General features: G+C 39.4%; 7 protein-coding genes, 6 long non-coding RNA genes, 1 other non-coding gene and 4 pseudogenes across 65 annotated transcripts in view, besides 33 other annotated features; 10 read left to right on the forward strand and 8 right to left on the reverse strand.

The window, feature by feature from the left end:
- The window catches only part of STK39 (serine/threonine kinase 39), a 293,574-nt gene extending 153,981 nt beyond the window's left edge, over window positions 1-139,593 (reverse strand). For 5 of the 8 annotated variants that reach the window (NM_001410961.1, NM_013233.3, XM_047443941.1 and 2 more), the window contains exons 1-10: window positions 139,226-139,593; window positions 73,976-74,088; window positions 59,297-59,405; window positions 55,737-55,878; window positions 53,785-53,840; window positions 32,647-32,756; window positions 32,287-32,388; window positions 30,086-30,219; window positions 21,708-21,756; window positions 21,539-21,604 (exon numbers count right to left, since the gene is read on the reverse strand). In NM_001410961.1, coding sequence (NP_001397890.1) covers window positions 21,539-21,604; window positions 21,708-21,756; window positions 30,086-30,219; window positions 32,287-32,388; window positions 32,647-32,756; window positions 53,785-53,840; window positions 55,737-55,878; window positions 59,297-59,405; window positions 73,976-74,088; window positions 139,226-139,433 — 1,089 coding nt within the window. In that variant the 5' untranslated portion in view covers window positions 139,434-139,593. The other 3 variants (XM_017003816.3, XM_047443944.1, XM_017003817.3) reach the window with 3 other exon arrangements.
- Window positions 8,360-8,899: an enhancer, noted in NCBI's record as "NANOG hESC enhancer chr2:168972872-168973411 (GRCh37/hg19 assembly coordinates)". NCBI's record gives its function as "activates a minimal SCP1, AML or CMV promoter by ChIP-STARR-seq in naive H9 embryonic stem cells {active_cell/tissue: H9 hESC(naive)}" and the evidence as "EXISTENCE:reporter gene assay evidence [ECO:0000049][PMID:30033119]".
- Window positions 102,818-104,017: an enhancer, noted in NCBI's record as "P300/CBP strongly-dependent group 1 enhancer chr2:169067330-169068529 (GRCh37/hg19 assembly coordinates)". NCBI's record gives its function as "activates an origin of replication core promoter dependent on BRD2, BRD4, P300/CBP, MED14 and CDK7 cofactors, with strong dependence on P300/CBP, by STARR-seq in HCT116 cells {active_cell/tissue: HCT116}" and the evidence as "EXISTENCE:reporter gene assay evidence [ECO:0000049][PMID:35650434]".
- On the forward strand, window positions 103,448-105,421 carry LOC124906088 (uncharacterized). The gene is made up of 2 exons (XR_007087283.1): window positions 103,448-103,530; window positions 103,997-105,421. It is a non-coding gene; the product is annotated as an uncharacterized LOC124906088 (long non-coding RNA).
- PHF5AP5 (PHF5A pseudogene 5) lies at window positions 123,333-124,222 on the reverse strand (annotated as a pseudogene).
- Window positions 138,479-138,678: a silencer, noted in NCBI's record as "silent region_12072". NCBI's record gives its function as "represses an Ori minimal core promoter by ATAC-STARR-seq in GM12878 lymphoblastoid cells {active_cell/tissue: GM12878}" and the evidence as "EXISTENCE:reporter gene assay evidence [ECO:0000049][PMID:35858748]".
- Window positions 138,699-138,788: a silencer, noted in NCBI's record as "silent region_12073". NCBI's record gives its function as "represses an Ori minimal core promoter by ATAC-STARR-seq in GM12878 lymphoblastoid cells {active_cell/tissue: GM12878}" and the evidence as "EXISTENCE:reporter gene assay evidence [ECO:0000049][PMID:35858748]".
- Window positions 138,879-138,928: a silencer, noted in NCBI's record as "silent region_12074". NCBI's record gives its function as "represses an Ori minimal core promoter by ATAC-STARR-seq in GM12878 lymphoblastoid cells {active_cell/tissue: GM12878}" and the evidence as "EXISTENCE:reporter gene assay evidence [ECO:0000049][PMID:35858748]".
- Window positions 139,289-139,338: a silencer, noted in NCBI's record as "silent region_12075". NCBI's record gives its function as "represses an Ori minimal core promoter by ATAC-STARR-seq in GM12878 lymphoblastoid cells {active_cell/tissue: GM12878}" and the evidence as "EXISTENCE:reporter gene assay evidence [ECO:0000049][PMID:35858748]".
- Window positions 139,549-139,798: a silencer, noted in NCBI's record as "silent region_12076". NCBI's record gives its function as "represses an Ori minimal core promoter by ATAC-STARR-seq in GM12878 lymphoblastoid cells {active_cell/tissue: GM12878}" and the evidence as "EXISTENCE:reporter gene assay evidence [ECO:0000049][PMID:35858748]".
- LOC107985959 (uncharacterized) lies at window positions 139,959-160,905 on the forward strand. Of its 3 annotated transcripts, none has more exons than XR_007087282.1 (5): window positions 139,959-140,066; window positions 157,094-157,297; window positions 158,363-158,434; window positions 159,276-159,390; window positions 160,633-160,905. It is a non-coding gene; the product is annotated as an uncharacterized LOC107985959 (long non-coding RNA). The 3 variants fall into 3 exon arrangements; XR_001739765.2 differs by lacking the exon at window positions 160,633-160,905 and adding an exon at window positions 140,543-140,660 and having other exon boundaries at window positions 159,276-159,313; XR_001739763.2 differs by lacking the exon at window positions 160,633-160,905 and having other exon boundaries at window positions 139,959-140,660; window positions 159,276-159,313.
- Window positions 160,906-233,186: 72,281 nt separating this feature from the next.
- On the reverse strand, window positions 233,187-313,753 carry LOC105373734 (uncharacterized). 6 transcript variants are annotated; one of them, XR_923559.3, is made up of 6 exons: window positions 313,391-313,753; window positions 308,101-308,196; window positions 241,931-242,040; window positions 240,316-240,480; window positions 233,462-236,355; window positions 233,187-233,374 (listed from the first exon to the last, which is right to left on the reverse strand). It is a non-coding gene; the product is annotated as an uncharacterized LOC105373734 (long non-coding RNA). The 6 variants fall into 6 exon arrangements; XR_001739766.2 differs by lacking the exons at window positions 308,101-308,196; window positions 313,391-313,753 and adding an exon at window positions 296,755-296,853 and having other exon boundaries at window positions 233,462-234,147; window positions 236,065-236,355; window positions 240,320-240,480; XR_007087284.1 differs by lacking the exons at window positions 308,101-308,196; window positions 313,391-313,753 and adding an exon at window positions 296,755-296,871 and having other exon boundaries at window positions 240,320-240,480.
- Window positions 247,105-247,606: an enhancer, noted in NCBI's record as "NANOG hESC enhancer chr2:169211617-169212118 (GRCh37/hg19 assembly coordinates)". NCBI's record gives its function as "activates a minimal SCP1, AML or CMV promoter by ChIP-STARR-seq in naive H9 embryonic stem cells {active_cell/tissue: H9 hESC(naive)}" and the evidence as "EXISTENCE:reporter gene assay evidence [ECO:0000049][PMID:30033119]".
- Window positions 313,754-314,428: 675 nt separating the features above from the next.
- On the reverse strand, window positions 314,429-374,119 carry LOC102724081 (uncharacterized). Of its 5 annotated transcripts, none has more exons than XR_002959433.2 (4): window positions 349,029-374,119; window positions 320,942-321,123; window positions 319,472-320,542; window positions 314,429-314,651 (listed from the first exon to the last, which is right to left on the reverse strand). It is a non-coding gene; the product is annotated as an uncharacterized LOC102724081 (long non-coding RNA). The 5 variants fall into 5 exon arrangements; XR_007087286.1 differs by lacking the exon at window positions 314,429-314,651 and adding an exon at window positions 316,159-316,255; XR_007087285.1 differs by lacking the exon at window positions 314,429-314,651 and adding an exon at window positions 316,364-317,146.
- Window positions 324,848-324,907: an enhancer, noted in NCBI's record as "active region_16731". NCBI's record gives its function as "activates an Ori minimal core promoter by ATAC-STARR-seq in GM12878 lymphoblastoid cells {active_cell/tissue: GM12878}" and the evidence as "EXISTENCE:reporter gene assay evidence [ECO:0000049][PMID:35858748]".
- Window positions 324,938-325,027: an enhancer, noted in NCBI's record as "active region_16732". NCBI's record gives its function as "activates an Ori minimal core promoter by ATAC-STARR-seq in GM12878 lymphoblastoid cells {active_cell/tissue: GM12878}" and the evidence as "EXISTENCE:reporter gene assay evidence [ECO:0000049][PMID:35858748]".
- RN7SL813P (RNA, 7SL, cytoplasmic 813, pseudogene) lies at window positions 343,322-343,604 on the forward strand (annotated as a pseudogene).
- Window positions 347,862-348,081: a silencer, noted in NCBI's record as "silent region_12077". NCBI's record gives its function as "represses an Ori minimal core promoter by ATAC-STARR-seq in GM12878 lymphoblastoid cells {active_cell/tissue: GM12878}" and the evidence as "EXISTENCE:reporter gene assay evidence [ECO:0000049][PMID:35858748]".
- Window positions 348,112-348,201: a silencer, noted in NCBI's record as "silent region_12078". NCBI's record gives its function as "represses an Ori minimal core promoter by ATAC-STARR-seq in GM12878 lymphoblastoid cells {active_cell/tissue: GM12878}" and the evidence as "EXISTENCE:reporter gene assay evidence [ECO:0000049][PMID:35858748]".
- Window positions 348,270-667,132, forward strand: CERS6 (ceramide synthase 6). 4 transcript variants are annotated; one of them, NM_001256126.2, is made up of 11 exons: window positions 348,270-348,616; window positions 439,594-439,699; window positions 453,190-453,320; window positions 522,983-523,040; window positions 583,032-583,082; window positions 586,957-587,049; window positions 606,999-607,127; window positions 609,870-609,976; window positions 657,590-657,746; window positions 658,320-658,343; window positions 661,508-667,132. In NM_001256126.2, the coding sequence occupies exons 1-11, from the start codon at window positions 348,447-348,449 to the stop codon at window positions 661,658-661,660; spliced, it is 1,179 nt and encodes a 392-aa protein (NP_001243055.1). In that variant the 5' UTR covers window positions 348,270-348,446; the 3' UTR covers window positions 661,661-667,132. The 4 variants fall into 4 exon arrangements, with proteins under 4 accessions (NP_001243055.1, NP_982288.1, XP_005246497.1 ...); NM_203463.3 differs by lacking the exon at window positions 658,320-658,343; XM_005246440.6 differs by lacking the exons at window positions 348,270-348,616; window positions 439,594-439,699; window positions 453,190-453,320; window positions 522,983-523,040 and adding an exon at window positions 536,238-536,319.
- Window positions 348,322-348,451: a silencer, noted in NCBI's record as "silent region_12079". NCBI's record gives its function as "represses an Ori minimal core promoter by ATAC-STARR-seq in GM12878 lymphoblastoid cells {active_cell/tissue: GM12878}" and the evidence as "EXISTENCE:reporter gene assay evidence [ECO:0000049][PMID:35858748]".
- Window positions 348,902-348,961: a silencer, noted in NCBI's record as "silent region_12080". NCBI's record gives its function as "represses an Ori minimal core promoter by ATAC-STARR-seq in GM12878 lymphoblastoid cells {active_cell/tissue: GM12878}" and the evidence as "EXISTENCE:reporter gene assay evidence [ECO:0000049][PMID:35858748]".
- Window positions 382,184-382,573: an enhancer, noted in NCBI's record as "active region_16733". NCBI's record gives its function as "activates an Ori minimal core promoter by ATAC-STARR-seq in GM12878 lymphoblastoid cells {active_cell/tissue: GM12878}" and the evidence as "EXISTENCE:reporter gene assay evidence [ECO:0000049][PMID:35858748]".
- Window positions 442,172-442,743: an enhancer, noted in NCBI's record as "H3K27ac-H3K4me1 hESC enhancer chr2:169406684-169407255 (GRCh37/hg19 assembly coordinates)". NCBI's record gives its function as "activates a minimal SCP1, AML or CMV promoter by ChIP-STARR-seq in naive H9 embryonic stem cells {active_cell/tissue: H9 hESC(naive)}" and the evidence as "EXISTENCE:reporter gene assay evidence [ECO:0000049][PMID:30033119]".
- Window positions 442,744-443,314: an enhancer, noted in NCBI's record as "H3K27ac-H3K4me1 hESC enhancer chr2:169407256-169407826 (GRCh37/hg19 assembly coordinates)". NCBI's record gives its function as "activates a minimal SCP1, AML or CMV promoter by ChIP-STARR-seq in naive H9 embryonic stem cells {active_cell/tissue: H9 hESC(naive)}" and the evidence as "EXISTENCE:reporter gene assay evidence [ECO:0000049][PMID:30033119]".
- Window positions 454,077-454,126: an enhancer, noted in NCBI's record as "active region_16734". NCBI's record gives its function as "activates an Ori minimal core promoter by ATAC-STARR-seq in GM12878 lymphoblastoid cells {active_cell/tissue: GM12878}" and the evidence as "EXISTENCE:reporter gene assay evidence [ECO:0000049][PMID:35858748]".
- On the forward strand, window positions 474,941-475,016 carry MIR4774 (microRNA 4774). Its single transcript, NR_039933.1, has one exon. It is a non-coding gene; the product is annotated as a microRNA 4774 (primary transcript).
- Window positions 493,622-493,671: an enhancer, noted in NCBI's record as "active region_16735". NCBI's record gives its function as "activates an Ori minimal core promoter by ATAC-STARR-seq in GM12878 lymphoblastoid cells {active_cell/tissue: GM12878}" and the evidence as "EXISTENCE:reporter gene assay evidence [ECO:0000049][PMID:35858748]".
- Window positions 493,762-493,831: a silencer, noted in NCBI's record as "silent region_12081". NCBI's record gives its function as "represses an Ori minimal core promoter by ATAC-STARR-seq in GM12878 lymphoblastoid cells {active_cell/tissue: GM12878}" and the evidence as "EXISTENCE:reporter gene assay evidence [ECO:0000049][PMID:35858748]".
- Window positions 495,461-495,962: an enhancer, noted in NCBI's record as "NANOG hESC enhancer chr2:169459973-169460474 (GRCh37/hg19 assembly coordinates)". NCBI's record gives its function as "activates a minimal SCP1, AML or CMV promoter by ChIP-STARR-seq in primed H9 embryonic stem cells {active_cell/tissue: H9 hESC(primed)}" and the evidence as "EXISTENCE:reporter gene assay evidence [ECO:0000049][PMID:30033119]".
- Window positions 498,388-498,494, reverse strand: RNU6-766P (RNA, U6 small nuclear 766, pseudogene; annotated as a pseudogene).
- Window positions 506,537-507,036: an enhancer, noted in NCBI's record as "H3K4me1 hESC enhancer chr2:169471049-169471548 (GRCh37/hg19 assembly coordinates)". NCBI's record gives its function as "activates a minimal SCP1, AML or CMV promoter by ChIP-STARR-seq in naive H9 embryonic stem cells {active_cell/tissue: H9 hESC(naive)}" and the evidence as "EXISTENCE:reporter gene assay evidence [ECO:0000049][PMID:30033119]".
- Window positions 527,414-527,543: an enhancer, noted in NCBI's record as "active region_16736". NCBI's record gives its function as "activates an Ori minimal core promoter by ATAC-STARR-seq in GM12878 lymphoblastoid cells {active_cell/tissue: GM12878}" and the evidence as "EXISTENCE:reporter gene assay evidence [ECO:0000049][PMID:35858748]".
- Window positions 628,074-628,574: an enhancer, noted in NCBI's record as "H3K27ac hESC enhancer chr2:169592586-169593086 (GRCh37/hg19 assembly coordinates)". NCBI's record gives its function as "activates a minimal SCP1, AML or CMV promoter by ChIP-STARR-seq in primed H9 embryonic stem cells {active_cell/tissue: H9 hESC(primed)}" and the evidence as "EXISTENCE:reporter gene assay evidence [ECO:0000049][PMID:30033119]".
- Window positions 663,949-678,427, reverse strand: CERS6-AS1 (CERS6 antisense RNA 1). Of its 2 annotated transcripts, NR_045786.1 has the most exons (4): window positions 678,355-678,427; window positions 675,953-676,045; window positions 666,819-666,949; window positions 663,949-666,636 (listed from the first exon to the last, which is right to left on the reverse strand). It is a non-coding gene; the product is annotated as a CERS6 antisense RNA 1 (long non-coding RNA). The 2 variants fall into 2 exon arrangements; NR_045787.1 differs by lacking the exon at window positions 675,953-676,045.
- Window positions 678,428-678,536: 109 nt separating this feature from the next.
- On the forward strand, window positions 678,537-757,512 carry NOSTRIN (nitric oxide synthase trafficking). 14 transcript variants are annotated; one of them, NM_001171631.2, is made up of 21 exons: window positions 678,537-678,634; window positions 679,859-680,046; window positions 690,153-690,220; window positions 693,064-693,201; window positions 694,379-694,671; window positions 703,565-703,650; window positions 716,632-716,715; window positions 720,156-720,218; window positions 720,418-720,499; window positions 723,470-723,532; window positions 726,225-726,323; window positions 734,990-735,115; window positions 742,834-743,004; window positions 743,082-743,180; window positions 743,277-743,402; window positions 747,350-747,458; window positions 748,688-748,776; window positions 751,510-751,635; window positions 752,793-752,907; window positions 753,958-754,047; window positions 756,832-757,512. In NM_001171631.2, the coding sequence occupies exons 5-21, from the start codon at window positions 694,645-694,647 to the stop codon at window positions 756,966-756,968; spliced, it is 1,692 nt and encodes a 563-aa protein (NP_001165102.1). In that variant the 5' UTR covers window positions 678,537-678,634; window positions 679,859-680,046; window positions 690,153-690,220; window positions 693,064-693,201; window positions 694,379-694,644; the 3' UTR covers window positions 756,969-757,512. The 14 variants fall into 14 exon arrangements, 12 of the variants coding, with proteins under 12 accessions (NP_001165102.1, XP_006712296.1, XP_011508842.1 ...); XM_006712233.4 differs by lacking the exons at window positions 678,537-678,634; window positions 679,859-680,046; window positions 690,153-690,220; window positions 693,064-693,201; window positions 756,832-757,512 and adding an exon at window positions 755,375-755,621 and having other exon boundaries at window positions 694,635-694,671; XM_011510540.3 differs by lacking the exons at window positions 678,537-678,634; window positions 679,859-680,046; window positions 690,153-690,220; window positions 693,064-693,201; window positions 756,832-757,512 and adding an exon at window positions 755,379-755,438 and having other exon boundaries at window positions 694,635-694,671.
- Window positions 690,457-690,751: an enhancer, noted in NCBI's record as "tiled region #4310; HepG2 Activating non-DNase unmatched - State 22:ReprW, and K562 Activating DNase matched - State 5:Enh". NCBI's record gives its function as "activates a minimal TATA promoter and a strong SV40 promoter by Sharpr-MPRA in HepG2 and K562 cells {active_cell/tissue: HepG2 | K562}" and the evidence as "EXISTENCE:reporter gene assay evidence [ECO:0000049][PMID:27701403]".
- Window positions 694,079-694,578: an enhancer, noted in NCBI's record as "H3K4me1 hESC enhancer chr2:169658591-169659090 (GRCh37/hg19 assembly coordinates)". NCBI's record gives its function as "activates a minimal SCP1, AML or CMV promoter by ChIP-STARR-seq in naive H9 embryonic stem cells {active_cell/tissue: H9 hESC(naive)}" and the evidence as "EXISTENCE:reporter gene assay evidence [ECO:0000049][PMID:30033119]".
- Window positions 753,519-782,428, reverse strand: SPC25 (SPC25 component of NDC80 kinetochore complex). 2 transcript variants are annotated; one of them, XM_011511516.3, is made up of 7 exons: window positions 782,316-782,428; window positions 781,385-781,531; window positions 781,224-781,289; window positions 769,236-769,382; window positions 768,070-768,174; window positions 765,583-765,681; window positions 753,519-757,394 (listed from the first exon to the last, which is right to left on the reverse strand). In XM_011511516.3, exons 2-7 carry the CDS (start codon window positions 781,515-781,517, stop codon window positions 757,384-757,386), a joined length of 561 nt encoding a protein of 186 aa, XP_011509818.1. In that variant the 5' UTR covers window positions 781,518-781,531; window positions 782,316-782,428; the 3' UTR covers window positions 753,519-757,383. The 2 variants fall into 2 exon arrangements, with proteins under 2 accessions (XP_011509818.1, NP_065726.1); NM_020675.4 differs by lacking the exon at window positions 753,519-757,394 and adding an exon at window positions 762,889-763,553.
- A 200-nt stretch (window positions 782,429-782,628) lies between these two features.
- On the forward strand, window positions 782,629-783,241 carry LOC124907904 (uncharacterized). The gene is made up of 2 exons (XR_007087287.1): window positions 782,629-782,680; window positions 782,914-783,241. It is a non-coding gene; the product is annotated as an uncharacterized LOC124907904 (long non-coding RNA).
- On the forward strand, window positions 793,289-801,998 carry G6PC2 (glucose-6-phosphatase catalytic subunit 2). 4 transcript variants are annotated; one of them, NM_021176.3, is made up of 5 exons: window positions 793,289-793,547; window positions 794,443-794,552; window positions 796,503-796,614; window positions 798,662-798,777; window positions 799,566-801,998. In NM_021176.3, exons 1-5 carry the CDS (start codon window positions 793,330-793,332, stop codon window positions 800,075-800,077), a joined length of 1,068 nt encoding a protein of 355 aa, NP_066999.1. In that variant the 5' UTR covers window positions 793,289-793,329; the 3' UTR covers window positions 800,078-801,998. The 4 variants fall into 4 exon arrangements, with proteins under 4 accessions (NP_066999.1, NP_001075155.1, XP_011509867.1 ...); NM_001081686.2 differs by lacking the exon at window positions 798,662-798,777; XM_011511565.4 differs by lacking the exon at window positions 794,443-794,552.
- Window positions 799,941-800,736: an enhancer, noted in NCBI's record as "OCT4-NANOG-H3K27ac-H3K4me1 hESC enhancer chr2:169764453-169765248 (GRCh37/hg19 assembly coordinates)". NCBI's record gives its function as "activates a minimal SCP1, AML or CMV promoter by ChIP-STARR-seq in naive H9 embryonic stem cells {active_cell/tissue: H9 hESC(naive)}" and the evidence as "EXISTENCE:reporter gene assay evidence [ECO:0000049][PMID:30033119]".
- Window positions 804,511-805,046: an enhancer, noted in NCBI's record as "H3K27ac-H3K4me1 hESC enhancer chr2:169769023-169769558 (GRCh37/hg19 assembly coordinates)". NCBI's record gives its function as "activates a minimal SCP1, AML or CMV promoter by ChIP-STARR-seq in primed H9 embryonic stem cells {active_cell/tissue: H9 hESC(primed)}" and the evidence as "EXISTENCE:reporter gene assay evidence [ECO:0000049][PMID:30033119]".
- Window positions 805,047-805,581: an enhancer, noted in NCBI's record as "H3K27ac-H3K4me1 hESC enhancer chr2:169769559-169770093 (GRCh37/hg19 assembly coordinates)". NCBI's record gives its function as "activates a minimal SCP1, AML or CMV promoter by ChIP-STARR-seq in primed H9 embryonic stem cells {active_cell/tissue: H9 hESC(primed)}" and the evidence as "EXISTENCE:reporter gene assay evidence [ECO:0000049][PMID:30033119]".
- Window positions 807,388-923,322, reverse strand: ABCB11 (ATP binding cassette subfamily B member 11). Of its 7 annotated transcripts, XM_011512078.3 has the most exons (29): window positions 923,223-923,322; window positions 909,946-910,150; window positions 908,776-908,797; window positions 906,301-906,352; window positions 905,270-905,508; window positions 888,633-888,720; window positions 887,347-887,480; window positions 885,709-885,880; window positions 882,799-882,923; window positions 878,108-878,282; window positions 871,864-871,977; window positions 868,575-868,685; window positions 865,713-865,838; window positions 863,845-864,048; window positions 862,043-862,213; window positions 861,348-861,549; window positions 860,425-860,488; window positions 856,204-856,306; window positions 849,962-850,126; window positions 836,855-836,959; window positions 836,603-836,764; window positions 828,228-828,431; window positions 827,182-827,423; window positions 824,375-824,531; window positions 822,663-822,860; window positions 819,154-819,360; window positions 816,655-816,801; window positions 815,574-815,820; window positions 814,795-815,527 (listed from the first exon to the last, which is right to left on the reverse strand). In XM_011512078.3, the coding sequence occupies exons 2-28, from the start codon at window positions 910,121-910,123 to the stop codon at window positions 815,620-815,622; spliced, it is 4,068 nt and encodes a 1,355-aa protein (XP_011510380.1). In that variant the 5' UTR covers window positions 910,124-910,150; window positions 923,223-923,322; the 3' UTR covers window positions 814,795-815,527; window positions 815,574-815,619. The 7 variants fall into 7 exon arrangements, with proteins under 7 accessions (XP_016860654.1, NP_003733.2, XP_011510380.1 ...); XM_017005165.2 differs by lacking the exons at window positions 814,795-815,527; window positions 815,574-815,820 and adding an exon at window positions 807,388-807,680; NM_003742.4 differs by having other exon boundaries at window positions 812,779-815,820; window positions 910,048-910,150.
- Window positions 827,358-828,557: an enhancer, noted in NCBI's record as "CDK7 strongly-dependent group 2 enhancer chr2:169791870-169793069 (GRCh37/hg19 assembly coordinates)". NCBI's record gives its function as "activates an origin of replication core promoter dependent on BRD2, BRD4, P300/CBP, MED14 and CDK7 cofactors, with strong dependence on CDK7, by STARR-seq in HCT116 cells {active_cell/tissue: HCT116}" and the evidence as "EXISTENCE:reporter gene assay evidence [ECO:0000049][PMID:35650434]".
- Window positions 926,297-926,591: an enhancer, noted in NCBI's record as "tiled region #4346; K562 Activating DNase matched - State 5:Enh". NCBI's record gives its function as "activates a minimal TATA promoter and a strong SV40 promoter by Sharpr-MPRA in K562 cells {active_cell/tissue: K562}" and the evidence as "EXISTENCE:reporter gene assay evidence [ECO:0000049][PMID:27701403]".
- Window positions 959,075-988,165, forward strand: DHRS9 (dehydrogenase/reductase 9). Of its 7 annotated transcripts, none has more exons than XM_047442839.1 (7): window positions 959,075-959,265; window positions 961,451-961,715; window positions 964,573-966,464; window positions 973,521-973,892; window positions 975,327-975,585; window positions 983,788-983,951; window positions 987,542-988,165. In XM_047442839.1, the coding sequence occupies exons 4-7, from the start codon at window positions 973,580-973,582 to the stop codon at window positions 987,763-987,765; spliced, it is 960 nt and encodes a 319-aa protein (XP_047298795.1). In that variant the 5' UTR covers window positions 959,075-959,265; window positions 961,451-961,715; window positions 964,573-966,464; window positions 973,521-973,579; the 3' UTR covers window positions 987,766-988,165. The 7 variants fall into 7 exon arrangements, with proteins under 7 accessions (XP_047298795.1, XP_011508777.1, NP_954674.1 ...); XM_011510475.2 differs by having other exon boundaries at window positions 966,253-966,464; NM_199204.2 differs by lacking the exon at window positions 964,573-966,464.
- Window positions 1,002,022-1,002,522: an enhancer, noted in NCBI's record as "H3K4me1 hESC enhancer chr2:169966534-169967034 (GRCh37/hg19 assembly coordinates)". NCBI's record gives its function as "activates a minimal SCP1, AML or CMV promoter by ChIP-STARR-seq in naive H9 embryonic stem cells {active_cell/tissue: H9 hESC(naive)}" and the evidence as "EXISTENCE:reporter gene assay evidence [ECO:0000049][PMID:30033119]".
- Window positions 1,002,523-1,003,023: an enhancer, noted in NCBI's record as "H3K4me1 hESC enhancer chr2:169967035-169967535 (GRCh37/hg19 assembly coordinates)". NCBI's record gives its function as "activates a minimal SCP1, AML or CMV promoter by ChIP-STARR-seq in naive H9 embryonic stem cells {active_cell/tissue: H9 hESC(naive)}" and the evidence as "EXISTENCE:reporter gene assay evidence [ECO:0000049][PMID:30033119]".
- On the forward strand, window positions 1,007,193-1,007,672 carry UBE2V1P6 (UBE2V1 pseudogene 6; annotated as a pseudogene).

The raw sequence follows: 1,010,103 nt of genomic DNA on the forward strand, positions 1-1,010,103 counted from the left end.
TAATTCCAAAACAACTGTTTCAAAAACCCTGGCAAAATTCTACTTACTACAGAATATGTATGACATTCTAAATTGTATACTGGAACAACAAGCTTTCTAAAATGTTTTCTGGGGTTATTAAGCCTAAAGCATAACTGCTGTAATTGTGATTACCTCTATGTCAAGAGCACAGTTTGGGAGATGTCTTGACTCGACGGTATACCAACTTGTGACAAACTTTTGAAAAACTGCCTTTCTCCAGTGTTCTCTCACTGCAGGCAAGAAACAACATAGGCTGGGTACAGTGAATGATGCCTGTAATCCCAGCACTTGGAATGGGAAGATCGCTTGAGCCCGGGAGTTCAAGATCAGCCTGGGCAACATGGCGAAACCCTGTTTCTACAAAAAATACAAAAATTAGCCGGGCGTAGTGGCATGCACCTGTAGTCCTAGCTACCTGGGAGGCTGAGGTGGCAGGATCACTTGAGACTGGGAGGTCAAGAGTGCAGTGAGCCATGACTGCACCACTGCACTCCAACCTGGGTGACGGAGCGAGACCCTGTCTCAAAATTTAAAAAAGAAAAGAAAATAAAAAAAAAAAGAAACGATGGGGTACTTTTGCTAATGTTCCAGAATTTCACAGACATGGAGTCCATAAAGGTCATTCCCCCCTTCAGCAGGCCTCTTGTTTGGTCTGTCATAGGTAAGAAATCTGTACTAAACTCACTAACCCTTCTCAATGAATCGATAAGCAATATTCACGCATATTTCAATTCATCTTGCCAACACCTCATTTCTAACATATCATCAGTTTAGAAGTGCATTTTGCATAGGAACACTATCTACTTTAATTCCAAGGGAAGTACAAACCATCACACTTCATGCTTTAAGAAAAAGACAACAAAAGCTAAATTTGCTGCACTGTAAATTTAGTGTACTAGGCACTAACTTAATCCTTGTGGAGTGTCCCATTTAATAGTCGTAACAACTCAATGTGTAGGTACTGTTACCACCCTACTTTTCAGTTGAGGAAACTGAGCTTTGAAGAGGTTAGGTACCTTGCCCTTTGTTGAACCTCTACTGAACAGAGTGTCATGACTGGAACCTTGGAAGTCTGACTCTTCATGTTGTTGCGATGTAATATTCAACATATACAAACAACATATATTTATATATGTAAGTAATGAACTGGAACAATAACACCCAACTTAAAATATTGCTACATGGCACATACCCTAGCCTCAGTCACTACCATGAATTTTGTGTTTATCATTTACCTGCTTTTAAAAAATATCATCTCAAATGTATATCCTAAAATAGGACATCACTTAGTGTTATTTTTTAGCTTTACAAAAATAGTATCACTCTGACTACAGTCTTCTATAGTTTGCTCTTTTTCACTCAGTATTACATTTCTGAAAGTCATCTATGCTGTTCATTTTCGCTGCTGTATGATACTCTAATGTGTGGATAGACAGCATTTACTCATTCTCCTCTGGGCTATTTTCTTGAGTTTATACATTGTTGTTTTGAAAATTATTGCAAACATCTGCTGGCATGGTGTGCAAAAGTTTCTCTGGATATGGATTCTCGAAGCGTAAAATTGTGGGGCTACAGGATACAGAAATAACTTTTACAGGAAGGTGCCACATTCTTGTCCAAATTGGTTGTGCCAGTTTTGCCAGTTTTCACTACTACCAGCTGTTATAAGAGATGTGACAAGTCTACATCCTGACCAAAATATGGTATTACCAGGCCTCTTAATTTTTGCTGATCAATTAGGGGTAAAATGGAACATGTTTTCTGATATACATTTTCTTAAATACTAATGATGCTGCACATCCTTTGATATAATCCTGAGCCATTCATATTTCTTCCTCAGGGAAGTACCTGTTTTTTGTGTGTTTATGTTCATTTTTCTACTGATTTGAAGAAGTTCTTTATTTCAGATGCCAATCATTTGTTGGCTGTATGCCTTAAAAATGTCTTTTCCCAGTTTGAGGTTTGTCTTTCTATTACATTAACGGTATCCTCTGATAAACAGTTGTCCTTAATTTCAATGCGTGTCACTTTAACAGTCTTTTCTTTTATAGATAGACCCTTTGACTCTTATTTAAAAATATCTGAGCTCCAAAGCAATAGGTTTTCTTTATCTAAACGATTTAAAGTTTTGCCTGTTACATTAAGTGTCTAATCTGTTAGGAATGAAGTTATATGTATGTATGCTGTGAGATTAAAATATTTATTTATTTTTGTTTATTTATTTTTGAAGACAAGGTCTTGCTCTGTCACCCAGGCTGCAGTGTAGTGGTACAATCAGATCTTACTGTAACCTAAAACTCCTGGACTCAAGCAATCCTCCTTCCTCAGCCTTCCCAGTAGCTAGGACCATAAGGATATGCCACCATGCCTGGCTAATTTTTTATTTTTATTTTTTGTAGAGATGCGGTCTCGCTATGTTGCCCAGGGTAGTTTCAAACTCCTGGCCTCAAGAGATCCTCCTGCCTTAGCCTCCCAAAGTGCTAGGACTAAAGGCATGAGTCACTGTGCCTTGCCAATAATTATTTTTCATATAGATTGTATATCTCATCTCGGAACTATTACTTAACAGAATAGTTCCTTCTTTTTTCCACACAGATCTATAATACATCCCTGTCATACATCAAGTTTTCCTTATACCTGAGGGTCTACTTCTGGGTTCTTTATTTGATTCCCTTTATCATTTGTCTATCCCTAATGTCACAATGTTTTATTGAGTTACACTGTATATTCTTGAGCCTAAAATCTTCAAATAAATTTTAGAATCAGCTTGTTGAGTTTCTCAAAAACCTTTGTGGAAAGTCTAATTTGGAACAGCATTGACTCTATCAATCAATTTGGGGATAAATGGTGTCCTTCCTATATTGAGTCTTCTTATCCATGAGCAAAGTTTTTCTGTTATTTATTAGGTTTTCTTCAATGTCTTCCAATAAATTTTATACTTTTTCTGCCTAAAATTCTTATATACCTTTTGTTAGATTTATTTAATAAAAACTACAAATAATAAAAACCTGGTCTTATAGGACTACTCATCTTTCTATTTTTTCACTTGTCTCAGTTTTGGTAAGTTATATTTTTCTTAAAATTTATCCATCTTGTCTAGACATTTGGCATACAGTAATTCATAGTTCATTATAGGGTTCTAAAAATCTCTGTTGAAGCTATAATTTATTTGCAATATCCTTTTGGTTGTTGTTTGAAATTTCACTAATTTTTGTTATTCATACCTTTATCAACTTCCTTCCACTTTCTTCAGATTAAGATTGTTCTTTTCTAATTCAAGTTAGATGTTTAGCTTGTTAATTTTCATTTTCCATCTTCCTGAAAGTTATTTTAATACAGGCCCATTAAATATAAATTTTCTCAGTTTTGTTAATCTGAAAATGTCTTTTCACTATCCTCAATCTTGAAAATTTTAACTTTTTCCCAATACTTTGAGGATATCAAGTTATTCCTCTGTTTTCAGCCACTGGTTGTTGCTACTCAGATACCTGCTGTCAGTCTAGTTATTATTACCTGATAGGTGATCTGTTTTACTTCTCTAGCTGATTTTAGGATCTTCTCTTTATTTCTGTGCTGTTGATAAAATGACCCAACTTATTTTAGTTCTCACATGTATACAGCGAGGGGAAAAATAGTCTAAAACAAGCAAAATTCATTACAAATACAGCAATTTTCTCCTTATAAATTCAAAGAAAAGTTTGCAATATCAATTTGTATTCCACTTTTCAATTCCTCTGTACTTCCTAAGGCTCTTGGAAGCTTAAATGTGATATGCAATGTAAGAGCTTTTGCTATTCTCAATTTCCACAGAAAAAAACCTGCCCACCCTCCATCTAAATACTGATAAATATAAAAACCTCACTGGATCTTTATTGGAGGAAGCTTGAAACACATCTGGCCCAACCTCCCAGTATGGACAGAATAAGTCCCATCACAGTCATTTTACCTGACCTACAACTACTCAGCAACTATTTTGGCATACACCATGTTAAGCATTGAAGAGCGAGGACCAATTAGGATGGTCCCTGCTCTTTAACTTACAATCCATTAATTCTTATTTTTATCATCTAGTTTCAGCTTAAGCAACATTTAAAGAAAAAAAAAAAAACACTGAACCAGGAGCCAAAAGTGGAAATCCAGATCTTAGTCACCTATTAAAAATCCATTCAATCTCTACAGAACTCAGTATCTCCTCTCTACTCCAAGAGGACAGGTTCAGAGCAGTGGTCTTCACACTGGACTCTTGGGACTCCTAAGGTTCTTCAAAAACCCCTCATGTGGTTTGGCTCTGCAGCCCCACTCAAATCTCATCTTGAATTGTAATCTCCACGGGTCAGCGGAGGGGGCTGGTTGGGGGTGATTGGATCATGGGGGTGGTTTCCCCCATGCTGTTCTCATGACACAGTTCTCACAATATCTAGTTGTTTGATTAAGTGTGTAGCTCTTCTCCCTTCTCTCTCTCTCCTGCTGCCATGTAAGATGCGTCTTGCTTCCCCTTCACCTTCCACCATGATTTTAAGTTTCCTGAGGCCTCCCCAGCCATGTGGAACTGTGAGTCAGTTAAACCTCTTTTCTTTATAAATTACCCAGTCTCAGGTAGTTCTTTATAGCAGTATGAAAACAAACTAATACAACCCCTATATTCAAAATTTTGAACTTCCAGTAAGATTTTTTTAATGGTTCACAGAATTTTAATACCAGCGGTTTGGACCATTGTTTTACAACCTTTGTCTACCTCATGGCGCACATAGAAAATGATATTTATACAACATACTAGAATCAAATGATGAAGTGATTCACAGCAACTGGCCCCAGAATGTCATTCATCCCAGGCCTCATCCAGCTGCCCTGAGGGATCAGGGGATTACTCTCCTGGCTCACTATACCTACTCACCGTCCACCAGTGTGCTCTGGCCACTGGGTGGGAAGCTCTGGTTGAAAGGACAAATAGGGTATCTTCCAGTTCTAGAGATCCTTTATGATTGCAGTTCCAGTCTATTTCATCTTTGCCCGGCTTCCATGATTAGAAACTCTCCTATAAAATGAGCCCTAAACTGTTTCCCAGCCCTCTTCTCCATTGTCTAAATAGAAACTCTCCACACCATTCTATGTCCATACCAGGATATGTCAAAGGCTAATTCATCCATCTTGCCTCCTCCACAAGCTAGAATGTCACATCCCCCCCTCTATTATACATCAAAGAAAGGAGCACAATGTCAATGGTAAATGAGTGCCACATTAATAATGCTAGTAAAGTCAGAGCTCTCTGGAGACAGATATGCCCACTTTAATAATGAATATAAGACCTATCAAACAATACCAAAAGAAGCCATTGTTTAAGCAGATAAATATTGCAGCTCTGTTTCACACAGTGTAACACAGCGAAGACACATGGAATATTACCAGATAAGATACATATTACATGCAACAACTAGGAAGGGCTGCTCCAGTGACATTCAGAGTGAAAAAAGAGAATTATAAATGACAGTGAGGTGGGCCAGTGGGCAAAGAGAGGAAAGTAGCTTGTGAAATATAGGCATTTTTGTTAAAGCTATATAATCACATGGCAGGACTACCAGATTTTTCTTTTTGTAAAGTGAACTTAGCAATATGGCTTCCTCTCCAACAAGGAGACAAGACACAGAGGCTGTCTCAGTCACTCGCACCACTCTCACTTGGCTTGCTTATTAAAAATGCAGAGTCCTGAATCCTGTCCCCAGACCTGTAGAATGTGAATGTCTGGTTAAAGGGCCCAGGTATCTCACAGTAAGTTTCAGAACCACTGAACTAGGCATGAAGCTTCTGTCAGGAAAAGGGGGACAGGCAAATATCTCTTGATAAGGTAAAGAGAAAAGCAGGAGAGACCCCATAGAAATAACATATCACAGAAAACGTCAGAGGAAGACGAGCTGATTCAGATGTCATTTATTACCAAAAATGTTTACTTTGTTCAAACAGATGCATTCATTGTAACTGTTTAAAAAATACACTCAATAGGCTAACTTTCTAATTTCAACTTAAAAATTCATCAGTAAATTAAGAAATCAGAAATCATACAATTAAAACAAAAATAAATGGTAGAGTTCCAAGTAAGCTTCAGTAATTCAGAGTCCTTAAGGAAACTTCTAGGACTGTGTATGTTGGCAGAAGAGCAAGAACAGTTTTATCTAAAGCATGAGGTTGTAGCTGTTGGGTTATTGTGCTCTACAGAGACAGGAAGGAAGAACGAAAGAGCAGGATGAAATTCACTAACCTTAGACAATAATTTCCTTAAGAAAATAAAAGACAATTCTCACATGACATTTAAATACTTCCTTATGCTCACTTGTATAATACACAACTCCTTCCTTACAAAATGTTCCCTGACGCACAATGAGGGAAGGGAGAAGAAGGCAAAAAAAGCATTTTTAGAATCTCTGTTATAATCTGCATAAGTGTTTTACATAAACTGTCACATTTCAACTTCATAAAAACCCTTGGAGGTTGGGAAGGTGGGGAAATCGAGGCTCAGAGAAGCCATGTGATTACATGAGGTTCAAAACCAGCCCAGGGCCAGTGAGGCTGTAATCTCAAGGTTATACGTTCTTTTTAAAAACAATGCAATGGTTCAGGAAAAAAGAAAAATAGGGTTCTCAACTCTAAAAGTTATGAATGGTTAAGATCATAGGATTATGGAAACTGCAGTGCTATCCTTGAGTGTAGGCACTGGTCATGACCAACACCTGGCACCGCATGAATGGCTGACATCGGACCTCATAACAAGCATCTACAACCAGAAGCCAGGGGATGATGAAAACGGCGTGGTCTTACTTTCAGGCAGGCAGCTGGTTTATCACTTGTTTGTTCTGGACAGAAGAGATTACAGTGACAGAGTAATGGGCAAAACACCTTGTAACACTGCACACTCGGTCTGTGTCCAAGAACAGACTGCAGAACAAAACGGCTTCAATACGTTTTACTACCAATGGCTCTCTCCTAACTAACTTTAATGGCCCCAAGAGTTCAGGACCCTAAGCTGGGATCTACATAATAGGCTCTAGGTCAATTAGCCTGAAGTACCTCGTATAATCTAATCTCTCCTAAAGTACTGAAAGTCTCAAGGTTGCAGAACCACCAGAAGATCTGGAATTCTCTCTACAAAACAGCTAACTGTAGATCTAGGAAAAAAAATGAAATAAAGTAAATGTTCATGGATAACATTCCAATGCCAAAAATAAATAATATTAAATACCATATGCTAGGCACTGAATTAAGCATATATACGCATGCACCCATGTGCATGGGTGTATACATAAGTAATGTTCTACAGATGATGGACCTGAGACTCAGGCTGGGATTTGAAACATAACACCTCCCACTTTAAACATATGTAAGGTGATATGTGTCAATAATTATAAACCATATACTCTTTGACCAAGCAATCCTGTTCCTAGGAAATAGACTAACAAAATAGGTAACATCTATGTAATAATGCAAGTACAATGATGTTCATCCCAGTGTGGTTAACGATTTCTAAATTGGCAACAATCTAGTATTTATCAAGAAAAAATTGATTCTTAATTATAGTCATTCTTGCAGAATTTCATGCAGCCATTTGATTACGCTAATCTATGTTTGTTGACATAAAAAGATGTCCAAAGGTATATCTTAAATGAAATTGCAGGTAGATTGCAGGACAATAAATATGGCATGATTCCAACTTTGTTTTCTGGAGAAATGACTCTTTGAGCTGAAACTGAGGTCTGCTCAGGATGAGAAGAGCTGACACTTCCAGGGGGAAGAGCAACATGGACAAGGGCTATGGGCAAGTGGACAATAGAGAACTGAGGGTGGAGAATGCAAGACAAGGCTGAAGAGCGAAGAAGGGACTAGACCATGCGAAGCACTGGAACCCCGGTTAAAGATTTTAGTTTTTGCCCAAGAAGAACAAGAAGCCACTGAACAGTCTCCATGTCACAGACAAGGCACTGGGGAGCTCAGCTGCCACTCAAGGTTACCCCATGAGTGGGTCGTAGAGCCAGGGCTGGCTGGAGTCTATCTCAAGAGCCAAAGCTTGGTCTTAACCTTCAAGCATAGATTTTTATGGTCCCAGCTTCCTGACCAAGAGCTACTCCTGAGCCTTTCTCTCCTTCATCTGCCTCTCACAGCTTTCCACAAAGTCACAGAGAAAGCCCACCCCTCACCCAAAACAACTTCAACTGGCCTTTTCAATCTGGGTTAAATTAAAGGCTACTGTTTGCATTTCCCAGCTCTATGATTGCTGTGAAAGTTGTACAAGGGCGCCTTAATTTTGTATATGTCTATATGTGAAGAACAAAATTAAAAGTCATTAGACACTCTTCTAAATCGGTATTTGAATGTGTCAGAAGTAATTCAATGGAAAGCTTAGAAAATTCTATATCAAAGTGCAACCTTAATCGAGTCCCTTGAATTTTAATTTGTTTTAGAACTACTGGATTTCAAAGTAAAAAAATATATTTTTAAAAACAAGGTATTTCTGGCCTTTTAAAATAAATAGAGCCCTGAATCTTTGTTAAGTCAATCAAGTTTGATTAGCCTAAAACAAGCAGACTCCCGACCCCCAACAATGATGTCTCAAACATATGTACCACACCCCCTGCTGGCCTCTCCACATTCCCTGTGATTGAATGACCACAACCTAAGAGGCCAGGGCAGAGGGGCAAACATTTGCCTTCCTCCCACAGATGATAGAACCCTTCCTTTCCCCGTGATGCATAAAAGTGCCATTACTTTCCATTTCCTTCACCTTCCCTACTCCAAAACATCTTACTCATTTTAAAGACTTGCAGGATCATGATATAAAAAGTTTAAATTATTTCTCCTAAGTGAGGAAATAAGTAAAAGGTAATCCAAAAGTGGAGCGTACTAAAACCTAATTTAAAGCTATTTTTGGAATATCTTCCTAATTAAATGCAGCTTCAGGTAACAGGAAAACGTATGTGCATCCTGGCTCAGAGAAGAAAATGACAATAGTCAATATATGCTGAGTGGTAGGGACTACATTTTTGTTGTCAAATAATACAAAGTGCATAATTCACAATTATTACCTAATAATATCTAACCATTCCATTCTATGATCATGTGGCAAAGGTGAATCAAGTTAATGGCTCACTCAAGACTCTCAACAAGTTGGTGCTAACAAAGTTGATTTTAAATTTAGGTTCGGCTAAACCCTGAGTCCCAGACTTCAAATACAAGAATACAGCACCAGCTGAAAAATATCTTAACTATTCTTCTTTAAAACTAAAAGCAGATTTCCTCTACCTCCCCTTGCACTCTCACACCAGCTCCCATGAAGACGATCCTCATCACCATCTTGCTTGCTAAACTTCAATTTGAAAAATAGTTACTAATTGACCAAAATACTATGTTGGGTACTGAGAACACAGAGATAAAAGGACACCATCCATGCTCCACAAGAATTGATAGTAGGCTACAGAAGGTAAAACTAGCAGAAAGTAAGCTATAAATGACACCAAGTGCAACAACATATTTAAGCTCAAGGTAAGGAGTAGTACAGAGAACAGACTGATGAACCTCCTGGGGTGCTGGGAGGGTAGTATCAGAAAGCTTCACAGAAAAGATGCTAGGCTGGGAGAGATACAAGTGTAGGGAGAGGCCTTCATGGTGCATGTGGGGATTTCAGGAGTGTACTGGTAGAAAAGTACAATTACCAAACACATCTAATTTGGTAAAGATGTGTTGAAGGCCGAGGTGGCCCGTGGCTGAGAGAAAGCCTGGAGACATAGACCATGGGACCCTGGAGTGATCCCTTACCTCCAAGTGATGTGCACCTCATCTTATAAGTGGCGGGAACTTGTATCTTATCCTATTAATGACAAGAAGCCATTGAGTTTTCAATCAGGGAGAAAAGACAGTACAACTATAGTAGAGTTTTGACAAGATCAAAAGGGCATTTACTGACAATATTTTATATTAGTTTTTCCGCAACTCTAGCCAAATTATTTTCCTTTCGGAAGAAAGGAAAGAAATGGTACACTAGGATTAGAGGGAGCTGAGAGGCTGAATAAAGGCCACCTACCGTAGGGAAGGTCAGCACCTAGTAGGTTACCAGGATGCTCGGGGAGCACTGCATGGACAGATGGAGGAGGAGGAGGAGGCAGTCGGGAGCTTCTCTCAGCAAGTAACACGCCACTTCAGTTCCAGAAAAGCTAGCTCATGCACGCAAGCTTTTGGGAAAAGTTAGCAAATTTCCCAAAGGCAAAAAGGAAGCACATAATATGTTTGAAGACTATCCAGACCTCACAAATCTAACTGGATGTGATTTCCAGTAACAATTAGTTTTCTACAAACTAAATTTGTAGAAACAGTATCTCTTACAATAATTTCAGAGTATGTGTCATTATTTCTAAATATCCAAAACTGGACCTCCAAGTCTGTGAAAGTTTACACAGCTCACTGTCTTTCAAGATCAATCTAAAAATAAAGACATTCTCCCTAAATGGGGATCAGCAAATTACAATTTCCAGAGTGGATCCTCTCAGCTCCCAGTCAAAGGCAACCAGAAAGGAGTCACTTTCCCAGAACATATGCTTTCAAAAAAAAAAAAAAAAAAAAACAACAACTCAATTCACCAAATGAATTGAAAGTAACTCTGTAAGATGCTTTTCCCCCTTGCTCTTTCCTCTACCCTCACCTCTGCCTAATTCACCCCCAGTGCGAACACCAGTCAAGCCACAGACACAGAGCAAAAGGAAAAAATCTACGGCTGCAAGGCTTTTTACAGACTGGTAAGCAATTCCTGTCCAGATTCTTAGTCAATGAACTGTTCTAATAGCACCCCCTAGTGACCAAAAGCTCTTTTCTGACCAAAGGAACTCTCAGTTCTCAAATAACTAAAAAGCAAAGAATTTAAAATAAAAAAGCAGTGAAAACACCAATGAGCTCACACTCTGTGAACGCCTGTCCCTGTAACAGCCCCAGTGAAATCAGTAACTTTAACCTCTCTGGCCTACTGTTCTCTCAGCTCTAAAATAGGAAAAATAATATCCTCAACCACCCTTGCCCTCCTCCCTGTGAGCATGTGAGTTCCTCAATGAGATTTATTCCCAAGGCACATGGTCGGTTTTAAGCGAGAGGATGGGAAAAGGAAACACAAAGTGGAGAGAGGACATGTGCACTCAGGCCGATGTGGATCACTGGGAGTATTTTATATTAAACCCATAATATGCACGGTAACTGCGGAAGTGGGTCCACTTCTCCTTCACTGTTATTATTGTACATGTTGACTCTCTTCTACCCGTATTTACCAAGCTCTAAGGAGAACTGCAGAAACCAAAGAATTTTCTAAAAATAGCTTGAGACCACAAAATACTGGAAGCTCTCCAATCCCATCTTCAAAATTGAGATGTTTGTTTCTGACACGAATTATGTAAAATGCAAATGGTAGATTGCTTTGATTTGCTAATAGAAAATATAACTTAAAAATAGTAATAGTGAAAAGTCGTTAAACCATCACCCTTCAATCTCCTGCCCAGTAAAGTAGCACCCTAATTGACTAAGGTGTCTCTTGTTCATGGCTCAGTAGGGACCTAACACCCCTTTGATCCCTCAACTCCAAGTCTGAGGCCTTCGACAAAGCCAAAACTTTTGCTCAGTTAGCTTTCCACAATGGCACAGACTTAAAACCCATTGCTGCCCTCTACTGGGAAAACTTGGAACAAAACTAACATCATTCCATCAAGCATTTGAAATCACTCTCTCTTCTCTGCTTTAATGATAATGCATAACCTTCGATATTTTATAAGTTAATTATAAGATTCCAGGAGGGGAAAAAAGCAATTCTGTAGAAACTCAGGGTAATTTTCCCTCTTTATCGACTAAAAGAAGAAACTAAATGGTAACAAACTGGGATACTGGCTTTGGACTGTTAGGACATGATGATGCAGTTGGCCTTGGTTAAGGCTCGACCTCCTTAGGCCTTAATTTTCAGGCCTGTACACAGAAGCATGGAAAACTAGGAGATATTTGTGGTTCTCAATTTTAAAATCCTGTAACCCTTTAGGGATAGCTTAACTCACTTTTAATAGATGGTTTTTCCTTTTCTGTTGGTATTTCAAAATATTTATAGCTTTTTAAAAATCATTCTTAATAGTCTAATGTATCTTATCCTCTGGCCTAACCTATTTAACATATCTTATACTCAGAACTTTACTGATTGTTGTATGGCTGCAGTAATTGAGATAAATGTGACGTAAGCATCTAGCAGGATGCATAAAGGTGCACAATAAATATCGTTTTTCTCTCTTCCCCCTTCACATGTCCCCCATCTACCAGCTTCATGACCTTTCCCGTAGCTGTAGCACAGATGCTATGCCCACATACCAAAGCGCTTATTCTCTATTACTCTTTGAGTTTTGCATGTCTTGTGACGTTTGTGCGTTCTTCACAGAAAGGTGAGTTTCACTGTCTGTGCTATGTCCTTGTATCATGTGCACCTGAGTGCCCACTACTGGTAGCAGTGGTTGTAATGGAAACAGCTGTTCTAGCAGCAGCAGAAATGGGAACAGCAGCAGGGGTGCCCACAGCTGTGGCAGCAATCATAAATGTTACAAAAACAATCTGGACTATAATAACTATAGTAATAAAAGCAATATATGTGATTATTAAAAAATTTTGCTATAACCTGTGCCACTTATTATTTTGTCCCAACCACTATTATATTATGTATTACCTAATTTAGTCCTCCCAAACATAGCTATTATTACCATTACCACTTCATGAGTGAGAAGCTGAGCTTCTGACGGTATCTAACAACTGTTGATGCTAACCAAACTCTCACTAGCCATCTCTCTCCCCAACATAATCTCCAAAGCCTTTTTGTCACCTCCTTCCCTCTACACTTGCTAGAACCCTGGCAAACTTCCCAGATTCCTGCAATGATGCCTGCAGCATCTCCTAGTGCCTGTAGCATCTCCTAGTGCCTGTGAATAGCACAGACATCCTCCTCACACAATTTAAATGGTGGCCGACTCACTCTGAGAATGACAAATACGCTCCCATTTTCCTGTGTACACCACTTAACTCTGCCTACCTTCTCCATCTATATTTCCTTCCTGTCCTCTCCGTTCTCTTCTTCTTCATTCTGAGGTATGATTTGGTGGAAAGAGCATAGATTGAGAATAAGAACTGGAGTTCACTCCTGCTTATTTGGCCATGTGACTTTGGGCAGGTCCTTTTCACCTCTCACATTTCCATCTGTAAAGTGTGACAGTAACACCTGCTCTACCTGTCTTCAAGAACAATTGTTTGGGACAAATATGGAAGCATAAATGAAAGTGATCTGAAAGCTGTGAAAGAATATTGGCTGTGTTTGTATTTAATTCTCACTACTCTTAGGCTCTTCACACATACACGCCCCTTCTCAGGGCAGGGAGGGTTTACTGTAGTGAAAGAAAGCCCTGGTTCTCACCCACTGCCAGCACCTTGATGGATCGGAAAAGAAAACATGAAGACAGGTGAATAGGCAATGGCAATGAACTAACTACTGTAATTATTTTCCTTCTTTCTGTAGGCATCCATAGGCTTTTCCTCCATTTCACCCAAATTAACGGCAATGCAGAAACAACCTTCAATACCCATCTGCACCCCACCCCACCTACAGGACACTCTCTTCACTCCTGATTTCACTACATACTTCTAAAATGTCCAGTCTTCCGTAGCCACAATAATCATTCTCCTTATTTACATGACAATCACACTGCCACTGCTGACTGAGCACCTGCTATGTGTCAAACACGGCACCAGACATCCTGCACAGATCATCTCTCATCCTCACAGCAACACAATGTAAGTATTGTCAGCTCTGCCTTACAGGTTAGGCTCAGAGAGATTAGGCAGCTCACCCAACAAAAGATACAGATATAGCTCTTGCTGTTTCCAGACCAGGCATAGAGACTGGGGCAGCAGGTGCACCTCCACTTCCTGCCTAAATCTGCTAGCAAAGTGGTTTGTATTGTTTTGGTTTTTGTAAAATTTTTATTTTCGTTTCAGGGGCACATGTGAAGGTTTGTTTTACAGGTAAATTACGTGTTGTGGCGGTTTGGTGTACAGATTATTTCATCACCCAGGTAATAAGTGTGGTGCCCAGTAAGTTGTTTTTCGATTCTCACCCTCTTGCTATCCTCCACCCTCAAGTAGGCCCTCATGTCTATTGTTCCCTTCTTTGTGTCCATGTTTACTCAGTGCTTAATTCCTACTTATAAGTGAGAACATGCGGCATTTGGTTTTCTGTTCTTGTGCTAGTTTGCTTAGGATAATGGTCTCCACCTCCATCCATGTTGCTGCAAAGGACATGATCTTGTTCTTTTTTATGGCTGTGTAGTATTCCATAGTGTATATGTACCACATTTTCTTTATCCAGTGTACTGTCATTTTGGGTTTGATTTTGTTTGAGATAGGGTCTTGCTCTGTTACCCAGGCTGGAGTACAGTGGTGTGACTATGGCTTACTGCAATTTCAACCTCCTGGGCTCCATCAATCCTCCCAACTCAGCCTCCTGTGTAACTGGAAGCACAGGCACACACCACCATGCCCAGCTAAATTTTTTTTTTGTAGAGACAGAATCTTGCCATGTTGCACAGGCTGGTGTTAAACTCCTGGGTTCTAGCAATCCTCCCATCTCAGCCTCTCTAAGTGCTGGGATTACAAGTGTGAGCCACCACACTCAGCCAACAAGGTGTTTTTATACACAAGATTTCTATCATTCTATCTATCAATAAAATTCCTCATTAATAGCCTATGAATGTAGAGCCATGACATAAAGTATAAATGTTTCCTTGAAAAAAGATTAATGATTCAATACAGTAAATATATTCACTTTATCTTTTAATGTTTAATGTAATCAGTGAATGTAAATAAATCCATCCTATTAAGAAGTGATACTTGTGTTTACAATAAAGAAACTGGAAGGTCCCACCTTATGCATATGATCAAAGTGAACGTTGCCAGTAAAGGAATAAATCAATACCATGTGCCTCTTAATATGATACAGAGAAGAACCCAACATCACTTCTGAGGTATGTCTATCAAAGAGTGCATAAACTGAATCTGATCATTCAGAAATATCACACAGACCTAAACGGAGGGACATTCTATAAAATAACTGGCCTATACTCTTCAAAGGAGTCACAGATGGGAAAAGAAACACTGTTCTAGATTAAAAGAGACTACAGGAGGTGTAACAACTCAATAATTCTGAACTGAATCCTGGACCAGATACATGACATGAATGGGAAAATTGGCAAATGTAGCAAAATTCAAATAAGATCTAAAAAATAATAGTATTACATCGATGTTCTTTTCCTAATTTTGAAAACTGTACTGTTGCTAGGTAAGAGAGTATCCTTGTTTTTAGGAAATATACAGTGAAGTATATTTAGAGGTAAAGGGCATTCTGTCTGCAACCTACTGTGGAATGTTTCAAAATAAAGAGTAAGAGAAAACACATACGAAAATTCTTGGCACTATTTTTCTAACTTTTTTGTAAGTCTGAAATTATTTCATAAGAAAAAGTAAAAACAAGCCAGGCACCAATGGCTCATGCCTGTAATCCCAGCACTTTTAGAGGCCCAGGTCAGAGGATCACTTAAGGTCAGGAGTTCAAGAGAGCCTGGCCAACATGGTGAAATCCCGTCTCTTCTAAAAATATAAAAATTAGCCGGGCATGGTGGCGGGCACCTGTAATCCCAGCTACTCAGGAGGCTGAGGCAGGAGAATCGCTTGAACCTGGGAAGCGGAGGTTGCAGTGAGTGGAGATCACGCCATTGCACTTCATCCAGCCTGGGCAAAAGAGCGAGATTCCATCTCAAAAAAAAAAAAAAAAAAGTTAAAAACAAACAGGACAAGTTCTCAACACTTGTAAGTATTAAATAAATGTGAATTGAAATATTCCTACCCACTGATTCCTAAGCATATCAGTGGATCCAGTGGGGCCAAGGGCCTTGGGGCCTTGGCATGAAACCAATCTCATAGCCTAATATTAGAAATTCTGGGACCCACAAATAACATCCCAGTCTTTCCACTTCACAGCGGTTCCATCCAAAGACAGCAGCGATGTGATACCCTTTACCTCCTTCTGATAATGACTAAACATTGTACTGTTTAGTTAATTGCTTACTTAATTTCATGATTAAGAAAGTTCAAGCAATAACCCTCCAGTAAATCTACTTCCAGTGAAAACACAGGCAACCATAAGAAGGGAAAGAACTGCCTATTACATGTTTCCTCTTCATTCCCTCCTATGGCCAATATGTTTTTTGGATGAGCAGTGAGCATTCAGACATTTGCATAGCTACGAGCCCCTTGCCCTCTGTCCTGCCATATGTGGGTTATATTTTTTATTTCTATTTTTTTGAGGCGGAGTCTCGATCTGTTGCCCAGGATAGAGTGCAGTGTCACGATCCTGGCTCACTGCAACCTCTGCCTCCCGGATTCAAATGATTCTCCTGCTCAGCCTCCCGAGTAGCTGGGTTTACAGGCAAGTGTCACCACGCCTGGCTAATTTTGTATTTTTAGTAGAGACAGGGTTTCACCATGTTAGCCAGGCTGGTCTTGAACTCCTGACCTCAAGTGATCCTCCCACCTCGGCCTCCCAAAGTGCTGGGATTACAGGTGTGAGCCACTGCGCCCAACCCATATGTTGGTTTTAGAAAGCCACAGAAAGCATATGAATATGAGTGTGAGTGTGGTGCCTCAAGTATGTTATCACTAACATAAAACTTAGACATCAGCCAATTCTGAGGGTTAAATGTTCCTGTAGAAGATGCACACAGATTATGAGACCATCATTCTCAGCAAACTAACACAGCAACAGAAAACCAAACACTGCATGTTCACTCATGAGTGGGAGTTGAACAATGAGAACACATGGAGACAGGGAGGGGAACATCACATACTGGGGTCTGTAGGGGGGTGGGGGACTAGGGAAGGGACAGCATTAGGAGAAATACCTAATGTAGATGATGGGTTGATGGGTGCAGCAAACCACCATGGCACATGTATACCTATGTAACAAACCTGCACGTTCTGCACATGTATCCCAGAACTTAAAGTATAATAATAAAACAAAAGAGTTGATGTGAAACATGGGTAAAAATAGCAAGATACTGTCTGTAATACAAAGAAAAGGATATAATAAGAACTGATTTTGATAATCAAAAAAAAAAAGAAGATGCACACAGCCCTAAGCATCTACATTCAATTTTAACTGAACCATTGACTCCCTTCCCCACCTAATGAATTCAGTACAGTAAAAGATGGAACACCACGTGGTTAAGCTTTCAAACCCCAAGACATGGCTGGAGACAGGTCCCTCAGAAAGTCACAGGAGAGGCAGCGATGGCTACAAAGCCTTTTATTCTCATGCACAAAGATAGTGAAAACTTGAAAAAAAAGTTATACAGCTGCACTTAGCTCTGTTCTCATGGGTCATTACTAGCATGTTCTCATTTAGAATATATAGAGTGTCTTGAGGTCCAGGAACATCCAATCTTATATTACCCTTCACCACATGCCTGGGCCCCTCAGACTAGAGCCAAAGAAAATCAAGATGATCCCTAAACAACACTGTCAGCAAAAGAACCCAGAATGGACCAAATATTCTGCCTGTAGGAAGAAAATAAATATCCTCAGTTTCTACAATTACCACACACCCAAAAAAAATGTTTTGCATACTAAATTACCAAAGAGGCCATGTCGATCTTTTTCCATTTTCTATTTTTTCGTGATTTAGAGGAGTCAATCCGGATGAAGACAAGATCACCTACCCTCGTGGAATTATGTGGCTCCCAACAAAAACATCACATTTTGGCCAAACATGAGTATGACGGGCCTCTGCTTCTCTCCTGCTAAAGGGCAGCACTGGTGGGCTCCATGGGGCTTTCTAAGAACAGCCACAATACCAGCCCCTCTTCTCCTTTAAATATGAAAATTGTTCACATTAAAGAAAAATGCACATTGAAAATTATCTCTTAATGTTGGTTAGCAGAAGAGAGGAGAAGAGAATGCTGTTTATGACAGCAAATTTCTAATCAACATGGTTGCCTCCATGCCCAAGAGCCCTGCCCACAGGCCCAGGTATCATTTAAACACTCATGTGTCAATGGACTGTCTGTTTCTCTTTGAAAAACAGCGAACTGATAAGACAAAAATCAATGGATCAACATCAACGAGTAGCCTCTGAGGAGCAATCTATACCACAGAAGCCAGAGCAAGATCAACTGGGAGGCGCCACAGTGAAGAGGAGAATGGCTGAGATCTCAATCAAGACAGTCTAAGAACAAATAAATTAACGACTCCCCTGAACCAATTCTTAAACAGAAGTTACTTAAACACTGGAACAACCTAAGACAAGCAGAGAATCCTACAATAAACGTTTTCATTTCATTGCACAGGGTGATTAAAATCACATTTACTTTCCAGCAGCCACGTCTACACGAAGTTTCCCATAAGGATGATCATGGTTGTTTATCAGAATCACAAGCCAGAGCGGGGCTTGCGGGGAGACTACCCACTATTAACAGGAATCCTAGGAACACGTGTATGCCAAGCATTGTGGGGGTTCAAATGAGTGGAAAACAGTTTCAAAGGGCTTTTCCTTGGCATGTGATCATTTGGTCAGTAAACATTTGTGGGCACTTACTATGAATGAGAAATGAGCCATGATCGATGCTGTCCCGGGCAGAGTATGTCAAAGAACCTACAGGTGAGGGGTGGAGTATAGCTGATAACCCAATTGCTCATTAAAATTAGAATTATGATCGGAAAACAGCCAATATTATGAAACTAGAGAGCCAGGATAACAGCAAAACAGGCCACTCTCTTTTCTCTAGGATGCTTAAAGAACTAATTTGCATTCTCCCTTCACTCCTATGTGACACTGAGCTGTGCGGCCACCTTGCATTTGAAGGGATGGATGATGGAACAAGACCTGAGGTTCATCTAAAAGCAAAGAGCAAGTAAATGGCAGAAGACATGGTTGAAAAATCACATCTCACGAAACTCTAGTTGCTTATTGTTTAAGATAGATGCAAACTGGGGTTTGGAATGCACAGCACACTAATATGTAATAAGTTTTTTGTTGTTGTTTGTTGTTGTTGTTGTTTTGAGACGGGGTCTTGCTCTGCCGCTAGGCTGGAGTGCAGTGGCACAATCTCGGCTCACTGCAACCTCTGATTCCCTGGTTCAAGTGATTCTCCTGCCTCAGCCTCCCGAGTAGCTGGGACTACAGGTGCCTACCACCACGCCCAGCTAATTTTTGTGTTTTTAGTAGAGATGGGGTTTCACCACATTGGCCGGGATGGTCTCGATCTCCCGACCTTGTGATTCACCTGCCTCGGCCTCCCAAAGTACTAGGATTACAGGTGTGAGCCACCACACCCGGCCAAGTAATTTTTTTCTTCAAAGAAATGAAGGTTACAGCCTGAACAGATTCTTCATTTTTTCAAATTTCAAAAAGCTCCAAAGGAAAGTATGGGTTACACAGTGGGAAGCACAGATGGTTCAGTTTGGCTGGAGGTTAGAATATAAGACTGGAAGTTGAAATAGTGCCATAAATTCGAGGCTAAGGATCTTGGTCTTTATTAGACAGGAACCATTTTTTAAATTTCTATTTTTTCATTTATTTGCTCTTCTGGTTGTTTTTGTTTAATTTTGGAAACCACTTTTGAGCAACTAAGACCAGAAAGTTAAATCTTGTTAGAAATGCCTAAGAAAGAATAGAAACGGGGAATGGAGGGAGAACAGTTAGAAATTTATTGCAATTGTCCAGTTAAAAATAGTGGAGAAAAAGGTTTCAACCAAAATTGCAGAAGGAATCATAGGGAAGATGTGGAGAGTGGTTAGATGGGGAAGACAAGGTAGGGAAGGAGGGCTCACATATAGTCCCAGGGTTCTGAGGCTGGGGGGCTCGGAAAGAAATACAGAGCACAGGAAGGTTAGGCTTGGGAGGGAAGGTGGGCCCTGTGGAGTCACTGTGATAGCGAGGCTGGCAGGCCACTTAACAAGGAGCTGGAGTGTGAGGCCAAAGCTGCAGAGAGAAAGCAGCCTAGAAAACACCTCTCAGGGACCAGCTAACAGGATGGGATCAGATGACACTTCCAGCAAAAGAAGTGTGGGCCCAAAAATAAGAAAAAGAAAAAGTCCTTTGAGGACATGTACTATATAAGCTAATGGCTTTTGAACAGCTTTCTCAACTCTGGCTGACATTTTAAATACTTGATCAAAAGACCCCACGCCAGACTCCAACACTCCTGGGAATCTCTCCAGGCATCTCTTTCAGTCTTCTGATAGGAGTCCTCAAACTCTGGTGCCCTCAAACTGAAGATTTAGCTTTTCTGTGCTTCCCCTTCAGATATTCCACTCTGATGGACTGTCTGCTCAGCGCTCCCTGTCCCCTCAGAGACCAACTGGGCTCATATCTCCAAAGTCAACACATCAATCCTCCCCAGCCACAGCGCAGAAACCAGCCCACCCCACATAATTCTTCTGGTCCAGGAGAGAAGCTCAGATACCTTCACAGAATGGGACATTTCTTAAAGTCCACTTGAAAATCTGTTTAAAACAATTCTAAAGCATCAGCTAATGCATTTTCTACAGAATATTTTAGAAAAGGCAGTATCTGGAATTTAATATTCAGCTATGTATACCTTGGCAAGATGAGATACAATCCCTAAAGCACATTTCTTTGCCATTTTTATTTACAGCACAGACAACACAGATTCATGTCAGCTTTCTCTGTAACTGTAAATGGGGGTGAAGAACCTCCTTTTTAAAATATGTGACTATATACATATTTTTAATTATAAATATCTAATATAATTTAAAAACCAAACTAAACCAAACCAGAGGTTAAATTGTATTAGGTTTCATACCACAATGAAATCTGTAATTACAAATAAATAAGTCTCTGGAAAAATACATAAATAAATAAATACATACATACATGCCATTTTAGAAATCTAAAACCTAAAATGGAAGATTGTTCAGCTAATCATTACCATAATTCAGTTAACATAAGGTAAACTAAAAAAGGGACCATAGGTCTTTCATGAGGAAAGAATGCTATCTCACAGCTATTCAAACCATTAAAAGTTGTGTTTTTTATCTTCATCGTTACAAACTTTATCTAAAAAGTGAGCATGCCTCTTCTGTAAAACCCAAAGGAAAGACGTTCAAGGATATTTTACCTCTCCAGTATTTAAACCTCATCACATCCCCTCCTTTCTGACCTTCTTTAAGCAAAGCTGATAAAGGGAAAAATGAAATCATTTGAGATTCAAATTGTTTCCACACCCAAATGTATAACAACCAGCTGAGATAACGAAAAGGCAAATGCAGTTATCTGAGTAATCACTAATGAGATATAGCGTCTGAATAGTATATCCTGCATATGTGGAAATCTTTTTCCAATTTTTCTATGGGTTTCATTTCCCTGGGGATTGGTTCCTACAGGGTCATGAAGGCTAATGGCACTTACCTTTTTGGCTCTTTGGGCTATGTCTGGTGTTCTTGTAAGCAGCTTCTCAATCAGGTACTCTCTGTTCTGCAAAACAAATATTCCCAACAGTTTAACATCAAATATGATACACATAAATACACAGTGATTTCAAAAATAGCAGATTTACTTGGGTTTTTAAGCATGTTACCTTGGCTTTCTGGAAGAATTTGCATTTTAAAAGTTCTGCTGCTGTGGGCCTGAAAGATCAATAATAAATTAGAGTTGAAACAATGACCACTTAATAAATGCACTGCCTTGATGAAACAACTTAACCTTAAGAGTATTTCTGGAAGACCAATTTTAGTAATAGCAAAACTGGGAACCAAATTAATCATAGGCTGGCACCAAATAAAATAGTGCCAATTTTCCAGTTCTTTCCAAATACCTCTACTGCAAAACACATAAACTCCTGTACATTAAGTGCTTGGGGCGTAATCAATTTTCCATCCTTCATCCTTACACTTAACTAAGTGAATTTAGTGTTTCTAAAAGGGGGCAGACTGACACATCTGTGAGCTAAATTTCTATATTTATTAAGAAACCATACAAGCTACCATATGACCCTGTCAAAGAAAGTATACTCTACTATGCTCTATGCTTCCCCAAGAGCAGCAGGTACTGCAAGGGGTCCACACATCGTGTCCACGCTCTGTTTGCCTGCTCAATAAACCTGTCTCAAGTGCATATGGACTGCTGTTTGCCAGGTGAAGGTAAATGCGATCGTGATTAATAAAATGCAAATTCATTTAGAAGCATTACCAGATGGTGTGATTATTTCCTCATGGTGTCATTCAACTTGCTTCTCTAGCCCATATTTCCTGTAAACTCTAAGTGAGGTCTGAAGGCTTCAAAGAGATTTAATTAAGCATTTGGGGCAAGAATACTTCATAGATGATGGCACACACTTCTTACAGCAGCACCTCAGAGGCAGGTCCTGTTAGGTCATTCCACTGTTAGTGATGCTAAATTTAACCATCAGTCCCCAGGCACCAAATCTCTCCCTTGCAAAGGTCATGTTTTCCCCCACTGCAATTAGCAAGTGTTCTGTTGGGTAATACTTTGACATTTTATGAATATCCTGTTCCTGAAAACCTTTCTGCTAATTGTGTTCATATCTTTGCCTTCAATAGTTATTTCATAGGAAGTAGCAGAATACTGAGTTCCTACTTCTATCTTCCTTGTTTACTGACTGACATTCTTACACAAAGAATAGCTTCCTTCATCAATAGTTCCTTCCAAAAAGGCAGCCATGAGAAAGAATCAAATAACGGGAGTATAGGGTTGCTCAGCAAGACAACTGGCCTGATCTCTTTCAGGGGGACTGAAGGAACTGTTCTAGACTCAACAGACTTTACAAAACATTAAAACCAAATGTAACACACAGCCCTGGACTGGATCCTGGGCTTGAGAAAGAAGCCACAGAGGCTATAAAGGACATTTGGGAATCATTAGAGATGTGTGAATCTGCTAAATATTAGATAATTTTAGGAACGTGCTCTTCATTTTCTTAGGTGTGGAAAATTACTGTAGTTGTGTAGGAACATGTCCTTGTTTATAAGAAATGCAAGCTAAAGTATTAAGTCTTTTACTTTCAGAGTTCAGCAAATAAAACATAGATATCACAATTATAGAAAATGTGAATACTTGTTTAATCTGGGTGATGGTATAGAAGTAAACAATGCACTACTTTTTCATCTTTTCCATATGTTTTAAATGTTTCATAATAAGATATTGGGAGAGAAAGGAGGAGGGATGCATTATTGAATATCATTAGGTATTATCTTAGGCAACAATTACCAAACGCACAAATAATATTGTAGCAGGGGGTGGGGCGGGGCAAGTTGAAAAGGAATCCTCATGCTTGACAAAATTGGAAACTGCTGCTTTGGAATCAGGAAGCTCCACTAAAATATTCCCAGGGATCAAACCCAAGCATAGAAAGAATTAGAAAATGTCATTACGTGCATCAGTACACAAACTGTGTAAGTCTACAGGGGCCCCAGAAACTATTTCTGTGCAAAGAAATTTTCTGTGTAAATCATTACTGCTTTTTTCCTCAGATTTCAAGTGGAACACTGGTTATGGGTAGGTACATGACAAAGAACCCTGGATCTCCGTATCTACCTGCTAATTGCTTTGAGTAACTAAGGGTCTAAACAACAGGTAGGCCATGAATCTGCACCTTGTTAAATAGGCCCTAGAACTAAACACTACAGTATAACTCTTTCAAATGATTCAACTTTAGTTGTTATTTTAATGTATACTCTTCCTGATCACCAGCAGATGTTTTTGCCTCTAGCTATTCCAAATTCATCCTTTCACTCTCTCAGTAAATATTAACTAAGCACCCACTGTTTGTCAGGCATTATGCTAGGTGCTAGGCATACTATAATGAAGATGGCAGACATAAATAATCCTCCAACAAGTCACAATCTAGCAGGTAAGAGCAGTGTGCTGCTCAACGGCAAGAGGGGCAGCAGCACATTCAAACACCTTGGAAGGAGAAGGGCTCCTGAGGGAACATGTAGTAGAAACACTTTACATTGGACTCAGAAATGGACCAAAATGTCATGTTTGGGAACCTCACAACATGAAACAACATTTTAAAAACTAAGAAGCATAGAAAATAACTTGGATTTTAATTTTTTTAATGTGAAAAGAACCCTAAGAAAATCAGAATGATGAAAAAACTCAAGGCCCTGGTTCTGTTTGAAGCCCTCATCATCTCTGGCTAATATAGTTAAATAAAACAGCCCCTCAGCTAGTGTCTCACTACTTCTCCCTTGCTATTTCCAACCCATCATCCACCAACCCCACTGCTTCGCAAATTAGCGTCTTAAAAAAAAAATCTGATCCTCTTTTATCTATCCTGATGCATTTCAGTGGCCTGAGACAGAAGCAAGTATTCTAGGCCCTGACTCCTCCATCCTCATCTCCCCACACCCGCCGGAGATGCCACCCTTCAACTGCAACGATGTTCTCACTCATCTCTTGATCTTTCGTGACAAAGCACACACTGCTTTTCTTGCTTCCAAATTTTTCATAACCAACTGGCACACCCTCGCTCATCAGTCAAGAGCCAATTTAAATGTCATCTTCAAAGATACCTCTCCTAGCTCCTGCAAGTAGAAGGCATTGCTCCCTAGTGGCACTCATGCACCATGCTACCCACATTCCCATCATGTATTTTTCTGTTCCTATGTCTCCCTGCCTCACTCCACTAGGATATGAGCCCTTCCAAGGCAGGGACCTCATAGAATTCCTTTGTATGTTTCCAATACCTAGCACAGAACAGAAACTGCTACAGCTCAATTTCATACTATAATCAAATATGGGGGAAAGTGATGCTGCTACACATTTGGACACAGCACTACAACTCCTGGAGCTAGATTCAGTTAGCACCAAAATCTATGCATCTGTTCAATACAGCGGGGAACAGGAGAAAGACTTAATGAAAATGAGACTCGTGCTAGCAAAAAAAGAGGACAGAGGAAGTGCCAACGTAAGGAGGCAAAGTGCCTCCCTGTCTCCTCTGCACCATCCCCCCACCAAAAATCCTCCTCCCCACACAGGAAGGGTCAAGTGTAGGATGCTGTAGAGAGAAAGCTGGGAAGTACCAGGGATACCTTGAGATACGGGGCTGGGAAAATACTTTGCCTTCTCCAGCAAGGTCATTGCCATGGTAACCAAAAATGTAAAAGGGAAAAGCATGCTGCAAAGAAAACTCCTTTCTCTGCACTCCACTCCACTCTCAGCCTTCATCAGTAAGTACAAAAACACAATAAGGTAACAAAATAGAATTGGTTTAAACAACCCGCCTTCTTTTTTTATTGGCTTAATTGTTAAGTAATAGGTAATTCCAACTTTACACAGAGAATAACTAAATAGCAGATTAGAGGTTTCTCTTTGCTCAAATCAGCTGAAGTGTTTATCACTTTGGGATAAAATCCTACATATGCCAAACTATCTCCATGAGAAAGAATGAAAGAATGGAACTGGAAGAAATTAAGAAAATGACAGAGGGGCCAGGAGCGGTGGCTCACACCTGTAATCCCAGCACTTTGGGAGGCCAGATCACTTGAGGTCAGGAGTTCAAGAACAGCCTGGCCAACATGGTGAAACCCCATCTCTGTTAAAAATACAAAAATTAGCCAGGCGTGATGGCGGGCACCTGTAATCCCAGCTACTCAGGAGGCTGAGGCAGGAGAATCACTTGAACCCAGGAGGCGGAGGTTGCAGTGAGCCGAGATCATGCCATTCCACTCCAGCCTGGGTGACAAAGCGAGACTCTGTCTAAAAAAAAAAGAAAATGACAGAGGGAAGACAGTGATAGGAAGTGTGAGAAAAGCTGAGGTCCTGCTGCCCATTTGATTTTAGGGTTTTTTTGGTTTTTATTTTCTCATTTATCTATTTTTATTTTATGCCATAGCAACTGCCAATGCCTGGCTAATGTGGAACCACCAGTACAGCCTACCTTTTAGCTGAGTACTACAGAAGAAAATTCTGCAAGCACAGTCACGTCTTACATGGCCACTAGCAAACATCAAACAATTCAGCATAATGTAAGTACAAACAGTTTTATGAGAAATGCTAAAATGTTACCAGCAACCAAAATAATGGTCCAGGCTTTGAACAATGATTCAATTTTAAATCCTTAAAAACAATGCAGCAGTCTGCAAGTAACAACATTCTCAGAAGAAAATCTCTTAAAGGATTCAGCTAATGCATATGGATGAACCAAAGTCCACTGAGACTTAAAATAATTTTCAAAAGATTCAAGATGAATATGATATAGTTTAAATAGTTCTAACAATTTGCATTAATAAGTTCCAACAGCCCTTTGACCTCAAGCAGAGCTGCTTTCCTCCCCACACCACTCCCCACAAAAGAAATATTCAAGTCATATTCCTTTCTTAAGGATTTATCAATGCAACATCATCCCCCTTGTTGCAAAAAAAAAAAAAAAAGTTGGTTCTTTTTACAGTTGCTAGCCATACAAAGCATGTAGTCTACAAGATTAAGGCTCTTTTATTTTTAAGGAATAGCAAGATGTTCTGGTATGCAAATATAAGCAACTCTCTGTCTACGTCAATGCAGAACACAGACTCAGACGAACCAAAGGTCTGCAACACCCCAGCTCCCTTTTATGAGGAAAGTCCCATGAGCTCTCATCGTTGACAAAAAAACACAGCCTACTCTCAGCGGCCTGAGAGTTGATGCATATGAGTGAATCTGTCCTGGTCACTGTTTTCTCGCAATATTTTTTCACTCATTGCTCATGAGGTACTCAGCAATACCAGGGCTTTGGCACCAGTAAACTTTCAGGTTACAGGTAGATGATCTACATTTAGGCAAGAGAAATAATAAAAATTGGCAAAAATTTTGCATTCACTCTTCAACCTACTCAAATCTGATTTCTGTTTATGAAACATTCTTCAACGGGTCCAAATCACCCCCAAATTGCAAGCTCCCAATCTCCAGTTGTTCAAGAAATGGTACTGAGTATATAATACAAACCAGACACTGGATATAAGGATAAGTGGCACAGGTTCTCCCAAAAACACTTATAAACTTTTGAGGAATTGGGGTGTGTAAATCAATAAGAGTACACAGTGTAATAAGTGCTACAAAAGACATATTTTCAACATACTGTAGTTATTGCATAAAAGTTTCAACAACTCCACTTGGTCAGAAAAAAAAAAAAGGCAAATAACGAATGGCAATCTTAATCTTGTGAGTACTTAGAGACTCCCTGGGCACTGTGCTATGAGTTTGAAGTGCCCACAGCACATTCTCTCTTCCCATCCTCACAGCGATCCTATGAAGTGGGTATTTTAAGGCCCACTGTACAGACAAGAAAGCTAAGCCATGCAGATGTTGATAAAGTAGAGCTAGGAATCCCACCCACAGGTATGTAACTCTAGGAGGATGTGGCATCTGAACCAAGCACAAAAAGAGGGATAGAAAGGGGACAGAGGAAGGGCAAGAACTCTCCAATGACAAAAGCAAAGGCAGAAAATATTCCTGGTTTCTTTTATTATTGTGCAGGAAATTCAATGTTTACTTATCAAATTAGTCATGAATTCATATGTTGAAATTGCATCCTATCTAAAAAGTAATTCAACAATGTTGCTTTTTTCCATTCTTACATTGCATAGATTTTTCCCCCCGCAAACTCAACCTACGTGTCTTTTCATTATAAGAAAGAGCTACCTGGGAAGGTGATGTGCCACTAACAGTCTATAGCTGCTTGGTATAGAGAACAATTGCACAATAGTGAGAACAAATTAAGTTACGGAGAAAATATCTAAAAGAAGACCTTAAAAGATTAATACTTTGTACATCAACAGTGTTTTTAAGAGAGTGGTCTCTGAAGGAAAGATTTGAAGATTTTGAATATATGTTATATGACGCTCTTCTAAAGGATTTTTTTTTTTTTTGGTGGAATAGAAGGAACCTGATATTTAAGCTCATATAATGAATAAAATCCGGAAAGACTTTCAAGATTATTAAGAAATAAAAATGGACCGGGTGCGGTAGCTCATGCCTGTAATCCCAGCACTTTGGGAGGCCAAGGCGGGCGAATCACGAGGTCAGGAGATCGAGATCATCTTGGCCAACAGAGTGAAACCCCGTCTCTACTAAAATACAAAAAAAATTAGCCTGGCGTGGTGACACACGCCTGTAGTCCCAACTACTCGGGAGAGTGAGGCAGGAGAATCACTTGAACCCGGGAGGTAGAGGTTGCAGTGAGCCAAGATCGCGCCACTGCACTCTAGCCCAGTGACAGAGCAAGACTCCGTCTCAAAAAAAAAAAAAAAAGAAAAGAAATAAAAAGGGTTTGTTAAATATAATGTATGTCAATCTAATTTGTTTTGACCAAATCACATACAAATCTCCTAAAGAAATACACTATTATATCATTAAGTACACTAACGATTCTACCCTACAGAACAATTTTCTTAAAAAACTGGAATTGTGTGACATTACAAATCACAACCACTAGGTGGAATCTCAATTACTGTCGTTCAAGAATCAGGAAGACCATCTATAATAACCTAGTACTAACTGGAAAGACAAGAACTTCTCTTGCTGGGCTATGAAGGATCAAATTCTGTTTTCTTGAAGATGTCAAAAAATTTTACTGGAGATGACACCAAATTCAAGGGGAAGATAAGCAAATGTTGGAAAACAAAATTAGAATCTAAGAGCATTTCACCCAAATGGAGGTTGAAGAAATAATCTCAATGAAAGATTAAAAAATTTTGGAAGGAAAACAAGCCCTATGAATCAAATATAAATAACAAATGAGATGTTTACATAGAAATAGTACACAGGTATGACAAAATAATCATCCCTTTTACAATAAATAATTCAAGATGGCTAATAGCAGTCTTCATTCCTGGCTCCATGAGAAAAGTGATTGATATGGAAAAGATTCAAGGCAAATTCAGCAAATGTAAAGGAATGAAGTGAGCAGCTACAAAGAATGGGTACAATTATGGAAACTGTGTTTAAACTAGAGAAGGCTTGCCTACTCAAACTGTAAGTTACTGTGTAAAGGCTTAACAAGTTTCATAAAAATTTAAGATCAAAATAAAGGAATCATTTCTAACAGCAGAGTCCTTCCCTGAAAAAGAAAGTTTCAGAAGAGAAGTCAGTTATTATGTTTTAAAATATAAGGATCAAATTGGATCCTCAGGTGGATTAGGATAGATAGGAACTTCTCAGAGGCCTCTCCTGGTCTATGCTAGGATAACACCACATACAACCAAGAACCCACAAAGGGACCTTACCCAGGCAAGGCCATTCACATAATTAACAATCTCCTCTAGGTGACAAAGAACAGTGGGCTCCATGATCACTAACCAGGATATTTCAAAGTCACAGAAATTAAGAAGGAAGAAAAGGAACTCAGAAAACAGACACACTACAGTGCAGGGCAATAACCCAAGAATAAATAGGAAACACTAATGTTAATTTAAAGCCATTTGCTTCTGTTTACATGATTAATCTTTTTAAGGTAAAAAATCTCCTTAATCTTCTTTACTGATAATCTTTTAAACAGCACCAACAACTTGTTCTGCAACTAACAGGAAGCTCATGCAAAATTCAATAGCTCTGCCTAGTTTAGACTGGAGCTAGCAGGATATTCAAATCCTGAGAGGTCAGTTCAACCTACACAGTGAAGAATATTAGCTCAGCTTCTGAATGCAGCACTGCCAATTTCTTTTGATTTCTGTTTTACTTCATTTCCTTTGATGACAGAGCCCACACTTAACAAGCACAGTGAATCTTGTTAACACCACAATTTTTCCTCTGCCTCTCCTTCGTTCTTCACCCACTTCTTTCCCTCTTGGACCCACACCGTCTTTCACTAACAGGTTGGAAATCTGGGGACCACAGCAGGGTTTCCCAGACAAGAAATACCTTTCCAGTGTCCTCACAAAGCCTTTCCCCATCTACAAACAAAGCTTTGTCATGGCTCAAACCAGGTCATTAACTCATCCACTAAGTTTCACTTACCTTTTGGAAGGATCTTTCTGAAGACACAGTGAAAGTAATTTTCTAAAGGACTTGCCGTACTTTTTCATCATTTCTTTATCCTCTACCCCTGTTTCCAAAGTGGGTGGATCATTTTGCAAAGTCAACATTAACACCTGCAGCAGAAACAAACATGAAGACAGAATCTCAGTATAGCAATTGCTACAATCTAGTTTTGAATTTTTCATAAAAGTGTAAAAAACCATCCTTGATTAGATACAAAGTGCTTTCCCATGATTTTAACTTTGCAGAAATTGTGTATTTAAAGTATTCATTACCACTGCAAATGTGTTCATGCCCCCTTTAACCTTTTTGTTATTCCATTGACAGAACTTACAAAACTTGCTCTATGTGTTAAGAATGATCCCGGACAGAGCTTTCTGGGAACTGGCTCGTGTACTGCCTTGAGGAGCACGTAGCTCCAGCACAGGCTAGTTGGGAAAGCGGGTGGAGGAGAAGAGAGAGGGCCAGCGAGGCAGTGACTGTTCATGTATACAGGTCATTCATAAGTAAGGAACTGCCTGTACTCAAGGCTTCTGTAACACATTACTAGCCCTAAAAATAAAACCACAACATCCCAGGAGGTAACATGATTTCCTTTAAAAAAATGAGAAAACATACAGAAAATTGCTAAAAGGCTTGGCAAAGCTGAGAGAGCAGGACACTGAAGGATAGCCAGAATATAACTGAGTTGCTAAAAACTGTCATCAAATCCAAAGTCCTTGCTGCTTTCGGAGGGGGACAAAACAAAATAAAATACAACTTTAAATCAAAACGGTAAAAATTCCACTCTTTCATACTAACTTCAAAAGTATTTGCTTTAAAAAAAAAGTGGAAAGTGTAGAAAACTACTAGCCTGTACAATCAATAAAACTCATTAATGCATAATTCAGCCTTAATTTATGCAAATGCTATACATGTCAAGCCTCTTTTCAAACACTTTCAGATGTGTGAATAGATGAAGCGTGAAAGTGACGGCTTATTGTTTGTGGAGGATAATAGCCCACAGGAGAAAGCGGGAGACTGGGAACTCTGAAGAAAAGTCCTAGAGGACGTCAGGCTGGGACAAGCAAGTGCGACTTTGAATTCAGGTGGGAAACACTGAGAAGAGGCAAAAGAAAGAAAATGAAGAAAGAAAAACTGAATAAAAGAAAAAATCCTTCAGCATTACTTCAGTGCTTTTTCTCCAAGAGGTCACTTCAATTGTTTACGCTTCAATTTTAAATTTTCTGCTAGCAAAATCCGGTATATGTACCCACACACACACAAATACACTAAAATCCTAACTATGTTAAAAAAAATTTATATATATATATATAAAAACAATAAAATGAATTACACTGAAACCTTAGTAGAGATTGTCTGGTTGATGAGATTACGGATGATTGTTTTTCTTCTTTAGTCTGAGTTGCACATCCAAACTTTCTACAATATGAGTATACTACTTCTTTTAATCAGTAAAACTCACTTTTTATTCTTGGGTTTTTAAAATAAATCCTCCCAAATTTTTCCAGTAACCATGAAACAATCATAGACCATACTCTATGTAAAATAGCATTATAATTTCACTAAACTATTTCAGCCTCAAAACAAAATCCAGTTGGGTAAATAAGCCCTGATACCACTATCTCAGAACTAAGAGAAATAATGAGGTATAAACCAGTTAAAAGAAGAGCAGAAACGTGAAAATAGCATCCTAAAAACACTGTGGCTCACTTATATCAGATCAGTTGCCAACATTACACTATAAGAGCAGGGGTAAAAATGTTGTAGTCCACTTAAAAAGAAAGAAAAAAAAAAGCTCTGAAAATCTGGGAAACCCATTTGCAGAGATGACATCACTATAATCTATTTTGAGATATTCTCTGGGAACCTGGCGTTGTTCTGCTATCAAAAGAGTAATGACCAGCATTTGTCATAGCTATCAACCTCCATCAACCAATCTGATAACATTATTTTCTTAACTCTGTGCTGAGACTATAAAGCAAGCTTCAAAGCTGGGAATTATGCTACTTTTGTCCTATTCTGTCCACTGAGAAAATCAGACAATGTTCAACTTGGCTGCGTTCCTCCATTAATTCTCCTCGGGTCTAAGAGAAGAATGAAGATGTTGAAGAGAATTAGAAAACAGATTCCGTCCAATCACATTTCAACCCCGATGTAGTATTTCCAATTGTAATTACTTTCATGGGAGGATATTTGTGATAAGGCGCTGCTCCTGTTGCTAATTCAATGGCAGTTATTCCAAAACTCCACATGTCAGCCTTGAAGTCATAGCCTCTCACCTAAGAAAGAAAGCAGGAAAAAAACACAATCATACAGCAGGCATGTTACACATCATCAAGTCCATGTCATGTCAGAAATCCACAGCTGTTGATGTATAACTTTCACGTTAGTTTGCTAATTAGCTAGCAATTGAGAATTAAATCTTAGTTACATTATGCATTCTACTAAAATGCTAGATACAAATGAAATGTTAGCATATTAATGATCTGTACGATTGTACTATGTCCATCAAAAAGTCACTTTTTTTGTTTTTTTACCTGTTCCATGACTTCAGGAGCCATCCAACATGGGGTGCCAACGAATGTTTTTCTTACTTTATTTCGGGTAACATCACCCCCTGTTGCTAGGAACGCACTTACCCCAAAATCTGAAAGGGAAAAAAAAATCACCTTTATTTTATGTAAGACATTATTGCTTATAAATTGTGATTTTTTGAGCATGTCTCTTCTTTGTGAGCTTTACAGTGGTGATGAACTATTCCAAACATGTCTACGGTGCTCTCTCAGGAAAAAAAAGGAAGACCTGCCCTCTGCTATCCCCTACACCTTGGAGAATACCATCGCTGGTAATGGGCCACAAGCCTGCCGGTCCAAAAGCTTAGCATACCAAATTAAATATAAAGGGTGTTAGCTTTTAGCTGAGGTATATAAAGATAAGATATATAAAGCCAACATGCCCGAGTATGTCCATATGCAAAAAAGCTTAGTCAGCAAAGACTGATTTTCTGGACAATTTTCATAAGTACAGAGGCAATGGATTGTACAAGTAAATAATATTTTTCTTAACTTTAACTCATTATATATAGAAGTTAATTTTATAAGAAGATGAATTAATTAGGCATACTGTACAGATTGAGCATCCGGAAATGCTTGCGACCAGAAATGTTTTAGATTTTGGATTTTTTCTCATTTTAAAATACTTGCATTATATACTAAACTAGTTAAGTACCCCTCATTCGAAAACCAGAAATCTGAAATGTACCCGTGAACATTTCCTTTGAATGTCACCTCACATTCAAAAAGTTTCAGAATTTGGAACATTTGAGATTTCACATATTCTGATTTAGGGATACTCAACCTATATATACATACAGGCACATGTGTAAAAATTCTATTTGTATGTACAGTACAGAAGGGAATGCCTGGCAATTATTAACGTACTATTCTTGCTTTCATTTTTACACAGTGGTTAAAAGTAGTTGATAAGTTAAAGTACCAATTACTCAAGACTAGTGTACCTATCAATGATAGCCAGGTCAAGGACTACTTGATAGCGAGCTGGTGGGTAGTAATAAAAACAGGTAGGCAACACATCAAAACACCACAGCGCAATGTGCAGTCTGAGCCCCTGCAAATCGCTCTCATACGCTTTTCCTTTGCGAGTCCCCCTTGTTGGCTGTCAGGGTGACAGCAATTACCAAAAAACACCCTCAAGTACAAACCAAGGTCAAAATGTATTAGCATTTGCTGTAGGCCTATAAGGTTAGTTTATGCAATTGTAACTTAATAACATTGTAACTGGTTTCCTGAGTAGAAATACATTGAATGTTGCATTTTATTTATATTTAAATTTACTCATACTCCCAACAGGATTTCAACTACAAATAAAAGGAATGAAAATTGACAAATGGAGTCTTTGTTCCAACTGCTACTCTCATGTTCATATTGAATAAAAGTATATATGTTTAAACTGCTAAATAACTTAATATGCATATATGTTTCCAACTCTAAAGCCCTTTTAATTCTTATACTGCAGCCAGAAAACTGAAGTCTTGTGAAAAGAAATCTCTGGAACCAGTCAGTCTCCTGTGGGTGGGAGAAGATACAATTCATTCTCTTAGAGAAGAGTTAGGTGAATTAAAATATTTGTAAGCATCTACTATATCTGCTGGAAAAAATATATATGATAAAACTTTGAAAGCTACTAATTTCAACTTAATTTATATTTCTAAAAAGAAGTTCAACGATGAATCCAACATTTCATTTTTATTAAAATGATTTTATAATATAATATGAAATAAATACATATCATCTATAAATTAAGGATACAGGTAAAAGCTGCTTTAAGGAAAAATTGATTATTTTAAATGCAATTGAAGCAACTCTGCACCCTAAAGTCTCTTCCTAAAAGACATAATCCAGGTAAAAATCCATAGTTAACATTAGATATATTTCCACTTCCTTAAAAATACTACCTGCTTACATTACACATTTTAAAAAGTTAGAAAACAGCCGAAAAAGATGTATAGTAGCCATTTATTATTGACAATACCCTTTCAATATATCTGTAATGATACATACATTCAGAGCCTCCACTTTGAACACTCACTTTAAAGTCATAAACAGATGGCTAAATGTCTTTAAAACTCAGAACAAAAATTTCAGGAGCAGAAAACAACAATCCTAATATCTACTCCCTCTATGACTACAGAAGAAATATACAATTTGCTCCTATGTACGGCTGATGTGTATACAGATTATATGTACTCAGTAACAGAACATTTTGAGCAAAGTACATAGTGTGCTTATGTTATATACACAAAAAATTGGTATATTATATTGAGATAGCTTGCATATGACAGTTAGAACAAGGTGGCAGAACTGTAACAGTGAAAAGCTGTCCTTGTTTCCTAAGGGGTACATCTATACAGCCAAAGGGAATGCAGCCAGATTCACTTGGGTACAAAACCACAGACATTTCTCTAGAAACACAGAATCAAAGGCTACACATAAAGTTAGCCAGTCCATCTCCCTGCCTCCAGGAATAACTGGAGGATATGGGTAAATGCTGCTTTAAGAAAAACAACAACAACAACAAATAATGCTGTCATCCTAATAACAAAAAGGGTCTAAGACCTTCTGAATCCATCCACTTCTTTGCTCCTCCACAGCCACTGCCTTCATTTAATCCACCACTACTTCTTGCTAAGATTTCTGCAGCAGCCTCCTAAGTTCCCATCTCCCTTCTTTCCCCAGATCCAGGCTCCAGCAACCAGGCCTTTCTATGTCACAGGCCTGAGCCCTCCTTAAAAGACTTTCAGGACAGGAGCGGTGGCTCATGCCTGTAACCCCAGCACTTTGGGAGGCCAATGCAAGTGGATCACGAGGTCAGGAGTTCAAGACCATCCAGGCCAACATGGTGAAACCCCATCTCTACTAAAAAAATACAAAAAATCAGCTGGGCCTGGTGGCACGCGCCTGTAGTCCCAGCAACTCTGGAGGCTGAGGCGGGGGAATCGCTTGAACCCAGGAGGCGGAGGTTGCAGTGAGCTGAGATCATGCCACTCCACTCTGGCCTGGCAAGAGAGCAAGACTTTGTCTCAAAAAAAAAAAAAAGTCTTTCAAGGCTCCCTGTCCCCTCAGGAAAAAGTCAAAATCCTTCAGCATAACACGTAAACCTATATCACTACTCTCAGATTCAGACAGTAAGCTCCAGCCTACTGAATGACTTACTTTTTATTCCCTGATCCCATCACCTCCTTGGCCTCACCAGCATTGCCCTTGCACATGATGCTTTGTCGTCTAGGTACATCAACCCTCCATGCTGAACAGGTGCACCAGCAGAAGGCTTTCTGCATGACCTTGTTAATGACACAGCATCTCCGGCACCCTGGCTCTTGGTGAGTAATTTGATGTGCATTCATCACCTTTGCGTAATTTGATTTCAGTAACATTGGTCATGGTCTAGTTTTGATGTGTGAATGCTACTAAGCCTTGAGGAGGATCTGCAGGTATGGTTATCTGATTTGGAGAGTGGCAGATCTACTAGGAAACATTACAGGACTAATGGGCAAGATCTGAGTGTTAACAGTGATTAGGCCTAAGGCTAGACTATTACCCAACTGTATGACTCCCGAAAGGGACTTAAACTTTCTGGGCCTTATTGGGCTTCTTATTTAGGCCTATTTTTATTTATTTATTTTATTTTTTTGAAACAGAGTCTCGCTCTGTCGCCCAAGGTGGAACATAGTGGCATGATCATGGCTCACTGCAGCCTCAACCTCCCATGCTCAAGCGATCCTCCTACCTCAGCCTCCCAAGCAGCTATGACTACAGGCATGTGCTACCATGCCCATCTAATTTATTTTTATTTTTTGTAGATATGGGGTCTCTCTATGTTGCCCAAGGTGTTCTCAAACTGTTGAGCTCAAGCGATCCTCCTGTCTCAGCCTCCCAACGTGCTGGAATTATAAGCATGAGCCACCATGCCGAGCCTCAATTTCTATATTACTTTCATATTTATAAGACTCATTTTTTTTTTTACCATGTATGACTATTCTTTATAACAACTGTTAGGTAGATCGATAAGCTACTCACTGCCTTTTCATAAGCAAGGCAAGCAGGCTGAGGGGATAAGCATAAATATTTTACAGTGGCAGAGATAAAATAGGAGAAGACATGTTTCTTGACTTCAACAATATTTGTCGGGCATGATAGTTCATTAGGTGGGTGCGGTGGCATGCAACTGTAATTTCAGCTACTCAGGAGGATGAAATGGGAGAATCGCTTGAGCCCAGGAGGTCGAGGACGCAGTAAGCCATGATCATGCCACTGCACTCCAGTCTAGGCAACAGAGTGAGCCCGTCTCAGAAAAAAAAAAAAAAGAATATTCCCACCTAAGTAGGATAAGATGTATAAAATCAAATACTATATTGTCTGTGTAGAAGCAGAGGAGCTATAACCATAATGGTCATAGAAGACTATCTCCAAAGTGGGTCTTGGAGCCAGCCTTCAAGATGAGGTGAAGACTTGGATGAGCAAGTCCAACAGGAAACAAATTCCAGACAAAGAAACGGCATGAGCAAAGCACAAGTGTGGAGCCAAGAAGAAAAACTGACAGCTGCAAGGGTCAAAAACTCAAAACACCTACAGCAGCCAGGCAGGAATACAATGGAGAAAAGAGGGTCCTGAAAAACAACAGCTACAGTCTCAGTGACAAGGGCCCTTGATGCTCAGTCTCTGTGACGGGAGACTTTAGGAGTGCTGGGCCCTGTGTGAAGCCCTGGAGCCCACTGTCAGCACCCTCCCACCAAGGTCCAAGGCAGGCCCCTGCTGCTTGGCACCAGAAGAAAGTTGCCATAGAGAAATGTAGACCCAGGATTGCTGGATATCCCAGTTTTCCCAAAAAAGCCAAACATTGGAATCTTTATGAAAAAGCTCCCTTTCTTACTGTAGTTGGCAACAAATTCATTTTTAAAAAAATAGAAAAGCGATTTCTCCTGCCTAATTTAGTCCGCAAAACTAAAGTCTGCCAACTGTGTGGTTATGATGTCTAAAATGTACCTAAAATACTTCAACATATGCCATGTGATATTATGTTTGTGATACCACAACCTAGGTGGTCAGCTGGCATTCTAACCAAGAATGTCCAGTGCTGGGGGGGTTCTGATAGCACTCGACTCAGGATGCCAGAGGCAGCTGCTGGAAGTATTTCTATTATCCAAATCTAAATATAGATGAGCATAAGCCAGGTGACTGATTGTCCAAAGGGGTTATTATTAGGGAAAACAGTGACCTGTTGAGAGGTATGATACATGTTAGAAATGGGCTTTCACTGCTGAAAATAAAGGTTCTTAGCACCAGAGAGTGGCTAAAATATTTTAGATATACTCCTTACTCTTGCATGAACAGAATAAAACAATCCAGTCCAGTCCAACTGTAGACTATACCCTAGCCAGTTCTGTGGATGGTTGGATTCCTAGTAGCAAGCATAAGGATAAAGCAAAAACTGCATCTGGAATCTTGGCATGTCTGCCTCTAATGAATTTTTCATTCACCTATGAGGAAAAAGAACTGGGATTTCCTTGAGCTTACAGAACAAATTGTGAGAACTGTTTAGGGGCTTGCTTGCTAATGAAGGGCAAAATTTGGTCTGAAAGTTGATTTCTCTAAAACCTGTAAGGGAAGCTGTGGGTGAGTACCCAAGCCTCACCTACCTCAAACTTCTACAGTATCTGCTATTCTCTTTGAAAAGGAACCTGAGTTGTGCATGAACAACATTGACTCTCTTTGATCAGAGAGTAACGGGATCAATGTTTGAGAGTTCAGAGCTTCCTAAAATGTAGCTACAATGAGTTAAAAGAGACACTGATGCCTAAGTGGCTGGGTGGGAGTCTGGAGCAATAGGAGCCCCCATAGCTTCAGGGGACCCTGAGAGTTCTTTCCTACAAGCAGCTTCTTTTCCACAGAGGCCATTATTTTTAAAAGCAGGGAAGTACTGGGTGAGATTGTTGAGGGGCCCAACCAACCACAGAGTCTGAGCACCAGGTAAGGGAATTTGTACCTGATTCAATTAACAGCTGTTGTTCCCTCTCTCGTTAGAGAAGAACAACATTTGGAAAAAGTGACCATGCAGGGATGTTCAAGAAAGGAAAAAGACTAGAAGCAGAGAAGACCACAACCATAGCCCAGGAGCAAAATCAACAGAGCCTGTATATGAATAGAGAGGTTGGAAATGGAGAGGATTAGACCAATTCTTAAGAAAATACGATGATTTAGTAGATATTGGAATTAAGAAAAGAGGAAGGAATAAAAAGATTAGATGACTTGCCAAGGAACACACAGCAAGTTATCGAAGGTCTGAATAAAATTCACAGTCCTTCAGAAAGGAGTCAGCCACTTAGCCCTAGTCTCCTCTTCCGGAAAGTTCAGTGTATTTTTCTTTATTGAGAAGGAAATGCAAAATGCAATAATGGGGTTAAGATTCCGCAACTCCTAAGCTCTTCTCTGAGTAAAGATCAAGTTGTGATTACCCAACACAGAAAAACTGGTTTGAGGTTCACTGGTTAATCCTAAATGTCATATTTATATCATGAAAACCTATCTCTTTATAATTTGGTTTGATTCCCAGTTGTTGTTTTTTTCTCATGAGAGACTCTCAAGACTTGACTGACAAAATTGAAATGTTCTTCTAAACACCCGGGAACATTTTCAGGGCTGCCAGCATCCGGCCTTCCCGAGTCCCACAGGTTTCCTTAAAATGTTATACCACCAACGTTGGATGATTAAAGAAGTACATTGTGACTTCAGTTATGCAAACTGTATAATAATGAGTAGAAAACAGAAGCAAATATTTTCTTAATTCTGTTGGGAACAGACTAAAGAGAGCATTTTTTTTAACCATGTATTTCCTTATTTTCATATTATTTTTGTACTAGGATGTGTGTCAGTGGTGCAGCACCTACTTATGCCCGGTACACATGGGTGTGCACAATTGTGTACATGCACGGAGTGGGTTTAGATACCACAGGCTAACAGAGTTTTGATTTAGACATAATCCTGGCCTTGCAGTGAGAGCTAACATGGGGGAATATATTAACTAAAATAGAATGACTATGACATGACCTAAACAACATAAATACAAGAAACATGCTAATGGGCCCAGTATACTACACTCAGCACTAAAAGCACCATCTTCTGCTGCTAATTCCCAGGGCCCTTTCACCCGATTTTCTTGGTGAAAGAAGAAAAACACAGACCAGGGAAAGTCAGGGCTTTAGCAGTTAGCAGTTACAGAATCAGAGGCATGCCTCTTCCAACTGCAATCCAGACTTACTTATTACATCCAGATTAATCTTCCTAAAGTGCAGTTTCTGATCATAGCACTCTCTGGTCAAAATCCTTCTCCCTCCAGGGCATTTGAGAATAACAAGAAAGCTCATCCTAGGCCATAATTCAGCATTTATATGGAAGCCAACAGGATTCTAGTATTGTTTCCTTCTGATTGCAATGCTTATTCAATTATGGTATACTTTAGCAAAGTGCTTTCGCTCCCTTAACTGACCAAATCACCATTTCTGCTTTAAGTTTATGTATAATTAAATCCAGCCTTTGGATACTAATACTTCTGTTTGTTTTCTTTTTGTTTATAGAGGAAATAGGCACAACTTTTTTCCTGGAGCCTGACCATCATCAGAATGTCACCAGACCTCTGGGCACTGAAAGCCAACTCTGAGTGCAAACTGGGAGGGCCACCCCTTCCCTCCAACCTACTAGGAAACCCTGCAATCCAAAGCAGGAGAAAGCTTTCTGCTGTCCTGACTCAAAGGAGGCAGAGGGATAACTTAAGTCTTCCAGGTGGACGTTGCGCTTCTGGGCACCTGCGCTGTGCTCAGCAGAACACAGCATAGCTCAGAGCAAGAAGAAGAGCAGAAAGCTCAGCAGGACAAGTCAAGATGCAACAAGACCGGCAGCAGCAGCCACCCACACTCACTGAGCTGGCTTCCTTCTTGAAATAATGCCACTTTGCACATAGGAGTAGTTTTCCTTCTATTATTATAGTGGTATTCCAGCACACCCACGGCCAAAGAGGCCAGATAGCAACGTGTGTGATGTAACATATGTGGCCCCTATTCAGAGGCATACTGTGGGATCCTGATTCTAGTAAGTCTGCCATCAATAATCCCTAAAACTAACAGAAAGAAGACAGGCTGCAAGGGAAGACACAGTGCATACAAAGGAGCCATGTTTCCGCTCCAAAGAGGTGCTTTAAAATTGAACAGGCCTGAATGTTAAGTCCCAATGACACTCCCTGCTCGTTTCCTTCTTTGAGCAACAGGTCCTCAAGCTTTACCATGAGGAGCTTAGAATATGATAACTTCTCAGTATCAGTTCTTGGAGCACACACTGTTGGCTGACTACCCAACATCCATATCCTGTTCTTTCCTACCAGAATCTTGATTTTGTTTGCCAGGCCTTGGGAGATTCACCTTATTGATATAAGCCAATAATGGCATATGGTTCTTTTTCACCAGTGAATGGTCTGTGGCTCTGCCCTAGTCCTGACCTGTAAGATCCAAAGGTAGTAATACAGTACAGGCCCTTGCAGTGAAGTTTTTCTCCTGAATAAAATAACCATCCTACAGGGCTCCTTTGCTCCCCATTCTCCTTCCTGTTTGAGAATGGTCATGTGAAGAGGTGATGCTGGCAGTGATGACAGCCCATGAAGATGTGATGTATGGGAGTGATACAGCCCATGCTGGCAGGTGCTGCCCAATCCCCACTGGCAGTGCAGAAGTGGAAGAAGGAAAGAGTCCATGACCTCTGTGACATCTCTAGGTCCCCTGCACCAACTATGAAACCAAATGCCCAGACTTCTTGCTACGTGAGATAATTAACGTTTCTGCTGCTTAATCTCCTTTCAGACCAGTACTCTGTTATTTGTACCCAAAGCCTTCTTAACTCTTACAGTCTCCTGCCTTTCCTCAGTCTAGCCACACTGATTCACACTTCCTGACTGCTAAGGGTTAACCATTGCATCAGAGGCCAAAGTCACTGCAATCCCCAAAAGGACTTGGTAAAAAATTAGCAAGAAAACCGTTTAGCACACAGTGCAATTTTGGATTTTAAAACAGCTCCAGTATCAAGCATGGCTTTTCATGCCAGAAGCACAAATTAAAATAAGTAAATGCAGAGGCATCTCAAGGGGGAAGAAAACATACTGCAAGAAGAATCTAATTCGCTTTTTTGCCAGTAGTTGCTGCTGGGGCTATATTTACATAAACCTACACCAAAGAAAATAGCACACTTCTAGGAAAATAGGAAACAGAAGTAAGTTCGACATCCTAGTCTAGACCCTTGTAATTCAAAGTGGGGTCCATAAACCAGACCAGCATTACCTGTGAGGCTTTAAATGCAGAATCTTGAGTCCCACTCTAGACCTACTGAATCAGAATCTGCATTGCAGCAAGATCCCCAGCTGACTTGAACGCACATCGAAGAAGAGAAGCACTACTCTAGATTACTGTCCTCCTAGCAGGCACTATGGCGTGATTCAGTGGGACTGGAAGATCTCAATGCACAGCCAACTCCACAGGTTCCTCTTTCACCTCTCAGATGAAGAGAACCATGGCAGTCGAGGAAGCGTAGCAGGAAAAAAGTAGTTAAGTGTGCATGTTCATGTATCTTATGACACAGTTAGTCCAAGGGCAATTCTAAAAACATAAATCATATCCCACACAGAATTGTCTAACCCAGCGATTCTCAACTATGTCTCATATGTGCAGTAGAATAAATTCATATACATGGCACACCTCTTTGGGAATACACAGATTTTTATGAAATCTTTGTTAAGTGCATGAAAATAATTTATAATCACAATACTTACTAACAGTTTATCAGTAACAGTTGCTCACTGCAGGTGTGATGGTACTGGGAGAGAGGCTATAGGTAAACATGATTCTTTGCACAGATTTATGTGGCACTACTCCTTTCTCTCTCATTTGTGAAAACCTCTAATGAATTGTGTAAGGGTGATATCAGGTTGGTGCAAAGGTAATTGCGGTTTTAAATTAAAAGCAATGGCAATAACCACATTACCTTTGCACCAACCTGATATCATATTATTAGAGTGATAACCTTGAATCTGCTTACCTTTTAAGCAAGTCAATAAATATGTTGGCACTTTACTATTAGTAATCAGTTATTCACACACCACTACATATTGGGACACACCACCCATCTTGCTTGGGAGAGAACCTGGTACCCCAAGAGGAACCATGTAGAACCAAAGAGGTTCTTCTGACACCCTCACTCCCACCCAATCCCTTCCCCTCACCCCACATCAGGCTCCTGGTTTTCATTTCTATTTATTCCTTCTTGAAAGCAAATGGTGCTCAATGGCCTTGTTTGGCTCTATATGCCATGGGCCCCAACCATGGCATGGTGTCCAAGTCATTCACAGTCAAAAAAACATAATCCTACAGTATTTCCTGAGTCTAGGCCCTAGAGAGTCACTTATCAAATGCTCTAGTCACTTATCAAATCCATCTTCCCTATCTATTAATGAGGGAGCAGTAGTCATAACCTTCTTTGAAACATCAGAGAATGACAGTTTCACAGCCTTTTCTGACAACAAAAGAAGAAATCATAAGACAGTCCATAAAGGTAGAGTTTCATCTTTTAAAATAAAAGAAACACAAAGAAGCAAGCCTTCCCATGACTGGGGTCTCATATGTAGACTCTTGACATTGCCATCAACCAGTTTCCTTCAAATAGGCTACATCCTTTGCACCTTCTACAAGGAATCAAATCAATTCACGATAGAAAAATTGAAAGAAAAATTCAGGCCAGGGACGGTGGCTCACTCCTGTAATCCCAGCATTTTGGGAGGCCGAGGCAGTCAGATTGCAAGGTCAGGAGATCGAGACCATCCTAGCTAACACGGTGAAACCCCATCTCTACTAAAAACACAAAAAATTAGCCAGGTGTGGTGGTGGCACGTGCCTATAGTCCCAGCTACTCGTGAGGCTGACGCAGGAGAATCGCTTGAACCCAGGAGGTGGAGGTTGCAGTGAGCCGAGATCACGCCACTGCACTCCAGCCTGGGCGACAGAGTGAGACTCGGTCTCAAAAAAAAAAAAAAAAAATTCAACAGGATTCTTGGTAAAAACACAGAAGCTGCTACTCCCTCCCCAATTCCTCAGCCATTCTCTCAATCAAGACACCACAGGCTTAAAAGGGACAAAAAGAATAAGTGGTGGTCAATGCCAATTATATTTGGCTCAAAGTTCAGTTGACTGATACAGTCAATTAGCCACAGCAGTGGAGAGGACCAGTTGAACAAAATGGCAAACCACAGATAATCTGCCCATCTATGTCAGAGCTACAGAACCCTTGCCCCAAAGCAGGTGAATTTTCAGTAAGAAGTAGAGTCACTGGTCACACCTGGAGCAGCAACAGAAGGGAAGGCTGGAGCAGGAGTCCCAGCCCAGATGTGCTGAAGGTTCCAGGCCAAGAGACAGCTTTTTCAAGAGTTCACTAGTGGTCAACTTTCTATTAAATAAGATAATTACACTGAACAAAGGAAAAACACAGATAATTCCCACACCACATATCCATTCTTCCCTGGATCCCCAATGTGGGGTGGGAGGACTATTTTTAAAGATGCTCTGGTAAAAGCAGCCACAGGACAGAGGCTTGGCTTACTCTCCTCTCTACACCCAAGACAATCCTCTGATTTGAATTCTTCAAAACAGTACTGAGAATGTCTTTAAGTGACTGCAGCTAATGAAGGGTTATTTGAACATTTTGATGCAAGATAGGTCCTTGGAGAACATCTTGTCAATCTTCCTTACTTTACAACGGAAGGAACTGAGCCCCGGCGCTCCTCAACCGTCAAAAGGCATAGAGTTAAGAAGTATATTGGTGGGGTAGGGGTGAAACCTAATGGCAAGAAGCAAAAGTGAAGTCTGAGGAGATTTGAGAGTGAAGTGCTTTTATGACTTTCAGAATGACCTTAAACAAGTCCACAATTGCTCAGCAGTCCTCAGATGCTTCATCTGAAGGAACTATTGTGCTGAACTGACAGAGTTGCTGTAAGGAGAGCACCAGGTAAGTATATTATACAGGTATTATTGTTTCCCAAGCCAAAGGCAAGCTTCTAAAGTCAGCGAGGGCTCCTGGCCGGCCATATCCGCAGAGACAGGCATGAACAACTTAGATCAAATATTAATAAGTCTAAATTTCCAATGCAATATTCATATACCTGCAGGTGATCTTTTTTAAACAAATCTTCACTCAACCAGCACTACTATCAGAAGCTTCCATTAAGCCACAATAGCCCATCTGTACATGTTAAAAATATGATCCCTATGGGAGAAGATTAAAATAACACAACTCCAGTTGCTACAAGTATTTAAGGAAACAATGCACACCATTGTTTTACAAAGTTTTCAGAAGGATTAGTTGAATCTTCAAAGAATCTGCAGATTTCCAAATCTGTGATAAAAGAAAACCTCACACTGAAAACTCCTAACATTAAAGAGTCACTGAACTATTGCTCAATATTCTTTTAATCTAAATTTACTATATAGTCAGATGTTTATTAATTCATTTGACAACTATTTGCCAAGATCTTACTAAGTGCCACTTCCAGTTCTAAGTACTGGGACTGTAGACCAGAAACCCCTGCTCTCACGGAGCTGACTTTTAAGTTGGGGCAGGAGTAAGGGGGAGAGGTAAATACAGATAAAAGCAAAATTACAAAATATAATACATAGTAGTAGTTCTCAGACTTCAGCCTGCTTCAGAACCCTTAGAGGGCTTCTTAAAACACAGATTGCTGGGCCCTACCTCTAGAGTTTCCGATTCAGAAGGTCTAGGGTAGGAGAACACAAGAGTTTGCATTTTTATCAAGTTTATGCTGCTGCTGCTGCTCTAGGAGCACACCTTGAGAGAGCCACTGATAGAGAGTACGCTGATGTGTACAATAAAGAAAACAGAGCAGGGCAGGGAATACAAAATATGGGGTGGGGGGGGGTTACAATATGAGGCCTGGAAGTCTCACTGATGTGACACTTGAGCCAAGATCTGAAGGAGGTAAGGAAAAGAGTATTCCAGAAAGAAGGAACGGCCCATGCAAAGATCCCGGGGCAGCAGCATGCAAGGTAAGGAGGCCGATTTGACTGAAGAGGAAGATGTAAGAGTTGAAATCAATGACATAATGAGGGGCCAGATCTTGTAAGGCCTCACGAGCCACCTTAAGGATTTTGACTTTCACTCTGAAATGGCAAGGGGTTGGAGGGTTTTGAGGAAAGGCATAATACAAGTCAACTTAGTTTAACAGCATTAATCCAGATGCCGTGTAGAGAACAGACCACAGAGGGGCAAAGGCAGAAGAAGAGGTCCTTTTAGGAGACCACCATAATAATCCAAACAAGAACTGATGGGTCTGTGGACCAGGATGACAGCAGGGAGCTGATGAAATATGGTCAACCATAGGATTTACTAACATATTGGATAGGATGTAGGGTCCAAGAGAACGACAAGGATCGAGGAATATCAAGATTTCTGGCCCATTCAATAGAAGAATGGTTCTCCCACTAAAAGAACTGGGAAAGACTGTGAGAAGCACAGTTCAGGAGCACAGGGGTCATAGAGTTCTCTATTAAAGTTATCCACTTGTTAGAGTTGCAAGGAAATTTGAGAGCCTAAGCACATCATTTTACAGGTGATACAAACTATGGCCAGCAAAGGGTAAGGACAGTAAGTTAATGACCACTGGGGGCCTAGACTGGCTACTGTGTCCTCAAGTGTACTACATACAATCAAGTGTTAAATCATATTCCACAGAATGTAAACACAGGTTAACACTATTTAAATGTCCTAAAAATCTGTAATCAACATATGATACATGCAGTAACTTATAAGATGTTATTGACCAAAACCTATTTACAATACATATTTAAAATTTATCCCCATTACAACCTATTCAACTAGTCCTAATGTGGATAACTTAAGTTACCCAGGTATAGGCATTCCCTTCACACTTAACACATTTTTTAAATTTATATAGTTGACTGTTTAATGTGTCACCTAAACTCCATGACAGTAGACACAATGTCTCCATTGCTTACCACTGTGTCAGCTGAGAGGACTGTGCCTAGAACATAGCAAATGCTCAATAAATACCTGTCAACTAACCACTGAGGATACACTGAAACCAAACATCTAATGTTTACCTTTTCTCCCACAGAAGGAGCAGGCTATACAAATGGAGGTTCTGGGAAAAAGAAAAATAAACGAAAAAATAAGCAAAGGACCGAATTGCTCTGCTTTCAAGTCTAAAAACTCTTATTTTAGGCAGACCTCCATAGTATTTGGTAATATGTGAAATTTAATTTAATAATGAATTGCAGGCCCTTACAGGAAGGAAAAAAGAGAGGGAAGGAGGGAGACTGAGTCCCATCTGCCTCATGCCCCCCTAGACACTCTTCTGTGAAGCTCAACCCTGTCCCCCCTGCAGCTAAACGTGCAGAGCTGAGCAAAAATTCCAGCAGGAGAGTAGAGCAAAGTGGTTCTCCTCCACCGGGTTCACCCAGTAACATTTCCTTAAGCTGTTGCTCAAACAACTGCTAGCAGCTGTTAAAGCATGAGAAGCTGCTTACAATCTCCCCAAGTATTTCTCACTGATGGTGTGCAGCTGGAATGAAAAACTCAGTTTCCAGAACTGAGTACATTCTTGGTTCATTCTAGAGCTCTTATCAAATGTTACCATTTGTCGAGATACCAAAAATCAGGGAGCCACATTAATTTACTGTCCTTATTCACTTATGCCAAAAAAAAATTCATGTATGAGAATTTTGTCGTAATTCATCAAACCATAATTCACATAGTTATAAACTGTTCCTGAAACTCAAAACAAATATTTCGGTTCACTATAAAGCACTTGCACCCCCCCCACCCCAACAGATTTTAATTTTCATGTGTATTCTATTTTCTGAGTATAACCAGTTGCCTCTTCATTCATGTTCTCTGCTTCACTCTTCCTTAACTTTAGCCTCATGGCTTGCAGGCTAGGGCAGTGCTTGTCCAAAATCAGAAGTGATATTCCCCATTAAAAACTATTTTCAGCCTTTAAAATATGCAGTAGTATACATACCTAAATATTTAAAATATTTCTGCCTCCCTCCCTGCTAAGCTGATATATTCTTACTCATTTCAACTCTCAGCTATGCCTTACATCTGTTCTCTTTGCCACCAACAGGCACATGTACTTGCATAACCTGCTGCTGAGACAGGGTGTCTCCCGTGCCTCTAGGCAGAGTGCACTGACCCAAAGTTCAGGAACACCTGCCATGTATCAGGTACCATCTGGGAATGCTGCGATGAACAACACAGTTTCTCCCTCTGGGAAGTATCCAGTCTGAAGGGAAGATGGGAAAGTAAAGGCCCAATGTCAGTGCTGTGTCATAGGCTAGCTAGAGTATGGCCAGAACCCTTGCAAACCACCAGGGTGAGGGGCTTAACCTGGTGCAGGTGGGCATGGTGGAGGAAATGATCATGAAAGGTTTCTCAAGGAAAGAATTCTTCATGAATAAGTCATGAAAAGAAGTTACTCAGGTAAGAAAGGGGAACCCTGAACAAGAAGCTATAAGCATTTCAAGTCACAGCAGAAAGCACTTGCAGACATGACCAGAAAAACAGGCAGGTCCCTCATCTGCCATTAGTAGGAAGCTGGAGCTTTATTCCATCAACAATGCTTTATTCCATCAACAATGCTTATAAACTTTATGCAAGAGGAAGATACAGTCAGATCTACACTGCAGATTCTTCACTCTGGTGATATTGAGGAAACTGATGGGAAAAAGAAAAGAGCAAAATAACACGGCAGGAGGTCAGATGGAGTGCCTAAGGCCTCGCACCTCCCTAGCCACCGTGAGCTTACCACACCCTAAGTAATTAGAGGACACCATCCCAATTTCAATACGAAAGCAATGAGTTAGCAAATTCTAAAATAAAATGTGTTTTAACTCCTTTAATGCCGCAGTATATTCTCATTACACAAACGTGCAAAATGAGGCACAGAGAAGCTAAAGCTATAACTTGGTTACACAGCTAGAAGGAGCAATGCCAGGACTGAACTATGGCTGTCTGGTGTCAGAGCCCATGCTCTGGGCCAAGGTGCTCATAAATGTGATGACATCATTTCCTGATTGGATGCCTCCGGGGCTTTCAGCGCTTTCCCACACTAATCAGAAGCTGACTCCAGCGCTGCTCGGGTGCCTTGCTCAAAGCAGCAGCCTCTCTTCCCTACAACACAAAAAATAACTCTTAAACCCCTACCCTCCCCATCAAAGTGCACTTTATGAGGGCCAAAGGCCACAGAAGGAAAATGAAAGAACCTAGCAGCTATGGGTGTAAAAACTCAACCACCTTGCCCATCTTCCTCTAGCTCCTTAATGGATAACGCCTAAGTGACAGAAGCAAGTTAAGTTTCATTGCATGTTTTCCTAGCACTTTTAGTCATGGGGTTTTCAGTGTTCAAGATGCAGATTTAAAATGAAGATGTATTCAAGGCTGATAAGGATATTATCTCCCTCCCAGTAAATAAGAGATGCTACCCAAAGTTCTACCAATGTACCTTGGACAGTGAAAAACCCAGGGCATAAGCTTGATTTGAATGGATGCACATACGTGAGGCATTTTGATGGTAACTTTCTAGAGTTCCAGGCTGCTTTCGCTCAGTACCAGTTTTTATTTCTGTTATGTAAAACCAGGGAAGGGAAATTCACATTCACACACATAAGCACTGTCTTTGTGTATTGGGCCTACTATAACAAAATACCTTAGACTGGGTGACTTAAAAACAACAAAATCTTATTTATCACAGTTCTGCAGGCTGGGAAGTCCAAGATTATGGCATCGGCAGATTCACTATCTAGTAAGGACCCGCCTTCTTGTTTATAGATGGTGCCTTCTGTTCGTGTCCTCACATGGTAGAAGGGCACGGCAGCTCTCTGGGGCCTCTTTATAAAGGCACTGGCCCTACTCATGAGGGTTTAGGCCTCATGATCTTATTACCTCCCAAAGGCCCCACCTCCTAACACCATCACATTGGTAATTAGGGTTCAACATATGAATTTGGAGGGCACACAAAATTCAAACCACAGCACACACACACCTAAAAGGCAAACGTAAGTGAAAATGAGCATGAGATCTACCTTACATAATGTAGTAGTAAGCTTCTACAAAGTTCTTTATAAATCAAAGGTGTTGAAATCAACATTTTTATAGAACATCAAGAGTAGCCACTATTTTTTTTAAATCTTAGATTAAAAAGATTAGCAGAAACCACCTCAAAGTGATCTGTTTCATATGAATTTCTGTTTGCTCAAAATAGTGTCTCTCATTAATTCTGGACAAACAGGCTTAGTCATTTGCCAAAGCACTAAGCTCTTCCTGACAATATGACAGGGCATCAAATTGGAAGATAAAATGCTATGCCGTGGGAAGAACATGACTTTCGAGTAGCCACTCCCCCTTCTATCACACAGTGCAGCAAAACCTATTACATTTTCCAAGGCATCCAAGTTGATTATCAGGAAGTTACACACACTGGACCTCTAAGCATAGAAGGTACAGTAAGAAGGAAAGCATTTTCTCTTAAACCCTGAGTAGGCTGTCCTCAGGTTCTAATTCACTACATCAAACCTGAAGTTTTCCAGTCTGAAAAGAGTGTGGTGTCATTATTGAGCTTAATTCTATACCAAATGACGCTTAGATGGCTGCTTCTCCTATGCCCTGAAACCTTACCAGGGACACCCTTGTGTTTCAGCCTGAAGGAGCAAGGAGGAAGAAGGTGCTGAATATGTTCCCTGGCCCAAAGGGGAATCGATTTATGCAGAGACACAGAAGAGCTAGTGATCGCTGGGGTATATTCCATCTGAAAGTGAGGTCATTTAAATCCAGATTTAAGGTCCTCCTCCTGGAAATCCCATAGATGTGAGTTGACAGTTTCTAGAGTCAGACTGTCCAAACCCAAAGCATGGCTACACCGCTTATTCTACGTGTGACCTGGGCAACTGACTTCCCCACTGTAATTTAGTTTCTCCTATGTAAAATGGATGCAATAGTACCTTCCTCATGGAGTTGTGCTGAGGACTGAATGAGACTCAAAGCATTCAGAATCCAAAACCTAGCCTGACACACAGGAAGCACTCAAGACACATTAGTTCCTGATTTTATACCCACGTTCAATAGAAATGTACATTCTTCCCAGAGAATTTGGACTGTGTTCAACAGAACCAGGCTCATTATCCTATCCACCACACTTCTAGCTGCATAATAAAGTGAGGGTTTCTCATGGTCTAAATCAGGCCCTTTAATCTTCTGTTTTCTGATAAAAAGTTCTGAAAAAGGGAATTTATACATATGTAAAAGTGAGTGTTTCCCCTAAAAAAAAACAAAAATCATTATGTTTTCTATTAGGATAGCAAAAATGCCCTTTCTTAAAAACAGTGCACACAATAATATTCTCAAGGTGGGCAATGTATATTACACTCAAAGAAATAAATGCAAACTTAACTTCTCCCCTGCTTAACTTTTATTTCAAACTACAGGGCCTCAGAGGCATAAAGATACAAAGGGGAAAGAGCAAAAACAGACTGGGTAAAAACAATGTATTATTTGTCCAGGTAGCAACAAAAAGGGACCGTCTCACCCCTGCCGTTGCTGAGTCTCCACATTCCACTCTTCCCCCCGATCTCGCCTGTTTCACCCACCGACAAGGATGCCAGTAAAAGACCCAGAGACTCCTGGTCCTCATTTTTGTTCAGGCAGCAACCAAGTACCTGACCAAGAAAGTCAATCTCCTATAAAATGAGGACAGCAGTAACATCTACCTTTCCAAGGAGACATTAAAAATGCTTTAAGGCAATAACCTTATATTATAGTGAACACTTTAAAAATTCAAACTTTAAATACTGTATTAGTTGGATGTTATGATCAGGTCAGAGAATATGGGAGAAATTAAATGTGAATTCTAGAAAGCGACAGTTCCAGAGATGCAGAAGCTGTACATTTAGGTGCCTGTCAAGCAGCCACCATACATCTGGGAAATGGCCATTCCAGTTTGTGTTATTACACAAGCATGAAGTCGCATACTCAAAAAGATACCAAGGAAGTCCCGGATGGCTGGAACACAAAGTCCTCAGCACATGCCAGGCATAGAAAAGGCACAGCCCTCTCTACACATCAATTCACTTAATTCCCACACCTACCCTGTGCAGGGGCTTCCTGCCTGAGCCCTTCTGAACTCAGCAGCCCGCACAGTGCAGGCACGTACTGGGTCACAACAGACTCCTCGGCAGTGAGGAAAAACCCAAAGGCCTGTGATGGAAGGAAAAAGCCAGGAAATCTTACCTCGGGGATTCTTACTGGGAAAAAGAAAAGGACAATGTGTTCCAGAAGGCTCAGGGAGAGGCTCGGATCATTAATCTGACAAGAATAATGGGATGAGATGACTGGCAGAGGACCAAGTAACAGAATAAGGCAGGGGCTGACCAGCCTTCACATTTCAAAGGCAGTTCACTGCTATTTTGACCCTTTTAGTGAGAAATCATCATTTCATCATAAAACAGAAAATTAGTTGTACTTCCTTATCATCTTAGAGCAAGATTAATGGCAAGTTAGCTTCCAAATTCCATAATTAATAAGTATTACCTTTTGATAAGTCATAAACTCTCCTCAGAGCTGAAGCTCTTGCAGGACAATTTGAGGGTCACATGATCTCCAGTCAGTGCAAGGGAGTATCACTGTGATCCTGTTAGTCGTAGTAACAGAAGTAATAGTAGTAATAGTAGCAACAGCAGTAGCAGCAGCAGCCATGGTAGAACAGCAGTTATTGATATTTACTGCTTGCCTATTATGTGTTGGCCACTGTTAAGATCACTGGACCTTGATTTCATGAAAGAAGATGAAGTAGTTTATATTTTTACCCTTCTTTAAGGAAACTGAGTCTTAAGAAGGTTTGGTAACTTGCCCAAGGTGGTACAGCTACTAAGTGGTGGCCTCAGAATTTCGATCAAGTCAGCTGACACCAGAGCCTGCACTCTGAACAACTAGACTGCTTGGGGCTGGACAGTTTGAAATCTTTGCCCACAGATGTCTCTTAGCTGTTACTTGTTTAACTGAAGTACTTTTTCAAACTGTCCTTAGCCTATGGGATAAGGTCCACTCATGAGGACAAGATATGCACACACAAAGCACTAACTCAGATGGCTCAACAACAAAATCCAGCCTCCACGATGAGGAGAGGCACCAGAGTCGGGGGGTGGGGGTGGGGGGCAGCAGATGAATCAAGAATTGCCAAAGATTGATAATTATTGAAACTAGGTGATGGGTACAAGTGGGCTCATCTTACGCGTCTCTGCAATGACAGGGTCACTCCAGTAGAGGGAATGACTGTCTAGCCAAAAAATGCCAAGAACACTCCCCCAAGAAACCATGAAAGCTAAAAGGATTGCTGAGACAGACTTTCAACGACATGGGTAAAGCAAGAGTTAATATGGGCGTGGCTACATCTTATCCCAGGCCTTTAAGGTTACTCTAGGGCCAATAACAAAATAGAGGCTTTGAACACGAAAGGTGCTCACCTGATATTGTGTGTTCATGTAAAAGACATTCATTGCATCCCCAGCCTACCAGCTTTGTCAAGAATAGCCATGTTGGGTCAGAGTTAAAAACAAAATAAGGCCCAGATTTTTAATGTTCACAATTCTTTCAGATACCTCTTAAGAAATAAATTAGTTTTTAATTGATGTGTATGATGTTTTAAATTTTCAAACCTATCGAAAAATGTTTTTACAAGTGCATTTCTTGAAGTTATATGAGTATTACCATTATAAAATGTGAAAGGTAGAAAACATAATAAAATTGAAAATAAAATTATTCTTTATCAAAAAGCTATGTACTAAAATGGCATTTTTCACAGGATGATCTAATGACTTATCAAAACAATAAGGAAAATATGTTATCCTTCGGACCCAAACATTCTGTAAATATCATTCTGAAAAGAGATTACATGCATTTATTCATTTCTCAGGAATGATTCTACATTCCTTGAAACTGTAACACTTCCGTAATCAAGTAAAAAATTTTTCTATTTATCAGCTTTACCTGCTATTTGTACTGAACCATCCTCACCCAGAAGAATATTACCAGCTTTCAAATCCCTATTAGAAAAAAAAATAGAAAATAAATTGTAGGGTACAGACTTTATAGTGTATTGATTCACTCAGGAAGATTTTAAAACATATCATACAACGCAGCTCTTTGACATAATAATTTCATAAATATTAAGATAATAGCACAGATTTTAAAAGTTATAAGGATAGGCTGGGCACAGTGGCTCACGCCTGTAATCCCAGCACTTTGGGAGGCCAAGGTGGGTGGAGCACCTGAGGTCAGGAGTTCGAGACCAGCCTGGAAAAAATGGTGAAACCCCATCTCTACTAAAAATATAAAAATTAGTTGGGCATGGTGGCAGGTGCCTGTAATCCCAGCTACTTGGGAGGCTGAGGCAGAAGAATCACTTGAACCTGGGAGGTGGAGGCTGCAGTGAGCCAACACCGTGCCACTGCACTCCAGCCTGGGCAACAAGAGTGAAACTTGGTCTCAAAAAAAAAAAAAAAAAAAAAAAAAAGGTATAAGGATCCACCTGTCACTTTATAGTTTACTCGTGGGGGAGAGTTAGGATTTTAGAAAGAAATATTTTCTATGAAATAATTATCCAAATTTAATTAAATCATCAGTAAATAGACTCTCTATTTTATGCTTCAGAGTTAGACACTGCCCATAAACTCACACTACTGTCATTCTACCAAGTATTAAAGCCCAGTCTATGTAAAGCTCCTCTACTTCCACTTAAATTTGGGATGCAATTCCAACTTAATTATCTTTCTGAAAAATGAACTTCTCTCTGGTGAGAGACTGATTATAAATACTAATTATAATAATAGATATTATATTTCTTCACCGTATAAAACCTGTGTAATCTTAGTACTTTGAAAAATGACAACTTGCAATTTATAAATTTGATTTCTAAAGTAACTTTTTTCTAATTATTGAAAAATATAGGCCAGCCACAGTGGCTCACGCCTGTAATCCTAGCACTTTGGGAGGCTAAGGTGGGCAGATCATCTGGGATCAAGAGTGTCAGTCCAGCCTGGCCAACATGGTGAACCCCATCTCTACTAAAAATACAAAAATTAGCCAGGCATGGTGCCGCATGCCTGTAATCCCAGCTACTCGGGAGGCTGAGACAGGAGAATTGCTTGAACTCGGGAGGCAGAGGTTGCAGTGAGCTGAGATCACACCATTGCACTCCAGCCTGGGCAACAGAGCAAGACTCTGTCTCAAAAAAAAAAAGAAAAAGAAAAATATAGTAGAAATAATTAAATATAAATTTCAGGGTAGGAGAATTACATTATTAGTATTACTGGTAAATGGCTATTTACTTGCAATAATTCCTAAGAGCCCAAGTAGCACTCACTCACTTGAAACATCAAGCACTCATATTCTATGTGATTTGACTATGTAAAGAATTAACATTTTATGTCACAAAAGAAGATGAGTACCTCTTCCTTCCCTCTCACCACCACATCAAAAATAATTCACATAGTACAATGTTTGGATAGTCTTGCTTGTATTAGAAAGATAGAGATGCTGTCTAGTTCAACTAGTATAATTCAAGAGTAGTTACCAAAACTGATCTTTTTAAATGAGTCCATGTAGTCCTTTTTAGATTCCACTCTTATTTCAGTGAAAGCAACTGAAGCAATCCCAAGGATACCAATATAATTCATCAAAATTTATTCTCTTGTTTCTTTCTTAAGTACTTTTTTCCCATCTATTTAGACTAAGTTAAAGTAATGTCAATACCTGCCTGCAACATGTGTTTCCTTAACATTCTTTACAAACTAGGGCTGAAGATATGAACATCTGAATTTAAACATCTCTGCAGAGGTCACACCTGTGAATCTGACCGTTTCTGTGTAGACAGTCTAAGCCTTCCAAAACCTCTTTAAGATATGAACATCTGAATTTAAACATCTCTGCAGAGGTCATACCTGTGAATCTGACCGTTTCTGTGTAGATAGTCTAAGCCTTCCAAAACCTCTTTAAGAATTGTTGCTATTATTGCCTCTTCCAGAACTCCATTCTTGTGTTCTCCTCGGTTGACAATGTATTTTATGATATCCAACATTGAACCTAAGTAGACAAACAGAAGAATTAAAACATAAGCACCTTCATCACCTTTTCAGAACAAGACTCCATTATGTATAAAATTTAATAGAAACATCAAAATATGGGCTTTATTTAATGCAAATATTCCCAAGGCAAACAAACAATTGAATGGGGGCCCCATGACCAAAAACACTAAATCCAAGTTTGCAAGAGCACTTTCAGTGTGAATTTAACGAGAAGGATTCTGGGTCAGGGACCAGAAGGCTGTTCATGGCCGTTCCATGGCTGGTTCCTTTTCTGGTTACAGTATTTCTCACAAAAATTCCTAAGAGCAACCCTCCAAAGAGGGTGCAAAAAGTCTGAACTGACAAAGAAAGGAGTATGAGGCCAGGAGAAAAGGCAGAAGTGAACTGCTGAGAGAAAAAAAACACACTCTTTGAGGACCTAAATCACAGGTGGGAGGGGGAAAGAAGTATGTTGTTTCTAGACCTCTGCTTATAACCGGAAGATTCCTTCCTGTGACACTACCTGATCTTTATTTTCTTTCCTTCTTTTTCTTTTTTTATTTGAGACAGAGTCTGCCTCTGTCATATAAGCTGGAGTGCAGTGGAGCAATCACAGCTCACTGCAGCCTCAACTTCCCAGGCTCAAGCGATCCTCCCACCTCAGCCTCCCAAGTAGCTGGGACTACAAGTACGTGCCACCACGCCTGGCTAATTTTTGTATTTTTTGTAGAGATGGGGTCTTACCACGTTGCCCATGCCGGTCTTGAACTTCTGGGCTTAAGTGATCTGCCCACCTTTGGCCTCCCAAAGTGCTGGGCTTATAGGCATAAGCCACTGAGCCTGGCTGATCTTTATTTCATTTACCTGATATATTTGAGGCACTAACACTTACAATAAACAAACAGATACCTAGTACTTTGTTACCATATACAGATTAGTATCCTTGGCACTGTGAATTCATGTTTCAACACATATTAATTAGTATTCCAAACCCCTGGGTCAGTTTAAAAGCCAAAATTACCTGGGGGTTTGACATTTCTGAAGAGTTAACAAACGGCTTACCTCAGGACCTGAATTTGGCTCTAGGCTCTTTATAATTAACTAAGAGGATTGAGCTTCCCCATCAGATACAGCTGCCTGCCCCTCATTAAGAGATTCAATGTAATGAAATAGAAGAAAACAAATGCATATTTTTCCCCAGAGGAAAAAAAAACCTCTGTTTATTTGTTGACTCTTAGATTTTTGTGTCATTTAAAAAATGATAATTCCAAAAACATTTTCTTTTTATTGTATAAGGATATACCATACCAGGCATGCATGCATTTCTGTCCTGCTAAAAGAAAAATGAACAAGAGTCCACGTCTGCCCACGTCCTTACCTGTGGAAACCTGTTTAAAATCTGTTCTTACCTAAAGCCCAGAGAGGCTAAATTGGACTCAAAAAGACAAAGAAATTTTCTGTCAGATCCTCCTCAGAAAACAGAAGATTCTCAGCTTCATAAAGCAAAAGGTAAAATCTTCAGCTTGAGCAGAGCATTTGGGACTATTCAGGGTCTCAAGTCATCAGAATTTCTCATTTCCTCAGAGTTGGTGGAACCCCACAAAAAGAGAATGCCTTAAGATCATCTTGTTGGCAAAGCGCAAGTTCCTCTGCTGAATAAAGGGGCAGTCCCAGCACTCAATACTGCAGTCCAGCTCTGGCAGGCTTCCTTTTTCTTTTCCTTTTTCTTTTTTTCTTTTTAATTAAAAACTGAAGTAGGCACTCAAGGAAACAATGACTAATAAGACTGAGGAAGACTGAAAACAGAACAGAACTAAGCTCCCCAGGGCTCCCCACCGAGACCTACACAAGCAGACCCAAGCCAATTACAATGCCTTCGTCATCTCATTTTTGGGCTTCTGCTTGATCCAAGAGAGTTTCCTTTTTAAAAAAGGAAAACATTAAAACACCTCCCTCGACATCTGCAGATTAAAATAGGCTCTATCATATAAATTCTGCTATGCTAGTTTTGGGTTGTCCAGGCACAGCAAAATGTTCTCCTCTGATCCTAAACCATACTTCATGTCTCAGAAAGATACCCAGAGAATCAAGCCCTCGAAAGAGAACACACCAGAGATGTGGGTATGCTGGGTGTTCCCAAGGAAATCACTTGGGCTTTCTAAGCTTCAGTGCCCATGTCTGCAAAACGAAGGTGTAAATACTTGCAGCACAGCATACAAATTTTTAAGTCAACAGATGTTAAAGTCACAAATTCCAGCACCAACATTTACTATGTGTGTGACCTTGGGCAAGTTGCTAAACTCCCTTGAAATTTGGTGTAATTTCTGAAAAACAGGGATGGTGACACAGGCCATTCAGGGACACTGTGAAGATTAAATGGGATAAGGTCAGTAAATTGCCTTGGACAGGATCTAGCCACAGAGTAAGTGTTCAAAAAAGGCAACGGTTATCATTATCATTCCCTCTCTGATAGTGATGTTAGAAGATTAAAAGAAATAAAATACAGGATGTGAAAGCACCTTGTAAATTAAATTGTCAATGGCTTGCATCACTGCAGGGATCTGAAGCTAGAGAGAGGAAGTGACTTTCCCTTCCCAAATGCAACAATAGGATGACAATAGTGCCATTTCTGATCAACACTGCAAGTGAATATGTAGCACACATTTCTCCCCATGTCAACTGAAACCACATTTAGTGAGCACCTACTGGGCGCCAAGTTCAATGAATTCAAAGTGCATTAGACAATCTTCACAAAGTCCACAACCTAAATATGCACTGTCCAATACTGGAGCCATACAAGGTGATTTAAATGTAAGTTAATTAAAATTGAATACTCAGTCCCTCAGTCACACTAGCCACATGTCAAGTGCTTAAGAGTCACATGGGATTAGTAAAAAGTAGATAGCAGCACCTCAGAACATTTCCATCATCACAGAACATTCTGATAAATGGCACTGAGATAATTCAGCAAACTGCAATGTGTTAAGGACCTGAACAATGTTAAAAAGAAAGGACTCAAGGAGAAAGGACTGGCTAACTTTTTTGAAGAGTAAGCGGTGACTGTGGAGAGGATGTGACCTTTTAGGCCTGAGCACATGGAAAACAAAGGAGAGATGCAAGGCTGAGAAAGAGGACAGGTCAGGGGCAAAGGCATGAGAGCACATAATACATTCCGGGGGCTGCCTCTCAGCCTAGAAGGTCGGGCATTTCATACCTGGAGAAGAGGACATACACATTCTCGGAAGTTAAGCAAAATTATGAAAAGCTTTGAAGGTCAATGTGAAGCAATCTGGACGTTATCCTCTAGGCAATGAGAAACCAAACAAACTTTCAAACACAGGAGAGAAAGGATTCAATCTAAAGTCTTCTCCAATATGCTGGTTCCAACAAAAGGAGAGAAAACAAGCAAATAAATAACAACAACAAAATCCACTTACCTCCACTTAGTAATTTCATGACCAGCCAAAGTTCATCTTTGACCACAAAAGAGGTGTAATAGGTCACTACGTTGGGATGGCTGCACTGACTCATGGCTTGAATTTCTTTCTATAAAAAGAGCAAAACATGACATAGTACCATGGGGTGAAAATTGGCAAGCAAAACACAAGTGAATCACAGTTGAGTACCTGGGTAACTTTCCTACTCGAAAGCCTACCTGAGGGGCTGCCTAAGCCATTACTTCAAAGAAGGTATATAAGGACCAATTCTCTCACCCACATTATCAACTCAGATTAGAAAGTTCTCTACAGGAGACCACAGAGCCCTGTGGACCAGCTACCAGACACAGGAACTTCAGATCACTGTTATCACCCAGATGACCCCCCAACTCTGCCAGCAGAGAGCCCTGCCACATAGGACTAAGAGCCTCATACCTGAACCGAAGGCTTGACAGGGAGATAAAAGACTGGGTGAGTTACTAGGACACCTGCATCCTGGTGCCAGCCTGAACTCTGGTGGATCTTAGCTCCTCCCTCATCCAAAAAACGACAACAAAACTGTCCCTGTTTCTCAGGACTGCTGTGATGGTAAATGAGAAAATACATTTGAAAATGCTACAGTATTATTTCCCAGCTATCTGCCACAGTAGATATTCCATTAACTAAAAAAAGGAGGTGGCAGGGAAGAGAGCGGCAGGCGAAGTAAAATAAGCTTGGGAAAGATCAGATAATATATCTCATTCTAAAAGAATCACAGGGAATATTAGTACTGTCAAAGGCTCTGAGAAGTCCTGCAGTAGATAAACTGCCATAGTTTAATCCATATTAACAGAGCAGGAAAAGAATGCTTTGTGGGTCACATCTTGGAAACACTGCTGTAGAGAATAAAATATATTTTATTCTTTGTTGTTTTATATAAAGACATAAAACAACAAAGCTGAGAAATAAAACAAAAGGAAACTTTCAATAAATCACATTTTTCTGGAATATTCAGTTTCATATTGATTTCAGTTTCTCGTTTTAAGTTATTGTCGGATGACTCCCATAAAAGCTTCAGTCTAATGTAACTCTCAATCAAAGGTACCAGACCAGTGTAACTCACTTTCAAGGTGCCATAAAAAGGACAAGAATAACCTAAATGATCAAAGAAACCTCATTTTTGCCATTATGTATTGATGAAAGAAGGGTACATTTATGCATCCTATGAATATATTCAATAATAATGAGCTTCACATTAACTCAAAGTTACCCAAGCAGAACATCTCAATTTGGACGTTATCTTTGCTTGTCCAGTACTGCCTAATCCTCATACTACTAAAAAGATCCTATATATCCGACAACTTGGCCAAAATTCTGTAATATGTAACACTCATACGTTCCTTAACATATATGTTTATTTAAAGTGCTTTTGGCTGGGGGCAGTGGCTCATACATGTAATCCCAACACTTTGGGAGGCCGCAGCAGGCGGATCACCCGAGGTCAGGAGTTCAAGACCAGCCCAGCCAACATGAGAAACATTGTCTCTACAAAAAAATTAGCTGAGTGTGGTGGTGTGCGCCTGTAGTCCCAATGACTGAGGAAGCTGAGGAACGAGAATCACTCAAACCCGGGAAGTGGAGGTTGCAGTGAGCTGAGATCGTGCCACTGGACTCCAGCCTGAGTGACAAAGCAAGATTCTGTCTCAAAAAAAAATTAAAAAATAATAAAAATGAAGTGCTTTTAACCAAAGATAAACTCCTTAGAAACTACTAATTTTTCTTTTTTCTTCTCAGTATATAACAATGATTTTCCTTCATCATTCCCCTCATCCATTTGACTGATTACAGGTTTTCTAAATCTGACACTTTTCAATTCAGCAACTCTTATCCTTTGAATAAGATCTGAAACCTGAGGTTCAGTTTCCATCTGTTTCCGGTATTAGGTTCTGATGCCATAAGACACTTCTGAAGGAGAAATGGAACACTGCCCTGGCCACTCCTATTTCAAGTCAATAGCATCTGCTCAGTGCGGGGATGGCCCACACTGAAGGTCTGTAGCATTAGGTAGGGTCCAGTTTAAACAGATGCCTAGTGTTCAAAGAAACGAGAACAATGTCTCTTAAATGCAGCTGCACTCTAAATGTAAGTGAATGCTTTTCTAGTGCTGTAACTCCAAACTTTTAAATAATTTATCAAAATGCACAAAACAACTAATGGTCATACAAAAGGAAATTCTTTTACATTGAAGGCAAGGTTGAGTCAGTCTAGAAAAACACACTTTTTAGCCCTTTGCATTTAGATGGCCAGTATCACTTCCCACCCAAAGTATCAGGTTCTCTGACTTTGCAGTGAGCGTGTGTGTGTGTGTGTGTGTGTGTGTGTGTAACTCCTTTAGAAAACCTGTAGAACCTATAGATATAACTTAGCAAATTCTATTCCTTCAAAACTCTGAGTCTTAGAGACACCATCTGGACATTAAAAGGTTCCAGAATTTAAATGAGTGGGGGATGAGGGGTCACAGATACTGCCACACCAACACAACCACAGGAGCAGTATAAGGACAGGTAAAAGAAGGGGCAGGGGGCCCAAGAGTGGCTTTCCATCAGTTTGATCACTCAACCTCACATTCTTCTTCCATGCAGCTGAGCCATCCCTCTTCACTTCTTGGCTAGGGGGGTCCATGTCCCCAACTCCTGCACCATCCATTGTCCTGCACAGCAGCTTTTCCACAAGCATTAATGCTTAAGGACATGATGAAACTCGCCTTAGGGAGAAACATCTGTAGCTCTGTCTTGAGATATGACCTATGCTATCACTGATCCCCAGGATAAGTAATATTTCCACATAGAAGAAAGTTAAAAACCTGAAAACTAGAAATCTTTCCACAAAACTATCCCCTCCATTCTTTTCAAAACAATGATGGGTGTTATTTGAAAGCTCCCTTGGTAACAATCTATTGGTTAAATTATCTAAGCTTCTCCTAATGCCCTAACCGCATTCATATGGTTAGGAAAAGACATTCATTACCAAGCATATTTGTTTGTCCCTATCCCTAAAAATGACAAAACTATTGCCTAAAGATGAACAATTTGAAAATATAAAAATGTTTTAGCTGATTCTTTCGACAGAATGAATGGGTTCTAACATCCTATTCTCTTAATTAGGTCACAACCCAAGGCAGAAGCGTGAGTTAAAGCGGTGCTTCCCTAATTTGGATGGGCATGCAGATCACCTCAGCAATTTGCTAAGATGCAGACTCCCATTCGGAAGGGCTGCAGTGCGGCCTGAGAATCTGCATTTCTAGCAGGCTTCCATGTGATGCTGATGCTGTGGGTCCAGAAACCAGACTTTGAGTGGCAAAGTGGTAGACTGAGCTTTGAAAGAAGGCAGAGAGGAAGGTTGGGGGATGTGAGAGGAGGGACACAGACGACTGCAAGGAAGCCGACAGTGTCAAAAGTGCCCAGTAGTGGGTCTGGCCGACAGTACTGCCTGGCTGAGTCTAACTGGAGGAGAGTCTAACTGGAGGAGAGGGGTAAGAAGCAAAGCTGGAAATAAGGGAGACTGTTGTACTAAAGTGGTGTGAATTTCACAAGGACAGAAAAGGGTAAAAACTTCATTGAGATTTAAAAAAGAAACGCAAGCAAACAAACAAACAAAAATCCCACGAGGTCAAAGATGGGAGAAACTACAGAACTCTGAAATGCAGGCAACACATTTGCCAAAAATATAGTCAAGGAATTGAACACAGTGGCTCCCTTGGAAACCGAGGAAATGAGACTTAGACATGTCACAAGCGCCAAACCAAGCTATGGCACAGTAGTTAATCTTCTCTGAGGCTGACAGAGCTGTTCATGCAGCTCCATCTGAAATGTATCACAAGTGAAATTTCACAAGAGTGGGAAGACCAACCTTAAAATGGGGTAGCATGGAAGATCCCCTATCCACCTGCTAGAACTGAAGTGGCAGCCACAGCAGCACCCCTCTGCAGGGAGCCATGTGCAAGAAAGACATATCAAAGAAGGACACCCACACACTGCTGTTATGCCAGCCCTGCAAAATTTGCCAAACCAGACATTACGCGCGTCATGCTAGGTGTGGTGAGGAATACAAAATAAAGTATCCTACCCTACAAATATGAGGAGTTGGGAGGAAAAAACTTCCCCTTCCCCCAAAAAATAACAGAACTGAAAATAAAAAAAGGGAAAAAAAAACTTAATTTTTTTTTTTTTAGACAATCTCATTCTGTTGTCCAGGCTGGAGTGCAATGGCGCAATCATAGCTCACAGAAGCTTTAACCTTCCTGGCTCGAGCAATCTTCACACTTCAAGCCTCCTGAGTAGCAGGGGGGATGAGCACATGCTATCACATCCAGCTAATTTTTAAAAATTTTTTGTAGAGACAGGGTCTCACTGTGTTGCCCAGGCTGGTCTCGAGCTCCCAGGCTCAAGCAATCCTCCTCCTTGGTCTCCCAAAGTGCTGAAATTACAGCTGTGAGCCACTGTACCCTGCCATAACTAAATATAATAAGAGATTTTCTCATATTGCTATATGGCCTTTCATTTCCACGCCCCCCCCACTCCCCCCTCCCCCCCACACACAAAACATTATTTCTCCTACAAATAGTACTGAGGCCAATCAGGAACTGTGACTAGCAAGGATCTGATCCTCCAGGATCTACTACTGAAGGGCCGCACTCTATGTCACAGCTGGCTTGGAAGCTTGGCCTTGCCATTTACTGGCTTGATTACCTAGGCGGGTTATCCAACAACTTTGAGCCTCAGTTTCCTTTTCTGTAAAAGGAGATTACTACTATCTACATGAGATTATTGTGAGGTAGGGGAAATGAGATGTATAAAACTCCTTGCAGAATGCCTAGCACATAACACAAATGTTCAAAGTTAATTCAGTCTGTTCAATGTCTCAGTTTCTTCGTTGCGTGTGAGCATCGCCCTAATCTCAAGTGTCCCAATTCCTGACTAAGCCTCAAAGGCACAGAGACAGACCATGGCAGCAGCCGTCACTTTTTCCAACAGAAATGTCACAGGACACATCTGTTGGCCCCACTGGCTCAAGGAGTTTGCTGTAATGCATGGATAGGTCATTTGGTCATGAATTTTTAACCTCTACATTGTCTCAACCCATGTTTTTCCTAATTTCACCCTGTATTTAATTTATACCACCTTGTCATACTTCATGTATCCTGGTAAACTGCCTCAAACTCTTTCGGAATAAGTTATCTAAATAGATACTTATGCAAAGGGTTCAGAACAAAGAGAAATAGTACAAGTTTAAAGATATAAGAATTAGGAAAAAGTTAAAACCTGATTTCTTTTGTTCCTAAGACCGTGAGATTCATAAAACACTAAAAGGAAAGAGATTTTTGTTACTGAAAGGGAAGAGTTTAAATGATTCTGAATTCAAAATATTAAACTATACTTAACCAAATTTGCGTATTTTACAACTTATGTAAATCCTAAATAAATTATTCTTTATCTGATAATGATGGCAAAATATCCTACTCAAGTACTTAGTTAAGAAATCAAACTTACTCAAGCTCCAAAATTGTATGCAGTTAAATCTGAGGAGATGCTTCTAACTTTATTCTAAAGCAATGGATCGCAACCTTGGCTGCATATTGAAATCACCTGGGGAGCTTTGACAAATACCCACACCTGAGTCCCGGCCCCAGGGAGGCTGCTGTAAATTGGTTTAGGAGACAGCCTGGGAATGAAAATTTTCAGAAGCTCCCAGGTGGTTCTAATGTGCAGCCACAGCTTAGAACCCCTACTTGCGAGCTAAGTGCTGAAATGTATTTTTCTTTCAATGAAATGGTGAGAGAAACATGTAGCTCCCAGGCACGTTTCCCCACTGCAATGTAATCTATGTATGATGTACAAATATTATCAAATAAAACATCTACTTCCAAATGCAAGAGATGACCAAATACATCTGTAAAATGTATGCAATACCCTCGAAACATTTAAAGAATTCTTTAAATGGTATAGGAGTAATCTTGTTAAATAAAAACACTTTTCAGAAAGTCTTTCTCCAGCATGCACTTCTTTTAGCAGCATTATGAAAGGTAACCTAATCAATATTCACAAATAACCGAATACTGTTAAGTAGCAGGTTTAACCAAAAACAAATTTCAGTGATTTCAAACGTCAACCAAGGCATGGAAGAACAGGATTAACAAGGTCTTAGAAGAGCAATGTATTTTTCTGGACTGTCATTTTCAATCATGAAAATGTCATTGTGAATTTTTTTATTTATATTTATATTTATTTATTCATTTTGAGATGGAGTTTTGCTCCTTGTTGCCCAGGCTAGAATGCAATGGTGAAATCTCGGCTCACTGCAACCCCTGCCTCCTGGGTTCAAGCGATTCTCCTGCCTCAGCCTCCTGAGTAGCTGGAATTACAGGTGTGTGCCACCTAATTTTTGTAGTTTTAGTAGAGATAGGGTTTCACCATTTTGGCCAGGCTGGTCTTGAACTCCTGACCTCAGGTGATCCACCTGCCTCAGCCTCCCAAAGTGCTGGGATTACAGGCGTGAGCCACCGCACCCAGTCATGAATTCTTTTAATTGCAAAAAATGATATACCATTTATACAGCAAACTCTTGCCTCCTTTATAAGAAAAGTACCAGCAGAGAAAAACCTATTCAAGGAAGTCAAACATTTTGTCTTGTACCACTTACAAATCAATCAACGAATGTCCTTTGCCACTTAACTTTACAATTATTTTCATGTGATTTGGTATCTGAGTTTAACCAAGTATAGTCCAATGGAAGGCAGGTTTACAAATGGGAACTAGGTATTTTGAAGAAAGAGAAACATTTTTAAGAAATAGAAACATTTTTAAGAAATCAGGAAAAGGAAAGCATAAATTTTGTGATAGCCTTAATTGGTGTTTGTAGAGAAGTTTTTAAAACTAGGGAGAAGCAGTTATAAAAAGTGTAAAGTGTCAGGGCAATTGAAGGTCTGGAAAATCTCTCAGAAGTAGCAGAGAAATCCCGATGGGCAAACGTCTACTTGCTAACGGAACAGAATGAATATCCCAAGGCCTACTTGCTTCGTTATAATGTCATGAAATTGCGTGCTCTGCAAAAACTGTCCTAAAAAATTAAAATTCGCTTGGAAGTGAAGAAGCCACTTATTTTTTTCAAATGAAACAAGGGGGAGAAAGCAAAAAATACAGTAGTGATATTGAAATACTATATGAAAACTCAATAGGAAGATGCCATTTTCTTTTATAGTTAGCTAAAAAAGTTATTCAACAAACAATAATGATGTCTTTTGGGCTCTAAAAGTGCTGAGGGTGCCACAGTGGAATCAGACTCACACTCAGGTATGAACAATCGCTTTTTGACCATTAAATTGTGACTGGGAATACTGAAAAAATTCAAATTGAAGATGTCATTAAAAACAGAAATAGATGGCCGGCCTGGTAGCATGCACCTGTAATGACAACTACTCACCAAGCTGAGGTAGAAGGATCACTTGAGCCCAGGAGTTCGAGGGCAGCCTGGGCAACATAGCAAGACTTCATCTCTTAAAAAAAAAAAAAAAAAAAACACCCAAGAAACCAGAAACAGAAACAGGAAGAACTTTTCTTGTCAGCCAAATTGTACTGCTGGAAACCTAGAGGCCAACTTTTACCACTGCTGCTGTATTTGGGTTCACCACCACACAGTGACAATGTAGGGTGTAATGTGTCTTCTTTTTGTGGTATCGCCTGTGGCACCCTGGATACTGTGTGCCATCTGGGGTTCTGCCAGGGAACAACCCTCCTGCAGCCTCCTCTTAATACTCTCCAACCTTCCTCCTGAGGATTCCACAGCCCTCCTTTTTCAGCAACAGCTTAATTAATTATGGAAATAACGAAACCAAAATAAGAACGACAATAACATAGGAAAGAACTAAAGCATTTGTCTCAACCTAAGCAACATTTTCCTGAAGTCTAGAAGAAAGGCAAAAGTGAGATATTTAAAAAGTGAGATGTAACTAAAATTATATTCAATCTGGGCATGTTTTCCCCATTTTCTCCTACTCTGAAAATGAGTATGTGCTGGGTCCCTGTTACTGAAAACATATAAGCCCCAAAACATAAGTGTTTTTGCAATGTTAATTTTTGCTTACTTTCTGAAAAAAAAGCATGAGAGGTTAGACATTTTAATGAGCTATTTCTAACAAATGTAGAAAACAATTAAAAGTAAATTCAATTAGTATATTTAATTAGTATCCGAATAAGCTACATAACTTTTAAATTTGATGTTCCAAAAATAAAAGTTGTTTTCTCCAACCAAATTATACATGTTCCTAAGCTAATACAACTTTAGTGCTCTAAAAATGTTAGTTTTGCATATACAGTATAGTATTTATTCTCCAATTCGTTAAGAATGTTTTTGTGCTTTCAAAATAAACAAAAATTTTCTATTTCCAATCCTGCCCTCATTTGGACTATACCTGGATAAACATAAACACCAAATTACGTGAAAATAGTTACAAAGCTAAGTTGCAAGAAAAAGATAACAGTACAAAATTTAATGGCCGAGACTTGAAATGCTCGAAATAGTACTACAAAATATATTAAAATAATTACAAAACTAAGTGGCAAGAGACAGATGACAGAACAAAACTTAATGGTTGAAACCTGAAATGCTCAAAACTATACTATATTCAGTGAAGTAGGCTTGCATGCTAATGCTATATCCTTAATATAAAAAACTCTACAACAAATAGCTAAATGCAATTTGTTACCACATACGATGAATGAGCTGGGATATGAATTATTAATGTACTAATTAGAAAATTCTTAACTTCAAAAAGAATGGAAACATACTTTCGTTGATGCGATAAAGAAAACACACACATACAAAATTATACTGTTTTAGGGTCAAATTAAAAAGATGGAAGTTTTTTAATCACTATCTTTCTAGAATAAACAAGCTTTGCAAAAGTATTAACATAATTCCATAAATTTGCTAAAACACTGCAAACAAGGTTTTGAGAGTTTCTCCCCCCCTTAAACCTCAATTAAAAGGAAGAGAAAAAAAAAACCTTCTGACTGGAGGAACTGCTCAGAGGTCACCAAATCTTTTAATTTAAAAAGGATGAGAGCAACCTGCATCAGATAATGGTTAGGAATAACAGTTCTTCTCAAATGATCATCAAGCCACGAAGATATCTAGAGCTTTATTCTCCAATAACCCACAAATCATAGCTAACTCATTTTTCTAAGGAGAGGGAGGTGACGGAGGGAGTGAACAGTAGATCAAGAGAAAGGAAAAACAACAAAACAACGCTACAGCAGAAAGCAAAATGAGGGCAGTGGCTTTGTTCTGAGGAAAAAGTTCTTGATTTTATCTATAAATATTGTCAGTGAGTTAGACCAAAATCCCTAGAGAAAGATGATACAGGAAGAAAAAAGCAGATGACAGTTGAAGACTACTGAATGACAGAGAAACTCTTTCATTATGTTCATAGGAGAAAAAAATGATACACTGTGTACCCAAATCTATGAATTTACAGTAGATTTCTGCTATCATACCGTAATGCTAAAGTGACTTGACTCTATCCTGAATTACCATGCATGATTTGCTAGTAATTAGTATTTTTATTTAAGTGAATTGAAAAGGGGGTTTTGTTAATATACTTTTAAATACATAGATTCATAGCACTTGGGTAATAAAAATAAAATTTTGCCAGAATTTGTCATCACACAAATAAGGACCAGTGGTGAAACTGATTTTTCCAGAATGAGCAGTTCTGTAGGGGAGTCAAGCAAAGAAAGCAAGTCCCCTGACCCAGGGAGTTCCTTTCCTTCTATCAAAGGATCAACATTCATCACTTTTTTATAGCCATGGTTTTCTTGAAATGACTTTGTTCACATATGGAATTCACATATGGAAATTATGGAATGAGCATTCCATAATTTCATAACGTAATCACTTAATTATTTCTTTCATTTTTTTAATGACACAAATGCTTTGCCTCGTCCCCGGGCCATGATTTCTCCTATGACTCTCCTGCCCCTGAGAATTAAACTGTAAATTTTGATGGCATTGATGTATGTGTAGGAATGAGCAAATGAGGCTGAATTTTCTGTGAATGGGTACCAAAGGCAGACTAGAAATATGAGAACTTGAGGCAATAGGAAAAAATTGAAAGGGATCTATTTAAAGTCTAAAAGTCATAAAGTCAAATAAGGTGATGAACCAAAATGTTCATCAATCCCTGAATAAAGTAGAGTAACCTGAACATCACAAAAAGTGGGGTTAGGGTAAATAGAAGGAAGGACTGTTATATTTATGGAGTTCATTTTGTCACCTGGTGATAGAGGCTGAAAAGACACATGACTTCAAGAAAAAGCACTCATGCGATGGATTTTAAGGGAAGTCAAGAGTGCCCCAGGGTAGCATCCCTAGCCTTTGAGGTTGATCACAAACCAGAGAGCCAAGCTCTAGCAGGAAACCTCAAGGCCATCTTGACACAGAATATACTAGTTTGCAAGACAATGGGTCAGACCCATTGGGCAAATCTTAAATTCCTATTGGAAAGCAGGAACTCCCTCAAGGGAATACATATTAGACAAAAGTAAACTGTCTAGTCATCTGCTAAACCATTTCTGGGCAAATAAAGACAAAAGGTCCAGAAAAACATCCCTTAGTTCAAAAATCTCACCAACCCAAAACAAAAATGAAGAGACTCATTCACTAGTCCATGGTCTCCCCCAAAAATAGGAATCCATTCTGTTTTCCCATCACCAAAGTCAGTGCCTAGCATCTAAGGGGGTTTGATAATTCTGGTGTTAACAAGTTCTGCTCTAAAACTGTAAGTATCTCCTAGAGAGCATTAAACTAGTTATAATTAGTCATTTACACCATGATGGGCTTGACAAATGTGCAGTTAACAACAAATGTGGGGTTAACAAATTTCAGAAATTACCAAAGCATCTATGTTGGCACAGTAAGGAATACAGAACAAACCAGAACATATCCTTGGCTCCTGGAAAACTAAACACTAAGATCATTATACCTTCAGAGATCAGAGTACAGTTAAAAGGCCAAACTCCAAAACATACATGAAAATTCAAAAGAATAAATAAAAAAGGATTAGATTAATTGCTATTCATATCATACCAAGAAAAACATTTATTTGGGAGTGTTCTAATCTAATTGCTGTTAAACTAAAATGAATTTTTAGTGGGCATAAAGCCTTGTACTCTCATATACACACCCAAAAGTCATCCTTTTGATGGGCTTAAGCATAATACAGAAACTCAGTAAGTATTTACCAAATAAATAAATAAATGCCTATTTGATCTGTAACTAACTTATCTTTACAGAATATTACAGTACTCATTTCAACAGTATAAATCTGAATCATCAATTATTTAGCACCAATGAGCTCATCTAACACTTCTTTTCCTCTCCTCATTCACAAAGAAGCTGACACTGTAATTAGCACTTCCCTTCAGAAATGATGACTGCTTGACTCCTTCTTCAGCAAACCCTGGATCCAGCTCTGTGACCTACAGGAAACTCAACTGACAGCCCCTACCACATAAAGAAGTCGAGTTCTGGACCAGTTGCCTAAAACTGTTGTGTGCCATCAATTCTGACCTGTGTGTGTAAATCCCCCTTTATTATGGGACAAAGGGAGTGGGGACAGGACGGGGATAGGTAGTCAGTGGGGGCTGAGCTGGGAGTCGGGGTCAGGAGGTGTTACAGTTTCATCAAGGGAGAAACATGTCCCAGTGGCCAACAAATAGTTGATAATTGTGATTTCTATGACATAACACTCTCACAAGAAGAGATCCCAGTGGCCATTGTTTCTTCTAGGAACAATGGTTTCCAGTTAACACATGGCACAGTCTGTGAGACGATGCAGTGCACTGACCTGTATATAATACACACTCATGGAATTAAAGGATTATTAGGATACCAGATGTCCAAACACTGCCAAAATGTGAGCCCTCTGAAATAATAAAAGTGCAAGCAACAGCAGTATTAGACATTGAAAAGATGACAGCAACTGTGCTCCACACGATCTCATGTGCCAATAACTGGGCCACAGAAGCCTGGCAAATCAGGCAGGCTATACTCTGTAAATTCTATTTATTTTTGTTTGAAAACGACCTGGGAGTTGTACATCCTAAAGAACCATAGCCATTTCCCCCCTCTCTAAATATATCAACACACCAAAAGGTCAAAGATTCAAGGGTAAGGAAACATCAAAGCAATAAATCAATATAAAATGAAAAATAAATAATGCAAATATATTATACTCTATTGCAACACGGGCATTAAGGAAAGAAAATAAGAATGAGAAAATAAATTAACTCCTCATAAGCAAACTCATAAATCCTAAGACCTCAGACGAATGGAGCAAAGCACAAAGCCACAAAAGCACCAGTCCTTAGATAGACAGCTCTACCTAAGTTACAAGTAGCTCCAAATGACACTGCTATGCTTACTGGTTCCAGGAAAACAAAGGAAAGAAACCAGAATGACCAGCCTCCCTGCTGACCTCCACCCAGAAGCTTACACGGTTACCATCACTGGACACTGTGGAGGAAACGCTAGCAGAGGGAAACGTGAAGGCTGTGGGCAACTGAGGGCTTGGTAGAAACCAGAGACCATAGCATCAAACCAGAAGGCAGGCTCCAGAACTGTCAGGCACAAGTACACGCAAGCCTTACACATATTCTGTATCAATATTCTGCTAATGGCAAAAAAAATGGCTGAGACCTCTAACAGAATACCACAATCAAACACAAGTATCAGCCAGGTGCGGTGGCTCACATCTGTAATCCCAGCACTGTGGGAGGCCGAGGCGGACAGATCACCTGAGGTCAGGGGTTCGAGACCAGCCTGGCCAACATGGCGAAACTCTGTCTCTACTAAAAATACAAAAATTAGCCGGGCGTGGTGGTGCATGTCTGTAATCCCAGCTACTCGGGAGGCTAAAGCAGGAGAATCGCTTGAACCCAGGAGGCGGAGGTTGCAGTGAGCCAAAACCACACTGCTACACCCCAGCCTGGGCAACAGAGTGAGACTCTGTCTCAAAAAAATACAAAAAACAAAAACACAACTATCACTGGCAAATTCTTGAGTGATACATCCAAACAGTACATATATTTAAATGCACACTCCAAATTTTTTTTTTAAATGTTAAAGTACACTTATGCATAGCCACAGAATTTCAGGATTCCTAAAGGGATCTTAGAAGAAAACTTCCAATTCAACTCTTTTTAAATCGCGCAGAGCTGTTGTGTAACTCTACTAAAGTGAAAACAAGTTTAGTGGCAGAAGCAGGACCCAACTCTCCCCACAGTTTATAAAATGCGTTTTCCAACTCAGAGAAAGTGACCTTGAAAACTGGTTGGGTGACAAAGGCACAATATTACTGGTCACTAAGATAGCAAGCAACAGACAAGTAGCATGCAGCAGGAATTTCAGTAAGAGCAAAGCACAGCTGAAATTTCAAGGCCGTTAAAAGCCTTGAATGTATGCAAATTTCAAAAATTAACATTAAATTGTGGAAGCCCTGGTTCTCTTCTGAGTTTTAGCCGGCAATCCATTGCTTCAATAAAACCCAATGAAATCTATGCATTGTGTAGCCTAATTTAAAATGTAAGGCCAAACAGATCTGGAAAAGTACAGCTTTATCCTTGTACTTAATTTATACTATAGTGTACTGTAATTAAGCCTAAAATAAAAGCTATATTCTGAGTAAAGACAAAAAGCTGTTGTTAATGACATTCCATTCTCAATGTAGACTGTAACAAAAGGCTTCTTCATTTGCAGCCAACTGTCATTATACTTTGTAGCTTGTATGGAGCTACTGGACTAATATTTGTACTGGGATTAGTGTGGGGATAACCAATCAGTTAACTCCTCCACTGCAGTTTTCTATTATCCTCAAATAAATGGCCAAAAGGGAAAAAAAGAAAATTGGCCGGTAGAACAACAACGATATTTATGAGATTAAACCCTCAAACCCTTCACAGTTTGCCGGGCAACTAATAACCATTTGCCAAGCTGTTCATTTAATAATGAGTCAGCTAAGCCAAAAGCAAATGTTCCTTCAACCAACCATTGCTACTATAGTCATATCCACACTGACAAGCTCCAATTATTTATATAAAGTACTCATTTAGAATAAGAAGTACAAATTGCCACGTTAAGAAAAACAAACTCCTCTCATTAGCCAAATGCAAGCTACAGAGCATTTAAAAAAAAAATAACTCAAATTTGTGTGATGCTATAATTTATGAAAGCTAAAATGACCAACAAATAGTTTGGGGGACAACTTCCATTTGTGTCACACATTCTAGATGGAGGGCCAGAAGCTCACCATCCAAAACTGCAGTCAGTAATCCTGTCATGTTAGGTCACGCCACAGTGTGTGCCCTTGATACAGCAAGTGGAGTGCCAACGCTGAGGCCATTCTCACCTTGGGATTATTCGAACTGAGCAAAATACTGTTTCTCAAAGCAAGGGAAGGTGTTCATTATACAACACAATCATAAGGTACAGTCCCATTAATCTGGGGAGCAGGAAGTGGTAGGGGCTGCTTTCCAAGAAATGCATATGTCAAAACTGGAGATAACACCTTGCTCTTCTCCCAACCATCCCCATATACCCATAGATTAAGAAAAGCAACCAGCAGGTATTCCCTGCACTGTTACTTACTAATAGTTCATCCATACTGGTCTGGCATTTTTCCAAGTTGATCCGTTTTATTGCTACACGTTCTTGCCTGGGTTTGCATAGGGCTGCCTGAACCACAGCAGTAGCTCCACTGCCTGCAATGAAATAAAAACAACATCAGCGATCAAATGGCACACTGTGAGGTTACTATCTGTAACTATTTTCCTAAAGATCAATTTTTTTAAACTCTTCTACTCAGCGTATTCAGAACATTACCATTTGACATCTTTTTTTTAAAGAGTTTCTTAAATCCTAAAATAATTATCTGGAGGAGAAAAAAAAAACTGCATTTTCCAGACAATGTATGTCTGAGGACACAGGGGACAAGGGACATGAGCATCTACATACAACCTTGCATGAAAGCCATTTCCATCCTCAGTTCCTGGTATTTTCTAGCTTGAGTGCCTTTAAAATATCTCAAGCTCTTCTTCCACCTCAGCCCAAACCAAACCACTCTGGTCTAAGCTACTTCAAGGCTTTCATGAGAAGCTGAGATAATTGATGTTTGAACACTCTTTGGGCTTATTTCTTCAGAGCTTGCTCCACAATGAGAAAAACAAGAATCAACCCTAGTATTCTCATGTTGAAAGCACAACTTTCAAGGATGCCAAGCAAAATGATGCAAATGTGTAATTACAAAAGCTCTTGACATTCATATAAATTTTCTATTTCTAAGGTTTCATGATCATTAGCTAATGCACTCAGACTCCTAAGAGACAGAGTCATGTCATTATCCATATTTTATAAGAGCAAAATGTAGACATGTAATGATTTGCGGCAGAGCACAAAAGAACTCCTAATCGGCTTTATACTCCATAGGGGCAAAAAGGTTTTCAGGTTAAGGCATCTCAATTCTGCAAATAACACCAAAACTGCCATTCTCATCACATAAATCCTCTACCACTGCAAGATAGCCAACAACAGAAACAGCCTGCACTCAGGATTGTGCAAAGGTGGTCAGAGGTGACAATCTTTCTCCCTAAAGTTTTTCTTCAGGTAATACTTCTCAAATGATTCATCAAATAGCATCATAAAAGGGAAAGCAGGGGAGTATTTGGCAACAAGAGAGATCAGTATTAGCCTTCCTAATTTATGTGATAGAAAGGCATGACATTTCTAGTGCGAATCAGGGCTTTCCCACCCCAAGGAAGGGCCCAAATGGGTGTTTACAGGGGTGAAGCTCTGCCCTTTCTTCCGCCCTGTGGCCTCATCATCAGGTTTGGCCCCCGACTTGGCAACCCCAGCAGATCACCCTACTCCTCCAAACCCAGGTCTCCAACTTAAAGACTACCATTCCAGGGAAGCCCAATTTGTGTTCACTGGGAAAGAAAATCCACACACACATACTGACCACCCACTGCACAGTAGACACTTGACTCCTTATGAGCCTGTACATTTTTATTACTAGCCTCATTTTACATGGGAGAAAACCGGGACTCAGAAAACTTGCCCAAGGTCACATAGAGCTAATAAGTACCTGAGCCAGTATCAGCATCACGCCTGCCAGACTCCGAGATGTGTGCTTTTGTTCTACTTCCCACAAGCCAGAGCACATGCTTCCCTTCCTCACTTGTTTTGGCCTTGCTAGGAAAAAACTTTCTTCCATCCTATATGGTTCAACAGAAGACAAACAACCCAGACCAGGGTCTGCATGAGCCTCATTTGCTAGAGCTGTTTGGGAAGAGAGTGCTATGGACAGGTTGCTTCAAAGGGCCTTCCTCTCCCTAATCTCACTGCTCATCCATCAGCTGCTACCCCATTGGCTGCTACTCCAGGTCCCACTAGTTTGGCTTCACTGGCCCTGCAGATCACAGCCCACTGGGTTCAATCCAGAATGGTCCAGATGGCAGAGCCAAACAATACAAAAAGTCTGCTGATAGCAAAGTATATTTTCCAGTCTCCGGAACAAGACACTATCACTGAAGGGAGCCACAGAGAAAGTGCTATGCAGCTGGTTAGCACTGGGCCTGGTACCCAGCAGAGAAATCAACTAACATCTTTAGCTGCTGGTGGGAAACCATCCTCAGCTCTACCTGCAATAAATCTCCCCCCAGCTCAGCTTCTCCATCCTTAATCTACATTCCAGAACATTCACAAATCAAGGAGTTTCAAAAACAGGAAAGAATAAATTAATTCCCAGAAAGGACAAAACAAGCGTATGTAATACAGAGATACCTCTCATAGTTAAGTCCTTGACAGTAAAAGTCTCCTAACCTCCAAGGAACAAAAAATAAGAATTCTAAAAACATGGAGGGGTAGGTGGTGAGAAAAATCTTTTATTAAAGCTTTACAGCTAGAGAATTGTTACTGCTTTACAACTACAGCTAACTAAGGAACGACTGGCTACTTCTCATCTCTAGACAGAATTATGAAGCTTTGTGACCTGAGATCATTGTCACAACATGGATGGATTTAACCATTCATTAAACAGTTTGGGAGATTCTACTCTAAATCCAAAGATTTCCCTTCAACTATAGAAGAGACCAAGAACAAAGTTAAAGGTGGAAAGGCACCTTAGAGAGCATCAAGTCCAACCCACCCCCTCACTTTATGAATGAGAAAACAGGGTCCTGTGAAGGATAGGGATGTGTTTCCTGCAGCAATTGGAAAGCACAGGATTAGGACCCTAGGCATACTTATTCCTTATCTACCATTCTGTGCACCAGGTTGGTGTTTTTTCAAATTGCCAGTGAGGATCCACTGGTCACAAAATCAACTAACTGGGTGGAGGCCAGCATTGTTTAAGGGAAGCATCAGAATGTAATAAGGGTAAAAACTGCTTTATGAAACTTTTGTTTCACTTACGCCCAAGCTTTAGTATGACATGTTTTACTGTAAGTGATGATCAAAAGTTTGGAGTCTGCTAGTACTAGATTAGGATTCCCAGGATTAGAGTAAATCCATGCTTTGAAAGGAAAGGAGGTGACCTAACTGCATAATTCTAAAGGACATTTAGAAATAATACCAACACTGTCTTGCTTTAAGGGTTTTTATGCACTTTGCTGATTAGTTTAAGAGGAAGCTAAAAAATGTGGGGCTTGTAAATACAGGAACTGGACAAGTGTTAGCAACATGAAATAAAATAAGAGCAATTACTATGCTGAACAGCACCTTGTATTTATTTTGAACAATATATGATACTGACACATGACTCATTAACATTAGTAGCATATTTTCAATGAAGTATCATGCACCCCTTTTGGAATAAGAGTTCTTAACATTTTATGAATTTCTCATTTTATTCCTGACTCCTATTTCAAGTGCAATAAATCATTCAATAGGATTATGGCCTGTATGCACATATGCACAAGTTAAGTGGGCACGGCTTTAAATCTTTTCAGTTCACTCTTTTAAGTCACTCTATCTCAATTCACTTTTGCTAAGTAATTCCCGACTAAGAACAGCTACTTGGAAGTTTTAGATAGTGATTATGTCAATGGCAATCAGAGGTAAGAGATTGCTCACGTTCATTACCATGATGCAGATTTTTCCTTTAGTTGACACCTCTTCTCATTTTCCCCTCTGTACTGCTGCTGGTATTAAGGTAAATAACCAGAACACTGCATACCTGCATTTTATACTTTCAGTTATCCAAAGAAATATTTCATGGAAATATAATTTAGTATTCTAACTTTGCATTTCACTAAGGTCTATGTGAAATTAACATGAAAAACTACAGTGTTTATTTTGCAAAAATCACTACTATTGTCAAATGCAGTTTCAACAGTATGTTCAAAGTCCCTACTCCCATGACTCACACAATAACTTCCTCTTTGCATTTAGTGCATTTAGTGCAAAAAAGCAGCAAAAAGATATTTGCTTATATTAATTCATCAACAAACAGTAATTAAATCCCTGCCATGTAGCAGGCAGTTCACTAGATAATAAAGTGCCAAAGGTGACCATTCCTGCTTCAAGTGGAATAAATCCTTCTATAGGATCACTTCCTCTGCAGAAGTTAACAGGGATGACTAAAATGCTGTTGTGGACTGAATGTCTGTGTTCCCCTAAAATGTCTTTGTTGAAGCCCTAATCCCCAATGTGACTATATTTAGAGATACAGTTAACAGATAATTACCACCTTTATGGAGGTAATTAAAGGTTAAATGAGGTCATCAGGACAGAGCCCTGGTCCAATAGGATTAGTATCCTTACAAAAAGAGACAATAGAGAGCTTACTTTCCCTCTCTGTCCTATGAGGACACAGCAAGAAGGTGCCTGTTTACAAGCCAGCAAGAGAGCCCACCAGAAACTGAAGTGGTCAGCACATTGATCTGGACTTCCTAGACTCCAGAACTGTGAGAAATACATTTCTGTTGTTTAAGCCACTCAGTATATGGTATTTTGTTACAACAGCCCAAGCAGACTAATACAAAAGCCTTGAAATGTCTGTTCAAAGTCATTCTTCCACTAACACCTATGGCAGAGAATGCCATACTAATTAGAAGTTCTTAGAAGCTTCCTGATTAAGTCAACAGCAAATGGCAAGATTCAACTGAAAGGCCTCTGGTAGCTCATTGTAGTTCCCATCTTAGGTTAGTAGGAGCCTTGAAAAGAAGGTTAGACAGGGATTCTATCCAAACGTGGTATTGATTCCCTCTGTGACTTTCGACCTAACTGCTATCTAGACTTCAGCTTCCTTAATGGGCATAATAAAATACACCTTTAAGGCTTCATAACATAATATATTTCACATCCCTGGAAAACATCAACTCAATAAATGTTAGGCTCTCTCTCTGGGACTCATTTCTCCATCTGTGACATAAAGGAGGTAAACTATATCTACTGTTTATATGGCACCCAAGGGAAAAGAGGGCAAAGTGGCTCAGGGTCAGAACTGAGTTTCATTTTGCTTAGCACCAGGAAGATTAGACTGGTTTAAAAGAGAGGCTAGGAGAGCTAAATTTGGAAACCAAAGAACTAAATGATTTCTAAAGTCTGATACAGCATGATGAGCATAAGAGTTTAAAATATAAGAGACAATCCAATTCAGAAACAGCTGTGAATTAATATTCCATAGCAAAGATTGTCATGTATAATGCACTTTGATATCTAACCTTAAAAAGTTATTTTAAGGCCGGGCATGGTGGCTCACGCCTGTAATCCCAGCACTTTGGGAGGCCAAGGCAGGTGGATCACAAGGTCAGGAATTTGAGACCAGCCTGACCAGCATGGTGAAACCCCGTCTCTACTAAAAATACAAAAATTAGCCAGGCATGGTGGTGCATACCTGTAATCCCAGCTACTCAGGAGGGTGAGGTGGGAGAATCACTTGAACCCGGAAGGTAGAGGCTGCAGTGAGCTGAGATCATGCCACTGCACTCCAGCCTGGGTGACAGAGTGAGACTCCATCTCAAAAAAAAAAAAAAGTTATTTTAAAATATCTATGTCAATCCAGATTGCATGGGTTCATATCCCAGACCTGCCACATACTAACTGCTTATGCTTGGATGACTTGCCTAACTTCTTCATGCCTCAGTTTCCTCATTGGTAAGACGGCAATAATGCTACTTCACTCATAGAGTGGTTGTGAGGATTAAATGAGTTAACACAAAAAAAGTCTTTGAAACTGTGCCTAGCACATAGTAAGCACTAATTAAATCTTAGCTAGCGTTGCTCCTTAGGGAAATCCCCCCAGGTCAACTGGTGTCCTGTCAATCTGTCATTTTAATACCACGTAATATTTCATAGTATTAATGTACCATAATTTATTCAGCCCTCCTTCTGTTGATGAGTATCCCCTTTATTTCTAGTTTTCATCCCCATATGAACAATGTAGCAATAAACATCTAGTACTTTTTTTAAAAAAATTAGTCCATAAGAACTTTACGTTAAAGTTAAGACGTCAATTGTCCAGTAACCCCTTCCCATAAATGGCAAGATTTTTTTCAAGGCATCACATTAGCCTGTAACATTAGTTATGGCCCCTGGAAGGAAGTTCTAATCACCATATTATATTTAAATGAGAAGCACAAAGTTGGAACTTTAATAAGAGTTTGACCATCTCTTAGCACGTGCAAGAACTCCTTAAGTATGCTCAGCTGTCCTTTGCCAGTGAACAGAGTCAAGAGTGGGCTCAGGCTTTCTTTTTAGAGGTGCTAGCTGGTGATGGATAGTAAACAAAACAAATGGCTTTGGTTCAGCTGATTTATTCTAATCCTGCCTTTCCCCAGCTTACTCTTTGAGCTCTATTTATATCATGTGTCCAACCTCAAAGCCCACAGGCCAGTCAGTCACATGAGGACCAGAAGCTGGCCAGGAGAGGACTTGGATGAATGGACACACATGTGAGCTCTACAGGAGTACAAGTGCCACTCTGCTTCAGCCAACTGTCACCATCTGAGATCGCTGACCTGGCATAGCAAGACAGTCAGAATTTTGCAGAAAGGCTGAAAATCCAGAATTCTGTGTGACATCTCCTAATACAATAAGGTTGACGATTAATTTTTTAATTATAAAAGCATTGTGAGTCTAATAAAAGTTCACCACAGACTGTTATTTTGCCTGAGTGTGTTACTGCTATTCGCCTTCAAAGGTACACCCTTCCTTACTTGATGGTCCCAATTTTAAGTTATTAGATTGCAAGTGTGAAATTGCCATTTTTCTACATCAAAAATGTTCATGTCATATGGTTCAACATAGTATGAGCATGTACTCGGCACATTGACCCAAACTGATCTGCTACATGTCACCATCCTCCTCGTCTTACTATTTCACACAGAAAGAAAACCTTATCACAGCGACTCTTCTGTCATCTGGTGCATTCTATGTGGCAGGAACATGTGCACAGTGCAATCTCAAGTCAAAGACAAAGAACAGTAACGGTGAGACACACACAACTTGCCCTACGCATTAATTTATAAAACAGACGCTCCTGCTGGCCTGTCTGGATAACAGTGCACAAACCGCTCGCCTCCACTGAGCCCAGTGCAGCAAGACCATGTTTCTCAAGGCAGCTACAAACTGGTGACCCTCCTAAGTGACCTGGCTTGTGTCACCACCAAGCTGACTGAGTTTTGTCCTTCTGCCTCCGTCAAAAGAACAAGTTAGTAGAGCCTCCTTCCAGGGTTGCTGGAAAAGATTTAGAGCTTACCAAAAAAATAAAATAAAATAAAACATAAAAAGCAAACAGTAGGATGAGGTGGATTAATGGCCACTCAGTGAAATGTACTTATGTTTCACCACTGACCTGGATAAACTATCTTACCTGAGAAAGCCTGTTAAAACATTTAGAGGTCTCAGACCTCACTGAAGACAAGCAGCCCTTGTATATAACTCATCAAGAACCATCTGATAATACCACAGAAAAATAAAAAGTAGTCCTCGGTTCTGATTTTAAAAGAGATAGAGGAATCAAACCAGAACAAATGTAAATAAACTCACCTTGGACCACAAGCTACATCTCAAGCAACAACTAAAAAAAAAAAACCAAAAAACCCTACAGTGAGTACACTTACTGAACATGCAGAAAGTATGTGGATTGGGATACCTAATATAAAGAAATTCAATAATTTACAAATTGTAATAACTTTCAATGATAATGAAAATTATTATTAGGGAGTCTAGGTAAATTCAAGCCAGCCACCAGATGAGTTGCATGTGTGAGATAAGGAGCTAAAAAAGAACAGACTCTAATTTCCATCTAATTCAACGTGATTAATATTGGAATTTACTTCTAGGCATTTTTGTTTTCTTAATGAAACACAATAGATTTTTTTAAAAATCACTCTGGGAATATGATTGCTTGCCGGTTTAAAAACAAAAACATTTAACATTAGTCTCAAGAGCACTTACTCAGAGGTTCAGCCCCTCAAAGCTAAAACTCTATTGTAGGATTTTAGTCCTAATATTGATACTGACGAACATGCAACCTGGAGTAAAACACATAACCTTTCTGCCAGTGAAGCTGTTTACCTTCTAAGAAAAAGATTACTTCATTTTGATGGGGAGTATAGGGAGAAGAGAGGACAACCTAGCCCGCCCGAGCTATGAATGAATCACTTGAGATGTTGCCTTCTTGAACAACTCCAAGGAGAATTAGTCACTTCCTCACCATTCCCAGGCAGGGACTCTCTACCTACTTCATCCTAGAACTTCTATGCTTGTGGAGCGGTCTCCTCCGGCCTTATTATTCCTAGAATCAGCCCTTCCACCTAGACCACTGCCTGGAACACAGGAGGCCTCCAAGAGTGTTGGCTAAGTGAATGGAATGCACATCAGCCCATCACTGGGGAAGACACCCGCAGACAAGGCAGATGAAGTGTGCTCCAAGTTGGGTCTACACAGAGGAGAGCAGGCACTGGTGGGCTATATAACCTAAAGCAAGGGGAAGAGCACTTTTATTCAATGTGTTATCTCTAAGTAGGTCGCTGTGGGGGATGTGGCAGTTAACTTCAAGGTACAAGCCTAGGGAAGCTCTCTGCCTTCAGGCATTTCTGATTTGCAGAACATCCAGTTCAATTCTAAAGTCAGGTCTCATAGGAGAGCTCATTCTGAAGAGCAATGTTCCATCCGAATTTCAATTTTTAAAAACTGAATCCACTGGCCCCTGCTCAGCATGTAGGGCCACACGAAATGTGGCAGGCTAATATAAACTAGGGACTTCAATAATTCTATGTGAGCATAGAGAGATGATATAAAACACTAAACAACAACATGAAGGACAGACAAGAGCCCACAACAGCCCTCGAAATCCATGTCAGGGAACACTGCATCAGGCACTAGACTGTAGGCTGGACACACTCCTACTGAGAAAATCTGACTTTTATAGTCAGTAAACGGTCACTTTGAAGTCCTTGCCCCTTGCAAACTCAAAGTCCAACGATCTGGCAATATTGAAAAACTTCCTGTTCTGCTTGGAAGGGATAATCCACCTCCTCCCAGCAAAACCCACTTGTTTTACTGATTAAATCAACCAAATGGAAGCCAAACATTCCACAAAGAAATGTCTATTGCTATTCACACAGATAAACGGATACACCCACTGGCAAGGCCAAAAGGTACAAGTGTCCTGGTTTGAATATGTATGCTGTGGTGGTGGCTTCTGATTCCTTACTGCTTCAACCTCAAGCCACCTGTAAATGGGAAGGGCTCTATATGCAAAAAGAAGAGCCAGTCCCTACTTCCAGGTCAGTCCCACTCCATCCCTTCTTTGCAGCTATAGGCACGTTGGCTTTGCATAAATAAGAAAAAGGAATCCCTCTGACTGGACACAACGGAGTGCAGGGCCTGACATGCGGACAATACCCAGTTAGGGGGAAAAGCTCTTTTCTCCCAGCTAATTGCATCAGAGCTTGTGGGCTAAACAAGGGTTGGATTTTCAGCCTCCAGGGGCAATATACAACCTTGGTGGTCTTCAATCAAAGGTTATTAGCATATCCACAGCCCACGCCCTATTAAAAAAAAAATTAAAATTGGTGTCTAAGCCCCAGTACAACAACTCCAGAGTCAAGAAATAACCCCATGGGAAGGCCCTGGATTTGGGCAGATTTTTTCAAAGCCTCAGGAAGAGGATAACTACACATCAGCCACACCTAAGATGTCTGTTTAAAAAGCAGATTCTTAACCCTATATCCAACCTACTGAATCACAATTATTGCAACTGGAGGCCTGGGATCTGCATTTTTAATTAGCTTCTCCAGCAATTCACCCATATCCTTAGATTTGAGAACCATGGTTCCCTCCTGCGTATCAGCTTCTCTCGCCACACCTCTGCCAGGATTCTAGGGCTTGGGGAAATTAATCAGTCAGGGGCTATTAGGAAAATGGAAGCAATACTATGTAATGCGACATATTATTTAATACGAAGATCTTATTCAACAGGTGCTAGAGAATGGAAAAGACTGAGTTAACACAGAGTTACTCAGGAAGCTGTAGGAAGCAGCTACCACTCCTTGGGTAGGACTGTAGGAATCAAAGGGAGGAGGTGGTGGTTATTAGACTCTACACATTTAGGAGGAAACCTACAGGGCTGGGACCCTGACCTCTGAAGAGGAGCCCTTTCTGAAGGTCTACATGGGACTGGGATGGCATCTCAGGGGGTGGCAGAAGGCTGGTTCCAAGAGGTAGAAGGAAACTGGAAATGGAAACCAATTACTGCTGGCAGAGGGAAAGACCCTTTCCGAAGCTAAGCTGACAAGAACAGTAACAGGATGAAGCGTGTCCCTTCTCCCTCCCACAGCCTTCCAAAATTCCCCTGGTGCCCCCATTAGCACAGCTTAACAGGGAAACAGCAGGCAAAGAAGGAACATGGAAGGAGGTCTGCTGACTACCAACCCAACACCACAAGCAGATTCTAGGAAGGTCTATCTGGAGCTTAGAGGAAATCACTTAATAAGGAGCCAAGGGAGTGTGACCTCCACCAGCTCCAAAACGAGGCTGGGGCTTTTCCAAGCTCCATTAACAATAGCCAGGCTTTTAAAAAAAATTCTCATTTCACTCTGTTTTCCAACACAATTCCTAAAATGATCCTTTTTAATATCTAACACTTTCCAAATGTTCGCTCTGTACTTCCAAACCCCGCCCCATTCCACCCCAATCTACTTCCTCTGGATTGAGTGATGGTTATGACGGAGGGTCTGGGGTCACACAGCCCCAAGCTATGTGACCTTGGGCAAGCTGCCTGTGTGCTTTGTGCTGCACATTGCTCAACTACAAAAAGCAAATGACAATAGCATCTACCTCACAGGAGGGCTGTAAATATTAAATGAGACTATACATGTAAACATAATAATATAAATGTACATGTCTAGCACTGAAGTGTTTAAGAATGTTGACTGTTGGGGTTAATAGTATCCACATGATTATCCCAGACACCTGGATAGAAACTAGAACCAGGTCCACTACAACCTTTTGAGAAAATGCCTACTTATCCCCACCTCCCTATGATCAGCTCTGCTCCCACTCAGCCCCAGCTCCTGCCAGCTTCCTATTAACTCCCCCTCTTCAAATCCCACTCCTGAGGGCCAGCACTGACAACTTTTATATGGTAATGATTGGGCACAGAGAAAATTATGCCAGGAAAGTGACTCACTGTTCAAGATACAATTAGCCCCACTTCTCAGGTAATTAAACAGCCCTGGCTACCACATCCATGATGCAGCAAGTAACTAAAACATTTCTCCTACTCACAGACACAGGAAAAGAAAATCCATTCACTTTAATGCCACCTCTCCATCTGATCTGATTGCACTTATAACCCAACTCCTGCTTTTCCTGTCTCCTCTGACAACCTGAGGCCCTCCCCTAAGTTACAACCGCAATACAGGAAGTCAGGTCACCCTCTGCATGGTAGAAGTCTTTCTTCCCCCCCCTCTTCACACACTCTCACCCAGAAGCAGGGGCATGATGCCATAGTCTGAAATGATGGCAGAAAATAAGAGCCACAAGGGAAGAGGATATGAACTGCAGGAACACAAATGTCCAGTGCAGTGAAAAGTAGTGTCTTGGCAACCCCAGGGGGCCCTGAGAACATCATTGAGTGAGAAGGAAAATTAAGACACACCCTCATGAAGGGCACGGAACACCTGCTAAGCCCCGGTGGAAGCAGCAGCATGCTGCAGTCTCTGCCTCCAGCAGCCCCAGCCCAGAGTTTCTCCTAAGTGAGGCCACCTGCAGATCCCACAATACCATGAGTCGGAGCCTGGCAGGACATCAGGAGAATGTTCCCTCCTTTAGTCTTGGGGCTGGGGGCTAAGGTGTTAGGACTGTGTTGTATTGAAAGATGTGGAGACAACATAAGGGGTCACCTGGGTGTGCTGTGAAAACGTTGCTGCTTATTTAGTTAGTATGGGACAGGGGTGAGTTCTACATTTCTCAAGCTCCCAGGTGATGTGATGCTGCTGGTCCATGGGCCACATTTTCAGTTGCTACCACAGAGGTGGCATAACTTCCCTAAATTATCCCCGAAGGGGCCAGGTACCCACCTCCTAATAAGGGAATCGAGTTTAGGCCCCCATGGAAGGAACTGGAAAGGAGGCCTGAAGCATGGAAAAGCAGATGCCTCGGCGTCAGGGACAAGAGGTGCCAGCCTGGGAAGGGTCTCGCCCGCCTGCAAGCATCCAGAAGGAGCAGATCCACTCCAAAGAATAATAATTCAGAAATGTATGTGTATCGGGCTATTCAAAAATGAAGATTTGGCCTAGCATGGTGACTCATGCCTGTAATCCCAGCACTTTGGGAGGCCGACATAGGCAGATCACTTGAGGTCAGGAGTTCAAGACCAGCCTGGCCAATACAGCGAAACCCCTTCTCTATTTAAAAAATAAAAATAAAAATTAGCTGGGCATGGTGGTGCAGGCATGTAGTCTCAGCTACTCGGAAGGCAGAGGTGGGAGGATAGCTTGAACTTGGGTGGCAGAGGTTGCAGTGAGCCAAGATCACGCCACTGCACTCCAGCCTGGGCAACAGAGCGAGACTCTGTCTCAAAATAAATTAATTAATTAAAGTAAAATAAAAACAAAAATGAAGATTCAACATTCCCTCTATCTCATAACATGTAAGTTTATTATTTGATTTTTTGGGTGGGTTTTTCAGAAATTCACTACAAATGAAAGATGAAGACAATGCCTGCCTTAGTAGAAATTAGTACAAAAGGCATAATTAAATTTCAGAATTATTTCCAGCACCTAGGATTGAAATTAAGTTGGACTTTATTTATCTGGAAATTTATTTTATTAATCCAGAAAACATGATACCTCAAACATTATGGGTAAAGATATAAACAAAGCTGAACAGCCAGCTGATTGCATCTGCTGTTATTCAACTTATGTTGAGCCTCCAGTCATACTCACATTAAATAAACTTTATAACGCTATGTCTAAATTCAACCTATACAAGTTACTGGGTATGATATTATAAGAAAGAAAACCATTACAAGTATTGATTTTTTTTTAATTGAAACTACTTTCTCACAGCCTGAGGCCCAGGTCCCCAGATGTATGACACATCTCTAACTAGAAGCAGATGGAGAGCTGCTTAGGATAGCATGAGTTTCAATATGACTTACAGTCACACATTTACATTTTTTTTAACAGCTAGGCTGATTAGATTGATAAGTACTTGTTAAATTGACATTTTCACAGATGAACTTTATTTCCTCTCTCTTTCATTTACTCAAATGATAGGAAGTATTCACTTTTACATCCTCGTTGTCAAGTTTTTGTAACTAACGTTTCTACCTTGAACTCTAAGCTCTCAGAAGACATAACCTGGGCAACAAAATGAGACCCCGTCCCTACAAAAATTTTTTTAAAAATTAGCCAGGCATGGTGGCACATACCTGTAGTCCTAGCTACTTGGAAGGCTGTGGTGGGAAGATCGCTTGAGCAGAGGAAGTTGAGGTTGCAGTGAGCCACGATGGCACTACTGCACTCCAGCCTGGGCAACAGAGCAAGACCATGTCTCAAAACAAAACCACCAAAAGACAGTTACCTACCATTGATTTGCCTCATTTGCTGCCAAGATAATTCTCCTGCACATAATTTAATAAAGTCTGGTCGGTGGCCATGCTTTTCAGTTTCAACTCTAAGCTGTAGCCTACTAGCTACAGTATGTGAATGAAAATCCTGTAAAAGCCCAAAATTCAGATTCAATCTCTGTAAAAGCCCAAGATTCAGATTCAGTCTCCTGATGTGTCAATTAGCTGCACTTTGTTACATGCCAAAGATAATACTTAAGTCCATCCAGTTAGAGTAACAAGAACAAAATGAATGGATGAGTGTAAGAATTCCACCACTATTGGCTGCGCGAGGTGGCTCACGCCTGTAATCTCAGCACTTTGGGAGGCCTAGGTCGGTAGATCATCTGAGGTCAAGAGTTCAAGACCAGCCTGGCCAACACGGCAAAACCCCATCTCTACTAAAAATCAAAAAATTAGATGGGCGTGGTGGCGGGCACCTGTAATCCCAGCTACTCAGGAGGCTGAGGCAGGAGAATTGCTTGAACCTGGGAGGTGGAGATTGCAGTGGGCCAAGATCGTGCCATTGCACTCCAGCCTGGGCTACAAGAGCAAAACTCCATTTCAAAAGGAAAAGAAAGGAATTCTACCACTATAAATGGGAATGGAGTGGGAAGAAGTTATCAAACACATATGATCTACTGATTATGTGTAATAATTATAATAATGCCTTCCTCACACTAAGAATAATAGCATCTTGGAGTTGCAAAGAACCTCAATTTATGGTTTACATGATCACCTCAATTTACATCTTATACAATAATGAAGAATATGTACTTGTTTATTCATTGAACATATTTCACTGAGCTTCTAGTATGTGCCATGTGCTATTTAGGGTGGTAGAAAGGAAGCTCAGAGCAAAAAGTATCTGCCTTCCTAGAGTTTACATTTTATGTGAGAGGGGATATGGATTTAAAAGTATCATAAATGGCTGGGTGTGGTGGCTCACGCCTGTAATCCCAACACTTTGGGAGGCCAAGGCAGGTGAATCACCTGAGGTCAGGAGTTCAAGACCAGGCTGGCCAACATGGTGAAACACCATCTCTACTAAAAATACAAAAAATTAGCAGGGCGGATGCCTGTAATCCCAGCTACTCGGGAGGCTGAGGCAGAAGAATTGCTTGAACCTGGGAGGCAGAGGTTGCAGTGACCTGTGATCATGCCACTGCACTCCAGAGCAAGACTCTGTCTCAAAAACAAAAGGGTAATATAAATAATTTCAGATTGCAGTTAAGTGCTATGACAAAAATAAAATTGGTGGGGACAATACTTGAGCTATGGTGGTCAGAGAAGCCTCTCTCAGGTGGTGACATGTGGGCTGACAAGAAGGGGCTGACCATGCAAAGATCTGAGCATTCTAAGATGAAGGGCAGAATGGGCAAAAGGCCTCAGATAGGAATGATTTTGGAGAGCTCAAGGGACAAAGACAGAGGCGGTGTGGCTGGTGCTTGTCAGCTAAGAGGCAGGTGGAAAGAGGTGGTAGGGCAGGTTGGCAGGAGACTAAACACAGGGAAAGAGTCCTGTAGACCAAGGTGAGTACTTGAAAGGATTTTGAAAAAAAGAATTACAGAATCTGGCTTACATTGTACAAAGGTCACTCTGGCTGCTATGTGTAGATAAGATTGTACGCAGGGCAAGAGCAGGTACAGCCTGGTTGGTTAGGGTGTTGCTGTAGATGTGCGGGCATGAATCAACGATGGCAAGTGCTAGGGTAGACAAAGTAGAGAAGAAGAAAAGTAAAGTGGCTGGATTTGAGAATATATTTGGACGTAGAGCCACAGGACTTGCTGATAGATTGGAAGTTAAATGCAAAGGAGGAGACATTTAGGTACTGAAACTAAATATGTAATCGCCTCTACTATAATCATCACTCCATTTTATAATGAACGGCCTTGATTCTCTCTTCATCCATCCCAAAACCCTGCCAACGCTGGCCCATCCACCAGAATATGTTCTGCATGCTCCAGATGTCAATTTGAAAGCCTTGGGCTGCCACATATTGTTCAATGAACCTCCAACATCAGGAACAAGGAAAGGTGAGGATGCAGGGGAAGGAACAATAAAAACCGAGAAGGGGATGTGCTTCCCGTGTTCAAGAGATATTTCAGGGGGAAAGAACTGTCCAATCATATCTTACAAATGGGTATTCATGTGTACTGCCCTCCTATAAAGAAATGTTACGTATAACTAAAAAATATATATGTAAATATCCAGTATTTGTAGGTATTCTTTCCATTCAACTCTTTTCCTTGTAAAGGCTTAAAAGAAATAATTAACTTGTTCCTTAAAATTAAACCATACTGGCCGGGTGCAATGGCTCACGCCTATAATCCCAGCACTTTGGGAGGCTGAGGTGGCCGGATCACCTGAGGTCAGGAGTTTGAGACCACCCTGGCCAACATGGTGAAACCCCATCTCTACTAAAAATACAAAAAAATTAGCCAGGCATGGTGGTGGGTGCCTGTAATCCCATCTACTTGGGAGGCTGAGGCAGGAGAATCACTTGAACCCAGGAGGTAGAGGGTGCAGTGAGCCGAGACTGTGCCATTGCACTCCAGCCTGGGCAAAAAGAACGAAACTCGGTCTCAAAAAAAAAAAAAAAGTAAAAATAAAACCATACTAAACAACAATGACAAAAAGTGTATTAGAAATCCCATTGCCCAAACACAACTATTTTCATGATGCATATTCCATTGCAATCTTTACTCACACACACACGCACATGAATGTACTCACATTTATAGCCACAATAATTATGACTTTCAATTCTGCTATTGTCACTGAGAATTAGATCCCAAACACTTTTCATGTTTCTAAAACCTATTAATAATTACATTAATTGTGGTACAACATCCCAACATGTTATTGAACCATAAACTATTGCCTTTAGCCCTAAGACTGAGCACTTGAATTCTCCTTTATCTCAGTGTCGTGTAATAATTTCAAAGGGATAACCCAACTTTGGTGTAAATTAAAGCTAAAACAATGTCAAGTTTGTAAGCTTCAAGTGTCTTGAAAAGTTGCTGTATTTGGCAACTCATTACATTGCTTATAAAATCATTCACCTGTCAATGACTTCCCAAACCAAGTAAGTAAAAAAGAAATACATAGATTTCATTTAGGAATTATTTACCGATGATACTAGAATGACTCACAAAGCACAGTAGGAAATCATCTGAATCTGATCTAAACCAGAGTGTGTGCATTTGTCCTCACTGGCAAATCAAATACGGACTTAGCACATCGCACTCACTGGCACTGTAACTTCACCGAAGACTCAGCGTTCACTAGGTGGCTAAGTGCTATTGGCAAGAGTTCACAGATGAAACACTTCAAGAGACAACTCTCTGAATGTTTTAAGGATAGTTTTACATTAAAACAGTTTACTATATTTAAACATGTTTGAGTAAATTTAGAACTGTATCTATAACATACAGATAAATGTTACAGGGAGAGAGATTACTATACTGTATTCTAAAGGTGTCTTTCATTTAAGGCTTGCTAACTCCTCAATGCACATCTAAAAAAGTTTCATATGCTTATGCAATTGCTAGTTTCCCTGATGTCTCCAGATTCTTTGCTATGGCATCATATTTTGGGCAATGCTAAAAGTAGCAGGGGGCGGGGGAAACTTCAGGGACTTCAGGCTTCAGGCAATGTTTAAAAGAAAAATCCTATATTCCTTATACCCTGATACTTAGGGGGTTACACCATTCGGTGGACATGAGTTAAAACCACTGAGGTTTGCTCTCAGCTTCAAAAGAAAGCCAGCAGCAGCCTCTCTATGAAAACTCTCAAACAGCCCTGGAGCAGCACGTCACCTCTTCCCTGTTTTTATTTGCTAACCTTAACTTGTGAGTCCCAACCTTTTAGGAGAACATCTGAAGAAGAAAAAGAAGTGGCTATCTACAGATCAGACACCATCACAGGAGAAACTGGACTCCATCCTGGAAAACTGGGAAAATCGTTCCGTTTTGCAAAATTGTATTGTATTTCACAGCCACAAATGAAGAAGTGCCACTTCAAGGAATTCCATGATAAATTACTTTGTAAAAGGAAATGGTAATCCTGCATTTTAACTTTTTTTTTTTTTTTAGACAGAGTCTCGCTCTGTTGCCGAGACTGGAGTGCAGTGGCACGATCTCGGCTCACTGCAACCTTTGCCTCCCAGGTTCAAGCGATTCTGCCGAGTAGCTGGGATTACAGGTACACGCCACCATGCCCAGATAATTTTTGTGTTTTTAGTAGAGATGGGGTTTCACCATGTTGATCAGGCTGGTCTCAAACTCCTGACCTTGTGATCCGCCCACCTCGGCCTCCCAAAGTGCTGGGATTACAGGCGTGAGCCACCGTGCCTGGCCATATTTTAACATTTATATCATGCAGATTTTCACATCTTTTGGCAAGGCTTACATTGAAAAAAGAGCCCAAAAGGACATCCAAATTCTTTGGACAACAGGTCTTCAGCCATATCAAATATTGCTTGAAATAATTAAGCTGTCAGCAAAGCCTTGGAAATATCTGGGCTATAAGAGTATCTGGAACTCATATTTGATTTCAAGATAGTATCTGACCTGAATCACAATCTCTCACATTCTCCAGCAACAACCAGAACGACCAAATAGGGCCAACAAAATAATGTTCCGTTTTCCATTCACCTTCATCTCTCTCTTGAACATTAAAGTAACATTTTCATGAACTTTTAAAATCTATGCATCAAAACCTATACATCAAAACACATGAGAAGTGGGAAAGGCTACAAGTGATTAGACAAAAACATCCATGGAAATATTAAATGCCATGAAATTAGCCTTAGGGATCAGCACATGTTAAACTTACAAGACACATACATGCCAAACTACTATCTTACTTCACTCTCAACCCTAAAAGAAGCATATTCCAAGGAAACCACCAGTTAAAATTGAAACTTAAGCTGGGCATGGTGACTCACAACTGTAATCCCGGCACTTTGGGAGGCTGAGGCAGGTGGATTGCTTGAAACCAGGAGTTCAAGACCAGCCTGCCCAGCATGGTGAAACCCCATCTCTACTAAAAATACAAAAAAAAAATAAAAAATTAGCCAGGTGTGGTGGCATGCGCCTGTAACCCCAGCTACTTGGGAGGCTGAGGCACCAGAATCATTTGAACCCAGGAGGCAGAGGTTGCAGTGAGCCAAGATCATACCACTGTACTCCAGCCCGGAAAACAGAGCAAGACTCTGTCTCAAAACATAAAAATAAAATAAAATAAAATAAAATAAAATAAAATGGGAACTTAAAAATCTATTCTGTTAAACACGTTCTCATTTTTCACTACCATTTAACCATTACATGTTTACCTTTTATTTTTGTTTCAGTTTATAAAGAATTATATGGTCTTTAGTTTTATTTTTATGAAATCCACAGAAATGTCCACCTGCCAATGGGCTCAGGGGCCCATCATCATCAGACAGAACACTCTCCTATTATTAACTCAGGTACATTAAGACTTATTTGACAGACATCTTAAATGCAGGGGTGGAAAAATCAGCAACCCAGAACAACCTAGCTCTTGGGTTCACATTTTTCATCTAAGGTTTACATTCACAGCTTAGAACTCATTAAATTCAACCGACAGGACTTTAAAGGAAGTTCTCATGGCAGAAAATTGCCAACAAGGAGTTCAAACTTAAAGGCACATCTCATATGGTTTACATTTTCCAACTACACTCCCCAGTGGACTTTTAATTTCTGCCTCACACTTTCATTTATTAAGTATATGATGGGACATTCCTTCCGAGATTTTCTTTTTAAATATTTAAATTCGCAGCCCACGCTGCAGAGGCCAAACCATAGCTGGCAGTGAGACACTGTGTCTGGCAGAAAGGTGTGGGTAGAGCATGTCCCACAGAAAAAGACCTCTGAGAACACACGCAGACCCAGCATAGAGAAGCACTGATGCATATTTATGGGCAGGCCTGGGCCATTTATTTTGTCCCTATGTCAGGAAATTACAAACATTCATTTCAGGAGCTAGCAAGCTCTGGCCATCATGGGTCAGTGAGCCGGCCTCACACCCCTCAAACCACAGCTGCAAAAAGAAACTCCTTAAAATCACAAAGCAGTCAATATTATAGATTGCCAGGCATAATTCAATGAAAGAAGAGATAAACTAGACACAAATAATTTACGAGTAGAAGGAATGCGGCCATTTTTCATCCCATTCCTAAAGGAATTCAGTTTAGAGCTAGGAGGGATCCTGTCCATGTTTCACTTCTGGTTCCCAAACCCTTCCAAGACCCACTGAGAATCAAAACCACCCCCCTTCTAATCTGCCCTTCCTCACCCCAAGTCACAATTCCCTCAGCCAATGAACAAGGAGATTTCTCTACCCTGAGTTCCTAAGCTGGTTCCCAAAAGACTTCTTAGGACACTGAGTCAAAATAATGTTGAAGGAGACAATCCAATAAAAAGATATCTCTAGTTGTCATTAAAAGCAAGAACAAAGAACAGCTTTGTCCTGCTTGAAAGAGCTCTGAAAGATTATTCTCTGTCAGTGAGCCCAGAGAAACAGAAAACAACGAGCCAGAGCTGGGGCTTCCTGAGAAGTTTGGGCCCCCCGCCCCCGCTACATGCTCACCTGGTTGCCATAAGGCCAGGATTTCTCCAAGTGTTATCTGTGGACCACCTGCATCAGAACCAACTGGGTTACTGTGACAAAGACAAATTCCCAGACTCAGCCAAACTTCCTAAACAGAATGTCTAGGGATGCAACCTGAGGACATACAAGTATAACAAGCTCCCAGGAACTCTTCTGCACAGTAACATTTGAAAAACCATCATCAAATTCAAACTATACTTTTATATTTCCCAGAGTTCTATTTTCTCCAACAGAAATCATGGCTACAGTACAGTAAAACACAAAGTCCCTTCTTACACGTGCTACTTATTGTTAGTACAGACACATTCACTTTATACTCCTGACAACCCTATGAAGTATTTTAACCCCATTTTATGTCTGAGAAAACTAAGGCCCAAAGTCACACTTTTCTTAAGTGGCAGAAGAAAGATTTGTTTCCAGGTCTCTCTGACATGAAAAAGTTTTACTTCCACATGACTCCCTCTAACAAGCAGGAGACATAACTGCTTCTTGCTTTCCAAGTGGTCATTTACAGATGGTTGGTCATGATGCTCTGTCCAACCCCAGCCCAAAGATAACGACTTCCCTCATTTGCAGCAGCGACCAAACTGCTAGAATGCTGTGCCTGGATTGGATCACTACAACTTCAGAAACATAATATGTGAAGAATCTGGGAAACATCTAGAGAGATTAAAAAAAAAAAGAGAGTAAAGAGGCTGTAAAACAATAAATTTTAAAAGTGAACTGAGACGAAGCTGGGAGAGTATGATCATATGCAGAGTATGGTAAGTGTGCATTTCCATTTGCCCTTAAGAGCAACAAACGGAAGCATGCAGGACTCAAGTCAGATATACTGATGAGTGCAATGCTGCCATGGAGGTTACAGAATGCTATTGACAGGAAGACTTTCAACAGAGCACCTCTATCAGTAGAACAGCGTTTCTCCACCTTGGCAATACGGACATTTTGAGCAGGATAATTCTTCGTTGTGAGGTACTGTCCTGTGTCCTGAAGATGTTTAGAGCATCCCCGGCCGTAGCATTTCCCCACATCTCCCCAGGCGCAGTAACCAAAAATGTCTCCAGACACTGGAAACTGTTTCAGAGGCTCAGGGAAGAGAGGAAAAAATCTCCCTCAGCTGAGGACCACAGCTCTAAGAGTTAGAGGGGTTCTGCCTGAAAGAAGAAAGAGAAAGGGGAGTGGGGTAAAGGAAGAACCAGACATCCTTTCGACCCATTAAGGTCCTGGCTAGCTCAGTCATGGAGAACTAAAACTGCCTGAAGGAAACATGGAAGAACATGGATTATCCAAAAACAAAATAATCTGCCTAAAATGTCCAAGAATCAACTGCCCTCAGGAAAAGAAAAAAAAGAAAAGATGAAGACAAAAGAAAAAAAAAACAGGATCATTTTGCCTTGGTCATATAAAGTTGGGGCTCCACAGACACCCACTCCTAGGAAGGTGCTTTATCCAAGGTAGAGTTTACGAGAAAGAACATGTCAGAGTTGTCACCAGCGTCAGAGATGAGTCTTGTTTTTTTTGAGACGGAGTCTCGCTCTGTCACCCAGGCTGGAGTACAGTGGTACAATCTCGGCTCTCTGCAACCTCCGCCTCCTGGGTTCAAGCAATTCTCCTGTCTCAGCCTCCCAAGTAGCTGGGACTACAGGAGCCAGCCACCGTGCCCCACTAATTTTTTGTATTTTTAGTAGAGACGGGGTTTCACCATACTGGTCAGGCTGGTCTTGAACTCTTGACCTCAGGTGATCCACCCACCTCGGCCTCCCGAAGTGCTGGGATTACAGGCGTGAGCCACCGCACCCAGCCAGAGCTGAGTCGTCTTATCACTTAAAATGGTGTTGACGTGATACTGAGACTGAACACCCTGGAATGTGAAACATGGGAAAAGAAAGGGGGAAAAACACAGAGGCTCCTCTATCTTAAGGGCCTCCAGCCACTTGAAAACACAGTTAAGATTATAAGGTTTGAAGAATGGATATGTGTTCTTGAAATGTTTGTGAAAGGCACCAGGTGCTAGCTGGCAAAGTAGAACAACTACAGGGATTCTGAGGGTTTAACAGGGACAGTCTACTTGTCAAGGGACATTTACTAAATGCCTAAATACACAAGGTGCTATGCTGGGAACTGCACATAAAGCGAGGTCACCCTACCTTGCCGCACCCCGTGGGACAGGCACCTTAAGGCACCTTTAAAAGGAGGTGGTAGAGAGATACAAGCACGGGTTTCCTCAGCCCACCAAGGTTATCCCACCACCTCACTCCCCATCCTCCACCAACCATTGCCAATACAAAGGAAAGAATCTGTCATTCACATAGGAAGACCCGGTAAACTGGCGGGAAATCTAGCCACATCAGAAACAAGAGTCAAGTTACAGACGAGACCAACAGTCCCTCAACCCCTGCCCAGGGAAGGCAAGACCTGGATCCACAGGACATTTAGGACTGAACTGTCCCACTGGTAGGCTGGAGGAAACGATTCTGAAGTGCTTTTCCTGCCAACAAGTCAATCCATGTTCACAACCTACCAAGCATTGAGGTCTCTAGCAGTGAGGAAAGCTACAGAAAGTATGATTTTCTTTCTGCAGCTTTTTCTTTCCCTCTAAAGATTTTCCTTGTCCCCATGCTAGAGTCTGAATTAGGCATAACAGCAGGTAAAAAGGAGATGATCGTTTTTAATGGTTCTTTTGTGCTATCTCAAATGCTAATAATGCATACATTTAACTCTATTCCAAGGCAAATTTTAAATCCCTGGATGTCCTTTTTCACTACACCCAACAAAATACTCTCCGCAAGTTCCCTGGGCTGTCAGTTGTATATCCTCAGAGAATACGAATTCCTTTGTATACTGGTGTAAACCAAAAACAATTAAGAAGGCAAACCAGCTTGGTTAAACATAATACACTGCATTGAAATTTACTTTGAAATGTACGGAAAAACAAACAAGATGGATCAATGGATGAATAGAGGGGGTGGAGAGATGAACAGGTAAGTGATAAAGCAAGTATGGTAAATATTAATGGTAGAATATAGGTGATGGAGAGATGGGTATTCAGTACCAATTTTAACTTTGCTGCATGTTTGAAAATTTTTAATGAAAATGTTGAAAGCAATTTTTAAATAACACTGCATTCATTTTAGAATGAGAAAATGAATAATATATTAAATTAAAACCAGTTATAAAACATTATGTACAACTTAATTGCAAATTTGTGAGTATACAGGAAACACCAAAATATTAAGTGTGGTTATCTTTTGAAGATACCACTATGAGTGACTTTTACTTTCTTCTTTGTCCTTTTCTGTATTTTCCAATTTTTCTTCAATGAGCATATATTGAATTGCAACTAAAAAATTACTTTATAATATTAAATCTTAAAAAAATAAAATTTCTGAAGCCAAATCTAAATTACTTGCTATGGAAAATTATTTTATATATGGGCTGGCACAGTGGCTCATGCCTATAATCCCAACACTTTGGGAGGCTGAGGAAGGTGGGGAGGGACGGGGATTGCTTGAGGCCAGGAGTTCAAGACCAGCCTGGTCAGTATAGCAAGACCTCAACTCTACAAAAAATAAAATAAAATTAGCCGGGTGTGGTGGCACGTCTCTGTAGTCTCAAGTACTCGGGAGGCTAAGGTGGGAGAATAGCTTGAGCCCAGGAGTTCAAGGCTGCAGTAAGCCATGATGGTACACTCCAACCTGGGCAAGATGGCAAGACCCTGTCTCAACAAAATAAAAAATAATTTAAAAATAAAGAAAATTATATCAATTATAATACATTATAACGAATTTTTTGTATATGAATTCAACTCCCTTAGTGGCAAATTTTTGAAAAAGTGTCTCAGTAGAACACAATCCTATAATCCCTTATCTTGGCAATTAAGGCAAGAAAAACAACGAAATGTGTTTTAGCAATCAGTTCCCTTTAAACAGATTTTCAAATCAAAGCCCCCAATTCATATAACTCTACTAGTCCTATAATATTCATCTGGTCTACCACCAAAGCATAGCATATTCTCTGTAGTTACCACAATCGCTGACAGCAATGTCCTCATGAGGGCCTCCTTTTGCCTCCACATAGGCCCACAGCTGGCATATCTATCCACATCCAGTGCATACAGTACAATTCCTACCTTTCTAGCACAAGCACAGAAAAACACCTGATGAGTCAAGTGTTGCAGCAGAAACAAGATCCAGACTCTTTTTCTTTTCTTTCTTTTTTTTTTTTTTTGAGACGGGGTTTCTTTCTTGTTGCCCAGGCTGGAGTGCAATGGCGCGATCTCAGCTCACCGCAACCTGCGCCTCCTGGATTCAAGTGATTCTCCTGCCTCAGCCTCCCAAGTCATTGGGATTACAAGCGTCCGCCACCACACCCAGCTAATTTTCGTTATTTTTATTAGAGACGGGGTTTTGCCATGTTGGCCAGGCTGGTTCCAACTCCCGAGCTCAGGTGATCTGCCTGCCTCGGCCTCCCAAAGTGCTGGGATTACAGGCATGAGCCACCACGCCCGGCTGAGATCTAGACTCTTGATTCCCTGTGTGACTTTGGGCAGATCACATAATCCCTAAATATAAAATGGGAGTACTTTTCTCAGCATAGTACATCCTTTAACATTTTATGGTGTTATGGATCTAGAAAACAGACACCCAATATTCCACTCACTTCTGGCAGAGAATTAAAGAAATGAAAAAATAAGGACTTCTTAAAAGGGTATTTTTACGGGTCCGGTATTCAAAGACAGTGATCAATTTCAAGTGATTAAGGAAGAGAAAGCTCACACACATCTTCATGCTTCTTATAATACCCTGAGAACACAGGCAGGAAGACTAATGGAAACCTCCATTAAAACAAGCTGGGTTCACAATATGAACACAACTCCAGGTAAACCCATTCACTGTACAAGACTCCAATTTCAGGTGAGATTCATTTATACCCCTCTTTTGCCTTATCAGGCATAGCTTTACACATGCAGAACCAATCCTAAAGTTGTGAACCTTGCAAGCAGCTGAGCATAAAGATATGAAAGCTACCTTTTCAGCAGTATAAATGACCAAGATCACACTAAGGTCTCCTCTGAGTTCTGGTAAACTGCTACCCTATGATAGTGACTGTCTTTTATAACATTTGCATTATTTTTATTATTTCTTTAATTCTCCTTTTTTGTTGTTGCATTACAGTTTCAATTACATAAACACTGAGAAACATACACACACCCTAACGAGGGAAGTAACTGAATACTATTCCGAGGGTAGTTATATTTCCAGCTTATGAGAATTCACTCAACCAGGTGGACTGCTTTATAAATATACGATAGGCCTCCACCCTTATGTCTCATTTTGACTCAATTCAACTTTGAGTACATATTATTTGCACCACCTAAATGAAGGCAATGCAGAAGATACAGCAATGAAGAAAGGATATCCACTGCCCTATGGGATGTACTCAAGTATATTCACACACAAAGAATACGAAATGTCAGAGGAGATATAAAGTGATTTCTGAGTTCCATGGAGTAAATCATATCCACAGCCTTGGTGAAATACAAAAAAAATTTTAAAGCTATCATGAAAAAATTATTTGAGATGAGCCTTGAAATGAACATGACAATGATGCTAATGGTTAACTAAAATTTACTGAGCAATAAAAACATACCAGGTACCGTGTCTGTTGTTTTTGCATAAATTACAAGTATTTAGCCTCGTGTTACAGATAAGGACAGTGAGGTTTGGACAGTGATTTTTCCAACGTCAAAGAGCTAATCACAGGAATGAGATCCCAACTGAGGTCGGTCTACTCCCAAAGTCCACACCTTAATAAGCAAAAGTGGAGGGAAGAGTAAACTGGAAGAATAGCTGAGAAGGAAGAACAGTAGTGGGAAAGGCAAGATCAGAGAGGAAGAACCAAGGCAGTAAAACCCACAGAAACTGGCTCATTATTTGACTCAGCAGGCTCCTTCTCCGGAGATGTTCTGGGGATAGGAGCAGAAATATGGTCATACATTCCAATGTCAAGGTCATGTAATGAACACTCCTGAGAAAAAACGTAATAGAAAGTGTCCTCATAATGTTTAATATGTATAAGAAGATATATAAACTCTCTCCTAATCCCATTGAGATTTAAAATTAGGCATTTTCACCAGCTTATCACCTAAGCTCTGGCCAATACAACCTGTCACCAACAAGATTTAAGGATCTGCTAACCTATTGGACTATATAACCCTAAAATGATCAAGTGAAAGTACACTTTTGGAGGCAGACAATGTCCACATAGCACACAAATCAACAACAGAACCAACAGAAACTTTCTGACTTTTCTGACAGTGGCTACGACTATCCTTATATTTTTAGTCCAGGGTAGCATATTGCTTGGGTTGTGAATAAAGATACATGCAGAGACACCATTATGGAAAACTGTACCCTCCGTAATTATGTGCTTTCCCTTATGAATCCACTCCACCATTTTCTTTTCTGTACATAACATCTTTCACATTCTCATCTCTAGTTCCAATGTCTTCTCCAAGATTCCAATTCTCATTTAGACACGTGTGATAGACATTACTAGGGCTTACAAATGTCTCCTTCTTGAGCACAAAAGCACTGCACTACCCTGAAATAGGCAGGACCACGTGACTTGTTCTGGCCAGTGAAATGTGAGCAATGATGAGCACCTCTCCATCACTGAGGCGGGGAAGCCCCTGAGCAGTGCTCCCATGACTCTTCCCCTCCTGCTGCTAGAGATAACAGAGGATGGAGCCACAAGACTGAAGCTGACTGAGTTGCTGCAGGAAGGACAGCTGACTTAAGATATCTCCCACAGTCACAGGGAAGTGCAAGAGCAAGAAATACACTTGTGTTGTGCTAATCTCCTGTGATGTGGGGTTGTTTGCTACCATACCATAGCTCAGCCCAGCCTGACTGGTAGAACAAGCTTAGTGGCTATCCCAAGGATAGCACAATACCACCCAGAATCACATTCTCCACCTTCTTCCACCTAAATTCAGAGAAGCCTACAAACCTTCGATTTTGGTTAACCCTAGAATCTTAGATTCTACCCCTTTCCTTTGCACCCCTAGGCCCGTAGGAAGCAAATGCACAGAAGCAGTCTCATAAATTTTTACTGATGATGATGAAAGTCTTAAGCAAAATCAAATAACTTTTAATAAGTTAGATTTTTTTAAAGTGATGGAAAATACAGAGACCACCAGAAAAACATGTATTTTGGGGAAAAAAGCTCAACTATGAAGGTAGGTGTATTCTTAGATATATATAACTTTGAAACCTTTCTCTTACTATAAGAAACTAATGTAAGGCCTGGCGCGGTGGCTCACGCCTGTAATCCCAGCACTTTGGGAGGCGGAGGTGGGCAGATCCCCTGAGGTCAGGAGTTTGAGACTAGCCTGACCAACATGGAGAAACCCCATCTCTACTAAAAATACAAAATTAGCCGGGCACGGTGGCACATGCCCGTAATCCCAGCTACTTACTCGGTTGGCTGGGGCAGAAGAATCACTTGAACCCAGGAGGCAGAGGTTGGAGTGAGCCGAGATCGCACCACTGCACTCCAGCCTGGGGCGACAAGAGCAAAACTCTGTCTCAGAAACAAACGAAAAGAAAGAAACTAATGTAATTAGGCTGGGTGCGGAGGCTCACGCCTGTAATCCCAACAGTTTGGGAGGCCGAGGCAGGCAGATCACTTAAGGTCAGGAGTTCGAGACCAGCCTGGCCAACATGGTGAAACCCAGTCTCTATTAAAAATACAAAAACTAATCAGGCGTGGTGGCAGGCGTCTATAATCCCAGCTATCCAGGAGGCTGAAGCAAGAGAATTGCTTGAGCCTGGGAGGCAGAGGTTGCAATGAGCCAAGATCACCATTACATTCCAGCTTGGGTGACAAAGTGAGACTCTATCTCAAAAAAAAAAAAAAAATAGGAAAGAAAGGAAAGAAAGGAAGGAAGGAAGGAAGGAAGGAAGGAAGGAAGGAAGGAAGGAAGGAAGAAAGAAACTCATGTAATTAGAAAAACCTCAATTCTCACCCATGCTGCAAAAATGGCACACCAACTCTGAAGACATCCATTGATAAAATAGGCATATATGTGCTTACTTCTTTTGAGTCATACTATCACTACTGTGAACATATTGGAAACTGACACTTTTCACAAATATCACCTGCAATTTTAAAAATTAAAAGTGTAAACCCAAAGAATTGCAATGCAAATATCAAAAGTTCACCTCAAAGGTCATTTATCACCATTTTTTTCCCACCCCTTCTTGAAATGCTGGCTCAGAGAATTGCTATGAAAGAAAATATGTTGTGGTTTCATTAAAATTTCTAACTTAGAGATGTTGCAAACTTCATTATCAGTTACTGGATCATACAAGCTGCACACACATCAAGACACCTACTCCCATTAGTTAAGCAAACTATCAAACTTTGTTGTTTTGTTTTGTTTTGAGACGAAGTCTTGCTCTGTCGTCCAGGCAGGAGTGCAGTGGCATGATCTTAGCTCCCTGCAACCTCCGCCTCCTGGGTTCAAGCGATTCTCCTGCCTCAGCCTCCCTAGGAACTGGGACCACAGGCACCTGCCACCACACCCGGCTAATTTTTATATTTTTAGTACAGATGTGGTTTTGCCATGTCAGCCAGGCTGGTCTCAAACCCCCGACCTCAAATGATCCTCTCACCTCAGCCTCCCTAAGTGCTGAAATTACAGACGTGAGCCACTGCGCCCAGCCTCAAACTTTGAATAACGGATTTAAAATCTGAACAGGAAAATCTTTAATCTCCTCTTTGTTTTCAGCAGGAACACTAGAGAAGAGACAATCTACACAAAATAATATACAACTTAATTATAATTTCACTTGTCTTTCTCTGAAATAAGGCAAAAAAAATGCTCATCAAAATTTCAATGGTGAGTAGTCATTATATGGTTAAAAAGAGAAAGTATAACGTATTAGTCCGTTTTCTCTATTTACGTAATCACAATGAACAAACTGAAACTTCAGTTCCTCTAAATCCAACTTTAAAATCTTGCACCCTCAATATTCTAGGGCAAAAAAAATTATTAATTAGCTATAAATCTAGACAATAAAAATATTTTAACTTAGATCCACCCAAAAGGCAAAGAATGACTGTTATCTCTCCCACCCCATCTATCTCATCTCAAGAGTGTTACTAAATATGGATGTATTGCTCAACTTCCCTGCTCCACACAAGTATAGACTGCAACTAGAGTGACTGTTCTTCATTTCAAACACATGAGTCAAGAGGAAGTAGTAGTAATTATTTATTGGTCAGCACACATTCATCAGGTACTCACCACATATGTGCACCTGTTTATAAGGGTCATTTCTGTTCTAGAGTTTACCAGAGTTCACCAACCCTGTGAAGAGACAGGCCAGGAGTTCAGCCTTCTCAACCATGCTTTGTGCCTTCAACCTCTAAACCAGTGAGTTCTGGGTAATATTTGATGATAGGAAGTATTCCTGCCTTAAAGATGGGACTTTATATCTGCATCTGCCTTCCAATTTATTCTTATATTTTAATTTTACTTAGTTGTGGGTAGCAAACATACTGTCTACTTGATAAAGCATCATCAACGCCCTGTCTTACGTCTCTGAGGAGCTCATGAGAGGAATCTGTACTAGTCACTGTGCAAGAGTGGAAAATAATCTGTCAGTGTAGCTGTGTGCAAACACCTCCTCTTTCTGCACAGGGCGTTCATGTATAAATTCCTATGCCTGGTTCTGAAAGCAAAATTCTGACACAAACACTCACTGGTTCTCTTATTAACTAAGTCTATACCATAATCAGGGTGTGCATACCAGCTGCTGGGAATGGAGAGGTGGTGGTTAACTGCCCCACTCTGTCACAGTTACTTTCAAAAATGACTTACTGATCATTATTCGTTTTAGTTCCACAGAAAGAATGAGACATCTCAGTTGAAACTAATACCCAAAAGGAACCTGAATGGCACCTTTAAAAAATATCTCATCCAGTCATCCAGAACCTTTGTTTCTCTCACTTTAGAAGAGGTGAAAGAAGAAAGCTTGAGTCGTAAATTGAAGACCTTCCTGTTACCTTCCTTTTACAGAAACAAAAGCAGCTTGTCAGGCAAAGATTATCTGAATACCTTGTGCTTAACAAACAGACCAGACGAATATATTCGTTCAGTGGAGTGTTTGCGTAAGGAAGCTACTGAAACTTACTGTTCTTGAGAATGTTTCCTCCCCATCTCACCTGCAGGGAAAGAGCACCGACTTCCTCCCTAACCTTAAGTACAGACCAATAAGCCCTCCTGAACAAGCCTTCATTCATGAAGTTGTCTGTTCTGACCCACCTCTCCACATTGCCTTGGCCAACTCTCCTGACCCTGTGCTCCTGGGAAAATTACTCAACCTCTCTGAGCCATGTGAGATGTGAAAAACCTCAGTTAAATGTCTGAAAAGGGCTCACTGGTATAACCTGATAACTGTTTAGAGCATGCCTCAAAGAGCACTAAGTTGCAAAGAAGAACTCATTCCATGCTCCATGACTAACCTTAAACCAGGCATTCACAACTTGAAATGTGTTCATAGCATAGCCCTGTAAACTTCAGGTAAAGGTCACATTTCAGACCTTTTTTGTAAACAGTAAATTATAATAGTAAGTTACACGTGAAGACACTGTCCTTACAACACATCATATCATGACCAGTACAGCCTAAGGGTCCTCCGATCATCCTCTCCCTCCTGGGTTCCTTGTAAATGTTCCCAGTGTTACTGGTTTGGTATATCTCTTTCTGGTCCTTTTTCCTAGCCATTTATACATACATCCTTGAAACCACAAAAAAGATAAAGCAGAAGAGTATAGACTCCAGGATAGCCATTATGGAGGAGAATCTGCCTCTGCCAATATTTAGTCATATTAAGTACATAAATATCCCATGATCCATTCATCCTGTTGGATGTGTCTCCCAGTGACTCGACCCACAGATCCATGAGTGCATGTTCACAGATGTTCCCTGCAACGCTGTGTGTGGAAACTGGGAGTTGCAAGAAGAGATAAGGAAACCCATGGTGACAGCAAATGTCTAACAAGGTAGATAGATGGATTAATCATAAGAACATAGCGCTGAATTTAGAAAGTGAGAAATACTAAGTGCTAGAGCACAAAACTATTTGTGTAGATTTAAAAACACACAAATCTCATCTGCCATAATAACCACATACCTCAAATGATTGCCATGAGTAGGGTAAAACATGAAAATAGTCCCTGTCATGTGTTAAGCACTTAGTAAATATTCACTATTGTTAGATAAAAAGATGTTCACAGTATACTATAAACTTTCTATTACAAAACTTCATTTATGATATCGTCCTTTCTCAAGTGCTTTTTTCCTATTAAAAAAAAATATATAGAGGACCAGCCTGGGCAAAATAGCAAAACCCTGTCTCTACAAAAAACAAAAACATTAGGCGGGCATCGTGATGTGTGCCTGTATTCCCAGCTACTCGGGAGGCTGAGGTGGGAGGATCACCTGAGCCCAGGAGGTGGAGGTTGCAGTGAGCCAAGATCACACCACTGCACTCCAGCTTAGCCTGGGTGACAAAAGCCAGCCATATTTAAAAAAAAAAAAAAAAAAAAGTGTAAGACAAACTGGAACACCATGTGAAAAACTGCATAGAGCAGTTAACCTTGGGGGGAATGTTTATATGTTTTTAGCTTATTTTCCTTGCTTGCTCATATTTCTATAATGAATATATATGACTTTAGAATTTTCTTTAATCCTTAATGTTCCTTTCAATATGGTTTCTGACAAACAAAAATTAGAAACATCCTAAAAATCCATCAAAGGCTAAGTAGTTCAATTATGGTATATACGAATAGTAGAATATTCTATAGCCACTTTTTATCAACCTGATAAACAGTATAATGTTGTGTGGAAAAAGGCAGGCTCTGAAATCGCCCACGTGAAGACCTGAGAGGCCGGTGGACAACAGTGGTGGAGCAGCATGGACTCTAGAGCCAGCCTGCCCACCTCCACATCCTAAGCTGTCATGCAATCCCAGGCAAGTCACTCGGCATCCCTGAGCCTCAAGCCTCATCTGCAGAACAGGGTGATGACGGTGCCTGCCTAGTGGGGTTGCTGTAAGCAAATGTGAAAGATGTCAAAAATAACAACAACAACAACAAAAAAAAAACACAAGGTCCACTAAAAAGTGGGTACATTTTATCTACGTAAATTAGATCTCAATAAAGATTGATTTGAAAATACATGCATGCGAAAGATCACATATTGTTTAATTCCATTTATATTCTGGATAGTGTATCCAGAATAGGTAAATCACATACTGTTTAATTCCATTTGTATTCTGGATATGACGTATATCCAGAACAGGTGGTCGCCAGGGGCTGGGAGAAGGGAAAATGGAAAGTAACTGTTTCATGGTATGGGGAATGGTGGAAATGTTTTGGAACTAGACAGAGGTGATGGTTAAACAACGTCGTGAATGTACTAAATGCCACTGAATTGTTAATCTTAAATGGATAATTTTATGTTATGTGGATTACACCTCAGAAAAAGAAGCATGTAAAATAATAACATGTTTTACAAGAATATATACAAAGGATATACATAAATATTCAAAAGGTTGACTAAGGGGGAAAGGCACGAGTAAGGGAATAAGGATAAAAGAAAGTCAAGAAATAATGTTGTACAGGGTAATTCTGAAAAAGGTCCTGCCCAGACCACTGATAACTGTGTGCCACGAACTGAGGTAAGATTTTCCTCTACACTGGAAATCCAAAAGAGTGTATTGGTTTGCTGCCCCTTTTTGGTAGCAACTCTATTCTTCATTTTGTCATTTGCTGTTTTTACCCAGTAGTATATCTCTTGGAGCTCTCTTCATGTTAGTACATACCATCTTTTATCAGTCTCTTTTACAGCTCTAGGGATGTACCATGATCCATGTGTTTTCAACACCGTATTTGCGCTGACCTTATATAATATGCCAACGAATGAAGGTTTCACAATGAAGGATCAAAAATGGCTTGCAACAGTGTGTGCCAAACAAAAAGCCCTTTTCTGAAATAAGTTTAAATTGTAGAGTTGTTTTTTATGCATCCTTCATAGCCAGACTGCTCCCACAAACCACTGGCATTACCAAATGGCCAGGACTCCAATCATACTCTCCCCCCATTTCCACATCCTCCAAACTGAGGTTGATTTAATTTGATTTTACAGGGGAGAAAAAAAACGTTAGCTGGATAAGAGTTCATTGTGTGGTTCTTTGCTCCAAGATGACCCTTCCGTAAGCCCCGTGACCACCTGGCCTGGCTGTTTGGTATTAAGTTTAAAAGCCTGGAATTAGTTCAGAGAATACACAGGGCGTTAGCAATAAATAAGTTCATGAAGCTCTCCTTGGACCTTCTGACTCCTCCAGCTACCATGCTAAAAACTCTACTTTTGCTGGATCTGTTTCCCAAATCCCAAACATCAACATGTCACCTGCTCAAATACAGTGTATCTAACAGAGTTCTCTGAGACTTTTTCATCAAAATAAACTAAAAGGCTGCCCTTTCTAATAATTAGTCACGAATGTCAGTTGCCTCAAGGTGACACAGGAGAAACAAATCTGACGTGTAAAGGAACAGCAGCTGGAAATAATCAGACAAGAGGAAAGGGGGAAAAAATGGAAATATTCCTTTCTGGGCTAGGTGAGGAACTGTATTTTAGAAAACCTAAAATAGCCTTTTATCAGAGCTGGGATAAAGGTCATCACCATGGACCATGGTACTGGGGTAGAGGACAAAGCCACCTCTCAAGTGCACCTCACCCTGCTCTCTAGGGACTGACCAGAGAGTGGGGTCTGTGAAGGTGCCAAGGATGCTCTAGCATCTCTAAGGACTGGGCAGTTATGCAATACATTTATGTTTTTGCATAGCATCCCTCCCACAGGGCATTCCAATAAGCTTGACAAAGGAAATCTTTCATGTATTGGGTAAAAGCAATGTGAGGAGAAACCTCACATTGGTGGAAGAGAGACAGGAAACAGAGTTCAGATATGGATAGGCCTCCCGTGCTTCCTCCTTAGGCCTGCAAACCCCAACCCAATATGAAGGGCAATGGGAGAAATGGGCAAGGTGACCTGACCAGAGGTACATGGAAGGTAAGGACTGAGTCAAATCAGAGGGAGACAGATGAAGGCTTCCTGTCTCCCAGAGAAGGTACGTCCTCACTCTTGGCAAAGGCAGAATCATCTTCTGTCAATCGACTTGAGGTTGGTTTGGGTTTTTGTTTTGTTTTGAGGCCAGCTATTTATTCTACTTGCTAAATAAGAAACACAAGTAGCAAAATATTTTCCTAATTTACGACTTAGCAGCCTAATTTATTTTGACAGAAACAGAAGCACGCCTGCACACCAAGGCAAAAGTTGTGTTTGGCTGTTTGAAGATCTCCTTGGCATTCCTGCAGGAAATTCCTAGGTTTGGACAGTCCAGGAGAAGGGGCTAAATGTCTTTTTTCAGTGACGTGAGTCATCTAATGAAGTGGCAAATCGCCATCCTCAGCTTGAGCAAACCTGACAGAAATACGAGTTTTTAGGCAAAGAAACGTTGTTATAAGCCACCTTCAAAAGAAGACATTATTCGTGTGCTTTCAACTTTCTAAAGCCAAGGCTAATGCCACCGCCACACCTCTTAGGCATGGATGATCTCATGAACAGCAGCGGACTTTCATCTCCTGAGAGGTCTTGGTCACCGGCTCTGTGCCAGGCACTCCCCAGCTTGGTGACTACCTGCATACCTGCCCCTTTCCCATACCAGGAAGCTTTACCCAACCAACCCGCTAGGAACAAGGCTTTTTTAAAAGCCAGCCCAGGAGCCCAGAGGGGCGCTGGTTGGAATATGGTGAGCTCTAGTCCTAGGTTCTCAGCAGAAGCAGACATGCTCTGTTGGGAAAAGAAGACTGCTCAGACCTGCCAGGGTTGTATTTCCACAAGCCATTATCCTATGATGTGAATAAACTCACAACACGAAAATCAGTGATTACGTGTTTCTCTGCAGCTCTACCTGTGTCTTCAAAAGCATCCCACTCTCCCATGTTATTGAAGAACATTCCACCAAGGGTGCCTAGAAAGTAATGAGTCTGAATTCCTTAAGTCACACAGGGAACATGTTCCATTACAGATCCACCTGGTAGAATTTCCTATGGACCTTCATTATTGGAGGAGGAGATTCAGATTCAGCATGAATTAGAAAACCCCAATTTCTATCAATCAGAAAAAGGCCAGTATCCGGATGCAGGACGGGGAATACTCTGTTTCTTTATCGTAACCTTTATTACCTTCCTATACCACAGAAATATAGATCTGGAAAAATCAAAGAATCATATAAACTGACATTTCAGAATATTTTTATGTGAGGATCACAGATTATCCGATCCTTGGCCCCACTTCCCACAAAAGAAAAAAGATATACAGTTGCCCCTCAGTATTCGTGGGGGATTGGTACCAAAATTCATGGATGCTCAAGAACCCTGTATAAAATGATGTAGTATTTGCATATAACCTATGCATATCTTCCTGTATACTTTAATCATGTCTAGAGTAATACCTAAGACAAAGTAAATGCTATGTAAACAGATGTTATACTATAACATTTAGGAAATAATGGCAAGAAAAAAAGTCTGTACATGTTCAGTACAGATGCAATCATCCATTTTTTTCCAAGTATTTTCAATCTACATTTAACTGAATCCACAAATGCAGAAGCCATGGACATGGAGGACTGACTGTAGACATATTTAATAGTCAAAGCCAGCCCTAGAAACATAGTCTCCTATGGAGGGGAGGAAGAAAAAAGCATAACTACTAATTCTAAGATCACGTCCATGTTATCATGATTTAGACAGAAATAGCCTCCTAGCAGTAAATCACTAAAAGTCTCTTTATTTTGAAAGTACTAAGATATGTAGGATCATATAAACATCTTTTAACACCATGTCATCATTAAGGAGGCAATAAATGGAAATTACTGGCATAACTTTTGCTAAAGGGAATTGTAATGGAGAAAGAATTTAAACAGAACTAGACCACATAAATTGGAAGAGAGTTCCCAGATAACCCCACACTCTAACAAAGCTTCTCTACTCTGAAACATCGGCACTGCAGCTGTCACTTGCCAAGGCCCATGGGACAGCAGAGGTGAATGTACAAATTAGACAAGTAACTTGTAAAGAACCACAAAAGCTCAGAAAATTCCCCAAAAGAATATCTTGGGAAAGTTCACTTTCGCAGTGTTCAACATGTATGATCTTTTCCGCTAAGCTGACTGGACAAAGTCCTATCATCAAAAATAGTGACCGTAGGGCACAGCACCATGCATACCAGGGTCAGGTCATAGGACAGCGGTATTTGCGTCAACTGCTCTCCCACTTCTCCTAGCCAAACGCTCAACCAAGGTAGGCTTGCTAGAGCAAGGGCCAAGTCACCTAAAGAACATGACTGTCCTGAGAGAAACTCCTGTGATTTTGTCTGAGTAAAAAGGCTCAGAGACAAAATCGAAACAGTGTCACATCTTTCCAAAAGTAATTCCAGCCATAGAGAACAAACAGAAGAACACAGAATACACTCCTCCTCCACCCCCAAAAAAATCAAGTGTTAAGAAATAAAAGCAGATTCCAAAAGCTCTAGACTCTGAAAAAGACGTGGGGAAAGCCTCAATTAAACACAGAGAAAGCTATTAGGAGAATCAAAAGATTGACAGAAGTTCATGCATCCATTCAACAAATAACAACCAGCTCCCAACTAGTGGTACGAACCGTGTTAAATCTTACTACATAAAACTCAGGACAGGCATGCTTTTTATTCTTCAGGAACTTAAAAAGCTACCAGACGAAATAAGCTATAATTATGCCCAAGCTGCTACATTACACAGCTACAGGTCATTTTCCCTAAGAATCATATGAATCAAGAATTTGGGGTGGGCATTTAGGTGGAACCTTGAAAGATTCACATAATTTGTATATTAAGGAAGAAAAAGTGAGATGATAGCACTCTAAAAAGTAGGCAGAGGGTCAGGCGCGGTGGCTCATGCCTGTAATCCCAGCTACTCGGGAGGCTGAGGCAGGAGAATCGCTTGAACTCAGGAGGTGGAGGTTGCAGTGAGCCAAGATTGAGCCACTGCACTCCAGCCTGGGTGACAGAGTGAGACTCTTGTTTCAAAAAAAAAAAAAATCTTCAGATATTTTCGGTGTGTTCAGATACTTTCCACATACACTTAACTCTCAATTTATTGCTCAAAAGCCTAGCAGAATACAGATAAGTCAGGCACTATGGGGACTTCCTACCCTGGACGGAAGAGGTCTCTATCTCTGTCCACTTCCTCAGGGAGAAGGAGGCTTTTCTGTGACTTCTTTTACTTCCTTGCCTCCTACTAAATCATAGAGAGTTGTGTGTAGGTCTCCTCTATCCCTCTACTGTCCAAACCCAATGCCAGTCAGACAGATGCCCTTAGCTAAAGAAAAAGAAAACATATCTAACCCATTCCTGACTTTTTCTCCAAGTGGTCTGGGGCAAGCAAGCACTCCTCTCAATGCAACAAAACTCTGGTCTCACAATTGCTCTCCTACCAATCTCAGTGTTGTCTAATGGTCCAGGTTTAGAAACTAAAAAAGCCATTTATTAGAATCACCATTTAAAAAGACGAGACAGTGTTCACAACTTGATAGATGCCTTCCAGGCCCTGACAAGTTACCTTGATATTAAAAAGGAGACGTCAAGTTCCTTTAACCTACTTTTCTTGCTTTTTTTTTTTTTTTTGCAAATTTTGATTTACAAGTTTACTTTAAACTTTATCATCCAAGCATTATCTGCTCATCTTACTATAGAATGCACCTTGAAACATAATGGTATGCTATGAGGTACTGTCCAAGGAAAGAGATGGAGAGCCTTCCTTTGCTTGAGTATTTGAATAATGATGATAATCAAAGTTGTTCTTTAACAAATTTTAATGTGAATAATATATACATTTATAAATAGAGATAAAGGTCTCACTATGTTGCCTAGGCTGGTCTTAAACTGCTGACCTCAAGCAATCCTCCTGCCTCAGCCTCCGAAGTGCTGGGATCACAAGCATGTGCCAATAATGAAAGGAAACTAAACAACTCAATTCGCAACAGCAACAAATGCCCAACAAAGCTGAGAACTTCTCTGCTGAGAAGCAACACACATGTACTGAATATGCTGTTGGTTTATCTAGTGAGAGTTCTCCTGGGGCAAAGAGAAAACCACTCTAAGCAGCACAGCATAATGGTTAAGAGGGGATTTACAGACTCTGGAGAGTGAGAAACTCAATTTGACCCTAGCAAATATTTTAAATCTTTGGCTTCATTTTCTTCATTGGCTTGATATCAATCTTAAATGAGATGTGCATGTAAAAAGTACTTGGCAGAGCAGCGATTAATAGAGCACTGATAGGTGAAAGAGATGACTAACATGGATACAGCTCTCCTCTCCCAAAGAGATGACATGTATAGTCAACGCCAAAAGAGATGTCAAAATCAAAGGCAAGTCATTTCAATTGCATCAAGAAAAATATTCCATAAAATCAAAGGCAATATTTCTAGGGAAATTTTGGTTCCTAACAGTTCTCCATTAAATGCTTGCTTAGTTTCTTCTGGATGCAATAAAAACTTTTTCTCAAAGATAATACAATTGAACATGTGTCCGACTGAGGAGATTAAGATTATACACACTGCCCTCACTTTCAGTTAAATACCACCTTCAATTAAATCTAGGCTGCATTGCAGGGGTCATTTTTTTAAAAGTGAGTCACTTCATTTAGTATTTTTCCAGTAAAAGGTGGAAATCTTTGGCTTCGAATGCTGATCTAGGAGACAGAGTCAGAAATAATGGTGATTCCTCTTGTTTCCTGGGTTGGTTTCTTTTGCATTGCAGTAATTCATTTACTTGGTTAAGTCATACTGAACTGCTGGTGATTTCAGAAGAGGCAGGCAAGTGAACACATGAGCAGGATGATAGGAAGTAAAAAATTCCACTATCACTAGGATACCTTTGTTCAAAGGCACAACTCGATTAAGTTCACATCCTGTGGTCATTTGTCGAGTTCTTAGAACAATGGTAAATTTAGTTGCTGGGTACAACAAAAAAACCATTGTTTCTTTTCGTTATTTCTCTTCCTTGTTGAAAGTTTAAACATTGATTGTCTCAGAGTCCAGAGTTTACATACAAGCTAGAACATTATGTTAATACATGCGTGTCAAAAAACAAATACACACACACTTACATGTATATTCAGTTAGTGTTAGCATTTAACCATGTTTGTATAGGCAGCACTAAACTTCAAAAACTTTTTATGAACAAAATGGCAAAGTTGTATGAAAACATTAGTCCTGTCTCTCACTACTAGTCTATCTTGGAACAAGACAACTAGTCCGCAAGACAGAATAGATGGCTGGAATTTCCAAGTTGGAATTGAAATCCCTTCCTTTAGGATCAACAGTACAACTATATAACATGCTACTGATGAAAGACAGGAGGACTTTGGAGATGGAACGATTAGTTACCACACCTCCACCAGAGAATTACCTCAAAGGGTATAATCATTTCCCTGTTTGTTTCTCTCCTGCAGACTTTCCAAGTTCCTCAAGGTCAGACCGTAAAGGGCACTTCTTCTTTGGATCACCAAGATGTAGCAACGCTGGCACTCACCGGGGCGCAACAAAGACCGAATAAAGAGATGGAGGATAATTAACCCATCGTCTGATCAAGAAAAAGCAGGGAGATTTAAATTCTGACCTTCAGCCAGCTCACAGTTGCTCAGGTCTTTCTAAAGAATAGACTCTCCACTCTTCCCACCCTGTTTCACGATTTAATAAGTATGGTTCCACTTTCTCTAACATGGAAGGAAGAACTTTCCTAACCCACATGGCACCTTGAACTACCAGCCAGGAGATGACAGGCATGTTTATAGAGTAGTGTATTTGCATCTTTTTTCCTTCTTTTAAATATCTAACAGTCTGCTGTTTTGGCTGAATATTCCAGTCTGGTTTCAATGGTGGGGAGCACATGAGCGAAACCCTACAGTGTTTTCACTTGGTGTAGGAATCTCTCTCCCTGCTATAATGAACTGTGAGTCCACTGCCAGAATTCCTCTGTGCTCTTTTCAGCTGTCAGCACTTTAGCATTAATGCTAATAACTTTTCTAAACCTCCCAATGTCCCCATCATTGCTCTGGAGAGATGACAGGCCATGAGGATTGCTGCTTTATGCAACTTATTTTATCAATTGCATTTTTAGGTACTTTGCGTGATGGAAGAAAGAACGAGAGGAGTAGTAAGAGGGTATTTTTAGAAGATTCCTCATCTCCTCATATCTTCTGAGCCTTTTTACCAATGTAGTAGCATTAATTATTTTGAAGACACATAAAAAGTGGTTTGGAAAGTAAGCATTTCCATTCATGATTTCCCTGTATGTGAAATGTTTAAGTGCTTAAGCTACCATAAGATTAATCCCTTTTTAACACCACAAATAAAACCAGTTAGAGGATAAATAGGTAAAAAGTAATCACTAAAATATAAGGTTTGAAAAGAGAACTTTTATCTATCTTAATTACCCTATAGGAGGTGCTTAACTAATGTTTATTGCATGACGGTGAATTCTCTAGTCAGTGAATTCTCAATTAGCCATACCAATGGAGGGGTACACTGATGTGGAAAATATAAATAACAAGAGACTTCACACATTGAGTTCTTTCCATGTAAAACAGAGACAATAATACCTGTCCATTGGGTTGTTGTATGGACTAAATGAGCTAAATATGAAATGCATTTAGCCCAGGAGCTGACAAGTAATAACAACTCCTCAGTGCTAACTGCTATTATCATAATCATCATTGTCATTTACTATGTATTGCACATTCATGATCTTTAATCCTTAAAACAACTCTGCAAGGCCAATATGATGGTCCAGATTTGGTGCTGAAACACCACAAAACACACTGAGCCAAGTAACTGGCTCTCAGTCATAAAGCTAGCAAATGATGCCACTGGGCTCTGAACCAGGGTCTGCCTGGAGTTTCCTCCAATTGCCAAGTGATGCTACTTTAAAAATAGGGACCTTTCTTCTAGAAATTCACTTCTTGGCCAGGCGCAGTGGCTCATGCCTATAATCTCAGCACTTTGGGAGGCTGAGGTAGGCAGATCACTTGAGGTCAGGAGTTCAAGACCAGCCTGGCCAACATGGTGAAACCCCGTCTTTACTAAAAATACTAAAAAATTAGCCGGGTGTGGTGGCACGTGACTGTAATCCCAGCTAATCGGGAGGGCGAGGCAGGAGAATTGCTTGAACCAGGAGGCAGAAGTTGTGGTGAGCCGAGATTGCGCCACTGCACTCCAGTCTGGGTGACAGAGTGAGACTCCGTCTCAAAAAAAAAAAAAAAAAAAGAAAAGAAAATTCACTTCTTATCCTGAAGTTTGAGAATCATAAAGCTAGGTCAGACAGCAAAAGTGAAGGAGGCAAAGAGGACCATAGCAAGGGTGACAGCTTTGCAAACAGCCAAGACTAGGTTCAGATCCAGCTGCGTGACCTTCAACTGACTGTGATCATCCAAGTCTCTGCCTCCTGATTTGTAAAACTGAGATAATCACACCAACCCTCGCAGGAATGAGGAACGGATCAGGCATCAAGTATGCTGAGTAATTGGTCCAGTCCTTGGCACACGGCAGGTGCTCCATAAATGTTTGTATCAGAATTATCTGGTCGACTTGAATTGCTTTTAAAAGTCCTCCTGGTATGGAGGAAAAAATCCCTCCCAGAATTTTGACTTTGAATATTTTTTCTAAAGGTTGCTCTACCTCAAAACGTAAAGTAAAATTCTCCCCAGAGTCAAATTACTTCTATTACACATAATTTTTCTTTTGTCATGTATTACTTTACACACATAAACACACAAATATATCTTTTGCCTCTGTAAACATAAAGAAAAAAAGATTATATATAGTCATATGTTCTATATATAATCATATTCACATAAACTTTGGCACTTATAAGGGGAGAAAGAAAAGAGTAATGAAAATTAAACCAAAATAGAAAAGAATAGGAAATTCTTAAACTAAAAAAACAAACAACAAAAAAAAATCGCTTTCTTAGAGCACTGTTATGCTACAAGATAACTGATGAAGAGGCTCTATACATACATATGTACTGATAATAATGCTGATAATAATGCTTATAAAGACCCATCAGCATTCAAATAAAAAAGGATAAACAAGGGGACACAGTCAAAGGGAATATGGTTCAACTGTTTATTTAAATCTGGTAATCAGATAAACCATCAATCTATAACAAAATAACAGTAGGAAAATTCATTTCATTATTGCATGAAATGAAAACCAAAAGAAAGCGCATTTACAAATGCACACTAAGCCAGGCATTAGGTGATTTTCAACTCCTCACCAAAGCAATCAAATAGAGATTAACATACCTGTCAGCTGAAACCAGGCTGTCAAAATGAAAGCCTTAAATTACACATGTCCTTAACAAAAAGGATTTAAGAGATTTTTCTCCTAACTAATAAGGAGCACTGCATAGTTTTTAATAAAACAATAATGTTTAATTTTGCTTATGTGCTAAAAAGGCATTTTTAAGGAGATTAAAACGCAGATTCAAGACCACCAGAAGAAACTTTCCAACATGAAATCAGACCATTTGGTCATCTCTTCTGAGTACGTTGTTCATTTGTCTTTTACCCAGCAACAATTCCTGCAAAATGATAATCAAAACAGCCTTTTGGTAAACAGGAGCTTAAACACTGTCTCTCAAATCAGATTACATTTCAAGTGATCTGAAACTAAGACAGCACTTCATGAACATGGTTCTCATTTTAAAAAGTCACAGGGAAACTGCCCTTTGAGGTTCTGAGGGACACAGACACCAAAGTTTAGGACTCAGCAGTTCATGATCACTGACATATCCAACCCTCTAGCCATCGTTTTGAAAGTGAAGCAGAATGGGGTTCAGGAGGAAGAGAACAGGGCAAAAAGGGATACTTAATAGTGACCCTGAAGAGGAAAACAAAGCAACCTTGAGAAATCTTCCAGGGGATATTAACAAACTTGCATCTCTGAAACACTGGACCACCAAATACATCATAAAATTTGGGAGGATCAGATTCTCTTCTCAATATCCATGGAGAAGATACTGCTGATAAAACTATCAAATACATCATAAAATTTGGGAGGATCAGATTCTCTTCTCAATATCCATGGAGAAGATACTGCTGATAAAACTATTGACATAGGAAAGTTAGTTCCTCAAAGAGTATCAGGTTCCAGGTATATTTTTCAGAATTTTATCACCATTACATAAACAGGATGAACTACTTCATAGTACTTTAAATCCAGCAGAAAAGGCAAGACCAGACCATATCTCAGGATTCGGGTATCATTATTTCAGAATTTAAGACAATTTATAACTGAAACTGGGCATAAGATTTCCCAATTTACAATCCATAAGGGAAAAGGGAGGTTCTTCCTAGGGAAGAAAGTTATTTATTGACTCAAAACAATAAACTGCTCTTTAAACACATTGTAAGTATATATTTTAACAAAGAAAGTACATTAGATCAGGATTACATTTTGCTGATTAGGGTGACATGTCGTCTCTGTCTCGTGACCAGTTACTTACCTAAGAGCAGTATTACATAAAACACTCACTAGTGGTGCCTGCCACACTTGTGATTCCTTCCCAGGCAGGAACTTCCGATGCTACACCCTTCTCCAAGGAGGGTGTCTGAGTTTAGGGCAGTCAGGTGTTCTATGAAGGGACTCACTAAAAACTAGATTCTCAATCTTTGGGATTAAGATTGGGAAATACAGACAGAATCCAGCAATTAGCAGCCATAGTTGCGGCTAACAGGGAAAGAAGAGAGAAGCTGGATGGGCCATAAGGAGCTATGAGTGAGCCAAAATTCTGACTAAGTAGAAACAACATGACAGAGAAGACATGCACAGATAGTAGGTAAGAAAGCCAGGTAAAAACAGCCAGAGAAGCAGGTGGGCATGAGCAAAGCAAACACATGCTGATTGGCCGGTTACACTAAGGTTAGAGGATCCAGAATAGTGAGGATCCAAAGTTTCCTGCTGCTGAGGTCTTATCCACTTCCCAGTCCATATGCAGACATTTCACTGCAATTCCCAAGACCGAGACCCTCAACTTTTCCAGGATGCTAGAAAACCCAGGATTATGGATGAGATTCCTGTCCCCCTATTCCCACATCTACCTTTATAAAGAATGCCCCATTATTTGGGTAATTTTAGTGAGTCCCTGTTCCTTACAACCTAAAGGGCAGATTAACCAATTTTGTTATATTCTATAATCCAGACTGCTCACCAACTCAAAAAAATCTTTCCATAAATTTGCTCATACAAATAAACTTCATCACACTTCATTTTTTAGACCATAAGTGATGCAACTTTCATTCCCTAAACTGAGGCAATAATTTTTTCTTTTCCAATCCACAATTACCCAACCATCCCACCCCACCTCACCCCACCCACCATTTTCTCCTGACCTTAGATATTTTAGGTCTGGGTCAAATCGGGAATAAGGCAAGATGCCTTCTCACTATAACTCCCTCTTACCTTTAAGGTCAGTAATGGGAGCAAATAAGCTAGCATTTAATTAGTACAACTGGAAGAAATTGTCACAGTATCTATCAAAAGTATAAATGCAATACCACTGGCCCTGGCCATCTGAAATTCTGGATATCTATCCCACAGAAATAATAAAAACTTGGAAACAATCAATAAGTTCATCAATAAAGGAATTAGTTAAGTAAATTCAGCTGCACTCATAGAATAGCAATGGATCCAGAATACACATTTTTAAAGGAGGTGGATCTCTGAGAAATAGCCTGGAATGACAGCTGTGAATATTTATAATGTGTATACTTTACTAAAAATATTTACAGAAAATATACAGAAGTAAAATACCCAAGTAATATATATATATTACTTTGAAGAAGTAAAATTTACAGATTGCAGAACAATACGTATAGTTTCCACATTACATGTAAAATTATTACATTTTGGAAAAATCTTTATGTAGATGTATACATAGAAAAACATCTGCAAGGATACACACCAAACTGGCCATACAGGCCATCTCTGGGCAATGAAAGTTGGGAGTTATTTTCATCTACTTGATTCATAAATATTATACATTTGTAACTTAAAAAACATTTAAAATAAAGACTAGTCATGCCAAAAGCTATTTTGTCCTTTTGTTCTAAATACTATAAAATCCTTAAAATTTAGCGGACCACAAAATTCAACATTCATATCATCAAATTAAATTCCTATTCATTTCTCCCACATCCGCATGAAATCACACAGCTAGTTCTACAAAAAGATACCACATATTTAATTCATCTAGAAAATCCTCATGCTGCCAGCTCTAGGTTTCATACGAAGTCACTATGAAATCCAAAAGTCACTACTCTGTTCAAACACATCCACAAACAGTAAGAAAGTTACTGACTCTTAACTTCTCTCTGTGCCAGAACTTTTTGTAAAACAATTTTTCTTTTTTATTTATTTATTTTTTTGAGACGGAGTCTCACAGTGCAGTGGCACAATCTCAGCTCACTGCAAGCTCCACCTCCCAGGTTCACGCCATTCTCCTGCCTCAGCCTCCCGAGTAGCTGAGACTACAGGCACCCACCACCACTCTCGGCTAATTTTTTGTATTTTTAGTAGAGATGGGGTTTCACCGTGTTAGCCAGGATGGTCTTGATCTCCTGACCTAATGATCCGCCCTCCTCAGCCTCCCAAAGTGCTGGGATTACAGGCGTGAGCCACCGCGCCTGGCCAAAACGATTTTTCTACCAATCAACGAAGTGCCAAATATCAGAATAAGGTGATCCAATAGTATCTAGAAGACAAAAGGCAAAGTATAATAGATACTCCTAAGAAATCTAAGTCGTAACACAGACATTAAGAGTAGATTGTATTAGATGTATTCCGTGATTCTGAAAACATTTAAGTATGAGAAAAAATACACTTAACACACTTTGCAGTAATCATAAGGCATGCTTGTCAGTGTATGCCAAAATCTCAAGAAATAAAATCACTTTTGCCAAGCAAGTATTAATCTAAGACTAGTTTATTTTACTTGCCGTAACAAATTAAATGTGAAAGTACTGGGAATACAAAAAAGGTAGACATTTCTAAAAATATCAATTTACACTTTTTTTTTTAAAGTTCTATGCCATGTAAATATATACTCCTACATCAAAATTCAAACAGTGTCTAGCCTTGGGTGATGAGGTTACTTTTCCTCCTTTTCACTCATCAGTGTTGTATAAATTTTCTACAATGACCTTATATTATTGTTTGTATAATATTTGAGAAGTATAAAATAGGGCCAGGATCAGCGGCTCACACCTGTAATCCCAGCACTTTGGGAGGCTGAGGCAGGTAGATCACCTGAGGTCAGGGGTTTGAGACCAGCCTGACCAACATGGTGAAACCCCATCTCTATTAAAAATACAAAATTAGCCTAGTGTGGTGGTACATGCCTGTAATCTCAGCTGCTTGGGAGGCTGAGGCAGGAGAATCACTTGAACCAGGAGGCAGAGGTTGCAGTGAGCCGAGATTGCGCCATTGCACTCCAGCCTGGACAAGAGTGAAACTCCATCTCAAATAAATAAATTAATTAAATAAGCTTGGAATTTTTAATAACCTCAGAGATCCAGATAACATCTTTTTCTCAGTGCTTTTTCCTTACATGAGAAAGGAACTCAGGCCAGCCACAGGAAGGACACTCCACAATTCTAATCCCACGTCCAGACCTGTCTTCCAATGTAATAAACAGGTCACTTAGCCTTTAAATCTCTAACTTTATAAAGATAACATTTAGCCCTCTTCCCACATCTAAAAGCATATAATATTTTATGATAAGGGCTTTTACCAGACTTTACAACTTAATAAAAGGTAAAATAGGCCAGGCGTGGTGGCTCACACCTGTAATATCAACACTTTGGGAGGTCAAGGCGGGTGGATCACAAGGTCAGGAGTTTGAGACCAGCCTGGCCAAGATATCAGCCTGGCCAATATGGTGAAACCCATCTCTACTAAAAATACAAAAATTAGCCAGGTGTAGTGGCAGGTGCCTTATAATCCCAGCTACTCCAGAGGCTGAGGCAGGAGAACTGCTTGAACCCAGGAGGCGGAGGTTGCAGTAAGCTGACATTGCACCATTGCATTCCAGCCTGGGTGACAGAGCAAGACTCTGACTCAAAAAAAAAAAAAAATTAAAAGGTATAACAGTACATCTCCCTTCCTTCTATTATTTCTAAACAAAACAAAAAAAACTAAAACAAGAACTAAAAAAAATGAAGAGAGGCAAACTCTGTAATTCTGTCAGTAACTATTACAAAGCTTCTAATATTTCTATCCTAATAGGCTAGCAATTCTTTTTGAAAAACTGTGAAACGGGGAATAAAATATTGCTGGATTGACTTCAAAGTAAAGAAACTTTCTTAATTAAGCAAAAATCTACCTTTAAATTGAGTGATGCACAGATAACGTGTTATTTTTCGGGCTGTGACAAATCTAGCTCATGACTTGTAGGTGGCAGGAGAAACAAATACATATGCATGCAAACAATCTATGTTTTTAATGTGGTGTTGAGTTTTAAGAAAGTCAGTCTGGAATAAAACACCTCAAGGCTAAAAAAGGATCAGCATTACACACACACACCCTCCCTCCCCTTCAAATATCACATTGGAATCAACATCTTTAGATTGTTTAGCAAGCGATATACTCCTGAAGCCACTTCTACAGCAAAAATCACTCTGATGCTTAGTTCATACAGCAAATTAGTCTATGAAACCTATAATCAATGGCACTATAACAACGAGAGTGTACACAAGGGTAGTTGGGTAATAGTTTCCCCTAATACGTGTGAAAAACAAAAGTTAGATGAATGACAAATATTGTATATTCATCTTCCTTGTGCTAAATTGAGCTGCTGTGGCAAGGAATTTGCAAAATGGCAATAAGAATTCCTTCCATCCTTGTATATATATCCCTCTGCCATGGGATTTTACCACTCCTCCCAAAAAGTAGAAAAATCTATCTCCTTTCCCTTTGAATTTGGGCTGGCCTTGTGATATGCTTTAACCCAAGGAATGTGGCAGAGTGGCATTGTGTGACTTTCCAAGACTAGGCCTCAAGAGTCTTTGCAGCTTCCACTCCCACTATCTTAGAACACTGCTGCAGCCAAGAAACAAAGTACAGGCAAGTTTCTTCCAGGATGAGAAATCAGTGGAAAGTGAGGGCCAGCCAACAGCCACCACCAACCACCCAACACGCGAGCGAGACCATCTTAAAAGAGCCCCAGCCAAGCTGACCATGGGTCTGACCCCAAACTGAAGAAATGCCCAGCCCAGCCAAACCCAAATTGCTAACTTGTATTATAAGCAAGTACAATGGTCCTTACCTTAAGCCACTAAGTTTTGGGATGCTTTGTTACACAGCTATAGATAGCTGATACAGGGAATGTCAGAATCCATGATGAGAGAACCGAGCCTTTCAGTCTGTCAGAGGCACCCTCGCTGGCAAAACTTCAAAAGAGGCACCTACCTCAACAAGAGGCTGCTGCTGAATCATCCTTGGAAAAATTACACTCTCCCTATCAAGTCCCTTGCCTTGACCCCTTGTCAAGTCCTGCAAATTGTAAACTTGGAAATGCCCCCAAGTTCTTATTCTCCCCCTTTCTCAGACCTGCTCAGGTTTGAGGTCTCTTGCTGCTGTGTAGTAGTCTTTGCTTCGGAATGAGCCCGTCCATTTTCTCCCTGGCTTCACAGACCTGACTACAGAATCCCACCCACCACCCTACCAGACTCCTCTCAGCTACCATCAGCTTTTACTTTTGCAATCCCTACCTCTATGCCAACAGCTCACTGTAATCTCCAACCAAGTCCTAGTCTTATCACTTCTATGAAATAGTGATCCAGAATTTACTACAAATAATAGTAAACAAAACTGATGGTAAACAACTAACAGCACTGTCATGCTAAAGAGTCATTTTGTAAGGTTACATACTTATTCCAATACAAATACCACTGCTTAAAACATTTTTGGAAGTATTTTAAAAGCAAATTAATGTCACTTTAGAAAATTAGTCTCATTTCTTCATAGGAGGACTGACAGAAATGGCTAAGTTTTTTGCTGCTGTTGTTTTTTACCAGAAAATAACCACCACCTTTGTTAACATAATAACAACAGAAAGGATTTCCAATTTCTCAGGAGGAAAATAACATGACACCAGCACAAGTGTTAAAAGATGTTAAATGGTTAAGTGTTAAATGGCTACATTTCTTATTCTGATAGCTTCCCACCACACACCGAAGGTTCCTCAAGGACAGCTGCCACCAGAGCTGCTGCAAGAACATGTTTTTCACTGGGTGTAGCTTCACAGTCAACTCCTCAAGCAGAAGACTAAAATATTATTTCTTTTTAGAAGATCTTGGTTGAGGGAGAACATATCAATATGGAGAACAGATCTTTGCTTCTCGAATTCAAGAAAAACCACTAACTAATCTATCAATTTTTCTCTGATACAGTGTGCCAGAGTGCTCTGTGAAGAATCCTTTTCCATCCCTACCACGTGTCTGGGTGAAGGGAGAGGAGGGGTGGCAAAGTGCCAGTATACTAGCAGGCACTCCTGGTGATGCTCTGGGCTCCGCTCCCTCTCTGCTGGTAATAGTAGGCATCTTTTCTGGCAGCTGCAGCAGCTTGATGTGGGGGGAGGAAGGGGCCACCCACCAATCACCTCTTCTTGTAGCCATATTTTTTGCATTCACAGAAGAGATCTGTCTTAGAGCTCCTCAAATTGACAATCTTTGGCAGCCATCTCTATTCTCCTGGATGGTGCACTCCTTACAATAATAGGCATCAGAGACTCCAGGACCTCCAGAGACCACACAGTGCCCCTGGTAAGATCCACAGTTACACTCATCACATCACCAGAGTGCAGGGACGCACACAGGAGTCACAAATCACACACTTGCTGTCACGTTTTTCACATAGTCTTCCGATGGCAACATAAGCCTGCTTGCGGCAAAAGATCTAAGTTTTCATTTAATATAAAATGTAGCTATAAAGTAAAAATGGACACCCTCCCACACATCCCCCTGAAGGAAAGAACACTTTCTGTACATAAAAATTCTGATATGATTAATTGAAGGTCAGTCATACCTCATAAAGATCATCTTTCCTATTTTTGTCACTCCCTTTCTTCCAGGTAGCTCCAAAAGACAAGGAAATATTTAATTTTAAACAACTACATATGGCTAAAAATAATTTCATTTTTTAATATGATAGACGAACAAAACGAGCATCCAACTGTAACTTTTACCTGTCCTAGTCACTGGAACTTCAATTATCCTCCTTTTCCATAAAGACTGTTTAAGCAAAAATATGTTACAAAGCTGCCTATATTATCTATTTCCAATGGGCTTTAAGGAACAGGACATGAAGGCCAGGCGCAGTGGCTCACTCCTGTAATCCCAGCACTTTGGGAAGCCGAGGCAGGCAAATCACGAGGTCAGGAGTTTCAGACCAGCCTGGCCAACATGGTGAAATCCCGTCTCTACTAAAAATACAAAAAATTAGCTGGACGTAGTGGCAGGTGCCTGTAATCCCAGCTACTCAGGAGGCTGAGGCAGGAGAATCACTTGAACCCAGGAGGCGGAGGTTGCAGCGAGCCGAGATCGCGCCATTGCACTCCAGCCTGGGCGACAGAGTGAGATGCTGTCTCAAAAAAAAAAAGAACAGGACATGAAATTATAGCCTTCAGAAAGTCTTGCAGCATTTATGAAGACAATCACAAAAACGGCTATAGATGAACTGAGAGGCTCATCATCTCTTGGCCCTAGAGATCAGAGATCGTCACTTTTTAAACAACTGATGGGTATTTACTTTACTAAACACTCTAGCCCCGATCTTGACTTATGCCAAAAATATTACTATTCTTACGTTCATCCTAATGATCACATTTTGAAACTACACAGAAACACTTTTCCCTAGTCCTATTTCAGCCACCCGACTCCTCAGGAAAGGTGCCACATTAAAAATGTTTCCACAACAACTTGTGTTTAAGGTCAGGCACTGGGTTTCAGACTTCAGAAACTTGAAAGGGCATATACAAGGAAAAATTTTAAAGGGATTACATAGTAAAACATTCTCTGTTACAGCTCCGGTCACTCAAGGGACACTAAATGTGAGAAAGTACACACTGTTCCTGAGTTGCCCAAAATTAAACCCACTTAATCTCCCTACACAGATTTTTTTCCCACCCCTCAGTCATTAATTCCTTCTCCCAAAAGAGCAGGTATCCTACCCAAATAGTGCTTGCTGAGTTAGAATTTCTATTAAGGAACTGGCTTAAATGATGTTTTACTTGCTTTGTGATCTGTAACTTAGGATAAACTATTAATCCTTGACTCACTCAAATCCCAAAATGTTTCTAACTCAAAGGAAAAGAGGGACTATGATTCAAATTCACCGTTTAAGTGACTGAAATTAATTTTGGTACTATTTTTCCTAATTAGGGTTAATTTCAGAACTTCTTTGTAATTTCATTTTTTAAACCTTATAATCAGTCCCTTCTTCATAACATAAGACAAACTGAAGTGATTCTGACTACGATATCCAACCAAAAGACTCTAAAATGATCTTTTTTAAGATATGACACATTATGATATTTCTGAAAATATTGGGTTTCATTTGGACAGAATCTGTGTTTAGTCATCACAAGAACATTTCCAAAATGAGGTAAGTCAGTAAGATAAAAACTTATATTTCAAAACTATTTTCCTAAGTCGACAGGGGTATCTGTTTCACCACACACAAGAATACTCTTCTTCTGAAGAGATGAATTGACTAGCTTGCAAATAGGTACAGAGTGAAAACAAAACATTTTTTAAAAATCAGGTGATGCCTGTCTCCTTTTTGTACTAAGTCAGTGGCAATACCTTTGCATGTTATTAAAAGGTGGCCTCACACTACTTACAGCCATCATAACAGTATTTAGCCAGTCTTTGAACATTTCCGAGAAATTACCATCCAGCACCACCCCATGTAACTTTCTGTGATGAGGGAAACAGTCTATATCTGCACTAGCCTGTAAGGCAGTCGTAGCCACAGTTCATTATTGAGCACTTGAAATGTGGCCAGTGTAACCGAAGGACTGTACCCTATTTCTTTAACTTTACTTAATTAATTTAAATGTAAATAGCCACATATGGTTAGTGGCTACCAAGCTGGACAGTGTGGTGCTAGCCCCTTTCTTCTGGGAACACTGCTGCTGCTCTGATTGTTATAAAATATCAGCCCCGCATAAGGGACCACCTCTCTCCAACTAATGATCAGTCATGGTGTATGTCTATTTCACGTACTTTTCTTCAACCCTCAACTTCCTGTTCCTCCACCTTACTTTACAACACACACCCACCTCCACCTCACTGACAGATTATAACCAAAGATTAAAAACATAATCTACTGTAATAGACCAGGCAAAAGGTGATGGCTGAAATGAAGACATTGTATATTTACATATAACCTGGTTACATGTTACATAAACATGCCCTGATGAAGAAATAAATATAAGTAAATAAAAATCATTTTAATGCCCCTAAAGACATAAGATTTTTACTGATTCCTACATATTTTTACTCTATTTATTTATTCAGACATATTTTTACTCTATTGAGTCATAGGCCAGATGCAGTGGCTCATGCCTGTAGTCCCAGTACCTTGGGAGGCCAAGGCAGGAGAATCACTTGAGACCAGGAGTTTCAGACTAGCCTGGGCAACATAGTAAGATTCCATCTCTAACAAAAAAAAAAAAAATTTTAGTAGTACCTTAAAATTTATTGAGTCAATAATTTTTTTTTTTTTTTTGAAACAGAGTCTCACTCTGTTACCCAGGCTGGAGTGCAGCGGCGTGATCTTGGCTCACTGCAACCACCGCTTCTCGGGTTCAGGCAATTCTTCTGCTTCAGCCTCCCGAGTAGCTGGGATTACAGGCATGTGCCACCATGCCCAGCTAATCATTCTGTATTTTTAGTAGAGACGGGGTTTCACCATATTGGCAAGGCTGGTCTCGAACTCCTGACCTTGGGATCTGCCTGTCTCAGCCTCCTGAAGTGCTGGGACTACAGGCGTCCCTGAGCCACCACGGCCGGCCCGAGTCAATAATATTTCTAACATCTGCCTTTCCACCAACAAGGAAACAATGTGATATAAGTGGAAGAAAATACTGAATTAGGGCAGAATCACGAGCCTGGGATTTTTTTTTTTTTAATTATTATTATACTTTAAGTTTTAGGGTACATGTGTACAATGTGCAGGTTACATATGTATACATGTGCCATGTTGGTGTGCTGCGCCCAGTAACTCGTCATTTAACATTAGGTATTAGGTATTTCTCCTAATGCTATCCCTCCCCCCTCCCCCCACCCCACAACAGGCCCCAGAGTGTGATGTTCCCCTTCCTGTGTCCATGTGTTCTCATTGTTCAATTCCCACCTATGAGTGAGAACATGCGGTGTTTGATTTTTTGTCCCTGCAATAGTTTGCTGAGAATGATGGTTTCCAGCTTCATCCATGTCCCTACAAAGGACATGAACTCATCCTTTTTTATGACTGCATAGTATTCCATGGTGTATATGTGCCACATTTTCTTAATCCAGTCTATCATTGTTGGACATCTGGGTTGGTTCCAAGTCTTTGCTACTGTGAATAGTGCCACAATAAACATACGTGTGCATGTGTCTTTATAGCAGAATGATTTATAATCCTTTGGGTATATACCCAGTAATGGAATGGCTGGGTCAAATGGTATTTCTAGTTCTAGATCCCTGAGGAATCGCCACACTGACTTCCACAATGGTTGAACTAGTTTACAGTCCCACCAACAGTGTAAAAGTGTTCCTATTTCTCCACATCCTCTCCAGCACCTGTTGTTTCCTGACTTTTTAATGATCACCATTCTAACTGGTGTGAGATGGTATCTCATTGTGGTTTTCATTTGCATTTCTCTGATAGCCAGCGATGATGAGCATTTTTTCATGTGTCTTTTGGCTGCATAAATGTCTTCTTTTGAGAAGTGTCTGTTCATATCCTTCGCCCACTTTTTGATGGGGTTGTTTTTTTCTTGTAAATTTGTTGGAGTTCATTGTAGATTCTGGATATTAGCCCTTTGTCAGATGAGTAGATTGCAAAAATTTTCTCCCATTCTGTAGGTTGCCTGTTCACTCTGATGGTGGTTTCTTTTGCTGTGCAGAAGCTGTTTAGTTTAATTACATCCCATTTGTCAATTTTGGCTTTTGTTGCCATTGCTTTTGGTGTTTTAGACATGAAGTCCTTGCCCATGCCTATGTCCTGAATGGTATTGCCTAGGTTTTCTTCTAGGGTTTTTATGGTTTTAGGTCTAACATGTAAGTCTTTAATCCATCTTGAATTAATCGTATAAGGCGTAAGGAAGGGATCCAGTTTCAGCTTTCTACATATGGCTAGCCAGTTTTCCCAGTACCATTTATTAAATAGGGAATCATTTCCCCATTGCTTGTTTTTGTCAGGTTTGTCAAAGATCAGATGGTTGTAGATATGCGGCATTATTTCTGAGGGCTCTGTTCTGTTCCATTGGTCTATATCTCTGTTTTGGTACCAGTACCATGCTGTTTTGGTTACTGTAGCCTTGTAGGATAGTTTGAAGTCAGGTAGTGTGATGCCTCCAGCTTTGTTCTTTTGTCTTAGGATTGACTTGGCAATGCGGGCTTTTTGGTTCCATATGAACTTTAAAGTAGTTTTTTCCAATTCTGTGAAGAAAGTCATTGGTAGCTTGATGGGGATGGCATTGAATCTATAAATTACTTTGGGCAGTATGGCCATTTTCACGATATTGATTCTTCCTATCCATGAGCATGGAATGTTCTTCCATTTCTTTGTATCCTCTTTTATTCATTGAGCAGTGGTTTGTAGTTCTCCTTGAAGAGGTCCTTCACATCCCTTGTAAGCTGGATTCCTAGGTATTTTATTCTCTTTGAAGCAATTGTGGATGGAGTTCACTCATGATTTGGCTCTCTGTTTGTCTGTTATTGGTGTATAAGAATGCTTGTGATTTTTGCACATTGATTTTGTATCCTGAGACTTTGCTGAAGTTGCCTATCAGCTTAAGGAGATTTTGGGCTGAGACAATGGGGTTTTCTAGATACACAGTCATGTCATCTGCAAACAGGGACAATTTGACTTCCTCTTTTCCTAACTGAATACCCTTTATTTCCTTCTCCTGCCTGATTGCCCTGGCCAGAACTTCCAACACTATGTTGAATAGGAGTGGTGAGAGAGTGCATCCCTGTCTTGTGCCAGTTTTCAAAGGGAATGCTTCCAGTTTTTGCCCATTCAGTATGATATTGGCTGTGGGTCTGTCATAGATAGCTCTTATTATTTTGAGATACGTCCCATCAATACCTAATTTATTGAGAGTTTTTAGCATGAAGGGTTGGAGCCTGGGATTCTAAGGACTTTGGGACCATAGGCAAGTTTCTTCAACTTTGGCCATTAGAGAGTTTTCAGTTACAAGACAAAGCAGCTGGGATGGATTTTTTTTCCTTTGGTCTCTTCTAAAATTAAATTTCCTAATTCTCTCTATATTCTTGTACCACTTCTCACTTAGGAACTCACTTATAAAAACCAGCCATGACCTGCCATTCCTTCCCCAGGAAACCCCGTCTGCTGCTCCTCTTCCTTTGCTTTCTTGAGTCACCCCATAATTAAACAAACAGAGATAGTGACATTGCCTGAGAGAAAGAAAGAGAACCAGATGATTCAAATTAAAATCTAAGCTACACAGGATAGGTCAATAGGCACCAACCTACCCAAAATGTAATCCTTTTTCAATCCCCAGACTAAACAGAGTAGGAAATAAAGCAGTTGGAATACCCTTAGTACAAACTCTGGTTCAAACTGATGCAACCAGTTCAAAACAAAATCATTACTTCTTCTAAGACCCCAACCATCCACAGAATGATTATGAGAAGTCTCACAACTGTCACAGGTCACTGGCTCCAAAATACTCCCTGAATGAAGATCTATCATTCACAGGGCAGAAAGTCATCCACCTCTACTTTCCATCTAGTTTTTTCTGACAAATAGCTCCAGTGGTAACTAAAAGTTAGAAACCTAAACCCATAAATGTCAATAAAATGTATATTTTTTACCTAAGGGAAGAATCACATGAGCACCCCCAATACTAGGCTTCTGAGAGTTATACTAAATGCCACTTACCTGGAAGAAGTTTGAAAATAAAGTCAGGGATAATATGAATGTAGAGGTCTCTACCATTTCTATCTTAAAATGTTTTCCCATATATCAAAATACACAATCAGTTTAAAAGGTCAATTAATCTCAATCCTCAATGTCCAAGAAGTTTCTTAAAGCTAAGCCAGAGTTTATTCTCAAATAACTGTTTGGCAAGTGAGAAGAAATGTGAAACATATCATTTACTCACATCGGATTCCAAAGTATTTATCTAAATCGACTCTAGAAATAAAGTATGCCAATCCATTCTCTAAAGGATTTTTCTCTTCTGCTTTTCAGTTAAGCCAAGTCTGAAATGACTTTTTAATTAATATATTGAATTCTTGTCTAGTATCAAAAACTTGGCCAATTGATGGCAGATAGGGAAAAAAGAAACACTTGAATCACTTCAACTAAGAGCTGTTTTGGTATAATCTAAACACAACTATCCTAGAGGAAAACGTATGACTTCACATGATTACATGGAGAATTTTATTTAAATAGGAAAAAAAAACTTTCCCAAAAAGTACACTGTAAAGGAATTATAACATCTATTAGAATGACCCGGTTCTATGGTCTTAGCAGGTACCACAGCCATCCTATCATGTCAGTCCCTTATAAGTTATAAAAATAGAACTCCTGCCATCCTAACAACCTTTGAAAGCCACTTGTTCTGCAATTCTGCTCCTGTGTTTCACCTGCATCCCTGATCGTCTCCAGCAGCCCTGATTCCTACACAGGAAGAGGCTCCACAGAACTTCAAGGTGAGTGTTATATATAAATACATGAACAGCAAGAGAGAGAGATCACTGATATACAAAAGAAAAGAAAGCTCTAGAGCTTTTGAAGGGCAGTGTGGGACTTCCCCACTCCACCCTACAATGTCTACGGATGCCAGAACTGTGGCAGGGAGCTCTGGGTCCTTTAATCCAGCCAGAAAGGCCACCTCTCAGTCCTAAGACCTCAGGAGAGCCAGGCCTCTGCCTGCCTACCTCCACAACACAGGCAGGTGGACGCACTCAAAGTGCTTACTCTTGATCTGTGAGGATTAATGAGCTAATTTCTACAGAGCCCTTTAAGCTGATTGGCCCAAACGCAACTAAATAAACCCCATCATTAACCACGGGCAAGATCAAATCCTCAGGATCCAGTGAGGCAAATTTTTAGACGTCAGGCAATGTTCCTCCTCCACAAGGTGAGGAAGGAGTATTTATCCCCAAAACTCAGAACTTCATCCAGAAAACATTTATTAAATATCTATTATGACATGCAGGGTAGGGAGATGAGAGACCCTGTCCTCAAGGAAGACTTAACAGTCTAGAGCCAGGCTGGCAAGGAAAATACAATTTGCAGATAGTGTGACAACTGCCAGGGAGCGAAAGACCCAACAGAGCCTGAAGGGCAAGGGGGGAGGGGGGCTCTAGAGGCAGAGATTGTTTGTGTGACAAGAAATCACTTGTTCAGGGTATGAGAAGAGAGGCCCAGTCAGGGTGCTGGTTACATGGTGTGTTCAATTCATGAACATGCACCAAGATATACATTTTTTATATGTACACTTTTCCACATGCATATTATACTTCAATAAGGGCAATATTTAAAAGAAAAGACAGAGCTCTTTGCTACATAGATGAAAAATGGAAGGGAAGGGTCTTGGAATGGTGTTCCAAGCAGAGGGAAATCTTGCCTAGAAGAGGCATTTCAGCAACTGCAAAAGGTTCCCACTGGCTGGAGAGTCTGTCCTGAGACTGGAAATTACAAGATGTGGCTGAAAAGGGAGGCAAGAGACAATTCCCAAAAGACCTTAAACACTGTGCTTCAAATTAAGTCTTGAGGGTGACGGGAGAGCTACTAAAGGCATTTCAGCCTGGGAGCAACGTGATCAAGAATTTTGGTATAGCAGTATCTTTCTGGTAGCAATGCACACTACAGCCAGAAACAAGAATGGAAAAAAGGAACCTGGTTAGGAAATTATTACAATAATCCAAATAAGAATCGATAAGGGCCTGAACTAAACCAGTGGTGGCTGACATGAAGAGTCAGAGTCAAATCAAAGAAGATCTCAAGGAGGTGGAGTATTTAGGACTTGGTGACCAAACAGATGTGAGAGATGGACAAAGACAGGAAAGTATAGGATGGCCAGCAGGTTTTGCCCTTGAGGGCTCTAAAGATGATGAATATAGAAGAAACAAGATTAGGACTGAGGCCAGGGTGGAGAGACAATGAGTTTAACTGTATGAAGTTCCTGTGAAACATTCAAACGAAGACATTAAAAAGGTAGTCCAAACACTGGTATACAGTCAGGAAGACCCTCAGCATTTGATGTGGTAATTGAAGCTTCAGACAGACAGAGATGTGGATCTGGGGCAGGCAAGGGAGTACAGGAAGTCCAGAAGGAAGGCATGGCATGGAAGCTCAAGCAAATGCCTTTCCAAAAGGAGAATGAAAGATGGCACCTAACCCTGCAGAGAGCAGAGAAAAGGACTGCAGTGTCCACTGGCTCTGGCCACAGAAGAGTCACAGTGATTTCAGAGAGTAACTTGGGTTTCTTAGGGAAAGGGCAGAAGCCAGACTGCAGTGGGCTGAGAGGGAATGGGAGGTTCCTTCCAACAATTTAGCAGTGAAAGGAAGAAACGAGATAACCGAGTAGCCAGAGGAGAAAGAAGTAGGGAGAGTGTTTTGTTTTGTTCTCTTTTGTCATTTAAACATAAGAGACAGGCTTGAGAATATTTATAAACTGAGGGAAAAGCAAAGAGGGAAAGAAGGAGACAGGGAAGCAATGGTGATGACTTTATCTGAAAATGAAGGCCTCTGTCCTCGCACTGGCTGGGACACACAGGGAGCGTTTCTTTTAGTCAGCAGCATTTCCTGCCAGCATGGCAGCCTCCGGGCAAACTCAGAGGTGGAGGAAAAGTGCAGTCCTAGCAGGTTGTTCTCGGAGCCCTCTCATAATGGGCTGCTCCTCTTCAGCAACCTTCCCGCAGGATGCTCTCATCACTTGTCAGAGGGCCATTTGGCACCTAAACCCCTGAGCTGTCCAAATTGCCAGGAGCTCCACAGGTCTCTTCAGTTTCCTCCCACAGCAGTGGAGGTGCAAGGGGAAGCCAGATCCCCAGGGGCCTCTCCCCTTGTAAGCCCCTTCCAGCAGCCCAGCACAAGAGTGGGAATAGGGAACAACCTCTCTTTCCCACTTCCTCCCTGCTAGAAACATAGCACAGAAATCTTCAAGCCACTCCAGAATCCTGCCAAAGATAGGACTGTGTTCTCTCCTGATAACTTGCATCTGATTAGCAAATGAAGTCTATAGAAGTTATGGCTAAGACTAATTGAAAGCATGCTGTGTGCCAGGCACGATTCTCAGTGCTTTACATTCTCTCATTCCTCACAACCCTATTTTTATCATCCCTATGTTACCAATGAGGAAACTGAGTGCAGACACATCTAAGTCATTTGCTCAAGGTCGCAGCGTCAGTGACCGCCATTGCAGGACATGAAACAGGCCAGGCTGTCAGACTCCAGAGCCGGCACTGCTGCAACTTATTTTCAAACACCATCACAAAATGTACTATACAATAAACCATAAAAGTCAGGGAAGAATTCATAATATCACTAGTTAAAAATCAAATGCATAAATAAAGGATTGCAGTCACTTTACCACAGTTTCAAGAGAGATCTTGAGATCTCTCCCCCCAGCCCCATGACAGCACATTTAAAAGAGTATTTATCTTGTAAATATAATTAATGCTACTGAATTGCACACTTTAAGAACGGTTAAAATGGTACAATTTTTGTTGTGTATATTTTACCACAATAAAAATAATACAAAAGAGGCCGGGCACAGTGACTCACGCTGTAATCCCAGCAACTTGGGAGGCTGAGGCAGGCGGGTTACTTCAGACCAGGAGTTTGTGACCAGCCTGGCCAACATGGTGAAACCCTGTTTCTATCAAAAAATACAAAAATTAGCCAGGCCTGTAATACTAGCTACTCGGGAGGCTGAGGCAGGAGAACTGCTTGGACCTAGGAGGCAGAGGCTGCAGTGAACTGAGATGGCGCCACTGCAATCTAGCCCAGGCAACAGAGCAAGACTCTTACAAAAAAAAAAAAAAATATATATATATATATATATATATATATATATATATAAAGAGGCCAGGCACAGTGGCTCACGCCTGTAATCCCAACACATTGGGAAGCCAAGGCCGGAGCATCGCTGAGCGGAGGAGTTCAAGAGCAGCTTGGGCAACATAGTGAGACCCCCATTTCTTAAAAATAAAAAAAGAAAAAAAAAATTAGGCAGGCATGATGGTTTGCACCTATAGACCCAGCTACTCAGGAGGCTGATGTGGGAAGATCACTTGAGCCCAAGAGTTCGAGGCTGCAGTGAGGTATGATTGCACCACTGCACTCTAGCCTGGGTGACAGAGTGAGACCCTTTATCAAAAAAAAAAAAATACAAAATACAAAAGAACATTTCTATATACATTTTTCTATTTATTAAAAAAGAAAGTGAAATGAAATGAAAATCAAAGCCCTGTCTTGAGACAAAGCATTTCAGACATCATTTAGTATTTTAAAAACAACAACAAACAAACTAATCAAGATCAAAGAACCCACTGCAGCAGCAAGGCAGCCTGGTATAAAGGTCTGGGAGATCAGAACACACTCAGTGCTCCGGCTCCCTTACCCTAGCGCCAGCGAAGGTACCACTGTCCTCAAACTGCCTCTAGGATATCTATAAAAACCAATTCTAACCCCCAAACCATAGAAATCCACAGAAACTCTGAGAGCACAGAGCAAAGTGGGAATGCCCAGGGCTATTTACAATCTCATTTTACAAGAGGCTGTTGCTCCTTAAAGACCTGGCCATATGTGCTATTACCTGGACCTGAGTAAAACGCACCTGAATGGATAAACAATGCCTCACAGGAGAGAAATAAAGCATTCAAAGGAACCCTCTGTCAAACCATGTCCAGGATTCTAGAACTCAAATTCTTCGTGTTGACTAAGATGGCAATTTGTTACTTTTAGGTCATTCTAAATGACCACCCGGGACAAAAGTGAAGCAATGCTGAGAAATCTAGTATAAAACTACATAAAGAAAGGTGCATCCTGCAAAAACCCTAAGAAAATCAAACAAACTCCTGCTGAGGCAGGAGTCTAGGGTTTCTCAGAAGAAATTCAGCAAAGATAACAACATTGCTGGAATCACCTAATTCAAATACAGAAATTAGTACTTCAATGACTACAATTCTTTGAATGAGAAGTTCATTGAGGCTGCTCCATTCCATTACGGATGGCCAAGTAAACACTTATATGATTCACTTTCATTCCCTGTTTAGCAAATCTAGGTAATATTATTAACACCCCCAACAAATAAACTAAGTTTTCAACTGGCATAGCTTTAAGTGCCCCTTATACTTCTAAAGGTAGGGGTACCTACTTTTGGGGGCTCAACTCACCCCCAAATTCCTTCTTTAGAGAGGTAAGGAACAAAGATTAACAAGGCTGAAGAGTATAAACAGGTCGGAAAGCCTCCAAAAAGACAGAAATATTTGAAATCTACTAAGACAAGGATATCAATGTCTGGAAGAAGGAATTTAATAATTTCCAACATTTTTAACCCCTCTGTAAATATAAAGCTCCCTCCCATCGATTTTACATCATTTCCAGGTCATGAATAAACTTATGAACCAGAATACTCCTAAGAGCATTACAATTTCTCCACTGACGTTTTAAAACACAAGAACAACAATACAATAAAGAGAAAACTTTATTTTTAGGTTTGCAAAATCCTGTGTTTATTTTTCTAAAACTGAAGTCAAACAACTGAACCTGCTTTGTTTGGATTTTAGTAAACTTATTCTCTCTTAATCCTGGGGGACCAAACTCTGCCCAGAAGGAAATGAAGAAAAAGTCCTCCGTGCCCGTGCCATGCTGGAAAGTTAAAACACGGTGCCTCCTTTGGTTTTCTGTTCAGGCACATCTGAGCCTCCTGCTGCTGGTCACGGTTCACACTGCTGGAGTCATATCATATGACACCTGCCGTATGGCGGGTAGAAGCAAAGGCTGTCAACTGGCATTCATGTTGAAACTGGTTCAGTGTTTGAACTGCTAACTTCTGCGTGTAATGTTTAAGCAAAAGTGCTTAACCACAAGTTCAGTCTTAATCTCTCAACTAGCATTAAACCCTAAATGGAAACAGGTTTGTAATTCCTTATAAACATTAAGCCCTTGCGAAAAACCTATTCCAGCAATTTGATTTTTCAATAACAGGGCCTCCACACAGGCCAACTCTTTCTCTTTTAGTTGGGAAAATATGAGATAAACTTTAAATGTAGAAAAGCCCTTCCCACAATGCAAATGCGCAAAAGTCAGGGTAGAATAAGCAGGTGTTTTTGTTCTCAAATTCCTCAGGTAAATTTCTTTTTTTCCACTAAACTGACCAACCATAATTAACACTGCTGGGACTGCAAACAGAAAGAAGTCCTGCCATTAATCCCACTCAACTTAAACTAAGATTTTATTAGTTCACAAAAAAATACTGTTTTCAAAAGGCAACGTTTGTATTTTAACCCTAATAATTGACCAAGTAGGTATATAAATTGATTATAACTTCTCCCAATCCTATGGACTCTATGGAGAATTATGTGGCAGATACCATTATTCAACTTTTATGGCCCACCTCTTCCTGTCAGAGTTCACAGCTGGTTAGTGAAGGCAACAGTGGAAATAATTAAGCACCTTACAAACTCAGACTTAAAACCCAGCTCAACTACGACCTCTACTAAGAAATACTCTGCTTCCTTCTCTTTCCTGGCAGTCACTCCCTCCTTCGGGCTCTCCCAGTACTTACTCATCACATCCTATAGGATCCTTTCCCTATGTCTCCTAACAACTTAGGGCAGGGATCACTTTTGTTAATTTCTATATTGCTAGCAAGTGGGGCAATGCTTGGGACACAGCAGGCCTTCAGATCTTGTTGCGCAAATAACAACTATGAGGTTACATGCTATGAGGTCTGTAAAAAGAGGGGCAGAAGAAACCACGGCATTTTGCCTTGAAAGAAGCAGAAGGCTTTTCAAGGAATATTCACACTCACCTTGGAAGCGGAGTGAGATTTAGTACACAAAGATGGGCACTCACAGGAGGGAAGAGCCTCTGCAAGGCAGCAAAGAATGGAAGACCAGATGTGCGGAAGACAGCGGTGTATTCAGGAAGCAATCACTGAAGAGTAGACAATGGGAGGAGGCAGGCAGGTTGAGGGTACAGGGCCTATATGCCAGGTTAAAGAGGTTTCCATGGAATATTCCAGGCTTTGAGAAGCCCCTGAAGCTATTTCAGGCAGTGACATGAAGACTCATCCCTTTAGAGTCTTTGGTCAAAAATTATGAAAGATCTGGGTTTTCAAAGAATTTTGTCTACAGATGCCTATTATAGGTTATCTGAAGCTTGTATATATCCTAGGTTACGGACCTGCCCAACATTTTCTCACATATTTTTATGTATATATTTATATATATATTTCCGTCTATGCTGTTTTATTCCCCAATAGCAGGTGATAAAGGCTCATTTAAACACCTAGTGAAATTTTTATATCTGTTTTAATTTTTTTAAAAGGAGGTGAAGAATTTTTTGAAGTGAAAGTTAGAAAAAATACTTAAGATAAATATTCTGAACTCCTTTTTCATCGCTGTACTTATATACCAAGATTCTGGAAAGGCAACATCCCATCCCTGCGTCAGTAAGGTTAGACGCTGAGGGCCCACTTAACCTGGAGGCTTCCCTAAGTGACAAGACTCTCAAACTGGATGATCCAATAGGGAAGGTTCTAAGTCAAGGGACAAAACAAATCTCCTGGCCCTTCAAGTGCTTGGCCCAAGGAAAAGTAACGCCGAGCCCTGCGACTCTGCCAGGTATTTAAAAATGTAAGATAAGGTGATATTTGTGAGCCGGCCAGAAGGCAACGAAAGGCAGAGAGCAGATCACCGGCAGCCTCGGATTTCACTCTTGCAGCTCGGCCTGAAACAGAGGGAAGCATCGGCCCGGTGCAGGGCAGGAGGCCAGGGCACCCGCTTTCCCCGGGGAGCCGGACTGGGCGGCAGGCGGCGCACCCTGGCACGGAGGGAGGCGGGTACCCGGGCGCGCCGAGTGGCGCGGAGAGCCGGGCTGCAAGGCGGGCGTGGAGTGGCGGCTGTCAGGAAGAGAGGCCAGCATCCTCCCCGGCCTCAGAAAAGCACTGGGGCCTCCGCGGCTTCTACGTGGCCCCGTTACCCACGACGAGAGGGTCACGACGGGAGGCAGAGGAGCGGCTGCGCCCGCAGAGTCCCCCAGGACGCGGCCCCCGGGGCCCTGGAAACCCAGGGCGGGGCCCCCGCAACCACACCCCACCCGCGGCTGCCTGTCCGCGTGGCCACCGGCCACGGGCTGCGGTCCCGGCACGCGGGGGGAGGAAGATGCGGCGGCGCCGCCTGGTCCTCCGCTCCACCGCCCCGGCGATCCCTGAGATAAAAGTTTGCAGCATGCGGCTCGTCTGCAGTGCGAGTCACATCCGCCGCGCCGCCTCCTGCAGCACCAACGCTCATAGAACGAACAAATACATTAAAAATTAAAAAAAAAAAAAAAAAAAAAAAAAAAACTGTTGAAGCCAGTAGGCCCCGAAGCCGGCCTCTCTGCCTCCAGGGCGTGCATGCAGGCTAGCCCAGCATCCCGCGCCCCCTCCCGCCCGGCCTCGGCGCCCGGCCTGTGCCGGCCCCGCCGCGCCCGCCGCACTGACCGATAACCTCCTGCAGCTCGTACGCGTCCCTGCAGATGGGCCAGCCGACAGCCTGTGCCGCCGGGGCCGGGGCCGGGGCCGGGGCCGCGGGAGCTGCCGGGGCCGGCGCTGCTGTCGCGGCCGCCGGGGCCGCCGCCGCCGCCGCTGTCACCGGGGCCGCCTGCTGGGGAAGCTGGACGTGCACGGGCGAGCCGCTCGGCTCCGCCATGATGCTGCGGAGGAGAGCAGGAGGACGCGCCGGCCGACGGACGACCTTCCACTTGAAACTTCCTTTGCCTCGCCGCCGACACCTCTCGGCCGGCGCACGCCCTCCCCGCCCGCCGCCGCCGCCGCCGTCCCCGCCGAAGCCAGCTAGGAGGGGAGGGAGCAAGGGAGGCCGAGCTGGGCGGAGGGAGGAGGCAGCGCCGGCGGAGGCGGGGAAGGGAGGAGGCGGCGGCCGCTGCGCTCGCCGCGCGCCCAGAGCCTAGCGCGCGCTGTTCTCCGCCTCGGCGAGGGGAACCGCCGCCCCCCCTCTCCGCCGCCCCCTCCCGCTCCCGCTCCGCTGGCGGCCGGGGAAGTTCCCACCAAAGGAGTCAGGCCGCTTTGTGTGTGCTTTCGGGGCCACCGGCCCTGGTTCTCCTCCTCCCTCCCTGCTCGCCCTGCGCCTTGGCCCCAGACGATCAGGCTTGCCGGAGGACGCCCCCTGGGGACCCCGAGGGCGGGGTCGTTGAACGGCCGCCAGGTTCTCACATTCAGAATTCTCCTGCCACCAAAGAGAACCTGAAGTTCATTTACAAGTTGACGAGCGGGATACCTACATGGTGTCCCTTTGCAAGACGCCAGTTAGAAAATAACCCAAGTTGTAAGTTTCCGGCGCTTTACTTGCCGGTATCCCTTTCCCACCTTGCCTAATCTAATCGCAGTCCTTCTAGTTTTTCTTAGTAAATGAAACTTGATTCCTTAGGTCTCTGGCTGTTCAGACTTCATTTTTTCCAAGCCGCCTGGATCCCAGGGAGGCGATTTAAGGGGCTGTGGAATTAGAATAAGACATGCAGGAGAGGTTTAGAAAGTTTGCTCAAATTCTACACCCTTAATAATTGCCACGTTAGCCCGTGAGGACACTGAGGCCAGACATCAGGCGTTTCTTTAAGAGCGTATACTTGGTGGGGAAATAATTTATTGGGGCATGAATAAACTGTGTTGGAAGCTTTTAATTGCTGTTTTTTCAACACCCCAAAAATAACCTCGTCTGTAAAACTGCTATGGTAAAACCATAGGTTTTCCTAATTATAGGTGTCATATTTAACAGTGAATGTTCTCTGTGTTCCCTCCGTGGAGGTGACCAGGATCCACCGTTCTTGTCTCCAACTGAAACGGGGCAGTAAACCAATAGTATTGGTCGTTTGGCCAAGATGATCTTGTCTGGTTCTCATTGCTAGGACTGCTGAAGAAATAGGTAAGAATAATGAGGATGTAATAAAAACTCTAGGGATATCATGATTTTGTCTCCCGAGTGTATGTACAGAAATCTCACTAAAATTTTTGAAAGATTATTCAGAAGAAGCCCAGAAATTTATTAGGAAAGTTAGTTGTCTAATCAAAACATTGATGTCCACTGAAGATGAGGGCACTTAATCTCTTGGAGCATTACAAAAGTTGGAGTAAAGCAGCTACCTCGCTCTGGTCTTGAAGCAGAAGTTCATGCTGAACTAAGTGTACATTCTTTGATGCGGAGGACTTCAAAAACTGTGTCTTGTCATGTCTGTCAAGAAACAGAGCCCTTCATAAACAAATTCTAGGCCTCTGAGGAACAGGGGAGCTCTTTATACCAAGCCATGGCTGCTGACCTCTTCAAGTGCTGCCTCCACCCTACCCCAAAGAACTTTTAAGGACTGTTTTTAAAGGAAAAGAAAAATGATCAAATGAATATGACTTCCATTTTGTCATATGAATTTCTATTTTTGACTTTCAAACCATGAAGTGGGATTATGAAGACCAGGAATGTTCTTGGGACTTAGTAGGAAAACATGATGCCGTCAAGATCAATATCACAGAATTGAATCAAACACAGATCAATTAGTCTCCCACAAAAAGCAACTGTTCCCCAGTCACAGACTACATGTCGGTCTCTAGTCAACCGCTTTCCAAATGGCTACCAGGATGAAGACTTGCTTGAGTGGATGACTCAGTGCACATCCATCATTTCTACAGTAAATCGGTTTAAAGAAGAATGTCCCCTGGCATTGCTCTTTGGCATCATTTTTATAAATGAAGAACAGAATATGAATAATATTTTAAAATTATACAAAAGCATTAGAGTTAATGTTTCTGTAAACAATTGGGTAAAATGGTACTTAAAACTTAGAAATATATGTTTTTTAGAAGTATTCAACTGATATGCACTTTTCCCGGAAAATCCATTACTAAATTTAAATTGAAAGATGGGGATGGAGGCGGGTGCCTTTAAAATATAAACAAGGTTTATTTCAATGCATAAAGAGTACATTCAGTGAGCGATGTTAAAAATAGAAAGGAAAAATAAGGGTCTAAATGTTTTTAAAGTGTATCCAACTGCCTCATGATGTGTCAGGGTTTCTCAATCTCAGCGCTGTTTTGTGTCAGATAGTTCTCTTCGTTGTAGAGGTCTGTTCTCCTGTGGTATGGTCTGAATGTTTCTGTCCCCCCAAAATTCATATGTTGACACTTAATCGGCAGTGGAATAGTATTAAGAGCCTTTAGCAGGAGATTGGGTCATGAGGACAGAGCCCTCCTGAGTTAGATTAGTGCCCTTATAAATGAGGCCGGAAGGAGCTTGATGAGGATGCAGCTAGAGGCATTAGCTATGAAGTAGAGGGCAAGCCCTCAGTAAATACCTAATTTGCTGGCACCTTGATCTTGGACTTTCAGCCTCCAGAACTGTAAAAATGAATTTCCGTTGTTTGTCAGCTACCCAGTCTAAGGTATTTTGTCATACCAGCCAGAGCAGACAAAGGCACCCTGGCCTCTATGCACTAGATGCCAGTGGCAACCCTGCTGCTGACATTGTGACTATCAACAATGCCTCCAGACATTGCCAAATGTCCCCTGGAGGGTAAATAATGCTTTAGATGAAGTAAGTATACATTTTCATTTTATAAACAGATTATTGCAGTGGTTATTTGTATTACAAAGAGGTTTCGTAGAGTTCCATTATTTATTCATAAACCCTTTGAACATCTAAGAGAGGATGTGTAGTGAAGTGGCCAACGCCTTGAAGAAAGAAAGTACTGGATTCAAATCTGGACTTCGATGTTTTGTTTTGTTTTTTGAGACAGAGTCTCGCTCTTGTTGCCCATGCTGGAGTGCAGTGGCACAATCTCAGCTCACTGCAACCTCCACCTCCCAGGTTCAAGCGATTCTCTTGCCTCAGCCTCCCAAGTAGCTGGTACTACAGGTGCCCACCACCACGCCCAGCTAATTTTTGTATTTTTATTTATTTTTTTGTTTTTGTTTTTGAGACAGAGTCTCGCTGTGTCACCCAGGCTGGAGTGCAGTGGCGTGATCTCAGCTCACTGCAAGCTCTGCCTTCTGGGTTCACGCCATTCTCCTGCCTCAGCCTCCTGAGTAGCTGGGACTACAGGCACCCGCCACCACGCCTGGCTAATTTTTTTGTGTTTTTAGGAGAGACGGGGGTTTCACCGTGTTAGCCAGGATGGTCTCGATCTCCTGACCTTGTGATCCACCCGCCTCGGCCTCCCAAAGTACTGGGATTACAGGCGTGAGCCATTGCGCCTGGCCTATTTTTGTATTTTTAGTAGAGACGGGGTTTCGTGTTGTATTTTTTTGAGACAGAGTCTTACTCTTGTCACCCAGGCTGGAGTGCAATGGCACGATCTCGGCTCACTGCAACCTCTGCCTCCAGGGTTCAAGGTATTCTCCTGCCTTAGCCTCCTGAATAGCTGAGATTACAGGTGTGTGCCACCACACCAGCTAATTTTGTGTTTTTAGTAAAGATAGGATTTCACCATGTTGGCCAGGTTGGTCTCACACTCCTGACCTCTCAGGTGATCCACCCACCTTGGCTTCCCAAAGTGCTTGGATTACAGGCGTGAGCCACTGTGCCCAGCTCAACAGTTTTTCTAGAGACAAGGTCTTGCTCTGTCACCCAAGCTGGAGTGCAGTGGCATGATCATGGCTCACCGCAGCCTCGAGCTCCTGGGCACAAGCAATCCATCTTCCTCAGCCTCCCAAGTATCTGGAATTACAGGTGTGTGCCACCATGCCCAGCTAATTTGTATTTAATTTTGGAGAAGCAGGGTTTTGCTATGTTGCCCAGGATGGTCTTGAACTTCCTGGTCTCAGGTGATCCACCTCAGCCTTCCAAAGTGATGAGATTATAGTGTGAGCCACCATGCCTAGCCTCATTTTTTTTAAGTCTCTGCCTTTGGACTTACTTCACTCTCTGAGTCTCAGTTTTCTCCTGTGCAAAAATCAGTACAATAATAGCTTCCACATGGGTTGTTATAATGGCTTAGGATAATGGATGACACATAATAGAAGTTTAACAAAATGGAAACCACCACCACCATCATCATCATTATTCCTGTCTGCCAAGATTTGTAGCAAAATATGTAGTGCAAAGATATATAATTACAAGAATGAACTTTGCAGAATATAAGCTCCCTGAGGGCAGGATTTTTTGTTCCTTTGGTTTACTGCTGTATCCCAGTACCTAGAAAAACACCTGGCACAGAGGACACTCAGTAAATATTTGTTAAATGTTAATGTAACACTTTTTAAATACATAAAACATACTTTTAAGCATCAGAATGAGTCAGCACTGGCAAGGGTGGATTTTATAGGAGGAAATTGGAGGCAAGGAGACCTATTTGGAAGCCATTGCAATAGTCAAGTTAGAGAAATGTAAATATTAGCTATTATATTGAGGATAATGATGAGGAAAGTGGCTTTAAAAATTATTTATGGAGCAGAGAAATAGAACTTGACGACAGACAGATAAGATTCTTTTAAAAGTCAAATTGCCCCAATGCATTAAAAAAGTGGATGTGCACAAATGCAATTTATAAAATGTTTTAGAAATGCATCCGTGGGAGAAGTGAGAGGTTGTCTTGACAGATGATGATTTTCCCATGGCTAAAATGTAATCTAACACAAAAGCACCATCATTGCATGGTGGAAAATAGTCAGGTATCCTAAGGTCTGAAGAAAATCGATCACCGTCATTTGTCATGGCCAACTCTTTCATACCCACTATTTTGGTAACTCTGAGTGAAAAGTTGTGAAAGAGCTGGACTTGGGTTATAATAATTGTTTCCAAAGACAAAGATCAAACTTTTTTTGAATGAGGGTAATGGTAGGGCATGATGGAAAGGGCATGGCTGAATTGAAATCCCTGTACTACACTTTCTAGCTGGTAGTCTAAATTTTCTGAGCCTCTGTTTTCTTAAAATTGGGACAATTAGCCCAGGACTGTAAGAGCTATGTAAGAATTAAATGAGCTAGTATGGGCAACACGCCTGACCCACACACACGTTGTAGTGGTACAGTGGATGGCTCCGGAATTTCTGACTAGGAGGGCCCAGGGGTAGTAGTCTCAGGGGAAGGTAGGTATTAAGGTTGAATCATGTCCCCTAAAAGAGTTGAAGTCCTAAGCTCAGGTAGTTGGGAATGTGAACTTATTTGGAAATAGAGTATTTGCAGAGGCAAAGACTGGATTAGTCTGGGCCCTAATGCAATGACTGGTATCCTTATAATAAAAGAGGAAATTTGGACACAGAGACAAATAGAAACACATACACACACACACACAAGGAGAATGCCATGTGTTGATGGAGGCAGAGATTGGAGTGATGTGTCTACAAGTCAAGAATGCCAAAAATAGCAGGCAATCACCAGAAGCTAGGAAAGAAACAAGGAACAGATTTTCCCTCAGAGCCTCCCATAAGAAATCAACCCTGCCAAGGGTTAATTTTGGCCAGCTAGCCTCCAGATTGTGAAAGCATAAACTTCTGTTGTTTTAAGCCCCCCAGTATGTGTATTGGTTACAGCAGCCTGTCAACCTAAATAACAAACACAGAAGGAGACTTTAAAAGAAAATGATGCTTATTTTGGAATAGGGTTCTTGTACATAGTAAACTGTGGGTATTCAGGGAGATAAAAGTTTTTTGTTTGTTTGTTTGTTTGTTTGTTTTAAAATGAGGAGTCAATAATTGTTTTCAGATAATTATCCTTGGCTACAAAGATGAATAACAGGGGTAATACCAGTCTGAGGTTGGACAGTTGTTGGGCAGTTGTTGGGCAGACGTCCTCACAGAAGTATTGTGTGCCTATATGTGTGCGTATAAAGTTGCAATGGCCTTTTTGCAAGGTTGTGGTTTTTGCAGCCTTTTGTGCATGAGAGCCCTCCCTTCCTGTCCTTCTCAGTTCTACTTGTCAGGGTTTTTGCCACAACTCCATTTTGATTCTGACAACTTTCAGAAGCCTTAGGAAACTAGACAGTGGAATTATGGGATTTGCTCTTTAGCCAGTTGCATTTTATTTGAACTGGCTTTAGCAATGAGCACTAATGAAAATTAGCCACTGCTGGCTGGGTGCAGTGGCTCATGCCTATGATCCCAACACTTTGGATCACCTGAGGTCAGGAGTTTCAGACCAGCCTGGCCAACATGGCGAAACCCCGTCTCTACTAAAAATAAAAAAATTAGCCGGGCATGGTGGTGGACGCCTATAATAGTCCAGCTACTTGGGAGGCGGAGGCAGGAGAATCGCTTGAACCCAGGAGGCGGAGGTTGCAGTGAGCCGAAATCATGCCGCTGCGCTCCAGCCTGGGTGACAGAGTGAGACTCCATCTCAAAAAAAAGAAAAAAAAAACGAAAATTAGCCACTGCTTTAGAACCGACTGTCTACCAAAGCCGTGGACTTTACAGCTTGCTTTTAATATTATTGTAAATGAGAAGAAAACTGCAAACATAGTAACTATCTGAATGAATTCTCAGCAGTGACAGCAAATGTCCATCTGAAAAATGCATTTGAAAATGTATGACCCTTTCCGACTTTGAAGACCAAGCCATCTCGCACTGAACATAATAACAGAAGTGTCATGTGCCTTCCACTGACACAACTAATGCTATTACCCAAAGTCCAGAGCTGGTGTAACTCAATTTTATTAGGATTAGCACAATTTAGTGTTCAGGTGTCATTACTACCTATTTCCCAACAATAAACAGAAAGAGGATTTATTTTAGATTGAATTATTGCAGAGACATTGCATTTTAAATTCATCACATGGATTTAATGGGTTAAATTTATAAGAATTATAACTTCCAGACATGTTTTCATTTATTTCCCAACCAGCTATTGAAATTGACTTTCTATTGCATTTTATATTACATACAAAATAGCTCTGGTGACAGTTAATGTCTTTTTATTAATGTCAGAAGTTTCTGACCCTGATTTGGGTACTGATAGAGTACTCACTAGAAGCCCTACTATCTCTACCCATAGGGGAAGACTTCCATATTTAGCAAGGATTGCCCTTGGCTAAAACACCAGAGGGCATTATAGTCATCTACATGGCATACATATTTCTTTCATGCTGTCATCTGTCTAAAGCCTGATAGTCCCGTCCCAGGCAGAATGACATAAAAATGTAATTTAAAGCAATTGATTTTTTAGTGCAATCTCTGTTGAAGAACCACTTCAAGAGGAATCCATTCATTACACATGAAACAGCAGTTTCTGAAAATATTTTGTTTATCCCTCTCACCTTCAGATTCTTACAAATACCAAGGATGTCTGAAAGCCTTTTACTTCTTTTCTATTCAAAAAACTTCCCACCAAAACCACCATAAGCCCTAAACACTCTTCTATCTCTGCCCCGGGCCTCCCCTGCCAGGCTCAGATCTTCATCTGGAGAGACATCTTGGGTTGTATGTATTCTGAAAAATAAAGGAGAGCCAGGGACTGGCCTGGCTTATTAAAAAGGATGTATGTAGTAAAACACAATTTAACTAATTAATATTCATTCATTCTATAAATACATTCTTAAGGATTAAGTGTGTGGCACTTTGCCAACTGCTGTGGGTAAAATAGGCAAAAGGATCTCAGCCCTTAAGAACTCTATATAACTTAGTGAAACTCCACTTTATCCAGTGTCGAGGCTTCTGGAGCTCCAAAACATGTGAATAACACTTAAACTAGCGAGAGTGGGCCAGGTGAGGTGGCTCACGCCTGTAATCTTAGCACTTTGGGAGGCCGAAGCAGGCGGATCGCTTGCGGTCAGGAGTTCGAGACCAGCCTGGCCAACATGGCGAAACTCCATCTCTGCTAAAAATACAAAAATTAGCCAGAAATCTCTTGAACCCAGGAGGTGGAGGTTGCAGTGAGCTGAGATCGTGTCACTGCACTCCAGCATGGCTGACAGAGTGAGACTCCACCTCAAAAAAAAAGAAAACAAAAACAAAAACAAAACTAGGGAGAATCGTCCAAACCAGAGGTAACAGAGATGTATTATGATGGGTCAGGTTTACTGGTCAAAATAACTTCTTTTACTATCGATTGACAAAGTCTTTAAAACAAACAAACAAACCCAGGTCCTTCTGGTACTAAAGTCAAGAAAAAAAATGGCAGGGCATGGCAAGAAAATAAAAATGAAAACCAGAGAAAAGAGAGAGCAGAAGGAGAGGCAGCAAGAGATAAGAGTGAGAGGCAGACAACTTTGGCATTTAGCACTTAGGAAAGGACAGCAGAAATGGCCTTGAGGAGAGAAAAGAATTGGAGTGGAAGGAAGTTCAGTATCAGGGGCCAGATCCGCATCAAAGGAGACACAGTCCAGGTGCATGCACATATGTCTACACAGCGTGACTAGTGGGACCATGTCACACCAAAGAGTCTTGGCCCAGTAAGGCACATTGTCCTGCCAGAAAGCTAGTCCCGCACTGCCAGACCTTCCTGTTGTTTCAAGAGAAGCCAACAAATCTGATTTCATGTGAAATTTCTCAGCTTTAAAATATTGGCCCATCTTTATAAAATACTGTACAGAATCTGATACCATACACTTAATGTTTAAAAACAAGAGAACAACACTAAATGTAGTCTTTGAATAAATATTTAGTGAAAAGTGATTGGAATGATAAATTCCAAATCCAGTTGTTACCCCTGGAGAGGGAGGGAGAGAAGGAAGGAAGGGGAAAGGTACACAAAGGGCTTCTATTGCATCTATGTTGTTTTATTACTTTAATAAAAATGTGTAAGAAATAGAGCAAAATAATAAGATTTGTTAGACTGGATGGTAGGTGTGTGAGTTTTTATGACATTATTCCCACTGTTCTGTAGGTTTGAAATATTTCACAATCTAAAAACAATAATACTTTGCAGGACAAACAAAACGTTTGTAGTCCACATCAGGCTTGTGGAGCACTATTTGCAGACTTTGCACAGCATGTTTTAATGGGCATAGAGCCCATACTTACATCAGACCAGGAAGAACAGCCTTTTGCTTGTCCCCAGAGTAAGGCGCAGGTGATCCAGGTGTTCTTCAGCCTAGCTGAGTATCAGAGTCACCTGTGCAGCTTGTCAACAATTCTTATTCCTGGGTCTCACCTGCATTCTACCAAACTATAGTCTGCAGGTAGAAGTCAGGCATCCAGGTGACCCAAAAGTTTAGCCAGAGTTGAAAATAACTATGGTAGCCCTGAGAACATCACTGTGACACATGAAAGCCACACCAACTAGCAAAGCACAGGGGTCAGAGAGCTCCCAAGAGGGTGGCAATTTTAAAAGGCTCAATGGTCATGGTGGCTTTCCTGAATTAGACATAACAAATGACAATTAAAGCAAAATGACAAAAAGAAGTAAACCTGTGATGGTTAATAGTGAGTGTCAACTTGATTGGATTGAAGGATACAAAGTGTTGATATTGAGTATGTCTGTGAGTGTGTTGCCAAAGGAGATTAACATTTGAGTCAATGGGCTGGGAAAAGCAGACCCACCCTTAATCTAGGTAGGTACAATCTAACCAGCTGCCAGTGAGGCTAGAATATAAGCAGGCAGAAAAATGTGAAATGAGAGACTGGCCTAGCCTCCCGCCCACATCTTTCTCCCATGCTGGATGCTTCCTGCCCTCGAACATCGGACTCCAAGTTCTTCAGTTTTGGGACTTGGACTGGCTCTCCTTGGTCCTCAGCCTGCAGATGGCCTATTGTGGAACCTTGTGATCATGTGAATTAATAATAAACTCCCCTTTATATATACACACACACACACACACACACACACACACACACACACACACACATATATATATATATTTCATTAGCTCTGTCCCTCTAGAGAATCCTAATACAGATTTTGATACCAGGAATGGTTCTAGAGGAACAGAATATTAATGATGGAGTTCTTTCATTGGATTTTGGGTTTCTGGAGTTGGCTGCTTAATATGATTAGACCCAGAAATGCTACAGACTCTACTTCTAATAGTATGGAGAACACTGATAGTCCTTGGTGTGAACTGCTTAGAGAGTTATGCAATATAAATGCATTTGACACTCCTGATTCATTGCTCGTGAGAGGCAAGGAGTTTAGTGACTCTTTACTTAATACCTTTGACCATATGTGGTGAACCAAGGAACATAATGAAGCTGGTTGGTTGCTCCTAAGTTCAATGGACAATGTGATGAAAGAAAATGATGAACTCATGGATTCTATCTCCCAGCTTCAGAAGCAGATACTGAGCCTCAAATCTGCTAAGAATGCCCTGAGTGAGAGTCTTATCTTCTGTAGAGAAAGAGCTGAAATTGTGGAAAAACAAACACAAGAGCCCTTATCATGCGAGTGGCTGACTTGGAATGAAAGGTACATGCACAGCCTCGCTTGGTGTCTACTGTTAAAGTGAGGGCATTGATCAGAAAATAATGGGACCCTGCAACTTGGAAGGGAACATGTGGGAGGACCCTGATGAAGCTGGGGACACTGATTTTGAGTTAGTAAACTCTGATGAACCGTTTATTTTGTTTATTTATTTATTTATTTATTTATTTAATTTTTGTTTATTTTTTTGGAGATGGAGTCTCACTCTGTCGCCCAGGCTGGAGTGCAATGCCACAATCTTGGCTCACTGCAACTTCTGCCTCCCAGGTTCATGTGCTTCTCCTGCCTCAGCCTCCTGGGTAGCTGAGATCATAGGCACCCACCACCACGCCTGGCTAATTTTTGTATTGTTAGTAGAGAAGGGGTTTCATCATGTTGGCCAGGCTGGTCTTGAACTCCTGACCTCAAATGATCACCTGCCTCAGCCTCCTAAAGTGCCGCGATTACAGGCATGAGCCACCGCACCTGTCGTGATTAATCTTTTTTTGCCAGAAGGAAGAGCTTCCCCATCCCCAGTAGTGGCAACATCCCCTCCCCCACCCATTCTGCCATCAGCCTTTCCACCTTTGTCTGAGGAGATAAACCCTGCCTGCCTAAGGCAACAGTGATGGCCTTCCCTGAGGCAGTTGCCAGGCAAGATAATGTTGATTCTCCTCAGGAGCCACTCCCAACACCCCTGTTTGCTTATAGACCTATAACTAGACTAAAGCCCTGGTGGGCCCCTAGAGGTGAGATTGAGATTGTGACCCATGAGGAGGTGTGCTACACTGGAAAAGAAAGGCTTGAATTTTCTAATTTATATAAACAGAAATCTGGAGAATGGTCATGGGACTGGATATTAAGGGCGTGGTATAATGGTGGAAGGAACGTAGAGTTGAATCAGGCTGAATTTATTGATTTGGGTCCACCTAAGTAGAGACTCTGCATTTAATGTTGCAGCTTGGGGAGTTAAAAAAGGTTCTAACAGTTTATTTGCTTGGCTAGCTAAAATATGGATTAAAAGATGGCCCACTGTGAACGAGCTGGAAATGCCTCATCTCTCTTGGCTTAATGTAGAGGAAGGGATCCAAAGGCTTAAGGAGATTGGGATGGTGGAGTGGATTAGTCACTTTAGACCTACTCATCCTAGCTGGGAAGGTCCAGAAGATATACCCTTGACCAATACCTTGTGAAATAGATTTGTGAGGGCAGCACCTGCATCTTTGAAGAGCCCTGTAATTGCTCTTCTCTGTATGACAGATCTAACAGTGGGAACCACAGTCACTCAACTACAAAATTTAAATACAATGAGAATGATTGGATCCCAAGGTGTCAGGGGCCAAGTGGAGACACTCAACCATCAAAGGCAAGGTGGGCATAGCTATCAAAATGGACAGCAGAGGCAAAGCAGCCATCAGCATAGTCTGAGTTGTGTAGAGCTCTGGCGTTGGCTAATTAATCACATTATACCTAGAAATGAAACTGATAGGAAGCCTACTGCATTCCTACTTAATTTATATGAGCAGAAAACTTCTAGGTGGAATGGACAAGAGACTAATTTGAATTATAAAAACAGAGAATGATGGCCCCTCAGTCAATTTCAGGACTTGAGCCAGTTTACAGACCCAGAACCCCTTGACTGAAGGGGAGGCTGGGCCCCCTTGAGGAAGGACCCCACTGCATTACCAACAATTTATGCAGTGAATCTTTCTCCCATCCTCCCCCAGGTAGACTTTTGGCCTTTTACCAGGGTAACTGTGCATTGCGGAAAGGGAAATTATCAGACATTTTGGAGACTACTGGACACTGGCTCTGAACTAACATTGATTCCAGGGGACCCAAAACGTTACTGTGGTCCTCCAGTTAAAGTAGGGGCTTATGGAAGTCAGGTAATTAATGGAGTTTTAGCTCAGGTCCGACTTACAGTGGGTCCATTGGGTCCCTGCACTCATCCTGTGGTCATTTCCCCAGTGCCAGAATGCATAATTGGCAGAGACATACTAAGCAGCTGGCAGAACCCCCACATTGGCTCCCTGACTGGTAGGGTGAGTGCCATTATGGTGGGTTGCATCCCTGGAGGGATTGCAGCGATTAGTGTCACCAGCAAGGACTTGAAAGATGCAGGGGTGGTGATTCCCACTACATCCCCATTCAACTGTCCCATTTGGCCTGTGCAGAAGACAGATGGATCTTGGAGAATGACAGCGGCTTATCATAAGTTTAACCAAGTTGTTACTCCAATTGCAGCTGCTGTACCAGGTGCGGTTTCATTGCTTGAGCAAATTAACACATCTCCTGGTACCTGGCATGCAGCCATTGACTTGGAAAATGCCTTTTTCTCCATTCCTGTCCGTAAGGCCCACCAGAAGCAATTTGCCTTCAGCTGGCAAGGCCAGCAGTATACCTTTACTCTCCTACCTCAGGGGTATGTCAACTCTCCAGCTTTGTGTCATAATCTTATTTGGAGAGACCTTGGCCACTTTTTGCTTCTGCAAGATATCACACTGGTCCTTTACATTGATGACATTTTGCTGATTGGATCCAGTAAGCAAGAAGTAGCAGACCCACTGGACTTATTGGTGAGACATTTGCATGCAAAAGGATGGGAAATAAATCCAACTAAAATTCAGGGAACTTCTACCTCAGTAAAATTTCTAGGGGTCCAGTGGTGTGGGGCCAGTTGAGACATTCCTTCTAAGATGAAGGATAAGTTGCTGCATCTGGCCCTTCCTACAACCAAGAAAGAGGCACAATGCCTAGTGGGCCTATTAGGATTTTGAAGGCAACACATTCCTCATTTGAGTGTGTTACTCTGGCCCATTTATTGAGTGACCTGAAAGGCTGCCAGTTTTGAGTGGGGTCCAGAACAGGAGAATGCTCTGCTACAGGTCCAGGCTGCTGTGCAAGCTGCTCTGCCACTTGGGCCATATGACCCACCAGATCCAATGGTGCTTGAGGTGTCAGTGGCAGATAGGAAAGCTCTTTGGAGCCCTTGGCAGGCCCCCATAGGTGAATCACAGCAAAGGCCTCTAGGATTTTAGAGCAAGGCCCTGCCATCTTCTGCAGATAACTACTCTCCTTTTGAGAGACAGCTCTGCCTGTTACTGGGCTTTGGTGGACACGGAACGTTTGACTATGGATCATCAAGTCACCATTGGACCTGAACTGCCTATCATGAACTGGGTGCTTTTTGACCCATCTAGCCATAAAGTGGGTCATGGACAGCAGCATTCCATCATCAAATGGAAGTGGTATATACGTGATCAGGCTTGAGCAGGTCCTGAAGGCACAAGTAAGTTACATGAGGAAGTGGCTCAAATGCCCATGGTTTCCACTCCTGCCATCCTGCCTTCTCTCCCCCAGCCTGCGCAGATGGCCTCATAGGGAGTTCCCTATGATCAATTGACAGAGGAAGAGAAGACTAGGGCCTGGTTCACAGATGGCTCTGCACAATATGCAGGCACCACCTGAAAGTGGACAGCTGCAGCACTACAGCCCCTTTCTAGGACATTCCTGAAGGACAGCGGTGAAGGGAACTCTTCCCAGTGGGCAGAACTTTGAGCAGTGCACCTGATTGTGCACTTTGCATGGAAGGAGAAATGGCCAGATGTGCAATTATATACTGATTCATAGGCTGTAGCCAATGGTTTGGCTGGATGGTCAGGGACTTGGAAGAAGCATGATTGGAAAATTGGTGACAAAGAAATTTGGGGAAAAGTTATGTGGATGGACCTCTCTGAGTGGTCAAAAACTGTAAAGATATTGTATCGCATGTGAGTGCTCACCAAAGGGTGACCTCAGCAGAGGAGGATTTTAATAATCAAGTGGATAGGATGACCCGTTTGGTGGATACCACTCAGCCTCTTTCCCCAGTCACCCCTGTCATCTCCCAGTGGGCCCATGAACAAAGTGGCCGTGGTGGCAGGGATGGAGGTTACACATGAGCTCAGCAACATGGATTTCCACTCACCAAGGCTGAGCTGGCTACGGCCACTGCTGAGTGCCCAGTTTGCCAGCAGCAGAGACCAACATCAAGCCCTCCACATGGCACCATTCCTCGAGGTGATCAGCCAGCTACCTGGTTGGAAAGGGCAGAGGTTTGTCCTCATTGGAATAGACACTTACTCCGGATATGAGTTTGCCTATCCTGCACACAAAGCTTCTGCCAAGACCACCATCCCTGGACTCACGGAATGCCTTATCCACCATCATGGTATTCCACACAGCATTGCCTCTGACCAAGGCACTCACTTTATGGCTAAAGAAGTGAGGCAGTGAGCTAATGCTCATGGACTTCACTGGTCTTACCATGTTCCCCATCATCCTGAAGCAACTGGATTGATAGAATGGTGGAATGGCCTTTTGAAGTCACAATTACAGTGCCAACTAGGTGACAGTACTTTGCAGGGCTGGAGCAAAGTTCTCCAGAAGGTCGTGTATGCTCTGAATCAGCGTCCAATATATGGTACTGTTTCTGCCATAGCCAGGATTCACGGGTCCAGGAATCAAGGGGTGGAAGTGGAAGTGGCACCAACTCACCGTCACCCCTAGTGACCCACTAGCAAAATTTTTGCTTCCTGTTCCCATGACACTACATTCTGCTGGCTTAGAGGTCTTAGTTCCAGAGGGAGGAATGCTGCCACCAGGAGACACAACAATGATTCCATTAAACTGGAAGTTAAGATTGCCACCTGGACACTTTGGGCCCCTCCTACCTTTAAGTCAACAGGCTAAGAAGGGAGTTACAGTGTTGGCTGGGGTGATTGACCCAGACAATCAAGATGAAATCAGTCCACTACTCCATAATGAAGGTAAGGAACAGTATGCATGGAATATAGGAGATCCATTAGGGCATATTACCATTCCCTGCAATTAAGGTCAATGGGAAACTATAACAGCCCAATCCAGGCAGGACTACAAATGTCCCAGACCCTTCAGGAATGAAGGTCTGGGTCACTCCACTAGGAGAAAAATCATGACCTGCTGAGGTGCTTGCTGAGGGCAAAAGGAATACAGAATGGGTAGTAGAAGAAGGTAGTCATCAGCACCAGCTACAACCACGTGACCAGCTGCAGAACCAAGGACTGTAATTGTCATGAGTATTTCCTCCTTCTTTTATTAAAAACATGTTTGTGCATGTATAAACTTGTACCAAGAAAATAGCTTTTTATTTCCTTTCTCCTTTATCATGTGACATAAGATTTATTGACTTCACATCAGCATTTAAGTATTGTTAACTTCATGTAATAGTATTTAGGTTAGGGACTGGTGCGTTTCCAGTTGTACGAAGCGTAATTGTATTATGTTAGGTGTAATTATGACCTTATTATTGTCTTTATTTTAAGATTATGTATGATCTCAGGAGATTTGTATGGGTTCAAGTTGACATGCGGTGGACTTGTGATGGTTAATATTGAGTGTCAACTTTATTGGATTCAAGGATACAAAGTATTGATCCTGGGTGTGTCTGTGAGGGTGTTGCCAAAAGAGATTAACATTTGAGTTAGTGGGCTGGGAAAGGCAGAACCACACTTAATCTGGTGGGCACAATCTAAGCAGCTGCCAGCATAGCTGGAATACAAGCAGACAGAAAAATGTGAAATGAGAGGCTGGCCTAGCCTCCCAGCCTACATCTTTCTCCCATGCTGGATGCTTCCTGCCCTCGAACATCAGACTCTAAGTCTTGAACATCAGACTCTAAGTCTTCAGTTTTGGAACTCAGACTGGCTCTCCTTGGTCCTCAGCCTGCAGATGGCCTATTGTGGGACATTGTGATCATGGGAGTTAATACTTAATAAACTCCCCTTTATATATATACATACACATATATATTCCATTAGTTCTGTTCCTCTAGAGAACCCTGACTAATACAAAGCCTTTTTGAAATAAAAATGTGAAATAACTATTTGTTTAAAAGACTTTCATTTTTTTAGAGCAGTTTCAGTTTCACAGCAAAATTGAGAGGAAGGTACAGAGGTAACCCATATCTCCCCTGCCCTGACACATGCACAGCCTCTCCCATTATCAACATCTCCCACCTGAGTGATATGTTTGTTACAATCAATGAACTTACATCACATTGTTATCATCCAAAGTGAAAATTCTGTGTATGACGTTATAATGGTGGCTACATCTCATTATACGTTTATTTAAACTCATAGAATGTACAATACCAAGAGGAAACCCTAATGTAAACTATTTTTTATTTTTATTAAATTTTTGTTCTTTTGAGATGGAGTCTTGCTCTGTTGCCCGGGCTGGAGTGCAGTGGCATGATCTCGGCTCACTGCAACCTCCGCCTCCTGGGTTCAAGCAATTCTCCTGCCTCAGCCTTTCAAGTAGCTGGGATTAGAGGCACCACCATGCCCAGTTAATTTTTTGTATTTTTAGTAGAGATGGGGTTTCACTATGTTGGCCAGGCTGATCTTGAACTCCTGACCTCGTGATCCGCCCACCTCAGCCTCCCAAAGTGCTGGGGTTACAGATGAGAGCCACCGTGCCCGTCCTAATGTAAACTATTTTTTTCATCAAAATGGTTAGGATGAAATAATATTTAGTGCATTATTTTAAAGAAACAAACTCTTCATCTACCAACTACCATGTGTAAGCTTTCTGCATGGGAGTGGGGAGTGATGGAAAAATGAATGAGACAATGTCCCTACCCTCAAAGGAGCTTGACATCTAATGGGGCAAACAGACATGTAAACAGATAATTTGTGTCCTGGGGATAAGAAAAAAATTGCCATATGCATAAGATTACCATTTTGTCTTGAAGACTCCAAAACTAGAAATTCAAGTTATTTGTCCAAAAGGTCCTATTTCAACCATTCTCTCATGGCCTGGGCTGGGTAAAGAGACCACTGAAGTCAGCAGAAAAGAGCAGACTGGGATGGAAGAGCCACTGAAAACAGTTTAGACTTTATACAGTGTTAATCTAAGAAGGATTCTAAAATGATGCATTTTGGGAGAATGTTCTTGCCTTAATCAGCTTTATCCACAAAAATTAAGCTTTTTTTAATATAAAGGTTTTATTTTCTTTTAAAGGAGCCATCAATGTGATTTTGTCTTTGGGAACCCCACATGTGAATGAATCACCGAATGAATGAATGAAATTTTAATCCTTATAACAAAGATAAGGCTGGATCCTAATATATTGCTTTAGGATGATTTTCAGGAAGCTCTACAATTCCAAGCATTTCCTCTCACAACAATTTAATAAAAATAGTTAGAGTTTATGGAGATATTGTGGTAAGTATTTTAGATATGTTGTCTCACTGGACACTCACCTACAACCAGATGATGGAGATTACATTATGTATATTTTTAACAGATGGAGAAACTGAATTTCACAATCGGTTAAGTGATTTAAACAGAAACTTAATGTTGGTTCACCTGCAGCAGAGCCAGGATTCAAATCTGCTCTAACTCTGCACAGCACTTCTCTATCTCTTCACAAAGGCATATGCATTTGTTATTTAAAATTAAACATTTTAACCAAATTGTATTAATTTAATTAAATTATTAAAATGACTACTGATGTGCTATGCAGTTCAATGCCATCTAAAGCCAGGAAGTAAGGCTACCGATAGCCAGAAAACAATCTCCAAGAATGAAGTATTCTTTTTTAAAACAATTTGTTGGTGATTGTCAGTTTAGAGATAAATGTTCCATATGTGCCTCTGTTTCTCCATCAAAATATTTTAAAAGTTAGCTCCAAAACTACCTTTATACACCCTTCACAATACTCTGTGAACCATAGTCACTGTTAATCTGTGTTTTAAAAGTGCTAAAGTAACTGTTAATTTGAATAATCAATATAAATAGTGTATTAGTTTGCCCCCCCCCGCCAAAATCAAGTACAAGCTACGTGACAGTATTTCATGGTTCATTAGCTAAATGGAACAGTTAATTCGGTCAAATAGTGAATAATCTTTAAATCAAGCCTTCTTCAAATACAAAGGATAGTGGCATATATAAGAATTCAAGAAAATGGAAAAGGCCAGGTAATACTATAGAACTTTGAAATATCTTTCAACAGATAACCCAACAATTTTTTCATATTTATTAACTTAGATTTTAAAAAATTACATAAAAACATGAAAGTCAATTTTGAAAAAAAGCTATTTTTCCGTGTTATTTTTAAGTCATGAATGCACACATTATTTGCATATTGACAATTGTAGCAGGCTTACTCTTTTGTGTTCCTATGGCAGGGCTGTTAAAGTAGATCAGTCCCTGCCTTATCTAGCTGTATGCATAAAGAAAGAACATTATTTATTCATCTCTCATGAACATTTTTGGCCCATCTTCTAGTTCCCATAGATGTTGTATGAATTTAACTCTGCATGTGAGATATTTGCTGCACTAAAAGAAAGACTTATGGAGGTAAGATCATGTGAACAAAAAGAAATTTTGGGCACCATTTTTTGTTGTTGTTTTCTTTAGTTTTTGAGGCAGGGTCTCATTCTGTCACCCCAGCTGGAGTGCAGTATTGCAATCACAGCTCACTGCAGCCTCAACATCCAGGGATCAAGTGATCCTCCCACCTCAGCCTCCCAAGTAGCTGGGTCTACAGGTGAATGACACCACACCTGGCTAATTTTATTTATTTATTTATTTATTTATTTTGAGACGGAGTCTTGCTCTGTCACCAGGCTGAAGTGCAGTGGCACAATCTCAGTTCACTGCAACCTCTGACTCCCTGGTTCAAGCAATTTGCCTGCCTCAGCCTACCGAGTAGCTGGGTTTACAGGCATGCACCACCACACGCAGCTAATTTTTGTATTTTTAGTAGAGATGGGGTTTCACCATGTTGGCCAGGATGGTCTCAATCTCCTGACCTCATGATCTGCCCACTTCAGCCTCCCAAAGTGCTAGGATTACAAGCGTGAGCCACCATGCCCTGCCCATTTATTTTATTTTTTGTAGAGACAGGGTCTCACCATGGTAACCAGGCTGGTCTCAAACCCCTGGGCTCAATTTATCCTCCTGCCTTGGCCTCCCAAAGTGCTGGAATTATAGGCATGAGCCACTGTGCCTGGACTATCTTTTAAAAGACAGAAAGAATGTTTACTATGAGGTGGAAAGCAGTATGCCAGTAGTCCAAAGGGTTGATAATCTACTGAAAGAATTAGAGATTTGTTCTTTCAAATAAGCCATTAACCATGGGAGTACTGGCTAATGACAAATTTAGAGTAAGAGTTTCTTTTTTTTTTTTTTGAGACAGTCTCACTCTGTCGCCAGGCTGGAGTACAGTGGCATGATCTCGGCTCACTGCAACCTCTGCCTCCCGGGTTCAGGCGATTCTCCTGCCTCAGTCACCCAAGCAGCTGGGACTACAGGTGCGTGCCACCATGCCCAGTTAAGTTTTTGTATTTTTAGTAGAGACAGGATTTCACCGTGTTAGCCAGGATGGTCTGCATCTCCTGACCTTGTGATCCGCCCATCTCGGCCTCTCAAAATGCTGGGATTAGAGACGTGAGCCACCGCGCCTGGCCAAGAGTTTCATAAAAATTACTTTCTTTTTAAGTATTTATTACATATACTGTAATAAAAATTAAAGGTAGAAAAGAGTATAGGGTAAAAATTAATAATCTCTCTTCATCCCTTATCTTCCAGCCACCTGGTTCTTTCTCCTAGAAGTAACTACTATTATCCCATTCTTGCATCCTTCAAGAGATACTCTATGCATATACAATTACGTTCATATTTTTTCTATACTAATAGTAATATATTATACATACTGACACATAGCCCATTTTTTTAACATAATTATTGTCTTTAAAAAGGTTTCATGGAGTCCTAGGTTTTTTAACCCAATTCTACACTGTCCATGTTTCCTTTTTTAAAAACTGAAGTATAATTTACTTTCACTAGCATCACAGATCCAGTTTGATATATTTTGACAAATGAATACACAGGTGTAACCAATGTCCAAAGCAAGATATAGAACATTTCAGAACTTTCTATTATTTTAAGAGCTAATTAATATTCCATTTATTTAGCCAAATCTGTTTTAATGGACTCTTGCTGTTACAAACAGGGTTGCAATGAATATGTACACATATGATATTGAGTATGTCTAAGTATACCTATGGGAAAATTCCTAGCAGTAGGATTGCTGGATCAAAGAGTATGTGCATTTTTAATTCAGAAGGAGAGTGGCAAAGTTCTTACTATAGGGGGTGTACTAATTTACACTCCTATCAATTTACAAAGGTTTCTTTTACAGCATACCACAGTCTTTTTTTTTTTTTTTTTTGAGGCAGAGTCTCGCTCTGTTGCCCAGGCTGGAGTGCAGTGGTGCGATCTCAGCTCGCTGCAAGCTCTGCCTTCCAGGTTCACGCCATTCTCCTGCCTCAGCCCCCTGAGTAGCTGGGACTACAGGCACCCGCCACCACGCCCGGCTAATTTTTTGTGTTTTTAGTAGAGACGGGGTTTCACCATGTTAGCCAGGATGGTCTCGATCTCCTGACCTTGTGGTCCGCCCACCTCAGCCTCAGTTTTTAAACTTCTTGACTTTTGCCCATTTGGGAGGAGGAAAAAAATGTGATTGGAGCTTGATTTTTGTTTCTCTCATTCAGAAGGAAGCTGAGAATCTTTTCTTGTGTTTAAAAGCCATGAAGCGGCTTCATTTTGAAGGAAAATTTGAGGAAAAGCAAAGGTATTATGAAGACTGTGTGGTGCATGTGGAGCAATGAGCAGAAAGAGAGATGGCTTGACATTTATTCTAAACTTTCAAGAGAAACTGGACAAAGTAATATGGTTTTGAGTACAATAGAAACCCGGAGAAACTTGATATTTTCAGCATGACCTGAAAAGATTCCAAAATCTTGAATAAAAAACTCCTCCAAGAACCTAAAGATCTCAGGAAGTATGCCTATCCAAATCTCAAGGGAAGCCAATATTAATTTGTTTCTTCAACATAAATGGTATTGTCCATGCTAAATTAATCCATAAGGTCAAATAGTCAGGCTCATTATGCAGGAATTCTAAAACATTTGTGGGATTGTGTGCAGCACAAATGATTACTTGATTATTCATTTTATTCACTACAGACCCTTTAGTCCTCTCCAAAATCTGAAAGTCCTTTAATCTCCTATAATAAATACCTCCCCTTTTAACTAGCTAAAATAGATCCTGTTCTTTGCAAAACTCCAACAATATATTTTTATACACTTTTTCCTTGAGTATTAAACTTCAGATTTTGCTTTTTATCATGGGTAAAAGAAAATGCTTCCCAATGTAAAACATACATCTTTCTTACCCAGTACTTCTGAAATCTCAACAGTTTCGTTTCCAATTGCTACTTCTGGGTCTATCAGTAAAGCCCTAATTAGACATAGCTGGAGGGAAGAGAGCTAACAGTTATTGAAAAACTACTGTATATAATTAGATAGAGCTGGGGGGAAGAGAGCTAATATTTATTGAAAAACTATATATGAGCGACTTTATTAATTAGGCAAGTACAACATGCTATCTGCATTTAACAGGTTAGAAAGCTGAGGCCCAGAAAAGAGAAATAACTTTAACAATATTTGTAGCTAATAAGTGAGAGTCTAATCAGTTTAACAGTAATGTTCTTTCCATTGTTCTACTGTTCCAAGAAATACTCTATTGGAGTGGGAGAGGGTAGTTGAAAGATTTTTAAGTATCCCTGATTGACAGATTAACATGGTATAAATGTTGTAATTATCCAGCAATAAAACCCAATTTAAAATAAAAACTTCAAAATCTAAGGGAGCATTGTTCTATTTAAGTAAGTCACATTGGGAACTATGTAGTTATTTTAAGTATTGCCCCAAGTATTTTGAATCTTTTCTGTCAGAATTGCCCTTAGAACGGGAGTCACACTCTTGAATATCCTCGATGGTGAGTTTTCTTTTCTTTTCCAGTTGCTTTTTTTCTTTTAGAAAATCAGAATGGCTCTGATTTTAAGGACCAGCCCAAAGTTGTTCACAGCAAAGTGTAGTGAATAAAAATGAGTAATCAAGCAATTATTTGTGCTGCACCCAATCTCACAAATGTTTTAGAATTTTTGCATAGTGGGGGGTTGGGGGTGAGGGGAGGGAACTCAGAGGATAGGTCAATAGGTGCAGCAAACCACCATGGCACACGTATACCTATGTAACAAACCTGCGCATTCTGCACATGTATCCCGTTTTTGTTTTATTTTTAAGAAGAAAAAAAGAAATAAAAAAAATTTTGCATAATAAGCTGGACTGTTTGACCTTGTGGATCAATTCAGCGTGAACAATATGATTTCTGTTGAGAAAATGAATTGGTTAATCTTAAATCACATCCAGAATCCTAGCTGTAAGAGAGTCTGGGAAGTGTAGTTACTAGTTTTCCAGCCTTGTCAGGTTCATGATTATGCCAAATGTCATGTTCAGGGTCAGGTTCCAGCCCATGCTGAGGTTCAAGAGAGTGGGTGGATGAGCAGAAAGAACACTCAGGGGTCGTGGGCAGGTGAAAGATGATTTTATTCAGCAGCAGCTCTCATCAACAGATTTCTCATACTGTCTGCCCTGTCATGGCTACTTAGTCTGGTGGCCCCCACATGTAGCTGCACAGCTGGCTCTCCCTTGCCTTCAGGGTCAGCAGCTTAACTCTTTCTCTCTCTGGGCACAAGTGACCTGAGCTGTGTCCTGGCTCCCCTCTGTCTATCTGCAAAGATAGACAGGTTTGGCTCTCTCTCTCTGGGCACCAGTGCACCTGCATAGTATCGAGAGGGCAATTATGCCTTTTACAGACAATAGTGGCTTAGGCCAAGTGGTAGCCTTCCCATTATGGCTAAATGGCTGTGATAACAAGTGGAGTTATATGCCTGTACTTTAAACTCGCTAAGTCACGCAGGATGTAAACATCCTACCTTGGTCTATCCTTGACCAAAGCACGGCCATATTCCTTACAAGCCTCCGCAGTACAGGAAGATGGGATAAATATGAAGCACCAATCTACCATATCTACTATAGATTGTTCTTGAAATTCTTCCTTTTATTCAGAAATTACCATTTTAGAATTATTAAATCACTCACTTAATTTCCTCAACCCCAGTTATCACATCTGTATGAAACTATGATTGTATATGATCTCCAAGGTACACTCTAGATTTAAAATTCTGGATTTTTCAATCATTTTAACTATGTATAAACCTGTACATACATATTTTTCTACGTGTATGTATCCACATAGTTTTCTAGACATTCTCGAGAAAGGATACTAGTTTAGAATTCTACAGCGTTTCTATGCTAACATTTTCAATTGGCTAGAGTTTAAAGATGTGCATAGAGTATATTAACTCTTAGGAAGGGGAGAATTTGTGTAGGGATGTGTGGTGTGTGTGTATACATGCCCATGTGTGTAAATGTATTGTGCATGTAAATTCATTCAGCCAGCTAAATTTTCTAATGATCAGAATTCCACATGACTAGGGAAAAATAAACTGGCAGAAATTCAATACAAATATTAGAGACTGACAATGAATCGGACTATACTTGAAGTTTTTGTTTGGTTTTGAATTCTTACATTTGCTTCCTACATTTCTTTTTTTTTTCTAAAATGAATCAGGCCCATTAAACTTCACATGACTAAGGTTTTCCAGATCTAAAAATGAAATAGTAAGTTGTGTCTTGCCATGTTGAATAACTATTATAAAAGTATACATTTGTGGGCTGGGCGCAGTGGCTCACGCCTGTAATCCCAGCACTTTGGGAGGCTGAGGCAGGCGGATCACGAGGTCAAGAGATCAAGACCATCCTGGCCAACATGGTGAAGCCCTGTCTTTACTAAAAATTTAAAAAATTAGCTGGGTGTGGTGGCACATGCCTGTAGTCCCAGCTACTTGGGAGGCTGAGGCAGGAGAATCGCTTGAACCCGGGAGGTGGAGGTTGCAGTGAGCCGAGATTCCACCACTGCCCTCTAACCTGGAGACAGAGTAAGACTCCGTCTCAAAAAAAAAAAGTACACATTTGTATTATTAGCTTGGTAATTAATTATATATAAATTGGTTGATTACTTATAATTTTACCACTAATTTTATTTTTATACCAGGCAGGGATCTTTGCATACAATTTATTTCCTTAACATTTGGTATATTATCTGTCTATATAATACAAGGACTAGTGTTTGATGTAATGGATTTGCAAAAATGGCCACAAATTTTTCCATACTCCATATCTAAGTCTTTTCATGATGTAACGTTTCAGCTCCTCCCATTAATAGGTGGAGTTTCTTTTCCTACTACTGGGATCTGGACTAGTCTTGTGACTTGCCTTGGCTAATGGAATGCTACAGAAACAATACCTGCCAGTTTCAAGCCTGAACTTCAAGAGCCTTGCACATGTCCCCTAGCTCTTTCGTAAACTTGATGAGTGACAATGTACACAGCCTGCTAGAGATCAGAAACAACATGGAAGAGTGCCAAGACACTTTAGCCAACAACGAGCCATTCCTAGTCAACCCAGAAACTGATCACAGTCATGTAAATTAGCCCAGCTGAGACCAGAAGAACCACCCAGCTCAGCCTAGCCCACATTACTGACCCACAGAATCATGAATTAAATAAATGGTTATTATTTTAAAGACTATGTATTGGGGTGACTTGTTATACAGCTAACTACTAGTCTCAGTTAACTTTCTTTAAATTTTCTGACTCCTACAAAAATTTGAGTTATTTACTTTCAAGAATAGCACTCTATTTTCTACTCAAAATTAATGTATGTTAATTATAGAAAATTTGAATAGTACTGAAATGCAGGAAGAGGAATAAAAATAGTATATGGTATACTACTGTAAAATAACCTTAATAAAATTTTAGTTTATCTGTTACCAGTACATTTTCTAAATATAGAAACATTTTTATATAATTTGATATATTTGCTTTCTTTCTTTTTTTATTATTATTTCTTTTCTTTTTTTTTTTTCTGAGACTGAGTCTCCCCTTGTCGCCCAGGCTGGAGTGCAGTGGTGTGATCTCAGCTCACTGCAAGCTCCGCCTCCCGAGTTCACGCCATTCTCCTGTCTCAGCCTCCCGAGTAGATGGGACTACAGGTGCCCGCCACCACGCCCGGCTAATTTTTTGTATTTTTTAGTAGAGACAGGGTTTCACCGCGTTAGCCAGGATGGTCTCCATCTCCTGACCTCGTGATCCGCCCACCTCAGCCTCCCAAAGTGCTGGGATTATAGGCGTGAGCCATCGCACCCGACCTCTTTTCTTTTCTTTTTTTTTTTTGAGACAGAGTCTTACTCTGTCACCCAGGCTGGAGTGCAGTGGCATGATCTCCGTTCACTGCAACCTCTGCCTCCCAGGCTGAAGCGATTCTCATACCTCAGCCTCCCCAGTAGTTGGGATTCCAGGCGTGTGCCACTGCACCTGGCTAATTTTTAAAAATTTTTTAGTAGAGACAGGGTTTCAGCATGTTGACCAGGCTGGTCTCAAACTCCTGGCCTCAAGTGATCTATCTGCCACCATGGCCTCCCAAAGTGCTGGGATTGCAGGTGTGAGTCACTGCGCCCGTGCAATTTGATGTATTCACTTTTTAAATAAAATTTTTATTTTAAAACATCCCTGAACATGTTTCCTTGCAATTGATGTTCTACAATTTTAAAAATGTTTGCTTCGTATTCCATCTTACATTAACTTTAAAATATTGTCAATTTAAAAAATCAATTCCAATTAATTGATATTATGAATAATGACATAATAAACATATTTGCACATTAACATTCCCATTAATAAGTGTATAACAGTGCCCATTTCACTGAGTCCTAGCCACTACTATATATTTACATTGAAAACAAACCAACTTTCCTGCCCTGATAGGCAAAAAAAAAAAACTAACTGTGCATGCATATAATTAATTAGAGTTCAATATTTAAGATTTTTAAGGTGAAATTTACAATGAAATACCCAAATCTTACGTGTATCATTCTATAAGTTTTTAACATGTAAACCCGAACCTCTATTAAGTTATAAAACATTACTATGAACCCCAGAAAATGCCTTCCTTCCCTTCTCAGTCAACACTTACCTTGCCCTTCAGAGGCAACCACTCTTCTAGTTTTCTCCATCATGGATTTTACCTGTTCTAGAAGTTTATGAAAATGGAATTATATGTAGTCTTTTGTTAAAAACATCTTTCACTCAGCATAATGTTTTTGAAATTTATCCATACTGTTGCATCTAGGAGCAGTTTCTTTCATTTTTTTACCAAGTAGTATTCCATTCTATGAATATACCACAGTAGGTTCAGCCATTCTTTTGCTGATGAACACCTGGGCTGTTTCTAGTTTTTGGCTATTGCAAATAAAGCTGTTATGAATGTTCTGGTACAATTGTCTTTTTTGTTCACATATGCTTTCATTTTTCTTAGGTAAACACCTAGGAGTAAAATTATTAGGCTCTTGGGTAGGTATATGTTAAGTTTTGCAGTGAATTGCCAAGACTTTTTAAAATGGTTGTACAATTTTATAGTCCCACCAAGAGTACATGAGAATTATGGTTACTCCACATCTTAGCCAGCATTTAGCACTGTCAGTCTTTTTAATTTTAGCCATTGTGGAGATGCATAGCCAGTCTACTTTTTAATTAATGAATATTGGGAATGTTTAACATAGTCATTTATATATAGCTCAAAATTTGAAAGGTGCAAAGACTATACAAGTAAAAGGTGAGTCTCTATCCTAGCCATTACTTTGCCACCCGGTTTTTGTATATACTTCTAGAGATAGTCTATGCATATTAAATACATACAAGTATGAATTCCTTTTAAAGATATTTTCACACAAAACCGTATCTTGTTTTTTAACCTAACAATATTTCAGTTATTATTTCATCTCAGTATACACAGTATTTAACCAGCTCTGTTTCCCTGCACTTAGATTGTTCCTAGTCTTTTGTTATCATAAAAAATGCTGCAAAAGATTTTCCATATGTGTGTGTAAATACAAAATTTTATATGTGAAAGTATATCTTTATGTAAACTCTTAAAAATGAAGATTGGCGAGTGTGATAGTTTTATATGTCACTTGGCTAGGCTATAGTATCCAGTTATTTAATCAAATCTAGGTATGCTATTAAGATATTACGGTTAATATTTACAATCGGTTGACTTTAAGCAAAGATTACCCTTAAAAATATGGATGGGTCTCATCTAATCTGTTGAAGGCCTTAACAGCAAACACTAAGGTTTTCAGAAAAAGGATGACTTCTTCCCCAACACTGTAGCATTAACTCCTGCCTGAATTCTCAGCCTGCTGGCCTGCCCCACATATTTTAGACTTGCCAGACCCTACAATCATCTGCACCAATCCCTTAAAATAACACTCTTTATACATGTATTCCATTGAGTCTGTTTCTCTGGAGAAGGCTGACTGACTGATAGCATTGAATTAAAGAGGATGAGTGTTTTAAATTTTTATGGATATTGCCATATAGTCTTCTAGAGAACTATTTATACATTACAAATAATATTTTAATGTTTCTGTTCCTTCTACATATTCACCAACATAGTGTGATACCAAACTTTCTCTCATCTGATAAGTTTAAGACAGTATCTTATTTTAACTTTAATTTGCATTTTCATCCATTAAATAATTTAATGTTTTAGTCTTTTTATTTTGTGTGATAGGAGACAGGAACATAATTTTATTTCTCACATAATAGATAATATAACCCATTATCCCTGTGCCATGGAGTCAGTAAATGATATTTTTTCTCATTCTAAAATGCCACCATTGTCATGTACTAAAAATATACTTATGAGTATTTGGGATATCCCTTTATACACATATTACTGGGTCAAAGCATATGAAGAGTGCCATTTATTGACTAGGCTGCTCATTCCCTACTAGTTTGAAATGCTTCTTTTTTCATACATTAAATTATATGTATATATATATATATCTGATTCTATATATTTGAATATACTTGTATATATACAAATATTTGTATATACTTGTATATATACAAATATTTGTATATACTTGTATATATACAAATATTTGTATATACTTGTATATATACAAATATTGTATATACTTGTATATATACAAATATTTGTGTATATACTTTTATATATACAAATAATGTATTCTATATATTTTCCATTTTGTTCTATTGTTTTGCCCTCCTATTGTGGTTTGACTACTGCAATGTTTTATTTTCCTTCTCTTTTTTTGTGCATATAATATATGGTAAACCAAGATCTCAGTTTTCTCCCCAAAATTTTCATAGGTATTTTTGCTCATCGATGAACTTTAAGATTGTTTTATGTATTTTTAAAATTAAATTTTGGTTCAATGTCACTAATTACCTAGATTAGACTTTGGAAAATTGGCATATTTATAGTGCTAGGTTTTTCCCCAGTTTTCACATGATTTTTTTTTCTTTTTGAGACAAGGTCTCATTCTGTCACCCAGGCTTGAGTACAGTGGCATATTCACAGATCACTGCAGCCTCGACCTCCCAGGCTCAAGTGATCCTCCCACCACAGCCTCCCAAGTAGTTCAGACTACAGGCATCTGCCACTACACATGGCTAATTTTTGTTTTGTATTGTTTTGTTTTGTGTTTTATAGAAATGGGATTTCCTCATGTTGCCCAGGCTGGTCTTGAACTCCTGAGCTCAAGAGATCTGCCCACCTCAGCCTTCTTTGGGCCAGGATTACAGGTGTGAGCCATCATGCCCAGCCTTACATGATTCTTTAAGCAAGTTTATTTCTCTAAAAATAGGACAATCATATGATTTATAAATAATGACAAATTTACGCCATCCTTTCTAGTATTTATCATATTTACTTTGATTTGGAGACAAATTGCATTGGCTAACTCTGAAAAGACAATAGTAAAAAATAATGATTGTATTGATATCTTGCTTGTGATTTAATGAGAATGTGTCTAATTTTCCCATATCAAGAATAATGTCAGTTGGTAGTTATGAATAAATAAATACTTGTATGTATGGGGGTATAGGAAATAATTTATTCTTAAGAATGTAAGAAAGTTTTTATTTCATAAATATGTAAATATTCCATTTTATTTTACTAATGCTGACTTCTGTATTCAGCTCTAATGTTTTCTCATATACAAGGATTATGAGGGAAGCAAGGTGGATTTTTAAAACTTAGTGTGTTTACATTGTTCAAGCAAGGTGGATTTTTAAAACTTAAGATTATTTATATTGCTCAAGCCCATCTACTACAACAATGCTTCTTTTAGCACTTAAAAATCACCCAGAGTGCTTATTAGAACACAGGTTCCTGTCCCCTCATCTCCTGAAATTCTTGTTCATTAGGTCTGGGTTGGGGCTCAAGTGCTGCGTTTCAGACAAACTTTCAGGTGATGGTGCTGCTACTGGTCTATAGACAAACTTTAAATGGCACTGTACTAATTAACAGGTGACTCACTCAAGGTGCTCTTGAGCAAGCCGACCCAGAATGTCTCTATGACTTGTCATCTAAGCCTTCCTCATCTCATTTCACCTGCTGCTCTATTCAAAAGCCTCCTATATTTCACTAAAATCCTCCGTCTTAGTGAATCCTTCCATAAAACACATAATTAGCACTTACATCATGCACATATACTTTTTTTCATTTTAATATGTTACATGGATAAAAGCCTCCTTGATCAGCAGTAGTAGGATCTTCTTGGTAGTTCTAATCACTGGTATTTAGGCAACAAGTATCAGTACCTTACGGGTACCTCAACATGCCTTCTCTTTTTCTTTCACAATAATAAAATATTTGGCTGAGTCCATGGAAGTCAGAAATAAATAGAACATTTTTGAGCCTCCATTGCAGCTAAGATTAGTTCTGTCATCAGTGGGATTTAGGAGGAGGTAGAGTATGGCACTTTCCAGGAACCTTCCTTACCAGACAGCTCCCAAACACCCATTGTCTCCCATTCTCCCTTTCCTCCATTTGGTGGCTTGGCATGAGTTACCATACCTGGCACCATAAAGTTAAGGCCACACACAAGAAGTAAGTAGAAGGAGTCCAGGTCCCTGTCACCATGGAAAGCCTTGCCATGGAAAGCTCTGGACCACCTGTCTAGAGCTCTACAAGAAAGAAGTACTCATTTCTCTCCTGTTTAGCTGATTGTTAGTTCGGGTTTTCTGTCATTTGCAGCTGAACCTAATCTTTTTTTGTTTGTCTTGTTTTGTTTTGTTTTGTTTGTTTGTTTTTGAGATGGAGTCTCACTCTGTCGCCCAGGCTGGAGAGCAGTGGCTCAATCGATCTCAGCTCACTGCAAACTCCGCTTCCCAGGTTCAAGCGATTCTCCTGTCTCAGCCTCCCGAGTAGTTGGAACTACAGGCATGCACCACCACGCCTGGCTAATTTCTTTGTATCTTTAGTAGAGACAGGGTTTCCCCATGTTGGTCAGGCTGGTCTCCAACTCCTGACCTCAAATGATCCGCCTGCCTGGGCCTTCCGAAGTGCTGGGATTACAGGCATGAGTCACCCCGCCCAGCCAGCTGAACCTAATCTTAACTAAATCAGTGGGGCAATTAGAAGAGGTATCTAAAAAGTTAAGTCTCAGCAAAGGAACCCTTTGTTCCAACCTGACGAACTCCAACAGTCTCGTTTGTGTGGTTACAGGATTGTAAACATTTAGATCCTGTCAATGCCTTAAAACATCTAATTGACCAAGACATGCTCTCATAAATCCACTAATTTAGTACATTCTGTTTCTGTTGCCACATAGTACATAATATGCTTGTGTACATAATTACATAATTAAATGCTTATAAACCCTCTGAGCAAATACATTTATGTGCTTATCATTAACCTAAAACATTTCTCTCCTGATAGGTATTACTCATCATTTCCACATCTGTTACATGATTCTTTTTAAATTTCTTCCCTTACCGTATTCCTCCCCCACCAAAAAACTAAAAGAATCATGTAGACATTTATGGCCGTATTTCTATATATTTAAGTTCAATCTCATCATGTCCTCTCTCAATTTTTTCACAATTTGTGATTATTAAATAACATATTGACCAAGAATTCATATTCAAAGGAAATGAATACTCAGTAGAGTATAATTGTGTGTGTGTGTGTGTGTGTGTGTGTGTGTGTGTGAATAAAAAAATGATAGACTTCAGGTTACGATTTGATCAGAAGCTTTGAAAAGAGAATAATCTGTAGATATAAGTACTTAAGTGATAAGTTGAAATTGTTCTTACTTTTTATTTCCATTTTGGTGACCACGGAGATACTATAAGCAAAGAACACCATCAGAGATTAGCTATGGGTAGCAGTGATATTATTTGGTCTTAAATCTACATATTCTCTGTTTTTTGTTAGCATTATAATCAGTTCCTGTTTTTATGTTTCATGATAAAGGCAAGTGGATTTTTGTAATACTTAACTATTTATTATAAAGTTTTTGCTGTGTCTCCCCAGACTGGACCATTTATCCATGAAGCTTGAGTGACTAGAAGGCTTGTTAGACTTGTTCATTATAGGAAAATGTGCTTGCTCACTTGTCATTAAATGTATCAGTTGTGTGCTAAAGCCTACTCACACCAGCCTGCAAAAGCCAGTGAGGAATATATCTTCCCAACTCTGCTTTCAGTGACTTCATGTTATTTGCTTGAAATAAGCCAGAGTAGGAATATTATTGACACCACCAAAATAGGCAAATGCTAAAAATCACAGCTCTTTTCTTACCCTAGAGAGCTGGTTGTAAAATATTTACCAGCACATTACTAAAATATTTGTTTTAAGAAATTTAATCTGCTCACTTAAGTTGTAAATGAACTCACTAAATTTGTGTTAATTAATTTACCGTTCTATCTACTATGTATTTCTTATTAAGCATGGAACATTTTGATTCACTCTTATACATATGGAAAAATTGAACTCTGGCAGAGTTTATTCAAAAATTTGTCTTTGTACTTATACTTGCTTTTTCAGTTTCTCTCTTTTCTTATTTAATTTTTGTCCACTCGATATATAAAAACAGATGGAGGTATGTTTAAATATTCCCACTAATGGTTTTGTCAGTTTCATATTTTAAAGTTATATCATTTAGCTTATAGAAATTAATACTGTATTTCTGTTGTGTATTCTACCCTTAATATAAAATGATTCTTTGTTCCATTTAATGATCTTTTTCTCAATTTCTAGTTTGATAATAATAATGGCACTTTTCCTTTGTTTTACTCTCACACATAACTTTATTTTTACCTTTTTATTAACAAGTTATACTTGGACATGATTTTTTGACTCAATATGAAGATCTTTATTATTTAACTTCAAGTTACTTGTATTTATTAAGGAATGGATATACATGGTTTCCCTTCTTTTTTTATATATTTTATGCTTTCTTGCTGTTTTTTTAAAAATTATTTACTATGTTGTGTTAGGATCCTTGCTTTTTTCCCCTTTTGGTGATTTGACATTTTTATTTTGTTAATGGTTAAACTACACTGTCCATATTTCAATTTTTTTATTATGGACCAATCTTTGATTGCCTAGAATAATTTTAAGAAGTATATGTGATAAATTAGAAAATTTTTTGCAGCTAACGCTACAAAATATGATTCCCTCTCCAATATAGGGTTGCCAGCAATTAGGTAGCAAAACACTCACAGCCCAATTAATAAACAGGCATAGGATATGAACAGAAAGAAATACAAATGATCTTTAAACTTATGACAACATATTTACCTTTCTTTTTTTGCTTTTTGAGACAGGGGCTTGCTATGTTGCCCAGGCTGGAGTGCAATGGCTATTCACAGGTGTGATCATAGCACACTATCACCTCCAACTCCTGGCTTTAAGTGATCCTCTCACCTTATCCTCCTGAGTAGCTAGGACTACAGGCAGGGGCTAGTGCTCTGGCATCTAACCTTTTTTTTTTTTTCATCATTTTGAATTTGTCTTTTTAAGTTCTGGGAAAATTTCTTGAACATGTTTCCTAATTCCCTGAATCAAAGTTTTATCATATTTCATTTGCTTTTATTTCTTCTTATTGTTTATAATTTAGGAGCTGTGATTTGCATTTCCAAGAGCTCTTTCCTACTCTCAATTATTTTCCTTTTCATGGTTATGTGTCATAGTTTTATCAATGTATTGTCTTTATCAGTCTTGTTGAAAGCATACATTAGAAGTTTCCAAACTTCTTATTTCTTCAGGAACAACTTACTGTGATGATTCAGATTGGCTGCAGCTGTTCAAAATGTTATATATGTTTCTATATCTGATGATTTTCTCCCATCATCCTAAAGAGATTCTAGTTATACCGCTAATCACAATAGCTAGTGTTTATTGTGCATTTATTATAAGACAAGATTTGTGCTAAAGGATCCACACATGCCATTTAAGTAATCTTCACAACAGCTAGAAGTAATCTTCACAACAGCTGGATGCTAAATATTACTATCCTCATGTCCTAAGGGTACTACAAGTTCTCCACCCTTTCACAAGAATAAGATTACTTCACAGAGTATTCTGGGCACCGCCCAATCTACCCACCTGCAAGAAATGAACTACTGAACTGAAAGGAGAGTGCTTCATTTCTTGCAGGTGGGTAGATTGGGATGTGCATTTCCCCCACCTGTGCAGAAGATCTATTTTTCCCAGCTACTACCTCCAAGCCAAAAGTGTTCTGGTATCCACAGCTATAGTTCAGTTAGCTTTAGCTTTGCTTTGGTAGTTCTACTTTGGTCTTCCAGATAATGCCAGCCACAGTAAGTAACCTTTACATGTCCTTCAGAGACTTACGTTTAAAAGGCAATACTACATGTTTACCAAGCTTAAGCTGTAAATGAACTCCCTGAATTTGTGTTAATTAATTTACCATTCTATCTACTACGTATTTCCTATTAAGCATGGAACATTTTGATTGGCTCTTACACATGTTTACCAAACTTATATGAGCTCCATAAATAATTCGTATCAGTCAGGTGTTGGAACCAATTCTGCCTCGTCTATGTGGATTTCTGTTGCAAAGTCTTAGATCTAGAACACGTCATGTTATAGTCATTGTGTTTTTCACATGGCTTAGAGGTCCAAATTCCCTGGAAATATAGTGAAACAGAGGGAGCTATGGCAGGATATTTGTATACTATGTCCCTGCAGCAGCATGAAGATAGCTGGGCCACTATCCCATTTCTTTGCCTCACACAGTTGCCTTCATTAGCAGTAAGCCATAGTGGGGTCCCTACTCTTTTCCTGACGCTGCTATCCTTACCATGTGTAAACCTAAATGCAAGCTACAATGGGGGATGAACCAACTGGGCAGGTGTTTGAGCTACCAATATATAAGGGGGTAACATATCTACCACTGCATAACAGATCACCCCAAAACTTAGTGGCTAAAAATCATAGTTATTTACTATTGTTTATGTGCCTTCTGGGTAGTGGGGTTGGTATCTACGCTGGGTTAGATGGCTGGCTCTGTTAATTTTGGCTGGGTTTGCTCTTAAGCCTGTGGATCAGCTGATGGGGCAACTTTGCTCCACTTGTTTCTTATTCTCTTTGGCCCAGTGGGCTAGCAGGGTGAAGGCAGAAATGCAAAAGGAAATGCAGAAAGATTCATGGTCTCCTATGGCCTAAGCTCAGAACAGGCACACTGCACTCTGCCCAAGTATCACTCGCCACAAGTCCTATAATTAGTTCAAAATCAAGGGAAGGGAAGACAGTCCACTGACATCAAGGGTTTGAAAAGAATGTAGTTGCAGGACGTGGTAAGGAATTGAGATCAATAATACAATCTAATCCAGGAAATGCATTTACCAAGACCTCCTTTAAAAGGAGTATTGTATGTGTTTGGAAGGAATTCTTTGTTAAGAAACGTAAAGTTTGAGATAAAATCCCCAAAGGATTTGTATGTTTAAAACCAGTTGATCACGGGCAGAGCGCGGTGGCTCACGTCTGTAATCCCAGCACTTTGGGAGGCCAAGGCAGGTGGATTACGAGGTCAGGAGTTCAAGACCAGCCTGGCCAAGATGGTGAAACCCCAACTCTACTAAAAATACAAAAAAAAAAAAAAAAAAAATTAGCCAGGCGCGGTGGCAGGTGCCTGTAATACCAGCTACTTGGGAGGCTGAGGCAGGAGAATCCCTTGAACCTGGGCAGCAGAGGTTGCAGTGAGCTGAGATCTCGCCACTGCACTCCAGCCTGGGCGACAGAGTGAGACTCTGTCTCAAACAACAACAACAACAAAAACTAGTTGATCACTAAACTACTGTTCAAGGAATAACGTTAGGTTAACCAAGGCACTTTGTTTTACGGAGCAGGATATGTGAATTTGGACCAGAGCCAAATGCTTGGGAGGAGAGAAAAGGGACTTCGGGCTGCTACCATTCTCTGTCTTTTATTCACGGGGTGTTTACTCTCTTCTATAAATAGATGCTTAATAGAAATTCAGTTTAACGGGGCAGCATATTTCCGCACAGCCAAGGGCACCTGCATATTCTGTTCCAGACCTAGCTAGAGGAAAACTCCCTGTAGAACGTGCTGGACTCATCTGGGCCCACACAGACTTCCTGAAACCCCTCTTGCCTCCAGCCCTTCCTGCGTGGAGTGGGGAATGTCAGTGTTGTTCTTGAAGGACACACTCTTATTTACTTTCAAGTTAAACTTGTTTTTCACATGTGGTGTGCATTGAGTTGGGACAGCCCTACCCACAATTGTGTGGCACCTGCAGTCTATTTTGTGGAAATTTCTCAAAGTCTGTACAACAGATAGGTTTTTTGTTTTGCTATGTAATCCACGTGGTAACTGATGTTTCAGCCTAAGTTTAACCTGGAAAGAGAAACCTCCTGAATATTTAGACTAGAGCATCTTTAATGCAGAGAATTGTCTACCCACAGAAATAAAAAAGCTAAGATGTCAAAATGTGGCCATTAAAGCAACCTAAATATTAGCAACATCAGGAAGCCTCTACCATGCTCAAGCTGGAGGGACGGAAGGAGGAGGGGGTAGTATAGGGGTGACTGCTGTCACGCTGGGCCTGATTACCTGGATCCCTCCTTCCCCTCCCCCTGCAGCTGCTGGAAGAGAACTTCCCAAGGCAGAGGGAGCCTGGCTTCTCTAGTGCCTCCCACTGGCTGAACCCGGCTGTAAACAGCAGCCATGGAGCCTGGGAAATTGGGTTTATAGCCACCCCCGTTCAGTACCCAAAAAGAGTGGGAAGACGTTAAAGGAAGTATTTGCAGGCAAACAGGCCCACAGCTGGCAAGCTCCTTCTCCCCATCTGAAGAACTTTTAAAAACCTAGTGCCCTCCCCAAGATTTATATGAATGAGGAGACTGGTTTGGCTCCAAACTCCCTTCCACTGAATACGTCAGGTTTAAGGATCATCTCAGCATCATAAAGGTGCTATTCTTATTAACCCAGATAAAAACTTTTCTTAATTTTCACTAAACAAAACAAAATAAAAAAGAAAACTTACAGGACATTCATGAGCATATCTGACTCTATGAAGGTATACAGGAACAAAGAGATTTGCATTAAGAGTAATACAAACACTTTTCAAATGCTATCAGACAATCTTGTGCTTAAAAAAAAAAAGTCCCACTGTCATTTCTGCAGATTGGGCTCCTATTTTCTTCCATCTCATTCAACCTTCATCTCTATTCTCTCTCTCTCTCTCTTTTTTTCTTCATCTTCACTTTGCTGCATTCCTCACAAGGTCAAAAAATTAAAAAAAAAACAACAGCCGTAGTTACTGCCTCCCCTGACCCCTTGTCTTTGTGTGTTTGTGTGTGTGTTTTAGCTCTCTTAAATCTCTCCTCCCAACTGAGTCCCCAGACTGATCTTTGCACATCCAAGGCCTTGGGCTGAAGTTTTGAAAATGATATTGGAAGGTTCTCATAAGGGCAGAATGGTTAGGGAGATCCTCTGTCCCCACTGGCCCTGGAGAGCCATATCCTGCCTGGTTTAACATTTATCTCTGATTTTTCATTTTCAATGAAGCATTTTTACTAAAGTTGCATGATAATAAGCCAGGACAGGGTTGGTAGACGCTTATCATGCACATCCAACTTCTACGTGAGAGTTACATGTACAGCAAGCAGAGTTCTCACTTCTCTGTGTGGTTAAGTCTGAAAGATGACTAGTAGTAATCTTCCAGACCCTTCCTGCAGGCAGTGTAACAATCATCTCCTTTAAACAACAACATGCTGGGTGCTCACTGATACAAGGAAGCTTATCCTGACATAAGTGACTAGTACAAGAAGCGAATGCTCCTTTCCTCTAGTGGACATGAGAAAACTATCCAAAACTGCAGTCAGTCACCTGGTGTTCCAGCTGGTTGCGCTATCTGCCGCTTGCCAGATGCATAAAGCTACCAGGAGATTAGTTGGTGGGACTGGTAGGAAATAGGGGAAATTATGGTTTAGGTGTACATGAAATATCTGTGGGAAATTGAGGCTGAGCATTCTTACTGTAGAATGTCCTAGGTAATCTGAACAATCTTTCTCTAGTATAACCCTTTGTTTTATTGTTTCATAACCCATTTTATTTTTCAATAAAAGCTTTCAGGCTGGGCGTGGTGGCTCACGCCTGTAATCCCAGCACTTTGGGAGGCCGAGGTGGGCAGGTCACCTGAGGTCAGGAGTTCAAGACCAGCCTGGCCAACATGGTGAAACACTGTCTCTACTAAAAATACAAAAATTAGCCAGGTGTGTGACGCACACCTGAAATCCCAGCTACTCAGGAGGCTGAGGCAGGAGAATCCTTGAACCCTGGAGGGGGAGGATGCAGTGAGCCAAGATCACACCACTGCTCTCCAGCCTGGGTGGCAACAGCGAAATTCCATCTTAAAGGAAAAAAAAAAAAAGCTTTCAATAGCAATTACATTTTAAAAATGAATATGTATGTTTTGGATAATTTTACTTAACATTTCTCCTCCCTTTCTTTTCTTTTTTTTTTTTTTTTTTTGGAGACGGAGTCTCGCTCTGTCACCCAGGCTGGAGTGCACTGGCACGATCTCTGCTCACTGCAACCTCCGCCTCCTGGGTTCAAGCGATTCTCCTGCCTCAGCATCCTGAGTAGCTGGGACAACAGGCGCCCATCACCACGCCCAGCTAAGTTTTGTATTTTTGGTAGAGAAGAGGTTTCACCATATTGGCTGGTCTCAAACTCCTGACCTTGTGATCTGCCTGCCTTGGCCTCCCAAATTGCTGGGATTACAGACGTGAGCTACCACGCCTGGCCTCCTCCCTTTCTTTACGTTCTCCCTTTCTTAACAAATTATCTCCAAAAATAATTCTTAAAAAAAAAGTCTAATCTAGTTGTGTTTTGGCTTTATTATTTACCTAGAGGCAGTGAGGAGTGTTAATTAACCAAACGAGCCTCCTCCCTTGAGTTTGCTCAGCAAATCTAGAGCCATAGAGAATTAAGCAACTACAACTGTGTGAAGCCAGCGAATTTCTGCCAGACATTTTTACAAGTCATTATAGATTTTTAAAGGCCTCTATTATTTGCTTTTGTATTCTAAGGCTAGAAAACCAAGTTCGTGCGACTCTCCAATGCACTACCTATAGTTTGGGTGAATTCCTCTCTGCTCAAGAACCCCCAAATTTGACAGCTTCTGGCCTGCTAAGGAGTAAGCTTGCGTACTACCTGTGAGGCTGGGATCTTGAAAGCCATAGAATAAGACCAAGCCAGTTTTCCTGGAAGGGCTTTTACAGCATTGATTCCACATAAAAGTACAACTCTGGTTCCTTAATGGTGAGCTTGTTACGCTTGAGTGCAGAGAATTAGTCACAAGTATGGTACATCAGGTTTAGCCTTAGTTGCACAAATAATGTTCCATTTTTTCTCTAGCAAAGGCAAGAGACATTCTCACTGAACATATGCAAATAACCATATTGCCATGAAAAATAAGAATGCTCAGTAAGAGTATTTGCTTCTTTTGAATATGCTTTCTTATTTAGCCAAACAGAAAGTTACAGATAAAATAAGAAGAAAGAAAAGGGACTTCCATGTATACATATGAGCAGAATATAGAACATACATATAATGCCAATAACATTTCCAATAAACCCAGTACAAGTAAACATCTCTATCGGTTCATGCTATTCTATGTAATTAATTCTTATACCCCTGGATTTTGAATCATTAGTCTGCCACCTGCTTCTGGGCTAAAAAGAATCCTGGAAATGTCAACTCAGTCCTAGGGTATAGTCTGAAAGTTGTCTGTCTTGTCAGCTCAAAAGCCAGCAGCCAGAGGCTTATTTTTGAAGGGTGTGGCCCTTCACATGAGGCTCGACACTGCTTTATTGAAGACCCAATTTTCATCTCATAGCTTGTGGCAGAACCTTCAGGACAGCATTAGGGGACAAGAGAACTACTTGTAATGGCACAACTAATTGGTTGTTGTTAATTTATTACAATAACCAGTACAATTAGAATGGAGGAGAATGTCCTTTATTGCAGTTACTATTACTGTTACATAAGGAAGTGATCATTATGTCTCCTGAAGATAAAAATATATCATGGACAGTGAAGGCATTGATACTTTTCCAGGGCTTTCTTTTTCTTTCTGGAAAGTGCACAATCTCTGAAACATTTATATTAAACACATTTTACCAATATTAAGTATCTTGTGATTTGACAACTCTGTTCATGAAATTCTTAGGGCAATTTTGAGTTAATTAAGCAACATGGCCTAGCATGGTGGTGCACACCTGTAGTCCCAGCTACTTAGGAGGCTGGAAGGATCACTTGAACCTAGGAGTATGAATCCAGCTTTGGCACATAGCAAGACCCCATCTCTTGGGGGAGGGGGGAAAATAAAAGCAACAGAAGATAAATATGGAGTATAAAATGAGCCTAAATGTTGACAATATTCTTCTTTTCATAAGATGAAAGAACAAATCTTTGTGATTTTCCACAGTCCCTTCTTTGGGAGATCTCAAAGATAGTTTTGGGTGAAAAAGACATCCTAAAAAAAATGTGGAGTTTCTTGTATGTTTTTGTTTTCTGAGTTTATTTTTTTATTTTTCAAAATTTTTTTTTTTTTTGAGACAGAGTCTCTCTCTGTTGCCCAGGCTGGAGTGCAGTGGCACGATCTCAGCTCACTGCAACCTCTGCCTCCTGGGTTCAAGTGATTCTTGTGTCTCAGCCTCCCAAGTGGCTGGGACTAGGGGTGTGTGTCATGATACCCAGCTAATTTTTTTGTATTTTTGGTAGAAATGGGGTTTCACCATGTTGGGCAGGCTGGTCTTGAACTCCTGACCTCTAGCGATCTGCTGGCCTCAGCCTCCCAAAGTGCTGAGATTACAGGCGTGAGCCACTACACCCAGCCTGTTTTCTGAGTTTAGAGTCTGATCTTGGGAAGGCAAAAATCAAAAGAGTTATCATAAACTTGGTCACTTGACTTACCTAAGATTACGGGAGTCTGAGAACAATAGCTTGAAACTGCAGCCCACCCCAGGAGTCCGCTCTGTTGCCCAGGCTGGAGTGCAGCGGTGGGATTTTGGCTCACTGCAACCTCTGCCTCCCGGGTTCAAGCGATTCTCCTGCCTCAGCCTCCCAAGTAGCTGGGATTACAGGCACACACCACCATGCCTGGCTAATTATTTTTTTGTACTTTTAGTAGAGACGGGGTTTTACCATGTTGGTGAGGCTGGTCTCAAACTCCTGACCTCAGGTAATCCACCTGCCTTGACCTCCCAAAGTGCTAGGATTACAGGAGTGAGCCACCACATCTGGCTAAAAGCACAGTTTTTAACTACCAAAGTACAAAATAGAGCTTTTAAAAAATTCATCGGCACCCTTGACACGAACATGCGTATAAGGACCTTGAAGGAAAATTGACAAGAACTGAGGGAAAGTGGATGGATAGTGGAAGGCATTGAAGAGGAATGTCCCTGGGATTGAGTGAGTGTCATGAGTATCTGTTACATTTATCTAGCACCCCGCCCCCCATCCCCTGAACAATTGCAAGCTTCCAGTCATGTGAGTTTTCTAATTTTTCTACATTTAATCATTTCTGAAACAAGGTGCTGTCCTTATACGATGCTACCTTCCTGGTCAAGTTTGGTCTGGAGTAGGCACCTAGTCAAAGCTGCCTCAATTATAATTTCATGTCCCTTTGGGCACAGGTAACTGGACCAGGTCCCAAAGTCCTCAAGAATTTCCAGTTAAAACTCAGAGAGCTTTAAGTTTGTATTTCCATGGTGGAAGATACAAGATACAATATTAGGGAAACTGCGATGCACTCTTCCTCTAATGGAGAGAAAGTCAGTGCTCTACGTCAGAGAATAAAACCAATACTCAGAGAAGCAAAAATGGATGACAAAATGTCTTGGTTGGGGGACTTCCTTGTACATTTGTTCCTGAGGCCCAGCTACATCAGTGAATATCATGTGTTTGTGCCGGTTTAAACCTCCTTTAGGTTTCATGAACCAATAATTTCCCCTTTGAGCTTAAACTAGGTTTTTGTCACTTGCAGAGAACTACAAAAGGCACACTGCCTATTTTACAGATTACGTAGGATCACCTTGTTTAAAAATTTGAGTTTCAGACCACACACGGCGGCTCACGTCTATATTCCCAGCACTTTGGGAGGCCAAGGTGGGTCGATCACCTGAGGTCAGGAGTTTGAGACTAGCCTGGCCAACATAGTGAAACCCCGTCTCTACTAAAAATACAAAAATTAGCTGGGTGTGGTGGCCCACGCCTGTAGTCCCAGCTACTCAGGAGGCTGAGGTAGGAGAATCACTTGAACCTGGGAGGCAGAGGTTGCAGGGAGCCAAGATCATGCCACTGCACTCCAGCCAAGGTGACAAAGCAAGACTCTGTCTCAAAAAAAAAAAAAAAAAAAATTGAGTTTCAATTATTATTACACAATTTAGGCATCTCAGCTTCTCTTTATGACCTGCATGTTTCTAAAAGTCATACCTTTAAATTAGAATGCTATTTCTGTTAAATGACTATCATGTTTGTGAAAAAGCTTATTTAAAAATTCATTGGAAATTTACAAATGAAATAGTGAAGTGGCTTATGGCATTCTTGTTCCCTCACGTGAAAGAGTCAGAGAATGTGCGTCATCACACAACTACCATAAAAACGGGCTATGCTGGGTTATAAAACAATGTTGTCAACACTTTAAGCCAGGTTTGCATGTCAGAGTGTCTGTCAGTTGAAAATCCTATAAACATTTTTCATAGAGAATTAGTTCTAAGGACATCTCTGTTAAAATATTTCTCTTCTTATTTGTTCACTTTATTTTCTTTATCGTCGCGATTCCTTATTTAAGGACAGGTGACAGGACTTCATGAAGACCTGTTAATAGAATATTATCTTGGTATATGGGGAAGAATATATGATATTTGGAATAGAGGGTGTCTGTGAAGAGTAACGTTAGAATTTGGTTTAAAGAGTTTAAGGAGATGCACCCTTTTGAATTTCTAAATTCGAATTCCTCAGTCTCTTGGGTACTCTGTGAAGCTAATTTATTATGAACGATGGACAGAGCTCCCATTTCCGGGTGCCCTCTTCACGGCAGTGACCAGGGAAGAACATAAATGGTCGGACAGTGCTGCTAAGATGAGGTCGCAGCACAAAAAGTCCCATTCCTCAGGCTGGCTCAACTCCAGCAATAGAGATGAGTCCCAGGGGTTCCTGCATGGTCCCCAGCCAGTAAGCTTTTGCCAGGACTTTCCTAAAGATGCTGTGAGATTTTTTGACACTGAGTAAATAATAAAGAGTAAAGAAATAACTTATTAAATAAAGATGATTGCATTCCTATTACAGGCCTCATGTTAAATCGGAATTGGAGAAAACCCTGTTGGCAGATAGAAAACTTTAAAATCTATTTCATTCCTGTTTTCCCTTTTCCTTTTCTTTTCTTTTTTTTTTTTTTTTTTTTTTTTTTGAGACAGAGTCTCGCTCTGTCACCCAGGCTGGAGTGCAGTGGCGCGATCTCTGTTCACTGCAAGCTCCTCCTCCTGGGTTCATGCCATTCTCCTGCCTCAGCCTCCCAAGTAGCTGGGACTACAGGCACCTGCCACCAAACCCGGCTAATTTTTTTGTATTTTTAGTACAGACAGTGTTTCACCATGTCAGCCAGGATGGTCTCGATCTCTTGACCTCGTGATCCGCCCACCTCGGCCTCCCAAAGTGCTGGGATTACAGGCGTGAGCCACCGTGCCCGGCCCTCTTTTTCTTTGTCCTAACTACAGATTTGCAGAATCCCTGAGAGACTGTAACTACCTATGGCTCTTCTCCCCCTATTAATATTTTTTTAATCTAAAACCAGGGAACCATGAGATATTTGAAGTGGTTGGAGTGACCTCATTGACAGAAGTGTGCATCCCTGAGTTCCATAAAAATGCTTAGAGCCCCCCAAAAATCAGTCATCACCAGCCTTCCCCTCCCTCTATTATTCGTTATGAGATTTAGGGTGATAAGCTGACTGGTTTCAGAAGGAGCCTGAAGAAAATATGGTGCTATTTGGTAGGTACTCATCTATAACGTTGTTACAGAAGCTTTCACTTTTGAGTCAGGCTTGGTGTGCTCTTTGGGTCGATAACATTTCAACAACCTTGTATGAGTGCAAGAAATGCCCAGCATCTCTTTCCAGGGTCTCTGAAAGATCATGACCTCAGAGCAAGGGACCATGATGTTGGTAATATCTTTAGTGGCTTAACCAAAATTTGTATATTTAATCTTTAATAATTGGGACGCTATGTGTTCATATACATTCTATGAAATGTCTTATTATTAAGAAACATCTGTCATATTAATTCCAAATAGAAGCAATCTAAATGTAAAATGTGATAAATACTAGCTTTTATATCTAAACTTCCATAAGTAAAACTTACTGTTCTTTTGGAGGTGAGAATTATAGTATTGGCATATTGGTAGCTTTTAAATCAGGATTTTAGTGTATGTCACTGTTTTTTATTATTATTTTTATTATACTTTAAGTTCTGGGATACATGCACAGAACGTACAGGTTTGCTACATAGGTATACATGTGCCATGGTGGTTTGCTGCACCCATCAACCCATCATTTACATTAGGTATTTCTCCTAATGCTATCCCTCCCCTTGCCCCCCTCTTCCCAACAGGCCCCGGTGTGTGATGTTCCCCTTCCTGTGTCCATGTGTTCTCATTGTTCAACTCCCACTTATGAGTGAGAACCTGCAGTGTTTGGTTTTCTGTTCTTGTGTTAGTTTGCTGAGAATGATGGTTTCCAGCTTCATCCGTGTCCCTGCAAAGGACATGATCTCATTCTTTTTTATGGCTGCATAGTATTCCATGGTGTGTATGTGCCACATTTTCTTCATCCAGTCTATCATTGATGGGCATTTGGGTTGGTTCCAAGTTTTTGCTGTTATGAATAACTGTAATAAACAGATGTGTGCATGTGTCTTTATAGCAGAATGACTTATAATCCTTTGGGTATATGCCTAGTAATGGGATTGCTGGGTCAAATGGTATTTCTGGTTCTAGATCCTTAAGGAATTGCCACACTGTCTTCCACAATGGTTGAACTAATTTACACTCCCACCGACATGTCACTGTTATTTTTATCAACTCAGTGCTACGATTATGCACCGTATCCCTTCTACATTTAAGGCAGTTTGTTTCATGGTGAGATTGCTGTTTTGATCCTTGGTATCATCCTTAACCCAAACAGAAGTGACTTCTGAGTGTTCTGTTGTTTTCAATTTTCTGATTAACAGAAAAATACCATATGAGTATTATCTTTGGCTTTTACTTCTATGCATTCACGTGTTTAGTTAACTTGTTATGCTTTAATGGCAGGACATCAGAGAGTTTCACATGTGCATTGACATAAGTATTGCATTTCATATTAAGAAGCCAAGTTCAATAAATACAAATTAAGTTTCAGTGGATTCAACTTCATTTTCGGATTGAAAAATAAACGAATAGTCTGTGAGAAAAGAGGTAACTACAGTTCAAAAGATTAGAAAAAATATGTTCTATGTTAAAACATTTCTGGAGATGATTTTAATTATCTCTGTGAGTTCCTTTTGACCTCCAGAATCTTGTCTTCAGGGACATAAACATTTCCTGCCAATGCGCAGTACTATGGATGTGGAAGGTATAGCTGTCTTTTTAGGTCTTTGTTGTTTCTCAGTTACTTATAAATAATTTTCTGGTATCTTTCACCTAAAATGAAGGTTCTAAAAATCTGTCACATTGATAAGGCCTGAAATGTCCTGATTTTTTTCAATAAAATTATACCAGCTTGTCTACTTGTTGCTTGTTTCTTTTTCATGAAATTAGAAGAAATAAGATATAGACAACTTACAATCTGCTATTTAGCCTTTTGGATGTGTGTAGATGTTTCATTTAATTGTGTGTTATATTAAGACACTTTACTAAATTTTCTCTTTGCATTTCCTTTTCAATTCACTCTGCTTATAAATCCAAGTTATTTATTATATAAGGCCTCAAATATCCTAAAAGCAAACAAAAATATTAAAAAAATGTGGTATCACTTTATTATCATTTCTTATAGGATTATTTGCCTTTTATCATTATTAAGAAATATGAGTTCTTATTTTTTTAAGTAATTACATCATTCATTCTAAAATGGCATCCCTTTTGTTTGCATAACAAACTATCTCAAAATTTCATGGCTTAAGACAAAAACTGTTTCATTACATCTTGTGATTTTGGGGGTCACAAACTTGGGCAGTTTGGCTGGGTGATTCTTCTGTTCCACATGGTGTCAATGAAGGTCATTCAGTGGTGTTGAGTTGATGGTCCGAGGGTCCTAGACTGCTTCACTTATATAACTGGTGTCTTGGCTCAGCTGGAACTGTTGACCGGAGTACCTATGTGTGGCCTTACCAACGCCTCAGCATAGTTGGTCTTTACTCATGGCTGCTCTGAGAGCAAGTGTTCCATTGATCAAGACAGAAGCTCTGAGATTTCATGAGATGGCAATGGAAGTAACACAGCCTCACATCTGACCTCTATTGGTTGAAGCAGTTACAAGCTCATTCAGATTCAAGTGGAGGGGACACAGATGCCATTACTCCATAGAAGGGCTGTCCGATAATTTGCATTCATGTTTTGAAATGGCCAAACCATTCCCTCTAATGTCTAAAATATTTTTTCTCTTCCACATAGACTCCTAGAAATGGTGCAGTTCTATGAAATCGTTTGGCTTTAAATTCACTTATGGTGGAGTTTTTAATTTCATGACATATATATTTTCCCCTAGTATTTCTTGCCTGAAAGAAGAGTGCCAGTATCTGTGTTTATAACATATAAAGCTGGAAATAATAAGAACTCTCTTCAGAGGGAAGTAATTCATCCAATAGTGGACTTTATGTTCTATTTCCATGATAAAATACAGATTTCCTTTAAAAGCCAAAAAATATAAAAATATAATTCCAGCTTATTAAAAGTAATAGCCTAAGAAAAGCATAGAAGTAGAATATCCTCACAGTCCTGGTTTTTAATTTTATTGCAAATATAAATATTGTCTACTTGAAAACATTTCGTCTCAGCATCTCTCTACAAATAACCAAGCAAGCATTGATTGACAGATTAGGCTTACTAATATTGCCTTCCCTTTTCCTAAGTGAGCTGTTCTACTTACATTTTTGACAGTTGAAAATGACTGCTTGCCAACATTGTCAATGATATGTTGAGTAAGAAATTGTGTTCTTCTATATCATTTTCTAACCTCCCATTTTTCTTTTCTTTTTCTCTTCACATTCGTTGTTCTTATTGAGATGAAATGATCACAAATGGTTAGAAATTGTCTGTTTTCCCTTGATCAGGTCCATTTATCCTGTGCTTAGTTTTTCTAAATGTATTTTTTTAAGAACATAAAAGATGGTATGACTCTGCTTGCCAGTCCCCACAATGACACTGTCCTTTCCTATCTAATCAGCTCTGCCACTGACAATCCCACCCATTCCACAGAGCCTGAGCCCCATCACCCTTACTCTATTTGGAAGAAGAGCCATAGAACATCATCACAACATTCTGGCAACAGAGAACCAGGTGGCCCTCTGGGACATGATGCAGGATTCCAAATGCTGAATTATAGCAGAGTATTGTGGTAGAGTGAACCCTGAACTGGAATCCAGGATGCTTGGCTTATCATCCTGAGAAAATACCTGAAGATAATATTACTCCTTTGTCTCAATCCCTGTGGTTCATGGGGGACTGGAGTCATCCATCTCTTAGATCCAGAGTTAGGCCCTGGCTTGGCTAAGCAGCATATCTCATGCCCCTGGCACAGTTCAAGGGTAAGCATATTCCCAGTAAATATAATAAAAATTAGACTTTGGACTTTTGCTACAACTACATAAAAAGAAGTAATTTCTCTCTACTGAGATTGTTAAACAAAATATAAATCTTGAGCTTCTGGTGGCCATATTTGCCATCACTAAAGAAAACCTGCTATGAATGAAGTCAATCAGAAGAAGGCAGAGGTAACAAAAAGATACATTATTCATTTAATTGAGCACTGCCTGAATTCAGAACTACTCCCTTGACTTTTCAGTTGTAGTCTATACTTGTACACTTTGATTCCATTTGTAAGTAATTCTTAAACAGGCAAAACTCACTCATAGTGATAGGAATTAGATCAGTGTTTGCCAGAAGTAGTGAGAGGTTATTTACAGGAAAGATGTACAGCACGATTTTATAAAAAAACAGTTGACTGCATACATATAAGTCTGATTCTGGACTCTCTATTCCATCCAAAGGATCTATATATCTATCCTTACATCAATACTATACTATCTTGATTACTGTAGCTCTAAAATGTCTTGAAATCACATAGCATAAGTCCTATATCAGTTCTTTTGAAAATTATTTTGGCAATTCTAGGTGCTTTGGATTTCTGTAAAAATTTTAGAATCACCTTGTCAATTTGGAGAGAATTGACTTTTTTTTTTTTTTTTTTTTTTTTTTTGAGATGAAGTCTTGCTCTGTTACCCAGGCTGGAGTGCAGTGGCATAATCTCGGCTCACTGCAACCTCTGCCTCCCGGGTTCAAGCAATTCTTGTGCCTCAGCCTCCCAAGTAGCTGGGATTACAGGCATGCACCACCATACCTGGCTAATTTTTGTAATTTTAATGGAGACAGGGTTTCATCATGTTGGCCATGCTGGTCTTGAACTCCTGGCCTCAAGTGATACACCTGCCTTGGCTTCCCAAAGTGCTGAGATTATAGGCAGGAGCCACTGTGCCCAGCCTGAAGACAATTGACATCCTAGCAATATTGAGTCTTCCAATCCATAACCCATAGTATTACCTCCCCATTTATTTAGTCTTTAGTTTCTTTTGGCAATATTTTGTAGTTTTCAGTACACTGATCTTGCACATATTTTTAGTAAATGCACTCCAATTATTTTAGGGTTTTGATGCTACTGTAAATGATACCTTGTAAAATTTCAAATTTCAGGTATTTGTTGCTAGTATATAGAAATACAGTTGATTTTCTTATATTGATATTGTCCTGCAACAATGCTGATTTCATTTATTAATGCTGTCTGTGATAAAGATACTCTTCTTTCTTTTAATATGTATGTTTTTAAATTTTTCTTGGCTTCAGTACAACATTGAATAGAAATAGTGAGGACAGATATATTTGCCTTGTTCTTGATCCTAGGAGGAAAGTGTTCAGTATTTCGCCATTAATTATGTTGTTAGCTGTAGAGTTTTCAGATAACTTTTATTAAATTGAGGAAAATTCCTTTTATTCCTGGTTTGCAAAGAATTTTTGGGTTTTGTTGTTGTTGTTTTATCATGTTTTGTTTTATTTTATCATAAATGGGTATTGAATTTTATCAAGTACCTTTCCTGGATATGTTGAAATAAACATATAGTTTTTCTCCTTTATGTGTCAATATGGTGACTTATATTGGTTTTTTAACATGTCTAAATACTAAATTATATATTTTATTACATATTTAATAATCCTCCATTATATATTTTCTTAAAGCAAGGACATTATAACTATAGTACAGTTACCAAAATTAGGAAACTAATATTGATAATAACATGTAACTTACATGCCTTAGTAAATTTCTGTGTTGTCCTTTTCAGTGTCTGCGTTTCAATCCAAGATTACATTTTGTATTGATTTATGTCTTCTTAGTCTCCTTTAACCTCTAATAGTTCTATAGTCTTTGTTTTTTTGTCTTTGACACTTTCAAAGTGTATTGAGCATTATTAGTCATTTTTTAAAATGTCTCTCAATTTGGATTTGTCTGATGTTTCCTCATGATTTGATCAGTAAGCATTTTTGGCAGAATGTCAAAGAAGGAATGTTATGTCCGTCTCAGTCATTGTTTCAGGAGGCACAAGATATCAATTTGTCCTATTAATGGTGATACCCCTGATCACTGCTAGGTTTCTCCACTCTAAATTTCTGGCTTCCCCTATGTGATTAATTTGTGTCTTATAGGAAAGGTACTCTGAGACTCTGTAAATATCCTGTTTCTCACCATGCTTTTGCCCACAAATTTTATCATCCATTGATAATTATTGCCTGAAAAAATTATTACTGTGATGGCTGTCAATTGATTATTTTCTAATTCCACTATTCCTTCTACATTTATTACAGTATTTGGTATTCTACCATAAGAGAGAGCTTTCCCTTCTTTCTTGTTTTATTTTAATTCATACACACATATATCGAATACAATATCTTATTTGGGTAGTTTCCATTGCCCTGTCTTCAAGTTCACTTATTCTTTTCTTTTTTTGCAGCATCCAATATATAATAGTAAATCCATCTGGTGAGTTTTTCATTTTGGATATTTTAACTTTCAACTTTAGAAATTTGACTAGGCGAATTTTTATAGTGTCCATGTCTTTCCTCATCCTATACATGCATTTCTTAAATTTTGAATTATGTTAATTCTACTGATTTGAAGTCACTTTCTATTCATTTCATTGTCTCTGTTACTTCTGGGTCTGATTCTATTCACTGATTTTCTCCTGGTTATGGGTCACATTTTCCTGCTTCCTTACAGTTCCCAGTAAGTTTTTATCTTATGCCTTCTATTATGAATGTCATCTTATTGAGTGTAAGAATTTTCTCTTTGTTTGAAGGTTAGGTTTTCATCCTTATGAATAGTTAATTTATTGCAGAGTCTCTTGATCTTTTTTTTTTTTTTTTAAGAGACAGGGTCTCACTATGTTGCCCACACTAGACTTGAACTCCTGAGCTCAAGTAGTCAACCTGCCACAGCCTCCTGATCTCTTGATCCTTTTTTTTTGTTCTTGTTTTTGTTTTGAGATGGAGTCGCACTCTGTCACCCAGGCTGGAGTGCAATGGCGTGATCTCGGCTCACTGCCACCTCCGCCTCCCAGGTTAAAGCAGTTGTCCCTGCCTCAGCCTCCCGAGTAGCTGTAATTACAGGCGCCCGCCAACACACCCAGCTAATTTTTTTCTATTATTTAGTAGAGACAGGGTTCCACCATGTTGGCCAGGCTGGTCTTGAACTCCTGACCTCAGGTGATCCGCCCACCTTGGCCTCCCAAAGTGCTGGGATTACAGGCGTGAGCCACCGTGCCCTGCCCTTCTTGATCCTTTTGAGGTCTGTTTTAAAGCTTTAGTAGGGCAAGTGTATAGTAACCTATACTATAGAGGTTATTTCCCCTGGTCTTAAAGCAAGGCCTTCCTGGAGTCTCTGCTAAATGTCCAGTTGTTCAAGGAGGTCTCTCCAGTCTGGCTCAAGCACAGATCTTGAATGTCTTTCAGTCCTGTGGAAACTTTAGTGGTTTTTCAATTTAAAGTTCCCCGGTAGTTCTCTTTGCCTGGCCTCAGTGAGTCTCACTCTGTGCATGCACACATTAATGTTCAGCCAAGATTCAAAGGGACTGCTCTGAAGCTTTCTGGAGATTTTATTCTGTGTAGTTGCATGCCACAAATTCCTGCCACTTCAGCCTCCCTAAAATCTGTCTTTTTAGCTCAGTGAGACCCTGTGCTTTGCTTCAGTTTGCACTCTCTGTAAGAGGGCCTGGAGGGTGCCTCTACGTGACAAATCTAGGTAATGTAGGATTTACCTTGCTTGTTTTCCTTCTTTCAGGGATACTGGTCCTGTGCTGCCTGCAGTCCGGTATCTGAAGACAGTTGTTTCAGATCCTTCCCCCAGTTTTCTAGTGTTTTACCACAGGAGAACTAGTCTAGTACCAACACTCTGTCATGGCAAACAGCATAAATTCTAAGGTTGTTAATTTTTAAAACAGAAATAATTTTTCCAAGAGATATCTTATAACTTAAAAGAGTATTTTAAAATGATTTTTAGATTACCGAAGGGATATTGAGGTAAACAAAAAATATATGTGAGAAATCTCCAAGGTATTTAAATGTGGCTACCTTCATGCAGGTCAATGAAAAACAAAACTTTAAGACCCGAGTAGTAATTATGAGCTCATATCAACATTTTTCATTTAGTGTCTTTACTTTTGTTTTTTTGTTTTTTTTTTTTTAGATGGAGTCTCTCTCTGTCACCCACGCGATCTCGGTTCACTGCCACCTTCACCTCTTGGGTTCAAGCAATTCTCCTGCCTCAGCCTCCTGAGTAGCTGAGATTACAGGCACCCACCACCATCCCCGGCTATTTTTTTTGTATTTTTAGTAGAGAGGGGGTTTCACCATGTTGGCCAGGCTGGTCTCAAAGTCCTGACCTCAGGTGATCCACTCACCTTGGCCTCCCAAAGTGCTGGGATTACAGGTGTGAGCCGCCACACCCAGCCTCTCTCTCCCATTTTTAGGTCTACCTTCATCCTCCAAAGATAAGTCATTCATTTGCAAAATATTTTTCTTCTAAAAAGAAATTATTCCTTGAAGGGGTTTATATTTGATTTAAGATAGTTATTTGGAAAATGTTTAAATACACAAAATATGTCTTTCAAAATTCTTTAAGTGGAAATTGTATTAGCTAGATAATTACATGAGTTCAAATAAATGTAAAATCTTTTCAGCTTCACTCTATCAATCTAATAATACTAGCAATAGTAATCACAATAATACCTAATATAGACTCTACCTGTGCCAGGGAGCCAAAATGCCTTACATATGTTAACTTGTTTAGTAAATGATATGGTTTGGCTCTGTGTCCCCACCCAAATCTCATCTCGAATTGTAATTCCCACTTGTAGAGGGAGGCACCTGGTGGGAAGCGATTGTACCATGGGGGCAATTTCTCCCATGCTGTTCTGATAGTAAGGGAGCTCTCAGGAGATCTGATGGTTTAAAAGTAGCAGATTCCCCTGTGCACTTCCGCTCTCCTGCCACTGTGTAAGACGTGCCTTGCTTCCCCTTTGCCTTGCACCATGAGTGTAAGTTTCCTGAGGCCTCCCCAGACATGTGGAACTGTGAGTCAATTAAACCTCCTTTCTTTATAAATTACCTAGTTTTAGGTTGTGTCTTGATTGCAGTGTGACAACAGACTAACACAATACGCCCATGAGGTAGATATTATAATTTATTCACTCCACAGATGAAGAAAGAGAGCTGCAGAAAGATTAGGTAATTTTCCCAAGGTCACACAGCTAGAATGACTCTAATGTATTCAGAATAAATTTTGAAGAAGGTGCCTCTGTCCTAGCCAAAAATAAGACTTTATTAGATGATGTAATCATTTAAATTTACAATCCTTTTTGATTGCTGGCTCAAGTCCCAAACTCATAATCATGCGTAAGGAAAATCTTGCCAGATTAAGTCAACTGAATCATTGCCTGCATTCATTGTATAAGACTCGTATCATAAATATCTTGTAACCAAGACCAGAATTTAGGAGGAAAGTGGCCATTCACATCCCTGGTGTTACTTGGATTGAAAAACTCTATGTCTCTTTTGCTAGCATCACAATAGTTTCACTTAAGACATCGTTCTTGTCTATTTAAATAAAACTAACATTCTGGGTTGTTTTGCTAAAAGAGATTTTATATTTTTTTTTTTACGGGGTTGAAGGTTGAGAGACTTGGAAAGTGACTATGTTTTGAACTCTTGGTGGGAGACAGAACTTTCTTTCAGCACATAAAATCAATCATAGAATTTGATGTATGTGGCCAGGCACGGTGGCTCACGCCTGTAATCCTAGCACTTTGGGAGGCCGAGGCAGGTGGATCACAAGGTCAGGAGTTCGACACCAGCCTGGCCAATATGGTCAAACCCTGTCTCTACTAAAAACACAAAAATTAGCCAGGGGTGGTGGGCACGCGCCTGTAGTCCCAGCTACTTGGGAGGCTGAGGCAGAATAATTGCTTGAACCTGGGAGGCAGAGATTGCAGTGAGCCGAGATCCTGCCACTGCACTCCAGCCTGGGTGACAGAGCAAGACTCTGTCTCAAAAAAAAAAAAAAAAAAAAGAATTTAATGTGTGTTAAAAGCCCTCAGAGGACAATTGCTCATTTTATGTGGTTGAGAATCTACTGATGAAGATAGAAAGTAGCAGCTAACAGAGGAGAAGAAAGTGTTCATTGAAACGCAGGCATGCTAGTTGCAGAAAAGGGTGACCCAGTGTACTCACACCTTCCCCACTTGGCGCAGCCTGAGTGGGTGAAATCCCTTAGGAGCCGAGCTGTGGTACATTAGCAAGATCTATGAATGAGTTCTTCCAGCAACAGCAGAGACACTACAGACCTGATTTGTCAGGAATACCTAAGGGCATCTCTGTAGCGGCCTGAAACCCAGGGGTATGTGTGGGGTAGTCAGCACTAATTCCTCAGGAATTCTCTTTCCTCTGAGTCCCTGGCTGGCATGGCTGAGAACATATATTGATTACATCAGAACTGAAATGCACTATTGCCTGAGCAACGTGGCCTGAAATGATGGTACAATTATATCTCCTCCGGGTGGGATGATACCCACTAAGCTTGTCTCTTTTAGAGCCTCTAAGCATTGAAAACAAATTGGTACCCTTTTTCCAACACATATGTCTAAAAATAAAAATGATATTCAGCCAGAACATACAAATTTTACATTTAGGGGAAAATAAACGGTTTCTTTCTGGATTTCAAGATGGCAATGTTCTGATAAATTCATTGAAGTGGAACCTAGCTTCCTCTCTCTCTCTCTCTCTTTGATGCCCCATGCATGCATTTAGTCTGCCCATCCAGTGATCCAGCAAAGCCCAACAGCCAGCTCAAGTATGCAAATTTTCTTCATATCTCACCTTTATTTTAGTTTTGAATTTACTTATCAGATATTCTCAATAGTACACAAAATTGAATTGTTGTGTGAATATGTAGATATAGCTGAGATAATAATGCTTACTTTTGTAAATTCTGGGGAAAAACTTAAGATTTAAAAGAATTTCTGTAGCTGTTTTGGCTTTTATCTTCATCAATGTCCTGTAACTAAAACCAGGATTTAGATGTCAGAGCAATAATAGGGTGGGGTGGAGTGAGGCTCAGCACACCTGACCTGAAAACATATATTGATAAGCTTTTCTTCTGGGAAACCAGAGAATTGAACAGTTCAAATTTTTGATATAGCACTGGGGAGGAAAATATCTAGTAGTGACCCATAACAGATAGGCTACAGAGAATTGGAAAACATTATAGTAGAAGAGTAAGGAAGCAGTGAAACATTATTCATATTATACAAATCTGATGCATTTGTAAATTGTGACATGATTTATCTGTATGTAGAAATGAACATAATTTTATAATTATAAAATAAAGGAGTCAAATTTCTAAGAAGAGCAAGTAAAATGAAATGAGTCAAATATTTCAGAACACTATCATTTAAAAAGCCATTTTATGACAATAATGGAAATATTTTAAATTAATAGTACTATTTTCAAAAATCTAAGTCAAGAAAAAAATTCTCATTGCAATTTTGAAGGTGGGTTAACTCATTTGAAAGTGGAACTATTTTTTGCCATGAATGTTAACACATATACAAAGTCTGTTACGCATAGAACCACATAGAGAAATCAGTTATTTGCAATGCAAATCAAACCTACCTAAATGAACTGAAAAACCTCATTTAGAACTTGGTAAACAAAAAAGTCAATATTTACAAATGTGCTATTTATGTTAAGATCTTATAGATGTGAAAATTGCTAATAAAAATTATGACTTACTGGAATTTAAATATATCTTTCAAATTTTACTGCTTACTCAAAAAGTATTTTAAAGTTAACTGTACTCTTTTAATCCCTGAATAAAATTTTCTTGCCCGGGCGCAGTGGTTCACGCGTGTAATACCAGCACTATGGGAGGCCGAGGTGTGTGGATCACTTGAGGTCAGGAGTTTGAGATCAGCCTGGCCAACACAGTGAAACCCCATCTCTACTAAAAATACAAAAATTACTGGGCAACGGAGCAAGACTCCATCTCAAAAAAAAAAAAATACAAAAATTAGCTGGGTGTGGTGGCGGGCACCTGTGATCCCAGCTACTTGGGAGGCTGCAGCAAACATGGGAGTGCAGCTATCTCTTCAATATCCTCGTTTCCCTCATTTGGGTATATACCCAGCAGCAGGATTGCTGGGTCATATGATAGCTCTATTTTTAGTTTTTAGAGGAACCTCCAAACTCTTCTCCATAGTGGTTGTGCTAATTTATGTCACCACAGTGTACGAAGATTCCCTTTTCTCCACATCTCGCCAGCCTTTGTTATTGTCTGTCTTTTGGACAAAAGCTATTTTATTTGGGGTGAGATAATATCTCACTGTAGTTTTGATTTGCATTTCTCTGATGATGTTGAGTACCTTTTCATATGTCTGTATGTCATTTGTATGTCTTCCTTTGAGAGATGTCTATTCAAATCTTTGGCCCATTTTAAAAATCAGATTATTATATTTTTTCCTATAGAGTTGTTTTAGCTCCTTATATATTCTGGTTGTTAATCCCTTGTCAAATGAGTAGTTTGCAAATATTTTCTCCCATTCTGTGGGTTGTCTCTTTACTTTGTTGATTGTTTCCTTTGCTGTGCAAAAGTTTTTTAACTTGATGTGATCCCATTTGTCCATTTTGCTTTGGTTGCCTGTGCATGTGGGGAATTACTTCAGAATTTTTTTCCCAGTCCAATGTCCTGGAGAGTTTCTAAAATGTTTTCTTGTAGTAGTTTCATAGTTTGAGGTATTAGAGTTAAATCTTTATGATGGTTAATATTGAGTGTCAACTTGATTGGATTGAAGGATGCAAAGTATTGTTGCTGGGTGTGTCTGTCAGGGTGTTGCCAAAGGAAATTAACATTTGAGTTAGTGGACAGGGAGAGGCAGACTCACCCTCATTCTGGGTGGACACCATCTAATCAGCTGCCAGAGCAGCTAGAATAAAGCAGGCAGGAGAAGATGGAAGAGCAGGCTTGCTGAGTTTTCCGGCCTTCACATTTCTCTCATGCTGGATCCTTCCTGCCCTCGAACATCAGACTCCAAGTTCTTCAGCTTTTGAACTCTTAGACTTACACCAGTGATTTGCTAGGGGCTTTCAGCCTTTGGCCACAGACTGAAGGCTGGACTGTCAGCTTTCCTACTTGTGAGGTTTTGGGACTCGGACTGATCCACCACTGGCTTCCTTGCTCCTCAACTCACAGACAGCCTATTGTGAGACTTTACCTTGTGATTGTGTGAGTCAATTCTCCTTAATAAACTCCCTTTCATATATGCATGTATCCTATTCTGTCTCTCTAGAGAACCCTAATACAGTTATTAATCCATTTTGATTTGATTTTTGTGTATTTTGAGAGATAGGGGCCTAGTGTTTTCATTCTTTTTCATATGGATACCCAGTTTTCCCAGCACCATTTATTGAAGAGACTGTCCTTTCCCCAATGTATGTTCTTGGCACCTTTGTTGAAAATGAGTTCACCGTAGGGGTGTGGATATTTTTTTCCAGATTCTGTATTCTGTTCCATTGGTCCATGTGTCTGTTTTATGACAATACCCTTCTGTTTTGTTTACTATATAGCTCTGTAGTATAATTTGAAGTCAGGTAATATGATTCCCCCAGTTTGTTCTTTGTGCTTTGGGTAACTTTGGCTATTCTGGGTCTTTTGTGGTTCCATATAAATTTTAGGATTTTTTTTTTCTATTTCTTTGAAGAATGTCATTGGTATTTTGCTAGGGATTGCATTGAATCTGTAGATTGCTTTGGGTAGTATGAACATTTTAACAATATTCATTCTTCTAATCCATGGACATGGAATATCTTTTCAAGGTCCTCTTCAATTTCTTTCATCAGAGTTTTATAGTTTTCATTGTAGAGAATTTTCACTTCTTTGGTTAATTCCTAGGTATTGTATTTTATTTGTAGCTATTGTAAATGGGATGACCATCTTGATTTCTTTTTCAGATTGTTCACTATTGGCATATAGAAATGCTACGGATTTTTGTATGTTGATTTTGTATCCTTCAACTTTATTGAATTTGTTGATCAGTTCTAAGAGTTTTTTGGTAGAGTCTTTAGGTTTTTCCAAATATGAGATGATATCATCTGTGAACAAGGATAATTTGACTTCTTCCTTTCCAATTTGAATGCTTTTTTTTTTTTTTTAAGACGGAGTCTCACTCTGTCACCCAGGTAATCTCGACTCACTGCAACCTCCACCTCCCGAGTTCAAGTGATTCTCCTGCCTCAGCCTCCTGAGTAGCTGGGATTACAGGTGCGTGCCACCACACCTGGCTAATTTTTATACTTGGATGCTCTTTATTTCTTTTTCTTGTCTAATTGCTCTAGCTAGGATTTCCAGTACTATGTTGAATAACAGTGGTAAAAGTGGGCAACCTTGCTGTATTCCTGAGTTTAGAAGAGAAGCTTCCAGTTTTTCCTCATTCAATATGATACTAGCTGTGGGTCTGTTGTATATGGTTTCTATTATGTTGAGGCATGTTCCATCTATACTCAGATTTTTGAGGGGTTTTACCATGAAGGGCTGTTGAATTTTATCAAATGCTTTTTCAGCATGAATTGAAATGATTATATTGATTTGTACTTCATTCTGTTGATATGATGTATCACACTGATTGATTTGCATATGTTGAACCATATTTTATCCCTGGGATAAATCCCACTTGGTCATGATGAATGATGTTTTCAATGTATTGTTGAATTTGGTTTGCTAGTATTTTGTTGAAGATTTCTCCATCGATATTCACTGAATATATTGGCCTGTAGTTTTCTTTTCTTGATATGGTATCAGGGTAATACCATCTTCATAGAATGAGTTTGGAAGTATTCTCTCCTCTATTTTTCAGAATAGTTTGAGTAGGATTGATATTAGTTCTTCATTAAATGTTTGGTAGAATTCAGTAGTGAAGCCATCAGGTCTTGGGGCTTTTCTTTACCGGAAGACTTTTAATTACGGCTTTGATCTTGTTACTTGTTATTGGTCTGTTTGGGTTTTGGATTTCTTCATGGTTCAATCTCGGTAGGTTTTATGCATCTAGGAATTTATCCGTTTCCTCTAGATTTTCCAATTTATTGGCATATAGTTGCTCGTAGTAGCCACTAATGATACTTTAAATTTCTACAGTATCAGTTGTAATGTCTCCCTTTTCATCTCTGATTTTATTTGAGTCTTCTCTGTTTTTGTTTTTTCTTTGTTAGTCTGGCTAAAGATTTGTCAATTTTGTTTATCTTTTCAAAAAAACAGCTTTTTGTTTCATTGATCTTTTATATTGTTTCTTCATTTCAAATTCATTTATTTCTACTCTGATCTTTATTATTTTTTTCACCTAATTTTTGGTTTTGTTTGCTCTTGCTTTTCTAGTTCTTTAATATGCACCATTAGGTTGCTTATTTAAATTTCCTCTTTTTTGATGTAGGTGCTTAGAGCTATAAATCTTTCTCTTAGCACTGCTTTTGCTGTATCCTATAGGCTTTAGTATATTGTGTTTCCATTATTGTTTGTTTCAAGAAATTTTTCCATTTCCTTCTTAATTTCTTCATTGACCCACTGGTCATTCAGGAGCATATTGTTTAATTCCCATGTGTTCATATAGTTTACAAAATTCCTCTTGTTGTTGATTTCTAGTTTCATTCCATTGTGGCCAGAGAAGAGGCTTGATATTATTTCAATTTTTTGAATGTTTTAAGACTTGTTTTGTGACCTAATATATGGTCTATTCTTGAGAATAATCCATGTGCCTGAGGAGAAGAATGTGTATTCTATAACTATTGGCTGAAATATTCTGTAAATATCTATTAGGTCTATTTGTTCTATAGTGCATATTAAGTCTGATGTTTCTTTGTTGATTTTTTCTGTCTGAAAGAGCTGTCTAATGCTGAAAATGGGGTGTTAAAGTCTCCAACTATTATCGTATTGAGGTGTATTTCTTCAGCTCTAATAATATTTGCTTTATATATCTGGGAACTCCAGTGCTGAGTGCATGCATATTTACAATTGTTATATCCTCTTGCTGGGTTGACCCCTTTATCATTATAATGGCCTTCTTTGTCTCTTCTTACTGTTTTGTTTTTGAAATCTATTTTATCTGATATAAGTATAGCTACTCCTGCCTCTTTTTTTGGTTTCTATTGACATGGAATATTTTTTTTCATCCCTTTATTTTCAGTCTATGTTTATCTTTATAGGTGAAGTGTGTTTCTTGTAGGCAACAGATCATGGGGTCTTTTTCTCATTCATTCAGCTACTCTGTGCCTTTTAGTTGGAGAGTTTAGTCCATTTACATTCAATGTTATTATTGATAAGTAGGGACCTACTTTTGTCATTTTGTTATTTGTTTTCTGATTGTTTTGTGGTCTTTTCTTCCTTCTTCCCTTCCTTCTTGTGAAGGTGATGTTCTCTGGTGATAGGATTTAACTTCTTGCTTTTTCTGTGTGTGTGTATCCATTGTATGGTTTTCAGTTAGAGGTTACCATGAGACTTGCAAATACTATCTTATAACCCATTATTTTAAACTGATGGCAGCTTAACATTTATTGTATAAACAAATAAGCAAAAACCAAAACAAAACAAAGCAGAAACTCAGTACTTTAACTTCATCCCCCGACGTTTTAGTTCTTTGCTGTTTCTCTTTAGGTCTTATTATGTCTTGAAAAGTTGTTGTAGTTATTATTTTTTATTCGTTCATCATTTAGTCTTTCTACTTAGGAGTAGTTTATACACAAGTACAGTATTATAATATTCTGTATTTTTCTTTTTAACTTTCTTTCTTTTTTTCTTTTTTTTTTTTGAGACAGAGTCTTGCTCTGTTGCCAAGGCTGGAGTGCAGTGGCATGATCTCAGCTCACTGCAACCTCTGCCTCCTAGGTTAAGCAGTTCTCCTGCCTCTCGAGTAGCTGGGAGTACAGGCATGTGCCACCATGCCCAGCTAATTTTTTGTATTTTTAGTAGAGACAGGGTTTCACCGTGTTAGCCAGGATGGTCTTGATCTCCTGACCTTGTGATCTACCCGCCTTGACGTGCCAAAGTGCTGGGATTATAGGCATAAGCCACCATGCTTGGCCTGTATTTTTCTTTAAGCTTAATATTACCGGTATGTTTTGTACCTTCAGATTTTGTTTGTTTGCTTGTTTTGAGACAGGGTCTTACTCTGTCACCCAGGCTTGAGTGCAGTGGTGTGATTATAGTTCACTGCAGCCTTGACCTGCTGGGCTTAAGTGATCTTCCCACCTCAGCCTCTTGAGTAGCAGGGACCACAGGCACACACCACCACACCCAGCTAATTTTTGTATTTCTTGAAGAGATCGGGTTTTGTCATGCTGCCCAGGCTGGTTTCAAACTCCTGTTCTCAAGCAATCCACCCACCTTGGCCTCCCAAAGTATTGGGATTACAGGTATGAGCCACTGTGCCTTACCCAGATGATTTCTTATTGCTCATTGACATTTCTTTTTTTTCACATTGAAGACCTCCCTTTACCATTTCTTATAGGATAGTTCTGGTTTTGATGAAATCCTTCAGGTTCTGTTTGTCTGGCAAGGTCTTCATTTCTCCTTCATGTTTGAAGGATATTTTCACCAGATATACTATTCTAGGATAAAAGGTTTTTTTCTTTAGTGCTTTAAGTATATTATGTCACTCTTTCCTGGCCTATAAAGTTTTCACTGAAAAGTCTGATGCCAGATGTATTGGAGCTCCATTGTATGTTGATTCTTTTCTCTTGCTGCTTTTAGGATCCTTTCTTTATCCTTGACTTTGGGAGTTTGATTCTTAAATGCCTTGAGGTAATCTTCTTTGGGTCAAATGGTGTTTTATAACCTTCTTGCACTTGAATGTTGATATCTTTCTCTAGGTTTGGGAAATTCTTTGATATTATTCCTTTGAATAAACTTTCTATCCCTTCCTCTTTCTCTACCTCCTCTTTAAGCCCAACAACTCTTAGATTTGTCCTTTTGAGGCTATTTTCTAGACCTAGTAGGCATGCTTCATTCTTTTTTATTCTTTTTTTCTTTTGTCTCCTCTGACTGTGTATTTTCAAATGGTCTGCCTTCAAGCTCACTAATTCTTTCTTCTTCTTGATCAATTCTGCTATTAAGAGACCTGATGCATTCTTCAGTATGTCAGTTGCATTTTTCAGCTCCAGAATTTCTGCTTGATTCTTTTCAATTATTTTAATCTCTTTGTGAAATTTATCTGATAGAATTCTGAATTCCTTCTCTGTGTCATCTTGAATTTCATTGTATTTCTCCAAAATAGAAATTTTGAACTCTCTGAAAGGCCATATATCTTCGGTTCTCCAGAATTTGTCCCTGGTGGCTTATTTAGTTTGTTTGGTGAGGTCCTATTTTCCTGGATGGTCTTGATGCTTGTGGATGTTTTTAAGTGTCAGTTAGGTATTTATTGAAGTCTTCACAGTCTGGGCTTGTTTGTGTCTGTCTTCTTGGCAAGGCTTTCCAGGTACTCAGAGCAACTTGGTCCCCAACCCCAATAACACTATGGTTCCTGCAGACTCACAGAGGTACCACATTGGTGACCTTGGATAAAATTCAGAAGAATAATCTGGATTACCATGCAGAGACTTTTGTTTTCTTCCCTGACTCTTTCCCAAACAAATGGAGTCTCTCTCTTTCTCTATCTCTGTGCTGAGCCACTTGAAACCGTAGGTGTGGTGATATAAGCACCCCTGTTGCCACCACTGCTGGGACTGTACTTTGTCAGACCTGAAGCCAGCACAGCACCGAGGTTACCCAAGGCCCACTGTAACCACTGCCTGGCTACCACCTAAGTTCACTCAAGGCCCCAGGGCTCTGTAATCAGCAGGTGGTAAAGCCAGCCAGGTTTGTGCCCTTCCCTTAAAGGCAACAAGTTCCTCAAGGCCCTGGGCAGGTCCAGAGCTGTTGTCTGAGAGCCAGAGATTGGAGTAAAAAACCTTAGGATTTTGCCTGATGTTCTTTTTTACTGCAGCTAAGCTGGCACTCAAACCAGAAGAGAAAATCCTTCTTGCTCTTCCTTCCCCTTTCCACAGGCAGAGGAGCATCTCCCTGTGGCCACTGCCACCACAGGCCCAGAGGTGAGGGGTGTATTCTCCCACACCACTGCAGATGTTCACTTAAAGCCCAAGGGCTCTTCAGTCAGTTTGTAGTGAATGCTACGAGGACCAGGACTCATCCTTCAGGGTAGTAGGCTACCCTCATGCCCTGGGCAGGCCCTAAAATGCTATCCAAGAGCCTAGGCCTGGACTCGAGGACTGCAAGAGCCTGCTTGTTGCTCTACCCCACTGTGGCTGTGCTGGTACCCAAGGTACAAGACAAAGTCCCTTTTACTTTCCCTCTGCTTTTCTCAAATGGAAGGAGTCTAAAGGAGTTTTTCACTGTAGCTGTCACACCTGGAAATGTGCCACGTCACACCTGAACTCAGCACATTCTCAAAGCCCAAGGCCCACAGTGTACTACTTGGGTGTTGCTGCTGGTTATTCAGGACCCAAGGGCTCTTTAGTCAGCAGGTGATTAATCCTTCCAGGACTGAGTCCTTCCCTTCAAGGCAAGGGGTTCCCATTTTTCCAGTGGGTTCCCAGAGTGTGTCTATAAATGTCCATGATCCAGGGTCTGGAATGGGGGGATACCTCATAACTCTGCCCAGTGCTCTATCTTACTGTGGCTGAGCTAGTATCCAAGATACAAGATGAAGTCCTGTTTACTCTTTTATTTCCTCCCCTTAAGCAAAAGGAAGGAGTCACTTTCATTGCTGTGAGCTGCACTGCTTAGGGTTGAAGAAAGAGTGGCACAAGCACTCTTTTAGCTGTTCCAGCTGGTGAGGTACCAGGTCACCCTAGTCCTCTTCTCTGAGCCCAGCTCAACACTAGGAGTTGCTTAGGAATTGCAGGCCTCATGTCCTAGACTGTCTTTCAAGTTTACCTAAGACCCAAGAGCACTTTGGCCTGCGGTGGCAAGGCTTGCCAAGAAACTCAAGTTCTGACCACCAGATGGGCAATTCCCCTCTGGCTAGGTCTGGTCCAAATGTCCCATCCTTGATCAGGTGCTGGCTGAACCCAGCATGGTTTTGTTTTCCTCTATGACAGGGCAGCAGTGAGTTCAATGTAAAGTCCTCCAAGTGCACAGACTCTCCACCCTGCACAGCTGCTGCCCAGGGATGGGGGAGGGGTGGTGTTGGTGATTCAAGACTGTCTCTCCAACTCTCTTTAATGCCTCTTTTGGTGATATGATATTAAAACCAGGTACTATGATTTCTCACCTGATTTTTGGCTCTTGTGACAGTGCTTTTCTGTGTGCAGATAGTTGTTAAAATGTGGTGTTCCTGCAGAGGAGACAAAGGGCATAGGCTTCTATTCTGCCAGCTTTTTCTGCCTCCTGGAGTATTTCTAAATGTGGGCTATTTATACAAAAGCTCCGGGGTGAGCTATTAGACTACAGCTGCCTATGTTCTTTATCTGTGCTGTTTAATATGGTAGCCACTAGCCACATGTGTTGAACACTTGAAATGTGGCACATGTAACTGGGAAACTGAAAATTAAATTTTACTTAATTTTAAGTAATTTCAATTTTACTTAATTTTAAATAATTTAAATTTAAATAGCACATGTGGCTAGTAACTACTGTATTGGGCAGATAGAGTATTGGCCTTAATTATTCCTTAAGAAAGAAATTAACCAAACTTCATTTCTAGAATGAATCTTTTTTCCTGAACTCTGAGTTTAAATGTCAGTTTAATAGACTCCTCTTTAAAAAAACAAAACAAAGCAAAACACTCCATCTGGCATTTTTTAAAAAAACTAAAAAGATGTGTTTTTGTTCTTTTATCAAAACAAAAGCTTGCTATAAACTTGAGAACCAGATATTTTTGCTGGATGAGCCTAACCCATCAGCCATTCCCCCTTCCACAGTGTGGCTTTTATAAGTTAAACATTTGCAGTGGTAACATAAATAATTTCTCTCCAAAATTAACACACACTGAATTTTGAGTGCAGAGAGACAGTCTCCACACTCCACCCCTCCTTAACCCATCTTTCTGTCAACATGACCTGTCTCACAGAGCTGTTCCATGAATTGATTCATTTATGAAATGTGCTTTTTTTGCCCTTAAAAAGAAGACCTTACTGTGTATAGAAATTGAAAATTAAAAATAAATGTGAACTCACTTGGTTTCTTCAGACTATCTCTTTGATAACTTGCCTTCAACTAAAACAGGACTGAGTTTGGTTAATAGTCTTATCCAACAGACTCTGGTTTTTGTCTCATCCCAAAAGCTAAATATATATATAAAGCTCAATCATCTTTATAGGAGATACTTTAATTTACCACAGAGCCACAGTTTTACCCACAGTTATTTTTAGAAGCACACTCATATTGGACAATTGTATTCTCTGCCACAAGAACTAAAGTTAGGTGCCAAAGATTCGTTTTTCTTCTCTGACACTCACTGGGCACACATTCTCTAAAATTATTTTTTGAATGTCTGACCACTCAGAAATAAATCCAATGGCCAAATATAATTTTGAGGTAATTGAAGTGAATCTGGAAAGAAAAATGATTCGTTTTTGATTCTGTGATAAAAAGGCTAAGATATTTCATTTGGAAAATAACATATTTAGGAAGTCTAATTTGTACAACTTGTAATAAAAAGGTCTTTTAATAAACAATTGACATACCTGGGTTTTAGTAAACATACTTTAAAAACCGAGTCTGGAAGAACATGTTTGAAAAGAATTACAATTTAAATTTAGTTAGTGGTTTGTACAATGAAGTATTTTCCACTCCGATGAAAACTTACAGCTAACTTAAAAAAGAATATGATATTTTCCCCCAGACTCTCTAATATAGCGGTTTGAGAGATTTGTCACGAGTGTAACAATAATTTATTCAAGAATACAAAGCCTATGCAAGTCTATATATAGTCTAGAAAAGTATCATGCAAAATCATGTTTAATTTAAAATGCCTGCTACTGAAGAAGGAAAGTCATATATCAGAAATGTACCAAGGGGATATGTGAGTAAACAAGTGCTATGAAATTCAGGCCGATGCCTTAGGAGTTTTCTCCTGTGAGTTTGAATATTAAAAAGAATTATGCACTGAAGGAAGTATATTTGTTCCAAAAGTTAATAACAGTGCGTGACTGGCTTGGTCTCTAAGTCCAAAATAAGATCGATTAAATCTTTCATCCATACAATATGGGTAAGGACAAGTGCATGAGAAACACATAGATATACATTATTTATTTCTATTGTACTTAGCACAGTGGGATCTGTGCCCTTTAAAAATTAACTACTTAGACACTGAGGTGGGTAATTTGAAGTCAGTGATGGATTTCTTTTACAGTATGTTTCCTGTCTTCACCAAAGAAGTGATAGGAATAAAGGAACTCAAATAATAGCAAGAATTTTGCCTAAGGGGTAAAATAAGCTTCCTAAATGAAGGAATGAGGTATGAAAACAATTCCCTGATAATTAGTACAATCTCTTTTCCTAAAATATTTTAAAAATAGGGTATTCCTCATTTATCTGGTAGTAGTGTCTTAAATGTAGCTTCTTTGGAAATAGGGGCCCTACCTCAACTAAGGCTGTGAGTTGCCTGCATGTGCCCATTAAGTCTGGGATACAGCTGTTTCTTTCTATCCATGCATATTAGTACTGTGTACCTTGCTTTGCAACTGAGGCAAAAGAGCTCCATATTCATTTGTTGGATCAAATGAATGAATGCAGAAACAAAGAAGTTAGTTTTTATTGCTACATAACAAAAATACCCCATATTTAGCAGCTTAAAACACAAACATTTACTATCTCATAGTTTGTGTGGGTCAGGAATTCAGGAGTGGCTTAGCTGGGTGGTTCTAGCTCAAGGTACATCATGACATTGTAGTCAAGGTGTTGGGCTGCCGTCATCTGAAGGCTTGAGTGGGGCTCTAGGATCAGCCTCAAGATGGCAGACTCATGTGGCTCTAGGCAGGAGGCCTCAGTGTTTTCTGGTAATTGGCAGGAAACTTCATTCATGAGCATCCTCACCACATGTAGCAAGCTTCCTCTAGAGCAAGTGATCCACAAGAGCAAGTTAGAAGACATAATGTGTTTTATGACCTAGTCTCGGAAGTCATGCTCTGTCATTTTGCAACATTCTTTTGGTTATGCAAGTAAGCCCTGTTCAGTGTGGGAGTGGACTGACCACACAAGGGGTATGAATACCAGGAGGTGGGGATCTTTGGTTTTCTTGGAGTCTGGCTACCATAGAAGGGTTATTAGAACTGCCAATAAAGTTATATGTTATAGGTCTATAGTGAATCTCAGCTTGAAAGTGAGTTATAAGTTGTGTGCTTATCTGTTAGATGAATCCTTTCCCACCCACTATCTTGGCTGCCTTTCCTTTTCCATCCTGGATGTGGCTCTAGGCAAATTTGTGAAGTTGCTACTCAGTATCTTCCTTTACATGCTTTAATTTGGCATACAGATCCCTTTCTCCCCCATCACTGAAGGCATTCCATGGCAACGCTCCTCTTATAGATTCTTTCTACCAAAATGTACTTGTTCTTTCATTTTTCAAGGCAGCTAATCAAATCTCTATTTCTGATTAATAGGTACAAATAAGCTAATGTGCTATACCATCCAGTAACCGAAGAGCCATTTTAAGGAATGTCATGAGGATGGACTGTGAAGTTAGGCTGTCTGTGTTCAAATGACCTCTCTAGCTGTATAGTTGCTATGTCTTTCATGCAAGTTTCTTAAATTATTTTTGCTTTGTCTGTAAAATAGATGTGATCATAGAAGCTATATGGTAGGCTCTGATCAAGCCTATTGCATTGAAACCTCAAGTAAGCCCAATGATATAGTAAGAAACAGAACACAGGAGTATGTAAATGTGGCCCAATAAGAATTTTCTCCTATAGTGTTGAAGTGGGCCCTGGAGAGCTGATAGGGCCCCTCCCACAGCTGAAATGGTATGAAGATAGTGAGCCTGTAATTCTGGGTCTCTCTGACTTTGTGAAGTTTTTACGTTGTTCAAACTGAATGTACTTCTTTATTCTAGAAACAAAAAAATGTACCCCAAAGTCAAGTCCACTTACGTCCTCCGCATGCCTTTTTGGTGGTTTGATTCCTATTTTATCTTTGTGGATAGAGCCTTGTTTATAGTCCTTGATAATTCCATGGGCTGAGCAATGCTCAAAAATGTCATAACACACATGGAGTGATGAAGGTCATAGTTGTAGAGGGGGTGGAGCAATACCCAGAGATTTATCTTGGGAGCATGCAAATCTCTAAAGAATCTCAGTGGAGCAAGACCCACTGTGCATGACTAGCTTATGACAAGGGTCTCAAGAGGCATTGAGGTAGTTGGAAGCATACACTAAGGTCTTTCAACTGTAGGAGTGTGGGAACCACAGGGACACTTATTAAGGAGCAGGAGGTATACACAATGAAGAAAGAGGTGGAGATCTCAAAATCAGATGTATCTGGAATTAAGCCAGAGGAAGTGGAACTGTGTGAGGAAAAATGAGAAGGAGTCAGAATGTCAGAGTAGAGGAGTAAAGGGTGAGCCCAGAAGCAAATGGATCATGCTTAGAACATGAACTTGTCCTTAGAACAGGAAGGCAGGAGAGCAGATCACAGGGTGAGAAAAGAAACCACATTGCCAAGTGCCAGCCAGAGTAGCCAAATTTGGACCTTCTGCTGCTCAAAGTGGCTGTCCTTGCTCAAGCCGCGTAATAAAGAGGGTTTAACAGATGGGATAGGTGGAGGAGTTGTAGGAGGAAGTTTATAAGAGGAGGATCTTTTTTACCCTGAAGGCAGCCCTCTGTAGATAGTTGACTACTCATCCTGATGTAGTTTTGGCCCTGTTTCTCCCTTGCATTTCCATTAAACATTACTTCAGTCCAGCTACTGCCCTTGCCAGAATCTCAGATATGACATCATGTTACTGCTTCTGTCACCATGGGATTCTGAAAATATTTATTTGCAGCCCTCAGAGATGGAACATAAAATCAATAAACATTAGGCTCCATTACAGTCTCTGAAATATGTCACCATAAGAAATATGTGAAGAATTTGCTTTTTATTAAAGACAATGGAGAGAGTTAGACTATAGACTGGGTATTAGATAATATTAAGTAATAATTGTTCATCTTTTTAGGCATGACAATGATATTGTGGTTACCTTGGAAAATATTATTTGTGTCTGAAGTTCTAGAGGCCTAGTCTAGTGTCTGGATGCAATTTCACTAGAAGATCCCCATTTTGTAATTGTATTAGTCTGAAAACAGTCTGCTACTATAATTGAATATCACAGACTGGGTAATTTATAAAGAAAAGAAGTTTATTAGACTCCCAGTTCTGGAGGATAGGAAGTCCAAGATGAATGGTCTCCATCCAGTGAGGGCTTTCTTGCTGCCTCATAACATGGTGGAAGGGCAAGCGAGCACATGGAAGACAGGGAGTGTGATGGGGGGCTACACTTATCCCTTTATCAGGAGCCCATTTCTATGATATGTAACCCACTCCTGCAATAATAGTATTAATCCTTTCACGAGGGCAGAACCCTCATGACCTAACCACCTCTCAAAGGTCTCACCTCTCAATACTGTTACAATGCCAATTAAATTTCAACTTGAGTTTTAGTGGGGACATTAAAACCATAGCAGTAATGATTTTTGTCTGCAAATTCTTTCCTGTGGAGGTGACACCATATGTTTGACACCCTCATACCAGCATAGCCCTCATCCGTATCCACTTATCTTGTCCTGCCTCACCCTCTAACTATCAAGATCTTGCCAACCTTCTAACTTCTGATGCTATTATCTGATGACGGCATTGTTTCACTCCTTAGACCTGAAATTGGGCACTATATTTCTGGCTTCAACAATTTTCTTCCTCCTCAACTATAATATAAGCTCCCCTTCTGCCTAAATGACATGTTTTCCTAACATATTATCTTTGGATCTCACATCTTGGTTGTGTGTATGTAGTGTCCTTGATGGATTTGTCACTAACATGAGATTAGATCTTCATATTAATTACCATGTTGCCTTCCCTGAAATCTGTCTGAAACATGTCAGCTTCTTTTTTCTTATTTCAAAGTCCATGTCCCTCTTTGGACCACTCACTATGTTTGTTTTCTAGCTGAAGGATGCTTCCTATACTTACTGGTTGAGCAGAAATGACTGACATGCACTGAATCCAATGAATGACCAAACTTATGCTAGCTTGGAAAGTCAGCCCCATTCACATCTCTTTAACAACTTGTCAGTCACGTAACCTCAGATTCCCACTTGTATATTCTGGCTTTGTATATTATCAAATTATGCCATAACTCCTACCAAATGCTTTTATAATTTACTGTCTAATAGAGTATACTTCATGGAGTACCTGGTTTGGTAAACTTTTGATCCTTATAAATCCATGACTTAAACTTCCAAATTCCAACATAAAATTCAAGGAGTTATCTAAATCAATCACTTACATCAAGTGTAGCAAATCCTTTACCTTGTTATTAAACAGCATCAGGGCTCACAGCATGATACCCCCAAAGTGTGGCACCTTGGCATGCTGAGTACTTTGAACTGAAGGATACTGGAAGGACCTCAGAAACAAGGTATCTTTGATCTTCTGTCATCCTCCTGTTTTCCACCCCTCTTTCTTCCTGGAAGCGAGACATAGGAACCAGATTCCTCTTCCCCATTGTAGGATATAGAAACCAGAATTCTCCTCCCCCAGAGCAAGCCATAAAGCTTAGAAAGGTCACTCTCTCCCTTCTCCTTTCTCTCTCTCTCTCTTTTTTCATTATTTTATTTATTATTATTATTATTTTTTGAGACAGAGTCTTTCTCTGTCACTCAGGCAGAAGTGCAGTGGCGCTGTCTCAGCTCACTGTAACCTCCGCCTTCTGGGCTCAAGCAATTCTCCTGCCTCAGCATCCTGAGTAGCTGGGATTACAGGCACATGCCACCATGCCTGGCTACTTTTGGTATTTTTAGTAGACACAGGGTTTTCCTATGTTTTCCTGGCTGGTCTTAAACTCCTGACCTCAAGTGATCCGCCCGTCTGGGCCTCCCAAAGTGCTGGGATTACAGGCATGAGCTACAGCAGCCAGCCCCTCCTTTCTCTATTGAAGACCCTCATTCCAGAGGGCTTCTGCCCCCTACCCAGGAGGAAGGAATGCTACACAGAGAGGCCAAGATGAATCTGGACAGGCCTTTCTGGGTTTCCCCTCTCAGTCTGTTACCATTAGATCACACCCTTCTCTCCAACCACATTTCTACAAGGCTGTCCATCCTTCATCAAACCTATGTATAAAAACAGACAGTTTTCCCTGGGTCTTTGGGTCTTCATTTCGGAAGGTTCCCATGTCATGTAAAACATTAATTAAATATGTTTGTTATGCTTCTCTCTTGTTAACCTGTCTTTCTTATAGGAGTGTTGGCCTTGACCCTTATGACGGGTGAGGAAGGTATCACACCTTTCTGCCTCTACAGTAGTAAACTCAGAAACACAACAGCATTTTGGAGTAAGTAGTGACATTTCTAGGAGTTGCTATAATTTATATTGACAACTTGCATTTGTTCTTCATTTGGCCAGATCTCAAGCAGTACCTGTGGTTTCATTCAATTCCAGGCTCACCCTCATGTTGTATCCTGGGTCTCCTTGGTTCAGTGAATGGTGATCTTTGGAGTAACACAAACTGAGGCCCAGGGAAAAAGAAAACTCGTACTCATTTTTAGGAACCCAGGGAATGGCTTATATTTGACCCTAACTGAATTCAATTACAAATATTTACCAAGTTTATTTGGTCTATAACTTACTTTACTAGATGCTACAATACTGGAAGATATTTTTTTAAATACGAGAAACAGTCTTTATCCTCAGAGAGCTTTCACTTAATAAAAACTTACACATATAATTATAGCACAACAGAGAAAGGTAAGAGGTCTAAAAGAGCCCAAAAAGGCCCCAAGGGGTTTGAAGAAAGGAGACATTTAGGCAGCTGAGTAGAAGGAGGATGGTGTGAGGCTGTGTTTAGCATAGGCCTACAATAGTAAATGCAATTTTAATGGAAGCACTAGGAGAGGGAAGGGTGTTTTCTAGGCCAGGTATTGGCAAACTTTTTCTGTAAAGAGCCAGATAATAAATATTTTAAGGTTTATGGCTCACATTCAGTCTCTGTTGCATATTCTTATTTTGCTCCTCTTCTACCTCTTCCACTTTCTTCATCTTTTAAACAGGTAAAAACCATTCATAGCCTATGGATTGTACAAAAACAGTCTGCAGATCAAATCCCACTGGACATAGTTTGCTGACCCCTGTTTCAGGCAGTATGAGCAAAAATGAGGATGTGGAAAGCTCTAGTGTGTTTCCTTTGGCTGAAGTCAGTAAAAGTTTTGGGGGAGTGTGCTGGGGATAATATTGGAAAAATTGGTTAAAGCTCAATTACGCAGATACCAGTGTAAGTATATCAGGCAAGAGAGAGTAGCTGAAGGTTTCTAAGCAAGGAAAATATGACAGAGCTTCAATTTAGGAAGATTAATTTGATGAGCGTATGTAAGAGGGAATATATGGGACATGCTGGTGGGGGCAGTACACAGGGAAAAACAAAAATGGTCTGAAGCCTAGGCGCAGTGGCTTATGCTTGTAATCCCAGCACTTTGTGAGACCAAGGTGGGTGGATCACCTGAGGTCAGGAGTTTAAGACCAGACTGGCCAACATGGTGAAACCCCATGTCTACTAAAAATACAATTATTAGCTGGGTGTGGTGGCGTGTGCCTGTAGTCCCAGCTACTCGGGAGGCAGAGGCAGGAGAATCGCTTGAACCTGGGAGATGGAGGTTGCCATGAGCAGAGATTGTGCCACTGTACTCCAGCCTGGGCAACAGAGCAGGACTCTATCTCAAAAAAAAAAAATGTGGTCTAAGTTAGAATGATTGTTATGGTAATTGAAAGGTAGAGACAGGGAAAGGGACCAGGTGCCTTCTTATTAATATTAAAGAAAGATGTAAGCATATTGTTATGAAAAGTACATTTGCATTTGCAAAGCAGGGCACATGAATGCAAGGAACCAAATGAATCACCAATACAGTCATTAGTAAAACTAGATTTCACAATGTCACTGTCAAGTTTTAACTTCACAAACTGGAATTATGATTCTCAGGCTGCTGGAATGCAGCAAGTTGACACCTGGCCCAGTAAGAGTCTCTCTGAATCCTCCTATTTGATGATCAACACAGGATTTATTACAGGACTGTTTGTCATCAGAGATGGCCATGTCTCAAGGGAAAAGCAGATGAGAATGATGTATACAAAAAGATTTGGAGGGAGAAAGAAATTCAAATTATTTCTTAAATAGGAAAAAGAAAACAACTCAAGTTAACATTATTGGAATTAATTCACAAAGTTAACAAACTTATGTTCTCTTTTGCAAAACTGCATAGAAAGAATGAATACAAATTGAGACCTTGCAAGAAGGTCTGATATCTTCAAAGGACAATCTGTCAATCCCAGTGTTCTTGGAGTCACCCATTTTCCCTTCTAGAAGGAAAAGAAACCAGTGCCAGTGCTGTTCTGTTATCACCTATATTGTGGTAGAGAGAGCATACCTCAAAGTTTGAAGCTTTGGCATGCTGACTACTTTGAATGAAAAGAAATTGGAAGGCCTTAGAAGCTGCCTTAGAATCAAAAAACTTTCTAATCTTCTCGTTTCCTCCCCCACCCCAAGCACAGGGAGGGGATCTCTCTGGAATTTTTTTAATCTAAGGAAATTTCTTTCCAAAAGAAATGCAATTGTCTTAAGACCCTCTCCCTAGTAATCTTGTCAAATAACCAGGAAAAATTCACCACCAGAGAAGAGAAGAAACTATTAATAACAGTTGTCCACACACCCTGGCAGACTTTTCATTTATTTTTCTAAGAGAAGGTTTGAAAGATTATCTGGGAGACTTTATCTATATAATAAGACACCCTTTGTTCACAGTGCAGTTCTGCCCCCCACCTTCCCATAACTTGCCAGTCTCATTTAGTTTATTAGAAGAATCATTTCCAAGACAACATCTGCCTCTTGAGTCCATTCATTCTTTCTAAAAGTTATTTATTACCTTTTAAAATTGCCACATTTCCCTCTTTTCTCTCTCTTCTATTGTAATTACCCAATGGGTTCTTTTTGCCTGCTGCACAGACAGATAGAGTCAAATTTACTGAAGAAGCAATATTGCTGCAGAGAAAGAGTTTAATGGAGGGTCAGCCATGTGGAAGACAGAAGTTTATTATCCAAATCGGCTTCCCTGAAAATTCAGAGGCTAGGGTTTTTCAAGGATAGTTTGGTGGGTAGGGGTCTAGGGGGTAGGAAATGATGATTGGTTGGGTTGGGGATGGAATCATAGGAGGCTGAAGCTGTCTTCTTGTACTGAATCAATTCCTGGGTGGGATCAGAAGACCAAATAAGCCAGTTTCTTGGTATGGGTTACCAGTATGGGTGGCAAAAGCTGTTCCATCAGAATGCAGTGTCTGAAAAATACCTCAAACACCAATTTTAGGTTTTAAAATAGTGATGCTATCTACAGAAACAGTTGGGGAGGTTACAAATCTTGTGACCTCTGGCAACAATGGCTGATTATCCTTTAACTACACCCGTATTTTAGCAGAGTTCAGGCCATTCCCATAATCCTAGTCTTGTAGCCTTTCATTGGTTTTATAAAGGTGGTTTTGGTCCCCAAACAAGAAGGGGGCAGTTTTGGGAAGGGCTATTATCATCCTTGCTTTAAGGTTAAACTAAAAACTAAATCCCTCCCCAAGTTAGTTTGATCTACGCCCAGGAATGAATAAGAACAGCTTGGAGGTTAGAAGCAAGATGGGGTCGGCTATGTCAGATTTCTCTGTCACAATATTATGAAGGCGGTGACAATATGAAGAGGGTATTTAAGCCTCAATAATCTGGCCCTTCTCTGAGTCTCATATTTGCAAGGCTTCTGTGTCCATGTACATCCACAAATTTGTATTTAAAATTATGCTACACTTTTTTTTTCTTTGATGCATGACAGGAAGCTGTTTTCAGTAAATGAAACCCAAACTACTCAGTCCAGGTTTTTTTCCCATTAATCTGCCTATTTTGAGTTCATTTTCAGCAAACCTTCAGAAGGCAGAGGAGAAGCTTTCCCTTGATCCCTACATCTGCAGTAAACACCCATGGCCCCTCCTTTGTACAACTCCAAACTTGGCTTTGAATCAGACAGCTCCCCAGGCAGAATACTCTCCATCAACAGCAGAAAGAACTTCAAGAGAATATTGGAGGTGGGTGGGGAGGGTGAAAGGAGAGCCTTAAAGCGATATAAATGTAATTATGAAAATAGTTATATTAAAAAGATCAACAGAAACTAGTAAGTGGTCTGAATATTCTAGTGTACATTTCACACCGTTTTCTAGAAGCTAGAAATTAGTCTTCAGGGACATAAACCAGAGTAGTTTCCTAGAAGGTTCCAAATGATTATTGGCGGTTGTGATCACAGTCTGTAAACACTGGGAGATTGTCCTCCTCATGAGCATCTTGGCCTGAAGATTTGAAACATTTTCTTAGACTAAAAAGTTCCCTGCCCCCCACCTGCACTGACTAGTTGTGAATTTCATTTAGTGAACAGCTTTCTTTCATACATCAAAGAAAAACATGGTAGCATAATTTTAAATATGATTGCCTTTTCATTTAGCCTACATAGCTAAAAATAGCCAACTTTAAAAAACAAACATGTTTTTCCTATCACTGTTTTCAGCCTTCAAATTTGCAGCAACACTATAAACTCATCCCAAATGCAGAGATCTCAAAGAATTATGCCTTTTTAAAGGAATAATAATACCCACTTTCAATACTGAACATATTGGAAATCACATATAATGATTGATGGAGGAAAATTTGTGCTTGTAGCCTAAAGGGTAAAATTTTCCACAGTCTTCCCAATTCTACTGTTTCCATTCAAAGAAACTCACTGCAAACTGGTATATTCATTATTCTCTACTGAGTACACTTAGCCACCGATTACATGAAAATGTGTTATAAAAAATAATTGCTTTTCATCCTCATTAACCAACTATTAGGAAGAAGGATGGAAAATCATTCAGCATTTCATTAATTCTAAAACAGTATTTCTAATGAATCCTCTTATGGAGTTATGTGTAGAAAAGCATTTCCCTCCCTGTTTGCTAGTGAATTAGGCAACACTTGAACATAAAGATAGATATTCCCATTACGAACACATTACAGCATTCCCTATGGGATACGGAGACTCTTCAGCATCTCGGGGAAAAATGAAATCTCACTTTCCCACTGTTTGTTCTCACAGGCTTTGTAGCAAGTCTAACTGAACCTAGCCGACCCTCCTACACGAAATTTACTACTTATTCCTTTTTGAGTCATCGCAAGGAAGCTGCCCCATCGTTTTAGATTACGTGTGTCATAAAGCTTGAAAGGAAAAGGAAGTGCTCCCAGACATCTCCATAAACCCACAGGGAATGCGCCAAAGAACAAAAGGCTCGCACCTGTGTTTTAGTTCTCTCCTTTCCCTCTGGTGGATGCAGGGAAGGATCTGTCTTCTCCACCCTACTCCTCATCTGTTGCTACAGCTGAGCCTCACTCATTTCCTGAAATGAACATTCATCTGGGTGCTACCTAATTGACTTTCACACCGTTTCACACTATCCACCTTTGGTTCAGGGGTGGTAAATCACGGCTGCATTTCTGTCGGAAGTGTCTTGTTATCCTTATCGATAACTTGGGAGTATATTAAAAATATGGAGCTTCAGCAGGTCTGAAGGGACCAGGGCTATAGTTTGAGTTCCTCAGCTGCCTTTTAAATCCAGTAGCGGTAAATCAAATCTACTCAGATCAATAAAATTTAGTCGTTACCAGTTATGTGCAAGACACAGAGGAGTTAGTGCAGGATAAATGGCCAAATGGCTCATAGAAAAGGAACCATCCAGCTAGGCGCAGTAGCTTATGTCTATAATCCCAGCACTTTGGGAGGCTAAGGTGGGAGAATCGCTTGAACTCAGGAGTTTCAGACTAACATAGTAAGAGCCTGTCTCCACAAAAATAAAAAAAATAGCTGGGTGTGGTGGCACATGCCTGTAGTCCCAGCTACTTGGGAGGCTGAGGTGAGAGGATTGCTAAAGCCCAGGAAGTTGAGGCTGCAGTGAGTGTGTCCCTGCACCCCAGCCTGGCTGATAATGTGAAACCTTGTCTCAAAAAAAAAAAAAGGGTAGGGGGACGCATCTGTGTCCAAAGCTGGGAAAGGGATTTCTAACAGGAAATTCTGCAGTGGCTGTATGAATAAGGTAGCAAACGACTTGGGGCTTGGAGGCCACACAGGATCTGAATGGGCAGAAAGGGAGAGTAATCCCTGGCAGGCGGAGATAATATGAGAAGAAATTCAGCTGGCAGTAAGAGAAGTGTTTGGGGACGACTATTACAAGTAGTTTGGCTACCAGAATCACCTGAAGGCTTATTAAAAACAACTGGCTGGTCCTCCTCGCTGCCTCCACCCTCAAGGTTTCTAATGAAATAGGTCTGCTTTTTTTTGAGACGGCGCCTGGCTCTGTGGCCCAGGCTGGAGTGCAATGGTGTCATCTTGGCTCACTGCAACCTCTGCTTCCCAGGTTCAAGCGATTCTCCTGCCTCAGGCTCCCAAGTAGCTGGGATTACAGGCACCCACCACCACGCCCAGCTAATTTTTTGTATTTTTAGTAGAGACAGGGTTTCGCTATGTTGGCCAGGCTGGTCTCAAACTCCTGACCTTGTGATCCCCCTGCCTCAACCTCCCAAAGTGCTGGGATTAGAGGCATGAGCCACTGTGCCTGGCCAGGTCTGCATTTCTAACAGACCATACTTTGAGAACCCTAGGCAAGAATGTAGCATTTCTAGGAAGATGAGACTGAGAAGATGAATGGAGCCTCCTCATGGTGAATAGCTCTGAAAGTCATGCTAAAGAGTTTTGGTTTTACTGTTTAGGCTGTGAAAACTGCGAATGGATTTTAAAGAAAGTGGGGTAGATTTGAGAAATGAGAGAGGTGTTTTAGGGAGGACACTCTGACCCTGGTGCTGAGAATAACCTGGAAAAGGATAAGATTCAAAGGAGATTTTGTAGTGGGCAAGACCCAAGATTTTAGATCCTTAACATGGATGTGGAAAAAGGACTAGCCAAAGAAAAAAAATGGTGCAAAACCCCACTTGTTTTATTCTCCTTTAAACTAAAATAAATTTAAACAAATATCTATACAGGATTTGACAAAACAACTAGCAAAGCCTCTAAACTAGTGGCTATCAAAATTTAGGGCAAGAAGCTTACTAGAGAAGCTTGTTAAAAATATACAATGTCTTCTAGGTTTATACCCAAAATAAATGAAAAGGATGCTAACAGATATTTGTACACCCATTTTCGCAGCAGCATTATTCACAATAGCCAACATATGGAGATAACCTGAATGTCCACTGATGGATGAATGGATAAACACAACGTGGTATATACATATAATGGAATATTATTCAGCCTTACAAAGGAAGAAAAATTTGACACATGCTACAGTTTGGATGAGCCTTGAAAACATTATGTTAAGTGAAATAAGCCAGACACAAAAGAACAAATAGTGTATGAGTGGCATGGTGGCTCACGCCTGTAATCCCAAAACTTTGGGAGTCTGAGGTGGGAGGATCACTTGAGCTTAGGAGTTTGAGACCAGCTGGGACAATATAGTGAGACCTCATCTCTACAAAACAAAAATTAAAAACTAGCTGAGCATGGTGGTGCACACCTGTAGTCCCAGCTACTAGGGAGGCTGAGGTGGGAGGATCCCTTGAGCCTAGTGGATAGAGATAGCAGTGAGATGAGATCGCACCACTGCCACTCTAGCCTGGCTGACAGAGCAAGACTCTATCTCAAGAAAAAAAAAAATGGTAAATTTTTTGTTATGTATACTTTACCACAATAAAAAGAAAAGCAAATTCTTGAAGCAGCCCTCCAGCTAGAGAATGCAATTCAGTTGGTCTACGTGGGGTCCAGGGATCTGCACTTTAATATCTAGCCCAGGGCATTCCAAAGATGTTAGAGGACAAACAACTCTATCTCAGCTCTAGGGAAAAATAGCCCTCTGAAGTAAAGTCTTTCGTGAGACAGGAAGTAAGATTTTGCTTAATAGGAGAGTTTTCCAGGTACCACTTAGATCAGTACCTACCCAAGACCATATGTTCATGACATTGCTGTAACTGCAAGAAAGCCTAACAGAAGCCCTCATCTGGGGCTCTGTACACTCTTTAAAGACAGCTACATGAGAGAGTCTACTCTCCTGCAATTCTTGCATTGGATGTTTTCTGTAATAATTACTAGAAGCAGAAGTAGAAAGAGCAACTTAAACACAGAAAGTGAACTTTGTGTAGTTGAAGCAGAATGCCTGAATTTTATGACTTGAACTTTGTACAATTATTGACTGACTGAGAGCTCTCTACAATAAGTATTAGTTAATGTGAAGCAGGAAATAGTCCTGCAGAAAACGAAAGAGACTAGAGATGAGGATAATGGGGGTTGAAGAGGCGGAAGCAGGATAACAAATGTGAACAAGGGTCTGCATTAGGACCTTAAGTGGAGATATCATGTCAGCTGCTCTCTGATGGTTTAACCTTGGAGACCGCAGAGGTTATTCCTCCAGAGCTTAAACTTGTGTATTACATAATTCTAGTATATTTATTTCTGTGAACTCTTTTGGAACTGAGAATTATAAGATCAAGTATATGTGACTCTCTAGTCACTCCAAGTAGAAATTTAGGGAGCATGACTCCAACCTCTAATGAAACCAGAAAGGTAGGAATAAAAAAAAAAAGTCACTTAATATGCAAATTATTGATACATGGCAATAAAACAAAATGAGTTTTAAGGTATTTTTAAAACTAGGAATGTGATATAGAGGTGGTGGGATAGTAAATTTTATGTGTCAACTGGGCTGGACCATGGGGTACCCAGATATTTGGTCAAACATTCTTCTGAGTATTTCTGTGAGGGTTTTTGGATGAACTTAACATTTACATTGGTGGACTTTGATTAGAACAGATTGTGGGTGGGCTTTATCCAGTAAGTTGAAGTCCTGAGTGGAACCAAAAAATGGCCTCCCTGAGCAAGCGGGGATTTTCCTTTGGACTTCATCTACAACCAGCTCTTCCTGGTTCTACAGGAAGTAGATCAGACTTCATCTACATCAGCTCTTCCTGGTTCTACAGCAGCCTACCGGCCTTTGGATTCGAACTGGACACAGGTTCTCCTGGATCTCCAACCTGCCAGCCACTTTGCAGATATTGGACTTGCCAGTCTCCATAACCACATGACCCAATTCCTTATAATAAATCCCTTTCTCTCTCTTCATACATATATATATACACATATATACATGCTATTGGCTTTGTTTCTCTGGAGTATCCTGACTAATATAGGTGGTAGATGAGATCTTTAAGTGTTTAAGTAAGGGGAGGAAAAACATGATCATAGTGATTTTCAAACAGGTCACAGATTTGTTGACATTCTTATCAAAAGGTGACAAGTATGTCATCACCTGTTGAATCTTGGTGGGCTTGTGACTGCTTGGATCAAAAAGTATGACAGAAGTGGGACTGTGAAACTTCTGAGGCTATATCATAAAAGTCATGCAGCTTTCACCTTGTTCAATGAACACATACTCTTGGAGCCCTGAGGGGCCATGTATAAATGCTGAATACAGTGCTTTTTCTGGAGGGGCTCAAAGATGGCTGACTAGAGACATTTTGTACTCACCTCTTCTACTAAGAAGAACCAAAATTGTGAGATTATTACACTTGGAATAGATCATCCAAGAGAGAACACTAGAATTCAATGGAAAAGTGACAGGAACTACCTAAAGCAAGAAAGGAGAAGAAAGTGAAGCAATCTGCTGAACTGGAATTGGCTAGAAGCTGAGAGAGACTCCTCAATGTGGAGAAAGGGTAAATGAGAGATTCTCAGTGGTCTACATTTCTGCTTTGGACTTTTGCAATCCTAGCCATGGGAAATCCCCTAGACTCTTGTAAGCCCTGAAACTAACATATGGAGCTGCCAGGAGATTGTATGATGGCATTGCTCCTGGCTCCTGGGTCAGGGTGGGGTGCTTGCATTGGGTCCCACACACTCTCTGAGACATAAGCAGCTCCAGCAAGGTGTCATTTTAGAGCCCTACCTCCAGTGGGCTGTGTACTATCCAGGGGCCCAACAGCGCTAGATCTGAGGAACAAGTGAAGCATGGGCTGCTGCCCCCAAGGCCTAGGCATAAGCAACTGCAAGCTACAACACCCACAACTGAGATGTGAGTGAGGCACTGGCTTCTGCAGCAAGTGTTGAAGTGCAGGCACTGCTGGCATGAATGGTGTGTGCATTCTCCACCTGCTGGCCTACGCTACTCACCACTGAAGGCAGCACTACCCTCCCCAGTGGCAGGGCAGCAGTGCAGTCATTTGTGGTCCATACCAGACCATTCTGCCAGTAGCCTGGGCATTGCTCTGCCCCAGCCTACCATGGCTGGTGCCTGCACACACAATCAGAGAGCCTGAGGACAAGCCCATCTGGCTGAGCTTAGATCCCCCAACACACTGTGCCAGAGCACACAATCCAGGGACCAGGGTGTTGTCCACGCCAGTCCACATAACTGGAACAAGAACACTCCTCACTAAACCCCAAGTTTGGACCTACTCACTGAGCCACTAACACTATAGCTGGCACCTGCCTGCATGTGCTACCTGTGGGCCCAAAGACTGGTCTGCCCAGCCCATCTCAGCCACTGACAACACTATCACACACAGCTTGGGACCCAGTGGTCATCATACCACTGCTACTGTCATTGTCACACCATCCTGGCTGCCAAAGGGCTAAAGAACCACCCCCACCTGCCTGGTCCACTGCTACCACTACCAGCATCCAAGTAAGCCACATGGAGGCCAAAAATTGGGCTGCCTTGGTCCACTAATATAAGTGCCAGTATATGCAGCCCTGGGATCCAGGAACAGGTGCATTCAACCCACCACTGCCACCCCTGGGGCTCAAAGACTGGCCTACCTGCTGTCCCAGGCCCCAGCAAAACTTTACCACAGTCTCCAGTAATAACTGCACCCTAAGCCATGGAGGAAATTATAGATACTACTAATACTGTTTACAGCTGAAGAAATCATACAGAGACTAAACTACTGCACACACCAAGAATCAAAGACAGTGTGTTACCCAACCAACATCATGGATACATCTTCAGGAAAAAGTCCTCCCCCATGAAAGCAAATTCAAAAAAATTGGAAGAAGCAACTGTTACACCAAATGTGCAGATATCAATATAAGGACACAGGAACCAAAAAGCAAGAAAATATGACACTTCCAAAGGAACACAATAATTCTTTAGCAACAGATCCCAATCAAAAAGAAATTAATAAATCCCAGAAAAAGAATTCAAATGATTGATTCTAAAGTAGGTCAGTGATATACAAGAGAATTCTGAAAAACAATACAAAGAAATCAGAAAAAGAGTTCAGGATATAAATGAGAAATTAACCAAAGAGATCATAAGAAAAGAACCAAACAGAAATTCTGGGCCACTCATGGTGGCTCATGCCTATAATCCCGGCACTTTTGGAGGCTGAGGTGGGCAGATCTGTTGAGCCCAGGAGTTTGAGGCCAGCCTGGGCAACATGGTGAAACCACATCTCTACAAAAAATACAAAAATTAGCTGGGCATGGTGGTGCACACCTGTGGTCCCAGGTGAGCTACTTGGGAGGCTGAGGTGGGTGGGTCACTTGAGCCTGGGATGTTGAAGCTGTAGTGAGCTGTGACCATGCCACTGCACTCCAGCTAGGGCAACAGAGCGAGACCTTGTCTCAAAAGATAAAAATAAAAAATAAAAAACCTAATTTTGCAACTGTGAAATTCATTGAATAAAATACAAAATATGTTTGAAAGTTTTGACAATAGACCAGATCAAGCAGAAGAATCTCAGAACTTAAAGAGAAGTCTTTTTAAATGACCCAGTTAGACAAATAAATAAATAAATAAATAAATAAATAAGCAAAGCCTCATGACATATTGGACACAATAAAGCAACCAAATATTCTAATCATCAGGGTTCTCCAGAATTTGAAGAGAGAATGAAAGGCTAGAAAACCTACCTAATTAAATGAAAAGTTCCTAAGCCTAGCAAAAGATTTATATATCCAGATCAGAAGGCTCTGAGATCCCTAAACAGATACAATGCAAAAAGTAATCTCCACAGCACATTATAGTCAAACTGTTTAAAGTCAATCACAAAGAGAACATCTCAAAAAATGGCAGGAGAAAAAAGCATCTAGTCACCCATAAAGGAATCCCCATCAGACTTAACAGTGGATTTCTCAGCAGAAACTGTACAGGCCAGGAGAGAATAGGGTAATATATTCAAAGTACTGAAAGAAACTGTCAGCCAAAGATACTATATCCAGCAAATTTATCTTTCATAAATGAAGGAGAAATACAGTCTTTCTCAGACAAGCAAAAGCTGAGGAAATTCATTGCCACCAGACTGGCCCTAAAAGAAATGCTCAAGGACAGTGCTAAACCTGTAAGTGAAAGACTGATATTTACCATCATGAAAAAAGCATGAAAGTATAAAACTCACTGGTAAAGCAAACACACATATGAGTAAGATAATGGACTCAAATGGTACCACTACAGAAAACCACTAAATCACAATGGCAATAAGAGAAAAAGAAAGTAACAGAGAATATATAAAGCAACCAGAAAATAATTAACAATATGACAGGAAAAAAACCTCATATCTCAATAATAACCATAAATATAAATGGATTAAATTCCTCACTTAAAAGATATAGACAGCTGAGTGGATTTTTTTAAAGATGTAACTATATGCTGCCTACAAGAAACACACTTGTAAAGACACATACAGACTGAAAGTAAAGGGATGGAAAAAGATATTCTGTGCAAATGGAAACCAAAAGTAAGCAGGAGTAGCTATACTTATACCAGAGAAAACAGACTTTAAGTCAAGAAGGTTTAAAAAAACAGACAAAGAAGCTTATTGTATAATGATCAAGGGATCAATCCAGAGGATATAACAATTCTAAATAAATACATACTCAACACTGGAGTACCCAGATTCATACCCCACTCTCAGCAATAAACGGTTCATCTAGACAGAAAGCAAAGAAATATTGAATTTAAACTAGACTTGAGGCAAAATGGACCTAACAGACATTTACAGAACATCCTATTTAACAACCACAGAATATATATTCTTTTCATCAGCACGTGAAATATTCATCAGGAAAGACTATATGTTAGGCCAAAAAATACGTCTCAACAAATTTTTAAAAATTGAAATCATATCCAGTGTCTTTTCAGACCACAACAGAATAAAAGCAAAACTTGGCCGGGTGCGGTGGCTCACGCCTGTAATCCCAGTACTTTGGGAGGCTGAGGCGGGCAGATCACGACGTGGTCAGGAGATCGAGACCATCCTGGCTAACATGGTGAAACCCCGTCTCTACTAAAAAAAATACAAAAAGCCGGGCGTGGTGGTGGGCGCCTGTAGTCCCAGCTACTCAGGAGACTGAGGCAGGAGAATGGTGTGAACCCAGGAGGCAGAGCTTGCAGTGAGCCGAGATCGCGGCGACAGAGCAAGGCCCCGTCTCAAAAACAAAACAAAACAAAAAACTAAAACTCAATAATACCATGAAGAACTCTAGAAATTATACAAACACATGGAAATTAAATAACATGTTCCTGAATGACCATTGGGTTGATGAAGATACTAAGATGGAAATTAAAAAAAGTATTGAAACAAATGAAAATGTTTGGTATGAAACACTACATACCCAAATCTGTGGGATGCAGTAAAAGCAGTGCTAAGAAGGAAGTTTAGGCCAGGCACGGTGGCTCATGCCTGTAATCCCAGCACTTTGGGAGTCCAAGGCAGGCGGATCACGAGGTCAGGCATTCGAGACCAGCCTGGCCAATATGGTGAAGCCCTGTCTCTGCTAAAAATACAAAAATTAGCTGGGCATGGTGACACACACCTATAGTCTCAGCTACTCAGGAGGCTGAGGCAGGAGAATCACCTGAAGTCAGGAGGCGGAGGTTGCAGTGAGCCGAGATTGCACCGTTACACTCCAGCCTGGGCCACAGAGCCAGACTCTGTCTCAAAAAATAAATAAATAAATAAAAGTTTATAGCAATAAACACCTACATCAAAAAAGTAGAAAGATCACAAGTTAATAACCTAATAATACAGCTTAAAGAACTAGAAAAGCAAGAACAAACCAAACTCTAAATTAGCAGAAGAAAGAAAATAATAAAGATCACAGCAAAACTAAATAAGAGACTAAAAAAACAATCAAATGATCAATGAGATGAAAAGGTGATTATTCAAAAAGATAAAATTGATAAACCAGTAGCCAGCTTAACCAAGAAAAGAAGAAAGAAGATCCAAATAAGCAAAATCAGAAATGAAAAAGGAGACATTACAACTGATATCACAAGGATACAAAGGATCATTGGAGACAATTATGAACATCTATATGCTAACAAACTGGAAAACCTAGAGGAAATTGATAAATTCCTGGAAACATGCAAGCCACTAAGACTGAATCAGGAAGAAATAGAAAACCTGAACATACAAATAATGAGTAGTGAGCTTGAATCAGTAATAAAAAGTCTCCCAACAAAGAAAAGCCCAGGACCAAATGGATTCATAGTTGAATTCTATCAAACATATAAATAACCAATACTAATCTTCCTGATACTATTCCAAAAAATTAAAGCAGAGGGAATTCTCCCTAACTTATTCTATGAGGTCAGTATCACTGTGATGCCAAAATGAGAAAAGGTCACAACAAAAAAAGAAAACTACAAACTAATATCCCTGATGAACATAGATTCAAAAATCCTCAACAAAATACTAGCAAACTAAATCTTAAAACAGACCAGGTGTTGTAGCTCACACCTGTAATTCCAACCCTTTGGGAGGGTTGGCTTGAGTCCAGGAGTTCAAGATTGGCCTGGGCAACCTAGTGAGACCCCCATCTCTACTAAAAGTAAAACAATTAGCCGAGTGTGGTGGTGCAAGCCTGTAGTCCTAGCTACTTTGGAGACTGAGGCAGGAGGATTGCTTGAGGCCAGGAATTTGAGGTTTCAGTGAAGTATATGACACCACTGCACTCCAGCCTGGGTGACAGCAAGAACATTTCTTTAAAAAATGAAGAAAAAGCTAAAAATATAATTACCATTTGATTTAGCAATCCCATTACTGAGTACATACCCAAAGTAAAAGAAATCAGTATATCAAAGGCTACCTGCAATTGCACGTTTATTGCAGCAGCTAAGCTATGGGACTGACCTACGGGTCTGTCAATGGATGAATGGATAAAGAAAATGTGAGATAGATACATATATACCATGAAATACTATTCAGCCATAAAAAAGAATGAAATCATGTTAATTTGCAGCAACATGGGTGGAACTAAAGGTCATTACCTTAAGTGAAATAAACCAGGCACAGAAAGACCAATATTGCATGTTCCACTCATATGTGGGAGCTAAAAAAATTGTTCTCATGGTGACAGAAAATAGAATGATAGTAGGGATAGGGGAACATGTGAGGGTGGGAGAGGGGGAATGAATAGAGGTTGGTCAATGGGTACAAACAAACAGTTAGATAGAAGATCTAAGTTCCTTTTTTTTTTTTTTGAGATGGAATCTCACTCTTGTCGCCCAGGCTGGAGTACAGTGGTGTGATCTCAGCTCACTGTAACCTCCACCTCCTGGGTTCAAGCGATTCTCCTGCCTCGGCCTCCCAAATAGCTGGGATTACAGGTGCGTGCCACTACACTCAGCTAATTTTTTGTATTTTTAGTAGAGATGTGGTTTCACCATGTTGGCCTGGCTGTTCTCGAACTCCTGACATCAGGTGATCTGCCCGCCTCGGCCTCCCAAAGTGCTGGGATTACAGGTGTAAGCCAGTGCGCCCGGCCAGAAGATGTAAGTTCTAATATTTGATAGCGGATTAGGGTATCTACAGTTAAAAACAATATATTGTATATTTCAAAATAGCTAGAAGAGAGGACTTGAAATGTGTTACCAACACATAGAAATAATATCCAAGGTGATGGATACCCCAAATACCCTATTTGGTTATTATACATTCTATGCATGTAACAAATAGTCATATGTAGCCCATAAATATGTAAAATATTACGTATCAATAAAATAAAAAAAAAGAATTTTGAGCATTTGGAGGCTGCTGTAATATAAGGAAGCCCCAGCCGTGTCAAGAGGCTCTCTGACGACAGCCTCAGCTGGACCCAGGCTTCTAGTCATCCTGGCTGAGATGCCATGTGTGAGAGTGAACAGGCTTGTGGATGATTCCAGCTCCCCATTATAAGAGTCTTTTCAGCTGAGGCCACAGACATTGCAAAGAGGGAAAAGTCATCCTTGCTGAACGGTTTTTGAATTCCTGATCCGCAGAATTCATGAACTTCACAAAATCATTTAAAACTTTAAAATCAAATTATTTCTTATTTGCAGTGACTTTTCTACCTTAGGAATCTGTAAGGATATAATCATTGCAGAGGAGGAGAGAAACTTAATCTTTAATACATATTTGTTAGTTTTTAGTAAACTCTATATAGTTAATTTCAAAGAATGTGTTTTTGTTTTTCCTCAACTTTTCCTTTTTTTGTATTTATAAAACACAGAATTTTAAGAATGCATACAATTACTACCAAGGAGAACTAGCTGAATTATTGTGGACCTTAACTGTATTTGAAAGTACGATCAAATGCTATTGCCTGTTTATCTGATTGGGTGGAAGAAGTGAGCATATATTTTTAGTGAGGTTTTATAAACCCCAATGATCGAAGTACTACTTTCAGGTAACAAGAAAAATCATTAATATTGTTCAGTGCAAGAATTATTAAGTCTCATTTTATGCAGTTATGTGGCTCAAAATAAGAGAAAAATTACTCTTTAAAAACATATTTTAGAGGCTGGGCGCGGTGGCTCATGCTTGTATTCTAGCACTTTGGGAGGCCAAGGTGGATAGATTGCCTGAGCTCAGGAATTCAAGACCAGCCTGGGCAACACGGCAAAATCTTGTCTCTACTAAAACACAAAAAATTAGCCGGGTGTGGCAGCGTGCGTGTGTGGTCCCAGCTACTCTGGAGGCTGAAGCAGGAGAATTGCTTGAACCTGGGAGGCGGAGGTTGCAGTGAGCTGAGATCACGCCACTGCACTCCAGCCTGGGTGACAAGTAAGACTCTGTCTCAAAATAAATAAATAGATAAATTTTTAAAAAGCATATTTTAGCTACTGTGATAAAGTATAGTTATATCACAATCAGTGATCTATAAAGGGTTTCCTTGAAATTGAGTTGATTCAACCAAGTTAATGAAGTTCTTATAGTGTCTTTTACTCTACTAGGTCATGTGATGAACATCTAAAAAGTTAATGTATATACAGCCTGACTTTGTGAATCTTCTAGTCTCGTAAACACAGTAATATTTGCTTACTTGAAACAACTAGGTAGTAGTGCTTGGTGGGAAAGGTACATTCACGTGAAAATCCAGGAGAATTACCCCTAAGTCTCCAGAGTCTTCATGCTGGAAATAAATAATTCCCTAAGTGTGAGATATGCATGATTTCATTTCTTTTTCTAAGGAGTTCTAATGTTTTAAATGTGGCAAGCTCCTTGCTGTATTTTCAACTTGGTTTGTAACAAAACAAGGACAAGCGAAACAAAACAAAAACCAAACTCTTCACAGAACTGGCATGTATTGGATCTGGAATCTCGGACTGGCTAATTTTATATTACTTTTAAATGTTATTAGACTTGTGTCTTGCTGTAATTAAACATTTTATGAAAACGAGTATAGTAGATTAGTAAACAAAATAATCCAGGCTGGCTGCACAAAAACTTTTATTTTTTCTTAGTTCCATTTAATACTGTGAACTAAACTAGTCTTTCTCCCTTCCTGCTCTTCATATAAATAACTTGATCCCTTGAGATCTCAGTGGCCTGCACTTCTCTGTTTCATGTCTCACACACTGCTGAGACTTTCAGAAGCAAGGAGATGCTCAGAGAGGACAAAAGAAACTTGGATTTTGGTAACAAAATCACATTCAACTTTGTAACATATGAACTCTACGTTGTGAAGGATATAAAAAGACTAAGTATAATTGTTGCCTTCAATACACTAGTAATTTAAAAGAATTAGTAGTAATATATAAATATTCCAAGTCTTATAAATATGATTGATTGATTGATTGATTTTGAGACAGAGTCTTGCTCTGTCCCCCAAGCTGGAGTGCAATGGCGTGATCTCGGCTCCCTGCAACCTCCCCCTCCGGGGTTCAAGCGATTCTCCTGCCTCAGCCTCCTGAGTAGCTGGTATTACAGGTGCCCGCCACTATAACCTGGCTAATTTATTTTAATAAGCTTATTGGAACTCACAGATCTTAATATTGTTCCCCTAATCTTTATACAGTGCCCCATGCCTGTACGCTCTCTGCCTCCCTCCTCCTCCTCACTCCAAGCTGGCATCCTGATTGGTTCTACCTTGAGCTGAGCTCAGTCTCTAACAGTTCCTCACCTGCATGGCCAGGAAGTGCAGCAACTGGCTTAGCCCCACCTTCTGGCCGGCTTGTGTTAACTGCATATCCAGAGTCTGAGGAAATGCGAGTGCCAGGTAACCTTGAGTCATCTTTTTAGCTTTTTCCTCCTTAGTGGTCGGCCTGAGAATTTACCTAAAAGACCAATCTCCCGTTAGGTCTATAGAGCTTCCTGAACCTCACCAGCCTTATCAAAGCAGGATTGGGCTTGGATTCCTGTCTCTTGCCAGTTAACCCCTGTTTCAATTATCTATTGCTACATAACCTACTGCCCCCAAATGCAGTGGCTTCAGATGGTTTCTTCACTCGCATGTCCATTACCTTGGTGTCCCTTGGCTCCTCTCCCTCTCACTCTCTCAACCTAGGCTCACCCTTCAGCACCTAGTCACAGCTTGGTCTTATGCATGAAGGTCTCAGAGTAGGTGGATTTATTGCATGGTCCCTGGCTTCTTCAGAGAATGTTCTAAGAGACAGAATTTGGAAGTTGTGAGTCTTGTAAGGCCTGGGCTCAGAAACTGACACAACATCACTTCTGAAAAATTCTATTGGTCACAGAGTCTGCCCCAGTTTCAAGGGGAGGGGACAAAGACTCCATCTCTTCATGGGAGGATTGTCAGAGTTTCAGGCTATCTCTAATGTGCAATTACCCCTTTTCCTAAAGTCCCTGTGACTTCAACCACTGGTCAGAGTCCTGCTGTGGTTGACTGAATCATTAGGAGCAACTTGATGGAGCTGAACCTGATCCATTTGTGTTCATGCCGCAGCATCTACCAGATCATGCGCCAGTGCCGATGACTTCTGAACCCTTTCTCATGAGCTTCTGCTTTTGGGTCCTGAGCTTGGCCTTCACAAATGCCCTTCCTGGGAGCAGCATCTGTGACCAGCTGTAGTAGTCAGGGTTCTCCAGAGAAAAAGAACCAATTATGTGTGTGTGTGTGTATTTGTATGTATATTATGATAATTACTATTATAAAGAATTGGCTCATGTGATTATGGAGGCAGTCAAGTCTCAAGATCTGCATGGCAGGTCCACTAGAAACCCAGGAGAGCTGATGGTCTAGTTCCAGTCCACATCTGAAGGCCTGAGAATCAGGACAGTAGATGGTGGACTTTCTGTCAAAGGCCAGCAGGCTTGAGAGTCCAGAAGAGCTAATGTTTCTGTTCAAGTCCAAAGGCAGGAAAAAAGCTGATGTCCTGGTTGAAATGGACTCAGGCAGAAGGATTTCTCTCTTACTCAGGGCAGGGTCAGCCTTCTGTTCTATTCAAACCATCACCTGATTGTAAGAAGCCATCTTAGGGAAGGCAACCTGCTTTATTCTCTCTTCTGATTTAATCTCATCTCAAAACACCCTCACAGAAATACCTAGAATTGTATTTGACAAAGTATCTGGGCACACTGTGGCCCAGTCACATTGACACATAAAATTTACCATCACCAGTTCAGTTTCCCCAGCCCTGCATCCTTTCAAGAATTTCAAGAATTCTTTCCTCGCCTCACTCTCTCATGACAAAGCCTACTCCATAACAAGAGCTGCAGTGTCTGAGTTCTAAGAGAGCCACTTCCTTAAAATGTGTCACCTCTTCAAACAGTGGTCCCATTGCTGTATGGCTTATAATTTGTTTATGAGGACAGTTACTTAATAGGCAAACCAGGCACATAACAGGTGACAGAAGCACGGGCATCTCCACGTGTAGATATGCATTAGATGGCTGTGCAGGGAACCACTGTGGTGTTTGCAGGAAAAAGAACTATGAGATTTCAATGACTACAAAATGCTAACATTTGTCTAGTGCTTTATATTTTACAAACAACTTTCATATACTTTACCCCTGTAGTCCTTGTGATCCTTATAGTTGGTATTATTGTTATAAATGCTGCTTTGGAAAAGATAATATTAATAATACAGTGCTAATGATTGGCCTGCATGGTCTCCTTTATTTGCACAACTATTACTCATTTATTTATGTTCATTCATTTATTCCACAAATATCTATTGAGTGCTGTGTGCTGGAGATAAACTGATGAGAGAAAACAGATGTGTCTGCTCTCATGGAACACATGGTCTATTATAGAAGAATGCTGTTAATTAAATAATCTCACAAATCAATATAAATTTGGAACTGTGATCAGTGCCCTGAGAGTGAACATAGTGGCATGAAAGGGACATTTGGCCTCATCACTGAGGAAGTGTCAACTTAATTGATCCAGGAAAAAAGGGCATTCACCAGAGTAAAGGATGGAGGAAGGGCCCCATGTTCCACGGGGAGGGAATGGCTCTTTTGCAAGAGCCCTGTGGTAGGAGAGGATGCTTCCAAGAACTGAAAGAAGGCCAGTGTGCCTGCAGCACAAGCCCAGTGGGGTAGGCTCTGTTATTTGCACAAATCCTATTTTGCAGATGAAGAAAATGAAGAGTAGGTTTCTGGTCTTTGCTTGTCTGGTAATACAGCCAGGCAGCAGCTAACCAGATCTTGAACAGATTCCTGCTCATTCCTCAGCTCCTGTTCCTCCCTGGATGGTTTGCTGTTGGAGACAGATCAGTTTTAGCATTGTTTTCAAGGAGGATAAAAATGGAGCATGACCAGGGGAGGAAAAATACATCCAGGCAAAGGGTATCACTGTTGCAGTATTCGTAAAAAAAACACGAGCTGGGAATTTTAAGTAAGGGAGCTGAGCTCCTGTGGAGAGTTTGAAGAATGGGTGGCTAAGATCAAAGCAGCCAAAAATAAGGGAGGTGGTTGTATTCTGTGATTAGGATTCTGGGTTTGAAATAATTGTGGGTCAATCAGTTAATTAATACAACCACAGCAAAAGATGATGCTAGTGTTTGAGCAGTCTCATTGTCACACTTTTCTTCCCGAATGGTCTTTAGAAATAAGATCAATTTTCATCTGAATAAAGCAGCTTCACTTTTATCCTCTCTGGAGGGTAGGGTTGAAGGGACACATGGACTTCTCAAATTCCTAGTGATTCGTAAAGCAGTAGGTCTCCTAAATGTGTGGTGAAATACAGTGCTGGGCAGAGTGAGACTCAACTCAAATGTTCTTTGCCTCTCAGATGGAAGAGAATGTTTTGCACCAAACACTTTCCAGAAATCACTACAGGCTAAAGAAAGGCTTTGCTCAAGGGGAAGTACTAGTGTGTGCATGAAGGATATGAAGAATGCTGATATTTTAAGGCAAAAGATAAATCTCAGGAAATGAATATATTTGGAAGTTTTATATTAAGATTTTATTATATAAATGTGCCCAGTGGACACAAAACCCAGGTCATGCTTACACTCAGGTAAAACTAGGGAGACACGTTGTGCCCCTAGCAGAAAATCTGAAATGTCAAAGCAGATGCTCCGGACACTCTTGTAAAAAGACTGTGGAATGAATGACTGAGAGAAGTCTTATCGCTGCTACTATGTGAAGACCTAGCTCAGAGCATCAGAACAATGGTGTGTGCCCAATATAGAAGAGAAACAGGCACTTCATTAAGCAGAATCTGGAAAGTGTCATCTTTAAAAGGATACAGGTAGTTTCCTGGGGAGCCATTCCGACTTGAGCTGAGTTTTAGACCTATTAAGTCTACAAAGAGACTGACCTTTATTCTCTAGGTTCTTAGGGATTTAGGAAATGGGAAGAACTAACAAGAGGAATAAAGCTCCTAAAAGTGCTGGTTAAGCTGCATATCTCCAGACTATTCCAATCCCGCTGGATGGAGGCCCTGGAAACAGAGACAGCCTGAAAATATGAATTCTTTTTTTTTTTTTTTTTTTTTGAGACAGCGTCTTGCTCTGTTGCCCGGGCTGGAGTGCAGTGGTGCAATCTCGGCTCCTGCAAGCTCTGCTTCCCGGGTTCACGCCATTCTCCTGCCTCAGCCTCCCAAGTTACTGGGACTACCAGATGCCCGCCACCATGCCCGGCTAATTTTTGTATTTTTAGTAGAGACAGGGTTTCACCATGTTAGCCAGGACGGTCTCGATCTCCTGACCTCGTGATCTACCCGTCTCAGCCTCCCAAAGTGCTTGGATTAGAGGCATGAGCCACCATGCCTGGCCGAAAATATGAATTCTCAATAATGTACTTCCCAGGGCCCAGTAAAGGATCTAGGCAGTGAATAAAAATTAAAAGAAAAATGCCCACATCTGACTGCAATCATATGAGTCACCCCAAGTGAGATCCACCCAGCTAAACCCAGTCAATCCACAGAATTTATAGGGATTATAATAAATTGTTGTTTTAATCCACTAAATTTGGAGTAGTTTGTTATGCAGGAATATGAGAACTAAAACACATCCCCAAAGCTCAAAAAGGGTGTTCCTGATTGGCAGGCAACTCTTTTAAATCTGGATCCAGGTGCCTTCCATCTGTGGCCTCACCATCTTCAATACCTGGTTTCCAAGATCACTGTGGAAAAGAGAAGAACATAAAGGATAATGCATGGGAGCTCTCTGTGTAACAGGTCAGGAAATGGGATCTACCACTTCTACTCACATTTTATTGGCCAGATCCATTCACATGGTTACACCTAACTGCAAGGAAGGCTGAAAATGTAGTCCAGCTGTGGGTTTAATGAACAGCCAGTTAGTCTCATGAACTAATGTTCCTCTTAAGCCTCTTTCTTATTGGGTGTGGGGTAGAAACCATGGAACTGGACAAATATCAATATGTCAATCTCTTCTGATTCAAACAGTCCTTTTACATTGTATTCCCTTTCCTTTCTCCTGTTCCTCACCAAAATGGTATCTGGGTGTTCGGGGCAAGGGAATAGGTAACACTGTGGCTTGAGAATAAGGGTGTCTTGAATCAGCACATGTGGGTTCTAGGGAGACTTCCCGTTTTGCACTTGATTTTCTGATCCTTATTCTCTGCATAGAGTATGGTCCTGTTTGGCATTTATGGATGCCATGTCTCAACCTCAGCTGAAGTTGATGGCTTGGCTCATCTCTGCCTTTGGCAGCCTCGTGGCACCTGGTACCACTTGGTACCTGGCAGTTCAGTGACCCTTTTGGTACTTCTGTGTCCCTTCAGTAGGGACACAATGGAACTTCTTCCCCCCCCACACCACACCAGCATTCTGCTTATAGGCTTTGGAGAATATGGAGTCCTTTGGCTTGGATCCATCAGCTTGAACCTGATATATGAAGAACAGTGGCAGCCCAGTATGGCTTAGGAGGAAACTGAAAAGAAATAAAAGCATAAGCCATTAGATCTCAATCCTTCTCCTTCAAGCAGCCAGCATGGTTAAGTGACAGAGGACAGGGTCTCCTTTCCTATGGATCCTATCATACTTCTTGGAACTATAGTATATAATATTTACATAATCAGAATACATTTTTTGAGATTGGATTTTACATTTTTTGAAAATTTAAATTTTTTGACAAAGTACATAAGACATTTTGTCAAAAATTTAAATTTTTTGACAAATCACACGACATATCTATAGAAAAGTACAAATTTAAACTGAATAATTTAAAAATTATTAATATGACTAACATTTAAAAGAAAGAGGTAGAGATAGCACAAGTATGGTAAACTTGGCCAGGTGTGGTGGCTCACGCCTGTAATACCAGCACTTCGGGAGGCCAAGGTGGGTGGATCACCTGAGGTCAGGAGTTCGAGACCAGCCTGGCCAACATGGTGAAACCCTGTCTGTACTGAAAATAAAAAAAATTAGCTGGACGTGGTGCGGGCACCTGTAATCCCAGCTACTTGGGAGGCTGAGGCAGGAGAATTGCTTGAACCTGGGAGGCGGAGGTTGCAGCGAGCCGAGATTGTGGCACTGCACTCTAGGCTGGGCAATGGAGTGAGACTCCCTCTCAAAAAAAAAAAAAAAAAAAGTATGGTAAACTCAGCTGTCATCGAGGCAAGACAACAGATACTTTCTAAAACAGATAAATCAAGAACTATATGTATTTAAAGTTGAAATGTTAAGTACTAGAAGAAAAACACGAAAGCAACAATAGCAACATCGCAACTCTGGGGAATGGAAGTTGGAATGGAGGGTGAGAGAAAGGGATACTTAAATTTCCATTTCAGAATTCCTGTGCATTACATTTGAGTAAATTTTAAAACTCAGATACAGAGAATACTTTAACTAGTATTAAATACTGCACTAATATTAAATCTTAAAATAGAGACATCCTCATCAATAAGAAAATGCTTACCTAATATATATTTATTAAATTTCATATAGATCTTAGAAAAATGAAGTACATGTAAAGATGTGGACATTATGGAAGGATATCCATGATGTAGCATTAGGTGACAGAAGTGATTTGTAGAGCAATATGGTTAGAATGCCCTTTTATGTCAAAATTTTCATGTTCACATATACAGTTACATGTCACATATGTAAGTACACATTTGTGGATGCAAGAAAAACTGTATAGGGATGTGTCCCCAAACACTTTGGAATGTAGAGAAGGAAAGATTTTTGTGTTTCACACTTACCTGCTTTTTTTTTTAACTTTAAAAAAAAAGCAGCATGCATGTTCTAGTCGTTATTAATGATAAAGTTATAATTTAGAATGTGAGTTTGCATTATGGCACTTTCTCTTACCAGCTGTGTAATAAGGGGAGAGTCATGCTACCTACCCCTTTGCACCTCAGTTTCCCCATCTTTACACAGAAGAACTCGCATCCATTGCACTGTGGTATGTGTAGATGAAATGTTCCAAAGGAAATGCACCAATGTATCCTAGCAGCTTGTAGGGATTTGATACAAATTATATCCTTTCCTCTTTCTCCTTTCAGAATGAGAAATGGCAGCCAGGGTGACTCAGGAAGAGGGTTGGGTGGAGGGTGGAAAGTGAAGGGTGGAGGGCGGAGGAATGATTCAGACAGACACTATTTAAAAACAGCCCTCAGATGCACTAGGACGAAGCCATCTCCAGCTCCAAGATAACAACCCTCCCCTTTCCTACAATTTTCTTCCAGTTCCCACCCCAATCCTTTCTCTCCTAGGCACCTCTTAATATCTGTTTTAACCCAGCTTTATCCGTATAAAATGTTCGGAGGTTATTAAAATGTTCCAAGATAGAAACAGCCTCCTTTTTTCCTGCCCCTAAGTCATCACGCTACTTACTGTTGAGTACCTGATGCACTAAGTTCCTGAAGAGTAGAGTTCTGGCCAGGTGTGGTGGCTCACACCTGTAATCCCAGCAGTTTGGGAGGCCAAGGCAGGTGGATTACCTGAGGTCAGGAGTTCGAGACCACCCTGGCCAACATGGCGAAACCCCATCTTTACTAAAAATACAGAAACACCTGTAGTCCCAGCTACTTGGAAGGCTGGGGCAGGAGAATCGCTTGAACCCAGTAGGTGGAGGTTGTGGTGAGCCAGGATGGTGCCACTGCATTCCAGCCTGGGCAACAGGGTGAGACTGCATCTGAAAATAAAAAAAGTAGAGCTCTGTTTTGTGATTTTTTTCCTCCAGGGCCTAACACAATGACTAACACATGGTACTTAATGTGTACTGAATAACTCCAGAAAAACCTTTCTTGGTTCTTTCCATACCATTCCCATTACTCTTATGCCAGGATCACAGTTAATTAATTAATTAGATTAATTAACCCCCAAACCAAAAAAAAAAACAACCATTTTCAAGGAAGTAATACATGTAAAATAGCTGATACTTATTTGCTTACTAACACAAATGCACAAATTGGTGGAAGTTCAGACTGAGGTACTGGTTTAGTGGAAGGAGGAAAACAGAATACTTCCAGTCACTGGATTTTTCTAAGTGCTGGCTACTTTAAGTCAAACTACTCAGATGTCTAGGATCTGGCTTTCGTTGACTGTTCTGAAGGGTCTTTGTTAGTTGTACGTCAGTGGAAAAGAGACTGAGATGATGGTATTTGGTTGGGATGCAGCAGTCTCAACAACCCAATCCAGTCCTACCTCAACCATGTGTCACACTCCTAGCCGCAGCTGCCCATGGAACAGAGAGCAAAGCCAGGCCATTGCATGCATTTTATTGCCATGAGGATTTCATCGCCATCCTCAACACAGATCCCAGCTGAGCTATTCTGGACCATGTTGATGATGCTTTGTGCCAAGGGTAGACATAGACTGAAGGAGGTGTGCACCACGGAAAGTAGGCTGGCAACTTCTTCTAAAACAGCTTCCAATTCTCTGTGCTCCAGCTTTCACCAATCCAGTGTTGAGGAACAGACAGCCTCTCAAGCAGATGCAGCCCTTCCCCAACAACCCACCATCCTCAGGACTCCTCTTTGGAGAAGCAGCAAGGGAAGAGGTAGTGCAAGGAGAGTGGTGAGGAGTAGCTAGAGGCTCACAGCTTCTTAGCTGGGACCTCCGGAGTCCTCCTGGGTGATGGTTGCTAGAGAAGTGAGCGGCAAGGTGGGGGACTTAGTCTCCTGGTTTTTAAATCCCAGGTTCTTCTGAGGAACCCCAGAACAACTTCCTGCTGTCTCTAATTCCTCCTCCCTACAGCTGACTTTGGAATTGCTTGGCTTGGCGTTGTTGACATGATAATAATTATAGTCATTTTCATTAATTGCTCCCTATTAGAGCCTAATTGCCATGGAGTACAATAAAATTATGCACATCATTCAATGTGCCATATTAACTTCAGATTTTATTCCATTATAACAGTAGATTTGGTTCACTTTTACATATTACTGCTCACACGACTTAGTTATATACACTTTTTTTTTTTTGATAGACAAAAACAAACCTATTTCAAGTAGCCAAATCAGTGTAACCAGCAGGGGAGCCTCACGGGGGACTGGGACTAAGAAAAGGGAAGTTGTCTTTTTTCTGTGCTTCCCCTTTGTTCTTTTCTCTTTCTTCTGGTTATCTTTTTCTGCCTCTCCATGCACGTGGCAGCACATGCTCTTCCACAGTGGGCTCCTGATGTTTGATGACCTCCATTCAAGTGACAAGCCTAGACTGATGGCTATTTTCATTCTGCTTCCAAATTCCCAGGAGAAAGTGTCCAAGTAACTCAGCTTGGTTGATTATTTCTGATTCAATCAAGTGTGGTCAATAGGATGGCATGACAGTTCAAGAATTTCAGGGGCTCCCAACCTACGGGTGGTTGGGTGTGTGAGGGTGGTGGTAGAGAAGATCTCCAGTTTGCAGGGGTCCCCATGGTTGCGGACCTGTACCAGTCTGTGGCCTGTTAGGAATGGGATTGTACAGCAGTAGGTGAGCGGCTGGTGAGAATGAGCATTACTGCCTCTGAGCTCTGCCTCCTGTCAGATCAGCAAGTGACATTAGATTCTCATAGGAGCGTGAACCCTATTGTGAACTGTGCATGCGAGGGATCTAGGTTGCACACTCCTTATGAGAATCTAATGCCTGATGATCTGAGGTGGAACAGTTTCATCCTGAAACCACTCCCACCCCGACCCCCTGCCTGGTCTGTGGAAAAATTGTCTTCCACAAAGATGGTCCCTCGTGCCAAAAAAAGTTGGGGACTGCTGCTTTGAGGCTTTCTGTAAGGTGGGGGGTAATAATGCAGAGAACCTGTCTCTTGGGGTGGTGGTGAGTGCTGCAACTGGCATTATTCACAGGGTACTTTGCACAGTGCTGGCACATAGAAATCACTGAATATAATGTTTACCATTATTGCTGTTATTATTATCTCTTTGGGTCCTTAAAACATTTTTTCAGGATTTTTAGGTGGGTATTATTTCAAAATCCATAAAATACACCTAAAGATTTATATGAGAAGAATCCAAAAATCTCAGGGAAATCATATGAAAGAAATTATTTGTTTTCCTCAAATCTCTGAACGACAGTTTAAACATTTTCACACACTAGATCTAATTTTGGAGAGCTTGGAAACCTGGCCTGTAAGATTTCACTAATCCAGGAGGGGGCAGGCTTCCCAAACACAAATGTCCTCTGCTGAGGAGCCGTGGCTCCAGGAGAAACAAAGGCGCGTCGGTGAGAGCCGTTTCAGAAATCTAGTATTACCTTCAAAAAAATGTAAGAAATCAAAAGCAACTGGCCTAGAAGAATCCCTGGCTGTGTCATCCAGAGGCACCTTGTCACCTGCCAGGCCAGGTCGGCTGTAAGCTTGTGAAGTAAGCAAAAGAAATTTCCCGTGTCCCCACCCACTCCTATCTTTGCTTTTGTTTCTGGTCCTCTGCCCGCTTCCTGCCTGTGCCTTCCTCATTAGTCTTTGTTCCCCTCTCCCATGACAATCTATCTTTGGGAAAAATAACTGTGATTTAAATGTTTATAGAAGTAAGGATCCTAGGAATATTAGGTCGCTTCAAACACTTTCAAGCGCGTGATAGTCACTAACAAGGGAACTAGCCCTACCAGGACTAGTATTAAGAGAGATGGAGGATTCGTGGCTTAAAGCAAGGGCATTGAAGGTAGATAGGGCTGGGTTTCAATCCTGGCTTTGGTGATAACACATTGCCAGCTCTGTGACCACTTCCCAGCTCCTTTACCCTGGGTAAGTTACTAAGCCTCTTTCTCCTCATGTGTAGAAGGAGGGTAGTGTTAGAACCTATCCCAGGATTTCCTCAGGATTAAAAAGGAGTGTGCATGTCTAGTACATAGTATTTGGCACATAAGACATATCAACTGTAGTTGTTATTATAATAAAAGTTTTATTATAGTGATATGACGTTAATAAATTATTACAGTAATATAATTTTTTATTACTTTGGTTTTTTTTTATCATGGTCCTATTTTATACCACACATTAGACAATTTCTGGTGTATTACCTTTAGGTCTGAACTGGAGGAAAAGGATACATTTTAAATGAAACATGACATGTTAGAACACAGAAAAAAATGAGCGGGATGAAGTTTCTGGAAACTCCTATAAAAATTTGTTGAAAGAGTTGTGGTCATTGGAACTGAAAAGTATGAGAATAAGAGCTTAAGAGCATGCATCTTGAAATGCAGGAACGGCTGGAGGGAATCCCGAGGGGCCTGGACAACCCTAATCCTCTAGATCAGGAAGGTTTTGCCCTTGTTTCTGTTAGTTGCCCAAGGGGAATTACTGCCCCCACCTCAGTTTATGTTTATTTCTCAGTTTAGAGGTTTTCAGAACCAATGGAATGACAGACCCATGATTACAAACTCTCAAGGGAAACTTTTCCCCTAGAGCCCAGACCACTGAGATAGAAAATCACCTTTATTGTCTCCCTGAGCCGATGGGTGCATTTCCTGATTCATTCCCTCACTCTGAGTATAGCCCTTCTGAAGACCAGGATTTCTGCAGGGGTTGCAGTTCCAACACCCAGCATTCTGTATCTCCAGGCCTCACATTCTGCCCTGGCCTGAGCATTCTAATCCAAGCCTCTAGGTGGCCAAGCCAGGCAACTCCCACCCTGAGTGGCTCTAGCATACATGCACGTACTCACTGCTCTGATTTTTCCTTCTCACTTCATCTTTGACTCCAGGAACTTTCTTTACTTTCTTCCAGCATTCAGCCATGTCTTAAAGGAGACTTGTTTTACTGGATCCAGAATTTCTGATTATTGTGGAGCTACATGGTTTTTGGATTGTTTAGTTGACCATACACCTAGAGGCAGAAATTAGTTTAAAAATAATTAAACAATTAAATACAAAATTTAATCACATTTAAAGGGAAGTTGGGAGTTCCTGAGGGGTAGATTTAAGCTATTAAAGGAAGCTGCTAAAGAGAGCTGCGGAATGGTGAGGTCCAGTCAGCGTGGGTATTGGGTGGCTCTATTATGCCATCATGGCGACTGTCACATTAAATAATTCTGAAGCTGAAAGAATTTAAGGGAATGTTTGACCTGCCCCACAGTATATGTATTTAAGACTTAATAGGCCATAGGGAAAGTCAGCAAATGTTCAGGAGAGTCTTTTTCTGAAAAAATGTTCCCACCTAAGGGATTAAGGACCTCCTGTAAGGAAGGCTGGGCTCAGGGAACTATCCCACACCCTTAAATCTGTTTCTTTGTGCTTGTGGGGCAAGAATAAGCTAAGAGCACCAGAGTTGTCATTAGGATCAACGGAATATATTGGTTGGAAAAAAGGAATACTCAAAATGCTGCTTCCCCTTCCTTCACATTCTGGTCATTCAGGTAGTCTTTTTAGTTCTGTAATACTTTACAGCGAGAGTTTCTCTCTCATATACATTTTCTTTGTCACAAAAGCCGTGTGAAATAGACAGAGATTATTGTCTCCATAGCAATTTGTTCAAGGACACACAAGAGTAAGTGGACAAAATAGGACTTGACTTTCTGTCTTTAGGTTGGATCATGGGATGCCAATTCTTTTGTATGAATTGCACTCATTCTCAAGTCTCTGACATGTCAGGGAGAACTTTGGTCGTCTCTTTTGGAGGCTGTTGGTCTCTAGTACAGATTCTCTGCTCTTACTTGGTTTGTTTGATTCTAAAGATGTCTTACTTGGCTTCTCTGATTCTAAATTATCTTTGAGAAGAGAATATGGTGACTCTTCATTCCACTCTATGACCCAAATCCTATGCCTTTGGTTATCTCCTACTAGATTATAACCACAATCAGTTATACATGAATCACCAAACTAACTCAGCACACACATATTATGTAACACAATAGCTCCTACAGACAAACTGTGGCTTGGGACCATTATTTTAGATCCTGTTATCCAGGTAAGTATAGTAGGTCGCAAATGTTAGTGGTCAACCAATTAGACTGGAACAGTAATCATTACAGCAGGTCAAAAGTCTTGAGACCCTTTAAATGCAGGTATGTAAAGCAGCATTGAACGGGAACACTTAAATTTCTTTCCATCCTCTAACTATGCTCCAATCTCAAGTAACTTTGCTCTTTCATCATAGAGGATGGAATATGATGTGAAGACATAAGGGGTTGCCCTAGTCATTTGCCATAGTCTTTTTCTGAGGTTACTTCTCTCTATAGAATAGAAAGTGCTGGCTCTATACTATTTTACACTGTTTTGAATTCGTTTCTTCCCTGTTGGCTTTACCTGAAGGTTGTGTGTGCCATGGGATCACTAACCTTAAGCTCAGCCTGGCTAGTGGGAACATTCACTGAAGACACAACATCAGGCTGTTTTTACCAGTTGATCACATTTATTTTTTGTCACAAACATCATTACATACTTCCCCCTAGAAGCCAAAGAAAAACATTATCATAACCAGAAATAATTAGAAAAAGCACAGAATAAAAGAGGCAGTTCTGGTTACAAAGACAACAACCAATGCCAACAAATATTGTCAATACCCCTTTCATCTCCCTGGCCTTGGTTATAAAAATATGATGGTACTATAAAGTGCTAAAAATCACTAATGACATTGGAAACTCTCATCTATTAAAGCAAATGCAAGATGGAATATACTTATTGTAGGAAATAAAGAGGTTTGTTAACAACAACAACAACAACAACAACTCATGACTTTGGGAACAGTCATGTGTTAAAGACGCGAATTCCAGGATCTCAGTCATTTCCTCTCAGTGAAACATTATCAGAGACAAACAGAAAATCAATAAAAGATTTAAGTCTCATAGAGTTTGTGTAAATATTGTAGAAATGACTTTCACAAGAGTGATAAGCACAGCCTTATCACATTTAATTCAGCTGAGAAGTCCAACTAAAACATAAAACTCTAATTACCCCCTCTGATGGCCAGCAGTTTTATAACAATGAAAGTAGCTGGATTTATACTGTATAAGCCAGCACTTGAGCACTCATCCATGCAGCCTTGCCACCTCAACAGGTTGCCAGCACCTGCCTTCCCACTCCTCTGATGCCAAGTAAAAGTGAAGTTTGCTTGTGACGCTCCGAGATTCCTGAATTCATCCCTATTCTCAAAGGAAACTTTTCAATCTCATTCAGACACTTCCCAGCTCTCAAAAAAGACAAGGAAACTAATTTCTACCAAAGTGTGAAACTAGTGATAGTTTAACATGCACCTCTTTATTTAACATGTACCTCCTTATTTTTCCTAGAAGAGTTGCAATTTAACAGGAATCAAAATTCTAACCTACAAGCAGAGCAGAACTGTGTTTATTGTGTGCTATCTTTTGGTTAAGGAACTATATAATTGTATTTGCTTATATTTTCAAAAATTAACAATGAAAGGATGAGACAAAATCTGACAAAAACAATTACCTCTTATATAGGGAGGGAGGAAATGGGGTAGAAAGCACATGAAAGCAATCCTTTTCTGGATTTACTTTGTTTTGTGCTTTTTACTTTAAAACAGAGGTGTGTGCTGGCCAGGCGCGGTGGCTCACGCCTGTAATCCCAGCACTTTGCGAGGCCGAGATGGGCGGATCACGAGGTCAGGAGATCGAGACCATCCTGGCTAACACGGTGAAACCCCATCTCTACTAAAAATACAAAAGAAATTAGCCGGGCATAGTGGCGGACGCCTGTCGTCCCAGCTGCTTGGAAGGCTGAGGCAGGAGAATGGTGTGAACCTGGGAGGCGGAGCTTGCAGCGAGGCCACTGCGCTCCAGCTTGGGCGACAGAGTGAGACTCCGTCTCAAAAAAAAAAAAAAAAAAAAAAAAAAACAACCACTTTGGGAATCATATGTAATAATTTAGAAAAAGAAGGCTACAACATGACCACATGCTATTTATCTGAGGAATCCAAGAATTTAACATTTGAAAATCAACTTAATGTAATTCACCATATAAACAGACCAAATAGGCACAGAAAAGCATTTGACAAAACATGACATCTGTTTCTCATTAAAAATCTCTCAGCAAATTTGGATAAGAAGGGAATGTCTTTAACCTGATAAAGGGAATCTATGAAATAAACTATAGCCATACATCATACTTAATGATGAAATACTGAATACTCTCCCACTAAGGTCAGGACCAAGACAAGAATGTCTGCTCTCACCACTTCTATTTAAGTGTGCTTGAGACTCTAGCTTGGGCAATAATGAAAAAAAAAAAAAAAGAAAAAAGAATAACAGATGTTCAGATTGGAAAGGAAGAAGTAAAACTCCCTTTATTCCCAGATAATGTGATAGCTTACATAGGAAATCTGAGCAAATCTTAAAAAGCTCCTAAAACTAATAAATGAGCAAGGTTGCTGGATACAGGATCAGCAAGCAAGAATCAGTTGCGTTTCTATGTACCTGCAACAAACTATCAGAAATTTAAATAAAACAATGCTGCTTACAGTAGCATAAAAATATGATACATAGATGTAAATTTGACAAGATATGTGCAAGACCTATATGCTGAAAGCTACAAAACATTGCCAAAATAAATTAAAGCAGATCTAAATAAATAAAGATATCATGGTATTGAAGACTTGATATTGCTAAGTTAAAATTATCCTCAAATTGGTCTATAGATTAAACACAATCTCAATCAAAATCTTGGCACACTTTTTTGGTACAAATTGACAAGCTGATTCTGACATTTATATGGCTATACCAAGGACCTAGACTAGTTAAAACAATTTTGAAAAGAAGGAAAAAGTTGAGAACACTAAAAATTACCTGATTTCAAAGTTTATAAAGCTACAGCAAGATACTGTGGTACTGGAGTCAAGTTAGACAAGTAGACCAAGGGAACAGAATAGAGTCCTGAAACAGACCCAAACATAAATGAAAACTTGGTTGTTGACAAAGTTTAAAGCCCAGTTCTTGGACAAAAATGTAGCCTTTCAACAAATGGTTCTGGAAAAAAGGGAATATCTATGTGCAAAATAAATGAACTTTGATCCACATGTTGTACCATATACAAAAATTAACTCAAAGTGAACAATAGACCTAAGTGTAAAATCCAAAAACTATAATACTTCTAGAAGAAAACATATGATAACATTTTTGCAGCCTTGGGTTAAGCAAAGATTTCTTGCACAAAATACCAAAAGCACATACTGGGTGAAAATATTTGCAAATCATGTATCTGATAAATAACTTTTATCAAAAATATCTAAAAACTCTCAAAATTCAACAATAGGAGAAAAAAACAAATGAAAAAGGAAGAAAATTTAAATAGACACTTCACCAAAGAAAGTATATTGGTAGCAAATAAGCACAGGAAAAGATGTTCAACATCTGTAGTTATTATGGAAATGCAAATTCAAACTATCATGGATATCACCACATATCCATTAAATTAACAAAATTAGAAAGACTGACCACACCAAATATTGAGGAGGATGTGGAGAAACCCAAACTCTCATATACTGCAAGTACTTAAAATGTAAAATTTGAAAAATTTTGACTTATGCATATACCCACAAAATTGTCACAACAATCAAGATAGTGAACACATCTGTCATTCCCAAAAGTTTACTCATAATCCCATTTGTAATTCTCCCCTCCCACCATTTCCTGTTGCCCCCTTTCCCTTAGTCCCCAGGCAACCACAGAAGCCACAGATCCTTTCTCTGTTACTATAGTTTAGTTTTTTTATACCTTTACATACATAAAATTGTATAGTATGTATGCTTTTTGTCTTACCTATTTCACTGGTGATAAATTTTGAGATTCATCCGTGTCGTTGTGTGTATGAATAGTTCACTTCTTTTCATTGCTGAGTAATATTCCATTGTATGGATATACCACAATTTGTTTATTCATTCTGTGTTGATGGACATTTGAGTAATTTCTACCTTTAGCTATTACAAATAAAGCTACCATGAACATTCTTATATGACATATGCCTTTCTTTCTTTGAATAAATACCTGGGTGTAGAAAGTCTTATCATATGGTAGGGGTATATTTAATGTTTTGTGGAAGTCCTAAGCTATTTGAAAACCTTAAAGACCTATTGAGGTAAGGATCATTTCTCTTAGAGATGAGGAAATTTGAGTCTCAGAAAAGTCATGTTGATTTACCCAGTGTCTCTCTGCTAGTGAGTAGTACAACCAACTGCAACTGAGTTTGGAATAAACTTAATTCTTCTGATTCTACAGCCAGGAGATGCTTCCATCAGCCCATAGACATTCCTAAAAACCTAGTCTCACCACTAATAATGCCAGGATTTATACACTGTTAGTACAGAAATAGGAACTTGGAGACCTCCTGTTAAGAGAGTGCTTCAAAAATTAATTCTATGAAACATTAGTCTAACAAGATGATGTGTGACACAAGTGTTTGATGGTCAAGGAAGCCTGGGAAGGCTGCACCCGTTAGCCCCCTTGTATAAATACATCATGTTAGAATATGACAGATATGAGAAATTCTATAGCAACAAGTTCATTTATATTTGTTTAATCAAGTACATCCTAACCATATTTGAACTTAGAACTTGTTTTTTCACCTACAACTTTTTACTAGATATTATAAACTTTATAATAAAAATGTGTTATGTGTGTAATTAACGAAATTTGAATTAAGACTTGTCAGGTCTGGATAACAGCACAGCCTCCTTTTACTTTTCTCTCTCAGCATCATGAAAGATACAAGTAGAACGACAAGTCTTAAAAAAGTAAAATTTGGCACCAGGCATCAAATTGCAACTTCTTTATAGATTGCCTAGATATCAGAATAAAATCATTTAATTCTTATATTGAAGCAAAACCTACTGGGGCTTATTCATTTCAAGCTGAGTTCTTTGACATATTGAAATTCACTGGAAGAAAAAACAATCTTTATTCTAAGCCTTTTCAAAGTTGGTGAACAAAGAAAGCCATATCCAAGTTGTGAGTACATCTCTTCTCTTCAGCTGTGTAGATTATGCGGCCTCATGCAATTAAGTTAAGTGGAAGTAGTTAAGAACAATTTGTTGATCTTCATGGCCTTTTGTCTGTAGGAAACAGATTCTATTCAAAACCACATGTCTAGACCACATTTATGCCTTAGAAACAAGGCACCAAATTTTGATCCAGACTGCCTAGGTTACCTCTTGAACCTACTGATATCTTTATTTTGTGTGTAATTTTTTTCCCCTTTAGTAGAGCAGTGTGCCCCAAATCAGAATGGTGAGTGTTGCAAATTCTAGAGAGCATAGGTTGCCAATTCTTCCTTTCCACTCACACTGTCAATGACTGTTCAGCATGATGAAGAGGCAGGAAGAAGAATTGGGAGAAGGCTATGCAGAAACTCCCTATGCAGGTTATTCTCCATCTTCAAACACATTCTCTGTCTTCTCCATCTCTTCAGGGCCTACGGAGGCTCCATCACTCTGGTTCTCTTGCCCTCTGGCTTCTGATTGGGATTAGCCAATGGTGAGCACCATGAGGTCCTGAATCTTGCCCCTCTTCCACCACCCCTTGCACCCTCTTTGCCTGTTTGTTCTTGGCTAGGGCTCTGCTCTCAGCCATGGCTCCAGCCAGGCACCCCCTCCCTCCCACAGCTCTGCAGCTGTGCTCAAGATCGGCTCAATTCTCCTCCCCTAGTCCCTTTAGGTTTCATGATGGTAAAGGCTGCCCAGTGCTGCCAATCCTTGGTGCTTCACTCTCCTTGTTTTCCTCTTGACTCTGCTCCCACCTCTGTGAATAGTCCCTTTGTTAAACTTCTACTCATTACCCCTTTGAGTGTGCCAGGTGTTTCCTGCCAGTATTGTCACATGTACCCGTGTTCTAATGTTAAAATTCCAACCAAATCACTTAATTTATATTATAGTTGAAAGTTGTGATATGAGGCTTTCAAATTAGATGTCTTGCTTTGAAAGGGGGAATTTCTAGAAAATGTATTTTAAAATGAGTGAGGGTATTTTATGCTAAAATGGTGAATCCTAACTTTTTTCTCAGTAGGTGGAGGAAAGCATTTTAGCTACTTAAGACTGGCTGACAAAAGTGTGTCTTCTCTCTTTTTTACTTTTCATACTCACAAGAAGTTCTAGGACTTGCTGGCCCCAACTCAGGCCATCTTCTCACCCTGCACCCAGACTTGTGACTCCTCTGGATAAAGGACAAAGTCGATTTGCTTTCCTTGCTTTTAAACCATAGCTGCTAAATTGAGGGAAGTCAAATGATCTGGTGCTGTAACATTCCACATCTCCTTCCAAATTCTTTTTCTTCTTTACCCCCTATTTTCTTCCCCACCTTGTTCTATTTCCTACAAAATGGCTTTTGTTCCTTCTCCCCTTCTTTCCCTTTGTTATGTGATGACCCATGTCCCAAGGCTGACTCTCAGCCACTTGTGAGGTGCATCACAGTGACTAGCATAACTGATGGGAGCCAGAGTTCTCAAGCTTGCAAATATTTTACTTAAAAAGATACATGTGAATGGATTCAAGGTTACTCCGCAGAATAACAACTCTCAATAATCTAAAATCCACAGTGCTTGGCCAGGTGCGGTGGTTCACTCTTGTAATCCCAGCACTTTGGGAAGCTGCGGTGGGCAGATCGCTTGAGCCTGGGAGTTTGAGACCAGCCTGGGCAACACGGGGAGGCCCTGTCTCTACAAAAAATAAAAATAGCTGAGTATGGTGGCATGTGCCTGTAGTCCCAGCTGCTTGTGGGACTGAGGTGGGAGGATCACTTGAGCTGGGGAGGTCAAGGCTGCAGTGAGCTGTGATCCTGCCACTGCACTCCAGCCTAGGCAACAGAGTGACCCTGTGTCAAATAATAATAATAATAATAATAATAAAATCCATAATGCTTTATTGAGTGGGAGAAAGAATGGAATGATTGCTAATGTATCAGAAACTACACATAGCTGATAGTCTTGCCTGTCTATTACTGATCTACATTTAATAGCTCCGGCCATTAAAAATCATTGTAGCACTTTATTTCTGCACACACAAATTGTTTTTGACTCATTAAAATCTGGACATGCCTGTGGGAGTGTTGCAGATTTAAATATCATTTATCAAGTAAGCTGTCGTACAAAAAAGGTTGAGCACAGCTGCTCCAGGGAAAAACTAAGAGAAATCCCATTACTGTGGGGAAATCCCCAATGGAAATCCTATATGGCTTGAGAAAGAAACTCTCAATTGTAATAATTACATTATTATATTTGTGGATCTTGAATGAGTCTTATCCATTAAAGATTGTTTCCCCCTTCAGCATCATTTTTATTAAAATCTTTTTTTCCCAGCATCATCACCTTTTTTTTTTTTTTTTTTTTTTTGAGACAGGGTCTCGCTTTGTTGCCCAGGCTGGAGTGCCGTAGTGCAATCATGGCTTACTGCAGTCTTGAACTTCTGGGATGAAGAGATCCTCCCACCTCAGCCTCCTGAATATTTGGGATTACAGGCATGAGCCACCACGCCCAGCCCAATTTGTTTTTTAACAACAAATTTAGGGAATATTAAAATTGTCTTTTCACAGGCAGAACTATTTTCAATATGTTCAAGCAGAACTCTCAGTCCTAAGTTAAAGGCAGTCACATAACTGGGTTCCAAACTGCAGCAAATGATTCTGTTTTCAGCACAAGATGACACCAGGTGTTGCAGTTTTGAAAAGAGATTTGTCAGGGCCTGGCTTGACCAGCTGCTGCAGGGGCCTGGGAGGAGTTGGCTCTGCAAGGAAGGGCCTTACTGGGGAGAGTCAGCTGGGTGGGCTCCATTGAGCAGCAGACTCTGGGAAGGGGTCTCCTGTGGCAGGCAGAATCCTGTGTCCAGTGGGCCACATTACAGATTGGAGGGCGTTGTTGAGAACAGCAATTTACATCAGAGAGGACCAGCAGAGCTCATCCCCACAGAAGCACTGCTATGGGAAATTGGAAACAGGCTGCTGGGAAGCTAATGGACCTGGCAGCACAGGGCATACTGTCTTCCAGCAGCTGAGTCTCGGGTGCAAATGCCACATCCAGGAGCATCTGGTAAGGAAAAGGCAGGGCCAGTCCTAAAGGTACTGGCACCAGGCAAGTCAATCAGGTGCAAGAACGGGAAGATACTCATTTGCAGAACTGGGTGAAAAATGAGAATCAAGGCTCAGAAGTGACCCTTTATTGAGGCATTAACCAAAAAAATTTAAAAAATTTTTTTAGTAGAAATGAAGTCTCATTATGTTGCCCAGGCCAGTCTCAAACTCCTGAGCTCAAGAGATCCTCCTTCCTTGGCCTCACACAGTGCTGGGATTACAGGGATGGGCCACCACACCTAGCTTGAACCTTTTCGTGAAAGTGAAACTGAGTGCAGAGTCAGAGAAGCAGTAGAACTAGCAATGCAAAATCCAGAGTTTCAGGATAGAGTTTATTAATCTCTTACACTTAAAGACTTACCTGACTTTTTAAAAATGTGGGCTGGATCTTCAGCCTACAGAAACCTCTCTCGGCACTCAAAAGAGAGAGAGAGAGAGAGAGGAGAGAGAAAGTTAAAAAAAAAAAAAATTGGTTCCCTGAACTTGTCTATGACACATAGTGTTAGTCAAGATTCTTGGAGGCAACTGACAGAAATCCAATTAAAATTAGCTTTAAGAAACTACAATGAAAATAATTTACTTGCTCATGTAACTGGAAAGTACAAGGGTGGAGCTGCCAATTACAAACAAGGGCTCAAATGCTGTTTCCTGGGCTCTTTCCTCATCTTTCTCTTTACTGTTTTCTGCTTGTGTTGGGTTGGTAAATGTTTAACAACTAAGTCTCTGGGGGAAAATGTATGTACGTACATACATACACAAAGTTATTATAAATTTTACTAATATGAGGAATGTATAGCACAATTTACAAAGAATAATATCTAATACTCTAAGTAAATTTGATACAGCTAACTTATTCTCATTGGATACTTTTGTTTATTTTTGCTCAACTCTTGTATCTATAAACAAATATGGTTGTTATTGAAAAACCAGTATAATTCTGACTTGAATGTTAGTGGATATTTTCATTTACAAGAAAGACAATGCTATGTACTAAACTGTGTCCCCCTCAAATTTATTTGCTGAAGCCCTAACCCCTAAGGAGACTGTATTTGTAGATAGGGCCTATAAGGAGGTAATTAAGTTAAAGGTAGTCATAAAAGTGGGGCCCTAATCTGATAGAACTGGTGGCCTTAAAAGAAGTGGAAGAGGGAGAGAGAATTCTCAGACTCGAAGAAGTCATCTAAGTACACAATGAGATGGAGACCACCTACAATCCAAGAGAGAAGACCTTAGAATGAAACCTACCTTTCTGCACTGTGGTCTTGGACAGAACCATGAGAAATAAATTTCTGTAGTTTGGGCCATCCAGTCTATGATATTTTGTTATGGCCCACAGAGACTCACACAGATAAAAAAGAAAGTGAAACAATAAAGATATATAGGGGAACTTTACTTTTTTTGCAAAGACTAATGCTCAACCAGATAATAGTTTTTGGATAATAGAAGATTTTCTTTCTTTTTTGTTCTATTTATGTAGCATCTTTAGAGATGATACATTTTAAAGTTTAATCTGCATTATTAACAATTTTTCCATCACTGTTAACTTTAGATAGGGGATTGGCAAAATGACCTGTGGTCCTAATCTGGCTTGCTGTCTGTTGTAAATAAAGTTTTATCGGAACACAGCCACAATGGCTTTGTGTATGTATTGTCTATAGCTACATTTGCACTGCAATGGCACAGTTGAGTAGTTCTGACAGAGACTATATGACCTGAAAACCCTGAAATGTTTATTGTCTGGTCCTTTACAAAAAGAGCTTGTGGATCTTTGGTTTAGAAAACCAACAAAATAATAAATTAAGCCTTGTAGTGTTTGAAAATTTTCATGGTATAAATATTCCCACTATGGGTAATTTCAAGCTGCCAGTGTAAATGCCACTGAACACAGAACTGGGAAAAAATGTGCAGTAAAACACCATTATGTAGCATTTCCACCAAAATACTATAAAAGTTCCAAAAAAAACTTTTTTTTTTTGTTTTATAACAAAAGGCATAACTAACCCCAGGAACATAGATAATAATAAAATGCAGTCAAATAGTTAGGAAATGAGTTTTGAATATGTACCATCTTTGTTTTTATTATAATTTATTTAATTGTAAGTTTATATAATTTGCTTTTTAATCATGGTTGTCTTTAATGACCGGCTCACAAAATTTCCTGAAAATTTAACAGGTGATGCTCGTGAGCCAATATGAGCTGGCTTCAGCACACCACCATCTTGGCTTCTCCAGGCATGTTGACCTCACTCTCCTTTGCTGGCAACAGGCTCCTTATGGCCAGAAAGTTTATGGCTGGCTGCCCCAAGCCTACATCTTATAGCCTATAATAACAATGATGAAAAACTCTGGAGCCTTTAATATCCATAAGTCACATTCAGTGCCTGGCGCAATCACTCTGGAGAATAGGCTAGAGTGAGTACAATGACAGATAATCTCACCAGGACTACATGGAATGGGAGAGGGGCTGTTCCTTTCTTATAGAGTGGCTGTGGGTATATAAAAATTGACTAAATTAGTTCCTAGCAATCCTACTTGCCCAACTCTAAATGCTTGTCAATGTTGAAATGAGGTACAAAGAATTAAATGCAACACCCCAATGAATTGTGATCATGGTAAAGCACAGTTGAGACAAGTACTGCCCTGGATGTGGACATCAGTATTCCATTAATGTACCTTTCAAGTGCATTGATCCCCTCTCACTGCAAATAAAATGTATTCATCTTTTTAATCTCATCCATGTTTACATTCTAGCCAATGTAAACACCTAGCATTTTTTCATGAGACCTGCTCTTAAGATATTTTTACACGATCTGTATTTGAAAAAAATGTATTTTTTCTAGCCTCAATGTGAGACTTTATGTTTTTTTCTTAGTTGTTATTTATTTCAGCCCACTTTACCAATCAGTTGAGACATTTTAATATTTTGATTCTACTGTCTGCAATATTGGCTATTCCCACCAGCTTTATTTTGCTTGTATATTACAGTTCTTTATGCTTTCCATGTTTTTATCCCAGTCATTGTTAAACTTAAAAACAAAATAGAATAAATTCCTTTGAGATACCACTAGACGCTTCTTTTCACATTGGCATCCAACCATTAAGTAGTTCTCTTTCACGGTGAAACCAGTGCAAATCCAGCCCATGTGCAATTATTGGGCATGAGCTCTGTTTGCTGCGCGAAGGAAGGATCAATGTCTTAAGCCAATTATACTTCATTCTTTGAATAATAGTCTAGAGAAACTATTACACAATTAATATGATTAGGGTTTTATTTTTTGGGAAAAGAATAACATCAATTTATGATGTTGACTATCGTTCTAAAGTAGGTCATAGTAAGATCTGTAAACCCCTTTTCCAGAAGACAAACATCCATATGTTGCAAAAATAGAAGAGACTGTATAATGATTGCCACATTTCTATGAGACATTCCTTTGTCTAGAATTTACACTGATTTGTGGTTTAATAAAGCACAGTGAGGGACCTTCCCATTGAAACTATCTAAAATGACTTGTGATAGGTGGTGATGTCTCCACAGCCCATCATTTCTGCCCTAGGGCTCTTAATAAAAGAGGTCAAACACCTTGATTTCTTGCACAGTCACTTCACCATGGCCGTGGAGTTCTTGTGTGTTTGTGTGTGGTGGGGGAGGAGTTGGGAGTGGAGATGCAATCTGGAAGACCACTCCCTACCCACTTCCAACTCCTCCCCTCACCACACATAGGAATTTCTCATAGAAATATGGCAATCATTATATGGGGTCTGGGGGTATCTCTCATCTTGACCAAGCTCTAAAACAATGTAGGCCCCAGGATAGGACTAATTTTTCTCCTGGTTGTATGCTGTGTTCAATGGTCCTCTGCTGAGATGGCAGGTGCCTTGTGTCTAGCTTGCTGTTAAGGGAGGAGTACAAGGCAACAATTATGGGGGTTGGGGGGTTGAGGTGGGGAGACACCAGAGTTAAAGTATCAAATTGGTATCTTGCCCTATCAGATTGTAGGCTGATTCTTATTTCCCTATCAAGATTGTGTCACTTTTTGGTGCCCTTCATTTTGTGTCCCTGCTTGCATTTTTTTTTCAGATAGCTTGTCAAAAACAGAACTCTTCAGAGTATCTATGTACGTGCATTGGTCTCTATATTGGCTTTCCATTTTCTTTCTACTTGAGATCATTTATGATGATCTTGTCAACATTTTGCTTTGTAGAACCTCCAATCTTTTTTTAGCCATATTCCTTCTTAGTCTCAGGCAATGGATCGTGCCTCCATTTCTTTTAAACATCCTTTGAGCTACTTCCCCAGGGAAGTCCCAGGAAATGTCTACCCACCAAAAATTCCTCCCCGTTCCTTAACATTATGTGACAGGGTCATTTTTCCTCATGGCTTCTGTCTCTTCCATACCCCCAGCCAGTCTTTTATGCTGGCCAGAACCATGTTTGGCATAGCTGTTTTTCTCACTGTTTTCCCTACTTTAATGGAGGACAAATTGTCAATAAACTAAGCCAAGGATTTAATAGATACTCCCCTGTGGGAAGAATGGCACTTCTAGCAGAAGTATGAATTGCCAGCCCTCCATTACTAAATATAACCTTGCCACAATGTCCTTCTGAATTTTACACAGAGTTTTATACCTTCTTGACATACTTCTTCCATTAGATTGATTTTCTGACCTAGATTTCCCTTCTAATGCCCCATTCCGCTTGACAGTTCTATCCTTTTGGGACTCCGTAACACCAATAGTATCACACATACTTTACTCCGTGGAAAGGTCAAGCTCATTTTCTTTATTTAACCAGGTGGATTCTATGAAACTTATTTATTTCTATATGTCCAGCATTAACAAAGTACCTAGCACATGATAAATAGTCAATAAGAGCAAATTGAATAAAAATAAGATGGTATAGATGCATATGAAAACTTAACTATTTTTGAAAACTCTTCCCCTAGCTGTATTTTCTTGAGAATAATTGGGCTCCTTTTTTTTGCTATTGTTCTTTTCTCTGTATGTCACAGACTTATGTTTAATGGGTTTTAGATCCTAGAACTTGAGTTTGCAGGCCGAATATGTGCTATGTGGGCTTACTAGGATTCAGAATTACCTTCTTGCTCTCTCTCAAAGAACAATATAGCATTGAGACTTGGTAAGCCATAAATAGAAAGCAAAGGGTGAAATTTCATTGTAAAACAGCAAAAAGAATCAGAATTCCCTTTATTCTTTTAGGGCAAAAGATCACTTCTTGCATTATTTGAAGGTGTCACATGAGAGACTTGCCTGCTTTTCAGAAGGCGGTATTGCATATTTGGGGCCGAAAGAAACAGGAGAGCAGAGGGGAAAGAGAAGTTTGAAAGCTCAGAGGTTTTATTCTAAGGTATAAGCAAGCTACTGTGGATGGTGTTCCTAAGAGAAACCCTCAAATAGCTTTTATAGGCAAACCAAGAAAAACTTAATTGAACATCCTAGAGAGTTGATTTTTCCCACCTACAGAGATAAAAATGACATTGCAATGCAGAGGATAGGGCAAATCTTGGTTTAGGTTAAAAAAAGAGTAGTTAAGTCCTAAGAGAAAGGTCATATTTTAAAATAGGTTGAAGAATAAAAGAAAGACTGAAAAAAATGGAAATATGGCAAGTACTTGGGCAGGTGAACATGTTAAGAATACAATTTGTGGAGAGGGCACACTACTTCTTTCTTGCTCCTCATTAGCACATTGTGGGATCAACTGTCCTGAAGAGTGACATATTTTTACAGACCAATTTTCCAGGAAAGCATTTGGTTTCCGTGCAAATAAATTAACGAATAAATTACTGGAAATACTTAAAAGGAAATCTCATGTGATTCAGAGTGAACTTAGAGATTCTTAAATGAAGAAACATCACCATTGTGCCCATGCCAAGAGGGTGATAAGGATTATTCCTCTTTCTTCAACAATTTCTCTTTCACTTCCTGATTTCAGTGGTCATTGGCAGGGTGCAGTCTTTGCCTGTTGCTCTTCTCTCTTAACACACTTTATTTATTTATTCATTTTTGGTTTATTTTATTTTATTTTTTTTTGTAAAGACAGGGTCTCACTATGTTCCCAGTGATGGTCTCAAACCCCTGGCCTCAAGTGATTCTCCCGCCTCGGCCTCCCAAAGCACTGGGATTACAGGCATGAACCACCATGCCCAGATCACACTTAATTTTAGAAGGCTCACTGTTGCCCATAAACTTTAGCACCCACCCCCTCTGTATAGATGACACCCAAGTCATTAACTCTAGTCAAGACTCACTGTCACCACTTCCATCCCCATCACTGGATAATTCCACTTCAACATTGTGCCATGACCTCAGACTCCTCCACCAAAGTCACCATGTGCTCACAGCACATCCTACCATGTGAGCTTGCTCTCTGGCAGGTAGGGGAGACATCTAGAAGTAAATTGGTACACAAGGGACAGAGAGAAGACTTTGCCAGTTGCAGGCAGGGATGTATGTGACACATGCAAGAATCTTCCTTTCTGCCTGGGAACAACTGCCTGTTCTGGCCTCTAATCCTGAGCCTTGGTGCAATTTCACCTTCCTGACTCTGATCTACTGGTTTCCCTTCTTACTTTGAGGACTGAACTCTGGCCTGTGTCCCTAGAATTAGCCCATTAGTCTGGCTCCTAATCCACATTTTGCTCATAAATCAGTAAGCTACCATTTGTATGAAAAAAAGAGTGTACATGACTATAATTATAAGACACTTCTAGAAGGATACATGAGACATTAGTAAAAGTTGTTGCTTCTGAAGAAATAAATTAGGTAGCTGGGGGCAAGGGGAGAGAGACTTACCTGTCAAGTAAACCTTACTCTTTCTCTCTCTCTCTCTCCATATATACATATGTATATATATACACATATATATACACATATATATATACACATATATATATATACACATATATATACATATACACACATAAACATACATATATACACACACGTATATATATAAATTTTAAATTTTCATTTAAAAATTAAATGAAAAAGTATGCTGATCATCCTATGTTCTGTCAAAAAATATTTATTGATCATCTACATGCCAAACACTGTTGAATAAATAATGCTCTCCTAGTTATTATTCTAGTAAATAGAAATAGTTGATAAACAAGTAGATGAGAAGCTAATTTCACCACCTCACACTCATCAGGATGGCTACTATTAAAAAAAAAACAGAACTAAATAAATGTTGAGAAGGATGTGGAGAAATCAAAACCGTAATGCACTGATGGGAATGTAAAATGCTGCAGTAGTGTGAAGGCTCCTCAAAACATTAAAAATAGAATTACCATATGATCCAACAATTCAACGTCTGAGTATATACTCAAAAGAATTGAAAGTAGAGCCTCAAAGGGATATTTGTACACCTATGTTTATGGCAGCATTATTCACAATAGCCAAAGGTGAAAGCAGCCCAAATGTTTATTGGCGGGTGAATGGATGAACAAAATGTGGTGCATACATACCATGGAACACAATCCAGTCTTGAAGGCAATTCTGGCACCTGCTGCAACATGGTGCACCTCAAGGACATCATGCTAAGTGAAGTAAGCCAGTCACAAAAAGAAAAATATCACATGATTCCACTTACATGAGGTACCTAGAGCAGCCAAATCCATAAAGACAAAAAGTATAGGAGTGGTTGCTAGGGGCTAGAAGGATTGGGAAATGGGGAGTTTTTGTTTAACGGGCACACAGTTTTGCAAGATGAAGAGTTCTCGAGATGGATGGTGGTGATGGTTGCGTAACAATGTGAATGTACTTATTGCCACTGAACCGTACACTCAGTTTTTCTTTCAGAGACAAGGTCTCACTCTGTTGCTCAGACTGGGGTGCAGAGGCACAATCATGGCTGACTGCAGCCTCAACCTCCTAGGTGCAAGCCGTCCTCCTACCTCAGCTACCTTAGCCTCCTGAACAGCTGGGCTCACAGGTGCATGCCACTGTGCCTGGCTAATTAAAATTTTATTTTTTGTATAGATGGGCTCTTGCCATGTTGCTCAGGCTGGTCTTGAACTCCTGGGCTCAAGCATTCCACCTGCTTTGACCTCCCAAAATGCTGGGATTACAGGTGTGAGCTACCACTGGCCTAAACTGTACTCTTAAAATACTTAAGATGGTATATTCTAAAAAAAGTAATAAGCTAATTTTAAAGACAGTAAGTAGTTTGAGGAGAATAAACAAAGGTGACAGGACAGAGTGTAATGGGCTGGGCTATAAAGAGTGAGCAGAAGAGGCATCCTGAGGAGCTGGCATCTGAATGGGACCAGGAATAATGGGAATGAGCTGGCAAGAAGGTCCCGGGATGCAGAGGGCACAGCCGTGTAAAGACCCCCAGGTGGGAGAGAGCTTTCGTGTGCTGCAGCAACAGAAAGAAGGTCTGTGCAGCTGACACGTGCTGTAGGAGGCAGGGGAGGCAGAGCGTGTCCTTGCACAGGGGCAGTAAGCAGCAGTGCCACTCTACAGTTCAAGTCAGCCAGCCATTGGTGTGAACAGACCACTCTGTCTCTTTCTTATGGCGCAATTCTAATTACTCTTCTAATTATTCTTATTACCCTACCCTCTCTTTTAAGAGCCAAGATTGAAGTTTCTTTCGGATGAGATTTCTCAGGAGTGTCAAAGTAGGAAAGTATGGAAGCCTGAGGCCTGGGATGATCCCAAATGTCCAGAAATACAGGCATGTGCACCAATCCAACTAGGTTCTGATATCAGAAAACCAGCTTTGGAGTTTAGGCCCAGTTAAATCTGACTTTAAACATCCTTCACATCTTTGAAGCTCGGTTTCTCCATCTGTCAGATGGGAATCACGAGAATGTCTTCCTCACTGTGTTGCCGTGAAAATCATGTTAATCGTGGATAACTAATTGTAAACTAGTGTTATTTACACATTAGTTGGTATCATGCCACTGATTTTCTGGCTCTGTGGTGCTGCACTTTCCAGTGGTTCTAGCAATCTCAGAGATTATCAAAATAAAATTCAGGGCCTGGCATGGGGCTCACACCTGTAATCTCAGGACTTTGGGAGGCCGAGGCAGGCAGGTTGCTTGAGTCCAGGAATGCCAGACCAGCCTAGGCAACATGGTAAAACCCTGTCTCTACACAAAATACAAAAATTAGCCAGGCATGGTGGCACACAGCTGTAGTCCCAGCTACTCAGGAGGCTGAGTTAGGAGGATCACCTGAGCCTGGGAAGTCAAGGCTGGAGTGACCCATGATTGCATCACTGCACTCCAGCCTGGGTAGCACAGTGAGGCCTTTTCTCAAAAAAGAAAAGAAAAATTAAGGAACATTTTTGAAACAAAAGATGCAATGTGTGGGTTTGGAGAGTCCATGGCGAGGAGGAATGGCATGACATAAAATACTGACTCTGGCAACTCTAGAAAGATGCAGTGCTTGGACCTTCCTAGAGCAGGAGAGTCTTCCTGGAGCAGACCCTGGGAGCACACACAGCAGCGATGATGAAAGCCAGTGTGCCTGCCTGGTACAGCATCCTGAGATCATAGTGTACGGAAACCTGGGTCTCCACTTTTCTATGATTGTTGGTGACAGAGAAGAGAAAGACTTAAAAGAAAACAGCTGTTGAGGTGGCTTGAGTTCATTCAGAGAATAAATTTTAAATGTCCCAAAGAACTTCATAGATGAACTGAACTGAGAAATATTAAGTAGGATGAATGGAAAACTCCCTTTAATCATGAACATTTTGACCACAGAATCATAATGTGCTTTGAGATTGGGCCGTGCTTTGGCAATCTTTCAACATATTGCAAATGATATTCTCAAATGCTGTCTTTCCCCCTACCTAGGTAGCTGTTTGAACTTTGTACAGCATGAGCAAGTTATCATAAGACACATCTAAAATATTATCTGTGGAAAAATTTGCTTTGAGTAAAGCGTGGTTGGATACAGGGAGAACAACTTGTGTAAAGGATCCCTTCAAACAATGCATGTGGCTGCACATAGCTGATTCCTAATTAGAATGTAAATTCCACAAGGCAGGGACCATGTCTAGTTGGTCACGTTGTATCTCCAGGGCTTGTCAAGTGTCTGGCATATAGCAAGTTATCAATATTTTTGCAATAATAGATGAGTGAATAAATTAATGTTGTGGGTCTATCAGCAATTTCTCATCTTTGCCAACTTTAATGAAGAGCGATTTTTCTTTCCAAAATGGTAGTTCCAGTCATGAATCTATTGAATACACTGAATCATTTCAAAGGATGTTTGTTACTTTAATAGCACTTAATCAGGAAGCCGCCTCAGGGATTTTTGGGTTGCAAGGGAGAGGCTGAGTGCTGTGGGGAGGTGTAATAGTCTGATATTCCAACCCTCTTCCATCAGAAGAGCTGTTTTCAATTGCTTTGCACACTGGGAATCTCTTCAACTTTTAATTTAAAAGATTTTGACCACTAAAATAAAAATGTGAAAAACTTCTTTAGGTCACTGACACCAAATGATTTAATAGGACCATAAGCAAATAAATACTTAATAAGAACCCTTGTAAGATGATGCATACATATATTTATATGGGAAACTGTGCAGCATTTTCTAAAACTTTCCTGCATCCCCCTTTTTTAAAAGGAACTTCGAACGACCAGATTACCTGATTGCACTCTGCTGACCCCTGGGAATTTTCTGGAGTTTTCTCTATTACTTCCCCCAATAGGTCCTTTCCATCAAAAAATAACCTGTCATGAGTTCTCATTCCCTTATGAGCTACTCTTTATCTGATAACCATGAATGGTAATAGGTTTAACTAGTACCACTAAATGTGCTAGTGGTCCAAAAACAACATCTTTACCAGAAAGCCCGTAAGAAGCAGTTCTTCTAAACCTGAGTCAGAAAAATATATGGGGCCAGTAGCTTTTCAGAGCTCTGAAATCATTCCAGTTGGTTAGTTGCTTAGAGTACACAGGGATAGCCTAAACTATGAAGCAATAATCTTCAAGGAATTACACTTCTATATATACCTGACCCCTCTAACTACTCTACCATTGGAAGGAAAATGTTCTAATTAGAAATCTTTTGTACAAGTACATTCTCTCCTGTGGATTAAACCATTCCCTACATTTCTTTCTAAGATAAGCAGACCCACCTACTAACATTATGATTATTTCTGCCCAGATTATATAGTTCAGAAAAGGGTCTTCATAAAGTTTCCCAGGAAACTAAAATGTTGGCGAGATATCATTGGGAACAACATGAAAACGGTAGGCGGTGGGAGGAGGTGGAGAGAGAATTTTTAACAGGTTTTCAATGTACTCAAAATAATACCCACTATACAGCTAACATTTTGTGAAGTTTGAAAAATAATCCACACAAGAGAAATGGTTAGAAACACACAAGGTGAAGGCAAATGCGAAATACTGCCAAGCAAAGGAGGCTGGCTGAACCCAGAAAACAGTAACACACAGACTCTGAGATATGAACCAGTGGAGCTAAATAGTAATTAGTGACTGGATATTGTGCAAAGACTTAATTAATATTCCTGTATTACAAAAGAGCACCTGCAAGGCATTGCACACTCAACCCGCTAATGAGCATGAATTCATGTTGGCCTAGTAAAAGAGTAAGAGAAATTGCTCCTGTCATTTGCTTTTAAGGTGGGTTGACAAATGAATGCTATGTTGTCTTTTTTTTTTTTTTTCCTAGCTGGGTGATTTCCCAGGCCTGTTAATCACATTCATCCTTGTAGATAGCATCTCTGACTCTAGAGGTTATCATCAGTATTTTTCTGTGAAGTATTTTACAAATCAGGGCAAGTAGATTTAATATTATTTCAACAAAAACTGAGGATCCTTTCACAGTGCAGGAAAAATTTCCTGACAATTAACATTTACAGGTAGTTGAACAAAAATCCATTGATCATGAATTTGTTTTCAAATACAAGACACACTTGAAGTAGAAATCATCCTTTTATTTATCATTGGTGTCAAGGTTTAAAGGCATCAAAAGCCATGTATATTTAATGCAAACATTAATTTTTTTTTAAATTAGACTACAGAGTTTATTCAGATTTTACTACTTTTTCCATCTATGTCTGTTCCAGGATCCCATTCAGGTTACCACATTGCATTTAGTCATCATGTCTCCTTTGAATCCTCCAATCTGCTATAGTTTCTCAGCTTTTTCTTGTTTTAATTTAATGCACATACTAAAATTTGGTAAATTATCATTAAAAAGTTATCAACTTTGTTATTTATTTTTAATGGGCTTTGTTGTCATATGTTTAGCTACACTTAGCATAGTGTCTATTTTTAACAAGTGAGAAAATGGGTTAAATGTTAACCATAACTGTATCGAACAACATTTTGTCAAATAAAAAAAAATGTAACTATTGTAGAAAAAAGCCATGGTGGTGAAAAGAAAGGAGATACAGAGGACTACAAATTCACTTATCTCCAAAATTAGCTTGGATTTGAAATAAACATTGTTTTTGTTTTAAAAAAAAAAAAGGCAACAAAAAGTAATCATCTAATAATCTAATCTACTTGGCTTAAACATTGCACTCTGTCTGAACCTTTGTGGGAATTATTTCTGCCTATAAATAAACTATTAAACTATTAAGAACAAGAACTTCAGCCGGGCATGGTGGCTCACGCCTGTAATCCCAGCGCTTTGGGAGGTTGAGGTGGGCAGATCACAAGGTCAGGAGTTCGAGACCAACCTGGTCAACATGGTGAAACCCGTGTCTACTAAAAATACAAAAAATTAGCCAGATGTGGTGGCAGGTGCCTGTAGTCCCAACTACTCAGGAGACTGAGGCAGGAGAATTGCTTAAACCTGGGAGGCAGAGGTTGTAGTGAGCTGAGACCACACCACTGCACTCCAGCCTGGGCAACAGAGTGAGACTCCATCTCAAAAATAAAAAAGAATAACAAGGACTTCCACTAGAAAAATTATATTCTTAATAACGTTGTTTTTCAGATAGTGTGGTAGACAGAACAATGGACTTCCAAAGATGGCTATGTGCCAATCTCTAGAATCTGTGAATATATTACCTTTCATGGAAAAAAGGACTTTGTAGATATTATTAAATTAAGAGTCATGAGATGGGGAGATTATCCTCCATCATCCAGGTGAGCCCAGTGTAATGTCAAGGGTTACTGAAATAGAGAGGCAAGAAGATCCAAGTCAGAAAAAGGGAGGTGATGACAGAAGCAGAGGTTGGAGTCATGCATTCTGAAGAGGGAGTAAGGGGTCATGATTCTAGGATTACAGGTGGCCTCTAGAGGCTAGACAAGGCAAGGAAGCAGAGTTTCCCCTGCAGCTTCTAGGAGAAACACAAACCTGACAACACCTTGATTTTAACCCAATAAGACTCATTTTGGACTTCTGAACTCCAGAATCATAAGGGAATATGTTTGTATTGTTTAAAGCCACTAAAGTTGTGGCAAATTTTACAGCAGCATTAGGAAACACACAGCTTACGAAAAACAAAAATTATCTCCTGAGAGAGAGGTAGAGCAAGATGGCAGAATAGAAGGCTTCACCAATCATGCCCCTGCCACAAGGACACCAATTTAACAACGATCTACACAAAAAACTACCTTCGTAAGAACCAAAAATCAGGTACCAGGTCAGCCACAGTGGGACAGAGCACCAAACAGCTCCTTGGGGGTCCCCAGTTCCAGGCCTTGGGCTCTTGGACAGCATTTCTGTATCTGCTGTGTGTGGTACAGAGGGGAGCCCATTGCCCTGAAGGGTGAGTCCCAGGCAGCATTCAACATAAATTGACTGAAGAGCCCTTGGGCCTAAAAGGACCATCTGCAGTAGCCTGGTAGTACTCTCGTGGGCCTGTGGTGGTGATGGCCGTGGGGTGAAGCTCCTCTGCCTGTGAAAAGCAGAAGGAAGAACAAAAAGTTCTTCCTCATGATTTGAGTGCCAGCTTAGCCACCATACAATGGAACACCAGGTAGACTTCTAAGCCTTTTTACTCCAGTCCCTGGCTCTCTGACGGCACCTCTGGACCTACCTGGGGCCTAAGGGAACTTGCCACCCTTAAGAGAGAGACTCAAGCTTGGCTGGCTTGTCATCTGCTAATTGTAGAGCCTCAGGGCCTTGAGAGAAAATAGGCAGTAGCCAGGAAGTGGTTACAGTGCACTTTGGGCAAGACCTAGTACTCTGCTGGCTTCGGGTCTCACCCAGCACAGTCCCAGTGGTAGTGGCTGCAGGTGTGCCTGTGTCACCCCACCCCCAACTCCAGAACAGAGGAAGAGAGACTGTTTGTTTGGTAGAAAGTAAGGAAAGAGAACAAGAGTCTCTGCCTGATAATTCAGAACATTTTTCTGGATTTTATCCAAGATGATCAAGGTAGTACCTTAAGGAGTCTGCAAGAACCACAGCATTATTGAGCTTGGGGTGCTCTCAAGTGCAGATATGGCTTAGATCACAATATCTTTCAAGCTGTGGAAAGCCTTCTCAAGAAAGGCAGACACAAACAAGCCCAGGCTGTGAAGACTACAATAAATATCGAACTCTTCAATGCCCAGGCACAGACAAACATCTATAAGGATCAAGACAACCCAGGAAATCATGACCTTACCAAATGAACTAAATAAGACACCAGGGACTAATCCTGGAGAAACAGAGATATGCGACCTTTCAGGCAGAGAATTCAAAATAAGTGTTTTGAGGAAACTCAAATTCAAGGTAACACAGACAAGGAAATTCAGAATTCTGTGAGATAAACTTAACAAAGTGATTGACATCATTTAAAAGAATGATGCAGAAATTATGGAGTTGAAGAATGCAATTGACATACTGAAGAGTGCATCAGAGTCTTCTAATAGCAGAATTGATCAAGCAGAAGAAAGAATTAGTGAACTTGAAGACAGGCTATTTGAAAATACACGATCAGAGGAGACAAAAGAAAAAAGAGTGAAAAACAATAAAGCATGCCTACAAGATCTAGAAAACAGCTTCTAAAGGGCAAATCTAAGAGTTTTTGGCTTTAAAGAGGAGATAGAGAGATGGGGTAGAAAGTTTATTCAAAGACATAATATCAGAGAACTTCCCGAATCTAGAGAAAGATATCAATATCAAAGTACAAGGAGGTTATAGAATACCAAGCAGATTTAACCCAAAAAAGATTACCTTAAGATATTTAATAATCAAACTCCCAAAGGTAAAAGATAAAGGATGCTAAAAGCAGCAAAAGAAAAGAAATTACATACAATGGAGCTCTAATACATCTGGCCCCAGACTTTTCAGTGGAAACTTTACAGGACAGGAGAGAGTGGCATAACATATTTAAAAGCTGAAGGAAAAAAAAAATTCACCCTATAATAATATATTTGGTGAAAATATCCTTCAAACATGAAGGAGAGTTAAAGACCTTACCACATAAACAAAAGCTGAGGGATTTTATCAACATCAGAGCTGTCCTACAGGAAATGCTATAGGGAGTACTTGAATCAGAAAGAAAAGGACATTAATGAGCGATAAGAAATCATCTGAAGGTGCAAAACTCACTGGTAATAGTAAGAACACAGAAAATCACAGAATATTATAACACTGTAACTGTGCTGTGTAAGCTTATCTTAAGTAGAAAGACTAAATGATGATATAATCAAAAGTAGTAACTACAACAACTTATCAAGATATGGATAGTAAAATAAGATAGCAATAGAAATAACAAAAAGTTTAATAAAAGTTGGAGGACAAAGTTAAGGTGCAGAGTTTTTATTAGATTTCTTTTTCCTTGTTTGTTTATGCACAGTGTTAAGTTGTTGTATCGGCTTATAATGGGTTATAAGATAGTATCTGCAAGCCTTGTGGTAACCTCAAATCAAAAAACATAAAATGGGTACAAAAAAATAAAAAGCAATAAATTAAATCATACCAAGAGAGAAAATCATTTTCACTGAAAAGAAGACAGGAAGGAAGGAAAGAAGGAAGAGAAGACCACAAAACAACAAGACAACTAATAAAACATGGCAGGGGCAAGTTCTTACCTATCAATAATAACATTGAATGTAAATGGACTAAATTCTCCAATCAAAAGACACAGAGTGATTGCATGGATTAAAAAACAAGACCCGGTGATCTGTTCCCTACAAGAAACACACTTCACCTATAAAGACACATATAGACTGAAAATAAAGGCATATAAAAAAAGATATTCCATGCCAATGGAAACAAAAAAAGATCGGGGTAGCTGTAATTAGACAAAATATCTGTCAAGACAAAAACTATAGGAGACAAAGAAGGTCATTATGTAATGATAAAGGGGTCAATTTAACAAGAGGATATAACAACTGTAAATATATATGCACTAAATACAGAAGCACACAGTTATATAAAGCAAATATTGTTAGAGCTAAAGAGAGACCGCAAGACAATAATAGCTGGAGATAACACCCCACTTTCAGTGTTGGACAGAACTGCTGGATAGAATATTAACAAAGAAACATCTGATTTAATGTGTGCTATGGACCAAATGGACCTAATACATATTTACAGAACATTTCACCCAACAGCTGCAGAATACACATCCTCCTCAGCAAATGGATTATTCTCAAGGATAGACCATATGTTAGGTCACAAAACAAGTCTTAAAACATTTAAAAAATTAAATTAGTTCAACCATTGTGGAAGACAGTGTGGCGATTCCTCAAGGATCTAGAACTAGAAACACCATTTGACCCAGCGATCCCATTACTGGGTATATACCCAAAGGATTATAAATCATGCTACTATAAAGACACATGCACACGTACGTTTATTGTGGCACTATTCACAATAGCAAAGACTTGGAGCCAACCCAAATGTCCATCAATGATAGACTGGATTAAGAAAATGTGGCACATATACAGCATGGAATACTATGCAGCCATAAAAAATGATGAGTTCATGTCCTTTGTAGGGGCATGGATGAAGGTGGAAAACATCATTCTCAGTAAACTATCACAAGGACAGAAAACCAAACACTGCATGTTGTCATTCATAGGTGGGAGTTGGACAATGAGAACACATGGACTCAGGGCGGGGAACATCACACACTGGGGCCTGTTGGGGGGTGGGGGGTTGGGGGAGGGATAGCATTAGGAGAAATACCTAATGTAAATGACAAATTGATGGGTGCAGCAAACCAACATTGCACACGTATACCTATGTAACAAACCTGCACATTGTGCATGTGTACCCTAGAACTTAAAGTTTAAAAAAAATTTTAAAAATTGAAATAATATCAATTCTCTTTGGCCACAATGGAATGAAACCAAAAATCAACAAAAGGAATTTTGGAAACTATACAAACACATGGAAATTAAACAATATGCTCCTGAATGACCAGTGGGTCAATAAAGAAATTAAGAAGGAAATTGAAAATTTTCTTGAAAAAAAGATAATGAAAACACAACATACTAAAAGATAAATTTATAACTATAAGCATCTAAATCAAAAGAGAAGAACTTCAAATAAACAACCTAACAATGCATATTAAAGAACTAGAAAAGCCAGAGCAAACAAAACCAAGAATTAGTAGAAGAAAAGAAATCATAAAGATCAAAGTAGAAATAAATGAATTTGAAATGAAACAATACAAAAGGTCAGTGAAAAAAAAACCTGGGTTTTTGAAAAGATAAACAAAATTGATAAACATTTAGCCAATATAATAAAGAAAAAAGCAGAGAAGACTCAAATAAATAAAATCAGAGATGAAAAAGGAAACATTACAACTGATACTGCATACATTCAAAGCACCACTAGAGGCTACTACTATGAGCAACTATAAGCCAATAAATTGGAAAATCTAGATGAAATGGATAAGTTCCTAAACACATACAACCTACTAAGATTGAACCATGAAGATATCCAAAACCTGAACAGACCAATAACAAGTAATGAGATTGAAGCCATGATAAAAAGTCTCCCAGTAAAGAAAATCCCAAGATCTAATGGCTTCACTGTTGAATTCTACCAAACATTTAAAGAACTAATACCAATCCTACTCACACTATTTGAAAAATAGAGGAGGAGAGAATACTTTCAAACTCATTATATCATAACAATATTAACCTGATACCAAAACCAGACAGACACACATCAAAAAAGAAAACAATAAGCCAATATCACTGATGAATATTGACAAAAAAATCCTCAATAAAATGCTATCAAATTGAATTCAACAACATGTTAAAAAGATCATTCACCATAACCAAGTGTGATTTATCCTTGGGATGCAAGGATTGTTTAACATATGCAAATCAATCAATGTGATACATCATATCAACAGAATGAAGGAAAAAAATTTGATCATTTTAATTCAGCTGAAAAAGCATTTGATAAAATTCAACATTCCTTCATGATAAAAACCCTCAAAAAACTGGTTATAGATGGAACATGTCTCAACATAACAAAAACCATATATAACACACCCATAGCTAGTAGCATACTGAAGTGGGGAAGAGGGACTGAAAACCTTTCCTCTAAGATTGGGAACATGACAAGAATCCCCACTTTCACCACTGTGACTAAACATAGTACTGGAAGTCCTAGCTAGAACAATCAGACAAGAGAAAAAAAAAAGAGCATTGAAACTGGAAAAGAAGAAGTCAAATTATCCTTGTTTTCAGATAATATGACCTTATATTTGGAAAGACCTAAAAGCTCCACCACAAAACTCTTAGAACTGATAAACAAATTCAATAAAGTTGAAGGATACAAAATCAACATACAAAAATCTATAGCATTTCTATATACTAACAGTGAACAATCTGAAAAAGAAATCAAGAAAGCAATCCCATTTACAATAGCTACAAATAAAATACAATACCTAGGAATTAACCAAAGAAATAAAAGATATCTACAATGAAAACTATAAAATGCTGATGCAAGAAATTGAAGAACACACACAGATAAAATGGAAATATACTTCATATTCATGGATTAGAAGAATCAATATTGATAAAATGTCCATACTACCCAAAGCAATCTACAGATTCAATGCAATCCCTATCAAAATACTAATGACACTCTTCACAGAAGTAGAAAAAGAAATCCTAAAATTTATAAGGAACCAAAAAAGACCCGGAATAGGCAAAGCTATCCTAAGTAAAAAGAATAAAACTGGAAGAATCGCATTACCTCACTTCGAAGTATATTACAGAGCTACAGCAACCAAAACAGCATGGTACTGGCATAAAAACAGACACATAGACCAGTGGAACAGAATAGAGAACCCAATAAATTCATTCATCTACAGTTAACTCATTTTTTTACAAAGTTGCCAAGAACATACATTAGGGAAAGGACAGTTTCTTCAACAAATGGTGCTGGTGCTGGGAAAACCGGATATCCATATATAAAAGAATGAAATTAGGCTCCTATTTCTCACTGTATACAAAAAATCAAATCAAAATCGGTTAAAGGTTTAACTCTAATACCTGAAATTATGAAACAACTGTAAGAAAACACTGAAGAAACTCTCCAGGACATTGGACTGGGCAAAGATTTCTTGAGTAATACCCCATAAGCACAGGCAACCAAAGCAAAAATGGACAAATGAGATTACATCAAATTAAAAAGCTTCTGCACAGCAAAGGAAATGATCAACAAAGGGAAGAGAGAAAATATTTGCAAACTACCTATCTGACAAGGGCTAAGTAACCAGACTATGTAAGGAGCTCAAACAACTCTACAAGAGAAAATCTAATAATCCAGTTGCAAAGTATCTGAATAGACATTTCTCAAAAGAAGACATACAAATGCCAATAGGTATATGAAAATGTTCTCAACATTATTGATCATCAGAGAAATACAAATCAAAACTACAATGAGATATTATCTCATTCCAGTTAAAATGGCTTTTACCTAAAAGTCAGGCAATAACAACAGCTGGCGAGAATGTGGAGAAAAGGGTACCTTTGTACACTGCTGGTACGAATGTAAATTGGTACAATCACCATGGAGAACAGGCTGGAGATTCCTCAAGAAACTAAAAATAGAGCTACCATAGGATCCAGCAATCCCACTCCTAGGTATATACCCAAAAGAAGGGAAATCAGTATATCAAAGAGATATCTGCACTCCCATATTTGTTGCAGCACTATTCACAAGAGCCAATTTTTTGAAGCAACTTAAGTGTCCACCAACAGATAAACGGATAAAGAATATGTGGTGCATATACACAATGGAGTACTATTCAGCTATTAAAAAATGAGACCCTGTCATTTGCAAAAACATGGATGGAACTGGAGGTCACTATGTTAAGTGAAATAAGCCAGGCATAGAAAGACAAACATTGTAAGTTCTCACTTTTTTATGGGAGCTAAAAATTAAAGTAATTGAACTCCTGGAGATAGAGAGTAGAAGGATGGTTACCAGAGGCTGGGAAACGTAGTGGGGTTTTGTGGGGGAAGACCAGAAGGGATGATTAATGGTTACGAAAAACAGAAAGAATGAATAAGATGTAACATTTGCTAGGACAATAGGGTTACTATAGTCAACAACAATTTAATTGTACATTTTCAAATAACTAAAAGATTATAATTGGATTGTGTGTAACACAAAGAATAGATATTTGATGTGATGGATACCCTATTTACCCAGATGTGATTATAACACATTGCATGCCCATATCAAAATATCTCATGTATAAATATATTTATCATTCTATAAATATATACACCTACTAAGTAACCACAAAAATTAAAAAATGAAAAAACAAAGCCAAACAAATTATCTTCTTATTCCCACCCCCCCACTGAGAGTCAACAGCAAATTCTGCTGTGTTCTTATTTCTATACATATTCACAAACACACAACTTGAAGCAATGGGGCTACCTTTTGGACTACTGTTCTCTCTAACTTGATTTTTTTTTAACTTAACATTGTGTCATTGACAATTTTCTAAAGCCTGCATATGAATTTTCACCTTTAACTTTTGTGGCAATGAGGACAGGTATTGTTGAATAGTTTGTTTTAATGTAGCCAATCCAATTGGTGTTATTTAAGGTGACCTTTTCCCCATTTTTTATACTACTATAGTCAACATTTGATGAACATCCTTACACATCAACAATGCTCTGAACCAAAAAGTTCAAGTGAAATGCAGTGGAAAAACCTTATGGCCTCTTTAAAAATGTTCTGTGACTATTCAGACTGCTACTGGGATGTATTTGTACTGGCTTTTTGTTGGTGACCTTTGAGTAATTTTTGGCCTTCTCTTTATTTCTTCTTTAATAAATATGTTATGTTTTAGGGTGCCTTTGAGATGATGCCTTAAAATTTTACACAAACTCCCAAGTGTATCAGTCAGGATTCTTGATAGCAAAAACAGAAACTTACTGGTTACATGGAAAATAATTTAGTCACAGGATATTGGATAGCTTAAAGAATGGCCAGCAGAGCTGAAAAGCCTACTGGGAAACCACTCAGCTAGCACCCAGCTATAATCAAAACTGGTCCCTCACTGACTTCATTGCTGAGCACTTATCACTAGTCTATGCACTGACATCAAACTCACACCATTGCCACTTTCTGCCCACAAGGCTTCCTCTCTGCTCTTTCCAGTCCCACCTCCAAGAAATGGGCAAGGCTGCGAAAGCCACTGCCTCCACAGCAAGCCTTCTCTGTTTCCACTGTTTTCGGTCACCCACTCCGCTTTAAAATCTGGAGTGGGGTTGGGGGAAGTGGCTCATGCCCATTGCATTAGTCCATTCTCACACTGCTATACAGATACCTTGAGACTGGGTAATTTATAAAGAAAGGAAGTTTAATTGGCTCACAGTTCTACATGGCTGGGGAGGCCTCAGAAAACTTACAATCGTGGTGGAAGGTGAAGGGGAAGCAAAGCACGTTTTACATGGCAGCAGGTGAGAGAGAGAGTGAAGGTGAAAAGCCACACACTTATCAAATAATCAGATCTTGTGAAAATTCTTTTTCTTTTTCTTTCCTTTATTTTTTTTTTTCAGATGGAGTTTCGCTCTTTTGCCCAGGCTGGAATGAAGTGGCACGATCCCAGCCCACTGCAACCTCTGCCTCCCAGGTTCACGTGATTCTCCTGCCTCAGCCTCCCAAGTAGCTGGGATTATAGGTGCCTGACACCACTCCTGGCTAATTTTTTTTTTTTTTTTTGGTATTTTTAATAGAGATGGGGTTTTGCCATGTTGGCCAGGCTGGTCTTGAACTCCTGGCCTCAGGTGATCCACTCGCCTCAGCCTCCCAAAGTTGTGGGATTACAGACGTGAGCCACCACACCTGGCTGAGATCTTGTGAAAGTTTTATCACGAGAACAGCGAGGTGGAAGTCTACCCCCATGATTCAATCATCTCACACCAGGCCACTCCCCCAACATGTGGGGATTATGATTCAAGATGAGATTTGAGTGGGGACTCAGAACCAAACCATATCACCTGTTAATCTCAGCACTTTTGGGAAGGCTGAGCTGCGAGGATTGCTTGAGCCCAGGAGTTTGAGACCAGGCTTTGCAACGTGAGATCCCATCTGTACAAAAGATTAAAAAAAAAATAAATTAGACTGTCATGGTGGCGGATGCCTGTAGTCCCAGCTACACATGAGGCTGAAATGGGAGGATCACTCGAGCTTAGGAGGTCCAGGTTGCAGTGAGCCATGATCACACCACTGTACTCCAACCTGGGTGGCAGAGTGAGACTTTCTCAAAAAATAAAATAAATATATAAATAAAATCTGGAGCAGGTGTGTCTCAGTGGCTAACCCTCAATTATGGCCATGGCCCTACATACAAGGGAGCTGGGAACAAGAGTCTTGTGCATTTTCAGCTCCTACAGTAGGAAATAGACTCTGTCTTCCATGAACCCTCAAAGGGAAGAAGTCTCCAAAGACAGAAATGGGTATTCATATGATAGGCGGACAAAAATAATTATATATGTCCACTACATCGGATAGTGAATCTTTAGTTTCTTAACTTTTTCTCCAAAAAACTAATGGGTAGTCTTGGTTGAAACTGCCCTTATCTTTCTTGGACTAACATTAGAAGCTATGGTGAGTCAAGGGAACCAGGAAACACATTTAAATACAAAAGGCACCATCAGCACTTTTTTAAATGTTAATTTACTGCATGTTTCAGATGACAACTCTAAATTTAAGAAAAAATTGTGTATTCACAGATGAGCTGAAATGCTGTCTTAAATTGGATTCAAAATTATATGGAAGGGTATTAAGAACGTGAGGTATAAATAAAACAAGATTGGCCATGCATTGATAGGGGTTGAAGCTGGATGATGAGTTCTGAGGGTTAAAGTACTCTCTCTAATTTTGTATTTATTTGAAAATTTCCATAAAAGAATGAAGAAGAAATTGTATAAAGTCATATTTATTCAGGAATATCTCTCAATAATTTCATCCCTTTAGGAAAGCAAAGAAATTTCAAATGGTTTCCAATGAAGAGTTCAGCCAGATCATCTCCATAGGCATCTTGCCTGTCATGACTAAAGAACCACTTTGCTCCCACTTAGCAAATGATTCAGTGAGCTTGGTTACTCCCTGTGCCTGGTTTTTCTACATAATTTAAAAAGAAAATGTACCTTTAGCTTCTGAAGGAAACAAATTCCACAGATTGACTTTCTGTCATTTAAATTCATATCATCAATCTCAAAATTTTGATCAACATAGTTAAGTCTTCAGTTTTTTTTTAAAGAAAAATTTCCTTCAAAAACTGTACTCACAATACAGCAAAAACCATTCTAAAAGGGAAGTCTGTAGCAACAAATGCTTACATCATAGAAGAAGGAAGACCTCAAATAAAAAAATCTAACATTGCACCTCAAGGAACTAGAAAAACAAATAAAAAATAAACTCAAAATGAATAGAAGGAAGGAAATAATGAAGATAAGTGCAGAAATAAATGAAATAGAGACTGAAAAATACAAAAGATCAATGAAACGTACAATTTTTTTTTTAAAGATAAAATCTACAAATCTTTAGCTGGAATAATTAAGGGGAAAAGTGAGAAGACTCAAATCAATAAAATCAGAGATGAAAAGGAGACATTATAACTGATGCCACAGAAACACAAAGGATCATAAGAGAGTAAAATGAACAATTATATGCCAACAAATTGGATAACCTACAAGAAATGGGTAAGTTTCTGAACACATACAACCTGCAAATATTAAACCATGAAGAAATAAAAAATCTGAACAGGCCAATAACAAGTAATAATACTGAATCAGTAATAAAGTCTCTCATCAAAGAAAAGCCCAGGAGCTGATGGCTTCACTGCTGAATTTTACCAAACATTTAAAGAACTAATACCAATTCTACTCAAACTATTCCAAAAAATTAAAGAGGAGCAATACTTCCAAACTCATTCTGTGGGCCAGCATTACCCTGATAACAAAACCAGATAAGGATACAACAAGAAAATAAAACTACAGGTTAATATTCCTGATGAACATAGATGTGAAAATCCTCAATAAAATACTAGCAAACCAAATTCAATAGCATGTTTAGAGGCAGATGGATCACAAGGTCAGGAGATCGAGACCATCCTGGCTAACAAGGTGAAACCCCGTCTCTACTAAAAATACAAAAAGAAATCAGCCGGGCGTGGTGGTGGGTGCCTGTAGTCCCAGCTACTCGGGAGGCTGAGGCAGGAGAATGGCGTGAACCCGGGAGGCGGAGCTTGCAGTGAGCAGAGATCGCGCCACTGCACTCCAGCCTGGGCGACAGAGCGAGACTCCATGTCAAAAAAAAAAAAAAAAAAAAAAGATCATTCACCATGATCAAGTGGGATTCATCTGAGGGATGCAATGATAGTTCAACATGTGAAAATCAATAAATATGACACATCACATTAACGGAATGAAAGACAAAAACCATATGATCATTTCAATAGATGCAGAAAAAGCATGTGACAAAATTCGACATCACTCCGTGATGAAAACACTCAACAAATTAGGTATGGGAGGAATGTATCTCAACACAATAAAACTCATATATGACAAACCCACAACTAATATCATACTGAATGGAGAAAAGTTGAAAGCTTTTCCTCAAAGATCTGGAGCAAGACAAGGATGCCCACTTTTGCCACTTCTATTCAACGTAGTCCTGGAAGTCCTGGTCAGAGCAATCAGGCAAGAGAAAGAAATATAAGGCATCCAAATTGAAAAGGAAGAAGCTAAATTGTCCCTGTTTGCAGACAACATGATCTTATATACAGAAAACCCTAAAACCCCACTAAAAATATATTAGAAATAATCAATTTAGTAGAGTTGCTGGATACAAAATCAACATACAAAAATCAGTAGCATTTCTATACTCTAACAGTGAACTATCTGAAAAAGAAGTCAAGAAAGCAATCTCACTTACAATAGCCAAAAAAGTAAAATACTTAGGAATAAATTTACCCAAGGAGGTAAAATATCTCCACACTGAAAACTATAAACTATTGATGAAATAAATTGAAAAAGACACAAATAAATGGAAAAATATTTTATCTTCATGGATTGGAAGAATTACTATCATTAAAATGTTCACACTACTCAAAGCAATCTACAGATTCAAGGCAATCCCTATCAAAATATCAATAATATTCTTCACAGAAATAGAATGAACAATCCTAAAGTTCCCATGGAACCACAAAAGTCCTGTAATAAGCAAGGCAATCTTGAGCAAAAAGAACAAAACTGGATGCCTTACACTACCTGACTTCAAGATGTACTACAAAGCTATCATAACCAAAAATAGCATGGTACTGGCATAAAAACAGACACATAGACCAATGGAACGAATAGAGTGCCCAGAAATTAATCTGTGCATCTACATCCAACTCATCTTTGACAAACGTGCCAAGAACACACAATGGAGAAAGGACACTCTCTTCAATAGTATTGGGAAAACTGGATATTTACATGCAGAAGAATGTTATTTCTCACCATATGCAAAAATCAATTCAAAATGAATTAAAGACTTAAATTTAAGACACAAGCCTATGAAACTTTTAGAAGAAAATATAGGGGAAAATCTCCATGACATAGGTCTGGGCAAAGACTTTTTGGATAAGACCTCAAAAGTACAGGCAAGATTTGCAGCTCTGACTTGGCTGGACAGAGCAGCATGTGGAGGCTGGCATCATGGTTTTTCTCTCAAACGACTGCAGGAATAAATCAGGAAACCTGACAGGACCCACAGACCCTCCAAAAGAAGTGGGTTGCTCCTGAAGGACCTGGGAGACACCCCAAGCACTGTACTGGTATCCATGGCTGAGAGACCTACAGACGTTTCACATCACAGGATTCTGCAGACAATCCCCAGTACAAGCCCAGAGTGTGGTAGACTTGCTGGGTGGCTAGATCCAGAAGAGAGATAACAATCACTATAGCTCAGCTCTCAGGAAGCCACATCCATAGTAAAAGGGGGAGAGTACTACACCAAGGGAACACCCCACAGGACAAAAGAATCTGAACAACAGCCTTCAGCCCTAGACCTTCCCTCTGATAGAGCCTACCCAAATGAGAAGAAACCAGAAAACCAACTCTGGTAATATGACAAAACAAGGCTCATAAACAGCCCCCCAAAATCACACTAGCTCACCAGCAGTGGACCCAAACCAAGAAGTCCCTGATTGACCTGAAAAGAATTCAGGAGGTTAGTTATTCAACTAATCAGGGAGGCTCCAGAGAAAAGTGAAGCCCAATGTAAGGAAATAAAAAAAAAGATACAAGAAATGAAGGAATAAATATTCAAGGAAATAGACAGCATAAATAAGAAACAATCAAAACTTCAGGAAACAATGGACACACTTATAGAAATGCAAAATGCTCTGGAAAGTCTCAGCAATAAAATCGAACAATTAGAAGAAAGAACAAAAGAGCTTGAAGACAAGGCCTTTGAATTATCCCAGTCCAACAAAGACAAAGAAAAAATAAGAAAGTATAAACAAAGCCTCCAGGAAGTCTGGGGTTATGTTAAACAACCAAACCTAGGAATAATTAGTGTTCTGAGGAAGAAGAGAAATCTAAAAGTTTGGAAAACATATTTAGGGGAATAACTGAGGAAAACTTCCCCCGCCTTGCTAGAGACCTAGACATCCAAATACAAAAAGCACAAAGAACACCTGGGAAATGCATAGAAAAAATCATCACCTAGGCACGTTGTTGTCAGGTTATTCAAAGTTAAGATGAAGGAAAGAATCTTAAGAGCTGTAAGACACAAGCACCAGATAACCTATAAAGGAAAACCTATCAGATTAACAGCAGGTTTCTCAGCAGAAACCCTACAAGCTAGAAGGAATTTGGGCCCTATCTTCAGCCTCCTCAAACAAAACAATTATCAGCCAAGAATTTTGTACCCAGAGAAACTAAGCATCATATATGAAGGAAAGATACAGTCTTTTTCAGACAAACAATGCTAAGAAAATTCTCCACTACTAAGTTACCACTACAAGAACTGCTAAAAGGAGCTCTAAATCTTGAAACAAATCCTAGAAACACATCAAAACAGAACCCCTTTAAAGCATAAATCTCACAGGACTTATAAAATGAAAATACAATTAAAAAACAAACAAAAAAAAGAAAAACCAAGGTATACAGGCAACAAACAGCATGACGAATGGAATGGTACCTCACATCTCAATACTAACATTGAAAGTAAATGGCCTTATGCTCCACTTAAAAGATACAGAATTGCAGAATGGATAAGAACTCACCAACTAACTAAGTGGTACATTCAAGAGACTCACATAACACAAAAGGACTCACATAAACTTAAGGTAAAGGAGTGGAAAAAGACATTTCATACAAAGCGACACCAAAAGTGGGTCAGGAGTAGCAATTCTTGTATCAGACAAAACAAACTTTAAAGCAACAGCAGTTAAAAAAGACAAAGAGGGACATTATATAACGATAAAAGGCTTTGTCCAACAGGAAAATATCACAACCCTAAACATATATGCATCTTACACGGGAGCTCCCAAATTTATAAAACAATTACTAATAGACCAAAGAAATGAGGTAGACAGCAACACAATAATAGTGGGGGACTTCAGTACTCCACTGATAGCACTAGACAGGTCATCAAGACAGAAAGTCAACAAAGAAACAATGGATTTAAAATATATCCAGGAACAAATGGATTTAACAGATACATACGGAACATTCCATCCAACAACCACAGAGTATACATTCTGTTCAATAGCACGTGGAACTTTCTCCAAGATAGACCATATGATAGGCCACACAAGCCTCAATAAATTTAAGAAAAGTGAAATTATATCAAGTACTCTCTCAGACCACAATGGAATAAAACTGGAAATCAACTCCAAAAGGAACCTGCAAAACCATACAAATACATGGAAATTAAATACATGGAAATTAAATAAATGATGAATGATCATTGCGTCAAAAATGAAATCAAGACGGGAATTTAAAAATTCTTCGAACTGAATGACAATGGTGACCCAACCTATCAAAACCTCTGGGATACAGCAAAGGCCATACTAAGAGGAAAGTTCATAGCCCTAAATGCCTACATCAAAAAGTCTGAAAGAGCACAGACAATCTAAGCTTACACCCCAAGGAACTGGAGAAACAAGAATGAATGAAACTCAAATCCAGTAGAAGAAAGGAAACAACCAAGATCAGAGCATAAATACATGAAATTGAAACATAAAAAAGATAAATTAAATAAAAAGCTGGTTGTTTGAAAAGATTAATAAAATTGATAGACCATTAGCAAGATTAACCAAGAAGAGAGAAAATCCAAATAAGCACAATTAGAAACAAAACGGGAGATATTACAGCTGACACCACAGAAATACAAAAGATCATTCAAGGCTACTATGAACACCTTTATGTGCATAAACTAGAAAACCTAGAAGAGATGGATAAATTCCTGGAAAGATACAACCCTCCTAGCTTAAATCAGGAAGAATTAAATACCCTGAACAGACCAATAACAAGCAGTGAGATTGAAATGGTAATTTAAAAATTACCAACAAAAAAAAGTCCAGGACCAGGTGGATTCACAGCAGAATTCTACCAGACATTAAAGGAAGAATTGGTACCAATCCTATTGACACTATTCCACAAGATAAAGAAAGAGGGAACCCTCCCTAAATCATTCTGTGAAGCCAGTGTTACCCTAATACCTAAACCAGGAAAGGACATAACCAAAAAAGAAAACTACAGAGCAATATCCCTGATGAACACAGATGCTAAAATCCTTAACAAAATACTAATTAACTGAATCCAACAATATATTAAAAAGATAATCCACCATGATCAAGTGGGTTTCATACCAGGGATGCAGGGATGGTTTAACATATGCAAGTCAATAAAAGTGATACACCACATAAACAGAATTAAAAACAAAAGTTACATGATCATATCAATAGATGCAGAAAAAGCATTCAACAAAATCCAGCATCCCTTTATGATTAAAACTCTCAGCAAAATCGGCCATACAAGGGACATAACCTCAATGCAATAAAAGCCATCTATGACAAACCCACAGCCAACATTATACTGAATGGGGAAAAGTTGAAAGCATTCCCTCTGTGAACTGGAACAAGCCAAGGATGCCCACTGTCATGACTCCTCTTCAACACAGTTCTGGAAGTCCTAGCCAGAGCAATCAGACAAGAGAAAGAAATAAAGGGCATCCAAATCAGTAAAGAGGAAGTCAGACTGTCGCTGTTTGCTGATAATGTGATTGTTTACCTAGAAAACCCTAAAGATTCCTCCAGAAAGATCATAGATCTGATACAAGAATTCAGCAAAGTTTCTGGATATAAAATTAATGCACACAAATCCATAGCTCTTCTATACATCAGTAGCAACCAAGCTGAGAATCAAATCAAGAACTCCACCCCTTTTACAATAGCTGCAAAAATAATAATAAAATACTTCAGAGTATACCTAACCAAGGAGGGAAAAGACCTCTCCAAGGAAAACTACAAAACACTGCTGAAAGAAATCATAGATGACGCAAACAAATGGAAACACATCCCATGCTCATGGATGGGTAGAATCAATATTTTGAAAATGACCATACTGCCAAAAGCAATCTGCATATTCAATGCAATCCCCATCAAAATACCACCATCATTCTTCACAGAATTAGAAAAAATAATCCTAAAATTCATATGGAACCAAAAAAGGGCCTGCATAGCCAAGTAAGACTAAGCAAAAAGAACAAATCTGGAGGCATCACATTACCTGATTTCACACTACACTATAAGGCCATAGTCACCAAAACAGCATGGTAGTGGTATAAAAATAGGCACATAGACCAATGGAACAGAATAGAGAACCCAGAAATAAACCCAAATACTTACGGCCAACTGATCTTCGAGAAAGCAAACAAAAACATGAAGTGGGGAAAGGACACCCTTTTCAACAAATGATGCTGGGATAACTGGCTAGCCACATGTAGGGGAATGAAACTGGACCCTCATCTCTCACCTTATACAAAAATCAACTCAAGATGAATTAAAGACTTAAACCTAAGACCTGAAACTATAAAAATTCTAGAAGATAACATTGGAAAAACCCTTCTAGACATTAGCTTAGGCAAGGATTTCATGACCAAGAACCCAAAAGTAAATGCAATAAAAACAAAGATAAATAGTTGGGACGTAATTCAACTAAAAAGCTTTCGTCTGGCAAAAGGAACAATCAGCAAAGTAAACAGACAACCCACAGAGTGGGAAAAAATCTTCACAATCTATATATCTGACAAAGGACTAATATCCAGAATCTACAACGAACTCAAATAGATCAGCAAGTAAAACCAAACAATTCCATCAAAACGTGAGCCAAGGACATGAATAGACAATTCTTAAAAGAAGATATCTAAATGGCCAACAAACATATGAAAAAATGCTCAACATCACTAATAATCAGGGAAATCCAAATCAAAACCAAAAAACTGTAGAGATTCCTTAAAGAACTAAAAGTAGAACTATCATTTGATCCAGCAATCCCATTACTGGGTATCTACCCAGAGGAAAAGAAGTCATTATATGAGAAAGATACTTGCACACACATGTTTATAACAGCACAATTCACAATTGCAAAAACATGGAACCAACCCAAATTCCTATCAATCAATGAGTGGATAAAGAAACCGTGGTGTATATATATATATACGTGTGTGTGTATATATATATATATATATATATATATATATATATATATATATATACACGTATATATATATACACGTATATATATATATACACATATATATATATATACACGTGTATATATATATACACGTGTGTATATATATGATGGAATACTACTTAGCCATAAAAGGAATGAATGAATGGCATTACAGAGACATGGATGAGATTGGAGACCATTATTCTAAGTGAAGTAACTCAGGAATGGAAAACAAAACATCATATGTTCTCACTCATAAGTGGGAGCTGAGCCATGAGAATGCAAAGGCATAAGAATGACACAATGGACTCTGGGGACTCAGGGGGAAAGGGTGAGAAGGGGGTGAGGGACAAAAGACTACAAATGGGGGGCAGTGTATACTGCTCGGGTGATGGGTGCATCAAAATCTCACAAATCACTAAAGAACTTACTCACGTAACCAAAAAATACCTGTTCCCCAATAACCTATGGAAATAATTTTTTTTAAGTACGGGTAATAAAAGCAAAAATAGACAAATGGGATTACATTGGGCTACAAAGCTCCTGCATGGCAAAGGAATGATCAATAGAGTGAAGAGACAACCCATGATTGGGAGAATGTATTTGCAAATCCTACATCTAGTAAGAGGCTCATATCCAAAATATACAAGGAACTCAAACTACTCAACAAGAAGAAAACAAATAATCCTATTAAAAATTAGGCAAAGAACTTGAAGAGATAGCTTTCAAAATAAGACACACAAATGGCCAACAGACAAATAAAAAGTGCTCAACATCCCTAATCATGAGAGAAGTGAAAATTAGGACTACAATGAGCTAATAATGCCTCACACCTGTTAGACTGGCTATCATCAAAAAGATGAAAGATAACACGTGTTGCCAAGAATATGGAGAAATGGGAAACTTTGTACATTGTTGGTCAGAATTAAATTAGTACAGCCATTTTGGAAAACAGTAGGAAAGCCCCTTAAAGAACTAAAAATAAAATTAATTACCATAGGATCCAGCAACTCCACCAATGAGTATATATCCAAAAGAATTGAAATTAGTATGCCATAGTGATGTCTGAGCTCCCATGTTTATTACAGCATTATTCACAATAGCCAAGATATGGAAACAACCTAAGTGTCTATCACTGGATGAATGAATTTTAGAAATGTGGCATATATACACAATAGATTATTCATCCATAAAATAACCAGGAAATTCTATCATTTGTGACAACATGGATGAAACTAGAGGCCATTAAGTGAAATAAGCTAGGCACCAAAAGACAAATACCACATTCTCTCTTATGGTATGAGTTCACACTCGTATTATGTGAACTCTAACAAAAGCTAGCCTCATGGAAGCCGAGAGTAGAACAGTGGTTACCGGAGGCTAGGAGGGAGGGTTAAAAAAATGGAAGAGGGGATGTTGGTCAATGGGTACAAAGTTTCTATTACATAGGAGGAATAAGATATGGTGTTCTATTGCACAGTAGAGTGACTATAGGTAATAACAATGTATTATGTATTTCAAAATAGCTAGAAGATAGGATTTTGAATAATTTCACTAGAAAGAAATGATAAATCTTAGGCTGGGCATGGTGGCTCACGCCTTTAATCCCACACTTTGGGAGGCCGAGGTGGGTGGATCACCTGAGGTCAGGAATTGGAGACCAGCCTGACCAACACGGAGAAGTCTCTACTAAAAATACAAAATTAGCCAGGCATGGTGGCACACACCTATAATCCCAGCTACTTCGGAGGCTGAGGCAGGAGAATTGCTTGAATCCGGGAGGTGGAGTTTGCAGTGAGCCGAGATCACCCATTACACTCCAGCCTGGGCAACAAGAGTGAAACTCCGTCTTGAAAAAAAAAAAAAAGATAACTCTTTGGGGTGATAAATATACTAATTACCTAATTTGATAATTACAAAATGTATGTACGTATCAAAACATCACATTGTAGCCCATAAATATGTATAATTACTATTTATCAATTAAAAATTAAAAATTAAACTAAAAAAAAAACAGTACTCCTGAAACACAGTTTTCTCTACTCTTATCTATTTCAATGCCCATTCCAACAATACCTGTACCTGGATAACTATTAATTTTAAGTATTCTTTATGGGGAAAATATCCAAGTTTTCTACTCGTTTCTCTGTTTCAGTTCAGATACGATTGCAAAAGAATTAATGTATTTCTTGTAATGATTCTTGTCTTTCTAGTTCAGAGATTTTATAACCTGCTAGAGAAATGAACATTCTGTCTTTCTGATTTTGGTTTGAAATTTGACATACACTTTTGCCAGGAGAAAATCTTTTATACATGTCAAAGGAGGAAAAGAAGTAGTTCAATCCTCTTGTGTTTTCTTTGAAGAAAGAAGGAAAGGTTTAATTTGGACAGGTATGATGCTCATAGAAATTCTGATAAAAGAATTCATCAGTGGACAGAAAGTGAACACACTTTCAAAATTTCAGTACTGTTTCTTGGCTTCATTATTAATAGACTTTCCATTTGATTGAGAAGGGGATACGCAGTTAAGAATATAACATTTTTGAAGTAACACTGTAAAAGGGTGAAGTGAATCCTCAAAACTGCATTTTTTTTTTTAAAGCAGGAAGGAAAAGGAATATACAAAAATAACTTGCAAAAATGATGTCTCCATGTATGGTTATCCAAAAATGTCCTATATTCACAAAATAATAAGTATTTCAAAAGGCTCCACCTTACATCAGTTGTTCTGGAGGAAGAAGGCTAGAAATGTGGTTGTTCTCTGGTATGTAGATTTTCCCTTAAGACTGAACTGGTTTGTACTCAAAGGCGGAGCTGCTAAAATAATGGAAAATTAAAATGGGAAAGAAGAGGAGAGAATCCAGAAATGTTGCAAGGTGGTAAAGGGGACATGGAAAAAGCTTGCCAATATTTTAAGCTCTGAATTTAGTTTAAAATGAATCTAAAGGTATTTTAAAAATTAAAAGAGGTCACAACAAAAAAATAAGCAGTTTGGACAGATGGGAAACAGAATTGAGCTAATTCCATTTTGACCTCCAAGACAGCAAAGATATAGCGACAAAGAGATGAGCACTAGAATCAGACATATCTGACTCCAACAGTTGCTGGCTATGTAATCTTGTGCAAATTATTCAACCGTTTAGCATTTTTGATTTACTTATCTATAAAATGGAAAGAATAACTTTGCCTATGTTACGTGACTTTTTTGAAGATTATATGTAATAATGTTTAGGTTTGTTAAAGTGCTTAGAAGAATGTTCAGAGTAAAGGCTCAAGAGAGATTAGCTACTTTATTTATATATAATTATTCTTTCTAGCCTGTGCACTGGTCTCTTATTGTTCCTTGCACAAGCCAGATATACTTCTGCCTCAGGGTATTTGTACAGTATGTTCCCTCCGTAATTTTTTCCCTCCAGATGTTCCTGTGGTTCACTCTCTCAGAACTCTCACATCCTTATTCAAATGTCACCTGACTATCCTATTTAAAAATGCAAACATACCATTCTCTTTTCTCACTCTATTTTCTCCTCACCAGAAGTATGTCTGCAAGGGCAAGGATTTTTATCTGATTAATTTTGTTGATGTATGCATAGCGTCTGAAACAAAGCCTAGCACATAGAAGGTGCTTGATAAATTATTATTAATAGAGTGGTCAACTTTGTCAAATAATGCTATCATCAAAATGAAATACTGCTTCACTGGCTTTTCCCATTCCATTGGCTTTTGGAGACTTAATTTTCCTTCAAGTTTCCCTTTTTTTTTTTTTTTTGAGACGGAGTCTCCCTCTGTCACCAGGCTGGAGTGCAGTGATGCCATCTTGGCTCACTGCAACTTCTGCCTCCCATGTTCAAGCAATTCCCCTGCCTCAGCCTCCCAAGTAGCTGGGACTATAGGCGCATGCCACTACGCCCAGCTAATTTTTTTTTTTTTTAATTTTAGTAGAGATGGGGTTTCACCACGTTAGCCAGGATGGTCTCAATCTCCTGACCTCGTGATCCACCCACCTCGGCTTCCCAAAGTGCTGGGATTACAGGCGTGAGCCATCGCACCCGGCCTCAAGTTTGCTTTTAATGTTTATTTTAGCTCTGTTGTATCTGTATTTTCTCACAAATTGAGTGCAAAATATGCTATTCATCTTCTTAAGTCATCATACCTCATTCATCCCCTAGTAGGCTACCATTTTTCAATAACCATTCATTAACTTTATTTAGCTTCTGAATTGATTACTAAGCAAAAACAGTTGTTGCTTTTCTATGGCAAGAGAATTAAGATAAGCCAAGTCAGGCCAAGCGTGGTGGTTTATATCTGTAATCTCAGCTCTTTAGGAGGCTGAGGCAGGAAGATTACTTGAAGCCAGGAGTTCAAGACCAGCCTGGGCAACACAGTGAGTCCCCATCTCTACAAAAAAGTCAAAAAATTAGCCAAGCATAGTTGTATGCACGTGTAGTCCTAGCTACCTGGGAGGCTGAGGTGAAAGGATCGCTTAAGCCCAGGAGTTCAGGGCTGCATGAGCTATGATTACGCCACTGCTCTCCAGCCTGAACAACACAGTGAGACCCTGTCAATTAAAAAAAAAAAAAAGATAAGCAAGTCAACGGGAATCCATCTGTCTATTGCCAGCCTCTCTTTGCTGCCAAGAGAACCCCAACTTTCTAACTGTACAATTCAAGAAACAGGCAATATAGACAAAACACATCCATTTAAAAAACTGGATTAGAGAAAAGGGCAAAAAGGGTGGGGGAAGGGGACAAGATGTAATTATAATAGGACAATCACAATTGTCAACCATATTCTGATTATTTATGTCCCAGAAATCATACCTAACACTAAAAATACATTACATTATTTTATTTAAAAATCTTCACAACAGTACATTTTAAAATAAAGACTGTAATTGTATTGCTTGTAACTCAAAGCATAAATGCTTGAAAGAATGGATACCCCATTCTCCATGATGTGTTTATTTTATATTGCATGCCTGTATCAAAACATCTCATGTACCCCCAAATATATACACCTACTATGTATCCACAAAAATTAAAAATAAAAAAGTTTAAAAAATCACAACACTATGATAGGGTACTATTGTTATTACCAGTTGATGGATAAAGTGGTGAAGCCTGGAAAATTTGAGGAACTTGTTTAAGGTCATATGGCTGCAAGATGGAGAATCAGGATGTAAACCTTAAGCTCTCTGACCCCTGAACCCATGCCTGACCACCATACTATACTAATGCCTTGGAAGGTTGGAAAGGTGAGAATAAGCTATCCTGAAGGGGAGAGCTAGGAGAAGGTATTATTCCACCTCAGACAATTTTATTTCAACAATAGCAAAAGCGCTGGTAGTTTTACAATCCCTCCGTCATAAGTGTTTGTGGAGATTCTACAAAGTATAAGGCAGTGAGAAGGGCTCTGAATGGGCACAAAAGCATATTAGACATGGTTCTTGTCCTCAAATTGGAGAAATAAAACACAGACAATAAAAGATGATGATTGAAAAGAAATATTAACAGTTTAATTCATTAGAGCAAGAGTTGGGGAACTTTTTCTATAAGCAGCCAGATAGTAAATATTTTAGGCTTTGTATGTGTCACAATGACTTACCTCTGCCATTGAAGCACAAATGCAGCTATAGACAAAACATAAAGAATGTGGCTGTGTTCCAATAAAACTTTATTTATAAAAACAGTTAATGGGCTGCATGCCATGGTTGTTTTGCCAACCCTTTTGTTGGGTTGGCAAAACTCTGAGACAATACATGGTATATTTCTGAATGAGATTTTGGGACATTAGGTGCACTGGTAAGAGATAGGAGAAGAAAGTGGAGTCAAGGAAGAAGTAAAGAGGAAGGGACAAGGAAGGAGAAGGAGAAGCAGGAGACAGTAGTGTCATGGCAACCTAAGAAAAGGGATGGTGTGATTATGAAGTTTCCAAGGATGGTGAAGACTTCAGGTGGGCCTCAAAGGACGAGTAGGATTTTTGGAAAATGGGAAAATTATAAGAAAGACATCACTTAGGTTTATGATCCATCAGGTATCAAGGTTTTTTGGATGAATCTGGAAAATAAAGATTTATGGAGAGGAGGATGGTTTTGTGTGGAAGGAAAGCTGGCACTAGAAATTCTGCATTTGAAAGCGATTAGTGCAAATACTTGCAGCTACAATGCCTCTTCCTCCAAGATGGCGCAAGGCCTTTCTCATTGCTCCAACTCAGGCATGCCTGACTCTTTTGTCCACCCCATCTAACCTTGTGTGGAGCTTTCTTCTCCCTGCTGCCTTAGATTAAGTGACAAACATTCCTCTCACTTCATTTGCTGTATCTTAGAGCAATCAACTTTACTTAGGCTATATTTTAGACAAATTCATGTTTCTTACTAGCCAGTGGGTTTTCTTGCCCTCAGTTTTTTTATTCCTTTGATTTTTCAATTTCTCTGAAGGAAAACACAGCCAAAATAAATTATACTCTTCGGTTTCTGCTTTTTGTGGTTATTTCATTCACAAGCAGTAATTTGATACAATTACAGAATGTTAGCCCCTGAAAGGCTTCTAAGATCATTTAGTTTAACTCATTCATCTTACATTAAAAATGAGGCCCAGAGCAGAAGGGACTTTCCAAAGCCTCATAATTCTTACCACTTAGGACAGTCTTTTAAAAAAACTTTTTAATTAACCTTTTTTATTGGAAAATATAACACAATTACATGCTCTAATAAAACAAAGGTAAGCATAATAATTACTGACCAGACTGAACATCACTAGAGCAAAAATAGAGTAATGCTGGGCCCTTTCCAAATTACTCCCAACTTCCTGAAGCAAACATGGGCTTGACTTTTTAAAATTGTGGTAAAATATACATAACATCAACTTTACCATTTTAACCATTTTTAAGTGTACAATTCAGTAGCATTAAGTCTATTCACATGGTTGTGCAGGCATCACCACTATTCACCTCCAGAGCTTTTTCATCATCCCAAACTGAAGCTTTGCACCCGTTAAACTCTAACTCTTCATATATTCTTGATTAAGAATTTCCCAGATAGAGTTCTTGTCTTTCCAAAGATAAAAAAAAAATTTTAAGGCAACATAGTGATTTGTGCATGTATTAGTTGAAGGGAAAAAGGTGAGAATAGAAAGAAGCTACTTGATAATTCTTTATAATGGCAAAAACCGCAATTACTTTTGCACCAACCTAATAATATTTAAAAGGATTTTCAACATCTGTGGCAGCCTTACAAGAGAATTAGGGCTGGAACTGATAACCACTTTCGTGTTAAAAGACACAGAAAATAACCTAAATGCCTAGCATTTGGAAGTGCCAATAAAGTCCCTTTTCAGGAACTCTGTAGAATCAGAGCACGTGCTACAGAACACATTCTACCAACCCCTAAGGCTTCCTCTCTGGGACCCAAAGTCGAGAGCCATAATCCCTCAGTAACTGATTCCAAACAAACTACAGAATAATATGTTTTACAATTTAAAAACATGACTTGTAGCCCTAGCTTTTCAACCTTTTATTACTCTTCGTAATGGAATGTTCATAGCTCCCCCATCTGAGTGGTTTCTCATCACAGATAATAATTGCTATTTTTCTCTTGCCAACTGCATAAATAATGGAATCTTTTCTCCTATTTACAGAGTTCAAGAGCAGAGAAGGGCCCAGACATGTTAGGGAGAATTCCAGGAGGTACAAGTTGAGAGAGGAAGTAGGTAGAGGCTGGCAGCAAATACCATCCTTCTCTCACCCCCTTCCTCCTCCAGAACATGTGCCTTCAGGGGAAACCAAGTTACAGTTTATATCAAAGGAATACTCTCAACAGAGAGAATACCCAAGTGCATGATCATATTCGTATACTCCTATTTGTCTTAGATATAATTGCATGTGTGCTCAAGTGAATACAAAGATTCAAAGTACCAGTGATGCTATTATCAAGACAACTCCATTCTGAGTTGCATTAATTAAACCAGGGCCACAAACATAACAAAAAAATGAAAAGCCAAAGCCAATTAAAAGCCACTCCTATCCTGCCTTAAGGGACTATGTCCCTGTGTTGTTCTACTCTGAAAAATACAGCCTTCTCCTTCTCAGGTATCTGAGGTTTCAGTAATCTCTAGGCTGAATTAGTTTGACTGCATCTGAATGCCTAAAAAAATAGAAATTAGCTATATTTTTAAAGGAGTCTCCATTCATCTGTTGACCTCCAGAAAACACTTGGAGTTAGCACCTTCTTTATTAGTAACATTACATTTGAAATTGTTTTGAAATAAAAAACATCTCTTCCGTTCTCCTGTTTCACCCTTATCGTCATCCCCAAGACATATTCCTCCTATACTGCTCATGTTCTGTCAGACTCCAAGTCATATTGCCTTTACTTCTTTTTTTTTTCTGTCTCAACTTTTATTTTAGGTTTAGGGGTTACATGTGCAGGTTTGTTACATGCAGATTGCGTGTCAATGAGATTTGGTGTATGAATAATCCTGTCACCCAAGTAGTGAGCATAGTAGCCAAGAGGTAGTTTTTCAACCCACGCCCTTCTCCTACTCTTCCACCTCAAGTAGTCCCCACTATCTATTGTTCTCATCTTTGTGTCCATGCGTATTCATTGTGCACCTTCTGTTTATAAGTGAGAACATGTGGGATTTGGTTTTTCCTTCCTGTGTTAATTTAGTTAGGATAATGGCCTCCAGCTGCATCCACGTTGCTGCAAAGGACATGATTTTGTTTTTATAATTGCATAGTATTCCATTGTATATGTGTATCACATATTCTTTATCCAGTCCACTGTTGATGGGCATCTAGGTTGATTCCATGTCTTTGCTATTGTGAATAGTGCTGCAATGAATATATGGGTGCATGTGTCTTTTTAGTAGGACAACGTATATTCCTTTGGGTATATACCAGTAGTGGGATTGCTGGGTCAAATGGTAGTTCTAAGTTCTTTGAGGAATCTCCATACTGCTTTCCACAGTACCTGAACAAATTGACTTTCCCATGAACAGTGTGTAAATGTTCCTTTTCTCCACAAGCTTGCCAACATCTGTTGTTTTCTGACTTTTTAATCATAGCCATTCTGACTCATCTGAGATGGTATCTCATCATGGTTTTGATTAGCATTTTTTCTAATGATTAGTGGTAATATTTTATTCATATGTATTTAGCTCCATGTACGTCTTTTGAGAAGTGACTCTTCATGTCCTTTGCCCATTTTAAAATTGGATTATTTGCTTTTTGTTTGTTGAATTGTTTAAGTTCCTTATAGATTCTGGATATTAGACCTTTGTCATATGCATAGTTTGTGGCTAATTTCTCCCATTCTGTACATTGTCTGTTTACTCTGTTGAGAGTTTCTTTTGCTGTGCCAAAGTTCTTTAGTTTAATTAGGGCCTCTTTGTCAATTCCTGTTTTTGTTACAATTGCTTTTGCCACAATCTTCATCATGAAATCTTTGCCAGGACCTATGTCCAGATGGTATTTCCTGTTTTCTTCTAGGGCTTTTACAGTTTAAAAGGTCTTACATTTGAATCTTTAATCTATCTTGAGTTAATTTTTATACATGATAAAAAGAATGGGTCCAGTTTCAATCTTCTGCATATGACTAGCCAGTTATCCCAGCAGCATTTATTGAATAGGGAATCATTTCCCCAGTGCTTGTTATTGTCAACTTTGTCGAAGATCAGGTGGTTATAGGTGTGTGACTTTATTTCCAGGTTCTCTATTCTGTTCCATTGGTCTATGTGTCTGTTTTTGTACCAGTGTACTGCTGTTTTGATTACTGTATAGTTCTAAGTCAGGTAGTATGATGCCTCTTGGCTTTTCTTTGCTTAGAATTGCTTTGGTGATTTAGGCTCTTTTTTGGTTTTACATGCATTTTAAAATAGTTTTTTCTAAGTCTATAAAAAATGACATTGGTAGCTTGTTAGGAATAGCATTAAATCTGTAAATTTCTTTGAGCAGTATGTCCATTTTAACAATATTGATTTTTCCTATCCATGAGCATGGAATGATTCTTTATTTTGTATCATCACTGATTTCTTTTGTATGTTATTTCATTCATTTCAGCCCTGATTTTGGTCATTTCTTTTCTTCTGCTAGCTTTGGGGATGTTTTTTTCTTGTTTTTCTAGTTCTTCTAGGTGTAATGTTACATTGTTAATTTTAGATCTTTCTAAATTCTTGATGTAGGTGCTTAGTGCTATAAATTTTCCAATTAACATTGCTTTAGCTATGCCACAAAAATTCCACCATGTTGTAGCTCCGTTTTCATTAGTTTTAAAGAATTTTTTGATTTCTGCCTTAATTTTGTTCCTTACCCAAAAGTCATTGAGAAGCAGGTTTTTTAACTTCCATGTAATTGTGTAGTTTTGAGAGATCTTCTTGGTATTGATTTCTATTTGTATTCAACTATGTTTCCAGAAAGTAGTTGGTATGAGTTCAGTTTTTAAAAATTTATTGAGATGTACTTTATGGCTGAGCATGTGGTCAATCTTAGAGTATGTGCCATATGCAGATAAGAAAAATCTTTATTCTGTTGTTGGATGGAGTGTTCTGTAGATGTTTATTACGTCCAGTTGGTCAAGTGTCAAGTTTAAGTGCAGGGTACCTTTGTTAGATTTTTGCCTCAATGATCTAACACTATCAATGGGGTATTGAAATCTCCCTCTATTCTTGTGCAGTTATCTAAATCTCTTAGTAGATCTCTATGACCTTGTTTTATGAATCTGGGTGTTCCAATGTTAGATGCATATATATTTAGGCTAGTTAAGTCTTCTTGTTGAACATTTTATAATTATGTAATGCCTTTTTTTGGGTCCTTTTTTGACCATTGTTGGTTTAAAGTCCGTTTTATCTGACATAAGAATGGCAACTCCTGCTCCTTTTGGTTATCCATTTGCCTGATAGATCTTTCTCCACTGCTTTACTTTGAGCCTATGGGTGTTGTTACTTGAGAGATGGGTCTCCTGAAGACAGCAGACAGTTAGGTCTTGCTTCCTTCTCCATCTTGCCACTCTATGCTTTTTAAGTAGGGCGTGTAGCCCATTTACATTCAAGGTCAATATTTATATGTGAAGATTTGATCCTGTCATTGTGTTGTTAGCTGGCTGTCATGTAGTCTTGATTGTATGATTGTTTTACAGTAACAATGGGCTATGTTCTTAGGTGTGTTTTCATGGTAGCAGGTATCATTCTTTCGTTTCCATGTTTAACATTCCCTTTAGGACCTCTTCTAAGACAGGTCTAATGATAATGAATTCCCATAGCATTTGCTTGTCTGAAAAGGATTTTACTTCTTCTCCTGTAAAGGTTAGTTTGGTGGATAAGCAATTCGTGATTGGGATTTCTTTTCTTTAAAAATGCTGAAAATAGGCCCCCAATCTCCTCTGGATTGTAAGGTTTCTGCTGAAAGCTTCAATGTTAGCCTGATAGAGTTCCCTTAAGTGACCTACCTCTTCTCTCTAACTGCCTTTAAGATTTTTTTCTTTCATGTTAACCTTGGAGAATCTGATGACTATGCATCTTGGGGATGGTCATCCTGTATAGTATCTCACAGGGGTTCTCTGAATTTCTTTAATTTTCATGTTGACTTCTCTAGCAAGATTGGGGAAAATTTTGTGGACTATATCCTCAAATATGTTTACCAAGTGGCTTGGTCTTCTTTTTCAGGAATGCCAATGAGTCATAGTTTTGGTCTCTACATAATCCCATATTTCTTGGAGGTTTTGTTCATTTTTAAAAAGCATTTTTCTTTATTTTTGTCTGCCTAAGTTGCTTCAAAGGAGCAGTCTTTAAGCTCTGAGATTCCTTCGTCTGCTTGGTATATTCTCTTGTTAATGCTTCCAGTTGTATTACAAAATTCCTATAGTGAAGTTTTCATGTCCAGAAGTTCAGTTTGGTTCTTTCTTAACATGGCTATGTTGTCTTTCAACTCTTGGATCATTTACTGTTTTCCTTGGATTGGGTTTCAACCTCTCTTGTATCTCATTAGGCTCCCTTGCCATCCAGATTCTGAATTCTATGTCTGACATTTTTTATCTGCTTAAGAACCATTGCTGGGAAGCTACTGTGATCATTTGGAGGGAAAAGGACACTCTGGCTTTTAGAGTTTCTGGAGTTCTCACACTAGTTCTTTCTCCTCTGTGAGGGCTGATGTACCTTTATCCTTTGAAGTTGTTATCCTTTGGATGGTGCCTTCTATTTTTGTGATCTTTATAGTCCTTGAGTGTTTGAATGTGGGGCAAGTCAGGTATAGCGAAAAGGCTTCATTTCTGGATGCCTTTAGAGACCCAAAGCTCAGCTTTGCATTTCTGGCCTGTGTAGTTTTTAACACAAGGGGGCTGGAACTGAGCCTATGGTTTTTTCTTTTGGCCCCTTGAGGTCAAGCACTAGCTGTGCTGGAGTCGGCCAAGGTACTCCCAGACTGCTGGCAACAGTGCTCTGTTGGGGACTGCAGTCAAATGCACTCCAGTGGGGCAGGGTGGGGGTCATGAGTGAACATGCTATGGCAGGGGTTGTCAGTAAAAGTGCTCTGGTAGGGCAGCAGGGGCTGCTGGGAACAGTGCTCAGCACGATGACTGAATCTATGCTGTGAGCTAGCACAGCCTGGCAGGCGCTCTAGGAGGGACCAGCAGACAGGGGGGCAGGCAGATCAGACTCAGCCCATTCCCACAGGAAAGACAGCCCTGCTCTCTTCACGTCTAGCACATAATAAAGACCAAGGCCACCTAGAGGAGTTTGGAGAACCTTGGGGGATGTGCATTTATGGCCATGTTCTGCTGCAGCTGTCCCTGCACCAAACCACCTGGGCTTTGTGTAGATTCAAGCTCAGTCTCTGCTTACTCTCCAGGCAGTGCCCCCTGCCAACTCAAATGTCCACTGGGGTCATGGGATTTCCTGTAGCTAGGATCCCAGAGGTCTGTGGTGTCAGTGGGATGCTCCATATTTATTTCACTTGCCCCTTCTTTGGGAGCCGTTCAAGGTCAGGAACAAGTCCTGGTGCTCAGCAACCCCATGCAGAATTCCCAGCTTCCTCCACCTTCAACCCTGGTGTCTGCATCATTTCTCTCTCCACTCTTAGTACATTGTCTCTGAAGATCTATTTGGAGTATGTCATTCGGCTCAATATTCTGATCTCTCTCAGTGGGAGAAATTCTTCCTGGCTGTGTCTAGATGGCCACCTTGTCCCAAGTTTCACCTTTACTTCTTCAAAGACTTGCATTTTCTCTCCTTTTTATTCCCACTGCCACACCCCTTTTATTCATTTGTCCCACTGTAATAACCTCCTGCTTCTTATCTCTTTATTTTTCAGTCCTTATCAGACTTCTTTATTATCAGTTTTCTTCCCTTGGGAAAACCAAACAACCTAAACTCATAATTGTGTTTTCTTTAAGCCTTTCCACTTGTAAAACTTGTTCTTAAGCCAGCCTTCTCTTAGCAATTCCAGATTCCATCATTATTATTATCATCATCATTATCATCACCACCCTTGTTAATTTTTCCTTATATGACTCAGTTTTTGGCCACTTAAACTAGCAAAGAATCAATTTGTAATATAGTTTTCCAACTTGATACTGATGAATTATGGCTCCAAACCCCCTTTCTGAGAAGGAATAAAAATATATAAGAAAAATCTGAAGTGCAACAGAGGTGATGAAAAGCATCTACATTGTGAGAATGAGATTTATTTTTTTGCAGGCACAATAATCAGCATGTGGCTAACTCAAGATCTGATGGAAAGAGACAGATCCAGTGATATTTGAAAAGAGGTCTGTTAGAATGAGACTCCCATGTTTTTTTTTTTTTAACATGGGTTCCAATAACCTTCTCTTTTTAATTCATTGTTGTAGTCAGAATCTTTAAACTGTAGTTTGCCTCTCTTGTTTCAAAATCTCAGACTTTGCCAAAAGTGTGAAGGGAAAAAGGCATCTATGATATGGCAATATGATTCATCAAGAATAACAACTAAGCCACCGTCCTTCACACATTTGGTGATCAGACTTTGAGTACTCTGGGGTAGTTCTTTATTTTCCTGCATGTTGTGAGTTTTTGACATGTATATAATTTCTATTTCAAGAGGCAGAGAAATGCTGAATTTTATAGACAATTCATTAATTCTCAATGAATTTTCTTTTTCATTATAGAAAATGCTTAATTCTCAATGGTCTTAATTTTCAAATATATGTGATTATTTTCTCTATATAGCAGGCAGAGTGATCTTTTAAAAACAGAAAGCCTGTTTCTGTCAAATCCTGTCAAATCCCCCTTGATTGACGCCTCAAGACGGTAAACTACAGGAACCCAATGGCCTGGGCTTTCTTTAATACATGCTGCCTCTTCTCCTTACCCTAGCTACTGTGATACTCCTTTACTTCCCCCAAAGGGGCAGACCTCAGAACTCCTGCACACACCATTCCTCTTGTATAACTCATGACTTAGCTAATATCTACTCAAACTCAGCTAAAATATTACTCCTTCAAAGTGGTCTTCCCTGACATGCTCTTTCCAATTAAAAGCACTATACCTATATTGTCTCATTCCAGCTTATACTCTTTCTTCAAATCCCTTAACAAAATTGGTAATTGTATAGTACACTGTATGATTCTTTGATCAATGTCTATCTCCTTGTATCAGATTTGATGAGAGAGGTAGAACCACCCTACTCTCTTGATATATATCTAGAGATTATAGGGATTAAACCTTATGCCACTGGGTGTGCTGGTGAAGAAATCTATGGAAGGCTGTTGCCTTGCCTCTGGTGGTGAGCCTGAGGTCTCCATGGGTCAGCAGAACTGGCAGTCAGGAGGAAATTTAGGCATGAAGTTGGGGAGACCAAGGGCAAGCAGGAACCCAGGAGGAGACTGAAACCCACTCCTATCTCTCATTATCTGCAACCTTGATGGGGAAAATCTGCAGAAGAATCAGGTGGCCTTCACCATGGAAATGCACATATATCTGCTCACCACCAGAGGCAAGGAGTGGGACTAAGAGAAGCTGAAGGAGGAGATCAGGCAGAAACTGGAGGGGATGCTGGCCAGCTGCCCCATTACCAACGAGGTGACCCAGCAGCTCAGTGACAATGTGTATGAGCTGCAGCAGCCCCTGGTACCCAGTACTGACTTTCAGTGCTGTTGCTTCCCTTCCCTTTACCTTCCAAATCTCAAACTGATGTACCTTGTGATCATCAGGAAACCAAAATTATACATGAAAGAAAGTTCTGAGAAATATGGTTTCATCTTAGCTAAGATAACACAGTACAAAACTATCCCTTTCCTTCTTAGTCTCTCAAGTCCCTGACGGCAGGGAATATATTCTCTTTATGTATTTATATGCCCAGCACCTAGAATAGCTTTCAACACATTGTAAGTCCTCTATAAGTTGTAATTCAAAGGACGAATTTTTTAATAAACAAATTCTCTTTTTTTGTAAGAGACAGTCTCACTCTGTTCCCCAGGCTGGAGTGCAGTGTTGTGATCATAGCTTACTACAGCCTCAAACTCATGGGTTCAAGGGATCCTCCTGTCTCAGCCTCCTGAATAGCTGCGTTTACAGGCATGAGCCACTGTGCCCAGTTCAAATTCTATTTTTGCCTATGAACAAAGTTAATTTATTCATTAAAAATTACCCTTTGAATGGAAACTTACTGAGCACTCGATTATAAATTCTAAATTGTAAAATTGACAAACTTTGAATATGATACTATATTATCAGTGCATTTTATAGATTTAACCACTGTTGGTAGCCTAATAATTGGTGCAAACAAATTTGTAAGTACCTTAAATTATTTTTGAGTATAAATACAGTAAAGTAAAATTAATTAATTTTAAAATGTCACTATAGGCAAAATGTAACTGTTCCTTTTCTTCATTATGAGATATATATTTTTAAGAAATCAGAAAAATATGTCTTGACAATTCCTTGGAACCTTTTTTTTAAAGATGTAATTGATGGCAAATAATGAGATTACCTTTAGTATCCTGTTAAACACTGGAACTCACCTAAGCTTCAGCAACTGTGTTGAAAGTTAGGAATCTTTGGTGGGAAAGGAGAATCAGAAAAACAGGAATTGTTCACTCCTGTTCATAGAGTTTCTCGGCCCTTCCAAAGAGCTGGGATGTGAAAAACTACCTTCCTATATTTGATTATGGAAATCCCCAGGGAAGTGGAGTTCCCCACCCAGAACTGACCTTTAGCATGTCTTATCTTTGGTCTTGAAAAGTTGGCATTTGGCAGCTCTCGGGTAACAAACTGTGCCTCATTGTGCTTTGGTTTAGAGGACTTGTTTAAGCCAGTGACTATACATTTTCTTTTGGATGAAAACTATAAGAAAATACTCTCTGGATAATACATTTATTTGAGTAACACTTGGTTTCTAATTTTAGAAAATGCCCCACTTTTTTATGATGTGCTAGGGCAGTGGATGAGGAGGAGAATCACGTGGAATTTATCTAGTCTTAAGGACTTCAAACATACCCTTTGGCATGTCAGTTCAAGCAGGTAAAGATATTTTGAGAAAAACAACGGAGTAAGTAAGGGACATTGGGTTGTTGTAGGAGCATTAGGAAAGTTTTAAACCGAGAAAGACCCTGGCACATTACCAGATTTCAAATTGCTATTTATTTATGTGTTCCACAAATACTTTTAAAGCTTTCTATTATATATGAGGGGGTCTTTAAATAGTTCATGGGAAATGAATATTATGAAAAAAATAATGCACGGATTTTAATTTTTTTTGCAACAAAATAAACTCATACTAACTTGCTATAGCATGGCTAAAGAGAATCTAGTTTTAGGCACTAAGAAGGTTAAGATATTACTTTTAAAAGAGCCCTTATCAGAGAAACATGAATTCTGCTAAACTTGAAGAACAAACATCAAGAACAAACATCAAATTTATGGTGAAGCTTGGGTGGAAGAATAGTTAAATTATTGATGCTTTACAAAAACGTTATGGGAACAATGTTCCAAATAAATCAGCAGATTACAAATGAATAATTTTAAGACGGGATGAGATGATGTTGAAGATAAAGTGCACAATGGCAGACCATCCACATCAATTTACAAAGAAAAGATCTTGTCCACGACTTAGGTGAAGAGAGCCAACTATTAATAGCAGAAATAAAAGCCAACATTATAGACATCTCAACTTGTTCAGCTTACACAAGTCTGACTGAAAAATTAAAGTTGAGCCAACTTTCCAGTTGACGAGTGCCAAAATCATTGCATCCAGATTAGCTGCAGACAAGAGTAGAGCTTTCAAAGGAAATTTTAAACAAGTGGGATCAAGATCTTCAAGCATTTATTTGAAGAATTGTAACAGGGAATGGAACATGGCTTTACCAGTATAATCCTGAAGAAAAAGCACAATCAGAGCAATGGCTACCAAGCGGTGGAAGTGGTTCAGTCAAAGCAAAAGTGGACCAGTTAACATTAAAGGTCACGGCAAAAGTTTTTTGAATGTTCAAGGCATTTGCTTGTTGACTTTCTAAAGTGCCAATGAACGATAACATCTGCTAATTATGAGAGTGTTTTGAGAAAGTTAGCCATACTTTAGCAGAAAAATGCCTGGAAAGTTTCACTGTAGAGTCCTTGCCCACTACAATAATGCTCCTACTTACTCCTCTCATTAAACAAACACAATTTTACCATAGCTTCGATGGGAAATCATTAGGCATCCACCTTATAGTCCTGATTTGGCTCCTTTGGACTTCATTTTATTATCAAATCTTTAAAAGGCACCCATTTTTCTTCAGTTAATAATGGATTAAACTTGACGAACTTATGTTGACAAATGAAGTTCATTTTTTTATTTTAATTCAATTTATTAATTTAATTTAATTTTGAGATAAGATCTCACTCTGTCACCCAGGCTGGAGTGCAGTGGTGCAAACACGGCTCACTGTAACCTCCACGACTTGAATTCAGGTGATCCTCCTACCTTAGCCTCCTGAATATCTGGGATCACCAGCATGCACCACCACACTTGGCTAATTTTTTTTTTAATTATACTTTAAGATCTGGGATACATGTGCAGAACATGCAGATTTGTTACATAGGTATACACGTGCCATGGTGGTTTGCTGCACCCAACAACCTATCATCTATATTAGGTATTTCTCCTAATGCTATCCTTCCTCTACCCCCCAACCCCCCGACAGGCCCCAGTGTGTGATGTTCCCCTCCCTGTGTCCATGTGTTCTCATTGTTCAACTCCCACTTATGAGTGAGAACATGTGGTGTTTGGTTTTCTGTTCCTGTGTTAGTTTGCTGAGAATGATGGTTTCCAGCTTCATCCATGTCCCTGCAAAGGATATGAAATCACCCTTTTTTATGGCTGCATAGTATTCCATGGTGTATATGTGCCACGTTTTCTTTATACAGTCTATCACTGATGGGCATTTGGGTTGTTCCACGTCTTTGCTATTGTAAATAGTGCTGCAATAAACCATACATGTGCATGTGTCTTGATAGTAGAATGATTTATAATCCTTTGGGTATATACCCAGTAATGGGATTGCTGGGTCAAATGGTATTTCTGGTTCTAGATCCTTGAGGAATCACCATACTGTCTTCCACAATGGTTGAACTAATTTACACTCCCAACAACAGTGTAAAAGTGTTCCTATTTCTCCATATCCTCTCCAGCATCTGTTGTTGCCTGACTTTTTTTTTTTTTTTTGGAGACGGAGTCTTGCTCTGTCACCCAGGCTGGAGTGCAGTGGCACGATCTTGGCTCACTGCAACTTCTGCCTCCCAGGTTCAAGTGATACTCCTGCCTCAGCCTCTCAAGTAGATGGGACTACGAGCGCACGCTGCCACGCCCAGATAATTTTTTGTAATTTAGTAGAGACAGGGTTTCACCGTGTTGCCCAGGCTGGTCTCGAGCTCATGAGCTCAGGCAATCCACCCACCTCAGCCTTCCAATGTGCTAGATTTACAGGCATGAGCCACTGTGCCCAGCCTGTTTCCTGACATTTTAATGATCACCATTCTAAGTGGTGTGAGATGGTATCTCATTGTGGTTTTGATTTTCAGTTCTCTAATGACCAGTGATGATGAGCTTTTTTTCATATGTTTCTTGGCCACATAAATGTCTTCTTTTGAAAAGTGTCTGTTCATATACTTTGCCCACTTTCTGATAGGGTTGTTTTTTTCTTGTAAATTTAAGTTCCTTGTAGATTCTGAATATTAGCCCTTTGTCAGATGGATAGATTGCAAACATTTTCTCCCATTCTGTAGGTTGCCTGTTCACAGCTTTTGCTGTGCAGAAGCTCTATAGTTTAATTAGATCCCGTTTGTCACTTTTAGCTTTTGTTGCCATTGTTTTTGGTGTTTTAGTCATGAAGTCTTTGGCCTTGCCTATGTACTGAAGGTATTGCCTAGGTTTTCTTCTATGGTATTTATGGTTTTAAGTTTTACATTTAAGTCTTTAATCCATCTTCAGTTAATTTTTGTATAAGGTATAAGGAAGGGGTCCAGTTTTAGTGTTCTGCATATGACTAGCCAGTTTTCCCCACACCATTTATTAAACAGAGAATCCTTTCCCCATTGCTTATTTTTGTCAGGTTTGTCAAAGACCAGATGGTTGTAGATGTGTGGTGTTATTTCTGAGGCCTCTGTTCTGTTCCATTGGTCTATATATCTGTTTTGGTACCAGTACCATGCTGTTTTGGTTACTGTAGCCTTGTAGTATAGTTTGAAGTCAGGTAGCATGATGTCTCCAGCATTGTACTTTTTGCTTAGGATTATCTTGGCTATATGGGCTCTTTTTTGGTTCCATATGAAATTTAATGTAGTTTTTTCTAATTCTGTGAAGAAAGTAAATGGTAGCTGGATGAGGATAGCATTGAATCTATAAATTACTTTGGGCAGTGTGTCCATTTTCATGATATTGATCCTTCCTATCCATGAGCATGGAATGTTTTTCCATTTGTTTGTGTCCTCTCTTATTTCCTTGAGCAGTGGTTTGTAGTTCTCTTTCAAGAGGTCCTTCACATCCCTTGTAAGTTGGATTCCTAGGTATTTTATTCTCTTTGTAGCAATTGTGAATGGGAGTTCACTCATGATTTGGCTTTCTGTCTATTATTGGTGTATAGAAATGCTTGTGATTTTTGCACATTGATTTTGTATCCTGAGACTTTGCTGAAGGTGCTTAAGAGTTTAAGGAGATTTTGGGCTGAGATGATGGGGTTTTCTAAATATACAATCATGTCATCTGCAAATAGACAATTTGATTTCCTCTATTCCTATTTGAATACTCTTTATTTCTTTCTCTTGCCTGATTGCCCTGGCCAGAACTTCCAATACTATGTTGAATAGGAGTGATGAGAGAGGGCATCTTTGTCTTATGCTGGTTTTCAAAGGGAATGCTTCCAGCTTTTGTCCATTCAGTATGATATTGGCTGTGGGTCTGTCATAAATAGCTCTTATTATTTTGAGATACGTTCCATCCATACCTAGTTTACTGAGAGTTCTTATTATGAAGGGGTGCTGAATTTTATTGAAGGCCTTTTCTGCATCTATTGAGATAATCATGTGGTTTTTATCATTGGTTCTGTTTATGTGATGGATTACGTTTATTGATTTGCGTATGTTAAGCCAGCCTTGCACCCCAAGGATGAAGCTGACTTGATCGTGGTGGATAAGCTTTTTGATGTGCTGCTGGATTTGGTTTGCCAGTATTTTATTGAGGATTTTCGCATTGATGTTCATCAGGGATATTGGCCTGAAATTTTCTTTTGTTGTGTCTCTGCCAAGTATTGGTATCAAGATGATGCTGGCTTCATAAAGTGAGTTAGGGAGGATTCTGTGTTTGGAATAGTTTCAGAAGCAATGGTACCAGCTCCTCTTTGTACTTCTGGTGGAATTTGGCTGTGAATCTGTCTGGTCCTGGGCTTTTTTTGGTTGGTAGGCTATTAATTACTGCCTCAATTTCAGAACTTGTTATTGGTCTATTCAGGGATTCGACTTCTTCCTGGTTTAGTCTTGCAAGGGTGTATGTGTCCAGGAATTTATCCATTTCTTCTAGATTTTCTAGTTTTATTTTGCATAGAGGTGTTTGTAGTATTCTTTGATGGTAGTTTGTATTTCTGTGGGATCAGTGGTGATATCCCCTTTATCAGTTTTTATTGTGCCTATTTTATTCTTCTTTCTTTTCTTCTTTATTAGTCTGGCTCGCAGTCTATCTATTTTGTTAATCTTTTCAAAAAACCACCTCCTGGATTCATTTATTTTTTGAAGGGTTTTTCATGTCTCTATCTCCTTCAGTTCTGCTCTGATCTTAGTTATTTCTTGTCTTCTGCTAGCTTTTAAATTTGTTTGCTCTTGCTTCTCTAGTTCTTTTAAATTATTTTTTAATAATTTTAAAATTATATTAAAAGTAATTATTTTAAAAATTATTTTAAATTACTTCCAAGTATGTGGTCAATTTTAGAATAAGTGCGATGTGGTGCTGAGAAGAATATATATTCTGTTAATTTGGGGTGGAGAGTTCTGTAGATGTCTATTAGGCCCACTTGGTCCAGAGTTGAGTTCATGTCCTGAATACCCTTGTTAATTTTCTGTCTCTTTGATGTGTCTAATATTGACAGTGGGGTGTTAAAGTCGCCCACTATTATCGTGTGATAGGTGTCTAAGAACTTGCTTTATGAATCTGGGTGCTCCTGTATTGGGTGCATATATATTTAGGATAGTTGGCTCTTCTTGTTGAATTGATCCCTTTACCATTATGTAATGCCCTTCATTGTCTTTTTTGATCTTTGTTGGTTTAAGGTCTGTTTTATCAGAGACTAGGATTGCAACCCCTGCTTTTTTTTTGCTTTCCATTTGCTTGGTAAATATTCCTCCATCCCTTATTCTGAGCCTATGTATGTCTTTGCACAGAGATGGGTTTTCCGAATACAGCACACCAATGGGTCTTGACTCTTTATCCAAGTTGCCAGTTTCTCTTTTTTTTTTTTTTTTTTTTTTTTGAGACAGAGTCTCACTCTGTCACCCAGGCTGGAGTGCAGTGGTGCAATCTCGGCTCACTGCAAGCTCCACCTCCCGGGTTCACGCCATTCTCCTGCCTCAGCCTCCCGAGTAGCTGGGACTACAGGCACCCGCCACTATGCCCGGCTAATTTTTTGTATTGTTAGTAGAGACAGGGTTTCACTGTGTTAGATGGTCTTGATCTCCTGACCTTGTGATCTGCCCACCTCGGCCTCCCAAAGTGCTGGGATTACAGGCGTGAGCCACCACGCCCGGCCCAGTCTCTCTTAATTGGGGCATTTAGCCCATTTACATTTAAGATTAATTCTATTATGTGTGAATTTGATCCTGTCATTATCATGCTAGCTGGTTATTTTGTCCATTAGTTGATGCAGTTTCTTCATAGTGTCGATGGTCTTTTCAATTTGGTATGTTTTTGCAGTGGCTGGTGCCGGTTTTTCCTTTCCATTTTTAGTGCTTCCTTCAGGAGCTCTTGTAAGGCAGGCCTGGTGGTGACGAAATCTCTCAGCATTTGCTTGTCTGTAAAGGATTTTATTTCTCCTTCACTTTTGAAGCTTAGTTTGGCTGGATATGAAATTCTGGATTGAAAATTCTTTTCTTTAAGAATGTTGAATATTAGCCCCCACTCTCTTCTCGCTTGTAGGGTTTCTGCAGAGAGATCCACTGTTAGTCTGATGGGCTTCCCTTTGAGGGTAACCCGACCTTTCTCTCTGGCTGCCCTTAACAGTTTTTCCTTCATTTCAACCTTGGTGAATCTGACGATTATGTGTCTTGGGGTTGCTCTTCTTGAGGAGTATCTCTGTGGTGTTCTCTGCATTTCCTGAATTTGAATGTTAGCCGTTCTTGCTAGGCTGGGGATGTTCTCCTGGGTAATATCCTGAAGAGTGTTTTCCAACTTGGTTCCATTCTCCCTGTCACTTTCAGGTACTCTAATCAAATGTAGGTTTGGTCTTTTCACATAGTACCATATTTCTTGGAGGCTTTGTCCGTTCCTTTTCATTCTTTTTTCTCTAATCTTGTCTTCATGCTTTATTTCATTAATTTGGTCTTCAAACTCTGATATCCTTTCGTTCACTTGATCGATTCGGCTATTGATACTTGTGTATGCTTCACTAAGTACTCATGCTGTGTTTTTCAGCTCCATCAGGTCATTTATGTTCTTCTCTAAACTGGTTATTCTAGTTAGCAATTCCTCTAACCTTTTTTCAACGTTCTTAGCTTGCTTGCATTGAGTTAGAACATGCTCCTTTAGCTTGGAGGAGTTTGTTATTACCCACCTTCTGAAGCCTACTTCTGTCAATTTATCAAACATTCTCAGTTTTGTTTTTTTCCCTTGCTGGCAAGGAGTTGTGATTCTTTGGAGGAGAAGAGGCGTTTTGGTTTTTGGAATTTTCTGCCTTTTTGCACTGGTTTTTCCCCATCGTTGTGGATTTACCTACCTTTGGTCTTTGACATTAGTGACCTGCAGATGGGGTTTTTGTGTGGATGTCCTTTTTGTTGATGTTGATGCTATTCTTTTCTGTTTGTTAGTTTTCCTTCTGTCAGGCCCCGCTGCTGCAGGTCTGCTGGTGTTTGCTGGAGGTCCACTCCAGACACGTTTGCCTGGGTATCACCAGTGGAGGTTGCAGAGCAGCAAAGATTGCTGCCGGTTCCTTCCTCTGGAAGCTTTGTCGCAGAGGGGCACCTGCCAGATGCCAGCCAGAGCTCTCCTGAATGAGCTGTCTGTCGACCCCTGCTGGGAGGTGTCTCCCAGTCAGGATACACGGGGGTCAGGGACCCACTTGAGGAGGCAGTCTGTCCCTTAGGAGAGCTTGAGCACTGTGCTGGGAGATCTGCTGCTCTCTTCAGAGCCAGTAGGCAGGAACATTTAAGTCTGCTGAAGCTGTGCCCACAGCCACCCCTTCCCCCCAGGTGCTCTGTCCCAGGGAGATGGGAGTTTTATTTATAAGCCCCTGACTGGGGCTGCTGCCTTTCTTTCAGAGATACCCTGCCCAGAGAGGAGGAATCTAGAGAGGCAGTCTGGCTACAGCGGCTTTGCTGAGCTGCGGTGGGCTGTGCCCAGTTCAAACTTCCCAGTGGCTTTGTTTACACTGTAGGGGGGAACCACCTCCTTCTCAAGCCTCAGTAATGGCAGACGCCCCTCCCCCAACCAAGCTCAAGCATCCCAGGTTGACTTCAGACTGCTGTGCTCGCAGTGAGAATTTCAAGCCAGTGGATCTTAGTTGCTGGGCTTCATGGGGGTGGGATCTGCAGAACTAGAACACTTGGCTCCCTGGCTTCAGCCCCCTTTCCAGTGGAATGAATGGTTCTGTCTCACTGGTGCTCCAGGTGCCACTGGGGTTTGAAAAAAAACTCCTGCAGCTAGCTCAGTGTCTGCCTAAATGGCCACCCAGTTTTGTGGTTCAAACCCAGGGCCCTGGTGGTGTAGGCACCTAAGGGAATCTCCTGGTCTATGGGCTGCGAAGACTGTGGGAAAAGCGTAGCATCTGGGCCAGAATGCACTGTTCCTCACAGCACAGTCCCTCACAGCCTCCCTTGGCTAGGGGAGGGAGTTCCCCGACCCCTTGCACTTCCTGTGTGAGGTGATGCCCCACCCTGCTTCTGCTCACCCTCCATGGGCTGCACCCACTGTCTAACCAGTCCCAATGAGATGAGCTGGATACCTCAGTTGGAAATGGCAAAATCACCCACCTTCTGTGTTGATCTTGCTGGGAGCTGCAGACTGGAGCTGTTCCTATTTGGCCATCTTGCCTGGATCTACTTTTAATTCAATTTTCCTAGAAACTTCAATTTGAAATTTCCTCATACTGTTCACAGGTTAGGCACTAAGATTATAGCAGTGAATTAAATAGATGGAATCCCCTGTTGTTATGAAACTTAAAGCCTAGTTGATAACTCAGTCAATAAACAACTTTCCAGATAAGTGTATAATTATAATACAGGATGCTATAAGAGGGTTTAAAAGGGATCTAATTTAGGCTGGAGTGTGGAGAAGTTCTCCTTGAAGAAATGATATTTTATTTATTTTCTCAGATCCTTAATAAGTCAAAGTAGCAAAATTAAAGGCAAATATTTAAATGGAACACAGTCAGGCACTGCTTTTAATTGTGTAATAAACAAGACAGATGCAAACTTTCTAAATAAATCGTAAGCAAATTGAATCTAACATGTGCTGATGATAAGGTACTATATATTCCAGAAATAAAATAATGATCAGTAGCAGAAATCTATGTACTATCAATATTGTTCATGAAATTAGTTGATTTTTCAAATGATTATTTCAATGGCTATAGAAAAAACATTCTATAAGGCACACCGTATAGTCTGTTCTCACGCTGCTAATAAAGACATACCAGAGATTGGGTAATTTATAAAGCAAAAGAGGGTTAATGTACTCACAGTTCCACATGGCTAGGGAGGCCTTATAATCTTGGCAGGAAGCAAAGTAGGAGCAAAGGCACATCTTACATGGTGGCAGGCAAGAGAGCATGTGCATGGGAACTGCCGTTTATAAAACCATCAGATCTCATGAGACTCATTTACTATCATGAGAACAGCTCAGGAAAAACCTGTCTCCATGATTAAATTACTTCTTGCTGGGTCCCTGCCACAGCACATGGGGATTATGGGAGCTAATTTAAAGATGAGATTTGGGTGGGGACACAGCCAAACCATATCATTTCACCCCTGACCCCTCCCAAATCTCATATGCTTACATTTCAATCCCAATCATGCCTTCACAACAGTACCCAAAGTCTTAACTCATTTCAGCATTAACTGAAAAGTCCAAGTTCAAAGTCTCATCTAAGACAAGGCAAGTCCCTTCTACCTATGAGCCTGTAAAATCAAAAGCAAGTTAATTACTTCCTAGATACAATGGGGGTTTAGGCGTTGGGCAAATACACCTGCTCCAAATGGGATAAACTGGCCAAAACAAAGGGGCCACAGGTCCCATGCGAGTCCAAAACCCAATAGGGCAGTCATTAAACCTTAAAGTTCCAAAATGATCTCACCTCCTTTGACTCCATGTCTCACATCCAGGTCACACTGATGCAAGAGGTGAGCTCCAGTGGCCTTGGGCATCTCTGCCCCTGTGGCTTTGCCACAGACCCCTTCCCAGCTGCTTTCAGGGGCTGGTGTTGAGTGTATGCAGCTTTTCCAGGCATATGGTGCAAGCTGTTTGTGGATCTACCATTTTGGGGTCTGGAGGATGGTGGCTGTCTTCTCACAGCTCCACTAGGCAGTGCTCCAGTGGGGACTCTGTGTGGGGGCTCTGACTCTACATTTCCCTTCCACACTGCCCTAGCAGAGGTTCTCCATGAGAGCTCCACTCCTGCAGCACACCTCTGCCTGGACATGCAGGCATTTCCATACATTTTTCTGAAATCAAGGCAGAGATTCCCAAACCTCAATTCTTGAATTCTGTATACTTGCAGGCTCAACACCATGTGGAAGCTACCAAGACCTGGGGCTTACATCCTCTGAACCCATGGCATGAGCTGTACCTTGGACCTTTTTAGCCAGAGCTGGAGTGGCTGGGATTCAGGGCACCAAGTCCCAAGGCTGCACACAGCAGGGGGACTGTGGACCTGGCCCAAGGAACCATTTTTCCCTCCTAAACCTCTGGGCCTGTGATGAGAGGGGCTGCCACAAAGATCTTTGACATGTGCTGGAGATGTTTTCCCCATTGTCTTGGCGATTAGCATTTGGCTCCTCACTACTCATGCAAATTTCTGCCACAGGCTTGAATTTCTCCTCAGAAAATAGGTTTTTCTTTTCTACTGCATCATCAGCCTGCAAATTTTTCAAACTTTTATGCTCTGCTTCCTCTTGAATGCTTTGCTGCTTAGAAATTTCTTCTGCCAGATACCCTAAATCATCTCTCTCAAGTTCAAAGTTTCACAGATCTCTAGGGCAGGGGCAAAATGCCGCCAGTCTCTTTCTATAGCAAGAGAGACCTTTATTCCAATTCCCAACAAGTTCCTTATCTCCAACTGAGACCACCTTAGCCTGGACTTTATTGTTTGTATCACTATCAGTACTTTGGTCAAAGCCATTCAACAAGCTTCTAGGAAGTTCCAAGCTTTTCCACATCTTCCTGTCTTCTGAGTCCTCCAAGTACCTAAGAAGTTATAAACTTTCCCACATTTTCGTATCTTCTTCTGAGCCCTCCAAATTGTTCCAACCTCTGCCTGTAACCCAGTTCCAAAGTCACTTCCACATTTTCAGTTATCTTTACACCAGTACCCAACTGTACTGGTACCAATTTACCGTATTAGTCTATTCTCACACTGCTAATAAATACATACCAGAGTCTAGGTAATTTATAAAGGAAACAGGTTTAACGGACTCACCGTTTCATGTGGCTGGGGAGGCCTCATAATCGTGGCAGAAGGTAAAGATGGAGCAAAGGTATGTCTTATGTGGCTGCAGGCAAAAGAGCATGTTCCCTGTATAAAACCATCAGATCTTGTGAGACTTATTCACTATCACAAGAACAGCTGGGGAAAAACCTGTCCCCATGATTTAATTACCTCCCAGCAGGACCCCCCCATGACATGTGGGGATTATGGGAGCTGCAATTTAAGATAGGATTTGGGTGGACATAGCCAAACCATATCACACACTTACTCATGAAAAGAATTTTTTTTAGCAGATTAGGAAAATAAGAAAATCCCTTAACCTAATAAGAGAAGAATATTTTTTAAAAATCCTTCAGCAAATAGATTTAATGATAAAACTTTTAAAGTATTTCCATTAGAGTGAGGAGACCATAACTTTTCAATACTGTCCTAGGAGTCCTAGTCAATGTAGAAAATAAGCAGTAAAAATATTAGAGAATGTATCAGTTAGACTAAGCATTATTCAATTTATTGTGGTTTGGAAATTTAAAAGTTAACCACATTGTTCATTTCTGAAAGAGACAAAGTTGTCATTATGTGCAAATGATATGATAATCTTATCAAGAGTCAGGACAAGAAGTGGAAAAACTATTTTAATGAATAAGATAACTCAGCAAAATTTTCTCAGTGAGGCCAGATGTGGTGACTCATGCCTATAATCCTAGCACTTTGGGAAGCCAAAGTGGGAGAATCACTTGAGCCCAGGACTTCAAGACCAACCTGGGCAACACAGTAAGACCCCATCTCTAAAAAACAAAAACAAACCAAAAAAAAGTTTTTAATTAGCCAGTCATGTTGGTGAGTACCGGAGGTCCCAGCTACTTGGGAGGCTGAAGTGAGAGGATCCTTTAAGCCCAGGAGGTTGAGGCTGCTGTGAGCCATAATTTTGCCACTGTACTCCAGCCTGGGTGAGAGAGCGAGACCCTGTCTCAAAACTTAAAACATAAAAAATAAATTAAAAAAAAATCGATAGTATTTTTATACCAATTTCTTTACACCAAATCATTCCAAAGAGCAGCACAAAGTATAAAATGCCAAGAAATTAATTTTTCAAAAGTTGGATTTTTATAGGAAAATTATAAACTTTTTTAGAGGACATATTAAGACAACTTGAATAAATAAAACTGAAAGGACATATTATTATTTAAAATATCTTCTCAATTTAATCAATAAATTCAATATACTCCAATAAAAATTACAAAATAATTTTTCAGAAATTTTGACAAGCTAATTCCAGAATTCATAAAGAAGAGTCAAAGTACATGAATAGTCAAGGCAATTTTTGAATAAGAAATGTAACAGTTACGTATTTCTTAAATAAAACAAAAACCATCAATTAAAAGGAAAAATATATGATAAGTTGGACTATGCTAAAATTAAAATGTCCACATAGTTAAATACACTATGAAAAAAGTTGAAAGAAAAGCAAACGACTGGGAAAAGTATTTTTAGCACAATAATTAGCAAAGGATTAATATTCACGTCATGTATATAGAAGTCCTACAGATTAATTTTAAAAGGACAATAGAAACTGGAGCAGAAACTGGTATGACGCTTTGGAATATGACATGGTAGCATCTAGTAAACGTAAAAATATACATATCCTGTAATCCATTAATTCTATGTCTCAGTACACTCTCTAGAAAAACACAGATATTACAAAAAGGAGAAACATCAAGGATATTCATGGAAGCACTGTTAACAGTAAATAAGTGGAAAAACCTTAATGACCATCAATGAGGGAATGAAGGGATGAAATGTATTATATCCATGCAATTTAATATTCAGTGGTAGTTTAAAAGGTCTTTAACTTTATAAATATTAATATGAATAGACACCAAAAGCAATGCTGAAAAAGAAAGGCAAGATAGAGATTGATACATTCAAGATGATGCTGTTTATGTATATTAACCATATATAAAAGAAAATATGACCGGGCGCGGTGGCTCACGCCTGTAATCCCAGCACTTTGAGGCCGAGGCAGTTGGATCACTTGAGGTCAGGAGTTTGAGACCAGCCTGGCCAACATGGCAAAACCCTGTCTCTACTAAAAATACAAAAATTAGCCAGGCATGGTGGCAGGCACCTGTAATCCCAGCTACTTGAGGGGCTGAAGCAGGAGAATTGCCTGAACCTGGGAGGCAGATGTTGCAGTGAGCGGAGATCGTGCCACTGCACTCCAGCCTGGCTACAGAGCAAGAATCCATCTCAAAAAAAAAAGAAAAGAAAAGAAAAAAAGAAAGAAAAAAAAAGAAAATATTACATGTATTTTTATCTTATGCATAGCATTAAAATGCAGACATAGTATATATGTGTACATAAGTATCGGTACACATATCTATATTTAGATATATGTAAAACTACATGGAGATTAATGTAATTCTCTTGCAGAATAGACTGGAAGAAAACAGACAACACTTCAAACACACAAGTAGAGAAGGGTGTGGAAAGTGGGGAGGGAATAATCCTGGAGATAGGGTTTAAAGAACACTGATCTATATATGTAGTGTGTTATTTCTTAAATAAATAAAAGATTAAGAGCCAATGAGACAACATATTTATTGATTGATTGATTGATTTATAGAGACAGGGTCTCGCTTTATTACCCAGGCTGGAGTACAGTGGTGCAGTCATAGCTCACTGCAGTCTTACACTCCTGCATTCAAGCAATCCTCCCAACTCAGCCTCCCAAAGTGCTGGGATTATAGGCGTGAGGTACCATGCCAGGTCCCAGGACAAAATATTTAAAATGTGTAATTCAAAATAGCCAAATAAGACATCTGCTTTATTACTCTTTGTAACTTTTTCCCTTTGAATCTCTCACAGGTAAGCAAAGTTTTAAAAAGGTACTTATAAATTGCTTTCATACAATGTACATATGCAGATCAAATGCCCAAAGTGTCTTTAGAATTTTCTTTTCTAAAAGGTCTCTGATTAGAATAATCAGATCACTTTTCTGAACAGGACTGGTTAGGTATGGAAAGAAAAACAGAAGAGAGGGTCTGAAAGCCAAGTTCATTGTGGGGAATTCTTTGAGTTCTTTTAGAAAGACTTGATTCTGGTTGTGGTGGGGGTGGAAGGGTGGGTAGGAGAGAGGATAGAGAAAAATTACCCCGAGAGACTCCTTCCTGCAACTCCTCAGACTCTTCCAGCTAACAGAGCATGGGCATGATGCATTAGTGAGCTGAGAGTAAATAGCAAATGAAGCAGAGGTGCCAGTTCCCTTGAGGCTTAGGTAAGACGTCAGTGGTAAGAAAATACTACATTCTTTTTGTGTAAGAGGCCAAAAAGGTGAAAATCTCTGGTAAGGCATAATAACAGTAGAAGAGGGAAAGACTAAAGTTCATCTCTCCTGAAATTTATCTTCTGTTATGCCAGTCCATGCTAACTTCAAATTCTGAGTAGCAATAGTGCTCATCATATATTGTCATATTATTATAGAGCCACTCAGAAAACAAGAGAAATTTGGGCCGCCTCTTTTTTTTTTTTCCTGAGGCTCTAGCATATTAAAAATGATGAAATAGCAAAATAGACCTACAATGATTATATATTGTTTACAATTAACAGTAGGCTTTTGATACAAATTATAATAAAGTAAGTATGCTAGTCATCAGCTACAAATCATGAAAGATATGAAATCATAGTAGACATATGAAAGACAAAAATGTAAATTTCTATGATGAATATGTTTGTCTTTTAATCCTGTCATTATCTTTGTGGTTGTATGTAATGCCGCAATAAAAGATCAGGCTAAAAATCTATGAGTTCTTTGTGAATAAGAAGTCAGGGCCAAACAGTCTTCCTTTGCCATCTCTCCTGCCCTCCTTGTTTTAAGTTCTGCTCATGGGGGTTTCCAACCAGACTATAGCCCAGTTTAAAGGAATGACTGTGTCTTATGAGTTGTGGGGCAAGAGGTTGAGGGGAACAAGAGTGTGACTTTGGTTGGATTTGTAGTGGAATGGCACATACCACAAGTCAACAGGATGGAAGAGGCAAGTTCAGAGAGGATGACGTAAAGCAGGGAAGGGTAGGAAGATGCCATGAGTTCGGGCAGGTGAGATGCTCAGAGCAGACCCTTGTCCCTGGTCTATCCACCCTGGACTGAGCCTGGCAGCCCACAGAACTGAGATAGGAATTGGCAGTCGTAGTCTCCAAGACAACAGGCCACATGACCCCACTGATAAGACAGGAGACAGTAAACAACAGGTCACAAGCCCCTGCTGCTAAGAGGATAACAATAAAGAAACCAGGCCGGGGGCAGTGGCTCATACCTGTAATCCCAGCACTTAGGGAGGCTGAGGCAGGCAGATCACGAGGTCAGGAGTTCAAGACCAGCCTGACCAACATGGTGAAACCTCATCTCTATTAAAAATACAAAAATTAGCTGGGCATGGTGGTGCACACCTGTAGTCCCAGCTATTTGGGAGGTTGAGGCGGAAGAATCGCTTGAACCTGGGAGGTAGAGGTTGCAGTGAGTCAAGATCTCACCACTGCACTCTAGCCTGGGCAACAGAGCAAGACTCTGTCTCAACAATAAATAAATAAATAAATAAATAAATAAATAAATAAATAAACCATCTAGAACCAAGGTGGAGTGAAAGTGACCTTCACTATTCATTATCCATGAATTATAATTCACTAGCATGCTAAAAAACGCTCCCATCAGTGCCATGACAGTGTACAGTTGCCATGGCAACACTCAGAAGTTACCCTGAATGGTCTAAACTGGGGAGAAAACCCCAGTTCTGGGAGTTCCCTGCCCCTTTTACAAAAAACTCATGCATAATCAATCCCTTATTCAGCATATAATCAAGAAATAATCACAAATATAACAAGTGAGCAGCCCACAATGCTATTCTGCCTATGGGGTAACCCTACTTTGCTTATGGAGCAGTCTTCCCTTTGTTCCTTTATTTCATTCAACTTCCTCTTGCTTTTTTTCTGTCAGATCGCTTTTGACTTCTTTCTTGTGTGAAGCCAAGCACACAAAGTCCCCCAGACTGAACCCTACTTTTGGATGTGCAGAAGGGATGGGTTGGCTGAACTTTTCAACTCCCTTCTCTATTCAATTCATGATCTCATCGCCATGTTTCATTCTCATATTTCACTTCTTTAAGGGCTTTTCTACTAAGTCTTAAAAATCATTATGTTAACATATACTTTGAGAAATTGTTGGAATAATCGCCATTTGGTGGGAATATGTTCAGAGAGAGTGGTGGCTTCCCCCATGACCCTTCCATACCTGGAAACACACACCCTGCCATCAAACTGAGCTTCTGACTTAATGTCTGGGGAAGGCAGCTGACAGGGATCTGGTACTTAAATTGATAGAGGAGGACCTAGAATGTGGAAGAGTGAAGGAATTAGGAGTTCTGGACAAGTAGAGACAAAATCCCAAGGCATAGAATTCTGTGAACAATGGAATGAGGGTCTAGGCATGGGCACCAGCAGGACAGGGTGCAGCTTGACACTTAGCAGGGTTTCCCTGCATCCCTACAGCTCAGTCCAGAGGTGGTCCAGATGTGATGCAGGTGGAGCAATCATATAATTCCCATAATGTACATGTCTTATGAACTCATCCAAATCAGAAAATACTCTGCCTGCCTGACTGTAGTTCTCTATAAATGAAAAAAAGTGTTATTAAAAGGATTATAAAACTCTAAAAAGTCAGAGCCTACAGTCTCTGTGCATAAGTAAAACCATTAGATAATCTGGGTGAGAGATCTTTATGGCCATTTGTCATTTGATGATATTTTCTTCACCTGTAAACCCACAACGATACACTGTTACTAAGAGAGGATGAAACAGAAAGGCCTGGAACATTCCATTCCCAAGAGATAATTTATCTAAGTTTTAACAAAGAGAAAGAAAATCAAAGCATAAAATGTTCTCCAGTTTTGGTCTTTTGCACAGTCAAGAGAGGCATTACATACTTACTACTTTGTTATTAAAAATAGAGACTACTCTCCTCCCAATGTCCCAAATGAGAAGAGGAAAGTTGGAACTGGATGCCATCAATAGGTTGAGAGACCAGTCACATCAAGGAAGAGAAGAGGGACCAATTTATGTTGGCAACATTTAACTTTGATGAGCCTCTTTTTGTCAGCCTCTTCTAACTTGGGGAGGCGGGAGAGGGGAGGAAAATGGCAGAGAGAGAAGCGAAGTGGGGGAAGGCCGTCTAGAAATCTAGAAGAGAAAAAGTTTACCTGTAAAAAGAAAGCCAATGTGGATTATAATTTAACATAATCTTAAAAAGAAAATAAAGAGACTTCAACAAAAGTCAAAGCAAACCATTTTAATCAATTTGAACCCCAGTAGGAAGAGGGTAGTTTCCCTTGGCCTTTGGCTAAAAAGTCTACTTAAAAAGCTGGTAGTCCATGGGCGCCTGTAATCCCAGCTACTCAGGAGGCTGAGGCAGGAGAATCATTTGAGCCTGGGAGACAGAGGTTGCAGTGAGCTGAGATTATGCCATTGCACTCCAGCCTGGGTGACAAGGTGAGATTCTGTTTCAAAAAAAAAAAAAAAAAAAAAAGCTGGTAGTCCAAAAGGAAGGCTATGTTAGCAGGGAACATTGCTGCACAATCAGAGGAGTTAGTTTTTAGTCAGAGTTTACCAGAAAATCCCCAGGAAGTCTGAAGTTTCTTCCTCTGTGTCATTTTGAGTTGCTGTCATCTGTCCCTAACCCCATTCAGATTAGTCAGTGTGAAAGTATTTGAAGGTATTTCTGCCATTAATTTTAATTCATTTCTAATTTTTTTAAAAAAATTCATAAACTAAAAATAATAGCAAGTCCAATGATATTAAAAGCTTAAATGTTTTTCTAAGATGATGATTCCTTATAAAAGGAAAAATTCCTTAAAGAGCTGTGTTTAAGAATTCATGAGATCAGCTGATCTTTTATCAAGTCACACATTTGTTTCTATCAAACCATTAAGACTATGTGTAATGTCAAAATCATTAAATTCCAAAAATTATTGTGGAAACTCTTCTCCACATTATTTTATTATTATTATTTCTACAAATTATTGTGTAAACTGTCCATCCAAGGTGACTACGGACAGAAAGGAAGTGGATGTGATAAAATATCAATGTACTGATACATTGAATTTAAAGTCAGAGAGGGTTCTTGATGGAAAGGACTGCATAAATCAATGAGATCTGTGGTTCTCAACTCTGGTTGCATAATAGAATCACCTATATAATGGTATTTCAGTTTTATGTTTCAACTCAGCGTTTTAAGGATATATTCTTGATTATTTCTTCTATTTGAAATCTTCTTATCTACACCTCCCATTTTTACCACCACTGCCAAATTTAGCCATGAGAACACCTATACTTCTTACGAGTGATTTTTATTCTCTCTCTTGCTTGAGATCAATTTTTCTCCAATCTCTTTATATTTTCATTTGAACACCTACAGAATTTTTTAAGACTCTTCTCGACTGCATGAATTTGAATGCTAAAATATTTATGGTTTCTAATGCAGAATGTAATTAAAGACAGTCTACATTTGTCTTCTTTTTAAAGGTTAATACGTTTGTTATAAAATAATTTAAAATATTAAAACATGAAAAGTATAAAAACCATAATGATAATACACAGAATAGGAAATGTATTTATCACACATACAAGAAAATGTTGAAGAAAGTGCAAAATTATTTGTATATATTCTTGTGTATCAAGGTTTAAGGACTTTTAAATGTATCATATCTAATGAAATGAAATAAACATTTTCAGGACTTTTGGGAAGGACTGTAGATTATTACCACACTTTGAAATATAATTTGATAATATATATTATCAAAGCCTTAAATACTTTCATTTCTAAAACCTGGCATTAAGAAAAAAGTCAGCCATCTCTCTGTGTCTCTGTCTTTCCTTTATGAATTTCTGCTCCTTTGTCCTAATACCAATGACTTTGGGTATCTGTATTAGTCTGTTCTTATGCTGCTAATAAAGACATACCCAAGACTGGTTAATTTGTAAAGGAAAGAGATTTAATTGACTCACAGTTCAGCATTGCTGAGGAGGCCTCAGGAAACTTACAATCACGGAGGAAGAGGAAGAAAACACATCCTTCTTCACACAGCAGCAGCAAGGAGAAGTGCTGAGCAAAAGGGGGAAAGCCCCTTATAAGACCATCAGATCTCATGAGAACTCACTATCATAACAGTATGGGGAAAACCACCCCTATGATTCAATTATCTCCACCTGGACCTGCCTTTGACACGTGGGGATTATTACAATTCAAGGTGAGACTTTGGTGGGGACACAGAGCCAAACCTTATCAGTATCCTATTTAGGATTCCATTACATGTTTTATAATTTTTTTCCAGTTTCCATATTAAATCACTTTTGAAAGTACATACATCTTCTGACTCTTCATCAAGGACTAATCCCTACTTCCATAGGCTGCAAAGTGAGGATCATAACAATACCTTCTTCACAGTATTATGTAAATTAAATACATTTTCATGTGAAAGGCTGGGATTGACTAACTGTTGGAAGATTTCTGGAGTTCATTTTGTAATTGAAGCCAAGCTCTTGATTGCCTGTGAGGCTGATATGATGTGGGTGATCACATTACATTTCTGGTTTGTTTCTCAAATTTCATCACATTGCTGTGAAAAGTTACCATGGATATGTCAGGTTTTGAGCATGCTGTGCTGCTGGGAGCTTGGTGGAGACCTTCTGGAGTAGATAAAATGGAGGAAGGTCAAGGTGAAAAGCTATGGTCTTAAGGGGAGGCATTTCCCCATTTCTGCCCATTTTTGCTAGGAATGGATGCCAGCCTCACAAGGTAGCCAACTGAACTGGAGCAGTTAGTTACCCTTCCATTTGGGGGCTGGTGTTGTGAAGATCATCCCAAGCAAGAAGGAACTGCTGAACTGTGAACTTCTGTTTTCTACAAATCATCAAAATTTTTAAGTCTTATTTGCCTTACCCCACGCTTTGCTAGTGTTCTGGGTTGAGGCGGATTTGTTTCATCACAAAGAACCTATAGAGACATAATGTTTCTTTTTATCTTTCCCAGGTTAGCACGTTTTAACTTAGTTCAGTTGACATAGGGTTATTTTTAAGAAGAAACTTCAATTGGCAACTAGGAGGGGAAAAAAAAAAACCAGAACAGACTGGTTTACAGTTTCTTTTAAGATATGTTCCCTCCCTTCCTAACTTTCTTCCTTCCTCTTTTTCTTCCTTTAATTTTTTTTCTGATTCTTTTTTCATTTAATAAATTTCTTGAGCACTGTGCTGGTCAGTGGGGAGTCAAGGATAAATAAGAGGCATGATTTTCTTCCTCTAATTTAGCTACAATTTACTTTCTCTCTGAGATCAATACTTTTTCTTTTTTGTTTTATATTATACAATGAGAGACGGCCCCTCTTACTTTATATTCCTTGAACAATAAGGACCCCTAAACATTACACATCTAAAATGATATATTAACACCGGATTTTTTTTCAGTAAGGAAAAAAACAATTTCCCTAGTAACCAGCTTGCTATAGTCTCTTAGGAAGTTCAGCTATGATTGCTGAATGCTCAAATCTGTCTTATTCTTCTTAAAGTATCCAGGCCATTTTTTTCAGTATGAGAAATTTAATGATGCTTTAAAAATAATTTTTAAAAACAGCTAACCAGCAGGGCATGGTGGTGCGTGCCTGTAGTCCCAACAACACAGGAGGCTGAGGCGGGAGAATCTCTTGAGCCCGGGAGCTGGAGGTCAGCCTGAGCAACATAGCAAGCCTCAAACTCCTAGAAGCCTCAAACTCCTGGGCTCAAGCGATCCTCCCACCTCAGCCTCCTGAGTAGCTGTTACTACAGTTGTGTGCGACCACACCACACTAATTTTTAAATTTTGTGTAGAGACCAAATCTCACTGTGTAATGGTTTTTCTTTTTAAAGTCTTGGTGCCACCAGGCCTGGAGCACTCCACGCTCCAGGAATCCTAGATTGGTAAGGAATTAATCCATTGGTTACACTTGCCTCAACCTATTGTTCTCTCAAGTCTCCAGCCTCACAAACTGTATCAGTAGTTGATTGGGTCTCTGCCTCCTCTTTGGGCGTCAGGTTTCAGGTGTATGGCTTGAAATGAGCTTACTTCTTAATAAATCACCCTTCTTCTCATTGACACCTCACCCTAGCTCCAAAACCTGCTCTCCCCTGTGATCTGCCCCACTACTGATAAGCTCTCTGCTGGCACTAACTTTAGGTCATTCTCCAGGCCATATGGACATGGCATTCCAGGAAAAGGGGAGATGTGAGCTGGGGGCACGTGAGTGTAGACTAGCACAGTGTGTCCAGGTAATGGCATGGGTTAGTGTGATTGGAGCTAAGGTCTGTGCAGGGGGCATAGGAGGACACTAGGCTAAGAAGGAAAGTTTGGCCCAGATTGAATGGGCCTTCTCATTACATTAGACTTGATCCAGTACTCAGTGCAGAGCCACTAACAGGTTTAGGGGAGGTGAGTGAGTTAACCCTATTCCTGTTTTAGGAAGAGGACTTCAGTGTAGGCATGAAGGGGTACTGGAGGATGAGACTGCAGGAGACAGGGCAGCTCTTTACAGGAGGTTTGCCTTAATCCAACAGAAAATAGTAAAGGGTGGACTCAGACCTGGCAGTGGAATGAAGAGATAAGGAAGATGGGAGAGATTGTTTCAGAAATAAAACTGATACAACGTTTTGATTAATTGGATGTAAGTTAGAAGGAGCAGGGAAAGTCAAAGTAGAGGTCTTCTTAAACATATATGGAGAAGTTTGTGCCAGTAACTGAGTGAGAAATAGAAAAGGTAAAGCAGGTTGGGGAGAAGAAGATCAGTTCTGTTCTAAACATGCTGTTTGAGGCCTGAAAGGAGAAGCTAAATGCGTATCAGATAGACAGGAGAAGCTCTGGGAGTTAGTCATAGAATTTACAAGAAACATCAAGAGTTGTTGCAGATTGGTCCAAGTCAAACCAAAGAGGAAACTGAACTTAGAGAGTGAGAGAAAGGTAGCAGGACTTAAGGATGTGATAAATAACTGGCTTTCAACACTCACCGAACATCTAAGTCACTTGGGAGGCTTTAGAATATTAGTAATTTCATTGAGATACAATTTATATAGCACAGAATTCACCTGTTTAAACTTTAGAATTCACGGTTTTTAGTATATTCAAAATTGTGCAACCATCACCACCACTTAATTTTAGAAGATTTTTGTCACCCCAAAAAGAAACCCTATGTCCATCAGCCATCACTCCCTATTCCCCGCAATGAACTTAAAAAAGAAGAAGGTTGCTACTGGAAGGGTATGGTAAAGCTCACAGTCTCACAAAGAGCTGAATTACCAGGCCTTAGGAAGAGCAGAAAATACTCCAGCTCTGGGAGTCCCAGCAGAAGAAACTGAGAGGCTTTTTCTTCCCAGTGATGCTGATTGATGACTCAGCATTCACGTCTTCTCTCCTATGTGTCTCTGCTCAGTGGTCAAATTCCAGAGAAGGAAACTCAAAACGACCTCTGGTCAGGGAAGCTAGTCAGAGAAATCAAACAACAACAATGAAAAACCAGATGTCTAACCACATTGTTGGTCTGGAGAAAGCTGCATCTGCGAAGACTCTATATTGTCTCCAGTTGAGAGTGAATGTAAAGTGAGGAAACAGTACATGAAGGCTTACTCTTCAACAAGTCTATACCAAGGGAAAAAAAAGTAAAGCAATTGTGCACAGTGACGTCCTGGGCTGAAATATTTCTCCCACCCCAGCCTTCTGAGTAGTTGGGACTACAGGTGCACACCACCACACCTGGCTAATTTTTTTAAAAAATATTTTTTGTAGAGATAGGGTCTCCCTATGTTTCCCAGGCTGGTCTTGAACCCCTGGATTCAAGTGATTCTCCTGCCTTGACCTCTCAAAGTGCTGGGATTACAGGTGTGAGCCATTGTGCCTGATATTTGTTTGTTTTTAAGATATGATGTCCTTGAATATGTTCATAGGCAGGGAGACCTGGGGGAGAGGGGAGGGAATTAATGGAGCAAGTTACAGAAGAAGGCAGGTAGGGCTGATATTAGTGGCAGAGGAGGAGGGGTTAGCTTTGGAATGTAGGAGGCACACTTTTCCAAATAGATGGAGATTTGCAGGGTAAGGGGAAAGGAGGGATCTGCAAACTGATGGCCTGTATTTCTCAGGGAAATAAAAGACAAAGTGATGTGTAGATTGAGGGTCCAGGGAGTGAGGACTTGAGGTGAGTGGTGAGTCTGTGACTCCTGCTGCAGGGTCAGGTTCACTAACGGCAGCAGAGCAGTGGAGTGGTCCAGTCAAGCTTGACGCCAATGGATTGCTTTTTGTTCCTTTTTCCTTCCATTGCTGATTTTTTTTTTCTTTACATTTTAATGTTTATTTATCTCTCTCTCAAAGAGTGAACTAGAGAAAAAAAAAAGGGAAAGCAAATGTTAGAGGTTAAACTGAATGGACCACATCATAAAGTTTCTGCTCAAGCTTTGGTGGGGTGAGGATGAAGCGGACACAAAAATAGCTTGTTATTATTGGACTCCACTTACCCTTGTTTCTCCATCATAACCTCTAGTCCACGGATGTTGGTTTGTCTTACTACTCTAGAGGACTTGGAGCCCTTGGTTCAGAAGATGAGGCAAGAGTGCAGTAGATTCCTTCAGGTGTAACTTTACTGCACAAGGGTGCACCAAATAGGCAGCACCTGAGTACCTGGTACCACCAAGGTTGTTCCAAGGAAGGTAGTTTATATCACTTCAAGGCAGGGTTGTTGGGACAACCAAGCAAAAATGGCTTAAAGACTATACTTACCTTCCATAACTGCAAGGGGCATCCGTGGCGAACCAAAAGATCTCTCAGTTGAAGACCAGGTGACCCCAGATGAGATGTCAATCAAGATCTACCCCCTCTGAGTTCTTTAAAAATGGAACCTCCATTCTTGACTTCATAATGGCTTTATTGCAAACTTCACAGACCTTCCTGCTAGCACAGCGCTAAAAAAGAGCATCATTTCAGACTGCATTCTGATTGGGAGAAACAATCAGGAATTAGATTAGGCAGAACTGAGTTAGAACCCCTATCCCACCACTTCCTAACTGGGTGCCATTGGGCAAATTACTTACTCTCTCAGATCCTATGTCTTTGTATTTAAAGGATAATTTTAAGATGAAATTAAATATCCTGGTGAAAGCATTAAATAAGGAGTCTGGTACATGTTAGGTGGGCAACAAGTGCTGGAAATAATGGATCATGATATTTAATTTAAAGTTGTAGGTGGTGGGGGGGTGATTGTTAAAATAATGTAAAAGACACTTGTGAAATTTCTCTGTGGATACAGTGTAATACAAATTCAAAGTAAAAAGGAGTTAGTCCCATTACCAGAAAGAATACAAAAACAAGCAGCAACAAAAGCAACAAACAAAAAACAAAAAGACTCCTGGTAATTCATAAACACAGATGTGTTATCTTAAAGACTGGGATTCAAATTGCCAAGGACATTATTTTTTGATAAAGCAGTGCAAGTGAATACGAAAGATATGCAAATACCCCTGTCAAGCAGCTCAGAGCTACCTCCTAGCACTGTCGTCAAACCCTCCGTAACTCCCCAGTGCTGTTCCTGCCCTTTCCAGTCTTGTCTTTCACCGACTCCCCTTGACCTTTCAGCTCTGGTGAACTTGGATTCCTAACCTTGCATTTGTTTTCCCCAGTTCAGCATTCTTAATATTGTCATTCCATATGTGTCTCTCGAAATCCTTCTCCTATCCCTACCTACAACCCTACCAACTTTCTCATCCTTCAAGACTTGATCAAATCTCCCCTCCTCTAAAGCCTCCTCAGAATCATCACTTTCTGCTCCGAAATCCCAAGGTACTTCTCTTCTGTAGAACTAATTTGGCCAGCTAATTAGAGTGGGCATGTGTCATTCTTTTAGGCTGCTCCACATCTGAAGCCCTTTCCTAAGTTTGAGGGAAGCAGAACCTGCCTATGGAAGCTGAAGAAGCTTGAACATTTTCCCAGCCTCCCCTGCAGTTAAGACAAGGGCACGTGACAGAAGCTGAGCCAATCAGATGCATTCACCCCACTTGGTTGTGGACGCCAGGGATGTGGAGAAGCAGAGACCCAGCAGTCCTGAGGCAGTTGAGGGTGATGCCTGTGGAGCTGCGTTTGGTTTCCTGAGTCAATGACGGCAGAAAGTCTAGCAGTAGTGGCAACTAGGCACACTGATTGGTCTGTGCTCTGTGGTAGGAGTGGCGAAGTCTTCACCAAACTTCATGGTATGATATGGGGCATTACTTATGGCTACTTATCCCCAAGACTGATTCTCCAGCTTTGCTGAAGGTTTAGGGCCAAAAATAGGAGATTTCAGCATAGTAACTGCTTAAAATGCAATACAAGACCACTCTGGGAATTTCTTACTGCTTGTCTTTTTAGAAACTTGCCTCCAGCCGTGGTTAGTGGGCCTTCTTTCTTCCTAGGTCGTGCCCACAGAGGAATTTATAGCAATATTTTTGGATGTTGCAATGTTTGGGAGTCAATGCTGACATTTGGGAGAGAGCAGAGATACTAGTTTTCCTGCAATGTACAGGACAGCCACACACAATGAAAAATTATCTGTCATCTCCTGTCGTTTTCAAATGTCCCCAGGTTAAAAAAAACACTGTTTATAATTATCTGAGTCTAGAATCTGACTCTGTTTTACATACAAAGACAAAATATTTGGGACTTTTTGAGGGAAGACTGCATTTGGTTTGGAACTCCCTCAAGGGTCTTTGCTATTTAGAGATGTCACATCTTTAAAGATGGCAACAGTGCATGTGGTGTTGTCAAGGCAACACCTGAGGTTCAGAGCTTGAGTGTTACCCTCTTCATTTTCCAGATTCTGTGAGTCCCACAAGCATCTTACTCCTTCATTGTGTATTTTGTAGTGTCCTCCTGGCCAAACACTTGTATATGGTAGACATATTTTTATGTATTCCTCAAATTGCTTCCCTTTTATTTCTCCTTTATATTACCATTAGGAAAGTATATTCAATTTTTTAAGTTCATTTAAATTTTATTTCAAGATAGTCATGGTGACAGTCTAAATTACTTGTTATAAAAATGAACAAGTACCATGACCATGACCCTAAAGCCTTCTCTTATTTTCCCACAGTCTTTCAGCCTATCCCCTCCCAAACCTGTTTGTTACTAAAGATCCATCAGTGTGGAATTTTCAACGTCATTCAATTTTTTAAGATAACATACTTTCCTTCCTGTTAGTTATATACATAAATGCCCTCAGAAAATGACTCTATTCTCACAACCATAACATCTTGGGTTAATATTGATTGAAAATTCAATGGCACCTTTCAAATGCTGATGAGAGGGGTTTTAAAACTATCAACTCTCAGGCTCCTGGGAACTCAGTTTCTCTCTAAGCTTTATTGGGTGTAAAAAGCATATAGTGAGGCAATCCACACTCTGCTCTAAATGGCCATGTGAGGGAAGAAAGCTTTGCTTTATCTCTCTGAATACTTAGAAGGATTTAAATATAAATTAGCACAAGATTTGAAAAAGAGAAAAGAAGTACCATCATACTCTATTTTTTCAGTTACCAATCATCAAATTACAGTTGGTGAACTTTTGGGCAGTGTGAGCTACTTGGCCTGATGGTGAGAACACAAAAAGACTCCCCAGGACAAGGTGTCCTCAGCCAGCTCATGTGCAGATTGCAGATGGAGCCTCAGTGCCCAGACAACAGTGCCTAAAGGCTTTCTTACTGGTTTCAGGCCTCCTCTTGAATGACAGTCATTCTGAGGATGACATTTTAGGGTTAGAATGCTCCTTGACTTTAAAAAACAAACAAACAAACTGAACCTTATCATATTTTACTAGTGGTCCTTGGCTGGTGACAATCTTCGTACTACATGTTTTTGCTGGAAATCAAAGTGCGTTAGTCAAATGCCCTTTCAAAACCCTATTATCTCAGCATGCAAAGCCAGCATCTGAGGATTTTCCACATTGAATCGACCGGTGTGTACTAAAAGATGTATGTATAGAAAAGGGGAGCTATGGTTTTAAAGAAGACTGAGTTTTCATCATTTTGAAACTGTATAAATTAACATGAGTTTCAAATCAACAGTCTGCAATTTTGATTTTATCAACTCAAGAATCCTTGACAGAAGATCTATGGGAGTGACATAAAATGTTCTGGAGATTTTAATCAAGATGAGATAATGCATATAAAAGTGAACAGTGAAGTCCCACAAAAAGTATTTTAGGATATGTTACTAATTTTCGTAGTCTCCAGGGCAATGTTTAATACAAATTTGCAAACAATACAATAAATATACTCTGAAGCTGGATTCTCATAGTTTAACAGCTGCTCATTGCAAAAAAGAAAAAACTGAAAATAATGGGCAACTTTTTAGAACATTCATTAATAACTTTTCTTTTAAAAAATGGATTTTACCTGTTTTATTTTGAGTCAACCAGATATAATCTGAGTGACCAAAAGGAATAGTTGACCAAAAAGAATAGTATTTTTTTTCCAAATATGTCACCTTTATATGCTGGAAATATTTGCTCAAGATGTGATTCAACTGTCTGCCACACTGGAGAGCTTTAAAGAATCCTTTTACATTGAAGTGTCAATTATTTCTCTGTTCTTTTCAGGCAGCTGAGTACCCTCTCATCATTGTCAGTTCATCTCATTTTCATTTTTTAAATGCTAACCAAGAAAGTGGCCGGGTGCTTTGTCTCTGTCTCCTTGTTTTCACAGCCCCCAGTGCAGTCTTTCTTTTTTGTCCTTGTCAGTTTCATAACTTTGACCTCAAGGATGTTTTTCAGCCCACAGAGCAACTTGCAGCTTCCCGGGCTCTGCTGTGCAAAAATGCTTTTCGTTTTGTGAGAACTACCTGTGCCTTGATGTGGTAGAGATACTTCTCTTCTAGAAATTCAGCATGGCACAATAACTTGTTTTCTTGACTTTCACACTGACTCAGGCATTTATTAGGCATAGTACTCTAGCAATGTTGGGAAATACATAGAAGAGTTCCCCCATTTCTTGAGAAACGTACATAAAATAAGATGGAAATAACACGTGCTGAATGCTATAGAACTGCTCCATCCAATAGAATAATTGCCAGTTAATTGGTTATTGAGCATTTGAAATGAGGTCTGAATTGAGATGCACCATTAATTGTAAAATACACATTGGATTTCAAAGATTTACTGAAAAAAATGCAAAGCATCTCAATTTTAAAATACTGATTACATGTTAATGTGATAATATTTTGGATATGTTGGGTTAAGTAATAAGCATATATTAAAATTAATTTCACCTGTTTCATTTTACTTTTTTTGCGTGGCTACTAGAAATTCAAAATTGCATCTTTGGCTCACATTATTTCTATTAGGCAGCATTGTTATAGAAGTTTAGAGAGGAGTGGGGGAGTATGTCCTGTATATGTGGTAGGGCAGACACAGAGAGGCATGGTGGACAGAAAGCCATCTGAGAGGAGGTGACACTGGAGCTAAGCATTGAATGGTGGCAGCCTCTAGACACACAGAGTGGAGAAGGGATCTCAGCCAGCAGCAGAGAGGCAATGCTGTGTAGTGGGCAAGGCAGGCTTTGGATGACATCTCAACTCTTATGATAAATTAGTACAGTGCCTAGAACAAGAAAAAGCACTTAATAAGCGGTATCTAATTTTACTAGGATGTGAACGTCAGCAAGGTTAAAGGATGATTTAAGGGATGTTAAAATGACATCTAACCTAAAAGTCATTTCCTTAGCTACCATGCCAGAGACACCACCACCAAAGCCTTTCCTCTCCTTTCACATCACTGCTTATAAAATAATGGCTTATAATCTGAATGAATCCCAGATTCTACACAGTACATATTCATAAGCAGAGGAAAAAAACTATACTTCCCAATTGATTTTCATTGTCCTTGTTCCATAAGTGACTTTCTAACATTTGATAACCTTTTTTTTTGCATGTGGAAATAAAAGGTTAGAAGTAAAAATGGACCATTATCTTTCCTTTTCTGATTGAAATCCTTAATCACTGTGAACCTCCCCAAAATATTCAATGGTCCACATGTATCCACATCAAAATTATGGATGGCTCTGGAAACTAGACCAAACTCTGAGGATGACAGAGTGGCAATTACCAAGTGACACAAGACAAGCTTGGCATATGGCCAAGTTCCCTGGCATTTGGCCAAGTTCCCATTAAAGCCATATGGATTTACAGAAGGGCTTTATGGCATGCTGATATCTTACTGAAATATTCCAGGAAACTAATATTAGATCAGCACGATAGGTTACTTGGAGGGTAACTGACTGGAGAGATCATTATAATTTCATACAGAAGTGAGCTTCTGTTAAAGACTGGTGCATGCCACCGGATGGTGGGCTAAGAGTTGTGAGGCCCCCAGACATGATAGTGGCCCCAAACAAATATATTCTCTCTTCTATCCTGAGGTTCTGGTTACAGGAGCTTTAAGATGACCTTTTCTAAAGGAGTGAAAACAAAGTCTACACATGACTGTTGATTCAAGCACAAACCCCACAGGCAACTATCTACTAACTTGGTTTCTCTTCCATTTCAACTTCTCTTTTCCCCAGTTATCTGTTAAGAGAGCCAGAAAAGGGTATATATTGACAGCCCCCATTCACCTCCAAGTTTTACCTTTAGTAGCTGCCTTTATAATAATAATAATATCTAACATTACTGAGCACTTACATATACTATTTGTTCAATCCTCATAATACCACCATGCATTAGATATGGTTTAATTTATTAAATTATTTACTAAATATAAATTTATTTATTACTTTATTAGCTCTTACGGCTTCTGTGAGTCAGGAATTCAGATGAAACATAAGAAGTATAATTTATCTCTGCCCCATGAGGTCTGGCTCAGCTGGAGAACTTGAAGACTGCAAAGTTCTGAAGGCTCATTCACTCACGTCTGGTGGTTGACGCTGGCTATCAGCTATGGGTCTAGGTGGGGATATCAGTTGGAACACCCACATGTGGCCTCTCCATGTGGCCTGGGCTTCCTCACACCATAGTGACTGGGTTTCAATGGCAAATGTGTGTGAGTGTGTGTGTGTGTGTGTGAGAGAGAGAGAGAGAGAGAAAGTACCACGCAGAAGCCCTGGCTGGAAGTCATCACTTCTGCCACATCCTTTTATTGAGCCAGTTTCAAAGTTCAGCCCAGATTCAAGGGAAAGGAATACAGACCCCATCTCTTGATGAAGGAATATCAACATCAGTTCATGAGACTAGCATGTGGCACGAAATATATATTGGTGCAGCTGTCTTTTGGAAAATATAAACTGCCACACACTTGTGTTTTATAGATGAAACACCAGAGGCTTAAAGAGTATAAATAAATTGCTTGTGATTATGCAACTGGTAAAAAGAAAAGCCAAGATAGGAATCTACTGGTTTCCAGAATCCATGCTTTAAAAAAAAATCAGTGTTATACTATATCCCACCCCAAATTCTTTCCAGCTTTAAATTTTTAAAGAAATGATAAATTTAAAATAATAGATTTCAGTTTCTATTATAGAAAGTATGCCACAGACTTCATAAACCTGGAGTGGGGGTGGTAATACAAGATCACGATTATTTTAATGTCCAAATTACAAGAGCTGAAACCTCTAATAATTCAAGTCCTTGATCTTACTGTTTTCCCTAAAATTTCTTTCTCACTATTTCTATAGCTCCTAAAGAGGTGTGTCTTATGTGCCTACAAACCTATCTGTCCTTTGCGAGACAGATACCCTGACTTTGTTTCCTCTGCCAATGGTGGGACTTCTGAGATCATCAGTGACAAGGGAGCTGGGTCTTCTCGCTACAGGAGCAGCTGGGGGAGCCAGAGGAGAACTGGTTTTGCACAAAGATAGGAACAAAGACACACATACCAACTCTAAACCACACTTTGTCTTGTCACCTAGGCAGAGAAGTAGCATTGCCTTTCCCAGAGAATGACAGGGTCCATGGAAGCTGATCCTTCCATTTCATTTCCACGTCATTCTCATTTCCTTTCACTGATGCTAATTTCTGTCTTTTTTTTAAAAAAAAAAAAAAAAAAAAAAAAAAAAGCAGCTGCCGGATGCGGCGGCTCACGCCTGTAATCCCAGCACTTTGGGAGGCCGAAGTGGGCAGATCATGAGGTTGGAAGATCGAGACCATCCTGGCTAACACGGTGAAACCCTGTCTCTAATAAAAATACAAAAAACTAGCCAGGCATGGTGGCGGGTGCCTGTAGTCCCAGGTACTCAGGAGGCTGAGGCAGGAGAATGGCGTGAACCCGGGAGGCGGAGCTTTCAGTGAGCTGAGATCATGCCACTGCACTCCAGCCTGGGCGACAGAGCAAGACTCTGTTTCAAAAAAAAAAAAAAAAAACGCAAATGAATCCACCCCATCCTATCCTTATGCTATCTAGGACAGGCCATAATTCAGCCTGGGTGTCCAAACTTACTTCTACAAGGGTTAGGAAGACTTATGTTTTTCCTTTCCACCAAAAAACTGCAACAAAGTCTACAGGGAAAGCTCAGCTCATAACACAAGAACTTATGTACCAAACATAACCTCTGACTTCCAGGGTTAAACACGGGTCTTCTGGTTATAGGTGACCTCACTTTGCTGCCAAAACAATGGGTGCACGTTTCCTTTTCATTTGGATGTCTCAAAGAACAGTGAGGTAGTTTTCCCTAAACAAAAGAGGAGTTAACTCAAAAACAAATTCTCTTTTTGTACACTGCTCAAAGCTGTGAAAAAAAAGTTTTCCCAGGCTTCTTTCTACTTTAGTGAGATAACAAGGCCACAGCTTCAGAACTCTTTGCAAGAAGAAAAATTCTTGCTAAGATGTAGCTCAAATATGGGAGCCCAGCTGTGGGGGAGGTAGCAGAAGACTCTACATTCCACAGCTGGCCTTTCCCTCATGGGATTAGGATACTACTAGTAATAGTAGTGATAGTAATAATGAGGAGGAGGAGAAGGAGGAGGGGAAAAGGGAGAAGGAGAAGGTGCAGGAGGAGAGAAGTAACATGCATTGAATTCTTTCTAAGTGCTGAACACAGTGCTAAATGCTTTCATCTAGTTTCAACAGCTAGATGAGGTAGATACCGTTAGGCATGTGTATGAAAAGATGCCGTTTTTTTCAGATAAGGAAACTCAGGTTTAAAGATGTTGACAGTTGAGAGTTGTCCAAGTCCACACAGCTTGTAAGACGTGAAGTTGGGATTTATTAATAGACCCAATTTATTAATAGACCCTATTTATTAATAGACTCCTGAACTCTTCTATAGTTTATATCAACTGTCTCCAGCTTCAAATTAGCTGTTAGCTGTTGTTTTCCTAAGAAATCCAATTAGTCCAAACTTTATTAAACACTCACTGTGTGCACAAATCCACACTAGGACCTGGGATGATAGAAATGGAATAAGATCCTGTTCCTGCTTGAGGAAGCCAGCGGTTCAATAGAGAAGACAACATGCATGGTAGGGAGGGCTCTTAGGGTTCTCTGGGATCACCAAGTAGGGAGGGATTACTTCTAACCCTGATGTGATCTAGGGGAAATTCTAGAATGTGGTTTTTGCAATGGAAATAACTTATAAATACAATTTTGATAGGTAGAAAAGAAAAAAGGGAAAGACATTCTAAACGGAGAAATCATATTAAGAAAAAAGAAGACAAATGGTCTGTTAAAATGCATGGTATGGAGAGAAGAAGGTTGAATTGTCAGGAGATGGATAGAAAGTTAGGTGGTTTGGGTGAGAGCCTCAAAAGATGGATCAGGAAAGAGAGAAGGGAAGCCAGTTGTGGTGGGCCCCGCTTGTCCAAAAGGAGTTTGGATTTGTCCTGTGGACAGGGAGAGCCATTCAGAGGCTTTTGTGCAGAGGAGTGGCAGAATTATCTAGGTGTTTTCAATACCACGTAGCTCCTGTAACCCCTCTAGTGGACAGGATTTTTGGATCCACCTTGCATACTTCCAAGCTGGTTGGGGCACCCCAAAGGGAGGGCCAGACTCATCTTTCACCTCCAGTGCTCTATTTTGTTTCCTTGGGTTGGATTTTTAGTGGCATTGGCTTTCATGTGGCTCTCACGTTACTTAGGTATACTCCAACGGTGGGGAAAAAGGCTGAGATCTGTGCTTACATTCTCAACCAGAGGCCAGATGGTGACCACTGGCAGCCATTCTCAGGGAAGGCAAAGGTTTCCAAGAGGGGAGAAAGTATGTGGGAGAAGAGCAAATCCACTACAGTCCTGAAAGTGACCGGGGAGAGGGAAGGGCGCGGAGAAGGGTTATTTCACAGTTATAGCCTTTTCCTGGCCTCTTCAATTACATTTGCTTATCTTTGTATTTTTAGCTTTATACAATTGAAATAATTTCTCTTTATGGAAAGCCTAAGACATGACATTTTTCCAAATGATTTGTTATTCTTTTTTGATACTGTAGAGGTCTTCTTCACTGAGATCTATGAAGAGACTCATCCTTGTTAAGTAGCCTTTGTGAGAATGGTCTGGAGTCCAGAAAAGTAATCGCTGCAATGCCCATATAATCTCTACCTTGGCTAACCTTGTAAAGCCTGAGCAGACGCCTCTGTCTGTGCTGCCGACTAGATTAGAGTAGGTGGAATCAGATATTGCGAGAAAATAAAGCAGGCTTTCTACCTCAGTGAAAATTTCTCTTTTCAAACTGACAACAGCCTATAAACTGTCTAATTCCATGTGGGCTGCCATGCTTACCCTCAGGCGCTGAGTAGCTCTGGTGTGCAGCTTAAAAGTTAGTCCACCGGTCAAAACAGTTACTGGTTGACTGCTGAATTAGGGGGGTTATAGAAGGCATAGAAAACCATATCCTCATGTTTAAGTAAGTTAAGAGGTAATACCTACATGCAAACCTATGCAAACTGTTCACCAAGCCTGTAGAAGAAACACTTTGACATTGTTTGGAAGAAGAGAGTAACTGGAGTGCAACTATGACTTCTGTACATTAGGAGGCAGGTCGGCCCAGGGGCCAGGGTAGACACCTGCACAGGGCATTTGGCCTAGACTTCCTAAGCGTACCACGTGCCTCAGGTGTAGACATTTGACCCTACCAATGTAGGTCAAAATGGAATGGGTCCTAGAACTCCCGAGAGTCACTGACAGCTCTAGAGGGAGAAGACATTCCTTATCAGCCTGAAGTGTATGTGCTAGTCTATACTACCCATTGTGCTCTATAATTCATGTGTTTTAAATAGATTTCATAATTGTCTGATGATGGCACAATTATATTGCATTGTGTTTGTGTGTGTGAATGTTAATTAGGAAGTTTCTAAAATGGCCAGCTTGTAATTCTGTAGAGCCATTTTGTTATTATTTATTTTAATATACCAGGAGCCTCAAAGAATTAAAGTATGTTATCAGCAGCAAATCTGTACAGGTCTGCAGCAACCTCTATTCTTGCCTCCTCAGAAGAAAGAATTTAACTGAGGGGTGTAAGGCAGAAGGAGAGAACAAGGCAAGTTTTAGAGCAGGAGTGAAAGTTTATTTAAAAAATTAGAGCAGGAATGAAAGGAAGTACATTTGGAAGACAGCCAAGCTGGTGACTGGAGAGATCAAGTGTGCAGTTTGACTTTTGACTTGAGGTTTTATATGTTGGCATGTTTCCGGGGTCTTGCATTCCTTTTCCTGTGATTCTTTCCTTGAGGTGGGCTATCCGCGTGTGCAGTGGCTTGCTAGCACTTGGGAGAGGAGCATGTGCAGTGCTGGAGTTGTACACATCCTCACTTGAGGTGTTCTTCCCCTACCAGCCAAATGTCCCTAGAAGGTCAAATGCCAGTTAAACTCTACCATTTTGCCTCTTAATCGGCATGCTTGAGCTCTCTGGCCCAACTCCGGAGATCTTATTGGGAAGCTGCTGATCACCAGTTTCGGGTTTTTTCTATCTATTAGGAGATTGCCTTTCCCTGGCACTGGCTGCAACCAATTATTATTTTAGAGAAACAGTGTAACAGCCACCTGACCATCACCTGATAGTTGCCTGACATTCCTGGTGGTGGTGGGGAGCGTTCTCTTGCCCTGCTCATGCCTGACTAGGTACCTACAAATGCAGCCTCACTTGACCTCCCTGCACTCTGAATATAAGGAAGTTATGGAGCATCCTCAACTTGTCTACTCAGTCCCAGCCATAGAGGAAAACACCTCCAGGTTTGGAAAACTGGCGTGCATTAACATGAATTATATGTGTGTCAGTACTTAAGCTTGCCCATTTTAGGTCCTGCTGACTGAGCTGTCCATCTTTCCCTGAAGCAGTCTATAGCATTTTCTTTTCTTTTTTTAGTAATAAAAATTTTAAATATTTTATTAAAGAGACAGGTCTTGCTATGTTTTCCAGGATGTAGTGCAGTAGCTATTCACAGGCACAGTCCCACTGCTGATCAGCCGGTGTATTAGTCCATTCCTGCACTGCTATAAAGACATACCTGAGACTGGGTAATTTATAAAGAAAAGAGGTTAATTGGCTCATGGTTCTGCAGGTTGTACAGTTTTCTCCTTCTGGGAGGGCCTCAAGAAACTTACAATCATGGTGCAAGGTGAAGGGGAAGCAAGCATATCTTACATGGCAGGAACAGGAGGAAGATAGACAGGAGAAGGTGCTACACAGTTTTAAACAACAAGATTTTATGAGAACTCTATCATGAGACAGCACTAGGGGAATGATGGTAAACCATTAGAAACTGCCCCTATGATTCAATCACCTCCCACCAGGCCCCGCCTCCAACACTGGGGATTACAATTTGACATGAGATTTTGGTGGGAATTCAGAGCCAAACCATATCAGCAGAGGAGTTTTGACCTGCTCTATTTCCAGCCTGGGCCAGTTCACCCGTCCTCTGGCAACCTGGTGGTCCCCCATTCCAGGGAGTTTACCATATTGGAAGCAAGCTTAATGCAGACACCTGATCAGCATAGCACCCTGATCAGCATAGCACCCTACATCCCAGGACTCCTGGGCTCAACTAATCCCCCTGCCTTGGCCTCCTGAGTAGCTGGGATTACAGTTGCATACCACCAAACCCAGCTTTGTAGAATTGTCCTTCTTAAAGCATTTAAGGGGTAGTCTATGAGCACTCGTTAAATCTACCAAAAATGAGAAGGTTCTGTGTGGAGACAGCACACATGAGGGTTGAGCTGAGAAGATTCCAGCCTAGGAAAATGAGTAACACTGCAAGTGTTGTTAGCTAATCCTGCCACATGCTCAACTTCGACTACACTTTGACTGATTCTGGCCCAACTCACCTAAGATGGCCAGTTTTAGTGCGAAAGTTTGCCTGTGTACGTGTGACTTTGGGTCCACACACAGTTATTCTGATTAAATACCTGAGGCCCGTGTTGCCTACACAGGATATCCAGCCACTGTCCTAGCTCAGCTTCCAGAATAAATCTTTATTGATTGTTAGAAAAAAGTAAGTTTGACATAAAAAACCTCCCAATAACCCTGCATTTCACTCGTTTAACAATGATTAACTGAACAGCCCCAGCTGCCAAGGGCTGCCCAAGGCATGGGGTAGAACAGTGACCAGGACAGGCCCTGCTGTCCCCAAGCCCACATGCTGTGGTGGGAAGACAAGAACAAACAAGTAAATAACTAAACCCACAAGAAGATTTCAGATGGCCATGAGCTATGTGAAGAAAATAACATGGGGTAATTTGATAGATTAGGTAGCAACTTTAGATTATATGGTCAGAGTTTGCCGCCAGAGGAAGTGATGTTTGAGCCCATGACTTGTACCTACATTTAGAGCTGAACATTTAGAGCTTTTTATTGTGTCCCATAACTATATAGAGCTCCCTGATGCAAGAATTCCAGAAGAAACAATAGTTACCTGGGTAATACTCAAGTCTCTTACTTAAGATAAATACTCTCATATATGCTTAATTATCTCTGAGTCCAACCAATATCCTCCGAGAATGTTTGATTTTTTCTTCTGTGGACAGGGCAGGCTACTTGCTTGTGGGGAAGTGTCAGGGTTGGCTGGCTGCTCCTGCTGGTTGGAGATTAGTTAGAATTGCCTGGTGTTAATTACAACTTTTTCCTTCCCTTCATTTTTATTGCTATAAAGACCTTTTTTTCTGGAAGGTTCTTTTATTTGAGGTATGATGAGATCAATGAAACCGATTTTGCAAACCACCAGTGGAGATTTGTCTCACTGTTTTATTGTGACATCTAAAGTCCTTTTCTCTTTTGCCACTGCCCTGTAGTCAATAAGTGGAAGAAATACTTTCAAAGTGGCTGCTGACTTAGTATCAATGTGTGGCCCACTGGTACTTAAAGATGCAGGGCATTTCCAAGCTTTCCATAAGGGAATAATTAAACCACCGCAGGTAACAAAGAATTAATTTTGAAGTATATTAAGCACCCTTAATTAGCACATTTGAGTTTCGTTTCCCCACAGGGAAAATATTCTCATGGTAACTTGCCATGTCAGAGCTTCTAAAACTTCTCCCTAAACTTATGGCTGAAGCCAGTTTTACTATGCAAATAAGGACTGCAAAAACCTTTTAAGCCAAATCATTCATAAGCATTTAAGAAGCTCCGGGGCCTCTGGATTTTGTTAATAATTCTGTGGCAATCACTGGGGAAGTCTTCTGAATATATAGCTGGTAAATTCAGAGTGCCTAAACCTAATAACCCACATCTGTGCAGAGTTTTGAAAGCTTGTTTTTTTCCCCAAATCCTGATTATGCTGTATTTTAATGGCATTTTAAAGTTTAAGTGAAATTAGAGATCATAAAAATGCCAGACAAATAGATACATCTCAGCTTAGACACATCCATCACATGGAGTTGATCGTTTACAACATCACATGCAATTAGGGCAGCACAAGGTATTATAGTTTATGGGTCTCAGATTCAATTAAATGAGATCAATTAATCCTTTGGCATATTTACGATATGATTCTCCTATTAAAGTATCTATGCTACATTGAATTTAATTTAACAATGAAAGTGGGCTAATCTGTTTGGCTATTATGTAGATTAATATATTTTTTAATTTTAGGGGAAGACTTTAAAAATTATATGTGCTTTTCAAATATGAGCACGTAGAGATTACTTTCATATGTGTTAATGATTGCCAGCTAATGATTATTTTAGACTTAGAAATGAACATTTGCCTAAGATGCACTTCTGAAGGCAACATTAATGATGAACAATTACTGCAAGGGAAAGTTACCTTTGAGATTCTACTCTCTTGGATCCACACGAGAATGAGCTTGAACTCTATCAACCATTGAGGGAAAGGAAGAATATAGTCTTTTGATTTAGCATCACTGGTTCTCAGACTGTGCAGAGTGATTTCTGCTGTTGAACTTCTCATGATTAAAAATAGCACAGAAATGTTCAAAGTGCAAGGAAGGGAAGCTGGCAAGTAACAGGTACTGCCAATACAACTATATGGCCTGAACCCTTTAATTTTTTTCCCCCACTGAGATCCTGTAGGCAGCTAAGAATGTATGATAGGGCCTTTTGGATGCTTTAGGACTTGATGTAGGATAAAGAAAAAAGTGACTTATTTCTTTGGCTTTTAAAATTTCTCTAAGTTTTGAGCATGCTTCTGTCTGAGAGTAACTGCCTCCTGCTTTGTCTTTTCTTTCTCCATGTTTTCGTTTCATCTTTGTTTCATCTGCCCTCTAAGAGAGGAGAAACATAGGACAGAAGATGTCCTAAAGTATTAGTGCATTGCCCAGTTTGTGTTATTGGAGATTTGTGTTACTGGAAATTTTTGGGTAGCAGCAGAACAGGGCAGAAAAGGGCAAGAGGCTAGGCCATGTGTGCAATGCCAAGAAGTGTGATACCATGGGGATCTAGGCTTATAAGCAAACCTGCCACTAGGTAGAGACAGTAGGCAATAAAGGTTCTGGAATGCCAGGGTAAGCCTTTGGTATGATTATACAAGCAATCAGAGGGCAAGAGGCAGACATATGTAAGGCAAGATGGTTTAAGCATGAAACAGTAGACAGTGCCCTGATGAAGACATCTTAGAAATGGGGATACTTCTGCCTCAGCTACATATCTTTTCATAGAATTTTGGTTGGACTATACAATCTAAAACAGCAGGCACTGTGTCTCTTTTGCTCAGTATTATATGTTTAACTCTTGGCATTGAGCTTCATAAATATTTGTTGAATGAATGAATGAATTCTGAGACTGAAGTCCATCCTAGCACTGCAGCCCAGGATCTGTAGGTGAAACACAACTCCTCCTCCTCTTCCTCTGCATCTTCCTTTTTCCTCCTCCTTCTCATCATCAAAATGACTGAAGCCACTTTTTACTGAACACTGATCACGTACCAGATGTTACACTATGTGCTTTACGTTCATTATCTTATTTGAAACTTACAACAATTCTACCGGGTAGGTGCTGTTTTCTTTGAACCTCTTTAATAGGGATTGAGGCATAGAGATTTTCACCTACCAATGGTCACATAACTAGTGACTAGGGGCCCTTACTCCAAACACAGGCATTTGACTTGAGAACCCATGCTTTCAACTGTTAAATTATACTGTGTTCTCTGTTAGCCACAGCACCAAGATACGAATCCATTTAAATTGAGATTTCTCAGTAGCTGTTTTGAATATCCATGTCCCACTTTGAAGTTAGACCTGGCCTTGTTAATTGCTTTGGCCAATAAAATGTGAACAGGAGAAGCAATGTCACTTATGGGTAGAAGCTTTAAGCACCAGTACATGATTTATCATGCTTCTTGTTTCTATAATGGTAATCATGAAAGTGCATCCTGAGATGATAGAGTTTTTGCCACCCTGAATCTCTGATTGATTAAAATGAGACCCCTGATGATCTACACTGGACATGTAGTATGAATGAGAAATAACCTTTTCATGCATCAAGCCAGAGAAAGTTTGTTTTTTTCAATTCTGTGGCATAGCAGTGCTTATTCTGATATAGATGTTCCTCATTTTTGCCCCCTTCAAATAATCTAAATTTGTTCCAGAGATGCCTACTCAAGGACATTAGTCATTCTCTAAGGATATAAATGTGTGTTGAAAGAATTTGTTTAAAATTACTCAAAGATCCCATATGAACTTACAAATTAAGTCATTATATGATGCTATTACATAAGGGTATAAAATAATCTTAAAATATAATTTTAATCTCATTAAAATAATCCATTTTGGTTACCTTCAAATGATAGATCAATAATAGTTTAATAGTATTTCTTTGTACTGCTTCCTGTATCTCCTTTTTTATTGTATTTTCTTGCATGCTTTTATTTTTCTTTTAGGCTCTTAATCTCCTCCCTTTTGAGATGGTTAATGAAAAGTCTCCGAGGATGAGAAAAGCATCCCTAGAATAAAATTGCTGAACAGGATCAACTTCAAAAGCATGCAGATTAAAATTTCCACATCATGGGCACATGAAAAAGGAAATTATTAGGGTACATGTCTTCCTCCCAACAGAAGGAGTTCCAGATTCTGTTTGGTATTCCTGCCCTCCTTTCCATGGTGTTTTTTTTTTTTTTTTTTTTTTGAGACGGAGTCTCACTCTGTCGCCCAGACTGGAGTGCAGTGGCATGATCTCGGCTCACTGCAAACTCCGCCTCCTGGGTTCACGCCATTCTCCTGCCTTAGCCTCCGGAGTAGCTGGGACTACAGGTGCCCGCCACCACGCCTGGCTAATTTTTTGTATTTTTTAGTAGAGACGGGGTTTCACTGTGTTAGCCAGGATGCTCTCGATCTCCTGACCTTGTGATCCACCTGCCTTGGCCTCCCAAAGTGCTGGGACTACAGGCATGAGCCACTGTGCCCGGCCTCCATGGTGTTTTACATTAACTCCAAAATATTAAAGGGAACTTAGTTGACGTCTATTTCCAAGTCACTTTTACAAAGGAATACCTCTTCCCCTACATGTCTAACAGTTAAACCTCTACCTCAACACTTCACATGACAGGACATTTACTGGTTGATGTAGCTGCTGACTCATTTTTGGCCAGCTTTGCACATTTCTTCTATGAAGATAAAATTAGCCTTTTAGTTACATCAGCAAATTGTCCTAAAGTCTGCCCTCTCCACCTATAGAGACTAGGTAAAATTGCACCCCCCAAGAGACCTTACAATATTGGAACACACATATCAGGTCTCCCAAGAATCTTTTATTCTCTAGTTTCTTCCACGGTTCCCAGGATAACTGGAATACAGCTGTCCCTGTGGATCCCACCTATTCCTTACACATGGCTCAAATTCAGTTTCTTGGTCTCCTGAGATTCAAAATCCAGCTCTATAATTTTTCTAATTTTCTTCAGGTTACATTCTCTTAATTTGCTTGTTTGTATAAACTGCCAATATCAAAACCCAGTCTCTTTACAGGTTTCCACAAAATGACACTGGATCTAAGCAGTTTGTGTTTAAGATGTTTATAGTAGCTTTGTGGCAAAAACATCCTGAGGAATCGCACAGTAGATGCATGGGCTTCTGAAACCTCCCTCCATCCCCTTATCTCTCCCTTCCTTACTTCGTTCCTCACTTTCTCTGCCCAGTAAAAGCTAATTCTATTCATCTCAGAAATAACAGTCACTCATTCCCAGATTTAAAAGGCTCAGCCTACCTTAAAGGCAGATTATTTCAACAAAGTCTGGGTCTTCTTTTCCTAAAACAATGAAATGTTCACCAATTTGTTACAATACATAATAACAATAACTTCCTCCTTTTAAATGTTAAACATGTTACATTATCTCATTTAATCTTACTTTAAGCCCAGGTGGTAACAATATGATTCCCTAGGTTTCAAGAGCTGGAGTAGTTTTTATAAGGAAAAATACATTACTACTGGCAAAATCCGGCCCTTAAACCTACATTTTCTTTTTAACTCCAAAGTTGGTACTCTTAACATGGTTACTAAACATCTCCTCAGGATTTCCATATCCCTCACCATTGTGATTGTTATTCATTGGATAAATTCCATTCAAACAAAAAGTGTTCCTTTAAAAATGTGGCCTCCTAAATGAATATAGTCTTTAGCCATGAACACAAGGAAGTAACTGAAGTTTGCAAACACTGGCCAATAGATAAAAAGAAGGAAGAAGAAACGAGAATTTGAATCCCTGTAAAATCTTCAGTTCATGAATATTTTCTTTTACCTGGCCTGTTTAATTTATTTTGTTTCCTGTCTGGCTCCTGAAGTCATCTGAGTTTGCAATCCCTACTTTTAAATAACATGGCACATTCTTGGCTTCCAAGGATTTGATAGTTACAGTTATAATCCTTCCCGAGCAACCCAATAGGTCTATGACTTACGGTAACTTCTAACCTTGCTGTGGAATGAATATGAATTGCCTGTCCTCTAAAACTACTGATTGGCATAAAGTAATTCAGCAAATGAGTGCACCTAGAAAACTACCCAGCTTCTACATATGACATGACCTTTCTATTCTCTATTTGTCTTTACATTTTTTATTCTATACAGAAAACTATATGCTATAAGGTCATTCATGTTCTGTAGAATTCATGAAGATCTTAAAACTTCAGAAGTTTCCACTTTTCTCTGAATCAACACTGCTGATTGATGATTTCTATGATGCCTATCTGTTAAAAAATTTTTCAAGACTGGGAGCAGTGGCTCACACCTGTAATCCCAGCACTTTGGGAGGCCAAGGCAGGCATATTACCTGAGGTCAGGAGTTTGAGACCAGCCTGGACAACATGGTGAAACCCCATTCTACTAACAATGCAAAAATTAGCTGGGCATGGTGGCAGGCACTTGTAACCCCAACTACTTGGGAGGCTGAGGCAGGAGAACTGCTTGAACCTGGGAGGCAGAGATTGCATTGAGCCAAGATTCCATCATTGCAAAAAACAACAACAACAACAACAACAACAAAAAACAAAAAAACCAAACCAAAAAACATTCAAGTATAACTGACCAAAAATAGCACAAAATTCATCCGAACTCACTAGGCAAATGGTTGATAATTCTGCAGGCAAGTTAGGCTTTTGTTGTTGTTGTTGTTCAGAGGCAAGGATTCCCTGGGTGACATGGAGTATAACTCAGAGATATTTCTAATGTCTTCATGTAGGAGTGATTAGTCAAATACATAGTGCTGTGATTTGTTCAAGGTGATGATACCAGACGTGAATCCTGTCGTTGAATTCTAGATCCATCTATCCAACACAAAAATACTATTCCTATTTTATAATTTGAAAACTAAGATGATTTTGCTGGGCTTTGCAAGATCATTGTCTTTATTAACAGATTTTCTCATAGTCATAGGTGTGAAAAATAGAATGGGTCATTCTGTGAGGTAGTGAGCTTCTTGCCATCAGAGATGTTTAGTCATAGCTCAGATGATCACAAAAGATGAATTGTACTCATTGGTATATGAGGTCCCTTCCAGTCCTGAAATTCTTTTTCTATATAAAGTCAATAATTTCAAGCAATATTTCAGGTTATTTACTCTTCCCATAAATTGGCCAGATAATTGCTTTTCTGTTTCTCTTTGATTATAAAAACCTTTGCATAATGGAAAGTAGAACTTAGGCATTCTGGCTCATAAATCTAAATGTGTCCCCAAAAGTTTGTGTGTTGGAAATTTGATTGCCATTGTGGCAATATTAAGAGATGGACCTTTAAGAGATGAACAGGCCATGAGGGCTCTGCCCTCAACTGGATTAATGCTGTTGTCTTGGGCATGGATTAGTTATTGCCAAAAGTGGATTCGTGATTTTAAAAAGGGGTAAGTTCAGCCCCATTCATCTCTCTCTGTCTTCATATGTGCTTGCTTGTCATGTGATCCCTTCTGCCATGCGATGACCCTCACCAGATGCCAGTGCCATGCTCTTGGATTTCCTAGCTTCCAGAACCATGAGCCAAATAAACTTCTTTTCTTGATAAATTACCCAGTCTTTGGTATTATGTTATAGCAGCAGGAAACAGAAAAAGACACCTGCCCCCTAAATGCTATTTACCTATATGTATATGCAGAGAATGCCATCATTGCTGATTATGTCTAGCAGGTGGTTGAACATATGCATAAAGTTACAGATATATAACTAGGTGAATTTAATCTCTAACTGGATAGCCCACAGTCAGATCAACCTAGCTGTTTCTCACTTTTCTTTGGTAGTCTTGCAACACATTTGGCCTGGTTAAAATTTTAATGTGATTCTAACACAACATTAGTAGGTTGAAGAAAGTTGCAAGGGGAACATTAACATTTAAATAGATTTTGATTATTAGAGAGAAGTCAGAAAATCTAGCCAGAGATTTGGTTTAGTTAGAAATACCAGAGTAATTGATGGCTGTCAGTATTAGAAAAGATTTTCCAGAGGTAGAAACTGTCAAGATAAAGGAGGGAGGAGAAAGATCTTCAACATCTGACATGGTTGTATGAAAGAATGCGAGCATAGGAGGGAGCAAGTCCTGCTGGAGAACTTCCAGCAATAACATGTACTCAATTCCCGTCTGGGTTACAGACCTTAACTCAGCCTAACTCCAATGCTGTGAGTTAAATACTCATTTCCTTATGTTAAGATGGCAGGAGAGGCTGCGTTTTCTGCACTGCTATCAGTGATCTTCATATTGTGGGGCTAAATCCTCCTTATTTCTTGCCCAAACTAGTCCTCCCCACCTCCCACTCAATATTGTATAAATGAAAACTCAAGAGATTAGTACATGGACCACAAAAATGAGTGTAGATTTAAGACAGTTTTGCCAACCACAGCAAGGAGGTTTTACACTTATGAAAAACAACTGTACAAATAAAATTTAGCAATATTTCCATATTATTCTCAGTGACAACCAGGTTCCTTTAAAATCAATGAATTGTGTGTTTAAACTGAGTGCTTACCTTTAGTATTTTCCTGGTGTTTTAAGCAACAAATAACTTTTATTTGTATATATTTTTAAAACCTACAATAGTTGAGTGTGTATTATGTACCAGGCATCATGCTTATTGCTATGATCAGAGATAAAATACAGTTCTCACTAAATAAACAGAAGTATTCCTTTGCCTCATCCTAAAGGCCATTTTTAATCTGGAGTGCCAGCAATGTTTTGTTTATTGTCCTTCAGCAAATCTTCCTCACTTTCTACCTTTGATCATGCCTTTTCAAATCTTACTTATTCTTTAAAGTCTGATTCATTTTTGTGTCTTCCTTGAAGTTCCCTTGATCTCTTCAAAACAGAATGTCTCCTTCCTCCTTTGAGCAGGAAGCGCTTCTTGTCTGCAGTATTTGCACACTTGTCACATACTGTTGAGGGCCATCTTCAGTGGTGTTGGCATGTATTGTTATCTAGCTTTTCATGTGAGCACATCCTGCTCCCCAAATAGCTTTTATGTTCTTTTTGTAGAACAAGTACTATATAGATTTGTGTTATGCAACCCATAGTGGAAATTCATCCAAACTGCTGGCTGATCTCCTGCATCTAAAAAGTGGAGACTGCAGCTGGGCGCGGTGGTTCACGCCTGTAATCCTAGCACTTTGGGAGGCCGAGGCGGGCAGATCACGAGGTCAGGAGTTTGAGACCAGCCTGACTAACATGGTGAAACCCTGTCTCTACTAAAAATACAAAAATTAGCCAGGTGTGGTGGCACGTGCCTGTAATCCCAGCTATTCAGGAGGCTGAGGCAGGAGAACCACCTGGGAGGTGGAGGTTGCAGTAAGCCGAGATTGCGCCACTGCACTCCAGCCTGGGCAGAGCGAGATTCTGTCTCAAAACAAAACAAAACAAAACAAACAAAAAAAAGTGGAGACTGCTTACAATGTGAACTCAAATTAAGACCTGGGTGTGGACCTGAGAATGAGAGATAAAGCTCAGCTTTGTTGATATTTTCCAGTTGCTTGGAAATCAGGGTGTATTCTCAGGTGATGTTTTCTATTCAGAAAACAAAGCATGCTTTCCTAATATGCAGTGTAACTGGTGTCACTTCCCCTGAACACATTTTTTTTTCTCCCCTTTTCTCTTGCCTTGTCCCTTTACCGACCAGCTACTTACTTTCTCACTGGGCTACATATTAGTCTGATGCATAAATTGTATTTTGGTTTCCTGGGGCACCAATTAGAAGTCTTTCCTGTACATTTACAAAGTAGCTTTCTTGAGAGGTATGCTGTGCTATCCCCCTCCTGTGACTAACTTCCCTGGGGCCTCAGCTGAGCTCAGGATAGCGTTAAAGACATGTACTCTTGCTGTGCACAGTGGTATGCACCTGTGGTCCAGCTATTTGGGAAGGAGGCTGAGGCAGGAGGACTGCCTGAGCCCAGGAGTTCTGGGCTATAGTGCACTATGCCAAATGGGTGTCTGCACTAAGTTCAGAATCAATATGGTGACCTCCCAGGAGCAGGGGATTACCAGGTTGCCTAAGGAGGGGTGAACTGACCCAGACTGGAAACTGATCAGGTCAAAGCTCCCATGCTCATCAGTAGTGGGACTGCACTCCAGCCTAGGCAACATAGTGAGACCCCATCTCTTAAAAAAAAAGACATGTGCTCTTAGAGTAATGTCTTGGATAGTGGGATTTTTTTGCAAACTGAAATAGCAGCAACTCAACCCAAAAGCAGAATTTATCAAGCTATGAGGCTGTTTCACAGAACCTAAGGATGAGAAGGTAGTTGGCCCCTAGGTATTAAATGGAACCTGGAGCTCCAATGCCAACAGGACTCCCTGTGTGTCTCTTACCTTTAACTCTGCAGGTCTTAACTCTACAGGTCTGCTTTATTTTTTTTCTCTTGTTGTAGACTAGCTTCTGCTTTTTCTAGCTGTGTAATGAAGCAAGGGGGCCAACAGCTTCTGAGTTGGAATCCTTGAATCTAAGCATCCAGAGAAAGACAGTCTTGACCCGACTCACAACACCGGAGTAAGGCTTTTATTGCCATGTTAGGCCAATTGTCCATCCCTGGATCAATAAAATGTGATCATATTTGGAATGATAGTTTACTCTAATATGTTTCTGGGGTAAACGTTTAGATGCAAAGTGGTAGGAAGGGGCATTGGCTGGAGGAGTTCTACTAGACAGATGAGGAGTAGGTGTTTGCTGAACTGTACATGGGTATAGAGAAGAATAGTTTACAAGCCCTTTCTCATATGTTATCTTATGTGAGCCTCATGACAGTCAGTGACAGAGGCAAGACAGGTACTGTTGATGCACAAATCACACAGGAGGGTATTAACACGCTCTTAGAAACAAAGGAACTTATGGAAGATTCATAGAAAGTACTAAATCCTCCTTTTACTGTCCAACAAAACTCACCCTTCAAAATGTTCCTGAAATCCCACCACCTTCTCAAAGTTGATGAATGGGAGAGCCACATTATCTTAGTTTAGCTCCTATTAGTTTAGCTTCTAAGTTCCAGGGAAGTGTAGTTTCAGGGAAGCAGGAATGAGAGAAAAGGAGAGTGAGATGAGAAAGAGGAGAGGAAATATAAGGGGGTGAATTACTGAGTGGGTCACAATCTTGAAATAAAATGATGAGTTTATATCAGGGGGTGAGTTACTGAGTGGGTCACAATCTTGAAATAAAATGATGGGTTTGTAGCAGGGGGTATTTTCAGAGAGGCTGTTTGAAGCCATTGTGTGTGTCCGAGGGGTGGGGAGGAAAGGAATAAAAATGTACTTACTGTCTTCATTGCCCATGATCAAAGTCAGATCCCAGGGCATTAACTCACCAACAGTATTATACATGCTTGGGGACATAGAAGGAGCTGCTGGAGAGCACAGAAGCCATGGAGTAGGAAGCAAGGTACTATCAGGTCATACAGGAAGGAGTGACATGAGAAACCAGGGGTAGTCACAGAAGAAGTCTGGCTGGCCCAGAAGGCCAGGCTCTGACATGTCATGACATGTCATGACATGACTTTCGGACACAAAGTTGGTGAGAGGTCTTAACAAACCTCTGTCTATGGCCTACGAGAATGCAGCTGGTGCCAAGGCATGTTCCAGTGTTACTGAGAAGCTCACCACATGGTCTAGAGTGGTGATGGCGACTTCTACTCCCAAATGAAGACTCACTTCAATGACACCTCACCTCCCTCACCCCAGAATTGACCAATTCCTTCTTTATGCCCACACTATTCTACACACGAGTCTAACATGGATATATAAATATTTAACACAATTATTCAGATTTTTTTTCTTCTCCTTGAGAAGACTTTTTGGGGTTGGAGTAATGTTGATTCATTTATTCAGTAGTTTATTGAGTATCTACAATGTGCCGGGCAGTTTTTTTTTTTAAGTGCTAGGAATAGAACAGTTGATAAAATAAATACAAATCTTTTAACTTTCTGAAGCTTACATTTTAGTGCATGTCTGTGTGGATGATTGATGAAGATATAGGTACAATATATCTTGTGTTGACGGTGGTAAGTGTCTTGGAGAAAAACAAAGCAAGATAGGAAGAGTGGTGGTGGGGATTGAGGGATGTAGATTAACTAGGGTGGCCAGGGAAGGCTTCAGGGAGAAAATGACATCAGTACAGAGCAAACATGGATGTTCGTGTAAAAAGAGTTCCAGGGACAGAGAAGAGCAAGCACAAAGGCTCTAAGACATAGCTGGTGTGTCCCAGTAAGGGCAGGGTGGCCAGTGTGGACTCAGGCAGAGTGAAGGAGAGAGAAGAGTAAATAAGTCAGAGTTAATACGGAACCAAATATCACAGGTCATTGGAATAATTTGGCTTTCACTTGGGAGGGATGAGGAAGAAGCAGGGTTTTCACCCCAGGGGTGATCTGACAAATTTGCATAGGATCACACTGGCTGAGAATAGACTGTAGAGGGGCAAAGGGTGAAACTGGGAGTTGGGAGGTTACTGGAGTAATGTGAATTAGAAGTATTGGTTGTTTGGACCAAGATGGTAGCAGGGGAGGTGGTGAGAGATGGTGAGATTATGGTTTTAAAATGGTGCTGATGGGATTTGGGATGGATTGGAAAGGAGGTATGAGAGAAAGAGAGAAGGGGAAAAAATGACTCCACATTTTTGGCTTGAGCCAAGACTACAGGAGGAAGAGATTTCAAGGGGAAGATTAATAGTTTGGTCATGAGATAGCTTTTAGACATCTGAGTGGTGGTGTTAAATTGCCAGTGGATTTAAGAGTCAGAAGGTCAGGAAAAAGTTCATGGCTAGAGATATAAATATGGGAGCTATTAGCATGACATTGGAGGGCATACAGATGTCATTAAAAGCCACGAGACTGGATAAAATCACCAAATGAATACATTCAGATAGAAAAGTGAAGAGGAAAAAAGACTGACTCCTAGGCCACTATAACTTCTAGGGGTTAGAAAAGTGAGGAGTAACCAGGAAGGAGACTGAGAAGAAATGGCCATGAAGGAGGAAGAAACCCAGAAGAGTGAGGTTTCTGGAAGCCAAGTCAAGAATGTTTTAAGACACACGACCTGACAACTGGGCCAAATGCTACTGACAGAGGTGTTGTGAACTGCTATGAACTGAATGTGTGTGTCCCCCAAAATTCATATGCTGAAATCCTAGTTCCCAATGTGATAGTATTCAGAGACAGAGTCTTTGGGAGGTAATTAGCTAATGAGGGTAGAACCTTCATGAATGGGATTAGTGCCCTTATAAGAAGATAGGGCACTAATCTGTGTTTCCTCTTTCTGTGCTCTCTGCCATGTGAGGATACACAAGAAAACAGCTGTTTTCAAACCAGGAAGAGGATCCTTGCCAGACACTGGATCTGCCTGCATGTTGATCTTGGACTTCCCTGCCTCCAGAACCGTGAGGAATAAATTCTGCTGTTTAAGCCACCTAGTCTAAGCAGCCTGGACTAAGATAAGAACTGACCTTTGTGTTTAGCAGCATGAAGATCACAGGTGACCTTGGGCAGTTTCAATGCAGCAGAGGAGACAAATGTCCAAATGGAAGTTCAAAAGAAAATGAGGGGAGAGAAATTGGAAGCACCAGTATAGGCCATTCTTCAGTTTCACTTTCAAGAGATAGAGTGGAAAGAGGGGAGGGAAGAGTAAAAGAAACTCCCTCTCTCTGTGTGTGTGTGTGTGTGTGTGTGTGCGGTTATATGCCCACTGGAAAGGTTTAGTATAGCCTACTGGCAGCACCAGGCAGAAAATGAATGTGAGAAAAATGAACAAAAATGCCCCAGAACCATGTATACATGGGCCATGGAATGAATTCACACATGGCTCCTGTATCAATGGGGAAATGCATTGCGGGAGGGAAGGTGCCTGGGTTAGGCCTCACAGGCCTAATGCCTTAAAGGTTTTAGATTCAAAAGGCAGAAATAATGAGCCTGCCGAGTAGCACAGTGGAGGTTCTCATGATGTGCCAGGTCAAAATGTGGTCTAGCAGCCTTTTCAGAGAGGTTAGTTGAGAGGGGTGGTTTTACAGAACGCTGCAGTTGCTATCATCATCATCATCATCATCATCATCGTCATCAAGTAGCAATTAATAATCAAATAGCAATTAAGTGCCTAATTTTTTGTACCACCTCATAAATCAATATAGGGGGGCTTGTTCCCTGGGGGAGCTACTTTGATGAGAAGCAGCAGTATAAAAGACCGGAAAGTCAAAGATTGGGGAAAGGCAGGCGTGGGGCAGAGGCAGAAGGCTCTTGCCAAACCATCCTGCCTCAGTTCCTGATTTTTCACCCTGCCTCTCCAAGCGCGGGAGTGGAGGATCCTTTCCCTCCCACTTCCTCCTTTGCTCTTTACCCCTCCCCCTCCCCCCCCCTTTTTTTTTTTTTGCTGTCCTCCTGGAGCAGGGCTGGTTCTGAAGCTTGGCGGCAGCCCCTACCTGCTGACCCACCGCCTCCGGGCGCACGGGAAGAGGACTGAGAGCCCTGAAACCCCAGCGGGGCAGGAGCCAGCATTCTGAGCATGTGCGAGCCAGCCAGGGGGCTAGGGCGGATTTGGGGGGTCGACTTTAGGTCGTCGCCCTAAGCGCAAAGCGAAAGAGCGGTGAGAGCAGGGGCGGGCGACACTCCCCGGAGCGGTGCCCCTGCGCCCAGGGCGCAGCGACTGCGCCCTGCCCTGCGGGTGTGGGCGAGTTGGCCGCGTGTGTGCCTCGCTGTTTGACGCGAAGACGAGCCAATCAGGGCGGGCGGCCCGAGCTGCCATGTGACGGGCAAGGCGGCCCCTTTCCCCAGCGCGGCCAGAGGGAGGAGAGAACCGGGGCTCGCCGCGAGCCTTCGAGAGCAGCGGCCGCGGAGGAGGCGGCGGCGGCGGGCGGGAGCAGCGGCGGCGGCGGCACAGGCTCGGGGCCAGCCGGGCGCGCATCCCCGGGCGCCCTGCGCGGTGGAGAGCTTGGCGGGCTGCGGGTGCCGCAGGACAGGAGTGGACAAAGCAAGATGGCAGGGATCTTAGCCTGGTTCTGGAACGAGAGGTTTTGGCTCCCGCACAATGTCACCTGGGCGGACCTGAAGAACACGGAGGAGGCCACCTTCCCGCAGGCTGAGGACCTCTATCTCGCTTTTCCCCTGGCCTTCTGTATCTTCATGGTGCGGCTCATCTTCGAGAGGTAAGAAGGGCTGAAGCCCCTCCTCCCCTCCCCCTGCGCACACACACGCGCGCACACACTCGCGCGCTCTCTGGCGCACGCCCCCGCGCCCCCAACGCTCGCGTTCACGCCTCCCAACCTTTGTGTTCGGGGAGGGGTTGCTGACCCCCCTGCCCCGCTGGCTTTCTGGGAGCCAGAAAGGGTCTGGCTTGCCACGGATTTCCTCCCGGGCGCCGGGGAGGAGCCGCGGAGCGTTAGGGTCGCCCCCTGCCCTCCTCCTGGGCCCTGCTCTCCTCCCGGCAAGGGCAGGCGAACAAAGGTGAGCGGTGGTCGGGCTCAGGACCCGCCGCATTCCGCGGGGCTCGCCCCTCTCCGCCGGCGCGCCACGCAAGGCTGCCAGGCAGGGCTTCCCGCCGGGGCCCGCGCCACCCACCTGACAGCCAGGAACGTTCCGGACGCGCGGCCCGGAGGGAGGAGGAACCGCGCACACTTCAATCTTTATGCTCCGGCACACGGATTGTAGGGGTTGTGCTTCAAAAGAATTCGCCAGGGACTTCCTGGCTTCTGGTCGCTGTTTGGTTTTTATCCGTGAAACTATCAGGCCCACAGTCCTGGCAAATAGGGGATAATAGCATTTCAGGTTATTAGCGGTTTCTTTAAAAGAGGATGTGACAGGACGGGTCCACATCCTGCAAAATGGTGATATTAAACTGATAACCCTGTCCTGTGAATAATCATAAACTTCTTTTTTGGTACTCGAAGGCACTTAAAATTTTGAGGAATTGTCATGCAATTGTATAGTTCCTCGGTTTGGTTGGATATCTCCATTGTGTCACATACAAACTTGTGTTATTCTCATGGAATTCGTTTTCGTCGCGAAACTAGATTGTGCCTGCCATGCATTCTCTGGGTGCTACTGAAAGAAAACCAGGACAGCAGCACACTTTTTTTTTCGTAACAGAAAATATTATCTTCCCCTTTCTTGTACCCTCCCCTTCCTCTGCCCAATTCATCAGTAAAGGCTGAATTTCTTAGATCACAAAGTAGAGTTTAGATTGCATTTCTCGCTTCCACTCCGCCTTTCTTCCCCGCCTTCAACTCACCTTGGTTTTGTTTCTTAAGCTTTTGCTGGTACCTCATTTGCTGTTCCTCTTTGCCTGAAAACGACTGTTGAGGGTGGCAGAACGCGTCTTTTGAGTCATTTGCTGCTGGACGAGGCAACAAAGCTTCATGGGGACAAAAAGTATCTTTTGTCTCAGGAAGGTATATTTTTCACCGGACAGTATTGTTGCTTGAAAACGAAGTCAGCTGTTCGCCTGCAGAAATTGACATGCACAAAGCAACAGACTTTAAGACCTATGTTTAAATTATTGGAATCTAATACAGATGTGTCATTGATCCTATACAAAAAAGGATCAAAAAAGTCACAGCAGTGCTGTGAAAAAATGGGTGTGTTTGCAGGTGTAGAGTTACCTCTAGAGCAAATGTTTGGTTACAGAAAATATGAACTCTATACAGTTTTGCAGGCTCTCCAAAAACAAGCAGACTCAGGGATAGCAGGTTTGCTCTATGTTGGCACATAGTAGGGGATCTACACACAATTGCTGAATTATGATAAATTGTGTCTGATAAATTCTGGCTGGGCTCACTTTTAGATAGATAATGCATTTGAAAGAGATGTGCAGTCTTATGTGTTGGAGAACAAAAGCATGATCTGTGCACAAACAGCCGAATTTTCCTGACATCCTCCTTCTCTATGCTGATTCCAGGCTGTTCACTGTGTTTAAAAAAATTAAGTTGTTAGAATGGAGATGGCTTTGTACTTAGATTGTCTCTGCCTCTAAAAAGATAAACACTAATGTGATAGTTGAAAACTGGAAGTTCATTTTTCCTCTTTCTAAACATTTTTTATTTTCTTTCTTTTTTTCCATAATCCCATGACTCGACTTAGAGTTTACATAGAGGGGTGAGCTGCTTTCAATTGTCAGTCACAGCAAATGTCCTCATATTGATATAAAGTGAGTTGGTCAGTTTCCTTCAGGCCATTGATCTAAGTAGAAGAGATTTAATGGCCTGTATGGAAAGTGAAAGTTTATGGTTAATGTTCAGAATAATAATCCAATATGGCACATATGTCACAGAATGCTACTGACTTTTGGAAGACTATCTACTTTGTTTCTTCCTATGATAGCTCTGTCTTTAACCATTCAGACCTTCTCAATTCTCTGAAAATCCACAATTTAGTTGTATCTAGAGTTAGAAGTTCTGCATGTTTCTCCTCTTCTCAAACCTAAATGACATATTCTGGGATCCAACCTGTGACCTTCATCTCAGTAGCATCCATCAAGGGCCTGAATCAATAAAACAGAACCATTCAGTATTATCACTGCTACAACTCACATTCAATGGCCTTCTAGCATTTTGTATATACATCCTTTTCTTTTGCAGTATTCTATAATGTATACGATGATTTTAAAAGCCTGTTGTGAATCCCTTTGTAGAATGAAATGCTTTTGTAATAGGAATAATTCTCTCAAGATTCTTCTCTTTGTATGCTTTGTCATTTATTTCAAAGCTGAGACCATACCTAAGAAATACCCGATTATCCAAGTCTTTATTTTACATTAAGTGAAGTCAGTAATGTCCTTGTTGAGGCTAAAATCGTGAATTTGAATGCCTTCTTCTCAGTCTTAGGTATTTCTCTCTACTAAGAGAAACATCAAAGAATTGACTGAAATGGGCTTTGCCCAGTTAAACAGTCCTTTCTTTTTATTTTCATCCCGGCTGTTGTGGTGTGGATAGTGGAGGCATTGGTAGCCAGAACATGTCACTTTATGACAGCATATGGACAGCAATATGGAAGCCCAGCATGGTTGGTAAAAAATGGGGCAGCCTAAGGTCAATGACTTTTGGCTGAGTCTGTGAAGATCTCAAAGCTTGGTGGTTTTTAGCATAGCCTTTATACCATACTTAACTCCGGGTAAGGACCAGGACCACTGTAGCGACCAATTGATTGACAGAGTAAAGTATGTGGGTTTTTTTTTTTCCCCCAACTGGGCTGATTCTCTTAGAATAAAAATTGTATACCATTATATTATGTTAACTTGATCACAAAGAACAAAATGTTATTTATTAATAATATAGCATTGTCATCTGTTTGATGAATTTTCTTGATTTAATGCTTGTTTAGATTCAGTAAGCCATTCTCAGGAACTATAATAAATGCTTCTTCCAACTTCACTTTTTCAAAAATGTGTTTTGCTGTGGTATTTATAAATGTGGAAATTGTGCTGAATCTCTTTAGAAATAAAAATTCTTTGAGTTATTGTTACAAATGTTAACTTTAATGCTGTGGATTTAGGAGAGATGCAGGAAGTATAGATCGGGAATCAGAACACTCAAATTCTAGTCAAAACTTACACTGGGGCAGCCTCCTAATTTATCTCTGTTTATTTTCTCATTTATGTGTTGAGGCAAATGGCCTTTGTAACTTATTGTTTTCACCCTCCTGATTCTTTGATTCCTGTGGATCATCTGTGCTTGAAAATTACTAATTATTATCTGATGAAACTTTGAAGCGGCTGAATGTCTTTTTTTTTTCTTTTCTTTTTTTTTGAGACATGTTCTCCCTCCATCACCCATGCTGGAGTGCAGTGGCATGATCATGGCTCACTGCAACCTCCACCTCCTGGGCTCAAGCAGTCCTCTCACCTCAGCCTCACGAGTAGCTAGGACCACAGGTGCATGCTACCAGGCCTAGCTAATTTTTTGTAATTTTTTGTAGAGATGGGGTCTCCCTGTGTTTCCCAGGCTTGTCTCAAACTCCTGAGCTCAAGTGACCCGCCCACCTTGGCCTCCCAAAGTGCTGGGATTATAGGTGTGAGCCCCTGCACCTGGTCAAGAGATTTTTTTTTTCCACAGAAATATTGTAGTCAATGGTTTTGTTTCTTGTATTTTTCAGCTGTGTTTTGAGTCAAAAGAATCATTTGGGCTGTTATCATTTATGCTCCAAAAAGCTACAGTATTTCAGAATAACCAACAAAGATTCTATAGAGAAAGCAATTGTTCCGTTTCCTTAGACCTCTTTTAGGTAGAACCCAGAGTAGGCCTGGCACCTCTTGTGATGACTGGGTAAGAATGAGAAGCTAATTCCTGCCAGATTGGCTCTCAAAATGCTAGGCTATGTGAGGAGTGTCATCCTTTGGGAGGCTGACAGCAAAGTCTGGCTTCACTCACTCAGCCCAAGAATGATCTGCTGTCCCAAACCTTCAAGAAACGACAGGGTCTCAGTTGTGTCTGAGGGAATGTCTGGCCAGCAGGCTTTTTCTTTTAGATTTATTGTCCACTAGCCTTGGGTGAGGCCTTCTAGGATAGTTGAGAGAGCGAGAGAGAGAGAGAGTGTGAGAGCGTGTTCCTGGTTGCTGGTACTTAGGGGGAAAGGAGGGGAGTGAGTGAATGACTACTAGGAAACAGTGGGGGTATCAGGTGAGGTTCATTACTGAAGGAATTTGTTCCTCAGTGTTCCTATAGTGTACCTTGTAATGAAGAGACTGATCTGATATATTTTAAAAGACTGTTTGGGAACAACTTGCATACAACCATGGTTTTCTCATGCAATCAGTGCTGGATGTTAAACCCTATAAGTGTTCCTTATTTAGCTTGTTAAGTTATATGGCAATATTCACATTAAAACTATGGATACCTGCTTTGCCAGAGACTAGTGTGTGAGGCAAGAGTGGGCTTCAGGCCGGGTGCAGTGGCTTATGTGGGAGGATCACATGGGCCCAGGGAGGCTGAGGCTGCAGTGAGCTGTGATTGCGCTACTACACTCTAGCCTGGGCAACAGAGTGAGACCCTGTCTCAAAAAAAAAAAAAAAAAAAAAAGTGGTCTGCAGACATAAATAGCTTCTCATAGTTTCTGAATGACAGTGGATGTTTTGTTGGAGAACAACCTAAAATCAGAGGGTTGGCATTCTTTGCAGAACTTAGTACAGTTTTCTCATCTAGTAAAATAAAAAGTTTTGAATTTACACAGTGAAGTAGTTTGGCTATTTGTTATAGGTTAATTTATGGGTAAAAGGCATAACATTACTGTTAAGGGGCAGTGCCTTAGAATGGTGGAGGAGGTAGGTGAGATAACTTTAAATTATCACCATGATGTAATGTCATCTAGGATTATGAAATTAATACCCTGAGTTCACTTATGACTTCTCTGTTGAAAATATTTGAATTCTCTATGGACAGGGCTAGTTTTCTCTTGGATTCCTGGTTGTAAAGTGTTTCAGAAGTGGTTGCTCTTCTGTGATGGGGAAGGACAGGTGGCAGCAGAGGGAAAATGGGATTTCAGGTGAGTTTCCTCCATCAGCATACCAGTTCCATGGCTTTGTCAGACATTGCTGCACCATCCTCAGGCTGCCCTCTTGTATTTTACTAACTTGATTAAACCTTGTTGGTGAACACTAGAACCTAGGCCCATGTTGTATATTAAAAGTTTCAAATGTTATTGCATACACTTACATTTCTTCCTCTTACCACCAGGTGAAACCAGATTTTTTATTTATTTCTTACATAGTCGGGACTTTCAAAATTTTATTATTTTTTTTCCTTGCTCATCTTCTTTTGATTAATTTCTTAAACACTTTTGAATCAGAATACTGGAGTTCCAGATTGTATGTCTAGTTGTGTCACTTAATTTTTCTTAGGAACCATTTTTTCATTTCGTTTTTTTTAAAGGTAAACAGGATTGCCTCGTATAGCACAGTGATCCTTTCATATTAGCAATGCCTTGAGAATCTTTATTCTTAGGATTTTATTCTTTGGTTTCTTCCCCCTGGCCACCTTTTAAAAATGATTTCATAAGTTTTTTTTGGTCTCTCTTTCCTGACACCATAATCTTTATTGACATCTATACTGTAGCATGATTGAACACAAAAGGATGATTCTTTTATTTATTTACTTGTTTTTTGGGACAGGGCTTCACTCCGTTGTCCAGGCTTGAGTGCAGTGCCATAACCTTAGCTCACTACAGCCTTGAGGCTCAAACAACCCTCCTACCTCATCCTCCCAGTAGCTAGGACTACAGGTGGGTGCCACCATGCCTGGCTAATTTTTAATTTTTTTTTGGTAGAGATGGGGTCTTGCTTTGTTGTCCAGGCTAGTCTCCTGGCCTCAAGTGATCCTCCCATTTCGACCTCCCAAAGCACTGGGATTACATGTGTGAGTCACTGCAGCTGGTCAGGGTGATTCTTGCAATGTCTTTTTGGGGTTTCTTGTTACTAATGCTGTGGATGATTGGATGCATGGTCTGAAGCTATGACTTGGTGCTTACCATTTATTTTGTTTGATGTTTGACTATTTTGAATGACTGCCATTTTTAATGAACAACTTTTAAAATTTTGAAAACAATAGTAACAACTAATATTTATTCCTTAATGAGTTTTTTACTTTACGTGGTTACTTTATTTAATCCTCTGTCAGGCCCTGTAAGGTGGATACTAATTTTTCCCCATTTTATGGATGAAATTTAGGATTGAGAATTTAGGAAATACACTTAACTTTATATAACTTAAAATAGCAGTGTAGGAATTTGGAACTAGGTTTCTTGATCTAACAATTTTGGTGTCTCCTATTTTAAAGTAAATATCATTCAATCATACTGTATATATATGGTTTTATATTTAGCCTTTTGCCATTTAATGATATAATCTGAATACTTTCCATGTAATTGAACTTATTCAAAAATATTTTTAATGACTATAAGCTATTCTACACTGTGGTTATACCATAATTTACTTAACCAGTGTTCATGTTTTTGTTCGATATTTAGGCCATTTCCAGTTTATATAAGTCTTTTAATTCTTGATGATTTCCTAAGGAATGTTTCCTAGAGGTGGCATTTCTGAGCCCAAAAGGATAAATGTTTTAGTGTTCTTGATGGATACAAATTGCCAAATTGTTGTCCAGAAAGATTATACCCATTCGTATTTCCTTATCAGAATATAGATTATTATCATTGGAAAAAATCTGGAGGCTGAGCACAGTGGCTCATGCCTGTAATCCCAGCACTTTGGGAGGCTGAGGAGGTTGGATTGCTTGAGCCCAGGAATTTGAGACCAGCTGCGGCAACATGGCAAAACCCCGTCTTTACAAAAAAATACAAAAATTAACTAGGTGTGGTGTTGCTCACCTGTAGTCCTAGCTACCTGGGAGGCTGAGGTGGGAGGATCACTCGAGCTTGGGAAGTGGAGGTTGTAGTGAGCTGAGATCACGCCACTGCACTCCAATCTGGGCGCCAGACCAAGATCCTGTCTCAAAACAAAAAAATTTTTTGCTTTGAATTGAAAGAAATGTTACTGTTATAATGTGTGTTCTTATATTGCTTATGATAAACTTATTTCAGATATTAATAATTGGTATTTAATTTTCTGTGAATTCAGGTATATTTTCATATGGGGATGAGGAGATGTAGTTTTTATCTTTTTTCTGTAAGAAATTGGTGGCCTTCAGGTTTTTTCTTACTTCTTAATGTGGAGTGGTCTTATCGTGGTCTTTTTCTCTGGTCACATATTTATACTTTTTGTGTGTGTGTGTGTGTGTGTGTGTGTGTGTGTGTGTGACAAGGGTCTCACTCTGTTCCCCAGGCTGGAGTGCAGTGGTGTGATCTCAGCTACTGCAACCTCTGACTCCCAGGTTCAAGTGATTCTCATGCCTCAGCCCCCCAAGTAGCTGGGATTATGTATTTTTAATAGAGATGGGGTTTCACCATGTTGGCCGGGCTAGTTTCGAACTCTTGATCTCAAGTGACCTGCTCGCCTTGGCCTCCCAAAGTGCTGGGATTAGAGGCATAAGCCACCGCACCTGGCCTTATACTCTTTTATTTATTTCTTCCTCCCGACTCTTCCCCACATGCTAAGTCACTATCATCAGGAAGGGAGCTTCTCAGATTTTAAATAGTGGAAGGAATACACTCAAGAGGATGATGAAGTAACTGATATTAACACTTTATTATGGAGAGTGAGGCAGAGAGAAAGGGCTGGGAGGAAGACTGAGGCATCAAGATTGAATGGGTCTTTATGAGGGAAAGAGGGATAGAGCCTAAATTAAAAAAAAAAAAAACTACTCTACTCCTGTAATGGATTATCTAAATTCTGGGTGAGTGAGACCCCATGTCAAAAAAACCAAACAAACAAAAAAAGACTTATTATTAGACTAATCACTAGGGAACTACAAATCAAAACCACTATGAGATACGCATTAGGATGGCTGCTATCAAAACAAAGAAACAAACAGAATAACACGTGTTGGCTAGGGTGAGGACAAATTGGATCTGTTGTGCACTGTTGGTGGGAATGTAAAATGGTGCAACTGCTATGGAGGTTCCTCGAAAAATTAAAAATAGAATTGCCATATGATACAGCAATTTTACCTCTAGGGGTGTACACCCAAAAGATTTGAAGTCAGGGTCTCAGAGATATATTTGTACACCCATGTTCATCATTCACAATAGCCAAAAGGTGGGAGCAACCAAAGTGTCTATTGATATGTGAACAGCTAAACAAAATGTGGCATATACATATGTCTCCATTTGTTTGGGCTGGTACAACAAAATACTGTAGACTGGATAATTCATAAGCAAGAGAAATTTATTGCTCACAGTTTTGGAGGCTGGAGAGTCCAAGATCAAGGTGTGAACAGATTTACTATCTGGTTAGGGCCCACTTTCTGGGTCACAGATGGCACTTTCTTACTGTATTCTCACATCACGGAAGGGGCGAGGTGGCTCTGGGGCCACTTCACTAAGGTCACTAATCCTATTCATGAGGGTTCAACCCTTGTGACCTAATCACCTCCCACAGGCCCCACCTCCTAACACCATCACACTTAGTTATTAGGTTTCAACGTGAATTTTGGGGGGACACAAACATTCAGACCATAGCAACATACAATAGAATATTATTCATCTTTTAAAAGGAAGGAATTTCTGCTACAGCATGAATGAGCTTTGAAGACATGCTTAGTGAAATAAGACAGTCACAAAAAGACAAATACTGTAGGATCCTACTTATATAAGGTACCTAGAGTAGTCAGATTCATAGACACAGGTAGTGGAGTGATGACTGCAAGGTGCTGGAGGTTGGTGCAGAGTTTCAGTTTTGCAAGATGGAAAGAGTCCTGCATGGTGGTCTTGGTTGCACAACAATGTGAATGTACTTAATGACATAGAACAGTGCACTTAACAATGGTTATGATGGTAAGTGTTATGCTATGTGTATTTTACCACAATTAAAAAAAATAGAAGATTTGCTGACTTGAAAGGTCACTAGAAATTACTGCCTTCATTTTCTTGGCTTGACATTTTTCTAGTTAGGAACAAACATCCCAGTTCTGTTTATCTCAGTTTCATCAAGCACTGCTTTTTTTTTTTTTTAACTGCTTAATTCCCCTCAAATCTAGGAGAGCGCCTCTTCTTTCCAGAATCGTCTGGCATAGGTGGGTGGGAGGTGAGGGGTGATAGAAGGAAGGTTTTTAAACCCAGAGAGCTCTTAAGTATCCCGTTTTTTTAGAAGGCACTTGAACTGAGCATATCATTTCAAGTCCATTTGTTAATATGACAACTTAATAATAGTAAACTGGCTGCATGTGTAGAAGAGGAGAGCAAAGTGTCTGTAGAAAAGCACATTGCATAGTTTCGGAGGAGTCTAGGATTAAAGTCAAGTCACCCTGGTAAGTACACAATCCATTTAAAGCAAACCAGGATAATGAGATAAAACTCTCCTTAGCAGCCTAGGCCACAGGTATATCCTATGGAAGCTCTGGGTGAGTGAAGATCAGATTTCATCTTCCTCCCTAGCTTTCAGTTTAATTTTCCATGCATTTTACAAGCAAATGATTCAAACACTTGAGTATTTAAAGATGATTTTTCTCAAATGCTGCATATTATAAAAACAATCTGATTAGAAGCAGTCAGGTACATATTATTCAACAGTAGTTTTTGAAGTTTAATGTTTGGTCATTGTACAAAATACTGTTTTCCGTAATTCATCTGTAAGAATGTTTTGGGCAGTGCTGTTTTTCTTCTTTCTTCTTTTAAAGAAGAACTTCCTTTTTCTCTCTACTGGTCTTCAAAGTGGGCTTCTCTTGGACCACTCCTGCCTTCTATTCCTACTTTTGCTTTTACTATTATAACTTAGAATTCGGTTGTGGGGCTTGTTTTTGACAAGGCTGAGGTTAGAGATACACAAATGGTTTTTAATTGCAGGAGAGATGCATTCCTTCACTAGGTAACCTTTTGCACACAGTGACCTAAGAATAACATTTGTTTGTAACTCGCCATTGTCTACATAAATGTCACATCTTATCTTTGAGGTTTTCAGGTTACAAAGCTACTGTTGCTCTCCTGAAGCTGTGATTAAGATTGTATTTTCTTTCTTTCCTTTCCTCGATTCCTCCCCCACCTTCCTTCCCTCTCTTCTTCCTTTGTCACTTCCTCCTTTCTTATTATTACTGATACAGACCCTTTCTTAAAGACACGGGGAAGTCTTTGAGAGAAGAGGAGCAGCATAGAGTTAAGAGTGGGGGAGGGTGTTTAGAAAACCATCTAAAATCTTGTCCAGGGACACAGTTTGGCAAGTATCAGAGTAAAAGCTGCCAGCTAGTCTAAGTGGCTCTGTAGATCTTGTTTTAATAGCTCACCATTTCAAAGCAGAATAAAGTGACTTGGTGGTTTAAGCAGTGGCAGTTTTGCACACAATAGCTTGAGTGAAGAAAAACTGAGAATGAAGCAATCAGTCATTTGGGCATTATGGAAAATGGGAGACTAAAAGGGCTTTGTATGTCAGTGGGTGTGTGTACATCTTTGCATGGATAGACTTGATAACAGTATATTTAAATTGTGTTGCTCTTTTGTATATCTATTGCAATTAATAGACATGTATATTTATTTCTAGCTAGAATTGAAAGGAAAATGGGTGGGATATCAGAAAGATTACAGAATTCAGGTTTAAATTCAAACAGTGCTGTTTATCACCTGTGCAGTAATAGACAACATATTCTCTCAAATTTGGTGTCCTCTCTTGTAAAATGGAGAATATGCCACTTTGCAGTATTGAGCACTCTCTGCAAAAATGTACATAAGGGGATTCAATGAAACCTGGTTCGTAAAAATACACGTTGTGTAGAAAATAATTGATACCAGAGTACAGTATTGAGTACCTGCTTGAGAAATACTGTTCTGTAATTTGATTTTCTAAAATAAAATAAATGGGTATATGTGTGGGGGGGCCCAAGGACATGGGGTCATGGTACAACTTGTGGAAGCAGTAGGGCCTGTTTACATAGTTGATGCTGGACCTGGAGGATTTACTTGTTCTATTGAAGAGTAAATATTTAGAGTTTTAGACAGGCCCTGAAACCCCAATCTTTTCAGCATTGTGCCAGTTTAGGGAGGGAGGATGCTTTTAAGCCTTTTCTTCTCAACAGTTAATGATGTGGGTTGTATACTGGGGACCTGTGGAAAACCATTTCTAATGGTGGAGTGTTAAACAAGTGGGGGGCCGCTGTGTGCCACTGAGAGCCTGGCCTCTGCTCTGGCTTCTGTGCCTTTGGAGAGAGACCCCCATCCCCAAAGATGGTCTCCCTCTGGGTGGAGTTTTCTCTGGAAGCTGCCTTTCAGTGATATGCAGATATCTCCACCTACTTCCCCTGGTCTAGCCCCAGTGATAGTTGTTTATTGCACGCAGTCTCAAGGGAAAATTGATTGGGTATTTGACCACTGGTAAGGGCACACATCAAGTTTGGCATTTATATTGACTTAAGACCTGGGCTGTGTTTTGGCCCTGCCACTTGCTAGCTACTGGTCTAGGGGCAAATTACTTAACCTCTGCAAGCTCAGTTTTCATGTGAAACTCATAGGGTTGCTGTGAGGATTAAATGAGATAATATTTGCATTGTGTTTAGGGCAATGCCTAGCTCAGTGAAATAGTGATTACTTGTTCTTCAGGTTTATTCACACACACAATCACTTTCTGAGTGTTTGTTGAAACTCTTATTTTCAGAAATGGGACTTCACTGGCCTTACCTTTACATCATAGACATTTACCATAGACCTCTTTCCTGCATAGATCCCCATTTTCCCTAGTTAGGGCTGTCTGTGTACAGAGTTTTACTTTCCCTATTCTCTTTTCCCTTCTCTCTCTTTTTTTCCTCTGAGGAAGATGTTGATTCTTCTTCTTGTAGCTGGCAGAAAACACCCCTAGCAGCTTAGTGAGGAATGGGGCTTTGTCCACTTCACACTCATGTAATCACTTTGCTGAGGGTGTACATTAATATTTAGACAGCTCAGAAACATTTTTCCTAATAAGAGCCTCCCAGAAATAGGACAGCCTCAAGACAGACATTTATTGATTTCTTTCAGAATTTTAAGCCTAGTGGATTATCTTAATTTGATCCTTAAGAAAAAAGAAATTCAGTCTAGTGACATTGGGATCACATTTATGAAAATGGAAACATTCAAAATTAGCTGAAAATAATATATGTATGTATTTTTTTTCTTTAAGAGAAATAAACCTGCACCCCCAAATTGGAACTTCCATTGGTGTGAATGTGACGAACCTAGGCTGACTAAATTAATTCAGAAGGAATTTGCACCTGCTTTCAACTATAGGCACTTTTCCAGCTCTGCATAGTTTAAATATAATTTGTAAGTAGTTAGCCATGTAAATAATTTAACAAACCTGCTCATTTCTTAAGGCTTTGTTAGAGACATCTTAGGGTGATGAAAGGGGACATTTGTGGTGGGTTGTCTATTAAATGAGGAAGTAAGGCAAAGATGAAACCACAATGCTGTATAACGACAAATTACCAAAAATTGCCCCTGTTTTAATTCAGTCATCATTTAGGGTCATAGACTTTCTACTGAAAATGGAAATTGAAACTTAGTGATTCAGAGATCTACAAGTCCACTGTGGGTCAGACAACAGTGGTGTCCTGAAGTGGGGAATGGTGGGAGTGATCTGCTTTGGGTACACGCAGTAAGGTGATGTATTAGCTGTAGAGAATTAAAAAAAATTGGTTAAAAGTTAGTCTTTTATTGGCACCATGTGAAGCCAGTTATTAACACAGAATTGATAGAAGTGATAAAATACTCCTCCCTACCAGGGTACACTGTTCCTACCCACCCCCACAACTGCAATACCACTGTCAGACACTGTTTCATGGCACAGGTGACCAGAAGACCACACTTTGAGAAATACTGGCAGAGATAAAAATACTACTCCACCTCCCACTTTGGATATGAAGATACGCAGCCTAAAGAGATGAATGAAGTGACTTGTGCTCTGCCACTCACTCAGGTCCTGGCAGAGCCTGGCTGACCTGGAACCCTAGCAGTGCCATTATAGAGTAACCATTTCATCCTGATTTGAGATTGTCTCAGGAAATGCCATTTCAGGGAAAATTGAAACAGCTGGTCACTCTACCTGACTGCTCAGCCTATTAAACCCATCCTGAGGTCAGGACAGTAACTCATGCCTGTAATCTCAGCACTTTGGGAGGACTGCTTGAGCCTGGGAGTTTGAGACCAACCTGAGCAACCTAGTGAGACCCTGCCAACTCTACCAAAAAAAAAAAAAAAAAAAAATTAGCTGGGCGTGGTGGTATGCACCTGGAGCCCCAGCTACCCCAGAGGCTGAGATGGGAGGATCGCTTGAGCTCAGGAGGTCCAGGCTGCAATGAACTATGATTGCACCATAAGAAATGGCTTCTCTGTCTCGCCCTAAGGGTGACTTAGAGTGTTTGTGGGAAGAAGCTTCCTTGGTGACTGAGGGGTGTTGCCTGCCCCCACTGTCCCTGTGCCACATTTCATGGCTTTTTAAAAAGGTGATTAAAAGGCTCCCCATTAAGTGTGGGTTGGAGCTTCTGAGGGCAGAACTGTGTCTGTAGATAGCCAGGGTCAGTTCCTGGTGTGCTAATTCATCCTTAGCATGCCTGTGTTACTGAGACCATAAACTTTTTTGTTTTCCTTCTGCCTTCACCCAGTGTGTGTTAAGTCTTGCTTGTTAAGCTCCCACACTTAAATGGCTGCTTGCAGAATTGCAAAGGGACTAGGGAGAGAACAAAAACAGATATGCAGGTGGTGGTTGTTAACCAGACAGGATTTCTAAGGAGGGTTCAGGCAGTCAAGTGGTTTTGTGTATGTGTTTTATGTTCATAGTTTTGAGTTTTACAATGTGTGAAGCTTACTTTTGCTAGCATTAGGTATAGTTTATTTGAAAGAATGAGGCTCCTGAAATAAACATGCCAGTAAACTATATCTTAGAGTTTAATGAGAACAGTGCTAGGAAATTCCAGCTCCTCCCAAGGCTGCCTCGCTCAGAGGCAGGCGTTAGCTGTGGGTCTCTAAGCTTTAAACAGGCTTACCAGTGTCAATACTTGTGATGTCCCTGCCCCAGGCTGTCCACACCTGGTTAGTGTCAAGCCATCTAAGATTGGGCAGAAGGCAAGTAAACCAATTTAGGACCATGGCTTACCGCTTATTTGACTGCTGAATCCTATTTGCCTAGTGCTTTCACATCTTCTTACCTTCCCCTCTTTGCCAGAACCTACTCTGTCTTAAAAATGTCCTGGGTAAAAGGAATCTCCTCATTGGGAAGGGGATCCCTTTTACCTTTTGGCCCTGAGCCCTGGTTACCAGATGGTCTGTTGTTCTCACATTTCCCAGGGTAATAATGAATTTGGGGCAAATCCACTTGCATATATAATAAGAGCTTTCACCTCAACTTTTGCTACACTTTCAATGTTATTTATTACATACTACTTTTTAGTTTTTTGGCATTTAAAAACTATGTAATAGCATAAAATAAATGTTCTTTCTGTTCTCAAAGATAACGTCATGGTTTTAGGCTGTTTTTCTGATTTCTAAAAAGGAAATAAATTTGAGTTATTTGGTTCCACAATTTAAAACAACTGTTTATTTTTTGGTAAGCTGTTTCCCCCTTTTTCAGAGTTAAAGATGAGACAAAAATACTGCATTTAAAGCAGAACCAGACCTGGGTAGCCGCTCTCTCCGTCAATCGCCATTCCACTTGCCAGCCAATAACTAATTCTTTATTCAGGGGTCAAATATAAGGAATTTCTTTCCTTTCAGATTGTCTAAAGCTTTTCTAAATTGAATGCGCTTAGCTGCTAGAAACTTCCACCTTACTTTAAAAGCCAATCTAAGAGTCCGGCTGCTGCTCTGAATGAGAACTGCCAAAGTAAGTAAATAGTATATGATTATATATTTTGGGTGTTGAGAAGAGGTTACACTTATCTTTGCAGGTAAAGTTGAACATAGTCTTTTTGTTTCTGAGGCCCAGTTCGAATCTGTGGAGAGAGGGAGAGATGTAGATGAGAGTGTGAGTGCAGACGCTGATTGACCCATGTGTGCACAATGAAAGGGAGCATAGATTCCTGAGTTGGGCTTAAAATTCCATCTTGGAGAAACGCTGATTCAGTCACCATTATACCCTAGTGGGTATTAGCTCTAAACCCCAGCACTCAAACTTGCTTAGCAAATGTTCATATGGCATTGTTAGAAAAATGCTATTTTTTTCTAAAGCAGACTTTTTATTCTCCCTGTATAGCATTCATACTGAAACACGCATAAAAGTATACCTTCTTGTACAGCTCATTGAATTATCACAGCAAAGTGAATACACCATGTGTTCATTAATCAGAACAGAGATCAAGGATCAGAACATTACTGGTACCCCAGAAGCTTTAAAAACCGTTTGCAGTATGAAGAGGAAAGGCCTAATTTATGCAGCAAAACTCACTATTCCACTTAAGGAATAGTAGGTTCCTTATAGAGGACGACAGAAGCTCTGGTACTTGTCATTACCAATAGAACCTTCTTTCTTTGTGTTAAGTCTGTGCTCATGCTTAGATATGTGTGTGTGTGTTTATGTACAAAATCTGATTGGTATTTGGCCATCGAATTTAATAAAGAAATTACTGAAAAAGGAATGGGAAGAGGATGTCAGAATGTGAGAAAGTAAGAGAAAGGCCATAGTCAGAACATCCATTTTCTTTTCCACCTTATTTGATTAATATACTGTTTTATAAGGATAGGCGCTAGTAAAGAGACAAAAATACAGTATCTTTACATCTTTTTCTTTTTAAAAGATAAACAGATTAAGGATGTTAAATAGGATAGGTGTATAAGTTTGTTGACAAACTGGATCTTGTTCCTTGAATATAGATGGTCTCACTCAATTTGTCATTTGAGACAATGGAAACAAAGGTATCCGATACTTTGGATTTGAAAAAACCAGATATTTTGAACACAAAATATTGGTTTGTGACATTGGAATACTTTGTTTTGCAAATAATGTCTTTAAAACTTGCAGTGCTTGCATTTGAAACATTATGCTCACCTTAAAAACGTATCTTTTCATCTCAATTTTTCTTATTTAAGCTTTTTGTTCTGTCTTTGGATCTATCTTTTGTTCCTTTTATCCTTCTCTTCTTCAGGAATATCAGTTATACATATGTTAGATTTCCTTTGTCTGCCTTTCATGTCTATCATCTTGTCTATAATCATTTTAATATTATTAGTTTTTTCCATGTGGTTTTATTAATTTTTTTCACACCTGCCTACCATGTATCTTTTCACTCATGTTTGTTTAAGTTTTTTCTTTTGTTCTTAATGTTTCTGTAATCTTAAAAAAATTTACCCTTTTATTGTGCTGCTATCTCTGTTTGCATTTTTTTCAGTTTTATAATCACTTTACTAAGTCCTAGTATCTCTACAAAAAGGGCACAACAACATTCTTCCAAATTATTCATGTTTAAGATGATTGTTTTTTCAGGCTACTTTTAAATGGAAATTCTGAATTCTTTTCGGTTTTCCTAGAAATGTAATGACACAATATATAATAAATCTTAGTGCATTATTGTGTCAGCAGTAACCGTTTGTTAGTTTCTAGGGCATTAATTTTAATTTGTGGATTAAAAAATGTTTCATTATCTAACATTAATGCTACAAAATTGTGTTTGAAATATTTAGAATATGATACCTCTTGATTTAACAGTTATTTTAAAAATTACTAATGATATGTCTATAGTCTCATTAGGAAACTCCCCATACACGAAAAAAATAAAAAAATAAAAAAACACACAGCCAGTTCTCCATTTTCACTGTTTCTTCTATCTCACTTTCTTCCCTGATGTGTCCAGTATTAGTAGTTGATATACATGTCCTTTTGGACCTTTTTCAATGATTTGTCTACATATGTATGTATATGGAAAGATAAAGTTTGTTTAAAACATGAATGATGCCAGGTGTGGTGGCACGCACCTGTAGTCCCAGCTACTCAAGAGGCTGAGGCAGGAGGACTGTTTGAGGCTAGGAGTTGAAAGCTGCAGTGAGCTATGATTGCACCTGTGAATCTGTACTCCAGCTTGATCAACACAGCAAGATCATGTCTCTCAAAAAAACAAAAGAAAATATGAATGGTATATTCTGAGTCTTGCTCTGAAACTTATTTGTCTTTTTTCCACGTAAGGCCATGTCTTGGGGATTTTCCAATGTTGGTGAATGTAGAGCCATTTTCTTTTTAATGTGATGGCACAGCATCCCGTTATGTGGGTGTTTCCTAGTTGATTTAACGGCTTTTCCATAAATGCTATAGGAAACAATGCAGTAACTTCATTCCTATACAGACTTCTTTGCATTTAGGTGTTTTTGCATTTAGGTGTTTTTCCCTAAACTGACATAAAGAAGTAGAATTGCTGGATCAGAGAATGTGCAGAGTTAAAATTTTGATAAATGCATTGAAAACCTTTCAAGAAAAATTATACCAATTGACATCCCTACCAACGCAGTATGAGGAAATGCATTCCTCGTGTCCTCCCAACCATGACTTATCCTGCAGCAAATAGAATGTAATTTTGGTAAACTTAATCTATAAAGAAAACAACTATTTTAACATGATGACTTTTCCAAAGAACAGAAGGTTGGGATGCTGGTTAGGAAGGAAATTTAATAATACCATAACAAGACATTTTGCCACTCTTTCTTTAAAGAAATGGGAATGATAATCATAAAATACAGTGAGAAATTCAAGTTTATACTTTGAACTTTGCAACATCTATTGCAAACATTTATTTAACAAACATATTTCACCCTTCCCAACTCATTGCCTTAGGGTTACTTAGCTAACAGGAATGGTGAGTGTTGTGTTATATTCCTTTACAACAAATAAAAGTCAACCATAAGTTACCTTGAACAAGAAATCAGTAATGAAGAATATCTGTCCTTGTATGGGGCTTCCTAATAATTTATTATCAGAAGAATTACCTTATGATTAAGCTATTCTGATGGTAGAAACATTTTCATTCAGCATGTAAACAAGCAACAAGTAACCAAGATTCAGCAACAACTATGAACTGAGAACTCAAAAAGACTTTAAATCTAGAACTACGTTGTTCTTCAGTACAGTTGATTGCCTGTCCCACCCTACCTTTTAGTCATCATATTATCTCATCGTGCTTGTCTACTTGGGAAAAGTTATTTTTTTATACCAATAGGATGGCATGTATTAACATTTTTTGACTTTTATGAAAATGTTCAAATATAGAGAAAAGCTAAAAAAAAGTGCCACGAACACTCATATTCTTGCCACCAGAATTCAATGATTATTAACATTTTATCATATTTTTTCTGTAGCATGCAAAGTAAATCGCAGCTATTATGACGCATCACCAATGAGTAGTTGAGCACGGATCTTTAAAAAGCCATCCTAGACTGTCTCTAAGAATAAAGACATTCTAGGATGGCTTTTTAAAAGTAACTTTTTGAAAAGCAATTTTATATCGTGGGATTTATTTTTTCTCATAAAAATGTACAGCTTCAAAGTGGTAGAGAACTTACTGCGTATGGATTTGGTGAAATGACAGGGTAGAATCAATGATTAAATTTAATGGATGTATAAACAATAAGGCTAGCAGTAATAGTTTAGTGAAAAAGGAGTGATTATATATAATATTTTTATTGGTATTTTATGGAAATTGTATCCAAGGGTTTGAATTGGGAAACCGTTAAGTTTACTAGAAGTAGCTAGTTTCTTAATAATATTTCTTGGTTTTAGAAAATTGATATAAAGCACATTGGCTCATAGGTCAGGCTGTTAGGCTTAGTTACAGCAGGCAAACTTTCTCAAGATTATTGGCTCCTGCCCCAGTGTGGTAGTGTTTGTGTTCTGTGGGTCGTGTTTGGTCTTGCAACATGGTGGCTTCAAGGCTTAGAATCAGACATTTGTTAATGTCGAATACAACTACCCTCTCACATGCAAGTCCGGGCTCACTGTTTTTGTTAGCTAGGTAAGCCTAAGGCACTAAGTTGGAAAAGGTTCAAATATATGACATATGTTTATGAAATAAATGATCACAATAGATGAAGGGTTCAAAATTACAAACTAAAATAAACTTGTGTATTATTACTATTGTTTCTCTTTCTGAGGTACAGAGAAAGAGTTGCAAAAGAGGTTAGCCTATCTTCTCAAACCAGTTGTTGGACAGAACAAGGAATGGCAGCTTCCAGCCAGTACATTAATTATGCTCCTCTCTGGCATCCTCTTTTTTTTTTTTAATCACCCTTTTATCACCTTGCTCTGTGTAATTCTTTGAGAAGGAAGCTAATAAAGAAAAAAAAATCAATGCATGCATATTGTAAAAAAGTATCAAACAATAAAATAGGGTATACCATGAAAGATAAAACTCTCTCCTCAGAGACAACCATTTGCAACTGCCTTCTGGAATATTTTCTATGCATGTTCAAGTATATATGTCTTAGGGTTGTGTCTTAGGGTTCTCCAGAGAAAACCAATAGGATGGATGGATAGATAGATGATAGATAGATAAATATGTTAGATAGATTAGATAGGAGATTTATTAGAGGAATTGGCTCACATGATCTTGGTGGCTGAGACGTCCTGCAATAGGCTGTCTGTAAGCTGGAGTCCCTGCAGCATCAGTACCTTGGCTCAGTCTAAGTGAAAAGGCCTGAGAACGTAGTAGGGACTGCTTTTGTAAGTCCTGGAGTCCCAAGGCTGGAGAGCCTGGGGTCCTGATGTCCAGAGGCGGGAGGAGAAGAGTGTGTGCTAGCTCCAGGAGAGACAGGAAATCCTTTTCCTCTGTTTTTTTTCTATCCAAGACCCCAGGCAATTGGATAGTGTCTGCCCATATTGAGGGCAGATCTTCCCCATTTAATTTGCTCAGAGTCACATACTAATCTCCTCTGGAAACACAGTCATATACATACCCCAAAATAATGCTTTACCAGTTCTCTAGGTATGCCTTAATCCAGTGAAGTTGACACCCAAAATTAACCATCACAGGTTGCTATGACAAAATACCATAGACTGGTGGCGTAAACAACAGAAATTTATTTTTCATGGTTCTGGAGACAAGCCTAAGATCAAGGCACCAGCAGATGCAGTGTCTGGTGAGGCACCTCTTCCTGGTTTGCAGAGGCTCTTTGTCTTTTTTTTTGTATACTCACATGGTAGAGTGAGGGAGGAAAGGAATGAGGGAGAGACAGAGAGAGAGAGAGAGAGAGAGAGAGAGAGAGAGAGAGAGAGAGAGTCTCATAGGGCACTAATTCCATTCATGGTTGGTTCCACCCTTGTAATTGCTTCTCAAGGCCCTACACCCTAGTTCCATCACACTGGGGTTGTAGGCCTCAACATGCAAGTTTGGGGGGACATAAACATTCAGTCCATAGCCATGTGTCTCTACATTTTATTTAACACAACTATATAAGCTCATTTGCACTTTGTTTTTCACTTACTATATCTTGAACATCTTTTTATGGAAATATTGAAAAGTCAACTTTTTTCTAGTAAATGGTTGTGCAGAATTTTTAACATTTTATATAGCATATAAAATGCATATATTTATCATAATTTAACCACTCCCCTATCAGTGCTTCTTGAGATCATTTCCAATCATATGCTATTAAAAGCAATGTCACAGTGGCAACTTTTGTACGTCTTTCTTTCTTTCCATGTGAATTACCTTAAATTTCTATTAGTGTGAAGTGGCTGGGTCTGTTTGAATTTTGATAGATATTGGAGAATTGTCCCCTTAGGGGATTGTACGTGTTTATATATTTCTGCTCACTGAAGGAAAGTTTCTAACAGTATGATTGAACTTGCAAACGCTTGCCAATTGACTGTGTGAAAAATGGTATTATTTTAACTTGCGCTTTTTAAAAGTGAAGTTAAGCACATTTTTATATGTTTTAAAGCCACTTGTATTTAGTTTTCCACGAATTAATGTTTTTGTCTTTTTTGGGAGTGTTTATTGTTTTATAAAGGCTTCCTATGCAAAAAGAAAGAAATATGCTCTTTTTCATGTATACTGAGAATATTTGCTTATGTGCTTTGTCTTTTGACTTCATGATATTTTTCCCTGGCTGAAGGTTTCAAGTTTTATGTAGTCTGATCATTCAGGGTTTTTTTTTTTGTTTGTTTGCTTTGTTTTGTTTTTTCCTTAGAGTACTTTCTCTTGAACTAGTCAGTTTCCCCAGAGAACAGCTTTTCTCTAGCCTGCTTGATGGTTATAAGCCTGCTGCCACTGTTCTGAGAGCTGAGCAGTGAGATGAAGATTTATCTTAATCCTGTTTTGGTCACTGTACTCAGTGTCCCAAAAGCCAGGTCCTCTGTGATTCAACCTTCCCAGGAGTAAACCACCCCTCTCTGCTGGGGCTGGGGAGAGCAGTCACCTGGTTTCGGGGACCCAATCTGGAGGTGTTCATGTTCCTTGTACAGACTTTGGACCAGTATCCTGTTCCAGCTGAACTTTACACCCTGACCTCCAGAGGTATCTGGTGCCTACAGTTGTCAAACATTTCTGGCATTCTCTAGTCTAAAGCCTCTCTACTCAAAGTGTGAACCATAGACCATCAGCCTCTGCCCCATCACCAGGGAGCTTGTTAGAAATGCAGCACTTCAGGCTCCACCCCAGATCTGTTGACTTGGAATCTGGGCATCACCAGGTGATTCTCGTGCATGTGAAAGTGTAAGACATCTTTCTTTGATTTCCATCCCTGGAGACTTTTATCACTGGAGCTGGTTAGGCTTCAGCTATCTCCACTTGGCTTAATCAGTTACCCTGGCCCTTCTGTCTTGGGTGACATCTCTTATTTGTTATCATCATCATTAGTCCTTTTAGAATTTTACCCTGTTTAATTTAATCTTTAGTGACTTAGGTCTCAAGAGGTCTTGGAGATAAAAACATTTACTTTATTTATTATGTTTAACAAAAATTCTCTCTGAATATTTCATTATGTTTTTTGTTAAATTTTTGAGCCATCTTGAATTAATTTTGGTGTGAGAGATGAGAACTTCGTTAATTTTGGTGTCAGAAATGGGAACTCCAGATTTTGTTTTCTTCCCCCAGTTGGCTGGCAAATAGTCCTAACATCATTTACTAAATAATCCATATTTTTTTCTCTGATTTGAAGTGCTACCTCGATCATATTCTAAATTTCTACCATATGATGACAATTTTAATTATTGTAACTTTATAATTTATCTTACTAGTTAGTACTAATTTCTATTCATTTTTAGAGACAGAGTTTAAAACTCTGAGTTAAAATAAATGACTTCTGTATTTCCCATTTATTTTCATCTGTATTTTTATTTATTCCATTTTATGTTTACTTGTTCAAAATGATAGGGTCATTGACATATTTTCATTTCTAACTAGATTTTTAAATATAGCAAGTAGATATGCATGTGTGTGTGTATATATAATGTTTAAATTACAGACTTTATTTTCTTTTTTCACATATGACAAATTTGAAGCCATTCCTAGGAGAATCCATTTCTTTCTATCTTTTGGGAAGGGCACAATGTAAGTACTGTTAAATGCAATAGAAAGTTTAATGCATGCTTATGGTATGGCAGGCAGGTTGAGTGTTGCGATCACTTGTGCCCAAGCCTGAGATGTTAAATACCCTTTCTTTTTTATTTTGTTTTGTTTTTTGAGACAGAGTTTTGCTCTTGTTGCCCAGGCTGGAGTGCAATGGCGCGATCTCGGCTCACTGCAACCTCCTCCTCCTGTGTTTAAGTGATTCTCCTGCCTCAGCCTCCTGAGTAGCTGGGATTACAGGCATGTGCCACCACACCCAGCTAATTTTGTATTTTCAGTAGAGACGGGGTTTCTCCATGTTGGTCAGGCTGGTCTCGAACTTCCGACCTAAGGTGATCTGCCCGCCTCGGTCTCCCAAAGTTCTGAGATTACAGGCATGAGCCACGAATCCCGGCCTTAATACCTTTTCTGGTCTTTACTAGCGTGCCTGTCCTAAGCAAAGGTCTTACATTTGAATTCTTCCACCACCATTTGTTAGAGCTGTGATGCTGGGTAAGCTAAAGAACCACTCTGATCCTGTGAAATGGTGATCATTTTTTCCTTTCAAATAGTGAGGATTGGAATTAAGGCAGTAAAGTGCTTAACTGGATCCCTGGCCCATAGTAGGTAGCAGCGACTGGGTTTTGCTTCTTTAAACTTGTGAGAGAAATGGATATGGATGAGTCTTTGAGTCCTTTAATCAGCAGGGCACTAAGTTGTTCATCTAGATATGCCAGTGGAGTAAAAGTATAGGGAGTCTTCCCCAATGTCTTTGCCTTAGCATACGTAATTGACTTTCAGTTGTCCACACAAATGGAGAGGAGAAATGGCAGAGTAAATAACAATAGATAATGTGTTAAACCTTTATATGTCTTTATATGTCTAGGAATTAATCTGACAAATACTTTTGCAGAATATAATAATAAAATTTCATAGCTGGAAGAGAACTTTGAAATTATAAAACCTCTTAATGTTAGAGATGAAAAAAACAGACCTAGAGAGTTAATGACTCATCCAAGATCATACAGTGGTGTGATCTTAGTGGCAGAGCTAGCATCAGAAACGCATATGTTAATTCCAAGTTCCGGGTTCTTTATTTACCGTTTAAGGTTATGTTTGCTTTAAGTGCATATCTAGAGCCACTAATGTGTCTGAGAACTGGCATCTGGGACCTCAGCCTAGTGTAGGAAAAAGAACATATGAGCTTGGAGGAATAGAAATGCTTTTGAACTTCTGCTGAGTTTTTTTGAAGCCAGATATTAGGGTTTGAGCCACTAAATTTAGGGTGAAAACCTAGAACTGGGGAAAGTTATGTGAAATAGAGTAGACATATATCTAAGTCAGAATAAGAGGGAAATGTTGGAACCCTCAGACAAGCCAGAGTCTGTTGAGGACATAAATTGTGGATAGAAGTCTTGAGTAGCATGGGGAGTCCATGTTAGAAAGATAGCCGGGAATTAGGGGCACGCTTCTATCATGGGCTAGAAGTCCAGGCTTACTGGTGCTATGTAGAGAAAGCATGCAGGAAATGAAACATCACTCTGAAAGTTGCTGGGCACCAACCTGGGCTTGACTCGCAGAGAGGCATCTGCAGAGGATCCTTGAGGAGCTTGTGGTTTGAAAGAGGGACAGTTGGCCAGGCTGGCCGGGCGCAGTGGCTCACGCCTGTAATCCCAACACTTTGGGAGGCTGAGGTGGGCGGATCATGAAGTCAGGAGATCGAGACCATCCTGGCTAACATGGTGTAACCCCGTCTCAACTAAAAATACAAAAAATTTGTCAGGCGTGGTGGCTGGCACCTGTAGTCCCACCTACTCTGGAGGCTGAGGCAGGAGAATGATGTGAACCTGGAGGCGGAGCTTGCAGTGAGCTGAGACTGTGCCACTGCACTCCAGCCTGGGCAACAGAGGGAGACTCCGTCTCAAAAAAAAACGGACAGTTACAGGTCATCAGCCGCAAGCTGACTTTGCAACTGAGCAACTTTTTTTTGCCTGTGCTCAGAAAGTTTCTGATTTCCTGGTCAAGTCGGATCATTTGCAGCTGATTGGGGCTTCTAGGTGTAAACACTGAATAGAGTGAATAAAGTAATTGCTGGGTAATTCCTGACCCGTCTTCATTAGCTCCAGATCTGAAGCTGGCCTTTAGAATATCATAAAGCTCTTCAATGCCCAATGTTTCTTTTGACTTTAGTATTGAGAAATAAATGCTTAATCTGTTATGTAAGTAGGAATAACGTTGAAATCATGGCTTAGCTGAAAGACCAGTTGTTTCTCCCAAATGTGGGTTTACTTATTGAGCTAAGAAATCATTCCTATGTAAATATGAACATCTATTATCCTCTTGTGTCTTGATGAATTTGAAATAGTACCAGCATGAATACATTTGATTTAGGAGTAGTTTTGGTTTAGAAGTTATTTCCCTTTAGAAAACAGCAATTTAAGCTTAGGTTGAATTTTTGAATAACTTCAGAGGAAATCTTTAAAAACATTTTTCAAAGACTTTCAACAGTTCTGTTATGGAACCCTTATAAATCCAGTAAATATGAACAATTTTGATTTGTAGAATTTGTAGTTAGAGCACAAGTGCTGAAATAAATTATGGCATTTAAACTTGAATCATAGTCTTTTAGGGAAAAAATTAAATGAGGTTTTAAATTTGGACTTGGATGAATCTTGAATGATGATGGTTAGTGGACCTTAGAAACTAAAATAGGTTTTCTTGAGTTTATCTTGATTTAATTGAAATGAATTTAAATGCATGCTAATTTCCCATTTACTAGCTGGATTAAAATCAGTTATGGTGGACTAGATCAATGGACTTGGAAGTTCGTGGAACAAAGCCACTAAAAGACAAGTGAGTGAGTCTGTGCAGTTGTTGAAGCCATTAGCTCTTGTGGGTTGTGTAGCCATAGAAGCTAAAGTAACCTCTCACCATGTGCCTCTCACCTAGTTCAGGAATGTTGGCTTCCCAGAAAATGCACAGTACAAGTTGTGCCTTCAGCTTTCTCACACAATGAGGCATATTATGAGTGGTCTTGCTTCTGTTCTGCTGTAGTGCATAATTCATGCAAAAAATTTGATTTCAACTGCGTCAGCTTCAAAGGGCTGCAATCAGGCATCTATCTGGAAGGATTTGCTAAGAGAAAAGTTTCTGTTTTCCATTTATACAACTGGGGGACTCACATTATCTTTGATTAGTGCAGTGGCACGGAGCTGAAGGCAGTTTTTCAGTTTGCAGGCTTATTTTTAAGCCTTTTGTTTTCCTTGAATTTCTAGAAGCTCTGCAGGATGAAGGCTGTGTACATTTGATAGAATTATTGGGTTTATCTTTGTAAGAGCTCATCTCTAAATCGAAATAAAAACTAAGTGTCTAATGATTGGAATAGCTGCTAATAAAATAGCCATCTCTTAAGTACTGGTGGTTTAATCTCTTGTAAATTCCATCATAGCCCAAAAGATAATGAGTTCATGTCTCTTGCATGTGATAGTCTGGACAGTATAAAAAGTCTGAAGGCAGGAGTAAAGAGAAACAGTAATAGGTTTAAAAATGCCCAGTTGATAATGGCAGTAGTGTTTTAATAGCTGTAGTGGTGGTGGTGTCAGTATCAAAGATTATGGTTAACATTTATTGTAGCTGTGCTACTGCCACTCACTATTCTTAGAGCCTTACATAGACTATCTCATTTAATCCTCACATAAAGTCTGTGAAGTAGGTACTATTTTTACTTCTTTTTTTATAGATGTGGAGATTAGGCTCATGGAGGTATAATAACTCGTCCACGATTACATAGCTATTTTTTTTTTTTCTGAAGACGCTTATAGCACTTTGCTTGGAGTGTAGAGTGGAAGCTCTGTGTGCTTATTGGTTGACTCATCTTGGACTGGATACTGGTTACTGGTTACTCAAAATTCCGAGTTTCAGCTTTCTTCTGTGCAAAATGGGAGGTTGAGGGAGGGCCAATCTCTTTCTAGAGGGAGTCTTTGAATTTTTTGTTTTTAACCGAGAAAACAGACTTGGTTCAGAGTTGGCATCAAATATGTGTCTTTTTCCTGACTTAAAGGAAGACTTGAATGTCCTGCCCTTGCATGGTAGGGAAGCAGGGATCAAGAGATGAAATACTTAACTAGCTGTTCTAATATTATGAGCACGAGGAGCTCCCTGGAGCCAGACTTCACCAAAAATTTAGTCCAGTCAACTTTGAATCCCTGGGGATTGAAGTAACGCTTCATATTCTCTCACAGTGGAATAGAATGCACCTTCTTTGTAAAAATAAATGAATAACTAGGCGTATTGGAACTTAATGAGAAAATATTTATGAACATCTCGAACAGTGGCTCTTAAATTTCACTGGGCATCAGAGTCACCTGGAGAGCTCATGAGACCAGAAGGCTGGGTCCCACCTCCAGAATTTCTGAATCAGTAGATTTGGATTTGAATTGCATTTTTAACAAGTTCCCTGGTTATGCTGATGTTGCTAGTCCAGGGACCACACTTTGAGAACTACTGGTATAGAATATCTCTGTGTATTCAAAATATTGTACCAGTATGTTCAAAGCTAAAAGGTAGACTGTGCTTATTAAAAGCACAATCAAGAGGAAGTTCTACATGTCACTGAATACAACAAAAATGCTGTTGTTTTTAGTACCTATTTTTTTCTTTTTCTTTTTCTTTTTTCTGTTTTTTTTTTTTTTTTTTTTTTTTTTTTTTTGAGACGGAGCTTCACTCCTGTTGCCCAGGCTAAAGGACAATGGCGTGATCTCAGCTTACCACAGCCTCCACCTCCCGGGTTCAAGTAATTCTCCTGCCTCAGCCTCCCGAGTAGCTGGGATTATAGGCATTCACCTCCATGCCCGGCTAATTTTGTATTTTTAGTAGAGACGGGGTTTCTCCATGTTGGTCAGGCTGGTCTCGAACTCCCGACCTCAGGTGATCCACTTGCCTTGGCCTCCCAAAGTGTTGGGATTACAGGCGTTGAGCCACTGTGCTTCGCTTTGTTTTTTTTTTCCAAATCTTGAGGAGGGAAGAAAGTAACTGTCTACTGTAACCACACTGGTAAGGTGACATGTACCTTCATAGACACATAATCATTAAGTGTCCTGAACTGAGTGCTCTTCCTGTTTAACAGCTGGAAATGCTGAACTGCTTGTTGATGGTGTTTTGTAGGGAGAATTTATGCTCACTTGTGTTTTAACGTAAGTATGTATGGGTTTTTTTCCCTTCAGATTAGAACAGGGGCTTTAGTGTCTTTTTCATTCCAAATTTTTCTCATTAGAGGCATTTAGCATTTAAGTCCTGATATGTTGGTATTTTCAGCCTTGTGAATACTCATTGGAAGCTGCCCTGGGTCCAGCTTTAAGGGGATGTGAAGAGGGCTGTTTCCACAGGTAAATCCCTGGGGACTGAAATAACGCTTCATATTCTCTCATAGTGGAACAGAATGTACCTTCTTTATGAAAATAAACAAATGAATAACTAGGCATATTGGAAGTTAATGAGAAAAGAAGGCATAGAAAATGTAGGCAGGCTCTCATTAGGTGGTTTTCTATTTCAGCTGTTTGCCTCATAATACAGTTCAGGCTTATGAAATTGGAGAAAATGAAAATGTCCTTTGGTGCCATTTAAAAATCTTGACCCTTAAGTAAGATACAAAAACACAAAAGGTGACACACTGCCTTGCTTTTTTTTTTTTTTAAGAAGAGTTAATAGATTATTGTTTTAATCAGTTGTAGGTTTACAGGAACATGAATGGCAAGTACAGAGTTTCCACATTACTCCCCTACACTCACATTTTCTTTTTTATTAACATCTTTTATTAGTGTACTTTTGTTGCAGTTGATGAGCCAAATGGATACATTATTATTAACTAAAGTTCATAGTTTACATAAGTATTCACTCTTTGTGTTGTACGTTCCATGAGTTTTGCAAATGTATAGTGAGGTATATCCATCATTACACTATCAGAATAGTTCTACTGCCCTAAAAACCTTCTGTTCTCCATCTATTTATCCCTTTATGCCTCCCCCCACACTGAACTTTTGGAACTACTGATCTTTTTACCATATCTATGGTTTTGTCTTTTCCAGAATTTCATTTAGTTGGAATCATACAGTGTGTAACCTTTTCAGATTTCCTTCTTTCACTTTAGCAATATGCATTTAAGGTTCTCCCATGTTTTTTCATCCATTGATAATTCATTTTGTATGGCTGAGTAATATTCCACCTTATAGATAAACAAGTCACAGTTTATTCACCTATTAAAGGACGTCTTGGTTGTGTCCAAGTTTTGGCAATTATGAATGAAGCTGCTATAAATGTTTGTGTGTAGGTTTTTGTGAACATAAGTTTTCAAACCATTTGGGTTAATACCTAGCATGATTTGGCAATCATGCAGCTTGATTGCCAGATCATATAATAAGAGTATGTTTAGTCTCATCAGAAACTGCAAAACTGTTTTCCAAACTGGTTGTACCATTTTGTATTTCCACCAACAGTGCATGAGTTTCCATTGCTTGTCATTGTCACCAGCATTTTTTGTTTTAGTATTTTAGATCTTAGCTTATTAGGTGTGCTGTGGTATCTTATCAATTTAATTTGCATTTTCTTAATGACATATGATATTGAACATCTTTTCATATGCTTACCATTTGTATGTCCTTTTTGGCAAGGTGTCTGTTTAGATTTTTTGCCCATTCTTTCTTTAACTAGGTTGTTTTCTTATTATTAAGAGTTCTTTGCATATTTTGGATACCAGGTAGTCTTTTATCAGGTACTTGTTTTGCAAAGATTTTCTCTCTTGTCCTTTTATTCTCTTTTGCATAACAAAGGTTTTAAATTTTAATGAAGATCAGCTTACTGATTTTTTTCTTTCTTGGATTATGCTTTTGGTCTTGTATATTTTAAATAGTCAAAGCCAAACTCAGGATCATGTAGATTTTCTGTTATCTTCCAGGAGTTTTATAGTTTTTGCATTCTATGTTTGGATCTGTGATCCATTTTGAGCTGATTTTTGTTAAAGGTGTCTAGATTTGGTTTTGTTTTTTTTTTTTTTGCCTATGGCTGTTTAATTGTTCCGGAACCATTTGTTGAAAAGACAATCGTTTTTCCACGGAATTGCCTTTGCTCTTTGGTCAAAGATCAGTTGACTGTATTTGTGTGGGTCTGTTTCTAGACTCTATACTGCCTTACTTTTTAACTGCAAATTTGTAGTACTTGCTTTGGGTTCCTCCTGTGTTGATCCTCCTTATCTTAATAATATAGGTCAGTGCTTATACCCATGACTACTGAAGGTTTCTTCTTGTTTGTGTAGTTAGCATTTCACTCCTCCAAACATTCCTTGTGACACAGTGAAAGGAAGGACCAGCATTTCACATCTCCTTGTCCTTATCCACTTATTCATTGCTAGCTTTCACCGCTAATGTCAAACCTATTTTAGTAAATGAATTTAATAAATTCCATATAGTCCACTTAATGATTTTTTTTTCAGTGTGACTTCCAGGAATGAACTGCATCATAAAGGTGAGGGGTGCTATATTGATAAAGCACTTTTTGTCTGTCTGTTGCCTCATTTATAAAATAGAAATAATATTCCTCTTACCTGCAGCAGAATGATTTTGTTTTTGTTTTTAAATCACATCACAAAATGTATGTTAAAACACACAAGGTGAGGAAGGGTATTGATGATCCACTTGTACTGCAGGGTGCAGTTCTTTTCTATGTCTTCATTTTATTCTTTCTCCTTATTTATCTATTCCTATAGTTTTAACTATAACTGCAGTTTTCATTGAAGACTCTGATCCATGGGTCTTAGACAACTGATGAATTTCCATTGTAGAATTTTCCTTCCCTTGCTTAATCTCCTTGTCTCTCTCCTCTACTATTTTAAAGAAATGACTGGCAGAGAGGTGGAGTGCCTCCAAGGCTGCAATTTCATAGAGAGAATATTTGGGTCAAAATATTAATTGGAAGGACATCTGTCAGGTATAACCCCCAAAACATTATTTTCATCAAGGTGTAAGACTCAGTGATCCATTTAATGCTATTGCTAATCTTTATAAGTCTCATACAATTATAAGAGGCTTATCTGTATACTGTATAACCTTATGCTTACTTTAGGCTTGCTTACCCAAAATCTACATTTAGTTGCTTCTGAAAATATATTTTTTTCTTAAGCTACTTTTATGTGTTTTCCTTAGTATTCTCTAAACCACATAAGCTATTACTTTTGATTTTTTAATTTTAATTTTTATTAAGAGACAGGATCTCATTCTGTCACCTAGGCTGGAGCACAATCATAGCTCAGCCAATCATCCTGCCTTAAACTCCTGGGTTCAACCAGTCCTCCTGCCTCAGCCTCCAGGTAGCTGGGCGACGTGTGTGCCATGACATCCAGTTAATTTTTAAATTTTTTTTTGTAGAGACAGGGTGTTGCCATGTTGCCCAGGTTGGTCTTGAACTCCTGGCCTCAAGTGATCTTCCCACCTTGGCCTCCCAAAGTACTGGGATTACAGGCATTAACCACTGCCCTGGCCCAGTTGTAACTGTTAGTGAGGATGCCATGCCATTCCTAAAGCTTATACAATCCTGTGTATATAGGAATTTAGCACCTTTGTCAAACATGCAGTGTTTTAGATCTATTTGCTATATTTTGCTTTTGTTTTTAAAATAACTGTTGCATTATATTGTCTTAGATGGTAAGTTCATAAAGTGAAGGGATATGTTGATATATTTTATAAATTGTTGATGAACACAGCTTAATACTCTGGTAATGTTTTTCTGAGTAAAGAAGGAATAGCCACTATGTATAAATATGTTAGCATAGAGGAATGAAAAATTGGGAAAAACAAGAATAGGATTTTGGATGAAATTAATATAGCCAATCTATATATTAATGTATTAATAGATTTATTTTGATTATTATATGACGTAGTTTCTTCATCCTTTACTTTTAATCTGTGTAGGACTTGTATTTAAAATGGGTTTCTTGTAGGCAGCATATAGTTGGTTCTTGTAATTTTGAAAAATCTTTTTTCATGGGTGTGTTTAGATCATTTTTGTTTAATATAGTTAGTGACATGATTGGATTTAGACACACCATTTTGTTATTTGTTTTCCGTGTATTCCCTCAGTTATTTGTTTCTTCCCCCTTTTTCTGTCTTTTGGGTTATTTGAATCTTTTTAGCATTCCCTCTTAATATTCCATATTAGCTATTTTGCTATCTTTAAAAAAATTTTTTTTTGGTGAATGCTCTGGGAGTTATAATATAATACACCAAAACTTTCACACTCTACTCAAGAGTTAATGTTATATTCTTTAAGTAAAATGTAGACTCTTTATGATAGAGTTTCCTTTATCCTTCCCCACTTACCTGTAGGTTATAATCATGATGTATATTACATCTACATACATTGAAACCCCACCAGTGTTACACATTTTGCTTTCAGCAATCATATAAATTTTAAAGAACTTAAGGGAAAGTAGTCTTCTATATTTACCGAGATATTTATTATTTCTGTTTTTTGTGAAGATTCCAATTTCTTTCTGAGGTTATTTCCCTTAAGCCTGAAGCACGCTCCTTAGCTTTTTGTAGAGCAAGTCTGCTGAAAATGAATACTTTTAATTTTCCTCCATCTAAAAATACCATTATTTAGCTTTCTTTCCTGAAGGATGTTATTGATGGATATGGAATTTTAGGTTGGTGGATTTTTTTCCTTCAGCATTTTAAAGATGTTTTTCTATTGATTTCTTGCCTGCTTGGTTTATGATGTGAAGTTTTCAGTAATTCAAACCATTCTTCCTCTGTAATAATGTGTAACTTTAGCCATTGTGAATACTTTATTTTTGCTTTTAAGCAGTTGACTAAGTGTGACTATTTTTGAGCTTATTCTGTTTGGGGTTTGTGAACTTCTTGCATTTGTAAATTTGTGTCTTTTAATGAGTGGGAAGTTTTGGGCTATTATTTCTTCAAATAGTTTCTCCACCAATTTTTTTTTTTTTTTTTCTGGAAAACCAGTGACATGAATGCTAGAACTTTGTGATATTTTCCTGCAGGTCTTTGAGGCTCAGCTCATTTGTCTCAACAAATTTTTTTTTCTTTGTTCCTCATATTGGATCATTTCACTGACTCTTCAAGTTCACTTACTCTTTCTTCGGTTATATATATATTTTGACTTGAGCTATCCCATGAATTTATTTCAGATATTATATTTTTATTTCCACAATATGCACTTGTTTTTCTAGTTTTAATTTTTCTGTTGAGAACTTCTGTCTTTCCATTCATTCCATATCACCATGGAGGATATTTATAATATTTGTCCTTTGGGTTTCTCAGAGTTGGAATCTGATTGCTTTTTTCCCTAAGAACTGATCATATTTTCCTAGTTCTTCGTATGTGGAATGATGTTGGATTGTATCCTGGACATTGTGTATGTTATGTGGTATAGATTCTGGGTCCTGTTCTAATCTTCTAAATAATGTTGATCTTTTAAAATTTCTTTTAGCAGGCAATAAACCCAGCTAGATTCAGGTTATATTTCTGTCTCACCTTCTTGTGGCAAGTGGTACTAATCTCAGTTCAGGTTTCAAAGCCTTTGTGATGCAACTCTGGGTCTGTCCCGTGTGTGCCTCTCAGGGGCAGTGGTTTCTAGACTTAGTTCAGTTCTTATAGCTGTTGCTATACTGTTCTAGATCTGTGTCATGCATGCACAGCTTAGGGTGAAGCCAGGAATTGTGCTGATTCATGTTCAGAATTAGGGGATTCGCTTCTCCATTTTCTTTCTCTCCGTGATTCCCCCATCCTCTTTGGCCTGTGAGGGCTCCTTTTCCAGGTTCCTGTGGTCATAAAGACTGGGTTTCCTGGAGTATGAGTGGCTCAGGCTGCTGTCCTGCTGCTCTGCTGTATAGTGGGGCTCTGTGACTGGGTCCTGCTCCAGGACATAGCTGCCAGAATAAAAGAAAAAACAAAACCAAACAAAACAAAACTGGAAACTCATCTCCTTGTAGATCATTTCTTTACATTTGACTCCTCCAGAATTCACCTTGTTAACATTTCAGTCCTCAGTTGTTGCTCTTTGTATTATTTTGGTAGCTGTTGAGTATCGAGCACATGCTTCTGCTAAGTTTACAGGATATGACTTTTCTCACTCAGGTCACAACCCATACTTCCCTTTGTTGCTCATCTCTGTCCCAGGCACTCAGCTCTTTTTGTGGCCAGAGCTTTTAGTTTTAAAAAGCGAGAGAGAGAGAGAGGCTCTACTGGGCTTACTATCAGAGAGGAACTGGGGCTCCCTGCTTTTCTTTTGTTTCTGCTTTACAAAGTACGTCTATACCTCAAAGGAGAGAATATATGATGATAGTGTGTATAATGTCAACAGACCTTCCCCGCAGAGTTTGCAAAGAAGATCCATATTTTGCTACCAAGTGACACTTTGACATCGGGCTAACTTAAAACAGCAATTTTCTTCTTTTCACTGTTTTGTGAGATGTACTTTGTATTCATACTTTGGGGAGGCAGGTAACATTTTCTGAGGGGAAAAACGAAAGTCCCAAAAGAACTGGGAAGCCTAGAAGCAAGGAGTGCCAAAGAGGTGAGGGAAGAGCCTCATTGTCTGCAGGCAGTTGACAGTCACGCTGAGGATGGAGTCTGTGACCTGGCTCCAGCAAACTGCCATTGTCAGCTTCTCTTTCCAAATGACTGTTTGAAAGAAAACAGGGTTACCACATCTGCAAAAGAAGAATATGAGGAAGGAAAGAGGATTAGGTTAAAAATACTTAAAACTAAGGAGTGCTTCTTCCTTTGTTCATATAGGGCTTTGCGCCCATGTTTGGCTGTTTTTCATTAAAAGCAGTCTTAGTTTTTACTTTGAACTTAATCATTTCCAAGTGACAGTCTTGGCTTCTTTATATTTGACTTTATATTTAGGAGTCAGCAAAACAACTGTAATCCTGCCACTTATCATATTAGTATATTTTCTGTGCTATTTGTTCTTTTCTAATCTTTGTTTTTTTTTCAATAATGAAAGTGATAAATGCTTATTGTAAATACTTTAAACAATAGGAAAGTAGACACAGTAAGAAAGTAGAAACTGACTCCTTAGGGTTAACTATGGAACTATGGTTAATAGTGTTCAAGTTTTCTAGCTTCTCTTTTTTTTAAAAATTATACTTTAAGCTCTGGGATACATGTGCAGAACGTGTAGGTTTGTTACATAGGTATACACGTGCCATGGTGGTTTGCTGCACCCATCAACTCATTAGGTATTTCTCCTAATGCTATCGCCTCCCCTAGCCCCTCACCCCCCAACAGGCCCAGTGTGTGTTTCCCTCCCTGTGTCCATGTGTTCTCATTGTTCAGCTGCCACTTACGAGTGAGAACATGTGGTGTTTGGTTTTCTGTTCCTGTGTTAGTTTGCTGACAATAATGGTTTCCAGCTTCATCCATGTCCCTACAAAGGACATGAACTTATCCTTTTTTATGGCTGCATAGTATTCCATGGTGTATATGTGCCACATTTTCTTTATCCAGTCTATCATTGATGGGCATTTGGGTTGGTTCCAAGTCTTTGCTATTGTGAACAGTGCCGCAGTAAACATACGTGTGCATGTGTCTTGACAGTAGAATGATTTATAATCCTTTGGGTATATACCCAGTAATGGGATTGCTGGGTCAAATGGTATTTCTAGTTCTAGATCCTTGAGGAATTGCCACACTGTCTTCCACAATGGCTGAACTAATTTACATTCCCACCAACAGCGTAAAAGCATTCCTATTCGTCCACATCCTCTCCAGCATCTGTCGTTTCCTGACTTTTTAATGATCACCATTCTAACTGGTGTGAGATGGTATCTCATTGTGGTTTTGATTTGCATTTCTCTAATGACTAGTGATGATGAGCTCTTTTTCATGTTTGTTGGCCACATAAATGTCTTCTTTTGAGAAGTGTCTGTTCATATCCTTTGCCCACTTTTTGATGGGGTTGTTTTTTTCTTGTAAATTTGTGTAAGTTTTTTGTAGATTCTGGATATTAGCCCTTTGTCAGCTGGATAGATTGCAAAAATTTTCTCCCATTCTGTAGGTTGCCTGTTTACTCTGATGATAGTTTATTTTGCAGTGCAGAAGCTCTTCAGTTTAATTAGATCCCATTTGTCGATTTTGGCTTTTGTTGCCATTGCTTTTGGTGTTTTAGTCATGAAGTCTTTGGCCATGCCTATGTCCTGAATGGTATTGCTTAGGCTTTCTTCTAAGATTTTTATGATTTTAGGTCTTACGTTTAAGTTTTCTAGTTTCTTTTATTGGGAGAGGAATATGTAGTTAAAATTATTTTGTATTAAAAAGTTTGTCCTGTCACAGTAACTTTATAGCTTAAGCATTTTCACCATTTTTATACATAATGACTCTAAATGTAATTTTGTTTTAATTTTTAAATTATGTATAGGAAACAATTGAGTGGTATACAATGAGTGTTAAAATTTCCTCTTAATCTTCTTCTTTTTACTTCTCAATGGGATCCATTAGTACTATTACTTGTTTTTAGAATGTATACTTCTGTCATTCTTTGCTCTTTCTCTGAATATGTGAAGATTATTAGAATATAAATTTTTCTCCATTTGTTACAAACTCCTTGCAAACATAATTTTTTATGCTAAATTTCTGTTCTTTTGAAACTGGATGTTTTGGTTGCATTCCATTTTCCTTATTGTACTTTTAAAATGAAAAAAAATTTTTTTTCTTTCAGATCAGCCCCAGTAGCTTCTCAGATCCACCTTATCTGAAACATCTGATCTCTCCTAGCCACTTAAATAAAGTAACTTGTGAAAACACCTAACAGGCTCTTGGAATGAAGTCATGAGATGTATGTTTATTCTTCTGCCTCCTGTCTACTCACTCTTTTAACTCCTCAGCTACCAAGGTAGGGCAGATCAACTAACTAGCCCAGGGTTGAAGAGCTAATAAACACGGAAGCTGAGGCAGTCTGAGTCCAGAGTTCAGGCTCTTAACCACTGCGCTCTATAAAAGGCACAGAGCTAAGCACTGGGAATCTACCAGGGAGCAAGACAGACCCCATCTCTGTCCTCTCTGGATCTTACCTGCTAGCCAGGAAGGACTGGTAAAGAGCAGACCATATTAACAATGTAATATGGCCTTCAGATCAACCATGATAGGAATCAATTTTAGCTGAACACCAATAACCCACATGTGTATTACAGTCTTATTGTGGGTGAGTACTTGGTATTAGGTGGTTATTGTCAAAGTGATAAGACCAGGTTCCTGCATTTGGTGAGACACCCACATAAATACAAATACCTAAACCTTTCATAATGTAACATACAGATTAATGTAATATATTAATATAATATACATTAATATATCAATATATTATATATAACATATAATGCAAAAAGATGACAATGATGACAGGTGGAAGCGATCTAGGAGAAAGTTTTTTCTAACAGCCAGACTGGTGTCAAGACTGCACAGACTAAGGATGAATTCTGCCTCTGTCTTTCACCTCTTCTTGCTAAGCCAGAAGAGCCTCCTTTCTACAATGGAATATTATTCGTTATTTTCCAGTGTTGTAGGAGGAATCGTCGAGGGCTCAGGGAATGTTTCTCTTGTCCTTCACCCTTGTGTTTGTGCAGCTGCCCCATCACTTTTCCACTGTGGCATTTTGGCAATTGTAATTACATTGTTAATATGGTCTGCTCTTTACCAGTCCTTCCTGGCTAGCAGGTAAGATCCAGAGAGGACAGAGATGGGGTCTGTCTTGCTCCCTGGTAGATTCCCAGTGCTTAGCTCTGTGCCTTTTATAGAGTGCAGTGGTTAAGAGCCCGAACTCTGGACTCAGACTGCCTCAGCTTCCGTGTTTATTAGCTCTTCGACTTTGGGCTAGTTAGTTAACCTTTCTGTGCTTCAGTTTCATCATCTGTGAAATGAGGATAAAAATGGTGTGTATCTCTTTGGGTTATGATGAGGATCAAATAAATTAGTATTTAAATTAAAACATATATCTAACACTGTAAATGCTTGTTAAATAAATAACAGTTTCTCAATATCTTCAAAGGAAAAAATAAATGGGTCTTTGTCAGCCCTTTCCAGTGAGCTGAGTGTGTCCTGCTGGCCCCCTATCGACTTCACTAGGGATGACACCATGTTCAAGAGACCGAAGAAGAGACCCAGAGCCAGCGAACGAGTCATAGAGTTGATTGAGGGGACTTATATACAGGGTGTTCCAGTGGTGGCAGGCTGGACAGGAGAACCACTACCCTTTGTTAAAAGCATGGAATATCGATAGCTTTTTCACTTAGCATTCTCCCCCTAGTGACCTCCACCTGGCAATCTTCATTTAACCCAACACAAAGGGCTTTGATTCCCTGTATGGCTTGCATTCTGTGGGGTGGGCCAGGGGTTCAGATGTTCCTTATAGATAAGGAATGAATCTCTGGGTTGGCTACTCCTGGATTCCTTAGCTTGGAACCTTGAACACACATTCTTTTTAGACCATAGGGTCATTCTGAGGGTATGTTTAAGTTATTGCTGTCAGGTGCATCTGCCATGCAGGGTAGAATATTGCAGTCCTTTGCTTTGACACATAGTTTGGCCCATGGGATGGCTGAACTCCCATGAACAAAATTGTCCTCATTGGGAACATATTAACCAAGAAACATAGCTTTATACTTGTGATAGTCTGACTCTCATGATTGTGAATTGTACCTAGTCAAAGTCATTAATAGCAGTTTATTGATAGAGCGATGGAAGCGGTGAGGAGTATGTTAAAAAATTTAACTCCTTTCTATTCTACCATTCTCCGCTGAACCTGTGCAACATTCAGTCAAAAGTAAAGTGTTTTATTTAAAGTCAAAACAATAGTCACCTGAGGTTTAAATTTTTGGGTGCTTAACAGGGATCAGAAAGACTGGTCGGAGTTGTAAAAATGCACAATGCAGTTTTCTGCTTTCAGACTGTCCCTGTCTCTCAGGTCCACTTGGTTCCATCTTTGCTTCAAAGTCTAGGTGGAGAAGCAAACGCAAACCTGTTAAGACAACTAAATGACAAAGACAACAAAACAAACAAACAAAACTTCCCAGGAGGGTGAAGGGCCAATCCTTGTAAGTCTTGAACGTGGTTGGGGCATCTAGCAGTATTTTTGCATTTGGACAATAGTGTAAAGAGCACTGAAACTTGAAAGTGAGAAAATTAAATGGCAGTTATTTCCCCAAGGTAGTGATGACTCATGTGTGCATGCTCCTTTCTAGTTTCCAGTGTATTTTCACATATAGTGTCATATCTGTCTCATTCTCCTTTCAGGGGGGGCATGATTGTTTCCATTTTGACTTTGCCCTTGTGCACCTATCTGGTACAGTGGTTATTTATGTACATTTGTCTGCTACAAAATTCAACAGGTACAAAAAGGTATTCCCCAAAACTTAAGTCTCCATCCCCACCCTGTCTCCCAACTACCCAGGTGATCTCCCTGGGGATAACCACTATTTATTTGTGTCCTTTGCAGTTACAAGCACATGCACACATGCTTTATTTGGTCCCCACTGCAACCTTGCATGCAACACAATAGATGCTGTTCTGAACTGGGTTCTTTTCACTCTTTATGTATCTTGAGGATTATCCCATGTTGGTGCACACAGACATGTGCCACATGCTATATATCAGTTGCTTAGTATTTCACTTATTCAATTAATCTCCCACTAAAGGATACTTAGGTTGTTTCTAGTATCTTCCTATACAAAGACTGTTAACAGTGAATAATCTTGTATATATATCATTTGATACCTGTACAATGACACTAGTATAGTAGTTTTAAAAGCTATTTGGTTGACAGAGAACTTGGAAGTCATGATTTTTTTTTTTTGTAGAAAAAAATGGTAACATATTGTATGTAAAACAACTAAAGATTTGAGCTAGAGTAGAGATTGCCTTATACTTAGATATAAGCGGGTGGTCTGAGTTTAAGGCGAAAATGATAGGAAGCCATCAGGCTCCATGAGAGGGGATTCTTGTCTTTTGGGTCCCCACACTATCACCAGCACCTGGGACACCCGCACACAGAGTTCAGCTCTATAATTCTGTGTCAAATTGATAGTGAGCACAACACTTTCTTACCTGCCTACTCACAGGGTTGCTGTGGGAGTCCCATGAAATTAATTTTTTTTAATAAACCTGAAAGTACAACATAGAAGATATCATCATTATTTGTAGAGTACTTATATTATGTTGCTCATCTTGTTTCTAGTAGTAGCTCTAGATTTTAAAGGAATCTCTAGCATGATCAGTGAACATGATTGATGTAGGAATTTTCTAGATTAGTTTGGGGCTTCCATTTAATTCTAAAATGAAAATTTTACTTTCAGCTTCATGCCTAACAAGCAGAGTTTGATGTACCTAGTCTAACATTTTTCTGACAATTTGCAGCCATCACTGTCAACATTGAAAAATCTGTGTTAGATAGTGAGGCTTTTAAATAATGCCATCAATATACCTGTCTCTAAAAGTCTTCTATCCATTCTGCCATTTCTAATCTAGCCTAGGCAGGAAAAGCAGACCTGGATAATTCATCACTGTGTCTCAAGTGTAAGTAAACTGCTTTGAACCACAGTTTATAGGGGGCGTGGGTAGCCTGGAAAGGATCACTCTGAAAGGAGTAGAATACTCTCTTAGAGAAAAAGAAAGTGTGGTAGACAGAAGGGATATTCAAAGTATAATGGTGGTGACTGAGTTATGTGTTAGAAACAGTTTTGTCTAGTCCGACTAGAAGGAATTAACTTGGATTTTCAAATTCAACAAATATTGACTGAGCACCTTCTGTGTGCTTCAGGCAGTTAGTAAACTATGAGAAAATAAAATGTGTCAGGTAGTGATAAATACCACAGCAATAAATAAATAAATAAATAGGGAAGGAAGGGAGAGAAAGAAGGAAAGAAAGAAAAGAAAGAAAGATAGATACCTAAGTACTTGTATGTACAGAGGAATGGGAATACCATAGGTGAGCTTGCATGTAGGTGGTCAGGGAAGAACTCCCTGGTAAGGTGACCTCTGAGCAGAGACCTGAAGGAGGTGAGGGAGCCAACAGTAAGTGCAGTGGCCCCATGGCAGTACCTGCATAATCTGTTCCAGGAAAAGGAGAGGGAGTCAGTTTGGCTGCAGCAGGGTGAGCAGGTGGAGAACAGGAGCAGGCAAAGTTGGTGACATGGTGGCTGGCTCATCACAGAGGGCCTTGGGAAGCCCTGGGAAGCCCCTGGCTTTTACTCTGAGTGACATGGGATGCCGTTAGTAGGTTTTGAGCAATTGAGTGACATGAGCTTCCTTCTTGGTTGCTGCATAGAGGGGAGATGCAGAAAAACCAGTTAGGAGACTGCTATAAAATCGAGACTGGAGATGAAGGTGGCTCTGAAATATCAGAACCTTAAGATGCTTGGGTAAGTGGAGAAGACCAGTTAGGGAGACCCTTACTAATAACAATGGAAAACAGCCATTGATCTTCAAAGGAAGACTCCTGATACCAAGCCTCCTGCATTTCTCTTCCTGATAGGCTATTCTAGCCAGCATCTTCACGGCCCTATTTCTTACCTGGCAGAAGAACCACAATGTAAAACGCTGTTATCAGTAAGCTTCAGTTTTGTAAACACCACAATCCCCAAAATAGTCATATTGCTAAAGTGTTTGCCAACATTTAAAACCCTTTTCTAAGGTTATTGATAACCTCTTTGTCGAATTTAGTGGCACTTGTTCCTTTTTAATCCCCCTCCACATCTTCTTGGACTTCTGTCATCCTAATGCTGGATTTTTATTCTCTTTCTCCTGAATCCTGGCCTTTTGGTGTGTGCTGTTGACTGAAAAAAATCACAAATCTGTAAATTTGGAAAGGAGGGCTTTATTTCTAAAAGAGGGTACCACAACCTGCAGGCAGGAAGCAGAGCCTCTGGCAGAAACTGAAAAGCAATGCTTCCAAAGAGGGGCAAAAGGAACAGGAACTTACACCAAGCAGGGTGGCCGGGTATACATATTCAGCAGGTTATGGGGGAGCTATGAATATTCACGAGAGGGTGGCCTGCACGTGTGCAGTAGGCTAACGTGTATGCAACATGTGTCCCACGTTCACCTGGGAGTGGAGACTTAACGTAAATATATTACAGTTAGGCTCTTTATATCAAAAGATGAAGCAAAGGACACAATAGCCGTTTGTGTGCATCCTCCGTAGACTGGCCAGAACCACGCCGTGGCTGGTGGTCTCTTACCAGGAAGGAGTGCTGGTCAGTCCTTGCGCTGAAACGCAGAAGGGATGGGCAGCGTCAGGTGGTTGGTCCATATCAGTGGGGATGTCTTTTGAAAGGGCTGGTTTCTATTTAGCCCGTAGGGAGGGAAGAAAGCCTAATTGTGGTTAGTGAGGAGGGGGTATAATGAGGTGTGTCTGACTTCCCCCCCACATCTCGTTATGACCGTGAACTTAGTTTTCAAGGTTACTCTGGGGTCCCCTTGGCCAAGAGGAGGTCCATTCAGTAGGGTGGTGGCTTAGCATTTTATCTTAGGTTTACATTCTCCCCCTTTTGGCTGAGATTTGTCAGAGGCAACAGTGATGGCCAAACTTATTTTCTCCTGTAACATTGCCAGAGTGATTTGGCTACCTGCCCCAGGTCCTGTCCCTTGATGGGACCCCTATGGTCAAGGGACTTAGAGCCAAAAGACCTACAGCCAATTAAATATTGTAGGCCAGACTGGAATGGAGGTGGGCAGGCACTAAGTAACCCTTAAAACTTTTTGAGCAATATAAGAGCCGAAACCAAAGCCAAAAGGCGAGGTTACGAAATGGACTTATCTATATGTTTTTCATGTTGAGCCACCATAAACTTGGTTTTAGGTACAGACTTGCAATAATTAGTTATATAGAACACAAGCATTTTGATCATCAGAAAAAGGAACAAAGTGGTGAGTTATGACATTACCACACTTACGACAAGGGTTTGCAAGGTGGATCCAAACCAATTTCCAAATATGTAGGGAGCCAGCTGTAAGATCATTGAGGGGGTCTGTAATGTGTAGTTGGTACTTCTTGTAACCCTTTGGCTTGTTTGGAAATTTTTTCTGTATGGGTTTCTACCTCACCTGGTGTTGATGTCCGTACAACAGGTGGTTTGAGTCACTGCACAGACTCCTTGTTTGGCTAGAAGAAAATCTCATGCAGCCCAGTGATCTAAAACCACTTGAGTTAAATTTCTTGGCTCAATTTTTGTGGTGCTGCAATACGTTTTGTGGTTTCATCAGCAGTTTTTCCTAGGGTGGCCAATAGATTTCTTATCATGTCTCTATTTGCATAAACCCCGTAACCGGGAACTGCTATACCCAAAAAGGCTCTGCCACCAGGTGTTTTGATATCCTCCTGGTAACTCATTTTTTAGTCTGTGGAAAGCAGGAAACCTCTCATTATTGGGCTGGATGGAGAAGGGGGCTGCTCAGTATCCCAATAAACAAGAACCTTTGTGCAGGCTGTCAGAGCAGCAGTGTGCTACCCTAGTGTGGGTGGGTCAGATCCTATGCCACTTATAAACATAATCTGGGGGATCACAAGTGATACCCCCAAGAGTATGTTCTTTGATGGACTCATTCATAGGAAGTGCCTACAATACTAAATTTAAAAATGGGTCGCTTCTCTCACAAGCTTTCCAAAATCCATTCATATGACATTTTAAATATAAGTATTGTTGGCATAATGGGGATGAAGTTTTACATTATTTGCTTGATCTAGACTGCATTTGTCTACCCAGTAGTTCATAGATTGAGAGGGTCTCAAGGTATAGAATGAATGTACAGCATTAGTAACAGGAGACAAATTAAAACAAGGGGTGGTCATATTTGGCTGTGCAAGCAATTGTACCCATAAAGTTGACAAGGAATGGAATTGGTCCAGGTAACTGGTGACATCAGGGAAATTGGAAAAGTCCATGATGGATATTATTAATGGCAGATGTTTATTGTGAATGGATTTAGGAAGCCTGTGGACATATCCAACAATCCAGTGTTTCCTCTGGTGGCAACACTTTGGGACAGTTTAACCAGAGAATTATCATGCTATTTCATATATTGGGTTAGGGGGACAATTACAAGGAGGTGGGAGAAGGCTGTTAATGCCATAAGAGCAAAGGAAGAAAGGGAAACAAACATTAAAACTATTTAAAGAATTCAAACCAAAGGAGAAACCACAGGTTCCATACAATCTCAAGGGAACTGTCAGACAAGCTTTGGGGATTATCTTTGAAGTAAAAGAGCACCTGACTTACAAGAAATGAAATAACAGTGTCCTCAGAGAAAAGGGTCATGAATCCTGTCTAATTTTGACAGTGTGTGTGTTGGAGGGAGTTTATAAGTATTTTAACTAACTGTGGGTATCTAAATGTTGGGATTTATGGGGTTGCCACAATGTGGCCTAGCATATATAGAATTCCTTTATAACAATTAAAGCGACTATAAAGTAGATGTAGGGCTAGGCATTTAGAAGATGGTGGTGGGTATTTCCCCATTTACATAAGGCAACAATAATTGTAAAAATTCCTAAACCTGAAACACCAAGTGTGATAGCCAATAGAAGGGGAGTATAAGTGTTTATCTGAATACACGCCTGGCCAGAGTCTTATGAAGGCAGTTCACTGTCGTTGTTGCCTTTTCTTTGAGCCCAAGGATGAGGCTTTGGTTAACTTGAGTTTGGTGTTAGATACCAGCATCAATATCCATGATTCAGCAGGGGTAGGTGCCATTTTCGGATGAGATATGTTTACCCAGGAGTCAACTCCCTATAAATTAACAGCACAAGGATTAGTCAACAATATTTGATAAGGCTGTTTCCAGTGGGGCTGGAGGGAGTCTTTTAACTGATACCTTTTCAAGTATACATAGTCAATAGGTTGGAGGTCGTGATGCTGCAGTTTTTGGCCTGAATGGAAGCTGTAAGAAGATTCTCCCACCTTGTGGTGGTTGATCCTTATAGCTTTTATGAGCCCCTGGCAATAAGCCAGGAGTTCCCCCTATAATGAGGTCGAAGAAATATTCCTTGGTCTGAGGGAATGGACCAACCAGTAACAATTTCAAAAGGAGAGAGTCAATGTTCTCTGGTAGGAGTGGACTGCAGAATCAGTAGTACTAGTGAAATGGCTTTAGGCCAGGACAAAATTAAAAGTTTTTGTGACTTTTGCCAGACCAGCTGTCTTTTAATGATTTCATCAATCTGCTCAACTAGCCCAGAGGACTGCAAGTGATAGGCACAGTGAAAATGCTGTAGAATGGGCCAGATTTTTCAAACTCTTTCCAGTACCTGGCTGGTGAAACGAGTTCCCCTATCACTGCAAAGTTCAAACACACCAGATAGGAATGATTTTCCTAGGTAGTATTTTGGCCGCCCGCAGACCTGTGGCTTATTGGCAAGGGAAAGCTGCAACCCAGTGAGAATACATGTCAACCATTGCAAGCACATATTTGTTTTCATACCACTATGGGATGATGGTAGCTGAATGAAATCAAGTTGCCAGATAGCAAGTGGACCACTGGGGAGTGAGAATTGGCCTGGAGGGGGCTTTAGGGACTTACCTGGGTTGTACTGGGCCAACACATTGCGAAGTTTGTATACCTGAGACACGACACTTGGGCAAAGTCCCCAATAGTTTTGTCTACCTTGTTGGATCATTTTGTCTGGATTCCAATGGGTCAGATTAAAATCTGTCTTTGCAGAGTGCTGGCTAAAATTGGATGTTCGTTTGGACCTTCCTATAATTTTGTCTCGGGGGTTGAAAGAACAATTTTGTTTTATTTACCTCCGTCTTTCAGACTCTGAAACTGTCTTTTGTGAGACAGTCAGAGTATGGAAAGGACATCTTCAGATAAGGAAGAGAACAAGGGAGAGGAGGAGTAGAGGTAGAAAGAGAGGTAGAGGGTCAAGTATCCATAAGTGGAGAAGAAGTCACTCACAGGTTATCGCTAAAGTGATAGCTTTGGCTGCTTCATCTGCAGCATGGTTGTCTTTGTTGTCCTTTGTCTTGTCAAGGGAAGGTCCCTAGACTTTGATATTGGCTAGGGCTCAAGGAGTCTGAAAGGCATCCAAGAGGGCCAAAACAAAATCTTTGTTTCTAATAGACTGTCCAGAGGAACTTAAAAATCCTCTGTCTCCAGAGCATGCCAAAATCATGAGCAACTCCAAAGGCACATCTGCTGTCTATATAAATATTAGCCATTTTATCATTGGCCAGTAGGCAGGCCCAAGTGAGGGCATGTAGTTCCCCCTGTTGGGCAGATCTGGCCCCTGGCATGGGGCCTGATTCAGTGGTCTTTATCAGAGAGACCACCACATAGCCTGCCCAATAGGAACCAGCACGGTCTCTGAGAAAAAAGATCCATCAGTGTACCAGATAAAATCTGGATTGGATAAGGGAGTCTCTTAAAAGTCCATGCAGGGTGAGAGAAGGGTGTCTTATATGGTTTGGCTCTGTGTCCCCACCCAAATCTCATCTTGAATTGTAATCCCCATAATCTCCACATGTTGAGGGAGTGACCTGGCGGGAGGGGATTGGATCATGGGGGTGGTTTCCCCCATGCTTTTCTCATAGTAGTGAGTGAGTTCTCATGAGATCTGATGGTTTTATAAGAGGCTCTTTCTCCTTTGCTCTTGCTTCTCTCTCTCGCCTGCCACCATGTAAGATGTGCCTACTTCCCCTTCTGCCATGATTCTAAGTTTCCTGAGGCCTCCCCAGCCACTGTGGAACTGTGAGTCAATTAAACCTCTTTCTTTATAAATTACCCAGCTTCAGGGAAGTTCTTTATCGCAGTGTGAAAATGGACTAATACAGTGTCTGTGAAAGCAGTAGAGTCATGGAAGATACCCTCTTCAGGTAAAGGCAAGAGGATAAGAGGGTTAAGGAGGCTGCAACAAACTATGGTTAGGTTACAAGAGGAGGAGAAGAAAAGTATCTCCTAGCAAGTTAGTTGACTGGCTGAAAGATGCTTAGTGTGGTGAGAGGTGAGAATGTGGAATACATAGTGAGAGGGAATTCCATTATTAATGTTTTGGTAGCCTTAATGAGGGTGGAAATGGCAGCAATTGCCCTCAAACAGGTGGCAGTTCTTGAGCTATGGAGTCTGCTTGTTGACTGTAATACCCACTTGGCTGCTTGCTGTTCCTGTGGGGCTGAGTTAGGGCTCTCATGGTGTTTCCTTCTGGTTTATGGACAAGAAGGGAAAAGAGGAGATCATAATTTGGCTGTCCTAGAGTGGGAGGTGAGGTGAGTTGACCTTTTGGGTCTTTGAAGGCCTGTTAGTTTTTGGGGTCCAAATAAGGGAGTCAGGGGAGGAAACTTTAAACAAAGCATATAGAAGTTGTGCCATCAAAGACAAGTTGGGGACCCAAGTTCTGCAGTATCCTGCAAGTCCAAGAAACCCTCTAAGCTGTTTCTTAGGGGTCTGGAGAGGAAAGGAAAAGAGAAGGGTCAGTATTTAAGCCTAAAGGGGTTAATGTGTGTCCAAGAAACTTAATAGAATCCAGACAAAGCTGCAGCTTGTCTTTAGAGATCTTGTGTCCCTTAAAGGCTAGCTGGTGGATCAAGTGAAGTATGTCAGTAAGACGAGTGTCTTGTGAGGCATAAAAGTAAATCATCAGGGTGGGCGTGGTGGCTCATGCCTGTAATCCCAGCACTTTGGGAGCCAAGGTAGGCAGATTGCTTGAGTTCAAGAGTCAAGACCAGCCTGGGAAACACAGGGAGACCCCATCTCTCCAAAAATTAGCTGGGTCTTTAGTGTGCATCTACCAACCGTCCCAGCTACTTGGGAGGCTGAGGCTGCAGTGAGCCAAGATTGCACCACTGCACTCCAGTCTGGGTGACAGAGTGAGATCCCATTTAAACAAAAAAAAAAAGGAAATCATCAATGCATTGTAACAGGGTAGAGTTGTGGGGGAAGATCATGCCCCTTAAATCAGCTTGTAAAATGTGAGAAAAACAAGTGAGGCAATCTGTATCCCTGGAGAAGGACTGTGCAGGTGAACTGTTTGCCTTTCCACGTGAAGGCAAAGAGAAACTGACTTCCTGGGTTGACAGGGATGCTGAAAGAGGTGCCACTGAGATCAATAGCTGAGGAACATCAAGTGTCAACAGGTGTGTTAGGATTGTATGTGGGTCTGGCGTAGTGGGGTGCTGAGGTATAACAATATTGTTAATGGCTCTTAGGTCTTGAGACCTCCATCCCTTTCCATTTGGTTTCTGGACAGGCAGTATGGGCATGCTGCAGGGGCTAGTGCAAGGGACTATGAATCCCTTGGAGAGGAAATCATTAATAATGGGCTGTCTACCAGCCAAAGCTTCAGGATTGAGGAGACCCTGCCTTACATTAGGTAGAGGTTTGTTGGGGTCTAAATGTATGGTAATAGGTGGTGCTGAGTGAATTAGACCTACATCAGTGTTAGATTTAGCCAAGTGTATCAGGCGGTTCTCTTAAAGCCAGGTGCTGAGTGGCAACTGAGTAATTAGTGACAGACAAGGGAAAGACATGTAAGGTCAATTGATACGGTTTCTGAAGGAGAGACCTGCAGAATGGTATCTCCCTAATGAGAAAAAGAAATATGAGCCTGGTCAGATGTGGTGGCTCACGCCTGTAATACCAGCACTTTGGGAGGCCAAGCGGGCTATTCCCTTGAGCCCAGGATTTAGAGAGAGAAGCCTGGGCAACATGGCAAAACTCTGTCTCTATAAAAAATGCAAAAAAAAATTAGCTGGGCATAGTGGCATGCATCTGTAGTCCCAGTTATTTGGGAGGCTGAGGTGGGAGGATTGATTGAGCCTGGGATTTCAAGGCTGCAGTGAGCTGTGATTGTGTCACTGCACTGCAGCTTGGGCAACAGAGTGAGACCCTGTTTCCAAAAAAAAAAAAAAAAAAAGAAAAAAAAAGAAATATGAGCCTGATGCTGCTCAAGGAAATCTCTCCCTATCAGATAGATAGAAGCAGAGAGAACAAGCAAGATACTGTGATACTTACAAGGGGACCCAGCAGATCAGTGATCAGTGCTGACTTAAAAGTGGTCATAGGTTGATGAGTGACCCTGACCGTTTATATGGTTTGGTTACTCCTGGATGGGGATGTATAAAAGAGTTGGAGTTAAGTACTGAAAGCATGGCCCCCAGTATCTATTAGGGCTCAGACTGTTCAATTATTAAAGATCAGTTTCTCCCAATTAAATTAATTTGTTAGAGGGAAAATTCCCCTTGTCTCCCCACAGTACCCCTATTCTTGTAATGAAGTAAGGAACTGGTCTAGTGTCAGTCTGCTTTGGGGAAATAATTGGTTTCTTCTAGCTCAATCAGGATTATTCTTTAGGAGCTGTTTTTTGTATTTATTACAATCCCATTTAAAGTGACCAGCTTCCTTGCAAAAATAATAAAGAGCATTCTTTTGTATCAGGCACTGTTGTGTCTTTTGCTCCTTAGATTGGGCCTGCTATTTGGCAGAAGGCTCCTGAGCTGCTTTATGTGTGGGGCCATGAGTTTTGCTGTTTCTTCCTGACATTTGAATGTCCTCGCTGCCTGAATATCTTTCTCCTTTTCTATTCTTTTTGAGAGGCGATCAGATATGGATGCCAATTCATGCGGCCTTCTAGAGGTCCAGTCAGCATCTTGTTGTTGAACTAGAGTTCTAAGGGTCTCTTTGAGCTGTGAAAGAAAAAGCAAATTGAAACGCTTGGCTGTGATTGTTTAAATCCTTGATGCCTGAATTCTGTCTGACAGTTTTTTTTCAAATCAATTGAGAAAATCAAAGACTGGCTCATCCCTTTTCTGAATACATCTTTGAATAGTCTTCCAGTCGACCTGATGTGGCAAAATTAACTGAGATAGTCTTAATCAGCTCTGTAATCACTTCCTCAGCCTTTTTAAGAGCCTCTTCTTCTGTAAACTAGATCAGTGTCCAGGTGTGTCCGACCCACCTGATTTATCCATTCTTTAGCTAAAATGTTTCCCGCCAACATTAAAATGAGCTGATAAACACTGGGAAGTTCTGGCTGATAGACATTTATAATTAAACTAAAATATTGTTCAGATTCAAATGAGTTTGTCTTGGGGTTTGGGAAGTTTTTGACAATAGATATGAGATCAGTTTTAGACTGAGGAGTTTTAGACTTTTGCTGCTTCTGATGCTATTAACCAAATGACACTTTTTGTCTTCATTCAAACTTCTCAGTAAAGAGAATCTGATTGGCAGGCTAGAGATGTAGTAACTTTCACAAGCAGTAAAGCATTGTGTCATTTAAAGGAGATTTGTAGCAATTAGATTGCTAACTTTCCATATTATTAAATGTTCGTGGCTTAAAAAATTTGGCCAGTTTTCATATTGATATCCTTCTCTTCAATTAAATATATGGCATAGGTTATAATAATATATATTTTCCTAGTGGATTAATTTTTAAAATGATTTCAAAACGATTTCAAACACAGAAAAGTTGCCAAGTTGAACAAAGCATTCCTGTATTCCCAGGTTCCCCAGTTATCAACATTTTACTGTATTTGTCCCATGTGTGCACTGTGTGTGTGTGTGTATGCATGTGTGTGTGTGATCTTTAGTCTGCTCCTTAACCTTATGAGAGCAAGCTGTAGACATCATGTCCCATCACTTCTAAGTGCTTCAGTATGCTTTTTTCCCTAAACAAAGATATTCTTCTATATAACCAGTATATACAACACTCCAAATCAGGAAATAAGCATTGGTACATCACTGTCATTCAGTTTATAATGTCATCATTGTGAACTCAAAAATAGGCCTTTTTCCTATCTTGTCCAGGATCCTGCCCAGGAATATATATTGCATGTAATTTTCATGTCTCTTCGAACTTCTGCATTCTGGAAAAGTTCCTTAGTCTTTCTCTGTCTTTTGTATCCTTGACAGTTTTAAAGCGCATAGGCCTTTAAGTAGGATATAGATCCTTCTGGTGTTTCCTCATGACTGGGCTCAGTTAATGCATTCTTGGTGGAATGCTCAAAAATGATGCTGTGTTCCTCTAAGAGCATTGCGTTGAAGGCACAAGATGCTGACTTGTCCTGCCATTTGGTGGTGATAATCTGGATCACCTGGTCATGCTAGTGTATGCCAGGTTTACTGTTTCCCTCTGTGTAATTGATTAGTATTTTGTGGGGAGGTCTTCCAAGGTTTTGCCAACATCTTGTTCCTTATCAAATCTCTCTCCACCCACATCCAATGACAACTTCCACCTGAATCAACTACCCTAAGATGATAGCAAAATGATGCTTTCTACTATTTTCATCATTCTTTTCACATTTATTACTTGACATTCTTTTCTGAGAAAGATCTTTCTTTCCTCTTCTCTTCCTCCCTTCCTCATTCTCTTTCTTCTCTGGGAAAGTTTTTTTTCAGATTTATAACCATTAGATATTTCAAGTTGCTAACTGTGCCTTAAGCATAGGTAATAGTATATTTAACACATACATTAAAAATGAGCTGATATGGGAGTCATGCCATCTATTCTTAGACAGTTACCTATTTAAAGTTGTATCACTGAGCATGAAGGGAGTTCTTGATTTTTTATTTGCTTTTGTCTGTCCATATTCTGTGATTGATTCTGATTCACTGCGTTCTAATTATACAGTGGAAAAGGATGATGCTGTAAGCTGGTAAATCCTTTCTCAGTAACTGATGGCCAGAGTTTGGAAAACATTGATTTACAATAGGGTTGTCTAACTCAGTGTTTGAATAAATGTATAACTTTAGGGCACCTAGTGTTGCTTCCCTGAAAGAATCAGCAAAATCTGGGTAAAATAGCAAAGCCTCCTAGGTTGAAACAGTTGGGTTGGGCTAAGTTAAAAATTGATGAATGATCTGTAAAAGGTTGGGTTAATTGCATCCTCAGGCCAACATATTCTCTTAAGTCAAGTTCACTTTCTCCCTAGATCAGGCTTGAGTGAACACTTTTATCTCTGCCTTGGAGCCACTGCCTCTCCTTTTAATCTTCCATCCTTTATTAAGCACCTTCAATGCACCCCTTCTTAAAATATTTTAGTGTCTAAAAAATGGTGAGTTCATGTCCTCTATAGGGACATGGATGAAGCTGGAAACCATCATTCTCAGCAAACTAACACAGGAACAGAAAACCAAACACCACATGTTCTCGCTCCTAAGTGGCAGCTGAACAATGGGAACACATGGACACAGGGAGGGGAACATCACACACCAGGCCCTGTCGGGGGGTGGGGGGTAGGGGAGGGGAGAGCATTAGGAGAAATACCTAATGTAGATGATGGGTTGATGGGTGCAGCAAACCACCATGGCACATGTATACCTATGTAACAAACCTGCACGTTCTGCACCTGTATCCCAGAACTTAAAGTATAATAAAAATAAATTAAATTTTAAAAAGTATCTTAGTGTCTGAAGTCAGATTACTGTTAAGTGTTTTTAGATTTGGGGGCCAATTTGTCCTTTAGGTGACTTTTTATGTCTCTTATCTATCTTGAGTTAATTGTGGAGTTTTACTTTCTAGATGGTAATTTAAGTGGTAATCCCATTTTCTCTATTGCCATAGTTTTTGTGTACTCATACTGGCTACAGAAGAGTTCAGACTAATTCATTCTTGGCAGAATCTCTCTTCTAATTTAAGGGTTGATTCTATACCCTCAGTTGACTTCTTAAAGGCCCCTGCTGATTTGACCAAATACTCCATTTATTGGACACAAATTCAAACATTCTTAAACAGTATCACCCAAAATGATGTATCCTGAATTACTTTTCATAACATGACAACAGCAGTAAAACCCATGGAGAGCAATAACCATTTTCTTTTTATTGTAAAATTACCTAAGCTAAAAATCACCTTTAAGTTAATGCCATTAAGACAACCAGTTTCATTGTTGAGCACATTGTGAATATTTACAGCCCCAATTTTCCACTTAAATTCCCCACATTTATTCCAGTTTTTATATTGAAAAACAATGGGTCTATGAATCAGGTGACATTTAGGAAGGATAGCGGTGGCCAGACCTGCATCCTGACCCTGCCTCCATCATTCAGTAGCTCTGGCACTGGGAGAAACTTGTGTTCTAGTTCTCAGTCTTCATCTATGAATGGGAATGTCGGGTTAATCATGTCTGAGGTCTAGCTCTTGTGGTCTATATATTCTAAATAATGGATGAAATTATATAATAGATGATGAATCTCAGTGTTTGTAGAGTATTTGGTATACTGGTACAGTTTAACATAAAGAAAGACTGCATTAAGGCCAGACCAGCGGCTTTCTTTCAGAAGACAACAGTAGGGTCAGGTGCAGTGGCTCACGCCTGTAATCCCAGCACTGTGGGAGGCTGAGGCAGGAGGATGACTTGAGGCTAGGAGTTTGAGACGAGCCTGATCAACACAGTCAGACTCTGTCTCTACGATAAACAAACAAACAAACACAGAAGACAGCTATGTTTAGATTTGTGTTGTTTTAGTTTCCAAACTGTTTATCTCTTTATTTCCTTATGTATAAAAAGCAGGTAACAATAACATGCCCAAAAAATATAATCACAAGAAAAATTTTAAAAATCAGTAGTATATTAGGTGCAGTACTTGATATTTTATAATAATTGGTAAAAAAAAAAAAAACCAAGTTATCTGATACATAGGATTAGATTCTTGCAAAGCCTAGAATCTGATCCCATGTATTTAAAAAAAAGCATTTTTATTCCTCCATAAGGATTAAGTGGTTTAGACAGTAGTTTTAGTCTATACATTTCAGTTAACAGAACCCAGAGGCTTGTTAGAAGATAATTTGCTGATAAAACAACAGAGCAACTTACAGTCCTGCAAGCTCCATTCATGGTAAGTGCCCTATAAACAGATGTACCATCTTTTATGTTTTATAAACAGATATTTTACCATACATTTTCTATATTCGGATGTGTTTAGATTCACAGATACCATTGTGTTGTACGGTAATGTGCTATGCAGATTTGTGTCCTAGGAGTAATAGGGCAGACCACATAGCCTAGACGTGTAGTGGACGATACCTTCCAGGTTTGTGTGAGTACACTCTGTGTTGTTTGCACGATAAAATTGCCTGACAGTGCATTTCTCAGAGCATGCCCTGATCGTTAAGTGAAGTGTGACTGTGTTGTCATCAATAAGTATTTGTTTTATAAAACCAAGAGCTATGATTACATTTCCTTTCTTGTTCAGTGTTTTTTTCTTTTTCCTGGAGTCTGTGAGTTTTTAAAATTTATATTGTTTGCTTTCTGCACCATTATCATTACTATCATCTTGGCCAACTTTTATTAAGGGCTCAATGTGCTGGGTAATTTCTAACTGTTTTACGTGCATTAACTAACTTACAATAAAATAAAGATAAAATTTTATAAAAGGTAAAATAAAATAAAATAAAGCCTTACAATAACCTTAGATGAGAAGATTGAGGAATAGAGACAAGCTAAGCAAAGTCCACAGCTATACAAACACTAAGTGGTAGAGCTGGGATTTGAACCTGTCTTGTGTGGATATAGCACCCTCACTGTTTATCACTTTGCTGTAATATCTCTCTCCACAGATTCAGAATGCTAAATTTCTCAAATCTCCTTTATTCTTGCTGCCTCTTTCCATTCTCCTGTCCCAATCTGGAGTAATTGATTTTCTGCATATGCTACACAGCCATCTTCTTAAGTCTCCATTTCTCCTTGGTTGGGTCCATTTTTTCCTCCATCCTGTACCTTCTCCTTTCATGATTTAATTCTACATTTTGTTAGAGCACATCTGTAAATAACTTCCTGGAAAAGGAAGTTTAAAAAATAAATGTCCTGGGTTTTTGTATTTTTTCCTTTTGTTTACTTTTCTTATCCATCATCTCCCATTGAATTGATAGTTTGGCTAATTGGAAGATTCTGGGCAGAAAATCATCCTCCTTCCTTTGAAACTTCGAAGCCATTGCTGTATTGTCTTTTTGCTTCCTTTGTGGCTGAGGAGAAGTCTTCCCTGTCTGATTCTCTTTCCTGTGTGTCTTATTGGTGTTCTGAAATTTCCCAGTGTTGGACAAGAGTTGGTTTTGTTTTCCATTGTGCTGAGCATTTGTGGGCCTTTTTAGGCTGAGGACTTAGAAACCTCAGCTTTGGGCTATATTCTGGTGTTAATTCTTTGAAAATGTCTTTATAATCTCTGTTCTTTTTTCTAAAAATGGACTCTTTCTAGTTTGTTGGAACTTCTCAATTAATCCTGTTTTTCTTATTTTTCCGTTTGTATTTAAAGTTTAAAAAATTTGGAGTATAATTTACATACAGTTATTCATTTTAGTGTACAGTTTTATAAGTTTTGACAAATGCATTTAGTAGTGTAACCACCACCATAATTAAGATAAAGGATTCACAATAGCCAAAAGGTAGAAGCAACCCACTTGTCTATCAGTGGATGAATGGGTATACAAAATGTGAGACATACATACCCATATGTGTGCATGCACGTGCACACACACACACACACACACACACACACAGGAATATCATTCAACCTTAAAAAGGAAGGGGATTTGAATACATGCTACAACAAGGGTTGAACCCTTAGCACGTTAGCCTAAGTGAAATAAGGCAGTCATAAAAGAAAAACTGCTGTATGATTCCACTCATATAAGGTACCTAGAATAGTCAGATTCATAGAGACAGAGAGTAGAATGCTGGGTGCCAGGAGCTAGGAGGAGAGGAAAATGGTTAGTTACTATTTAGTGGGCACAGAGTTTTCAGTTTTGCAAGGTGAAAAGAGTTCTGGAGATGGATGGTGGTGATGGTTGCTCAATAGTGTGAATAATCTTAATATCACTGAACTGTATAATTAAAAATGGTTAATACAGTAAATTTTTTGCTGTATGTATTTTACCACAATTAAAAAAAAGATATAGGACAGTCTCATCACATATCTCCCTAAATTCTTTTTCTTTCATATTTTTAAAACCACTTCATCATCTTTTTGTTGTATATCCTGAGATTTTTCTTTACTTTATTTTCCAAACCTATTGGTTTCTTGTGACATTTCAGTCATCATAATCTTTTTTAAAACTTCAAGATGTTTTAATGTATTCTGATTGTTCCTTTTTCAAAGATCCTTGCTCATCTATCATGGATGCAGTATCTTCTTGAGTCTCTATGAGAGTACCAATTAATGATTTTTTTCTACAGCTATTTTCTTTTCTTTTTTTTTTTTTTTAAAGACAGAGTCTCGCTCTGTCACCCAGGCTGGAGTGCAATGGCATGATCTTGGCTCACTGCAACCTCCGCCTCCCAGGTTCAAGCGATTCTCCTGCTTCAGCCTCCAGAGTCGCTGGGACTACAGATGCCCACCACCATGCCCAGCTAAGTTTTGTATTTTTAGTAGAGATGGGGTTTCACCATGTTGGCCAGGCTGGTCTCGAACTGCTGACCTCATGATCCTCCCACCTCGGCCTCCCAAAATGCTGGGATTACAGGTGTGAGCTGCTGCGCCTGGCCTCTACAGTTATTTTCTTCTGGGGATCATTTTATTGTTGGTTTGTACTTTTCTCTCATTTTTAATTCTGCAGTCTCTCCTCAAATATTTAGTTCTCCTTGGTTACCCTGTATATTTGAGATTGGGGCACTAAAATGTTAATTGTGAGCTGTGTGTACAAGAATGAGGTCTGCTGAGTTTTTTAGAAAACCTTTAGTTTTAGAATAGTTTTAGATTTATAGAAAATTTGTAACATTAGCACAGAGTTCCCATTTATCCTTCTAATTATTTCCTATATTGTTAACCTCTTACATTAATGTAGCCCATGTTACAATTTATGAACCAATATTGATACACTGTTATTAAATGACTTTCATACTTTATTCAGAATGTCTTAGTTTTTACCAGATGTCTTTTTTTCTGTTCCAGGGTCCCATTCAGAATACTACATTACATTTAGTCACATCATCTTAGGCTCCTCTTGGCTGTGACGTGTCTCAAACTTTTCTTGTTTATGACTTGAGCAGTTTTGAAGAGTTCTGGTCAGGTATTTTGTAGAATGTCCCTCAGTTAGGGTTTGTCTGATGTTTTCGAACCATGACTGGACTCAGATCATGGGTTTGGGGAGGAAGACCACAGAGGTGACATGCCATTCTCACTCCATCATGTCAAGGGCATATACCACCGTGGATGTTGACCCCGCTCACCTGGCTGATGCAGTGTTTGCCAGGTTTCTCTGCTCGAAAGTTAGCACCGCCTCCCTTTCCATACTACAGTCTTTGGGAAGAAATCACTATAGCAGCTGACACTTAAGGAATGGTTTCTCTTCCTTACCTTTCTTTGTCTCTTACTCTCTCTGTTTTCCCTTTTATTGTTGCTCCTGAGGCTGTTGGAACTGGTTGCGAGGTGGAGCCGGACCAGAGCTAGGGAGAGAGAGAAAAGGTCATTCTTCCAAATCTCACCACCTCCCCTCAGCTTTGCCTTCTCTTCGTCCCTATTCTGCTGCTCCCTAGGAAGTGTTATGCCCAAAATACAAAGTGAAAAAAACCCTGTGCTTGACACTACCTTGTTATGCTCAAGCACAATTTCTAAAAATTATGGAGGAAAGGGAAATAAATGATAGTAATTTACGGTGTTGTTATTTGCCATTTTCATTCTTGACCATTTCATTTGAGGAGTCTGGAAAAAATTAAATGTTTTTCTGAAAGCTTTTTGACAGTTTAGTTACGAATAGTCAGAGTCTGTCAGGCCAAATTTTAAACCCTTCTTTGCTCCCCATGGCCTTAAAAATTTCCCAAAGAAGTGTAGTCATCTGAGTACTGCTGGAAAGATAGACCTGCTCCCTCATGCCAGCCCCCTTCCTTAGTGTGTCTCTGTTCCTTCTACATTGCTGTCAGCTTCACCTCTAATATGGCTTGCTTTTCCTAGATTTAATTGGATCCAACCATCTATAATAGCCATTTATTGATTACAAGTAATTCAGGATAGGGCCAAGAAAAAGGCACAGGTGAGATACATGCTGTCAGTCCTGGGGGACCCCACCTTCCCCACCACACACTACATAAGGTTTCCTTTTTAAGCCTTAGAATATGGGACATGATTGCAAATTCAAGTGGCTTTGGGGAAGGTTTACTTATTAGCAAGAGTTCATTGCTTGCCAAATGTGCTCCTCCAAACCACTAAATCAGATGTTATAGACGAGAGAGAAGAACCTGCCTCCCTTGGGTTAGACATACTTCTTTGGGGTGTTTTTTCTTTAGAAAACAACTGCTCAGATAAAGAGGAGCAATGAGCAGTAGAAAGTGAAAATGAGTCCATTTCCAGTAGAAATTAATTTCTTTGGTGAAGATAGAGAACTTTCAAGAATGGCTATAGAATTAGAAGGGACCTGTGAGATCATCCAGTACCTTATTTTCACAGTTGAAGAAGTTGAATCATATAGTTCACTCGGCCAGCATAACAAGACTGACTTTGCAGCACCATCTGAAACAGATCAGAGCTCACCTGGGTCTTAGTTCTGAGCAACTTCCACCATGATGAGTGGGTTCCAGTAATGTATGTATCCACACATGCATATGTGTGTAATGAGAAAATAATTTCTTTGTAATTGGTTTTTGATATTGGAAGCTAGATAATAGGAATAAAATGAGATTTTAGTATTTTAGACTTTCTCCTTAACCTTTAAAATTGTTACTGCCATGAACATGGACTCATGTAATTATTTTACTGAATAGTTCAGTTGTCTATATTTTAAGAATTGCAAGAGAACATATTCCACAATTTAATCATTAAGAATGAACAATTATGTATTTTTTGCCAGTTACATGTTAACACACAAAAACATAACTGGATTGCTCAAATTAATCCCCTATGTCCAAGCCCGGCATGTAAATTAAGAAAGTAACTTTTGACCTTTTCCTTAAGTGTAATTTTGGTAATTTAACTATGTAGTCACTGTGGGAAAAAAAAAAAGGAAAATTCTTTAAACTTTAAAGATGGTCCTGGCCCAGAATCTTTGAGAACATTTGAATTCTCATCACCAAGTGGGGAGGGGAATTGATGTGGAAAGTGGGGACCACTTTAAGTTCATTGCTAAACATGCCAGCAAGATCATGATCCATTCATTTTCCTAGGCTTCTGGTTCTCAGGCTTTTGTCTCAGGAGAAAAGTAATTGGCCCTGTTAAAAGGAGACTTTGACAAGTAATTTTAAGAGGCATATTTTGAGCATTACTAGCAACAGAAGGAATGCGGTATTTTAGAAGTCAGGATCAGTGGGTTCCAACTTGCTTGTGAAATTGGGCTACTATTTTTGAAAGTACTTGTTGTGCCAAGAAGAGAATCTGTAACGAGGCAATTTTGTTGGAGAAATTGTCTGTACTGTAGCTGACACTACTCTGTAGCTTTCTGGGATCCTATCTCTGGTGACTTTTTTGAGAAGCACCAGCTCATGGAGATGACTGTCCCTTGCAGTATAAAAGAATGGAAAAGAAAGAACTCAGACCCTTTCTGTTGGACATTCTCCAAATGGAGGTGGAATGTCAGAATTCAGCAAATGTTTGTATTGACAGCTTAAGCTCCATCTTGAAATTTGGAACAATGGGCCAAGGCTTCCATTTTCAATACTTTAGTCTCCTTCTTGCAGGTAGTTTCCAGAATATTCAAAACCACTTACATTTTCCTTGATTAGAGGTTTGCCACGTGGAAATGGGATTGGTGGGCCTAGCTTGTGGGAAGAACACAGGGCTAAGATGTCATAACATCTTCCTCTGCAGTTCAGAGAACCAGACTCACCCACCATGGAATCAAGTCATAGAGTAGAACAGAACCCTATAGATCACTTAGGGGAGTTTCCAACTTCTGCTGGAACATGTCCAGAATCAGGCAGCTTAATAACAATTTTATATACTATGTAATATCATATAATAAATAATAATATTGTTATTTGATGTCAGTAATAATAAATTACAATAGTGGCTGCAATTTTTTGAGTGTATAGCGATTAAGGGAGCAGATTCTAGAGCAAGACTAAATGAATCTCAGTGCCATATTTCTTTGCCATACGACTTTGAAATCAAGTTGTTCAATCTCCCTGTGCCACAGTGCCTTCATTGATAAAATGAGAAATGTTGTAGTCAGTACCTGCCTTTTACAGTTATTTTGGGGATTAAATGAATTGCTAGGTGTAAGTTTCTTGGCGGAGCGGCTAGCCCAGAGCTGTTACGGTAAATATTCCCATATTAGAAATAAAGTAAGCTAAGAGTTGTTATTTGATATGTGACCTTAGGCCTGGAAAGAGCTGGGACTGAAAACCAAACCCGCCCATGTGTGAAGCCTCTACCTTTTCTTATGCTTTCTACATGTTGCCTCTTTGTGTCACAGCAGCCCATTTAGTTTCTGAACAATTCTTGTGGAAGTCTCTTTTTATATTCAGTTGAATTCTGGCATCTTTTAGTTTTGCACTCTTGATCACAAGTCTGTCCAAATATAGGGCTTTGTCCTAAAATGGACAAGAAAAAGTATACATTGAGGCTTTCTCCTCCCCTCATTAATGTTAGGATAATGAGCCAAATGTTTAATGGGTGTTGTTTGGACTCTGGAAATCTTATGATTTGTAGAAAAGAGGAACACCTGATTTGGAAGAGTCTTATAGGAGCCCAAATGGACCAGAACTGGGTCTCTTGTTGAAACAGTTTATTTTCTCAGGGAAGGTTACTCTTAGGAGGATGTACTGTTGGGATCAGGAGGATGATTATAAAAACAAGCAGAGGCCGGGCACAGTGGCTCATGCCTGTAATCCCAAAACTTTGGGAGGCAGAGTTGGGTGGATCACCTGAAGTCAGGAGTTCGACATCAGCCTGGACAACATGGAGAAACCCCACCTCTACTAAAAATACAAAAATTAGCTGGGCATTGTGGGGCGTGCCTGTAATCCCAGCTATTTGGGAGGCTGAGGCAGGAGAATTGCTTGAACCCAGGAAGCGGAGGTCACAGTGAGCCGAGATCATGCCACTGCACTCCAGCCTGGGCGATACAGCAAGACACTGCCTCAAAAAATAAATAAATAAATAAATAAATAAATAATAAAATAAAATAAACATTAAAAAAAAAGTAAAAACAAGTGGATGGTGTGGTTGTGGAACTAAAGCTGTCTCTACTGTTTTAAAAGGGCTATTGAAGCCTTTAATGCCTCTTGGTTTTGGCTAGTGGGGCAAAAGTAGCCTCAACTTCCATGGAAAAAAAGAGACACAGGCATCTTATCTTTTTTAACTTAAAAATCCTGCAAAATTTTTTCTTGGAACTGGAATTAATTTTAAAAAACCATAAAAATAAACTGCAGGGGTCTGAGAGTGTAAGAGGTTACTCCCTTTTTGATTATTTGTTGGAAGACAACCTCTAAAATTTTGGAGGGGAAAGTATTCCTTTCATATTTTATTTGGCGGATATATACAGATGGCACATTCCTTTTAGACTAGAGAAAAAATTAAGATGCGTGCCCTTAATCATTGAAATGGCACAATAGTGTATGATGGCGATAGAGCAGAGATTTTTCTCATGACTAATTTTGCAGTGAGTGACTGTTGTTGATTTGAAAATACATAACCGTTTTAAAGGACATTAAAGGACGTGTCATAATTTAGTCATTGTTGTTTACGTTGTTATCTTTCACTTATTTTTCATTGGGAATCTAGTTTAGGGCCCAAATCTGAAAGTAAGTTGTATTTTTCTTCCTCTGTGCTGTAAAATCGAGCTGGCTCTACTACACAACCTAACATTTGATTATAAACTGTTTTTTGGTTGTTTGGACTTGCAATTCTATAAATTCCTAGAAGGTGGGGGAATACTTTTTTATTCCTCTCTTAACAGTAGCATAGGCTCAGTGTCTTCTGAAATTGTATTTGAACTACTTATATAGGAAGATAGTCATTAAAGCACTTCACCCAAGCATAGGAAAATAGCTTTGCCTATGTGTAAGAAATGATTCTTGAAATCTATGGGATTTCTGAATATTTCATAGCTAATGCTTAAATGACTTACTCCATACTTTGCTAGAAATCTCTATGTATATGTTTGTCTTCTTCTCTTCCTGCCTCCTGCCTCTCCTTCCTCCCACTCCCTAATTTTTCCTGCCCTTATATGACTGGCGTCTCCCAGGCTCAGTTCTGGGTACTCACACAGAGCTCTCCAAGCTCTCTGACGTGATCCCTTGGTTTCAACCAATACCTCTCTGCCTAGTGTTCCTACAGCTGTGTCTGTAGGGCCTCTGATCACTTAGTCTTTTTGCAGCCACCACAGTTCCAGCTGTCACTAATACTGACACATTGAAAATGGATCTGTTTCTCTCCCTGCAGAGCTGATGTCTTTCTAAGTTGCCTTTCTCTGTTAACAGATGGGTGCATCTCTGAGGCTGACCGTTGGTATTCTCTTCCTCCTTTATGCATCTCTCCCAAGTGTCTTTGTTCCCCGTGGCCCTCCTCCCACCCACCTCCTTAGCATTTTGCACAGTCAGCAGTTCCCAACCTGGCTGCACACTGGAATTGCCCGGGGAGCTCCTGACAAAGTCAGTGCCCCGGTCCCACTTGAGTTGAGTCATAATATGTTTCAAAATCCTCCAGGAGATTGTGTTGTGGAGCAGTGTTGAGGATCACTGCTGTAGGTGTGCAATAAGGATTTTTAACTAATTGAACAGTAATTTTATGTACATCATAAATATGGGTTAATGTTTTGGTGCTGGTTGATATTCCTTAGAATGCTGGCCTTGGTAGCATTTTTCAAATTGTTTTCCTGACCATATATCATAAATTATATTGGTTCTTGGCAATACTCTGCCATATATAGAAAAATATATTGGGGAGTAGGAGATTCCTTTTTAAAGGGATGTGGTCTTAAATAAAAAAGCAATAGACATTTATGATATAATTTTCTTTTAAAAATTTTTTTAAAATCTTAGATTCAAGGGATACATGTACAGTTTTGTTGCATGGGTCTATTGTGTGATGCTGAGGTTTGGGTTTCTAATGATCTGTCACCCAAGTAATGAACATAGTACTGGATAAGTCATTTTTCAGCCCTTGCCCTCCTCCCCACCTTCCCCTTTTGGAACCCCCAGTGTTTATGGTTCCCGTCTTTGTGTTTGTGCGTACCCAATGTTTAGCTCTCACTTGCAGTATTTGCTTTTCTGAGAACATGCAGTATTTGGTTTTCTGTTTCCATGACAGTTCACTTAGGATAATGCCCTCCAGCTACATCAACGTTGCTGCAAAGGACATGATTTCATTCTTTTTTTATGGCTGTGTAGTATTCCATGGTGTATATGTATTAGGTTGGTGCAAAAGTAATTGTGGATTTTGCCATTACTTTTAATACCATATTTTCTTTTTCTAATCCACTGTTGATGGGCATCTGGGTTGATTTGTCTTTGCTATTTGACTAGTGCTGTGATGAACATACAAGTGCAGGTGTCTTTTTGGTAGATGATTTATTTTCTTTTGGGTATTTACCCAGTTATAGGATTGCTGGGTCAAATGATAATTCTATTTTTAGTTCTTTGAGAAATTTTCCACAGGCACTTTTCACATGGACTAAACTAATTTGCATCCCCAGCTATAGTGTATAAGCATTCCATTTGCTCTGCAACCTCACCAACATCTGTTAGTTTTTGATTTTTTAATAATAGCCATTGTGTCTGGTGTGAGATCTTATCTCACTGTGGTTTTTGACTTGCATTTCTCTGATGATTAGTGATGTTGAACATTTTTCATATGTTTGTTGTTGCTCATTTGTATGTCTTTTGAGAAGTGTCTGTTTATGTCCTTTGCCCACTTTTTAATAGGGTTGTTTTATTTTCTCGTTGATTCGTTTAAGTTCCTTATAGATTCTGGATATTACTCCTTTGTTGCGTGCATAGTTTGCAAATAGTTTCTCCCATTCTATAGGTTGTCTGTTTACTCTATTGATAGTTTCTTTTGCTGTGCAGAAGCTCTTTAGTTTAATTAGATCCCACTTGTCAATTTTTATTTTTGTTGCGTTTGCTTTTGAAGACTTAGTCATAAATTATTTGCCTGGACCAATGTCTTAGAAGACTTTTTCCTAGGTTTTCTTCTAGGATCTTTATAGTTTAAATTCTTACATTTAACTCTTTAACATTTACAATATCCTTTTTTTTTTTTTTTTTTTTTTTTTTTTTGAGAAGCAGTTTCACTCTGTTGCCTAGGCTGGAGTGCAGTGGTGCACCCTTAGCTCACCGCAACCTCCGCCTCCTGGGTTCAAGCGATTCTTGTGCCTCAGCCTCCTTAGTAGCTGGGATTATAGGCACGCACCAACACACCCAGCTTATTTTTGTATTATTAATAGAGAAGGGGTTTCACCATGTTGGCCAGGCTGGTCTCGAACTCCTGACCTCAAGTGATCTGCCGCCTCAGCCTCCCAAAGTGCTGGGATTACAGACGTGAGCCACCACGCTCAATTGGTATACTTTGAATTAAATACTGTAAATAAATTTTGGAAAGACTTCTATACTCTTCTCCTCCCTGCAACATTAATATTATTTGTTTGCTTTTGTTTATGAAAGCATGAAAATGCTGTATTCTATTTCTTATAGACATATACGTTTCTGTTTTTGATAGATTACTAAGTCAAGTTTGGTAGAATTGGTTTAATGATTCTACCTTCAGAGAATAAATCTGAGCTGATAGAATTTGAGACTGACAACGCCGTACAGTGATAATACTGGAAAGTAACAGAAGAGATCCCAGATGGTTTCCAAAGCTGGGGTCAGGACCAGCCTAATAAAGCCTGATAGAGTTATGTTCTGTAAGTGAAACGTTACAGTTTAATGCTCAGTGTGGGACAGTGGGGAAACCAGAGCCCTTTTTTTGTTCCTATTGATTTGACTTTTCAAATTTGACTGCATTTTTCTCTTCTCTAACAGAGAGATAACGCCTACCCTGTAAGCTTGATAGATTTGTCATGAGTTGATAGATTTGTCATGAAGATTCCATGAGATAAAGGGTGTGTCCCTGGCTTTGAAAAACTGGCCAAGTTCCAGGTGGAAGAAGAGGAGGAGGGGAGGGAGGGGGCAGAGCAGGAGATGGTGATAGTAACACAGCTGCGCCAGGCATTTCAGTGAGTTCCTAATGCAGCTTCTAGGGTGCATTTGAAATGAGGCACTTCCAGACAGACGTCTTGGGTTCTTCTCACTGAGTCAGAGGTGAAAGATGAGAAGTTGTCATGTTAAACTAATAAGTGACATTAGCAAGGCCAGAAGTTGAAAATAATTCTGCCAGTAGCTTGGGAGCTTCCCCTGCAAAGATTTCCAAGGTCTGCGAGCCAAGAGAGAGCCTTCATTTCTGACAGGAACAGTGGAAAGATCTAAATTAGAAATGGAATAGCCTTTAGAAACCTTCAGGCCCTAAGGGGCTTCACTGAGCATAATTGTCTTTGAATGGAAATATAAGTTTATAATTTGTTAGAAGCAGTTTTTCAAAAGTAAAATAGAGGCATGTAGAGGTTTTTATTGCCTTTCCACCTCCATCATTGAAAGCCTATTTTTGTAGATGTATTATCTTTAAGGTTCGTGTGCCTGGGTAGTGATTGATTTGAGAACACAGTGGGAAAATTTATTGCGCAAATGATATATTTTTGTGACTTTGTTTGGTTTTGATTCCTGGAAAATTTTACCGACTATATAGGTCTGGATATAGTTTTATAGCATTGGTCTTGAATACTCAAAATGAGTCACAAACCTATGGAAATTATAATTTACACAGATTTGGGGATCTGTGTAGTAGGCACAGGTGGTAGAGAACTGGGTGGATGCAGGTAGAGAACTGAAGAACTGCAGGTTTTTATGTGGTTTCTGATATAGCCCAGTTACTTCATTTAGGATAAACTATTGGCTATTTTGTAATTTATAAACTACCTTTTAAAGCAGGGCTCACTTAATGCTGAACATTAAAAATTTTTTTCTCTTTGTTACTGCAAGTGTAATTTCTTCTGAACAATTTTCCCTGTTATTTAAAAAATAATTTAGTTAGTAAGCTAAAAGTGTTAGCATTCATTGAAGTTAGGAATTGGCTCTTCCCTGTAACTTAGGTGAATTTTTTTTTTTTAGACAGGGTCTCGCTCTGTTGCTCAGGCTAGAGTGCAGTGGTACAATCATGGCTCACTGCAGCCTTGACCTCCCAGGCTCAAGTGATCCTCCAGTTTCATTCCCCTCCCACTGAGTAGCTGGGACTACTGGCATGTACCACTGCAACTGGCTAATTTTTAAATAATTTTTACTTTTTTGTAGAGACAGGGTCTCACTTTGTTGCCCAGGCTGGGCTCGGATTCCTGGGCTCAAGTGATCCTCAGGCCTTGGCCTCCCAAAGTGCTGAGATTACAGGTGTGAACCACTGTGCCTGGCCCCTGAAATTTTGAATAAAGGGAGAGAAAATGGTGGCAATGAGATAACAAGAACTTTTGTGTGTTTTCTAACTACTCAAGTAGATGAAACTCAATTAGATAGTTATATCTGAATAAATAGTCAAACATTTATTATGTGCCAGCAATGATACTATTGATAGCTGTATTAGTAATGCTTTTGGCTGAAAGTAACAGTACCTGATTGATACTGACTAGGTGAAAACTGATGATCTTGTATAACAGAAGCATGTAGGTCAGTTGTTCTGGTTTTGCTGCACTAGCTTTACAAAGCCATAGAGACGTAGAGCCTTTCTGCCTCTCTGCTCTACCATTTTGGGTTTTGTCCTTAAGCTTGTCACCTCTTGATCCCATTATCCCTGCTTCAAACGACATTATCTTTTACCGCAAGGAAGGAAGCAGAAGTTAAAGGCTGAGTGGAAAAATGAACAGTTGTTCTCTTATCAGGGAAGAAGATTTTTTTCAGTCCTTTCTAGTACCCCCAGTAAACTTCTCTACACCTGCTAGGGAAACAGAGAAAACAGATATTTAGAGAGTAAGAATCTGATTTTCATGATTGTCTGAGATGAATCATAATTCAGAATTACCCTTCCTAAATAAAAGGGGTGTTTTGTTTGTATGAATGAAAGAGAGGTGGTCGTTGGGTGGAAGAGCCACACTGTGTACGACAGTGGCACGTGCAGCACTTTTAGAGTAGAAAGAGCAAGCTCTGGCCATTAGGGACCCCACTACCTGCTGGTGGAGAGAAGGCCAATAACCAAATGACTATAGTGATCTGTGGAATAACTACAGTGTCAAGCAGGTGACAAATACAACACTATTATAGGAAGATTTGGAGAGAGGCGTGGAGGTTCAAGAAAATCTTGGAGAAGATATTATTTGTGATATTCACTGACATTTTCAATAGGTGTAGATGGACAGGCAGTGGCCTTTAGACCTCTGCAAAGACTGAAGCCCTGGGTTTGTATAGCAGGTGTCCTAGGAGAGTAATCAGTGGGCATATCGGGAAGTATTTGCAGCCCACACATGCCATGGTGGTTGCTGCAGTGCTGCATTAGACAGCAGTAGATGGATGAAAATATAACTTAGTGTCCTCTTCAGACTTGTCTGTTCTGTGCCAGTTGCAGTGCTGGATGCTCCTGCAAATAGACTTATCTTCTCCAGTAGACATGCTGATGTTTTTCCCCTTCATGTTCAACTCATTCAAGGGCCACCCTGGACTGCATTTAAAGTTGAATGTTGAGTTCGTGTGTGTGTCTGACATCTATTATTTGTAACCTATAGAAGCAGGTAGTGTGTTTTATGCAAAAGGAAGTCTCAAAGGACCTTGAGTCACAGCTCCAACTTTCTTAGTGTGATGTGATAATATCATGCAGTTTAATGAACTGTGGTAGGCTTAGAATGCTCATGACTTACATTAGTTTCATTTTGAATGATGTTTAATAAGCATGCCAAGTTATTTTCCATACAATTAGAGAAGTCATTGAGCTAATTTTGCTATATAGGAAGAAATTAAGGAAAAAGACGTGGTGATTGTGAAAGGAATGGAGCTAAGTCTCAGTCTTCTCTGAAGTCTCTATCCAGATAGCTCAGTGCTGCTCCATGCTGGGTCAAGCTGAAATGAGAATGGAGACTCAGATAGAGACGGAATTGAGACACCCAAGTCACCTTTCAAAAAGGGGCATTTGTGGAAAGAAAATCCGTGTAACGAAATGATAAACAATAATATTATTGTTGCTGTAGCACTCAGGGGGTTGGGATGAGATAAGCCTAGTGAATGATGTGGCTGCTAAAAACTTAGTGTCTGTAGCTCTGATCGTTGGTATTTGACTTCTAGAATGAGACAGATGATCATTTTACTCTTCTTTTAGTAAATACGGGGTTTTATGTATGTGATATGTACTTACACATCTCTCTTTAAAAAGGATTTATTTCACACAGTGACTATGCCATTATAATAGCTAATAAAATTAATTATAGTATATATTAATATATATTTTAACTATATTACTTGTGTATTATATATCTAAACTATATATCTGTGTCTATGTCTGTATCTCTAGCTATGTGGACATTTTTCCTGAAGAAAAAAAGATGCATAATATCATAGCTATTTTTGGATGTTGGAGGATTGTCATGTGGAAGAAAGTTTGTCTTTATTCCTCTTGGTAGGAAAGGCTCAGTTGGCAGAGCTATGGAGAGACATTTAGGTTCAGTTCTAAGGAAGAATTTCCTTAGGGTGGTGCCCACAGGTGCAGTGTGGGCTGCTTTAGAGAATTCCTTCATTCCTTAAGACCAGTCTGTTCAAGTCCAGGCCAAGGCAGTGGTTCTCAAGCTTCAGCATGCCTCGGGATTACCTGGAGGGCTTGTTAAACCCAGGTTGCTAGGCCCCACGCCCAGAGTTGTTGATTTAGTAGGGCTGGGACAGGTCCCCAGAATTTGTATTTTTATCTGCTTCTCAGGTGAGGCTGAGGCTGTTGGTCTGGAGACCACACCTTAAGAAACACTGGACGAAGTACAGCATCTCAAACTGCATTGTGTATGGCAGTTATTTGGGGATTTTTGTTAAAACACAAAATCTGATTTGAGTTGGCCTAGAATTGGGCCTGAGAGTCTGCATTTTTAATATATCTACCAGAAAATACCAATGCTTATGGTTCTTGGGTCACAATTCTTGTAATGGGGTAAATAATCCCTTGTCAGTGATGACGAGGCTTGAGGAAATTTAAACATTCAATGGGCTTTTGGGCCAGAGGGTATTCAAAGTCCTATACAACGGCCCGAGCCCCTGTGAAATGATTTTATTTTGGTAAGTCCCTAATGGGGACAAAGAAAAACTTGACTTTTGCCTTTCAAAAAAATTTTTATGGTAAAATGCCCTTTTCTTACAATTATCACACCATCATTACTAGCATTTTATGACCCTTCTCTGCAGGTCTTTAAATAAGAACTCATTTAAGTCACTCTATGAGCTGTTGCCCCTTAGGAAAATGCCTCATTGATTGAGTCTACCACTGAGCTTTAAATGGAAATGACCTTCATTTTAAAAATTTAATTGAGCTTTGATATTTACTTGCACATTTGGTTATTTCTCATAAATGCTCCTATCAAAGAATTTTGAGAGTTTAATACCATTATGTCCACTCAGTGTGCTTTCTAATGATGCCCCTAGGGTTGTGGCTATTTAAGGATTACAATAAATCAAGAGAATACTAATCTCTTAAAAAATAATGTGGATCTGTATCCATTGTTTGGGTAATGCAAATTTGCATTAAGAAAACAAAATGTCCCCCAAGAGGATATGCATGTTTCCTTATTAAGAGCCAAGTGAATATTTCATTCTGTTTTCTCCTATTTGCTCCTTATGAGTAAGCTGTGTTTTGCCTTTGTTAGCTTCAAAGTTTGCTCTCTAAGGCCTCTTATTTGAGCTTCTCTTTGATTTTAATCCTGTGAGTTTCCATTGCTGTTTAGGTTTTCTGGCATTGAGGGGATATTCTCCTAGAAGCACAAGCAGTTCATAGACCAACTGGAAGTACACGATGAAGAGCTCAAAAAAGAAAAGCTGGTTATTAATAGCTCTTTAACTTATTGATATGTTATTTTTCTCATACAAAGAGAAGAAAACCAGCATTTGCCTGTATATGTGCCAGGCACTTCACACCAGTGTATCATTTAATTCTTTAAACAGCCATATGGTCCAGGTGATATAACTGTATTACAGAAAAACTGACTCAGGGAGGTAAACTAACTTAATATCTCACAGCTAGTAAGTGATCAAATCAGGATTTGAACCTATGACAGCTTGCCTTTAAAGCTGTTTAGCTGCTTTTTATACAATGAGGCTTCTTAATACAAACAGTAAATTGTTTGGAATGCAGATGTTTCCACACCCTGTGCGAGTGGCCTGACAGCAGAAGGTTTTGAATGAGAGAGGGAGAAAATAAATGTCCTGGTCAGTTAGTATCTCTTTAGTTTCTTATCCAGCAGCCTTCAACAAATTCTGTATTAGCCTGTGCTATAAAAAGCAAGTGAAGATAGATGCCCAGTTGGCAGGAGCATCCCCAGATTGAAGCGTTTGAACACGTGAAGAACACTCTGTGCTGGTTATTAAGCCATTATCTCTTGGCTCCAAATCCACCCTTCATATTTTGTTTGTGACACTGGGGCTGAGGCTCTAAAACCATGTTTCTCCTTTGCCGGCTTCTTCCCTATAGTTTCTGTCAACAGAAGGTTCTAGAGGGAGGCTGCTTGGCTGGAAGAGGAAGACTGGACATGCTTATCCTGTTTGCCTCCTTTCCTGAAAGTATCCCCTTAGCATCAGTGGATTTTTCTTCTTTATTTAAAAACAGACTTTATTTTTAAGAGCAGTTTTAGGTTCACATCAAGATTGAATTAGAAAGTACAGAGATTTCCCATATCCCTGTCCCTACACATGCGTAGACTCCTTTGTTATTAACATCTGCCAGCAGAGAGTACATTTGTTGCAGTCGATTAACCTATGTCATATTATTATCACCCAAAGTCCATGGTTTACTTTAGGGTTCCTTCTTGGTGTTGTACATTCTGTGGGTTTATGCAGATTTATAATGCCATGTGTCCTAGTCCATTTTATGCTGCTGTAATAAAATACCTGACACTGGGTAGTTTGCAAAGAATTAAATTTATTTCTCACAGTTCTAGAGGCTGGGAAGTTTAAGATCAGGCAGTGGCGGGTGTGGTGGCTAGTAAGGGCCAAGTCTCTGCTTCCAAGATGGCACCTTGAAGGCTGCATCCTCTGGAGTGGAGGAATGCCGTTCTTCCCATGGCAGAAGAACAGAAGAGCAAGAGGGAGTGAACTCATTTCCTTGAGGGCCCCCCCGCCATCCATTTTTTTGGATTTAGAGTTTGGCGCTATTGCCCAGGCTAGACTTAAGTAGTAGTATCTCAGCTCACTGTACCCTCCACCTCCCAGGCTCAAGCAATCTTCCCACCTCAACCTCCCAAGTAGCTGGGACTACAGGTGTGCACCACCACACCAGGCTAATTTTTGCATTTTTTGTAGAGATGGGATTTTGCCATGTTGCCCAGCCTGGTCTCAAACTCCTGAGCTTGAGTGATCTGCCCACCTAGACCTTCCAAAAATGCTGGGATTGCAGGTGTGAGCCATCATGCCCAGCCTCCATGAGCCCTTTTTACATGACATTAACCCATTCATGAAGGTAGTGCCCTCATGACCTAAACACCTCCCATTAGTCCCCACCTTCCAACACTGTTCCATTGGGGATTGTGTTTTCAATATGTTAATTTTGAGGGACACATTCAAACCATTGCACCATGTATTTACTATTATAGTATTACAGAAGGTAGTTTCACTGCCCTAAAAATTATTTCATCAGCAGCTGTTCTACACCCAGCAGGAGTGTTTTGTTTTCAATGATTGATTCTGGTTTCTTACTTTTCCCCAGCAATCTCTTAAAGCCATCTCTAGTGGGGGGCTGCCCCCTCATCAGGGGTCTGGGTTCTTCCCCAGTCCCTACTCTTCCTCCCAGCCCTAGGGCTGGTGGCTGTTCCTACCTCCTCTGTGACATCTCAGGGTTTCCTTTGTGTCTTTTAGTACTCTAATATCAATTTAACTATTTCTTATTTTAAATTCTGTTAAAATAATTTGTGATTTCTGTTTTCCTGACTAGATCCTGACCAATACTCTTTGGGAGAGTAACCTCTAAGCTACATTGAAGCATGTACTGTGAACAGATATTGCCCAGTGCTGACATAAGGGAGTTAGGCAGAAGTTGTAGAAGAACTAGAGGTTCATAGTTTTATAGCATGAGTCACTGCTGGGATAGCATGTCAAATATGAGGGAAACAAACAGACAAACAAAAAACAGGAGAAAGCAGCCAAATGAGAGAAGCTGTGTGTTCTAGCAACAGCTTTTCTAATAGGTTTGGGAGTACTACTTTCTCTGGACCTCAGTTTCCTCACCTTTAAATCTTAGGTAATAGTGATTGTGAAGTTAAATGAAATTAAGAGAATTGAAAGTACTTGTAAAAAGTATAAGGCCTTGAATTCAAATAAACGATTGTGACAATGAAATAATATTGTAATGCCATCATCAGACTTGATCTCTGTCTATATAAAGGAGTTTGCTGGGACCATAGGGGTTGTTAAGTGATAATAGGGTGAGGGGTTATGGAGACCAAGCCATCATGAGGGCCACTCTGTCATGGCATCCATTGTGCCAGGAGCATGTGCTGTCTCATTCAACTTTACCATTTTATAGTGGACAAACTAGTTTGTTGATGTTGAGAATCAACTTTCTTAATTATTCTCCATTTCTGTCAGTGTGAAGGATTCTACTGTCATTGTCTCATTCTTTCTGTTGTTCTCAGTCATCCTCGATTGTGAAACAGGCACATGGTAAGTAGTGGTGTTAGGCTGTCAGATTCTTCTGGGGGGAGTTTTAGCATACTAAGAGACCATGAGTTTTAATGAAAACCTTTATGGAGTTGGTGACTCTGTTTTTTGAAATTCTATAAAGTCATTCTGTTATCAGTAATCCACCAGAAAAATAAAGGGCCTCATCCTCATTAAACTCTGCATATAACCAAAAGTCTTCTGTGGTAGATCAGGAGTAAAACCAGGTACCGATCATTGATGACCAAATTTTGTGGGTTTTGAGGCACCAATGGATAATCCCTTGTAGTATTAATATCTAGGCCAAAAGGAATGTTCACAGACTCATAAACATGTGTCACCAACTCAACAAAGTCAGAAATGTTAGAGGGCTCAGTCCTTGGAGCAGAATGACAGGAATCTGTATTGGCATTCATCTCTTCAGTTTTTAGTTCAAGTTACTGAAACACCAGAATCTTTTCCTCATTTGTGAAGCAGTGATGATAATATCTATTTGCTTATTCCTCAGGGACATTTTGAGGGTTGACTGAGATCAAATGTGAAAGGACTTGGTGAATTGTAAGGCACCTAGAAAATATAATGGAATTAAAGGATTAATGCATTACAGGAAGGCTTGGAATCCCACCCCCACCCCCAAGACCTGACATTTAGCTTCAGGGGCAATTTGGGGATTTCTGGACAAATCCAGCAGTCACAGGGGCCTATAAGACAGTCTGTGTAGAGGCGCTGAAGGCCTGCTTCTCGCAGCTATGTGTTTCTTGGCTGGTCATCTGAGGAAGATGAATGATAAGGGAGGCCCAGGCCCCCACACAGAGTGAGCTGCTTGAGGGCAGTGACAGGGAACGTGTCTGTAAGAGTGCCGAGGGGTATGGTTAAAGGGAATTTTGAGGCACTTCGGATTTGTGTGACATGTCAAAAGCTGACAGGCTGTGCTGGAAGCAGCAGTTAGAGATGGAGTTGCCAAATCGCATTCAGTGAGGTACAGTGGCATGGCTGACAGCAAAATTCTGTGAGGGTGCAGTTATATCCTTCCATGAGAGGGGCAGACAGTATCATTCTCCATGTGCAGAGAAGATACTGCCTTACTCAGACATTACAGATTCCCAAAAGATTCTTTGACAATTACTGTAATTTTACAAGTACCACAATACTGTGCAAATATTGGCTAACATATAGTGGTAATATCTTAAAGACTTTCTCGACAAGGGTATTTTCGTATATAAATACATACCATGCAATTGTTCTTCTACAATTTGATGTTTTTTTATATCTGGTTTTATGCAGAATACAGGAACATATGTTTCATTGTTTAAGATGAAGACATAATTTGTTTGAATTTTATGAGCTTCATCCTTTAACAGCTAGATTCTGTGTTTCTTTAATAGTTGAAGTGAACTCATAATGAAATATCTTAAGTCTAGGGTACTTTTTCCTAGAATCCTGGGAATGTGTAGCAAGGAGCGGCAGTTTTGACATTTCTCACATTACCTTGGACTTTCCAAGGATCCCAGCTCTTAGGTTTTGAATGTGATGGCCTTTTGGTCTCTGATCTGAAGTGATCAACTCCTCAGATGAGGTTGGTATGGACTAGACTGACTGACCTGTTTATTACTGCTATTTAAGATTAAGCTATGATTTTTAGAAAGTTTCTTGTGAATCGTTTTTAGCTACTACCACAAAAAGCCTTTGCCAATGGTTATTTATTAATAAAAGCAACCACTGTCTAAGGGTCTTTTCCACTTTTAAAAAATAATAAAATGAAGATAGATTCAGAAAACAATCCTTAATTAAAAAAAATTAAAGTTAGAAAAGAAAAAGATGGATGAGGAAAGGTTTATAGGATTCAGGCTGTTTATTCTGGAAGAGAGAAGAATGCAAGATGACTTAATCTGTGTTTTGAAATATTTGAGGAGGTTATAGACTGCACCATCTCTCTAGAGGACTGAGAAAAGAGGAAATGGGTTTACATTTCAGCAAGAAGGAATGACACAGGAAGAACATTTTGAGTATGATGAAAAACTAAAATAGGACACTTAGGGAAGATTAAAAAACAACTTTTTATTTTGAAATAATTATAGATTCACAGGAAATTGCAAAGAAACATACAGGGAGATTTCATGCCTAAAGGAAGTTTTTGAATGCTCTCTCTAGAGAAAAATCTGGCTTGGAGAAAGGCAGTTGGACCAAATGACATAGTAAGCTGGAAGTTTTCTGGCTCTTTCACAAATCTGTGCATCTTATGCTCTTCCCATAACATGTTTCCCATTAAAAGTCACTGACTGTCCGGGTGCGGTGGCTCACGTCTGTAATCCCAGCACTTTGGGAGGCCAAGGCGGGTGGATCACCTGAGCTCAGGAGTTTGAGACCAGCATGACCAACATGGTGAAACCCCGTCTCTACTAAAAATACAAAATTAGCCAGGCGTGGTGGCAGGTGCCTATACTTCCAGTTACTCGGGAGGCTAAGGCAGGAGAGTTGCTTGAACCTGAGAGGTGGAGGTTGCAGTGAGGCAGGATCGCTCCACTGCACTCCAGCCTGGGCAACAGAGCGAGACTCTGTCTCAAAAAAAAAAAAAAAAGGTCAGTGACCACCACAGACGAGGGCACCTTCTGATGTGTGAAAAGTATGTTTCTTGTCATGAAAATTTAAGGAGAACCAGCACTTGCTGAATATTTTCCAAATTTGGGCTCCATTGTGAGAGGTGCTCAGACAAAATTTGCCAGGTAGATTTTATTGTCTTCATTTTGTAAGCATAGTAACTAGGGTTCAGAAATATTAAACTGCTTTCCAACAATCTAGGCTCAGAGTAGGTGCACCTGGGATATGAGTTTGCACCAGAGGAATTGTTCTTTCTACTATATGATGCTACTAGAGAACAATTCATATTTTTCCTAAGAAGAAAATTGTCTTCTTACTGCACACTACTCTGCATGCCATCCTCCCCTATCTCTGTCCCATTCCAGTTGCTCCCAAGGTGCCAGTGATTTAGAAAATCCCAACATGAAACAGAGTGTAATTATGATTTTCGTTATGTAGATGAGAAAATAGAGAAGTTCTGTGGTGTCTCCAGGCCCAGGAAGAAGCAATTTCTTTTCTGGTGGCATCAGAGATTCTCTTAACTATATTTATTTAGTGTTGATAACACTTTTTTTGGAGTAATTTCATCTAGTTGCATAGTTTCATGTCTTTTGGTGTTCTCATTGCCTTGAATGCCATCCTTTTTTTTCTATCTGTACAGGTACTAAAAATGGCCTTTTATTTTTATTCCATTTGTTTTCTCCTTTGTCTCAGTCACAGTGTAGCCCTTTGCTAGAAGAGCCCCGTGGAGTTAGCTAAATTGTAGCTGTCTCAGGGCTTTCCATGTTAGATTTTTGTATCATTGAGGTTTTGAGTCTTACCTGGGATAGAGACCATCTTGTTCATCTCTATTTTTAACAATACTTACTTTTAATTTTTGGCATTAAAAATTTGAACTCTCATTTTAAGATGTTGAAAAATACAGAAAAACATTTTTTAAAGAATATAAAGTAAGCCATAATCCCATTGTTTGGCAACAAATACCGGTAACCTTTTAATATATTTTCAGTTTCTTTTATATGGCAGAAATTTATATGTAAATAAACAGTGACCAGATAGACATTGTTTTCTCTCATTTCTGAGCATTTTTTTATGTTACTAAATATTCATTGAAAGCATTTAAGTTATTTACCTTTAAAATAAATATAAAGTGTATATAAGCACAAATTTAAAGTAGTACAGAAAAGTATGAAATACACATTGTCTTAACCCTAAAAGGTTATTGCCTTTAACAGTTTCTCACTACTCTTCCTGATAACAAATTTTAAAAGTACCTACACAAGTGGAATATTATACTTGTTGTGTATCTTGCATTTTATACTTGTTGTATATCTTGCATTGATTTTCGCATGAATGTTCATCAGGGATATTGGCCTGAAATTTTCTTTTTTTGTTGTGTCTCTGCCAGGTTTTGGTATCAGGATGATGCTGGCCTCATAAAATGAGTTAGGGAGGAGTCCCTCTTTTTCTATTGTTTGGAACAGATTGGAATAGTTTGGAATAGATTGGAATAGTTTGGAATAGTTTGGAATAGACTGGAATAGTTTGGAATAGATTGGAATTGTTTGACGACTTCTTTTCCTATTTGAATACCTTTTATTTCTTTCTCTTGCCTAATTGCCATGGCCAGAACTTCTCATATTATGTTGAATAGGAGTGGTGAGAGAGGGCATCCTTGTCTTGTGCCCAAAGGGAATGCTTCCAGCTTTTGCCCATTCGGTATGATGAGTTTCTGCTGAAAGATCTGCTGTTAGTGTGGTGAGCTTCCCTTTATATGTGACCTGGCCTTTCTCCCTGGCTGCCCTTAACATTTTTTCCTTCATTTTGACCTTGGAGAATCTGACAATTATGTGTCTCAGGGTTGATCTTCTCGTGGAGTATCTTAGTGGTGTTCTCTGTATTTCCTGAATTTGCATGTTGGTCTGTCTTGCTAGGTTGGGGAAGTTATCCTGGGTAATATCCAGAAGTGTGTTTTCCAGCTTGTTTCCATTCTCCCCATGTCCTTCAGGTAGGTACTCCAGTCAATCATTGGTTCGGTCTTTTTACGAGATCCCATATTTCTTGGAGGCTTTGTTATTCCTTTTCATTCTTTATTCTCTAGTCTTGTCTGCATGCCTTATTTCAGTAGGGCGGTCTTCAAACTCTGATATGCTTTCTTCCGCTTGGTTGATTTGGCTATTGATAGTTGTGTATGCTTCACGAAGTTCTCGTGCTGTGTTTTTCAGCTCCATCAGGTCATTTATGTTCCTCTCTAAACTGGTTATTCTAGTTAGCAGCTCCTGTCACCTTTTATCAAGGTTCTTAGTTTCTTTGCATTGGGTTAGAACATGCTCCTTCAGCTCAGTGTAGTTTTTTATTACCCGTCTTCTGAAGCCTACTTCTGTCAGTTTGTCCATCTCATCCTCCGTCTAGTTCTGCACCCTTGCTGGGGCGACGTTGCGATCATTTGGAGAAGAGTCATTCAGGCTTTTTGGGTTTTCAGTGTTTTTTCCTTGATTCTTTTTCATCTTCGTGAGTTTGTCTAGTTTCGATCTTTGAACCTGCTAACCCTTGGATGCGGTTTTTGTGGGGCTTTTTTTTTTTTTTAATTGTTGATGCTGTTGTCGTTGCTTTCTGTTTGTTTTTCTTTCAATGGTCAGGTCCATTTTCTGCAGGGCTGCTGCAGTTCCCTGGGGGTTCATTTCAGGCCCTATTCATCTGGCTCGCTCCCGCGTCGGGAGATGTCACTCAAGGAGGCTGGAGAACAGCAAGGATGGGTGCCTGCTCCTTCTTCTGGTATCTCTGACTTCGAGGGGCACCAACCTCAAGCCAGTAGGATCACTCCTGTATAGGGTTCCTGACAACCCCTGTTGGACGGTCTCACCCTGTTGGGTGGCATGGGGAACAACAGGACCCGTTTAACAAAGCACTTTGTCCCTTGGTGGAAGGGGTGTGCCTCACTGTGGGGAAACACAGTCATCTGGGCTGCCCAGATTCCTCAGAACTACCAGGAGGAAAGGCTAAGTCTGCTGGTCCGCAGAGACTGCGGCCACCCCTCCCACTAGGAGATTAGGTCCAAGGAGATCCGTATTCTGTCCCTGAGCCTCTGGCTGGAGTTATTGGAGTTCCTGCAGGGAAGCCCCACCCAGTGAGGATCAGGCCTGAGGAGGCACTCTGGCTGCAGTCTGCCACAGCCGGTGTGTTGGGCTGTCGGGGACACGTCTTGGGACCAAGCCGTCCAGCCTCCCTGGCTCCAGCAGGGGAAAAGCATGGCCTGGAGCTATAGTGATAGATGCTGCCTTTCTCCTGCCCAGGGAGCTTAGCATGTTAAGCAGTGTGAGTCCCAGTGCTGGCTGCTGCCCCTCCCTTAAGGAGCTCATATGGCTTAGACAGCAGGCAGCCGCAGCTGTGGTGCTGGTCACCCTTCCCCCTGGGAGCTCAGTAGTCTTAAGCAGATTCCAGCTGAAGGGCTATTGAGAATCCGTGTGGCTCTGGAGTTGGGACGCTAGGCCCCGGTGGAATGCGTTCACGAGTGGGATCTTCTGATCCATGGGTTGCACCATTCCGTGGAAAAGGCACGGATTCCCTGGCTGGGTAGCATGTTCACTTACTGCTTCCCTTGGTTGGGGGGAGAGGGTTCTCCTGGCTCTCAGGTGGGCCGCCATACCACACTGCGCTTCCTTCCTCTCCGTGGATCATGCCAGCCTCCTAGTGAGTTCTGATGAGAGAACGTGGATACCTTGGTTGCCAGTGAAGGATTCACACGCTTACTATGGTTCTTTTTGATTGGAGCCTCAGATCGCCACTGTTTATAGTCGGCCATCTTGGCCCTGCCCAACAATGTTTTGATACCAGTTTTTTTTTTTTTTTTTTTGAATGAGGATGACCATCTTTTCATATGTCTATTGGTCATTTGTTACTTATTTCTGTATACTACCTTTTTATATCTCGTGTGCATTTTTAATTAAACTTCGACATGAGAAATTTATTGGTATTCTTATTTTTCCAAATCATTGGCTATATTTCACATTATAAAACTCAGCCTGATGGGCATGAAATGGTCTTGGTACATTTTCCTGATGTGGCTGAATATCTTGTTGTATGTTTATTGATGTTTCCATTTGTTCTTTTGAAAATTGCCTACTTAACGTCTTTTGCCCATTTTTCTGTTGATCATCAAAAATCTTTAAAAATGTGAAAATCTAGGATGTAGAAGAGTCTGGAAATTTTCATCTTCAAAACTTTATGGTTAATTTCTTGAAGCTTTAGCTAGCAAAAGTGATCCTAAATTCAAGTGGCAGAGATAATGCAGATGCAAGAATGGATAGTTATCCTATGATGACAGAGTATTTTAGTGGTCAACCTAAATAATTCAATTCTTCAGATTCACTTTTGCTTATATCGTTGATATCATAACAACATGGTGGGACTTTGATCAGAGTTCTGTACTGTCAGAAAGGGCCCAGTGGCTATTTTCTTAGAGAATAGTCCCAGTAGCAAGAAATAAGAACAACAATATAATATGAACACACGTAGAGATCTAATGTACATGAGGCCTGAGTTAACAACATTGTATTGTTTTGGAGATTTTTTAATAAAATAAATAAACCTATTTATTTTAAATAAGTAGATTCTAGCTGCTTTTGTCACACACACAGTGAGATGATAGATATATTAATCTGCTTCACTATAGTAGCCATTTTACTATATATGTATCCTATAACATGTTGCACACCTCAAATATACACAACAAAATTTATAAAACAAAAAAAGAACAACAGTGTAAGTCTTTGTAACCATTAAATACCATGCCCTACCAGGATATGTAATTTTCTGTGGGAAATATTCACAGTAGGAAAGTAAAGCAAATTATAAATATATGTAGTATGATGTAATTTTGTTTAATAAAAACATGGTAAGCAAAGTATAAAGAAAGATCTGGTAGCATGTGGGGGAGGGATAGCAGAAAAATGTTCAAATGTTAATAATGGTTATCTTTGATAGCATTCCTTGCGATTTTTAATATTATTACAAGTGCTTTTTGTTACTTTCTACACTTGATGTAATATACACTGCTTTTAAAATTCACAAAAATTACAAAAATGAAGATAGTAGAATTTTGATGGGCAATAAACATTTCTTGAGTTCTTGGAGAACATGGACTATTGTGTTATTTGTAAATGCCTTTGCTTTGTCCATAGTTCTCTTTCACCACAAGATTAATTATACCTTTATAAGCTGTGCCACCTTTTTTCCACATGGGCTTTGTTATTACTCAACAACAAAGGAAACACAAAATAAATATAAATACATGTAGTATGATGCAATTTTGTTTAATAAAAACATGGTAAGCAAAGTATAAAGAAAGAGCAAAGTGTAAAGCAAAGTATAAAGAGCAGGGCTGATACATAATAGATGCTCACTGAGTCATTTTGTAGTGACTCATTAAGCTATTTACCATTTTCCCTCTGCAGATAATTGTGCGTGAAAATCTTTACATCTGTGGCCTTTCTTCTTTGTCTGACTGATTGTGTTAGATAAATACCTCAAAGTGAGATTTCTGAGCAGAGTGTATGACCATATCACAAATATTTTAACAATGCCTCTTTAATTTACTTTTCTTATTTTAGGGAGAGTGGCTAATTTCCTCCGGTACAGCAAGTGTTGTTTTTCAGATTTTATTCTACCACATACTTTATTTTACAGTTTTTATAAAATAGCCTGCTTTAAAAAAATCAATGTATTATAGATTTTCATGTTTTGCATATTTTATGTAAATATCCTTTTCAGTAGCTATATAATATTTCAGGGGTTTCTTTGTACTCAGACATTAAACATTGGAGTCACCTTAGGGTTTATTTCTTGAATCTCCTCCCGTATTTATTTATACTCACTTCCCAGGTGATTTCCTTGTTCTTATGGGCTTTATATGTCATCTATATGTTGATGAAAATAAATTTCTATCCCTTGCCCAAGCCTAAACTTCATACTAGCATATCCAACTGCCTACTGGACATCTCCATTTATAAGCCTAGTAGCCTAATAAGCATAACCTCAGACTTACCAGGCCTCACACTGAAGTCATGAACTTCAGCCCAACCCCCATGCCAGGGCAAAACCTTGTTGTTACCTCTTATTCCTCTCTTGCCTCATCCCATCCATGTTCAGTCTGTCAGTGGATCCTGTGAGTCCAGTCTTGAGGATAGTTCCAGGATCTGATCACTTCTCACTGCCTCTTTTGCTGCCACCACCTCTGGCCTGGATAATTGCAGCAGCCTCCCAGTTAGCCTTGCTGTGTCCATCCTTGTTTTCCCCTTCTGTCTGCTCTCAACAGAGGAGCTAGTGATTCTCTTAGGACAGAATAAATCATTTAGGTTTTCTTCACATGGTCCTGAAGAAGCTTCCTACCTCACTCAGTGTAAAAACCAAAAAAAAAAAAAAAAAAGTCCCTAAAATGGCCTAGAAGGCACTGTGTGTGGCTGCCTGCTGCTCTCTGACCCCACTTCATTCCTCCTGTACTGGCTAACTCTATACTAGCCTCTCTAGCCTTCTGGATATGCCTTCAGCATCTCAATCAGACTCCTTCTCAGAGCCTTCATTCTTGGCCGCTGTTCCTTCCAGAATGTCCTTCCCCCACTTATCTTTCTAGTTTCTTTCCTTACTTCCTTCAGGGTTCTGTGTACTTTCTCATTGGGGTCTTCCCTGGCCAATCTGTTTTAAATGACAGCCCTACCTAGGTAGCCCTGTCCTTCTTAGCAGGCTGTATTTTTCTCTCTAGCACTTCTCACCATCTGGCATAGCATACACTGCTTGGTTTATTTTTAATCTCCCTCTGCTAGAATGTAAGCTCCATAAAAATGGGATTTTGTTCACTGCAGCATCCCCAACACCTAGAGCAGGGCTGATACATAATAGATGCTCACTGAGTCATTTTGTAGTGACTCATTAAGCTATTTGCCATTTTCCCTCTGCAGATAATTGTGCGTGAAAATCTTTACATCTGTGGCCTTTCTTCTTTGTCTGACAGATTGTCTTAGATAAATACCTAAAAGTGGGATTACTGAGCAGAGTGTATGACCGTATCACAAGTATTTTAACAATACCTCTTTAATTTACTTTTCTTATTTTAGGGAGTGTGGAAAATATTGTTTTTTTTTTTTTTTTTTTTTGAGACGGAGTCTCGCTCTGTCGCCCAGGCTGGAGTGCAGTGGCGGGATCTCGGCTCACTGCAAGCTCCGCCTCCCGGGTTCACGCCATTCTCCTGCCTCAGCCTCCCAAGTAGCTGGGACTACAGGCGCCCGCCACTACGCCCGGCTAATTTTTTGTATTTTTAGTAGAGACGGGGTCTCACCGTTTTAGCCGGGATGGTCTCGATCTCCTGACCTCGTGATCCGCCCGCCTCGGCCTCCCAAAGTGCTGGGATTACAGGCGTGAGCCACCGCGCCCGGCCGAAAATATTGTTTTTATTAATAGATTATGTTATGATTGATCGGATCTAAATTTTGTCTAAGCTATTTAACTACCTTTAAGACCTTGGGCACCCTCATTAACTTCTTTGAGCTTTAGTTTATATTTCTGTTAAATGAAATAAATATTTAATTGAAAGGGTTATTGTTGATCTAAAAAAGAATTAAACATTGCAAAGCTTTTGGCATATAGTATCTGTCAATAAATAGCAGTCCCCTTTCTCCATCCTGGCCTTCATTCCACTAAATATTTGTTTTCTTGAAACAGTTTTGTCTTAGGTAGGATTTAACAATATACAGTCATGCACATATGCCTGCTCACTCAGGCACATGCACATGTATATGTCTAAACATGCACCTGCATATTAGCTTTCAAAATCAGTCTATATTGTTCTGGTCAGTTTTAAATTGATAATACTTACTCTGATGCTAGCCACGGCACACCATTCCTGACGAATATTGGTAACCAAGGACGTGTTAGTAGTTCAGCAATGCGTTGACTCAGTTACCTCTCCCCACTTCTCCTTTATTGAATTTTTACTTATGCATAGGTTTTTTTCTGGCACAGTTTGGTGTGGGAATATGTTATTTCTCATAATTGGATTTAACTGTTTCATCTGTTATTAATTGGTTGTGATTAATTTCAAAGACCTTGCAAGCACTTTTGTATTTACCAATATATTTGTCATTTCTGATGCTCTATTCATTTGTAAAGATCTAAGTTTCCATCTGGTTGTGTTGCCTTTCAACCTAAAGAAGAACTTCCTTTAGCATATTTGAAATGGGAATCTGGAGGCCACAAATACCCTTAGTTTCCTTTTCACTTTCATTCTTTGAAGGATATTTTGCTGAACATAGAATTTTTGGCTGACAGTTTTTTTTTTTTCCGCTTCCAGTATAGTCATGAGCTGCATAACATTTCAGTTAATTATGGGGGGTGGAGGGTTGGAGGGGACTCTACATATACAATAGTGGTCCTATAAGATTATGATTACTGTACCTTTTCTATGTTTATTTATTTGTGAAGGAAATAGGTTTAATTGACTCACAGTTCTGCATTGCTGGGGAGGCCTCAGGAAACTTACAATCATGACTGAAGGCAAAGAAGAAGCAGGCACCTTCTTCACAAGACAGCAGGACAGATGGAGTCCTTTTCTATGTTTAGATACACAAGTACCATTCTGTTTTAATTGCCTATTCACTACAATAATGGTAATGTCCTGTACAGGTTTGTAGCCTTGGAGCAATAGGCAATACCATATATCTTAGGCGTGTAGTAGGCCATACCATCTAGGTTTGTGTAAGGACACTGTGATACTCATACAAAGACAAAACCACCTAATCATGTGATTCTCAGAATGTATCCCTATTGTTAAGTGATGCATAACTGTACTTTAAAGATGTTATTGCACTGTCGTTGAGCCTTCATAATTTCTGATGAGAAGAGCATTGTATTTCAAATTATTTTTCCCTGTATATAGTGAGCCGTTTTGTCTGGTGAATTACAATATTTTCTTTTTATCTTTGGTTTTCATCTGTTTGACTGTATTTTGTGTAGGTTTTCTTCTTTTACAGTTTACTTCTCTGTAGGGTTCTTGAGCTCCTTGAATCTGTATGTCTTAGCCTGTTTTGTGTTGCTCCAAAGGAATATCTGATGGGGCTGGGCAGTTTATAAAGAACATGTTTATTTAGCACATGATTCTGATGACTGAAAAGTTCAAGATTAGGCATCTGTATCTGGTGAGGGCCTCAGGCTGCTTCCACTCATGATGGAAGGTGAAGGGGAGCTGGCATGTGCAGAGATCACATGGCAAGAGAGGCAGGGAGAGGTGCCAGGTTCTTTTAATAAACCAGCTCTTGTGGAAACTCATAGAGCTAGAGCTCACCCACCCCTGAGGGACAGCGTCAATCCATTTATGAGGGATCTGCCTCCATGACCCGAACACCTTCCAGAAGGCCCCACCTTTCACATTGGGGATCAAGTTTCAACATGAGGTTTGGTGGGCACAGAACGCCCAGACTATAACAGTATGTTTATGTCTTTTACCAGATTTTGGAAGTTACAGACTATTATTTCTTCTAATATTGTTCCCCCTAGTTTGTCTCCTTTTTCCCTGTGACTCTAATTACCCACATGTTAGATTTTGAACAATTGTTCTACAAGTCTTCAAAGTCTGTTTATTTCTCCATTTTTTCTTTCTTTTTTTTTTTCAGATTGCATGGTTCAGGTTCACTGAATTTTTCCTTTGCATGTCTTTTCTCCTTAGAGTGGGTCATATTTTACTTGTTCTTCATCAACCTATTAGATTATGTATCCTGGGCATGGTGAGAGTTATTTTGTGGAGATGGTGGATTTTTTTACATTGCTTTCAAAAATGTTGATGTTTTGTTAATAGGCAGTTTACTTAGACTCAAATTGTAGCCTGTCATGCTTGCAGTGGACAGTGGCTTTAGTCTCAGATAAATTCTTTAAACCTTAGCTCCTATCTGCATTCAGTTTACCTTGTACATTCATGGTTCAGAAGTCAGCTAGAATCATGCTTAGTTTATATACAGAATTAGGGTTTGCTTCTTTGGCATTGTCTCTTCTATAGTTCTCTAGTCATTCTCTGATTTCCCCAGGCTTTTTTCCCTGGTTCCTGCAGCTAGAAAGAGGATGTGTTTTTCTATCAAAATTTTGCTTGCTGCTGTGTCTGTGTCTGATCTCAGGGTAGAGCTGCAGAATAAATATATAAATGAACAGAGAGGTCACTCTTTACTGGTTGCTTGCTCCAACTTGGACACTTCCCCAAAGTCAGTTTCCTTTTTTTCAGTCTCCAGAGCCCTCAGGTAGTGTTTGTTTGTTTTTGTTTGGGTGGAGAGAGTGTGGTGTTCATATGTTGTGAAATCCATTAGCTCATTCCTACACGACAAAAAGAGAATGTCCCTTTCAATTATTTTTAATTGAAATCCTTATTGAGACAGTTGTGGATTCAAATACAGTTCTAAGAAATAGTACAATGAGATCTCATGTACTCTTTACCCAGTTACCTATAATGGTAACATTTTATAAATTTCTAGTATGGTATCAGAACCAGGCTTTTGACATTGATACAATCTTCCGATCTTAATCAGATTTCCCCAGTTTTGTTAATACTTGTACTCATTTATATATGTGTGAGATTTAATTCTATACAATTTTATCACATGTGTAGGTTTGTGTAGCCACCATCACAGCATCCCAACTATTTTTGGAAAGCATAGGAAGTGTTACAGTTTGAAAGGACTGAAAGCCTCTGGCCATGCTACCCACTTGAGATGATTAAATATTTTAAAGTAGTTAGAACAATGACATATGTTTATTTTTTTTAATAACCACCTTTCCAGATTGTAAACTTCATTGAGTACAAGGTTCATTTCATGGTTTTCTTTTTTTTGGGGGGTGTTATTTTTTTTGGAGATGGAGTTGTGCTGTTGCCAAGGCTGGAGTGCAGTGGCACAATATTGGCCCACTGCAGCCTCTGCCTCCCGGGTTCAAGCGATTCTCCTGCCTCAGCTTCCAGAGTAGCTGGGATTACAGGCGTGCACCACCACACCTGGCTAATTTTGGTATTTTTAGTAGAGATGGGGTTTCACCATGTTGGCCAGGCTGGTCTTGAACTCCTGGCCTCATGTGATCTGCCTGCCTTAGCCTCCCAACACGCTGGGATTACAGGCGTGAGCCACTGTATCTGGCCCATTTTACGTTTTGACTATATCTCTCACCACACTACTGCCCAGTGCTTTCTTCCGTACTTTGTGCAGAGATGTTTACCTCATGTTTAAAATACAAATACGTGTTGCCAAATAGAATTGAAAAGTAGCAGTGTCTTAGGTTTCTTCTCTGCTTTTTAACTGAGACTAGTATTTTTCAAAGTTTACATCCTTATTATGTTTACTTTCAAATATAGTACATGAAAGTACTTTATAGATGTTTGATCTTTTGAAGGTGGTGTTGCCGCCTTTGATTAAAAAAGTAATTAGGTGAGCATTTCCTTATAGAGGTAACCATCAAAGCTTGAAAGCACATATTTCCTTTCAACTATTACATTTGTCGATGTGTTACCCCCATCCCCCATCAATCTGCTTCTATCTCTGACTCTATCTCTTTCTCTCAAAATGTTATGAAAGACAGCCTTTGTGAACTTATTTATGTTAGAACTGGCATTAAAAAAAAATCCAGTTTTTTACATGGTCTAATGGACCATGATAGTCAGTGATAAAATTATAGTAGTTGTGTCATGGATCTTATTTTGTATCTAAATATGCTCTCTGAAAAAAATGTGATTCACGCCTTTTTTTGGAGAATAAACACAAAATTTATATTTTCATATAATCAGTAATACCTATTTGATAAGAATTACATGCTCTTGTTTTTTCTTCTTTCATTTGGGGTTCACTTTTTCTGCCTATCTTATGCAATTTTAAAAAAATCTTGAAAATTAAGTGTTTGGCTCCCAGTATGGGTTATGTTGAAAAAGAGCATACCTAGTGAGGGGTTGGTAAAGCCTACGCAAGTGCTCTTTCAGGCAACTTTGACATTCTAGGGACAATAAGTATTAAAGAAGTGGCTTCTTGAGTTGGAGTGGTCAGTCTCCTACCTTCTGGGTCCCAAATGACCCTGAGTAGATGTGGATATTCAAGGAAATTAAAATGCAAAGCCCCTTTGGAAAAGATAGTAAGGGTACCTACCATTGTATTTTACTTGATGGTTTTATTCATTCATTCAACCATCAAATACTCACTGAGTACCCACAGTGTGCCAGGCATATAAATGAAAAGATGCTATGACATCGTTCAAAGAAAGATGATTTATGCACATACCTACCATGGGTCATTTAAACTTTAATGGACTTCAACATTTAAATTGAGTTAAATTCTATTAAGTTTGTCTGTTATTCTTCTCTCTCTCTCTCTCACTGTCTGTCTCTGCATCCTCAGATTTTGGGGCTTAGCCTGTCCAATGAATCAGAGTGGGGAGCTGATTATAACAATGACCCTTCTGGGAAAGAAATATACTGTCTTCTGCTTCCATTTCCCTGGAAGTAGAGGCCACTGACATCTCTGGTCCTCTCTGCAAAGTGGGGATAATGGTAATCCCGCTTCATCTGGTTGAGGGAGGATTAAATGAGATTGTGCACAGGGCTCTGGAGATGTGGACTTCGTTAAGGCCTGGTCCTGCTCTCTTGGGGGCCCCACACACAGGAGAGGGATGCACCTGTTACACCAACTCTTCTGTGGGAAGTGTGGCCACAGCATTCTGGGGGTCATTGGGTTGGATAGGGGAGCTGGAAAGGTTTGGGCCCTTAGAGAAGGCCAGGTGTGGATGAGCTTAGACCCCGATCACACTGCTGGTATGGACTCACTGTGGACCGGCACCAGGCCTGGGGTTTGAGGATGAGAGTCACCACAATTTTATGTCCACATGGGACCCTCTGCTTTTCCTTTTAACTGTGGCAAAATACCAGACGGGGGACACTTTTGTCAGTGCACGTGGTGCTGGGAACAGTTGGATGGAGGGTAAACTGGGGCAAGTGGTTACTCGACCAGATGTCCCTGGTTTTTTTCAGTGCCTATCCTGACATCTGGTCTCTTTTTTCTGCTTCTGCTTGGTATAATACTTTCACAACTTGAATACACATGGCTTGTTTCAGTGTAGCTGAGGCTGGTGAGCCGCTGGGCCCAGGAAAGTCATGGTTTGTAAATGCTATGATATGAAACCTTACCCATGGCTCCTGTCAAACATTTTAGGCAAAGAGACTCTATGATATGATTTTTAAATACATACATGTATTTGTAGAAACACATACATGTATTTGTAGAAACACACACATGTATTTGTAGAAACACATACATGTATTTGTAGAAACACATACATGTACATATATAATTATAATAATTTTTTCACATATGAGGAGATTAAGGCAGAGAGAGATTAATTCCTGTAGCTAAATCTCCATAGCCAGATAGCAGCAGAAATAATTCCCACCCTATCCTTTGGACATTGCTGTAAAAATATGTTAACAAAGCATCATATTTATTTGATAATTTTGATTATTGAAATTTGATAAGTTGTCAATTAAGTGGTATGCTGTTGCATTCATTCTTGGAATTTAAAGAAAATAGAGTTTTAAAAGTGGTTTGAAGCTTAAAAAGAGAAGGAGAGATGTATACATTATGTTGTATAACAAATACTAAAAATTTTTTTTGATTTTTTTTTTTTTGGCTGATAACAGAGGTGAGGAAGTTGAAGAGACAGTGTTGAGTAAATTTCTTGACTCCCCTACTGCCTGCCCATGCATTGTGACAGGGCACACAGAGAATGTCTGCTAACTTGTCCTCAGCACTCAACACCGTGATAGCAACAACAAAACATATTTACTGAAGACAACCAGTTGATTAAATGTCTTGACCCCCTCCTGTGTATGCACAGGCATTGTCACAGGGCATACAAAGAGGAAATGATCAGCTTCTGCATTGAGACTCAGTGCTATTTAGATGAAGAAAGAAGACTGTACTGGAACAGCAGGCTGTTACAAGGATGATGATGACAAAGTCGGAAGGGAATGTGAACACAATGTGTCAGAGGTGTGGGAAGGGGAGGATGAGGGAGGGCGGGGAGGAGTCCAACTGGAAAGACTAGAAAGAAACCATTGGAACAGTTGTGTCCTTCACACCAAATGCATTTTGTGGTCTTACTGTTTGCTTTTGCTGGACCGTATGTCTTTTCACCCCGCTCTGTTGTACCTTATGATGAGGGGCAAATAACCACAAAGCAGGAAACCTTGTCAAGGAAACAAGTTCTAGACTCTGTCTTGTGGTCATTGCCCACTAAATTCCTTCTTTCATCACTATAGCCATAGCCCCATGATTATCATTTATAGAGAAGGGCCAGAGTCGTTAGGAAAAGGTTATACTTACTGTCAAGAAGGTAGGGATGTAGGTAATGCAGCTCAGAAAATTTTACATTAAACAGAATTGAGAATGTAGAAGTTTGGGGAAAACTCCAGTTTCTAGAGGATTTATATATCGGGAAGGGGTGATTCTTCTTTCTTCCCAACTTTGTCCCAGAGAGCCCAGTGTACCAGGTATTACGGTGCATTTTCTCTGTCTTATCTTTCCTGGTTTAGGCTTGCACGTGTACAATGTTCCATTTTCCTGTTTAAATAAATTTCTTCACTTTTACTTGAAATAGGACCCAGTAGGATATTATGTGGTACTTTACATGTAAGTTTCATTGGTCCTACTTTAAAAACAAAAACCTTTGTCTACTGTTCTTTAATCTCATCAACTGTTATTAAGGAAGCTTCATCTAAGATTTAATTATGGTCTGTTTTGCATATTTATCAATTGTTGCCTTTGACCAACAGTGAATTAATTTGGGTAATACTTTCACATGATATGAAATTATCCTGTATTAGTAGAAAATATTAAATGTTACTACTGAAAATGAATATTTACAGAGTTTTATTTCTTGAGCATTTAGTCTAAAACAACTTTTAATTTTTTTTGTTTTACACAGTTTTATTAGCAATGTCCCCACACCTTTGGGGCCCCATGCACTTCACCTGCTCCCCTTCAGCACCTCATTCACACAGCAAATGCGACCAGAAAGAAGGCTCAGTCCTCCCATTCCTCTTGACGTAGGCATTGGCTTAGGATAAAAACAGTTTTGTGGATGTTCATAAACACTTGCGACTTTTCATCTTGTCTGGGACATCATGCCCTTCGACATCCTTCATTACTCTTTATGAGAAACAAGCAAATAACCACAAAGCAGAGAATTTTAAGAAGCCATGAGGGATTGGGGCTGAATTTAGCACACTTTGATTATAGAGACAAAAATTGCCAAGTTTATGACTACGGGTGGTCAAAGCGCTCTCTCTGCATGGATAATTAGATGCTTAGTAAACGTTTTCTCACAGTAAAAATATGACTATTGCTCTGTGTAAGAAGAGTATAAGTTATATTATTTTGAAATCATTGTTTTATTTCTATCTTATACACTTATATTTTCATCTCATAGTCTTTCTAGCTTTGTCTCATTAGAACTTGAGGATTGGAGGGTTTAAATGTTTTAAAAGGATTTCTTTTTTAATGTTACTGCTGGGGGCTAACAGAGAGAAAAACGGTTAAGTCTGCCTTACAGTTACTGACAGGAGTGTTGACAATGTACACCCATGAAATCCTACCAACACTTTATTGGGATAATTGAGTAATGTGTAACTGGTGGCATTAAGAATCACATAGAAAGAATAAATTCTGACCTTCTACTTTTTTCTTTTTGTAATTTTTAGATTTGTAGCCAAACCGTGCGCCATAGCCCTCAACATTCAGGCCAATGGACCACAAATTGCTCCGCCCAATGCCATTCTGGAAAAGGTCTTCACTGCAATTACAAAGGTATGATTGTCCTTTCCTGGGGTATAGATTGTCCCCGGTCACCATTCTCAGCCTGCTGTCATTCAATTTGTCCCCTTCTGGGTTTGGAGAATCAACTTTTGCCTAGCCTTATGCTGGAGAACGTGTTGTCAGAAGGAATGCAAGCGTAGTAGAAGCGGAATGAAGATGGGCTTGTCTTAGACTTGGTAGTTTACGCTCAAGTTGATTTTTAGTAGCTCACCTGAGAATAGTCTTGACTAAATAATGATTAGTCTAATTCTGTGCCTCTTTTAATCACATGTGAAGCAAGATGTGACTAGAAGCAAGATGAGGGCTGGGAGGGACTTTGTGGAGGTGACTGGGTGGAGCTGAAGAATGTGATTTATGTGTGTGCGAAAAAAGGGACCTCTTGGCTTGTAGCATTGTCCATAGATTCTAGGAGCTGTGATAAGTAGACAAATGTAAACAAAAACAACAAGAAGGCATAACTGCAGGATAAAAGATTGTACCATGAAGTTATGAAGAAGGAGGGTCAGGAGAGTCTTAAGTGAAGAGATAGGTTCACTGTGGAGAATAAAAGGGAGGAGATACTCAATCTGGTGGGAGCTGAAGCCCAAACTAGGAGTGGGAGGAAGGGAGTGGGAGAGAAGTGGGTAGAAGAGACCACGTCTCCTGCCTCTGCCCCCATCCCAAGTTCAGATCTCCTTCAGAACAAAGAGGGAGGAGAAAGCTGGAAGTCAGAAACCCTCAGTTGAAGGCCATAGGAAAATAGAGCAAATTACCGAGTTTTTATATATCTTACCTTATTCTTGTTTGGACAAGAAAGAAGAAAAGATCAGGAGAAATACAACATTCTATGAGAAGTATTGTGTGTTCATATATTAAATGGCTCATTTTCTCCCTTTCATTTTTCTGGGAGAATTACCCAGGCTTCCAAGATGTGATTTGACAGAATTAAGCAAATTCTATTTCTTTTCTTGGTATTTGTGTTTCTAGCCATTTGTACTAGCTATCTCGTCTTACAACTATTAATTCAGATATCCAAACACTTTTATCTATTTTATGGTCTTCATTTCTTCCAAAATTCTCTAGAGTTTTTCCCTCTGTCCTTTTAAAAATGTTTTTCCCTCAAAAAATTAAGAAAGTACCAGGTGTTTTTCATATCTCTGCTAGGAAGAAGAGAAGAATGAATGGAATTTTAGGAAAAGCTCTTTTGATGGTTTTTATGGGGTAATTTCAGATTGCCAGGTTCCTGTCTGAAGGGACACATATCTTACAGTATTTAAAAGAAAAAAATGTAAAGAAAAAGCTTGCATTTTCATTTAGTGTATCAAATTACTTAAGTGAAACAACTTTTTCCCTCTTAAAAAAGCAGGTGTGTAGGGACTTCTCAGGTTCATTTGTAAGTGTGATTATAACATATTTGGAGTCTCTTTGTGAACTACTCTAAGTACATTAAACATACAGTATTCTAAATGAATAATAAAATGAGGTGTTTTTTTTTTAATTTTGTTTTTTGTTTTCTCCACATTTGATGCCTCTCCTTAAAAATCCTGCAGTGGATGTTTCACTTCCCTTGCCTTATGTTTTTTACAGTTACTGGAGAAATTTCCTCCATAAAGGTAATAAAAAGATTTTGCAGCCAGGTTGACTTTTCTAAAGAATACTTGCTTTGGCTGGGCGTGGTGGCTCACGCCTGTAATGCCAGCACTTTGGGAGGCTGAGGCGGGCAGATCATGAGGTCAAGAGATCGAGACCACCTTGGCCAACATGGTGAGACCCCATCTCTACTAAAAATACAAAAATTAGCCAGGCGTGGTGGCGGGTGCCTGTAGTCCCAGCTACTCGGGAGGCTGAGGCAGGAGAATGGCTTGAACCCAGGAGGCGGAGGTTGCAGTGAGCAGAGATCACGCCACTGCACTCCAGCCTGGCAATGGAGCAAGACTCTGTCTCAAAACAAACAAACAAACAAAAACAAATACTTGCTTCTAGCTAATTTGAATGATCATATTCTTTTAGTTTCCAAGGTGATTCCTTTGGAGGTTTTTACATGATTAAAACAGAAGCGTCATGTAAAATATAAATGCAGCAAAAGTTGGAACTGTTTTCCCTTGTATTCTTTGTAGTTCTCCGGTCTTAATTGTGATATGAAATGTAACCAATCAGTTGACTGGAATAGGAGGGGCAGGACTTGGGAGAGCTTGAACAAAGTGTGCGTTTGTGTGTGTGTGTGAATGATCATCCAGTATCCTGGCCTTACCACGGTTTGAGCTGCCTTTTTGTAGAAGGGCATGATTATAATCCTTCAAGTGTGAGAGAGGTACCCTTAAAATCTCTGTATATGACTGGCTACATAGTTTGTGGGGCCCAGTACAGAATGAAAATGTGGGACCCCTTGTTCAAAAAGCACAAAAAAAGTGCCATTAAGCATACAAAAACATAAAGCTTTTTCCTTCCTCCCTCAGTCTCTCTCTACTTGTCAAGGTGTTTTTTTGTTTGTTGTTTTTGGTTTTGAGACAAGGTCTCACTCTGTTGCCAAGGCTGGAGTCTAGTGGCATAACTGTAGCACACTGCAGCCTCAAACTCCTGGGCTCAAATGATCCTCTTGCTTCAGCCTCTCAAGTAGCTGGAACTACAGGTGTGGGCCACCACACCTGGCTAATGTAAAAAATTTTTTTGGAGAGATAGGGCCTCACTATGTTGCCCAGGCTGGTCTTGAACTCCGGGCTTCAAGCAATCCTCCTGCCTCAGCCTCCCAAAGTGTTGGGATTATAGCTGTGAGCCACCATGCCTGGTCAAGGTGTTTTTTATTTGTCGTGTAATGTCATGTTCCCTAATGGCATGGGGAGACTCTTGGAGAAAGTGCAGACCCTCACAGGTAGCTGGGGGCCCCACCCTGTGACTTAGTGTGCACATGACCCACCAGCTGCCAGGTTTCCCTTTTCTCCAGCCACTGGCTGACACACTGTACCTTGGTCAGGGGAGCAGAGAAATACAGTCAGGCCTCTCTCCAGGCCCACTGCCCCAACCCATGGGTGATGAAGGACCTTCAAGTGCATTGCAACCTCTATGCCCAGATTCAGGGCTACACAAAAGGCTCAGCCCTACCGAGTCGCCCACCACATGCACTGGGGTAGCTGCCTCCATCCTCTCTGAAACTCGATCCCCCACTCTCTGTGTTTGCACTCGGCCCTCCACTGGGGGCTGAAGGCAGCAGCAGTCACTAGGAAGTGGGGAGACAGGGAGGCTGGTGAGTGCTACAAGCCAGGGGATGAGGAACTGGGCAACCACACACACATTTGGCGGAAGTGGTGGGACTGTGTATGAGCCAAGAATCCAAGCTCCTGGCACATGCTCCTTTGCCCCATTGGACTTCATTATAATAAGCACAAATTCCATGATAAAACTGTTAAGAATTTCAAGATGGTGACTGCAGGGTTTCCAACCCCAAATGTGGACCCTTCTGAATGGGGGTCCCTGTGTGACAGCACAGGTCACATGCCCTATCTGGTTCTCCTTTGTGAAATTATTAATAGCTGAAAAATTTGAACCCTTATATATTCTGTAGCAGTCTTTCCTTTTGAAGTAACACCTGTCTTCCTGTTGCCTGTCTCTCTCTCCTCCCCCATCCCCTGTCTAAAATTTTATAAACACTTTATAGAAACTACTCCTATTGTAAATGTCAATTAGAAGTCTTGGTGTTTGAGCCAGTTACACCTGGATATTTGTGTTGGAACCTCAGCTCTGCTGCGTCCCGTCATTGTGGCCTTGGGTGAGTTTCTTAACGTCCCTAGGCTGCAGATAGCTCATATGTAAAAATCTTTGAATAACCGTCTCACAGGCGTTCATGAGGGTTAAATAATCATGAAGCTCATTTGTAAAAATCTTTGAATAACCATCTCACAGGCGTTCATGAGGGTTAAATAATCATGTAAATCATTCAGTAAATGATATAGCATCTTTTGTCTCATTGGTTCCCATATTTTGATTTGCATTTAAGATTACCTGAGAGTTAAAATGTAGAGTGTTACGTCATGTTTCTATAGATTCTCCTCAACTGTATTGGAATGGGACCAAAAATTCTACAATTACGGATTGTCAGACCCATTCAAATGAACAGAATGATTATTTCTCTTTAGTGAATATTTTTGAGCTCGTGTTTCTTAACTGGTTATGTTGTTTCTTAACTGGTTATATTCAGAATTATCTGGGTAAATATGCTTTTAACTTTTGGGGATTCTCCTACCATATTATTTGTACATACCTATGATACTAACTACCTCACTTTTCTAATCAAATCAGTGCTTAAGCCATGGGGGTGAGAATATATGTCAGGTATAAAGCCAGGTTTTATGATCCAGGGAAATAATAAAATTAACTTTTGGTATGTTAGAGTAAATTTTAAAGTGATAGGCAGATTTCCTACAATTTGTTTTTCCTAATTCTCCTCAATAATCTATTTCCTTTCATTTTTATTTTATACTTTCCTTCTTTGCCTCCCAGTACTGGTTAAGATTAATGTTATTAATATTAACCTAGGTGTTTGTAATATATAAATGTTTATGTGAGTCTCCATTATTCATTTCTTTGCCTGGAAATCTTTCAAAAAAACTTACGGAGAATAATAAGGAAAGAACAATAAGAAACCCCCACCCTACATACAGAGTATACACACACACACACACACACACACACACACACACACACACACTACACACACAAACACAGAGAAAGAAAAAATGAAAGAAAATCTCACAAATGTCTTATTTGGCAAATTAGGAGATGCATATCTCTAGATTTCAAAACATATAAAGGCTACCTAGATTGGGCAGAAACCAAGTATGAGGAAGTGAAAAGCATGAAGTGTGTCTGGAGGGCCGTGTGGGGGTGGGTGTCAGGAAAGCCAGCACAAAAGCACTTCTCAAGAGTTGAGGAGACAAAAGAACCACCCACTGTTTGCAACAATAGGTGCAGGAACAGGTGAGCCAGGCTGGCAAGAGTGGAGGAGGGACACATAAAGCCACGTGGAGGGTATGTTTTCAGGAGTCCATCTCCCTTCATGGCAGCCAGACTGGAAGAGCATCCTTCCTGCTCCCCACACTGGAAGTAGCAGGTCAAGAAAATTCAACTAATTCAAAGATGATTAATAAAGAAGCAACTCACACAATATCAAAGACAATAAAAAGAAAGTATAGCAACTCCTGTTAACAAAATTTTCACTAGAATAATGAGGCTAAAGAGGCAAATGAAAACTGTGATTAAATATTTTACCATAAATTTAAAAAAATGAAGCAGTAACTCTGTGAAGGAAGATCACAGAGGAAATATAAGAACTAAAGAAAGAAATGGTTGGTCAACAAGAGGAGGTGGAATGTGAGCTGGTAGAGTTCAGAGAAAAGTACCAAATCCATCACAGAAAAAAAGACAAAATTGGGAAGAAGGCAGGAAACACTAGTCACTGCAGAAAACTCAGCAAAGAATATGGAAGATAGAAAGAATAAAACTGAATTAAATGAAAGAAACCAAAAAGAGCTACAAAATGGATATATAGGCCAAGCAGATCCAGCATCTCTGTAATAGGAATCCCTTAAGGAAAAGCAAAATAAAACAATGAATTAAAACAACTTCTGAGATATAATTCAAGATTTTTTCCTAAGATAAATGGAGGTTTATTTTAATATGTTAATAAAAATATAGTGAAAATGGGCCCAGAAAGTTCAACACTAAAACTTAACATTGTTAAAGTTGCTGGACTTGATAAGTAAAGAAATACTTCACTGAGCAGCTGGGCAAAAAATCAGATCTCTTTTTTTAGGGAAAATGTTATGTGATTGTAGGCCTTTCTATAATAACATTTTCAATATTCCCAAGGAAAATGTGAACTAAGAATTTTATATCTAGCCAAATTGTTTTTACTCTGTAAAGGTTATAGACATCATGTTAGACATCTTTGAACATGAAAAAATTTAGGGATATTATTCCATGAGTCTTTCTTGAGGAGACTCTATTAAATCATTAATTTTAGCTGACCAAGAGATCACTTGGAATGTTTGTAAGTTTTGAATATATTTAAACTGTAGTACTAAGAAAGAAATCTAAGGAATGGTGACAGACAGAATGTTAATGTTCTAGGTTCTCACAGTGTAGAAATGATACAGCAATAACTGAGTAGAAGGGGAAGAAGGTGGGAGGCAGAATCAGTTCACTGATTGCATGATCTCTAAGAGGGGAGTCAAAGCATATCAGTGAAAGCTGGCAAATCATTACAAGTATACGCATATTTAATAGTACCAGAGTAAATGCTAAGAAAGATAATATTATTGACTATTGTAGTATTGGGTGGTGGAGGAGAAGGAAATAAGGCTACTTTAATAAGGTGGAGGAAATAAGGCTACTTTAAATATTGCTCATTTGAATTATTAGAGATGGAAAAGAAAGAGTCATATGGATAACCACTAGAACAAAAATTACTCCCAAAAGGAAAAAAAAAATGTAGTGAAATGTTTTTTAAAATCATCAAAATGGAAAGTAGAACATAATTAGAAAGAATAAACTTATAATCATATTAATACACATAAATGGACTTAATTCATCTAATAAAAACTAATTCAGGCTTTGGTTATTGGTATGGGTCGAATTATTTTCTTCCCCAAAATGTATACATTGAAGTCTTGATCCCTAGTACCTCAGAATGTAACCTTATTTGGAGATAGGATCTTTACAAAGGTAAATTAGTCAAAATGGGATTATTATGGTGGGTCCTAATCCAATATGCCGGGTGTCCATATACAAACGGGACAATTGGACACAGAGATAGGCATGAGGGAAGATGCTGTGAAGAAACACAGGGAAAAGACAGCCATCTGCAAGCCAAGGAGAGAGGCCTGGTACAGATTTTTACCTCACATCCTTCAGAAGGAGCAAACCATTCAACACCTTCATCTGGGACTTAACAGCCTCCAGAACCATGAGACTATACACTTCTGTTGTTCAGGGAACTTTGTTACAGCAGCCATAGAAAAACAATGCAGTCATGAAAAAAGTATGTGAGGAGCACCTTAAGACAAAGTAGTAATAAATGTTGAAAATAAGAGCATAGGTGAAGGTATACAGGCACGTATAAATAACAAAGTAGGATTTCTAAAAGCATTAAATGAAAGGAAGAATTGACTTTTTATTGTCAGAGGATACAATTCATGATGAAGATAAAATAGTTATGAATCATATATGTATTAAATATTAGTGTGTCTGTATATTCATAAAAAGGAATTGAAGAAAAAATGGAAACACAATAGAAAGAAATTCTGATTTACCTCTGAGGCGTGATAGAGTCAGTGAGAAAATATAAAATAGAATATAGAAATTCTAAGGAGCATAATTAGGAAGATCTAAGGGGGTACATTTATAATCCTATATTCTGAATGTAGAGACTGTACTTTCTTTTCAAGTAGCTATTAAATACTTACAAAAATTGATGCTGTATTATGTTAAAAAACTATAATTTTTAAAAATTAGGCACGATTTAATACCAGAAATTAGAAAACAGAAAAATCAGAAAACAAAACCTCTTCCTCCTGAAAATTTATAAATACTGTCTTATTAACTCTTGGGTAAAATTGAAATTTCAGAATATTTAGAAAACATTGGTAATGAAAGTACTACCTTTATGTGCTATGCTGCAAAAGTGCTCATTGAAAACTCATACAGATATGAAAAAAATAGCCATTTGGTTAAACATTAGAACAAGAACAACAAAATGAATGGAGATAAGCAGAAGGAAGAAAGTAGTAACGATAAGCTAAAATCAATGAGTTAGCAAAACTATAACTATAATTTTAACTTATATAAAAAAATTAATCCCCAAATCCTACATTTATTTATTTTTGTTTTACCAAAGGCAGCTAAATCGACTAAGAAAAAAAAAGCAAGCACAAATAAACGTTATGATCAATAACCACAGAAACAGGAAAATTAAGAGAGTGGGGCAGATGTAATAGAAAAACTTGACTAAAAAATTTATTCTAGGAAAGTATAATTGACTCTGTGTGTGTGTGTGTGTGTGTGTGTGTGTGTGTGTGTGTGTGTATGTAAAGATCAAATTAAAAGAACTAAACTGCAAAAAAGTACCAGGCTCAGATGCTCTCACAAAAGATTTTGTTTTTCATTAACCCAAAGTGTTTATTGAACATGTAGGTATATATTTTTTTCTTTGCCCAGGTGATTAGCATTTTAAAGGTATGAAGGCCTAAATTCATACCTATAATATCAAAAATTATATGTGCTTTCTCTCCTTGTTTATTGTGAATATTTAAGATGTACAATACAATGTTTCAGTATATTTACACATGGTGACATGGTTACTATAGTCAAGCAAATCAATATGTCATCTCATAAAAAATTCTAACATACTCTTAACAGGAGATAATTCTCTTAAACTGTATCAAAGCATAGAAAATTAAGAAACCCATCCAGCTCTCTTTTAATGTAACAATAAGACATTAACATCAATGCCTGACAAAAATTTCAATAAAAAACAAAAGCAAGACTAGAGACCAAATTTTGTTGTTAATATTGATAAAGAAATCCTAAATAAAAAATTAGTGAACTGAACCTAGTAACACATTAAAAGAATTGTTTATAATTGGATATAAAAATCTATATAATTCATTTTATTAGTAGATCTAACGAGAAAAATACATCACACTCCATGGATGCTGAAACCTGACATCTTTTTGATTAAAATAAATTGTCTAAGTGGGGATAGGTGGTTTCTGCTACATGACAGATGTATTTGTATCATAGTCCCAAAACTTGCCCCTTACTTTCTATATCTATATTTCTGTATTGTGCCAAATTTTACATTGAACTAGCAAGAGAAAGAAAATAAAGTCATAAAAATTGGAAAGTAGGTGACAAAACTATTGCTATTGTGAAGAATTATTCATACTTCATAAAGAAGTATTTATTGAGTCTTGCTATAATCTAGGAATCAGTGAAAAAGAATACTAAAAATTTATTTTGTTTGTGGAGCCTACATTTCAGTAATATGCTATTATATTATTATGTACCTGAAAAATGAAGGGAATCTTGTGAAAAACTACCACAGATATAAAATTTTAGTACAAAGTTAATAACCAGAAACCAATAGTTTACATATATAAAAGCAAACAATAAGCATTAAAAGATCTAAGAGGCTGGGCATGGTGCTTCACACCTGTAATCTCAGCACTTTAGGAGGCTGAGGTGGGAAGACCGCTTGAGTCCAGGAGTTTGAGACCAGCCCAGGCAACATGGTGAAACCTTGTCTCTACAAAAAAAAAAAAAAAAAAAAAAAAAAAAAAGGCATGTTGTTGCACACCTGTAGTTCCAGCTACCTGGAAGGCTAAGGTGGGAGGATCACCTGAGCATGGAGAGATCCTGGCTGCAGTGAGCCGTGATGGCGCCACTGTACCCAGCCTGGGCAAGAGAGTTAGACCCTATCTCAAAAAATAAAATAAATAATAAAAGATTAAGAAAGTACCTTATTCTCAGTAGAAACCTAAAAGAATAATATAGCTAGGAATAAACATAGCAAGGTATGTGCAAGACCTGGATGAGGAAAGTTTTCAAGCACTCTTGAAGGACACAAAAGACAAATTAAATAAAGATGTTAATTCACCCTATGTTATGATCTTAATGAAATAGTATGATCTTCTTGAAAATACTAACAGGGTTCCTTGTGTGACCATTTGTTTATTTTGAAAATAGATAAGCTAATTCTGAAATTCATTTAGAAAAAGTATAAAGATTTCTGAGAAAACTAGCTGTATAGTACTGGTACTGGCGCATTAATAAATAGACCAATGGAAGAAAAGATTTGGATTTTTGATGGAAAAGATGAATGGTATATGAGTAGCCATCTGGAAACAAATAAAGTTAGATTCATTCCTCCTACTCAATACCAATATGTATTCCAAATGTACTAAAGATTTGAATATAAAAATCAAAACCCTACATTTATTAAAAGGAAACCTGGGAGAATCTTTTGAACATTGGGAATGAGGGAGGCTTTGCTAATTATGACTTCAAATGTAGAAACTATAACAGAAAAGATTGATAAATTCAAATATATTTTTATCAAATTTCTGGAAGTAAAACAAGCAAAAAACATCATAAGCAAATTCTAAAATGCAAATGACATGCTGGAAAAAAGTATGCAGCTTTTGGTACAGAGAAGGGTTTAATCACCCTAACATATGAAGATGCCTTACAAATCAACAAGGAGAATACCAAGGAATCATGAAAAAATAGGCAGTAGATATGAATATACTCTTCATAAAAAAATGGAAATACAGTTGATTTTTGAAACACATGATAAAATGCTTCTCTCATAAAAAGGAAATTGAAACTGAGATCCTGTTTTATGTATTAGACTGGAAAAAATGGAAACGTCTGATATCATAGTCTGTTGAAGAGGCTTTGGAAAATGGGCGCTCTTGCTTGTGAGTATAAATTGGTAAAATCACTAGTAAGAATAACTTTTCAATTTCAAAATTATATTACAAATGCATAGACCCCTTCGATCTACAACTTTCACTTTCAGGAACTTAGAGAGAAACATGTATAAAATGGCCCAGGTAAGGTTATTTATTGTAGCATTGTTTATAGAACAAGCTCAGAAGCTGCAAAATGTCCATTAATAGCAGAATGGATAAGTAAATTATGGTATATCTTTACAGCTCTACAAAAGAATAAGGGTGTTCTATATATAGTGAAAAGGAAATATTGCAATATACATTGTAAGGTAAAAAACCCAAAGCCCGGACAAATGTCTGTAGTATGCAACTATTTTTGTGACAAGGGGTGATATAATAATATATATTCAAGTTTGCTTATATTTGTGTAAATACTGGAAAGAAACTGATTTAGGCTGGGCGCGGTGGCTCACGCCTGTAATCCCAGCACTTTGGGAGGCCAAGGCGGGTGGATCACAAGGTCAGGAGATCGAGACCATCCTGGCTAACACAGTGAAACCCCGTCTCTACTAAAAATACAAAAAATTAGCAGGGTGTGGTGGCTGGCGCCTGTAGTCCCAGCTACTCTGGATGCTGAGGCAGGAGAATGGTGTGAACCCAGGAGGTGGAGCTTGCAGTGAGCAGAGATTGCACCACTGCACTCCAGCCTGGGCGACAGAGCAAGACTCTGTCACACACACAAAAAAGAAACTGATTTAATAATAACTATGGTTATCTGATAAGAAACTGATTTAATAATAACTGTGGTTATCTGACAAGAAGGGGAGAATAGGGATTGAAAGAGCCAGAACAAAGTTGGAAGGTGAAACTTTGGATAATTTTAAATTTTTGCACCATATGAATTTTTTCTTTATTAATAAACTAAGAAAATAAATTGAAATTAAAAATGAATTCCATTAGGATAATGGTGTAGCCAAGGTATATTGTAGGCAATGATTTTTCTCCTTCCCGTATTTTTGATTAAGAGAGACATCAAAGGTGAGTGTAGATGGTGTCATTACTACTACTAAAAAAAAAACCCCAAAAAACCCCAAAGTTGGCAAATAACGTTTATAGGCACAAGGTCAGTACATTTTGTACCCTACAGTGATTTGCTGTGTTTTCTGGGTGTGTGTCTGTTCTAGTCAGTTCTGACTGCTGTAACAGAATACTATCAACTGGGTGGCTTAAACAACAAATATTTATTTCTCACAGTTCTGGATGCTGGAAGTCTGAGATCAGCATGCAGATGTGGCTGACCTCTTGGTGAAGGTCCTCTTCCTGGTTGGCACATGGCCATCTTCTCTTGTAACCTCACATGGAACAGACTGAGAGAGACAGAGAGCATGCAAGCATGGGCAAGCTCTCTAGTGTCTCTTCTAATAACTTCTAATCTAATCCGAGAGGTTCACCCTCATGATCTCATTACCTCTCAAAGGCTCCAGCTTCTAATACCATCACAATGGGCATGTGGGTTTCAACATACAAATTTTGGGGAGCGCAGCATTCAGTCCATAGCACTGACCCCTTGAGCTGCTTGAGCTGCTTTTAGAAAGGTATCATATATATATATATATATATTTCACCCTTATTACTTGAAGTTTGGTCATTGTGCCTTCTCCTTACCCCTATTTTTCCTGATCACTTACATTAAAGCATTAGTATCAAATCAAAGAAAGATTAAATAAACATAGTTAATATTAAGCAAAGATATAATAAAGGAATGGAGGTCACGTGGCTTAGTTTTGTTGGGTAGTAGATCACCCTCATGTGATTGTTGGCTAGACATTCTCTAACACATTGAATAGAGGGGAGGGATAGTGTATTAGTCCATTTTCACACTGCTGATAAAGACAAACCTGAGAGTGGACAATTTACAACAAGAAGGAAATGTATTGGACTTACAGTTCCACATGGCTGGTGAGACTTCACAATCATGGCGGAAGGTGAAAGGCATGTCCCATATGGTGGCAGACAAAAGAGAACTTGTGCAGGGAAATTCCCCTTTTTAAAACCATCAGATCTTGTGAGACTTATTCACAATCATGAGAACAGCACAGGAAAGATCTGCCCCCATGATTTAGTACCTCCCCCGCTGGGTCCTGTGGGAATTCAAGATGAGATTTGGGTGGGGACATAGCCAAACCGTATCAGATGGGAAAGAGGAAAATTAACATTTACTGAGTTGTACATACAGTTTCACATTTGGTTCTTGTTGCAATATAATTTAGGTTGGTAAACAACCTTTTCTTTTTTACAGATGAGGAAACTGAGGCTCAGAGAGGTCAATGGAGTGAGGAATTGAACAAGTGCCTATCATTTCAGGGCCATCTCTTGCCGCTTCACCAAGTGTACTTTTTTCAAGTAATGCATAGTCTTAGTAAAAGACTCGATGTGGGATACAGTTAAAAAGGGATGACCAAGAAAACGAATAGAAGAGGAATGTGTGAAAAATGGGGACAAAGGATATGAGAAGGGGAAGAAAGATAAACTGTGTTTGATAAAAATTGTACCTTAGGCTTAAATGAGGCACTTTAGGATTTTTTTCCATGCTTTTTGTCTCTACTACATTATCCTGATATGTGATGATTGGGTAGCATTTGTTGTTGTTGTTGTTGTTGAGAAAGTGAGATATTTGAATGATACCTCTTTGCAAATTTACCTTCAATGGACTCCCTTCCTTTGAAGGCTGATGAGGCTGACTCAGTTTGTTGGATGTTCCATTGAATCTTTGTTGCCCTTAGGGAAGCACATTGCTGATGAGGAGAAGTGCAAGCATTAGAGCAAGATTCATGTTTCTAAATGTTGTTTCATGAGTAACTTCTTTTGTCCTAGTGGTTATTTTTGTTCATGCTGCTAGTGGAAGGCCTCGGTCCTCAGAGGTAAATATAGAAATCTCAGTAGCAGATAGTAAACAATAGGGGGAAAAAAACCTCTCAGATATAGACAAGGGCAGATCTGTTTATAGTGAAAATGAAAATGGATTGAAAATTATTTTTCTGGTACCTTGTTTCATAGCATCCTGATGAAAAGAGATTGGAAGGCCTCTCCAAGCAACTGGACTGGGATGTTCGAAGCATTCAGCGCTGGTTTCGACAAAGACGCAATCAGGAGAAGCCAAGCACGCTGACGAGGTTCTGTGAGAGCATGTAAGTTGCTGTTTTTCTTTTTGAAAGAAAAGACCTAAGTACTCATGCCAACCCTGAGGTGAAAAATAAAAGATCTGTGCAGGCTTCAGCAGCCCTTAAAAAGCTGCAATCTGGTGGGAAAATAGTTCAGGAAAAACACAGGAAACAGTAGTTTGTAAGAATTTGTGACTTCCCCTTTGGATACAGTAAATAAATTTCACTTCTTAATGGAGTTTCTACAAAGTAAGCATATTATAAAAGGATCTACAATGGTCTTTTTAATCAGTCATCTTTGAAATACAGCATTAAAAGTTGTTACTTTTATAGATGTGGGTAGTTTGAATTTTAGTAAAGGCAAAGGCAACTTAGGTTCTTCCTACTAATAAAAACTGAGATATTAGGATATATTATCAGAGGGTCGTGACAATCTTCTGTATTCCTGGAGATTTAAGAAATGGCTCTATTATATTTCTGGGTGAGTTTAATGAAGCATTGCTTGAAGTTGGGGGATGGAATTGAAGTCTCTTCCATCTCTGAAATGTGAACTTTATATAGTGTATAAATTATATATCAATAAGGCTGTTAAATATATTAAAGGACCCACAGAGAGCTCTTCCAGCACAGTGATATTTTGAAGTAGTGATACTTCATGCACTTACCTATAGGAAAACCAGAGAAAAATACATTGAAACATTGAGAACATCCCCAAGAAAGGGAAGACGTGCCTGGAGAGTCATTACCCTATGTGGTCTTCATCTTTTGGGTGTAACTCTTCCTATGTCTTCTAACAGTCCCTCAATTTCTTCTTTCGGGAGCTGTTTCCTGACGTCTGGTCATTTAAACAGTAGTGCTTTCGGTGTAACTCTCTTAGTTGCAGGCCCTTTCTCTTTGGGGTTGGAGCTGCATTTTCAGCTTTGGCTTTCAATTATGTGAAAAAAGTGTTTCAGTGTGAAGGGGTGACCTTCCCCTCCACACCTGTGGGTATTTCTAGTCGGGTGGGATGAGAGACTGAGAAAAGAAAGAAGACACAAAGTATAGAGAAACAACAGTGGGCCCAGGGGACCGGCACTCAGCACACCAAGGACCTGCACTGGCACCAGCCTCTGAGTTCCCTCAGTTTTTATTGATTATTATTTTCATGATTTCAGTAAAAAGGAATGTAGTAGGAGAGCAGGGTGATAATAAGGAGAAGGTCAGCAAAAAACATGTGAGCAAAAGAATCTATGTTAGAATTAAGTTCAAGGGAAGGTACTATGACTGGACATGCACGTAAGCCAGATTTATGTTTCTCTCCACCCAAACATCTCAGTGGAGTAAAGAATAACAAGGCAGCATTGCTGCAAACATGTCTCGCCTCCCACCATAGGGCAGCTTTTCTCCTATCTCAGAATTGAACAAATGTATAGTCGGGTTTTATACTGAGACATTCAGTTCCCAGGGGCAGGCAGGAGACAGTGGCCTTCCTGTATCTCCAACCTGGTGGATACAATCAGCAAAGCCCTCTCAATAAATGAACTTACTGGCAGTTTATGGGAGAAGGATTTATGTATCTGGGCTCTTGGTCAAAAGCCACAGTTGCTTCCCAGCTTGGCCCTGCCATATATCCAAAGGGCCTGGGCTCTGGTTTTGAGCCACGAGTCTGAGCAAGGGTGAAGTTGGGTCTCAGCACATGTCTACATGCTGAAAGTCATGTGCCATCTTTCCCTCCTCTGACTAACTTCTTTGGTGACTTGGTGCCAGCCCCTACTATGCTGAGTCTACTCCAGTTTCTCTCAAATACTATTGTATTTGAGATTTTAAGATAAGCATCAGTCACCTGGGGATCTTGTTAAAATGCGGAATCTGATGTACTTAGTCTGGGATGGCAGCATTTTTAACAAGTTTCTACATGATGCTGGTGCCATTGGTCTATAGGTCACACTTTGTGTAGCAAGTACTAACATTAGAGCAGTGTCTATCTCTTCTCCATGAATTCAGCAGGTCATTATGTGCATACCACAATAAATAAGACAGTCATAGTTATGATCAATTAAAAATGCTTCTAAATGATTGCTAGTGGTATGGCAATGTGGAGGCACAATGATGGGGAAGAGATGGTGCATAAAATAACATCATTTCTTCCCTCAAGAAATTTGTAATAGTGTTATGGAAATAAGACATAATATCTGAGTATGTGTAGGTCAAAGATAGATATTAGAAAATAACCAGATATGGGGCCAGGTGCAGTGGCTCACGCCTGTAATCCCAGCACTTTTGGAGGCCGAGGCGGGCGGATCATGAGGTCAGGAGATCGAGACCATCCTGGCTAAAATGGTGAAACCCCGTCTCTACTAAAAATACAAAAAATTAGCCAGATGTGGTGGCAGGCGCCTGCAGTCCCAGCTACTCGGGAGGCTGAGGCAGGAGAATGGCATGAACCCGGGAGGTGGAGCTTGCAGTGAGCCAAGATTGCACCACTGCACTCCAGCTTGGGCGACAGAGCAAGACTCCATCTCAAAAAAAGAAAATAACCAGATATGTGTGTTGTAGGATTGATATGGATAGTCAGTAAAGATTAAAGGGAAAGGATCAACTGTAGGTTGGGGTGCACGGGGGGTTTGCTGGGATTAGAACTGGGTCAATGTCAGTGGCCTTTCATCTTTCTGTTGTATGATATAGTATTGATGAAGTTTTGTTTTGAAACTCTCTTCTTCCTTGGTTTCTGAGTTGCCACTAGATTCTCCTGCCTTTCCAAGGTCTTTTGTTTGCATCATTTATTCTGTGTTTGCTGTGTGGTCTTTAATGTGTTAATGACACTCCAGATTTAGTCTTCAATCTCATTTTTCCCTTGCCCTACCTTCCATTCTGTGTGTTAAAATCATTTCCTCTCACCAGTTTCTTCCAAAGCCATGTGTACAGTGCAGATGTTTCTTCTAAGGCATCGTTCTGCGGGCTCCAACTGGCAGTTCTAATTTGCTTCCACTCCTGACTTTATTTTTCCTATTGTTTTTATGCTTCCGTTTTGTCATAGGCTGGAAACTCAAGTCAATCAGCCACTGAGTTCTATTAATTCTTTGTAAATTCGCCATTATAGCCCAATATGCTTTCATATGTCTCCTTATTTTTTTTATCTTGCATACACATAGACATTTTGTTTGCTACCAAAAATCCCAAATTATTTTTCTAAAATACTACTATCCCCATGTTGTGACACTTTAAAACTTTGGTGATTTTAAGGCAACTATAGGATAAATATTAGGTCCCTGAGCCTGATAACTAGAATCTGTCTTTTGCTTGTTTAATGTCAGTCACCCAAATGACATCTTCCTTCTAGAGGGTTGTGTTTTTACTGTCTGTGCCTTCTTCCTTCCTGCCTTGTGTATGGTGTTCCAGGCCAGGAACTTCCTCTGCCTTACCCATTTATCCCCTCACCATTCTTCAAATCCCAGGCCCTCTCTGAAGTGTGGCCTGACTATTGGGGCTGGAGTGAGCACAGCTACCCCTGCATCCTGAGAGTACTAGGAATTTAACCCTGAATCACATGCTGCCTTATGTGGTTACTTAACTTGCCTATCTATTTCAATTCCAATTCTGTGTTGCTTGAAGACCACAGGGTCACATCTTGTTCTTTCATTTCTCAACAGGACTCTGCCAAATAAATAATTTGTTATGACTGTGTGTTAAAATGGCATTGTTTTGGAAAGAGTTGCTGATCACATTTGTCACTTTGCCCCTATAAATGAGTGCCTAATATATACTGCCTTAGCATAAAATTTGTCTAGGAAAATTACCTGACTATGGAAAGCTCCATGACAATTTTAAAGACAGAAATTCAGAGGAAAGAATGGGATGGCAAAGGAGAACATTTAGAGAACACCGTGAGGGATAAAGTAGAATTATAGTGGTCTGTGTATGCAAATGTGTGTGTCATACTTACTTACCTATATAAAAAAAGATCTAGAATAGTTGTTATTAACTAAGGATGCATTTCGCAATCACCTAGTGATGTTTTCAAAATACACGTGCCCGAGCCCCATCCCAGGGTGTCAGGATGATGACTCAGGTGGAGTCTGAACATGTATATCATGGAAAAAAATGCCCCAAGTGCTTATGACACACATCCCTGGTTAAGAAGAAAGACAGTTGCTGTTCAGAAATACTAAAAGGTGAAATTAGAAAACGAGAACACAAATTTGGAGCTCGTTGCCTGAGGGTCAAAATGTAAAGGATCTATATAATTTTTCTATTATATAAGTTCCTATTTTTCAAAATATAGAATTCCTTCAGGATAATTGTATTTCATCTTTCAGCAGTGTGGAATAGCACCAGTATGCAAGCCAAACTGTGCTTGTAAGCATCTGCAGGCATGTCCAATTTCTGGCACACACATTACATGCAGATGGAATGAGTAGAAGCTGTTTAGCGAGTAAAATGCTAATACATTGACATGATTTTTTTTCTCTTGCTTGAAGTCAGTCATTCACAGTCATGTCAGTTTTGATGAATACTTCTTCCAGAAGCATTCAGATTCTTATTGGCAACTGAAATAGAGAATTTCAAGAGAGAATGAAGAATTTATAAAAATGAGATGTCATGTGAGACATTTGAGAAGCAACTGGTTCCGAATGGAAGCAGGTGCCGGTTGGGATTATGCCTTTGGGCTGGGGAAGCTGTATCATCCTTCTCTGACAATTGCATCCAAGTGGTGGGTTTTTATCACTCAGGATAATATAAAATAAATAAGATATTAAATATATTTGCTGGATGTAACAGAAGAAGCAGAGATAAGATGTCAGAATAAATGGCATTCCTTTCATTTGGACCCTGCCTGTGCTCATCATTTTTGAGTATCGTGCAGTACATTTCATAGCACAGGTCTGGGAGGAAATATAATACAGGGCTTTTATTTAAGCAGTCTCAAAGATTGGAAAGATGAATCTCCCATATGTAATCTGAAAATCTACTCAGTGATTTGAATTGGAGCTTACTCCCTATGCTGCTGAAGTTACGGAGTTTGTTGAGTAAGATGACAGCTTAAGATTCCCTTTTCTTTAGGAATTCCATTTTAGAATTGATACTGATTAAAACTTTCCCCCAATGCTGCCATATTTGTATGCTTCTGTATAGTGGCAGCAGACTCATCAAAACCTGGGACCCTTTCGAAACTGTGATTATTTCTGCAAAGAAGCCCTGTGATTTTTCTTAGTTTGTGATTCCATTGAACACGAGCTAATTCATCATTGAAAAATGAATGGGTTAACCAATTGCCTTCATGCTACTAACTTGGTCACCTTGAATCTAAATAGCAGTTTTTACAGCTGTTTATAAATTATCAGTGCTATCTTGTGACCTTCATGGAAAGTGGAGCCTAATAATTGATGACAGGGGAAGGGAAGTGAGGTCATATAGGAAACAAGCAGTTGAGTCTCTTATATTCCTTTATTTCAGATCAGTCTTTTATCTGAGGAAATAGTATGGGGAATATGTTCAACATGTTTTCATAAACAGCCACCTACTTGCAAAAAAAAAAAAACCCTGAATATTTGTAAACCATTTCCATATATTCCATACTCTGGTGATGGACAAAGTTTTGCCAGAGAGAAAATTCAATTTTGATTATTTTCTCTATCAGACCATGACATGAGCATCAGTTACAAAATTTACTGCCAAAATTCTCCTCATAATGAATGCAGTTTTTGAAGGGGGGAATAAGAAACTATTATCTTCTAGAGAAATGGCATCTTTGTTTTTTCAGTACTAGGATACATGATCAGCAATGTGTAAATGCTGATTATAAGTCTGGGGAAAAAATCATAAGATTGGTGGACAGTCTCTAGTTCTTGAAAAGTACAGGGTTGAGCTGTTTTGTTTCTGTTGTGGTGATAGTTGTGGTTATTTTCCATTAATACAAAACAGTCCCTGGTTTGGAGAACAACTTCTGTAATTCAAAGTACATTGTTATAGTCCAAGTCACTGCTCAGTGAATGTCTTGGTGTGCAAGACTATTACCTTAAACAGTTTTATATCTGTGGGTTGTATTCAGGTCAGTTTTAGCTTTGGGACAGAGGTCAGCAAACTTTTCCTATAAATGGCCATGAAATAAATATTTTAGATCATATGGACTTTGTTGCAATTACAATTCTGCTGCAGCATAAAAGCAGCCAGAGATGATGCAAATGTGCATGGCTGTGTTCCAGTAAAAGTGTATTTATGGATACTGAAATTTGAATATGTCATTTTCATGTGTTGTAAAGTATTATCTTTAAAAAATACATTACAAAAAATAAAAGCTATTCTTAACCCATGGGCCATACAAAAACAGATGGCAGGCTGGATTTGGCCCTCTAGCCATAGTTTGCAGAACCCTGCTTTAGGGTTATAATACTATTTGTGGTTCTTTCAGAGTTTCAAGGAAGAGAATATCGTCTCCTAGTGCTAGGCACAGTCATCCATTTCTCAGAGTTTTGCCATTTAATAGAAAAATGTGAATAGTTCTGTAATTGGTGTGCCTGTCTCCAGTATTCCTGGGATATGGTGCCTTGATGGTGTGCAGTTTCATTTAGCCTAGCCAGGCACTCTTCAAAGCTGTTAGTATCCTCAAGGCAGCATTGCTTTCATTACAGAAATTCTGAAGATTGATGAACCGGACTATGGACAGTCTGCTCTTTTGCCTCGAGTAAGCCTTTGAAACCTTGTCCCCCTCGTTCTATTCTAGACCTACCATCTGTGGCCGGTGAACTCAGGTTTTCCATTTAGAACAAGCCTCACACATTCCTTGATGGCATATGGCTAGGCCTCTAATGCATGTGTGTTGGCTAATTAAGGAAAAGAGATTTTTGCTAAAAATACAAGACAGGCCATACCTTGGTCAGGCTGGCTGCACATTAGCTACTGCTGTGGTCTGCCTACATTTGAGTTGTCAGTTGTTATGTAAAGTCTAAATTTCTAAAGGCTTTTTAAATAATATTTTTTTCCAATAATTTTGTTCAACATGGAATTGGATGGTAATAAAGAGGACAGAATGTAGAGGAATAACTGAATTTATTAAGGCATCATATTATTATTTAACCCAGTCTGTTATTTTTGAACCTATGTACTATTTCTTGTTGTTGCTTAATGTATTTTAAAAGTTATTTGTTTCTGATTCAGAGCAGAATCATGCAAATCCTTATAATTGATTTTGATTGTAGAGGATTTATAAAAGTCTACATAATGTTCATACAGAATTGTAGGGGGAAAGACTTCAAAGCATACCATCCAGAAATACATCCTTTATCATTTACTGCTTATACAGTGTCGTATTTTATACAGGTGCCCACACTAATGCTTACACATCATGTGTGTCTGTACTTGGCACCTGCCCTTCTTGAAATGTTTTTAATAGAACCAGCCTCATCAGAGTGCCTGAAGACGGCTGTAGAAAGGTTATGTTTTATGCTTCATCTTCAGGATCTGTAAGTCATTGACCTGTGGGCAGTAGTATAGTCACTTGTGCTGTCATATGACATATGCTGCATTCCTAAAAATGGCCACACCATGCAAAATCGCACAACAAAAGAAAATAACTTAGGGTTTGTGAGAAGAATGGGTTAGGGACACAACACTCAGAAATTTCATCAGTGACACTTTGAAAATAAGCTAGGAACCTAATAAAAACAGGAGCAGTTTTATACACATTAAATGGCTAAGAAATACATAGCTACTACAATAAATACGGCACTTGACCTTGAAATGGACCTAACATTTGCTTGTAGTGGCTGTTGCTGTGTTAGCTCAGACTGTCATAACAAAATACCGCAGACTGTGTGGCTTAACAGAAATGTATTTTCTCATAGTTCTGGAGGCTAAAAGTCCCAGGTGACATAAGTTTGGTTTCTCCAGGGCCTTCTTTCCCTGGCCTTTCCACCGTGTGTGCATATCCCTGGTGTGTCTTCCTCTTCTTATAAGAACACCAATCATATTGGAATAGAGTCCTACCCTTATGACCTAATTTAACCTGAATTACCTTATTAACAGCCTCATCTCCCAAGGCAGTCACATTGGGAGGTAGGGCTTCAACGTATGTGTTCTGGGGGCACACAATTCAGTCTGTAACAATGTCAGAAGGGTGGCAGTGAGTTACTGTGAAGTGCTGGAAGGAGGAAGATCTGAAATCAGAGGGAAAGTTGCAATGCCGGATGCGTGTGGCTCATAACTGGTGTGACTAAGGTAGCTTGGACATATTTGAAGAGAGTGTGAATGTGTGTGTGCGCGTGCACACGCGTGTGTGCATATATACTCCTAGGCCATTCAGTTCAGCCTGGTTCAGTTCTCTGTGTTCACCTAGTATTTCTGGCAGACAAAATCAGATATAAGCAAATATGAAATCCGTGTTAGGCTCACATTAGAAGACATTCACACTTTTACCACAAGCCTGGTAGCAGGACCAGTGGGTCAGTATGGTGGTGAAGGCAGTGGGCTGTGGAGCCTGGGAGTCTGCATTGGAGTCTTCTCTCTGATAAAAACCTCTCGGGTATTTGGGAGGGTTGCTGGCCACTGGATTCGTAAAATGGGCACATTAATAGTGTCTGCTTCATAGGGTTGTTGTGAAGACTAGATGAATTAATATATATAAATAAAGTGTTTAGAAAGATGTCTTGCCCATGGTATGGGGGTAGTGAGTGTCAGCTGCCTGAAGGTTGTCGGTTTCTGTTGTTACTCACTTTGGGGTATCAGGAGCAGCAGCAAATAGCTATTAGTCTGTCACAGCCATGCCCTGGCCACATGGCTTCCTCAGAGCCACAAGCATGCTACCTAAGAGAGGTGGCTCTGATGTCGATCATTTTGAGGAGGAGAGATCCAAGAAGATGCAAGGAGAGCAGATTCTCAATTTAGGACGAAGCTCTGATTCTGTGGAACCCTAAGGAGGCGGAATCCATGTGGATTCACAGGACTATCAACTTGGGCATTACTCACGCACAAGAAAAAGATGAAAAACCAACGCGAGTTCAGAGCCTCAGCACCTTTGGCTTGCTACTGTGTAGCGATGTGACAGAAGTGGATGAAGAAAGGTGTCCTACTTCAGTAGGGAGTGATGCCCACTGTGCCTCCAGAAGCCAGGACTTTTGAAGCACCACATGAGAAATGTCAGAATACACAGTGAATGTCTTTGAACTTCAGAGATTTTAAATTTACCCAGGTGATTCTGAAGAGGACACGGCTTGCCTGCACCAGGAGGGACAGAGGAACAAAGCCTGGTCCTCTGTGGTGCTGGCTTTAGTAAAGCCACCTCTGCTGGGGCCTGAACAGTCTGATCAGCCTTAGGAGGTCAGCGTGACTTCTGGGTACAGGAGTTTGCTCTTAAATGTAATATTTATTGGTTACCTCCTGTGTGCAGGAGAAGTACAAGAGGCAACTGATCTTGAACAAATTTGAGAGTGGGAATCGAATCTACCTGGTTCATGGTCTGGCTCAAGCTCTGTTACCCCTAGCAAGTCTTTTAATGTTGCCAAGCCCCAGATTTTTCTTCTGTGAAAGGAGAATAATAGCTACTATTTATAAAGTCATTTGGGATTAAGTGAGGGGATGTTTGTCTAATGTGCATCTCTCAGTGCTTGGTTCCCTTTCAAATGTGGTTGCAAAGTTGAGTAAGCAACAATTTCTGACCTTGCAGAACTCACAGGGACAATTGATTCTGCGCATTGGTAAAGTTATTTAATATCTTACAGGGAGCCATCAATTGTAATACTCAAGCAAAGTGGTTTCCTTCTAGGGCCCCTTCCTTATGGCTCCAGTTATGGGTTATTCTGGGCCTTGTGTCTTACTTTGCCATCAAGAGAATTACATTTTAGATTGTTGAAAAGGAAGCACTCTGTTACTTCCTCTTGGGAATCCCGTCTGGCTTGCCCTCTCTTGCTCTCCTTCTCTTTCATGCTTCCTTCCTCCCTCCTTTGCAGTCACTTCCCATTGTTATAGGGGTAGGTGCCTTCTGCTTGGAGCTGGAGTGTTTGATTTCCTCCTGGCTATTCGCCTTGCGGTTATTAGCTCATGGTAACCACATCCTGGCAAGGATTAAAAGAATCTTCAACCATTACTAATTTGTCTATTTGTCCTGAAACTTGGCGCATTGCACATGGCTCCTGATATTCGAATATAACACCTAGGAATGTAAGGGTGAAGGAGTTTGTGCATAAGATGGTGGTAGTGGAGGATGGGCATTTGGACTAAGTAACAGGGTATCAAGCCATTTCTCAAGTTGGAATGATTTGAGCAGATTCCAATTGACTATTGAAAGTAGGTTTGTGAGGTTTATTTGTAGGCCTTCCCACATCCAAATTCATAATAAGCCCTCCACATGATAGGAAACTTAACTAAAAGCAATTGGAGCCAACTACTTTTATTCTATTTGATTTTTAAAATTTTTGTAGGTACATAAATGGGTATATGTATTTATGGGGTATGTGAGATATTTTGACATAGGCATGCCACATGTAATAATCAGATCACAGAGTAAATGGGGTATCCATCACCTCAAGCGTTTATCCTTTGCGTTACAAACAATCCAATTATACTCTTTTAATTATTTTTAAATTTACAATTCAGTTATTATTGACTGCAAGGTGAGCTGCTGGCAAATTACTGTAGACTTGGGCACTATTTCTTATATTGCCTATTTACAATGTCCTAGCAGTGGACAAGGGAGGCTGTTTACTGCTGTTAGGGTTCAACTGTGTAGAAAAGCTAGTGTACTGTTCCATGGAGGATATACTGTGATTGAGGGGATGTTGCAGCATTAAACACTTGGTACACCATGACACACAGGCCAAGGTTAACAGCAGGATTGGCATTAGAGGCTCAAGTCTTGGCCATATTCCTTAATTCTGCAAAGTTCTCTAACTCCTGTATGCCTTTAGCCACAGTTGTAATGAAGTTGCATATTTTCAGCTTACATATTAGTATATAATAGGTTTTCTTGCAGATGTAGTGGGCATTAATGCTGGCAGGAGACTTAGACCCTGAGAAGGGAGGGGAAAGAAGTATTTATTGAGGTATTTATACAGTTCAGTTGCTGTGATGGAGCCTTTACATTTAAATAACAATCCTTTGTAATATGTTAGATATTAAAAGTTCTTCTCACCCACAAATAAAGAGAAGTAAAGAGAGGTGGAATACCTGACCCAACACCACACAGCTACTAAGCAGCAGAGCTGGGATTTGTACCCAGCTGAAGCACAATGTTAGAGAAATTCAGTAATAATATAATATTTTACGTATATATATAATATTATGTATTATATAATAGAAAATAATGTATTATTTTACTGCCTGCAGAGCAAACATGGAAAGGGGGCAGTTTGGTCTTTTATTTGCTCATGACAGCCTCCTTTCTCTTTCCTTTCCACCTCCAACTTATGAAGGGCTGGAGTTAAATTTGTTGCTTTCTCCTTGCCACCCATATTGCACTTCTAGTTGTTCTCTACTAGAGCACTTGGAGACTTGCCGTGTTCGCTGTTTGCATCCATCTCTGCTGTTTGACCGTCAATACCTTGAGTTCTGGGACTGTGTCTTATTTATCTTTTCATCCCCACCACTCAGCACAATGTCTGGTGCTTTGTAAGGCCCCCCAAAATGTCCAGTGAATGAGTCAATTAACTGGACTTCAGGGATTGAAGTGAATCTCTAGGGACTAGAGGCCTGACTCTAATTAGAGAAAGCTTGAGTTTATTCTTTCAAATGGTCCTAGGGAAGACTGAGAAGAGGAAGGAGGAGGCAGGAAAGGGTTTCTGGAGGAGGTGACACTGCTGAATTTTCAATGGTGGTTACATGGACCAAATGGAGAAAAAAGGGGTGACTGGGGCACCAAAATTTCACAGATCACCACAAAAGAACATACTCATGTACCCAGACACCACCTGTACCCCAGTAACCTATGGGGGAAAAAAAGGATAAAATCACTGTTTTCTGGTGCTCAGAGTTTAAAGAGGAATCAGGCACAATAATTTAGCAGACAGCAACAGGAGCATCTAGCTTTCCCTGGGGACAGGGCTGAGTCATCATATTGCAAATGAGTGAGTGCTTGTTGGGTAGCAAACCAGATTTGAAATCAACAAATCTAAGAATTGGTCAATGTAGAGAGCTTCTTGTGAATAAATTTTATGATAGATTTGGGGGACAGAGTTACTATTGAAGTATATAGGCTAAGTGGGTTATATTACAATTTATATTATTTTTATTTTTCAAAGGAACAGTGTTTATCTAGTGATACCCATGGGACAAGTGACCATCCTGTAGTAGGATTCTGCCAGACATTCCAACCTTGGCACATATACCATTAAGCCTTGCAGTGTTTATCATTGTTCTAGGTGCCGGGAGTCACTGAGATTGGAAATGCCTTATTTAGGACCTTTGGTGCTCATTATCAGTGGAACCCAGCTTTCATGCAGATCTGTCATGGAACCTTCTCTCAGTTCTCCTTTCCTTCTCTGTGGGTGGCTGGGGGTGGAGCAGGAGTAGGTGAGGGGTTGGAGCAGGCCCCAATAGTAGGAGTGGTTTTGGCTTGTATCAGGTCCCACTAAGTGATCTGAAGCCTGGGATATGGTTTGCAGAAAAATAGAAACTGAGTGAGAAATTCTCAGTGTATGAGGAATGTAGGCTATGTAGTATTTTATGAGAAGGTAGGAAGGGATTAAAACTGCACCTGTAGCACTAGTTGATAGGTCCAAACAGATCTCCAGAAGTAGCCAAATGCAGAATTTCTTCTAACGTTGTCCTTTAGATGTACTTTTCAGTGGACACTCGTATTTCCCTTCCATTATTCATTGAGATAGTATTGCTCTACTGTTTCCTCTCCCATTTTAGTCGGGGAAATGTGTCCAACTTGAACTAATTTCAGTTCTTACTGATTCTAGTTCTGAAATAAGACTTGAACTTATGTGCATCATTTCCACTGGATTGATTTAAAAATAAAATATTGTCTTATCTGGAATTATGAAGCGTTTACATGAATCCTGGCTAAATCTTTGGCGTATTAAAACCCAAAAGCTTCTCTTACTCCATGACAGTAAGTTGTTCTTTCTGTTTCTTTCCAATACTTACGTGGCTCAATAAGTTTTGTGTGTGTGTGTGTGTGTGTGTGTGTGTGTGTGTGTGTGTGTGTCAAGCATTTACTATCTGCTGGGTTCTGTATTTGCTGCTAGATGGGAAAACAGGATCTCTTCCCTTGATACATAAATGGTAATATCTCTTTATTTTATCATCATCCTTAGGATGAACAAACAATCCTTCATTTCCTTATCCATAAAACAAGGCGATAACCTTAAAAACCTGATAAAGTTGTTATTTAATATAGTGATTAAATAAAATGATTCGTGTAAAGCACCTACGATATTGCCAAACACATAGTCAGAGCTCAAGAAAACTAATTAATTTTGATCAATTCAATTAGTATTAAGGGCTGCCAAATGAATTGAATTCACCTACCTAATCAAATAATACCATTCTAAGCTTGCTTAATACTCTTGGGTATACATTAGTACCATGCCTTTTATCGGGGCTTTGTTTCTATTAAATCCCCAAATGTTTGAAGGTATAATTATTTGGCAGATTTGATATGATGATTTTTGTTGGAGGAGTTAAAGCTCATAGTTTTATTTTCTTCTTCTTTTCCTTCTTTAAAGAAAAGCTTCTTGTTGAGAACATGATTTTCTGGCTTTCTGACTTTTAAAGTGGCATGTAATTTGAAACTGTGGTTCCTTACTTGTCTAAACAGTAGGGTGAGGTCCTTGTGGTAGAACTGGGAGGTTTCTATCTTAGGCCAAGAGGACAGCTCTGACTGCCAGCTCTACCTGCCTGTCTCTAGCACTAACCAGCCTCCTCAGCCTCGATTTCTTGAAACTTAACCTGAGTCAAAATAGTACCTTGAATTTAAAATGGGGCCATTAGAATTGTTCAAAACACATAGAGCACTGGTGCCTTATGTATTAGTCCGTTTTCACACTGCTATAAAGATATTACTGGAGACTAGGTAATTTATAAAGAAAGGAGGTTTAATTGACTCACAGTTTCTCTTGGCTTGGGAGGCCTTAGGAAACTTACAATCATGGCAGAAGGCAAGGGAAAGCAAGGCAGGCACGTCTTACATGGTGGAAGGGGAGAGTGAGAGTGAGGAAGTGCCACTTCCTCACTCTCTTTAAAACTATCAGCTTTCGTGAGAACTCACTCACTATCAGCAAACTGCCCCCATGAACCAATTGGCTCCCACCAGATCCCTCCCTTAACATGTGGGGATTATATTCTGAGATGAGATTTGGGTGGGGACACAGAGCCAAACCATATCACCTTGTAAGCACATAATAAATGTTAGCTATTATACTAGTGATAGCACTATAGTAGCACTGTGATTGCCTCTGAAGCAAAGAAGGGCCTTCTCTGTGTGGACTCCCTTCTTGAACAAGTTTTTATTCTTTTCCTAAGAATTTTATGAGAATTTATAACAATCCATTTCTCTCTGGCTTGTGCTGTCAGGTGGGGCTGCCATGCTTCTTCTCACCCCTTGGCCTTTGCTCAAGTTCTGCCCACCTGCCCCAACCTGGGATGCCCTTCCCCTACTGTGACAAATACCTGCCTCTCCATTAAGACTCAGTTCACCTTCATTTAGGAAACCGTGGATATTTACTGGGTGACGACTCTATGCCAGGAATGGTACTTAGTGTCTAATGAAGTTGCCTTAGAGAGGAGCACAGAGCGTTTATTTGTGGTAACAGGAAGGGAGTCCAGGCAGGGACATAGGGAGGTAGAGTTAGGTAAGTCTCTCCTGGTTGTCTCCATCATCCCAGTGAAATAGGAGACAGGGACATCAGAGGAGAGCAAATCATAAGCTGTGTGGCCTCCCCTGCTCCATGAAGGACGCCTCCTACCCCCATTCTCTTTTTCCCAAGCAGAGTTGATGGTCCCCTCATTTGTGTGCCCCTTTAATAGTAATGGCAACAGCCCAATGCTCTTGCTTAACATTTCTTTTTTATCTGCAGACTGTAAATTCCTTCATGACAAAGAGCCAGTCTTATCCTTTTTTGAGAACCCAGCACCTAGGACTGATTTGCAATGTGTTTGTTTCATTTACTGCCCAAATACATTTTGAGTGCCTACTTTATGCCCAGCGGTCTTGTAAGTGCTTGGGATATGGTTTACATTTCACTGGGGAAGGACACAGTAGACAAATTCTCCCCATTATCTTCCCTTCAATTTCTTTTATATTTCTATTTCTTTCCAGATACAGTCCAATCAAGATTTGTACATTAAAGTTCTCTTAATTTTTTTGTTTTGAAACAATTTTTTTATTTTGAAAACTTATAGAGAAGTTTGAAGAATAGTATAAAGAAATCCTGTATAAACCCACCCAGATTCACCACTGTTAACATGATGCCATACTTGCTCTGATGTTTTTTCTGTTCCTTCTGTACAAGTGTGCACACACACCTATACACACATACATACATACATACACATATGTTTTTCATGAACTGTTTGAGTGGAGGCCTCAGATTACACTTTATTTTGAAGATAAATAGAATCTTCTGGGAGATTGGTTGTGTGGTATGAGAGAAAGTGAGAATTCAAGAATGACGCTTGGGTTTTAGCCTAGGCAGTTAGACAGAAGGAGTTGCCCTTGAGTGGGTTGAGGAAGCGTGAGGGAGGAGCAAACCTGGGGAGAAGTCCAGGATTTTGATTTTGGTCATGTGAATCTGGAGGTATCTATTAGATATCTATGCAGAGGAGTGCTGTAGGCAGCTGGATAGGTGAATGCACAGTTCAGGGAGGAGGTGTGGACTTGGCAGTTGTTGGTGAATAGATAGTGTGTAAAGCCTCGAGACGGTGCGAGATCTCAAAGAGAGTGAGGGTAAGTAGAGGAAACATCTGAGGATGGAGGCTTGAGACAGCCTCGTATGAGAGGTTATGGAATTGAGGAGGAGCTGATAAAGGAGGCTGTGAAGGAGATAGGTGAGTGAGGAGGCCAAGAGAAGAAGACATTCATCGTTGGCTGTGTCACTACTCACAGTCCATGTAGCAACATGCAAGTCATTCGGTGTCTGCCAAGAGCAGTTTGGGTGGAAGGTCTTAAGACAAAATGGAGGAGAGAAGTTGCAATGTGGGAACTCTCGAGAGGTTTGTTATAAAAGAGAGGTCCAGAAAAAGAGAATAGTCATTAGAGGAGGAATTTGGGGTTAAGGATTTTTTTTTAACAAGGGAAAAATGATGGCTTGTTTGTATACTGATGGGAATGATCCAGCAAAGAGGGAAAAATGGATGATGCCTGAGAGGAGAGAAATGGCAAGAGCCGAGCCTTGCCCAGGCAGGAGGCGCTGGGGTGTGGAGCACAGTCAGGAGTTGCCTTAGAGAGGAGCACGGAGCATTCATTTGTGGTAACAGGAGGGAAGTCCAGACAGGGGCATAGGGAGGCAGAGTCAGGTAAGTCTTTCCTGGTTGTCTCCATCATCCCAGTGAAATAGGAAATGGGCATCTGAGGAGAGTGAAGAGGGAGGAGGAAGTATTAGCATTTTGAGGAGTGGGGAGAAAGTGTGAAACAATTTTCTGGAGGTGTATTGATTAATTTCTTTGTTTGGCCTATCTGCATGTGGGTGGCAGATAGTGAGGGCGAGGGACACAAGTACATTGTCGTTTCTGGGGAATAAGAGGTGTAGGTGCCAGTAGGGTGCGGTCACTCACAAGTCACTATGTCCCAGTCCAAAAGCCCAGGAGTGGGGTGGAAACTTCACAGTGTGATGAATCACTATAGGAATGGGAAACTAGGTTGAAAGCAGCGTTGGGAGGTTTGGAGCCCTCGCTCAGATATTTGGTGCAGATTAGCTGCAGGCATTTGTCAGACCAGGCTGTGGAACTGATATCAACCAGTAAACTTTTTTTTTTTTTTTAATCATTTCCACATTGTTTACAGGAAGAGAGAGGGCAAGTCTCTTATGTCCCTCAGTCAGTCTGTAGCTTTTGAAGATACTGAGGATGTAAAACCAACCTATGGAGCCTACTTTGCATATGACCACCTTGAAGGAAAACGTTACCATGTTCATAAAGTACTTTTGTGTCTTTTAGTTCATTATCCAGTAAGCTGCTGAGGTAGTAAATTTTTGTTAAATTGGATGATGTTCCATTCTAAACTCCCTTCTCTCCTAAGAAATTCTGTGCCACATACTGAAGATGCTTAAGCTGCCACATGAATTTCTCTTGAGTTTTAGATGATTTGATGCATTAGATGTTTTTATTTAATTTAAGCTTTTAATTTCAGGAAGCACATCCAGATATGCCTGCAGCCAACCAGACAGTTTTCTAAAGCTGTATAAAAATAAGAGAGAAAGGAGAGAAAAGAAAAAAAGCAGCATGTTTTTATTTCTTTTCTAGTTTTTTCTCTTTATACTTTGCATATTATATCCTCATTAGGTGTTTTAGATCCAGGTTTCTTGCTTTTAAAAAAAGGTTTTACTTGGAAGACAACCAAATAAGCAAATAAAAACCGTAAGGGATGCATTGTAAAATCCTATGGGTGTAAATTTTCTTGGTGCCTAAAAAGTAATCCTCGGCCTCTGATAATTATCTCAACATTTTTTTCCTAACATTATTAAATGTCTCTGTTTACAAGATATGATTTCATGGCTGAACTCAAATCAGAGACTTATATATAAATATAATAAAGTTTTAATCTGAACAAGAACAAAATAACAATTCCTTTGGTTAAATATAATAAAGGTTTAATCTGAACAGGAACACAATAATTCCTTCGGTTATTTTTATTATGAAAATTTTGATTGCCCAAAAGAAGAGAGAATAGTATAATGAATTCCCATGTATCCATCATACAGCTTTGACAATGGTACACATTCTGCCATCTTCTTATGATATTAATTTTTAAAGGGAAAGTTGTAAAAATTATTTTGAAGACTTTGGTATAGTATATATTTCTTGGGAGGAAAAGTGGTGGTGTGATTGTCAAGGAGCCCGTGGAGTTGGGGGGGCACTGGAGAGCAGCCCTCACTTTTTTTTTATAGATAAAACATATGGGATATAGGTTCAAGGTAATGTATTTAATATGGGTTGGGGCTTTCAAATTAGAGACCTAGAGCTTGCAAAGGTGTTTTTAAAAAAATCCTGTCTCTTAGTTCTCCATGGCCTCAAGTCCACCAGAGTCACCAATACTTCTTTTCCAATTCCTTCCTTGCGTGCCATGCTCTAGTAAGAATGAACTGCTCAGAGTTATCTGTGCATTCCATCCCAGGGACCTCCACACCCCCTTTTCTTCTACGTTTGATTCTTACTCATTTCTTTGAAGTCTAGCTTAGGCACCCTTTCTCCTCTGAGATTTCTACTCATCACCCCAACCCTTGCCTGGCACAGGTATACCCACCTGGAGCTCCCATGAGAGCCCTCCCCGTCTCTGCTGTGCTCTGGATTAAGATCCAATCTGGAAACCCTGGCCTGCAGGGCTCTTCATGGTCCAGATCTGGGCTGTGGACCTGCCTGACTTCATCTCTCCCAGCTCCTCTCGCTGCGTGTCAGTGATGTCAAGGTGCTCTCTGCTTGCTGGGCTCGTTCCTGCCTCTTGGCCTTTGCGCTTGCTTTCCCATCATCCTGGAACGTTCTGCTCCACATTTTCAACTTTCTGCATCTCCCTAGTGCCCCCCAATCCATAGTCCCCTTGATAATCACAACGCCACTTTTCCGCCCAAGAAATATACTCTATGCCAACTTCTGCGCTAATCATTGTCTTAGTTTGACTCACATCCTTGCCATTTAACAAGTATTCCCAAACACTATAATTTAGTTTTGCCTATTTAAAAACCTAATACAAGTAGAATGTGCTTAGATGTGTTTCTTATAGATAACATATGGTGGGATTTTGTTTTATTCAGTCCGGACACATTTGTTTTTTTTCCACCAGATCTTATTTCATATGTGCTTAATATAATCATTTTTACATGCTTTTACATCTTCATCTTGTTTTGTGCTTTCTATTTTTGCCTATTTTATGTTCTTTCTCTCCCTTTTCTTGACTTGATTCCATTTTCCCTTTTAGTTTTGAAATTATAGACTCAATTTTTAGTTATTTTGGTGGTTATCCTAGAAATTACAACGGGTATACCTAAGTTATCAAAATCCAATGTTGACCCCTCTTTTACCCTCCTAGAAAATCCAAGGTGTTTAGAGTATTTTATTTCCATGTTCCCTCTTCTGACTTAAGTTACTTTTGTCATGCCTTTTATTCTGTATTTTTAATCTTAGAGACATTATTAACCTTAAACAACAGAGACAATTTTTTAAAGATTTGCACACATATTTACCACTTTTTTTGTTTTTAATTCATTTTTGTACCCAGACCTTCCATTTGGAATCACTTTAATTTTTGTCTGAAGATCCTTGAGGCCTGCTAGAGATGAAATCTCTTGGTTTTTGTTGTCTGAAAATGAGTTTATTTCTTCCTCATTCTTGAAGATTTTTTCTCTGAGTATAGAATTCTAGTCTAGCAGTTATTTCCTTTCAGTATAATGATTATATCATCGCACTGTCTTCTTGCTTACATGCTTGCCACAGAGAAGCCATAGTCACTCTGTCATTCCTTTGAAGATAATGCCCTTTTTATCCCTGTAGGCTTCAAGATTTTCCCCTTAGTCTTTGTCTTTCTGTATTGCAATTAAAAATATATGTATTCCTCTCGAGATTCTCTGGGCCTTCTTAAATCTATGAATCTATGGATTGCTATCTTTTTTTTTTTTTTGAGATGGAGTCTTACTCTGTCACCCAGGCTGGAGTGCAGTGGTGCAATCTTGGCTCACTGCAACCTCTGCCTCCCAGGCTCAAGCAATTCTCCTGCCTCAGCTTCCCAAGTAGCTGGGATTACAGGTGAGTGCCACTACACCTGGCTAACTTTTATATTTTTAGTAGAGACAGTGTTTCACCATGTTGGTCATGCTGGTCTTGAACTGCTGACCTGTAGTGATCCACCTGCTTTGGCCTCCCAAAGTGCTGGGATTACAGGCGTGAGCCACCATGCCTGGCCCAATTGCTATCTTTATCAGTTCTGGAAAATTCTCAGTCATTACTTCTTTAAATATTGCTGCTTCTCTACTCTCACTATTTTCGTTTTCTGTAATTACAGTTAAATGTATTTTAGATCCTCTCACTACCCTCATGAGTTCTAACTTCCCTTCCATGTTGTTCATTGTTTCTGTTTCTCTGGCCATATGTTAGATGTCATCTGACATATCTTTCAAATCACTAATTCCCTTTTAACTATTTCTGTTTATTATCTTCTCCTTCTAGTTTTTAGTTTGGTTAATATATATTTTTATTTATAAAAGTTCTGTTTCATCTTTTAAAAACCTGCTTGTTCAGTTTTCATAGTTTCCTGTTCTTTGCAGATACTTTTTATGTGGTCTTTTATTTTTTTACATAGGGGAAGCATAGTTGTTTTACAATCTGTATTTGACAGTTCCAGTATTTGCGGGTGTGTTTCTGATTCTGATTCATGGAACCTGTTTTTCCTTGTGTGCTTAATTGTGTACTACTCTTTGTTCTTAGGAAATATTAAGGAGGGAGAATCTTGAGGCCTAGGAAGATGATGATTCTCTCAGAGAGTTTATGCTTATGCTCCTGTCCGGCATGGACGATACCCCAGCCCAGGATCACCCCAGACCAAGCACATGACTTACCATGACTCCCAGGCCCACCTGGGCTAACTCCCCATGACCGTAACCACCTTGGTCATGATCACAGTTGTGGGTCTCTTACCACAACTTCTCATGGTGTTATTTTCCTTTCCCTTTTTCTCTTCTTCTGCTTAGTGTCAAGGCAACCATCCCTGAAGTTTCCCAGAATTGGGGGTAGAGGTAGGGTTTATGTATGGCACACACTCATCCTATGGATGTTATATCTTGGGGTCCCAGCTTAATATGCGCAGTGTCTTCTATAATATCCTCCACATTAGGTAGGCACTGGGCCTAGATTCTTCCCCCTTTCCTCCAGGGGCTGCCAAAACAGAAACCCAGATTAACTCATGGTGGAGATGCCTTTGGGCCAGAAGGAGCTGTGGTGTTCTACTTAGGTCTCTGGGTTCCTAGTTTCCCTTAGATTTTTATCCTGAGAGCTTCTTACTATCTTGTCACCTCTGATGCTTTTAAGGATATTTTTTAAGTTGAGAAGTTTAGTTGTTTTAAATAGAGAGCAAGGGGTTTGTCTGACTAGCCTAGCCTGCTGTGTCTGGGAAAGGAAGTATTAATAAGACCTTAAATCATTTAATAACTATCATCTAGTACTGAAAAAAAAACGCGTGCTATGCAAACATAAGGTTTCAAATGTGGTCAGTCAGGATTTTGAAAACTAGAATTTTCATACACCTTTATTTTACGTGATGCATTATTTTAATATTGATGTGAAGTTAAACAAGGTCAGTTTGACCTTGTGTCCAGTGCAATTCCCAAATTTGACTGCTGCAGTTTACTGAAATTGCATACATACAACAGCTTTAGGTGCCTGGATTCACAGTGAGCTAGTGAAATAGCTGGTGATTTCATAGTGAGCCAGTGAAATAGCCATCCTTCCCAAGCACCCACAGTGTACAGTTATGGTATAGAGGGGCCTTGATGGGCATGGCCTTTGAAAGACATGAAAGCTATAGATTAGCCTATATTGTTGTCTGGTATGTAGTAGGTAATAACTGACAAACAGACAATTGCCTAACATGTGCCAGAAAACAACATAGGCAAGGCTTGCAGTTACAAAATAATGCATAGACAAATGTACATTTAATCAAATTTGGCTGGCTTGAGGGAATGGTTGATATACACAGCACAGACTGATCAATTTGGTAGTGTTAAGCAGAAAATCGCTCTTATAGGACAAGAATCTTGTAAAATTTTGAACCTTAGAAATATGCACTAATGACAGTGTGGTGTAGGAATAGATAGTGATGGGGAGGGCGTCGAGACAGGTACAAATAAGTAGTGTGTGTTGATTGACGGGCATGTCCTTTTGGCAAAGAGAGACTCCACCAAGAAAGTGATTGGGAAATGAGCTAAGAAAAGTGTGAGAGAAGAAGACACTTCAGTTCTGACATTCAAGAAACAGCCCCACTCTGATTTGGATAGGGGCAAAGCCTAACTATAGATCATTTTTCAGCCAACTACAGAATCTTTTTAGCTTTCCTTGCTTCTTTTTCATTTGCTTTCTCTTTCGAATTTGAGGAGTAGATTGCAGTTTAACCACATGCTATGAGCTCAGGCCTCTTGGGTGGCCTCCCTGGGTCTTAGACCAAACCAGTCATTAGGCTTTTAGAGAATAATTTTAAAATGCCATCCCTTAATATTGTCAGGGTTGTTTGAACTATGAGAAGAAGATAATGAGCATGAAGCAGGACCTTTAGAGGACTAGGTTGTCTGGAGTTTGTAGTTAGTTGAAAGGCTACAGGGTCCATTTATTCCTGTAATTTTATTTGCCTTCCTGCTCTGATGTATCATTATTTGTCATCCATGGATATGGAATTCATTCTATCATTCAATAAAATGAATGCTGACTCTGTGCTGGCTGCTTTTCGAGGCCTTGTGAATATTCTCTGTTTGGCGATTATTGTAATGGCCTTTTGCCATCATGACCTGGCCTTTTGCCATCATGACAGCATCTGACATGTACTGACATGTACTGAATACTTAGAATGTACCAAGATCGCTTCCTTAGTCATCTTATTTAATCCTTCCAACACTCTCATTGGGTAGATGATTTTACCCTAATTTTCAAAAGGTTAAGCAGTTTACCCACGATAGGTAGTGAGAGTCAGGATCTGTGTGTGACTGGCCCTAATGCCTATGCTTCCTAAGTAATTTCCTAAGTAATCAAAGCTGCTTTTAAGATTAACTTTCTCCAAAGATGCAGGTATTGCTCATTCCTTTTTTATAGCTGAGTCACAGACATAATGAATACTGCCAGTGAGCTGCAGTGAAACTGTATCTTTAAAAGAAAAATGTTTTTTAGGTTTCTCAATTCCCATGTTTTTGCTGTTTGCGTGATACCCCTCTGTGGAAATTAACAAACCTTTTGCTGTTGGTTTTTCAGTAATATCTATCTACATAGAAAAACTTCACAGTGGAATCTGTTTGTGTAATATGTGTGAGAGAGAGAAAGACAGACATAATGCTGTCATGATTAGTAAGCCATGACCAAACTGTATGTGCACATACACACAGCTTCTGTGGGTCTCACTGAGACTAAATTTGGCCACACATTCCCTAATTTATTTTTACACAATTTCCCTGTTTCACTGTAGACCTTTTCCCTAACATCAGTTTATCCCAACGACTCTGTCAAAACAGATAATAGTGGGGCACCAATTACTTGGAGTTTGATAACACTATTTGAATTAAAATCTATTCACATACTTCAAGGCATCCTTTCACTGAAATTGAGAGGTACTCATTGGCAACTTGATATGGAGAATTTGGGGCAAATTCCTTTTTTAACTCTAGACATCAACAAACAAAAATGGCTGCAAGAAATTGTGGGGTTTTTTGTTTGTTTTTTGTTTTATGACACAAAGTAGTTAAGAGCAAGGCTTGGATTAGTTTCCTGTGAAATGGTTGGAGGAAGTAGAAAATATGTAAGTGAATATTATCTCTGGATTTATGGCTGCACTCATTGTCAATTTTTGAGCTCTCATTGAAAGAGATGGCAGAAAGAGTTAGCAGGATTTCATCTCCTGTCTTAAGGATTTAACAAAAAGAAATGCCAACTCCATATTTGCTGAGCTATAACAGGTGGTTGATTCTTCCAGTTGAAGTGGTACTGAGCATGCAAATGGTTTGTGTTCCTTGACCCATGTCAGGAAACACACAACTCACTGATTCTCTGGGGCCCAGCCATTGATAGAAGTGGAGATTCATGCTTACAGGCTGCTGAATGAACAGCACCTGCCTGGGCCCAGATAGAATGAGTTTAAGACCAGATTCTTGGTCACCCTCCTTCCTTCACTCATTCATCTAACAGTATTCATCAAGCACATATCATATGCTGGGCAATAGGTGCAGGAGACAGTGATGGACAAGGCATGGTGTCATTCCCCAAGGAGCTCATGTTCTACGTTCTTCTGCTATCCCTGTCTCTTCCCTGAAAAGTATGGTCTAATGATTAAATGCTCAGGCTACGAAGTCAGACAGATCTGAACTAAAGCCTTCTGCTTACCAGATGTGTGATGTTGGCCAAGCCAATTCTGCCTCAGTAAGACTCCCTTTCTTCATGTACAACATAGGTGGAAGGCAGGTCATATAGGGAAAGGTCTTTTCACCATGCCTGTGGTGTGGCAGATGCTCCATAGATGTTACCTAGCACCACTGAAGTTTTCTAATTGTTATGATTACATTCTGACCCTAGGGTTTGAGGAAAAAAGAAAAGTGTTTGAAATAAATGGGAAGAATGTGGATCATGGATATGCCAGAAGGAAGAACCAGAAGCTCATAAAGACAGAGTAGAAGTCCATCAGAAAAATAGGTGGGCTGGTCCTTCACAAATCTTGGGCCACGTCTCCCTGTGTGACATCTTTCCCCTTCCGGGCATCATTTCAACCTGATTTCTTTAAGTTCAAATGTTGCACAACTAGGGAGGGAAATGTTGCACAACTAGGGCATTTAGATTCTGCAATATACGTTATCTTGAGTGCCATCCTTGCTAATGGCAGGTTAAGATACTTTAGTTTTTTGAGACAGGGTCTTACTCTGTCACCCCAGCTGGAGTACAGTGGCATAATCACGGCTCACTGCAGCCTTGACCTCCCAGGCTCAAGTGATCCTCCCATCTCAGCCTCCCAGTTAGCTGGGACTACAGGCTTGCACCACCACACCTGGCTAATTTTTGTATTTTTTTTTTAGAGATGGAGTTTTGTGATATTGCCGGGGCTGGTAAGATACCTTTAAAAAAAAAAAAAAGGAAAAAGGAAGCTTACCATGTGTAGTGCTGTCTTTTAGATAGTCGAAGATGACACTTTGATTTACAATTAAAGAAAATCAGTACTAAAACAACGTTTCTTTCCTTTGCCCATTATAAAACACCCTTTGAAAGCATTTGTATAAAATATGCCTCATTTTTTTTTTGGTGGAAGCCATGTTATTTTCAGTGGAAATGAAGATAATTGCAAATTAGATTTTGCCCAAGTATATATAAGAGGTGTGCATTTTATTGTTTTTCCTCCTTATGTACCTTGAGGGAAGTTTCAGAAGGCTGTCCGATCTTCAAATATAGCAAAGACTGTGTTTATTGGAAATATTTTAACTGTGGAGTTACCCAACACTAGACACATAGATAAAATGATTGTTTGGGGTCCATTTTTTCATTTTATTGTCCATAAGTTTCACACGTTGTCATTGGCTTTATGGTTCTGAAATTCAGGCTTGAATTCTGTCTGTACCCCTGATAAGCACATGTCCCTGAGGAAATCCCTTAATTTTTTAAGCAAATTTCCTGTCATAAAAAGTGAGAAGAATGTTACATATTTCAGAGGGCCATTGTGAGATTTAAATAATATAAAGTGTTAAATTTCTTGGCACATTCCTTGATATATACTAGGGGTCCTTAATAAATGTTTATTGAGGTCAGGCATGGTGGCTCACGCTGGTAATTCCAACACTTTGGGATGCTGAGGTGGGCGGATTACCTGAGGTCAGGAGTTTGAGACCAGCCTGGCCAACATGGTGAAACCCTGTCTCTACTAAAAATACAAAAATTAGCTGGGCATGTTGGTGTGCGCCTGTAGTCCCAGCTATGCGGTGGGTAGGGGAGCTGAGGCATGAGAGTCCCTTGAACCTGGGAGGCAGAGATTACAATGAGCCAAGATTGTGCCAGTGCAGCTGGGCTGAGCGATAGAGCAAGACTGTCTCAAAAATAAATAAATATAAAATAAAATAAAATATAAAGTAAAACAAAATAAAAGTTTATTGAAATGGAATCATTATGTCTGGTTTCTTCATTCTCAGATGCATATTACACTTTGAGATTTGCCCCTCTGTGGATTTCATGAAATTGTGTTACAAATGACCAGGGCTGACCTGAGGAGATCATATCCTGTGGTAGTTACTGAACAGGGTAGCATACCAAGTGGTATGACATGATTATTTTGATGATGTGTTGGTTACACCAATTCAGGAGCCAGAGATGGAGTTGAAAATAAGCGCAGAGCAGTGCTGCTCCTTGCCAAGGGCCTTTGTGTAATGAAGGTTTTCTTGGCCTCTGCCTCAATGTCAAGTGATGATTGTGTTAAGTGCTTTTTCTTCTCTGTTTCCTTTGGCCAGAGGTAGTTGCTAAGTGTCAGCTCCTGGCTGTGAAAAACCGTCTTTGCCTTTCTGGAAGGAGTAGTTTGAGAAAAAAAATGCTTCAGTGAAGGCATGTGGTATACAGGCAAAGTTGGTGTGATTAATATGTAATACAATTAACATATTAATATATAATATGATTAATATATAATATAGTAAGTTTTTAAAGAAGTTGAGGGCTTTTCATTTTAATGTATGATTTTCTTAAATTGCATTTTAACAAGTAGAACATCATAATGATATAGTAGTATAACATTATTATTCTTGCCAAAATTTATTGCGCTCCTGCTCTGGGCAAGTACTGCTCTAGGTGCTTTATTATTTCATTATATTTTACAGACAGTGTTTCACTCTTGTTGTCCAGGCTGGAATGCAGTGGCGCAGTTATAGCTCACTGCAGCCTCGACCTTCTGGGCTCAGTGATCCTCCGGCCTCAGCTCAGACTGAAGATGTATGCCACCATACCTGGCTAATTTTTTTTTTTTTTTTTGGTAGAGATGGGATCTCTCTCTATGTTGCCCATGCTAGTATCGACCTCCTGGCCTTAAGTATTCCTCCTGTCTCAGCCTTCCAAAATGTTGGGATTACAGGCAAGAGCCACTGCACCTGGCCTTTTGTATTTTTAATTGTGGCAAAATAGACATAGCATAAAACTTACCGTCTTACCCATTTTTAAGTGTACAATTCAGTGGCTTCTGCGTACATTCACTGTGTTGTACAATGCAACCATCACCACCATCCATCTCTAGAACTCTTTTTATCTTGCAAAACTGAAATTTTATACCCATTAAACACTTAATTTCCCATTTTTTCCCTCTCCCAGATCCCTCATAACCCCCACTCTACTTTGTTTCTATGAATTTAATGACCGTAAGTACTTTATATAAGTGGAATCACACCGTTTTTGTCCTTTTGTAACTGCCTTATTTCACTTAGCATAATGTCCTCAAGGTTCACCCATGTTTTGGTGTCAGAATTTCCTTCTTATAGGCTGAATATTCCATTGTATGTATATACCACATTTTGTTTATGCATTTATTTGTTGATGGGCACTTGGGTTGCTTCCACCTCTTGGCTACTATGAATAATCCTCTTATGAACCTGGATGTACAAATAGTTGTTCAAGACCCTGCTTTCAGTTCTTTTGTTTGTTTGTTTGTTTGAGACAGAGTCTTGTTCTATTATGAAATGGTGGGATCTCACTCACTGCAACCTCCACCTCCCGGGTTCAAGCAATTCTTCTGCCTCAGCCTCCTGAGGAGCTGGGACTACAGGCATGTGCCACCACGCCTGGCCATTTTTTTGTATCTTTAGTAGAGACAGGGTTTTGCCATGTTGCCCAGGCTGGTCTCCAACTCCTGAGCTCAGGCAGTCTGCCTGCCTTGGCCTCCCAAAGTGCTAGGACTACAGTTGTGGGCCACCACGCACAGCCCCTGCTTAGTTCTTTTGGGTATATAGAAGTGGGATTGCTGCATCATATGGAAATTCTGTTTAACTTTTTCAAGAACCACCATATTTTTCATAGAAGCTGCACCATTTTGCATTCCCAGCAACAGTAAACAAGGGTTCCAATTTCTGTACATTCTTGCCCGTACCTTTTACTTTGTTTTTTTCCTTCCTTCCTTCCTTCTCTCTTTCTTTTGTAATAGACATCCTAATAGGTATGAGTTTCGGGCTTTATTTTAAATGTACTAGTTTATTTCATCTGTTAAATTATAAGAGGTAGATAGGTCGTGCTATCTCCATTTGAAAGAAGAGGAAACAGGTATAAAGGTGTTGGCTGCTAAGAATTGGAGCTGGTATTTGAGTCAGGTAGCATGGTTCTGGGATCTGAGCTCCTACTCCCCTTCTCTGACTGCCTCCCTCGTTATATAACAATGCAGCAAGTTCAAACAATAAAGAAATGTTTGTGAAAGCAAGTGAGCTTTTTTACCCAGTTCCAATACCATGCATGCCTTCTAATTAATCTCTGAAAATGTTGGTGTCTTTCCTTCCAAATGTTGGGTGTATTTCTAGTTTTCACATGTATTTTTTTAAATATAATTTTAAAGAGTTCATGCTTTACATTTTGTTCTAATACTACTTCTTCTACTCTGCTTAATTTATTAAAGATGTCTTTCTAGTCCACTACATATAGATGTACCTCATTCTAACTTGTGATGGCATTTGGCAGAAATTTAACTTGCTAATTATTGCTTTATTGGTATAACCATTAGAAAGAGGGCTTCAAGGAACATTCTTATGTGCATATTTTATAGTTCCTTTTTCAGAATAAATTCCAAGAAATGGTATTTCTGGGTAAAAAGGCAATGAACTTTTTTTATGTTTGAGCCTCGACTGAAAAGCTGACTCACACAGACCATGAGTTAATGAAGACCTAGCTAGACAAAAGTCCTTGGCTGCCTGAAATTCGTTAAACCAGTACAGTACCTGAGAGAAGACTCCAGAAGTGCTCAGTTGACTGATAAGAGAGGTTTCAGCTGGGCATAGCCTGCTTCAGGGAACCCAACATATCAGCTAGATGTTTGACCCACTGCATTTGTCCAGATTACCAAGTGTGTTCTTGCTGTGAAATTCCTTTCACCTGGGCAACTAGGAGAGGATATGGTCATAGCTAAAAGAAATAGAAGAGTGAAGCCTCTCCTTTGGTTTAAAGGCTGTGCTTTAATTTGATCTTTTGGCCATTTTAAACTTAGGTTCAGTAACAAATTTAAATTAGGCTATCATATAAACGATGTTATCAGAGAAAAATTACTACCAAATAAAAACGATATTTGAAATAAACTATCAGACTTATATACACGTATGTATGTATGTATTTATAAATATACATTGTGGGTAATTCTAGTGTATGTCAGGGACATGATATTCCTGTTAATGTAAGCCACTTGGAAGTGAAGTTTCAAAGTAAAATTGCTTTTTTACCACCATTATGTAAGAGTATATAAAAGTTAGAGAATTTTAGAAAATAAGTAAGACTATTTTAGTATAATTAGTGAAAGCATTTTTCAATGTATAATTTTGTTTTTTAATATAGTTGTGGGGTCATGTTACGTATACAATTTTGTCTCCTGTAAAGCACTACACTTAAATGTGTACTATTAGTGGTGGACATTGGATTAAGCATCCTATTAATACATTGATTAACTTGTGTGATCTTTACAATGCCCATCTGTGGTAGGTTCTGTTTTTGTTCTCATTTTATAGACAAGGAAACTGAGAAATAGAGAATTGGAATAACGTGCCCAAAGCCCATAGCTAGGAAGGTGAATTACCACAAACACTGAATCCAGATAATTGGTCATGTTCTCTACTTATAGAGAGACAGGTGGGATTTGCATCTTGCTGCCTCGTATGGCATTAACACCCCATGTTAGTGCCATCTCTTTGTATATGCTTGCTTCAATAGCTATATAATATTGCATCTATTGGATGGTCCCAAGGTTTATTTAACTATTATAATATTATCTAGGACTAGTCTTAATATGTCTTTTATTATTATAAATGTCATAGGGCTGTAAACACCTCTGTGTATATTTTCCCCCTGTATTCTGGACTATCCTTGTAATAGAGTCCAAGTAATTTAATTACTGGATTAAAATAACTAAACTTCTTAAAAAGATAAAGATGACTTTTAAATTATTCAAAATTCTCTACATAGTATTGTTAGTGCTATTTCTCTTTGTCTCTAGAAGATAGCCCAAATGGCTTCACCATCCACATCATGAAGTTTCATGTTGTCCCTAGACTGTTAGCTGCAGAAAATGACTGACAGAATGAGAGTTTGATAGCCAAATTGAGATTACTGGCATTTAAACAAAATCATACTTTTAAATAACTTGGGTTAATAGTGCTATCTAGCATACAATGTGTGTCTCACCCTTGAAATACTGAGTAACTAATGTTTACACAATCATTAGTTTTAACATTAGACTTAATCTTCAAGTCAACATTATTTATTCACTAAAACCTTCAATGAAGAAAATGTGTTGTTTTTCATAGTAGAGCTTCCTTTTTCACTGACATTTAAATTTTATTTTAACTATTGGCTCTTGCAGTGCCCTAGCAAAAGACTTTCTTTCACCTTCGGGGTGTTCCTTGGTTTAATTTGATTGTTATAAAGATGCATAAAAACAGATTCTAGAAATATTTTAAAGTACGGAATTCTTGATTTCTGAGGAGTATAATTCAAAAGGAAGAGTAACCTGGACCTTCTCAAACTTCGTTAGATTTTAGAGAAGGGGACTGTGGAGGGAGAAGTACAATCCCTTTCTAATGGAATAGAGTGAATCTCCGCATGGACCCTCAATGCTGGGATACCAAATAGATCAGAGCGGGGAATAGCAGGATTGAGGCATTCTTTTCATAATTGGGCCTCAGGGTGCCCAACTCTTCATTTTGTTGTGTTGCCGACTTTCAACTGAGTGTCAAAGAATTGCATATAAGACAATTCTGATGGAACTTTGGATTTAGGAGGGGGGATGAGAATAAAATAAATGCCCCAAATGGGAGGAATGTGTATTATTACATGTACTTGACTTACCAAAAGCCATAGGGCTTCAAATGGGGTGAGTGAACAATGTTTTTAAGGATATGTGAGCTTAGTGGAGGAGGTGGTGTTTCAGAAAGACTGGAGAGAGTGGACTGAATTTTGAGTAGCAGAAAATGGTGAATGGAAAGACTCTTCCAGCTGTGGGCAGAGGCACAGCCCAGGAAAGCACTGGAGAGCCTGAGCTGCCCCACTGGCTGGAGCTCAGGACGTGGGAAAGGGAGGTGAGGCTAGAGAAGCAGATGGGGCCAAGTGGGGAGGGCTCTGGAAGCCAGCAGCAGAACCTTAACCGGGGCAGCAATGGCAGTCACTGAGGGTTTTGAGCAGGAAGGGTATTTGATAGGAGATTAAATCAAGCAGGTTAACCAGCAGCATGCAGCATGGGGTGGAGGCAGGCTGTTGGTGTGGTGCCCTGCAGAATTAGCAGGAATGAAAGGCTGGGGGCAGTGGGGAGGAGCAATTTCAGGAACAGTGGAAGCTCACTGTGCCCAGTGACTAATTGGCATTTACCCCTGTGCAGCAGGGTGGAGGGGTGGATTTTCCTCAGCTGTTACGCTGCTGTGAGTTGGAAGAAGGGATTGGGAGACCATCAATATTATGACAAAAAATACCCATTCCTCTAATAACAGCTTCATGAAAGTGGCCCTTTTTGGGTGTTATTATGTATATTAGTTCCTACTGCTGTAACAACAAATGACTACAAACTTAGTGGCTTAAAATAACACAAATATATTCTCTTACCATTCTAGGGGCCAGGAGTCCAAGTGGTTTCACTGGGATAAACTCAGGGTGTCAACCTAGCTGTGTTACTTCTGCAGAAGCTGTATTACTTTACAGGAGAGTTTGTTCCCTGGCCTCTTCTAGTTTAATCTAGAGTCCACCTGGGCTTCTTGACCCTTCCTCCACTTTGAAAGCTAGCAGCATAACATCTTCCAATCTTTTTCTCTCTATGACACTCCTATTTCCTCTAATTCTGTTGCCTCCTTTTTTCCCTTATAAGAACTTCTGTGATTACATTGGGTTCACCCGAAACATCGGGATAATATCACATCTCAAAATTTTAAATTTAATCACACCAGCAAAGCCTCTTTGACCGTGTAAGGTAATATGCTTACAGGTTCTGGAGATTAGGATGTGGATATATTGGGGCCATTGCTCTGCCTGCCACATCATTTGACCACAGCTTTTTTGTCATGAGTACCTGGTGGGAATTAAAATGCCCAGTCTGCAAGTACTCTCAATTTGGAAACCGCAGTTTTCTTGATTAATCCCGTAAGTGGCAAAGTGACTTAAATAAGGGGATAAAAGAGGCATCATGTACCTGCTGTCATGATCATCACTTGCCTCTTTCCAACTTTTGAGTTTCTGTGTGTTTTGTTTTGTTTTGTTTTGTTTTGTTTGTTTTCTCCCTGTTGAGATAGTAGTCTTTCTGTGCACATAATAGAAGATATTAGCCCATTCTCTGTCACTTGTTATAAGCCGTTTAACTGTGAAGAATTTTTGACAGGTCAGGAGATTCTGGAAATTTCTTCCCCCTTTTTTAATAGTATAAAACTTTATAAAACGTCTTAACTTTTTCAAAGGTTCTAGTTTCCTTTTAGAACCTAATAAAATATTTTTCCTAGAATAACCTGTATTTATCTCCTAAGTTTGCATAAAGTTTCTAGTGTTTCATGGGAACCCTAAACTAAGTCTCCTTTGTCTTAGCACAGTAATGCCTGTTGCCAGGCAAACTTGAACCAGCCTTAACCATGACCATGAATACTCTGTTACTCTGTTTTGTGTGACAACAAGCACCAGGAATGGTATTGCTACATTGGTTTTGGTTGTACTTTCAACTTTTACCAACTATGTAATGTTTTTGTTTTATTTAAAAACTTTCAAAATTATTTTAGATCCTGTATCTTTGGGCTTATGTTAATATTCATGATTATTTCATTTCATATACAGATAACATCATGAATACTTTCCCATTAAGAGTAATTATGCTTTGTGAAAATACTATTATTATACTTATAAGAGTTATTCCTAAAGCAGAGTTTATAAAACTTCCTGAGTCCTTTATTATTAGTATCTTATGTAAATTACTTGGTGCTTCTTTGTCGAGTGACTCATTCATCAAATGAAGATACTTGTTATAATGGTTAAATTCATTCATGGGTTCATGCCTGTAATCCTAGCACTTTGGGAGGCTAAGGCAGGTGGATTGCTTGAGCCCAGGAGTTTGAGACCAGCCTGTGCAACATAGGGAGACTCCTGTCTCTACCAAAACAAATAAATTAGCCGGGCATGGTGGCATGTGCCTGTGGTCCCAGTTACTAGGGAGACTGAGGCAGGAGGATTGGTTGAGCCTGGGAGGTTGAGGTTGTGGTGAGCTGTGATCATGCCACTGCACTCCAGCCTCAATGACAGAGTGAGACCCTGTCTCAAAAAAAATTATTCATTTAAAAAATATTTACTACATGCCTGCCTGCCCCAAGCATTGTCTAGTCTCTGGGATACCTCCTTTCCACCCCAGTGTAAGTCCTGCTTACCCTTCAAAGCCCAACTCAGGTCATGTTATTACCATGAGCCCTTTCTACTATTCTTTCTCACGTGAATCTCTCCAGAGATTCTTCCCTGAGCCCCTGTGGAACTAATAATGAGCACTGCTAATTTTAGCCATTAGCCACTCTTTAGAATTATTCTCTACTTGTTTCATGTATCTTAATGTTTGTTTTTCCCCCAGCTAGACTGCCTGTGTATTCGGGCTGTGTTCAGTGAATGTATGGTGGTTTGCTGATTGATTCAAAGTGAATCTGAAGAATACACTTCCTTTCTTTGAGATTAAGAGAATTGCCTAGTGCTGTTTCAGGGCTGTGAGGATGCAGGTGCACTGGCTTGCAGCTGACTCTTAGGTACAGGAAGGCATCATGAAGGAAAGTGACCATTGTCCTCTATTGGAGTTTAGCCCTCTGTCTTGAAGAGACAGAAGCACCCTAACACTCAAAGCAGTTCATGGTTGCTTTTAAAAAAGTTTGCAGGGCCCAATTTCTGTGGCTTTTACTGGGGGAAGCATTACATAAGAGGACAAGGAGCACATGTATCCTATGCAGTGCTACAGAATAATTCCACTCCCAGCTCCTGACTTTCAGATGGTGAGATGTTTGGGAGAATATTTTCAGTCTGAAGAAAGTATTATTTATTGTTTAGTCTGAGCTTTTAGCCCACACTTCCCTTTCATGTGGTTTTTGCTTGAGAGTTCTTGGACCAAGGTTAGATTGAATGTTGAGACACTTTGGGGAGTGTAAAAATCAATGATTGAAAGAAAAGGTATAAATACCACAATTGCATTCATTCCTTTATCTCTTTATTCTCTTTTTTAATCCTGAATCTCCTTACATTGGATTATGTATAATACCAATTTTAATTGGCTGATTTTAGTGACAGCATTAAAATGTAAACTTAAATTTAAGGCTGATGGTACTTACGAAGAGTATCTCTCATTTAACATTTTCATTATACATTCAGATGTATTGCAGCAAATTGTAATGGTTTGAATTGATATCATCTTTACCTTGTCTTTATACAGACATCAAATAACATCTAATGTTTGACTCACATGAATATTGCCTTATAATTGGAAAAAAGTTATGTTGCTGTTTACATAGTTATTTAAGATTTGTGGAGATCAAAAAGAAGAATTGTATGTTTTTTTTCTTTTTGGCAGACCTTATTGTTCAATGTAAGTAGACTTAAGCGGACTTCATATTTTCTTCCAGATGTAAAGGAAAGGTGCCCAAATTGGCAAGACGTTAAAAATTATTATTAGGCCAGGCGTGGTGGCTCACGCCTGTAATTCCAGCACTTTGGGAGGCCAAGGCAGGAGGATCATGTGAGCCCAGGAGTTCAAGACCAGCCTGGGCAACAAAGCGAGACCCTGTCTCAAAAAAAAAAAAAAGGATAAAAATAAAAATTATCATTAAACTGCCAAAATTCAATATTTGTTTGTAAATGTTTATGCATCTGGCTAGTAGACTTGGATCCTAGTCATGAACCACAAAGAGAAGAGGTTCTGTGGTTATAAGATGAGTGGCTTTGGTTTTGGATCTTATTGAGGGTACCAAGTTTATTGCTGATCACAGGGTCATGTGGAATGGGACCTCAATAGGGTGGAGACCAGATTATGTGTGTGGGCGGGGGATTGGGGGGAGGGGTTGTTGTCTTCTTGGTGTAGTTTTTACTGGGCTTCCCAGCCTCCTTCCAGAAATTGTTCAGGGAAATGTAGATGAATGGCTTTGGCAGAACGTAACATGAGTGGGAAAATGTGAGATTAAAAGAAAAGCTTATATTCAGTACAGTGGCTTTTTTACTTGCCTTCATTCATTAAATCATTGTTTCAGGGCCCCATCCCCCCCCCTTTTTTTTTTTTTTTTGAGACTGAGTCTCACTCTATCATCCAAACTAGAGTGTAGTAGTGCAATCTTGGCTCACTGTAACTTCCACCTCCCTGGTTCAAGTGGTTCTCCTGCCTCAGCTTCCCGAGTAGCTGGGATTACAGGTGCGTGCCACCATACCCGGCAAATTTGTTGGTGTTTTTAATAGAGATGGGGTTTCACCATGTTGGCCAGGCTGATCATGAACGCTTGGCGTCCCAAAGTGCTGGAATTACAGGTGTGAACCACCATGCCCGGCTCCCATCCCTTTGTTGATGCACAAAATTTGGAGTTAAGAGCAAATGCTCTTAGAGTTCATGAAACTTTTTGTTTGCTCTAATATAAACTGAATTCAAGAATCCTTTTATTGTAGCAAAAGTGCATATACTCTACCTATTCTCTCTAAAAATACAATACTGTGTTCATGGCGTCTTTCCTGCTTCTTGAACTCCAATTGGTGAACATTGAAGTCAATATTCTGACTAATCTCTGACTCACTTTCACACTGCTATGAGTTTAGCTTTGTCGTGTCAGGCCCCTATTGACTTCAGTAGGGATGGCGCCAGGTTTGAGGCTGAAGAAGAGACCTGGAGCCAGTGAACAAGACATAGGGTTTTATTGGAGGGAACTTACATACAGGGACAGTCTGGTGGCAGCAGGCTTGACAGTAGAGCATTATTTATTATATAAATTGCATGCTTGTAAAAAGTATACAATTTATATAATATTTAAAGCACCCTCTAACAACCTCTGCCTGGCAACCTCCACTTAATCCAAAACAAAGAGGATCTTTCCCCTGCACACTCTCATTCCATGGACAGGCCAGGGGTTCAGATGTTCCACATAAATAAGTAATGAATCTGTCGGATGACCACTCCCGGATTCCTTAGCTCAGAACTCTGAAGACACATTCAGGTGTGTCTGCCTTACAGGGTCATTCTCAGGGTATGCTTAAGATATTGCCGTCAGGTGCATCTGCCATACAAGCTTCTACTTTTTTCAATTCCCAGATAACCATAGATGGTTGAAGGTAGGGTGCCCTTAGCTATAAGACACATCCTCCAGTTTCCCAATGATACAAAATATTCTGGGGCCACCTTGAATATGTAAAGTTTTAGAGATGAAACAATTGATATGTATATTAATAACATTAATATGTTTATTTAGACATAATGCTTTTCCTATTTACTTTCATGAAATAATTTATTCAAAGCCTGTATTTGCACCTTTGACATCATGTCTTTGTCAGAGGAGCTACCTCAGAGTCATCTAGGACAGTGTGCCAGAGTGCCTTCTCTTCCCTCCCGTCTAAATTGCATAGACTTTAATGTGTTTGGAATCCATGTAAGAAGTTATTTCTGTAAATGTTAACTCAGGCCTTAGCACTCTTTGCCTCTCTTTCAGACTTTTTTTTGTCCTTTATCTATAGGTGTATGTTGAGGATCTTCCACGTGTAACTCTTTTCTGTCCTCCCCTTAAGAGGGATCTTTAAAAGGTTTGTTTACAGTGATATCTAATACAAACAATTATGAAGTCACCACCCTAGAGATAATGCCTTAAGTATTTGTTAAATTTCTTTGCTCCCTTAGAATAGCTGCTTCCATCAGCTGACCTTCTTGAGCATCTCAAACTGGCATTGATTGAAGTTGTTTCAGATTTGAGTGTCTTCAAGGAATACTTCTTTGTTCTAAATAAAGTGCTTGAGAGAGTAGTCTATAAATAAGAGACTGTAATGACTTGAATATATGGCAACCTCGTTTTTGGGGGGAAGAGAAAACATATCTTCAGTTTATACGTGGCATAGTAATTAACCAGAGAGTTTTCTTTTTTTTTTCTTTTCCACATCTACTGGCCAAATTATTTATTTCCTTGTTATGCATTCCTATATATTTTTGATGGTAAAAAAAAATAATGGCAAGGGGCAAAAAAATAGTGGTTTACTGGAATATGGGAAATTTAAATAGCCTAATGATTATCACATGGTACTCGTAAACCCTAAATGATTAATATGTGGCAATCCAAGAATATAATGCCATCATATCTAATAAAACTACAGGATTAGTGAAAAAAAAGGTCCCAATTCCCCAACCAGTACAGAAAGAAAATTTAATAACGTAGCTTACAAGATTGTCTTCAATCTTCACTTCTGCAATATAGAGCTATCCCTTAATCTTTTTTTAATCTTAATTTGTTTAAAGTGGTGTCAAATATTGCGGTGATACAACATAGAACAATTAATATGAACATTTTCTTTTTAGAATCTGGTAAGTTTGGATAGAGTAGGTATAGAAGAATCTTACTGGAACATGGTCACAACTAATTCACCTCTCTGGAGACCTTTTCTGCCTCTCTAGCAAGAGAAACACATGTCAGAAGAGGCTCAGGAGAGGAAGCAGGCTGTGGTAATAACAGCACTTGACATTTGTGTAGCTCTGTGATTTTCAAGGAACTTTCGTGAGCATTGTTTAATTCCATCTTCACAACAATTCTGCGATGTAGGCTAGGGCATTAGAGGCATAACCTACTCTTCTGCCAACTCTGTTTTCAACATTTAAGGAAATGTTGCTTTGAAAGGTTAAGCAAATTGACTCAGGTTACCTTGCAGAGCATGGGAAAATAGGCTGCTTCTCTGGGTGGAGGAAAATTCTTGGTACAGTTGTGCTCTGTGTGGTTCTTTTCTCCCCCCAATCCTCTCACATCCTATTTCTCACTCCTTTTCCTTCCAGGGACATCTAAAACATAGTTATGAGTATATTTTTGAGGTGATTATCCTAGAAATGCTTCCCATAGTTTGTTTCTTTTTGAAGAAGGGCAGTAAATTCTTATCCTTTCTGTATTTTTCTATTTGCATTTTTTCTCTGGCCCAAAATAAGAATGCAGGTACACTTAAAGAACAAAGGAAATATCAACTCATTTTAAAACGAACATTGTCGGAGTAAATCCAACTGTGAGTGCTAGGGTTTATTATCTTGTCCTGAAAGACTTCTGAATTTAAGTAGGTTAGTAACCCCGATTAGAAAACATTGTTCTTGAGAGATAACTTCAGGAAAGAGATCATTTGTTGACATTCATTTGAGATCTGTGTAACATTTGAGAGCTTTATGTTGGTTTTATATATGCTTGAGGTTATATATATAGTTTGAGGACCATCTATCAATCCTTCCAGGTTATAAAGCACCTAATTTATTAAGAATATTGTCTTGAGCTTCACTGTGGACATTTAAATGTCACAAATATTTATGGAATTCCAAATATAAAGAGGAAGTAGGGCTGGTGATGTAGAGATGAGCTATTTGCCTTCAAGGAGGTTGATACACTAGTAGTAAGCATAAGACCAGAATGGCCTTTGATGTCAGAATCACCTGGGGGTAAAATCTGACTTCCCCTTAATAAACCTAAGAGTCATTTGACTGATGATATGGTTACAGTGATACAGTGATGCTTACCTCCTTGGGTTGTTATAGCAGCATTTGTAACTTGCACGCTGAAGGCTCTAATATATCCTGGTTTCCCTCCCCCTTCCTCCTTTCCTTTCTCTCCATGAACATTATAGGTGACAGTAGTGTCTGCTTAGTCGTGGGTAAACTATCCAACTTATTATGCTGTAAACTACCATATTTCTCTCTCTCTCTCTCTCTCTTTTTTTTTTTTTAATCGGAGTCTGGCTCTGTCGCCCAGGCTGGAGTGCAGTGGTGTGATCTTGGCTCACTGCAAGCTCCGCCTCCCAGGTTCATGCCATTCTCCAGCCACAGCCTCCTGAGTAGCTGGGACTACAGGCACCCACCACCACACCTGGCTAATTTTTTGTATTTTTAGTAGAGACGGGGTTTCACCCTGTTAGCCAGGATGGTCTCGATCTCCTGACCTAATGATCTGCCCGCCTCGCCCTCCAAAAGTGCTGGGATTACAGGCGTGAGCCACCACGCCCGGCCTGCCATACTTCTCTTAAAGCAAGAGGAAAATCCCTGAAAATCTATATCCTTGCCCCAGACCCTTTTCATATATCCCCTTAACCTAGAAGTGTTTCTGCAGTTCAACCCCTTGGCATCTCACTCACTCTGAAACCTAAAGACACCTTGATAATATTTACCTTGTGTGTTTTCCTGAGTTGTGGTTATTTGTATATTTATTCCATCTCATTTCTTGACTGGAGATTCTAGACTGTAAACATTCCTTAAAGGCATCTTTCCATTTCCTATGGTATCTAATGCAATTGCTTGTACTCATTAAATCTTAGGATTGAATTAAATTGATCTAATAGTGCCTTGGTAATGGTCACATGTAAGTGGTAGCCAAGTCTAGTTCCTACTTTTCTATGGTATTGAGCAAAGTTAACCACCACCTGATTTCTATTTACCAATAAACTACAAAATATTTTCAGTGCATCTAAAAGTATTAGATCCTAACAGACCTCATGGGTTGATGTCCACTACCCTCTAGAGCCAATGCAGAATGATTACCATAGAATCCAAGGCTTCTCTGTCAGTTTCCTCACACTCCCCACCACTCAGTACTTATTACACTTCAGCCTACGCCCTGTGATTCAACCAGGCAAATTGGATAGATGTGCACCATTTCACAAAAGTAGATAAAAATATACATTGTCAGCTGACATAACAGGTGGCTTTCTTTTACCACCTAGAATTCCATAAAAAATGTTGACACAGTCTCCCACATAAGGTCACGGCCTAATCTGGGAAACAATTTTGAACCTATCCCTGTATAATTGTGACTCTCAGTGCAACAGATCTGTTTCTCTCTGTGATGTTAACTCATGATTTAAATTAAACTTAATTTGCATTTATCAATAGTATTGCATGCTCATCTGCTGGTTGTTTGTGGACCTCTGCTTTCTGAAGACAAAGACCAATGATGAATTCTGATTAAACAGTTTCTAGCACTAGTGTTTTCATAGTCCAGCCATCTCATTTCATAGAGGAGAATGTTGAACATTCTCAGGTGGACGCCAGTTTCTTGGCCTTATCTTTTTTTTTTTTTGAGACAGTCTCGCTCTGTCGCCCAGGCTGGAGTGTAGTGGTATGATCTTGGCTCACTGCAACCTCCACATCCTGGGTTCAAGCAGTTCTTCTGCCTCAGCCTCTCGAGTACCTGGGACTACAGGCGTGTGCCACCATGCCTGGCTAATTTTTGTATTTTTAGTAGAGATAGGGTTTCACCATGTTGGCCATGTTGTTCTTGAACTCCTGACATCAGGTGATCCGCCCACCCCAGCCTCCCATAGTGCTGAGATTACAGGCATGAGCCACCTCGCCCAGCCCTCTTGGCCTTATCTTAATACCCTTAAAAAACAAATTTTATTCATAGATCTTATATTTGCATGCAGTGTTGAACTTGAAAATACAGAAGTAGAATATTTTTACATGACTTCTAGAAAAGGAAGCACAGATGAAGTAAAATTTACTGCCCTTTGAAACCACAAAAATCATAAACACCTTAAATGAAACACCAAGTCAATAAAGTTAATTTAGACAGGGTTCTGAGAGGCAGTCACTATGCTGTACACGTATTTCAGCAGTAATAGAAGAAGTGAGGGTTGCAGATAGCAAGGGTATTGCACAAATAAGCATTGGCCGATTCTTTTTTCTCTTTCTCTCTTTTAGAAGATGTAAGGGAATTGATTTTCAGTATTTTTTTCAGATCAAGTGATATTAAAAATCAGTTTAGCAAAAATTAAGGAACATATAAGTATTTAAAAAATATGTCTGAGTGCAACTAAGATAAAGATACATGAAATATTTGCCTGGTATAGGACTCTGTCTATAATTTTAGTACTTTTGCTAAATGTATAAGTACTTTAATGATGTTGGCCCATTGATAGAAGCAATAGCTTTAATCCAAGTCTTTATAGCTTTAATAAATTTTAAAAAATCACCCAGATCCACCTACCTATGTGGATAGACTTTTTACACAGGAACACGTAGTTAAATTACATTTTGGAGCAGCCAGAATTATGCAGTGTTAGTATTCAGAGAGTTTAAATGAATAATGTAGATATGTAGTTTGCTCCCAGGGAAAGAGAAGAATAATAAGTATCTATGCATGCAGAGTGGTCAGTGGGTATAAATGAACTTGAATTCATTAACCTCATGATTTGACATCAAAAACAGGGAAAAATCTGATGAAGCGAAGTTCAGGTTGGTGGTTATTTGTGTATGCATAAAGGAATGGGGTTTGGGGTTTGACCTGAGTAGCCACTCTTTGGTTCTTGGACAGTGTTTTATTCCCAGCCCCAGCCTCTCAGTCCTGAACAGGTCACCATTCAAAAATACAGGTTCCTGTAGTGCCATCATTTCAGGGAAATTCTTTGGGGGCACTGATGGAGTCTCCAAACCAGCATGAAACATGTTGCAGCTAATTTGTTCCATGAACTTAACATTTTGTGAAATGTGTAGATTATCTGCCTCTACATAGCTCAATTATCAGCATCCCTGGGTAGTGAGCCTGTAACAATGATCTTTCATTCCATGGAAGGAGAAACAGAAGCTCAGAGTTCCTGATTTCTTTATTACTCAGTTGCTGCTCCTTGGGTTTGCCCTTTAAATGTCAGGTGATGTTTGTAGCACCATGATATTTTTGCTGAGTATCTTGTCATTTTGTAAAAAGAGAAGTGGTATATGCCCCAAGGCCTCATTGGTGATGGGAAGAAATGGGACTCTCCTTTCATATTTGAACATTTCCCTTTCCAGCAGCCCCATGGAATAACCCTGAGTGACTTAGATAGCTACTTGTGCAGTGAGGGAGGTAAGTGAGGGATCTGAAAGAGCTGCTAGGCAACCCAGTGAATATTTGCAGCCTTTATGGGAAATAACTACAGAGAATGACTATCAATAGGTATGTAGGTAGATGAACATCTGGGCATTGATTCTGAAACAATTGAAAAATCAAAGGATGATTTACCTTAATAATGCCTGGATTTTACAAGAGATTTTAATGTTCATGATTAAACTGGCCGTACCAGATTTCACCGAAGCCCATTTATTGTGCATTGGCTGTAGCCTTCCCAGCAGGCATTCCAATGCTCTTTTAACATCTTTCAGATGCGGCTACAGGTGTAGCTCAGCCTCCTGGAAGGTCCTGTTCTCTCACAGCTGCCAGTGGGAGACCTGATTGTAATTATAGCTTCCATGATGCAATGTCTTTAAAACCTAAAACTATGCTACAATTGTTGGCCTAATGCCTGAAGAAACATGGCTGTTAGGAGCTTAAAGAGTCTGCTGAGGAGCCCCTTGGTCCTAAAGCCAGGTTTGTGTAAGAAATGGAGTTAGGCAGTTGAGCATAGTTTGTGGGCTGATTATGTTCTCTCTAGTCCGTAGTCTATATCCAAGTCTGTCTCTAGCTCTGAATCTCCACATCTTATTGACCTAGAGCCTGAGATCAGTAGTGAAACAATAAAAATTTTTGGTTTACTTCTGCAGTGGAATTATGGAGAACTGTTATTAGATATGATTTGATATTAAAATGAAAACGTGTTAGAAGGAAAAATGTGTTTGAGGGAGTCATTCTCAATCTGTCAGAGAAGACAAAACAAAGATTTAAATATTTTTACATTCCTTGGAGCCATCCTTAATTAAGATATACTTGATTTTAGTCCTTTTCCCTTAACCCTATTTCCTGGCTGACTTGAAAATTATAAGCAATTTCCACTGTAGGTTTTAGCTACTTGAAAGGTTATGCTTTTCAAAAACACAACTTTTGCAAGGGTATAATTCTACATTGCCACAGGAAAGTGTGTTCAAAAATATTTGTAGGGTAGGGTATGTGTGTGACAGAGACAGATTGAAGTTGAGCAGTTGTATACGTGTGTGTGTGTGTGTGTGTAGGTCAGGGGTTGGTAAACTAGGGTCAGTCAATCAAATCTGGCCTGCTGCCAGTTTTTGTATGACTTGTGAAATAAGAAGGGTGATGTGGTTTGGATCTATGTCCCCAGCCAAATCTCATGTTGAAATGTAATTCTCAATGCTGGAAGTGGGGCCTGGGGAGGTGACCGAATCCTGGGGACAGTTTCTCATGGTTTAACATCATCCCTCCTTGGTACTGTCATTGCTACAGTGAGTTCTCATGAGATCTGGTTGTTTAAGAGTATGGAGTATGTGGCACCTCCCCTCTCTCTCTCTCGCTCCTGCTTTGGCCACGTAAGATGTGCCTGCTTCCCCTTTGCCTTCTGCCATGATAGTAAGTTTTTTGAGGTCTCCCCAGAAGTAGCAGCCACTGTGCTTCCTGTACAGCCTGTAGAACCATGAGCCAATTAAACCTCTTTTCTTTATAAATTACTCAGTCTCAGGTATTTCTTTAGAGCCATGTGAGAATGGACTAATGCAGAAAATTGGTACTGAGAGTGGGGTATTGATATAAAAAATACCTGAAAATGTGGAAGCAGCTTTGGAATTGGGTAATGGGCTTCTCAGAAGAAGCCCTCCAGACTGTTCCAATGTCTGCCCATTACCCAGTTCAACAAGTCACAGGAAGATGAGGAAAGTTTGGAACTTCCTAGAGATTTGTTGAATGGTTGTGATCCAAATGCTGATAGTGATATGGACAAAGATGGCCAAACTGATGAAGTCTCAGACGGATATGAGGAACTTATTGGGAACTGGAGCAAAGGTCACTTTTGTTATTCTTTAGCAAAGAACTTTGAGGCATTGTGATGCTGCTAGGCATCTGTGGAACTTTGAACTTGAGAGTGATGGTTTAGGGTATGTGGTGGAAGAAATTTCTAAGCAGCAAAGCATTCAAGATGTAGCCTGGCTGCTTCTAACATCCTGTGCTCATATGTGTGAGCAAAGAAATGATATCCAATTGGAACTTACGTAATATTTAAAAGGGAAGCAGAGCATAAGAGTTTGGAAAATTTGCAGCCTGGCCATGTGGTAGAAAAGAAAAGCCCATATTCAGGGGAGGGATTCAAGCAGGCTGCAGAAATTTGCATAGATAAAGAGGAGCCTAGTGCTAACAGCCAAGACCATGGGGAGAAGGCCTCAGAGGCATTCATGGCACCCCCTCCCATCACAGACCAAGAGTCCTAGGAGTGGAAGAATGGTTTCCTGGGCTAGGCCCAGGACCCTGCTTCCCTGCCTTGGGACACTGCTCCCTACATCCCAGCTGCTCCAGCCATGGCTCAAAGGGGCCCAGGTACAGCTTGAGATGTTGCTTCAGGGCTGCCAGTCATAAGCCTTGGTAGCTTCCTCTTGGTGTTAAGCCTGCAGGTGCACAGAGTGTAAGAGTTAAGGCTTGGGGGCCTCCACCTAGATTTCAGAGGATGTATAGAAAAGCCTGGATGTCCAGGCAGAAGCCTGCTGCAGGGACAGAGCCCTCATGGAGAACCTGTACTAGGGCAGTGCAGAGGGGAAATGTGGGGTTAGAGCCCCCACACAGAGTCCCCACTGGGGCACTGCCTAGCATTACTGTGAGAAGAGGGCCACTGTCCTCCAGACCCAAAATGGTAGATCCACCAGCAGCTTGGACCCTGCACCTGGAAAAGCTGCAGTGCTCACTGCCAGCCCTGGAGAGCAACTATGGGGACTGAGCCCTGCAAAGCCACAAGGGGTGGAGCTGCCCAAGGAAGGCCTGGGGAACCAACTTCTTACACCAGTGTGCCCTGGATGTGAGACATGGTGTCAAAGGAGATTATTTTGGAGCTTTAAGATTTAATGACTGCCCTCCTGGGTTTCAGACTTGTATAGGGCCTGTATCCCCTTTCTTTTGGCTAATTTCTCCCTTTTGGAATGGAAGTATTTACCCAATGCCTATACCACCATTGTATCTTGGAAGTAACTAACTTGTTTTTGTTGTTGTTGGTTTTAAGTATGGAATGGTTCAAGAGTTTGTGTCTCATCCTTGTGCAGGGGCCATGCTAATGTTCTCTGGATCCTTCCTGTTTTAGTATATTTGCTGCCAAAGTGAGCACACTAAGTTGTTTTTTATTTTACAGGCTCATAGGGAGAAGGAATTAGCCTTGTCTCAGTTGAGACTTCATACTGTGGTCTTGAGTTAATGATGGAATGAATTAAGACTTTGGGGGACTGTTGGGAAGGTATGATTTTATTTTGAAATGTGAGAAAAACATGAGATTTGGAAGGGGCCAGGGGCAGGTTGATATGGTTTGGATCTCTGTACCCACCCAAATCTCATACTGATATGTAATCCCCATGCTGGAGGTGGGACCTGGTGGAAGGTGATTAGAAAATCATGGGGTTGGTTTCTCTTGGTTTAACATCATCTGCCTTGGTACTGTCATTGCAATAGTGAGTTCTCATGAGATCTGGTTGTTTAAAAGTGTGTGGCACCTTCCCCCTCTCTCTCTTGCTCCTGCTCTGGCCATGTAAGATGTGCCTGCATCCCCTTTGCCTTCTGGCATGATTGTAAGTTTCCTGAGGCCTCTCAAGAAGCAGATGCTGCTGTGGTTCCTGTACAGCCTGTAGAACCATGAGCCAATTAAACCTCTTTTCTTTATAAATTACCCAGTCTCAGTCATTTCTTTATAGCAATGCAAGAATGGACTATTACAATGGGTTTTTACATTTTTAAATGGTTATATTTTACATTTTTAAATGGTTTTTACATTTTTAAATGGTTATATAAACACTTACATAATATCCTTAGTTTTTCTTCTTGGTGCACAAATCCTAAAATGTTTACTAACTGGCCTTCTAGAAAAAATTTACTAACCCTTGGTATAGGGAATAATGTTGCAACATCTTTCCTTACTTTGATTATAAGAGATAATTCATTACTTTTTAAAAAAACTCTTTTAAGTTACTCTTCCCAGTAATCAAAACTAGTATATCTTTTTTTTGTTTGTTTATTTGTTTGAGACGGAGTCTTGCTCTGTTGCCAGGCTAGAGTGCAGTGGCATGATCTCAGCTCACTGCAACCTCCAACTCCCTGGTTCAAGCGATTCTCCTGCCTCAGCCTCCCAAGTAGCTGGGATTACAGACACATGCCACTATGCCCGGCTAATTTTTGTATTTTTAGTAGAGACGGGGTTTCACCATGTTGGCCAGGATGATCTCGATCTCCTGATCTTGTGATCCGCCTGCCTCGGCCTTCCAAAGTGCTGGGATTACAGGCGTGAGCCACTGTGCCAGGCCAAAACTAGTATATCTTAATAGAAATGTTTTATGTTTTTGCAGTCTTTTCAGGGGTTAATAAAGAAAGTATAAAAGGTTTGCTGCAAAATTTTAAATCAATCAGTAGTCATTACAATATATTTTGGAAGCATACAAAGAGAAGAGAATTACAAAATACCCTCCCCATATGAAGGAGTTGGCTCTGGGCTCACACGGAATGGAACATTACCTCAGTGTTTGCTTCTATCATGAAATATCTTGAGTATCAGTTATCTGTTCTTTAATGTATGTTCCATCCTTCTGAATGCATCAGAGAGAGAACCTCAGTTGTGAGCTGAGTTCCCTGTGGAGCAAACAGAGCAACTGTGGACAGGCCATATGCTTTCACTCCCTTGTACTCCCAGTCCCAGGCAACCACCACTAATCTATTTTCTGTCGCAATAGATTTGCCTTTTCAGAACATTTCATATAAGTGGAATCACCCAATATGTGGTATTTGTGGCTAACTTCTTCCACTTGGCATAATGCTTTTGAGTTTCATATAGCTCAGAGAATATATGAGTGCTTCATTTGAATGGATATACCTCACTTTGTTTATCCATTCACCATTGAGTGGGTATTTTTCATTGTCTTTGCTTTTTGGCTACTATGAATAATGCTGCTGTGAACATTCGGATAGAAGCCTTTGCCTGGACATGTCTTCATTTCTCTTGGGCAGCTACCTAAAAGAGAAATTGCTTACTGAGTCATATGATAAATTCACATTTAGAGATATGAAATATGAACATGAATATCTAAGAAATTATCAAACTTTCTAAGATACACCATTTCATCTTCCCACCAGCAGTGTATTGGGGTTCCAGTTTCACTGCATCCTCAAAAACATTGCTATTATCTCTTCAATTATAGCCATTCTAGTGGGGTGTGAAGTGATATCTCATTATAGATTTAATTTTTATTTCCCTGTTGAATAATGATGTTGCATTATCATTTGATTATTGGTAATTTATGTATTGGTAGATATCTGTTTAGATCTTTTGCACATTTTAAAGTTGTGTTTATTTTTGTACTATTGAGTTTTAAGAGTTCTTTATACAAATCCTTTGTGGGTTTAATGACTTGCAAACATTTTCCCCTAGTCTATGGCTTGCCTTTTATTTATGGTATCTTTTGAAGGGCAATGCATTTTGAAACATGAGTTATGAATTCATAACATAGAAGAGATTTCCAATATTTTTTTCTCATGTTGATTATTTTATTCCAAAGCTGAGATTTGTAGGAGTTTGTGGAACTCCTCCAATGAGTCAGTGTCAGGGTTGGTCACCTCTTTAGATAGTTTGAATATTTTGGATACCCACACAATGCTAGAGCTCTAGGCAGTGCCAGGTTTACCTGCTGCCTGTATCTTTTTACTTCATTTTCCATTTAGGGTGCATCTGTCAAAGGTGACTTCAAGGGCATCAGTAGGGAGAGGTTATCTTGGATGGTTGGTTCTATCTCAAGCCTAGCCTGGAAATTTCTTACTGATTGCCTCCCCACCTACCCACTGCAGTCTTAAACTCTTGGGCTCAAGGGATCCTCCCGCTTCAGCCTCCCAAGTAGCTGGGACTGTGAGTAGTCACCACCCCTGGCCTCCCTTCTTTTATAAGTTTACAAACTTTAAAAAAATCTTATGATGAAATCTTTGACAGTGGGATGGATTACATTTCCTTTTTGTTGTTTCTCAAAGTATGAACATTGATGTGCCTTTATTGTGCTTTTTACTAGAAGAGGAAAGATAAATATAAGAATATAGTTCATTCTTGATAAATGTTTCATAATGTCAAGAATCTTTTCGCTCCAAGTCCTTTTTAGGTTCAGAACAATACCAGAAAGGGCCTGGTCACCCTCAGCTCCTATGTCCATGAGCTCTTCCTCCACTGCCATGGAGTGGGGACCTTCATACCTTTAATGACAGTCCCCTGTTGAGAGCCACTGAAGCCTTGCCCATTTTTCCCTGCTCTGTGTTACCCTAAAGTCTTGAGAGGATTTGGACATTGGGAAAACTACTTAGCTCTCAGGAACTTTCTTTGAGGTTTGTATTCTGCCTTGTTCTCTTCGGCCTCTCTACTCAACCACTCTTTCCTTGCCGCTTACCCAGAGAAGGGGTGAGAAGGGACACCATCTCTGTTTTAACAGGGCTTAACAGGTTTGATGTGGAAAGACTGAGTTCTCCAGGCTTTTTTTTCCCAGTGACACTAGGGCAGGTTGACCTTGAAAATAGAGGTAACTCCAAATATTGTCACAAGCTGGGAGTGAAGACAAAAGATGTGACTGTTTTTTTTTTTTTTTTTTTTTGAGATGGCATCTCGCTATGTTGCCCAGGCTGGAGTGCAGTGGCGCGACCTCGGCTCACTGCAAGCTCTGCCTCCCGGGTTCATGCCGTTCTCCTGCTTCAGCCTCCCAAGTAGCTGGGACTACAGGCGCCCACCACCACGCCTGGTTAATTTTTTGTATTTTTAGTAGAGACGGGGTTTCACCATGTTGGCCAGGATGGTCTCGATCTCCTGACCTCATGATCCACCCACCTCGGCCTCCCAAAGTGCTGGGATTACAGGCGTGAGCCACCACTCCCGGCCGACTGATTTTTTTTAGAATAGGTAAGGCTTCCTTAGATTTACAGCTGTTGCCCATCCATCGGGAAGCAGCTTTGGAGATTAGCTTGTCAGCCCCTTGAGGGAAGGACTTTGACTTAATTCATATTTATATTCCCAGCACCTAGTAGTATGTCTTGGTATTTACTAAATCCTCGGTATATCTTAATGAATGGCCATCCAGTTGTTAGCATAATAACAAATAGAATGTATTTGATTTGATTTCATTTTTATTTGGTAGATATTTTCCAAACGGAGAACTGAGCAAAAGTTCATTAGATTATTATTTAATAATTTAATGCAAGAGTGAATTTTCCCTATGAAAATTCTATGCTTCAGGAAAGCAGACTTTCATTCTATATGGAATATAGTTTAGAGTGTAAGAAGAGTAGACCATCCCACCCATCTCTGCCACATACTATAGTTATACTGTTAAAGAGTTTAAAGCACAGGTTGTGAACTGGTAGCCCCAAGTTGAATCTAGCCTGCACGATTTGGCCTGTGTGATTTTTATTTTTTATTTATTTATTTTTTGAGTCAGAGTCTTGCCCTGCCGCCTAGGCTGGAGTGCAGTGGTGCAATCTCGGCTCACTGCAACCTCCGCCTCCCAGATTCAAGCAATTCTCATGCCTCAGCCTCCAGAGTAACTGGAACTACAGGCACACACCACCATACCTGGCTAATTTTTTGTATTTTTAGTAGAGACGAGGTTTCACCATGTTGGCCAGGCTGGTCTCGAACTCCTGACCTCAGGTGATATGCCCACCTCAGCCTCTCAAAGTACTGGGATTACAGACATGAGCCAGTGTGCCTGGCCTGATTTTTATTTTTAATAGGATTAATCACCAGCATCTAAAAAGTCTGATGTCTTATAAAACATCAGATTTTCAGCTTTCTGTGAAAAAATGGGGAAAATCTGACAACACTTGAGTTTGCATTCTTTCTTGACATTTGACCAGCCCTTATTTCAGTGGGGTATTGAAATAGCCACATTCCCCAGCATTATCAGCATAGAAACTGTGTGCCAATAACCATTCATCTCAGTACTCTGAGAGCCAAGTTTAACCAGCTCCTCAATTGCCTTAACCTGCCTAGACCCTGTAGAGATTTAAGTTTGCAACTTTTGTTTAGAGACTCAGTTTAAAGGTCTTACATGATGACTTTGAAGGTTAGATTATTTAATTTTGTGGCTATAAAATACCAGAATACAAAAAGATTTTAAAACCCATGAATAAACATACTTACTTTGTTCATCTGTACATCTTCATTGGTCGATTTATCCGTGTATCATGTCTTATTTATAACACCACATTGCCATGGAAATTCACTGCTGTACTTTTCACTTTCCAGCCCTACTAAATTTTACACTTAACATTTTCAGAGCTGCTTGTACAAAGTACAGATTTAGTTAGTAGCAATCTCAAGTGGTTTTATAATATTAAACATTAAATAACTTTAAAAATGCAAACAAGGGAAAAGTAAGAAGTCAGCCAAATCCTGACACATAAATTTAACAAAAAAGCAACACAGAGTCTCTCATTTACGTGACGTACTGCTTAACCACTTTGTAAGAATGAAGCCCTCCTTCATTCTACACTTGTGTCTTCTTCAAATCTAATAGGAGATGTCTGTCCTAGAGTCATATTGTAGTTGGTAGTTTGTCTAGCCATTGGCACTGGCCCATACTCATGAAACTTGAAGTCATTTATTGGGTGTACGTCATAAGCCAGCTATATAAAAATAGTAATGATAGTTAAGAGTTATGGAGCCCTTGCCATGTGTTGAATGCTGTTCTACATACTTTACAAGTATTGCCTCATTTAATCCTCATTCTAACCCTTTGATGTAGGTGGTTTTATTTTCATTTTGCAGATGAGAAAGAGGCATAGGGAGTGCCCAGGATCAAACAGACTGTGTGAAATTGTGGAGGAAGTCTTCATGCCCAGGCTGAGTGAACATAGCTTCCTGAGAGCCAGTCCTACGTAGAAGATTTAAGACACAGATCTTTCACTCAGAGTTGAAAATTTCCAACTGATTGTTGGTCACTTAAAGGATGACTAATAACATATGTTGTCTTAATGTTAGAACAATATCTTATGGGGATAAACACTTCTTGGGAGGTGGAGACCAGAGAAAACCGCAGGAGGATCATGAAAGGTTGAGATGGACGAAGAAGAAAACTCAGGGTTAAGGCTTTTTTGTGTTGTTTTGTTTAATTCACATATGGTGAAACAAGAATGAGATTTATCTAGTCTCCCTAAAGAGGTTATCCCAGGCTAGGCCAGAGCAACAGTTGATTAGCTTTACCCAACTAAGAAAAGGGTGGAGGCACAGAGACATCATATGGGTTGCCTATTGCAGAGATTTTGAGTTTCAGGTTGGCTGAGAATATTAAAGCACTGGGGGATTAGGAGTGTTGGCCTCTGGATATGTAAGAATTGCTCTTTGGTGACAGTGCCTTAGGCCATCTGTCTGAACAGCACTTCTTAAGATCTCAAACTCCTCTTGTTCTTTTTCTGTGTTTTGCAAGCAACCTCCTGTGTAGATTTTTCTGCAGGAGGAGTAACTCTCATTCATGTCAAAGCAAATAGTCTGGACTTTGTGACTGCTCTGTCATGATTAATCAATTGACAGCCTGGCTTACAGGTCTGGCTGTGGCACTCAGCTAATGCCAGCCTACCTCTTGAAGAAAGGTAAAGACTAGGTGTGTTGGGCTGGGGAAGAGACTGAGGGAATGGAGCAAAGGAAGTAAATGAAACGGATATTTCCAATGCAGAACTTTGAGGTTTGATGCCTGGGATAAAGGGGGGTTGAAGGCGAAGGAAGACTCAAGGACCTGGGACATTGAGTGAATAATAGTGTCCTTGACAGAGATGGAAGGAAGAAACAGTGGATTCCTGGGAGAAAGATAATATGTTTTGTTTGTTTTTGGATTTTGAGCCTCAGGTGCCGACGTTTGGGTGTCCAAATGACATTGGGTGTCCAGGGATATAGAGATGGTTAGAGGCAGTGATTGCCCAGCATACAGGGAGTGGGTGAGTTCACCTAGCAGGAGCACGTGGTGTGAAAAGAAGGCTGAGGATGGAACCCCAGGTGTCACTGGCATTGACAGACCAAGGGTGGTCTGTGCACAAGGCAAGAGAAGCAGAGGGTTGGGACAGAAAGGGAATGAGCACAGCAGCAGTGATCCAAACAAGGTGGAATGGCCAGTTGTGTCAAATATTGCAGGATCAAGATACAAGACTTAATTAATATAGGACTTGGACTCAAAATATAAGAGTTCAAGAGAACTTAACGGTCTGATTGTTTCTCCAGAAGAGACACTTAAACTTGCCCAGGATCACCCTGTGAGTATCATAGGTGTAAACACTGTTGCTACAGTGTTTCCTGCTTGGCAACCTCATGATCTCATGTTCACCCATTGTTTCATGCTGCTCATTTTCTAAGTATAGCTTTACAGTCAATATGTAATACCATGTAATAGTGGCTAGGACCAGAAATCATGATGCTCGGTTCAAGTGGGCAGCTCAGTCTCACTGTCTTCCCATGCTCTTAGTGAAAAAAGGGCCCTTGTTATTTAGAACATGAGGTGCTGCAGTATGAATATAGCTGATGTGTGAGCAACTCACAACTCTTGCAATCAGCATGCAGCTCATATGGCATCAGCCAGTCAGCTAAGAACTTCATTGTGTGCATTGTAATGGGGTTGGATTTTGTGAAATGGCTTATTTTCTTATGCAGGAGTGCAAGTTCACTGGCATTTATTGGAAAAATGTAAGCATTGACAGATTGTTAGGCTGATTATGGCCCCTTCACTGAGTGAGGAAGGAACAAGAGCATCTTCTCAAATAGAAAATACAAATTATTGGTCAGAAGTCTGTGCAACTACATTTGTTTTCAATTGGATGGGAGATCCTTGACATACATGGATTTAACTTTCATACATATGTGCATACAAACGTATGTGTATACACATATTTTCATAATATACATATGCATATGTGTGAACATATACACATGTATAAACATCTGTGTCTACACATACTTGTATTTTCTTTACAAACAACTTAAAACTCCAGGAGATGAGGCATGATTTTAAATGTCTGCATTGTGTGACTGGTATGTCAGGGCAATTGAAAGAGCCCAGCTGGCTTTCACAGCTGGGAGGCTGGTAGCCTGGGGCAAGTTCTCAGCCCTGCTTGCCCACTGCCTGGAAACAAACTTGGTGCTGTTGTGGGGTGCATGGTGGGAGTGACAGTGGCCTTTTGGGTTGTGTGGAAGCTGGGTGATGCCTGTAATTGCTGGCTTTCCCCCACTTCCCTGACCAACCTGCATGACACAGCAGAGGCAGCCATAATCTTCCTGGGAACATAACTCCATTGGCCTGGGAACCACACCCCCATCCCCCATAGCAGCTGCAGCAACTCCTGCCCAAGGAGAGTCAGAGCTCAGACGTGCCTAGCCTTGCCCCAACCTGATGGTCCTTCCTGGCTCACTCTAGTAGCTGAAGACAAGAGGCATATACTCTTGGGAGTTCTAGGTCCCCATCCACTGCCTGATGCTCCCTATATTACCACAGCTGATGCTCTCTTCAAAGCGCCACCTCCTGGTAGGAGGCCAATCAGCACAAAATAGTTCATTAAACAACCAAAACTTAAGGAACCTCACAGAGTCCATTTCACCCCCCCTGCCACCTCCTCTGGAGCTGGTACCCATAGCTGAGAAATCTGCAGATGGTTCACATCACAGGACCCAGTGTAGACAACCCCCAGCACCAGCCCAGAGCCTGGTAGACCTGCTGGGTGGCTAGATCCACAAGAGAGATGACAGTCACTACAACTTGGCTCTCAGGAAGCCACATCCCTAGGAAAAGAGGGAGAGTACTACATCAAGGGAACACCTCATGGGACAAAGAATCTGAACAGCAGCCTTGAACCCCACATCTTCCCCCTGACATAGCCCACTCAAATGAGAAGGAACCAGAAAAACAATTCTGGAAATATGACAAAACAAGTTTCTTTAACACCCCCGAAAAATCACACCAGCTCACCAGCAATGGATCCAAACCAAGAAGAAATCCCTGATTGACCTGAAAAAGAATCCAGAAAGTCAGTAATTAAGCTAATCAAGGAGGCACCAGAGAAAGGTGAAGTCCAATTTAACGAAATAAAAAAAAAATGATAGAAGAAATGAGGGAAGAAATCTTTAGTGAAATAGACAGCATAAATAAAATACAATAAAAACTTTAGGAAATACTGGATGCACGAAAGAAATGCAAAATGCTCTGGAAAGTCTCAGCAATAGAGTCGAACAAGCAGAAAAAAGAGTGTCAGAGCTTGAAGACAGGTTTTTGAATTAACACAGTCCAACAAAGACAAAGAAAAAAGACTAAGAAAAAATGAGCAAAGCCTCCCAGAAATCTGGGATTACATTAAATGACCAAACCTAAGAATAATCGGTGTTCCTGAGGAAGAAGAGAAATCTAAAAGTTTGGAAAACATATTGGGGAGAATAATCGAGGAAAACTTCCTTGGCCTTGCTAGAGCCGTAGACATCCAAATACAAGACACACAAAGAACATCTGGGAAATTCATCACAAAAAGATCATCGCCTAGGCACACTGTCATCAGGTAGTCTAAAGTTAAGACGAGGGAAAGAATCTTAAGAGCTGTGAGGCAAAAGCACCAGGTAACCTATAAAGGAAAACCTATCAGATTTACGGCAGATTTCTCAGCAGAAATCCTACAAGCTAGAAGGGATTGGAGACCTATCTTCAGCTTCCTCAAACAAAACAATTATCAGCCGAAAGTTTTGTATCCAGTGAAACTAAGCTTCACAAATGAAGGAAAGATACAGTCTTTTTCGGTCAAACAAATCCTGAGAGAATTTGCCATTACCAAGCCAGCACTTCAGGAACTGCTAAAAGGAGCTCTAAATTTTGAAACAAATTCTGGAAACACATCAAAACAGAACCTCTTTAAAGCATAAATCTCACAGGATCTATAAAACAAAAATACAATTTAGGAAAAAAAAATAAAAATCCAAGGTATACAGGCAATAAATAGCATAATGAATGCAATAGTACCTCACATCTCAATACTAACATTGAATGTAAATGGCCTAAGTGCTCCACTTAAAAGATACGGAATGGCAGAATGGAGAAGAATTCACCAACCAACTATTGCTGCCTTCAAGAGACTTACCTAATACATAAGGACTCACATAAACTTAAGGTAAAGGAGTGGAAAAAGACTTTCCATGCAAATGGACACCAAAAGCGAGCAGGAGTAGCTATTCTTATATTAGACAAAACAAACTTTAAAGCAACAGCAGTTAAAAAAGACAAAGAGGAACATTATATAATGATAAAAGGCCTTGTCCAACAGGAAAATGTCACAATTCTAAATATTTATGCACCTTACACTGGAGCTCCCAAATTTATAAACAGTTACTACTAGACCTAAGAAACGAGATAGATGGCAACACAGTAATAGTGGGGACTTCAGTACTTCACTGACAGCATTAGACAGGTCATCAAGACAGAAAGTCAACAAAGAAACAATGTATTTTTACTATACCCTGGAACAAATGGACTTAATAGATATTTACACAACATGCTACCCAACAACCACAGAATATGCATTTGATTCATCAGCACATGGAACCTTCTCCAAGACAGACCATATGATAGGCCACAAAAGTCTCAATAAATTTAAGGAAATTGAAATTATATCAAACATTCTCTGAGACCACAGCAGAATAAAAGTGGAAATCAACTCCAAAAGGAACCTTCAAAACCATGCAAATACATGGATATTAAATAACCTGCTCCTGAATGATCATTGGGTCAGAAATGAAATCAAGACGGAAATTTAAAAATTCTTCAAACTGAATGACAATAGTGGCTCAACCTGTCAAAACCTCTGGGATACAGCAAAGGTGGTGCTAAGAGGAAGGTTCATAGCCCTAAATGCCTACATCAAAAAGTCTGAAAGAGCACACACGGACATTCTGAGATCACACTTCAAGGAACTGGAGTAGCAAGAACAAACCAAACCCAAACCCAGCAGAAGAAAGGAAATAACCAGAATCAGAGCAGAACTAAATGAAATTGAAACAAAAAAAATTGCAAAAGATAAATGAAATAAAATGTTGGTTATTTGGAAAGATAAAGAAAATTAATAGACCATTAGCAAGATTAACCAAGAAAGGAAGAGAGAAAATCCAAATAAGTTCAATTAGAAATGAAACAGGAGGTATTACAACTGACACTACAGAAATACAAAAGATCATTCAAGGCTACTATAAACACCTCTACACCCGTAAACCAGAAAACCTAGAGGAGATAGATAAATTCCTGGAAAGATACAACCCTCCTAGCTTAAATCAGGAAGAATTAGACACCCTGAACGGACCAATAACAAGCAGTGAGATTCAAATGGTAATTAAAAGCTTAGCAACAAAAAAAAGTCCAAGACCAGATGGATTCACAGCTGAATTCTACCAGACATTCAAAGTACGATTGGTACCAATCCTATTGACTCTATTCCACAAGGTAGAGAAAGAAGGAATTCTCCCTAAATCATTCTGTGAAGCCAGTGTCACCCTAATACCAAAACCAAGAAAGGACATAACCAAAAAAGAAAACTACAGACCAATATCCCTGATGAACATACATGCAAAAATCCTTAACAAAGTACTAGCTAACCAAATCCAACAACATGTCAAAAAGATAATCCAGCATAATCAAGTGAGTTTCATACCAGGGATACAGGAGTGGTTTAACATACATCAGTCAATAAATGTGATACAACACATAAACAGAATAAAAACAAAAATCACACGATCATCTCAATAGACCAAGAAAAAGCATTTGACAAAATCCAGCATGGCTTTATGTTTAAAACCCTTAGCAAAATTGGCATTCAGCAGACATACCTGAATGTAAGAAAAGCCATCTATGATAAACCCAGAGCCAAAATAATACTGAATGGGGAAAAGTTGAAAGCATTCCCTCTGAAAACAGGAACAAGGCAAGGATGCCCACTTTCACCACTTCTCTTCAACATAGTACTGGAATCCAAGCCAGAGCCATCAGACAAGAGAAAGAAATAAAAGGCATCCAAATCAGTCACAAGGAAGTCAAACTGTGGCTGTTTGCTGATGATATGATTATATACCTGGAAAACCCTAAAGACTCCTCCAAAAAGCTCCTAGAACTGATAAAAAATTCAGCAAAGCTTCTGGATACAAAATTAATGTACACAAGTCAGTAACTCTCGTATACACCAACAGCGACCAAGTGGAGAATCAAATGAAGAAATCAACCCCTTTTACAGTAGCTGCAAAAAGAATAAAATACTTAGGAATATATCTAACCAAGAAGGTGAAAGACCTCTACAAGGAAAACTGCAAAACACTGCTGAAGTAAATCATAGATGACATAAGCAAATGGAAACACATCTCATGCTCATGGGTGGGTAGAATAAATATTGTGAAAATGACCATACTGCCAAAAGCAATCTACAAATTCAGTGCAATTTCCATCAAAATACTACCATCATTCTTAACAGAACTAGAAAAGCAATCCTAAAATTTATATGGAACCAAAAAAGAGCCTACATAGCCAAAGCAAGACTATGCAAAAGAACAAATCTGGAGGCTTCAAACTATACTATAAGGCCATAGTCACCAAAACAGCATGGTACTGGTATAAAAATAGATACATAGACCAATGGAACAGAACAGAGAACCAGAAATAAAGCCAAATACTTACAGCCAACTTATCTTCAACAAAGGAAACAAAAACATAAAGTGGGGAAAGGACACCCTATTCAACAAATAGTGCTGGGATAATTGGGAAGCCACATGTAGGAGAATGAAACTGGATCCTCATCTCTCATCTACAAAACTCAATTCAAGATGGATGAAGGACTTAAATCTAAGACCTGAAACTTAAAAATTCCAGAAGATAACATTGGAAAAACCCTTCTAGACATTGGCTTAAGCAAGTTTTTCATGACCAAGAACCTAAAAGCAAATGCAGAAAAAACAGAGAAATGGCTGGGACTTAATTAAACTAAAGAACTTTTGCATGGCAAAAGGAAGTCAGCAGAGTAAATAGAGCACCCACAGAGTGGGAGAAAATCTTCGCAATCTATACATCTGACAAAGGACTAACATCCAGAATCTAAAAAGAACTCAAACAAATCAGCAAGAAAAAAAAATCAAACAATCCCATCAAAAAGTGGGTTAAGGACATTAATAGAGAATTCTCAAAAGAAGATATACAAATGGCCAACAAACAGGAAAAAATGCTCAACATCACTAATGATCAGGGAAATGCAAATCAAAACCACAATGTGATACCACCTTATTCCTGCAAGAATGGCCATAATAAAATCAAAAAGTAATAGACGTTGAGATGGATGCGGTGAATAGGGAACACCTCTGCACAGCTAGTGGGAATGTAAACTATTATAGCCACTATGGTAAAGAACTAAAAGTAGAACCATTTGATCCAGCAATCCCATTACTGGGTATCTACCCAAGGAAAAGAAGTCATTATGTGAAAAAGATACTTGCACACTCATGTTTATAGCTGCACAATTCACAATTGTGAAAATGTGGAACCAGCCCAAATGCCCATCAATCAACAAAGTGGACACAGTTTATTTATCCCCTCGTTGATTGATGGGCATTTGGGCTGGTTCCACAATCCATACACACACACACACACACACACACACACACACACACACACACACACACATATTTATATATATATGATCTAATACTACTCAGCCATAAAAAGAAATGAATTAATGACATTTGCAGCAACCTGGATGAGATTGGAGACTATTATTCTAAGTGAAGTAACTCAGGAATGGAAAACCAAACATCGTATGTTCTAACTTATAAGTGGAAGCTATGCGGATGCAAAGGCATAAGAATGACACAATAGATTTTGGGGACTCAGGGAAAGGATGGGAAGGGTGTGAGGGATAAAAGACTACAAATTGGGTTCAGTGTATACTGCTTGGGTGATGGGTGCACCAAAGTCTCACAAATTACCACTAAAGAACTTACTCATGTAACCAAATAACACCTATTCCTCAAAAACCTATGAAAACAAAAAAAGTTTTTTAAAAAAGAAAAAAAGTAGAATGAGCCTTCTTAGCCAACTAGGACCCATTCCTGTTCATGTTAATTTAATTTAATTTTTTCTTCTCATCGAATTCCCCTAACAACCTTAAGAATTAGGTATTTTAGTCCCCATTGTCAGATAAAGAAACTAAAGACATTTTACTCTATTGTTAATAGATATGGATTTAGTAATAAGTGATGGATTCTACCTCATCCCTGTGGAAGTTCTGTTACTCAGTCTCGTGTTTTGTTATGAGACGTGTAGTAGAGCCTGCAGCAGAAAACTGACACCAAGCAGGGTAATAGAGAAGGGGAAATTCACCTTTTTTTTTTTTTTTTTTTTAAGACAAGGTCTTGCTCTGTTGCCCAGGCTGGATTGCAGTGGTGTGATCACAGCTCACTGCAGCCTTGACCACCTAGGCTCAAGTGATCCACCCACCTCAGCCTCCTGAGTAGCTGGGATTACAGGCACATGTCACCAAGCCAGGCTAATTTTTGTATTTTTTGCAGAGATGGGGTCTCAGTATGTTGCCCAGGCTAGTCTTGAACTCCTGGGCTCAAGCAGTCTGCCCAGCTGGGGAAATTCACTTCTTAAAATCAAATGTACATGCTTTTTGAAAACTTAAGAACTTTGGCTTTAGTTTTCTCTTTTCCTTTGCAATCACAGTATCAGTGCTGAAGAAGTGACTTTTTGTCTTCAGTCTGCTTTCAGATAAGAAAAAAATTGCATAGAGCCTTGATGTTCAAGGGACACATGACATTAGTTTGACTCTAAATAATAATAAACATTTGGCTACTTTTGCTTGAAGCACACACTAAAGAATTGTGACCTTTGCCAGTGCATGTTCCGAAGTCATATTGACTGAATTTAATTTTGGCCACAATAGATCAATATTTTATTCCCTTTTTTATCCTTACACTAGACAATTGTTAGTTGGAAAATTCTTGCTTATCTTTTTCTGATTCCCACAAATTTTGGTCATTCAAATGAGTGTAAATAGACTTTAAGCTGACAATTATAAGATTAGTGTATATTCAGGGGAATTCTAGAAGTAACGAGAGGTATTTTATAGGCAGAATTTCACCTAATAGAATGACATTGAATTTTTTGCAGATGTATTTTGAATAGATTATAGGGACTAGGGCTGATGTTGGGAAGACTAACGGGAAGGGACAGATACCATTGGTGCTGAATTCTACCTTGCTGGGTGCTTGACAAGGGTAGTCAACTTGGAGAGAAAAGAATGGATCCCAATAAAGAACAATATGGGCTAGCTGTTAATGGAGCCTATGACCAAAGCACTAAAAAACAAAATCAAAGTTAAATCTGTGAAATAGAACATAGTGGATTTAGAACTATATATGCATACAATATCTGATACACTTCCAATGGCAATTTTAGCCCTAAAAGCATGAATACAATGACAGGAAAACAGGAAAATTAATTATAATGCTTAGAAAAGGATGGTTGGAATGATGGTGTAAAGAACAAGTCATATGACGTTTCTAAGTATGAGAGAAGGCAAAGACGTAGTCATTTAATACATTCTGAGTGAGCATAATTCTTGTGTACAGAATCTTTTAATAATGAAATATTTTACAGTACAGAGAAAATGTAACAAGCACAGAGACTAATACAATAAAAACCCACCCAGTAATATTTGATGCTGTTTTAGAGGATGGAAATATTACAGAATCAGCTAAAGCTCCCCATATACCCTAGAAATGTCCAATCTTTTGGCTTCCCTGGGCCACACTGAAAGAAGAAGAATTGTCTTGGGCCACACATAAAATACACTAACACTAAGGATAGTCATTGAGCTAACAAAAAATCACAAAAAAATCTAATAATGTTTTAAGAACGTTTACAAATTTATGCTGGGCCGCATTCAAAGCCGTCCTGGCCTGCATGTGGCCTGCAGGCTGTGGTTTGGACCAGCTTGCTGTATACCTTCTCTGTTCTTTACTCTTCAAAAGTAATGTCTATCCTGAATTTAATGTTTATATTTTCTTGTTGTGTTTAAAACACTACATATATGTGTGTTTATATATATGCATATATATGAGAGACATATAGCATTCCTTTGCAAATCATCAGACTTTCCATAACTGCCTAATATATTTTTTGAATCAATGATTTAATGAAGACTCTTCTACCCAAATTAAGTTCACCTTTGACTGGAGAATGAAAAGTGAATAGGTGAATGGGTTTGACTTACCTCCAACCTCAAAGACTTTGCATTGATAATTCTGTTCCCTTTCAAACAGAAAGAGCTGAGCCTTAAGCAAATGAAGAAAACTATTTGGAGTTACAGAGTTAATTATTGATGGAGGTGGAAATAGTTTCAGGAAATGTTTGTCTTAAAGCAAGAACTCAAGTCTGCATAACCTGTCTAACGGATGAGTAACATCTTTTCCCCTAGCTATCATATTTCTTTGGACATTAGTTTCTTTAAACTAATGAAAGCTTGAAAGCTACTCTAGAAATTTAGATTTTATGTCAGAGTTTCCAAAAAGGAATCTGTCATCTCACCTTTATTTTATTGTTTAAGACATATGGGATGTTTTTGAAACTACAGTCAATTTGCTTCCTCCCCAGTTGATGAACATCTCCATTGAACTCAAGTAATAAAGTCAGTGTCTCAGTAACAGCTCGAAAAGGAGACTACTGACCTAAAAATCATGTGACAACTTTTTAACAGTGTTTACAGATGAAACCAATCAGTTAACCAAGACTTCAAGCCCATTCCTCCCTTCAGAATGTGGTGTCAGTTGAACTCATGGAAACAGTAGAATAGTGATTACCAGGGATAGGAGTGGGGGAAAGAGGGAGATGTTGGTTGAAAGATAACAAACTTGTAGTTATAAGATGAATACATTCCAGGGATCTAATATATAGCACAGTAAGGTGACCCAGGTTTAAAACTAACTAGATTATGGGAATCATTTCACCAAGTATCTGTATATGAGTTATCATGTTGTACACATTCACATCATACAATTTTCTCTTTCAGTTATACCTCAGTAAAGCAGGAAAAAAAAATGCCGTGTTACAATCTTTAGAGAGAGACACTTTGGCTAAAAGCTCATGGGACGAGAAAGAATTTTGTATCTGAATCATTAACGTGCTTGAATATGTCTGATGGCTTTGTTAGACTTATTAAATACAAAATAATTGAATATTTTGTTCCACAAATCAAAATTTCACCAATCTACCTAAACAAACAAAGGCTGAAGCTGGTGACTTTTAAGAACTTTAGATGTCAATCTGTAAAATTTGATATTTATACATTAAAGAATACTATACTCAAAAAATAGGCAGTATATCAGGTATCTGAGTTTTTTTCTGACACTTGTGGCATAGTTACCCATTTCTAGTCTTGACTTTAAGGTCACAGGACCCCAAGATGTCGATGGAGACCTGGTGTGAAAAACGGGGACACCTGTTTTCTTTCACAAAGTTACTTGTTAAATGTAGAAAAGTTTACAATTCCATGGGTCTTCTATCTGTAGAATAAGGTCATAGATGGGCTCTTAGGGACCCTACCTAGGCTGTTAAGAACAATGTCTGCTTCAAGAAAATTTAAGAGTGCAGGATTAGATGCCTCTGATTTATGTGGACAGAAATATACTGATGTTCCTGTAAAACACCTGTAAGACCGAATCGTTGCATTCAGTGAGCTGTTTTTCTGCTAGTATACATTCATGACACCAGCTCTGAATAGGATTTTAGCTAAGTCATTTCACATTGAGTGTGTGCTTTACGTTATTTAGAGAAATGAAGAGTAAACAAAGTCTTATTTGCCCTCCTACCTTAGCATAGAAAAGGAACTGAAACAGAGATGGTAGCAGCAGAGTAATGGTATTTATAGTCAAAATAAGATTTTAATTTATGTGCTAAAATTTTTAATATTTAGTAGTAAAAACCATGATCTCTGGAGTCAAATTGCTTGGATTTGAATCCCAAATTCACCATGTACTTTGGCAAGTAATTTAAACTTGCCATCTTATAGTACGATGGGAATGATAGTGGCACAGTGTATCTATCCCACAGGGTTCTTACAAAATATAGGTGAGTTAATATATGTAAGACTCTTGTGATGGTATCAGGTATAAAGTAAGTACCCATGAAATGCCAGCTGTTACTGTTTTGTAAAAATAAATAGGTGACACCCCCCACCCCAAGAGAACCTACTATAAGTAAAAGGACTTCACAAAGATGACTACTTCTATCAAACTTGAATCCACAATTACTTCATGTCCAAACTTTGTGGAAGGGAATGTGTCACATATAATACGGAAACCTCATTGGAAGGTTTTTATAAATTCCATTGTACTTGACTGGAAAACTGATAAAAATGAGTGTAATATGTCTATCTTGTAGCTTTGTTCATATCTCATGAAAGCTCTGAGTTTTGAGTGGAAAAATAGGCACTTAATCTACTTTGTTCTTAGAGGTAAAGTGATTTATGTATTTTAAAGTAACACTAGATTGAAGTCTATATTTGTTCCTAAATATATTCTGCTCATTTGTCCAACTGTATAATTTCACTTCATTTGTAATAATTTGTGAGATACAGCGCAGTGATTTATATTGTGTTAAATTTTATGAAAGAAAAATTTTAATGTCATAGGTATAAGCCATACTTCACCTCTCTTCATGGATTTGATAATAAATTAGTTAATCTTTTTATTTAGATGATGGAAAAGCTGAAATGAGAATGTCTCAATTAATAAAATCGATTTCAGAATCAAAAGAACCATATACTGATGTTTTGGTGCTCTAGCAATGTATCTTAGTTTTATACACAATAACAGTTTTTTCATTAGCTATACCATTCCAGAGTTGACTATTTTTTATTCCAAATTTCTATCAGATTGATTGATCACGTTAGAAGTTGAATTGGCAATATATGTCATCTCTCTCCCCTTTTTTGTTCATACTTGCACAGTTCCTGGAAGTAGTTGATAAATTATTCGATCTATTGTGGTGTAAATATACTTAAAAGTCAGTAAATAAAAGGATCACTCGTACTCCTAATAAAAATTTAGATGTCAGTTTAGGAACTATTCTTTGCAAGCCACTGTTTGTGGTCAGAAATGCAAAGATAAATAAAACTCAGTCTTACTCTACTTGGAACTCACAAGCAATTCAAAGGCTTGTGGCTGTAATCAAAGAGAAGGAGAGGAGGTAAAGAACAAGTCAGAATTACAGTGTTTTCCATGTTGCAGCATCCAGAAAAGGTGGCTTTATGGAACAACTAGAATTTGACATAAATCCTGAAGGAGCCACAGTGGCTCAGCAGGTAGAGAGAGGTGAGTGAGTAGGACAGAGAAAAACCCTCTGGGTAATAATTGTTAATAAGCTTAATATTGTTTTAGCTACCCTGGTATTGAAAAGAAGCGTCTTTTCGGTGCTCTTCTATCCCCAGATTTGCAAGCAGTCAGTTTTCATTCATCAGGGTAGAGACAGTTCTCAATTATGCAGCATCCACTAATATCCACCAGGTTAGAAACATCATTTTAGCTGAATACATTGTCTTCCATTTTTAGGTATAAAATCAGGAAGAAGTAGCATAGCTTAATGGTTAAGAGTTTGGATGCTGGAACCAAACAGCCTAGTTTCCAATCCTGACTTTCTCTCTTACTAGCTGTGTGGCCTTCAGCAAGTAACTAAACCCACTCTGTGCTCATTTCCTCATCAGGGAAAAAAAAATAAAGATGTTGATAATAATGCCTACCTTGTTGTGTGGAACAGTTTCATTAAATGACTTCCTATTTGTAAAGTGCTTAGAAGAACTCAGGGGATAGAGGAAGTACTATATAAAAGTTGTAAATCAAACGGCCCTCGTATGCCTGCCCTGGTCTCCCTAGAACATGTGCTGAGTCGTGCGGGGTGGTGGCTGCTCTGGATGATTCCCCTGCTTCTGCTGCCTCTGTAGTTTACAATCCCTTGCCTTTTGGGTGACACCTGGCAACAAGACCTGAGACCTCAATGCTCTGATTTCCTGCTTCAAATGCACATTTTAGTAGTCTTGATTTTAACAAAGAGCCCTGTTCAACCTTGTTGTGTAAGGACAATAAACCAGATTCAGTGGGTGGTAGTTTTTACTAGCTTCCTATTCTAATTTTCAGGTTTGAAAGATATAAAAGCCTTCCATATCCAAGCAAATGTAGTGGAACACATTGACGTCTCTAGGCAAAGCAGGGTGCTCTAATTCTGTAGAATTTGAGAGAGGGCTTTAGAGTCACTGCTAGGTTTGTGTCCCAGTTTTTCCATTTACCAGGCGTCTGGCTTTGGACAGGCTAATCCCTAGGCTTCTTTTTCCAATACTGGTCTTACAAGGTTGCTTCCTTATATGGAGTCTTTCTGGGAATTGGTGGTCCTTCTGAGCATCCTCCACAGATCGTTTAGGATTCAACTTCTGGTTCCACTAGCTAAGCCAACATTCCTCCCCTCCTGCAGCTTTCCAGGCCCTGAAACAGGGTGGTTGTCTTCACTCCAGTTTTGTGTCCCTGGGAGTTTATGCTTTACTGAACAAAATCCCTCTTTTGCCCGTTTAGTGGTACTTTCATAAAGACACAGAGGTAAATTTATGTGTTTAATTTACCTTGTTTAACCAAGAGTAATCTTTAAGTGTTTAAAGAAATAGTCTTAGTCTATTTCTGTTATCAAAAGAAGTCTTTTGAAATTTTCCCGTAAGAATGAATTTAATGCTTCCTTTCCTCGTTTTCATTAATCTAAGAATTCATCCCTTGATTATTATTGCTAAATATTTTGTATTAAATTATCCCTTAAAAACAAGAGCATTTAATTTGGCAATGAAATTTAGGGCAATGATTTATGTTGCTAACCATAGTCTTTTTATGCTAGAATTATACTTTTTGAAATATTATTTTTTGTTTGTATATTGGTGGGTCAGAATAGGCTGAAGTAATTTTTTCATAAAGGTTAATGAATAATGTATTTTTAGAGCCTCTGAATATATGAGAATACTTTTCATATATTCCTCTGCAAATGAGAGGAAGTTTGCCTGGCAGAAGCTTTCTTTGATTGAGTCTTCCCTTTCTTTTGGCACTTAATAATACAGCAGAGAACTGTAAGACCAACTGGGTATTTGTTCTTTTGATGGTGATTTGTTTTCATTTGATTTGTGTGTGTTGACTTGTTGTTTTTATGCTTGAACACTGAAGTTTTTTTTTTTTTTATTGTAAACCTAGGATTCAACATTTTTGTCAGAACATCGCTTTGAATTGATATTGTTTGGAATGCAATTTAGTTGTCTTTTTTTTCAGTTCACATTTTTTTTAGTCTTTTTGTCTTTGATTATTCTATTTTAGTTCTTGTATTTCCTCAGAAACAGCTATAATTAGATTTGTTTTCTAGTCTTCCAGATCTAGGATCTTTTTTCATCTTTGGTTCATTTCTCTGGCCTTATGGGGGTGTTTACCCTCTATGTAAATGACTTAATTTTATACTGTATGTATCTGTGTTCCTCCCCTCCAGTGGATAATAATGCTGCACTTCATTTTTCAGACTCTGTGCAATGCTCCTTTATTCCACCTATAATCTCTTTATCTTACCCGGCAGTCTTTTATTGACTTACAACTTTCTGTTTTGTTTCAAGGGGTCATATCTTCTTGTATTATATTGGCAATGCCTAAAACTTTCCTAAAAATTACTAATGATTCCTCTAGGAAGTCATTTTTAGGAGGCTGTTCTTCCTTTGAATCTTTAACATGCCGTTTTCTTTCCACATTTATTACTACTTAGTAGACCCATGCTGCCACTGAGCTGTTATTTTCATTCCCGAATTTAGAGATATTCATCTAGACCTGCTCACAGAGGGGATGTGTGGATTGCCCTCAGCCCCACTCTCTCTCCTCCTGTTTGTTAGTAAAAGTCCTCTTTTAGATCTCTGACCTTGAAGCAGGTTGATGTCTATAGACTTGGCCCCATTTTCAGTGAAAGTTTCATATAAAGCAGCTATCTCCAATAGCCTTGTTCTTTGTTGCTTTGTATGTGGATTGTCTAAGAACGCCAACCTCCAGAATGCAGTACCTTCATAGGTCATCTTGTCCCTAAATCTGCCTTTCTGTCACTGAAACTGCCAGATTTCACAGTACATCTCCTTCTTCCCAGTTGGCTTTTGAAAGTAGCCATCACTAAGATATGGGGTGGGAGATTCTGTTGCTGCCTCAAGAAATGTACGTAATCATTTGTGGTAAAGGGCAAAGTTTCCGACTGATACAGATTTTGCATTTCTATACAAGATGGCAGAAAGTGGAGACAGGGTGATATGCAGATGAAGATTTCCCTACTTCCTTCAAGGCTTGTGACTTTTCACTGTTAATCACATTTTTTACATCTAATTTCATTCTTTTTCTGTTGTAAGAACTCTTCCCTGATTCTAGCAGTAGGTTGAAGGTCATATCTTCCTTTTCATGGGTGCATGAACTTTATTATTTATCTCTTTTACAGGTATCTTAGTAGAAGATTGGGAGGGACTATATCAGGGACTGGTAGCTAGCATTTAAAACAATAACATATGAAACTCCACAACTTAAAGAAGTGCTTTTTCAAGTTGCAAGATGCTTGAAAATTTTGCTTTCTGCAGATATTTTGTGGAAATAAACTCTGCCTTGTAAATATTCATCACAAGTTGCTATTCAAATGATGGAGGCATCAGTATTCCTATAATAGAATCTATGTGTTATGAAAACTGGGTCATTTTAGTGATTAAATAAAATGTAGATACATAAATGATGGTAGGAATTCCAATGACTTCTGTAAAACTTTTTTATACATAAAAACTGCCTGATCACTACCTACTAACAAGGGTCTTAGAACTGAAACAGCTGTTATAAATAACCTAATCTCGGAGTTGCAAATTCATTTGCCTCCAGGGGCCAGACAAGGCAAATGCATGAAGTAGGCTAGTTCCATACTGGAAGGATTGGGAGGGACTAGAGAGAAGTAGAGATAATACTTGTGCTACCAAATCCTTGAGGCATCATTATAGCACAAACCCAGTCTCCCATTATAGAGATGGAACTGAGATCAAAGGATATTAACAGATTTGCCCAAAGTTAGTTGAGTCTGTCTTGACCAGAACTGGGTACATAATTTGCAGAATCCAATGCAAAATAAGATGCTGGGTCCCTTGTTCAACAACTATTAAGAATTTCAAGATGGTAACAAAGCATTAAATCAAGCATGAAGTCTTATGTGACTGCCTAAGTCACACACCCATGAAGATATCCCTGGTTTTAATTTTTGATCTAGAATTTGTACAACAAACAGAAACTTGTTATCACTCTCACCCATAACCATTGAGAGATTAGTAATGGAGATGGAGTTAAAATTAAGTTCTTAACTTTTTTTCTTTTTTTTTTGAGATGGAGTCTCACTCTGTTGCCCAGGCTGGAGTGCAGTGGTGGGATCTCGGCTCACTGCAAGCTCCACCTCCCGGGTTCACGCCATTCTCCTGCCTCAACCTCCTCAAGTAGGTGGGACTATAGACGCCCGCCACTAAGCCTGTCTAATTTTTTGTATTTTTATTAGAGACGGGATTTCACCGTGTTAACCAGGATGATCTCGATCTCCTGACCTTGTGATCCACCTGCCTCAGCCTCCCAAAGTGCTGGGATTACAGGTGTGAGCCAACACGCCCAGCCCTTAACTATTATACTACAATAAGTTAATTGTCTTTTCTTACAAGATAACTTTTTTTTTTTATGATATCAGGAATGCCATTTAGTGACATCCAGCCAACTTTTAAAGGCGTAGCTATTCATACTCGGAAGTACAAGAAATAAAATTGGGAATTTAGTACTAGAGTAAGAGTTTTTTGTAATAAGTATACACACACACACACACACACACACACGCACACATCTTATATTTTAAAAGACTTAAAACATTTCCATCATTTAAAATCAAAAGAAAACTTAAAAATTTTTCTTCATTAGAAGTGAAAGTCACAGCTAGACCATAAGTTTGGCATGGTATAAAATTGTCATTTATAGTTGTAATTTGATTTATTTAGATTCTATATGCCTTCCTTTAGCAACATCCACAAAGATGTTGATATAGTTGTTAAAAGACAAAGTGAAATTCTTACCTAATTTTAAAATATTAACTCTTTTAAAACAAATATGAACTTCAGTTAACTCCAGTTGTTAGTTTTGAATTATTTGTCTGATTCAGATATTATACCTTCATATTACCAAATCATATCCCTTCATGAGTGATAAACAAGAAGAAGTTCACATGTTGGAGAATGAGAAGATGAGCAGTTGGGCAAATATTGCAATTAACAATGAAAAAATTAAGTTATGAATATAATACTCAAAATATTTTCTATAAGCCATGTATACCAGTGTATGGCTTCAGCTAGCACTGAAATTGCTCATTAAGTTTAATCCTTAGTTGAGGTAGGGGGACAAATTTAATTTAATGAACTCTTTTCCCTCCCTTACATATTTCAGTATATGCTGTGAATATATAAACTGAATGTCACAGATTTTTTTTTAACCTTCTACAGGTGGAGATTTTCATTTTACCTTTATGTATTTACCTACGGAGTCAGATTCCTGAAAAAGGTAGGATCTCTCAAACTATTTTACATGATTCTTATGTAAGTGTATGTCTATATCCTGGTTTTTTTTTTTAATGTGTGACTGTAATAATATTTTAGGTAATCATATCAGGCTTCCTAAGAATTATTTGTGCATTTTCATTTGACTTACAAAAATATTTCGGATGTTGCTAAGTCCCATAGTCACTCCAGTGGGTTATTTATTACTTTTCAGGCATTAGGAAGCTTATAAAATCCATCTGATGCTTTGAAAGAAGTTAGAGTTTCTACATCAATCACACAATTTGAAAACATGAATTGTTGCAGCATGTATTACCACTGTACTCTTCACCAGTAGAAATAACTATATATATTATATAATATATATTATATAATATTATGTAAATATATGTAAATATATATTTATATTATATATTATATAAAAATATAATATATAATATATAATATATAAACTATATATTAATATAATATATATAAACTATTATATAAATACATATTAAATATATTATATTTTTAATATTTATATATTAAATATAATATATATTTAATATTTATATATTAAATATATAATATATTTAATATTTATATAATATATAGCATATTTTATATTTATATTATATATAACATTTTATATTTATATTTATATTTATATATATTTAATTTATATTTATATTATATTTATATTTATATTATATATAACATAATTATATATATTTTCATATTGTATATAATAAAGAAATGTATATTTGTTATATATAATATATATTATATAATTTATTATATATTATATAATATATATTATATAATATATATTATATATTATACATTTATTATGTGTTATATAATTATATATTACATATTATATATATAATATCTGTCTCTCTCTCTCTCGCCTAGTTACTAACAGGGCAGCACTAACTGCTGGTGGAAAATTTCATTTCTTTCATAAGATCATTTCCCCTGCTGTTGCTTTTACTATAATCCTGCATGAACTGAGGGACCGAAATCTATGAAAGTAATTCCTTGTGGCTGCTATAGTCTTTCCAGGTTATTTCAGTTCTTACTGGAACTACTGTCGGGTTAGACTCCTTAAATAAAACCCTGTGAAGGCCTATCTTCTCATAGTCGTACACATATTAACAATAGTGATTTGGCATAACATGGGGAATTATTTTTAAAAGTTCTCTATAGTATTAGCCTCCAAAGTGATATCAGTGTTATCTTTATTTATTACAGAATTTTTGTTAAAATTGGGAATGCACCAAATTTCATGCCTTATTAATCTTGTAAATATTGACATGGAAATTTTAAATACATTTAAGATTTTAAAATCTGGGTTATCAAATATTGTCCGCCTGTGGTGAATTCTATTATAAATAGTGGTTGTTTCCCATTATCATATTGTTTTAGAGGATTGTTTTTTACTTGTAGTCTTTTCCTTTGGTAACTGCACTTATTTTCACTTAATAAGACCATATGGCCCAGAGGCCATTTGAATCGATTTAGAAGGATGAGTTTTACTCTGTGGGGTTTCTGTGTATGAAGAAATTCTCAACTGGAGTAAATAAACATGGTTTAAACGGCTTATTTTGGAATTCTGTTCTAGTTTTCAGATTTACTTATCTAGAAAAAATAGAATGACTATAGCGCTTTTGTGCTTATAACTTTACTACCTTGGAAGAGGAAACAGCTTTGGATGGAATTTCAGCTGATGTGGAGGAGGTGTGCTTCATGGGAAGGTCGGGTTGTTAACTAAGGTCAAGGTTTGGAATTCGTGCCTGGTTCTGTTGGTGAGGGGCTTTGTTGGTGAGAAAGGAAAGAGAGGATGAGCACGTTTTTGCTCTTTTCCTTTAGGCCTGCTGGATATAGCCTCTCTAGCTCTCATACGGCAATGCGGTTATCTGTCATCAGAACAGGAAACACTTTGACGCTTAGCTCTGGTTCACTCTGTCCCTAAACAAATGGAATGGAATGAGAATAATTTTTATCCACCAGTCCTCAGTGAGTCTGCACGAGGCAGTAAGAGGAACTGTCAGTAGAGTGTTTCCTTGGAAATTATTTTTTCTTAAACTAGACCAGTTTTATGCCAATTTCCTTTCAACTGCCTCTGGTTATAACAAATGCTTTTTTTTTTTAATAAAAAAAAAAAGGAAAGGAAAGAAGAACTAGACACTGTTCTTCTTGTTGAATTAATTTGTGTGGGAATTTCTTTCTTTAATTCCATCCAAGCAGCACTCAATTTTTGATGAGCTGTGTAGTTTAGTCTTACTCATAATGCGAAGTAGAAATGCATACATAGAATTCATCTGACTGAAATAGCTTTGGAGGACTTCATAAGCCATCTTGTCCAACCCTCTCATTTCACAGCTCAGGAGGCAGAAATCCAGAAGAGGGTAGGTGGCATTCAGAAGGTCACACAGTTTATTAAAGGCTGAACCTGACAAGAAACACATGCTCCTCTTTCTTATTCCAGAGCTCTCTCCAGTTGGCAAGCCTACCCTAACTGCCCTAACCTCAGCATGATTTCTGAGTGACTTCCTTCTTTGGGTAGCAGGCTTGACCTAGCTGAATCATTATTGCTTATTTGTAGAACTTTAAATACTTCTTTTAATGTATATTTTAAAAATATTTTTATTAACTTTCTTGGAATGGACAATATGTTTGCCCAATCTAAACTGAGACAAAAAAAATTAAAGATGCTGCATCAGAAATAATCAAAACAAGGTAATTCAAATCTGTAGAATACCTTAAATTTCAGAAAATAAGAAGCACATAGTTCTATCAATACAGCATAAATTTGTCTTTGTGTTCAGATTCTTCCAAAAAGTACAGTAGGAAAATTCTCATAATACCAGTGTAGTGGATCCATTTTAAGAGGTTAGAGGCTACAGCTGCCTCTTACTTCTAGAATCAAAAATATGGATTATTACATGTGCTGTTAGAAGAATCCCTGACAGCTTGCACTGATCGGTTTTCTTCTGTCTTTAGGTCAAATGAGCCTGTTGTGTCTCATTTTCTATGGTGGTTTAATAAGCACCTATTCTACCCTAAAAAATAGGGAAGTAGACACTACAGAACAACCTTACAGACATGTTAGTGAACTATTCAGTAAAGTTACTGCTGTGTTGGTAGGAAATATTTAAGCAGTTGAAAGTAAGCCTGACAATATAATCTTATTCTATAATTGCTGTATATAAGAGAGTCTGCTCATACTTATAATTAGCAGAGTCAAATACTTTTGTTAAAGAAGACCTAGAAATACTTAAGGTGCTCTGAAGTCCTAGCAGACAGTGTACACATACAAATTAACACATTTTCCTAGGTTCTATTTTTTCTTATAAACTACATGTCTGATCATGTGGGGTTTTTGTTTGTTTGTTTGTTTGTTTTTTGAGATGGAGTCTCGCTCTGCCGCCCAGGCTGGAGTGTAGTGGTGCAATCTTGGCCCACTGCAACCTACCCCTCCTGGGTTCAAACGATTCTTGTGCCTCAGCCTCCCAAGTAGCTGGGATTATATGCCTGTGCCACCATGACAGGCTAATTTTTATATTTTTAGTACAGATGGGATTTCACCATGTTGGCCAGGCTGGTCTCGAACTCCTGACCTCAGGTGATCTGCCTGCCTCGGCCTCCCAAAGTGCTGGGATTATAGGTGTGAGCCACCACACCCGACACATGTGGTACATTTTGTATCACAATTCATTTCGCACACACGCATGTATGTAAAAGAAAAGTTACTCAAGATATACCTATGTCTAATTTCAATATCAGTCAGGGGTCCATAGGAGATAGAAACCCCAGAAGTTAATTTTAGGAGTGACTGTAATATAAAGAATCATTAACCAGAGGGAACCATCAAGCCTGTGTTGCTCAAAGTAAATTGATCTACTGTTTACTACCAGTCTGCAATGAGATAAGAAGCTTGCACCTGAATGTAAAGCAGCTCCTCCTGATTTTTGAAAAAGTCTATCTATGAAGAAAAGTTAGCTGAAAACAGTGTGCTTAGTGATCCAGTTAATTTACCTCGAGTGTAAGCTCCTTATGTTGTTGTGGACTTGTAACAGACATTTCAAGGACTGGGCCTCACCCATTAGCACCCCACTGAGGTATAGTGGAGGTAGTAATAGCAGGAAGGCACTGCCACTGTGAGGACAAGGGGATTACAGAACATAGAGGCTCAAAGGAAGAGCCATGGAGCCAGAGAAGACTTCTGACAAGGGGACACTGACCAGCTGGTGTCCCTGAGGGAGCATGAGGGGCTTGGCTCTGGGAATGTGGAAAAACTACAAATTGGAACCAGCTGCTGCTGCTGGAATGAACTGCTACTGCTGGAGTGAAGATGCACTGCTGGGTGGGTGTGGAGGCAGGGGATGAACGTGATGACAAGAACTAGAAGCAAAACAGAAAGGAGCAAGTCCCATCTTCCTCTTGCAGCCTTCCAGCCTTCCTCAAGTGCTTCTAAGAAGCTAAACTTGGCAAGGCACCAGCTCCTTAAAGCCAGCAGAAGTGCGGCTTGCACAGTCTCTGCTCTGAGACCGGCAGCAGTATCTCAATAACTAGCCCAATTGTCTCATATTGCTGCATTCTGAAATGTACTCTGATAAATCTTATTATAACCTATTTTATTACATTTTTAAAACATGAAGGTTGCCCCATTACATTGACTTCATGACTAACTGCTGGGTGAAAACTTGTGGTTGAGAGTGCCCCGTCAGACTGAGTCCTTTGCCCACTCCCTTAGACTTTCTGAATCCAACCTTAACTAAGGTGCAGCCTTTCATTCTTCATGCGGTGTTCTCAAATTCAACACACAAAGCCACGAAGTGTTCCCTGGTTTCATACTTTGAGATGTTCTCTTTTGTTTATTGCTTAGTTCGGAATCTTTCTGAAATGGGAACAAGATTGTAATTTTTTTTGCCTATTTTGAGACTGAAAATAGAATTTGTCTAGCCATTAGAATATGAGTCCATTTAAGATTTTGTTCTCTGTGTCATTTTAAAAATCTTAAAATTGCTTGGACTATGTTGCTGTTTAAGGAGGCTTTAAATTTGGTTTTAATGAAAATGACCCCCATGAAATACTTCTATAAGAAGTGCACATGATATATAATACTAACATTGGGAAGGGACCCTAAAGATCACCTATCCCAAATTTCCCATTTCAGAAAACAAAAACCAATTTCAGAAAGATGAATTGACTTGCCCGAAGCAAAACTGGAAGCCTGTTTTGCTGTCTTTGGACTGTCTAGGTTAAAAACAATAACAACAACAACAACTTAGATAAGTTTTAAAAAGCTAGCAGTTTAAGTAACTTTTTATTAGTAAATTTACCTTACTAATGAAAACTAAAAGTCACATCAGTATAGAATGATAAGTTGGAAGTCAAGATTGAGATTTCAGTCTTGACCCTGCTCATTATACTTAATGGAACCTTTGCTCTCTGAAAGCTCATTTTTCTCATCTGTAAGATGGGAAAAGAGAGGTGGTCTCTGCTGGGAATTATTTGTGTAAGTCCATTGTCATCCCTTCACATAAAAAATACTGTTCTGTTGCTGCCTCCTACTCCGTAAGACCCGTTGTCCTGGCTGTGCTTCGATGCTTACAAATAGGTAAACATCTGCAACAAAAAGATCTTGAATAACGAAAGGAAATTCTTCAGTGCTGCTGCTTATTGCATCTTCCTTTCCCTCTTCTACCTACATCTACCCTCTTGCATATGTTCTGATTCTCCTCGTCCCTTTCATTTACCCTACCTCATTTTCCTTCTGTGTTGGCTTGTGGCTGGCATTCTATCTGAGAGGGCATTCCAAGGCCAGTGAGAAACCAAGGATAATGTGACTGTGAGGCCCTGTAGAGGCCGTCAGAACGCCTGGGTTATTGAATTCTGCCATTAATCAGCTTTGTGACCTTTACGCAAGCCTCTTAATCTCTCTTGGATTTAATTGCTTCGTCTCTAAAATCAGTAATGTAGACTATCCTAACTAATGGCTTTCAGCTCATATCCCATAATTCAGTAAAGAATTTGAAATTGCTCATATGTATGGTGAGCTGGTCCCACCTCCTTGGAAGGTGGCACAGTAATGCAGAATAATCTTAAATATCTTCTTATATTTTGACCTGGCACTCCAACTCCTATGAACTTATCTTTAATAAAAAATTGCCAGGCACGGTGGCTCACGCCTGTAATCCCAGCACTTTGGGAGGCTGAAGCGCGTGGATCACGAGGTCAGGAGTTCAAGACCAGCCTGGCCAACATGGTGAAACCCTGTATCTACTGAAAATACAGAAAAAAAAAGTAGCCAGGTTTGGTGGCACACGCCTATAGTCCCAGCTACTCAGGAGGCTGAGGCAGGAGAATTGCTTGAGCCCAGTAGGCGGAGGTTGCACTGAGCTGAGATCCTGCCACTGCACTCCAGCCTGGGGCAATAGAGTGAGACGCCGTCTAAAAAAAAAGAAAAAATTACACAGGAACACTAAATATGGATGTGTGAATGTGTGAAGTTGCTTATTACAACTTGTGATAATGTGGAGGTGATGGATATTCACTAAATGTATATGAATATATACACATACATAACATAGCAAATCCAAAGCAGAACTTAATGTCTCATATTAGAAGAATATTTTAATTAAATTATCAAAGTGACAAAATGACATGCAATCTTTTTGAGAAAAACTATAACTATTCTTAAAATATTTAGTAGAATGTTACATGAAAGTAACAATCTCATGTATGTGTTTTACTGTGGTAGTAATGTAATGGATAAATCACAGCAGTAGGTAAAAATGAAGACTCCTTTTACAGGTAGAAATTTGGAGGTTTTTTTCAATATATCTTTAATACTTTATTTTCTATTAAATAAAATTAACTCTGAAATGTAGGAATTGGAATGGAAAAGACTATACATAGGATTAGGTATACCTAGGTCATAAAAGAACATGAGGTTGTGAATTTTAAAGAGGAGGAAATAAAAATTAAAAGTCGAATTCCATTTAAATGGTGAAGAAATAGAAATGTTTGGTCTGAAAAAAAAAATTCAGCTGTTTATGTTTGCCTAGTTCTCACTGTTTTGCTTTATTTATCTGCTACTTTCAACTGAACTCATACTAGCAAAGCTGAGAATCTGTGGTTGCTGCATTCTTGGTAGTTTTGGATCTCATCAGAAATCATCTCCTAATTTTCAGACTGGGTATAGAAATTCCTTTTTACACAAGTTGGTATCATTCCACAGAACAATTTTTTCTCTCCTTCTATGTTATGAATTTATTTTCTGCAATGTAACTAGCAGACCATCTATATACTATTCACATTAAGAAACTGGTTGGACTAAGAAAAATGTTTGAGGTGATGAATATCCCAGTTACCCTGATTTGACCATTGCACATCGTATCAAAAAAAAAAAGTATCAAAAATAAAACACATTACCCCCAAAACATGTACAACTACTATATATCAATTAAAATATATAAACAAAAATTCAATTCAGGGATTTTTTTTGAAGCTAATTTGGACTTTATATTTTGACATTTAAGGAAATATACTTTGACATTGTCCATTGCCCAGAATAAATTAAAAACTTTTTCAGATGATAAAGGTATTTCATCAGCACTGAGATTATTGCTTATAGCTTCTTGTTTAGTGGTATGCCATACTTTGATTTTGGTTTTATAAAATTTTCTGTAAAGAGCATTGAGAAGCCTTTCCTCATGTTGTTGCTGCATTGTGTTTAGGCTGTGTCTTGAGAGAATGGCATTTCAGATTGACAGCTTTCTTCAGGCTGTGAGGTATACAGACTTTAGGACTTCATAAAGCTGAAGTATAGATTTTTGGGGAAGATATTGGGGATTCCTTGAACTCCAAGAGCAAATGGTGGCTGCTGCATTCTGAGTTCTTGCTCTTTTGTAATTATACAAGAGTTTCTGGATTTGGTGTTTTATAAAACCATAAATCTTATTTTTTCAGCTCACTTGATAACATAGCAACTTTGTAGAAACTCTAGAAATAAAAAAAAAAGAACGCATGTCAGAGTCTACCAAAATAACACTCACTTAAATATGATTTTCATTATTAGACAGTCCCCTGAAGGCATAGACTTCTACTCAAAAGTTTAGAGTTGAACTTGACTATGAAAAACATTGGTCTAATTTATATGCTGTGACAAAACTAGCTTTACAGGCTTCCTTTGGCCGGAGGCAGTGCCTGAGAAGGGAGTTGCATTAGTATTCACCTCCTGTTTCTACCATGGGAAATAGAAAACTAGTAACTCCCAGAAGATTCAGGTAATTTGATAGGAAGTATTGATCCATGTATCAAAATCTGTACCTGCACATTCACTCTGCATTAGCTGAACCATCATCAGAGACCTCTCTGACACAGAAAGAAAAATGATTTACTGAATTTAGCGAGGAAAGCATTACTCAAGTGTGTTTTTTCTAAAATCTGAAAGCTAATGGCGTTCACATACCATGATCACCATAATAGAACATTTTCCTCATCAACAACAATAATGAAACAAACCAGATGTTCTTTACTTAAGAACAGCTTTCTGGGGGAAGTAATGAGATGTTCTACTTCTGCTTGTGAAGCCAGTGTTCTTTCCCAGCAGGGAAGGGCCTCATCTTGTCTGGGTGTGTTTGGGATGGGGGTGGGGTGCTTAGGACAAGTACTTGATGTGGAGCAGAGCAGCAGGAATTCCGATTGGACCAGCTCATGCTCTGATTATAGCTCTGTGTGTGGTTCCAGGGGAACTCTAGTTCAGGGAGTATCTGGTACTGGGTCTGCTGTCAGGTGGGACAAATGGCTTAGTGTTTGTGCTTTGTTTTGTTTATGTTTGCCTCCCTTCTCATTTATTAATGCACATGAGAATAGGCCTGCTTGACAGGGGCCGTTGCTGTCATTGCTTAGGATTTATTAGTCAAAAATCTGGTGATACTAGTTATCTTGGAATGACTATTCCAAAGCACAGACAAGGTGACCATTTTGTGCCCAAGAAATGTAGGCTTCCACAAGGAAGTGAAGAGTGAAAAGGATAAAGTAACTTTTTCCCTCATAGAAATTAATCTATATTGATAGAGGTAGTTTTACCTGAGTGGGGTAAAGAGAGACTGCTGGAGTGAGTGCTGGCAATGTTCTCGATATGGATAGTGATGTAAGTATTTACATATCTAGACATACATCAAATTTCTGTGCCCTTAGGACCGTGTACTTTACCTTAACAACTTAATAACGTCTGTTAATCCTATAGCTGCCATACAAAGCAGTCCCTGCATGTTGCTGAATGGAAATGTGGGCATAAAGCATTCAAGTAGGAAAAGCTGGGATTTAAAGGGTGTTCCATTCCTGGCTATTTCCAAAGAGCTTCTGTTCATACTGGTGGGAGATACTGATCTCTGTTCATTTGTTCATTCTTTCTTTAAGAATCTGTTGAGCACCCATCCTATGACAGCAGTGATTGTGGGCACCATGGATGAAACAGTCTGAGACACTAACCTTGTGGTGCCAAGGCTATTATTGCTCTTTTCCCTGGTATCATCAGTAACATGGGAGCCTAATTCAATTTAGCAGACATTTATTAAGCATCGATGCACAAGACATGGTGTCAGATGTAGGAAGCTATGGCTCCTGCCTTCAGGGATTTTGTAATCTAGCAGAGAAGTTAAGCTTTGTCTAAAAATACTTATATAATATGAGGCTTTGTGATAAGTGGAATGTTGCATTAAGGAGATGGGACATTTTAGCCAAAGAAGGCTGAGTTTTCCTGCTTGTCCTCATTCTAAAAGATACCTGGTGTTTGTGTGGAAAGGGCTTCCTCACTTTCCTTCTCCTTGACCTTAATATATAGTCTCTCATCTTATTAACTCATTCTGTACCACTAACCCATGTCTTGTCTGTATTCTCTTTCCATCTTCCTCCATATACCCAGAGTGGTGACTGAGTGGAGTTGGGAACTAAAGATGATGGTGGAGAGTCATTTCAGATCTTTCCTCCATCCCTTGGCCCAATCCACCCATGGATTGCTGTAAAATTACATCCTTAATCCTGGCCAGCAGAACTTAACCACCAGATGTTGATGTCACTATTCCTTCATTACCATTTAACCCTTTCACAGACGACATGATTGCTCAGACCACTTGTCCTTCCCAGCCGCCCCATTTCACCCTTCTCTGCACCACTTGCCTTACTTTCAAATACCAGATGAGTATTACTGTACCGGAAATGTCATTTTTTTAGACGTGTCTTTCAATTAAACTGATTGTAATCAGTTTAACCGATTTGTTCTTGAGAGTTCTTCCCTGGCTTCCCATAGAAACTGCACGGAACAAAGTCCCCAGCTTTTCCTCTGGACGTTAGCAACTTTGACAAAGGCAAATGAAGCATAAAACTGTCACCTAGTCTTTAGACTTCCCACTGCCCCACATATTCCTGTCCCAGGCAGCTGGATGCATGGCTTCCTCAGGGTTTGCTAATGTAGCATCACGTACATAGAATGACCGTCCTCACCTTTACCTAAAACCTACCGGCCCAGGTTCTTTGTGGATCCCCTCACCATTGAACACCTATAATGTTAAGCCCTTTAAATCTCTATTGTATAGGTTGGAAGGTTGTTTTGCATATATGTAAAGCACCTTGTTTCGTCCCTGAGCCACGAGAGGTGTTCAATAAATAGGAATTATCATTATTACCATACGGTATAATTCAGTACTTAAGTATGAAGTATCATGTCTGAGTGCTTTCATATCAAATTTATTTCCATCCAGTTTTGTAAGCTGCTCACAGCAGGGCCTCATACCCCGCATGAATCTCCTATAGCACTTGATATCCAGCCAAATAGATGGTTCATACTTGAGTAATGGAATAAAAAAAAAAAAGCCACTTTGCTATTTTGTAATAATTTTGTTAAAAATTTTTTGGGGAAAACAACTTTAATGACTAAAATCAAGTATGGTATAGTAATTAAGTGAGAATTCTCATTATCTCTTGTTACCCCATTTCCCATTACTTTGCCTTTTTAAAAAATGTATGTGGAATTAGCAGTAAAAATGATCTACTGTAGGCAGGGGGCAGTGGCACACACCATAATCCCAGGTCTTTGGGAGACTGAGGCAGGCATATCACTTGAGCCCAGGAGTTTGAGACCAACCTAGGCAATGTGACAAAACGCCGTCTCTACAAAAAAATATAAAAATTAGCCAGACACTGTGGCTGAGGCGGGCAGGTCTATTGAGCCCAGGAGGTTGAAGCAGCAGTGAGCTATGATCGTGCCACTGCACTCCAGCCTGGGAGACAGAATGAGACCCTGTCTCAAAAACACAAAAAAGATCTACCCTCAGAATGTTAGTTCTGAATAGTTGGTTAGTTGGGAATTTTCCAGTATTTTTGTCTTTTGTCTTGTGTTTAAAGGAGAGTGTGTGTGTACATACACATATACATGTGTGATCTGGTTAGTGAAGCTGTGGTGGCTGATATCCAGGGTCCCATCACTAAGAAGTGAGTGAAGGATGCTTCATGATGTCTCCATTACTACAATGTTAACAGAGTAATCAGGGAGTATCAGACTGACTCTTGGGCCCTCAAAATGGAAGATCAGGTATTCTTGCCTCTCCCTGGCACAGCACAAGCTTTCCTGGTAGTATAATGAAAGTTGCAGAATGGAGCATAACCATTTTAGCATTTCACTTGCCCTCTCTTTCCAGCGTACAGTAAAGGCCTATATTGCTTAGGAGCATTAATTGATAATATTCTAGGAATTGTGCTTATAATGACTTACATACTAGAGGACACTTAGTGAAAACAGCATAAGAAATGTATTCTGTTTCCACAGCTAATAGCCTTGTTGTGAATTGTCAGGATCTACTTTGTGGATGCATGTTCCTCTCCATAGCAGACCCTTGATTAGGGGGTTAAGAGTAAATGATGTGGTATCATAACACAGTTTCTTAATAGGATGCATGATGTTCAGTATTGGCGGAAGAGTTATATTTGGCACTAGCTATTAGATCCGAATGGGCGGAGGTAATAACTATACCGCAGTGTTCTGCCCACGTGTGTGTATGTGCATGCATCACTGCTATCTGAAGCATGAAGCAAGAACTAGCTCTGTTTACTTTGTTCCTCCTAATCACAGCCCCTTCCATCCTCACCTCAATTTTTACTTAAGCTAGTACTTGAAGCTATAAAGAAATTGATAAAGTGATACTTCGCTAATTAGTTTGATTTCTTGTGAATTATAAAAAAAACTGTAAAAACAAAATCACCAAATGCTATGGGATACAACTTGAGTGAGGCCCTATAAACCTAATTTATAATTTTGTTGTTGTTGTTGTCGGGTGGGGCTAGGCAGGAAAATGATTCCCCACTTACCTTTTCTTATTAGCCAGTTGTTTGACTTTAGAGAATGGACTCCTCTAGTTGATTTCTATGTAGTACAAGAAGTGTTGATAGCATGATGTTTTGTCAAAGACTAGCAAGATTCTGATTACTGAATGCTACCACCAAAAATGCACCATTCTATACATCACTTATTATAACTATTGTAGCCCTTTAGATGGGAGTGTAGAAACTAAAAATAGAGTTTACGTCTTGATACCAGTTGATCATTATTGCCATCTCCCTCAGGAGGGAGAATTCCTTTCCTTGCGTTTTTCGGCTCACAGTGGCTGCCTGTATTCCTTGGCTCATGGCAGCTTCTTCCATCTTCAAAATCTATCACTCTAATCTCTACTTCTGTCATCAGTTCGCCTTCTCTTTTGTAGTCAAACCTCCCTCTGTCTCCTTTCTATACGCCCGGATAATTTCTTCATCTCGAGGTCCAGAATCACATCTGCAGTTTCTTTTGCCATATAAGGTAACATTCACAAGTTCCAGAATTTAAGATGTGGATATCTTTGGGTGCCATTATTCAGCCTACCATACCATGCCGGTCTCCTACTGGTGTCTCCTGATCTCTGAGAAGGCATTCGCTAGTATATCCAGAGGGAAATGCCATTTTGTTAAGAACTGATATAGCATAAAAATCTTTCTGTGGAAAGGTCACATATTCTTTATCCTTAAACAGCTTACAGGCTAATAGGAGATATGACTTGCTTGCAAGTATTTTTGGCATCAGGCAGCACATGGTAAGTGCTGTAGTGATGATGAAAATAGATGTCTAGGATTACAGAAGGGGGAGGGAGGATTTCAGATAGGGTGCTCAGGGAAGTCTGAACTGAGCATGTGACTGAGGATGAAGGAAGCTTCAGCTCAGGAAGATGAAGAAAGGAGGTGAAGGGGAATAATAGAAAGTGGTAAGTCTGGAATGTGGGAAGAGTTGTGTTTGGGGATGGGGAAGAGAGGAGGCAGCAGATATGAGAATGATGAGAGGCAAGTGAGGCAGATGAACAAAGGTGGGGTCAAGCATTCAACTTCTGTTTAGTAGGGAAAGCATAAAGAAATGACAGATGATTGAGCTGGAGAAAGGAAAGCTGGTCACAGTGTGCAGAATGAATTAAAATTCACAAAGACTGGAGGCAAGGAGATCTGTGTTAGCCACTGCAGCAGCCATGCTCCTTGTTGTCCCTGGCATTGGTCCACATGCAGGTGAAACAGCTTCTTGTGTATCACTTGGAGATTTTGTTAGGCATACCCAAGAAAAGTCAGCTGACAGCCAGTTTCAGGCAGGTAAACCATTTCCTCCTTGTTAGGAAGACTTACCAGGCACTGAAGAGGTAAGACTGAACTTAAAAAGAGAAAGAAGAGATAAGCAACATGTTCTCAACGTATTAAAAGTAACTTCTAGGCTGGGCGCGGTGGCTCATGCCTGTAATCCCAGCACTTTGGGAGGCCAAGATGGGCAGATCACGAGGTCAGGAGTTTGAGACCAGCCTGACCAACATGGGGAAACCCCGTCTCTATTAAAAATACAAAAATTAGGCAGGCATGGTGGTGCACACTTGTAATCCCAGCTACTCAGGAGGCTGAGGCAGGAGAATTTCTTGAACCCGGGGGCGGAGGTTGCAGTGAGCCGAGATCACACCACTGCACTCCAGCCTGGGTGACAGAGCGAGACTGCATCTTAAAAAAAAAAAAAAAAAAAAAAAAAAATATATATATATATATATATATATATAGAGAGAGAGAGAGAGAGAGAGAGAGAGAGAGAGAGAGAGAGAGAGAGTAACTTCTAAAAGGGGAGAAAAGACAGAGGGGAATTTTTTAAAAGATTTATTCTGTTCTCCCTCCATCCCACCTTACCCAAGAAGAATGACTACTCACTAACTGGCAAAACTGTGGGGTTTTTTGTGATTTCCTTTTCCCACAGAGATGAGAAAGCACTTTTTCATTTAGAGTCTCTAACTTAGCAGGAGAGGGGCGAAAAGAGGTACATCCATATTTTAATGAAGATAATGAATATAGTTTTTTGAGTTTGTTTTTGGAGAGGGAGAGAAAACCCTGTTCCTTATTTTGCCTTTTTAAAAAAGTTATGCTTAGTATAAAATAAAAATAATTTTATTTAAAAAAATCTTTTAACTTATATTTTAGGTTTGGGGCTACATGTGAAGGTTTGTTACAGAGGTAAACTCATTATCACAGGGGTTTGTTGTATAGATTATTTCATCACCCAGGTATTAAGCCCAGTACCCAATAGTTATCTTTTCTGCTCCTCTCCTTCCTCCCACCCACCACCGTCAGGGAGGCCCCACTGTCTGTTGTTTCCTTCCTTGTGTTCATAAGTTGTCATCACTTAGCTTCCACCTATAAGTGAGAAGATGTGGTATTTGGTTTTCTGTTTCTGTGTTAGTTTGCTAAAGATAATGATCTCCAGGTCCATCCATATTCCCACAAAAGACATGCTCTTGTTCTTTTTTCTGGCTGCATTGTATTCCTTGGTGTATACAAACCACATTTTCTTTATCCAGTCTGTCATTGATGGCTATTTTGGTTGATTCCATGTCTTTGCTATTGCAAATAGGGCTGCAGTGAACGTTCACATGCATGTGTTTTTATGGTGGAATGATTCATATTCCTCTGGGTATATACCCAGTAATGGGATTGCTGGGTTAAATGGTAGTTCTGCTTTTAGCTGTTTGAGGAATTGCCATACTGCTTTCCACAATGGTTTAACTAATTTGCACTCCCATCAACAGTGTGTAAGTGTTCCCCTTTCTCTGAAACTTTGCCAGCATCTGTTACTTGTTGACTTTTCAAAAACAGCTATTCTGACTGGTGTGAGATGGTATCTCATCATGGTTTTTATTTGCATTTCTCTAACCATCAGCAATATTGAGCTTTTTTTTTCATATGCTTGTTGGCCACATGTGTGTCTTCTTTTGAAAAGTGCCTGTTGATTTTCTTTGCCCACTTTTTAATGGGGTTGCTTTTCTCTTGTAAATTTGTTTAATTCCTTATAGATCCTGCATATTAGACCTCTGTCAGATGCATAGTTTGCAAATATTTTCTCCCATTCTATAGGTTGTTTGTTTACTCTGCTGATATTTTCTTTTGCTGTGCAGAAGCTCTTAAGTTAATTAGATCCCACTTGTCAAGTTTTGCTTTTGTTGCGATTGCTTTTGGTATCTTCGTCATGAAATCTTTGTGTGTTCCTGTGTCCAGGATGGTATCACCTACGTTGTTTTCCAGGGTTTTTATAGTTTTGTGTTTTGCATTTAAGTCTTTAATCTATCTTGAGTTGATTTTTGTATATGGTGTAAGGAAGGGGTCCAGCTTCAGTCTTCTCTGCATATGGCTAGCCAGTTATCTCAGCACCATTTATTGAATAGGGAGTCTTTTCCCCATTGCTTGTTTTTGTCAAAGATCAGATGGTCGTAGGTGTGTGGCCTTATTTCTGGACTCTCTATTCTGTTCCATTGGTCTATGTGCCTGTTTTTGTACCAGTGCCAGGATATTTTGGTTACTGTAGCCTTGTAGTATAGTTTGAGATCAGGTTAACGTGATATCTCCAGCTTTGTTCTTTTTGCTTAGGACTGCCTTGGCTATTCAGGCTCTTTTTTGGTTTCATATGAATTTTAAAATAGCTTTTTCTAGTTCTGTGAAGAATGTCATTGATAGTTTGATAGGAATAATATTGAACCGGTAAATTGATTTGGGCAGTGCAGCCATTTTAATTATATTGATTCTTCCTATCCATGAACATAGGGTGTTTTGTTGTTTGTGTCTTCACTGATTTCTTTGAGCAATGTTTTCTAATTATGATTGTAGAGATCTTTTACCTTCCTGTATTCCTTGGTATTTTATTCTTTTTATAGCAGTTGTGAATAGGATTGCTTTTTTGATTTGGCTCTTGGCTTGACTGTTGTTGGTGTATAGGAATGCTAGTGATTTTTGTCATTGATTTTGTATCCTGAAACTTTTCTGAAGTTATCAGCTGAAAGAGCTTTTGGGCCAAGCTTTTGGGTTTTCTAGATATCGAATCATGTTGTCTGCAAACAGAGATACTTTGATGTCCTCTTTTCCTATTTGGATGCCTTTTATTTATTTCTTTTGTCTGATTGCTCTTGCGAGGACTTCTAATACTGTGTTGAATAGGAGTGGTGAGAGAGATCCTTGTCTTGTGCCAGTTTTCAAGGGGAATGCTTCCAGCTTTTGCCCATTCAGTATAATGTTGGCTGTGGGTTTGTCATAGATGGCTCTTATTATTTTTAGGTATGTTCTTTCAATACCTAGTTTACTGAGAATTTTTAACATGAAGGGTGTTGAATATTATCAGAAGCCTTTTCTGCATCTGTTTACATAATCATGTTGCTTTTGTCTTTAGTTCTGTTTATGTGATGGATCACATTTATTGATTTGCGTATGTTGAACCAACTTTGCATCCCGGGGATGAAGCCTACTTGATCATGATGGATTAGCGTTTTGAGGTGCCACTGGATTTGATTTGCACGTATTTTGTTGAGGATTTTTGTGTTGATGTTTATCAAGAATATTGGCCTGAAGTTTTCTTTTGTTGTTGTGTCTCTGCCAGGTTTTGGTATCAGGATGATTGCTGGCCTCATAGATTGACATGGGGGAAGAGTTTCTCCTCCTCGATTTTTTGGTATAGTTTCTGTAGGAACGGTACCAACTCTTCTTTGTAATCTGGTAGAATTCGGCTGTGAATCCATCAGGTCCTGGGCTTTTTGTTGTTGTTGTTGGTAGGCTATTTATTACTGATTCCATTTCAGAGCTCGTTACTGGTCTGTTCAGGAAATGAGTTTCTTTCTAGTTCAGTCTTGGCGGGTATATGTGTCCAGAAGAGATGTGTCCATCTCTTCTTGGTTTTCTAGTTTGTGTGCGCAAAGGTGTTCCTAGTAGTTTCTGATGGTTATTTTTATTTCTGTGGGGGTCAGTGGTAACATCCCCTTTGTCATTTCTAATTGTGTTTATTTGGATCTTCTCTTTTGTTTTCTTTATGAATCTAGCTAGTGGCCTGTGTATCTTATGAATTTTTTCCAAAGAACCAACTTCTGGATTTGTTGATCTTTTGAATCATTTTTCATGTCTTGATTTCCTTTAATTCAGCTCTGATTTTGGTTATTTCTTGTCTTCTGCTAGCTTTGGGGTTCATTTGTTCTTGTTCCTTTAATTCTTTCAGTTATGATGTTAGGTTGTTAATTTTAGATCTTTCCAACTTTTTGATGTGGGCATTTAGTGCTATGAGTTTCTCTCTTAACAGTGCCTTAGCAGTGTCTCAGAGATTCTGGTATGTTTTATCTTTGTTCTCATTCATTTCAAATAACTTCTTGATTTCTGCCTTAATTTCTTTATTTCCATGTAATTGCATGATTTTGAGCACTTTTCTTAGTGTTGACTTCTGTTTTTATTGCACTGTGGTCCGAGCTTATGTTTGGTATGATTTTGGTTCTTTTGCATTTAGTGAGGATTGTTGTATGACCAATTATATGGCCAACTTTAGAGTATGTGCTATGTGATGATGAGGAGAATGTATATTCTGTTGTTTTGGGGTGGAGAGTTCTGTAGAACTCTATCAGATTCATTTGGTCCAATGTTGAGTTTAGGCGCTGAATATCCTAATACAAATAATTTTAAATATACTTTAGTTGTATGGTACTTAGGGGAGAGAAGGAAACTGATTTTAGAGAAGGATGGGTCGTTAGCTGCAGCAGCCTTGGGCTTCCTCAGCATACTGCCTCAAGCTGTACTGTGCTTATTTCTAAAGTGTGATGTTTCATTGATCCTCTCCCTGGCCCTCCGAGGTCTGTGTTATTACTCCACTTAAAACAGAAGGAAACAGTCTCAGAGAGGTTATGTAACCTTAAGTGACAGAGCTGGCATCAGCCCCAGGTCGTGGGCTTCCTTATCCACATTCATCACTGTCAAATGGCCTCTCCTGGTAAAAATACTCCATCTCAGCGTGAAGTCAACCCCTAAAAAACAAACCAATTCCATGATATTGTATTACGTCTTAATGTGGATTATTTATGGCAGGAGATGGGAAAGGAATGATTTTTAAAATATTTTTAGCCTTTAAAGTATTTAATTTCTACTAAAATTATGTAGTATGCAGTGTCCAGAAATTCTCCTTCTGTATTTTTTTAACCAAGAAAAGCTTTGGCTGTACTAGAAAGAATAATATTTCACTTTGTTATGGGAAAGGTTTGCTTTATCCCCCCGTAGCAGCTCTGTTTTGCCACTGGTAGACCTAAGTGCTATCACCCCTTCCTACCTTGGCTTACCCCTCTGATTACACAAGTCTTTGTTCACATTCCATCCTCCTTTCTCTTCCCTCCCCTCCTCCCTCTGGGCTATCCCAAGTCCCTGCCCTCCCCTACCCCATCACACTCTTTCCCCCTCGTAGAGGACTCTGAAGAGTCTGTGACTGTACTTGTCACAGGGTTCCCTATTTGCTTCCCCAAACTTACTGTAAGCCCCTCAAGGATGGTTCCTGGATATCAATACTCTATAAATAGTTGAACTAGATCTGCTTTTTATCTAGGAGGTATATGATATTAAACTGATGGCATGTTAAGTAAGGTATATTGAGAATTGAGACAAATTTAACAAATAGGGGAAAAAAGAAATAGGTAAGTGAGACTTAAAAAAAACAAACACAAAAACAAAGGAGGAGCTGCTGTTCCACGTAGCAGTGCTTTACCTGTAGCTGCTCACTTGCTCCAGGTTTAATTCTGACATCAGGGGAATAGATAGCTGAAGCCAAAGAAACCTCTGTTTGGGTAGGGTCTGGTATATCCTGTTTTTTCTTTTTGCTTTCTTGCAGACACTGGAGTTGGTGTCTCATGAGAGGAGGGGAAGGACAGGAATCACAAATGCCTGAGTGTCCAACAGTCCCAGGAGGGAGCTGGAGGGAAAGGTGGCTCCACTCTGTTACTGTCTGTCCGTTCACCAGCACATCATTGACAGAGCTTGGGAATTTATTACTACAACCTTCCCTCCTGCTCTGAACATTGAGAGTGGCTCATCAATTGTTAAATCCTTTACATTTCTTTGGCCCTACCAACAAATACTGATTCCTTCTTTAAATGAAATAGCCCAACTCCTGAAGCCTCTAAATTACTACCAAATTAATTCATAGAGAGATCTTCGTGCAACTTGAAGTACTCTCCCAGCCCCCTTTGTCTATTTATTACACTCCAAAGGCAGTATCTGATTGCTTTTATCTATCTTATCTGACTTCCGGTGAATTTTTTTTTTTAAATGAAATTTGCCAGAAGTCCACTAGATCTGCGCTGGTGGCAGCTACATGGTGCATTCATATACCCCTTCAATTATTATTAAAATCTTTCACAGTATTTCTGTGCAGTTTTGAATATGCATTTTGTTTTTCCTACTGTCATACAATATTGTCTTTATAAAAGCATCAACAATTATTTGTTTTCTTATATCCCATTTTTATCAGCATTACTCTTCTTGAACAATATAGAAGTAAAAAGTTTTCCTTCTGCTTTTAGGATTGTGGAAATTCTGTCAGTTGGAGAGTGGGCAGGAGTGTGAGGGGTAGCTTTGAGGAGATTGGGTGGTGAGAGAAAGGGAAGTCAGGAGAGAAAGTTTCTAGTTATAAATGAATGAAGAGGTTTTCTTGAGGCAAACAGTAAATCTGTGCTGAAATTTTTCTTAAATGGTGATAATTAGATTTTCTAACTTTTTATATACAGGAACACTTGAGATTACAAAGGGGTGTGCAGTGATGCATGCTACAGTGGGCAGTTTGGCATAGCAATCTTAGCTCCATTTTTACCTGGGTTTTCATGTCTTGTGAAGGTAGCAGTTCCTCCTCCTTTTCTTGTTTAGTCACTAAAGAAGGATGAACCATTAGAACCAAGCCACATGTTTATTTTCCAAAGTAGTCATTTATGTTCATGTTAACTGTATCCTCTGTAGCCTTTGGGACAATTATATTACACATTAATTCTGTGAATTAAAGCAAAGGGGAAATAGAAGATTGTTTAAGTAACTGTATTAGTTCGTTTTCATACTTGCTGTAAAGAACTACCTGAGACTGGGTGATTTATAAAGAAAAGAGGTTTAATTGACTCACAGTTCCACATGGATGAGGAGGCCTCAGGAAACATACAATTATAGTTGAAGGCAAAGGAGAAGTAAGGCACATTTTACATGGTGCAGGAGAGGTGTCAGGGGGAACCGCCAGACCCTTTTGAAGCATCAGATCTCATGAGAATTCACTCAGTATCATGAGAGCAGCATGGGAGGAACCACCCCATGATCCAATCACTTCCCACCAGGTCCCTCCCTTGACATGTGGGGATTACAATTTGAGATGAGATTTGGGTGGGGACACAGAGCCAAACCATATCAGTAACTTTAATCTGAGCCAGGCCTAACATACGTAAGCCCTCATCACTTTTTCCAACTATGTATCTTTTGAAAGTGTGGCTAGTATCTCAGTTACCAGGCAGTTCATAAGGCAAGGCCCTGCTACAATAGTGATTGATAATTTATTAGCTGGTAAAGCACATGTGTGCTGTGTGTTATTGTTTACAAATCTCTTTTTCATACATTATCTCTTTCTCTCACTGCCCCCCACCCCCTTTTTTTTGGCAGCTTCACAACAACCATTACATAATTAGACCTTAAGACTTAAAAAAAAAAAAGCTTGTCAGTATTGTAAATTGCAGTCACATTTGCTGATGGGCTGTTACGACTCTAATCAAATAAGCAAACTTAGTTCAACGAAATCAGTCATTAGGGTCACTAGTGGGTCTGTGGCCAGAAGCTTCACTAATTTCATAATTTTCCCTCCCTGCTGCCAGTTGACCTCCGGATTTTTGCCTCTGTTCAAGTTGGTACTCAAAATATTGCCTCTAAAAATGGAGTACCAGCTAATGATAGGAACAAGTTTATGAATAACTCTAAGTTTAATTTCAAGAGCTAAATGTTAGTTCAGTTACTAATTTATTGCTTGATCTTAGGGATTAAGCCACGTAGCCAACACCTGAGCTGCGTTTCTTTGTTTTCAATCTGAAAACTCAAACATAAACCACATAATTCATTAATGGTTTCTAAGTCCTAAGCCCTTAGCTGCTAAATAAATAAGTAGTTTTTTTAAAGCCAAGGGAAAAAAGTGTTAAAAAAAAAAAAAAGGAAAAATTAATGAATTGTTGTTTTTTTTTTAACCTTTCCTTATATTACTTGTATTTAAAGCTTAATCGGATTTGATTATTTGCAAGTAGGAAAAATAAGAGACAAGAATAAACCAATTTATTACTACATAGTAACAACAAAAACATCCTGGGAAATCTGGCCCTTTCCCCACTAAGGAGCTTTTTGCTTCTGTCTTAAAAAAAATCACGATCTTCCTCATGCACATCTGGAAGCCTCACCAATGCACAGACACGTGCTCTTTCACATTCATTCAGTTTCATTCCTTGTAAAAGTAAATGAAGAGTCATGTTGAAGAGATAACTAGGATACCCATTTTAATTCTGTGGCAAGTTGTTGACTGTATTCTTTTTCCATAGACATATTTGTCCAACAATCAGCATTTATACGTGTTGTGTATTCAGGTACATGAAGTGAATAAAATGCACATGAAGTCTAGCTTCTCTAAAGGTAGCTGGGCAATAGTCTTATCAGGTCATTGGAAGTAGAGTAAATATGAAGCAAAGTTTCTGTTGTTGTTTTTAACAGTATTGTCATGAGTATTAAAATCACTTAAAGGTCTGCAGGTCCCTCCGAAGAAAAATAGAATATGCTGACTTTGTGTTTGTAAATGACTATTTTTCCAATTGAAACCCTGAAGGGAAGAGATTTAAACTCAGGCTGCACCCCAGTGGGCTCTCCACAGCTACCATTTCCAATGGCTGCTCCACTTTTCTTGATAGGAGTCATTTTTCAACTAGATGGCTCTGACACAGATAATGGCCATCTTGATTGCATCAGGGAACTATTCATAAAACAAGGACATTCAGGCATACCTAGAATTCTTTTTTTCCTGTAACACAATGAAGGATTCTAGTTCTCCTTTCAAAGAGATTTAAGATTTAAATACCTTATGTTAAAATTACATGACCTGAGGACATTTTCTGGTGTGCTATGTTTGTTTAATTATCTTAGATATGTGTGAGTTATTGTTTTCAATTATCTCTTCCATCCTTAGGTTTATCAGCTCCACGTGACTGCCTTTAAATCTCCATTTCTATTATTTGGCTCCCTTCATTTTTATTGCTAATCTAGGACATCTCTTGTATGGACTGCTGCAGCAGAGAAATGGTATCTGCTGCCAGCAACACTAACAACTGTGACAGTAAAATTCTGCCAAAACCAATAATGAATTGGAACTTACAAATCCCTGTCTTAGCAATATGCCCTGGGACATGGAAAATATTTCTCTTTAATAAATAGTTGGAAAATCATCTGCTTGAAAGTGCTAGTCAGATGGCCCTTTTTGGCATCATATTAATATTGGAAAGAAAGGACCTTGGGCTGAGATGATGCTGATTATCAGCCATTCTGTAATGTGTCTCCCTCAATATATAATCTTCCTAATGAATTTCAAAGTTGAAACTTTTGGTTTTAGATTACTAAGCACTTAAACTGATAAACTGAGATTCCTCATGCATCTCAGGAATCAAAAGACATCAGCACCTAGGAAAAGAAATTATAAGTTGATATAGTAATATCCTATAGAATATTAGGTAAAATGATTTAGATTTTGTTTTTAGTTATTAAAATAGGTGTTGCTAAAGTCAAGGCTATAGGTAGTGTCTGTCATGAGGGCCTGTGAGCTGACTGTATATTTTTTTAAAATGTGTGTCGTAGGCCTGGTGTGGTGGCTAATGCCTGTAATCCCAACAATTTGGGAGGCCGAGGTAGGTGGATCACCTGAGGAGTTCGAGACCAGCCTAGCCAACATGGTGAAACCCCATCTCTATTAAAAATACAATTTTAGCTGGGCATGGTAGTGTGCACCTGTGATCCTAGCTACACGGGAGGCTGAGGCACAAGAATCACTTGAACCCGGGAGGTGGAGGATGAAGTGAGCCAAGATCACACCACTGCACTCCAGCCTGGGTGACAAGAGTGAAACTCTGTCTCAAAAAAACAAAACAAAACAAAAAACCCAAAAATGTATACTGTAATTCACAAGGTAAGACCTACAGAAGCACATAGAATCTTGTTGGCCATGTTGAATCATGTTGGCCACACCAGTGCAAAACCTGCTCTAAATATTCTCTGGCCATCGGTTAATAGTAGAATTTTGTACAAAAGTAATATTTTATATCATGACTATTCGAGTCCTATTACTTGAAGATAAATGATGATCCCAATGCTTATCTCATGGTTTTATAGAACACTTAACTTTTACAACAAGGCAATATAGTCTTATTGATAATCTCAAGAACACTGTAGTAGATGAAGTACCTGAAGACCAGGAAGTTTGTTTTGACCAAGGTCTCTTCTTTATACATCTCATGTACAACCAGGACTTTAACCTAAGCCTTCTTATCCTAAGTTAGTTGCTAGGCCAGTAGAGTACAGTCATGCACAAAAGCCTTTATAAATAAGGACAGTACTTACAACTCAACAGCAAGAAAACAAATAGCCTGATTTTTAAAAGTGGGCAAAGGACCTGAACAGACATTTATCCAAAGAAGACATAAAAATGGCCAACCGACATATGAGAAGGTGCTCAATATCACTAAGCAGGGAAATATAGATTAAAACCACCGTGAGATACCACCTCACACCTCTTACGATGGCTTTTATCAAAAAGAAAAGAGAGAAATGTTGGCAAGGGTATGGAGAAAGGGAATTCTAGTACACTGGTTTGGGAATGTAGATTGGTACAGCCATTGTAGAAAACAGTGTGAAGTTTCCTAAAGAAAGTAAAAATTAAACTTCCCTATGACACAGCAATCCCTCTTCTAGGTATATATCCAAAGTAGATGAAATCACCACCTCATAAAGATACCTGCACTCCCATTCTCCTTGCAGTATTATTTACAATAGCCAAGATATGGAAACAACCTCAGTGTCTGTCAGTGGATAGATAAAGAAATGTGTATGTACACACAATGGAATATTATTCAGCCTTAAAAAGGTGATCCTGCAATTTGCCACAGCGCCAGTGGACCTGGAGGGCATTATCCTAAATGAAATAAGCCAAACACAGAAAGAAAAATACTGCATGGTCTCACTTATGTGAAATTTTAAAATAGCTCAAATATACAAATACAGAGAATAAAACAGCAGCGGGTAGGTGGGTAGGAGGAGGAAAATAGGGAGAGGTAAGTCAAAGGATACAAAGTAGCAGATATGTAGAATGAACCAGTCTAGAGACCTAATGTATAGCATGAGGACTGTAGTTATTAATAGTATATTAGGGATTTTTGTTAAATAAGTAGATCTTAGCTGCTTTTATCACATGCACAAAGAAGAAACTGTGTGAGATGATAAATATGTTAATCTGCTTCATTGTAGTAACCATTTTACTGTCTATATGTATCCCATAACATCATGTTGTAAACCTCAAATATTACATGATAAACTTACGAAAAATAAATACGGATAGTATGCATTTTGACCTTCAAGAGGAAAGCCCACATCTTTCTTTGTGGGCTTGTTGCTCTTTAGTCTTCTCAAAGCTTTCCTCCTAAATAGGTCCTAGAGGGTTAGGAAGAGATTCTGCCTGGATGGTGGCAGCCACTTATTCCAAGGAAGTCATTGATCCAATAATGTGGAACAGGCATTCCTTTATAGGGGGTTAATGTGTTACTATCTAGAAGGGGCCTAAATTAAACCTTGTCAGAAAGCAAGGCTGTTCTGTAGTAAGCTTTATAAATTTTTTGGTGAAAGTTTTGTAGCTTTTAACTGATGTGGTATGTGATATTGTGTCCGGAATTGGTGGGTTCTTGGTCTCACTGACTTCAAGAATGAAGCCGTGGACCCTCGCGGTGAGTGTTACAGCTCTTAAGGTGGCGCGTCTGGAGTCTGTCCCTTCTGATGTTCAGATGTGTTCGGAGTTTCTTCCTTCTGGTGGGTTCGTGGTCTCGCTGGCTCAGGAGTGAAGCTGCAGACCTTCGCGGTGAGTGTTACAGCTCTTAAGGTAGCGCGTCTGGAGTTGTTCTTTCCTCCCGGTGGGCTCGTGGTCTTGCTGGGCTCAGGAGTGAAGCTGCAGATCTTCGCGGTGAGTGTCACAGCTCATAAAAGCAGCGTGGACCCAAAGAGTGAGCAGTAGCAAGATTTATTGCAAAGAGCGAAAGAACAAAGCTTCCACAGTGTGGAAGGGGACCCGAGCGGGTTGCCACTGCTGGCTCGGGCAGCCTGCTTTTATTCTCTTATCTGGCCCCACCCACATCCTGCTGATTGGTAGAGCCTAGTGGCCTGTTTTGTCAGGGCGCTGATTGGTGCGTTTACAATCCCTGAGCTAGATACAAAGGTTCTCCACCTCCCCATCAGATTAGTTAGATACAGAGTTTCCACACACAGGTTCTCCAAGGCCTCACCAGAGCAGCTAGATACAGAGTGTCGATTGGTGCAGTCACAAACCTTGAGCTAAACACAGGGTGCTGATTGGTGTGTTTACAAACCTTGAGCTAGCTACAGAGTGCCGATTGGTGTATTTACAATCCTTGAGCTAGACATAAAGGTTCTCCACGTCCTCACCAGAGCAGCTAGATACCTCACCGATTGGTGCAGTCACAAACCTTGAGCTAAACACAGGGTGCTGATTGGTGTATTTATAATCCCTGAGCTAGATATAAAGACTCTCCATGTCCTCACCAGAGCAGCTAATACAGAGTGTTGATTGGTGCACTCACAAACCTTGAGCTAAACACAGGGTGCTGATTGGTGTATTTACAGTCCCTGAGCTAGATATAAAGACTCTCCACGTCCCCACCAGACTCAGGAGCCCAGCTGGCTTCACCTAGTGGATCCCGCACCGGGGCTGCAGGTGGAGCTGCCTGCCAGTCCTGCGCCATGCGCTCGCATTCCTCAGCCCTTGGGTGGTCGATGGGACTGGGCGCCGTGGAGCAGGGGGTGGAGCTCGTCGGGGAGGCTCGGGCCACACAGGAGCCCATGGAGTGGGTGGGAGGCTCAGGCATGGCAGACTGCAGGTCCCGAGCCCTGCCCCGTGGGAAGGCAGCCAAGGCCCGGCGAGAAATCAAGTGCAGCGCCTGTGGACCGGCACTGCTGGGGGACTCAGTACACCCTCCGCAGCCACTGGCCCGGGTGCTAAGTCCCCCATTGCCCGGGGCCAGCAGGGCAGGCTGGCTGCTCCGAGTGCGGGGCCCACCAAGCCCACGCCCACCCGGAACTCCAGCTGGCCCGCAAGCGCCGCACGCAGCCCCGGTTCCCGCTCGTGCCTCTCCCTCCACACCTCCCTGCAGGCTGAGGAAGTGGGCTCTGGCCTTGGCCAGCCCAGAAAGTGGCTCCCACAGTGCAGTGGGGGACTGAAGGGCTCCTCAAATGCCACCGAAGTGGGAGCCCAGGCAGGGGAGGTGCCGAGAGCAAGCGAGGGCTCTGAGGACTGCCAGCACACTGTCACCTCTCAATATAATACAATATAGTAATTAAGATAGTGTGCCAAGCCAGTGGGCTGGACTTTTGAGTCTTGGTTCTGTTGTTTACTAGATGTGTGACGTGTTGCAAATTACCTAAACTTCTCTGTGCCTCAGTTTCCTTATCTGTAAAATTAGATAATAATTGGACCTACCTAAGAGCTTTATCGTTAAGGATTCAATGAGCAATGCCTAGTCCTAGTTTATACTCAATATAAATAATAATGTAAACATAGTATCAGTAACTATACAACAGGTTTTCTCTTTTAGGGTCCTTGACGAGATCCCAAGGAAGTAGATTTCGGCTCCCCGGCCTGGTCAAATTTTGAGGCCTCTGTTGCCTTTGCGTTGTTATGATAGAACACATTCAGAGCACTTGTCTGAAATACCCTGGCTTTGTTGTGATTACTCCATTATTCTCTTTAGATTGTAGGTGATCCTCTCTAGTCTCTGCTCTGTGCCAGGCTCCTGACCCTCCACAGAAGAGGGAACTCTTTGCCAAGGCATGGGAGTCTGCACCTAGCCAGCAAAGACCATAGTCATCCCCAGCGTCAGGCGTGCTTGATGACCGAGTAAAGCCTCAGATGACAGAAAAGTCAAGCATAATTGTGTAAATAGCTAACATGGATTGAGTGTTTGCCTCCTTTGACTGGCAATATGCTAAAATTTGTATATGTATTATTCATTTATTTCTCACCAAACCCTAGGGGGCAGATAAGGAAACTGAGGCAGAAAAAAAGTCAAGTAATTCGCCTAAGTTCTTACAGCACATTATGTGATGGGGCCATCATTTGAACTCAGGCTGTCTGGTTCCAGAGCCATGCTATTAAACAGGTGTCCCAGTCTTTTACATTAGACGGGCCCCCTCAGAAATGCTTCTGTGAGTTACATTTGGCATGGTGCCATCAGCTTCTATCGGGAGCAATTATGGGAAGAAGTCTTGTGAAACCTGTCACTGGATATCGTGAGAATATCAGGATACCCTGTATCACACAGTATCCTCTTTGTGAGGACTTCTAGGAGAAATTTTTCTCAGCTCTGAATGACAAGAATAGGTAAATTCCCTGAGCAAATTGCTCTGCTTTTATTTCCTAGACATTATAAATTTTCTTCTTTACAGTTGACCACTAGAAAGCTAATAATCATATTTGTATCCCACGCTTGGTTTGTTATTACGATTTTGTCAACCTTGCCTTCAGTTTGTCACTACCTTCACTTTTCTTTTAATTCCATATTTTAAAAGTCATTTTTAAGTTAAAGTTATTAATGCATGTGGGAAAATGTTCAAATAGTTCAAAAGAACATGAAAATAACAAAAATCTCCTTTTCTCTCCCTCACACGATTTCCTACCCCTAGATTTTTCTCTCTAGAAATCTAAGCACTTCTTGTATATATAGAAATGTTTTATGCATAAACAAATATATGTATGTTATTTTAAATAATGGAATCATGCTAATACACATTGTTCATCAGATTACTTTTTTATTTTTAAATTTCTACTTTAACTAGGTAAATTATCATAAGATGTAGAAAGAAAAGAAAGGTTAAGACTAATCCCCAACCATTATTTCCCATCTCTTCAATGTATCCAGTGTTAACACTCCACATATATGTTTCCATGGTACCTTATCTTAGTTATAACACCCGTTTGATCATATTGTCTGTATTGTCTGTTTTTTGTTTTTGTTTTTTTTTTAATCACCTAAGCCATGAACTCTTTGCAAAGTTGGATGGTGGCTTGGCTTGGTCATTACAATGTCCCTGGTACCTGACACACTGACTGGCACACAGCAAGCATTCAGTATAAAATTAAGGCAATCACCCAGATGGAAGAACACATAGATGAAGAAATTAATGCCATTTTCTTTGTAGGAAACATTCCATTAAAAAGCTAAAATTGATCCTGAGTGTTGCACTATGATGCAAAATCAAGAAAACAGATTATTTTATACTAAAGAGAGGAGAAAATTCAAATGGAATACAAACGTGGAAATGTGCCTGGAGTGAGTGTATGCTTTCTGTTGCCACTATAACAGCAAGGGACATGGATCCTTAAGTGACTGTGGAATATAAATGAAAATTCTCTACATGTTTACATGGCTGGCTGAGAAATGTACTCAGCACAACGTTCAACAGATATCTATTGAGCGGCCTGTATGTAGGGGCTCTGGGTTGAGCTCTATGGGCACTGCCATCAAGTTATGCTTTCTGCCCTTAACCTTTCAAATATAAGAGAATCTAAAACCTAGCTTTACCTCCAATCTTCTGCCCTTCCCACCTCTCCAAATAAAGGAGATTCTAGAGAAACGTCTCACCTTGTTTACCATGCCATGCCTAGCTAATTATCACCTAATGAGGCATTGTTTTTTCCTGCTTTCTAACAGTCTCTCTTTGTTTATAAGGGCCCTGGTAATGTTTTCACCTAGAAGTTGTAATGCTTTGTCACAGTGATGCTTTGCCTTTTCCCAAGGGCTGAAATAGAAAAATGTTTTCACACTCTTCTAAACTCTGTAAGAAATACAGAACAAACATATGGTAAGAAAAAATTTGTTCCAAATATATTTTGACCACTACCTGTGACTTTTTAAATATGTTCACTGGAATTAAAAAAAAAAACTTAAATAACATGTCTTCTTTATGAGAAAAACAATAGCAGTGCCATCATTATCTTTGGATATCCATTTTCCTCTAAAAATTTCACACGATTTTTTTGCTATCGCATAGTCTTTTTTATTATTTTCTTTTGGCTTCAGTTTGGTTTTGAATCCTTTTGAAAGGAAAATTTGTGTCTCATTTTTTAAAGGTAAGTTTGTTGCAGTATGGAAAGAAAATATTTGGCCCAGAAGCAATTTCCATATTGATCATCTCTTTCCTAGAGTATACTTTGGATGCATTGAAATGTGATGTTTAAACATAGAGGCATGATAATGAGAAATGCCTCCTGGTTTTAATGTAACAGAACAAAGAAGTGTGCATTTTATGTGCAGACAACAAATCCTTAGGGATTACTATCTGGAGTGGCAGCGGGGAGCAGAGAGGCGGGAGGGGGTGGGGCAGTTCATACACAGCCTGGACAATCTGAGTTGCTTCTTAGCATCAGCAGTTTAGCAGTATCTGTGTCCCAGGAGGATGTACATGTGACTCAAGAAAAGGGAAAAAGAGAAGCCAAACGAAATCCAAGTATAGTTGTATCCTAAGAATGAACATGTTAGGAAAAGGCTTATTTAAACTCGCTATCATTGATGTTCCTAATTATATTTTTAAATGGAATGAAGATTAGGAAATCATTTCAATTAGGCATGTAAGATTACCTGCTAGACTAGCAGCTAGAGAATTATGAGGCCTATTAATTATAAAGAATTTCCCAAGTACCAAATGTACCATTCGTAGACAGGCTGTAATTTGTGAGTTATAGGCAATAAGTGGAAAGGAGCACAGCGATTCACATAATCACATTTTTCATCTCCGACAAAACCTTTCTCCTCATTTAAGGTTATGGGAAGACACTTTACATTTCTTATCTTCTGTTTATATTTCCTCCAGTGGTTCATTAGTAGTTCAGAGGGGTATTGTTTTCCAAGAGCAAGTTTAATGCCTGACATTTTCGCTCAAGATAGAGAAGTAGATTTTTGTCTTTCTCTCATGCATTCAGGGTAAGCAATGTAAAGTTGACAGGGGTATTTAGCTAAGAATCACTAGCACCTTTGAAAACTAGGATCCCTGGGGAGAGCCAGATACACAAAGTAACAAGATACAGAAGCATTAAAGCTGCCTGGCTCCCGGGCTCCCCACTGGGATGCAGTGCAAATGTCTGCAAGGAATGCTACTTGCAGCTGTACTGGATGGAAATGTTACACTGGTAGTGCATTTTGATAGAAACGATTCTTTCTTGTATTGCTAAGAGTCAAAGGATAATTTTTAGACAATTTATACCAAAAGATTTATGAAAGTAGATTGGCTTACAGACATATTGCAGTCTCTTTTAAATAAGAGTATTCTGTGTTCTAATAGACGGTTGACAGAGCATCAGGACAGACTATTACAATACTGAGTGTTCGGTCATAATTATCTTCAGCTGAGACCTTTGAGGCCTGGTATACCATTCAAGGCTGTCTCTTTTTTTTTTTTTTTCAAATTCTGTACAATTTCCCATTCCTATAAACCTGGCATTTGTTTTTATTTTTGCTAATTGGAATATACTTTTTCTAACCAACTTAAAAACCATTTTGGAGCCAATACATTTCACATACTTTGTTATATTTTATATTAAACAATTTCTGGATTTCATACAGTAGTCTTTTTTGGCTAGTGCAATTGCACAGTTAAATAAAATGGAGAGAGGAGGGGTTGCTGTAAAAGGAAGAGTATCACTGGTGAGGGCTGGAGACAGGCAGTGTCTGAAGGGAACAGCTGTACCTACAAAGACCCTGGAAAGGGCCAGGCACGGTGGCTCATGCCTGTAATCCCAGCACTTTGGGAGGCTAAGGTGGGTAGATCACCTGAGGTCAGGAGTTCAAGACCAGCCTGGCCAACATGGTGAAACCCCGTCTCAACTAAAAACACAAAAAAATTAGCTGGGCGTGGTGGCGGGCGGCTGTAATCCCAGCTACTTCGGGAGGCTGAGGCAGGAGAATCGCTTGAACCCGGGAGGCGGAGGTTGCAGTGAGTTAAGATCACACCATTGCACTCCAGCCTGGGCGACAAGAGCGAAACCCTGTCTCAAACAAACAAACAAACGAGCCCTGGAAAGAAAGCTAGACCCAGAGAGCTGGGGTCCAGCAGCCTAGCTTCCCACAGCGTACAATATGTGGTATAAAGTCTTTGCAGCTTCCTGCCAAACATCTTGTTGGCATATAGTAACTACTTAGTAGCTATTAAAATGATTCATCTTTGCCATGAAGAGAAGTCAGGCATAACCAAAAAATATCAAAACAAGGCTGAAGATTTTTCTTTTTATCTTATCCCAGTCATAAATGAAAGCCTGGAATCCAGTGTGAATGGAGCCTATTGTTAGACCTTTAGTATCTTGGTAAAGCTAGGACCCGCTTGAGTTCAGATCTTTAGGAGGTTTATGTTGTTTTGCATTCATTTAGCACCATGTGGTTCTCTCCCTTTGAGAACCTGATGCTTTTGAGCTACTGATTTTTCATTCTTGTTTCCAAATCACCATCCAGTTAAACACAGTGTATGTATTTTTTTCTTTTTCCAAACTTAAAAATGATAGTACTTTTAAAAATGCATTATTAGTTCAGTTGATGATTCATGCCTTTTAGATTTTTGAAATTATGTTTGATTAAAGATTATAAATTTAAAATACACAAAAGGTCATAGGAAAATATAAAGGCAGTCAAGCAGTTCAGAACTACTACTGGAATGCAGAATTTAAAAAAACTATTATAATTTTATTTTTTATTTTTTGTAAAGAGGGGTCTCACTATGTTGCCCAGGTTGGTCTTGAACTCCTGGCCTCAAGTGATCCTCTTGCCTCAGCCTCCCAGAGTGCTGGGATTATAGGCATGAGCCACAGAGCCCAGCCCCTATAATTTTAAATTCACATTTTCTATATAGAGATTTTGAAAACTAAAATTGGGTTGATTTCTTTACTATCATTCATATACATATTGTATCGTTCACATTATATTGTACTTTGCCTTTTCACTTATTATATGGTATTTGAAAATATTTTTCAACAGTTACATAAAAAACATTATGTAGATCCACCGTAGGTATTCTTGTAGTGTTATATGTAATATATACTTTAAAAAAAATCTCTAAATTTTTCTTCAGTCTTAAAATCTGTTGGAATTGGTTATGGGTGATTTTTTGTTTGTTTGTTTGTTGCTTTGTTTTTTGGTCTTTGGTAGAATTTGGGTCAGTTAAAAAAAATGGCTGCTCTTCACTGCTTTTCAGTAATATGTCAGCAACTAACATCAATTCCCTTTTCTCCCAGCAACTATATAAAAATGTTGCAAACAGAAAGGCTGCTTCTGCATTTCCATTGGAGTTCTGGGTGCTCCATTCAGCCAGATAAGTGGGATGGCCATTGTGTTTCGCCCTTCTGAACAGTTCTGAACAGCTGCTGTTACCTCTCAGAGCCCGTTCTCCTTTTCTTCTTAGCTGCACACTCAGCTGCCAACTCGACAGCCCCTGCCTTACTTGCAGCCAAGGGCTAGGATGTTTTGGTGGTGAATAACATACATGAGAAGTGTTGTGGGGAAGGCCTTCTGGGTAGTCTCCTCAGAGGCAAGCAGGAGGCCCTTCCTTATCTCTTCCTGCACCTTCCACACAGATGTGATGGCACTAGCAGCTTCCTTGGATGTTAGGGACTAAGTCTACACCTTAAGAGTGGCAGGGCAGTGAACTGGGAGGGTTACAAAAAAGGGGTCCCAATCCAGACCCCAAGAGAGTGTTCTTGGATCTTGTGCAAGAAAGAATTCAGGGTGAGTCCACAGTGCAAAGTGAAAGCAAGTTTATTAAGAATGTAAGGGAATAAAAGAATGGCTACTCCATAGACAGAGCAGCCCCAAGGGCTGCTGCTTGCCCATTTTTATGGTTACTTTTTGGTGATAGGCTAAACAAGGGGTGGATTATTCGTGGTTCCCTTTTTAGACCATATAGGGTAACTTCCTGATGTTGCCATGGCATTTGTAAACTGTCATGGTGCTGGTGGGAGTGTAGCAGTGAGGATGCCCAGAGGTCACTCTCATCACCATTTTGGCTTTGGTGGGTTTTGGCCAGCTCCTTTACTGCAAACTGTTTTATCAGCAACGTCTTTATGACCTGTATTTTGTGCTGACCTCCTATCTCATCCTGTGACTTAGAATGCCTTAACCGTCTGAGAGTGCAGCCCAGTAGGTTTCAGCCTCATTTTACCCAGCTCCTATTTAAGATGGAGTTACTCTGGTTCACACGCCTCTGACAGGAAGAACCCAGGTCCCTGATGACATCATGGTACTATGATACCTGCCCTGGATCACTGTCTCCAGGCTTTTTACAAAACAAATGAATGCCTACCTTGTCTTGAGCTTCTGTTTCTTTGAGTTTTTCTCTTCTTTGCAGCCAAATCTAACCTACACAAACACAGTTGCCACATCTTTTCTAGGATCCTTCAACAATCATATATGAGGTTTCTTGGCAGAAGTGAATGGAAAGGTAAATGAAAAGATGGTTTTTACTGGTAAACAGCCACAAATTCTACAAGTGTTCATTTTTCCTGAAGTGTATGAGTCTCTTAAGGTATTTAAATTTTAGACTTCCCATGATACTAGCTTCTGCTCTAGCATTTTATGAAAAAAAAAATAAGGAATTGAAATACGGTGGGTATAACATAAGTTATTTAAACATTTACTACCAATTACTTAAGTTTTTGCTTAGCAATAATTGTAATAAGAGGCTGCCTTTGCTGACTGAGCCAGGTAAGTGCTGTTTGTGGAAGCTCGTCCCATGGGAGATCTCATGGGACACACAGCACCCTCGGATGGTGGGAACTATTGTATCTCTCATTAACAGATGAGGAAATACTCCCCAGCCCTCCCTAGTAACCTAATCTCCCCCTTAACCTTCTCTTCATTTTCATTTTTCCAACATGCTCATCACCTTCTCTCTTACTGTATTTATCTGTTGATTTATTTTGCCTGCTCTGCACAGTAAAATAGAAGCTCTGTGAGGCCAAGTATCTTTACATGTTCACTGCTGTATACTACATACCTACAACAGTGACTGACATACAGTAGTCAGTAAACTCTCACTGAAATAAAACAAGATTATGCAACTAGTAAGTGAACGAACTACAGTTTGAGCCCAAGAGGTCTAGCTCAAGAAGTTATATACTCTGAATTATTATGGCATATTATCTTCCAAGCTGCTCACATTTTCTGTTGGCAAAGTGATGTTATTAAATAACTTGGAGGTTTTAAGAATTTTTTTAAAAAATTAGTAGACTGTGTGTGTGTGTGTGTGTGTGTGTGTGTGTGTGTGTGTAGTTTTAGGTTTAGAGAAAAATTGAATGGAAAATATGGAGTATTCCCATATACCCTTCACCCTGCCATCATCACCCCCTGACCCCTGCACTCCCCAGTTTTCCCTTTTATTTACATCTTGCATTATTAGTGGTACTTTTGTTACAGTTGATGAGCCAATATTAAAACACTATTGTTGGCTAAAGTGCATAGTTTACATTAAGGTTCACTCTTAGTGTTGTATATTCTATGGATCTGGACAAATGTATAATGACATGCATCCACCATTACACTGTCATGGAGAGTAGCATTGTTGCCTTAAAAATTTTCTTCTCTGCCTGTTCATCCCTTCCTTCCTCCCTAGACCTGGCAACCACTCATCTTCTTACTTTCTCCAAAGTTTTACCTTTTTCAGAATGTCATATAATTGGAATCATACAATATGTAGACTTTTCAGATTGGCCTCTTTCACTTAGTAGTATGCATTTAAGCTTCTTCCATGTCTGTTTTGTGGTTTGATGGCTCACTTCTTTTCTTCTTACCTCTGAATCATATTCCATTGTGTGTATATACCACAGTGTATTCATCTGACAGACATCTTGGTTGCTTCAATATTTTGGTATAAACATTTATGTGAATGTTTTCATGTGGGCGTGAGTCTTCAGTTCATTTGGATAAATACCAAGGAGTGTGATTGCTAGGTCAAACAATATTCATTTTCACTGTGTCTTTATAAAGGGCCTGCATTGAGAACCCACATTGAGAAGCAGTTTAAATTTGAGTGAGGCATGCATGAGTGGTGCCACGTTTCCTTTTTCAGGTTCTCCTCTCTTGGAGTCTCCTAAAACCATATTCCAATGCTGTGTATAAAAGGCCTGAGATATTCATAAACTAAGAAGACACTGTTTCTCAAGGGCTCAAACGAGTTCTCATGCTGTCAGCATGTCATAATATTAATAATGCATATCTTGTGTTTATATTGTGCTATATCATGCCAGTTAAGAGGTAATCTACATACATTTGATAATCTTTGTTAATTCTCACCAAAAATAAGATTTATGTCACAAAAAGCTGGCAAAAGTTTTCACATATGACATGGATAAGGCTCCTCTGTTTTCTACACTATAGCTTGTCATTATTTTATTTTTTCTTTTCATTATAAATTAAGCAAAGCAATATATTTCGGATTGGGATTTTCTGTGTTTAACAGGTGGATGTTCCATGCTGTCCTAGTGACATTTAGAAAACCTTTAAGCAGGAAAACCCCAGATCTTATCTGCCCGTGCACTTTGTCAGTTTCTTGCACAGGCGAGGGTGAACAAGTAGCACAGCATCTCAGTTCTGTTTTATAGGTAAAGTGGCCATTGTGTTCTGGTGGCTTAGAGAGGTTTCCTGTAGTGCTTTTCTTTATCCACCCAAGCCCAGCCCTGCCTCTTGAGCCTTCTTCCATGTCACACTCTCCTGCCTGCCTTTACCAAATGTGAGCTATCAATTCTGCACTCGATATGTTTTGTCACATGAAATAAAAGTTATCAGAGACTTGAGTGCATTTGTTCCTCTTTTCTTATATAAAGCTCTCTGCTTCTGTTGGCTATTAGGCGGCTTTTTTTCTATCTTTTTTTTTAAATATGTTCTCTCTAATGGATGACACTACTGCATTATTCACCCAGCCCTGACAACTCGGAGTCATCATTGATTCCTTTCTGTGTTCCAGATAAGGAAAATGGAGGAAGCAAAAATACAGGTATCGGGTGTGAGCCTCCGTTAATTAAGTATTGGTGTGCTTATCAGTTTTAATTTACTACATCCAAGATAATAGGCTAGACCTTCAAATAGTTCTGTCTAGTATGGGAGGCAGACAGGTGAACAGATATTTAAAGTAAAATGGATACATATTGTGAAAGAAATATGCATGGAGGGACCTTCTGTGAAGCTTGTTTGGGGGAACCTCTGAACAGTCATGTGTGACTTGAGCATAATATTTGTATTTGGTGGGGCCTTGTAGGCAGAGACAGAGATGTTAACAGACAAATCTGAAAAAGTAGGTGGAGGGCAGATCGTAAGTTGTAAATCGATTTGAGGTTGAAATCATGATAAGGAGCCCGGGCTTTATTGAGTAATTGGTGTGGAATCAACAGATGTTTTTCAAATGCAGAAGAACAAGTGAACCTGGATTACCAGCCTCTTTTCTGATTTTCTTCTTGACTTTGCATTGTATCCCATAGGTAATCTCAAATGTTCTTCAATGACAAAACCAAACTCATTCTCTTTCCTAACCCCATTATTCCTACTCTGATTTTCCTCATCTTATTTATGGTCTCACCATCTGCAGCAGTCACCCAAGCTAGAGATCTTGGGATCATATTTACCTCCTCTTTATCCATTATTCCATGGTCAACAAGACAGCATGTCCTAAGGAGTCCTTCTGTGAATGGAGCTTTAGTTCATTGCTTGCACTCCATTTCCAACTCTATCTTTTTTTTTTTTTTTTTCTGGAGACAGAGTCTCATTCTGTCGCCCAGGCTGGAGTTCAGTGGCATAATCTGTACTCACTGCAGCCTCTGCCTCCTGAGATCAAGCAATTCTCCTGCCTCAGTCTCACGAGTAGCTGGGATTACAGGTACCTGCCACCGTGCCCAGCCAATTATTTTTCTTAATTTTTTTAGTAGAGATGGGGTTTCACCGTGTTGGCTAGGCTGGTCCCGAACTCCTGACCTCAGGTAATCTGCCCACCTCGGCCTCCCACAGTGCTGGGATTACAGCTGTGAGCCACCATGCCAGGCTGCAACTCTAATCTTTTATCAATTTAGAAGTATTAAACTATGCTAATTATTATTTAGTATACAGAGCTCAGGTGAATTATTTTACTTTATTGCTTCAGCATATGGGGCTGAAATGTTATTAGATTTTTTTTATATGCTAGAATTATACATATGCATGACTTTTGAGATATTGGGGGAAAATGTCAGTGCATTAGAAATTCACAGGATGGGTACTGTAAACCATTGAAATCTTTATCTGACTTTGTATGTCCCTCGCTGTTCCTCTCTAGTACATTAGTTAGGATTAGGTCTGGAACACCTAACAGTCAATCAGTCATAGTGGCTTAAACAAGAAAAAAGTTTATTTCTCATGTTAAAGAAGTCTGAAGTCTGATATGATGGTTCCATTATGTTATTAAGGATATGGGGACTCTCTGTCTTTATGCTCTACCACATTGGTACACAGCTTCTATCTTCCAGATTATTTCCTGGTGCAAGATGGCTGCTGGAACTCCAGCCAGCACATCAATGAAACAATTCCCCAAAAGGAGGAAAAGGTAGATAGCTAAAAAGTTGTTATCCAGCTAAGTCATCTCTTGTTAAACAGCCTTTATGGACATTCCACACACCATTTTCACTTCATAGACCAGAACTGAGTCACAGGGCCCTATCTAACTGCAAGAAGGCTGAGAATTGTCATCTTTGCTTTTTCAGGAGACAGTATGTTCAACTTAATGTTGGGGTTCTATAATTATGGAAGAGAAGGGAGAATGATGTTGGTGTAGGCAATTAGAGGAGGAGGACAAGCAGCTCTGCTCAAGATAGATAAAGCCACCCTCTTCATACTGAGCAAAATAAACCTGTTATTACTGGTATTATTGGGTGTCTCATGTCTCAGATACCCAGGAACTTGTAAGTTAAAAAAAGTAAAAGTGATTCTCATATGACACCTTAGTTGAAAATCATTGCCCTTGTGAATTTATAGCATTTGATCAAATGTTTCCCGGGAATAACAACCACTGCATAAAGTTATATACTCGCAGGTTACTCTGAGACATAAATTAGGAGATTGTCATAAGAACTCATATATCTTAACATACACGACTGTGTCAGAAGAATGTGTTGTATAGGAACAGCAGATTTTCTTCAAAGACCAGAATGATTAGACACACTGGTCAAACATATTGAAGAATTAAGTGTTTATCATATGGGTCTTGGATGTAAAAACAGAGCTTCAGAATCCTGATTATACTATCAGTATACTCCATCGGATTCATTTTTGTATTACTTACTTTGTTGTCTTCTGTTATCAAAACATGTTGCAATTGGGGTGATCTAAAGAATAAAATCAATGACATCTATTCCTACAGTGTTTTTACTTTTAAAATTCTTGCTCTTTTTGACTTCATAAAACTTCATGGATAATCACCATGGCTATCTTATAGAGCAGAGAATTGAAATAGAAAATCACACTATTTTTTAAGCTGATAGGATGTCAATTTAAATGAAGGAGTAGTTAAGGGGTTCATGCAGAAAAACAGTCAATTTGTCTGCATTTTTTCCCTTTCATTTTCCAACTTACCAGAGAATACCAGCCTCGTGAGAAATCTGAATTCTAGTCACATCCCCTTCCCCCACCACCTAGGTCTAATTATCCCCATCCCAGAGCTCTTTCCAGGACCCATGAATTAGCAAAGACTGCACCTAAGGATGCAACTTAGCACTCACAAGGTGACACACAAACTTAGAAATGGAGAAAGCAGTGGTGAACTTTTTGCCAGTTAAAAGGCAAGTTTACCTTTTGTCTTCTCTTATTCATGCCTTCTTTCCTCTGTGTGGATGGCTTATTTATATATAAATAAAGGTAGAAACTAGAAAACGACATAGTCAAAACAGAAAAGTGAAAGTTACAATGATAGTGATTTCCTTCAGGCTTTTGCTCAAAGGTCACTACTTCAGTGATGCCTTCCTGGCTATGCTATCAATATCATCTTCCCTGCACACCCTCTGACATTTCATATGCCCCTTTCCTGCTACCTGCTGTCCTCCTTAGCTTTCATTATGTTACAAAATACTGTGTATTTTTGCTTATTTCTCTTGTTTACTGGCAGTTTCCTCCACTAGAAAATAAGTTCTGTGAGAGCAATGATTTTCTGTCTGTTTGGTTTTGTTCACTCCTAAATTCCTAGTACCTGTAACGCTGCCTGGCACAGAGCAGGTGCTGGATACATGCTTCCCCCCCCCCCCCCAGACGGAAGCTTGCTCTGTTGCCAGGCTAGAGTTCAGTGGCACAATCTCAGCTCACCACAACCTCTGCCTCCTGGGTTCAAGCGATTCTCCTGCCTCAGCCTCCCGAGTAGCTGGGACTACAGGTGCATGCCACCACACCTAGCTAATTTTTGTATTTTTTTTTTCAGTAGAGACAGGGTTTCACCATGTTGGCCAGGATGGTCTCCATCTCCTGACCTCATGATCCACCTGCCTCGGCCTCCCAAAATGCTAGGATTACAGACATGAGCCGCTGGGCCCGGCCACATGCATATTCTTGAATGAGTAAGTGAGAATACTTTAGGGACTTAATTGTGCCAGCGTTCAGTTTGATTATTTTTATACCACTTGTTAAAGTGGCGTCATTTAAATAAATATAATCTGAAGCTTAAGGAAATCCATGGTATAGCTAGTTACATCTTGTTACTATTGGAGCTTGTTATAGATGCCAATTTTCCCTATATTTAGACAGTTTTTGATTACTTCCTGTTTAGACTAACTGTAATTTTCCTCTTCTTGGGTGTCCTCTTAGTTTTTCCAGGCACAAAATTACAGTGAATCGTGAGTCTCATTATAAAACAGTTTGATATTACAATGAGTGGATTTATTTCTATCTTTGGTTAAAATTTGTTTGCTGGCACAGTAGCTACATATAATACAATCCTATTATACTGTTAGGTAAAAGATATCTGTTATTTCTATTTGCAACTCATGATATATGAAGATGGAGTCATTCTTTCAGGATGTATGTCCTAGACTCAGAAGCTAAATTGATACATTTTCACCCAGCTTATATTATAAAATATGTATTTATTGAATAGGTGACTAGTAATATTTAAGCACTCCAAACTAGGCTATTTCTATACAGTCGAAAATATTTTTATGGTGGCAAAACCCCTTCAATTAGAGTATCTTAGAAATGCTAGTTGAAGGTCTAAAATAGCATTGTCATTTAACTCAATGATGCATCTATTAAGTGGAATTACACCTTAGCTTCATATAAGTTTTCTAGATAATACTTCTCAAAGTTGATGGAACAGTGTGTCATCTCAGCTCAATTACTAAAGTTGTTTCAGTTGGAGTGAGTACAGTGTCATTGTCTCTTGCCTGTTTCCCGTTTAATGGTTGCCTCATGGATACATTCTGAATCATAGCCCTTGGAAGTATAGATTGAAGTTATGAAGTCATTTGTATACCTTGGCCTAAAGGCTGATGGCTCCAGCTCGTTTCAACTTCATGTCCTTTTCCAACATTGCCAGTTTCTAGTACAGTAATAATCTTGTTTTTCAGTTGTTTGCACAGGCAGGTTCTGAAAAGTATAGTATATATACCTGAAGAATCAGGTATTTGGCAAGTAATAAGTGAAACCCCATGAGAATATGAGCCTAACTACAAGAATGTAAACATTATTGGGCTAATATTGTAGACATCAGCGAAGTCAGAAGTTTATTAGGTGTTGGGGTAAACAAAACAAAAAAGCGTTCCAAAAATACAACAGAAGATAAAGAGAGGCCTAATTCTACTTAGTGTGTTCTACTTCATAGATATAGGTTGGTCAGTGGTAGACTGTGGCTACTTGGCCATCTAGTTTTTATTTCCAAGTAAATGGAGAAATAACTTGAGATCACATTTTCTATATCATCCTAGTTTCATTAATCACCAAGGCTTTCTGTCTCATTGTTTTTAAGAGCTCTCTTGATTCATTCAGAGAGAAGCTTTATCTTATATTCAGCAAATCTCTTCTGTATTGCTGGTTCAGCCTCTTGACATAGTTCAATTGCATTAATCTATCCTACTTGTATCTTGCAGCTCCTCCCCCAAAAAATGATTACACAATTTTGGAAGATGAGAAGCTGGGAAAACAGCAAAACAAGCTTGATTAAAATCAGAAACTGATTATCAAAGCATAACTGCCTAGAGATCAATTCCTTCCTTGTAATTAACTGAGGAACTCAAAGGATAATTTCTCTATCCTAAATCAGGAGATAAACAATAAATAAGGATGTGCTGTTTATTTGAAGGACATAGTTTGACCAGTTGTCTTATTAGTATTGAGTAATGATAAACCAAATTAAGATTTCATTCTGAATTCTAATATATGAAAGTAGCTATGAAGAGGGTGGGTATTAATTTCCTAAATTATTATCATCAAATTTTCATCAGTGTTTAATTCAGAAAATTTTATTTTTTAATACCAAACATAATATAAAACTTTAGCCTCACAGATAGAGGACACATTGAGAAGCAATTACTCACTTTATGAGTTTTACTCCAACATTACAGAATTGCACAAAATGAGCTTTTTATTGTCCTGATTACGAATAATGCCCTGATTGTGTTTAATAAAAGTGGCTTAATATTATCAGTGATTCAAAAGTCTAAATTACACTGGATAAATTGGGTTATTACCAAAAAAAAGGAAAAGGGAGGTCTCCCTATGATGTCAAGTTTCCATTCGTGGGGTCGGTCAGTACCACGGTCAGCATGACAAACCAGGATTTGTCTTTTGGGAGAAAAATGGTGGTGGTGAAATTTAGGGCTTGAAGTAATTCTAGAAATTATTTGGTCCAGCCTCTAATTTTATACATGAGCAGCCAGATGGGAGAATTGGCTTACTCAGTGTCACCCAGCTGGCTAATGGCAGACTAAGGCCTGAGAGTGGGGCTCCAGTGTCCTTTCTGGTTTGCTCCTCCCTATTCCCTGCTTTTTCAGTAATTGCAGGGATTGGGAAATTAAGGAACTTTTGTCTCTCTACTCTGGATTCCTCTGCCATTCATTCAGGAGGTGTTCACTGCTTAAATAATTTAATGTTGCCAGTATTTGGCTGCTTTGCACGTGTTTGAATTTTGTATTTTCCTGTAGCATTCTCAAATAATAACAGCACAACAACATTTTTTCTTTTAATATATTCACTTATGTAAAATATGTCTTCCATGGCCATATGCGATCATTTCTAGACAGCAGATGACTAGGAGTTTCTCCTAGGATATGAGTTTGGGAAATACAGAACTGTTAATATGTTTGGAGTCATGATTCGTACACCGTGACCTGTTACGTATGGGTTTTCAGATGTAGTAACCAGGCATAATGACAAGATAACATTTTAAAAAGCAAGTCAAATTTCATGTGCAAGAAAAGTCAAGCCGAGAGTGTCTAAGATGTTTTTGAGAGAGAGAGAGTTGGCTTTTCAACCTTTTCCTATATAATTGCTTCAAAGTGTCCTCAGGATGATGATTTTTTAGAATAGTTAGACCTTAACTCAACATAAATTCATTTTTAAAAATAGATGACTTGTGAAAATCCTGAAGGTTGATTAAGCTGTATTATCTCAAAGGCCATCCCTTTTCCTCTTCCACAGCTAAGGATTGTCTAATTAAACTTCTGTATTGCTAACCTTAACAAAAAGAGTCTTCCCACACTCAACTTGATTTGACTGGTTTTTGGCTTCTTGATACTAGTTTTGGCTTTTGGCTAGGAAGTTTGAGGGAGGGTGTACATTAATTGGGTATCGGATACTATTGATGTGACATTGCACATTCTGAATATTATTTATTTGGCAAATATATTTGAAGGAACTTACATCTTGAGAACTGGAGTTCTTGCCATATGTACCTTGAATTGGTCAGGATGAATCAGTAATGTAGCAAAGAAACTTAGCGGCACAGTGGCTTAAGGGACAGAGAAGTTCATTTCTGCCTCGTGTCACAGCCCCACTCTGAATGGCCTAGGCCAGCAGAGCAGCTCGGCTCCATGTGATATTCAGAGACGGGTTTTTTTCTTTTCTTGATTTGCCATCCTTGGGCAGTGGTTCTCAGACTTTTTGGTATCAGGAACCCTTTACTCTTGTAACAATTATACAGGATCTTAAATAGCTTTTGTTTATGTTATTGATGTTAGCTATTTGTCATATCTATTGGTATTTATTGTATAAACAATTAAAGTTGAGGAATTTACATTACCTTATTTATTTATTTATTTATTTATTTATTTATTTAGAGGCGGAGTCTTGCTGTGTCGCCAGGCTGGAGTGCAGTGGCGTAATCGGCTCACTACAACCTCCACCTCCTGGGTTCAAGCAATCCCTCTGCCTCAGCCTCCCAAGTAGTTGGGACTACAGGCGCACACCACCACACCTAGCAGATTTTTTGTATTTTAGTAGAGACGGGGTTTCACCAGGTTGGCTAAGATGGTCTCGATCTCCTGACCTTGTGATCCGCCCGCCTCAGCCTCCCAAAGTGCTGGGATTACAGGCGTGAGCCACCGCGCCCAGTTTACATTACCTTATTTAAAAATAACAACAATAGGCCGGGCATAGTGACTCATGCCTGTAATCCCAGCACTTTGGGAGGCCGAGGCAGTTAAATCATTTGAGCTCACAAGTTCAAGACCAGACTGGGCAACATGGTGAAACCCTGCCTCTACAAAAAACACAAAAAATTAGCTGGGCATGGTGGCATGCACGTGTAGTTCCAGCTACTTGGGGGGCTGAGGCAGGAGGATGGCTTGAGCCCAGGGGGCTGAGGCTGCAGTGAGCCAAGATCATGCCACTGCATTGCAGCCTGGGTGACAGAGCGAGACCCTGTCTCAAAACAAAACAAAACAAAAACCAAGGACAACAACAACAACAACAAAATAATAATAAATGTTTTACAAGGTAACATAAATGACATTTGGAAAAAAATAACTATTTTGTTTCTTTTTTTTATGAGATGGAGTCTTGCTCTGTTGCCAGGCTGGAGTGCAGTGGTGCGATCTCAGCTCACTGCAACCTCCACCTCCCGGGTTCAAGCGGTTCTCTTGCCTCAGCCTCCCAAGTAGTAGGGAATACAGATGCGAGCCACCATGCCCAGCTAATTTTTGTATTTTTAGTAGAGACAGGGTTTCACCATGTTGGCCAGGATGGTCTCAATCTCTTGACCTTGTGATCTGCCCACCTCGGCCTCCCAAAGTGCTGAGATTACAGGCGTGAGTCACTGCACTCGGCCAAAATAACCATTTTCTAAAACAAAAAATCAGAGATTTTTGCAGTTCTTCTTAATATATGGTTTAGTAGAAGACAGCTGGGTTCTTATTCCTATTTCTACATTCAGTCTGTTGTGATGTGTTGTTTTGGTTGAAGTATGTGAAGAATACCTGGACTTAAAGATATGTAGTTGGGAAAGGTAGATGTATCTTAATGTGTTTTCCAGAAAACTATAAATATTCTTCTTTGATAGTATAGCAAAAGTCAACAAGCAGTCTTTTTTTAATGTCAGTGGACTTTTTATACACAGTTAATGTTAACATCTATTAATCTCTTCCTTTGAATGGCTGTTTCACCCATACACGGTTTTTTATCATGCATTGGTCATTTGGAATTTACTGGTCCACTGATGTACGGAGATCTTGCAAGTGTTTACACATGTCATTATGGAATATTAAAAACCCACATTTGTTAATGTTTTTATTGATCCCCTCAGAAAAATTATTAGCTATTGGGAAGATGTAAGGTTCATAGTGGACTATACATGTTTTCCAAAATACTAACAATATTAACTTAAAAGCTTGAATTTTATCATTGGCAGCACATACTGTCATTTGATTTTCTTGAAGTGAAAGACTCTGTCCATTTTTGAGAAAATGTCTACAAGTACTTAATTCAGAAAAACCACACGTTGTCAGTCATACTTTTGTATCAAAATGGCGCTCTATGAAAAAGTGCCTAGTTCAGCCTGCAACTCAAATGAGAATCACACAAGTTTCTTCCCGCCTTTTTGCCCCAGAAGTGCTGCATGTGTACTTCTCATTCCATCATCTGGATGTTTACTCGAGGGTAGAGGTTTAATGAAGTTAATGACTTTTATGCTTCATCAAGGATAGTCATCAGTGAAACTTTTTCCTTCTAATCGCGACTGTCTGCTGGTGAAGAAGACAGTGTCCATGAGTAGAGTTTGGTGCCACTGTCTTGTTTCCTGCTAAGCCTCCGGCAGTTTTACGCACCATTGCTTTGTTTTTTGGGGCTTTTTTTTTTTTTTGGAGATTTTTTTTTTTTTAATTATACTTTAAGTTCTGGGATACATGTGCAGAATGTGCAGGTTCGTTACACAGGTATACATGTGCCATGGTGGTTTGCTGCACCCATCAACCCATCATCTACATTAGGTATTTCTCCTGACGCTATCCCTCCCCTTCTCCCCCACCCCCCAACAGGCCCTGGTGTGTGATGTTCCTCTCCCTGTGCCCATATGTTCTCATTGTTCAACTCCCACTTATGAGTGAGAACATGCAGTGTTTGGTTTTCTGTTCCTGTGTTAGTTTGCTGAGAATGATGGTTTCCAGCTTCATCCATGTCCCTGCAAAGGACATGAACTCACTCTTTTTTATACTGCATAGTATTCCATGGTCTATATGTGCCACATTTTCTTTATCCAGTCTAACATTGATGGGCATTTGGGTTAGCTCCAAGTCTTTGCTATTGTGAATAGTGCTGCGGTAAACATACATGTGCATGTGTCTTCATTTTTTTTATTTTTTATGAGACGGAGTTTCACTCTTGTTGCCCAGGCTGGAGTGCAATGGCGCGATCTTGGCTCACCACAACCTCCACCTCCCAGGTTCAAGTGATTCTCCTACCTCAGCCTCCCGAGTAGCTGAGATTACAGGCATGCACCACCACGCCTGGCTAATTTTCTATTTTTAGTAGAGACAGGGTTTCTCTATGTTGGTCAGGCTGGTATCAAACTCCCAACCTCAGGTGTTCTGCCCACCTCGGCCTCCCAAAGTGCTGAGATTACAGGCATGAGCCACTGTGCCCAGCCATGTGTCTTTATAGTGGAATGATTTATAATCTTTTGGGTATATTTACAAGAAAAAAACCAAACAACCCCATCAGAAAGTGGGCGAAGGATATAAACAGACACTTTTCAAAAGAAGACATTTATGCAGCCAACAAACATATGAAAAAATGCTCATCATCACTGGTCGTCAGAGAAATGCTAATCAAAACCACAATGAAATACCATCTCATGCCAGTTAGAATGGCAATCATTAAAAATTCAGGAAACAACAGGTGCTGGAGAGGATGTGGAGAAATAGGAACGCTTTTACACTGTTGGTGGGAGTGTAAATTAGTTCAACCATTGTGGAAGTCAGTGTGGCAGCACCATTGCTTTTTTACCATCAGTACAAATATCAACACAGTGACAAAGGCAAACGTCTTACTATTGTTACGAAGAGTTTTGACTTCATACCTTCCTAAATTGGATTCAGGGACCCTCAAAAATCTGCAGATGGCCCTTCGCGAATCGCTGCCTGAGGTACTGTCAGGCCTACGGGAGCTAGATTCCTGCCTCATCTGAGCTCCCACTGGCTGGAAAGGGAAATGTGGAGGAAGCACACCTGCTTCTTACTGCAAGGGGGCTGAGAAGCACTGGCTGGCTGGATCGTCAGACTTCCAGCTGAAAAACCCATTACCTTGGAACAAGGGAAGAACAAGATTTTGGTTTATTGTTTTAAGTCCATTGTTTTATTTTCATGTGTCCTCTACCTTCATAATATGTTTCTTTCCCCCCTGAGTAGTTGTTCAATGTAGGAATGAGAAGACCTGTCTGTACACAGTAATTACACTTTTACTGCCAGCTCTCCATTCCTGGTGGGGGTTGGGAGCCTTGAGGAGGTGGCGTGGCTCCAGAAGCCCTCGTAAAAATCCCTGGGAGGAACACAAAGGCTCTTTAGACAGACCTTTGTATTAGTCACTAATTGGGAAGACAATATGCATCAACTCCTTGGAATAATTGACGTTTTCATAGGATTAAAAGTAAAGAGATCCTATGATCCAGCAATCCCACTACTGGGTATGTATTCAAAGGGAAGGAAATCAGTATGTCAAAGAGATATCTGCACTCCCATGTTTATTGCAGCAACATTCAAAATAGCCAAAATATGGAATTAACCTCAGTGTCCATTGAATGAATGGATAAAGAAAATGTGGCATATATACACAATGGAATCCTATTTGGCCATGAAAAAGAATGAAATCCTGTCATTTGTAGAAATATGGATGAACCTGGAGGACATCATGTTAAGCAAAATACACCAAATACAGAATGACAAATACTGTATGATCTTATTCGTGTGGGATCTATTTTAAAAAGTTATCATAGAAGCAGAGATTACAGCAGTAGTTACCAGAGATTGGGAAGGGAGGGTGGGGAGACGTTTGTCAACAAGTGTAAAGTTACAGTTAGATGGGGGGAATAAGTTCTGGGGCTCTATTGCAAAATAGGGCAACTATGCTTAACGGTAGGATATTGTATATTACAAAATAGAAGAGAGGCTTTTGAGTGGTTTCACCACAAAGAAACAATTACATGCATGAGGTGATGGATATATGAACTACCCTAATTTGGTCATTATCCAATATCTACACGTGTTAAAACATCAAATTGTACTCCATAAGTATGTACAATTACAATGTGTCAATTAAAAAATAAAGAGACTGTATGTATATCCAGATGTGTCTATTAGGGGTTGTTAAAATAGAATTTCCCATCTTTTCTCTCTTTCTCATCTGTGGCTTCTACTCGTAATCTCGCTCTGTGTGACAAAACTGTATCTTAGTCATGAAAAACAGTTTATTTGAAAATATTGTTCAGGGAGATTAGTACCTCGCTCACACACAGATAGGACATGGTTCAGAGAGGCTTGGAATCAGGTCATTGGCCAACGCTGTCAATTCTCTTTATAGTGTTTATGAGGTTTACGATGAGCATCTCATACAGCAATGCCTGAAACTACAAGTGGGACTTATATTGTGCCTGACATCAAGAAAAGGGCCAATAAATATTAGTTTACTCTTTGGTTACTTGCCTCTTTTCACTGATCCACATTGTTCTTATTTATGAGCAATATCCTTTAAGCTGCAGCCTCCTATGTGCTTAGAAGTCTTTTTAAACGTTGATGACTGATTAGGAAAATCAATACCAAAGAGCATGAAACCGCAGGGAAGCATGATAAGCACTTCTTAAATATTGGAAGTAATTTACGAACTACGGCATTTTCAAAGAGTCTGGAGTTCTGTGGAGAGAAAGACTCACAAATGCTTAAAATCATTTTTGGAGGCAGAAAGCCAGCAAACTAGAGCCTGGAAGATTGGGCAAGAGGCAGAAAGACAGAGGGGTCTGAGTAGTTCCGGCAAGGAGATAGGAATGAATAGAACACAAAGAAGTTGGCCTGGGGAGAGCAGGGGATGCTGGCTGGGAAGAGTGGACTTAGTCGTGCACGGTCACAGTGGTCTGCCAAGCAGGCAGGAGCCTGGAAATCCAGGCACGGGCATCTCACCTTCTCAGCTGAAAATAGGGAGGAGGCATTTGAACTTTTTTCATCTGGAGAATAATGCAAGGAAAGGGATGATAAGGAAAAATGATGATGTTGGAGAAATGGCTTGGTCCATGAGCTATAGGAAAGCATAGGTTCTTCCCTCCATCTGGCAGTTCCCTTCCTCCATCTGCTCACTGACTACATTCTGTTTGTCCTCTGTCTATAACTACCCGGCCCCTCCTCATGGAGCCTTCCCCTCCCACCCCACCCTCCAAGGCTGCTGTGATTTGAATGTGTCCCCTCCAGAGTTCAGGTGTTGCCACATGATATTAAGAGGTGGGACCTGCAAGAAGAGATTAGGCCATGAGAGCTCCTTCCTCCTTAATGGGATTTAGGTCCTTATAAAAGAGGCTTCACACAGCCTTTGGGTAGCTTGCCCTTCAGCATTCTGTCATGTGAGGATGCTGCAAGAAGACCCTCACAAGACCAAATGCCAGTGCCTTGATCTTGGACTAACAGCCTCCAGAACTCTGAGGAATAAATTTCTGTTCTTTACAAGTTAGTCTGTGATATTCTGTTATAGCAGCACAAAGTGGACCAAGTGCCTTTTCATGTACTATGTCCTTAACCACTTGTGTTTATTCCTGCTGTAGCATGTAATGTAATTGTTTTGGTTACCCAGGAGATGCTAAGTTCCCTGAGAATGGAGAGCTTGTCCATTGCATCTTCATGTCCAGCCCAGTACCTGATGCATGGTAGGCACTCAATTAATACTTGAAACAATGTGTGAATGAGAAGCGTGCAGTAATAGCACAAATAGATTAAGGCCTAGGCAAATGGGTTGATAAGTAGTAAGGAAGGGACTGATGGGGATCTTGGAAGGTGAGAGCAAGTTGGGTGGGTGGCAGAATAGTTAATTATCACTCTACTGAGTGCAAGGTTTTATTCTCTGTTATTTGCTCATCTTATTTCTCTCATTCTACTTTCTCTTAATTGGGAATTTAGAATTATTAATGATTTGTTTGTAGTTGAAATATCACTGTCAACATATAAATACTCCAAAGGCAGCTATATCCTGTGCTATTAATTTCAAGTTAATTAGAATTATTGAATAATTTGAGGGTGGCAGTGTATTATTAACACTATTAACGTTGTTTATAAATATAGAGCAAATTGGGTTTTTAAAAATTATTCTCATTCTTGTTTTTATTATTTTTGATATGCAATTTTACATATTTTTGGGGTACGGTGTGATAGTTCAGTACATGTATATAATGCATAAAGATGAAACTAGGGTAATTAGCCATCTATCACCTCAGACATGTATTATTTATTTGTGTTGGGAGCATTCAAAACCCACTCTTCCAGCTAATTGAAAATACACAATAAATTGTTGTTAGTTATAGGTGCCTGACAGTACTGTAGAGTACTAGGACTGTTCTTCCTTTCTAGCTATATTTTGTATCCACTAACCAGCTTCTGGCTAACCCCCTCCCCTTACCCTGCCCATCCCCTAGTAACCACTATTCTATACTCTACTTCTATGAGATCAACTTTTTTAGCTTCTACATATGAGTGAGAACCTGAGGTACTTGTCTTTCGGTGCCTGGCTTATTTCACTTAAAAGTAATATCCTCCAAACTCATTCATATTGCTACAAATGGCAGGATTTCATTCCTTTATATGACTGAATAGTATTTCATTGTGTATACATACCATTTTTAAAATCTATTCATCTGTTGATTCCATATCTTGGCTATTGTGAATAGTGCTACAATAAACATGGGAATGCAGATATCTCTTTGACATACTGATTTTCTCTCCTTTGGATATATAACCGGTAGTTGGGTTGCTGGATCATATGGTAGTTCTATTTTTAGTTTGCCCGTGTGTTTTTTGAAATAAGACCTGTTAAAACTACATAAACTTGACTTTTTATTATCCAGATAAGACTTGTTCATTGCGGAAAAATTATAGCTATGACAATATGTAATTTAATAGTTAATATATGAACATAAGAAAAAATAAAAATCCCCTGAAATAATTATTACTCAGAGATTACCACTAAGCAATTTTGGGTAAATATATTGCCAGGCATTTTTAGTGTGTGTGTCTAAATATATATCTACTTTAAACGTAAAGTACACTGTATACCTTCTTGTAACCGGATCTTAACTTAAAATATGAATGTGCCTGTTAACATTTCCGTAGCTCATCTGGTTTTAGCATAGCGGTAGTGAGCAGTTGCATGCACCCTTGACAGTATGCCACATGACATACAAGCTGGGCCATATTTCTGCTCTTTCTCCAGAGCTGCAGAGGTCATCTAGACACAGGAAGACACAACCTAGAAAAATGGGGGAGTTAATACTACAACTCTCACAATGGGGGGTGGGAGTTGGTGGATAAATGCTGCGGCATCCCTGTCCTGTGTTGAGACAGTTACAAGATCCATGCTATGTGGTTCTGCAGGGGCTCCCCATGCAGTTGCCTGCAGCAGTAACCAGCTCATTCCTGAAAATTGTGTTGGTTTTTCTCCTTTGTCTATCTTACTTTCTCCAAAGCAGCTTACATCCGGGTCTTTATCTCAGTGACTCTTTCTAGAGAATCCCAAATTAAGAAAACGTCAACCCTGTATTATTGAACAATCCGATTTATCTTAATTTTTGTTATAAAAAGAATTATAATGGATATCTATGTATAAATTCCTCTACATATGGGTCTAGTTAATTATTTTTAAATAATAAATGCTAAGTCAAGGATATGTTTTTAATTTTTATTGTAAATAGAATTATAATAGATATCTATGTATCAGTACCTTTATATATGGATCTAGTTAATTTTTTACAATAAATGCTGGGTCAAAGATATGTACATTTTAAAGACTCTTGATATATGTTACCAAATTACCCTTTAGAAAGGTTATTCCAGTTTGCAGAGTATTGGTTTTCCTGTAAGTATATAAGTGACCTTTGGGTATGAACCTTTTTAAATATTTGTCAGACTCTCAGATAAAAAATTCTGTCTAGCTTTAATCTGTAATTTTTACATGTGCTTTTGGTCACATATTTTTGTTTGATGTGTTGCCTGTTTGTATCTTCTTCCCATTTTTCTCATTGGATATTTAAATGTTTTAATCACTTTTTATGAACTCTTTACATATTAGAAATAGTAATCCTTTATCTGTTGTCAATCATTTCTCTAAAATGTTTTTTGACTAATTTTGTGCTTCTTAATAGCCACTGTCACTGGCTTCATTGTCAGATTCTACATTGGCCTGCACATCTCTCTCCCCGTGTGTTGACATTCTCACCGTTTCCCTCCCTCTAGGTCTTTCTACCTCTTTGTCATTCATCTTTTCTTTTCTATACCTGGTCTCTTTCTCCCTAATTCCTGTTCTAAACATGGAATTGATTGGTCTCTTTTACTTTGCAGTGATTCTTGCTGGGTGTAGAGGAGAGTCCACATCAGAGAGGTGGTCTTTCAAGCGCCATATCCCCAGACTCTTGAGAATCACAGCGTTCTTACCCTGAGCTGTAGTGTGCATAGTGTACCACGGTGACTGTTAGATGTGTGTGGAGACCCTCAGCTGAAAAGAGGCAGAAGTTGAGAACTATTGGCTGAAAGGCTTAAGAAGCCATGGAAATGCCACTCACGTTTTCCATCTGCTTGTTTCTATGATAGAACCCTCTTGGAAATCCTGTGACCTGAGTGCCCATCTCCAAAAAACTCTTTCTACCTATATATACTTCACAGATCTGAAAGTTACTTACTAAATTGATTGCAGAATGTGGTAAAGGCACATGCTAGACCAGGTCTAGAGGACTAGTATCCTTTTTAAAGCCTGATCAATATGAAGGACTCTTTATGTAATGCCAGGGGGTCAAGTCCAAATTACATTTCCACATCAGGAGAACTTTCAAGGCTAATGCAGATGCCACAGGCCTCTAGGGAGGGGTTACTGCTGTGCTTGGTAGATTTATAGTCACATGTCTACTGTCCCAGGAAAGGAGGAAGGGACACCTCTTGCATTCTGGGAGTGCTCTCGGCTGCTCACCACTAATCAGGAGTTTCTTCAAGCTGAGAGACTTCTGGCTTCATTCTTTTCATCCCAAACACAATTTATTTATATCTTTGTAAAGTCACAAAATATGAAATATTTCTTTGTCTTCCGAGTTATTTTATAATGTGTATCTAATTAAAATTGTAGATTATCATCTCAAATTGATTTGATTTATATTCATTTAAATTAATAACACAGTTTCTTAAAAGAATCTTCAATATTTAGGTAACAAATTAATATAGATATTGAACATTTAAAATTACACATGAAAAGAGAAATAAGCAAAGATGTTGAGAGGCAATCACAGATCACACTTGCTATGACTGAGCTTTACAATTAGATCTCAGCTTCTCAAAACCAGGGTGGAAAAGTATTAATAACAATGGGGAAACATAATTATCACTTGGCACAAAGAAACATGCTAAGCATTAACAGAAAGGAAGTATTTCCTCCTGCCTTGGACTAAATTTTGAAGCAAAAATGTCCTGTGGAACTTAGACATTGGACTTAGGGTAAACGTTTCCAGTATAAATTCATGGAAGCATTTTTCTTATGTTTTTTTTCTTAGAGTAAATCCTCAATGTAAGCAAAAGGCATAAGGTTTAAATATAACTCAGTGAGTGTTTTCTCAGAGTAGTTTTAGTGAAAGTAGTGTCAAAGTAGTTTAAGAATCTAGGTTTTTGGTATTTTTAAACATAATCCAACTACATAGAGAACAAATGTCTGTTAGACTATATTCCTTGACTCCTAGTTGCATCAGCTGGGCTTTGTGAAAGCTAGGTAAGAGTTTTCACGGAAATAGCAAAAGATGAAATTTGCCTCAAGATGCTGATTTCGAGTAAATACCCACACACCTTTTACATCTTTGATGAGGCAACAAAATGTGTTTAATATGTTTTATGATTCTTGTTCTTTTCTTAAATCAAAATAGTTATTAATTCAAAGAAACTACTGTTTATTCAGCTGCAGATGCCTACTGGTTCTTGGAGGGAGAAAAGCACATGTATGTATGTATGTGATTTATGTTTCTATTTAACCATTGACCACTTGCCTGGTTAATCAGATATCCTTTTCTCTGGTCCTTGCTTCAAAATCGCTATCTCTTTAGGCTTTCACTAACATGATAATTGCAGATGGTAAAGTAAAGTATCAGACCTTATCTGTTTTTCTGACTTCTGTTGACAATGAAACCTCTGTAATGCAGCCAATAAAAGAAGATACTGGATGAAAGAGCAGATTTACTGACACTTAAAGATGCTTCTTTACCCTTCTCTTAAAAAAAAATCATAGAATAAATTGCACTCGATTCTTACGTGTGTGGTCAAAATGTCGATGAAGGCTTGACTTGCACCAGCGCTTCTGGCTCCTATCCTGGTGCCAGGATCAGGTTTGCTCAGGGTAAGAACAGCCACAGATGCCTCCCAAGGGAATGTTACTGATGGATATGCTTGCTGCTGAGTTATGTCTCAATTGATGCCTCTGGGAGAAGAGGCACATAAGCTAATGAAAAATCCCGTTATACATTGTGGCTTAGATTGAGAGAGTTAGAGGTAATTTCTCATCCACTGTGATATGGCCTGTCTTAGTGTTATTCAGACATTTTATAAGTCTTCTTAAATTGAAATTAGTTGACGTGTAATTTAATAGCTAATAAGCACCATTTATGAGGAGTTCTCTTATGATGCTGTTAGTCAGCTCAGACTGCTGTAACAAAATACCGCATACTAGATGGCTTGAGCAACGGAAATTTCTCATCGTTCTGGAGGCTGGAAGTTGCAGATAAGGTCTGGTAAGGATTGGCGTCTAGTGAGGGCACTCTTCCTAGTATGCAGAGAGCAACCTTCTCACTGCGGTCTTCACTTGGTCTTCCCTCTGAGCACGCGCGTGGAGAGGGAGAAATCTCTCTCTTCCTCTTCCTCTCCTTGTAACGCCACCAACCCTATTGGTTTAAGACTCTAACCTTATGACCTCGTTTTATGTTAATTACCTTCCAAAGGCCTTATCTTCAAATACAGTCATGTTAGTGATTAGGGCAGATGCAAAAAATAAATAAATGAATAAATAAAAAGACGCAATTTCTGTTAACCAAGGCAAAAAAAAAAAAAAATTAAGGAAGGAAGCCTAAGGGATCTTGTCAGTGAGATAATCATTGAGTTATGTAACAGTAAGAACTGGTTACCCATCTGGACCTGTGGATTGTTCTGTAGATTACAGGATTTGGAGGTCCTTTCTAAACCTAAAATTCAGTGTTTCTAGGTAATAGCTCATTTGGGGGAATCTATTCCAAATGCCTGTGATGTTTTTCTTTCATTACTCATTCTTCGTCACCCAGAGTACCCAGCGGAAGGCACAGTGGAAGAGCCCAGCTGGCCTAGGTTTGATTTCCACTTTCTCTACTTATCAGCTGTGTAGCCTTTAATTAATTACGGTTCCTCTCTGAGACTGTCTACAAAATAATTGATACTTACCTTGATGCATGTATTAATATTAGAATACAGGCTAAGCTACTGTATATAAAAGTAAAGCAAAACACACTAGCTTAGATATGAGAGAAATGATAGGAATTTATTTATCTCATACATACAATCCAGAGGGAAGCAGATCAGGGCTGGTGGGAGACTTCTGATACCAGACTCCATAGAAACTTCCATTTCAGGGCCAGTGGTGACTGCTTCAGTTTTCATTATCTCCCTTCAATAGGAATGGAGAAAGGGTGAGAGGAACTCATTCACACTGACCTTTTAGGGGCACCGTCCCCAAGTGACACACACAAACTTTGCTTCCACCAGAGCTTCCCACCAGAATTGTACTAGCCAAGGAGGCTGGATGAGAAGCTTATCTTTAGCTATTGCTTTACTAGCAGTGGTTCTTCTGCTTCAAATGATTCTCGCAAAGATTAGAAATAATTCATTAATTCATTTATCTATATTGAATTGTGAAATATCTTAACAAAGTATTTAGCAAGCTGCCTGATACATGGTAAATACCAAAAAGATGGAATCAGCCTTCTTACTTTTCCCTAGTACCTTACTACTTGCAAAGTGTGGTCCGTGGCCTAATAGCATGAGTATCAACTGGGAGCTTTAGAGATGCAGAATTTCATCCCCAAGCCCAGACCTCAGCCTGCATTTTAACAGTTGGTGAAGCTCTGAGCTGGCATGTTCTTTTATAAATCTTTAATGGCGTCTGCTGGCCTCTGCTGGTGACATTATCTTGATTGCTTACAATGTTGTCAGAATTAAATGAGATGACACGTGTAAAATACTTTAAATCTGTGAAATGTTTTATAACATGATTTAAGTGTACATGTGTGAGAAGGAATAATGTGAATCATAGGTTATAAGAACAACATTTATTTTCTGAGACAGGGTCTCACTCTGTTGCTCAGGCTGGAATGCCTGGCACAATCATGGCTTATTGCAGCCTTGGCCCCCACCAGGCTCAAGCAATCTTCCTACCTCAGCCTCCTGAGTAGCTGGGACTATAGGCATATGCCACCGTGCCTAGCTAGTTTTCATATTATTTGTAGAGATGAGGTCCCACTGTGTTGCCCAGGCCGGTCTTGAGCTCCTGGGCTCAAGCAGTTCTCCCACCTCATCTTCCCAAAGTGTTGGAATTGCAGGTGTGAGCCACAATGACTGACCCAAAATTTGGCTTCAGATTTTCCAACCTTGATAAACTTCCTTGATGCTGTAACGTCATGTGAAAAAGGCATTCTGTTTCTGGAGAATGTGCTTGAATTGCCATGCAACCTCCTAGGTACAGAGCTTTTATTATTAGTTAGGGCTTAACTTTCTAAATTGAGGGGTTTTAGTGTATTTTTAATCACCATTCCTCTATGATGTCTAAATATTTCATCTTTTTAAGTTCTTAATTACATTACTGTCCTATAATTTGTGTGATAGAATATATGGATTTTGACATCAAATGAATGTGGAAATGATTCTAAAAAACTGGAAAATTTTTTATCAATGGAGGCAGGAGAATCATTTGAACGCAGGAGGCAGAGGTCGCGCCACTATACTCCAGCCTGGCGACAAAGTGAGACTCCGTCTCAAAAAAAAAAAAAAAGAAGTTATGCCCAAATTATAAACAGCCAATCCAGATTCATACACCAGTGTTGAGCTATAAGAAATCAGGAGAATCAACTCATGGACTTCGGTTTTCTTATCTATAAATTGGGAAAGATATTTGTTCCACTGTCTCACAGTGTTTGGGGGGTATAACTTAATTTAAGATCCTAGAAAAATGTACTGTGCATATGGAAGGTGATATTAATACCTGACGTTGTCAGAGTGAGGGGTATATGTGAACATGCATTCTGTATGAAAGAATATATTCCTAAATGATTGGCCAGAAAACTTGTGAGCTGAACTTGGGCCCTGGTAGCTTCATCAGATTCATGGTATCCAGGTCTGTGCCCCTGCCTCCGGTGCACAGGAGCCCAAAAAGAGGCAGACACTTACACGCTGTTTCTGCAGTTCAGTCAGGCATCGGGCATGCAATGAAAGCAGATCTAGGGGATGCACATCTGATGCACACAGAGAAAAGCCTGGGTTTTAGAAGACTAATCAGCCAAGAAGCTCACAAAGGAAGGGAAGTTCTGAACGACGGATTTTTCTGCATCATTTAGAGTTATACCTTGCCCTCCTGCCTGTCACTGCAAGGGATGGGCACAGTGGCAGAGATGACTGCTGCATCCTTAGGGGCAAGCACACACATGCCCAATGGTCTTGGGACTGATAAATTTAGATGAACATGAGGCCTTGCATTTCCATTCTGTATTCCTTTTCATTAACATTCAGTAGATGAGTGCTGAACTGTGAACTTGGAAGTCTATGGTGAGAGGATAAACATGCATATGACTTAACTTTCCTTCAAGGACTTTCAGTTGAGGAGATAATCAACTTTATCAGAGAGAACGGCAATAACTAACATTTGTACTTTAAAATAGATGTTGCTGTGTTGTACCCACATTTTTTAAAACCTGCATATATATGGGTATTTAAAAGTAAATTGATCTGTATCATGTTTATATTACATAGGGACAAAAGACCAAAAATGGGCTATACATCAAAATGTTAATGGTGATGAAAATTTAAATTATTTTTATTTTTTATTCTTTATTTTTTACATCTTCCTCAATGGACACATATTGCTGACTGAACTATAAAAACACAGTAAGCCTCCCAAGTAGTTTTATGCACACGCTCTCATTTGATCTTCACAATCACTCTGTGAGGTCAATAATGAACATTGATGTTATAGATGAGAGAAATGGAGGAGACAGACAACTCAGACACTGAGGAAGTTAACTGCAGTGAAATTACATGATACAGACAGTGTTGAACAGGGAGCAAAAGGCAAAATCAGGAGCCTAATTAAGATCTCGGAAAGAAAATGAATAGTGCTTGAATGAAAGGGAAATGTAAAGATTCTGGAACATAGTTAGGTTTAGGGCAGTGCATGGCTTTGTACAGGAATCTGGCTCCCTACCTTGAGATTGGGTTTAGTTTGATCAGACTCAGAGACAGGGTGCACAGTGGTTATGTTTGGGTTTGGGACCAGAGAGTCTGAGTTTGATTTTCAACTTTGGCACTGCCTAGCTATTGAACCTAGGTAGTTATTCACAGACTCGGGGCCTCCATTTACCTATCTATAAAATAAGAAAAATACTAGTAGCTACTATAAGGATTAAATGAGTTAATATGTGTAGGAGGCTTTAAAAGTATATAGGACATAAGGAGGACTCAGCAGATATTAGCCACCTGAAGCTAATTGTCCTCATTCCTATGATACAGGGCTGATGAAGATGTTGGCAGATTAATCTTAAGAAACATATAGATGTATATCAAATGTATATAGATGTATATCAGAAAGTGCTGAGAGCTGTAGATAAGGGATGCAAAAGAATTATAACATTAATACTTCTTTTGAAATTATTTTGAAACTATGAGAAAGTTTGTGCTGGTCTTATTGGATAATTCGGCTGTCTGCTTGAATTCATACCAACCCCTCCCTGATTATTACAAATGTTTGGAATCTGTGTGTACACTTAGATTTTCCTAATCATACTGTGTCATAAGGCAAGTAATTCCTCAAATTAAGAATGATTGTTTTGTCATAAAAAGACCTGGATCACAGGTCAGGAGTTGGCATGTGCTGTGAGGGTTAGTCTTAAGTGTCCTTCTTAAGAAGTATACCTGCATGTCACTGAACCCTGGTCAAGGCATGAATAATGTCGCTTGGTAAACATTGAGTCTGAGGAGTTTCAGGGCAGTTTATACTAGCTGTCATCAATGTTTATAGATAAGAGTGAGATGGAGGATTTATATCTGGTTTCTGTGAGACCCCTGCAGGCCCCTGCTGTTGAGGCTGGTTATGTAGCAGGAATATGTCTAAGTGACCAGCAAAATAGAAAAAACACCAGCTGGAACTGCATCCCAAAAGCAGCCTAAAATACTACCAGTTGAGTTTAACTTACCAAGAGAGAATATATTGTATGATACTAGTTGCTTTAATATCCTATGCCTAGCTGTTTTAAAGTTTGTCAGTTCTCACACAGGTAAATTATTGAAATCCAAAAATATTAGGGCAAGAGCCTATTGTAAACCTTTTTTATCCTCTTATCCATGTTCTAAAATATGTAAAATATTTTTTGTCATTTTTTTCAGACCCCCTGGTTGTGGAATACGAGGCATTGCTGGTACAACTACCCCTATCAGGTAAGGAGGCATTATTGTCTGGGTTTTTACACACATTAAGTATCTACCTTCGGTCAATTTCATGGTCTCAGGCAGGCCCCAACAGGTTGGACAACCACCTTCATTTTTGGCCCCACTCCCGCTGATCAGTGCTGGACATAATCTAGTGAGGATAGTAATTTGTGCATTATTCTTAGTGAAGTTCAGAATCAAGGCCCGATTGCCCTAGCAGATGGAGTCAGCTTGGAAAGTACATTTACAAGGGAATAGGATCAATTAGTTCAACTGGTGGAAATTCCTGCTCCTAACAGCTGATCTGCTTCTAATCACTGAGGTAAGTCTGGAATCCTGTTGACATAGTGCAGACCTGCCTCAACAGCAAGTGGGAAAGATCAAGTGTGAGGCTAGAGCAGGTACACTGAGTTCAGTTCACTTTGTGACCTAGAAGCAGCCTCCAAATATGTAAATCAAGCACCATTTCCTTGAGTGCAGAAAAATGGGCTTGTACTATGACATGTGGAAGGATTATTTCTGCAACTAAAAACAGCATCATTGAAAGTGAGATTAAAATCATATCCCAGAAAGGAAGCATTTTAGATCTCTGCCCACTGGCATACCTTTGCATCTTTCCATGAATTCAGTGATATAAGCATGTGTTGTTGGGATCCCCAGATCCGTTTAAAAAGCTGGGACTTGTCTCAAAGTTTCTAGCTGGGAAATTTCTATAACTCCATGTTCAGTTGGGATATATTATGTAAGAGAAGCAAATGCAGCTAGGTATTTTGTGACAACATGAGGAGACATATTAAACATTATAATAAGCAACTTCAGGTTTTTTGTTTGGGGTTTCTTTGGGTTGTCTGTTGAGGTGTTTGGTCTTTGGGGCGTGCACAGTCCTATGGGGAGCAGGCTTGCCCTGTGTCTTCTTTGTTACACCTAGTGTCATGGCAGAGGGTGGGGACTGGCACTGGATACTCCTTGAGCTAGTTCAACGTTAAGGACACATTGAATTGGAATTCCAATTGGCATTTTCATCTCTTACGAGTGGTTTTTTCACATTAGAAAACACTATAAATAAGCAATAGAACATGGCAAGAGAGCTGAGCATTCAGAGGATATTTGATAGAGACTAAAGCAGTGTTGACACCAATAGCTTATTTTACACAATTGTAATTCTCAGGCCCAACTGCTGTTTACCGTACTTGGAACATTGTCACATAAGGCTCCTTGTGTCCTGTAATGGTATAGTGAGTAGCAAAATCCGTGTATGTCTACATTTCTGTTTATGAAAGTACACACAAGTGCCAAATGAAATGTAATACCTACTCTTCTTTTTAACTGTAATTTAGTCCAGAATAACTTTCATGTTCATGGCTGGAGCTGAGAAATTGCTTATTTCTGAGAAAATGAGTTGCTAGAGCTATGGTCTATACTGTAGCTGCAGAGGGTTTCACAGCACTGTAGATTCAACATGAAAGTTTGAGGGTCTGGGAGTTAGTAATGTTTTTAAAAAGAGGAAACACCACGTGTATGGAAGGCAAGATGCTATCTGTGGGGACTCAGATCAAGATTGTCTTCTGTATGATTCAGCATATAGCCCCCAAAATGTAGGACAAATTGATGGTTTCTCATGGGAACGGTGCATCTTTGAAAATGCTGTATAGTAATAAAGAATATTAGCTGATTTCTTTGTGTGTGGGTGGGGGGGAACTAAACAGCATATAATTATTATGTATGCAATTATAGTACTTTGTGTGTAAGCATGCCTATGTAAATATATAGATTCCTGTTCCAAGTCAGTCTCTAGCCTTAAGGGCACTTTTAAAGACCGAGCATGCTTATGAGACATATTTATGGTATCTTTAGCATATATGTTAAATTGATAATCGAACAGACATTTAGGTGAAAAAGTAGTGGTCTACTTCAATTTTATTAAGGATACACTTATTTTATATAAGTACACATATTATTTGTTACATATTAAATAATTTCATATACATGTGTATATTCTAAGTTTAAAATAATGTGAAGTTGCATTCAGTTGAACCTTGTACAGCTTGGTATAAGAAGCACAAGTTGGACATGAGATACCCTAGTTGGTGGTCATGGGGCCTCACTAGCTATGAGACCTAGGCTTAGCCTCTTAACCTGAATTAACTGACAGCAATTTCCTGTCAACTGTACAATCTAGGTCTAGAATTATAGTACTAATTTTATAGGATTTTTATGAGAATCAAAGAAATTAACATGTGAGTGAGCATTGTCAACTGCAAAGCACTCGTCGGACATAGTAATTATTATAATGGGATGAACTCTGTGGTTTCCAGATGCTCTCTGAGTTGCCCTTATAATTCCTCTGGGGCCTTTCCCCAGGTGGTGATGTGGAAGTAAGAGAATATCATTAAAACTAAAATTTACCCTTGGCTCAAAGGGTCCTGAGCCAGGGCCCGATTTTCTAAACTTCATTTCAGCCATCCATCTGCCCTGAATATCCATTCTTCATCGTTAATGCCTTCAAGTTTTACAAGGACAGTTCAGTAGGAAGTGTATTCTACTCAGGGAGATGCTGAATTCATGCTTAGGTCTCAGTTCAGGCTGCTACAAGAGAATACCCTAAGAGCTCATGTCCCTTCTTCTAAGGGCACTAACCCCATTCATGGGGGCTCCACTCTGATGGCCTAATTAGCTCCCAAAGGCCCTGCCTCCAAATACCGTCACATTGGGATTAGGCTTCATCATATGAATGTTAGGGGGACACAAACTTTCAGTCCACAGCAGTGCTCATTGTCATTTAGACTTTAGGATTGCTGGTTCTAGTATCCTGTCCCATTGTGTATTTTGTTGTCAAAGATCTATGCAGGACAACTTTTCCATGATTCCCATGCGTAGAGTGGGTGAGTGCCAGCTTCTCCTGATAGTCATTCATTATGCTGCTATTGGTGTACAAAACACTTACATTTCAATTATATTTACCATATATGGTATTGTCTTGTGTATAGGGGTATGGACTTGTTTGTGTGATGAGTTTCAAATGTTTTTCATTCATTTTAATAAAGCAAGACATTTCATTACAACTCAATATAACAATTAAAAACAACTCATCACAAATGTTTTTTGAAAACTCTCTTGTTTTTAGTGGGATTATGTGCAAAATAAATATTCCTGACTTCCACTGCCTCTCTGAGCCTCCCCCCGACCCTGAGCCTCTGAGGCAGTTAAAGCAGGTATCACTCCCATTTTACAAATAAGTAAACTAAGACCCAAGTTTTATACCTGCTGAGCTGTAGAGCTGAGACGTGATCCGATATCCTGGCTGGGTGCCTAGTCTGGTATCTCCTGGCAGCCTTCCTGTCCCTCTGATCTTTTAGTAAATATTTTTGAATAATTCTTTCTGATATTTGAAATGTACTGAACATTTTTTTCTAATAACAAAAAAAAGAGCTTTCTGATTAATGCAGAACTTAAATCTATGCCTCAGTGACCCATACAGCATTCCAGTTCCTATCACCTACTGTCTTGTCCCTATACTTGCAGCAGTTGTCCAGGGTTATTCTTTGTCTGTATTAGAATTTTTTTTCAGGTTGCTTAAGGAATCTTGCAGATACTTGTGACAAAGAATCATAAATGCTGTTGTTAAACTGAATAATGAATTGAGTCCCAAATGTTCGTGCTAATTAATGCTTTTTGAGTTGGAGATGAAATGAGAGTAATATCATCAAGCTGTGGATTAAAGTTATCCTCAAAGCCCCATCATCTACAAAAAGAATAGGACAGGAACTGCCTTTGTGCAGGTGCAAGACCATGTTACTTTTGAGCAGTGAGCTTGAGATGTCTGGGATACAAATTGGGTTCCCTATTAACTACTAATCATTCCTTTTTTTTCTTTCACCTTCAGCCACTCACAACTGACCTTCACTACTATTACATCCTGGAGCTGTCGTTTTATTGGTCTTTGATGTTTTCTCAGTTCACTGATATCAAAAGAAAGGTAAGAGCGGTTATGTCGTAAAGTGCTTGCAAGCATGCATCTTTAATGGCCCTTAGCAGGTGGGTTTAGACTCTCAAAGGCACTCACCCCTGTTCTCCTGGCAGCCCTAGGTTAGTACGACTTGCTGCGTTATTACAGAAAGTTCTCTATTTTTGTTTGTGCTGTTTTATATTTTTTTCTATTGTTTCTTCGCTCATCCCCTAAAACTCAGCTCTCTTTTCTCCATGTAATAATGTAGCAATGAATCCCCGTAGAAATGATTTTCTCTCAATCTAATTCCCAAGTTCCTCTGTTCTCCAAATTAAATAAAAAGCAAGAATTCTATTTGTAGCTCCTGGGAGAGAGTAAAGTCTCAGTGTTTCAACCCTACAGAATTAATTCCCCAATTGCAGGGTTGTCCAGTGTCAAAATATGTCTCGGAAATGCAGCATTCCTCAGTGAACTGTGATCTGGTTTCCACCTATCCCCTCCACTGTAATCACTTTTGTGTGACCCCTTACGTGTTAAATCCACTTATTCTGGCTTTCGTCCTACCAGCTTCTGGGCAGAATTGGCACTTCTAGCTCTTTACTGCTTATTTTTCTGTGACACCATATTTGGATTAATCCTTCAAAGTCACTTTGCTGTCCTTGTCTTAATGCCCCATGCTCTACATATTTGGGTGCAACAGAGTTCTGGACCTGAATTACAGGATGCCATCTCCCTGGATGATTGAGTTGATACTTCCTGACACTTCCAACCATAACCTACATGCCATGAATTCTGAAATGTTTCTCTTCTGCCCCACATTCTCTCTGGGTCCATACTTCCACATCTGTAGTCACAGATGATAGTACTGGTTGAACATCCCTAAATCTGGAAATCCAAAATGCTCTGAAATTTGATACTTTTTGAGTGTTAACATGATCCTCAAAGTAAATAAATGCTCATTGGAGCATTTTGCATTTTAGATTTTTATATTAGGGATGCAAATCTGTAAGCATAATGCAAACATTCCGAAATCCAAGGAAAACAGTTCTAATCCCAAGCATTTGGGGTAAGGGATACACAACGTATATTGTGTTATTTTTGTACATTATATCATTTAGTCCTGACAACAAATCAGAGGTCCAGTTTGATTATTTTATTATTTATGCTTATTTTATGAATGATGAAACTAAGCCTTACATACAAAGTGCTCCTGACTGAAGACATGGTCTTCTAGTCTTGTTCTTCTCCAGTAACCCTTAGAACCAAAAGTCATGTCAGCCAGGACGTTTTCCTTTGCTCTCGTTTTTGCCACTCCGTATACCTTCTTCCTTAATGTCACTGACAAACTTACAGTTCCCTCTCCTTTTGCCCACTCTATTATGTAGTCTCTTAAACAGTCTTTCTATCTAAGTAGTCATTCTTGTTTATCTGCTGCCTAAGAATTATGTTTCTAAAACCTTCAAGACAAAGTTCAAATACGTGGAGGATAAAATGCAATGTCTTAATCCAATTGAGCTAATACAAAAAAATGCCAGATTGACTGAGTGGCTTATAAAATCTATTTCTCACGGTTCTAGAAGGTGAGGTGCCCCAGATCAAGGCACCAGCAGATTCAGTGTCTGGCAACAGCCCACTTTCTCATAGATGACAACCTTCTCACTGTGTCCTCACATGGTGGAAGGGGCAAGACAGCTCTATGAGGCCTCCTTGTGAAAAGGCATGAGTCCCATTCACAAGGGCTTCTGCCAAAAGGCCCCATGTCCTAATACTATCACTTTGGGGGTTAGAGTTTCAATATATATATTTGAGAAGGACACAAGCATTTAGTCCCCAGCAAGCAAGATATGTTCGCCTTTGCACCCCCATGACTATCAGTGTAGCTGCTCATCGTGGGAATCAGTAAGTTGAGGGTAAATGAATAAGCAAAATCAGTTCCTTTACATTATGATGGAGCACAGTACTGTAATGTATCATTTCTTGGTTAAATCAGTAATCTGCTAAGTTGCAAACTGGTATCCAAGTGGCAGCTGAAAAGCGTTTAGGAGTCTGTGGGCCTACTACTACCCAAGTCCCCTGTCCCCACATATGCTCCTTCCACCATCCTACAGCAGTGGCTTACTTGGCTGGCAAAAAGCTATCTTTTCTGACTTGTATGGCTACAGGGCCCTTAATATGGTATATATCAGCTGATTCTCAGAAGTAGGTGGTCCCTGTCAAAGCGAGCTTGGGCATAACAGATGACTCTTTGACACCCGTAATTTGTGGTTCCCTTACTCATTGCACCCAACACTCCGAGTTGGTTTCTGAAATCATTTACGGACTCTTTAGTGATGGTATGTCAAGGGAATCTCTTCTGTCCTACATGAGGGAGCCTTCTTTGGTCATGTAGTGTCAATACATGTAGACTGATTATTTTCTGTGTGCCAGGTACTGTGCGAGGCTCATGTTGCATTTATTTTCTTTTTTGAGGAGACCTTTTGTCCAGGTAGTCACGTAAAACTCTTATATAACAGAGAGCTAGAACATTCTTCCTTTTTTTTTTTTTTTAACTTGGGAGAATTGATGCACAGAGTGAGTTTATGTAAGTTTCTCAAGGCCATGCAATATAGGAATGAATTAGAGGCTAGGCTTACCAAGCAGAGCCCTGTGATTCACTCTTAGATTAGACACATACATAATCCTTGCCTTGCCATGCTCCTGACATTACAGGTAGTTAGCCTTTAACAGCTCTTTGCCATTTTATCAGTCCTTCTCTTGCTTAGTGAGAACTAGAGGTGCCATCCAGAGTCAAAAGCAGGAATAGCTGTCCTTGGCTTCCAGAAGCCTAGTCCTAGTAAGACATTGCTATACCAAAAGTTACCAAGTCCCTGCACTAGCTTGAGCTTTCTCATCACATGTGGAATGTGGCTTTGCAGTGAGCCAGCAGGGCTCAAAATATCTTTATTGCTGTATTAGTTTGTTTTCGCACTGCTGTAAAGAAGTACCTGTGGCCAGGCATGGTGACTCATGGCTGTAATCCCAGCACATTAGGAGGCCGAGGTGGGTGGGTGGATCACTTGAGCTCACAAGTTCAAGACCAGCCTGAGCAACATGACGAAACCCTGTCTGTATAAAATATACAAAATTTAGCCAGATATGGTGTTGTGCACCAAGTGAGCCAAGATGGCACCGCCGCACTCCAGCCGGGGTGATAGAGCCAGACCTTGTCTCACAGGAAAAAAAAAAAAAAAAAAGAAAAAAAAAAAAAAAAAAAAGAAACACCTGAGACTGGGTAATTTATAAAGAAAAGAGGTTTGAGGTTTAATTGGCTCACGGTTCCATAGGCTGTGCAGGAAGCATGATACTGGGATCTGCTTGGCTTCTGGGGAGGCCACAGGAAACTTATAATCATAGCAGAAGGTGAAGGAGAAGCAAGGCATGTCTTACATGGTGGAGCAGAAGCAAAAGAGAGGGAAAGGTGCCACACACTTTTGAACAACTAGATCTCAAGAGAACTCACAATCCCGATGACAGCACCAATGGGGGATGGTGTTAAACGATGAGAAACCGCACCCAGGATCCAATCACCTCCCACCAGGCCCCTTCATATTTGGGGATTACATTGCAACATGAGATTTGGGAGGGGACACAGATCCAAACCATATCAATTGCTTTAAGCCAAATGACTGTTATCTCAATAATTTTCGTAGGTGAATTATTTTGGGGGATTGAAGTGTATCATTTTGTATTACTTTAACATATATAACATCAGTGGAAAACACCTGTAAAAGGGATAATTTTATAGTAAAGTTTGTGGAATTGATCCTAGGCCTGTATATATTGTCAGTGTTTAGAAATCGATTGTATATTTTTTGCTAGTCAATATGAATAGCATGTTTTAGATAGGTAGCTCCTCTTGTCTTCTGCTGGTCAGATTAGATTTGTACATTCCTGATGCAGCTGGTTTATTCTTGTTTCTTGCACAAAAATGGGAATTTGGCCGCTACCAGGCATGCTTACTCCTTGGCACAGGTTTTCATTAGGAAGGCCTTTTCCTCTGCTGCCATCTCTCATTAGGGAGCTGCAGTGCTTGCTTTTCCCCTTTGCGTCTTGCTGAATGGCCCCATGGGTCCTTGGCAGTTCCATCCTTATTCCGCCTCCATTTGGAGGACCTGCTGTTCTAGCCATTAGTGAGGATTTATGGCACATTCTGTCTGCCAGATGCACTCTCCACCTTCTGTATTGGAACTATTAACTGAACCCTCTAAAAACAGCCTGCTTCCTTATGATGGGATAGGGATGTTTGAAGACACCCATTGGCAATACAGTATGGAAATCAACTTCAGAAGACGTTCATGAGGTTGTTAATAGAAGAGTTATCACAGTGTTTCTTTGGCTCCCATATTAAATAACAATGAGTGTCAATGGCCATTTTCAAACAGGGACCAGGATTTATAAACATTGGCTCCAAATGCATGCCTCAGACTTCTAGAATCAGTACTTTAAATAGGTTTGACAATCATTTATTTTGATTTATTGGGTTCACGAATTTTTCTAAAATGGTTTTGTATTCATAAACTCTTCTTTTTTGGCACCTTTTTTTTAAATTGCTGTATTTCCATATAGAATCTGAAGTTTAAAAATGAGGGGAGAACTTTTCATCTTCATGGTGACAGAACACATTGCCTCACTTGTAATCATTTCCAGAGTTGGTACTTATTTGGTCAGTGATGAGAAATACTATTAATCTTCCCAAAGGGAAGATTAGATGAAAAATAAAAGATGTTTAAAACATCTTTTATTTCCCAAGGCTTAATTTTTGTTAAAATTGTATCCTTTAGCACCTGTTCACAATGAACATTTCTACTGCCATCTAAAATTTCCAAAGGAAGCTAATAAATATTTTTGCGTTGGAGCTCAGAACAGCTTGCTTATGTCTAAGCCCTATGTCCCTTTTAACTAAGCTGCTGTTTGGCTTCAAGGCCTGGGCCTTTGGCCAATGAGTTCTGCTCATGTTCAGAGTCCTTCTCAGGGAAGCATCCCTGGCAGAGTTCCAGGGCCCAGCTGGTGAAATCAACTTGTTGCCCTTTTGGTCTTAAACCCGAGAGAAACACTACATCTTATAAAAGATTCCTGACAGAGAGAGATATGATTAAGTCTAGCAAGAAACTTATTGATGAGCTTGTGTTAGCTCTCTGCTGACTTTTTGCGGAGAATAACTGGAGCCCATTACTGTAAGTGCTTTAGATGCCTTTGGGGGCCGTGTCATGCTCCAGATCTTGCCTGCTTCAGTTAGTTTTAGGGGAAAGGAAAATGCATGTTTTAATCTTACGAGGAAGCAGCATGGAACAGAATTACGTAAAATAATGTACGTGAAACTATGTAGTGTACGGTGCTTGACAAATAGAGCTTAGACAGTACGTGGCACATAATGACCCAGTAAGGAAAGTCAAAAAGCACCTACCATGAACACCATTGATTCATAAAGGAAAGGGCATTTTAACATAAAAGAAAGGGAGAAAGGTTACATATTGTAATAAAGGACAATCCTTTAAATTTATCATTAAGTAAAAGTCCTTATTTTTGTCATTTTGTCCTAGACTGGGGAAAACATTATGGGTGCAATATGGCTTAGAGGTTAAAAGCATGAGCTCTGGAGTTTGTCTACCTGCCCAGCACCACTCCTAATTCGATGTGACCTTGAGCAAGTTACTTTACCTTTCTGTACGTTGGTTTCCTGATCCAAAGAATGGAGTTCACATAACCTACCTTATGGGTGTGTTGTAAGTGTAAATAAGTAAATAAGTAGTACATGTACTTAGAAGAGTGCCTGGCACATCATAAATGCTCAATAAATGTAGCCTTTCCTTGTAGTCATTAAGGCACTCCAGATACTGCCAGTTCTTCACCCTCAGGCACACCAGGATTGTGCTTCTCAGCCAACCTCCTCTTTTGTGATTGGGTGGGGCCATATGACTAGTGGGCTGTGAACAATATTGATTTGAGCCGCTTCTGGGCTGGAGTATTATAGTTGCCGGCATGGACTCTCTAGGGCTCCCACTTCTAGCACAGTGATTGGTAACACTGGAGATGGGGGCTGCTCCGTCAGCCTGGGTTTCTTAGTGCCTCAGGCAAGCAGAGTCCCTGGCCCCCAACCAATGATAACATGTAATGAGTAAGAAATAAGCCTTTGTTTTAAACCACTGAGGTTTTAAGGACTTTGTAATTGCTGCATATCTTAGCTTATCCTGACTGGCACAGATGTTAATAATAATATGGCTAGTTATCATTTCCTAGGACAATATTTGGAAATAATTTGTCTAATCAGTACCTCTCAAAATATGCTCTTTGAATCCCTGACAATCTCTGAGGCCCTTTCAGGAGGTGTGCAAGGGCAAAACTGTTTTTATAATAGTGCTAAGATGTCATTTGCCTTTCTCCCAGTGTTGAAATTTTCACTGAGAATGCAGAAGTAATCATGGGCAAAATTGCTGGTGGTGGCACCAAACTACTACTAATAGTAGTCATTGTACTCTTCATGCCACATTCTTGCAGAAAGAAAAAAATGTCAGTTTCACCTGAGAATGTTCTTGATGAAGCAGTAAAAACTATAGTTGTCCCTCAGTATCCATGGGGAATTGGTTCCAGGACCACCAACCCCCGCCCCCGAGGATACCAAAATTCATGGATGCTCAAGTCTTTTATATAAAATGGTATAGTATTTGGCCAGTTGCGGTACTCCCACCTGTAATCCCAGCCCTTTGGGAGTCTGAGGCGGGCAGATTGCTTAAGCCCAGGAGTTTAAGACCTGCCTGGGCAACATAGCAAGACCCTGTTGCTAAAAAATAAAATAAAAATAATTAAAAATAAAATAAAATTGTATATTTTTGTACAACCGATGCACATCCTCCCATATACTTTAAATCATCTCTAGATTACATAATACCTAATGCCATGTAAATGCAATGTTAATAGTTATACTGTATTTCTTAGGGAATAATAACAAGAAAAAAGTCTATACATTCTATACATGTTCACAACTATCCATTTTTCTTATTCAGACACACCCATCTATTTTTATATTTATATAGATACAACCGTCCATTTTTTAAAAAGTTTTCAATTCATGGTTGAATCCATGAATGCAGAACCTATGGATAATGGGGGGCCAACAGTATTAATTTTATTAAACCTCTCTTCTTGAGTATATATTGAAAAAGAATATTGTGTGTGATGAAATTGGAAATAGGTATGCAATGGTGTCTGTCTTAAGAAAAATGCAGTTCTTTTTCTTTTGAACTGAACTTTTTTTCATAGAACCCCATTTTTACTTGAAAGAATGATAAACTGTGGTTATTCCAACTTGTGTATTTGACAGACATTGTCTAGAAAATGCACAAAATTAGCTTGTCACGTTGTTTCAAAGAAAGCAACTGACATTATTTGTGGTCAGTGATAAAACTCAAGCTTTCAAGCAAAAATTAGATTTTTGGAAAGCTTATGTGTACCAGCAGGAGCTTGACAGCCTGTCAATCCTTTACATTTCTGATGAGATTGGTAGTGATATTAACAAATGTGATTTTCAAAAATATTTTATTTAAAAAATCACTACTCAGCGAACCAATATTTTCCAGATAACTAATGCATGATGTTATAAAATCATGCATGAGTGAAAGATCCATTCACAGACCAATGGATTTTAATGTAGCAGAATATAAAAAGTTTATTGATATGATTTTAGATTCCATATTACAACCAACTTTTAAGAATATCTGACTTGACAAATTTTAGTATGGTGCCAAAGAAGAATATCCATAACTATCTGAAAGTACTATTAAGGTACTTCTTCCTTCTCCAGCTATGTATTATCGTGGTACTGGGTTTTCACCAAATACTTCAACCCAAACAACATCTGGCAACAGATTAAATGTATACACAGTTATGAGAATCCAACTCTCTAGTATTAAGCCAGACATTAAAGAGATTTGCAGTAATGGAAAACAAGGCCACTCTTCTCACCAATTTTTTTTGAAAATGTAATTTTTAGTAAAAATGTATTAACATTTAATGGAGTTTGTTTACAATAAATAAATGTGTTTTAAATATTTTTAAAAATTTCTCAGTTCCAACAGTGGGTATGTTAATACTGATAGATATAGTCCTCATAAACAAATACTCTTTGGTGTTCGCAATAATTTTTGAAGAGGAGACCAAAATGTGTGAGAATGGCTGGTCTGGAATATTCTTAAGTCTTTCCTAAAAATGTGACTCCCATACCAGGTTTTGTGGCTCATGCCTGTAATCCCAGCACTTTGGATGGACGAGGCAGGCGGATCACTTGAGGTCAGGAGTTCGAGACCAGCCTGGCCAACATGGTGAAACCCCATCTCTACTAAAAGTACAAAAAATTAGCTGGGCATGGTGGTACACACCTGTAATCCCAGCTACTCAGGAGGCTGAGGCAGGAGAATCACTTGAACCCGAGAGGCGGAGATTGCAGTGAGCCAAGATCACGCCACTGCACTCCAGCCTGGGAGACAAAGCCAGACTCCATCTCAAAAAACAAACAAACAAAAAAAAAGTGACTCCCAGGTAGTGCCTCACATTGCATCAGCATATCCTTTCTTTGCTTGAAAAGCTAAAATCACACCAGATGACATCGGATCATCCTGGCAGGGATGGGGATTGATGTAGACTTCTCTCCTTGTAACCTCACTCCTGCTACCTATAGACACAGTCAGGAGGGCCGCTTCACCTCTCTTTCACCAAGGTGCAAAGTTGCTCTTTTATGCAACTTCTCATGATTGGAATTGCAATATTCTGCCCTTGAAGTTCAGTTTCCTCTGAGGTAGATATTCCCAATCTTAGGCCTGTGTCCTGTTTCTTTCTCACTGCTGTGTCTTCAGAATATAAGCAGGGAAAAAGAGCAGCTCATTTTAATAAGCTACCATTTGTGATCAAAGCATTGCAAGCCAGTACCATGTGCAGACTGGTGGAAGAACAATAGAACTATTGTCTGGAAAAGAAGTGTTTCATGGGGTAATTTTTATGGGATTTTATTCAAAGGCTGCCTTCAGTAGTGGCTTACGCTGGCAATCAAGCATCCAAGTGCCTTGTCAAAGGAGAGGCTCTTAGACATCTTTAGATCTCATGGTCAGATAACCAGCCACTAGTCAGCCCTGGTTCTCATAGACTCAGCCACATACTGTAATTCAGGGTGCAGAAGAGTGACGACCAGGAGCCTCTTCTTCCAGTGTGCTGCAGAGGGCTGCAGCATTACAGAGAGCCACGCGGTGCTGCTGGTCTCGGGCTCTGGGCACATAAATTCGGGTCCTCAGGAGTCCCACCTCTCTCAGGAGGTCTTGGTGGCCCTTGGGAGGTTTGGTCATTCAGCTTCTCATGGGGAGTTTCTCTCAAGTCAATTCTAGGGGCCTTGGGAAAACACCCACTTTGGCCGTTTATAGCTCTGTCTCTCTCCCTGAAGTCGTGAACTCCTTCACTTTCCATCCCCATAAATATAAACAAACCCGTTCATCTGTCCTTCCCTTTGGCCTCCTGAAAAGAGGCACCCCTTCCACTCAAGGCTCACCCTTGCACCTTTGTTCTTTTTGTTTGTTTGTTTTTTGAGACGAGTCTCGCTTTGTCGCCCAGGCTCGAGTGCAGTGGCGTGATCTTGGTTCACTGCAACCTCCACCTCCCGGGTTCAAGCGATTCTCCTGCCTCAGCCTCCCAAGTAGCTGGGACTACAGGTGCGTGCCACCACACCCGGCTAATTTTTAGTAGAGACGGGCATTTCACCGTGTTAGCCAGGATGGTCTCGATCTCCTGACCTTGTGATCTGCCTGCCTCGGCCTCCCAAAATGCTGAGATTACAGGCGTGAGCCTCCGCACCCGGCCGCACCTTTGTTCTTGATCCCCATCTCTTCCTGTCTTCCAGGAGTAGACCTTGTTCTGTTTGTTAGTCTGTCACTTATATGTGTTTTCCAAAGTGTCTCCTCTTTCCTGCCTCCTTCCTCAGAGTCATTTTCCTCACACGTCCGTTTCTGAGAAGCAACCTGCTATGGTAGTTAGATACCTGAGCTCTGGAGTCACACAACTGGATTCAGAGCTGGCTTAGCCCGTCCTTACTGTGTGACTAGAGAAAATGATGTGGCATTCCCGTGCCTCAGTTTCTATGTAAAATAGAGTTTCAAAGTCATACTTGCTTTATAGGGTTGTTGTTAAGAATAAATGACAGTGTCAGAAAGAAGAGCCTTTGGCACATGAGAATTAGGCAAATCAGAGTGTAAATAGGAATTCACCAGGTAGTCAAGGTGGGATGGGGCCAGGAGCCAAAAGAGGAGAAAACGCAAGCATCACAGCCAGAAGAAAAAAAAACAAAAACAAAAACAAACCTGCATGGCCAGAGGTCTGCATAGAGACAAGAAGCAGCTTCCAGGAAATTCTGCAGCTAGAATTCTGTATGTTTGTGAGGGGTTGGGAGTAGGAAGCTCAGGCAGTTGAAGAAAGAGGAGTTAGAATGTGGAGGATAAGGCTGAGGATGATGACAAGAGTTCCCCAAACCCCTCCTGACAATTTACATGCCATCCCAACCTGGTTGACCTGAAGAAGACTTTTTCCATCTTCTATCTAAAGCACAAAATTGAGTCCCTGGTTACCCATTGTCAATTTAGGCCTCAAGACCTTTATAGTAAATGGATGATGGCTTTTGAGTCCTGGGATGTTTCTGATTTTAGTAGAACACAATCTGCCCCCTACTGATCATTCTGGATGTTTTCAGCCCGAATGGGTTTATTTGATATCATAAAGGGTATTTATGTCTCTGTTCCAGGGGTTATTGCAACAACAAAAAAAAAATGGAGAGTTAATTCTGCTAACCCTTGCATCACTTAAGACTGTTAGGTTGAGTATGTTTTAAATGTCTCAGAAGTGACCTTTCCCCATTAAAAGCTGTGCAAACTAGTGTGATTGAGCCAAGGGTAATTTAAACAGAACCCAGAAGGTGTGTCTAAAGACTTTCATCTCCAGGCACTTGTGATTTAGCAAGGCTCGTAGTGATAGAGAGCTTCTGAGGATCTAAAGTTCAATGAATAGAAAGACATATGTACAATTAAGAAAACTATCTACATCATTTGAAAGCAGAGTGTATTTGGAGAGTGTGCTTTTGATGGGGAGAGGAAGGGAGGCATGAAGGAGGACTCCAGGGCATTGGAAATCAAGCTCCATGCTCTGGCCAGGCCCATCAGAAGCTAACCAACAGCACTATCTTACTGTTTTCTATTGTGCAAATAAAATTTTATTGTGTCCTTTTCCATGGTGATAAAATAACTAAAGATTAAATATTAACTAAATAATTCACAGTAGACAAGATTATGAGTTCTTGATCTTGAAATGGGGCCATAAATGTTGCACAGGAGAAAGATTGGGTAAACTCTGCTTATACAATGGTTATTTCATTTCTATATGTTTCTAGAAGCCATAAAGTAATGGCACATCTAGCAGTAGAGAAAATAATACTGAATCCAAAGAAGCATCTTACTTTTAAAAGCTTGTGAAGTCTCCTTGGTTTTCAAATTGTTTTAAAGCTGTGGTTATACTTGATCATGAGAATTTTGATGGTTCTCTTTCTTTATAGTTTATCTGAATTTTGAGAGTAATATTGAATGGATTACATCCGGACAGCTATGAAAATTAAATCTCTTGACACATTTTTTGGTCTGACCCAAATGTGTTGAAGTTAGCCACGAGCCTATGCCATTGCCACATCTTAGATAATATGACTTTTCCAATATGATGCTTTCCCATATGTCCTTTGATGTGACTCTAAGGCAGGGCATAAAGCTTTTCTGTAAAGGACCAGGTAATAAATATTTTAATTTTTGGGGACGTGTAATCTCTGTTGCAGCTTCTCAGCTCTGCCACTATAGCAAGAAAACTGCCATAGACAATAAGAAAACAAATGGGCGTGGCTGTATTCCAATAAAACTTTATTTGCAAACCCAAATATGGCCATCTGGCCCTTTGCCTATCTTTGCTGTAAAGTAGGATAGCCTGTTGTGCATATTTGATGAACAGTGGGGATGTCAGATTTGAGAATGGCTAGTAGAGATAATTAAATCACATCAGTATACATTTTAAAAACATTTTGATAGTAACCACAGAAAATTCAACATCTTTAAACCAATTAATTTCATGGCACTTGGTGTTTTTAAAATGAAGTTTGTGTGTTACAGTTATCCCCCTCAAGGACCTAAATGTGTATACATTTAGTCCAAAGGGAGAGAAATCTATAATCTATTGGGAAAAAAGTGTTGAAGTAGATTCAATTCTAGATCTAATGTGAATGAAGTTTTATTCACAGACTGAATTTTGGAGAAGGGAATAATTGATTCCTTCCTGCCAGGACTCCTCCACCTTATAATGGAACAAACATTTCCCAAATAAGTCACAGTTCTTCATTCCTTTCCAGATTTTCCTGTAAATATTTATCTTAGGGTGCATAGGCTATACATAAGAAAAAAGTGAGTTCTAGTTAGAGTTTCGAAGAGCCTTATGTGAAATACCTTTCTTTAAATGGTCCGTTTAACCAGCTCTCTTATAGTGAGCCAAAATTCAAAGCCAGTTGAAATAGAAAAACCAAATAATTCGTGGGAGATTGTACATACATTATGTGAACTCTTCACATCATAAGTTGGTAAGAGATGGTTATGATTCTCCTCAAATTGCCTACTGGGGAGAGACCCAGAATCAACTGATTTCTGTAAATCACCCCAAATATACTTTTATTATTTAGCCATTGTCTTAAGACCCTACACAATTTTTTAGTCCTTTATTTCTTTGTTTTGTTTTTTAACCAAATTATTAAAGCTTTAGAAGTTGTACTGCTATTTATTCTAGAAACCACCATAAGACAGGACAAAGCAGCAAATTATTCTGATGTGAATTTCTGGTACTACATTTCATTTTTGCCTTAAGGACGTATTTTGTGATTTATTTGCACACATTAGTTTTAATATTAAGATTGTTAGTATACCATTTGGGGGTTTTGGTTTTCTTTGTTTAAGAGGTTTTATATATATTCATCCTGATCATCAGGACTTTACCCATCTCCAAAGGCTGAGAAGCTATTATATTTTTATATTCCCTTAATGGAAAAGCTGCTTATGATTATTCTTGGTGTATGTAAATTTTGTCTGAAATCCTCACCATCTCCATCTGTTTATTCATTCTAAAATGGAGATGGAGACTGAGTAGCTACTCTCTTTTGCATGTTGCCAAGTTACATGCTTAAAGTCCACTTCTACCGCCAGCATTCTGAGTTTTATGCCAAGGCAGAAAAATCACAAGAGAGAAAGGAAAACTGTTTGTTATTGATCCCTAAAAAGAAAAGCATGTTACTCTGTAAGAAGTCATATACATTTGTATGTGCCTTGAAATTTCAAATAAGAGTACTGTTTTTTGTTTGTTTGTTTTTTAATGAGGGGTTTCTATTATTACTGCAGTTGCCATAAAATGAAATCAGCTTTAAGCTATGCTGCTCTTCTTCTGTTTCCTAGACAGTCTGAAAATCAGTTCATTGAATAAACCTGGTGCTATTACCTGACTTCTATTCATATTAGTTAGATTACAGACTTATTAATTTTATTAAATTCAGGAAAGCTAATATGCGTCATTTGCATCGAAGGGAGAAGAGCCTTTTTTCTTGCACTTCAGAAGTATTTCATATTCCTCATGTCTGTGCACATCTAAATCAGGCTTTAATTAAAATCTTGCTCTTCTAAATTCCCTTTATAAAGAGGTTCACTAATGTTTTTCTTAATCAGTTGCAAAAATTATTCCCAGAAGACACTGCATAAAATTAATGTATTATCCAGCCAATGAGAATTTGGGGAACAGTTCCTGTTTATGTATGTGTATGTATTATTTTTAATGAAAAATGGGTGAATTTTGTTTTTGTAAAGGCATGTACATCAAGATGAATTTGTAGTGCCTCCTGAAAACAATATTATTTCAGAGATTCTCTACAGCTTGATCATTGTGAAGGGAGTTCCATTATATAGACGTTCAGATCTGTGTCTCAATGAGAGGTAGATCCCTCTGGATGTTTGGTGCTAATATTTTATTGTACATAAAATTCCCCTAGAGAACCGAATTAACGATGCTGATTTTCATTCTAACAGTTGGGGATGGAGCCCAGGTAGCTGGAATTTTACCTGTACCCAGGAATTTCTGATGTGAAAGCTACACAGAACAGACTAAGAAACTTTTCTAGGTTCCCTAAATGCTATTTGAAAATGTAATAAGGAAAAAACAGCGTTAACTTACCAGCTTTTAATACTAAAATAGATGGCTCTTCCTTGAATTCTTTTATTTGAGACTTCTAATGAAGTTTGAGTGAAGACCATGTTTGATTTTTCCCCCTTGTCTCTGATAATTAACATAGGCAAAGCTACTGAAATAAAGGTCAACATTAGGGTAAATATCAAGCAGGGAACATAGAAGGAGCCCTTGATAATGGCTGTGAGTATGTCCAGAAACAATATGGTAGAATAGCAGGAGGTTGAGGACACAAGTAAAGCACGTGTCCACGCCAGTCTGTTATGAATAAAGGCTTTGGCATCAGTCTTCAGTCTGAAGACCAATAAGAAATCACAGTCTCTCTCTTTAATTGCAGTTATAGAAAATGCAGGAAAACATTTCAACCTAAAATGCTAATGTTCTTTCAGCCATGACTGTGTCTATGTGTGCACTAATCACTTTCAGCAGTTGCAAATATAAGGATGGAAGTTTTCCACCCTGCATTGATAAAATCCAAATTGGCAATTTGTTTAAAAATGGTTATTTGGACCAGATTCAGTGCCTACTCAAAGAAATGTGTTGGGTAAGGAGGATGTTAGTAACACATAAAATAATTATTACATGGCCTTTATTAAAGGTATTTTATTATGTATAATGCGTTCTGAAGCAGAAATGTAAAAGGTGACATCCATTATTCATTCTTTTTTCATATTCATACAGATAGGACTATAATGAAAATTGGTCTTCTGCCACGGGCATAACTGTGAGTCCTTCAGTAATAAAACAAATGTTTTGTAGGACCAGGTGATTTATATGCAAAAAACATCTTTACAAAGCAAATTTTGTCTAAAAAACAAGGCTCTTGTTTTTAAAGGAGCCGTGCTGTATTGGCAAGGCCATTGGGTTGTTTACTGATGTTATATCAGATACATCTCAGGAAACTTAATTATAAAATGGTACTAATCCTCCATAAGTGTTTTAATCAATTTATATTTATTCATTTTAAAATTAAATAGAGAAAAACCCTTGTTCTCTTTCAGTGAGCCAAGAGCAATCATTCAGAGCTGAACAATAGAAAATGTGGAAAATATTGTTCTTTTTAGGTATTCAGCTGGTTAAACTTTGAAATCTGTGTATTAAGCATAGCAAATATAAACTCAGTGAATTTCTGAATTAAGCAGTGTGTGTTTTCATTTGATTATGGTTAGGAAACAGTTTAAAATATTAGTTGAAAGGTAAGCTCTACGTTAATGGATCCATTGTTTTGAAGTAGTTATTATCTGGTAGAACACTATACTCCACATGATGGAATCTAATAACAGCTTGGAGAGAACAGATTTTATCTTTCAGTGGAAAATGTTATCAGTGCAATTTTTATTGTATGTCTAAGGCATTTTGGTATTGTCTAACTTTAATGACTTAAGAAAACCTTAGGTACTAACTGCAAAGACATCAGAATTTCAGAAGTAGGTAAAACTGGTAAGTTGCACCTGTACATAATCACTTATTAAACTCAGAGTATGGTCATCATTTCTCTTCTGCCAGTGAGCTGAGAACTAGATGTAAATGTGAGTCTAGAGGAAGGAATATAGTGGTAGGTTCTTAGGCCACTGCATTCTCAATGCTCAGTTCTGCCATGGGCAGTTAGAATTAACTGTTGGAAGACGCATGTTTCCCCTGACAGTGGAATCTACCATCAATGTGTCATGCTGTTTGGAGACTAGGTTAATTGAAAATAAGAGAAATCGTTGCACTTCATTTCTTAAATTATCTGACCTCATTTAGGAAACTAATATACTGTTTATCCTAGCAGTAAATCAATATGTATGGTTGTCCATAAATGTTAGGCACTTTCCAGGGTAGAAAATAACCTCTGGACATGTTCACTAAGCTGTAGACAGAATCACTTAAGCAATTAAAGTTGTTGAAGTTGACTTTTGAAACCCCAACCTGTAGTGACATCACCAGCTACTCAGCTGCTAAATAAAGAGGGTGCATGTGTGGGCTCTCCCACACTCGCTCCCCGCCACATATACACAAATATGAAATTAGTAAAGACTTAAAGTATTACTTAATCACTGTGGCTATGAAGCCTAGAATTATAGAACTGACAGGATAAAAATAACCTGATCCAGTCTCTTAATTGTATAGATAGCCAGACTCAGTGGCTCAAGCCTGTAATCCTAGCACTTTGGGAAGCTGAGGCAGGTGCATCACTTGAGGTCAGGTGTTCGAGACCAGTCTGGCCAACATGGTGAAACCCCGTCTCAACCGAAAATACAAAAATTAGCTGGGCGTGGTGGCTCACACCTGTAATCCCAGCTACTTGGGTGGCTGAGGCACAAGAATGGCTTGAACCCAGGAGACGGAGGTTGCAGTGAGCTGAGATCCCACCATTGTACTCCAGCCTGAGTGACAGAGCGAGACTGTCTCAAAAAAAAAAAAAAAAAAGTATAGTTAGGAAATTACCCCTACCAAAAATGACAAAATTAATAAGAGTTGGATTACAAATTGGCTGTTATGAAATAGATGTTCCATAATTGTTCAAGACACCTATATTTTTCAGTAGTCTGGTCCTGTCGATAAGACCCTGGTTTTAACATTCTTGCACTTATGTTTAAAATAGAAATTGCCTTAACCACAGACAAACCAAACAAAAAAATAATAACTGAATTGGAGAATAGAAATTAGAGACAGAGGCCTCTCTGAGTTGTGGAAAGGTGGATAGGTAAGTGAGGGTCCAGGATAGGTAAGTGGGGGTCCAGAAGAAAGTGGCTGTCACCCAGTGAATCAGGAACCAGGGCAGGAGCCATGAGAGCTAAAGGGTTACAGAGGAAAAGTACAAGGCAGTTCAGAAAAAGAGACACCACTAGGGGCCTCCTCCTTCCCCTTGGGTAGAAGATTAAGTCGAATTCACAAGGAACTGAGAAGTCTACCTAATCTGGTTTCTGTTGCCTTTGTAAACCAGATGTTCAGCTTGGCTGAACATCCACCAACCTTAGCACTGTCACCCACACTGATTCTCAGAACAAACAGGAATAGTCCCAAGGGAATGTTGTAGGATGGAGTTTATGAAGACATCTGTAAGAATAAAAACCTAGCCCTGTTTCATTTTCATGACTACAAGTAGTATTAGAGAGTACTTATAAGTGCTTTGTACCTTTTCCAGTATGATAGATAAAATTAAGTCCTTACAACCCCAGAAATAATTTTATTCTTGACCCTTAACCTCCCAATTTATATCTGAATACAAATGCTACGTAGAACAGTTACATATCAGGGATTAAATAGTAGCGTGATTACTTTTTATTCAACAAAGTTAAAATATCTTTTTAAATAGTGGTAATAGATAAGAAGAAGCTACTAATTTTTACAATCTGTAATGTTGCTGCTCTGGCTTCTACACGTCTCTGCTTCTTACTTGACTCCAGCCACACTCACCTCCTCACTATTCCTTGAACACATCAGGATAGAAAGAGTGTGACGGGTAATGCCTTTGCCTTGGTTGTTTTCTCTGGCTTGAATATTTTCTCCCCATCTCTCTGTAAGACTAGCTTCCTCATCATCTTTAAGTCACCTTCTTAGAGAAGCCTGCCCTGGTCTAGCCCCTCTGTGTACTATTATAGTCTATCTCCCCCAGCAACCAGGACTCCTCACCCTTCTCATGATTGCTTCTTTTTCCCCCATAGCACATTTTTACCTTCTACTATAAGAGATCATTTACTTATATTTTTTGTCTGTTCTCCCCTACTAGATTATACAGGTTCCACAAGGGCAAAAGTAGTTGTCTAGTTTGCTTACTTATTCATCCTCAAAGCCTAGAACTGTCTAGAGCATAGTAAATGCTCAATCACTATTTTTAATGAATAAATGACCATATGAATATTGACTTTTCAAGATAAAAATTTAGGTTTACTCCCCTAGATTTAACCTACATGTTGTGCTTTTTCATAATCACGATGTGCTCATACGTCAGTTTTCGGATATGCTTTTCATTTTCTTGCTGTCTCCCCTAGAGAGAGAGAGATTCAAATAAATCTACCCTAGATGAAGAGTCTATGGGGAATAGACCTCTTCCTCCAGAGGCTTCAAATAGAGCAACATTAGGGTCAGTCTTGGCATTTAAGTCTCAAAGAAATTCAGACTTACTCTGAGAGAGATATATAGATTAGATAAAAGTATGAGTAAAAGAGACACTATATTTCTAAGCAACAGAAATTCCATATCACAACAAACCATGTCCAGATGGTCAGGAGATAATATCAGAAAAAAACAATCTTCACTGAGGCCAAGATGAGGTTCCCTTGAAGCCGACCAAAATAAGGATGGTCAATTTACTGTTATTTCTGCAAAATATATTTTTTTCTAATGTCTATGGACAGATAATGATTAAAATTCAGGGCTTCAATCCCCACCAGTATGCAGTATACCTAAGTAACAAGCATGCATATGTACCCCCCTGAATCTAACATAAAACAATTTTTAAAAATTCAGAGCTTGTTTGTGTAGGTCCTATCAGAAGAGCCAACATGGTAGGATTCTTATTTGAGTATCCCAACAGGCGTATTCTGGGAGAAGGATGCTAACACCGAGATGCACATTCCAAGAAATCTGAGATAACAGAAAACAATCACCCCCGTCTTAATCCATTTGGGCTGCTGTGGCAAAATACTGTAGATTTGGAGTCCTGTAAACAACAGAAATTGATTTCTTATAGTTCCAGAGGCTGGGAAGTCCAAGATCAAGGCTCTGGCAGATTTGGTATCTGATGAGGGCCCATTTCCTGATTCATAGATGGTGCTTCTAGCTGTGTCTTCGTATGGTGGAAGGGGCAAAGCAGTTCTCTGGGGTCCCTTTTACAAGGGCACTAACCCTATTCATGAGGGTTCTGGCCTCATGCCCTAATTACCTCCCAAATACCCCACCTCCTAATATTATCGCCTTGAGCATTAAGATTTTAACATGAATTTGGTGGGCACACAAATATTTAGACCATAGCACCACCTTAAACCTTGCTATGTGGCTTATCAACCCTTCTGTAGGCAGTGGACTGCCCAGGCTGGGAGCCATACGATGCCCTTTTCCTCTGACCTTAACCTACTGTCCCTTCATAGATGCCACACTCTGGTCAAAGACACAGCCAATACCTGCCGAAGCCCCAATCATTAGTAGTCAGAGAAGTGGTCCAGTTAAACCTGTACAGTTGCCCCAAAGATCTTCCTAAAGTTCAAATGCAAGTAGTGCCCTTCTTTTCTTGAAATTATGTAGTGATTTCTCCCTTAGCTTCAAATTATTTGGCTTGGTACAAAGCACTCTTTGTGATATGGTCTTTGTCCTGGCATTGATCGCATTCTTGGTAGTCACTGATGTCCTCCTATCTCCTGTGACCCTAAAGAAGTGCTTTGCCCTTTTTGCCATATGATGACACAGCTAGAAGTCACCATCTATGAACAAGGAAGTGGGCCCTCTCCAGATACCAAATCTGCCAGAGCCTTGATCTTGGGCTTCCACTGATCTCCTATGTGTCTCTCCCAACACGTGATGGACTCCTGGAGGATAAGAATTATACGTTATTCATACCTTATTCATCCTCAGTGCTAGGTTTGTGGAGGTTCTCAGTAAATACTGGTTCAGTGGCTGAATGGCTAAATGGAAATGTGATGTTGCTAAACTCTAATATGGATGTTTCTTCTTTCCTCAAGGACTTTGGCATTATGTTCCTGCACCACCTTGTATCTATTTTCTTGATTACCTTTTCATATGTCAACAATATGGCCCGAGTAGGAACGCTGGTCCTTTGTCTTCATGATTCAGCTGATGCTCTTCTGGAGGTAAAAGTTTTCTTTCATCTTTAAGAATACAAAATCCAAAATTTAGGAAGTCCCCAATCTCATTAGCTCTTCAGTGTTATGCTAGATGGTGCTTGGGTACAATAGTAAATAACTACATTGAAACTGCAGAGTGTTTCTTTGTAGGTTAAGCTGGTGAAAATGAGATTCTAAATTAGTATGTAAACTTTTATACAAAAAAAAAGTTGTTAATAAAATGCTGAAAACCTTTACTGTTCTATACTTAAGAAATGAATGATTTTACAAAGGAAAATCATTATTTGATTAGGTTTTGTTTTGTGTGTTGTAACTTTTACCCTGATTTATTGGGAAATTTTGTAAAACGCAGTTTAGTTACTAATGGAAACTATACATCCCAGTAAAATTAAGTAGGGGTCATTGTTTTTATTGCCAATACACATTTACCTAAGGTTTTTACAGTGGAAAGGGCATATGAATTGCAAATTTTATGTAGAAACTATGTTTTCTATATATGTAAGTATAAGGAATATCTGTGGAAATATTGGTTACATATGAATTGGTTACTATTATTTAGAATTCTTAAAGTGGTAAAATAAATAAATATGTTCTAGCATATTTCAAAAGGTAAAATCCCAAGGAAAACTGTGATGTGATATTTACTTTTAACTGTGGCTCCTGTGAAGAGTCATACTCAATAATGTTCATAATTAAAGTCTTTGCATTTTATATTAAGAAATTAATATAACTGGTCAGAATTACCTTATAAGAGTACAAAGCCTATGTAGAAATGGTTCTTACAATCTGATCTGAATTCTGATTTTTTTTTCCTTTAGGCCCACCGTTTTGCTTTAAGTGCTTTGTTTTGCCACCTTTGAAGCATTTACTATACTGTGAATGTAGACTAGACATGCCCTCAAATAATGACCTGTTATTGCAATATAAGCAGAATTCTATGCTATAAAATTTGAATCTACCATAAAGGCAATTAAGGTTTGAGGTATATACAGCACTTTGTTAAAAACTCTGGTCCTTTAGTGTTATGAAACAGAAAAATAGTCCTAATGGGCTAGGTAAGTCCAACGATAATTTGTTGCTATGATTTTTAAGTGATTCAAGCTAACCTCTATTCAGCATATTTTTTAGTAGGATAAATATAATTAGTATAAGGGCAATCCCCTGGAAATGAGTTACCATTTGGTTAAATCTTAAGTTTGCTTGAATGTAGAAATTTATGCTGCAACCTAAGGCTGTACAATCAATCCTATACAATTAGCCAACTTCATTGCCTGTGGAGATGGCTGGCATGATGTTTGGTAGTGCCATGATTCAAAAAATTTCTAATCAAGTTCCACTTGTATCCAGAAAAAAAAATTCAGAAATCTCAGTCATGTGGCTTAAAAACAAATGTTCTTCATCACCTAGATTCTCTTAAACATTATAAAGTAAATAACACGTAGAGTATTCAATTAATGAGATAGGTCACCTGTCAGCTCCTCAACATGTTATCTTATGGCCTAGACGTTTCTGAAAAGTTTGTGTTTAAAGCTTATTTACTGAATACTGGTGAAAAAATATAAAAGAAAAATTTCATGATTTACCTAGCCAGGAGAAGGTAGAAGGTACCTTTTAACATAATTTATGGTGTTACACCTGAAGTGTTCATGAAATTAAAAGCTTATAATCCTAACTTCCACCCAGTTAATAGATATTTCCCCTTAGGAATACATTCCTCTCATAGCTTTGTGCTTTATTTAAAGCTTTTAAATTATAGCCTCTGTGGATAATGTCAACAATCTTTTCAAATCTGACTCAGTTAATTTAAGTTTCCAAGAAGTAGAAAATAATGTTATAAATTCAGAAGGCATCATGAATTTATAACCCTGTGTGTAGGTGCTGTGAATTCTATGCAAAAATGTAAAAAGAGATGATTAAGCAAAATTGTTTTCAGTCTCACCTGTTTTTAGAATCATCTGTAAAAAAAGTAGATGGTAGAGAAAGGGATGTGATTTCTTCCCTAGACTAATTTATAATATAAAAAGTCTTCACTTAAATCACTGTCATAAATTATGAGAGTACTTTTCACAGACCCTTGAACATTAGTGGCTTTCATCTAAAAATGACCCATTCATGTAGTTTTGAAAATTCTACCTAAATGGATTAGTTGAAATGACATCATCTTGACACTTTCTTCATTTCTAAGTTCATGAGAGTAAGCCAGAAGAGCATCTCCCCAGAGTACTCCTTGTGCCTGTTTAAAGAAAACCTACAATTTTAAGGAGAAAGGAAGAAAAACGCAGAAAAGCTCCATATATTCTATATAAAGTTTGTGGCCCCGGTATTTGAGATTCATAAAAAGGTTTAAAGGATTGTCCAGCACTTCTGTTTGAACTGTTAGGCCAGATTTCTGTTTTGGTGTCTCTGGCTTGCTAGTATCATCTATGATGCAAGAATCTCTTATTTTTCTCTCTGTTTTTCTGAAATCAACCATACAAATGAATTTCTCAGGTTGCTGAATATTTTATTAAATCTGTAACAGTCAGGAATTCTACTTATGGCTAATGCTGCCTTTCACTCAACTTACGGGTAATTTATAAATACTGGTGCATGATGTATGACATTTCAATCGCAGGCTGAAATGCATAAAAATGCAGGCAATTTTATGCATCTGGTAAGGTATATCTTATAGGAGATTCATGCATATTGAAAGAAACTTTTTATTATCAGTTTAACTACATTAATATATCACATTCCTTTCTTTCATAGGCTGCCAAAATGGCAAATTATGCCAAGTTTCAGAAAATGTGTGATCTCCTGTTTGTTATGTTTGCCGTGGTTTTTATCACCACACGACTGGGTATATTTCCTCTCTGGTGAGTATGCCAGTCTCCTTCCTGATAGAGCCACCCTTTCCAAATAAGCTTTCTGAACCATTTTCCTTTTGAATTTTACTGTAAGTATTTACAGGTTTAAATATATTGGGGGGGAGGGGAAATACCTCAAGAAGCTGCTTGATTTCTTCTTCCAGAAGAGGGTTGCACTCTTTACTAATGATTTCCACAGGATAGTTGGAAAAGGATGTGGCTTGCATGGCTTCTGAAGCCACAGAAAGCCATCTGTCATAGAAGGCACTAGTCTAGAATATGACTCAAGAACCTCAGCTGTGAAGGTTGGAATTAAGAAAGAAACCGTGGTGTTGCAAACAAGTATATGACAGGAATCTCCTGTACCAGGGGTTCACAGAGGGTTGTCCCTGGATTAGCAGTAGCAGCATCACCTAAGAACCTGTTAGAAATGCACATTCTTGGCCCCACCCCAGGCCCACTGAGTGAGAAACTCTGGATATAAGTCCTGGCAATGTGTTTTAATAAGCCTTCCTGATGATTCTGCTGCATGTTAAAGTTTGAAAACCACTATCCTAGATAATTCTTTTCATTAGCTGTATACCTTTCTAACCAAATAGAGTCTTTGAATTATATCCAAAGTCTCTTCCAGCTTTGTGTTACTTGGCAAATAGATGCTTTTCATATTTCTTCCAACTTACTGAAGAAAAACGTTGACCAAGAGGGATTCCTGCTCCACCCCTGAAGAATTTCTTTAGGTTGACCTCAGTCCCCCAAACACCAATCTTCCTGTATGATTTTTCTACTCATTACTAAGCCTTCTAACTGTTAGATCGTCATGCCTGCTATTTCCCCACCTTGTTTCAGGTATATAAAAGAGCTTTGTCAGAGGTCTTAAGGAATTCAGGATTTACTCTGTTGAGTCACTCCCTGCACAGGTAGAGGCAGAGTCAGAAAAAGAATGTGAAGTCAGATTTTAGAAAACCTTTGCTGACTCCTGGGTCTTCATTCTAAGTACTTGCCCCCATCTGTGTGATTAGCCATCTACAACAGTAAGCTTACCAGTCTAGAATATCCATTCTTTGCCTTTTCCATATTGTTTAGGTGTGGACTTTAAAATTCCAATGAGCTGCCATTTTTTGTGTGTATTTAGTGAAAATTTACTGGTCATTTGCTGCATTACCAGCACTGAGATGGTACTGGTAATGCTGATAATTCAGTTAGACATAGGGCTGCCCTTGGGGCATTTACAGTTGAATTCCTACAGGTCCTTTTAATATTCCAGTTTATAATTTGGGGTATGGGGTGGGGGAGGCCAGAGGTTATAAATTTTTTTTCCAAACATTTACTGGACATAGGTAATATAGATGGATTATCAATATTTAAATAGTTTTGTTGCATTTACTGAGGAGCTCTGTTGGCTAAATTATACATTATAGCAGATATATTTGTGTGTGTGAAATAGTGACTCACCTGTAGAGGGTAAGGTGTAATGGAGGTAGATCAGACTTTAGTTTTAAGAAGCATTTCATAGACCTATTTCCCCTTCAAAGACTGTGCTTTAGGTAGAAGAAACAAAATTATTTCCCCTGCCTTATATTCCTTTTGTTTTCAACCCATTTCTTTGGATTCACCAACAATACCTTCCAGGTTCCTCTTGACTATATTTGAATTCATCATGAGTCATCAGAATATTGGTAATTGATGGGTTTAGTAACACTTGGCTTATTCTCTGTTATATCAGCAATCCATGGTCCTCAAAGACAGCATACACCATGATTAGCCTTTTAAGAACCATGCACTGCTCCTCCAGACTTCTCTTCCAGTCACAATACATCCTTCTAGAACAACCCTGTCCAAAAGAAATATAATGCAGGCTTTATAGTAATACAATATTTTCTAGTAGCCATACTAAAGGTTCTTTTTTTTTTAAAAGATGAAAGGTGATATCCATTTAAATAACATATTTAACTCAGTATATTCAAAATAGTATTTTTTTTTTTTTAAGACAGAGTCTTTCCCTGTCGCCCAGGCTGGAGTGCAGTGGTGTGATCTTGGATCACTGCAGTCTCTGCCTCCCAGGTTCAAGTGATTCTTCGGCCTCAAGTAGCTGAGACTACAGCACGCACCACCAGGACCGGTCTAATTTTTTTTTTTTTTTAGTAGAGACGAGGTTTCACCATGTTGGCCAAGCTGGTCTCAAACTCCTGACCTCAAGTGATCCACCCGCCTCGGCCTCCCAAAGTGCTGGGATTACAGGCATGAGCCACCGTGCCTGGCCCAAAATACTATTTTAACGTATCAACACATTAATATTAAAATGTTTTGAGTATTTACAGTCTTTTAATTTATATTAAATCTTTGAAATTCAATGTATATTTCACATTACCACACATCTAGATTTAGTTTAACTACATTTCAAGTGCTCAGTAGCCACACGTGCCTAGCTTATTGGACAGTGCATTTCCAGAAAAGAACAACTATCACAGTAACCAGATTCGACACATTTTCTGGGGTCTGAGTATCTTGATTGACATTCTTAAGTCTGCTGTTTGCTGCGTCCGTACGAGTCAGGATAGTATACTGGTTAGCTGGGACGTTTGGACCAGTGTGCATGGGTTCAAATCCTGCCTCCACTGCTTAACACCTTTGTGCTGAAGTTTCCTCATCTCTTAAATAGGAATGATGATGATGCCCACTCACAGCATTGTTGTAAACACTAAGTGATTTTATGTCTCTATAGAGCTAAGAAACATGTCAGGTTCATAGTAATTGCTATGTAAGTATTGGCTTGTTAAGTGAGATTATTTATTTAACGTGAAAAGAGAGACCTCTTAGGAAATGAGTAAGAAAAAAAGAACAGTAACTCAATAGAAGTATTTGGAGTGGCTCTGAATAGGTACGGTTCAAAAAATATAAATGACAAAATTATAGAAAGATTTAACCTCACCATAAGCAAATTGTAGCTTCCAGAAATACAGTCATGTACCATATAGCTATGCTTCGTGGCCAGTGATGGACCACATATATGGCAGTGATCCTACAAGATTATAATGGACCTAAAAAGTTCCTATGAGAACATCATAGCGCAATGCATTCATTACTGATGTATTTGTGTTGATGCTGCTGTAGACAAACCTATTGCGCTGCCAGTCACTCCTCATTCTTCCCTCGTACCATCCCCTGGCAACCACTAACCTGCTTGCTGTCTCTGTGAACTTACATTTTGTGGTCATTTTATATAAATGGTTTCATGCAATATGCGATCTTTTGTAACAGTTCTTTCAGCTTCCTGATGTTTTCAAGATTTATCCATGTTGTAGCTTGTATCAGTACTTCATTCTTTCTTATTGGTGAATAATATTTTATTGTATGGATATACCACATTTTATTTATCCATTCATGAGGTGACAGACTTCAGGATTGTTTCCATTGTTTGGCTATTATGAATAATGCTGCTATTAATGTTTGTATACAAGCTGTTGTGTGAACACACATTTTCAGTTTTCATAGGCATATGCTTAGGAATGGAATTGCTGGATTACATTGTAACTCTAACTTTTTGAGGAACTACCAAATGTTCTTTTTCTTTAGTTTTTGTTTTTGTTTTTTTTTTTGTTTAAAAAAAACCAAAAAACAAAAACTAAAGAAAAAGAACATTTGGTAGTGTTTAAAAAAAAAAAAAAAACCAACGGGGTCTTGCTCTGTTGGCCAGGCTGGGCTACAGTGATGCCATCATAGCTCATTGCAGCCTTGAACTCCTGGGCTCAAGTGATTCTCCTGCCTCAGTTTCTTGAGTAGCTAGGACTACAGGTATGTGCCACAATACCCAGCTGATTTATTTATTTATTTGTAGAGACGGGGTCTCACTGCATTGCTTAGGCTAGTCTTGAACTCCTGGCCTCAAGCAATCCTCCAGCCTAGGCTTCCCAAAGTGCTGGTATTACAGGTATGAGCCAATGCACCCAGCCCACCACACTCTTTTACAGAGTTGCAGCACTATTTTACATCTGACCAGCAATGTATGAGAGTTCTACTTTCTCTACTTCCTTGCCAACACTTACGATTTTTCATATTGTATTCATTTTAGTGAGTATTAAATGGTATCTTATTGTAGTTTTGATTTGCATTTCAAATTCTTTACCCATTTGTAATTTGGTTATTTGTCTTTTTATTGTTGTAAAAGTTTATGCACGATTATATATCTGAATGATGAACATAATAATGTATATTATATATAAAGGACTTATCCGATATATAATTTGCAAATGTTTTCTCCCTTACTGAGGGTTGTCTTTCACTTCCTTGATGATGTCCTTTGAAGCATAAAAGCGTTTAGATTTGATAAAGTTTGTCTATTTTTTCTTTTGTCACTTGTGTTTTTGATGTCGTAAGAAACCATTGTCAAATCCAAGGTCATGAAGATTTACTCCTATTTTTTTTTCCTAGGAGTTTTCTAGTTTTAACTCTTCCATTTAGGCCTATGCTGTGTTTTGGGGTGATTTTTGTGTATGGTAGAAGGTAGGTATCCAAGTTCATTCTTGTGTGTGTGGATATTCAGTCATCCCCACACCATTTCTCGATTGGCTATTGCTTTTATTATGATCATCTTCAGCACGTAACTCTAACGAAGCAAACTTGTGTTTGTCACATTCCTCATTTAATGCCCTTTACTGGCTTTCATTCATTTCCACCTCTTGGAATCACACTATATTTTATCTGTGGCCTGCTTCCTAAGTTGACTCATTCGTCCTGCCTGGGAACTCTTCATCCTGTCTAATAAGCCAGGAGGTCAGACACGTTTGCACAGCCCTTTCTCCTCTCCAAGCTGGGATGCTATCCAAGGGAGTGTTGATTATTTCTGTCCAGAGGACATCTGGGATGCAACCCTCCCACACACAGGTCACCAAAACTGATCTCTCCACTGTTCCTTCCTGATGATATCACTGTCCTCTGTGGCATCCCTGTGTAGATGGTTCCAGCCAATGCCTGGCCTTGCTGTTCCTAGGACATGGCTTACCCCAGAAAGTGCAATTTTTATATCCACTCTGTGCTGCTGTTGGCCCTGCTGACCTGTTTAATGACCCTATTTTGGAGGGGAGGATAAAGAAAGTGGCAACTCCTCCTCTTGCCCATCACTACACTGCCCACAGCCTCACCACAGAATCCCTTGCTTTGCTTTTTCTTGTTCACAGTCTTTCCAGGATTGAGAGATAAGTAGAATATGATGGGGGAAGAGACTTTTGTTGTCAAATAATTCAGCTACCACATGAATAATTCCAGTAGAAGGAAACCCTACACCTCTAAAGACAGTCCCTTCCAGTTGCACACAGTGGCCATTATTAGAGAGTTCTGCCCCAGGCTGTCATAGTTTACCTCCCAATACTTTCTGCCTTTTTCTCCTAGTTCTGACCCTGGAACGATATACAGTGTCTAATTCCTGTTCTGTACCTCAGCCCAGCCAGTATTCAAAAAACAAAAAAATCCAAAAATTCTTACTCCCCCCTTTCCTATTATCTTCATCAAGATAAACACTGTAAATTCCTTCAGTCACATTTTTCTCTGGCTTTCATGCTTGTCTTTTCTGATTCTGAATTTTATTGTATCAAATCATCTGGAACATTGCATCAGTTCTTCAAAATGTAGTTTTCTCTACCAGTTGTCTTAATAATACCTTGTTATTTTGAATCAGTACTTGTATGATTATGTCATATAATGACTGTGGAATAATCTTGTTAATACTGTTATGAGTTTCCTCCAGGTACACGTGATGGTAATCTTTGTAGAAGCATCATCTTCTCACATTTTACTAACATATGAAACTCTGAAATTGTAACTTCATAATATGACCATCCTAGAAGCCAAGATAATGTGTCTGTATTTCCTGTTCTCTGTAACAACATTCTTCTTCCGTAATTACATATCTTTTTGCTAAAACTTGAGCAAACATATGAATAGGTTTACTATATCAAGAGTCTTACTGCTTTACCAGTTTTATCAAATAATCAAATATTTAGTGGGTCTCTCAGGATTTATCTGGTAGGAATTCCTTCCTAATGTGTCCAGAATTGGTGGGTTCTTGGTCTCACTGACTTCAAGAATGAAGCCGCGGACCCTTGCGGTGAGTGTTACAGCTCTTGAGGTGGTGCATCTGGAGTCTGTCCCTTCTGATGTTTGGATGTGTTCGGAGTTTCTTCCTTCTGGTGGGTTCGTGGTCTCGCTGGCTCAGGAGTGAAGCTGCAGACCTTCGCAGTGAGTGTTACAGCTCTTAAGACGGTGCGTCTGGAGTTGTTCATTCCTCCCGGTGGGCTCGTGGTCTCGCTGGCTCAGGAGTGAAGCTGCAGACCTTTACGGTGAGTGTTACAGCTCATAAAAGCAGTGTGGACCCAAAGAGTGAGCAGTAGCAAGATTTATTGCAAAGAGCGAAAGAACAAAGCTTCCACAGTGTGGAAGGCAACCTGAGTGGGTGGCCACTGCTGGCTCGGGCAGCCTGCTTTTATTCTCTTATCTGGCCCCACCCACATCGTGCTGATTGGTAGAGCCGAGTGGTCTGTTTTGAGAGGGCGCTGATTGGTGCTTTTACAATCTCTGAGCTAGACACAAAGGTTCTCCACATCCCCACCAGATTAGCTAGATACAGAGTGCCGATTGGTGTATTTACAATCCCTGAGCTAGACATAAAGGTTCTCCAAGGCCCCACCAGAGTAGCTAGATACAGAGTGTCGATTGGTGCATTCACAAACCCTGAGCTAGACACAGGGTGCAGATTGGTGTGTTTACAAACCTTGAGTTTGAGACAGAGTGCCGATTGGTGTATTTACAATCCCTGAGCTAGACATAAAGGTTCTCCAAGGCCCCACCAGACTCAGGAGCCCAGCTGGCTTCACACAGTGGATCCCCCACCGGGGCTGCAGGTGGAGCTGCCTGCCAGTCCAGCGCCGTGTGCCTGCACTCCTCAGCCCTTGGGTGGTCGATGGGACTGGGCGCCGTGGAGCAGGGGGTGGCACTCGTCGTGGAGGCTCCGTCCCCACAGGAGCCCACGGAGGGGGTGGGAGGTTCAGGCATGGCGGGCTGCAGGTCCCAAGCCCTGCCCCATGGGAAGGCAGCTAAGGCCCAGCGAGAAATCGAGCGCAGCGCCAGTGGGCTGGCACTGCTGGGAGACCCAGTACACCCTCCGCAGCCGCTGGCCCGGGTGCTAAGCCCCTCATTGCCCAGGGCCGGCAGGGCCGGCCGGCTGCTTCAAGTGCAGGGCCCGCCAAGCCCACGCCCACCCGGAACTCCAGCTGGCCTGCAAGCGCTGCACGCAGCCCTGGTTCCCACTCATGCCTCTCCCTCCATACCTCCCTGCAAGCTGAGGGAGTGGGCTCCGGCCTTGGCCAGCCCAGAAAGGGGCTCCCACAGTGCAGTGGTGGGCTGAAGGGCTCCTCAAGTGCCGCCAAAGTGGGAGCCCAGGCACAGGAGGCGCCGAGAGCGAGCGAGGGCTGTGAGGACTGCCAGCACGCTGTCACCTCTCACTAACACATCCTTAAATAATTTGATTGTTCCTTTATTAAATGACATCTGTAGAATCAGATAGTTTCACTGTTGATACAATTAACAACAGACTTTCATATCAATATCTTTTTCAAATACATACTTATTTTTCCCAGATGGTGCTGTATGTAGTCAAGATCAAATTTTAACCAAGTCTTTATTTATCATATACTTTTAAAGATTTGGGTTTGTAGTCAGTATTCAAAAGCTTCAATGGTATATATTGGATACATGTTGCACTACTATTATCAAACGCAATCACTGGTGCCCCACCTACTTGCCATCACTCAAAGTGTTAAAAGTTTAAATATTTTCTCTTGTATTTAAATTTTTGGAAAGTCATGTCTAGTTAGCTCTCCTCAACTCAAAAATCTATGCATTGTAGCCTTGACTTTGTAGTCACACAGTCAGTGATCTGATCCTTTTTGAGAGTAAATCTACCCATCATTGTAAGCTGTTACAATTTTCATTGATCTGCATCTCTCTCTCTTATAGTCCACTTATGTGTAATCTCTACGTTCCTAACAATTTCCCGTAAAAGCTGTGGTTTTAATATGGCATAGATTGTACTCAAACTCATTGTAACATCCATCAACAGTGCCTTACAGTGGCTACTCAGTATTTGTTAAGTGAATTAGGTACTCTTTAATTATAAATGGTCTCATGTCCATTTTCTTACTTGATTTCCTTAAATCTTTGCAAAGAAAGATAGGTGCAATTTCTCCGTTAATACACAGAGAAAGGAGATTCAATTAGTCAGTGATTCACCGGGCTCTCTGGACTCTGGTCTCCTAATATCAGTTCAATTCAACAGGTGCTTACTATGTTCCATTTGTCCTTTCTACAATACAATATTCTCTTATTTAAGGCCATAAAGCATTTGATGAGATACATTTTTGGTGGTAGTTCAATAAAAAATGGTCATTTAAAAATGATTGCCTCTGTCGTTCTGCCCCAGTCAAGATAACATATTGCAAACGTTATCATCTATCAGTGATACATTAGAATCTGGTAAAGAAAGGAGAAAATTCACAAAGATGCTGAAAGAGAAGTGGCATGGTACAGTGGCTAGAAAGGCTGCTTGTTTTGAGTCACATTTCTCCTCCCACAGTGTCTGAAGACCAGATGTGTGATTTCTCTGCACCTATGTCCTCATCGGTAAAATAATGGTAAATACTCTACCTACCTTACCAAAAATGTTAAGGATCAAGTGTAATAGTATTTTACAAACTATAAAATTCTTTATAAATATTAGGCATTTTTCAAAATGTGCTGTTATTGTTAAAGATATAAATTCCCATTATAGCCAAGTGGTCAGAAGTTCTTATTATATTTTATAACCTCCTACTAGTCTATATTAAGGAATCATAACCATAGATACATCTGAAATAAAATTCTAAAATGGTCTATCCAATTATGAGGCTTAAACTGTCTCATTTTAGTGGCTTCTGTTCTCAGTACTCAGTAAGCATGTAATATTGAAACTGTACCAGTTTGCCATATTCTCACAAATCCCAAGTGAATGGGCATACCACTGTTGCCAGAACCTCTTCCCATGGCCAGTTAATGATTTTCCACATCTCCAGTCATGTCCCATGAAGTGCCAAGGCCTTGGCTACAGGAGGGTTAGAGTCAAATACGTACCTTTACTGGTCAGCTACTGTTCAGACAGAAGCATCTGCCTTCTCAGAATGTTGCTTTCTGTTGCTCTGTTCACTGAAAAGTAGGGGAATTATCTGTGGATTTGTTCTCTCTGAAGATTTCTACAATTAAAAAAAAACAAGTTGACTGGGCATGGTGACTCATGCCTGTAATCCCAGCACTTTGGGAGGCCTGAGGTGGGCAGATCACGAGGTCAAGAGTTTGAGACCAGCCTGACCAACATGGTGAAACCCCATCTCTACTAAAAATACATAAATTAGCCGGGTGTGGTGGCATGCGCCTGTAGTCCCAGCTACTCAGGAGGCTGAGGCAGGAGAATCACTAGAACCTGGGAGGCGAAGGTTGCAGTGAGCCGAGATCGCGCCACTGCACTCCTGCCTGGAGACAGAGCGAGACTCCATCTCAAAAAAAAAAAAAAAAAGTTACAGAGGAGACTCAGTCATCCTTTTACCATTTTCCATGATAAGATTTGAAATTCATCTAGACATGTAGGAGAAGATTAGCTTTTTATCTGATTTATTTTTCAAAATGTATTTTACCAAAGTGGCATGGCTTATATGCTTTTCTGAATTGTTGATAAGGAACAGATTAGTCTCAGACTTCACACATTTGAGAAACCTGACTTTTCATGCAATCCCTTGACAAATTTGCTCTGAAATTTGCCTTGGTGCTGGTCTATGTTAAATATATTAGAAAGATTTGAAGGATGAAACCTGCTATCTTTTGGGCATAAGGTATTTTGGTGTGTTTTTAGTAAGTCTTACATCTATCAGCATTGTTTAATACCTTCACAGGATGTGAAAGAGGTTAGATGGAAATAATGTGTGTTGAGATGTCTCTTTCAGATGAACATACAAATTTTAATGTAATTTCAGGATTGAAGGGCTAGACCAGAGGTCCACAAAGTATGGCCTGTAGGACAAAGCAGCCCACTGTCTGTTTGTATCAGTAAAGTTTTATTGGAACACAGCCTTGCCCATCTATTAATATTGTCTTTGGCTGCTTTATGCTACAGTGGCATGGCTGAGTAGTTGTGACAGGGTTATGGCCCAGAAAGCCTAAAGTATTTGCTCTCTGGTCTCTTGCAGAAGAGACTTGCCAACTCTCTGGCTAAGCCATTAAACATTAGTCTCGTGAGTAATAATAAGGCAGTGTGGGTGGAGTGAAGTACTGAATACATTCAGACTTGGAATAGTCTTTAAAACTGTTGTCCACGTTAGGGGAAAAAAAAAATGCAACTACTCTTTTTTTTTTTTTTTTTTTTGAGATGGAGTCTTGCTCTGTCACCCAAGCTGGAGTGCAATGGCGCGATCTCGGCTCACTGCAACCTCTGCCTCCTGGGTTCAAGTGATTCTCCTGACTCAGCCTCTCAAGTAGCTGGGATTAAAAGCACCCACCACGCCCAGCTAATTTTTGTATTTTTAGTAGAGATGGGGTTTCACCAGGCTGACCAGGCTGGTCTCGAACTCCTGACCTCAGGCAATTACTCTTAATATTGAGAAGGGAGAACAGAATATGCTCTCGATTAAGTAGGCTTTTTCCTTTTGTGACTTGAATCAACAAAAAAATGCATTGTCGCCGGCCAGTCGCAGTGGCTCATGTCTGTAATCCCAGCACTTTGGGAGGCCGAGGAGGGCAGACTACCTGAGGTCAGGAGTTTGAGACTGGCCTGGCCAACATGGTGAAACCCCATCTCTACTAAAAATACAAAAAATAGCCGGGCATGGTGGCACACGCCTCTGTAATCCCAGCTACTCGGGAGGCTGAGGCAGGATAAAATTGCCAGAACCCGGGATGCGGAGGTTGCAGTGAGCCAAGATTGTGCCACTGCACTCCAGCCTGGCCGACAGAGCGAGACTCTGTCTCAAAAAAAAAAAAAAAAAAAAAGGTGCATTGTCCTAGTAACGCTCTCTACACAGAATTAATGTCTTAAGTGTTCCTTCCCAGTCCCTGCAGAGAAGGCTTTGCTGGAGGAAGAGAAAAAATAAAAAGATTGTTTGCTCAAGGTATTACAAGATGTGTTTACCATCTAGGGAGAAAATTCAGTATGACCATTTCATCTGTTTTAAAAATATCTGAGTGTCGTAATAAAGTCTCATGCTAGGACCGAGATTTGAAAATTGTGTATTTGACCAGGCATCTCACTTACTTGAGAGAACTGATGTTTTATGGAAAGTCCTAGAGCAGATGAAGAACCGTCGTCAACTATGTTTCTATTTGCTTAGGCTGTTATACAGCACAGTTATATACCAGGCTAGTGCTCTCCATCCTCACTTCCCATCACCTCCCTGACTTTGGTCTTGGGTCTCTCCTGCCAACTTTCCACTCCCATCCATGCTGAGCTTCCTCCCAACTGTCCTAAGCTCAGCCTTGGACTGCCATGTGCCTGTCCTTTGCCTTCTTCCCTGTGTGGACCAGTACCAGAACCATCCCAGAAACCTTCCCTGCAGAATCCCAGAGTGCAGGGCTCTGTGGTGCTATCAGAGCAGGCCACGCTGGCTGTGTCCTTTAGTTGGCAGAACCTCTTCCATGCCTCTGATGGCAGTGTTGCCAAGGAGACGGAACCACAGGATCATTGGCATCCCTAGAATCCTTCTGTTCCTTGTGGGGCTATGTCTTATCATATATTATCATTTAACTTTTGATATCTTTGTGTCTTGTTTCCCAGGCAAGAGAGCAAACACTTCACAAATTCCTCATAGATAAAGAATCATTTCTTCTTTATCGATCTGCTTATCACACGTTACTGTGAGCCTGCTGTGCATCAGGCACAGTGTGGGTGTTGGGGATGTAGATATTGATTAGGTTATGTGCCCAGGAACAGCTAGCACTAAAAAACCATCAATAAATATTTGTTAAATGGAGAATGAAATTTTAGCGTTTCCCCTGCAGTTTGGCACAATGACGACTGAGACTTTGCAGCCCATGTGCGTCTTTCCTTAAGATACGGAATCGGCCCAGTCGAAGAAGACAGACAAGAGTGACTTAGTAGCTTTCAAAAGCAGGAGCATCCCAGCCACTGAATTGTTTTGATCAGATAGAAACAGATCAGATGGAAACAGTACTGCCTTTAGTAAGTTTAATAAGTCCTGCCTTTATCCACAGCTGGTCATAAAACAGAAATGCTTAGTTTATAAAGTGGATTGTCAGTGAATTGGAAATACAAGCATCAAATGTATTTAAAGAAAATCACAAAACAAGTAGGTCTACTAAAATGCAGACTCTGGCTAGCTGTGACCAGCAGCCTGGTCTGAGGCTTTGATGATTGCGTGTTGTATGTTGGCTCCTGAGTGAAGCAAAGAGAGAGGGCAGCATGGGAAGGGAAGGACAAATGAGAAATAGCAGGGGGTGGGGAATTATCTTGCCCCTTCCATGCAGTCGTCCAAGGAAGAGTTCTGGCATAAAGATTTTAAATTCTGTATGAGGGACCTGGTGAGTCATCCCCAGCCACCCTGTGGATTTCTCATCAGGCTTACTGTGTTGTCAATTAGGTGCCCAACCTCAAATTCGTAACAAGCTCCATGTCTCTCAGGGCAAGTTGCAGCTACCCAATGTAACTATCTTAAGTACTTTTTTGAAAGGACGGCATATAAACCCACTTATAATTTTCACAAACAGTTGTGTCTTAAGACTACTTTATATTCTACAGTCTGCAGCCATGCATTAAAGAGACATTGCAAAATAAATATTTAATTTGATTTGTTTGGTGACTAATACATTGTGTTGTGATCTGTGAGTTATTCCGAAGTTATGAAGAAATGTAGAATCTAGGACTCATTAAAATATTTATTAAAATTGTTCAAAAAGGCCATTGGAAACATGTTCAAAGAAATGATTCTGCATACATTCCATATAAGAATGACCAGACTGAAACAATTCCAAATGCTTTTAAATTCTGAGAGATACAGAAGTACTGTTTTAATCACTTAATATTTTTAGATGGTCTTTGTAATTGATATATAAATATAGCAAAATGCATCTAATGAAATGGAATTGTCTGTTAGCTGTAATTCTGCTACCTAGTGGTGTATGCTAATTAAATAGGGAAATATTTGGGATTGTTTCCCAAAATAACATCCAGAGAGTGCCCTGAGTCACTTCTGTTCCAAACGAGCCTCCTACCTGCTAATTCTGTCGTGCTCTGCAGTCATAACTGATGTTAATCTGAAGCAGCACAAGACTGTGAACCATCAAATAATAGTAAAATATTTTTCAGTGGCTTTTTATTATACCTTTTGACTAATAATAAATGAACAAAACAAAATAAGGAAAAATTTCTAGTTATCACTGAGTTAACCAGAGTATTTCCATTAATCAAGATTTTAGTATACCAAATTTTCTAGTTTTTATCTCATGGAAATATAAGGGTATTTTATCTTTTGTATGCTACTGAAGGGAAAACATCATCATACAGCAATGAATACTTCAAGGTGATGTTCAAGTATCATTTGACCATGGGAAGGGAGGGACAAAGGAGAAGTAGCAGGGGGTGGGGAATTATCTTGCCCCTTCCATGCAGTCATCCAAGGAAGAGTTCTGGCATAACGATTTTAAATTCTGCATGAGGGACCTGGTGAGTCATCCCCAGCCACCCTTGGGGATTTCTCATCAGGTTTACTGTGTTGTCAATTAGGTGCCCAACCTCAAATTCATAACAAACTCCTTGTCTCTTCAGTGAATTCAGAAGATACGTGAAGCACTGAAGGAATTTTTCTTTGTGTACAAGTTCCTTAAATTACTTCCCTTTCCTAGAACACTGCATTATGTTAGGAGCACAATTTGCCAAGTCAGCATGTCATGAAAAATGATCAGAACCCTTTCTTATACATTAAGTCTACAATATATCGGAGAAATAAGTCAGTTGCTTCACAAAATAGGTTAAAGCTGCTGTGAAGAGGTAGGGAAGAAACAGAGCTTGAATGTCTCTCTAAGTAATGAATTATTCATGGCACTTGACCCCCTTCTTCTTTCCTAGCCATATGATTGCATTTATTTCAAATTGTGTCTCCCCCATCCCATTAAAAAATTTAAGTAGATGTTAAATTCCCTACTCTCAGTAGCAGTCACATGGCATTTTCCTGAAGCACTGTTATAATGGAATTGTTTGGTAATCATTCCTTTCCTTGTCACGTTTCTCCACTCAAGAGTGAGTTCCAGCAGGGCTAGGACCACATCTCATTCTCCCTTTATGTGCTCAGTCCCTTGCACCTGGTGCTGGTGCCTCTTGCAGTTCATCTGTGTGATTTATTCTGCATCTTAATTTCGAATTCACCTTCATAAATGGCCCTCCCCAGACTGGTAGCTTGTTTACTTAATTCAATCTAATATAGTATAACCCTTTTTACTGTTTTCTCCCCAAATCAAGGAAAAATATTCTGAATGCCAAAGTAATACTTATTTAACTTCTCTCTTCTCCTGAGCACACATACTCTACCTAATTCTCCTCCATTCTATTATTTTCTCACCCCACATGCTGTCCCTTACAGCTGTTGTCTGGGTTGAACTCTCTTTCAGGCATAGTATGTAGGGGACTGGCCTTTGGGCAACCCATACCAGACATAACTGACTTGTGGCTTTTCTGACTCTTTCTCTCTCCCTTTTTTTAAAACTTGCTCTCTATCCATCCTTCAAAGGTTTGGGGAAGATGATGAAAGATTGCTTTATTCTGAAAATAACTACATACACAAGTAGGGTCATTGTTTATTTTTATCTTCTGGCCTGCTTTTTTTCCAGAAAGAAGTCAAATAAAGTGATGCTTGGTTGTGTGTTTACAATGCAAAGAGATAGATAAATATATATATATCAAATAGCTATATTTACGTATGTAAAAAAAAAGATACAGTGATGCCGAGTTGTGCTTAATATGATCTACATCAGATAAGTATCACACCAGTGGCTTCCATGAGTTCATGGGGCTTCTTTTCGTAATTAAATGTGGAGATATTGTCACTTGCTTCCTGCTGCAAAACAATAAAAGGAATAAAATGGAACATGTTTATCACATAAATAAGGGCCTTAATGGTTTTGAGATTTCAGACAAAACAGCTTCATTGCATTTACGTGAAAACCCAACAGTTTCATTGAAACTGTATTTTGCTGGCACTTTTTGTGCTTGTAGAGTCTTGGTACAACAAATAGGCCTTAAAACTCTCATGTTATCATTTAGAACTAGAATCAGGATACGCTTCTCTGGACCAGTATCTTGAGAACCTTGAAAAACAGCTAAGTGGATTTCCACATCACCTGAGAACAGATGGAGATTGTTTTCCCCTTAGTGAAGAGGAAAGAGAGTTAATTTTCCTTCATGTTAACACTGTTCCCAGTATGCAATGACAACTTGCTGCTCCTTATTGCTTCTACATCTGAAAACTTCTTGGCAGTACAAAGTAATGCACTTTTATTGGAGAAAAGGGAGAAAAATTTGACAGTAAGGTATGTCAGTTACTAGAGCCGTCATTTAACCAAATGCGTATCTTACAGTAGACGAGTATATAAAGTTAAGAGATAAGCAGCTCAACTCCAGCACAGGAGGAAGACTGAATAGGTTTCTAGGGAGTTTTTCCAGTCATAACAAAAGCCTCTGACAATTCTGGAAACATGATGATGGTAGAGGAGCAGGTAAAGGTTGACAAGGGTCTTGCCCAAGAATCTGGATTGCAATGGACACATGTGATAGTGATCACTTCCCATGCGTAACGTGGCTTATCGTCAGGAAAGTTTCTCAGGCCTTCTCTTGAACCCATTAGGGGGAAAAATCAGATTGCCAATACTTTGCTTCAAAATGGAGGGGTCAGCAGTATCAAATACTGCAGGGCAGATCAAGGCAAATGAAATTACCAGTCGCTGTGAAATTGTACATGTTCTCTTCTTCATCCATAAAATGGGAGAATTGGAATAAATCTCACTTGCTAAAAGTTTTAGAGCTAAAAGCTCTAAAAGTTTTATGATGTTATGCTTTGGCAATCATGAGGGGGTTGGTGACCTTCTAGTTCAAAAAAAATGTATAGAATTATCCATGCAAGGGATTCTGGTATAGGAGGTGTGGGCGGTGAGCAAAAAGAGATAGTGGACGTAGACTACTTGTTTAAAAAGCCTGCAGTGTATAGAAGGAAAAAAAAATAAGCTGACCATCAGTTATTGGCTGGGAGATGCCCAGGAAAGACATGCCTTGGCTCACACCCTGGGGCAGATTCTGAGGGCACTGCTGCTGGAGGCTTTCAGCTAACTGTGCCCATCACAGCTGAGTGACAAAATGTCTTGCAGGGAGATCTGAGCGGCACATGTCCTTGGTATAATTTATGCCACTATAAATAGGACACTAACACTGAACCATTTATGCCACTATAAATAGGAAGCTAACACTGAACCTGATGAACGAATCCATCAGGAACAAAAGACAGACAGACACGCACACACACACATGCACACGCACACATCAGCATGGCTGTATTTGGCCATCTATCAGTAGTCAACGGTTAATCAGACTGTATATTGGGAACATACATGGCTTTGTTTTCTTACAGACTTAAATTTGAAGAACAGTGATGATGAACTCATTCTATATCACTTTGGTTTAAAAGTTGCTTAGCAATGGGACAAAAACAAAAGCAACTAGGTTTATATTTAGTGCTCTATCTATATGCATCTGGAGCACATTTTGGAAATAATTCAAAAAGGCCAATTCATTTCATGCCTTCTGCTACTAAATGAATGTGGGAGTCAAGCTGCTATTTTCACAGTGCAAGACATTTATTGTTGACTTAAAAAAACTCTCCCACTTGCACATAATCACTATCCTGACAAATGACACTATAGAGTTTCAGCTCCTTAAGCATAAGGTAGAACAATCTTTAAGAAATAAATATTAGGCCACAGGAGTTAAACATAAAGTATCATCCAAGCACAGATTCAAAGCATTTAAACACATACATTATTCTCAAGTGGACCAGTTCTTCACTGAGTATGTGTTCTTTAGGTTTGCAAGACTAATCTTATGTCTCACCCCTCCTCAATTGAACAGTATTGGCACTTTGATTATTCAGTCAGTGTAGGACTTTTTAACTCCGTGCCAGGCTCATTTGCAGCTATCAGTGCTGATACAACTTCATGCCATATAATACTTTTAACAGACTACTTCCACACCCCTGCAAAAAAAAAAAAAGTTAATAAGCAACTGATCAATTAAGGTTAATGGTAGATTTAGGCCTATAAATTGTACCCATCTTAGTCATTTCTGCTTCCTAAAAATTTATACAAGAACAGTTTTTTTCTGGGGTAAGAGGGTGTGATTGACACCCTAATTCTGTTTCTTCTGTTTAGATTGTGGAAATATAATCAGACCGTTTCAGGGCTCTATGAGTGTGATCCTTGGACATGAAACAGTTTCCGAGTACAGAGTATGAAGTGCTGGTGAGCTTTTGTCACCAACAGCACTTAAGAAGTATTTTGGCCAGGTGCAGTGGCTCATGCCTACAATCCCAGCACTTTAGGAGACTGAAGAGGCAGGATGATTGCTTGAGCTCAGGAGTTCAAGACCAGCCTGGGCAACATAGTGAGGCCCCATCTCTACTAAAAATTTAAAAAAAAAAATCAGCCAGGCGTGATGTCACATACCTGTAGTCCCTGCTACTTGGGAGGCTAAGGCAGGAGGATCACTTGAGCCTGGATGATTGAGGCTGCAGTGAGCTGTAATTGTGCTACTGCACTCTGCCTAGGAGACAGAAGGAGACCCTGTCTCAAAAAAAAAAAAAAAAAAGAAAGAAAGAAATATTTTTCTAGGCAGCTGAGTGGGGTGACTCACACCTGTAATCCCAGCACTTTGGGACACTGAGGCGAAAGGACTGCTTGAGGCCAGGAGTTTAAGACTAGCCTGGGTAATAATGCAAGACCCCATGACCCCATCTCTATGAAAAACTGTAAAAATTAACCAGGCATGGTGGTGTTTTGATTTGGTATTAATTTACTCTTAGTAAACTTGATAAAATCAGCACTCTTCTCATACTTTTGTTACCATTACTGTAAGTAAGTGTAATAAGGCCTTCCTTGGTAAAGAGTTTTTGTGTATATTAAGTAAATATGCACATGAAAGTATCTCAAGGTTTAAAGCACTGTATAGCACTGTGTCTATTTCATTTGAAAACGATAGTTGATACATGTACACAATGAGGACCTTATCAGACCCAAGTGGGCTTTTTTTTTAAAAAGACAGAATCTTGCTCTGTTGCCCAGGCTGGAGTACAGTGGCACAGTCATAGCTCACTGCAGCCTCAAACTCCTGGGCTCAAGGGATCCTCCTGCCTCAGCCTCCCAAGCACGGGCACTACAGGCGTGTCCACTGTGCCCAGCTAATTAAGAAAAAAAAATGTTTTGTAGCAACAGGATCTCACCATGATTTCCAGCCTGGTCTCGGATTCCTGGCCTCAAGGATCCTCCTGCCTCAGCCTCCAGTGCCTGGCCGTAGGTGGGCCTTAGATAAGGGTACCTATGTAGAGGAGGATTCTTTGAGGGAAAAAGGCTTAAATTGAGAAACGTCTGACTGTTCAAATTAGAACAGGGAAAGTGAAGAATAATCCAGCTGCAACATTTAGTCAAAGAGAATCGTGTGATGGCTAGCATTTTCCTTCCAGGTTTTCAGATGGAGCTGATGCATGTGTAAGGACAGCCCTGGCATGGCAGGCAGTGCACGACAGGCTTGCTGGCAGCATGTCACTCATGCCTGCCCTTCCCCTTTACTCTCATGCTACCTCGCCCTCACAGAAGGTGATGAAATTCTCTTAGGCTCTCTCGCCTCTGGTCCCTGTCTGATAAATGTGTGGATCTGACTCTATTTTCGGTGGATTTGTCTAGAATTTGTGCTAAGGGGATCCGTTGGTGGCTGTACCATCTCTTTCTCTCCACCACTTTTTATCCGATCCTGTGAAGAGCTATTGCTTCCTGCTTCTGTCTACCTTGACCTCTTCCTGATAGCATGCCAGCCTCTTAAGAGGCACAAGCAATTGTGATAGAGGCCAGACTGAGGACTAGGATGACAGCATCTTCCATTAGAGCTGTACTCACTACAGTTGTGTCTGTAATACATAAGAGGGTCTCAGGAAAAACACAATGAAAACCTTTCAAGACTGATTCAATTAAGTGCCTCCCAGGAGAGACTGAGCCACCAACAATGGAAAATTCAATATTGGCTCGCAGAAAGACGCTTAGTCACATAAATGTCCTTTTTCTCTAATGTGTAAGGAAAAAATTCTGCGGCGTCCTTTTGAAAATCTGACATTTGCTTTTTTAAAAAGTGCTACCTCTTTCAAATTCTTTAATACCAGTATTCATGGGAAATTCATTAGGGGTGATGTGAAATTATAAAATGAAGGGCTGCAGTGTCTAAAACCTTTTGTTCTGATACACATTTGAAATCCTGCATGAAATTACCCATGCTTATGACTCCAGGCAGGGACCAAAAAGAAGAGTGTCTGTTGAGCTTGAAATGCGAGTGTGGATGCCAAGGATTTTGCTCTGTGTCTTTTATGTGAATAAAGAAATATAATGTGCATCTTCTTTTCAAAAACTGAATTCAATATTAAGCAGCATTCAGGGAATGAGCAGTTTTCTTTTGTCCTAAAAGTGCCATTGTAATAGTTGAACATCATATGTACAGTTTATAAACAGCTTTTGAGCTATGTATTGGGAAATATTTAGTGACAGCCATTTCTGCAGCAGGTTCACGATGGCATCAACAGGTGAATGTGAACTATTGTTATTTTCTTTAGGTGTGATAATGGCATTATGGTGAGTGTTTTTTAAGAGTTTGAAATATGTATAGATGAGATATCTGTACATATATATAGAGAGAGGTATAGATGCAAACACACTGACCATGAGTTGATTATTATTAAAGCTGCTGAAGAATGTGTATTGAATAGGTCAATTGTTATTCTATTTTCTATTTGTGGGTATATTTGAAATTTTCAGTTATAAAGGTTACACACTTAAGTGAAATAGTTTTATTTTATATACAGGGTGAGAGACTCAAATTATGAGTTAGGATTCCCTCTGTGACAAATGAAGCTGGGCGTGGTAGTCCAGGCCTTGCTTTCTGCTTACAGCTATTAGCACAGGGCTTGTTACATGTGACCAACAGGAAGAGGTGTGAATCAGCTTGGCTCTGCAATTCAGTGTTGGTGGATGGTGTGAAGATTTTAAATGACAGATGGTGGTGATTATTAAATGATAAATAATGGCAACTTACCAGGAACCAAACAGAAAATAGTCACTTTATGTTTCTGGTATGCATCTGAATTATTCTTGTTATATAATGACTTTTTTAACACTGTTGTAGATGAACAGTGCTTACGACTATGGAAGTTTGGAACTTCAGAGAATTTAAAACTCTATCATACTGTTACCTCTCATTCCTCTGATTAGAATTTACATAGATTAAGCAAGTAGTCTGTTGAGGGATAGACTTCTAAGTAAGCATAAAATGGAACATTATAACTTGGAGTTTGCATCACAGATTTTTTATAAGTTGTTGGTCAAAGAAAATGTCATGATTTTTTAAAGTACCAAATGTAAATCGTAAAAAGCTTAGGCACAGGGCTAACCAACAGGGATACAAAATGAATGTAGTACCCGTGCTCCAGAAGCTTGCAATCCAGTTCTAACATTGGGCAGCCAGCTGTAACCCACAGCAGACAGCCAGAAGTGGTAAACAGCAGTAGAAAATTTTACAGTAGAAGTTGTTTGTTTGTTTGTTTTGGGGGGTTTTTTTGAGACAGAGTCTCACTCTGTTGCCAGGCTGGAGTGCAGCGGCACTATCTCGGCTAACTGCAACCTCCACCTCCCGGCTTCAAGCAATTCTTCTGCCTCAGCCTCCCGAGTACCTGGGACTACAGGCACATGCTGCCACACCCGGCTAATTTTTTTTTTTTTTTTTTTTTTTTTTTTTGTATTTTAGTAGAGACGGGGTTTCACCATGTTTCCCAGGCTGGTCTCAAATTCCTGAGCTCGGGTAATCCGCCTGCCTCGGCCTCCCAAAGTGCTAGGATTACAGGCGTGACCCACTGCACCCAGGCTACAGTAGAAGTTTTGATGAATTCTGAGCCAGGCAGTGATGATGGTCTAACTGAGAAAATGATATTTGAGCTGGGCCTTGAAGAATGAATAAATAGTAAATGGGAAGAAGGACATCCACCCTAAGCTGACACCATGAGCAAAAGCGGAGAGGGAAGAACAGGATACAATGCAGAACAAAATCTTACTCCGGGAATAGAGTCTAAGGTTGGTCATGTGGTAAAAATTGAGTATATTAAAAATTTCCATGAAAATTCCTAAATTTACCATGTGTGCAACAAGATGATCTCACTAAGAAAGGTAAGCAAGGTCAGAACTGAGAAGAGCCAAGGGTGCAGAAGATTCATGTTCCCTATTTCAAGTGAGTTAAGAGGAGTGGCAGATGGAGTCTCCCGCGTTAAATTTATTTTTTATTTACTCTTGTTATTTTATGCTGTTATTTTATTCCATTTTATTTTTTTGCTAAGCATAAATAGTGGAATCCTCAATTATGACATGATGCAACTGACTCCACTGCCTTCTGTGGTATGAAGAAGAAAGGAACTTTTTTTTTTTTTGAGACAGAGTCTCGCTCTGTCACCCAGGCTGTAGTACAATGGCACCATCTCAGCTCACTGCACCTCTCCTGCCTCAGCCTCCCGAGTAGCTGGGATTACAGGCGCACACCTAATTTTTGTATTTTTAGTAGAGATGGGGTTTCACCAGGTTGGCGAGGCTGGTCTCGAACTCCTGACCTCAGGTGACCCATCCGCCTCGGCCTTCCAAATTACAGGCATGAGTCACTGCGCCCAGCCTGGAAAGGAACATTTAAGGGGATGTTCCTTGAGCTCTCCAGGTCCAATTAGGAGCTGATGTTGTAAAGTTCAGTATGGCAAAAAAAAGAGCAAGGGAAAAATTAGTGCTGAGTCTTTTCCAGAATTGATGCATATTTGGTGCATAATGAGAGAAAATTCCATGGATTTTTTCATTAGATACATGTTATTTAACAGCACTTCACACAAAGTTGTTACACAGCAGGTGAAAATATTCACCAAGCACAATATGAAGAAAAAATAGAAAAGAAATGACTTTACTTTCTTAACTTTTTCTATATAAATACATGCTATGTATTATCTTCAGAGTTAGAAAATATTAAGGCCATTCTAATTATAGAAAAATTCCATTTATCCTACAAATATTTGAAAACTCACTATTTGCCAAACACTACTAGGTAATTGAGACCAGGATGGGAAAGGCACACATTTCAGTCCTTGCCCTTATGAAGCTTTCTATCTAGGAGGGCAGAGACATGAATCACCTGGTTACAATGTGGTGAGCATTATGAAGACGTATCAACTGCTGTTAACATCCAACCTTTTCTGAGGGTCAGGCAATGCTTCTTCCCTGATGAATGACTTTGGAGCTGCCGTCTGAAGAATGAGTCTGGGTTAACTCAGCGCCTGGGGCATCACAGATCTACTGAGGAATTAAGAAAGGATTCTGAAATTGTTCACAGTAGTAGTCTAGTTTCTTTAAATACACATATTCTAGATTATCTGGATGACCACCTTCTGACAAAATACTGCCACATGATTTCATTGCTCATGTTGTCATTTTGTTTATGATCACTTTAAAACAAGGTCTAAATGGGGACTGGAAGCCTATGGCAGTTACTGCCTAAGTAGGAGTTGGTCATTATTTAGAGTAGAGTGGTGGTAGTGGTGGTAGACAGAAGTAAATGGCTTCCAGAGGAATTCAGGAGATGGACAGGGCATGTAGCCACATTGGTTATGGAGGGGATGGGTAAAGGAGATAGAGGTAGAGAGAGTGATGCTGCAGTTTTGACTTAAGTAACTCAGTGAGGGCTGAAGCCATGAACTGTGGTAAGGAGATGGTGGTTAACAACGTGGACTCTGGATAAACCCTGTATGCGTTCAAATTCTAGTTCTACCATTCTGTCTATATGACTGAACGAATTATCTACTCACTCTAACCTCTTACTGAGCTGCAAAATTGGGGAATAAAAGCAACAGTGTATCTCTGGAGCTATGATGATTAATAATAGCAGTGATAGTGGTGTTATTTTGAATAGGGTTTATGGGAAATATGAGTTTGATTTTGGAGTTGCCTCATAAATATCCAAGAGGAGGCACCAAGCAGGCAGTTATATGTATGGATTTGGAGAATTAAAAAAAAAAAAAAAAAAAAAAGACAAACTTAGCTAGAAAACCAGTTAGAGCAGGGGTGTCCAATCTTTTGGCTTCCCTGGGCCGCTTTGAAAGAAGAGTTGTCTTGGGCCACACAAAAAATACAATAACACTAACAATAGCTGATGAGCTTTAAAAAAAATCCCACAATGTTTTAAGAAAGTTTATGAATTTGTGTTGGGCTGCATTCAAAGCAGCCCGTGGGCCACAGGTTGGACAAGCTCGAATTAGAGAATCATGAGCATGACGTTGACTGTGTGATGAAGCATGCTGGTAATGAGACCAGAGCTCATATATATATAATAAGTAAGGAAAATGTTTATTTCAGAGCTACAGGGCCTAGCTCAGGCAGGCATGCTGTAAAGATGTGTTGCTATTCACATGAAAAGACCATAAATGTTACTGTCCACATGTGGAGAGCAGTAACAGTAGCATTCTGAGTATTGATTCCTTGGTGCAGGAGGCATGGAAATAACAGAAGTTCCAGGGTTATGCAGGTGGCATCTGAAAACATCAGTTTCAGTATAGTATTCATTTCAAAAAATGAGCATGTCGCTGGCAGCTCCATGGTCATTGAGGTCCCGCCCAACTTCAGTCAGAGTATTCAGGGGAAAAGATTTGAGCTTTGACGTGACTATTGTTTGTCTTACTCTGCAGAGAGAAAACAATCACAGTGAATGATAAAAATACATTGTGTTAACATTTCATTGGTGTTGCAGTTTGCTTCAGTTCTGCATGTTATGTTGTTCACTTTAAATGGCTTCTAAAGTCACTTTGTATTAGTCTCAATGTGATGTTTCATCCCCTTTTTTGCCTTTCTAATAACTTTATTTTCAGGAGCCTGATGTTCTTATTCTTTTTTCTGTTGCATGTCTAAAGTTTTTGCTAAAACTAAAGTCTTGGCAGTAAACAGGCCAAATACAATTATCATGGAACAGTTTACTCAAAAGTTATGCGTATGGGTATAAATATTGCAAGAGAAATGTGAGGAATAGCCCTGTTTGGTCTATGCTTGTCAATTGGTATGGCCACGAGGGACACTCTGGGCTGCTGAAGTGAGCTCTGCTGGCTGTCCTTTTGCTTGGAATGGGAATCCTCCATTATCAGCACCTATTATTTGATAAAGAGTACATAAGTGCCTTGGCAGATCCAAAGCAGGTCAAATGCATGCGATCATTGCACTTATGCTTTAAAGTGGGAGGCAGTAAGATTGTGGGCAAATATCTAAAATGAAATAGACACACAATAAAGGACAATAAAGAGGCCAGGCAGAGGGAACCACTAATACCAACACCCACAGGTGGGAATGGCCTTGGTCTAGCCCTAGAACAGAAAGATTGATGGACAGGAGGGGAGAATGTAAGCACTGAGACTGGGGAAGTACAAGAGGGAGCAGATTAGGGACTGTGTTGTGGGTCTTTGTATAAGGTGTTTGGGTTTTTATTCTAATTGCAGTGGGGGGTCATTAGAAGACTTAAGGCAGAAGAATTGATTCTAATGATTATGAGTGTCCCTGAAATTTTTCAGCATCGCTAAACAGTAGAACCAGTCCCTGCTCTCTTTTGATATTTATCTCCTCGGGATGGTTGCTTATTTGGAATTTCGATTGCCTTTCCACATGGACTGATTTTTCACTTGAATCGATATCTTAGTTAAGGAAGGTATAGTTTGCTCCAGAGCCTCACACTACTTGGGGCCGACCCTAACACTCCCAGTTAAAGAGTGATTAAGATGGAAGGATTATTGTCTATATTCATATATATATATATATGTATGTATGTGTGTGTGTATGTGTGTGTGTATATATATATGTGTGTGTGTATGTGTGTGTGTATATATATATGTGTGTGTGTATATATATATACACGTATGTATGTATACACACACACCTGATAGAAGAGGCAGCTTGAGGCAAAGCAACAATGAATTACTAGTTGGAGCTTTATATATAAGAGTTGTTTGGCTGGGCGCAGTGCTCACGCCTGTAATCCCACCACTTTGGGAGGCTGAAGCAGGCTGATCACTTGAGCCTAGGCATTCAAGACCAGCCTGAGCAACAGGGCGAAACCCTGTCTCTACAAAAAATACGAAAAATTAGCCAGGTGTGTGGCACATGCCTGTAGTCCCAGCTACTTGGGAAGCTGAGGCGAGACTGTCTCAAAAAAATAAAAAAGAGTTGCTTTTTAAAAACTTGACATGAAAATATTTTATATAACCTTCTCTAGTGTTTTAAACATAATAAGCCTGATGCTACATCTTAGGAAACTTGATGGTACTGACTGAATCTAAAGGGGAATATTTTTGTTAAGTAAAAGTCTGTAATCAACATTGCTCTCTCTTTAACAACATGGATGTTAAATGACCCAGGTCATTGTAACTGAATTATGAATCACAAACATTCACTCACTAGGTATCCAGCACAGGATCCAACTAAGTGTGTGCTTAGAACATACAGTGGGCCACAAAATTTTTAAAATATTTTTACATTTGAATAGAAATTTACTTGATTCCCCACATTCTGTCCCACCCCACCCCCCACCACCACCAAAAAAAGATAATTTTTAGGAATTGTATTGTTACTGTTTTCTTTTTTCTTTTTTTTCTTTTTTTTTTTTTTTTTTTTGAGATGGAGTCTTGCTCTGTCACCCAGGCTGGAAGGCTGGAGTGCAGTGGCGGGATCTGGGCTCACTGCAAGCTCCACCTCCTGTGTTCTCGCCATTCTCCTGCCTCAGCCTCCTGAGTAGCTGGGACTACAGGCACCCACCACCACGCCCGGCTAATTTTTTGTATTTTTAGTAGAGACGGGGTTTCACCGTGTTAGCCAGGATGGTCTCTATCTCCTGACCTCATGATCCGCCCACCTCGGCCTCCCAAAGTGCTGGGATTTACAGGTGTGAGCCACCGTTCCCGGCCTGTTACTGTTTTCTGGTTAGGAATCATTCTTTATATGAACTACATGTGGGTGGAGATAAGTACACCTTTTTTTTTTCAGGCTATCAGCTGCTACGAACACACTGCCCCCATTTTGTTGGGCTTTACTTATTGTCTGAAGGAGTTTACAAACGCATGCTTCAGACCCTCGCTTCAAAAGACAATGTCTGCAAAATCCTGGGAGGATAAGCGTAAGCTTTGAGCAGCTCTCAGTAAAGGAGGGTGAGGAAAGAGTGGTCCCTGAATTATCTATGAGTTGGGACAGTTTGGCAACCTCAAAAGTTAAGGATTTTAAAGCTTGAGGCTCTGCTGTCCTCAATAAAGTGGATAGAGGAGGAGGACAAAATTTAAAACATTGAATTTTGCCTGATAAATATCATTCAGGCACACACAATCATAAATGACCCATAATCATCATGTCTCTACTGAGAGCAGGAATGGATCAACAGAAAGTTATTCAGAATTGTTATTCAAAGTTAGAGATTTTTTAAAAATGAGTACTGATGGGAAATAGAGAACAAAAGGGGGAAAAGCTTACAGAAGTGGTTCCCAAACTTGTTTACACATTGAAATCATCTGGGGATTGTTTAAAAATTCCAATGCCCAGGCTCCACCCCAGAATAATTAAATTTTAATCTCTGGAGATATGTGGCAAGCGGCATTGCTTTTGAAGCTCCCCAGGTGATTCAAGTGAGCAGGCAGGTTGGGAACCATCAGCCTATTGAACAGGCTCTTTGAAGCATATGAGACACAGGTGGGAAGTGGAGAAACCAGATTTCTGAATTATTCAGATAAAGGGAAATGAGTTTTGCAATGGAAAGCACCATTACGAATAAAAGTTGATTTTTGAATCATCTCAGTAGACATGTTTTATGTATTATGTACATGCTCCAAAATCTCATGTTATGTTTATCAGTTTAAAAATTTTTTTTTTTTTAGACGGAGTCTTGCTCTGTCACCCAGGCTAGAGTGCAGTGGCACAGTCTCGGCTCACTGCAAGGTCCGCCTCCTGGGTTCACGCCATTCTCCTGCCTCAGCCTCCCGAGTAGCTGGGACTACAGGCGCCCACCACCACGCCTAGCTAATTTTTTGTATTTTTAGTAGAGACGGGGTTTCACCGTGTTAGCCAGGATGGTCTTGATCTCCTGACCTTGTGATCCGCCCATCTCGGCCTCCCTAAGTGCTGGGATTACAGGCGTGAACCACTGCGCCTGGCCAAATATTTTTAAAAATGTAGAACACAGCTTATATGCTTCACTCAAGACCTTCAACCCTAAAATTGGAAGGTCCAGGATAAGAGAACAAATGGAAACCCACAGACTGTATGTCTAAATGTTTGTGTTACAATTCAAACTTAACAACTATTAAATCAAGTATATTCAGACCTGGAGAAATATGCCTATATAATGATCCAGAAGTCTGGGTTCAGTGTAGAATGTCCATCTCCCCCAGAGTCCTCCCCAGAATGTGGCGCTTCAGGGAGAGTGGGCGTCCCCAGCAGGCAGCCCCTCTCTTTCTCTTCCTACCTTCAACGTCATCAAGCACTCTGAGGGGCTTATACTCACCTGTGGGGATGCCACATTCCCCTCTTAGATTAGCTGGCCTCTGGGTCACCTCCCAGGCCCATCAGTGTAAAAAATGAACTGGATATGGTGCATACCCGCATCTGGTCCTCAGAGAAGAGGCAAATGTAAACCCAGAAAGAGGGGTCAGGAATCCCCAGATTCACGTTGCCAGAGCCTGGTAGGAGGGTTGAGTGGGCTCCCAGTGGCACATCCTCTTGACCTCACATGCCCCTCACCACATGGGAGCTATGTGCCCAGAGAAAGACCAGAGCTGCCCCCTCTTGCATGGGCCCATGGAGGCCCCACCCAGCACCTTGTAGAAACACAAAGAAGTAGGTTTTAGCAACCTCACTTATAGCCAGAGACTGGAGCAGGAATGAGGTTTAGAATTACGGAATCTAAACAATTTGGGTTCTTTATGAAAGGGGTTTTCTTTTAGAATTTTATTGCTACTTATCATCAACTGCTTATTTGATAAGTTTATTATTTTACTTTATTGCCCTTGATCATGCAAGAAGATGTGCAGTCTCCACTAACAGACCTTCAGAAAAGCACACATCCCACCCCTCTGCCATCACGTTCCGAGTGTGGTCTCCATCTAAGGAAGATTTGGGTGGAGGGACATGATGAGACTCTACTGATGTCTGGTATTTTTCTGCTTGACTTTGTTTCTGTGGTACTATCTGAGTGACACACTAAGGATACTTACACATAGGAATGTTAACACCAAAACTAACAACAGGCTTAAATTCTGAGTTTTATCCCCTTGGTACACCTTGTGCAATCCTAAAGATGTTCAGCCCTGGCACTGAAGCAGCTTCCCCTCTTCTGCACCTGAGAGTTGAACACAAGTAGCTATTTCCAAACTGATTTAAAAGGGTAAAGGGTATATATATATATATATATATATATATATATATATATATATATATAAAATCATCTTTGAAAAAATGATTATATGCATTTATATAGATTTAAAGTATGTTATTTTCTCTAATTATAAGAATACATACTCATTAGAGAACATTTGGAAAATGTAGAAAACATTTTAAATCCCTGGAATCAGAAGTACCTAGTGTTAATTACCATTTTGGCATATGTTCATTTAATCGCACTTTAAATCATGTTTTATACATATGTGTGTAAAATGTCTAAAGGAAAATTGGAGATTATACTGTACGTAATTTTTAATCTAGCCTAGGCAACATAGCAAGACCTCGTCTCTATTAAAAATAAAAGTTAAAAAAATTAACCGAGCATGATGGTGCATGCCTATGGTCCCAGTTACTCAGGAGGCTGAGGTTGGAAGATCGCTTGAGCCCAGGAGGTGGAGGATTCAGTGAGCCATGATTGCACCACTGCACTCCATCCTGGGCAATGGAGTGAGACCCTGTCTCAACAAATTTTTTTTTTTTTTTAATCTTTTGTCACTTTTCATTAAGTTGTGAGAATGTTCTCATGTCACTAGATAAAAGACATGATTTTAATGTATGAATAATGTTCTACCACTATAGATATGGATTTTTAATCATTTTTTAAAACCATTAGAAATAGTATTGAGAAAGCATTCTTGAACTTAAATCTTTGTTGGTAACCTTTATTTCTTAAAAGATAGATAACCGTAAAAGTGACTTTGAAGGTAGAGAGTTATTTTAAGATATTCTGGATATATATAGCCAAATTATTTTCTATGAAGATTTCAGCTACTTGTACCCTGACAAACTATGTATTTGAGTGGTTTCATTTTATTTTTTGATAACACAGTGTTTTCTCTTTTTTATGTATATTTGATCATATAGTTTAAATATTATCTCTTTTAATTATTAGTTTCAACATTTTCAAACCCACAGAAAATTTGAAAAAATACAGTAAATATGCATATACCCCCAGTTGCACTCACCGTTAGCCCTTATGATACCAATAGCACTTCCTACACACGCTCACACATAAACACACACACACACACACGCATTTGCCAAATTATCTGAAATTAGGCTGCAGATATCATGACAGTTCAGCCCAAAGACTTCAACATGCATGTATCCTGTTTTACTTTGTATTTATTGGATTATTAATATGGGAGAACATTTTGTTCATGTTTTCATAAGCCAGTTGTATTTCTTCTGATTCTTTGCCCACTTTTCTCTTTGAATATGTTGTGATTTTCTCATCAAAATCTGTGATATCTGTGAGTGAAAGCTGCATCAGATGCTACCCAGATGCCACCTAACCTTCTGACAAGGAGCTAGGCCCTGTACACTCAGATGGCCAATGGTGTGTAGGATAAATTTCCTCTCCAATTTAAGGTATGGCCTTGGCTATTGCTCTTTCTGCAGTGAGAGTAGAAGTCTTACCTTCAGCTTGTTGACTGTAACCATTTTATTTATGATCAGGGACTATGGAAATAAGTAATTAACATTGAATGGATAAGCACAGTTAAACTCAGTATAACTGGTGGAAACACAAGAGAGTGCCTTGTCCTGTTAGTTAAATAATTTTTTAAAATTTATTTTTAGATGAAACCCCCTGAGATTCTGTATACTGTCTTTTGAGTATTGGAAAAATAATTTTTACTAAATAAAACCACCATCTCTAAAGCCACAACTTGGAAGTGTTTGCAGTGATTTCTGCAAAAGAACTCATTGTGGTCCTACTCCTGAACCTGCACGCCCCCACCGAATGGCTGGCCTGGGGACTGCTTCAGTCAAATTGTGTTTGTATTTCTTTCTTCCTCAGTAAAGCGTTGTGTGTGCCTGTCCAAGGCTTGCCAGCAAATTGGTCACATCAGGCAGATTTCCAGCCTGGCAGTTACAGGTGGAAAAGGCTTTCAGATCTCAGGCTCTGAGTTTTGCACAGGGACTTCCCTCTCCCAAGGTCTACGGCACATCTATTTGTCTTTTTATTAGTATAACATTTAATCCCAGAAATGGCGTGGTTGGGGGTGGGGGGGGGGCAGGTATTAAATGCCATGCTGAGTTTGTGCAAGGCCTGCTCTTGGTTCACAGTATAGGCACCTGCAGTGCCCCAGGGAAGCAGATCTCTTGTGTCCTTTCTGTCTGCCCTTTTCCCACCCCCTGATTCCTGCCTCCCCCATCCCTTCCTCCCCCTCTGTCTTACCATTTCCTCCTTTCCCCAAAAGACAAGGTTTGAGGTATTGTACCCATCATTTCCAGAAGCACTCTCTCTCCTATATCTTCCAAAATTATGACATAAGAAAGTAACAGAAGAGTGCAGAACCCAGGCAGATTTCACAGTCCCTAGGCAGCTATTAAGCTCTAAATATCAGGCATCTTGACAAAGACAGCTCCAAACTTGCCAACAAACCCACATTCCAGGGGCAAAGGATATCAAATATCATACTATTTGTTTAAGTTGACCCCTCTTCGCTATCTGAATCCCCACACTCATAACCATGGATGAATCTGAGTGCTGCTTCTTTTGTTCAGACGGAATTTAAAAATCAGTTTTAGAGTGAGAAATGCGCAAGCCCATCCCATATAGGCAGGTCCTTTTCCCCAACAGGTATGCCCTCCTTTTCCCTGGCCTCCTGTCTTCTCAGCACTTCCAGGGAGCCACATGCTCACTGAGAGCTGTCTCCACCCCTTATTCAACGCACCTAAAACTTGACAGTCTGAGCAGATGGGGGAAGTAGAGTGATTCCAGCAACTGTCTCCTTTTCTGGAGCAGGAAGCTGGGACTGTGGCTAAGTGAGGCTGCCCTTCTGCAGCTCTGAGAATATGGTAGCGTGCGCTACCATGCCTAGCTAATTTTTTATTTTTTGTAGAGACGGGGTCTTGCTGTGATACCTCGACTTAGGAGAGTTGGCTTTCTGGAAACTCACCTGATGCAGGGCAGGTGAGCCCCAAAGTGAGGCTTAGTCCACAAGGCTTCTTGGCTTTGCCCAGGAAAAAAATTCAAGGGCAAGCCGGAGGTAGAAGAAAACAGCTTTATTGAAGAGGCAGTGCTACAGCTCTGTGTGTGCTCCTGCAGAGCAGGGTTACCCACTAGGCAGAGAGTAGCAGCTCAGGGCAGTTTTGCAGTCATATTTATACCCACTTTTAATTACATTCACATTAAGGGGCAGTTTATGCAGAAATTTCTAGGGAAAGCGTAGTAACTTGGGTCTTCAGGTCATGGAGAGGGGCAATTAACTTCCAGGTGTTGGCTTGGCAATGGCAATGGCGAACTGACGTGGCACACTGGTGCGTGTCCTATGGAAAGCTGCTTCTGCCCTTGCCCTATTTTAGCTAGTTCTCAATTTGGTCTGGTATCTGAGCCCCACCTTCTACCTTGCATCCAGCCCTGTAAAAATCTGTTGCACTCTTTGTCCCAGTTAAGACCTTTATTGGCTTTTGTTAATGCTTGGCTGTATGTTATCATTCTCATGTGGCTTCCTCAAATTTTAATTTAAGCTAATATTTATATGATTACATACATGTTAATTATAGTTAAATACTCATTATAGAAATTTTGTAGAAAAATTAAAACCACAAAGAAGAAAAAATTTCAATCCTATAGTTCTGAGATAACCACTGTTGATTGTTTGATATCTTTGTTTCTAACATTTTATGTGTTTAAAATTACATCTTTTTTCTTTACCAAAGTAAGATCATCCTGCACATACTGCTTTTATAACTGCTTTTCTAATTTAACATTGTACTCTCAGCATTTTTCCATTTCATTAAATGTTCTTCTATAATATAATTTCATTGGCTACAGAGTATCTACCATATGAAAAAGTCATTATTTGATGCCCTATTTTAGGGCATTAATTAGGATGTTTCCAGTGGCTTGCTATTATAAATAATATTGAAATAAACATCTTCATGGACAAATTTCCTCACGGATTCCTGATTACTTCCATAGGACAAATGTTTGCAAAGAGGATCACGGTTCATTAGATGTGCACATTTTGACACGTATTGTAACATTATCAGCCAAATAGAGTGTGCCAATTTATATTCCAACCCCAGTTCCTCAAATAGATAGTAAGTTCTTTGAGGTTCACTATTATGTATCCTCCATAGTTCCTGGAAGTGTTGGGCATACAATACAAACTTAATAAAAATAAAGTTAATTCCACTTAACTTTCTTGATTACCAAATATTTAACCTGTCTCCCCCTTGCTACCTTCACTTGCTTCCATGCTATAGATGCAAAACATAGCTGTGGTCACTGAGCTAAATATTGATGATAGCAGTGACTTTGATCAAAAGCCATGTTACCTCAAAACTTATCCTAAACACAAGTAAGAGGTTATAGCAGGAAGTGTCAGGTTAAAAGAATCTGCAGGCTAGAATATGGCTGGAAACTTATTTACTGCAATACTAACAACCAGTTGTGCCAATGAGTTGATCACCTTTTCTAAAGAGAAAAGAGACTGAGGATGTGGTTTGGGGTGTGGGCTGTATCAGGTACTTTTTTATGACCCAGATATGATACCAGAAGACAGAGCACTACTGGATGAGGGGGAGGTGGGTGCAAACTCTGCTATGGGAGCCCATGCCACTTCAGTAAATAAATTAAGCTTTGTTCTCTCTTGAGGAATCTCATTCTTCCTGTTTATCCTTCTCTCTCACTGCTCCACACTTCTCTGGAGTACTTGTTTCCATGGACTATAATAATCACTGAGCAGTATTTTTTTTTTAAAGAGCAGCTGTGTTTCTCAAGCCTTGCTCTTGATCTTTATGTCCTCTTGCCAAGATAACTGCAGTGGCCTCTATGCAGTGTCTTCACACCTCCAATCTCCTCTGATGGAAACCATCCCACAGTTTCCATAACATTCTTCCTAAATCAAGGCCTTAATCTAGTTCCCCCACCCCCATTCCCAAATTTTCCAGGATTTCCTTTGTTTTCCACTGTAAGTTCAAACTTTTCTTCCCAGCAAGAAAGACCTTCCACAAAATTATGCCAACACTTCTCCTTTAACTACTGCCTTGCAGGTACCCATTCCAGCTATGCATGATCCCTTGTGTATACCCTTTGCTTTCCGGCCTGTACATGCCTTTGCTCAAAATGCTCCCTTTGCTTGGAACACCTATTATATTTAATAATTCTACCTTAGTAATCAGTGTATTTGTCTGAGTCTCCTACAGTTATTTGTAAACTCTTTGAGTGTAGGTACCTAGTCTTATCTATCTTAAAATCTCTCTCAGGGATACAATTGCATTGGTTAGGGAGGGAGTACCCAGATATCTTCATTTTAGATGTCATTTTTGTGTTTAATATTCTGGTCACAGGGAGAAAATATCTTAAGCATGTGGATTATGCCAGATGTGGTGGTGGCACAGCTGTAATTCCAGCTACTTGGGAGGCTAAGGCAGTAGGATCATTTGAGCCCAGGAGTCTGAGGCCCACCTTGGCAACAGACCCCATCTTTTAAAAAAATAAATGTGTGTGTGTGTGTGTGTGTGTGTGTGTGTGTGTGTGTATAGAGAGAGAGAGAGAGAGGCTAAGTTTGACACTGGAATGTGTCCAGCGTCACCAAGTTATATATAAAGTCCATGCCTCAAGCCTTGCATGCAAATTGAAAATTAAAGAGAGCAACATGGCAAAATGTGCTGCTGATAGCTTTCAGCTTTGCTGGATTGAACAGGAATATAAGGTAAGGCTGCAGACTCTCCTGTCTACTGCCAGGTCACACCCAGCCAGTCCTTGTGTATTCATATTCCTGGTTGCCTGGTTCCCTGTGGAAGCTGGTGATGGGGTGCGAACAAGGAGCGTGGCACGTAGCTGGCAGCTACAGTATACCTAAACTGAGGGCTTGCTAAGCGATCTCCGTAGCCATTACTATCCGACTTAAATGTCCTGCTGCTGAAAGCTGAGGTTCTGCACACCGTTCAGTGTGCTCAGGAGGCAGTGGTTTGATCTCATAAATATAGCATTTGTTCAAGGCCTTGTATCCTTCATAGATTCCTTCCCAAAGATGGGATCTTGTATGTTTTTTTCTTGTTTTCTGCTTTCTTACTTTTTCCCATACATCTAGGTGTAAAAACAAAACAAAACCTTTCCTTTGGTTTTGCTCGTTGTTAGGTTAAAAATCAGAGAAACAATGAAGACTCACCAGAGAAGAATGCATCTATACAAATGGGGTATTTTATCCATGGAGAAAACAATCAGAACAAGTGAAATTTTAAGTAAATCTGAAAACATAAAAATTCATAAGGTCGTTTATGTTAGAGTTTAAGAAACCTTTAGTAAACATCTTGTCTTAGGCTTTTATTTTGTGGATGAGGAAACAGGCTTGGAGAAATAAGATAACTCGCATCACAGAGCTAGGGAATGCAAGAACTGAGCCCAGCACCAGGTGTTTTGACTTCTAGTTCAAATGTAATACTCAATACTGTCAGTTCTCTGAGTAAGCTCACTTTCCACCCATATTCCCAGGCACAGCCATCGTATTCTATAGCAATGATTCTAGTAGTTAACATTATTTCAATTGTTGATTAAACAGAATGATATGTTTATGTTTGTCTTGATCAGTTATTATTCAGTGCATATAGTTTCATGTGTGTTATTTTTCTTTCATGCTTGTGAAGCCTGCAAGAGCAAAATTTTATCTAAATCTGCATTCACTTTCCTAAGGCTTTTTGTTGTTGTTTATTTGGGTTCTTTTCCCCCTTGATTTTGAGCATCTTACAATTCAGTTTCCACAACTCTGACTTAACTTGTGGGGCACACAGGGCGCAACTCTTTGTTAAAAGCATACTTACTGCATCTCTCTCTTGCCAACCTAAAGATAATATGATGCAGAATCTCTCTCAAGACTGCAGGCCTAGGATACATTTTTCTCTTTTTAGCAGCACTTCCAAAATTTTCAGGGATATTTTTCTAAGATAAAAGTGAAGACTTAATCTTGTCAATATTTAAATAAAAACAGACCTTTATTTTAAAGTATTGTAACACTTCCAGTAGAATCTATACATGTTTAGAATTCCATGCCAAATCACATCCTCACACACACAGCTAGCTAGAGGAGAAATTTCTTACACTCTAGGTAAGAGTAAAACACTATCTCTTATCCCCTTCCTTCCTGCCGCCCACGCCATGCCCAACTGCTCCCATCCTCCCTCTCCACCTGTGTGCAAATGGAAGGAGTTGGTGTGGCTTGATGCGGGGGCGGGGTATGGAATTTGGGGGACAGTGTCAGGACAGGGACCCCTAGAGCAGACAGCATGAGGGAAGTCAGGGCGGTGAGAAGCCAGGCATCAAATACCACTCCCCGTGTTAAGTATCAGAGTCCAGAGAGCCAGGAGGCACTATGGGTCCGTGTCTCAGAGATAAGACATGAGAGATGAGAACAAGGAAGTTGGAAGGAAGGAGGGTCTGTTTCTTGGGAACAGCAGCATACTCCTTAGCATAGGACCCACCAGCCAGTTGGTGTGTTCAAGGTGCGTGGGCCTGGATTTCTTTGAGGGTCAAAGGACATAATGCAAGTGAGTATATATACTTTACATAACTAAATAATACATAATATTCAGTTTTCAGAAATTTTTTCAGATCACAGATGAACCTATTAGTTAATACATTGCTTTAGGAAAACTGTTGCTTCCTGGATGTGGTAGAGAAGTCTCACAACCAGGCCTGCAGTGCAGATGAGGTAAGGCCTACCTGAAGCTCTGATACCCAGAGTACACACACAATGCCTAAGGTGATGTTGACTCCCTTCAAGCTAAATAAGATGGGTGGAATTTGATCCCTGAAGAGTTAAATACTGGGATTCTACCAGAGCCAAGACCCTACCAGAACCTTCTCAAGAGATTTTTAGGCAGCAGAGGGAAGCATTCTTCCTGTCTTGCCAGCCTGAACATGATCGCTTCTAAACCTCCCTTTTAGCTCTTATTTGCTAAAAATTGTTTGAAGACTATACATTCTCTGTTTGTTTTTTTGAGACAGGCCTTTGCTCTGTTGCCCAGATGGAAGTGCAGTGTAGGCTTATAGCTCACTGCAGCCTTGAACTCCTGTGCTCAAGTGATCCTCCTGCGCTCAAGTGATCTCCTGCCTCCGCCTCCTCAGTAGCTGGGACTACAGGCATGTGCTGTCACACCCGGCTAATTTTTACTTTTGTAGAGACAAGGTCCCACTATGTTGCCCAGGGTGTTCTTGAACTCCTAGGCTCACGCGATCCCACCTCAGCCTCCCAAAGCTCTGGGATTACAGGCGTGAGCCACCATGCCCAGCCCATGTTCTCTGTTTTAATGTAAATTTTAAAAGAAGGAGAGAGGGATTCCTAAAGATAATATGTTTTGGTTAGAAACAACAAAACCTCTGTCTTGTGACCTTGGATAATTAAATACTGTTTTAGGATCTTGGTCTCCTGACCAAAAAGTTGATATTGTATCTGATCTGCTAACTTTACAGTTAATAATGAGACTGAATCTAATAAACATGAAGTCTTTGAACATCTTCCAAACAGAAGGAAATATTACTATGGCTCTAGCTCTCTTAAATGCTTCAATGGACTAGTTAGGAACATATTTTACTCATGCTTTCTAGTCATCTCTAGGGATCCTCATTTTAAATCTCCATGTGTGTGACTCTCAGCATGGAGGCATAAAGATGGATACTGTGTGCCTCATTTCCTTCTCTAGGGAATGTGCAAAACCACATCACTCCTGTGGGCTGTGATCAGTGCAATAACCATGCCCCCACCCCACTGCAGGCCCCTCTGGCTTAAGAACCTATCCCACCCATAGGTTGCTATTTAAATTGTTAAAATGAGAAAATACAAATTGTCCCAGCCTCAGCAACTACCCAAATAGGAAGCCAAAATGGAAGCTATTCCCAAGAAGCAGGTAACTATAGCAGCCTTTCTGTGTTTCTGCTGTAAATAGCCATCCTGTAAACAGGCTCCTTCTGCCAGGCAGCTAGCAATTCCCTCTCTACTTGTCAGTGGAGTCCCTCAGAGATGAGTTCAGTGAATTATCAGAATGACCAAGATTTTCTACTTTAACTGAGTTAATTGATTAGACCCAGAAACTTTGAAGCTAAAACAATCTCACAACCAGAGCCTCACATTGGTATGTGTTTGGTCTCTGTTTTTCTCACCTCTGCAAAACATACCATTGAAATCTCTAAGGGAAGGGGAAAAGGAGAAAAAGGTAAGGAAGCCCATGGTAATCTGACAGCATTCCCCACTTGGGCCCAGGAGCACTTGGCCTGCCATTGGCCTTGCTAGGAGTGATCCTACAATGGAAATGAGCAAACCTAGCCCTTCAGGGAGGAGCACACAAATGTAGGGAGGTTTCAGAGCCATTTCTGCCATCCTGCCTCTATGAGGATGGGAGGCTGGTTTTATACTCTTTTAGAAAACTGGAAAAGTAAGTCCCTGGAATCTCAGTCTTTCTTAGGTTTCTACCTGCCTAGCAGGAGTCAGCCTTATCTATCCTTTTCTTAAAGTAGGGGATATTTAGAGATACACATCTGCCTCAGTCCTTTCAAAGAGAAAAGCAAAGAAAAGGGCACAGGGCTGGCACTCCCATTTCCCAGTTGAATTTAAAAAGATCTTTGGTTTTGTGTCTTGAATATTTTGTGTACATGACAAAGTAGTAATGAAAGGAATTATATAATTTTCAGTAATGGAGACAATTCTGTTGGGATTTAAGGGTCAAGTGGGGTGGGCCAAAGTGGGGAAACCACATAAATAAAACCAAATGGGTTATTTAAGCAGGCAGGGCCTGGCATATGGCTACCAGAAACCAGCTTATGAGCCCAAGGGATAACACATTGCAGGGAATTACAGGCCAAAGGGAAAGATCTGCAGAAATGCTGAACAGAGATATTGATGTGTGTCCTCCATCATAATGTGGGGACGGATCGGCTCTGAGCATAAGCCTGGGTGAAGAACGGAGAAAGGGATGGGAGAGCCTGACAGCCTAGACCAGCAGACAGGTAGCTTCAAGTCTCAGTGTCCCCCACCAACGCGATCTGACTTGGGGAATGTTATTTACATCCCTGTGCTTCCATGTCCTCATATGAAAAATAGGGATAATAACAGGACACACTGTGGAAAAAAAAGAAATAGAAGTTATCCCATAGGCTTTATTTCATGAGAATTAAATGAGTTAACATACAAAACCTAAGCGCAGTTCCTAACACATAGTTAATGTTCAATAAGTATTAACTAGTATTAATGTTGCTATATGAGGATCTTACAGAGATGTTGAATGGGCAAAATGAAGCAATATATGTAACATATTTGGCACAGTGCTTAACACGTAGTAATTACTCAAGGAAGAGACGTTATAGAGAACCAAGCAAAAGTCTCTCTTATGTACACATAGGCAACAAAGAGCTAACTAGAGGGCTGAAAACAAGCATGTTGGAATCAGGATACATCCCGAAGGACACAGCCTTGCCTGGAAGGACTCAGATTGGGAGGTCAGGAGCGTAGGTAAGTAGACCAGGCAGTGGCAGAATTAAGAATGCAGGCAGACATACAGCAAATAGGGCAGCAACTACTTTTGGAGGAAAAAAAAAAAAAAAAACATCTGCCCCAGCCAGGAAGTCACCAATTACAAACTTCCTGTGATAAGAGACCAGTTCCTAAGTCTGGCCTGGCTATGACCTAAAAGTAAAAATAAATTCACTGGCCCCATGTCCTGTTGGCTAAGAATACAGATAGAACTATAACGTGCACTGCTAAATGAAAGAGAGATTATTTGTCCATGTTCAAGTTCAGATTCCTGTCCAGGGATAAAGAAATGACTTCTGGCCAGGCATGGTGGCTCATGCCTGTAATCCCAACACTTTAGGAGGCCAAGGTGGGAGAATCACTTGAGCTCAGGAGTGCAAGACCAGCCTGGGCAACTTAGTGAGACCCTGTCTCTACAAAAAAATTAAGAAAATAGTAACTTCCATGTTTGCTACAGATTAATAGATTAGTGACTAATAATTAGGCACCCATGCCGCAAGCTACCCAGAAGCTGTCCTCCCAAAACTGGGAACTTGATATCAACACCAGTATTGTGGAGAATGTAAGCTACAGCCGGGGTGCAGTCTTGTTAAAAGGAAGGAAATTGGAAACATCGTTCTCAGCCTTGTAATAGCCTTGATGTTGACCAAGATGTTATTTAAGCCTGGAGCTTTTATTACCTTAGGAAAACCAGCACAACGAGGGTTGCTTGTAATCATGACTTAATTACCCGACTTTCAGGTTTTAAATGCCCACTTTTTTTGTTCGGAGTGAATTTTAAATGCATTTCTATCAGCATCTACTTTAAAATGGACAAAACGTGCTAGCAGATTAGTCATCTTAGGTAGAATCTACTTTCATTTATGTTTTGTGTAGGTCAAATGAACATCCATGCCAGAGAAACGCACATCATGAAATACACTGAGGTCTGTCTGGGAAAGCAAAGTCAAGACCATTCAAAAGCTCTGAAGTAAACCACACCCTAATTTTGACCACAAAGTTCATTTTACTTTTCAAGGTATCGTCACTGACATTCTGTAGCACTCCTTAAAGTGAAGCCCTGACTCTGTTCCTTAGAGAAGAAATCTTGGCTCTGGATATTTGACTTGGGTCTAATTATTATTGTGGGTTTTTTTAGAGATCATTCCAAAAACATACAACCCAAGGCTCAGATAGAACTCTTTGGTTAAGGTAGGGGAGGAGCGGCGGAGGCAAATTTGCGGTTACTTGACATGGCCAAGGGCCATGGTATCATCAAAAACATGCACCTGTAACCCATTCATACGGTAAGATCACCTGGGCCATTGTTATCGTCTTATTACCATTATGTGCTGCTGCCTATATGTCACTGGAGTATTTAAGATGTACAGGTCTGAAAGAATGTTCATCTAATTTTACATATTACGGAGAATGGATTTAAACTCTTACTTGGAAGTCGCATGAGAATGGGGAAATTGAGCATTGGAGGTAGGTTTTTTGGAGTAAGATGCCAGTGAAGGTCTTTTTACACTGCGCTCTGTGACATTATGAGACTGCAGTCCTCAGGTTGCAGGGTAAAGCATAATGCTTTAAGTCACAGTGATGCTTAGAATGCGAATCGGTACGGCCTTAAGTATCTTCTTTAAGACTCCCTTGTGTTTGCCTCACAAAAAAAAAGATTGTGAACTGTTCTGCATGAATGTATGCATCCCACACACACATATCCCTTATGTCTATGATGATCAAAGTTAAGATGAAGAACCCATAAAAGATAAGAATGAGCTGAAGTAACTACAGGGCATGGCCAAATTAAATCTTAGATTCATTAAAATCACCCACCAAGGCTAAGATATTGGGGTGGTCACAGGTGTATCAGGGCATCAGCAGTGAAATGCATGGAGCACAGCTTTGCCCTGTAGGTGCATTTCTGTCAAATGCAGGATGAAAAAAGGTCAGACTGATGCCTCTTCATTCATTTGATGGGATGCCCATTCATTTGATGGGATTTTTAGAATGAGGGGTATAACCTGTAGATCAAGTGTTTTCTGTACTGGGACTCACCCTTGGCAAAAGGTTTGGGCAGAACAAACCCGCGTGAGTATGTACTGTTCATGCATGATATGCCATCTAGTGGTTAAGTGAGCCTAACATGAATGAAAAGAAAAATGGTCTCAGGTCCCTTCTGCCTCTATACTCTCCATTAGACAACAGTAGAGGTTCGATGCTATTATTTGGAAAGAAAAGAATTTATTTTCTTAGAAGCCATAGGTTGAATACAAATTCATCTGTGACCACCCCAATTGCTTAGCCTTGGTGGGTGATTTTAATGAATCATAAGATTTAATTTGGCCATGCCCTGTACTTACTTTAGCTCATTCTTACCTTTTATGGGTTCTTTATCTTAACTTTGATTATCATAGAACTATTATACAGTTCTTTATTATGTGTGTGGGGGATAAACACATTTATGCAGAACAGTTTACAACTGTTTTTGTGAAGCAAAAACAAAGTAGTCTTAAATAAGATACTTAAGGCCATACCCCTTTGCATCTAAGCATCTAAGGAGAACCCTGATATTATAGTAATTATTAAAGCCAAAAGCTGTACGTTGTGTGTGTTTTTTTTTGTACATATGTGTTTTGTTTGGCCCACAGGGTACTGTCTTCCATTTTATTTTATTGGCGTATAATTCCTATATACAATATAGTGCAAAAAATCTTTAGTATATGGCTCGATAAATTTGTATGTATGTATAACCCACGTGATCATCACCCAGATCAAGATACAGAAGTGTCCAGCCTCCCTCAGATCCCCCCAACCCCAGTCAGTCCTCCCTCAAAGACAACCACTGTATTAGTCAGGATTCCCTAGAGAGACAGAACTAATAGGAGGTATATACAGGAGTTTATTAAGTATTAACTTACACGATCACAAGGTCCCACAGTAGGCTGGCTGCAAGCTTGAGGAGCAAGGAGAGCCAGTCCGAGTCTCAAAACTGAAGAACTCGGAGTCTGATGTTTGAGGACAAGAAGCATCCAGCACGGGAGAAAGATGTGGGCTGGGAGACTAGGCCAGTCTCGCGTTTCCCATGTTTCTGCCTGCTTTATATTTGCCGGCAGCTGATTAGATTGTGCCCACCAGATTAAGGGTGGGTCAGCCTTCCTCAGCCCGCTGTCAAATGTTAATCTCCTTTGGCAATACCCTCACAGACCCAGGATAAATACTTTGCATCCTTCAATCCAATCAAGTTGACACTCAGTATTAACTATCACAACCACTGTCCTGAACTCTGTCACCATAGGTTCATGATGGCATCATTAAAGTACATACTCCTGAAGTACCTCCCAGAAATAAGATTCTATAGTCACCATTTTAATAGTTTGCCCAAAAAAAGAACAGTTTCCTCAATTGTAACATTCTTGGGCCAAACAAAGGCTCTTTCCTGGGTTTACTGTTTGTTTATTTATTTATTTATTTATTTATTTATTTTTTTGAGACGGAGTCTTGCTCTGTCGCCCAGGCTGGAGTGCAGTGGCGCGATCTCGGCTCACTGCAAGCTCCGCCTCCCGGGTTCACGCCATTCTCCTGCCTCAGCCTCCCGCGTAGCTGGGACTACAGGCGCCCGCCACCACGCCCGGCTAATTTTTTGTGTGTTTTTAGTAGAGACGGGGTTTCACTGTGTTAGCCAGGATGGTCTCGATCTCCTGACCTCGTGATCCGCCCGCCTCGGCCTCCCAAAGTGCTGGGATTATAGGCGTGAGCCACCGCGCCCGGCCGGGTTTACTGTTTATTAGAGTCCAGGTGTCATATGTTCTCTCTGTTCCCTAGTATAAATTCCTACTATATTGTTTTTCTTACCATGCTTCTCACTGAGAGATATATCCGTTTGGTGCACTGATTGTATTTTCTCAAGTGTCTCTACAGGAAGCCAAGTCGATTTTCAAAGAAAATCCCATTACTTTTGAGCAGCATCTCAAAAGTAATCAGAGGTGCCACTGATTGTCATGGCAAAGCCTATAAATCCTGATGCAGTGTTTCAGAAATTAATGTGAATGCCATGTCGCCAACGACTGTTCTGACATCCTGTTCAAATTAAGCCAAGCGGTAGCATCAGTCCTAGCATCACAATGGCGAGAAAGCTTCTCAGTCTATAATCCAGCAAAGGTTAACTTATAATGAATGGCATAATGCAGTCATTGTTGCTATTTACACAGAACCTCTTTCTGTTCAAAGGGAACTAAAGTTTCTCTGAATATCAATATGTGTAGTATGTCAAGAAGCAGAGCTAGTTTTGAAATAAAATTATTCTTATTATTCCAGAGCTTTCTTCTTCATATTTATTGGATTGTTGGATTAGCAAACACGTGGTCAATCAACAAACGTGTCTAGCCAGCATGTTACTTCCAGGTGTCTTGCAGGGTGCTGGAGATAGAAAAGTGTAAGGTGTGTGAGTCCTCCCACACCACCACAGAGTTGAGCCTTGTTGTCCCCCTGGCCTGCAAACTGATGTTTAAAGAGATAACTGCTTCTTCGGATAATAAACAAGGCAGGAATATAGGCATTATCCTAATTTAGTCATTTTTACAAATTACTTGTATTTATTAATAAATATTTATTAATAATTTCTGGAAAACCAAGCACCACATGTTCTCACTCATAAGTGGGAGTTGAACAATGAGAACACAGGGACACAGGGAGGGGAACATCACACACTGGGGCCTGTCAGGGGGTCAGGGGCAAAGGAAGGAGAGCATTAGGACAAATACCTAGTACATGTGGGGCTTAAAACCTGGATGACGGGTGAATGAGTGCAGCAAACCACCATGGCACATGTATACCTGTGTTACAAACCTGCACATTCTGCATATGTATCCCAGAACTTAAATTATAGTAAATAAATTTTTAAAATGCAAAAAAAAATAGTTTCTGGAATAAGAATGAAAACTAATTTTTTAATTTTTAATGTTTCCTGTTATGGGACATTTTGGTTGTTTGCTGTTTTTAAAATACTTATAGATATTTTATGTCTATGTATTTGAAATTAAGTCTCTGACTCCCTGCCATGCTCAATGGCTGGAGCTTCCAGAATAGTGTTAAATAATAATGGTTATACTGGCTTTCCGTGGTTTTCCTGATTTTAAAGGAAGTAACTCTGGTGTTTATTAATATGCTGATTTGAAAGGGTTACAAAAATCATACTAAGTCCTTTGTATTCTAATTGTTAAACATCAATAATGAGGAATTAAACATTACCAAATGTCTTTGATGCTGTTGAAATCATTCCATTTATACCAATTTGGCCTATGTATATAATATATTAATAGATTTCCTAATATTTTCCCCCTTCCCCAGAGTGAATACAACTATTTCATGAGGTATTATTCTTTTAATGACTTGTAAAATTCAAATCATTAAACTCTATCCTATTGTTTTTAGAATTTTAACATATGTGTATTATGTATTACTCTTTAAAGACAACTACTATGGCAGGGTTGAAGACAAACTGTTAGTCTCATTCTAGTCTATAAATAGGAGTTGCAGAAATCGGGGGTGGGGAAGAACCTATTTGTCTATTTTATTTTTCATTGTCCTTTTTCCTTTATTTTTTTGAGACAAGGTCTCTCACTCTTGTCGCCCAGGCTGGAGTGCAGTGGCACAATCATAGCTTCACTGTAACCTGCAACTCCTGCTCAAGTGATCCTCCTGCCTCAGCCTTTTGAGCAGCTGGAACTGCAGGCATGTGCCACCATACATGGTTAATTTTTATTTTATTTATATGGAGATAGGGTCTCACTCTGTTGCCTGGGCTGGTTTCAAACTCCTGGGCTCAAGCAATCCTCCTACCTCAGCCCCCCCAAAGTGCTGGGATTACAGGAGTGAGGCAGTGCCTAGCCTCTCCTTTTTTCTTTTTTCTTTATCTCTTATTCCAGCTGCAATAATTGTTTCTCTCTCTCTCTCTCTTTTTTTTTTTTTTTTTTTGAGACAGAGTCTCACTGTATCACCCCAGCTGGAGTGTAGTGGTACGATCTTGGCTCACTGCAACCTCTGCCTACTGGGTTCAAGCAATTCTCCTGCTGTAGCCTCCTGAGTAGCTGGGACTACAACAGGCACACACCAGCACACTCGGCTGATTTTTTATTTTTTATTTTTTTTGTATTTTTAGTAGAGACAGGGTTTCAGCATCTTGGCCAGGCTGATCTTGAACTCCTGACCTCAGGTGATCCACCCATCTCAGCCTCCCAAAGTGCTGGGATTACAGGCGTGAGCCATCGTGCCTGGCCTGTTTTTTTCTTTTCTAATTCACAAAGTACTTTTCTAACCTCTCTTAAAGCTCTCATCACAATTTATTTTATTTAAATTATCTATTTGTCTTATGTTTTTATATGAGTGGTCTGTGTCTTAAATTCGAGAGTTTTCTCTCCCTTCCCTTTAGCCAGTAAGTGTTATCCACCTAGCCTCTCCTGTAGAATCAGATTGTCCCAGCAAAGTGCTGCAGTGGCAGGCGGTAGAAATGCACTTAGGTGAGTTTTCTTGTGTGTCTCCAAACCATCCCTGGGGTAAGCTGAGGAGGAGAGCAGAGAGTAAGAATGATTCCAAAATTATGCAGGTGCTGTGCTTCTCTGTGGCAGCAGTATGAGTCCAGATGACATGAGTCAATTTCCAAGTGCTTAAGAGCAGACACAGGCAGGGACCAGAGCAAAGCACTAAAACCAGCCTTTTATGTATCTACTCCAGGTGGCTGTTCCATTCTAGTTCTGATGGTAGATTACAGAGAGAACCAGTTACCTCAAATAATTTTTCCTAATTCAAATACATACTCTTACGTACTCTTAAAACTAAATACATTCATTGTTCTCTATTTTTTTTATTTTTTATTTTTGAGATGGAGTCTTGCTCTGTTGCCCAGGCTGGAGTGCAGTGGCACGATCTCTGCTCACTGCAAGCCCCACCTCCCAGGTTCACACCATTCTCCTGCCTCAGCCTCCCTAGTAGCTGGGACTACAGGTGCCCGCCACCACACCCGGCTAATTTTTTGTATTTTTAATAGAGACGGCGTTGCACCATGTTAGCCAGGATGGTCTCAATCTCCTGACCTCGTGATCCGCCCACCTCGGCCTCCCAAAGTGCTGGGATTACAGGCATGAGCCACGGCACCCAGACTGCATTCATTGTTCTGTAATCATTTTTGTCAAAAATCCTTCCAATACTCATTTCAAGGCATCATCAAAATGATGTATTTCAATTATCAGTGCTTTTCCAGGGGAAGCCTTACAAAATTAAGGACCCTCTAATGACTCTCCTACTAGATATAAGCCTAGGTCTCACTCATATTCTCACTTCCACTGTGTTTTTCCCTGTGCTAGGCATATGGCTTGTACTTAAGTAATGTTTAGGAGTTAATCTCTTTTTTTGCAGTGTATTGGCATTGAATGGCATTCTTCGCGCTTATTTAAAGCCCAAAAGCAACTTCAAAGATCATACAGGCCTTTTTACAAGTAGATATGAATCACAACCAAAAAATGAATGAAAATTAATGAAAGAAATGATGGCAAAAGTGAAGGGGGAAACATATGATCCAACAATTCCACTTCTGGGTATATGCCCGAAAGATACATACTCAGAGCGATATTTGTGGACCCGTGTTCATAGTAGCATTATTTGCAATGGCCAAAAGGTAGAAGCAACCCAAGTTCCCTTTCAATGGATGAATGGATAAAATATGACTTATACGTATTATAATTCAGCCTTAAAAAGGAAGGAAATTCTGACACATGCCACAACATGGATGAACCTTGAAGATGAAACAAGCCTGTCACAAAAGGACAAATACTATATGAATCTACTTTTATGCGGTGCCTAAAGTAGTCAAATTCACAGAGACAGGAAGGAGAATGGTGGTTGATGCAGGCTGGAAGAATGGGTGCCGAATCTTGGTTTTGAAAGATGAAAAGTGTGCTGAGCATGTATGGCAGTGATGGTTACACAACAATGTGAATGTACTTAAAGCCAGTGAACCGTACACTTAAAAAAGTCAAGATGGTAAATTTTATGTTATATTTATTTTATCATTTTTAAAGAAGTGAATAGGGAAAAATATATTAATTAACCTAAAACCAAATGAAAGTCACACCATCAGGGTAATTCTTCAGGAAATGACATTTCTAAGTACCTGGCAAGCTTTCACACCATCCTGCCAGAGAGGGGGTAGTTGGGAGATATTGTTGACCTTGTGCTTTAATGCAGTGACTAGAGTTCCTTGGAAAGCAAAGGAAAATGCCACATTCACTAATCACCTCCTTCTTTTCCTTAGGGTGTTAAATACCACATTATTTGAAAGCTGGGAGATCGTTGGACCTTACCCTTCCTGGTGGGTTTTTAACCTACTGCTATTGCTAGTACAAGGGTTGAACTGCTTCTGGTCTTACTTGATTGTGAAAATAGCTTGCAAAGCTGTTTCAAGAGGCAAGGTAAGCTACAACTCACTTTTTCCAATATGTCTTAAAAAATTTTGTTTTTGTAATTTCTCTGGATCAACTATTTACTATTCCATATTTCATCAAAATTGGTAGTATTTCTTCAGAATTGAGCAAAAATTGAGTCATTTCCTTTTCTAGTTCATTTTTTAAGTCTTCAGTGTTCCTTTGCTGGCGATGGCACCCAATGATATGCATTTGTAATTTTAGACTTAATAATATATTATTTGTTGTGTTCGCTCTCCCTCTTCCTGTCAACCTTGGACCTCCTCTGATTATATTTATACTGAACAGAAATTTAATCACTTCTTTCCTTTTATGAGAAGGGTCGCTTGGTGCTGTATGCCGGTTTAAACAAACCTTTCTTTCAAACTGAAAAACAAATCTGTTCATGACTTCCAACAAGATTTAGTTAAATCTTTTTGGTTAAAAGTGGACTTGAGGTTGATTCGAATAAAGCTTCCTAAGCCTCAGCCCCAACCCTGTGTGTAGAGCAGAGACTTTTCCAGATCATTCTCTGTGACATTTTCTTACTTGTTTGTTCTCTTCCTTCTGCTACCCTGGAAGGCTGGGAAGTGGAACCCTTTACATGTAAGTTTCTCCTCCTCTCTCTCTATCCCTGTCCTGAGTGCCTCTTGCCTGTTGGAGGGGCACTCAGATGCTTTTGTTTCCACGCATATTGTTCTGTCTAACCTATTGGCACTGTCTAGAGGCTTCATGTGAGCTGTAGCTCTGTGAACTGCAAGAGACACTAGAGACAGCTCTGTTAGGGCCCTTTGGTGTGAGCTTGTATTCTGCTAAATGTTGCATGATCCAACAGAGAAGAAGAATTTCTTTCACTACCCCCTCTCTGACAGGATGGTGTGAAAGCTTGCCAGGTACTTGCCAGGTTTAATGTGTTGGCTAAAAGACAGAAATAGACCAAAGTAAAGTAGGAGAAACAGAACTAGTTGGAGGGGGAGAGGATCAACACATTGCAGAATGGAGGCCTGAGCATCAGCTGTGGGCCTGACCTGCCTGGGGCCATATGGCAGCACCTGACCACTCTGACTCATCAAGGTCAACAGGGCTGGCCTGTTCTGCAGGGGAAGTCGGGGCATCTAGTCGTGTACTATGAAGCCACTTCTCAGCACCAGCTCTAGTAGAAATCCTAATTATTTTGATCAATTAATTGTTCAGAAGCTAAAGTTCATTTTTCTCTGTGACCTCTCACTCTTTGTAATGAACATGTATTTCTATTTTAAAATCTCCTTGTCCTCATTTGGATACAAATTTAATCAACATGCACAAAACTGTCAATATGATAACAATAACTAAATATGCAAGAATGCTGCTTAGATTACTTGTGTCCTTAATTGCATTGCTATTTCTACCAGACTTGTTGCCTGCTCTTCAACTTATTCCTTCTACTTTATGAAGAGAGATGATGATTAATTTTATTCTAGATCTCAGGCTTCAGAATATCTTAGCTGCCCTTGCGGCTCTCACCTGGGATAGTAAGATTCATCTTGACCATGAGTTATTTTCCTCTGGGCTATTTTGAGATATTCTAAATTGTCCTTTCTTTGAAGGTAACATAAGTATAGATTTTTCTAAGTGCAATTTAAAAAATCTGACTGAGCATGCAAATGTAAATTAATCACTTTGTAAAACTGGAGTTTTCTATTTATGACTAATGGACTTAACAACATAGTGGAACTTTACTATAATGCTGGCTTTGTGACTCACAATGTTTAAGTTCAATTATCTTTAGCCATTTTGGAGTCTTAGTATTTAAATCTTTTTGGAGATGGCCTGTGTGAGTTCAGTCCCATCTCAACGGGTATTGGAGTGAGGTTCACTTTTATGATATTTACTTCATCACCACTGGTTGGCATAAAGCAGTAGTTCTCAGCTTTCAAGTTCTCCTGACCCCACCCACCTGAGAGAGAGGACGTTCTCCCACAGGAACTGTAGTTTCTCAAGTTGGGAGAGGTGGAGGGAGTCCAGGATTCTCATGTTAGAGTGTAGTGGTAACATAGACAGGATGTGATGTGGGAAAGCGCCAGTTAATTCTGCCATACCTCCCAGGAGACTTTGCCACCTCCCCAGCCCACCCCCTAGAGAATCACAGGAGGACCAGATTGGGAAAATTCCTATGAAGGGAGGCCACCAGGTCTCTTTTGTCACACCACTGAAAAATATAAGTAAGCAGTGATGAGTTACTCAAGAATCTTAAGGCCTTCTGGGTAAAAATGCTTACCATAATTTAGACTTACAGAATAGGAGGTTCAAACTATTTTTATCTTAAAAGCAGTATTTTCTTAATTTCCCCCAAAAACTACTTCCTTGCTAAATAGTAGGATTTTTCTCATCGTTTATGGTAATGTATAGATTTACATCTTCTCACCTTATTTTGACCTCCATGTGACTTAGTGAGATTGAATGGAGGATTGAAGAGACTTGGCAGGATGGGAGCCAGTTTTTTTTGTTTTGTTTTGTTTTGTTTTTTTTTTTAAGACAGTTTCACTCATTGCTCTGGCTGGAGTGCAATGGCGCGATCTTGGCTCACCGCAACCTCCACTTCCTGGGCTCAAGCAATTCTCCTGCCTCAGCCTCCAGAGTAGCTGAGATTACAGACATGCGCCACCACACCCGGCTAATTTTTTTTTTTTTTTAAGTTGAGACTGGGCTTCTCCATGTTGGTCAGTCTGGCCTTGAACTCCTGACCTCAGGTGATCCACCCACCTCAGGCTCCCAAAGTGCTGGGATTATAGGCATGAGCCACCTCGCCTGGCTGGGAGCCAGTTCTTGATGATCTAGTCAGTGGATTTTCCTCAGGAAATATTTCAAGCTTCACCCCGCCCAGCAGGTTCTTAAGATGCCTCCTGGCCAGGCACGGTGTCTCACACCTGTAATCCCAACACTTCGGGAGGTCAAGGCAGGTGGATCACCTGAGGTCAGGAGTTCCAGACCAGCCTGGCCAACATAGTGAAACCCTGTCTCTACTAAAAATACAAAAATTAGCTGGGCATGGTGGCTCATGCCTGTAATCCTAGCTACTCGGGAGGCTAAGGCAGGAGAATTGCCTGAACCCAGGAGGCGGAGGTTGCAGTGAGTTGGATCGCACCAGTGCACTCCAGCCTGGGCAACAGAGCAAGACTCTGACTCAAAAAAAAAAAAAAAAAAGAAAAGAAAAAAAAAATGCTTCCTGCTGTCATTTGTTGTGTGACATACAGAACAAAATTCCTAATTAATTATAGCATACAAAAAATAGAAATGTAATCATAAAACAATGCATGAAAAAGCCAAATAGGAATTTTTTTTTTTCAGTGTTCTGAGTTAGTGACTATCTCCATTGCTATGGTTAATTGAGAGCTGATTTTAAATTATTCTCAAGGAGAATGTGATCATCAATGAGTAAATTGATCCATTTGTACCAAATTCCTATGACGCCATTCCAGTGACACAGTATGCTACTTTTTGATTACAAGTGGGATTCATGGTCTAGTATGTTCTCAATATGGAAAGATACCTTAAAGAAGTCAAGAAGTCTAGCCCTCCATGATACTTACATTCCTTCATAAATGACTTTGTCGCCTACATTTTATCTCTCCAATGAAGGGGAACTTATTGCTCTGGCAATGTTCTCATCCTCTTCAGTTTTTTAACATTGGGATCTGTTTCCCCTTGTGTATGACTGCATGTGCTTCTAGCATGCCATACCTTGATGATTTCTTAGGTGCTGGTTATACTCACCTGCTTCTACTCCACAGGTGTCCAAGGATGATCGAAGTGATATTGAGTCTAGCTCAGATGAGGAGGACTCAGAACCTCCGGGAAAGAATCCCCACACTGCGACAACCACCAATGGGACCAGTGGTACCAACGGGTATCTCCTGACTGGCTCCTGCTCCATGGATGATTAATTACTCAAAACTACAAGTCCCAAGCAAAGTGAACTATTTGTTCCTGGAAGTATTTAATAAGTTGCAAATGCAGTTCCTTTCATAATATCTCAGCACCAGAAACAAAAATTAAGATTATCAAAGCATTTTGAATAGTGCACTGCCATGTGTCCTGTCTGTGAATGAAGAAGAATTACCATTCTCTCTTTGTAGGCATGCTGTATGTAATTGACACAAGGGAACAGTATTTGCATTTGTACTGTCTTAGAATATTATTTATTTTTTTGTATTTGTAAATCTGTGGACAAAAGAGGGTTTCCTCACTCCTTTTACTCACTGGGCTCATGACAGTGAAGGAGATGCTCCATCTGCTTCTCCCCCTTTCTCTTGCTGTAGTCCAATGTGCTATGAGCATCAGCTTACTTTGTCACTTAGAGCAAGCAAAACCCAGTGCAAGAGTCTCGTTCAGCTCTAAATAGGTTTGCTTTCTTTTAGTTACAGTGCCCATTTTGAAATTGCCTATACAGTCTTAGTGACCATTTAAACCGGACGAACTAGGTGTTTAATTTTCACTCTTCATGTTCAATTAGCAGTTCAAATTAAAGAAGATGGTTATTGGAGAACTTTTTTGAATGGTTTTGTATTAAATTGCTTTGAAATAGATTTCATTTCTTGTGCACACAGCCAAGATTTCTTCAATGGGTGTGAGCTAGTTGAGGGTTAACCTTGTAGGTTGCAGAGTGTATTTGTTTGTTTGTTTGTTTTTCTCTGTGATGAGGTCAGTGCTCTGATTTTGAAGGAGGATATTCACTGAAGCTCATAGTTATAAACAAGGAAATCACTGTTAAGAATGGGAATTTGTCCTGTGTTCTGGGAATAACATAAAGAGAGCAACTGATTTCAGCCAGGTTTTGCCACTACCCTATAATTAGTGCAGTCTTATGTTATAAAAGAAAGAAGTTAACTATATTTGGGGACAAAAAAATATTTCAAGAGTTGATAAAGATTACCTGTGCAGTGCAGAGCACTTTAATGCAACCAGCTTTCAAGAAAAAGCCCTATCTAGTACTTGATGTTGATGTTTTTATTTTGCTGAGCAAAATAAAGCCAATGGGAGAAAGACTATTTTACCCTTTGCTTTTCTCCTTAAACGTAATCCAGATGACTTTCCTGTTACTAAACACTGAGCAGCATTACACTACAATGCTTCTTTGGTTTCCAGGAATTTTTTTCAAATGGGGCTGTTTCTGGAAAAATGAAAAATTCTATTGGACAATGGCAATATCAACAATGAGGAAAATTACTGAAGAATAAGTTTCCATAAGTCTCCTACATAGCAGTGTTATTTATGTACAGATAAGAAAACCATATGTCAGCCAAAGATTTTATCTCTTCTTCTAACTTTTAGTAAGAGGAAAAAGGGATTATAAAACCCTTCATAAATCAAGAAGGCCATCACTTAGAACGAACCCCAAACAAAAATGCCATAATATAAATGTGTGAATCAGGGCTGTGAAGACAACAGCAGAAATGCTAACAAGCGTGCAGAAACACCAGAGAGTGCGTATCCTGCTCAGAACCATTCACATTTAATTCAATTCTTGGAAAAAATTAAAGCTTTTTGCCCACAATTTGCAATCTGTGGGTTAATAGTTAAAAGAATGTTCCCAACCAAAAAATTCTTACCGTAATATTATATCTTGCCCTACTTATTTACAAAATAATATGTTTCTGTTATGGTCCTTAGTAATAATTGAAGAGGCTTAGAAATACATCTGCTTGTTTATTGAGAAAACGATGCAAATAATTCTGCTTTTAGAGCCTTGTTATTTTATTTCACAAAACAGGCATATGTCTAGGAGTGTAATTTGTGGATGGTTGAGTTTGTAAGAACAATCATAAAAGGACTTGTTAGTCTCCAGAACATCTGCTAAAATGCAAGTATATGTATAAGGTAATAGCATATTACAGCTGAAAATTTTGAGAAGGTAAAAGTTTCTTAATTAAAATATGAACATATTTAGCTTGCTTTAGTGTCTGGGGCAAGTCCTCTCAATGGCTAAAATTAACTTTAGAGATCCATGTGTTCAGGTTTAGATCATATGACACTCGAGCACAGAAGAATAATTTCAAGGAGGTCATCTTGTAAATTAAAGGTTTAGAAGAATTGCATAAAACGTAGTAAATGGGGTCTGTCATTAGCAAAGGCAAATCTAAGCAATCATTTTTCCCCCCAGAAGTTACTTAGAAGGAGAACTGGGAACACTTGGGGTCTCTCTAACTGATGGCATTCACTTCACACAGTCGTCTATGTTATCCAGAGATTTTTATTTCATTTTACATTTTAGGGCACAGTTCTTTGGGGCTAATTAAAATGGGGTTTGCAGGCTTTTTATGGTGAAGAATAATATATCTCTGTCTATAGCTTTCCCATGGTAGCCTGATAAGGCTGAGAGAGAAAAATATGTGCAGTATCTCATCCTCCCCCTGTACCAGGCCATAGCTTTGAAGTGTATTTTGTAAATTCAACTATAGGTTAGTCAGAATGCTGTTTTTCGTTAATTAACTTAGCCTGTGTTGATATCTCCTCCTTCCTGGTCACATTCAAACCTTCCCAGAGTACAAAGGGGTATGTAGAAAGGATTCCAGAAGAAGTAATACTTTATTCTCTAATGTTAATAGCTTTTCTGGATCTCTTAGTAGGGGGAAAGTAGAAAATCGAGTAGAATTTGGCCTCAGGTCAATAAATGATATAAAAACATGTGTTCTATTTATGTATATATATGTATGTTTCTCCAAAAAGTGATAAAACCAAAATATCACTGACTCATCCCTACCCATATTCTTTTCATAAAACCCACTCACCAGGTACAATAGAAACTTCCCTCCTTGTTTGTCAGCCTCCTGTTCATGTTCCCCACACACCTGAAGGTGGTAGAATCTTTTCAGCCTCTTAGCCAGTGAGCTAAATATGGCTAAGCACAGGTCATAAGAGCACCTAAGGCCAGCATATAAGCCAACTACAGTTCACCTTTCCAAATTTGGTCCTATGGATGTTGAGCATAGGGAAGCAACTCTCAGTATTTTGGATTATTCAAGTGTATGTGGTAAAAATGCAGATGATTGCTGCTTTACCCCAGGGTTTATTAGCATCCTACTTCTGCTGGGCTGCATCATTATATAATGCCACAGGCATCTAGTCAAGGTAAAGAAGCCAGAAAGGTTAGGCAAGAAGTGAGATAAAATCAGATCACCTTTGATCAAAATGGTTGGTGAACCTCCACATGTCCAGTTCTGTTGCCAAACTTTCCATTCAGAGTATTTGGTGGAGTTTGAATTTGAGCAAACTAAATGCCTTCATCTTAGGTAGAAAGGGCCTGAATCTTCCATTTTATATTCAAACCTCATTGTTATTTGGCCTAAGTAAAAAGTCAGATTTCATTTCCATTTACCTGAGTTCGCTTTAAAGAGCTTTTCAAAGAGAGCTTTATAGACACCCACAATTGTCCCCAATCTCTTCATGATGTTGCATTAATAGTTGTTTTTGTCCCTTTCTTGGAAATGTTAATGCCAAAGTTGCCTGAACATTGGGCGGTTTTCTTAATTTGAAGTATAAAAATTATAAAGAGTAATTCCAAAGGTATTAAAAGATTGTTTAACAGTATGTGTGGTGATGTCATTATCTCCAGAGAGGCTTCAAGAAATCCTTTGGAAATAAAAAGTTAAATGTTTACATTTCATGTGGTATTTCAGGTCTTCAGGTTCTGATTAGCTTACTTTTTTCCTTTGTCTTTGGCTGATTTCTGCTTTGTAGATAAATAATAATAGCCCTGAGATGTTTCTAACATTTAAATAAGAAAAAAATCAAATCGAAGTCAGCCTGCTGGAAAAGTGATCACATGGCAGTTGCAGTAACTTGTATGGAAAGAGAAAATGCAATGAGCCCAGTTACTGCACTTGCCACTACCATGCTGTCCATGGAAGGAATAATCAGCAGTTCAGTTGTCACAAGCCGCCCTTGAAGAAAACGCAGCAAAATATTTTAAAATGAAGATATTGCAGTCCCCAGAGCCAGTGAAGGTTTCTTTTGGTAAAATGAAATTGTGCCATTGTCAAAGTACCCCGTAGTGATGAGCACTGACTGGTTCACTGGCCACATTTTAGTTCTTCATAATAATAGGCCACAAAAGGGCTCTGTGGTTTGCCTCCATGTGCACTGGCCCCTCCCCACCCCTAGGGGGCACTCAGTAGCTGCTGAGAAGGCCTGTCCACGAGGCTGTTGGAACCCCTCCAATAAATACTTAGAGGTAGTGTATCTGATGCTTGTTTTCGTGGAGAAAATTGTATTGGAGAACTTAAAACATCACGAATATTTTTAATAGGATCCGCAGACACCCAAAGGAGAAGCTTGGTCTTTTCCAGGTATTTCCAACTTGAGTTCAACCCAAAGCCTTTGAAAGGAATGCATTACCACATGACCACATGCTGAGACCCCATGGGGTCTAACACGGGACCTAAGAAAGTCTCTGCAGCCAGATAGTACATGGTGTCTCCACAAAACTAGGCATTCTGGAGATTGCCCAGAAAGGGATGTGAGGGGACCGTTAAGATCTGTCTTGCTTATCTCATGCACTCACATTCCTTCAGCCTCCTGGAGTTCCTGATAAAAGGAAGCCAGGGTGTGGACATTTTTTAGCTATTGATTTCCCAATAGCTTGTGGATCAGTTGTACACCCACACTTCCTTCTCTGCCTAATTCCGTTTTTCTGGAAAAAGTAGTATGCCCATGTATGTGTGTTTTTCTTAACACAGGTCCATGAAAGTTTGGCTTCCTGGTTTGATGTCTGTTGCGTGGCCTGGAAACCAGGGAGCAGCAACTATTGAGATGGTTTCTGTGTTCAGTGAAAAATTCTATTTCATTGAGACAATTTTTTCTTTATCCACAGTAATTTTTTGACACTGTCATCATGAAACTACCCTTAGGAAAATAAGATTACCTGCAAAAAAAAAAAAGAAATGAGTTATGGAATAGGAACAGTTATGTGATGATTCTGAAACTTTAACTTAGAGCTTCATTACTTTAAGAATGGAAAACAACCTCTGAGTTTGATTTCCCAAAGTTTCATAAAGCCCCTAAGCTCATGATTTTCATCAACTCTTTGCCCACATAGTCATTTACCTCCACAGCCGTTTGTTGTCATAGAAGGGGTGGTGGTGTTTGGATTTGATTTTTTTCAACTTGCAGTGAGAAATAGGATAGGTGACAAAACCTTACTTGTTTTCTTAAGACAATTCAGTGCTTGAGCATCTCTGTCAGAAATGGAATGAAATACTGTTAGCCAATTAGAATTATTTTATGTATTGTTATTGTGTTTTGCTGATTTTTATATGAAAATATAATTATTCATTCTTGATCTCTGGAAGCAATCATTATTATGAGGATCATTTTACTTTGGAAACACTTTCATAATAAAGATAAGTATTAAGAGTGCAGTGTAAGTGCCCTTTACTGTAAATGCTAACCAGCTCGTGTGGGTAAAACATCACATCTCACCTGATGAGGTTAATAAAGGCTCACATCATCCCAGTAGATTGTTACAAGCCTCGTCAACTCCCAGTATCATTGTGATCATTGAGAAAGTAATGTTACGTTAACTTGGATAGACTGTAGTATCTCTTTGAAAATTAAGATTAAAACCTCAATGCTAAATTTTATGTAGCACTTTATTCTGGAAAACATGGTTTATAGAGATCATCTGAAATATATCAGGTTATGCTTATTTTTAAAAAAATTTTAAAAGAGGCACCTAGGATAAACACCCAAAGCACAACACAAAACTTCCCTTCTCTGTGTATGCACCCCTCATCGGAGTTTGGCCCACATCATCTTCTCTTGGTTTGTACCTCACTTTGCTAGAACTTCTCTCCATCTTTCTCTGTCTTTCCTGTGAAATACCTCTCTCAATCTGCTCTTCTGCTCTAAGCTTAGGTCTTCTAGTACTCAAAAGCCGTAAAAATAGCACTGAAATTCAACCAGACACCCCACCACTATCACAAGTATTATAAAAAATAAAGCAGATACCCTATTAAAATCTTATAAACATTATAACCACCCCCAACAATAGAATAACTCATGCTGATTTCAAGCATGAGTTATTCTAATAAGTTAAACCACCAACATTCCTCTGAGACACAAAAATACAGACTATGAAAAAATATACTTTTTTGGAATCCATGAATTCTTCAGTTCTACAAAACATAGCATAATCTAATGCTATAAGCATCTGTCTTAGTCTGCTTTCTGCTGCTGTAACAGAATACCACACACTGGGTAATTTATAAAGAATGGAAGTTTATTGGGCTCATGGTTCTGGAGGCTGGGAAGTCCAAGAGCATGGTGCTGGAAACTGGTGAAGGTCATCACATGGCAGAAGGTGCCACATGGGAGAGCAAGCATGCTAGACAGAGGAAACTGAGCCAAACTCATCCTTTCATCACTCCTGAAATAAAAGCATTAATTCATGCATAAGGACAAGGTCCTACCTTAAAACTTGAGTTTTGGAGAGGACATTCGAACTATAGCAGTATCTCTCCCAAGTAGCCAAAATGCAACTCCCTTTTCTCTAGGCCCCATTGCTTACTACTGGGGCTGCCATATCCAACCTAAGCATCTGTTATTCCTGCCTCCTAATTCTGTTTCCACCAGCCGTGCTCTTGCTTCAGTGGGAACAGTGGCAACAATGCTAACAACATTGAGAGATGATAGGACAACAAAGGGGGAGAGCTGTGTACCAAGAACTACTGGGATGCTGGGTGGTCCCTCAGAACCAATTAGCACAGTAACTGGATCCTGGGACCCACACCCTTAATTATTCTCAAAGTGCTGGAGCACAAAGAAACAAAAGTTATATTATTCCTAAACATTAAAATTTTAAATTTTTTAATTAAAAAAAAAATTAAGGACAGGGTTTCTCTCAGTTGCCCAGGCTGGAGTGCAGTGTTGCGATCATAGCTTGCTACAGCCACAAACTCCTGGGCGCAAGCAATCCCCCCAAGCTCAGCCTCCCAAGTCGCTGGGACTAGAGGCACACACCACCAAACCCAGTTAATTTTTTAAATTTTTCATAGTGGTGAAGTCTTGCTGTGTTGCCCAGGCTGATCTCAAACTCCTGACCTCAAGCAATCCTCTCACCTTGGCCTTGATGTGCTGGGATTACAGGCATGAGCTACTGCACCCAGCCTGAAATTTAAAAATTATATAAAGTCTGCCTTAGCCAAGGTCCAGGTGGGAAACAGTCACTGTCAGATGGTTAAGTTGAAGAAACTTTAATAAAAGGATGACTTTACAGAGGCATGGGCTGGATTACATCAAACAAGGGAGAGTGAGGCACCCAGAGGCTAACAAGTATGGGAAGCCTTTACCACCCCTGGGTTGTAACCAGAGGCCAGTGAGAGGGGCTAGTATGGAAGAGAGGCCACTCTTTGGGGGCTACAAACCTGGATGGAAAGAAAATACCCCAATGTCTCTCTCTTCCTGCCTTGTTATACCACGCATTGGCTGGACTCAGCAGAAAGCTGACAGTGCGGAGCCTGGGGGACGTAGGCTACAGGGTTCAGCCTCCCATGGTGCACAGCAACAATAGATGCGGGAGAGCAAACCAAATAAGCAGCATAAAGCCAGTATTCCTAGAGCCTCCCATAGAGTCTGGCATGTAATAGGACACAAGAAATGTTTGTCGAAGAAACAAATGAACCCAGTTACGAGAGAACTAGTAAGATGGGAGCTGTTAGCAATTAACATTCCATCTATTAGGAAACAAGCAGGAGACAGTACTTTGTCTCCAACTCTTTCTGAACTCAGGATTTCCCTGTGTGGGTTCCGCTTCTCTCACTGGTGCCTCAGGCACAGAAGCTGAGGGGCTTTATGGCAGGCTTGGATAAGGGGATTTGACACCAGCATCCCAAGTCCAGGCATCACGGGAGGGAGATGCAGGACTGAGACTAGAGAAGTGGCTAGAAACAAGCTAAGAGGAACTGAAGAGAGAGGACATGAAGAACTAGAGAATGAATGAAACAGTTGTGAAACAAGGCAAGAAGGTCTATGCTCCAGCATTCATGACTAAGTTTTGAAGCACATCTTCAGGTAAGAAGTTTATTTTTTTTTAACTTACTGAATAATATAAAATATCTGCAGAGCCAAAAATAAACAGCAAAGGCTCAGTTCCCTGGCTGCGTAATTCAATCACTCAAAAATACTTATAGAGAGCCCACTAGGTGCCAGGAATTATTGTAGACACTAAGGACAGAATGATAAATAAGACAGATAAGTTCCTACTTCTATGGAACTTACAATAAAGGGAAGCAAAAAACAAATAAACAAGGAGCTGCACATCATATATCATCAGGGAAATGCAAATTAAAACATCAATGGGATACTACTACAAATGTCACAGAGTGGCCAAATTCCAGAACACTAACAACACCAAATGTTAACAAGCATGTAGGGGAACTCTGTTGATTGCTGGTGGAAATGCAAATGGTTCACACACTTTAGAAGACAGTTTGGCAGTTTCTTGTAAAATTAAACATACTCTTCCCGTATGATCCAGCAATCATACTCCTTGGAGTTTACCTGAAGGAGTTGAAAATTTATGTCTGCACAAAAACCCATACATGGATGAAATTTATACATACATAGCAGCTTTATTCATAGTTGCCAAAACGTGGAAGCAACCAAGTTGTCCTTCGGTAGGTGAATGGATAAGCAAACTGTGGTACATCCAGATAATGGGATATTATTCAGTACCAAAAAGAAATGAGCTATCAAGCCACAGAAAATATATGGGGAAACTTAAATACATGTTACCTAGTGAAACAGCCAATCTGAAAAGGTTATGTACTATATGATTCCAACTATATGACATTCTGGAAAAGACAAAACTGTGGAGACAGTGAAAAGATCAGTGGTGGCCAAGGGTTGCAGGCGAGAGAGGGATGAATAAACAGAATAGATTTTTAGGGCCAGGAAACTACTATATATGATACTTTAATAGTGGATACATGTCATTATACATTTGTCCAAACCCATAAAATGTACACCACCAAGAGTGAACCCTCATGTAAACTGTGGACTCTGGATGATAATTATGTGTCAATGGAGGATCATCAGTTATAACAAATGTACCGCTAGTGGGTGATGTTGATAATGGGGGAGGCTATGCAAGTGTGGGGGCACGAGGGTTATGGGAAATTTCTGTACCTTCCTCTCAATTTTGCAGTGAACCTAAAACTGCTCTAAAATAATAAAGTCTATTTTAAAAAATAAACAAGGAATATTAGTTTGCTAGGGCTGCCATTACAAAATACCACAGACTGGGTGGCTCAGAACCATGAGAAAATAAATTCAAGAACAAAGTGTATCTTCTCACAGTTCTGGAGGCTAGAAGTCCAAGATCAAGGTGCTGTCAGGATTGATGTCTCCTGAGGCCTCTCTTCCTGGCTTACAGATGGCTCCTTCTTACTTTGTCTTTCCTCTGTATATGTCTGTATCCTAATCTCTTCTTCTGAGGAATCTAGTCATACTGGATTGGGGCCCAGCCATATGACCTCATTTTACCTTAATCACCTCTTTAAAAGCCCTACATCCAAATATTGTCACCTCCTGAAGCAATAGAGGTTAAGGTTTCAACAAGAATTTGGAGGAAGACACAATTCAGCCCTTAAAACAAGGCAATTTCACATAGTGACAAAGTGATATGGTACGGCTGAGCTCCCCACTAAACCCCACCCTTAAGCCTGGAACCTCGGCCCTAAGTAAAAACAGCTGACCCCATTTTTCCGCCCAAATGTTGTTTTTTTCGCCTGCCATGCCCTTATCCTGTGCCCATAAAAGGACTCAGCTGGCAGAGCAACACAAGCAGCTGAGCGTTGAGGATACAAGCTGCTGAGTGTCGGGGATACAGGTGGCTGAGTGGTAAGCAGAGAAGCAGCAACAAGAGTGTTGGAGACTACAGATAGATGCGACTAACTTCAGACGGTGCAGCTTCAAGGAAAGATCACCTTCTTTCTGCACCATCCCCTTTCCAACTCCCCATCCCACTGAGAGCCACTTTTATCGACCAATAAAATCCTCTGCGCATACACCGCCCTTCAATCCATTTATATGACCTGATTCTGCCTGGATGCCGGACAAGAACCAGGGTGCCAAGAGGACAGGGACTCGGATGCCACTGCAGGGCCCACACAAAGCCTGTTTTTGCCAGAGAGGAGCAACCAGCTAGTTCCAGCATTCAGCAGGCTGAGTGAAACAAGCCACGCCAGTTCCTGCCCAAAAAGGGGGTCAATGTCAAGGGAACAATCCCATCTCAAAAGGACAAAAGTAATGAAGAAATAAGGGGATTTCATGGTGATTGCCAGGGCTCTTCAGATTGGGTGGTTAAAGGCACCTTATGGACAGGTGATCTGAGCTAAGACCTTACTGACAGGAGCAGCCAGTGGGGAAATCTTGCATAGGAGCAATCCAGACAGAGGCAGTGGGAACCTGAAAGAGAAAGGCTGCAAGGTGGGACTATGCTTCTAAATTCAAGGAATAACAAGAAGGCCAGTGTGGATGAAGCATAATGAACAAAAGGAAGGCGCAGGCCATAAGACTGAAAAGTTAGCAAGGGACAGATCATATAGGGCCCATATCCTATTCCCGTGGTAAGGAGGGCAAGTTTTAGGCTAAGAGTAGTGGGAAACATTTCAGGGATTTGAGAAGGGAGTAGCGTAATCTTATTGGTTGTCATCTTTAATAAGAGAAAGGACATGAGCTAAACAATGGAACAAATACAAATTTGTATGTATAACTGGAAAAAGCCTTCTCAAACTCCTAGTGTGTCAGTAGTGTCTGCATTGCGCGACAAGGCAGGAAGATGGGCACATGGCCATGGGAGGATATAAAGGATTACATATTACTGAAGATTTAACCCCCAAGCAAGAAAGTCAAAGTCCTGATGGAGAATGAGAGGTGGAAGGTTTTGCTGTAAGTATGCTGAGATCTGGGACAGGAAATGCCTCCAGGTCACTTCAAGGAAAGCAACTTGAAAAAAATATGAGAAACTGGCAATCATCAGCCAGAGGAGATCCTTAGGTAGGAAGGCAAACTTCCTGACTAAAGGCAGTTCTTTTCCATTGTTTTGTTAACAACTTTCTGTATGTAGTTCAAAGGCACCTAGTGGACTGTGGATTGATGGATGAGACCAATTTCCGTAGCACCTCTCTGGAGCAGGAGAGAAGCCAAAAATGACAACTCACTGTTTGTAGATTTCACAACTGCTAGTTGTGACCCTGCCTAGCTTAGCATCACATCACTACCCAGGGAGGTGAGATAGAGAAGAGAATCAACCTTGTTTTCCTACTGTGTGTCAGGCATAATGCTGGGTGCAAAACTGCCTCAGTCAAGCCACTTATCCCCTGAAATGTAGATACATTTTATTCTTGTTATTCATGATAGTTACGTTCCAAAAAGTCACTGGAAGCGCTGAATTGGCCAATGCTGGATCATTACTCCTAGGAGAAATACAGGGTTAGGTTTCCGGGACCCTCTGGTCACATTTCATCAACTGATTAATACGTAACCTTGCTTTATGTGTATTTGTTTAAAGACTTCCTATTTAATCTCTATTATTAGTTAACTACCATTGAACTCATAGCCAACTGCACTATAACTCATTCCTGAATGAAGCTTATCAACACATGCATTCTTGTAACTGCCCAGTGGGTTCTCCTTGCCAGCTGCCCAGATACAGCTGATTTATCAAGATAAAGGAATTGCAATTGAGAAAGAGTTTAATTCACACAGAGTTGGCTGAATGGAAGACTGGAGTATTATTATGCAAATCAGTCTTCCTGAAAATTCAGAGGCTAGGGTTTTTTCAAGAATAATTTGGTGGGCCAGAGAGTGGGTGCTGCTGATGGGTTTGTGATGCAATCATAGAGGTGTGGAAAATGGTCCTTGTGAGTGCTCAATTCACTTCTGGGTAGGGACACCACCTGGGTGGGGCCACAGGCAGGTTCAGGTGGAGACATTGGTCATCAGAAATGCAAAAACCTGAAAAGACATCACAAAAGGCCAATCTTAGGTTCTATAAGACAGATGTTATCTGCAAGAGTAATTGGGGAAGTTGCAAATCTTCTGGAGGTTACTCCAGAATAATGGTTTATAATCCTTTATGTCTACACCTTAGCAGAATTTAGGCTCCTCTCATTCTCCTAACCTGGTGGTCTTTCATTAGCTTTACAAAGGGTGGTTTAGTTTTGGGGAATGGCTATTATTTAAACTATAAACTAAATGTTCCCAAGGTTAGCTTGTCCCAAGCCCAAGGAATGATTTAGGGCAGTTTGGAGGTTAAAAGCAAGATGAGGGTTAGTTAGATCAGATTTCTTTCACTGTTGTAATTTTCTCACTGTTATTTTGCAAAGGTGGTTTCATTTTCTCCATAAGGCATATCACAGCTTTCTTACAATTAAGCACCCTAGACAGCACTTTAGCACTACACGTGGGCGCCACTTTAAACAGCAAAATCACCAACAAAACGCACAAAGATGCAAAAGTTGTGTCACTAGACAGACTACAAAAAGGAAATTATTTGTTTACAGCATGAGTTGAATGAAGAAGGCAGAATGGCGCCTTGTTCAGCCGCAGCTGAGAATGTGTGCATCGAGTGACTCAAAATTTTCACCATAGATGACTATAAAAGCTGCATGTATTCATCAGGGTTCTCCAGAGAAGCAGAACTGTTACAGTATGTAGCTAGTCAGTCATGAGCAGGGCAGAAGAGGGCCACCCCTGAACCAGGAATGTCAGGCGACTATCAGGTGATAGTCAGGTGGTTGTTACACTGTTTCTCTAAAATAATAATTGGTCAACATGGTGTCAAGGAAAGGCAGTCTCCCAACAGATAGAAAAAAACCTGAAACTGGTTATCAGCAGCTTCCCAATAAGATCTCAGGAGTTGGGTGAGTGGGCTCAAGCATGCTTATTAAGAGGCAAAATTGTGAAGTTTAACTGTTAAATGTCCTTCTAGGAGCATTCAACTGGTAAGGGAAGAAGGCCTCAAGTGAGCATGCATACAACTCCAATAAACACACTGCAAGTGCAGCCCCACCCAAGTGCTAGCAGGCACTACGCATGCAGACAGCCCACCTCAAGGGAAGAATCGGGAGAAGGGATGCAAGACCTCGGAAGTATGCCAACATACAAAACCCCAAGTCAAAGGTCAGACCAGGCACTTGATCTCTCAAGTTGCCCGCTTGGCCATCTTCCAAGTAACTTTCATTCTTGCGCTAAAACTTTTAAATAAACTTCACTCCTGCTCTAAAAAACTTGCCTTGGTCTTTCATTCTGCCTTATGCCCCCGCAGTCAAATTCTTTCTTCTGAGAAGGCAAGAATTGAGGGTGCTGCAGGCCTGTACAGATTTGCCGACAGTAACAGAACCAATAAAATACGTGTGTGTGTGTGTGTGTGTGTGTGTGTGTGTGTGTGTGTGCAGAGAGAAGGAGAGAAAGGGAGGGAAGGAGAGAGAGATTTATTATGGGGATTGGTTCACACCAAGATGATGGAGGCCGAGAAGTCCCAAGATCTTCGGTTACAAACTGTAAAACCAGGAGAGTTGATGGTACAGTTCCAGTCTAAGTCCAAAGACCTGAGAGGTAGGAGAGCTGTTGGTGTACTTTCCAGTCCCAGTTTGGTTCTAAGGGCAGGAGAAGACCAATGTCCCAGCTCAAAGACAGTCAAGTAGAGAGAGACCAAATTCTTCCTTTCTCAGACTTTCTTGTTCAATTCAAGCCTTTAAGAATTAAATGAGGCCCACTCACACTGGGAAGGACAATCTACTTTACTCAGCCTACAGATTCAAATGTTAATCTCATTCAAAGACATCTTCACAGATACACCAAGAATATAGCTTAACTAAAGCACCCTGTATGTAACCTAAGCACCCTGTAGCCTAAGCACCCTGTAGCCCAGTTAAAATTGACACATAAAATTAACCATCACAGGCTTTGAGTATTGATTCTTGGTTTGCAAATAAATTTTAGAGAGTAGGTGAATTCACAAATATGGAATCCAGCAATCATAAGGATCAAGAGTATCATCATTCATCAGTGGTGTGATGGAAGCAGCTCATACCAGCTTGCATGGGCTGATTGTTATATTTTCTGAAATTTTGCAAGCTGATCATTAAACAGCCATTTTAAAAAATTAAATAAACTTACAAATTAAAATTATATTTTAAAATATAGGTAATATGACCAGGCACAGTGGCTCTCACCTGTAATCCCAGCACTTTGGGAGGCCGAGGCAGAAGGATTGCTTAAGCCCAGGGGTTGGAGACTAGCCTGTACAACATGGTGAAACCCTGTCTCTATCAAAAAAAAAAAAAAAAAAAAATTAGCTAGTCATGGTGGCACACACCTGTAGTCCTAGTTACTTGGGAGGCTGAGATGGGAGGATTGCTTGAGCCTGGGAGGTCAAGGCTGCAGTGAGGTGTGATTACACCACTGCACTCCAGCTTGGGCACAGAGCGAGACCCTGTCTCAAAAAAATACATATTTACAGGTAATAAATACCCAAAAACATCAACTTTAATGATTTCCCTACATTCAACTATCTATGCTCTTGAAGTTATTTACATCTATTGTATTTGTATGAGGGATACAAGTGTGTATTTGTATGTGCTGTTGTGCATTTCTTCACAAATCTGTGTTCAGGGACATTACTTTCCTAGACCATGTATTTAATAACTGTATAATTAGCAACAAAAGCTGCAAATTAGGGCTTTCTTATTTATTTATTTATTCATTTATGATGAGCCAGTTGGCAAACACTCCCCAGCACAGTAAAGATTTGACCCCAGACCGGAGTGATTCCAAAACTTACACGTACTCATTCTGGTTCATTACACAGATTCCAGTGTTTGCATTTGTTTCTGAAGATGTGGGCTGCCAAGATTTCTACTGCATTTCAAATTCTCCATTGGCTTTTTTTTTTAATCTACCTCCGTTAATTTTTCTTACAGATCTAGTTTTTCCTCCTGTAGTTTTCATCTCTATCTTCCCTCTTTTTGGCGTCATATTGTATAGTCCTTTCAACTATATTGGAAGCTTTTCTTGGGGAAGACCCCCAATAAATCAAATACATCAATAACTGAACTCAATTTTTCAAGTTCACTGTATCAGTCTAATTCACAAAGGGCACATCTCCTTCCTCAGTCTAACCCTGGGAACTTGCAAGGGCAAACATAACCCAGAACACAGGTTCAAAAAGAACCAGTACAAGCAATTCAGTCATTCAATACATTGCAGACTGAAGAATGGAAGCGATCTAGGTAGTAACGCTAGTTTTTTAGGGATCTGGGTTTTAAGAATGGGCTGAAAGACTCATAGGGAAAAAGTCCCAGGGGTGGGTAGTAGGTGAGGGATGAAATGCTACAAAGCGAGTTTATTTTCTGTAACTTGAGTTATAGGAAATAAAAGAGCAGTTCCCAGCCCTCCTCTTTTTGAGTCATAGCTGTTAATTTGATTCATCAGGACTGAACTCTTGGCTCTGGCCAAAGTTCCTGACCCAGAGTGCTAGTTACTGTCTGGCAAGCCATCAAGCAATCCTATGTTAGATTTCAGACTAATTGGAGCTATGTCACCAAAGATGAGTTCAAAAGGGTCCCTAGAGTTTTTAAGAGCAAAGAGTATTGTTTTTCTCTCAGCTGAGGGTACTAGATGGTACATAGAACTGAGCCCTGATGTACTACACTTCTAGTGCTGCCATTTCTTAGTTGTATCACTTAGAAGTCATTTCTGAGGAGTTATAAAATAGTTTGCACTATGCTAACCAGTAGTTTACACTATGCTACATGTACCAAATTGTTTACCCACAGAGCCAGAACACTAATGAAAGCAGTAAAATGCACATCAACATTAAGTCAATAAATGTATTGAGCACCAATCGTTCGAGACATTATGTTAGGCTTTGTGAGGAGTATGAGGAAGTCAGGGGCAAAGCTGCTGCATTGAAGGGGGTCTCAATACAGTTAGGGAGGTAGGCCACAGGCAGAAGTTATTAGCTCTAAAGATTTTTTTTTTTTTTTAAGACAGAGTCTCACTCTGTTGCCCAGGCTGGAGTGCAGTGGCACGGGATCTCAGCTCACTGCAACCTCTGCCTCCCAGGTTCAAGTGATTCTCGTGCCTCAGCCTCCTGAGTAGCTGGAATTACAGGTGCATGCCACCACACCCAGCTAATTTTTTTGTATTTTTAGTAGAGATGGGGTTTCACCATATTGGCCAGGCTGGTCTTGAACTCCTGGCCTCAAGTGATCCACCTGCCTCGGCCTCCCAAAGTGCTAGGATTACAGGCATAAGCCACTGCACACGGCCAGCAAAAGGCTTTTAAAAATAAAAATAAAATCTATAGATATAAGACATTGGTATCATCGTTATATCAAATATGTTGTGAGAATAGTAATTGCCAGAAAAGTTCAGAGGAGAGAGAGGTTGTGTTATAGTAGTCAGGCAGACATCAGCAGGCCAGGAGAGGGCTGCACGCCCAACCAGGAATGTCAGACGACCATCAAGTGATGGTCAGGTGGTTGTTACACTGTTACAATCATTATTTCTCTAAAACAATAATTAGTCACAGCCAGCACGAGGGAAAGGCAATCTCCCGACAGACAGAAAAAACCTGAAACTGGTTATCAGCAGCGTCCCAATAAGATCTCAGGTGTTAGGTAAGTGGGCTCAAGCATGCGCACTATGAGGCAAAATGGGGGAGTTTAACTGGTATATGACCTTCCTCTAGGAACGTTAGATTGGTAATAGAAGAACGTCTCAAGTGAGCATGCGTATAACTCCCGTAAACACACTGCGCATGCAGCCCTTCCCAAGCACTGGTAGGGCACTGGGCATGCAGACAGCCCACCAGAAGGGAAGAATCAGGAGAAAAGGGATGCAAGATCCCAGAGGTATGCCAATATATAAAACCCTAAGGCAAAGGTCAAGCCAGCCACTTGATCCCTCAAGTGGCCAGCTTGGCCCTCCTCGAAGTGTACTTTACTTCCTTTCGTTCCTGCCCTAAAACCTTTTAGTAAACTTTCACTCTTGCTCTAAAACTTGCCTCAGTCTCTCAGTCTGCCTTATTTTTCCTCGGTCAAATTCTTCCCTGCCTCCCCCCTCCTCCAGAGTAGCTGGGACTACAGGCGCCCGCCATCACACCTGGCTAATTTTTTGTATTTTTAGTAGAGACGGGGTTTCACCATGTTGTTCAGGCTGGTCTCGAATGCCTGACCTCAAGTGATCCACCTGCCTCAACCTTCCAAAGTTCTGGGATTACAGGCGTGAGCCACCACACCCGGCCCCAAATTCTTTCTTCTAAGGAGCTAAGAATTGAGTTCGCTGCGGACCCATAAGGATTCGCTGCTCGTAACAGCTGCTTCTGGGATCAGGTAAGAAAAGGTTTCAAGCAGAAAGCTAGGAAGAATGAATAGTATTTGAATGAGTCAAGTGGAAAGAGGAAAGGCATTTGAGACAAAGGGCATAGCGTGAAGCAGTGAGGCAGCCTCCACCCCACTTCCTACCACCTGTTCTCCCCCTTAGTGGCCTGACCTTGACCTTCCACTCCATCCTCATCCCTCCCCATGGGCACTGTCTCAGAATGTGCCATGCCTGTGACAGCTCCAGGACTCTGGCCATACTGCTTACACTGCCACAGAGACCTCTTTCCTCTTCTTCTTCATGTCGCTAACTCTTACTTGGCCTTGAAGACTAATTTGTGTTAGAAGTTAGTCTTCCCAGAAAGCCTTAGCCTTTGGGAATTTGGTGCTCTTCCTTGAGAAGAAAAGGTACAACCATTTAACTCCATCAGAACACTTATCACACGGCCTTCCCCACTGGACTCAATGGAAGCATCTTGAGGGCAAAGGCCTTACCTTTTATAGCTGATCCTTATCAGCCACAGTGTCCACTACACAGCAGGTGCCCAATAAATTCCTGTAGAATGAATATGCATTTACAGAAAGAGGAGCTGTGAGAAGATGCCTCAGTTTTTGGAAAGGAAAAATGGGTTGATTTTTACATTTTGAATTTAAGCTGATGAGAGTCCTTTCATGTGGACATGTCTAACAAAAATTGGAAGTAGAAGACTGAAACTGGAGGCTGTTGTGATTTTCATTTTTTTTAATTTTTTTCAGATAAACTGAAGCACAAGAGGGTAAAAACTTTGTCCTTGGTCTTACAGCCAGAAAGTGGTGATGCAAAGAACTTAGTCCAAGCTTTGATCTGTTCTGCACTGCCTGCCAAAGCAGAACCTTGAGAAATACCCATGTTTGGGGGATGAGAAGAAGAAGATAAATCAGCAAAGAAAATAGTGATAAGAAAGGTAAGTGATAAGAAAAAAAAAATGATGTAAATAGTAACGATGACAGCCAGGCTTGGTGGTTTATACCTGTAATTCAAGCACATTGGGAGGCCAAGGCAGGAGAAATGCTTGAGCCCAGGAGTTCAAGGCTGCAGTGAGCTATGATGGTGCCACTTGCACTCCAGCCAGAGTGACAGAGTAAGATCCTACCTCAAAAAAAAAAAAAAAAAGATGATGATATTGATGACTTTTTCTTCTTCCTTTTTCTTTTTCCATTCCTTTCCCTTCTCTTCCTGAACTGTTCAGTCCCTAAACCTCAAATAGGACAGAGCAGAGCAGATATCTCTGCTAGGTGAGGGAATCACTGTGGCCCGGAGTGGAATGATGGGAGCCAAATTGGGCATGGAGATGTCTGCCCAGGAGGACAGTGCAGCTGGCAGAATCGTAGCCCAAGGTGGGGGTGAAGAGGAATCCACACAAGGTGGGAGTGAGGAGTTGGAGGAGGAAGCATGAAGAATCAAAGCCCAAGCAGGGTGATGAGGCCATCCCTGCAGAGGGGCAGCCTGGCATGAGAAGCCAGAGCATGGAAAGTCAGAGTGGAAGCAGTGGGAGATGGGTTACATAGGGGAGGATTGATCAAAGGCGTAAATATATTAACAATAAGGGGAGCCAGTTTCTCACTGCTGGAAAAGGGAGGTGTAAATATGGAGGAAGAGAAAACCGAATGAACTTAGTAGTATTGGATTAAAATTGTAAGTATCCATGTATGGTTTTTAATAAGTAGATATCAAAATGAACACAGATGTTAAGTGTGTATATGCATTTACCTGTGAGTATGTGTGCGTATACACACACACAGATAAAAAGATAGATAGATAGATAGATAGATAGATAGATAGATAGATAGATGATAGATATTTCATAACTGTCCACCTCAGAGCCTAGAGTCAATGCCTCCTCAGTAGCTCCTCCTGAGCACACCTAGCACCCCAGGTCTTGGTTTCTAAATCCATCCTAAACCCATTCTCCACTAAAGGAACCAGGGCTCCTTGAAGAAGTAGCTGAACCAAGAGGTGGGCAGGGAAAGCAAAGGCTGGGTGTGGAACATCTTTTTGGGCCAGAAAGCAAAGTAGTACTTAAAGAATGATGGGAAAATGTTATGAGGACATAGAACCAACTAAAATCTAGGATATTTTGTGCCTTAAAATTAATAAGCTGGTGTATTAGTTTGTTCTCACGCTGCTAATGAAGACATACCTGAGACTGGGTAATGTATAAAGGAAAGAGGTTTAATAGGCTCACAGTTCCACATGGATGGGGAGACCTCATAACCATGGCCGAAGGCAAAAGGCATATCTTACGTGGCTGCAGGCAAGAGGGCTTGTATAGGGGAACTCCCCTTTATAAAACCATCAGATCTCATGAGACTTATTCACTGTCATGAGAACAGCACAAGAAGCACCTGCCCCAATAACTCAATTAACTCCCACTGGGTCCCTCCCACAACATGTGGAGATTGTTACAATTCAAGGTGAGATTTGGGTGGGGACAGAGATCCAAACCGTATCAGCTGGAGTGTGCCTCCTATTGATTAAACAAGTCATGAGCCCAGCCCAGATTCAAAAAGAGGGTATGAAGTGGAGGTGCGGTTAATTGGGAGGCTACTACTATCACAACCAATGCCATGGAAAATCAAATATATTAGGAAAAGTAGAAGTTGCTAGTAACCTTGGGAAGCTGAAACTGCTTAAAGTAGCTGGTACAAACTGAAAGTCAGACCGAGAAACAAAGGGCCTTCAAGAAGCTTTCTGAACCATTCTGCCAGCTCTGAGCGTATTTTCTGAACCAGTACTTGGAAAAACTGGTCTCATAAAAGAGCTTATGAGAGCAGAACCACCTCACTGGGGCACCCACAGGCCGTGGGAAATATGATGCTTTCTTAATGCCGCTGGTTTTTAGTCAGGCCACAGTGAGAAGGAACAGTCCTAACAGGCCCCCAGCCAGATCGAGTTAGCTCATTCTTGTTTTAGTCAAGCAGTAAAATTTGCTAATGTTCTACTTTAAGTGCTTTCTCCAAAGACATCGCTCTTTGCCTCGTGTGTTGAACCATCATTCAGTGAGTATATTTCATGGAAAATATGATTGATTGTCTTTTGTAGCAATAATAACATGCTATGGCAACTTTGCCATAAAGATAATACTAGTAATAAATTATAATGCATTGAATAAAATGGGAAACTATGAGTTCATATGATAAAATTAATATATAATAAACTGAAAATGTGATGAGGAGAAAGGTGTTTGCCTAGTTTCAAGGTGTACGTCACCACAAAATATTTACTAACTTCAAAGGTTAAAGTAGTGACTCTACAGCGAAGCAGCCTGGCAGACACCATCCTAATCAGGTGAACACCATCAGTAATGGGGCAAATGAAATGAGTCACGTGAATGAATGCAATAAAGATCACAGCATCACTTCTGTGATTTTCCTGCCAAAGATACGAAACCTGAATCTGATCATGAGCAAACATCAGATAAGTCCAAATTGAAGGACGTTACATAAAATAATTAACTGGTCATCTTCAAGTCTGTCAATGGCAGGAAAGCCAAGGAGGAGCTAAGAACTGTTCCAGAGTGGAAACTAAAGAAACATAGTGACTGAATGCCAGGCACAATACTGAACTGGATCCTGTTGCTATGGGGAACTTAGGCAGGACAATTGGTGGAACTCAGGGTTAGATAGTAGTGATGAATCCATTTCAATTTCCTGCTTTTGATGGTTGTATTTTGGTTTTGTTGGAGAACATCCTTGTTTGAAGGAAATGCACACTAAAATATTAGAAGGTGAAGGAGCATTAGATTGGCAACTTATTCAGGACAGAAGGAAAAAAATCCTTGTAACGAACTTGCAATTTGTTTGTAACTTTGAGAGTATTTTTAATCAATATATTTGTTTTCTTTTTTTAAATTTTATTATTATTACACTTTAAGTTTTAGGGTACATGTCACAATGTGCAGGTTTGTTACCTATGTATACATGTGCCATGTTGGTGTGCTGCACCCATTAACTCATCATTTAACATTAGGTATATCTCCTAATGCTATCCCTCCCTGCTTTCCCCACCCCACAACAGTCCCCAGTGTGTGATGTTCCCCTTCCTCTGTCCATGTGTTCTCATTGTTCAATTCCCACCTGTGAGTGAGAACATGCGGTGTTTGGTTTTTTGTCCTTGCAATAGTTTGCTGAGAATGATGGTTTCCAGTTTCATCCATGTCCCTATAAAGGACATGAACTCATCCCTTTTTATGGCTGCATAGTATTCCATGGTGTATATGTGCCACATTTTCTTAATCCAGTCTATCATTGTTGGACATTTGGGTTGGTTCCAAGTCTTTGCTATTGTGAATAGTGCCACAATAAACATACGTGTGCTTTGTGTTTATAGCAGCATGATTTATAATCCTTTGGGTATATACCCAGTAATGGCATGGCTGGGTCAAATAGTATTTCTAGTTCTAGATCCCTGAGGAATTGCCACACTGTCTTCCACAATGGTTGAACTAGTTTACAGTCCCACCAACAGTGTAAAAGTGTTCCTATTTCTCCACATCCTCTCCAGCACCTGTTGTTTCCTGACTTTTTAATGATCACCATTCTAACTGGTGTGAGATGGTATCTCATTGTGGTTTTGATTTGCATTTCTCTGATGGCCAGTGACGGTTTTTTTCATGTGTTTTTTGGCTGCATAAATGTCTTCTTTTGACAAGTGTCTGTTCATATCCTTCACCCACTTTTTGATGGGGTTGTTCTTTTCTTGTAAATTTGTTTGAGTTCATTATAGATTCTGGATATTAGCCCTTCGTCAGATGAGTAGGTGGCAAAAATTTTCTCCCATTGTGTAGGTTGCCTGTTCACTCTGATGGTAGTTTCTTTTGCTGTGCAGAAGCTCTTGAGTTTAATTAGATCCCATTTGTCAATTTTGGCTTTTGTTGCCATTGCTTTTGGTGTTTTAGACATGAAGTCCTTGCCCATGCCTATGTCCTGAATGGTATTGCCTAGGTTTTCTTCTAGGGTTTTTATGGTTTTAGGTCTAACATGTAAGTCTTTAATCCATCTTGAATTAATTTTTGTAAATATATTTGTTTTCAAAATCTTAATGTCCTAAGTAAAATTTTCAGATCTCTAGATGCAAAATGTTTATTCTTTTAAAATGAGGATGCCATCTATGACTTTCAAGAGTCATAAAGTGTTACAAGTGACTCAAATTATCAAAGGAAAAATTTAGTGAAAGAAAAAAATGCATTAAATAAAACTTCTTGAGAATTCTAAATTGTTTGGTGTAGTCATGTGAGTTTTGTAAGTTTTTGAATTAGAATAGTTTTATTTTTTAGTGTTTTGTATGTATAATATAAAATTATCTTTATTTTATTTTATTTTTTGAGATGGAGTCCCGCTCTGTCACCCAGGCTGGAGTGCAGTGGTGCGATCTTGACTCACTGCAACCTCTGTCTCCCGGATTCAAGTAATTCTTCTGCCTCAGGCTCCTGAGTAGCTGGGACTACAGGTGCTTAACACCACACTCAGCTAATTTTTTGTTTGTTTGTTTGTTTTGTTTTGTTTTTTGTATTTTTAGTAGAGACACAGTTTTCGCCATGTTGCTCAGGCTAGTCTGAACTCCTGACCTCAGGTGATCCACCTGCCTCGGCCTCCGAAAGTGCTGGGATTATAGCCAGCATACCTGGCCATAAAATTATCTTTAATATCTTTATTCTGCAAAAAATAAAGTGATCCCAATAACAGTAATAATAGTAAATGTTTATTAAACAGTCGTTATGTATACTCTGCTGTGAAATATATGGTATTACTTCCATTTACATAACAGGAAACTGAAACTCAAAGGGGCTAAGAAATTTCTCCCAAAGTTAGCATACTAATTTGTAGTGTGGCCAACTTTTGACTTTTCAACACTCCAAAGCCTATATCATTAACTCCTGTTCTTTAGTCCCTCCCATGGAAGCCATAGAGAATGGAATTTTGAGGAAGATACCAGAAACTTGGGCTTCGTTCTAGATTCCTCCCACTCCCTCATTACTTATCCTTAATCCAGTCCATCACCCAGTCTTGCTGGTTCCATTTTAAAACTCTACCACTGCCACCTGGGTTAGTTAAGGCCTCACCATTTTTCTCCTGGTTCCTGGCAACAGCCTCCCCACTCTTCCTAATCCTTATCTCAGTTCTCTTTAGAGTTTCTACACTACCATCAGAATGAAGAGTCTAAAACTAAAATCTAAATATTGGCCAGGCGCCATGGCTCACACCTGTAATCCCAGCACTTTGGAAGGCTGAGGTGGGTGGATTGCTTGAGCCCAGGAGCTTTGAAACCAGCCTGGGCAATATGGTGAAACCTCATCTCTACAAAAAATAAAAAATAAATTAGCTGGGCCCGGTGGCACACACCTTTAGCTCTAACTGCTTGGAAGGCTGAGGCGGGAAGATTGCTTGAGTTTGGGAGGCAGAGGTTGCAGTGAGCCAAGATCGTGTCACTGCACTCCAGCCTGAGTGACAGAGTGAGACCCTGTCTCAAAAAAGAAAACAAAACAAAATCTAAATATCACAAATATGCGTAAGTTCCTATGTGGAGAGAAAAAAGACCCTTTTGTGACTCTATTTACCTTTTGGTTAAAGTTAAAACATGGCACTGGAGTCATCCCATTATCTGGCCTCTGAGTATCTTCCAAGCCTCATGAACTATAAGGTCCCATGCAAACTGTGTGCTCAAAGCATTCTTGAGAGATTTATAATTTTCTGGATACAACAGAATAGTTTCTGTTACGTAAACACAGCTGATACATGCATATCAAGTGTCAGCAAGTGTGACTATCTCTTACCAGCATTTTCTGTGTTTCCCTTCATTCCCAACTAGGCTGAGTTGGATACCTCTTTGTAATTCCCATTACATTTCTGTAAAGACCTCTTCTATATCATATCTTCATAATCTGTCTATCATATCTATCATAATCTTCATAATCTGTCATAGAGTAATATAACCTTCCTTCATCAAACTGCTGTCCTTGAAAGAAGGGATTGGCACTTGTTCCTCCTTGGATCTCTCGTTAATGCCTGGAACAAAGATGGTGCTTCATAAGACATCCCGGAATGAATGAGTGAATGGATGAATACACATGAATGAATTATCAATTGTGTAAAATGCTACAGAGAGGCAAAATGAAAGAACTCGTGTTTTTCAGTAGAACCATTTCAGAAGAGTTGTGAGAGGAGCTGACTTACAGATTAAAGAATTTGAGTAAGAAGACAAAAGGGATGATTTTTTTTTTTTTTTTGAGATGGAGTCTCGCTCTGTTGCCCAGGCTGGAGTGCAGTGGCACGATCTCAGCTCACTGCAAGCTCCGCCTCCCAGGTTCGCACCATTCTCCTGCCTCAGCCTCCTGAGTAGCTGGGACTACAGGTGCCCGCCACCGCGCCTGGCTAATTTTTTGTGTTTTTACTAGAGACGGGGTTTCACTGTGTTAGCCAGGATGGTCTTGATCTCCTGACCTTGTGATCCACCTGCCTCGGCCTCCCAAAGTGCTAGGCTTACAGGCGTGAGCTACCACGCCCAGCCCAGCGGATGATTTTTAACAAGTACTCAGAGGGCTGTTTGACTGAACCTAAGTTCGAGTGGACAGGGTGCCCTCAGTCTCAGGGGTGTAAAATGGCTTAAAAAAATTAACATATACTTTTTAAAAAATTCATATGGGATCTTACCATGTTGCCTAGGCAGGTCTCAAACTCCTGGGCTCAAGGGATCCTCCTGCCTCAGCCTCCTGAGTAGCTGGGATTGCAGGTGTGCCACTGCACCTGGCTCTTAGTAAATACTTTTTAACAGGTATTGCAGGCACAGCATATAAAATTTCAAAAGTGCAAAAGGAAATCCAGTAAAGAGTAAAGCTCTATCACTTCCCACACCCATCCACCAGCCTCTCAGTTGCTGTCACAGGAAAAAATCACAATAAATAACCATTTGGCATGCTTTTGTTTCTTCTCTAAGACTCCATCTCCATAACCTGGCAATGATTTATAGGAAATAACTATAAATCCATTACTTATAAAGTGTAGAGGGGACCAAGGTGGAAAAGATGAATAAATCCCACTGTTGGCACTTTATTTACATATGCAGAAATGCCCAACTCATAATGTGCCCTGGAGACTAAAACGACTCTATACTAGACATTCTAGTGTACATTTAAATTGAGATTTGTAAGACTGATTGCAGATGAGCTTAATGGAAGTAATGGCACATAAATATTAACACAGGTGATTAAATGAAGATATAATGTAATTTGAACAAATCTGCATTTGTAAAATGTCCTTGTTCTCATGCTTTCCTTTGGAAGTTAAAGCCATAGATCACAGCTATAGGATGACTTGACTGTTAATTAGTTGTCCATTAGTCTTCATTTCCTAGGGCTTATTGTGGGAAAGTAAATTTATACTAACTTGTTTTATGCAAACTAATCTATTTGGTTTCCTCTTCTTTCTCCATTAACACCTGGAGTTTTAAAATTATATGAAATTTGGACATGCATAATAAAAATTAAACCCTATTACACTGACTATAAGACAGTTTTGCATGTATATAATAAGTTAATTATGACCATTTGGGCTCAGATTTAAAAATTAAGTAATTTCAATGAAGTGTTATGAGGCAAAAAGCTTATTTTGTGCAATTTTTACAACCACAAAGTAATTAGTACAAACAGCATAAAAGTTACCTTAGATGCTACAAATTAGGCTGGCTATTAACAATAACAGCATTAGTGTTTGTCCCCACTGCTTCTGCCACAGTTTAAAGTACTCATAAGTGCTTCTAAGTTGGATAGTTTTTTTTCTTCCATCCTGAGGCTGTGGGCAAAGGCCGAAACCCTTAAAAAATTTTTTTTAAAATATGTGCATTAAGGCAAGGCTTCAGAAATGTATCTTTCAGCTTTGGAGAGATATGGAAATTAAGAAAACTAATCACTGCAATGATCCCAGACTGAAAATAAGAGTAACTTAATCAGAATGAGATTGCTTCTACACTTCCATCTGAGGGTGATTGGTGGAAGTGATGTCATGTATGGTAAACACTGCCATGGCACTCATGTGCATGCAGTGACAACAGGGAACGCTGCTGCTCCTGTCAGCTCAAACAGGCCAAGGACTAGGCGTCGTCCAGGACTCAGAACCGGGAGTTGGCCTTCGGAAGACATGTTAAGGTGTGTCAAGACGTGTCACCCATGTCATAGCTAGTCCTAGGAAGAAAGTGCTCTTGAAGATGTGGCCTGCTGACAGCTAGCTGCTCCCACCTGACCCCTTAACCGCTGGACCCCAGCAGCTTGGCTAAGTACTCCTGCTCACTTGGTCTTCAATACCAGCGGGCCAGCTGCCCCAAGCCCAGGGGCTGTCCCTTTACGGTCATCTTGCTGTGAATATAGCAAAAATTCTCTTAGATGTTCTTGGCAAACTTGTCAGAACTCTGCTCATTCTAGACTCCAGCTCTCCCAAACTTATTCTTAACATTAGGGCACTCTTCGATTTTATTCTCAGTCCCAAGACTCTCCTTACCTCATCTGTTTATATCTTTTAACCAACAAACCTCCAAGAAAGTTCTCTAAGTGGCCCCTTGGGATTCTTGCGGAATCCTACTTCGTTTCCTGCTTGTCAAGGCCATTTTAATCAGTGTCAGAGCCTCCCAAGTGCATTGGAGCCATTTCCCATTTTAGAGTTCCTGCCCAGAAGGTCACACTTATCTTCTGTCTCAGTGTTTTGAACTCTGCTTCCTGATAGCTGAGGATATGGGCCTACCCGTAAACAATATCCCCTGCCTTGCCAAAAAAGAGAAACTTGCGAATGAAGTCACTCTCTCAGTATTTAATTCAATCAAATGAAAGCAATTATTTATTGAACACTTACTTTGCTCCAGATACTTGGCTATGAGGAGCTCACTGAGTACTGTGGGAGGCAGACCATTGAACTCATACTTTTCTTTTCTTTCTTTCTTTTTCTTTTTTCTTTTTTTTTTTTTTTTTTTTTTGGAGACAAGGTCTCTCTCTGTCACCCAGGCTGGATGGAGTGTGGTGGCATGAACACGGCTTATTGCAGCCTCGATTTCCCCAAGCTCAGGTGATCCTCCCACCTCAGCCTCCTGAATAGCTGGGACTACAGGTACGTACCACCATGCCTGACTAGTTTTTTTATTTTTTATTTTTGGTAGAGATGGGGTTTTACCATGTTGCCCAGGCTGGTCTTGAACTCCTGGGCTCAAGCAACCCTTCTGCTACAGCCTCCCAAAGTATTGAGATAACAGGCATGAGCTGCCACACCCAGCCTAAACTAATACTTTCAACACAATAAGATAAACAAAGTAAAAGAGGTGTGTGCAATGGATAGCAGTAGTACAAAGGCAAGAGTTCACTCTCTCTGGGGAAAGCAACACAAGCTAGACTTTGGAAATAAGTAAAAGTCAGCTGGGCCAACATAAAGCTATAAGGACTTCCCACTGGAAGGGACAGCATAAGCAAAATCCTAGAGATACAAAAATAACATGTCATCATCTCAACTGTCAGTTCTTTTTTTAAAATTAAAGTTAGCATAAGTGTTAACCTTAAATTTTTTTTTTTTTTAATGTTGCTTGGTGTGGTGGTTCACTTCTGTAATCCCAGCACTTTGGGAGGCCAAGACAGATGAATCGCTGGAGTTCAGGAGTTTGAGACAAGCTTGGGCAACATGGTGAGACCCTGTCTCTACCTTGTGCCTCTGTTGCCCTGTGGGTATTATAAGGATCAAAATAATACATATCTACCTCAAATGATAACTGTGATGATTAAATAAGTTAATAAGTCATCCCGCAGTATCCATGGGGCATTGGTTTCAGGATACCCCCTCATATCAAAATCCAAAGATATTCAAGTCCCTTATATAAAATAGTGTCATATTTGCATATAACCTACACACATCCTCCCATGTACTTTAAATCATCTCTAGGTAACTCATAATACCTAATGCTATGTAAACGTTATATAAATAGTCATAAATACTTATTTGTATTTTTATTGTTATTTTTAAAATTATTATTTTCAATCTACAGATGCAGAACCCAGGGATATGGAGAGCCAATTGTATTTGTAAAACACTTAGAATGGTGCCTGACACGTGGTATGTCCTTTAAATGTGGGCTCATATTACCATAAAGTATTTAACTAGGTCTCAATTGATGATGTTCATGCTGTTGCCAATTCTTTGCACGCTTTGGCTACTAAAGAAACTTCCAAGGCAAGTTTTGAATTGCCATGAGCTTCTATTACATTTGGGCTCCTTTTTCTTACTAGCTTACCAACACCCAATATTTGTTTGTGAATACTTCATAAATGCGTACTCATGTTGTTAACTCCCCTTAGAGGCAGCACAAAATGTCAAAGTTGGAGTCCAGCAGAGCAGCTTCCAGGCCAGACCCTGGAAGGGAATCCGTTGCAGGTTTTCTTTCTGCAGAGAGGCCATACCAGGAAGGCACATGCTGAGCAGAGACTGAGAAAGAAAGCAGGAAGATTAGGATAGGAGAGGTCAGACAGTAAATCTAACCGGAAGCCAGGCTGGAAAGCAGCCAGAGTATGAGTGCGGGTCAGAAATGTAGGACCAGAGACGAATCTGAGAACAGAGAACTCAAAAGGACTCTTTGTGCATTAAAATTTTCAGAAAGTGTGAATGGCATACCTTCTTGGAGGAGATGCTTCGATCGATCGATCGATCGATAGATAGATAGACAGACAGACAGACAGACAGAAGATAGTTCTTGAGAGAAGAAAAATGGCTTAGAGCAGTCTGAGCTATATGAGGTATGCAAAATTTATCAGGCCCAGAGAGGGGAGTATGGGGCTCAAGTCTTGCTCTGCCTCCTTGAACCCACACCTAGAAGCAATCATGTAAAGGCATCTTGTTCCTGACTAGCTGCCTCATCTGCTATCTTTATGGTCCTGGAATTTGTGATTCACAGAACAGTGTAGAGCCAATCAACAGCTTGTGTTATTTTCATGGAAATTCTTGGCAAACAACTCAGGAGCTTCCTCTTCCTCTTCTTTTCCTTTGAAAACCTACTTGTACCTGCTGCTAACCAGAGCGTATACTCAGGGCCACTTGAAACTATGCTCTTGGGTTGCAGCCCTCAAGCTTGGCCCAAGTAAATGCTCTACTTATATTAAGTTGGCCTCAGTTGTTCTTTCCTTTAGGTTCACATTCTCATCAACCTGTAGGTACAAATGAGGTTGTTAATATTAATTCCAAAACTACAAGATTCTTTGCTCCTCTTACTCACATGGGAACTCAGTCTCCTCCTCCCAAAGTCCCCTTGGGCCATTTTTGGGGACTGGAGGAATTCTCACATGCTCGGGGACAAATGTGCTCACTGTGGTCTGCTCTATCCTTCTCATCAAGATGCCTCACCTACCTGAGCCTCAGTGGCTGAAGACAACTTAGCAGGTTCTCCCTGCTGCTGCCTCCTCACAACCCATATCCAGGAGAGGTGCTTTTTGCTGTGCTCCTTAGCAGAGTATGTGTAGGGTGGAATGTGGGGTCAGAGGAGAGAACAGCCCTTATCCGTCTAGAGTCTTTTATGATTTAGGTCCTCTTATTTCTCTTCCTAACGCCAGTCTGCTGAGGTTCAAAACGTGTCACCCCAGGCTGGATTGGGGAGAGGGAAAGAAAGACATATACCAGCCACCTGCTCCTTGTCCTTGCTGCTTTATCTCTAGTCATTCAAGAACAAATATTAAGCAGCCATTGTAGTAAATTGAATGGAAAACTAACTCCAATTGTCTGCCCCTCTCTGTCTCTATGCCCTTTGCAATGGGACACTAAGTTCCTCCTATTATGAAGTGGAAGCTCTCCTCACCCCTTTAATCTGGGCTGGCCCATGACTGGCTTTGATCAGCTGGATGTGGCTGAAATGATGGGATGTCCATATTAAGCTGTACCTCCAGAGGCCTCGAGCTCTTCCACTCACTCTTGTGGCTCCTCTGCCATACCCTGAGAAGAGCCTGGTTAGACTACCAGCTGATGAAATACGGCCTCAGCCAACAGCTAGCTCCCAGCCAGCCCCCTGCCCAGAAAAGCCCAGATGCATGGCTCTGCCAAGCCCTGTGTAGATGACCTGCTTTTACATGAGTGAGGTCAGGGGACACCTGAAGATCCATCCAGCTAAACTACAGATTTGTGAACCAAATAAAGTCTCTGTCATTTGAAGCCACTGGGTTTCTGTTTGTTACACAGCATTATTGTGACAAAGGATAAACGATACCAACCTATTTCTGACCTCCAAAATCAAGGCTTTTTGCACATTCAAACATTCCTCCGAGAAGCTCAACAAATAGCCAAGTTCTAATTCTCAGTCTGGATTCAGCTGGGATGCCCTGCTGCCCTTACAACGGCCCAGTGGCAGACAGGAGCAAGATGGAAGGATTTTAATTCAGCAGATGTCCAGGAGGTCTGAGGGAAAGCTAGTCAGCCCACTGGGAATGGCACACATGAGGAGTTTGGGGATAGGAGTGCCCTACCAATCTATAATTCGTATACAAAGATCACAGTAGGCTTTGTGTGACAGCACTTCTTATGGAAACTGGCAAGGGAGGCCAATTTCCTCAGTTTGGACTCAGTTGGGACTGAAATGAAACACAGAACAGCAAGAAAAATGGGGCAGGAATCACAGAGAAAACATTGAGCTGTCCCAAGTCCTGGAATGGTGGCTCCGGACAAGTTTATCTAAAATCTCTGAGGGCAGAGAAGCCCCCTCAAGTGGGAATTTGAGTTACATGTTATTAACCTCAGTCTATATCCTGTCTCTAAATTTCTTTTAAAAAAAAAACAAAAAAAGAGATGGGGTGTTGCTATGTTGACCAGGCTGGTCTCGAACTCCTGGCCTCAAGCAGTCTTCCCATCTCAGCCTCCCAAAGTGCTAAGATTACAGGTGTGTGCCACTGTGCCTTACCTAAATTTCTTTTATTATACAGAGTTGCTTTGTCTAATTCTAGCCCTGTGGTAGCTACCCAAGATTGTTGTAACCTCCAGTGATCAAGTTCTTTGGATAAGCAAAGAGGGAGGGCATTAAGTGTGTGGAAAAGACCCCTCCTCTCCACTCTTGTTGCAAGGCAAGTTCTTTTCCTTAATTGTCCCCTGACTCTTCTACGTTGTTTCTGGAAGCTTTTTTTTTTTTTTTTTAGAAGTAGAGTCTCACTCTATTGCCCAGCTTTGAACCCCTAGACCCAAGAAATCCTTCTGCCTCAACCTCTTGAGTAGCTGGGACTACAGGCACATACCACCACATCCTAATTAAAAAAAAAAAATTATAGAGATAGGAATCTCCTGCTATATTGCCCAGGCTGCTCTCAAACTCCTGGCCTCAAGTGACCCTCTAGGCTCGGCCTCCCAAAGTGCTTGGATTACATGCATGAGCCACTGCAACTGGCTTATTTCTAGGGACTTTGAATGGAGCCTGCACACCAGGGGCAGGTGAATGGAGGCTGAGTCAGCCAGTCAGGTGAAAACTGAATGCTTTTAAACTCTGAAGTGTTCCACTGGACTGTGTTGATGGAGCTCCTTTCAAACTGGGGCCTGCCCTTGCCTGCCAGTCAAACAGAACTGTCCACAGTCTAGCAAATGGCTGTCGTACATCAATAGGCCATTCATTGGAAATCTAATGATTGGCAACTGGGACCACAGGTACAGGGAATGCAATAGAACTCAAGCTGTGGTTGAGTTCTTGTTCTGTCTATCCTTTTGAGTGATGAAAAATGAGGCCAGATCTAGGCAATTTTTTCTTTACATTGAAAGCTTAGCCTCTTGATCCTGTTGGGGCTGGAGCGAGTGTGGAGTTAGGCTCAGAGAAGTGGTTAATGTACGCTTTGCTCCTGATAGCTGTTTCTGAACATTCTATAGTTATAGTTCTATAGGTGTAGGTTCCTAGTTGTTTGGTGTCTGGCCCTGTGGGATTTAGGGGGTGGGGGAATATGGGCTTGGTATTTGAGAACTGGGTAACAGAGATGGTGGGGAGGTTTGGGCTCTGGATTTGTTGGTTTGCATATTAAAGGAGTGCTCACAGGCCAGTTGTTTGCTCTCTCTAGGAATTAGCTAACCCTCAGAGAGGCAGTCTGTCTCCAAGTCCATGAGGTCCCCAAAGGTCAAAGCATCATACAATACAGAAAATAAAAAGCATGATTAATACTGCAGGCTGAGAGGATATGTGTTCCTGCACTGTCAGACCAAGCGCAAGAATTGTTGGAGACATGTTACAGCTTCTCTGCCTTCTCTCAATGTTACGCTGTTCAGGACTCAGGATCCTGCCCTCTGAGGGTTTACAGAAGTCATTCTCACTATCTCACACTGGCCGTCTTGACCCAGAGCAGTTCTTTACTTTCTCGGGACACAAACGGGATGAAAGTCCAGGGCTGGGACTTCCTCCTTGGAATGTTTGACAAGGACTGACGTACTCTAGGCCCTTTGAATCCCGGAAGTCCAGGACACACCCAACCTTGATTACAGTGTCCAGAATGCTGGAGCGTAGGTGAAAGGACAAAAGCCAGACACATTTCAACATGAGGGACCCACTGACAGATTGTCCGGTGAGTAGCTCAGTGTGGTTTGTGTGCCTGCGTGTGAGGAGGGTGGAGGGTGGATTTGTATATTAATGGATTTTAACTTAAGAAATTTGAGACACTCAGAAACCAAACACATTTAGATATTGGCTGTGGTGCAAAAGTTTGTGGTTTTTCTTTGGTTCAGTTTAAAAACAGAGCTTTTTCTAGGAAATGACAGGGCAGGTAATTGTCATCTTTCCTTCTCATATTCTTGGAAAAAGTTTTGAGAGAGTAAAGCCTCATATTTGGATCCAGATGGTGGCTGTTTGGAAAACATTCTTAAGACATACACCCATGGTGCCAACATCATGTGTGGTGTGGATACAAAAACACACAGAATGTCTGCAGCCAATTTTTGGCTCTGAGAATAAAGTGAGGGAGGAGAGTTTTTGTGCCTTTTCACCCTCATTTTTTGGAGTCAAGGATCACAAGTCCTGCAGGAGGAAGGATAGACTCCCCACTCTGCCTGGCCTGCAGTGGCTCTCAGACTGGTTTAGCAGCATGTTTGTTCCATGTTTGTTCGTTTTGGTAATGTTTGGAGCACTACCAAAAATATAAGTTTGGTCAGAAGTCCAAAGACATTGTGAGGTCTCCGGCGGCAATAGCAGAGATGTAATTTAGGAGATAAGAAGCAACTAAAATAAAGGGGGGGATATGTTTACTTTGAAAATAAAGTAATTAAGGAGGGTCAGTGTTTTATCCCAACACATGGGGCTGAAAAGCTAAGATTGGTGACATCATAAGCAGGAGGTTGCAGTCATCCTTCATGTATTGATAACACAAACTGTGGGGCGGCAGATAAATGGGCGCTGAGATAAAGTCATAAAGAAAAAGATCAGCAGAGGATTATTGATTTCCTTTTTGTTTATTCAATGGATAAGAAAAGCACATGGTTGGAAAAAATGGAACTATAGTTACTATTGCAGAAAATCAGATGAGCTAAATGAGATGAACTCATAAATGACTAGTAATTTTAATAATGACAACATAGTAGCCAATTCTGCCTAATTTTCCTTTTTTTAAATACAGAAATAATTTGTGCTTAATGTAGAAACAAATTCCAATGATATGGTTATATATAGATTTTTAAGAGTGAAACTTCCCCCTTTAATTACTTCAATCTCAGTGTTCTCTCCATTGTTAATTGTGAATAATTTTTAAGAAGTCTTTTATCATTTATTTTTCTCTCCTTGAGGTTGCTCCCTGACTAAACTGTTAAATCCTCTCCTGTCTCAACACTCCTACCTCAATGTTTTTGTATAGGGGCGGCAGGCCAGGACAGGGATGGGGTAAGTGGCAGCAAAATCTTGGCACTAATAGTAACCAAAGAAGAAAATTAACACCAGGGAAGGGTGCAATGGACAGAAGACAGGGAAATGGTGGGCAGCTTTAATTAAGTTTAAAAAGAGAAGAAGAAATAAATCCATAAAAAAGAAACTGAAGGTCTAACATCCTTTTTGTAGACAGCAAAGTCAAGTCTTCAGACGTGGAGAAATGTTTTCTTTCAGCAGCCCCCAAGGCAACCCATAACCACACTTCTGTGTCTGCTTAAAGCTCCACTCCCTGGCATGCTGAATAGTTCCTTGTGCTATGCTGGGCCAAGGACTCCTGTCCTTGTCTAAAACTTTGAAGGTCATCTGTATGGGCTCATTGCCACCAAAAGTATCCGGGAGTCATGGGGAGGGCGGATATCCCTTCAGCCTGGGTTTCCAAACCCTCTAAACTCACAGAACATTTATTTATTTGCAATTGTTTCATCTTAATCAAGTGTTCAAGTTGATTTCCTGGCACATTCTTAGCTTGTACTTGGGGAACAATGCTATGTGAAGATGAATCTGCGGTTTGGGAACAAAATAAGACAAGGAAATGGATTGCAAATGAGTGCCTCATGAAACATTTAGGTAGTTTTATAAAAGAACCCAAAGCTTTAACCACCTGCAAAATGTCCCCTTCCATGAGTCCCTAGAGTTGCACAGAGCACAGTTCATAAAGTATTAGCTTAGCTACTGTTCTTAACCGGGCCCACACCAATGTACCCATGTATGGAACTCAGTGGGTTGCATGAACTTCAGTGAAAAAAAATCTCTATTTGTACTAATTTCTAACTGAAATTTAGAATTTTATTCAATCCAGAATATAGGCAACAAGCCCCAATACTATTAGTCATATCTGTATAGTGTCTGTGACTTTGTAACCAATAAAAATCAGAAATTTTATGATAACATTACAGTTGTTGCACATATCTAGAAATATTTACATTCACCCTGACTTCAAAATGTTGGTAATACTTAAGATATGTAATTTAGTATGTTAATAAAAAAGCACATAATATCATAATTTTAAAAATACATTCTAAAAAATATATAATTCATTTCCTTTTTAACCCTACGCTACTTAAAAATGTTATTCTGAATCAAATAGGTTTCATGAGACTACAAAAAGGGCTCATGGTACGAAAAAATTTAAAAATCTCTTTTAGATCAAGCTCTAATGGGCAAAATAGACTGACAGCTGGGCCTTTCAACCTCAAAGAGCAAGGTCAGTGTTTGAGTTCAAATTGTTGCCAGGGTGGCATAAGATTGCCTAAATGCTGTGTAGGATTAATCTTGAGAGTGTCAGAACTTATTTGAAAAAGATATCTGTAAGATATCTTTAAAGTTCTGTTTTTGACAAGGAAAAGAATTGGCTCTGGGCCTTGATGTTTCATTGCCTATGAAGGTTTAGGTTTAGCTCTTAAACCTAAAAATATGTCTAGGGAACTCATCTTCAAATCCATGTGCAAGAAAGGCGAAGTAAGATCCAATTATCTCTAAGGGAAAGAATCCAATCATAAGAAAGTATTAATAGCACCTTCCTATCAAACAATCACATAGAAATCAAGGACAAGTAACAAGCTGTAGCCAAATTTTTGCTTTTTACACACTCATACAGTATCCAGGAAGGGGTCTGTCAAAGCAAGTCTTCTGGGCGCCACACAGTCAGCCCCTCCCCGCATGTCATCGGCCATTGAAATGGCACCAGGCTGCTCCTCAGGTTGGTAACCTGGCTCAGATGCCAACCTGAGCTTCCCATCTTGGTGGCTTAGCCTGGATATCAGACAATGACTGTCACTAACTCAGATGGTGCCGGTGCCATGGTCCGTAGCTCCTAGGAGAATCTGACTCGCTGCAAAAATACAGAAGGAGGCTGCATATGGCATGGGTGTCACGTGGCCCACAGCCTCCCCAGTGTGCATCAGTGAGATGTGTAACATGCCATTCCACATTTCTTGGACCTCTGTTTCCTTGTGTGTAAAGTAAAAGGAGGAAAGGATGGAGTAGACTATGCTCTTTAATGTTCCATATCCCGTAATCTATGACAGTCTGCCACAGGGATTCCAAATACTACGCAGATGGTGAACAAGTACATGGAATCCCTTCAGAGAGGGGCAGTGCTTTGAAACATCACCCCCAGTGAATCAGAACTCACATGATATCAGTAGCACAGTGCCTGGCGTAGTAAAGGCAGTCAGCAAAGTTCATTGTGTTAAATTTAAGGGGAATATCATGGTTTCTTTAACACTGTGAGGATCATCACTAATCAAAAAAAATCCTTCTGTACTAGCATCAATAAAAATAAATTTTTCTATAACTTTTTCTAGAACTAAATTTAACCCTCTTAATCATTCAAGCAGAAAGAGCAGGTGGGCCAAGCTTGATATAGGCACTTTATAATCTTTACAAGTCGCCTGTCTAAACATTTCATGTGCTGACTGGCTGGATTACTAAATGTTTTTTGTAATGGCTATATTTATCAACAGAATTTGCTTACAAGTGCTGGGAAGAAACATTTTCCTAATGGCCGAATGGGAAATGTCTGTCAAATAGACCAGTTGTCTATTTGAGAAGGGGTTATTATTTTTTTAGGGGCTCAGGAAGATCCCAGGTATTCCACTACCAGACTGAAATCCCTTTATCAGGGGAGAAAAACCTCATCGTGTTTTTTTCCCCAATAATTAATGGTCCCCAGGAGAAGCAGCATATTAATATGAATTCATATGGAGATGTAGAATCAATAGTAGATTATTCCCTGGAATGAATATTTGATAGGGGGTTAGGATATTTAAAAGCTCAATGGGTAGGAAAAGAACACCAAAATTGCCTTCCACCTGACTGCACTTCTTCTCAGCAAGCTCTTCTTCTTGTGCTGGTTAATGACATCAAGAAGCCAGCTGTATTGCACATAACACTTAAAGGCTACTATAACTTGGAGTAAACTTACTGTGATTATACAGATTAGCCATTTATAAATGTATTTGTTTCTGATGGATTCTCTAATTGATTTTCATACCTAACATTTCTAATCACAACTCTGTCTCTAACTAATTAGGTTATCCTTATCTCTTTGGGTCTTAACTGTAAATAAGGGAATTAGACTTTGGTGGCTTGCAAACTGTGCTCCATGGAACCCTTTCAGAGTCCTCTCTGGTGGGTGGGAGTGTGGTGAGGTAGGAGTGAGACAACCAAAACTAAAGTCAAGTGATTTCACCCCCACAAAGCAGGTAAGTTCCAAGATTTTCTGAACACACACACACACATACATACACACACACACAGAGAGAGAGAGAACTATATGGTCTCTGGAAGTCTGCTGTAGCATTTAAGTGGGTCTGCTTTTCACAGTTTTTGTCTCCAAGTCTCAGTAGATGGTACATAATGAAAAGTACAGAATGATTGATTCTAAATAAGGGTTTATGCTGGGATAATGAAAATATTCTTAGCAAATCTTTTATTTATTGATGTCACCTTTATCTCAATCTGGATCAAGGTTTGTTGGGGGAATTTTTGGCGTATAGTATATAGGATCAAGGGTAAAGATTCTCTCCATTGCTCTTGTAAGCACATCTCTTATCTGATCGCTAAATTAACAACAAGTATGAAGATCTTCTCAACTTGCATGTGCCTGGGCATACTGGCGTTTGAGGTTTGAGGGTGGGTTACAGGTGTACCTTAGACACAAATCCTCTGCACCGTTGAATTGGCAGAGTATGGCTGGGAGCGAGGTACGAGGCAAAGCCATGGGCCAGTTCCCTCTTCCTGGAACAATTTTGTCCATTTACCACACTCTACCAGTACAAATATTTGCTATGTGCACCATTTTGGGACAAAAGTTAGAAAGTACTGGTCTATGAAATGACAGAAAATCATCTTCCAAAATCTAGACCTGGTAGCCCATGGGTCAATGGAAGCCATAGACTGTGCTTTGGTCCAGCAGCCCCTTACTTTAAGAGGTTGAATGTGAATGCCTTTGCCACAGGCTTCACCACTGCCACTGAAGGCAATTGAGTTTTCAATCACTGGCTTATAAACTTTCAGCATGGCCTAGCCTCCTAAAACTAGTTCCCTTGAGACAGTATTTAAAAATGTGTCTTAGGGAGTTTTGATGGCTTGATAAGTTTAGGAAATGCAGCAGCCCCTGTAACCCAAGCACATAGAAAAATTCTCAACTGGTTCTACTCATTTCTACATTGGTTATGAGCAGAGTTTTCTCTACATGCCCCCATTCCACGCTTGATGTCCAGGGTCCCTTGTTCTCTCCCATAGGTAACTTCTATGTGCAGACTATCCTGTGGTGATGGTGGACTGGTAGGGCCTTTCCCTTAGGACATTTCATCTCAGAGTCCCTTCCTTCCACTCCTGCTTCCCCTAATGGGAGGTTCTTTTTCTCCTTCCCACTCTAAATCCCTCGAATCCATCTCTCTGCTTTCTTTTCTCCCATCCTCAGCCCCAGCTTTATAGTGTGTTTGAGAGCAGAAGAATTTACTCCGTAAACATGCATCCAGGTCTTTCTCTCTTGCACAAGGCCCCATGGCTTTTTGTTGAGTCTTTGTTTCTGCTTTGCTGTGGGCTGGAGAGAAGTCAATAAGACAATACATAAAAATCCATAGCTTAATACTGTGAGATATTTCTAAATAAATCAAATAAGAAAGCCACAGGACCTATAAAGAAAATCATAAAATTTTATTGAACATAAAATAAAATTTGAACAAATGCAAAAACTTACTATGTCCTTGGATAGAAAGTCTAAACACCATTAAAAAGTCAATTTTCCCAAATTGATACATGTATGTAATACAATTCCAATTAGGATCCCAACGGGGATTTAAAAAGAAATGTAATTAGACAAATGTTCATATGTTAGAATAAATGCCTCAGAATAGCCAAATAAATTATGAAAAGGAAAAAAATAGTTGTTTAAAGAGAAAGCAGAAGCAAAGTGTTAAAATCTCTATAACTTAGGTAGTGAGTACATAATGTGTATTATTATTTTCTGTATCATTATGTTATGAAACATAAAAGTGTTTCATAATTCAAAGCAAAAAGACCCTGTATGAGTTAGAACTATGTTCAGCTGCATATTAGAAAAACCCCAAATACATATGTCTTTAGAAAACAACATTGTATTTTTCTTACACATAAAATAAATCCAAAAGTAGAGAGTTGAGGGCTCGTGTGGTGTTCTTCACAGCCATCAGGGACCCAGGCTCTTTTTCTCTTTCCACTCTGTGATCTTAATGCATTATGTCCAATCTCAATACCACTTTATGGCTTTGGCCTTCATTTTCAAGTCCAGAAGGAAGAAAAGAGGGCAAACAAGCCTTTACTGAAACCTCATACAAAACCTTCCCTCACATCTCCTTGGATAGCTTTCAGTCACATGGTTATAGATCAAAGGGGGAGGGAGGCTGAGAAATGACCTTATTTCAGGAGTATGTACCCCACTAAACATTTAGGCATTTTCTTCTCATGACACTGAGGTGTGTTTCATGGGATGCTATTAAGTATTATAGAAGAAAACAAAAGGCTTAGGGAGAAATCTAGTGGAAATGTTTAGGTAACATAGGAGTAAACAAAGAGGTTAAACAAGTTTCTTTACTGCAGGTCTTCTCACAATTTGAAAATACTCCCTTAAACTTTCCCAGTGTGCTGTAAGGGTAGGAAGGAGGCCTTAATAGTATCAGACCATTCATATATGGTCTGATAATAATAAATATATTATTATATTATTTTATTAAAATATTTATATATTAAATATAAAAAATAAATAATAAAAATAATAAAAAGTTAGTTTTATTGGAAGTAAAAATTAGAAAGCTTGATTGCCAAATAGTGATTTTACTTTCATGACTGACAGGAGGATTATTTTTCCTTCATGAGAGAGGCTACAAATTGGAACCTCACTACAAGTGTGTTTTGTTTACACTGCAGAGAGGTTTTTAATTTGTGAATTGTTTGCTACCATTAAAAAAAAATCATGTTTCGGATGCAAATCCTGATTTCAGCTTTTTTGGACAAAGTGGGAGATCTGGCTTTCCTGGGCCACATTCCAGGTGGCAGTGATGGGCCAGAATGGTTCTAGCAGCTGCCTCACCAGTTCACGGTCCTCACCCTCCTCCTCACTCATTCAGGTGCCTGACTGGTGCCAGCAGCCACAGGATTTTACAAACTCTGCTTTAGAAATTAGCAATTTCCTCATTAAAGCTTTGCACCCTCACCACTCTCCTTGTATCCCAAGCAGTTTCAAGTCCTATCACAGCTTTCTGTGTTAAATTCACAGGAAAGTTAAACTACTGCATAAGGGTAAATGGATATGGTAAGACTGTTCCTGTATCCTAGGCGTTGGTTTGTTCCATCCCCAAAGGTAGGGACCTGGATTACCTCATTTCTTTAGGTCTTTCCTCCTCTGTCACCCTATGTCCTTAGTTTGATACTCTGCTAAGCACCACATACCAAGTGCTTTGTTGACTGAATGGCTTTCTGGGCCCTGAGGGGTTGTGTGTTTGTGAATGTGCCTGCTGCAATAGGAGGCACTCAGTAAATGTGAATTTCCTTCCTTTTTCCCTTCTCAATATGGTGCCCAACTGAATGCTGGCGATATTTGAACACTGGAATAGGCTGGCTCATTGTATGAGCAAAGAACAGCACAGCCCTCAATCCATACTGAATTTGGGTCCTCTTATGTAAAATCTCATTTTGAAAAATGCAGTCTGCTGTTGCACCTCCCAGATGGAAACCATGAGAGAGTGTGTCTGGGATATTCCATCATCTAATTCACTTGCTCTGTGTCAGAAAAAGCTGCAGAATCAATTGACATTTAGCTTCTCTGTTTGGGCACTTAAAATCTGTTGTCATCAATGTCTACATTTATAGTTTCCAGGAAGACATTGTGGAGTTCTAAATCAAATGACAAAAACTTTTACTGGAAATTCTCGTGTCCGCAGGATAAATTCAAATATACATGAATTTATAAAGGGTAATTAATAAATTTATAACAGTTTGGTTTAACCAAAATGTTCAACTCATTGCGATAACATTTTTCTTACTGGAATTAAATGAGACAGAGGACTAGGACAAAGTTTTCTTACCAGGTTATTTACTGACAGTTTCATATCTCAGACAAGAAAGGCTCACTCTAATGGCTCATGGTTTGTCATGAGCCCCAGAAATATTATTTTGAAGTTTATATGTGCAGGAGGGGCATAAAATAGTTACGTGGTGTCCTTCAGAATGTATTTTTTTGTCCTTCCTGGGAACAATAGGGGTGACAGGAAACCAGACTCCAAATGCACCCCACTGCTGAATTGTTTGCATTTGGCCAAGGGGAGAAATAGATCAGCTTCATTTTTGAAAAGTTCTCCTGGGTCTTTCATATCCAGGTAGAAGAGACTTCATCTTTATTTTAAGAACTCATCCAAAAGGTATAAATGCCTGTAGCTGCACGATCCTTTATAATGACAGTCATAGTTATAGTAGTTTTCTGAATTTATAGGTGCTCTATCTTCGGAGTTGCTCGTAATCTTCCTGTTCATTGTTTTTTTGTTATTGTTCTTGTTTTTCAGTATAATAAAGTATACAAGAACCTAAAGGAGTTTTCTCAAAATGGAGAGAATTTCTGCAAACAGGTCACATCTGTTCTTCAGCAAAGGTACAAAATGCACGTTTGCAATAAATGGTTCTTCCTCTTTAGTTGTAGCAAGTGATATGACTGGAGGAGTGATTACAAGCTGTCCTACTTTCCAGAATGTGGTGTTATATTTTGGTACTCGAGAGATTGCTTGAAGAGTGATTCTCCCCTATTGCACATTTATCAACTGGATGCCATAAAAATCAAGAAACAGCAGGAAGTAATTCAGCTTAGGAAGGCTCAGTCAAGTCTCTTCTGATTCCTCAGACTGGGTTTATTACCCTCTCCTGGGGCCCACTGTTGGATCTGATGCATAGTCTCATTATTGTACTTTTCACACCGACAGCAATTATTTACATTTTTCTCTCCCCTCGAAGGGCAGAGGCAGTCTTACTCATCATTGTATGCTGACCTCTTAGAGCCTGGCCTTTTGATTTCCTTAGTCACTGTCAGGTGGATGAATGAAAAGTCACCATTTTCAGCATCGTCTTCTTAGTACTAGGTATGATCATGTGTAAAGCTTTTCACTGTGCTGAAATGAGCACATTTAACTCAGTCAAGAAAGTTATGAAAGCCCTGCTTGAAATGAGAAAACCCAAGGAGTGAATTTGGTTATAAGGGACCTTTTAGGCCTTTTCCCTACTTCTAGATAGCTCCGTAATAAGCAACTCTAAAGAGACCTTCAGAAGACTGTTAAAACCATTTCAAATTTAAAATAATGAATGTGTGCCATAAGACCAAAGATGCCATGGATTGGTTGCATCCTGAATTAGTAGGTTGTAGGGGAGAAAACATAATTTCTTTTCTGTCGCTTTTCAAGTTCTTAGTTGAGATACTCTTCTGAAAACGAGTTAGATTAACAAAAGAAAAACAAGCAGAAACTTATTAATACATGCTATACCCATCACATGGGAGAGGCCTTAGTTCAAAAGTATTTCTCTCTCAAGGCAGTGGCTTAGGGGTCATGCTTAAATAGTATTTCACCAAAGAGCCAGAAATCCTAACAGGGACAAAGAAGATAGCATCTTTGGGCTTCCAAAAGGCAGGAAAATGTGGGAAGGTAAATATACGGGAAGAGTAAAGTCTGCTCCTAGATCCTCTGGCACCACCATCTCTGAGCAGATAAGCAAGTGTTGGACTGTCTTTAGGTGGGAAAGGCAGAGAGAGGGGCAGAGTGTGTCCCTTTGTTTTAACCTTTTTTAAACTCAACAACCCGCAGCATTTTTGAGAGGAATGTTTTGGCTTCCTTCAAGGTCAAGACAAAAGGAAAACATTAGCTTTATCAGCACCAAATAAATGGGGCCAAAGAAAGATATGAGCGAGCTGAAACAGACTTTTATAAAGAACAAAACCAGATTTATCAAAAGGAGTCAAAAAGAGAAACATTTTAAATATGAAGTAACTTCTATCCTAACAGCCAAATTGCTCTGGTTCCATGACAGAGAAAGCGGGAGGTGCCATCTGAGAGGGAATTTCTTCTGTAAGAAAATATTGTTATCAGTCCCAAAGGAAATTATTTAAAATAAGACCCATTATTTGTATGACTCCTATGAATTCAACTCATTACCCAGATTAGAAAGCCACCTTCTGCCTGCAGAGCAGGAAGAATCTATGCATGTATCAGCCAGGCATGTAACGTGGGTTGTAGTCATCTGGGCATTAATTATTTGGTGTCTGAGAGTTCAAAATTAGTGCCTGGTAGAGAGCTGTGAAGATAGAAGACAGGCAATAGATGATGCCTGCTGCTAAACAGACTCAACAGTGAACTGAAAAACTCTGAGGGAGTCTCTGCTTGAAGCCTGTCTCACTGTTTTTCTTTTTTCTAGATCACTCCATATCCCCACCTTGCCACCGACATCTACTTTCTTCATACAGCAGAGCCTTCATTTCTTATTTTTGTTTTCTTGAAGTCTCTTCCTAGGGCTGCCATCTGCCCTGGACCTATTAATGTGTGAAACCCTCCATTCACTTATTCTAGAGTGACAAACATATCCAGTGGGGAAGAAACACTTGGGTAGCTAAAGTTATCTCCCCTCATAGCTTTACATCCTTATAGAGAAGAATTTAGAATTTGAACATCTCAAGAGTCTACTGGTTAGCAAAATTACAAAGCACATTCCTGCACAAAAACAGTATAGTATGAGTACAAAGAACAGATCTAATATTTTACCTAGATCAAAAAAATTATGCTACATATTAGGTCATTTATGTAATAAATGCTTTTCTGAACATTTTCTAAGCTAAACTTTTACAATTAAATTATTTCCCCTTAGCCAAGAAGCCATTTTTAAAGTTGCTTTGTATTGATTCCTGGTAAATGTACATTTGCGGTGTCTCCTCGTCTTGAGCTTTCAAGTTTCCTCCCCTTGCTCAGCTTTTAGATCATGTAGTTAACCTGAAGGATGCTTGTCCACACTAAAAGAGATGGCATTTGGGGAGAACTGTTTTCTAATGGACACAAATATTCTATTAATCTATGAATTTGTGGCACATTGTATACTTTTAGACAGCATTTCTGTGTATTAGCAGGCAAAGATACAGGCCACTTCACTTCTCAGGGCTGGATCATTTCTCTCCCACACAGTGACGTGATTCTGAGGTCACTCCCTCTTCCTAGTGTGTTTGAACTGAGTCAACAATTATGTTGGTTATGGTTGTTAAACCATATCAACAAGGATGGATGGTCACAGCATGGCTGGGATTACATTTGCCTTGACTCTCCCCATTCTGTGAAGTCAGAAATTCCTCCTCTAGATATACATTGGATAGAAGGCAGATTCCCACCAGCTATCTAGAAATGCGCCTTGCCCTTATTTTCCTCTTAAAGGTGGGCTTATTACATGTGAACCAATGGTAATCTTCCCTTGTATTAGAAAAATACCTGGAAAGCCATTACTCTTCAAAAGAAACTATCTTGTTACTTAAGGTTACAGACAAGTAATGGGAAACCCAATAAGACAAGTAAAATGGTAGTCTTGGAATATATTCAGTAGGCATTTCCATTGAGGGTTATGACAGACAATGATGAAGGCAAATCTGTGGCCAGCATAATTCAAGATACAGTGAAGGAGGACATGGGGTTTTGAATGAGGGGTACCTGCCACCTAAAATGCATTCAGTAAATACTTGCAGACTGAATAAATAAATAAATGGGCTGGGTGCAGTGGCTCATGCCTGTAATCCTAGCATTTTGGGAGGCCAAGATGGGAGGATTGCTTGAGGCCAGGAGTTTGAGACCAGCCTGTTCAACAAAGCACAACCCATCTCTATTTTCATAAACAAATTTTTTTAAATAAATGAAAGATAGTTAAGGGTTTTTAAAAATTATTATATCTACATTATGAGAAGAAGGCCTTTATTGTCCTTGGAGGTATGCATTTCCAGACCCCTTACTTAAGAGCTCCTGGAATGTGGTTCTGCTTGACAGAGTTCTGTATTAGCACTTGGATACCAGAGGCAGCACCACAATCAAGCTGCCAGGCCAGAGAATGTTTCCTTTCCAAACTCAGCTGCCCTCTTGCACTTAATCTAATTGGGTAGTGATAGAAAAGTACAGTTGTTACTAAAACACTCTTTTGCCTGGATATTCTGCAATTCATGGTCATGCTTAGCTTCTTTTATCCAATTAGCTACCTCAGCTTCTTTTTTTGCAGTAGCAAACAGATTTAGCCAGAGAAACATAGCAGCTCCTAGAATGCCTAATGCCAAAGTTATCAGATTCACTTTAATACAATTACAGATCAGATTTAAAGAGACAAAGGTACATTCTCAGAAACACTTTGTGAATGTTTGGCTTCCTGCATCCTCAGAGCTAATGTTTAAACAGGCTTTGACTGGAAAATCAATTGTTCCTCTGTAAGGGAGTTTAAGATCTGGTTTTCAAATGCCAAGAACTGCTGCTCTGGACATTAAAAAGAAAAGAATAAAAGAAGGAGGTATAGTTGACCACTTGTTCAATCCATGATTCATTGCGGACACTGTCAACAAAGCAATAAAAAATTGAAATTAAATATTTGAAAAATAATCTACTCTACCATCATCCTGGGTGACCTTAACTCCCACAGCTTTAGCTCTCTTGCATATTGATGATTTACAAATGTGCAGTACTAGGAACATGTCTAAACTGAACTTCAAACCATATATATCACAGTATATTGGACATCTCCACCTGGAAGTCCCATGGAACCACAAAGTCAATATGTCTAAAACAGGGTTTATCCACTCTTCTCCAAAGCTGGTCCTCCTTCTGGGAACCACTGCCCAGCCAATCAAGCTCAATGCCTGGGACCATCTGTATCCATGATTCTGTCCATCTCAACTCATGACCAAGACCATATTTCTCTCTTTGAAACCCCTTTGAGATCCACAGCTTTCTTTTTATTTTATGGCCTCTTCCACTGTTCTGGCAAAACTCTCTTAAACTATTCTGCCTAGAAGTGCTGCCTTATAGCCGTGGAGTTTGTATGCTGTACAAAGGCACATGGCTGAGTGAGATGAATGGAGGCAGAAATCTAATCCACTCTTACCCCTTAAGCCTTTTACTCTGACAGAGCTGTGCCCCTTTAGAAGACCCCGTTTCCAATCCAAGCAAAGTTTCCTGAACTTGTGGGCCAGCTGAGGCCCTGTGCCTGTCTTTAACGCGCCTTTCACTCTGTAGCCATGACCCTGTTTAAGACGCTTCAAAGACTCCTATGACCTTTAGGATAAAATTTAGCCCTCATCATTTTATAAAAGGGCCTTCGAGAGCTGAACTCTGCCTTCCTGTTTACTTTCTCTCTTTCCGTCTCCCCATGATCCCTGCCTCTCTCCTTACTGGGCCACTTGCAATCCCACCCCATTTGCACCCCACTCACACTCCTGCATCACCACCACCACCACCACACGTGGGTCCCTGCATTTGCACAGGCTGTATTGCCTGCCTGGTAGATGTTTCATCACCTTCATTGCCTGGCTCCATTCAACACATTCTTTAAGATCCAGTCATCCCACTGTGGCAGGCCTTCCTTAACTCCAGTCTCCAGTCTCAAAAAAATGTTCCTCAGTTCTATGTGTAGAATTAGTGCTTGCATCTGTTGTAGCTCTTACACCCTGCACTGTAATTCTCTGTTCACTTGCCTGTCTCTTTCCCTAGAGGCTGAACTCCTTGAGGGTCTTTGTGTCCCACGTGACTAGCATGGGCTTGGCACTGAGTAGGCATTCAATAGATGCTCACTGAGTAAATGAAGGCACTCATGTTTGAGTGACTCTGCCTTGAAGGCACTCATAACGTTAATGAAGATCAAGTTAGGCTATTTTTGAGGAGTCATAAGTGGGTATGTCAAAAACATTTACTGGCATAATATGTAGCATATTATTTTGAAGAAAAGCTAGAAAAAATAAAATCACAGGAGAGACCACTTATTCAGTACAACCCATAGACCAGCCACTGTGTTAAGTGTGTCTTATACTTGATCTCTTTAATTATCTCACAACCCACAGCGTACATACTTCTCTCCATTTCTGATTTACAGATGGGGATATGGAAAAGATGATACATTTGGATTCCTACCCAGCTCAACCCAGGCTCAGTGCCAGGGTATCCCCAAGTGGATAGGCAGTTTTGGGCACTGCCCTGGGTGACCCAACATGCTCAGGGAGTCCTGGTTCAGCCTCCTTTGCAGAGTCTTAGGGTCCTCTATGGAAAGGGACAGCAGCAGTCATGAAGCCCAGTGGCTTTCAAACCTTATAGCTCAAGGGGTTTGTGGGGAGCCCACAGGGGCTACCTCAGGGGGTGAGGAGGAGGTTAAGTGGGCAGGGCTCTGCTTCCTCCTCATTCCTTCTCCCTTTTAATCAGATCAATTTGACTGGTATTTATATGATACAGTGGAATTCTGCATAAAATTTTGTTTCCCTGCTGAAAAGCTTGGAAAACTGCCTTTCTTGTCCACTTTACCTGAATTCCCTCACCACAATACTCCCTGTCCTCCCCTACCCCACACACAAATGCACTAAGCTTAGGAATGAATGCACACTTTAGGCTCTGAAGTTCTAGAGCTGCCATTGCTTACGTTTTCCCTGGGCCAGAGTGAGCCGGGGCTCAGTGAGACTCCCAAACTAGACCCTCAAGAAGGGCATCATTCAGGTCTTATCCTCCTATTTCAGCATTTTTTATACTGTTCTCAGGAAGCAGAATTAAGACAATCGATAATGCTGCAGTGGGCTAGCAAGTGAGCCAGCCACTCCAATGACAGAGCTTCAATATGAAAATGTCTTTCAAGTTGCCGGTAATGAACTTTAAATACAATCTGTAAGAGGAGCTTGTGATGGTCTTTCAAAAGACATACCAATGAAGTTTGGATAGAAAATATCAGCACATCCACCCCCAAACTGGAAGCTGGTGCTGGTCCTAAGTAGGAACTTAAAAGATGGGTGATATCCCAACAGAAGAATTTGAGGTTATTAAAATTCCTTCTTAATTTATAATGAAGGGAGGACTCTGTCACCTGCTTCTTTCAAGCATGAGAAGGGCTTAGCTCTATTTTATTATTTTATGTTTTTTAGAGATGGGGTTCTCATTCTGCTGCTCAGGCTGGAGTGCAGTGGTGCAATTATAGCTTGCTGCAGCCTCAGACTCCTGTGCTCGCGAACTCCTCTCGCCTCAGCCTCTCAAGTAGCTAGGACTGCAGGTGTGTGCCACTGCTCTGGGCTAATTTTAAACAAATTTTTTGTAGAAATGGGATCTTGATATGTTGCCTAGGCTGGTCTCAAACTCTTGGTCTTAATGATTCTCCTACCTCGGCCTCTGGAGTAGATGGGATTAGAGGTGCAAGTCACTGCTCCTGGCCTTAACTCCATTTTAATTAATTCCTCATAGACACAGGGGGCAACTACAGTTTGTTTTTTAAACTACTTTTCATTATCTTAGTTTTACAAAAGCAGGATAGTCTAATATTGATTACATGGTCACATATTCTTACATTTTAATTAGCGCTTTATCTAAAATATTGAATCTGAAATCACATATTTTCCATCTCTCTTTTCTTTCAAAAATATAATTTATTTTAAAATCTAAGTCAAACATTGGTCTTTGACTTATCAATTGGCCTTCATTATTACTAATGAAAATATATTGACCAGCCTTGCATGCTGAGAGAAAATTAGAATGTAAAGGGATTAAAAGTCAGTGCATGTCACTTCCTTGGTCCAGAACCTTTTTTAGCATATTAAAAAATTTTTTTAATTTTTAATTTTTGTGGGTATATAGTAGGTGTATATATTTACAGGGCAGGGTCCAGAATCTTTAAAACCACTGGAATATTCTGAGATCGGGTTGCCTATCAAAATATATATGCATCACCAATTTCACACAGGCCAAGACAATTGCTTGGAGAAGGCATTTTAAGTTGTATTAGCTATGGTGGCAGTAGAATGGAAAGAAAAAAATGCAAAAGGGCTAGAGAATTAAGCACAATGTCTTTACAAGCTTGTTTCTGACTATTTTAATGAGGGAATGAAAATTTCACATCTCAGTGTGAGATTAGCTCTGCTCTCTCTACTCCCCTTGCATGTGGTACTTTTTCAGCTTGAACCGAGATAAAGCACCTCCCTTTGAGAGATGAGAAGAAATCATTCTAAGTGGGGTGTGCCTTGCTGCCTCTGCCTTGGGAAAACATCCAGGTCATTTCATTTCTATTTAGCAGGAATCCTGAAAGGATACATATACTGCCTCATTAGACCGGAAGCATGGAAGAGCCGTGGAAGTGTGCACGGAAAAGCATGGAAGTGTTTGTTTCCATTTGCAAACATTCTGACTTACAAAAATAACAGCTTTCTTCACGCTTGCCACTTGGAACATGGCTTCTTATAAAGGAGCGATTCTCTCAGGGGAAGAATTTAACCGTTAACATCTGTTGAGATAAAAGCCGTTCAGCGCTAGAGGCCTGGGAGAGGTTTCGTTATAACTGTGCAGAAAGAGTGCACAGTGACACTGTCCCACACCCATCTCCCCATCACATTTCATTTCCTTCTGTCTTGCAGAGTAATTTGCTCAGGTTCCCAAAATGGTCATTAGGATTTAAAATGCAAGAGTAGATGATTGCAGCCTGCTTTGCTTGGTTGATTTGAATGCTAGTTCTAAACCCTTCGGGGTCATCAATAAGTTGCAGGCAGAGAAAGGGTACAATCGTGCTGTTCAGAGAGGCAACATCCAACTCACTCCAGCCCAGAGGGCTAGCTCGGTGACATTTGCTGTCAGAGTCCCCATCCTTCCCACTTTGCCAGACCCTCAACATCCCCACTCCCTATCCCCCAAATGCCTTGCAACTGCACAGATGCCTTTGGAACAGGCCTGGAAGCTCGTTATGTCTGCTCTGAGGCTGCTGTGAATTGGGACTCCAGCTATTCAGCCTCCAGGAGCTGTGCTGATTCAGAACACTGCAATTAAAGGTGAAGTGAGAGGCGGTATCAATTTTTGAAAGCCCTTTTGTTCCACTTCTCCCACAATTCTCCATCTGCAATCTCTTCCCCAAAACTTCAGAGGTAGGAAAGAGGTGTGGTTAAGCAGGCAGTTCCCCAGCCAGACTGCCCAGGGCTGGAATCCAAGTCTGTGACCATCACTTCCTTCCTATGTGCCCTCAGGCTAGTGACTGACCCAACTCTCTGTGCCTTGGTGTTCCGTTCCATGAAATGGGTAGAGAGAGTATACCTGCCTCATGGGTTATCAGGGATTAAATGAGGAAATATACCTATAACACCCAGAATGACGCCTGGCACGTTGTAAGTGCCCAGTAAGTGTTGGATGTTCCTGTTTCTTGCCTAGGGAGAACACAGGTCAAGCATCAGCATGTCACAAAGGTAAGGCAACACCTTTGTCAGGAGACCACTGTCTGGACAGTCTCTTTAGGTGCAATATACAGGAACTTTTAACCTGTATACCATGCTATAAACCCACAAATCTGCCCTGCTGAAGATTTCTAAGGTACTTGTCTGTAAAGAGAAGACTCCCAACACAAGAAGTGCTGTGTGGTAGTTGAACCTCTTTAGGCTGGTTTCCTACCATGCTCAAGAGAAAGCCGGCAGAAACACTGGGGCACAGGAGAAAAGCTGGCCAAAAAAAAAAAAAGCCCCAAATCACCTCAAAGTGAACAAGGACCCCTTTTTCATACCACCAAAGCCCAACTTTTTTTTCCTCAAGTGGAATAAACTTAACAACATAAAGGAAAGCAGCACTTCTTTTTGGTGTCCTTTTTAGGTCTGCTTAGCCTCAGAGACACCTTGTACAGTCTGCAAGAACATTCTGAAAGTAGAATTGAATTCTGAGGAAGAGGCTGTGACTGACAGTGTTACCTTTCCTGTTAAAAACCATTCAGGATTGTTCTGGAGCCAACGGACAAGAAAACGGGATTCTTCCTCCCACACCATCCCCACTGCTGTGTATTTCTTCTGGATACACAATAATCATATTAGAAGAATTAATATTTATTAAGGATGATTTTTGTGCCTAGCACTGAGCTGAACATTATAAAAAGCATTATCCTATTTAATGCTCTTTGTGCTGCTTCCAAGAAAGAATACAATGCTGGAAAGAAAAGACCTAAAAAGCCCTCTGGTTAGCTTTCCTGGACTCAGAAGGGTTTATGTGTCTAGGTATTTCAAGTGCTTGACAGCAGTGTGCTCTAACATCGGGGCTGAGCACCCAAACCAGAGAGACTGCATTTAAACAGCTTGTTAATTTACAGTTCTCAAAAGTGGTGAGGTGAGAACAAACCTATGGCAGAGACCAGTAAGAATTCCAACCAAGACCTGGTGGGAAGTCCATTCACTTATTCATTCATTCATTTGTGACATACATACTGAGTGCCTGTTATGTGCCAAGCACTCTTCTAGGCCTAGGGATATAGCAATGAACAAAGCCATTCTTGACCCTTATGAAACTGTTCACATCCGAGGGGTGTTCACCAGAGTAAACTAAAACATTATAATGTGATACAAGATACAGTAAGACATAAATAAAACTGTAAGGGGAGAGTGGCGAGGATCCTTTTTTAGACGGGGCAAACCTCTGAGGCAGTGATGTTCGAGCAGCTCCTGTTGGGGATGACACAAAGGAGAATACCACGTGGTTATGTAGCAGAAGCTCTCGGCAGAGGCCACAGCAAGTGCAAAGGCCCTGAGGCAGGATGGCAGTTGGCCACTGAATAGGAGTAGAATCAGCCAAGTGGTGCCTGGCAGGAAGGGAAATCGGAGAGGCTGCCGGAGTCAGATCATGCAGAGCTTTGCAGGTCAGCAGCAATCGTTCCAGACATTGAACCCCTAGTAGACTTGGGCTCTCAACACATTTTAATTTTCATAAAACCCTCTTTAAGTAGGTCATGTAACTTCTTTTTAACAGTACCTGAAGCCACCCCCACTGAATGGTAGAGATCTCCTGGGGTTCCAGAGCATCTGAGTTCATCAAGGGTGATGGTCTCTCCCAGCTGGCTGTTAACCAGCACTCTTTTTCTCTCCTCTCCATCAACTGGGACATATTCCTAGAGCAGAGAAATCTATTTTTAAGTGCGATGAGATATTTATTGACTGGCTTCATTGTCTCAAAATACTTGCCTTAGCCTTTCCTTATGCCTGGGCAAATTCTGACACCAAATGGTTGTTTTCTGCAGCTAGGCCTTAGCATACATCCTGCAATGACTTTCTTACAAAAAGTGGTAAAAACAACTTAAAGCACAGCTGTACTAAGAGAAAAAAAAAATGAATAGTAATTTAGCAATAGATCAATAGCCCATCATCTCTGAATTTCATTTTATAGAAGAGGGCTGTCTTTCTTTGCTCAGTCTATGCCACGGAGTTAATTTGTGTGAAAACACGCAGGTATTAGACTAGTTATTAGAGAGCTCTGCCCAAATGAAATAACATAATAAATAATTCTAAAATATAATAAAAATGGATTAACAGACTGAAAAATGCAATGAAAACTCTTAGGATCTATATTAAAAAGGAAAACATAATATAAATTGAACTTAATTCCCTACATTTTTATTCTCTATAGTCAAAAGTGATATGAAGATGCCCTCATTTTAGCTATAGATGGGTCTGTAAATAGGACATGGTAAAATAGGTTTAAGATGAGAATGATTCAATCTATCCAAAAGAACCAAGGGGTTTGCTTTTGGAGGGCATGCCCAGACTTCCTACTGAGCCTTGTGCTGCAAAGAAAGTAATAGAAATTCATTTTCTAAATCTGGTGTTGGCTACCACTGCCGATTCCCATTAGAAAGTTCTGCTTGGTTAATCCAATCATAATTTATTTTATTGCCAACGATTATAATCTAGAGCTAATCTGATTAGTGCTAATATCCCGAGATCAGTAGGACAGTTTTCTGTTCCTTACTAGTTGTATTACTTTTGTTTTTGTTTTTGTTTTTGTTTGAGATGGAGTTTTGCTCTGTCGCCCAGGCTAGCGTGCAGTGGCGCAATCTTGGCTCACTGCAACCTCCACCTCCTGGGTTCAAGAGATTCTCCTGCCTCAGCCTCCTGAATAGCTGGGACTACAGGCGTGAGCCACCACACCTGGCTAATTTTTTGTATTTTTAGTAGAGACGGGGTTTCACTGTGTTAGCCAGGATGGTCTCGATCTCCTGACCTTGTGATCCGCCCACCTCGGCCTCCCAAAATGCTAGGATTACAGGCGTGAGCCACCGCGCCCGGCCAGTTGCATTAGTTTTTAGGGCTGTCATAACAAAGTACCACAGAATGAGTGGCTTAAACAACAGAAGTGTGTTGTCTCACAGTTCTGCAGGCTGGCAGTCAGAGGTGCGTTCTGAGGGCTGTGAGGGAAAATTTGTTCTGTGCCTCTGTCCTGGCTCCTGATGATTTGCTGGCAATCTTTGGCATTCTTTGGCTTGTAGATGCACCACTCAGATCTATGCCTTCATGTTCACATGGCTTTTTCTCTGTGTACATGTCTGTTTATGTCCAAATTTTCTCTTTATATGGGACACATCCACTATAGGGTTTGGGCCCACCCTGATGACCTCATCTTAACTTGATCATCATCTGCAAAGACCCTATTCCCATATGAGGTCACATTCACAGGCACTGGGGAGTAGGACTTCAACTTCTTCTTGGGAGACACAATTCAACCCATTAGCATGATGTAAAAGAAGCTTAGTTAAAAACTCTTCCTTTGGGCTGGGCACAGTGGCTCACGCCTGTAATCCCAGCACTTTGGGAGGCCTAGACGGGTGGGTCACCTGAGGTCAGGCGTTTGAGACCAGCTGAACAGCATGCTGAAACCTCATTTCTACTAAAAATACAAAATTAGCCGGGCATTGTGGTACGTGCCTGTAATCCCAGCTACTTGAGAGGCTAAGGCAAAAGAATCACTTGAACCTGGGAGGTGGAGGTTACAGTGAGCCAAGATTGTGCCATTGCACTCCAGCCTGGGCAACAAGAGGGAAACTCCATCTCAAAACAAAAAACAAAAAAACAAAAACAGAAACCTCTGTCTTTTTAGGATCCTCTTGGATACCCTTCAGGATTATGCTTAAGGACAAAAGGATCCTTGTAGTAAACAAATCATCTCTTCTTTACGTAGGCATTACATTTTCAGCCTGATCTCTCCTTCTTGCATACATGTGTGCATGTGTGCATCTGTGTGTATGTTTGGTTTGCTTGATTTCCAGCCAGCATAATCAATTTTTTTTTTTTTGAGATGGAGTCTCGCTTTGTCACCCAGGCTGGAGTGCAGTGGCACAATCTCAGCTCATTGTAACATCCTCTTCCCATGCTCAAGCGATTCTCGCACCTCAGCCTCCCAAGTAGCTGGGATTATAGGCGCCTGCCACCACGCCTGGCTAATTTTTGTATTTTTAGTAGAGACTGGGTTTCACCATGTTGGCCAGGCTGGTCTTGAACTCCTGGCCTCAAGTGATCTGCCTGCCTTGGCCTCCCAAAGTGCTGGGATTATAGGTGTGAGCCACTGTGCCCAGCCCAGTACATCCTATTTAACTAGTCCTTTTCTAACAGGGCAAACCTGGAAATTAGCTATGCCAAAGGACTTCAGAAACTGGCAAGCAAGCTGAGCAAAGCATTACAGAACACGAGAAAAAGGTAAGTATTGTGGCAGAGGTAAGGCAAAATCAACCCTTTTTTTATTTGTTTTTTGTTTGTTTGTTTGTTTGTTTTTTGAGACAGGGTCTTGCTCTGTTACCTGGGTTAGAGTGCAGTGGCACAATCACAGCTCACTGCACCCTCAATCCCCCAGGCTCAGGTGATCCTCCCACCCAGCCTCCCATATAGAGTAGCTGGGACCATGCCCTAAATTTGTTTTGTGTTGGGACAGGGTCTTACTATGTTGCCCAGGCTGGTCTTGAACTCCTGGGCTCAAGTAATCCTCCTGCCTTGGCCTTCCAAAGTTCTGGGATTACATGTGTGAGCCACCACACCCAGCAAAATCATTCTTAAAAATAGTAAAAAGTGACATGTTCCATTCCAGCTTCCTCTTCTAAACATGGCAAGTACATAACATCAAGCATGGCTTCCAGTTCTTGGGCACTTACTGTGTGCATGCACTGTGTTAATGCTTTACTGATACTCCCATTTAATCCTCATAAGAACCCTTGAGAGGTCTTGTTATCCCTGTTTACAGATAAGGACTTGAGACAGAAAGTTCAAGATACTTCCCCCAATCACCCAGATCATGAGTTGCATAGCTGGATTCTTCCTCAGTGTTTATGACTCCTAAGGCCACATTCATAATAGGCCTTGGTAATGATATTTAACTTGGGAAGTGGTGTTGTTAAAGTCAGGTTGTCTTGGAGTCAGGAAGTGTAAATCCTATATTTTCTCTACTCTATGGCTTTTGACAAGTAACCTGGCCTCTGTGTGCCTTTATTTCTTCCTCTGTTGGACAGAGTAATAATATGTGCTCTATTGTGTGTGTGTGGGCATATTAAATGAGATCATGTGTGTGGAGAGCTTAGCACATTAGGTACTGAAAGGTATTGGTTCACATTCTTTTCAATATATTGCAGCACTAAGAATGAAGTAGATTCCTTTATTAGGGGGAGAGAAGAAAGATATTGGTATACCAAAGATAGTTCATTCGTGGTAATTTGCTACAAAGATTCTTGACTAATGCATGCAGACGTGCCCTTGAACTGACAGTGCCATTGTAGAGGTCTCTTTTGATGATGAAAGAGATAAGAAGGGGAAAGGAAAAAAAGAAGGCTTCTGGAGCTCAAATTTCCACTCTTCTTTAGGCATCAGCCATAATAACAAATGGTGGCTTTGAAAGTGCTCTTTTAGCTTTATTTTTATTTTTAGGACAGTATTTTAGTAGACTACAGTGAAGCCAGTATAGCACAGTGGTTGAGTATAGATACACTGCCCAGGTTTAAATTCTAACTCTACCACTTAACAGGTGAGTGACCTAGGAAAATTTATCTTACCTCTCAAGATCTCTTTAAAGTAAAAGTAAAGCCTATCTCTTATGGTTGCTGTGAGAATTAAATACGGTAATATAAGACGTGTGCTTAGCAGAGTACCTGGCAGGGAACGAAAGCTCTGTGAATGTCCATTACGTTTTTGATTCGAATTGCCTCCTAAGGAATGAGGGGTGTAGGGGTGTGTGTATTGTGTTACAGCTCTGTCATCCAGCAGAATACTACCAAAGAGTTGGCAGGTCCAGAATGTTAGGCCAACTGGGATTAGTACAGTATTTAACAGTAAACATTAGAGAATTTTTATCCATACCGAAATCTGTGTTAGGTACTACAGATATCCTGTTACTTCATTACTTCTAATTCTTTCTCTCTTTCTTTCTTTCCTTTCTTTCTCTTCCCTCCCTTCCTCCCTTGCTTCCTTCGTTCCTTCTCTTTCCATTTTTACCCTGTCTTTTCACAGGTGTTGACCAAGTTACTTCTACTTTAAAAGATCAGTTAAGTGAGGGCCAGAGATTCTTCCAAGGTCATGCAGAAAACAAAGGGGGAGCATCTCCATTCAGACACAGACTGAGGCCACATGCTTGGTTCCTGTCCTGAGACCCAGCTCCTCCAAGGGGCAAATGTCAGATGCTCTACCCAGAAATGTGCCTGACTTCATTTTTTAAAAATCAGCTCTACTGAGTTTTAATTTACATGCAATAATAAGCACCCATTTTAAGCATATGATTTGATCAGTTTTGACATATGTAAATACCCTGTGTAGCCACCACTAAAATCAAAACATAGACATTTTCATCATGCCAAAAGATTTATCATGCCTGTTTGCACTCCTTCCCACCCAACTCCAAGCAACCACTGACCTGCTTCCTGTCAATAGAGATTCATTTAGTGTTTTCTGGAATCTCCTGTAATTGTAAGTATATAGCAGGTATGCTCTTGTGCCTAAGCTTGTATCTGGCTTTGGATGTGCAGAAAATCTGGCATCTTTTGGTCTAGTTCTCTTATTCTTAGACTGCAGGATGCAAACTAAGGCATTTGGAGGCAAAACCTCTGTACCATTCTGATTAAGGCAAGGATGCAGATCCACCCCCTTCCTCTTCATCAAAATCTACACAGGCCTCTGTACCTGGGGTTTCTTGATGTGATTGGACTTACTATCCTGACTGTTGAAGGCAGACTACATGGGGCCACTGTGGAAGAAAAATGACATCACACTCCCTAATCCTCCCGCTATGCCATGAGGGACTGGGTAGCATTATCCTTTGTGTTAAAGTGAGATACTGCTCATGGGACCATTAACTATCTGAGCTGTTGTCCTCAAACCCAGCAGGGAACAGGAACTGGACTCCAACCCCAAGAGCAGCAGCAGGACATGAACAGGGCTCTCAAGCCCTTTATCACTTAACTTTTCTGAGTCTCAGTTTTTTCATATCTATGTGTCCTATGACCAACCTGTTCTCATCCTTGGCTATTTTATTTCCCCTATTTTATTTTATTTTCATTACTTATTTTTTTCTTTTTGGTGGGGAGAGGGGCTCAGGGGATACGGTCTTGCTCTGTTGCCCAGGCTGGAGTACAGTGGCATGATCATAGCTCACTGTAGCTTCCTGGGCTCAAGCAATCCTCCTACCTTGGCCTCCCTAGTAGCTAGGACTATGGGCGTGCATCACCACACCTGGCTAATTTTAAAAAGTTTTTCGTAGAGAAAAGGTCTCGCTGTGTGTGTTGCACAGGCTAGTTTTGAACCTGTGGCCTCAAGTGATCATCCCACCTCAGCCTCCTAAAGTGCTGGGATTTACAGGCACTTTAGGAGGCTGAGGCAGTGCCACCACACCTGGCCATTTCCTCTATTTTATACAGATATGAAATAGGAAATGAAAATCTAAATGAAAAATAACTGGGAAAAAAGCAGTATATATAATGAGTATAGTGCAAATAAATGTATTGGCAGAATGTAATCTCATAGAGAAATTGAAATAAGGTTAGGGAAGTGAATGCAATTGTTGAATGTGGTGAATCAGATGCGATGCTGTATTTCTAGCCAGCACATCCTATTTCCTAGGAAAATGACACTCACCTTTGTTCCCCACTTTTTTTTGCCTTTAGTTGTGTTAGCAGTGCCTGGGCCTGGGCCTCAGAGGGAATGAAATCCACAGCGGACCTGCATCAGTGAGTTCTCCCACCCTGGCCTTTCTCCAACTCCAAAGGGAATCAAATATTTAAAGTGGGTTTGCTACAAATATTCCACTTCCAACTTGCACTGAATAGGTGTTCCATAACACACTATTTTATTTCCCCAGAAAGTAATTTGGAAAGTAGATGTAAACGCTGATATTATGCTTATGTGTCTTTTATGTTTTATTTCCAGAAAACTTGGCAAAGCAATTGAATTGGAAGCAATAAAACCGACTTATCAAGTCCTAAATGTACAAGAGAAGAAGAGAAAATCAGTGAGTCCAAACCTTTCTTTACTCTTCCTGTTTAAAGCAAGATTCCTGTGTTTAGCCCAGAAAAGGAAAAGGTGATCTGAAAGTGGTACCAAGTTTCAGGAATTTATCCTAAAAATAAAATAAATACTTTTATTTATTTTAAAATAAATGAATAATAAAAAACACAAATCCAAGATTTATGTACAAGGATGTTTGTTAGAGCATTGCTTATAATAGTGAAAAACTGGAAACTACTGAAGCATTCAAAATAAATTGTGATAAATTCAAGCAATAGAATAATTTGCAATGATTCAAAATCTTATTGTAGAAGAATTTAATCACATGGGGATTTTTTTCACAGTATACTGCTAAATAAAGCAGAATGAAAAAGTCTAATTTATACAATCTCAACTTTATAAAATGAATATGTATATATATGTATAGAAAAAGCTGGAAGAAGCTTCTCAAAATGTTAATAAGAATGATCTTTAGATGGTGAAATTGGAGGTTATTTTTATTTCATTTTTATACTTTTTTGCATTTTTAAAATAATTTTATTCTATTTATAAATAAGAGAATGATAAGCACAATTTTTACAAAGATGCTTTCTACGCTTATTAGCTTGGTATTATGTAAAGGTAATAATGAGTACAATCCTCAAATGTCCTAAAAATTACAGAAAGATAATTAAACAATCCTTTCAGGGGCACCTGGTCCTCTAATAGCCGATCCTCTACTCTTTCTCTGTGCCTTTCCTTCTAGAACAGTTTTTCTTTCTTTCCTTCCCTCCCTCCCTCCCTTCCTTTCTTCCTTCCTTCTCTTTCTTTTTTTTTCTCTCTCTCCCTTTCTTTCTTTTTTTGACGGAGTTTTGCTCTTGTCACCCAGGCTGGAGTGCAATGGCGTCATCTTGGCTCACTGCAACCTCCACCTCCTGGGTTCAAGTGACTTGCCTGCCTCAGCCTCTCGAGTAGCTGACATTACAGGTGCCTGCCACCACGCCTGGCTAATTTTTGTATTTTTAGTAGAGACCAGGGATCGCTATGTTGGTCAGGCTTGTCTCCAACTCCTGACCTCAGGTGATCCGCCCATCTTGGCCTCCCAAAGTGCTGGGATTACAGGCATGAGCCACTGCCCTCGGCCTAGAACAGTTTCATTTGTGTTCCTTTTTCTTTTTCGTTGTGTATTATTCAGTAGTTAAGCACTTTATACTCTACTTCCAGGCAACATAATTGGGTGTTTAATAAACACTGCTTGGCTCTGATAGGGGTGGGGTTATGGTCACTGTTTGTTTCATGACCAGGTGCAGGTAAGATGTTTGTAAGCTGTGGTAGGTGGTCCCTGTGAAGGGAAGGGGCAGTGGTTAAGGGGGAGTTTCAAGGGAATACAGTCAGATAAAGCACATCCTCAGTGGCAAGTCAGAAGGATGAGGAGAGGTGTGAAAGTTCTGATGGAGGAGAAATGATTTTTAAAAATTTTATTCAAACTCATTAAGCTGGGTCAGGAAGTGGAATTGATGTTTGTATGTACATAGGTATATTTTACCAGAATGGATGCTCTATTCAGAGTTTCGGGTGATGGACAGAACTTGATAGGAATTGCTAGCAAGCAATATAACCTTCTGCCTTTGCAAGCCAACTTAATAAAAACCAATTACTAGTCTATATTTCGTTGATTACAAAATATTTTTCACACTGCATAATAATATGATAGTCATTAGCATTTCTTTAGTATTTACCATAAATGAGGCACAGTGCTGTGACAGTTAATCACAGTGCTTTAGTTAATGGATGTCATGAGCACCCCCGAAATGCTTGTCCTGTTTTTCTTCTTTTCTGCATTGCCCCTCTCCACTGCACCCCACCACCCCACTCCACTCTCTCACAAAATATAAAAGATTAGATTTTATTTTCTAAAGTGACCTTGTTCCACATTCCAGACACATATGTGAAATCAAAAGTGGCATAGTACATGAAATATTTTCATTATGTCTGTTACAATGAACCATATACTCTAAATTTAACCAACTGGAAAAAAATGAAAGTGTAGCATTCGCTAGATCTCAGAGTGGTTGAATAACGGCTGATCTGCTGGGTCTGTGTTCCAGGGAAAAACATTCTGCTGTAACTTACATCAGATCTCCCTGGGAAGTTGTCTAGATCATTTTCATCATTATTATTACTGTCTCTTTGGCTGTTTAAAAGCAAGGGAAAAAGTTAATTATGATTAAGAGTTCAATATCTTTGAAATTAAAGCAATATTCACTTCAGGGGTAATGGAGACACACAGTAAAACTGGCAGTTAGGACTGTTACCAGTTTTCATAGTGTTGAGGTTTTTGCTGCATGGATTGACGTGGAAGATGATGTGATGGGACTAGCAACAATATCAGCTCATGCAAGGGCCTGTTACACATGATTGCACATGTTTACATGCTTTTTACATTCTTATAGATTAGAAATAATTATTTTACCAAGTCCTGTTACTTGACACAGGGATAAGATAATTTGGCTAATATGTCCATTGTAAGATCTTGAAATTCCCATGAATTGTAATAGTGATTGATAAGCTAGTACTGTGACTGTCTTAGTTCAGGCTGCTCTAACAAAGTACCATAAACTGGATAGCTTATAAATAATAGGAATTTATTTCTTACAGTTCTGGAGGCTGGGAAGTCCAAGAGCAAGGCACCCACACATTAGCTGTGTGATGAGGGCCCACTTCCTGGTTCATCAGTGGCTATTTACTCACTGTAACCTCAGATGGCAGAAGGGGCTAGGCAGCTCTTGGGGTCTCTTTTATAAGGGCACTAATCTCATTCATGGGGGCTCCACCCTCATGAACTAATCATTTCTCAGAGCCTCCACCTCCAAATACCATCACATTGAGGGAATAGGTTTCAATCGATACATTTTAGGGGCACGAACATTTAGTCTATTACAGCAACTAAACAAGAAGAAAGCAAAGCTTTGTTTCCTTTTTCCTTTTTCAATAGCTTGACAATGAAGTTGAAAAGACAGCAAATCTTGTCATTAGCAACTGGAATCAGCAAATTAAGGCAAGTATCCACAAATACCATTTGTGTAAACTCAGTTTTTAGAATTGAAGTGTTTTGCTTTCATACAAATGCGATGACATGTTCTAGCATTAGTACTTCTAAGTGCTAACTGAAGAGAAAAATGTTTCCTTACCTGGTTGTTACACAGATATATTTTTCACCAAACCAATGGAAGTGCATGGCTCTAACTATGATTATTTAGCACTTATTATGTGCTAAGTGCTATATATTTATGTATTTAATCATCACAACAACCCAATGTCATATGTCATTGTGCATTGCCCCATTTTACAGATTGGGCAATGGAGACACAGAGAGTTTCAGTAATTTTCCCAAGGATACAGAGCTGGTTAATGGTTGAACCAATGGTTGTCACAAGTTGGGTTCCAGGGTCACTGCTCTTAATCATTCCATTATACTGACTACCTTTCTGTATAATTTGTAACTTACAGAATATGATAAACACCACCTGGGTTTTGTTTTTTTCATTTGTAGAAAGGTGTTAGTGATCTCTACATCATTAGTGAGAGTGGCCCAGTGAGGGGTGGGTAGTGATATGTAAAAGGGGATGCGTATATCAATTTCATGAGTATGTGGGGTCCACTTTTTGTGCACAACACTATTCTAAGACATAATTTTTTTCAAGTAATTTAAAATTTAGTTGGCTAGATGACGTGTGCAGGAAATAGGGAATACATTCTAGGAGGAATTACGATCTGGCGTGGGAAGCTAGAGCATATCTGTATGAGTTCTTAAGCAGAGAAAATAACAGATGGGATCCATATGCACAGAAGATTATTCTAGAACAATGTAGTATAGGAGGAATTCATTTCAGGTAGAAAGGACTAGCAGTAAATCTACTAACAAGATTCAATGAACCCCTCTGAGAAGACTTGTTCTCTAAGTGTTGAAATCCTTTTTCATCTCCAAAGCGTTAGTGCCCACAGAGAACCTTTACAAGTAAACAGCCACTGATGCCAAATAACTAGAGACAGACGCACTCAGAGACAGGCAAACTTGGTGTTACTTCCAAAGCTTCTGCCAAAACTGAGGACTGACTCCATAAGACCAAGGACATTAATAAAAAGTGTTTGATGTAAGTGAATTTCTGTATCCACAGTAGTTACAATGGTAAAAGGATGCTCATGAGAATCACTTTTATAAAAAGTAAAGTCCCAGAAACAGTATCCAGTCATTTGCTTTTTAGTTTTGCCATGGATTTTATGAGTTTTCTTTAAAAGGAATTGTTTTGTATTTTTTTTAAAGAAATAGAGACAGGGTCTTGCTATGTTGCCCAGGCTGATCCCGAACTCCTGGGCACAAGGGATCTGCCCACCTTGGCTTCCTAAAGTGTAGGGATTACAGGGATGAGCCACTACACCTGGCCTTTAAAAGGATTTGTTTTTAAAAATCCATTTTCTTTTAATATTCAGCTTTCACAGGAATTCAGTACAATGAATCAAAAGCCAGAAATAATGCTGAGAGGCTGCAATTGCTCCCAAGAAAAAACATCTTTTATCATTTCCCAGTTTCTATCAAGTCATTTTTTTAAATAAAAGATTTCATTTTTTTAAATAAAGAGTGACAGCGAAATTAGAGAACATAAAATTATTGGGCTATAATAATTTTCTCCCCAGTTACAATTCAAGGGATTCAGCATGTCAGTAATGAAGTAGTCTATTTGGGAGACTCTAATGAAAAGCCTTAAAGGACCAAATATTCATGCGTCACACTCTCATTTCCCAGCAGGCATGTGGCTGACGGGAGGTGGAGAAAGAGGGCCATGAGCTTATTTCTTTAATTTTCCTTTGCAGAGGCTTCCCACGTTTAGAGGGAGGCAGAAGGCTTTGCCTTTGATTCCCAAGCTAAAAAGCCAAGGAAGAGAGACCTCTCCTTTACTATCTGGTTTGACAGTCCTTGCAACCTTGAGGCAAAAAGCCAAAGTCTTTCAATCAGCCTACTTCCTGAACAGGCTAAATCCAACTTAAACCAAATTCTGTTTGCATAATTTATCTCTGGAGCATCATCTTCAGTTAAATTCAACCATGTAGACTAGGAAATTATCCCCTAAATCCTAACCCACTCCAAAGGGTCAGCATGAACAGGGTAGGGAGACTCTTGAGTGCTCCTTCCTTCCCTACTTCTTTCTACTTCTCCAACTCCAGCAAGTGCAGGGCATTTCACAAGATGCCAGACAAATGCCCAACTCTCAGGCTTGGCCATCAGGGAGCAGAATTGTGACCCTTGCTGCACGTTTTAAGAGAACATCTTAAAACAATCTCAAATCGTGGCCTAGGTTGATGTAAAGAATGATGCAGGCAGTCTTCTGTGTTTGCTGTGATATCTTCTGTGGTAAAGCCATTATGCTCACTAGAACATTATTTTGGAGGCTTGCAGGCCTTTGATGATTTAGCAAAATTCAAAATCCTCTTGAGGGTACCCGATATAATGAAAAAGTATGCAGGAGTTCTCCGGACAAAGTGTTAGCTGCTCTGATGTTTTAGGTACATTTTGAAGTGAGGATGGGAATGAAGAACTAAAAGTACACATTTTTGTTTCAGCCTTTGGAGGATTCTAGGATACATAATTGTTAAAGCTAGCACATGAATGTGCTTTGTTCCAAAAGAGGAGAGTTTTCTCTTGGCATCAGCCTCTGCTCCTTTTTTTCTTGTTTGTATGTTTTTTACTCTAGGCCAAGAAGAAATTAATGGTTAGTACCAAGAAACATGAAGCACTTTTCCAGCTTGTAGAAAGCTCCAAGCAATCTATGACTGAGAAGGAGAAGCGGAAGGTAAGCTGTCATGGCTGGCTGGGCGCATGTGCCATAGAGAGGGATGGACTTGCTGCCCTTAGCTACGAACACAAGAGAACGGGTTGATTCCTCCTTCTCTGTGGGATTCCTGCAGAGATGTAGCTTGACAGAGCATAAAAGGGGATTCCAAATCATTACTGGCGTGCGCGCGCGCGCGCGCGCACACACACACACACACACACACACACACACACACCACATACATTTTAAACTTTATTTTAATTCTTTTAAATAGAAGGGATCTCACTGTGCTGCCCAGGCTGGCATCAAAGTCCTAGGCTCAAGGGATCCTCCCACCTCAGCCTCTCAAGTAGCTGGGACTACAGGAGCATGCTACTTTGCCTGGACCACATGTATTTTTAAAAAATATTATTGACAGATGACAAATGAGACCAATGATGCCCACATTTTTTTAAAGGAAACTCTATTAATATCTTAAAAAAACCTCTCAGCTAATACCCCAAATAAGTAAAAATAAATACTATATATATGTTGTTTGTTACATATAGTACTTTATGTATTATGTTAATATGTTATGAACATTATAAAGCATAAAAGTAGAAATGTTTCCAGGATGAAATAAAGATGAAATAATATTTTAAATGATTAGCAAACCATGATGTCTTTAGATAATCATTAAGTAATGTTTTCAGGAAAAATGTATACTTGGAGCAAGGTTCAGCCTTAACTATAGTAAATTTAAATGCATATTTCGAATAGTCTTCTTGATAATTTTTTTTTTTCTTGAGACAGAGTCTCACTCTGTGGCCCAGGCTGGAGGGCAGTGGTGCAATCTTGGCTCATTGCATCCTCCCACTCCAGGCTTCAAGCAATTATCCCACCCCAGCCTCCCAAGTAGCTGGGACTACAGGTGTGCACCACCATGCTCGGCTAATTTTTTTTTGCATTTTTAGTAGAGGCGAGGTGTCACCATGTTGGCCAGGCTGGTCTCGAACTCCTGACCTCAAGTGATCTTCCTGCCTTAGCCTCTCAAAGTGCTGGGATTATAGGCATGAGCCACCGCCCCTGGCCAGCCTTCTCGATAATGTAATTTGTTCATCAAATTTTTTGTCAGATCTCATTTCAGTGTTTGCCCTTTCATGTGGGTAGTAACAAACTCACAACCAGGAGAGGTGGCAGCATCAGCTTGGACATTTTGCTGTGGATTCTTTGTGGTTAAATTGTTGGTAGTAACATCAATCCACAGGTTCTTGGCAGAAATCCTCTAAGATATTTGTGCATTTTGTGTATGTTAACCTAACTGGAGCCAGAAAATGTCTGTAAAATCACATGGCCCAGGTATATGTCAATGGCCACATGTCCCAGATGCTGGAAGGGAAAACACAGTGAGGGCCTAGGGCAGCTTTTCAGGTTGCAGAATCCCCACCCTTCCCCCAGGCCATATCAGAATCCACAACTGTCCATGTGTGAGCACCAGTGTAGACTCATATATTAAATAAGAGTAAGCTTGACAACTGTGTTTTCAGGCAAAATGAACACGAATAATATTGGGGTACAGGAACAAAATGAACATTTTCTGCTTACACCCCAATAGATTATCTTGCACCCCTCTTGTGGTATGTGTCCCAGATTGAAAACCTTTGAAATAGTCGATATCTTCTACAAAAGATGAGTCTCCACTAAGGAAATGCAACCAGCACCACTGCAAACCCCTTACAAAGGAAGAGAAAATTGTCATCACCAGTAGCTCTTTCATCTGAAGAAATATCCATTGAATAACTTAAATTCATTGTTAGCAAGATTTTACAAGACTCTTATTTCTTTCCATGTCAGTCTTCACAGTTGGAAATGATCATAACAAGTATTGAATAATGAGGCAGCTTCCGAAGAGGCGAACCCAGTCTGTTAAAATACTCAGTGCCAGGACCTGCCTAGGCATTCTGAGTGCTCATTAGAAGCTATTCTTTATTGATGTCATGCAATAATAAAGAAAAAAGCATGGCAGCTAAGTGGTGAATTTCCTCTTCCTACCCCCATCAGCAGCTTCCCTGGGAAGTAAAGATCCACAGTGCTCTCTCCTCTCCTCCAGCTGGTAACCATAACCTTGGCTGTTACTCTGTCATACACCCATGCCATCTTCACTGCTTAATCTGGCAGCTTTTGTTAATCCTGAAGCTGAACACCCAAGCGGGGGGCATTCATTTTCTCATCTCACATAGAAGCGCTCATGATCACCTGAGCTGATGCTCTGTGCTGCTCAGCAAATTCTTCCTGGTTTCCTGCTCAGCAGTCTTGATTCCCACCAGAAGCTGATCTAAACCTCCGTTCTCCTCACACCTCCATCCACACACTCCTGGCACAGTATCTTGCCTCCTACCTCACAGAGTAAATAGAAGTCAGCACAGCCACCTGCCTACTGAAGTAATAGCATTTACATATCTGCAATGGAGAGGCCAGTTCTGCATCCTGTGCTCTAATCTCATCCCATTCTGCCTCCCAGAGGCCCTCTCTTGATTATCCCATATTTCCCATATCTTGGACAGCCCACTCCCTAATGATTCCTCCCCACCAGCCTTCTATAACTCCCCCTGTCTTATAGTCTGTTCAGGCTGCTATAACCAAGTTCCATAGATGGAGGTGGCTTCAACAGCAGACATTCTGGAAGTGTGGGATCAGGTGCTATCTGGTGAGGCTTCCTCTTTCAGGTTGCAGACCGGCTACTTCTCATTGCATTCTCACGTGGTGGAAAGAGAGCAAGGAAGCTCCCTGGGGCCTCTTCTATAAGGGCAGTAATCCCATTCATGAGGGTTCCACCCTCATGGCCTAATCTGGTGGGAGGGCACAAATAGTCTATTGCATCTTCCTCCCATCTTGCAAGAGTAAAGAAAGTTACAGGAACACTTATTTATGGGGTCTCACATTCCTCTCCAGATATTGTCATGTCTCCTTTTTACAATACATCTTTTTTTTTTATAATACACTTTTTTAACATCTTTTTTTTTTTTTTTTTTTTTTTTTTTGAGATGGAGTCTTGCTGTGTCGCCCAGGCTGGAGTGCAGTGGCGCGATCTCGGCTTACTGCAAGCTCCGCCTTCTGGGTTCATGACATTCTCCTGCCTCAGCCTCCCGAGTAGCTGGGACTACAGGCCCCGCCACCACACCCAGCTAATTTTTTATATTTTTTAGTAGAGATGGGATTTCACCGAGTTAGCTAGGATAGTCTCGATCTCCTGACTTCGTGATCCGCCCGCCTCGGCCTCCCAAAGTGCTGGGATTACAGGCGTGAGCCACCGCGCCCGGTCACAATATATCTTAGTGAAAGGGGTATCTATCTGCTCTGTTTCCACTTCCTCATCTTCTGTTCACTCTTCAAATCACCCTAATCAAGCTTTCCCCATCTTTCCACTAAGAGTGTTCTTGCCATCGAAAACAATGTCTTCTCATTGCTAAAGCTAACAGGTACTTTCCAAGTCTTACCTTAGTTAACTTCTCGGAAGTATTAAGCATTGTTTATTTCCCGTTTCTAGAAACATTCTCTTCTTTTCACTTTAGTAACAACTAATGCTTTTATTTTCCTCCTACTTTCTGTAAATTTTAAATTAGATTTCTTTATGGGCTCCCTTTTTTGGCCTGATCTTTATATATTGCAGTTTCTGAAGATTTCTCTTCTGGGCCTCACTCTATTCTCTTCACCATTGTCTCTCCAGTGTCTGATACAGTACTCTTGATATCAGGTACTCGATAAATAATACATACTCAATAAGTATATTCTCAAGGATTCAACTACAGTATCTATGCTGGCAATACCCAAATTTATATCTCCAGTCCAAACCAGTCTGTAAACTGCTTTCTGACTCCTTAAACTCAATATCCAAAATCCAACCATCACTTTTTTTCTACCAAAGATAATCTTTATTCCTGTGTTCTCTGTGTCTTTGAATATCATCACCCACCTATCCTCCCAATTCTAACTCAAACCAGATCCTTCAGTGGCACAGTCTCAGCTCACTGCAACCTCTGCCTTCCAGTTTCAAGTGATCCTCCTTCCTCAGCCTCCCAAGTAGCTGGGAGTACAGGCGTGCGCCATCACATCTGGCTAATTTTTGTATTTTTAGTAGAGATGGGGTTTTGCCATGTTGGCCAGGCTGGTCTCGAACTCCAAACATCAAGTGATCCGCCCGCCTTGGCCTCCCAAAATACTGGGATTACAGGCGCGAGCCACCGTGCCCAGCCCCAAATACTTCTTGAATATCTTTGCTTTTGTCTATCTCCACTGCTGACATCCTCTCTCAGGCCGCAATCATCTTTTGCTTGGTTTTTTGTAACCAACAAATCAGTCTCTTTGCTTTCAGTGTTGCCTGTTCCTATCTATTCCCCATGTACAAGCCAAGCTGACTTTTCTTAAACTCGAATCTGAGCATATCATTCCTTTTGAAAGCCTTCAAAGGCTTCCCAATGACTTCAGAATAAATAAAAAAAACTCTTTTTTTTTTTTTTTGAGACGGAGTTTTGCTCTTGTTGCCCAGGCTGGAGTGCAATGGTGCAATCTGGGCCGACTGCAACCTCTGCCTCCCAAGTTCAACAATTCTGCCTTAGCCTCCCAAGTAGCTGGGATTACAGGCACTCACCACCATGCCCAGCTAATTTTTTGTATTTTTAGTAGAGACAGGTTTTCACCATGTTGGCCAGGCTGTTCTCGAACTCCTGACCACAGGTGATCTGCCCGACTTGGCCTCCCAAAGTGCTGGGATTACGGGCGTGAACCACCACACCCAGCCAGGAAAAACTCTTTCATGTGGCCTGTAAGACCCTTCCTGACTTGAACCTTGCCAATCTCTTCAACATCACCTCTCCCCATTCTCCGTCGTAAGCTGTGTGATCCAACTTCACCAAAAAATATCTTTCTGTATCCTGCCATACTATTTTGCCTCACCAACTCCTACTTTCATTTTAGTTTTATTCATATGGAGATCGATTTTTGAGCACTTACTATGAGCCAAATTATAGCTTAAATGTCATTTTAATTTCAAGGCTAGTTTAGATGCCTCTCTTGATGTCCTTCCAGTGGTACCTACATAACTCTATCAGCACACAAGATGGTAATGGTCTGTGGGTCCCTGACTAGAGAGGGAGCCTGTCTTGTTCCATTTTCTATTCCTAAAGCCTTGCACATGACACACGGAAGGCCCTCAATGTCTGGTGAATAAATGAATGCGATGTTTGTTCCAAGAGCAAAAAAAGGGACGAAAGGAAAAGAAGTCAATCTTTGACAAATTTTAGTAAAGGTTTCTGAGAAGTTCCTTAAGTAAGAATACAGGAGTCTACAGCCGGGCGCAGTGGCTCAGGCCTATAATCCCAGCACTTCGGGAGGCTGAGGTGGGCAGATTACCTGAGGTCAGGAGTTCAAGACCAGCCTGGCCAAGATGGTGAAATCCTGGGCGTGGTGGCACATGCCTGTAATCCCAGCTACTCGGGAGGCTGAGGCAGGCGAATCGCTTGAACCTGAGAGGCGGAGGTTGTAGTGAGCTGAGATCGCACCACTGTACTCCAGCCTGGCCGACCAGAGAGACTCCGTCTCAAAAAAAAAAAAAAAAATATATATATATATATATATATGTGTGTGTGTGTGTGTGTATGAGTATACATTCTTCTTTCATATATATACTTGAACTATCTGCTGTAAATTTGCTGAGCAGAAAATTCTAGTCCACAGCTCTATAGTGCAGGCTGATGAATATTAATGGTGATCTCAAAAGCAACTCAGTTCTCATTCCTGGGGTGCTGAGCATTCTCAATAAGAATCCGAGGACAATGATTTAGCAGAGTATAACCATGACTCTCTTTGAGTCCTTGCATTGAACTGTTGCCAGGTTAATGTTCACAAGCTTGAGTTTCTACAGACACATGTGGTTCATTAAACTTGGTACAAAACCAGATATGTCAGCTGGGCGCGGTGGCTCACGCCTGTAATCCCAGCACTTTGGGAGGCTGAAACGGGCGGATCACGAGGTCAGGAGATCGAGACCATCCGGGCTAACATGGTGAAACCCCGTCTCTACTAAAAATACAAAAAATTAGCCGGGCGTGGTGGCAGGCACCTGTAGTCCCAGCTACTCAGGAGGCTGAGGCAGGAGAATGGCGTGAACCCCGGAGGCGGAGCTTGCAGTGAGCTGAGATCGTGCCACTGCACTCCAGCCTGGGGGACAGGGCGAGACTCCATCTCAAAAAAAAAAAAAAAAAAAAAACAAAAAAACAGATATGTCCTGTGTAGGTCATGCATCAGAGCTGGGGGACAGTTGTATAGCCTTAGTATCAATTGGAATAATAAAGTGAATGGTATTAACGTTCAACATTTTGGATGAATGTTTTTCATGATTGTAAGGTTAGTCAAAATGCCCTTAAATAGAGAGAGTCCATTTTAACAGCCTTTGTCTCTGTCCTTGAAACTCCTAAACTACTAAGTCCGGGGGGATCTTTGATGTTTTTTAAAGAATGGTTTGAAGACCATTTGCATCAGAACGATCTGGGGAGCTATAGTCAAAACTCAGATTTTCTAATCCCACTACAGATGTATGAAATAAGTATTGCTACTTGTAGAATTCTGGAATTTGTAATTTTTACAAGCATTTCAGGTCATTTCTAAATAGAGTAAAGTTGGAGAATCGGCTGGGTGCGATGGCCCACACTCATGATCCTAAAATTTTGGGAGGCTGAGGTAGACAGATCGCTTGAGCCCAGGAGTTGGAGACCAGACTGGGCAACATGGTGAAACCCCACCTCTGCAAAAAATATAAAAACTAGTCCCAGCTACTTGGGAGGCTGAGATGGGAGCATTGCTTGAACCCGGGACAAGGAGGTTGCAGTGAGCCAGTGAGCCATGATTCTGTCACTGAACTCCAGCCTGGGTGACAGAGCCAGACCCTGTCTCCAAAAAAAAAAAAAAAAAAAAAAAAAAGAAAAGAAAAAGAAAGATATTGAATGCTTTAAATATATATATATAAAGTTGGAGAATAATTCATGCAATCCAACTTCTTTGTTTTTCAGAAACATGAAATTACTTGTCTGGGCATTTTGAGAGTCAGTTTCAGCTACCCTGGCCCAGGGAGTTTTATATTACTGTACACTGATTTTCCAGAAGATTTAGTAATCAGAATGACAAATTTTGGTGATGGGCAAGAGGGGGGCTCTTTGTAAGGGAGCAGATCATTGGGGAGCAGGATGAGAGGAAACCATCTTATCAAGCTGTCCATAACTTGCAGTGAACATTGGGCATGTATCTCAGGCTTTTCACTGGCAATAATTACACTCGCTAAATTTTGAGTGCTATGCCAGGTGTTGGGCAGTGTGCCATTTGCCTTATCTGTGTTACCTATGTCAGGGCCAAGGGAAATCTTCCCTTTTGCCCCTGAAGTTTGGCTGAAAATCACTGACAAGAGACAGATGAATAGGAGAAAAGGCATACAAATGTATTTGATCATAGTTTTATGTGACATGGGAGCCTTCAGAACGAAGTTCCAAATATACAGGGGAACTTGTCTATGTTTATGCTTAGGTTTAACAAAATACGGACATCCATGTACAAATATTATGTACAAAAGGGGTGTAATCTAATGCTAATAGACTGTGTGGGGAAACCCAGTAAGGCTGTCTTTCTGGAGTCTTCTTGGCCTCTCTGTGCAGCCTTCCTTCCTGCTGGGAATGGGGCAGGATCCTCTCTGGAATAGGGGTCTTATGATCTACAGTCAGACAAGGTAGGTCAGATAATTTCTTTATGGACAGTTTTTACACAGAAAGGCAGGGGAAAGTGAGACTAATATTTTTAGATTTTATGGCTGGCTTTGGAGAAAAGAGGTTCTGGTTTCTGTGACCTTCTTTGGGGAAGAGGGATTCTGGTTTCTACCAATAGCCTCAGGGGAGAATGGGAGTGAGAGACAGGAGGGCAGAAGAAGGTCAGAGAGAAACTTTTACTTCTGAGGCTGCTTCTGAGGCCTTGATTTTGTGGTATTGTTTTCTGAGTCCCAAGATGTGCCTGAATTCTCAAAGCAACCCGGTATGTATTAATTACCTATCCCCATCACAGAGATGAGAAAACTGTGGCTCAGTAAGGTTAAGTAACTTGTTTGCAGCTAGGACCAGGACTCTTATCCTGGAAGTTTGATTCCAAAGCTCTACTTCTGGGTTTATATAGTAAAAGTAAAATAATATCGCTAGATAGGACAGTAGCCAGACTCATTCTAAAAATTAGTTCTAAAAATTGTATGATTCCACAAGTCTCTACCTAACCTGGTAAGAAGTGCAGGAGCCCAAAAGATTTACCAGATAAGACTATGGGATTCATTGGCCAATTGCAATCTTGACCTGTACTGTCAATTCTCAAAAGCTGTGTTGTTTGACCTTCTCCTTGACTGTGTGAGTGTAGACAAATCACTTCCTATTTAAGGGTCTCAATCTCCTCATGTGTAAAATTGGGGGAATCATACTGGAAGGCCCTTGGGTTTCCTTTAGGTTTGGCCATGCCTTTTTTTCTTATAAAGATCTTTCATTTTGTCAACTATAGTCACTGTTTATGACTCTACGTGAGAGGTGAGAAACATATCATTGAGCCACATATAATTATTACTATGGAATTACAAAGGGCTTTCAAAAATGTGTTAGTAAATGTGTGACATTGATGTTTTACATTAGCTCCTCAATAAACTGACAAAATCAACTGAAAAGTTGGAAAAGGAAGATGAAAATTACTACCAAAAAAACATGGCGGGTTATTCTACCAGACTGAAATGGGAAAACACACTAGAGAACTGCTACCAGGTAAGTTATATATTCACATTTTTTTCTTCTTCTGTGGAGCTTTGTGTGACCTTGAAGATGGAGGTCAGATTACAGTGACAAGACCTGCCCTCTGTCTTAGCTATGAGCATCACACATATTGTGACTTCAGACAAACCACATTTCCTCTCATTGTTTCAGTTTCTCCATGGATACAATTACCAGTGACAATTTATTGAATTTCACTGGCCAGAGTTTCTGCTCCTAATTCTTAGTGGACAGGATAGCACCCAGCTAACTTCAAAAAGTGCTGTCAAAGTGAAGCGTAAATTAAGGCTTAAGTGTTAGGTGCTTCAAAATTAGTTTTAGGCATGAGTGATGACTCATACAGTGATCGCTTATGGAGGTCAGGCATCGTGTTAGGCACTGGAGATACAGAGCATTGAATAAAGTAACATCTCAATGCTTGAGATGTGTACATCTCAGTGGCAAAAGTAGACACATAAAGAAGGAATTGTGGCAAATTATCTGATAATAATGGGCAAAATATGTCAGCAAGCACATCACAAAAGGAGAAATCAAAATCATCGATAAGCCTATGAAACAATGCTAGATTATTTGGCAAAAATTAGAACTTGACAATATCAAGTGTTGGTAAGGATGTTAGGAAACAAGAATTATTGTACCCCTGTAGGGGGAATAATTTAATGATATTTAGTGAAACTAAAATAAGCATGTACTTACTGCAGCAGTTCCCTTTTTAGGCATATATCCTACAGAAAAATGTACATTTGTACTCCAAGAGTGATGCACAAGAATGTTTATGGGAGAATTGTTTATAATTGCATGTGAGAAAAAACTGTACGCAATCTTCATATCCATCAAGAGAAGAATTACTCTTCAAATATGCTCGCATTTGGAAAGTGAACTAATATCCATCAATGAAAAGTTAATTAAAACTATATTTAAACATGAATTAACCTCGAAAAACATGATGTTGAGGAAAAGAAATATACCACTTACACAATCTGTGTAAATCAACATTCTTTTAAACTCATGCGCAAACTATACTGAGTTTATATGTGTGTGTTTGTAAACTTATACATGGGGACTGTCCCTGTGTTCAGTGACAGAAATGGAGCCCATGGTGGGAATACAACAGAACTGCCAGAAACAGCCACGCAGCTTATGCACGGCCCCTGGTGAAGCAGTACAACCCCAGGCTCTACATAAATATGACCAAATTAAATAACTATCAATTCTGGAGAGTAAGAACATGAATATTTTGGTTTTATTTTTCCCCACCTGTTTTAAGTTTAAAAAAAAAATGTTTAAAGCAGATACAATTGGAGAAAGCCATGATCTGATGGCCAGCCTGGAACAAGTACTTGGTGCTCAGTGCTCCTCTTTTAGGCTGTGCTAAGCACATTCATGTGTTTCTGTTTTGTATTAATCATGACATTATGAGAACATTGAGGCTGGAAAGATGAAGCAATGAGCCTGAGATGGTTTAAGATTCAGCCTGGGCGGCACGCCTGTAATCCCAGCACTTTGGGAGGCAGAGGCGGGCGGATCAAGAGGTCAGGAGATCGAGACCATCCTGGCTAACACGGCGAAACCCCGTCTCTACTAAAAATAGAAAAAATTAGCCGCGCGTGGTGGCGGGCGCCTGTTGTCCCAGCTACTCGGGAGGCTGAGGCAGGAGAATGGCGTGAACCCGGGAGGCAGAGCTTGCAGTGAGCCGAGATCATGCCACTGCACACTAGCCTAGGCGACAGAGCAAGACTCCGTCTCAAAAAGAAAAAAAAAAAAAGATTCAGCCTGGACCTCTGCATTATGCTCCTGCCCCATTGAAAACTGGGAGAGCAAAGGCTATATGGCAGGCGGAAACCCAACGGCTGCATTTACATCTCTTGCAATTCAACCACTCAGAGCAGGATAGATGCAGAATTAGAGAAGAAAGGGGAAATTAAAGGAGAGATGAAAACTTGGGTCAAAGAGGGGAACAAATGAGAAAAAATTCCTTAATTTACACCTTTGAACATAAGCTCCGGGTACTCTCTTGGTTTATGCTAGATAGATTTTAGATGAAGGTGATGAGAAAAGGTCAGGGATTTAAATTCTAACTTGATTCATTTGAAATCTGGCTCTGCAACCTGGGCTCTGATCTTGCCTCACCTCACCTCATCACTTCCTGATGAAGCCGTGGTCTTTCCACTGAGGTCAGCTTCCTTGGATGGCCCTGTTAGGAGATGGGAGAGACATTTCTGCTCCCACTCCATCTTCCAGGCACCCACCCTTCAAGGGCTATGAGAAAAATATTTCACCTCAGTGTCTCTATCCTCATCACCCTTCTACCTACATCGCAGCAATGGGAGATAAATGGGTCCTACCTGGTGTAGCTGATAACTAGCTTGCCTTCTTCAATATATGTTAGGGAAGGCTATGATTATCTTCATTATCAGAAGCTCTTGCTACGCCTCTCCTTCATCTCAGTTTCCTTTCCTCCTGTTAAGATCCTCTACATGTTTCCCCTACAACCACCACTCCCCCTTCTCAGCATTCCCAGTGTTTATGTTGAAGCATCATGGAAATTATCTCTTTTCTTACAGTCTTCCTGATGGTAACAAGGTATACATTCATTTACATTTCAAAAGGCATCTTTCAACTTCAGCTCTAAAAATATTTAAGACCTAGTTTTAGTTTTTTTCTTCCTTTTTTTTTTTTTTTTTGTTAGAATCCAAGTCACATGGAATATCTACTCATCATAATGTCCTTGAGGAAGAGCATTTTCTTTCTCCCCTCTTGTATCCTGGATTTTTGCTACCTCTATGCTGGAGGCCACCAGTGTTTCAGTCCGTGTCCTTTTTAGTTCATACAGCTTCTCCTACCCCACCTTCCTCTGAGTTCTCTCCTGCCTCCTGAGAGCCATCTCAAGCCCATTAGCCACAACGTGAGACGACTTCTGTCCAGTCACTCTTGCTTCACTTGAACCCTCAATAATGATGCCCTTAGTTGGTATTTCCTGGGCTTGTGTATACTCAGTCTATACCAGAAGGTCATTGACTCACATATTACTCTATGTATGCCATATTTTGTGTATGTTTATGGCACTCAAGTGTCAAATGTTAGATTCATGAAGACATATAACAAAAACAGCCTGAATTGACTCAAAGAGGAATTTTATTATAAGTGTGAGAGATGGAAATGGGACAGTTAGGGTCTCTCAGTTTCATTTTTTCTCCATTCTTTCACCATTCTTCTGTACAAATTGAATATAAAAATTCATTTTAGGGTCCTACGAAGTGTTCTCTTATTCCTTTTTACTCTACAGGTTGGATGTACAAATTCCTTCAGAGAACATGCATTGAACTACATTCAAGGCAGTGTAGTAGATACTGTGAGAAATATTGTAAAGCCTCAAATGTGACTATAAGTAATGAAACCAATTCCACAAACCACATGTCAAAATTAGTCTTATTACTTCACAATCATACTGTATTCTAGCCACATCCCACCCTCCAAGAAGAAACACTTCAGATGATAGAAATAACCTATATTTTTCACAATAATAACCATACTACCAAGAATTACAAAGAATCAAATGCTTGGTACTGAAGTACTTACTCAAGGAATTATTTTTAAAAGCCATCTGCAATATGTGTCAAGAGCCTTAAAAATATTCCCTTTCTCAACCAGTGTTCCTCCTCTAAATCCCAGAACACAGAAAATGATTCGAGTGGCTGCTTTCTCAGTTCTCCCAAGGATGGCACTTGAGTAGTCCCACTCTAGATGAGACGAATGACAACTCATTACATAAAATGGACGCCTCAGGACAGTAGGGCTTCATTCTTTCCTAGGACTCTGTTGAAAAAGGTAATTTCCTTTCTATAAAAGTGTCTTGAGGAAGTAGCTGACAAACCAGACACAGATTTCTATTTGAAACATGTTAAAGGCAGCAAACATCCCAAATGTCCAACATTAAAGGGATGACTAAGTGAATAAACACGCCTGCACCATGGATGCTTATGAAATAATTAAAGTGGTATTTTCAGAGACTAATGGCACGGGAAACTGTTCACATGTACGGTTAAGTGGAAAAAACAGAATTTCAAATTTGAATAATTTGATAGATAACTAGAAGATAAAATCATACATATACACATACCTAGACTGAAATATATCAATATGTTAATAGCAGTCACTTCTGGGTGGAAGAATTATGATTTTAAAATGTATTTTTTGTGGGCCTCTGTGGCCCTAGGACAATGTCTCAAAGCGCCTGGGGTGCTTAAAAGTCAGATTCCTGATCACCTCCCTAGACCTGGGAGCCTCTGAATCAATCAGAGCCTCTGAATGATTATAAAGAGGGGTCTAGATATTCTAAAGTTTGAGAGTCCCTGCTCTAGAAAGAGCATATTTCTTTTATCAGTTCTATGAGAGTCATTTAAATGAAAACAAAATCCCTTTGACTTCTTCCTGTAGTACCAGCCCAAAGGCTAGGACAGCAAGAACTGGAAGGAACGAATGAAGAACAAATTGTCATGATGCTTGGGCCCCAGACAGGCTCTAAATCTGCTGAAATCTGAATCTTTCTGGATAACTCCTTGACCACACTTTGTTCATATATACTATTGTGGAACCTCAAGAGGACAGTTTGAGGTCCTCCAGAGTATCTTGCTTCTCTACCACCTATTTTATATAAAAAGAACAAGATAATAAAAAGCAAAAAATCATTAGATATGGATCTCTCCTTTGCACAGTGGAATTTATTTCCTCCTCTTCTTATGAGCAAACATAGATCATTTTAATGATTTCCCTGAAATGTAATTAAAATCTGTTAAGCATTACCATGTCACTAAGGAACACTGGTTATTCTAGTCTCAGATTGATGCTAGTGGTTCAGCACTTGTCAAAGTAAAGAAACACCTGCCCACTAGGGATGCAATATGTTCTAAAACCTGGCTTTTATTTTCTCTTCTCTCTTGCTCATAGGCTAAAACAGAAGAGCTGATTTCTAGATCTTTTTCTATAGGGTAAGGACTTCTTCTTTTTGAAGATTGTCACATAGGAGATCCAAACAACTGAGCAGAATTTGTTTTACGTATTTGTTATGAGGCATATCGATTCTGCCTTTTAAGAAGCAAAACATTTGATAGGCTATTCTGTGTCTTTAATCCTTTATCTGGGAGACAGAAGGGCAGACGGCCACATTCAAATGACTGGTGCCTGCAATTTTGTGAAAGCCTCAGGGGACTGCCAGCGTAAACCAATCCATTTGACTCCCATTGACATATGAAAATTGGGCAGCTTCAGAGGCAACTAAGAAGATTGCCATGGGGGCGTGGCTCCAGGCTTCCAATCCAAATGTCAGGACACTTGATACAAAAGCTAAAGTTGCATGTGATTGGCACAGATGTTCATAGTTACTGCCTGAGCCTTTTACTACTTTCATTTGCAAGCAGTGTTCAAATGACTATATACCAAAAAACAAAATGTGGTATATGCATACCATGGAATATTATTCAGCCAAAAAGGAAGGGAATTCTGGCACATGCTACAACATGGATGAACCTTGCAGACATTATGCTAAGTGAAATAGCCAGATGCAAAAGAACAAGTAGTGTATGATTCCTCTTGTAAGAGGTATCAAGAGTAGTTAAATTTGTAGAGACAGAAAGTAGAATGGTGGTTGCCAGGGGATGCAGAGCGTAGGAAATGAGAAGTCGTTGTTTCATGGGTACGGTTTACTTTTGCAAGATGAAAAAAGTTTTAGAGATGAATTATGGTGGTGTTTGCATAATAATGTGAATGCACTTAATGACACTGAAATGGATGCCTAAGGTGGATAAAATGGCATGTCATATTATGTAAATTTTACCATAATTAAAAGTATAAAGAAATTTAAAATAATTTTAATCACCATATACCATAGATGAATTAACAACACAGGGATATAGAGGAATACCATACTGAATCAGGCCAATGGGCTCCTGTAGGAATTTCAAGAGGTGAGCAAGGAGAACCCAGTGATCTTTGTGACTCTCCATTCTCACCTCTCTTGCACTGCCAAGGGCCTTGAGACATACCCATCTTTCTTCTTCCCTATGGTCGTGTTACCCACCAACTTCTCCAAAGCCTTGTTCATGAAAGATGATTGCTGGTGCTCTTTGTGGGATGCAGGAGTTGGGATGGTGGGTATGAGAGCAACTGAGCTGGACTTCCCTGGATAAAAGGATGAATGCCCAGGCCTTGTATTTTTTCTTTCTTTCTTTCTCTTTCTTCTTTTCTTTTTTTTGAGATGGAATCTCACTCTTTTGCACAGGCTGGAGTGCAGTGGCATGATCTCAGCTCACTGCAACCACCACCTCCCAGGTCCAAGCGATTCTCCTGCCTCAGCCTCCTGAGTAGCTGGGACGACAGGCGCCCGCCACCAGGCCTGGCTAATTTTTGTATTTTTAGTAGAGACGGGGTTTTGCCACGTTGGGCAGGCTGGCCTTGAACTCCTGACCTCAGGTAGTTCACCCGTCTCGGCCTCCCAAAATGCTGGGATTATAGGCATGAGCCACCGCACCTAGCCAGGCCTTGTTTTTACAAAAAAAAAAAAAAAAAAAGATGGGAAGAATTTTGTCTTGGACACCTGCCATCTCCATCAAAGCCCAAAGTCCCCTGGGCACATACCCAGCAGCCTTACACTGCCCCCACATGGCCTTGGAGTCTCCCTGAATACTCTGCCTGAGCCAGCCTTCTCTAAGAATGCTTAGTTGCTAAAGCTTTCTGCCCCCTGTAAAACCACCAGTCAGCAACTCAGTTGGCATGGGTCCAATAAGTAACATTTTCTCATTTTTTTTTTTTTTTTGAGACAGTTTCACTTTTGTCACCCAGGCTGGAGTGCAGTAGCATGATCTCGGCTCACTGCAAACTTCACCTCCTGGGTTCAGGCAATTCTGCCTCAACCTCCTGAGTAGCTGGGATTACAGGCGTGTGCCACCATGCCTGGCTAATTTTTGTATTTTTAGTAGAGATAAGGTTTCACCATGTTGGCTGGGCTGGTCTCAAACTCCTGACCTCAGGTGATCCTCCCACCCTGGCCTCCCAACGTGCTGGGATTATAGGCATGAGCCACTGTGCCCGGCCTCTAAAATGTTAATAGCTAACAAAGCAAATGTGATTCCCCTCACTTTCTTATTTACCCTTCCTACCTAAAAGTCATAAGTCTAATAATGAAACTTCTGTCATCTCACACAAAATAAAGAGGCTATGTGTCTACCTGCAAACAGCGGACTCTGACTCCCAGGCCTAATTTTAGGCAGAATTATAAATTGGTCAGACTTTGGGATTCTTCTCTTGTCAAATAACCTCCTTAAACAGAGAATTTGTGGCCTGTCATTCTCTTCCCTGCAGACTAGCAGAACGCCTTGAATGTACTATAAACAATTCTAAAACTATTGGGTGTCTCAATGCATTTCCAAGACATGGATATGGGCTTTCCTGGGCTTCACCCTCTGGAATTCTTCCCAATTTTTTTTTTTTTTTTTTTGTAAAAACAAGGCCTGGCTAGGCGCGGTGGCTCATGCCTGTAATCCTAGCACTTTGGGAGGCCAAGACAGGTGGACCATCTGAGGTCAGGAGTTCAAGGCCAGCCTGCCCAACATGGTGAAACCCCATCTCTACTGAAATTCTCTGGAATTCTCTGGAATCCATGATTGTGTCTCAAATGCTTCCTTTTCTTCTTTTCTCCCCCTTCCTCATAAACTTAGGTAACCCACAGCATCTGCCTATATGCCTTTTGGGTCAAAAGAGCCTGGGGAAAGTGTGTGAGTGATTTAAGATACCAAGACACATTCCTTCCTGGAAATCTCCCTCCACTATGGTTTGGATATGACATAGTCAAGAGGCTAATCATGAGACTTTGTTCAGTCTGTCTTCAGGTGTGTCAGTGTTTGATGAGTGACTTCCATTTTGCATAACAACTGGCTGATCTTACCCCAATTTTCATTCTTTTCAGAGCATTCTGGAGCTGGAGAAGGAAAGAATTCAACTTTTATGCAATAACTTAAACCAGTACAGCCAACATATTTCTCTTTTTGGCCAAACCCTGACCACAGTGAGTAGAGATGATCTCTCCATTTCTGGTATGCCTGGTAAGAAGGGGCAGAAACCTTTCTTCGACAACCTTATTCTGTTCCCCTTGGCATTGCAGTGCCACACGCAGATTCACTGTGCCATCAGCAAGATTGACATTGAAAAAGATATCCAGGCTGTAATGGAAGAAACTGCAATTTTATCTACAGAAAACAAATCTGAGTTCCTGTTAACGGATTACTTTGTGAGTATGAAATGGAAAAAAAAAGTTACATTAATGGAGAATCTTAGGTACTGAGGGACTTACATTGAAAAAATTGAAAGCAAATATCATGTTTTATCAATGAAAATGATTTCTCATACCCCATATAAATTTAAAAAACCCAGCATTCTAGTTTACAAACTGTACAATGGAAACATGTCTTTGGTATTTTCTAGAAGTAAAGAAAGTCAAGCAGGGTTTTAAACAGAATCTTCATATTCGGTCTTCTATAAAAGTAGTGCCAGGCAGACATGTTTCAATGACCTATAATTAATCACTGTATATCACGTGGTGCTTAAATTGGTTGTCTGCACAAATTGCTGTGCAACAAATTACCGCTCCCCACCCCCACCAAAATAATGGCTTAAAACAAACATGTATTATCTCATAGTTTATGTGGGTCAGGAATTCAGTTGTGTCTTAGCCAGGTGTCTCTGAACCCCTCCCAAGGCTGCAATCAAGGTATCAGGTTGGGCTGCAGACATCTCCAGGCTCTTCCTCCAGAAGACTCACTTCCAAGCTGACTCACAGGGCTGTTGGCAGGCCTCCAGTCCTCGCTGCTGTTGGTTGGAGATATCATTTTCTTGCCATGTGGGTCTCTCCATGTCTCAGCCTACTCCCCGCAAAATGAGTGATCAAGACAGACAGAGCCAGAGTGCCCAAGAAATTATAATCTCTTGTAAGCTAATCTCAGAAGTGACATCTCATCATATTCTATTTGCTAGAAGCAAGTCAGTAAGTGCAGCCCATACTCAAAGGTGGGTGTGAGGGAAGATCACCCAAAGGCATGGGTTCTAGGAAGTGGGAGTCACTATCAGTATTTTTCATGGTCCCTTCTCTTGAAAACCTTGGACCAGATTATCGGAGGCTTATTTTGAGGGTACTTGAGTGATTCTACTGTGGGTGTTTTTGCTGAAAACTGGTCAGTGTCCCTGGTGAGAGCCCAAGCACGTTGCCCCTTTGCTATATTGGGGCAAATTATTTGTCCTTCTGGGTCAAGCCTCAAAGATTTTGGCCTCTGCTCCCCTCTTGATATTCTTAATTGTAGTGTTCTAGGAACTGATTATTAATTACCAAAACCTGCAGAAAGAATTCTGATAGCGTTTCCCTGGGTCCTCTGCCATATTTTATTCAGGATTTCAAGCTCCAGATTAGGGGTGTCACTCTTCTCCGATATGGAGAACAAGCCCACTGGTCATGTCCTCCATAGGATTAGAAGTACAGCCAAAGCTGACCTCCCTGGACCTCTGATCAGGCAACAAGACGGTAGAAGGCAGAGGTGGTTAGATCAGGCACTGCAGTAAACCCTGATTGGCTTTCCCTTTCCCCACCCTTCAGACAGCAGCAAATGACCAGCTATTTTTTACTGAGTCTTTTTTTTCCTACCTTGGCAAAGGAGAAGTATATTAGCAATATCAATGTCTGTTCAATGCAGAAACAAGGTAGAAATGGAAGTGGAAATGATTTGATTACATGGGGAAAGCGCTTTTTTTCTTTCAAATAATGTAGGCAGGGCCTGAGATGGAAAAATGTACAATAAAATAAATCTATTTTCTTACAAAGAATAATAAAAATGCCCCTATCAAATAACTTGTCAATAAAATGAGGATTATTCTTGAAAATTTGACTAGGGTTCTACCAAAGTGTAAGGAGGCAGCCATGATGACTTCTCATTTATTGGCATGTTCAGGGAAATTTTTGGTTTCTATAAAACTTCACTGTGTCAGAACTCACAACCATGAATCTGTTGTCTAAGAGAAAGGACTGTGTCTCAAAATGAGTGAATAGTATTTTCTTGACATCTTTAAGGCAAAGCACCCCAATGTCTGACTTTATAGTCATTGTCAATAAGTGTAGGCTGGTTTTTATCCAGTGTTATGAAATTTACATGGACCAGGGACAACAAAGAGACCAATCTGAGTGCAAAACTTGGAGGGCTTGGTGACCTGGTGAAAATATTTGTAAGGTTACCATAAATGCCATGTTCAAAAGATTGTTATCTGTAATTTTATACGCCTCCTCCAGTACTGACCTTCTTTCTAACAAATCTTTAGAAGAGAAGGACAAATGTTAAGAGTTAAATGATGGCAATATACCCCATCCTGAAATTGACCCAGGAGCAATCTATCCCTGGAAATACATGTTTAAACAATAGATGTCCCCAGACAAACCAAGGGAAGCCTTGGACTGGTATGGGAGCTATGTTATGACTTGCATTCCTTCAACAGGGAAGGACTAATGGTTTTAGTTAGGTGTCTTAGCAGTTTAGTCAGAGTTTACTTGGGGGTGTGATGTCAGCTTGCGCCTCAGCTGTGGGATGACATGTGAAGGAGTGGTAGAGCATTTGGGGTCAACTTGGGCCTTCTTTTATCTGTGTCACAGGTAAAATGAGGAAAATAAAACCAACCATTGAGTTGTAGGAGTTGCATGTAATAAATAATATAAAGAAATATTTATTTATTTGAGACGGAGTCTCGCTCTGTGGCCCAGGCTGGAGTGTAGTGGCACAATGTCAGCTCACTGCAACCTCTGCCTCCCGGGTCCAAGTGATTCTCCTGCCCCAGCCTCCCAAGTAGCTGTGATTACAGGTGCACACCACCACGCCCGGCTAATTTTTTGTATTTTTAGTAGACAGAGGGTTTCACCATGTTGGCCAGGCTGGTCTCGAACTCCTGACCTCAAGTGATCCACCCACCTTGGCCTCCCAAAGTGCTGGGATTACAGGTGGGAACCACCACACCTGGCCCAGAATATAAAGACACTTTTGTAATGTGCAATGAAAAATATGTAAATAAAATATTTTTATCTGTATATGTTTTTATAGAGGCTATTCCCTTTGCTCTAAATCCTCACACTTCTTGTTTGTGAAGCTCCATCTAAAGGTAATCTCTCAGCCGGGATCCTAATTTTTCTCCTTCCTTATCAGCGAAGCCTGCATCCTCCCCTCCCACCTTGAGTCATTAGTTTCCCGTCTTTCTCCATGGGTTTCTGTCCCTCTGCCACTCATGTTTAGCAACCTCCTCACTCCAACTCTACCATCCTATTCTTTTTTATTCAATCCTTGAAATAATGCATGTGAAAGCTCAGATATCATGAATGATTCCTCATAGCCTATGTGATAAAATTCCTACATCAGCCCTAAAATCTAGCCTCAACTCCCTGAACAATTTTTTCTTCCCCTATTTTTTTGCTCATGCAACAGGTGTCTTTATTGTTCCTGACACATTTCCCACAGTCCTCCCCCAGCCCTTTGCTCCCGCCATTTTTCCTGCCTGGAGTGCCCTTTGCCATCTTTCCTTGACTAGACAGTTACGTCTTCTTGCCTCCTCGAAGCTGTCAGCTGCCTGCACTCGTGGTGTCTGTAGCATTCGTGAATGCATGTGGTCTTGTATTGCTAGTTTCTTTAATGTTATGCTTCAAGGCCTAACTAAATCATAAACCCATTCTGGAAAGAGCATATGTGTTTTAGCTCACATCTTCCCAGTACTGAGCCAACACAGAACTCAGTCAAAATGTCTTCCACTCCTGAGGCAGTCATAGCCTGAAACACATACATGATATTACATTTGGGCCATTAAAGGACTCTAACTTGAACAAAAGTAAATAAGGAAGCAGTAAGTATACAACAAATAGATTTATCAAGAAAATGAAATAGCTATAGCAAGGGTCCATCCTCAAAGAACAATCTGCTCTATTAAAAAGTGCTCGGCCATGTGACTTAAAAGTTGTGAACAAGACAATATTTTCTTATTCATCAGGTCTCGAACAGGTAGAACAATGTGTGTAAAACTAAAGATTATCCTGCTTAAAAATTTTGTTTTATTTTATAAAGTTAAAATTAAATGCAGCCAGTGGAAGTATCAGAATGGACAGGGAATAGCAACTCTTACTTCTTCCCCCTTGTTAGACATCCTTCTTTTTTCCTAAAGGAAGAAGATCCTAACAGTGCAATGGATAAAGAGAGACGAAAGTCTTTACTAAAACCAAAATTATTGAGACTGCAGAGAGACATTGAAAAAGCCTCAAAAGACAAGGAAGGTGTGTAACCATCTCTTTGAATGGCCAGAAAAGGGACCATATGATGCTCAGAGGTTTCATTCAGAGTTAGGATTGATCTGCTTTTGCTATTTGGCAGGGGTCTTCTCATTTAAAGAACCATATATCAAACTTCAGTTGTGTGAACAAAAAAAAAAAAAGTAGAAGAAAAAAGAAAGCCAAAAAAAAAAAAAAAAGGAAAATCACATTTTGGTCTATTTATGAAACCTATATAAGTATTATACTACTATTTTCAGAAATGTAGCATTTTAACTGTGTTTCTGAAATTGGCTAGAATGAGAGATAATGTGTTTGGTTTAAAACATGGTCAACCAACTGTGCATGAGAGTTTTGGATGAGTTTTTTGGTTTGTTTCTTTTGACTTTTGAAACAATGTAAAAACCTTTCAAATTAAATTCTGTACGTAGAAGTTAGGCATGTCAGACTGTGAAGCAGCTCTAAAGCAACAAGGATGACAAAAACGACTCCACATTTGTGACTCTGATGTCTACCTAGTAACTTGTTTTATATGGACCACGATAACTCATTGCAATGGAATACTAGAGAGCAAATTCAAGATAGAAAACATTTAGTGATGTGAATACCATAACGAGGAAGAAGCCAACGTTGGGTAACTGTTAGCAATTGCTAGAATGGGTCGACTGAAAGAATTTCAAAATCTCATCTGGAAAAATAACAATCAAGATGCTTTAAGCACCAGCACTTCTCAAATTTCATTAAGTGAAGAGAAAGGTAAACAGTTCATTTATCATTCAGTCAAATTTATTAAGAACTACCTGCAGAGACTCCCTCAGCCATTTAAGAAACCCTACTGGTGGCTGGGTGCTGTGGCTCACGCCTATAATCCTAACACTTTGGGAAGCCAAGGCGGGTGGATCACAAGGTCAGGCGCTGGAGACCAGTTTGGCCAACATGATGAAACTGTGTCTCTACTAAAAATACGAAAATTAGCCGGACATGGTGGCATACACCTGTAATCCCAGCTACTCAAGAGGCTGAGGGAGGAGAATTGTTTGAACTTGGGAGGCAGAGGTTGCAGTGAGCCGAGATCGCGCCACTGCACTCCAGCCTGGGTGACAGAGCAAGACTCCGTCTTAAAAAAAAAAATCTCACTGGTATCACTTCTAGGCTCCCTTTGAGAGCGACCGACTCCTGGCTGTGTCCCACTGAGACAGTGTGAAAGGTGACTGAGAACATGATTTCATTTTCAGGCCTGGAACGAATGCTTAAAACGTACTCCAGCACCTCCTCCTTCTCTGATGCAAAGAGCCAGAAAGACACAGCAGCGTTAATGGATGAGGTAAATGTTTGCCGAGTGCATTTCCTAGATGTAGTGATGAAAAGGGTTATTTTTAGAATACTTGTTTCTGGTCCACTTGGCCTTGTTTGCCTTTCCTTTCTCATGACATAGAACAATCTAGTGGGGGAGCTTATAGGGTCAGCTTCATAAGTCATTTGAGGGATCTGGAAAAATACAACTACCTAGAAATGTTTGCTTTGGTGTCCTAGGAAAAGAATTGTGTCTAAAATAGTATTCTCCAAACAGAGTCGTTCTTTAAGGGCCTAGAAACCATGTGCACTTTAACCCAGTTAAGAAAAGCGACAGGAAACAAAGGATCTGCATTCAGAAAGGCCTGTATTTAGATTTAGCTCTGCTGTTTACAGGGACCTGGGTCAACTTTAGTTTTCTCATCCGCAAAATGGGGATATTGGTACTTTACCTCATGGGGCTTTTGTGAGGGTGAAATATTATTTAGTAAATACCAGCACAATGCTCACAGGAGGAGCTCAAAAACTAGTAATTTTTATTAAGGTGGTATTTTCCATTCATCCCTCTGCTGATCTCAGGGTTATCGGAGAATAACAGGGGAAAGGAAAGACGTGGTTGCAGAGGGAATAGGGCAGTCTGGTGTGTGAGGCAAAATCTGGGGAAACCAGGAGCAACTTTGAGGGCAAAGTTCTTTAAGGGTGGGAATTGGGGTGGGGAGATGGTAGAAGAGGCAGGGAGGTGGGCCTCCTGGCCTTTGTGCTGAGTGTGTGAACTCTAGCCCCATAGACATTCGTGGGGATTGATGGACATTTTGGCCACTTCAGAGGAAGGGAAAGGGATAGTTAACAAAAAGCTGATGAATTTTACACAGGAATAAAAATGAACAGATATATAGCACCAGTGTGCAACATATGGGTTTCTGCTGTGATTAGAGATCATGAGTGGACTGGGGTTAATCTGAGAATCATTTAAGGAGATAAATTTTTTAGCAATGTTTTGAAGGTACAGGAATCTGGGCGTTTTGTTTTTCTTGCTTATAGCCTAACTTTCTTGTGAAGGTAGGTACTTGATAATTGTACCCAGATTGGCAATTTCAATAGTTCTTTGGTGAAAGAAGACAGATGCAGTGAGGTATCGCTGACCTAGTTTTTAGATAGGCTTTCTTGAGTAAGGTGCTGTTGCAGAAACAAGCCTAACACTTCTTGTAAAAGAAAATAGCCTGCATTGTGTGCACTGGGTAACAGAGGTCTAACATACCTGCAATGACCCGTGGCTACAGTTTTTATGAAATTATAAAACAGACTGTAGGACATTTTCTGTGACCGCACAAGCTGTTTAGTTAACTACTGATGCCATTGGGTTATACATCTATTCCTTTGGCTGTCCTTGCACAGAATTTTGTCATTGTCATTACCAGCATACATGTATTAGGATCATCTGGGTCCTCTCACCTGAAGCACACAGTGGAGGACACAAGGAGGGAGAGCATCTGACCTTGGAACTTCCAATGTTTATGATCTGGTGAAGGAGCAACTATGAACCTTTAAGTGAGGAATGCCAAATATCCACATGATTTCATTACGCATGCTCTGCATCTGGGTAGACAGAAACTAGTGATACTGGTAGATTTTGTGTCACCCACGGAAGGTTTCTAGGATGAGGAAACTTTTATTTACATTCTTCCTTATTTCATTATATCTTGGTCCTTGAAGTGCCATGTTTGAATCAAGAATGTTCACAAGCAGTGTCATAAGAAAAATTGTTGAGAAAACTGGAGGCACTTAGATTAAATACTGTCTTTAGAGACCAGAAAGAGGGCCACATAGAAGAAGAACTAGATGTGCTCTATGAGACTATCAAGTGAAGGTCTAATGGTAGAAAGCATGGGGGAGCTTTTAGTTTTGTCTTAGGTAAGCCTGCCCCACAATGCAGTGGATTCCTCCAACGATTAGAGACTTTCTCCATCAATTGGATGTCTTCTGTCCATGGCTGTGACACCCTGGCAGGGATATTAGGGTTGGGAATTCCCATGCTGGAGGTGTGGGGGAGAGAGGGATAATGGTGAGGAGGGGGCTGGATAAGCAAGACCCTTCCAATGCTTAGATTCTGTTATTTAATTCACCCTGGCTGGACCCAGCCTGACAAGGTAATTATAAAGTTTCTAGTTCAAGGTCATATCAAGAACAGACAGAGACTAGGAGTGTATCTTTAGCTTGACTTATTATGTTTATACTCAAATGCCCTAAAATATTGTTCCCAGTTTCCAGAAGTATTCCTGTAAACTTTGTGGGTAATATAAGACCTCACCTTATCAAAGAACAAACAAACCTCACATTCAATTTCATTTGCGTCTATTGATGTTAATTCAATTCTGTTCACAATATTTAGCACTGATGGCTCACCTTCTTCGCAGACCACCAAAAATCTACCTTCTACAATCAACACTTATCCCCTTTCTTGTCCCTCAGCAGAAAATTGAGTAAAACCTCTTCATTGCCATAAAATACTAATATATTACCAAGGTTTCCTGTTCACCCCCAGAGTACAGAATGAGACACACTCAACAACTAAAACCTCCCTCTAAACTGCTTAAAGAGTTTATTCCTCCATTTTTTTTTCCTTCGGCATTTTCTGTGAATATCTGTATGAGTTAAATGCGTACTTTTCTAACCTTTGTTATTTTGAAAGTTATTCTGATATTCCTATCCAGTTGTGCCTCATTTACTAGAAATTTGCTCACATGGCCAAATGATGTATCCACAGAACAATTTGAAACTAGACCTTTTGGAAGCGAACTCCTACAAACTGTCATCAATGTTAGCAGAACTTGAGCAAAGACCTCAACCCAGCCATCCTTGTAGTAATTCCATCTTCAGGTGGAGGGAAAAGGTAACATTTAAGGAGACTGGTTGTAATTTCTTGATTGGGCCTGCTGGGTGGAGTGGCTTAAAGTAGCATCAGGGCAAAAAAGGTGTTAGGAATTCTATGTGATATTAATATTCATGCAGTTAGTTAAGAAGATAAATGTTTTTATTTTTCTTTTGAGCACAATAACAAGAGCTAGACAAAACCGAATACATTCTGTGTACACCAAACTTCTATGAGAAGCTAAAAAACACTTTTGATTTCTTCTTTCTCATCATACCTGAATTTCATCCTTTGGATGTGCTTTTACAGTAAAATTTCTATTAAATTGAAATTTTAATATTCGTTCAGACCTAAATTATAAGATTTTGTGGTATGTATTAGTCTCATCTGTTTAAGATGGTGCCTAATGCAGATAATGCATCAGTACAGCTCTGAAATGCTTGTAGCTATTTTTATTACTGATCAGAAGGGGGAACTGTAATCATCTTGTGAAGGGACAGTTTTCTAAGGCTCAAGAGCTCGAAAACAATCTCAATCATTTACAGGGTTGTGATCATTTCACTTGCATTAAGCCAACTAAAGTTGTATTTGTAAAAGTAATGCTATGAATATTACTATTTGACCTAGACACATAGGTTAGAATTGGAAACACAGGCTATAAAGTATAGTAATTGTGTAATTGTGAAAATATTAAGGCTTCAACTCAAAACTGAAACACAGTAGGGCTTAGAAATCTTTGAATTATTTATACCCCTCAGTTTAAAAACTTCCAGTCCAGGCGCAGTGGCTCATGCCTGTAATCCCAGAACTTTGGGAGGCCAAGGCAGGCGGATCACCTGAGGTCAGGAGTTCGAGAGCAGCCTGGCTGACACGGTGAAACCCCGTCTCTACTAAGAATACAAAAATTAGCCAGGCATGGTGGTGGGCACCTGTAATCCCAGCTACGGGGGAGGCTGAGGCAGGAGAATCACTTGAACCCGGGAGGTGGAGGTTGTAGTGGGCCAAGATCATGCCACTGCACTCCAGCCTGGGTGACAGGGCAAGACTCTGTCTAAAAAAAAAAAAGAAAAAACAAACAGAAAAAACAACTTGAGGAAAACAGCTACAGAAGAGTTAATTTTCATGAATGTTTATGATAATCGTGTTACAAAATATGACTTTTTATGTCATTTGAACAGGAGCATACTCATAGCTATGTGAAAATATCTCGGCCTTTTTTAATGAAGAGATTAGAGAATATTGTGAGCAAGGCATCTTCTGGTGGGCAGAGCAATCCAGGTTCTTCAACTCCAGGTAATCCCATGCCCACAATCATTTTGGCCTGGGTCCTACTGGCAGGGCACATTGCTACATTTAAATTTTAGTTTCAGAGCCACTTTGACCTGTATCTGTTTAAGGAAATTTATATTTCCATTGGGACCGATTAATTTGTTAGACTCTGTAGCTTTATGTAAAAATGGGAAAAAGTTAAGAAGAGTAGAGGGTTGGGAAAGTATCCTATGAGAAGTTGCCTCAGATATCAGATGACTGGCATCCACCTTATTCAAATGGCCTGTTATTTGCCATAAACATAATCACACCTAAACCATCGTGAGGAGCTTTGTCGCTCTGTCTCCATAGCCTCCTCCAAACTCCCATAAGAAGCCTGTCCTCTCTGCGAGACACATGGTGATCCAGGTGGTTTGCCAGGGCTTGGACTCATGGCCTACAAACTCCTGTTAGCAGCCATCTGACTTCAGTCATTCATGCACCCACACACCACACTGCTCTTCATCTTTCAGCACACACACACGTGTCACTGTACCTGCATGTTCAAGTATAATTACCATAATCTTGACTATCTAGTTTTTTAAATTAGAAATTGGTTTAAAAAAAAAAAAAAGAACTTCAGTAAAACCAGGACATTATGGTTCACACAATATATTAAGGAGTCACTGTTGCATTGTTTGAGAAACAGTTCCATACACAGCTAGGGATGATGATAACATGCACATGCCCCAAATATCCCGTATTTATACCTGAATGGCAAAACTGGTGAATGTTTTCCAAAACATGCATGCAATTACTATTATTATACAATGATGTTTTTCTCTAGACTTGCTATTTCATGTATTATAATATAGTTTTTGGTTATATAACATATGCAGTCCATACATATAGAAAGTGCATCATAAGTGGTTATTGAATCAAGGAATGAACATTATATAAAATTACAAACTTTCCTTTTGAGAAAAATTTAATATATTGAAACTCTGCATCACACTGTTAAATAACCAAAGAGCTTCAGCTCATATTCATTTGCCTGCTAACACAGCATACTAATTACAGCTTTATCTATTTCAGCCCCTGGTGCAGCCCAGCTCAGCAGCAGACTTTGCAAGGCCTTGTATTCTTTTCAAGCCAGGCAAGATGATGAGTTGAATTTGGAAAAGGGTAAGAATCATTCTCAAATATTTTAATTGCCTTCCCATATTGAGATTCTTAGCATGAATAAAACCCTGTCTTAGTGTGGCAGCCTTAAGAGTTACTACCATGTCAAATCAGTTCACCCTTCTTGAAAGATAAGCACATCTAAAACAAAAGCTCGCATAATGATAATAGCTAACGCTTATTCTGTTTACTGTGTGTCAGACATTGTTGCAGGCCTATTGTCCAATTTAATATTCATGAAACCCTTGGAGGGTTTTATTGGTATTCCCATTTCATAGCAGAGGAGACTGATACACAGGAAGGTTAGGTGCTTTGGCTAATGTCACAGGCTGTGGCAACACAAGATTTGAACTTGGAAACACAGTCATGCTCCTAATCACAGTGCACACTAGGGTAGAATGTCAGTGATGGAAAGTGATTAGAGATGTACCCCACCTTTTTATTTTTTAGAAGCTAGACATTCAGGAATGTGAAGTGACCTCCTCTCTCAACTTAGTGTAAGTAAGTGCAAATTCTAGAACCTAGGTCAGCTGACTCCCAGCTTAGTGCTGGTCTCACTTACTTCTCAGAAAAGCTTTTTACAGCCAGTCTAAAGAGTGAGATCCCCTTCTTTGTGTCACAGAGTTTTACTTAACATGGAAAGGTATTACGTAGTGGCTTTATAATGTAAACCACAACATTATTAAAGAAGAAAGTCTCCAGCCTCAACCTTCTTTATGTGTCCAGTTAGAAACCATGTTTGAATGTTAGCGCTAATGCAGAGATCTGGAAACGGAAGGGTTAGTGAGAAAGAGTAACGTTATGGGAGAAAGAATATTATCCACGACAAGGACATGGCTCCCAGAGCCAATGGAAAATCAAGATACATTTTGTAGCCAAACGACAGGGACACCACACATTTGCTATTTATTGGGTGTTTCCTTTGCAGCATTTGCCAGTCATATCTCTCCAGGCAATTACTTTTCTTCCTATGTGAATAAAAGACAGACATACTTCCCAGATGCCACCTAGAACCCATGGATGCAGCATTTAAGTTACATCATTCACAATAAATTGATTATCTTGTTTTCAGTTCTCTGTTGGTTGCAAAGCCTACTTATACTTTATATTCTAAGCAGTTTCTTTAAATGAAACACGACGTTGGAGCCTTAGGGAAGCTGGCAATACAATTTGAAATCATTATTTGTTTGAATTCTTGTTAATAGATTATGTCAATTTACTGACGAGGGAGAACTTAGAGACCGAGAATAATGTCCTTTAAGAATAGTGATTTATGACTAAGAAAATGTAGAAAAGATAGAAAAGGAGTTAATAATTTCCTTTGTCTTAGAAAGAAAGTTGCTGAGGAAAAGAGTGAAAGGAAGACTGAAAAATCACCTCAGAATGATGCCAAATAAAAAGTAGCTCTTGGATCCTGACGGGGGCAGATGATCCTGAAGGGGGCAGATCTTTCTACTTTTATGACAAGAGCCATGTTTCTTGTCCAATTCTCTATGGAATTCTCTTTATTTGAATCATTGCTTTAAAAAATATTGTCTCCAAATTGATGTTGTATTAAAGTTGTCTAAGTTGTTGAATGGGGAGTTACATTTTGAATGGGGAGTTACATTTCTGTGCAAAGCTGTGAGTGAGTTAAACTTTTGGCCTGTGAAATCAGGGATAATGCAGAGACATTGTCTTGATCTTAAGAAAAGACTGTTGGTGAGACATACTTATAGCAGCCAACACGCCAAACAATCAAAAACACCAGCATGTGAAACCCTCAAAGTACGGACACCAAGAAAGAGTTTGGTGACAATCCATCAGCTACATAGAAATAGAAAGTGAGCCAGGCAGCATAAGGATATATGATCCAACGTGATCTTTTTTTATTTTTTTTTTTGAGGCAGAGTCTTGCTCTGTCACCCAGGCTGCAGTACAGTGGTGTGATCTTAGCTCACTGCAACCTCCGTCTCCTGGATTCAAGTGATTCTCCTGCCTCAGTCTCCCAAGCTCACTGCAACCTCCGTCTCCTGGATTCAAGTGATTCTCCTGCCTCAGTCTCCCAAATAGCTGGGACTACAGGCGTGTGCCACCATGCCTGGCTAATTTTTGTATTTTTAGTAGAGACGGGGTTTCACCATGTTGGCCAGGCTGGTCTCAACCTCTTGACCTCAAGTAATCTGCCTAATCTGCCCATCGCGGCCTCCCAACGTGCTGGGATTACAGCTGTCAGCCACCGTGCCTGGCTGTGATCCTGTTTTTTTTTTTCTGAGACAGAGTCTTGCCCTGTTGCTGTTGCCCAGGCTAGAGTGCAGTGGCATGATCTCAGCTCACTGCAACCTCTGCCTCCCGGGTTCAAGGATTCTCCTGCCTCAGCCTCCTGAGTAGCTGGTATTACAGGCGTGCGCCACCACACCCAGCTAATTTTTGTATTTTTAGCAGAGAAGGGGTTTCACCATGTTGGTCAGGCTGGTCTCGAAACTCCTGACCTTGTGATCCACCCACCTTGGCCTCCCAAAGTGCTGGGATTACAGGCGTCACCCACCACGCCCAGCCAATCCTGTCTTTAAGCAATTATTTTATGATATATCTCAGTTGTTCATTATCTTACTCTTTTTAGTATCCTCTGGATTATGCCTGCTTTATACACAGGTGTTCGATACATTTGGCTTCATCTGAATCAAGTGCAGAAAATGACACTACCAAGTAAATCCTTGAAGCAGAACCTCCTTAAAACTCTTATCAATCGGGCTGAGGCATGTGTTCACATCACAGAGACCCATTTGTCTAACTGTATTTTCACAGGTGACATTGTGATTATACACGAGAAAAAAGAAGGAGGATGGTGGTTTGGATCTTTGAATGGGAAAAAAGGCCATTTTCCTGCCGCTTATGTGGAGGAGTTACCTTCAAATGCTGGCAACACAGCTACAAAGGCATAAAACAAGACTCTGAACATACTACCTTCACACTCGGTAATCAACAATACAGTGTGGTTCAAATAAGAATAAAGTGCTCTTACCTTTACATGTTTTTCTTTTGAAATGGATGGAGTTCTACCTGCATGTCACAGCACTTTGCATTCATGATTATTAGCTTGAAACAGTCAGAAAAAAGATGGATGGGTGGAGACAGACAAGGAAGAGGCTCCTTGGTTCCTAGAGGAGTTTCCAAATTCTAGGAGACCCTAGAGATGATCCAGTATAACCCCTGGTGTCACAGAAACAGACGGAGTCCAAGGTGGGTTCAGCTGCTTGCCTGAAGTCAGAGTTATCTGGTAGACAACAGCAGTGGGACTTAGATGTCTTTTTCCTCTGGATTTGGGTGGCAACAGAACACAGCAGGCCTATGAGGGGGTCAAGCAGAGCCTGGGAGATGAGGAACACAGATCAATTCCAAGAAGAGAGACAGGCAATCAAGACACCAATGAGATCAACCCAAATTAGGGGATGGTAGGATATCTCTGACAAACCCACAGCCAATATCATACTGAATGGACAAAAACTGGAAGCATTCCCTTTGAAAACTGGCACAAGACAGGAATGTCCTCTCACCACTCCTATTCAACATAGTGTTAGAAGTTCTGGCCAGGGCAATCAGGCAGGAGAAGGAAATAAAGGGCATTCAATTAGGAAAAGAGGAAGTCAAATTGTCCCTGTTTGCAGATGACATGATTGTATATCTAGAAAACCCCACTGTCTCAGCCCAAAATCTCCTTAAGCTGATAAGCAACTTCAGCAAAGTCTCAAGATACAAAATCAATGTGCAAACATCACAAGCATTCTTATATACACCAATAACAGACAAACAGAGAGCCAAATCATGAGTGAACTCCCATTCACAATTGCTTCAAAGAGAATAAAATACCTAGGAATCCAACTTACAAGGGATGTGAAGGACCTCTTCAAGGAGAACTACAAACCACTGCTCAATGAAATAAAAGAGGACACAAAGAAATGGAAGAACATTCCATGCTCATGGGTAGGAAGAATCAACATTGTGAAAATGGCCATATTGCCCAAGGTAATTTATAGATTCAATGCCATCCCCATCAAGCTACCAATGACTTTCTTCACAAAATTGGAAAAAACTACTTTAAAGTTCATATGGAACCAAAAAAGAGCCCACATTGCCAAGTCAATCCTAAGCCAAAAGAACAAAGCCAGAGGCATCACGCTACCTGACTTCAAACTATCCTACAAGGCTACAGTAACCAAAACAGCATGGTACTGGTACCAAAACGGAGATAGATATAGACCAATGGAACAGAACAGAGCCCTCAGAAATAATCCCGCATATCTACAACTATCTGATCTTTGACAAACCTGACAAAAACAAGCAATGGGGAAAGGATTCCCTATTTAATAAATGGTGCTGGGAAAACTGGCTAGCCATATGTAGAAAGCTGAAACTGGATCCCTTCCTTACACCTTATACAAAAATTAATTCAAGATGGATTAAAGACTTACATGTCAGACCTAAAACCATAAAAACCCTAGAAGAAAACCTAGGCAATACCATTCAGGACATAGGCATGGGCAAGGATTTCATGTCTAAAACACCAAAAGCAATGGCAACAAAAGCCAAAATTGACAAATGGGATCTAATTAAACTAAAGAGCTTCTGCACAGCAAAAGAAACCACCATCAAAGTGAACAGGCAACCTACAGAATGGGAGAAAATTTTTGCCACCTACCATCTGACAAAGGGCTAATATCCAGAATCTACAACGAACTCAAACAAATTTACAAGAAAAAAACAACCACATCAAAAAGTGGGCGAAGGATATGAACAGACACTTGTCAAAAGAAGACATTTATGCAGCCAAAAAACACATGAAAAAATGCTCATCATCACTGGCCATCAGAGAAATGCAAATCAAAACCACAATGAGATACCATCTCACACCAGTTAGAACGGCAATCATTAAAAAGTCAGGAAACAACCCAGGTGCTGGAGAGGATGTGGAGAAATAGGAACACTTTTACACTGTTGGTGGGACTGTAAACTAGTTCAACCATTGTGGAAGTCGGTGTGGCGATTCCTCAGGGATCTAGAACTAGAAATACCATTTGACCCAGCCATCCCATTACTGAGTATATACCCAAAGGATTATAAATCATGCTGCTATAAAGACACATGCACATGTATGTTTATTGCAGCACTATTCACAATAGCAAAGACTTGGAACCAACCCAAATGTCCAACAATGATAGACTAGATTAAGAAAATGTGGCATACACTGCAAAAACATGCCAAAATGTAAAGGCCATCAAGGCTAGGAAGAAACTGCATCAACTAACGAGCAAAATAACCAGCTAACATCATAATGACAGGACCAAATTCACACATGACAATATTAACTTTAAATGTAAATGGGCTAAATGCTCCAATTAAAAGGCACAGACTGGCAAATTGGATAAAGAGTCAAGACCCATCAGTGTGCTGTATTCAGGAAACCCATCTCACATGCAGAAACACACATAGGCTCAAAATAAAGGGATGGAGGAAGATCTACCAAGCAAATGGAAAACAAAAAAAGGCAAGGATTGCAATCCTAGTCTCGAATAAAACAGACTTTAAAACAACAAAGATCAAAAGAGACAAAGAAGGCCATTACATAATGGTAAAGGGATCAATTCAACAAGAAGAACTAACTATCCTAAATATATATGCACCCAATACAGGAGCACCCAGATTCATAAAGCAAGTCCACAATAATAATGGGAGACTTTAACACCCCACTGTCAACATTAGACAGATCAACGAGACAGAAAGTTAACAAGGATATCCAGGAATTGAACTCAGCTCTGCACCAAGCAGACCTAATAGACATCTACAGAACTCTCCACCCCAAATCAACAGAATATACATTTTTTTCAGCACCACACCACACCTATTCCAAAATTGACCACATACTTGGAAGTAAAGCACTCCTCAGCAAATGTAAAAGAACAGAAATTATAACAAACTGTCTCTCAGACCACAGTGCAACCAAACTAGAACGCAGGATTAAGAAACTCACTCAAAACCACTCAACTACATGGAAACTGAACAACCTGCTCCTGAATGACTACTGGGTACATAACGAAATGAAGGCAGAAATAAAGATGTTCTTTGTAACCAATGAGAACAAAGACACAACATACCAGAATCTCTGGGACACATTCAAAGCAGTGTGTAGAGGGAAATTTATAGCACTAAATGCCCACAAGAGAAAGCAGGAAAGATCCAAAATTGACACCCTAACATCACAATTCAAAGAACTAGAAAAGCAAGAGCAAACACATTCAAAAGCTAGCAAAAGGCAAGAAATAACTAAGATCAGAGCAGAACTGAAGGAAATAGAGACACAAAAAACCCTTCAAAAAAATCAATGAATCCAGGAGCTGGCTTTTTGAAAAGATCAACAAAATTGATAGACAGCTAGCAAGACTAATTAAGAAGAAAAGAGAGAAGAATCAAATAGACGCAATAAAAAATGATAAAGGGGATATCACCACCGATCCCACAGAAATACAAACTACCATCAGAGAATACTACAAACACCTCTATGCAAATAAACTAGAAAATCTAGAAGAAATGGATAAATTCCTCGACACATACACTCTCCCAAGACTAAACAAGGAAGAAGTTGAATCTCTGAATAGGCCAATAACAGGCTCTGAAATTGAGGCAATAATTAATAGCTTACCAACCAAAAAAAGTCCAGGACCAGATGGATTCACAGCTGAATTCTACCAGAGGTACAAGGAGGAGCTGGTACCATTCCTTCTGAAACTATTCCAGTCAATAGAAAAAGAGGGAATCCTCCCTAACTCATTCTATGAGGCCAGCATCATCCTGATACCAAAGCCTGGCAGAGACACAACAAAAAAAGAGAATTTTAGACCAATATCCTTGATGAACATTGATGCAAAAATCCTCAATAAAATACTGGCAAACTGAATCCAGCAGCACATCAAAAAGCTTATCCACCATGATCAAGTGGGTTTCATCCCTGGGATGCAAGGCTGGTTCAACATACGAAAATCAATAAACGTAATCCAGCATATAAACAGAACCAAAGACAAAAACCACATAATTATCTCAATAGATGCGGAAAAGGCCTTTGACAAAATTCAACAACCCTTCATGCTAAAAACTCTCAATAAATTAGGTATTGATGGGATGTATCTCAAAATAATAAGAGCTATCTATGACAAACCCACAGCCAATATCATATGGAATGGACAAAAACTGGAAGCATTCCCTTTGAAAACCGGCACAAGACAGGGATGCCCTCTCCTACCACTCCTATTCAACATAGTGTTGGAAGTTCTGGCCAGGGCAATCAGGCAGAAGAAGGAAATAAAGGGCATTCAATTAGGAAAAGAGGAACTCAAATTGTCCCTGTTTGCAGATGACATGATTGTATATCTAGAAAACCCCATCGTCTCAGCCCAAAATCTCCTTAAGCTGATAAGCAACTTCAGCAAACTCTCAGGATGCAAAATCAATGTGCAAAAATCACAAGCATTTTTATACACCAATAACAGACAAACAGAGAGCCAAATCATGAGTGAACTCCCATTCACAATTGCTTCAAAGAGAATAAAATACCTAGGAATCCAACTTACAAGGGATGTGAAGGACCTCTTCAAGGAGAACTACAACCACTGCTCAGTGAAATAAAAGAGGACACAAAGAAATGGAAGAACATTCCATGCTCCTGGGTAGGAAGAATCAATATCATGAAAATGGCCATGTTGCCCAAGGTAATTTATAGATTCAATGCCATCCCCATCAAGCTACCAATGACTTTCTTCACAGAATTGGAAAAAACTACTTTAAAGTTCATATGGAACCAAAAAAGAGCCCGCATTGCCAAGTCAATCCTAAGCCAAAAGAACAAAGCCAGAGGCATCACGCTACCTGACTTCAAACTATCCTACAAGGCTACAGTAACCAAAACAGCATGGTACTGGTACCAAAACAGAGATATAGACCAATGGAACAGAACAGAGCCCTCAGAAATAATCCCACATATCTACAACCATCTGATCTTTGACAAACCTGACAAAAACAAGCAATGGGGAAAGGATTCCCTATTTAATAAATGGTGCTGGGAAAACTGGCTAGCCATATGTAGAAAGCTGAAACTGGATCCCTTCCTTACACCTTATACAAAAATTAATTCAAGATGGATTAAAGACTTACATGTTAGACCTAAAACCATAAAAACCCTAGAAGAAAACCTAGGCAATACCATTCAGGACATAGGCATGGGCAAGGATTTCATGTCTAAAACACCAAAAGCAATGTCAACAAAAGCCGAAATTGACAAATGGGATCTAATTAAACTAAAGAGCTTCTGCACAGCAAAAGAAACCACCATCAGAGTGAACAGGCAACCTACAGAATGGGAGAAAATTTTTGCAACCTACTCATCTGACAAAGGGCTAATATCCAGAATCTACAATGAACTCAAACAAATTTACAAGAAAAAAACAAACAACCCCATCAAAAAGTGGGCGAAGGATATGAACAGACACTTGTCAAAAGAAGACATTTATGCAGCCAAAATCACATGAAAAAATGCTCATCATCACTGGCCATCAGAGAAATGCAAATCAAAACCACAATGAGATACCATCTCACACCAGTTAGAATGGCAATCATTAAAAAGTCAGAAAACAACAGGTGCTGGAGAGGATGTGGAGAAATAGGAACACTTTTACACTGTTGGTGGGACTGTAAACTAGTTCAACCATTGTGGAAGTTGGTGTGGCGATTCCTCAGGGACCTAGAACTAGAAATACCATTTGACCCAGCCCTCCCATTATTGGGTATATACCCAAGGGATTATAAATCATGCTGCTATAAAGACACATGCACACGTATGTTTATTTCGGCACTATTCACAATAGCAAAGACTTGGAACCAACCCAAATGTCCAACAATGATAGACTGGATTAAGAAAATGTGGCACATATACACCATGGAATACTATGCAGCCATAAAAAAGGATGAGTTCATGTCCTTTGTAGGAACATGGATGAAGCTGGAAACCATCATTCTCAGCAAACTATCGAAAGGACAAAAAACCAAACACCACATATTCTCACTCCTAGGTGGGAATTGAACAATGAGAACACATGGACACAGGAAGGGGAACATCACACAACGGGGACTGTTGTGGGTTGGGGGAGGGGGGAGGGATAGCATTAGGAGATATACCTAATGAAATGACGAGTTAATGGGTGCAGCACACCAATATGGCACATGTATACATATGTAACAAACCTGCACATTGTGCACATGTACCCTAAAACTTAAAGTATAATAATAATAAAAACAAGAAAAAAAGAGATATGTAATAGAGAAGAAAAATAAACCGTTTTTATATACACTATTTGTATGTTAATTATAAACCGTGGCAGTAAAAGCTTTCCGAACATTGGCAAGAAAAGCTGAAAAATTGTTGGTCTTCCTTACATTCTCTTGAAATTCTGCTAGGCCCTCAAGATGAGGGGCACTATCTGACACTAGAAAAAAAAAAAAAAGAAATCAAAGACAATTAGAATGAGTTTTTTTATGGCACAGAAGTATTTCTAATCTAGATGCTCTCATCTGGTTTGAATGTCAATTCCATCTTAATGAAATTCTTTGAGCAAAAAAGGATACACTTGATTTTCCTATGCCAAATATCTTTTGGACCTTTCCTTCGTTTAATCTCTAAATATTCAAATCTTAAGTACTATAATCTTGCTTTAAATTTAAACAGATGGCACTGAAGGATCGAAGAGTTTAGTGACACAGAATGACCCTGCCCATCATCTTAAACTTATATATTTTGTTTTAACTATTTAAACTTTTTTTAAAAACTGTTAAGTCATTTTTATCTGCAACACTTTGGTCTGACTGACTTTTCATTTCTGACCACTGGAATTAAAAAAAAAAAAGGAACAATTTTCTTTTTTTTTGAGACAGATTCTTGATTTGTCACCAAGCCTGGAAGTACAGTGGTGAGATCCCAGCTCACTGCAAACTGCCTCCTGGCTTCAAGCAATTCTTTTGCCTCAGCTTTCTGAGTAGCTGGGATTAAAGGTAACATGTCCAGCTAACTTTTGTATTTTCAGTAGAGGCAGGGTTTCACCATGTTACCCAGGCTAGTCTTGAATTCCTGACCTCAAGTGATCCGCCTGCCTCTGCCTCCCAAAGTGCTGGGATTACAGGCGTAAGCCACCATGCCCAGCCTGAAAAAAGAACAGTTTTCAATGCCCAGCCTTAATAACTTACAATTATGAAAGAAATATCTAGAATTTTCCAAGTGAAATGGCAGGCATTAGAAAATGTGGTTGCTATTCCAAGAGTGGTATTTACAGGGGCTATTAATCAAATGAGACTCAAAGTCACGAATAACAGTATTGTCCTTGTATGTAGTTGTACCAGCTGGTACACTGGGACAAGTCTCCAGTGAAGGTGGTCAAAGGAAAAGAAATTCACCCATTATCAGATTTCCAGCTCTCTTGTACAGATTGCTTAGGAAACAAGGTCCATGACCACAGCAGAGAAACAACAGCAAAGGGCATCTGGTCCAAAATGTATCCTGTATATTCTATTTTAATATACTATCATGTACTATCAGATTATACCATAAGAGAATATCCAATTTAGAGAAAATTGAAAAGCTAAATAAGAGGTTTTTGGGGCTTGCTTTTTAAAATCTAGCACTAATTAGATTGGAAGATATTTATCTAGAGAGAAAAAAACCCAAACATCTGTATAAGAAATCAGATTCTCAAAATATAAATTCCCCAGAAATAGGAACTGAGTCACCAGGGCACAGCGCTGTGCCAGCTCAGCAGTTCACCTGAGTGTCTGTCAGCTACAAAGGCTTTAAGATGATAGCATAGGTGTAATGAGCTGAGAACCATTTTTATGAATTCCAATAAATTAAGGATTACTTGTACAGGGGCATTAGAAGAATAAACAAGAGATAAATATATTTCTATTCTCTTCTTGTTCACATTATTATCAATGATATATATTCCTTATAAATCAAAGGCCTTTTGGCCAGCTGCAGAATCAGTAACTAACCTTTATTATCAATGTGTGAGATTTGCAGGATTCGTATTTCAAAAATTATTTTTGGGAAAATAAATTGTTAAATTCTGGTGACTTTACATTTGATTTTAAAATCATCTACTTGGATAAATTCTAATATTCACATTTAAGCAGCCATTTTCTTTAAAGCTTCACCTTTTAAAAAAGTTATCTAAAAGGACAATTCATATTTGCACATAAATGCAATGATCTTTGTTTTTAGATTGTTCAGACACTGTGGCACTGTGCCATCCTGAAGAGATGCTACTTATTAAGGATCTTAGACAGTATCTATAAATCAAGACTATATTCACTTCCTTTAGAAGACTATACTCCAAGAAGCAAGACTGAAAAAGGAAGCAATAGAGTCTGGAGCTATTACTTTCCTCCATATTACTTTATATGCTGATTGAAATAACATTTTGGAACGCCAATCTTAAATACCAGTTAGGAGATATTAGTACATACCTTCATAGTCCCTTGCTTCATTGAGATGTAAGGAAAACATAAATGGGCTCTCAGGATTCTTAGGGTCAATATTAGTGAAAATAAACTGCAATTTCTCACCTGAAAAGAGATTAAACTATTTAGTGTGTCAAAGCTTTCAATGGAGATACCCTTTCTTACTCCATCTTTGATCAATATCTGCACTGCTAAGTATATACAGTCATGTAACCAACATTTCCAAATGCAGAAGTTACAAATTCGTTTTAAAATATATTATAGTTTCAATATGACATCAAAAATACAGTCAACAAAAGAAAAACTAGATAAATTGGACTTTGTTAAAATTAAAAACTTTTGTCCTTCAAAGAACACTATCAAGAGAAGGAAAAGACAACCTAAAGAATGGGAGAAAATATTTGCAATCATTTATCTGATAAAGGTTGAATACATAGAATGTATTTAGAACTCCTGCAACTAAAAACCACCCAATTCAATAATGGGCAAAAAATCTGAAAGGACATTTCTCCAAAGAATATATAAAAATGGCCATTAAGTCCACAAAAAGATGCTCAACATCATTAGTCATTATGTAAATGCAAGCCGAAACTACAATGAGATACCATTTCATACCCAGTAGGATGGCAAATAAATAAATGGAAAATAACAGTGTTGGTGAGGATGTGGAGAAACTGGAACCCTAGCACATTGCTGGTAGAAATGTAAAATGGTACAGCCACTGTGAAAAACAGTTTGGCAGATCCTCAAAAAGTTTAAATACAGAATTACAATATGACCCAGCAATTCCACTCCTAAGTATAGAGCTGAAAGAATTGAAAACGGAGACTCAAGTAGATAACTGTATGCCAATGTTCATAGCAGCATTATTCATAGTAGCCAAAAAGTGGAAATAACCCAGTGCCCACCAACAGATGAATGGATATAGTACACACATACAATGGAACATTGTTCAGCCATAAAATGGAATGAACTTGGCTGCTGTGGTCTTTTTTATGATTCACTAGGAGAACTCATAGGATTCACTCAGCAGCATATGGCCATACTCAGGGCTATGATTTATTACAGCAAAAGGATATAGCGAAATCAGCAAAGGGAAAAGGTACATGGAGTAAAGTCCAAGGAGAACCAGGCATAAGCGTCCAGAACCTCTAATGAGCTTCCTGGTAGACAACACTTCACGTGTGTTGTCACAATTTGATGCTGAAGGAATTAGCACATCCTGTTTGACTCTACTGGGTTAGCACTCTTGAAAGCTTGTGCCAGGTTTCCTGTAGACTTTGCCCCACGTGCTATTGTTTCTTTGCTGATTCTGTTCTGTATCCTTTTGCTGCAGTAAATCTTAGCTATGAATATGACTATATGCTAATTCCTTCTAGTGAATCACCAAACCTGAGAGTGATCTTGGGAAGCCCAGACACAACAGACATTGCCATACATTAGCGATGTACATGTGATATACATGCAACAGGCATCAAAATATTCATGTGTTTTAGCCTACTAATTCCTCTCTGGGAAACAATTCTATGAAAAACCATGCAAAGAAAATGGGAAAGTCTATGCTCACTGGTTTACAATAGTCCCCCTTTATCCACCAGGGAGAAATATGTTCCAAGACCCCAACAGATGCCTGAAACCGTAGATAGTAGCAAACACTATGTAAACAGATGCTCCTTGACTTACAATGGCATTATGTGCCAATAAACACATCAAAAGTCAAAAACATTGTAAGGCAAAAATGCATTTAACACCCTGATAAACTGATTATAAAGTCAAAAAATTGTAAGTTGAACTATCATAAGTCAGGGACTGTCCATACTATGTATTTTCCTATACATTCATACCTATGATAAAGTTTATGTTGTAAATTAGGCACAGAAAGAGATTAACAACAACTAATAATAAAACAGAACAATTACAACAACGTACTGTAATAAAAGTTATATTAATGTAGCTTCTCTCCCTCTCACAATATCTTATTGTACCATACTCATCCATTTAATATCATCAGACCACGGTTGAACATGGGTAACAGAAACCGTGAATAAGTGGGGATGACTGTATTTCTAAAACTGAAAAAAATGGCAGAATCCAAATGTTGGTAGAAGCAAAATATGTGCTAAACAATAGGTAAATGGTTGAATAAATTATGCTATATTAATAGAATGAATTATTACATCACTACTTAAAAATTACCATTATGAAGACTATAGCAACTGAGGAAATGCTCAGAATACAATGCTGATAGGAAGAACAAAAATTATTTGCATGTTGACAATCATGCCAAAAATACATTTATTAAAATACCGAATGATAAATAACTACAGCATCAGTAGCTACATTAGAATAATTTAAAAATTGTAATTTTTTCCTATTTTCTAAAAAGTTAATGTGGTCATTATTTTAGTTGAAAATATTTTTAAAATTTTCCTCTACTTAAGAAAAGACATACTTTTGTAATCTCCTATATTTTATTTATATTAACAAACTTACCATAAATTTTTCGAATTTCTAGTCCAAGTCGATCTTTATACAAGTCTGCAGATTTCTGCAGCCTTTTCAACCTCTCTGCATTCGCTTTATTAGCAGTAGAAATAGCTGATTAAAAAACACACACAATATTAAATGTTTTAAATAATAGCAAATTAATGCTCACTGAGTTAATTTTTTAAACTTAAAATCAACTATAAAATGATGCCAAGCCTATAAATCTGCTTCCATTTATTGTTTCTATATCTACCAGTTGGCTAAAAGAAGCTTCTGTTCATTCAAGTTGGAAGGAAAAACTGCTCAGGAAAATGTATACAGATAGTGAGAAGAATAAGCCTTGTCTTACTTTATTATGTAGTAGCATAAGTAAATAGGCCAGGGATTTGTATGGCTGGCATAGAAATAGACTTCATTTATACTACTGTGCTTTTTTTCTAGATAACCAATTGCTTCATGGGAAAATGTTCTCTTCCTTTAACATAACTATTTCTTATGAGAGGTCAGCCTTATTTCATGCTAGTTTAGTTTTTTCTTTTTTTTTTTTTTAAGTTAGCACAATAGTCCCTAAATATACTTTAAAGTAGCACAATAGTCCCTAAGTAATGAGAAAAATAATTTCACAATTTAGACTTGGATAAGAACTCCACAAGAAAAAGCATTTACAAAACAAACTTTGCTATTTTCAGATTTGAAGAATAGACTACCTAGTTTGTGAGCAAACAAGGCTCCTTTCTAAAAGATGCATTCATTTGAATATGAAAGTTCTTTATACATAAGAGATTTTGCAGCATAAAAAGAACGCTTAACATTACCTGGCAGAGAATGTATGGTCAATAAATATTTGTTGCATAAAGTACACTATGGCTTGTCCAAAGCAAATTTTATTTAGGGACACCATTTCTCACTCTGCTTAATTAAAACCTCCTATCAATTTCATTATTACTGATTATATTAAAAATAACAAGAGAAGGCCCTTTAAGTAAGACAAAAGAAAATAAAACCCAGTTAGTTAACTTTAATGACATCTTGCAGAGATGAGTGGCTGGTTATGCCCTGGGGTACTGTAATCCATTTTTAGCAATGAACTGGAACAGGCAAGATGTACTTAATAAAGGTGAACCGTCACCACTTTCCATTTTAGATCAGTATGTTTATAAGAGGAAACTTACTTTCCTTCTTCCTAGAATATTCTTCCTTAAGATCCTGGATATTTGCAGTCAGTACTTCCAATTCCTGCTTTTTGCCTTTTACTTCAGCAATCAATTTTAACAAGTTATCCTTTTTTTCTTGAATGAGCTTATTTTGCCTGCTGATCTCTGTAAGAAGCACAAGGTATTAGCTAGAATATGCTTGGCTCTCTGACATGTATCTAAGAAAAGGCCAAAGTTTACTGACTTTCATAAAGATTAATAAAGAATGTTTTGACTGATAAGCATTTTCTAATGATTCAAAATTATAAAAGACAAAAAAGAAAAAAAACCTAATCTATTCTTTCCTACTTACTCATCTTTAAAAAAAATGAGACAGAAAAGCTTCTTAAAATGAGAATACCAAATTAAATCAAGAAACAGAAAATCAAAAGATCATGACCCTTGCAGCTCCCCACTCCAAATAAGCACAGAAATAAAAACTACCAACAAAGATAACTAAACTCTATTATTTATTTTATTTTTATATTTTTTTGAAACAGGGTCTCACTGTTGCCCAGGCTGGAATACAGTGGCACAATCACTACTCATTGCAGCCTCCCACCTTAGCATCCCTAGTACCTGGGACTACAGGCACACACCACATCACGCCTGGCTGATTTTTAAATTTTTTTGTCTCACTATGTTGCCCAGGCTAGTCTCAAACTCTTAGGCTCAAGCAATCCTCCTACCTCAGCCTCTCAAAGTGCTGGGATTACCAGTGCAAGCCACCACGCCTGGCCAACAACCAAACTCTAGAAGATGGTTTTAAACAGTGCTTTGAGGAAAAGCCTCACTCTAATGCTATATAAATTATTCCGGAACATACCAAAAGACAGAAATAAGTGAAGGAAGACAGGTGGGCAGGCAAAGCTTACAATGTAAGCATAATTCTAAAGCTAAAACAAAAAATTAAAGATAGCACTGGCCCTCTGCCCACAACTATATAAACTAATCTCACTTAAAAACATAGGTGCAAAGATGCTCAATAAAATATTAAGTTACATTAAAAATAATCCACTAAGAGCAAATATAGTTTATACCAAGGATTTTACATAGTGAAGGTGTAATATTAGGAAAATCCATCACATGAATAAGAATTGAAGAGACATTTCATATGAATTCAGCATCCACTCCTGACTATTCTTAACTATAAATGGAAGGACATTTAACATGATAGAAACAAATCAAAAACCTTTCAAATCTCATCATATATATTTGGCATTTCCAAAAGGAATAAAATAGATGCCAGTTAGCACTGTTATTTAATATTTCCCTAGAAGTTTCTGGCCAAGACAAGATATTTAGCTGGTAAAACTATAAGGAAAAAACAAGAACTATTTTTCATTATATGTAGACAATAGACATCTATCTAGAATACTCAGAAAAATCTACTGAAAACCTATCAGAATTTGTGGTACTACACCCCAAAAAAATCAATAGTTTTTGTACATAACACCAGTGATTAATACATAGGTAAGAATAGATGTTTATACTAATATTAATAGCTGCAATATTCGTTTTTGTTCTTTGTTTTTATTGGTTTTATTAGTTTTTGCTATTCTGTGCTATTTTTAAGTACTGGCATACGTTGGAGATATTGCAAGTTCTATTCCAGATCACTGTGATAAAGCGAATATTGCCATAAAGCAAGTCACACAAATGTTTTGGTTTCCCAGTACATAGAAAAGTTATTTTACACTATATTGTAGTCTATTAAGCGTGCAATAGCATTATGGCTAAAAAACAAATGTACATATCTTAATTAAAAATATTTTATTGCTAAAATATGCTAATAATCATCTGAGCCTTCAGCAAGTCCTAAACTTTTGCAGGGGGAGGGTCTTGCCTTGATGTTGATGGCTGCTGACTGATCAGAGTGGTAGCTGCTGAAGGTTGGGGTGGCTGTGGCAATTTATTATAATAGGACAACAATAAAGTTTGCTGCATTAATCAACTCTTTCATGAAAGATTTCTCTGCAGCATACAATGATGTTTGACAGCATTTACCCCTGGTAGAACTGTTTTCAAAATTGGAGTCAGTCTTCTCAAACCCTGCGCTACTTTATCAACTAAGTTTATATAATAGTCTAAATCCTTTGTTGTCAGTTAAACAATGTTCACAGCATCTTCACCAGGAGTGGATTCCATTCCATAAAACCACTTTCTTTGCTTATCCATAAGAAGCAACTCCTTATCCATTCAAGTTTTATCTGAGATGGCAGCAATTCGGTCACATCTTCAGGCTCCACTTCTAAATCTAGGTCTCTTGTGATTTCTACCACATCTGTAGTTACTTTCTCCATTGAAGTCTTGAACCTCTCAAAGTCATCCATGAGGGTTAAAATCAACTTCTTCCAAGCTCTTGTTCATGTTGATATTTTGACCTCTTCCTGTGAATCACGAATGTTCTATGGCATCTAGAATGGTGAATCCTTTCTCTGGAAGGTTTTCAATTTATTTTGCCCAGATCTATCAGAGTTAATCACTATTTGGGTAGCTATAACCTTATTTCTTAAATAATGAGACATGAAAGTCAAAACTACCCCTTGATCCATGGGCTGCAGAATGGATGTTGTCTTAGTAGGCATGAAAACAACACTAATCTCCATCAGCGCTCTTGAGTGACCAGATGCACTGTTAATGAGCAGAAATATTTTGAAAGCCATCTTTTTTCCTGAGTAGAAGGCCTCAACAGTGGGCCTAAAATATTCAGTAAACTATGCTATACACACATGTGCTGTCATCTAGGCTTTGCTATTCCATTTATAGAACATAGGCAGAGTAGATTTAGTATAATTCTTAAGGGCCCTAGGATTTGGGGAATGGCAAGTGAGCACAGGCTTCAACTTAAAGTCACCAGGTGCATTAGTCACTAAAGAGTCAGCCTGTCTTTGAAGCTTCAAAGCAGGCCTTGACTTCTCTCTAGCTATGAAAGTCCTAGATGGCATCTTCTTCCAATAGAAAACTGCTTTTTCATCTACATCAAAAATCCGTTCTTTAATGATCTGTTCATTCAATGATCTTAGCTAGATAACTTGCTGTAGCTTCTACATTAGCACTTCTGCTTCATCTTGCATTTTTATTTTATGGAGGCAGCTGCTTTCCTTAAACCTCAAGAACCAACTTCTGCTAGCTTCAAACTTTTCTTCTGAAACTTCCTCATCTTTCTCAAGCCTTCACAGAATTGAAGAGGGCTAGAGTCTTACCCTGAATTAGGCTTTTGCTTAAGGGAATGTTGTGGTTTGTTTGCTCTTCTATTAAGGCCACTAAAATTTTCTCTAACAATAAGGCTGTTTCTCTTTCTTATCATTCGTGTGTTCACTGAATTAGCACTTTTGCTAATTGGCGCAAGAGGCCAAGCTTTCAGCCTATCTCAGCTTTTGACACACTTTCCCACTAAGCTTAATCATTTCTAGCTTTTGATTTAAAGTGAGAGACCTATGACTCCTTCTTTCAGTTGAACAATTAGAGGTCACTATAGGGTTATTAATTGGCCTAATTTCAATACTGGAGACTAGGGAGGCCCAAGGAGAGGAAGAATGACAGGAATGGCTGGTCAGCAGAGCAGTCAGAAGTCATTCAACATTTATCCATTAAGTTTGTCATCTTATATGGGTGTCATTCATGGCACTTAAAACAATTACAATAGTAACGTCAAAGATCACTGATCATAGAGCACCACAAGAAATATAATAATGACAAGTTTGAAATCTTGTGAGAATTACCAACATGTGACAGATACGAAGTCACCACATGCTGATGGAAAAATGGTGCCCACAGACTTGCTTGACACATGGTTGCCATTAACCTTTAATTTGTAAAAATTGCAATATCTGTAAAGTGCAATAAAGTGAAGTGCAATAAAACAAGGTATCCATGTACCAAAATACTGGCCTTTTACATCTGTCTCACATATTGGCCAGCACCTCATTACTCCTTCTTGGCTTTAATCTCTCTACCTTCCCTGCCTTCCCCATGTCCCTGTCACTCTCTGTACAAGTTCTTCTTGCCCTAGCCCTCTTAAACACTCAGCTTCTGCAACTACCCACCCCTTTCTCACACACATGCTCAAAATAAAAACAACAATGCCTGTGCATAAACCTGGCCAAACCTCTCTGCTGGGAAAGGAGTAACCCTGGCAGGACCACTTCTTCCTCTGTTTGTTGGAAGAAAGATACAACCGCTGCTACTTGGGGCCCATTGCACAGAGATGGTGTCCCCAAAATGCCAATCAGGGGGCTAGACAAAGCAGGAAGGCACAAAAAGCATAAGAGCTCTAGGGCAGAGGCTACTGAGGTCAAATAAGCAGAGCCAGTAGAGCTCAAGTGGTGCTTTATAATGTGCTTATGAATTTCTGAATTAAAGATTTAGTTTTACTAATACTTAAATGAAATCTAAACACTTTAAAATCGAATGCCAATTAATGCCAGTAGTCTAGAATTGTATCAAATAAACCAAACTATCTATACTGTCATTTAATTCCAGTATCATAATTACAAGTAAATATGTGCTCCAAGGATGAGTAATCTTTTTCTCAAAGTTAAACAAGTTAGTCCATCACTGAATTTATGAAGACTTTAAATACCATAAATCTTCAAAAGAGAAATACACTATGATATGTTTCCCAAATTGAAGTGAGCATGGAATTCTCAGTGCTTGAACAACATCTCTCAAGACAAGCATTCCTCAGGCAACAGGAAAATCTCGTTTACAGAGGTAACAAACAGAAAATTCAGAATCAACCTAGATCAAGAAATATGTAGGCTCTGTTTGAAAAAAACTGCAAAGCTTGTCTGAGACACATATTTGATCTGGATATATGAAGAGATATTTTATGCTTCTAAATATTATAAAAGATATGCCAAACAAACGTTGGCAGTTAGGAAGTTAATATGATAAATGAAATATCAAATCAATGTTCAAGAGGTAGATTATTCTCTAAACAGTGCCGAAATCCAAAATAAATTCTTTAGTCTTTTACTACTTTTTTAAAAGAAGAGGAAAAACACTCAGCAGTTCAGTAACTTGCCCAAAGCTGTATTTGCTAGGCTAAAATAAATAATAAGGGCCAGGCATGGCGGCTCACGCCTGTAATCCCTGCACTTTGCAACGCTCAGGCTGGCGGATCATGAGGTCAGGAGATCGAGACCATCCTGGCCAACATGGTGAAACCTCGTCTCTGCTAAAAATACAAAAATGAGCTGGGCGTGGTGGCGTGTGCCTGTAATTCCAGCTACTAGGGAGGCTGAGGCAGAATAGCTTGAACCAGGGAGTCGGAGGTTGCAGTGAGCTGCGATCACGCCACTGCACTCCAGCCTGGTGACAGGGCGAGACCCTGTCTCAAAAATAAATAAATAAATAAATAAACAGACAGACAGACTGCATTCAAACTCAGGTCTTGACTTCAAAGGCAATGCTTTGCCCATTAAATTATCCTCCTCCAACAATGGGTTACCATTTTAATCTCAAGAGGAAGACACAAATACAAATTCCTAAGAAAAAAACAGACAAAGGGATAAACAGATGAAACACAGAATGCAGATGGCTAATAAATATGAAAGATAATTTAACCTCAGATTAATCACAGAAATGCAAGTAAAACAGTAAGATTTCAATTTTCATTTATTACAACAATGTTTACAGAAATAATTACTAATATTGAGAGGAATGCAAAATGCTAGGGTCCTTCTAGAAAATATTTTTGACATTGTAAAATAAAAGAGCCTTAAAAATATTTACCTCCTTTGACCCAGCAATTTCATTTTTACAAAGTTACCCTAGGGAAATAGGATACGTGCAAATATTTATATATAAAAATTATTTTTCAGTATTTATAATGAAAAACTGAAAACATCTTCAATGGCTAACAAGCAAATGATTTTTAAAATATGGTATATCGATAAGATGGAATGTATTTTCAAAACAATTTAGCAATGTGGGAAAATATTCTCAAAGTTGAAAAAAAAAGATAGTTATATAGATACCATGAATATAATTACGTTAAAAACCTACATAGCTCATGAAAAACAAAAGCTAGAAAGTTGTTTTGTTAAATATGGTTCTCAACATTACAGGTGATATTTTTTGCTTTTCTGTATGTTCTAAGAATATGAACATGATCATATATTACGTCAAGTATAATTTAAAAATAAACATCTTACTAGAAAGAAAAATGCTACTATTTAAAGAAAAAAATTAAGTAGAATTGTACTACACAAGAAATTCAGATTGAAAGTCAAAGGTCTCAAGTCTGATTCAGCTTATCAGTTCTTACCCAAAGATCTCGGTCAAAATCACGACTTCTGAAACTCTTTTGCTCATTTGTAAAATGGGGATAACATTGGCTACCTCATTCACTGGGGTTAGAGTATCCAGTAATAATAATACAAAAACTTTTAAACTAGTGACACATAAATACCACATATGAGAGTGTTTTTATTATAACATTTGAAGAACTGTGTGATTTGTGGCCAATACAAATATAGGAGTCCTCGATGCTGTATGACCATTTTTTTTTCTTTTTTTTTTTTTGAGATGGAGTCTCGCTCTGTCGCCAGGCTGCAGTGCAGTGGTGCAATCTCAGCTCACTGCAACCTCCGCCTCCTGGGTTCAAGCAATTCTCCTGCTTCAGCCCCCTGAGCAGACAGGACTACAGGCACTCACCACCACGCCCAGCTAATTTTTATATTTTTAGTGGAGATGGGGTTTCACCATGTTGGCCAGGATGGTCTTGATCTTTTGACCTCGTGATCCGCCTGCCTCGGCCTCCCAAATTGCTAGGACTACAGGTGTGAGCCACTGCACCTGGCCTGCTGTGTGACTATTATTACATGTGTACATAGCAGGCTGTCTTATTCCCAGGACCGACATTTCAAACTTTCACTCCTACACACCAGAGGAACCCTTCTTTGCATTTTCACTCCAATGCACGTCAGTATAGCACAATGGAAAGAGCACAGACACTATCATTGTGATCCTAGATCCTCTATTTACCTTAGGCAAGTTTCTTAACCTCAGTGAGCTTCAATTTCCTCATCTGTAAAACAGGGATAATCTCTGTCTTAGACAGACTTCAGGATTTATAATAATGTAAAAGCCTGCCCATAGTAAATACCTCTCACTTTCAATAGATGATCTTCCTTCTTGTGATAATTAGAATTTATGGCTCCAGAACTTTAGGCTATTTTGTTCTCTGCAGTATCTTCCTAGAAGATTACCTGGTATACAGCAGTAGCTCAACAAGTATTTGGTCAGTGAATGAATTCCTTCCATCTTTCTTGTTCCCAAAATATCTATCTCAATCTTTACCTTACTGGATCTACCTGTGACTTACAGTGTTAACAACACCCTTTATTATTTCTCTCCTCTTTTAGTTTTGGTGACCTTCTCTCTTACTTCCTCTGTTCTCCAATTACGAATTCTGTCTTTCCTGGTCGTTTCCATTTAACTCTCTCAAATTGGAGAGGAAATGTAATGCTCTGAAGATGAGTAAGGCTTCTGGAGTTAATCTGATGATCTGGGGCAAATCATAATCTCTCTGGGACTGCAATATCAGAAAAGTAGGAATAATAATAATAAATGATACCAACCCTGGAGAACTATCATGAGGACTGAAGGAGGTGGTCAATGTAAGGCATTTAGCACAGTACCTGGCACACAGTAATGAGTAAATAAATATTATTACTAACCAAGGCTACCTTCTTTCACTCTACATATTCTTCCACAGCTTCAACCCCCTAAATACACTAAAGACTCACAAATCCCTATCTTCAGCAAAGACCACTTTTCTGGCTGGCTTCCAGATGAATATATCCATTGCCTATCAGATATCGCCACCTGAAGACTTGCTGCACAATAAACTCAGCATATTCACCCAACATGTTTAAAATTGAACCCACATATGTTTCCTTCCCACCTATAAAAACATGCTCCTCCTCTCTTTCAATCCCTCACTTAGTAAATGCATCACCACTGATTCATACTCCATGTCAGAAGGAATCATCCTAGACCACAGCATACTCTCACCTTCAGGCCCACAGTCTTGAGTCTAACTCTTCAGACCTGTCACTGGTCCAAGCCATACTCATTATGTGCCTGTACTATTACACTAAATTTTTCCTTTAACTGGTCTCTTTATGGACAACAATCTCACTCCCCTCCTGTTTATTGTGCATGATTACTAGATTGCTTCTTCTGGCATATAAATCCAATATCATTTTCCAGGTTGAAATCCTGTAGCAACTCTTTATCTCCTGAAAAACAAAGTCTAACCCCCTTTGCACAACATGGAATGTCCATCATCTGGCCAACGAGTTCTTCCAGCCACTTCTCCACCACTCCCCATCCACAGGGTACTCTAGCCATCCCAGAACTTAACAAGCTCTCATGTTCCTGCCATATTCCATGTGCTGTTCCCTCTTCCCAGAATGTAATGCTGACTCTGTTGAACATCCCTAACCCTCCTTTATGTGATTTTCTCCAAAGTAGTGTGGTATAATCAGACCGCAGGTTCAAATCATATTTCTGTTCATTATCAGCTATCTGACCTTGAGAAAGTTGCTTAACCTCTCTGTGCTTATTTTGTCATAAAAAAGCAGTATCTATACCTCTTAGGGTTGTTGTGAGGATTCATGAGTCAATATATGCAAAGAGCTTAGAACAGGGCTTAGCACATGGTATACAAGGTAATGGTTAGCTATTAAATATCCTGCATTCCTCACTGGAAGAACCAAACCCTCCAGATTCTATCCTCACACAGCATCTATTACATTATTCTAACAACGAATACAATCTTTTTTTTTTTTTTTTTTTTGGAGACAGGGTCTCACTCTGTCGCCCAGGCTGGAGTGAAGTGGCATGATCACGGCTCACTGTAACCTCAATCTCCTGGGCTCAAGCGATCCTCCTGTCTCAGCCTCCTGAGTAGCTGGGACTACAGGTGCCCACCACCACACCTGGCTAATTTTTCCTTAATTTTTATTGAGACAAGGTCTCACTATATTGCCCAGGCTGGTCTTGAACTCCTGGACTCAGGCAATCCTCCTGCCTCAGCCTCCCAAAGTGCTGGGATTACTTTGGCTTGAGCCATCGAGCCTGGAACAATATATTTTAATTGTGGTTTCCCTATCTATATCCCCCACAATATTGTGAGTAGATTATACTTTATGCACTGTTGTCTCCTTAGTGGTGGGCAATAGCAGTCATATGTTCATTGAATTAATTAAACTTGAGTAAACTGTATTTCTGTTCAAGTATAAACTGATTTCTTTTTTTTTTTTTGAGATGGAGTCTTGCTCTGTCGCCCAGGCTGCAGTGCAGTGGCGCGATCTGGGCTCACTGCAAGCTCCGCCTCCCAGGTTCACGCCATTCTCCTGCCTCAGCCTCCAGAGTAGCTGGGACCATAGGCGCCGGCCACCAGGCCCAGCTAATTTTTTGTATTTTTAGTAGAGACAAGGTTTCACCGTGTTAGCCAGGATGGTCTTGATCTCCTGACCTCGTGATCCGCCCGCCTCAGCCTCCCAAAGTGCTGGGATTACAGGCGTGAACCACCCCGCCCGGCCAAGTATAAACTGATTTTTAAAAGAAAAATATTGATAATGCTTTTAGATTTTAGACTATATAGAGCATAACTTCATACTATAGATAATCTTTAAGAGCACAGTTTGAGACTCACAGCAGTAAAACTGACAGTTCCAAACTTAATTTTCTAATGCCTAGGGATCCTACAAAGAAGTTTTAAAGAACCCAAACTCAATATCACTCTTTCACACACACATGCAAACAAAAGTGGTTTTCTTTTTTGCTTATGGTTACAGAGGGAATGAGAGAAGCAGTGAAGGGCATGGAAGCTTCAGGGCAGATTAGAAAGTAAACATGGGTAGGCCGGTTGCAGTGGCTCATGCCTGTAATCCCAGCACTTTGGGAGGCCAAGGTGGGCAGATCACCTAAGGTCAGGAGATTGAGACCATCCTGGCTAACACGGTGAAACCCCATCTCTACTAAAAATACAAAAAATTAGTGGTGCGTGGTGGTGCGCACCTGTAGTCTCAGCTACTTGGGAGGCTGAGGCAGGAGAATCACTTGAACCCAGAAGGCAAAGGTTGCAGTGAGCCGAGATCATGCCACTGCACTCCAGCCTGGGCAACAGAGCGAGACTCCATCTCAAAAAAAAAAAAAGAAAGAAAGAAAATAAAGAAAGAAAGTAAACATGGGTAAAAGTGTAGCAAATAACCTACTGGGGTAACAAAGTCAAATGCCTTCATGGGCCACACAATGAGTAAAGTGGGTAAGTCAAGGCTACCCATTTTGCAAATGAAAGAACATATGCCCCATGTAAGGACATTCTAGTCTAATATTGTTTAAAACATGGTGCCTTTAAACCAAGTATCTCTAGTGGAATTTGAACTGTGGACACATGTTTGTGTCCTGTGTGTAAGAATTCAGTAAAAACTACTGGTTTACTCTGGACAACCTGGAGAGTAGTAGAAATAAGATGGCAAGAATAGTAGTAAAAATATGGAGAAAAACACTGTCAGAGTACTAACAGAGCTGAGAGAACTCTAGCTTTTCAATCCCCAGGCTGTGATTTCCAACGTGAAAACAAACTCATCTTTTAAAAAATACTGGCATTTATACCTTAACACTGACAAATCTCACAAGTATAGTGCTGAGTGAAAAAATGGACAGAAGACATACAAGAGAATGCCATTTATATAACATTCAAAAACACAATACTAGAGGCCAGGCATGGTGGCTCACACCCGAAATCCTAGCACTTTGGGCAGCCAAAGTGAGCGGACTGCTTGAGCCCAGGAGTTTAAGACCAGCCTGCACAATATGGTGAAACCCCATCTCTACAAAAAATATGAAATTAGCCAGGCATGCTGGTGTGCACCAGTGGTCCCAGCTACTTAGGGGGTGAAGTGGGAGTATCACTTGAGCCGAGGAGGTCGAGGCTGAAATGAGCCTAGATCATGCCACTGCACCCCAGCCTGGCTGACAAAGTGAGACTCTGTCACCAGGCACGGTGGCTCACGCCTGTAATCCCAGCACTTTGGGAGGCTGAGGCAGGCAGATCACGAGGTCAGGAGATTGAGACCGTCTTGGCTAACACAGTGAAACCCTGTCTGTACTAAAAATACAAAAAATTAGCCAGGCGTGGTTGCAGGCGCCTGTAGTCCCAGCTACTTGGGAGGCTGAGGCAGGAGAGTGGCGTGAACCCAGGAGGCGGAGCTTGCAGTGAGCCAAGATCGCGCCACTGCACTCCAGCCTGGGCAACAGAGCGAGACTCTGTCTCAAAGTGAGACCCTGTCTCAAAAAATGACACAAAAAACCCCCACAATACTAAACAATATATTGATAGGTTAGTTGTGGAAGGTGGGAGAAGGTGTAACATAGGATGTTCTTTCTTAAACTGTATAGTATGTCAATGTTTATTCCTATATATAAGCACATGTATATGTGTTAATGTGTATGTATTTGTGTGTGTATGTGTCTATATATATGTATATATATATATTTTAATTTTTAATTTTTTTTTTAAATCTTTTGTAGAGACAGGGTTTCACCATGTTGCTTGGGCTGGTCTTCAACTCCTGAGCTCGAGGGATCCACCCAACTTGGCCTCCCAAAGTGTTGGGATTACAGGCATGAGCCACTACATGTACGTGTGTGTGTGTGTGTGTGTGTGTGTGTGTGTGTATATATATATATATACACACACACATATATATGTATATATATACACATATATGTATATATATACACATATATATACATATATATATACACATATATATACATATATATATACACATATATATACATATATATACACATATATATATACACACACACAACATATACACACTTGTGTACACAAAATACATTGTCTTACTTGTATGAGAGATTTCATGATAAAGATGTTTTATCTAAAAAAAACCCCATGATTTATACTTTTTCACATACGATTTTGATATTCCAGAAACATCTCAACCATTCGTTCTTCTTCCTTTAATTTCACAGACAGCTTTTCTGAAAGAGAAATTGAACTTTCAATTCAGCTGCAATAACACTAAAAAATAAACTAGAACAGCAAAACCAGCATGTTACAAGTTAACACTAGGTACCTGCAAATGCTTTGATGGAATCCTTGTAGGTATCTCTTAGTCCCGCCATCTGACAGGAGGTGTCCGTACTTTTGAATTTATTCCAAAATTCATTTATGCTTTTATCGAAAAGTGCCAGTTCGTCCTCTACCATTATGTAGGACAATGCTAAAAACAGAATACATATTGCATTTTTTAAGTTACTGAAATCAAATCACCCACATATTCCAATCGGGTATACAGTATTTTGGCAATTTGTCCTTTGCTAGAAAATAGCAACTTATCTTTAATTCTAGGTATTCAAGGGTAGATCAAGCCACCTGGGCTTAACTGTTGTTAACGTGCAGCAATAATTCAGGACACCTTTACCTCCTAGCAGCTTGTTAGTAGGTAAGTGTAACTGCACAGGACACTCACACGCACTATGACCCTGGGTCCATTTTCTCACAAGTAAAACTGTTGACTTCTGAAACCCCTGATCCAACTCTAACCCTTTCTGAACAGAGATCATCAGGATAGCCAGGTGGCCGGCACCCTCCCATAGAATAAGACCCCACACATCTATCCTGTCTCTCTCCTCCACCTCAGAACAGTAAAAGTTAACAGTAAAATAGGGACTAAGGTGGGAGTTTAGTAGGTTCCGTCGAGGATGTATACAAGTCACCTCGGGCCTCAGTATCCTCTGTAAAAGGAGGTCCTGGGAGAATCCTGGACCCACCAGTACTCTGCGACGCTAAAACCTTCCCAGGAGGACCAAAGATACCTCCTGCAGTGAAACCCAGAACGCTTTGGGTTCGCAGCTGCCCACCCCACCAGGCTGTGAGGCCCAAACAGCAACAAGATGCGCATTTCACAAACGCCGCCGCAAATACACACATCCCGCCCTCAAATTCACTTTCCCTTATTGCGACAGGGGGGCCAAGGAGCCCAGCTCGGCGCCCAACTCCCTTACCTTCGCAGGCAGGCCTGAGTCCCGCCGCCTTCCCCACACCAGATCCGCGCCCACTCTAGCCAACAGCCGGACTCTAGGCTCAGCTCCCGCAGCCCCGCCAACTTTCCGATTTCAAACCTAGTGCACTTCCCGCCACCCGCCTCCAGGCGCAGGCTGGCCTTCTGATTGGCCGATAGCGCAGGCTCTCCTTGACAGGATTGGTTGAACTCACCCTTGGATTCTCGAGGGGAAAATGGGGGAACAGGGCATTCTGGGATTCGTAGTTCTTTTCTGAACAACAGCCAGAGTCTCCGCTGTGACCCGAAAGTATTAATAGCACCCGAAGGGCTCGCCCACGACAAGTCATTTATCGGCTTCAAATAAAGGTTTCTGGAACAAATACAGATATTGACCTTTAATCGTATCTTTTGCAACAAATACATCCTCTTCTTTGTATTCACCTTGTAAAGTTGACTTCAATTGTGAGTGGGCAGAAACATTCAGATGGTCCTCAGAATAGGTTTTTACTGCTTACAAAAATATTCCTTCTTTTCTACTCCCCCAGCTTCTCTAACAATGTTTTTGAGGCCTAATAGAACACTATGTTACTATCTTGCAGAAGTGGAAGAAACTAGAGCACTATCAAAATCACCTGCTATTTCCTTGAGGACAGGAATGAGGCACAAGGTATTCAACTAGGATTTGCCAGAGTAGACAAGCTGCAGGGAATCAGCGTTGTCCAGAAACTCTGAAAGGTGACATAGATTCGGTATTTGAATCCTTCTTGGTAAAGCTGAGGAAGAAAGAAAACTAGGGAAAGAACCTAGAGAATATGCTTTCTGAAGAATGGAAAATAAAGTTGGCTAAAATAATGAAGTCAAAGTTATTATTTTAATCTTAGACTATGATATGTTTGTGAAAATAAAGCCTCTTATTATACACCAAAAGGTCTTTACTATACTAGTTTCTTTTCATTTTCATCAACAATACAAACACCAACAAGAAGTAAATATGTAAAAAACATTCTCAGAGGACCAGATATTAGCCATTCTTTATCCAAGAACTAAATTAAGACCTATGAAATCAGGACAAGTTATTATGAATATTTAACACTTCACAATATACCCAAAAGTCACCTTGCAGCCTAGAGACTGCTATTAATACAGTTAGACATAGAGTTTACTATGATAAATCTCCTTTCATTTGCAAATATTTTCCCAAGAACTTCTAATTTTATATATCTGATACTATTTACCTTAAAGCAAAATTTTATGAGTTGAGCATCTCAGAATTTCAGCTGATTGAGTGCTGGTACTCATTTTTAGGGTTTTCTCAGTACCAAATTAGTGAAGACAGTATTTAAGAAGATTCATGGAAGAGGGCTGATTTGGTACCATGTTGATGAATTCCTCACTGGGTTTATACACTGGTCTTTATCAGACTGTTCAGTGAAGATTCTTGCTCTCTTTGGGTCTTCAGCTGAGGGGAGTGATTGCCCTACCAATGTGCTGTTTTTAGGGCAGCCTCAGGTTGTCTATTGTTTTTTATTCTGTGAGTGCTCCTCCCCAACCAGGATGTGAGGAAGAAGTTTGTCGTTTGTCAAAATTTTCATTTCTGAAAGACTGGCTGAATAATTTCTCTCTAATCCCCAAGGATAGCTAGAGACAACCAGCTCTTCTTTCTGCTCAGTACACAGAATAGGGCCTTCAGCTTTCTCAGCATTAAAAAGGGGAAAACAGACCCCCCGACCCATTATCATTCACACAACTCCACCATGACCACCACCACCATACTTACATACCTTTCATTTCAAACCAACCAGGGTTTATTGAGTTTCTATTTTGTGCCAGGTACTGAGCTGAGCACTGCCTTCTCTGGGATATACGGTCTGTGACCCAGGGTTGGGTTTCTGCAGGGTGGGGAATAGAAAGATGCCACATGTTCCCAGGCTGGAGGTGTTTCTGGATGGTGGTTATAGTCTTGCTCAGATTGAATGCTCCATTGCTCCTCCCCTGAAAACTTAATTCTTTCTCCAAAGGGTGAATGATAATGGCGTATAAGGATAAAAGATCATTGTCCTCTATTACACATACACTTGCTGGGTAGATACTTTGCATCTTGGGGGGCAGAGCTAAAGATAGGAATGATCGTGAATAATGCCATGGTTTAGACTATAAGTTCCCCACCTGTAAGTATAAGGTTCTCTTTACGACATTCACATTTATGCTGACATTCACATTTATATTTTCAACATCCATTCACTGAGAAAATTGAAAAATTAAAAGTTACTATGAATTCAAAAGAGGAGTCTCTTCTTGCAGATTCCAGGTTGAGGACCTACAATATTGAAAATGAAAAGATTCTTGAACAGAAACTTTCAATCTTCTAGATTTCTGAATGGCCTGTGTCAAACACTGCAATAGATGATTTAAGAAAGCAAGTTTTCTGACAATTGCTATAAAGTACAGTATACAAAGTGGAGTCAATGCCAGGTTACACTTGGACTCTTTCATCTCCTTCCTAGAATTAAAAAAATAAAATAAAATGGAGGAAGGGCTGGGACCTTGTATCAGTCTGTTCTCACATTGCTATAAAGAAACACCTGAGACTGGGTAATTTATAAAGAAAAGAGGTTTAATTGGCTCATGGTCTGCAAGCTGTACAGGAAGAAGAGCAGCATCTGCTTCTAGGGAGGCTTCAGGAAACTTCCAATCATGGCAGAAGGCGAATGGGGAGAAGGTACTTCATGTGCCAAAGCAGGAGCAAGAGAGGTCAGGAGGAGGGGGAGGTGCCACACATTTTTAAATGACCAGATCTCATGAGAACTCACTCACTGTTACAAAGACAGTACCAAGAGGATGGTATTAAACCATTCATAAGAAATCCACCCTCATGATCCAATCCCCTCCCACCACTATGCTGGAGGTCTGATGTGGTTTGGATCTGTGTGGTAGAAGGAAGTCACCAAATTTTATCCCCCAAAAAGAAACTATAAAACTGGACCAAATTATCAAAAACAACAATTTAAGTGACCTGGAAGTTGACTAACAGATTGCAGCAAACTAAGAAGCATTTATTCATGAGAAACTACTCAAAAACATTATGCTAAGTGAAAGAATCCGGGTGCAAAAGACTACATATACTATGATTTAATTTACATAAAATAACCAGAAAAGGCAGATTCCCAGACACAGAGAGCAGTTCAGTTTTTGCATCGGGCTGGGAGCAGACCCAGGCACTGACTGCCAACATGCATGAAGGAACTTTCTGGGGTGCTGGAGATGTTCTGAAACTGGTTTTTGTCAATTACTGGCAACTTTATAAATATACTAAATATAATGAGGAATTATATACTATAATTTATAGTATATAAATTATAACTCAATAAAAGTATTAAAATTAAAAATAAAAGATGAAGGATATCAGAGCTTCAGAGGAAAAAAGACTACATTTCCCAAGCACTGAGAAAACATTCAATATAGTCAGAAAAATATCCAGGTTATTTTTATTATGGTAAAATACTCATAACATAAAATTTACCATCTTAACCATTTTTAAGTGTACAGTAAAAGGATGTTGAGTGTATTCACAGCATTATGGAACCATCACCGCTATTCATCTCCAGAACTCTTTTTATTAAAAACTCTGCCCATCAAATAACAAATCTGTCTTTCCTCCCCTCACACCTTGGCAACCACCATTCTACTTTCTGTCTCTATGAATCTGACTACTCTAGGTACAATTTTTAAATTGTCTCATAAATGTCAAAAATGAGGATTTCTTTTACAGCTTTTAAATACATTAATCAATTAATGTTAATGTCTTTAGGTGTGATAATGGTATTATCTCATTTATATTCTTGAATATTTTTTCCCTTTCATCCTACAGTTTGCATTTCTAAATTCTACTCATATCTCAAGGCCCAGCCACTTGCCATCTCCTCCACAAAAGCTCCCTAATCTCACAGACTGAAAGTTGTCTGCCTTTCCTTTTTTCCATTCACCCTATCTGTTCACCTCTAAGGACACAATGGTATGTGATTTATGTAAATATCATATCTTCCCTACTAGACCACAAGCTTCTTGAGGTCTGATCTATCTCTGTCCTGTGTGGTACTCGTAAGAGTCAGTGTCTAGACTTATGCTTCTCAAAAGTGAGAGGTTCTCCACCCAGCAACATCACCATTATCTGGGAACTTAGAAATACAAAGTCTCAGACCCCACTCTATTTTTAGTGAATCAAAGATTAGGAGTCCCTGAAATCTGTGTTTTAACAAGCCCTTCAGGGGAGTTGGATGAATATTAAAGTTTGAGAGCCACTGCTTTACACAATTTCTCTACACAGTACTTTTTAAGTCATCTATAAAAATGAACACAGCTATACAATATATTAACTCTACTTTGAAGAAAGTTAATAGTACTGCTCAATAGGCAACTCTGTTGGGTCCTTTGGTAATCCAAGAAAAAGTGTATAGATGTATAGGTCATGATCATTTCTAGAGAAAAGTAGCTAAGAAGACTAATGGAGGGGGGTACTTCAAAGAGCTGTAGCAGGGCCATTTATAACAGTGTCATTATGGACTGCCAATATTCCTGGGATGCTAGCCAGACTGAAGGTAATGATTTTCTGAAAGTCACTAGGGTCTAAATTCCATCTGAAATAAATCCATTTTAAATTGCAAGGTGACACTGGAGAGATCTCAAATAGTTTATTTTAGAAAAGGCAGATAAGTTTGTGGTAAAAGGATAATGACCATGCAGAGACATTAAAGGTCAATGCCTACAAAATATATTGTTGTTTACTGCCACCTCATAAGTAACACAAGCTAAAGTCAAATATCTCTGAATGGTGTTGAATTGTAGCAAGCACTATAATCCAGACATGAATGGTTCAATAAGAAATATCTTGTGGTTATATAATATTTGATGTGGTGAAACATATTGGAGAAATTCTATCCTCTGTCCCACTATGTAATACATGTAGGGATTTACTGTAAATCAAAATCTCAGAAAAATTTAAATGAATCGGAATGAGAACATTCTAGAAAGAACTGGAAGTATTCAACTACAGGGATGAACTAAAAAACAAGGCAGCAGCATAGGGTTGGGGGACCGACTATAGCAGTAACATATTTAAGAAATAAACAGTCATTAAGAGGAAGGACGTCATTAAGACAAGAAACTCATGCTGGGGTGGATGGAGTTATGAAGATATCTCTGAGGAAACTGGGGAAATGGGAGGATCCTGGGTATAGGCCCCACGGATAGCGCATGGGATTCCAGTGAACCTCACGCTGTACTTAATTTGCTTGGGATTCCATTGAGAATCTGGTGAAAATTGTGGCTTCTTCCAACAGATACGTACAAGCACAAACATTTTGCACGCAATTTTAGGAAGTTCGCTGACCCCTAAATAAATCAATTTGCGTTATAGACTGCCTGGTGACTGAAGAGATCTGGCTAAGGTTAGACCCCAAAGCACAGACTCATAAAGATTTCTTCCACTCCAAAAGTGCTTTTTCTAACACAGCAGAGTTCAAGTCCTTGAACACTTGGAGGGATCAAATGGAGAGTTCTACTATAGCAGGAAGAAAAGGAGGTGATCCAGTCAGGAATGGTGGCTGGCTGTATAATTTTTGAAAACCATCTCCTAATGTGTAGGGCATTTGGCTGGATTCCCAGATGCAATAGTGAGCAATTCAGACTTGTCTCTGCTCTGTTGGAGTTGACAGTGACCAATTAAAACACTTAGATGACTAAATATTAGTATGAAAAAAGGGGAGCCAGGATAGAGGAAAAAAGAGAGTGAGAGGTGGGGTGGGGGGAGAAGAAAAGAGAGGAGAGAACAGAGAGAGTGGGGTAGAGGCAGAGATGTCAGAGTACAAAAGAGAAGCAACATAAGAATTGTGTATAAGAGCAAAATTGTATCACTTTACCCTACTTCTACTCTGATCAAGAATGTCAGAGCTTGAATTCAGTTCCACATTTACAGACTATTTGGCAAAATAGGAATAACTAATATTAATTATAGCTAGTATTTTTTGAGTATTTACCATGTGCCTTAAAAAAAGATAATAAAAAGGAGATCTAAAAGGAAGAATATGGAAACAGACCACGCCTGCATCCATGGGAAAGAGTGGAATAATACAGAACCCCAAATAAGGCAAATGAAAAAAAAATGACTTAAGGTAGAAGTTGAGAAAGTGGTACAAGAAGAGGCCAGCTCTGCACAGGAGGTACAGGAGGGGTACCTTTCAAGGGAATGATGAATGAAGACAGCGCTTCTAAAAATTAATGTGTATAGAAACCATGTGGAAACCTTACTAAAACGCTTTCTGGATTTAATTTCCAAAATGTCTCATTCTGTGATCTGGAGTGGGCCTGGAAATTGCATGCAGGTGACAGGAGGAAGGTGGTCCACAGGTCACACTTTAGGAAAGACAACTTCAAAAAGAGGATGAGTCAGGTGGATCTACCCTCTTTTGGATCTTGGTCTGGGTAGGTTGAATGTGACTTTGTTCCATCATTTGGTAAACTGATTTTGGACAGATCTTAAACTCTAACAACCTTGGCTTTGAAATGACCCAGCTTGTCAGGCAGGCTGTGTCATTGGAGGGAAGAGCTCCACTGGAAGATTACTAGTGTCAGAAAGAACCAACTTCCTCTATCTCCCTACTGCTGGGGCCCACATAGGATACAGGAACATCCCCACCCTAAGCCGTGGCAACTCGAGTGGCAGACGGTAGATGAGGAGGACTAAAGAAATGTGTAGAAAGAGATTTCCCACAGGAACAAATCATAAAATACATGTAAGTGCTGGGAAGAATAGCTCACCAGTATAATGGATCAAGTGGTGTTTTCACTTCTTTCGTTTTTAAAATTTTGTATGAATCACATCTTAATTTTAATTTTGTTGTATAGTTATGTAAAATATTTACATGGTTTCAAAGTCACATCTATAAAATAAGTATGTTCAAAGAAGTCTACTTTTTAACCCTGTTCCCTCTACTCTCTTCTCTTCTTTCCTTTACAGAATTTAAAAATATATTTATTTTATATATAATAAATATATAAATTTATTACATATAATAAATATATCTATTACATATAATAAATATATCTATTACATATAATAAATATCTATTACATATAATAAATATTTATTTATTACATATATATTTTTATATAAATATAAATATATAAAAATAGATATATATTTATTATGTATTTTTATATATAAATAAATTATATAATTTATTACATGTGATAAATATATATAATTTATTACATGCAATAAATTATATAATTTATTACATGTGATAAATTATATAATTTATCACATGTAATAAATGTATATAAAATAAATATATACTAAATAGAGGTGGGGTATTGCTTCGTTTCCCAGGTGGTCTCAAGCTCCTGGCTTCAAGTGATCCTCCCACTATGGCTTCCCAAAGTGCTGGGATTACAGATGTGAGGTACCATGCTTGGCCAAAATATTTTTTAATTGTTTATTCTTCTATTTAATCATAAGCAGATGTGTGTGTTTGTGTGTGTGTACATATATGTGTATATATGTGTGTGTATATATGTTATATATGTATATATAATTGTATATATACATATATGCACACACACACAAAGGGCTAATATATGTATATATACATATACACACATCTGCATACATATTTATATATGTATGTACACACACACACATATACACATACAAATATATTAGCCCTTTCTAGAATACACATTATATATATTTTCTCCACCTTAAATACACTTTCTTGACATTGCCACTATATAACATGATCTCTGTGGAGAAATGCATTTTGAGTTTGCACTAACCAAATAACATAGTTTTAAAACACAGGCTCTTTATAATTTAGTACTCATATCAACTTTGTTCAATAATTCATTCACTCAATAAACATTTACTAAATAACTATGATGGGCCCAGGGGCAGTTCCAGGTTTTGTGAAATCTAAAGCCCCTGTTAAATGGCTTTATATAGGCCCCTCTATAAAGCCCCTGTTATATAGGCCCTCTCTTTAATAAAAAGAAAATAAACTCGTGAATGCACTCTAAACTATCAGTAACCACCTGCCTTTTTTTTTTGACAGAGTCTCACTCTGTAGACCAGGCTGGAGTGCAGTGGCACGATCTTGGCTCACTGCAACCTCTACCTCCCGGGTTTCAAGCGATTCTCCTGCCTCAGCCTCCCGAGTAGCTGGGACTACAGTAGCCCACCACAATGCCCAGCTAATTTTTGTATTTTTTTTTTAGTAGAGATGGTGTTTTACCATGTTGGCCAGGCTGGTCTTAAACTCCTGACCTCAAGTGATCCGCCCACCTCGGCCTCCCAAAGTGCTGGGATTACAGGCGTGAGCCACTGCGCCCGGCCCAACCTACCATCTTAGGCGCCCGTGCGAACTTTTCCAGCTTCATGGGTAATTGGCTTCTACACGGGCCTGTTATGGGAACTGTGCTTGTGGCTGTTGCACAAAGTGGACAGGACCCCTTGTTTTATGGAGCTTATACTGTAGTACAGGAGAGAGATGCTAAATATATACACTTGTCATAAATATATAATTATAAATTGTGTTTAACTCCCGGTTATGGGCTGAACTGTATTCCCTCAAATTCATGTTGAAGTCCTAAGCCCCAGTACCTCCCAAAATGACTGTGTTTGGTGATAGGGTCTTTAAAGGGGTGATTAAGTTAAAATGAGGTCATTAGTATCTTCCTTAATCCAATAAGACTGGTATCCTTATAAAAAGAGGAGATTAGAACACACCCATATAGCGGGGAAGACCATGTGAAGACATAGAGAGTAGACAGTCATCTGCAAGCCAAGGACAGAGGCTCAGAAGAAATCAACGCCACCGACGCGTTGATTCAGACTCCTAGTTTCCTATATTTCTGTTGTGTAAGCCACCCAGTCTGGTATTTTGTTATAGCAGCCCTAGCAGACTCAAACAACCCCCTAGGAGAAAAGAGTGTGTGAGAGAAAGTATTGTCAGAGGAGTGGTGAGGATGCTGGTCAGAGAAGGCATCACCGATGGATGCATAGAAGCTAAGATATGAAAAGACTAAAAATGATGAACTACGAGGAATAAGCAGATTAGCAGATGCTGTTAAAGGGTGAAAGAAATCAAGATGCTTTTGCTTCACTTAATTATCCCACAGTCTACAGAACCAGGTAGTTCTCGAGAGAAAATCTTTCTAAATTAACTACCATAGATGAAAGGCTAATCACAGACTCTGAGGTGCTGAAGAGCAGGAAGTTTAATTTTTAAGTGGAAGACAAAATGTATTTGATATCATTCACATCCTGATTTAAGGATAAGACATTTCTGAAGAAAATGAGTATTATGAATTACGTAGATCAAACACTTTTTAGAAAAAGAATAAAGGGAAGTTATGCTCTTCCTCATGGCTCATTAAAGAGATTATGGAAATTACAGAACCTGAATATGCAAAACAAAGAAAAGCCAGAAGCATAGACTCTAATTAGTCAAGGATAATTCCTTATATGAATTGCCTTAGTGCAATGATTCTAAGCCCCTTATACCACATTGGAACCACTTGAGAAGTATTTTAATAATACCAATGCCCAAATTCCATTACCAGAAATATAACTGATCTCAGGTGGAACACAGTTATGGCAATTTAAAAAGCACCCCAAAAGATGTTAATGGTCAGTCAATGCATTTCTTCCAGGTAAGGTACCAATAGACACTGAAGCCCAGTAACAATGGTGCTGTTAAATGATGGGACACAAAACTCGAAGAGAAGTTCAAAGTGATAGTTATAGCCTGTGAAGGACTCTAGTGAAGTCTTTTGTCTTTACTTAGGCCATGGTAAGCAAAGACAAAAATCTGAATGACAAAATAACAAGTAAGGTTACCTAGATCCATCCCTGGCCACCTTGTGAGGCTTTGTTGCTTTCCCACTAATCCTAGACACAATCCAGCTCTCTAAACCCAACATCTCTCTGACTTAGATCCATAGCCTCTTTGTGCTACCCTTCTGTTCATTCTCAGTCTACCCTGGTCCATAGTCCAGGGTCCAGTCGTAGTCTATAGTCCAGGACCAGAGTCCTGGTCTATAGTCTAGTCATAGTCCACAGCCGTAGATTATGGACCTATGACTTAGATCCACAGCCTCTTTGCGCTACCCTTCTGTTCATTCTTAGCATTTGTTTGGTGCTTTCCACTTCTGTTTAACACTCTGTTCTCAACAAACCATTTTCCTGATTGGTCAAAAGCCCTTTGATGTCTATTCCTATCTTTGTCACATGAATCATTCCCTATTCCTCTCAACTGTATTCTCTAGTTAATAAAAGATACAATTTGATCCTAACACATTTCTATTATCCAAATGACTTTCATTTCTGCTTTCTTGTCTTATAGTCAAAAAACAACACATTTCTTTCCCTGTTCCATATATATTCTATCATTCTCTTGGATAAAGAAAATTGAACTATTCTTATTTTAAATCAGTGATCAGAACATAATCTGTCATATCATATATTTTTCATACCCAGATATTTATTCAACCATTTTCCTCAAAGACCCAATAAAATAGAGAGCCACAGCCTATCTTAAATTAAAATGCAGGGCTTTATGGGCTATTTGACATGCAATAATTATTTGCAAAGTCTTTTCACCAAACATAGAAATTGCTAATGTCTGACCTTGGAGGAAATGAACTGTACAAAAAATTTCAAGCAAACATGATCCAACTGTTCGCACAAAAGGGAGGTTGCATAAGAAATTCATTGTGTTTCTATCCAAATTTCCCCCTCGAATTGCCACAGATCAGCATGTACTTCACTCTTTGCCACCAATTAAAATCATAAATAGATGAGCTATTCAGCAGAGGAGGGCTGGTGTGCCCTCTCCACAGATGGTCAGCATCACATGTTGCAGTAATGGCTCGACATGCCACAAAGGCACAGTATAAAAACGGTGGGAATCAGAGCACTTCAGCTCCAATTGCTCTATGTTTAGAATTGCCTCTTTTTCAAGATGGATTTCCTTCACAGGAATGGAGTGCTCATAATTCAGCATTTGCAGAAGGACTACCGAGCTTACTACACTTTTCTAAATTTTATGTCCAATGTTGGAGACCCCAGGAATATCTTTTTCATTTATTTTCCACTTTGTTTTCAATTTAATCAGACAGTTGGAACCAAGATGATATGGGTAGCAGTCATTGGGGATTGGTTAAATCTTATATTTAAATGGTAAGATTTCTGTTTTATTTCATTTTTTCCTAAGATTTATCCTTAAATTTGTGACTTCGGCATAATGATCACATTTCAGATGTATATCGTTTTACTTGGAAAATCTTTCAAAAATACCAGGTAACTTGAAACACCAGATTCATAAGTAGAACTTTTAAAAGGCACAGAAATGTATATATATGTTTTTGTTTTTTTTTTTTTTTTGAGACAGAGTTTTGCCCTTGTTGCCCAGGATGGAGTGCAATGGCGTGATCTCGGCTCACTGCAACCTCTGCCTCCCAGGTTCAAGCAATTCTCTCACCTCAGCCTCCCGAGTAGCTGGGATTACAGGCATGTGCCACCACACCCAGCTAATTTTGTATTTTTAGTAGAGACAGGGTTTCTCTATGTTGGTCAGGCTGGTCTCTAACTCCCGACCTCAGGTGATCCACCGACTTCGGCTTCCTAAAGTGCTGGGATTACAGGTGTGAGCCACCACGCCAGGCCAGAAATGTGTACTTTAATGACTTATAAGTAATTCCCAAACCCCTGTAACACATATTCTGTGATTAAGAATTACTTACATGAGCAGCGTGATAATGAACAAATTGATAATTCTAGGGACAAATTTTGATATTTCCAGTCTAAGTATCCAAAGCACCCATAAGACATTCCCTGCAAGGGAAAAAAGCCCCCATGTTCATGGGAAACCAGGGTGCCAAAATACCAAATGGCTACCACCTTTAATAATGTGTGAGAGACCAAGACCTAAGTTTTTTCAAAGTCTCTTAATCATGAACTTTCACAATTAACCCTGCGCTTGAGTCATTTTTTATAGGAAAGAATTGCTAATCTCCAATTAAATAATAGCTGTGTATTTAAATATATATGCATGTTTATAATTCTTTAAATACAGGATATTATTTGGTCATCGACCTTACTGGTGGGTCCAAGAAACTCAGATTTACCCAAATCACTCAAGTCCATGCCTTGAACAGTTCCCTACTACATGTGAAACAGGTCCAGGTAAGCTATTACAGCAGGCTCCAGTTACTGAAGATCTTCCAATAGAGAATCATTACACAGGGTTATCATCTAGGAACTGATATTATATAGGGTAGTAAAGAAAATCTCATGAGTGAGGATGCTAAAACTTCATAACAATCAAAATTACTAATGAGGAAGCAAAGCAAAAAAAATACTCAAATTCCATTTTGTTATTTATGAAAGGGTAGATTGGGAGAAAACTCCCCCAGTGATTAAATATTTGGTGTTTACTTTTCAGAAGAATATAATGACTTGATACTAAAACAAGAAACAGTTAACTAGAACAAATTCTCAAGGAACTAGACTAAGATCTTAGAAATGTTGGTTAATCTGCTGCTAAGCAACTTTCAAAGTTACTATAGGTCTTCCGAGTATCTCACGAATGAGGGAGGAGTAGACAAGTCTTCTGTAAGAAAGGTAAGGACTTCTCAATGTTACTATAGCCAGTAAAGACTATTTCTAACCCTAGAACAATCTCTTTAAAACATATTTTTTCTCTGTACACAAGTAGGCTTCTTGGGCCACTTCTTTTTTATTCTAGGTAAGATTCTGTATGAGTATAAAATCTTTATTGTGATAGTTGATTCTAAGACTGTTTTAAAAAGTTTTTTGAAACATATATTTAAAAATTACATTTTAATTTATAAGAATGTGTTATATTGTACCTCATCATTTTACATAGCATAACATTCTCGCCAGTTGACATCCTTCGAAACTAACTTTGAGTAAAGGGTAGTAGAGAATGTGTAAATTCTTAATGAGTGTTCTGAATATGTCTTTTTTGTTCCCATAGAAGTATACATACATCTGTTATATCGCTTATTACACTAAATGATATTAACTAATTCTTTATATATCCGATTGCCTAGACTGGGTGTTCCATCAGGGGAGGGATGATGCATAGTTTATCTTTGTGAAACCAAAGTGTGATAAATGGATGAATGGTTGGATGGGTAACATTTGAGACCACCGAAATGTTATCGTGGTCAATTCCAGTCCTTTCCGGCATGTGTTCCACCTTATAAGACATTTTCTGGAAAGAGAGAGAGAGAAAAGAAAGAAAGACTGCATCTCTCGGGGAGATTTACAATTTTTTAAGGCATAGTTTTTAAAAGGCTCTGAAAATTCCTGCAGATAAGAAATAGGTCTGTCTTTGTTTAACAAATAAGAGACTGGTATTTAATTTGAATGAACTACCAGGTGAAAAATCGAGGAGGACATTTAAGGAAACTAATAAAAAATTCAGTAGCATGGAAAAGGCATTCTGGAAGTAGAAAGGCTTTTTCTGCTAGGATTAATGCCGTCTTTATAGCTTCTCCTCATCCTCTGTTTTAAAACAAAGATTCTCACTGCAGTGGCCACAAGATAGGCATAGAAGTAGCTGCTAGTACACAGCAGTCATTTGTAAGTCAATCAGCAAATCACTGGCATAGCAATGATATCCTTTAGAGTTTGACTTCTCAGCCCAAGGAAAATAAGCCAACTGAAGATCCAATACAAGCATTAGGGTGGTGCAAAAGTAATTGCGGTTTTTGCCATTACTTTCAATGGCAAAAACCGCAATTACTCTTGCATTAACCTAATACTTTTGCTTGTCAATTAAAAACAACCAAATATTGAAGAATGAGTAGGGCTGTGGCAGATTTGGGTGCAACTGCCTGAGTTCTTAATTAGCCTTGAGTATATTGATTTCTGGAATTCAATGAACCTGAAAATCTGGGAAAAAAATTTTTTGAGACAGTGTTTCTCAGGCTCAATTTAACTCAATTTTTCTTATTTCTACCCACTTCTAAACATTACATATAGCCTGTGTCTTGTCTTTTTTTCTGAGTTACTCATAATTTTCATGGGGAATATGCTATTCTATTATTCATTTCTGATCTTGATAGTTAACCACTTTTCAAATGGACGGACACTTTGTTGTTGCAGGAAGTCCATCTGGCCATGCAATGGGCGCATCCTGTGTCTGGTATGTCATGGTAACCGCTGCCCTGAGCCACACTGTCTGTGGGATGGATAAGTTCTCTATCACTCTGCACAGGTCAGCTTTGCTGCAGTTTCTGTAGCACTGGAATATGACAGTTTTTAATACAGAAAGTCTTGTCTAAAAATTAATTTTAGTGCAGTTTTAGTCAATGAATAAAATGTGCTTATTCTATTCTTTCATAGACAAAATAACAAAATGAATAGAAAACTAATATTTTGCTTTAAGATAATAGCCTAATTAGCTCATAGCTATTTCCACTTTTCAAGTTGGAAATGTTTAACTGATTAATGACTTGCTAAATGTGCCTCTGGGTTTCCAAAATGCAATAATTATTTTGATAACTCATAAATAAGTCGTCTAAAATTATACAGCATAAGGAAACATTTTTGCATGCACATTCCCTTGCTTTAAAATTAACTGGAAGTTTTGAGAATCATCATTCTCCTTGACTGCATCAGTTTATTCAGTAAAATTATGCTTCCTTCTTCGAATAGCCAATGCTTTTGATTTCAGTAACATATATTCCAGCTTTATAGAGAGCACAAACTTTTTAATTAAAAACATTCTGGAAGCAAACTTAAATTTGAATGTTAGTAGATTTAATGTTAGTAGGTTTCTTAATGTTTAGAAAGATCTAGAACTTAAAGGTTACTCACAGTTGCTTAGAAATTGGGTTGTTTCCTTCTCTTCTTTCCTGAAATACTTTGTCATTAAAACAATCCTGAGTACCAATTTAGCCATAAATTAGGTGACTTGAAATTAGATTTGCAAGTTAACCTTAAAAAAATACTGTAACATATGCCATTATTAAAAAGTTTTCTAAAATAAAAAAAGTCAAGATCTATCACATATTCCACTTGTTAGAGTAGTATTGGATAATATAAAAAACAAACAACTAAAGGAATTTGGGTGTCTTAAAAGTTTATTCTAATGAGACTGTGACCTGTATGCCTTAATGTATTTATTGCCCAACCCAAAACAACAACATAAAAAGGTGCTATAATGTAAAAAAGTTAGCATTTTCTATTTACAGACAATTTTCAAAGTAGGAATCTAGGTCAGTTTCACCTTTTCTCTATACTGTATTCCTGCCTCCAATGACCAAACCTGAAAAAATATGTTTCTTCTAAGAAAAAAATTCTCATAACTCCTTTTTAGTTTTTATAACTGCAGTATTTTCTTCATCTATAAAATTTTACTGAGTGTGTGCTTCTTACCTTTACATTACCAAATTCTTGTTTATTCTTCTTCCACATTGGTATCCCACTTACTTCTTCTTTCAAAGCCTCATTTCTCTGTGTTCCTTAGCATTTATATAACCAAATTTCAGTCTGATTATCAGGAACAAACCATTCAAGGATTCCTAGAACTCAATACTGCTAACACTTTTTTTTTTCAATGACATGCATTGCTTGGATTTTAATATTTTTTTATGTTTTTTGTGCATTGCTGTTTTTAATCCAAAGTGTATAACCTATAGGTCAATTCCCCTGTTCTCTATTTTCTGTGTCTCAAAAAAAAAAAAACAAACAAAACAAAACCCAAAACAAAAGAAAAAAAAAAAACAAGAAACAAGGACTTTTGAAAATCTGTGCAATTAAACCCAATGAAAAAATTTGCCCCAGATGGAATGCTCATGCGCTTTTCATCTGGATGGTAGCTGCGTTTCTACTGAGTTTTCCTCAAGCAAAGAAAGGTTGAGAGAGGAGGCACATAGGGCAGGGCGTGAAAATATATATGGTTCATTCTTGATCATTCTGGATATTAGTAATTCCCCCAAACTTGAATTTCCCCTACTCCATTAAAACAGTTATTCTTATTTAATGGATGTCAAAATGACTTCCTTTTTAACATTTATTAAATCTCAGTATATAGCACTGGTTAAATTTAATGCATTGAGAAATGTAGAAATCTCTGTTAAAACTTCTCAAATCCTATGGGGTATGTGGAAACAACATTTTGAAAAAAAAGATTCTAGAATCATGATGCTATGTCACAGTTAGAAGATTCTTCTGAGAAGGATCATCTGATGTCACCCCCTCTAATTTTGAGTGATCCAGTTTCTTTGCTTTTTATGCTTGTATCTATTCTTCCATCGTAGACTGACCTGGTCATTTCTTTGGAGTGTTTTTTGGTTGATTCAAATCAGTGTCTGCATCTCCAGAGTATTCATAGCAACACATTTTCCTCATCAAGTTATTCTTGGAGTAATTGGTGGTAAATATGATCACTTACCTTTAGCTGTGTCCTTTGAAAGCTTTAGTTTCATTATGTTTAAGGGTATCAGATTGTCCCCGGTAATCAACTTTCCAATTTCAGAGGTAATTCTGTGAAGTCACTGATACTAAATGCTACCCCGGGAGCTGACGTGGTACAACACACCTCTCATAGCCTCCATGTACAAAGTGGCACAATCTCAGTGGCGTAAATGCACAATTGCTTCATGAGGTAGGCTTTTCTGAAGTGAAATTAGAGCTAAGTCTAACTCCCAAACCATCACTTCAGACAGTGTGCTTGTGTCTTGCGTGAGGGAACTTAATGACTCTGAGCCCTGCACACTGTGCCATTCTCTCTGAAACATGTGAAGTGACTATTACATGATTACGGACTCCATTTAGTAGCTGCTTTGTATTCCTGAAGCAGTGTTCACCATGACTCAGTTTCCATTGTTCAGCACCACCTTACCTTTCAAAGGCTAATTGGCTATGGCAATTGAAATGTTAATTGCAAGTACCTAGATCAGTGCTCTGTCTAAAAAGCGGGTTGTCAGTCAGTGCCACCAACTCCAGAACGATCCTTCTGGACTAGTATGAATAATGAAAACACCGTGGGCAAACCTGCATTTTTAGTTACTGCCTAAAAAAGGCTTTGGAAAATGGATAGAACCTCTGTGTCTAATGCCCTTTGTCATTGAAAACTGTGGCAAATCTTTAATGCAGAGAGGAATGATCCTCGAGGGGCTCAAGGGCACACAGTCATTGTCAGTGTCTCTTTCCAATCCTCAGGCATGCTGGTGGCAGAGGCCTTTGAACACACTCCAGGCATCCAAACGGCCAGTCTGGGCACATACCTGAAGACCAACCTCTTTCTCTTCCTGTTTGCAGTTGGCTTTTACCTGCTTCTTAGGGTGCTCAACATTGACCTGCTGTGGTCCGTGCCCATAGCCAAAAAGTGGTGTGCTAACCCCGACTGGATCCACATTGACACCACGCCTTTTGCTGGACTCGTGAGAAACCTTGGGGTCCTCTTTGGCTTGGGCTTTGCAATCAACTCAGAGATGTTCCTCCTGAGCTGCCGAGGGGGAAATAACTACACACTGAGCTTCCGGTTGCTCTGTGCCTTGACCTCATTGACAATACTGCAGCTCTACCATTTCCTCCAGATCCCGACTCACGAAGAGCATTTATTTTATGTGCTGTCTTTTTGTAAAAGTGCATCCATTCCCCTAACTGTGGTTGCTTTCATTCCCTACTCTGTTCATATGTTAATGAAACAAAGCGGAAAGAAGAGTCAGTAGAGTGGTGCCTAGAGTTAGTGCTCTGTGTCACAGATCACCCTTCTCCATCCACCAGTAGAGCCACAGAGTAGGCACAGACCAGAGGCTTCTAATCCGACTTCACAGAATAGCGGCACAGGCCCCATTCCCCATAGAGATGTTTAGTTTGGCCTTCGCACTGGTCTTTTTTTTTAATCCTTCAGTTACCAATATTTAGATACAAGAATATTTGACATAAAAATCGGAAGTTCTGTATTTCTTGAAAAATCTGATAGTATGACAACACAGAGCCTGCATCCCCAGCTGGAGACAACTGACCAGAGCTGCATACTAACAGTCCCCAGTAGGAGGCAAGGACTCCATTTTCTCACAGTCTTCAGCATCCCAGCAGGAGCCCCACTATGATTCCTTTATCTTCTTAAGGCCAGGCTGCATCTGATTCCTGTTGACATTTTAGTGGGGACCACAGCCATATCCAGTTTCAGTTTTCAGATGAGGAAATGGAAGCCTATTTAGGTAAAAGAACTTGCCTGGAGTCACGCCACCTTCAGAGCAGGAATTAGAACCCAAGGCTTCTGACACATATCCCCATTACACTGTGTGTTTGAGTGTGCACACATGCACATGCTTTTTGTTTGTATGTTTCCTTTTTAGAACCAGGGACTTGCTCTGTTGCCCAGGCTGGAGTGCAGTGGTGGATAGCGGCTCACTGCAGCCTCAAACTCCTGGCTCAAATGATCCTCCCTCCTCAGCCTCCCATTAGCTAAGACTACAGGTGTGCACCACCATGCCTGGCTAATTTTTGAATATTTTTTAGAGCCAGCTTCTTACTATATTTGCCCAGGCTGGTCTTGAACTCCTGGCCTCAAGGAGTTCCCTTGAGGATGTTCCACCCATGTCAGCCTCCCACAGTGCTGGGATTGCAGGCTTGAGCCATTGTATTAATAGTTGGCCTACACTGTCTTTTGTTTCTTCATTTACAAGAGGTAAAAATCAGTAAGAATGAATGCTTTCATTTAGATTCTATGATGACTGCCATATAAATCAGCTACCTTTTCAGAAATGACATTGAAATACTGCATCCTCTTTGACTTATACCCCACACATACATGCAGGGTCTAGGTGGGACCAACAGTGGCTCCAGATGTATATACACACGGGTCCAGGGACAACAGAACAGGCCAGGCTACAGTATGGACTTGAACCTCTGCTTCACTTCTGGTCTCTGTTTTACAGTAGTGCTCACCAATATTTCAATAAATTCTACTGAACTTACTCTAATAGAACATTATTCAACCCCCAAAGACTTATCTCTTCACTATGACATCTCCATACTTTATTTTTAGGAGACAGACTTTCAAAACCAGAGAAATCAGGTGCCTTCCTCAAGGTCATGCTCCAACCCAGGCCAACTATTAAATGCTTGCATCTGTTAGCTGGATTAGTCTCTATGTATACTGAACTGTGATGAAAATCTATAGCTTTGTTTTAGAAAATTATTGTTGATGGACTATTAATATTATATTAACAATTTCTCAGTAAGTGTGTTTTTTCCTCATTGAATCTAGGAATGCTGGGCTTTAAGTTGATAACTGTGTCATTTCAATCAAGTACAAGGATTTTGAGGCAGATTTTGCTAGATATCTTAGTAATCCCCCACAATGTTTTATGTAACTCTTCTCAGAATATCAATACATTAATTATTTTAGATGACATATTAAATAATCTATGAATATTAATGAAAACAATACAGTTGAAGTGAGTGTTGTTTAACATGATAGTAGCTGAGGATAACAAACCTCAAAAAATCAAAGTATTAATTACTCCTTTCCAAGTATATGTATAGAGCATGTGTCATTGCTTTTATAAAACGCACTTAATAGCTTTCTTTCTAAAAGGCAACTGAACTTTCTAAAAGGTAAATAAACTGAACTTGATATTAGTGGTTCGGTGATTCCAAAGCAAAAAGCTGAGGGATTAAGAAAGAATAGCTTAAGAATGAAATTTGTCTCATGTTGCTGGGACATTTGGGATGAAAGAAGTAGAGAAGAATGATTCTTCAGGTGATGACCGTTGCTCATTGGTTCAGTCCCACCCTATGTCCCACCATGCTGTACCTTTAGATGCCTTCACATTTCATGATACATTTGTGTCATTACATCTTCCACACATCAGAGATCTCATTCCTGTCTAAAAGCCCTTTGCCAAATTTCACATAAGATAATGTTAGTCTTGAAGGATTCTGGTACATCCCCTTCATCCTAGTACAATCTCAGCCTGCTTTCAGCAAGGCCTGAGGAAACCGGCATTAATAGCCAGGGAATTCTGCAGCAATGATTGACTCTACCATAAATCCGTTCTCCGTTTCCATGGAGAAAGCTATCTTCAGCCACCCCATGGTGCTGTCTGTTGGGCAACACATTACCCTCAGAGGGGACTGGGATGAAGTGTGGGCTTGTTTTCTATAATTAATCCCCAAGAACTCTGCCCCTATCTTCCATAAAAACCCCAGAGTCCCCATGGGAGTAGATTTCCCTCTTTATTCTAGTTGAAGTCTCCTGGAGGGATCCATATGGTGGTAAATTGTTTTTGCAATTGAAACGCCTTAGGCAGCAAGAGGAATCGTTTTTCACAGCCTTGGAGAAAATGCCTGCCCTTAATAATGATGGAAAAGACTCTTCTGTTTCCAATTTATTTGTCAGAAGTAAGTGGAATTGAGCTCATTAAATACTGTTACTATAACCATATATTCAAAATGTCTACCTATCTACATATTCAGGAGAAAAATGTCAATACCATGAGCTTTTAGGATGAGAAAATCTAGACAAGAAAATCTGACTCAAGAGAAAATCTGACTCAAGAAACTGTCCAATCAAACCTACATTTGGAAAAAAAATACAAAATAATTTATTATTGCTGAAACTAGCTATCAGGAAGAATATTAGTTCCTTTCCTTTGACAACCTATTGATTGGACATCTGCCTAAGAAGGTTAAGTTGGTGCCTTCTTTAGACATATTTCATTATAAAACAGATGGTGATTAAAAGAATTGTTATAAGATGTCCTTGAAACTAAAAGTCAAATGTTGAAATGCTTTACATTTTTTCAAAATTTTTAAATAAATTCAAGATCAAATTGGTACATACATACAAAAATCTTGGTTTAAGAAAAAGTCAAGTGACTTGGTTCTAAAAATGAGATTCTTTTCTTAAGTATTTTAAAACTGTATATTCCAGCACTCTTCAATTGAACTTTTACAGTGATGGAGATGTTCTCTATCTGTGCTGTCCAATATAGTAGCCACTGGCCACAGATGTTTATTGAGCTCTTGAAATGTAGCTGATGCAACTGAGGAAGTGCATTTTTTTTTTTTTTGAGACGGAGTCTCGCTCTGTTGCCCAGGCTGGAGTGCAGTGGCGCGATCTCGGTTCACTGCAAGCTCTGCCTCCTGGGTTCATGCCATTCTCCTGCCTCAGCCTCCGGAGTAGCTGGGACTATAGGCACCTGCCACCACACCTGGCTAATTTTTTTGTATTTTTAATAGAGACAGGGTTTCTCCGTGTTAGCCAGGATGGTCTCGATCTCCTGACCTCGTGACCCGCCCGCCTCAGCCTCCCAAAGTGCTGGGATTACAGGCGTGAGCCACCAAGCCCTGCCGGAAATGCATTTTTAACCTTCATTTACTTTTAATTTACATTTCAATAGCCATGTGTGTCTAGTGGCTACTGAATTGGACAGCACAAATCAAGTCTCACAGTGATTTTCCTTGAAAATAAAACCCAAGTATTTTGTATATTGTCACTTTTGCCATGTTCCTGTGAGACAACATGAATCAGCGTTAACGGCTCTAAGAAGTTAACAGATATTGCTGCATTTTCCAAAGGGACCCTCTGCAGACCTGGATTCTCTCTCTGCAGCTCCCTTCTCTCTCATTCTGTCCTGTGAGCAATAGCCGCCTTGGTGTCCCTGGACTCTCAGCTCTGTTGCCTGGAATCAGAGAGTCTGGGTTCACCCTCCCTGCACCATGTTCTGGAAACCCTCTAAGGTACACAATACTAGCGGGGAGCTTTACCCAGTCCATGACCACATTCTGGATGGCTGGTTGGCTTTCTGACGAAGCCTCCCTGCTTCTCTGGGTCTAGCACACATCAATGCCCAACACCTGTACTTCTGTGGCTATTCATAAAGTCTTCCAAAAAGGACCGCTCGTGTCCAGTTGCCCCTGAGGATTTTGCCCTCATTGATGGGCTGTCCTAGGCACTTTGGAAATGGCAAACAGCTTCTAGGATGAATTTCTAGATCTCAATATTGCCAGGAAACTAAAATGGGGGTCTAACTTTTCCCCTCCCCTTACTTCGAATGCTTTCAGATGGTGATTTCACTCTGAAGGTAATGTGGTGCCATTTGCCAATTGTTAAAAGTCTATTTTTTTAAAGTTAACAGTAGAAAAGATCTATAAGAAGCAACGACTCCAGAAATTTCTGCCAAATGACAGAAATTCACGAGAAGATTCTAAGACTTAGAAGTGCTTCATTTTCGGCTCTGTAAAGGACGAATGCAGTTTATGCCAAATTTGAGGCAGGTCTGGTGTGGAGTACTAATTACTGTCTGCTATCCTTTGAGGGAGAGCACAGTAATGACTCAGATGAAATCACTTCTCATTTCTTTTGGCAGCATAGAAGTAATTGCTCTAAAGGAGGGGAAAAGCTTCAACGATTAAGGTTATAAAAGTTAGCATAAAACCGATTGTCTTCTGTTCTGAATTTTTAAATTTCTTAGTTTTTCTTTTTTTCTAATGTTTTGCCATGTGATTTCTGAAGAGAATCTGTCCTCAGTTCAAAAACCATGATATTTCCCCAAAGAACAATATGTTCTGAAGGAGCTGCCAGGACAGGGGCAGGTAATGAGTGAAGGCAGCAGCTGCGGTCCCGCCGAACGGGACTCCTGGCGCAGCGCGGGGAGGAACGTAGGCGCTGGCAGCACAGCAGCCCGTTTCTGGCGCTGGCCAAGTGGAAACTGAAGCGGCCTCCCTGGGAGGATCTGGGTGCGCTGCAGGGGGAGCAGGCCATCTGTGTGCCTGGAAAAGAAACCCAGCACTACCGAAGACAAAGAAGAGCTTCTTTACTCTCGCACTCACCTACCCCTGTACGTCAACTGAGCCGATCACACTCTAATTCCTGTTCAAAGAGTTGGCTTTTTCCAGGATTCAGGCTTTGTCTGATGAACAGCATGGACCGGATTGTCATCTGTGCTCATACATCCTGCTGCTAATAGAAGATGGGCACTATCTTCCACCCGCCCCGCCCCGCCCCGCCCCCTTGCCTCCAGGCTCAGTAATTCTGCATCAAAAACATTTCTACATAATCATTCCTTTCTTTTTTTTTTTAAGCAATTGTTCAAATAAAAAAATGGTAGAGCTCTTGCTATATTTCTAGATGAAAACTGCATTGACTTAACAAAATAAAAATAAATGTTCCTGTCTGAGTTTTGGAGATGTGTGTGTGTGTGTGTGTGTGTGCGTGTGTGTGTGTATCTTATTCTCTTAGCTTTGGAATGCTGATGCCCTGCTCACCCTGGCCAAGCAAGAGGTTGCGCCACAGGTCCACATGTGGATCCCAGAGGAAGTCAGAATGCAGGTAGGCAGGTGCCAGGAAATTCAAAGGCAGATCGATGTACAAAGGCCTTCGTGGAGTTTAGCAACCAGCATCCTGGACTGGAGTCATCAGAACTACATTCTAGCCTGGCCCTGCATCTAACCACTAAAACTCCAGAAGGCCATTTAGTGTTGGTGGCCTCAGTTTACCCAGTTCTCAACTGAGGAGTTTAGTATGGGGTTAAAATGGAAGGTTCATTCACGGTGTGATATTCTTCAACTCTGAGGGTCTCATTCAGTCCAACATATTGTGCTTTGTCTCTCCAACCAGCTCCTCTATTTTGTTTGCTCTTTGTGAAGCACTATCTTCACAGAAGGCTTTCAGATGTATTGTTAATTTTTTTGTGAAGTGGAGCAAGAAGGTGATAAGACCCTGGCTAATGTGTTTTGATACTGTTTTAATTTTAGTTACATGCAATGAACAAGGCTATAACTTCTACAAAGCACTCTGTTTTGAAATGTGCTACTTTATTAAACAATTTTGGACCAGTCTTTAAAACATTCGATTCTAATTAGAATCTGAATTTTATAGCAATAAAAAAGTACATGGAGAGATAATTTAACTGATGTTATGGGGCAAAATTATTAACGTGAGAATAGCCATAGACTTCCTGCTATGCTATCTTGCAACAGAAATCCTATAATTAAATTCCAACTCCAGTTCCCCTTTCTCAACATCCTAAAGAAGAAATTCTTGCTGGAAGAGATACTAAGCAGATCACATAATAATAGGCTGAATGAGAAGAAAGGAAGGAGAGGGAAACTTGGCTTTGTGGGAGGTAAGGTTGGAGAGCTTACATGACGGAGCTGAATGAGGAAAGTGACTAGAGTTTTGACACAGCATTTTAGTAAGTTTATTGTGGAGTAATTACGGATTTCTCAAAGACATAAAGATAAAATTTACTTTTTAATTTTTTATGGCTGTTGAAATGTGCTTCCTGAATGAAACACAACTCTGACACCAAGTTACATGATGCCAGGCTTTTTGAGGATGAACAAAATTAGAAATCCAGATCCAAAAAGCTTCTAAAATCTCCACGGACTTAACTAGGGCCCTTTCTGTCCATGCTTGTCTTTTAACTCACCCACCCACCAGACCAGAATGTATTAAATGCCTTCAGCTGCTGGAGATGCAAGGGTGAGTTCAATATAGGCTCTTCCCTGGGGGGAGGCCTCCATTGATTCTGGGCTCACTTGCAACAGATCTGGGTGGACTCCAGGGATACCTCTGGCCTGTGGACTTGAAGAATTGGTTTGTGACTATTTCCAGCTATAAATTAACTGGGAACTTTACTCCCCATTTCTTCTAACCCATCCTTTTTCAAATTCATCCTTTCTTGAACCACTTTTTCTTCCCACCTCTGGCATATCCTGTCAAAGGGATCTAGATTGTTCCCAGTCTAACATCAATTTTATCACGTGAAAGGATGAGAAAGCATATTCAAAAAACACTAAGTGCCTAAAGTAAAAGCTTCCTTCATTTAAAGCAGGGCATGTGCAATGTTCCAGGAAAGAAAGAGCTGCCAGGACACCCATCCAGTGATATCGTCTTTCCATGGCAGTGATACTAGGTAAAAAAGACCGATTCCTCCTTTCACTGAATATTTTTGGAATATCTCTAGATATAATGATCATATTTGAAGATCATTTAAGAATGCATTAATACTTCAATATTGTGTTATTTTCTTTATACTTACATTTCAGGATTTTTATTAATAAAGATCTATTGAGTAAGATTGTATTAATTTTTAGTTAACAGCAACAACAACAACAACAAACACAATTACAAAAAAACTACTTCAGTGGCTTAAACAAGTGAGAGGTGTCTTTTTCTTCTGTAACAAGATGGGTGAAGGCAGGCAACCCAGGCTGAAGTAGCTGCACAAAGGATGTTCAGGAATCAGGCTGAATATCTTCCTGCTCTGCCATCTGTGGTGTGTGGCTTTTGTCCAAGTGATCACAGCATGGCTGCTGTGCATTCAGGAAAGAAGAAAGGGGGAAGAGACTCAGGTTTTCTTTTACCCAGGCTTTATTCAGAAAGGGACAGCCTGCATAGGGCCTTGTGCCTATATTTCATTGACAAGACAATGTCACCTGGCCTTCATCTAGCTGCAAGGGAGTCTAGGAAGGTAAATATTTTGCTTTCCAGCCTCTGTAATAGAGGAAAGCAAAAGAAAAGCGTGTCGGATTGGGTGTCAAGAGAGACAACACCTGCCATAGTGACTTATCACCTACATAACAATGAATGCAACACTCAGCTGCATCTCTCCCTGCAGCCTGCCAAACTATTTTGCAGTAACATGCTAAAACCATGAAGGCAAAATGCTTTATGAACATTATCAGGAAGTATATTTCAATGATTAAATTTTCACCTTCCAAGAAATGTTATTGAAACTCTGCTCATTTCTTACTTTGATTCTATACTTGAGATATGAAAAAGAAACCAAATACCACAAAGGTTTTATCTTTTTTGGTAATCTTGTATAATAATCATAGGCACTTGTTCTCTGTCACCCTTAGCGAACATTTCCATTTCTATCTCCAGCTCTTCTGCTATCTCCAGCTCTCCTGTTCTCACATTTATTTTGTATTTGAGAGCAGGAGCTGTACCTGAATTACAGGAAGGAGGAAATTGCCAATTCACCAGCTGGCTCTGTATTTTTTCTTTTTACATAACACATTCTGTCCTAACTCCAATTTATTGGGTTGAGTAGTTGCATTCGGATAGCCACATGCCAATCACGAGTACCCTGATTACTCATTATGAGCCTCAGGATACCATACAACTCGCTAATGAGCACATTATAATGCTGGCCAGTGCTAATTAGATGATAATCATGTGCATTGCTTTATTTACAGTCTGCTATTTAAATTAATTGGGCATTTAATTGAACCCAGTGTGAAAGAAATTGGAAATGGGTTTAGAGGTTCACTGAGTTACTTTCACCTGCCGTCTCACATGCAGGTGAGATCATTTACTTGATCTGTAAATTTAGAGCAAATCCAAGTGGACACAGTGCTCATTTTATGATGGTACACATGTATATGTAAATTTCTCTCCAAGTGTGTTTGAAAACAACCAAATTCTTAATTTTGTATTTCCTCTAACATCCTTTTGTGCCTTGATTATGGAGAGATTTTGCATGCATAAGAAATATTTAATAAATCAAACCCTTAGTTGGAAATATGAGGTGGGATCCTAAACCAACATGATGAAACTGTTCTGATATTTTCTTACGATAAGAAACTGATATTTAATTATTGAATAAATATATGGCAAACTATACCTAATTATGATCCTATGTATTTTACACTTTCAGAATATAGTATTAAAATATTCCAGGACCTACATTTTAAAATGAGTGTATAATTGCCAAAAATTATAGGCACGGGGGCAGCACCAAATTCAAAGAATCTTTTCATTGAAATAATTTCCTAAGGGCACATGTAGAGTACATTTAGAGTAACTATATAAAAAAGAGTTTTTGGACAAAAAAACTAGAGGCCAATTTTTCTACCTTTTTTTTTCTCAAACAGTAGCATTTCTAATATATGGGCATCTCTTTCATGCAATTTTGAAATGGACCAAAATTAACTGAGAGCCTGTTTTCAAAATAAGTTGGAAGATGTGCTGCTTCAACTTTTCCTAAGAATTGTTCACAGAAAAAAATCATAAATGGTTCTTACAGATCAACTGGAAGAAAACTTGTTTTGGGAAGAGGTCCTCAGGAAGCTTAGCTAATATGACCATTTTTAATATCATACTGTATTTTGTTACACTAAACAATCTTAGTTATTTCACTTTTGTCAACTCACACTGGTGAATCAAATAAAATGTATGATGTAAAGCATTTTAACCACTTCTGATACAGGCCAGTGTAGCTCTATGACTTCTGACATCAAAATGATTTGTTTGATTCCCCAAAGGTCTTTCTTGCATCCAAACTGACATCCTGCAAAACTGAAGTTTTGCAAAGTTTCTGAGTACAGTGTAAGGACACATTCCAATGGAGAAGCTGGGCTCATGTTTTTATAAGACTAGAATTGTAGAGACAACTGAGATTCAGACTAGAGAATTCATGAACCTGATATTCTAATTCTGTGTTGTCCAACATAGTAGCCACTAGTGGCTCTTGAGAACAGACGTTGACATAAGGCTGATTTGAGCTAACATGTGCTGTAAATGTAAATGCACCTCAGATTCTGAATATTTAGTAGATAATGTAAAAATCTCAGGATATTTTTGATTACATGTTGTGATGGCAATATTTTGGATATGTTGGGTTGAATAAAATATACAATTAGCATAAATTTCACCTGTTTTTTTTCCACTTTTTTATGTGACTAGAAAATTTAAAATTACCTATGTGGCTCACATTAGTGGCCCATATTATATTTCTGTTGAAAGGCACTGCTCTGACCCACGGAAAGAATGGGCGTTTTCCACTTTTATTCCTTACGTGGGGGCTGACAAGTTATAAACTACCTGTGTGACTTTGAGAAGACTATTCAACAAGATGTATTGAGGTAGAACTTTATGCCAAGTACCGAGTAAAGCACTGGGGACATTAAGATGAACTAGGCAGTCTCTGCCCTCAAAGACCATCAATAGACATTTTAGTATATGCAGGGAGTTCTGGTCACACAGAGGACAAATGGCTGGAAATAAAAGTTACCAAAATTTGGCAGAAATTCTTCCAGATATCTTTTTATGCATACAAGTATGTACAAGCACACACCAAACACAGATACACACATAACAGATGCATGCATGTATGAGTGTGTGTGCATAGATGATTAGACAGATAGATAGCATCATACCATCTTTGATGATCAGAAATGGTTTTTTTCTGCACAATATAACATGGGCATTGCTCCACAAAAAACAATAAATGTAAGTCAACATCATTATTTTGGCTTCATGAAAAACATCATTGCATATATGTACCGAAACTTATTTGACCTTTACCCCATCGTCTTATTTATAGATTTGAGATTTTTTCCAAATGATTGTGAACAATGCAGGAAGAGAAAAGTGTGCTCACTTTTTGTGATTAGAAGTTTAAAATATATTCTGATAAATGGGATCTCTGGTGAATCTATTTCTGGACTCCCTTCTGTTCTGGTGATGTATCTTTCAAATCTATAATAGTTTCAGTATCTATTGTTTTAATTTTTGTAACTGTACTGCATTTCTATCCCCTTTTCATCTTAAACTTTATTTTTTTCAATGAAAGATATATATGTACATAAATCTTTTAGCAGTTTCTTTCAGTATTCACCTTCATCTTTTACAATAAGATGTTTTTATTGTAAAACATCTTATTTGTTTAAATGTTTAACTGTTTAGTTTCCATTATGAAATATGAGGACCACAAGGATCCAGTTCTTTTTTTACCCATGTCCTATCCCATCCCAACCTACCCCACATATTTTCTTGTTCCTTTCATAATCTATCTATAATTCTGCTTTAGATCAGTATTAAGCTTTTACATTGATGTGACTTTGTAAATAACATTCTCAGATGAGTCATAAGGTAAAATAAAAATATATTTTCTTTTTGTGTAACTTTTCTTTCCACCTAGAGCTAATAGCTAAAAATCTCCAATCTCACTCTCTTTGTCTTCTATTACGCATTGCTAACTTACCCTCAAACTCTAGCAGGGGGTTCTGTCTTCTCTCAGCATTCAAACCCACCAGGCATTCTAGCAGCACCATGTTTTTCTGGGGGACATTCCTCTCAGAACCCATTTCCCTGCCTCAATCTAGCTGACTACTTCCTCTGGGTACAGCACACCTGTAATCCTGGGATCTCCTTCCTAATCATCCTGGAGATTCCCAGCACCTCATTCTTGAGTTAGGTCATCTGTTCTTACATCCCATATCTTCCTATTTTTTTTATCTGTGACCTTATTTTTTAAAAAAAAAGCCCCCTTTTGTGGCTTTCTGAGAAAAGATGGGGAGTAGAGGTGTTGAGACCTGCATGACTGAGAATGTCTTTAGACCTCTCTCATTCTTGAGAATAGCTTTGCTACATATAGAATGATTCCCCTTAGAATTTTGAAGGCAAATCTTTATGAATTTTAGTTTCATTGTCAAGAGGTCCTATGTCATTATAGTTCTTTTGTGTGTGTGTGTGTTTTGTTTTGTTTTTTGGTTTTTTGGTTTTGTTTTTTTTTGAGACAAGGTCTTGCTCTGTTGCCCAGGCTGGAGGGCAGTGGCGCGATGTTGGGTCACTGCAGCCTCAACCACCTGAACTCAAGCAATCACCCCACTTCAGCTTCCCGAGTGGCTCATGCCACCATGCCTGGCTAATTTTTGCTTTTCTTTTTTTGTTAGAAATGGGGTTTCGCCAGGTTGCCCAGGCTGGTCTTGTACTCCTGGGCTCAAGCAATCCTCTTGCCTCGGCCTCCTAAAGTGCTGGGATTACAGGCATGAGCCACTGTGCCCAGTCACATGATTATAATTCTTTATCGATTATATGTCACACATTCCTCCTTCTCTCCTGGAAAATATTCTCCTTTTCCCTCATTTTCTAAAATTTCATACTGTGCCCAAATAGGATTTTTATTTATTATATTCAGTATTGGGTGAACTCTTTCAGCTTGGAAATTCATATTCTTCAATTGTAGGAAATGATCTTAGACTATTTTTTAAAATAGTCTAAATTTATTTTTTTAAATAAACTCTCTTGAACTAGACTATTGACTAATTATTGCACCACCTGAATTGTTACCCTCAATTTTTTCTTTTCTTATTTTTTCCTACTTTTCATCTCTATCTTTTTGTTTTACTTTCAGAGAAATTTCCCCAACTTTATCTTCCAATCCTTCTATTTTTTTTTTTTCCTGTTAACTTTTATTAACTGGGGTTATAAGGAGAGTCTGGTCACAACACACATTATGAAAACATTAGGAAATTACAGAAGGACTTGCAATAAGTTTAAACAGAACAAATTAAGCCAACCCCTTGGTCATCTGAGAAACAATAAGGTAAAATTGCAGAGACCAAATCTTTGTCAGCGATAAAGGATACAGAATAAAAACGTAGACATCATCGCCCCCTGGTGTTGTAAAATAAACATGCAATGTTATTTATTTATTCATTTTTGAAGTTGTAATCTTCTCCTTTGTCACTGAGCCTCAATTATTTCCCCAATTTCAAGCCCTCTTTAGACAATCTTTTCCCTGTCATCAATAACTTTCAAGTATCTTATTTGAAAATATAATTTGTACTAATTCCTCTTTCAGACTCCATAAATTCCTTTCCAGGAAACTGGCCACCTCCCAGCACAAGAGCCTATGCTCTTGCTCTTTGAAATGCAAACCAAAACAAGAGCTTTAGTCTTTCATCAAAATTAGAGGATTAGCATGCATTTATTGCAAACCTTAATTTCCTCTAAAAGGCATCTTTACTCTGCAACTTACTCGTCATTGCCATTTTTCATAACCAGAATGCATTCCTTCACCGTCTGCCTCCTGACTTGGCAACCATCAAGAATTCTGGCCTGACCAGTTAACTTGCTAAACCATCTTTGCTGTTATATACCAGGAAACACTGGAAAAGAGACATAAATAATATACCTCCATATCCTAGTGTCCTGGCTTAATTTATAGGCAGAATTTCGTTTGTTGGCTAAGGGAAGAAAAACCATCTACGTAGAGTGAGCTTGGGAGGAAGCTGGAGTAGGGAGAAAACATGATGGCAGGATAGGTTGGTGGGAACCGTGGGTGCAGTCCTGCTCCCAAGGTTTTCATTTCTGTGACAAGAGCTCTTTTTTGTATGTTCACTTTTATTGATTCCTGTTTTTATTTAAATAGATGGAAATATGTTCTCTTGACCCATTGAACACATTTATTACCATTTTTTGAGTGTTTTTCTAATCACTGCATTGGCTCTGTTACTTCTAATTTCCTTTCTCCAGCTGCCCTATTGTTGCTTTTGCTTTATATGTTAAAATACTTCCTCAGTGTCTGGTGGTCCTTGGAAGTCAATTCCCATGCAAGGAGGAGACACCAAAAAGCCTGGGGAAGCTCTGATCGAGTGGGTGCTTGTTGGTTGACAGGTGGGCTTCATAGAAGGGTAATACGGCTGGAAAATTTTCTTAGGATTCCAAGGACGGAGTCCTTGACCTCTTTTCTTTTTCTTTTTCTTTTTTTTTTTTTTTCGCTCTGTCGCCCAGGCTGGAGTGCAGTGGCGCGATCTCGGCTCACTGCAAGCTCCACCTCCCGGGTTCACGCCATTCTCCTGCCTCAGCCTCCTGAGTAGCTGGGACTACAGGCGCCCGCCACCACGCCCGGCTAATTTTTTTGTATTTTTAGTAGAGACGGGGTTTCACCATGTTAGCCAGGATGGTCTCAATCTCTCGACCTCATGATCCGCCCGCCTTGGCCTCCCAAAGTGCTGGGATTACAGGAGTGAGCCACAGCGCCTGGCCCGACCTCTTTTCTAAGATTGGCCAATTTCCCCAGAAAATCATTCTTCAATCTCCTGCCAGAAGAGAGGGGCTGGGAGTTCTTCTGTTCATACACAGCTTTACATTCAATCCCCCTGTCTCTTGTATGTTAGCTGCCCCTTCAACTTCATCTTGTGTCTCTAAGTGCAAACCTCCCTGTGAGCCTCCTCAGAGAGGGAGTATGCAGTTTCTCGCTGGAACTGGGGAAAGGCAGCCATCCTGCTGCAGGCGGGGCTCTGCAATTCTGTTTCCATACAGGCTTTTGGTCCATTCTTCTGTCTTCAGTCCCTCTGTCCCCTTGTCTCCTCCTTCCAGAAGGATCCAGTGTTTTTACATCTTGAAACTTTCTAGGGGTCTGTGGTACAAAACAGGATGTTTCTAGGCTCCCCCAACTAACAGGTTACATTTTTGTTTTCTCTCATCTTGTAACTCTATTATCAATTGTCCATTTGCTTTCTGGCTCCCAAGATTTTGCAGGTGGCATCACTGTGTTTTCTTCATTCTTGTAGATTCCTGCCGCCTTTAGTTCTATGTCATTCTGTGGTGTTTTGAGGGAGCAGGGGCAAATGAGTGCTTTTCTGCCATATTTACTTGCTTTTTTGTATAAAACCTTATGAAACTACAGCAAAGTAAAATGCGCTATTTTCATTTCATGAATATAATTTCACAGAAACTAAAAACAACAATCAGTATGCAGGGAGGTGCTGAGGAGTAAAAGGCCTGGGAGAGAGTCCCTGCTCCAGCCACACTGGTAGGTCCTCACAGTAATGGTAGCATCACCACCCCTACACTCACTCTGAAGTTAAAGCATAAATCAACAGCCCTAACTGGAAAGCTCATGCTAATACTTTCCCTTTCTGCCTCCCTCAGCCTGAGAGCATCCACCCTTTCCCTATCCTTAGCCTTAGAGATGAAGGAAGCTGGTTTCACTTGAAAGACAAATTTAGTTAAGAAACACAGCTGGTCTTCAGTCCTTCTGTTCTTTTCAAATCTGACCTTGGTCTAGCTCAAGAAACGTTTGTTGATTGCCTGTTATAGACCCGCCTCTGTGTACACCGAGGGTTCAAAAATGAAAGACAGTTCTCTGCCCTTGAGGAGTTCAAAGTGTCACTTACTCCCTGATGTCTCACTAATTCCCACATATTAATCAGGACTGGCTCCTGCACAGAGAAGCACTGAGTGGTGGCTGAGCTGCCACTTGACATTGGGTTTTCCCTCATATGGACCCTAGTTTCTTTCATTTTCTGTATACACATCTAAAGCAGAATTATTATGGAAGGCCATTAGAAATTAGCTTGGATTCCGATGTAGGAAAATGACTGTAAAAGTAAAATATTAACATTCTTCTTTAAAGAAAAAACAATCCCAGCAATCCCTCCTGCTGGGATTGTTTTTTTCTTTAAAAACAACCCCTGTAACTGGTGCGTCATGTGTGTCTGAGATTCTTGCATTGGGTCAACTGATGGGGGATCCAGTGGTGACTAGTTTGTAGTAGGCTCCTTTTTGGGCCATCAGTTCTTCATGGGTCCCCTTTTCAATCACCACCCCCTGTGCCATGACAGCAATGATATCCGCGTTCTGGATGGTGGACAAGCGATGGGCAATGACAATGCAGGTCCGACCCTCTCTGGCTTTGTCTAGAGCAACCTGCACCGTCTGCAAAGAGAAGATGGAAAGTTGATGCAAAGATGCATGATTGCTCCCCAGCCCACCATCATGAGAGTTCAGTTAACACGACCTGAATAACAATCCTATACTTGACGGCAAACCCAAAGGCTCAACATAAGAGAGGATTAAGCAAGTATTCCCTGAATGCAATGCATCAGTGATTTCAATGGCAGTGCACTGGCTGAGAAATTTCAGTGGAGCAAGAAGGAAGCAAACTATGAAGTCCCTACATAATTTTACAATATTTGATGGTCTAGTTTCCTGAAATGAAATGAAGAAAACAACGGAGGGTAGCAGTTAAGTGGCCATTCCTGATACTGCTCTTCATTGAAGACATTTTAGCTCTCTCCAAAATGGAATCCCGATTGTTATGGCATTAATTATACATTTTAAATTTCATAATTGTGTTTTGCTCAATTGCATCTTCTTTCATGCAAACCACACATCAGATATCACCTCTTTCTTTGTGTTGCATGTGGCCTACCTTCTCTGTCACATAACTTTAGAACTATAAAATATAACAGATAATCTAGATTATTTTACTTTATTCAAGAAAGGTGATTATTTGCCTTTGGAAAAAAATGTCACTTAGCCTAAAGAATCTTAAAAACAATTCTTATTTTAAAGGTAAAATATTTTTTTTGAAGCAATCTTATATTAAATCACTTGCTCTAGATAATTGTCTTTTGGTTCCACAAAGTATTGCCAATTTCTACTGTTAACGAATCAGAAAATTGAAAATAGTGCCATTTTATTAAGGACAAATTTTACAGCAAAAGACTTATTTGTAATGATCTAAGACTTTAGAAATTCAACACTTACCTTTTCACTTTCTGTGTCTAAGGCAGAAGTGGCTTCATCTAGTAGCAAGATTTTAGGATCTCGTACAATGGCCCGAGCAATAGCAATGCGTTGTTTCTCCCCTCTAGAGAGTTGAGACCCCTGGGACCCAACGTTAGTTTCATATTTCTGAAAAAAAGTATGATAAGTTTGAGAAATAGAAACAGTTATTGCTCCTGTGCTGTACTGAACTCATGTCAAGGTCTCCTCTGTAATTTAAATTATTTGTTTGTTGAACTAGGGAACAGTGAGTGAGTCCTCCTATAGGATGGAGGATGTCAAATCCACTTAGGAATATAAGAAAAATATGGAATTTGTGACATTTGATGTGGGAAGCAAGGGGACATTATTCCTCATTTCTGCATTTCTTTTAGGTTTATATTTTCAATCTCCTTCTCCCTGTGTCCACATAAGAGCCCATATATGAGATCCTCCTTGATTTGAGACTCTCTGATTCTAGATTCTTATCTGGAAAAATCCTTCCAATATGGACTAATCCCAAGAATGGAAATGTCTTTTGCGAGATCTTCTGGTCCATTGCTGTATTAGGGAGGCAGCATTCTGGAACACAGGCTTTGGTTAGAAGCTCCACTCTGCTGCTTACTAGCTTGTGTTCATGAACAAATTATTTAAATTTTTTTGAGCTGGCTAGGCATCTGAGGTGCAGTATTAACACTTACTTCACATATTTATTGTGAGTTTTAGAGAAAATTAGGAAGAAAAAATCACTCATGCCTGGCATGGCTACATAAAAATTAGTTAACATTCATAGAGTGTTTACCATAGAGGTATTGTGCTAACTATTCTAGCTAGGGTATCATTTAATATTCACAGAAACCATACCCACACTATTTTTTAGATTACAAAACTTAGGCACAGGGAGGTAAGAAAATGGTGCGAGGACAAGTAACAAGCAGTGAAAGTGAAATCTGAATCCAGATGAAAGTGAATCTTGCTCTCCTCTAAGTCCTTGCCTTGACTACTTCTCTTCCTTGCCTTCCACAACACGAGCTGTTTCCTTTCCCTGCTTCCCTTGCCTCCTGAGGAATGCTCCTTTAAGCCAGGTGAGACCCATGAAAACCTGCTTTGTCTTTGTGGAGACAAAGTGCTCAGAGAAGGGTGCCACGGGCAAGTCTGTATGAGGACAATGCAGTAAACCAGCTCCATGACAGTGCCTTGCCCAACATGAGTAGCTATTCAATAAGGGTTTGTGGGATAAATGAATCTTCCAGGAGACACACAATCTTTGCTTTTGATCTCTGGATTCAGCAAATAGTAATTTCCATGTGCTTATAGATTGGGCTAACAGGTAAGAACTGGGCCAAGAGCCTAAAACTTAGGAGACTTTGTGAAAAGAGCAAACAAAAAGCCTTCCACAAACCCACAAAATTTATAAACATAATCACTTATAAAGAAAAACAATTTTCCCAGGGATATTTTTAAAAAGTAAGTAGAGAAGGTTAAAGGTAAAATTTGGCCCTACAATTTGGTTTCCATGTTGTAATTTTTCTTGTGATCAAAACTAAGAGGGACTTTTGGTGGATGGAAAAATGCAGAGTCAATATTGCGCGAAATCTGGACTTGGGTTTGGCAAAGTAAGAGACAGTAAGGCAGGTGTAACTTACCCACCACCCACGGTACACATTGCCAAGTAATGAAATAATGATGATGGCAGTAATACCAGTGGCCGCTTTCATTGTGTGGCTATTAAGTGTGTTTTCTTCATTTTAACGTTATTTTCTTGCATTTTGCAGATGAAATAGACAATCTCAGAAAGGATAATTGTCCCAAAGCTATGAAGCTACTAAGTGGCAAAGCTTGGATGCAAGCCCAGGTCAGCTCCAAATCTCAGGTGTTTCCCCACTATGCTAAACTAAAGCTCAATGTACAAAAAAATTCAACAAAAATAGCATCCATTGCATTGGGCAATACAATACTTTCCAAAATTAAAGAGTATGTTGATGAAGGATATTTCTTTTGCTTAAAAAACTAAGACAGTCCAGGGGCACTGTGAAATAAATTGCATATCCTTTGACCTTCTAGAGCCACAATCATAATACAGATTGAATATTTCTTATCAGAAATGCTTGGGACCAGAAACGTTTCAGATTCTGGATTTTTTCAGATTTTGGAATATCTGCATATAATGAGATACCCTGGGGATAGGACTCAAGTCTAACCACAAAATTCCTGTTTCTTATCTACTTTATACACATAGCCCAGAAGTAAATTCCTATAATATTTTTAATAATTTTGTACATGAAACAAAGTTTTGACTGCATTTTGACTGTGACCCATCACATGAGGTCAAGTGTGAAATTTTCCACCTGTGGAATCATGTTGGCATTCAAAAATTTTTGAATTTTGGAACATTTTGGATTTGGGATTTTCAGATTAGGGATGCTCAACCTGTACACTCTGGTCATTCTACTTCTCCCCATCCTTGTCTCTCATAGGGAATGGCTCTGACTTCGTACTCACCTCTGGGAGTGACATGACAAAATCATGCAGCTGAGCCTGTTTTGCAGCTGCTATGACTCTTTCCATGGGAATTTCTTTGGTGTTGTCTCCATACTTGATATTGTCCATTATGCTACAGGCAAACAACACTGGTTCCTGGGAAACAATTCCAATGTTTGAGCGGAGGAACTGGACATTTACTTTTTTGCTGTCATGACCATCTATCATCTGCCAATAGAGGAGATGACAGGTCATTAGGTTTTTAGAATTCCAGCAGTGAGGAAAGTTCATATTCTAGCATTAGGTGTTATGCAGGACATTTGGTTTGCTTAACAGACTAACAATCCCAAGGCTAAAATTATGGAATAAATTATGTTGCCTTTGACCTCTGGATGTAATGTCTATCAGGAGTGGCATCCATGTTAACACTAATCAGACTATGGTCCTATTTATTTCCTGAACTCTGGCTCTACAGGTGGGGCAAACGAGAAAGACGCTCAGGTATTCAGGTAAGAAACAACGTCCCCTTACTTTGGTGCAGCACACTCTCTACAAATATACAGGGTTGCTCTATTTTGAGACTCATGAGTTATGGAAAGGATTTTTCTCTGTGAAGCTTTTGGGCAATATAAGGGTCAAACCTGTTTTCTTGATTTTACTAACACCATTCTCTGCATAACTGAGATAATAAAACCAAGTAAAAAAGGAATACATTTATTCACTTAGTCAATCAACAAACATATATTTGAATCACCTGCCACAAAGCACCATCCTAAGCCATCTATGTCTGCTACGTAAAGAAAATATAATCTCTGTTTCCTAGGAACTCACAGTCTAGTTAGGCAGTTAAGTCCAGGTACTTGAATATCTACCACATGAGCTGATTCACTAAAGAGTCCTAGAATATTAAAGGCACAGATGCCTAACGTGCTACTATAAAGTATTTGGCCCTATTATTTCAGAAAAAAATTGTGATAAATGGTATGAACAGATTATATTTAAGATAATTTCTAAGTAATGGAAAAAGCAAACACTATTAGAAAAAATATAAAGCATTTCTCAATAACAATTAGCCCTGGCTTATCTTGCTCTACTCATTTTCCATAGCACTTAAGTCTGCAAAACACAATTTAATAATTAAACACTCAGGCTGTTTGCTCATTCTTCTAAATGTGCTACATTGTAAGCTCCTAGAAGGCAGAAGACATGCTTCATGGTCCTTAGACTCTCCCACAGGGACTCATGCAGTAACAGGCACATCATAGGTATCCAAATAAATGTTGAAAATATTGAACGCCTACATTTGGTAGATTAAGAGCAAAGAGGACTTTGAAAAAAAAACATAAAAAGTGGTAGGTTTTCTGCTTAAAATGTTTGTAGAAATGTTTTACGATGTTGTAACAAAATATACTGTGCCTATGAAATGCAAGAAGTCATAATGATTTCCTTATTGGCCTTGCTTTCGACCTGTGACCAGAACATTCACTGGGCATATTCAGAGAAATATACTTAATGTACATGTTAATGTTGGAAAAGTAAATATGAGGGATTCAGTTTCCTGTACCTTGCATAGTTCACAATCTATGTTGGCTGCAGGCATGCCAGAAGTGACATTTTGGAAAATTGAACCCTCTGACTTATCAGAATTATACCTCTGGTTACAATGGGCTTTCTAGGTTTATTGGTTACCAAATACTTTCAAACAAATTTACAATCTTTATACCTCAACTTAATAACAGAAGGGATTATAAATTATAGGCAATCAATACTTAGTCCTTATTTTTATAACTTCCTGGATTCTGTCAATTTCTGTTTGCTTGTTTCCTTGCTTTGCTTTATACAAGGAAATCTTTAGTTGCCTTTTTCAAAATTTTCTTAGCATTTCTCTTCATAATGTTATACTCTTCATAATAGTATATTACATTAAAGATTATACTATTCAGGGAAGTCAGAAAGGCCACTTTCAAAATATAGGGATTAAACAATTAATCAAGTATGAAGCAAAACAAAACATTTTCAGACCCATATCTATGAACTATTTCTTAGAAATTTGCTTTTGGATGAGCTCCAACAAAAGGGGGTAAAAACTAGAAAAAGGAATGTATGGGAACTACGAAATAATGGATCTAATCCAAGGAAATATCACAGGGAACTCACAGGATGATGACTGTTCAACAGGCAAACGTTGCGAGTGACAGAAATGAGGGAAGAGATGGCCTGACAGAGACATTGGAAGAACACAAAGGTTTTCATGAAGACAAAGAATGCAAGAAAAAAAGAAACCTTTCAGAAAAACAATCAAAAAAATATAATGTAAATGTAACTCACTATTTGACTGAAGGATGAACAATATTTACATAATCATTAAAAAAGCTGTCAATTGATTTTCAACTTTTAGAATCAACTTAGAGTGAAGGCAGGAAAGATAATGTTATAAACAGAATGTGCTCTGAATTCTTGATAAAAGTGCAGTTAGAACTTAAGAGGTAAAAGAAGTAAGAGGTGAAAAGAGTAAGAGGTGAAAATAAAGGTAGGATTGCTAACATTTTTCTTTTAGAAAGTGAGAATTCAAGAGGAACTATCTACAGGTGGTGGAAGAGCAACGGAAGCAGATCAGAAGTTTACAAATTTATAAATAGAAGGCCTAAAAAATGATATAACTATATTGGGAGGAGGTAGGCAAAAGGAGGGAGTGGTGAGAGTAAGTAGATTTTTATCTCTTGAGAATAAATCACAGAGAGTCTAAATTTGTTAAATCATGAAATAGCATGAGCATATTATTTAAAGACATAAAAGTCACCATTGGGAGATCAAAAAACATCAAGTGGTCAAAAATAGTTGCCTTTGAGCAGAGAAATGTGGAGTGGGAGTGTAAGCATAAAGCAGGGGGGTGGCTTTTTATTATAAATATTTATTATTTGATTTTGTGACCTTCTGCATATATTACTTTTAAAGAAAGAAAAAAAGGACAGAAAAGAGAAAGAAATGTTATGAAAAATAAATACCAAAGCTATTCACCAAAATTTCAAATATCCTTGCTAAAGATTTATGGTACATGGCTCTCAATCTGAGTTCCTTGCGTTATTTAGATTTCAGCTTCTTGAACAAGGATTGTCTTAGATCTTTTCATGCTAACTCTCCTTTCTTGCTCATTTATCATTATTTCCCTTATCACTCTACTTTTTCCATTCCTGGTCATTAGTTTCCTGATTAGTCTGCACTTTCTGCTCCATTTACGGGTAAGTGAGTGCTTCTATTAAATACACTCATCTCCAGCTTTGCAGTGTGCCCAGTTTTCTTTGCCTAACTGGTCAGCAGGCCATCTGGAACTGGGGAAAATCTGACATTAGAAATTGTGAGGTAGAATCAGGTGAAGCAGCAAATGACTGGGACTGGAAAATATGCATGGGGTAAGTGCCTTAGGCAAGCATTTTAAAGTGAGTCTGGCAAAGCAAAAACTTGAAGCCCACTTTTAGGGGTTGGAAATACTCTGCAGAAGGCAAAATTCTCAAAAAGGTTGCGTGGCTTACCACCTTCCCTTGATCAGGATCATAGAAACGTTCCAACAGCTGAATGCTAGTGCTTTTGCCACATCCACTGCTCCCAACAAACGCCAGTGTCTGCCCTGGACTAATCGACACTGAGAGACCATTCAGAACTTGCGAGTCAGGTCGAGAAGGATATGTAAATTTACAATCAACAAAATCAATCTTCCCCTGGAAGTTGTCCTGTGGATGGGAGGATCAAAATTAGAGATGCTCTTACTGAAGCCTAGAATATTGAAAACACACCTAAATCTTGAGTTTAAAATCCCTGCTTGAGATACCTTCAAACCATGCTGCCAAAGTGCAAAGTATAAAGACAGCAACTTAATAAAAGGACATTCCATTTTGTGTTCTGAAAGATGTAGTATAAAGGAAGGCTTGGGCAACGAAATTAAAGACATTTGACTCCCCCTATTCCCAGTCTAACATAAGGGGATTTTCTTGCCATCTATTCCTGACATTCTGAATAGAAGAGAATAGCTGGAAGATATGACATCACAGAAGCCAGTAACTGTCCAAACCCTATAGCTTTGTTCTCCTAAAGACTAAAAATAATGTTACACTTAAAACGACCTAGAAAGAAAGTTACCTGAGGTCTGTACTGCAAAGGTGAATACTTTCTATTGTACTTTGGTGTGCTTAAAACTCTAACTTATAAAATCTAGAAATGGATAGACATTTAATAGACCACACAGAAACTTTACATTTACTGAACTGAAGGAGAAATTTTACCAATTTAGAAAGATTACAGAATTTAGCTTAGCTTTACTAGTGTTTAGGTTTGCTTTGCTTTCTGGAACATACTAAAATTTTCAAAAATAGGTAGAGAAGATTTACAAATACCTATCTATCAATTAGAAGAACAGATATTTTGTTGAGATTGAATTAATTTTCAGGACATCCACATAAGCTAAAACTTGAATCAAGATGAACATGAATTAAATCAATGTTATTGGACAGGAAGAAGTGATTTTTCTACATTCTGTATCAGAACATCAATAGAAAACACAGTGGTTAGGTAGATCTCAGAGGACAACTGGCTTCATTCATTTGGGAACTAAGTGTATTTTATATTACACAGAATTTAGCATTCACTGAATGTCATCACCTTGTTCAAATGCCAGCTTTAGGAATAATTTTTGATGCTAATTTACTTTATTCCTTTGTATTTATAAATCTACTGTTTGTCTTCTCCAAGTATGTATGAATGAACCCATATACAGCAGGAATTTAGAAGCCAAGTGGTATTGTATGGCCATCCCTAATGGCTGTCCTGCACACACATACGCACAACCTTACCCCTCATCAATACTTACACATTTTATTTATTTATTTATTTTATTAGACTTTAAGTTCTGGGGTAGATGTGTAGAATGTGCAGGCTTGTTATATAGGTATACACGTGTCATGGTGGTTTGCTGCACCCATCAACCTGTCATCTACATTAGGTATTTCTCCTAATGCTATCCCTCCCCTACCCCACACCATCCCCTGACAGGCCCCGGTGTGTGATGTTCCCCACCCTGTGTCCATGTGTTCTGTTTGTTCAACTCCCACTTATGAGTGAGAACATGTGGTGTTTGGTTTTCTGTTCTTGTGTTAGTTTGCTGAGAATGATGGTTTCCAGCTTCATCCCTGTCCCTGCAAAGGACATGAACTCATCCTTTTTTATGGCTGCATAGTATTCCAACACTTACCCATTTTTCACCTGCAGTATTGTATACACTGATTGGGGGTTGTCGGTCCAGCAGTTGAAAAAAGCGTGCAGCTGATATTTTAGCTTTTGCATAACTTGGGGTGTAAGAGAAGGCTCTTCCAAGAGCTGTTGCACTCAGTACAACTGCAGAGATCACCCTGTAACCAGACAGACACACAGGAAGAGAGCAGGGTGGCGTGGTTGGTGTGATGACCTGAAGGCAGAAGTTTGGGGATCTAGCCCTGGTTCTGCCAGGAAAGGACCAAATATCCTTGAGCAAGTCACTTCAGACTTGTCTGGAAATGGAGAGGGTGGTGTTTAAGGGACTGGCAGTTTTCAAACTGTGTTCTATGAAAAAGGAGTAAGAAGAGGACTGAACAAGCATGAAGGGGGGAGAGCTCAGACCTCCAAACCTTTATTTGACCACAATAGCTTCCTTTAAGAAAATTGTTGGCCAGGCGCGGTGGCTCACTCCTGTAATCCCAGCACCTTGGGAGGCCGAGGCGGGCGGATCACGAGGTCAGAAGATCGAGACCATCCTGGCTAACACGGTGAAACCCCGTCTCTACTAAAAATACAAAAAATTAGCTGGGCGTGGTGGTGGTCGCCTGTGGTCCCAGCTACTCGGGAGGCTGAGGCAGGAGAATGGTATGAACCTGGGAGGCAGAGCTTGCAGTGAGCCAAGATCGCGCCACTGCACTCCAGCCTGGGTGACAGAGCAAGACTCCGTCTCAAAAAAAAAAAAAAAGAAAAGAAAATTGTTTGAGGGGGAAAAAGACTTCTGAAAAAATTTTTTTAAAAGAAAAAGCAGGCTTGAAAGATCACCAGATTGAGTTGATTTTTCTAGAATTCTAACAGTTATTGAATCTATAATAGGTATATAAAAGATAATGATTGATGATATAAGCATCATTTTTGCACCAGGCATGTATATAATTTATGCTTCAGAGAGCAAGACAGATGCAATTGCCTGTCTCCTTCTACTTGTCTTAGCCTCTAACTATAGTCAACATGTACTTAATTAACGAAAGAGTGAATGAATAAATGAATGATAAATATAATGAGAGATAACTTTGTTGCTGTAGAGATTATGATGTGAGTAGTAGCCCCCAAAGCTGCTCACCTGCACTGTCATGCACAGAGGGTCTGCCTGGGATGGGGATAGGGATAAGGGATGTGTCTTTGTGTGTCACACTGCTCAGTTCATAAGCAGGAATTGTTTTAGGCCAGAATTGCAAATCTGAACATCCCCGGGAGCCCAGTTTAAAGCCTAAGGGAATGAAAAGCACTTGAAATGAAATGGAAAATGGTGGAAGATGACGTTCCAATTTTTAAAGTGAAGCCAGAAATTGGAAGTTTTCTGTAGTTCCACTTTTTGTTTTGTTTTGAGATGGAGTCTCACTCTGTCACCCAGGCTGGAGTGTAGTGGCATGATCTCAGCTCACTGTAGCCTCTGCCTCCTGGGTTCAAGCGATTCTCCTTTCTCCTGCCTCAGCCTCCCAAGTAGCTGGGATTACAGGCACACATCACCATACCTGGCTAATTTTTGTATTTTTTTGTAGAGATGAGGTTTCGCCATGTTGGCCAGGCTGGTCTTGAACTCCTGACCTCAAGTGATCCACCCGCCTCGGCCTGAGGTGCTGAGATTACAGGCATGAGCCACCGCACCCAGCCTGTAGCCCCAGATTTTTACATGTTGGCAAAAAAATATTCTAAATTATTCTAAAATTATTCTAAATTATTCTAAAATTATTCTAAAACCTTAATATAAACTAAATAAAAATAAGCCAATGGTTTGTGTTTTCTAATTTAGACTAGTAGCTTTAAATATGCAAAGATTTAGAAAAGAGACACTTTCCTAGCTGGGTGGGTGTAGTGGAGTGGGAGAGAAGTGCTGAAAGAGATACCAGGTGAGAAGGCGGGACTCATGGCTAGAGAAGGAAACCCAAGAACCGATTCCTATAGGACCACTTTTCCTAATGCCCTCCAAACCTTTCTCAGACCATCTCCACCCTTACCCCCCGACTCGCCCATATACATGTGTACCTCGTTCCCCAGTACCCTGACACCCTTAGGCTTTCACCTCTGGAAATGTGAGAAATTGGACTAAAAGCTAATCTTATTAGAAAAGCAGGCTTTGGCTATACGAATGGAACATCCTTCACCTGTATGGCCCATGCTGTCTCTGCCTAGGAGGAGTCAGTTGGGAGGAGTCAGCCCTCTTTGCAAGAGAGGAGTTCAAACAAAACAGTTCTCTATGAACCATCTTAGCCAAGACCTCTAGATTTTCTCAGCATTAACATGTGTGGCAGATTGTTTATAAACAACGATCATATTAATTCACACTTTCATGCATCCCTTTGCAACATGGCTTTTTTACTCCTCTCATCAAAAAGTGGATTCTATTTTTTTCTATTCCTTAAACCTGGGCTTGATGGTATGACTTTCTTTGGCCAAACAGAAAATTAGAAAGTTTCTTTGCGTGGAGAGACTTGAAAAGTACTTGCACAGTGGGGCTTGCCCTCTTTTGTGGCACTTGGAACTCTGAGGCCATAATATGAAGAAAAGAAGCTCATCTGCTAGACAGGCCATGTGGAGACAGAAGAATACACAGAAGCCTGACTGAGTCAGCCCAGGTCAGAAGAACCGCCCTGATGACCCACAGAATCTTGAGAAATAATTAATCCCAGCTATTGTAAGACACCAAGCTTGGGATGGTTTGCTAAGCAGCAAAAAGCTAACTGACAGAACCAGGCTATTCCTTCCTTGTGTGTTGATCTTTTCTCACCTTGGCTAGATATTCCTCACCTGAACACATAGCTGAAATGGAGCCCCTCATTGGAGATTAAGTAACCTCCATATCTGTAGGAAGCAGAATTCGCAATAAACATGATGCACTGGGCAAAGGCAAAGCAGAATCCGTAAATATTGGCTTTCTGAATGGCTGTCTTGAAGGGCTTCTCCAGCTCAGTCTCAAGTGCTTCAATGAACCGCCTCTCCTTTCCAATTCCAGCAACAGTGCGGATGTTACTGAGGGCTTCATTTGTAATCTGAAGATTGAAAAAGAGTCTTAGGAATACAAGGGCAGAAATAACTCCTTTCGTGACATTTCAGTGGCTGCCTGGATTAGATGGTGCAAATGGCAGAATGTGGTACAAATCAGAGAATGCATCATCTGGGAATACAAAGACGTGGCTGGAGATCAACCCAACTGGACCACGAGACAATTTTTCAGTTAAATTCAAGTTTCCCTTAATTCTTATACTTGAGAAGTGTTTATGCTACCATCCCTCATTTACCCCCCAAGGACAAGATATTAATTAGAACACACTTTAAAATGTGTAGCTAAAACCTAAGTGTATCCAAAACCTAAACTGTAGTTCATAATTCTGGTTGGGAAAGACACTTGCCCCAAGCCTGGGGGACTCTAAAGTATGAAGAGCAAAGGCATGTGCCATTAAAACCATCATAGCTCCTGTGTGTGTGGAAAGCATGGCTCAGGGGAACCATTAAATTGCAAAAGCTTCACGGCCAGAAAACTGAACTATCCACCCCTGCAAATGAGAGTACACCAAATTGGAATGTGGAATGAATCACTATGCGAGAGGAAATTGAACAGGCAATCCTGTGTTCACTCCGCTATTTCTCCACACTGGCTCATACTCAGAGTCTCGGAGCTTTATTGCCTCAGCCTTTGCGCCAAGCACGCATAGAAAGGGTGGTGGAAGGTTCTTAAGTGTGCCTGTCTTGTGGGCTGACAGCTTCCTTCAGTCTCTTCGTACTACTCGTTTTTAACAGTTTGTCTGATAGCCACTCAGCCATGAGGAATGGGAAAATTAGATCTGCAAGATTACCTGTCCCACCATCTCCAGGGCCTGCTTATCTCGAGAGGCAAATCCTGTCAACATCCTGGTCTGTGTGGCTCCTGATAAAGCCAAGAAGGGGAAGAAGCACAAGATGACCAGGCTCAGCTTCCAGCTAAAGGAGAAGGCAATGATCATGGCCACAGTGACGTTAGTGAAGGAATTGACTATCATCCCGATCTGAGAGCCGGCAGCCTGCAAACCAAAAAGCAATCAACCCGTCTCAGACACACAGTCGCTTTTACCAATTACCATTACACAAAAAGGTCAGACCTTTTATAAAGTTGTGATAAAATATACATAACAATATATATCATTTTAACCATTCTTAAGTGTACAATTCAGTGGCATTTCACAATGTTTTGTAACCATCACACATCTATACCTAAAGCTTTTAAAATCATGTCCAACAAAAACTCTGTATCCATTAAACAATAACCTCCCTTTCTTCTCTCTCCCCCAAGCTCTTGGTGACTTCTATTCTAACTCTCTGTCTGTATAAATTTGCCTACCCTAGGTATCTCTAGAAGTAGAATCATACAATATTTTTCCTTCTGTGTCTGGCTTATTTTGCTAAGCATAATGTTTTCAAGCTTCAGGCATGTTGTAGCAGGTATACAAATTTCATTCCTTTTTATTTTTATTTTTTGTTTATTTTATTTTATTTTGAGACAAGGTCTCACTCTGTCACCCAGGCTGGAGGGCAGTGGCATAATTATGGCTCACTGTAGCCTTGACCTCCTGGACTCAAGCAGCCCTCCTGCCCCAGCATGCTAAGTAGCTGGGACCACAGATGCATGCCACTACACCTGCTAATTTTTTAATCTTAGTAGAAATGAGGTCTCACTATGTTGCCCAGGCTGGTCTTAAACTCCTAAGCTCAAGTGATCCTCCCACCTTGGCCTCCCATAGTGCTGGGATTGCAGGCACGAGCCATCACACCTAGCTTCATTCCCTTTTAAAACTGAATATTCCATTGTATGTGTATATCACATTTTGTATATCCATTCATCCATTGATGGACACTGGGGTTATTTCCAACTTTTGGCTATTGTGAATAATGCTGCTATGAACACTGGTGTATAAGCACCTTTCAAGTCCCTGCTTTCAATTCTTTTGGATATAGACCTAGGAGTGGAATTGCTGGGTCATATGGTAGTCCCCTGTTCAAAAAGTTAAGTTCTTTTAAATGATTAAGTTCTTTTAAATGATGAGCTCACATAACGTATCTGAAGGCTGAATTAATTAAAAGGTTCTTTATTCATAGCTTATCCGAAGTTCATTTATTGACTAATCTCATTTTAAGAGTGTCAGTGCTAGAGCAGTCTGTCTGAGATTAATGCAGCCCTAAACATGGGCTACACATGTGTCAAGTACTGATGCATTTGGCTTGTTTGAAGATATCCAGCCATTGGGCTTGAGGTAATATTACTTATTCAATGAAGATTAATGCTTGCTCTATAATTATATTTTTGAAGTTGATACAAGACTATTATAAGATACCACTTTGATTCTCATTGAAGTTAGCCTGCTCGTTGGTACAAAGTTACATGCTGCTGTAATACACAGCTATTTAGTCAATGCAGATGGACAAAATGGATTCAGTCCCAATATAGATGGAGAATGGACCACTGTGGTAATTATATCTATACTAATCAGAGTATCCAATGGTTCCAAATCGTCGTTTCAGTTGCAGCTAGGCAGGTACGACCAAAGCTTGGCACACTCTGTAGAAAATACTTGGGTGAGGACAATTACATCACTTCTTTTTAAAATTGTAGAAACACATTTTTATTTAAGACAAAAAAATGTAAAACGACAAAAGGTAACCTGTTAGTAACCATTCGATGCTAAGGCACTGTTATTCAGGAATAATTTGCATCTTTATACTGAATTGAAGACACAAATGGAATATAAAATTGTGTCCCAAAGCATTCCCATGTGTTAGTGCTGACTTCCTTGGAGACTAACAGGCTAAATCAAGAATTTCTCATTTGTACACCCACGTTCAGAGCAGAATTAATCACAACAGCCAAACAACCTGAATGTCCACAGACAGATGAATGAATAAAGAAAACATGATATATCCATAAAATAAACATCCATAAAAATGTAGCTCTGACACATACTATAGCATAGAGAAACTTCAAAAACATCATGTTATGTGAAATAAGCCAGACATAAAAGGATAAATTCATATGATTCCACTTAGATGAGGTACATAGAGTAGTCAGGTTCATAGACACAGAAAGTAAAATGGTGGTTGCTGGGGCTGAGGGGAGGGAGAGCAGGATGGGGAGTTGCCGTTTCAAGGGTACAGAATTTCTCTTTGGAACGGTAAAACATTTCTAGAGATGAATAGTGGTGATGGTTACATAACAATGTAAATGTACTTAATGCCATTCAGCTGTACACTTAAAGATGGTTAAAGTAGTAAATTTTGTGTTACAAATATTTTACCACAATTTTTTTTAAAAAAGAATTTTTGGTTGGCAAGGACTGTCAGGCATTACAGAGGACTTGAAAAGCAACTTTGCAGCTCTTTGGGATGTCGTTATTTTGTTTCCTTTTACATTTTATTCAATTGGTATTTTTTTAAAAATTGAAAATAATACAACCTAAGACACAAACAAAACATAGATACATATTTAACAATATATACATATATTTTAATTTTTTTCTTTACAAAAAGGGCTCATACTCTACATATTACTTTGTACTTTGACTTTTTTTCACTTATCAATGGTACATAACTATCCTTCCAGATCAATATATAGGAACACTTTAAAAAATAGCTGTGCAATATTCCTTAGTATAAATGTATCATAATTGATTCAACTCTTTTTCTGTTGATGGATATTTGGGTAGTTTCCAGGGAATTTTATTAATTTTTTGGTTAATATAAAAAATGATAAATATCCTTGAACACACATTCTTACACAATAGGAGGGAATTCACTCATCAGAATTCTGTTCAAAGAGTATATAATTAAAAAAGAAAAAGAATTTCTGGTTGGCAAGGACTGTCAGGCATTACACAATACTTGAAAAGCAACTCTAAAGTTTTTGGGGGGATATCATTATTTACTATTACTCTCCAAAACATTTGCTTACTATTATTTACTATTACTCTCCAAAAAACATTGAAAAACTTTGTACATTGTATGAAAGTGTCAGTTATTCCCCATCCTCATGAATATCGTTCATGATGGTTTTAGGAACACTACACATAATATGGTTATATTAGGGATATTAATATTTATTATAAATGCTTTTCTAGTTTATCATTTGTTTATATAAAAGTTTTGAATTTATGAAGTCCAACATGTCTACTTTGTAGTTTTGAGTTTTTGTCTTGCTTGAGAGAATCACCTCTACTACCACTCTTATTTCTCAATGAGCTCTAGCTAATATAATAAGAAAATAAAATGAGTATAAATATAAAAAAAGAAAAGAAAAGACAAAATGATCTTTTTTGCATTTTTTGCTTAGCAGATATTGTGATTTTTACTAATGGAAGGTTTGTGGCAACCCTGTATATGCAGAGCAATTCTATTGGTGCCATTTTTCCAATGGTATGTGTTCATTTTATGTTTCTGCATCACATTTTAGTAATTCTCAAAATATTCAAACTTTTTCATTATTATATCTGTTATGGTGATCTGTGATCAGTGATCTTTGGCATTATTATTGCCATCGTTTTAGAGCACCACGAACCACGCCAATATAAGACTGAAAACTTATTCAATAAATGTGTTTGTTCTGACTGCTCCACTGACTGGTCATTCTGTCTCTCTCTCTTTCTATCCTCAGACCTCCCTATTACCTGAGACACAATAATATTGAAATTAGGCCAACTAATAACGCTACCTTGGCCTCTAAGTGTTCAAGTGAAATAAAGTCACACATCTCTCACTTTAAATCAAAAGCTAGAAATGACTAAGCTCAGTGAGGAAGGTGTGTTGAAGGCTGAGATAGGCTAAAAGTTAGGCCTCATTTTAGCCTCATTTAGTCCTGAGATAGGACTAAATAAATAGTCAAGCTGTGAATGCAGAAAAAAAAAGTTCTTGAAGGAAATTAAAAGTGCTATTCTAGTGAACACACAAATAATAAGAAAGTGAAGTGAACCAGCTTTATTGATGATATGAAGAAAGTTTGAATGGTCTGGAGACAAGATCAAACCTGCTACAACATTGCCTTAAGCCAAACCTAATTCAGAACAAGGCCCTAACTCTCTTCAATTCTAGTAAGGCTGAGAGAAGTGAGGAAGCTTTGGGAGAAAAGTTGCTTTATGAGGTTTAAGGAAAAAAGCATCTCCACAATGTAAAAGTGCAAGGTGAAGCAGCAGTGCTAATGTAGAAGCTGCCACAAGTTCTCCAGAAGATCTAGCTAAGGTCATTGATAAAGGTGGCTACACCAAATAACATATTTTCCGTGTTGACCAAACAGCTTTCTATTGGAGGAAGATGCCATCTAGGACTTTCATATCTAGAGAGGAGAAGTCAATGCCTGACTTCAAACTTACGAAAAATAGGCTGACTCTCTTGTTAGGGGATAATGCAGCTGATGACTTTAAGTTGAAGCTTACCATTCCAAAAATTCTAGGCCCCTAAGAGGCATGCTAAATCTCCTCTGCCTATGTTCTATAAATAGAATAATAAAGGCTGGATGACAGCACATCTGTTGAAAACACAGTTTTTTGAATATTTTAAGCCACTGTTGACACCTACTGTTCAGGAAAAAATACAGCTTTCAAAAATATTAGTGCTCATTGACAACGCACCTAGTCACCCAGGTGCTCTGACGGAGATGTACAAGGAGATGAATGTTGTTGTGCTTGTTAACCCAACATGAATTCTGCTGCCCATGGGTCAGGGAGTAATTTTCACTTTGAAGTCTTTTTATTTAAGAAGTAACATTTTACAAGGCTACATCTGCCATAGTTATTCCTCTGAGGGAACTGGGCAAAGTAAATTGAAAACCCTCTGGAAAGGATTCACCATTCTAGATGCCATTAAGAACATGTACCCTAGAACTTACAGTGTATATATAGATATACACTTTATATGTATATATATATTTATGAAAGAACATTTGTGATTCATGGGAGGAGGTCAGAATATCCACATAAATAGGTGCTTGAAAGAAGTTGATTCCAACCCTCACAGATGACTTTGAGAGTTCAAGACTTCAGAGGGAGTAACTGCAGATGTCATGAAAATAGCAAGATAACTAGAATTAGAAGTGGAGTCTGAAGATGTGCTGCATTAAATTGCTGCAATCTCATGATAAAACTTGAATGGATAAGCAGTTGCTTCTTATGGATAAGCAAACTGGTTTCTTGAGATGAAATCCACTCCTGGTGAAAATGCTATGTTAATAAAAGTAGCAGCAGGGTTTAAGAGAACTCAATCCAATTTTGAAAGACATTCTACTGTGGGTAAAATACTATCAATCAGCATTACATGCTACAAATAAATCTTTCATGAGAGGAAGAGTCAATTGATGAGGCAAACTTCACAGTTGTCTTATAAGATATTGCCAGTCTAACCTTCAGCAACCACCACCGTGGTCAGTCAGTTGCTATTAATAAATTAAGATATGTACATTGTTTATTTTTAGACATAAAGCTATTGCATAGTTAGTAGAATACAGTATAGTGTAAACACAACTTTTATATGCACTAGGAAGTGAAAAAATTAGTGTGACATGCTTTATTGCAATATTCTCTTTATTGCGGTGGTCTGAAACCAAACCTGTAATATTTCAGAACTATATCTGGTATTTTATTATATACCTAGAAAACCCAGTAGACTATTAAATTTCTAAAATTATAACTTATAAGAGAGCTTGGAAAGTCCTTAAGATAAGTATACAAAAACTAACAGCTTTCATCTCAACTCATTTACAGATATAATTGAGAAAAAGATCTCATTCAAAATAGTGGAAAAAATACATGAGAAAAAGTGAGCAAGATAGTGGGACATATAACTATGAATCTTGCTAAAAACTAGAGTCTTGTTTGTATGTCTCTCAGGAAAATTTAGTATCCCCACAATAGCAATCCTACTGTGTATGTATGTGTGCATATGAATTTCACCAGAATAAAAATAAATTTTTAGAAGAAGTTAAAATGAGTGTAAAATGTATTAAAATAATTAACATCCAGAAATAGATAAGAGAATTTCGAAGAGGAAAAATTAGTGTGCAGGGATTTGCCTTACCAGATACTAAAATGTATCAAGTTATAAGAATTAAAACAAAGGGTGCAAAAAAAAAAATAGAAAGAATTAATAAGACATACTATTTGATAGCACAATAGAATGACTATAATAAATAATTTAATTGTACACTTAAAAATAACTAAGAGTGTAATTGGATTGTTTGTAACACAAAGGATAAGTGCTTGAGGGAATGGATACCTCATTCTTCATAATGCACTTACTTCACATTGCATGCTTGTATCAAAACCTCTCATGTACCCCATAAATATATACACCTACTTGGTATCTATCTACAAAAATTAAAAAAAATTATCAACTAAAACAATAAGGTTTTAAATAGAATAAGTCAAATTGATCAATTCAGACTAGAGAATCTCCAAAGTTAGTTCTAAGTATATATGGGAAGTTAATATTCACAATGGGAGGAAACATTTCAAACCAGTAGAAAATGTAATCTATATTTAAAAAATATTTTTGAAATATTTTCTATCCAACTTCAAGAAAACAAAGCCAAATCTACCTCACACTAATCTTAAGATAAGTTTGACCTGGGCTAGCAATCTTATTTTTTAAAAAACAACAAAAGTATTAGAAAAATTCTGAGAAAATCCTCTTTTTAAAAAGATAAGTGTTTTTAAGATAATTAGATGCTACTCTCTGAATTCTAGTGATAGCAAATAACCTTCAAAAGCTCCTTGCAGATTGAAGGCCACAAAAATAGAAGAGATAAGATTATGACTTATTTATTTAGCCTAAATTCAAGAGTAAAGGGAGTAGACTACAGTACTCCAATGATGAGAGTGAAATTGGAACAAAGTTTCTTTAAGCAGTTATGCAATGCATATCAAAATCTTCCAAAATGATTATACACTGATTGAGTGATTACATTTTGAGAACTAAGAAAATAATCAAGGATGTGGCAAGCTCGATATAAAATGATATAAATTGCTTATAAGGAGGAGAAAAACCTAGGGGAAAAACGTAACTAGAGAATCCTTTAAGACATGACAGTAGATGAGAATGAAGTATTGTGCACTCATTAAAAATCTACTGTAGAAGAATACATAATTATGAAAATATGTTCACCTTAGATTATTTCAGGGGAAACAAGAAAGACTGCAACACATATGTAGAGTGTAACCCTAAGTCTATGGGAAACACATGTGCTTCCAGAAAAAGCCTAGATGAATTGAAAGTGGCCTATTTATAGGGATTTCCCCCTAAGTGAAAGGATTCCATGATCCGTTGAAATTCTGCCATATCATTTTTGGTATTTTTGGTTAAACTGTCTAGGAGTTGAGACTACAGTACAGCACTATCAGTCCAGTGAGTTTTTTCTTCTAAGAGCCTCACAGACCATAGTTCAGTTTTAAAATTGTACTTAAAATTTTTTTCCTTTGGTTTTGTTTTTTAAAGAATTTATTAACATATTATTTCTTTTTAAAAATAATTTTAAATTAGGGTTTTTTAAAAAATTTTCACAGAAAGTGGGTAGAGATGTTGGAAGGGCAATTTGGCTCTCTTCACTTTAATCCAAACACCTGGTTTTGTAAAAGTCTAGCCTCATCATATGTGTAAGCCCCTTGAACAAGGCTGTAGGTTTTGGGGTTTACACACCACAGCTCTGTCTACCTTAATCAGAAAGTCAGCTCTTCGACGCCTTCAAGATTCTAGATAAAAATCGTTTATTTCTTTCCCTCAGTTTCCTGACTGGGCTCCTCCAGAGGCTGCCCAGGACAGCTTCTCTGTTCATAAGGCTAAACCACACTCTGGGGTCCTGTGTGAGTAAGGAGACTTCCTTGCCCTGTTCACCCACCCCCTGGGGGGCAGTATTGAATCTTGTTGAAGCTGAGTCTCTGGGCCTGAAAACAGACTCAGAAATGTTCCTAAGTTAGACTCAGAGGAAATCCAAAACCCTGACAGATTTTGGTGCATGCCATATATTGATTCTGGGCACTGCCTGGGAGACACTGTGCTTTAGCTGCTGTTTGTCAGTGTTAGAAGCAGTGGAAAATGTGGCTTTAGGATATCCCAATCCCACTGGTCCCTATTCCATAGAAAACATGCAGGTGATTGTCAGAATGCTCTAATGAAAGAATGCCAATGCAGTTAATATACTTCTATTTCCCCTCCCATAGCTCACCCCTTGAACTTGGGAAGCATCTGTAGCAAGTCTTGTTGTCAATGCTCCAGGGCTATTTCTGAGGTCATCAAACCAGGCAATATCTTGCCCCAGCATTGCCCTGAAACCAAATTTACGTAGCCTTTTTGTTAGGAGCTCCCCAGATTTAGCAAAGGCATATCCCTAAAACATGAAGAGGGAGATGTTAGAGAAATTTTAATGAGAAAAAAGGAAAAATAACTAAATCACTTACTGAAAAATAACATTTCTTACCTGTAGAAATTGGGTGAAAAGAGATACACAGCCCATTGCTACAAAAAGTAGGCACACACCATTGATCTGTGACCTTTGTTCCTCTTTATCAGGAATTGAAAAAGTCTTGGAAAGATAGTAAACAAGAAAGTAACTTTATTATAAATAGAAAAATAAATCTATTTACATGTTTAAAATGAATTTTTCTTACCATGTCATTATATATCTGTCCAAATTCATAAAATATACAACACCAAGAGTGAACCCTAATGTAAGCTGTGGATCTGTGATAATGATGTGTCAATGTATGTTCATTAATTGTAGGAAATGTATCATTCTGGTGGGAGATGTTGATAATGGGGGAGGTTATGCGTGTAGGGTGGTAGGGGGTATATGGGAAATCTCTGTACCTTCCTCTAATTTTGCTGTAAACCTAAAAGTGCTCTAAAAAATAAAGTCTTTTAAATAATGGTTCCACTTTAAACATGCTAGTAATTAAACGAAAGTTAGCTAAGAATATGATGACGATGTACTACAGTCCTCTGTGGGGCGGAAAACCTGGTGAATGAAAACCAATGGTGATGACTTACAGAATTTTTGTCTTGTTATTTTGCCTTTTTAGGCAATTGTGTTGGTTTTTCATCAACACAGATGAAAAGGATGATAAAATGATTAAAACATTTAAGTAATAAAACTGAGAAAGAAGGAAGAAAGGAAGGAAGGAAAGGAAGGAGGGACAGAAGAAGGAAGAGAGGACGGAAGGGAAGAAGGAAGAAAGGAAGCAAAGAGGGAGGGAAGGAGAGAGGGAGTTATGAAGGAAAAAGGGAAGGAAGGGAGGGAGGGAGGGAATCGAGATCTGGAAATGTTGTCTGGGACAAAACTCAAAGTTGTATTAATATTTTGACCGATATCTTTCTCTATTACTAAATGAAAGAAAATATGACTTTCACTCAGGTAATTTGCCGGTTAATTAGTTTTATAGACTATACAGCATTAAAAAAGAAACTATCAAAGCATTGACTGGAATTGCCTTAGGAGAGAAAAAAATTTCATTCATCTGATATTGAGGTTGTTGCCTCTAACTCACCAGAAGCTGAAACATTCCCCCACCCCCTAAAAAACTACGGCCATTGTGAGTGGGAGTTTTTAGTGTATAATGCTTAGTAAACTACACTCAAACGTATTCTGAATTTACAGACATCTGTTCAAGTAACTGAGGATCTTGTTACAATAAGAAAAATGAAAGAACATACTCCAATGACATTGCCTTGTGGTGAAATGGATTTTGTGCATAACAGAACCTTTGTAATTTAGGCCAGGTGAGGGAACTGGGAAGGTCAGAAGTATGCATTAGAGAGCTATACAATACATCTTTATTCATTTTCCTGAATTAATTTGAGTCATTAAAACAGTGTCAACAAATAGTTGTTCAAAGGAGACCATTTATTCAAAAATATTTACTAAGTAGCTATTATTTGCCAAATAAATCTCCTTGGAAACAATATGTGCTACTCCATTAACAAATCCTTTTTTTTGTAAAGCAAAAGTAACCCGTTCAAATTATGGCAAATTACAAAGTGAGTAGGAGGGGTTCTAAATTAATGAGATTTTACTGTTTGTAGGATGAAGTTTCTAGGGCCTTCATGGTGCTCAATACTGGTAAAAGTGGGTTCAGAAAGTAGCACAGTAATTCTTCCCAGCATAGCATAACTCGTAAGTTTACAGAGTCTAAAAATTCAAAAATTTAAAGATAAATATTTTTAAAATTACTGTGCAAATACCCTGAAACCCCAAACTGCGATGCCACAATTCCCATTCCTCCTTAAGGTCACCTTTTATAATGATGGTCTATAGAACAGCAGATTTTCCCATTTAACTCTTATAGATGGAAAATAAAGCCCCAAACATCAAGTTGTTTGTTCAAGTTCATTAAGCTAGTGGTTATTACTAGATAAGAAAATGCCTGTTTTTTGGCTTCTGGTGCAGTGGTTTTCTATTGGGTATGCTCTTTTAGCTTTTTGTATTACTTACCTTCTCAGTGTTAAAAAAAGAAAGAGCATTTAGCTAATGTTAAAATTCATACAACTGTCCAATTCAAGGTTGGGCATCTCTCTATCCATAATCTTTTTTCACAAAATTCTGCTCCACGAGTTCTTTGTATATTCTTATTGTTGAAATGCAACTCCAAGGGCTATCCATCCATAGATTCCTCTGTTCCTTTACTAGTTGTAGTTTTGGCACACATCTTTGCTATTTTTGTAATGGTAAGTTTGTTGAAGGAGAAAACTAACATTCATTAACCTTTTGCTATGTGCCACATGTCAAATGCGTAGATTAACCTGCTGTAACTTAAATTAGGAATTATGATTCTCAAAACAACCCAGTGAGGTAGATTTTCTTGCTCCTTATACAGATGAGGAAATTTATCAAGGATAAATCACTCACCTAAATATATACAGATAGTACAGAGTAGAGACCTACTACAAATCCAGAGCTGGCGACTCTCACATCCATTTTTTTTTTTCCCCAGCATGCTACATCCCAAGTGCTGTGCTTGGAACATTGGCACATTTTCCAAGTCAAATGGACACAGGGAAAGTGAAGCAGACAAATTACGCCTTACATGTATATTGAGGCTTAGCTAGATTGGCAACTGGGCTCCTAATAAGGCCCAATCATTTGCTGGGTCCATTCCCACAGTGTGGTCTCAATACAACAAATGTGCATATTGTGCCCTTTAGGTATGTCAGAAGGAAAATAGAGCAACTATAAATAGACTCACAATTATACCCTGTGAGAAGAAAGCATCATGAGTTTACTAATGAACACATGATAATTATGCAAAGAGACAACCTACTCTACCAGAGAGGAAAAATAGTGGTTTGTTCGGCATCATTCTCTTAGCAAATATAACCCTGTGAGAACAAGAACGACGAGTAGACTTTGGATTTCATCACCTAGATGCTGCCTACTCTGGTCCTGCAGCCCTTAAGTCTCTAAGTCCATCTTAAGGTTTCTGGTTGTCACCAGAAGAAACACAGAGAATATTGTCACCACCAATGACCAAGCAGGTGCTCAAGAAGGACAGCAATTATAGTTGAATCTCTTTTTTTTTTTAACTTAGCCATTTCATGGACCACTAGAGCTGGAAGATATCTTAGAGATCATCTTTTAAATCCTGCATTTTGTAGGAAATGGAGACCGGGAGAAGAGGTATGACATGATCCCAGGGCACACAGGATGTGGTAAGTAACTAGAAGAGCCAGTTTCAGAAGAAAGATCTCCTGACAGGAAAGTCAGAACTCTCCACAGCAGCTCATATGCACAGTTTAGGTGGAGATGGGTGAGGATATTCTTTACTCTGCTTTTATAAGAGGTAAAGAAATAATCAGCAAAGAAGCTGACATTTTGGATTTCTTTTAAAAAGCAAACATCCAGGACACAGGCTTGGATTCTTTCTGATCCAACCCTATTCCCTACACCTTCTACACTAACATCATTGCCCAGTGAAATGCACTTCCCCAGCTTCTCCCTACTAGAATGTCAGCTTTGTGCAAGCAACACACAAACACACAATGATTTTCTTGTCCTCCACTCTATGCCCAACATTAGTTACAATGCCTGGAAAACTATAGGTGGTAAATATCTGTTGAATGATGAGTGGGTTTTTTTTTGTTGATGTTATCTTCCTCACAGACTGAAAACTCCACTAGGGAAAGCATCATAACCGATATGCATTCCCCAGTCCACAGCACCATGTCTGGGGAAGACAATCAATACAGATCTGTCGAGGGAATAAAAGATGATTCATTTTATATTTGGATATTGTACCTACTAGGAAATCAAGAAATATAAATTATTTCAAAGATTTTCAGCATAAAAGTTTATGGCACCATATAACTAGAAATTCAGTTAATCAAAGTTGAGTGTTTCCGATTCTCTACCTTTCTGAAATTAATGTGATTTCTTCACTTACCACAAGGGGGCAATGCGAAAACTACAGTGGTGGCTGGGGCCCTCCTTACACGATGGACTTGATTTTGTTTGTGGATTATCCAGGTTTTTCTGTACAACTCATGCTTGTGGGGTCATTTTTACGGTCAGGAGAGGTGATGTGAGAGAAAGAAATGGAGTAGGGAACTAAAATGTAAGCTTTTATCATTTAATAAGCTCTGACAATGTGATATGTTGGCAAATTCTATAGACTAGGATTCGGTAAACCTGGGCCCTAGTCCTGGCCCCATCACCTTGTACAAGTTGACAGTTCTAGGTTTCCTTCCTTGTGGACCTCAAAGGATTTATGTGTATATATGTGTGTGTGAATTTCAGCCAAGAAAACATGATCACATTTTTTTAAACTGCTTTTTTAAAATTAACTTTTTAAAATTTTTGTATATTTAGGGGGTACAAGCACAGATTTCTTACATGCATATTGAAGTCTGGGCTTTTAGTGCACCCATCACCTGAATAGTGAACATTGTACCCAATAGGCAATTTTTCAACCTTCATCTCCCTCCCATCCTCCCAACTTTTGGAGTCTTTAGTGTCTATTATTCCACCCTGTATGTCTATGTTTACCCATTGTTTAGCTCTCACTTTTAAGTGAGAACATGTGGCATCTGATTTTTTGTTTCTGAATTTTTTCACTTAGGGTAATGTCCTCCAGTTCTGTCCATGTTGCTGCAAAAGACATGATTTCATCCTTTTTATGGCTGAGTAGTATTCCATGGTATATCGTATTTTCTTTATCCAATCCTCTGTTGATAAAAATTTAGATTGATTCTGTGTCTTTGCTATTGTGAATAGTGTGACAATAAACATATGAGTGCAGGTATCTTTTTGACATAATGACTTCTTTCCCTTTGTATATGCCCATATGATGGCTAATACTGAGTGACAACTTGATTGAAGAATACAAAGTATTGATCCCCTGGGTGAGTCTGTGAGGGTGTCGACAAAGGAGATTAACATTTGAATCAGCAGTATGGGGAAGGCAGACCCACCCTTAATCTGGTGGGCACAATTTAATCAGCTCTCAGTGAATATAAAGCAAGAAGAAAAAAATGTAAACGAGCAAGACTGGCCTAGCCTCCCAGCCTACATCTTTCTCTCCTGCTGTATTCTTCCTGCCCTCAAACATCAAACTCAAAGTTCTTCAGTTTTTAGACTCAGACTGGCCTTCCTTGCCCCTCAAGCTTGCAGACAGCCTATTGTGGGACCTTGTGATCATGTGTAAGTTAATACTTAATAAACTCCTATATATATATAAAATGATATATATCCTATTACTCCCATATATATATATACACACACACACACACACACACACACACAAAATAGGATATATATCCTATAAACGCCTATAAATATGTATATATATGTGTATATGTGTGTGTGTATACATATATGGATATATATCCTATTAGTTCTGTCCCTCTAGAGAACGCTGTCCCTAATACAGCCCAGTAGTGGGATTACTGGATGAAATGGTAGTTCCATATTTAGTTCTTTGAGAAATCTCCATTCTGTTTTCCATAAAGGTTGTACTAATTTACATTCTCACCAGCAGTATATAAGCATTCTTTTTTCTCCACATCTTTGCTAACATCTGTTGTTTTTATACTTTTTAAAGATAGCTGTTCTGACTGTTGTAAAATGGTATCTCTTTGTGGTTTTAATTTACATGTCTATGATGATTAGTGATGTTGAGCATTTTTTTAATGTTTGTTGGCTGCTTGTATGTCTTCTTTTGAAAAATATCTGCTCATGTCCTTCACCTACCTTTTAATGAAATTATTTGGTTGTTGCTTGAGTTGAGTTCCCTATAGATTCTGAATATTAGCCCTTTGTTGGATGTAATGTTTGTAAATATTTTCTCCAATTGTGTAAGTTGTTTGTTTACTCTGTTGACTGCTTCTTTTGCTGTGCAAAAGCTTTTTAGCTTAATTTATTCCCATTTGTCTATTTTTGTTTTGGTTGTGTTTGCTTTTGAGGACTTTGAATTAAATTCTTTGCCTAAGCAAATGTCCAGAAGAGTTTTTCCTAGGTTTTCTTCTAGTATTTTTATAGTTTCAGGTCTATGTTTAGGTGTTCTATCTATCTTGTGTTAATTTTGTAAGTGGTGAGAGGTATGGGTCTAATTTCTTTCTTCTGCATACTGCTATCCAATTTTTCCAGCACCTTTTATTGAGTAGGGTGTCACTTCTTCAATGAATATTTTTGTTGACTTTTTCAAAGATAACTTGGTTTTAGGTATGTGGCTTTGTTTCTGGGTTCTCTATTCTGTTCCATTGATCTATGTGTCTATTTGTATACCTTGGTAGAATAATTTAGTCAGCCAAATAATATGATACCTTTAGCTTTGTTCCTTTTGCTTAGGATTGCTTTGGCTATTAGGGCTCTTTTTTTTAGTTCCATGTGAATTTTAAAATTGTTTTTTTCTAATTCTGTGAAAAATGACATTGGTAATTTGATAGTGATTGCATTGAATCAGTGGATTGGTTTGGGAAGTATGGTCATTTTAATGTTATTAATTCTTCCAATCCATGAGCATGGGATGTTTTTCCTTTTGTTTGTGGCATCTATGATTTCTTTTATCAGTGTTTTGTGGTCCTCCTTAGGGAGATCTTTCACCTCTTTGCTTAAATATATTCCTAAGTATTTTTTTTGTAGCTATTGTAAATGGGATTAACTTCATGATTTGGCCCTCAACTAGATCAATATTGGTGTATAGAAACACTATTGATTTCTGTAAATTAATTTTGTATCCTGAAAGTTTACTGAATTCACTTACTAAATTTAAGAGTTTTTGGTGAAGTCTTTAGGGTATTCTATAAATAATATGATTTCATCAGTAAACAGGGATAATTTGGCTTCCTCTTTTCTAATTTGCATGCCTTTTATTTTTTTTCTCTTGCCTGATTGCTCTGGCAAGGACTTCCAGTACTATGTTAAATAAGAGTGGTGAAAATTGGCATCCTTATCTTGTCCCAGTTCTTAGAATTCTTTCAACTTTTCCCCATTAAGTATGATATTTGCTGTTGGTTTGTATGGCTTTTATTATGTCGAAGTATGTTCCTTCTATGCCTAGTTTATTGAGAATATTTATCAAGAAGGGATGATGAATTTTGTTGAATGTTTTTTCTGCATCTATTGAAATGATAATTTTTTCCCTTAATATTGTTTATGTGATATATCATGTTTATTGCTTTGCATATGTTGAACCATCCTTGCATGCCTTGTATAAATCCCACCTGATCATGGTGTGTTATCTTTTTGATGTGCTCTTGGATTCAGTTATTTTGTTAAGGATTTTTACATCTATGTTCATCAGAGATATTGGTCTGTAGTTTTCTGTTTTTGTGATGTCCTAGTCTGGTTTTGGTATCAGGTGATATTGGCCTTGTAGAATGAGTTAGGGAGAATTCCCTCCTCTGATTTCTAAAATAGTTTCAGGAGGATTGGTATTAGCTCTCTGCCTGTTTGGTAGAATTCAGCTATGAATCCTTCTGGTCCTGGGCTTTTATTTTTTTTTGTTAGGAAATTTTTTATTACTGACTCAGTCTTGCTACTCATTATTAGTCTGTTCAGGTTTTCTATTTCTTCCTGATTTAATCTTGGTAGGTTGCACGCTTCCAGGAATTTATCTATTTCCTCTAAGTTTTCCAGTGTAGGTTTTCATAATAGTCTGTGATAATCTTTTGTATTTCTGTGGTATCTGTTATAATATCTTCTTTTTCATTTTTGATTGAGTTTATTTGGATTTTCTCTCTTTTTGATTAGCTAGCAGTTTATCAATTTTATCTTTTCAAAGAAACAATTTTTTGTTTCATTGCTCCTTTGTTTTTTTTTTTTTGTTTGTTTCTATTTTGTATAGTTCTGCTCTGGTCTTTGTTATTTCTTTTCTTTTGCTAACTTTGGGTTTGGTTTGTTCTTTTTCTAGTTTCTTGAAGTGCAATGATAGATTGTTAATTTGTGATCTTTCTACTTTTTTATGTAGGCATTTAATGCTATCAACTTCCCTCTTAGCACTGCTTTTGCTGTATCTCACAGGTTTTGGTATGTTGTGTTTTCATTTTCATTCATTTCAAAAAATTTTCTAATTTCCATCTTAATTTCTTCATTGACCCAGTGATTATTCAAGAGTATGCTGTTTAATTTCCATGTATTTGTATAGTTTCCAAACTTCTTCTTAGTATTGATTTCTAGTTTTATTTCACTGTGGCCTGAGAAGATACTTGATATGGCTTCAGTTTTTAAAAAATTCATTAAGACTTGTTTTGTGGCCTAATATCTGATCTATCTTGCAAAATGTTCCATATCCTGAGGAAAAGACTGTACATTCTGTAGTTGTTGGGTAGAATGTTCTGTAAATGTCTGTTAAGTTTGATATAAAATCCAGTTTATGTCCAATGTTTGTTTGCTGATTTTCTGACATGATGATCTGGCTAGTGTGTGAGTGGCATGTTAAATTCCCCCACTATTATTGCATTGCCCTATCTTTCTTTAGTTTTGCTTATATTTGTTTTGTGAATTTGGGTGCTCTGATGTTGAGTTCATATATATTTAGAATTGTTATAACGTTTTGTTGAATTTATCATTACATAATTATCTTGTCTTTTTTTTTTTTTACTATTTTTGATTTAAAGTGTTTTATCTGATATAAGTGTGGCTACTTTTGCTCAACTTTGGTTTCCATTTGCATGGAATATCTTTTTACGCCCCATTACTCTCAGTCTATATGTGTCTTTATAGGTAAGGTGAGTTTCTTATAGTCAGCATTTAGTTGGATTATTTTTTTAATCCATTCTTCCAATATGTATTTAATAGTGGACATTTAATCCATTTACATTTGTGAAAGGAAAATATGGGCCCCCAAAATCACTAAGCTAAAGAGAAAAGTCAAATCGGGAACTGCTTAGGGCAAACCTGCGTCCCATTCTATTCAAAGTCACCCCTTTGCTCACTGAGATAAAGGGATGCCTGATTGCCTCCTTTGGAGAGGCTAATCAGAAGCTCAAAAGAATGTAACCATTTGTCTCTTATCTACCTATGACCTGGAAGACCCCTCTCTGCTTTGGCTTGTCCTGCCTTTCCAGACCAAACCAATGTTCACCTTACATATGTTGATTGATGTCTCGTGTCTCCCTAAAATGTATACAACCAAACTGTGCTCTGACTGCCTTGGGCACATGTTGTCAGGACTTCCAGAGGCTGTGTCATGGGTGCACATCCTCAACCTTGGCAAAATAAACTTTCTAAATTAACTGGGACCTGTCTCAGATTTTTGGGAGTCACACATTCAAGGTTAATATTGATATGTGAGGCTTTGTTCCTGTCATATTGCTGATTGTTTTCAAGTTATTTTATAAATTGTTTCCCTCTTTTTCTGTTTTTTTTGTCTTTGTAGTTTGATGAAATTCTGTTATGCCATTTTATTTTTTTCTCTTCTTCCTTGTGTGATTATTTTATATGAACTGTGAGTTTTATATTTCAATGTGTTGTTGTGATGGTGAGCAATGACCTTTTGTTTCCATGTTTAAGACCCCTTTGAGCATTTCCTGTAGGTCCAATCTAGTGGTGATAATTTTTCTAAATGTTTCCTTGTCTGGGAAGAACTTTATCTCTCCTTCACTTATGAAGCTTATTCTGGCAGGACACAAAATTCTTGGCTGACAGTTTTTTTTTTCCTTTCAGCACTTTGAAAATGCCATCTCTTTCTCTTCTGGCCTGTAAGGTTTCTGCTGAAAAGTCTGCTATTAGTCTGATGGGGTTTCCTTTATAGATGAGTAGATGCTTTACTCTTGCTAATTTAAAAATTCTTTCTTTTACTTTGACTTTAGACATTCTGAACATAATATATAATGGTGAATTCCTTTTTGTAATGTGTTTGCCTGGGGAATCACTGGACTTCTGAACTGGTTGTCTAACAGTCTTGACAGACTTGGGAGGTTGTTATTGATGATTTTTTAAAATATGTTTTCTAAACCTTTTGATCTCTCTTCCCTTTCAGGATACTGATAATTCATAAGTTCAGTTGCTTTATTTAGTCCATGTTCAGTCCCTTTACTTAGTCCTAGACATCTCAAAGGCTTTGTTCATTCTTTTTATTCTTTTTTCCTTATTTTTGTCTGACTGGATTATTTCAAAAGACATGTGTTCAAGTTCTGAAATTCTTATCTCTGCTTGGTCTAGTATATGATTTAAGCTTTAAAGTGTATGTTGTATTTCCTTCAATGAATTTTTGAGTTCCAGAATTTCTGCTTATTTTTTTAAAATGCTATTTATCTCCTTGGTAAATTTCTCATTCATATCCTGAATTGATTTCTGATTTCTTTGTATTGGTTTTCAGATTTCTCTTGCATTTTACTATCTTTAAAAATCAATATTTTAAATTATTTACCCGGCATTTCAAGAAATTCTTTTTCATTGGTATCTCTATTAAACTGTTCTCACACTGCTATTCCTGACACTGGGTAATTTATGAAGAAAAGAGGTTTAATTGACTCACAGTTCCACATGGCTGAGGAGATCTCAAAAAACTTACAATCACGGTGGAAAGAACAGAGGAAGCAAGCAGATCTTCATATGACCAAAGCAGGAGGAAGAAAGAGTGAAGGGGGAAGCGCTACACACTTTTATCAGATTTTGTGAGAACTTACTCACTATTATGAGAACAGCAAGGGGGAAATCTCCTCCCATGATCTAGTCACCTTCCACCAGTTCCCTTCTTCAACATGTGGGGATTACAGTTTGACACGAGATTTGGGTGGGGACACAGAGCCAAACCATATCATTCCGCCCCTGACCCCTCCAAAAACTCATGTCCTTCTTACATTTCAAAACACAGTCATGCCTTCTCAACAGTCCCCTAAGTCTTAACTCATTTAAGCATTAACTCAAAAGTCTAAGTCCAAAGTCTCATATGAGACAAGGCAAGTCCCTTACAACTATGAGCCTGTAAAATCAAAAATAAGTTTGTTACTTCCCAGATAAAATGGGGGTACAAGCATTGGGTAAATCCTTCTGTTCTAAAAGGGAGAAATTGGCCAAAACAAAGGTGCTCCAGGCCACATGCAGGTCCAAAACCCAGCATGGCAGTCGTTAAATCTTAAAGCTCCAAAATAATCTTTTTTGACACCTTGTCTCACATCCAGGCCACACTGATGCTGAGATTGAGTAATTTATGAAGAAAAAAGGTTTAATTGGTTCACAGTTCCACATGGCTGAGGAGGTCTCAGGAAACTTACAATCATGGCAGAAGGTGAAGGGGAAGCAAGGCATGTCTTCACATGGCCAAACCAGGAGGAAGAGAGAGCGAAAGGGGAAGACTACAAAGTTTTAAACAACCAGATCTCGTGAGAACTCACTCACTATCACAAGAATAGCAAGGGGGAAATCCACCCACCCATGATCCAATTACCTCCCACCAGGTTCTTCCTTCAACATGTGGGGATTACAATTTGGCATGAGATTTGGGTGGGGACACAAAGCCACACCATTATTGGTTGCTGGACACTTGTTGTGGTCCTTTGGTGGTGTCATATTTCCATGCTTTTTCATGTTTCCTATGTTCTTCCATTGATATCTGTATATCTGATGTATCAGTTGCTTGTTCCAATTTTTGAATTTGCTTTTGTAGGGGAGATTTTTAAAAAATACTTTGGCTTTGATTTTGGGTTCATGCAGTAGTGTGATCTTTGTATGATACTACTCTGAGTCTGTTCATGACTCAGTCTCAACAGTAGACCACAACAGCATGGCAGGGATCCTCCCGGGGGTGATGGGATTATCTAGTCTCCCCTCTCTCTCCTTGAAGCAGTGCAGAGGCAGTGCATGTTTGTATATTCCTGGTATCTAGGCCCTCAAAATGATGCCTGACAGAGGCTGCTCCAGGATTGGATGCCTGTGTGATTCTGTGTGGGTTTCCCTTTTGGAGTAACATCTCCGTGGAATCTTTAGGCAGCTCTTCATGTCAGGGAAAAGGCCCTAGTGGGTCAAGGATTTACCCCATAGCCAAGATTGTGAAAGCCCATTTTGGAGCCCTGGATGTTTCTCTCTTACTGTTTGCCCATATCCAAAAGCCTCTTGTGGCTCTCAGGCAGTCCCCAACTGGGTAAGCTGCCTTAGATCCTCTCCTTTCTTATTTCTGGTGCTTCCCATCCCTTGTTTGATGAATCCTAATGTTCTAGCCCAGATAATCTGTTCCAAATGTAAGTATCTACCTACTATTCTGATTCCTCTTCATGGAGAAGGCACATACTACCTGCATCTAGTCAGCTGTCTTTCAGTACTGTTTCCATGATCAAATTTTGATAACTAATCTTGCAATGACAAGATTTTACTAGAACCTGGCTCTACAGTTACACTGGCTGGATTTGAATCCCAACTCCACCACTTGCTAGCCTAAGCTCTCTGTGCCTTGGTTTGCTCCTTTGTAAAATAGAAATAACAAGAATACCTACCTTAGACGGTTGTTAGTAAACTTAAATGAACTATTGTACATAAAATGCTTAGATATTGCCTGATACATGTTCATAGTTATTATGATGATTACAGCAATCAAGTCAGATAGAGAACATAAGAAATTCTAGGAAGTGAAAAATTGGAATAAGCTTAGTTTTCAATCATGCCTTATTTTACTTCTGTCTTTCTTTTTCTGCTTCCTATCCACATTACTATTTCAATAGTGCAATCCGTGGAGAATTATACATCAAACACTAACACCTGCTATATAAGTCAAACTTTGTACCTCTGCTGTTCAGCAAGATCAAAATTTCCCTAAAAGCCTTTTGTATTATTCAGTGAATCCACTTTGCATTTTGATTAGGTTTGATATACATTACTAGAAAAATTGCCCACTTCTAACACAAAATTTTCAGTGACAGTACCATTTTCTTTTTTATAGGTACAATGACTGTCTGAGTGCCCTGCGAGCCCAAATGAGAGTTCTCAGCTTTGCCTTCTTACCCTCTGTGTGATGGAGGCTTAGGAAATTTTTCATTCTTTAGAGATGAGAAAAATGAACTAACAGAAAAGAGCTAAATACATGAAAACAAAGAGCGGACTTATCAAAATAATAAAATAAAAGGTATGAGAAGAAGAAAGCTAGTCCAGCTGTGTACTTACCCCAAGAATCTGGCTGAATAAAAAGGCATACAAGGGTGTGACTGTCCCGTTCACAGCTGCACCCACAGACCCTACCAGCATGTAGGGCCATTCTGGAGCACTGAATTTCAGAATCCTCCTAACTGGGGCAGGTTCAACTTCTTCCTGCACAGGAATGTCCTTGTCCTTGAGCAGAGAGAGGGTTATATTAATCATCTAAATGTACTCAAGACATTTTGCAGCAGATCCTTTGGCATTCACAGATTTAAGAGTCATAGTTTGATTAGTTATGAGTGACCTCAAATGTCTATGGGATATGGTTGTTTGTTATTTTTTGAGGAATCGTTTTGAACAAAACTATTGCTGTGGCTTGAATAAAAACTGAACTGAGGGAATACGCATTTGAAGGTGAGCTTATAGTTCTTATTTCATGATTACATGTGTATTAACTCTCAGAGAGTAATAAATATGTTGGATCTTGGAGAAAAATAACTCCCATTAAAAAAAGAAAACCTTTGCTACGGTTGTATTTATACCGGTGAGGACTGGTGAAATTTTCAATTTTTTAAAATAAATGTCAAGGTTCTATAATATAGTAACTGGCTAAAGCTGTAAGGTAGGCCAGTATATATGAAATAAGACAAAATAATTTTTAAAATACATTAAGTGGTGTCAACAGTTATCATTGAGATGTTTTCAGTAAGGTTTTCCTTAATCAGTACCCAGAGGTAAGTAGTACTGCATTTGGATTTCTAAATTGCACATTTTCATCACACAGAGTGGACATTAATCAGCATTTCTCTTTAGTTGCCATTAAGTCAGAGCTAGCAGTTTTTTATCTTCTCAAAGGCAAATATTATACATGGACCTCCGTTGTCTTTTTTGGCCATCGTTTTTCCTTGCTATGGATACTACTCAAGTTTGGTCTTAAGCGTAATTAATTCATTAATTTGTTAAATTTATTACCCACTTTGAGAAAGGATTTTAGGTAGCTTATATAGATTTGTATTGATTTTTAAAAGCTTTTCTATTGACATTTACCAAAAATATATACAGCAAATCGACTATAAAGCTTAATTAGTGCTCTCTTTCATTAACACAGTAATTTATCTTTTAGGGAGCAGGATGGCAGGGATAGACAACAGCAAGGATCTTCAAAAATTTTCCCTTTGCTTACAAAGTCAAAGACCACATTCATTTTAAATGAAAGTCTGTGTCATGTCCATTTCATTACAGTTGCAAGTCAAATAAAATGAGGGAAGGCAACTTGGACTGGTGATGAATTTGGTACTACCTCCACTTCAAGTTCTCTCTTGGCCTGCTCTCACCATTTGTACTTTGTCATTACTGCTCACTCATGCAGCAGGTCCTTCTGTTCAATTATTTCACCTGTGACAGCTTACTAGCTCTAGGCAACCTATGCCAGAAAGGAATAAGGGTACCTGGGAAAGCATGAGTGTAATAGGCATAGAAAAAATGGAGCTCTTGGAAAAGCCCAACGTGGCCACCCGTAAAGTGTATTACTAAGTGCTCTAGCTCTCTGGACCTCAGTTATTTCATCCTTAAAACGAGAGACTTGGACTAAGTAATTCTGGGGAAACAATCTCTCTGAGTCTCCCATGTTTATGCACATCTTGTGAACAGAGGCATTGATTACCTTCATTCGGGTTATTTTTTCAAGGGTATTTGTATAGCAAACAGTTTTGGAGGACAAAGAAGATGTCTTCATCCCAAGTGAAGTGCAAACCTTACTGCCCCCATCTGCCCATTATGAAAGAGTCAGGCTCCTCAAGCCCAGGTTTCCTCTCGTTTAAAACACCCACTTCATTTGTTGGTATCATCTGGCCCTCTTTGCATTGCCTTGTGGGAACTGGGGGTTGGGTTGGGGAGCCAGTGCAAATGCTGAACACTGGCTACTGCTATTGCTATGAATAATAAAGTCCTTTGTCTCTGGTTCAGGGTACTCGTGTGACAGAGCAAGACTGCATCTCCAAAAAAAAAAAAAAAAAAAAAAAAACCCGAATATGAACACTGTGATTCAGGATGCTCATGTATTCTGCCAGCATCATGAAATTGTGTGAGACTAACTGAATGCTTGCAATAGAGCAAAATATTTCACCCCTTCTCTGTTCTAGAGAGTGGTTGGTATCCAGATCTGGATGCTCTCAGATTCATGTGGGTTGATGATTAAAAAACCAGATTCCTGTATCCTGTCACGAGAATTCCAATTTAGTAGGCCTAACTGTGAATCTCTGTCTTAAAAAATACTCATCAGGTAATTCTGGTAACCAAAGTTCAGTATGTGAGAACTCCAAGGCTCCTCTCACCACTAAATGGCTAGGATTCTATAATGTATGTTTTAGATGTGTCAGCTGTGCTGTACGTACCATCAAAGGGTAGGCTTTGGAACTTGTGAAGACTATTAGCACTCACTAAATTCTGCCAGCTTCCTTGTGACATTAAATACCAGCATTTTCTGGAACGATTGCCCCACAGGATGGTCCACCCACAGCCTGACATGATAGAAATTTTCCCAACCTTCTGATACCTGAAGTTATCCTTAACTCTAAACAACAACACTTAGGACATTTCAAAGCGATACAAAGTAATTCTTGTCTAGTGGTTTTCATTCCAAGAGACACTAACAAGAAATACGAATTAATTAAAATAATTTTCTTTGGTTCCTCTATACTAAAAGTTTGACTTTAAAGTTTGACCCCCCCGAAAAAATGCAACTGTCCAGCTTGAATGATGCAAAAACTAGAAAATCTGTCCCTAAATATTGGACTTTTTATTGCATTTTATTTGATATCTCCACTAAAAGAACAGGAGAGGAATAAAAGAAAACAATACAAAAAATAATTAAAGTCATTCTGTAAAGAAATATTTTTCTCTCTGATTTTGCAAAATTAAACATAAAGAGAAGATTATAAATTAACAACAAATCTCACAGACAGGTAAAATTATAAAATTTATATGTGTTTCCTTGTACTTCTATTGTAGCACTGGCAGGTTGCACAGCACTTTTAAAAAAAATCATATGTAAAGAAATGCCTGTCAGCAGCTCCATAGTAGGGAGAGTAACAATAGCTCTTGTTCATTTTTGCATCCCCAGTGTGATACCTGGCACTTCACAGTGTACAATCGATGTTTATGGGATAAAAGAATGAATGAAACTTTTATGTCCATGCTGCATACATGCAACAAGAGATTTATTTAAAATTGCTCATCTACTATGATGCATTCATAGTTCAATGCTAGACACTGGGCTTTTCTGTTTCCTTTCTTACATCTTCTGTGTAGGCCAGAGGAAAAATAACCTCCGACTTAAATCTTAGGTCTTGCTTTCTATACTTTGTTACACTAATTTCTGCCTTCCATTCAGTAGAGGTTCCCTGCCCTAATAATAACTTTAAGATTTGATGATAAAAAGTGGTAACTATGACAAAGGAGCAGAGATTTTTCAAATGAACTAATACTGATAGCCATTTTTATGGGTCCCATCTCTGTCTTATCTTAACCAATGCCTAAATCCTATCACATAAGTTATCTGTGATGCAGTTATGGGTGTCTAATATTTGATCCTGACTTGATCTCATACATGTTCTGCCTTGTGTTTTAGTTTCACCAAAAGAGATTGCCTAAATATTAGAGACTAAAACCTTTAGCCTGTGGGTTTCCCTAATCCTAAACTTAATGTTGTCAACATTGTAACTAACATCTGACCCCGTTTACAGGAGCTAAGAGTACTGCTTGGAGAGCAAGGATAAATGGGTATAGTCTCATCTCTGTCACCAACTAACCATGAGACCTTGGGTGAAAGCACAGACTTCTCAGGAAATGGTTCTAAGTTTTAGAGTCAATACTCCACAAGACCACAAGGTGGCGATAACTCCTTTGTGTGAATCGACCTTTAGCACCGTAAGAGAGTATTTCCCAATCTACAGAAAGTAAGGTTAGGCCTTTTCCATCAACATGAGAAAAAGAAAGGATTTCACCAATGCTTGGGCTTGTGGAATTTAGTTAAGTATTAAAATACTTTAAAATACCAAAACAGAGCAACATTTTACCATATAATGTTACTTGAGATTAGAAATTTCATAAGTCAAATTTTATTAACCCTTTTCCATTATTTTCTTTTCAAAAATCATTAATTTTTTAAACCTAAAGGACTAACAAAATTATCGTACAAACCAGTGGTATTATTATGAGACCTTTTCCCCTTGGAGCTTTAGTATAATCACATTGGCTCTCCTATCATTTTTTCTCTCTTCTTCCTTTCTATCTCCCTTAACTAGAGAGAACGTAAAGTCACATCTTTTAAAACGTATGCTGGCCTACATATAACTGAGTTTAATTGTTCTATTCTAAATGTATAATGCTGACTAGTAGAACATAATATGAAACATTTTAATCTCTGTAAAACTAGACCGTATATTAGATTTAGATTTCCTTTTAGTTAAATGGTTCCCTCCTGAATTGTTCCTGCATCAAGAGAACTCTATGGGAATCTGATCTCCAGATGTCCAGGGAATCTGATGGTCCCCTACACCTACGCTAGGTCCTCTACCAGCTTGAACAACAACAATGAAAAAGTCAGATTTTCCTTCCCTCCCTCCCTTCTTTCCATCCTTTCTTACTTTTACTTTTATTGTCAAATATCTACCCAGAAACTAGAAAAAATTAAAATGCAAAAATTAAATATGATTGGTATTGTTATGGTTCAATAGAAATGTCAATGTAGTGTTTGGTTCTTTCTCCCCTGAAGCTCTATTAAACTCCTGCTCTTATATAATACATCTTATAGTTATCTGGGACAGCACCATGGACTCAATGAAATAGCTATTTCTAGAACTAGAAGAGAGGTTGAGTCTTTAGTGGCAGGATGCAGTAAGAAACTATGCTTGCTAAATGTGTTTTCTCTCACTGTGATTCATCCTGCTGCTCCTGAGAAAAAGTCTTCCATGGAATTTATTTAAAGCCTGTGTTAGAAATTGAGACCTCTGTTTATTCAGTATTAATACATTAAAAACAAAAGAGAACCCAATCACTCCCTTGTCATTTTCATACGGTCATAAAGAGTACTCTACTTTATTCCAAATTTGTCCATTATGAATCAATGTTTGTAATTACTGCCTAGTGGATTCACGTGTTGGAATTTTATTTAAGACAATTTGAAATTATATCATGCATAATGGATGTGCTTGTAATTTAAAAATTCTCTGACTTATTTGCTTTGATAAATCTTGCAGTTGGGGTTTTATTTTATTGTAGAAATTCATGTTTTCATTCTAATTTTTAAAATCTCCTGATGCCTTACTAAGTGCAAGGCACTGGGTTAGGTAACCAAGTTGATTCAAACACAAATAAGGTGTATCACTAACTTTCAGAGGCTTATAATTTAGAAAGGGGATAAGTCAACATGACTTTGATTAAGGCTCAATAAGAAAATTGCCATGAAAATTTTCTAACGAAGGGTGGTAGGGGAATGAACGTAAAAGTATCAGGGCTGACATGTAACGTGCAGTAATGAGGAAAGGCTTGGAGGAGAATGGGTGGTCTGTTTATGTGAAAATTAGACAATGTCTACAACAGCAGGACACCTGCATCCTTAGGAAGAAATTGTGTATTGCTATACATGTTGTTTGCTTTCCTAGCTCTTTAATTTTATGCTACCTTGAATTATGTTAAAATTGATAGTATTATTTTAAATGTATCTTAAAACCATTATAAAAATTGTATGAAATCAACAAATGTCTGTGAAACCTAATTGGCCTCCATTAATTCAAATATTTTGATAACTTGTAATAAGGGCTAGCCTATTCAAACACTTTTGTTGATCAAGGTATTTTTGCCAAAATTATTGTAATTTAAGAAAGAAATTTTAAAATTTGAGAAAAAAGCTTTCAGGTATTCTTAACAACTTTTATAAAAGGATTTCTACATATGAGCAAATAATCTGCTAAATATCTAGAATTCACACATTCTGTGTTTGTTAGAATAGTTTGTCTAAGACAATTAACCCTCCGAAGTCCAGTTTTCATTACCTTGTATTCTTAAAAATAATCAATTAACTAATCTGCATTAAAAATATTGTGTAAAACTTAGAGTTTTCATTAGGTCTTAATGCTCTGTCTTTTAGTCTGACTTGAAACACTGCTAGATATATACCTAGAAAACTCATATTCTCAGGCTTAAAGGGTACCCAACAGTCCCCAGGAGAGACTTCTTCCATTCCCCCCCATAAGCAGTTGGTGCCTGACCTTTCTATCTTCTTCATAGGTAGACTTATGATCTACAACAGCTAATGGAGGTTCGTGCACCAGGTAAGAAAGCTGAGACTTGGAGCGTTGCCGGATGGAAGCCCTGTAAATAAACAGAAAGATGAAACAGTGTAGACTGTGGCCAGATTGGAGCAGGATCAACTGGTGTCCAAGTTTACATTTCATATGTCAAATAAATAGAAATGTTTGGTAGGTCACATGGTAACCAGGAAAGGGAGCTTGCAGGTTAGGTTTGACAGAGCTAATCTTAGGGCAGAGCTAATCAGGTTGATTGCTCTGGGCCCTAAACTCTTGCAAGTGTTGGACCCAGATTCAGAGTGTAGTCAGGGAGGGAGAAAGAGAAAGGGAGCAAAGCTGTCCTACCAGTTCATCAAAAAACCACCTAAGGCTCAAATACTTTCCAAACCCACATGGTTCTGCTAATTGCTGCCTTGGCAACAGTCTATTTCCTTTACTTTCCTTCTGGCTTAGATTGTGGTCTTGATATCTTTCTCTCATACCTGATGTGTTCACTTTAGCATGGTTACAAATGATATGAGGAAATAGGGCCTCTGATGAGATTTTCTCCAGGCTATATACTACCCTGCATTCAGACATGCATGAATGAGTATCTTGTTGAAATATAATTTAGCTCAATGTGTTCATTCATTTATTCATTAATTCAACAGAAGCTTATTGGGCATCTACAACTTACAAACCAATGCCAGGTGATGTTGGGGACACAAAGACTAGCCAATAACAGATTTCTCCTTCAAAAAATTTAAACCTTATAGAAGAGGCCTGTACCACACCCTAAGGTAAAGAAGAATGTGGTAAGTGCTATTAGGCAGGTTTGAATAAAGAGTATGGAAAGTCAAAGGAAAAAGAAATGTATGGCAGGTGTTACCAAGGCAAGATTCATGGATGAGATGGCTAAGGTAGGATATGGGGATTTGTAGACTATAGAAAAGAGCATTTCTGACTGAGAGAATGTATAAACATAAGCATGGAGACAGGGGAGGACAGGGTTGCTTGCTGAATATACTGAGTACATGACAAGCATGGGAAGTGATTGGTTCAGACTCCACCCTCCTCTTCCCTCCCCCAGACTCCTGGGAAGGAGGCCCCCATTCTCCTCTAGGTTAATCTTAAAGTATTTAGTGCTGGGAGCTGTTGACAATTATGTTGAGACCTTCAAAAAAAGAAGCTTTCTGAAAAATGAAGCCAACAGTGAAATAGTAGAGCTGAGAAAGGAAGAGAGAGAAACTATTTTCTAGCTTGGACATATCACTGAAGCTCTAGCCTTGCCTGAAGCCAAAGCATCTTTGGAATATTTAGTTATATGAGCTGATTCTGTCTCTCTAAAGGTAAATCCAAGTTGGGTTAGGTTTTCAGTCATTTGTAAACAGTCTTAATGGTTAAGAGGCAATGCTGAAGACTGTGTTTTAGAAAGAATCACCTGAAGTAAATGGTGTAAAGAGAGAGATGTGAGTGATGAGGAGACCTGCATCAACTGTTTTAGTGCCATCTAGATGAATCCATTCACATATCTTTCTCTACCATTTTGCATCCAAGTGAAATTTCACCAAAACAAATATCAAGGTGGTGCCTGCCTACTATATGCTCATCTAGCCTTCCAGAGAAGGCAGTAATGTATCAACTGAGTTGCTCCAATTTGTTCCCATTTTCTGTTAATGGCACTTCCATCCTCTTAGTCACCCAGGTTCAACACCATGCAGTTTCCTCAAGCCCTCCCTCTTCCTTGCTCTTGCACATTCAGACTCTTGCCAAGACTCATTATGACCAGGCATTAAACCACTCCTCAACGCTACTCCCTGCCACCAAACTTCTGGGACACCTCCAGAGACTCCCTCCCACCTAGCCTGAAACTACACAGCAATGAAGTCATTTCTCCCAGTTAGGTAACAGAGGTCAGGATGTCTTCTCCAGAAGGTGTGCAGAATAGGCTTGTGTCAGCTGGTGAGAACAAGGTGCTTGATAGGAGGAGACTTAAGGTCAAGGACCTAAAAAGCAAATGCAGAGCAATGGATGCCAAGGTAGGAGTTTGTGGAGCAGGAGAGGCCATCAACATATGACTGACTACCTTCCAGTTCTGAGTATGGGAAGACCTATGTCCTTGGCCCCTTGGATATCTACTTTATATTTTTTAAGTCTCTCTCTTTCACCATTCTCCAGATCATTCGAGCTGTCTAGCCTAGGCTGTCATGAGGCCATGGGCAGTGCATGTGCTAGGCAGGTTTACCTCTCTCATCCACTAGAAACACCATCCCTTTTCAGAAACTGACAACATCTGTCTCTCCCCTTCTCTGAAGCTGTGTACCACTTCTCACTGCAAATAAAAACAACTAACTTGGGGGACTAAATACTATCTTTCTCAACATTATTATTTAGGAAATTTGTGGCTGTTATGTATTAAATTGTTCTTGAATTTAAAATATATTGCTGAAAAGGAACTTAGCCATCAGAAAAACTGAAACCAAAGAAACAAGATACATATTAACACTTCATTTAGTCATCTTTTAACGACAACAAGAAAAATCCGTCAGCATGTACAATGAGATATTTTAACAGACTTTCATACTCAAATGTACAAATCTTTCTCTGCAGGAGGTTAATAGCTACTTTCTGTGTGTAGATCGTATTTCTGGATTTCTCATCCTAATCACCAAAATGTAACATTTGTGAGAAATTATAGCCAAATTAATGTTCACATTAAAATGGTTAACTAGTTCTAATAATAAACTGCAAATAAACTACTTAACATGAGTAGAATTTTGTTTGTCTGAAGAGTTAAGAAAATATTTATTTTCTTGTTGGCCTGATCATAAGAAACATGTCCACTTTGCAACCTTTAACCTAGTGACCAAAAGAGATGCCTAGTCATTCTCTGGGTTTAAGAAGTTAGTTGATATTTTCAGGTTGTGATTCTAATGACTTGAATGATTTAAATTTAGTATCGAATCAGAAAAGCATGACTAAACTTACTACCAGGTGCCTATAACATTGTTTTATACCTTTTACATGACAGAGTAATGTGAAGCTATTGCTTTGTTATTTGCCAAATTCAGTAAATTCAGTCAAACTAGCATTTCTTAAAATTTGTTTGAATAAACTTGTTCTCAAGAAGAAAGATAGGAAAACCCAAGTCTGAAAATTCAAACTGATAAGGAAAAGATATACTAGGGCCTGAAGTATTTATCTACATCTGAAAATAAATACACTACTTTTTGTGAGCTATTCTTTGAATATTTAAATGAATAAATCTGCGTTTGAACTACTTGGAATTGTTAGCTGAATGTTTTAAGGCTCTTTAACAACTTTTCAATAAATAATTATCCATCTTGAATGAGCAAGTCTTATCTCTGCGACTTTGCACAGCCTTGCATTAAATGTCCTAGAAATGGAAATGGCAATCATAGAGATATTGCTACCATCTCATTGCCTTTTAAAAATCTTCTGACTTAAGAAAAAAAAATCTTGAATAACAGTTATAAATATAGACAAACACTCCTGGGCAGAATTCTTCTTAATACAGACTTGTAACATCAGAGGAGCAGTTTTATTGAAACTCTTAAACCAGGATGAAAGACTAAAGTGTGTAGTCTCACTAATAGCATACTCCAAAAATATATTTTGAAAGTAAACAGCTTTATATTGATCCAGGGAAAAATAAATAGCTCTTATTTAGGAAAATTATTTTTAAGTGCTAAAAAATTACATTTCTTACTTCATCTAGTTATGGAATGATTTGACTTCAGATGGGTTACTCTGGGAGCAGAAGTGTTTGTAATTCAGTTGCAGCTCAGTAGATTAAAGAGTGGAGCTAAAGGCATGAATTTGACCTTCACGTAAGACAGTGTTTCATACCACAGTTAGCTTGGAGCAGAGGAACACTAAACACAGATTTTTTTTAAAAGAAGTCCCCTTTCTAAGCTCAATACACAACAATTTTAACCATAAAGCATCTCCATTGTAACCCTTATCCCCAAGAAGATGAGAAGCTAACCAAAAACCCATGAATTGGGGAGAGAAATGTCAATATAGCAACCAAGGATCACTTGCATGTTCATATTTGACAAGACCTGGCAGTCTACTCAGAGTTTCCTTGTTGTACCTGAGATATTCTCTGAGGATTAGGACTACAGAGGACTCCTCAGAATATTTGGAAAGCTTGTAATCTGCCCCATGGCTTGAGCTTACCTTAAACTATCCTGGTAGCTCCCTCTGCTAAAGGTCCTCGCAAGCATGTCATCTTCAGTTGCATCTACTCAACACAGCATGAGCAATTTTTTAGTATATACAATAAACAGAACCATATCCAAGTAGAATTCTTTACTATGTTTGCTTAGAATATAATTACTATGTCAAATGCCAAAACATTCTGTTAACTTTATTGCAATAAATAAAACTCGGGACTTGTCCTGCAGATTCTAATAAAAAATTTCAAAATACTCAGCAAGACTGAGTCATTTAAACCATACAATAGCTTGTTACCTCTACAGAAACAGGTATTTTTTTTTAGCATAAATCATAAAAAGTTTAAGAGAAGTCCATCAGAAGTAGCAAAAAAAAAATGATAGAAACACTAAACTTTTCAAAAGTCTATTCAGAATAACCCTCCTATGTTAAATGTATATAGTAGTTACACCTAATGGAGTGAAATGGTGGAGAAAGTTTAGAGTGGTTGGTTAATTTAGATTGAGGTAACCACCAAGTCTGAAAATTCAGACTGATAAAAAAGAAGGTGCACTAGAACCTGAAGTATCTATCTACATTTGAAAATAAGTATTATACTTTCTTGTCATTGATTAATTCACTCAGCCAATAAGCATGAAGCTTCTACTGCGTGCGGAACACACTCTAGGAAGCCTCTTCTATTTGCGCAGGGTTAAAAAAAAAAAAAAAGGGGGGGATGGAATTGAAAGTTAGAAGCCTTGGTTTTAGTGCTGTAACTTGATCAGATAGCTTAGCTTCCTGAGCTTCAGTTGTTTCCTTTACCATCTATATAACGCCTGCCAGAGTTGTTGGGAGAACAGTGAGTATTGAAATACATAGAAAACCGTAAAGCACTATAGACATTAACTATTTAATATAACATACAAGTATAGGGAAAAAGCACTTGCCCTTTATGTCCTCTTCATTAAGAGCTTGATTTCCCTGGCTTTGCAAAGTCACTAGAGTGAAGTAAACACCTTTCCTTTCCAGTAATTCTTCATGGGTCCCTCTTTCCACTGCAGTGCCATGTTCAAAACCAATGATGGTATCTGCAGCTCTGACCGTAGACAAGCGATGAGCAACTGAAATGATTGTGTGCCCATGCTGAATCTGTAAGAATGTACAGTGCACCATTAAACAAAACTGTGAGACAGAGCTGACACTGACCTTTGCATCATTTCAGAATCCATAGGAAAGTTAGATCCTTGGTCCCTGGGAATATTCTTAAATAGGCTGTGCAGACATTAGAAAAGGCCAGCACATTTTCTTGCAGCCATAAACCCCAACACACACTGGCCCTGTTGCTGCCATTAATCAACAGCTAAAAACAATTTTTTAGGTAACTTAAAAAATATCATAAGCTAGTCTTAACAAGATTTAAACTTTTACATGTGTAGCTTTTGGAAACAAATTACAACTTTCTTCTGTTCAACTGTGAGGAAGATTGTAGTCAGCTAATATTTTCTAAACAATCAGACTAGATGCATGAACCCATGTAGTATCAACTACTCCCATCCCTCCCACCCCACAAGGAGCTGCCTTTCCTGCAGCAGCACAAGCATTTCCACATGGACCTGTAAAATGGACTAAGACTTCCACAAACCTTACTCAGCACTTCTTGCACCATGGCTTCACTCTCATTGTCCAGAGCTGAGGTGGCCATGTCCAAAAGCAGAATCTTGGGATTTCGGATGAGGGCTCTGGCGATAGCTACCCTTTGTTTCTGGCCACCACTCATCTGGCCTCCTCCTTCTCCAACAAGGGTGTCAAATTGCTAGATGGAAGGTGACACCAGTCATGAAGGGAAAAGAATTTGATGGCTTCTGACAGTGATCCACTATAATGTCCTTTCTGTCATAGTTTTCTTCTCAAGCACGAATTTTCACTGCTCCGACTTCCACTGAAAGAAATATCCCTTCCCCAGACGGGTTATTGTCTAATCAATATTTATGTGTGAAATAAAGGAATTGATTTATGCTTTTATTCCAGGGTTTACTGGGCTGTGTAAATATTCCTCTTTAGCTCAACTTCAAATAAGATTTTTCAACCAAAATAAAAATTGGTCACGGTCCTAAATATCTATCTCAGAGGATTAAAGCACAGAGCAAATCCGTGTCTCTTTGCTCCTGTTAGACAACACAGCAAAATATAATGCAAAGGCTGTTTTTACATTATGAATAAAAGGTCAAACTAGCTTTATAAGGATTATCATTGACAAAAGATGGTTACTGATTATCTCACAGGCCTAGCACAACATTGGAATCTAATAATTAGGTGTTAGTGGTCAGACACTTATCTTGCTTATTACTAACCAACATGAATTGAGCCCCTACTATGAATAAAGCATGGTTCTGAGCTTTTTACACATAACATCTCTTTTAGTTCTCATAGATACCTTATGAGGCAAGTGCTGCTATTTGCAACTGATGAATAAGGAAACACTGGGCCCAAAGTAACTTGAGAAAGTTTGTAAAGCTTGTAAATAGAGAAGCTGGGATTTGTATCAAGGCAATCTGATTCTAAAGCTTTATACTCTTTAACTACTAGGCTATATCATAGCCACAGCTGCAATCCTATTCATAAAGAGAATTTAGAAGGCTGAAAGGGAAGTGTTCAAGATCACTGACTCTTCTGAAGGCAGATCACCTCAGTATGAACCTTGTCTTTACCATTTACTTGTTGTATAATCTTGAGCAAGCTATTTGACCTCTCAGAACCTCAGTTTTCTATCTTTAGATGGAGCTAATAATATTAGTTGCTCAACAGGGTTGTTGTGAGGGTTTAATGAGTTAATAGGTGTGAAGTGCTTAGAACAGTGCCTGGTATGTAGTAAGAACCGTATACGTGTTAACCCTTTATAATAACTCTTCTTTGACTTAGCAGGCCATCGGTGGCAAAATCCATTGAAGTATAATGCTGAGGAGTTGGTTTTTGTAGTTGTTGTTGCTTAGAATGGAGATATACAATGAATTGTTTTTGACACAATATTAGCTGCCTAAGCACAAGAAAATTATGAGTAGCTGTCATGAGATTATTGTGCAAGTTATTGCCACATGACATTTAGCATCTGCTTAGACAAATGCTTAATAAAAGGAATAAGGACATTGGATCTATGTCAAAGGAGTTTTAAAAAAGATAGTTCCCCAGTTTGGTAGATGTTTAATATATTACCAACAAAGTGAGCTTTTCAAAAGAAAACCTCCTTTTTTGATAGATTTGAACACATAAACAATGTGTTTTCAGATGAAAGGAAACACTCATGGTACTTTTTCAGGCATGAAACTAAAACATGGCTTAAGAATTTAATGACTTGGGAATCATACGAGAAGAAATGTGTATAATTGTGCAACTTTTTTTCCTTCTATGACCTCTTAGTTTCTCCCAGGAATGTATGGCTAGGGGTACCTGTGGCAGGTCCATGATGAAGTTGTAGGCATTGGCCTCCTTGGCAGCTTGGACTATGTCTTCCATTGTTGCATCTTCTCTGCCATAGCGAATATTTTCTGCAATGGTGGTAGAGAACAGAACTGGCTCTTGCTCCACTATCCCAATCTGATCTCTAAGCCACTGAATGTTAAGAGAGCGAATGTCATGGCCATCCACGGTCACCTAGAGAGCATGGGCACAACATCACAACTTTTGGAATCTTTCAGGGTTCTGAATCATAATATTATGTCATACTTGACCAATGGGCAGAAAAAATAGAGGCCAATAAGATTCTAATGGAAACAATTCCTCTTGAAATGTGGTTCTTTATATAAGGATGATAACATGTAATTGAAATCAAGTATAGCTGCAGAACAATTCATTGTGGAAACATAAATGATGTAAATAAAGTTCACTTAATTTAACACCATTGGCCCAGGAATGGACAAATTTTTGATTCCAGTAAAGAGTAGAGACAGTTATTCACTACGTTTTAAATATTTTTATATCTTTTGACTTTTGACAAAAATGGACTCAAAAGATATAATAAAAATAAACAATGATCCCTATCTTGTATATATGATTTATAGTAAGTCTTACTTTCTGGCCAGATTCATCAAATAACACTTTGCTGTTAAAAAGCAAGTGAAACTATCAGTGGGAGCAAATAAAAATCACTATTAGTAAAAATGTAAAAATCTTACATCAAGAAACTATGATTTCTATATATTCAGAGTGCAGTTATGGTGGTAGGTAGTAAAGAATACCCAATCAGAGATGAGATGTCTGTGAAAAAGGAAAACTCTGTTATGTTTGCCATGCCTGTGTAATACTATATGCATGATAGAGAACTCATTTTGTTGAAGCCATTAAATAGTTAAACGATTCCATCTCAAGGCATCAAGGAGATGCTGACAAGAATAATTTTGAGACAGAGTGAAAAGAGCATGGGCTTTGGAACCCAACACACCTGGATTCAATCCTGACTTGGTCATTTACCTGATGAATGACCCTAGACAAGTTTCCATCTCTCTGACTCTCTGCTTCCTTGTTTGTCAAATGGGCCTATGTACCTTTGGGGGTCATTGTGACAATAAGTAATCATTTTAATAAAGTATCTGACACATAATATGTGATAAATAAATGGCAATTACTAATACTCATTTTTCTTAGTTTCTTAGGACTGCTCTCTCTTAATTTCAAGCCCTGTTATTATTCCTATATTTAGTGTCTGGAGAACTTAAGGACACAATAATATTTTCGTTATAATACAAAGAAAAAAGTGGAATAGACAGTTCACTGAAGAGGCAGCAATAGCATTTTAAATGTACAGTTATGCATAGCTAAGCGACGGGGATACGTTCTGAGAAATGTGTCCTTAGGTGGTTTCATCACTGGCAAACATCACAGTGTAGTTACACAAATTTAGATGGTATATATATATTTCCAAATGTCCTAGCACCATTACTAAATATCAATCATTTCTCTTAACTTGATCTGCAATGCCAACATCAAGTGACATATATCAGATTTCTATACATGTTCCATTATAATCTTATGGAACCACCATCATATATGAAATCAATCACTGACTGAAATGTTGCTATGCCACATCTGACTGTATCTGCACATTCAGTTACATTATACAGTGAATGGAATTGACTGGTTATTCACTGAACACTGTTACCATGTAGGAAGCGTGTCCCATCAATTCAGTAACAAATCATTAAGTTAACTATGCATGCCAGGACAGTCTCAATGTATGCTACACCTTTCTGTTTGATCAATATACTGCCATTTGCACTTTACTGTCCCCATGTATTGAGGAGTTTCTGGAAGACACCCACCATTCCTTCACAGGGGTCATAGAATCGCTGAATGAGTTGCAGTGCTGTACTTTTTCCAGCTCCACTGGGTCCTACCAGAGCTGTCATTTCCCCTGGTTTAATGACCATGTTGAGGTCATTTAGAATCTGGAGAAGAAAGAAAACAGCAAAGTTCAGATTGTCACTGTTTACCAAATCAAACAATTAGGCTACAGGTGCAGATGCTTTGTGTTGATACTCGGTGTCTGTGTGTGCGTTTATGTATGCCCCCAAAGCAACGTCCACTGAAATCCATCAAAAACCAGTAAAAGGAAACATTGGCAAGGATGAGGTTTTGGCATTTAGCACATTACTTAATTATTTAACTGAGAGCCATGACCAAGAAGTAAAATGATGCACATTAACACAGGTGAAGTAAATAAGACATGTTAACTTTTAAAATTATGTCCCAAAATCTGATTTAAAATACTCCTGACATACTAGGATAAGGAGACTATGCCAATTAGTTAAAGAAAAAAAATCCATTAAGTTAGAAATATAGTACTAATTTACTGATCATGGATTAACAGTAAGGAAATTTGCGGATTTTAAGCCGTCCGTCATGTGTATGGTGTATGAACATACCATTTGAATAAACTTACTTAATAAATATACACGGTGTGTTTGCTACGTAGAGGCTGAATGCTGGCTAGTAGGTCTTGCGAGGAAAGAATGAGAAGCTAATTCATAACTATCTGTCAATATTTTCACCAATTAAGAGGTGATTTTTGTACTGATTATGGAAAATGTGGTTTGGGGTCCTCTGTGTCACAAAACCTCACGCCTTTCATTTCACACTAGGAGTCAAACTTGCAAATACATTTTCACTTACTGGCCTGTATTGGACTGTAAGCTCCCAGAGCAAGCAGGCATCAAATGTGCTTTTTTATCATTATAGCACCAGTACAATGTGGCACACAGAGGGTTAAAAACATACTCGTACTATGAATAAATACATATAGGTTTAAGTAAGAAGATTTTATTTCACTATTAAAAGTAATGGCAAAAACCTCAATTACTCTCCACCATTGTAATATAAGTTTTAGCTATCCATTCAAAAATATTTACTGAGTGTGTATTACTTTGTAATTCATAGCTTACAAAGCACCTTTACATATGTTATAACATTTGATGTTTAGGTACATATGTAATAGATAATAAAAATATACTTTATGTAATCAGAATATATATTTACTTATGTTTTATATATTTATGTATATAATGAAGGTAAATAGAGATATACACTTATATTTGTACATTTGTTATATATATTTATAGATATATTTACCTACATACTGATAATGTAGGTATGTATATATAGATATAAAATATAGATAAATATATAAATATTTTTATATTTAAATATTTATAGATAAATGTATAAACAAATATTTTTATATTTAAATATTTATAGATAAATATATAATAAATATTTTTATATTTATTTATAGATAAATATATAATAAATATTTTTATATTTAAATATTTATAGATAAATATATAAATATTTAAATATTTTTATATTTAAATATTTATAGATAAATATATGAATATTTAAATATTTTTATATTTAAATATTTATAGATAAATATATAAATATATAAATATTTTTATATTTATAGATAAATATATAAATATATAAATATTTTTATATTTATAGATAAATATATAAATATATAAATATTTTTATATTTATAGATAAATATATAAATATATAAATATTTTTATATTTATAGATAAATATATAAATATATAAATATTTTTATATTTATAGATAAATATATAAATATTTTTATATTTATAGATAAATATATAAATACATAAATATTTTTATATTTATAGATAAATATATAAATACATAAATATTTTTATATTTAAATATTTATAGATAAATATATATTTACATATATATGTATTATATATTACAAATATTATATTATATAAATATTTACCTGCATTTTATATATATGTTTACCTTCTCTCTGTATATATTCATATATTCAAAGAGAGAATGATATATATATCATATATATATCACAGATATATGATATATATATCACATATATATCATATATATCACATATATATATGATAGGTATGTGGTGTCAGAATTAAGTTAGGCTAACAAAATGGGATTTAGTTCTGTGCAGATAACAGAAATATTAAGAGAGAGTGGCTAGAGATACTCTGTTGAAAATGAGGAATAAGTCTAATTTCAAAGCCAATTTATTCAGGGGTAGTAGATCCTAATTTTCTTGTAGAGTAAATTGCCTGTAAAGATAATTTAAAGGCAGGAAATAATTTTTTTCACCATGTGCCCTGAACAAGACACGTGAGCATAATATCACAAGGATACCTTCCTATAAGGGCTGATGCAGTGACCTAGTGAATTTACAGATGGGAAGTAAAAACCTACATAATGGCAGCTTTCCTTTGCCACTTCATACCCTATACTCAGTGTCTTCCACTTTCTGCAGTCTCTGCGAAGGTTGGGAAGAACCTGTGCTTCCTGATTGTTGTAATTGCCTTGTCATTTATCTAGCACTTGCATGGAAAGACAGGACCTGCCACTCATTTCAACAGAGCGTCATACAGTTCATTTAGCCTGAATGTACTGCCAGACTGTGTCCCAACCAGGGGATTTGCACATTATGGTTATCACAAAGGAATGTGGTCTGTTGCCTGAGATAAGCCAACACCCGAGGATACTTTCAGAGAAAGACACCTCCATTCCCTATTACTGGAAACAGAGTCAGGCTTCAGAAAATGAGCAATTTGTGGTTATGCAAATAAATCATCGAAGAAGAAAACATTTACTATTCTGGGGAACAGACCAGCACTCACCTTCACCTCTGGTCTGGAAGGATAATGGAAGGTCACATTATGGAATTCAATTTCACCCTTGATTCGATCCAACTTGTAACCATCTTCTGACATGCAGTCAATGATGGGTTTCTGGAGTGAAATACAAAAGGGACACAGTGTAAACTCAAACTAAGATGCACAACTCAATTCAAATTGTAAATTCAAATAAACATCTTTGGCGTATCTCTGCAATGTTTTATCTGGTTGTTGCTCTGTTTTATGAGTAAATTCAAATGAAGATGTATACATTTATTGTGCCTCTTAGTTTGCATGTATCTTAATTTGAATTTACTTAGAACAACAACCAGATAAAACATTGCAGAGATACGCCAAAGATGTGTACTCATTAAACGTTTATTAATAATAGTGAGAATAATCACTACTTCTTGAGCTATTACTGAGATATTATATATTAACATAATACATATTTAATTAATTTATTTAATTGTTATTATTTATCATGTTGTTACTGAGATATTATATAATATGTGCCATTATATAATAATACATATATAATACATATGTTGTATTAATATTATAAATGTATAACATATGTTAACAATATTATTATATATTATATATTACTAAGATAATATAGGAGACAATGTACTAGGTGTTTTTATACTTTTATTTACATAATTGTCACCGTCACCAAACTAGACTGGTGATATGCCCATTTTCAGTTGAAGAAGTGGAGGAATTGCAGAAAGATTAAGTTTCTAAGACCAGGCAACTAGTCAACCAATCGGGGGTCCGAGGGTATTCTTTTGAGTATCCATGGTAGATGATGATTAAAACTGAGTGTTCCTAAATGATGTGTTCAAATGCTACCAACTTTCAATTGTTGTCCTGAATTTCACCTCTTCTGCTAGCAACAAGCCCAATCTAGAATTTAACCACTCTGGTTAATCAGAGAAAAGTGAGGGCCTCTTCCTGCTACCAGAACACTCCAGCATCATCTTCTTCCCTTGTCCATAACTAGTGATGGAAATTCATCACTGTATTAGTCCATTTTCACACCGCTATAAAGAATACCTGAGACTGGGTAATTTAGAAAGAAAAGAGTTTTAATTGATTCATAGTTCCAAATGGCTGGGGAGGCCTCAGGAAACTTACAACCATGGTTGAAGGCAAAGGGGAAGCAAAGCATGTCTTACATGGTGGCAGGAGAGAGCGCATAGGGGAAACTGCCACTTTAAAACCGTCAGATCTCATGAGAACTCCCTCACTATCACAAGAACAGCATGGGGGAAAATGCTCCTGTGATCCAATGACTTCCCACCAGGTCTGTCCCTCGACACATGGGGATTACAGTTCAAGATAAGATTTGGGTGGGGACATAAAGCCAAACCATATCAATCACTTTAGCTCTATTGAGGAGTATAATGTAATCTACCTCCTTACTGGGTTGCTAATAAAGGTAAGAAATAATTTTTAAATGCCTTAATTTTTTAGTTTCAGGGCACTTTTAGAGTCATCATCTTATTTGAGCATATAACAATCTTAAGAAAGAGGTAGAATTTGAATAAATTGACTTTTTTTTTTTTTTTTTTTTTTTTTTTTTCAGAGACAGGGTTTCACTCTGTCACCCAGGCCAGAGTGCAGTAGTGTGATCATAGCTCACTGCATCTTCAAACTCCTGGGCTTAGGCCATCCTCCCATATCAGCCTCCTGACTAGCTGGGACTATAGGCATGTGCCACCACACCCGGCTACTTTTTAAATTTTTTGTAGAGACAGGGTTGCCCAGGCTTGTCTCAAACTCCTGGGCTCAAGCTATCCTCCCGACTTGGCCTCCCAAAGTGCTGGGATTACAGGTGTGAGCCACCATGCCTGGCCATCAATGAACATTTTTATGTGGTTTTTAACAATCTCTCTGTACTCCAATATATGAAACCCCAAATTATAAAACAGATAAAGCAATGAGTCACTTCCTTAATAGGTTACAACTTCACTGTTTGGCGAAAGAGTATCAAACAGCGGACAGTGAACCAAACAGGTTCAGGGAGCCCGCAAATCACCTCTGGATTTCCAGGGCTTGCTTTGGACTCAGCTCAGGGCATTTTTTTTTTTTAAAGAGAAAGAACAACAGATTGCCAACTTCCCCTTCTGTTCTTGGTTTTCTGTTTGTTTGTTTTTTGAGACACGTTCTCACTCTGTTGCCCAGGCTGGAGAGCAGTGGCGCAATCATGGCTCACTGCAGCCTCGGCCACCCTGGGCTCAGGTGATCCTCCCACCTCAGCCTCTTGAATAGCTGGGACTACAGGCACATGCCATCTTGACTGGCTAATTTTTGTGTTCTTAGTAGAGACAGGTTTTCACCATGTTTCCCAGGCTGGTCTTGAACTCCTGGGCTCAGGTGACGCGCCCACCTTGGCCTCCCAAAGTATTGGGATTACAGGCAAGAGCCACCATGCCTGGCCTGTTCTTGGATTTTGACTCCCTAGCTTGGCCTCCAGTGTGCTTCCATAGACTAACCAGTAAAATCCCTTTTTGCCATATTTAGAAGATAAGCGAATTTTATGGACATGGTCTTGAAGTCCTGCATGGTAGGCCCTTCCCATGCCTCCAGCCTCTGCCCCTTGTTCACTCTATTCAGTTGCACTGGGCTTGTTTCAGCTTCTTTAAATCAGCAGCCTTTTCCAACTTGGGGGCCTCTCTTCCATGAATGCCCTCCCTGCTCTTACTTCCCACGCCCCACCTCCTCCAATCCTCATTTGTATGGCTGACTTTTCTTCAGTTCTCCACTCAAATGCTACCTCCTCAGAGATACTGCCACCACCACCCAATTTAAAGACTCTTTCTCCCACCCCAGTCGCTGTCACATTGCCCTATTTTATTTCCTTTATTTACTTACCACTCTCTGCTATTGTCTTATCTTTGAATGTGCATACTTCTTTACTGCCTGTCCTCTCCCAGCATGAGTAAAGAACAGGGGTCTTACTTGTTCTAGTTCCCTGTTGCATTCACTCCCTTGAGGCAGGAGAATCGCTTGAACCTGGGAGGAGGGGGTTGCAGTGAGCCGAGATTGTGCCACTGCACTCCAGCCTGGGCAACAAGAGCGAAACTCCATCTCAAAAAAAAAAAAAAAAAAAAAAAAAAAGAATTGGCACCAGCACATGATAGCATTTAATAAGTGTTGCTGAATTAAGGGCCTTGCGATAGCTTCTTATATTTTTAACTTTAAGGTAAATTCTTCAGGAGTTCATTCTGTGCCCCACCCCCCAGCCCCCACCTGTTAATGGCCTTTACTTTTGGCTTATACATACCCTGTCTATTGTCTCAAAAATGCTGGTGGCTGCTGCACGTCCAGTTGCAAAGGCTTCCAAACAAGGAGAGGCATTGCCAAGATTTAAAGCTCCTACTATGACACTGAGGAAAATCTGAAATGAAAAGAGAGAGATTTTTCATGTGTTTTTGTTAATGTGTAAATAGTAATTACTATCATTTGGGTCTTCCATGTTAACGCAGAGAGTTATCAGAAATTCTCTTCTGTGGGTTCAAAAGCTAGCTCTTTGGCTGTTTGGAAATACCCAAAATAATTTTTGTTCTGTAAAGCATCTCCAAGTTTTCCACTGTTATGATTTAAAATACCACTTTATTTTTTTACTGAATATTACTCTTCTACAAAGTAGAACTGTCTTGAAATGAGTAAGAAGTCTAAGCAAGGTAGCCTGTAGACCCAAAGTGGACTTGAATAGTGATTTGATAATTGAATTCATTATATAATCAGCCTTATAGTGATTTTCTGGTTAAAGGGTTGCCAAAAACAATACAGACACTAAGATCAGCCTGACTATTCTAGAGGCTGGTACATGCAAAACCAACCTGCTACTGTTGTTACCGCTATACTAATGCTACTATTCCAGTAGTCACTGGGCTAACTACTGCAACTACTATGAATAACAGTAATAATAACAATAATAACAGGTATGTTTCTAAGTGTTTTATCTGTATTATTTCATTTTATCTTTACAACAGAAGAGTGAACAGACAGGTATGGAGGCTCCCAATTTGCACTAGGTTACAACATGTCATAAGTAGTAGAGCAGAATTTGAATCCAGGCTTTTGACTGCCATTCTACCTAGCTCCCAGACTCACCTGTTGCTGGCTATATGCAGGTGGAGTGGTCAGGTTCCTGTGCAGACTTGGGGCAGCTGTTCTTTGACTTACCAATGCAGTCATCTCATTACCTTAGGGGAAGGCTACCTGATCATGCCCAGATGTTCCTACCAAATAGCACTCTGTTTTTATTATCAGCACTGTTTATAAAGGTAAGGAAGAGACAATGAGGCAAATCCTCAAGTTGGCCTCCAGAAGGAATACCAGTCTCCTCCTCTCTACCCTGTCAACCAAAGAATGGTCCTACTCTTGTGACTCGCATAGAGGATGTTTCATTGGCCACAGTCTATTGCCAAGCCAAAGAGTGGCCCTGCATGAATGTAGTCTTTTTCAGGTGATCAAATGATCCTGGTCTGTGATGGTTTCTATAGGCCAGACCCTTCCCATTTGTTGTATCACATTGAGGCAAATTGCCTGAGTCTCTCCTGCTTCTCTTTCTTCCTTGTGGCTGGAGTGTCTGAACCATGGAAAGTGTCAGAGCCTCTCAGCCATGTCTCTCCCTCTTCAGTAACCTCTTCATTCCACACATTAGGATGATTAACAGGGCCAGGGCTGCCATACATGGGTGGTGGGTTAGTCCACTCACGCTTTCTCCCTAGAATCCCAGCCTATGCATAGGGACAAAAATTATCTCTTCATTTCCTTGTCCTCAATTATGGCAGGTGGTTCCTCCCATAGGCAGATTATGTAATCTTTCAAGCCCCCATTTCTTCATCTGCAACACAGGGATAATGATAGCATATATTTCATAGGATTATTACAGGATCAAATGAGATAATGTGTGTAAAGATGATTAATCCAGTGCTAGTCTCTTCAATGGTAGTAATGATGTTGGTGATGATGATGCTGACAGTGAAGAAAGTATTGAGGTCCCACACTTAGGAGGCGGTAAAGGAAGCAGATAGAACACTTCTTATGGTCCAATTTAGTTTAAGACCACACACGTCAGAGGTCTTCCTACCTCAGCAAAGGAACCTTCCATTTGCCCTAGATCCGGGGCCAGCAAACATTTTCTGAAAAAGGGCCAAATAAATATTTTAGGCTTTTCAGGCCATATGGGCTCTGAAGTAATTACTCAGTTCTGCCATGTAGTATAAAAGCAGCCATAGACATATGTAAATAAGTGACTGTGGCTCTGTCCCAGTAAAATGTTATTTATAAAAACAGGCAGTGAGCTGGATTTGGCCTGTCGACCATAGTTTGCTGACTCCTGGCTGACTGGAGGCCTAAATTGAAGTTTGGGGTCCAACTCTTTGAATGGCTCTCTGGATGGGGAGGAGTGAGTGAGACAGGACAAAAGCACATTCCCAAATCATCACAGTAGCTAGCAACATCCCAATAAGCCATCATTTGTCACTCAACATCATATTCTTTAGCCCTGTGAACAGCAGAAGTAGTGTAGACAGAGAGATGGGAAGGGAGACTGCTGTGGAACAATTAAGCTATGGGTGTGCTGGAGAAAAAGGGGTCCATGGCCCCTGGGAAGACAGAGTCAGAGGCAGGAAAACAGTGGTTAATAGGTAGGCCTCAAAGTCAGGGAGACCTGAGTTCAAATCCCTCTCAATATTTCTTGACTTCATGGCTTCAATTTCATTTTTAAGTGGTAGTATAATGACACCAATTACGGAATGAGATTGAGAGCATTACATGCAGTAATTTTATTACATAATACGTCACTCAGTGCTTGACACTTTGTATATACTGAATGAATGTCACGCTCCATTATGTGTTTATTTTTATTAATGAATTCTGAAACTCAGGAAGGTCATGAAAGAACAACCTTCTGCACCATTCAGGTCCCCTTCATCTTTCCCTACCAGACCACAGAGTGCATTTTTTCTCTGTGCACAAGTGATACTAATTACAGTCACTTATGTGAACTACTTACCATTTATGCCCAATTACCATGCAGCCAGTAACGATTTTGTGTATCACAAAACGTACTGGATTAACCAAACCGTTAATTAGTTTTGTGGATTAAAACACTCAACTCAGCCCATGCACACTCAGCCTTCATAGTTTGCTGCTCAGAAGTGTGGCCAAGACCTGAGAGAGAGAGCGAGCGAGAGAGAGAGAGAGAAGAGAGAGAGAGAGCAAGGAATATAGTGTTAAAGGATGCATTTCATCTTCCCAAAGGAAATTTTCTCTTAAGATATAAGCAGAGGCTTACAGAAAGACGTTGGGAGTAACAGGTTAATAATCAGTTGATTAAAATGTTAGAGACCCATAGTATGCCATGTCTGCACATAGCAAGGACTCAAGAAATATTGGTTGAAAGAATAAATTATTTACAAAAGTAGAGTAGCTCACTGTACAATGGGCAGGAAATTTAAAGATGAGAGACATAAAATTGGATTCCTACTACAGAGAGTTACCAAAGGGATTTTTATTCAAGTGCTTCCAGTTGGTATTGTGTATTATTTGATTTTCAATTTACCAATTCACTTTTCCCTCTGAACCATTATTATTGTATACCTCTATCCTCTCCTTGTAGGCATGGAACAAAAGGAAAAATAAGTTTTCTCAATGCTTGTCTTCTTGCATAGCAAGTATGTATAAGCAGCTAGGACTAAAGCCAACTACTGATATCCCTATTTTGGTAAATGTCAAAGTTCTTAGGAGGAATTGGATCAATAAAGACAAGGGACTATAGTTAAAATCTGGACCTGCAATACTTCAGTGGCTTTTCCAATCTGTAAAAACTGTATCTAAGTTGTTAAGAAGTGGTTAAATTATAAAATTGGTAACACTTCCCATCCATACTATCTCTTTAAAGTTTACAAAACACATTAACCTGTATTATCATATTTATTTTCTTTAACAAAGTTCAAAAGATGTCAGCTGTTCATGCTGCCAAGATAAACTGAATTGAAAAAGTTGTTCTTTGTGTATTATCATGTTCTTAATGAAATAAAGTCCGTGGTTTGGAATGATTATGGTTTGACCTCTGATAATCACTTCCATTTGCAAATCAAAATCCTACTCAATTTTCCCTGGCAATGTATTTATCTTAAAGCAGTAGATTTTGAATTTTAAGCTCTCAGCTAGCAAATTTCTGGTATACAAGGTTTTGATATTTTTCATTGTTTGCTCTATCCGGAATCTGGAGCTAAAAAATTTTACTTAAGAATTTGATATAAAACGACTCCCTATTTACTTGCAGGGCAAATGAAACAGATATTTCATTTTTTGTTTCCCTGACCTCGTAGATTTTACTGTCTGAGGGTAGAAACGGGTGGGCACAAGTGTAAATAAATGCAAATATTCCATATCACAAAAGTGCTTTGAAAAAAAAGTACAGCAGATCACAAAAGAGAATGAAAAATGGGTGAGTGTAAAAGGCCTGACTGGGAAAGTGGCATTTAGCTGAGAATTCAAACAATGATCAGAGTCCAGTTGCAACAAGAGAGAGCCATAAGCTAAGGAGGAAAGGCCTTGGGAGAGGGAGCAGGATAAGAAGCCTTCCTGGACCCCCGCCACACCTGGTTATCCTGCTATTCACTGTCAAGGTTCTCTGTCCTCTATAGCATGTCTCTATTTGTCTGTATTCATTTACATGGTTACTTATTTATTGCTTGTCTTCTCCATTAAAGTGTAAATCCCATCAAGGCAAAAAAACAAAAACAAAAACAAAACCACATTTCCGTTGCTCACTGTTGAATCCCCTGCATTTTCTAAGTGTCTGGCACATAGTAGATGCTGAATAATTACTTATTGAATGAATAACTGTAAAGACAATGAAAATTAAAGGCATTAGCTACTTTAGCACAAGTGAGCAATAAAGTACATTTGTAGCACCTGTTCAGTTAAGGCTGTTATTGACCTGGCATTTTAGTAACTCATTATGTTTCACAAGTACATTTATTAGTATATATCTTGGACTATCATAAAGCTCAGTTATACGAGCTGTTAATTTTTAGCTGAGAGATCACTGAGTTTCCATTTTCATGGCATATTTTCTTTTTGGACTCAGTCAGAAAATCATCATTTCATAGCTATAAAGTGTTCAGTTAATTTGAAATTATTAAATTGCTGGTCTTATCAATTCAAATGTTTAGCATCCCTTTACTATAAAATATATAAGTATTATTTGTTTCTCTATAAAATTTCTAGAAGATAACATTGGAAAAGCCCTTCTAGACTTTGGCCTAGGCAAAGATTTCATGACCAAGAACCCAAAAGCAAATGCAATAAAAACAAAGATAAATAGGTGAGACTTAATTAAACTAAAGAGGTTTTTCACAGCATAAGGAACAGTCAGCGAGTAAACAGACAACCCACAGGATGGGAGAAAATCTTCACAATCTACACATCTGACAAAGGACTAATATCCGGAATCTACAATAAACTCAGAAAGTGAGCTAAGGACATGAATAGACAATTCTCAGAAGAAGATACACAAATGGCCAACAAACATATGAAAAAAATGCTCAACATCACTAATGATCAGGGAAATACAAATCAAAACCACAATGTGATACCACCTTAATCTTGCAAGAATGGCTATAATAAAAAAATCAAAACATAATAGATGTTGGCATGGATGTAGTGAAAAGGAACACTTCTACACTGTTGGTGGGAATGTAAACTAGTACAACAACTATGGAAAACAGTATGGAAATTCCTTAAAGAACTGAACATAGAACTACCATTTGATCCAGCAATCCCACTACTGGGTATCTACCCAGAGGAAAAGAAGTCGTTATACAAAAGAGATACTTGCACACGCATGTTTATAGCAGCACAATTTACAATTGCAAAACTGTGGAACTAGCCCAAATGCCCATCAATCAACAAGTGGATAAAGAAACTGTGATATATATATAACATATATGTATATATATACACAGATACATATAATTACATATATATATGGCAGAATACTACTCAGCAATAAAAGGAATGAATTAATGGCATTCACAGCAACCTGGATGGGATTGGAGACTGTTATTCTAAGTAAAGTAACTCAGGAATGGAAAACCAAATATTGCATGTTCTCACTCATAAGTGGGAGCTAAGCTATGAGGATGCAAAGGCATAAGAATGATACAATGGACTTTGGGGACTCAGCGGAAAAGGGTACGAAGGCAGTGAAGGATAAAAGACCAGAGCTTGGATTCAGTGTATACTGCTTGGGTGATGGGTGCACCAAAATCTCACAAATCACCACTAAAGGACTTACTCATGTAACTAAATACCACCTGTTTCCCAAAAAAATTATGGAAATAAAAAAAAATTTAAGGTATTACTTGTTTCCACAGACAGACTCCATAAAATCATTGATGCTTTTTTCCTGAAGGCACCAAAGTAATAAACAAAATATCTAATCCATGGACTTTTCTGAGATACCAGAAGGAAATGCTATGTCTCGGTCAATAAGTCCAAGGTACCTGGACAAGGGTTCCTGGTGTATATTCTCCTTCATCCAGGACAAGTGTGGAGCCGTACCAGAAGGCCAGTGCATAACACAAAAAGATGAGACACCACACGAATCCAGTAAAGAATCCCATCACTATTCCTTTTCTAATTCCCCAACGCTGGGCGAACACAAGATTTTTCTCATACCTGTGAAGACAAAATGCTTGAGTCAATTTCGGCAGAAACAGCTCAAGTTATAATGTTTAAAACAGGCCGTGATGCAGTGGTTTTACAAAATGATCATAAAATCATCGCAAACACAGAGCAGCTTCAGGGAGAAAAATCTCCAATAACCTTTATGTAGTTTTTTAAAGTTTGTTTTAACCTGACAATGAAACATGTTGAAAGGGCGATACTTAACAGAGCTGCCTGATTGCTGCTTGGATTGCATAGTGAGGTAAGCTTGGCCCCAAGAGAAAAGAATTTTCAACATAAATATATGAACAAGAGAGATCTAGTATTATGTTTGAAGTGTTTCCTTGAGTCACATGACATGTCCTTATCAGAAAATAATGCAACTGGCTCCAAATAAGCAGACCAGACTTTTTGTTTCCAGCTCCCCAGGCTTGGAACTAGTGTTTGCACCAACTCATCTATAACTCACCCATCTGCCCTGTGGCTGAGACGCTGTGTTGTGACACACTGGTCAGGTTCACAGCCATGAGACATGGATAACTGAAACTATGTGGAAGTCCAATGCAAGGAATAGGTTTCAGTAATTCCATGATCTAGCCATTAACAATGGGCTTTGTCTCATATATAGCTCAGGCATTCTGAAACTGCCTTCCTACATCTCAGGAATTGAATTCATGGAGAACTTTTAACCTTTTGCAGGACACAAACTGAAGGTCTATCCTATGTTTGTTACCATTTTTAAAACACTACACTGTCTCTTTTATTGACAATAAAAGATAATGTCTTTCATGGTGGAAGAAATATGCTACTGAAATTTTTTACAAGAAATAAGGAACCTCACTCCACAAACCAAAAGAAGTGGGGAAAAGACGATAATAAGAGGTTGTAAATCCTATTCTCTTTTTTACTTGATGGATTTGGTAGCAACTGAGAATAACACCATCTTACCAAATCTACAACACATAAAGTAAGAGTTGCTATTCAGTTGGTAGCTATTTTATAAAAATCAAAGCATGGCACGTAGTAAGTACTCAATAAATACCAGATAAATTAAAGAATAAACAAAATTACATTTTGGACAACTGTATTATTTTGGCCATTTGGGTTTTTCTTTTCACTGGGAGTTAATCTCTAGAATAATGCTCTATAACTTTTCAACACTAATTTGTTTTTTGAGACAGGGTCTCACTCCATCATTCAGGCTGGAGTGCAGTAGCATGATCACAGCTCGCTGTAACCTCAAACTCCCCAGAATCAGGTGATCCTCCCACCTCAGCCTCCCAAGTAGCTGGGACTACAGGTGTACACCACCATGTCTGGTTAATTTCTGTATTTTTTTGTAGAGATGAGGTTTTGCCATGTTGCCCAGGCTGGTCTCAAACTCCTGGCCTCAAGCAATCCACCTGCCTTGGCCTTCCAAAGTGCTGGGATTACAGGTGTGAGCCACTGTGCCCAGCCTGTTTGACCAAATAGAAATCTTATCAGACTTTATAAAGAACATGTAGCACAGTACCTGAATAAAGTGTGTTTAATTAAAAAGGTGTTCAATAAAAATGTGTGAAATAGCATTTTGAATCATGCTGGCATTTCTTTATTATTTTTTAATTGACAAAACTTACATATATTTATGGTATACAACATGATGGTTTGAAGTATGTATAAATTGTGGAATGGCTAAATCAAGATAATTAACATGCATTACCTCACATACTTATATTGTGTGTGTGTGTGTGATGAGAACACTTAAAAATCTATTCTTAGCAATTTTCAAGTATGCAATGTGATGTTATTAACCATAGTCACCATGTTAACAACACATTTCTTGACTTTATAAACTGCCTCTTAAATGTGAATAAGGAAGGGTTTCTTTTAGATCACCATGAACTAAATTAAAACAACTACAATTAGATAATTAATGTCATTATTTTTAAAATATCTCAAACTACCCCTGTTTAACTGAAATTTTGAATCCTTTGACCAACGTCTCCCCAGTTCTCGCCTGCCCCCTCCCACCTCAAAGTCCCTGGTAACCACTGTTCTGCTCTCTGCTTCTGTGAGTTCAACTCTGTCAGTGAGATCATGGGGTATTTTTCTGTGCCTGGCTTATTTCACTTAACATAATGTCCTCCAGGTTCATCGTGTTGCTGCAAATAACAGTATTTTCTTCTTTTTAAAGGCTGAATAGTATTCTATTGAATATGGCATGTAAATTTACACACACATTTTCTTCATTCACTTGTCTGTTAATGGGTGCTTAGGTTGATTCCATACCTTGGCTATTGTGAATAATGTTGCAGTGAATGTAAGAGTACAGTTTTCTCTTGACATAGTGATTTCATTTCCTTTGGATATATACCCAGTAGTGGGGATGCTGGATCATATGGTAGTTCTGTTTTCCATTTTTTGATGAATCTCCATACTCTTTGGCTGTACTGATTTACTTTCCCACCAAAAGCGATCCGTGTAACAGTGTTTCATTTTCCCCATATGCTTGCCAACACTTGATATCTTTCTTCTTTTTATAATGGCCATTCTTACAGGTATAAGATGATATCTCATTGTGGTTTTGACTTGTGTTTCCTTGATGATTAGTGATGTGTGACATCTTTTCACATGCCTGTTGTATGTTTCTTTTTGTACGTTTCTATTTGTATGTTTTCTTCTGAGAAATGTCTATTCAGGTCTTTTGACCACTTTTTAATCAGGTTGTTTTCTTGTCATTGAGTTGTTTGTGTTTCTTATATGTATTGGATATTAACCCCTTATCAGATGTATGGGTTACAAATATTTTCTCTCATTCTATAAATTGCCTCTTCACTCTGTTGATTGCTTCCTTTTTGAAGCTTTTTAGTTTGATGTAATCCCATCTGTCTATTTTTGCTTTTGTTACCTGTCCTTTTGGGGTTGTGTCAAAAAAATCATTGCCTAGACCAATGTCATAGAGCTTCTTCCCTATGCTTTCTTCTAGTAGTTTTTCAGTTTTATATCCTACATTTAAAACTTTAATCCATTTTGAGTTGATATTTGTGTATAGTGTGAGGTAAGGATCAAATTTCATTCTTCTGCATGTGGATATCCAGTTTCCCCAACATCGTTTATTGAAGAGACTGCCCTTTCCTCATGGTGTGTTGTTGGTCTCTTTATTGAAAATCAATGGACTATAAATGCATGGACTTCTTTCTGGGCTCTCCATTCTTTTTCACTGGTCTATGTGTCTGTTTCTATGCCAGTACCATGCTGTTTTTATTACTATAGTAATCAAATAATCTAATAATGATCTATTACTTTGTAGTAGATTTTGAGATCAGGTAACGTGATGCCTCCAGCTTTGTTCTTCTTGTTCAGGATTTTTGCTATTCAAGGTCTTTTGTGGTTGCTAAGAAGTGGCAAGAATGGGCATTTTTGTCTTGTTCCTGATCTTAGGGGGAAAAGCTTTCAAATTCTCACCCTTGAGTATGATTTAGCTGTGGGCTTGTCATATGTTACCTTTATTGTATTGAGGTACATTCTTTTTATACCTAATTTGTTGAGAGTTTCTGTCAGGAAAGGATATTGAATTTTGTTAAATGCTTTTTCAGCATCTATTGAGATAACCATATGGTTTTTGTCTTTCATTCTGTTAATGTGGTATATTACATTTATTGACATGCCTATGTTGAACCATCCTTACATCCTAGGGATAAATCTCACTTGATCATGGTGAATGATTCTTTTAATGTGCTATTCAATTTGGTTTACTAGTATTTTTGTTGAGCATTTTCACGTCCATGTTTATCATGGATATTGGCCTTTGATTTTCTTGTAGTATCCTTTTCTGGCTTTGGTATCAAGGTAATATTGGCCTTGTAAAATGAGTGTGAAGTATTCCCTCCGCTTTAATTTTGTGGAAGAATTTGAGGAGGACTGGTACTAGTTTTTCTTTAAATGTCTGGTAAAATTCAGCAATGAAGCTATCAGGTCCTGGGCTTTTCTTTCATGGGAGACTTTTTATTACTGATTCAATCTCCTTACTCATTATTGGTATGTTCAGATTTATTTCTCTTTATTTCTCCGTGATTCAACCTTGGCAGGTTGTATTTTTATAGGAATTTATCCATTTCTTCTAGGTCATCCAATTTGTTGGCGTTTGTTTTTAGTAATCTCTTATGATCTTCTGTATTTCTGTGGTATCAGTTGTAATGTCTCATGTAGGCTTTTCTTTAATGACAGCAAACAGCATTATAGACTGATATGAGGTATAATATTTATACATACATACCATCAGAGTTTGAAATAAATATCTACCCTGAGCTGGCTTTCTAAAAATTGCCAACTGCAACATCTTTAAAAACATACTGCTAAAGGCTTGGGACTTCTTATAGTACCTAAATTACCAACCTAAATTACTCTGCTTAGCTCCCTCTTGAACAAGTACTTCCTCTGGAGGCCACAGACCAAGGTGGGTCTGCCGCTTTGCACAAACTGAGAGACTCAGGGTACTATGCTGATTGATGAAATTAAGGAAAGAATCAGATTCCAATTAACCAACCTTTCAACCTCTCTTTTCTCACCACCAAAAGCAGCCACTGTTCTCATTGATGAAATGACTTCATCAGCCACCACCCCTGCTTTGGCATAGGCCTTCAGCTCATAGTCCGTAAACTTGGACACACTCTAAAAATCAAAAAGAAGAAAAGAAAATGTGAAGTCCAAGAAATTAGGTAAGTCAGTCTGTCATTCAGATTCATTTAACATGTGGCATGGGTTTAATACAATATTAGATTCTCACTGTAACATCATTGACAGGAGGAAGAAATCTGGTCCAAATTTGGTCTATGGTAAGCTTCATCCAGGGTTGTCTGGTTGTTGATATATCAAAATGACCCTACTAAAAGTAAGAACCTCCTCAAAGAATAAATTCCAAATAGGACATTCTGTAAGACTAAAGTGTTTCAGTCATTATACTAATAAAGTGTTAAGTTAGACCATGTCATAGTTCATTGCTATTAGCCAATGGCCATTGCATAATTTATAGACAAACGCCAGAGACACATGCAGATATCATGATTGGGTATAATATATGACATATAACATATAAAGTATAGGCATGATGTTGAAAGACGATTTCAGATGATTCCAGAAAAGAAAGTCCATTTTCACTCAGTTGGAGACGCTCAACTATGTAGTTTTGATTTTTACAAAAGGAAATGAAAAGACATCTGTACTTAACAGTAGACACATTACTTTTTCTAAAACTGACTTGGATTGAGTCCTAGTCAAAATGAACCCCCAAAGAAAACCCTGGCACAGATTAATAAATAAGAAGAGGAAAAAACACATATTGCGGAAGATCAACTAGCTCAGAAATATAAAAATATATATAATACCCAGATTAAGGGAGTTTATCTTCCAGTAGTTTTTCCAAACTTTTAGCAGCAAAACTCTTATCAAAATCTTAGATGGAATTCTAAGATGTAAATTAAGTAAGTATTCATAGTAGTTTTTAAAAACAATATATTAATTTCATCAGTGTACATTTTATAAAACATGTGAATTAAACATGTAACAGTAAGGAAAGTGAGGCTTTTTTTTTTTTTTTTTAAAGAGACGGGTTCTTGTTCTGTTGCCCAGGCTGGAATGCAGTGGCATGATCCTAGCTCACTGCAGTCTCAAACTCCTGTACTCAAGCATTTCACTGGCCTCAGCCTCCTGGGTATCCGAGACTATAGGCACATGCCACCATGCCTGGCTATTTAAAAAAAATTTTTTTTTTTTTTTTTGTAGAGATGGGATCTCACTGTGTTACCAAGACTGGAAGCTGTTTTTATTAACATTAAAATTTACATTTGAGCCTAGTGAAGTTGCTTGTATAGTTTGTTGTATAGTTGCTTGTAGAAGTTTGTTGTATAAGGACAAGCATACACAGACTTGAAAGCAAGACAAGACATGTGCAGACCTACAACATTCCAAATCAGTGACGAGTTTATGAGAAGCTAGAAATGGGTACTGAGATGACTAGAGAAACTAAGCGTTAGAGCTGTTTAAAACCAAGTGAACTGGGCTATATGTTAACCTCCAACATGTTGAAATGTGGCCTATGATCCACGTGAGTGTGTATATTACTTTATCACAGGTTTGAAGAAAGAGATTAGTGTATTCAGAAAAAAAATGAAAAAATGTTTGCAAAACCCCTGAAGCTCTTCTGTGGAAGTTGAGGGTTCTCTGGAGTATAGTTGGAAAGTGGTTAGTAGGAAAGACTGCCGTAAAACTTGAATGATATAGTGGATTGAAAAACATATACATCTCTCTTTAGCAATTGATTCTGTGCCCGACACGGCTTAAATGCATAACGTGGATTATTCCCTGAATCATCATAATGTTTTTGGGAGGTATTATCCCTATTTTAAAGACAAGGAAACTGAGGTTTTCAGGGGTTAAATGGATTTTTCCTGAGTCACACAACCTGTTAGCGGTACAGCCAAGTGGTGACCTAATGAAATGGAGCGAGCTCTTTGCTATTGTCACTTTAAACCATTTTCTATTTTATCTGGGAAATGTTTGAATAATGTAGACACTGTGAGAATATTTTGCTATTGAGCAATAGGAAGTTGGTACCTATTGCTCAACGATGTGTGAGGGTGTATGCAGTTTTTCAGTTAAATTCTATTCTCATTTATAGCACAGTTTTAGTATGCCTGATTCCATAACGTGCTATCTAATGTGGCTGCTCTAATAATAATTTCTCAGTCCTTGGGAGTGTTTTTAGCTGATGTGACCCGAAATTCCTATTCCTATATGTTGTCCAGGCCTCAATTCCTGGGGAACCGAGACAGTGACTGGGATAACTCTTGGAATGGGTCAGATCACCTCTCTCTGAAAGAGGTTATCTGAAAGATAAGATGAAATGGAGAACACAGTTGTGATTGCAGAAATCCTTCTTGTGTGCTTGTTAATGCTCTTTGTCTGTTGTGCCTTTTCAGGGAAGTGCCCAAGCTTGGGAGGACATGGAGAACAATAGGCATATTGGAGAGTGAGTGGGGTTTGGAGTCAGAGCCCCTTAGACTTGAATCCTACTCTGCCAGCTGTGCAGTCCCAGACAAATCCCCTTACCTTTCTGAGCCTAGTTTCTTATATTTAAAATGATGTTAGTGCTCACTTTATAAGATTGTTGTAAAGATTAGAGATAATGACTATTAAGCTCCTAGTAGTGCCTAGAGAAACAGTGAATGCTCAATAAATGTAATTGCTGTTAATAAAACAATATTTACCTATTAAAACATCATTAATCCCTATTCGATGAAATGTCATTTGACACTGGGGAGTAATCTAACAAACTACATGAAGATAGTGATAATTATGTTGCTAACTGTACTCAGGAAAAGGGACTCAAGCTTCACATTTTTGGCTGTTTATGAAGGCAAATGTCTTCCCATGGAGAGATGCAAAAAGACATTCTTACCAGACCAATGGTGGCTGCTCCAATCCCAATGAGAGGGCTGACAGAAATAATAACCAAGGTCAGTTTCCAACCCCTGAAAAATCCCAACAGGAAACCACAGATGGTCGAGGTCATGCGCTGAATGAAAAGGGCCATTTGGTCAGCTATGGCATCATTGATTTTATTAATATCACTAGAAACCAGAAAGATTTTGGTCACTAAAACTGAATTTGATCATTCAAATATCTTGCTGAAAGTCTCAGTCTTTCCCTTTTAAACATTCCCATCTCTCTATCCCTATCACCCTTGGATAGCATTAACAGCCTCTCAGATCTTGGAAAATTTGCTGCACCTTGGGATGTTATCAAGCCTCTTTCCTGATAGCCAATCAATTTTGTTCTTAATCTAGGTTTCCCAGCTGGTACTCAGTGTTGATAAAGGCTTTTGGAAACCATCTTATTTGTCTTTTTCTTTTACATAGCTAATATCCTTGCTCTGTCTTGCAAAGCTTTTCTTTCTTCATGCCTGCTGAATCCTTTCAGCCTCAAGGTTCTAGTCACATACCTTCTCGTGCATCAATCTTGTATAATCCCCCAAGAAGAAGTAACACCTTTCTCCCTGTGTTTCCGTAACACTGTAATTAATCCTTGTGCATTTGTATGTGTGTGGAATTATTGCATTCTGCATATAGGCAGTATAGAGTAGTGGTGAAGAGTGCAGATTCTGGAGCCAGACTAGGAATTTGAATACAGACTCTTGTTGGGCAAGTTACTTAACCTTTTTGTGGCTCAATTTTCTTGTCTGTAAAATAAGAACAATAATAGAACCTACCCCAATGGGTAATAATGAGGATTAAAGTAGCGAATATATGTAAAGCCTATAGGACAGCGCCTATCATATAATAAACAATATGTGTTAGTTCTGATTATTTGCTTGCATTTCTTATTTCCCCTACGAGGCTGTAAGTTCCTCAAGAGCACAAGTGCAAGGCAATTGCTCCAGAATATTTATTGAATATAATTATATTAAATTCATATTCCTGAGAACATTTCCTTAATCTCTTGTCCAGTTGGAGTGAAGAGAGCTTGGAACTAAACAGCAAGAAAGAACCTAAGACATCACCCAGGTATTAGGCCATTGTGTTCCAGCAGGGTTAGATAACTGCTCAAGGTCACAGTAAGGAGCAGAGTAAGTGCCGGAAGTCAGGGGTCCTGAATTTCAGTGTGCTTTATCTACACTGTAGAGTGACTGTCTTTCAGGGGACCTCAAAATTCAGTTCAATAGGGTTCGACCAATTCTAATTCCTCTCATTTAGAATTCCTGGGTGGCTGTTAATGACCTAAACTAGGTGTAAACTGGATTTAAATCCAGTTACACCTGGACAGCTAAATAACCTTTTTAACTGTCTTCTATAATATTTCCTTTCTAATATTTTAATTAAGGTCTACACACCAAATTGCAGTACCTTGGGTTTCAATTTTTAATGTCCATATTTGACAGTGTATTACTTATGAAAAAGCCATGCCACATATGAAAGCCCAATTTAAGAGATGAAACATAGGAAAACTGAAAATATTTTTAAATTTTTATTTAATTTAGAAACAAGGGTTTTATTATCCAAAAATCACACACTAAAATACTGTTTTACCAGCTACTTACTCAGAGAATCTTGTATTCAGCTCCCCCACTGAATTGCAGTCAAACCACCCTATTTCCATTCTCATTATTCTCCTAAAGTAAAATTTTCTCATTTTCTGTATCTGACGAGCTGCGGCAATGACCCAAAAGCATATCTGGAAATGGACAAAGGAATGTTTAGCATTGCAATGTTTGAAATATTTGTTAATTTCTTTTTTCAGAAGAAAGTACTTTCAATACAACAGTTGAGAAAAGGGGGAAAGTAATTCAGAAAATGCCTCTTCTTGGGAACTAAGATGTGAGCTCTGTCATCTGCTGCTAAAAGTGGAGGTAAACAGAACCTTCAGCAGGGTAGCCTGAGATTTGGGTTTGAATCCAGCTCTGACACTTAAGCAGGCCCATGTCTTCTGGACTTTACCCTACAGAGCTTCACTTTCCCCATGTGTGAAAGAAGGCTCACAGCACCAAAAATAAGGCATTATTGTTCTTAAATAACTATTTTTAATGCCATTTCTGAGTGAATTTCCTCCCGGAAAGACCTGCCTAGAAGCATTCATGCATAGTTTTCAGGCAATAATTTTCAAGAAATGTAAAACAAAAATTATGACATCAGCAAAAATCTAATCTGCTGATAGATTTTCCCTAACTAAAAAAAAAAAAAAAAAAAAAAAAGCCTGTCATTAAAATTCCCAATGCCTAAATGGGAAAAAATGATTCATTTCTCTTTACAAACAGCACTGTGTGGAATTCTTGAATGAATGGGAAGGAATTCATTATTTTTCTACAAAAGAAGGCAAAAGATAAAATATTTTTCTTTCTTAATAAGAGTTAAGTACCTCCAAGCCCTTCCAACACTTAAATCTAAAATATGCTCTAGATTCAGCCTTTCAGAATTTGGGTTGGAATGCAGTTTGTTGAGACTTTAGCAATGCGAGAAAAAGAAAGTAAATTTTGCTTTCCTCTATCTCCCCCTGCCCCACATTCTTCAAGCTACTCAACTGCCCCCTACAAACACACCTGCAAATGTCCATTTCTGGATATAGAAGAGAGGATGAAGTAGGGAAAGGCAGGGGGAGGACAGGACATTACAACTACGAGTCTATTATGCATCTCTCTGGACAGCCACTTGTATCCTCCTAAGTTTCCATCTGAGAGAAGAATCCCTCTCCATTCTCTCATGTCCTCTGGAAACAGACTGTAGTTCTTAGGGCTTCTGATTAGCTTAAAGAGTGGCAACACATTGCATCTCATTGTAGTGTCTTTGAGGTCAGATATTGATCTATAAATTATACGGAGGAGCTACTAACTTGAATATATCCTGTGATAAGTACTGCGACAGCAATTCCAGCATAGTAACTGGCAAATTTGATCATTTCGCTCTCGATGTTCAGCAACCTTCAAAAGAGGGAAAAGAATGTTCAGACTTGCAAGTAGGATCAAGCCACCAGAGATTACATTTGTGGATATAGAGGGATTTAAAAAATATATATATTTTAAATATATATATAATATATAATAAATATACTATATATAGTATATTTCTATTAGACATGAGTAAGACATTTTATCTATGCAAAATTATAATAAATCCAACCAAATTTCTAAACAGACCTCATGGTACCAATCACAGAAAATATGCATATCCCCTTCATTTTTATAGGCAGAGATGCTAGGACTATGAAATAATTAATTAGCAGTTGTTGGAAGCCAGGGTACCCTAAATGGCAGCCCAGGGCTTGGTCCACTTTAGTCTCTTCCATGCATACTCATCATGCAGTGATAGAGCAATCACAGGCAAGAAAGATTTTCAAAAGCCAGACAGGCTGTCTGAAAAGAAACTGATAGAACGATGTGTGCTGTAAATCAGGAGGCTTACTGTTACCTCTTCTAGGAATGCTAGCCAGCTTTTCAACTTCTCTATCTCAGAGTGACACTGAAAAATGTGCCTGTTATCTTCCCATGGGAGAGAAAAGCATTTTATTAGCCCTGTCTTTTTGCTGACTACAGCCTAAGTTCATTCACCAGGACAATTTCTAAGGTTGAAGCCAAAGACACTTGTGGGAAATAGCAAGAAGAAAAATAGCAAAGAAAAATACTTTGGCATTTTTCCCAGCAGCACTACCATGTTGCTGCACAGGGTTTGGGATTGGCAGTGCCAGGGAGTGGAGGAAAAAAAAATTCTGAAATTGCTTTTATGAATGAAGGCATTCCATAATTAGAAAATTAACATATTGGTTGATGACAGTTATGATCTTCAGGGACAAGTTAAATGGTATAGAGTCTACTTTAGAGAATCAGCAAGCAGCCTCTTCAGCATGGGTTCTTCATCCTACATCCTTTCCGCTCTCTGTCAGCCTTCTTTTTGTGGCTTGAGCTTGATTTTTTTTCTCTATTGAACTCAGGTCAAGCATTGCAACATAATTCATTTAATACAGAATAAACTGCACTATTAGTCAATATCTTTATTGAATATATTTATATTGAGTACATTTATGCTTGTCTTGCTAGTAGATTGCAAGCTACTCAAGGTCAAGGGCTGGGCTTACACTGCTTGGTCACTCTGCCTGAAATCAATAAATGTTTCCTGATTTTGCTTTGACTTTCAAAATACTAATTAGGAAGGGAAATAACTGCTGTGGTCAACCCTTCTGACAACCTCAAAACCAGCTAAGGTCTCTTGTGCTCACCACATTCCCAGTCTTTCATGATGACTAAGAAGAACCCTGAGATGAACAAGAACTAGAAAATCATAAACTTATCGATGAATATCCACAATCAGAGGCTCTTATAAAAGCTAAATATCTCTGAACAGAGAGTATACTATATTATTATAAGTAAAAGCTTTCTAAGGTATACATGAGTCAATTCTCTTCATTTTCAGCTTGTTTTGGGGTGTCCCAAACCAGAAAACTATAAGCATTTGTCCAAACATTTTACTTAGAGAATAGTAGTTAACAGAGGCTGGGAAGAGCAGTGGAGGGGGAGGGATGGGGAGAGGTTGGTCAACAGGTACAAAGTTACTGTTCAGGAATAAGTTCTGGTACTACATTGCATAGTAGGTGACTATAATAGTTAACAATAATACATTGACTATTTCAAAAGAGCTAGAAGAGAGGATTTTGAATGTCCTCACCACAACGACATGATAAATGTCTTAGGTGATGGAAATGCTAATTATTCGATTTGATCATTACACATTGTATACATGCATCAAAACATCACACTATATCCCATAAATATGTATACTTATGTGACAATTAAAATGATAACAATAAATAACTTAAATTTCCTGTGGTGTCTTTATTCTACAAGCACTGTAAGCGGAAGTGATGAAGCGACTGTCATTAAAAATGCCAGTTTACAAACATATGTGGATTAAGGGTGTTGGGCACTGGCCCAGCTCTGGGATTTTCTGGAACAAAGGTCAAGATAATTCTATCACTGCTGGATGGTGCAGATAAAGATATATGCAGTTTATCACTCTCTTCACTCCTGCGGTGTCTCTGAAATGAGTGGTTAACTCATTTTTATTTTATTCTGGGAAGAAGAGGTGATTAAGGCTTTAGAGAACTTGATAATATTTCTGGAACAACAGAAAAAACCTATCAGAAAAACTGACAGGAAGGAAAAGAGCAGGCCTGGCTTTGCTCCCTTGACTGCATACCAAGGTCTTTATTGCCTGAATGTTGGGAACACTTGTCATCATAAAACCCCAGGAAGGATTCTATAAAGTGTGCAGGTGATTTGGACCACAGAATGGCATTTTTTTAACAGCAAAAACAGACCTGAATCTACTTGAATGAATTAAGATTCCCCATTTGTTGAATAGCAAAGAAGGGAGAGAGATGACATTAGAGGAAAAAAGATAAAGAGACGTTTTACAAATTATTATGACATGAGGACTTATTTTGCTTTTTTGTTTCTTTTTACCTTGTTTTGGAAACTTTTTACCTTTTTTTTTTTCATTTTACCTTGTTTTGTCATTCAATTTACACATCAAGCTTACAGATTTACTAAAGCCATATCTTGCAAATATCTTGCAAAACTGTAGTACAATATCACACCCAGGATATTGACAGTGATATAATCAAGATCAGAACATTCTCATCATCTCAAGACTCCCTCATATTGTCCTTTTATATCTCCACATGCTTCTATCCAATCCCCATATCCTCCTTAGCCCCAGCTACAACCAGTCTGTTTTCTTTTGCTGTAATTTTGTCATTTCAAGAATGTCATATAAATGGATCTCACAGTGTAGAACCTTTTGGGGTTGGCTTTTTTCCACTTAGCATAATTCTTTCAAGTTTCATCATTAACAGTTCATTCCTATTTATTAAGGAGGATTCCATATAATATAGATAGATGGATCACAGTTTGTTTAACCACTCATCCTTTGGAGGATATCTGGGCTGTTTCCAATTTTTATCTATTACAAATTAAGCAGCTATCAACATTTGTGTATAGGTTTTTATGTGAGCATAAGTTTTCATTTCTCTGGAATAAATCCCCAAGAGTAGAAATGCTGAGTCATATGGTAGTTGAGTGTTTAGAATTTTTTTAATTACTAAACTGTTTTCCAGGATAGCTATGACATGGTTTGAATGGCATGAGTGATGGTAGAGTGATCCAATTCTTCCACATCTTCATCAACATTTAGGGTTATCACTATTTTTAATTTTAGCCATTCCAATAAGTCTATAGTAATATCTCATTTTGATTTAATTTGCATTTCTCTATTGATGTTGTTTAACATATTTCATGTGCTCATTTGCCATCTTTTGTCCTTACTCATGTCTTTTTCCCATCTTTGAACTGAAATTTGCTATTGTTATTTTAACACTGAGTTTTGAGAATTTTTTATATATTCGGGATCCTAGTCCTTTTTTGGATATACAAGTTGCAAATATGTTCTCCCAGTCAGTAGCTTGTCTTTTCATTCTCTTAACAGGATCTTTTACAAAGTTTTTAATTTTATTGAAGTCCAATTTATCAAATTTTCCCTTTATGAATTGTGCTTTTGGTGTCATCTACATGCTCTGTCCAGCCCTAGAACATGAAAATGGTCTCTTCCATATTTTTCTAAAAGTTTAGTTTTATTTGTTACATATAAGTCCATGATTCATTTAAGAAAATTTTTGTGTAATTTCATTTTTTTGCCCTATGGATGTCCAGCTGCTCCACAGCCATTTGATAAAAAGCTTATCTTTCCCCCACTGAATTGTTTTTCCACTTTTGTCAAAAATCAATTGGACATATTTGTGTGGGTCTATTTCTGAGTTCTCCATTCTGTTCCATTGGTCTATATATCTGTCCTCTGTCAATGCCACACAGCCTTGACTGCATTAGCTATATAATATGTCTTGAAATTGGGTAGATTGATTCTTCTCACTTTATTATTCTTTTTCAAAATTATTTTAGCTATTCCAGTTTTTTTACATTTTCATAAACATTTTAGGGTAATCTTTTCTATATCTACAAAAAATCTTGCTTATATTTTGATATATTAGGGCTTAAATATGTCATTTTCTTTCTTGTTTTCTATTTGTTCTCTCTGTTATTTCTGTGTTTGCTTTCTCTTACCTTCCTATGGGCTGCTTGAACATTTTTTTAGAATTCAATTTTGATTTATCTATAGCGTTTTTAAGTGTCTCTCTTTGTATAGCTTTTTAAGTGGTTGCTCTAGGAAATACATTATAGATACATCACTTTTCACAGTCTACTAGTGCTGTCATTTTACCAATTCAAGTGAAATATATAAAGATTACCTCCCATTACATACCTCTACTCTCCTTCGTTAATAAGTGTCTTATCTATTTCCAAATTAAACACACATCAGACAGTGTCAGAGTAGGATCATATCACAGTGTTAGAGTTTCTACCATAAAACATAATTCAGAAAGCTTAAGAGAAGGAAGGTCTATTGCATTTACTCATAGTTTTGTTACTACGCACTCCCTTCCTGATGTCTAGGACTTCTTTTATTATTTCCTTTCTGCTTAAAGAACATTCCTTAGCCATTCTTTTGGGGTAAGTCAGCTGGCAACAAATTCTCTTGATTTATTTCATCTGAAAATGTCTTGATTTCCCCTTCCATGGCGGTGGTGGTAATGTTTTGACTCTGTCACCCCAACCCAGCAGGTAAGGGGAGAGGTGCCTTACTATAGTGGGGATGAGTCAGGCCTCCCACATATTCTCCATTGACACCATGGGGGTGAGTGAGGGGGTGGCACAAGAGGGGCTTATTACCACCTAGCAAGTGTGGAAGAGTCTATGCTCCCAAATCAACATTCGCTGGCATGGGTGAGAGTGAGGTCACCGTTTTCTTCTGTGGTGTTTGGCTAGAGTAGAGCAATTATTGCTTAGAAGTTTTCTACTAGGCTTTCTCTTTCTGACCCACTATCTAGAAAAAGCAGGATTTTGTTGAGTCTTTTTGGTCTGCACTCATTGGGGTTTCCAGTTTGCCAGCTTTTCTAACACTTAATCTAGTACATATCAGGCATAAGATACCCAGGGAACTTATCAACATGTTATTACTTGGCTCCTGAGGGCTCTAGCCAGTTGACTTTTTCCCCCCACTTTTCAGGATGTTATGTTTGTTTTACATATAATGGATTAAACAATACAATCAAAAGACAGAGATTGTCAGATTGCATTAAATAAAACAAGATCCAACTATGTACTGTCTACAGGAGACACACTTTAGATCCAAAGATACAAACAGGTTGAAACAAAAAGATAGAAAAACAAAATCATTTCAAAAAGCAACCGTAAGAACCCAGGAGTGGCTATACTAATATCAGACAAAATGGACTTTAAAAACTTGTTACTAGAGATAAAAATCATTTTGTAAAGATAAAAGGGTCAATCCATCGTGAAGTGATAACATTTATGGAGATATATGCACCTAAAAAAAGAGCCTCCAAAACACATGAAGCAAAGTCTGGTTATTATAAAAAAGAAGGATGACATCAAGTGATGGCAAGAATGTGGAAAAAAGGGAACACTTGTACACTGTTGGTGGGAATGTAAATTAGTACAGTCATTATGGAAATATGTATGTAGGTTCCTCAAAAAGTTAGAAATAGAACTGCTATATAACCTAGCAATCCTATACTGGGTATATATCCAAGGAAAATGAAACCAATATATCAAAAAGATATCTACGCTCCCATGCACACTGCAGCATTACTCACAATAGCCACCTATGTGTCCATCAACAAATGAATGGATAAAGAAAATGTGGTACATATAGATAATGGAATATTATTCAGCCTTTTAAAAAAATCCTGTCCTTTGCAACAACACAGATGCACCTCGAGTATATCATGTTAAGTGAAATAAGCCAGGCACAGAAAGACAAATACAGTGTAATCTCACTTAAATGTGACATCTAAAAAATTTGAATTCATAGAAGCAGAGAGTAAAATGGTAGTTACTAAGGGCTAGAGGTGGGGAGATTAGGGAGATGGTTAAAAAATACAAAATTTCAATTAGGAGGAATAAGTTCAAGAAATTTACTGGGCTGACTATAGTTAGTAACAATGTTTTGTATGCTTGAAAATTATTGAAAGAGTAGATTTTTATTTTTTTTGTTTTATAATGTACATTTTATTATTTTTAAAAAATTTTAATTTTTATTTCAATAGGTTTTTGGGGAACAGGTGGTGTTGGGTTACATGAATAAGTTCTTTGATGGTGATTTCTGAGATTTTAGAATGGTGCACCCATCATCCAAGCAGTGTACACTGCATCCAGTGTGTAGTCTTTTATTCCTCACCACCCACCCTTTCCTCCAAGTCCCCAAAGTCCAATGTATCATTCTCATGCCTTTGTGTCCTCATAGCTTAGCTCGTACATATGAGTGAGAACATACACCGTTTAGTTTTCCATTCCTGAGTTACTTCACTTAGAATAATAGTCTCCAATTCCATCCAGGTTGCTGCAAATGCCATTATTGCATTCCTTTTTATGGCTGAGTAGTATTCCATGGTGCGTGTGTGTGTGTGTGTGTGTGTGTGCATATATATATATATGCACACACACAAAAACATATTAAAATGTAATATATAGTAATATAAAATGTAATATATATTACATATATATCATATCTGTATCATACGTAATATATATATTACATTTTCCTTATCCACTCGTTGATTGATGGGCCTTTGGGCTGGTTCCATATTTTTGCAATTGCAAATTCTGCTGCTATACACATACATATACAAGTATCTTTTTTGTATAATGACTTATTTTCCTCTGGGTACATGCCTATTAATAGTAGTGGGATTACTGGATCAAACGGTAGATCTACGTTTACTTCTTTAAGGAATCACACACTGTTTTCCATAGTGGTTGTACTAGTTTACATTCCCACCAATGGTGTAAAAGTGTTCCCTTTTCACCACATTCATGCCAACATCTATTCTTTTTTGATTTTTTGATTATAGCCATTCTTGCAGGAGTGAGATGATAACACACTGTGGTTTTGATTTGCATTTCCCTGATTTGCTTGGTAGTGGCAAGTTCCCTCAGCATTTGTTTGTCTGGAAAAGACTATATCTTTCCTTCATTTATGAAGTTAAGTGCCATTGGATACAAAATTCTTGGCTGATAATTGTTTTGGTTAATGAGGCTAAAAATAGGACCCCAATCCCTTCTAGCTTGTAGGGTTTCTGCTGAGAAGTCTGTTTTTATTCTGATAGGTTTTCCTTTATAGGTTACCTGGTGCTTTTGCCTCACAGCTCTTAAGATTCTTTCCTTCATCTTGACTTTAGATAATCTGATGACTATGTGCCTAGGTGATGATCTTTTTGCAATGAATTTCCCAGGTGTTCTTTGATCTTCTCGTATTTGGATGTCTACATCCCTAGACAAAAGATCTTCCTTCAGCAAGGCCAGGGAAGTTTTCCTCAATTATTCCTTCAGATATATTTTCCAAACTTTTAGATTTCTCTTCTTCCTCGAGAACACCAATTATTCTTAGGTTTGGTCATTTAACATAGTCCCAGACTTCTTGGAAGCTTTGTTCATTTTTTAAATTCTTTTTTCTTTGTCTTTGATGGATTAATTTGAAACCCATGTCTTCAAACTCTGAAGTTTCTTTCTTCTGTTTATTTGATTCTATTGCTGAGACGTTCCAGTACATTATGCATTTCTCTAAGTGTGTCCTTGATTTCCAGAAGTTGTGGTTGTTTTTTTATTTATGCTATCTATTTAACTGAAGAATTTTCCTTTCATATCCTGTATCATGTTTTTTATTTCCTTCAGTTGGACTTAACCTTTCTCTGGTGCCTCCTTGATTAGCTTAATAATCAACCTTCTAAAGTCTTTTTCTGGCAATTCAGAGATTTCATCTTGGTTTAGATCCATTGCTGGTGAGCTGGTATGATCTTTTCAGGGTGTTAAAGAACCTTGCTTTTCTGGTTCTCTCTTATTTGGGTAGACTATGTCAGAGGGAAGATCTGGGATTCATAGGCTGCTGTTCAGATTCTTTTGTCTCATGGTGTGCTTCCTTGGTGTGGTGTTCTCTCCCTTCCCCTATGAATGGGGCTTCCGGTAAGCTAAACTGTAGTGATTGTTTTTGCTCTTCTGGGTCTAGCCACCCAGCAAAGTTACCAGGCTCTGGGCTGGTACTGGCAAGAGTCTGCAAAGAGTCCTGTGATGTGATCTGTCTTCAGTTCTTGCAGCTGTGGATAACAGCACCTGCACCTGGTGGAGGCAGCAGGGGAGTGAAGTGGGCTCCGTGAAGGTCCTCTGTTGTGTTTTTATTTAGTGTGTTGGTTTTATGTTGGTTGGCCTCTAGCTAGGAGGTGGCACTTTCAAGAGTGCATCAGCTATGGTCCTATAGGGAGAATGCAAAGTTGCCCTCAGGACACCTGGTTATCTATTCAGGTTTCCCAAGCAGTGGGCAGGGCCACAGAGTTCCCAAGAGAATTGGGCCTTTGTCTTTGGCTACCAGGGCAGGTAGAGAAAGACCACCATGTAGGGGCAGGGATAGGCGCCTCTGAGCTCAGCCTCTCCTTGGGCGGGGCTTGCTGCAGCTGCTGTGGGGGATGGGGGTGTGGTTCTCAGTCCAATGGAGTTATGTTCCCAGGAGGATTATGGCTGCCTCTGCTAAGTCATACAGGTCACTAGGGAAGTGGGGGAAAGCTGGCAGTTACAGGCCTTAACCTGCTCCCACTCAGCCCGCAGTACTAGAGGTTAATCTCATGCCCACCGTGCCCCCAACAACAGCACTGAATCTATTTCCAGGCAGCCAGTGACCAGGGCTGAAAATTTGCCCCAGACCACAAGCCTCCCCATTGAGAAAGCAAGCGGACACACAGTTTTTTGGCATCCCAGGAAGCCTGAAGCCAAGAGTAGATTTTTAGTGTTCTTACAACAAAAAAAGATAAGTGTGTGAGGTAGTAAATATGTTAATTAGCTCAATTTAGCCATTCCACAATGTATACATATTTCAAAACATCATGCTGCACACCATAAATATATATAATTTTTATGTGCCAAATTAAAAAATATTTTTAAAGACATAGAAAATCTGAGTGGACCTATAACAACTAAAGAGATTGAATCAGCAATCAAAAACTTTCAACAACAAAGAGTCTAAGATGAGATGACTTCACTGAAGAATTCTACAAAGCATTTAAAGAACTAATACCAATTCTTCACAAACTCTTCAAAAAACAGAATGGAAGGGAACACTGCCAAACTATCAGGCCAGAATTATCCGATACCAAAAGCAGGCAAAGACATTATAAGAGAAGAAAACTCTTATATATTATATCTCTTATTAATATAGACACAAAAATCTTCACTAAATACAAACAAGTTGAATCCTGCAGCATAGTAAAATGATTACTCATTATTACCTGGTGGGATTTATTCCAGGAGTGCAAAGGTAATTGAACATATGAATATACATTGATGTAATATACCATATCAATATTATAATGGGCAAAACTGCATGATCATCTTAATAGATGTAGATGAAGCACATGACTCAATTCATGACTTAATGATTAGAACACTCTACAAACTAGGATTAGAAGGGAATTCCTCAACATAATAAAGGACACTTGTGAAAAAGTCATAGCTAATGCCATACTTAATGGTGAAAGACTAAATGCTTTCCCCCTAAGATAGGAATAAGACAAGGATGTGTGCTCTCACCACTTCTACTCAACATTGTACTGGAGGTTTGGGCCAAAACAATTAGGCAATAAGATAAAATAAAATAAAATAAAATAAAATAAAAAAGGCAGCTAGATTGGAAAGGAAAATGTATAGTTATTTCTATTTGCAGATGATATGGTCTTGTATAAAAAATCCTAAAGAGCCCACTAAAAAACTATTGAACTCATAAGTAGTTCAGCTAGGTTTAGGATAAAAGATCAATATACAAAAAAAGTTGTATTTTGCGATAGTAGCAATGGGCAAACTGAAAATAAAATTAAGAAAACAATTCCATTTATGATAACATCAAAAATAATAAAATACGTAGCAATCAATTTAACAAAAAATTGCAAAATATTCTGAAAGCTATAAAACCTTGTTGAAATAAATTAAAGCAGACGCAAATAAGTGGATCACGAATCAGAAGACTTAATATTGTTAAGACGGCAATATTCCTTAAACTGATCTACAGAGTCAATGCAATTCCTAGCATTCTAGCTGACTTCTTTGCAGAAGTTAAACAATTTATATGAAAATCCAAGAGACCCAGAATAGACAATCCCTAGTAGTAGAATCACACTTCTTGATTTCAAAACTTACTATAAAACTACGGTAATCAAAACAGTGTGTTACTGGCATAAAGATAGATGTGTAGGTCAATGGAATAGCATTGAGAGTCCACAAATAAACCCTCTTAATTACAGTAAATTGATTTTGATAAGGATTCTGAGATTAATCAATGGGGAAAAAATAGTTGTTCCACAAATGATGCTGGAACAACTGGCTATCCATGCAGATAGGAATCAATTTGGACCCCTAATTCACCCCTACAAAAATTTACTCAAAGTGGATCGTAGACTAACCGTGAGTGTATTAGTTCATCTCACACTGCTATAAAGAAATACCTGAGACTGGGTAACTTATAAAGAAAAGAGGTTTAGTTGGGTCACAATTCTGCAGGCTGTACAGGAAGGATTAGAGCATCTGCTAAGTTTCTGGGAAGGCCTTAGGAAATTTACACTCATACTGAAAGATGAAGGGGAAGCTGGCACTTCACATGGCCAGAGCCATTAAAAGAAAACAAGTGTAATGTTCACGACCTTGGATTTGGCAATAGTTTCTTAGATATGACACCAATTCAGAAGCAACAAAAGAATAAACTAGACATCACCAAAATTAAACACTTTAGTGGTTCAAAGGTAATTATCAAGACCTTGGATTTGGCAATGGTTTCTTAGATATGACACCAATTCAGAAGCAACAAAAGAACAAACTAGACATCACCAAAATTAAACACTTCAGTGCTTCAAAGATAATTATCAAGAAGTTAGAAAGACAACCCAAAGAATGAGAGAAATTGCTTGCAAATTGTATCTCTGATAAGGAACTTATATCTAGAATATATAAAGAATTCCTACAACTCAATAATCAGTAGACATATATCCCAGTTTTAAAAAGGGCTGAATACATATTTTGTTATATTATTTATTTCCAAATGAAAGATCTGAATAGATATTTTTCTGAAGAAGATGTGCAAATGGCCAACAAGCACCTAAAAAGAAGCCAAACATCACTGGTCCTCAGAGAAATGCAAATCAAAACCACAATGAGATTCCACTTCCTGCTCCCTAGGATGGCTATTGTATTGGTTTCCTATGACTGCTGTAACAATTACCACAATTAAAACAAGAGAGATGTATCCCCTCACATGCCCAAAATCAGCTTCGCTGGGTGGAAATCAAGGTGCTGACAGGGCTGTGTTCCCTCCTAAGGCCCTAAGAGAGAAATTTCCCCCTGCTTCTTCCAGCTCTTGATAGCTGCTGACACTCCTCGGCTGTGGCAATGTCATTCCATTCTTTTTTTCTGTAGTCACCTTGCCTCTACTCTTCTCTCTACAGGCAAATCCCCCTCTGCCTTCTTCTTAGCAACCATCCCTTTTAAGAACACACATGACTGCATTTAGGGCCCACCTGGATAATCCAGGATAGTCTCCCCCATCTCGATATTGTTAACTGAATCACGTCTGCATAGACCCTTTTCCCATACAAGGTAACATTCACAGGTTCTAGGGATAAGGACCTGGATATCTTTGGGGGTCATTATTCTACCTATGAGAGATATCACAGATGCTAAATAACAAGTGCTGGTGAGGATGTGGAGAAATTAGAACCCTCATACACTGTTAGCAGAAATGTAAATGGTGCAGCCACTGTGGAAAATAGTCTGGCAGTTCCTAGAATAGTTAAACATAGAGTTACCATGTGATACAGCAATTCCACACTTAGACATGTACCCAAGAGAAATGAAGACATGTCCACACAAAAATCTGTATACAAATGTTCACAGCAGAATTATTTGTAATAGCTCAAAAGTGGGAACAATCCAAATGTCCATCAACTGATGAACAGATACATAACATGTATTATATCCATATAACGAAATATTATTTAGCAATAAAAATACATGTGGATGAACTGCAAAAAACACATGCTTAAGTTAAAGAAGCCAATCTCAAAGGATCACATATTATATGATATTATTAATATGACATGTTCAGAATAGGCAAATCTACAGTCAGAAAGCAGATTAGTGTTGCCTAGGGATAGGGAGGAGGATGAGGTACTAGAAAGTGATGGCCGAGGGGCAAGGGGTTTCTTTTTCTAGTAATGAAAATGTTTTAAAATTCTAGAAATACCATTTGACCCAGCCATCCCATTACTGGGTATATACCCAAAGGATTATAAATCATGCTGCTATAAGGATACATGCACACGTATGTTTATTGTGGCACTATTCACAATAGCAAAGACTTGGAACCAACCCAAATGTCCAACAGTGATAGACTGGATTAAGAAAATGTGGCACATATACACCATGGAATACTATGCAGCCATAAAAAATGATGAGTTCATGTCCTTTGTAGGGACATGGATGAAACTGGAAACCATCATTCTCAGCAAACTATCGCGAGGACAAAAAACCAAACACTACATGTTCTCACTCATAGGTGGGAATTGAACAATGAGAACACATGGACACAGGAAGGGGAACATCACACACTGGGGCCTGTTGTGGGGTGGGGGGAGGGGGGAGGGATAGCATCAGGAGAAATACCTAATGTTAAATGACGAGTTGATGGGTGCAGCACACCAACATGGTACATGTGTATATATGTAGCAAACCTGCACATTGTGCACATGTACCCTAAAACTTAAAGTATAATTAAAAAAAAGGAAAAAAAAGAAAATGTTCTAAAATTGACTGTGGCAGTGAATGCACAACTCTGTAAATATACTAAAAAACATCTAATTGTACACTTCGAGTGGGTGAATTTTATAGTATGTGAATTGTATCTCAACAAAGCCATTACAAAAGTATATAGCCTAAACTGTCTAGCTACAAAATAGTGCTTGCTTATACAAACTGAATATATATTGCTAAGAACATAGACTGAAATCCAAGTGAAAGGACAGGCCTAGATTTCTGCATTGATTTATCTGTATGAGAGGAAGTGAAGACTTGAGCTCCCCAATGCCCGCAGTAGTAATCAGCCTCCAAAAAGCCCCTAAAATTCTCATCTGGCAATATTCACACTTGTTTAGACTCCTTCCAAATTACACCAGGGTTGGTTTCTGTGACCCATAGAATATGGCAGAAATTACAGTATGTCTCTTCTACAATTAAGTTACACGAGACTTTGTGGCTTCCATTTGAGTGTTTACACTTTAATTGGATAAAAGAAAATAAAATGAAATTGCAACTGTGGTATTTTAACTTCCTATTCCTTCATCTGCTTTCATTTTTTTATCTATTATTCGACTGTTCTGACCAGAAATTCTGATAAGCTAATCAAGAGACCTGACACTCTGTAATCCTTATCAGTGTAATTCACTGACAGCCATCTGGAAGGCTTTAACTTAAAAATTCCATCTACTAGATTACAATTGACATGTGGAAACCAATATAATAAAATAGTAAAACCAGCTCCTGTCATTACACACACATGCTTTTGTTGCTAAAATTATTGGGTTGTCTTGTATATTCTAAGGCTAATACATCTATTGTAATAAAAGGAGAAACTGTACTTTTAATGATATACTTTTTCCACGAAAGAAACCTGCAAACAGTTTGGGCGACTTTGGAGGTATATAAACTACTTACAGGTAGAAAAATGTCCTCTCTTTTCTCCTCTGTCCCACCCAAGTCATAAGATCGCGGTGATCTTACCATAAAACAGCTAAACAAACATGTTATTCAGAATAGAACAAATAGTATTCATGTCAATGATCACAATAACTCACGATGACAGTATTTAACTCATCAAGGAGTTCCTGGTAAAGAAATGCCTAGAAAGGTATAGTCTATACAATTTCAGCTATCTGTATGAATTTTTTTAAAAAGAAAAGGACAAATGTCCATTCACATTTGGTATTACGTGAATTCAGCCAAAGCCAGTGGACTTCTGAAAGCCTCAGTTTGTATTCTTTGCTCGCCTTCAGGTATGTGATCCAGTAACAATGAAGACAGTGAGTAATGAGTGGCCACAGAGAATTCCTTTTTAATAGATGGCTATGATGCAAATGTTGAAAGTAGATTCATTCTTTAATTCATTGGATAAATATTCATAAGCACCTAGTATCATGTATATGCCTCAAATTTTGGCTCCTCTCACATTTATTTCCAAATTTTAAGGCATGATAAGATATACTTGAGGACCTTTTCCTCAAAAACTTATCCTCATAAGTGTTATCCGTGGCTTGGGTCAATTTACATCACACATAGGTCTGAATGCATTTTTTTCTCCAAGGGGAGAATGATTAATCTTATGTTTTGTGGTCAAACCCCTCTGTAAAAAGCAGTTCACTTCTGTCCTCCCGCATAAATGAAGGATTTCAAAGACTTTTGTTGAACTCAATCTCTCTTTTATACAAATTGCTCTGAGTTTGTCAAATGAAAAGAAACTTCCAATTTTAGAAAAGAAACATACATATTTAGACATTAGGGAACTTATATAGAATAAGTAGGCTTGTTGTTTATAAAGAATAATTCACATTGTATATTATCCTGTGTTTTCTGTCAGGTACCTCCAAGTCTGTCACTGCATATGTTTTTAAATGATCATTGACTGAATGATGGCTTACTAGGCTTAAGCTTCACACAGATAGGGATCATGACTCTTTTGGTTTTTCTGAGATGGGGTCTCATTCTGTCACCCATGTAATCACAGCCAACTGCAGCCACAAACACCCAGACCCAAGTGATCTTCCCATCTCAGCCTCTCAAGTAGCTGGGATGACAGGGGCACACCACAAAGCCAAGCTATTTTTTAAAAAAATTTTTGTAGAGACAGGGTCTCACTATGTTGCCCAGGCTTGTCTCGAACTTCTGGGCTCAAACAATCCTCCTGTCTCACCCTCCCAGAGTGTTACGATTACAGGCATGAGCCACCATACCTGGCTAGGACCATGCTCTTAAGACAACTGTGTCCTTGATGCTTTCATGAGTTCCTGGTATATTTGATGTTTAAAAAAATTTTGGTTGAATGAGTAAATGAATGAAAGACCCTAAGAGAGATAATATTATGGAAGAGTGTCAATGATTTAGAAGGACTCATTCATAGTCTGGAATCAAGCCTATAGAAAATTTCAAAAATGAAGGTGAAAACTATAAATTCCTCTGAGGGAGCCATTCCTAGTGTCTTTCTAGCCAAGATGTGCCCCACCCTTGATTCTTGAACCTGAATATGTGGGTTCCTATGTGCAAATAAGCTGTTCTGAACTTGAGCCAGCATGAGGCACACTGCAAAGGCCATGCTATGACAGTGAGTCAGCCCTGAGTACACGACAGACTCACTGATTACAAGGTGGCCTGTCAGGCTTATCACAAAGAAAACAGTAGCATAGTGACTGTGTCTGTGTGAGTTCTGGCTACTTCTGCGTGGTTGCCTCTGATCACAGCACTGCCCTAGTTTTCTCACGCCTGTAATCTCAGCACTTTGGGAGGCTGAGGCAGGCAGATGACCTGAGGAGATTGAGACCAGCCTGTCCAAAATGGTGAAACCCCATCTCTACTAAAAATACAAAATTTAGCTGGGCATAGTGGCGGGCGCCTGTAATCCCAGCTACTCAGGAGGCTGAGTCATGAGAATCACTTGAACCCAAGAGGCAGAGGCTGCAGTGAGCCAAGATCACACCACTGTACTCCAGCCTGGGCAAAAAAGGAGACTCCATCTTAAAAAAAAAAAAAAAAGAAAAAAGAAAAAAACAAACTCAACTACTGGTTGAGACTAGTGTACCTTACTCAAAGTAATGCAGCCTGTTCATGAAATTCCCATTACAGATGGAAGGGTTAAGATCAAGTGGATCACCAGCCACAGCCACAAAGCTAAGGGGCAGAGGGGAGTTGGTGGGGGGGAAAAATAGAACTCTTGGAGATGATACTCAAGTAAAATTCATGGGTCACCTCCCTAGTGACGTTAAGTATTGGTAGTGTCATGCTCAAGCCTATACTCAATAAAGTGGTAACATTTTGGCAATGTATTTGGTGAGTGACTTTCAATCCTGTTTCTATTAAGATTTTAAAACATAGTAAGATAGAAGGAAACTTGAGGCAGAGTAATTTCTAGAAATATGGGTAAACTCATGTTTCTATTCTCTTTGTGTTAGATACCACTCCAGCTCAGCCAGTAAAATCCCCTCTATACATTTTGAATTACAATTTAAGATATGAGCAAAAAAGTAAAAAATTAAAAACAAAAACAACCTACCCACAACGTGTTCCATTTGTCATGTTCTGGTTGAGGGAACTGTTAGTCCATACAATGGTGTTATTCACACATGCTTTTCCTGGAATCTGGAGTTCTTGTAACTCAACGTCGTAGTCAATAAAAACATCTGTCATTGTGCCAAAAATGAGTAGCACGCCTGGCTGGGCTATTCCATGGAGAAATGCACACAAACTTCCCACAAACATCAGCCAAATGTCAGTTGATGAAGAAAACCGAAACTTGAAAAACAAAGGGTTCAGAGATCATCTATGGGTGAAGAGCAGGAGAGGTAGGAGGACTACTTAATTTAGTTACTAGATTCTCATGAATAGTACTCAACACCAAATTTCATGGGAATCACCTTAATTGAGTGGCAGAGTTCGTATACTAATTATATTGAAATAAACGGCACGGTACATCAATTATCTAAAACATTAGACTCTTACATTGTTAGATCATGTTATAAATTTCCTGCTCTCTGAATTCATTCTGTTTATTTCAGGAGCTGACTTTCGTTTTTAGCTACTCATCTACAACTTAGGGGAAAATAATCACTGTCATTGATGCCATTGCCAAGTAGATAAACTGTGTGGGGCATTGAGAAATACTATAAATTGTTTTGTTGAACTGATAGTGACTATGAAGAATGCCAATTTCTGCCTAGAAATGCCTCCATCCTGAGAAAATTTGGAGTAAACACCTATACTTTAAAATTTCTAAAGATTTGTCATAAGAATAAATATATATATGTGATTGTTGTGATGACTTTCCTTACAAATATGATAACCATGGGCTTAGTGATAATTTTCCAAGACATTTTTCTGATCTATTGGATAGGATTTGTATGCTTTATGAGCAATATATTTCTAATAGTTATTCAGCATGTTATCACATAGGCAAAGCCTATGACTGAAAAAGTGATCACTGAAGTTAAAAACCTGCCAATATGACTAAAGATTTAACACTCCCCTCATGATCTAAACAATTTATAGCTGCACACCCACTGCCATAAATCAACACAGTTTTATTACCAATTGAAAGAAGCCAACTCTAACGCCATCACCTTTCTTCTCATCTTGTAACCTGATGAGAAAAACATAAGGATTTAAAGACCACCCTTTCCAATACAATGGGAAATTCTCCCTAGGTGGTGATTTTATGAGTTATTCTTTAGTAAGAAAGAAAATCCCCACTGGCTGGAAAATTCTGGCCAAACCTAGTATCTTAAACACAAGCTTTATTCTTCTAGATTTCCCTCTTCTAGAGATTTCAGTATAGCTCAATCTCAGGTTCACTAGCGATTCACAGAGATGAACACCTGAGAGGTATGGAGAGAAAGTAAAAAGTCCTCTATACTCCCAGTTATACCAACAAATAACTCTTTGCCCTCAGTCATGACCCTCAATCTATTTGTGACTGCATTTCCTCATGGGTAAGTTGAAGTGGTTGGATTAGCTAATTTTAAAGCTTCCTCATGCTTAAAAATATTACAACTACATTAAATAATGTTGATAATGATGAAAAATTCAAGAACATGCCCACACTTTTCATAGAATCATATTTCCTTAATATTTCCCATTCATTTCATTTCCCATAAGGCCATGTTTAACCTGTATTTGACCTCTTCAACTTCGGGGATCTTGACTTAACCTGAGTCACGCAGTCCATGAATACACCCTGGACCTTGCTGTCACCAGGAACTACTGTCTGACATGTTTAACTCCTTGGCACTCTGTGACTGCCCATGTACCTCATTTTCTCGCTTCCTTCCTCCTTCCACACCTATTTGTCAACCTCACTTGAGCCATGCAGTCCTTTAAATCCTTCATTTCCTTCCATTGCTAAACCCCATTAAGATTTTGCTTCCTTCCCCATGCAGCCAAGGTCCCTCTGCCAGGCATTTGAACCACACTCTCACCATCATCCTCAATTATTTTCTCTACATCATCCTTGTAAACTTCATCCTGCATCCATCCAGCTGTTTGCCCTCTTCTCCTTAAGCCAGGCTGCTGGGCCTGCTGGACACAACCTCACCACCTTGTGAATGGATACCAACACAGGCAGAGTCTAGTACTCAGCTGCCCTAAGCTTCCCTTCTGGCCCAGAAAAGAATCCTAAATTTTTTCTGAGACTCCCCACGGTCTGGCCCTTGGCTCTCTGACCTCACCTCCTCCAACTATATTCTAGTTCTCAACACCCCACTTGCCTGGCCTCTTGCTGACCTTTGTCCATGCCCAACTGTTCCCACCTCTGGGTGCGGGCACCTGCTACTCCTTCTCCCCAGGTGCATTTTCTTTAGGTAACCACAGGGACAGCTCCATCACCTCCGCTAGACCTTCCTTTGAAATCACCTACTCAACAGAGTCTTGCCTGGCCAAAGTCTTTAAAATTTCAACCCCACCCCCCACGCACCATTTCATAGCTCCATTTCCAGTTTATTTTTCCTTCTCAGAAAGAAAGTGATAGATTATCACTAGCTACCATGCTATACATTTGATTTATTTACAATGTTTATTATATCTCCCTCACTAAAATGTAAACTCCTCAAGGGCCAACATTTTTGCCTATTTTGTTCTTTTCTATACCCGCAGCACCTACAATAGTGTCTGATACCAAATAGACACTCAATATTTGCAAAACGAATGAATTAATGGAGTGAATGTGTGCTCTCCAGCTCAACATGCAATGCACACTTCATTTCTCTGCGGATTGCTCCCATTCTTCTCAGCAGCTCTGGCAAAATTTGCTGTGATCTTCTCATTCCATGCTCACCTCCTCTAAAAACAAAGCAACTCATTCAACTTCCTACTCATCCTCTCCTTGCCATTCATCTACATCCACACCCATTTTTTAAACTTCCCACGCAATAAGAAACGTGTGGCTCTCAGAGGCCCAGGCTGACCTGACCACTCCCAGCCCAAAGCTAATCTTACCACTCCCACTTCCTCCCTCTGCTGTGAATTACTTAAAATTTCTAAAATACCTTTAACCCTTCCGTTTCCACCACCTCCACTTCAGGAACTTACCTGATGCCTCACTTCTGTCTTCTAAATTAGACCTCATCTAATCCCGCCTTCATACCAGACTGTGATTAGCTGATATGTGTTCTATATGAGAATTCAAAATCTTTAGCTGAACAGAAATATGCAATAATGACACTTTAGGTCTCTACTCTTTGCCTGTGGCAAGAATTTGGGGTTTAGAGACCTCTCCAATGCCCATGAAATTATACTTGTTGTTCAACTTTTCCTCCTCCCTCTTAGGTCAGGAGTTCTGTGCCATTCCTGAATACAGAGGGGACATTTGAACCTAACCTAGAAGGGATATTCCAAAAGGTTTTTAAAATCAAATTATAGTAATATTTTAAAGAGAAAAAGAATGGATTGTATATATTATTTTATATGAAGTGCAATGTGCATGAAAGTATTCTCTGCTTTGTGCCTTTGATATGAATATTATGGAGTTATTCTAGAAAAGATGCTGCATTGTTGAAATCAGTCACTTACCTTGATTTCTTATCATTATTATCTGTCAGAAAAAAAAATCAACGCAAAAAAGCAGTTAATAATAATGACAAAATGCAACGCAGTCATTAAGAAATTTGCTCTAGAAAAATATTCCTATAAATTACCTTTATTCATGGAATATTAGCAAATGACTATTTGCCTTTTCTTTCTTCCTGCTCATATTGTCTCTCTCTATCTTTCTACACACACACACACACACACACACACACACACACACACACACACGAAGACACTCGTTTAGGGTCCAGGAGTGCTGCTACCTTTACTCATTTATGGACTTTTCTTCAGGACATGAAATATTTGCATCATCTGAATATCAAATGGACAGCAACTTTTTGAACTACAAAATAAAATTGATATTTATTTATTGTCTGGTTCTTTAAAAGCATCAGAATTTATCTGTTTAAAATATAGACCACAAATTAACAATAAGATGTTAATAACAAGATGTCATTAACACTTCTACACTAGTAGAAGCCATAGGATTGAGACCACATACTGTTTTCCCCAGTGTAGGTCAGAATAGATGCAGGGCAGGAGGTGAAAGTCAGTGATTATAGCCAGGGGTGTAAGGAAGCCACTAGGGAGCTTTGTCATTCAACACTATCATGCCTGTTTACTCTTATTAAAGTAAAGAAGCATGATAATGTTGACAGACGGCAATATCTTGGGCTTGGGAATCAAACACAACTGGATTAGAATTATGGTTCCATTAATTTTACTCATGAGTTCCTTGCCAAGTTTCAAAAACATATCCAAGTCTCAGTTTTGTCATCTGTAAAATGTAAAATCATAGGGTTAGAAAACAATAGCTTAGAACCATCTGAGCCCAGGACATCCCAGGTGCTAGTGCTATAGGCCCCCTCCACATGATCTCATTCTGGTCTGCAGAGTCTGGGCACAGTTCTTCCTAAGGAGGAGCGCTCACTCAATTATGATTAATAATAACAATACAGGACTAAAGGTAGTCATAACAGCCACCACTGGAACAACCCTACTCTATCTAGGAAAGGTGTTGGTGAGAGATGCTTTCATTTACACACACTTGGTGTGTTCTTACCTAGTGCTTTCAGATATTACGTTACATGGATTCTAGGGAGAGCCACACAGTTGTGTATAAGAATCACACACAATGATACTTCTACCTACTGTTGCTGATTTTTTTCTGCTCCTTGAAACTTGACCAGCTTGTCCTACTTTTGTTCTCACCTCTCCTTGTACAAGATGCAGTGAGGGAAAAAAGCCACTCACATGATTTATCTGACTCAAAACCATCATTCTCCTCTCCAAATTTCTTTATACTTCGAAGAATTACTGAGTCAGACATGGTAATTGCAACCCACAGCCAACGACCCTATAAAATAAAATAAAAGAATCATTGCAATTATTATCTCTTCTTTCTTCTTTAATCAAAGTAGCCAAACGAAAGAACAATTTGGTTCAAGAAATAATCTTTACTAATCAATCTCAGACAAAAGTTTTAAAATCGGTTAATAACTCCCTGAAAGAGCCTAATTATCAGGAAAGATAAGCCACAGTCATTGATAAAGGTTTTCTCTAGTTGTTACATGGATGGTTGTTTTTTATAGCTTAATTATAGGAAAGATAAAGCAAAACCATTGATAAATTTTCCTCTAGTTGTTGGATGGATGGTTATTCTTTCTGCTTATCTGTGCTTTATTTATTTTTAATGAGAAAACATTAAAACCATGAGAAAGGCAAACCAACTGGTGATATTCTTGAGTCACTGTAGTTGATGAACGACACCCACATACTGTTGGGTAACCTTCAGTGTTCCTTTGTAAATGCAACCTCAAGGTAAGGTGAGTCAAGCTTGGATCAAAGGAACAGAAGGAAGACATTTTCTAAATAAAATGTAAATGTCGACAGAGTCATGATTAGTCTTATTCACAGTGGAAAAATTAGTTTATAGAGGGTACAGGCTGAGAATTCCAGGATATAGACACTCGATTCAGCATGAAGTTTATGCTTCACTAACTTTCTCTGCTTCAAATATATAGCAATGGTGGATAACATGTTTTTAAAAAGAGATACAGTCAGACTCAAATAAATAAAAATAAACATCTTCAGGAACCAGAAATGGCAGAGAAGTACCGAAGAGTAAGCAGAGCACAGAAGCAGCTGGTATTTTCCCCTCAGCGTCTGGATGCTGACGAGTGTGAGAGTTTAGCTGGCGAGAGGACTGTAAGTGCCCCAAATCAAACAGGGGGCTAGAGACCATCTCTTCGCTTGGAGCCAGAGGAGCTAATGTGGGCCCCATGCACTGCTGAGAAGACCCTGAGGAAACTGCTGGCCACCATTGAAGCATCTATTCCTTATGATGAAATGCAGACCCATGGAGGTCACAGGAGGAGACCGTGATATGTATTACATACATATATACACACATGTACAAATAAAAGAGAGAAAGGGGGAGTTATGAAAATCTTCTAAATTCACCTAATTGGAATCCCAGAAGCAGAGAGTGGAGAATGACAGAAGTGTAATAATTAAAGAGATAATTGCTAAGAATTTTCCAGAAGCAATTACCTGATTCTTCAAATTAACAGTAGACACCAAGAATTGATTGGAATAGATATCAGTCAAAACTTAGATACATTATATAGAAATGTCCCTCAGTATATGCAGGAGATTGGTTCTAGCACTCCCATGTATACCAAAATTTGCATATACCAAAATCCAGGTATACACAAGTCCTACAGTTGGCTTGCAGAACTTGTGCATAGGAAAAATTGGCTCTACATATCCACTGGTTTTGCATCCTGAGAATACTATATTTTTCATCTGAGATTGGTTGAAAACAATCCCCATACAAGTGGACCTCCACAGTTGCAACCTGTGTTGTTCAAGAATCAAACTGTAGTAAAGCATCAAGAATAAACAAAATCCATCCTAAACACTGTGAAAGGGGAAAATGCATATTCAAATATAAAGAACAGACTGACAGAAGTTTTCTCATCAGCAATAGAGGCTAGAAAACAGTGGCGTAATGTCTTCAAAGTGATGAGAAAAAAAAGTAATCTTTAACTTAGAATTTTACACTGAGCCAAAAAATTATTCAGCATCTTTACAGACATTCAAAGTCAGAGGGTTTACACTTACAGACCTGCATAAAACAACAACTAGAGGATGTGCCTTAGCCAGAAGGAGTATCCAGAAGGGAGCCATGAAAGAGAGAAACAAGGGTGAGCACAAGAGTTAACAAAATATGTCAGGACGGCCAATCAAATATTGATACCAAGTATAACCTTTTATATTTCAAAAGAACATAATTAAAACTCTACACAGTATGTAGATATGAGTGTAACTTGAACACAAGATAAGGTGTTCGATATGCAGATAAAGTATGTTAAGTTCATTGTTATGACAATCTGAGGACATTGTTTTATAATTATAATTAAATACATATTTATACAACTATAATTAAATATATGTTTGATTAAACCAAAGGAAATTGCCAATATTTAACCATTTTTTAATTACAAAGTTCAACTAATATCTGAACAAAGTTCAACCAATATCTGAAAATTTTAAGAAAAAGCAATGAAAAAGTACCAGTAAAATCTATAGTTTCTAAATAAGCAAAGGATTAAAAACTAAGTATGTAGAAAATGTCATCAATCCAACAAAAGTTAAAAAAAACTAAAGAAACTAAAAAAAGCATAACAAACAGAAAACATAAATGAATATTATTGAAAATAGTCCAAACGGTTCAGTAATTACGGTAAATGTATGTAGATTGAAGTACTGATACATGCTACACAGATGAACCTCAAAATCATGCTACGTGAAAGAAGACGGTCTCAAAAGACCACATACTGTATGATTCCATTTACATGAAATGTCCAAGATAGGCAAATCTATAGGGACAGAAAATAAATAAGTGGTTGCCTAATGCTGGGGTAGGGGTAGGGGTGGGAGGGGAATGAGGAGTGACTGGTAACAGATATAAGGTTTCTTTTGGGGATGAAGAAAATGTTCTAAAGTTAGATTATGGTGATGGTCGCACAACTCTGTTAATATATTGAAAACCATTGAATACTTTACATAGGTGAACTCTGTGATATGTAAATTATACCCTCAAAAGGCTGTTTTTTAAAAAAAGACAGGTCAGTTTATTGAATTTTTTAAAGTCAAGACATACACTTTTTTTTTTTTTCTGAGACCAAGTCTTGCTCTGTTGCCCAGGCTGGAGTACAGTGGCTCAATCTTGGCTCACTGCAACCTCCACCTCTTGGGTTCATGTGATTCTCCTGCCTCAGCCTCCTGAGTAGCTGGGATTACGGGTATGAGCCACCATGCCTGGATCATTTTTGTATTTTTAGTAGAGATGGAGTTTCACCATATTGGCCAGGCTGGTCTCAAACTCCTGGCCTCTGATTATCTGTCTGCCTTAGCCTCCCAAAGTGCTGAGATTACAGGCATGAGCCACCACACCCAGCCAATCCAGACATATACTTATTATAAATGAAATAATTTATAAAATCATAAAAATGGTCCAAAATTAAAGGGTGAAAAGGATACGTCATGCAAATACTGATGTCTCAAAGCTGTTATGTTAATGTCAGAAAAATAGAATCCATGTTCAAAACAATAATGGATATAATAAAGGACATATAATAATTAAAAGTACAATCCAGCTAGAAGACAAATCAATTATTGGATTGTATATACCCAGCAACCTAACACAACATAGCCTGCAACTGTAATGAAAAATTTAAACACAACTTTATTAGAAACTGATAAACAGACAAAAAATTAGAAAACATAAAAGCTTTTCAAATAAAAAATAAGTAATTTTATGTAATTTACTACATAAAATTTTTCTTAAAATTTGGTTGAACATTGTTCATATATTAGTTGAACTTTCTAAGTAAAAAAAGATTAAATGTTGGCAATTTCATTTGATTTAATCAAATATATATTTAATTATAATTGTAACACAATGTCGATAGATTTTCATGACAAATTTCATTACTATGGAACCTGCAACCAAGACATTTTTCAATTACATTTGGCATTTTTATAAAACTTACCCATTAATAAGCCATAAAAAATTTCTACAAATGAAAAACTATGTATTTCTCTATATTGTTGTTATTCTTAAGGGTGTATATTCTGACAATGCAATTAAATAAAAACTAAAAAATTAAACACTAGTAAAACACACACACATATACTCAGTAAAATTGTGTGTGTTACAAACTTTAAAATACATATGCAGATAAATATGGGTTAAGGATGAAATCATGACAGAAATAGAAAATATTTAAAATATGGTGATAAATATGTAAAATCTTGTGGGCTACAGCTAAAAAGATACTTCAAGATTTATTTATAAAGATAAATGCATTTTGCTTTTAAGAGATTAATGAATGAATTATGTTCTAATCAAGAACCTAAAAAATGCAAGATTTATAAGATAGAAAACAAAATAAAATGAAAAACAGTAGAAAGGATATATCAATTCAAAAGTTGTTTTTTGAAAACTAAAAACATGCAAGTCAATAAGACTGTTGAAGAAAAGAGATATAAATCACAAATACTAATTGAAAATGGGAAAGGTAAAATAAATAAAGTTTTAAATCATAAGCAAATACTAAGTAATTTCATGGTAGTAAATTTGAAAACCAGGTTAAGATTAATTTTCTAGAAAAATATGAGTTATCAAAATTTGTTTATAAAGGAATAGAAAACTTAAAAAGTAATGGCTATTAAAATATTGATTCAATATTCAAAAGTCTCCCACCTCAAAAAACAACAGGGCTAGATAATGTTACAGGCAAATTTTACCAAAACTTCAAACAGTAGATAATTCTAATCTTATATAAATAGTTTTGGTGAAAAGAAAAATAAGAAAAGCTACCCAAATCATTTTATAAAGCAAGTATAATTTTGACATCAAAACAAAGAAGGATAAAAATAGGCTTATAATTACTTCTGAAAACAGATTTTAAAATGATAAATAAAATATGTTAAACATAATTCAGCAGTTTATGAAAAAAATGAAGCAATGTTGATCCCAGGAATGCAATGATTATTTAAGGTAAAAAATAATTAATCATTTTCATAAATGCAAAAAGTATTCAGTAAAAATCATTATCCATTCCTGTTTTGAAAACCTATAAAATTAAAAAAAAATCATTATTTTGCAACCCTAATGAATAAATTTGGGGTAATGATCAGCAGTGAATACTAAAACTATTCATTGAAATATTGGCAAAGATGAAATATCCAGTAGTACAAAGTGTTGTTAAGATGTGGAGGAAAGAGTCCTTTCATGCACAGCTAATGAGAATATAAATTGACTGAATGACTTTGGATAGCAATTTGGAAATATCTAGCAAGGCTAAACATGTTAATACCCCAGATCCCAGAATATCCTTCTCTGGTATTTTCCTCAACAATTTAAAAAATAATTAACAATGAAATGGCATTTAATACGTGGCAGGCACTGTTCTAAATGCTTTATACATGCTATGCCATAAAACCTCCCAACAGCCTCCTGAGATGGGTATTATGACTATCCCCGTTTTCCAGATAAGGGCACTAAAGTATGAAGGACTAAGTCACAAGCTCAAGAGCACAAGTTAGTAAGTGATACAGCCGAGATTGAAACTCAGAAAATGCATGCAGAGATATGTGTAAGCTTGTTTATTGCAGTACTTCTTTGGAAACAAAAAGCTAGGAGAAAATACAAATGAACAAGAGATTGATTCAATAATCTATAGAATAGACACACAGTGGAATATTATCTAGCCATTAAAATCAATGAATTGGCATGGATAAATCTCAACAAACGTAAGTTTAAACAAACAAGACAAAGTTTCAGAATGATACTGTATGATACCATTTATGTAAATTGTGTTACCTGCAAATCACTATTTGTAATGTTCGTAGATATATAGATACGCAGTAGAAATATAAAGACTTACCTGAAACTGATAAGCACTGAATTAACGATAGTGGTTACCTCTGAGGAAAAGAAGTGGAATGAGACTGGGGAGGGGCTCAGAGGGCCCCTGAACTGTATCTGCATGTTTTAATTTCTTAAAACAAAAAGTTCCAGCAAGTATGGCATAGGGTTTAAGATACGATAAAGTTGGAAGGAGGTAACTTGGTGTTCATTAAGTTTTTCTCTTTTTTTTCCTGTGGCTTTAAAATATTTCATGATATGGATACAGGGAGCACAGGGAGGGGAACAACACACACTGGGGCCTATTGGGGGAGGGCAGTGGGGAGAGCATTAGGAAAAATAGCTAACGCATGCCGGGCTTAATACCTAGGTGATGGATTGATAGGTGCAGCAAACCACCATGGCACACGTTTACCTATGTAACAAACCTGCACATCTGGCATGTGTACCCCAGAACTTAAAATAAAATAAAATAAAACTTAAAAAAGAACATATGGAAAGCTGGATAATGCCACAAAAGGGTTAATGTTAGCAAGCTTGGGATGGAGGCACTATGCACCATCATCATGTATTTTTCCATCTTAAGCAGCATACCACTCCTAAATAAAACAAAATCATTTTGCAGAAAATAAAACACTTCATGACAGAAAATAATTTTTTTCTTAACCCTGGTGAATCTCTTTTAATTAAACAAATTAGAGCAGTTTTGATTTTATAGAAAAATTGTGAAGATGGTACAAAATTCCCATGTACCCCACACCCAGTTATTAATGTCTTACATTATTAGTATTAATGTCTTACATTAGTATTAACGTACCAATGTGCACTGTAAATGTCTTGCATTAGTATTAATGAACCAATATTGATACATTATTATTAGCTAGAGTGCATAATTTATTCAAATTCCCTTATTTTTCACCTAATTCCTTTTCTGTTCCAGGATTCCATCTAGGATACCAAGTTTATAATGTTATATTAAGTTGTCATATCTTGTTAAGCAACTCTTGGCTATGACAATTTCTCATACTTTCCTTGTTTTTAATGACCTTGGCAGTTTTGAGGAGTACTCATCACTTATTTTGTAGAATGTCCCTTAATAGCATATTAAGAAGTAGAGTAAGAAATATTATTTAATTAAGTAGTTTATGAGGCTGGTTTAAAATATACTAAAGGAACCAGATTCAAAGTTATTTTATTCAAGAACAAAATTTGCTCACTATAGCAGTATTATATTCAGAGACTGTAACATTTGCCGGTTACACAATTTTTGAAGTTTTAACCAAATTTTTTTTTCAAAAAAACAGAGAGACTCTTTAATAATGAGAAAATAATAAACAACATTTAACCACAGATGTGTTATTGCATTTCCTAATTTTAAAATACAATATTAAAAAAATTTAGTCTCCATTTATTTTTTCCCTTGGCTTAGCTCTCCATTTAAAAAGATTTCTTTCCACTGGTGTGCAAATACCTCGTAGTATTTAGAGGACAGTGGTGTAGTGTCTTGCCCACGAAATTTGGAGTCTCTCAGATCCTGATACACCTGTTGCTTCACTCTACGTAGTTGGATTTATTTTAAAATCTCTCTCCACGTCCTGATTTCTCCATCTTTCATGTCAGGAAGTGGTGGTGATGGTGGTAAAATCCACCTTGCAGGACTGGTGTGAAGATGAAATGAAACTGTATCTCTACAGCAGCCAGCAAAAGGGAGATAGCAGCTGAAGTTCCCTTTGCCCTTCAAGCTTAAAGACCGAGTCCTCCCTACCTGATCCTCCACCCCATCTGCCCTTCCAGGGTCATTTGTAGTAATCTGTCCTCCATTAAGCACAGGAATACTAATCCACTAACCTATTCTCTTTACTTTCCTTCTGTGTCCCCTTGTCAATTCCATACATTAGGTTTCAATTGCTTACATTTTGCTTCTTTCCGAATACCCCTACAAATAGTTTTTGTGGTTTCTATTTTACTGTTAAAAGTTACATTCTAAAAGGCAAAAATCCATTAAATCATGCGTCTCTATGCCCACAGCATTGTCAATGCCCCTCAGTCAGTGAGCACCAAGAATACATCTGTAGCTAAACAAGTCGTGTTTGCTACTCATTGCACCAAGGGTGAACACACTGTCAGGGGCTGTGGGGCATCTCAGTAAAATGGTGTTAGAAAGAACCTGTTACAGAACTCGGGCTTTAGTCAGATGATTTGGGGAAGGATCTAATGTAGTGGGTATTTGTTCTAAATTGGATGCTGTTAAAAAGCTGGGACTATGTTATGACTAGATAAAGAAATAACAGCCATTCATTTAGCAAGGTGTTTGGTATTTTGTGGGTTGCACAGTGACCTTGATTTTGCCTTTGCTGAGAACAAAGTATAAATTGACCTTGCATTGACTCAAAGTAACTTTGAGGTTGGTACTCTGTGAGATTGTTTATGTCTAATAAGAGAATAACATGGCTTAGGTGTGAGTACCAGGCCAGCTATGAAATGGAACAGGGTGTTCTTTTGTTTGTTTTCTTTGTTTGTTTTCTTTCTCAGCATCAAGTGCATCACTCTGAACTTTGGTAGTCCACTGTTCTTTTTTGACATGCCAAGGAGCTATACTTCAAAAGATGTATACTCTCTAGGGCTAAAGGCATGCACTGGTTGTTCAGTCAGAAATGGAAGCTAGTCCCTTTATCTTTGGGCAGCTTAGAAACGGCTGTGATGATTTTTGAAGGCCATTGTGCTGAAAATCTTAATTACTTGCATGTACCCACAAAAACACTGGGAATTTTATAACACTAAGTTTGGGAAAGTACACTGAAAAACCGAAATTTCTAGAAAGAATGAAGGCCTTGCCTGTGATATTTGCCACAAAAGAGGTTTTCAGAATTGAATATTAGATGAATTGCCATGTATCATTATGAATGTAGAATATATATCTGATATATATTATTAGACCATGTTTTCTTCCACTGGCAAATTATTTTTTTTATCAGATGAGATGTTGGGAAACCCATACATCAGATGCTGGAGGACATGGCTGCCAGTCTCTGAAACCCTGGAAATGCAGTGGGAATCTAGTTTTTGGTGATAAACATATTTGTTTTGCAGGTTCTTGAGAGTGTACCTCCTCCTCATTTGGCACTTTCTATGATTTAAGAGTACCATGGTGTTTTGCCACATTATTTTTCCTCACTGATTACAAGTAGATATAATGTCACCTAGTTCTACTGTCTCGGCCATTAGCTGTAACACTTTTTTAGCACCTAACCTAATAACTTGATTTGAGTTTCATACATTGAAGGAGGCTTTAATTAGGGTTTCTTAACAAATTTACAATAACAAAATTTTACTTAAACTAACACAAGAAAACTCAGAGTTGAAAATAACATCCAATGCTATTTCATTTTTACTGTGCACTTTAACATATTAAATTATTTTAACCTCCCCAAAATCTCTTCAGGAACAGACTGAGAATTTTCAAGGCATTCCAGAAAAATGTATTTTCCAATAAACTTAAGGGAATCTAAGAGTAAAAAGCAGGAAATCGAGATGTCTAAGCACTAGTTGGCAGACTTTGGACACCTAATCATAGAATCCCCCAAGAATTCTTAATTGTCCACACCAACTCCAGTGTTCCTCTCTGCTAAGTGACATGTGGTCTATAACCTGCACACTATATGCGCTTCTGTTTAACTATTCAGGGTTGAAGTTTTCTCTTGATAAAATGTGTAATCTTATCAACACAGATACGCACATTAGAGAACAGTCTCCTGACAATTACTGGTAAAAACATATCAAAGATGTTTCTATCTTACACTCTAACAACAGCATTCTGAAAGACCTCACTGCTGGGGAGGAGGGGATGGGGAAGAGAGACCATCAGCTAGATGGTCACTTGAGAGAACCTAGTACTTTGACTGACCTTAAAAATGGGCCTGAATGAGTAGTACCACAAAGGTCCTGAGGCTGTCAAAATTGGAGGAGATACAGGGTTCTACAAGCCATGCCAGAAAGAAATCAAAGATCCTGAGAGCATAAAATGTCAGTGCCCACTACTTGCCACTACAGCAAGGCTGCTAGTGTGAACTGGTGGGGATGTCAGCCTGGAGCAACAGATGGACAGGCTGATCTTCACCAATGGCTGGGATCAATACTAGCAATTGGCTATTGGTATTGTAGAAGAATTGAAGAAAAAAAAAGGGTCAGGGTTGAGAAAAGGTGTCTCCAGAGCTGAATCCTTCTGGGCTGAAAGATACCATTACCATCCTATTTTATAAATACAGTTTTATGGGAACACAGTCATACCCTTTCATTTTCTATTATCTTTGGCTGCTTCTGTGCTACAGTGACAGAATGTATGGCCCTTTCTCTCTCCCATACCTAAAATATTCACTATACAGCTCTTTGCAGAAAATGTCAATCCCTGTACTGTGAGATCAGTTCAGGGCAGCCTGAGGCCCAGGAAGAAATCTCTGAGGACCTGATTTACCTACCCTAAAAATTGTGTGGAGCACCAGCCCTCCAGCCAGCCCTACCCTCATGGAACTTACAATGTGGCAGGGAAGGCAGACATTATCTGGGAAATTAGGCGTCAAGCAGGATGGCAGTGAGGAAAGGGGAAATACAGGCATCTCCTGGGCCCTGATGCAGAGGAGCTGCCTTGTCTAGAGAGCTGGAGAAGGCTCTGGAGCAAGTGCTTAGCATGAGATGTTGAAGATGAGAGCAAGTTTTCCATGGGAAGAGGAGAGGGAAGAGCAGTCCAGGCAGGGAAGGACACATGCAAAGGCCCAGATGCAAGAGACAGGGCAGCCGGGTCCAAGGCTGAAGGAGCCCAGTGAATCTCAGGGAGGCGGATGGGCAACTCGGGAGGATGTGGCTGGTTGATCCTTCAGGGCCTCATGATCCTTACCACTGAGAACTTGGGACCTTATCCTAAAGGCCATGGGAAGCTAATGAAGTCTTTTAGGCAAGAAAGGATATGATCAAATTTATACTTAAAAAAAGTTACCCTGATAAGGCTTGGGACTTGGAGCCCACACCCACAGAGGTTAGGAAATGGGTTTGAGAAGAATAGAGATCCCACCAGACCAAGAGGCAGAGATGGCTCTGTCTGTGTTCTAGGGTTTTGCATTTTCTCTGCAGAGATTTGTTCCACTTTCCATTTAATTTCCACCCAAATGCTATTTTTTGAAACATGTTGACCTTTTCTAGACTTAATTAAGGAAAAAGAGCTTTTTCCACATTCAGGCCAAGATGGTAAGAAGAATCTAAATGTCCTCAAAGCCATTGAGGAGCTGAGGACAGTGAGGGGAACCAAGCCAGGCCCGGGAGTGGAGAGCACCCGCCCCCACCATGCCCCACATCACACTGTGAATATTCTGATCATGTGAGGGTCCCTCCACGGCTTTTCTCTTGTGAAGTCTTGCCCTCTGTAAAGACTTTCAAGACCCCAGCGCCACAAACTCCCCCTTCACAGAGCTGCTCAGAGAGAACAGAACTGCCCCTGCTCCTCTTCAATTTGGATGTCCTTTCTAAACTACAGTTTTCTTTTCTTTCTTTTTTTTTTTTTTAAAGCCCTTAAAACGTCTTTCACTGCTGACATTTAAAAATGTAGGTAGGATACTTTTGTTATTATCAGCTCAGCAAATGATTTCTTTATCTAAAAGATTATTAGAGAAGGAAAGAAACATTTAATATATGCTAAGAAACAAAGAAAATAGAAAGGCATTATTTTCCAGATAAGCTCACTGTCGGTTGATGCTGTGTGTCAACACTGTGGGTGACCCAGTCTGGGAATAGACTAAAATGAGGCCCTTCCAGCCCTGAGGGCTATGGCTGATAGGGAAGGGAAATAAATACACGGTGATCCCATTGGCCACGTAAGTCCTTTCTTCAGAGGCACCGTTGAGGTAGAGGACTAAAGAATTGCTTAGGAAGAAAACAGAATGTAACACCAAAGTTAACTGCCACAGCGATTCTTTGTCTCTAAATGTACAGTTCTTTCCTCTTTTTTTTTTTTTTTTTTTTTTTTTTTTGAGAGGAGTCTCGCTCTGTCGCCCAGGCCGGACTGCGGACTGCAGTGGCGCAATCTCGGCTCACTGCAAGCTCCGCTTCCCGGGTTCACGCCATTCTCCTGCCTCAGCCTCCCGAGTAGCTGGGACTACAGGCGCCCGCCACCGCGCCCGGCTAATTTTTTGTATTTTTAGTAGAGACGGGGTTTCACCGTGTTAGCCAGGATGGTCTCGATCTCTTGACCTCATGATCCACCCGCCTCGGCCTCCCAAAGTGCTGAGATTACAGGCGTGAGCCACCGCGCCCGGCCAGTTCTTTCCTCTTGACCAAGCAAAACACAACTCCAGTATTTGATTTCTGCAATGAAACTTGGGCATTTTATGGCAATTGTAGCATCTTTTAAAACCACAAAATGGGCATTTTCCCCCTAAATAGCTTCTTAATCCATTTTTAGGAGTCATCCCCTAATATTTGTCACCATTATTCTTGGTACTAGGAAACAAAAATTATTCAAGGGGCTTGCAATCTAGAGTGGGGTGGAGTGTAAACAGAAGCTCCTAGACAGGGAAATGGAGGCTTCAACCAGAGACAATCACAGTGTTACAGAGCACAGCAGGGGGAACCAAGGTGAGGGGGGTGAGCAGTGAGGGGACGAGGTTGCCCACAGAAAAGAACTTCTATTAAACAACAGCTCATAAATAAGTTATCACTTCAAATGTTTAATAAAAACCACTACTAACTCCTAATATTAAAAAGTTTTAGGTATAACCACTATAATTTGTCTCTAACATCTCTAAAAAGCTATTCCCCCTCAAAATGTTGACAAATACTGTCTTTTATTCCCAGTCTGAAGTGTGAATAATATTTGATCTCTGTGCTCAAGCCATTAGCAATATGTGACTCCCACTGGCTTGGGTGACCTAAAAACTGAAATTAGATCCTAGAAACAAACTTTCTCCCCTCTAAACATGCATCCACAGCTCATTTTTTTTTGCATCTATATTTTTGAAAACCGGGACAATGAAGAAATGAGTACGGTGTTGGAGAAAAGATAAAGTCGGTGTAGTTCTGCATTAAACCAGCTTTCAAGGGTAGAATTTGTGATCATTGAATCTGTGATTATCAGAGCAAACAGAATTGTGCTTTCACAAAGCCAAGTTAAAAAAGAAGCCCACTGGTATTTTTACTTTGAGCAGATTATTCAATCTATTCGGCCATTTGTACCACACACCCATGTACACCACTCTCTCTCTCTCTAAGAGATTGATACATGAAATAGCATTGCTATAAAGAAGACAGCAACCAAGAGTCATCTGTATTGTATACAATGTTGTGAAATCATTAATGCATCCTGTAAGTTTCTATCCAAGTATTGTAGCGTTGTTTACACTGGACAAGAGACCAATGTTTAATAAACCAGAAACACTCCACTCCACAAAGTAAGAGTTAAAGGGAAGAGGGAATGGATTTGCAGAGACAAGTATAAGTTACTTACCTGTGAATATGAATTTGAGGAAGCCAGAGGAAATAATGGACTCCACTGTGGAGAGTTAAAAGGTTTCACAACCTTTTCCAACCTCGGTTTTCATCATTCTAAAGCACTGAACAGAATTCAAACTTTTTCAAGAACATTATCTATTTGCCTAAGGATCAATGTCCCTAAGGGCAGCCCAAGCACAGTTCAGTGACATACGAGAAACATACTCAGAGCAATAACCCCAAACACAGAGTGTGCTTGGGAAACCCTCTGAGGGTGTCAACAGGCCTTGGAAATTGCTGATTCACCTTGGAACGAGAGGCAAATTGAGCAGAGTGGGCCCAGCAAGAGCCCTGGAATTCAGGCTATCCCAACCCTTATTTTTTACAGGCCTGTAGTTGTGAAAAGTTACTTAAAAACATAACAAGACAAAAAAAAAAAATACCTTTAAACTTTCCCCCTCAATATAAAAGATTGCTCTTGGAAAATCCCTGGTTGCAGGATCCAGATGCTCCTGGCCCAGCTATAGAGTTTTGTGGAGACAAATACCCTAAAAGAACATTTGAAACAGCCTTGCTCAAAAGTCTGAGTGCACAGACAACTCTTGCACCCTGGCATGGACACACCAGATGAAGCTCTGTATAAGCAAAGATGAACGATTTTCTAAAGGTTCAAATGAACAGGTCTTGAGTCAAATAAGCATGTGGAGCTCCTCCAATATATTTGTGCTGCCTCTTCCTCTCCCTTCTTGTGAATCTTTCCATTTTTCCTACAATGTTCTTATTTTTTCTCCTTTGCCTGAGCTTACTTTTCCCTAAATGCCTCTCACTCCAGCCTTCAGCAATGAATAATAATAGGCAACATTGGTCAAGACTTGGTTGGGTGCCTGGCCCACTTCAAAAATGTTATTTGTATCACCTCATTTGGGCCTCTCAACAGCCCTAGGAGTTGGGTGCTATCATGTCATTTCTATTTTATAGTTGGGGAAACTGAAGCACAGAGAGGTTAAATAATCCTCCTAAGGTGTAACAACTAGTAGATGTGAAGCCACATGCCAGTCTGTGCTAACCTTCTTCCACTCTGTGCTCTGAAATGCAATTGATGGGCCAGTGCTTCTTAATTTGCAGAAATTAAACTGTAAGATCAAATTTTCTCAATTTTAGGTTTCTCTGTCATAAATTTTTTATTAAAATTCAGCATCCACCATTTTTTCTCTATTGGAATTTATGTATAAGATGGTTTATGACTTAGCCCATAAAACCCAAAATTATAACATATAATTTTATATGTTATTATATGTTCAAATCTCAAATATATCAAGGTCAGCAAAGAAAAGCAAGATTTCTAGATGTTTCCTCTATGCAAACTGAATGGGTTGACTTCTGAGTTGACGCAAATGTAGTAATATTGGATTTGGCACCAATTAGGACCCAGGAAAAAAATTTTGCTTCACACAAAACCAAAAAGGCAACACAGCTATGGGGCTGTAGCTTTGATTGGGAAAAGATTCCCAATAGAATTTTGCTACCTTTGCTGTGCTGAAGTTATTGACAGCAGTCAAAGGGTAAAAATGCCAAGAGAAATTTGTCAACTCAGGACTATAGCTGATCTGCTCACAGGTCCAAGGGTCCTAAGACTTTCCTTCTGGTGCCATGAAGATCCAAGGGAAGATAAAAGCATAGAGTTTTAGAGCTAGAAACAACATTGTAAATATTGATATATCATCCAACAACTTCATCTTATAGATGAGAAAAGTGAAGACAGAGTGGCCATCTGTCCAGGGCCCTGGAGAGTTCAGGGTGTCTTCCTCTGCACCCTCATGCTGGCCAGACACATCTGGGCAGTGTGAGTACTGAGTTGATCGTGCTTAATTCACTTCAGCTATAAGCTTGTCTTCTTTATGGTTCACGGTCTGAAAATAGGTAGGGTTGTGGTCCCTACAGTCACCCAATTAAAATACCGGCTCTTTTTGAATGTTTATGTGCCAAACACTGTTCTCAGTTCTGGGATTCAGGAATGAATAAGACAGACGAGAATCTCTGCCTCAGGAATCTTACATTCTGGGGGCAGGGAGGGGGCAGTATAGAGAGGAGACAAAGAAGTAACACATACAATACATCAGATGGTGTAAATGGTATGGAGAAAAGCATTGCAGGAAAGGGATATGATAGGGAGTGTGTGTACGTATGCTGTGTGAGAGAGAGAGTGTGTTTGTGTATGTGTGTGTGTCAGTTAGCGTGTGAGGGGAGAAGGATGTTGCCATTTTTAACTGGGTTTTATGGAAGGGCCCACTGAGATGGTGACATATGAGGAATGACCTGAGGGAGGTAAAGGAACAAGTACATGGGTATCTGGGGAAACCACATGGGCAAAGCTCTGGGCAGGAGCATGCCTGGTGTATGTAAGGAAGCTGAACCTGGAGTGGAGTAAGCAAGACTGAAGTCAGCTGGGGATTATGTCAGTGTGGCGGGAATCATGGAGTGCCATGAGCTCACAGGGCAGTGGCTCTGAAAGTGTGACTACTGGACCAGCAGCAGCCTCCTCATTACCCAGTAGGAATGTATGTTCTTGGTCCTTTCCTGAGACCTACTGAATCAGAAACTCTGGGAGTGGGGCCCAATGAGCTGAAGCTTGAGGACCACTCCTGTAGAGCCTTGGAGGTCACTGTGGACCAATTTGGAACCTGTTTCAAAACCTTAGCAAAAATGTCTCAGAGAAAGCTCTAAACCACAATGGTAGAATTCAGCCAATAGTTGTTTAAAAAATATTGAAGATTGCACTATGGAAGAGATAAAAGAAGTTGCCATTATTTTACTCTTTGAATCATTCAAAAACTGATTGAGTATCTTCTTTTTACAAGACACTATGTCAAATGTTACGCTGGCTACCAAGTTGTACACATTACAGTTAGTGTCCTTGAGAAAGTTTTAACCTTAAAAGGATAATAAAGCTTAGTATATAAACCAAGTAAGAATAAAAAAGAAGAACAGCAAATGTTATAATGTTTGATGCAGACCTTAAGTATTTAAAAAGTGACCCATCAGTATGGATTCTCAAAGAAGGAAGGACTTGAGTTATATCTCAAAGTATGAGAGGGACCAGGTCATAAATACAGCATGAGTGCACACAGGCAACATTGAAAGGACCAAGATGGCTGCTGAGAGAAGAGGCAAAAAGTGGCTTGTAAATTTGCTTAAGTAGGTGAAGAAAGACAAAGAAGGGCTTTCAGTGCCAGTAGGATGAGTTGCATGCAGTCTAAGATAAGAACTTCTGTTCACGGCCACCCAGGGCCAGTGTTTACAAAGCTGAGCCACAAGAAGGATGGGTTAGGCAGGAAGTCTTGCACATGCACACCAATCACAGAAGCTGGTTATTACCACCCTGAAAATCAATATAAATTGTGTAAAGCCAGCATGAGTCAGTTAACACAATATAATTGGCTATGTTTTTTTGTGGCATAGAGACTAGCAGAGAGAAAAATGTCTAAATTAGAGCTTTCTTAGGTAGCTTATGTATTTTTAAAGCAAGCTGTGTGGAAGGACACAATTTCTGTAGTTTAGTTGACTGCAGAGGGAGGCAGAATGGTATAGTGAAAAGAGCACAGGCTTGTGAAGTCACAAAGAACTGGCTTTAGATCCTGGTTTTGCCACTTACTTGTTGGATGATTTGGTTAAGGTAGTGATACTTGCTAATTATTTCCCCTCATGTGAAGTCCAGTAGGCCTTGAATAAGGGGAAATCGGTGTTGGGCAAAGGTGCTCTGCTCCATGCAGTCATTCAGAGACCCAGGCTGACAGAAGCTCTACCATCCTCAACATGTGGCTTTTAAGGTCTCCTTGGACATGGACATGTATCCATCACACAGGGAAGAGAAAATATGGAGCATTTTGTATGGAAAGTTCCTGTGGGCCAATCCTGGAAGTGGCATCCATTACTTCTACTCAGATTCCACTGGAGAGGACTGTGCCACATAACCACACCTAACTGCAAGAAAGATTGGAAGATAAGGTCAGGCTGTGTGTCTGGGAGGTTTAGTTAAAAGTTAACCAATCTCAAGAGATGGTCTTTGAAATCACAAAGGTTTGTGTTCACTTACTAGCTATCTAACTTTGGACAAGTTACTTAATCTCCATTAGCCTCAGTTTCTTCATCTGTAAAATGGGAGTGAGAATACCACCTGCACAGGATGATGAGGCCTGCCTGAACTTCCCTGTGCCATAGATTCTGGATTGGGAGTTCCTCCCCCAAGTAGCCATTTAATTGAATTGTGTATATTTTTTTACCTACCAAAATTAGTGTATTCCTAATTTTGTCATGTACACATGTAGAAAAGACTGGAAGAAGTACAATATAAAAAGTGCTTATCTGTAGGTTATGCAAATGTGAATGAGGGTGGTTTTCATTTTCTTCCTCATGCTTTTCTGCATCTTCTAAATTATATACAATAAGGGTAAACTATTTTTTAAACATATAAGTTATTAAATGAAAATAATGAATATGACAAAGGAAATATCAATAATAATGCATAATAAAATTTTATTAATGATTTTTAGAAATACATAGAGAGTACAACTATGTGGGTGTTCTCCAAATATTAGCTGTAGTTCAGTCATTGCTTTTTTTCTGGGAAAACTCTGACTTCTGCAGAAGGGATGGGGCCGTCATCTGGACATCACAAGCAAAGTTTCTGTGGATTCAAAGCCCATTAAGAACTTGCTTTATCCTAACACAGACCAGCCCTGTGTCATGGTACCTGATGCTCCTGCTCAGTGGTGTGCCCTGAATGTCCTGAACCTGGAGGTAGATCCACCCTATCCCAGCTCTCTGCCTCATCTGGCTCTCCCAAAAGCTGGCTATCACTGATCCCCTTTGGCTCAGTGCCTAGTTTGCTCCACCTCCACATCATGTCTGGGTAGGGCTCCTGGAATTCCTTCAGGCCTCACTTGTGGGCCATTTAGAGTAAAATAGTGGGCACATACAACACTTCATTATGGTCTTCAAACCATGTTTCCTTTAAGATGATCTTAAGGACGAAAGTAAGAAATAGTGAGTTGAGTAAGTCCAATGTATTATTAAATGTTTTATGCTCCCTCTGTAGAATTAATAACGCCAAATAAGACTAATTACAATCCTAGCAAGTTGTCATTTATAGTTATCTAAATGAAATACATTGATCTCCACAGCACTCAGTACTTGGTTAGAATTTATATTTTTGGTTCTCCCTCTAATGAGGAAAACCAGCACAAAAAATATGGACTTCATTCATAAGCAAATCTTTTCTGATGTTTTTGAGTGCGGTAGTTCTTGTCTTTCCCTGAAGGCTCATTATTGTGCATAAAGTTATAAAAATTATAAGGGTACCTTTATAATTGCCAAATGAAAAGAAATAGGTGAAATAAATAAAGAAGAGGAATCAGAGAGAATTCTGCTACAGAACAAAAGTCAATTATAAGTAATTGTGCCTGCAGTGTTGAATACTCATTTGAACTGTAGAATTTATCACTCGCAAGGGGCAAGTCTGCCTGGGGGTATGGGTAGATTGGATTTTCATGTCTTGGCTTTATCCAGGACACCTCCCTTCTTAAAGTCATGTTTCAGTCGTGGAAACTATTCCTTTGTTGAGGTGGAAGAGGAGGTGATAAGAAGTGGGTGCTTGTTAATAGTCAAGCATAGGTCACAGTGATCTATGTCAAGTGGTTATAAGTAAGCTGTGGGTGGTGCCTACTACTCCCTAGCTTAAAGCAAGGCAATTCATACTCAATGCAACATGCTTAGGTAATAAGAAACTAGTTTCACCAAATTAGTCAACACATCTTTGGTCAGCAATCTAGTTGCCTCATGAAATCAAGATTCAGTTCTCTATATGAGCTTTTCGATCTAAGTAAATGTTGTTATAAATGTCGTTAAACTAATATTTTTATCTTTGAAGGGGAAAAAAGGAAGGCAGACATATTATTTTTATTGTTATGTTTCATATGGCTGTTCATAACTTTCCAGTTCCACCCTTACTAACCCTGGGTGACTCCTCACGACTCCAGGAAACTTAGGTTGTGAAACACTGCTCTGAAGCCATAAGCTGTCTAGACCTGGGCCACTAATTCATTGCTTCTCACTGACTAGGCACACATTTGGGGGTGACAATTTTAAAAAACAATGATTAAGAACAGTTAACTACAGGGACCCTGAGTTTGGGCACCAAACCTCAAACTGAGGTAGGACAAAATGGCTCTAGGCTAGTGCTTTATACATAGTAACTTATTTATTCTCTTCAAGATAATAACTCATCTCTCCGGTTAATGAGAAAACTGAGATTCAGAGGTTAAATAATTTACTTGTCCAAAGATGCACGTGTGATAAGTAGGATTTAAGCCCAAGCCCACAGGGCTCCAAACATATACCCCCTCCACAAAGCCAAGTTGCTCCTTAAAGACCTTTGCCAATTGCCTTACTCTATCTTGTCTGACAGTCACTATTTGATGTTAGTACTTTCTTCCTTACTAACAAAACCCTAAGTTTGGAAAGAAACACATTCAGGGAAGGTGGGCTCCAGGCCTAGCCCCAGCTCCAAAGTCTAAATCAGTCATGGTCATTCCATTCCCCTACTCCTTTTGATAGAATGGAGTTAAGACATGTGACCCAGTTCTGTTCAGTGAAATATAAGAAGAAAATCTGTGGAGATCCTTCTGGGAAATTTTTTTTTTCTGACGAAAAGATGGCATTTTAACAAGAGAAGTTATTTTGCCCTTAGATTTTTTTTTCTGTTTTCAACACTCATGTGTGAGAATGTGATATCAAGAGATGCAGCAGCCATTTGGTGACCATGAGGTGGCATACCAAATAATGGAGAGCCACATGCTGAGAATGGCAGGATGGAGAGAGACAAAGAACCTGAGCCTTGGTGGTATGACTGAACCAGTGAACAAACCTTCTAACCAAAGACCTCCAGGTTTTATGCAATGCAAAATAATGAAGTCGTCATTACTGAGATGGTCTTTTATATGCCAATTGATATCTCTTACATTTCTAGATAGCTTCAGAAATTAAATTGCATTATTACTTTGCAAAAAGGTATAGACAAACGCACACACACACACAATTTCATATATTCTGAAGATTTTATTATAGGGAATTGAGAAAATGACACAAGAAAGGAAAAAAAAAAAAAAAGGAAGTCCAGCTAAGAAAACTGAGAAAAGGAAAGAACAGTACAACTAAGTGATTCTTCAATGACTCATCTCAAATCTTCATTCCGATGACTTCTCAAGGCTTCGCTGAGTGATCCCTCACCCAAATGATTATTGACTTCCCTCTCCTCCCTCACCCCAGATTTCTCATGTGTCACTGCCAATTCAAATTCATGGCTAAAGCACTAATCTCTTTCCACACCTCTACTTCCTGGAATCCTTTCTTGTTATCAGTCTTATATCTATGCCCAATTCAGCCAGCCATTGGGGTAATGAACTTTCCATTCTAGAACCACAGTCCAATTTGCCTGTTACCTCACTGAGAAGGCTCTGGGGCTCTGACAAACACTGCTGTGAGTTTCCTGAAACCTACTTTTTTTTTTTTTTTTTTTTTTTTTTTTAACTTTTATTTCAGGCTCAGGAGTACCTGTGCAGGCTTGTTATATAGGCAAACTCCTGTCATGAGGATTTGATGTACAGATTATTTCATGACCCAGGTACTAAGCCTAGTAACTCAATAGTTAATTTTTCTGCTCCTCTCCCTCCCCCCATCCTCCACCCTCCAATGGGCCCCCAGTGTCTGTTGTTCCCCTCTTTGTGTCCATGAGTTCTCATCATTTAGTTCACACTTACTGGAAACCTCCTTTGGCCACATTTTGACACTATGTCAGGAGAGGTTGGATCCTCCAACCCCTGCCGAGATCACTGCAGATACTTAGAGCCTGGATAAGATGATCAACAGTGCTTTAAATAGCTTATATTTTAAAAAGCTGTGCTGAATGTTTTGCAGGCCACTGAGGTGCGGACATGGTTTTATATCAGTGAGATCACAGGTGAGCAAGGTGTTATTGGCTATAATGTTTGAAAATCAGCCTTTAACATCTGATTATATTTGACTTCTTATTTGAGTGTCCTTGGACCATGTGTGATCAGACTGCTATGTGAATAAAATAAGATAATGTATAAATTTTCTATAACTTCTTCATGCATAAAATCCTATTAACATTGCTGATATTTCCTACTATACCCTAAATTCCCAAACATTCAAGTTTAAATTTTTCACTTTAAAATACTGGTAAAAATTCACAGCACTACTAAGTTTGACATCCTTCCTCATAACTTTCAATGTTGGTTGCTTTTTTTTTTTTTTTTTTTTTTTTTTTGAGACAAGGGTCTCACTCTGTCACCCAGGCTGGAGTGCAGTGGCCCAATCTGTGCTCCCTGCAGCCTTGACCTCCAAGGCTCAACCGATCCTCCCACCTCAGTCTCCCAGGTAACTGGGACTACAGGCATGCACCACCACACCTGGTTAATTTTTATATTTTTTGTAGAGACGGGGTTTTGCCATGTTGCCCAGGCTGGCCTCAAACTCCTGGGCTCAAGCAATCCACCCGCCTTGGCCTTCCAAAGTGCTGGGATTACAGGAGTGAGCCACTGGTTCTTAATTATCATCTTTTAAGTCTCTAAGCCCCTAAACTCCTTACAGCTTTCAACTCTTGAGACTCACTTCCTCTTTTTTTCACACTTCCACTGTCTTGACATTTTTTATTTCTCCTTGCAAGGGCCTGCAGCTGTGTTTTTTGATTTTTTTTTAAATCAGTAAGTCTGGTGATAACGAGGAATGGGGAATCAAGGATGACCCCAAAATTCCTAGAGAACCACTGGATGGGTAGAAGTGTTATTTATTAAGATAGGAACGAACTGAGAAAAAAAATAATTGCAAAAGTAAAACTAAGCGTTCAGTTTTTAAATTCATTTATTTTAAGATAGTACGAGATCTCTAAGCAGAAATGTGGTATAGCAATTGGGTCTGGAACTCAACAAGTAACAATAGACTGGGGATATCAATTATGGAGTCATTGGGGTGTCTACAGTATTTATAGGCTTAAGAGACTATAATATCTTCTAGGAGAATATAGAATGAGAAGAAATTCTATAATTGATCCCTGAAGGACTCCACCATTTAGGGCTGGGCCAAAGAAGGGGGAATCCATAAAAAAGGTTTAAAAATTGGCTTATAGAAAAGCAGAATAAAAACCAGAAGAGCTTCTAGTAATTAATTCTGGAAGGTAAGTTTTTCAGATAGTTCATCTTTTCAGCATATCTGAGAGCCAGACATTGAGCCAGAAAAAAAAAACCTCACCATTATTCTCTACAATCATCAAAGAAGAAACTATACTAGAAGAAATTAAACTAAATTAGTAGTTTTGGATCAATCTGGTATCCAAATGAAGACATAGAAAAGGGATTCAAACATCATTGAAGTGGCTTGGTAACATCATTAAAGATGGCAGAGTAGGGACCTTAAGGGGCCTGTGCCTCCCCAGAAAACCAAAAATATGGGAAAAACTGTCAAGATCATCCTTATTGGAACTGTGGAAGATAGGAAAAAGGTTTACAGCAACCAAGAGAGGTCACTAACCAAAGAAAGGTCACTAAGACACAGTAAGAGAGCTTTGTGGCATTTTAATTTACCCTTTCCCCACCCACCTCCTTGGCTTGATGGTAATCTTGAAGATGGCAGCCTGAATCCCCAGTATAAATATATGGTCCTGAAGGACGTAGAGAAAACCTTGTTCCCAAGGAATCACATTTGTTTTGATCCAACTTGGGGTTTCCTGAAGAACTGACACAATGGACCTGCCTTTCTATTGCCTAACTTGGAACCCTTTCAGAGTTGAGGACATTCTTCAAAAACATTGAAAGATAAATGAACAAGCAGCTACCACCTGAGACAAAAATCAAGAATTGAAGCAAACAATAGACATGACAAAAGCTGGGTAGGAAAAGCTGGGGAGTGAGACTCTTTGGGGAATAAGGGATTTGAAATGCTTCTTTGAGCACTAGGCAATCTAGAAAGTCACATGTATACCCAAGGCAGGATGTATGCACAGAAAAGACCATAAGTTTTCACTTCTAGCTGATCTTGTGGTTTAGCATAAGCAAGAAATAAACACTAATTCATGGTTGTAAACAGCCTGGCTAAGCATTCAGGAGTGTCCAACACAGCCAATCAGAAAAGATCTGCAGATTAATTTCTTTTTTTGACATCTAGGTAAATCTCTGTCAAACAGCTGGCTGGCTATTAAGCTGAGAAAAAAAACCAGAAACTTCAGGGATCAACAAAGAAGATCCCAGAAAAATAGCTTAGGAAAGTCACTAAACAAAAGAACTATTACCCTCAATAAGAAAGACAAAAAAATTTCTACACTGAGAAGACAGTATGATTTTCAAAGTTATCAAATTATAAAGTTCAAAATATCCAATTTTCAACTAAAAACTACAAAGCATGCATATAATAAGAAAATATGACCCAGTCTAAGGAAAAAAGAAATTAACAGAATCTGTCCTTGAGGAAACCCAGACATTGGGTTTACTAGATAAAATCTTTAAATCAACTGTCAACTGTCTGTAAAGTGCTTAAGAGCTAAAGAAAGCCATAAACAAACAAAAAAAGGAAACCAAAAGAACAATGTCTCAGCAAGTAGACGATATCAATAAAAAGAAGAAATTATAAAAACAAACCAAATAGAAATTTTGGAGCTGAAAAGTTTAAATAACAGAAATAAAAAGTCATCATGACAGTATATCTCAGCTGTCAGAAGAATCAGCAAACTTGAACATAAGTCAAATTGAAATTATTTACTTAGGCCAGGTGCAGTAGCTCACGCCTGCAATCCCAGCACTTGGGGAGGTTGGGGTGAGAGAATCACTTGAAGCCAAGAGTTCAAAACCAGCATGGACAATATAGCAAAACCCTATCTCTACAAAAAAAGAAAAAGAAAAGGAAAAAAATACACTTTCAGGAGCAGAAAAAAAGGGTGAATAGAAATGAACAGAGTCTAAGAAACATGTGAGACACCTTCAAATATACCAATATGCACATAATGGGAGTTTCAGGAGAAAAGAAAAAGGGGCAGAAAGAATATTTGAAAATATAATGGCTGAAAACTTTCCAAATTTGAAGAACAATGTGAATCTACACATCCAAGAAGCTGAACTGACTCTAAGAAAAATAAATGTAAAGAGGTTCCACACCAAGACACACTATAATCATACAACTGTTGGGAGACAAAGACGAAGACAGACTCTTGAAAGCACCAAGAGACATACGATTCATTGCATACAAGGAATCTCAATCAGATTAACATCTGGCTTCTCAGCAGAAACCATGAAGGCCAGAAGGTAGTGAAATGACATTTAAAGTGCTGATTAAAAAAACAAACCAACAAACAAACTTATCAACAAAGAATGCTATACCTGGCAAAACTATCATTCAAAAATGAAGGCAAAATCAAGATATGCCGCGAGAAACGAAAGCTGATGAAGTTGGTTGCTAGAAGAATTGCCCTACATGACTGCCCAGGACTAAATGGCTTCACTGGTGAATGCTATTAAACATTTAAAGAGTTAATAACAATCCTTCTTAATTTCTTTCTGAAAAAGAAAAGAGAAAAGAATATTCCCTAATTCATTCTATGAGGTCAATATTGCCCTGATACCAAAGCCACTTTCCTTAGGAAGATGAAAGCAAAAATTTCCAATAAAAGACTAGAAAACTGAAATCAGCAGCATGTTAAAAGGCTTATATATCATGATTAACAGGGTTTTATCCCAGGAATGCAAGGTTGGTTCAACATACAAAAATCAATCAACGTAGTTGATATGGTTTGGCTGTGTCCCCACACAAACCTCAAATTGAATTGTATCTCCCAGAATTCCTACATGTTGTGGGGGGAACCCACAAGGAGGTAATTGAAACATGGGGGCCAGTCTTTCCCATGCTATTCTTATGATAGTGAATAAGTCTCATGAGATCTGATGGGTTTATCAAGGATTTCCACTTTTGCTTCATCATTTTTTCTCTTGCAGCCACCATGTAAGAAGTGCCTTTTGCCTCCCACCATGATTCTGAGGCCTTCCCAGCCATGTGGAACTGTAAGTCCAATTAAACCTCTTTTTCTTCCCAGTCTCAGGTATGTCTTTATCAGCAGCATGAAAACAGACCAATATAGTAAATTCATTTCAAGAGTGGTGTGTTGCTGAAAAGATACCCAAAAATGTGGAAGCAACTTTGGAACTGGGTAACAGGCAGTGGTTGGAACAGTTTGGAGGGCTCAGAAGAAGACAGGAAAATGTGGGAAAATTTGGAACTTCCTAGAGACTTGTTGAATGGCTTTTCCCAAAATGCTGATATTTATGTGAACAATAAGGTCCAGGCTGAGGTGATCTCAGATGATGAGGAACTTGTTGGGAATTGGAGCAAAGTTGACTCTTGTTATGTTTTAGCAAAGAGACTGGTGGCATTTTACTCCTGCCCTAGAGATTTGTGGAACTTTGAACTTGAGAGAGATGATTTAGGGTAGCTGGCAGAAGAAATTTCTAAGCAGCAAAGCATTCAAGACATGACTTGGGTGCAGTTAAAGGCATTCAGTTTTATAAGAGAAGCAGAGCATCAAAGTTTGGGAAATTTGCATCCTGACTATGCGATAGAAAAGGAAACCCCATTTTCTGAGGAGAAATTCAAGCCAGCTGCAGAAATTTGCATAAGTAGCAAGGAGCCTAATGTTAATCCCCAAGACCATGGGGAAAATGTCTCCAGGCCATGTCAGAGACCTTCATGGCAGCCCCTCCCATTACAGGCCCAAAGGCCTCAAAGGCCCAAAAGGAAAAAGCTGTTTTGTGGGCCAGGCTCAGGTTCCCCATGCTGTGTGCAGCCTAGGAACTCTGTGCCCTGTGTCCCAGCTGCTCCAGCCATGGCTGAAAGGGACCAATGTACAGCTCAGGCTGTGGATTCAGAGGGTAGAAACCCCAAGTCTTGGGAGCCTCCATGTGGTGTTGAGCCTGTGGGTGCACAGAAGCCAAGAATTGAGTTTTGGAAACCTCTGCCTAGATTTCAGAAGATATATGGAAATGCCTGGATGCCCAGGCAAAAGTTTGCTGCAGGGGTGGGGCCCTCATGGAGAACATCTGCTAGGTCCATGTAGAAGGAAAATGTGGGGTGGGAGCCCCCACACAGAGTCCCTACTGGGGCACTGCCTAGTAGAGCTGTGAGTAGAGGCCCACCATCCTCCAGATCCTGGAATGGTAGATCCACTGACAGCTTGCACCATGCACCTAAAAATGCCACAGACACTCAACACCAGCCCATGAAAGCAGCCGGGAGGGAGGTTGTACCCTGCAAAGCCATAGGAGTAGAGCTGCCCAACACCATGTGAACCCACCTCTTGCATCAGCATGACCTGGATGTGAGACCTGGAGTTAAAGGAGATCATTTTGGAGCTTTAAAATTTGGCTGCCCAGCCGGATTTTGGACTTGCATGAGCCCTGTAACCCCTTTGTTTTAGCCAATTTCTCCCATTTGGAATGGCTGTATTTATCCAATATCTGTACCCTCTTTGTATCTTGGAAGTAACTAGCTTGCTTTTAATTTACAGGCTCATAGACAAAAGAGACTTGCCTTGTCTCAGATGAAACTTTGGACTGTGGACTTCTGGGTTAATGCTAGAACAAGTTAAGACTTTGGGGGGCTGTTGGGAAAGAATGATTGGTTTTGAAATGTGAGGACGTGAGATTTGGACAGGCCAGGAGTGAAATTATATGGTTTGGCTGTGTCCCCACCCAAATCTCAAATTGAATTGTATCTCCCAGAATTCCCACGTGTTGAGGAAGGGACCCAGGAGGAGGTAATTGAATCATGGGGGCCAGTCTTTCCCCTGCTATTCTCATGATGGTGAATAAGTCTCACGAGATCTGATGGGTTTATCAAGGGTTTCCACTTTTGCTTCATCATTTTTTCTCTTGCTGCTGGCATGTAAAAAGTGCCTTTGGCCTCCCGCCATGATTCTGAGGCCTCCCCAGCCATGTGGAACTATAAGTCCAATTAAACCTCTTTTTCTTCCCAGTCTCAGGTATGTCTTTATCAGCAGCACAAAAACAGAGGAATACAGCAGTATACCAGATTAATAAAATGAAGGAGAAAAAAAAATCACACAATCATTTCAATTGATGCAGAAAAAAACATTTCACAAAATCCAACATCTTTTAATGATTTTTAAAAAAACACAACAAAATAGGAAAAGAAAAGAGCCTCCTCAACATGATAAAGGGCATTTATAAAAACCCCACAGCTAACGCTATACTCAATGGTGAAAGTTTTTCCCTGTGATCAGGAACATGACAAGCATGCTGTCATTTGCTATTTCTATTCAACATTGTACTAGAAATTCTAGGGCAATTAGACAAGAAAAACAAATAAAATACATCCAAATTGGAAATGAAGAGGTAAAAATATATTTATTTGTAGATCTCATGGACTTATATAGAAAATCCAAAGTCACCCATAAAAAATTGTTATAGCTAAGAAACAAGTTTTGCAAAATTGCAGAATACAAAAGTAACATGCAAAAAAAAATCAGTTGTATTTCTACACACTAGCAATGATCAATCCAAAATGAAAATTTAAAAACAATTCCATTTATAACAGCATCAAAAAGAAAACACTTAAGAATAAATTTAACATAGGAAGTACAAGATTTGTACACTGAAAACTACAAATAATTGCTGTAAGAAATTAAATGAGACACAAATAAATGGAAAGACGTTCTGTGTTCGTAGATTGTAAAACTTAATATTATTAAGATGAAAATACCCCTCAAAGTGATCCCCAGATTCAATGCAATCCCTATCAAAATCTCAACAGCCACTTATTTTTAGAAATAGAAAAAGCTGAGCCTAAAATTTATATGAAATCTCAAGGTGCCCAGAATAACCAAAACAATCTTGAAAAAGAGTAAAGTTTGAGGACTCACGCTTTCTGATTTCAAAACTTACTACAGAGCTATGATAATCAAAACAGTGTGTTACTGGCACAAGTATGGATATATAGATCAATGGAATAAAACTGAGAGTTCAGAAATAAACTCAGGGGAGGCAGCAGAGAAAGATGGCCAAATAGAAGCCTCCACTAATCATCCTTCCTGCAGGGAATACTAAATTGAACAACTGTCCACACACAAAAAAAAAACTTGATAAAAACTGAAAATCAGGTGCGTGATCACAGTGCCAGGTTTTAACTTCATATCACTGAAAGAGGCACTGAAGAAAGTAGGAAAGAGAGACTTGAATTACCAATTCCACCCCTCCCCCATCATCTTGGGAGCAGCTGTGTGGCACAGAGAGAGAATCTGAGAATCTGTATGCTTGGGAGAGGGAGAGCACAGTGACTGTGGGACTTTGCATTGAAACTCAGTGCTTCCCTGTCACAGTGGAAAGCAACACTGGGAAAAACTCAGCTTGTGTCCATGGAGAGAGCAGTTAGAGCAGACCTAGCCAGAGGGCAATCACCCATCCCAGAGGTTAGAACCTGAATTCCAACGAGCCTTGCCACTTACAGGCTAAAGTGCTCTAGGGTCCTATCCAAACTTAAAAGGCAATATAGGCCACAAGGCTGAAATTCCTGGGCAAGTCCTGGTGCTGTGCTGGGCTCAGAGCCAGTAGACGTGGGGGGCACGTGACCCAGTGAGATGACAATTCTAGACACACCCTGGGCCAGAAGGGAACTGCTTCCTTGATGGGAAGGATCCAATCCTGGCAGGATTTATCATCTGATGACTAAAGTGCCCTTGGGACCTGAATAATCAGGAGTGATACCCAGGTAGTACTCACCATGGGCCTTTGGTGAGACTCAGGGATGTGCTGGCTTCAGTTGTGACCCAGCATATTCCCAGTTGTGGTGGCTATGGGCAGAGACTCTTTGTACTTGATAAAAGGGATAGAAGAGTTAAGGGGACTTTGCTTGCAACTTAGGTACCAGTTCAGCCACCGTGAGGTAGAGCACCAGGTGAACTCTTGGAGTCCCCAGTTCCAGGGCTTGGCTCTTGAACAACATTTCTGGACTGGCTTTGGGTTAGAGGGGAGCCCATTGCTCTGAAGGGAGAGTCCCAGGCCTTTATAGCATTCACTACAAGCTGACTTAAGAGCCCTTGGGCTTTGAATGAACATTGGTGGTAGCCAGGCAGTACTCAGCAAGGGCACAGGGTGGTGGTGACCATGGGGAGAGACTGTTCTGTTTGTGGAAAAGGGAAGGAAGAAAGGGAAGGACTTTGTCTTGTGGCTTGGATGACAGCTCAGCTGCAGAATACACCACCAGGCAGATTCCTAAGGTTTCTGACTCCAGGCCCTGGCTCCCAGATGGCATCTCTGGACTCACCCAGGATCAGAGGAACTCTCTGCTCTGAAGGAAAGAAAACAATCTGGCTGGTTTCACCACCTGCTGACTGTATAGCCCTAGGTCCTTGAGAAAACATAGGCAGTAGCCTGACGGTGGTTAACAAGGGCCTTGGAGACCCAGTGCTGTGCTGGCTTCAGGTCTGACTCAATGCAGTCCCAGTGGTGGTGGCCTCAGAGGTGCTTGTGTCACCCTTCCTCCAGCTCCAGGTGGCTCAGCACAGAGAGAGGACTCTAGGAGAAAGTAAGGGAAGAGAACAAGAGTCTCTGCCTGGCAATCCAGTAAGTTCTTCTGGATCTTATCCAGAACACCAAGATGGCACTTCTATGAGCCTACAAGAAACACAGCATTACTGAGCTTGGGGTGCCCGCCTGATGAAGTTACAGCTGCAGGGACCAGAAGCTTAGGTCACAACACTCAGTACCTGGACAGCCTTCCCAAGAAGGGCAGGTACAAACAAGCCCAGACTGTGAAGACTACAATGAATACCTAACTCTTTAATGCCCAGACACCAACAAATATCCACAAGCATCAAGACCACCTAGAAAAACATGACCTCAGCAAGTTAACTAAATAAGGCACCAGGACCAATCCTGGAGAGACAGGGATATGTGACCTTTAAGACAGAGAATTCAAAATAGCTGTTATGTGGAAACTTAATGAAATTTAAGATAACACAGAGAAGGAATTCAGAATCCTATTAGATAAATTCAACAAAGAGACTGAAATAATTAAAAAGAATCAAACAGAAATCCTGGAAATGCAATTTACACACTGAAGAATGTGTCAGTCTCTTACCAGCAGAATTGATTAAGCAGAAGAATTAGTAAGCTTGAAGAAAGGCTATTTAAAAATACACAGTAGAGGAGACAAAAGAAAAAATAATAAAAAGGATGAAGCATGTCTACAAGATCTACAAGATCTAGAAATAACCTCAAAAGGGCAAATCTAAGAGTTATTGGCTTTTTGGGGGTAGAGAGAGAGACAGATGGGGTAGCAAGTTTATTCAACAGAGAACTTTCCAAACCTAGAAAAAGATACCAATATTCAAGTACAGGACAGTTAGAGAATGCTAAGCAGATTTAACCCAAAGAAGACTACCTCAAGCCATTTATTAATCAAGTTCCCAAAGGTCAAGTATAAAGAAAAGATCCAAAAAGCAGCAAGAGAAAAGAACAAATAACATAAAATGGAGCTCCAATATGTCTGTCAGCAGACTTTTCAGGGGTTACTTTACAGGTCAGGACAGCATGGCAAGACTTACTTAATGTGCTGAGGCAAGGAACCGTTTATCCTAGAATAGTATATACTGTGAAAATATCCTTCAAACATGAAGGAGAAATAAAGACTTTCCTAGACAAACAAAAGATGAGGGATTTCATCTACATCAGACCTGTCCTATAAGAAATGCTAAAAGGAGTCCTTCAGTCTGAAAGAAAAGGACATTAATGAACAATAAGAAATCATCTGAAGTTGTAAAACTCACCAACAATAATAAGTACACAGAAAAACACAGAATATTATAACACTGTAATTGTGGGGTATAAAATACTCATATCTTGAGTAGAAAGAAAGATGAACGGATCAAAAATAATAACTACAGCTTTCCAAGACAGTACAATAAGTATAAATAGAAACAACAAAAAGTTTAAAAGCAGAGGGATGAAATTAAAATGTAGAATTTGTATTAGTTTTCTCTTTGCTTGTTTGTTTACGCAATCACTGTTAAGTTGTCATCAGTTTAAAATAATGGGTTGTAAGATATTATTTGCAAGCCTCAGGGTAACCTCAAATAAAAAAAAAACGTACAACAGACACACACAAAAAACAAAAAGCAAGAAATTAAAACATACCACCAGAGAAAATTAGCTTCACTAAAAGGAAGACAGGAAAGAAGGAAGAGAACACTACAAATCAACCAGAAAACAGAAAGAAACTCAGACATTTATGGCCAACTGATTTTTGACAAGAGCGCCAAGATCATTCAACAGGGAAATAATAGACTTTCCAACAAAATGGTGCTGGGACTAGTGGATATCCACAAGTTAAAAAAATGAAGTTGGACCACCTATCTCACACTATATACAAAAATTAACTCAAAATAGATCAAAGACCTAAATCTAAGAGCCAAAATGATAAAACTCAGAAGAAAATATATGGGCAAATCTTTATGACCTCAGTTTGGCAGTGGTTCTTAAATATGACACCAAAAGCACAAGCAACAAAAGAAGGAAGATAAAAATCGGACTTCATCAAAATTTGAAACTTTTTTGCATCAAAGGATACTGTCAAGAGAGTAAAAAACAACCTATAGAATAGAAGAAAATACTTGCAAATCAAATATCTGATAAGGCTCTGGTGTCCAGAATATATAAACAGGGTGTTCAGCATTAGGGAAGTGCAAATCAAAACCACAGTGAGATATCACTTTACACCCACTAGGATGCCCAAAGTTAAAAAAAATATAGGTAATAACAAGGGTTGACAAGGATATGGAGAAATTGAAACCTTCATGCATTGCTGGTGGGAATTTAAAATGGTACAGCTGTCTGTTATGAAAAACAGTTTGACAGTTCCTCAATAAGTTAAACATATAATTTCCATATGACCCAGCAATTTCACTCCTAGAGGACATAACCAAAAGAATTGAAAATAGACATTCAAACAAAAATGTGTATGTGTATGTTCATGGCAACTGTATTCATAATAGTCAAAAGCAACCCAAATGTTCATCAGCAGATGAGTAGTTAACCAAAATGTGGCATACAATGGAACATTATTCAACTATAAAAGAAATAAAGTACTGATATATGCTACAACATAAATAAACGTTGAAATATAATTATGTTAAGTGAAAAAAGCTAGACAGAAAAGACCACTTGTTGCATGGTTCCATTCTCTTAATGAAATATCCAGAATGGCATATCCACAGGGAAAGAAGAGATTATTGTTTGCCAGAGATGGAGGGGAGAAGAGAATAGAGAGTGACCGCTTAATGGATGGAGGGTTTTCATTTAGGATAATGAAAAATTTCTGGAACCAGAGAGTGGTAATTATTGCACAATATTGTGAACACACTTAATATCTTTAAATCATGCACCTTAAAATTTTAAATGGTAAATTTTATGTTATGTGTATTTTGCCACACAAAACAAAGAATAGAAACAACTATTCAAATGAACAAAAAGCACCTCCAAGGTAAATTTATATGCTTTATCTAATTGTAAACATTATTTCTAGACTCATCACTTCTACTCATGCAAAGATGACTAAGCAGGAATAAAACAACAAAATATGACGCATACACACAATGATTAATGACAAAAAGGGAAGGTCGTACTTACACTTGAGGTACTCTTGTGGGTTAAATTGTCCTCTCCAACCCCAATTTCTATCTAGAAGCTTCAGGATGTGATTGCATTTGGAGATAGTTCCTTTAAAGGCAGTGACTAAGTTAAAATGAGGCTGTTAGAGTAGGCCTTAATCCAATTTGACTGGTATCCTTGTAAGAAGAGGCATCCTTGTGAGGCATCCTAGCTCACGAAAGACAGTAGGAATGTGCGTTCACAGAGGAAAGACCATGTGAGGACCCAGTGAGAAGGCAGTCATCTACAAGGCAAGGTGAGGCCTCAGAAGAAACTACACCAGCCACCACCCTGATCTCAGACTTCCAGCCTCCAGAATGGTGAGAAAATAAATTTGTGTTGTTTAAGCTATCTTGTCTGTAGTCTTTTATCATGGCAGACCTAATACACTGCTAACAAGTACACAGGCCTAAAAGTGACTAAAATTGACACCAAAAAAAAATTTAGAAAACTGTTTGGCAAACTGAATAGGAAGCAGAGGCATATAAAATAAATGAAATAGGAGTAAAAGACAGGAGGAGAGAAAATCATTATGTGAAAAGATCATAGAAGGAAATAAGGAAGGAGAACAGAAAACTAAAAATGCATTACCATAACAGAATTGAAATCTTCACTATAAACAGTAAACAACAAGCAAACATAAGAAATGGAATCTGTGACATGATATATAAATGTGAGAATTCTTCCAAACTGTAGAACATAAAAATTAGAAAATGATGAAGTAGAGATTATCAATTTAAATTACAGAAAACGGAGACCTACAAGAAGTGCGAAGCTTCCTGAAGAAGTAACAAAGCCAATAAAATTGAACTAATAATCATTTAGTAAATTAACTTTCTGAGTAGAAAAATTTCAAAGTATAAAGATTAAAGGTCAACATAAACAGAACCACCCTTGGTTAATTTCTGGTAAAAATTTCAAATCACAAAAATAGAGAAAAAATTCGGAAAATATTTAAGACAAAAAATGTTCACCTTTGAAATGATCACTTACCATGTTTGACAGTTGTTTAAAAAATTACTGGTGCTATTCTGTTAAAAACTTGATAGTCACGATTAAATAATTTTTCAATTTTTTGTAAATATAGAACACTGTCTTTGCCTAGGGAATCACTAAACATTTGCTTTTTTTATTGTTTAAGCAAATAAACAGTTGCTTGCTGCAGAAAAAATGAGAGTTTTTAATACCAAAGAAATTGAGAAATGATATTTTATATCTTTAGAATCCACATTAAATGACCTGTTAATTACAAAAGACTAATAAAACACCCACTGGCAGATATAGTCAGTTACTAAGCACTCTTAGTGTCATTTTTCAACTTGGAATTGCAAATGACCCCAAAATAACTATGTATAAACATAAGAATTTGCTATATAAGCTTGTATCAATTAGCTTTTGCTGTATAACACACTACCCTAAAGCTTCACTGCTTTAAACAACAACCATTTTACTTGCTGATGTAGAGGAGAAATAATATCTTTTCCTCACCCATCACGAATTTTTATCCCTTTCTCTTGTTAACATGTCTGTTGTTACACGGGAGACCCAAAGAGAAAACCTAAAGACCCAAGGAAAACTGTATTTTTATGGGCAGTGGTGCAGAAGTGTGACTGGAGGACAAAACGGTGTGATCTAATGGTAATAAGCTAGGGGAACTTGACAAGGCCTGTTCAGATTCTTCTTGCACTTCAGGTATAGAACAGGACCCCTCTGGAATGAGGGTCTTATAACCTACTTTCCGGGAATGTAGGTCAGAGAATTCTTTTATGACTTGCTTCAAGAGAGAAAGGTTGGAGAAGGATCGAGAGTAACCTGCCTGATTGTGCAGTTTTCTCAGTTTCCTCCAGCTTAACATACTCCGTATGCCAAGGTGCCGTATTTTGGGTACCATGCTCTGATCCTCAACACTGACAATTCTGCAGGCTAAGAACTGAAGTGACCCAGGCTGGGTGTGGTGACTCACACCTGTAATCCTTGCACTTTGGGAGGCCAAGGAGGGTGGATTGCCTGAGCTCAGGAGTTCAAGACCAGCTTGGGTGACATGGCAAAACCCCGTATCTACTAAAAATACAAAAAATTAGCTGGGCATGGTGGAGTGTGCCTGTAATCCCAGCTACTCAGGAGGCTGAAGCACGAGAACTACTCGAACTCAGGAGGTGAAGGTTGCGGTGAGCCGAGATCATGCCACTGCACTCCAGCCTGGGTAACAGGGGGAGACTCCATCTCAAAAAACAAACAAACAAAAAAAGAATTGAAGTGACCTCAAATGGAAGTCTTACCAAGTACCATATATGTGTCTGCAATCATTGGGCAGCTCAACTGGGCTGAATGGTCTGAAGTGGTTTGGTGTTGGTGTTTGAAGCCACAGGTCTCCAGCAAGCCAGCCCAGACTTCTTTATATGGTGGTAGCATTCCAAGAGGGCAAGCCCTATTGTGCTTTTTTAAGTCTGTGCTTAAATCTTATATGCTGATGTCCCATTGTCCAAAACAAGTAACACTGCCAAACACAGAGCCAATGTGGGAATGAACTACAGATAAGGGCAAGGATATAAAGAGATTTGTGCATTGCAAAAACAATCTACTACAAACTGCATCCATATAAACATGCTTAAAGGGTACAAATTTTAGGAATTCATTGTCAGGAAACAATTACACATAAACAAAATGTTCATTCAAAGATATTCTTCAAAGTATTATTCATAATGATGACAAATTAGAAACAATCTAAATGCCCAATTATAGGACGTTAGCCAAGCAAGCTCATATGATTAACTATGATACAACCATTTTTCAAAAACCACTGGATAAAGGTATATGTATTGATATAAGAAAGTGTTTGGGATAAGCTTATGAAAATTTTTGAATTTTTATTTATCTTATTTTTTTAACTTTTATTTATTTATTATTATTTTATTTTGAGATGGAGTCTCACTGTCTCATCCAAGTTGGAGTGCAGTGGCACAATCTCAGCTCACTGCAACCTTTGTCTTCTAGGTTCAAGTGATTCTCCTGCCTCAGCCTCCCAAGTAGCTGGGATTACAGATGCATGCCACTGTGCCCAGCTAATTTTTGTATTTTTAGAAGAGACGGGTTCCACCATGTTAGCCAGGCTGGTCTTGAACTCCTGACCTCAGGTGATCCACCCACCTTGGCCTCCCAAAGCACTGAAATTACAGGCGTGAGCCACCACGTCCAGCCCGTAATTTTTTTTTAAAGAAATCAGCCTACAATACATACAGTATTTTTGTAAAAAGAAAATATGTTAAGGGCAGTTAGAGAGAAAGGCCAGGTCACCTACAAAGGGAAGCCTATCAGACTAACAGCAGACATCTCAGCAGACCTCTTAGTGGAAACCCTACAAGCCAGAAGAGATTGGGGACCAATATTCAACATTCTTAAAGAAAACGTATTGCAAACCAGAATTTCATATCTGGCAAAACTAAGCTTCATAAGTGAAGGAGAAATAAGATCCTTTCAAACAAGTAAATGCTGAGGAAATTTCTTACTACCAGACCTGTCTTATAAGAACTCCTGAAGGAAGCACTAAATATGGAAAGGAAAGAGCATTACCAGCACTACAAAAACACACTAAGTACACAGACCAGTGACACTATAAAGCAACCATATAAACAAGTCTGCAAAATAACTAGCTAGCATCATGATAACAGGATCAAATCCACACATAACAATACTAGTCTTAAACCTTTAGTAAATGAGCTAAATGCCGCAATTAAAAGACAGAGTGGCAATCTAGACAAAAAAAACAAGACCCATTGGTATGCTGTTTTCAAGAGACCCATCCCACGTGCAATGACACACATAGGCTCAAAATAAAGGGATGGAGGAAAACTTACCAAGCAAATGGAAAGCAGAAAAAAGCAGGGGTTGGAATCCTAGTTTCTGACAAAACAGACTTTAAACCAGCAAAGATCAAAAAAGACAAAGAAAGGCATTACACAATGGTAAAGAGTTCAATTTAACAAGAGCTAACTATCCTAAATATATATGCACCCATCATAGGAGAACCCAGATTCATAAAGCAAGTTCTTAGAGACCTTCAAAGAAACTTAGACTCCCACACAATAATGGTGGGAGACTTTAACACTCCATTGACAATATTAGACAGATCATCAAGATGGAAAATTAACAAAGATATTCAGGACCTGAACTCAGCTCTGGATCAAATGGACCTGACAGATATCTACAGAACTCTTCACCTAAAAACAACAGCATATATACTCTTCTCCTTGCCACATGGCACTTACTCTAAGATCTATCACATGATCTGAAGTAAAACACTCCTCAGCAAAGGCAAAAGAACTGAAATCATAGCAAACCATCTCTCAGACCAAGGCACAATCAAATTAGAACTAAGATTAAGAAACTCACTCAAAACCACACAACAACATGGAAATTGAACAATCTGCCTCTGAATTACTCCTGGGTAAATAATGAAATTAAGGCAGAGATCAAGAAGTTCTTTAAAACCAATGAGAACAAAGAGACAGTGTACTAGAATCTCTGGGATGCAGCTAAAGCAGTGTTAAGAGGGAAATTTATAGCACTAAATGCCCACATCAAAAAGATAGGAAGGCCAGGCATGGTGGCTCATGCCTGTAATTCCAGCACTTTGGGAGGCCAAGGCAGGCGGATCACAAGCTCAAGAGATTGAGACCATCCTGGCTAACATGGGGAAAGCCCATCTCTACTAAAAATACAAAAAAATTGGCCGGGATGGTGGTAGGCGCCTGTAGTCCCAGCTACTCGGGAGGCTGAGGCAGGATAATGGCGTGAACCCTTGAGGCGGAGCTTGCAGTGAGCCGAGATCACACCACTGCCCTCCAGCCTGGGCAACAGAGCAAGACTCCGTCTCAAAAACAAAAAAAAAGATAGAAAGATCTCAAATTGACACCCTAACATCACAACTAAAAGAACTAGAGAATCAAGAGCTAGCAAACCTGAAAGCTAACAGAAAAGAAATAGCCAAGATGAGAGTGGAACAGAAAGAGATAGAGACACAAAAACTCCCTTCAAAAATATAATCAATGAATCTAGGGGCTGATTTTTGAAAAAATTAATAAGATAGACCACTAGCTAGATTAATAAAAAAGAAAAGAGAGATGAATCAAATAGACACAATAAAAATGATAAAGGGGATATCACCACTGACCCCACAGAAATACAAACAACCATCAGAGAATACTATGAACACTTCTATGCAAATAAACTAGAAAATCTAGAAGAAATGGATAAATTCCTGGACACATTCATCCTCCCAAGACTAAACCAGGAAGAAGCTGAATCCCTGAACAGACCAATAACAAGTTCTGAAATTGAGGCAGTAATATATAGGTTACCAGCCAAAAAAAGCCCAGAACCAGACAGCTGAAGCCTACCAGAGGTACAGAGGGGAGCTGGTACCATTTCTTCTAAAACTATTCCAAACAATTAAAAAGGACAGACTTCTCCCTAACTCATTTTATGAGGCCAGCATCATCCTGACACAAAAGCCTGGCATACATACAAAAAAAAAAAAGATTCAGGCCAATATCCCTGATGAACATTGATGCAGAAATCCTCAATAAAATACTAGCAAACCAATTCCAGCAGCACATGAAAAAGCTTATCCACCAGGATCAAGTAGGTTTCATCCCCAGGATGTAAGGCTAGTTCAATATATGCAAATCAATAAACATAATTCATCACACAAACAGAACTAAAGACAAAAACCGCATGATTATCTCAACAGACACAGAAAAGGCGTTTGATAAAATTCAACATCCTTTCATGTTAAAAGCTCTCAAGAAACTAGGTATTGATGGAACATATCTCAAAATAATAAGAGTCTTTTATGACAAACCCACAGCCAATATCATACTGAATGAGCAAAAGCTGGAAGCATTCCCCTTGAAAACCAGCACAAGACAAGAATGCCCCCTCTCACTATGCCTATTCACCATAGTACTGGAAGTTCTGGCCAGGGCAATCAGGCAGGAGAAAGAAATAAAGCATACTCAAATCAGAAGAGAAAGAGTCAAACTCTTTGCAGATGACACAATCCTATATCTAGAAAAGCCCATCATCTCAGCCCCCAAAACTCCTTAAGCTGATAAGCAAATTCAGCAAAGTCTCGGGATACAAAATCAATGTGCAAAAATCACAAGCATTCCTATACACCAACAATGGGCAAGCAGAGAGCCAAATCATGAATGAACTCCCATTCATAATTGTTCACAAAGAGAATGAAATACCTAGGAATACAGCTAGGGAAGTGAAGAACCTCTTCAAGGAGAACTACGAATCACAGCTCATGCAATTAAGAGAGGACAGAAACAAATAGAAAAATATTCCATGTTCATGGATAGGAAGAATCAATATCGTAAAAATGGCCATACTGTCCGAAGTAATTTATAGATTCAATGTTGTTCCCATTAAATTACTATTGACGTTCTTTACAGAATTAGAAAAAAATACTTTAAAATTCATATGGAAATAAAAAAGAGCCCGTATAGCAAAGACAATCCTAAGCCAAAAGAACAAAGCTGGAAGCATCATGTTCCAGGGCTTCAAGCTATACTACAAGGCTACAGTAAACAAAACAGTATGGCACTGGCACAAAAACAGACACATAGACCAACGGAACAGAATAGATATCTCAGAAATAAGACTGCACATCTACAACTGTCTGATCTTCAACCCAGACAAAAACAAGCAATGAGAAAAGGATTCCCTATTTAATAAATGGTGCCAGGAAAACTGGCTAGCTATATGCAGAAAATTGAAACTGGACCCCTTCCTTACACCTTATACAAAAATTACCTCAAGAGGGATAAAAGACTTAAGTGTAAAACCCAAAACTATGAAAACCCTAGAAGAAAATCAAGGCAATACCATTCAGGACATGGGCACACACAAAGATTTCATGATGAAAATGTCAAAAGCAATTGCAACAAAAGCAAAAATTGACAAATGGGATCTAAACTAAAGAGCTTCTGCACAGCAAAAGAAACTATCATCAGAGCAAACAAGCAGCCTACAGAATGGGAGAAAATTTTTGCAATCTATCCATCTGACAAAGGTCTAATATCCAGAATCTACAAGGAACTTAAACTTATTTACAAGAAAACAACAAAACAACTCCATTAAAAAGTGGACAAAGGACATGAGCAGACACTTCTCAAAAGAAGACATTTATGCAGCCAACAAACATATGGAAAAAAGCTCAACATCACTGATCATTAGAGAAATGCAAATCAAAACCACAATGAGATGCCATCTCACACCAGTCAGAAGGGCGATTATTACAAAGCCAAGGAACGACAGATGCTGGTGAGGCTGTGGAGAAACAGGGGCACTTTTACACGTTGGTGGGAATGTAAATTAGTTCAATCATTGTGGAAGACAGTGTGGCAATTCTTCAAAGACCTATAACCAGAAATACCATTTGACCCAGCAATCCTATTACTGGCTATATACCCAAAGGAATATAAGTCATTCTATTATAAAGATACATGCATGCGTATGTTCATTGCAGCACTATTTACAATAGCAAAGACATGGAATCAACACAAATGTCCATCAATGATAGACTGGATAAAGAAAATTTGGTACATATACACCATGAAATACTATGTAGCCATAAAAAGGAATAAGATCACGTCCTTTGCAGGGACATGGATGGAGCTGGAAGCCATTATCCTCAGCAAATTAACATGGACAGAAAACCAAACATGGCAAGTACTCAATTATAAATGGGAGCTGAACAATGAAAACAGATGGACCCAGGGAGGGGAACAACACACAATGGGGCCTGTTGAAAGGTTGCAGGGAGGGAGAGCATCAGGAAAAATAGCTAATGCATGCGGGGCTTAATACCTAGTTGAAGGGCTGACAGGTGCAGCAAACCACCATGGCACATATTTACCAGTGTAACAAACCTGCACATCCTGCACATGTATCCTGGAACTTAAAATTAAACTTAATTTAATTAAAAAAAAAAAAAGAAAGGAAACCAGCACAAGACAAGGTTGCCATCTCCCACCATGTCTATTCAACATAGTATTGGAAGTTCTGGCCAAAGCAAATAGGCAAGAGAAAGAAATCAAAAGCATTTAAATAGGAAGAGAAAAAACCAAACTAACCCTGTTTGCAGATTACATGATTCTATATCTAGAAAACTCCATTGTCTCAGCCCAAAAGCTTCTTAAGCTGATAAGCAACTTCAGCAAAGTCTCAGAATACAAAATCAATGTGCAAAATTTGCTAGAATTTCTATACACCCGCAACAGTCAAGCCAAGAGCCAAATCACAAATGAACTCTCATTTACAATTGCCACAAATACAATAAAATACCTAGGAATACAGGTAACTAGGGAGGTGAAAGATCTCTATAAAGAGAACTACAAAGCACTGCTCAAAGAAATCAGAGATGACACAAATAAATGGAAAAACATTCCATGCTTATGGATAGGAAGCATCAATATCATGAAAATGGCCATACTACCCAAAGCAATTTATAGATTCAGTGCTACTCCCATCAAACTACCATTAATATTCTTCATAGAACTAGAAAAAAACTATTTTAAAATTCCTAGGGAACCAAAAAAGAGCCCAAGTAGCCCAGGCAATCCTAAGCAAAAGAAACAAAGCTAGAGGCATCACACTACCTGACCTCAAACTATACCACAGGGCTACAGTAACCAAAACAGCATGGTACTGGTACAAGAACAGACACATAGACCAACGGAACAGAATAGAGAACCAAGAAATAAGACCGCACACTTACAACTATCTGATCTTTTACAACCCTGACAAAAAAAATCAATGGGGAGAGAATTCCCTATTCAATAAATAGTGTTGGGATAAATGGCTAGCCATATGCAGAAGATTGAAACCCCTTGCTTACCCTATATGCAAAAATTAACTCATGATGAATTAAAGACTTAAATGTAAAACCCAAAACTATAAAAACCCTGGAAGACAACCTAGACACTACCATTCAGGACATAGGCATGGGCAAAGATTTCATTACAAAGACACCAGGAGCAATTACAACAAAAGCAAAAATTGACAAATGGGATCTAATTAAACGAAAGAGCTTCTGCACAACAAAAGAAACTATCAACAGAGTAAACAGACAACCTACAGAATGGGAGAAATTTTTTTTTAAATTTTATTATTATTATACTTTAAGTTTTAGGGTACATGTGCACAACATGCCGGTTTGTTACATATGTATACATGTGCTATGTTGGTGTGCTGCACCCATTAACTCGTCATCTACATTAGGTATATCTCCTAATGCTATCCCTCCCCCCTCCCCCCACCCCACAACAGGCCCCAGTGTGTGTTGTCCCCCTTCCTGTGTCCATGTGTTCTCATTGTTCAGTTCCCACCTATGAGTGAGAACATGCGGTGTTTGGTTTTTTGTCCTTGCGATAGTTTGCTGAGAATGATGGTTTCCAGCTTCATCCATGTCCCTACAAAGGACATGAACTCATCATTTTTTATGGCTGCATAGTATTCCATGGTGTATATGTGCCGCATTTTCTTAATCCAGTCTATCATTGTTGGACATTTGAGTTGGTTCCAAGTTTTTGCTATTGTGAATAGTGCTGCAATAAACATATGCGTGCATGTGTCTTTATAGCAGCATGATTTATAATCCTTTGGGTATATACCCAGTAATGGAATGGCTGGGTCAAATGGTATTTCTAGTTCTAGATCCCTAAGGAATCACCACACTGACTTCCACAATGGTTGAACTAGTTTACAGTCCCACCAACAGTGTAAAACTGTTCCTATTTCTCCACATCCTCTCCAGCACCTGTTGTTTCCTGACTTTTTAATGATCACCATTCTAACTGGTGTGAGATGGTATCTCATTGTGGTTTTGATTTGCATTTCTCTGATGGCCAGTGATGATGAGCATTTTTTCATGTGTCTTTTGGCTGCATAAATGTCTTCTTTTGAGAAGTGTCTGTTCATATCCTTCACCCACTGTTTGATGGGGTTGTTTGTTTTTTTCTTGTAAATTTGTTTGAGTTCATTGTAGATTCTGGATATTAGCCCTTTGTCAGATGAGCAGGTTGCAAAAATTTTCTCAGAATGGGAGAAATTTTTTGCAAACTACACATCTGACAAAGGTCTAATATCTAGCATCTATAAGGAACCTAGATAAGTTTACAAGGAGAAAACAACCCCATTAAACAGTGGGCAAAGGACATGAACAGACACTTCTCAAAAGAAGACATACATGCGACCAACAAACATTTGAAAAAAAGCTCAACATCACTGACCATGAAAGAAATGCAAATCAAAACCACAATGAGATGCCATCTCACATCAGTCAGAATGTCTATTATTAAAAAGTCAAAAATATTAATAACAGATGGTGGTGAGGTTGTGGAGAAAAAGGAATGCTTATACATTGTTGGTGGGAGTGTAAAATAGTTCAACCATGTGGAATACAGTGTGGCAATTCCTCAAAAACCTAAAGACAGAAATACCATTTGACCCAGCAATCCCATTACTGGTTTTATTCCCAAAGGAATATAAGTCATTCTGTTATAAAGATACATGCACGTATATGTTCATTGCAGCACCGTTCACAATAGTAAAGACATGGAATCAACCTAAATGCCCATCACTGATAGACTGGATAAAGAAAATATGGTACATATCCATCACAGAGTACTATGCAGCCATAAAAAGAACGAGATCATGCCCTTTGCAAGAACATGGATAGAGCTGGAGGCCATTATCCTTAGCAAACTAATGCAGAAACAGAAAAACAAATACCACATGTTCTCACTTATAAGTGGGAGCTAAATGATGAGAACACATGAACACATAGAGGGGAACAACACACACTGGGGCCTATCATAGGGTGGAGGATGGGAGGAGGGAGAGAATCAGGAAAAATAACTAATGGATACTAGGCTTAATACCGGGATGATAAAATAATCTGTAAACAAATTCCCATGACACAAGTTTATCTACATAACAAACCTGCACACGTACCCCTGAACTTAAAATAAATGTATATAAAAAAAAGGAAGGTCACAGTTCCCTTATGAAAGAAAAATTATACATGTATATATATGTAGAGAGAGAGAGAAAGAAATATCACAGAGAATAAAAGATTAAATGGATGTATTCTAAATTGTAATCGTGATTAATTGTAACAATATGGATTCTGAAGTAAGACAGATCTAAGTCTGAATAAGTTAATTTGATCAGTTATTTAACCCTTCTGAGTCTGTTTTCTCTGCTATAAATTGGAGCCGAAACAACAGCATGGGGTTGTCGTGCTAATTAAATGAGATAATACTTGCAGAGTAGTACTTGGCAAACAAAATTAAAGATTGTTAGTATTACTCTGATTTGATAAATAAGGAGTACTTTTTCTTCTTTTTGTTTATTTCCCATTTTTGTTAGATGAGACTGAATCATTTCACTTGGTAAAAAAAAAAACTAACTAAAAAGAATAGTACAGAACATTTCCTGGGATTATTGACCCTGGAGATTTTGTTTAAATAAGCCTCCATACAGATGGACAGAGCCAAAACCACAGTGCTACAGCTCTAATTCAGCAAGGAAAGGCTCTCCTTCCTTTGAGAGGAGTTGGAAAAACAGGTCCCCCTGCACAGGGAAAACTCAGAAGGAAGTTCCAGGAGGAAGTTCTCCTGGTACATTGTGAAGATACAAGAACAGAGTTCATGTGGGACATTTACTTAACAAATGCTTGGTATCACACAGAGTGCCACTGATAGCTGGAAAATTAACCTGTGTTAGGCCAGATCTACTTCACTACAGGCCATTTTCTACAGCCAATCGACTTCAACAGGGTAGTTATAATGATATGTCCTTTATTTTTGGAAGTTTCATTAACATTACCATTCCCAGGATGTGATGTGTAAGGGAAGAAAAACTTCTTTCCTCATTCGTTGCCAGGTTCATGGCTAAGGCCCCATGACAAAAATCAAATTAACAAGAGAAAAGCATACAAGTTTATTTAATAAATGTTTTACGTGACACAGGAGACTTCATAAATAAAGATCTGGAGATCCAGGTAAACCTGTGTGTTTTTATGCTAGGAAGAGTGGATAGTTGTGCAGAAGTATGATTAGCTAGAGCGGCTATGAGCTAATGGTAATAAACAGGGAGATTTAGCAAGGCTTGTTTGTTCAGATTCTTCTGTTTTTGTGTCTTCAGAGATAGGCTCATTTCTTTCCTCCAGGTACAGGGAGGGCACCACTGGAATGAGTGTCTTATGACCTACTTCAGGGGAAGGTCAGCTACATTTTATGACCTGCTTCAAGAAAGAAGGGGCAAGGGTGAACGTGACATACTGCTTCTGCCATTTCCTTAAATGCTAAGATTCCATATTTTGGGGTAATGTGTCCCAAACCCCATCAATTTTGCACTCCAATTAGTTTATAGGCAGTTTGCCTTCAAACTAATAATTTACATTTAAAAATAAACAACTACCATAAAGTCAAGTTTACGTTCTTGTAGTCGAGTAGGACAGTAACATGATATTCAGAAAAGCACAAAGGGGGATGGTCTTTCACAAATTTCAGTAAACATAACAGTGTCAATAAAGCTTGCAAACTAAATGAATCCAGTGTATCTAGAGAATAAAGATATTTAGGTGTAAAACCATCAACTGTTCCAGATATTGCAAGCTTGTTGAGGGCCAAGTTAGTGTCCTATATTATTTATATTTCCAAAAACACCTGGCAAAGTATTTTGCACAAGACATACCTGGGACCTGATTGGTTTTGTTGATTACTATCCAAAATACTTGTGTTGACATTTGCGAGGTAGTATTGCCTTGCAAATACAGGCTCAACTCCATAACCACAAGGAGAGCATTTGAAGCATTTTAAAAAATAGCAATGAGGTATCTACTTTTTTAACACCGTATGGCAAAGGAACAGTGAACATTTGAATGGGTATTCAGCAGTGTAAAACGCTGACAGCAAAACTATACCTTCCATTGAGTTGGCAGCTCATTCTTAAGAAGATATTCATCCCGGCACAGGTATCGGACCTGAAGTTAATCTCAGTGTATCCCCCTCTTCCTCTACAATGCAGTTTTTAACTCTAACTCAGGAGAATGTTTAAGTCAGGAGAATTTTAAAAAATATCAAAATCAGTCTTTTAAATTTCTTTTAAAAATATGTGCATATTTATAAAATATTCTGTATAAATAATAAAGTGTGGTCATGTTTTTTTTTTTTTTGGAGACGGAGTCTCTCTTTGTCACCCAGGCTGGAATGCAGTGGCGCTATCTCGGCTCACTGCAAGCTCCGCCTCCAGGGTTCACGCCATTCTCCTGCCTCAGCCTCCCAGGTAGCTGGGACTACAGGCGCCCGCCACCACGCCTGGCTAATTTTATATTTTCAGTAGAGACGGGGTTTCATCGTGTTAGCCAGGATGGTCTCCATCTCCTGACCTCGTGATCCCCCCGCCTCGGCCTCCCAAAGTGCTGCGATTACAGGCATGAGCCACCGCGCCTGGCCCGGTCATGTTATATTTTAAGTTTTTATAATTGAATACTTAAAACATACATAAAAGTAGACAGAATAGTATCATGAATGCCCATGTACATATCGCCAGCCCCACCAACAACCCATAGGTCATCCTGCCCTGTCCACACCTTTACCCATTCCTTACAGTCCTGTATTATTTTGAAATAAATCCCAGATATTATATATTTCATTCATTAATACTTAGGTTAATTAGGTAATTGACCTAAAATATAAAAACTCTTTTATAAATAACCATATTATCATCATATCTGAAAAATTAATAATTCCTTAATTATCAAATATCCATTATTTAAATTTATAATTGTGTCATAAATATTGTCATAAATAGATTTGCTGTTTTAAAGCTTGTTCCTTCATTTTCTCTGTTTTGTTTTAGATAAACATTGTCATAAATAGATTTGTTGTTTTAAAGCTTGTTCCTTCATTTTCTCTGATTGTTTTGTTTTAGATTCAGAGGTTACTTATGCTTGTTTGTTACATGGATGTTACATGTGTAATGGGGGATATTGGACTTCTAGTGTACTCATCACCCATATACTGAACACTGTACTCAAAAGGTAATTTTTCAACCCTCATCCCCCTCCAACCTCCCCCCTTTTGGAGTCTGCAGCGTCTATTATGTCCACCTGTGTCCATGTGTACCCATGGCTTAGCTGCCACTTATAGGTGAGAACGTGCCGTATTCCCTCTCCATTTTGTGTGTGTAATTTATTTCTATTGAATAAATCAATTTGTTTGTATTTCAGATTCCCCTGCTGGTTTGATGATTAGAGAATAGTTGCACTTGTTTCCTTTATTCTCTGTTTTCCCTGTGAATTGGTCATTGGATATAAAGGCCCCATTCAATTCAGGATTTTTTGTTTTGGGGTTTTTTGGTGGGGGAAAGGCAGGATATTTTCTTGCTTTCATTGTGTCAGATCCTATCATTTTCAGTGCAGTTTTTAAAAGCTAACTTTTCTATTTTCTCTTACCTCATCCTTGCCTTTGTTTTGCCCACACCTTCTATCTGCAAGTAACCCATATTAAAAACAGAGTGCATACCCTTTCATATTTTTCTCCATATTCACATAGGTATCTTTACATATGTACACAGAGTTTGCTTTACAAAAATGAGGTCATGGAAAGCCTTCCAAGTCAAATAGTAGAGCTCGAGTTTGTTCTATTTAGTGGCTGCAAAATAATATTCCACTGTGCATATGTACCACAATTTATTCAGTTATCTCACTACTAGTGGGCACTTGCTTTGCTCCCAGTTCTTTTTGCCCCATCCTGTTCATATACACTTATATACATTTATATAGGATAGAATCCTAGGAGCAGGATTTTTGTCTCAAATAGTAGCTTTTTATTTTAACAGATTTTTTTTCTGGACAGCTTTCAAAAAAGGCTGTAGCAATTCACATATCCATCAGCAAAGGATAAGATCGCCCTTTCCCCCACAATCTTAAATAGTCTCAAGGAGCCAGCAAGAATCAGGGGTTCTCCAAGGAGAGGGGAAAGTCTATGAGATTCCTTACTCAGCAATAAATGAGCTAACAGTGAATTATTCCTCAATAGAAAGGCCCCTTTCTATTCATCTTTGGATCTTTTTAGCCAAATAGGCCTCACACAGAACCAAAGCCCAGAACAACCCAAAACAGGGTCTGAAGTCCAGAACAACCCAAAACAAAGTCCAGAACAAGCCAAACAGGATCTGAAGACAGTTGTCTCTAACTCACTCCTCCCCACTTCATGAATCCCCGTGAGTTCTTTCCCACTGGATAGTACTTGCATATTACACAATCAGCTGCATCTAGCATCTGCTCTTAATTTCATTTGATATTTTATCATCTCAGTTAAGATTCTGGGAAAAAGAAGTTGCCTTCTTTTTGAAAGGGATTGAAAGAAACTAGGAAACTTGGCAGGAAGATCATTCTTAAGCCAGGAAAAAAATTTTTAATGCTCACATGTGAACATGTGATGGTCATACCAGAAGGAGCACCCACCTCCCTCCCTCTGTGACAGACACATTTTCTTAGCCTTCACCTTTCCTTCTTTCAAGTTGCTGAAAATCCACAGTGTTTCTGTTCATTTGTTACTTTCATTCTCACCTATCTTCTCTCTTGCTCCATCTACCAGAACAATAATTCCCCATATAATACTTCTCACTTCACTTTTCAACGCAGGACCTCTTGTTGGGTAAGCTAAAAGGATATGTGCTCTGTAAATAAGAAAAATCTTTATTCAAAGAATCTATCAAATGTTCCCATGACTCCATCTCTATTTGTATATCTAAAGATTGCATAGTAGAGAAAAACAAAAGATTAGCCCTGCTTCATCTTACAGCTGGGAGAGTCATGAAAGGCCAAATGGGTAACAAAGCTCCTGGTTTTGACCAAGCCTAGCCAAAGAAGCTACTCAAATGTCAAAGGCATTGTTTGTATAAAAAGGGAACCAAAGTACAGGTTCCCTTTACAGTAGAAATAAGAGAACTCCCTGTTGACAAAGGGAGGAGGAAGAAAATATAAAGTACACTTTTAAAACATGAAGTCTTCATAGCAGCTTATAGTCGTTCAGAGAAACATGTTCCACTGAGAATGACTTGAGAGAGAGGATTACATCATTATGCCAGAAGGAAGAAGCCACTGTGCATGCTCTATCACCAGCCTCACCCTCCTGGTCAGCCTTACAAGAGTGACACTGGATATACTCCAGAAGTTGGACCCACCACAGCCTGCACACTGGAGTAAGTGCTTTCCTCCAGTTGAAGCTCATCTTAGAATGATCTGTGACTTAGACCATCCCCAGAATGGTGTAGTTGCAGGAAGCCTAACGTATGTCTCCTGAGACAGCCTCAGATCTGAGTTTCCTCCTTATGTTTTGGTATTTGGAAAGGGGTGGAGAAGATACTCTTGGGTAGAAGTATGGGAGGCATACAGATTCAGAAGAAAAAGGATAACTCTATCTTTAGTGTGTTGTCTGTGGTGGCATCTAGCCTTACCACTGTATACTTACATTCCACCTACAAACATTAAAATAAAATGCACAGTGCACTCCTTTGTTTTAAAAAGGAACTAGGAAAAAACTCAAATGGCAATTTGGTTCCAGATTTTTTTTTTAATGTGATCTTTGATCTGAAGTCAATGTAGGATGAGTTCTGAACAAAGTAGCACTTTCAAAGGTTGTATATTAAAGAGGTGAAATGAAAGACAACTTGGCACTTGAGATATGAATTTGAATGTGTATATGGTTACAGTCTGGATAAGACACTGCTAACATGACTTCATTAACTGATCGCCTATGTGGGACCATTGGACAAGGAGAGGGGGTGTTCTGGCTGTGGTGCCATATACTGAAACTGAACCCATGAGTTGGGCCCACAGGAATTGAGGGACAAGCCAGATAGATGGCAAGAATTCTAATTTCCAATATGCAAATCAGTCTAAACATTTGACTTTTTTTAAGTCTATTTGGAAAGTTTTTGAAACACGGCTGCACTAGGCGAGTTCATTAAGTAGCAAAATTTTAACTATTGTTATAACTTTTTCTTTGCCCTTTTCAGTTAACACTGCATGACCACCCAGGTGCATGAGGCTCTCTTCTCCTCTTAGTGACAATAACAGGCTCACAGGAAGGGTTCAGTATTAATTATTTATACCTTACTTCATGTGGCTCTAAGTCAATGTATTGTCTATGAGGTTTTATATTTAAGCCATACTTATGAAATGCTAAAGAGGAAAAAGCATATTTAGCACATTTGGGGCACCCTAAATGTGAACCTGAGTAAATTTCAGTTTGTTTGTTTGTTTGTTTTTGTTTGTTTTGAGACGGAGTCTCACGCTGTTACCCAGGCTGGAGGGCAATGGCGCGATCTTGGCTCACACGCAACTTGGCCTCCCAGATTCAAGAGATTCTGTCTTAGCTTACCAAGTTGCTGGGATTACAGGTGCCCACCACCATGCCTGGCTAATTTTTTGTATTTTTAGTAGAGATGGGGTTTCACGATGTTGGCCAGGCTAGTCTCAAACTTCTGACCTCAAGTGATCCGCCCGCTTTGGCCTCCCAAAGTGGGTTTGTTGTTCTTTTAAAGAAAAAAGACCACTACTTATTTTAAAGGGTGATAGCAGTGTCCTGACTCTACCTAGACAGATATGTTCATTCATGTGCTCATTCCAGTTGAACCATAATAACTGCAATTTTCAAAGGAGGAATACAGAGTCTGGGAAATCAGAAGAGTATAGCAACAAACTGGTATACGAGGAAACTGAAAATGAAAAATCAGCAAAGTGGTATTTGTACCTGCCTGAGTGGCTACAGTGGTGAAGGTGAAGGGTGGCAGGCTAGATTAGCACCATCTCCTCCCCTCCTCGCCTGCGGCCTCAGTACTTTCCACTGTGGTCCCAGGATACGCCAGGTCAACTGTGATCAACTCTGACACAGACAAACTCTGGGAGGGGAGGAGGCATCCTTTCCTATTCTCAGCGGTCTCAGTTCCAGAGACCACTTTAGTAAGCTCTCCTTGTCATACCTTAAAACATAAATTAAGACCCATAAGTAATTCCAAAACCTCATTTTATTATGTTGTTTTTATCTCCTTGCTCGCCCATCTTAAAAAAAATGGTAACACCAATCTCAGAGACTGATTTCTCCTACTTATTCTCTTAGGAGGGAAGGAGTGTTAAATAAGCCAAGGCATGCTAACAGGAAGGAAAAAATGGAGATTATGAAGAATAATCACAATTTGAAAACTATTAAAACCACGCACCAGGCAGTTTACAAAATATTTATTTCTTTGTTATATTATTTCTGCTGCTGAATTTGGTCAAGAGATTGTACTAATCATAAAATGAATGTTATTGATCATTTTAAAGTCTCTTCTAAAAGTAGCTAAATTTATACTGCTGATTCCTTTTGAAACATGCGACCTACAGCTTCTTGGCTTTTATGAGCTATTCAAGAGATATTTAGTCATCACGTTGTGTCACAATGGGAGTGACTCACAGAGCAAGGAGAGAACCTGAGGATTCCTCACACATGTAGTACTCAGAGCTCTACGGAAACCCAGGCACCTCGACCTCAAGAGGATCAGCCTGGCCAGGGTGGCACAACTCTTCCTTCCCCGTGCACAGCAGGAAAGCTGCCATCAGCTGAGCAAGTCCACCAACAGTTTCTGTGTCCCACTTCATCTTTAATAAGGTAACTGATGACAGTTTTGTCATTTATTCTTTTATTTATCAAGTCAATCTAAACTTTCTTTGATTTTCCTCACTCTTGCAGAATGAATCGGTGGTCTTTCAAGCTGTGGTCAATGTTGCTACTTCTTTTAATGTAACACATTAGAACCCAGTGATGGGAGCTGGGTCCATCTCACCATAGAAATGACCTCGGTGTGACCTGGGATCTTGCCTTGAACTCCTCCAGGACTCTCTTTGAATGTCCTTTAGCACCCTAGTGTCCCAATTCAATTCATATTTTATTTTCTCTGTGCCTTCTTGACACTATCTGTGAATCTTATGATTAATTGGAAACTGGAGGGGGAAGTCTCCAAAAAGCACAGGATTCTTAGATGAGTTTCTTACTGAAGCAGCAGATTCTCTGTCAACTGCAGGTCTGATCTGTTTGTCTGTCCGCTTTATCAATATTATCAGATGTAAGTTTACATGAATACACACACATATTCACTAAACTGAGGGGAAAAAATGCCTTGTAGGTCATAAAAAAGCAGGGAAATTCCCAACAATTCATATTTGATCCCTGGATCCAGGGGTGGCAGCAATAAGCCTGCTTTAGATATTTACTCCCCATTTTATGATCCGGTGGTTTGGTTTTTCAAATGATGATATGGCTCCTTTCGCAATGACTTGATGTTTAGGAGGTGTGCTTCAATAAATACATTTTAAAATCAACAATCAAGTTAGAGTTGTACAAATGGCTCTGAAATGTCCCACTACACTGTTAGACCAAGGGCACAGATTGTGCTTCTGTACTATTTATCCTAGTATCCCTCGGCATATATTAACTGCTCTAAAAATCTCCTTGGCTACACGCTGCATCAAATCAAAGTTAAATGTTATACCACCTTTCTATTCTATTTTTAATATTCAAAGAGGGTGCTCAGATTTTAGAACAAATTTCAATGTTTAAGTACACACAAAAAAATCATTAACTCATATATTTCAAGAGTAGGAAATGGGAACTGGTGTTAAAACTCTTATAACAAATGTCACTGTCTTAAGGGACAGTGTTTAAAAACGCATACCTGGCCGGGCGCGGTGGCTCATGCCTGTAATCCCAGCACTTTGGGAGGCCGAGGCCGGCGGATCACAAGGTCAGGAGATCGAGACCATCCTGGCTAACACGGTGAAACCTGGTCTCTACTAAAAATACAAAAAATTAGCTAGGCGTGGCAGCGTGCGCCTGTAGTCCCAGCTACTTGGGAGGCTGAGGCAGGAGAATGGTGTGAACCCGGGAGGTGGAGCTTGCAGTGAGCTGAGATCACGCCACTGCACTCCAGCCTGGGCGACAGAGCGAGACTCCGTCTCAAAAAAAAAAAACAACAACAACAAAAAACTCAGACCTTTTCTTCTGCTCAAAGATCACTGTGGCTGAAATATACTGAAGTTTTAAACACACTTTTGGAACCTATACATATGTTCTATGTTCTAAGCTTTCCTTAAAGCCTTGTGACTACAAATGATAACTGTACACAACATATAATCTTTCCCAGATAGCAATTGTTATGCAGTGACCATAAATAAAGTAATCATAGCTTTAACAATAATTTGTAACCTGCTAATACTGTCAGGAAACATTGTCAAAATAATAAACCTAGGAGGGACTTGGGATAATTAATGAATAGTTAGGGATGTGATGGTGAATTATAATTTAAACGTTTTGAAGGAAGGCAAAAGAAAATCAGAGATGCTTTTATCCTTAGAACTAAAAATGCAAAATGTAAATCCAGCAGATCTTCCCTATTTGAGGCAGTTGGTACACCTCTGCTAGGAGGGAGGGAAGCTACATCCTGAGGAGGCTGTCTGAGTGAATCTGTAGTGGAAGTACACACGAACTCCATGCCTCGCTGTCCCAGTACCCAAAGCACAGTCTGGCTGCCAAGGATTACCTCCTGCCCTCAGGGAAGCAGGAATCAAGGGCAAATGTAACTAACCAGAGGAGGAGCTTCTTCATCCATTGAGTAAGGGAACTTACCCTCCCACGACGATAAATACCAACTCAACTATATCATCAGCAGCATAATAATTATTATAATTGTTATTTCAGTCAGACTCTCAAAAAAGCATTCGTTGCTTAATGCAAGCACATTTAATGTAGGGTCCCTTGGTGCCATTAAAAAATTTTTTTTTCAGATTTCTGGGTGGACCATTTGAACACATTTCTCACAGAAACATAATTTTTTAGTTTATGTCAATAGGTTCCAGTGTTCATTTTTTTTTAAGTGTGGAAGAAATCTCTAAAAGCCACCTGGGTTTTTTTTTTTTTTTTAAACAAAACAAAACAAAAACCAGTTTTTTTTTACTTCAATGAAAAGGAAAAAATGAAAAAGGAATGTTGTGTTAAGTCAACCGGGTTTACAATATTCAAATATACAAGAGGCATACATGTTCAGTGGCTTTCAGTATTCAGAAAGCCATGCAAGAGAACTCCAAAAAGAGAATACTTTAGAAAATCATTGCTCAATGTTTTCTATTTGATGTATTTTGGTAAACAACATAGTTGTTGATTCAACTTGGGCCACAATTGCAACACATTGGAAGTAAATAAAGATTCTACAAACTCCTGACAGTGTGGTTGACTAGCTTTGGTATCGCTTTCTAAAAGGAAACACTTCATGAAGTTATGTGGAAATAAAATCAACTGGTCTGGGAGGAACTATCTAGAAAGAACTCTACATTGCTTATAAAAAGTATACCTCACAATAATATTGAGATATTTTCTGTTCTTTTTTTTAAACTGTGTCATTTATTTTTAAGAAACAGAGGAAGGTGAATAAGAGAAGTGAAATTAAATAATCCTATTTTAACTTTTTTACTAGGAAAACAAACTCAGGAAGAAAAAGAAAAGCAGAAGTGATCAAGGAGAGCGCTCGAGTTGCAATATTTTCCTTTGGCTGCTGACAGGCAGTTACTATAAAGCATTGTGCATGGTGTATGAAAGACAAAACTAGTTCTCCTTTCTTGGTTTCTTTTGAATCTTTGTGATATGGTAGAGAAAGTTTGATAAAGTGTTCTTGTGCCTGCTGTCGACTGATAATGTGTTCATCTCTTTGCAGTTCTTCCTTCTCTTTCACACAGTTTAGAGTTCAGAGAGTTTTAGTTCTGGTCACTCTCTGGCAAGTGACCATAGTTATGACCTCTACTCTACACCAGAAATATCTTGACAATTACATGAGATAAATATTACATAAACACTTCCCAAAACTTTGTAATGTTATCAAAATTGGAAGTGTGAATATTATGTATTATTATAATTGCTATCATCCTTTTGCCCCAGCGATTCAGAGGTCTCAAAGATTAATCCAATTATCACTAGAACTCTGGAGCTACAGTGGAGACTTCCTTCTTTCCTTCCTTTTTTCCTTCTTTGCTGTACAACATTTACTAAACATCAACATAATGCCAAGTATCATACAAGGAACTGGTAATGTAGAGAAGTATATGCAGAGCCCAGAGTTGAGTGGGAATACAGACTGCAGTGGTAGAACAGAATGGTCTGGGTATCAGTCCCGGAATTGCCACTACAACTGTAGCTGGAGCCAATTAAACAGAGCTTCTGAATGTGTTTCCTCCTCTATACAGTGAAGATAATTTTGTCGTAAGGTGTAAATAAGATAAATATTTATAGATCCTAGGAAACGGCCTACAACATGTTAGGCACTCAATGAACCATAGCAGTTATTATCATTCCTCCCTGACTTGGTCAACCAGGAACTTGAGAATCATAGATTTGCTAGGAGGATATTTTGAATTCTGTAGGGTCAGTTGGCCACCCACCAAAGGGTACCCCCAGAGGAGCTGGGGGTCAACAGCATGGGGTAAACCTTGAGGGAGGGAACAGATGGGAGGTGATTGGATGAAGAGATTTGGGTGAGGACACAGAGCCAAACCATATCAGCCTCTTATCCTCCTGATGACAAAAAGACATTTTAAAATATTTATATAGAGGGAAATTAATGCTTGCAGCAGCAGGATATGAGTAATTTTTATAAGTAACCCAACTTTTCCATGAGGCCATTAAAAAAAGAAACTCATCAATGTGATACTACCAAGGAACCAATGACTAAGTTTCCAGAAAAGTAGTTCTAGTGCTATGATATTCTGGACTCCCAACACTAGGAAGTTCTAGAACAGTGGTTCTAAACTGGGGGATATTTTGTCCTCCAGGGGACATTTGGCATTATCTGGAGACATTTTTGGTTTTCACAACTTGGGGAGGGGTGCTACTGCTGACTAGAGAGTAGAGGCCAGAGATGCCACTAAACATGCTAAATGCACAGGACTGACCCCACAACAAATAATTACCTGGCCCAAAATATCAAAATTACTCAGTTAGAGGAATCAATGCCTAAATATGAGCAATACATAGAGCAGACTGCCTCATAAAGTGAAAGTGATTCACCCTGCCATGAAGATAACAAAGTTCTTACTGTAACGGCAGACATTAGGTCACTTCACCCAGTACTCTCCAAGGTAGATGTTGTATTTCTACTTTACAGGTAGGAAAATGGAGGCTAAGAAAAGTTAATTTGTCCGAGGGCCCTCTGATGATAGTGAAACTGGGATGGAACCTCTGCCTGCTTGCTTCTGAGGTCTGGGCTCCTAACTACTGCTCTACTGCCTCGAGCCAAGAGATTTACGCCCTATTAAGCAATTTGTTGTGCGATAAATTGGAAGACACAGCAGATAAGCAAACAACTCAAGCAACCAGGTCAGTTCCTGGAGTTTCTGAATTGTTGGGACCAAGGGGCCGTGCAGAGGTAACCACAGCTGGCGTAGTGTGGTTGAGGTAGCCCTATTAGCCTTTTAGTTGCTGTTACTAATTTATTTCTCAGTGGTCAATGAACCAATTGGCCATCAATCAGCTTTGTGTATAGGTCATGTTCCCATGGCTCTGACCCAGGTTGCTGCTCAGAGTTGGCATCGTGGCTAAAATATTACTAGAGGTCAAAGATATGTGTGTGTTTGTGGTTGATTTAGTCGAGTGATCTAGAGGAATCTGAACCAGCATTTCTGGGCAATAATACTTGAGTTAAGGAGAGTGTAGCAAAACTCTAGGTTAGCATTGGCAGTCCCTAGGATTCAGACTGTAGGCCTAAATGACCCTCAGTCCAGAGCTGTACCTAATGAGGACAATACATTTTAATGTGAGTCCATTCTTAACAGCAAAATTTCCTCTTTGCTTGTCACCAGGGAAAAATGGGTTTGCATAGAAAAGGTGGAGATTGAGGGGGAAGCAGAATGGACAAGGAGTAAAGAGGGAATCCAACTACTTAGATTTGAGCTTTCGTTCTTCTTTGGTAGTTGTAGAGGTGAGCTTACCAAAGCATAGATGACAGGCAATGTGGTATACAAGTTACTACACTCCAAAAGTCTGGGGTTCTTACTTATTTTGTGCATGACATCCAAAGTAGCCTAATAAAATCTTTTCACAGAAAAAAAAGCTTTACTTTCCTTTGCCAAATTTTTAACTTTTTATTCTGAAATAATTTCAGAATTATTGAAAAATTTAGAGACTAGGACAACCCAGATTCCTCAAATATTAACACTTTACCACATCTGCCTTCTCATTCCTCTCTATATACATAGGTGCATGTGTGGTTTTAATGTTTATTTATATACATATCATTATTATTTTCTTAACTGTTTGAGAGTAAGTTGAAGACATGATGCTCCTTACTCTTTAAATACTTCAGTGTGTATTTCCTAAAAAGCAGGCCATGTTCTACATCATCACAGTATAATTATCAAAATTGGGAAATTAATATTAATGCAATACTATTTATCAAATTTTAAGATCTTATTCAAATTTCACTTGCTGGCCTAATAATGTTCTTTCTGAAAAAAGAAAAAAAAATTTTGATCCAGGATCACATATTGCATTTGGTTGTTGTATCTCGTTGGTCTCCTTTGATCTGAAATGGTCCTCAGTATTTCTTTTACTTCATGACTTTGATGTTTTTGAAGAGTACAGCCATATATTTAGAAGCACTGGAAGATGTTTCCCCATGCATAATTAGCTTTGGATGCTCCACAGAAGAGCTGTTGTGTCCTTCCCTGTGTGCCATCTCAGGGGGCATGCGATGTTGGTTTGTTCCATAACTAGTGATGTGAATCCTTATCACTTGGTTAAGGTGGTATCCGTCAGATTTCTCCACTATAAAATTACCATTATTCTCTCTTTAATTTGAAAGTATATGACAGGGAGATTCTTTGAGATTCTATAATGACTGTCTGTCATCGGAATTTGACCCACTAGTTTTAGCATCCATTGATCATTCCTGCCTGAAACCATTGTTGCTATGTCAGTTGCCAAATGGTGATATTCTAATTCCATCATTCGTCTGACACTTATTAGATGGCATATTAATTCTAAGGAAAAATTTCCATTTATCCTTATTTATTGATTGATTTACTTCAGAATGGATTCATGAATTCATATCTGATTTAATGAGTTATTACCCATTATCACTATTGGCTTTGATGCTCAAATTGTCTCTTACTTCGCCAGTGGGAGCCCCTTCCAGCTGACATCTATGTACTAGTGATGTATCTCCAGCATTCGTTGAGCACTTACTTACTTGTAGCATAAGATGCTCCAGGCTTATTTTGTACATTCGCCTCCAAGCTCAGCCCTGATGTTAGCTTTTCCAAAGAACATGAACACAATGTTTAGAAATTGGTTTCTGAGCCCTTGGTATGTTCATTGTTGTTGGAGTGTCATTGTTTCTAGCTCATCGGGTAGATCTAGAAAGTTACCTATCCATTTTTGTATTTACTGACTCATATTAAAAACCAGGAGTTCATACTGATTCTTCCAACTATAATCCCACTCCACAGAGTTCATTCCAGCCTCTCCTTTTTCATATTTGCTACTCCTCCTTCTGACAGTGTGAAGCCTGGCTTCCATCATCCACAGCTTAGTTACAGTTGACCCTTAAACAACACAGGGATTGGGGCGCCAGTGCCCCATTCAGTCGAAAATTCATGTATAACTTTTGACTCCCTCAAAACTTAACTCACAGCCTACTGTTGACCAGAAGCCTTACCAAAAACATAGTCAATTAACACATATTTTGTATATGTATTATATACTGTACTCTTATAAACTAGAGAAAAGAAAATATTATTAAGAAAAGCATAAGGAAGATAAAATATACTTACTGTTTTTTAAGTGGAAGTGGATCATCATAATGGTCTTCACCCTTACCATCTTCATGTTGAGTAGGCTGAGGAGGAAAAAAGAAGAGAGGTTGGTCTTATTGTTTCAGGGGTGGCAGAGGCTGAAGAAAATAAGACATAAGTGGATCCAGGCAGTTTGGATCCAATATGGGATCCAACAGCCCACGTTGTTCAGATGTCAGCTGTGCTTATTTTCTCAATCAAATAATTTGAAATAATAGGGTTGTCTGTTTTCTAGCTCTGGTGGAGGCTTGGATTTTATGTGATTCTATTTGTTCTTCTCTTTGAATTGTGCATAGTTTTTGGAGTACGTCCTAGGAAATTTGGATTGACATGACTGTCACTACTACAGCTACCTCAGAAGTGAGAATAACTTTTTTAACACTTGAAGTGAAATACATAGTATTACAAAAGAAAACTACTGTATTGAAATACATCCAAATATTTATAAGTTTATTTTATTAACATGGTGGCAGGAACAATAACCACCATAATTTTGAAGTAGTAATCAGCATTAATCATATTTTGAGATAATTCCAACAAATGCAATGTAACATGAAAATATTTATTATTTCTATTGGTAACAAAATCACAGGCAATACAAATACTACTGCGGTTTGTTGTTTCTTCCGTAATTGAAGATTGTGCTAAACTTCAATTACAGTTCAGGAAAAAAAAAAAGATGGGATCTTTTTCCCATCCAAATGTAGAAACCCCTGAATTCTATCCACAGACTCTCTCAAAGTTCTAATGGCACCCTTTTGTCTGAGAAGCTTTCATAGATGCCCAAATCATCCATCCAACTGAATTCAATCCCTTAGGGGCTGGTAACCCAGTTTCATGCACAGGAACATGCATGAAACATACCCTCCTTGTGGCTTCCCTTCCCCCATTCCCTCATCTACTTTCCCCTCTGGGACCTTGTGTCAGTTATTATACTATAACAGAGGAGGTTATGAGGGGAGATGACTCTGTAGCCACAACTATTTCAGATGTCAGATGTTGCTTTTGGCCAGTGGACTTTTATCCCTGCCTCTCAGCAATCATGGACAAGATGTGAAGTGTCGACCTTATCAACTCAGCTTGTCAGCTTGGACACTTCTCAGCCCAGCCCAGAGTGGAGTGCTCCAGTCCCCAGAGCCCCTCATCTGTCTCCTATAGTGGAAGGACACAGCACTCTAGTCCCAGTGACCTTGGCAAATCACTTTGTTGCTTTGAGCCAGTTTCTAAGGCAAATAATATGCCCTCTCTAACTCAAAACGCTATTGAGAGGACAAAATGAGACCTGTGTGTGAAAGCACAGCATAGAGTGCCTTACTAATGTATGACATTATTTTACTGTGACTCCCTCGTGCATGCCCCTGGTAAAAATGACAACACAAAAACTTCCAACTCTCTGCTCTAGAGAACATAAAACCCCACAAATATTTGTCTTCTTCAAATAATTCCCCTGGGAGTTTAGACTGCAATGAAAGCTGCAGAATCCATTCAGAAAATATATTAAACATTTCGCCTTTCGGTGATTATTTACTGAAGCCAGATTTGAGCAAAACGCTATATTAGTTGAATTTGTAGATACAAAATTTCCTTAAAAGGTTTAAACATGTAATTTTGCAAGAGTTAGTTATACCACTTCCCCTCCCATAATTATACATTTATAATGTATTTGAGAACGGGAAATCTTGCTACATGGACATTGATTTGCAACAAATTATAACTCTTACACAGAAAAGAGTTGGAAAAACTATACCAAATTATTAAGCCATGGTAATCTAAAAAGTTGACTACTTCAGAAATAGCTGTAGCTATACCACAAGAATCAAGTAGGTTCTCCAAACATATTTTTATATTCCTCTGACTTAATTTTTATCAACTGACTTTTTTTTTTTTTTTTTTTTTTTTTTGTGACAGAGTCTTGCACTGTCGCCAGGGCTGGAGTGCAATGGCATGATCTCGGCTCACTACAACCTCCACCTTCTGGGTTCACGATTCTCCTGCCTGATTCTCCTGCCTGATTCTCCAGCCCTAGCCTCCTGAGTAGCTGGGATTACAGGCACCCTCCACCACACCCAGCTAATTTTTTGTATTTTTAGTAGAGATGGGGTTTCACTATGTTGGCCAGACTGGTCTCAAACTCCAGACCTTGTGATCTGCCCCCCTCTGCCTCCCAAAGTGCTGGGATTACAGGAGTGAGCCACCAGGCCCGGCTGAACTGACAATTCTTTTATCATTTTTTTTTTCTTTAGCTATAGATCTTCTGGGGGAAGAAAGATAAAAGCAGAGCCCGAAATTTTCTTGAGAAGTGAAGAAGACATTACATTGATTTTTTTTAATCTGAAATAGTCTGTTTCTCAAACAGCAGTAAAAATAGTGTGTGTGTGTCTGTGTGTGTGGTGTTTAAAATTCTGTGTGTATGTTTATATTTCTTGATCTAGAAAGAAAACTTTACAAATACAGAAGAAAATGGGGAAAATGCACTAAAATATTGAATCAAGTGTTATAATCATTACTATCTTCTTTTTTTCTATGTTTTTTCTTGAGGATAAATTACTTTTACAAGCAGAAAAAAATAAATGATTTTTGAAAAGGATTCGAAGGAAAAATTAGGAAATAATTGTAAGAAAATAAAGTCCAGGCTGGGCGTGGTGGCTCACGCCTGTAATCCCCGCACTTTGGGAGGCCGAGGCAGGTGGATCACCTGAGGCCAGGAGTTCAAGACAAGCCTGGCCAACATGGAGAAACCCCACCTCTACTAAAAATACAAAAATTAGCCGGGTGCCTGTAATGGTGGCAGGTGCTTGTAATCCCAGCTACTCAGGAAGCTGAGGCATGAAAATCTCTTGAACCCAGGAGGTGGAGGTTGCAATGAGCCGAGATTGCACCACTGCACTCCAGCCTGGGCGACAACAGCGAAATTCCATCTGAAAGAAAGAAAGAAAGAAAGAAAGAGAGAGAGAGAGGGAGGGAGGGAGGGAGGGAGGGGGAGAGAGAGAGAGAGAGAGAGAGAGAGAGAGAGAGAGAGAGAGAGAGAGAGAGAGAGAGAGAGAGAAAGAAAGAAAGAAAGAAAGAAAGAAAGAAAGAAAGAAAGAAAGAAAGAAAGAAAGAAAGAAAGAAAATAAAGTCCAAAGTCTATAAACTCGCTTGGCCTCTCAGTTCCTTTTTGAACTCAGTGTCCAGGAACAGCCATGATTCCAAAAGCACCCACAAGTTCTGAACTTCAACTCAGGGCCTATTGATTGTCCTCTGTGAGGCATTTTAAAGCCCCTCTGGAGTCTCAGGGTGGGTCAAGATTAAGGGCAAAGATATTGCGTGGACACAGGAGGAAGCTTTTTGGGTCATGGAGGAAGAAAATAAGGTCTTTCCCACATGTGGTTCTCTCTTTAGCCCCTCTCCCTTCCACAGGCTCAGAGAGCCAACACAGACCTGCTCCTCTGTGGGGAGGGAGCTGATGATCTCATTCTCTTGGGCTGCCCCATCACTGAGTGTGGAGGGCTGGGCCCATGGTACTCAGACCTGAGGCAGCTGGCCATACAGCCTTGGCACCCAGGCATAAACCTCAGGTTCTTGTTCACTTCCTCTTTCTGGATGGCTTGCTTTTCTCTGGCACCAGTACCCCATGGTAAGAGTAATATATGCTGAGGGGAAACGCAGATGCAGGCTTCTGAAGAAAAAGGAAAGAAAGCCCTCTACCTGCCTGATTTTAGGCCCTAGGCTACCTCTAGCCCTGACAAAATTAATTTTCCAAGTAGTTCTGCTGCACATATGGTCAAAGCTTCCGTTTTACAGCATACATTTGCTTGGCTTTATCCTTTGTCCATGTGATTTTTTTCTCACAGGAGACTGGTGTTCACAGAAGACAGAATTTGGGGATGTGGGAGTCTGGTTTGGGACATGGTGCATTGGCCAGCATTTCCCTCTCAGTCACTTCCCATTTATCTTGCCCTTTCTTGGTGAACTCACTTGTTGCCTCCCACTTTAATACTCATCTGCATTGGGGTGTAATGATCTCAGAGTTGGGTTGAAGATTGACATTAACCCATTTAAAATAAGAAAATGGAAGCCAAGTTGGGAATATCTTAGTGGCAACAAAAAATGCTCTTCTTCTCCTGACAGTTTGAAGATAATTGGGAGTCTGACAGAACAATTAAAATTGAATTATTGTTTCTAATAGATTTTAAGCCCATTCTGCAGTGGAATTTCATGAACTAGCAAGAGGTAAGATTTTACTGTGAGGGTCTGTCTTCCTGATAGACGAGTTCACTCCTGAGATTAATACCATCACTCCACATAGCTCCAGCTGGCCGTGGCAACTCAATGGCTTGTGTCAATTTTGCCATGGCTCCCCTCTCCCTCTCTTCCATTTAATTTCTCTGAATACTCCTTGGTTAGTTTTTGCATTACTTTAGAGGAACGATTTATCATTTAGATGGCCATCTTCCCAACAAACAACCAAATAAGAGTTATTGTTTCTTTAACTTTCTATTTATCCACACTAATGCATTAAAATATCTCAAATTCATCAGTCCTGGGTTATAATGCCTTGGTAGTTCTAATTTGAATTTTCTTTTTCACTTTGAACACTCAGGACACCATCTTCTTGTATTATACAAGAAAGGAGTGTACCTATCACACACAGGGGGAAAAATGCTCTTTTGGGTGCTAGGCCTCCTAATCCTCTGTGGTTTTCTGTGGACTCGTAAAGGAAAACTAAAGATTGAAGACATCACTGATAAGTACATTTTTATCACTGGATGTGACTCGGGCTTTGGAAACTTGGCAGCCAGAACTTTTGATAAAAAGGGATTTCATGTAATCGCTGCCTGTCTGACTGAATCAGGATCAACAGCTTTAAAGGCAGAAACCTCAGAGAGACTTCGTACTGTGCTTCTGGATGTGACCGACCCAGAGAATGTCAAGAGGACTGCCCAGTGGGTGAAGAACCAAGTTGGGGAGAAAGGTGAGAGACATGGAAGTGGGTAGGATGGGACAGGGATAGGGGATAGGGAGGTAACCAAAGCTAAATAAAACATGCTCAAGTTTTAAATGGCCTTTCGAGAAAATGTTTCCTAAATACCGGCTGTGTACTTCTCTAATCTTAGGATAGCTTCTGAGTAGTTCCAAGTACAGGCTGTCTGTGTGCATGAGAAACACAGCCCAGAAGACCCTTGGGCCTAAGTCTCAGTGGGTGAATTCAGGGCTGAGATGAAAGTATTGACTTTCCATGGTCTTCTCCTGTAAAGGGCTATTCTCCCCTGCCCCATATACAGCAAAGGAATTTAGACTAAAATGTACAGGAGAATATGGGGGCAATTCCCAAATTGCCATCTGGATACCTGGCACCCACTTCTCCCTGCAAAATGATTCTAAAGCTCACACATTTTCAATGGGCAAGGTTGAAAATGGCCTGAGAATTTGAGTATGAGTGTCTTACATAGTTAAGGTAGAGTAGTGAGCCTTTGGATGTCCATTCTGCAATAGATTCTGCTATGGTGACTGTATTCTGAACTAGAAGAATTTTTATTGGCTTTGAATGAAGTGTGAAACATTCTCATGGATTAAGATGTTAGGATTCACAAAGGAAAAAACAAATGTTTGCGATTTTTTTTCTAGCACATCTTGATCATGTAGCTGAGACTCTGAAGCTCAAAAGCAATGATTTGATAAGGCTTCGATTTTTAACACTTGAATTCCAACACCTTTAAAAATACTAAATGTTTCCCATTTTAAACAAGCCAAGTGAATGACTGAATTCTTAACCAAAAATAAATGTGAAGTAGATTGATATCACTCTTTGTCCATACAGAACATTATATAAATATTCTCTGGCCTTACTATCTAGCAAGGCAGGAAAAATAGATCAATTTGTTCTCACTCATAGGTGGGAATTGAACAATGAGAACACATGGACACAGGAAGGGGAACATCACACATCGGGGCCTGTTGTGGGGTGGGGGGAGGGGGGAGGGATAGCATTAGGAGATATATCTAACGTTAAATGACGTGTTAATGGGAGCAGCACACCAACATGGCACATGTATACATATGTAACAAACTGCATGTTGTGCACATGTACCCTAAAACTTAAAGTATAATAAGAAAAATAGATCAATTTACTCTACATCTGAGATTAAAAAGCAGAAAGACTCACTCACAGAGTTTCAGTATTTGACATTCAGAACCAGAAATAGAGTAACAGCGAGAACTTGAACTATTTCAGTTTAGCCTCCCACCCTCTCTGCTATCACTTCCCAAAACTGCGAAGTATTTCAGAGTAGGAAAATGACTTCAAGGAGGAAATGGCACCATTGTGCAAAGCAGGGGCTGTATTTTCATCAAAGGTGGCAAATAAGTACTGTCTTACCACACCTCTTTTCCTTCCTCTCTGTTCTAGGTCTCTGGGGTCTGATCAATAATGCTGGTGTTCCCGGCGTGCTGGCTCCCACTGACTGGCTGACACTAGAGGACTACAGAGAACCTATTGAAGTGAACCTGTTTGGACTCATCAGTGTGACACTAAATATGCTTCCTTTGGTCAAGAAAGCTCAAGGGAGAGTTATTAATGTCTCCAGTGTTGGAGGTCGCCTTGCAATCGTTGGAGGGGGCTATACTCCATCCAAATATGCAGTGGAAGGTTTCAATGACAGCTTAAGGTAAATCAAATTAATCAACTTATTAGGAAACAATAGCTGCAAACGTTTACTGAATGCTTATGTACAAGACATCCTATTTAGTACCTTTCAAAAAGTCTACCATATTTATCTCTAATTTTTGTGGGTACATAGTAGGTATATATATTTATGGTTATATGAGATATTTTGATATAAGTATACAATGCATAGTAATTACATCAAGGTAAGTGGAGTATCCATCACCTCAAGCATTTATCCTTTCTTTGTGTTACAAAAAATCCAATTATACTCTTTGAGTTATTTTTAAATCTGTGATAAATTGTTGACTGTAGTCACCCTGTTGTGCTATCAAATACTAGATCTTATTCATTCCATCTAGTTATATTTCTATATTTCTGTACCCCCTAACCATTCCCTCTCACCCCCACTACCCTCTCAAGCATCTAGTAACTATCTCTCTACTTTCTGTCTCCATGAGTTTGTTTTAATTTTTAGCTCTCACAAATAAGTGAGAACATGGGAACTTCGTTTTTCTGTGCCTGGCTTGTTTTACTTAACATAATGACCACCAGTTCCATCCAAGTTGTTGCAAATGACAGGATCTCATTCTTTTTTATGGCTCAATAGTACTCCATTGTATATATATACTGCATTTTCCTTATTCATTTTTCTATTGATGGACATTTAGGTTGCTTCCAAATTTTAGCTGTTGTGAACAGTGCTACAACGAACATGATAGTGTAGATATCTCTTTGATATGTTTATTTCCTTTCTTTTGGGTATATACCCAGCAGCGGTATTGCTGGATCATATGGTAGCTCAATTTTTAGTTTTTTGAGAAACCTCCAAACTGTTTTCCATAGTGGTTGTACTAATTTACATTCCCACCAATAGTGTACGAGGATTCCCTTTTCTCACATCATCATCAGCATTTGTTATTGCCTGTCTTTTGTAAATATGCCATTTTAACTGGGGTAAGGTAATATTTCATTGTACTTTTGATTTGCATTTTTCTGATGATCAATGATGTTGAGCACCTTTCATATACCTATTTTCCACTTGTATGTCTTTTCAGAAATATCTACTCAGATCTTTTGCCCATTATAAATTGGATTATTAGACTTTTCCCCATAGAGTTAAGTTCCTTATATATTCTGATTTTTAATTCCTTGTCAGATGGGTAGCTTTCAAATATTTTCTCCCATTCTATGTGTTGTCTTTTCACTTTTTTGATTGTTTCCTTTGCTGTGCAGAAGCTTTTCAAATTGATGTAATCCCATTTGTCCATTTTTGCTTTAGTTGCCTGTGTTTGTGGCATATTACTCAAGAAATCTTTGCCCAGCTAATTGTCCTGGAGAGTTACTCCAATGTTTTCTTGTAGTAGTTTCAGAGTTTGAGGTCTTAGATTTAAGTCTTTAATCCATTTTGATATGATTTTTGTATATGGTAAGAGATTTTGTATATGCACAAGAGATTCTTCTGCATGTGGACATCCAGTTTTCCTAGCATCATTTATTGAAAAGACTATCCTTTCCCCAATACATGTTCTTGACACCTTTGTCAAAAACGAATCATTGTAGATGTATGGATTTGTTTCTGGGTTCTCTGTCCTGTTCCATTGGTCTATGTGTCCATTTTTATACCAGTACCATGCTGTTTTGTTTACTATAGCTTTATAGAAAATTTGAAGTCATGTAATGTGATTCCTCCAGTTTTGTATTTGTCCAGGGTGTCTTTGGCTACTCTGGGTCTTTTGTGTTTCTATATAAATTTTAGGATTGTTTTTTCTATTTCTGTAAAGAATGTCATTGGTATTTTGATAGGAATTGCATTGAATCTGTAGATTGCTATTGGTATTGTGCACATTTTAATAATACTGATTCTTCCAATCCATGAACATGGAATACCTTTCCACTTTTTGTATCCTCTTCAATTTCTTTTATCAATGTTTTATAGTTTTTATTGCAGAGAGCTCTCATTTCTTTAAGTTAACTCCTAGGCATTTTATTTTATTTTTAACTTGTAAATGGAATTAATTCCTTGATTTCTTTTTTGGATTGTTTGCTGTTGGCATACAGAAATTGTTTGCTGTTGGCAATAGAAATCTTTTTTGGATTGTTTGCTGTTAGCTACTGATTTTTGTATGTTGATTTTGTATCCTGCAACTTTACTGAATTTATTTGTTCTAATAGTTTTTATGTGTGTGGAGTCTTTAGGTTTTTCCAAATATAAGATCATATCATCTGCAAACAAGGATAATTTGACTTCCTCCTTTCCAAATTGGGTTGGAGCTCCATTGTATGTTATTTGTTTTTGAGGAATCTCCAAACAAATATTGCTGCTTTTAAGATCCTTTCTTTATACTTGACCTTTGGGAGCTTGATTAATAAATGCCTTGTGGTAGTCTTCTTTGGGTTAAATCTGCTTAGTGTTCTATAACTTTCTTGTACTTGGATATTGGTGTCTTCCTCTAGGTTTGGGAAGTTCTCTGTTGAATGAACTTTCTACCCCATCTCTCTCTCTCTCTCCCTCCTCTATAAAGCCAGTAACTCAGATTTGCCCTTTTGAGGCTATTTTTTAGATTCTGTAGCTATGCCTCATTCTTTTTTTTTTCTTTTGTCTCCTCTGACTGTGTGTTTTCAAATAGCCTGTCTTCAAGCTTACTAATTTTTTTATTTTGCTTGATCAATTCTGCTGGTAAGAGACTGACTCATTCTTTATTATGTGAATTGCATTTTTCAAATCCAGGATTCCTGCTTGATTCTTTTTAATTATTTGTCTCGTTGTCAAATTTATCTGATAGGATTCTGAATTCCTTCTTTGTGTTATCTTGAATTTCACTGAGTTTCCTCAAAACAGCTATTTTGAATTCTCTGTCTGAAAGGTCTCATGTCTCTGTCTCACCAGGATTGGTCTCTTGTGTCTTATTTCATTCATTTGGTGAGGTCCTGTTTTTCTGGGTGGTCTTGATGCTTGTGGATTTTTTTTTTTTATGTCTGTGCATTGAAGAGTTAGGTATTTATTGCAGTCTTCACAGTCTGGGCTTGTTTGTACTCATCCTTCTGGGGAAGTCTTTCCAGGTATTTGAAGGGACTTGGCTGTTGTGATCTAACTTTTTAGTTCCTGAAGCCATATCTTCATTAGGGGGCAACCCAAGCCCAGTAAGACCGTGCCTCTTGTAGGCTCATAGAGGTACCACCTTGATGGTCTTGGATAAGATCCAGAAGAATTATCTGGTTTACCAGGAAAAGACTCTTGTTCTCTTCCCTTACTTTCTCCCAAACAAGTGGAGCTTCTGTCTATATACTGAGCTGCCTAGAGCTGGTGGAAGAGTGACACAAGCACTCCTGACCACCATCATTGGGACTGCACTGAGTCAGACCCAAGGCCCTCTGTAATATTGCCTGGCTACTGCCTATGTTTACTCAAAGCCCTGAGGCTCTACAATTAGCAGGTGGTGAAGCCAGCCAATAAGACTTGTGTCCTTCCCTTCGGGGTGGCAAGTTCTCCCTACCCTTGGGTGAGGTGTCCAGAGATGCCATGTGGAAGCCAGGGGCTGGAGTCAGAAACTTTAGGAATCTACCTGGTAATCTATTCTACTGTGGTTGAGCCAGCATCCAAACCACAATACAAAGTCTTTCCCACTTTTCCCTCCCCTTTTCACAAGCAGAGGAGTCTCTCACCATAGCTACTACCACCTCAGGCCTGCGGGAAGTATTGCCTGGCTATGACCAATGTTTACTCAAAGCCCAAGGGCTCTTCAATCAGCTTGTGGTCAATGTTGTTAGGGTTGAGACTCTCATTTCAGGGCACTGGGCTCCCCTCTGGCCCAGGATAGGTTGAGAAATGCCATCTAAGAGCCAAGGCCTGGAATTGGAGACGCTAAGTGCCCACTTGGTGCTCTACCCCACTGTAGTCAAACCAAGCTGGCACCTAAGCTGCAAGACAACATCTCCTTTACTCTTCCGTCTCCTTTTCTGAAGCACAAGGAGTCTCCCCCTATAGCCATCATAGCTGGGAATGTCCTAGGTCACACCTGAGGCCAGCATGTCTCTGAGTCTCACCCAAGGCCCATGGTGAGTACCTTGGGTATTGCTCCTGATTTTTCAGGGCCCAAGGGCTCTTTAGTCAGCAGGTAATGAATTTTGCTAGGACTAATTTCTTCCCTTCAAGGCAGTGGGTTTCCTTCTGGCTCAGGACAAGTCTAGAAATGTTGTCCAGGAGGTAGGGCCTGGAATAGGGGCCTCAGGACTCTACCTGGTGCCCTATCCTACTGTGGCTAAGCTGTTATCCAAGTCACAAGACAAAGTCCTCTTTATTCTCCCCTTACCTCTCCTCAAGCAAAGGGAAGGAGTCTCTCCAAGAGCTGTGGGCTGCGCGGTCTGGGGCTGGGGGAGGGGTAGCACAAGCACTCTCCTGGCTGCCCAAGCTGGCATCTTACTAGGTTGCTTGCCCCCCAAGTCCACTGTCTCCGAGCACAGCACCAGGACTTGCCCAGGAATTGCAATCCTTGTGACCTGGACTGCCTTTGAAGTTTATTTAGAACCCCACAGCACGTTAGCCCACACTGTTGAGGCTTGCTGGCACTCAGGTTCCAGCTACTGAAATGGGCAATTCCTCCTCCGGCTAGGGCTGGTTTGAATGCTCCCTCTATGGGTGCTGGCTGAGTTCTGCCTGGTGTTGCTTTCCACTGTGACAGGGCAGCACTGAGTTCCAATGCAAAGTCCCACAATCACTGTGCTCTCCCTCCCACCCCAAGTACGCAGATTCTGCCTCCATGCCACAGAGTTGCTGCTGGTCTATGGAGGAGGAGTAGCATCAACAATTCAAGACTGTCTTTCCTACCCTCTTCAGGGCCTCTTTCAGTGATATGAAGTTAAAGTGATATAAAGTTAGGGACTGTGATCACTCATCTGATTTTTGGTTTTATGAAGGTTTTTTTGCATGAATAGTTGTTTAATTTGGTGTTCCTGTGGGGAGGATGATCAATGAAGGCTTCTATTTGGCCATCCTGCTCCACCTCTACCCTATTTAGTACTTTAAGTTATTCCCAGTGTATAGATGATGCCACTAAAACTAAAAGAGTTTAATTAATTTGCGCAAGGTCACCCAGCTGGTAAGTGGCAGAACTGAGATTTGAACCCAAGTTTAACTCCTTTTTACTTTTTGCCTTAATACATGATGCTCAGAGTGGCAGCGAATTTATATTCAACTGGTCAGTTTGTCAGATATTTAGGGAATCATATAGAAAGGCTAGATCAGAATAGGCTTCTCCATTGGTTTACTGTCAGTTGCAGACACAACAGTACCACCCTATTTAAACCTTCAGTAGAAAACCATTAGTTCTTAAATAGCTTCTCCAAGCATGCTGTCCAAGCTTTATAGCTTCATTCCGTGGGAGAGACTGGGGGAAGTGTGCTTAATCCATCTTACCTGGAACCAGAACTTATCACCATCAGTTCAAATCCCCTAAAGTACAAGTGGTTCTTTCAGTCAAGATTCTGGCAGGAAATGGTGGCACATTAAAACTGGGTAAAAGGCAGAGAGTATGCTTAAAGGACTTATAAACATGTGTGAGGTATCTACTGAAATCTCAAAGGATACAATCTAGGGGCTAATGACAGTAGGTGTATTTCTCTTCAGAGGACTGAAGGGACAAGGAGACAGGGCAGTTTCCAGAACCTGGAGACGCAGAGGCTGTTGTTTTCAGTTAAGGGATAAAAATAACCAGTGTTGACACCACAGGAGGATAACTACTCTGACCCCCTCACCTCTTTCCTGATCCCCCACTGGCACTTTCAATAGACTGAACTCAACAGAAGCCAGAGTATACTTAGTGCAGGTAAGATTCCCAGGATATGATGCAGACAGAGGGTGGAGGAAAGGACTAGAGAAGCAAGCGGAAGATATTCAGCTGAGTGGTGCCACAATAGGCAAGTGAGAAGACAAAGTTAGTTATAGTTTTTCCTTTGATTCATCCATTTATTTATTTGACTATTATTTGTTGAAGGCATATGTTAGAGTTTATGATTTATACCATGGACCTAGGTTTAGTTTACTAATAAAAGGTTAAAATTACTCCACTGAAATTAATAAAGATAGAGCAACTTCATTTTGCCATTTGATCAGGTTGCCAAGTTTGATTCTCCTAGGAAATAAGCACAAAAATATTGGAACAATTCTTCCAAAAAACTAATGTGCATTTGAATCACCTGGGGATCTTTTCAAAATGCAGATTTTGATTAAGTGGATCTGGAGAGGAGCCTGAGACCCTGCATTTCTAACAAGCTCCAGGTGCTGCCCATGGTTCAGGGATCACACTTTGAGTAGCAAGGTCATAAAAAAACCTCCATTGGTCTCTTTGGTTGACCTTTGTTTCCACTCTACAACCAGCAGTATCATAATAAAATTGTAGTATATGTAATTAGAGATTTACTCACTTTTAAAAAAGATTTCAACTGAAGGGTTTGTGAGCTTTGCCATGCAGGTATGCCATGCCTAATAGTAATCAATAAAGAGTATTTTTCTTAAATGAATCATGGAACTAGTATTTTAAATGGTGTTATGTAGGTGCGCCACAATCCAGTGTCAGCGTCACAATTTCTATATATAGGAGGGTTTAGGGGCAGCAGTCCATTTGAGAGAGGGTTGGGGCTCCTTAAAACTGTATTTTCCCAGCATGCATACTGATTTAATATGGTTTTTACTTACCTGGTAAGCTTAGTTGGAGGGCGTAAGGCCACTTGTCCCTAGTACGTTATTTTTATGAGTGGGTGGGGAGAAAAGTCTTCCTAAATAGCCTCTTGGCACTGCTACTTCCACAATCTAGAGGAAATTGGGCAACAGGTGAATAAAACAAAAGTAAGTTGGGAAATAATCTTTTTTAATTTTAGTACAAGTCATATACCTTACAGAATATTTCAAGGTCAAGCTAACTTGCATTTTTAGTAAAATATATTTCAAACTTTACAATAATAACGTTGCTAGAAAGCAGAACCTAAGAAAAAATAAATTACATTTTAAGTCCACTAATAGAGCTTTTAAAAATCTTATGGTGAAGAGTTTTATAAAATGAATAAATACTTCCTTATATTATATATTCCTGGTAGGAAAATAAATCAAATTTAGGAAACGACTATTCATATACTGGTTTGCTGTACAGGTGGTCCCTGACTTGCAATGTTAAACATGACTTTTCAACTTTACAATGGTGTGAAAGTGAGATGCATGCATTACAAACTTTTCTTAGAATTTGGAATTTTGATCTTTTACCAGCAGCAATATGTACAATACTCTCTCGCGATGCTGTGCAGTGGCAGTAAACCCCAGCTCCCCGTCAGCCGTTGCAATCACAGGGCAAAGAACTGCTATGCTGCAGGGCACTGTGTGGCCAGATGATTTTGCCCCATTGTGGGCCAATGTAAGTGTCCTGAGGACGTTTAATGTAGGCTAGGCTAAGCCATGATGTTTGACAGGTTAGGTATATTAGATGCATTTTTTGACATAGGATATTTTCAACTTACAATGAGTTTATCAGGATGTGACCCCACAGGAACATCTGTATATTGGTTTGCTTTAAAGAAAGGGGCACCATGATTCCTGTAAAACCTTGATGCCTAGGGAATGAGTAGGCTTTTAGTTTTCTGCTGCAGCATGATATAAAATAAAATAAAATAAAATAAAATAAAATAAAATAAAATAAAATAAAATAAAATAAAATAAAATAAAATAAAACTTGCTCAACAGCATAGGGAGCAGGTTAGTCACATCAGGGATTATCGTATTGTGTCCTTCAGCACATCCTCATTTGTGCTGCAATCTCCTTATGTTGCTAGAATGGAGGTGAACTTGTCCATCCAGGCTATCATTAGTTCATTTCACCATAAGGTGGTTTAAGTACTGATAAGAAACCTGTTCATAACCTGAATGTCCACTTAGTCAATGATGAGAGCGTGGAGAACACTCTAGGAAGAACAACAGTGGACTGGGGGTGGTGTCCACCCAGATCCCTTTCCTGTCCTGCCGTTAACTAGTCCTCACTTCACCACTCTGAACCTCAGTTTCCTCACTTGCAAAATGAAAGGGAGAGAGAATAAGATATTTCTTTCAAATGCACCCAAATCTGTGATTCCATGAAAAGATTCGTGAGAAAATAGTCACTCAAATAGCAAATATTTTCTAAACAAACCCGGATTAAACATCTTCAATGGGTTCTTTTCACAGACGGGACATGAAAGCTTTTGGTGTGCACGTCTCATGCATTGAACCAGGATTGTTCAAAACAAACTTGGCAGATCCAGTAAAGGTAATTGAAAAAAAACTCGCCATTTGGGAGCAGCTGTCTCCAGACATCAAACAACAATATGGAGAAGGTTACATTGAAAAAAGTGAGTTTCCGGGCGGTGCCAATGTCCTCTAGAATTCTTTGTCCTGAACAGCATGAAGGAGATTCAAATACAGATGAAATAACAAGGTTCTGAGTAATACCCCAATAAGGATCTTAACCATGGATCAGGGATCTCCTATTAATTTCAGTGTCATCTCTTGCTTCTGTTTATAAACATTTACTGAGCAATTACAAACTGCCAAGTTATCTGCTAAGTGTCTTATGAATTATATTATTTACTCCTCAAAAACTATTAGAGTAATGAGCAGAGGCTTGAGAAAGTGAAATGTCCTGCTCAAGATTACACAACACCTCCTAGTCATGCCTGGACCTGAGCCCAGGAAGGCAAGTCGAGCCACGGTCTTCACCTTTGCCATACCTCCTCTTTTCCTCAAGCACCAGCTGTACACTTGGCATTAAGGATTTATGGTGGTTACAAAAGATGGAAAAGGTTCAGCCTCTGACCTTTAGTTTACAACCTAGTTGACAACAAGAAGTAACCAAGCGAGAATGTAAAACAATGAAATAATGTAGCACACAATAAAATTAATCCTTTACTTCTTAGGTGTAATCTAACAGCCCAGAAATGGTGCTAGATGGTGTGGTTTCTAATTCCCCAGGGAATTTAGACCAGGAAAAGAGCATGGCTGGTTAAGCCCTAATGGGGCAGGTCAGGTTTGAATAAGAGGAAAGGACAGGAAATAATTACTTGGGTGGAAACTTTCTGGAGCAGGAACACATGGAGGAGAAGATGGAAGACACCAGGAGCCTTCCTGGTCAAGAGATTGAGTCAGAGATGGGAGAATAATAATAAAGATGACATAATGACAACTAACAAATAGTAAATATTTACTATGTACTTGTCACCATTCTAAGTGCTTTACAGGGACACTCATTTAAAATCCCCCAAAAAACTCTTATTATCGTCTTCATTTTATAGAAATAGAGGCATAGAGAATAACTTACCAAAATTGTACCACCAGTAAGTGGAAGAGCTAGATTTGGACCCAGGCAGCCTGACCGTGCCATTTATGCTTGGCCATGGCACTATAATGTGAACAAGGCATTAAGGACTTTGGTTACACTCCTGTTATCAGGCTTTCCCCTCCGCCACAAACTTCTTGGGTCGGTTAAAGTTTACTTGATATTCCTCAAGTACTCACTGACCTCCTGCTTTGAGTTGAGCAGGGTTCCACCTAACTATGGGTAGTTCTTTCCCTCCAAACTGTGCTCAGGCCTCTTAATCAGTGGACTTGGTAAGACTGTCAACTGTGGCAAGGTTCATGGTCAGGAGTTTTCAAGGCAGAGCTGAAAGCCAAGTCAGACCCACCTGGAGAGGTTTTTAAAATGACTGACTCCTCCAACCACCATTACCCTAAACACACACACACGCACACACACACACATGCACACACACAGAGGTACACACATTATCTATATATCAACTGAAATGTCTGGTCTTACAAACATCTTAGTGCTGACATGCCACTATAGGTTTAGAGCCACTGCCATCAAATACTCTACTTTTCAGTTCCTGACTCTGAAGGTTCTATGTAGGTTCCATCTAAGATGGAACTTAATACTTCAGAAACAAAACCCCTCATTTAAAAGAGCTTTCTCTGTTTGATATTGATACCGATACTTTTTAAATGCCTTTGAATATATCACTGACTTCCATCTCCAATTATTTTTGGCTTGGTTCCTGGTTCATGTGTTCTGTCTCAGAAATACCAAAAGGCATTGAGCTCAGTTTTACACTGGTTGTTCTCACTAGAGTTTTCAAGTCAGGACTTGGAGATCAGCCAAAGTCACGGTCCCAAAGTAGACCACAAATTGAAGGTCATCTTTTCTTAATTTCCCAAGCTGGGATAGTAGGAGTTTAAAATAGCCACTAAGACTTATTAGGTTCTTTGAACAACTTGTGGCCAGTGGGACTTGAAGTTGAAAGAAAGATCTAACATCATAGACTTTCCCTTGAGAAGACACAGCTCAGGTATGGTTTAAAAGTATGTGAGAATCATATGATAGCTCTACTTTGAATTTGGGGGGGAAATCTCTATGCCATTTTCCATAATGACTGTACTAATTTACATTCTCACAAACAGTATACAAGAGGTTTTCTCCATGCCCTTGTCAATACTTGTTATCTTTTGTCTTTTGATAGTAGCCATTCTAACAAATGTGAGGTGATATCTCATTTTGGTTTTAATTTGCATTTCCCTGATGATTAGTGGTGACAAACATTTTTTTCATATACCTGTTGGCCATTTGTATCTTCTTTTGAGAAAAGTCTGTTCAGATTCTCTTCCCATTTTTAATCAGGTTATTTCTTTTCTTGCTGTTGAGTTTCTTATACATTTTGGATATTAACTGTGCCTAAGATATAAAGTTTGCAAATATTTTTTCCCATTCTGTATGTTTTCTCTTCACTCTTTCAACTGTTTCCTTTGCTGTGCAGAAGCTTTTTAGTTGGATACAGTCCCACTTATCTAGTTTTGCTGTTGTTTAGCTTTGTGTTTTTGGGGTCATATCCAAAGAAATCATTGCCCAGACCAATGTCAAGAAGTATTTCCTTTATGTTTTCTTCTAGTAGTTTTTTTTTTTTTTTAATAGAGATGAGGTCACACTATGGTGCCCAGGATGGTCTTGAACTCCCTGGGATCAAGTGATCTTCCCACCTCAGCCTCCCAAAGTGCTGTAATTACAGGTGTGAGCCACCATGCCAGGCCTCTTTTGGCAGTTTTATAATTTCAGGTCTATGTTTAAGTCTTCAATCCATTTTAAGTTGATTTTTTTATATGGTGTAAGATTCAGTTTCATTCTTCTTCATGTGGATATACTGTTTTCCCAATACCATGTATTGAAAAGACTGGGGTTGTAATCCACCACTAATCCCTTGTAAAATCCCTGCCTCTCTAAAGGTATCTTCGCTCATTATTCAAACATCTCATTTGCATGAGAACTGGGATCCTTTTAGCTTCCTGAGTCAGTACATTTGGGGATGATTCTCTCTTTATTTACAGATTATAGAAGCCTATACAAGTATACAAGTGCACAATTACATCCACACATGCATGCACATACATGCACAAGCACATGTGCAACCCACATTTTCTCTAGACACATAATCCCCTAAAACAAATTAGAAATCAAACATACAACTTTCTAGGCTTAGGGGCCTCATGGGCTTTATGAAGTATCGTTTCCTCATTGCTCTAAAGCACTGAGGGATCAAAGTTTGATCCCTGGACCAGCAGCATCAGCATCATCTGGAAATTTGTTAGAAATGCTCATTCTTGGGCCCCACCTCATACCTCAGTCAGAAACTCTGGAGGTGGAACCGAGAAACCTGGGTTTTAATGAGCTCTCTAGAAGAATCTGCTGCCAACCCAATCTTGAGAGCTGCTGGTCTAAAGAAAGCATTGCAATATCATTTTCTGAGGAATAGATAGTAAATCCTCAAAATGAGCCTCAATTATAATGGACAATTCAGAATAAATCCCCTTGTATCCATCCTCCCCTTTGCACCCTAGACTTCCACTCTGCTTTCCCCTTCTACCAAAGAGTAAATGTACTTTTGTCTCTTTTTAGGTCTAGACAAACTGAAAGGCAATAAATCCTATGTGAACATGGACCTCTCTCCGGTGGTAGAGTGCATGGACCACGCTCTAACAAGTCTCTTCCCTAAGACTCATTATGCCGCTGGAAAAGATGCCAAAATTTTCTGGATACCTCTGTCTCACATGCCAGCAGCTTTGCAAGACTTTTTATTGTTGAAACAGAAAGCAGAGCTGGCTAATCCCAAGGCAGTGTGACTCAGCTAACCACAAATGTCTCCTCCAGGCTATGAAATTGGCCGATTTCAAGAACACATCTCCTTTTCAACCCCATTCCTTATCTGCTCCAACCTGGACTCATTTAGATCGTGCTTATTTGGATTGCAAAAGGGAGTCCCACCATCGCTGGTGGTATCCCAGGGTCCCTGCTCAAGTTTTCTTTGAAAAGGAGGGCTGGAATGGTACATCACATAGGCAAGTCCTGCCCTGTATTTAGGCTTTGCCTGCTTGGTGTGATGTAAGGGAAATTGAAAGACTTGCCCATTCAAAATGATCTTTACCGTGGCCTGCCCCATGCTTATGGTCCCCAGCATTTACAGTAACTTGTGAATGTTAAGTATCATCTCTTATCTAAATATTAAAAGATAAGTCAAACATTTTCATGAGTGGATAGACATGTTCTGTTACCTTGCTGAGGATGACTCTGAAGGACCAAAGCTCAGTTCTGATAAGCTTTGAAAAGGACAGGAAAAGGGAGGGTGATCAAGCATTGTGTGACACGGGTATAAGCTAAAGGCAGCAGTAAAACACTAGATAGAACTGCAAACAGAAGGAAAGAAAAAGATAGGAAAAGGAATAAGAGGACTGCAACAAAAGAATATATACCTAAATATATATATATGAAGAGAGACTCCCCAACACTCAGACAAGCCTTCCTAGAGGGAGCTATGGAGGTGAACATCCTATTCAAGCCCCTAAGAACATTGATGCACACAGTTTTCTGGTGGAAAGATGTAATGACATAGTAACTAATCATTCCAAAAGAAGAATAATGTTACATTTGGTTGGTTTATTCTGATGATTGTAAAAGTAACAAGACCCAGACCATGTGGCACAACTTACACCTGAGATGGCTGGAAATCTTGCATTTGAAGGGTCTTTGAAGCCCCATGAAGATATAGAGCTAAATAAAAAGGCTCTCTTTAGTCTACAGTTACAGTGGGATTAGATCTGCATCTTGCTTATATTCATGTTTCTAAATTGAATAGACCCTGGGCCCACACCCCATCCAAAAGAAAGAGTTCCCTAAACAGACGTTTCCCGATTCCAATAGCCAATACTGCTCGCAAAGGTTTGTAGACTATTTACAAGAAGAAGCCTGCAGTGGCAGAATGCAACATGTTTTGCTTAATAATATGGTGTAAACAGCCAGAGAGATTAGCTAATGCACATGTGCAAGTGTGCACGTGCACACACACACAGAGGCATATACACACATGCTTAACATATTGCAAAGAAAGTCTGCCTGTAATCCCAGCAGGTCAAGGCAGAAGGATCGCTTGAGCCCAGGAGTTCAAAACCAGCTTGGGCAATATAGTGAAATCTTGTCTCTACAAAAACTAAAGAGTTAGCTTGGCATGGTAGTGTACATCTGTAGTCCCAGCTACTTGGGAGACTGAGGCAGAGGATCACTTGAGCCAGGAGGTTGAGGCTGCATTGAGCTGTGATCATGCCACTGCACTCCAGCCTGGAAGACGGAGCAAGACCTTGTCTCAAAAAAAGAAAAGAAAAGAAAAGAAAAAATATTTAATATCTGCTGCTTGAAACCATGTCCGTTTGAAGGTATTAGTAATTCTATTCATTTTTAATCACCTTTCCAGAAATATCTGCTTATGAGGTAATTTTCTCCTTTCAAGTTTACAACATATTGGTGAGTGAAAAATCAAATTACAAATGGTGTCAATCCACTTAGATATACATTTCATAATTTTGAAGAAGGATATACTCATCATTTTTGCATCAAAATGAAAAAAAAATCACAGCAAGAATGAGATGGAAGAATTCTCGGGCAAAGTTAACTAACCTGCCTGCCTGTGAGGTCATCCCCATCTTGGACCTAGCCCCAGAGACAGCTCACTTGTAGATCTCTGGTTTCTTCTTGTTGCAGTTAACCACCCCATAGTCTGTTCTTGGAGGTAAAGTTCACCAATGTTGTCTGCTGGGGCCCCTCCTCACCTTGAATTCACATCTTGGCTTCATTTCACTGCTTTAGAATTCTTGACAAGCTGCTCCCTGACTTTCCAGACCTCCCAGGGCTACCAAGATGTTTAGACTCTGAAGGAACTTTCTTTGCCAAGCTTCTAACCATTTCAGTCATATTCTTGGGCCTACCTGATTGTGTTCTTTCTTTTGTTTTGCCTAGACCTGAGTTCTTTGTTCTTTCCTTCCAGTAGCTACAATTTGGTAACTCCCTGTTTCATCCAACTAAAAAATTCTCTCCTTAAAACAAATGTCACCAGGTGTGATATTACTCCAAAATAATACCAAATATATTCACCTAAGCAATTTTTAAAGGTTTTTAAAATACATGAGAAGGTGGGGTGTTGGGGGCATAGAGGCATAAGTCTCTACAGAGGCACAAGATGTGTGGTAGGGAGAAAGGGGGGACGAGGATATCAGACAGTCACTATATCAGGCATCTTGGGCATGGGTTCCTAGACTTCTCTCTGTCTTACCATAATCACTTCTAATTCTCTGTTCTTTTGGGGAAAATACCTATCAAATTTTTATCTGTAAATATTTGAAGAGACATATTTTGACTACGATGGACATTCTTCTAAGTATTGGCCTATAATAAGGAACATGATGGATGTGAGGCCTTCCTTCCTAGAGCCTTTTGGAAATAATCCAAATCTAAGGCCAATACTCAGGAAGCCTTAGAGGACCTTCTCCAGGAATGCACGGCCAAGATGAACGGAGATGTTGTCCTCCACCACATCTAGCTTGAAGGATTCTTCCTCACTTAGTTTAGAGAGACCAAGAGAACCTCCCAAACCCTCCCTCTGACCTGATCCAAAAATCCAAGTGTGTCCTTCATCTGGGCATCCACAATATATTCAAATCTGGAGTTTTTATCTTCCCTGCCCCACAGATGTTTTCCCAGTCCAGCACCAACTACTGTCAATTTAATCTCCATAGGGATCTGGAGTCTGTCTACCTTTCTTCATCTCCAGTGCAATCACCTGTTCAAGCTACCCTCATCTCTTGTTTCTACCACAGCATATCCACCTTGTGCACCATCATTGATTTCTCTTCATTGTAGTCAGAATTGTTCATAATTAACATCTAATCATTCTACTCCTTCTGTCGTTGCTTTCTTAAAATCTTTTCAAAGTGTTCCTGTTGCACTTTGGCTGAAGACTAAAATGATTATGTGAACCCTGCTGCCACCATACTCCTCATTAGCCTCATTTTATAGCACTGTTCTCTTCACTTGGCCACCTCTGCAGCTTTCCCATGCCTCTCTCTGGAAAGTTCCATCTTACCTGGTTTTCTAGTTTCTTTGTCCTACAGATCTCAACCACGTTCTCAGGGAAGCCTGCACAATTTCAAATTCTGACCACCACCTCTTTATCCAGTTAGGTTCCCATCTTGTACACTCTCACTGTGCCCTGTAATTTTCTTCAGGAATCTCATCACAGTCTGTAATTGTATATGCATATGGTTAGTTAATATAGGTCTCCTGTATCATATCATAAGCTCCATAAAATCATGAATAATGATGCTTTGCTTATCTTTGTATCTCCTTACCTAGGACATCGCTGGCACACAGATCAATGTTCAATACATGTTTGTTGAATGAACACAAAAATTAGTCTATATTAGCCTTTCTAACTAAGGGTCAATTTATTACTCAAGATCAAGCTGGTCGGGTGCAGTGGCTCAGGCCTGTAATCCCAATATTTTGGGGGGGCCAACGCGGGAGAATCAGTTCCAGAGCAGCCTGGACAACACAGGGAGGCCCCATCTCTACAAAAACAAATTAAAAATATAAAAATTAGCTGAGCATGCTGGCATGTGCCTGTAGTCCTAGCTACAGTCTGAGGCAAGAGGGTATCTTGAGCCCAGGAGACTGAGGCTGCAGTGAGCTATGATTGCACCACTATAGTCCAGCCTGGGCAACAGAGCAAAACTCTGTCCCTAAAACATGAAAAATAATACGTTTTTTCAAAAAGATCAAGCTTGCTGATCCCAATAGTTGTGCTGTCAGTGTGCCAGTTCAGTCAAAGTCTTATAACTTCCTTGAGCATTTCAGGTCTTCCTGAAGGCTCCCCAGCTCTGGCTCTGCTCTCAGCCAGATACTGAGCAGTGTTACTGTAGTGATTTCCCACCACCTATTGCAAAGGAGGCTGCCTCCATGCCAAGCCATCCTGGGCCCAGTAGGCACAGAACTAAAAGAGCACCAGGGATCATTGAGTCTATTTCTCTGCTTACAGGCAGGACATGTCTAAGCCATCCAGCCTGAAGAGAATCTCTTCTAGTTAGAATCTCTCCAGAAACTCTATAACTTCTGTTATCTTAGGGTAGACCAATACTTAATGACCAATATTTCACCCTGACCAATAGTTAATGAGAAAAATTTCCAGGAAACTTCTTTAAAAAATGATCAATTTTGGCTCTTCTGCACACTATTAATCCCAGTAGTTTTCAAGAACACAAGACATCACAGTCCCATCAATGTGGAGGAAAAGCTAAACATTCTCAAAATGAAAAACATTTTTTATATTTATGACAACTCAATCTAAGCCATAGTTTATAAGGACAAAGCTGACCAAGAGTTTTGTGAGTCTTTGCAAGGTGAAAAATAAGATAATTTGATATTCCTAATGCTAACATTCTTCCTCAACTCTGCAATTCATTTTTCAAAAAGAAAATATAATTTCCATCCTAGTAGATGAGGTACTAATACAGCCAGAGCTTTAGTACAGATTCTGGTTTAGTAGTATTTCCAAGCATCTTTCTTTTTTTTTCTTCTATTTTCTTTTTTGCATATAACACCTGCTCAAGCAGGAACCAGATCACAGTTCTTGCCTGATTAGTCCCTAGAAATAGCAATCCAGCCTAAAATAGTTCAGGCGAGAGCAACAGAGCATTCTCTCATTCTACAACTAGCAACTCTCCTGAACTGCTCCATTTTACTTCCTTTTGAGAAACTGGAAACAGAAAGTATTCTGCTATGAATACATAGTTTAAGTTCTGGGCAAAAACCATCTATCCCCGTATGTAGATAAAATATTTACTTACTGTGTTCTGGGTCTGTTTTCTCCTAGGTATGGCAACCGTAACTTGAGTATAATGCCACCCAATTAATGTTGATGCCTGAATTATGAACCAGGTAATCCAAACAACCTGACTTGCCATGGGCATAATAGGAGAAATAGTCATAATGATTGCTTAATACTTAAGTATAGGTCAGATTTTAAATACACTTTACTGTCTATTACATGAATGATTTCACGTAACCCTAATCATATCTCACTTACGTGTGTTTTTTAGAGATGGAGAAGTGAAATCACAGAGAGACAAGCAACTTCCTAAGGTTACACTGCTAGTGAGTGTGGGCCAGGGTTCAAGCCCAGGCAGCTTGATGTTGGAGCCGATGCTCAGAACCACCATGCTGTATTATTAAAAAGGATTTGAGGCCAGGCGCGGTGGCTCATGCCTGTAATCCCAGCACTTTGGGAAGCCAAGGTGGGTGGATCACCTGAGGTCAGGAGTTTGAGACCAGCCTGGCCAACATGGCAAAACTCTGTCTTTATTAAAAGTACAAAAATTAGCCAGGCGTGGTGACGGGTGCCTAAAAAAAGAATTTGAGTCTTAGACAGTATTTCCCTAAACTTTGATTCTGGTTCAACAAAAAACAAGACTGTTATTAAATTAATCTAGCATTAGTCTTACCTGGCCAATAACCAATTATGCATAAGAGTGATGCATAATTTTGAGCAATATACAAAGATATACCCCTTTTAGTTTTCCTGTATTCTATTTTCAAAATTTTCTCACTCATGATGACATAATAAAGGCACTTAAACATCATTCCCTAGATCCTTAAAGTTTTCTAACTAGATTTCTGGATTTTCTTTCTTTTTTTCTCTTTTTCAATCTTCTTTCTTCTTTTGTTGTTATGGATTTTGTCCATTTGTTGTTGTTAGTTGTTTCAGGAATTTATTTGCAATCACTTTTTGCTAATTTCAATAAAGGCCTTAGATCAACTGTTCTGACCCAAGATCAACACTACACATCTTCCAGCTTTTAAGATGAGACAAAAGAAAAAGAACAGAAGTCTGGGGTCCCACACATACTATGTTTCCAGATGACTGTATTTTTTTCAACAAATAGTGGGACAAACTATGCTGGTCCTTGTGGCTAGGGCCAGTCCTGGGAACACTAATGAGAGAAATGAGGGGACCTTAGCTGGAATGAGGTCAGGGCCTCCTGGCACTACCACACTGCAATCTCAAAAAAAAAAAAAAAAAAAAACAGTAAGTGGCTGGACTTTCTCATTTGGCTGGAAGAGGTCATATAGCTCATAATCTGTCTCACAGAGACACTTCCACTAAGAACATTCCCAAGATGACAAGTTTCTGCTCCAATACCACTAAAGAATGGACGGTCACCATCTTCCAATTTACCCTGTTGATTAGCTTTAGTTACTAGAACATTCTTTATAATTTTTCACCCAAAATTTCTCAGTGTGGATGAGGGGAGAAATGGCTATTGTTTCTGCTGCCATCATGATGATAATGGTTCACATTCACTGAGCCTTTAAAATGAGCCAGAATCTACCCAGAACACTATCTATGCACTTTCTCATGAAGTCTTTACAACTTTTGCACAACAGGTGCATTTATTGTCCCATTTTACAAATGAGGATTCTAAAATTCAAGATTCTTTCATCTCTAGTAATCTAAGATTCCTAAATGCCCACTTGATAAAATGCTCATTCCCAAAAATAAATATACAAGAAAAGCATAATTAGACAATGGATTTTAAAAGCCAAAATTCTTCATTAAAGTTCTTTCTGAACTCTGGAGCCACTGTAAATGAGAAACTCTAAAGCTCTGGGTGCTGAAAGCAGAAGTCAAGCCTCCTGGCCAGTCATCCCCAAGCACTTTCCCCATGCCTTCAGACCTTGAGAGAAATGATGGACAGTGTGTGCAGGCTCTTTCCACGTTCCTTCCACTCGCTCCAACCCCTGCTGCAAACACCCTTTTAAGAAATTAGACTTTTTTTCGTGAACAGAAATACATGCAGTTACCTTCATGCTTTACAAATGTCAATGCTCATTCTGAATGAAATAAACAAAAGTGTTCTGGTCAGAAAACCCTCCAAGCGCCCAAATGTTCTTTGGACCCCCTCCCAATTGGCCATTCTTTCACCTCCAAGGTGGAATGGAATCTGATCTGAGTCCTGTCCCTGCAAGGAGCATTTTTATCACTGACTTAGATGAAAACAAAGGCAGGTTTTGTTAACTCACCAGGGAAATACATGAGAAGACAGAATCTGGGTCTAAAATGCTGCTATGAGTTCTAACCATGGACTAACAGGATGAAATGGTACAGGGAAAGGTGCAAGGCTCTGTTTTGCTTCCAAAAAAGCAAACATGGGATTCAAAGCCACACTGTGAAAATAATTGAGGTATTTTATGCAAAAATCAGTTCCAAATGAATCAATGATGTAATATGACAGTGTGACTTAACTACTCCCCGCTTACCTCCAAAAGGAAAAAAAGGAAATCATGCTCTGATCTCATCCTAAATTTTAAATTTACAACATATAGAGTAAGGTTGGTAATGGTTATGTCTCCTCCCAGCTGCTCAGGGCTCTGGTAAAACTTGCCTTCACTGTTGGGAACTCTACACTTATAGAGCAACAGACACTTTGGAGTGGGCGGCAGGAGAGCAGATTATCTGAAGTCCAGGTTAGCAGAAGGCGCTGGGCTTGTTTGCTTGGAAGAGACTGAGGGAAGACAGTACGGCCCACTTAAAGGGGCCTCCCTGAGAACAGGAATTAAACTCATATCAGAGGGCACAGAGTGGCAGAGCCAGAGTCATGGGTGGAAGTTACACAGAGTTCAAGTTCAGCACCATAGAGGGGATTTTTGTACCACTAGGAGTTGGATCAAAGGGCAGCTGCCATTGGCAGGCAAGCACAGGAAGGACCACCCTTGGAATGGGGATGCCGGAGAAGGGAGTCAAGCAATATGGGGTTGCATTTGCTGACTTGGATGACATTTGAGGATTCTATGGCTGGACAGGGTCTTTCTTCAAATATGGTACATACCAGCATAAAGAGACCTAACCTTTCTAATCACTAAAACCGTGGGATGTAACAAGCCAAATATCTCTTGCTTCAGTTTTCATGAGGCCTGGAATTTCATTTCTTCAAGACTTGAAAGAAGCGCCTTAGCTTCTGATGAGGAGAAAGGAGGCAGCTGCTGAAAGGAGAGGGAATACACATCAAGATCAACTAAAGCTAAATTTCAGATCTTGCCCAGAAGCAGCCCCGAGGATTAGCACAGCGAAAAGGAGGCTGGAAGGATTCTTGGGGCAACCTGCAACCTGGGCATCCATAGCTAGTTTAATTGTGTGGGGGTGCAGTTGTCAGAAACATGTGCTCACTTCTTAAAACAGGTGTTATTAATGGATCCAGTATAAATTGAACAACAAAACTAGGAAAGAATATACAGTGAAATCTTAGTCTTCCTCTTCCCAGGCCTCTGGTCCCTAGCTAGGACTTTCTCCTGTGTCATTGCTGAGATGCATATATATAGACAATGTATAGATAACCTTTTCACATACTTTTTACACAAACGGTAGCATAGCTAGACTCCACATTTTCTCTACCTTGCTCTAAAACGTTCAAATTTTAATGAACAAAAGACTAGGAATCCTAAAAATAATGTTCACAGTCATCATTTTCAAATCTGGCCCTCCTTAGGCAATAGATGGCTATGATTCCATCAGTTTTACTTCTTCAGTGCCTGACTTAACCAACATATTGTCAACGAAGTAACAAATACAGACAGGCTCTCTAAAAGAAAATGATGTTTATTTGGGAGTAGGGCATTGCAACGGGAATGCAGGTGCCATAGTAAACTATGTGTGCATTCAGGGAGGTAAAAAAAAAAAAAAAAAGACAAGGAGTTTTAAAGGAAAAAATGAGAAGGATACATAATTATTTTGAAATGATTACCTTTGGCTACAAAGATCAATAACAAGGGTGATCAATAACAAGGTCTGCCAGTCTGAGGTTGGGCAGACAGTTCCTGGGAAGATGTCTTTGCAGAAGTATTTTTTGTGTAAGGTTGTGATGGCCTTTGTGCAAGGTTGTGGTTGTTGCAGTCTTTTATGTTAGACTTTTTTAAAATCAGGCATGCAAACATGAGAACTCTCTCTTCACAGCCTTCATAGCTCTATTTGTGAGGGTTTTTTTTTTTTTTTAACACAAGTGACTCCATTTTGGTTGTGACAACTTCACAACATGAAGTCATTCAATATCGATGCTGTTATTCCTTCATTAAATACATCTTGAAGTTAATATTCCCTATGCTCTTGTTTCCTCTCTAATTTATTGCAGCAATTATATTTACCCTGGATAAAATAAGAAAAAAGATAATTGTATTGACTGTAAGCAATTCTTATGAGTGTAATGCCATTTATCAACAATAGCATTTATAAGTGGAATCACCAATCCATTAATAAATCATTCTGAAGGTAAGTTACTCCTCTAAGTAAAGTTAATTAATTATTTCAGGCAACTATTTAGAAAATATGACCTTCCCTTTGCTGATCTAATTCCTGAAGAGTGTTTGATTTACTAAGAGTCAGTTCCATGATACCAGCAGTCAAGGCTTCTAAAAGTAAGACATTGATTGAAACTTTCCCTTTATTTATTTCTTAAACCTGTTCTGTTTTTTAAATGAGTACCAGAGATCCACTTACTTGACTATTTGCAAAAAGTAGCAAATGAGGCATTAACAAAGTTGCCCTGTCTGATTCTAAAACCTAAACCTCTTTGACAGTTCGCTGTTAAGTAAACCACTTCCCTGCTGTGAGGAAATGGAGTCATCACACTCATTATTACCTTGAAATGACAGGGGAGCTGTTATGGGTTGAAATATATCACCCCAGCAAAAAATATATGTTGGAGTCCTAACCCCTACTACCTCAGAATGTGACCTTATTTGGAGACAGCCTCTTTACAGAGGTAATCAAGTTAAAATGAGGTCATTAGTGTGGACCCTAATCCAATATGACATATGCCCTTATAAAAAGGAAAATTTGGACACAGACACATAGGGGGAAGATAACATGAAGAGACGCATGAGAAGATAGCCATCTGCAAGCCAAGGACAGAGGCCTGGAACAGATCCTTCCCTCACAGCCCTCAAAGGAACCAACCTGCCAACACCTTGATTTCTGAATTTTAGCTTCCAGGAGTGTGAGACAACATTTTTCTGTTGTTTAAGCCCCACACTCTGTGATCCTTCATTATGGAGCCATGCGATGATGGGGCTATGGCATTGGCTTGGCAGCATGATGGAGTGAAACACTCCTCAGGAGTTCATCTAGCCCATCTTCTTGCCTCTGAGCATCTTTCCTGGATGAGTACTTTAAAAAAATGGTGAGAAATCTGTCTAGAAGTGCCTCATAGGTGGTCAAGAACAGAGACTCTTGGATCGAGCTCCTGGGGTCAAAACCCATCTTTGCCCTTAGCATTGGCTTGACCATTGGCATATTACTTAATTTCTCTTAGTTTTCTCATCTGTATAATGGGGGTGGGTGTACCTTGGACAGTTACAAGAATTAAACAAGTAAATGCATGTCAAATACAGCATAGTGCTTTTAATGTATTGTAGCTATGAGTATTATTCATTTTGTTGGCACTTTTTCAAATTAGCTTAGGTTCATGGCAGAACCTAGCTATAAGTTGGCCCGCACCTTGATCTGTTATTTGAATGGATTGGCCAAGGTCGAAGACAAGGACAAGAGCAACACTCTGACTTTTGTTCTTCCCTATTGTATAAGTTAGGTGTAACGAGAAGAGATCCTCAGCAGAACACTCAGAATGATGAGAGGAGATCTGAGACCTGTGGGGAAAACAACCACAACAAACATCCATTCATCACCATTTTCTCAGCACCATTGTGGGGAGTCCTACCCATGGCTACAGAGGAATGGCCCAAGATGGAAGCCTGGCCTGGCAATGCCTTCAGTTACCAGAAGGATGTTACTATACATAGTGGCAAAGTTGCAAGGCCCTTCAGGTCGCCAACACTCCTCCTAATTTCAAAGAAATTACCAGCAGGTAATTTCAAAGAAAAGGGAATAGAGGCCCTGAAAGGTGAGGAGACTTAAATAATACTATGTCAGATTCAGGACAGAGCAAGAGTTGGATACGAAGAAATGGGCTTCCTCTATTGCGGGAAAGATAAGAGAGTTCAGTTACACAGCAGGAAATCTGACCCCAGAGACTGACCAGAATAGAGAACTAAGGGCATGACACCCTCAGCCCTGTAAAGTTGTAGAAATAAGATGATAATGATGATGATAATGGTTATTACCAAATGTTGAGCAACTGTTCAATAACAGCACTAATTGTGTGTTCATTGGCTAATTGTTAATTAAACTGTGTTAACTGTTTTGCATGCGTGGTTACCTCATTTAATCTTTCTACAACAACCTTGCAAGACTATGAAGAGGAGCAGAGCTCAGATAGGGTATGAAACTTATCCAGAATCTCAGAGCTTAAGGGATAGCAGTTGGGACCACCAACCTCTACTTCAGACAGCCTCCTGCAGGCAGCAACCAGCAACAGATGCCGCTAAGGGCCCTTCTGGCTCTGTGGTTGTATGTTTTTAGAATATCTAAGTCACAGCCATGAGAAGTTTTATCTTTTATCAGTGAAGTCAATTCACTTGGTCATATAGAGTTTTGAACTATGAAAACTATTATTATAAAAAATAATTACCACAATCACTTTGGAGAAAGAACAAGTTCTCATACCAAATCTTTGATGAATTTGCGTCTGATGTTTTCTGTTTTTTTATTTTCTAGAGACAGGTTCTTGCTATGTTGCTTAGGCTGGTCTCTAACTCCTAGGCTCAAGTAATCCTGCCACCTCAGTTTGCAGGCAGCTGGGACTATAGGTATGCACCATCCCCGGCTTGCATCTGGCATTGATTGTTTCTGTGTTACCATAAACTTGCAGAAATACTTGCTTTTCCGCAAGGTAATGATAGCAGCACTTTCCCTTGCACTTTTCTAGCACAGTGTAATGAAATGCAATAGAAACCACAGGAAATACTGTGGTCAGGTTTTGAACCTGAGCTATCACCCTCAACCTGAACACTGTGACAAAGGTACTGTGAATTTTTTTTTAAAAGGGAGGTGACATAGTGAGGAGGTCCTGGTCCTTTTTTAGTGTCAAATCAGCCTGGGCATGATGAGAAACACCATTGGAGGAAGACTGAGGTACCTGACTCATGGCTGTTGGTTACCAATGCCTCCACTTAAACCCAAACTAAGAAAAAAACAGGGGGACCCCACCTAGGAGGCCCTCTCAGCTCCCAGAAGCAGTCTGATGGAGAAGGGATGTGATAGGAGGCCTGCCCTTGTGAGAACTGACATATTTCCTACACTTAGCATTTTATTTGGCTCCAAGTTAGGTGACAAGCAGATCCTAAGTGCCTTCTGTTTTCAAAGCCAAGTAGAGATTGCATAACATCTCTATATCTTATCCCTAGATGGTTAAAGTACCGATTGCTCTCTCATTTCAGCAGGAAGTGAAGTAAGACCACCTACATTTCTGTAAATTGCCAAGGAAGCTTGCAAAAGGTACAGTATGTACCCAAAATAAGTTCATACAGAAAGAAAGTGTGAATGAATAACAGCAGAAAGATATATCCTTTGTTGGATACATTTTATGTAGATATGTGCTATATGCATCATCTAATATAATCTTCTCAACGACCTTATGTGGTAAGTGCCACAATGATGCCTCATTTTACAGATGGAAAAAATAGAGATGTGAGAGAGGTAAGTGTTGTGCCCAAAGACACACAGATGCATATGTACACAGGGGACTAAACTGGGACTCAGCTGTCTGCCTTGTCAGACACTTGTGGGCCTCTCCATCAACCTGTCTCTTCCCACACACAAAGCGACTTTTCAAAATGACCTATTCACATGTTCTAATTCACTTCCCTTTCTTGTAAGCATTTAAGCCTGCAGCAAAAGCAGCTGTCTGTCAACTATTTTCTTTTTTTGGGTAAGCCCACATTTACCTGTGCTACCTATGTTACCAAGAATCCCTCTTTTCTCCTTCCATAGTAAAAATAGAAGACAGAAGAGTATTTTCTAATTAATCCCAACTCTTCTGCAATAGAAAAGTGGCCCCAAAGAAGTTGAAAGGAAAAGAAAATTGAAAGCTAAAAGGTTTTGAGATTTGTTAGGAAAACATTTTGACATTACACTGGAGTGGGTCACTGCGAAAACTGATCCACGACTTTTAGTGAAGCTAGAAGCAAGACATGGCTTGTCCTGGTCTGGAGGTTCTGTGCCAGCCATCCCAGGGAAGGTAGACCCCTATTAGTGAGTCACCTCACTCGGCCCGATTGGCAGCCCAGGCTCCAAGGCTACAGCCTAACAGTTTCTCGTAATTGTCAAAGAGCAAATGGCCACATCTAAGCTGGAAATGGTTGCATGAGCTATTTTAGGGTAAACCTTAAGATTTACTTTGAAAAATCCATTAAAACATCCAAAAACACACCAAAAAAAATCCTCTCTATATTTTTATAGACAGACATGGCATATTCATGAACACAGCCCATGGAAGCAGTTTCAGATTTCGGATGAGAGACAGCCAACAGGCAGAGGGGTCTAACGTTTGCTGAGAGTGGCAGGCACTTCACAGATGCTGTCTTTACTCTCACAGGATTCTCCTTATCACCCTGAAATAACACTTATTCCTGCCACCATTTTGAAATTATCGCCATCAATAAGGTTAAGTGCTTAGTGCAGGGTCACGCTACTGGTTAATGGCTAAGTTAGGAGTTGAACCCTAGTCTCTTTAACTCCCAAATCCAACCTCTTTCCACTGCGTGAACTTGGTCTCCTCTGAATATTCGGTGGGTAAAGAAGTCCTGGACACAGATCACTCTCCCTCCCAGTGGTTGTGGTCTGGATGCAGCTTCCAGGGGACTGGACAAGCTGCTTCCTGAGCGGGCTCCCCCTCCCCACTTCCATCCCTCCCCGCAACACCCTGGCCCAGGGAATGAGTGAAAATCAGTTGAGATTCCTCTCCTTATTCCCGCACCTGGGCTCAATTTTTTGCCAGGATTAGAGCACGCAAGCTCAGTGCTCTCAATTGGACACTAGGGGGCGCCCTATGCCCACAAAATACCTGGGATCCCAGTAAGCGTCCCGCAGCCCCTGTTTGGTCATATTGGAAAGGAACAAGTCCGTCCTCTAAGAAGTTTCACTTAAATGGACCAAAATCTACCATGGTTTGAAAGAAACCTGGTTAAATTACTGGGATTATCTAGTAGGCAAGCTGTTTTGGACAACCTAAAGCCAACATACTCCTAGTTCAGTAGTGCTATGACAATACTGAACATATAAAAGGACAGGTCCCCACTCCACTGTCTGATGGAAAACCGCCATCCTCGCAGCCCAGCCATTGCTAAGGTCTAGGATAACCCGGAGTAACCAGAACACAGTCGATCAATGATAAACGTAATAAAAAGCCAATTGATCAAAAATACTCCAAGGTATACAAGAAAAATAGCCCCCATATCCAAAGCGCTGCCCATCTCCCGCGCCTCAGTTCGCTGCATTTGTTCACCTTTGTGGAGAGGGAACAGGCATGGGTGAAGTTGGCCACTTGGAGAAGCTGTTGTTTGTTGCACCCAGGAAGCCCAGAGAGCAGCAGAAAGAAGGAGCCGTGTGCTGTCATTTGGTGAAGCCTAGGGCAGAGGCCCCAGGTGCCCGCCTCTGCGCTGAGGCCTTTCAAAGCTGTGCTCTTGGCAACAGCCTTTGAAATAACTGGGTGCTGGCAACACAGGCTTGGCATTAATATGCAAATAAGAATACTTCAGGCTCCCACTTCATGCTTTTGGATCGTTTTAAAAATCCAGCCACTTACCATGACTAACATAAAATAAAGGGGAAAAAAAAAGTGGTACGACCTTCGCTTGGTTTCTCCCACCGACCTCCTTGTGCTGGAGCCAAGCACTTTTCAAACCAGAGAGAGATAGGGCTGGGGTCTCAACTAGAAGCAGGGACCGCTTAGGGCTAAGGATATTTTCACCTCCCCTTTCTAACAAAAGCTTTGGGATGAATAATAGGCACCACTCAGCTCCATCAATCAACCTCAGTTGCTCTATTTTCATTGCTACCGAGATGTATAAAAAGCTAAAGTTTGCTACAAAGCCCCCATCGAGGCCTTCAGGAAATCCCGGGGAAGCTTACTGCGGGGATGGCTGTGAGCTTGCCAGGCGGCGATTGTGCACATCGTTTCCTTACAGCCTCCTTCCTGCCGCTCTGCCTTCCGTGCCTCTTCCTTTGTTTGGCTGCTCGCCTGAGATGGGCCTGCAAGGAGACGCCCCAGAGGCAAGCACGTCTCTATAATAAGATGTGACGCGAGTTTGGGGAATTTGCTGGCTATACATCATTATAAAAACGAATTCTACATCATTATCCGTTGCTTTTCTGAGACAGGAACGTGAGCGGTAAGGCTCTCCTGTCCCTAGCGCTCTGAGAACAAGGGCAAGCACAGAGCAGGTGTTGACTAGCCAACCTGCCAGTGGCACTAGCAAAGTGCCCTGCCAGTGGGAGAGGGACAATCTCAATACAACCTGAATCAGCTGTCAAACTAAGCCTACTACAAACAGCTGAATGGGGAAGAAACAAACAACACTTGTTGAAGTCCTTAGAAGATGAATTACATCTGTTTCAAAATTCCTGGCACCCTCTAAGAGGAATCAGAGTTCATGGGCATTTCTTTGCCTTGGTATCCTCAGAGAGCAGGGGACTTCGAGCTTTTGCTGTAGGGATAGTGCCATGAGATGAAGAGCTGGAAACAGGGGAGAGACTATGTTTTAACTGATAGCACGGAACCAGGAAGAGGTAGCCTTGCATCAAATGGAATGGGATGACAATACTAACATGGATAAAAAAGAAACCCTCCCAGGTTCCACCTCTGCATGCTGGTAAACAATGACCTCCATGTCCCCAATCCACACTCACTCACCTGCACTCTCCATCTCCCAGCCCTTTACTCTCCTGCTCTGACCTCTGGCCTTTCCCTTCATATAAGACACAAACATGCACCTGCTGCTTCTGTGGACACTACCCCTTGATGGGGTTCAGGACATGCTACATCATGTCCATATGGCATCTTATGAGCACAGGGGTTCACACCTATAATCCCAGCACTTTGGGAGGCCAAGGTGGGAGGATCACGTGAGCCCCAGAATTTGAGACTAGCCTCGGCAACACAGTGAGACCCAGTTTCTAGAAAAAAATTTAAAAATTGGCCAGGAATGAGGGCTTGCACCTATAGTCCCAGCTACTTGAGAGGCTGAGGCAAGAGGATCCCTTGAGCCCAGGACTATGAGGCTGCAGTGAGTTATGATCATACTACTGCACTCCAGCGTGGGTGGCAGAGTGAGATTCTGTCTCTAAAAATAAATAAATGGCATCTTAGCATTTGAAAAACAACAGAAGCAAGAAGGTCACTTTCACCTCCCTGCCCCCCAGTCTCTGGAAACCTGTTATAAAACCTAGGAAGGATTTCCTGATCTCCCTCTGAAGCAGGTCATAAGACCTTCATTTGAGAGTTACCTTCCCTACACTCAGAGAAGAGTTACCAAGGACCCAGAGATGCCAAGAAGAATCTGAACAAACAGGCCTTGCTAAGCTTCCCTGGTTTATTACCATTAGATCTTATCTATTTGTTCTCCAATTATCCTTCTCCTTGGATAATCCTTCTCCACTTTCCATCAAACCTAACCATAAAAATACATGTTTCCTTGTTTCTTTGGGCCTTCATTTCTGACAGCTCCCATGTCACATAACACTTGCATTAAATAAATGTACATGCCTTTCTCTCTTGTTAACCTGCCTTTGTTATAGGGCCCTCAGTCATGAGCCTAGAGATGGGTGAGAAAAACGTTTTTCCACCCCTGCGTTCTACACAGAAACCTTCTCCAAAGGGTCAACACCTTTTAACACTTTTTGGATTTTATCTTTCCTTATTGAGATGGGGACGGATAGTAGGAGTCACATTTTTTAGGAGGGAAAAGGGAGGCCCAGGGACCAAAGGTGACCTTCCCAGGAACAATACCAGAGCAACATTGGAGCAGCAAGGTCTTCAGCCCCACGGGCTGAGGCTGTTTCCTGATTGAGCAGATGCGCCTGTGGGTTAACTACCCTTGGCCTTTGTCCTTTCTCCCCGCTCTTGCAGATGAGCTGAGTCATCTCGGTGCCTCGGCTCCTTCACTGGACAGGTACTACAACCTCAGGGAAGTAGTGTTATCAGCATCCCATTTTATAGAGGAAGGAACTGATGCATAAAACAGCCTTCCCAAGATCACACTGTGAATAAGAGGCAGAGGATTGAATAAGGAGGCTTCAATGCAGAGTCACATCTCTGCAACATGCTCCACACGGTTTCTAGGCCATCTCTGCGATTCAAGGCATGATACAATGGGAAGAGCCCCATAGTAAGGCGTAGGGGACCTAAGTCTTATTCCCAGTTGGCCAAAGATCAGTGATGTGATCTCACCAAGTTGCCTGTTTTTCTATTTCTTAAATGAGAGATGGAATTAGATCAGTGGTTTTAACTGTTTCATATAAGAAGACCCATTTTTGTCAATTCTATAGGGTACCCACACGTTGAAAACTATCATCTGTCAAAATAATTGTATTTATTGAGTAACAATTACTTTGTTTTCCTTTTTTTCATGTAATTGTAAGTAGTTTATTTTGTCAGGAGCCAGACCTTATTTTCCCACAAGTTAACATAAGTTCATGAATTACATGCAACCAAAAGTCATTGCCATTAACCCATGCAGCTTTGTAATTGGCTTTTTTTTCTTTCATTTTAAGTTCAAGGGTACATGTGCAGGTTTTTTACATAGGTAAACCTGTGTCATGGGGGTCTGTTGTATGGATCATTTCATTTGTTTTCCATTTTTAACTAATTAAGACAAATGAAAGGTATCAGTTTCAGCAAGGTCCTTTCTAACTCCTTTTTCTAGATTCCACTGTCTGTTTTTCTGTGTCACATTATTGATTACTTTTCTTTCTTCATCCTAGCCATCATATCTTTTTAAATAAGTCTACCTGTTTACTTGGTTTTGTCTATCTGGACCTCTAGAAAGTCAACCTCTATATGGGCCAGGAATTCATCTGCCTATTCATCTCTGTATCTTCCAGGTCTAGCATCAAGTACGTGATTAATTAATTTGTTAATTTGTTGAACTAAAGATTAAACTGACTTACTGGTATTGATGAGCCTGTTAGCTCCTGCTATTAAATGGTAAACACATCATTTCAATTTGGCTTTTTAAAGTATTGAAAATAACTTGAAGAACTCCAATTCTGCTTTTTAAGTCTGGAGATTCCATGTTGGAAATGACGAGATGGAATGACCTCTAAGCTCTCATCTGTTTCTGAAATTTCACAATCCAGTGGTTTCTTTTGCAAAGCTGACTGGGGAGATTCTGTGAAGGCTGGGCACTAGACAGTGTTCTTCCCCGCAGAAGCAGTTCACAGGGAGTCGAGGATGCTCAGGTGCCATCTGACTCCAGACACGGTGATCCTCAAGGCCAGGTAGCTTAACTGCACTCATAATGCAGAGACTCCTAGGCAACAAAACTTTTTTCCCCTTGCTGGTGAAAAGTCAACTTCCTGTGCCATTGCTAACCTACACCCTTTCTACTCAGTTAGTGTACAGATTATAGAAGTGTGTGACTTTCTTTTCACCCTCTCATTCAGAGAAAGATGCTTGGATATGTCCCTTTATGAAGTTAAGCATTAGTTTTGTAAGACTTCGCAAATGTTCTGGAAAGCTATGCATGTAGCTGTAAAGATGGGAGGAAGGGAGGATAGGGCAAAAAGAAGGGCTGAATTGTGGTGCAATTGCCATGGAGGCCTCAATCAATCCCATAGGACACTCTGAAGCTGGGAATGATCCTTCCGAGTTGTCCCAAACTGACATGAAGATCAAGCCATTGGCTCACCACATCAGCCTGACCTTGGCCTTGATTGCCCTCGTAGCCTAGAGTGAGGCAGCATCCTGGCTGAGGGCAAGTCCATCGAGGAGCACAGCTGTGAGCTCTCCGCAGCTGGGAGATGGGAACACAGGCCCTGGTGAGGAATCCAGAAGGAGCATCATGGTATGTCTCTAAATTTCATCTGATGCTGCTATCACGTTCTAGCATGCTTGATTTGTGAGAATTGAACAGAACAATTTGCCGAGCCAGGACTGTGTTGTATTTAGCAAAGGATGAATTAACCTACAAATAAAAATGACCTGGCCCTCCATGAACCAGGTTTTCTAACAGGGCAACCACTCCAAAAAGTAAGTACTAGAGGAGTGATGCCACCACAGGCTTGGGAGTAAAAGTCCCTCAGAATTTCCAACTGTTGGAAGAACTGGAACAAGGTTAGAAAGGAGTAGGTGATGGCACAGGTGGCTGGGGTGTAGAAGACGATGAAGACATGATACTTACAAGATGGACAGAGATGGTAACTGGGCCTCCAAGAACAACTGATGAAAACCGAATATACAGCCTTAAAATAAAATGTGGACCTAAATACCCAGAAGGACCCCACTTTGTAAGATTTTTCACAAAAATTAATATGAATGGAGTTAAGAGTTCTAATGGAGTGGTAGACCAAGAGCCATATCAGTGCTAGCAAAATGGCAGAATTCATAGAGCATCAAAGTGGTTCTGCTGGTGTGAGTTGACTGAAGGATACAAAATAAATTTAAAAAATAAGAGATACAAAGTTGTTCTGCAAGAGCTTTAGCACCTAATGATGTCTAAAGAAAATATGAAACTCCCTCAGCCACCTGAAGGACACTGTTACAGCAGTTAATCAAAAAGTAAAACCACAGGGCCTTCACCTTTTCCCTCATTCAACTGAAGCAGTCTTCATTTTCCACAGTAGTAAATTTTCTAGGTACATCTTGTAGACCTGAAAGTACTGGAAAGAAAGCTTCCATTCAAAGGAAATTTATCTTAAGATATTGTAAATGATACTAATTTTTTTGTCCATTTGAAATATATAAGTTGTGCTATAATAAATCATCATGTCAAGTGTAAATACTGTCCACGTAGTTGAGCTTCTGGCATCAAGAAAATCTATTTAAATTGATTCCTGTCATAACTGGTGGGACACATCTAACTCAGCTGTAAAAAGACACATCACACAATCACCTTGTTGCTGATGACATGGCCTGGGGTCTCTGCCTTCTCCCACTTCCCCTCCCTCTCCCCTCTCTGCAACAGCCCTCTAGCCTGAGGGCTGCTTGTTAGAGTAGACGTGATGATTTAGGGTTGCAGCCTGTGGAACTACTGCTGGGTATGTGAGGAGCTTTGCCTGCATCCCTGGTCTTTTTCTTTAAGCCTTAAATGATGCCGCTTCCAAGCCATCCTCTTGTCCCCACACTCCTCCATTCCCACCCTTGGCCAGAGCATAGATTGTAATCCCTCCGCTCGCCTGTGGTGAAGAATTCAGGGATTTCCCCATATCTTCTCTCCCCCACTTTATCGAGGGGTGCTGTTTTTTCCTCCCCCTCCTCAAGTCCCTTTTTGCACTGTCACCACCCAATACTTTCCATGACATTTCCTTGCTTTGGCCAGAAGCCAGGTAAAGTTGGAACAAGTCTCTGACCTCCCTGGTTTAGTTTTGGAACTGCATTTATTCACTTGCCACCAGCCTGGGAAGTAAATATTAGGTCCTCAGCCCTGCCACCCTCTGCTATCATCATCAGCTGATGAGTTTTTTTGGCTCAGATTTCGATAAGCTGAAAAGAACAGTCAACCAGGGTTACTCAGACCTGCCAGCTCTCAGAGTCTTTGGTGGCTAAACTTGGAGAAAGACCTCATGAAGACACTTGTAAGCACACATGATCCCTCTGAATTATTTTCTTTTGCTTTCATTTCTTCTTCAACTTTTAAAAATTGAAGAAGTTTTAAACAGGGCTCTCATCTGGTCATCCTTGCAATCCACTGGGGTCTCGTTTGGAATCTGGCAGCTGGAACATAAAGACCCTTGAATTCAGCGCATCCTTTGGTTTTGGTGGTGCTGCGTCTCAAAATCCTCAGCAGGGATTAAGAAAGCACTCAGTGTGCGCAGCAGATCCTGGAAATTGGTGGGCTTGACTTCTGGCAAAGTGCTGCATTTTTCCACTTTCTGTTCAGGACCACTAAATGCTGAAATGTGGATGCATACCAAAATAAAAGAAATTCATTGTGTACTGAAATAAAACAAAAAGCAGCCCTAGAGGAAGGTTTCCTAACACTCCTATCTCTCTCTCTCCTCCCACCACTTACCTTCTTTCTTTATCTTTTCCTCTGCTCTGTTAGTTTTATTCTTGAGCTCAGCTGTCAGAGGCAGCCTTTGATGGATGTGTGGTTGGTCCTTTCAGGCCCCCTGGAAAAGAAGGCTGAGGGGACAGGGAGGGATGAGGCTTGGATGATAAGTGAGGAAAGGAAGGGGGGAACTTAGAAGGATGGAGGGATGGGAAGGAGGGGAAGTCCTCTTTTTGAGTCAATAGAGTCAGAATCCTTTTCCTGACCAGAAGCACACATGTGATGGCTGTTTTAAGTGGAAGGAAATGACCCAGTCTTCTGAGGATACAGAATTTAAAGCTGAGTGAGGTGGTACCCAAAGTTCTGTATTGCAGAAAGGGAGGCATTCTGATCTTGCAGATGAAAGAGACATTTCTCTGATATCAAACATTAGCACAGGAAATGTGTCCTGGGTTGTTTCCATTTGTCTCTACAGACCAATTTATCACCTGAAGAATTAAACTTACATTCAATGCTAGAAAGGTCAGGGGTGGTTGAAATTGTACTGGCCCTGACTTCATGAGCTGGCTTTTCAGACCTCATAGGAACCTTGCCCATACCCCTTTAGATGGTCTCTACTTGCTTCTTCAACTCATTGACTAGTGAGCATTGCATGGCTCATGCTGGAATGCAAAGGGGAATTTATTTGTTTTCTTTTTGTGTGTGTGTAAAGTATACCAGTTATTCAGATTCCAGGGAATAGCCATTGAAGAAATCTATTCTAAATGTTTTATTTCAAGACCGACTTATTTATACAATTGTTACCAGATGGAAGGTCTTGACTGTGAGTTGTCCAGGTTCTTAGCACTTTGAACAAAGAACTGAACAAAATGCACAAAGCGACAAAAGAACGAAGTAACAAAAGCACAGATTTATTAAAGCAAAAGTACTTTTCACAGAGTAGGAGCCTGTAGGAGCTCTTGTAGGAGCGGGCTCCAGCAAGTGGT

This window comes from Homo sapiens, chromosome 2 (genome assembly GCF_000001405.40).
Source record: "Homo sapiens chromosome 2, GRCh38.p14 Primary Assembly".
NCBI lineage: Eukaryota > Metazoa > Chordata > Mammalia > Primates > Hominidae > Homo > Homo sapiens.

What these genes read in the sequence shown, in the direction of transcription:
- NOSTRIN (NM_001171631.2), top strand. Translation starts at nt 694,645, where the DNA reads ATGAGGGACCCACTGACAGATTGTCCG. An exon ending in TTGGCCAAACCCTGACCACA is followed by an intron (nt 743,181 to 743,276) that starts GTGAGTAGAGAT and finishes TTGGCATTGCAG; the next exon opens with TGCCACACGCAGATTCACTG. An exon ending in TCCAGGTTCTTCAACTCCAG is followed by an intron (nt 752,908 to 753,957) that starts GTAATCCCATGC and finishes TATCTATTTCAG; the next exon opens with CCCCTGGTGCAGCCCAGCTC.
- CERS6 (NM_001256126.2), top strand. Translation starts at nt 348,447, where the DNA reads ATGGCAGGGATCTTAGCCTGGTTCTGGAACGAGAGGTTTTGGCTCCCG. An exon ending in GAGTCAGATTCCTGAAAAAG is followed by an intron (nt 523,041 to 583,031) that starts GTAGGATCTCTC and finishes CATTTTTTTCAG; the next exon opens with ACCCCCTGGTTGTGGAATAC. An exon ending in AAGCTGTTTCAAGAGGCAAG is followed by an intron (nt 657,747 to 658,319) that starts GTAAGCTACAAC and finishes CTACCCTGGAAG; the next exon opens with GCTGGGAAGTGGAACCCTTT.
- ABCB11 (XM_011512078.3), bottom strand. Translation starts at nt 910,123, where the DNA reads ATGTCTGACTCAGTAATTCTTCGAAGTATAAAGAAATTTGGAGAGGAG. An exon ending in TTATCACAGGATATATTCAA is followed by an intron (nt 887,481 to 888,632) that starts GTTAGTAGCTCC and finishes GTCCATTTCCAG; the next exon opens with ATATGCTTTTGGGTCATTGC. An exon ending in TGCAAGAAGTGCTGAGTAAG is followed by an intron (nt 861,550 to 862,042) that starts GTTTGTGGAAGT and finishes ACATTCTTACAG; the next exon opens with ATTCAGCATGGGCACACAAT.
- G6PC2 (NM_021176.3), top strand. Translation starts at nt 793,330, where the DNA reads ATGGATTTCCTTCACAGGAATGGAGTGCTCATAATTCAGCATTTGCAG. An exon ending in TTAAATCTTATATTTAAATG is followed by an intron (nt 793,548 to 794,442) that starts GTAAGATTTCTG and finishes CTTTAAATACAG; the next exon opens with GATATTATTTGGTCATCGAC. An exon ending in TATTCTTGGAGTAATTGGTG is followed by an intron (nt 798,778 to 799,565) that starts GTAAATATGATC and finishes TCCAATCCTCAG; the next exon opens with GCATGCTGGTGGCAGAGGCC.
- DHRS9 (NM_001289763.2), top strand. Translation starts at nt 959,145, where the DNA reads ATGCCAGAAGGAAGAAGCCACTGTGCATGCTCTATCACCAGCCTCACC. An exon ending in ACCACAGCCTGCACACTGGA is followed by an intron (nt 959,266 to 973,520) that starts GTAAGTGCTTTC and finishes TTGAACACTCAG; the next exon opens with GACACCATCTTCTTGTATTA. An exon ending in GAACCAAGTTGGGGAGAAAG is followed by an intron (nt 973,893 to 975,326) that starts GTGAGAGACATG and finishes TCTCTGTTCTAG; the next exon opens with GTCTCTGGGGTCTGATCAAT.
- SPC25 (NM_020675.4), bottom strand. Translation starts at nt 781,517, where the DNA reads ATGGTAGAGGACGAACTGGCACTTTTCGATAAAAGCATAAATGAATTT. An exon ending in ATATTCTAGGAAGAAGGAAA is followed by an intron (nt 768,175 to 769,235) that starts GTAAGTTTCCTC and finishes TTTTTTAATCAG; the next exon opens with CTATTTCTACTGCTAATAAA. An exon ending in TGAAGCAAGGGACTATGAAG is followed by an intron (nt 763,554 to 765,582) that starts GTATGTACTAAT and finishes TTTTTTTTCTAG; the next exon opens with TGTCAGATAGTGCCCCTCAT.